Source organism: Lathyrus oleraceus, chromosome 7, assembly GCF_024323335.1.
Source record: "Lathyrus oleraceus cultivar Zhongwan6 chromosome 7, CAAS_Psat_ZW6_1.0, whole genome shotgun sequence".
NCBI lineage: Eukaryota > Viridiplantae > Streptophyta > Magnoliopsida > Fabales > Fabaceae > Lathyrus > Lathyrus oleraceus.
The window spans coordinates 389,366,901-390,520,333 of NC_066585.1; the positions used below are offsets into that span (position 1 = coordinate 389,366,901).

Sequence of the window (1,153,433 nt, forward strand, 5' to 3'; positions counted from 1 at the left end):
ATACCGCTCACTGTTTATTATGTTAAATGCGTGATTTAATATATTTGCCAACGCCGCGAAAACCTATAGGGTCACACACAAAGGACGGATTGATGAGAGATAGAATAATTAAGGAACATCGTAAGGTACGGTGTACTTAAGTAGAATACGAAATATGGTAAGGTACCAAGTACTTAAGTGATTTTGGCATATTATGAGATATAGGCCAAAATGCACTTAAGTGGGCTTTTTGGCTTGAAGCCCACACAAGTGGTTCTATAAATAGAGCTCTTGTGCAGAAGCTTTGTATGGGAATACAACACAACTGAAGAGTTGGAATTTCGTATCTCTCTCTCACTCAAAGCCTTCATTCATAACAGCTAGCACTGCGATTGAAGGAATCCGTTCGTGTGGACTGAGTAGAGACGTTGTCATCGTTCAACGTTCGTGATCGCCCCGTGGATCTGTATCAAAGGTTTCGATCATTATCAGAGATCTGCACCAAAGGTTTGAATCGCCACAAGAGGTAACGATTCTATCACTGATCATGCCCATTTGTAAGGATCACTAAATGGAGAAATTTTTAAATTCCGCTGCGCCTTGGATGGCAATTCTCCAACAGAAACATCAACAGCGACCCAATTATTGCAGACTCCTCCATGGACGACAAAGTTGCTAGAATCTTCCTCTGCATCATCCTCCACTATAGCAGCAGCTTCTTGGTCTTTGACCGTGTGGATGAAACCACCACTCTGAAACAAACCAAGCTTGTTGAAAGTGCCTGAAGAATACCCTATGCCAGCCCGAGATTTATTGTCTTCCAGCTTAATCATTTGTCCTAAACCAGTAGTTGCGCCATGCTCAATGGCCAACTTCGCATCATTGTAGAACGCAAATGAAGAAGTTCCTTTCTTAGAAGGCTCAGAAATAGACAAGGCTTGGAACGGAGTCCCAACCTCATCCTCAACATCAATATAAGAAAAGGAAGACAGATGGCTTACCAAGAGAGCCTTCTCTCCCCCTACCACCACCAACTTCTTGTTCTTCACGAACTTCAACTTTTGGTGTAGGGTGGATGTCACGGTGCCTGCCTCGTGAATCCATGGTCTGCCTAACAAACAGCTATATGATGGGTGGATATCCATGACCTGAAAAGTGATATGGAAATCACTAGGTCCTATCTTGATTGGGAGCTCAACCTCTCCAATCACAGTCTTCCTGGATCCATCAAAAGCTTTCACAACGACTCCACTCTGCCTCATGGGAGGCCCCTGATAAGAAAGTTCCGCCAGAGTGGATTTTGGCAACACATTCAGCGATGATCCTGTGTCTACCAGCATGTTAGATAGGGCATCATCCTTGCAATTCATAGAGATGTGTAGTGCCAAATTGTGATTTTTTTCCCTCCTCGGGAAGATCAACATCGCAGAAGCTCAAATTGTTACAAGCAGTAATGTTTACAACAATGCTATCAAACTGATCTATTATGACATCGGGATCCACGTATACCACGTCCAACACCCTCTGCAAAGCTTCGCGGTGTGGCTCGGAGTTCATCAACAAAGACAGCACAAATATCTTTGAAGGCGTTTGTAGCAGCTGATCTACAACATTATATTCGCTCCTCTTGATGAGCCTCAACATCTCATCAAAATCCTCTCTCAATATGCCATTTTGGCCAGCAGGGGCAGGAGCTCTAGCAACAGCGGTAGGTCTGTCAACACCAAGTGCCGGATTCAGAGAAGTAGAAGAAGTCCCCACAAGACGGGAAACATTATCAACAACATCAGTTCTTCGGGTGTCAACCTGGGGTTTCGGCGCCGCCGAAAAAACACGACCACTGCGGGTTAAACCACTGACATCAGGAATACTTGTCATAAAAGTGGAGGGCAACGACACCTCCTTCCCATCTTCTAATGCAACCACATTGTATCGATAGGGAATAGCCTTGTCTAAAGAGTATGGAACAGGGCCAGCTGGCTTAATAATGAGAGTAGGAGAGGCCTTCTGCTTGCTGCCATCATATCTGACGACAACAGGCTCAGGTATTATGAAGATAGGGGATATAACATTAACTTCATCCTCATCACGATTCTGAAGTATCTCGATCACACCCTGATCCACCATTTCTTGGATGTCTTTTCTGACTTGACGACATCCTCTCTCATTGACAGTGCATACACGGCAGCTGTCATGGTCATGCTCATAATGATTGTATCCACACAACATTCTATGCATCTCAACCAAAGATTGTCTGATATGGCTGACATATCTGACCTTGTACTTGCCAGGGCAACCCTGAACCATATTAACAGCATACTTCCCATTCTCGGGCAATGGGTTCTTCTTCATGTTAGGACCTATGTCCTCGAAAAACAAGATACCGCTTCTAACAAGGTCTTGAACCTTGGTCTTGGAGGGTAACAGTTCTCCACATCATGTCCGGGAGCACCGGAATGATAGACACAGTGAAGCTCAGGCTTGTACCACCACTGAGGGTGGGTTGGTACAGCAGGTGGGTCACGTGGAGTAATCAATTTCCTTTCAATCAATGAAGGATATAGCTCGGCATAAGTCATTGGAATAGGATCAAAAGTGACCCTCTTCCTATCATAGCTAGTGTTGGTTTGATTGTTGTTTCGAGGTTGGTAGGCCTGCTGTTGCGGACGATGTTGTTGCTGCTGATACTGATGATGTTGCTGTTGCTGGTTCTGATGTTAATAATGTTGATTTTCTCTGAATGCAGGTGCTATATGAGCCACCTGGTGCTGGTTACCGGCGGGACGCACAGTCTTCCTCTTCATAGAGGGTCTTCGTTGTTTCATATGGGATAATATAGCATGTGTCTCTCCATCTTTCTTCTTGGCAAACGCCCCATAACGTTTGGCAGAAGAGCCTTCTTCTCTGGTCAGACGCCCTTCCCTGACTCCTTCTTCTACTCGCATCCCCATGTTCACCATCTCGGTGAAATCAGAAGGAGCTCTAGCGATCATCCGCTCGTAGTAGAAAGAGCTTAAATTCTTGAGAAAGATCTTCGTCATTTCCTTCTCTTCGAGCGGAGGCACAATTTGTGCAGCCAATTCACACCACCTCTGGGCGTACTCCTTAAATGTTTCTTTCTCCTTTTGGGACATTGCCCTCAGTTGGTCCCTATCGGGAGCCATATCAATGTTGTACTTGTACTGCTTGATGAAAGCTTCGCCAAGGTCGTTGAAGGAGCGAATATTCACACTATCCAAGCCCATATACCATCTCAATGCGGCACCAGGCAGGCTGTCCTGGAAGTAGTGGATCAGGAGTTGATCGTTGTCAGTTTGAGTCGACATCTTGCGTGCGTACATCACAAGATGGCTGAGTGGGCAAGTGTTTCCTTTGTACTTTTCAAAGTCAGGCACTTTGAATTTGATAGGAATCTTGAAATTTTGCACAAGGCACAACTCAGCAGCAGAGTTGCCGAAGAGGTCCTTCCCTCTTAGAGTTTTAAGTTCTTTGCGCAGCTCAAGGAATTGATCATTCATAGCGTCCATTTTCTCGTACACATCTGGTCCCTCAGACGGCTCAGAGTGATAAATGGTGTCATCAACTCTCGGCAAAGTATGCACAGCTGGAGGTGGCACAGCAAGGACCGGGCTAGATGCCGGCAGAGAAGCAAATGTAGGGGCGAGACTCTCTGGAACAAAATTAGCGGGCATCCCCCAGGGAAACCCGGCTGGCATAGCAGACGAAGCAAAATGAGCACTGGCAGCAAGCACGGTAGAGGTAGCAACCTCTGAAATGACCGTCCTCAGGGGAGGAGTTGAAGGCGTTGGAGAAGACTGGCTTTGGGCGGCCAAGAATGACTCCATCAGGGCAGTCAATCTTGCCACTTCCTCCTTGAGTTCTCTGTTTTCTTGCTCGAGGTGATCCATTAGCTTTGATGAATTGGCTATGGTGTAGTACCGGTACGTCAACTAGTCTTCAAAATAAATGAAGAACACAGAGTTAGACCATTGAACAAGAAGCCCTGAATAAAACCTGCTTATGCATATGATGCATGCAATGCTTGTGCACATGATTTTATTATTTTTATTATCAGAGGAATTTTTAGAGATCTATTTGCAAACATTTGGAAATATTAATCATTTAGACATATAATGGAATAATCATATCAATAATATCTGGAAAAATTTTACACCAAAGAAGTACAGTCTTGGTAACCAAATACAATACAAGAGAGAAGGAAAATGAACATCCTATGGAACCCTAGAAACAATCGTCCAAAGCTCTCGAGACCGGAAGATAAGCTGCACGAAGCCTCTTCACCTCTCTCTCATAGGCTGCCTCCATATATGCCTTCTCCTTGGCGAGTCGATCATACTTACTCTTCCAAAACCTGGATGACTGAGGAAGAAGAGAAGTCACCACATCATTAGGCTCGTCGATAACCTGATGCTCCAGAAACTCTATCAAAGCATCCTTATCTCTAAGTTGCTGAAGTAGCTCCTCTCGCTCACGGACCCAAGCACGCGTACGGTCTTCATCTCTTAACTCCTCTACTCCTTGGTCAGGGAGGGTTGAAGGCCCAACCATAACCATAGGTGTAGGTCTCGGATAGTCATAAGGCATGCGGTACTCAGAAGCTCTCTTCCTCACCCACGAGGTGTAGGGTTCCAAAGCGATACAATTCTTTGGACCAAGCTCTTTCCTTCCCTTCCTATGAATCTTGCGCCAAGCGCGGACCGTCCTGCCCTTCAAGTTTTGGGGATCTTTACCCTCTTGAAAGAACACACCTTCTAACTAAATGTTATTAGGTTTATCCTTTAAGCGGAACCCAAGTTGACGACGTGCCAAAACAGGGTTGTAGTTAATCCCACCACATGTACCAAGAAGAGGCACATTGGAGAATTCACCACAAGAATCAATAATCTGCACACCCTCATACACACGGTTGTACCAAAAGATATCATCATTAGTGAGAGACGTAAGTCTCATGGACCACCGTAGACATCCTTTGTTCTCCTTGAAGGCGAGCGTCTGTGGCAAGTGCGAAATAAACCACTTGTACAACAGAGGCAAACAGCACACAATGGTACCACCACCCTTTGCATTCCTCATATGCAAAGAGAAATAAGTGTCACCCAACAAAGTAGGAATGGGATTAAGAGTAGAGAAAATCCTAATGGCGTTCACATCCACAAAATTGTCGATGTTGGGGAATAACACTAGCCCATAGATGAGAAGTACAAATATGGCCTCAAAGGCGTCCTCGCTCATGGCCTTCCCAAACATAGTAGCTTGAGCAATGAGGAAATCAGATGGGAGACCTTGAATTCCACCTTTGGTAGTCATATGAGCACCAACAATAGATTCATCTATATGCAACAGATCAACAATCTCTTGGGAAGAAGGAATTCTCTCCAAGCCACTGCATGGCAACTGATCTAAGATAGGTATACCCACAAGATAGGCATACTCCTCAAGCGTAGGCAAAAGCTGGAAATCCGGAAAAGTGAAGCAACGGTACAAGGGATCATAGAACTGCAGCAACACACTCATCAGACCTTCATCTACCAGAGTAGCAAGAATAGACAGAAGCTTCCCATGGAGAGCTTTGAACTCCAAGGGATCTAATACATAAGATGTCAAGCTCCTTAACTCTTTCAAGTCGGGTTGTCTGAAACTGTACTTCTTCGCATTCCTTCTTTGCTTATCCATGTCTGAAAATTTGCAAATAGACCTCTTAAGTTCCTTGAAAATTTTCTCATTGTTGATGATATGGATGTGTATGCAAGAATGCATGGATGCAACAATCACACTCAAGGATCAAGCAAATCACACCATACAAAGGTCACAGGATGGATCAAGTCATCCTTAATATCAATCATCCATTTTGGTGGATTATGGTTTACACCTTATTGTTGGTGTAAACCCTAGAGGCCAATACTTTTGGTACTTGTATCGAATTATTTATTAATAATAAAAGGCTTTTTCTTTATTATGTTTGTTTAATAAAGTCCCTAGAATAGCTAGTCCGTTTAATGTATCAAGTATGACTTAATCATGAGATCACATTAAACATAAGGACACTATTCTTAAAGTATCCGTAGTCAAGCTTTATTGTGAAGTGGGATAACATTAAACCATGAAGACTATTATGTTTATAGACTGATGATCACATCTCATGGATCATGGATAAAGAGTTATCAAGTCTTAAACATAGGTATGAATATTAAGAGTAATATTTATACTGGATTGACCCGCTATGAGAATACTATATAGAATGTTATGCAAAGTGTCATAAGTTATTGTCATGGTGATAATGGTGTATACCACCCTTCGACCTGAAACCACTATGGATCCTAGATGTAGAGTCGAGTGCCTTATTGCTGATCAAACGTTGTCCGTAATTGGATGACCATAAAGACAGTTGATGGGTACTCCACGAAGTATGCTAAGGGACATGAGTGACCTAGATGGAATTTGCCCATCCTGCGTAACAAGATAAATGTCTATGGGCCCAATATTGAACTGGACAAGGATGACACAGTCTATGTCTTGTGTTCAATATAGACATAAATGCAAAAGGGTAATTATACACATAATTATTATCACAGAAGGATTTGTCAGATCACATGACATTTTCGTGTCTTGGGTAGCAGTGATGTGTTGCTAGATACCGCTCACTGTTTATTATGTTAAATACGTGATTTAATATAATTGCCAATGTTGCGAAAACCTATAGGGTCACACACAAAGAACGGATTGATGAGAGATAGAGTAATTAAGGAATACCGTAATGTACGGTTCCCTTAAGTGAATTATAGAACATCGTAAGGTACAGTGTACTTAAGTAGAATACGAAATATGGTAAGGTACCACGCGCTTAAGTGATTTTGGCATATTATACGATATGGGCCATATACACTTGAGTGGGCTTTTTAGCTTACAACCCACACAAGTGGTTCTATAAATAGAACCCTTGTGTAGAAGCATTGTCACACTTGCAATTTCATTTCTCTCTCTCTCTCTCTCTCTCTCTCTCTCTCACACACACACTCAAAGCCTTCATTAGTAGCAGCTAGCACTGAGATTGAAGGAATCCGTTCGTGTGGACTAAGTAGAGGCGTTGTCATCGTTCAACGTTCGTGATTGCCACAAGAGGTAACGATTCTATCAATGATCATGCCCATTCGTAAGGATCATTAAAGGAGAAATTTTAAATTCCGCTGCATTTTTGATCGCCCTTCTCCTTCAGTGGTATCAGAGCCACTTACGAAACCATGCATCTGATAGCTGTTTATTTTCTGTATTAATACGATTAAAAGACAGAATGAATCAAAGAATAAACGAGTAATTAAATTGAGATCGATCAAGTTATATATATGATATAAGTAATCCTGATGCAAAATACGATATATATGATATATTGTTTCTGTTTCATTCATTCAAACACTTAATGGTTGTTTTCCTTTGAGCGATCAATGGTCGTTTGCTTCTTGATCCGACATTAGTATGGTGAAGCAATGTTGTGTTGATCAATCATACTGAATCAACAATTGAGATGTGTTTGACAGTCTGAAATTGGTGCATTAGGGTTAATGACGGTACAAGGGTTGTGTTGTCAAAGAGTTATGCATTAAGGTTAATGACGGCACAAGGGTTGTGTTATGCATTAGGGTTAATGACGGCACAAGGGTTATGTTGTCAAAAAGTTATACGATTAGGGTTAATGACGACACAAGAGTTGTGCTTTAAAGTATCAAGTGTTGATGCGAAAAACGACGTCGATTTTAAATGAATTGTTCATTAAAATTTTCGGCGTCCGATGACCGGGCAGCGGAACACCTGTTCCCGCTGACCGGGCAGCGGACCCCCAGCTAACTCTGCGTAGTGTGATCGGTCACCGAAATTTAATTTGGTTTCAATTAATTAAAAGAATTAAAATTAATAATAATAATGTTTTTGTTATTATTGTCTTGTGGTGATCAGTTATGGCCTTAGTTTTCCTTTATTTTGTTTTGGGTTTTTAAAATACGACCTGCGTGTCGTGCCTCTCTTTTAATCTCATAATGTAACTTCTTTTCTCATCTCACTCCCTCGTATGTAAAACGAGTTTCTTTTATATAATGTAATGTTATGAAGAAAGAGAAGAAGTCAATATCAAAGGAGGACAACCTTAAAGATCTTGCTTGGAGAAGCTTAGATCGTTATTAGGTTAACTTAGGTTCTCTCATTGGCTTGGGAGAACAATTGCGCTAGGGGCCATAACTATTTCATTATGTATGTATGTTGATGCATGTGAATGTATGTTGATGCATGTGAGAGACGATTTAAATGATAAATAAGCCGGTGAAATCAGAATAATTGCCAATTCCCTCAAATTAAATATTAAGTTTATGCTTTCCAAGTTTTAGCACTCATCAAGACTAGTATCGGATAATGTAGGTTTCGCCTACGCGAGGTGCATGTTCTATATTAGTAAGGTGCGATGGGATAATTGTAATATCCAATTGTTAAAACAATGGGTCAAACTTAACTAAACAAATTATAATAAGATTATATATGTTTAGAAGCAAGAGTTGGATATGATCCATGTGATGGATTAGAATAAGGAGTTATTCACCCAACTAAAATATTCGAGAGTTGTATTAGATACAATTGGAAGGAGTTCCTACCTAAATAACCTAGTTTTGTGTAATCCGCCTACGCGGACTTAAAACAAAGTGAAATATGGATCTCGACCCACTAGAAAATCTTCCAACGGGATTTTCCGAATCAAATGGTGAGGGTCATTTGTTTTGAGTAAAATAGTGGGAGCATATTTAATTAAAGGCCTAATTAAATATGTTATTGATACTTACATTTTCATTATTTTCATGTAGATTACCATGACAACAAACACCTCTAACAACATTTTGCGATCAATCCTTGACAAGGAAAAATTGTCTGGGACAAATTTTCTGGATTGGCACCGAAATCTGAGGATTGTCCTCAAACATGATAAAAAGCTATATGTCTTGGAGAAACCTGTTCCTGAAGAGGAACCTCCTAGTTCTGCACCTAAGACAGAAAGAGATGCTTATAAGAAGCATGTCGATGATGCCAATGAAACTGCTTGTCTCATGCTAGCTACCATGAACTCAGAGTTGCAAAAGCAACATGAGAACATGGCAGCGTTTGATATGATCGAACACCTGAAGATGCTCTATCAAGAGAAAGCAAGGCATGAAAGGTTTGAAGTTTCAAAAGCCCTTTTTCAAGGCAAGTTAGCTGAGGGAGCCCCTGTAGGTCCCCATGTGCTCAAGATGATTGGGTATGTGGAAAACCTTGAGAGGTTGGGTTTTCCCCTCGAAAAGGAACTTGCGACTGATTTGATCTTGCAATCGTTGCCAGATAGATTCAGTCAATTTGTCCTAAATTTCAATATGAATGATATAGACAAATCTCTTCCTGAATTGCTAGCCATGTTAAGAACTGCTGAGCAGAATCTGAAGTCAAAAGGGAAGTCCATTCTGATGATCGGAAATGGAAAGAGACAGAACAAAAGGCCCACCAAGCAGGGTGATAAAGGGAAAGGCAAGGAAGTTGCCAAACCCAAACCCACTGTTGCTGCTTTGAAGCCTAGTGGAGGCATAACAAAAGAAGGCACATGCTTCCATTGCGGTAAGACCGGACACTGGAAGAGAAACTGCCCAAAGTACCTGGAAGATAAGAAGAATGGAGTAGAGACTTCAACTTCAAGTATTTTTGTTATTGAAATTAATTTATCTACTTCTGCATCATGGGTATTAGATACTGGATGCGGTTCTCACATTTGTACCAATGTGCAGGGACTAAAAAGGAGTAGAGATTTGGAAAAAGGTGAAGTCGACCTACGAGTTGGCAACGGAGCAAAGGTTGCTGCTTTAGCCGTAGGAGCTTATGTATTGACTTTACCTAGTGGTTTAATAATTCAGTTAGAGAACTGTTATTATGTACCTGCAATTAGCAGGAATATTATTTCCGTTTCTTGTTTGGACAAGTTTGGTTTTTCATTTATAATAAAGAACAATTGCTGCTTAATTTATTTGAATGATATATTCTATGCTACTGCACAAATGAACAATGGACTATATGTCCTTGATCTTGAAATGCCTATTTATAACATTAATACTAAAAAGATGAAACCTAATGATTTAAATCCAACTTACCTTTGGCATTGTCGATTAGGCCACATAAATGAGAAACACATTTCCAAACTCCATAAAGATGGAATGTTGGACTCTTTTGATTATGAACCATATGAGACATGCAGATCTTGTTTAATTGGAAATATGATAAAGTCTCCATTCACAGGAAAAGGTGAAAGAGCTAATAATCTTTTGGCCCTCATACATACTGATGTATGTGGACCACTGAACATACCAGCCAGAGGAGGTTTTCAGTACTTCATCACATTTACTGATGATTTCAGTAGATATGGTTATGTGTATTTAATGAAACACAAATCAGAGTCCTTTGAAAAGTTCAAGGAATTCAACAATGAAGTACAAAACCAACTAGGTAAGAATATTAAAACTCTTCGATCAGATCGAGGTGGTGAGTATTTAAGCCTAGAGTTTGGTGACCATCTGAAAGAGTGTGGGATCCTATCCCAACTTACTTCTCCTGGAACACCCCAATGGAATGGTGTATATGAGAGAAGAAATCTATCCCTGTTAGACATGGTCCGATCCATGATGAGTACGCCGATCTTCCAAACTCCTTTTGGGGACATGCACTATTGACAACAACTTACACACTTAACCGTGTTCCATCCAAAAAGGTTGAGAAGATACCATATGAGATATGGAGTGGTAAGTGTAGCGGTGTATTCGTCACTTTATGATTTATTGATTAAATCAAAAGTAAAGCATACAAAGAATCGAGTCGCCACCGCACTTTTATTTATCCAAAGGAATGGCTAAAAAGCGAACAAAAGCCTAAGAAGTTTTACACAAGAAAACTAATGAAAAGATCAGAGATATGGGTAAGGGGTTAATTACGCAATGGGAAGGTGTTAGGCACCCAAAACGTCCTAGGTACTCCTAGGGAGCCCTTTTCACACTTGTTGTACGAAATGTTATTTGTTTATGAAATATTTTTTGTGCAAACATGGCTTGAAGGGATGAGAAAAGAATATACAATTCATTATTTTTGTGTTTGAATGGATGAACCCGTTGCCTACGTACCTTTCCATGGAAGGTAAGGATCAAAACACCGTAGTTCGGCTAAAAGATTTCCAAAATATGAGTGGATTCATTTTAAAACAAAAGCCCTAAGGTCTTTCGTTATCCACGGGAGAAAACTCAACCTTATACAAACAACAAGTCCACCATGTGAGAAAAGCTTCAACTTGCTAGTGAGGGGTTAACCCTATAATAAGCAAGGAAGTCTTACAATTCAATCACTAAGGACAAAAGGTGAGATTAACATCAACCAACTAGGATAAATCAAACCTATGGCTAATGTGTGAAAACTTATCAAGAATGGACAAAGCCACAAAACAATTGAATGAGTGAAATTAACCAATTAGGATTTATTCACAAAAGATAGTCAAAGTATGATTAGAAATCAATTCAAAGAAGTATTATGAAATGGAGTTTAAAAAAAATCAAAGGCCTAAAGCCTAGGTTTCTAATTTGAAAAGAAATGAAAATGTTTGCACAATATTTTTCAGGTTTTGGGTTAACATGCAAAGATGGAGGTTTAAAGAAACAAAAATGTGGGAGGGTGAGGAAGTAAAACTTCTTAGATGTTCACCTCTTGAAATCATATGTAGATGATTCAAGTGATTCCTTTGGAATAGGCAACAATGCAAATAACAAAGCAAATGGATACCAGATGCCAATCAATGGACTTATACTAGTCTCCTACCACATCATGGGAAACAATTGCCAATTAGTGGACTTATGCTTGTCTCCTCCATGGACAAAACAAGATGCTTCAAAGCAAAGTTTATGAAGTGATATACAAGTGATGATGATAAATGCACAAAGGCACACTCAATCAAATATGCACAGATGAATCAAGTAAGCAGACAATCAAGTCAGTTAGCACACACTATATACAATCAATTAGGCTCAAGCAAGGTTAGGCTTTACAGCCAACTGAAATGGGGTGGTTTGTGCTCTTAACCCTAACATTGAGAGTTAGGGTGAAGCAAATGAAATGGAGATGAGGGGTGTGCCTCATAGCTCTTATCCCTGGCCTGGGAGAGCTTTAAACAATGGAATGTGTGGGAGTTCAGAAAGTTGGAACTCTTCTCCACAAGTGATTGACTCTATAAGATCTTGGGTTAGTATTCACAATGCATCAACACATTGTGTGAGCAAAGTGAATGACACACTGAGTAGCAATAGATGGACTACACATCTCTTTTATCTACCAATTGCCTCATAAGAGGACTTTTCCTGCTTGGCACAAAAGATAAACAAACACAAGCATTGCCTCTTAAGGAGGACTTCAGGCAGGTGCCTACCAATAACAGTAGGTCTTCCAGACTACATGAAGATTAGAGATTATACCTAAGTGGTTAAGCAACCAAGCAAAGCAAAGTTCAAATGAACTTAAAGCAACTTAGGTACCTGTGGAAACATCAAACAAATCAATACAAGATTCAGACAATCAGACAACAGTCAAAAGCAACCAACAATCTCAATGTACAAAATGTGTAAGTCAAAAGTCAAACTCAAATGAGTTAAGATTAACCTACAAAACACACAAAGGTTAGTAATCAAAGGCAAACATCAATGCTCAAGTGATGAAGCATCATTAACCATGTAACTTGGATGTTCAACCTGAAATCAAAGCTCAAACATGAGAGGCAAACCACTAGGTCAAAGCCTAGGGTCAAAAATGGAGAAAAAATTCAAAACAAAAGCTGAAATTTGACATGAATCAGCTTCAAGCACATCTTGAAACATTCCAAAAGGTCTCACATCAATATCATATACCAAAAGCATTTCATGATCAATTGAAGTTCAAAGCAATTTTAAAGCTCAAATGTGACCAACCAGAATGAAAAATCTCAATTAAATCAGAAATGATTCAAATAATTCCAACAAAATTCATGAGCAATCAGGACATTCGTAATATGCATCACACAAAAAATCAGGACAATTGGAGATCATTTGGCATGGTAAACACATCATGTAGGTTGAACATCAAAAGGTGTGACACAAATTGTCTCACCAACTTAGAACAATCATAAAACAGAGATGACAATTGATAAAAATACCAAATCAACACCAAAATGTCAAGCAAAGTGTCTAGTTTCATCATGCAAAATTTCAGAATCATTGGATCAAAGACCAGCATTTCACAAATGAATAAGCAAGGCAAGGTACAAAATGGATACATGTTCCAACATCCTAGCACAAAATAAAATCCATCTAAGCACAATTTTGGAATTAATGATCAAAAAATAATAGACAAGATAAGGAGCAAGTAGGAAAAAATTGGGATGAATTTAATGCATTTTTCTATTTTTTATGATTTTGTGAAGTTGAAGAAAAAATAAAAAAAAGCATATGAAGCAAGCATATGAAATAGGAGGGAAATGGAAAATAGAATGAAGCATTTGAAATAATTGCATTGCTGGGAATCGAAGTCAGGAAAAATTTGAAAATGCGCGCCTACAGCCAAACGACACCGTTTGACCATACAAAACCTAAGCGCGCGCTGCATGGCTTTCAAAAAAATCCGCAGGTAATCATGATGAACTCGCAACAAAATCCGCAACAAAGCCTATGCATTTCCTAGCAAAATTCGTAGGAAATCTGGAAACACTATGAACATGATGAAGATCATGAAGATCTTCATCCAGAATTTTCCAGAAAAACTAAAAGTGTCCAGAAATCAAAATGGCGCATAGCATCATGTAGGTCTTGCTTCATACATCATGAATCCATAAACATTTCATCAAGAAACAATCAAACATGCATAGATCGAAGAAAATAAAAGTCATCATCAAAAACTTTAATCAATCGTATCTCACTCAAAACAGCATGGATTTTCATGATTCAAAGCTCAAATTCATCAGCATAACAAGATCTATAATATCATGGCAAGGAAAATCAAAATTATGAGATGCGATTTGTAACCTCTTGAAGAGCAGATCTGGAATTGGATGGATTCAAGGCTTGTAATGGCTTCAATACTCCTCTATGATGCTTGTACAAGTGGTTGGAGAAGAAAATGAGACTTAATTGTGTACGATCTCATCAAAAGTTGGAATCACCATTGTTGCTTCAAGCTTGGTGTGTGCTTCAATGCAGCTCTGTTTCTACTGATTCCACGTGCAAATATCCTTGATAACACTTCAGGAACAAGAATCAAGCAATGACAATGGCTTGAATGTGAAGAAAATACAAGAAATTTTGAGAGGAAATTTTGAGAGTTTTGAGATCTAAATCTGAATTTTGGAAGCTCATCTGAAAAACAGTTAGGGTTTTGGTTTATATATGCAATGCTAATCACTCTTTAATCATGTTTAAGCCAATGCAAATGGAATTAACCAAAAATGAGGTGTAAGTGCAAATTAGCTTTTTTCACCTCTATGCATGATATGCATGTGAACAGTGCACGAAATTTGATTTATTTTCACTTAAAAATCCATTTTGGAGCCAATGGTGATGATGAAATGTTATAACAATGCACCAAATTTGAATTTTATGTTTTCCCTCCAAAAATCATTGAATTAGCAAGTGCTCATGTGATGATAATTTGTGCAATGCAATGCATGGTTTGGACATTAGAGGTCAAAAAAAGAATTTAGCAAGAAGAGCCATCCATTTTGGAGTTTTGGTTGAGAAGTTATGCTCATTTGAAGTTCCATGCATACTTTACCATGTTTTGATCATATCTCTTTAACCACACATGAGAAATTGACGATCTTGGACTTTTTGGAAATGGGAGAGAAAGATCTACAACTTGCATGTTCAACAAAATTTCATTTGAAGCTTTCTTGATGATGTAATTTGAAGTTGAAGTTGGGTTAAAACCTTTCCATTTTTGGCAAATTAAAATTATAGGTCACTTTCTATTTTTGGAAAGTTTTGACCTGACTTTAAATTCTTCAATGTTGATGTTTGAAATGTCAAATGAGACTTGTTTGAACATGAATGAAGTATTTCTAATCACTTCCCACTTCCAAATCCACAGTTGACTTGGCAGTTGACTTTCTAGGCCTCCAGATGACCTGAAAATGTTCTGATGAAATTCAAGCCTCTACCACTTGGGATTTTGCTTCAAAATAACATCATAGCTCATATGAACTCTTGATAATGATTATGGGGTCCAAATTCTCAAGAATGGCCACCATCTATTGCTCAATGACTGCCTTTGATTATTTTGACTGTTGATTGCTTTATCTGCAAGACAAAGGTTAGATGACATATTTTTGTACTTTTGGTTAGTGATAAAAATAAAGCAATGATATACAAATGCAAAACATGCTTGGTGATCAAGAACCACTCTCAAAAAGATGACCCACCCATAGGGAAGGAAGCAAGGTGCACAATGATCCTTGAGGCTATGAAATGATATGATATGATGCCATGAGGGATCTTAGGGACAAAATTGGGGTCTTACAGATGCCCCTATTTAAGGTCATTCTAGCCGGAGAAGTGAAGTTTAGAAATCATCATCTCGACGCGGTAGAATGGGCTTAAATAACAGTAATGAGACAAATTTTGGTCCCTAAGAGACCTCATGATGCAAATGTATGCATGTAAAAGACAAACTCTGTGGGGAATAGGGGTCCACAAAGAAAAAGACGATCCATCGGAGTAATACACTCACCAGGAACAGAGACTCTAACAGGACTCCTATGGGGATAAGAAAAAAGAAAAGAATGCGTGAGCAGGACACGACTCTGAATTAGAGGAAAACTGAACTAGACACAGCGTGAGCAAGACACGACTGGACTAGAGACCTCACTGGGGAGAGAAGGACTCAAACAGGGAAAAGAAGAATTCCAAAGGAAAACACATCCATTGGAAAGACTCAAGCTGACTCAAACTATCCACAAAGGATACTTCGGATGAAAATCCGGACTCGGACTGGGGAAAAATTCACACAGAACCTCCCTGCCGGGAAAAATTGCATATATTGGGGGACGCCAATACAACAAAAGGGTAAAAATCGCAACGGAAACTCCACTGGATGTCTAACAAAGAGACTCTCCTGGAGAAGCAACAAAGAAATGAGGTGTTACCGGTATAAGGGTAACAAACTCAGGAAGAATGAATATCTAAGACCGGTATAAGGGCGAGAGATATCAATCAAACATCTGAGAAAGACTTGAAAAAGGTACATCAACTCAGGAAAATCTGACTCCACAGGGGACCGAGGTCATAATAGGGAGCAGAAAGGAAGGAACACCAGGGATACCGGTTACTGGGTATATAATAGGTGACCGACCAAAGCGTGGATTGGTATATATGCCAAAACACTCATCATCCGAAAGGAGGGCTTGAAAAAGCAAATCGACTTACAGGATGGACATTCGACTCCGCAACGGGAAAACGAATCTTACTCAGCTGGGGAAACAAACCCAAAGAGCGCATGAGATATAATATCCATTACCGTCAGAACGTGGATAGTATACTCGCATGAGATATATCATTTATTACCGTCAGAACGTAGACAATATACTCGCATGGAAGGAACACCAGGGATACCGGTTACTGGGTATATAATAGGTGGCCAACCGAAAACGTGAATTGGTATATATGCCAAAACACTCATCATCCTGAAGAGAGCAAAACGCAAACTTACCAAAGGATGGATATTCGATTCTACAAAGAATACGAATCTTACTCCGCTGGGGAAAATCAACAAAGGATTCCAACCAACGAGTGAATGAGATATATTATTCATTACCGTCAGAACGTGAATAATACACTCGCAAAGGAAGAGACACCAGAGATACCGGTTACTGGGTATATAATAGGTGACCAACCAAAAATAGAGAGACAATCGATACAACCAACAACAGGGTAAACGAAAGATAACTCACAAGGGATAAATTGCAAGCAACCGGCAATTATCCAAGAGAACAACAAATATTCGATTCCACAAAGGAATACGAATCTTACTCGACTGGGGAAACACAACAGGCTTCGACTGAAGAGTGCATGAGATATATTATCCATTACCGTCAGAACGTGGATAACATATTCGCATGGAAGATTATCCACAACCGGTTACTGGGTTAATAAAGGATAAATCGACCGAAAAGAAAGGCATCGGGATACCAAACTAGGTATATAAAGATGACCGATCAAAGGGAGCAACATCATTACCAACAAAAGGGTAAATGAAAGAAGACTCACCGGGGATGCATTGATAAACAAATCAATGATCCGGGGAACAAATCACTGGCAAACGGTGAAAGGACCCACTGAGGATAAAATTGCTAGCATCCGGCAATTATCCACAAGACTTGCTGGGGATACAATTGCTAGCAAACGACAATTACCCAGAAGCAAGGAGAGAATATCAACATTGAATATTGAATGAAGATAAACACAAAGAGTAACCATCATCGGTTAGGATGAACAACAAGGTTAACTCTGCAAAGGGGAGAAATTAGGGTTTACAACTACCGAATACGGGGTAGAAGACCACAAGCTCTGGCTGAGGATAAAATTGCTAGCATACGGCAATTATCCACAAGAAAGTACAGACTGCGTTGGGGATAAAAACCACAACAACGTAGGATTTACAACTACCGAATACGGGGTAGAAGACCACAAAATCCACCATCACCCAGAATGAACCACAAAGGTTACCTCTGCTAGGGGAAAAGAGATAGGACTTACAACTACCGAATACTGGGTAGTAGCCAACAACTCTGATAAGGATAAAAATATAGGGTTTACATCTACCGAATACGGGGTAGAAAACCACAACGTCCGCGTGGGAATGAAAGAATCACAATTCCGCACGGGAAACAAAATAGGGTTTATAACAAACCACCAACTGCTAAGGAGCAAGCAAAACTAGGATTTATGACTACCGACTATTGGGTAGAAAACCAACGACTCTTGCCGAGGAATAAAAGGTATATCACCACAAATTCCGCCAAGAAGAGGGAACATAGGACTTACAACTACCGGTTACTGGGTAGAGGCCCAAACTCCGCTGGGGATAAAAAGAGTTTTTGCCGGTTACTGGGCAATTCATTCATTTATTCCACAGGGGAGCACAAAATACAGCTGACAAATGCCAATTCAGGATCAAACCGAAAGGCAAACTGAATCAAGACTCGTCCTAATGAGGATATAACTCAAATAGGAAGATCCATCCCAATATATGTGTTGGGAGGAAACGGAAAAAACCGTCATCCACGACGATATATCTTAGTGGGGAATTGCAGAAGGAAAGACAGACACTTTCTGCTTATGGGCTGACTCTATATTGAGAGATTAGACGCCCGACACCTGCTTGGGAAGATCTACTGTGGAGATCTATATCACCCATAGCAGGGAACAACAAACAGAAGATATATGGCAAAAATGCAACATGAATATCTGAATGTTGAAAGTATGCATGAATATGCGTGATTTATGTTTGATGAATGCTGACAAAACAGACATTTCTAACACAACCAAGCCCAGGAATCAAACGCCCGGTACTACACTTCCGGAGGAAAAAATCCCAAGGAAAGCCAATCTGCTGGAGATCTACATGCTGCAACGTAAAGATCTGCGGGAAGCAAAAGATCAGAGATATCAAAGAAATCACAAAATCTCTGAGTGATGGATCACTAATCAACCCAACTGGGGAACAGAAGTTCACAACAGGAAGGAACTGCCATAAAGCAAATCTGTTGGGGAAAATGGAGAAATCCCGAAATTTCTGCAGGGGATCCTCAGTATCACTGGGAAACAAGAGTTCACTGCGCAAGCAAGAACCTGAAGAAAACAGAACACACTAGTAGAACCTAGCCGCACAAGCAACTCTACTGGGGATACTGTCAGCCACTCCGTTGGGGATAAACCCACTGAGGGAAAAAATAGATCACATAAGTAGATTCTGCAACAAGCCACTCTACTAGGGATCAAAATTATCAGGAAATCACCCAAATCTATGGATGATAGATCACCAACCGACCCCACTAGGGAAACAAAAGTTTACAACAGGCAGAAACTGCCACAAAAGCACCTCTGTTGAGAATACCAACTCTGGCGGGGATTCCGTAGGGAAACATCACAGATACAATCCATCATACCACAAATCTGATGGTGGCTCCACTAGGGATGAGGGGAGAGCTGGGGATCAACCACCAAATGCTGAACCTTCCAAAAAGAAACCAACAGCCGCTGAGGAGGAGATAAAATCACTGCTCTGCTGAAGGAATAAGAGGTGAAAACCTCACCAAACGCTCTGATGGGGAGATATAGCATAAATGCAGTATATCATACCAACAACTCTGCCAACGACTGTGCTGAGGAAACAAACAAAGTACCGAAAATTAATCCACCAACCACTGAATCTTCCAAGAGGGAAAACACCCATGCTGGGGGAGAGAATACTATTGGAGAGGACTGTGAAGTCTATAACAAACATTCTGCTTGGGGAACAACCCCAACAAAAGCTCTGCTTGGGGAATAACCCCAACAACAATCTGGAGAAAAAGGATACAACCAATGCCAGGAATATGAACAAATGTCTTACCCTGTTGGAAATCATGCCACCCTCGGGAGAGCACTGAGAAATTCTCGAGTATCCTTTTATCATAGTGAATGTTCACATTGTTTAAAACAACAAATTTTGAAAAATTTATTTATTTAAACAATGACATTTTATCAATTAAAACATGCAAAACATTTGTTGAATTGAAACAAATAAGAGTGCAAATAATTGGATAAAAGCTCAAATTCATTTGATGGAATGGTAGCCTGCAAATGGCAAGACTCCATAGATCTGTACAAATTTGAAATCAGTGATGTATATTGGAAGAGGGCTACATTGAACATAATGATCCTTTCTCTACCAATTTAAATCTCGATGTATTCGAAGCTTCAGTCGACGACGAATCAAGAATCTCTGATGAAAAGACAGCTATGGAACAGAAAGTCTTGTCAGGATGCAGTTACTTGCCAAATCCCTAATTTTTGCCTAGATTGCCCCAGGGTGAGGTACTCAATCTAGCGGGATGCAAATATTCTTTTTTCATGTCTCTAACTTTTGCCTGGATCGCCCTTTCGGGTTCTCCACCGAGACGCTCATTTTTGCCTAAGCCGCCCTTTCGGGTTTTCAACTTAGCGAGCTATTCTGTTTTTCTTTTGCATATATATATATATATATATATATATATATATATATATATATATATATATATATATATATATATATATATATATATATATATATATATATTTTAGGCAAAGTATTTCTTGACTGCATCTGAATTCACAGGACGAGTGAAATCCTCCCCATCCATTGTTGTAAGCATCAAAGCACCGCCTGAAAAGGCTCTTTTAACAACATACGGACCTTCATAGTTTGGAGTCTACTTGCCCCTGGAATCGGGCGCGAAAGACAAAACTTTCTTGAGCACGAGGTCACCTTCTCGGAACACACGAGGCTTAACCTTCTTATCGAATGCTTTCTTCATTCTCTGCTGATATAACTGACCATGGCACATGGCAGTCAATCGCTTCTCTTCAATCAAATTCAATTGGTCATAACGACTCTGAATCCATTCAGCATCAGTCAACTTGGCTTCCATCAAGACTCTCATTGATGGGATCTCTACCTCTACTGGGAGCACAGCCTCCATGCCGTAAACAAGAGAGAAAGGGGTTGCCCATGTTAAAGTGCGGACAGATGTACGATATCCATGCAAAGCAAATGGCATCATCTCATGCCAATCTTTGTACGTGACTGTCATCTTCTGGATAATCTTCTTGATATTCTTATTAGCAGCTTCAACAGCCCCATTCATCTTTGGTCTGTAAGGAGAGGAGTTATGGTTTGCAATCTTGAATTCAGCGCACAACTCTTCCATCATCTTATTATTCAGATTAGATCCATTATCAGTAATGATCTTATCTGGCACACCATAACGGCAAATCAACTGATTCTTGATAAACTTCACGACCACCTGCCTGGTCACATTCGCATACGAAGCGACTTCAACCCATTTGGTGAAGTAGTCAATTGCTACGAGAATAAACCTGTGTCCGTTGGACGCTTTCGGTTCAATCATGCCGATCATGTCGATTCCCCACATAGAGAAAGGCCATGGTGATGAAATCACATTCAGAAGTGTCGGAGGAATATGAATCTTATCCGCATAAATTTGACACTTGTGGCATTTCTTCACATATTTGCAGCAGTCAGACTCCATTGTCAGCCAATAGTAGCCTGCTCTCAGCATCTTTCTAGCCATGGTATGTCCATTGGAATGAGTACCAAATGAACCCTCATGGACCTCAGTCATCAACAGGTTTGTTTCGTGTCTATCCACGCATCTGAGCAAAACCATGTCAAAATTTCTCTTGTACAACACTTCACCACTGAGGTAGAAACTGCCTGACAACCTTCTTAAAGTTTTCCTGTCTTTAACAGATGCTCCAGGCGGGTAGACCTGGTTCTGGAGGAAATTCTTGATATCAAAATACCAAGGTTTGTCATCATTCACTTCTTCAACTGCAAATACGTGAGCTGGCCTATCCAAACGCATCACGGTAATATTGGGAACTTCATTCCAATACTTGACCATAATCATCGAAGCAAGCGTAGCAAGCGCATCTGCCATCCGATTATCTTCTCGAGGAATATGATGAAAGTCAACTTCAGTAAAGAATGTTGAAATCCTCCTCGCATAATCTCTATACGGAATGAGACCTGGCTGATTCGTCTCCCATTCACCCTTGATCTGATTGACAACCAAGGCCGAATCACCATACACACCAAGATGCTTGATTCTCAAATCAATACATTCTTCCAGTCCCATAATACAGCCCTTATACTCAGCCATATTATTCGTGCATTTGAAAGTTAGCCTTGCTGTAAATGAAATATGTGTGCCATGAGGAGTAATGATTACTGCCCCAATTCCATTTCCGTACTGATTTACAGCGCCATCAAACACCATCGTCCACCTGGAACCAGGTTCTGGACCTTCATCAAGTGTAGGCTCATCACAATCTTTCATTTTCAAATACAGAATCTCCTCATCTGGGAAGTCGTACTGAACAGGCTGATGATCTTCAATCGGCTGATGCGCTAAATGGTCAGCCAAGATACTACCTTTGATAGCTTTCGGAGCTCGATACTCAATATCACACTCAGATAACAACATCTGCCAACGGGCAATCCTCCCAGTTAAAGCAGGCTTCTCAAAAATATACTTGATTGGATCCATTCGGGATATCAACCAAGTTGTATGATTTATCATGTACTGGCGCAAACGCTTAGCAGCCCAAGCCAAAGCACAACACGTCTTCTCAAGCATAGAGTATCGAGACTCACAATCAGTAAACTTCTTACTGAGGTAGTAGATAGCAGATTCTTTCTTCCCTGATTCATCTCGTTGACCGAGTATACAACCCATCGAGTCTTCAAGAACAGTCAAATACATGATTAGAGGTCTTCCTTCTACAGGCGGAGACAAGATCGGAGGTTCAGACAGATACTCTTTGATACTGCCGAAAGCTTTCTGGCAATCCTCGGTCCAATCATGAGATTGATCTTTCCGGAGGAGCTTGAATATCGGCGCACATGTGGCAGTCATGTGGGATATAAATCTGGAAATATAGTTCAAGCGACCAAGAAAACCTCGGACTTGCTTCTCAGTTTTGGGTGCAGGCATTTCTTGTATTGCTTTGACCTTTGCAGGATCAACTTCAATACCTCTCTCGCTGACAACAAAACCCAACAACTTGCCGGAACGGACTCCAAATGTACATTTGTTAGGATTCAGACGAAGTCTAAACTTCCTCAAACGCTGAAAAAGCTTCAACAAATGCTCAACATGTTCAACTTCCGTTCGGGACTTAGCAATCATATCATCAACATAGACCTCTATCTCCTTGTGCATCATATCATGAAACAAGGTAGTCATAGCACGTTGATACGTGGCTCCGGCGTTCTTCAAACCGAAGGGCATCACTCGATAACAAAATATTCCCCAAGGTGTGATGAATGTTGTCTTCTCCATATCCTCGGGTGCCATCTTGATTTGATTATAATCGGAAAATCCGTCCATAAAGGAAAAGAGTTTGAATTTAGCTGTATTGTCTACAAACATATCAATGTGTGGCAGAGGGAAATCATCTTTTGGACTAGCTTTATTCAAATCTCTGTAATCAACACACATACGGACTTTTCCGTCCTTCTTAGGCACAGACACAATATTGGCCACCCATTGAGGATATGTAGAAGTCACCAGAAACCCCGCATCAATTTGCTTCTGAACTTCCTCTTTGATCTTCACTGCCATATCTGGATGAGTTCTTCTGAGCTTCTGCTTCACAGGCACGCACTCAGGCTTCAAAGGCAGGAAATGTTGCACAATATCTGTATCTAGACCTGGCATGTCTTCATACGACCAAGCAAAGATATCGGAATATTCTTGTAGCAGACTGATCAACCCCTTCTTGACAGATTCTTCAAGAAGTGCCCCGATCTTCACCATACGAACACAATCTTCAGACCCCAAGTTGATTGTTTCCAGATCTTCAAGGTGTGGCTGAATGATCTTCTTCTCATGCTCAAGGAGACGGGTAATCTCATCAGGAATCCCTTCAACATCATCTTCCTCTGCCTCAAATACAGGGAATTCAAAATTGGGAGATAGCGTTGGATCATTATGTTCAATGGGTTTTAGAATCAACCTGCATAATGATTTTGGATAATAAAAACTTTAGAATTTAAACAAGCAAATCATTATGCAGATGAAAAAGATTGATTTTATTCTTGTTTTTAGGGCTTTTTGTGATCACTGATTTCATGCAAAAGCAAAAAGTGAAAACAAATGGAAAAACAAATGTTTAACAATGCATTAATTGAATGAAAATATCATTGTATAAATGCTGCCAACAATGTCATCACTTCTCCTTTTGGCATGGGAGAAGGGTTTTTGAACAAAGTGAACAAATTACGCTGACTTATGAATGACCGTAGGAACATCCACAGCGACCCAATTATGGCAGATCCCGCCAGGGATAACGAAGTTGCTCAAATCCTCTGCATCCTCTTCCAGAATAGCAGCAACTTCCTCAACTTGATCAGCATGGATGAATCCTCCACTCTTGAACAGTACTTGCTTGTTGAATGCCCCAGAAGAATAGCCAATGCCAGCCCGGGATTTATTGTCTTCAAGCTCGATCATCTTCCCCAAACCAGCAACTGCGCCACATTCAATGGCCAGCTTCGCATCACGATAGGAAGCAAATGACGGAGACTTCTTCTCAATCGGTTCAGCAACAGACAAAGCTTGGAAAGGAGTTCCAACTTCATCCTCAGCATCAATATATGAGAAAGAAGACAGGTGGCTAACCAGGAGGGCCTTTTCTCCCCCTACCACAACCAGTTTCTTATTCTTGATAAATTTCAGCTTCTGGTGTAGGGTGGATGTCACGGCACCAGCCTCGTGAATCCATGGTCTACCAAGGAGACAACTATAAGATGGGTGGATATCCATAACCTGAAAGGTAACTTGGAAATCACTTGGTCCAATCTTGATTGGGAGATCAACTTCCCCAATCACAGTCTTACGCGACCCATCAAAAGCTTTCACAACAACACCACTCTGCCTCATGGGAGGCCCCTGATATGACAATCTCGAAAGAATGGTCTTTGGCAGTACATTCAAAGATGACCCAGTGTCCACCAACACGTTGGACATGGCGTCGGTCTTGCAGTTCATAGAAATATGTAAAGCCATGTTATGGTCTCTTCCCTCCTCAGGGAGATCAGCGTCATAGAAACTCAAAGTGTTGCAAGCAGTGATGTTTGCAACTATACTGTCAAACTGTTCAATCGTGACGTCGTGATCAACATAAGCCAGATCCAATACTTTCTACAGAGCCTCCCTATGGGGTTCTGAATTCAGAAGCAAAGATAGCACGGAGATCTTGGACGGCGTTTGTAGAAGCTGGTCTACAACGTTGTACTCACTCTTCTTGATGAGCCTCAACATCTCATCACAGTCTTCATTCACTGTGCCACTCGGGCCAACAGAAGAAGCAGGAGTCTTTTGTACAGAGGAAGGTTTAGCAACAGGTGCCGGATTCGGATGATTCACCGCAGTCCCAACCGGACGCACAATAGTATCAGCAACATCAGCTCTAGCCTGAGGCTTTGGCACTGAAAATACACGACCACTACGGGTCAATCCGCTCACATCAGCAATATTAACAACGGAGGATGAAGGCAACAACACTTCTTTCCCATCTTCGACAGCAATAGCACTGTAACGAAAGGGAATTGCTCTATCTGAAGCATAAGGCACAGGGCCCGCAGGCTTGATCACCAAAGAAGGAGAAACCTTCGGCTTGCTACCATCATAACGGATGACAACAGGCTCTGGAATCTTGAACACAGGAGAAATCACATTTACTTCTGGTTCATCTTCATCACCATTTCTGTTTTGAAGAATCTCAATAGTACCCTCATCCAACAGCTCTTTAAGCTCTCTGCGCACTTGGCGACAACCCAATCTATTAACAGAGCAGATACGGCATATGTCATGGTCGTGCTCCATATGATTGTACTGACACAACAGACGATGCAACTCGACCAATGACTGTCGAATATGGCTTACATATTTGACCTTATATTTGCTAGGGCACCCCTGGACCATGTTAACCGACTTCCCATGCTCGGGCAATGGGTTCTTCGTAACATTGGGGCCCGAGTCCTCAAAGCTCAGAATGCCACATCGCATAAGGTCTTGCACCTTAGTCTTCAATGGATAGCAGTTCTCTATATTGTGACCCGGAGCACCGGAATGATAAACACAATGTTGGTCAGGCTTGTACCACCATTGCGGGTTAGCAGGTACAACCGGAGGCTCTCTCGGGGTAATCAATTTCCGCTCCAATAGAGAAGGATATAACTCAGCATATGACATAGGAATAGGATCAAACCTGACCTTTTTCCTATCATAATTCAAATTGGCCTGATTACTGGTGCTGCCACGAGGCTGGTAAGCCTGTTGCTGTGGACGATGTTGCTGATGCTGATTGTTGTCTCTGAAGACAGGTGCTATATGAGCCACCTGGTGCTGATGACGCACTGGCTTCCTCTTATCAGAGGGTGTTCTAGGTTTAGCATGAGATTGCACAGCATGTGCCTCCCCATCTTTCTTCTAAAACGCCCCATATCGTTTAGAAGAGCCTTCATCTTTAGACAACCGTCCCTCACGGACACCTTCCTCCAAACGCATCCCCATGTTCACCATCTCGATGAAATCAGAGGGAGAACTAGCGACCATCCGCTCATAATAAAATGAACTAAGAGTCTTCAAAAAGATCTTAGTCATCTCCTTCTCTTCCAGCGGAGGAGTAATCTGAGCTGCCAGCTCTCGCCACCTCTGGGCGTACTCCTTAAATGTCTCTTTATCCTTCTGGGACATGTCTCTGAGTTGATTACGGTCAGGAGCCATATCCATATTATATTTGTATTGCTTGACGAAGGCTTCGCCAAGATCGTTGAAGGATCGGATGTTTGCACTATCAAGGCTCATATACCAACGAAGAGCTGCACCAGACAAACTATCCTGAAAATAATGAATCAGCAACTGATCATTATCTATTTGAGTAGACATTTTCCTGGCATACATAACCAGGTGGCTGAGCGGGCAGGTGTTCCCCTTATACTTCTCAAAGTCTGGGACTTTGAACTTGACGGGTATCTTAACACCGGGAACCAAACACAGTTCAGCAGCAGACTTGCCGAACAAATCCTTCCCTCAGAGGGTCTTCAATTCCTTGCGGAGTTCGAGGAATTGGTCGTTCATAGCTTCCATCTTCTCATTAACATCTGGGCCCTCAGACGGCTCAGAATGATAGATGGTGTCGTCTACCCTGGGAGTGGTATGCACGACCGGAGGAGGCATTGCAAGGACCGGGCTAGATGCCGGCATGGAAGCAAAAGTAGGAGGTGGAATATCTGGCATAAACCCCGGAGGCATACCCCACGGAAACCCGGCTGGCATGGCTGGCACGAAGTGGGCACTAGAAGCTGGCACAGTTGAGGAAACCACTTCAGATATAACAGTCCTCTAGGGAGGAGTTGCAGGAGGTGGAGAAGGTTGATTCTGAGCAGCTAGAAATTGCTCCATCAGAGCGCTCAATCTGGGGACCTCTTCTTTCAGCTCTCGGTTCTCTTGTTCCAACTGATCCATCACTCTTGCAGAATTGGCTCTGGTATAGTACCGATGAGTCAGCTTGTCTTCAAAATAAATGAAGAGCATAGAGTTAGGCCACAGACAAGAAGACCAGAACAAACACCTGCTTATGCAAAATGATGCATGCAATGCTTGTGCATATGCTTTGTTTTTATTTCAAGGAACTTTTAGGGTTCGATTTGCAAATTTGAAATTTTAAAGCATTTAATAGCATATGGAAAAATATCTCATCAAATATATTCGAGACAAAGAAGTACAACATTTTTGATTATATTACAAGGGAAAAGGAAAATAAACATCCTATGGATCCCTAGAAGCTCGAGATGCTGGAAGACGAGATACACAAAGCTTCTTGATCTCTCTCTCATATGCTGCTTCCATATCCGCTTTTTCTTTAGCAAGTCGATCATACTTCCACTTCCAGAACTTGGAAGACTGAGGAAGCAGAGAAGTCCAGGTATCATTGGGATCATCTATCACCTGATGCTCGAGAAATTCGATCAGAGCATCTTTCTCCTTGATTTGCTGAAGCAACTCTTCTCTTTCACGGATCCAGGCACGTGAAAGGTCTTCGTCTCTCAACTCCTCTACGCCTTGGTTAGGGAGGGTTGAAGGCCCAACCAAAACCAACGGTGTAGGTCTCAGATAATCATATGGCATAAGATACTCTGATGCTCTCTGTCTGACCCAAGAGGTATATGGCTCCAAGGCAATGCAGTTCTTCGGACCCAACTCATTTCTACCCTTCTTGTGAATCTTGCGCCAAGCGCGGACCATCCTGGCTTTCAGGCCTTGGGGATCTTTACCCTCCTGAAAGAATACACCTTCTAACAGAATGTTATGAGGTTTATCCTTTAGGGGGAACCCAAGCTGACGACGTGCTAATATAGGGTTGTAGCTGATCCCACCACATGTACCAAGAAGAGGCACATTAGGGAATTCACCACAATAATCAATAATCTGAACTGTATCATACACGCGATCATACCAAGAGATATCATCATTAGTGAGAGACATAAGTCTCGTAGACCACCGTAGACATCCCTTGTTCTCCTTGAAAGCAATCGTCCGCGGTAAGTGAGAAATAAACCACTTATACAACAGAGGCAAACAACACACAATAACTCCTCCACCCTTTGCATTCCTCAGATGCAAAGAGAAATAGGCATCACCCAACAGAGTAGGAACAGGATTAAGAACAGAAAAGATCCTAATGGCGTTCACATCCACAAATTTGTCGATGTTGGGGAACAATACCAAACCATAGATGAGCAGCACGAATAAAGCCTCAAAGGCATCCTCACTCATGGCCTTCCCATAAACAGTAGCTTGAGCAATGAGGAAATTGGAAGGAAGACCCTGAATTCCACCTTTGGTGGTCATATGCGCCTCAATAAGGGATTCATCTATGTGCAACAAGTCTGCAATCTCTCGAGAAGTCGGAATACTCTCCAAGCCATTGAACGGCACCTGATCCAGAATAGGAATACCCACAAGATAAGCATACTCCTCGAGCGTAGGCAACAACTGAAAGTCCGGAAAGGAGAAGCAGTGATACAGAGGATCATAGAACTGAGCCAAGGTACTCATCAACCCTTCGTCAACCTGAGTAGTCAACAGAGGCAGAAGCTTCCCATAACGAGCTTTGAAACCCAAGGGATCTAATACATAGGATGTCAGATTCCTTAACTCTTTCACATCGGGCTGTCTAAAGCTGTACTTCTTTGTATGCCTTTTTGGTCTTTCCATGTCTGAAAATTTTGCAAATAAACCCTTTAAGTTCCTTGAAAATTTTCTCATTTTTCTGATGACATGAATGCAGATGAATGCATGAATGCAACAATCACACTCAAGGATCAAGCAAATCACACCAGACAAAGGTCATGGGAAAGCTCATAGCATCCTTAATATCAATCATCCATTTTTGTGGATTATGGTTTACACCTTATCGACACCCAAGTTCCATTGATATTAACAATACATGAACCGACTCAATCATCCTTAATATCAATCATCCATTTTGGTGGATTATAGTTTACACCTTATCGACACCCAAGTTCCATTGATATTAAGGATGTCTGAACGACTCAACCACGAATCACGGGTTTGTTGAGAGTCACGAGCATGGAGTCTCGGTTAAGAACCACCCAAAGGGAGTGTACTAGGGTTTAAACCTGCCAAACATGTTCTACCAGAGGTTCCCATAGTCATCATCCCATCTTTCGAATATTATCGGAGGAACGAATACTCGTATTCCAAAAATATTCTCAAGAGAGACTCTTATGAGTGTAGTATCGCGTAACAATCGCATCAGATCTTACATCTGAACGACTTCCGCACTACATCCTAAAAATAGGCCAAGATGGGCTTGATAAACTAAGGTCCTTGGCTTCTAAGGCACATGATTGAAAGAATAATGCCTAACCACAAATAACTTGTGTGACATTATTAATCCAACATGACCTCCACCAAGTGAATGGACTCGCAAGTCAACTTGTTAAGGAATACTCCACACAAGTCGACAAGACTATGCCATTCTCCTATCCTAAAGTGCACTCGAGTTCGGGTATAGAACTCATCTCACAGAGATCACCAAGCAAACATCAATTGTATATCAAGCAATTCAAACATTACAATCAATACAGTTATCCCAAATTATACAAAAATATGTCAAATAGCAGATAAACAAATATCATACAACAAGGGTGAAAAGTAGGCAAAACCACCAAGGATAGAATTGTCTCCTCAGCAGAGTCGCCACTTTTCTGTAGCGGTGTATTCCTCACTTTATGATTTATTGATTAAATCAAAAGCAAAGCATACAAAGAATCGAGTCGCCACCGCACATTTATTTATCCAAAGGAATGGCTAAAAAGCGAACAAAAGCCTAAGAAGTTTTACACATAGAAAACTAATGAAAAGATCAGAGATCTGGGTAAGGGGTTAATTACGCAATGGGAAGGTGTTAGGCACCCAAAACGTCCTAGGTACTCCTAGGGAGCCCTTTTCACACTTGTTGTACGAAATGTTATTTGTTTATGAAATATATTTTTGTGCAAACATGGATTGAAGGGATGAGAAAAGAATATACAATTCATTATTTTTGTGTTTGAACGGATGAACCTGTTGCCTACGTACCTTTCCATGGAAGGTAAGGATCAAAACGCCGTAGTTCGGCTAAAAGATTTCCAAAATATGAGTGGATTCATTTTAAAACAAAAGCCCTAAGGTCTTTCGTTATCCACGGGAGAAAACTCAACCTTATACAAACAACAAGTCCACCATGTGAGAAAAGCTTCAACTTGCTAGTGAGGGGTTAACCCTATAATAAGCAAGGAAGTCTTACAATTCAATCACTAAGGACAAAAGGTGAGATTAACATCAACCAACTAGGATAAATCAAACCTATGGCTAATGTGTGAAAACTTATCAAGAATGGACAAAGCCACAAAACAATTGAATGAGTGAAATTAACCAATTAGGATTTATTCACAAAAGATAGTCAAAGTATGATTAGAATTCAATTCAAAGAAGTATTATGAAATGGAGTTTTAAAAAAATCAAAGGCCTAAAGCCTAGGTTTCTAATTTGAAAAGAAATGAAAATGTTTGCACAATATTTTTCAGGTTTTGGGTTAACATGCAAAGATGGAGGTTTAAAGAAACAAAAATGTGGGAGGGTGAAGAAGTAAAACTTCTTAGATGTTCACCTCTTGAAATCCTATGTAGATGATTCAAGTGATTCCTTTGGAATAGGCAACAATGCAAATAACAAAGCAAATGGATACCGGATGCCAATCAATGGACTTATACCAATCTCCTAACACAAAGAAACAATGATACCAGATGCCAATCAATGGACTTGTACTAGTCTCACAAAACAAAATAATAAGGATACCAGATGCCAATTAATGGACTTATACCAATCTCCTAAAACAAAACAAAACATGGATACCAGATGCCAATCAATGGACTTATACTAGTCTCCTACCACATCATGGGAAACAACTGCCAATTAGTGGACTTATGCTTGTCTCCTCCATGGACAAAACAAGATGCTTCAAAGTAAAGTTTATGAAGTGATATACAAGTGATGATGATAAATACACAAAGGCACACTCAATCAAATATGCACAGATGAATCAAGTAAGCAGACAATCAAGTCAGTTAGCACACACTATATACAATCAATTAGGCTCAAGCAAGGTTAGGCTTTACAGCCAACTGGAATGGGGTGGTTTGTGCTCTTAACCCTAACATTGAGAGTTAGGGTGAAGCAGATGAAATGGAGATGAGGGGTGTGCCTCATAGCTCTTATCCCTGGCCTGGGAGAGCTTCAAACAATGGAATGTGTGGGAGTTCAGAAAGTTGGAAGTTTTCTCCACAAGTGATTGACTCTATAAGATCTTGGGTTAGTATTCACAATGCATCAACACATTGTGTGAGCAAAGTGAATGACACACTGAGTAACAGGAGATGGACTACACATCTCTTTTATCTACCAATTGCCTCATAAGTGGACTTTTCCTGCTTGGCACAAAAGATAAACAAACACAAGCATTGCCTCTTAAGGAGGACTTCAGACAGGTGCCTACCAATAACAGTAGGTCTTCCAGACTACATGAAGATTAGAGATTCTAACTAAGTGGTTAAGCAACCAAGCAAAGCAAAGTTCAAATGAACTTAAAGCAACTTAGGTACCTGTGGAAACATCAAACAAATCAATACAAGATTCAGACAATCAGACAACAGTCAAAAGCAACCAACAATCTCAATGTACAAAATGTGTAAGTCAAAAGTCAAACTCAAATGAGTTAAGATTAACCTACAAAACACACAAAGGTTAGTAATCAAAGGCAAACATCAATGCTCAAGTGATGAAGCATCATTAACCATGTAACTTGGATGTTCAACCTGAAATCAAAGCTCAAACATGAGAGGCAAACCACTAGGTCAAAGCCTAGGGTCAAAGATGGAGAAAAAATTCAAAACAGAAGCTGAAATTTGACATGAATCAACTTCAAGCACATCTTGAAACATTCCAAAAGGTCTCACATCAATATCATATACCAAAAGCATTTCATGATCAATTGAAGTTCAAAGCAATTTTAAAGCTCAAATGTGACCAACCAGAATGAAAAATCTCAATTAAATCAAAAATGATTCAAATAATTCCAACAAAATTCATGAGCAATCAGGACATTCATAATATGCATCACACAAAAAATCAGGACAATTGGAGATCATTTGGCATGGTAAACACATCATATAGATTGAACATCAAAAGGTGTGACACAAATTGTCACACCAACTTAGAACAATCATAAAACAGAGATGACAATTGATAAAAATACCAAATCAACACCAAAATGTCAAGCAAAGTGTCTAGTTTCATCATGCAAAATTTCAGAATCATTGGATCAAAGACCAACATTTCACAAATGAATAAGCAAGGCAAGGTACAAAATAGATACATGTTCCAACATCCTAGCACAAAATAAAATCCATCCAAGCACAATTTTGGAATTAATGATCAAAAAATAATAGACAAGATAAGGAGCAAGTAGGAAAAAATTGGGATGAATTTAATGCATTTTTCTATTTTTTATGATTTTGTGAAGTTGAAGAAAAAATAAAAAAAAAGCATGTGAAACAAGCATATGAAATAGGAGGGAAATGGAAAATAGAATGAAGCATTTGAAATAATTGCATTGCTGGGAATCGAAGTCAGGAAAAATTTGAAAATGCGCGCCTACAGCCAAACGACACCGTTTGACCATACAAACCCTAAGCGCGCGCTGCATGGATTTCAAAAAAATCCGCAGGTAATCATGATGAACTCGCAACAAAATCCGCAACAAAGCCTATGCATTTCCTAGCAAAATTCGCAGGAAATCTGGAAACGTTATGAACATGATGAAGATCATGAAGATCTTCATCCAGAATTTTCCAGAAAAACTAAAAGTGTCCAGAAATCAAAATGGCGCATAGCATCATGTAGGTCTTGCTTCATACATCATGAATCCATAAACATTTCATCAAGAAACAATCAAACATGCATAGATCGAAGAAAATAAAAATCACCATCAAAAACTTTAATCAATCGTATCTCACTCAAAACAGCATGGATTTTCATGATTCAAAGCTCAAATTCATCAGCATAACAAGATCTATAATATCATGGCAAGGAAAATCAAAATTATGAGATGCGATTTGTAACCTCTTGAAGAGCATATCTGGAATTGGATGGATTCAAGGCTTGTAATGGCTTCAATACTCCTCTATGATGCTTGTACAAGTGATTGGAGAAGAAAATGAGACTTAATTGTGTACGATCTCATCAAAACTTGGAATCACCATTGTTGCTTCAAGCTTGGTGTGTGCTTCAATGCAGCTCTGTTTCTACTGATTCCACGTGCAAATCTCCTTGATAACACTTCAGGAACAAGAATCAAGCAATGGCAATGGCTTGAATGTGAAGAAAATGCAAGAAATTTTGAGAGGAAATTTTGAGAGTTTTGAGATCTAGATCTGAATTTTGGAAGCTCATCTGAAAAACAGTTAGGGTTTTGGTTTATATATGCAATGCTAATCACTCTTTAATCATGTTTAAGCCAATGCAAATGGAATTAACCAAAAATGAGGTGTAAGTGCAAATTAGCTTTTTTCACCTCTATGCATGATATGCATGTGAACAGTGCACGAAATTTGATTTATTTTCACTTTAAAATCCATTTTGGAGCCAATGGTGATGATGAAATGTTATAACAATGCACCAAATTTGAATTTTATGTTTTCCCTCCAAAAATCATTGAATTAGAAAGTGCTCATGTGATGATAATTTGTGCAATTCAATGCATGGTTTGGACATTAGAGGTCAAAAAAAGAATTTAGCAAGAAGAGCCATCCATTTTGGATTTTTGGTTGAGAAGTTATGCTCATTTGAAGTTCCATGCATACTTTGCCATGTTTTGATCATATCTCTTTAACCACACATGAGAAATTGATGATCTTGGACATTTTGGAAACGGGAGAGAAAGATCTACAACTTTCATGTTCAACAAAATTTCATTTGAAGCTTTCTTGATGATGTAATTTGAAGTTGAAGTTGGGTTAAAACCTTTCCATTTTTGGCAAATTAAAATTATAGGTCACTTTCTATTTTTGGAAAGTTTTGACCTGACTTTAAATTCTTCAATGTTGATGTTTGAAATGTCAAATGAGACTTGTTTGAACATGAATGAAGTATTTCTAATCACTTCCCACTTCCAAATCCACAGTTGACTTGGCAGTTGACTTTCTAGGCCTCCAGATGACCTGAAAATGTTCTGATGAAATTCAAGCCTCTACCACTTGGGATTTTGCTTCAAAATAACATCATAGCTCATATGAACTCTTGATAATGATTATGGGGTCCAAATTCTCAAGAATGGCCACCATCTATTGCTCAATGACTGCCTTTGATTATTTTGACTGTTGATTGCTTTATCTGCAAGACAAAGGTTAGATGACATATTTTTGTACTTTTGGTTAGTGATAAAAATAAAGCAATGATATACAAATGCAAAACATGCTTGGTGATCAAGAACCACTCTCAAAAAGATGACCCACCCATAGGGAAGGAAGCAAGGTGCACAATGATCCTTGAGGCTATGAAATGATATGATATGATGCCATGAGGGATCTTAGGGACAAAATTGGGGTCTTACAGTAAGAAACCACATATGTCTTACATGAAGATTTGGGGTTGCGAAGTTTATGTGAAACGACAAATTTCAACTAAGCTTGAGCCCAAATCTGATAAATGCTTATTTATGGGGTATCCTAAAGAAACAAGAGGGTATTACTTCTACAATCCTTCTGAGGGCAAAGTGTTTGTCGCTCGAACTGGAGTTTTCCTAGAAAAGGATTTTATTTCCAAAGGAATCAGTGGGAGGAAAGTAGAGCTTGAAGAAATTCAAGAATCACAAAGCATCGATACACCTATGGAGGAATTAGAGCAGGAAACACAAGTAGTTGTGGAAGAGCAACCTGCTTAAGTAGAACAAGACCAGCGTAGGTCAAGCAGGATACGTCACATACCTGAGAGATATGGATATGTCATAACTGATTAAGGTGATGTATTACTCATGGATTAAGATGAGCCTGTGACCTACCAAGAGGCCATAACTGGTCCCGAGTCTGAGAAGTGGCTAGAAGCCATGAAATCTGAAATGGATTCCATGTACACAAACCAAGTTTGGACCTTGGTAGAGCCTCCTGTAGGAGTTAACCCTATAGAATGCAAGTGGGTCTTTAAAAAGAAGACTGACATGGATGGTAAGGTACATACCTATAAGGCAAGACTGGTTGCAAAAGGATATAAACAAATTCATGGGGTTGACTATGATGAAACCTTTTCACCTGTTGCAATGCTTAAATCTGTTCGGATTTTACTTGCTATCGCTGCATATCATGATTATGAAATATGGCAGATGGATGTCAAAACTGCTTTCCTTAATGGGAATCTTCTTGAGGATGTGTACATGACACAACCTGAAGGATTTGACATACCAGAAGAAGCCCAAAAGATATGTAAGTTACAAAGATCAATCTATGGATTGAAGCAAGCTTCCAGAAGCTGGAATCTTCGTTTTGATGAAACGGTAACACAATATGGATTCATCAAGAACGAAGATGAGCCTTGTGTCTACAAGAAGGTTAGTGGGAGCATGATCATTTTCTTGGTATTATATGTAGATGACATATTACTCATTGGAAACGATGTCCCTACCCTGCAACAAGTAAAGTCTTGGTTGGGGAAATGCTTTATTGTGAAGGACTTAGGTGAAGCAGCCTATATATTAGGAATCAGAATCTATAGAGATAGATCACAAAAACTGCTTGGCCTAAGTCAGAGTACGTACATAGACAAAGTGCTGAGACGCTTTAATATGCATGATTCCAAGAAAGGATTCATACCTATGCAACATGGCCTGTGTCTATCAAAAATAAAGTCCCCTTCAACTAAGGAAGAAAGGGATCGCATGAATAAGATTCCATATGCATCTGCAATAGGATCTATCATGTATGCCATGTTATGTACTCGACCGGATGTCTCGTATGCTTTAAGTGCAACGAGTAGGTACCAATCTGATCCTGGTGATGCCCATTGGGTAGCTGTCAAGAATATCCTTAAGTATTTGAGAAGGACTAAGGACTCATTCTTGATATATGGAGGTCAGGAAGAGTTGGATGTAATTGGATACATCGATGCTAGCTTCCAGACATATAAGAATGACTTTAGATCGCAATCTGGTTATGTGTTTTGCTTAAACGATGGCGCTGTGAGCTGGAAAAGTTCAAAGCAAGATACAGTTGCTGATTCTACAACCAGGCCGAGTATATTGTTGCCTCAAGTGCCGCAAAGGAAGCTGTTTGGATCAAAAAGTTCATTAGTGAACTTGACATAGTTCCTAGCATTGTGGATCCCATTGGTCTCTATTGTGATAACAATGGTGCTATCGCACAAGCTAAGGAGCCTAGATCTCGCCAACGATCCAAACACATACTTAGGTGTTATCACCTCATTCGAGAGATAATAGATAGAGGAGATGTGAAAATATGCAGAGTACCCACACTTAACAATATTGCTGACCCACTGACAAAGCCTCTTGCGCAGCAGAAGCATGATAGCCATACTAGATCTATGGGCATTAGGGGTATGCCTGATTGACTCTAGTGCTAGTGGGAGATTGTTGGTGTAAGCCCTAGAGGCCAATACTTTTGGTACTTGTATCGAATTATTTATTAATAATAAAAGGATTTTTCTTTATTATGTTTGTTTAATAAAGTCCCTAGAATAGCTAGTCCGTTTAATGTATCAAGTATGACTTAATCATGAGATCACATTAAACATAAGAACACTATTCTTAAAGTATCCGTAGTCAAGCTTTATTGTGAAGTGGGATAACATTAAAGCATGAAGACTATTATGTTTATAGACTGATGATCACATCTCATGGATCATGGATAAAGAGTTATCAAGTCTTAAACATAGGTATGAATATTAAGAGTAATATTTATACTGGATTGACCCGCTATGAGAATACTATATAGAATGTTATGCAAAGTGTCATAAGTTATTCTCATGGTGATAATGGTGTATACCACCCTTCGACCTGAAACCACTATGGACCCTAGATGTAGAGTCGAGTGCCTTATTGCTGATCAAACATTGTCCGTAATTGGATGACCATAAAGACAGTTGATGGGTACTCCACGAAGCATGCTAAGGGACATGAGTGACCTAGATGGAATTTGCCCATCCTGCGTAACAGGATAAATGTCTATGGGCCCAATATTGAACTGGACAAGGATGACACAGTCTATGCCTTGTGTTCAATATAGACATAAGGGCAAAAGGGTAATTATACACATAATTATTATCACATAAGGATTTGTCAGATCACATGACATTTTCGTGTCTTGGGTAGCATTGATGTGTTGCTAGATACCGTTCACTGTTTATTATGTTAAATACGTGATTTAACATAATTGCAAATGCCGCGAAAACCTATAGGGTCACACACAAAGAACGGATTGATAAGAGATAGAGTAATTAAGGAATAACGTAATGTACGGTGCCCTTAAGTGAATTATAGAACATCGTAAGGTACGGTGTACTTAAGTAGAATACGGAATATGGTAAGGTACCACACGCTTAAGTTATTTTGGCATATTATAAGATATGAGCCATATACACTTGAGTGGGCTTTTTAGCTTGCAGCCCACACAAGTGGTTCTATAAATAGAACCCTTGTGTAGAAGCATTGTCACACTTGCAATTTTGTTTTTCTCTCTCTCTCTCTCTCTCACTCAAAGCCTTCATTCGTAGCAGCTAGCACTGAGATTGAAGGAATCCGTTCGTGTGGACTAAGTAGAGGCTTTGTCATCGTTCAATGTTCGTGATCGCCACAAGAGGTAACGATTCTATCACTGATCATGCCCATTCATAAGGATCATTAAAGGAGAAATTTTAAATTCCGCTGCATTTTGGATCGCCCTTCTCCTTCACTTATCAACATCCAAGTTCCATTGATATCAAGGATACACTAGAACGGATCAACCGCGAATCAAGGGTTTGTTGCAAGTCACAAGCATGGAGTCTCAGTTAAGACCCATCCAAAGGGAGTGTACTATGGTTAAACCTGACAATCATGTTCTACAAGAGGTTCCCATAGTCATCATCCCATCTTTCGGATATTATCGGATAAAGGACTACTCGTATTTCAAAAATATTCTCAAGAGAGACTCTTATGAGTGTAGTATCGCGTAACAATCGTATCAAATCTTACACTTGAACGACCTTCACACTACATCCTAAAATAGGTCAAGATGGGCTAGGTAATCTAAGGTCCTTGGCTTCTAAGTCATATATTGGAAAGAGTAATGCCTAACCACTACTATTCGTGTGACATTATTGATCCCAACATAACCTCCACCAAGTGAATGGGCTTGCAAGTCAACTTGTTAAGGAATAACTCCACACAAGTCAACAAGACTATGTCATTCTCCTATCATAAGTGCACTCGAGTTCGGGTATAGAACTCATCTCACAAGAGACCACTAAGCACACAAGCAATTGATATATATCAAGCAATTCAATCATTATAAACAATACAGTCATCCCAAATTTACACAAAAATATGTCACAAATAAATATAAACATACAATACAACAAAGGTAAAAAGTAGGCAAAACCCACTAGGGTGGATATCCCCAGCAGAGTCGCCACTTTTCTGTAGCGGGGTATTCGTTACCTTTAGATTTATTGACTAAATCAAAAGTAAATCATACAATTCGAGTCGCCACCGCACTTCTATTTATCCAAAGGAAAGGTTAGAAAGCGAACAAAAACCGAGAAGTTTTATCAAATCAAAACCTAATAAAAATATCAGAGATCTGGGTAAGGGGGTTGGTTATGCAATAGGAAGGTTTTAAGCACCTAAAACATCCTTAGTACTCTAAGGGAGCCCTTTTTACAAATGTTGGATGGTAGGTTGGTGTTTGTGAAAAGATATTTGTGTTTGAATGGATAAACCCATTGCCTAGGTACCATCTTAAAAAGGTAGGATCAAAACCTCGTAGTTCGGGGTAAAAATCTCAAAAGAAGTTGGTGAATTGATTGGTCAAAAGCCTTAAGGTCTTTTGTTATCAAAGTGAGAAAACTCAACCCAAAACCACAAATCCACCATGTGAGGAGAGCTTCAACATGCTAGTGAGAGGTTAACCCTATAATAAGCATGGAAGACTTATAATCCAACACTAAGGATACATGTGAGTATTATATCAACCTCTATGATAACTCAAACCTAATAGCTAATGTTTATGAAAAGCTTTAACATAAATGGTCATTGGAACCATAAAAACAGTTTGAGTGAGTTGGATTTACAAATGAAAAGTATTCACAAAATAAGGTCAAAGTTGACTTAAGATTCAATTCAAAATAAGTGCTATGAAAAGAGTTGAAAAAAATCAAAGGCATGTTGCCTAGGTTTCTAATTTTTGAAAAGCAATGTTAATGTTTGCACAAAGTAAGTTTGGCTTGGGTTAGAGTGGAGAGAAAAAGAGAAGGGATAGGTCCTAAACATGCAAATATGAGGGAAGAGAAATAAAACAACTTGGAGTTCCCTTCTTGAGATCATAAAGTTGATCCAAGTTGCTCCTTTCCTTTGGACTTAGCAAGCAATAAGCAAATAACTCAAGCAATCAAGCAAATATTCAATCAAGCTCCTAGGAATCTTCCAATTGGCTTTTGTATCTCTTATCTTGGATGTCCATGACAATGGTTCTTCTAATTGGCTCAAGTTTAGGATCCCTATCACACAAGAACACACAAATCAAAAAGTTCCACAATGCAATAAAAGAATGGACAAGAGTGAGTTTAGAATTAGAGTCCTTTCAATTCATCTTAAAGATTAAGCATTCTAAAGGCATGAGGCCTAGTTGCTCTTCAACATTTTTAGCATTCTAAAGGCATGATGCCTAGTTGCTCTTGAAACTCCATTTAGCATAGGTAAAGTCCTAATTTTAAGTCCTTTCTCCATTTGCATTGGGTTCACACAAACAAAAACAAAACAAGCACGAGGCAATAGTATATACACAATAATGTGCTCAAGTGAGCAAAAGGCAAATGGCATAAGCATAAACATGAGCTCAAGTGAGCAAAGGGCAAAGACAAATGAATTAATGAGCAAGAAATTAAATTGCATTAAAGTAAATTGCAAGAATTAAATGCTTGAATTAAAAGTTAATGATTAGTAGTTAGTGTTAGTGTCCCATAATGCAATTTAGCGCTATGTTAAGTGTCGCAACGAGGCGAAAAAAAACAACCGGCGAAAAAAGAAACAGAAGAGTCACCACCGTTCGTTATTTATCCCAAAAAAGGGAAAGGAAACGATCGAAGAAAACCTGACAGAAAGGAAAAGACAAGGTCTCACAACCAAATCTAATAGTTTGGGAGTCGATTATGCGAAGGGAAGGTATTAACACCCCTACACATCCGTAGTACTCTACGGGATCCACTCTTATTGTTCTACTCTAAAGGGTGTAGCTATATCTAAGGTACTATTTACTAAAAGAGGGTCAAAAGAAAATGACTCGCAAGGATGTCGCATCCATTGCCTACGTATCTCATCTGAACATGAGAATCAGAGTCTTCGTAGCTCGGCTACCTATGGGTTAAAGAGAAGTGTGCTCGATAAGACATCGTGTCTTATGCCTACGTATCTCATATGGAATGAGAATCAGAGCAAAACGTAGTTCAGCTAACTACGGGAACAAGAGTCTCGATTGCAACTAGGGCAAGAGAAAAGGAAGGTCTCGATCGCTACGAGGGCGAGAGAAAAGAATCACAGCAAGGGCGAAAGCAAACAAGGATTAATTGTTAATCGTCAGTCAAAAAAACTCAGCAAGACATCGCATCTCGTGCCTACGTATCTCATCTGAACATGAGAATCAGAGTTGTCATAGTTCTCCTAACTAAGGGTTAGGGATTGCCATCTGAACATGGACTTACAAAAGAGGACACCAGTTGTGTCAAAGGAAAATGGGCAATGTGTTCAACATCCTAGTAGTAGGTGTCACAACTTGCTGAATCAAGTCTTAGGCAGTTACCTCTTTGCAATAGAATGGACTGACATGACACAAGATCGGAGACGCACGGAAGGTCTAAAAATGGGGAAGCTCTACCCTAGAGTTGTCATGCAATGTGGACCTATATGTTAGGATTTACAAAGGGGAACATCTACCTAATGTTAGCATGCAAGGAATGAGGGAATTCTACCTATGTTATCATACAAAGGGTTCTACCTAATGGGTGCTACCTAAACGGAGCAAGAGTCAATGGATGGAGTAAGGAGAGGAACCACATATATGGGTAGATGGCGATGCCTGAAGCAATCGACTTACAGGTAGATGGCGATGCCTGAAGCAATCGACTTACAGGTAGATGGCGATGCCTGAAGCAATCGACTTTCAAGAGGATGGATGAATGCGTGCTGGTTCTGTTAAGTTTTGAAAATGATTACTCAACGTCGGATCGAGCTTTTGATCTTGTTTTGAAATGATTATCGGATGTTCGTTTTAATTCTTGTATTAACAAATGAATAAAGAATGAAAGAATAAATATTATACACTTTATGGGAGAGGGGTACATTTTTTATGAATGGGGATGGTTCATGGCCATTAAACAATAAGAATATATGCCTCATACATCATACAAGTAGGCAAGAGTTAATCAAACAATAAGAATATATGCCTCAATCATCATACAAGTAGGCAACAGTTAATCAATCAAATCAGATAAGCAAACAATGTATAATCAAATCAAAGAATCAAAGAATCAAAGAATGAGATAATGAGGCATTAAACAATGTATCGGAGTATGAACATGTCAAACAATCAAGCAATATTAAGCATGGATGAAATAAACAAATATAACAAAGGACAGATGAATCAGACAGATAAAAAGGTGCACAAAAAGGTTCACTGAAATAATTTAATCAGGAGATGAGGTAAGGACCAAATAAAATCAAGATGAAAGGCCTCTAATACATGGAATATGAGATGAACAAGGGAGGATCAAAAGATCTCTTCAATTGCCATAAGCAATCCCTAAGCCAACATCGATCATAAAGAAGTCAACTGAAAATTCAAGTCAACTTAAAAATATGAAATACATAGCAAATTAATCAGGAAAATTATGAAAAATTAAACTAAATAAGGTGGGGTCAGGACATCATCATCCCCCAAAAAGATTTCAAAAATAATGAAAATTGGTGTATGAATTAATTGAAATAAGGCAGAACTCAAAGTAAAGGTCAACCAACCAAAATAATTATCAAATAAATAGCAAATTAATCAAGAAAATCATGACAAATTAAACTAAATGAGGTGGGGTCAAAACATTATCATCCCCCAAAAATATTTTGAAAATAATGAAAATTGGTTCATAAATTAATTGAAATAAAACAAAGGTCAAAACAAAAGTCAACCAACCAAACTAGGTCAAAAATAAATCCAAAATAAATTGAAAATGGGAAATAAAATTCCAAGAAAAGGTCAAGTTGACCATGGGACAGTGGTCAACCTTCATCCCAAAAAATGTGTGTTAAAATGAACCACTTGGAATTAATAATTAAAATAAAATGTTAACATTAAGTAAATTCGAAAATAAAAATTAAATAACATTAAATAAGGCATTAATAAAAATGGAAAATACTTTTGGGTAATTTTATGGACAAAGAAAATATTTTAAAATAATTAAAATCAAAACAGAAAATAAATGTGAATTAAAAAGAAAATGAAAATGGAAGGTGCATTTGTGCTGATGGGCCTTGAAATGCAGGGTGTGAAAAGCAACAGCGCTGGCCCATGGTCCAAATCAAATATTCAGGGCGTGACACAACTTAAATAAAGTTTTATTAAAAAAACTCATGTGACATTGTTATCAATTGGTCAAGTTCCATAAGTGACTAAAAGACAAAATAAGGATGGATGGCTCAGATTAAAAAACGCGCGCATGATCCAGCGGTCCTGAAGGTGACACACCTTCGTCTTCTTCATGGAGACAAAGAAACCCTAACGCCATGCAATGCAACACGTGAAAACACAGTGTATTTTCTTCAACTTCCACTCAATAATACGACCACTATGATGTACCAAATGACATGAAATAAAATCCAGAACTCAAGTATGAAATGTGTAGATTATCATGGTAACTTGGTTTGAGTAAAGTGATGGCTTAATCATGGAGAAATATTGACAATAAGATGTCAATATGGGCACGGATATGAACATAAAATAACAGCATAAATCCATAACATGAACATTGCCTCATGTTGAGGGCTTCAAAAAAACAGGCATAACATGATTAGCATGGAAGCAAGCATGATGATGAGCATGGCAATGGCATGAAACAAGCATGGTAATGATATAGATGTATCAATAGATGGCCATTGAAAAGGAGTGATAGAGTTACCTAGTGGAAGTTAGGTCCACTGCCCCTTATGTTGTGTAGAGAATAGAAGATGATGTTTCCTTCTTGGTGCTTCAAAGCTTCCACTTGAGAACTTAATGAGAAAAATGGAATCTAATCTTAATGGCCTTGCCCTTGCTTGCTTGAAAATCACCAATGCTTTTTAGGTTTAGGGTTTGCAGCTTTTAAATATGGTGGATCAAAATGGTTAATGGGCTTTGAAATAAATGATTTGTCCATAATCAAAATAATGCCAAGTGAGGTGTAGAAAGACGACATGTGAAATGTTGTTATTTTGGGCCAAACTTAAGTGAATGAAATAAAGGTGCATGGCCAAATGAGGTAACAAAAACGTGGGCTGGTTTGTGCAGCATGGTTTGGCAAGCAAGAAATCCATTTCAAAGTGATGACTTTGTGGCCATGTAACTTGATGATCAAGTCACCAAATGACGAAATAATGCAAACAGTAGCAAGACCTCATGGAGTATAGCATCTTTCATGTTGATCACAAGTGGAAATGATGAATGGAAGAAGGTGGAAAATGGCCCTCAAGATCGTGTCTCAACATGCAAAACTGATTGGGCCACTTTGGCCTAAAATCTGCCTAGAAAAACAAGTCATGGTGCCCACTTTAGGTGAATGTATCTCTCAAACCATGGATCCAAATGAGATGATTCCAAAAGGAGGTGAAAGAGGACATGGCAAGGCATAATTGTTGTGAACAAAACATTTTCAATTGGTACCTTGAAGTGCAAGAAAACTGGCCAAGAAGTCTTGACAAACTTTGAAGATTTTTGGACTTGGAAATTTTTCTAAGTGTCCTAAGAATATGCCTTACTTTGACTAAGCATAACTTTCTCAACTTTGATCCAAATGAAGCAAACTTTATATTTCTAGAAAGCTTGGAACAAGATGAACAACTTTCATGTTGGAGAAATTTTCAAATGGAGCTTTTATCTTGATGGAAAATGGGCTTAAAGTGAGTGCGACAATCATAAAAACTTGCCCTAAATGGAAAGTCAACCATTTCCAAATTAAGTAAGTTTTCCAATTCCTGATTAAATGATGAATCCATGATCCAACCTTCATCAAATTTCACATATAGGATCCCCTAGGCATGGATTTTGAGATTTCACTCTCAAAATGTCAAGAGTTGACTTTTCTGGCCCCACAGTTGACTTTTCCCAAGCTGTCTGATTCCCGATTCCAATGATCAATCGAAGCACTTCTGGCTCAAATAAAAATCTGATTTTTTGTATGTAGACCCTTGTGGACATATGGAGGGCCATGGAAAAGAGTTTCACCCAAGGAATCAGAAATAAACTGTTTTTATACCAAATCCTAATTTTAGGGCAAAATGATCAGGAACTGATTGCACTGTTTGCCAACAGATCTTTCTGAGATAACTGGGAATCTTCCTAGGCCAAGATACCTCTCCAATCATGACATGGATGAGCTCCTCTACTTCCAACCAAACATTTCCTGTTGTAGGTAGCCATGAAACCCTAATTTCATGATTAAATTCAGATGAACACTTTGATAGTTCTGAATCCTTCACTGATGAACTGTAGACCATAATAAGACACCTGGAGCCCCCTTGAGACCCTTGAGACTTGTATATTTAGAGAATGAAGTCCAATTCTCAATCTTACTCTGTGTGGGCTCCTTCTGTTAAGGAGTGATCAATCAAAACCTGATTCCCAAGTCACTAATGCAGTATGCAATGAGTATGACCTAGTATGATGCCAATGAAGTGTAAAACATAATCCCATGCTTCCAGGAAAAAATGAAGGGTAAATTTTGGGGTATTGCAGCTGCCCCTATTCAATCAACTAGAAACCCGAAAGGAAGATAGCAATGACTCTCGCACTTTCGAGGTATCAAGGGATTGAATACGATAAAAGCCCGAAAATTCACACTGAAGTGAAAAGTGAAGTAATAATGTAGCAATGCCTGTCAGGATCGACAAAGAAGTGGTCTTGAAAAAGAATCCGTCTGGTACAGTGAGAGTCGGTCTGAACACCGAAAAAAGAATGTTATCCTGAATACCAAAATAAATGGTAACACAGAAATAACCATGGCCTGAATGCCGCTTGTCAGTCTGAATACTAGAAATGACTTCGATCTAAGCATCGGAAGATAATGGGTTATCAAACATCGTTCTGAACACCGGGAAACTGGCCTGAGCGCCACTTCGGTCTGAATATCGGAAAATTGGCTTGAATGCCACAAGTTGCATCAACCTGAACATCGGAAACTTCTTCGATCTGAACATCGGAAAATTGGCCTGAATGCCACTTCGGTCTGAATACCGGAAAACTGGCCTGAATGCCACTTTGGTCTGAATACCGGAAAACTTGCCTGAATGCCACTCCGGTCTAAATACCGGAAACCTGGCCTGAATGCCACAAGTTGCGTCGACTTCAACGTCAGAAAGTTCTTCGATCTGAACATCGGAAAACTGGCCTGAATGCCACAAGTTGCGTCGACCTGAGCGTCGAAAACTTCTTCGATCTGAACATCGGAAAAACTGGCCTGAGTGCCACTTCGGTCTGAATACCGAAAACTTGCATGCCTGTCAGCATCGGCAGAAATAGGTGTAGCACCTCAAATTTGCCCCCCTCATTCATGCATTCATTTTAGGTCATTTAACATTTCATATTGCATTTCAGCAAAGCTCATCTGAATTGGGGTTCGACCTCTAGTCAACTTTGGTATACTGAAGCAGTCAAAGCAAGGTTCCTTAAGAAGTGAGATGCATTTTTGGTTTGAAGATGTTGTGTAGAGCTCTTTGGAGCTAGGATTTCATTTTCAGAGGTTTTCTTCAAAGGATCAAGCTTAATGGGCTCAATACAGTTCAAAATTCAACCGTGAAGTCAAAAGTCAATTGTTGGTCAACGGAAGGTCAAATGGCAAGGGAATAACTTGAGTTACTTCCAACATGTCCAAATGAGGCCGATTCATCATTCGACATATTACTCTTGAAGGAACAAAGGTCCAGCGCACAGGTTACAAATTTGGAAAGATGACTTGAACTGTCATGCTCGCTAGGCGAGCAGAATGGTTCGCCTAGCGAGCCACCAGAGTCTGAACTGTCATGCTCGCTAGGCAAGCAAATTCTTCGCTAGGCGAAACCCACGCGTTTTAAGAAATAAAAAAATATAATAGAAAGATCATGGGCTTGAATTGCCTTCATTCTGAGCCCACCAAGCCACGAAAATCAGAGTATAAATTCAAAATTTCAGTGAAACAAAACCCTAGAGAGAGATTCTAACTAATTCAGAGCAGCCTCTAGACACTGAAGAGAAAAAATTCACTCGGACTCTGAGACTTTTCACTTCCATCTCACACAAACCCTAACATTGCTTTGCAAACCCAACCGTGCATTTCAATTTCAATCGATCTCTCCAATCAGGTTTGCCTTATTCCCATTACTTTACGCTTTCAATCTGAAATTCCTGAAGCATGAGGTATTATGGTTGAATCCGGGAGAGTGGGTATAGTTAGGTTTTGCATGTGGGTTTAGATGTGTATGAATGTGTAGAATAATGCCTTGAATGTTTAATCACTTCGCTTCTGAAATGGGTTCCATAGGATTTGGGGTTTCGGAAATCGTACTGTTATCAAAGAAGAACCCAGAACCCGCAGGCATTCGCTAGCACCTCGCTAAGCGAACATGTAGCGAAGCTTCGTTAGCATCTCGCTAAGCGAAGCAGTAGCGATGATGACAATAGCTTTTTTTTTCTTTTTATTTGCTCTCTAACCTGTTTTGAGTTTTGTTGTGACATGTTTTCTATTGCATCCGTGCGCTGTTTACCTGATACTGTTATTGCTATGATTCTCTTGTTTGGTGTAACTCTTGATTGCACCCCGTCTTGTTATTCTAACTTGTTTGTTGAGTTTTTGTGAGGGCTCACAGGACTCTTGAAGAGATAGCTTGCTTGGTATTCCACTTTATTTGTGGGATACCATTTGGAGATTTATTCTGATTGCTTTGCTGACTTGTTTTCTTTGATGGTGCTAGCTTGAGAGATCACCGGGTTTCTTGCTTCTTTAGTTATTATTACTTCGGATTTTTATCCGTGTGGTAGATCTCTTGATCCCTTTATCTTTCCCACATTTTACCGCTTTCTTAGCTGGAAGACCTCGATAGGAGGCGATGTTTTTGTGTGTTTACTTTTGTGCCCAAAGACCTCCAAGAAGAGGCACCAGTGCTAAAGACCTCCACGAAGAGGCAATTGACGGATAAAAGGGATTAGCAGTCAATCCCCCGTTATTCAGTGTGTCGTTCTTTATGCTCGCACTACGTGTCGATGCTTCAGAACCAAAGCCCAAGATCTTTTGTCCGGTCGTCAGTGGAGAAGGTTCCATCTTCCTGAATCCCCACTTTTTGTCATGAGCTCACCCTGTCCAAGGTTAGGAGCTATGAGGTCTTATCCTCATTACCCGTTTGATCTGCTCACCCCGACGTTCAATGTCAGTGGTTAAGAGCCCATTTGATTACCTTTCCATGGCTTGTTTGTCGAGGTTGATATGACCCCTCTTGACTAAAGCCCTACCCACGTATGTTTGAGCCCCCTTGTTGCCGTGTTTACTTTATGCATGTTTGTTTTGTATGGTGTGATCGTCTCCCCATAGGATTGTTAGGCTTCGTATAGTCTCTCGTTTGCATGTCAATTAAGGTAGCACGGTTCCTTCGTCTAGGACTTCCTTTTTTGCATGGGCATTCCTAAAACACAAACAAACTCATTGATTTTTCTTCTCCTAAGAACACGTTAACTCCTTCTACTACAAAGGTCGAGCATTCGGTAGATTGCGTAGTAACGTCGTTCACCTAAAAAAACACAAAACAAACAAATAGGTCAGCCGAGCTACGAAGACTCTGACTCTCATATTCAGATGAGATACGTATGCAGTGGATGCGACATCTGTGTGAGTCATTTTCTTTTGACCCCTCTTTTAGTAAATAGTACATTAGATAAACCCACACCCTTTAGACAAGAACAACAAGAGTGGATCCCGTAGAGTACTACAGATGCGTAGGGGTGTTAATACCTTCCCTTCGCATAATCGACTCCCGAACCCAAGATTTGGTTGCGAGACCTTGTCTTTTCCTTTCCTTTTTCCAAGTTTACTTCGAGCGTTTCCTTTCCCTCCTTTGGGATAAATAACACACGGTGGCGACTCTTCTGTCATTTCTTTTCTTTTTTTGCCGATTGTTTCGTTTCGCATTTAGGTTGTGACAATAGGGAAAATGATAATTGGGGTGGCGCAGGGCCAACGACCCCTGCTGGGAATAATAAGGATAAGTCATGAACAAACTTCAGTTTGAGTACTGAAAACAAACTTCTGGCTTATCACTTGGGATACCGAGAATGTCTTATGCTTTGCATGCGTATGTTTGAATTTTACAATGGCGTAATGCTCCATGAAAATGGAAATGCTACGCGATTTGGAAGGATGCAATGCAATATGATTCTACATGCAGGGATGCGAAATGCTAGGTTAGAGAGAACGCCAAGCCGAGGCAAGGAATTCTGCTAGGGAAATGATCACAAACTTCTGGACCCTGGCAATGCTGTTGGAAATACACAACACAATGAACTTTGTGGGGAAACAACCGGCCACGCGGTGTTCTAGCAAAAACAAAATGCCGAGACTCTGACTAGGGAGAGAATGGCACTGAAAGCTTGCTGCTGAGGAAAGCGACAGTGGTTCTGGCAACCATAATATGCGAGAGAGACGGCTCAGCAGGGGAAGCAAACACTGATAAGGCACCGAGATTCTGCTTCAGGGAAAGAGACCGTGGATCTGGCGTCGAGATCATCGATTTGGCATCGAACTCTGAGGAGCATCCGCTTCTGTTGGGAAGATACAGTCTGGCACTGTCAACTCCGCTAGGGATATACAGTCTGATACTATCAACTCCGCTGCGGATATACAGTCTGACACTGTCGACTCTACTGGTGAATGTATAATCTGAAACAAATGCTCGGGGAAGTACAGTAGTGAGAACCTGCTGGGGATTGAAGAATCCAATGCTTGGACCAACTTTGTAGGGATAAGATACCAAACAACAACTGTTATGGAAAAACATCCGCGATCATCTACTGGGAACCTTAAGGAAATGCCCCGAGTGTACCTGTTCTGAATAGACGATCCAAAGCACTTAAAATTTATAGCAATTTTAAATGTTTATTGAGCATGTACATGTAGAGCTCTTATGTTGCATGATGCAATGTTTATCAAAAATTTGGACGTCATTTTTGCAAACAAAACAGTAAAATGAAAATGAATACAGAGATATTCTGAATAACATGATTTTATTGATTCCATGGCCTCTGAATAGGCATTTACATCAAGAAGCAATCCCTGGAAAGAGGTAATTGCACACAAGATAAAAACAGAAATTAATCTAATGGCAATGTGAAATGGATTTCTATCGGGTTCCAATTCTGCTATGACTCGCTCATCTTCAAGATCCTCCAGCTGATCAGCTTTCTGAAAAAATGTGATTGGACTGTTTCCTATCCTTCGAAAATATCCAGTTATAGACACGAGATGAGATTCAGAACTACTCAGAACGCAGTCATTCGCTTAATCCCTAACTTTTGCCTGGATCGCCCTTTCGGGTTTTCAATCCACGGGATACCCATTTTTGCCTAAGTTGCCTTTTCAGGTTTTCAACTTACCGGGTGTACAATCTTTTCATTTTAATCCCTAACTTTTTCCCGAACCTTTTTTATTTTCTTGGTTCGCCGGGATGCCCATTTTTTGCCTGGACTATTCTTTTTATTGTCTAGCGGGTCTATTTTATGCGAAGTATTTTTTAACTACGTTTGAGTTCACAGGGGAAGCGAAGTCTTCACCATCCATAGTTGCAAGCATTAATGCTCCATCATCAAAAATCTTTGTGACAATATATGGTCCATCATAGTTAGGAGTCCACTTACCCCTGTGATCTGTCTGAGGAGGAAGGATCCTTTTCAAAACCAAATCTCCGACTTGGAAGTATCGAGGACGCACTTTCCGATCGAAGGCTCTCTTCATCCGACTTTGATACAACTGCCCATCACAAATGGCTGCCATTCGCTTCTCTTTGATAAGACTCAACTCATTGAACCTTGTCTGAATCCATTCAGCTTCGTCTAACTTGACATCCAACAGGACTCTTAGAGAAGGAATCTCCACTTCAACAGGTAGGACTGCTTCCATACCATACACAAGGGAGTAAGGGGTTGCCCCGGTCGATGTACGCACTGAAGTACGGTACCCATGCAAGGTGAAGGGTAACATCCCATGTCAATCTCTGTACGTAACGACCATCTTCTGCACAATCTTCTTTATGTTCTTATTTGCTGCCTCAACAACACTGTTCATCTTAGGACGATACGGGGAAGAATTGTGATGCTGAATGTTGAAGTTCTTGCACAACTCCTTCATCATTTTGTTATTGAGATTAGAACCATTATTAGTAATGATTCTTTCGGGAATCCCATAACGACAAATGATTTCTTTCTTAATGAATCGGGCAACCATATGTCTGGTGACCTTCGCAAATGACGCTGCTTCGACCCACTTGGTGAAATAGTCGATGGCAACAAGGATGAAACGATGCCCATTGGCAGCAGTCGGCTCAATCTTTCCAATCATATCAATGCCCCACATAGCAAACGGCCACGACGAAGACATCACATTCAGAGGATTTGGCGGCACATGCACCTTATCAGCATAAATCTGGCATTTATGACACTTCCGAGCATATTTGAAACAATCAGATTCCATGGCCATCCAATAATAACCCACTCTCAACAATTTCTTAGCCATTCCATGTCCGTCGGCATGAGTACCGAAGGAGCCTTCATGAACTTCCTGCATTAACATGTCTGCTTCGTGTCTATCCACGTATCTGAGCAAAACCATGTCGAAGTTTCTCTTATACAACACATCATCTTTGTTCAAGAAGAAACTGCCTGCCAATCTTCTCAAAGTCTTTCTATCATTATTGGATGCCCCTGCAGGGTACTCTTGATTCTTTAGAAAGCATTTGATGTCGTGATACCAGGGCTTGTCATCAACTACCAGTTCAGCAGCAAACACATACGCGGCCCTATCAAGGCGCATAACATCAATCCTGGGAGCATAGTTCCACCTAGTCACCTTGATCATGGATGATAGAGTAGCAAGAGCATCTGCCATCTGGTTTTCGTCACGAGGTATATGGTATAGCTTTACTGTTGTGAAGAAGGTCAACAGTCTTCTCGTGTAATCTCTGTAGGGGACCAGATTAGGCTGGAGAGTGTTCCAATCACCATTCACTTGATTGATCACTAGAGCTGAATCTCTGAAGATGTCCAGAGTCTTGATTCTCAAATCAATGGCTTGCTCAATACCCAAGATACATGCTTCATACTCAGCTTCATTATCGGTGCACTCAAAAGTCAGACGAGCGGTGAAAGGCATGTGGGCACCTTTCGGAGTGGTAATGACAGCGCCGATTCCACTTCCTTTGGCATTGACGGCCCCATCAAACATTAAAGTCCATTTTTCATCTGGATCAGGTCCCTCCTCAACAACTGGCTCTTCACAGTCTTTCATCTTGAGGAACATGATGTCTTCATCCGGAAAATCAAACTTCATCGACTCATAATCATCAATTGGCTGCTGAGCAAGATAGTCTGACAGAATACTCCCTTTGATGGCTTTCTGGGATGTATATTGGATGTCGTACTCTATCAGTACCATTTGCCAACGAGCAACCCTTCCGGTGAGAGCTGGCTTCTCAAATATATACTTGACTGGATCCATTTTGGAGATCAGTAAGGTTGTGTGAGTCAACATGTATTATCGCAATCGCTTAGCAGCCCATGCAAGTGCACAACATGTCTTTTCAAGCATTGAGTATCTCGACTCGCAATTCGGTGAATTTTTTACTCAGGTAGTAGATGGCATGCTCTTTCCTACCTGTCTCGTCGTGTCGACCGAGAACATAACCCATGGAACTATCAAGTACTGTCAAATACATAATCAACGGTCTCCCTGGGACTGGAGGCATAAGGATTGGAGGACTCTTCAAATACTCTTTTATTTTTTCGAAAGCCCTTTGGCAATCATCATTCCACCTGATAGCCTGATCTTTTCTTAACAATTTGAATATTGGCTCACACGTGGCTGTTAGGTGAGAAATGAACCTTGCAATGTAATTCAACCTTCCTAAGAAACCACAGACTTGCTTTTCTGTTCTTGGCTCAAGCATTTCTTGTATTGCTTTCACTTTGGCCGGATCCACCTCAATCCCTTTTCCGCTAACAATAAAACCCAGCAATTTTCCAGATCTCACCCCAAAAGTACACTTTTTCGGATTAAGCCTCAGCTTGAATTTCCTCAAACGCTCAAACAGTTTCTGCAAATTCACCAAATGTTCTTCTTCCGTCTGAGACTTGGAAATCATATCATCAACATAAACCTCGATTTCGTGATGAATCATATCATGGAAAAGAGTTACCATAGCTCGTTGATATGTTGCCCCAACATTTTTCAGACCAAACGGCATCACCTTGTAGCAGAAAGTGCCCCATGGGGTTATGAAAGTTGTCTTCTCCATGTCTTCTGGTGCCAACTTAATTTGATTGTAGCCAGAAAAGCCATCCATGAAGGAGAATACCGAGAACTGAGCCGTGTTATCCACCAAAACATCGATGTGAGGCAATGGGAAATCATCTTTAGGACTAGCCCTGTTCAGATCCTGGTAGTCAACACACATCCGTACCTTTCCATCCTTCTTAGGTACTAGAACGATATTTGCAACCCATGGCGGATAATTTGTAACCGCTAGAAACCCTACATCCAACTGTTTTTGCACTTCTTCCTTTATCTTGACAGCCATCTCTGGTCTTGTTCTTCTGAGCTTCTGCTTGACAGGAGGACAATCCTCTTTGAGAGGCAAACGGTGTACCACAATGTCTGTGTCAAGCCCTGGCATGTCCTGATAAGACCAAGCGAAGATGTCAACATACTCTTGCAGCAATTCAATCAGCCCCTTCTTCACATTATCTTCCAAAGCAGCCCCTATCTTGATTTCTCTCTTGACGTCCTCGGTGCCGAGATTAATCACTTCAATAGACTCTTGATGCGGTTGAATGACCATTTCCTCCTGTTTTAATAACCTGGCAAGTTCTTCAGGGAGTTCACAGTCTTCATCACCCTCTTCTCCAGCTTGAAAGATTGGATTTTCAAAGTCGAAGCGAGCCATAGCAGAACTGTTATCAATAGGATCCGGTGACATGCATCTGCATGAGTGATGGTATGTGCTTATGAGCGTGAACAAGGAGTGAAAACTAAACAAAACATTGCCAAATATATTTTTTTTGATTGTTGAAAACTGCAAAAAAAAGAAAGACAGTGAACAAAATATTTGAATGCAAAAAGACGTCTTTTATTTATGATAAAAAATGCAGGTATTCACATAGATGGGCCCTACAATGAGTAATTACGCCCTGGGCGGAATGTAAGACTTGGATATGCACACATAAACAAAGAAAATTACTCTTCAAGAAGAGTGACTTGGATAATCTCTTCGGAAGACCAATTGCGGAGTACTTCACCCGGGACCCTTGGACGCACCCAGTCGTCAAATGCCGTAGTCACTATCCCCATCTTCTTCGTTGATCCCTTCGGGTACCGTATCGGTGAATGCCTGAGTCAGCTATCCTGCTAGTGGAATACCAAACAAACTGAGAACACTGCGGCGGTACCTGTTATGCAAGACATGCTAATGGGTATGCAAATGCAATGACATGTTTATCAATTCCAAAGGGTATTCTACCCCTTGATTTCAGTCTCACATTAGATAAACAGTGTAAGAAGATCGAGCCGTGGATAAACTTCGGAGACCAAGATGCAATAAAGAAAAACCGTCATACAAATGAGTTCAAAGAGAAGGGCCTTAGCCAACAGTACATCAAAAGAGTATCTCCACAACAAGCCTGTGGATCATCACTACAAAGCAACAAAGAAACACAACAAGTCAAAAGAGGAAGAAAAATCAGGAATCAGCCTCCTGCATACAACCCATAAGGACTGCTCCTAACTTCAGCCAGCAGTGCCACCATGTCAGGATGATCTGGAGATTCTGTCAAACGCCGGATAAGCAAATTCCTCTTTTGAATAATCCCATCCAGTTCTTTGATGTGCTCTATGTAATAATCCCCATCATCCTCCCCAAATACCTCTTCAAGTCTAGATTTATTCAAACCCGCCAACACTTTGAGTTCTTCAATCTGTTCTTGAGCCTTGTCGAGCTGATCTGTGATGTAACCATTGGTTGTACGGGCACACAGAAGCTCATTGTTCTTCTCCTTCAGCAGAGTCTTTAACTTCTCCATATGACCGTTCAATTGGGCCACCGTCTCCTCCTCTTTTACCTTCCGAGAAGCTAAAAATGCATCCCATTGCTCTTGCCACCCAGCTAACTTACCATGGGAATATGTTACCTGCTGCTTGACTCGCCTCAACTCAGAACTGGATGATCCCAAGGCTTTGTCAGTCTTCCTGAAGAAGTTCACCTCCATAGCCAATTTCTTCTCTGCTTCCTCTTGCAATCTGACAGCTTCCCCCTTCTGATATTCTGCCTCATGGTATAGATGCATAAAGTCTTGCAACTTCACACTCAACTCCGAGTTTTCAGTTTGAAGTTCCTCCATGGTATTCTTCAATTTGTCATACTCCTCTCGGCTCACCATTGTTGACTGCTCAGGAGTAAGTGGGTACAAAGGTTCTTCAATAGGAAACGACAGACTAAACTCTTCTACTCTTCTCCGAAGCCAATCTTCATATTGAGGATAAGTCCTGCAATCCCCCTTTCCAAGCACAGTCCTTCCTCTCTTGATCACCTTGAGCCAAGCCTCTGCTGCCTTACGGGATACAGTCAGATCAGATGAAGAATGAAAAAACAGAGATTCTTCCACATCTTTTTCCAAAGGCGGAGTTTTTAAAGCATACCCAAACTGTTTGACTGCTAGAGAAGGATTATAGTTGATTCCTCCTCTTCTTCCTACCAGCGGCACATTCGAGAAGTTCCCATAACTGTGAATAATATCCGCCCGAAGCAAGTTTTGGTCAGACCACTAAGAAATATCTTTAGCTCTTATCCCCATCAACCTCTTCGACCAACTCAACGAGTCCTCGAAATCAATGAACGCTCCTGACTTGGGCAGGTGAGAACTGAACCACTCATGAAACAGGGGTGCACAACAATTCACTAATCCTCCCTTTCTATTCTCATTCTTGTGATGCACCGAATGAAAGAAATCTCCCAGCAAGGTCGGCACTGGATTTCCCAACACGAAGAGGCGTATTGCGTCTACGTCCACAAATTTTGCAACATTAGGGAACAGGACAATCCTGTATACGCAAAGAGCCAACACAACATTGAAACCTCTCTGATCACCATCTCCAAGCTTCTTCTTGGCTTCTCCCACTAAGAAACTCAAATGAAAACCACTGACTCCTCCCTTCTGACACATATTAGACTTCAAGACTAATTTCCCCAAATATGTGGCTGAAGCAACCATGCTGAGATCGGGCAGAAACTCAGAACTGTAGAATAGCAATTGCGGCTTGATAGGAACTCTGAGAAAACTGGCAGCGTCCTCCAAAGTAGGGACCAAGATATAATCCGGGAATGTGAAACACCTCAATGGAGGGTCGTAGAACTGCAGCAATGTAGAGAGAGAGCATCATGTTGATCTTTGGAGAGAACCGTGACGAAACTTAGAATCAACCCATAATCCTTCCGGAATCTTTCTAGAGAATCATGATCCATTAACTTCATCAGTTGTTGAATGGGATCCAAATAGACCACAGGAAATTTGTAGGCGACATGTCTTTTTCTGCCAATATCCATCTTAGGAGAACCAGAAAACCCCGACTAGAATCAAGAAGAAGATATAAACCCCTAGGAATAGATAAACATGTGTTAAATGATATGAATGCGAAATGATGTGTTGCAATGCAGTGACCTGGGAATCAGGATTGTTGTATCTGCTTGAACATCTGTCAGGTTGCACTGTCTGAAGAGAAAACCACTGAGGAACATATAAGAGATCCAAGCTCTGCTCCAACAAGAATACCAGAAAACCGGGTTGGTTGAAAGTTAAGGTTTCTTGAATTTAGCCCGCCCCTCACTGGTAGGTTCTACGCACAGAAGTTTGTCATTTTCTAGCCCTTCAGTCGAGAATAATACGTTTACCACTGAAGGTTTGGCATTATTACGAGACAAAAGACCTCCACTGACTCCCCTCAACAGGACATCCTAAAAGTAAGTTCCCAGCCTCGGGGTCCTCGGATTGAGCAGCGAGAATGCGCCCACCAGAGCTAACATAACCGCGTCTCGGAGGAGAGGCCTCGACTGAGTCCTCGGGAAATGGTCACCAGATTCGACGATTTCTAGAGGAACATACTGTCGTTACGGAACACCCGTAGGACAGAATATATCCAAAAGAAACCTCATCTGGGTGTGGGTCTTCATGAACGACTTAACGTAGCAACATGCTACGCAAGCCTTATGACTATCCATTCTAAAACCTGTGTGTACGCTCAAGCCTGGGTAGTGGGCTTATCTCTCATAGAACAACCCACCCCAAGAAACAACCAACCCCACAGATCCAACAGATACAACAATCATATGTACAAAATGCAATAAGATAATGCAGATAAATGCTGAAAGTAAATAACTGTACAAAAGAATAAACATCCAACAAACAAGAAACTCACAAGAGCTAGGAGGGACTCGCATAGGGAAACTGGGTCCCCAGCAGAGTCGCCAGCAGTCGCAACGAGGCGAAAAAAAACAACCGGCGAAAAAAGAAACAGAAGAGTCGCCACCGTTCGTTATTTATCCCAAATGAGAGAAAGGAAACGATCGAAGAAAACCTGAAGGAAAGGAAAAGACAAGGTCTCGCAACCAAATCTAAGGGTTTGGGAGTCGAGTATGCGAAGGTGTAACACCCCAAAATTTGCCCTCCTCATTCATGCATTCATTTTTAGGTCATTTAACATTTCACATTGCATTTCATCATTATCAATCAGAATTAGATACATTGCATTTCATCATGTCAATCGGGATTAGCTCCAAGAAGCTTGAACATCATCCAAGACACTTTGTGGGTTCTATTTAGATGATCAGTCAACACAAGGGAAGGACTTGAGTTACTTCCAACAGGGGTCTATTCGTCAGTCAAAACGTTAATCTTGAAGGAGAAAAAGTTTGTTCATGAGCTGTCATGCTCGCTAGGCGAGCAGAATGGGTCGCCTAGCGAGTCCCAAGAAAAGCCACCAGAATCACCTACGCTCAGAGGAATTTCTTGAACTGTCATGCTCGCTAGGCGAAGCCCACGTGTTTTAAAAAATAATAATAATAATAATAATAATAATAATAATAATAAATAAATAAATAAATAATTAAATAAAATATAGCAGAAATTTTTTGGACTTGGGCCTCTCTCATTTAAGCCCACAGGTCCACAAAAATAAGGTTATAAATTCAGAGTTTCAGTGAAACAAAAGGCCATTCTATTCCTATTACCCTGGCAGGAAAAATATAGTGAGAGAAGAGCTAACAGAGTTCAGAGCAACCTCCAGAGACTGAAGGGAACTCGTCTGCAAAGAACCAATTCCATCTCATATAAACCCTCAGATTGCTTTGCAAACCCAACCGGGAAATTCAATTTCATTCGATCTCTCCAGTCAGGTTTGCCTTATTCCCATTACTTTATGCTTTTAATTTGAATGCTCTGAATGTATGAGGTATTATGGGTGAATTTGATACCCTTTTGATGCATGTGTTTGACAAGAGGTTTAGGCCTCCTACCCTTGGTTGCTTTTTGTGAGCTTTTTGTGAATTTTAATGGCATGATTCATTTGGGGGCAACTCTTGATTACCCTATCTTGTTTCTCTAACCTGTTTGTTGAGTTTTGTTTTGTGAGGGCTCATATGACTCTTGCAGAGATGGCTTGCCTGGTGTTCCACTTTATTTGTGGGATACCACCTGGAGGTTTATTCCGATTACCTGTACTGACTCGCTTTCTTTGATGGTGCTAGCTTGAGAGATCTCTGGGTTTCTTATCTCTTTATTTGTTGTTGCTTCGGATCTTTATCCGTGTGGTAGATCTCTTAACCCCCTTTATCTTTCCCGCATTTTACTACTTTTTGCCTAAAGACCTCCATGAAGAGGCAATTGACGGATAAAAGGGATCAATAGTCAATCCCCCGTTATTCAGTGCGTCGTTCTTTAAGATCACACCACGTGTCCATGCTTCAGAACAAAAAACCCCAGATCTTTTGTCCGGTCGATCAATGGAGAGGGTTCCACCTTTCTGAACCCCCACTTTTTGTTATGAGCTCACCTTGTCCAGGGTTAAGAGCTATGAGGTCTTATCCTCATTACCCTTTTTGCATGAGCATCCCTAAAACACAAACAAACTCATTGACTTTTCTTCTCCTAAGAACACGTTTACTCCTTCTACTACAGGCGAGTAAGTCTCAAAAGGTCGAGCGTCCGGTAGATTGCATAGTAACGTCGTTCATCCCGAAACTTAACCCGTAGTTAGCCGAACTACGGCTTGCTCTGATTCTCATTCCAGATGAGATACGTAGGCATAAGACGTGACGTCTTAGCGAGCACACACTCCCCCTAACCCATAGGTAGCCGAGCTACGAAGACTCTGATTCTCATATTCATATGAGATACGTATGCAGTGGATGCGACATCCGTGCGAGTCATTTCCTTTTGGCCCTTCTTTTAGTAAATAGTACATTAGATAAACCCACACCCTTTAGACAAGAATTACAAGAGTGGATCCCGTAGAGTACTACGGATGCGTAAGGGTGCTAATACCTTCCCTTCGCATAATCGACTCCCGAACCCAAGATTTGGTTGCGAGACCTTGTCTTTTCCTTTCCTTTTTCCAGGTTTACTTCGAGCGTTTCCTTTCCCTCCTTTGGGATAAATAACGCACGGTGGCGACTCTTCTGTCTTTTCTTTTTCGCCGGTTGTTTTTTTTCGCAGGTAGGTTGCGACAGAAGGGAAGGTATTAGCACCCCTACGCATCCGTAGTACTCTACAGGATCCACTCTTGTTGTTCTAGTCTAAAGGGTGTAGGTATATTTAAGGTACTATTTACTAAAAGAGGGTCAAAAGAAAATGACTCGCAAGGATATCGCATCCACTGCCTACGTATCTCAACTGAACATGAGATTCAGAGTCTTCGTAGCTCGGCTACCTATGGGTTAAAGAGAAGTGTGTTCGATAAGATATCGTGTCTTATGCCTACGTATCTCCTCTGGAATAAAAATCAGAGCAAAACGTAGTTCAGCTAACTACGAGAACAAGAGTCTCGATTGCAACTAGGGCAAGAGAAAGGGAAGGTCTCGATTGCTACGAGGGCGAGAGAAAAGAATCGCAGCAAGGGCGAAAGCAAACAAGGATTAGTTGTTAATCTTCAGTCAAAAAAAACTCGGCAAGACATCGCATCTCGTGCCTATGTATCTCATCTGAACATGAGAATCAGAGTTGTCGTAGTTCGCCTAACTAGGGGTCAGGGATTGCCATCTGAACATGGACTTACAAAAGAGGACACCAGTTGTGTCAAAGGAAAGTGGGCAATTTGTTCAACGTCCTAGCAGTAGGTGTCGCAGCTCGTTGAATCGAGTCTTAGGCAGTTACCTCTTTGCAATAGAATGGACTGACATGCCACAAGATCGGAGACACGCGGAAGGTCTTAAAATGGGGAAGCTCTACCCTAGATTTGTCATGCAATGTGGACCTATATGTTAGGATTTACAAAGGGGAACATCTACCAAATGTTAGCATGCAAAGAATGAGGGAATTCTACCTATGTTATCATACAAAGGGTTCTACCTAATGGGTGCTACCTAAACGGAGCAAGAGTCAATGGATGGAGTAAGGAGAGGAACCACGGATATGGGTAGATGGCGATGCCTGAAGCAATCGACTTACAGGTAGATGGAGATGCCTGACACAATCGACTTTCAATAGGATGGATGAATGCGTGCTGGTTCTGTTAAGTTTTGAAAATGATTACTCGATGTTGGATCGAGCTTTTGATCTTGTTTTGAAATGATTATCGGATGTTCGTTTTAATTCTTGTATTAACAGATGAATAAAGAATGAAAGAATAAATATTATACACTTTATGGGAGAGGGTTAATTTGTTATGAATGGGGATGGTTCATGGCAATTAAACAATAAGAATATATGCCTCATACATCATTCAAGTAGGCAACAGTTAATCAAACAATAAGAATATATGCCTCAATCATCATACAAGTAGGCAACAGTTAATCCATCAAATCAGATAAGCAAACAATGTATAATCAAATCAAAGAATCAAAGAATGAGATAATGGGGCATTAAACAATGTATGGGAGTATGAACATGTCAAACAATCAAGCAATATTAAGCATGGATGAAAGAAACAAATATAACAAAGGACAAATGAATCAGACAGATAAAAAGGTGCACAAAAAGGTTCACTGAAATAATTTAATCAGGAGATGAGGTAAGGACCAAATAAAATCAAGATGAAAGGTCTCTAATACATGGCATATGAGATGAACAAGGGAGGACCAAAATATCTCTTCAATTGCCATAAGCAATCCCTAAGTCAACATCGATCATAAAGAAGTCAACTGAAAATTCAAGTCAACTTAAAAATATGAAATAAATAGCAAATTAATCAGGAAAATTATGAAAAATTAAACTAAATAAGGTGGGGTCAGGACATCATGATCCCCCAAAAAGATTTCAACAATAATGAAAATTGGTGTATGAATTAATTGAAATAAGGCAGAACTCAAACTAAAGGTCAACCAACAAAAATAATTATCAAATAAATAGCAAATTAATCAAGAAAATTATGAAAAATTAAACTAAATGGGGTGGGGTCAAGACATCATCATCCCCCAAAAATATTTTGAAAATAATGAAAATTGGTTCATAAATTAATTGAAATAAAATAAAGGTCAAAACAAAAGTCAACCAACCAAACTAGGTCAGAAATAAATCCAAAATAAATTGAAAATGGGAAATAAAATTCCAAGAAAATGTCAAGTTGACCATGGGACAGTGGTCAACCTTCATCCCAAAAATCAAAAGCTAAAAATAAATTTAAGACATAAAAATAAAATCAAGAAAAAAATGTGTGTTAAAATGAACCACTTGGAATTAATAATTGAAATAATATGTTAACATTAAGTAAATTCGAAAATAAAAATTAAATAAAATTAAATAAGGCATTAAGAAAAATGGAAAATATTTTTGGGTAATTTTATGGACAAAGAAAATATTTTAAAATAATTAAAATCAAAACAGAAAATAAATGTGAATTAAAAAGAAAATGAAAATGGAAGGTGCATTTGTGCTGATGGGCCTTGAAATGCAGGGTGTGAAAAGCAACAGCGCTGGCCCATGGTCCCAATCAAATATTCATGGCGTGACACAACTTAAATAACGTTTTATTAAAAAAACTCATGTGACATTGTTATCAATTGGTCAAGTTCCATAAGTGACTAAAAGACAAAATAAGGATGGATGACTCAGATTAAAAAACGCGCGCATGATCCAGCGGTCCTGAAGGTGACACGCCTTCGTCTTCTTCATGGAGACAAAGAAACCCTAACGCCATGCAATACAACACGTGAAAATGCAGTGAATTTTCTTCAACTTCCACTCAATAATACGACCACTATGATGCACCAAATGACATGAAATAAAATCCAGAACTCAAGTATGAAATGTGTAGATTATCATGGTAACTTGGTTTGAGTAAAATGATGGCTTAATCATGGAGAAATATTGACAATAAGATGTCAATATGGGCATGGATATGAACATGAAATAACAACATAAATCCATAACATGAACATTGCCTCATGTTGAGGGCTTCAAAAAAACAGGTATAGCATGATTAGCATGGAAGCAAGCATGATGATGAGCATGGCAATGGCATGAAACAAGCATGGTAATTGTCGCAACCTAAAAAGGGAATGCGAAAAAAAACAACCGGCGAAAAAAGCAATGACAGAAGAGTCGCCACCGTGCGTTATTCATCCCAAAGGAGGGAAAGGAAACGCTAGAAGTAAACCTGGAAAAAGGAAAGGAAAAGACAAGGTCTCGCAACCAAATCTTGGGTTCGGGAGTCGATTATGCGAAGGGAAGGTATTAGCACCCCTACGCATCCGTAGTACCCTACGGGATCCACTCTTGTTGTCCTTGTTTAAAGGGTGCGGGTTTATCTAATGTACTATTTACTAAAAGAGGGGTCAAAAGAAAATGACTCGCACGGATGTCGCATCCACTGCATACGTATCTCATCTGGACATGAGAATCAGAGTCTTCGTAGCTCGGCTACCTATGGGTTAAAGAGGAGTGTGCTTGCTAAGACATCGCGTCTTATGCCTACGTATCTCATCTGAAATGAGAATCAGAGCAAGCCGTAGTTCGGCTGACCTATTTGTTTGTTTTGTGTTTTTTAGATGAACGACGTTACTGCGCAATCTACCGGATGCTCGACCGTGGGAGACTTATTCGCCTGTAGTAGAAGGAGTTAACGTTTTCTTAGGAGAAGAAAAATCAATGAGTTTGTTTGTGTTTTAGGAATGCTCATGCAAAAAAGGAAGTCCTAGACGAAGGAACCGTGCTACCTTAATCGACATGCAAGCGAGAGACTATACGAAGCCTAGCAGTCCTATGGGCGAAACGATCACACCATACGTAACAAACATGCATAAAGTAAACACGCCGACGAGGGGGCTCAAACATACATGGTTAGGGCTTTGGTCAAGAGGGGTCATATCAACCTCGACAAACAAGCCATGGAAAGGTAATCAAATGGGCTCTTAACCACTGACATTGAACTTCAGGGTGAGCAGATCAAAAGGGTAATGAGGATAAGACCTCATAGCTCTTAACCCTGGGCAGGGTGAGCTCATGACAAGAAGTGGGGATTCAGAAAGATGGAACCCTTTTCACTGACTGACCGGACAAAAGATCTTAGGCTTTTGTTCTGAAGCATCGACACGTAGTGTGAGCATAAAGAACGACACACTGAATAACGGGGGATCGACTACTAATCCCTTTTATCCGTCAATTGCCTCTTCATGGAGGTCTTTAGCACTGGTGCCTCTTCTTGGAGGTCTTTGGGCACAAAAGTAAACACACAAAAAAAACATTGCCTCCTATCGAGGTCTTCCAGGTAAGAAAGCGGTAAAATATGGGGAAGATAAAGGGATAAAGAGATCTACCACACGGATAAAAATCCGAAGTAATAACAACTAAAGAAGCAAGAAACCCGGTGATCTCTCAAGCTGGTACCATCAAAGAAAACAGGTCAGCAAGGTAATCGGAATAAATCTCCAGATGGTATCCCACAAATAAAGTGGAATACCAAGCAAGCTATCTCTTCAAGAGTCATGTGAGCCCTCACAAAAACTCAACAAACAGGTTAGAATAACAAGAGGGGGTGCAATCAAGAGTTGCCTCAAATCAGAATGTAACCACATGAATCATGCCATTAAAGTTCACAAAAAGCTCACAAGAAGAAACCAAGGGTATGAGGCCTAGACCTCTTATCAAACAAATGCATCAAAAGGATATCAAAACTCAAAGTCAGGGGGTAAGGATCCATACATCAAGACGTGACATATATACTGAAACATGTGCCCGGAGGCAATAGAAAGCATGTCATAACAAAGTGTGAAACAGATTGGAGAGCAAATAGAAAAAATGAGCTACTGTCGCGATCGCTACTGCTTCGCCTAGCGAAGCTTCGCCACAGGCTCGCCTAGCGATGCGGCTAGCGAATGCCTGTGGGTTCTGGATTTTCCATGGATAACAGTACGATTTTAGAAATTAAGTGGTCCAACATTCAAGGCATTGTTTTACACATTCATGCATATCTAAACCCACATGTGAAACCTAACTATACCCACTCTCCCGGATTCAACCATAATACCTTATGCTTTAGGAATTTCAAATTAAAAGCGTAAAGTAATGGGAATAAGGCAAACCTGATTGGAGAGATCGAATGAAATTGAATTGCACCGTTGGGTTTGCAGAACAATCTTAGGGTTTATATGAGATGGAATAGGTAGAGGTGATTGTAGCACCTCAAATTTGCACCCTCCCATTTGTACATTCATTTCATTTTTTTAGGTCATTAACATTGCCTTAGCATTGCATAGCATAGTGCATTTTTATCATGCAAAACTGATCAGAAGAAGTCATCTGAACAAGAGAGCAAGGGATTTTCATGCTGGAAAAGGTCCTATGGTCGTTCTGGAAAGCTCATGTGAATTAAGGCTCATGTTGTAGCAAGTTGGCCAAAGTTGGGGGTTCAGGAGCCCACAGTGCGTAACCAAGTCGGCTGGGGCCCATAAAAGTCAACCTTCTAACCAAATACCCATATACCATCCTTGTCCATAAACCAGATATCCATTCAACTCCAATTCCTAATATCCATTTGATCCATTATCTTCAATAGCCCATTTGCATATCCATAACTTTTTTTAAGTCCATTTTTTACAATAAAATCCACTAGTAATCCAAATCCTCTTACCAAATCCATATTTCATTTTTACTAATTCCTAATTTCTAAAACAATCCATGTAACCATTTAATTCTTTTTCCAAACCATTAATGATCATTTACATACACATTTCAATTCATCCTTTAGATTCAATCCAAAGACAGTTTACCATCATAAACCATTATTTCTAATTGACAATTCAAATGCACTCCAAAAATTTCAACCATTAGTTGCAAAACTGCACCTTCATTACATAAGCCAATTTCCAAAATCACATGTATTCAATTCCAATTTAAACATTTCACTAATGTCTCGCATTACTAATTCAATTACCTACATTACACATTCAATGCATAAAAGTTACAACAAAATCCCAAAAGAAACACACTAATCCATACCAATTCATACATTCCAAATCCAATTATTTCCATACACAAAACATGCGTTCCATGCAGGCCATGTATTCAAAATAACAGCATAAAAAAGTAACATCTAGCACAACTAACCCTCCTCTCAGACTCTTCTTTTCACAACTCTAACCGCTTCACCCTTCGTCACCTTCTCAACAGAATTATCGCTCACCCTCCACTTCACTGAAACAAAATTCCCAATCCCAGAAAAACATAAACCTTCACCCTTCAATCCACACCTTCACCACTACGGATCCGTAACCGTAATCTCCACCTTCACAAGATCTTCAACAACCTGCAACAATTCACAAAAAGCCATTTCAAGAAAGAAACAGAAGAAGAAAAAGTGGAAAACGAAATTGAAGAAGCTAAGAATCCACTTCCAGCTTCTTCCTCAACCTTCATCAAAACCATCACGAACTCTCTTCCAGATTCTTCTTCTTCTTCCTCCATCACCTAATCTTCTTCAACCCTCACCAGCCACCACTGTGATCCAATTTCTTCATTCGTTACCCTCGGTATTCATTCTCGACCACACACAAACTCCTTCATCACCATCTTCTTGGACCTGCAACCCTCCCTAGTCCTTCAACAAACTTCACATAACAGAAACTGAAACCAGAGCAAAGCCACAACCTGCCACTCTCTCATCAACGTCTTCAATTCGCCATCCTCCATAGCCTACGAAAAACCTAAACAATTTCACAAAATTCAGGCAGAACCTCGACGGAAGGAGAGAAGATCGAAACCGAAAAAGCAGAAGCGATCCTCCACGAAATCAAGCTCGTCATCGCCATCTTGATTCACGATTCGGCAACTCGACGTGACACCTTGATTCAACACCGAAAGAACGCATCGAACAACAACAACACATTGCCACGATTGAAGAACCTCAAATGCGCCACCTGACTGCCGCATCGTAATCTCCAAATAGGTGCATAGCCGAAGCAACTTGAACGAAATGGAGGTACTGGAGCGCAGAGTTTGACCTCCGCCGACGAGTTCACCTTCGCCTTCGCTGGTAAAACTTCTCATCTTCTCGAGTTTTCGATCTAATTGCGGTGGTGGTGTGAATCTTGTCTGGAGCGTGACCGTGTATTCCTTGGTCAAGTCACGCTTCGTCGTTGTTCGGCGTCCGATTCGTCTATTGCGGGGATCGTGCATTACCGTTTAGCCGTGGTTGAGAGATAAGTTTGTTTACGGAGTCGTTTAGGAATGGAGACGGAGATGCCATGTGAGGGCCACCGCCGTTTTTGTGTGATGCGGAGAAGGAAGAGGGAGATGAGATCCCTCATCTATTTACCTTGGGCCTCCCAGTCAGGCCCGATCCAATTGGTTGTGTGCAGTACTACACCCCAGTTCATGCTAACACCCCCTGCGAATGGGCCTTATTCCCAATCTATCCCAAGGCCCGTTCGGTTTTGCTGAATGCATTAACCTGTTTTTGTTTGATCTTCTAGCTAAATTAGGACCTGATTTGTCACATTAGAATTAGAAACATTAGGATATGTTAGTTAGTTTAATTAATTCAATTAGGTTGATTAGTTTAACTAGATAATTAGGAGTAATATGATACTAGAATTTAATAGAATGTTTAGGAATTGTTAACCTTGATTAAACTCGGATTAATTTTAGAATTAGATTAATTAGGACTCGATTCTTGGTTAATTAGGAATTCTAGGTATTTAGAATAATGACGATTGTTTAGGAATTAATTGACTTTTAATTAGAATTTTGTAAATCGAAATTTAATTCAATATTAACCCCTAATTGTGAAATGACCATTCTACCCCTAGGCTTAAGAATAATTCAACCTTGCATGCTCCCTTAATTTTAGGACATGTTATCACTTGAGTAAATAAATTTCATGTGGAGTATCAGCTTCTGTTCTGGATTTTTTCCCTCTTTTGACCCTAGGCCTTGTCCTAGTGGTCTGTGCTCTCACATTTGAGTTTTGTTTCAGGTTAGAAGCACATGTGCTTAGGCTTGATGATGATTATCCAATGGGAATTGACTGTTTGTTTGTGTATGACTAATTTGAATTTGTTTTGTAGGGTTGACCTTTGAGTATGAGCTTATGGCTTGCACCTTCGTGCATTGTGATTATGTCTGATTGTACAACTTAACTATTGACTTTTGCTGTTTACTGTTGTTTGTCTGTGTACTGATCTGTTTGACTATTTCAGGTACCATTAGTTGCTTAGTTCTCTGAACTTGCTTTGCTTTGCTTTAATAAGCAACTTGCTTTGAGGTATAATCCCTTAATCTTCATGTAGTCTGGAAGACCTGGCCTGTTACTTGGCCAGGCAACTGTCTGAAGTCCTCCTTAAGAGGCAATGTTTGTGTATGTTTAATTTGTCCCTGTACATATGAAAAGTCCTCCTAAGTGAAGAGGCAATTGGCAGAACCCAAGGGATAAGCAACCTATCCCCTGCTAGTCTGTGTGTCACTCACATTGCTCACACTGCCTGTGTTGATGCATAGTGGGTAAAAGCCCAAGATCTATCGAGTCAATAATGTGGAAAGAGCTCCATCTTTCTGAGCTCCCACACTTTCTGATATGCTCTCCCTGATCAGGGATGGAAGCAATGAGGCACACCCCTCATCTCCTTTCATCTGCTTCACCTTAGCCTCTCAATGGCAAGGTTAAGAGCAACTCTTTGACCCTATTCCAGTTGGCCTCAGTGCCTAATCCTTGTGTGAGCCTCTTGTGTGCATATAGTGTGTGCTTCATGTGATTGTATTTGCTTGCTTTGCCTCTTAGGTTTAGCTTAGACTTGCTCTTGTGCAAGATAGGTTTAGTTTAGACTAATCCCTGTTTGCTTTCGCCCTCGTTGCGATCCTTTCTCTCGCCCTCGTTGCGATCGAGACTTTTCCTTTCTCTCGCCCTCGTTGCGATCGAGACTTTTCCTTTCTCTCGCCCTCGTTGCGATCGAGACTTTTCCTTTCTCTCGCCCTCGTTGCGATCAAGCCTTTCCCTTTCTCTTGCCCTCGTTGCAATCGAGTCCTTTGTCCCTCCGTAGCCGAACTACGGCAACTCTGATTCTCATGTCCAGATGAGATACGTAGGCACGAGATGCGATGTCTTGTCGAGTTTGACTAACAACTAATGCTAACTCTCTTCTCTCACCCTTGCTGTGATTGAGACCTCCCCTTTCTCTTGCCCTAGTTGCAATCGAGACCCTTGCTTCCTGTGCAAGTTTGGTGTGTGTGTGGCTTGCTTCCTGTGCAAGTCATGTTTAGGATAGGCTGGCCCTCGTGCCATTTAGCTAGAAACCTTAACTTAGGGTTGACTTTTGCATGACAACATCTAGGCTCGAGTCGTAGTCTCCCTAGTGTTGTGTCTCCCTCTGTTATCTGGTTAGGTTAGATCCTTGTCCCTGCGTAGGGGAACTACATCGCCCTGATCTTCACACCAGATGAAGTATGTAGGCAGGAGATTGAGCCGATCTCTCCGGGCGCCCTTTTTTCTTATTCACCCTTTGTGTCTTGACCACCCTTGTGTGTGTTGTTGTGTGCTTGGAAGCTGATGTAAGTCCATCGAGTGGCATTCGGGTTCCAGTGTGGGTGTGTTTTGGTTCGGATGCTGATGTAAGTCCAGTGATTGGCATTCAGGCTCCACGTTTGCCTTTGTGTGTTTGTTTGTGTGCGTGTCAGCCGAGCTACGAATGCTCTGATTCTTCTCTCGTCCGAGAAGATACGTATGCATAGGATGCGACATCCTAGCGAGCATGTGTTGTTTCCCCAGTCCGAACTACTTCGACTCTGATGTCTATGCCTGATAGACTAAGTAGGCCCAGGATGCGACATCCTGCCGAGTCAGTTTCAGTCAGTTTCTTTTGTCTCTTTTCAGCCAGTGTGTGTGAGTTTGAGCAGTGTTTAGCAACCATTTTTCCTACCTATTGTGCGTGGATCCCGTAGAGTACTACGGATGCGTAGGGGTGCTAATACCTTCCCTTCGCATAACCGACTCCCGAACCCATCCTCTTTGGTCGCGAGACCATGTTCTTTCCTAGGTTTACTTCGAGCGTTTCCTTTCCCTCTTTTGGGATAAATAACGCACGGTGGCGGCTCTGTTGTTTTCTTTTCCCGCCGGTTTTTCGCGTGACGCGACAGTGATCCCTTCAGTCTCTAGAGGCTGCTCTGAATTAGTTAGAATCTCTCTCCTTTCTTCTTCTAGGGTAACAGGAATAGAATAGGGTTTGGCTCAATGAAATTTTCAGAATTTATACTCTGATTTTCATGGCTTTGTGGGCTCAAATGAGAGAGTCCAAGTCCAAAATCCTTTCTGTTATACTTTTCTTTATTTTCAAAATGCGTAGGCTTCGCCTAGCGAGGAAGCTGCTCGCCTAGCGAGCATGACAGTTCAGACTCTGGTGGCTCACTAGGCGAACCATTCGGCTCGCCTAGCGAGCATGACAGTTCAAGTCATCTTTCCAAATTTGTGACCTGTGCGCTGGACCTTTGCTCCTTCAAGAGTAATATGTCGAATGATGAATAAGCCTCATTTGAACATGTTGGAAGTAACTCAAGTTATCCCCTAGCCATTTGACCTTCAGTTGACCAACAGTTGACCAGAGGTAATTCAGATGAACTTGCTGAAATGCAATATGAAATGTTAAATGACCTAAAATGAATGCATGAATGAGGGGGGAAAGTTTGAGGTTCTACCCTGCCCCTATTCAATCAACTGTGAACCTGAACGGATGAAAGCAGCGACTATCAGACTTTCAAGGTAAATAGGGATTGAATACCAAAAGAACCGGTGAATTTTCACTCTGTAGGTGATGAATCAAATAAAGAGAGGCCATTTACCGATGGCGACTTCAAATAAAATTTGATATTTACCGATATCAAAGAAAGCGAGGCCATTTACCGATGGCAGCTTCAAAACAAATTAGATATTTACCGATATCAAAGAAAGCGGGGCCATTTACCGATGGCGGCTTCAAAACAGATTTGATATTTACTGATATCAAAGAAAGCGAGGCCATTTACCGATGACGGCTTTAAAACAGATTTGATATTTACCGATATCAAAGAAAGCGAGGCCATTTACAGATCGCGGCTTCAAAGCAAATTAGATATTTACCGATATCAAAGAAAGCGGGGCCATTTACCGATGGCGGCTTCAAAACAGATTTGATATTTACCGATATCAAAGAAAGCGAGGCCATTTACCAATGGCGTCTTCAAAGCAGATTTGATATTTACCGATATCAAAGAAAGCGAGGCCATTTACCGATGGTGGCTTCGCTGGGGAGGAACTCGATGTTAACCGACATCGAACAAAGATATTTATAAGTGAAACAAGACCAGACATTTACCGATGACTGGGAAGAAACTCGATGTTTACCGACATCGAACACAGATGTTTATAGACACCAAGGAAAGAATACACTTATGGAACGAAACCATTTACCGATGGTGACAATGAAATATTTGGTATTTACGGATAGCGAATCTGTTGGGGAATCTTAAACGACAAAACCATTTACCGATGGTTAACAAGCGGCCAATGTTTACCGACATCGAACAATGATGTTTACCGACACCAAAGAAAGGAAAGGACACACATGGGTGTTGACAGAACGATTTTTTTTGTAGACATCATGAGAGGCATGCCATTTACTGATGGCCAACGATTGGAATTCGACGTTTACCGACATCGAAAGATGATGTTCGCCGACATCAAGGAAAAGCACAGACATTTACGGGGATCAACACGACACTTACCGGTATCGCAAGGATGATATTTACATACGTCACAATAAGGCAGACACTTGCCAGGGACTAAATTGGGGAGAGAATCAAGTTTCCTTTCACGGACTGGTGAGAAAATAAATATCACTGGGATTATCGGTTCTGAAGGTTGCCAAGAGCAACTGTTGAAAATGTGCTACACTGATGTTGAAACATGATCCGTCTCTTTCGGAGATATGATCCAATCTGGTTTAATACATGTATGCATATGTTTGAGTTTTTCATGGCATAATGCTCCACACTGAATGGAAATGCTACGCGATTTGAGAATGCGAATGCAAATGATGATTACTACATGCAAGATGCAAAGGGAGGAGAACTCCTGCTGGGAAAGCAAATGATCACTTTACTGAGCACACAATTTTTGTGGGGACATACAACAATTCTGCTGAGGATACTTACTGATATGACATTCTCGGAACGGTAGAGAAACCAACTCAACTGGGGAGTCTCTTGTTGGGAAAACACCAGCCTCTCAACCATGCTGGGGAAACAAATTCTGAACTCGACTTAGACGACCCAACTTCTTATACGACTGGACAGTGTTGAAACAACAGGGTCTTCCTTCGAACAAACTTTGGCTTATCTGCTTTAGCCATCAATCAAAGATAGTAACCTGCACAACGACAAGACATACATGCCCCAGGGGATCGTATGGACAAAATATACTCAAGTGTACTCAACCTTCAAAATGATTTTCAGATGTTTTGTCTTTCCGCACGTCATTGTCTAGCCTTCATGTTTTTTAGATGCAATGTTTATAAAAAATTTGGACGTTTTTTGGCAAATAAAACAGTAAAAATAAAAACAAGAGAGTAATTTGACTGAATAACGACTTTTATTGATTGAAAATGGCCTATAAAAGGAAAATACATCAGGAAGCAATTCCTAGGAAGAGGTAATTTCGCCAAAAGATAAAATAAACTATCCTATTGGCAATGTGAACACGGCATTCCACTATTTTCCAATTCTGTTATGACTCATAGATCTTCACTTTCCCCCAAATTCTTTGCTTTCTGAGAAGAGTGATTGGACTGATCATATCCTTCAAGATGGTAAACACTGAAACGCGATGAAGTACAGATAACTCAGACTGTAGTCTTCGCTTTAATCCCTCTTTTGCCTGGACCACCTTTTCAGGTTTTCAATCCACCGGGATACCCATTTTTGCCTAAGTCGCCTTTGCAGGTTTTCGACTTACCGGGTGTACATATTTTTTTTATTCTTTATCCCTAACTTTTGCCCAAACCTTTTTCTTTTCTTTTTTCTTGGTTCGCCGGGATGCCCTTTTTTGCCTGGACTTTCTTTCTTTGTCCAGCGGGTCAGTTTATGCGAAGTATTTTTTTACTACATCTGAATTCACAAGAGACGGAAAATCTTCACCATCCATAGTTGTAAGTATCAAGGCTCCACCAGAAAAGACCTTTTTAACAACATATGGACCTTCATAATTCGGAGTCCACTTGCCCCCGTTATCTGTACCGGGAGGAAGGATCCTCTTCAAAACTAAGTCACCTATCTGATAGCTTCGAGGACGCACTTTCTGATCAAAGGCCTTCTTCATCCTTCTCTGATATAGTTGTCCATGGCACACAACTGCTAATCGCTTTTCCTCAATTAAATTTAACTCATCAAACCTGGCTTGAACCCACTCAGCCTCGTCAAGTTTTACATCCATCATTACCCTCAAAGAAGGGATTTCAACTTCTATTGGCAAGATTGCCTCCATGCCATACACAAGTGAAAACGGAGTTGCCCTGGTTGACGTACGCATTGAGGTACGATACCCATGCAAAGCGAAAGGCAACATCTCATGCCAATCCTTGTACGTCACAACCATCTTTTGCACAATCTTCTTAATGTTCTTGTTTGTCGCCTCTACAGCACGATTCATCTTTGGTTTGTAAGGAGAAGAATTGTGGTGTTCGATCTTAAAGTCTTTGCAAAGCTCTTTCACCATCTTGTTATTGAGATTCGAACCGTTATCAGTGATGATTCTCTCAAGAACCCCATAACGACAGATAATTTCTTTCTTAATGAATCGAGCAACCACTTGTCTGGTAACATTGGCATAGGAAGCTGCTTCCACCCACTTGGTAAAGTAATCAATCGCGACTAGGATGAAGCGATGTCCATTAGAAGCAGTAGGTTCAATCTTTCTAATCATATCGATGCCCCACATCGCGAATGGCCAAGGAGAATTCATAATATTCAGAAGGTTTGGTGGTACATGCACTTTATCTGCATAGACCTGACATTTGTGGCACTTCCGAGCGCATTTGAAACAATCAGATTCCATGGTTATCCAGTAATAACCGGCTCTTAACAACTTCTTGGCCATTGCATGACCACCAGCATGGGTACCGAAAGATCCCTCGTGTACTTCCTGCATTAACATGTCTGCTTCGTGTCTAACCACACATCTGAGCAGAACCATGTCAAAGTTCCTCTTGTACAACACATCATCCTTGTTCAAGTAAAAGCTTCCAGCTAGCCTTCTCAGTGTCTTCTTGTCATTCTTTAACGCTCCTTCAGGATACTCTTGGCTTTTGAGGAAATTCTTAATATCATAAAACCACGGCTTCTCATCAATAACAGACTCGGCTGCAAACACATACGCAGGCCTCTCGAGTCAATTCACAGCAACGTGTGGCACATGATTCTACCAATGAACTTTGATCATGGAAGACAATATGGCTAAGGCATCAGCCATTTGATTTTCATCTCGGGGTACATGATACAACTTTACTGTCTTAAAGAAAGTCAGGATCCTTCTGGTGTAATCTCTATAAGGAATCAAATGCGGATGATGAGTATTCTAATCTCCATTGACCTGGTTAATCACTAGAGCAGAATCTCCATAAATGTCTATAGTTTTGATCCTTAGATCGATGGCTTCCTCAATCCCCATGATACAGGCCTCGTACTCAGCTTTGTTGTTGGTTACTTCAAAGGTCAATCTGGCGGAAAAAGGTATGTGTGCACCTTTAGGATTAATGAGTACTGCCCCAACACCATTTCCATTCACATTTACCGCCCCATCAAACATCAGTGTCCACTTGTCATCGGGATCCGGTCCTTCCTCGACAAGAGGCTCTTCACAATCTTTCATCTTTAAGTACATGATATCTTCATCGGGGAGTTCAAACATCATCGGCTGATAGTCATCAATTGGTTGCTCGGCAAGGTAATCGGACAGAATACTACCCTTGATGGCCTTTTGCGACGTGTACTGGATATCATACTCTGTCAAAATCATCTGCCAACGAGCCACTCGTCCGGTAAGAGCCAGCTTTTCAAAGATATACTTTACTGGGTCCATCTTAGAAATCAACAAGGTAGTATGATTCAACATATACTGTCTTAGTCGGCGAGCAGCCCATGCCAAAGCGCAGCAAGTTTTCTCGAGCAGCGAATATCTTGTTTCACAGTCGGTAAACTTTTTTCTAAGGTAGTATATTGCATGCTCTTTTCGACCAGAATCGTCATGTTGTCCCAATACACACCCCATCGAATTCTCTGTTACTAAAAGGTACATTATCAGAGGCCTCCCCGGAACTGGAGGTATAAGAATTGGAGGTTTCTGTAAATATTCTTTTATCTTGTCAAAAGCTTTTTGACAATCATTGTTCCACCTGATTGCTTGATCATTTCTTAGCAATTTAAATATCGGTTCGCACGTAGCTGTTAGGTGAGATATGAACCGTGCAGTGTAGTTCAGCCTCCCTAAAAACTCACGAACCTGCTTTTCCGTTCTTGGTTCAGGCATTTCTTGAATAGCTTTTACTTTCACTGGATCAACCTCAATCCCTTTCTCACTGATAATGAAACCTAACAGCTTTCCAGATCTCACTCCAAATGTACACTTGTTTGGATTCAGCCTCAGTTTGAACTTTCTCAATCTTTCAAACAACTTTTGCAAGTTTACCAAGTGCTCCTCTTCTGTCTGAGACTTCGCAATCATATCATCCACGTACACTTCAATTTCTTTGTGCATCATGTCATGAAAGAGAGTCGTCATAGCTCTTTGGTAGGTAGCACCGACGTTCTTCAACCCAAATGGCATTACCTTATAACAGAACGTGCCCCAAGGTGTAATTAATGTTGTCTTCTCCATGTCTTCTGGCGCCATCTTGATCTGATTATAGCCAAAAAATCCATCAATGAAAGAGAAAACCGAGGACTGAGCAGTGTTATCGACCAATACATCAATGTGAGGTAATGGGAAGTTATCTTTCGGACTGGCTCTGTTTAAATCTCGGTAATCGACACACATTCTGACTTTACCATCCTTCTTCGGCACGGGTACGATGTTGGCCACCCAAGGGGGATAATTGGTAACTGCTAGAAAACCTGCATCCAACTGTTTCTGAACCTCTTCCTTGATCTTGACAGCCATATCAGGACTAGTTCTGCGAAGCTTCTGCTTTACCGAAGGACAATCTTCTCTGAGAGGTAGCCTGTGCACCACAATATCTGTATCCAAACCAGGCATATCTTGATACGACCATGCGAATACATCCACATATTCTTGCAGCATTTCAATCAGCCCTCTCTTGACCTTTCCCTCTAAAGCAGCCCCTACCTTGATCTCTTTCTTTGCGTCCTCAGTACCAAGGTTAATGACTTCCAACTCTTCCTGATGAGGTTGAATGACCCTTTTCTCCTGTTTCAATAGTCTGGCCAATTCTTTGGGGAGTTCACAATCTTCTTCACTCTCCTCTTCGGCTTGGTAAATGGGATTATCGAAGTCATACTGAGCCATAACAGAACTGTTTTTAATGGAATCCGCAAGATCAATTCTGCACGAACGATGTTTCATGCTTTATTTTAGAAAAGAGTTCAAGAAAGTCATAAAAAAAACATCGCCATTTTTATTGTTTTGAAAATGAAAGTAATAAAAATAGAAAGGCAGTGAACACAAATTTGATTGCAAAACATCTTTTATTGATGATAATCATTGAAAATTCAAAACATGATGTGGCCCTACAATGAACCACTACGCCTTGGGCAGAGCGTAGGGCTTTCATGCAAAAATGAAAAACAGAGGAAAATTACTCTGTCTGAAGAGTAACTTGGACTATTTCTTCAGCCGTCCAGTTGTTGACCTTCTCCCCTGGAGCAAACGGGCGCACCAAATTATCCATATCACAATCACTGTCACCATCTTCATTGTCTGTTGCAAAGACATCCCCGTGATTCATCAATCCAGCACTAGTGAAAGTACACGGCCCTTCCTGATTCTGGACACCCTGCTCTGATGATTGAAAAGGCTGATAACCGATGCCAAACATGTATTCTTTTACGGGCACATCAATCATCTTGCCCTAGCCTTCCGCATTACCTGAACGAATGACCTCCATAGCTTGTTTGTAGGACGCAATCGAGGTACCTGGTTTCTTCTGTTCAACAAAAGCCACCTTCTCAATACTGACAGTCTCAAGAGCTTGACATAGAGTTTCATGAATTTTGCCATCCATCTCCACATATTTGAAGGAGGATAAATGGCTCACAAAGATGTCCTCTTCGCCACACACGGTCACAACTTGACCATCCCACACATATTTTAGCTTTTGGTGGAGATTTGAAGAAACTGCTCCGGCTCCATGTATCCAGGGACGCCCCAATAGACAATTGTATGTTGGTTGGATATCCATCACATAGAAGACAATGTTAAACACTTCCGGGCCGATCTTCACAGGCAACGTGACTTCACCAAAAACCGATCGCTTGGATCCATCAAAATCACGGACAACAAGATCGCTTGGTGTGAGAAAAAACCCTTCGGCATCAAGCTTACTCAGAGCCTTTTTGGGCAGCACATTCAAAGAAGAACCGGTATCAACCAAAACATGCGACAAAACGGAGCCTTTGCATTCCATCGTGATATGCAGAGCTCTATTGTGATTGCGACCCTTAGGTGTCAAGTCTAGATCCGTGAATCCCAAACCATGTCTCGTGTTAACATTTGCAATAACACCTTCAAGCTAGTTAACAGAAATCTCTTGGGACACATAAGCCATATTCAACATTTTCAACAGGGTGTTACGATGTGCCTCGGAACACATTAACAGAGAGAGAATAGAGATTTTTTACGGTGTCTGGTTCAACTGATCCACGATCTTGTAATCACGTTTCTTGATAATTCTCATAAATTCCTCCACGTCCTTCTCAAAAGAATTCTCGGGCACTTCCCCTCGCACTGGTTCGTCTTCCACTACAGCTTGTTTTCCTTTTGTTCTAGCAAGAGCCTCAGCATTGTTATCCTTCGGAGCCTGTGGGGCAAACAAACGACCACTTCTCGTAAATCCTCCGGGTCCTCCCACATTACCCACAGTCGAACCAACTGTTACTGGAGTCTGATTTACTGATCTGGTCTGATTCTCAGGTCTTCTATTTCTGCAAGAAGCATTGTCATATTGCCACGGAATTGCTCTACTATTCTCATAAAGTCTTCCACTAGAAGCAGCAATGATGGTAGGGGTACTGATAGTTACTAGAGCATTAACAATCACGGGAACACCAACCGTCACCGGAGCAGATATGGTCACGGGCGCAGCTATGGTCACGTGCAGGACCTTCTGACGGTGTAAAGTAAATGGTAACAGTCGATACCTCTTTACTGTCTTTCACTACCCGATCAAACTATAAACAACCTTCATTCATCAATTCCTGGATACCTTCTTTCAACTTCACACAGTCGTTTTTATGATTACCACAATCTGAACAATTCTTGTCACATCCCGGGAATACTCCCCCTCTGAGCAGACGTTCCTTCACTACAAACAATGAAGTCTGAACACCATTAACATCGACTACCAAGTTCAAACTTTCCCCATTTTCCACACTGTTTACTCTGGGCCCTCCATGCTGAGGCATATGATTATTCATCACATTCGGAGTAGGAGCGAAGTTAATCGTCTTGGCATCAATCAAATCTTGAACTTTGTGGTGAAAAGCCCGACAATTCTCGATGTGGTGCCCTGGCGCACCAGAATGAAAATCACAATGGACATTGGCATCATAACCAGCGGGAATCCTTGTTAATGGAGCCATAGTGTGAAGTTCAACAAACTTTAACTAGAGCAGTTCAGGGAGTAATTCAGCATAAGTCATTGGCAACAGATCAAAATGACGATCTGACATCCTTTGTCTCGGTTGGAATTGGCGTTGCTGTTGTTGTTGTGGTTGTTGTGGTTGTCCTCTTTGTTGTTGTTGAGGTGGGGTTGCTGGAATAGTCACAGCAGCAACTTGACGGTATTGTTGTCCTCTGCTTCCATTTCTCTGATTATGTATAGCATTTGTCTCACTTTCTCTCCTTCTGGATGCCCCTGAAAATGGTTTCTTAGCACTTGAAGAACTTGAAGAACCAGGGTCTTGGATTTTTCCCGCTTTGATAAGACTTTCGGTTCTTTCTCCGCAAATCACAACATCCGAAAAACTACCAAATGGGCAACTTCCTATACGATCCATGAAAACACCTTGCAGGGTTCCAATGAACATATCTGTCAATTCTCTCTCCAACATCGGAGGTTGTACTCTCGCAGCTAGCTCGCGCCACCTCTGGGCGTATTCCTTGAAACTCTCACCAGTCTTTTGAAACAAACTCTGCAACTGGGTTCTGCTCAGAGCCATGTCCATGTTATGCTTGTACTGCCTCAGAAAAGCTTCACCTAACTCTCTCCAGCTTCTGACAGAATCTTTTCTCAAATCCATGTACCAATCCAAAGATGCTCCAGACAAGCTGTCTTGGAAAAAGTAAATCCACATCTTTTCATCATCAGTGTAAACGGATATCTTCCGGTAGTAAGCTTGCACATGAGTTCGGGGACAAGAAGTGCCATTGTATTTGTCGAAAGATGACGCTTTGAACTTGTACGGGATCCTCAACCCATCAACTAAACCCATATTAGAAACATCAAAACCCAAAGAATTTTGGCACTCCATGGCGCGAATCTTTTAAGCAAGGGCGTCGACCTTTCTATCTCTCTCTTCCGCCTTTCCAAATTCATCATCATCACTGGGAATGGTGAACATATCTTCTTGCTTGTCAACCAAATGAGAAGGATGGTGAACTAGAGCACGTGCCGCTCGAGCATTGGCAGCCTCTGTAATGATGGGTTGTCCATTGATTCTAATACCATGCAATTCGTCACCATTAGCATGGTTATTGACAGGGTTGGTAACAGCAGCGTCATCGACAGGGGTCCCTTCTGGCGGATTCTGACCGACAGGGGGAATCACAGTTTCTTGTCTCTGGACCAAGACTCGAAGTTCCTCTTGCCCTTGCACTACCCCTTGCATCATACTCATGAACTGGGCTATGTTGGTCCTCATCTCTGCTAGATCTGCTTGAAAGCTTTCCATTACTCTCTGCTGGTTTCTGCGGGTACTGTACCGATGAATGCCTGAGTCAGCTATCCTGCTAGTGAACACCAAATGATATAAGAACACCGCAGTGGTACCTGTTATGCAAGATATGCAAATGAATGTGTAAATGCAATGACATGTTTATCAATTCCAACGGGTATTCTACCCCCTTGATTCCAGTCTCACATCAGACAGAAAGCGCAGTAAGACCGAGTTGTGGATAAACTTCTGAGATCAAGATGCAATAAGGGAAACCATCATATAAATGGGTTCAAGAAGGGAAAGGCCTTAGCTGATAGTTCATCAAAAAAGGATCTCCACAACAAGCCTGTGGATCATCACTACAATACAATAAGTAAAAAGAGGAACAAAAATCAGGAATCAGCCTCCTGTATACAACCCATAAGGACTGCTCTTCACTTCAGCCAGTAGTACCACTGTGTCAGGATGATCTGGAGATTCTGTCAAATGCCGGATAAACAGATTCCTCTTGTGAATAACTTCATCCAACTCGTTGATATGCTCTCTGTAGTAATTCCCATCATCTTCTCTGAATACCTCTTCAAGTCTGGATTTCTTCAAACCTGCCAGCACTTTGAGTTCCTCAATCTGTCCTTGAGCTTTGTAGGGTTGATTTGTGATATAACAATTGGTTGAACGGGCGCGCAGAAGCTCATTGTTCTTCTCCTTCAGCGAAATCTTCAACTTCTCCATCTGACCAGTCAATTCGACCACCATCTCCTCCTCCTTTACCTTCCTAGAAGTTGAAAATGTATCCCATTGCTCTTGCCAACCAGCTAACTTCCCATGAGCATCTGTTAGCTGCTGTTTGACTCGCCTCAACTCAGAACTGGAGGATCCTAGGGCTTCGTCTGTCTTCCTGAAGAAGTCCACCTCCATAACTAATTCCCTCTCTGCTTCCCCTTGCAATCTGACGGCTTCCCCCTTCTGATATTCCGCCTCATGGAATTGATGCATACAGTCTTGCAGCTTCACACTTAACTCCGAGTTTTCAGTTTGAAGCTCCTCCATGGAATTCTTCAATTTGTCATACTCCTCTCGGCTCACCATGGTTGACTGCTCAGGAGTAGGTGGATACAAGGGTTCTTCAATAGGAAATGGCAGACCAAACTCTTCGACTCTTCCTTGAAGCCACTCTTCATACTGAGGGTAAGTTCTACAATGTGCTTTTCCAAGCACAGTTCCCCCTCTCTTGATCACCTTGAGCCAAGCCTCAGCTGCCTTACGGGATACAGTCAAATCAGATGAACAATGGAAAAATAGAGATTCTTCCACATCTTTTTCCAAAGGCGGAGTTCTTAAAGCATATCCAAACTATCTGACTGCCAGAGAAGGATTGTAGTTGATACTCCCTCTTCTTCCTACCAATGGTACATTCGGGAAGTTCCCACAATTATGAATAATATCTGCCCGCAGCAAGCTCCGGTCTGACCACCAAGAAATATGTTTAGCTCTTATCCCCATCAGTCTCTTTGACCAACTCAACGAGTTTTTGACATCAACGAACGCTCCCGACTTGGGTAGGTGGGAACTGAACCACTTATAAAACAAAGGCGCATAACAATTCACCAATCCTCCCCTTCTATTCTCATTCCTGTGATGCACTGAATGAAAGAAATCTCCCAACAAGCTCGGCACCGGATTTCCCAACACGAAGAGGCGTATGGCGTCCACGTCCACAAATTTGGCAACATTAGGGAACAAGACAATCCCATACACACAAAGAGCCAACACAGCATTGAATCCCCTCTGATCACCGTCTTCAAGCTTCTTCTTGGCTTCTCCCACTAAGAAACTCAAATGAAAACCATTAACTTCTCCCTTCTGACACATATTAGTCTTCAAGACTGATTTCCCCAAATATGTGGCTGAAGCAACCATGCTGAGATCGGGCAGAAATTCGGAACTATAGAATAGCAACTACGGCTTGATAGGAACTTGAAATTCTAGTTATCAGACTTTCGATGTCACACGGGTTGTTATGACATCCAATTCTGCACAGACAATAATTATGCAGAACTTAAAAGTAAGTGCAGTAAATAACACAAGTAATTGTTTACCCAGTTCAGTCCAACATGACCTACGTCTGGGGGCTACCAAGCCAGGGAGGAAATCCACTATTAGTAGTATTAATTCAGACCTTAAACCAACTGTTTAACCCTATCACTTAATATCTACCCAATGCAATTTCAGTCTTACACTAAGATCAGAGTTCCTACTCACTCCCCCTCAATCACCTAAGTGATTACTACCTTTAATCAATATTAAAGACAATTTTGAAGTCACACTTCAAACAACTCTTGATTGTGCTTAACAGCTTTAATCAAGATACACAACACTCACGCTTAAAAGCTTAGAGTGACACAACACTTACAACTCAATGAACATCCTATACCAACGCAATCATCTACGTGATAATAGCTTGGCTTACAAGATACGTCTAATACAAGACACACAAAAATACAACAGTGAAGTATGATGAACACACTAAATCTTCACGCCTAAAATCCCCAGTTCTGAATGAAGGATTGCCATCCTTTTATATTGCAGCACTTGGGCCTTATACTTGTATTCTCCTGAATTTAAGGTCACGCGAGTTCCCCTAAATTCCACATCTAGGTTACTAACAAATAGACTATTTGTTAGGTTCATTAAATGTAGCTTGGTTGTTGGTTTCCTGGATTTTCTCTTAGCTGTTGAATCCCTGAAGAATAGCCTGAGAAAAATGCTGAAACAGAAAAACTAAACAACCTACAATATAGCATACGCTGTCAGGAATGAATGTCACAACATTCAGTTTGACATTCAAATCAAGGACCATATGCTAAGTCTGTTTTTCCTGAAAACAGACTGTACAATTTGTTGTACTGTACAGACTCAATCTGTCCATGCTTCAGTATCAGCGTACATTAATAAATGTCAAAACATCCAATTTGACATTCATACATAGAGACTTACATCAGGTCTGTTATCCTCTTGATAAGCAGACTGATAATAAATACTGAGTTATAGTAGAACACCACCTGTTCTATTCCTCAGTATCTGCTGACAGGGATGAAAGTCATAACATCCAGTTTGACATTCAATGAATCCTGTATTAGCTAATCCTGCAGTACACTACTCAGAATGTCATGACATCAACCAAGACATCAGAGTACAACTAGATATTCTAACATACAATGCAGTCAAACAAACATCTCCACAGCATGTCATGACATCAGTCAAGACATTAGAATCCAGCTAGTGTTTTACCATACAATGCAACCAATTAAACATCTACAAACTCCCCCTTTGGCAAATTTTTGGCTAAAACACTTTGGTCTCACAACAGAGTCCATAGCAGCAGAAATCTCACATCTAGCAGGAAATTAACCTAGCTAATACACTCAGAGTGGCAGCACACTCACACAAATGGAAGTTAAATAAGAACTTCACATATCAGCACACATACAGAAGTTAAATAAAAACTTCTAATTGCAGCACACACATACATACTCACACTCATTAGAAGTGGAACAACAGCTGCAGCACAACCTCTGGATTAGAGGATCTTGAATATCTGTTTTAACAAAACACTATGTTGTTGTCCTGGGGTTATCACAGGTGTTACTCCCCCTTTTTGTCAAAAATGTTGCCGAAGCAACACTTTAAATTACAGACCAACATAACATAAACAGAATTTAAATTACACATAAAAGACAGAATTACAGACTTGATTTATTCATCAGCCTCATCATTAGTGCCATCATCAGAACTGGCCTCCTCCTCACCCTCTGAGCTTTGCCTTGCAGCTCCATCTGTATCCTCAGCAGACATCTCCAATTGAAAAATCAGCTTTTCCAAGGCGAGCTTCCTAACCTCCAGCTCTTTGCAAGTCTCTCTGAGCACAACAATGACAGCAGTTTTATCTGGTTGGTTGCCAACATTGGATGTTTCTCCAGATGTCATGACAATGTCAGGGACATGCTTACCCAGGAACAGTTTGTAGTTGAAGGCCAATGGACTCTCTCTTCTTTTTACAAAGTCACTGTCTGTCAAGATGTTTGGGAATTGATTCAGCACAATGCCACATATGAGAGAAGGAAAGGCTATAGGTTCCTTCACACTGAAACTCCCAGCATGTTTCATGGTCTGATCAAATATGTAGGTACCATAGTCAAACTTTGCCTTGGTTCCAACAGCATAGATGAACTTTCCAAGCATCACAGACACAATTGACTTGTGATTTGTGGGCACCCAGTTGGCAGCTCCAACTTTGTGTAGCATGGCATACTTCACACTGAGTTGGCTGGCCACCAGCTTCCCTTTAAGAGGCCACTTCCGGACTTGATTTGCAGTGATGACTTGACATATTCTGTTGTCAGTCACTTCAAGCTCTGTTGCACTTCATCAGCTCTTCCCAAATACAGATTTATTACCGAGGGAGAGAAGGTCACACACTTGCCACGCACATAGACCTTTCTGAATTCTCTGGACTTCCCATCTGCATATTCCTCAGACACATTGACAATGAACTCCTTCACCAAGGTCTCATAGCACTTTGGGAGTTGAGTCACAGTTCTCATTAGCCCTGCCTCTTTAATAAGGTCCACAATCTCCTTACACTCCAAGGCATTCTGAGCCAGTTCCCTCTCCAAGGCCAGCCTCTTGTGATAGACATACTTCCACCTGTTCACACTAGAGGCAAAATGAAATGACACATTGTCAATAGGTACCTCTGGAACACTAGCAGCCAGCTTGCTAGTGGTTGGTTTCTTTTTGGACAGGGATGTTGTGACATCACATGGGACATCTGAATCAGACTCCACCACAACAGCCTTGGTCTTCATTTTCTTGGGCATCTCTTTGCTCAAAGCTTTTGCAGGTCCTTGTCCTTTCCTTTTGAGGGGACTCTCTGTCACCTTTTTCTTGGGAGAAGTTGTCACATCAACCTCCCTAGTTGGGGACCTCTGCACCACAGTCTTTCTCTCCCTCCTAGTCCTAACCCTTTTTGCTATGCTGGGGACAACTGAGGTCAATAGTTCATTATCAGAGAACTCTTCCAGATTCATTGTGTTAGCATTAGGGTTCTCACTGACATCTTGAGTGACACGGACTTTCTCACCTCCCACATTGTCTAAGGGTTTTTCAATCCTTGAACCCTCATGAGCATCAGGTTGCTCAGCATCGTCAGAAACATTCTTCCTTAAGGCGACTGCGTTTTCTTGACATGCAACTCTATCAGGTATGATAGTGTTCAAGGGAACGGAAACCCCAGGAACATCCTGATCACTAGATAGAATCTTCGTGACAATAGATGCAATGGCATTATGCACATACCTCGAGCCTTCCTTGGTTGGTTCTTCAAGAGTGATTGCTGAGGAGAGTCTAGAGACTGTTTCTTTCGGTCTTCTTGCATGAGAAGAGGTTTCAGCGTTAGCAGAAGATTCCTCCCTGTTAGGGTTGCATGACTCAGTGCTGGGGGAAACGGACAGGGTCGTGTAGGAGGTGGAATCGGATTGGTCTGCCATGCTGAATACCTCGAAGGAGAGATGAACAGTTTCTTTGGGAGAGGGATTGCAAGACTGAAAGTTGAAGCGATGGAATAGGAAACGCTTGTTGCACGAGTAATGTCTATTAATTGTTGACCACTCAGAGTGCACTCTTAATTGTTTAATAAGTTGACCTACTAAACAGTAGCTAACTAACATCATTAGTTGCTATAATTTCTCAGAAGAGCACATTCCCTCTTTGCCCCTACCATTGTCAAACTGAGTGGCATCCAATGTCATGACATTCTGAGTGACATTGCACTCAGTCTGCATCAGGTTCATCCATACAAGTGATGTCCTCCTGCTACCAGAAGCTAGGTACTTAGTTTCTGCAGGCGATAATGATTCACACATCTGTTTGTCCCTTGCTACTGCACCATTTGAATGATGACCAATAAGTGACAATGACTCACAGCTTTCAATCAGACATTTTCCATTGTCTGTTCTTTTATCCACAGGCAGATTTGGGATTCCTCTACTTGCTCCCTTGGGTATGATCTTCTTCATTCCTTTTAAATGAAGTTGTCCAAGTCTTCCATGTCCCAGCTTTACTTCCAGCTCTCCCTTGGCTAAGGGGCACTTGGAGGAGTGGAGTGAGTCTTTAGATTCCCATAGATAACAGTTATCTTTGGATCTGGCTCCTCTCATTACTTCCTGATTGCAACCATTCAACACCACACATCCTCCCCTAGTGAATTTCACATTGAATCCTTGGTCACATAGCTGGCTTATGCTGATGAGATTAGCAGTTAGTCCTTTTACTAACAGCACATTACTCAGTTTTAGAACTCCAGGACACTCCAACTTACCAACACCCTGGACTTCTCCTTTAGCTCCATCACCAAATATCACATACCTGGTGGCATGGGGTTGTAGATCCACCAATAGGTTGCTTATCCCAGTCATATGTCTTGAGCAACCACTATCAAAGTACCAGTCTTGTCTGGTAGATGCCCTTGGAGATGTGTGAGCTAGTTTAGCAACACATTGTTGATTCTCACTGGGGAGATTAAGCTTAGATGCGTGCTGCTTAGGTCTGACTTGAGGTGTCTGATTAACAGCCCATTTTTGTTTCTTAATGGAGGCATTATCCTTAGAAGCCTTCTGCTTAGGTCTGACTAGAGTAGCCTGGTTAGGATAACCATGCAGCCTGTAGCAGAAGGGTTTTATGTGACCAAATCTACCACAGTAATGACATCTTCATCTTTGAAATTTCTTCTTATGATGATTGCTCATTCTGGTTCCCTGATGTTGAGACATCGGTTGTGACTTCTGCTTGAATTTCTGAACTTCAGCCTTAGCTCTTTTGAGTTCAGTTGACGATTTCTTAGTAAAGCCTAAACCAGTCATGGTTCCTGACTTCTGTCCCACCTTTAGAATCTCTTCCAAGGTGTCAGTTCCTTTATTCATCATTCTGATGGATTTAGTCATTTGTTCTAGCTTAGATATCAGCAACGATATCTCACCATTCAGACCATCTATGACTTTCAGCTGCTTCTGTTTCTCAGCTTCCAGCTCTTTGATGAGTTTCTTCTGCTTTTCTCCTTGGATACACTTCTGCACTTTTAACACATAGTTCCTTATATGAAGCAGCAAGTTCATCCAAGGCAAGCTCATCTCCGCTTGAGTCATCATCTGAGGCACAGACACTGGTCAGAGCAGTGACATGTTTGGCAGATTCTTCTTTAGATTCACTCTCAGAGTCTCCTTCTGACCAGGTGACAGATAGCCCTTTCTTTTGCATCTTGAGAAAGGTAGGGCATTCAGCTTTAATATGATCATACCCTTCACATCCATGACACTGGATTCCCTTGCTTTGAGTGACCTTCTCTTCATATTTTGAATTTCTACTGATGTCATATGAAGAGTTCTTGACATTAGGTCTACCCTGCTGATCAACTTTCTTTATGAACTTGTTGAACTGTCTTCCAAGCATGGCTATGGCTTCTGAAATGCTTTCATTTCCTCCAATGTTTCCTTCTTCTGAATTCTCTTCAGTATTTGATACAAAAGCTACGCTTTTGTTCTTCTTTTCAGCATTCTCACACAAGCCCATTTCAAAGGTTTGGAGAGAACCAATGAGCTCATCCACCTTTATATTGCAGATGTCTTGAGCCTCCTCTATGGCTGTGACCTTCATAGCAAATCTCTTAGGCAAGGACCTGAGAATCTTTCTTACAAGTTTCTCTTCAGCCATTTTCTCACCTAGTCCACCAGAGGTGTTTGCAATTTCAAGAATATTCATGTGAAAGTCATGAATAGTCTCATTCTCTTTCATCCTCAGATTTTCAAACTTGGTGGTCAGCATCTGAAGTTTGGACATCTTCACCTTGGAGGTACCTTCATGAGTTATCTTGAGGGTATCCCAAACTTCTTTAGCTAGCTCATAGTGGTGCACCAGCCTGAAGATGTTCTTACTGATTCCATTGAACAATGCATTCAAGGCCTTAGAATTTCCAAGGGCTAATGCCTCTTGCTCCTTGTCCCACTCTTCTTCAGGAATTTACACACTGACTCCATCTTCACCTGTCTTTGTTGGATGTTCCCATCCTTTGTTGACAGCTCTCCAGACTTTGCTATCTAGAGACCTTAAGAAGGCTATCATACGAGGCTTCCGGTCATCATAGTTAGAGCCATCCAGCATGGGTGGTCTATTTGAGTGTCCTATATCCTTGTCCATGGTACTAGAAAGTAACTTCCCTAGATCTCACCCAGAAATTAACAGGCAGGGTGCCTGCTCTGATGCCAATTGAAATTCTAGTCATCAGACTTTCGATGTCACACGGGTTGTTATGACATCCAATTCTGCACAGACAAGAATTATGCAGAACTTAAAAGTAAGTGCAGTAAATAACACAAGTAATTGTTTACCCAGTTCAGTCCAACATGACCTACGTCTGGGGGCTACCAAGCCAGGGAGGAAATCCATTATTAGTAGTATTAATTCAGACCTTAAACCAACTATTTAACCCTATCACTTAATACCTACCCAATGCAATTTCAATCTTACACTAAGATCAGAGTTCCTACTCACTCCCCCTCAATCACCTCAGTGATTACTACCTTTAATCAATATTAAAGACAATTTTGAAGTCACACTTCAAACAACTCTTGATTGTGCTTAACAACTTTAATCAAGATACACAGCACTCACGCTTAAAAGCTCAGAGTGACACAACACTTACAACTCAATGAACACCCTATACCAACGCAATCATCTATGTGATAATAGCTTGGCTTACAAGATACGTCTAATACAAGACACACAAAAATACAGCAGTGAAGTATGATGACCACACTAAATCTTCACGCCTAAAATCCCCAGTTCTGAATGAAGGATTGCCATCCTTTTATATTGCAGCACTTGGGCCTTGTACTTGTATTCTCCTGAATTTAAGGTCACGCGAGTTCCCCTAAATTCCACATCTAGGTTACTAACAAATAGGCTATTTGTTAGGTTCATTAAATGTAGCTTGGTTATTGGTTTCCTGGATTTTCTCTTAGCTGTTGAATCCCTAAAGAATAGCCTGAGAAAAATGCTGAAACAGAAAAACTAAACAACCTACAATATAGCATACGCTGTCAGGAATGAATGTCACATTCAGTTTGACATCCAAATCAAGGACCATATGCTAAGTCTGTTTTTCCTGAAAACAGACTGTACAATTTGCTGTACTGTACAGGCTCAATCTGTCCATGCTTCATTATCAGCGTACTTTAATAAATGTCAAAACATCCAATTTGACATTCATACATAGAGACTTACATCAGGTCTGTTATCCTCTTGATAAGCAGACTGATAATAAATACTGAGTTATAGTAGAACACCACCTGTTCTATTCCTCAGTATCTGCTGACAGGGATGAAAGTCATAACATCCAGTTTGACATTCAATGAATCCTGTATTAGCTAATCCTGCAGTACACTACTCAGAATGTCACAACATCAGCCAAGACATCAGAGTACAACTATATATTCTAACATAAAATGCAGTCAAACAAACATCTCCACAGCACGTCATGACATCAGTCAAGACATTAGAATCCAGCTAGTGTTTTACCATACAATGCAGCCAATTAAACATCTACAGAACTTTGAGAAAACTAGCAACCTCCTCCAATGTAGGGACCAAAATATAATCTGGGAATGTGAAACACCTCAATGGAGGGTCGTAGAACTGCAACAATGTAAAGAGAGAATCATGTTGATCTTTGGAGAGAACCGTTATGAAGCTTAGAATCAAACCATAGTCCTTCCGGAATCTTTCTAGATAATCCTGATCCATTAACTTCATCAGCTGTTGATTAGGCTCCAAACAGACCACGGGAAACTTGTAGGTGACATGTCTCTTTCTGCCAATATCCATCTTAAGAGAAACAGAGAACCCCGACCCGAATCAAGAGGAAGTTGCAAACCCCTAGAAATAGATAAACATGTGTTAAATGATATGAATGCAAAATGATGTGATGTAATGCAGTGACATGGGAATCAAGGTTGTTGTATCTGCTTGAACAACTGTTGGGTTGCACTGTTTGAAGAGAAACCCACTGAGGAATATAATACAAGATCAAAACTCTGCTCCATAAAACCGGGTTGGTTGGAGGTTAAGGTTCCCTCACTGGTAGGTTCTAAGAACAGAAGTTTGTCAGCTTCAGCCCTTCAGTCGAGAATAATACGTTTACCACTGAAGGTTTGGAATTATTACGGGATAAAAGACCTCCACTGACTCCCCTCAACAGGACATCCTAAAGCAAGTTCCCAGTCTCGGGGTCCTCGGATTGAGCAGCGAGGATGCGCCCACCAGAGCTAACATAAACGCGTCTCGGAGGAGAGGCCTCAACTGAGTTCTCGGGAAATGGTCACCAGAGTCACCGGTTTCTGGAGGAACATCGGTCGTTTTGGAACACCCATAGGACAAAATATATCCAAAAGAAACCTCGTCTGGGATGTGGGTCTCATGAACGACTTAACGTAGCAACATGCCACGCAAGCCTCATGACTATCCACTCTAAAACTTGTGTGTACGCTCAAGCCTGGGTAGTGGGCTTATCTCATCATAGAACATCCCATCCCAACAAACAAACAACCTACAGAGCCCACAGACACAGCAGACATATGTACATGAATGCAATAAGGTAAAGCAGGTAAATAAATAACTGTACAAAAGAAATAAACACCCAACCAACAAGAAACCTACAAAAGCTAGGAGGGACTCACTTAGGGAAACCTAGTCCCCAGTGGAGTCGCCAACTGTCGCAACCTAAAAAGGGAATGCGAAAAAAAAGAACCGGCGAAAAAAGCAATGACAGAAGAGTCGCTACCGTGCGTTATTCATCCCAAAGGAGGGAAAGGAAACACTCGAAGTAAACCTGGAAAAAGGAAAGGAAAAGACAAGGTCTCGCAACCAAATCTTGGGTTCGAGAGTCGATTATGCGAAGGGAAGGTATTAGCACCCCTACGCATCCGTAGTACCCTACGGGATCCACTCTTGTTGTTCTTGTTTAAAGGGTGCAGGTTTATCTAATGTACTATTTACTAAAAGAGGGGTCAAAAGAAAATGACTCGCACGGATGTCGCATCCACTGCATACGTATCTCATCTGGACATGAGAATCAGAGTCTTCGTAGCTCGGCTACCTATGGGTTAAAGAGGAGTGTGCTCGCTAAGACATCGTGTCTTATGCCTACGTATCTCATCTGAAATGAGAATCAGAGCAAGCCGTAGTTCGGCTGACCTATTTGTTTGTTTTGTGTTTTTTAGATGAACGACGTTACTGCGCAATCTACCGGATGCTCGACCTTGGGAGACTTATTCGCCTGTAGTAGAAGGAGTTAACGTGTTCTTAGGAGAAGAAAAATCAATGAGTTTGTTTGTGTTTTAGGAACGCTCATGCAAAAAAGGAAGTCCTAGACGAAGGAACCGTGCTACCTTAATCGACATGCAAGCGAGAGACTATACGAAGCCTAACAGTCCTATGGGCGAGACGATCACACCATACAAAACAAACATGCATAAAGTAAACACGCCGACGAGGGGGCTCAAACATACATGGGTAGGGCTTTAGTCAAGAGGGGTCATATCAACCTCGACAAATAAGCCATGGAAAGGTAATCAAATGGGCTCTTAACCACTGACATTTAACGTCAGGGTGAGCAGATCAAAAGGGTAATGAGGATAAGACCTCATAGCTCTTAACCCTGGGCAGGGTGAGCTCATGACAAGAAGTGGGGATTCAGAAAGATGGAACCCTTTTCACTGACTGATCGGACAAAAGATCTTAGGCTTTTGTTCTGAAGCATCGACACGTAGTGTGAGCATAAAGAACGACACACTGAATAACGGGGGATCGACTACTAATCCCTTTTATCCGTCAATTGCCTCTTCATGGAGGTCTTTAGCACTGGTGCCTCTTCTTGGAGGTCTTTGGGCACAAAAGTAAACACACACAAAAAACATCGCCTCTTATCGAGGTCTTCAAGCTAAGAAAGTGGTAAAATGCGGGGAAGATAAAGGGATCAAGAGATCTACCACACGGATAAAAATCCAAAGTAATAACAACTAAAGAAGCAAGAAACCTGGTGATCTCTCAAGCTGGTACCATCAAAGAAAACAGGTCAGCAAGGTAATCAGAATAAATCTCCAGATGGTATCCCACAAATAAAGTGGAATACCAAGCAAGCTATCTCTTCAAGAGTCATGTGAGCCCTCACAAAAACTCAACAAACAGGTTAGAATAACAAGATGGGGTGCAATGAAGAGTTTCACCAAATCAGAATGTAACCACATGAATCATGCCATTAAAGCTCACAAAAATCTCACAAGAAGCAACCAAGGGTAGGAGGCCTAGACCTCTTATCAAACAAATGCATCAAAAGGGTATCAAAACTCAAAGTCAGGGGGTAAGGATCGACACATCAAGACGTGACATATATACTGAAACATGTGCCTGGAGGCAATAGAAAGCATGTTATAACAAAGCGTGAAACAGATTGGAGAGCAAACAGAAAAAATCAGCTACTGTCGTGATCGCTACTGCTTCGCCTAGCGAAGGCTTAGCGAAGCTTCGCTGCAGGCTCGCCTAGCGATGCGGCTAGCGAATGCCTGCGGGTTCTGGATTTTCCATGGATAACAGTACGGTTTCAGAAATTAAGTGGTCTAACATTCAAGGCATTATTTTACACATTCATGCATATCTAAACCCACATGTGAAACCTAACTATACCCACTCTCCCGGATTCAACCATAATACCTTATGCTTTAGGAATTTCAAATTAAAAGCGTAAAGTAATGGGAATAAGGCAAACCTGATTGGAGAGATCGAATGAAATTGAATTGCACCGTTGGGTTTGCAGAACAATCTTAGGGTTTATATGAGATGGAATAGGTAGAGGTGATCCTTTCAGTCTCTGGAGGCTGCTCTAAATTAGTTAGAATCTCTCTCCTTTCTTCTTCTAGGGTAACAGGTATAGAATAGGATTTGGCTCAATGAAATTTTCAGAACTTATACTCTGATTTTCGTGGCTTTGTGGGCTCAAATGAGAGAGTCCAAGTCCAAAATCCTTTCTGTTATATTTTTTTTATTTTCAAAATGCGTAGGCTTCGCCTAGCGAAGAATCTGCTCGCCTAGCGAGCATGACAGTTCAGACTCTGGTGGCTCGCTAGGCGAACCATTCGGCTCGCCTAGCGAGCATGACAGTTCAAGTCATCTTTCCAAATTTGTGACCTGTGCGCTGTACCTTTGCTCCTTATAGAGTAATATGTCGAATGATGAATAGGCCTCATTTGAACATGTTGGAAGTAACTCAAGTTATCCCCTAGCCATTTGACCTTCAGTTGACCAACAGTTGACCAGAGGTAATTCAGATGAACTTGCTGAAATGCAATATGAAATGTTAAATGACCTAAAATGAATGCATGAATGAGGGGGGAAAATTTGAGGTGCTACAGTTTATGATATAGATGTATCAATACATGGCCATGGAAAAGGAGTGATAGAGTTACCTAGTGGAAGTTAGGTCCACTGCCCCTTGGGTTGTGTAGAGAATAGAAGATGATGTTTCCTTCTTGGTGCTTCAAAGCTTCCACTTGAGAACTTGATGAGAAAAATGGAATCTGATCTTAATGGCCTTGCCCTTGCTTGCTCGAAAATCACCAATGCTTTTTAGGTTTAGGGTTTGCAGCTTTTAAATATGGTGGATCAAAATGTTTAATGGGCTTTGAAATAAATGATTTGTCCATAATCAAAATAATGCCAAGTGAGGTGTAGAAAGAGGGCATGTGAAATGTTGTTATTTTGGGCCAAACTTAAGTGAATGAAATAAAGGTGCATGGCCAAATGAGGTAACAAAAACGTGGGCTGGTTTGTGCAGCATGGTTTGGCAAGCAAGAAATCCATTTCAAAGTGATGACTTTGTGGCCATGTAACTTGATGATCAAGTCACCAAATGATGAAATAATGCAAACAGTAGCAAGACCTAATGGAGTATAGCATCTTTCATGTTGAGCACAAGTGGAAATGATGAATGGAAGAAGGTGGAAAATGGCCCTCAAGATCGTGTCTCAACATGCAAAACTGATTGGGCCAGTTTGGCCTAAAATCTGCCTAGAAAAACAAGTCATGGTGCCCACTTTAGGTGAATGTATCTCTCAAACCATGGATCCAAATGAGATGATTCCAAAAGAAGGTGAAAGAGGACATGGCAAGGCATAATTGTTGTGAAGAAAACATTTTTAATTGGTGCCTTGAAGTGCAAGAAAACTGGCCAAGAAGTCTTGACAAACTTTGAAGATTTTTGGTCTTGGAAATTTTCTAAGTGTCCTAAGAATATGCCTTACTTTGACTAAGCATAACTTTCTCAACTTTGATCCAAATGAAGAAAACTTTATATTTCTAGAAAGCTTGGAACAAGATGAACAACTTTCATGTTGGATAAATTTTCAAATGGAGCTTTTATCTTGCTGGAAAATGGGCTTAAAGTGAGTGCGACAATCATGAAAACATGCCCTAAATGGAAAGTCAACCATTTCCAAATTAAGTAACTTTTCCATTTCCTGATTAAATGATGAATCCATGATCCAACCTTGATCAAATTTCACATATAGGATCCCCTAGGCATGGATTTTGAGATTCCACTCTCAAAATGTCAGGAGTTGACTTTTCTGGCCCCACAGTTGACTTTTCCCTAATTGTCTGATTCCCGATTCCAATGATCAATCGAAGCACTTCTGGCTCAAATAAAAAGCTGATTTTTTGTATGTAGACAGTTATGGACATATGGAGGGCCATGGAAAAGAGTTTCACCCAAGGAATCAGAAATAAACTGATTTTATACCAAACCCTAATTTTAGGGCAAAATGATCGGGAACTGATTGCACTGTTTGCCAACGAATCTTTCTGAGATAACTCTGAGTCTCCCTAGGCTAAGATACCTCTCCAATCATGACATGGATGAGCTCCTCTACTTCCAACCAAACATTGCCTGTTGCAGGTAGCCATGAAACCCTAATTTCTTGATTAAATTCAGATGAACACTCTGATAGCTCTGAATCCTTCACTGATGAACTGTAGACCATAATAAGACACCTGAAGCCCCCTTGAGACCCTTGAGACTTGTATATTTAGAGAATGAAGTCCAATTCTCAATCTTGCTTTGTGTGGGCTCCTTATGTTAAGGAGTGATCAATCAAAACCTGATTCCCAAGTCACTAATGTAATATGCAATGAGTATGACCTAGTATGATGCTAATGAAGTGTAAAACATAATCCCATGCTTCCAGGAAAAAATGAAGGGTAAATTTTGGGGTATTACGTTAAGCAATCGTAAGTGGACTAATGTAGTTGTCACACCTATCTGAGGCCGGTCAATAAAACTATAGGCAAATAAACACAAGTTAGAGCTCATGACTAGTAAGCCAAGCTCCTACAACTTGCCATGCCAAAAGAAAAGAAGAATGACCTTGTATGGATTTAGGTTTTTTGCTTGACCAAGAAGCAACCTATCTTTAATGCAAAGCAATTCACTTGATCTTTGATCAAGATGAATTTGATTTGAATCAAAGAAGGTTAAGCCTCTCATATGTCAAGGCTAACCACCAATCATTAACTCATTGGTTAAAAAGAAAAAGAAGAAGAAGAAGATGGAAATGGAATGTACATAATTGAAATTCAAATGACATAAGCAAAATACATTGACCAAATATGAATGGAATCAACATCAATCAATGGTAAACAGAAGTGAGATGAAGCTTAGAAGTCAAGAAATAACAAAAATATTTTCGGTATTTTTTGGAATTAAAATAATACTTGAAATAAAATGAACAAATAAAGGTCAAACCTCAAATCCAATTCAAATCAACTTGGAAAAGTCCAATTGGATCATCATAAGCCTAACATGGTCAAACAAGGTTTGACAAAAAATTTCATCATTTTTTGAAAACAGAAACTACTTTTAAACAATTAAAAATGGAGAAAAATAACATAATTGGACTAAAATCTCAAATAAATATCAAATCAATTAAGAAATTGATGAGAATATTTTCCATAGATCCATCATCATCCAAAGATGTTAAGAAAATATTTTTGGCATTTTTGAATATTGAAAAGTATTTTAAAGGAATTAAAAACAATCAGAAATGAAATAATTCACAAAAAATATTAAATGGAATCACAAAAATAATTAAAAATTAATTTTAGAAACTAGAATTCAAGAGAATTTTTTTACAAGTGGTCCCATATTTTTGTGATTCCAAATAAAGAAGTTATGAATTTTTAAAATAAAATGGAATAAAAGAAAATTAAAATAGAAATTAAAAATTGGAAAAATCCACAGCACTTGGATCCCACTTCATTAATTGACGTGGCTGATCACAAGGGTGGGAAACACACGTGCATGATGTACCTTGGTCAACAGCGAAACACATGGATTAAAAGAAAGTCATAACAATCAAAGGACCAGATTATATCGTTCCAGTTGGATCCAAGGGCTATGAGGTCAGCCACGTGTGGACGGTGGTGGAAACCACCGTCTTGTCCGGTGAGAAGCCTTTTTCCGGCCACCAGTTGCAGGTTTTCAAACCTCAACCATAACACGCAATCCATACACCATTCGAAAGATGGGGTGATGTACATCACCCATGTAATCTTAATTTATACTCAAGATCCCTATAGAGAAAGAAATCTGGGATAGAAAAATGAGGTGTTCAATCTGAACTTGTTCAATTCACAAAATTAAAAGCACAAATCAATTGCCTCTCACATGAGGACTTCAGAGGTACCAACCAAACCAAGCAATGCACTATAATAAGGGAGATTCAAAGGAAAACAGTTGGAGAATCAACCTTTGAAGTGAAACTTTTCAGTGTTTGATCCAATGCAAATCTTCAATGCAGCTTGATCTTGAGGTAACAAGGAAGCAAGGCTAAGGAATTGTAAGTCAAAGATCAACCAATGAAGTTGAAATTTGAGCTTGAAAATTAAAGAGAAAAATCAGAATTCCTTTAATGGAGGGTTGGGGATTCAGTTGTGCAGAGCTTCAGGCGCCTTTAGGTTGAGATTTGAAGTGAGCAAGGAATTCTATTTATAGCCAAGGCTGATGCAAGCAAGGAGAAAACTCGTGTGTGCATGAGCTTGGGTCCTCCATGCATGGGCCTGTACAGGCACATGTGAGGCCCAAAACCACTTTCAATTGAGTACTGAACACAAATGAATGAATTTTGGACGTGCATTTGGCAAGGCAATGTAGTATGCAAGAAGATTTCATAAGTTATGCATAATTGAACCCAAAACTTCACCTCTTCGAAAATGCCATTTGCAAAATTGAAACATAGGCATGTGGGTAATGGTCGGAAAGGTCTTGACATAAATAACAAATGTTATATTGAACAAAAATCCATTTGGAGTTTGGAAATTATTGAAAACAGGCCATGAAGTTCAATGTACAAAACATGTATATGGAAATTTTGCCAAAATGGACCAACTTCAAGCCCTTCTGTTTCAATGATGCAAGCCTCAAATGACAAAACCTTCGACATCAAAGTTGTAGATATTTTGAAGAAAATAAAATTGGACTTAAATTTTGCATCATTTGGAATTTTGATGAGAGAGTTATGGGCACTTGAAGTTGGACTTTTTCACATTTCAATGACTTTGGTCCAAAGTGACCTATAATGTTTTTATCACATGTGTTTATTTTAGGATTATGAAATTTTTTCCAACATAAAAATTGAAGTTGAAATCTTAAAAATTCCAATGCACTTGGTCCCACCTCAAAATCATAAAAAATGAGTGAGTTAGGTCCTTGGGAAGTTGACCCAAAATTAGGGTTTCAGTCAAAATGACCTATAATGTTTTGAAATGAATGATGACATTACAAGTTATAAATGAAGATTTTATGAACATGAAAGTTGTTAATATGGTTCTTTAGAACATTTTTTCTCTTGGGGTCATCTACATTTGACATACACATCAAAAGTTAGGTCTCAGTGGAATTCAAAATAGTCAGATGATTTGGCTGATCAACTTCTCAAAGCCAAACTTCAAATCTTGATGAATTTATGATTGAGGACACTCACATAAGCTCATGTATGCATAAAATGATGAATTAAATAACTTCCCTTGATTTTATTTGATCACAGGTTGAGGTTGCTTCATGAGCAAGGCACAGTCAATGCACAATTGAATTAGGGTTTCCTTGGGAAACAATCCTCAAGCCCTTTGGTTTATCTTGATCAAATTGACAAATTAAGATACTTGGAAGGCATATATGATGATTGAGATCTTTGTGAACCATTTTCATGCTTGCTTTCACTTTCATCTGGCGACTTCAATGGGCAAAGGGGCCTCATAGGAGCCTTGGATCACTTGATTGCTTGTGCTTCAAAACAAACAAAGTTAGTGACATATTCTTGTGCTTTTGTTTAGTAAACAAAATATAAAAAGCAATAATATACAATTCAAGCATGCTTGGTGGTCTCAAACCAACTCACACAAGTCCCACCCTAGGGTTAAGGAGCCAAGATGCTATCATCCTTGAGGTAAATGCAATGTGCAATGATATGATACCATGAGGGATCTTAGGGTCAAAATTAGGGTCTTACCGTTCCTTCTTAGGAAATAATATAATATCTTGGTTCAGCAAGAAGCAAAAATGTGTGTCATTATCTACAGTTGAGGCAGAATATATGGCAGTAGGAAGTTGCTGCTCTCAACTAATTTGGATGAAACAAATGTTAGAGGAATATAATATCCACTAAGATGTCATAACATTATATTGTGACAAACTAAGTGATATCAATATATCTAAGAGTCATATTCAACATAACAAAACTATGCATATTGATATTCATCATCATTTTATTAAGGGTCTTGTTGAAGATAAAATTGTTATCTTAAGCATGTAGCCACCGAGAAGCAACTGATAGATATTTTCACTAAAGCTTTGAATGCAAATCAGTTTGAAAAGTTAATGGGTGAACTGGACATTCCCATACTTAAATAATTATATCAATTACTAATATGGAGATAGGGAAGTCAAATTTTCTCTTCCCTCCATTTAATGGTGCACAAAACTCAAAAAAAATCATTACAACCCTTCATGCTACCCTCATTATTCTCCCTACTCTCTCTCTGAACTTTACTCTCGGTCACCCTCATCTCTCTATCTTCTCTTTGAAGGTCATACCTCAAAATCAAAACTCCAAAATATCTCAACCTTCTGTATCAACTCCGGGCAAGCACAGCAAATAGAAATTGAACCCTAAGAATTTTCCAAGGGGGAGATTGTTCAGTCTGTGTATAGTGATCGACTGCATTTTGGAAAAACAAGTATTCAAGCAAGATGTTGGACAAGGTGTCTTGACATGTTGGTTCAACATTGGAGTGTGCCCTGTTTCAGTTTCTATAAAGATTTGTTTCTATTTGTGAGATATCTGAAGATTCTATGAAGATTTATTTCACTAGATATATGGGTCTAGAAACACGTTTTCTGAAAAGAAAAATAATTGTTTTTATTGGCCTTATTTTTGAAGTAAAGATGTCAAAACATTTTAGGAAACATCTGATATGATTGGAATCATATGTACAGAAGATTGTACAAAGTCCTTGGATCTAATGTCAATCAAGCCTGAAGCCCATGTTTTTCTATTGTTATTTATAAATCATTTCTAAACCTAAGAAGGTATTGAAGCAACACTGAATATTGTATGTGTTAGGGTTTAGTTATCTTTGCTTTTTGTGAGCCATTCGAGTATCTCTTTGATACTAGGATTGGACTTGTTTTATTGAGTTGTAATTATCAATCCCTCACGAGCTTTTAAGGATGAGGGGATTGTGTTTTCTGATATTAGTTATTGTCAAGGTTGTGTATCGAAGGGAAGTGAGAGGGTCTCATATCTAGGAGAGTCTTAGATAGAAAATTTTATGGGTAGAGATTAGGTGAGAAGTTTGTAAAACCTGAGGTTGTTTAGAACTTCAAACTAATTCTATGATAGTGGATTTCCTTCCTAGCCTGGTAGCCCCTAGATGTAGGCGACGTTGCACTAAACTAGGTTAATAACTATTTGTATTATTTACTTAACTGCTGCTTACTTAAATCCTGATATTGTTTGTGGTGTGACAATGTGTTGGCCCTGGTGTCATGACATCGTGTATGATATTTGGGATCTACATACCATAATTATAATTGGTATCAAAGAAGGCATCCTACTATGACTATGACTATGACTATTGGAAGGCACAGATGGTGGAATTCCTAAAATATATGGACAGTGAGACCTGGAAAGCTGTCATCAAGGGTTGGGAACATCCTGTCGTGAATGACAAAGATGAGAAGGCTACTACTAACCTGAAGCATGAAGAGGACTGGTCTAATGAATAAGATGAAATGGATCTTGGAAACTCCAAAGATTTGAATGCTATTTGCAATGGAGTCTACAGAAATACATTCAGGTCAATAAAAACTTGCATTATAGCCAAAGATGCATGGGAGATGCTCATAAATACTCATGAAGGCACATATAAAGTGAAGATGTCTAGACTTCACCTCCTCACTACCATATTTGAGAATCTAAATATGAAAGATGATGAGAATATTCATGATTTTCACATGAATATTATTAAAATAGAAAATTCATCTAGTGCCTTGGGAGAAAAGATGTCAGAAGAAAAGTTGGTTAGAAACATTATCAGGTCCCTACCTAAGAAATTTGACATGAAGGTTACAACCATTGAAGAAGCTCAAGACATCAGCAACATGAGAGTGGATGAACTTGTTGGGTCACTTCAAACTTTTGAATTGGGTATTAGTGACAAATCTTAAAAGAAGAACAAAAGCATAACTTTTATATCCAACACTAAAGATGAAGAGGACCAATGTGACTTGGATACTGATGAAGGAATAACTAATACTATTGTACTAATTGGAAGACATTTCAACAAGGTGCTAAAGAGAATGGGCATGAAGTCAAAACCAAATGTCAAGAACATCCCATATGACATCAGGAATTACAATGACTTTCAGAAAAGAACAAGAACAAAAGAGAGATCCAATCAAGGTAAAGGAGTTCAGTGTAATGGGTGTGAAGGATTTGGACACATTAGAGCTTAACGCCCTACATATCTCAAGAAAAAAAGGCTATCTGTTTCTTGGTCTGATGATTGTCGCAGCCTAAAAAATTAGTAGAGATGTGCGAAAAAAACAACCGGTGAGAAAGGAAATGACAGAAGAGTCGCCACCGTGCGTTATTTATCCCAAAGGAGGGAAAGGAAACACTCGAAGTAAACCTGAAGAAAAGGAAAGGAAAATACAAGGTCTCGCAACCAAATCTTGGGTTCGGGAGTCGATTATGCGAAGGGAAGGTATTAGCACCCCTACGCATCCGTAGTACTCTACGGGATCCACTCTTGTTGTTCTTGTCTAAAGGGTGTATGTTTATCTAATGTACTATTTACTAAAAGAGAGGTCAAAAGAAAATGACTCGCACGGATGTCGCATCCACTGCATACGTATCTCATATGAGTATGAGAATCATAGTCTTCGTAGCTCGGCTACCTATGGGTGAAAGAGAAGTGTGCTCGCTAAGACATCGCGTCTTATGCCTACGTATCTCATCTGGAATGAGAATCAGAGCAAAACGTAGTTCAACTAACTACGTGAACAAGGGTCTCGATTGCAACTAGGGCAAGAGAAAGGGAAGGTCTCGATCGCAACGAGGGCGAGAGAAAAGAATCGCAACGAGGGCGAAAGCAACAAGGATTAGTTGTTAGTCGTCAGTAAAACTCGGCAAGACATCGCATCTCGTGCCTACGTATCTCAGCTGGACATGAGAATTAGAGTCATCGTAGTTCGACAAACTACGGGAATAAAGGTCTCGATTGCAATGAGGGCAAGAGAAAGGGAATCACAACGAGGGCGAAAGCAACCAAGGATTAGTTGTTCTCAGTCAAACTTGGCAAGACATCGCATCTCGTGCCTACGTATCTCATCTGAACATGAGAATCAGAGTTGTTGTAGTTCGGCTGCATAGGGATTGCCATCTGAACATGGACTTACAAAGGAGGACACCAGTTGTGTCAAAGGAGAGTGGGCAATGTGTTCATGTCCTAGCAGCAGGTGTCGCAGCTTGCTGAATCGAGTCTTAGGCAATTACCTCTTTGCAATAGTATGGAGTGACATGCCACAGGATCGGAGACACACGGAATGTCTAAAAAATGGGGAAGCTCTGCCCTAGAGTTGTCATGCAATGTGGACCTATGTGTTAGGATTTACAAATGGGAATATCTACCTAATGTTAGCATGCAAAGAATGAGGGAATTCTACCTATGTTATCATACAAAAGAAAATGGGAATCCTACCTATGTTATCATACAAAGGGTTCTACCTGATGGGTGCTACCTAAACGGAACAAGAGTCGACGAATAGAGCAAGAAGAGGAGTGGGGTAAGGGTAGATGCGATGCACGAAGCAATCGACTTACAGGTAGATGGCGATGTCTGAAGCAATCGACTTACAAGAGAAATGGATGCATGAAGCAATCTACTTACAAAAGGATGGATGAATACGTGCTGGTTATGTTAAGTTTTGAAAATGATTACTCGACGTTGGATCGAGGTTTTGATCTTGTTTTGAAATGGTTATCGAGTGTTCATTTTATTTCTTGTATTAACAGATGAATAAAGAATGAAAGAATAAACATTATACACTTCAAGGGAGAGGGGTACATTTGTTATGAATGGGGGTTGTTCATGGCAATCAAACAATAATAATATATGCCTCATACACCATACAATTAGGCAACAGTTATTCAAACAATAAGACATATAAACAAGTATGTGAGCAAATCAAATAATCAAAGAATGAAATGAAGCATTAGACAATGCATGATAAGTATAGACATGTTAAGAAATCAAACAATAGAAGCATGGATGAAAGAAACAAGTATAAAAAATATCAGATGAATCAGACAGGTGAAACTACGCACACAAAGGATCAAAGAATAATTGAATCGGGAAATGATGCAAGGATCAAATAAAATCAAGATGAAAGGCCTCTAATACATGGCATATGATATGAACAAGGGAGGATCAAAAGATCTCTTCAATTGCCCTAAGCAATCCCTAAGTCAAACATCAATCATAGAAAAGTCAACTAAAAAGTCAAGTCAACATGAAAATTATCAAATACATAGTAAATTAATCAAGAAAATCATGAAAAATTAAATTAAATGAGGTGGGGTCAGGAAATCATCATCCCCCAAAAAGATTTTAAAAATAATGAGAATTAGTGTATAAATTAATTGAAATAAAACAGAAGTCAAATGAAAAGTCAACCAAGCAAACTAGGTCAAAAATAAATCCAAAATAAATTAAAAATGGGAAATAAAATTCCAATAAAAGGTCAGGTTGACAATGAGACACTGGTCAACCCTCATCCCAAAAATCAGAAGTTAAAAATAATTCTAAGTCATGAAAATGAAATTAATAAAAATAAGTGTGTTAAAATGCACTATTTGAAACAAATAATTAAAATAAAATATTAACATTAAATAAAATATGAAAATAAAAATTAAATAAATTAAATAAAACATGAAGGAATGTGAAAAATATTTTTTAGTATTTTTATGAATAAATAAAATATTTTTATTAATTAAAACAAAACAGAAAAAAGAATAAATAAAAATAAAGAAAACGAAAAGAGAATGTGAGTGGGTCTGGCGTGAGGTGCTAATAGAAAATGGAACCAAGGCCCGGTCCAAGTGGATGCAGCGTGACACCATAAATAAAAATGTACATTTTTTAAAAAACATGTAACTTTGTCCAACCGATCATGTTTCATTAAAGGTCACAAAATGACAAAAAGCAGCGAATGGCCAGGATTATGAGAACACACGCACGATCCAAGGGCTGTGGGAGAGACACGTATTATTTCTCATGCAACGTAAAAGAAAACAAGCTCATGCAGCTTGAACGCGACAATCATGCAACAATTCTCTTTCATCTTTCAACCAACATATCTCATGCTACAGTGCTCCAAACGACATGGTATAAAATGCAAAATTCTAGTATGGAACGAGTAGAACACAATGGTGCTTTGTTTCGATGAAAATAATAGCCTAAACATGGTGAAAATTGAACAACAAGGGGGCTTCATGCACACAGATTCAACCGAAAATAATGTCACAAACTCAAAGTTAAAAGCAATGTCTCATGTTGAAGGGTTCATAAGCATGCATAGCATAGTATTAATATGGAAAATAAGCATGGAATAAGCATGGCATAAATGAACAATAACATGAAGTATGGATGGTAAGCATGAAAGAAGAAATGAACAAGCATGGAATATGGTCATGGAAGGTTGGGATAAGTAGGTTACCTAGTGGAGAACAGTTCACTGCTTCTTGGTAGTGGAGAAGATAGAAGAGGAAGATGCTCTTGGTGCTTTGAAATTTCAAGAACTTGTGAAAATGGAAGGGAATGCAACTTGGTCTTTTTCCTCTTGCCTTGCCTAGCTCGAAATACAGCAGCCTCTCCCTCAGATTAGGGTTTATGATGTTTATATATGTAGGGTTTGAAATGTTTAATGGGCTTGCAATGTTTGTTTGGATTCATGAACAACATGTGTAAAAAGTGATGCAAAAGGTGAGGTGTTATGAGCAAATTCTCAATGTGGCAAAAATTAAGTGAGTGAACATAAAGCAAATGGCCAAATGAGGTAAAAAGTGTGTTGGTTGGTTTTGTTGTCTGATTTGGTTTGGCTTGTGCAGCACAAAAATAGTCCAACAGGGTGACTTTAAGACCTTGTATCTTGATAAGTATGTAACCAAATGGCAAGGAAATGAAAACAATAGAAAGAGGGCATGGAGCTTAACATTTTTCATGTTGAACACAAATTTAAATGATGAGTGGAAAGAGGTGAAAATGGCCATAAAGTGCAGGTCTCACAGCTGCAGAATGGTTGGGACAGTTTGGCCTAAATGCTGCCAAAAAATTCAGTCCATGAGGCCAACTTTAGATGAGTGTATCTTTCAAACCAATGATCCAAATGGGATGATTCCAAAAGTATGTGAAAGAGGACATAGCAAGGCACAATTGTCATGAAGAAAGTATTTTCAAAAGATTCCTCGAAGTGCAAGAAATCTGGCCCATAAGTCTTGACAAATTTTGCAAATTTTCCAAGTGTCCTAAAATAATGTCTCACTTTGACCAAGCATAACTTTCTCAATTTTAATCCAAATGAAACAAACTTTATATCTATAGAAATCTTGGAACAAGAGGAACAACTTTCATGTTGGAGAAAAGTTCAAATTGAGCTTGCATCTTAATGGAAAATGGGCTTAAAGTGGGTGCAACAACCAAAAAAACTTGCCCTAAATGGAAAGTCAACTATTTCCAAATTTGGTAACTTTTCCAACTCCTGATTAAATGATGAATCCATGATCCAACCTTGATCAAATTTCACATGTAGGCTCCCTTAGGCATGAATTTTGAGATTCCACTTTCAAAATGTCAGGAGTTGACTTTTCTGGCCCCACAGTTGACTTTTCCAAACTGTCTGATTTCCGATTCCATTGATCAATTGAAGCACCTCTGGCTCAAATAAAGAGCTGATTTGTTTGTATGTAGACCCTGGTGGACATTTGGAGGGCCATGGAAAAGAGTTTCACCCAAGGAATCAGAAATAAACCGATTTTATACCAAACCCTAGTTTTAGGGCAAAATGATCAAGAACTGATTCCACCGACTGCCAATGGATCTTTGTGAGATGATTGTGAATCTTCCTAGGCCAAGATGCCTCTATAATCATGACATGAATGAGCTCCTTCACTTACAACCAAACCTTGCATGTTGCAGATAGCCATGAAACCCTAGTTTCCTGATTAAATCCAGATGCACACTCCGAGAGCTCTGAATCTTCCACTGATGAACCGAGGACCATAATAAGACATATGGAACCCCTTGAGACCCTTGAGACTTGTATACTTGTAGAATGAAGTCCAAATCTCATTTTTTCTTTGTGTGGGCTCCTTTTGGTTAAGGAGTGGTCAATCAAACCCTAACTTCCAAAGTCACTGATGCAATATGCAATGAGTATGACCTAGTATGATGCTAATGAAATGTAAGGCAAAATCCCATGTTCCTAGGGAAAAATGAAGGGTAAATTTTGGGGTATTACAATGATGATAACTCTGAAAGTGAAACTAAGGATGAAGTTGTAAAACATGTAACTGCTTTAACTGGAAGATATGAATCTGATAAAGATTCATGTGATGAAGAGGTATCCTATGAGGAACTTGAAGTGAAGAAGTGAAGAAGTGAAGAAGTTTGTCAGCTGGGAGAAAAACAAAAGAAAATTATATCTCAGTTGCAGGCTGAAAAAGAAAAATATCTATCTACCATCTCTGATATTCAAGATGAGGTGATGTTGTTGACTTCCAAACTTGATAACATGACAAAGTCTATAAGAATGCTGAATAAGGGCTCTGATGTGTTAGATAAAGTTCTGCAAGTTGGGAAAGTGGCTGGAGATCTGAGGGGGATAGGCTTTAATTATCAATCTCTAGACAAACAAGGAGAAAGCCATATGACAAACTTTGTTCTACCTAAAAGGGAGCTTGAGCCTGTAATTCTAATCATCTGACTCAACATCGTTCCAAACATCAGAGTACTTAAATTAGAGGCAAGTTATTATGCTAGAGATGTCATTAATATGAAAATTTTGGTCATATAAAGCCTTTATGCTTCAAACTGTATGGTTATCCCAGGTATCTAACATAACCCATGGCTAATCAAGTGGTTATTAACCCTAGAAGGGAATGGATACCCAAGCCTGTCAACACTAGTATCATAGCTCACACCTCTCTTAGAGCTTCAACTTGAGAAGATTGGTATTTTGATAGTGGATGTTCTAGACACATGATAGATGTCAAGAAATTTTTGGAGAACATCAAGTCCTACTCCACCGGTTATGTCACCTTTGGGGATGGGGCTAAAGGTGGAATTAAAGGAGTTGGAAGACTAGCTTGTACAGGTCTCCTGAGTCTTGATGACGTTCTTGTTGGTAAAAGTTTTGACTGCTAATCTGATTAGTATTAGTCATCTATATGATGAAGGTCTTAAAGTTAATTTCACAAAATATGAGTGTTTGGTCACTAGTGAGAAAAATGAAGTTTTGATGAGGGGAGTCAGGTATAAGGACAAATGTTACTTGTAGATATCTCAAGAAATTAATTGCTCTTCAACATGCTTGGTATCCAAAGAAGATGAATTCAACCCGTGGCACCAAAACTTTAGACATTTACATCTGAAAGGCATGAAAAGGATTGTGTCTAAAGAATCCATCAGAGGTATTCCTAAGCTCGAGATTGAAGAAGGTAAAATCTGTGGTGAGTTTCAAATTGAGAACTAAACCAAGATTTCACATCCGAAGTTATAACATCAGACCACTTCAAAGGTTATGGAACTTCTTCATATGGACCTAATGGGGCCCATGCAGGTTGAGAGCCTTGGTGGGAAAAGGTATGCATATGTTATTGTTGATGATTCTTCAAGATTCACGTGTGTTTCATCAAGGAAAAATCAAATGTCTTTGAGGTCTTCAAAGATTTATGTCAAAGGCTTCAAAGAGAGAAGGAAAGTGGAATTATCAGGATTAGAAGTGACCATGGCAAGGAATTTGAAAATAGAAAATTTGCTGAATTTTTCTCCTCTGAAGGTATTTGCCATGAGTTCTCTCCCATCACCCCTTAGAAAAACAGAGTTGTTGAGCGCAAGAATAGGACTCTACAAGAATCATATAGAGTCATGCTTCATGCTAAGCATCTAGCCTACCATTTTTGGGCTGAAGCAGTGAATACTGTTTGTTATATTCATAATAAGGTCACTCTAAGGACTTTTAGCTATTATCCATGAACTATGGAAAGGAAGGAAGCCTTATGTCAAATACTTTCATGTGTTTGGAAGAAAATGTTACACTTTGGCTGATCGTGAACAAATAAGAAAAATGGATCCCAAGAGTGGTGAAGGAATATTTTTGGGCTACTCTACAAACAGTAGATCCTATAGAATTTTTAATTCCAGAACCAAAGTCATGATGGAATCCATCAATGTTGTAGTAGATGATAATATCATAGAGAAAGAAATTGATTTTGAAGAAGATGTTGGCACATCATTTCAGCAAATTGAGACTTCTGAAAATGAGGGAGTTATGAAGTCAAACAGTGAACCACTAGGCACTGAACTAGACAACTATCAAGTCAATAAAGGTCCCTCTATTAGAATTCAGAAAGATTATCCAACGAAACTTATTATTGGAAATCTTAATGAAGGGATCACCACTAGATCTAGAGATGTGATATCAAATGCTTGCTTTGTCTCAAAGTTTGAACCTAAAAATGTGAAGGAAGCCTTGACTGATGAATTCTGGATCAATGATATGCAAGAAGAACTAGGATAGTTTACAAGAAATGAAGTACGTGATCTAGTTCCTAGGCCTAAAGGAATGAATGTTATTGGGACAAAATGGATCTACAAGAACAAATCTGACGAAAAAGGAATTGTGACCAATAACAAGGCTAGACTTATTGCTCAAGGATACACTCAAATTTAACGGGTTAATTTTGATGAGATTTTTGCTTCTATTACTCGTCTCGAATCCATAAGACTGCTTTTAGTAGTGACTTGTTTGCTTAAATTTAAGCTATTTCAGATGGATGTGAAAAGTGCCTTCGTAAATGGGTACTTGGATGAAGAAGTGTATGTTGAACATCCTAAGGGGTTCATAGATCCTAACTTTCCAAATCATGTTTACAAACTAAGGAAAGCTCTCTATGGATTAAATCAAGCACCTAAGGCTTGGTATGAAAGGCTCACCGAGTTCCTTGCCAATAATGGTTATAGGAAAGGAGGGACATACAAGACCTTGTTCGTTAAAGAAGAGCATGGTAAACTCATGATAGCTCAAATACATGTTGATGACATTGTGTTTGGAGGGATGTCGAACCAGAGGGTCCAACATTTTGTGAGGAAGATGCAATCCGAATTTGAAATGATTCTTGTTGGTGAAATGACTTACTTTCTTGGCCTCCAAGTCAAACAAATGGATGATAATATCTTTATCTCTCAAAGCAAGTATGCTAAGAGTATAGTAAAGAAGTTTGGCATGGAAAATTCTAGTCATAAAAGGACACATGCACCAACCCACATGAAGTTGACTAAAGATGAAAAAGGTGTAAATGTGGATCAAAGTATGTACAAGAGTATGATTGGTAGTTTATTGTATCTTAAAGCTAGTAGCCCTGACATTACATTTGCTATAGGAGTGTGTGCAAGATATCAGTCTGAACCCAAAATGAGTCATATTCCTCAAGTGAAAAGGATCCTGAAATACATCAATGGAACTAGCGACTATGGAATGTTGTATTCTCACAATGCAAATTCCTTTCTTATAGGATATTGTGATGAAGATTGGGTAAGCAATGATGATGATAGGAAGAGCACTTATGGACGATGTTCCTTCTTGGGAAATAATATAATATCTTGGTTCAGCAAGAAGCAAAATTGTGTGTCATTATCTACAGGTGATGCAGAATATATTGTAGAGGGAAGCAACTTTTCTCAATTAATTTGGATGAAACAAATCTTAGAGGAATATAATATCCACTAAGATGTCATAACATTATATTGTGACAAACTAAGTGTTATCAACATATCTAAGAATCATATTCAACACAACAGAACTAAGCATATTGATATTCTTCATTATTTTATTAGGGATCTTGTTGAAGACAAAATTGTTATCTTGAGCATGTAGCCACCGAGAAGCAACTGGTAGATATTTTCACTAAAGCTTTGGATGCAAATCAGTTTGAAAAGTTAAGGGGTGAACTAGGCATTTACATACTTAAAGAATTATAGCAATTACTAATATGGCGACAGGGAAATCAAAATTTCTCTTCCCTCCATTTAATGGTGCACAAAACTCAACGAAGATCATTACAAACCTTCCTTATTTTTCCAACACGCCATTCTACCTACTCTATCAATATCATTCATGTTACCCTCATTATTCTCTCTACTCTCTCTCTGAACTTTACTCTTGGTCACCCTCATCTCTCTATCTTCTCTTTGAAGGTCATACCTCAAAATCAAAACTCCAAAATGTCTCAACCTTCTATATCAACTCCTGGCAAGCACTCCAAATAGAAATTGAACCCTAAGAATGTCAGTACTGATATAGATCTCTCTGATGTTATTACTTGATGTCGCTCCTCTCTCTATGGTTCATGGCCATGCAACCCCTATAAGGAAGTCAAAAACATCTAGTTTGAGAAAGGGCAAGCTATCTAAAGTAAGTACCTCTTCTTCTCCATCTATGGCTGCTAGTAATGAAAAAATTCTTGAAGCCTCTACTGATATCAAGAAACCTCATTCGATGACTAGCCTGTACCTGGAACCTATTAATATCGAACCTAATGTTGATGCTTCTGCAAAATGTCCTATTGTCGAAAATATTATGGAGAATGTTGAAACCTATGAAAACACTAGTAAACCTAGATCGGTTACTACTTTGAGTAAATCTAGCATGATTGTTCCTGATAGAGACGACGTAGATACAAATATTTGTATGCTGGTCTCTCAAGTTTTGGGTATTGAACCTAAGACTGGTGTTGTGACAGATGTCTCCACATCCTGGGCCCAACCTGATAACACTACTAAGACCCCTTTGGATAAATCTGATGTTAATATGTCTACTCAGTCTCCTGAAAAATTAGAAGACAAAGAGGATTATGATGGCATGTCTAGTGATTTAGCTGACAAAGAAGCAAATTTTGTAGGGAAGAAGGATCAATCTACAGACATAGTAAATATATATGATCTGGACTCTGATGATAAGCCCATTGGTAAAGACTGGCTCCAGAAATAGCTAAAAGGTTAAAGAACAGAAAAGGTAAAAATGTTGAATCCTCCAGCACACCCTTAAAATCTCTCAGGACAAGAACTAGTGTTGGCCCTACACAAAGGTTGGAGTAAGGTAGTTACTCCTCTTTCCAAGAAGAAATATCTTAAGAGGAAGGAGGTCCCTTCTGATTCTAGTGAATCTGATCATGGTGACGAACACAATGTCCAAGACATCGTCTCTTCTGTAAGAAAGCAAGCTTCTGGAAAGAAGATTCCAGAAAATATTCATGAAGTTCCAATCGACAACATCTCTTTTCATTCTTTGGAGAATGTAGAAAAATGGAAATTTGTTTACCAAATAAGACTGACGCTGGAAAGAGAACTTGGCAAAGATGCTTTTGAATGCAAAGAAGTGATGAGTCTGATTCAAGAAGCTGGATTAATGAAAATTGTGACTAGCTTTGGCAAGTGTTATGAAATGCTTGTTAAATAATTCATTGTGAATATATCTAAGGATTATGATTACAAAAGGAGCAAGGAGTTTAGAAAAGTGTATGTAAGAGGAAGGTGTGTGGATTTCTCTCCTGAAATCATAAATAGGTTTTTGGGAAGAAATGAAGAAGAACAAGCTGAAGTGGAAGTTTTTGACAATGTTATTTGCAGAAAGATTACTGCTAAACATGTGAAGGAATGGCTAAGAAAAAGGAAGTTGTCAGCAAGTTACTTTAGTGTGAATTATACAATACTTCACAAAATTGGAGCTGCTAATTGGGTGCCAACTAATCACACTTTCAATATTGCTACTGGATTGGGTAAGTTCATTTATATTGTAGGGACCAAGACAGAATTTGACATTGGATCCTATGTCTTTGATCAAACAATGAAGCATGCTGCCTCCTTTGCTGTGAAGATGCCAATAGTCTTTCCCTAGTTAATTTGTGGTGTTATATTGAGTCAACACCCAAGTATTTTGCTCAGTTCTGATAGTGTTTGCAAAAGAGATCCCCCTCTATCATTACATTATAGGATTTTTACTGGGAAACATGTTCCAGATATTGTCATGACATCTGGGCAGAAACCTTCCAGGTCTACTACTAGAGCAGGAATCCTTGTGGACCTAAAAGATACCTGCAAGACCTTGGATGAAACCATCAAAATTTGTACTAAGAGGAAGAGCAACCTTGAGATCCTGATCAAGGCCTTGTCTGAAGAAGAAGGAAATTTGAAAGATGATGAAACAGGTGAAGAAGATGCTAATGAAGAAGGGGATGATGCAAGTGATGATGAACAGACAACTAGCAGTGATGAGGACTGAAGTTTTCTGGTTCTTATGTGTTTTGTTTATGATCCTAGTTGTTTTTTATTGGCTATGCCCTAATTTTTAGGAACTTTAAAGTGCTCTTGGTATGTAACTTAACTTTTGATTGCTCTGCTACATCTAAAGCTTGTTTGTGTTTGTCAACTTTTTGGCTATGGTTGTAGACTAGTTTCGTGTGGGCTGCGTGTTTTATTAAAATCATATCAAATGTCTTGGCATCCTGAATAAGAGAATTTATTTTTTTATTAAGTAGGTTCTTCGTGTGAGAGTTTACTTCTCTCAGATGTGAGGCTATTTTTTTTTCTGCTGCGCCTGCCTCTGTTGTTTTTTGGTTTGTAAAAGATAATGTTTTTTTTGTATGTTGGTTTTATTGATGCGATCTTTACCCTTACTCTAGTTGGTCTATGCAAATGTTGTGTTTAGCCAAAAAAAATCCAAAGGGGAGATTGTTAAGTCTGTGTGTAGTGATTGGCTGCATTTTGGAAAAAGAAGTATTCAAGCATGATGTTGGATAAGATGTCCTAACATGTTAGTTCAACATTGGAGTGTGCCATGTTTCAGTTTCTACAAAGATTTGTTTCTATTTGTGAGATATCTGAAGATTCTGTGAAGATTTATTTCACTAGATATATGGGTCTAGAAACACGTTTTCTAAAAAGAAAAATATTGTTTTTATTGGCCTTATTTTTGAAGTAAAGATGTCAAAACATTTTAGGAAACATCTTATATGATTCAAATCATATCTATAGAAGATTGTACAGAGTCCTTGGATCTACTGTCAATCAAACACGAAGCCCGTGTCTTTCTATTGCTATTTATAGATCATTTCTAAACCTAAGAAGGCATCAAAGCAATGTTGAGTATTGTGTATGTTAAGGTTTAGTTATCTTTACTTTTTATGAGCCATTTGAATATCTCTTTGATACTAGGATTGGACTTATTTTATTGAGTTATAATTGTCAATCCCTTATGAGCTTTTAAGAAAGAGTGGATTGTGTTTTATAATATTAGTTGTTGTCACGGTTGTGTGATCGAAGGGAAGTGAGAGGGGTCTCATATCTAGGAGAGTCATAGATATAAACTTCCACAGGTAGAGATTAGATGAGAAGTTTGTAAAACTTGTGGTTGTTTAGAACTTCGAACTAATTATGGGATAATGGATTTTCTTCATGACTTGGTAGCCCCTAGATGTAGGTGACGTTGCAACGAACTAGGTTAACAACTATTTATGTTATTTACTTAAGTGATGCTTACTTAAATCCTGATATTGTTTGTGGTGTGACAAAGTGCTGACCCTGGTGTCGTGACATCGTGTACGACATCCCGGATCTGCATACCAGAATTACAATCACCTGTTGGTACCATGGCCTTAACTTTGAGGACCCCTAATATCCAAACTTTATTCATACCACAACCTTGTAAATCACCTCAAGACACCTCTTGCACCCCAAACCCTAGTTTTCTTAATTGTGGTCCTTGATGAAACTTGTGATCCAAGAAACCCTAATTTATGCATCCATTTTCTTCTATGCCTTTCCTCACTTGATCACTCTATCATCCATCCATCCATTCACCTTTAGTTCAAGTCATTTTTAACCATCATCCATCAAACAAACATCCATTTCATCCATGGTACAAGTTCTATTTTTGGTCTTTATTGATCAATTTTAATTCATTGGCTTCACCCATAGACATGATCTATAATCATCCCACAAAGTTTAAAGGCCTATTTTCCATCAAGATATGATCATTAGAGCTTCAAACATTCATCTTGGTACCTACAAAATCAAGAAAACTCAAAATGGAATTTTTAGGGCATGTTGGTTAGTCATGTTTTGGCATGTTTGGCCTACCATTTGGTCCAAACCCCATAAATTTTCACCTTTCAACCTTTTGAAAATATTATTTTGAGTAAAATGTCCTAATTGAATCCCTATTTAACATTGTTTCAAGGTCCAAGACCTAATTCATTGAGCAAGGACCTCATATTTTGGATTGTCCAAGCAGGTCAAGGTGCCTAGTCAGGCCTAGAAACATGTCCTTGACCTCCTCTTTACCCCAATTCCATTTCCATACCACAACTCCTTTTGATATGGTTCGTTTTGCAAATTGTTAAGGGCATGGCAAAGATTAAATGGACTAACTTTCGTGCAAAATGCACGAGCCAATTTTATTTCGCCCAAGTTCAAAGTTGGTGATTCATCATGGTGCACACATCAGACCACACTTAGTCAGATTTGTCATAATCAAGCATTAGGTCTTTAAACCCATTTGTTTTGGTTCCTTTTGATCCCAAATATGTTACAAAAGTCACAACACACAAAATGAAAGTCAACTTGGGTGAAAACAAGTCACATAGAGGAAAATTCAAACCATGGTCAAAAAGCAGAATTTTCCCAAAATGGACAAAAACCAAAGGCACCTCAGCATTGTTTGAGCCATCCTTTCTTCACCTAAAGCATGCTAAGTGCATAACAATCTGAGTGGAGGCAAATTATAGGCAAAAACTCAGCTACCCTTATTCAACAAGTTTCCCATTTTTGTCATTTTTTGAGCTTCCCCTTTTCTGAAGGAACCAACTCTTTTCTCCCTCCAAACAACTCCAACACCTTCCCTATAAATAGGGGATGGTTTTCCACCATTGAACCAAGCTTAAAAAGGCAATAAACCCCAACTGTAAATCCATATTTCACCCTCCAAAATAGAGTTTCGATTTTTGAGTTCCATGTCACTTCAACTCCACTTAAGTATTCTAAAACCTTCACACAACATCCTTCAAGCTTTTTGAAACTTGAAAACCACCTGCAACCACCTCTCTTGAGCTACCTGAACCCGTCGGAGCCTCTATCAGAAACCAATTCCAATAAGGTAGTTTACCTTCATCATTTTACTTCAAATAAGTTACCAACTTGCTCCAGTTTTCTCTCTGATGCTAAGCCTCATGATCTAAGCCTCGATTGTGCAATATCCATAATTTAATTTTAGTTTTAGGTTTAAATTATCGTCTGAGCTCTTGAGAAATACTCCACACTCATAGCCAATCAATGCCTTATGAGTGTGAAGAAGGAAACGTCAACTTGGTTGAGAGTTGAATCCATTTTTGATTCCTAAAAAAGACGAGTTGTAGAGTTTAAAATTTTGGATTTTCCAGAGGTTGAAGACGACTTGGTTTCAATTGCTTCACGCTTTTTTAGTTTGTTTAAATTCAAAGTTATTTATTGGCATGTTTCCATTGGTCATTACATGCTGACTTGGTCTGATGATTAAGTGCTCCTTGGTCATTGTGTGCGTTAGTGTTCTCTCGTGATTAGAACCATTCATTTGTTTTACTTTTCATTAGTGATTTGATATGAGGGCCTAGATTTGATCCATGTTAATTTTTAATTAAGTCTTTCTATTTTATTTTGTGAACTGTGTTTACTTTCACCAAGAGGCGTATGGCCCAGTGGATGGGGTTTGAACCCATGACCCCAAGATCAGGGGTTCAACTCCCAGCGCCCCCATGTTATTTTATTTATTTCTTTTTTCCTTTATTTTCTTATTTTTCGTCATTTTAACCTATTTTTCTTTTCATCTTCATTCCATATTTTCCTTCACTTATTTTATTTTTAACCTAATATTTTTGTGGATACCTTGAACATTTTTCATCCATGTATTTTATTTCCACTTCATTTATTTTATCTTGACTATTTTTATTGACATTTTTACTATTGGTTATTGATGATGGTTAATGAAATCTATTGATCATGACTTTGGTTTTTTAGGGTGGATAAAATCTTCAATACTTCAAATCTATCAATGAATGATCAATGGATCATTCATGATACTTTGATGTATTTATAGGTTTCCTCAATTTAACCATATTTTAGTCCATTTGATGCATAGATGAAACCTTACTTGTGATCTTATCTTGTTTATCCTTTTGATTGTGCTTGGTTATATTGACCATTAACCCTCTAACACTTATGTTTAATACTTAACTTATACATAAATTAATCATTTAACTTGTTTACTTGTAACTATTTTGGTGATATAATCTTCCATTTGTCAAATCATTGATAGATGGAATTGGGGGTTGTATATGTTTCTTTGGTTCAAGTCTATTGTTAGCTAATCATGGATCATCTTTAATACTTTGCATAAATGATGAGTTATCCCTTGATGTCCCATATTTTGAGTCATTTGACTTATGGATAGATAATCCCTAGATGGTTACCTTGTACATTTCTTACTAACCACTAACTATCCATTGCTAACCATTGTTATTGTGGATCTTGTTTATCATCTTGTGATATATTTTTCTGGTCAAATTTATTGCTTTGCAATTTACTTTCAAGCACCCATCATCATCATCATCATCATCGTTGTCTATATGCTCTCATGCATATTTATGATTTTCATTTATTTATTATCATCATACAATTAAAACCAACAAAAACATTATAAAATTATAAGCCCAAAATGAATGCATTCCATCTGTAATCAGCCATTGGACTTAGAGGATTTCATTTAGGACGCTTACTTGGAGACCTTGCTCTAATTTCTTGACACTTTTCCTTAACTTGGATTTTCATTTGTAACTTGCAATCATTTTTTGTAAGAATGACATCATAGCACTACCTTAGGGATACATGACGATAAGACCATTATCCACTTGTTAGCATATGTCACTTTTGCACACACAAGGTTTTCTCTTGGGCTACCTTACAATGAGACCCTTACTTTCTTGCTTGGTTACTTTGTGTATTCATGTACGTCACCATTTCATAATAAAAAGCAATAAACCCTTGATCCAACGTCAAGCAGAATTTTCTTAATCAAACTCAAAAAATAATAAAATACGATTAGTATTATGTGCCACGAGCCTTAAGTGGCGGGGAATGAGTAAGGATGAAGCTCTCCTACCCTTACTCTGACTATTTTGAACACAAAATGCTTGGCTTGTTTGTCTTAAATATTTTCCTCCGCCCACAAGTCTTTAGTGCAATCTAATCATAAACACTCTTTCCATAAACCCTTTTTCAAGGTAAAATCAACACAACCCATCAAACTCATTTTTGCGTCTTAGGGCATCATATCGAAAACCCTTTTCTCAAAGGTAAAATCAACCAACCCACAAACATTTTCTACTCCGAACTACGGAGCTCTGATTCTTCATCACCCGATGAATGATACGTAGGCACAAGGGTCATAATCCTTGGCGATCACAATAATAAAAAAAACCCAAAACTCATTCTTTCACACTCTTTTAAATAAAGAAAATTTATAGATAAATACCCACGCACACAGACAACTTAAATGGTTCCCATGGAGTACCATGGATGTGAGGGGTGCTAATAACTTCCCCTTGCGTAATCGACTTCCGAAGCCAATCTTGGTTGCGAGACCAATTCTTTATCCTTTTCCTTTTTTTCTCTCCTTTTTTGAGGGTTTTATCGACTATTTCCCCTTTCCTATCTTTTTATGAGGAAATTATATAAAATTCGATGGCGACTCTTCTGTAAGTGCTTTTTCTCTATTTTCTTTTAGAAAAGAATTTTTTTTGTTCAGTCCGTCCGGTTGTTTCTCAAACCTTGGTAGTGACATGGCCTAAGGAGGAAACACTAGTTTCGAAGGAGTGATTTTTCAGCATGGAATAGATGGTCGGAAGCAACAAAACAAATTTGAAGCTCTGCTGAACTGGGAAATTATCCCGACAAGGTATGCCAATAACACTTGCTTACATAGGTTATGGTTGTTAGATAGTGTTAATTGGATGATTGGTAGAGAAGGCTTGTCTCAATTTTGTGCACGTAAGGATGCAACATATGTTATGCTGACTAGAGAATTTCTTAGTTCCCTCATTTACATGGTACAACCCGACACTACTAGTACTTCGAAGACTGTCCAGTTCAGGATGTTTAATAGGAATTTGGATATAGTATCGATCAACTTGCTGAGTTACTAAATTTCTCTTATGGGGAAGGGGTTATTTGTGAAGCCCCATTGGATACATATTAGGTATGCAATGTTGGGCACTTTTGGAAAAAGTTGACAGGGTTTGCAACAAATAGTTTTGAGGGCAATGTGGCATCTCAAATTTATAACCCGATCATCCGCTACTTTAACCAAATATTGGATGACACCGAGATTTTTTATTTGCAAGTTGTTCTTACACATACACCAATTAACTCAACCGCATTCATGATAACCCACATGCACGCGGTTCACACCACTAGCAAGGGATCTATTTCAGTTGGAGGAGTGATTACCTTCATTACTCGTGCTCTAGGGATATATGTAGAGCTTGTTACTCTTGAACCTTTACCACCCTGTTCCTTTGATCTCAGAGCCTGTAGGAGCATGCGAGTTATTAAATCCAGGCCGGATAGGAAATTTTTACTGATGGTCCATAACACTGTCATTCATGGCATTATTTTACCTTTCCCAGATCGCACTGAAGTGCGTAATGAGGCTAATTGGACCTATGATTTACACACTAAGCCCGAAGCTAAATCGGAGCCCATGGACATTCATGAGAATATCGTTGTTGATGGTACTACCAATGATGATTATGATAAGAGAGAGCGAGTCTCTCCTACGCACCAGCCTCCACCACACCATTCACCATATATTCATGGTTCACCTGCACACACCATATATTTTTCTAATGATTTTGCAGGTACTTCTTCCGGGTCCGCGCAAGCCACACTTGACGACATACTTAATGAGATGCATGCCCAGAATGCCACAGATGTTGAGAGGGACATCTTGATTTATGCCACGCATCAACAACAAACATGTTTGATGCAACATATAAATCAAATTCAAACACAACAATCAACCATGATGGAGGATATGGGTCAGAGTCAAGCCTTTCATCCAAATATGACAAATAATGTGCAACTTATCCAAGCTACCCAGGCTTCACTTCTAGGGCGTCTGCGACACATAAGCACAACACAGGACACCATGGTCGACAACATTCAGCAGATTCGTACATCACAAATTGTCATGGTAGAGTAGGCCCAACAGTGGTAAACCTTTTAGACTTCCATGGAACATCGCCACCAAGAGATACTAGAGCATCTCCAGTATTCATAAGCGGTTGAGGATCACTACAACAACCAATTGGATTCCTTATCTAAGCGGTTGGCTAGTATGGAGGTCCAGATGCAGAGAGAGCATGGTCGAGGTGGATATGGTCATGGATGACGAGGCGGTTGGTGGCAAGGCCAAGGCTAAGGACGAGGCCGAGGCATATATTGATTCCTATCGTCCATGTTTTTCTTTCCTTTTTTCTCACTTTTATCAAAATATTGAGGATAATGTTTGGTTTAAGTGTGGGAGAGGAACTTTATTACTTTCATTTTTATTGTTTTCTAGTTAGATTTATTATTTTAAATTTATTTTATATTTTATCTGTTTTTACTTTTTAGTACTGTTAGTAGAGTCATGACATGTGATATCGAGTCCTTATGCGTGGTATTCTATTGCTTATTGATTCCCCCATTTTCTTGAGCCATACCAAAATTTTTGACTTAGAAAAATAATGCAAATTTTGAAAGTTTTAGGCTATAGACATTACTTAGGATATATTGTAGAAACTTGGGAAAACTTTACAAGATCAGTATCGTTTTAACACCTTGAGCCTCTCAAATATGGATATCAATTTGAGTACTCATCATGTCTTAGCTTAAACTCTCATCCTTTAATTTTCCTTAAGTAGTTTATTCTGCAATCAGCACCATCCTAAACACACATTACACGAGAAGTCGATGCAAATAAGTGTATGATCTTAGGCTTAAAAGATAAAAATAAAGACCAAATTAATAAAAATGAGTGTTATTTATAAGTTAGGTGACCCTCACCAGATCATTTAACCCAATGGTAGAAGCCTCTTTTGATGATATTAATCAAGCCAAAGTGCGACGAAAAGAAAAAATATATATAATGATCATAGTCACTAACAAATTATCTTGCTATGAGTGTGGAAGGATAACGAGCTTAATGTGATTGCACTGGATTAAAAAGGATAGAGAGAAGGATGAGTAAGTTAGGTTTAGACATGACGACATGATTCAAATTTCTTTGTATAGGGGGCAGACTTATGTCTGCACCATGCGGATTTGTGTTCCCACGGTATCCTTAGTGTGGAAGTCAGTACCTATTGATGCAATTCTAACTCAAATTGAGTTTGTAGCCTAGAATGAGTATCTGATTGTAATTGTTTTCATGAGTCTTGATTCATACGTTGTATAATTTTAATAGTCTTTTTCATATGTGTAGCATTTGCTTGAGGACAAGCAAAGGTTTAAGTTTGGAAGAGTTTGATAACACCGAAACACATAGTTTATTTTGACTTGACTTGCGCATGTTTTAGTATCACTTTGTTGCATTTTGTATTTTCAAGTTGTTTGGATACCGGTAAACAGTGTGACAATGTGAGAATGGTGTCTGGTCTATTTTCTGCATTTGCAATTTCAAAACACTCAAGTACGGGTCAATAACACGACATTATAAGACCAGTACCCAATCAATAAAAATAAGATCTTTAATTTCTAAATACAGTGATAGCGCTTTAGACATTAATTAGGACTTAGTAGTTTTCAAAAAGTATTTCAAAATTTGTATGTGTGGAGAGACAACATGACATTTGTGGTTCCAAAATATAACATAAGCCTATAGCGCGACGGTGTGAGACTAGTTTCTTTAAACTAGTATTTTCTCCCGAAAAGAATTTTAAACATAACAAGCGCCAATAACTTATTGAGTTCCCAGAGATACTCTGGAAACCACATTTCGGTATCTCTTATTTGATTATTTTCCGAGATCTATTTTATTTTTCTTAGATTTTAGTTTCCCTCTACTTCATTGATTTATAGCCTTAGATAAACATATCATCAATATATAACGGTAAGGTTGATTATTAGTCCCTATGGGTTTGATATATTTTAAAACTACGATTGATTTTGTGCACTTATGGACTAGCCCCATTAGTGGTAACATTTTTTGAATGGCAACTATAAGGTAGTTAATGCTTAGCATGGTTATGACAATTGTGAAGTTATGTATGCGTATTATGTTTTGGATGGCATAACATGAAGTAGCATGCTTTGTGGTTTGTGTCTTTATACGTACATGGCTTATGTGTTTGAATGTGAATCATGGATTAGATCATATATGTATGATGATGTATGTCCATATGCGTTTGAAATGGCATTGGATGTATGTTTATGGATGAAAACTGAGCATGGTTGTCAAATTGTCATAACAACAAGGGTTTAAAGTAGTTTGTTGGTTAATGGTTTAATGAACATGTTAGTATAGGTTTAGAATTAGTCAAAATTCTGATTGATGCATGACTAAGTTTTCTAGATGCCTGTCAATATGTTTAGATGAATTCTTGGTATTAGTTTTGGATGATCTTGATGTGTGTGTGGTGCATTTTGTATGTTTTTAACTTGCTCTGCACATGAACATGTCTTTGGCCATTGTTTTTATGTTGGAACAATTTCATGTACTGAGGCATAGCAGGCTGGTGTGGCCAAATGGTTGTTATGATGTTATGACATGTTGGTTTATGAAGGGAATGTGTATGTTGCATTGGATTTACGCTATGTGGAAATGGTTTTGCCCTATTATACATTGCTCTCGTTTTGCATTGTTGTAGTATATTGATGATGTATTTCTTTTTGGTTGTGTGCAGGTCTTGGCATGAAGTCGCATATGGCATGCCAAGGTCATACATTGAATATACATGAAGGCCAAGGTGAATGAACAAGAAAGTAAGTGTGAAATTAAATGGAGATGTTTGAATGAAGATGGATTGATGATGAATTGTATGCTGAATTTGTATGATGGACGGCATGGTTTAGATTATGCTATGGTTAGGTGGACTATCATGGAATTGTAAGTTATGATATGGATGCAATGTACACGTTGAACTGATGTAGGTTTTCAACTTATGAATATGCCTTAATGGTGTGGGCTTATTTGAGATGCATGAATTTAAGTGCGTTGCATTAGATTTATGATATGTGGCATGACCATGGCATGAATAAAGACATATACATGCATGTAATGTTGATTGGTGTTTGATATTTATAGGTTTGCGGGTTTTGGTGCATGTTAGGAATGGTTTTGCAACATGGCATGGACAAGACTTTTGTCATACCCCGAAATTTTCCCTACTTTTTTCCATTTTTTATCTGGCTCATGATCCTCACTTCATATGCATATCCATAATCATTTAGGGCATTCATTTATAGTTGCATTTTTATTTAAAGAAACAAGCATCATTGATTCAAAGGTCCTTGTTATTTATACCTAGTAATGAGCTAGGGTTTTCTCCGAGCATTCAGTCTATGGAATCTTGGTGATACACTTGATTTGGGAGACATTTCTCTTAGACTAAGTCTTATGAGAAACCCTAATCTTTGTTATATGATTTTGGTTATGTGGAATGCATCATGGGACAAAGGAAATTAAGGCCCACTTGCAAGGTTGACTTTGGTCAATATCAGCCATGGGAGGTTGACTTTTATTGACCTTTGTTCTTCTAGGACTATTTGCTCTAAATTTATTCAAGAAGGCAAGAATTAAGATACAAGTTCAATTCAAGTTCAAATATTTGAATCCAAAACTGCAAGGAAAATAATTCATTCTTGAGAACAAGTCACACATGCTATTCAAAGAGCCATTTCCATTACAAAACCTTCAAAGTTCATTAAAAAATCAAAAGTTACAAATTTTATACAAAAAATACTACTTTGACTAAGAGTTGACTTTTGGTCAACTGTTAACTTTTTGGTCAAATAGTTGACCAAAGTCAACTAACTATCCTAAACCATATCCTAATTTCCCTTCGATTACAAGTCATCCCATCTTAGGGATTCTCCAAGCCTCCAAGTCTTCAATGACTTCTTCATGTTCTTTGTGTATTCTATAAATTTCCTCTTGACGCCACACTTTAAACATGCCATAGATGAGCATTGGTCATTCCTACCTTACGCACACCATCCCTGTAAGAATAAAATTCCAACATGTATGCAATATACAACATAATTACAATACACAAATACAATGTCAAGCTAATGTCCAGTTTTAGGTACAATCCATTCACATGACCTATATACAATATGACAAGAAGTACCAAAACCAAATAAACAAGCCAATCCACACTTACAATGCATCCATGTAGCAGCTCAAAATCAGTTCATAGCACTCAACACAATTGAACTCCTAAACATCTAAACCGCTAACAGTTAACACCGTAATATAGAACATATTAATTTCATGATAGTTTGATTCTTAACTACCATCATTTCTCAACAACCTAACTCGGCCATAACTAAGTCCCTAATACATTAACATTTCAACTGTCATATTCCCTAACCATTTCCAACTACCTCCCTAGCATATTAACTGATCTAAATATTAGTTTGAATTGAACTCATTCATTAGCTACTAGTTACTAACACATAACTACATCCCTAATACATTGACAATCACTCCATTGATCTAATAACACAAAGAGGACCACCAAACCAGTTCTTACATCAAGTTTTACCACCATGCCAATATTTCAAACTAATTAACAAGTCCATCTAACCAACCTGCGTCATTCCAGTTTAACAAAATTTCGATTTCAGTTAAGCAATCAATTTTTAAGTGTTCTACCAATAACTAGGCATTTAATCCCATAACAAACTTTAACTAAAACTAACACACTCTAACAATATTTCAAATTTCACATCCATTTCTAACTATAACAAATAGCCTCGCATCTTAACTTCAACTTAGTCAATTAGCTTCATCACAATCACAATAAAACAGTTGCCATGTAGTGTATTAATACCATTCAATAGAAAACATTTTGCTCATAGTAAATAAACTAATCACAACATCAGAATCAATTAACTTCATTCACACTTCAACTTCTTTCACTAACTATTTTCAGCTAACATTACACTAACACCCCCTTTCAAACTTAACTGTAACCAACAACTAACAGTAACAATTCAATTTAACATTTCGAACTAACTAACTTCTTCCCTAACTGATTTCAACTTAACTAAAACTAACAGAACATTTAACAGTGTTAACATTTACTAACCAACTTCCTCATTGATTCACTCAACTGTAATTGTTGCCCTAGCTATAAACAAACTTTGCCTATAGCCTACCCAAATTGGTTAGAAATCAATCTCTATAAATTTATTCTCACATAATCACAAAGAGACCAATCACAATTCCACCAAAATCACTTAAACTCTCACTCTCTGAGATTCTCTCCTTCTCTGCAACTTTTTCTCTCTACTCCATCACTCTTCTCTCTCACACACAACAACAAACACAGAGCAACACCAACCGACCTACAAACTAAGGAGTGAGAAGAAGAAGAAGAAAACAAATTTGTGTCAAAAGAAGATTAGAGATTCGAAGGATTACCTGAACTCCCATGGTTTTATTTCTCCAACTTCATTTTCTTTAATTTAAACAAGCTTTGGGGCCAACCTCTGTCAATATGTTTAGATGAATGCTTGGTATTAGTTTTGGATGATCTTGATGTGTGTGTGGTGCATTTTGTATGTTTTGAACTTGCTCTGCACATGAACATGTCTTTGGCCATTGTTTTTATGTTGGAACTATTTCATGTACTGAGGCATAGCAGGCTGGTGCGGCCAAATGGTTGTTATGATGTTATGAAATGTTGGTTTATGAAAAGAATATGTATGTTGCATTGGATTTATGCTATGTGGAAATGGTTTTGCCCTATTATACATTGCTCTCTTTTTGCATTGTTGTAGTATATTGATGATGTATTGCTTTTTGGTTGTGTGCAGGTCTTGGCATGAAGTCGCATATGGCATGCCAAGGTCATACATTGAATATACATGAAGGCCAAGGTGAATGAACAAGAAAGTAAGTGTGAAATTAAATGGAGATGTTTGAATGAAGATGGATTGATGATGAATTGTATGCTGAATTTGTATGATGGACGGCATGGTTTAGATTATGCTATGGTTAGGTGGACTATCATGGAATTGTAAGTTATGATATGGATGCAATGTACACGTTGAACTGATGTAGGTTTTCAACTTATGAATATGCCTTAATGGTGTGGGCTTATTTGAGATGCATGAATTTAAGTGCGTTGCATTAGATTTATGATATGTGGCATGACCATGGCATGAATAAAGACATATACATGCATGTAATGTTAATTGGTGTTTGATATTTATAGGTTTGCGGGTTTTGGTGCATGTTAGGAATGGTTTTGCAACATGGCATGGACAAGACTTTTGTCATACCCCGAAATTTTCCCTACTTTTTTCCATTTTTTATCTGGCTCATGATCCTCACTTCATATGCATATCCATAATCATTTAGGGCATTCATTTATAGTTGCATTTTTATTTAAAGAAACAAGCATCATTGATTCAAAGGTCCTTGTTATTTATACCTAGTAATGAGCTAGGGTTTTCTCCGAGCATTCAGTCTATGGAATCTTGGTGATACACTTGATTTGGGAGACATTTCTCTTAGACTAAGTCTTATGAGAAACCCTAATCTTTGTTATATGATTTTGGTTATGTGGAATGCATCATGGGACAAAGGAAATTAAGGCCCACTTGCAAGGTTGACTTTGGTCAATATCAGCCATGGGAGGTTGACTTTTATTGACCTTTGTTCTTCTAGGACTATTTGCTCTAAATTTATTCAAGAAGGCAAGAATTAAGATACAAGTTCAATTCAAGTTCAAATATTTGAATCCAAAACTGCAAGGAAAATAATTCATTCTTGAGAACAAGTCACACATGCCATTCAAAGAGCCATTTCCATTACAAAACCTTCAAAGTTCATTAAAAAATCAAAAGTTACAAATTTTATACAAAAAATACTACTTTGACTAAGAGTTGACTTTTGGTCAACTGTTAACTTTTTGGTCAAATAGTTGACCAAAGTCAACTAACTATCCTAAACCATATCCTAATTTCCCTTCGATTACAAGTCATCCCATCTTAGGGATTCTCCAAGCCTCCAAGTCTTCAATGACTTCTTCATGTTCTTTGTGTATTCTATAAATTTCCTCTTGACGCCACACTTTAAACATGCCATAGATGAGCATTGGTCATTCCTACCTTACGCACACCATCCCTGTAAGAATAAAATTCCAACATGTATGCAATATACAACATAATTACAATACACAAATACAATGTCAAGCTAATGTCCAGTTTTAGGTACAATCCATTCACATGACCTATATACAATATGACAAGAAGTACCAAAACCAAATAAACAAGCCAATCCACACTTACAATGCATCCATGTAGCAGCTCAAAATCAGTTCATAGCACTCAACACAATTGAACTCCTAAACATCTAAACCGCTAACAGTTAACACCGTAATATAGAACATATTAATTTCATGATAGTTTGATTCTTAACTACCATCATTTCTCAACAACCTAACTCGGCCATAACTAAGTCCCTAATACATTAACATTTCAACTGTCATATTCCCTAACCATTTCCAACTACCTCCCTAGCATATTAACTGATCTAAATATTAGTTTGAATTGAACTCATTCATTAGCTACTAGTTACTAACACATAACTACATCCCTAATACATTGACAATCACTCCATTGATCTAATAACACAAAGAGGACCACCAAACCAGTTCTTACATCAAGTTTTACCACCATGCCAATATTTCAAACTAATTAACAAGTCCATCTAACCAACCTGCGTCATTCCAGTTTAACAAAATTTCGATTTCAGTTAAGCAATCAATTTTTTAAGTGTTCTACCAATAACTAGGCATTTAATCCCATAACAAACTTTAACTAAAACTAACACACTCTAACAATATTTCAAATTTCACATCCATTTCTAACTATAACAAATAGCCTCGCATCTTAACTTCAACTTAGTCAATTAGCTTCATCACAATCACAATAAAACAGTTGCCATGTAGTGTATTAATACCATTCAATAGAAAACATTTTGCTCATAGTAAATAAACTAATCACAACATCAGAATCAATTAACTTCATTCACACTTCAACTTCTTTCACTAACTATTTTCAGCTAACATTACACTAACACCCCCTTTCAAACTTAACTGTAACCAACAACTAACAGTAACAATTCAATTTAACATTTCGAACTAACTAACTTCTTCCCTAACTGATTTCAACTTAACTAAAACTAACAGAACATTTAACAGTGTTAACATTTACTAACCAACTTCCTCATTGATTCACTCAACTGTAATTGTTGCCCTAGCTATAAACAAACTTTGCCTATAGCCTACCCAAATTGGTTAGAAATCAATCTCTATAAATTTATTCTCACATAATCACAAAGAGACCAATCACAATTCCACCAAAATCACTTAAACTCTCACTCTCTGAGATTCTCTCCTTCTCTGCAACTTTTTCTCTCTACTCCATCACTCTTCTCTCTCACACACAACAACAAACACAGAGCAACACCAACCGACCTACAAACTAAGGAGTGAGAAGAAGAAGAAGAAAACAAATTTGTGTCAAAAGAAGATTAGAGATTCGAAGGATTACCTGAACTCCCATGGTTTTATTTCTCCAACTTCATTTTCTTTAATTTAAACAAGCTTTGGGGCCAACCTCTGTCAATATGTTTAGATGAATGCTTGGTATTAGTTTTGGATGATCTTGATGTGTGTGTGGTGCATTTTGTATGTTTTGAACTTGCTCTGCACATGAACATGTCTTTGGCCATTGTTTTTATGTTGGAACTATTTCATGTACTGAGGCATAGCAGGCTGGTGCGGCCAAATGGTTGTTATGATGTTATGAAATGTTGGTTTATGAAAAGAATATGTATGTTGCATTGGATTTATGCTATGTGGAAATGGTTTTGCCCTATTATACATTGCTCTCTTTTTGCATTGTTGTAGTATATTGATGATGTATTGCTTTTTGGTTGTGTGCAGGTCTTGGCATGAAGTCGCATATGGCATGCCAAGGTCATACATTGAATATACATGAAGGCCAAGGTGAATGAACAAGAAAGTAAGTGTGAAATTAAATGGAGATGTTTGAATGAAGATGGATTGATGATGAATTGTATGCTGAATTTGTATGATGGACGGCATGGTTTAGATTATGCTATGGTTAGGTGGACTATCATGGAATTGTAAGTTATGATATGGATGCAATGTACACGTTGAACTGATGTAGGTTTTCAACTTATGAATATGCCTTAATGGTGTGGGCTTATTTGAGATGCATGAATTTAAGTGCGTTGCATTAGATTTATGATATGTGGCATGACCATGGCATGAATAAAGACATATACATGCATGTAATGTTAATTGGTGTTTGATATTTATAGGTTTGCGGGTTTTGGTGCATGTTAGGAATGGTTTTGCAACATGGCATGGACAAGACTTTTGTCATACCCCGAAATTTTCCCTACTTTTTCCATTTTTTATCTGGCTCATGATCCTCACTTCATATGCATATCCATAATCATTTAGGGCATTCATTTATAGTTGCATTTTTATTTAAAGAAACAAGCATCATTGATTCAAAGGTCCTTGTTATTTATACCTAGTAATGAGCTAGGGTTTTCTCCGAGCATTCAGTCTATGGAATCTTGGTGATACACTTGATTTGGGAGACATTTCTCTTAGACTAAGTCTTATGAGAAACCCTAATCTTTGTTATATGATTTTGGTTATGTGGAATGCATCATGGGACAAAGGAAATTAAGGACCACTTGCAAGGTTGACTTTGGTCAATATCAGCCATGGGAGGTTGACTTTTATTGACCTTTGTTCTTCTAGGACTATTTGCTCTAAATTTATTCAAGAAGGCAAGAATTAAGATACAAGTTCAATTCAAGTTCAAATATTTGAATCCAAAACTGCAAGGAAAATAATTCATTCTTCAGAACAAGTCACACATGCCATTAAAAGAGCCATTTCCATTACAAAACCTTCAAAGTTCATTAAAAAATCAAAAGTTACAAATTTTATACAAAAAATACTACTTTGACCAAGAGTTGACTTTTGGTCAACTGTTGACTTTTTGGTCAAATAGTTGACCAAAGTCAACTAACTATCCTAAACCATATCCTAATTTCCCTTCGATTACAAGTCATCCCATCTTAGGGATTCTCCAAGCCTCCAAGTCTTCAATGACTTCTTCATGTTCTTTATGTATTCTATAAATTTCCTCTTGACTCCACACTTTAAACATGCCATAGATGAGCATTGGTCATTCCTACCTTACGCACACCATCCCTGTAAGAATAAAATTCCAACATGTATGCAATATACAACATAATTACAATACACAAATACAATGTCAAGCTAATGTCCAATTTTAGGTACAATCCATTCACATGACCTATATACAATATGACAAGAAGTACCAAAACCAAATAAACAAGCCAATCCACACTTACAATGCATCCATGTAGCTGCTCAAAATCAGTTCATAGCACTCAACACAATTGAACTCCTAAACATCTAAACCGCTAACAGTTAACACCGTAATATAGAACATATTAATTTCATGATAGTTTGATTCTTAACTACCATCATTTCTCAACAACCTAACTCGGCCATAACTAAGTCCCTAATACATTAACATTTCAACTGTCATATTCCCTAACCATTTCCAACTACCTCCCTAGCATATTAACTGATCTAAATATTAGTTTGAATTGAACTCATTCATTAGCTACTAGTTACTAACACATAACTACATCCCTAATACATTGACAATCACTCCATTGATCTAATAACACAAAGAGGACCCCCAAACCAGTTCTTACATCAAGTTTCACCACCATGCCAATGTTTCAAACTAATTAACAAGTCCATCTAACCAACCTGCGTCATTCCAGTTTAACAAAATTTCAATTTCAGTTAAGCAATCAATTTTTTAAGTGTTCTACCAATAACTAGGCATTTAATCCCATAACAAACTTTAACTAAAACTAACACACTCTAACAATATTTCAAATTTCACATCCATTTCTAACTATAACAAATAGCCTCGCATCTTAACTTCAACTTAGTCAATTAGCTTCATCACAATCACAATAAAACAGTTGCCATGTAGTGTATTAATACCATTCAATAGAAAACATTTTGCTCATAGTAAACAAACTAATCACAACATCAGAATCAATTAACTTCATTCACACTTCAACTTCTTTCACTAACTATTTTTAGCTAACATTACACTAACACCCCCTTTCAAACTTAACTGTAACCAACAACTAACAGTAACAATTCAATTTAACATTTCGAACTAACTAACTTCTTCCCTAACTAATTTCAACTTAACTAAAACTAACAAAACATTTAACAGTGTTAACATTTACTAACCAACTTCCTCATTGATTCACTCAACTGTAATTGTTGCCCTAGCTATAAACAAACTCTGCCTATAGCCTACCCAAATTGGTTAGAAATCAATCTATATAAATTTATTCTCACATAATCACAAAGAGACCAATCACAATTCCACCAAAATCACTTAAACTCTCACTCTCTGAGATTCTCTCCTTCTCTGCAACTCTTTCTCTCTACTCCATCACTCTTCTCTCTCACACACAACAACAAACACAGAGCAACACCAACCGACCTACAAACTAAGGAGTGAGAAGAAGAAGAAGAAGAAAACAAATTTGTGTCAAAAGAAGATTAGAGATTCGAAGGATTACCTGAACTCCCATGGTTTTATTTCTCCAACTTCATTTTCTTTAATTTAAACAAGCTTTGGGGCCAACCTCTGTCAATATGTTTAGATGAATGCTTGGTATTAGTTTTGGATGATCTTGATGTGTGTGTGGTGCATTTTGTATGTTTTGAACTTGCTCTGCACATGAACATGTCTTTGGCCATTGTTTTTATGTTGGAACTATTTCATGTACTGAGGCATAGCAGGCTGGTGCGGCCAAATGGTTGTTATGATGTTATGAAATGTTGATTTATGAAAAGAATATGTATGCTGCATTGGATTTATGCTATGTGGAAATGGTTTTGCCCTATTATACATTGCTCTCTTTTTGCATTGTTGTAGTATATTGATGATGTATTGCTTTTTGGTTGTGTGCAGGTCTTGGCATGAAGTCGCATATGGCATGCCAAGGTCATACATTGAATATACATGAAGGCCAATGTGAATGAACAAGAAAGTAAGTGTGAAATTAAATGGAGATGTTTGAATGAAGATGGATTGATGATGAATTGTATGCTGAATTTGTATGATGGACGGCATGGTTTAGATTATGCTATGGTTAGGTGGACTATCATGGAATTGTAAGTTATGATATGGATGCAATGTACACGTTGAACTGATGTAGGTTTTCAACTTATGAATATGCCTTAATGGTGTGGGCTTATTTGAGATGCATGAATTTAAGTGCGTTGCATTAGATTTATGATATGTGGCATGACCATGGCATGAATAAAGACATATACATGCATGTAATGTTGATTGGTGTTTGATATTTATAGGTTTGCGGGTTTTGGTGCATGCTAGGAATGGTTTTGCAACATGGCATGGACAAGACTTTTGTCATACCCCGAAATTTTCCCTACTTTTTTCCATTTTTTATCTGGCTCATGATCCTCACTTCATATGCATATCCATAATCATTTAGGGCATTCATTTATAGTTGCATTTTTATTTAAAGAAACAAGCATCATTGATTCAAAGGTCCTTGTTATTTATACCTAGTAATGAGCTAGGGTTTTCTCCGAGCATTCAGTCTATGGAATCTTGGTGATACACTTGATTTGGGAGACATTTCTCTTAGACTAAGTCTTATGAGAAACCCTAATCTTTGTTATATGATTTTGGTTATGTGGAATGCATCATGGGACAAAGAAAATTAAGGACCACTTGCAAGGTTGACTTTGGTCAATATTAGCCATGGGAGGTTGACTTTTATTGACCTTTGTTCTTCTAGGACTATTTGCTCTAAATTTATTCAAGAAGGCAAGAATTAAGATACAAGTTCAATTCAAGTTCAAATATTTGAATCCAAAACTGCAAGGAAAATAATTCATTCTTGAGAACAAGTCACACATGCCATTAAAAGAGCCATTTCCATTACAAAACCTTCAAAGTTCATTAAAAAATCAAAAGTTACAAATTTTATACAAAAAATACTACTTTGACCAAGAGTTGACTTTTGGTCAACTGTTGACTTTTTGGTCAAATAGTTGACCAAAGTCAACTAACTATCCTAAACCATATCCTAATTTCCCTTCGATTACAAGTCATCCCATCTTAGGGATTCTCCAAGCCTCCAAGTCTTCAATGACTTCTTCATGTTCTTTGTGTATTCTATAAATTTCCTCTTGACTCCACACTTTGAACATGCCATAGATGAGCATTGGTCATTCCTACCTTACGCACACCATCCCTGTAAGAATAAAATTCCAACATGTATGCAATATACAACATAATTACAATACACAAATACAATGTCAAGCTAATGTCCAATTTTAGGTACAATCCATTCACATGACCTATATACAATATGACAAGAAGTACCAAAACCAAATAAACAAGCCAATCCACACTTACAATGCATCCATGTAGCTGCTCAAAATCAGTTCATAGCACTCAACACAATTGAACTCCTAAACATCTAAACCGCTAACAGTTAACACCGTAATATAGAACATATTAATTTCATGATAGTTTGATTCTTAACTACCATCATTTCTCAACAACCTAACTCGGCCATAACTAAGTCCCTAATACATTAACATTTCAACTGTCATATTCCCTAACCATTTCCAACTACCTCCCTAGCATATTAACTGATCTAAATATTAGTTTGAATTGAACTCATTCATTAGCTACTAGTTACTAACACATAACTACATCCCTAATACATTGACAATCACTCCATTGATCTAATAACACAAAGAGGACCCCCAAACCAGTTCTTACATCAAGTTTCACCACCATGCCAATATTTCAAACTAATTAACAAGTCCATCTAACCAACCTGCGCCATTCCAGTTTAACAAAATTTCAATTTCAGTTAAGCAATCAATTTTTTAAGTGTTCTACCAATAACTAGGCATTTAATCCCATAACAAACTTTAACTAAAACTAACACACTCTAACAATATTTCAAATTTCACATCCATTTCTAACTATAACAAATAGCCTCGCATCTTAACTTCAACTTAGTCAATTAGCTTCATCACAATCACAATAAAACAGTTGCCATGTAGTGTATTAATACCATTCAATAGAAAACATTTTGCTCATAGTAAACAAACTAATCACAACATCAGAATCAATTAACTTCATTCACACTTCAACTTCTTTCACTAACTATTTTCAGCTAACATTACACTAACACCCCCTTTCAAACTTAACTGTAACCAACAACTAACAGTAACAATTCAATTTAACATTTCGAACTAACTAACTTCTTCCTTAACTAATTTCAACTTAACTAAAACTAACAGAACATTTAACAGTGTTAACATTTACTAACCAACTTCCTCATTGATTCACTCAACTGTAATTGTTGCCCTAACTATAAACAAACTCTGCCTATAGCCTACCCAAATTGGTTAGAAATCAATCTATATAAATTTATTCTCACATAATCACAAAGAGACCAATCACAATTCCACCAAAATCACTTAAACTCTCACTCTCTGAGATTCTCTCCTTCTCTGCAACTCTTTCTCTCTACTCCATCACTCTTCTCTCTCACACACAACAACAAACACAGAGCAACACCAACCGACCTACAAACTAAGGAGTGAGAAGAAGAAGAAGAAGAAAACAAATTTGTGTCAAAAGAAGATTAGAGATTCGAAGGATTACCTGAACTCCCATGGTTTTATTTCTCCAACTTCATTTTCTTTAATTTAAACAAGCTTTGGGGCCAACCTCTGTCAATATGTTTAGATGAATGCTTGGTATTAGTTTTGGATGATCTTGATGTGTGTGTGGTGCATTTTGTATGTTTTGAACTTGCTCTGCACATGAACATATCTTTGGCCATTGTTTTTATGTTGGAACTATTTCATGTACTGAGGCATAGCAGGCTGGTGTGGCGAAATGGTTGTTATGATGTTATGACATGTTGGTTTATGAAAAGAATGTGTATGTTGCATTGGATTTATGCTATGTGGAAATGGTTTTGCCCTATTATACATTGCTCTCTTTTTGCATTGTTGTAGTATATTGATGATGTATTGCTTTTTGGTTGTGTGCAGGTCTTGGCATGAAGTCGCATATGGCATGCCAAGGTCATACATTGAATATACATGAAGGCCAATGTGAATGAACAAGAAAGTAAGTGTGAAATTAAATGGAGATGTTTGAATGAAGATGGATTGATGATGAATTGTATGCTGAACTTGTATGATGGACGGCATGGTTTAGATTATGCTATGGTTAGGTGGACTATCATGGAATTGTAAGTTATGATATGGATGCAATGTACACGTTGAACTGATGTAGGTTTTCAACTTATGAATATGCCTTAATGGTGTGGGCTTATTTGAGATGCATGAATTTAAGTGCGTTGCATTAGATTTATGATATGTGGCATGACCATGGCATGAATAAAGACATATACATGCATGTAATGTTGATTGGTGTTTGATATTTGTAGGTTTGCGGGTTTTGGTGCATGTTAGGAATGGTTTTGCAACATGGCATGGACAAGACTTTTGTCATACCCCGAAATTTTCCCTACTTTTTTCCATTTTTTATCTGGCTCATGATCCTCACTTCATATGCATATCCATAATCATTTAGGGCATTCATTTATAGTTGCATTTTTATTTAAAGAAACAAGCATCATTGATTCAAAGGTCCTTGTTATTTATACCTAGTAATGAGCTAGGGTTTTCTCCGAGCATTCAGTCTATGGAATCTTGGTGATACACTTGATTTGGGAGACATTTCTCTTAGACTAAGTCTTATGAGAAACCCTAATCTTTGTTATATGATTTTGGTTATGTGGAATGCATCATGGGACAAAGGAAATTAAGGACCACTTGCAAGGTTGACTTTGGTCAATATCAGCCATGGGAGGTTGACTTTTATTGACCTTTGTTCTTCTAGAATTATTTGCTCTAAATTTATTCAAAAAGGCAAGAATTAAGATACAAGTTCAATTCAAGTTCAAATATTTGAATCCAAAACTGCAAGGAAAATAATTCATTCTTGAGAACAAGTCACACATGCCATTCAAAGAGCCATTTCCATTATAAAACCTTCAAAGTTCATTAAAAAATCAAAAGTTACAAATTTTATACAAAAAATACTACTTTGACCAAGAGTTGACTTTTGGTCAACTGTTGACTTTTTGGTCAAATAGTTGACCAAAGTCAACTACCTATCCTAAACCATATCCTAATTTCCCTTCGATTACAAGTCATCCCATCTTAGGGATTCTCCAAGCCTCCAAGTCTTCAATGACTTCTTCATGTTCTTTGTGTATTCTATAAATTTCCTCTTGACTCCACACTTTAAACATGCCATAGATGAGCATTGGTCATTCCTACCTTACGCACACCATCCCTGTAAGAATAAAATTCCAACATGTATGCAATATACAACATAATTACAATACACAAATACAATGTCAAGCTAATGTCCAGTTTTAGGTACAATCCATTCACATGACCTATATACAATATGACAAGAAGTACCAAAACCAAATAAACAAGCCAATCCACACTTACAATGCATCCATGTAGCTGCTCAAAATCAGTTCATAGCACTCAACACAATTGAACTCCTAAACATCTAAACCGCTAACAGTTAACACCGTAATATAGAACATATTAATTTCATGAAGTTTGATTCTTAACTACCATCATTTCTCAACAACCTAACTCGGCCATAACTAAGTCCCTAATACATTAACATTTCAACTGTCATATTCCCTAACCATTTCCAACTACCTCCCTAGCATATTAACTGATCTAAATATTAGTTTGAATTGAACTCATTCATTAGCTACTAGTTACTAACACATAACTACATCCCTAATACATTGACAATCACTCCATTGATCTAATAACACAAAGAGGACCACCAAACCAGTTCTTACATCAAGTTTCACCACCATGCCAATATTTCAAACTAATTAACAAGTCCATCTAACCAACCTGCGTCATTCCAGTTTAACAAAATTTCAATTTCAGTTAAGCAATCAATTTTTTAAGTGTTCTACCAATAACTAGGCATTTAATCCCATAACAAACATTAACTAGAACTATCACACTCTAACAATATTTCAAATTTCACATCCATTTCTAACTATAACAAATAGCCTCGCATCTTAACTTCAACTTAGTCAATTAGCTTCATCACAATCACAATAAAACAGTTGCCATGTAGTGTATTAATACCATTCAATAGAAAACATTTTGCTCATAGTAAACAAACTAATCACAACATCAGAATCAATTAACTTCATTCACACTTCAACTTCTTTCACTAACTATTTTCAGCTAACATTACACTAACACCCCCTTTCAAACTTAACTGTAACCAACAACTAACAGTAACAATTCAATTTAACATTTCGAACTAACTAACTTCTTCCCTAACTGATTTCAACTTAACTAAAACTAACAGAACATTTAACAGTGTTAACATTTACTAACCAACTTCCTCATTGATTCACTCAACTGTAATTGTTGCCCTAGCTATAAACAAACTCTGCCTATAGCCTACCCAAATTGGTTAGAAATCAATCTCTATAAATTCATTCTCACATAATCACAAAAAGACCAATCACAATTCCACCAAAATCACTTAAACTCTCACTCTCTGATATTCTCTCCTTCTCTGCAACTCTTTCTCTCTACTCCATCACTCTTCTCTCTCACACACAACAACAAACACAGAGCAACACCAACCGACCTACAAACTAAGGAGTGAGAAGAAGAAGAAGAAGAAGAAGAAAACAAATTTGTGTCAAAAGAAGATTAGAGATTCGAAGCATTACCTGAACTCCCATGGTTTTATTTCTCCAACTTCATTTTCTTTAATTTAAACAAGCTTTGGGGCCAACCTCTGTCAATATGTTTAGATGAATGCTTGGTATTAGTTTTGGATGATCTTGATGTGTGTGTGGTGCATTTTGTATGTTTTGAACTTGCTCTGCACATGAACATGTCTTTGGCCATTGTTTTTATGTTGGAAATATTTCATATACTGAGGCATAGCAGGCTGGTGTGGCCAAATGGTTGTTATGATGTTATGACATGTTGGTTTATGAAAAGAATGTGTATGTTGCATTGGATTTATGCTATGTGGAAATGGTTTTGCCCTATTATACATTGCTCTCTTTTTGCATTGTTGTAGTATATTGATGATGTATTGCTTTTTGGTTGTGTGCAGGTCTTGGCATGAAGTCGCATATGGCATGCCAAGGTCATACATTGAATATACATGAAGGCCAATGTGAATGAACAAGAAAGTAAGTGTGAAATTAAATGGAGATGTTTGAATGAAGATGGATTGATGATGAATTGTATGCTGAATTTGTATGATGGACGGCATGGTTTAGATTATGCTATGGTTAGGTGGACTATCATGGAATTGTAAGTTATGATATGGATGCAATGTACACGTTGAACTGATGTAGGTTTTCAACTTATGAATATGCCTTAATGGTGTGGGCTTATTTGAGATGCATGAATTTAAGTGCGTTGCATTAGATTTATGATATGTGGCATGACCATGGCATGAATAAAGACATATACATGCATGTAATGTTGATTGGTGTTTAATATTTGTAGGTTTGCGGGTTTTGGTGCATGTTAGGAATGGTTTTGCAACATGGCATGGACAAGACTTTTGTCATACCCCGAAATTTTCCCTACTTTTTTCCATTTTTTATCTGGCTCATGATCCTCACTTCATATGCATATCCATAATCATTTAGGGCATTCATTTATAGTTGCATTTTTATTTAAAGAAACAAGCATCATTGATTCAAAGGTCCTTGTTTTTTATACCTAGTAATGAGCTAGGGTTTTCTCCGAGCATTCAGTCTATGGAATCTTGGTGATACACTTGATTTGGGAGACATTTCTCTTAGACTAAGTCTTATGAGAAACCCTAATCTTTGTTATATGATTTTGGTTATGTGGAATGCATCATGGGACAAAGGAAATTAAGGACCACTTGCAAGGTTGACTTTGGTCAATATCAGCCATGGGAGGTTGACTTTTATTGACCTTTGTTCTTCTAGGACTATTTGCTCTAAATTTATTCAAGAAGGCAAGAATTAAGATACAAGTTCAATTCAAGTTCAAATATTTGAATCCAAAACTGCAAGGAAAATAATTCATTCTTGAGAACAAGTCACACATGCCATTCAAAGAGCCATTTCCATTACAAAACCTTCAAAGTTCATTAAAAAATCAAAAGTTACAAATTTTATACAAAAAATACTACTTTGACCAAGAGTTGACTTTTGGTCAACTGTTGACTTTTTGGTCAAATAGTTGACCAAAGTCAACTAACTATCCTAAACCATATCCTAATTTCCCTTCGATTACAAGTCATCCCATCTTAGGGATTCTCCAAGCCTCCAAGTCTTCAAAGACTTCTTCATGTTCTTTGTGTATTCTATAAATTTCCTCTTGACGCCACACTTTAAACATGTCGTAGATGAGCATTGGTCATTCCTACGTTACGCACACCATCCCTATAAGAATAAAATTCCAACATGTATGCAATATACAACATAATTACAATACACAAATACAATGTCAAGCTAATGTCCAGTTTTAGGTACAATCCATTCACATGACCTATATACAATATGACAAGAAGTACCAAAACCAAATAAACAAGCCAATCCACACTTACAATGCATCCATGTAGCAGCTCAAAATCAGTTCATAGCACTCAACACAATTGAACTCCTAAACATCTAAACCGCTAACAGTTAACACCGTAATATAAAACATATTAATTTCATGATAGTTTGATTCTTAACTACCATCATTTCTCAACAACCTAACTCGGCCATAACTAAGTCCCTAATACATTAACATTTCAACTGTCATATTCCCTAACCATTTCCAACTACCTCCCTAGCATATTAACTGATCTAAATATTAGTTTGAATTGAACTCATTCATTAGCTACTAGTTACTAACACATAACTACATCCCTAATACATTGACAATCACTCCATTGATCTAATAACACAAAGAGGACCACCAAACCAGTTCTTACATCAAGTTTCACCACCATGCCAATATTTCAAACTAATTAACAAGTCCATCTAACCAACCTGCGTCATTCCAGTTTAACAAAATTTCAATTTCAGTTAAGCAGTCAATTTTTTAAGTGTTCTACCAATAACTAGGCATTTAATCCCATAACAAACATTAACTAAAACTAACACACTCTAACAATATTTCAAATTTCACATCCATTTCTAACTATAACAAATAGCCTCGCATCTTAACTTCAACTTAGTCAATTAGCTTCATCACAATCACAATAAAACAATTGCCATGTAGTGTATTAATACCATTCAATAGAAAACATTTTGCTCATAGTAAACAAACTAATCACAACATCAGAATCAATTAACTTCATTCACACTTCAACTTCTTTCACTAACTATTTTCAGCTAACATTACACTAACACCCCCTTTCAAACTTAACTGTAACAAACAACTAACAGTAACAATTCAATTTAACATTTCGAACTAACTAACTTCTTCCCTAACTGATTTCAACTTAACTAAAACTAACAGAACATTTAACAGTGTTAACATTTACTAACCAACTTCCTCATTGATTCACTCAACTGTAATTGTTGCCCTAACTATAAACAAACTCTGCCTATAGCCTACCCAAATTGGTCAGAAATCAATCTCTATAAATTCATTCTCACATAATCACAAAGAGACCAATCACAATTCCACCAAAATCACTTAAACTCTCACTCTCTGAGATTCTCTCCTTCTCTGCAACTCTTTCTCTCTACTCCATCACTCTTCTCTCACACACACAACAACAAACACAGAGCAACACCAACCGACCTACAAACTAAGGAGTGAGAAGAAGAAGAAGAAGAAAACATATTTGTGTCAAAAGAAGATTAGAGATTCGAAGGATTACCTGAACTCCCATGGTTTTATTTCTCCAACTTCATTTTCTTTAATTTAAACAAGCTTTGGGGCCAACCTCTGTCAATATGTTTAGATGAATGCTTGGTATTAGTTTTGGATGATCTTTATGTGTGTGTGGTGCATTTTGTATGTTTTGAACTTGCTCTGCACATGAACATGTCTTTGGCCATTGTTTTTATGTTGGAACTATTTCATGTACTGAGGCATAGCAGGCTGGTGTGGCCAAATGGTTGTTATGATGTTATGACATGTTGGTTTATGAAAAGAATGTGTATGTTGCATTGGATTTATGCTATGTGGAAATGGTTTTGCCCTATTATACATTGCTCTCTTTTTGCATTGTTGTAGTATATTGATGATGTATTGCTTTTTGGTTGTGTGCAGGTCTTGGCATGAAGTCGCATATGGCATGCCAAGGTCATACATTGAATATACATGAAGGCCAATGTGAATGAACAAGAAAGTAAGTGTGAAATTAAATGGAGATGTTTGAATGAAGATGGATTGATGATGAATTGTATGCTGAATTTGTATGATGGACGGCATGGTTTAGATTATGCTATGGTTAGGTGGACTATCATGGAATTGTAAGTTATGATATGGATGCAATGTACACGTTGAACTGATGTAGGTTTTCAACTTATGAATATGCCTTAATGGTGTGGGCTTATTTGAGATGCATGAATTTAAGTGCGTTGCATTAGATTTATGATATGTGGCATGACCATGGCATGAATAAAGACATATACATGCATGTAATGTTGATTGGTGTTTGATATTTGTAGGTTTGCGGGTTTTGGTGCATGTTAGGAATGGTTTTGCAACATGGCATGGACAAGACTTTTGTCATACCCCGAAATTTTCCCTGCTTTTTTCCATTTTTTATCTGGCTCATGATCCTCACTTCATATGCATATCCATAATCATTTAGGGCATTCATTTATAGTTGCATTTTTATTTAAAGAAACAAGCATCATTGATTCAAAGGTCCTTGTTATTTATACCTAGTAATGAGCTAGGGTTTTCTCCGAGCATTCAGTCTATGGAATCTTGGTGATACACTTGATTTGGGAGACATTTCTCTTAGACTAAGTCTTATGAGAAACCCTAATCTTTGTTATATGATTTTGGTTATGTGGAATGCATCATGGGACAAAGGAAGTTAAGGACCACTTGCAAGGTTGACTTTGGTCAATATCAGCCATGGGAGGTTGACTTTTATTGACCTTTGTTCTTCTAGGACTATTTGCTCTAAATTTATTCAAGAAGGCAAGAATTAAGATACAAGTTCAATTCAAGTTCAAATATTTGAATCCAAAACTGCAAGGAAAATAATTCATTCTTCAGAACAAGTCACACATGCCATTAAAAGAGCCATTTCCATTACAAAACCTTCAAAGTTCATTAAAAAATCAAAAGTTACAAATTTTATACAAAAAATACTACTTTGACCAAGAGTTGACTTTTGGTCAACTGTTGACTTTTTGGTCAAATAGTTGACCAAAGTCAACTAACTATCCTAAACCATATCCTAATTTCCCTTCGATTACAAGTCATCCCATCTTAGGGATTCTCCAAGCCTCTAAGTCTTCAATGACTTCTTCATGTTCTTTGTGTATTCTATAAATTTCCTCTTGACGCCACACTTTAAACATGCCATAGATGAGCATTGGTCATTCCTACCTTACGCACACCATCCCTGTAAGAATAAAATTCCAACATGTATGCAATATACAACATAATTACAATACACAAATACAATGTCAAGCTAATGTCCAGTTTTAGGTACAATCCATTCACATGACCTATATACAATATGACAAGAAGTACCAAAACCAAATAAACAAGCCAATCCACACTTACAATACATCCATGTAGCAGCTCAAAATCAGTTCATAGCACTCAACACAATTGAACTCCTAAACATCTAAACCGCTAACAGTTAACACCGTAATATAGAACATATTAATTTCATGATAGTTTGATTCTTAACTACCACCATTTCTCAAAAACCTAACTCGGCCATAACTAAGTCCCTAATACATTAACATTTCAACTGTCATATTCCCTAACCATTTCCAACTACCTCCCTAGCATATTAACTGATCTAAATATTATTTTGAATTGAATTCATTCATTAGCTACTAGTTACTAACACATAACTACATCCCTAATACATTACAATCACTCCATTGATCTAATAACACAAAGAGGACCACCAAACCAGTTCTTACGTCAAGTTTCACCACCATGCCAATATTTCAAACTAATTAACAAGTCCATCTAACCAACCTGTGTCATTCCAGTTTAACAAAATTACAATTTCAGTTAAGCAATCAATTTTCTAAGTGATCTACCAATAACTAGACATTTAATCCCATAACAAACATTAACTAAAACTAACACATTCTAACAATATTTCAAATTTCACATCCATTTCTAACTATAACAAATAGCCTCGCACCTTAACTTCAACTTAGTCAATTAGCTTCATCACAATCACAATAAAACAATTGCCATGTAGTGTATTAATACCATTCAATAGAAAACATTTTGCTCATAGTAAACAAACTAATCACAACATCAGAATCAATTAACTTCATTCACACTTCAACTTCTTTCACTAACTATTTTCAGCTAACATTACACTAACACCCCCTTTCAAACTTAACTGTAACCAACAACTAACAGTAACAATTCAATTTAACATTTCGAACTAACTAACTTCTTCCCTAACTGATTTCAACTTAACTAAAACTAACAGAACATTTAACAGTGTTAACATTTACTAACCAACTTCCTCATTGATTCACTCAACTGTAATTGTTGCCCTAGCTATAAACAAACTCTGCCTATAGCCTACCCAAATTGGTCAGAAATCAATCTCTATAAATTCATTCTCACATAATCAAAAAGAGACCAATCACAATTCCACCAAAATCACTTAAACTCTCACTCTCTGAGATTCTCTCCTTCTCTGCAACTCTTTCTCTCTACTCCATCACTCTTCTCTCACACACACAACAACAAACACAGAGCAACACCAACCGACCTAAAAACTAAGGAGTGAGAAGAAGAAGAAGAAAACAAATTTGTGTCAAAAGAAGATTAGAGATTCGAAGGATTACCTGAACTCCCATGGTTTTATTTCGCCAGCTTCATTTTCTTTAATTTAAACAAGCTTTGGGGCCAACCTCTGCCTCGTAGGTAACTTCCTCATTCTTCCTTGATTTGTATTGAGCTTGTTACCACCATGTAGTTTCAGGCAAGATGAATCAAATCCCTGACGTATTAGGCTTTGATTCCTTTTTAGCATCATTTAGGGCCTGTTTGCAACGGTTTTAAAAAACAGTTTTATAATTTTTAAAAATTGAAAAACAAAAAATTTGTTTGATACATTTGTTTTTCAAAACTATTTCTAAAAACACTTTTAAAATTTTGTGTTTTAAAATCTAGAAAACTGAAACTATCAAAATATGTTTTGACTTTCAATTTTCAGTTTTATTTTTTAATTTTCAATTGAGATGAGCTGGAAAAAAAACACAGTTTCACTAATCGCATTATAATAATTACTTGCGATATTTTTAATTGCAATATTTCACTCTCAATCTATTGATAATGAAAATTAAAATTCTCACTATTATTCTCTCTCTAATTAATCCTCATTAAGTGAATGGTATATTTTCATACATTCAGTGAATTTGTATATATATATTCAAACAAACACTCAAATATAGTTTTATACATTAGATGAATTGTATATTTTATCATTAATTATTAAAAATATTTTAATGAACTTAAATGTATATTAGCTGAATTTTTATATTTTTGAAAAATATATCGCAATGATTTTTAAATGTATATTGCTAATTACGAATTATACTATCAAACATATTTTTTCACTTTTTAAATTTTAAAACAGTTTTCAAAAATTGAATTACCAAATTAATTCTTTTTATTTATTTTTCTCAAAAACAAATTTGCAAAATAGATTTGTAAAACAAATTTTAAAAATTAAAATTGAAAAGAGATTCAAACAAGCCCTTAATATTGTATTTCGTTTTTAGAGTTCATAGAATTTTCTGTTTGATTTGGACTGGTGGCTAGGAATTAGGGAAAACAGGTTATAGATTGTGAGAGAGGGAATCAAATCGGTTATATTGATGTATCTTTGGGAGCATTTGGAACTCCACCACCGCCGAAGGCGACTTCTGGTCCAGCGAGCTTTTGGTCTCCGATGAAGTGGATGGAACATGGACGTGAGTGAATGGAAAGCATGGAAATGAGCTTCTTGATTTCTCCCCTCTCTCTTTGCTTCATATTTTGGGCCCAAGGCCACTTTGGCCAATTGAAGTTACTGCATACACCCTTGTTGGCATCCTCACACGCCCCTCCCGAACAATAAACACATTCTTTGGGCTTCTGTTGGGCCCAACACCAATTTCCAGGCCATATGCCTCTTTTGTCCATTGCACCCACTGCCTCTAGTTTTTCTCCTTTTTATTTGTTTTTGTTTTTTTAATATTATTTTGTCACTTTTTTATGCATTTTAATTGATTTTAGCTCATTTTAATTCTTTTGGATACATTTCATTTTAATATAAAAAATATTTAGAAAGATTAATAGTAGTTCTTAGAGATTAGTTAGGCATCAATTGATTTTTATCCACCTCTTGAAAAATAAATAAATAATCATGATGATTCACATTAGATTCTAATTAGCAATAATCATTACTTTTTTAGAATTTATTTTCAATTTATATTTTTTAGAAATTAATACACATGTTAATATTAGATTTATATTATCATTTAATTAGTTAGTTTTAATTTTAGAAATTAGTAGGCATGTTATCTTTTAACTTTTATATTAGTCCTTAATCACAAAATCCACGTGCTTTCATATATTGATCATATCCCTTATAGATTAGTTGATCAAATTCATTTTATCAATTAATCACTTGACATATATCTTTTTCTCCTATCCAGTCAAGTGATCATAAGCCTCTTGATCACTTGATAGGATTAGTTCTTTGTATTGGTACTGCACTGGAGCTTAAGTCAAGTCAAGCTTCATACTCAAGGATGAAAACTCTAGACATCAAGATAATATCACTGCTTCAACCTTCAAGCACAAAAAAAATCATCTTTCATCACTTATATGTGAATTGTGTGCCACGAGCCTTAAGCAGTGGAGAAGGAATGAAAGGGAGTATTCCTATCCTTATTCTGAATGTCTTTGGATACATAACACTTGACCCAGTTGTTCAAAGTATTCACCTCTATTCATAGATTTTAGTTCAATTCAAATCGAATAATTGTCAAGTCTTCTTCTCCACATACAACACTTCACAATCAAGATTTTGAAGACTCTGGACATCAAGACTGGATCACTGCTTCACCCTTCAAGCACAACAAGAGATTCTTCTTTCAACACTTGTCAATATCCACATACAACACTTCCTAGCAAGATTATTACTGACAACGCCAATAACCTAAACAACAAAATAATGAAATAGTTGTGCCAAGAATTCAAGATCGAGCATCATAACTCTTCACCATAACGTCTCAAGATGAACGGCGTCATTGAAGTATCAAACAAAAACATCAAGAAGATTGTCTAGAAAATGGTCAAGACTTATAAAGATTGGAATGAAATGCTTCCCTTTGCACTTCAGGGCTATAGAATTCAATACGTACTTCTACTGGGGCAACTCCATTCTCCCTCGTATATGGCACGGAAGTTGTCTTCCCAATTGAGGTGGAAATTCCATCATTAAGGGTTATCATGGAAATCAAGCTTGATGAAGCTGAATGGATCTAATCCAGATATGATCAGCTGAACCTCATCAAAGAAAAGTGCTTGATGGCTCTCTTCCATGGTCAGATATACTAGAGACATCTCAAGAACGCTTTTGACAAGAAGGTTCACCCTCGAGTATTCCAAGAAGGTGACCTCGTACTCTAGAAATATTCTCCAGTACACTCAGATCTACGAGGCAAGTGGACTCTAAACTATGAAGGATCCTTTGTCAAAAAGAAGGCTTTCTCAGGCGGAGCCCTGATCCTCACCACCACGGATGAAGAGGTGTTTCCATTTCCCGTGAACTTCGAATCAGTTAAAAAATATTATGCCTAAAAAGAAGTGAATAATAGCCCACTAGGTTGATATCCAGAAGGACAACCTAGGCAAAAATGGGTATCCTAGTGGGAAAAAAATGCCCAGGCAAAAAATAGGGATAAAAAAATTTAAGCCCATTAAGTCGAAAACCCGAAAGGCAGACTTAGTAAAAAATGGGTATCCCGATGGACGAAAAAAAGAGAAAAAAATGTCCAGCCAAAAGTTAGGGATAAAGGCATTTGACTGCAACCTTGAGCCCTCTTCATCATAGCCAGACCTTAGACGAAAATAGATTGATCCAATCATCGCTAACCAAAGTAATGTGTAAGACCCCAATTTTGACCCTAAGATCCCTCACGCCATCTCATAAAATTTGCATTGGCATTGGGATCACACCTTGATATCCTCCTCACATAACATTCATTGGGTTTGCCTTGGGAGAGATCTCCAAGCATTTGTGGTTGTATCATACTTTATTTTTCTTTGTTTACTAACCAAAATACCAAAAATATGTTTATGTGTAGCTTTGTTTCTTTTCTAGGTAGTGTGTGTATCCACCCATGCCTCATCAAACTCACAACTAAGATTTGAGACCCTCAATGCAAGGGATCAAGATAGAAAAGGTCCACATTGGTTCAAATCATCATATATGGATCCCCATATTCTTTATTTGTTATTCTGATCAAGAATTCATCAAGAGTTTGAAGTTTGTTTGTCAAGGAAACCCTAATTCATTTGGGTATCTTGTGTGCCTTCCTCAGCAAGTTTCTTTAAAATTTGGTCAAAGATATCAAGGGATACTTATTTTAACTTCATATTAAGCATATATGATTCTACATGAGCCACAAAGAGCAAAGGAACTTCAAGTTTGCAAATTGGTTCAAGGAGGTTGACCAGAAAAGTCAACTAGTCAAATCTAGGGTTCCCTAGACCCATTCTCCTACAATTTTTGTCATATGAAAATGATTCCCACATAAAAGTTACTCTTTATGACATTACAAACAACTTTAATATTGGCATCAAGAGCTAATTTTTCTTGGAAAGTTATTTTTATGGTGAAAGATTACATGTCATTTTGTTTGTGCCCTAGATAAAAGGTCAAATTCCAAGAACCATAACTTGCTCCATTTTTAGGATATGAAGATGATCCATGTTTCATGATTAATTACAATATTTCTTCCTCAAATTTTCTTCTTTGAGAAAGTTCAAACTCCACGTGTAAGAGCATGTTCCATGAGGAAACAGTATAGGTCCATTTTGGTCCTCATCATTAAACAAGCAATTTTCCTCAACTTCTAAACTCCATAACACCATCATGCAAGCTCCAAACGATGTCAAGTTTGTAACCACATTTAAAATTATTGAAATATATACAACTTTGTAGAAGTAACAAAAGCCATTTGAAGCTCATAGCAAAAGTTATTCAAGGTGGAAAAAGGGGTCGTTTGACTTTTAACTTAGAAAATTTTAAAGTATGTTTAATTCTTCCAAATTCAAGATCAGAATTCATCATGATCCGAGCTTCAAATGGAAACAGTTCCAACATCAAAGTTGTACCCCTTAATGGTAGCTTTTCAAAGAGCTCAATATCACTCCATTTGGACAAATATTGAAGGACTTGCGCATGTTTTCTTTGCACGACCCAATTTGGCAACTTTTGAACTCAATTTTCAAACCCCTTTGCATGGCTTCATGTTATGAACTCAACATCAATTTTACATGAATTTGGAGTGGATTACATGATCATTTGGGCCTAAGAACATGCCCATGCATCCTGTAAGACCCCAATTTTGACCTTAAGATCCCTCATGCTATTTCATCATTTGCATTGGCTTTGGGATCACACCTTGCCATCCTCCTTACCCCTCATTCATTGGGTTTTCATTGGGAGAGATCACCAAGCACATTTGATTGTATCATACTTGGTTTTTCATTATTTACTAACCAAAAAACCAAAAATATGTCTATGTATAGCTTTGTTTCTTTTGTAGGTAGTGTGTGCACCCATCAATGCCTCATCAAGCTCACAACTAGGGTTTAAGACCCTCAATGCAAGGAGATCAATCAAGAGATGGTTAAAAATGGTTCTAGACATCATATATGGATCCCCATGATCTTCATTTATCATTTTGATCAAGAATTCATCAAGAGTTTGAAGCTTGTTTGCCTTGGAAGCCCTAATTCATTTGGGTGTCTTGTGTGACTTCCTCAGCATGTCTCTTCAACAATTGATCAAATATTCCAAGGGATAATTCATATTTCATCATATTATACATATATTATCCTCCATGAGTCCAAAATATCAATATAACTTCAAGTTTGCAAGTTGGTTCAAAGAGGTTGACCAGAGAAAGTCAATTGATCAAAACTGGGGTTCCTTAGACCCTATCTCCTACAATATTTGTCATATGAAAATACTTCCAAGAGAAACGTTACTCCTTATTCCATTCCAAACAAATTTCATTTTGAAGTCAAGATCTATTTTTTCTTCAAAAGTCATTTTTTATGGTGAAATATTATAGGTCATTTTGTTTGTGCCCTAGTTAGGAGGTCAACTTCCAAGGACCATAACTTGCTCAATGTTTATGACATGAAGACCATACAAGTTTCATGATAAAATTAAAGATGTCTTATCCAACTTTTATTCTTTGGGAAACTTCAAATTTAACTTGCAAGGGTATGTGCCAAGAGGAAACATTATAGGTCATTTTGGGCCATTACCATGAACAATCACTTTTCCTCAACTTCTAAAATGCATAACTCCTTCATGAAAAGTCAAAATGAGGTAAAATTTATGACTAGATTGAATAGGTTTGAAGGAGCTACAACTGTTATGTAGGAATGTTTTCCGTTTGAATCTCATAGAAAAAGTTATTCAAGGTGGAAGAAGTGAACATTTGACTTTGTACTTAGAAAATTTTCAATTATGTTTGATTTTCTAAACTTCCACCTCAAACTTAATCATGATCCAAACTACAAATGGAAAAGTGTTAAACATGAAAGTTGTTCCCCTTGATCTCACCTTTCCAAAAAGTACAAGATCACCTCATTTGGACCAATATTGAAGGACTTGCACATGGGTTCTTCACAAGGCTTCATTTGGCAAGATTTATGTTCAAAATTAATTTACATTATGCATGGCCATGTGACATCATTTCAGGTTTATTAGCACAAAATATTGGATCATTTGGCATCATGAGTTGGGCCTTGTACACACCCATGCTTCCAGGCAAGCAAGATTTGCTAAATTTTGCAAAAATTGGAAGTGTGTGAAAAGCAACTTGATGCACTATAACTATAAGGCCATTGTGATTAGAAAGGGGATCCCTGCTTTCCCAAGCTTTGAACCATTGCCTCCCTAACCTCCATTAAAGGATAAACTTGAAGATTTCACTTTAAATCGAGTTTCAAATCTCCTTCTGTTTTGAGATTGAAACTCCAAGAACCCAAGCCTTTCTTTGATCCAATTCACATCCTGCAAGCTTCTGGAGTCGAGCCAATGCCAATTGAAAGCAAGATCAAGCCATATTCAAGCTACTCGAAGGTGATTTTTCAGAAACTTTCTGTCTTCGATTCTCTCTCAATTCTTCACCATTCCCTTTGATTTTTGGTTTGCTGAAGTCCTACCAATGTAGGAAACAACATTGAGTTGCTTTGAGGTTAAATCGAAGCAACTCAGATCATAAACCTCAAATTTAAAATCCATGTATCTTTCAATATACTTGGAATTGGAAGAAATGGAGGTCAGATTCGAGCTCCTGAGCATTTTTCCTTTAAAATAGTGTCCTTGTTTTTCATTTTTCATTGAGTTAAGGGTGGACCAGTCCGGTGAGGTCCATCGGAGAAGACGACAGGAGCCCTAGCTCCGGTGATATGCTGGCTTGCATCCTGACCATCTGATCCATTTGAAATGTTTTAATCTCAGTCTTTCCTTGTGATTACCAAGCCTGCTGCGCATTGACTAAGGACCATTGTGGAATGTGCCCACTTGGCCATCAGATCTGCCACCTCAATTAATGATGACCCTTATTTTTTTGAATTTCTTTTTATTTTATAAATTTCCATTTAATCCACTTATTTTATTTTATTCGTAGAAATTTCATTTTTAATCTAAAAAATACGGGACTTTCACCAAAAATCTTTAAATATTTTTCTCTTCCATATTCTGAATTAAAGTTAATTTTGGGATTAATTTTGGTATTTTTCATGAATTAAATGTTTTTGTGCATATTTTTAATTGTTTAAAAATACTTCTGACTTTTCAAAAATAGTGAAATATTTTGTCTAAGGTCCTTTGACCTTGTTTGACCTGAGATAAATCCCTTGGCCATTTATTTGGTGTTTTGAAGGGATTATGGGTTTTGACCAAATTAAAATGTACTTTAATCCATTTTTAAACTGATTAAATGCTTAAAAATATTTTTGAGCCATTTTTATGGTCTTGTAATGTTTGACTTTCTATTTGGGCCTTGGTCAAGGTTGATTAGACTTTTGTTGGATCAAAACCATCGGATTTTGGGGATTGATGAAATGTACATTTTATCTCCCAAAATGAATGGATGGTTTTGATTTGATGAAATTCCTCTCTTGATCAATTTGGGTTTCTATCTTCCCCTCCCTCTTCATCTTCATCCCTATTTTTCCCATTCCCTCTTTTGACCAATGAAATCACTAATGTCTAAAGGCTAATTGGTTCATCAATGGCCTTGTGTCAGATGAATCAATACAAGTGTGACTAAGATAGGTCCCTTCCCCTTGATCTTTTCTTTTAGTGTGTGGTATGTTTTAGGAGTTTGGTTCTTCATACCAAATCTCTAACATGCATTAACACCTTTATTTTTATTTCCCGACCTCAGGTAATTGTGACTTCTACATAAGTCAAATTGTGATTGCTTAACATAGAGCTAAATTTGACCCTCAAGGCATAACATTCTAGTAAGTGAGATTGCAAGTCTCCCATTCTTCATGGCATTGTATGGATACTTGACCTTTTTCCTTTCATAGGAGCTAGTGGCATACTTGTTGAATTATCCAAGTTGAGGCCCTTCTCATGGAAGTTGTCTTGGTTTAAGGATTCATACTTGTGAATGAATGGTTGAGTGTTCTCCAAAGAATGACTTAATCAATTAAAAATCACCACTAATACTTGACTAACCTTAGACTAACATTTTACTAACTCTTGTTAATATTGCTTTATTTTCAAGTCATTTACTATTATGCAATTTAAATTTCAGTCATTTATCATTCGTTACCATTCACATTTCATATAACTTGTTTATGTTTATGTCATTTTCACTTTGCTCATTTGAGCCATATCTTGTGATTGTATATATTTTTTGTGTGTTTTGGTTATGTTTATGGTCTTAGGACCTTAAAATACGTAATAACAACAAAAACCCTAAAAAACATCTGGTGGACTGTTGAACTTGATCTGAACTTTTGGAATTAGAATTGGGCAACATTCCCTGTGCAAAAAGGACTTGGCCAATGCCAACATTATGAGACTGAGCCATTGTGAAGTGTGCCTTCATCTGATACAAGCCTTGGGATTTGTTTGAATTCATCTGCTACTCTGTCTTGTGCTTAATTCTTATTTTGATCTTGTGTCTGATGCTTTGCTCTGAGTTGATAAAGGAATATTTCATCTAGTACACGGAAAGACAATGAAGACTGCTAGCTATGCGAATTGCTTGCTTGGATGTGGCTATCTTTATTTGGTGCCTTGATCTTCATGATGTTTGGATATTACTCATTGCTTATTGATTATTGCTTGATAAAAGTCCAAGGGAAAATGGGTTTCTATATGACATTCTTGTCTGTTGGATTGCATCCCATTGGTCAGATCTTTTCAACTCTTAACTTTTAAATTTATGCTTAGGATTGCCTCTTCATCTCCTCCCACTTCTTAAATTTCAAAATCTCTCCCCCTTTTCAAAAACTTTCTTTGCTTGTGATTTTCAAATTTAGACTTCGTTTTAATAATTAGAAACTTTGGCCCTATGCCATTGAATTTTCAAACTCTTTCTTAAATAAAATTTGTAAATAAACTTAATCATATGGACTTAAAATTTCAAAAAGACAAAAAGAACTAAGGACTCCATTCAAACTTTTGGCCCTTTGTGCCTTTTCTTATTAAACTTTTGTTAAAAGCAATTCACCAACTTATTTGAAATTTTTACCACGAACTACGAGGTTTTGATCCCTCATTGTTATGTTGGTACATAAGCACAAGACCGAAGGTCTTGTCAAACACAAAAATATAATCAATGAATTCTTTTCTCAACCCCACACTCTGTTTTATCAAACATCTTGTATACCAAAAACACATGCACACATAAAAAGGGCTCCCTAGGAGTCCCTATGACACTTTGAGTGCTAACACTTTCCTCTGTGTAACCACCCCCCTTACATATAATCTATGGCATTTTATTAGTTTTGATTTGAAAACTTCTTATCTTTGGGCTTTGTTCATACGTTTCCCTTTTCCTTTGGAAACAATAAAAGCGCGGTGGCGACTCTGGTTTTATTGACGTTAAGCTTATCCATAGCTTGATGGTCATGAATTTACCGCTATAGAAGTTAAGTGGCGACTCTGCTAGGGAGTAGTCCTCAGTGGGTTTAGCCTATGTTTTATGTGTATATATGTGTATATTTGATGTTTGTATATTGTTTGTGTGATATAATATGTCTATTGTGCTTGGTGATCTCTGATTGGTGAGATACGTTCTAACCCGAACTTGAGTGCAATTAAGATAGGAGGATGGTATATTCATGTTCAACTTGTGTGGAGTAGTCATTAACAAGTTGGCTTGAGACCCATCTACTCAGTGGAGACCTCTTTGGAGTTACTGATGTCACACAAGTTATTTGTGGATATGCATTACTTTCTCCGATTTGGGGTCCGAGAAGCTGAGGACGGTAGAACATTTAACCCAACTTGGCCTATTTAGGATGTAGTGCAGAGACTGTTCAGGTGTGGATCTGATAACAGTTGTTACGCGATACTACACTCAGACGAGTTTCTTTTGAGAATATTATGGGTTGATGAGTCAGTCATCCTAACCTATAATATCCGATAGATGGGATTAAGACTCTGGGAACTTTTTAGAACATGATCTACAGGATTTTATCCTTAGTACACTCCTTTGGGGTGGTTCTTAACCTGACTCCATGCTCGTGACTCACAACAAACCCTTTGATTCTTGATTGATCCGATCAAGTCTTGTCAATATCAATAGAACTTGGGTGTTGATAAGGTGAAAACCATAATCCACCAAAATGGATAATTGATCTTGATGATGACTTGATCCATCCCTTGTCCTTTGTTTGTGTTTGCCTTGTGTGTGATCCCTTGTGTGTGATTGTTGCATTCATGCATACATGTGCATCATGACATCCATCACAAAAAATAAATTCAAGGAAACTGAGGTCTTGGTGAAGAAATTAGGTATTCTTGGGTTGACTTCTGAGTTCCTCTTTGGTAAAGCTACTGTCTTTGCTCAAGCCGGTAGTATGGACGCTTTTGAAGCCATCTTTGTATTGCTCATCTATGGTTTAGCTTTGTTCCCTAACATTGACGGTTTTGTTGATGTTAACGCCATTAGAATCTTCTCTATTGGGAATCCTGTTTCGACTCTGTTGGGTGACATGTATTTCTCTTTGCATTTGAGGAATTCTAAAGGTGGTGGGACTATTGTGTGCTATGGTTTATTTCGCACTTGCCTCAGACGCCTGCTTTCCTGGAGAACCAACAATGTCTACGATGGTCTCAGAGACTTATGTATCTCACTAGTGATGATATTTTTTGGTTTGATTCTGCATTGGGCAGCTTAGATATTATTGATAGTTGTGGTGAATTCTCTAATGTTCCTCTCATTGGTACACAAGGAGGAATCAACTACAACCCCGCTTTGGCTCGTCATCAACTTCGGTTCCCCTCGAGAGATAAACCTAATAACACTCAGTTAGAAGGTCTATTCTATCAAGAGGGTAAAGATTCCTAACATTTGAAGCAGAGGATGATACATGCATGGCATAATGTACATAGGAAAGGAAGATCCGAACTTGGTCCACGCAACTGTGTAGCCTTAGAAGCTTACACTATTTGGGTGAAGAAGAGAGCTCTGGGGCTGAAGATGACGTACACCTGTGAAAGACCTATGTCTTTGGTTATATCTGAGCCGTAAACTCTCCCTAACCAAGATGTAGAGGAGTTGAAAGATGCACTCACCAAGATGAAGCAAGAAAAAGATATGTGGGAAGAGCGGTTCCATGCTTTGAGCCGAAAGCATGAAGAGTTTCAGTTTGAGTCAAAAGACAAGGATGCGCTTATTGAGATTCTTGAAGATCGAGAAGTGAAGATACAGAGAGAGCCAGAGGGTTTATCTTCCTCTAGCATGCCTCAACCTTCTGGTGCTTGGAAGAAAATTGATGATCAGCTAGTTCTTGAGAAGGCTCAGATGAAGACATTCTTTGAGTCCGAGATTCGATGCATCCGAAGAAAGTATGCACCCATAGCCAGATCATATGATTTAGTTGCTAGGGATCCTTAGGATGATAGTTTCCTTTTCTCTTGTATATGTATTTTGGTTTCTGAAATTGTACTCAGTGTAACCCTTCCAAATTTTTATGAATAAAAAGAGATCTTATAGTCAATCAAATTATTGTTATTAATTATTATTATATGAATATATATATATATATATATATATATATATATATATATATATATATATATATATATATATATAGATATATATATATATATATATATATATATATATATATATATATATATATATATATATATATAAAAGACTTCATATGTTCCTTGAAATTAAAAACAATAAAAAACATTGCATTTCATGCATCATTTGCACAACACGTTTCTTCCGCCAAATGTCTTATCAATTCTTCTTCTGCGTATCAGCCAAGCTGACTCACCGCAATAATACTCGCGCTAATCAACCAAAAATCATGGAGCATCTAGAGCAAGATAATTGAGAGCTGAAGGACGAGATCACCAGATTAACGGTGCTGATGGAATCTGTGATTGCTACCCAGAATCAGTCATCACCAACTTCTGCAACTCCTCCTCCTCAGAGAACTGTCATTTCTGAGATTGCTTCTGCAACTGTTCCTGTTACTGCTGCCAGTCAACTCATTCCTTCTATGCCTGTTGGATTCCCTTGGGGAATGCCATCAAACTTTATGCCAAAAGGGTATGCGCCCACATTTGTTTCTCTGTCGGCATCTAGCCCGGTCATGTGAGTGCCACCTCTAGTTGTTCACACTCTACCCCGTGTTAAGGACACTATCTACCACTCTGATCCATCTGAGGGCCAAGATGTATATGAGAAAATAGATGAAATGAAAGATGAATTCCTCGAGCTGTGCAAGAGTTGAAGACTCTAAGAGGGAAAAACTTGTTTGGGAAGAGTGCTGTTGAACTCTGCTTGGTCCCCAATGTTAAGATCCCGGTGAAATTCAAGGTCCCAAACTTTGAAAATTAAAAAGGGAGTACTTGCCCGCTAATCCATCTTGTGATGTATGCCAGAAAAATATCTACTCAGACTGATAATGATCAGCTGCTGATTCATTATTTCCAAGACAATTTGACTGGGGCTGCTTTGAGGTGGAACATGGGTCTGGACAGTGCAAGCATTCGTACTTTCAATGACTTAGACGAGGCCTTTGTCAAGCGGTATAAGTACAACGTGGATATGGCGCCTGATAGAGACCAGTTGAGGTTTATGTCTCAGAAGGATAAATAGACATTCAAAGAGTATGCCCAGAGATGGAGAGAATTGGCTGCCCAGATAAGTCCACATCTTGAAGAGAAAGAAATGACGAAAATCTTCTTGAAGACATTGAGTTATTTTTATTATGAACATATGATTGCAAGTGCCCCAAATGATTTTACCGAAATGGTAAACATGGGGATGAGGCTGGAAGAAGGAGTCCGTGAAGGACGTTTGTCTAAAGAAGAAGCACCAACCGACAAGAAATATGGTGGGAACTTCTCCAAGAGGAAGGAGGGAGAAACTAACTCAGTGTCAGTGGGGAGGCAAGGGAGGCCTCGTGTTAGAAAAAGTTCTCAACCTCGTCAACATCAACATCAAGTTTCCTCAGTAATTCCGGTTTTTTCCAACAGTTCTAATCAATCAGTTCCAATTCAGCAACAACAACAACCGCAACAAAGAACTAGCAACAACAACAATCATCACCAACAAAACTTTGAGAAGAAGAAGGTCTCCTTTTACCTTATTCCTATGACTTATGCAGAGTTATACCCGTCATTGGTTCTCAAAAATCTCATCCAGCCAAGAAATCCTCCGGAAATTCCTGAGCCACTACCATGGTGGTTCAAGCCTAATCTTCATTGTGCTTTTCACCAGGGAGCCCCTGGTCATGATATAGAAAACTGCTATCCTCTAAAATATGAAGTTCAGAAGCTTGTTAAGAGTGGTATGGTGTCCTTTGAGGACAAAGCGCCAAACGTAAAAGCCAATTCGTTGCCTGCTCATGGTAACGCTTCTGTCAACATGGTGGACAACTTTCCAGGGAATTTCCGAGTTTTTTATGTAAGACGTATCCAAAGATCTCTGGTGGAGATGCATAAGACTTTGTGTTTAATCAGTGACTGTGAACATGACCACGATGGTTGTGCAATTTGCATCCTGAACCCCCGTGGGTGTTTGGCTGTCAAGAGGGATATCCAAAAGTTGATGGATGAGAATGTAATCCAGATTCAACAGTCGAGGGATATGGGAGATGATGTGAATGTTATTATGCTAGTGTTTAAGACCCCTGAGCGGGTAGTTATTTAGTTCGATAGTAGCAACAACAACAATGTCAATAGATCGGTATCATCGTTGGTCATACGGTTAGCAGACCATGTCCCCTACTTATCCGATAAAGTTGTGCCATACCAATATAATTCCACTATGATAGAAAATGGTCAAGAGGTTCCCCTACCAGTTACATACTCTATGGTAAATATCACAAATATAGCAAAGGTGACCCGTAGCGGTCGTGTGTTCAGTCCAGTATTTCCAAAGATTGTAGAAGATGTTTCCGTAAGTAAGAAGGCATAGATTCTAGTAGTGAATCCGGTTAGTGCTCCAACGTGTCATTCTGGTGAATCTAGCAAGTTGAAGACTAACGATGATGATGAGGTGTTACGACTAATCAAAAGAAGTGAATTCAATGTTGTAGAGCACCTGCTCCAGACGCCGTCAAAGATCTCCGTGCTATCATTATTGATGAATTATGAGGCACACAGAGAGGCATTGCAGAAGGTGTTGGAACATGCTTATGTTGAACATGATGTGACTATGTATCAGTTTGACCACATTGTTACCAACGTCACTTCTTCTAACAATTTGAGTTTTTATGATGAAGAACTTCCTGAGAAAGGCAGAAATCATAATTTGGCGTTGCACATTTCAATGAACTGCAAGGAGGACGCTCTGTCCAATGTGTTGGTTGATATTGGGTCATCATTAAATGTGTTACCAAAATCAACTTTGTCAAGACTCTCTTAGCATTCTTCGGTTCTCGTAAGACCGTCATTGGTGAAGTGGACCTCCCAATGAAGATAGGTCTGAGTGATTTCCAAATTACTTTCCAGGTAATGGATATCCACCCGGCCTACAGTTTCTTTTTGGGAGAGCCATGGATTCACAAAGCTGGAACAATGACGTCTACTCTCACCAAAAGCTGAAATTTGTGAAGAGCGACAAGCTTGTCGTTGTTGGTGGAGAGAAGGCATTGTTGGTAAGCCATTTATCATCTTTCACATATGTTGATGCTGAAGAGGAGGTTGGAACGCCGTTCCAAGCCTTATCTATTGCTGATGAATTAAAGAAAACTGGGGCTCCCATGTCTTCTTTGAAGGATGCACAAGAGGCTATTCAAGCTGGAAGCATTGACAAATGAGGTCGTGTTATAGAGGTCGCCGAGAACAAGAACAGATTTGGGCTAGGATTTCAACCAGGGTCGTTCAACGCCAAAGTCAAAGTTATGCAACCAATTTTCTGCAGTGGAGGGTTCATTCATGAGAATGATCAACACTCAGCTGTCGTTATTGAAGACAGTGGTGATGAAGACGAAGCTTGCGCCAATTTTGTGACACATGGCCAGACTTGCAACAATTGGGTTGTTGTTGATGTTCCTGTTTTCATTCACTGTTCTAAGTAATTTGTTTTTTGTTGTTTTAAGAAAAATTCTTCTCCTATGCCTAAGGGAGAAGTGAACATTGTTGGCATTTTTATTATTATCATCAATAAAATACAATTTTATTCATCCACATCTATGATGTTTTATTTTCACTTTTTTCTTTTTCTGAAAATGGTAATCACAAAAAAACATAAATAAATAATAATCTTCCATCTGCATAATACTTGTTCGCACTCCATTGAATACAATGATCCTACTCCCTCTCCAAACTTTGATTTCCATGTGTTTGAAGCTGAGGAAGAGATTGATGATGAAGAAGTATCTGATGAATTATCTCGTTTACTTGAGCATGAGGAAAAAGCCATTCAGCCATTTGAAGAGCATATTGAATTAGTCAACTTGGGTTCCGAGGATGATGTGAAGGAAGTCAAGATTGGGTCTCAACTGTTACCAGAAGCTAAGAAGGGGTTGATTGATCTTCTTCTAGATTACCCTGATGTGTTTTCTTGGTCCTATCAAGATATATCTGGGTTGGATTCGGAGATTGTGGAGCATAGATTGCCGTTGAAGCCAGAATGCCCGTTGGTCAATAAGAAGTTGAGAAGAACTCATTCTGATATGGCAGTAAAGATCAAGGAAAAAGTGCAGAAGCAGATTGATGTTGGTTTTCTTGTTACCTCCGAGTATCCGCAGTGGGTGGCCAATATTGTGCATGTTCCTAAGAAGGATGGAAAAGTCTGCATGTGTGTTGGTTATAGAGATTTGAACAAAGTTAGTCCGAAAAATGATTTTCCTCTATCATACATTGATATATTGGTAGAATATACATCTAAATTCAAAGTCTTTTTGTTTATGGATGGATTTTACAGTTATAATCAAATCAAGATGGCATCTGAAGATATGGAGAAGACCACATTCATTACGCCCTTGGGAACATTCTATTATAGAGTGATGCCCTTCAGTTTAAAGAATGCTGGTACAACGTACTAGAGAGCTATGACCACTCTTTTTCATGATATGATGCATAAAGATATTGAGGTTTATGTTGATGATATGATTGCCAAATCAAGTGATGAAGAGGAACATGTTAAGCATTTGTTTAAGTTATTCCAGCATTTGAGGAAGCACAAACTCCGCTTGAATCCAAATAAGTGTACTTTTGGTGTTCGTTCTGGTAAATTGTTAGGCTTCATTGTTAGTGAAAAGGGTATTGAAGTTGATCCTGCCAAGGTCAAAGAAATACAAGAAATGCCTGCGCCCAAAGCTAAGAAGAAAGTTAGAGGTTTTCTCGGTCGCTTGAACTATATCTCAAGATTTATATCACATATGACTGCCACATGTGCATGTATTTTTAAGCTTCTTCGGAAAGATCAATCATGTGATTGGACCGAGGATTGCCAGAGAGCTTTTGATAGTATCAAAGAGTATATGCTTGAGCCTCCGATTCTATCTCCACCCATTGAAGGAAGACCGTTGATCATGTATTAGACTGTGCTTGATGAGAGTGTGGGTTGTGTTCTTGGTCAGCAGGATGAATTTGGAAAGAAAGAGTATGCAATTTACTACCCCAGTAAAAAGTTCACCGACTGTGAGACTCGATATTCTATGCTTGAAAAGACATGTTGCGCATTGGCTTGGGTTGCTAAACATTTGCGCCAGTATATGTTTGTTGGTTCTATGTGTTGGCATCAATTTTGGTAAAACCTAGAGTTATCATAAGTTGTCATGCGTGTTGTCTTGACATGTGATATCAGTTTCCTGCAGGATGTTTAAATATGGTTGTGCAGGATTTAGCTGAAATGTCAGACCCGATGTTAAGACATGTGTATACAGAACATTCAATCTGAATGTTATGTATCTTAAGATTGCGCTTTTCATGCAAATCTCTGTGTGATTGATGTGGAGATTGAATGCGCCATTCAAGGAGTAATTTAATTTAAAACCAGATTGATTTATTTTCCAATAAGGGATGATCAGCTGTTGTGAATAAGAAGATGCGCAAGGAAATTAGATTTAGAGTTTTATGATGTCCAGGCCCATTCAAAAGCTTCTATTTAAAGGTCATGTAAAACCTGGTTTTAACACACAGAAAACAAACGAAATAGTGAGAGAGTTTAAGGGTTTTAGTCTTGTGCGAGCTTGTGTATTGTGAGTCATTCATTCATCTTATTGATGATTGAATTGGACTGACTTTTATGTTGTAATTTGTCCACTCTAAGCTTTGAAGCATGAGTGTGTGTTTACTTAGTTGAAGCTTTTAAGCAAGATCAAGTATGTGTTCTTGAAGAAGTGTCTTCTTTCTTTGTAATATTTGTTTTGATATCACTACTGTGATTGAGGGGGAGTGAGTAGGGTCTCTTATCTAAGAGTTCTTAGATAGAAGTCACACGGGTAGAGATTAGGTGAAAAGACTGTAACTTGAAGTTGTTTACTGAGAGTCTTTGAACTAATTCTGTTTAGTGGATTTCCTTCCTGGCTTGGTAGCCCCCAGGCGTAGGTGAGTTTGCACTGAACTGGGTTAACAATTGCTTGTGTCACTTGTTCTATTGTTTCTTTGTCTTTTATCCTGTTTATATCTTAGTTGTTGTTCAGATATTAGTGTCGTGACAGTACCTTCGACATCTCATATCTGATACCAGAATTTTAATTGGTATCAGAGCAGGCATCCTGCTTTGGTTCTGGGTGAGATCTTGGGACGTTCCTTTCTGGTAATATGGATAGAGACGGAGGATCTGTTCATAGACCAACAATTCTAGATGGATCTAACTATGACTACTGGAAACCCCGAATGGTATCCTTCTTTAAATCTTTGGATAATAAGGCTTGGAAGGATGTTCTAACAGGCTGGGAACATCCCTTCATTACTAAGAAAGGAGAAGTTACAACTGATAAGAAGGCTGAGGAAGAATGAACCAAGGAGGAGGATGAACTAGCTCTTGGAAACTCTAAAGCATTAAATGCTATATTCAATGGCGTTGATAAGAACATCTTCAGACTGGTGAACAACTGTGAGGTGGCTAAAGATGCTTGGAATATTCTCAAAACCACTCATGAAGGTACCTCTAGAGTGAAGATGTCTAGATTGCAGCTGCTTACTACCAAGTTTGAGAATTTGAGGATGAAAGAAGATGAAAGTATTCATGACTTCCATATGAATATCCTTGAAATTGTTAATGCCTCAGGAGCCCTGGGTAAGAAGATGTCAGATGAAAAACTTGTGGGGAAAATTCTCAGGTCACTTCCCAAGAGATTTGCCATGAAAGTGACAGCCATAGAAGAATCTCAAGACATCTGCAATATGAGAGTGGATGAGCTCATTGGATCCCTCCAAACATTCGAGTTGGGGATGAGTGATGGATCTGAAAAGAAAGCCAAAAGCATAGCCTTCATGTCAAATACTGAAGAGAAAGAGGAAGACAGTGGTCAGGATACTGATGAATATCTGGCAAATGATGTAGCATTACTGGGAAGACAGTTCAACAAACTCCTAAAAAGGGTGGATGTAAGGTCAAAGTCTAATGTCAAGAACAACTCATTTGACATCAGTAGGTCCAATGATACTGGAAGAAGAACAAAATATAAGGAAAATTTTAAATAGGGCAAATGAGTTCAATGCCATGAATGTGAAGGGTATGGACACATTAGAGCTAAATGTGGGACCTACCTCAAGAAACAGAAGAAGAGTCTTGCTGCTACTTGGTCTAATGAAAGTGAAACAGAAGGAGAGTCTGCCAATCTTGTGACTGCCTTGACTGGAAGATGGGGTTTTGATGCAGACTCAAGTGATGATGAAGTAACCTTTGATGAATTAGCTACTACATATAGAAAGTTGTGTTACAGAAGTGAAGAAGTGTGTCAACAAGTGGAGAATCAGAAGAAATTGATAACCCAACTAGAGGATGAGAAGACAGAACACTTAGAAACCATTTCTAAGTTAAAGATCGAAGTCGTGTTCCTGAATTCCAAACTGGATGAGATGACAAAGTATGTTAGAATGCTAAATAGTGGATCTGACACCTTAGACAAAATCCTCCAGACTAGAAAGATGGCAGGAGACAAGTTTGGCCTTGGGTTCAATGAATCCACTCCTGAGAGTAGTCACACTGGTAGCAAACCAAAGATGTCATATCAAGTGTCTCAACATCACAAGGAAAGACAACATAAAGGAAAACACCAAAGATGGAGATATCATTATTATGGAAAATTTGGCCACATAAAACCATTCTGCTTTAAGTTGTATGGATATCCTAGTCTTGCTCATCATCAACCTAGACCCAAACACCACATCCCGTTTAACAGAAAACAGTGGGTTCCTAGGGCTGGTGCTACTAACTTGATAGCTCACACTTCCTTCAGAGTTTCAGCCAAAGAAGACTGGTATTTTGACAGTGGATGCTCCAGACACATGACTGGAAGCAAAAACCTGCTAATTGACTTTCAACCTCATGCCATAAGCTATATGACTTTAGGTGATGGATCAAAGGGTGAAATCAAGGGGATTGGAAAGCTAAACTGCCTTGGAGTCCCTAACCTTGATAATGTGCTACTTATTAAAGGATTGACTGCAAACCTAATCAGCATCAGTCAACTATGTGACCAAGGTCTAAATGTGAACTTCACAAAAGCTGAATGTGTGATTACTAATGAAAAAAATGAGGTGATCATGAAAGGAGTCAGGTCTAAGGACAACTGCTATATGTGGAGTTCTCAAGAAACTGGTTATTCATCAATGTGTACTCTAGCCAAAGAAGAAGAAGTGAAACTATGGCATCAAAAACTGGGCCATCTACATCTTAAAGGAATGAAGAGGATTATATTTGTTGAAGCTGTCAGAGGAATCCCAAAATTAAAGATTGATGAAGGAAGAGTTTGTGGTGAGTGTCAGATTGGAAAGTAGACAAAGATGTCACATCAGAAGATCAAACATGACACCACATCTAGAGTGCTAGAACTTCTCCACATCGACTTGATGGGACCTATGCAGGTGGAAAGTCTTGGTGGGAAAAGGTATGCTTATGGTGGACGACTTCTCCAGATATACCTGGGTAAATTTTATAAGGGAAAAATCTGATGTATTTGAGGTGTTCAAAGATCTTTGTCCAAGACTTCAAAGAGAAAAGGAAAGTCAGGTTATCAAAATCAGAAGTGATCATGGGAAAGAATTTGAGAATAGTAAATTTGTTGGATTCTGTTCATATGAAGGAATTAGTCACGAGTTCTCATCTCCCATTACCCCTCAGCAAAATGGTATGGTAGAAAGGAAAAATAGAACTCTCCAAGAATCTGCCAGAGCTATGATTCATGCTAAGAAATTGCCTTATCACTTATGGGCTGAAGCTATGAACACGACCTGCTATATTCACAACAGAGTAACCTTGAAGAAAGGGAACCCAACCACTTTATATGAAATCTGGAAAGGAAGAAGACTTACTGTCAAATACTTCCATGTGTTTGGTAGTAAATGTTATATCCTGACTGATCGTGAACAAAGAAGGAAAATGGACCCCAAGATTGATGAAGGAATATTTCTGGGTTACTTAACAAACAATACAGCATTTAGGGTTTTTAATTCCAGAACAAAAGTAATGATGGAATCTATTAATGTTGTTGTTGATGATCAAGAGACTGATGTCACAGACAATGTTGAAACATCTCTGAATGATGCCCCAGCTGATTTCCTGGACAAAAGTAATGAGAGTGAATCCACTCAAGCTGAACCTGAAGCTGATAAAATTAATAAGGGACCCTCTATCAGAATTCAGAAGGATCATCCTAAAGATCTCATTATAGGAGACCGAAATAAAGGGGTCACAACTAGATCAAGGGAAGTGATCTCACATGGCTGTTTTGTGTCCAAGATTGAACCCAAGAATGTCAAAGAAGCCTTAACTAGATCAATGCCATGCAGGAAGAGTTAGGCCAATTCAAGAGAAATGAAGTATGGGAATTGGTTCCAAGACCTGAAGTAATAAATGTTATTGGAACAAAGTGGGTTTACAAGAATAAATCTGATGAAAAAGGAGTGGTTACTAAAAATAAAGCAAGATTGGTAGTACAAGGATACACTCAAGTTGAAGGAGTTGACTTTGATGAAACATTTGCCCCTGTAGCTCGCCTGGAGTCCATTAGATTACTGCTCGGAGTGGGATGTATTCTGATATTTAAGCTGTTCCAAACGGATGTGAAAAGTGCCTTCTTGAATTGCTACTTAAATGAGGAAGTGTATGTTGAACAACCTAAAGGATTCGCAGACCCAAATCTTCCAAAGCATGTGTACAAGTTGAGGAAAGCCCTCTATGGGTTGAAACAAGCTCCTAGAGCTTGGTATGACAGATTCACAGTGTTTCCCATTGACAATGGATACAGGAAGGGAGGCATTGATAAGACCTTATTTGTCAAAAATGAAGGAGGAAAACTCATGGTGGCTCAGATATATGTGGACGATATTGTGTTTGGTGGGATTTCAAATAAGATGGTTCAACATTTTGTTGAACAAATGCAGTCTGAATTTGAAATGAGCCTTGTTGGAGAACTAACATATTTTCTTGGGCTACAAGTCAAGCAGATGGAAGATTCTATCTCTCTATGTCAAAGCAAATATGCCAAAAATATTGTTAAGAAGTTTGGCATGGAGAATGCAAGCCACAAAGGGACACCTTCTCCTACTCATATGAAAGTGTCTAAAGATGAAAATGGTGTCAGTGTGGATCAAAGTCTCTATAGAAGCATGATAGTGAGTCTTCTATATCTCACAGCAAGCAGACCTGACATTGCTTTTGCTGTAGGTGTATGTGCTAGATATCAAGTTGAACCAAAGATGAGTCACATAAACCAAGTGAAAACGATCCTGAAATATGTCAATGGCACTAGTGACCATGGGATGCTATACACTCATGGATTTGGATATGTGCTGACTAGATATTGTGATGCTGATTGGGCTGGAAGTGCTGGTGATAGGAAAAGCACATCAGGAGGATGCTTCTTCTTGGGGAACAACTTAATATCATGGTTTAGTAAGAAACAAAATTGTGTGTCTCTGTCCACTGCTGAACCTGAATACATAGCAGCTGGAAGTTGCTGCTCTCAACTGGTGTGGATGAAACAAATGCTGATTGAATACAATGTCACGCAAGATGTCATGACATTGTACTATGACAACCTGAGTGCTATAAACACTTCTAAGAATCCTATTCAGCACAGCAGGACAAAACATATTGATATCCGTCACCATTTTATTAGAGAACTCGTGGAGGATAAAATTGTAGCCCTGGAGCATGTTACTATTGAGATGCAGTTAGCTGATATTTTTACAAAGGCCTTGGATGCAAATCAATTTGAATTTCTAAGAGGGAAATTAGGGATTTGTATTTATGAGAATTTGTAGCAATTAATATGGAGTGGAAAAGGTAATCAAATTATTGTCTGCTTACTTAAAATAAAGCGCCCCATTTATGGTAAATCATCACCTATTCTTGGAAATACCATCTATTACCTTTTCACACGCAACCTCATTACCTACTCAAACATTTCCAACTCCCTGCTTCATCCTCAAACTCCTCTGCTAGGGCAACTGAAATTTTTCCACAAAAACGACAAGATATCACAACATCAAACTCCATCTGGTTCAGAAACTACTAAGCCTACTCACAAGGATAACACTCCTTCCATGGACTTTCTCGTTGATGAAATTTTGGATGTGGTCCCTCTATCTGTTATTCCAGGCGAAGCCCCTGACTCAAACCATCCCATGGATGCATCAACCTCTGTATGCCCCACTCAAGATTGTCAAGCATGCTTCTACTAACGCAGTAAAGCTGCCTATAGCCTTTCCCTCCATGATTTGTGGGATTATCCTGAGTCAACACCCTGGGATTCTGAGTACCAATGACCTTCCAAGTAGAAGAAAACCTCCTCTATCAGTACACTACAAATTGTTTGAAGGAAGTCATGTCAAAAACATTGTCATGACATCTGCTGTGAAAAAGCCAGCCTCAAAAGGTGGACTTATTGCTGAACTGAAGGAAACGTGTAAACAACTGGGTGCAGGGATAAGGGTAGCAACAGCCAGGAAAGAATCGTTGGAAGCTCTGATTGCAAGCTTGGAGCAAGCTGAAGGTGAGAATATTGGACAGGCCAAGGAAGCTGAAGCCCAAACCTCTAGTGAGAGGTCTGCAACTAAAGATGAGACAAGTGGAAATTTTGTTTCTGATGCTGATGAAGCTGCAAGCTCAAGCTCCTCTAATTAGCTCTTTTGAAGTTGACCCCCATTCCTGTGATGACGTGTTGATGCATGTTCTGGTTTTTTTTTGGCAGTTATGTTTTGTTGCTTTGATGTGTATTTTTCTGGATTTTCTGGGTTGTTGGATTGTATCTCAGCTTGTTTAAAGATATGTATGTACTTGGCTCTGTAACACTTAACTTTTGACATTCTGATTGTTTGACTGAATAGACATTTATTTTGTCTCTTTGGTCTCTTTTGGCTAAAAAGGGGGAGAAGTAGCTAAAGTAGCTATATAGATAGATGATGTTGGAGATGATCTGTAGTATATAGATAGATGATGTTACAAATGATGTTGGAGATGATCTGTATGTTACAGATGATGTTGGAGATGATGTTAGATGGGGAAGTGTTCTGTATGTTACAAATGATGTTCGAGATGATGTTAGATGGGGAAGTGATTTAGATGGGGAAGTGTTATGTATGTTACAAATGATGTTGGAGATGATGTTAGATGGGGAAGTGATTTTGTCTGTGTAAAGCAGACTGGTGCTAGCTGAAGGGGGAGGTGGTGTATTCTTAGCATAAGCACATGTGTGTTTACTAGTTACTATTTTTGCTAGTAATGTGTGTATGTTTACTTCTGCTGTTGAACTGATACTGTGATTATATTCTTGTGAAACGTATGATCTGATGTATCTTTTAGCCAAAATTTGCCAAAGGGGGAGTTTGTTGGTTCTATGTGTTGGCATCAATTTTGGTAAAACCTAGAGTTATCACAAGTTGTCACGCGTGTTGTCTTGACATGTGATATCCGTTTCCTACAGGATGTTTAAATATGGTTGTGCAGGATTTAGCTGAGATGTCAGACTCGATGTTAAGACATGTGTATACCGAACATTCAGTCTGAATGTTATGTATCTTAAGATTGCGCTTTTCATTCAAATCTGTGTGTGATTGATGTGGAGATTGAATGCGCCATTCAAGGAGTAATTTGATTTAAAACCAAATTGATTTATTTTCCAATAAGGGATGATCAGTTGTCGTGAATAACAATATACGCAAGGAAAATAGATTTAGGGTTTTATGATGTCCAAGCCCATTCAAAAGCTTCTACTTAAAGGCCATGTAAAACCTGGTTTTAACACACAGAAAACGAACGAAATAGTAAGAGAGTTTAAGGGTTTTAGTCTTGTGTGAGCTTGTGTATTGTGAGCCATTCATTCATCTTATTGATGATTGAATTGGACTGACTTTTGTGTTGTAATTTGTCCACTCTAAGCTTTGAAGCATGAGTGTGTGTTTACTTGGTTGAAGCTTTTAAGCAAGATCAAGTATGTGTTCTTGAAGAAGTGTCTTCTTTCTTTGTAATATTTGTTTTTATATCACTGCTGTGATTGAGGGGGAGTGAGTAGGGTCTCTTATCTAAGAGTTATTAGATAGAAGTCACACGGGTAGAGATTAGGTGAAAAGACTATAACTTGAAGTTGTTTACTGAGAGTCTTTGAACTAATTCTGTTTAGTGGATTTCCTTCCTGGGTTGGTTGTAACACCCTTCTAAAAATACCCCAAATATTTAATTAAAATAACAATAACAAATATATATCAGAGTAATTATGCACCAAGGGTGTCACACAACACTTCACACATTTCACCATAAAATTCAGTCATGCTCATTTTTTAATTCAAAATAACATTTTTGCAAAATTCGCAGCGGATAGAAATCAAATCAACCATTCGAAACATATAACAGATTACATGTAAAATTATTCAACAATTAAAAACATCCCGTCCCGATGTTACATCTATCAGAGCACGACCCACTACGGAGACTACACTAGACTCCAAGCACTAGCTTCTACTCAATCACTGCTCGTTACCTAAAAAATAGTTGTAAGGGTGAGTTCTTCAATCGATATAATAAGCATTCTAAATCATCATGTAATGCTAAGTAATTTAACACGTTTCATCACCCAAATCAGATTTTACACATTCAGTAACGGCACATCAACTCCAATATCATACTCAATAACAACATAAAATGCAACTCAAATGAGACTCGACTCGTCATGCATGTGGTACCATTCGGAGTAAAACTCCCAACTTAAAATCATTGCCATTTTATTGGGCATCAAGGCATAAGCCTTCAACTTTCAACTTAAAATTTTGCCAATCCAGGCCAACGTGGTGTGAGAAAAGCTCCGACTTAATGCATATGAATGTACATGGCATACACGACTTTAAACTGTCGACAACATAATAAGAATAGCAATACAACAATGTTTTCAACAAAATCAACTTATAATCAACTTATAATCAACTTTGGCTCACCAAGCCTACAACTCAGTATTTTCAACAACTTTAACACAACTTATCAACATATTTGTATCAACACTTCATAACATAAACTCAACAAAGTTACTCATCAAAATTAACGATAATAGGCCAATAACCAATTATGTTCACAACATTAAAATATCAATTTTTCCAATTTCCAACAGTGTTAACCGGTTAACGCCCTGGGTTAACCGGTTAACGCAGGACAAAACACACTTTCTGGCAAAACGCAACAGTGTTAACCGGTTAACGCCCTGGGTTAACCGGTTAACGCAGGCAAAACAGCACATTTCCACAAAATATAACAGTGTTAACCGGTTAACGCCCTGGGTTAACCGGTTAACGCAGACAAAACAGCAGTTCCTGCGCTAACACAAGGCAGAATGCAGAGTTCTCCGCATTTTCCGCCGTTGGAGGACTTCCGGACCTCCGATTCAATTTCCGTAAAAAGCTATACACTCGGGGGAACACGACTCACACAATTACGGACTCAATTACAGCTTTAATACAACTTATTCATCACAATATTTCAGCATTCAACATCCCAATTAGGGTCAATTCCACGGTTTATCACTACCCATGACATGTTAATCTATAATACCCATTAAACGACGATAAACCCCCCTTACCTGAGATAATCCGGCAATCTCTAAGCTTCAAGCTTTTCTCTTCTTCAACCCTCTTCCTCTTGCTCTGCCTCTTGCCCTTTTTCCTCTTTCAGCCGCTTCCCTGAGTTTCACGTGAAAACCTTATTTTCCAAAATGAACTCTTTTCTCTTATTCCAACTTATATATTTTCCAAATTATATTATTATTCCAATAATAATAATAATTCAATAATTCCAAAATAATAATAATAATAATAATCCAATTATCTAATTAAATTAATAAATATATTATTAACTTAATTTAAATAATTATCATATTATTATTGGGGTGTTACATTGGTAGCCCCCAGACGTAGGTGAGTTTGCACCGAACTGGGTTAACATTTGCTTGTCTCACTTGCTCTATTGTTTCTTTGTCTTTTATCTTGTTTATATCTTAGTTGTTGTTCAGATATTAGTGTCGTGACATTACCTTCGACATCTCATATCTGATACCAGAATTTCAATGTTAAATCATACTACTTGGTTGATATCCAAAGTGGATCCAATCAAGTACATTTTTGAGAAGCCTGCATTAACTGGGAGGATTGCCCGTTGGCAGATGTTATCTGAGTATGATATTGAATACCGATATCAAAAAGCAATTAAAGGTAATGTCTTGGCTGACCATTTGGCTCACCAACCGATTGAAGATTACCAGTTAGTGCAATATGATTTTCCTGACAAAGAGATTTTGTACTTGAATATGAGAGATTATGATGAACCATTTATTGAAGAAGGGCCAGAACCTGGTTCCCATTGGGGCATGGTATTTGATGGAGTTGTTAATTCGTATGGTAATGGCATGTGGGAAGTGATTATTACTCCTCAAGGCACTCATTTTCCGTTTAAAGCTAGATTGACTTTCAAGTGTACGAACAATATGGTTGAGTATGAAGTTTGCATTATGGGGCTTGAAGAGGCCATTGATCTCAGAATAAAATATCTTGACATTTATGGAGATTCAGTTTTGGTTGTGAATCAGATCAAAGGTGAATGGGAGACAAATCAACCCGATTTGATACCATAAGAGACTACGCGAGGAGGATTTCAACTTTCTTTACAAAGGTTGAGTTTCATCATAACCTTCGAGATGAAAACCAGATAACAGATGCTGATGAGGACGTAATCCAAGACATAAATGATACAATGCAAAGCTTAGGAGGTCATATGACAAAGGCACGTGCAAGAAGAGACAATGATGCATTAGTTCACTTCATGATCAAGTCAATAGAATGCATGGGCCAAATTGAAGAAAAAGAGCCCAAGTTTATTCTTATCATCCAAGCATGTGATAAAAGGCCCAATAATGCAGAAATAAATAAAAATAAAGGAAATACCAATAACCACACTATAATGGACGAAAATTGCAAGAGAAGTGGTAAATAAAGAATTGCCATTATTCTGCCCTTTCAAGAACCCCACTATCTCTTCTTTATTTTGCACTTTCTTTGTAATAACTCAACCCACTATCATGATAATTAGTGCCTGAAACCCTTTTGTTTTCTTAGGAGTTAATTTTTACTTATTTCATCATCTTAAGCCATTCCTATATAAAGGAGGCATGTATCTTCTTTTTGGATCAATGAATTTTGGCAAGTTTACACATTGTGTAAGTGAGAGTATTTGCTCTTAGGTTCTGGATTGGACCAAAATTGATCTTATCAAGAAATCCTTTTCTTGTGGTGATCCTCATCCATAGTCTTATCATTCTCTCTTGGATTAGAAAGAGTGTGGTGCCCCTTCTACTTAATTCCATTTCTTATTTCTCATTTATTTCATATCAGTCTCGTTTATTTTATATGCATGTAACAAATTCTGTCATTCTTTCAATTATAAGGCAGATTACTTCCTCTGAGTCACAAAAGAATTAATATCCCAAAAGTTAACAAAGTTGTTTCCGGAATTTTGAAGGAAATGCATAATTCTCAAAAGTTAGTGCATATCAAGTGGTAATCAGAGCATATTCCAAAAAAAAAGGGCCGAAATGTGGTAAATTATCTATATTCTTGTTCTTCATTATTATCCATTTATCATTATAAAAAAAATCGAAAAAAAAGGGTATAAGAAAAAATAAATTGAAAAAAAAAGGGATCTGATTGTTAAAGATTGTGATTAAAAAAAAAATTCTATTTTTTTTCTTGCCACACTCTTAAAATTCTCCTGGTTTCTTTTGTTTTAGAGTCTTTTTTTTTGGTTTGCTATTTTTTTAAGTTTTTTGTGTGTTGATTATCATCTGAAATTAATTTCTTTGTGTTGATTCATTTTGGTTTCTCTAAAGAACTAAAAGAGTAAATTGAGTGGTAAAAGGCAGAGTGTTTTTATTATTAAAAAAAGCCAAAAAAAAAATTATTGAAACACGAGTGATTGAGTGTAAACACGTGAGTAGAGTGGCGAGGTCCATTTTTAAACACTTGTTCCTAATTTCACAAATATTTCACAATTATATCTAGTCCACCTTCACCTAGAACATCATCTTTAACTGTTCAGATCGCAGCCATGCGTGACGATTTTGAAAGATTGTTAAGAGAACAAGGTGAACAACTTCAACAAAGAGTTTATGAGTTGGAAAGGAGGCCCCAAAATTCTAATGATGGTAGTGGTGATGAGGAGGAAAGAAGACGTAGAAGGAGACAATGGGGAGATAATTTGAGGAGCATAAAAATTAAAGTTCCATCTTTTATTGGGAAGAGTGACCCAGAGGCATATCTAGAATGGGAGACTAAACTTGAACAAATTTTTAATTATCACAATTATTCTAATCTTGAAAAAGTGCAGGTTGCTTCTATTGAGTTCAAGGAGTATGCCTTAGTTTGGTGGGATCAATTGACCAAAGATAGAAGGAGGTATGCAAAACGACCAATTGATACTTGGGAAGAGATGAAAAGAATCATGAGGAGAAGGTTTGTTCCATCCTATTATCATAGGGAATTGCACACCAAATTGCAAAGACTCACTCAAGGTTCTAAAAGTGTTGAAGAATATTTCAAGGAGATGGAAGTTCTCAAAATTAAAGCTAATGTAGAGGAGGACGATGAAGCAACTATGGCTAGGTTTCTCCATGGTCTAAATCATGACATTAGTGATATAGTGGAACTTCATCACTATGTTGAAATGCATGAATTGGTACACCAAGCTATCAAAGTGGAACAACAACTCAAAAGAAAGAGCCAAGCAAGGAGAAATTCCACCACTTTCAATTCTCAAAGTTGGAAGGACAAAACAAAGAAGGAGGGTGCTTCATCATCTAAGGAAGCCACGGTTGAAAACAAAGGTAAAACTATTACATCTTCTTCTTCAAGTGTTTCAACTAACAAAAGTGTTAAGTGTTTCAAGTGTCAAGGCCAAGGACATATTGCATCTCAATGTCCAACAAAGAGAATTATGCTTATGGAAGAAAATGAAGAAATTGTTGAAGAGGAGGATGGTGATTATGATGAGGAGTTTGAAGAAGAAATACCTAGTGGAGATTTACTCATGGTGAGAAGAATGTTGGGAAGCCAAATAAAAGAGGAGGATACAAGTCAAAGAGAAAACCTTTTTCATACAAGATGCTTTGTGCAAGGAAAGGTTTGTTATTTAATAATTGATGGAGGAAGTTGTACAAATGTTGCAAACACGCGTCTGGTTTCTAAACTAAAATTGGAAATAAAACCTCACCCTAAGCCTTACAAACTCCAATGGCTTAATGAAAGTGTAGAAATGCTTGTTAATAAACAAGTTGAGATTTGTTTTAAAATTGGAAAATATGAGGATGTAGTGTTGTGTGATGTAGTACCAATGGAAGCTAGTCATTTGTTATTAGGTAGGCCTTGGCAATTCGATAGAAACGCCAATCATGATGGGTACTTCAATAATTACTCTTTTATGTATCATGATCAAAAGATCAATCTTGTACCGTTAAATCCTAGTGAGGTGAGAGAAGATCAAAGAAAAATGAGAGAAAAATATGATCAAGAGAGAAAAGAAAAAGAAAAAGAAAAAGGAAAAGAAAAAGAAAAAGAAAAAGAAAAGAATGAAAAGAATGATAAAAGAGAAAAGAAACAAAGTTTAATTGCAAAAAAAAGAGATGTGAAAAAAGCAATTGTGTTACACCAGCCTTTGTACTTGCTCTTTTGCAAGGAGGTGCCTTTGCTAACCACTACTTCTAATGAAAAAAAATTGCCAAATTGTGTTGAGTCTCTTTTGCAGAAATTTAAAGAATTGTTTCCGAAAGAGGTGCCAATTGGTTTACCACCTATAAGAGGAATTGAACATCATATTGATCTCAATCCAGGAGCATCTTTGCCTAATAGGCCAACATATAGAAGCAATCCACAACAAACTCAAGAGATACAAAGGCAAGTTTCTTAATTGATAAGTAAAGGATGGGTAAGAGAAAGTTTAAGTCCTTGTGTTGTCCCTATTATTCTAGTCCCTAAAAAGGATGGTAGTTGGAGGATGTGCACTGATTGTAGGGCCATTAACAATATTACCATTAAATATAGGCATCCTATTCCTAGACTAGATGATTTGCTTGATGAATTTTTTGGTGCATGCTTATTTTCTAAAATTGATTTGAAAAGTGGATATCACCAAATTAGAATAAGGGAAGGGGATGAATGGAAAACTGCTTTTAAAACAAAATTTGGTTTGTATGAGTGGATGGTTATGCCTTTTGGATTAACTAATGCACCTAGTACTTTCATGAGACTAATGAACCATGTGTTAAGGGAGTTCTTGGGTAAGTTTGTTGTTGTGTATTTTGATGATATTTTGATTTATAGCAAGAACCTAGATGATCATTGCATTCATTTAAGGGCTGTTTTGCAAGTGCTAAGATATGAAAATTTGTATGCCAACCTAGAAAAATGTGTCTTTTGCACCGATCATGTGATTTTCTTAGGTTTCATTGTGAGCTCTAAAGGAGTCCACGTTGATGAGGAAAAGGTGAAAGCCATTCGAGAGTGGCCTCCTCCCAAAAATGTAAGTGAGGTAAGAAGCTTTCATGGTTTGGCTAGTTTTTATAGGAGGTTTGTGAAGGACTTTAGTACCTTGGCAGCACCCCTCAATGAAATTGTTAAAAAGGATGTTTGTTTTAAATGGGGTGAAAAACAAGAGCAAGCCTTTGCTTCCTTAAAGGAAAAGCTCACCCAAGCACCAATTCTTGCATTGCCTGATTTTTCTAAATCTTTTGAAATTGAATGTGATGCATCTAATGTGGGAATTGGAGTTGTTTTGTTGCAGGAAGGTCATCCACTTGCTTATTTTAGTGAAAAGCTAAAAGGGGCTGCCCTTAATTATTCTACATATGATAAGGAATTGTATTCCTTGGTGAGAGCTCTACAAATTTGGCAACATTACTTGTTGCCCAAAGAGTTTGTCATTCATAGTGATCACGAATCCTTGAAACATTTGAAGGGACAAGGTAAGTTGAATAAGAGGCATGCCAAGTGGGTTGAGTTTCTTGAACAATTTCCTTATGTAATCAAGCATAAGAAAGGTAAATCTAATGTTGTGGCAGATGCACTCTCAAGAAGACATGTCTTGCTTTCTACTTTGAAACAAAATTTTTTGGTCTTGAGCATATTAAAGATTTGTATAAAAGTGACCTTGAATTTTCTTCAAAATTTTTAGCTTGTGTGCATTATGCCTCATGGTTTGTATACTCCTTTGCCTGTACCTGAATTTCCTTGGATTGACATTTCCATGGACTTTGTTTTGGGGCTGCCTAGAACAAAGAATGGCAAAGATTATATTTTTGTAGTTGTGGACATGTTTTCAAAAATGACACATTTTATTCCATGTAAAAAGATGGATGATGCGTGTCATGTTGTTGATTTGTTCTTTAAGGAAGTGGTGCGCCTACATGGCTTACCAAGGAGCATTGTCTCTGATCGTGACTCCAAGTTCTTAAGCCATTTTTGGAGGACTTTGTGGGGAAAGGTAGGTACAAAGTTATTATTTTCCACTACTTGTCATCCCCAAACAGATGGACAAACTGAAGTAGTAATAGAACTCTTTCTACTCTTCTTAGGGCTGTTCTTAAAAAGAATTTAAAAATGTGGGAGGAATGGTTACCTCATGTAGAGTTTGCTTACAATAGGGTTGTCCATAGCACTACACAACATTCACCTTTCGAGATTGTGTATGGTTTTAATCCTTTAACACCTCTTGATTTGTTACCATTGCCTAACACATCTATTTTTAAGCATAAAGATGGGAAAGCTAAGGCTGAATTTGTGAGAAAATTGCATGAACAAGTAAAATTGCAAATTGAAAAGAAAAATAAAAGTTATGCAAAAAGTGAAAACAAAGGGCGAAAGAAAGTTATTTTTGAACCCGGGGATTGGGTTTGGATACATATGAGAAAAGAGAGATTCCCATCACAAAGGAAGTCCAAACTTCAACCTAGGGGAGATGGGCCATTTCAAGTACTTTCAAGGATCAATGACAATGCCTACAAAATAGAACTTCCAGGTGATTATGGGGTAAGTACTACTTTTAATGTGGCTGGTTTATCTCCTTTTGATGTAGGTGATGATGGTCTAAATTCGAGGTCAAATTCTTTTCAAGAAGGAGGGAATGATGAGGACGTAATCCAAGACATAAATGATACAATGCAAAGCTTAGGAGGTCCTATGACAAGGGCACATGCAAGAAGAGTCAATGATGCTTTAGTTCACTTCATGATCAAGTCAATAGAATGCATGGGCCAGATTGAAGAAAAAGAGCCCAAGTTTATTCTTATCATCCAAGCATGTGATAAAAGGCCCAATAATGCATAAATAAATAAAAATAAAGGAAATACCAATAACCACACTATAATGGACGAAAGTTGCAAGAGAAGTGGTAAATAAAGAATTGCCATTATTCTGCCCTTTCAAGAACCCCACTATCTCTTCTTTATTTTGCACTTTCTTTATAATAACTCAACCCACTATCATGATAATTAGTGGCTGAAACCCTTTTGTTTTCTTAGGAGTTAATTTTTACTTATTTCATCATCTTAAGCCATTCCTATATAAAGGAGGCATGTATCTTCTTTTTGGATCAATGAATTTTGGCAAGTTTACACATTGTGTAAGTGAGAGTATTTGCTCTTAGGTTCTGGATTGGACCAAAATTTATCTTATCAAGAAATCCTTTTCTTGTGGTGATCCTCATCCATAGGCTTATCATTCTCTCTTGGATTAGAAAGAGTGTGGTGCCCCTTCTACTTAATTCCATTTCTTATTTCTCATTTATTTCATATCAGTCTCGTTTATTTTATATGCATGTATCAAATTCTGTCATTCTTTCAATTATAAGGCAGATTACTTCCTCTGAGTCACAAAAGAATTAATATCCCAAAAGTTAACAAAGTTGTTTCAGGAATTTTGAAGGAAATGCATAATTCTCAAAAGTTAGTGCATATCAGATGTTCTTGCAACATTGCATTCAATGATCGTGGTGAAATTTTGGAATGAAGTTCCCAATTTGACTGTGACGTGTCTTGATAGGCCAACTCATGTATTTGCTGTTAAAGAAGTTAAAGACGAAAAGCCATGGTATTTTGATATCATGTGTTTCGTCCAAAGTCAGATTTACCCGCCCGGGGCATCTTTGAAGGATACGAAGACTTTGAGAAGATTAGCTGGCAATTTCTACCTGAATGGTGAGGTGCTTTATAAGAGAAACTTTAATATGGTTTTGCTCATATGTGTGGATAGACACGAAGAAAACTTATCGATGACAGAAGTCCATGAAGGTTCCTTTGGTACTCATTCCAATTGACATGCTTTGGCAAAGAAGATGTTGAGAGCAGGTTACTATTAGCTGACAATAGAATCTGACTGTTGCAAGTTTGTGAAGAAATGCCACAAGTGTCAAATTTATGCAGATAAGATTCATGTTCCCCCAACACTGTTAAACGTCATTTCCTCTCCATGGCCCATCTCCATGTGGGGAATTGATATGATTGGTATGATTGAGCCCAAAGCTTCGAACGGACATTGTTTCATTCTGGTGGCTATTGACTACTTCACAAAGTGGGTTGAAGCGGCATCGTATGTAAGTGTAACCAAGCAAGTTGTTATAAGGTTTATCAAGAATCAAATTATATGCTGTTATAGTGTGCCAGCAAGTTCATTATTGATAATGGATCTAACTTGAACAATAATATGGTGGAAGCTCTTTGCAAAGACTTCAAGAGTGCACATCATATTTCTTCTCCCTACAGACCTAAGATATATGGGGTCGTTGAAGCTGCAAACAAGAACATTAAGAAGATCATTCAGAAGATGGTTGTGACATACAAAGATTGGCATGAGATGCTCCCATTTGCTTTCCATGGGTACCGTAAATCCATCCGCACTTCAACAGGAGAAACCCATTTCTCTCTTGTTTATGGCATGGAAGCTATGCTCCCAGTAGAGGTTGAGATCCCGTCACTTTGTGTGCTAATGGAAGCCAAGTTGAAAGAAGTTGAATGGTGCCATACCAGATATGATCCGTTGAATTTAATTGAGGAGAAAAGATTGACTGCCATGTGTCGTGGTCAGTTATATCAGCAAAGAATGAAGAAATATTGTGATAAGAAGGTCAGGCCTCGTGTGTTTAGAGGAGGTGACCTCAAGCTCAAAAAGATTTTATCTTTCAAACCTGATGTTAGGGACAAATGGACTCCTAATTATGAAGGTCCATATGCTGTTAAGAGAGCCTTTTCAAGTGGTGCTTTGATTCTTACAACTATGGATAGTGAAGAGTTCACTCGTCCTGTGAATGCCGATGCAGTCAAGAAATACTTCGCCTAAAAAGAAAAGAACAACTCGCTAAGTTGAAAACCCGAAAGGGAGGCTTAGCAAAAAAAAAGAGCGTCTCGGTGGATTGAAAACCCGAAAGGGCAGTCCAGGAAAAAATTAGAGACATAAAATAGAAAATTTATCCCGGTAGATTGAGTACCCCACCTTGGGGCAATCTAGGCAAAAATTAGGGATTATGGCAAGTAACTGCATTCAGTTGGTCCTAATCACGGAAGCGGTTTTGAGCAAGTCATTCGGTTCTGATTCATTATTCTCAACTGAAGATAAGCGCCATGGATGTTGAAGTTGGTAGCGAGAGTAGTGATCATTGTATTCAACATAGCCCTTTCCATGTAAATTACCATTTTTCAAACTTTGTAAAGATCTATGGAGTCTCGTCATTTACAGACTACCATTCTATTAAATAAAATTGAGCTTTTTTCCAATTATTTCTATTCTTATTTATTTCTGCTAACTAAAATTGAATTTTAATGATGATAATTTTAAATTAATGAATAATTATTTTTCTTAAAACATAATGAAATAATCACTTTAAGAATAATCGATTTCAATAAGGAATGTCAACAGCAATCTGAGAACAGGTAAGTCTTGAAGTGTGAAGCATTGTTGGTCTTCCCCAAGCAGTTGGTGTGGTAATTACTTCCTCCTTAATAGTTCGTCATTTATCCTCATCTTAGTTGATGAGATTCTCCCTGAGTGCTTTCTCATCCCTAGTAGGGCCAGTGAGTCCCATCTCCAATAGAGTCGAGCTGATGATCGGTCCCCTTTGCAAAATTCAAATTCCCCAACTGTGGTGCTCATGTTTTATATCCTCCCAGTTTGTGATTGAACCCTGGAGATCCAGAACCTTTATTTTGTTTCCGTTTTGCATTAAATTGTGGCATAACTTCGGCAGTTTCTCCTTTGTGTGAATCTGATCCAATTATCTTTGCCTTGAAATTGGTTTATTTTGCAATTTCCAATAAAGATTTTATGATTATTGAGGAATGTGACGATCTTGGTCATATCATCTCTAGCAATTTACTTAAATCCTCATGCAGAATTTTATCTCTAGTATTCCCCGACAGAGTTCATCTTCTGATATGAAGATCCCTCGTTCCCGACAATGTTGGATTCTGAGCAGTATTTGATTTTTGTCCCCTGCAAGGTTGTTTCCCATTTGATATGGTGATTGACTTAAAATTTCCCGCAGTGTTGAAAATTTGGATCCTCAGCAGATCTTTTCTCTATCCTCGGCATGTTTGATTAGTCATCCTTCAACAGTGCTCTCTCCCCGTAGAATTTGTCGTGATTGTTTGGAATCATGTTCTCCATGATTTTCCCAGCCAAAGCTGATTTATGCAGAGTTAGATGATTTATTTTCATCCCTAGCATGTTCTCCAGTTGGTGTTTCCATCCTGTTGAGACTATCCAAGTGTTTTAGCGACGATTCTGTAATACCCCAAAACTTACCCTTCATTTTTTCCTGAAAGCATGGGTTTATGTTTCACACCCATTAGCATCATACTAGGTCATACTCATTGCATACTGCATTAGTGACATGGAAATCAGGTTTTGATTGATCACTCCTTAATAGAAGAAGTCCGCACAAAGCAAGATTGAGAATTGGACTTCATTTTCTAAGCATACAAATCTCAAGGGTCTCAGGGGGCTCCAGGGATCTTATTATGGTCCTCAGTTCATCAGTGAAGGATTCAGAGCTATCAGAGTGTCCATCTGGATTTAATTAGAAATTAGGGTTTCATGGCTACTTACAACAGTCAATGTTTGGTTGGAAGTAGAGGGGTTCATCCATGTCATGATTAGAGAGGCATCTTGGCCAAGGAAGATTCACAATTATCTCAGAAAGATCCATTGGCAAGCAGTGCAATCAGTTCCCGATCAATTTTGCCCTAAAATTAAGGTTTGGTATAAAATCAGTTTATTTTTGATTCTTTGGGTGAAACTCTTTTCCATGGCTTTCCATATGTCCACAAGGGTCTACATACAAAAGTCAATCATGGGGCCAGAAAAGTCAACCCCTGACATTTTGAGAGTAGAATCTCAAAATCGATGCCCAAGGGAGCCTACATGTGAAATTTGATCAAGGTTGGATCTTGGATTCATCATTTAATCAGGAATTGGAAAAGTTACTTAATTTGTAAATGGTTGACTTTCCATTTAGGGCAAGTTTTCATGGTTGTTGCACTCACTTTAAGCCCATTTTCCATCAAGATAACAGCTCCATTTGAACATTTCTCCAACATGAAAGTTGTTCCTCTTGTTCCAAGCTTTCTAGAGATATAAAGTTTGCTCCATTTGGATAAAGATTGAGAAAGTTATGCTTAGTCAAAGTGGGATATATTTTTAGGACACTTAGAAAAATTTCTAAGTCTCAAAATCTTCAAAGTTTGTCAAGACTTCTTGGCCAGTTTTCTTGCATTTCAAGGCATAATTTGAAAATACTTTCCTCACAACAATTTTACCTTGCCATGTCCTCTTTCACCTCCTTTTGAAATCATCTCATTTGGATCCATGGTTTGAGAGATACATACACCTAAAGTGGGCACCATGACTTGATTTTCTAGGCAGATTTTAGGCCAAACTGGCCCAGCCATTTTGCAATGTTGAGACATGATCTTGAGTGCCAGTTTTCACCTTCTTCCACTCCTTATTTCCACTCATGCTCAACATGAAAAATGCTATACTCCATGAGATCTTTCCACTGTTTGCATCATCTCATCATTTGGTGGCTTGCTCATCAAGTTACATGGCCTCAAAGTCATCATCTTGGACTGTTTTCTTGCTTGCCAAGCCAGACCAAAGTTATGCTGCACAAACTAGCCCACGTTTTTGTCACCTCATTTGGCCATGCATTGGATATTCACTCACTTAAGTTTGGCCTAAAATAACACAAACCTCATGTGTCCATTCCTAATACACCTCACTTTACATATTTTGCCCATAAACCAAAACAAGTACTTCTGAGCCAATTAAACATTAGACCTACCCTATTTAAAAGCTACAAAACCTAAACCTAAAAGGCATTGGTGAATTTTCGAGCAAGGCAAGGCAGGAGCATTAGAGATCTGTTTTCATCAAGCTTCCACTAGGTACCTTTATCACTCCTCTTCCATGGCCATGTATTAATATATCTAGGCTTATTGTTGTTCACCATGCTATTTATATGTTGGCTTATCATGCTCATGATCATTACCATGCCAGTCATGTACTTGTGAAGCCCTCCACACGAGGCAATGTCCATGTTATTAATTTGTGTTGCTGAATTTTTGCCCTAGCCCGTGTCCATGTTATTAATTTGTGCTGCTGAATTTTTGCCCTAGCCCGTGCCCATGTTGTCACCTTGTTGACAATATTGCTCCATGATTAAGTCATCATTTTATTCAAACAAGGATACCATGTTAATGTACACATTTTGTACTTGATTTTTGGTTTTTATTTCATGTCATTTGGTGCACTATGGCATGCGTATTATTGAATGGAAGTTTAGAAAAGTCCACTGCATTTTCACGTGGCTGCATGAGCATGGCATGGCTAGGGTTTGGTTTGTGGAAGAAGATGAATATGTGGCGCTTCATGAGCCTTTAGATCCATCGCTCATCTTTTAATCCTGGCCGTGCATGTTATTTTGTCTTTTAGTCACTTAAGATAATGTGACCAATTGATATGATGTCACATGATTTATTAAAATAAAATGTTATTTTCATTATGACACGCTGGATTTAATGATTGTGGACCGAGCCTTTGCGCATTTCTCTTTCCACACCTCCCTTTCAGGGCCCATCAACACTAATACTTTCTCTTTTCATTTTCTTTTTTTAATTCACATTTATTTTTCTGTTATGATTTTAATTATTTTAAAATATTTTCTTTATTCATAAAAATATCCAAAAATATTTTCCATATTTATTAATGTCTTACTTAATTTTATTTAATTTTTATTTTCGTATTTATTTAATATTAATATTTTATTTTAATTCTTTATTCTAAATGGTCCATTTTAACACACTTATTTTTATTAATTTTATTTTTATATCTTAAAATTATTTTTAGCTTTTGATTTTTGGGATGAAGGTTGACCACTGTCCCATGGTCAACTTGACCTTTTCTTGGAATTTTATTTCCCATTTTCAATTTATTTTGGATTTATTTTTGACCTAGTTTGGTTAGTTGACTTTTAATTTGACTTCTGTTTCATTTTAATTAATTCACATACCAATTTTCATTATTTTTAAAATCTTTTTGGGGGATGATGATGTCCTGACCCCACCTTAATTAGTTTAATTTTTCATAATTTTCTTGATTAATTTGCTATTTATTCCATATTTTTTAAGTTGACTTGAATTTTCAGTTGACTTTGTTATGACTGATGTTTGACTTAGGGATTGCTTATGGCAATTGAAGAGATCTTTTTCTCCTCCCTTGTTCATCTCATATGTCATGTATTAGAGGCCTTTTATCTTGATTTTATTTGGTCCTTACCTCATTTCCTGATTAAATTATTCAGTGGACCCTTTTGTGCATTTCTTTTCATCTGTCTGATTCATCTGTTATCTGTTATACTTGTTTCTTTCATCCATGCTTAATATTGCTTGATTGTTTAACATGTTCATACTTCCCATGCATTGTTTGATGCTCCATTATTTCATTCTTTGATTCTTTGGTTTGATTATACACCTGTTTACTTACTCTTATTGTTTGATTAATTGTTGCCTACTTGTATGATGTATGAGGCATATATTCTTATTGTTTGATTGCCATGAACCATCCCCATTTGTAACAAATGTACCCCTCTCCCATGAAGTGTATAATATTTATTATTTCATTTCTTTATTCATCTGTTAATACACGAATTAAAATGAACATTCGATAATCATTTCAAAACAAGATCAAAAGCTCGATCCAACATCGAGTAATCATTTTCAAAACTTAATAGAACCAACACGTATTCATCCAACCTCTTCTAAGTCGATTGCTTCATGTATCGCCATTTCTCTTATAAGTCGATTGCTTCATGTATCGCCATCTACCTGTAAGTCGATTGCTTCATGCATCGCCATCTACCCTTATCCGTGGCTCCTCTCCTTGCTCCATCCATCGACTCTTGTTCCGTTTAGGTAGCACCCATTAGGTAGAACCCTTTGTATGATAACATAGGTAGAATTCCCTTATTTCTTCGCATGCTACCATTAGGTAGATATTCCCCTCTGTAAATCCTAACACATAGGTCCACATTGTATGACAACTCTAGGGCAGAGCTTCCCCACTTTTAGACCTTCCGTGCGTCTCCGATCTTGTGGCATGTCAGTCTATTCTATTGCAAATAGGTAACTGTCTAAGACTCAATTCAGCGAGCTGCGACACCTACTGCTAGGACGTTGAACACATTGCCCACTTTCCTCTGACACAGTTGGTGTCCTCTTTCGTAAGTCCATGTTCATATGGCAATCCTTAACCCCTAGTTAGGCGAACTACGACAACTCTGATTCTCATGTTCAGATGAGATACGTAGGCATGAGACGCGATGTCTTGCCGAGTTTAACTGACGACTAACAACTAATCCTTGTTTGCTTTCGCCCTTGTTGCGATTCTTTTCTCTCGCCCTCGTTGCGATCGAGACCTTCCCTTTCTCTTGCCCTTGTTGCGATTCTTTTCTCTCGCCCTCGTTGCGATCGAGACCTTCCCTTTCTCTTGCCCTAGTTGCAATCGAGACCCCTTCTTCCCGTAGTTAGTTAAACTACATTTTGCTCTGATTCTCACTCCAGATGAGATATGTAGGAATAAGACGCGATGTCTTACCGAGCACACTTCTCTTTAACTCATAGGTAGCCGAGCTACGAAGACTCTGATTCTCATATTCAGATGAGATACGTAGGCAGTGGATGCGATATCCTTGTGAGTCATTTTCATTTTCTTTTGACCTCCTTTTAGCAGATAGTACTTCAGATATACCTACACCCTTTAGACTAGAACAACAAGAGTGGATCCCGTAGAGTACTACGGATGCGTAGGGGTGCTAATACCTTCCCTTCGCATAATCGACTCCCGAACCTAAGATTTGGTTGCGAGACCTTGTCTTTTCCTTCTCTTCAGGTTTTCTTCGATCGTTTCCTTTCCCTCCTTTGGGATAAATAACGAACGGTGGCGACTCTTCTATTTCTCTTTTCTCGCCGGTTGTTTTTTTCGCATTTTCGTTGCGAAAGCTGGCGACTCTGCTGGGGATACTGGTTTCCCTATGGGAGTCCCTCCTAGCTTTTGTGAGTTTCTTGTTTGTTGGGTGTTTATTCTTTTGTACAGTTATTTACTTTCAGCATTGATCTACTTTATCTTATTACATTGTGTACATATGATTGTTGTATCTTTTGGCTCTGTTGGGTTGATTGTTTGTTGGGGTGGATTGTTCTATGAGAGATAAGCCCACTACCCAGGCTTGAGTGTACACACAGGTTTTAGAGTGGATAGTCATGAGGCTTGTGTAGCATGTTGCTATGTTAAGTCGTTCATGAAGACCCACACCCAAACGAGGTTTCTTTTGGATATATTTTGTCCTACGGGTGTTCCGTAACGACATGATGTTCCTTTAGAAGTCGTCGACTCTGGTGACCATTTCCCGAGGACTCAGTCGAGGCCTCTCCTCCGAGACGCGGTTATGTTAGCTCTGGTGGGCGCATTCTCGCTGCTCAATCCGAGGACCCCGAGGCTGGGAACTTGCTTTTAGGATGTCCTGTTGAGGGGAGTTAGTGGAGGTCTTTTGTCTCATAATAATATCAAACCTTCAGTGGTAAACGTATTATTCTCGACTGAAGGGCTAGAAGCTGACAAACATTTGTTCTTAGAACCTACCAGTGATGGGCGGGCTAAATTCAGGAAACCTTAACCTTCAACCAACCCGGTTTTCTGGTATTCTTGTTGGAGCAGAACTTTGATCTCTTATATGTTCCTCAGTGGTTTTCCCTTCGGACAGTGCGACCTGACAGTTGTTCAAGCAGATACAACAATCCTGATTCCCATGTCACTGCATTGCATCACATCATTTCACATTCATATCATTTAACACGTGTTTATCTATTCCCAGGGGTTTATATCTTCTTCTTGATTCTAGTCGGGGTTTTTTGAAAAAAGACATGTCACTTACAAATCATCTATTGAGAGTCTGGAATCAAGGGGTAGAATACCCTTTGGAATTGATAAACATGTCATTGCATTTGCATATTCATTAGCATGTCTTTCATAACACGTACCGCCGCAGTGTTCTCAGCTTGTTTGGTATTCCACTAGCAGGATAGCTGACTCAGGCATTCACCGATACGGTACCCGAAGGAATCAACAGAGAGCAATGGAAGGACTACAACCAGAGCTCGCTAAGATGAGGATTCGCATGAATCAGTTCATGGAAGTGGTCCAAGGAGTGGCTCAGGGACAACAGGAGCTTAGATTGTTGGTACAGAGGAATCCCCCTACTACTCAACCGGAGGTTGTGGCTGATCCTCCAGCTGGAGAGGCTAATGGACCCGATGGACTGGGGCCTATCCCGATCCCACATGTCAACCTTGATCAACAACCCATCCACGATGATCAGGAGGATCAGTTCCCCCTGCTTCAGGAGGATGTTGGCATGGGCCATGGTATGGACCCTATGTTTCGGAGATTGGAAGAGAGGTTGAAAGCTGTGGAAGGGCAGAATGCTCTTGGTGTGGATGTTGTTGACTTGGGGCTGGTCCCAGGTGTGAGAGTTCCACCAAAGTTCAGAGTCCTAGTTTTTGATAAGTACAACGGCAACTCTTGCTCGAAGACTCAGGTACAAGCTTACTTCTGCAAGATGGTTGTGTATTCTGATGATGAGAAGCTGCTCATGTACTTCTTCCAGGACAGTCTAGCTGGGGCATCCTTGGAGTCGTATATGAGGATGGACAGAGCCCATATTCACTGCTGGAGAGACTTGGTTGAGGCCTTTGTGAAGCAGTATCAGTACAATGCGAATATGGCACCTGACAGGACTCAGCTCCAGAATCTGTCTCTCAAGAGCAACGAGTGCTTCAAAGAGTATGCTCAACGCTGGAGAGAGATGGCTTCCCGTGTTTAGCCTCCGATGTTGGAAAAAGAGATGGCCAACATGTTTATGAACACACTGCCTGGATCTTATTTGGAGCATCTGGTGGGTTGCAACGCCTCGAATTTTCCTGATGTGGTCTCTACCGGTGAGAGGGTGAAGAACTACTTGAAGACGTGTAAGATCCAAAATGGGGTTGGATCATCTTCAGGGTCAAAGAAGTCGTTCTTAGGAGGATAGAAGAGGAGAGAAGGGGATGTAAATTCCGTATCTTCTTATCAGAACAGAGGTAACCGAAGGAGCAGTTTTCAGAATTACCATCAGCAACCTTATGTTGCAGTTGTGGCCATTCCGACTGCATCACCAGTGCAACAACAACAACCTCAACGTCAACAAAATCAATACCAACAACAGCAGGGTAACAAACCTGCTTACCAACAGAGACAGAGGATGGTGGATAGGCGTTTCGACACTCTTCTGATGTCGTACGCCCAATTGCTTCCCAACCTTCAGCGGCTGCAACTTGTGCAGTTACGCACTTTGGCTTCTCCCGTTGGCAGGCGTTTAGTGGGTTATGACGCCAACGCTAGGTGTGAGTTCCACTCTAGGGCACCTGGCCACACTATTGAGAACTGCAAAGCTTTTAAGCACGTAGTTCAGAACCTTATTGACTTAAAGGCCATTGACTTTGCGCCGGCTCCTAATGTTGTCAACAATCCTATGCCGCAGCATGGTAGAGCAAATGTTAACATGGTTGAAGGAGAAGTCAAATTAGTCAAGGAGGTGTTGAAGCTGAAGACTCCGCTGTTAGAAATCAAAGAATACTTGCTAAAGGCAGATGTTTTCCCTGGATGTGGGAGCGGTTATTTGGGTTGTGTTGCACATAGTGGGGATTGTGTGAAGCTGCAGCAGGGTATCCAGGACTTGCTTGACGATGGTATCCTCCAAGCTGAAGACCTATCTCCCTAAAGGTCTGTCGAAGGGGTTGTTGAAGGGGTTGTTGAGAATGCAGATGTTGATCCTCTCTTTCCTGAAGATGCTGAAGAATTTACAAATGTTGTTCCTGCTGATTTTGTAATTCCCAATGATGTAACTAATTTTTCTGATGCTGATGTACTTGTTGAACTTGATTTCGATGTTTCGGATGTTTGTACTTTAATGAATGAGATTTCTGAGTATGACTGTGATGTTCCCACTCTCACAATTTTCTACCCAACTGCTCAGATCAGTGTGCCAGAAGCGCAACCGGTACCACCAGTGCGACCATCCACTATGACATACGACCCCTGGTCCTTTACCTTTCACCAGCGAAAGGGCCACTCCTTGGCATTACGGGGGGAATGTGTACACGCATAATCAAAGAGTGGAGCAGCCACTGAAAATAGAAGAGGTGCAAGATCAGAAGTCTGAACCTGGAGTTGATGTAAAAGATCCCGCAGTGGACAATGTTGGTGGAATCGGGTGATTCACCAGAAGTGGTAGACTGTTCTCACCACCGGTTACCCAACCTGATAGTGCTAACGCCGCGGCGAAGGCCAAAGGCAAGCAAGTTGCGAACGAGGGTACCTCTGCACCACAGGCTGGTTCTGAGCCTGCTTTCGCGAAAGATGTGGACGAGCTTTTGAGAATCATAAAGAAAAGCGACTACAATGTAGTCGATTAGTTGATTCAGATGCCGTCTAAGATATCTATTCTCTCACTCCTGCTGTGTTCGGAGGCACACAGGGAGGCACTTCTGAAGGTCCTTAATGTTGCATGTGTGCCTCAAGAGATCTCAGTGAACCAACTAGAAGGGATCGTTGCAAATGTTCATGTAAGCAACGTGTTGGGTTTTACTGATTCTGACTTGACACCAACTGGACGTGATCATAACAAGGCTTTGCACATTTCGGTGGAGTGTAAAGACACTGTGCTATCCCATGTTCTGGTGGATACAGGTTCCTCTCTCAATGTGCTACCCAAGAGAGCCCTGTCAAAGTTAGATGTAGAAGGTTTGATCTTGAAGCCTTCCGATCTTGTGGTGAGAGCCTTCGATGGTTCTAAGAGGTCGGTGTTCGGAGAGGTAGAATTGCCAATTCAGATTGGATCACAAACCTTCAACACCGTCTTCTATGCGATGGATATCAGTCCTTCGTATAGTTGCTTGCTGGGTCGTCCTTGGATCCACAATGCTGGGGCAGCCTCCTCGACCTTGCATCAGAAGATCAAGTTCCCTGTCAACGGAAGAATTATCACCGTCTGTGGTGAGGAGGACATTCTGGTTAGTAACCTGTCTACATTCAAGTATGTAGAGGCAGAAGGTGAGATTCATGAGACCCTGTGTCAGGCCTTTGAGGCAGTTCAAGTCAAGGATGCAACTCCAGTGGAAGAGGTTGAAGTGGGTGCCTCTATTTTATCCTTCAAGCAGGCACAAGCCTTGGTAAATTCAGGTGTTGCTCCCGGTTGGGGATTTCTGTTGGATTTACTTATAAAGGAAGATAAGTTTGGGATTGGGTATCAGCCAACATTGACTTCTACAACTTCAACGCCTCAGACTCGTCAGGGGCCGATTACTTTCTCTAGTGTTGGCATCATTCAGTACGGTAAGGTCTCTACAATCAACAAAGAAGATGAGGATAGTGATTGCGACATTGACAACTGGGTGCGTCCAAGGGTCCCGGGCGAAGTTCTCCGCAATTGGTCTTCTGAGGAGATTATCCAAGTCACTCTTCTTGAAGAGTAATTTTCTTTGTTTATTCATGCATATCCAAGTCTTACGTTCCGCCCAGGGCGTAATGACTCGTTGTAGGGCTCATCTATGTGAATACCTGCACTTTTTATCATAAATAAAGGACGTCTTTTTGCATTCAAATATTTTGTTCACTGTCTTTCTATTTTTGCAGTTTTCAAAAATAAAAAAAAATATTTGGCAATGTTTTGTTTAGTTTTCACTCCTTGTTCACACTCATAAGCACATACCATCACTCATGCAGATGCACGTCACCGGATCCTATAGATAACAATTCTGCTCTGGCTCGCTTCGACTTTGAAAATCCAATCTTTCAAGCTGAAGAAGAGGGTGATGAAGACTTTGAACTCCCTGAAGAACTTGCTAGGTTGTTAAAACAGGAGGAAAGGGTCATTCAACCGCATCAAGAGTCTATTGAAGTGATTAATCTCGGCACTGAGGATGTCAAGAGAGAAATCAAGATAGGGGCTGCTTTGGAAGATAATATGAAGAAAGGGCTTATTGAATTGCTGCAAGAGTATGTTGACATCTTCGCCTGGTCTTATCAGGACATGCCAGGGCTTAACACAGACATTGTGGTACACCGTTTGCCTCTCAAAGAGGATTGTCCTCCGGTCAAGCAGAAGCTCAGAAGAACAAGACCAGAGATGGCTGTCAAGGTAAAGGAAGAAGTGCAAAAACAGTTGGATGCAGGGTTTTTAGCAGTTACAAATTATCCGCCATGGGTTGCGAACATCGTTCCAGTACCTAAGAAGGATGGAAAGGTACGGATGTGTGTTGACTACCGGGATCCGAACAGAGCTAGTCCTAAAGATGATTTCCCATTACCTCACATCGATGTTTTGGTGGATAACATGGCTCAGTTCTCGGTATTCTCCTTCATGGATGGCTTTTCTGGCTATAATCAAATTAAGATGGCACCAGAAGACATGGAGAAGACAACTTTCATAACCCCATGGGGCACCTTCTGCTACAAGGTGATGCCGTTTGGTCTGAAAAATGCTGGGGCAAAATATCAACGAGCTATGGTAACTCTTTTCCATGATATGATTCATCATGAAATCGAGGTTTATGTTAATGATATGATTGCCAAATCTCAGACGGAAGAAGAACATTTGGTGAATCTGCGGAAACTGTTTGAGCGTTTGAGGAAATTCAAGTTGAGGCTTAATCCGAACAAGTGTACTTTCGGGGTGAGATCTGGAAAACTGCTGGGTTTTATTGTTAGTGAAAAAGGGATTGAGGTGGATCCGGCCAAAGTGAAAGCAATACAAGAAATGCCTGAGCCAAGAACAGAAAAACAAGTCTGTGGTTTCTTAGGAAGGTTGAACTACATTGCAAGGGTCATCTCTCACCTAACAGCCACGTGAGCCAATATTCAAATTGTTGAGAAAAGATCAGGCTATCAGGTGGAATGATGATTGCCAAAGGGCTTTCGAAAAAATCAAAGAGTATTTGCGGAATCCTCCAATCCTTATGCCTCAAGTCCCAGGGAGACCGCTGATTATGTACTTGACAGTACTTGATAATTCCATGGGTTGTGTTCTCGGTCAACACGACGAGACAGGTAGGAAAGAGCATGCCATCTACTACCTGAGTAAAAAATTCACAGATTGCGAGTCGAGATACTCAATGCTTGAAAAGACATGTTGTGCACTTGCATGGGCTGTTAAGTGATTGAGATAATACATGCTGACTCACACAACCTTCCTGATCTCCAAAATGGGTCCAGTCAAATATATATTTGAGAAGCCAGCTCTCACCAGAAGGGTTGCTCGTTGGCAAATGATACTGACAGAGTACGACATCCAGTATACATCCCAAAAAGCCATCAAAGGGAGTATTCTGTCAGACTATCTTGCTCAACAGCCGATTGATGATTATGAGCCGATGAAGTTTGATTTTCCGGATGAAGACATCATGTTCCTCAAGATGAGAGACTGTGAAGAGCCAATTGTTGAGGAGGGACCTAATCCAGATGAAAAGTGGACTTTAATGTTTGATGGGGCCGTCAATGCCAAAGGAAGTGGAATTGGTGTTGTCATTACCCCTCCGAAAGGTGCCCACATGCCTTTCACCGCTCGTCTGACTTTCGAGTGCACCAATAATGAAGCTGAATATGAGGCCTGTATCTTGGGTATTGAGCAAGCCATTGATTTGAGAATCAAGACTCTGGACATCTTCGGAGATTCAGCTCTAGTGATCAATCAAGTGAATGGTGATTGGAATACTCTCCAGCCTAATCTGGTCCCCTACAGAGATTACACGAGAAGACTGTTGACTTTCTTCACAACAGTAAAGTTGTATCATATACCTCGTGATGAGAACCAGATGGAAGATGCTCTTGCTACTCTATCCTCCATGATCAAAGTGACTCGGTGGAAATATGCTCCCAGGATCGATGTTATGCGCCTCGATAGGGCCGTGTATGTGTTTGTTGTTGAATTGGTAGTTGATGACAAGCCCTGGTATCACGACATCAAGTGCTTTCTGAAGAATCAAGAGTACCCTGCAGGGGCATCCAACAATGGTAGAAAGACTATGAGAAGATTGGCAGGCAGTTTCTTCTTGAACAAAGACGATGTGCTGTATAAGAGGAACTTCAACATGGTTTTGCTCAGATGTGTGGATAGACACGAAGCAAACATGTTAATGCAGGAAGTTCATGAAGGCTCCTTTGGTACTCATGCCGGCGGACATGCAATGGCTAAGAAATTGTTGAGAGCGGGTTATTACTAGATGACCATGGAATCAAATTGTTTCAAATATGCTAGGAAGTGTCATAAATGCCAGATTTATGCTGATAAGGTGCATGTGCCGCCAAATCCTCTGAATGTGATGTCTTCGCCGTGGCCATTTGCCATGTGGGGCATTGATATTATTGGAAAGATTGAGCCGACTGCCTCCAATGGGCATCGCTTCATCCTTGTTGCTATCGACTATTTCACAAAGTGGGTCGAAGCAGCGCCATTTGCGAAGGTCACCAGACATGTGGTTGCCCGGTTCATTAAGAAAGAAATCATTTGTCGTTATGGAGTTCCCGAAAGAATCATAACTGATAATGGTTCTAATCTCAATAACAAAATGATGAAGGAGTTGTGCAAGAACTTCAACATTCAGCATCACAATTCTTCCCCTTATCGTCCTAAGATGAACGGTGCTGTTGAGGCGGCAAATAAGAACATAAAGAAGATTGTGCAGAAGATGGTCGTTACGTACAGAGATTGGCATGAGATGCTACCCTTCGCCGTGCATGGGTACCGTACTTCAGTACGTACTTCGACCGGGGTAACCCCTTACTCCCTTGTGTATGGTATGGAAGCAGTCCTACCTGTTGAAGTGGAGATTCCTTCTCTAAGAGTCCTGTTGGATGTGAAGTTAGATGAAGCTGAATGGATTCGGACAAGGTTCAATGAGTTGAGTCTTATTAAAGAGAAGCGAATGGCAGCCATTTGTCATGGGCAGTTGTATCAAAGTCAGATGAAGAGAGCCTTTGATCAGAAAGTGCGTCCTCGATGCTTCCAAGTCGAAGATTTGGTGTTGAAAAGGATCCTTCCTCCTTAGAAAGATCACAGGGGCAAGTGGACTCCTAACTATGATGGACCATATATTGTCACTAAGATTTTTGATGGTGGAGCCTTAATGCTTGCAACTATGGATGGTGAAGACTTCACTTCCCCTGTGAACTCTGACGCAGTTAAAAAATACTTCGCATAAAATAGACCCGCTGGACAATAAAAAGAATAGTCCAGGAAAAAAATGGGCATCCCGACGAACCAAAAAAAAAGAAAATGGAAAAGGTTCAGGCAAAAGTTAGGGATTAAAAATGAAAAGATTGTACACCCGGTAAGTTGAAAACCTGAAAAGGCAACTTAGGAAAAAATGGGTATCCCGGTGGATTGAAAATCCGAAAGGGCGATCCAGGCAAAAGTTAGGGATTAAGGGAATGATTGCGTTCTGAGTAGTTCTGAATCTCATCTCGTGTCGATAACTGGAAACTCTCGAAGGATAGGAAACAGTCCAACCACCTTTTTCAGAAAGTTGATCATCTGGAGGATCTTGAAGACGAGCGAGTCATAACAGAGTTGGAACCCGATAGAAATCCATTTCACATTGCCATTAGATTAACTTCTGTTTTTATCTTGTGTGCAATTACCTCTTTCTAGGGATTGCTTCCTGATGTAAAAGCCTATTCAGAGGCCATTCAATCAATAAAATCATGTTATTCAGTATATCTCTGGGTTCATTTTCATTTTTACTATTTTGTTTGCAAAAAAATGACATCCGAATTTTTGATAAACATTGCATCATGAAACATAAGAGCTTTACAGGTACATGCTTAATAAACATTTAAAATTGCTGAAAATTTTAAGTGCTTTGGATCGTCTATTCAGAACAGGTACACTCGGGGCATTTCCTTAAAGTCCCCAGCAGATGATCGCGGATGTTTTTCCTCAACAGTTGGTGTTAGGTATCTTATCCCAGTTAAGTTGGTCCAAGCGTTGGATTCTCCAACCCCCAGCAGCGGAGTCGACAGTGTCAGACTGTGTATCCCCAACGGAGTTGACAGTGCCAGACTGTATCCTCCCAGCAGAAGTGGCTAATCCTCAGAGTTCGATGCCAGATCGATGATCTCGACGCCGGATCCATGGTCTCTTTCCTTGAAGCAGAATATCGGTACTGTATCGGTGTTTACTTCCCCTGCTGAGTCGTCTCTCTCGCAGATCATGGTTGCCAGAACCACTGCCGCCTTCCTCAGCAGCAAGTTTTCAGTGCCATTCTCTCCCCAGTCAGAGTCTCGGTATTTTGTTATTGCCAGAACACCGCGGGGCTGGTTGTTTCCCCATAGAGTTTCATTGTGCTGTGTAAATCCAATAGCATTGCCAGGGTCCAGAAGATTGTGGTCATTTCCCCAATAGAATTCCTTGCCTCGGCTTGGCGTTCTCTCTAACCTAGCATTTCGCATCCCTGCATGTAGAATCATATCGCATTGCATCCTCCCAAATCGCGTAGCATTTCCATTTTCATGGAGCATTACGCCATTGAAAAATTCAAACATACGCATGTAAAGCATAAGACATTCTCGGTATCCCAAGTGATAAGCCAGAAGTTTATTTCCAGTACTCAGACTGAAGTTTGTTCATGACTTATCCTTTATTATTCCCAGCAGGGGTCGTTGGCCCACGTGCCGCCTCAATTATCATTTTCTCTATTTCTGCCGATGCTGACAGGCATGAAAGTTTTCCGGTATTCAGACCGAAGTGGCATTCAGGCCAATTTTCTGATGTTCAGATCAAAGAAGTTTCCGACGCTCAGGTCGACGCAACTTGTGGCATTCAGGGCAGTTTCCGGTATTCAGACCGAAGTGGCATTCAGGCCAGTTTTCTGATGTTCAGATCGAAGAAGTTTCCGACATTCAGGTCGATGCAACTTGTGGCATTCAGGCCAGTTTCCAGTATTCAAACCGAAGTGGCATTCAGGCCAGTTTTTCGATGTCCAGATCGAAGAAGTTTCCGATGTTTAGGTCGACGCAACTTATGGCATTCAGGCCAATTTCTGGTGTTCAGACCGAAGTGGCATTCAGGCCAGTTTCCGGTATTCAGACCGAAGTGGCAGTCAAGCCAGTTTTCCGATGTTCAGATCGAAGAAGTCTCCTGGTATTCAGACCGAAGTGGCATTCAGGCCAGTTTTCCAGTATTCAAACCGAAGTGGCACTCAGGCCAATTTCCCAGTGTTCAGACCGATGTTTGATAACCTCGTATCTTTCGATGCACAAATCGAAGTCATTTCCAGTATTCAGATTGACAAGTGGCATTCAGGCCATGGTTATTTCTGTGTTACCATTTATTTTGGTATTCAGGCTAACATTTCTTTTTCGGTGTTCAGACCGACTCTCACCGTACCAGACGGATTCTTTGTTGATGCTCAAATCAAGACCACCTCTTTGCCGATTCTGACAGGCATTATTACTTCATTTTTTTTCACTTCAGTGTAAATTTTCGGGCTTTTATCGTATTCAATCCCTAGATACCTCGAAAGAGCGAAAGCCGTTGCTATCTTCATTTCGGGTTTCAAGTTGATTGAACAGGGGCAGCTGTAATACTCAGAAATTCACCCTTCATTTTTTCCTGAAAGCATGGGTTTATGTTTCACACCTCATTAGCATCATACTAGGTCATACTCATTGCATACTGCATTAGTGACATGGAAATCTGGTTTTGATTGATCACTCCTTAATAGAAGGAGTCCGCACAAAGCAAGATTGAGAATTGGACTTCATTTTCTAAGCATACAACTCTCAAGGGCCCAGGGGGCTCCAGGGATCTTATTATGGTCCTCAGTTCAACAGTGAAGGATTCAGAGCTATCAAAGTGTCCATCTGGATTTAATCAAAAATTAGGGTTTCATGGCTACTTACAACAGGAAATGTTTGGTTGGAAGTAGAGGGGTTCATCCATGTCATGACTAGAGAGGCATCTTGGCCTAGGAAGATTCACAATTATCTCAGAAAGATCCATTGGCAAGCAGTGCAATCAGTTCCCGATAAATTTTGCCCTAAAATTAGGGTTTGGTATAAAATCAGTTTATTTCTGATTCTTTGGGTGAAACTCTTTTCCATGGATTTCCATATGTCCACAAGGGTCTACATACAAAAAATCATCTCTTTATTTGAGCCAGAGGTGCTTCAATTCATCATTAGAATTAGGAATCAGACAGTTTGGGAAAAGTCAACTGTGGGGCCAGAAAAGTCAACCCCTGACATTTTGAGAGTGGAATATCAAAATCCATTCCCAGGGGAGCCTACATGTGAAATTTGATCAAGGTTAGATCTTGTATTCATCATTTAATCAGGAATTGGAAAAGTTACTTAATTTGGAAATGGTTGACTTTCCATTTAGGGCAAGTTTTCATGGTTGTTGCACTCACTTTAAGCCCATTTTCCATCAAGATAAAAGCTCCATTTGAAAATTTCTCCAACATGAAAGTTGTTCCTCTTGTTCCAAGCTTTCTAGAGATATAAAGTTTGCTCCATTTGGATCAAGATTGAGAAAGTTATGCTTAGTCAAAGTGGGATATTTTTATAGGACACTTAGAAAAATTTCTAAGTCTCAAAATCTTCAAAGTTTGTCAAGACTTCTTGGCCAGTTTTCTTCCATTTCAAGGTATAATTTTAAAATACTTTCTTCACAACAATTGTACCTTGCCATGTCCTCTTTCACCTCCTTTTGGAATCATCTCATTTGGATCCATAGTTTGAGAGATACATTCACCTAAAGTGGGCACCATGACTTGATTTTCTAGGCAGATTTTAGGCCAAACTGGCCCAGCCATTTTGCAATGTTGAGACATGATCTTGAGTTCCAGTTTTCACCTTCTTCCACTCCTTATTTCCACTCATGCTCAACATGAAAAATGCTATACTCCATGAGATCTTTCCACTGCTTGCATCATCTCATCATTTGGTGGCTTCCTCATCAAGTTACATGGCCTCAAAGTCATCATCTTGGACTGTTTTCTTGCTTGCCAAGCCAGACCAAAGTTATGCTGCACAAACTAGCCCACGTTTTTGTCACCTCATTTGGCCATGCATTGGATATTCACTCACTTAAGTTTGGCCTAAAATAACACAAACCTCATGTGTCCATTCCTAATACACCTCACTTTACATATTTTGCCCATAAACCAAAACAAGTATTTCTGAGCCCATTAAACATTAGACCTACCCTATTTAAAAGCTGCAAACCCTAAACCTTAAAGGCATTGGTGAATTTTCGAGCAAGGCAAGGCAGGAGCATTAGAGATCTGTTTTCATCAAGCTTCCACTAGGTACCTTTATCACTCCTCTTCAATGGCCATGTATTAATATATCTATGCTTATTATTGTTCACCATGCTATTTATATGCTTGCTTATCATGCTCATCATCATTACCATGCCAATCATGTACTTGTGAAGCCCTCCACACGAGGCAATGCCCATGTTATTAATTTGTGCTGCTGAATTTTTTCCCTAGCTTGTGCCCATGTTGTCACCTTGTTGACAACATTGCTCCATGATTAAGTCATCATTTTATTCAAACAAGGATACCATGTTAAGGTACACATTTTGTACTTGAGTTTTGGTTTTTATTTCATGTCATTTGGTGCACTATGGCATGCGTATTATTGAATGGAAGTTTGGAAAAGTCCACTGCATTTTCACGTGGCTGCATGAGCATGGCATGGCTAGTGTTTGGTTTGTGGAAGAAGATGAATATGTGGCGCTTCATGAGCCTTTAGATCCATCGCTCATCTTTTAATCCTGACCGTGCATGTTATTTTGTCTTTTAGTCACTTAAGATAATGTGACCAATTGATATGATGTCACATGATTTATTAAAATAAAATGTTATTTTCATTATGTCACGCTGGATTTAATGATTGTGGACTAGGCCTTTGTGCATTTCGCTTTCCACACCTCCCTTTCAGGGCCCATCAACACTAATACTTTCTCTTTTCATTTTCTTTTTTTAATTCACATTTATTTTTCTGTTTCGATTTTAATTATTTTAAAATATTTTCTTTATTCATAAAAACATCCAAAAATATTTTCCATACTTCTTAATGTCTTATTTAATTTTATTTTATATTTATTTTCGTATTTATTTAATATTAATATTTTATTTTAATTCTTTATTCTAAATGGTCCATTTTAACACACTTATTTTTATTGATTTTAGTTTTATATCTTAAAATTATCTTTAGCTTTTGATTTTTGGGATGAAGGTTGACCACTGTCTCATGGTCAACCTGACCTTTTCTTGGAATTTTATTTCCCATTTTCAATTTATTTTGGATTTATTTTTGACCTAGTTTGGTTGGTTGACTTTTAATTTGACTTCTGTTTCACTTTAATTAATTCACATACCAATTTTCATTAATTTTAAAATCTTTTTGGAAGATGATGATGTCCTGACCCCACCTTATTTAGTTTAATTTTTCATAATTTTCTTGATTAATTTGCTATTTATTCCATATTTTTTAAGTTGACTTGAATTTTCAGTTGACTTTGTTATGACTGATGTTTGACTTAGGGATTGCTTATGGCAATTGAAGAGATCTTTTGATCCTCCCTTGTTCATCTCATATGCCATGTATTAGAGGCCTCTTATCTTGATTTTATTTGGTCCTTACCTCATTTCCTGATTAAATTATTCAGTGGACCCTTTTGTGCATTTCTTTTTATCTGTCTGATTCATCTGTTATCTGTTATACTTGTTTCTTTCATCCATGCTTAATATTGCTTGATTGTTTAACATGTTCATACTTCCCATGCATTGTTTGATGCTCCATTATTTCATTCTTTGATTCTTTGGTTTGATTATACACCTGTTTACTTACTTTTATTGTTTGATTAACTGTTGCCTACTTGTATGATGTATGAGGCATATATTCTTATTGTTTGATTGCCATGAACCATCCCCATTTGTAACAAATGTACCCCTCTCACATGAAGTGTATAATATTTATTCTTTCATTTCTTTATTCATCTGTTAATACAAGAATTAAAACGAACATTCGATAATCATTTCAAAACAAGATCAAAGGCTCGATCCAACGTCGAGTAATCATTTTCAAAACTTAACAGAACCAACACGTATTCATCCATCCTCTTGTAAGTCGATTGCTTCATGCATCGCCATTTCTCTTGTAAGTCGACTGCTTCATGCATCGCCATCTACCTATAAGTCGATTGCTTCATGCATCGCCATCTACCCTTATCCGTGGCTCCTCTCCTTGCTCCATCCGTCGACTCTTGTTCCGTTTAGATAGCGCCCATTAGGTAGAACCCTTTGTATGATAACATAGGTAGAATTCCCTTATTTCTTCGCATGCTAACACATAGGTTCATATTGTATGACAACTCTAGGGCAGAGCTTCCCCACTTTTAGACCTTCCGTGCGTCTCCGATCTTGTGGCATGTCAGTCCGTTCTATTGCAAATAGGTAACTGCCTAAGACTCGATTCAGCGAGCTGCGACACCTACTGCTAGGACGTTGAACACATTTCCCACTTTCCTCTGACACAGTTGGTGTCTTCTTTCGTAAGTCCATGTTCATATGGCAATCCTTAACCCCTAGTTAGGCGAACTACGACAACTCTGATTCTCATGTTCAGATGAGATACGTAGGCAAGAGACGCGATGTCTTGCCGAGTTTGACTGACGACTAACAACTAATCCTTGTTTGCTTTCGCCCTTGTTGCGATTCTTTTCTCTCTCCCTCGTTGCGATTGAGACCTTCCCTTTCTCTTGCCCTAGTTGCAATCGAGACCCCTTGTTCCCGTAGTTAGCTGAACTACGTTTTGCTCTAGTTCTCATTCCAGATGAGATACGTAGGCATAAGACGCGATGTCTTACCGAGCACACTTCTCTTTAACCCATAGGTAGCCGAGCTACGAAGACTCTGATTCTCATATTCAGATGAGATACATAGGCCGTGGATGCGATATCCTTGCGAGTCATTTTCATTTTCTTTTGACCTCTTTTTAGCAGATAGTACTTTAGATATACCTACACCCTTTAGACTAGAACAACAAGAGTGGATCGCGTAGAGTACTACGGATGCGTATGGGTGTTAATACCTTTCCTTCGCATAATCGACTCCCGAACCCAAGATTTGGTTGCGAGACCTTGTCTTTTCCTTCTCTTCAGGTTTTCTTCGATGGTTTCCTTTCCCTCCTTTGGGATAAATAACGAATTGTGGCGACTCTTCTATTTCTCTTTTCTCGCCGGTTGTTTTTTTCGCATTTTCATTGCGATAGATTCAAATTTTTGTTATTTGTATCCTTCGTGATCGTTTATCAGCATATTCATACACATATCCCTGCATATACACGCATAAAACACAACATCAGATATTTCATTATACATTTTATTGCATTGATTTTTCTTCTGATCCCCTGCCTCGGTGATATTATCTCCCCATGCAGATTTGGTCTGACTGTATTCCTTCAACTTGTAGAGTGTCATCCCCTTAAGCAAAAAGAGTTTAACCTTTCCCATTCCCCACCGAGTTATTTCCTCGTGGATGATTATTATTTCTGTTTCCTCCCCAATTAATTATCTAGATGGAACCACCCCCTCTTGAGTTAGATCCTCTTTGGGTTGAGTCGTTGTTTGATCGTTTTTTTCATGTTTTTACCTAGATAGATATTTTTCTCCCTTGAGAGTTTATTTTGGTGACATTGAGAATTTTTATCCATTAAAATATGAAGTTCAGAAATCGGTCAAAAGTGGGATGGTGTCCTTCGAGGACAATACACCTAATGTCAAAGCTAATCCTTTGCCCGCCCATGGCAATTCTTCTGTGAATATCGTAGATGGTTATCCTGTTAAATACAAAGTTTTTGATGTTCGTCGTATCCAAAGGTCTTTGGTGGAGATACATAAAACTTTGTGTTTGATCAATGATTGTGAACATGACCATTATTGTTGGGTTGTTTGTAGTGTTAATCCACGAGGATGTGTGATTGTCAAGAGGGACATTCAGAAGTTGATGGATGAAGGTGTTATTCAGATTAGTTAGGATAGAGATATCGATAATGATGTGAATGTAATTGTGTCAGTGTTCAAGACTCCTGAGCGAGTAGTAATCCAGTTTGAAAATAGCAAAAGAAGTGAGAGATAGGTATCGTCGTTGGTAATACGATTAGCGGGATCAGTCTCGTATGCATCCGATAAAGTTGTACCTTACAAATATAATGCTACTATGATTGAAAATAGGAAAGAGGTTCCTCTTCCCGCAACCAATTCAGTGGTAAGCATTCTTGATGTTGTGAAGGTGACCCGTAGCGGTCATGTATTATCCATTAACTGGTAATATTCTTCTCAATTTTTTTGAGTACCTTAATTTTTTCCCAATACCCGTTAAAATGTAATCTACTTCTGTTATTTTCCCCAGCGGATCCGTTTTCATGTCTCCCCAGGTAGTCTATCCTTGATATGTTCATCTTAACCGGTGACGGATATTCTTCCTTCTTTGGTTTTCTACCCAGTAGAAAGGTAGTTGTAATCCCTATTTTATTCCCTGATAGTTTATCCTTGATATGTTCATCCTAACCGATGACGGATATTCTTCCTTTGAGTTTATCCTTGATATGTTCACTTTAACCGGTGACAGATATTCTCTCTTTCGTATTCTATCCAGTAACTGATAGATATAATTCCTATTTCTCCCCGGCAGTTTATCCTTTATATGTTCATCCTAACCGATGACGGATATTCTTCCTTTGAGTTTATCCTTGATATGTTCACTTTAACCAGTGACAGATACTCACTCTTTGATTTCCTGCCCAATAACCGGTAGTTGTAAATCCTATTTGATTTCTCTCTCTAATAGGTTATTCTTACCCAGTTGACCGGTAATGAATACACCTCTTTTTTCTCAGTGAGTCATCCTTGATATGTTTACCCTAACTGGCAATGGATGTCCCTCTGTCGGAGTGTATTATCTTCCTACCCACTAACCGGTAATAGATAATATACCTCTGGTACTCCTGTGTTGAAGTTCATTCTTCCCCAGTTGAGTTTGAGTGCATATTTCCTTATTGAAATCGCCAACGCTCTGCTTGGTTTGGATATTTTAGTTTTGTTCTGATCTATTCCTATCCCATGCAGATTTTCCCATATCTTTAGACCGAGTCTTTCCATTGATTTATTTTCATGGAAATCCCCTTCGTGTATCCAGCAGTTTTCAAGTCGAAGCCTGGCCTATGCACATCTTTTATCCCCAGAGTCTTTGTCTCCCCAGTGAGTTTTCCTTATGGAATGCATTATGCTCTTGTGGACTTTCTGTCTCTCCGGATTCTTTTCCTTTATGGCAATTTATTCCCCATAAATATTATTTTTACATACATATCATATGCATCATGAGGTCTCTTAGGGACCAATTTTTTTTCTATATGTTGTTATTTAAGTCCATTCTGCAGAGTTGATACAAAGAGTTTAACCTTCCCATCCTCAATTAGAATGTCCTTAAATAGGGGCAACTGTAAGACCCCAAATTTGACCCAAAGATCCCTCATGCTATTTCATCATTTGCGTTGGCTTTGGGATCACACATTGGCATCCTCCTTACCCCTCATTCATTGGTTTTGCATTGGGAGAGATCACCAAGCACATTTGATTGTATCATACTTTGTTTTTCATTATTTACTAACCAAAATACCAAAAACATGTCTATGTATAGCTCTGTTTCTTTTGTAGGTAGTGTGTGCATCCATCAATGCCTCATCAAGCTCACAACTAGAGTTTGACACCCTCAATGCAAGGAGATCAATCAAGAGATGGTTCACATTGGTTCTAGACATCATATATGGATCCCCATGATCTTTATTTATCATTTTGATCAAGAATTCATCAAGAGTTTGAAGCTTGTTTGCCTTGGAAGCCCTAATTCATTTGGGTATCTTGTGTGACTTCCTCAATAAGTTTCTTCAACAATTGATCAAATATTTCTAGGTATAATTCATATTACATCATCTTATACATATATGATCCTCCATGAGTCCAAAAGATCAAGAGAACTTCAAGTTTGCAAGTTGGTTCAAAGAGGTTGACCAGAGAAAGTCAACTGATCAAAATTGGGGTTCTCTAGGCCCTATATCCTACAATATTTGTCATATGAAAATGCTTCCAAGATATAAGTTACTCCTTATTACATTCCAAACAACTTGCATGTTGAAGTCAAGATCTATTTTTGCTTGGAAAGTCATTTTTTATGGTGAAAGATTATAGGTCATTTTGTTTGTGCCCTAGTTAGGAGGTCAACTTCCAAGGACCATAACTTGCTCATTTTTATGATATGAAGGCCATACAAGTTTCATGATCAAATTAAAGATGTCTTATTCAACTTTGATTCTTTGGGAAACTTCAAATTTAACTTGCAAGGGCATGTGCCAAGAGGAAACATTATAGGTTATTTTGGGCCATTAGCATTGAACAAGCAATTTTCCTCAACTTCTAAAATGCATTACTCCTTCATTATAAGTCCAAATGAGGTTAAATTTGTTACTACATTTAATAGGTTTGAAATATCTACAACTTTGATGACATAACTATTTCCATTTGAAGCTTATAGAAAAAGTTATTCAAGGTGGAAGAAGTGAACATTTGACTTTATACTTAGAAAATTTTCAATTATGTTTGATTTTCCAAACTTCCACCTCAAACTTCATCATGATCCACACTCCAAATGTAAAATTGTTCAACATGAAAGTTGTTCCCCTTGATCTCACCTTTCCAAAAACTCCAAGATCACCTCATTTGGACCAATATTGAAGGACTTGTACATGGGTTTTTCACAAGGCTTCATTTGGTATGATTTATGTTCAAAATTCATTTCCATTATGCATGGCCATGTGACATCATTTCAGGTTGATTAGCACAGAATATTGGATCATTTGGTATCATGAATTGGGCCTTGTACACGACCATGCATCTATGCAAGCAAGAGTTGCTAAATTTGGAAAAAAATTAGAAATGTGTGAAAAGCAACTTGATGCACTATAAATTAATGTGGGAGATCTGATGGCCCTTATTTTTTTGAATTTATTTTTATTTTTTGAATTTCCATTTAATCCACTTATTTTATTTTATTCATAGAAATTTCACTTTTAATCCAAAAAATATGGGACTTTCACCAAAAATCTTTAAATATTTTTCTCTTCCATATTCTGAATTAAAATTATTTTTTGGATTAATGTTGGTATTTTTCATGAATTAAATTTTTCTGTGCATATTTTTATTTGTTTAAAAATAATTCTGACATTTCAAAAATAGTGAAATTTTTTGTCTAAGGTCCTTTGACCTTGTTTGACCTAGGATAAATCCATTGGTCATTTATTTGGTGTTTTAAAGGGATTTTAGGATTTGACCAAATTAAAATGTATTTTAATCCATTTTTTAATTGTTTAAATGCTTAAAAATATTTTTGAGCCATTTTTATGGTCTTGTGATGTTTGACTTTATGTTTGGGCCTTGGTCAAGATTGATTTGACTTTTGTTAGATCAAAACCATTGGATTTATGGGATTGATGAAATGTACATTTCATCTCCCAAAATGAATGGATGGTTTTGATTTGATGAAATTCCTCCCATGATCAATTTTTGTTTCTATCTTCCCCTCCCTTTTCATCTTCAGCCATATTCTTCCCATTCCCTCTTTTGACCAATGAAATCTCTAATGTATAAAGGCTAATTGGTTCATCAATGACCTTGTGTCATTTGAATCAATACAAGTGTGACTAAGATAGGTCCCTCCCCCTTGATCTTTTCTTTTAGTGTGTGGTATGTTTTAGGAGTTTGGTTCTTCATACCAAATATCTAACATGCATTAACACCTATATTTTTATTGCCCGGCCTCAGATAGTTGTGACTTCTACATAAGTCCAATTATGATTGCTTAACATAAAGTTAAATTTGACCCTTAAGGCATATCATTCTAGTAAGTGAGATTGTAAGTCTACCATTCTTCATGGCATTGTGTGGAGACTTGACCTTTTTTCCTTTCATGGGAGTTAGTGGCATACTTGTTGAATTATCCAAGTTAGGGCCCTTCTCATGGAAGATGTCTTGGTTTAAGGGTTCATACTTGTGAATGAATGGTTAGGTGTTCTCCAATGAATCACTTAATCAATTAAAAATCGCCACTAACACTTGACTAACCTTTGACTAACATTTGAATAACTTTTGTTAATATTGCTATATTTTCAAGTCATTTACTATTATGCAATTTAAATTTCAGTCACTTATCATGCATTGCCATTTACATTTCATATAACTTGTTTATGTTTATGTCATTTTCACTTTGCTCATTTTAGCCATATCTTGTGATTGTATATATTGTTTGTGTGGTTTTGTTTTGTTTATGGTCTTAGGACCTTAAAATACCGAATAACAACAAAAACCCTAAAGAAACATCTGGTGGACTGTTGAACTTGATTTGAACTTTTGGACTTAGGATTAGGCAATATTCCCAGTGCAAAAAGGACTTGGCCAATGCCAACATTCTGAGACCGAGCCATTGTGAAATGTACCTTCATCTGATACAAGCCTTGGGATTTATTTGAATTCATCTGCTACTCTGTCTTTGTGCTTAATTCTTATTTTGATCTTGTGTCTGATGCTTTTCTCTGAGTTGATCAAGGAATATTTCATCTGATACATGGAAAGACAATGAAGACTGCTAGCTATGGGAATTTCTTGCTTGGATATGGGTATCTTTATTTGATGCCTTGATCTTCATGATGTCTGGATATTACTCATTACTTATTGATTATTGCTTGATAAAAGTCCAAGGGAAAATGGGTTTTTATATGACATTCTTGTCTGCTGGATTGCATCCCATTGGTCAGATATTTTCAACTCTTAACTTTTAAATTTATGCTTAGGATAGCCTCTTCATTTCCTCCCACTTCTTAAATTTCAAAATCTCTCCCCCTTTTCAAAAACTTTCTTTATTTGTGACTTTCAAACTTAGACTTCGTTTTAATAATTAGAAACTTTGTCCCTATGCCATTGAATTTTCAAACTCTTTCTTAAATCAAATTTGTAAATAAACTTAATCATATTAACTTAAAATTTCAAAAAGACAAAAAGAACTAACGACCCCATTCAAACTTTTGGCCCTTTGTGCCTTTTCTTATTAAACTTTTTTTAAAAGCAATTCACCAAGTTATTTGAAATTTTTACCACTATATACAAGGTTTTGATCCCTCATTTTTATATTGGTACGTAGGCACAAGACCGAAGGTCTTGTCAAACACAAAAATATAATCAATGAATTCTTTTCTCAACCCACACTATATTTTATCAAGCATATTTTATACCAAAAACACATGCACACATAAAAAGGGCTCCCTAGGAGTACCTAGGACTCTTTGGGTGCTAACACCTTTCCTTTGTGTAACCAACCCCCTTTCCTGTAATCTCTGGCATTTTATTAGTTTTGATTTGAAAACTTCTTATCTTTGGGTTTTGTTCGAACTTTTCCATTTTCCTTTGGAAACAATAAAAGTGTGGTGGCGACTCTGGTTTTATTGAAGTTAAGCTTATCCATAGTTTGATGGTCATGAATTTATCGCTACACACCCATGCACACAACTTGCATTTTTTTAATTCAAATTTAAAATGGTATGGAAATGAATTGATGAGCCTATAAATACATGTGCATTGCCTCAGAATTGAGGAGACCCTTGCCTAAGCTCTGCCAACAAACCCCTAGCCACCATTGAAAGAACACCTTGAGGATTTCTTTGAAATCGAGTTTCAAGTTCAAATTTTGTTTGTGAACTAGAACTCCAAGGGTTCACATCCTTTTTCATCTCAATGACTTCCTGCAAGCATGAAGAAGCAAGGGCAAGTGTAATTGCATCTAGATCTAGCTCCAAAGTCACCATCCAAAGGTGAAATTTCTCAAACTTTCCTTCTTCGATTCTCACTCATTTCTTAACATTTTTGCTTGATTTTTGTTTGGCTGAAGATCTACCAATGTAGGCATTGAGATTGAGTTGCTTTGATGTTGAATCTCAATTTTCAACTACACATATCTTCTTATAGAGTGAGGGTTGGAGAAATTGGAGGTCATATTCGAGATCCTCATGATTTTCGCTTCAAAATAATGTATGATCCATTAATTTTGGTGACACTTTGATCTTAACCAATCCGGTGACATGGCCGGAGAAGACGATCGAAGTTAGGGCTCCGGTGGTGCGTTGGCATTGTCCAAGCCGTTAGATCCCATGTCCACGTTATAATCTTAGCCTTTGATCTTTATTACCATTTGTACACGCACTTTGACTAAGGACTATGGTGGATATCACACGTTGGCTATCAGATCTGCCACCTCAATTAATGAGGGATCTGATGACCCTCGTTTTTTTTATTTAATTGGTTTTATAATTTAATTATATTAAATATCATTTTCTCATTTAATTCCCTATAAATTCAATTTTAATCCAAAAAATATGGAACTTTCACCAAAATTTCACAAATAATTTCCTCTTCTCATTTCTGAATTAAAATAAATTTTTGGATTAAGTTTGATATTTTTAGTGAATTTTGTGATTTTTCACTTGTTTTTAATTGATTTTAAATACTTCTGACTTTCACAAATTCCCAAAAAAATTAGTCAAAGGTCATTTGACCTTGTTGCACCTATGATAAATCCCTTGGCCGCTTCTTTGGTGATTTGAAGGAATTTGAGGTTTTTCCCCTTTTAAAATGTATTTTTCTTCTTTTAAAAATTGAATTTAAATTGTTTAAATGCTTTAATATTTTATTGAGCTATTTTATTGACTTTGTGTTGACTCACTTTCAATTTGGCCTTGATCTTGGTTGAATTGGACATTTATTTGATCAATACCATTGGATTTAGGGGGTTGATGAAGTTTGAACTTCATCCCTCAAAATGAATGGATGGTATTGATCAAATGAAGTTCATCCTTTGATCAATTTGTGATTCTTTTCACTTCATCTCTTCATGATCGTGACTCGTAACAAACCCTTTGATTCTTGGTTGATCCGACAAGTCTCATCATTATTAATGTAACTTGGGTGTTGATAGGGTGAAAACTATAATCCACCAAAATGCATAATTGATCTTGATGATGATGTGATCCATCCCTTGACCTTTGTTTGTGTTGGCGTTGTGTGTGATCCCTTGTGTGTGATTGTTGCATTCATGCATACACACGCATCATAACATTCATCAAGAAAATAAAATTTCAAGGAACTAAGGTCGTATTTGCAAATATTTTTAGACCATGGATTATGGACGAAGGAACAATAAGAAGTACTCAGATGCCCAGATTTAAAGGAATTAAGGAAGCTATCATCCTTTGTAGTTGATCCCTTGGATTTCAAGCAACGTCATGGGAAGCTTTTACCTGTATTGTCTGCTGATGTGGTTGAAGGACTCTTGAGTGTCTTGGTGCAGTTTTTTGATCCTTTCTATCGGTGCTTCACTTTTCCTGATTATCAGCTTATGCCTATGTTAGATGAGTGTGCCTATCTCTTGGGTATACCTGTATCTAACAAGGTGCCTTTAAGTGGATTGGAGGAAATGCCAAAGTCTCAAGTCATAGCCGATGTTATCCAATTGAAGAAATCTGAGATTGATGCTAATATGACAAAGAAATGAGGGATCCAAGGTCTTACTTCTGAGTTTTTGATTGGGAGAGCTACCGCTTTTGCTCAAGTTGATAGTATGGACGCTTTTGAGGCCATCTTCATCTTGCACATTTATGGTTTAGCATTAGTCCCTAACATTAACAACTTCGTTGGTGTTAACGCCATTAGAATCGTCTTGATTGGGAATCCTGTTCCGACTTTGTTGGGTGACACATATTTCTATTTGCATTTAAGGAATTCTAAGGGTGGTGGAACCATTGTGTGCTACATTCCTCTTCTGTATAAGTGGTTTATTTTGCACTTGCCTCAGACACCAATCTTCTTGGAGAACAAGCAATGTCTACGGTGGTCTCAGAGACTTATGTCTCTCACTAATGATGATATTACTTGGTATGATTCTGCATATGATAGCTTGGAGATTATTGACAGTTATGGAGAATTCTTTAATGTGCCCCTCATTGGTACACAAGAAGGAACCGATTACAACCCTACTTTGGCTCATCGTCAGCTTGGGTTACCCTTAAAGGATAAACCTAATAACGTTCAGTTAGAAGGTCTGTTCTATCAAGAGGGTAAATATCCCCAAAATTTGAAGAGTAGAATGATGCGTGCTTGGCACAATGTTCATAGGAAGGGAAGAGCCTAGCTTGGGCCACACAATTATGTAGCTTTGCAAGCTTACACTAGTTGGGTGAAGAAGAGAGCTTTGGAGCTTAAAATATCGTATGCCTGCGAAAGACTTATGTCTATGGTTATGGATGAGCCATCAACTCTCCCTAACCAAGATATAGAGGAGTTGGAAGATGCACTAGCTAAGATGAAGCAAGAGAGGGACCTTTAGGAAGAGAGGTTCCATGCCTTGCATCAAAAGCAAGTGGAGTTGCAGCTCGAGTTGAAGGACAAGGATGCACTCATTGAGATTCTTGAAGAGCATGCAATGAAGAGAGTGAGAGAGAGGATTTATTTTCCTCTAGTATTCCTCAACCTTCCAGTGCTTGAAAAAAGATCGTCGATCAGCTCGTCATCGAGAAAGCTCAAATGAAGACCTCTATTGAGTCAGAGATCAGACGTATCCGAAGGAAGTACACTCCCTTAGCTAGTTCATCTGACGCAGTTGTTAGGGGTCCTTAGGATGATATTTTCCTTTTCTCTTGTATTTGTATTTTTGGTTTCTGAAATTGTACTCAGTGTAATCCTTCCAAATTTTATGAATAAAAGGAGATTTATGGTCAATTCCAAATGTTATTATTATTATTATTATTGAAATAATTACAAGTAAGACTTTATATGTTCCTTGAAATAAAATAAAAACATTGCATTCCATGCATCATTTACATAGCAGGTTTCTTGCCTTCCAGCCCTTTGGCCAGATGTCTCATTGTTCTTCATCTTTGTATCAGATAAGATGACTCATCACTATGATACTCGCTCTAATCGTCAACAAAGAATGTATCATATGGAATAAGAGAACTGAGAGCTCAAGGAAGAAGTTGACAGACTCACCGCTCTGATGGAGTCATTCATTGTTGATCAGAATCAACTGGCTCTAACTCCTACAACTCCTCCTCAAAGGATAGTCATCTCAGAGATTATCTCAACACCAGTGTCAGTTGTTCCTACCAGCCAACCTACACAAGCAATGCCTATCGGATTCCCGTGGGGAATGCCTTCGAATTTCGTGGCAGAAGGTTATGCTCCAACTGTTTCTCATATGCCGACATCTCGCTCGGTCATGTCAACTCCTCCTCCTGTGGTGCATGTTATGCCATGTGTTGATGAAACCATTTATCATTCTGATCCGTCTGAGGGCCCTGATGTGTATGAGAAAATGAATGAGATGAAAGACCAATTTCAGGAGCTGAGAAAAGAATTGAATACCCTGAGAGGTAAAGATCTGATTGGGAAAAGTGATGTTGAACTTTTCTTGGTGCCAAACATAAAAATCCCTGTTAAAATCAAGGTCCTAGATTTTGAGAAGTATAAAGGGAATACTTGTCCTTTGAGCCATCTTGTGATGTAAGCCTGCAAGATGTCAAACTAGAAAGATAATGATAAATTGCTCATCCATTATTTTCAAGACAATTGGACCGGTGCCATGCTTTAGTGGTATATGGGTTTAGACAATGCTAGTGTTCGTACTTTCAATGACTTAGGCGAGGCCTTTATCAAACAGTACAAGTACAATGTAGATATGACTCTCGATCGAGATGAGTTGAGGTCAATGTCTCAGAAGGATAAGGAGACGTTTAAAGAATATACACAGAGATGGAGAGGGCTTGCTGCTCAAATTAGTCCCCCATTAGAAGAAAAGGAGATGACGAAGATCTTTTTGAAGACTCTGAGTTCATTCTATTACGAGCGTATGATCGCCAATGCTCCCAATGACTTCATTGAAATGGTCAACATGGGGATGCGTTTAGACTAGGGTGTTCGAGAGGGTCGTTTGTCTAAAGAAGAAACATCTATGAGCAAGAAGTAGGGACGAAGTTTCTCTAAGAAGAAGGATGGGGAAACAAATTCAGTATCTGTGGGGAGGCAAAGGAGGCCTCGTGTGAGGAAAAATTCCAGATCTCAACAACATCATCATCAAGTATCCTCTTTCATTCTAGTGTTCACCAATAATTCCTCAATTCAATCAGTACCAGTTCAACAACAGAAACAACAATAGCAATGCACTAACAATAATCACAACAACTATAACAATCAACAAAACAATTTTGAAAGGAAGAAGGTCCCTTTTGATCCTATTCCGATGACTTATGCGGAACTGTATCGTTCTCTCCTCGTCAAGAATTTGATCCAGCCAAGGAATCCTTTGCATACACCTGAGCCTCTTCCATGATGATACAAGCTCGATCTGTACTGCGCTTTTCATCAAGGGGCACCCGACCATGACATCGAGAATTGTTATCCATTAAAATATGAAGTTCATAAATTGGTCAAAAGTGGGATGGTGTCCTTCGAGGACAGTACACCTAATGTCAAAGCTAATCCTTTGCCCGCCCATGGTAATTCTTCTGTGAATATGGTAGATGGTTATCCTGTTAAATACAAGGTTTTTGATGTTCGTCGTATCCAAAGGTCTTTGGTGGAGATACATAAAACTTTGTGTTTGATCAATGATTGTGAACATGACCATGATTGTTGTGTTGTTTGTAGTGTTAATCCATGAGGATGTGTGATTGTCAAGAGGAACATTCAGAAGTTGATGGATGAAGGTGTTATTCAGATTAGTCAGGATAGAGATATGGATAATTATGTGAATTTAATTGTGTTAATTTTCAAGACTCATGAGCAGGTAGTAATCCAGTTTGACAATAGCAAAAGAAGTGAGAGATAGGTATCGTCGTTGGTAATACGATTAGCGGGATCAGTCCCGTATGCATCCGATAAAGTTGTACCTTACAAATATAATGCTACTATGATTGAAAATGGGAAAGAGGTTCCTCTTCCCACAACCAATTCAGTGGTAAGCATTGCTGATGTTGTGAAGGTGACCCGTAGCGGTCATGTATTTGGTCCAGTATCCCCGAAGGTTGTGGAGAATGTTGTGGTCGGTAAGAAGGCGGAAGTTCGTTTGGTTAATCCTGCTAACGCTCCAATTTTTCAGTCTGGTGAATTCAGCGGGTTAAAGGTTAAGGATGATGATGATGATGATGAGGTTCTCCGTTTGATTAAAAAGAGTGAGTTCAATGTTGTGGAGCAGCTACTCCAGATACCATCCAAGATCATTGTCTTATCTTTGTTGATGAATTCTGAAGCGCACCGAGAGGCGTTGCAGAAGGTGCTTGAGCAAGCATATGTAGAATAGGATGTCACAATTGATCAGTTTGATCGTATCGTTGCTAATATCACTTCATCTAACAATTGTAGTTTCTGCGATGAAGTGCTTCCCTAGGAAGGCAGCAATCATGATTTGGCTTTGTATATCTCTATGAATTATAAAGAAGATGTTATGTCCAATGTTTTGGTAGACATCGTCGTTGAATGTGCTACCTAAATCTACTCTATCAAGGTTATCGTATCAGGGTGAACCCATGAGGTACAGTGGTGTGGTTGTGAAAGCGTTTGACAGTTCTCGTAAAACTGTCATTAGAGAAGTGGACCTTCCAATTAAGATTGGTCTGAGTGATTTCCAGATTACTTTCCAAGTAATGGATATTCACCCAGCCTACGGCTGTTTGTTGGGAAGGTCGTGGATTCATGAGGCGGGTGTTGTCACGTCAACTCTGCATCAAAAACTCAAATTTGTTAAGAATGGCAAGCTCGTTGTTGTGGGAGGTGAAAAAGCACTGTTGGTAAGCCATTTGTCATCTTTTACCTATGTTGAAGCTAAAGAAGAGATTGGAACTCCATTCCAAGCTTTGTCAGTAGTTGTTGAAGTTAGAAAGACAAAGGCATCCATGTCTTCTCTGAAAAATGCACAAGAAGTTGTTCAGGCTGGTGGCATAGACAAATGGGGTTGTGTTATAGAAGTCGTCGAGAACAACAATAGAGTTGGTATGGGATTTCAGCAAGGGAGATGTCAAGGCTATGCAATCAATTTTCCGTAGTGGAGGGTTCATTCACAAAGAATAAGAACACTCAGCTATTATCATTCATGAAGACGAAGATGAAGAAGCTTGTGTCAACTTTGTGACACGCAGACAGACTTGCAACAATTGAGTTATTGTTAATGTTCCTATCATTGTTCACCGTTCAAAGTAATTTGTCTTATTGTTAAATAAAAACCATTTTCCTATGCCTAAGGGAGAAGTGAAACACTGTTGGGAATTTTCAAATTAGCATCAATAAAATGCAATTTTATTCATCCACATTTATGCTGTTTTTACATTTTGCTTTTTCTGAAAATGGTAATCACAAAAAAAATATATAAATACACAATAATTTTTCCCATGCTTGCATGATATTTGTTTGCACTTCATATTTCTAAGATCAAAATATCAAATCATTATGCATGTTGCTTCTCAAACCCATTGAATATAATGAACCTGCTCCCTCTCCAAACTTTGATTTCCTTGTGTTTGAAGCTGAGGAAGAGAATGGTGATGAAGACGTTCATGATGAGTTATCCCGTTTGCTTGAGCATGAGGAAAGAACCATTCAGCCGTTTGAAGAGAAGATTGAGTTGGTCAACTTGGGTTCCAATGATGATATCAAGGAAGTCAAGATTGGGTCACAACTTTGTCCAGATGTTAAGAAGGGGATGGTTGAGCTTCTTCGAGAATATTCTGATGTGTTTGCTTGCCGATCAAGCAGAAATTTAGAAGAACTCGTCCTGATATGGATGTGAAGATAAAGGTAGAAGTGCGAGAGCAAATTCATGATTGTTTCCTTGTTACCTCCGATTATCCGCAGTGGGTGGTCAATATTGTGCATGTTCCGAAGAAGGATGGAAAAGTTCGTATATGTGTTGATTATAGATATTTGAATAAAGCTAGTCCGAAAGATGGTTTTCCTCTGCCACACATTGATATGTTGGTAGATAATACAACTAAGTTCAAAGTATTTTCTTTTCTGGACAGATTTTCCGGTTATACTCAGATTAAGATGGCACCCAAAGATATGGAGAAGACCACATTCATTACGCCTTGGCAAACATTCTGCTATAGAGTGATGCCTTTCAGTTTAAAGAATGTTGGTGCAACATACCAGAGAGCCATGACCACTCTTTTCCATGATATGATGCATAACGAGTTTGAGGTCTATGTTGACGATATAATTTCTAAATCAAGGGCTGAAGAAGAGCATGTTGAGCATTTATTGAAGCTATTCCAATGTTTGAGGAAGTATAAACTCCACTTGAATCCCAATAAGTGTACATTTTGTGTTCTCTTTGGTAATTTGTTGGGCTTTATTGTCAGTGAGAAGGGTATTGAAGTTAATCCTGCCAAGGTCAAAGCAATACAAGAGATGTCTGCGCCCAAAACTGAGAAGCAAGTCAGAGGTTTTCTCGGTCGCTTGAACTATATCTCAAGAATTATATTGCAATGGCTGCCATATGTGCGCCTATATTCAAGCTCCTTCGAAAATATCGGTCTTGTGATTGGACCGAAGATTGCCAGAAAGCTTTTGACAGTATCAAAGAGTATCTGCTTGAGCCTCCGATTCTGTCTCCACCTGTTGAAGGAAGACCTTTGATCATGTACTTGAATGTGCTTAAAGAGAGTATGGGATGTGTTCTTGGTTAGCAAGGTTAATCTGGTAAGAAAGAATATGCAGTTTACTACCTCAGTAAGAAGTTCACCGATTGTGAGTCTCGGTATTCTATGCTTGAGAAGACAAGTTATGTTTTGGCTTGGGTTGCTAAGCGTCTTGGCCAGTATATGTTGAATCATACTACTTGGTTGATATCCAAGATGGATCCAAACAAGTACATTTTTGAAAAGCCTGCTTGAACTGGGAGGATTTCCCGTTGGCAAATGTTGTTATCTGAGTATGATATTGAATTCCGAGCTCAGAAAGCAATTAAAGGTAGTGTCTTAGATGACCATTTGGCTCACCAACCTATTGATGATTATCAGTTAGTGCAGTTTAATTTCCCTGAATAAGAGATTATGTATTTGAAGATGAAGGATTATGATGAACCATTGCTTGAAGAAGGGACAAAACCTGGTTCTTGTTGGGGCATGGTATTTGATGGAGTTGTTAATTCATATGGTAATGGCATTGGGGAAGTAACTATTACTCCTCGAGGCACTCATTTTCCGTTTACAGCTAGATTGACCTTAAAATGTAGAAACAATATGGTTGAGTATGAAGCTTGCATTATGGGGCTCAAAGAATCCATTGATCTCAGAATTAAATATCTTGACATCTATGGAGATTCAGCTTTGGTGGTTAATCAGATCAAAGGTGAATGGGAGATGAATCAACCCGGTTTGATACCGTATAGAGATTATGCGAGGAGGATATCAACTTTCTTTATAAAGGTTGAGTTTCATCATATCCCTCGAGATGAGAACCAGATGGAAGATGCTCTTGCAACTTTGGCTTCCATAATTACGGTGAAGTATTGGAATGAAGTTCCTAATTTAACCGTGATGTGTCTTGATAGGCCAGCTCATGTATTTGTTGTTGAATAAATCAAGGATGATAAGCCTTGGTATTATGATATCAAATGTTTCCTCCAAAGTCATATTTACCCGCTTGGGGCATCGTTGAAAGATAAGAAGACTTTTAGAAGATTAATTGGTAACATTTACCTGAATGGTGATGTGCTTTACAAGAGAAATTTCGATATGGTTTTGCTCAGATTCGTGGATAGACACGAAGTAGACCTATTGATGACAGAAGTCCATGAAGGTTCCTTTGGTACTCATTTCAATGGACATGTTTTGACGAAGAAGATGTTGAGAGCAGGTTACTATTGGCTGATAATGGAATCTAATTATTGCAAGTTTGTGAAGAAAGGCCACAAGTGTCAAATTTATGCAGATAAGATTCACGTTCCTCTGAAACTTTTGAATGTCATTTCCTCTCCATGGCCCTTCTCCATGTGGAGAATTGATATAATTGGCATGATTGAGCCCAATGCTTCCAACGGACATCGTTTCATTCTGGTGGCTATTGATAACTTCACAAAGTGGGTTGAAGCGGCATCGTATACAAATGTGACCAAGCAATTTGTTATGAGGTTTATCAAGAATCTAATTATATGTCGATATGGTGTGCCAAGTAAGATCATTACTGATAATGGATCAAACTTGAATAACAATATGGTAGAAGCTCTTTGCAAAGACTTCAAGATTGCACATCATAATTCTTCTCCCTACAGACCCATGATGAATGAGGTTGTTGAAGCAGAAAATAAGAACATCAAGAAGATTATTCAGAAGATGGTTGTGACATACAAAGATTGGCATGAGACTCTCCCATTTGCTTTGCATGGGTACCGTACATCCGTCCGCACTTCAACAGGGGAAACCCCTTTCTCTCTTGTTTATGGCATGCAAGTTATGCTCCCCGTAGAGGTTGATATCCCATCATTGCGTGTATTGATGGAAGCCAAGCTGACCAAAGATGAATGGTGTCAGACCAGGTTTGATCAGCTCAATTTGATTGAAGATAAGAGATTGACTGACATGTGTCATGGTCAGTTATATTAGCAAATAATGAAGAAAGCTTTTGATAAGAAGGTCAAACCTCGTGTGTTCCGAGAAGTTGACCTCAGACTCAGGAAGATTCTATCTTTCAAACCTGATTCTAGGGCCAAGTGGACTCCTAATTATAAAGGCCCATATGTTGTTAAGAGTGCCTTCTCAGGTCGTGCATTGATTCTTACAACTATGGACGGTGAAGAGTTCATTCATCCTGTGAATGTCGGTGCAGTCAAGAAATACTTCGCCTAAAAAAGAAAAGAACAGTTCGCTAAGTTGAAAACCCGAAAGGGCGGCTTAGGAAAAAATGAGCGTCTTGGTGGATTGAAACCCCAAAAGGGAGATCCAGTCAAAAGTTAGAGACAAAAAGAAGAAAAATCATCCCGGTAGATTAAGTCCCCCACCTTGGGGAAATGTAGGAAAAAGTTAGGGATTATGGCAAGTAACTGCATCCGGCTGGATCTGATCGTTGAAGCAGCATCGCCAGTCATTTGGTTCTGATTCATCATTCTCAACCAAAGACAAGCACAATGGATTTCAAAGTTTGTAGGGAAAGTAGTGGTCATTGTATTCAATGTAGCCCTTTTCCATGAAAATTACCATTTTCAAACTTTGTAAAGATTCATGGAGTCCTGCCATTTGCGGACTACCATTCTATTAAATAAGTTGAGCCTTTATCCAATTATTTGCAATTCTTATTTGTTTCAATTAAATAAAACTGTATTTTTATGATGATAATTTTTGAAATAAAATAAATCAATGAATAAACATTTTTCTGAAATAATAAGGCATTTACTTTAAGAACCTTGAAATCAAAAAGGAATGTCAACAACAATCCAAGAACGGTAAGTCTTGACGTGTGAAGCATTGTTGTCTTCCCCAAGCAGTTGTCTAATGGTATTTGCTCCTCGAGTAGCTGTCATTCATCCCTAGTAGTATTGATGTATTGTTCTCTTTGCAGTTAACCGTCCCTCCCCAACTGAGGCCTTCATTGATATTCATCCTCAGTTTGCATTATTGTGATTGAATCTTGGATCTCCGGTATAACCTCTATTTGTTTCTCGGATCCCCAACATATTTATTTGGTGATTACATAGCCATGGTAGTGTTCCCCCTTTGAGGGTCCCCACCTGTCTGGTTGATGTTTCGGTATTTTGGAATTGGTTTATTTCTCAATCTCCAAGAAGAGTCTTATGACTAATTGTTGTTTGCATCCTCGTGTGGCGCCTGGTTTATCCTGGCAGATTTTATTCCCCAGTGAGGCCCCCACAAAGTTGATATTTGCTGAAATCCCCAGTAGTGTTTGAATCTGAGCAGTTTTGATACGGTCGTCTCCTGTCGGGTTGTCTCCCATTCGATATGGTGTTTACCTAAAATTCCCCACAACGTTACTTGTGGCTCTGAAGAATATATATATCCCTCAATTTGAAGATGTGAATCCTCAACATATCTCTTATCCTCAGCATATTAGTTGATGTTCTCAGTGGTGCTTTCGTTCTCTAACGAAGTTTCCAAATTGTATTTTCTCCTCTAGAGTTTGAACTTTAAGCAAGATCTTTGCTTATCCCATAGCAGTTTCCTCCTCTTTTGAGAGTCGAGTTTTGAAGTTGGATATTTTCTGATCCCAGTAATTGCTATTGATATATATATATATATATATATATATATATATATATATATATATATATATATATATATATATATATATATATATATATATTCTTCATTTCCTCTGAGCGCTGAGTCTTCAATAGTTTTTGGTCGGATACATGTTCTCCATGTCGTTCCCCAACGAGAGTTGAGCATTTGTTTTGGATTGTTATATCCCTCGTCTTCCTTAAGGGCATGTTTGTATGTTATTCCCATGGAATTGAATATATTTGAAGAGAGGATTTATATCATCGATGATTTATTTTCATCCCTAGCAGGTTCTCTAGTCGGTGTTCCCATCTTGTTGAGATTAGTCGAGTATCTAGTTGTGATGATTGGATCTTTAGTGCTTGTATCCTTTATACTCGTTGATCAGCATAATCATATACATACTCATATGCATAAACATAGCATTAGATATTTCATTGTGCATTTTACACATTGACCTTTTTGTTCTTATCCCCTACTTTGGTGATATCATGTCCCCATGAAGATTTGGTGTATCTGTCCTTCTTCAATGTAGAGTGTCAGCCCCTTAAGCAGAAATAACTTACCCTTTCTTCTTCCCCACTGAGTTATTTCCTCGTGGATGATTATTATTTTGTTTCCTCCCGAGTTCATTATCTGGATAGAACCACCCCCTTGTGCTATATCCTTGTTGGGTTGAGTCTTGTTTGACCATGTCTTTCTAGTTCTTTCCTAGATATATATTTTGGTCCCCAAGAGTTTATTACCCAGTAGCTGGTAATATTCTCCTTGATGTTGAGTACTTTACATGTGTTAATTTACCCAGTAACCAGTAAAAGGTAATTTATTTCTTTGTTTTCTCCAGCAGATTCGTTTTTGTTTCCCCATCGAGTTTATCCTTGATATGTTTACCTTAACCGATAACGAATATTCTCCTTTGTTTGGTCTTCTACCCAGTAACTGGAAGTTGTAAATCCTTCTTTCCTTGCAAGTTTATCCTTGATATGTTTACCTTAATCGATAACGGATATTCTTTGTGGATAGTTTATCCTTGATATGTTTACCCTAACTGGTAACAAATACTCTTTCCTTTGGTCTTCTACCCAGTAACTGGTAGATATAAATCCTATTGTTTTTGTGGTTGGTCACCTTTGTTAAGTTGTCCAGTAACTGGTAGTTGGTGATTTTCCCCGACAGTCTTAACCGATGACATATATTCTTCCTTCGGTCTTATATCCCCACAGATAGTCGTAAATCCTATTTCTCCATTTTTTCCCAGCAGGGTGTTCTTACCCAGTAATCGGTAATGAATATTCCTCATTTTTCCTCAGCATGTCAACCTTGATATGTTTACCTTAATTGGTAACGGATGTCCCTCTACCCGAGTGTATTATCTTCCTACCCAATAACATGTGGTAGATTATATATCTCTTTTACTCCTGTGTTGAAGTTTTTCTTCCTCATTTGAGTCTGGATTCGTATTTCTTTGTGAAATCGAATTTCCTTTTGTGTTTGGGTATTTCAGCTTTGTTTTGATTTACGTGTTTCCTCGATACGTGCTGATTCTTTTTCCTAGTCCGAGTCTTTCTATTGATTTATTTTCATGAAAATCTCCTCGTGTGTCCAGCAGTTTTTAAGTCGTAGCCTGGCCTAACATAGCTTTTATCCCCTAGAGAGTCCGTATCCTCAATGAGTTTTCCTTATGGAATGTATTGTGCTCCTGCGGACTTTCAGTCTCCCCCGAATTCTTTTTCTTTGTGGCAATATATTCCCCACGAAGATTATTTTTGCATTCATATCATATGCATCTCTTAGGGACCAAAATTTGTTTCTTGTTGTTGTTATTTAAGTCCATTCTACCACGTTGATGCGGAGACTTTAACCTTCATATCTCCGGATAGAATGACCTTAAATAGGGGCAGTTGTAAGACCCCAATTTTGACCCTAAGATCCCTCATGCCATCTCATAAAATTTGCATTGGCATTGGGATATTACCTTGGCACCCTCCTAACCTATCGTTCATTGGGTTTGCATTGGGAGAGATCACCAAGCATTTATGATTATTTCATACTTTATTTTTCTTTGTTTACTAACCAAAATACCAAAAATATGTCTATGTGTAGCTTTGTTTCTTTTGTAGGTAGTGTGTGTATCCATTTGTGCCTCATTAACCTTACAACTAGGATTTGAGGCCCTCAACGCAAGGGATCAAGCTAGCAAAGGTCCATATTGGTTCAAAGCATCATATATGGATCGCCATGTTCTTTATTTGTCATTTTGATCAAGAATTCATCAAGAGTTTGAAGCTTGTTTGTCAAGGAATCCCTAATTCATTTGGGTGTCTTGTGTGCCTTCCTCAACAAGTTTCTTCAACATTTGGTCAAAGATATCAAGGGATACTTATTTTAACTTCATATTAAGCATATATGATTCTCCATGAGCCACAAATAGCAAATTAACTTCAAGTTTGCAAATTGGTTCAAGGAGGTTGACCAGAAAATTAACTAGTCAAATCTAGGATTCCCTAGACCCTATCTCTTACAATTTTTGTCATATTAAAATGATTCAAAGAGAAAAGTTACTAATTATGACATTCAAAACAACTTTCATGTTGGCATCAAGAGCTAATTTCGCTTGGAAAGTCATTTTTTATGGTGAAAGATTACAGGTCATTTTGTCTGTGCCCTAGATAGAAGGTCAACTTCCAAGAACCATAACTTGCTCCATTTTTAGGATATGAATATGATACAAGTTTCATGATCAATTTCAATATGTCTTCTTCAACTTTTATTCTTTGATAAAGGTCAAATTCCACTTGTAAGGGCATGTGCCATGAGGAAACATTATAGGTCCATTTTGGTCCTCATCATTAAACAAGCAATTTTCCTCAACTTCTGAAATCCATAACTCCATCATGCAAGCTCCAAATGGTGTAAAATTTGTTACCAAATTTAATATGATTGAAATATCTATAAATTTATAGAAGTAACCAAATCCTTTTGAAGCTCATAGCAAAAGTTATTCAAGGTGGAAAAAGGGGTCATTTAACTTTTAACTTAGGAAAATTTCAAGTATGTTTGATTCCACCAACTTCAAGGTCAGATTTCATCATAATACAAGCTTCAAATGGAAAATGTTCCAAAATAAAAGTAGTTCCCCTTCATGGTAGCTTTCCAAAGAGCTCTAGATCACTCCATTTGGACAAATATTGAGGTACTTGCGCATGTTTTCTTTGCATGGCCCAATTTGGCAACTTTTGAAATCAATTTTCGAACACCTTTGCATGACTTCATGTTATGATCTCAGCATCAGTTGTGCACGAATTTGGAGTGGATTACATCATCATTTGGGCCTAAGCACGTGCCTATGCACCCATGCACACAACTTTCTATTTTTGGATTCAAATTTCAAATGGTGTGGAAATGAATTGATGAGCCTATAAATACATGTACGTTGCCTCAGAATTGAGGAGACCCTTGCCCAAGCTTTGCCCTGCAAACCCATAGCCACCATTGAAAGAACACCTTGAGGATTTCTTTAGAATTGAGTTTTTAGTTCAAATTATGAACTAGAGCTCCAAGGGTTCACATCTTTATGATCTCAATCACTTCCTGTAACCAAGAAGAAGCAAGGCCAAGTGTAAGTGCATCGAGATCTAGCTCCAAAGTTTACCACCCGAAGGTGAAATTTCTCATACTTTCCTTCTTCGATTCTCACTTATTTCTTAACATTTTTGGTTGACTTTTGTTTGGCTGAAGTCCTACCAATGTAGGCACTGAGATTGAGTTGCTTTGAGGTTGAATCGAAGCAACTTAGTTATGGAACCTCAATTTTCAACTCCATATATCTTCTTATAGAGTGAGAGTTGGAGAAATTGGAGGTCATATTCGAGATCCTCATAATTTTCTCTTCAAAATAGTGTATGATCCATTAATTTCGGTAACACTTTGATCCTGACCAGTCCAGTGACATGGCCGGAGAAGACGACCAGAGCTAGGGCTCCAGTGGTGTGTTGGTATTGTCCAAGTCGTTTGATCCCATGGCCACATTATAATCTCAGCCTTTGATCTTGATTACCATTTGTACACACTCTTTGACATAGGACTATGGTGGATAATGTGTGTTGGCCATCAGATCTACCACTTCAATTAATGAGGGAGATCTGATAGCCCTTATTTTTTTTATTTAATTGATTTTATGATTTAATTATTTTAAATACCATTTTCTCATTTAATTCACTATAAATTCAATTTTAATCCAAAAAATATGGAACTTTTACCAAAATTTCGCAAATAATTTCCTTTTCCCATTTCTAATTTAAAATAAATTTTTGGATTGAGTTTGATATTTTTAGTGAATTTTGTGAGTTTTGACTTGTTTTTAATTGATTTTAAATACTTCTGACTTTCACAAATTCCCCAAAAAATTAGTCAAAGGTCATTTGACCTTGTTTGACATATGATAAATCCCTTTGCCATTTCTTTGGTGATTTGAAGGGATTTGAGGTTTTTCCCCTTTTAAAAAGTATTTTTCTTCATTTAAAAATTGAAAATTGTTTAATTGCTTTAATATTTTGTTGAGCTATTTCATTGACTTTGTGTTGACTCACTTTTTGTTTCTCCTTGATCGTGGTTGAATTAGACATTAGTTTGATCAATACCATTGGATTTAGGGGGTTGATGAAGTTTGAACTTCATCCCTCAAAATGAATGGATGGTATTGATCAAATGAAGTTCATGCCTTGATCAATTTGGTATTCTTTTCACTTTATCTCTTCATCTTCATCCCCTTATTTCCCCAATCCCTCATTGACCAATGATTTCTCATAAAATCAAATGCTAGTTGATTAATCAATGACCTTGTGTCAGATGAATAACATGAGCTTGATTGAGATAGGTCAATTCCCTCTTCTTTTTTTGTGTGGTATGATTTAGGAGCTTGGTCTTCATACCTTGTCTCTAGCATGCATTAACACCAATATTATTATTGCATGATCTCAGATAGTTGTGACTTCTACATAAGTCCAATTATGATTCCTTAACATATAGCTAAATTTGTCCCAAAGGGATATCATTTTTGTAAGTGAGATTGTAAGTCTCCCATTCCTCATGGTATTGTGTGAATATTTAACCATTTTCCATTTGTGAGACCTAATGAAATACTTGTTGATTTATCCAAGTTGGAGCCCTTCTCATGGATGATGTCTTGGTTCATATCTTCATGCTTATGAGTGGATGGTTGAGTGTTCTCCAAAAAATGAATTAAACAATTTTCTTCTTCCACTAACATTGACTAACATCTCTTTGTATTTCTTTATTTTTATGTCATTTACTTCAATGCAATTTAAATTTATGCACATTATCATTCATTGTCATTTACATTCATGCAATTTGTTTATGTTTCAGTCATTTTCACTTTGCTCACTTGAGCCATATTTTGTGCTTGTATTATATTGTGCTTGTGATTTTGTTTTGGTTGTGGTCTTAGGACCTTAATATACTTAATAAAGATATAAAAAAAAACCTAAAAAAACACATCGGTGGACTGTTGGACCTTTGTTTGTGACTTGACTTGATCCTTGGACTTAGAAGTAGGCAACATCCCTGAGCTATGGAAAAGACTTGGCCAATGCCATTATTTGAGACCTTTCTTGACCAATGACATTCATCTAATACAAGCTTTGAGAGATCCCTTTGATTTATTTGTTACACTTTTCTTTTTACTTGAATTGTTATTTTGACCTTATTTATATTATCTTATGCATATCTATATGAGTATGTTTCAAGGGGTATTTCATCTGATACAATAAAGGACATTGAAGACTGCTTACTTTAGAATGCTTGCTTGGATGTTGGTTATCTTTATTTGATACAATTGGTATTCATATTAATTGCTTGGATGATTATGCTTATTGCTTGCTTGACATTCCAAAGGAAATGGGTTTCTATCTGACATTTTTGTCTTGTGGATGCACCTCATTGGTTAGATCTTTCAACTCTAAACTTTTAACTCTTGTCTAGGATAATCCCTTCATCTCCTCCGCTTCTTTAATTTCAAAATCCCTCCCTCATTTTTAAAGCCTTCTTTGCTTGTTGTTTTCAACTTAGACTTGTTTTAATGAGTAGAAACCTTGGCCTTATGCCATTGATTTCCAAAATATTTTCTTAATCAAATTTGTAAATGAACTTAATCATATTGAACTTGTTTTCAAAAAGACAAAAAGAACTAACAACTTCATCTAATCCTTTTGTCCACTTTGTGCCTTTTTCTTTTAAACTTTTAAAAAGAGAGCATTAGATTTGAGTTATCTTTGATTGAGATATAATTCTCCCATTACATGATATTTTGATTGTAAGTCTTTCCATTTATTAGGGGTTAGTGGCATACTTGTTGATTAAATCCAAATTGGAGCCCTTGCTCATAAATGTTATAAAGCACTCATTATTGGTGGATGTTTGGTTGAGTATTCTCCCTTTGATAACAAAAGATCTTTAAGCTTTTGTTAAAATAAAATCCACCCATCTTTGAAATTTTTACCATGAACTATGAGGTTTTGATCCTTCATTTTTATGTTGGTATGTAGGCATAAGACCAAAGGTCATGTCAAACACAAAATTGTAAATAATGAATTCTTTTCTCCTCCCCTCATTATATTTTTTTAATAAACATATTTTTCAACTAAAACACTTGCGCACAAAAAGGGCTCCCTAGTAGTACCTAAGACACTTTGGATGCTAATACCTTCCCTCTGTGTAACCAACCCCCTTACCTGTAATCTCTGACATTTTATTAGTTTTGATTTGAAAAAGTCTTATCTTTGGGTTTTGTTCATACTTTTTTCCCTTTTCCTTTGGAAACAATAAAAGCGCAGTGGCGACTCTGGTTTTATTGACGTTGAGCTAACTAATAGCTCAGTGGTCTTGAATTTACCGCTATATAAAAAAAGTTGCGACTCTGTTAGGGAGTAGTCCTCAGTGGGTTTAGCCTACTTTTTATGTGTATTATGCTTGTTGATGATTGATGTTTGATGTTTGTATATATTGTATGTGGGATACTTGTAATACCCCAAAATTTACCCTTCATTTTTCCTGAAAGCATGGGATTATGTTTTACACTTCATTAGCATCATATTAGGTCATACTCATTGCATACTGCATTAGTGACATGGAGATCAGGTTTTGATCGAGCACTCCTTAACAGAAGGAGCCCACACAAAGCAAGATTGAGAATTGAACTTCATTTTCTAAGTATACAAGTCTCAAGGGTCTCAGGGGGGTCCAAGTATCTTATTATGGTCCTCAGTTCATCAATGAAGGATTCAAAGCTATCAGAGTGTTCATCTGGATTTAATCAGAAATTAGGGTTTCATGGCTATGTGCAACAGACAATGTTTGGTTGGAAGTAGAGGATATCATCCATGTCATTATTAGAGAGGCATCTTGGCCTAGGAAGATTCACAATTATCTCAGAAAGATCCATTGGCAATCAGTGCAATCAGTTCCTGGTCATTTTGCCCTAAAACTAGGGTTTGGTATAAAATCAGTTTATTTCTGATTCTTTGGGTGAAACTCTTTTCCATGACCCTCCATATGTCCACAAGGGTCTACATACAAAAAATCAGCTCTTTATTTGAGCTAGAAGTGCTTCAATTGATCAATGGAATCGGGAATCAGATAGTTTGGGAAAAGTCAACTGTGGGGCCAGAAAAGTCAACTCCTGACATTTTGAGAGTGGAATCTCAAAATCCATGCTTAGGGGATCCTACATGTGAAATTTGATCAAGGTTGGATCATGGATTCATCATTTAATCAGGAATTGGAAAAGTTACTTAATTTGGAAATGGTTGACTTTCCATTTAGGGCAAGTTTTCATGATCGTTGCACTCATTTTAAGCCCATTTTGCATCAAGATAAAAGCTCCATCTGAAAATTTTCTCCAACATGAAAGTTTTTCCTCTTGTTCCAAGATTTCTATAGATATAAAGTTTGCTCCATTTGGATTAGAATTGAGAAAGTTATGCTTAGTCAAAGTGAGATATTTTTTTAGGACACTTAGAAAAATTTCTAAGTCCAAAATCTTCAAAATTTGTCAAGACTTCTTGGCCAGTTTTCTTGAAATTCAAGGCATTATTTGAAAATACTTTCTTTGCAACAATTGTACCTTGCCATGTCCTCTTTCACATCCTTCTGGAATCATCTCATTTGGATCCATGGTTTGAGAGATACATTCATTTAAAGTGGGCATCATGACTTGATTTTCTAGGCAGATTTTGGGCCTAGCTGGCCCAATCAGATTTTCTAAGCATGCTGTACAAACCAGTCACATTTTTTTACCTCTTTTGGCCATGCATTGGACATCCATTCACTTAAGTTTGGCCCAAAATAACAACATTTTACACCTCACTTCACACTTTTATTCTTATGGATAAATCACTTATTAAAAAGCCTATGAGAACACCTAATCCACCCTATTTAACAAGCTGAAACCCTAACCCTAAAGGAGCATTGGAATTTCATGGAAAGGAGGCAAAGCTTCATCACATATCAGATTTTATTCCACTTCTATTTTCCGTTAGGTAATCATCTCTTTCATGGCCATGTTTTCATATATCTACATTTGCTTACCATGTTCATCACCATTAATTCTTCCATTTTCATATTTCTTTTTCTTATTTAAAATATTTTCTTTGTCCATAAAATTACCCAAAAATATTTTTCACTTTTCTTAACGTTTTATTTAATTTTATATAATTTTTATTTTCGTATTTTTTTAATATTAATATTTTATTTTAATTATTTATTCTAAATGGTCCATTTTAACACACTTTTTTTATTGATTTTCTTTTTATGACTTAAAATTATTGTTAGCATTTGATTTTTGGGATGAAGGTTGACCACTGTCTCATGATAAACCTGACCTTTTCTTGGATATTTATTTCTCATTTTCAATTTATGTTTGACCTAGTTTAGTTGGTGGACTTTTAATTTGACTTCTGTTTTATTTTAATTAATTCACGTACCAATTTTAATTGTTCTTAAAATCTTTTTGGGGGATGATGATGTCCTGACCCCACCTTATTTAGTTTAATTTTTCATAATTTTCTTGATTAATTTACTATTTATTCTTGATTTATTTCTAACCTAGTCTTATTAATTGACTTTTGTTTTGACCTATGTTTTATTTTAATTAATTCACGTGCCAATTTTCATTATTTTTAAAATCTTTTTGGGGGATGATGATGTCCTGACCCTACCTTATTTAGTTTAATTTTTCATAATTTTCTTGATTAATTTGCTATTTTTTTGTTATTTTTTAAGTTGACTTGAATTTTCAGTTGACTTCTTTATGATCAATGTTTGACTTAGGGATTGCTTATGGCAATTAAAGAGATATTTTGGTCCTACCTTTTTCATCTCATATGCCATGTATTAGAGGCCTTTTACCTTGATTTTATTTGGTCCTTACCTCATTTCCTGATTAAATTATTCAGTGGACCCTTCGTGTGCATATTTTCATCTGTTTGATTCATCTGTTGTCTTTTATACTTGTTTCTCTCATTCATGCTTTCTATTGCTTGATTATTTAACATGTTCATACTCCCATGCATTGTTTAAATGCTCCATTATTTTATTCTTTGGTTTGATTATATATTGTTTATTTATCCGATCTGATTGATAACTGTTGCCTACTTGTATGATGTACGAGGCATATATTCTTATTGTTTGTTTGCCATGAACAATCCCCATTCATAACAAATGTACCCCTCTCCCATAAAGTGTATAATATTTATTTCTTTATTTCTTTATTCACCTATTAATACAAGAATTAAAATGAACATCCGATAACCATTTCAAAATAAGATCAAAAGCTCGATCCAACCTCTTGTAAGTCGATTGCCTCAGGCATCGCCATCTACCTGTAAGTCGATTGCCTCCTGCATCGCCATCTATCTTTATCCGTAACTCCTCTCCGCGCCCCATCCGTCGACTCTTGTTCCGTTAAGGTAGCACCCATTAGGTAGAACCCTCTGTATGATAACATAGGTAGAATTCCCTTATTCTTTGCATGCTAACATTAGGTAGATGTTCCCCTTTATAAATCCTAACACATAGGTCCATATTGCATGACAACTCTAGAGCAGAGCTTCCCCATTTTTAGACCTTCTGTGCGTCTCCGATCTTGTGGCATGTCAGTCCGTTCTATTGCAAAGAGGTAACTGCCTAAGACTCGATTCGGCGAGTTGCGACACCTACTACTAGGACGTTGAACACACTGCCCACCCTCATTTGACACAGCTGGTGTCCTCTTTTGTAAGTCCATGTTCATATGGCAATCATTAACCCCCAGTTAGCCGAACTACGTTTTGCTCTGATTCTCATTCCAGATGAGATACGTAGGCATAAGACACGACGTCTTACCGAGCACACTTCTCTTTAACCCATAGGTAGCCGAGCTACGAAGACTCTAATTCTCATACTCAAATGAGATACGTAGGCAGTGGATGCGACATCCTTGCGAGTCATTTTCTTTTAACCTTCCTTTTAGTAAATAGTACTTTAGATATACCTACACCCTTTAGACTAGAACAACACTTATGCAAAGGGCTCCCTAGGAGTACATAGGATGTTTTGGGTGCTTAAAATCTTCCCATTGCATAACCAACCCCCTTACCTAGATCTCTGACATTTTTACTAGTTTTTGATTCGATAAAACTTTTAGGTTTTTGTTCGCTTTCTAACCATTCCTTTGGATAAATAGAAGTGCGGTGGCGACTCGACTTGTATGGTTTACCTTGGATTTAGTCAATATCTCTAATGGTAACGAATACCCCGTTATAGAAAAGTGGCGACTATGCTGGGGAATATCATTTGCCTAGTGGATTTTGCCTACTTTTCATATTTGTTGTATTGTATGGTATATTGCTTTGTGACATATTTTTGTGCAATTTGGGATTACTGTATTGTATGTAATGATTGAATTGTTTGAATATTAATTCCTTGTATGCTTGGTGATCTTCGTGAGATGAGTTCTATACCCGAACTCGAGTGCACTTAGGATAGGAGAATGGCATAGTCTTGTTGACTTGTGTGGAGTTATTCCTTAGCAAGTTGACTTGCAAGCCCATTCACTTGGTGGAGGTTATGTTGGGATCAATAATGTCACACGAGTAGTCGTGGTTAGGCATTACTCTTTCCAATATATGCCTTAGAAGCCAAGGACCATAGTTTACCACGCCCATCTTGGCCTATTTTTAGAACGTAGTGCAAAGATCGTTCAAGTGTAAGATTTGATACGATTGTTACGCGATACTACACTCATAAGAGTCTCTCTTGAGAATATTTTTGGAATACGAGTAGTCGTTTATCCGATAATATCCGAAAGATGGGATGATGACTATGGGAACCTCTTGTAGAACATGATTGTCAGGTTTAACCATAGTACACTCCCTTTGGGTGGTTCTTAACCAAGACTCCATGTTCGCGACTCGCAACAAACCCTTGATTCGTGGTTGATCTGTTCTTGTGTATCCTTAATATCAATGGAACTTGGGTGTTGATAAGGTGTAAACCATAATCCACCAAAATGAATGATTGATATTAAGGATGACTTAATCCATCCCATGACCTTTGTGTGGTGTGATTTGCTTGATCCTTGAGTGTGATTGTTGTATCCATGCATTCATGCATTCATACGCATCCATATCATCAACAATGAGAAAACTTTCAAGGAACTTAAGAGGTCTATTTGCAAATTTTCAGACATGGATAAGCAAAGAAGGAATACGAAGAAGTACAGTTTCAGACAACCCGACTTGAAAGAGTTAAGGAGTTTGACATCCTATATATTAGATCCCTTGGAATTCAAGGCTCGTCATGGGAAGCTTCTGTCTGTTCTGGCTACTCAAGTGGATGAAGGTCTAATGAGTGTGTTGGTGCAGTTCTATGATCCCTTGTACCGTTGCTTCACTTTTCCGGATTTTCAGATTTTGCCCACGCTTGAGGAGTATGCCTATCTTGTGGGCATACCTATCCTAGACCAGTTGTCGTTCAGTGGCTTGGAGAGAGTTCCTTCTTCTCAAGAGATTGCTGATCTGTTGCGTATAGATGAATCTATTATTGGTGCTCATATGACTACCAAAGGTGGAATTCAAGGTCTCCCGTCTGATTTCCTCATTGATCAAGCTACTATGTTTGGGAAGGCCATGAGTGAGGACGCCTTTGAGGCCATATTTGTACTTCTCATCTATGGGCTAGTGTTATTCCCCAACATCGACCAGTTTATGGATGTGAACGCCATTAGGATTTTCTCTACTCTTAATCCCGTTCCTACTTTTTTGGGTGACACTTATTTCTCTTTGCATATGAGGAATGCAAAGGGCGGTGGTACCATTGTGTGTTGTTTGCCTCTGTTGTACAAGTGGTTTATTTCGCACTTGCCTCAGACGTTCGCCTTCAAGGAGAAAAAAGGATGTCTACAGTGGTCCACGAGACTTATGTCTCTCACTAATGGTGATATCTTTTGGTACAACCGTGTATATGATGGTGTGCAGATTATCGACTCTTGTGGTGAATTCTCCAATGTACCTCTTCTTGGTACATGCGGTGGAATTAACTACAACCCTATTTTGGCACTTCGTCAGCTTGGATTCCCCCTAAAGGATAAACCCAATAACATTCTGTTAGAGGGTGTGTTCTTTTAGGAGGGTAAAGATCCCCAAGGCTTGAAGGGCAGGATGGTTCGCGCTTGGCGTAAGATCCATAAGAAAGGAAGGAAGGAGCTAGGTCCGAAGAATTGTATCGCTTTGGAACCCTATACCTCTTGGGTTAGGAGGAGAGCTTCCGAGTACCTCATGCCTTATGAGTATCCAAGACCCACACCTTTGGTTGTGGTTGGGCCTTCAACCCTCCATAGCCAAGGAGTAGAGGAGTTGAGAGACGAAGACCGTTCGCGTGCTTGGATCCGTGAACGAGAGGAGTTGCTTCAGCAGATCAGAGAGAAGGATGCTTTGATAGAGTTCCTTGAGCACCAGGTTATTGATGATCCTGATGACGCATTGACTTCTCTACTTCCTCAGTCTTCCAAGTTTTGGAAGAGGAAGTATGATCGACTCGCCAAAGAGAAGGCAGATATGGAGGCATCCTATGAGAGGGAGGTGAAGAAGCTTCGTGCAGCTTATCTTCCGGTCTCGAGGGCTTTGGACGATTGATTCTAGGGATCCATAGGATGTTCATTTTCCTTCTCTCTTATATTGTATTTGGTTACCAAGACTGTACTTCTTTGGCGTAAAAACATTTCCAAATATTAATTGACGTGATATTTTCGTATGTGATAAACGTTTAATATTTCCAAAATTTGCAAATAAGACTCTAAAGTTCCTCTGATATAAAAATTAAATCATAAGAATTGCATGCATCATGTTTATCTATTCCTAGGGGTTTATATCTTCTTCTTGATTCTAGTCGGGGTTTTCTTGATAAACATGTCACTGCATTTGCATATTCATTAGCATGTCTTGCATAACAGGTACCGCCGCAGTGTTCTCATCTTGTTTGGTATTCCATTATTAGGATAGATGACTCAGGCATTCACCGATACGGTATCCGAAGGAATCAACAGAGAGCAATGGAAGGTTTACAAGCAAAGCTCGCTGAGATGAGGATTCGCATGAATCAGTTCATGGAAGTGGTCCAAGGAGTGGCTCAGGGATAACAGGAGATTAGATTGTTGGTACATGGGAATCCCCCTACTACTCAACCGGAGGTTGTGGCTGATCCTCCCGCTGGAGAGGCTAATGGACCCAATGGACCGAGGCCTATCCCAATCCCACATGGAAACCTTGGTCAACAACCCATCCATGATGATCAGGAGGATCAATTCCCCCTGCTTCAGGAGGACTTTGGCATGGGCCATGGTATGGACCCTATGTTTCGGAGACTGGAAGAGAGGTTGAAAGTTGTGAAAGGGCAGAATGCTCTTGGTGTGGATGTTGCTGATTGGGGCTGGTCCCAGGCGTGAGAGTTCCGCCAAAATTCAAAGTCCCCGTGTTTGATAAGTACAATGGCAACTCTTGCCCGAAGACTCATGTACAAGCTTACTTCTGCAAGATGATCGCGTATTCTGATGATGAGAAGCTGCTCATGTCCTTCTTCCAGGACAGCCTAGCAGGGGCATCCTTGGAGTGGTATATGAGGCTGGACAGAGCCCATATTTGCTGCTGGAAAGACTTGGCTGAGGCCTTTGTGAAGCAATATCAGTACAATGCGGATATGGCACCTGACAGGACTCAGCTCCAGAATCTGTCTCTCAAGAGCAACGAGTGCTTCAAAGAGTATGCTCAACGCTGGAGGGAGTTGGCTTCCCGTGTTCAGCCTTCGATGTTGGAAAAAGGCATGGCCTACATGTTTATGAACACACTGCCTGGATCTTATTTGGAGCGTCTGGTGGGTTGCAACGCCTCGAATTTTGCTGATGTGGTCTCTACCGGTGAGAGGGTGGAGAAGTACTTGAAGACTTGTAAGATCCAAAATGGGGTTGGATCATCTTTGGGGTCAAAGAAGTCGTTCTTAGGAGGACAAAAGAGGAGATAAGGGGATGCAAATGTTGTGTCTTCTCATCAGAGCAGAGGTAACCGAAGGAGCAATTTTTAGAATTACCATCAGCAACCTTATGTTGCAACTGTGACCATTCCGGCTGCAGCACCAGTGCAACAACAACAACCTCAACGTCAACAAAATCAATACCAACAACAACAGGGTAACAGACCTGCTTATCAACAGAGACAGAGGATGATGGATAGGCGTTTTGACACTCTTCCGATGTCGTATCCCCAATTGCTTCCCAACCTTCAAGATTTCCAACTTGTGCAGTTACGCACTTTGGCTCCTCCCGTTGGCAGGCTTCCAGTGGGTTATGACGTCAATGCTAGGTGTAATTTCCACTCTGGGGCACCTGGCCACACTATTGAGAACTGGAAAGCTTTTAAGCACGTAGTTCAGGACCTTATTGATTCAAAGGCCATTAACTTTGCGCCGGCTCCTAATGTTGTCAACAATCCTATGCCGCAGCATGGTAGAGCAAATGTTAACATGGTTGAAGGAGAATTCAAATTAGTCAAGGAGGTGTTGAAGCTGAAGGCTCCGCTGTTAGAAATCAAAGAATACTTGCTAAAAGCAGATGTTTTCCCCGGCTGTGGGAGCGGTTGTTTGGGTTTTGTTGCACAGAGTGGGGGTTGTGTGAAGCTGCAGCAGGGTATCCAGGCCTTTCTTGACGATGGTATCCTCCAAGCTGAAGACTTATCTGCCCAAAGGTCTGTTGAAGGGGTTGTTGAGAATGCAAATGTCAATCCTCTCTTTCCTGAAGATACTGAAGAATTTACAAATGTTGTTCTTGCTGATTTTGTAATTCCCAATGATGTAATTAATTTTTCTGATGTTGTTGCTGATATTCCAAACATGGTGTTTGATTCTGAGGTACTTGCTGAACTTGATTCCGATGTTTCGGATGTTTGTACTTCATTAAATAAGATTTCTGAGTATGACTGTGACGTTGCCACTATCACACTTTTCTACCCGACCGCTCAGATTAGTGTGCTAGAAGCGCAACCGGTACCACCAGTGCGACCGCATCAATCCACTATGACCATCACGACCCTTGGTCCCTTACCTTTCACCAGCGAAAGGGCCATTCCTTGGCATTACGAGGGGAGTGTGTACACGCATGATCATGGAGTGGAGCAGCCACTGAAAGTAGAAGAGGTGCAGGATCAGAAGTCTGAACTTGGAATTGAGATAAAAGATCCCGCAATGGACAATGTTGGTGGAATCGGGCGATTCACCAGAAGTGGTAGACTGTTCTCACCACAGGTTACCCAACCTGATAGTGCTGACGCCACGGCGAAGGCCAAAGGCAAGCAAGTTGTGAATGAGGGTACCTCTGCACCACAGGCTGGTTCTGAGCCTGCTTTCGCGAAAGATGTGGACGAACTTTTGAGAATTATAAAGAAAAGTGATTACAAGGTAGTCGATCAGTTGATTCAGACGCCATCCAAGATATCTATTCTCTTACTCCTGATGTGTTCGGAGGCACACAGGGAGGCACTCCTAAAGGTCCTTAATGCTACATATGTGCCTTAGGAGATCTAAGTGAACCAACTAGAAGGGATCGTTGCAAATGTTCATACAAGCAACGGGTTGGGTTTTACTGATTCTGACTTGACGCCAGCTGGACGCGATCATAACAAGGCTTTGCACATCTCGATGGAGTGTAAAGACACTGTGCTATCCCATGTTCTAGTGGATACAGGTTCCTCTCTCAATGTGCTACCCAAGAGAGCTCTGTCAAGGTTAGATGTAGAAGATTTAATCTTGAAGCCTTCTGATCTTGTGGTAAGAGCCTTCGATGGTTCTAAGAGGTCGGTGTTCGGAGAGGTAGAATTGCCAATTCAGATTGGATCACAAACCTTTAACACCGTACTCTATGTGATGGATATCAGTCCTTCGTATAGCTGCTTGCTGGGTCGTCCTTGGATCCACAATGCTGGGGCAGTCTCCTCGACCTTGCATCAGAAGATCAAGTTCCCGGTCAACGGAAGAATTATCACTGTCTGTGGTGAGGAGGATATTCTGGTCAGTAACCTGTCTACATTCAAGTATGTAGAGGCAGAAGGTGAGATTCATGAGACCCTGTGTCAGGCCTTTGAGGCAGTTCAAGTCAAGGATCCAGCTCCAGTGGAAGAGGTTGAAGTAGGTGCATCTTTGTCATCCTTCAAGCAGGCACAAGCCTTGGTAAATTCAGGTGTTGCTCCCGGTTGGGGACGTCTGGTGGATTTACCTGTAAAGGAAGACAAGTTTGGGATTGGGTATCAGCCGGCATTGACTTCTACAACTTCAACGCCTCAGACTCGTCAGGGGCCGATTACTTTCTCCAGTGCTGGCATCATTCAGTACAACCAGGTCTTTGCAATCAACAAAGAAGATGGGGATAGTGATTGCGACATTGACAATTGGGTGCGTCCAAGGGTCCCGAGTGAAGTTCTCCGCAACTGGTCTTCTGAAGAGATTATCCAAGTCACTCTTCTTGAAGAGTAATTTTCTTTGTTTATTCATGCATAACCAAGTCTTACGTTCCGCCCAGGGCGTAATGACTCATTGTAGGGCTCATCTATGTGAATACCTGCATTTTTTATCATAAATAAAGGGCGTCTTTTTGCATTCAAATATTTGGTTCACTGTCTTTCTATTTTTGCAGTTTTCAAAAAATCAAAAAAAATATTTGGCAATGTTTTGTTTAGTTTTCACTCCTTGTTCACACTCATTAGCACATACCTTCACTCATGCAGATGCACGTCACCGGATCCTATTGATAACGGTTCTTCTATGGCTCGCTTCGACTTTGAAAATCCAATCTTTCAAGCTGAAGAAGAGGGTGATGAAGACTGTGAACTCCCTGAAGAACTTGCCAGGTTGTTAAAACAGGAGGAAAGGATCATTCAACCGCATCAAGAGTCTATTGAAGTGATTAATCTCGGCACCGAGGACGCCAAAAGAGAAATCAAGATAGGGGTTGCTTTGGAAGACAATGTGAAGAAGGGGATAATTGAATTGCTGCAAGAGTATGTTGACATCTTCGCTTGGTCTTATCAGGACATGCCAGTGCTTGACACAGACATTGTGGTACACCGTTTACCTCTAAAAGAGGATTGTCCTCCGGTCAAGCAGAAGCTCAGAAGAAAAAGACCAGAGATGGCTGTCGAGATAAAGGAAGAAGTGCAAAAATAGATGGATGCAGGGTTTCTAACAGTTACAAATTATCCGCCATGGGTTGCAAATATCGTCCCGGTACCTAAGAAGGATGGAAAGGTACGGATGTATGTTGACTACCGAGATCTGAACAGAGCTAGCCCTAAAGATGATTTCCCATTACCTCACATTGACGTTTTGGTGGATAACACGGCTCAGTTCTCGGTATTCTCCTTCATGGATGGCTTTTCTGGCTATAATCAAATTAAGATGGCACCAGAAGACATGGAGAAGACAACTTTCATAACCCCATGGGGCACCTTCTGCTACAAGGTGATGCCGTTTGGTCTGAAAAATGCTGGGGAAACATATCAACGAGCTTTGGTAACTCTTTTCCATGATATGATTCATCATGAAATCGAGGTTTATGTTGATGATATGATTTCCAAATCTCAGACGGAAGAAGAACATCTGGTGAATTTACAGAAACTGTTTGAGCGTTTGAGGAAATTCAAGCTGAGGCTTAATCCGAACAAGTGTACTTTCGGGGTGAGATCTGGAAAACTGCTTGGTTTTATTGTTAGTGAAAAAGGGATTGAGGTGGATCCGGCCAAAGTGAAAGCGATACAAGAAATGCCTGAGCCAAGAACAGAAAAACAAGTTTGTGGTTTCTTAGGAAGGTTAAACTACATTTCAAGGTTCATCTCTCACCTAACAGCCACGTGTGAGCCAATATTCAAATTGTTAAGAAAAGATCAGGCCATCAGGTGGAATGATGATTGCCAAAGGGCTTTCGAGAAGATAAAAGAGTATTTGCATAATCCTCTAACCCTTATGCCTCCAGTCCCAGGGAGACCGCTGATTATGTATTTGACAGTACTTGATAATTCCATGGGTTGTGTTCTCGGTCAACACGACGAGACAGGTAGGAAAGAGCATGCCATCTACTACCTGAGTAAAAAATTCACAGATTGCGAGTCGAGATACTCAATGCTTGAAAAGACATGTTGTGCACTTGCATGGGCTGCTAAGCGATTGAGACAATACATGCCGACTCACACAACCTTACTGATCTCCAAAATGGATCCAGTCAAGTATATATTTGAGAAGGCAGCTCTCACCGGAAGGGTTGCTCGTTGGAAAATGGTACTGACAGAGTACGACATCCAATATACGTCCCAGAAAGCCATCAAAGGGAGTATTCTGTCAAACTATCTTGCTCAGCAGCCGATTGATGATTATGAGCCGATGAAGTTTGATTTTTCGGATGAAGACATCGTGTTCCTCAAGATGAAAGACTGTGAAGAGCCAGTTGTTGAGGAGGGACCTGATCCAGATGAAAAGTGGACTTTAATGTTTGATGGGGTCGTTAATGCCAAAGGAAGTGGAATTGGTGCTGTCATTACCACTCCGAAAGGTGCCCACATGCCTTTCACCGCTCATCTGACTTTTGAGTGCACCAATAATGAAGCTGAGTATGAAGCCTGTATCTTGGGTATCGAGCAAGCCATCGATTTGAGAATCAAGACTCTGGACATCTTCGGAGATTCAGCTCTATGATCAATCAAGTGAATGGTGATTGGAATACTCTCCAGCCTAATCTTGTCCCTTACAGAGACTACACAGGAAGACTGTTGACTTTCTTCACAACAGTAAGGTTGTATCATATACCTCGTGATGAGAACCAGATGGAAGATGCTCTTGCTACTCTGTCCTCCATGATCAAGGTGATTCGGTGAAACTATGCTCCCAGGATCGATGTTATGCGCCTTGATAGGGCCGCGTATGTGTTTGTTGCTGAACTGGTAGTTGATGATAAGCTCTGGTACCACGACATCAAGTGCTTTCTGAAGAATCAAGAGTACCCTACAGGGGCATCCAACAATGATAGAAAGACTTTGAGAAGATTGGCAGGCAATTTCTTCTTGAACAAAGACGATGTGCTGTATAAGAGGAACTTCAACATGGTTTTGCTCAGATGCGTGGATAGACACGAAGCGGACATGTTAATGTAGGAAGTTCATGAAGGTTCCTTCGGTACTCATGCCGGAGGACATGCAATGGCTAAGAAACTGTTGAGAGCGAGTTATTACTGGATGACCATGGAATCTGATTGTTTCAAATATGCTCGGAAGTGTCATAAATGCCAGATTTATGCTGATAAGGTGCACGTGCCGCCAAATCCTCTGAATGTGATGTCTTCGCCGTGGCCATTTTCTATGTGGGGCATTGATATGATTGGAAAGATTGAGCCGACTGCTTCCAATGGGCATCGTTTCATCCTTGTTGCCATCGACTATTTCACCAAGTAGGTCGAAGCAGCTCATTTGCGAAGGTCACCAGACATGTGGTTACCCGATTCATTAAGAAAGAAATAATTTGTCGTTATGGGATTCCTGAAAGAATCATTACTGATAATGGTTCTAATCTCAATAACAAAATGATGAAAGAAGTTGTGCAAGAACTTCAACATTCAACATCACAAATCTTCCCCTTATCGTCCTAAGATGAACGGTGTTGTTGAGGCAGCAAATAATCACATAAAGAAGATTGTGCAGAAGATGGTCGTTACGTACAAAGATTGGCATGGGATGCTACCCTTCGCCTTGCATGGGTACCGTACTTCAGTACGTACATCGACCGGGGCAACCCCTTACTCCCTTGTGTATGGTATGGAAGCAGTCCTACCTGTTGAAGTGGAGATTCCTTCTCTAAGAGTCCTGCTGGATGTCAAGTTAGACGAAGCTGAATGGGTTCGGACAAGGTTCAATGAGTTGAGTCTTATCGAAGAGAAGCGAATGGCAGCCATTTGTCATGGGCAGTTGTATCAAAGTCGGATGAAGAGAGCCTTTGATCAGAAAGTGCATCCTCGATGCTTCCAAGTCGGAGATTTGGTGTTGAAAACGATCCTTCCTCCTCAGACAGATCACGGGGGCAAGTGGACTCCTGAAAGGGCAACTTAGGCAAAAATGGGTATCCCGGTGGATTGAAAACCCGAAAGGGCGATCCAGGCAAAAGTTAGGGATTAAGCGAGTGGATACATTCTGAGTAGTTCTGAATATCATCTCATGTCGATAACCGGAAACTTCTGAAGGATAGGAAACAGTCCAATCACCTTTTTCGGAAAGCTGATCATCTGGAGGATCTTGAAGACGAGCAGATCATAGCAGAATTGGAACCTGATAGAAATCCGTTTCACATTGCCATTAGATTAATTTCTGTTTTTTATCTGTTGTGCAATTACCTCTTTCCAGGGATTGCTTCCTGATGTAAATACCTATTCAGAGGCCACTCAATCAATAAAATCATGTTATTCAGTACATCTCTGTGTTCATTTTCATTTTATTGTTTTGTTTGCAAAAATGACATCCGAATTTTTGATAAACATTGCATCATGAAACATAAGAGCTTTACAGGTACGTGCATAATAAACATTGAAAATTGCTGTAAATTTTAAGTGCTTTGGATCGTCTATTCAGAACAGGTACACTCGGGGCATTTCCTTAAGGTCCCCATCAAATGATCGCAGATGTTTTTCCTCAACAATTGGAATTTGGTATCTTATCCCTACAGAGCTGGTCCGAGCGTTGGATTCTTCAATCCCCAGCAGGCTCTCACTACTGTACTTCCCCAAGCATTTGTTTCAGATTATACATTCACCAGTAGAGTCGACAGTGTCAGACTGTATGGAGTTGATAGTGTCAGACTGTATATCCCCAGTGGAGTTGACAGTGCCAGAATGTATCTTCCCAGCAGAAGCAGCTGCTCCTCAGAGTTCGATGCCAGATCGATGATCTCGACGCTAGATCCGTGGTCTCCTTTCTTGAAGCAGAATCTCGGTACCGTATCGGTGTTTGCTTCCCCTGCTGAGTCGTCTCTCTCGCAGATTATGGTTGCCAGAACCACTGTCGCTTTCCTCAGCAGCAAGTTTTCAGTGTCATTCTCTCCCCAGTCAGAGCCTCAGTATTTTGTTATTTGCCAGAACATCGTGTGGCGGGCCATTTCCCCACAGAGTTCTTTGTGCTGTGCATCTCCAATAGCCTTGCCAGGGTCCAGAAGATGGTGATCATTTCTCCAACAGAATTCCTTGCCTCAGCTTGGCGTTCTCTCTAATCAAGCATTTCGCATCCCTGCATGTAGAATCATATTGCATTGCATCCTCCCAAATTGCGTAGCATTTCCATTTTCATGGAGCATTACGCCATTGAAAAATTCAAACATACGCATGTAAAGCATAAGGCATTCTCGGTATCCCAAGTGATAAGCCAGAAGTTGTTTCCAGTACTCAGACTGAAGATTGTTCATGACTTATCTTTATTATTCCCAGCAGGGGTCGTTGGCCCACGCGTCGCCTCAATTATCATTTTCCCTATTTCTGCCGATGCTGACAGGCACGAAAGTTTTCGGTATTCAGACCGAAATGGCATTCAGGCCAGTTTTCCGATGTTCAGATCGAAGAAGTTTCCGACATTCAGGTCCATGCAACTTGTGGCATTCAGGCCAGTTTTCCGGTATTCAGACCGAAGTGGCATTCAGGCCAGTTTTCCGATGTTCAGATCGAAGAAGTTTCCGACATTCAGGTCGATGCAACTTGTGGCATTCAGGCCAGTTTTCCAGTATTCATACCGAAGTGGCATTCAGGCCAGTTTCCCGGTGTTCAGATCGATGTTTGATAAACAAGTATCGTTCGATGCTCAGATCGAAGTCATTTCCAGTATTCAGATTGATGAGCGGCATTCAGGTCATGGTTATTTATATGTTACCATTTATTTTGGTATTCAGGCTAACATTCCTTGTTTCGGTGTTCAGACCGACTCTCACCGTACCAGACGGATTCTTTTTCAAGACCACCTCTTGTCCAATTCTGATAGGCATTGTTACTTCATTTTTTCACTTCAGTGTAAATTTTCGGGCTTTTATCGTATTCAATCACTTGATACCTCGAAAGTGCGAAAGTCGTTGTTATCTTCCTTCCGGGTTTCCAGTTGATTAAATAGGGGCAGCTGTAATACCCCAAAATTTACCCTTCATTTTTCCTGGAAGCATGGGATTATGTTTTACACTACATTAGCATCATATTAGGTCATACTCATTACATACTGCATTAGTGACATGAAGATCAGGTTTTGATCGATCACTCCTTAACAGAAGGAGCCCACACAAAGCAAGATTGAGAATTGGACTTCATTTTCTAAGTACACAAGTCTCAAGGGTCTCAGGGGGGGGTCCAAGTATCTTATTATGGTCCTCAGTTCATCAGTGAAGGATTCAAAGTTATCAGAGTGTTCATCTGGATTTAATCAGAAATTAGGGTTTCATGGCTACCTTCAACAGGAAATGTTTGGTTGGAAGTAGAGGAGCTCATCCATGTCATGATTAGAGAGGCATCTTGGCCTAGGAAGATTCACAATTATCTCAGAAAGATCCATTGGCAATCAGTGCAATCAGTTCCTGATCATTTTGCCTTAAAACTAGGGTTTGGTATAAAATCAGTTTATTTCTGATTCTTTGGGTGAAACTCTTTTCCATGACCCTCCATATGTCTACAAGGGTCTACATACAAAAAATCATCTCTTTATTTGAGCTAGAAGTGCTTCAATGATCAATGGAATAGGGAATCAGACAGTTTGGGAAAAGTCAACTGTGGGGCCAGAAAAGTCAGCTCCTGACATTTTGAGAGTGGAATCTCAAAATCCATGCTTAGGGGATCCTACATGTGAAATTTGATCAAGGTTGGATCATGGATTCATCATTTAATCAGGAATTGGAAAAATTACTTAATTTGGAAATGGTTGACTTTCCATTTAGGGCAAGTTTTCATGATCGTTGCACTCACTTTAAGCCCATTTTGCATCAAGATAAAAGCTCCATTTTAACTTTTCTCCAACATGAAAGTTGTTCCTCTTGTTCCAAGATTTCTATAGATATAAAGTTTGCTCCATTTGGATTAGAATTGAGAAAGTTATGCTTAGTCAAAGTGAGATATTTTTTTAGGACACTTAGAAAAATTTCTAAGTCCAAAATCTTCAAAAAATTTCAAGACTTCTTGGCCAGTTTTCTTGCACTTCAAGGAATTATATGAAAATATTTTCTTCACAACAATTGTACCTTGCCATGTCCTCTTTCATAAACTTTTGGAATCATCTCATTTGGATCCATGGTTTGAGAGATACATTCATTTAAAATGGGCATCATGACTTGATTTTCTAGGCAGATTTTGGGCCTAGCTGGCCCAATCAGATTTTCTAAGCATGCTGCAAAAACCAGTCACGTTTTTTTACCTCTTTTGGCCATGCATTGGACATCTATTCACTTAAGTTTGGCCCAAAATCACAACATTTTACACCTCACTTCACACTTTTATTCTTATGGATAAATCACTTATTAAAAAGCCCATGAGAACACCTAATCCCCCCTATTTAAGAAGCTGAAACCCTAACCCTAAAGGAGCATTCGAATTTCGTGGCAAGGAGGCAAAGCTTCATCACATATCGATATTCCATTCCACTTCTATTTTCCGTTAGGTAATCATCTCTTCCATGGCCATGTTTTGATATATCTACGCTTGCTTACCATGTTCATCACCATTAATCCTTCCATTTTCATATTTCTTTTTCTTATTTAAAATATTTTCTTCATCCATAAAATTACCCAAAAATATTTTTCACTTTTATTAACGTTTTATTTAGTTTTATATAATTTTTATTTTCGTATTTTTTAAATATTAATTTTTTATTTTAATTATTTATTCTAAATTGTCCATTTTAACACACTTTTTTATTGATTTTATTTTTATGACTTAAAATTATTGTTAGCATTTGATTTTTGGGATGAAGGTTGAGCACTGTCTCATGGTCAACCTGACCTTTTCTTGGAATTTTATTTCACATTTTCAATTTATTTTGGATTTAGTTTTGACCTAGTTTGGTTGGTGGACTTTTAATTTTACTTCTGTTTTATTTTAATTCATTCACGTACCAATTTTCGTTGTTCTTAAAATCTGTTTGGGGGATGATGATGTCCTGACCCCACCTTATTTAGTTTAATTTGTCATAATTTTCTTGATTAATTTACTATTTATTCTTGATTCATTTCTAACCTTGTCTTATTAATTGACTTTTGGATTGACCTATGTTTTGTTTTAATTAATTCACGTGCCAATTTTCATTATTTTTAAAATCCTTTTGGGGGATGATGATGTCCTGACCCCACCTTATTTAGTTTAATTTTTCATAATTTTCTTGATTAATTTTCTACTTATTTGTTATTTTTTAAGTTGACTTGAATTTTTAGTTGACTTCTTTATGATCGATGTTTGACTTAGGGATTGCTTATGGCAATTGAAGAGATCTTTTAATCCTCCCTTGTTCATCTCATATGCCATGTATTATAGGCCTTTTACCTTGATTTTATTTGGTCCTTACCTCATTTCCTGATTAAATTATTCAGTGGATCCTTCGTGTGCATATTTTCATCTGTTTGATTCATCTGTTATCTTTTATACTTGTTTCTCTCATTCATGCTTTCTATTGCTTTATTATTTAACATGTTCATACTCCCATACATTGTTTAAATGCTCAATTATTTGATTCTTTGGTTTGATGATATATTTTTTATTTATCCGATCTGATTGATAACTGTTGCCTGCTTGTATGATGTATGAGGCATATATTCTTATTGTTTGTTTGCCATGAACAATCCCCATTCATAACAAATGTTCCCCTCTCCCATAAAGTGTATAATATGTATTTCTTTATTTATTTAGTCACCTGTTAATACAAGAATTAAAACGAACATCCGATAACCATTTCAAAATAAGATCAAAATCTCGATCCAACATCGAGTAATCATTTTCAAAACTTAACAGAACCAGCACGCATTCATCCATCCTCTTGTAAGTCGATTGCGTCAGGCATCGCCATCTACCTGTAAGTCGATTTCCTCCGGCATCGCCATCTACCTTTATCCGTAACTCCTCTTCGCGCCCCATCCGTCGACTCTTGTTCCGTTTAGGTAGCACCCATTAGGTAGAACCCTTTGTATGATAACATAAGTAGAATTCCCTTATTCTTTGCATGCTAACATTAGGTAGATGTTCCCCTTTGTAAATCCTAACACATAGGTCCATATTGCATGACAACTCTAGAGGAGAGCTTCCCCACTTTTAGACCTTCCGTGCGTCTCCGATCTTGTGGCATGTCAGTCCGTTCTATTGCAAAGAGGTAACTGCCTAAGACTCGATTCAGCGAGTTGCGACACCTACTTCTAGGACGTTGAACACACTGCCCACCCTCATTTGACACAGCTGGTGTCCTCTTTTGTAAGTCCATGTTCATATGGCAATCATTAACCCCTCGTTAGCCGAACTACGTTTTGCTCTGATTCTCATTCCATATGAGATACGTAGGCATAAGACGCGACGTCTTACCGAGCACACTTCTCTTTAACCCATAGGCAGCCGAGCTACGAAGACTCTGATTCTCATACTCAAATGAGATACGTAGGTAATGGATGCGACATCCTTGCGAGTCATTTTCTTTTAACCTTCCTTTTAGTAAATAGTACTTTAGATATACCTAAACCCTTTAGACAAGAACAACACTTATGAAAAGGGCTCCCTAGGAGTACCTAGGATGTTTTGGGTGCTTAAAACCTTCCCATTGCATAACCAACCCCCTTACCCAGATCTCTGACATTTTTACTAGTTTTTGATTCGATAAAACTTTTAGGTTTTTGTTCGCTTTCTAACCATTCCTTTGGATAAATAGAAGTGTGGTGGCGACTCGACTTGTATGGTTTACCTTGGATTTAGTCAATATCTCTAATGGTAACGAATACCCCGCTACAATACTTTCTGCCTATTGTGCTTGGTGATCTCTGTGTGGTTAAATAAGTTCTAACCCGAACTTGAGTGAAATCTAATATAGGAGGGTGGTATAGTCATGTTGGATTTGGAGGAGTAGTCCTGAAAGATTTGACATGAGATCCCCCACTTAGTGGAGACCCCTTTGGAGTTACTAATGTCACACGAGTAAGTCGTGGATATGTATTACTCTCTCTGATTTAGGGGTCCGAGAAGCTAAGGATCGTAGAACATTTAACCCAACTTGGCCTATTTAGGACGTAGTGCGGAGACTGTTCAAGTGTATACTTGATAACAGTTGCTACGTGATACTACACTCAAATGAGTGTGTCTTGAGAATACTATCGGTTGATCAATCAGTCATCCTAACCTATAGTATCCGATAGATGGGATCATGAATCTGGGAACTCTTTAGAACATGATTTATAGGTTTTTATCCTTTGTACACTCCTTTGGGATGGTTCTTAACCTGACTCCATGCTCGTGACTAGCAACAAACCCTTTGATTCTTGGTAGATTCGATCAGCCTCATCAATATCAATGGAACTTGGGTGTTAATAGGGTGAAAACTCTAATCCACCCAGATAGATGATTGATCTTGATGATGACGTGATCCATCCCTTGACCTTTGTTTGTGTTGGCCTTGTGTGTGATTGTTGCATTCATGCATACATGCACATCATAGCATTCATCACAGAAAATAAAATTTCAAGAAACTAAGGTCGTATTTGCAAATATTTTCAGACCATGGATTATGGACGAAGGAACACTAAGAAGTACAGTGTCAGATGTCCATATTTGAAGGAATTAAGGAAGCTATCATCCTTTGTAGTTGATCCCTTAGATTTCAAGCAACGTCATGGGAAGCTTTTATTTGTATTGCCTACTGATGTGGTTGGAGGACTCTTGAGTGTCTTGGTGCAGTTTTATGATTCTCTCTATTGGTGTTTCACTTTTCCTGATTATCAACTTATGTCTATGTTATAGGAGTATGCCTGTCTCTTGGGTATACCCGTATCTAACAAGGTGCCTTTTAGTGGTCATAAATTTATCTCTACATAAGGTGTTGGGACCCAGATCTAATAGTGGATAGTAGCCTTTGTTGTAACCAATGGAAATTCATTTAAGTTTCCCATTTCCATTTACCTTTATTTTTCAATTTTTGTAATTTCCTCTTCAAGAATTTTGCATCTTTCTATGCACATCATATGTACAAACTCTTTCCATATTCAATAAAATTCTTATTTTGCTTTATCAATTTGCTTTTCATTTCCCGTATTTTGAGTGCAAATAATTGATTATTTTTTGTTATATAATGCTGAAAAAATATCGGCAATAATCAAAAGCTAAGAAGAAAAACTGTTTACATTACTTTGTTTACTTGAAAAGTTCTAAAAGGAAATTAGTGGCCTAAAATGAATGATGGATATATGAAAGCATCTTAATAACTTCTCGATCAAATCACAAATCATTCTCCTCCCTAGTAAGAGTCATAGTTATATCTCCAGCAGCTGTGGTGACCTGAGGATCTCTCCTTTGTGACAAGTTATCTGGTTCAAACATCCAAGGTCATAAAATCAAAGTCTATCATAATACAAAAAGTGTTTCACCCTTGTAGATTTCATTTCTCTCACAAAAATAACCCATATTGCTACATAGTATAATAATATCATGCATCATACATAATCAATCATACATTTCACCTATCATGCATACCAAACATTACTTTTTGCCATTGATCTATTTCATCAACTGAATATTTAAGTCAATCCCCAGCAGATGACCTTACAAAAAGCTTACTTGCCATTCCATATTCCCAATAAACAAATCCCCAATACACTTATCTCATATTACATCAATTCTCAATGGGATTTTCTTATGGATATTTTTGTATTGAATTCTCTTCTACCTTGGATGTCCAAAAGCCTGTCTCCATTCATACATTCAGGTCCAAGATGATTAAATAAGAGCAGTTGTCATACCCTAAAATTTTCCCTACTTTTTTCAATTTTTTTATCTAGCTCATGATTCTCACTTCATCTTCATATCCATAATCATTTAGAGCATTCATTTAAAGTCGCATTTAAAAAAAACAAGCATCATTGGTTCAAAGGTCCTTGTTATTTATGCCTAATAATGAGCTAGGGTTTTCTCTAGGGATTCAGTCTATGGAATATTGGTGACACACTTTATTTTGGAGGCACATCTCTTGGACTATGTCTTATGAGAAACCCTAATCTTTGGTCCATGATTTTGATTATGTGGAGTGCATCATGGGACAAATGAAATTAAGGACCACTTGCAAGTTTGACTATGGTCAAAGTCAAGCATGGGAGATTGACTTTTATTGACCTTTGTTCTTCGTGGACTTTTTTCATATTTGTTCATTGGCTATTTGCTCTAAATTCATTCAATAAGGCAAGAATCAAGATACAAGTTTAATTCAAGTTCAAATATTTGAGTCCAAAATTGGAAGGAAAACAATTCATTCTTGAGAACAAGTCACACATGCCATTCAAAGAGCCATTTTCATTACATAACCTTCAAAGTTCATTACAAAATCAAAAGTTACAAATTCTATAAAAAAAATACTACTTTGACCAAGAGTTGACTTTTATCAATTGTTGACTTTTTGGTCAAAGAGTTGACCAAAGTCAACTAACTATCCTAAACCATATCCTATTTTTCCCTTCATTTACAAGTCATCCCATATTTGTGATTCTCCAAGCCTCAAAGTCTTCAATAAATTTCCTCCTGATGCTCGAAGCTACGCGAACTATACTCGAGTGCATCGCACGCTCAAAGATACAACAGAGTCGCCATCGAACTTTATTTATTCCGAAGGAAAGGGAAAACATTGATAAAATCCAGGGGAAAGAGAAATGGGTAAGGAAGTCGGTTATGTAAGGGGAAGGTATTAGCACCCCAAACATCCATGGTACTCCATGGGAATCGTTTTCAATATTCTTTACAAGAATAGGTGTAATTATCTGGGGATTACTCGCTGAAAAGGGAAACGGGGGTTAATAGATAATTGTGCTCGCCAAGGATTTGGGCCCTCGTGCCTACTTATCCTCATTCATGCAATGAGGAAATCAGAGCTCCGTAGTTCATGGAGCTAGGACTGATGGGTTAGTTATTTTTAGTGGACAATATTAATGTTTGTGTTCTACTATCCACTGGCTTGTATGCTCGAGCATGGGAGCTTTAAGCATTTCTCTGTTTATGGTAGAATGGATAAACTCGGATCACACTCTAGCAGTTAGACATTTCTTGCTCTCACATGGAGGCTTAAGCATCGTTCACGGTAGAACGGAAGTAACACGCCCTTTCTGAAAAGCTTTTAAACTGAAAATGAAGCCCAAATGTGTCGCATTACGCGAAAAACCGGCGGGAAACGAAGACAACAGAGCCGCCACCGTGCGTTATTTATCCCAAAAGAGGGAAAGGAAACGCTCAGAGTAAACCTGGAAAAAGCATGGTCTCGCGACCAAAGAGAATGGGATCGGGAGTCGGTTATGCGAAGGGAAGGTATTAGCACCCCTACGCATCCGTCGTACTCGACGGGATCCACGCACAAAAGGAAGGAAAATGGTTGCTAAAAACACTGCTCATAAACAAACAAACACTGGCTGAAAGAGACACAAGAAAACAAACGAGACTGACTCGGCAGGATCTCGCATCCTGGGCCTACTTAGTCTATCAAGCATAGACATCAGAGTCAAAGTAGTTCGGACTGGGGGAAAACACATGCTCGCTAGGATGCCGCATCCTATGCATACGTATCTTCTTGGACAAAGAAGAATCAGAGCATCCGTAGCTCGGCTCACGCACACAAACAAAACCACAGGCAAACATGGAATCCGAATGCCAATCGCTGGACTTACATCAGATTCCGAACCAAAACACACCCACACTGGAAACCAAATGCCACTTGATGGACTTATACCGGACTCCAAGCACACAACAAGAGGATACAGAATGCCAATCGCTGGGCTTATATCCATCTCCTGACACACACAAAGACAAAACAAAAAGGGTGCCCGGAGAGATCAGCTCATCTCCTGCCTACGTACCTCATCTAGTATGAGGATCAGGGCGACGTAGTTCCCCTACACAGGGACACAAGACTAGCCTAACCAGATAACAGAGGGAGACACAACTAGGGAGACTAACTCGAGCCTAGATGTTATCATGCATAATCATCCCTAAGATAAGGTTGTTATCTAACTTGCACAGGAAGCAAGCTAAACCTAAGCACAGGCAATAGCAAAGCAAACAATCACAGATAGCACACACTATATACACACCAAGTGGGGCTCAAACAAAGGTTAGGCTGCAAGAGCAAGCCAACTGTATCAGGGTGATGTTAGCTCTTAACCTTGACATTGAGAGTCAAGGTGAAGCTGATTAAAGGTAAGTGAAAATGAGACTTCACAGCTCTTATCCCTGGCCTGGGAGAGCTTCAGACAATGAAGTGTGGGTCCAGAAAGTGGGAACCCTTCTACACTTATGACACTGACTCAACATAGATCTTGGGGTTAATGTCCACAAGGCATCAACATGTGATGTGAGCCAAGGGACGACTCAACAGAATAGCAGGAGATGGATTGCACATCTCTTGTGTCTGCCAATTACCTTATCAAAGGTCTTTTCCTGCTTGGGACAAAAGTAAACAATCACAAACATTGCCTCTTAAGGAGGACTTCAGACAGGTGCTTGGCCAAGTAACAGGCCAGGTCTTCCAGACTACATGGAGAATAGATCATTATACCTCAATGCTCAAGCTAGCAAGCAAAGCAAACAAAAGTTCACAAGGGAACTATAGCAACTAAGGTACCTGAAATCAATCCAACATAATCAGTATACCAGACAGACAAAAAGCAAACAGACAATTACAAGTCCACAGCATAAACAGATAACAAGTATCAATGCACAAAGGTGCAAGCCACAAGGCACAAACTCAAGTATCAAAACCTACAAAACAAACTCAAAGTTAGTCATAAACAAGCAATAAGCCAACTCCAATTGAGTGCACATCATCAAGCATAAGCAAATGTGCTTTTAACCTGAAACAAATGTCAAATGTGAGAGTACAAACCACTAGTACAAGACTAGGGTCAAAATGGGATCAAAAACCCAAAACAGAACATGAAACTTATCCAAGATCAAGATCAATCAATTAAGAATCAAACCCAAGTGGTTTCACATTCATATCATCAACCATTATCATTTCATACATCAATCATGGTCAACCATGCAAGTTAGAACCTCATAGAACCAAACAGAATGATTCAACTCAAATCAACTCACAAACATTTCAATAAATTCCCAAAAAATTCATGGTCAAACAGAATTCATAACATGACAATCATTCCAAATTTCAAGTCATTTGGACCAAGGGAAGCAAGTCAATTAAATTCTAAAAGTCAAATCAAGTTCAAACAAGCACATACAAGGCATCAAATTATGCATCAACTTCAAGCAAGCATAAAACAGAAACCAAGCATGATAAGTGAATGAAACCAAAGCCATGGCAAACTTCAAGATGTCTATAATACACATGCCAAATTTCAAGTCCATCCAATTAACAACAAGAATTTCACAAATCAAAGAAAATCATGTCTCACAAGAAGTCAACAATTGGTCAACCAGGAGAGAAATTATCAAACAAATAGGAAAAGCATTCAAAAATTCCAGAAAAACTCACAAGCATTCTCAACATTCATAAGTATCCTCATGCAAAAATCCAGATCAATTTGATTTCATATGGCATGGTACCAAAAATCAAGAAGTTGGACATGAAATGGTGTGACACAAATTGTTACACCTCTAATGATCATAGCATATCTCTCAAACCAGGAACTCAAAAATCACAAACCACATATCAAAATGCTCCTTAAGATGTCTAGAATGAGCATGCAAAGTTTCAAGAATTTCCAATTAAGCATCATCATTTCATGAGCAAAATACCAAGCAAGGTGCAACAAATGACATGTTCACATAAACCCTAGCCAAAACAGAAATCCACATGTGCACAATTTTATTAAAAATCATCAAAAAATTCTAGAGATTATAAGGATCGTCATGGAATAAATCTCAAATTATTTGGACAAGTATTGAAGAAGTTATGAATTTATCCTTGAGAAGAAAAATAAAAAAAATCATGTGAACAAGTGATATAAACATGGATACATGAATGAAATAAATGCCAAGACCAAAAGGAGAAAATGCTATCAGGCGGAATCGATCCATGTATCATTTCAAATCTGTGCGCGCTAGAGTGAAACGCCGCATTTCACTAATGCACCTGGCACGTTCTAATTGGCTCATGGATGAAAAACATCAAAAAACATGCAAAACGCACGGGAAATGGATCTACAGCATTCTGGAAAGTGTTCTTGAGCGCATTCAAACTGTTCTTCGTCAAAAATCCAGGTCATGAATAAATGTTCATGAAAATTTGCAAACTATACATCATTGAACTCGTCTCATCATGCACATCAACAATACAACCATGATTTATCTCAATTCTAACTATATTGTCCAGATCGAGCAAGGAAAGTTTTGAACATCAAACTTAAAAACCAGATATCTCATTCAATTCGCAATGAAATTCAAAACTACAAGTTTCAGCATGCTCTACAATAGAAGATCTACCTAAGCCATAACCTAATTTCACCAATTAGAGAATTCGAATTCCAACCTCTATGAAGATGCAGATGTGAATTCACTTGATTCAGGACCTGGAAGCTAGAAACAGATGCACAATAATGTTGAGGAAGATGAATGAAGTCAAATCTTTAGCTCAACAATGCTCAGATGCGAGGGAATCTCCAACTACCATGTGGATGCACCAAGTTCAACAGTTGCGATTCTTCAAGATTCTCCACACTTTTGCTTCAAACAGATCTTCAACAAAGCCTGTAGAAGATGATTAGCACAAGAGAGAACAGAAAGAATGATGAAATTCGATGGAAAAGTGAAAAAAAGTTTTAGAGAATTTGAGAGAATTTTAGCAATTTTCAGTTTGGATCTGAGATTGTGATTGATGATCCCAATTTTCTGTTATGATTAAGGTCTTATAGTACCTGTTAATCCACATCCTTAATCAAGATTAGCAACAATGGATTGGATTAGTGAATTGGTCATGTTATGCAATTTGGCAAAAATGCCCTTTTTCATATGTAACAAATGGAACAGTGTAATTTCATTTGCAGCAAGTCCAAATTTCTGTTTTGATGCAATTTGAATTGGTTTGGCATGAGAATTATGTGTACTTTTCAAAATGACCTTTTTTCCCACCAAAATTCAAATTGATCACTTGAAAAATGGGCTTTTTATGTGATGATTTTTTGATGAAATGTGATGATGGATTATGATAAAGCATGTCAAATGGAGTTTGCTCAAAAAAGAATCACATGAATTGGCCTAATGGTGTGCAAGTTATCCCACTTTGAAGTTCAAAATTTCTTGACAATGATTTGATCATAACTTATCAACCACAAATGAGAAATTCATGTTCTTGGACTTTTTGGAAAGGTGAGAGCAAGATCTTCAACTTTCATGTTGGACAAAATTCCATTTGAAGCTTTTATGATGATGTAAATTTGAGGAGAAGACTTTTCCATTTTTGGCAGTTTGAAATTACAGGTCACTTACTATTTTTGGAAACTTTTCATCTGACCTCAAATTCTTCAATCTTGATCTTTGAAATGTCAAATGAGACTTGTATGGACATGAATGAAGCCTTTCAAACCATCTCCCACCTTCAAATCCATGAATTCAGGCACAGTTGACCATAGTTGACTTTCTAGGGTTTCTGGTGGATTGAACAATGACTGATGACTTCTGAGCACCCAATCTTTGACCAAACCACTTCAAAAGGACCCCTAGGTCATGTGAACATGTTGAACCAACCCTAGGGTTTTGCCTCAATAGAAATTGCACTTGCTTGCTTGATTGACTGATTCTCCTGACCAGTTGACCTAATCTTGTCTGATGACTTGCACTTGGGCAAATGGACAATGCAATGTTATGCAGTGGACAATGTTAATGTTATGACCTAATATGAAAATGTATGTACAAAAGGTAGGTGCAAATTTGAGGTGCTACAGCTGCCCCTATTCAATCAACTGGGAACCCGAATGGATGAGAGCAACGGCTGTCAGACTTTCAGGGTAAACAGGGATTGAATACCAAGAACCGTAGAAATTTGCACAATGCATGGATCCAGCAATGAAAATGTCCACTAGGATCTGATATTTATTACGGGGAATTTTGATTCTTTTCTGGTTCTTTTTCTTCTCAAAGGTACAACCACCTCCAGACATCTCAAGACGACGAATGGGAACAGAAATCACAACTAGACGTCAACGGACGACTAGGAAACACTCAACGTTTACCGAGACCAACGGAGAGGTAACTCAACTGGAGGACGACCAGGAAAAAGTCGACGTTTACCAAAACCAACGGAGAGGTAACCAGACATCAACGGACGACGGATGAACTGGGAAGACTCGACCAGACGTCAACGGACGAAAGGGAGAAGCTCGACGTTTATCGACACCAACGGAGAAGGAGAAAACTCGACCAGACGTCAACGGACGAAAGGGAGAAGCTCGACGTTTATCGACACCAACGGAGAAGGAGAAAACTCGACCAGACGTCAACGGACGAAAGGGAGAAGCTCGACGTTTATCGACACCAACGGAGAAGGAGAAAACTCGACCAGACGTCAACGGACGAAAGGGAGAAGCTCGACGTTTATCGACACCAACGGAGAAGGAGACCAGACATCAACGGACGACGGATGAACTGGGCAGAAAGCAATACATCTAGATGTCAACGGACAACTAGGAAAAACTCGACGTTTATCGACACCAATGGAGAGGAGGATCTGAGGAAAATACAACTAGATATCAACGGATAACTGGGAAAAACTCGACGTTTATCGAACCCAACGGAGAGGAGGAGCCACTTCACTAAGGAAGGGGGATGACAACCGGAAACTGAATAGGACGCCCACCGACGACTCTACTGGGGATTCTGGCTGGGAAGCAACCAGACATTAACGAATGACTGGGGAATAGGATACACAATCAGACGTCAACGGACGAATGAGAAAAACTCAACGTTTACCGAGACCAACGGAGAGGTAACTCTGCATGGGGAAATACATCACCAACAACCGTCAACAGACGATCGGGAAAAACTCAACGCTTATCGAAACCAACGGAGAGGTAACTCTGGGGGGAATCAACAGCCATTAACTAATGATCTGTGGGGAATAAGCAACTATACGTCATCGGACGCATAGGAAAAACTCAACGTTTACCAAGACCAACGGAGAGGTAACTCCTACTGGGGAGAGAGAACAAGACTCAACCAAACGTCAACGGACGATTGGGAAAAACTCGACGTTTATCGACACCAACGGAGAGGAGGAAACTCGACCGAACGTCAACGGACGAACGGGAGAAGCTCGACGTTTATCGACACCAACGGAGAAGGAGAACAGACATCAAAGGATGACTAGGAAAGGAGATACAACTAGATATCCACGGATAACTAGGAAAAACTCGACGTTTATCGAAACCAACGGAGAGGTAGCTCACTGGGGATCAAGGTCACGACAGGGAGCAGACGGGAAGGAACACCAAGGATGCCGGGTTGTAGGCATGAAAAAGGTGATCTACCAAAGCGTGAATTGGTTTGTAGTCCAACACACTCATCATCCTGAAGAGGGCTAGAAAAGCGATCTTGTTAAAGGATGGACATTCGATTCCGAACAAAGGAATACGAATCTTACTCAGTTGGGGAAACGAACAAAAGGGTTCAACCAAAGAGCGCATGAGATATATTATCTATAGCCGTCAAAACGTAGATAATACACTCGCATGGAAGATTATCCTAACCGGGTTGTAGGTTGTTAAAGGATAAATCGACCGAAATCGTGAATTGGTGTGTGTTCCAAAACACTCAACATCCTGAAGAGAGCGAGCAAAGCAATCTTGTTAAAGGATGGACATTCGATTCCGAACAAAGGAATACGAATCTTACTCTGATGGTGAAAACAATCAAAAGACTGACCAAAGAGCGCATGAGGTATATTATCTATAGCCGTCAAAACGTAGATAATACCCTCGCATGGAAGATTATCCTAATCGGGTTGTAGGTTGTTAAAGGATAAATCGACCGAAAAAGAAAGGCATCGGGGTACCAGGACTAGGTATGCAAAGATGACCAATCAAAAGGGGAAACCACAAACATTACCGGCAAATGGTGAATGAAAGAGGACCCGCTGGGGATAAAGTTGCTGACTCGGAGCACATATCCAAAAGGAAGGGGAAGACCCGCTGGGGGGATAAGATTGTTTAATCAAAGAAAATATCCGAAAGGGGAAAGGAATATCAATACCGACTGGATAATGATAACCACAAAGAGGGGATTACATCTACCGGTTAGTAGGTAGAAAACCACGGAACAGTAACCGTCATCACTAGGATGAGCACAAGGGTTGACTCCACAAAGGGGAGAAAAGAGGATTCACATCTACCCGATAGTAGGTAGAAGACCACAAAGATAGGACTTACAACTGCTGGTTTGTAGGCAGAGGCCACCAAAATCTGCTGAGGATAAGATGAATGAGTGTCGGTTAGTGAGCAACTATTCATGTATACCACAGGGAAGCACAGGAAGCACAGGAGACAGGCAATAGGAAGCCAATTCAAGATCGATCCAAAAAGGCAGACTAAATCAAGACTCATCCTAATGAGGAAAGAGCTCAATAGGGAAAACCCATTCCATTAGGTGTGGGGAGGGAACGGAAACAGCCGCCATCCACGAGGATATAACTCAGTGGGGAGCGCAGAAGGAAATGACAGACACTTTCTGCTTAAGGGGTCGACTCTATATGGAGAGATCAGACACACCCATATCTGCTAGGAGAATCAATCCAAGCTTGCCAAATGCTATCAATTCTGGGGAGTAGCACTGCTGGGAATACCCGCTCACTTGCGGAATCACTTGTTGGGAAAACACCTTTCTACCCTGCTGGGGAACCCAATTCTGAAATCGATCCAAGCGATGCTAAACTCTTTCCAACGACCCATTCTCGGATGATCACCGCGGCCTCGGGCTAATGGATGCGTTTGCAATGCCGATGCATGAGTTTTTTTTTTTAGCGTAATGCCCCATGATTATGGAAATGCTACGCACTAGCGATGCAATATGCTATGCTTATCTAAATGATGAATGCATAAAAACACATCTCCTACAGAGACAACACCGGGGAGCTCCAGGAACTCTGCTGAAGATTTCATTACCACGTCCATTTCCACCCTGCTGGGGAAAGACAACCTTTGCTGGGGATGACCTCCATCGACCCGAACTGCTTGGGAATTACCCTGCTATGGGATGCAACCAATGCTTATCTCTACTGGGGATGATTTCACCGGACTCGATCCACTAGGGGATCCTGCTAGGGGAAAACCATCAACACACACCCTTTGCTATGGGGATCCACTAGGGGAAAACACTCCACACCCTGATGGGGAAATGCATAACTCCGTTGGGAAAGGCCTACACCACTCTACTGAGGAAATAATATACTAGGCCACCCTGGGGATAGACATCCATAACACTGCCGGGGACAAGCGTTCACGACCACACTGGGGATACATCCTCCACCCTTAGGAACAATCTACCCACTGACGCTTCCACTGGGGTTACGACAACCTTCAGGCTCGCCGAGGAGACACCGATCTCGAATCTGCCAGGGAGATAACACTCTCAAGTCCACTGGGGAGATACGGCTTATTTGACACGGAACACCTGTCAATTCGTCGAACACTGGCATTCATCATCCACCCACAGTGTCGACTTTCCACTTTTGAGAACTCCCAGACTCGTCTGGACTTTTCTGATTCATCACCTTGTATTCCCGACTCCCCCGTACTTCACGGAGATCGAACTCCTGGGATTCATATAAATCTTCCAACCCTCGGACTTTGAAGAGTCTTCTTGATTAACCCTCCAGGATCGTCGTCGTAATCCTTCACCGTCCTTTCATTGTCCGTCTATCCCTTGCCCCTGGTTGGACTCTGTGGGGATCTCTTTTTTCAAGAGGCTTCATACCGCAACCTGCCAGTGAATGAAGGTATCTAACAGCACCTGCACAAGAGATTATTAGATAAAAGCGTGCCCCAGGCGTGCGAACACTTCAACATCTTGGTCGCTCAGACTTCCGAATACAATTTCCAGATTTCAACCTTATAAGCATGCACCGGAAGGGATCTCTATGTTACAAAATGCAACTATTCTTATAAAAAATAAACGGATGTTTTTGCAATCAAAGCGGTAATGAAGACAAAAACAAAATTATTTGACTGAACACGCATTTTATTGACTGAAAAAGGAGGTGGCTCAAAACCGAGCAACACACAGGAAGCAATCCCTGAAAAGAGGTGATCGCGCACAAAAGAAAAAAATCTATCCTAGTGGCAATGTGAAACCGTGATCTCATCGGGTTCCAACTCGGTTACGCCCCATATGTCCTCAAGACTTTCCGCACTTTTTGTTTTCTGAACAAGACGCTTCTGATCGATCCCTGTCGGAGATTAGCCGAGTCGTATCCAAAGGCACAAACGATCATGATGGACGCAGTTGTTCGTTTCAATCCCTCTTTTGCCTGGACCGCCCTTTCGGGTTTTCAGTCCACCGGGATACCCTTTTTTGCCCAAGTCGCCCTTGTGGGGTTTTCGACTTGCCGGGTGTACAGTTCTTTTCTTTTCTTATCCCTAACTTTTGCCCGAACCTTTTCATTCTTCCTTTTTTTGTTCGTCGGGATGCCTTTTTTTGCCTGGACTCTTTTATTTTATTTTTTTGTCCAGCGGGTCAATTTTACGAAGTATTTTCTAACTGCGTCCGCATTCACAGGGGATGGAAAATCTTCATCATCCGTGGTTGTCGACAACAAGGCTCTATCAGAGAAAACCTTTTTGACCACGAATGGGATCCATAAATGTATATCCACTTGCCCCTACGATCGTTGAGGAAGAAGGATCCTTTTCAATACCAGCCCTTTCACGTGGTACGCACGAGGTCGCACTTCTTAGTTAACAACACGCTTCATTCACTGGGTACAACTGCTCCATGACAAGTAACTGTCAGCCTCTTTCCTCAGTCAGGCTCAACGTGTCATACCGAGTCCTTATCACCTCAGCCTTCTCTAATTAGGACCTCAAATGGTAGCACCGATTCCTTCTCATACCCCTCCGAGGAAGGCGTTGCCCCAGTAGACGTACGCACCGAAAATTAATACCCAGGATACAAGCTTCGTTCTCAGCCATCATTGTTGGTGCATTCACATGTTATTCGGGCAACGAAAGGGAACGTGGGATCCCTTTGGCGTAAGCAAAGCATCACTGACTTATCCATATTACTTTCCCCTTCAAACATCAGAATCCGTTCAGATTCAGGGTCAGGCCCCTCCTCCGGGATCGGTTCCTCACAATCTTTTGATTTGAGCACCTCGAGATGTCCTCATCAGGGAACTCAAACTTCCTTGGTTGATAATCCTCAATGGGTCGCTGGGCGAGATAATCAGACAATACACTCCACTTGATTGCTTTCCGAGAGGTATACTGACTATCGTATTCAATCAACATCATCTGCCCTCTCGCAACCCGTCCGGTCAACGCTAGCTTCTTCAAGCACATACTTGATCAGATCCATCTTAGGAATCCACAAAGTGGTATGAATCAGCACACTGTCTCAGTCGGCGAGCAGCCTATGCCAAAGTACATCAAGTTTTTTTCGAGCAGTGAGTGTATTGTTTCACAGCCGACAAACTTTTTGCTTAGGTAAAATTGCATGCCCTTTTCAACCAGACTTGTCATGCTGACCCAATACGCACCTCATAGACCCCTCGAGGGCTGTCACTTACAGATTTAATGACCGTCTCTCCACCAGAGTCATCAGAATCAGAGGTTCTTGCAACTTATTTTTCAATGCCCCTTGGCAATCATTATCCACCTGACCGTTTGCTTTCTTTTTGTTTTTGGTTCAGGCATTTCTTGTTTCCTTTTTTCCTTCTTCTTTTTCTTTCTTTCTTTCTCTTTTTTTTTTTTTTTGCAGGATCGACCTCGATTCCTCTTTCGTTCACAATAAGCCTCGGCAACTTACCGGACAGCACTCCACAAGTGCACTGATTCGGACTCAACCTCAGTCTGAGTTATCTCAACCTGGCCAAACGACTTGCCCCGGATTCACCAGATGCCCTTCTTCTGCTTGGGACTTTGCTATCATGTCATCAACATAGCATTTGATTCCACGATGAATCATATCATGAAACAAAGTCACTCTGATACGTGGCATCGGTATTCCTGAGACCGGTTAGCATCGCCTTCGCTCTTGACACTTGCCTCCAGGCGGAACCATCTTTCACTTCCTTTCCGACCTCGGCGGTGCCTGGATTATCAATCTTGAGTCGCTCCTCGTGCGGTTGAATTACCTTCTCCTCTTGTCTTAACAACCTGGCTAAATCCAGCAGATCACAATCTTCTTCGCCTTATTCTTCGGCATGATAGATCGGATTGTCGAAGTCATACAGAGGTGTAACCAAATTGTTATCAATGAGATCAGGAGAAAAGTCGCTTTTGAGGTCAGAACCAAATAAATCAAAAGGAAAGGGAAAGAAAAACATTGCCATTTTTATTTCTTAAAACTGCAAAAATAAGTGAAAAACAGGGAACACCGCTTTTAATCACAAAAACATCCATTTATTACTGATGCAAAATGTTGCACAATGAAACACATGAGATGGCCCTTACAATGGACCATTACGTTTCGGGCAAAACGTATGGCTTTCATGCAAACAGAATTGAAAACACAGAAATATTATTCTTCTGAATGAGTGACTGCGGCGATCTTGGAGGCCTTCCAATTCTCTGGTACGCACGATTTTATCCATGCCTCGAGCTCGCAGTCATGGTCAATCTCTTCACTCACTGAACGAGCATGATCAGGATCTAGCATTCCTGCACTGACAAAGGTGTACGGTGGACGACATCCTCTGTTTGGTCTAGTCGACTTTTGATCTGGCTGATAACCGACCCCAAACATGTCTGCTTTTACCACAATATCAATGATTCTTCCCCAGCCTCGGGCCTCTCTGTTCCTCACCACTTCCAGGGCTTGTTTATAAGAGGAAATGGACAACCTTCTCTCTTTCTCAGCAACAAGGGCATTTTCCACCTTGACGGTTTCAATTGCTTGACTTGGTGTTTCAACTTTTTCACTGTCCATTTCTACTTCCTTCATCCTCTGAGTCGTATCCCCCTTCAATACACACCCCTCTGTGGTGACAGCCGCACAACAATTATCAATACCGGGGAAAGCTCCATCCTTCAACAGAGGTTTTGGGACCACAGACCTTGGACCCTTTAACTGATCCTCCTCAGTCACCTCCATTCTTCTCTTGTCCTTTTTCACCATCTTCACTTTTATAGGACCCTGCCTGGGTACGGGGTTAACATCACCATTCATTATCTGTGCCAAGCTGATGGTCTTGGAGTCCACCATGTCCTGGACGACATGTTTGAAAGCTCTACAACCCTCAATGCTGTGCCCGGGTGCCCCAGAATGGAAATCGCATTTAGCATTCTCATCATAGTTTGGAGGCCTCCGCTGCCGTTCTACGGGAATCAGTATTCTTGGCCGGACTAACCCCAGATCCTTCAACCTTCTGAACAGAGGAGTATAAGTCACAGGTGGCTCCTCAAACTGACGTTCCTCCTTCTTCTTCTTCGCTTGGCTCTTAGCTTTCATTACTTTCTGTTGAGGTGGTGGTTGTTGCTGTGGTACAGGCGGATTACCAACAGGAGGGCTTACAGCGGCAGCATAAGGGTGATAACGATCCTTACCGCGTTCCTTCTTTGTTTCCACACCTCCTGATTCAACTTCCTTTTTGAGCGGACCACCGTTAGAGGGTTTCTTTGCTACTGTGCCAGAGGGGTTTGTCACTTCGGATGATGGAGCCTTTCCCTGAACTTTCTTCTTGATCATCCAGCCCTCAATCCTTTCCAATCTCTCAGCCATGGCTTTCTGCCCCAGGGCAAGCCCTTGCACAACACTGAACAACTCCCTCATCATCTCTTTCATTTCAAGAATGTTGGTGTTGAGTGGATCCATCAGTTTGGATTTGTCGCCCCCAGCAGGATATCTGAGCAGACGAGCTATGCGCACCGGTTGACACCTACAAAACAGCAAATGGGTTAGTATGACTCACGCATGCAATGTCTGTCCGTACCAGGAATATTCAGTCCTTTGATTCTAGCGTCACTGAGACAAATAACTTTTTCATCAACATTCGGACATCTGGATGTCTCTCAACCAGAATCTTAATCAAAAATGGACCCTGAGTACGGGTAGACATGAGTTGAATGCAGGTGAATGCGAAATGAGAATGATGCAAATGCATGAATGCAGATCACTGTGCCACCAAGTCATCTGAAGACCCATCAAGTCTCTGAACCAGTCACAGTCTTCTGAGGGACTAAGTCACCATAAATCCGACTTGGGGAGTTCCGAAATAAACGGAACCGGAGATTACATCTTATCATCACAGGAACATCCACTGAACGGACGACAACCAGATCCTCTGAACCAGTACTCTCAAATTCAACCCGGGGATCCGAAATAAATGGAACCCGCTGATAAACCACGGACACAACTCCAACGTCCCAGAAATAAATGTCCATAATTCACAGTCACTATCAGTACCCAGAGTCACCAACAAGTCACCATCAAGTCAGCAACAGTACCTGTGATAATGATCATTCCCTCCCCACTCACGGGTGTCATCTAGGCCAGGGTAAGGTCGAGAGAAACGCAGGATAAACAACCCTTTCAAGAATATCATCCTGTGCACACCCGACATATGCACCGATAATACCCCATCAGAGTCTGAACTGCTCGTGATATCAATGTTCCGCTAAGTGGCGCATACCACCCGCTTCCCATGAATCACTCTATTCCTAGGTTTCCTAGATTTCATTCATAGCCTGGGTATTGGGCCTTTTACCTCGAGTAACTCCCACCCCAAACAGAGAAACACAGCACAGCCAGCACAGATGAATATGAATGAATGCAAACATTAATGCACACAATAAATGCAAACAATAAATGAATGAATGCAATAAATAACAGCAAACAGCAACCAAAACCCTAACCTAGAGAGCGCTAGGAAAGACTCGCTCAGGGAAGATGGACCAGCAAGAGGTCAACTTCTCTACTATCCCCAATGGAGTCGCCAGCTGTCGCATTACGCGAAAAACCGGCGGGAAACGAAGACAACAGAGCCGCCACCGTGCGTTATTTATCCCAAAAGAGGGAAAGGAAACGCTCAGAGTAAACCTGGAAAAAGCATGGTCTCGCGACCAAAGAGAATGGGATCGGGAGTCGGTTATGCGAAGGGAAGGTATTAGCACCCCTACGCATCCGTCGTACTCGACGGGATCCACGCACAAAAGGAAGGAAAATGGTTGCTAAGAACACTGCTCATAAACAAACAAACACTGGTTGAAAGAGACACAAGAAAACAAACGAGACTGACTCGGCAGGATCTCGCATCCTGGGCCTACTTAGTCTATCAAGCATAGACATCAGAGTCAAAGTAGTTCGGACTGGGGGAAAACACATGCTCGCTAGGATGCCGCATCCTATGCATACGTATCTTCTTGGACAAAGAAGAATCAGAGCATTCGTAGCTCGGCTCACGCACACAAACAAAACCACAGGCAAACATGGAATCCGAATGCCAATCGCTGGACTTACATCAGATTCCGAACCAAAACACACCCACACTGGAAACCAGATGCCACTTGATGGACTTATACCGGACTTCAAGCACACAACAAGAGGATACGGAATGCCAATCGCTGGGCTTATATCCATCTCCTGACACACACAAAGACAAAACAAAAAGGGCGCCCGGAGAGATCAGCTCATCTCCTGCCTACGTACCTCATCTGGTATGAGGATCAGGGCGACGTAGTTCCCCTACACAGGGACACAAGACTAGCCTAACCAGATAACAGAGGGAGACACAACTAGGGAGACTAACTCGAGCCTAGATGTTATCATGCATAATCATCCCTAAGTCAAGGTTGCTATTAAACTTGCACAGGAAGCAAGCTAAACCTAAGCACAGGCAATAGCAAAGCAAACAATCACAAATAGCACACACTATATACACACCAAGTGGGGCTCAAACAAAGGTTAGGCTGCAAGAGCAAGCCAACTGTATCAGGGTGATGTTAGCTCTTAACCTTGACATTGAGAGTCAAGGTGAAGCTGATGAAAGGTGAGTGAAGATGAGACTTCAAAGCTCTTATCCCTGGCCTGGGAGAGCTTCAGACAATGAAGTGTGGGTCCAGAAAGTGGGAACCCTTCTACACTTATGACACTGACTCAACATAGATCTTGGGGTTAATGTCCACAAGGCATCAACCTGTGATGTGAGCCAAGGGACGACTCAACAGAATAGCAGGAGATGGATTGCACATCTCTTGTGTATGCCAATTGCCTTATCAAAGGTCTTTTCCTGCTTGGGGACAAAAGTAAACAATCACAAACATTTCCTCTTAAGGAGGACTTCAGACAGGTGCCTGGCCAAGTAACAGGCCAGGTCTTCCAGACTACATGGAGAAGAGATCATTATACCTCAATGCTCAAGCTAGCAAGCAAAGCAAACAAAAGTTCACAAGGGAACTATAGCAACTAAGGTACCTGAAATCAATCCAACATAATCAGTATACCAGACAGACAAAAAGCAAACAGACAATTACAAGTCCACAGCATAAACAGATAACAAGTATCAATGCACAAAGGTGCAAGCCACAAGGCACAAACTTGTAAGAACAAAAATTGTTCTACAACAGATTCCTTGATTTTGATGATAACAAAGGATGAAACCAAAAATGGCACCCTAACGAAAAGTTTCTAAGTGTGCAGGGTTCTAAAGATAGAAGAAATAAATCTGATGATGTCATCAGATGCACAACAAGATCAGATACAAATTATCAAGTATCAGAAGCATCTAAAGTGGAATCTCGTTTCAAGAAGCTCTGACTCTGGACAAAACTGCAAAGTATCAGAAGCATCTGAACATGAAGTAAAGTCTAGAAGCTCTGATTCTGGAGAAACGTTATCAGCGCCATCTGAACTCTCAAGAGATCAACATCAGAAGCAAGATTCCAAGATTCTCCAGAAACACAAATACTCTGATTATGGATTTGCTAATCATGAAAGAGTAACGTTGAAGACAAGTAAAGATTTTCAAATTGGATTTCCTGATTAAGAAAGAGACGTTAATCTCCGCTTCCAAGAGAAAAGATACTACTTGTGGTAAGTAGTCACTTCAAAGATGAAAAGTTAAACTGCAGAAGCTATTTAAGTGATGGAGTAAACTCAGTTTAATATCCACCAGATTCAACTCTACTCCAACTCATATATAAATAGAGATGCAATCAACATTCAGTAAGCAAGAAATCAACTAGCCAAAACTATACTGAATTATTTCACGCTCAAGAAAATCATCTTTGCTCTCAAAGAATTTCACTAAGCTTTTGCTTATTAAGTGAAAAATCTGTTCTTAAGTTTGTAATACTTGCTTTCTTAGAAGCACTCTAGATTACATATCTTGTATCTATCTTTTATTTGATTTCCTCAAGTGACTCTTTGTAGTCAGTAGACTTGAGAAGACTAAGAGTTTTTCTTCTCTCTTAGGTGTTGTTTGTAATCTTTCAAGATTAGTGGATTAAGTCCTTGTTGAAGGCGAAATCACCTTGGCCGGGTGGACTGGAGTAGCTTTGTGTTATAAGCGAACCAGTATAAAATCATTGTGTGATTTTTATTTTGAAAAGCGCTTATTTTTCAAACAATTCAAACCCCCCCTTTCTTGTTTTTCTCACCTTCAATTGGTATCAGAGCTCCGGCTTTGTTATTGATTTTCAAATCAAACACTTAACCGTGTAGAGAGATCCAGTGCGAGAAAAACAAATGGCTCACTCAAATGAAAGAGATTCTTACAATGCTAAACCTCCTGTTTTTGATGGAGAAAAGTTTGATTACTGGAAAGACAGAATCGAAAGTTTCTTTCTGGGTTATGATGCTGACCTCTGGGACATTGTCACAGATGGATACAAACCTCCAGTCTTAAATGGAGCTGAAGTTCCCAGAAGCAAAATGACAGAAGATCAGAAACGTGATTTCAAGAATCACCACAAGGCCAGAACAATACTTCTAAATGCTATATCATACAACGAATACGAAAAGATCACCAACAGAGAGACGGCTAAAGATATACTTGACTCTCTGAAGATGACCCATGAAGGAAACTCCCAAGTCAAGGAGACGAAGGCTCTGGCGCTGATCCAGAAATATGAAGCCTTCAAGATGGAAGATGACGAAGCTATAGAAGCTATGTTTTCCAGATTCCAAACTCTTATTGCAGGTCTTAAAGTGCTTGACAAAGGATACACGACTGCAGATCATGTTAAGAAGATAGTCAGAAGTCTGCCAAAGAAATGGAGACCAATGGTTACTGCTCTGAAGTTATCAAAGGATCTGAACAATATCAGCCTTGAAGAACTTGTTAGCTCTCTCAGAAGTCATGAGATAGAACTAGAGGAGGATGAGCCTCAGAAAAGAAACAAGTCAGTGGCGCTGAAGTCCAGACCTGAAAGACGGAAGTCAGACAGAACCAAAGCTCTCCAGGCAGAAACTGCAGATACTGACGACTCTGAACCTGAAGACTCTGATGATGAAGAAGAACTGTCCTTACTAACCAGAAGAGTTAAGCAACTCTGGAAAAGAAGGAACAACAACAACTTCAGAAGATCAAGACCCAGAGGGGATAGATCAGAGTCAACTTCAAAAGGTAAACCTAATAAAGATATTACCTGTTTTGAATGTAAAGAAACAGGTCATTACAGAAATGAATGCCCCAAGCTGAAGAAAGACAACTCTAGAAAAGAAAGCTTCAAGAAGAATACCTTCAGAACAAAGAAAGGACTAATGGCCACCTGGGACGATAGTGAATCAGGATCATCAGAATCTGACTCTGATGAACAAGCCAACGTAGCACTTATGGCTACCACATCCAGCAGCTCAGATGAAGAATCTGAAGAGGTATTTTCTGAACTTTCTAGATCTGACTTAGAATCATGTTTATCAGAAACTCTTACCTCTCTTCAGAAATTAAAACAAAAAGTTAAAAGCATTAAAGGCCTTCTTAAAGCAAAATCTGAAGAATGTAGTAAACTTGAGACAACAATTCTAGCACAAGAAGATACTATCAGATCTTTAACGTTAGAAAAAGATGGAGCTAAAACCAAAAGCTTAGAATTAGAAGAAGCGTTGTCTCAAGCACCACAAACTTCAAATGAAATTATTTATAAATATGAAGAAGCCTTTCAAAAATTTCTGAAGAATGGAATAGATAGGAGTATTATGGCATCCATGATTTATGGAGTAAGTCAGAATAATAAAAAGGGAATTGGGTATGATTCTGAGGAACATAAAACCTCTACCAGTAACCAAATTAAATCACCTTTTTCATATCACTACACACACACACAAGAACACAAATTTAAAAATGCTAGAAGACCCAAAGTTGTGAGAAACTCTGGGAAAACTAATCTAAAAGGACCCAAGAGATTCAGGGTACCGAAAGATAAGATTATCTATGTTGCAGATATCCTATGCAGCAAAGTTCAGACACCAGTCATGGTACCTGGACTCTGGATGCTCGCGACATATGACGGGAAGAAAGTCTATGTTCCAAAGCCTGGAACTTAAAGACGCTGGATTTGTAGGCTTCGGAGGAGATCAGAAAGGAAGGATCAGAGGCTCCAGAACTATTGGTAATGGTACTCTTCCCTCTATATCTGATGTTCTTTATGTAGAAGGATTAATGCATAACTTGTTATCCATAAGTCAATTAAGTGATAACGGTTATGATGTAATCTTTAATCAAAAAGCGTGTAAAGCCATTAGTCAGAACGATGGCTCTGTCCTTTTCACAGGCAAGAGGAAAAACAACATTTATAAAATAAATCTTTCTGATTTAAAAGATCAAAATGTTAAATGTTTAATGTCAGTTCACGAAGAGCAATGGGTATGGCATAGACGCTTAGGCCACATTAGCATGAGAAAACTCTCTCAGCTAACTAAACTTGAGTTAGTCAGAGGCTTACCTAAACTGAAGTTTTCTTCAGATGCTCTGTGTGAAGCTTGTCAAAAAGGAAAGTTTTCAAAAACATCTTTTAAAAAGAAAAATGTTGTTTCTACCTCTAAGCCTCTGGAGCTTCTTCACATTGACTTATTCGGTCCTGTGAAAACAGCATCAGTCAATGGAAAGAAGTATGGACTAGTAATCGTTGATGATTACAGCCGCTGGACATGGGTAAAATTCCTAAAGCACAAGAGTGAGTCTCACTCTGTATTCACCAGTTTCTGTTCTAAAGTGCAAAAAGAATTTGACTCTAAAATTGTTAGAGTCAGAAGTGATCATGGTGGAGAATTTGAAAATAAAGATTTTGAAGAATTATTTGATTCTAATGGAATATCCCATGATTTCTCCTGCCCTAGAACTCCACAACAAAATGGAGTTGTAGAGAGGAAGAATAGGACACTCCAAGAAATGGCCAGAACCATGATCAATGAAACAAATGTAGCAAAGCACTTTTGGGCAGAAGCTGTAAATACAGCGTGTTACATTCAGAATAGAATCTCTATTAGACCTATTCTGGAAAAGACTCCCTATGAACTGTGTAAGGGAAGAAAACCCAACATTTCATATTTTCATCCTTTTGGATGCATTTGTTTTATATTAAATACTAAAGAACATCTGAACAAGTTTGATTCCAAAGCACAGAAAGGTATTATGTTAGGATACTCAGAACGCTCTAAAGGCTATAGAGTATACAACACAGAAACCAAAATTGTGGAGGAATCAATTCATGTTAGATTTGATGATAAGCTTGACCCTGAAAAGTCAAAGCTAGTTGAAAAGTTTGCAGATTTAGAGATCACTCTGGTAGAATCTGAGAAAACTCCAGAAGCAACTGTCACTCCAGACTCTGAAGAAATTAAATCTCCAGAAATTCCAAGGAAAGTTAAAAGTCGTATTAACGTATCTGAAGATTTGATTTTGGGAAACAAAGATGAACCTGTTAGAACCAGATCTACCTTCAGAACTTCTGAAGATATTCCTCTGGGACTAGTGTCTCTGATTGAGCCTATGTCCTGTGATGAAGCTCTTCAAGATAACGATTGGGTGGCAGCTATGCAAGAAGAGTTAGATCAATTCTCCAAGAATGATGTCTGGGATCTCGTTCCTAAACCCAGAGGCACTCATGTCATTGGAACCAGATGGATTTTCAGAAACAAGCTGAACGAGAAAGGAGAAGTTGTCAGAAACAAAGCTCGACTGGTAGCTCAAGGTTATAGTCAACAAGAAGGTATTGATTATAATGAAACTTTTGCTCCAGTCGCGAGGTTAGAATCTATTCGTCTTCTTGTATCTTTTGCTATTAATCATTCTATCAAATTATACCAAATGGATGTCAAAAGTGCATTTCTTAATGGTTATATTTCAGAAGAAGTATATGTCAATCAACCTCCAGGTTTTGAAAATTCAAACTTTCCAGAACATGTTTTCAAACTTAAGAAATCCTTATATGGACTTAAACAAGCTCCCAGAGCTTGGTATGAACGCTTAAGCAATTTTCTTCTGGAACAAAATTTTATCAGAGGGAAAGTTGATTCTACACTCTTCTGTAAAAACCTTAATAATGATCTCATGATATGCCAAATTTATGTTGATGATATTATTTTTGGTTCTGCTAATATCTCTGTTTGCCAAGAATTTTCTAAGTTAATGCAGGCAGAATTTGAAATGAGTCTAATGCAAGAACTAAAGTTCTTTCTGGGAATTCAAATCAATCAAACTCCAGAAGTCACGTACATTCATCAAAGCAAGTACATTAAAGACGTTCTGAAGAAGTTTGACATGACTGAATGCAACTCTGCAAAGACTCCCATGCATCCAACTTGCATTCTGGAAAAGGAAGAGGTAAGCAGCAAGGTTTGTCAGAAGCTCTATCGAGGTATGATAGGCTCTCTTCTCTATCTGACTGCTACTCGTCCTGATATTCTCTTTAGCGTCTGTCTTTGTGCCAGATTCCAATCAGATCCTAGAGAATCTCATTTAACAGCTGTTAAGAGAATTCTTAAGTATCTGAAAGGAACTCCTAACCTGGGCCTGATGTATGAGAAAACATCAGAGTATAGGCTTTCTGGTTATTGTGATGCAGATTATGCAGGAGATAGAATAGAACGAAAAAGCACATCTGGAAATTGCCAGCTTCTGGGAAACAATCTAATCTCCTGGGCTAGCAAAAGACAGTCAACTATCGCTCTATCAACTGCAGAAGCAGAATATATCTCAGCATCACTGTGCACAACTCAGATGCTCTGGATGAAGCATCAACTAGAAGATCTTCAGATATTTGAGAGTAACATTCCTATCCTTTGTGATAATACTGCTGCTATTTGTTTGAGTAAGAATCCTATTTTACATTCCAGAGCTAAACACATAGAAATTAAACATCATTTTATTAGAGACTATGTTCAGAAAGGGATAGTAACGCTGAAGTTCATTGATACAGAACATCAATGGGCAGATATCTTTACTAAGCCTCTAGCTGAAGATAGATTTCTTTTTATCTTAGAGAATCTGAACATTAAAAATTGTCCTGAGTAAAATTTGGCTCTGAACATGTAAAATGAGACTCTGATAAAAACAAATACACTTCTGCCTCTGACTCTGATACTTCTACAAGTTTAGAAGATATCTGAATCAGAAATCTTCAGAAACCAATCTCTTGGTATTCCTGAAGATCAGATACATTAAACACGTGGAGCTCTGAGCGTCAAACCTTAGAACTTCTAGACAGCTGTCAAGAAATTCAAAAGGCAGACGTTTGAGTTTTCCTCGAGCAGTGTGCAAACTGTGGGATTAGACATTCATTTATTAGCTGTAATCATTTTTCCCCCAAACGTGCTATTTTGGTTTTTGTGCTAACGCTGGTATGTGTGTCGTTTTGCATGCGTTTTTACTTAGGTATATAAACACTTTTCTCACATTTCACACACTTATCACTCTCACTCACTCTAAAACCCTAAACCCTTCTCTGCAAGTTCTCTGCAAGTTCTCTGCAAGTTCTTCATCTTCTCCTTCAATCTTCTTCATGGATGCTCAACAGCAAGAAGTTTTTAACTTCTCCCAACAGATGGAATCCGCTTCTAATCCCCAAACCTCAAACACTCAAACACCTACTGTTACAGGCGTCACCATAACCCCTGTTTATCAAGAACCCCACATTCTTGACCGAGAAAGCCACATAAACCTTTCAACTCCCTTTGAAGGTTTGGATGTTTTGTGTGAATCCTTGGTTGATTTTGACAACCTAAGAAGAAATGGCGTTGATCTCACTAGGGAACTTCGTCAACAAGGATGGGAAACCTACTTCGACAGGCTTTATGGTCCAATCTACCCTCTTCTAGTCAAGGAGTTCTGGAGACATGCTGATGCAGATGACCAATTCATTGTCTCGTTTGTTCTAGGGGTAAAAATCGTTATCACTGAAGCATCAATTGCTTCCTTGCTGAACATGGAGAAAACTGGAGGTAAAAGGATTTACAACATTCCTCCAAGGTCAAAGCGCATCACTGAAGTCATCAACCCAACAATCTTCAAACCTAATGATGAAGGAAACCCCTCTAAGAACAAGGAGCTTCACCAGAACCTCCGAGTTTGGCTGAAGATAATTCTGGGAACAATCCATCACCGTCCAGCCTCTAACTCTTCAGATTATATCAATGCAGACCAGAAATGCATTCTGTACTGCATTCAGAAGGGTATCAAGATCAACCTCCCTACTCTCCTGTTCAGATATCTGAGGGATTCTGTCAGAGAAACCAGAAACAACATGAAGCCAAGGTCTTACATCCCTCTGGGGAGATTGCTCTCTGACATCTTCATTGAGCATGGATTGGTAGATGATCTGGAAAAGACCAGATGTATGGATGATCTGGCAATTGATGTAGGGAGAGCTTTAAATGCCAAAAACCTCAAGAGCATGGGAATCATCAAAGAGATCAGAGTCAAGCCAACTCTGGATGTATCCTGGGAATCTCTAAAAGATCAGAGGAAGATGCCTCATGGCCTTGCCAGGTTCTTCAAGAATGAACCCAAGAGTGCCATTGCTATCTACCTTCAGGATCGTCTGGATGAAGGCGTTGATATTTCTGATTTCAGTCTCGACGACTGTCTGGATTCAGTAGAAGATCTGGTCAGATACAAGAGAGGCGTCTCTGAGAAACTGATAGCTGCTGAGGCAAGGAGAGCAAAGAAAGCCAGACTTGGAGAAACTTCTGGAAGCAAAACTTCAGCACCTCTGAATGTCTCTTCTGGTAAGTCTATTCCTCCTGTCTCCTCTGAATTTAAAATGGCTTCCTCTAACCCTCTCTCTTCACAACCAATATATACCACCTCTGAAATACCACCCTCAATCACCAGAACCTCCCAACCTATACAAACCCACCAAAGCATTTCTTCTTCTTCATCCTCTGAATATGAATCACCTCCTTACCTTTCCCCTTCTTCTGACCAAGAGTCCTCTGATCAAGAACACTCTGACCCAAACTCCCCAACCATAGCAACACTCTATGCCCATCGACTTGCTTCACAACGAACACAAACCACAGAACCTGAAATAACTTCACCACTACAACAAACAACCACCATACCCTCTGTAATTCAACCATCTGCTCCTTTCACCTCTAATATCATTCCACCAATCCTTCCCGCTGTCCCAGAACCAGAATCCGAACCTTTAGATTTAAACCCACTTTATGCTTCATCCCCCAGTCTTCAACCAGAAGCAGATTCTGAACCCCACCCTGAGTCAGAATCTGAACCTCAAACTCTAAATCTCAGCCCTCAAAACTCTCCACCTCATACCTCTGAACCAGAACCTGAACCTGAGCTTTCTAAACCTACCCTTAAGGAAGCCATCTTTATGATTGCAGAGGCTTCAGCTCAAAAGATAGATTCTCTAGTCACAAACTCTGAAATCAGTGATGATCCTGCATCTGTAAGGACACACTGGAACAGAGTCATTGGCTGGATGACATCTGAGTCTTTTAGGCTGAAGAGTGTCTCTGAACAAGTCAGAAATGGCTACATCAGAGATGCTGAGGCAAGACTCCAGGAGAGACTTGCCAGAGAAGCTGAAGCCAGAAGGCTAGAAGAGGAGAGGTTGGCTAAGGAAGCTGAAGAAGAAGCAAAAAGACTAGAGGAAGAAAGACTGGCAAAAGAAGCAGAAATCCTAAGGCAACAAGAAGCTGAAGCTAAGGCTCTGGCAGATGCAGAAGCTCAAGCTGCTGCAGAAGCTGAAGCCCAGCAGGCTCTGACTCAGGGGGAGTCTTCAACTGCTGTTCCCATGATTCTTCAGACTTTGAAGGATCTTAAGGAAGATCAGAATATCCTCCGAGACAGAATGGACAGGCAAGATACGGTCAATGAGAATATCCAGAAGATGCTTGCCATGATCTTGCAGAAATTGCCTCAGAACCCTTAGGCACTTAGGATTTTATGTTTTGTTTGCCTTTTGTTGTTTTTGCTTCTGTCTTCTTTTTGGATCTAATGTTTTGCTCTTGATTTTAATGAATCTGATGTTTCTTTTTTAATGAAGTGTTTTTCTCTTTAAGTTTTTTTTTTACTATGTCTTTTTTATTCTGACAAAAAGGGGGAGAAATCATTAAATAGCTCTGATGAAAATTTGTCTAAAACCTTAAGCACTCTGCAACATTTGTAGAAATAGCTCTGATAACAATAGCTCTGATTAAATAACTCTAACATTAAATTTAAGAATTTGCAGAAAGTTTCAGAAATCTCATTACTTGAAAAGCTCTGGTAAGAACTTCTGAACTCCCTAGCACTAACTCAGGGGGAGCTTCTGTCTATCTGATCTTATTTTATTCATGTTTCATCTGCTATTTTAAGTTGTTTTGTCATCATCAAAAAGGGGGAGATTGTAAGAACAAAAATTGTTCTACAACAGATTCCTTGATTTTGATGATAACAAAGGATGAAACCAAAAATGGCACCCTAACGAAAAGTTTCTAAGTGTGCAGGGTTCTAAAGATAGAAGAAATAAATCTGATGATGTCATCAGATGCACAACAAGATCAGATACAAATTATCAAGTATCAGAAGCATCTAAAGTGGAATCTCGTTTCAAGAAGCTCTGACTCTGGACAAAACTGCAAAGTATCAGAAGCATCTGAACATGAAGTAAAGTCTAGAAGCTCTGATTCTGGAGAAACGTTATCAGCGCCATCTGAACTCTCAAGAGATCAACATCAGAAGCAAGATTCCAAGATTCTCCAGAAACACAAATACTCTGATTATGGATTTGCTAATCATGAAAGAGTAACGTTGAAGACAAGTAAAGATTTTCAAATTGGATTTCCTGATTAAGAAAGAGACGTTAATCTCCGCTTCCAAGAGAAAAGATACTACTTGTGGTAAGTAGTCACTTCAAAGATGAAAAGTTAAACTGCAGAAGCTATTTAAGTGATGGAGTAAACTCAGTTTAATATCCACCAGATTCAACTCTACTCCAACTCATAGATAAATAGAGATGCAATCAATATTCAGTAAGCAAGAAATCAACTAGCCAAAACTATACTGAATTATTTCACGCTCAAGAAAATCATCTTTGCTCTCAAAGAATTTCACTAAGCTTTTGCTTATTAAGTGAAAAATCTGTTCTTAAGTTTGTAATACTTGCTTTCTTAGAAGCACTCTAGATTACATATCTTGTATCTAATTTTTATTTGATTTCCTCAAGTGACTCTTTGTAGTCAGTAGACTTGAGAAGACTAAGAGTTTTTCTTCTCTCTTAGGTGTTGTTTGTAATCTTTCAAGATTAGTGGATTAAGTCCTTGTTGAAGGCGAAATCACCTTGGCCGGGTGGACTGGAGTAGCTTTGTGTTATAAGCGAACCAGTATAAAATCATTGTGTGATTTTTATTTTGAAAAGCGCTTATTTTTCAAACAATTCAAACCCCCCCTTTCTTGTTTTTCTCACCTTCAAAACTCAAGTATCAAAACCTACAAAACAAACTCAAAGTTAGTCATAAACAAGCAATAAGCCAACTCCAATTGAGTGCACATCATCAAGCATAAGCAAATGTGCTTTCAACCTGAAACAAACGTCAAATGTGAGAGCACAAACCACTAGTACAAGACTAGGGTCAAAATGGGATCAAAAACCCAAAACAGAACATGAAACTTATCCAAGATCAAGATAAATCAATTAAGAATCAAACCCAAGTGGTTTCACATTCATATCATCAACCATTATCATTTCATACATCAATCATGGTCAACCATGCAAGTTAGAACCTCATAGAACCAAACAGAATGATTCAACTCAAATCAACTCACAAACATTTCAATAAATTCCCAAAAAATTCATGGTCAAACAGAATTCATAACATGACAATCATTCCAAATTTCAAGTCATTTGGACCAAGGGAAGCAAGTCAATTAAATTCTAAAAGTCAAATCAAGTTCAAACAAGCACATACAAGGCATCAAATTATGCATCAACTTCAAGCAAGCATAAAACAGAAACCAAGCATGATAAGTGAATGAAACCAAAGCCATGGCAAACTTCAAGATGTCTATAATACACATGCCAAATTTCAAGTCCATCCAATTAACAACAAGAATTTCACAAATCAAAGAAAATCATGTCTCACAAGAAGTCAACAATTGGTCAAACAGGAGAGAAATTATCAAACAAATAGGAAAAGCATTCAAAACTTCTAGAAAAATTCACAAGCATTCTCAACATTCATAAGTATCCTCATGCAAAAATCCAGATCAATTTGATTTCATATGGCATGGTAACAAAAATCAAGAAGTTGGACATGAAATGGTGTGACACAAATTGTCACATCTCTAATGATCATAGCATATCTCTCAAACCAGGAACTCAAAAATCACAAACCACATATCAAAATGCTCCTTAAGATGTCTAGAATGAGCATGCAAAGTTTCAAGAATTTCCAATTAAGCATCATCATTTCATGAGCAAAATACCAAGCAAGGTGCAACAAATGACATGTTCACATAAACCCTAGCCAAAACAGAAATCCACATGTGCACAATTTTATTAAAAATCATCAAAAAATTCTAGAGATTATAAGGATCATCATGGAAAAAATCTCAAATTATATGGACAAGTATTGAAGAAGTTATGAATTTATCCTTGAGAAGAAAAATAAAAAAAATCATGTGAACAAGTGATATAAACATGGATACATGAATGAAATAAATGCCAAAACCAAAAGGAGAAAATGCTATCAGGCGGAATCGATCCATGTATCATTTCAAATCTGTGCACGCTAGAGTGAAACGCCGCATTTCACTAATGCACCTAGCACGTTCTAATTGGCTCATGGATGAAAAACATCAAAAAACATGCAAAACGCACGGGAAATGGATCTACAGCATTCTGGAAAGTGTTCTTGAGCGCATTCAAACTGTTCTTCGTCAAAAATCCAGGTCATGAACAAATGTTCATGAAAATTTCCAAACTATACATCATTGAACTCGTCTCATCATGCACATCAACAATACAACCATGATTTATCTCAATTCTAACTATATTGTCCAGATCGAGCAAGGAAAGTTTTGAACATCAAACTTAAAATCCAGATATCTCATTCAATTCACAATGAAATTCAAAACTACAAGTTTCAGCATGCTCTACAATAGAAGATCTACCTAAGCCATAACCTAATTTCAGCAATTAGAGAATTCGAATTCCAACCTCTATGAAGATGCAGATGTGAATTCACTTGATTCAGGACCTGGAAGCTAGAAACAGATGCACAATAATGTTGAGGAAGATGAATGAAGTCAAATCTTTAGCTCAACAATGCTCAGATGCGAGAGAATCTCCAACTACCATGTGGATTCACCAAGTTCAACAGTTGCGATTCTTCAAGATTCTCCACACTTTTGCTTCAAACAGATCTTCAACAAAGCCTGTAGAAGATGATTAGCACAAGAGAGAACAGAAAGAATGATGAAATTCGATGGAAAAGTGAAAAAAAGTTTTAGAGAATTTGAGAGAATTTTAGCAATTTTCAGTTTGGATCTGAGATTGTGATTGATGATCCCAATTTTCTATTATGATTAAGGTCTTATAGTACCTGTTAATCCACTTCCTTAATCAAGATTAGCAACAATGGATTGGATTAGTGAATTGGTCATGTTATGCAATTTGGCAAAAATGCCCTTTTTCATATGTAACCAATGGAACCGTGTAATTTCATTTGCAGCAAGTCCAAATTTCTGTTTTGATGCAATTTGAATTGGTTTGGCATGAGAATTATGTGTACTTTTCAAAATGACCTTTTTTCCCACCAAAATTCAAATTGATCACTTGAAAAATGGGCTTTTTATGTGATGATTTTTTGATGAAATGTGATGATGGATTATGATAAAGCATGTCAAATGGAGTTTGCTCAAAAAAGAATCACATGAATTGGCCTAATGGTGTGCAAGTTATCCCACTTTGAAGTTCAAAATTTCTTGACAATGATTTGATCATAACTTGGCAACCATAAATGAGAAATTCATGTTCTTGGACTTTTTGGAAAGGTGAGAGCAAGATCTTCAACTTTCATGTTGGACAAAATTCCATTTTAAGCTTGTATCATGATGTAAATTTGAGGAGAAGACCTTTCCATTTTTGGCAGTTTGAAATTACAGGTCACTTACTATTTTTGGAAACTTTTCATCTGACCTCAAATTCTTCAATCTTGATCTTTGAAATGTCAAATGAGACTTGTATGGACATGAATGAAGCCTTTCAAACCATCTCCCACCTTCAACCATGAATTCAGGCACAGTTGACCACAGTTGACCACAGTTGACTTTCTAGGGTTTCTGGTGGATTGAACAATGACTGATGACTTCTGAGCACCCAATCTTTGACCAAACCACTTCAAAAGGACCCCTAGGTCATGTGAACATGTTGAACCAACCCTAGGGTTTTGCCTCAATAGAAATTGCACTTGCTTGCTTGATTGACTGATTCTCCTGACCAGTTGACCTAATTTTGTCTGATGACTTGCACTTGGGCAAATGGACAATGCAATGTTATGCAGTGGACAATGTTAATGTTATGACCTAATATGAAAATGTATGTACAAAAGGTAGGTGCAAATTTGAGGTGCTACAAAAGGCAAAACCGAGTTTGATGAGGTGAGTTTGCTTTTATTCTGAAATGAGAGTCATGATTTGAATCGTACTAAAGTCTATGAAAGAAGGTGAATACAGTGAGCAACTAGGTCATTCGTTCTGCACCCAAAGATATTCAGAATAGGGGTAGGAATTCTCCAGTCCCATTCCTTCTCCATTGCTTAAGGCTCGTATCGTACAATCCTAATCGTAGGGTTAATTGTTTTTGAGTTTATTTACAAAAAGGTTTTTGTTTTACTGGGAGAACAAAGGATAGAAAGTGAAACCCTGAAAGATGGAATTCTGATCTTCAGTTTGATCTTCATGTATGTGCTTCGCGACTCTGTAGAAATACTTATCAATTAGAAGTTAGTGATGTTTTGCCTTTTAATTGTTTAAGTGATTCTTTGGAGAACACTTAACCCTCTACTCACAAGCATGTATCCTTGAACCAATACATCTTCCAAAGGAAGGAAAAAAGGCCAAGTTTCCACACAATACCATGAAATGGGGGAGACTTACAATCTCACTTACTAGAATGTTATGCCTTTTGTGTCAAAATTTAGCGTTATATTAAGCAATCGTAATTGGACTTATGTAGAAGTCACAACTATCTGAGGTCGGGCAATAAATTTTTTGGTGTTAATTCATGTTAGAGATATGGCATAATGAAACATACTCCTAAAACATACCACACACAAAAAGAAAATGATCAAAGGGTGGACCTAATCTCATCCATACTTGTATTGGTTCATGAACCAATTAGTCTTAGGATATTGAGATGTCATTGGCCAATGAGAGGATTAGGATAGAAAGGGATTGAAGATGAAGAGAGAAGGGAAATAAGACAAACACAAATTGGTCATGGGAGGAATTTTGTCAAATTAAAATCATTCATTCATTTTGGGAGATGAAATCTACATTTCATCAAACCCCTAAATCCAATGATTTTAATCCAACAAAAGTCAAATAAACCTTGACCAAGGCCCAGTCACATAGTCAAACTTCACAAGTCAATAAAAATGGATCAACATAATTTCTACACAATTAATCAATTAAAAATCCATTAAAAAAAGCATTAAATTAAATTATGTTTTATCAAAAACCTAAAACCTCTTCAAAACACCAAATAAATGGCCAAGGATTTATCATAGGTCAAACAAGGTCAAAGGACCTTGGAGAAAAAAATTCATTATTTTTGAAAAGTCAGAAGTATTTTTAAACAATTAAAAATATGCACAAAAATAATTAAATCATGAAAAATATCAATATTGATCCAAAAAATAATTGTAATTCAGAAAATGAAAGAGGAAAATATTTGAATTTTTTTGGTGAAAGTGCCATACTTTTTGGATCAATAATGAAATTAATATGAATTAATGAAAAATAAAGCAATTAAAAGGAATTTCAGAAATCCAAAAATACGTGGACCATTTGATATCCCTCATTAATTGAGGTGGCAGATCAGATGGTTCAGCGCACGCATTCCACATGGACCCTAGTCAACTGAGAAGCACGCGTGGTAATCAGAACCAATGCACAAGATTAAAATAATTTATACGGATCCTATGGTTGAGATGCTTCCAACACATCGCCGGAGCCAGAGCTCCGGTCTTCTTCTTTGGTGGACCTTACCAGACTGGTCCACCTTCAACCATCACCGAAATGAAAAAGCAAGACATGGATTTAAAGAAAAAATGCTCAGGAGCTCGAATATGGCCTCAGTTTTGTCTAACTCCAAGTATATGAGAAGATACAGGGAGTTGAATTTTGAGGATCATGAACTGAGTTGCTTCGATTTGACCTCAAAGCAACTCAATCTTGTTGCCTACTTTGGTAGGACTTCAGACAATCAAAAATCAATAAGAATAGTGGAGAATTGAGAGAGAATCGAAGAGGAGAAGTTTCTGAAAAATCACCTTCGAGTTGATCCAATTTCACTTGATCTTGATTTGGATTTGATTGCTTTCTCCTCCTCTTGCTTGCAGAAACCAAATGGAATGAAAATGGAAGTGAATTTCTGGAGTTTGAACTTCCAAACAGATGGTGAAGTTCAAGCTCGATTTTAATACAATTCTCAGAAAATTCTATGGCTGTGAGGATTTGCAGTGGTCTAGCAAAGCTTGGGCAGGGTGTTGATGATGAATCTGAAGCCTTAAGCTTGTTCAAATAGGCAATGTGTTTGATATTTGCACCACTTGAAAATTGGATAAAAATAGAGACTTCCTTGCATGGGTGCATGGGCAATCATTTAGGCCTCAAGAGTAATGCAATCCACTTCCAAATTGTGTAGAAAGTCTGCTGAAACCATCATGTGCAAGCATGCAAATGGAAATGATCATGTGAAGTTCGATCTTGCCAAAACACTTCCCATAATGAAGCCACGTGTCATACCCCGATTTTGGTCCTGAATTTTTTATTTTGTTTGGCACTTGGCCTAAAGTTCATTTGCATACATTCATTCCCAAATCCATATTTTTGTTACACATTGGTCATTGTCTAGGTTTTTTGATCATGGCGCTTTTGATTATAAAATGGATTTCAATATCTTGACTCTTTTTTTTATTTTTAATTTGATTTTAATTTCAAATTAAGTTTAATTCCAATTGTCAATTTAATCTTAATTGTTTATTTTACTAATGATTAAAACTCTAATCGATTTTAATTTCCAAATGAATGTTAGAGTTGATATCCAAGTAATTTTAAATGAATTATAGATTAATTTGTTTTTAATTTGGTTTTTGCTGATTTGTTATTAGTAATTAAATTGATATTCAAACTAATATTGGATTATTCCTAAAAATCCACATCCATTTTTACAATCAAATATCCAATAATCCAAATCCATTTTAAAATCAAAACTCACCAACAACAAAATCCTCTTCCTAAAACCCTATACCCTATACAATACACCATTCTACATTTTTCATTGTAGAACAAAATTGCAATACAGCATTGCATATTGCCGCAAACAAGGGCCGTACTCAGTACATGGAGAATCACCACCAATTTGTCTGAAGAATAACAGCCCATACTGAACCCCTTAATGTCAGCTGCTTGTTATCAACGGAAGGTATTAATATCAATGCTACAAACAAGGCGGGAAAGACCCCTTTTGACATTGCAGAAAAATTTGAAAGTCCAGATCTGGAAGGTTGCGCCAACTACTCCATTGATAATTACAAAGTCGTCGGTACTGTTGATTAGCGTTATACAACCTGCCATGACCCTGCCGGAAGAACAACCGTGACAGTAACCTCACACCACATACATGTGACGCATCATGCCGTCAATATCCTGCATCCAGAACCAAATCAAACATTATGAAAGCCAAAGGCAGTTCAGCTGTTAATCAAGTTGAGAATGGAGATACCAACAACAAGTACCTGAAGATGATGATAAACAAGAACTAGTTAACAAAACCGGTCAACTTCATTATTGGCTAATAAAAGATGCTCAGGAAGGTTTCATGAAAGCCTATTATGCAGTGTTGAACAATAAATTTATTACAACAGAAAACTGTGATGAAAAGATGAAAATAGAGACTTGAACCAACTTCTCTGCAGCACAGATGGAGAACCTTCGTCATGGACGGCAAGGGCTAAAATTGCTCTGGATTCGGCAAGAGGTTGATTAAAGTTGGAAGTCCATCAGTCCCTGCCGCTGTTATTGCTCCAAGTTGAAACCCATGTTTGGTTGGAGGATTCTGTCATCACTTGAATAGACGGCGAAGTCTCGGAGATTAAGAGAGAACGAATTAAAGTCCTTTGCACTTCTGGAAGATGATTGTCGTTAATACTCCCAGTATTTATCATAAAGATGCCAAAGTACCACCGTGTGAAATGGATGATAGGATAAAGCTCGCGTACCTGCATGAACCCCAGTCATTAAAAATGTAACCTGAAATCCAACCATGTTGCGAAACTTACCTTTAGAGCAACAACAGGAATTAGCAGCAGACCTCACGCCAAAGTTAAATTGAAAGCATCAACCTCAAATCCTTTGTGGTTACTCATCCTTCAACATCAAAAAAAGCTTATAATTTCGTTGGAAAAACTGGCCCTTCATCCGCCTCAGAAGGAAGGATTAGCAAATTCAACACGGCAGGCATTCTATCCATTTGAGTGCAGACAGGCAAAACTCACATATTCAGGGAGATTTTCAGCAAATGTCTGTCTTCAATATGAGGGCGATGCTGCTATTGTTCAAGACAATTTTAGTTTTGGGCAGTTTCCCATAATGCTAAAGTTTAAGCGATGCAACTTGAGAGGTGCTTCTCCCCGGAAACTTGTGTCATTGAAGGGAAAGGCATCGGAAATGGGCGGTTACTTCATCGTGAATGGCCTTGAGAGATATATTCGACCTATAATTATGCCAAAACGAAATTATCCAATGAGTACGGTACGAAGTTCATTTAGTGAAAAGCGGGAAGGATATGCTGATAAAGCAGTTGTAATAAGGTGTGTAAGAGCTGATCAAACCTCATTAACGGTAAAATTATATTGCCTTCGTAATGGGAGTGCAAGGCTTGGTTTCTGGATACAAGGAAGAGAGTACATGCTTCCTGTGGGTATTTTTTTTGAAGGCCCTCTCTCTGATGTGTATGAGCTTTGCAAAACAGTCTTCGCTTCACATAGTAGCTGGAATTGAATTTGAAAAGACCGTCAAACTCAGAAGAGCATGCTCAGTGTTGTTGGCCAGATAGAAATAAGAGTTGGTCTAATGGATGCCCACCGCCAGCTGAAATCAGAAGAATTATTTAATGGCATATCACAAGTAGAAGAAATTGGAACTGAGAAGGGCATTTTTCCAAAAAAACTCAATCAACAAAGTTATCCCAAATACCTGTTACTGCTGGGTATGAAACATGACCGGGAAGCTTGGTATGAAGGTTATGTTCCTAGTTCACTGTCAATCCAAGATACATTCGGTGTTTATCAAGCGGCCGGAAAGGCGGATGCAATACTCTTGCTGCCAAGGAGACTTTCTGCTTGCCGACATCATCAAAAAATAAACACGCGTCATTCTCATTCTTCCTCTGCAATAACCGTTCATTTTCAAACCACCAAACACGTCCTTCACGTGCAACCATCTTAAACCAACCTTAACCTGCAAAACATTCATAACAGAAAAACAGGCTTGTTGTACATAGCATAACAGTAGCGTACTTGTAAGAAGAGAACTGTATCGGGAAGAAGATAACCAAGTGCATCGTTGCCGATGATTCAAAAGTCATCGACGGTGTTTCTCACTCCGAATTTGAAGCTTCCGTCATCGGCAAAACCATTGTCGCAGCTCGCCGGAAGGGCAAGAACATGTGGCTTCAGCTCGATTCTCCGCCGTTTCCTTTCTTCCAATTCGGTATGGCTAGTGCGATATACATCAGGGGAGTTGCAGTAATAAATTACAAAAGGTCTGCTGTAAATGATGAGGATGAATGGCCTTCCAAATATTCAAAGTTTTTTATTCAGCTAGATGATGGTTTGGAGATATCTTTCACTGACAAAAGGAGATTTGCAAAAGTTCGCCTGCTCAAAGATCCGACATCAGTGCCTCCCATATCCGAGCTTGGTCCTGATGCACTCTTTGAACCCATGACACTTGACGAATTCACTGGGCGTTTGCACAAGAAGAAAACTGAAATCAAGGTTTTATTACTAGATCAAAGCTATATTTCAGGTATTGGAAATTGGGTTGCAGATGAAGTGCTCTACCAAGCAAGGATTCATCCACAGCAGTCAGCTTCTAGTTTGTCGGGAGAAAACTGCTCAACTTTGTATGAGTGTAGTAAAGAGGTTATTGAAAAAGCAGTTGAAGTTGAAACACGTAACCAAGTACAACATCAGCCAACTCCAATGGCAACGGAAACGCATCAATGGCAGAACCTGCAAAACCAAACTGAAGAAAACTCAATTAATATCCAACAGAAAACTCAATTAATATCCAACAGAAAACTCACTTCCGATAATCCAAATGCAACCACAACAAGCTTGCAGCAACTTTTTTCTCGTTCCCCGCTGAACACGCCTCAGGCAGCAGCAACACAACATCGAATGCCGGCAGTTAGTATGTCAGCCACAACTCTTAACCGAGCACCAAGTCATTTGCAAAACCAACAATACAGAGCAGGTATACTGAATGATTTTAGAAATTCCCACCCGCAGCAAACATCACAACTGCAGCAACAGGTCCAAACAAAACCAATACTCACCTTGAACCTCAACCTCAGCCATTCCTGTTAACCAATATTCACTGCAGCAAAACAAAATAACTGTAAAGCAGTAAAATTCCAAAAAATTCCCAAATTGGCATCAGGACAAAAACGAAGAAGAAAGTGTGGCTTTGTGTTACCTCTTCCGAATTTAACCATCAAGCAGGGCGACAAAAACCTGACAACTCAAAAGAGATTTCGCAGGATGCTCTTTTGGACTCCATAGACCAAATCCCAAACCCTAATTCGTGAGCATAAATAGAAAAAGAGTGAATCAGTAAAGGGAACAATTTAAGAGAGGAGGCGACCATAAACGATAGAAACCCTAATCACCAAATCAAGGACAAACCTGTGAGCTTCATCGTTGCCGTGGTCACCGCCGGAGGTAAGCTCTCTTTTGCTTCAGCCTTTGATTTTTTGTACGATTCGGAAGCGATTAGGAGAAACGCGTGTTTGAGAGAAGTGGAGAGCGGCGGTGAGTGAGAGAGGTGAGTGAGCGCGCTTGAGAGAGAAGAGTAAGGTTGGATGAGAGAGAGCGATACCGAAAGTGAAGTTGAGCGATGGAGAGAAGAAAGAGCTTTGAGAGAAGTGGAGAAGCGCAGAGTGAGAGAGACGGAAGCGCTATTCCATTTTGTTTTTTTCTTATTTTTTTTTTTTTCAATTTATTATTAAACAGAATAAGTAGTTTTAAAAAACATTAAAAAAGATTCCTTTAATTTTCCTAGGTTAGTAGTTGATAAATGTTTTAGGTTTTCAATTTACTCCCCATTGTAAACCCAACAGCCATGCGGCTGGGTTTAATTACTAGTAGGTCAACAGTTTCCTTTTTTTATTTAGTTTTTTATTTTAATTCTTTTTTTAATCTATCTTAGTTTACATATTTAAGTTAGCATTAAAATAACAGTTAATTGGTAAGTGGTCTGGTGGAGAGGAGTGGTTGCTAGGTCTTTAGCGTAGTGGGTTCGATACCCCGATGTGTAGCTTTTTTTATTTTTTTAACATTTTCTTTTATGTTTATGCTTTATTACTCATAGTTTTTTTATTATTGTTTAATAACGCAAATTTGATTTCTTTTAATTTCATCATGCATTCGAAAGCATTTGAAAACTATAAAAATCATATTTTTTCTCGATTTAATGTCGAGCCCATTTCCACACCCTTGTAAGTCGATTGCTTTTTAAGCATCGCCATCAACCTCACATAGCTTACTCTTGGGCTTTCTTACAATGAGCCGGTTCTCTTGCACTTACACTCATATTTCGCATCATTTGTTGTTTGGGCCTGATTTAATTATTTCATGATTTTTGAATCCCCATTTGACAAAATGTACCCCACTTCCCCAATGTGTATATAATTTTGTATTTGTTTTTATTTCTCTATTTGTTTTAGATGCTAACACAAGAATAAAACCAACCGTTTCTAAAAAATACAAAAATATGACTCGATTCAACGTCGAGCTTTTTCTCAACAAACAAATCAACTCATTTCTCCCTCCTATTCCATTCCATTTCTTTCAAACTTTCATCAAACGCTTGATCTAGAGTCAAGCCATTTTTTCTAATCAAAACTAAAAAAAATATTAATCCTTATCTAAACACTTTTCAATAAGATGGAAGTGGAACGTGGTGTATACCACGCACTCCTGAGACTAGGATTCGAGATGTATATCTCGCCAATCCTAGTTCTCGCCATCATCCAAATTCATCCACTTTGCTCTCTCAAACACTCATTCAAATTTCTCTTAAACGTCCATCAATACTTGATCTAGGTCAAGTCATTTTCACAACAAAACTCAAGATACATAAATCTTATTTAACACTTTTTCAATAAAGGTGGAAATGGAACATGGTGTATACCATGCACTCCTGAGGTTAAGATTTGAGACGTATGCCTCGCCAATCTTAACTCTCGCCATCGTCTAAAACTGTCAATGCGGTTTCTTCAAGCCCTTTCTCAATCAAATTCCAAAATACTTAATTCCTATCTTAACTTTTTTTTAATAAAGATGGAAATGGAACATGGTGTATACCATGCACTCCTGAGGCTAGGATTCGAGATGTATATCTCGCTCATCCAAGTTCTCGCCATCACTCAAAATACATCCAACCAATCAAACTTTTTTCTCGCCGCCGTGCGATTAATCAAAAACCTTTTTCATAAACGAAAGGTATTTTGTCTTAAGTGATACAAAACAATGTTTCGGCCACGATTGTTGAGTAGAGATAATGACGCTTTTCCGAATGTAGATTTATAAATCCGTTCGATGTGTGGTATGCGTCCACTCCTCATCTGTTTTGGGTAAAACAATGTTTTCGTCGATTAATACAGGATAGCTTTCGCTAAAATCGACCAACAAACAAACATTTTTCTACCCAGAACTACGTAAGCCTTGATTTCTCTTTTGAGATACGTAGGAGCAGGATTTTTAAATCTTGTCAAGCCCACTAATAAAAAACTTAGGTTTAGTCCTTCGTTAAAAAATCCAAAAACATTTTCCTCTCTTTTACTCTTTCTTTCCCACCTAATAAACTGAAAAGCCTAACATTTCAAACTAACACTAATGCACACAACTGACCTAATGGTTCCCGTTGAGTACAACGGACGTGAGGGGTGCTAATACCTTCCCCTTGCGTAATCGACTCCCGAACCCTAATTTGGTTGTGACGACCAATAATCATTGTCATTTTGTCTTGGGTTTTATCGATATTTCCCCTTTCCTTTTTAGGAATAAATAAAGTTCAGTGGCGACTCTGTTCAGTCCATCATTGCGAGCGTGCGATCGCGCTTCGCTTTGAAGTCGTATCCCCATTTTTTCGAGGTGCGACAGATGGCGACTCTGCTGGGGACTATACCCCATCCCTAAGTGAGTCAAGCCTAGTTAGGACGTTTGTGTGCCTTTGTTTGTGTAATTTTGTGGCTTTTCCCTTATTTGTTGCTTTTTAATATCTTTATTGTTATATTGATATTTGTTATATATTGGTTCCACCGTGTTGGGCACTTGGATCTTGATTGCAAACCATGTGGGAAAGACTCTACACCCGAGTCTAGAGTGAAAAAACATAAGATAGGACGATGGTTGAGTAGTACAGACTCCCGAGGTGTATACTTCGTAAGAGTCGGTACGAGAACCTCACTTAGAGTAGATTCTTTTGCAAATATTGTCGCCCGAGGTGTATACCTCGTAAGCTTCGATGTTTCAAAGGGGTCCATGACTCTAAGAACCTTTTAGAACATTGAACCTTTGGCCAACTAGGAATGATGGTTGCGTAGTATGGATTCCCGAGGTGGATACTTCGTAAGGATCGATACGAGAACCTCGCTCAGAATAGATTCCCTAGATGGAGTTGACGACCGGAAAGTATTTTCCGTAAGCGTCAAACAGTCTTTTGAATCCATGACTCTGAGTACCCTGTCTAGAACCCAGTCGATGGTTGCGTAGTACGGACTCCCGAGGTGAATACTTCGTAAGAGTCGGTACGAGAACCTCACCCAGAATAGATTCCCTTGATGGAGTTGACGACCGGAAAGTATTTCCCGTAAGCGTCAAACATTCTTCTGAATCAATGACTCTGGGGATCCTTTGTAACGAAGCCCTAGATCATACCCGGTGAGAACCCCGTTTTGGAAAAGCAATCAGATTTATCAGTACCTCGGACTTTTGAACCCGTGTAAAAAAACACAAATGTGCATGGCATGCATTGCATCCATTCACATCCCATTGCATATGCATTTGTCATCATGCATTTCATATCATTTCTCAAAAATACCAAAAAAAACTCATCTCTCCTTTGTCCATGAAGCAAAGTGATTCTCAACACGCGTTAGAACAAAGAACCATGTCTCAGGAGATGATGGACGAGCTAAGGAAAAGTCAAGAAGCACTGAAGGAGGAACTTAACCTTTTGAAGAGCCAAATGAGATGGGTCTTGGAAAATCTGCAAGTCTTGTTGAGAAAAGAGGGTCACCCAATATACGCTGCTGCAACAAAGAGAGCTACTACGCCACATCCATCTGGTGTTACCCCAAGTCCAGGGAAATTCCATGTGGAAGCTCCTCATTTACCAGTATATGGACCTCCCTCAAGACGTCATCATCAACATCCTCTGGCTATTGCTCCTCAAAGTCACCAAAGCCAGGTTCAAAATAAAAATCAGAATCAGAACAAGAGGAACAAGGATCACAATGACTCGATTCCGGTGCCATACAACAAGCTCTTCCCGCAACTGATCCAAAATGCTTTGGTGACCCCTCGAGCTCTCACACATGTGTCACCATACCTGCCATGATACAATCCAAATGCAACATATGAATTCCATAAAGGAGCATTGGGACATGACCTGGATTCTTGCTTAGCGCTGAAAGCCTTGGTGCGAGGGTTGATTAACAAAAAGAGCTTAATCTTTGAAGAAGATCATCCGAAGGTCAAGTGCGAATACCATACTGGGACAATGGGGCACCCCATCGAGGAATGCAAGAGTTTTAAGCTCAAACTGCGAGGATTGATTGACATAGGGTCACTAACACTCAAGGAGGAAGGCTCAGGTACATATACCTTGATTTCTGAGCCAGGTAATGAGAAAGGGAAAGGACCTTTGAGACCCCTCAAGGTTTTGTACCACAAGGAAGATGTCAGGGATGTGGCTAATGAGTTATCATTGTTTCCTGGTAAGAGCATTGAGATACCGTCTTGGATTTCCAATGTCACGACCCATACCAATGAAAGAAAAGGAGAAGTGAGTAGTGGATCCAAGAGGGTTGCGTTCAATGATGAGAATGAAGGAAAAGAATTTGAAGATCATCATGCCAATGTTGATCCAAACCTTCAAGTTTGAAGAAGTCAATTCCCTAGAGCTGGCAATCATTTGGCTGTTTCAGCACTTCTTTTGTAGTTTCCTTGCATGTTGATTGTTAATTGCTTTTAAAGCATTGTTGTTTTCTTTGAATTGGTAAGATTAATGAAATGTTTATGCATCTTTTGAATTAATCCATTCGTATTCACTCGTTTTTCATTCATGTTAAAAACAAAAATACTCCTCTCATTCACTTTTGTTTATCAAACTGTTGTGTTAACAAAGATTGGAAGGAGGATGATGAAAACGAAACACCTGAAATTGTTGTGGTATGCTTTTGAGTAAATCTTGTCGATGATGTAAGGCATTGTTTCAAATCCCCAAACACTGAAGAGATAAGGAGTTAATCCCTAGTCAACCACTTTGAGCCTAGAAGTTGATGTTTATTTCGGATCTAAAACCCTTAATCTTAACCTGGGGCAGGGTAGTTGTGTTCGGATAGTTTGATCATGCAGTCGATCTTTCAAAAAATCGTCCATATGTACACCCTCCAATTAGGTTCAACCATATGTCATCCTTCGTGCACATGTTGAAGTGTCGAAGAAGTTGAGAAAAGATAAAATTAGTGTTGGTTGATCCTCATCCACCAATAATGTGGCAGTCACACGCATAAAAAAAAAAGAGGATAGAAAAAAGCCCACTAGGTCAAATACCACAAGATGACTTAGGCAAAAGTTAGGGCATCCCGATGGACCAAAAGCTTCAAAGAAGCGGTCCAGGCAAAATTAGGGATAAAGAAAATCAATCAAAAGAGGTCACCAAAATCCTCGACAAAAACAAAACAAGGTGACTTCCATTTCAAGAAAAATTCGTCTTGAACCCTCATCACACCTTCGAACCCTCTTGGAAGTCGAATACGTGTATCGAATTAACTGAACGTAGGAACTGGAGATCATTAAGAAGAAGGGGTGGGTAAAAATAAATTTTGAGCCTTATATCCTTTTGTTTAAAAAAAACCGTGAACCAGACCACGTTACAACCCTTAAAAGACCTAATTGAGGCAGGGTTTATTTTGAAAGCATACTATAACAAGGTTGTGTTAACTTGACTCCAAACGATTTTTGTTAATCATGTGATGACACCAACTTGCATATTGTGAATGACTTGATCACCATTGTGTTCTTATCAACGACTCGTTCACTGTATTTCACCCATTCATATCAATAAACTTTGAGATCAAATTTTTGCATAAACATTGCATTAAAATTACCATTTTTTGAATGCACAATCTTATTTGCGAGTCAACACTTAGCATCAAAGAAATTCCAAATACAGTTGAGAAAACTTGATGAAGTGAAAGAAGTCTAGTCAGGGGCAAATCACTTTGAGCATCAGTTAATTCGAGCTAATCACCCTAAGGGTCATCTTACCAAGAGTAATTTGCTTCAAGACTTAGACCGGGGCAAGCCACCTCAGAGCTCAATGAGTCCAGCTATCCAAAGGACAATCAATCAAGAGTCTACCATTCCAACATTTGGGTAGTCAAGACCATTACAAGTTTCAAACACTTGGGGCAAGCCATCTCGAGGTAGTCTCATGGCAAGTTATTTCCAAACTCACTTTCAAGGTGAACATTTCCGAAGTCCCAACAGACTGGGGCAAGATGACCCACAAAGGGGAAGAACCTCTTTCTTTGTGCTTTCAAACTGCTCAAACAAATTCTGCCATACGTCAACAACTATTGAGTTTAAGACGAGTGCCCGAAAATTAGGCTAGCACGATCCGTTAATCCTCCAAAAGGATCCATTGGCTAAGCTGTAGCTATCAAACTGGATAGAATCCTCCTTTGACAACATCTATCATAAAAATTTTGGTTGAGTTCTCGGTGTTGAGGAATCATGAGCTTCCATGAAAAGCCTTTACAAACTCCCAGTCTGCCCAGTGTCAGCATTCTCATAATCATGATCATTCATATATCATGCATAAAAGGAAATTCAAATCATGCATAGCCGAAATATACTTCGTGCTCATTTTGTATTGACTCAGGTCTTGTTGTCGATCCTATGATCCTTTGACCTTTGATTCCAGTTTTTCTTTGGTATCCTTAAACCAACATCCGGTTTTCATGGTCATTTTCAAGTCCAATTGTTGTTGGCAAAATCCGTTAAAAGCTGGTTGTAGTCCATTGCTTACGGTCAGAGTCCAATTGTTGTTATTCCAGGGTCAGGTCATACTTGAACCTGCTCTGAAGATTTTTTCCTCTGTTTGTTCAATACCATTCAGGTCATATATGAACCTGTTGTTGAGCTTTTATTCCGGGGTCAGGTCATACTTGAACCTGCTCTGAAGGGTTTTTCCAACTTTTGTTCAATACTATTCAGGTCATGTATGAACCTGTTGTTGAGCTTTTATTCCGGGGTCAGGTCATACTTGAACTTCCTCTGAAGAGTTTTTCCAATTTTTGTTCAATACTATTCAGGTCATGTATGAACCTGTTGTTGAGCTTTTATTCCGGGGTCCGGTCATACTTGAACCTGCTCTGAAGAGTTTTTCCAATTTTTGTTAAATACCATTCAGGTCATGTATGAACCTGTTTTTGAGCTTTTATTCCGGGGTCAGGTCATACTTGAACTTGCTCTGAAGAGCTTTTCCAATTTTTGTTCAATACTATTCAGGTCATGTATGAACCTGTTGTTGAGCTTTTATTCCGGGGTCAGGTCATACTTGAACCTGCTCTGAAGAGTTTTTCCAGTTTTGTTCAATACTATTCAGGTCATGTATGAACCTGTTGCTGAGCTTTTATTCCGGGGTCAGGTCATACTTGAACCTGCTCTGAAGAGTTTTTTCCAATTTTTGTTCAATACCATTCAGGTCATGTATGAACCTGTTGTTGAGCTTTTATTCCGGGGTCAGGTCATACTTGAACTTGCTCTGAAGAGTTTTTCCAATTTTTGTTCAATACTATTCAGGTCATGTATGAACCTGTTGTTGAGCTTTTATTCCGGGGTCAGGTCATACTTGAACCTGCTCTGAAGGTTTTTTCTCTATTTGTTCAATACTATTCAGGTCATGTATGAACCTGTTGTTGAGCTTTATTCCGGTGTCAGGTCATATATGAACCTGTTCTGAAGAGTTATTCTCCATGATTATTCCCCAGCATTGTCAGGTCATATATGAACCTGTTTGTTGTGTTTGAACCTGTTGTAACATTTTCTTTCTTATTCGGGTCTAGTAAGTTATATGTGAACTTATTACCGAAATCCCTTGTACTATGAATACTGCTTATCAAATTCCACTTCGATTACTCCCCAGTGTGTGTTTGACTCTCCAGCAGGATTTGGTTTTCCCCCGCGAGTTTGTTTCTTACCACCTGTCTGTCTTCCTAGGGACCGTCAGCATTCCCCGCAGATTGGTCTGTCTAGTAGCATCTCTTGTCAAGGGTCGATCATATCCCTAGCAGATAAAAATTACAAAAATAGAATCATGCATCCATGCATATCATATCATATCATATCATATCATATCATATCATATCACATCATGTCATGTGGATTCAGGATCAAAATCCGGGTCTTAGTATTTAACCATCTCCCACTATGATCATACGAAGAGTGTCATGCTTCATATGATCTAGTTGAAGATACTTAAATAGGGGCAACTGTCATACCCCGATTTTGGTCCTGAATTTTTTATTTTGTTTGGCACTTGGCCTAAAGTTCATTTGCATACATTCATTCCCAAATCCATATTTTTGTTACACATTGGTCATAGTCTAGGTTTTTTGATCATGGCGCTTTTGATTATAAAATGGATTTCAATATCTTGACTCTTTTTTTTATTTTTAATTTGATTTTAATTTCAAATTAAGTTTAATTCCAATTGTCAATTTAATCTTAATTGTTTATTTTACTAATGATTAAAACTCTAATCGATTTTAATTTCCAAATGAATGTTAGAGTTGATATCCAAGTAATTTTAAATGAATTATAGATTAATTTGTTTTTAATTTGGTTTTTGCTGATTTGTTATTAGTAATTAAATTGATATTCAAACTAATATTGGATTATTCCTAAAAATCCACATCCATTTTTACAATCAAATATCCAATAATCCAAATCCATTTTAAAATCAAAACTCACCAACGACAAAATCCTCTTCCTAAAACCTTATACCCTATACAATACACCATTCTACATTTTTCATTGTAGAACAAAATTGCAATACAGCATTGCATATTGCCGCAAACAAGGGCCGTACTCAGTACATGGAGAATCACCACCAATTTGTCTGAAGAATAACAGCCCATACTGAACCCCTTAATGTCAGCTGCTTGTTATCAACGGAAGGTATTAATATCAATGCTACAAACAAGGCGGGAAAGACCCCTTTTGACATTGCAGAAAAATTTGAAAGTCCAGATCTGGAAGGGTGCGCCAACTACTCCATTGATAATTACAAAGCCGTCGGTACTGTTGGTTAGCGTTATACAACCTGCCATGACCCTGCCGGAAGAACAACCGTGACAGTAACCTCACACCACATACATGTGACGCATCATGCCGTCAATATCCTGCATCCAGAACCAAATCAAACATTATGAAAGCCAAAGGTAGTTCAGCTGTTAATCAAGTTGAGAATGGAGATACCAATAACAAGTACCTGAAGATGATGATAAACAAGAACTAGTTAACAAAACCGGTCAACTTCATTATTGGATAATAAAAGATGCTCAGGAAGGTTTCATGAAAGCCTATTATGCAGTGTTGAACAATAAATTTATTACAACAGAAAACTGTGATGAAAAGATGAAAATAGAGACTTGAACCAACTTCTCTGCAGCACAGATGGAGAACCTTCGTCATGGACGGCAAGGGCTAAAATTGCTCTGGATTCGGCAAGAGGTTGATTAAAGTTGGAAGTCCATCAGTCCCTGCCGCTGTTATTGCTCCAAGTTGAAACCCATGTTTGGTTGGAGGATTCTGTCATCACTTGAATAGACGGCGAAGTCTCGGAGATTAAGAGAGAACGAATTAAAGTCCTTTGCACTTCTGGGAAGATGATTGTCGTTAATACTCCCAGTATTTATCATAAAGATGCCAAAGTACCACCGTGTGAAATGGATGATAGGACAAAGCTCGCGTACCTGCATGAACCCCAGTCATTAAAAATGTAACCTGAAATCCAACCATGTTGCGAAACTTACCTTTAGAGCAACAACAGGAATTAGCAGCAGACCTCACGCCAAAGTTAAATTGAAAGCATCAACCTCAAATCCTTTGTGGTTACTCATCCTTCAACATCAAAAAAAGCTTATAATTTCGTTGGAAAAACTGGCCCTTCATCCGCCTCAGAAGGAAGGATTAGCAAATTCAACACGGCAGGCATTGTATCCATTTGAGTGCAGACAGGCAAAACTCACATATTCAGGGAGATTTTCAGCAAATGTCTGTCTTCAATATGAGGGCGATGCTGCTATTGTTCAAGACAATTTTAGTTTTGGGCAGTTTCCCATAATGCTAAAGTTTAAGCGATGCAACTTGAGAGGTGCTTCTCCCCGGAAACTTGTGTCATTGAAGGGAAAGGCATCGGAAATGGGCGGTTACTTCATCGTGAATGGCCTTGAGAGATATATTCGACCTATAATTATGCCAAAACGAAATTATCCAATGAGTACGGTACGAAGTTCATTTAGTGAAAAGCGGGAAGGATATGCTGATAAAGCAGTTGTAATAAGGTGTGTAAGAGCTGATCAAACCTCATTAACGGTAAAATTATATTGCCTTCGTAATGGGAGTGCAAGGCTTGGTTTCTGGATACAAGGAAGAGAGTACATGCTTCCTGTGGGTATTTTTTTTGAAGGCCCTCTCTCTGATGTGTATGAGCTTTGCAAAACAGTCTTCGCTTCACATAGTAGCTGGAATTGAATTTGAAAAGACCGTCAAACTCAGAAGAGCATGCTCAGTGTTGTTGGCCAGATAGAAATAAGAGTTGGTCTAATGGATGCCCACCGCCAGCTGAAATCAGAAGAATTATTTAATGGCATATCACAAGTAGAAGAAATTGGAACTGAGAAGGGCATTTTTCCAAAAAAAATCAATCAACAAAGTTATCCCAAATACCTGTTACTGCTGGGTATGAAACATGACCGGGAAGCTTGGTATGAAGGTTATGTTCCTAGTTCACTGTCAATCCAAGATACATTCGGTGTTTATCAAGCGGCCGGAAAGGCGGATGCAATACTCTTGCTGCCAAGGAGACTTTCTGCTTGCCGACATCATCAAAAAATAAACACGCGTCATTCTCATTCTTCCTCTGCAATAACCGTTCATTTTCAAACCACCAAACACGTCCTTCACGTGCAACCATCTTAAACCAACCTTAACCTGCAAAACATTCATAACAGAAAAACAGGCTTGTTGTACATAGCATAACAGTAGCGTACTTGTAAGAAGAGAACTGTATCGGGAAGAAGATAACCAAGTGCATCGTTGCCGATGATTCAAAAGTCATCGACGGTGTTTCTCACTCCGAATTTGAAGCTTCCGTCATCGGCAAAACCATTGTCGCAGCTCGCCGGAAGGGCAAGAACATGTGGCTTCAGCTCGATTCTCCGCCGTTTCCTTTCTTCCAATTCGGAATGGCTGGTGCGATATACATCAGGGGAGTTGCAGTAATAAATTACAAAAGGTCTGCTGTAAATGATGAGGATGAATGGCCTTCCAAATATTCAAAGTTTTTTATTCAGCTAGATGATGGTTTGGAGATATCTTTCACTGACAAAAGGAGATTTGCAAAAGTTCGCCTGCTCAAAGATCCGACATCAGTGCCTCCCATATCCGAGCTTGGTCCTGATGCACTCTTTGAACCCATGACACTTGACGAATTCACTGGGCGTTTGCACAAGAAGAAAACTGAAATCAAGGTTTTATTACTAGATCAAAGCTATATTTCAGGTATTGGAAATTGGGTTGCAGATGAAGTGCTCTACCAAGCAAGGATTCATCCACAGCAGTCAGCTTCTAGTTTGTCGGGAGAAAACTGCTCAACTTTGTATGAGTGTAGTAAAGAGGTTATTGAAAAAGCAGTTGAAGTTGAAACACGTAACCAAGTACAACATCAGCCAACTCCAATGGCAACGGAAACGCATCAACGGCAGAACCTGCAAAACCAAACTGAAGAAAACTCAATTAATATCCAACAGAAAACTCAATTAATATCCAACAGAAAACTCACTTCCGATAATCCAAACGCAACCACAACAAGCTTGCAGCAACTTTTTTCTCGTTCCCCGCTGAACACGCCTCAGGCAGCAGCAACACAACATCGAATGCCGGCAGTTAGTATGTCAGCCACAACTCTTAACCGAGCACCAAGTCATTTGCAAAACCAACAATACAGAGCAGGTATACTGAATGATTTTAGAAATTCCCACCCGCAGCAAACATCACAACTGCAGCAACAGGTCCAAACAAAACCAATACTCACCTTGAACCTCAACCTCAGCCATTCCTGTTAACCAATATTCACTGCAGCAAAACAAAATAACTGTAAAGCAGTAAAATTCCAAAAAATTCCCAAATTGGCATCAGGACAAAAACGAAGAAGAAAGTGTGGCTTTGTGTTACCTCTTCCGAATTTAACCATCAAGCAGGGCGACAAAAACCTGACAACTCAAAAGAGATTTCGCAGGATGCTCTTTTGGACTCCATAGACCAAATCCCAAACCCTAATTCGTGAGCATAAATAGAAAAAGAGTGAATCAGTAAAGGGAACAATTTAAGAGAGGAGGCGACCATAAACGATAGAAACCCTAATCACCAAATCAAGGACAAACCTGTGAGCTTCATCGTTGCCGTGGTCACCGCCGGAGGTAAGCTCTCTTTTGCTTCAGCCTTTGATTTTTTGTACGATTCGGAAGCGATTAGGAGAAACGCGTGTTTGAGAGAAGTGGAGAGCGGCGGTGAGTGAGAGAGGTGAGTGAGCGCGCTTGAGAGAGAAGAGTAAGGTTGGATGAGAGAGAGCGATACCGAAAGTGAAGTTGAGCGATGGAGAGAAGAAAGAGCTTTGAGAGAAGTGGAGAAGCGCAAAGTGAGAGAGACGGAAGCGCTATTCCATTTTGTTTTTTTCTTATTTTCTTTTTTTTTTTCAATTTATTATTAAACAGAATAAGTAGTTTTAAAAAAAATTAAAAAAGATTCCTTTAATTTTCCTAGGTTAGTAGTTGATAAATGTTTTAGGTTTTCAATTTACTCCCCATTGTAAACCCAACAGCCATGCGGCTGGGTTTAATTACTAGTAGGTCAACAGTTTCCTTTTTTTATTTAGTTTTTTATTTTAATTCTTTTTTTAATCTATCTTAGTTTACATATTTAAGTTAGCATTAAAATAACAGTTAGTTGGTAAGTGGTCTGGTGGAGAGGAGTGGTTGCTAGGTCTTTAGCGTAGTGGGTTCGATACCCCGATGTGTAGCTTTTTTTATTTTTTTAACATTTTCTTTTATGTTTATGCTTTATTACTCATAGTTTTTTTATTATTGTTTAATAACGCAAATTTGATTTCTTTTAATTTCATCATGCATTCGAAACCATTTGAAAACTATAAAAATCATATTTTTTCTCGATTTAATGTCGAGCCCATTTCCACACCCTTGTAAGTCGATTGCTTTTTAAGCATCGCCATCAACCTCACATAGCTTACTCTTGGGCTTTCTTACAATGAGCCGGTTCTCTTGCACTTACACTCATATTTCGCATCATTTGTTGTTTGGGCCTGATTTAATTATTTCATGATTTTTGAATCCCCATTTGACAAAATGTACCCCACTTCCCCAATGTGTATATAATTTTGTATTTGTTTTTATTTCTCTATTTGTTTTAGATGCTAACACAAGAATAAAACCAACCGTTTCTAAAAAATACAAAAATATGACTCGATTCAACGTCGAGCTTTTTCTCAACAAATAAATCAACTCATTTCTCCCTCCTATTCCATTCCATTTCTTTCAAACTTTCATCAAACGCTTGATCTAGAGTCAAGCCATTTTTTCTAATCAAAACTAAAAAAAATATTAATCCTTATCTAAACACTTTTCAATAAGATGGAAGTGGAACGTGGTGTATATCACGCACTCCTGAGACTAGGATTCGAGATGTATATCTCGCCAATCCTAGTTCTCGCCATCATCCAAATTCATCCACTTTGCTCTCTCAAACACTCATTCAAATTTCTCTTAAACGTCCATCAATACTTGATCTAGGTCAAGTCATTTTCACAACAAAACTCAAGATACATAAATCTTATTTAACACTTTTTCAATAAAGGTGGAAATGGAACATGGTGTATACCATGCACTCCTGAGGTTAAGATTCGAGACGTATGCCTCGCCAATCTTAACTCTCGCCATCGTCTAAAACTGTCAATGCGGTTTCTTCAAGCCCTTTCTCAATCAAATTCCAAAATACTTAATTCCTATCTTAACTTTTTTTTAATAAAGATGGAAATGGAACATGGTGTATACCATGCACTCCTGAGGCTAGGATTCGAGATGTATATCTCGCTCATCCAAGTTCTCGCCATCACTCAAAATACATCCAACCAATCAAACTTTTTTCTCGCCGCCGTGCGATTAATCAAAAACCTTTTTCATAAACGAAAGGTATCTTGTCTTAAGTGATACAAAACAATGTTTCGGCCACGATTGTTGAGTAGAGATAATGACGCTTTTCCGAATGTAGATTTATAAATCCGTTCGATGTGTGGTATGCGTCAACTCCTCATCTGTTTTGGGTAAAACAATGTTTTCGTCGATTAATACAGGATAGCTTTCGCTAAAATCGACCAACAAACAAACATTTTTCTACCCAGAACTACGTAAGCCTTGATTTCTCTTTTGAGATACGTAGGAGCAGGATTTTTAAATCTTGTCAGGCCCACTAATAAAAAACTTAGGTTTAGTCCTTCGTTAAAAAATCCAAAAACATTTTCCTCTCTTTTACTCTTTCTTTCCCACCTAATAAACTGAAAAGCCTAACATTTCAAACTAACACTAACGCACACAACTGACCTAATGGTTCCCGTTGAGTACAACGGACGTGAGGGGTGCTAATACCTTCCCCTTGCGTAATCGACTCCCGAACCCTAATTTGGTTGCGACGACCAATAATCATTGTCATTTTGTCTTGGGTTTTATCGATATTTCCCCTTTCCTTTTTAGGAATAAATAAAGTTCGGTGGCGACTCTGTTCAGTCCATCATTGCGAGCGTGCGATCGCGCTTCGCTTTGAAGTCGTATCCCCATTTTTTCGAGGTGCGACACCATGCGCAAGTCCTTCAATTTTAGTCCAAATGAGATGATCTTAGATATTTTGGAAAGGTGGGATCAAGGGTAACAACTTTCATGTTGAACACGTTTTAATTTGAAGCTTGGATCATGATGAATTTTAAGGTGGAAGTTTGGGAAATCAAACATATTTGAAAAATTTCTAAGTCCCAAGTCAAATGTTCACTTCTTCCACCTTGAATAACTTTTTCTATGGACTTAAAATGAGAAAAGTTCCTTCATCAAATTGTATATATTTCAAACCTCTTCAATTTGGTCACCAATTTGACCTCATTTGGATTTGTCATGAAGGAGTTATGCATTTTAGAAGTTGAGGAAAATCACTTGTTTAATGGTATTGATCCAAAATGACCTATAATGTTTCCTCTTGGCATATGCATTTGAAAGTTGAATTTTCACTTCCTAAAAGCATAAAATTTAAATTAGACATCTTGAATTTGATCATGCAATTTTAATGGATTTCATCTCATAAATATCGAGCAAATTATGGTCTTGGGAAGTTGACCTCCAAACTAGGGTTTAGACAAAATGACCTATAATATTTCACCATAAAAAATGACTTTCCAAGAAACATTAGCTCTTGACCTAAACATGAAAGTTGTTTGGAATCTCAGTTAGAGAAAATTTTCTCTTGGAATAATTTTCATATGACAAAAATTGTAGGAGATAGGGTCTAGGGAACCCCAATTTTGACCAGTTGACTTTCTCTGGTCAACCACCATGAACCAACTTGCTAGCTTGACATTCTTTTGTCTTTTGGGACTCATGGAGGATTACATATGCATAAGATGATGTAAGGTGAAGTATCCCTTGAAATATTTGATCAATTGTTGAATAAACTTGTTGAAGAAGTCACACAAGATACCCATATGAATTAGGGTTTACAAGGCAAACAAACTCCAAACTCTTGATGATTTCTTGATCAAAATAACATGTGAAGATCATGGGGATCCATATATGATACTTAGAGCCAATGTAAACCAAATCTTAATTAAGCTCCTTGCAATGAGGGTCTTAAACCCTATATATGAGCTTGCCTGAGCATAGGTGAGCACACACACTACCTACAAAAGAGTTAAACTTACAATGATATATTTTTGGTATTTTGGTTAGTAAATAATGAAAAATGAAGTATGATACAATCAAAAGTGTTTGGTGATCTCTCTCAATGCAAACCCAATGAATAAGGGGTAAGGAGGGTACCAAGGTGTGATCCTAATGCTAATGCATATGATGAGAATAGCATGAGGGATCTTAGGGTCAAAATTGGGGTCTTACAGTTGCCCCTATTTAAGGACGTTCTAGCTGAGGAGATGAAGGTTAAAATCTTCGTATCGACTCAACAGAATGGGCTTAAATAACAAAAATAGAAACGAATTTTGGTCCCTAAGAGACCTCATGATGCATATGATATGAAATGTTGAAAATAATCTTTGTGGGGAAAAGGTTGCAACAAAGGAAAAGAATTCAGAGAGACTGAAAGTCCACAGGAGAATAGTGCGTTCCATAAGGAGAACTCACTGGGGAGACGGAGACTCTGGGGGATAAAAGATACGCGTATGCCAGACTACTACTTAAAACTGCTAGGGGACACGAGGGATTCCACAAAAATAAATCAATGGAAAGACTTAGCCAGGGATAAAAGGAAAATTTACAGGGGAAACGAGTAGATCGGAACAAAGCTAAACTACTCAAACCAAGCAGGGAAAGGCGATTTCACTGAGGAAATACGCACTCAAACTCAACTAAGGAAGAGATAATCTTCAACACAGGAGTAACAGAAATGTATTATCCACTACCGGTTGCTGGGTACGGGGATAACAAGTTCTGATAGGGAGACCCATCACTGGTTAGGGTAGACATATCAAGGAAATACGCACTCAAACTCAACTAAGGAAGAGATAATCTTCAACACAGGAGTAACAGAAATGTATTATTCATTACCGGTTACTAGGTAAGAGTAAACTGCTAGGAAAAGCCAAAATAGGGTTTACAACTACCGGTTATTGGGAAGAAAACCAAAGAGAGAGAATATATGTCACTGGTTAAAGTGATCATATCAAGGATATACTTAAAAGGAAGGATATACGTCATCAATTAAGATGAACATATCAAGGATAGACTACCAAAGAAAGCAGGAATTACATCTATCAATTACTGGATAGAATACTGAAAAGAGGATATCCGTCACCGATTAGGATGAACATATCAAGGATAGACTCTGAGGGGAGAAATAGGAATTACATCTATCAGTTACTGGATAGAAAACCAAAAGAGAGAATATCCATCACCGGTTAAAGTGAACATATCAAGGATAGACTCTGCAAGGGGAAGTAGGATTTATAACTACCGATTACTAGGCATAAAACTGCAAGGAGGAGGAAATCCATCATCGGTTAGGATGAACATATCAAGGATTAACCCTCTGTGGGAAAGAAATAGGGATTACAACTACCTTTTTACTGGGTAGAATACCATAAAGAGAAGTATCTGTCATCGGTTAGGATGAACATATCAAGGATAAACTCAAAGCAAGGGAAGAAAATATTTGTCATCGGTTAGGATGAACATATCAAGGATAGACTTCCTGGGGAAACGTGGAAACGAACCCGCTAGGGAAAAAGGTTACTCTTGTCGGGTATTGGGCAAGAGTAAAATACTCGCAAATCAAGAAGAATATTACCAGTTACTGGGTAATAGACTCTCAAGGGGACCACAAGCATCTATCTAGGTAAGATCTAGAAAGAAACGGTCAATCAAAGACTCAACCCAATGTGGATATAACTCAGGGGGAGTGGCTCCATCCAAATAATCAATTGGGGAGGAAACTGAAATAATAATCATCCACGAGGAAATAACTCAGTGGGGAATGAGAAAGGTTAAAATCTTTCTGCTTAGGGGGCTGACACTCTATAATTGAAAGAGGATAAACATACCAAATATGCGTGGGGAAAAGGACACCACCATAGCAGAGGATTATAGAAATAATGAATCACAAAGTGTAATAATAATACAATAATGAAATCTATGAATGTATATGTATATGTATATGTATATATGATGATTATGCTGACAAAATGATCACAAAGGATACAACTGTCGCTGGTTTGAATCATTAATACAACACTCGACCAATCTCAACAGGAGGGAACCAACTAGAGAGGGAGAACGCGAATCAACAGTCTCAAAGGCTCAACCCGGGCTGGGGAAGAGGGAAGATCTGCTGAGAAGCTACACTACCAACTCTACGGAGAATTTCAGGTCAACACCATATCAAATGGGAGACAACCTTGCAGAGGATCCAACATACTGCTCTAGAATTAGTGTCGAATAAGATCCACTGGAGACCTGAAGGGAAACAAGAATATATGTTGAATCTAATGCAAACTGCTGAGACATCTCGCCTACAACACAATGGAGGCCATCACAAACTCAACTAGGGAAACCAACAAAAATCCGCCGGAGATGTCGAAACGCTGCTGGGGAAAACACAGAGCTTACTCCAACTGCTTGGGGAAAACCAACAAGGCTTCGACATTTTTGGGCTTACCGATTTTCAGACCGCTGTTGATATTCTTCAAATGAAATCAGTCACTATTAAAGTAACTGCTTTTATTATTTAAGAAAACATGATTTTGATTTAAAATTTAATTTCAAAATGATCATCATAAAATTTAAATCTATTCAGCTGAAAGATAAATAAGAGTAGAAACAATTGGATAAAAAGCTCAACTTTATTTAATAGAATGGTAGTCTGTAAATGACAAGACTCCATAGATCTTTACAAAAGTTGAAAAATGGTCATTTACATGGAAAATGGCTACATTGAATACAATGATCACTAATCCTTCTACCAACTTTGATATCCACTGTGCTCTTGGCTTCAGTTGAGGATGAATCAGAACCAAATGATGTGCTCAAGAATGTCTTCAAGTCTGAAGATCAACAAAATGCAGTTACTTGCCATGATCCCTAATTTTGCATAAATTGCGCCAAGATGGGGTACTCAATTTATCGGGATAATATTTCTGTTTTATGTCTTTAATTTTTGACTGAATCGCCCTTTCAGGTTTTCAATCCACCGAGACACTCATTTTTTGCCTAAGCCGCCCTTTCGGGGTTTCAACTTAGCAAGTTGTTCTTTTCTTTTTTTAGGCAAAGTATTTCTTGACTGCATCGGCATTCACAGAACGCATGAACTCTTCACCATCCATAGTTGTACGAATCAAAGCACCACCTGAAAAGGCTCTCTTAACAACGTATGGGCCTTAATAATTAGAAGTTCATTTGCCCATAGAATCTAGTTTAGAGGATAGAATCTTCTTGAGCACAAGGTCACCTTCTCTAAACACACGAGGTCCGACCTTCTTATCAAATGATTTCTTCATTCTTTGTTGATATAACTGACCATGACACATGGCAGTCAACCTTTTTTCTTTGATCAAGTTCAACTGGTCATACCTGGTCTGACACCATTCAGCTTCTGTCTACTTGGCTTCCATCAGGACACGCAATGATGGGATCTCAACCTATACGGGGAGCACAACTTCCATACCATAAACAAGTGAGAAAGGGGTTGCCCCCTGTTGAAGTGCGGATGGATGTACGATACTCGTGCAAAGCAAATTGGAGCATTTCATGCCAATCCTTGTACATCACAACCATCTTCTGGATGATCTTCTTGATGTTCTTGTTCGCAGCTTCAACAACCCTATTCATCTTGGGTCTGTAGGGAGAAGAGTTATGATGTGAAATCTTGAATTCTTTGCAAAGAGCTTCCACCATATTATTATTCAAGTTCGATCCATTATCAGTAATTATCTTATTTGGCACACCATACCGGCATATAATCTGATTCTTGATAAACCTTACAACAACTTGCTTGGTTACATTCGCGTATGATGTCGCTTCAACCCACTTTATGAAGTAGTCAATAGCCACTAGAATGAAACGATGTCCATTCGAAGCTTTGAGCTCAATCATACCAATCATTTCAATTCCCCACATGGAGAAGGGCCATGGAGAGGAAATGACATTTAACAGTGTCGGAGGAACATGAATCTTATCTGTATATATTTGACACTTGTGGCATTTCTTCACAAACTTGCAACAGTCAGATTCCATTATCAGCCAATAATAACCTGCTCTCAACATCTTCTTAGCCATAGCATGTCCATTGAGAGGAAATGACATTTAACAGTGTCGGAGGAACATGAATCTTATCTGTATATATTTGACACTTGTGGCATTTCTTCACAAACTTGCAACAGTCAGATTCCATTGTCAGCCAATAATAACCTGCTCTCAACATCTTCTTAGCCATAGCATGTCCATTGGAATGAGTACCAAAGGAACCTTCATGGACTTCAGTCATCAACAGGTCTGCTTCGTGTCTATCCACGCATCTGAGCAGAACCCTATCGAAGTTTCTCTTGTAAAACACATCACCATTCAGGTAGAAATTTCCAGCTAACCTTTTCAAAGTCTTCTTATCTTTCAAAGATGCCCCAGGCGGGTAAATCTGACTTTGGAGAAAACACTTGATATCAAAATACCACAAATTTTCATCTTTGATCTCTTCAATAACAAACACATGGGCTAGCCTATCAAGAGGCATCACAGTCAAATTGGGAACTTCATTCCAGAACTTCACCATAATCATTGAAGCCAACGTTGCAAGAGCATCTGCCATCCGGTTTTCATCTTGAGGGATATGATGAAATTCAACCTTTGTAAAGAAAGTTGAAATCCTCCTCGCATAATCTCTATATGGTATCAAACCGGGTTGATTCGTCTCCCATTCACCCTTGATCTGATTCACAACCAAAGCTGAGATCAATGGCCTCTTCAAACCCCATAATGCAAGCTTCATACTCGGCCATATTATTTGTACACTTGAAAGTCAATCTAGCTGTAAACGGAAAATGTGTGCCTTGAGGAGTAGTAATCACTACCCCAATGCGATTACCATATTGATTAACAGCTCCATCACAAAATCTTTAGGTACAAAATCTCTTCATCAGGAAAATCATACTGCACTAACTGATAATCTTCAATAGGTTGGTGTGCCAAATGATCAGCCAAGACACTACCTTTAATAACTTTCTGAGATCGGTATTCAATATCATACTCTAATAACAACATCTTCCAACGGGCAATCCTCCCAGTTAAAGCAGGCTTCTAAAAAATATACTTGATTAGATCCATTTTGGATATCAACCAAGTGGTATAATTCAACATATACTGACGCAAACGCTTAGCAGCCCAAGCCAATGCGCAACAAGTCTTTTCAAGCATAGAATACTGAGTCTCATAGTCAGTGAATTTCTTGCTGAGGTAGTAAATAACATATTCTTTCTTTCCAGTTCATCTTTCTGACCAAGAACACAACCCATACTCTCATCGAGCACAGTCAAATACATGATCAACTGTCTTCCTTCAATAGGCGGAGACAGAATTGGAGGCTCAAGCAGATACTCTTTTATACTGTCAAAAGCTTTCTGGAAATCCTCGGTCCAATCACAAGACTAATATTTCCGAAGAAGCTTGAATATAGGTGCACACATGGAAGTCATGTTTGAAATAAATCTTGAGATATAATTCAAGCGGCCGAGAAAACCTCTGACTTGCTTCTCAGTTTTGGGCGCAAACATCTCTTGTATTGCTTTGACCTTGGCAGGATCAACTTCAATACCCTTCTCGCTGACAACAAAGCCGAACAACTTAGTAGAAAGAACACCAAAAGTACATTTATTGGGATTCAAGTGGATTTTATACTTCCTCAAACGTTGGAATAGCTTCAACAAATGCTCAACATGCTCTTCTTCATCATTGGATTTAGCAATCATATCATCAACATAGACTTCAATCTCTTTGTGTGTCATATCATGAAAAAGAGTGGTCATTGCTCTCTGGTATGTTGCACCAACATTCTTTAAACCGAAAGGCATCACTCTATAACAGAATGATCCCCAGGGTGTAATGAATGTGGTCTTCTCCATATCTTTAGGTGCCATCTTGATTTGATTATAACCAAAAAATACGTCCATAAGTGAAAAGACTTTGAACTTAGATTTATTGTCTACCAACTTATCAATGTGTGGTAGGGGAAATCATCTTTAGGACTAGCCTTGTTCAAATCTCTATAATCAACATACATACGGACTTTTCCATCCTTCTTAGGAATAGGCACAATATTGGCCACCCACTGCGGATACTCATCAGTAACAAGGAAACCGACACCAATCTGCTTTTGCACTTCTTCTTTGATCTTCATTGCCATATCAGGATGAGTCCTCCTCAACTTCTGCTTGACTGGCGGGCATCCTGGCTTCAACGTCAATCTATGCTCCACAATCTCAGAATCCAAACTAGGCATGTCTTGATAGGACCAAGCAAATACATCTGAATACTCTCGGAGAAGATCAATCGACCCCTTCTTAACTTCTAGACACAGTCGAGACCCAATCTTGACTTCCTTCACATTATCTTCGGAACCCAAGTTGACTAACTCAATCTGCTCTTAGAATGGCTAAATCAATTTTTCCTGATGCTCAAGTAGACGAGTCAATTCATCGGACACTTCTTCATCACTTTCTTCCTCAGCCTCAAACACAGGGAATTCAAAGTTTGGAGAAGGAGTAGGATCATTGTATTCAATGGGTTTAGAAACCAACCTGCATAATGATTTGATATTTTGATTTTAGAGAAGTGAATTGTGACCAAATATTATGCAAATGGACAATTATTATTTATTTAATCATGTTTTATGTGATTACCATTTTTAGAAAAACAAAAAGTAAAAATAAAACATCATAGATGTGGATGAATAGAATAGCATTTTATTGATGATTAATTTGAAATATGCCCAACAATGTCCGCTTCTCCCTTAGGCATAGGAGAAGAATTTTCAAAAATAACAAAAATAATTACTTAGGCGATGAACAATAACAGGAATATCGACAGCGATCCAATTGCAAGCTTTTCCATGCGTCACAAAATTGGTGCAGTCTTCCTCTTCATCCCCCTCGATCACTGCAGTTGAGTGTTGTTCATTACCATGACTGAACCCTCCGCTATGGAAACTAGGGTGCATATCTTCAACTTTGACAACAGACATCCCTTGCTGGAAACCCAAACCGGTTCGATTCTTGTTCTCGGCGACCTCTACCATCCGGCCCCACTGATCAGAATTGCCATCTTCGATAATCTTCTGAGCATCTTTAAAAGAGGACATAGGTGCCCCAACTTTCTTCTCTTCATCAATAGATAAAGCTTAGAAAGGAGTTCCAATCTCATCCTCAGCTTCCACATATGAGAAAGACGACAGGTGACTCACCAACAGTGCCTTCTCTCCTCCCAAATGACAAGCTTGCCATTCTTCACGAATTTCAACTTCTGATGTAGAATGGATGTCACAGCTCCAGCCTCGTGGATTCATGGCCTTCCCAACAAGAAGTTATATGCCGGGTGGATGTCCATTACTTGAAAATTAATTTAGAAATCACTCGGACCTATCTTCACTGGAAGGTCCACCTCACCAATAACAGTCTTGTGAAAACCATCAAAGGTTTTGACGATCACGCCGCTGTATCTCATAGAAGCACCCTGATACGTTAATTTTAACAGAGTTGAATTAGGAAGTACGTTAACGAAGAACCAGTGTCAACCAACACATTTGACAATGTATCTTCCTTACAATTCATTGATATGTGCAGCGCTAGGTTGTGATTTTTGTCTTCCTCAGGAAGTTCTTCATCACAAAAGCTCAAGTTGTTGCAGGAAGTGATGTTAGCCACGATGTGGTCAAACTGATCCACTGTTACATCATGTTCAACATAAGCTTGCTCCAATACTTTTTGAAATGTTCTCTGTGTGCTTCAGAATTCATAAGTAGAGACAACACTGAAATTTTGGAAGGAGTTTGGAGCAGCTGCTCCACCATATTGAATTCACTCTTCTTTATTAATCGTAGTACCTCATCATTATCACTAGGCTTCAAATTGATGGATTCACCAGACTGACACTTTAGAGCACTAACTGGATTTGTTGCAGGTACCTCAACATTCTTACCAACATCTTTTACATCTTTTGGGAAAATGGGACCAAAAACTCGACCGCTACGGGTCACCTTCGTAACATCAACAATGTTCACAATGGAATTAGTCATAGGCAACATAACCTCTTGACCATTCTCCAACATAGTAGCATTATACTGATACAGAACAACTCTATCAGATGCATACAGGACTGGGCCCGCTAACCGTATTACTAACGGTGATACCGATCTGTTGATGATGTTACTGTTGCTACTGTTGAACTGGATTACCACCCTCTCCGGGGCCTTAAACACTGGCACTATTATATTTACATCATCTATATCCCTCGAGTGTTAAATATGGATTACATTCTCATCCATTAACTTCTAGATATCTCTCTTGACAATTGAATACCCACAGGGGTTTACACTGCAAATCTCACAACCGTCATGGTCGTGCTCACAATCACTAATAGTACATAGGGTATTATGCATTCCTACCAAGGACCGATGAATATGTCGCACATCGAACACTCGGAAACTTCCTGGGCATCCATCTACCATGTTAACAGAGGAATTACCATAAGCAGACAATGGGTTTGCTTTCACATTCGGTGTGCGGTCCTCAAATGACACCATCCCAATTTTTACTAGCTTCTAGACCTCATACTTCAAAGGGTAGCAATTCTCGATATCATGGAGGGGATCTCCTTGATGAAAGGCACAACGGAGTTCGGGCTTATACCACCATGGAAGTGGTTCTGGAATTTGTGGATGATTCCTTGGCTGAAGAAGGTTCTTAAGAACCAAAGATTGGTATAATTCGGCGTATGACATAGGAATAGGGTCAAAAGAGACCTTCTTCCTCTTGAAACTCTGTTGTTGTTGATTATTGTTGTTGTTGTTGTTTTTGTTGTTGTTTGTTCTTTGTTGCGGCTGTTGTTGACGTTGTTGTTGAACTGGCACTGATTGATTGTTAGAAAATACCAGAATGACGGATGAAACTTGATGATGATGCTGACGTGGTTGCGGACTTCTTTTAACATTAGGCCTCATATGCCTCCCCACTGATACTGCATTAGTTTCGCCTTCCTTCTTCCTAAAGAAACTGTTACCATACTTCTTGCTCGATGATACTTCTTCCTTAGACAAACGTCCCTCACAGACACCCTCTTCTAATTTCATCCTCATATTTACCATTTCGGTAAAGTCACTAGGGGCACTAGCAATCATTCGTTCGTAATAAAATGAACTCAAGGTCTTCAGGAAAATCTTGGTCATCTCTTTCACTTCCAACAGGGGATTAATCTGAGCGAAAAGCTCTTTCCACCTCTGGGCGTACTCTTTAAATGTCTCTTTGTCCTTCTGAGACATTGACCTAGCTGGTCTCTATCAGGCGCCATGTCCATATTATACTTATACTGCTTCACAAAGGCTTCATCCAAATCATTGAACGTGGAAACACTTGCACTATCCAATCCCATGTACCATCTCAGAACGCCACCGTCAGACTGTCTTGGAAGTAGTGAATCAATAACTAATCATTATCAGTTTGCGTCAACATTTTCCTGCCATACATGACGAGATGGCTAAGTGGACAGGTATTTTCCTTATACTTTTCAAAGTTATGGACTTTGAACTTCATCAGGATTTTGACATTTGGCACTAGGCAAAGTTCAGCGGCACTCTTACCAAACAAATCTTTTACCCTCAAGGTCTTCAATTCCTTTCGAAGCTCAAGGAACTGGTCTTTCCTTTCGTCCATCTTCTCATAAACATCAGGGCCCTCAGACGGCTCAGAATGGTAGATGGTGTCCTCAACATAAGGTAGAGTATAAACAACTGAAGGCAGAACAGACATGACCGGGCTAGATGCCGACATGGAAGCAAAAGTAGGCGTAAACCCTTCAGGTACAAAGTTCGGTGGCATTCCACACGGGAATCTGGCAGGCATGGCTGGAGCAAACTGAGTAGCATGCATGGTTGAAGTAGCAACCTCTGAGATGACAGTCCTCTGAGGAGGAGGAGGAGTTGCAGGCGTTAGAGAAGATTGACTTTGAGCAGCTAAAACAGACTCCATCATGGCAGCCAAGCGGGCAATTTCTTCCTTCAACTCTCGGTTCTCTTGTTCCAAATGTTCCATGATTCTCGGTTGATTGGCGCGAGTGTTGTATCGGTGAGTCAGCTTGGTTGAAGCACAAAAGAATAACCAATAAGACATCTGGAAGAAGAAACCCGTTATGTAAATGATACATGAAATGCAATGTTTGGATTATTTTTATTTTCAAGGAACATACTATTTTATTTGCAAAGATATATAACAACAACAATAATAATTTGATTGACCATAAAAATCTCTTTTATTCATATAATTTTGGAAGGATTACACTGAGTACAATTTCAGAAACCAGAATACAAATACAAGAGAAAAGGAAACTAGTCATCCTAAGGATCCCCTAACAACAATGTCATATGATCTGGTTGCAGGCGCGTACTTTCTTCGGATGCGTCGGATCTCGGACTCAAAGATGTCTTCATCTGAGCCTTCTCGAGGACAAGCTGATCAATAATCTTCTTCCAAGCACCGGAAGGCTGAGGCATATTAGAGGAAGATGGACCCTCTGGCTCTTTGTCTCTTCACTGCTCGGTCTTCAAGAAGTTCAATAAGCGCATCTTTGTCCCTAGACTCAAGCTGCAACTCCTCATGCTTTCGACTCAAAGCATGGAACCGCTCTTCCCACATATCTCTTTCTTGCTTCATCTTGGAGAGTGCGTCTTCCAGCTCCTCTACATCTTGGTTAGGGATAGTTAATGGCTCAGCCACAACCATAGACATAGGCCTCTTACAAGCATACAACATCTTTAACTCTAAAGCTCTCTTCTTCACCCAAGTAGTGTAAGCTTCCAAAGCTACACAGTTGCACAGACCAAACTCAGATCTTCCTTTCCTATGCACGTTATACCAAGCATGTATCATCTTCTGCTTCAAATGTTAGGGATCTTTACCCTCTTGATAGAAAATACCTTCTAACTGAGTGTTATTAGGTTTGTCTCTCAAGGGGAACCCAAGTTGACGACAAGTCAAAGAAGGGTTGTAGTTGATTCCTCCTTTTGTACCAATGAGAGGTACATTAGAGAATTCGCCATAACTATCAATAATATCCAAGCTACTCAATGAAGAGTCATACCAAACAATATCATCATTAGTGAGAGACATAAGTCTCTGAGACCACCGTAGGCATTGCTTGTTCTCCACAAAAGCAGACGTCTGAGGCAAGTGCGAAATAAACCACTTGTATAGAATAGGAACACAACACAATAGTTCCACCACCTTTAGAATTCCTTAAATGCAAAGATAAGTACACATCACCCAACAGAGTAGGCACAAGATTCCCAATCAAGAAGATTCTAATGGCATTAACATCAACAAAACCGTCAATGTTAGGGAACAAAGCCAAACCATAGATGAGCAACACAAAGATGGCTTCAAAAGCATCCACACTACCGGCTTGAGAAAAGGCAGAAGCTTTCCCAATAAGGAACTCAGAAGTCAACCCAAATATTCCTTGTTTCTTCACCCAATGAGCGTCAATCTCAAACTTCTTCAGATGAAGAGCTTCAACTATAATATGAGGTATGGGAATCTCCTCCAATCCACTAAAAGGCACCTTGTTAGATACAGGTATTCCCAAGAGATGGGCATACTCCTCTAACATAGGCATACGTTGATAATCAGGAAAAGTGAAGCAACGGTAGAGAGGGTCATAGAACTGAACCAACACACTCAAGAGTCCTTCTATTACATCAGCAGACAGCACATATAGAAGCTTCCCATGACTTTGTTTGAAGTCCAAGGGATCTAATATAAAAGAAGATAGTTTCCTTAGCTCTTTCAAGTCGGGACATCTGAAACTGTACTTCTTAGTGTTACTTTGTCCACAATCCATGGTCTGAAAATATTTGCAAATAAAACCTCAGTTCCTTGAAATTTATTTTCTGTGATGGATGTTGTGATGTGCATGAATGCATGAATATAACAATTACAAATAAGGGATCACACACAAGGAAAACAAACAAAGGCCAAGGGATGAATCAAGTCATTGTCAAGATCAATCATCCATTTTGGTTGATTATGGTTTTCACCTTATCAACACCCAAGTTCGATTGATATTGACAAGACTTGATTGGATCAACCAAGAATCAAGGGTTTGTTGTGAGTCACGAGCATGGAGTCGGGTTAAGAACCATCCCAAAGGAGTGTACTAAGGATAAAACCTGTAGATCATGTTCTAAGAAGTTCCCAGAGTCTTAATTCCATCTATCGGATATTACAGGTTAGGATGACTGACTCATCAACCCATAATATTCTCAAGAGAAACTCGTCTGAGTGTAGTATCACGTAATAACTATTATCAAGTCTACACCTGAACAGTCTCCGCACTACGTCCTAAATAGGCCAAGTTGGGTTAAATGTTCTACGGTCCTCAGCTTCTCGGACCCCAAATCAGAGAAAGTAATGCCTAACCAAAAATAACTTGTGTGACACCAATAGCTCCAAAAGAGTCTCCACTGAGTAGATGGGTCTCAAGCCAACTTGTTAAGGACTACTCCATACAAGTCGAACATGACTATACCATCCTCCTATCTTAATTGCACTCAAGTTCGGGTTAGAACTTATCTCACCACTCAGAGATCACCAAGCACAACAAGTATATTATACAAACAAATATACAAACATCAAATACACAAATATATACACACATAAAAAAAGTAGGCTAAATCCACTAAGGACTACTCCCCAGCAGAGACGCCACTTATTTTTCTGTAGCGGTAAATTCATTACCATTAAGCTATGGATAAACTTAACGTCAATAAAACCAGAGTCGCCACCGCGCTTTTATTGTTTCCAAAGGAAATGGGAAAAGTACGAACAAAACCCAAACGTAAGAAGTTTTCAAATCAAAACTAATAAAATGCCAGAGATTACAAGTAAGGGGGTTGGTTACACAGAGGGAAGATGTTAGCACCCAAAGTGTCCTAGGTACTCCTTGGGAGCCTTTTTTTTATGTGTGCAGGTGTTTTAGTATAAAATTATGTTTGCAATAAATAGAGTGTGGGGATGAGAAAAGAATTCATTGATTATGTTTTTGTATTTGACAAGACCTTCGGACTTGTGCCTACATACCAACATAAAAATGAGGGATCAAAACCCCGTAGTTCGTGGTAACAATTTCAAAATGAGTTGATTGTTTTAACAAAAAATTAAATTTTTAAGAGGCACAAAGGGCCTAAAAGATTTTGCATGAGGTTTTAATTCTTTTTGTCTTTTGAAATTTTAAGTCAATATGGTTAAATTCATTTACAAGTTTGATTAAGAAAAGAGTGTAAAAATGCAATGGCATAAGGCCAAGGTTTCTAATTTGCAATAAAGAGTCTAAGTTAGAAATCACAAGCAAAGAAGATTTTTGAAAAGAGGGGAGAGATTTGAAATTTAAGAAATGGGAGGAGATGATGAGACTAATCCTAAGCAAAAATGTAAAAGTTAAAATTTGAAAAGATCTGACCAATGGGATGCAATCCAATAGATAAGAATGTCATATAGAAACCCACTTTTCCTTTGGACTTTAAAATCAAGAAATATCAATACACAAGTAGCAAGATCAAGAGTAAGACATCAAATAAAGATAGCCACATCCAAGCTAGAAACTCCATAGTTTTCTTCATAATCTTCCCCATGTATCAAATGACATACTCCTTGAATGGCTCAGAATAAGGCATTAGACACAGGTTCAAAGTAACATTTTCATCAAGACCATGTTGCAGATGAACTCAAGTGGATCTCAATACTTGCATCAGATGAAAGCTCACATCACAATGACTTGGTTTCAGAAATGTTGGCATTGGCCAAGTCCTTTTGCATAGGGAATCGTGCCTAATTCTAAGTCCAAAGCTCAAATGAAATCCAACAGTCCACACAAATATTTTTTAGGGGTTTTTGTTGTTTATTATGTACTTTAAGGTCCTAAGATCACAAACATAAACAAGGTACACAAACAAATATATACAATCACAATATATGGCTCAAGTGAGCAAAGTGAAAATGACATTAAAAATAAACAAGTTAAGTGATATGTATAATGACAAATGTTAAATGGCTTGAATTTAAAGTGTATAAAGTAAATGACTTGAAATTAAAAAGTTAGTCAAATGTTAGTTGATTAGAAGTTGGTGAAGTTTTTCCTTTTAATTGTTTAAGTCATTCTTTGGAGAACACTCAACCCTCTATTCACAAGCCATGAAAGGGGGGAGACTTACAATCTCACTTACTAGAATGCTATGCCTTTTGTGTCAAAATTTAGCGCTATGTTAAGCAATCATAATTGGACTTATGTAGAAGTCACAACTATTTGAGGTCGAGCAATAAATTTTTTGGTGTTAATGCATGTTAGAGATATGGTATAATGAACCATACTCCTAAAATATACCACACACAAAAAGAAAATGATCAAAGGGTGGACCTAATCTCATCCATACTTGTATTGGTTCATGAACCAGTTAGCCTTAGGATATTGAGATGTCATTGGTCAATGAGAGGAATGGGATAGAAAGGGATTGAAAATGAAGAGGGAGGGGAAATAAGACAAATACAAATTGGTCATGGGAGGAATTTTGTCAAATTGAAATCAGTCATTCATTTTGTGAGATGAAATGTACATTTCATCAATCCCCTAAATCCAATTATTTTAATCCAACAAAAGGCAAATCAACCTTGACCAAGGCCCAAACATATAGTCAAACTCCACAAGTCAATAAAAATGGCTCAACACAATTTATTTTCAATTAAACAAATTGAAAATCAATTAAAAAAAGCATTAAATTAAATTATGTTTTATCAAAAACCTAAAACCTCTTCAAAACACCAAATAAATGGCCAAGAGATTTATCATAGGTCAAACAAGGTCAAAGGACCTTGGAGAAAAAAATTCATTATTTTTGAAAAGTCAGAAGTATTTTTAAACAATTAAAAATATGCACAAAAACAATTAAATCATGAAAAATATCAATATTGATCAAAAACACAATTTTAATTCAGAAAGTGAAAGAGGAAAATATTTGAATTTGTTTGGTGAAAGTCCCATATTTTTTGGATCAATAATGAAATTAATATGAATTAATAAAAATAAAGCAATTAAAAGGAATTTCAGAAATCCAAAAATACGTGGACCATCAGATCTCCCTCATTAATTGAGGTGGCAGGTCAGATGGTTCAGCGCGCGCATTCCACATGGACCCTAGTCAACTGAGAAGCACACATGGTAATCAGAACCAATGCACATGATTAAAACAATTTAAATGAACCCTATGGTTGAGATGCTTCCAACACATCACCGGAGCCAGAGCTCCGGTCTTCTTCTCCGGTGGACCTCACTGGACTGGTCTACCTTCAACCATCATCAAAATGAAAAAGCAAGGCATGGATTTAAAGAAAAAATGCCTAGGAGCTCGAATCTGGCCTCAATTTTGTCTAACTCCAAGTATATGAGAAGATACAGGGAGTTGAAATTTGAGGATCATGAACTGAGTTGCTTCTATTTGACCTCAAAGCAACTCAATCTTGTTGCCTACATTGGCATCACTTCAGACAACCAAAAATCAACAAGAATAATGAAGAATTGAGAGAGAATCGAAGAGGAGAAGTTTCTGAAAAATCACCTCGAGTTTATCCAATTTCACTTGATCTTGATCTAGATTTGATTGCTTTCTCCTCCTCTTGCTTGCAGAAACCAATGGAATGAAAATGGAAGTGAATTTCTGGAGTTTGAACTTCCAAACAGATGGTGTAGTTCAAGCTCGATTTCAAGAGAAATCTTAAAAAATTCTATGGCAGTGAGGGTTTGCAGTGGTCTAGCAAAGCTTGGGTAGGGTGTTGATGATGAATCTGAAGCCTTAATCTTGTTTAAATAGGCAATGTGTTTGATATTTGCACCACTTGAAAATTGGATAAAAATAGCAACTTCCTTGCATGGGTGCACGGGTAATCATTTGGGCCTCAAGAGTGATGCAATCCACTTCCAAATCATGTACAAAGTCTGCTGAAACCATCATGTTCAAGCATGCAAATGGAAATGATCATGTGAAGTTCAATCTTGCCAAAACACTTCCCATAATGAAGCCATGCGTAAGTCCTTCAATTTTATTCCAAATGAGACGATCTTGAATATTTTGGAAAGGTGAGATCAAGGGTAACAACTTTCATGTTGAACATGTTTTCATTTGAAGCTTGGATCATGATGAATTTTTAGGTGAAAGTTTGGGAAATCAAACATATTTGAAAAATTTCTAAGTCCTAAGTCAAATGTTCACTTCTTCCACCTTGAATAACTTTTTCTATGGACTTCAAATGAGAAACGTTCCTTCATCAAAGTTGTATATATTTCAAACTTATTCAATTTGGTCATAAATTTGACCTCATTTGGATTTGTCATGAAGGAGTTATGCATTTTAGAAGTTGAGGAAAATCACTTGTTTAATGGTATTGGTCCAAAATGACCTATAATGTTTCCTCTTGGCATATGCATTTGTAAGTTGAATTTTCACTTCCTAAAAACATAAAAGTTGAAGTAGACATCTTGAATTTGATCATCTAATTTTAATGGATTTCATCTCATAAAAATTGAGCAAATTATGTTCTTGGGAAGTTGACCTCCAAACTAGGGTTTAGACAAAATGACCTATAATCTTTCACCATAAAAATGACTTTCCAAGAAACAATAGATCTTGACCTCAACATTAAAGTTGTTTGGAATGTCATTTAAAGTAACGTTTCTCTTGGAATAATTTTCATATGACAAAAATTGTAGGAGATAGGGTCTAGGGAACCCCAGTTTTGACCAGTTGACTTTCTCTGGTCAACCACCATGAACCAACTTGCTTGCTTGACATTCTCTTGACTTTTGGGACTCATGGAGGATCACATATGCATAATATGATGTAAGGTGAAATATCCTTTGAAATATTTGATCAATTGTTGAAGAAACTTGTTGAAGAAGTCACACAAGATACCAAGATGAATTAGGGTTTCCAAGGCAAACAAACTCCAAACTCTTGATGATTTCTTGATCAAAATAACATGTGAAGATCATGGGGATCCATATATGATACTTAGAGCCAATGTAAACCAATTCCTGATTGAGCTCCTTGCAATGAGGGTCTTAAACCCTAGATATGAGCTTGCTTGAGCATAGGTGAGCATTTTTGGTATTTTGGTTAGTAAATAATGAAAACTGAAGTATGATACAATCAAAAGTGCTTGGTGATCTCTCCCAATGAAAACCCAATGAATGAGGGGTAAAGAGGATACCAATGTGTGATCCTAATGCTAATGCATATGATGAGAATAGCATGAGGGATCTTAGGGTCAAAATTGGGGTCTTACACTAACACATAACTACAACCCTAACACATTGACAATCACTCCATTGATCCAATATGGAGGTGAAGGTTCGATAAGGAGTTCGACATGAAGGATTTGAGAGTTGCCTCTAAGATTCTTGGGATTGACATCCGGAGAGATAGAAAGCAATCAATATTATCCTTATCTCAAGAGACATACCTGAAAAAGATTCTCGACAAGTTTGGTATGTCAAATTCGAAGCCTGTTGTAACTCCGACTAAACCTCAGTTCAAGTGGAGTTTGACTCAAAGTCTTAGTACTAAAGTTGAAAGAGCCTATATGAATATCATTCCAGATGCTAGTATAGTAGGTTCTTTGATGTTTGTTATAGTCTGTACGAGGCCAGACATAGCGTACAAAGTGAGCCTTGTAAGTAGGTATATGGCCAATCCTGCGAAGGCACACTAGTAAGCATTAAAGTGGATTCTAAGATACATAAATGAGTCTCTGAACAAAGTATTTATTTATGGTAGAGCCTTTGGTGGTGATAGCAAAGTTGAAATCGAAGTATTTGTCGACTCTGATAATGCAGGATGTATGGATTTCGTAAAATCTATTTATGGATATGTGTTCACTATGTTTGGCACAACAATTAGTTGGAAAGAGACACTTCAGAAGGTTGTTTCCTTATCAACCACTGAAGCAGAGTATATTGCCCTCATTGAAGTTGTGAGAGAGGCATTGTGACTTGAAGGTTTTACTAAGGAGCTGAAACTTCAAGGTAGATTTATCACTGTTAAATGTGATAGTCAAATTGCAATACATATGTCGAAGAATTCAGCCTATCATGAGCGAACCAAGCACATCGATGTGAGGTTGTATTTCGTCAGAGAGATGATAGAGCGTGGAGAAGTCCAAGTGCTGAATGTTTCGACTGAAGACAATGTTGCAGATATGACCACCAAGACATTGCCAAGCTGCAAGTTTTTCCACTGTATGCAGTTGATAAAGCTGCATGAAGAAAGCTAGTTTGTTTCCTTGATGTTTGTAGAGTTTGTTCCAATGTGGAGATTTGTGAGAATTAGAATTGAACTCTAATCTCAAAAGAGATGATTTGATATTTCGGCATGAGTTGTGCATGCTATAGTCGACGTCTGTTTAAACATGTTATCGAAATATATTAACTTGTATTTTAAGTTAGTATGTCGAATTAGGCATTTGTTTAAGCCCAACTGTTTAAGTTAGCCTATAACCTAAGTTAGCTTAGTAGTCTATAAATAAACTAGTTCTCTCAGGTTGTTGAGAGGAGTTTTGGTTGTTGTTATTCACTCTTTAATCTTTAAACCCTAATATAGAAAGTGAATAGTAAAATTGTTATAACCAATCCTGGTTTTCTTCTTCTTCCCTCTTCTCTCTCTTTTGTAAAATCTAATAGGATTTCTTATGTTTGTTCAAAAAACTCAATCTTATCTTATATTTTGGTTTGTTCTTGACGATATCAATTTACAACAACTACCTAAATATATTGAAAGATCATGCTTGTTATGTAAACAAATGTAAAGAGTGTCATCGATACTCAAACGAGACACTTCGAAATGTAAAGAGTGTCATCGATACTCAAACGAGACAATTCGAAGTTGTTTGTTTAAGTATGTATCGTTGTAATTTTTATTTTTATTTGTATGTATATTTTGTCATTAAAACAAAAGCTTAACCAAGTGAATCATAAATGGCTACATCTATACGTATAGCTAGAAGCAAAAGAAGAACAAAACAAAACCAAGTGTCTAAATTGTAAGAGTAATGTTATTCCTACACCCAAACTCTTACACCAATACTTACATCAAACACTGTTCACCGTATTTATAGGGCGAACAGTATTTTTTTAATAAAATAATATTAAATATTTGTTTTAAATAAAAAATATTTATAAAAAATATTTTTTTAAAATTAATTTTATAATAAAAATATAATATTTATTATTAATCAATTTTATTATTGCATTGGTCACAAAAATATAGATTATTAACCACATATTTTTCTCCTAATAGTTTGGTAATCGACTTCACTATTCCATTAACTAATAAAAGACATAATATTAACTAAGTTCTGACATTAATTTATAAATTAAATTATAAATTAATATCAGAACTTAGTTAATATTATGTGTTTTATTGGTTAATAAGATATCAGAAATATATGTGGTTAATGACATATACTTTTGTGGTTAATACAATAATAAAATTGATTAATGACAAATGTTATATTTTTATTACGAAATTATTTTTTTTTTAAAAAATATTTTTTATTTAAAATAAGATTTTAATATGATTTTATTAAAAAAAAATCGTATAAATACGGTGAACAATGTTTAATTTAAATATGATGTAAGAATTTGGATATAGGAATAACATTACTCTAATTTGAAAGATAAACGAAATTTCAATGAAAAAAAAAGATATAAAATTGATTGGTCTTATAAGTAAAATAAAGTGTAACCACAAACTTCTCTTATCCAAAAACCAGTTCTTGTGACTCTAGTTTAACACAAAAAAAAATATTGTTTGGTACTTAGAACTTTGAAATAAACACGAGGAGACCATATCCTACATGAACCAAAGCCATATTCCTAAACTAATCCTTCCACACCATGAGTGACTCAGTGGACAAATTGGTAATCTTCTTAGCAAAAAGAGATGGCATAGACAAGCTTGTGAAGACATTTCAATATGTCTCCAAGCTTGCAAACTGGCGCGTGGAAGCCAGTTACCCTGACATATCCAAGAGGTTCAAAAATTGGGAAGTAGCTGCTGGCCTCAGCAGAAAAGCCTTCAGAACTGGAAGATTTCTCACTGGATTCAACACTCTTAGAAGAAACCCTGGTTCTACTCCCGTTTTAAGGCTACTAGCAGTGCTTTCTAATTCAGGAGAAATGGTGTATTTCTTTTTCGACCATTTTCTTTGGCTGTCAAAAATTGGAACTTTGGATGCAAAGTTAGCAAAGAAGATGAGTTTCATATCAGCTTTTGGTGAGTCTTTGGGTTATGTTTTCTTCATTATAGCTGATTTCATTTTGTTGAAAGAAGGGTTGAAGGCTGAGAGAAAGCTAAAAAATTCAGAGGGAGAAGAAAATGAGAAAGAGATTCAGAAAATAAAAGGTGATAGAATAATGAGGCTTATGGGTGTGGCTGCTAATGTTGCAGATTTGATTATAGGATTGGCTGAAATTGAACCAAACTCTTTCTGTAATCACACCCTTTCTCTTGGTATTAGTGGGTTGGTTTCTGCATGGGCTGGTTGGTATAGAAATTGGCCTACATAAAGTCATATTCCAATACCACACTTTGTAATGTTTCACTTTTCAATTAATGGATGCTTAAATGTCTTGCCAATGAACTCTTTTTAGAAATTAGACGTGGTTAGAGTCGAGTTCTTACCCAAGACTTCCATAAAAAAATTTTTTTTTATTTTTTTTAAGTGTTCTCGAATATCTACCGTGTTTTCTTTGTTATTATAAGGGTTAATTATTTTTGTGATTTTTTTAAATATCTTAAATTTTATTTTTAATTCTTCAAGATATTTTCTTAAAAATTCTTTAAAATAATTTCATCAATATTTTTGACCTGTTTTATAATTTAGTGATTTGTTGTACAATTTGACAACAAAATTATGATTATTTTATTTATAATTTATTATTTAGCGAGGGAATTAACAATATTTTTAATATTAGAGATTAAAAGTATTGATGAAAATTTTTAGAATGACCATTTTTTAAATGAAATATTTTAAAAGATTAAAAATAAATTTTGAAATATTTAAATGGTCATAAAATATTCAATTCTTATTATAATAATAATATCATCTGCATTGTAAATTATTTTCATCTTATGATTGAGAGATTATACAAAAAGGACATAGTTATTTAAGGTAAGCTTAATAGAAAAATATTTGATGGACATAATTTTTTTTCTTACAGTCAGCACGATATCTGATTAAAATATATAATTAATTTAATTGAGTAAATAATAAAGAATTTAATTGAAATATACTGAAAAAGGATTTTACGCCATTAATTAATTATAGACTTTAGATATTGAAATAAGTTTGATTTTTATTTTGAAAGGCTATAAAATAATGTAAACGAATTATGATGATAATTTCAATAATAAATTCAATTTAAAATTAAAATTATTTTTTATTTAGTTATGTAAATTAAACTGCATTTTATTATCTGAATCAAATTAATCACTTATCCAACTAAAGGTTAGAAGGATATGAATGTTATATTTGAAAGATTAAAATTCATAAATATAGGAGCCATATCAAATCAAGGCGTGCTTATCAACTTATTTTCAAAATTAAATCCTTAAGCAAAGTATTGGTTTGAATTTTGTGGCTGAAAAAATCTATATTTAGAAATAGTGGTGTGAATAGGCCAGAGTTTACGGTCTAACTTTAGATTCAGATTATGTAGGTGTTTTTTTAAATAAAGAAGACAAATTATTTTATAAATTTATTTAATTAAAAAGACTATACCACAAAACATAAAAAAACCTTTTAATTTTAAATCTATCAAGTCAATCTATTTAAATAAAAATGAATAAAATTATTATTATTATTATATTATATTTTGTACTTTGAATTAAAGTACGAAAATAAAGTTTTGTTATTTTGAAGAACTTATGAAAATAAATTGAAAAAATCTTATGATATGTCATAAGTTGTTGCCATAAGTTGTTTTCATAAATTCTCTCAAACAAATAGTATCATAAAACTTATGCTAATAAATAACTTTAAATGAGTCAATAAAAACAAAGATTTAGTCTCATTGAGCTTTTAATGATGTTGTATATTTAACCTTAGTTGAATTTATTATTTACAAATGTTCAAACAAAGTAGGTTTTTAAGTAGGATAGTAGGTCAATTAGACCTTCGAAAAGGTCATGCTCAGGCGTAAATATAACCCTCTGACAGACTACATATCAGACTTAGACTTTAAATTTTTTAGCAGACCAGACTCCAGTTTTGCAAAGCCTAGTTTGACCCAGCTTATTCCCACCCCTAATTGGAAGAGAAGACTCTTGAGTCAAATCTTTTAATAAATAATAATCATACATATAAATAATAGATGCTTCAATAGTTAGAAAACAATTTTAGGTGTTTCAATTGTTGGTGAATTTTATTCAATGGCATTATACAACAAGAGAGGCAACACGCACCATACAAAGTAAAAAAAAATAATGAATTTTATTTCAATACATAACTCAAAATCAAAACAATAGAAAAACGCTCAACTATCATAGAAAAGAACAACCAACAATACATCTGAAGAGACAATTAAAAACAAACAAGAAACTACAAAATCCCAATAAAAAGGGAAAAAAACAAAGACCCTGACAGAAGATCGGAGAAGAGAACGTTAATAAGCCTCCTAATAAAATCAGCACCACTAAAATCTCAGACTTCAATTCCTCAAAATCAACAATTGATTCATGCACAAAACGAGATTTACCATCCTCTCTAAAAGGTGCAAGAAACTGATAAACGGTAAAATCATCATATTTCTAACTTGTTTTCTTTCTGTTTTCATATGTGTTTTCATCATTTTAGTTTTACTTTATGCGTTTTTGTCTTCTTTTTATGATTTCAGGTAATAAGAGGGTAACATACCAAATTAGAGCGAAAAAGGTCGAGGATAGCGTGAAAAGGAGCTATCACCATACAAAATTACCGCAGCCAACATGGCTTGATCGTGTCACATGACACGGGTCGTGTTGACCCTCAACACTTCTCCCATACAAAGAAGTCAAGGCTGACATAGGTTGGTCGTGTCCCCTGACACGGGTCGTGTCAGCTTCCCAGACAGTTATGAATTCTTTGATTTTTGGGCGTTTTTATGACTTTTTGACATCCATAACCTCCCTATGCTTTATGTTAGTGAGTAATGATAATTGAATACAAAATTACTACTACTCTGGTTTGATTTATAAGCAAAATAGACAACTTTCATGCTTATTAAGAATGATTATTAAATGCATTTAATTTTCTTGATTTCATGTAAAAAGAGATAACACAATTACTAATATACCTTTAATTAAATTGTGTTCCTCTAACAATATTATGTAATTAATGCAGTGATATTTTTGGGATAAATGCATTAAATGTACGTAGATTTGTTACCATTTTCTTATATTTAAAGCCAAAAAATTTAGAAGACTTTTGTTTATAAATAAGGTCGGAGGGAGTATTGATTATTAGTGAACTATAACTAGTTTTAGTATAAATATGACTTAAGCATCATGCAAAAGGAGAGAGATACCTAGGGGGATCTACCACCTATCACTTTTCACTTATCATCTACTACAATTGCTACTTCTTCCTTTGTATTTTACTTCCATCTTTAAGCTTTAATTCTTGCTACTCTTGTAACCATTATGGATGTTGTTATATTAATCTTGCCTTCTTTATTTGTAAGTTTTTATTCAATTTACTTTCGATTGCTTTACTTTATTTTCATTTAAAATTACTTGCAATGTCTTATAATTTCTTAATTGTTGTTTGTCTCACCATGGGTGAGTAGTCCTATAAGGACAAGGGGTTATGAGGTCTTTTCTCATGACAACCCCCAAAGATTCATCCATATTGTATTACGAGAAACTTGAGTGTCTTTTTATTTTAGAATCTGAGTTCCAATTCACATGTCTATGTCGATTGCGAAAGCAAAGGCAACATAGACACGATCGTAGTCCGAAAGGATATGCATCGACGTCTGATAGCGGATTGCTAAATAGCAGATCAGTGGTTCTTGCAAGTATTCTTTGATATTTTCAAATGCCTTTTGGCAATAATCATTCCACACGATCACCTGGTCTTTGTGGAGTAACTTGAATATCGGCTCACATGTGGCTGTGGGGTGAGATATAAATCTAGAAATGTAGTTTAACCTCCCTAGGAATCCACATACCTCCTTTTCAGTTCTTGGTGCTGGCATAGCTTGTATGGCTTTGACTTTTTCAGGATCGACTTCAATTCCTCGCTGGCTGACGATAAATCCTAGCAATTTTTCGGATCTTAACCAAAAGTTCATTTGTTGGGGTTTAACCTCAATCTGAACTTCATTAGCCATGCAAAACGTTTTTCCAAATTAATTAGATGTTCCTCTTCGGTTTGGGATTTGGAAATCATATCATCAACGTAGACTTCAATATCTTTATGAATCATATCATGAAATAGCGTTACCATTGCACATTGATAATTCGCACCAACATTCTTTAAGGCAAAAGGCATAACCTTGTAGAAAAAGGTTCCCCACGGAGTGATAAAGGTAGTCATTTCCATGTTGGTTGGGGCCATTTTAATCTGGTTGTAGCCGGAGAAGCCATCCATGAAAGAGAACAGAGAGAACTGAGTCGTATTGTCCACGAACACGTCAATATGAGGTAGTGGGAAGTCATCCTTTGGGATCTCTCTATTCAAATCTCTATAATATACGCACATTCACACTTTTTTGTTCTTCTTGGGTACCGACACAATGTTTTTAATCAATTAAGGGTAGTTTTCTACCGCCAAAAAGCCTGCGGGAAGCTACTTTTAAACCTCTTCCTTGATTTTCATCGTATGTCGGGTCCAGTTCTTCTCAGCTTTTGCTTTACCGGAGTACAATCTTCCTTGAGGGGTAGTCTGTGCACCATAATATCTGTTTTAAGTCCAAACATGTCTTGATAAGACCAGGCAAACACATTCATATATTCTTGCAAGAGCTCAATCAAATTTTTCTTCACTACATCTTCTAGGGTAGTGCCTATTCTTACTTTTTTACATCCTCTTTTGTCCCAAGGTTGATAACTTCTACCGATTCTTGGTGTGGTTGGATGACTTTCGATTCCTGTCGTAGCAATCTGGCTAACTCCTCATGGAGCTCACAATCCTCTTCACAATCTTCATCGGTGGCATACCCTAATTTTTAACCCTAAGATCCCACATATCATTTGCATCCTTGCACACAAACAAGGTCATATCTTGATCCTTCCCATATCCATCTTTAGGTTTTGCTTCTTGCAGAGATCACCAAGCACCTCTTTGTTTTGTTTTACCTTTGTGTTTACATGATTAATTACTTATCTAACCACTAATCAAAATATCAAAAAAAATATGTCTTGTTTCCCTTAAGTTTCTTATTCAAGGTAAGGGCTTTTTAACCAAGGACATCTCAAAATTTTGTGGCTTACTTCTCAAGGAAAGTCAAAGCTTCATGTGTTTGTTTCCATGCCTTGTTCAATAAGCAAATATAAGATTTGAGAAATTTAATCAAGAGGTAATCAAGGATACCTTATTTTGAGTTCATATTATCACCCATGTGCTTTTAAATGCAAGGAAAGTCCAAGTACGCAAGTTTGTTCCAAGAGGTTTGACCAAAAAGTTAACATTTTGAAATCAAAGTTCCAAGGATCACAACTCCTTCAATTATCAACATGTTTGAATGCTTATTTTTGCATATGACTCTTCTCAACATCCTATATAACTTCTCTTTACATGAAAATATCCAATTATGCTTGGAGGATCATTAAAAGTTTGGAGACATTATAGGATATTTGTGGACTTAGTGAAATTTGACCTATTTTCAAGTGACTTTTTCCCAACTTTCAAGGATCATAACTTCTTCAATTTTCAACATTTGAGGCTTATTATTTTTTTCAGAATGTCATTTGTGATGCCCTCTACAAGTTTTCTTCAAGGACCAAGGCCAAAATATGCTTGGAAGGCCATGGGATTCATTGAGAAATTACAGGTCATTTTCAACCATGAAGAACTCAAATTTTTCTAAGTTATATGATTAGTTTTTCATGCCAACTTCAACATGACATAACTTTGTGCTCAAGCATCCAAATGAAACCTTTCTTAACACATTGTAATCTTGGCCATGATGTTAACACAATGCGAAAAGAATGAGATAAAAAAGCTTCCTGAGTAGGGTGCCCCATTGGATTGAACATGGTGACTTGTAACTAAAGAAATTGCCATTGCCCGAGTTTGGAACTTCACTAATCTCAATTCCAAGCCAAATTAGCACGTGTTTTGGATCTAAACATGTTTAATCAAGTCTCCAGAAGTTAATAGATCTTTGAAACGCATCATTTGGCTGATTTTTGATGATTTTCAAGTCACACTTTTCACACACTCAGATCAAATTCATTTTGCATGAATTCTTCATCATTTCACACGTATTTGGATCCAATCACATTCCCTATAGATAGAGGAAGCCACTGCATTCATTTTTATGCTTTGGAGAGCCAAGAAATCCCTACTGCAACTTGAAATTTTTCCAAAAAATTCAATTATCGTGTTTTGAGTTTTAGCTTGTTGTAATTAAATTTCTTGATTCCATTAGCACCTTCAGCATCCTCTGAAACTTTTGAAATAATTCCCAAGCTATGAGACCTCCTGAAGTGCTCTAACCAGATCGAGTTTCATCAGCTTCTGATCACCATCTGGACAAGGTAGTTTTGAGAATCATTTAAACTCAAACAAGTTACCACAATGTAGCCATTCACTCTCTGATGCTCTCCCCTAACTTATCTGGTGTTGATTGATCGTGTTCATCATTTTATTTTATTTTTCGTGGATTGCTTATTTCTGAAACTTCTCTGAAATTCCCTTTGCTCAGTTCACATAAATGAATTTGGAGCATAAGGTTGAATTTGGGATGAGAAGAGGATCACAATGGTGGTGGTCTCGTGTCTTGAATTTACCAAATGATGGAATTCCGATGAGAGCTCACCAGAGAAGACGACCAGAGCTTTCTCAGGTTATCTGAGTTTGATCAGACACGTTGGCAGAATGAAATATTTTGATTGATTGGATTTAAACTGGATCTTGTGTTTAGCTTGCAGCGCGTTCCATCGTGCATCCTAACTTGAGGAGCGTTTGATCTACCACGTCAATTAACGAGGCGTGATCCAACGCTCCGTGTTTTTCTGATTTCAATTATTTTTCTTTTATTATTTTTAATTACTTTTTCTTTTAAAATTCATAGTAATTTCATTTTTCATCCAAAAAATCCCAATATAATTTTTAAAATTCTCTTTTATTTTTCTTCATCGGTTTTTATTTTTCCATATTTTATTTCACTGATTTTCTATTTTTCATGAATTTTATCTTTTTCCTTTGTTTTAATTGGTTTAAAAATACTTTTATGTATTTTAAAATTCTAAAAAAATTATTATATACTTCTTATTTTATTTCCAACCTTCCATAATTTTCTTGATCATTTATTTGGTGTTTTGAAGGACTTTATGGATTTTCCATTTTATTTATATTTTAAAATTCATTTAAAAATACCTTTGATGCATTTTAATTTCATTTAATTTCATTTTATTTGGGTGACCCTTGTGAACTTCTGTTGGTCTTGGATCATGATGGTTTAGACTTCAAGTCTCATCAAACTTAATGGATCTTGGGTCTAGATGGGGTGAAAACCCTAATCCAACAAAATGGATGATTGATTTTGATGATGACTTGATCAAACTTTTGGTCCAATTTGGGTGTGACTTCTCTTGTGTCTCTCTTCTTCATCTCTTTCTTTTTCCCTTTGATCAATTGGATGGCTTGTGTCATCTTGTTCATGATGTATGGATTGGTACCTGATGAACCTTCATAATTTCAAATATACTTCCTAATTGATCATAGATCATTTAAGGTACTTTAGGAGAATGATTTACATATCATCTCTCTAGCATGTATTAATACAAGCATTATTATTGACCGACCTAAGATAGTTGTGACTTTTACATAAGTTTAATTACGATTGCTTAACATAACGCTAAATTTTCCCCAAAGAAAACAAAGTGATTTTTATAAGTGAGATTGTAAGTCTCCTATTCCTCATGGTATTGTGTGAAAGTGTTGCTCCTTTTCCATTTGTGAGAGATAGTGGCATACTTGTTGATTTTATCCAAGTTGGATCCCTTCTCATAAATGATATATAGGTTCATATTTTCATGCTTATAAGTGGATAGCTGAGAGTTCTCCTTAAAGTGACCAAAACATCTTTTCAACTTTGATTACCAACATCCTTTACTAACACTTTAATTGTATCAACTTTTATTTCAAAGTCATTTACCTTTTTCTCCATTATTTTATGCTATTTACTTTACACTTTATATTCTGTATTCCACATCATATTATTTGTGTTTTTGCCATTTTGTTCTTTGTCCATTTGGACCTTTATTTTATATCATTGTAAAGAACACATTAATAAAGAAAAAACCTAAAAAAGAAACTTGGGTATCCTGATTGATGGACTTGTGGCTACTATCCTTGGTATCATTGTGGAGTTATGGACTTAGAATTATGACCCTGACCTTTACTTTGGACTTGTGATTTGAGACCTTGGAATTCATTTGATACCTATGACTTTGGATTTCTCTGTGAAGACTTGGCTTGGTTAATTTAGTTTCATCTGATGCATGGATTATTATTTACTTATTTTTATTGCTTGAAGCTTAATCCAAAGGAGGGAATTCTTGCTTGACTTATGTCATAAACCTTTCTATTTCTTAGTTAGATCTTTCCTCCCTAACTTTTAATTTATGCTTTAGGATAGTCTCTTCTTCTCCTCCATGTAAGATCCCAATTTTTGACCCTAAGATCCCTCATGCTATCTCATCATATGCATTAGCATTGAGACCACACCTTGGCATTCTCCTTACCCCTTATCCATTAGGTTTGCATTGAGAGAGATCACCAAACACATTTTGATTGTATCATACTTTGTTTTTCATTATTTACTAACCAAAATACCAAAAATATGTCTATAGATAACTTTGTTTCTTTTGTAGGTAGTGTGTATGCTCACCTATGCTCTATCAAGCTCATATCTAGGGTTTGAGACCCTCAATGCAAGGATTTCAATAAAAAAAATGGTTCACATTGGCTCTAGGCATCATATATGGATCCCCATGGTCTTCACATGTCATTTTGATCAAATAATTCATCAAGAGTTTGAAGCTTGTTTGTCTTGGAAGCCCTAATTCATCTGGGTATCTTGTGTGACTTCCTTAATAAGTTTCTTCAACATTTGATCAAATAATTTAAGGGATACTCCATATTACATCATCCTACACATATACGATCGTCCATGAGTCCCAAAAGTCAAGAGAATATCAAGCTAGCAAGATGGTTCGTGGTTGTTGACTAGAGAAAGTCAATTGGTCAAAGATGGAGTTCCCTAAACCTTATCTCCTATAATTTTTGTCATATGAAAATTCTTCCAAGAGAAACGTTACTAAAGATTACATTCCAAATAACTTTCATGTTGAAATCAAGAGCTAATTTTGCTTTGAAATCCATTTCTTATGGTGAAAGATTATAGGTCATTTTGTCTGAACCCTAGTTTAGAGGTAAACTTCCCAAGACCATAACTTGCTCATTTTTTATGATATTAAACTCATTCAAATTCCATGATAAAATTCAAGGTGTATACTTCAACTTTGATGTTTGGAGTAAGTTCAAATTCAACTTGCAAATGCATGTGCCAAGAGGAAACATTATAGGTCATTTTGGGCCATTACCATTGAACAAGTGATTTTCCTCAACTTCTAAAATACATAACTCCTTCATGCAAAATCCAAATGAGGTCAAATTTGTTACCAAATTGAATAGGTTTTAAAGAGATACAACTTTGATGTAGGAATATTTCCGATTTGAAGTCCATAGCAAACGTTATTTAAGGTAGAAGAAGTGAACATTTGACTTGGTACTTAGAAATTTTTCAAATATGTTTGATTTCTCAAACTTCCACCTCAAAATTCATCATGATCCAAGATTTAAGTGGAAAAGTGTTCAACATTAAAGTTGTTCCCCTTGATCTCACCTTTCCAAAAAGTTGAAGATCATCTCATTTGGCCAAAGAATGAAGGACTTGCACATGGGTGCAATGTGAGGTACCATTTAGATGATTTTCACTTACACATTTCAAACACAAATGCATGGTCACATAACATGATTTCAGCATGATGGGCCTATCACACGCCCATGCAAGCATGCAAGGTGAATTTCTAAAATTGGCAATTTTTGGAAGTGTGTGGAAATGAATCCCAAGCTTTGAACCTGCAATCCAAACCCTCACCATTAAAGGACAATCTTGAAGGTTTTCATTTGAAAGTTGAGCTTCAAATCTCATTCTGTTTTGAGATTGAAACTCCAAGAGTCTAGGCCATTTTCTGATCTTAATCACTTCCTACAAGCTTTTGAAACAAGGCCAAGTACAATTGGAATCAAGATCAAGCAAGGTTGAAGCTCCCTCAAAGGTAATTTTTCAGAATTTTCATCTCTTCGATTCTCCCTCAATTCTTCACTACTCTTTGTGATTTTTGGTTGGCTGAAGTCCTACCCATGTAGGCAAGAAGATTGAGTTGCTTTGAGGATAAATTGAATCAATTTAGTTCATGATCCTCAAAATTCAAATTCCTGTATCTTTCTATATACTTGGAATTGGAGAAAATTGAGGCCAGATTCGAGCTCATCAGCATTTTTTCTTTGAATCCATGTCCTTGTTTTTTATTTTAGTGATGGTTGATGGTGGACCAGTCCGGTGAGGTCCACCGGAGAAGAAGACCGGAGCCCTAGCTCCGGTGCTGTGTTGTCACGCCTCTCAGCCATCAAATCCATTCAATTTGTTTTAATCTTAGCCTTTAGTTTTAAATCTCTTGGCCATTTATTTGGTGTTTTGAAGATGTTTTAGGTTTTGACCAAATTAAATTAAATTTAAATGCATTTTTAATTTGATTTTTAATTGATTAATTGTATAGAAATTACGTTGAGCCATTTTTATTGACTTGTGATGTTTGACTATGTGTTTGGGCCTTGGTCAAGGTTGATTTGACTTTTGTTGAGTTAAAATCATTGAATTTAGGGGATTGATGAAATGTACATTTCATCTCCCAAAATGAATGAATGATTTTAATTTGATAAAATTATTCCCATGACCAATTTGTGTTAGTCCCATCTCCCCTCCCTATTCATCTTCAATCCCATTCTATCTCATCCCTTTCATTGACCGATGAAATCTCAATATCCTAAGGCTAATTAGTTCATCAATAACCTTGTGTTAGATGAACCAATACAAGTATGGATGAGATAGGTTCATCCTTTGATTTTTTTTTCTTTTAGTGTGTGGTATGTTTTATGAGTTTGGTTCATAATACCAAATCTCTAACATGCATTAACACCTAAATTTTTATTGCCCAACCTCAGATAGTTGTGACTTCTACATAAATCCAATTACGATTGCTTAACATAAATCTAAATTTGGCCCTAAAGGTATAACATTCTAGTAAGTGAGATTGTAAGTCTCCCATCTTTTATGGTATTGGGCGGAAACTTGGCCTTTTTTCCTTCCTTTGAAAGATGTATTGGTTCAAGAGTCCATGCTTGTGAACAAATGGTTGTGTGTTCTCCAAAGAATGACTTAATTAGTTGAAAAGCAAAACATCACTAACATCTAATCAACTAACATTTGACTAACTTGTATAAACATTGATTTTACTTTCAAGTCATTTACTTTCTGTAATTTAATTTCAAGTCATTTACCATTCATTTGTCATTTACATAGCATTTAATTTGTTTATGTTTATGTCATTTTCACTTTGCTCATTTGAGCCATATATTGTGATTGTATATACTTATTTGTGTATTTTGTTTGTATTTGTGGTCTTAGGACCTTAAAATACTTAATAAGCAACAAAAACCCTAAATAATGTTTGTGTGGACTGTTGGGTTTGATCTGAATTTTGGACTTAGGTTTTAGGCAACATTCCCTGTGCAAAAAGACTTGGCCAATGCCAACATTTCTGAGACCAAGTTATTAAAATTTGAGCTTTCATCTGATGCAAGTATTGGGATCCACTTGAATTCATCTGTTACATGGTCTTGATGCAACTGTTATTTTGATCTCATGCCTAATGCCTTATTCAGAGTTAATCAAGGAGTATTTCATCTGATACATGAGAAGACAAAGAGGACTTCTAGCTATGGAATTTACTTGCTTTGATGTGGCCATCTTTATTTGATGCCTTGATCTTCATGATGTTTGATATTGCTAATTGCTTGTTGATAATTGCTTGATTCAAAGTCCAAAGGGAAAGTGGGTTTTCTATATGACATTCTTGTCTGTTGGATTGCATCCCATTGGTCAGATCTTTTTAACTCTTAACTTTTAATTTTATGCTTAGGATTAATCTCTTAATCTCCCCCGACTTCTTAAATTTCAAAATCTCTCCCCCTTTTCAAAAACCTTTTTTGTTTGTGATTTCAAACTTTGACCTTATTTCAATTAGAAACTTTGGCCTTATGCCATTGAATTTTCAAACTCTTTTCTTAAATCAAACTTGTAAAAAAATCTAATCATATTGACTTAAAATTTAAAAAAACAGAAAGAACTAACACCCATTCAAACTTGTGGGCCCTTTGTGCCTCTTTTAACTTAAATTTTGATTAAAAGCAACTCACTCATTTTAAAATTGTTACCATGAACTATGAGGTTTTGATCCCTCATTCTTATGATGGTACGTAGGCACAAGTCCGAAGGTATTGTCAAACACAAAAATATAATTAATGAATTCTTTTGTCATCCCCCACACTCTATTTGTTTCAAACATCTTTTAAACCAAAACACATACACACATAAAAAAGGGCCCCCTAGGAGTACCTAGGACACTTTGGATGCTAACACCTTCCCTCTGTGTAACCAACCCCCATTACTTGTAATCTCTGGCATTTTATTAGTTTTGATTTGAAAACTTCTTATCTTTGGGTTTTGTTTGTACTTTTCCCTTTTCCTTTGGAAATAATAAAAGCGTGGTGGCGACTTTGGTTTTATTGATGTTAAGTTTATCCATAGCTTAATGGTCATGAATTTACCGCTACAGAAATTTAGTGGCGACTCTACTGGGGAGTAGTCCTCAGTGGGTTTAGCCTACTTTTTTATGTGTATATATTTGTATATTTGATGTTTGTATACTTGTTTGTGTGATATAATATGTTTGTTGTGCTTGGTGATCTCTAAGTGGTGAGATAAGTTCTAACCCGAACTTGAGTGCAATTAAGATAAGAGGATGGTATAGTCATGTTCGACTTATATGGAGTAGTCTTTAACATGTTGACTTGAGACCGATCTACTCAGAGGAGACCCTTTTGGAGTTACTAATGTCACACAAGTCAATTATGATTAGGCATTACTTTCTCTGATTTGGGGTCCGAGAAGCTGAGAACCGTAGAACATTTAAACCAACTTGACCTATTTAGGACGTAGTGCAAAGACTGCTCAAGTGTAGACTTGATAATAGTTGTTACGCGATACTACACTCAGATGAGTTTCTCTTGAGAATATTATGGGTTGGTGAGTCAGTCATCCTAACATATAATATTCGATAGATGGAATTAAGACTCTGAGAACTTTTTAGAACATGATCTACAGGTTTTTATCCTTAGTACACTCCTTTGGGATAATTCTTAACCTGACTCCATGCTCGTGACTCACAACAAACCCTTTGATTCTTGGTTGATCCGATCAAGTCTTGTCAATATCAATGGAACTAAGGTGTTGATAAGGTGAAAACCATAATCCACCAAAATGGATGATTGATCTTGATGATGACTTGATCCATCCCTTAACCTTTGTTTGTGTTTGCCTTGTGTGTGATCCCTTATTTGTGATTGTTGCATTCATGCATTCATGCATTCATGCGCATCATAACATTCATCACACAAAAATAACTTCAAGGAACTGAGGTCTTATTTGCAAATATTTTCAGACCATGGATTATGGACGAAGGAACACTAAGAAATAAAGTTTCAGGTGTCCTGATTTGAAAGAGCTAAGGAAGTTGTCATCCTTTGTATTAGATCCCTTGGACTTCAAGCAACGTCATGAGAAGCTTATATCTGTGTTATCTGCTGATATAGTTGAAGGACTCTTGAGCGTGTTGGTTCAGTTTTATGACCCCCTCTACCGTTTCTTCACTTTTCCTGATTATCAACTTATGCCTACATTAGAGGATTATGCCCATCTCTTGGGAATACCCGTATCTGACAAGATACCCTTTAGTGGATTGGAAGAGATTCCCAGATCTCATATCATAGATGAAGCTCTTCATTTAAAGAAGTCTGAGGTTGAGGCTCATTAGGTGAAGAAAGGGGGTATTTTTGGGTTGACTTCTGAGTGTCTCATTGGAAAATCTACTGTCTTTGCTCAAGCCGGTAGTATGGGTGCTTTTGAAGCCATCTTTGTGTTGCTCATCTATGGTTTAGCTTTGTTCCCTAACATTGACGATTTTGTTGATGTTAACGCCATTAGAATCTTCTTGATTGGGAATCATGTGCTTACTCTGTTGGGTGATATGTACTTATCTTTGCATTTGAGGAATTCTAAAGGTGGTGGGACTATTGTGTGTTGTGTTCCTCTTCTGTACAAGTGGTTTATTTCGCACTTGCCTCAGACGCCTACTTTTATGGAAAACAAATATTGTCTACGGTGGTCTCAGAGACTTATGTCTCTCACTAATGATGATAGCATTTGGTATGATTCTGCATTGAGTAATGTGGATATTATTGATAGTTGTGGTGAATTCTCTAATGTGCCTCTCATTGGTACACAGAGAGGAATCAATTACAACCCTGCTTTGGCTAGTCGGCAACTTGGGTTCCCCTTGAGAGACAAACCTAATAACACTCAGTTAGAAGGTCTTTTCTATCAAGAGGGTAAAGATCCCCAACATTTGAAGCAGAAGATGATACATGCTTGGCATAATGTGCATAGGAAAGGAAGATCCGAGTTTGGTCCGAGCAACTGCGTAGCTTTGGAAGCTTACACTACTTGGGTGAAGAAGAGAGATTTGGAATTAAAGATGACGTATGCATGTGAGAGACATATGTGTTTGGTTGTGGCTAAGCCATTAACTCTCCCTAACCAAGATGTAGAGGATTTAGAAGACGCACTCGCCAAGATGAAGCAAGAGAGAGAGATGTGGGAAGAGCGGTTCCATGCTTTGAGCCGAAAGCTTGAGGAGTTGGAGCTTGAGTCAAAAGACAAAGATGCGCTTATTTAACTTCTTGAAGACCGAGTAGTGAAGAGACAGATAGAGCCAGAGGGTCCATCTTCCTCTAGTATGCCTCAGCCTTCCTGTGCTTGTAAGAAGATTGTTGATCAGCCTGTCCTTGAGAAGACTCAGATGAAGACATCTTTTGAGACCGAGATTTGACGCATCCGAAGAAAGTACACGCCCGCAGCTAGATCATCTGACACTGTTGCTAAGAGATACTTAGGATGATTAGTTTCCTTTTCTCTTGTATTTGTACTTAGGTTTCTGAAATTGAACTCAGTGTAATCCTTCCTGTTGATTCTAAGTGTTGGCAACAATTTTGGTAAAACAAAGAGTGTTCACAAGATGTTATGTGTGATGTCTTAACATGAGATATCCTATGTACCTGCTGGAGTTCAAGAACATGTTCATCCATGATTGTTTCAGAATGCCACATACAGTGCCATGGCTTCTGATATTGGATGTACCTGCTGGAGCTTAAATAAAAGACATGTTCATGCAGGATTGTTTCAGATGACATACACAAGGTCATGGCATCTGATATGGCTGTACCTGCTGAAAGTTATAAAAGGAATTATTGGATTATGCAGGATTTTTCCAGGATGTCAGACCCGATTTCAAGACATCATGTACACAGAACATTCAGTATGAATGTCTGGTGTTTTGTGATTGCACAATTAATAGCAATCTTTGTATGATTGAAGATATGATTAGCTGGCGCATTCAATCATGGATTACAACCAGATTTACTTATTTTCCAAGGAGATCTAACCAGCTGTTATAAAAAGATTTGATTGGAAAATAGATTTAGGGTTTTCAAGATGTCCAAGCCCAGCTGGATGCTTCTATAAAAAGGGACTTAGAAAACCTGTTTGAACACACAACCAAGACTGAGCGAAATATAGAGAGAGAGCTAGGGTTTGTGTCTGTTTAGTCGTAAGACTTGTAAGCCATTCAAGTCATCCATTGATGATTGAATTGGACTGATTTGTGGTTGTAATTTGTCACTCTAAAGTTGTTAAGCAAGAGTGTGTGTCTTCTTGATCAAAGCTGTGAAGCAAGATCAAGAGTGTGTCTTCTTGATTGAAACTGTGAAGTAAAATCAAGAGTGTGTAATTGAAAAGTATTTTCTTTTCTCAAGGGATTGTTGTTTAAGATCACTGGTGTGTGATTGTAGGGAAGTGAGTGGGTTCTGATATCTAAGAGTGCTTAGGTAGAAATTGCACGGGTAGAGATTAGGTGAGAAAGACTGTAACTTGTTGAAGTGTACGAAGAGTCTTTGAACTAATTCTATTTTAGTGAATTTCCTTCCTGGCTTGGTAGCCCCCAAACGTAGGTGAGTTGCATCGAACTGGGTTAACAATTGCTTGTGTTATTTTCTTTACCATTCTGTATCTTTATCCTATGTGTGTTAACAGATATTAGTGTCGTGACATTACCTTCGACATCTTATATCTGATACCAGAATTTCACTTCCAAATTATATGAATAAAAGAGAATTTATGGTCAATCAAATTATTACTATTGTTATTATTTAATATTTACAAATAGAACTTCGTATGTTCCTTGAAATTAAATAAACAAAAACATTGCATTTCATGCATCATTTGCATAATAGGTTTTCTTCTGCCAGATGTCTTATCGATTATTCTTCTATGCTTCAGCCAAGCTGACTCACCGATACAACACTCGTGTCAATCAACCCAAGATTATGGAGCATTTGGAACAAGAGAACAGTGAGGTGAAGGATGAGATTACCCGGTTGACTGCCACGATGGAGTTTGTTCTTGCTGCTCAAAATCAGTCTTCACCAACTCCCGTAACTCCTCCCCAAAGGACTGTCATCTTCGAGGTTGCTACCTCGACCATTCCTGTTGCTACTACTCAATTCGGTTCGTCTATGCCTGCTGAATTCCCATGGGGAATGCCACCAAATTTCGTGCCTGAAGGGTTTGTGCCTACCTTTGCTTCTATGCCGACATCTAGCTCGGTCATGTCTCTGCCTCCGCCAATTGTTCATACTTTACCTCGTGTTGAGAACACCATCTACCATTCTGAGCCGTCTGAGGGCCGAGATGTTTATGAGAAGATAGACGAAATGGTAAACATGGGGTTGAGGTTAGATGAGGGAGTCCGTGAAAGAAGTATGTCTAAGGAAGAAGCATCATCCAGTAAGAAATAGGGAAGTGGTTTTGCCAAAAGGAAGGAAGGGGAGACCAATTCAGTATCTGTAGGGAGGCAGAGAAGGCCTCATGTCAGAAGGAATCCTCAACCGCGTCAGCATCAAAATAAAGTTTCTTCAGTAATTCCAGTGTTTTCCAACAATTCCAATAATCAATCAGTTCCGATTCAACAACAACAATGTCAACAACAACCACAACAAAGAACCAACAACAACAACAACAATAATCAATAACATAACTTTGAGAGGAAGAAGGTCTCTTTCGACTCTATTCCTATGTCCTATGCAGAATTGTACCCATCTTTGGTTCTCAAGAACCTACTTCAACCCAAAAATCCACCTCAAATTCCCGAGCCACTTCCATGGTGGTTCAAACCTGAACTCCGTTGTGCCTTTCACTAGGGAGCTCCTGGCCATGACATTGAGAACTGCTATCCGTTGAAATATGAGGTACAAAAGCTTGTAAAGAGTGGGATGGTTTCCTTTGAGGACCGTGCGCCTAATGTGAAAGCCAATCCATTTCATGCTCATGGTAATGCTACTGTCAACATGGTGGATGGTTGTCCAGGAAATTTTTGAGTCTTCAATGTACGACGTATCCGTAGGTCCTTGGTGAAGATGCATAGGACTTTGTGTTTGATCAGTGGTTGTGAGCACGATTATGATGGTTGTGCAATCTGTAGTATGAACCCTCGTGGATGTATGATCGTCAAGAGAGATATCCAGAAGTTGATGGACGAGAATGTAATCTAGATTCAACAGTCAAGGGATATATATGATGTTAATGTGATTGCTCTGATGTTTAAGACCCCTGAGCGGGTAGTAGTTCAATATAACAGCAGCAGCAACAACAACATCAATAGATCGGTATCGCCGTTGATTATACGGTTAGCGGGCCCCATCCCGTACGCCTTAGATAAAGCTGTGCCTTATCAGTATAATGCCATAATGATGGAGAATGGTCAAGAATTTTCGTGCAAATTATGTGGTGAATATAGTTGACATTTCAAAGGTGATCCGTAGTGGTCGTGTCTTCGGTCCAGTCTTCCCGAAGGAGGTAGAAGAGGTTGCAACCAGTAAGAAGGTGGATGTACCTGCGATGAATCCAATTAGTGGTCCAGTGTGTCAGTCTGAGCAAACTGAAGACTAATGATGGAGCAGCTGCTCCAAACTCATTCAAAGATTTCAGTGTTGTCTCTGCTAATGAATTCTGAAGCACACAGAGAGGCATTGCAGAAGGTAGTAGAGCAAGCCTATGTTGAACACGACGTTACTGTGGATCAGTTTGACCACATTGTTGCTAATATCACTTCTTGCAATAACTTGAGCTTTTATGATGAAGAGCTTCCCGAGGAAGGTAGAAATCACACTCTGGCACTCCATATTTCTATGAACTGCAGGGAGGATGCATTGTCCAATGTGTTGGTTGATACTGGTTCTTTTTTGAACGTACTCCCGAAGTCAACTCTTTCCAGACTCTCCTATCAAGGTGCTCCTATGAGGTATAATGGCGTGATTGTTAAAGTGTTCGACGGTTCTCGAAGAACTGTCATTGGTGAAGTGGACCTTCCAGTCAAGATAGGTCCGAGTGATTTCCAAATTACTTTTCAAGTGATGGATATCTACCCTGCCTATAGCTGTTTATTGGGAAGGCCATGGGTTCATGAGGCAGGAGTTGTGACGTCCACTCTGCACCAGAAGCTCAAATTTGTGAAGAACGGAAAGCTTGTCGTTATCGATGGAGAGAAGGCGCTCTTAGTAAGCCATTTGTCATCCTTTTCATATGTTGAAGCTAAGGAGGAGGTTGGAACTCCGTTCCAAGCTTCGTCTATTGCTGAAGTGAAGAAAGCTGGGGCACCCATGTCTTCTTTGAAGGATGCTTAGAAAGCTATTGAGGCTGGTTGCACTGATCAATGGGGTCGCATGATAGAGGTTGCTAAGAATAAGAATAGGGCTGAATTGGAATTTCAATAAGGGCCTTTCATTGTCAAAGGTAAAGATGTGTAACCGAGTTTTCCGTAGTGGAGGGCTCATCCATGGTAATGAACAACACTCAACTGCTATGATCGAGGATGATGAAGACGAGGAATGCGCCAATTTTGTGACGCATGGCAAGACTTGCAACAATTGGGTTGCTGTTGATGTTCCTGTTATTGTTCACCACTCTAAGTAATTTGTTTTCACTTTTTAAGAAAAATATTTCTCTTATGCCTAAGGGAGAAGTGAACATTGTTAGGCATTTTCAATTATCATTAATAAAATGCAATTTTATTCATCCACATCTTTGATGTTTTATTTTTTACTTTTTGCCTTTCTGAAAATGGTAATCATAAATAAATAATGATTGTCCATCTGCATAATATTTGGTCACAATTCACTTCTCTAAAATCAAAATATCAAATCATTATACAGGTTAGTTCCCAAACCCATTGAATACAATGATCCTACTCCCTCTCCAAACTTTGATTTTCCCGTGTTTGAGGTTGAGGAAGAGACTGATGATGAAGAAGTATCTGATGAATTATCTCGTCTACTTGAGCATGAGGAAAAAGCCATTCAACCGTTTGAAGAGCAGATTGAGCTAGTCAACCTGGGTTCCGAAGATGACGTGAAGGAAGTCAAGATTGGGTCTAAACTATGTCCAGAGGTTAAGAAGAGGTTGGTTGATCTTCTTTGAGAATATTCAGATGTGTTTGCTAGGTTTTATCAAGACATGCCTGGTTTAGATTCTGAGATTGTGGAGCATAGATTGTCGTTGAAGCCAGAATGCCCGTCGGTCAAGCAAAAGTTGAAGAGAACTCATCCTAATATGGAAGTGAAGATCAAAGAACAAGTGCAGAAACAAATCGATGCTGGTTTTCTTGTTACCTCTGAATATCCGAAGTGGTTGGCCAATATTGTGCATGTTTCGAAGAAGGATGGAAAAGTACGCATGTGTGTTGATTACAGAGATTTGAAAAAAGCTAGTCCAGAAGATGATTTTCCCCTGCCACACATTGATATGTTGGTAGACAATACAACTAAATTCAAAGTCTTTTCATTTATGGAAGGATTTTACGGTTATAATTAAATCAAGATGGCACCCGAAGATATGGAGAAGACCACATTCATTACACCCTGGGGAACATTCTGTTATAGAGTGATGCCTTTCGGTTTAAAGAATGCTGGTGTAACATACCAGAGAGCAATGACCACTATTTTTCATGATATGATGCATAAAGACATCGAGGTTTATGTTAATGATATGATTGCCAAATCAAGTGATGAAGAAGAACATGTTTAGCATTTGTTGAAGTTATTCCAGCATTTGAGGAAGTACAAACTCCGCTTGAATCCCAATAAATGTACTTTTGGTGTTCGTTCTGGTAAGTTGATGGGCTTTGTTGTCAGTGAGAAGGGTATTGAAGTTGATCCTGCCAAGGTCAAAGCAATACAAGAAATGACTGCACCCAAAATTGAGAAGCAAGTTAGAGGTTTTCTCGGCCGCTTGAACTATATCTCAAGATTTATATCACATATGACTGCCACATGTGCGCCTATATGCAAGCTTCTGCGGAAAGATCAGTCTTGTGATTGGACCAAGGATTGCTAAAAAGCTTTTGATAGTATCAAAGAGTATCTACTTGAGCCTCGGATTCTGTCTCCGCCTGTTGAAGGAAGACCGTTAATCATGTATTTGATTGTGCTTGATGAAAGTATAGGCTGTGTTCTGGGTCAGCAAGACGAAACTGGAAATAAAGAATATGCAATTTACTACCTCAGTAAAAAATTCACCGACCGTGAGACTCGGTATTTTATGTTTGAAAATACTTGTTGTGCATTGGCTTGGGCTGCTAAGCGTCTGCACCAGTATATGTTGAATCATACTACCTGGTTAATATCCAAAATGGACCCAATAAAGTACATTTTTGAGAAGCCTGCTTTAATTGGGAGGATTTCCCGTTGGTAGATATTGTCATCTGAATATGACATTGAATATTGATCTCAAAAAGCTATTAAGGGCAGTGTCTTGGCTGACCACTTGGCTCACCAACCAATTGAAGATTATCAGTCAGTATAATATGATTTTCCCGATGAAGAGATCTTGTACTTGAAAATGAAAGATTGTGATGAACCATTGCTTGATGAAGGGCCAAAACTTGGTTCTCGTTAGGGCATGGTATTTGATGGAGCTGTTAATCAGTATGGTAATGGCATTGGGGAAGTGATTATTACTCCTCAAGGCACTCATTTTCCATTTATAGCTAAATTGACTATCAAGTGTACAAATAATATGGCTGAGTATGAAGCTTGCATTATGGGGCTTAAAGAGACCATTGATCTCTGAATCAAGTATCTTGACGTCTATGGAGATTCAACTTTGGTTATAAATCAGATCAAAGGTGAATGGGAGACAAATCAACCCAGTTTGATACCATATAGAGATTAGCGAGGAGGATTTCAACTTTTTTTACAAAGGTTGAGTTTCATCATATCCCTCGAGATGAAAACCGGATGGCAGATGCTCTTGCAACGTTGGCTTTTATGATTGTGGTGAAATTTTGGAATGAAGTTCCTAATCTGACTGTGATGCGTCTTGATAGGCCAGCTCATGTGTTTGCTATTGAAGAAGTCAAAGATGAAAGTCGTGGTATTTTGATATCAAATGTTTCCTCCAAAATCAAATTTACCCTCCTGAGGCATCTTTGAAAGATAAGAAGACTTTGAGAAGATTAGCCGATAACTTCTACCTTAATGGTGATGTGCTGTACAAGAGAAACTTCGATATGGTTTTGCTCAGATGTGTGGATAGACACAAAGCAGACTTATTGATGACTGAAGTCCATGAAGGTTCCTTTGGTACTCATTCCAATGGACATGCTATGGCTAAAAAGATGTTGAGAGCAGGTTACTATTGGCTTCCAATGGAATCTGACTTTGCAAATTTATGAAGAAATGCCACAAGTGTCAAATTTATGTAGATAAAACTCATGTTCCTCCGAAACTGTTGAATGTCATTTGCTCTCCATGGCCCTTCTCCATGTGGGGGATTGATATGATTGGCATGATTGAGCCTAAAGCTTCGAACGAAGATCGTTTCATTTCGGTGGCTATTGACTACTTCACAAAGTGGGTTGAAGCGGCATTGTATGCGAATGTAACCAAGTAAGTTGTTGTGAGGTTTATCAAGAATCAGATTATATGCTGTTATAGTGTGCCAAGTAATATCATAGCCCCACCGAAATTTTTTTTGCAAAAGAAAATAGTGTTATTCCGAAAGTTTTCAGGTTTTAAAGACATGTTTTGAGTAAGGATGCGGTAACTTGGGAGAACTTTGCGAAACGTCAGTATTATTTTAGCACCATAGACTTCGTAAATATAGGAACCACTCCCGAAACCCCATATACCATGGCCCTAATCATCATTTCCGTATAAGTCCTCAGTAGTTTATCTCAGCAGTCAGCTCCGGCCTACGCATCCTCTATGTAGGGGACCGATGCAAATAAGTGAATGATCCAGAAAAACAAAAAAAATAAAAGAAAGCAAAAAAGCAACTCCGGTATAGGTGACCCTCACAAAGTCATTTAAACCAAAGAATTGTAAAAATTTGCTACAAAAAGAAAAAGAAAAAGAAAAAGAAAAACTTACCCACTGTTAGTTGGTTCAGAGGTATCTGGCACTAAACTCGGTAGGGCGGATTACGATCCGATCCCCCACAACTACAGTTGGGTCCAATAAAAGGGTTTACACATATTTATGTGCCAGAAACCCCATGCTCAGATCATAATCACTAACAGGCCACTCTACTATGAAGCATGTACGGATAACGGGCTTAATGTGATTGCGCCTGAATGAAAAAGACACAAAAAGAGATGAAGAGGCAGGCCTAGGTATTGTGGGACAATATGGGTTGGTTAATATAGGAATGAAGTTTATGTCCGTATTTGCGGATTAGTGTCATCATGATACCCTTAGTTCACTCAGTTAGTACCTATCACTGCATCCCGACTTGAACTTAGAATTTTTACCTGAAGCACTTGTTGACACAAATTTTCTTTTATGAGCTTTTTAATGTTTTGCTTGAGGACAGCAAAGGTTTAAGTGTGGGAGAGTTTGATAACACTGAAATTTACCGTATTTTCGACTCCGATTTCACATGCATTCTAGTTGTTTTATTGTTATTTTGTTGTGTTATTGCTATGTTTTCCTTTGTTTTCAGGTTTTTACTTTAATCGGAGCCCCGATCGAGAAAGGGAGCGAAAAAGAGCCAAAAACCCTAAAATTCAGCATTTTGTACTTGTGACCTACCCCATGGCTGGCGCCATAGACCCTGCCATGACGTGTCCAAGCTCAACTTCCCTCAACTTCCACGTTCCCCACTACTTCCACTAAGGCGCCTCAGATTGGCCTTGTGGCGGGCGCCATGGCCTTGTGGCGGGCGCCACAAGAGGAAAAGTTTTCCCTCCCATTTTCAAGTTGAAGGGCATCCTGGTCATTTCCATCTTTTTACTTGCTTATAAATAGAAACTCTAAATCACTTTTACAATCATCCAAACTTAGAGCAGAGGCAAACTCAGAGCAACTTTGTTTCACTTAGGCATATATTCAGTATTATAAAGTGGTAATCGCTTCGCATTGGAGTGTTACCACAATTGTGTAATCGAGTCTGTGATAGAGTCTGTAATCGAGTTTGGAGCACTTTGGAAGGAAGTTAATCCTGCCTCCATTTTCATTTCCGCTTTGCAATTTACTCAACCCTCCGATTGGAGCAGGTTTTTATTACTTGTCTTTATCTTATTTATTTTCCCGCAGTCGCTTTACTTTATTTATTTCCTCGCACTCGCTTTACTTTATTTATTTCCCGCACTCGCTTTACTTTATTTATTTCCCGCATTAGCTTTACTTTATTTATTTCCCGCACTCGCTTTACTTTATTTATTTCCTCGCACTCGCTTTAAATTATTTATTTCTCGCACTCGCACGACTTTTATTTACTTTCTGCACTCGCACTACTTTTATTTAAACTAATGCACTTTTACTTTACCATGTCTAACTAAATTTATAAGGTTAGAATGTAAGGATCGTAATTGAACCGATAATCCGTACAATTGTTCGTAGAAACACTTAAAGGCTATTTTAACTTTCAAATTAAGATTTCCCGCACTTCAACTCCGTTGGGTAAGATCGAAAGTCGTCCAACGTCTATCTAAACTTAATTGTTTTTAACTATTTCAAAAACAGTGAAAGCGCTTTGTTTAGTTCATTAGGAGTTTTTAACTTAAGAAGAAAAGAGATTTTAAAACTATTTTCGGACGCGTTTATAAGTTTAGAATCTGGTTCGTGAGAACCTCTTTTGGTTAAGAAATCCAGGTTATAATACTTTTCAACTTAGTCAAGATACTATATTTCTTAAAAATAGGTTTACTACTCTAACGCAACGCACGCCTTTTTATAAGTGACAATAAGAGGGTTTGATTAGGGAGTACAACTCGGTTCTGAATACGCGAAAGCGACAGTTCCTGTTAAATTACTTCTTTTCAAAGTAGGAAACATTGCCCATAAGTAGCTCTATTAGCAAGTACTTGGATTATTAATTGATTACGTGAATTACATTCGACCCTGTCTTTATTAATTAATCCTTATTCAACACTTTACTTTTCGTTGCACACTCCAAAAACACCTATTTTGATTGCCTTTGATAAACACCATAACAATAGATAATGATAGATTGACACTTGGTCTCTGTGGATTTGACAATCTTTTATATTACTCTGACGCGTTCGTATACTTGCGAAACACCGCATCAACAACTGCTGGAGAACAGAGAGATCAACATCCCAAATGCTCGAACCCTAGCTGGGGAAGGAGGAGATCCGCTGAGGAAAAAACACATCCAACTGTAGGAAATTTTAGGTCAACACCATAAAAATGGGAGACAACCCTACTGGGGAAGAATAAAAAAACTGCTTAGAAACCAGGAGGAACTCTGACTGGGAACAAAGATGCGACGATTGGTGGAGATACCAAAGCGATCTACTGGGGAGAAATCAAACATCTTCTGATGACGATCTACCTGTTGAAAAAACACGAACTCCGCTGGGAAGGCCAAAATTGTGTTGGGAACCAGGACACGGCGCTGGGGATTTGAATTAATCAACTCAGCTGGGGAACAGAAAGAAACTCCACTAAGGAACAAACACTCCACAGGGGAACTGAATCTGCTAGCTAAGGACAATAAGACTCTACTGAGGACATGAATCAACACGGATTCCTAGAGATACCCGAAGAGTTACTGCTTGGGGAACCTCAGATGCTTCACACTTAAGAACTTGCTATTCACTGAAATATTTTTGATATTATTGTTACTTGCTTTGGAAAAGTCTTTTCTTTTATATACTTAAGAAAATTTGATTTGTGATTTAAAAATTTAATTTCAAAATGATCATAATAAAATTTAAAACTATTGGCTGAAGTAAAATAAGAGTAGAAACAACTGGATAAAAGCTCAACTTTATTTAATAGGATGGTAGTCTGTAAATGAGAAGACTCCATAGATTTTACAAAGTTGAAAATGGTAATTTACATGGAAAAGGGTTACAGTGAATACAAATGATCCTTAATCCTTATACCAAATCTTGATGTCCACTATGTTTTTTACCGCTACTGAAGATGAACTGACGTCAACCTTTGTGCTTAAACAAGTCTTCAAAACACTGAAGATCAGCATAATGCAGTTACTTGCCATAATCCCTAATTTTTGCATAAGTTGCCCCAAGGTGGGGTACTCAACTTATCGGGAAATCATTTTTGTTTTTATGTCTCTAATTTTTGCCTGGATTGCCCTTTCGGGTTTTCAATCCACCGAGACCCTCATTTTTGCCTAAGCCGCCCTTTCAGGTTTTCAACTTAGCGAACTGTTCTTTTCTTTTTTAAGCGAAGTATTTCTTGACTGCATCTACGTTCACAGGACAAGTGAACTCTTCATCATCCATAGTTGTAAGAATCAATGCACCGCCTGAAAAGGCTCTCTTAACAACATATGGGCCTTCATAATTGGGAGTCCATTTTCCTCTGGAATCTGGCTTGAACGACAAAATATTCTTGAGCACAAGGTCACCTTCTCTGAACACACGAGGTTTGACCTTCTTATCAAAAGCTTTCTTCATCCTCTGCTAATATAACTGACCATGACACATGGCAGTCAACCTCTTTTCTTCAATCAAATTCCCTAACCTGACACCATTCAGCTTCAGTCAACTTGGCTTCCATGAGCACTCACAACGAAGGAATCTCAACCTCTACGGGGAGCACTACTTACATACCATAAACAAGAGAAAAAGGGGGTTCCCTTGTTGAAGTGCGGACGGATGTATGATACCCATGCAATGCAAATGGGAGTATCTCATGCCAATCCTTATATGTGACAACCATCTTCTGGATAATCTTCTTGATGTTCTTACTTGCAGCTTCAACAGCCCCATTCATCTTGGGTCTATAGGGAGAAAAATTATGATGTGCAATCTTGAAGTCTTTGCAAAGAGCTTCCACCATATTGTTATTCAAGTTCGATCTATTATTAGTAATGATCTTACTTGGCACACCATAACGACATATAATCTGATTCTTGATAAACCTTACAATGACCTGCTTGGTTACATTTGCATATGATGCCGCTTAAACCCATTTTGTGAAGTAGTCAATTGCCATCAAAATGAAACGATGTCCATTCGAAGCTTTGGGCTCAATCATATCAATTCCCCACATGGAGAAGGGCCATGGGGAAGAGATAACATTCAATAGTGTCGGAGGAACATGAATCTTATCAGTAAACATTTGACACTTGTGGCATTTCTTCACAAACTTGTAACAGTCAGATTTCATTGTCAGCCAATAGTAACCTGCTCGCAACATCTTCTTCGCCATTGCATGTCCATTGGAATGAGTACCAAAGGAACCTTCATGCACTTTAGTCATCAACAAGTCTGCCTCGTGTCTATCCACGCATCTGAGCAAAACCATGTCGAAGTTTCTTTGTACAGTACATCACCATTCAAGTAGAAATTACTGGCTAATCTTCTCAAAGTCTTCTTATCTTTCAAAGATGCCCAGGCGGGTAAATCTGACTTTGGAGGAAACACTTGATGTCATAATACCACGGCTTCTCGTCTTTGATCTCTTCAATAGCAAACACATGAGCTAGCCTATCAAGACGCATCACAGATAAATTGGGAACTTCATTCCAATACTTCACATAATCTCTATATGGTATTAAACCGGGTTGATTTCTCTCCCATTCTCCTTTGATCTGATTCACAACCAAAGCCGAATCACCTAAGACATCCAAATATTTGATTCTGAGATTCATGGCCTCTTCAAGCCTCATAATGCAAGCTTCATATTCTACCATGTTGTTTGTACACTTGAAAGTCAATCTAGCTGTAAATGGTAGATGCGTGCCTTGAGGAGTAATAATCACTGCCCCAATGCCATTTCCATATTGATTAACAACTCCATCAAATACCATGCCCCAACGGGAACCAGGTTCTGACCCTTCTTCTAGCAATGGTTCATCACAATCTTTCATTTTCAAGTACAAAATCTCTTCATCAGGGAAATCATACTGCACTGACTGATAATCTTCAATTGGTTGGTGAGCCAAATGGTCAGCCAAGATATTACCTTTGATCGCTTTCTGAGATCGGTATTCGATATCATACTCTGATAACAACATCTGCCAATGGGCAATCCTCCCAGTTAAAGCAGGTTTTTCAAAAATATACTTGATTGGATCCATTTTTGATATCAACCAAGTGGTATGATTCAACATATATTGACGCAGACGCTTAGCAGCCCAAGCCAATGCGCAACAAGTCTTCTCAAGCATAGAATACCGAGTCTCACAGTCGATGAACTTCTTACTGAGGTAGTAGATTGAAAATTCTTTCTTCCCAGTCTCATCTTGCTGACTAAGAACACAACCCATACTATCTTCTAGCACAACTAAATACATGATCAACGGTCTTCCTTCGATAAGTGGAGACAAAATCGACGACTCAAGCAAATATTCCTTGATACTATCAAATGCTTTCTGGCAGTCTTCACTCCAATCACAAGACTGATCTTTCCGAAGAAGCTTGAATATAGGCACACATGTGGCAGTTATGTGGGAAATGAATTTGGAAATATAATTCAAGCGACCGAGAAAACCTCTAACTTGCTTCTCAGTTTTGGGAACATGCATCTCTTGTATTGCTTTGACCTTGGCATGATCAACCTCAATACCCTTCTCGCTGACAATAAAGCCCAACAACTTACCAGAATGAACACCAAAAGTACATTTATTGGGATTCAAGCGTAGTTTATACTTTCTCAAACGTTGTAATAGCTTCAACAAATGCTCAACATGTTCCTCTTCATCAATTGATTTAGAAATCATGTCAACTACATATACTTCAATCTCTTTATGCATCATATCATGAAAAAGAGTAGTCATTGCTCTTTGGTAAGTTGCACCAGCATTCTTTAGACCGAAAGGCATCACTCTATAACAGAATATTCCCTAGGGTGTAATGAATGTGGTCTTCTCCATATCCTCGGGGGCCATCCTAATCGGGTTATATCCGGAAAATCCATCCATAAATGAAAAGACTTTGAATTTAGAAGTATTGTCTACCAACATATCAATGTGTGGCAGAGGGAAATCATCTTTTGGACTGGCTTTATTCAAATCTCTATAATCGACACACATGCAGACTTTTCCATCTTTCTTCATTTATATAAATTGGAAGGATTACACTGAGTACAATTTCAGAAACCAAGATAAAAGATACAACATAAAATAAGACTAGTCATCCTAAGGATCCCTAACAACAGTGTCAGAAGATCTGGCTGAAGGTGCATACTTCCTTTGAATGTGACAAATCTCGATCTCAAAAGAAGCCTTCATCTAAGTCTTCTCGAGGACAAGCGTGCCAACAATCTTCTTCCAAGCAACAGAAGGCTGAGGCATGCTAGAAGATGAAACCTCTGGCTCTCTCTGTCTCTTTGTCACTCGGTCTTCAAGTAGCTCAATTAGTGCATCTTTGTCCTTAGACTCCAACTGCAACTCTTCATGCTTCTTGCTCAAAGCATGGAAACGCTCTTCCCACATATCTTTCTCTATCTTGATGAGCGCGTCTTCCAACTCCTCTACATCTTGGTTAGGGAGAGTTAATGGCTTAACCACAACCATAGACATAGATCTCTTACAAGGATAAGGCATCTTCAATTCCAAATCTCTCTTCTTCACCCAAAGAGTGTAAGCTTCCAAAGCTACACAATTGCACGGACCAAGCTCGGATCTTCCTTTCCTATGCACATTATGCCAAGCGTGCACAATCTTCTGCTTCAAATGTTAGGGATCTTTACCCTCTTGATAGAAAAGACCTTCTAACAAAGTGTTATTAGGTTTGTCTCTCAAGGGGAACCCAAGTTGACGACGAGCCAAAGCAGGGTTGTAGCTAATTCCTCCTTGTGTACCAATGAGAGGCACATTAGAGAATTCACCACAACTATCAATAATCTCCAAACTGCTTAGGGACAGATCATACCAAACTATATCATCATTAGTGAGAGACATAAGTCTCTGAGACCACCTTAGACATTGTTTGTTCTCCATAAAAGCAGGCGTCTGAGGCAAGTGCGAAATAAACCACTTGTATAAAAGAGGAGTGCAACAGACAATAGTTCCACGACCCTTAGAATTCCTTAGATGCAAAGAGAAATACATATCACCCAACAAAGTAGGCACAGGATTCCCAATCAAGAAAGTTTTAATGGCATTAACATCAACAAAACTGTCAATGTTCGGGAACAAAGTTAATCCATAGATAGGCAACACAAAGGTAGCTTCTAAAGCATCCACACTACCAGGTTGAGCAAAAATGGTAGCTTCCTTGATGAGGAAAACAGATGGCAATCCAAATAGTCCTCCTTTCTTCACCCAATGGGCCTCTATCTCAGACTTCTTCAAGTGAAGAGCTTCAACAATAATACTAGATCGGGGAATCTCCTCCAATCCACTAAAGGGTACTCTACTAGAAACAGGTATCCCCAAAAGATGAGAATACTCCTCCAAGGTAGGCACAAGCTGAAAATCTGGGAAAGTGAAACAATGATAGAGAGGATCATAGAACTGCACCAATACAGTCAACAATCCTTCCACTACATCAGCAGACAAGATGGACAAAAGCTTCCCATGACATTGTTTGAAGTCCAAGGGATCTAATACAAAAGATGCTAGCTTCCTTAACTCTTTCAAGTCTGGACATCTGAAACTGTACTTCTTAGTGTTCCTTCATCCACAATCCATGGTCTGAAAATATTTGCAAATGATACCTTAGTTCCTTGAAATTTTGTGTGATGAATATTATGATGCGCATGAAATGCATGGATGCAACAATCACAAGTAAGGGATCACACACAAGACAAACAAAGGTCAAGGGATGAATCACGTCATTGTCAAGATCAATCATCCATTTTGGTGGATTATGGTTTGCACCTTATCAACACCCAAGTTTCATTGATATTGACGAGACTTGATTGGATCAACCAAGAATCAAGGGTTTGTTGCAAGTCACGAGCATGGAGTCTGGGTAAGAACCATCCCAAAGGAGTGAACTAAGGATAAAACCTGTAAATCAATGTCTAAAAAGTTCCCATAGTCTTAATTCCATCTATTAGATATTACAGGTTAAGATGACTGACTCATCGACCCATAATATTCTCAAGAGAAACTCGTTTGAGTGTAGTATCGCGTAACAACTGTTATCAAGTCTACACTTGAACAGTTTCCGCACTACGTCCTAAATAGGCCAAGATGGGTTAGGTGTTCTAAGGTCCTCAGCTTCTCAGACCCAATTAGAAATAGTTATGCCCAACCACAAGTACTTGTGTGACATTTCCAAATCCAAAGGAGTCTCCACTGAGCAGATGGATCTTAAGCCAACTTGTTAAGGACCACTCCACACAAGTCGAACATGACTATATCATCCTCCTATCTTAATTGCACTCAAGTTCGGGTTAGAACTTATCTCACCACTCAGAGATCACCAAGCACAACAAGCATATTATATCACACATACATATATATACAAACATCACATTTATACAAATAAGTTCACACAAAAAGTAGGCTAAACCTACTGGAGACTACTCCCCAGCAGAGTCGCCACTTAATTTCTGTAGCGGGAAATTCATGATCATTAAGCTATTGACAAGCTAAATATCAATTAACAAGAGTCGCCACCGCGATTTTATTGTTTCCAAGGAAAAAAAGGAAAAAATGTGAACAAAACCCAAATAGTAAGAAGTTTTCAAATAAAAACTAATAAAATTCAGAGATCACAGATAAGGGGGTTGGTTACACAGAGGGAAGGTGTTAGCACCCAAAGTGTCCTAGGTACACTCCCTTGTGTATGGTATGGAAGCAGTCCTACCTGTTGAAGTGGAGATTCCTTCTCTAAGAGTCCTGTTGGATGTCAAGTTAGACGAAGCTGAATGGGTTCAGACAAGGTTTAATGAGTTGAGTCTTATCGAAGAGAAGCGAATGGCAGCCATTTGTCATGGGCAGTTGTATCAGAGTCGGATGAAGAGAGCCTTTGATCAGAAGGTGCGTCCTCGATGTTTCCAAGTCGGAGATTTAGTGTTGAAAAGGATCCTTCCTCCTCAGACAGATCACAGGGGCAAGTGGACTCCTAACTATGATGGACCGTATATTGTCACCAAGGTTTTTGATGGTGGGGCCTTAATGCATGCAATGATGGATGGTGAAAACTTCACTTCCCCGGTGAACTCAGACGCAGTTAAAAAATACTTCGCATGAAATAAACACGCTGGACAATAAAAAGAGTAGTCCAGGCAAAACTGGGCATCCCAGCGAACCAAGAAAATGAAAAAGGTTCGGGCAAAAATTAGGGATTAAAAGTGAAAAGATTGTACACCCGGTAAGTTGAAAACCTGAAAAGGCAACTTAGGCAAAAATGGCTATCCCGGTGGATTGAAAACCCGAAAAGGGCGATCCAGGAAAAAGTTAGGGATTAAGCGAATGACTGCGTTCTGAGTAGTTCCGAATCTCATCTCGTGTCAATGACTGGAAACTTTTGAAGGATAGGAAACAGTCCAATCACTCTTTCAGAAAGCTGATCATCTGGAGGATCTTGAAGACGAGTAAGTCATAGCAGAATTGGAACCCAATTGAAATCCATTTCACATTGCCATTAGATTAATGTCTGTTTTTATATGTTGTGCGATTACCTCTTTCCAGGGATTGCTTCCTGATGTAAATGCCTATTCAGAGGCTGTTCAATCAATAAAATCATGTTATTCAGTATATCTCTGTTTTCATTTTCATTTTTCTGTTTTGTTTGCAAAAATGACGTCCGAATTTTTTCATAAACATTGCATCATGACACATAAGAGCTTTACAGGTACATGCTTAATAAACATTTAAAATTGCTGTAAATTTTAAGTGCTTTGGATCGTCTATTCAGAACAGGTACCCTCGGGGCATTTCCTTAAAATCCCCTGCAGATGATCGTGAATGTTTTGCACCAACAGACGAATTCGGTATCTTATCCATGCAGAGCTGATCAGAGCGTTGAATTCTTCAATCCCCAGCAGGTTCTCACCACTGTACCTCCCCCCAAGCGGTGGTTTCAGATTATACACTCCCCAGTAGAGTTGACAGTGTCAGACTATATACCCCCAGCAGAGTTGACAGTGCCAGATTGTATCTTCCCAGCAGAAGCGGCTGCTCCTCAGAGTTCGAGGCCAGATCGATAATTCCAATGCCAGATCCATGGTTTCTTTCCTTGAAGCAGAACCTCGGTACCGTATCGGTGTTTGCTTCCCCTGCCGAGTCATCTCTCGCAGATCGTGGTTTCCAAAACCACTATCGCTTTCCCCAACAGCAGGTTTTCAGTGCCGTTCTCTCCCCAGTCAGAATCTCGATATTTTGTCATTGCTAGAACACCGTGTGGCGGGTCATTTCCCCACAGAATTCTTTGCGCTGTGCATCTCCAACAGCCTTGCCAGGGTCCAGAAGATGGTGATCATTTCCCCAGCAGATCCCCTTGCCTCAGCTTGGCATTCTACCCAGCATTTCGCATCCCTGCATGTAGAATCATATTGCATTGAATCCTCCCAAATCGCGTAGCATTTCCATTTTCATGGAGCATTACGCCATTGAAAAATTCAAACATACGCATGTAAGCATAAAACATTCTCGGTATCCCAAGTGATAAGCCAGAAGTTGTTTCCAGTACTCAGACTGAAGATTGTTCATGACTTACCTTTGTTATCCCCAGCAAGTGTCATTGGCCCATGCACCGCCTCTATTATCGATCCCTATTTCTGCCGATGCTGACAGGCATGAAGTTCCTGGTATTCAGACCGAAGTGGCGTTCAGGCCAGTTTTCTGATGTTCAGATCGAAGAAGTTTCCGACGTTCAGGTCGATGCAACTTGTGGCGTTCAGGCCAGTTTTCCGATGTTCAGATCGAAGAAGTTTCCGACGTTCAGGTCGATGCAACTTGTGGCATTCAGGCCAGTTTTCCGATGTTCAGATCGAAAAAGTTTCCGACGTTCAGGTCAACGCAACTTGTGGCATTCAGGCCAACCTCTCGGTGTTCAGACCGATATTAATAATCTCATATCTCCCGATGTTCAGATCGAAGTCATTTCCAGTATTCAGACTGATGAGCGGCATTCATGCCATGGTTATTTCTGTGTTACCATTTATTTTGGTATCCAGGTTAACATTATTTTTCGGTATTCAGACTGACTCTCACCGTACCAGACGGATTCTTCTTTCAAGACCACCTCTTTGCCGATTCTGACAGGCATTGTTATTTCACTTCACTTCAGTGCAAATTTTCGAGCTTTTATTGTATTCAATCCCTTGATACCTCGAAAGCACGAAAGCCGTTGCTATCTTCTTTCCAGGTCTCCAGTTGATTGAATAGGGGCAGCTGTAATACCCCAAAATTTACCCTTCATTTTTCCTAGAAGCATACGCTTTACACCTCATGCATGCATTCATTTTTAGGTCATTTAGCATTTTGCATTTCATCATGGCAATCGGAATCGGATCCAAGAAGCTTGAACATCATCCAGGACACTTTGTGGGCTCTATTTAGATGATCAGTCAACACAAGGGAAAGGCTTGAGTTACTTCCAACAGGGGTCTATTCGTCAGTCAAAACGTTAATCTTGAAGGAGCAAAGGTTTGTTCATGAGCTGTCATGCTCGCTAGGCGAAGCCCACATGTTTTGAAAAAAAAAAGGAAAACGAAAAAAAAAACAAAAAAAAAAACAAAAAGTAAATAAATAAATAAATAAAAAAATAAAAGAAAAAAATCTTGGACTTGGACCTCTCTCATTTGAGCCCACAGGTCCACAAAAATCAGGTTATAAATTCAGAGTTTTAGTGAAACAAAAGGCCATTCTATTCCTATTACCCTGGCTGGAAAAAGATAGTGAGAGAAGAGCTAACAGAGTTCAGAGCAGCCTCCATACCCTGAAGGGAACTCAACTGCACAGAATCACCTCTGCCTCACATAAACCCTAAAGATTGTTTTGTAAACCTCACGGGTGCAACTCAATTTGAATCAAGCTCTCCAATCAGGTTTGCCCTTATTCTCATTACCTTTGAGCTTTGAATTTGAATACTCTGAATGTTTGAGGTATTATGGGTGAACTTGATACCCTTTTGATGCATGTATTTTTTGTGAATTTTAATGGCATGATTCATGTGGTTACATTTTTTTTGGGGGCAACCTTTGATTACCCTATTTTTTTTTGTCTCTAACCTGTTTATTGAGTTTTTGTGAGGGCTCACATGACTTTTGCAGGGATAACTTGCATGGTTTTCCACTTTATTTGTGGGATACCCCCTGGAGGTTCATTCCGGTTACCTGTATTGACCCACTTTCTTTGATGATGTTAGCTTGGAGGGATCTCAGGGTTTATCATTCCTTTAATTGTTGTTACCTCGGATCTTCATCCGTGTGGTACCTTTTACATTTTTCCCGCATTTTACTGCTTTCCTAGCTGGAAGACCTCGATAGGAGGCAATGTTTTTGTGTTTACTTTATGCAGGTTCCTTTGTCGAGGACTCTTTTTGCACGAGCGTTCCTATAACGCAAGGAAACCTATTGATTTTTCTTCTCCTAAGAACACGTTTACTCCTTCTACTACAGGCGAGTAAGTCTCCAAAGGTCGAGCATCCGATAGATTGCGTAGTAACGTTGTTCGTCCAAAACCCAATCCATAACCCCGTAGTTAGCCGAACTACGGCTTGCTCTGATTCTCATTCCAGATGAGATACGTAGGCATAAGACGCGATGTCTTAGCGAGCACACGTCCCCCCAACCCATAGGTTAGCCGAGCTACGAAGACTCTGATTCTCATATTCAGATGAGATACGTATGCAGTGGATGCGACATCCGCGCGAGTAATTTTCATTTAACCCCTTTTTTTTGTAAACAACACAAGATAAACTCACACCCTTTAGACAAGAACTACAAAACTGGATCCCGTAGAGTACTACGGATGCGTAGGGGTGCTAATACCTTCCCTTCGCATAACCGACTCCCGAACCCAAGATTTGGTTGCGAGACCTCGTCTTTTCCTTTCCTCTTTTCAGATTTACTTCGAGCGTTTCCTTTCCCTCCTTTGGGATAAATAACGCACGGTGGCGACTCTTCTGTCATTTTCTTTCGCCGGTTGTTTTTTTGCACACTGTATTTTTCAGGTTGCGACACATGGGTACCTTACTTCCATCCGCACTTCAATAGGGGAAACCCCTTTCTCTATTGTATATGGCATGGAAGTTGTGCTCCCCGTGGAAGTTGAGATCCCATTATTGCGTGTTTTCATGGAAGCCAAGTAGACTGAAGCTGAATGGTGTCAGACCAGATATGATCAGCTGAATTTGATTGAAGAAAAGAGGTTAACTGCCATGTGTCATGGTCATTTATATCAACAGAGAATGAAGACATATTTTCATAAGAAGGTCAAGCCTCGGGTGTTCAGAGTAGGTGACCTCGTGCTCAAGAAGATTCTATCTTTGAAACTTGATGCTAGAGGTAAATGGACTCCTAATTATGAAGGCATATATGTTGTGAAAAGAGCTTTCTTAGATGGTGTATTGATTCTTACAACTATGGCTGGTGAAAAGTTCACTCGTCCTATGAATGCAGATGTAGTCAAGAAATACTTCGCCTAAAAAATAAAAGAACAACTCGCTAAGTTGAAAACCCGAAAGGCCGGCTTAGGCAAAAATGAGCGTCTCGGTGGATTGAAAACCCGAAAGGGTGATCCAGGCAAAAGTTAAAGACATAAAACAAAAAATTTATCCCGGTAGATTGAGTACCCCACCTTGGGGAAATCTAGGCAAAAATTAGGGATTATGGAAAGTAACTGCATTCGGCCGGTCCTGATCTTTGAAGCAGCAATGTTAGTCATTTGGTTATGACTCGTCATTCTCAACCAAAGATAAGACCACAACAGATTTCGAAGTTGGTAGGGAGAGTATTAATCATTGTATTCAATGTAGCCCTTTTCCATGTAAATTACCATGTCTCAAACTTTGTAAAGATCCATGGAGTCCTGTCATTCGTGGACTACCATTCTATTAAATAAAGTTGAACTTTTATCCAATTATTTCTATTATTATTTATCTTTGTTAAATAAAATTGAATTTTTATGATGATAATTTTGAAATAAATCAATGAATAATTATTTTTCTTAAAATAATAAAAACATTCACTTTAAGAATAATCGATTTCAGTAAGGATTGTCAATAGCATTCTAAGAACAGGTAAGTCTTGAAGTGTGAAGCATTATTGGTCTTCCCCAAGCAATTAGTTTGGTAACTTTTTTCCTCCCCAACAGTTCGTCAGTCGTTCCCAGCTTGGTTAAGAAGTTTCTCCCCAAGTAACCTATTATCCCCGATTGAGCTGATGATTGGTCCCCTTTACAAATTCATCTTCCCCAGTTGAGGTGTTCATGTTCTGCATTCCCCAGTTTGCGATTTGATGATTGGACCCTAGATATCAGGAACCTTTATTTGGTCTCCAGATCCCCATTTGCATTTGTTTGTGTTGCATAACAACGACAATTTCTCCCCTGTGTGAGTTAGAGTCAGTTATCTTTGTCGTGAAATTGGTTTATTTCACAATGTCCAAGAAGAATTTGATGATTATTGGGAGTGTGACGGTATTTGATTTATTCCAATAAGTCACAACATCCTCAACAATTTTCTCAAGTCCCCATTCAGAGTTTTATCTCTTTTATTTCCTGGCGGAGTTTGTCTTCTAATAAAAGTTCCCTCATATCCAGCAGTGTTTGATTCTGAGCAATATTTGATTTTGTCCCGTGCAAGGTTGTCTCCCATTTGACATGATGTTGACTTAAAATTCCCCGCAGTGCTGATTTGTTTGGATCCTCAACAGATCCTTCTCTATCCTCGGCATGATTGGTTGATCATCCTTCAACAGTGCTCTCTCCCCACAGAGTTTTCCATGATTGATTGGAAGCATGTTTTCCATGTCTTTCCCCAGCCAAAGTTGATTTATTCTGAGCTAGATGATTTATTTTCATCCCTAGCATTTTCTCTAGTTGGTGTTTCCATCTTGTCGAGATTAGCTGAGTGTTTCATAGTGATGATTCAAATCTTCGTCATTTGTATCTTTTGTGATGTTTTTGTCGGCATAATCATAATCATCATGCATAAAACACAACATCATATATTTCATTGTGCATTCTTTATCGCATTGATTTTTTCTTCTGATCCCCTGCTTCGGTGATATTATTTCCCCATGCAGATTGGGTGTCTGTCCTCCTTCAATTATAGAGTGTCATCCCCTTAAGCAGAAACTGTTTATCCTTTCTCATTCCCCACTGAGTTATTTCCTCATGGATGATTATTATTTTTGTGTTCTCCCGAGTACTTTACCTAGATGGAACCACTCCTCTTGAGTTATATCATCATTGGGTTGAGTCTTTGATAGATTGTTTCTTTCTAGTTCTTACCTAGATAGATATTTTGGTCTCCAAGAGTCTATTACCCAGTAACTGGTAATATTCGTCTTGATGTTGAGTATATTACCTTTACCCACTACCTAGTAAAATGTAATCTACTTCCTTTGTTTTCCCCAGTGGATTCGTTTTCACGTTTCCCTGGTGAGTCTATCCTTGATATTTTCATCCTAACCGATGAAGGATACTCTCTATTTTTGATCTTCTACCCAGTAAAAAGGTAGTTGTAATCCCTACTTTTATTCCCCAGAGAGTCTATCCTTGATATGTTCACTTTAACCGGTGACGATTTTTCTCCTCTTTGCGGTCTTTTGCCCAGTAAATGGTAGATATAAATCATATTTTCCACTCAGAGTTAATCCTTGATATGTTCACTCTAACCAGTGACAGATTCTCTCTATTTTTATTGTCTTCTGCCCAATAACCGATGGTTGTAAATCCCCATTTCCTCTGTTGAGTCTATCCTTGATATGTTCATCCTAACCGGTGACGAATACTATCTATATTTGGTCTTCTACCCAGTAAACGGTAGTTGTAAATCCTATTCCTCCCTGGAAGTTTATCCTTGATATGTTTACCCTAACAAGTAACGAATATTCTTCCTCTTTCCCCAGGTGGTTTATCGTTGATATGTTCATCCTAACTGATGACAGGTATTCTTCCTTTAAGTTTTTCCTTGATATGTTTGCTTTAAACAGTGAAGGATACTCTCTCTTTGGTCTTCTACCCAGTAATAAGTAGTTGCAAATCCTATTTGATTTTCTCTTCCCAGTAGGTCATTCTTACCCAGTAACTGGTAATGAATATGCCTCTTTTTCCTCAGCGAGTCATTCTTGATATCCTTACCTTAACTGGTAACGGGTGACCCTCTGTCCGGGTGTATTTATCTTCTTACCTAGTAATCGATAATAGATAATACGTCTCTTTTACTCATGTGTTGAAGTTCATTCTTCCTCATTTGAGTTTGAGCGTGTATTTCCTCAGTGACGTCGCCATCCCCTGCAGATAACCTCTTCCCCAGGCTGAGTCTTTCCATTGATTTATTTTCATGGATAATCCTTCGTGTCTCCAGTTGTTTTCAAGTTGTAGCCTGGCCTGTGCATATATTTAATCCCCTAGAGTCTCTGTCTCCTCAATGCGTTTTCCTTACAGAATGCATTGTGCTCCTTTGAACTTTCATTCTCTCCGAATTCTTTTCCTTTGTGGCAATATATTCCCCACAAAGATTATTTTAACATTCATATCATATGCATCATGAGGTCTCTTAGGGACCAAAATTTGTTTCTTAATGTTGTCATTTAAGTCCACTCTACTGAGTTGATACAAATAATTTAACCTTCACGTCCTCAAATAGAATGTCCTTAAATAGGGGCAGCTGTAAGACCCTAATTTTGACCCTAAGATCCTTTATGTTATCTCAGTATTTGCATTTGCTTTGGGATCACACCTTAGCATCCTCCTTACCCCTCATTCATTGTGTTTTCATTGGGAGAGATCACCAAGCACATTTGATTGTATCATACTATGTTTTTCTTTGTTCACTAACCAAAATACAAAAATATGTCTATATATAGCTTTGTTTCTTTTGTAGGTAGTGTGTTTGTCCACCTATGCCTCATAAAGTTCACAACTAGGGTTTGAGGCCTTCAATGAAAGAGATCAATCAAGGAAATATTCACAATGGTTCTAAACATCATATGTTGATCCCCATGTTCTTCATTTATCATTTTTATCAAGAATTCATCAAGAGTTTGAAGCTAGTTTGCCTTGGAAAACCTAATTCATCTGGGTATCTTGTGTGACCTTAGCAAGTTTCTTCTACAATTGGTCAAAGATATCAAGGGATTCTTAATTTCACATCATATCATGGATATATGATCCTCCATGAGTCTCAAATATCAAGATAATTTCAAGTTTTCAAGTTGGTTCAAAGAGGTTGACCAGAGAAAGTCAACTGGTCAAAACTGGGGTTCCCTAAACCCTATCTCCTACACTTTTTGTCATATGAAAATGCTTCCAAGAGAAATGTTACTCCTTTTGAAATTCAAAACAACTTTAATTTGACATCAAGAGATATTTCTTCTTGGAAAGAAATTGTTTATGGTGAAACATTATCGATCATTTTGTTTGTGCCCTAGTTAGGAGGTCAACTTCCAAGGACGATAACTTGCTCAATTTTTATGACCTGAAGGCCATCCAAGTTTCATGATCAATTTCAATATGTTCTCTAAAACTTTTATTCTTTTAGAAATGTCAAATTCAACTTGCAAGAGCATGTGACAAGAGGAAACATTATAGGTCATTTTGGGCCATTACCATTGAACAAGCAATTTTCCTCAACTTCTAAGATACATAACTCCCTCATGCAAAATCCAAATGAAGTCAAATTTGTGACCAAATTTAATAGGGAAGAAATATATACAATTTTTGAGAAGAAACCATTTCCATTTGGAGCTAATAGAAAAAGTTATTCAAGGTGGAAGAAGTAGTCATTTGACTTGGTACTTAGAAATATTTCAATTATGTTTGATTTCTTAAAATTACACATCAAAATTCATCATGATCCAAGCTTCAAATTGAAAATAGTTCAACATCAAAGTTGTTCCCCTTGATGTCACCTTTCTAAAAAGTCCAATATGACTTCATTTGGACAGGATCTGAGGGACTTGCGCATGGGTCCTTTCATTGGTTTGTTTTGGCAAGATTTGAATTCAATTGACCATTTCCTTTTGCATGGTTACATGTCAATGTTTTAGTACTCATTATAACGAATTGGAGCAAGATCACATCAAGAATTGGGCCCAAATAATTGCCCATGCATCCATTCACCAAACTTGCTAATTTTGGCAAAATTTCAAATGGTGTAGAAAGCATTTCCCTTGCCTATTTAAACAAGTGCATTACATCAGAACTTCACACACGCCTTACCTAAGCTTTGCCAAGTGATCCCAGAACCTCACACCATAGAATTCGTTCAAGGTTTCTTTGAAATCGAGTTTGCATTTCACCTTCTCTTTTGAGATTCAAACTCCAAGGATACATTTCCTTTTTCATCTCAATTGGTCACTGCAAGCAAGAGGAGGAAGAACCAAGCAAATTGAGATCAAGATCAAGCCAGATTCAAGCTACCCAAAGGTGATTTTTCAGAAACTTTGAGCTTTCGATTATCTCTCATTTCTTCACCTTTTCCTTTGATTTTTGGTTGGATGAAGTCCTACCAATGTAGGCAACAAGATTGAGTTGCTTTGAGGTCAAATCGAAGCAACTCAGATCATGAACCTCAAATTTCAAATCCATGTATCTCTAAATATACTTGGAATTGGATGAAATGGATGTCAGATTCGAGCTCCAGAGCATTTTTCCTCTAAAACCATGTCCTTAGTTTTCTTTTTTGTGGTGGTTTGTGGTGGACCAGGCTGGTGAGGTCCACAGAAGAAGATGATCGAAGCCCTAGCTTCGGTGGTGTGTTGGCACCTTCCAAACCATCCGATCCTTTTAAAATGTTTTAATCTTGGCCCTTGGTTCTGATTACCATTGGTGTGCCGCATTGACTTAGGTGTTTGGTGGAGCGCGCACGCTTGGCCATCAAATCTGCCACCTCAATTAATGAGGGAGATCTGATGGCCCTTTGTAGCGGTAAATTCATGACCATCAAGCTATTGATAAGCTTAACGTCAATAAAACTAGAGTCCCTACCGTGTTTTTATTACTTCTAAAGGAAAAGGGAAAAGTACGAATAAAACCCAAAGATAAGAAGTTTTCAAATCAAAACTAATAAAATGCCAGAGATTACAGATAAGGGGGTTTGTTACACAGAGGGAAGGTGTTAGCACCCAAAGTGTGCTAGGTACTCTTAGGGAGCCCTTTTTAGGTGTCTATGTGTTTTTGGTATACAAGATGTTTAAGAAACATAGAGTGTGGGGATGAGAAAAGAATTCATTGATTATATTTTTGTGTTTAACAAGACCTTCAGACTTGTGCCTACGTACCAACATAAAAATGAGGGATAAAAACCTCGTAGTTTATGGTAACAATTTCAAAGTTAGTAAATTGCTTTTAATCAAAATTTAAGTTTAAAAGAGGAAAAAAAGGCCCAAAAGTTTGAATGAGTGTTATTTCTTTTTGTCTTTTGAAATTTTAGTCAATATTGTTAAGTGTAAGAACAAAAATTGTTCTACAACAGATTCCTTGATTTTGATGATAACAAAGGATGAAACCAAAAATGGCACCCTAACGAAAAGTTTCTAAGTGTGCAGGATTCTAAAGAAAGAAGGAAGAAATCTGATGATGTCATCAGATACAAAACTAGATCAGATACAAATTATCAAATGATCAGAAGCATCTGAAGTGGAGACACGTTCAAGAAAGTCTAACTCTGAGCAAAACAGCAATACATTAGAAGCATCTGAACAAGAATACGCTATAGAAGTTCTGACTCTGAACAACGGTTGTCTAACTCCAGAAACTCTCAGCGCTATCTGAAGAAATCCATCAGAACTCAAAAGAGATTAACATCAGAAGCAAGATTTCAAGATTCTCCAGAAACACAAATACTCTGAGCATGGAAGTACTAATCATGAAAGAGTAACGTTTAAGTCAAGAAAAGATTTGCAAATGGATTTCCTAATTGAGAAAGAGACGTTAATCTCCAACTTCAATAAAGAAAATACTACTTGTGGTAAGTAGTCATTTCAAGAAGAAAAAGTCATCCTGCAGAAGCTATTTATGTGATGGCGTAACTTCATCTCAATATCCACCAGTTTCAACTACTACTTCAACGAATATATAAATAGGCTGCAAATCAACCTTGAACCATTAGCAAGCCAACAAGCCAAAATTATACTGAAACATCAACACTCAAGAAAAACACTCTTGCTCTCTAAATCTTCACGAAGCTTTTGCTTATAACGTGAATCACTTTGTTCATACTATTGTAATATTTTGCTTTCTTAGAAGCACTCTAGATTACACAAATCTTTCTTCTATTGTTTGTTGATTTCCTCAAGTGACTCTGTGTAGTCTGTATACTTGAGAGGGCTAAGAGATTTTTATCTTAGACGTTGTTTGTAATCTTTCAAGATTAGTGGATTAAGTCCTTGTTGAAGGCGAAATCACCTTGGCCGGGTGGACTGGAGTAGCTTTGTGTTATAAGCGAACCAGTATAAAATCCTTGTGTGTTTTTCATTTTGAAAAGCGCTTATTTTTCCAAACAATTCAAACCCCCCCTTTCTTGTTTTTCTCACCTTCAATTGGTATCAGAGCTCCGGCTCTGTTATTGATTTTCTAATCAAACACTTAACCGTGTAGAGAGATCCAGTACGAGAAAAACAATGGCCCACTCAAATGAAAGAGATTCTTACAATGCTAAGCCTCCTGTTTTTGATGGAGAGAAATTTGATTACTGGAAAGATAGAATCGCAAGTTTCTTTCTGGGTTATGATGCTGACCTTTGGGACATTGTCACAGATGGATATACACCTCGAGTCTTGGAAAATGGAGCTGAAGTTCCCAGAAACAAGATGTCAGAAGATTAGAAACGTATCTTCAAAAATCATCACAAGGCCAGAACAATACTTCTAAATGCTATATCATACAACGAATATGAAAAGATCACCAACAGAGAGACAGCCAAAGATATACTTGACTCTCTGAAGATGACCCATGAAGGAAACTCCCAAGTCAAGGAGACGAAGGCTCTGGAGCTTATCCAGAAATATGAAGCCTTCAAAATGGAAGATGATGAAGCTATAGAGGCTATGTTTTCCAGATTTCAAACTCTTATTGCAGGTCTTAAAGTGCTAGACAAAGGATACACAACTGCAGATCATGTTAAGAAGATAGTCAGAAGTCTGCCAAAGAAATGGAGACCTATGGTTACTGCTCTGAAGCTGTCAAAGGATCTGAACAATATCAGCCTTGAAGAACTTGTTAGTTCTCTCAGCAGTCATGAGATAGAACTAGAGGAGGATGAACTTCAGAAAAGGAACAAGTCCGTAGCGCTAAAGTCCAGATCTGAAAGACGGAAACCTGACAGAACCAAAGCTCTCCAGGCAGAAACTGAAGATACTGACGACTCTGAACCTGAAGACTCTGATGATGAAGAAGAGTTGTCCCTACTGACCAGAAGAGTTAAGCAACTCTGGAAAAAGAGGAACAACAACTTCAGAAGACCAAGACCCAGAGGGGATCGATCAGAGTCAACTTCAAAAGGTAAAACTAACAAAGATATTACCTGTTATGAATGTAAAGAAACAGGCCATTACAGGAATGAATGCCCTAAGCTAAAGAAAGACAACCCTAGAAAAGAAAGCTTCAAGAAAAACATCTTCAGAACAAAGAAAGGACTGTTGGCTACCTGGGATGACAGTGAATCTGGATCTTCAGAATCTGACTCTGATGAACAGGCCAATGTAGCACTTATGGCTACCACATCCAGCAGCTCAGACGAAGAATCTAAAGAGGTATTTTCTGAACTTTCTCGATCTGACTTAGAATCATGTTTGTCAGAAACTCTTACCTCTTATCAGAAATTAAAACAAAAGTTTAAAAACATTAAAGGCTGTCTTAAAACAAAATTTGAAGAATGTAATGAACTTGAGATAACAATTCTAGCACATGAAGATACAATCAGATCTTTAACGTTAGAAAGAGATGGAGCAAAAACAAAAAGATCAGAATTAGAAGAAGCGTTGTCTCAAGCACCACAAACTTCAAATAAAATTATTTATAAATATGAAGAAGCCTTTCAAGAATTTCTGAAGAAAGGGATAGATAGGAGTATTATGGCATCCATGATTTATGGAGTAAGTCAGAACAATAAAAGGGGAATTGGGTATGATCCTAAGGAAGATAAAACTTCTACAAGTGATCAAATTAAATCTCCTTTTTCATATCACTACACACACACACAAGAACACAAATTTAAAAATGCTAGAAGACCCAAAGTTATAAGAAACTCTGGGAAAACTAATCTAAAAGGACCCAAGAGATTCTGGGTACCGAAAGATAAGATTATCTATGTTGCAGATATCCTATGCAGCAAAGTTCAGACACCAGTCATGGTACCTGGACTCTAGATGCTCGCGACACATGACGGGAAGAAAGTCTATGTTCCAAAGCCTGGAACTTAAAGATGCTGGATTCGTAGGTTTCGGAGGAGATCAGAAAGGAAGGATCAGAGGCTCCGGAACTATTGGTAATGGTACTCTTCCCTCTATATCTGATGTTCTTTATGTAGAAGGATTAATGCATAACTTGTTATCCATAAGTCAATTAAGTGATAACGGTTATGATGTAATCTTCAATCAAAAAACATGTAAAGCCATTAATCAGAACGATGGCTCTGTCCTTTTCACAGGCAAGAGGAAAAACAACATTTACAAAATAAATCTTTCTGATTTAAAAGATCAAAATGTTAAATGTCTAATGTCAGTTCACGAAGAGCAATGGGTATGGCATAGACGCTTGGGCCACATTAGCATGAGGAAACTTTCTCAGCTAACTAAACTCGAGTTAGTCAGAGGCCTACCTAAACTGAAGTTTTCTTCAGATGCTCTGTGTGAAGCTTGTCAGAAAGGAAAATTTTCAAAAACATCTTTTAAAAAGAAAAATGTTGTTTCTACCTCTAAGCCTCTGGAACTTCTTCACATTGACTTATTTGGTCCTGTGAAAACAGCATCAGTTAATGGAAAGAAGTATGGACTAGTCATTGTTGATGATTACAGTCGCTGGACATGGGTAAAATTCCTAAAGCACAAGAGTGAGTCTCACTCTGTATTCACCAGTTTCTGTTCCAAAGTGCAAAAAGAATTTGACTCTAAAATTATTAGAGTCAGAAGTGATCATGGTGGAGAATTTGAAAATAAAGATTTTGAAGAATTATTTGATTCTAATGGAATATCCCATGATTTCTCCTGCCCTAGAACTCCACAACAAAATGGAGTTGTAGAGAGGAAGAATAGGACACTCCAAGAGATGGCCAGAACCATGATCAATGAAACTAATGTAGCAAAGCACTTTTGGGCAGAAGCTGTAAATACAGCGTGTTACATTCAGAATAGAATCTCTATAAGACCTATTCTAGAAAAGACTCCCTATGAATTGTGTAAAGGAAGAAAACCCAACATCTCATATTTTCATCCTTTTGGATGTTCTTGCTTTATATTAAATACTAAAGAACATCTGAACAAGTTTGATTCCAAAGCACAGAAAGGTATTATGTTAGGATACTCAGAACGCTCTAAAGGCTACAAAGTATACAACACAGAAACCAAAATTGTGGAAGAATCAATTCATGTCAGATTTGATGATAAGCTTGACCCTGAAAAGTCAAAGCTAGTTGAAAAGTTTGCAGATTTGGAAATCACTCTTGTAGAATCTGATAAAACTCCAAAAGCAACTGTCACTCAGAACTCTGAAGAATTTAAATCTCCAGAAATCCCAAAGAAAGTCAAAAGTCATATCAATATATCTGAAGATTTGATTCTGGGAAACAAGGACGAACCTGTCAGAACCAGATCTACCTTCAGAACTTCTGAAGATATTCCTCTGGGACTAGTGTCTCTGATTGAGCCTACGTCTTGTGATGAAGCACTTCAGGATAACGACTGGGTGGCAGCTATACAAGAAGAATTGTATCAATTCTCAAAGAATGATGTCTGGGATCTCGTTCCTAAACCCAGAGGCACTCATGTCATTGGAACCAGATGGGTTTTCAGAAACAAGCTGAACGAGAAAGGAGAAGTTGTCAGAAACAAAGCACGACTGGTAGCTCAAGGTTATAGTCAACAAGAAGGTATTGATTATAATGAAACTTTTGCTCCAGTCGCGAGGTTAGAATCTATTCGTCTTCTTGTATCTTTTGCTATTAATCATTCTATTAAATTATATCAAATGGATGTCAAGAGTGCATTCCTTAATGGTTATATATCAGAAGAAGTGTATGTCAACCAACCTCCAGGTTTTGAAAATTCAAATTTTCCAGAACATGTTTTTAAACTTAAGAAATCCTTATATGGACTTAAACAAGCTCCTAGAGCTTAGTATGAACGATTAAGCAATTTTCTTCTGGAACAAAATTTTATCAGAGGGAAAGTTGATTCTACACTCTTCTGTAAAAACCTTAATAATGATCTCATGATATGCCAGATTTATGTTGATGATATTATTTTTGGTTCTGCTAATATCTCTGTTTGCCAAGAATTTTCTAAGTTAATGCAGGCAGAATTTGAGATGAGTTTAATGCAAGAACTAAAGTTCTTTCTGGGAATTCAAATTAATCAAACTTCAGAAGTCACGTACATCCATCAAAGTAAATATATTAAAGACGTTCTGAAGAAGTTTGACATGACTGAATGCAACTCTGCAAAAACTCCCATGCACCCAACTTGCATTCTGGAAAAGGAAGAGGTAAGCAACAAGGTTTGTCAGAAGCTCTATCGTGGTATGATAGGCTCTCTTCTCTATCTGACTGCTACTCGTCCTGATATTCTCTTTAGTGTCTGTCTTTGTGCCAGATTCCAATCAGATCCTAGAGAATCTCATTTAACAGCAGTTAAGAGAATTCTTAAGTATCTGAAAGGAACTCCTAACCTGGGCCTGATGTATGAGAAAACATCAGAGTATAGACTCTCGGGTTATTGTGATGCAGATTATGCAGGAGATAGAATAGAACGAAAAAGCACATCTGGGAATTGCCAGCTTTTGGGAAACAATCTAATCTCCTGGGCTAGCAAAAGACAGTCAACTATTGCTCTATCAACTGCAGAAGCAGAATACATCTCAGCATCACTGTGCACAACTCAGATGCTCTGGATGAAGCATCAGCTAGAAGATCTACAAATCTTTGAGAGTAACATTCCTATCTTTTGTGATAATACTGCTGCTATTTGTTTAAGTAAGAATCCCATTCTACATTCCAGAGCCAAACACATAGAAATAAAACATCATTTTATCAGAGACTATGTTCAGAAAGGGATAGTAACATTGAAGTTCATTGATACAGAACATCAATGGGCAGATATCTTTACTAAGCCTCTAGCTGAAGATAGATTTCTTTTTATCTTAGAACATCTGAACATTAAAAATTGCCCTGAGTGAAATATGGCTCTGAAAATGTAAAATGTGACTCTGATGTAGACAAATGTACTTCTGCCTCTGACTCTGATACTTCTACCAAGTTAAGAAGATATCTGAGTTAGAAATCTTCAGAAACCAATCCTTTGGTATTCCTGAAGATCAGATACATCAACACGTGGAGCTCTAAGCGTCTAACCCTAGAACTTCTAGACAGCTGTCAAAAGAATTCAAAGGTCAGAACGTTTGAGTTCACCTAGAGCGGTGTGCGTACTGTTGGGATTAGACATTCATTTATTAGCTGTAATCATTTTTCCCCCCAAACGTGCTATTTTGATTTTTGTGCTAACGCTGGAATGTGTGTCGTTTTGCATGTGTTTTACTTAGAGTATATAAACACTTTTCTCACATTTCACACTTATCACTCTCACTCACTCTAAAACCCTAAACCCTTCTCTCAAGCATTCTCTGCAAGTTCTTCAATCTTCATCTTCTTCTTCACCATGGACGCTCAACAACAAGAAGTGTTTAACTTTTCACAACAAATGGAATCAAGTTCTACCGCTCAAACCTCAAACACTCAAACTCCAACCGTTACAGGCGTCACCATAACCCCTGTTTACAAAGAACCTCACGTTCTTGACCGTGAACGCCATATCAACCTTTCAACCCCTTTTGAAGGTTTGGATGTGTTGTGCGAATCGCTTGTTGATTTCGACAACCTAAGAAGAAATGGAGTTGATCTAACTGGAGAACTTCGTCAACAAGGGTGGGAAAACTATTTCCAAAGACTTTATGGTCCCATTTACCCACTTCTCGTCAAGGAGTTCTGGAGACATGCAGATGCAGATGACAACTTCATCGTCTCATATGTTCTGGGGGTGAAGATTGTTATTACTGAAGGGTCCATTGCCTCCTTGTTGAACATGGAGCGAAGTGGAGGAAAAAGGATTTACAACATTCCTCCTAGGTCAAAGCGCATTACTGATGTTATCAACCCAACAATCTTCAAACCCAACGTTGAAGGAAACCCTTCTAAAAACAAAGAGCTACACCAGAACCTCAGAGTGTGGCTGAAGATTATTCTGGGAACCATTCACCACCGTCCTGCCTCTAACTCCTCTGACTACATCAATGCAGACCAGAAATGCATTCTGTACTGCATTCAGAAGGGTATAAAGATTTGCCTCCCTGCTCTCCTTTTCAGATATCTGAGAGATTCGGTCAGAGAAACCAGAAACAACATGAAGCCCAGATCCTACATTCCTCTGGGAAGATTGCTATCTGATGTCTTCATTGAGCATGGACTGGTAGACCATCTGGAAAAGACAAAACTGATGGATGATCTGGCAATAGATGTGGGGAAGCCTCTGAATGCCAGAAACCTCAAGAGTATGGGGATAATCAAGAAAATTCAAGTCAGGCCAACTCTGGATACATCCTGGGATAGTTTGAAAGATCAGAGGAAGATGCCTCATGGCCTTGCCAGATTCTTCAAGAATGAACCCAGAGACGCTGTTGCTATCTATCTTCATCGTCTGCTGGAAGAAGGTGTTGACGTCTCTGATTTCAGCCTCGACGACTGTCTGGACTCTGAAGAAGACTTCGTCAGATACAAGAGAGGTCTTTCTGAAAAGAAGGTAGCATCTCAGGCAAAGAAGGCGAGACTCGGAGAAACTTCTGGAAGCAAATCTTCAGCTCCTCTGAATATATCAACTGGTAAGTCTGTTCCTCCTGTTACCTCTAATCCTCTGATGGCTTCTTCTAATCCTCTCTCTTCACAACCTATTTATACCACCTCTGATATTTCACCCTCAATCACCACAACCTCCCAACCTACACCAGTTCTAAATATAACCCGTACATTCATACCTCCCTCTGAACCTAAACAAACCCACCAAAGCACTTCATCTTCATCATCCTCAGCACTAGAATCACCCCCATATGTTTCCCTCTCTTCTGACCCAGAATTTTCTGATCCTGATTCCCCAACCATAGCCACAATTTATGCTCATAGACTTGCTTCACAACAAACACAAACACAATCTGAAGCAACTTCACCTCCACCACAACAAACAACCACCATACCTTCTGAAAACCAACCCTCTGACCATCCCACTTCTGATATCAACCCACCAAACATCTCCGCTGAACCAGAACCAGAATCCGAACCTTTAGATTTAAACCCTCTTTATGCTTCACCTCAAACATCTGACCCTCAACCAGAAGCAGAATCTGAACCCCAACCTGAATTAGAATCTGAACCTCTCACTTTAAATCTCAGCCCTCCAAACTCTCCACCTCACACCTCTGAACCAGAACCTGAACCTGAACTTTCTAAGCCTACCCTTAAGGAAGCCATCTTGATGATTGCAGAGGCTTCAGTTCAAAAGGTCGATTCTCTGGTCACTAACTCTGAAATCAGTGATGATCCTGAATCTGTAAGGACACACTGGAACAGAGTCATTGGCTGGATGACATCTGAGGCCTTTAGACTGAAGGGCATCTCTGAACAAGTCAGAAATGGCTACATCAGAGATGCTGAGGCAAGACTCCAGGAGAGACTTGCCAGAGAAGCTGAAGCCAGAAGGCTTGAGGAAGAGAGAATTGCAAGAGAAGCAGAAGAAGCAAGAAGGCTAGAAGAAGAAAGACTTGCTAAGGAAGCTGAAATCCTAAGGGAGAAGGAAGCTGAAGCCAAGGCTCTAGCGGATGCAGAAGCACAAGCTGCTGCAGAAGCTGAAGCTCAGCAGGCTCTGACTCTGGGGGAGTCCTCTTCTGTGATCCCTATGGTTCTTCAGACTCTGAAAGAACTCAAGCAAGATCAGAATGAACTCCGGGCCAGAATGGACAAGCAAGATACTGTCAACGACAACATCCAGAACATGCTTGCAATGCTGCTTCAGAGAATGCCTCCGCCTCCGAACCCTTAGGCACTTAGGATTTATTTTTTTTTGCTTGCCTGTTGTCTTTGTTTTTGCTCTCTCTCTCTCTGAATCTGATGTTTTCTTGTTGCCTTTGTGCTTCTATCTATGAATTCCAGTTTTTCTCTTTACTTATTTTCTTCTATGTCTTTTTGATTCTGACAAAAAGGGGGAGAAGTAATTAATAACTCTGATGAAAACATTGTCTAATACCTTAAGCATTCTGCAACATATTTTTCTTAAAAATAAAATTTATCTAACCTGGACTTAAGAAATTGCAGAAAGTTTCAGAAACCTCTGTACTTAAGAAACTCTGGTAAAAACTTCTGAACTCCCTAGCATTATCTCAGGGGGAGCTTCTGTCTATCTGATCTAATATTATTCATGTTTCATCTGCTAATTAAGGTTGTTTTGTCATCATCAAAAAGGGGGAGATTGTAAGAACAAAAATTGTTCTACAACAGATTCCTTGATTTTGATGATAACAAAGGATGAAACCAAAAATGGCACCCTAACGAAAAGTTTCTAAGTGTGCAGGATTCTAAAGAAAGAAGGAAGAAATCTGATGATGTCATCAGATACAAAACTAGATCAGATACAAATTATCAAATGATCAGAAGCATCTGAAGTGGAGACACGTTCAAGAAAGTCTAACTCTGAGCAAAACAGCAATACATTAGAAGCATCTGAACAAGAATACGCTATAGAAGTTCTGACTCTGAACAACGGTGGTCTAACTCCAGAAACTCTCAGCGCTATCTGAAGAAATCCATCAGAACTCAAAAGAGATTAACATCAGAAGCAAGATTTCAAGATTCTCCAGAAACACAAATACTCTGAGCATGGAAGTACTAATCATGAAAGAGTAACGTTTAAGTCAAGAAAAGATTTGCAAATGGATTTCCTAATTGAGAAAGAGACGTTAATCTCCAACTTCAATAAAGAAAATACTACTTGTGGTAAGTAGTCATTTCAAGAAGAAAAAGTCATCCTGCAGAAGCTATTTATGTGATGGCGTAACTTCATCTCAATATCCACCAGTTTCAACTACTACTTCAACGAATATATAAATAGGCTGCAAATCAACCTTGAACCATTAGCAAGCCAACAAGCCAAAATTATACTGAAACATCAACACTCAAGAAAAACACTCTTGCTCTCTAAATCTTCACGAAGCTTTTGCTTATAACGTGAATCACTTTGTTCATACTATTGTAATATTTTGCTTTCTTAGAAGCACTCTAGATTACACAAATCTTTCTTCTATTGTTTGTTGATTTCCTCAAGTGACTCTGTGTAGTCTGTATACTTGAGAGGGCTAAGAGATTTTTATCTTAGACGTTGTTTGTAATCTTTCAAGATTAGTGGATTAAGTCCTTGTTGAAGGCGAAATCATCTTGGCCGGGTGGACTGGAGTAGCTTTGTGTTATAAGCGAACCAGTATAAAATCCTTGTGTGTTTTTCATTTTGAAAAGCGCTTATTTTTCCAAACAATTCAAACCCCCCCTTTCTTGTTTTTCTCACCTTCATTAAGTTCATTTACAAATCTTGATTAAGAAAAGAGTTTAAAAAATGAAATGGCATAAGGCCAAAGTTTCTAATTTGAAATAAAGTATAAGTTTTAAAATCACAAGCAAAGAAGGTTTTTGAAAAGGGGGAGAGATTTGAAATTTAAGAAGTGGGAGAAAATGAAGAGGCTAACCTAAGCATAAAATTAAAAGTTAAGAGGTTAAAAGATATGACCAATGGGATGTAATCCAACATACAAGAATGTCATATAGAAAACCCATTTTCCCTTTGGACTTTGAATTAAGAAATATACCCACAAGCAATTAGAAATATGAAGATCAAGGCATCAAATAATGATATCCACATCCAAGCAAGAAATTCCATAGTTAGCAATCTTCTTTGTCTTCTTATGTATCAGATGAAATACTCCTTGATTAACTCAGAATAAAGCATTAGACACAAGATCAAAATAACAGTTGTATCAAGATCATGTAGCAGATGAATTTAAGTGGATCCCAATACTTGCATCAGATGAAAGCTCAAATTACAATAACTGGGTGTCAGAAATGTTGGTATTGGCGAAGCCCTTTTGCATATGGAATGTTGCCTAATCCTAAGTCCAAAAGTTCAGATCAAACCCAACAGTCCACACAAACATTTTTTAAGGTTTTTTGTTGTTTATTAGGTATCTTAAGGTCCTAAGACCACAAACACAAACAAAATAACATAAGAAAATATATATAATCACAATATATGGCTCAAATGAGCAAAGTGAAAATGGCATAAACAGAAACAAGTTTTATGATATGAAAATGGCAATGAATGGTAAATGACTTGAAATTAAATTTCATAAAGTAAATGACTTGAAGGTAAATCAAAGTTAATAGTAGTTAGTGTTAGTCAAAGTTGATTAGATGTTAATGGAGTTTTGCATTTCAATTGATTAAGTCATTCTTTGGAGAACACTCAACCATCTATTCACAAGAATGGATCCTTGAACCAAGACATCTTCAAATGGAAGGAAAAAATGCTAAGTTTCCATACAATCCCATCAAAGATGGGAGACATACAATCTCACTTACTAGAATGATATGCCTTTAGGGTCAAATTTAGCTCTATGTTAAGAAATCGTAATTGAACTTATGTAGAAGTCACAACTATCTGAGGTCGGGAAATAAAAATTTAGGTGCTAATGTATGTTAGAAATTTGGTATAATGAACGAAACTCCTAAAACATACCGCACACTAAAAAAGGATCAAAGGGATGGACCTATCTCATCCATACTTGTATTGGTTCATCTAACACAAGGTTATTGATGAACCAATTAGCCTTAGGATCATGAGACTTCGTTGGTCAATGAAAGGGATGGGAAAGAATGGGATTCAAGATGAAGAGGGAGGGGAGATGAGAGAAACACAAATTGGTCATGGGAGGAATTTTATCAAATTAAAATCATTCATTCATTTTGGGAGATGAAATGTACATTTCATCAATCCGCTAAATCCAATGATTTTAACTCAACAAAAGTCAAATTAACCTTGACCAAAGCCCAAACACATAGTAAAACATCACAAGTCAATAAAGATGTCTCAACATAATTTTTACACAATTAATCAATTAAAAATCAAATTAAAAAATGCATTTAAATTTAATTTAATTTAGTCAAAACCTAAAATCTCTTCAAAACACCAAATAAATGGCCAAGAGATTTATCATAGGTCAAACAAGGTCAAAGGACCTTAGACAAAAAATTTCATGATTTTTGAAAAGTCATAAGTATTTTTAAACAATTAAAAATGCAAAAAAACATTTAATTCATGAAAAATGTCAAAATTAATCCACAAAATATTTTTAATTTAGAAAATGAAAGAGGAAAACATTTAAAGATTTTTGGTGAAAGTCCCATATTTTTTGGATTAAAAATGAAATTATTATGAATTAATCAAAATAAAAGGATTAAATGGAAAATTAGAAAATACAAAAAAAAACAAGGGCCATCAGATCTCCCTCATTAATTGAGGTGGCTGATCTGATGGCCATGTGTGCACGTTCCATGATGCACTGCAGTCAACGCGTTGCAAACTTGGTATTTAAAACCAAAGGCCATGATTAAAACAATTTAAACAGATCTTATGGTTGAGAGGCGTGACAACACATCACCGAAGTTAGGGCTCCGGTTTTCTTCTCCGATGGACCTCACCGGACTGGTCCACCATCAACTATCACCAAAATAAAAAACAAGGACATGGATTCAAATAAAAAATGCCCAGGAGCTCGAATCTGGCCTCAATTTTCTCAAATTCCAAGTATATAGAAATATACAGGGATTTGAATTTTGAGGATCATGAACTGAGTTGCTTCGATTTGACCTCAAAGCAACTCAATCTTGTTGCCTACATTGGTAGGACTTTTGACAACCAAAAATCCTAGAATGGTGAAGAATTGAGAGACAATCAAAGAAATGAGGTTTTTGAAAAATCACCTTCGAGTTGCTTCAAATTCACTTGATCTTGATCTGGATTTGCTGGCTTTCTCTTCCTCTTGCTTGCAGAAGCCAATTGAGATGAAAAGGGAAGTGAATTTCTGGTGTTTGAACTTCCAAACAGAAGATGAAGTTCAAACTCGATTTCAAAAGAAATCCTCAGAAATTATATGGAATGAAGGGTTTGGATTCGTCTGGCAAAGCTTGGGCAAGATCTTGATGAAGTTCTGATCATAATGCACTCCTATTTATAGCCTTGGCAATTGATTTCCACACACTTTCTTTCAAATGTTCAAAAATAGCAAGTTTCTTCATGAGCTAGAATGGGTGTGCACAAAACCCAAAAAATCATTTGCAAAGGTCCAAAATCATGCATAGGTCATGCTGAAAGTGTTGCATTAAGCCATGCAAAGTTGGAATGAGTTTGGTCATGACATTCTTCCAAATGGTACCATATATTGCACCTATGCGCAAGTCCTTCAATTTTGATCCAAATGAGATGATCTTGGACTTTTTGGAAAGGTGAGATCAAGCGGAACAACTTTCATGTTGAACATGTTTCAATATAAATATTGGATCATGATGAATTTTGAGATGGAAGTTTGGAAAGTCAAACATATTTGAAAATTTTCTAAGTACCAAGTCAAATGTTCACTTCTTCCACCTTGAATAACGTTTTCTATGGATTTCAAATGGAAACATTTACTTCATCAAAGTTGTAGCTCTTTCAAAGATATTCAATTTGGTCACACACTTGACCTCATTTTTATTTTGCATGAAGGAGTTATGCGTTTTAGAAGTTAGGAAAATCACTTGTTCAATGGTAATGGCCCAAAATGACCTATAATGTTTCCTCCTAACATCAAAGTTAAAGTAGATATATTGAATTTAATAATGGAATTTTAATGGATTTCATCTCATAGAAATTGAGCAAGTTATGGTCATGGGAAATTGACCTCCTAACTAGGGTTCAAACAAAATGACCTATAATCTTTCATCATAAAAAATGACTTTCCAAGCAAAACTAGCTCTTGACTTCAACATGAAAGTTGTTTGGAATGTCGGTTTGAGTAATGTTTCTCTTGGAATCATTTTCATATGACAAAAATTGCAGGATATAGGGTCTAGGGAACCCCAGTTTTGACCAGTTGACTTTCTCTGGTCAACCACCATGAACCATCTTGCTAGCTTGACATTCTCTTGATTTTTGAGACTCATGGAGGATCATATATGTGTAATATGATGTAATATGAAGTATCCCTTGAAATATTTGATCAATTGTTGAAGAAACTTTGGTGAGGAAGTTACACAAGATACCTAGATGAATTAGGGTTTCCAAGGCAAACAAGCTTCAAACTCTTGAAGAATTCTTGATCAAAATGATATGTGAAGACCAATGGGATCCATATATGATGTCTAGAGCCATTGTGAACCATTTATTGATTGGTCTCCTTGTATTGAGGGTCTTAAACCCTATATATGAGCTTGATGGAGCATAGATGAGCATACACACTACCTACAAAAGCAACAAACTATACATTGATATATTTTTGGTATTTTGGTTAGTGAATAATGAAAGAAAAAGTATGATACTATAAAAATGTGTTTGGTGACCTCTCCTAATGCAAACCCAATGAATAAGGGGTAATGAGGATGACAAGGTGTGATCCCAAAGCCAATGCATATGACGAGATATCATGAGGGCTCTTAGGGTCAAAATTGGGGTCTTACAGCTACCCCTATTTAAGAACATTCTAACTGAGGATGTGAAGGTTTAAATCTTCAGATCAACTCAGTAGAATGGACTTAAATAACAACATATAGAAACAAATTTTGGTCCCTAAGAGACCTCATGATGCATATGGTATGAATGTTAAAAATAATCTTTATGGGGAAATATTGCCACAAAGGAAAAGAATTCGAAGAATTTGAAAGTCCACAGGAGTATAATGCATTCCATAAGGAAGAACTCACTAGGGAGACAGAGACTCTAGGGGGATAAGATTTATGCTTAGGCCAGACTACAACTTGAAAACTGCTAGAGACACAAGGGAATTCCATGAAAATAAATCAATGGAAGGAATCGTACGGGGATAAGGGAAAATGTAGGGGAAACAGGCATATCAGAAAAAAACTGAAATACTCAAACCGAGCAGGGAAATGGGAGACTTTACTGAGGAAATACACACTCAAACTCAATTGGGGAAGAATGAACTTCAACACAGGAGTACCAGAAGTACATTATCTAATACCGGTTACTGGGTAGGAAGATAACATAATCTGACGGAGAGGCATCTGTTACTGGTTAGGGTAAACATATCAAGGATGACTCGCTGTGGAAAAAGAAGGTGTATTCATTACTGGCTACTAGGTAAGAATAACCTGTTGGGGAAAACAACAAGTAGGATTTACAATGGCCGGTCAGTAGGAAGAAGACCAAAGAGAGAATATTCATCACCGTTAAAGTGAACATATCAAGGATAGACTCAGGGGAAGAATATCTGTCATCGGTTAAGATAAACATATCAAGGATATACCACCTGGGTAAAAATAAGAATTATATCTATCAGTTACTAGATAGAACACTAAAAAGAGAATATCCATCATCGATTAGGAAGAACATATCAAGGATAGACTCAGAGGGGAAATTGGGATTTACAACTACCGTTACTGGGTAGAAGACCACAAAGGGAGAAAACCTGTCATCGATTAGGATGAACATATCAAGGATTAACTCTATGAGGAATGAAATAGGGATTACAACTACCTTTTTACTGGGTAGAAAACCACAAAGGGAGAATATTCGTCACCGGTTAGGATGAACATATCAAGGATAGACCACCTGGGGAAACGTGAAAACGAATCCGCTGAAGAAAATAAAGGAGGTAAATTATTCCTACTTGGTATTGGGTAAAAATAAATAACTCGCAAATCGAAAAGAATATTACCAGTTACTGGGCAGTAGACTCTCGGGGGACCAAAAGTATCTATCTAGGTAAGAGCTAGAAAGAAACGGTCAAACAAAGACTCAACCCATTAAGGATATAATAACCCAAGGGGAGTGGTTCCATCCAAATAATTAACCGCGAAGGAAACTAAAATAATAATCATCCACGAGGAAATAACTCAGTGGGGAATGAGCAAGTTTAAACTCTTTCTGCCTAAAGGGGTTGACACTCTATAGTTGAAAGAGGACAGACACACTGAATCTGCACGGAGAAATAATGTCACCATAGCAGGGGATCAGATGTAATAGCAAATGCATAATGAAATATTTGATGTATGAATGTGTATGTATATGATTGATGATTATGCCTACAAAAACAAACACAAAGGATACAAAGATCACTGATTTGAATCATCGTTTATAACACTTGGCTAATCTCGACAAGATGGAAACACCAACTGGAGAAACACGCTGAGGAATGGATGCAAATCAACTGGCTCTGAACATCTCAAACCTGGCTGGGGATAGAGAGAGAAGATCTGCCAAGGACCTGAACTGTCAACTTTGCGGGAAATTTTGGGTCAATATTATATCAAATGAGACAACCTCACAGGGGACCAAATCAAATAATGCTCAAGAATCAACATTGTCGGGGATCAGAAATGAACTCCGCCGGGGACTTACAGGATATAAAACTCTATGTTGGGTCCATGCAAACAATTGAAGATGTGAGTCTACAACTCAGCTGGGGAGGTTATTACAAACTCAGCTGGGAAACTGACTTGCCATTGGGGAGGAAAAGGCTACCAAACCAACCGCTTAGGGGAGGCCAACAATACTCCGCACTTAAGGACTTACCTATTCTCAGATTGTTGTTGATATTCCTTACTGTAATTGATTTCTCTTTTTAAAGTAATTGCTTTCATTATTATTTAAGAAAAATGATTTTTACTTATTAATTCAATTTCAAAATTATCATCACAAAATTCAATTCTATTTGACTGAATAAATAAGAGTAGAAACAATTGGATAAAAAGCTCAACTTTATTTAATAGAATGGTAGTCTGTAAATGACAAGACTCCATAGATCTTTACAAAAGTTGAAAAATGGTAATTTACATGGAAAAGGTCTACATTGAATACAATGATCACTACTCTCCCTACCAACTTCAATATCCACCGTGTCCTTGGCTTCGGTCGAGAATGACGAATCAGAAACGAATGAGTTGCTCAAAACTGTCTTTAATGATCCAGCCTAAACGAATGCAGTTACTTGCCATAATCCCTAATTTTTGCCTAGATTTCCCTAAGGTGTGGTACTCAATCTATCAGGATGATTTTTCTGTTTTATGTCTATAATGTTTTCCTGGATCGCCCTTTTGGGTTTTCAACCCACCGAGATGCTCATTTTTTCCTAAGCCGCCCTTTCAGGTTTTTAACTTAGCGAGTTGTTCTTTTCTTTTTAGGCGAAGTATTTCTTAACTGCATCGGCATTCACAAAACGAGTGGACTTTTCACCATCCATAGTCATAAGAATGAAATCACGGCATGAAAAGGCTCTCTTAACAACATATGGGCCTTCATAATTAGGAGTCCATTTGCTCCTAGCATCAGGTTTAAAAACTAGAATCATCTTCAGCACAAGGTCACCTTCTCTGAACATGCGAGGCCTGACCTTCTTATCAAATGCCTTCTTCATTCTTTGCTGGTACAATTGACCGTGACACATGGCAGTCAATCTCTTTTCTTCAATTAAATTCAACTGATCATATCTGGTCTGGCACCATTTAGCTTCTATCAACATGGCTTCCATCAAGACACGTAATGATGGGATCTCAACCTTTACTGGGAGTACAACTTCCATACCATAAACCAGTGAAAAGGGGTTTCCCCTGTTGAAGTATGGATGGATGTACGATATCCATGTAAAGTAAATGGTAGCATCTCATGCTAATCTCTATATGTCACAACCATCTTCTGAATGATTTTCTTGATGTTCTTGTTTGCAGCTTTAACAACCCCATTCATTTTGGGTCTGTAGGGAGAATAATTATGATGTGCAATCTTGAAGTCTTTACAAAGAGCTTCCACCATGTTATTGTTTAAGTTAGATCCATTATCAGTAATGATCTTACTTGGCACACCATACCGACATATAATCTGATTCTTGATAAACCTTACAACAAGTTGCTTGGTTACATTTGGTTATGATGCCGCTTCAACCCACTTTATGAAGTAATCAATAGCCACCAGAATGAAATGATGTTCGTTCGAAACTTTGGGATCAATCATACCAATCATATCAATTCCCCACATGGAGAAGGGCCATGGAGAGGAAATGACATTCAACAGTGTCGGAGGAACATGAATCTTATCTGCATAAATTTGACACTTGTGGTATTTCTTCACAAACATGCAACAGTCAGATTCCATTGTCAGCCAATACTAACCTGCTCTCAACATCTTCTCAGCCATAGCATATCCATTGGAATGAGTACCAAAGGAACCTTCATGGACTTCAGTCATCAATAAGTCTTCTTCGTGTCTATCCACGCTTCTGAGCAAAACCATATTGAAGTTTCTTTTGTAAAGCACATCACCATTCAGGTAGAAGTTTCCAAATAAGCTGCTTAAAGTCTTCTTATCTTTCAAAGATGCCCCAGGCGGGTAAATCTGACTTTGGAGAAAACACTTGATATCAAAATACCATGGCTTTTCATCTTTAGCTTCTTCAACAACAAACACATGAGATGGCCTATCAAGACGCATCACAATCAAATTGGGAACTTCATTCCAAAAATTCTCCATAATTATTGAAGCCAATGTTGTAAGAGCATCTGCCATCCGATTTTCATCTTGTGGGATGTGATGAAACTCAACCTTTGTAAAGAAAGTTGAAATCCTCCTCGCATAATCTCTATATGGTATCAAACCGGGTTGATTCGTCTCCCATTCACCTTTGATCTGATTTACAACCAAAGTTGAAAATCCATAGACGTCAAGATATTTAATTCTGAGATCAATGGCCTCATCAAGCCCCATAATGCAAGCTTCATACTCAGCCATGTTATTTGTACACTTGAAAGTCAATCTAGCTGTAAATGGAAAATGAGTGCCTTGAGGAGTAATAATCACTGCCCAATGCCATTACCATACTAATTAACAACTCCATCAAATACCATGCCCCAATGGGAACCAGGTTCTGGCCCTTCTTCAAGCAATGGTTCATCACAATCTTTCATTTTAAGGTACAAGATCTCTTCATCATGGAAATCATATTGCACTGATTGATAATCTTCAATCGGTTGGTGAGCCAAATGGTCAGCCAAGACACTACCCTTAGCTTTTTGAGATCGGTATTCAATGTCATACTCAGATGACAGCATCTGCCAACGGGAAATCCTCCCAGTTAAAGCAGGCTTCTCAAAAATGTACTTGATTGGATCCATTTTAGATATCAACCAAGTAGTATGATTCAACATATACTAGCGCAGACGCTTAGCAGCCCAAGCCAATACTTAACAAGTCTTTTCAAGCATAGAATACCGAGTCTCATAGTCGAAGAATTTCTTAGTGAGGTAGTAAATATCATATTCCTTCTTTCCAGATTCATCTTGCTGACCTAGAACACAACCCATACTATCATCAAGCACAGTAAAATACATGATCAACGGTCTTCCTTCAACAGGTGGAGACAAAATCAGAGGCTCAAGCAGATACTCGTTGATACTGTCAAAAGCTTTCTGGTAATCTTCGGTTCAATCATGAGACTGATCTTTTCGAAGAAGCTTGAATATGGGCACCCACGTGGCGGTCATATGCGATAAAAATCTCGAGATATAATTCAAGCGGCCGAGAAAACCTCTGACTTGCTTCTCTGTTTGGGGCACATGCATTTCTTGTATTGCTTTGACCTTGGCAGGATCAACTTCAATACTCCTCTCATTGACAATAAAGCCCAACAACTTACCAGAACGAACACATAAGTACACTTACTTGGATTCAAGCGGAGTTTGTACTTCCTCAAACATTAGAATAGCCTTAACAAATGCTTAATATGTTCTTCTTCCTCACTTGATTTGGTAATCATATCATCTACATAGACTTCAATCTCTTTATGCATCATATCATGAAAAAGAGTGGTCATAGCTCTCTGGTATGTTGCACCAGCATTCTTTAAACCGAAAGGCATCACTCTATAACAGAATGTTCCCAGGGTGTAATAAATATGGTCTTCTCCATATCTTCGGGTGCCATCTTGATTTGATTATAACCGGAAAATCCATCCATAAATGAAAAGACTTTGAATTTAGTTGTATTGTCTACCAACATATCAATGTGTGGCAGAGGGAAATCATCTTTTGGACTAGCTTTGTTCAAATCTCTGTAATCAAAGCACAAGCGAACTTTTCCATCCTTCTTAGGAAGAGGCATAATATTGGCCACCCACTATGGATACTCGGCGGTAACAAGAAAACCAACATCAATATGCTTCTGCACTTCTTCCTTGATGTTCACTACCATATCAGGATGAGTTCTCCTCAACTTCTGCTTGATCGGCGGGCATTCTGGCTTCAACGACAATCTATGCTCCACAATTTAAGAATCCAAACCAGGAATGTCTTGATAGGACCAAGTAAACACATATGAATATTCTCGAAGAAGATCAATCAACCCCTTCTTAGCGTCTGGACCTAGTTGAGACCCAATCTTGACTTCCTTCACATCATCTTCGGAACCCAAGTTGACTAGTTCTATCTGCTCTTCAAATGGATGGATGGATTTTTCCTCATGCTCAAGTAAACGAGATAATTCACCAGATACTTCTTCCTCAGCCTCAAACATAGGGAAATAAATGTTTGGAGAGGGAGTAGGATCATTGTATTCAATGGGTTTGAGAACCAACCTGCATAATGTTTTGATATTTTTTTTAAAGAAGTGAATTGTGACCAAATATTATGCAGATAGACAATTATTATTTTATTTTTTATTTTTTTTATTACGATTTTCAGAAAAGCAAAAAGTAAAAATAAAACATCATAGATGTGGATGAATAAAATTGCACTTTATTGATGATAATTGAAATGCCTAACAATGTCCACTTCTCCCTTAGGCATAGGAGAAGGATTTTTCTTTAAAAAAATGAATAACAAATTATTTAAATTGGTGAACAATAACAGGAATATCAACAGCAACCCAATTATTGCAAGTCCGGCCATGCGTCACAAAGTTGGCGCAAGCTTCATCTTCATCATCCTCGATCACAGGAACTGAGTGTTGATCATTACTATGAATGAACCCTCCACTGCGGAAACTTGGATGCAAATCTTCAGGTTTGATGTTGAACGACCCTTGTTGGAATCCCAATTCGGCCCTGTTCTTGTTCTCAGCAATTTCTACCATGCGACCCCACTGATCAGTGCTGCCTGTCTTAATAGCTTTCTGAGCATCCTTGAAAGACGACATGGGTGCCCCAATTTTATTTATTCCAGTAATAGACAAGGCTTGGAACGGAGTTCCAACCTCCTCCTTAGCTTCAACATAGGAAAATGATGACAGATGGCTCACTAAGAGCGGCTTCTCCCCACCAACAATGACAAGCTTGTCGTTCTTCACAAATTTAAGCTTCTGGTGTAGAGTAGATGTCATAGCTCCTGCTTCGTGAATCCATGGCCTTCCCAATAAATAGCTATAGGCCAGTTGGATATCCATTACTTGAAAAGTAATCTGAAAATCACTCGGACCTATCTTAACTCGTAGGTCCACTTCACCAATGACGCTTTTGCGAGAACCATCAAACGCTTTAACGATCACGCCACTATACCTCATAGAGGCGCCTTGATAAGAAAGTCTAGACATAGTTGATTTCGGAAGCACGTTCTAAGACCCCAATTTTGACCCTAAGATCCCTCATGCAATATCATCATATGCATTAGCATTGGGATCATACCTTGTCATCCTCCTTACCCTTTTTTCATTGGGTTTGTTTCGGGAGAGATCACCAAGCATCATGTGATTGTATCATACTTGTATTTTATCATTTCACTAACCAAAATACCAAAAATATATCTTTGTATTTGCCTAACTTTTTTTTTAGGTAGGGCATGATCACTATTGATCTATCAAGTTCACATCTAGGGTTTAAGACCGTCACTGCTAAGAGCACAACCAAGGAATGATCCATAACGGATCTAGGCATTACATATGAGTCCCCTTAATCTCTACATGTTATTTTGATCAAGATTTCTTCAAGAGTTTGGAGTTGGTTTACCTTGGAAACCGTAGTTCATTTGGGTATCTTGAGTAACTTCTTCAAAAAGCTTCTTCACAAATTGATCAAATTTCTTAAGGGACACTTCAAATTTCATCATCTTATGCATATATGATCTATCATGAGCCTAAAAAGTCAAGAGAATTTCAAGTTAGCAAGTTGGTTGATGGTGGTTGGCCAGATGAATTCATCTCATCAAAACTGGGACCCCTAGACCCTATCTTCTTCAATTTTTATCATATGAAAATGATTCTAAGAGAAACGTTACTCTAAATGACATTCCAAACAACTTTCATGTTGAAGTCTAGAGCTAATTATGCTTGGAAAGTCATTTTATATATTATAGGTCATTTTATCTAAACCCTAATATGAAAGTCAACTTCCTAAGGCAATAACTTGCTCAATTTTTACGAGATGAATTATTTACAAGTTTCAAAATCAAATTCAAGGTGTCTACTACAACTTTTATGTTTAGAGTAAGAGCTAATTCAACTTTTATGAGAATGTGATATGAGGATACATTATAGGTTATTTTGGACCAATACCATTGAACAAATGATTTTCCTCAACTTCAAAAATGCATAACTCACTTATCCCAAATCCAAATGATGTCAAATTTGTGACCATTTTGAAGGTTTTTGAAAGAGCTACAACTTTGATGAAGACACGTTTCTCATTTGGAGCTCACACAAAAGTTAGGCAAGGTGGAATAATTGAACATGTGGCTTGACACTTAGAAAATATTTTGACATTTTGAAATTTCCAAACTTCCACTTCAAAATTCACCATGATACAAGTTCCAAATGGAAAAGTATTCAACATAAGAGTTGTTCCTCTTGAACTAAGCTTTCCAAAGAGTCCTAATTCATTCATTTTGGACAAAGTTTGAGGGGTATGCGCATGGCTTAAACAGGGTTGTATCAGTTGGCAAGAATCATGCTTCAAACATTCAAATATATTTGTCTTGCAATCCAAGCTTCATTCAGACCTCATTTCAGTTGATTGTGGACCTAGTAGAGTTGCTTTATGGGCCTGCACACGCCCATGCAAGCATGTACATTGCATTGCCAATTTTGGAAGTATTTTCAAGTGTGTAAATAACACTCATCTTTTGCTATAAATAGAGGTCCAATGCTTGAATTTCAAGGACCTGGCATGCCAGCTTTGAATCCCTAGCTCCAAACCCTCACCATTCAAAGGAAAACCTGATAAATTTCAATTGAAATTAGAGTTTGAATCTCACTGGTTAGAGATTTAAAAACTCCAGGATCCAAAGCTTTTCATGCTTATTAATCCACTTCTCCAAGCTCCATAATCAAGATCAAGCAAGATTTGAAGCAAGAGAGATCCATTTCTGCACAACATTGAAGGTATTTTTCCATATTTTTCTTCTCTTCGATTCTCTCTTAATTCTCATCAATTCTCTTGGATCCTTGGTTGTCTGAAGTCCTATCAATGTAGGCAAGAAGATTGAGTTACTTTAAGGTCAAATCGAATCAACTCAGTTGACACACCTCAAAATTCAACTCATTGTATCTCTATATATATTTGGAGTTAGGTTAAATTGAGGTGATATTCGTGATCTATGCCATGTTCTCTTTAGATCATGTCCTCTTTTTTCATTTATGATATGGTGATGAATGAACTAGTCCGACCAGGGTCATCGGAGAAGATGACCGGCCTTTGGCTCCCGTGATGACCTGGAAGTGTTCAGAGCCATTGATTGGATTTGAAATGTTTTAATCTGAAGCGCTCATTGTGATTACCAAACATGTGGAATATTGACTAGCGCACACCATAGAACGTGCGCTCTCCACCACTTGATATGCCACCTCAATCAATGAGGGAGATCAAGTGGTCCATGTTTTTTTAATTATCTGATTTTTATTTTTATTCCTTTGTTTTTCATTAATTCATATTAATTTTAATATTGATCCAAAAAATATGAGAGTTTCACCAAAAAAATTTAAATAAAATCCTCTTTCATTTACTGAATTAAAATTATTTTTTGGATCATTATTAATATTTTTCATGATTTAATTGATTTTGTGAATATTTTTAATTGTTTTAAAATACTTTTAAGTTTCCAAAAATTCTGAAATTTCTTCAGCAAGGTCCTTTGACCTTGTTTGACCTATGATAAATCTCATGGCCATTTATTTGGTGTTTTGATGAGGTTTTAGGATTTTGACCAACCATAATTTAATTTAATGTCTTTTTTAATTGATTTTTAATTGTTTAATTGCAAATAAATTGTGTTGAGCTATTTGTGTTGACTTGTTGAGTTTGACTATTATTGTTGGCCCTTGGTCAAGGTTGATTTGACTTTGTTAGGTTAAGATCATTGGATTTAGGGGATTGATGGAATGTACATTCCATCTCCCAAAATGAATGAATGATCTTAACTTGGTAAAAATCCTCCTTTGTCCAATTTGTGTTTGATTCATTCCCCCTCCCTCTTCATCTCATTCCCCTTCTTTATGCATTCATGTCATGGACCTATGATATCTATATATCTTAATGATAGTTGATTGCAAAATCAACATAAGTATGAATGAGATTAGGTCCCCCACTTTGCATATTCTTTTTGTGTGTGGTATGTTTCATGAGCATAGTTCATCATACTATGTCTCTAACATGCATTAACACCAAAATTCTATTGCCCGACCTCAAATAGTTGTGACTTCTACATAAGTCCAATTATGATTGCTTTATATAGCGCTAAATTTTGACACAAAATGCATAACATTCTAGTTAGTGAGATTGTAAGTATCCCCTCTTTCATGGTATTGTGTGGAAACTTGGCCTTTTTTCCTTCCTTTGGAAGATGTCTTAGTTCAAGGATCCATGCTTGTGATAAGTGGGTTGAGTGTTCTCCAAAGAATGTCTTAGTTCAAGGATCCATGCTTCTAACTCATTAACAACTAACATTTAATTTCAAGTCATTTATTTTGAATGCAATTTAATTTTTGAACTTTATTCATTTTGTCATTATTCATACCATTCAAATTGTTTATGTTAATGTCATTTTCACTTTGTCCACTTGGACCATATTTTGTGATATATTTTGTTTGTGTATATTGTGTTTGTTTGTGTGGTCTTTAACCATTAATGTACATAATAAGAACAAAAACCCTAAAAAATATCTTGTGTGGACTGTTGGTTTGATCTGGAACAATTGGACTTAGATTTTAGGCAACACTCCCTATGCAAAGGACTTGGCCAATGCCAATTTTAATGTAACCAAGTTCTTGAAATTTGAAACTCCATCTGATACATCATTGAAATCCATCTGAGTTCATCTGCAACATGATCATGGTGAAGCTGTTATATTGAACCTGTGATTTGTGCCATCTTGAAATTCATCTGCTACATGGGCAAAACTTGAAGAAGATCATGAAGTTGTCAAGCTTGGATGTGCCTATCTTTATTTGATGCCTTGCTCTTCAACTTGCTGTTTGTATATTTATTGTTGTGTGATTCTAAAGTCCAAGGGAAATTTGGGTTTCTATATGACATTCTTGTCTATTGGATTGCAGCCCATTGGTCGGATCTTTTTCAACTCTCAACTTTTAAATTTTGTGGTTAGGATTAGTCTCTTCATCTCCTCCCCACTTATTTAATTTCAAAATCTCTCCCTCCTTTTAAAAGTCTTCTTTGCTTGTGTTTGTTGATTTCTAAACTTTGACCATTTTTTGCAAACTAGAAACTTTGGCCTTATGCCATTGCATTTTAAAATCATTTTCTTAATCAAAGTTGTAGATGAACTTAACTATACTTGACTTAAAATTTCAAAAGCCAAAAAGAACTAACACTCATTCAAACCATTTTTAGGCCTTTGTGCTTTTCAAACTTAAATTTTTGTTAAAAGCAATGCACTCACTTTGAAATTGATACCACAAACTACGAGGTTTTGATCCCTTATTTTTATGTTGGTACGTAGGCACAAGTCCGAAGGTCTTGTCAAACACAAAAATATAATTAATGAATTCTTTTCTCATCCCCACACTCTTTTTATTTGCAAACATCATTTGTACAAAAAGACATATGCACACAAGAAAGGGATCCCTAGGAGTACCTAGGACACTTGGGTGCTAACACCTTCCCTCTGTGTAACCAACCCCCTTACCTGTAATCTCTGGCATTTTATTAGTTTTGATTTGAAAACTTCTTATTCTTGGGTTTTGTTCTTACTTTTCCCTTTTCCCTTGGAAACAATAAAAGCGCGGTGGAGACTCTTACTTAATTGATGTCTAGCTTATCCATAGCTTGACGATCATGAATTTACCGCTACAGAAATTAAGTGGCGACTCTGTTGAGGAGTAGTTTCCAATGGGTTTAGCCTACTTTTGTGTGTGTATATAATTGTATATTTGATGTATGTATATTTGTTTGTGTGATATAATCTGCTTGTTGTCCTTGGTGATCTTTGAGTGGTGAGATAAGTTCTAACCCAAACTTGAGTGAAATTAAGATATGAGGATGGTATAGTCATGTTAGACTCTAGTAGTCCTTAACAAGTTGGCTTGAGACTCATCTACTCAGTGGAGACCCTTTTGGATTTGGGAATGTCACACAAGTATTTATGGTTAGGCATTACTATCTCTAATTTGGGGTTCGAGAAGCTGAGGACCGTAGAACCTTTAACCCCTCTTGGCCTATTTAGGACGTAGTGCGGAGACTGTTCAAGTGTAGACTTGATAACAGTTGTTATGCGATACTACACTCAGACGAGTTTCTCTTGAGAATATTATGGGTTGATGAGTCAATAATCCAAACCTATAATATCTGATAGATGGAATTAAGACTCTGGGAACTTTTTAGAACATGATCTACAGGTTTTATCCTTAGTTCACTCCCTTGGGATGGTTCTTACCCAGACTTCATGCTCGTGACTTACAAAAAACCCTTGATTCTTGGTTGATCCAATCAAGTATTGTTAATATCAATGGAACTTGGGTGTCGATAAGGTGTAAACCATAATCCACCAAAATGGATGATTGATCTTGACAACGACTCGATTCATCCCTTGACCTTTATTTGATTTCCTTGTGTGTGATCTCTTATTCGTGATTGTTGCATTCATGCATTCATGTGCATCATAACATTCATCATATCAGAGAAAATTTCAAGGAACTGAGGTGTTATTTTCAAATATTTTCAGACCCTGAATTATGGACGAAGGAACACTAAGAAGTACAACTTCAGATGTCCCGACTTGAAAGAGTTAAGGAAGCTAACATATTTTGTATTAGATCCCTTGGACTTCAAATAACTCCATGGGAAACTTCTTTCTATCTTGTCTGCTGAGGTGGTTGAAGGACTCTTGAGTGTGTTGGTTCAGTTTTATGACCCTCTCTACCGTTGCTTCACTTTTCCCGATTATCAGCTTGTGCCTATGTTGGAGGAGTATGCCCATCTCTTGGGGGTACCTGTTTCTAACAAAGTGCCTTTTAGTGGATTGGAAGAGATTCCCAGATCCCATCTTATTGTTGAAGCCCTTCACTTGAAGAAGTCTGAGATAGAGGCTCATTGGGTGAAGAAAGGAGGATTGTTTGGGATGACTTTTGAGTTCCTCATCAAGGAAGCTACTGCCTTTGCTCAGGTCGGTAGTGTGGATGATTTTGAAGCTATTTTTGTGTTGCTCATCTATGGTTTGGCTTTGTTCCCTAACATTAACGATTTTGTTGATGTTAATGCCATTAGAATTTTCTTGATTGGGAATCGTGTGCCTACTTTGTTAGGTGATATGTACTTCTCTTTGAATATAAGGAATTTTAAAGGTGGTGGAACGATTGTCTGTTGTATTCCTCTTCTGTATAAGTGGTTTATTTCGCACTTTCCTCAAACACCTGCTTTGTGGAGAACAAACAATGTCTACGGTGGTCTTAGAGACTTATGTCTCTCACTAATGATGATATAGTTTGGTATGATCCTTCTTTTAGCAGTTTGGAGATTATTGATTGTTGTTGTGAATTCTCTAATGTGCCTCTCATTGGTACACAAGGAGGAATTAACTACAACCCTACTTTGACTCGTCGTCAACTTGGGTTCCCCTTGAGAGACAAACCTAATATCACCTTGCTAGAAGGTATTTTTTATCAAGAGGGTAAAGATCCCTAACATTTGAAGCAGAAGATTGTGCATGCTTGGCATAACGTGCATACGAAAGGAAGATTCGAGCTTGGTCCGTGTAGTTGTGTATCTTTGGAAGCTTAAACTCTTTGGGTGAAGAAAAGAGCTTTGGAGTTGAAGATGCCTTATCCTTGTGAAAAACCTATGTCTATGGTTGTGGTTGAGCCTTTAACTCTCCCTAACCATGATGTAGAGGAGTTGGAAGACGCGTTCACCAAGATGAAGCAAGAGAAGGATATGTGGGAAGAGTGTTTCCATGCATTGAGCAAAAAGCATGAAGAGTTGCAGCTTGAGTCTAAGGACAAACATGCACTCATTGAGCTACTTGAAGACTGAGTGAAAAAGAAATAGAGAGAGTCAGAGGTTTCATCTTCCTCTAGTATGCCTCAGCCTTTCGTTGCTTGGAAGAAGATTGTCGATCAGCTTGTCCTCGAGAAGACTCAGACGAAGGAAGTACATGCCTACAGCCAGATCTTTGACATTGTTGTTAGGGATCCTTAGGATGACTAGTCTCATTTTCTCTTGTAATTTTCATTGGGTTTCTGAAATTGTACTCAGTGTAATCCTTCCAATTATATAAAGAAAAGAGATTTTTATGGTCATATCAAATTGTTGCAATTATTGTTATATATATATATATATATATATATATATATATATATATATATATATATATATATATATATATATATATATGTATATATTTGCAATAATATAGTAAGTTCCTTGAAAATAAAAACAATCAAGCATTGCATTTCATGCATCATTTGCATAAGCAGGTTTCTCTTTCGCGAGATGTCTCATTGGTGTTTCTTATATGCTTCAGCCAAGCTGACTCATCAATACAATACTCGCGCCAATCACTCCAGAATCATGGAACATCTTGAGCAAGAGAATAGAGACTTGAAAGAGGAGATCGCCCGCTTGACTGCCATGATGGAGTTAGTGTTAGCTGATCAGAGCCGGTCTTCTCCAACACCTGCAACTCCTCTTCCCAAAGGAATGTCATTTCTGAGGTGGCTACCTCTACAATTCATGCAACTGCTGCTCATTTTGCACTCAACATGCTTGCCGGATTCCCGTGGGGAATGCCTCCAAACTTTGTGCCTGAAGGTTTTGCACTTATATTTGCTTCTATGCCGGCATCTAGCCAGATCATGTCTGTGCCACCGCTTGATGTGCATACTCTATCTCGTGTAGAAGACGCCATCTATCATTCCGAGCCGTCTGAGGGCCCGAATGTGTATGAGAATATGGATGAGATGAAGGATCAATTCCTTGAGTTGCGTAATGAGTTGAAACCTTTGAGGGGTAAAGACTTGTTTGGGAAGAGTGTTATAGAACTGTGTTTGGTCCCAAATGTGAAGATTCCGGTGAAATTTAAAGTGCCTGACTTTGAAAAATATAAAGGGAATACTTGTCCACTCAGTCATTTGGTGATGTATGCCCAAAAGATGTCTACTCAAACAAATAATGATCAACTGTTGATCCATTACCTTCAAGCCATTCTGACAGGTACCGCTCTGAGGTGGTACATGGGGTTGGATAGTGCGAGCATTCGCACATTCAACGATTTGGGCGAAGTATTTGTAAAGCAGTATAAATATAATGTTGATATGGCTCCCGATAGAGATTAGTTGAAATCATTGTCTCAGAAGGACAAGGAGACATTCAAGGAGTATGCGTAGAGATGGAGAGAGCTTGCTGCTCAGATCACCCCTCATTTAGAGGAAAAAGAGATGACTAAGATTTTTCTGAAGACCCTGAGCTTATTTTATTATGAGCGGATGATTTCCAATGCCCCCAGTGACTTTACCGAAATGGTAAACATGGGGATGAGGCTAGAAGAAGGTGTCCGAGAAGGACGGTTGTCTAGAGAGGAGGTGTCATCCAGCAATTGGTATGGCAACAATTTCAATAAGAAGAAGGACAGTGAAGCTAATGCAGTTTCCAACAAGAGGAAAAGGAGGCCTCAAATTAAAAAAAATCAACCACCCCGTCAACATCATCATCAAGTATCTTCAGTCATTCCTGTATTTTCATCAAATCAATCAACACCAATTCAACAACAACAACGTCAACAACAACAACCACAGAAACAAACAAACACCTACAACAACAATAATACCAGCAATCATCAGCAACAAACTTTTGAGAGGAACAAGGTCTCTTTCGACCCAACTCTGATGACATATGCAAAACTATATCCCTCTTTGGTTCTCAAGAACCTATTACAATCAAGAAATCCTCCGCAAATCCCCAAACCACTTCCCTGGTGGTACAAACCAGAACTCCATTATGCTTTCCATCAAGGAGCTCCTGGGCATGATATAGAGAATTATTACCCCCTCAAGTATGAAGTTCAGAAGCTGGTTAAGAGTGGAATGGTGTCCTTTGAGGATCGTGCGCCGAATGTTAAAGCTAACCCACTCCCTGCCCATGGAAACTCATCTGTTAATATGGTAGACGGTTGTCTAGGGGAGTTCAAGGTATTCGATGTACGCTTCATTAAGAGGTCCTTGGCGAGGATGCACAAGGACATTTGCTTGGTTAGTGATTGTGAGCATGACCATGATGGTTGTGCTATCTGTAGTGACAACCCTAGAGGTTATATGATTGTGAAGAGAGACGTCCAACGGTTGATGGATAAAGGCTTGATCCAGATTGTTCAATCTTGTCACATAGATGACGATGTCAATGTTATAGTACCGGTTTTTAAGAATCCTGAGAGAGTGGTTATTCACTATGACAACAACAACAGTAATAGTGTCAACAAGAGATCGGTATCGCCGTTGGTTATACGGTTGGTGGGTCCAGTCCTATACGCATCCGAGAAAGCTGTTCCTTATCATTATAATGCAACTATGGTGAAATATGGTCAAGAGGTTCCTTTGTCGACGACCAGTTCTGTCATAAGCATTTCTGATGTTACTAAGGTGACCCGCAGTGGCCGTGTGTTTGGGCCGGTGTTCCCAAAGAATGTAGAAGATTTGACTATCATTAAGAAGGTGGATGTACATGTTGTAGAATCGGTTAGTGCTCCAAGGTGTCAGTCTGGTGAATCAAGCGACTTGAGGCCTAATGACAACGATGAGGTACTCAGGCTGATTAAAAAAAGTGAATTCAATGTGGTGGAGCAGCTGCTCCGAACCCCCTCGAAGGTCTCGGTATTGTCTCTGTTGATGAATTCTGAAGCGCACAAAGAAGCACTGCAGAAAGTTCTTGAGCAAGCCTATGTGGAACACGATGTTACAGTGGATCAGTTCGATCATATTGTGGCTAACATCACTTCTTGCAATAATATCAGTTTCTGCGATGAAGAAATCCCCGAGGAGGGTAGGAATCATAACTTGGCTTTGCATATCTCCATGAACTGCAAAGATGACGCTTTGTTAAATGTGCTAGTTGACACCGGATCTTCGTCGAATGTGCTTCCAAAGTCAACATTGTCCAAGATGTCGTATCAAGGAGCGCCTATGAGATATAGTGGTGTGATCGTCAAAGCTTTTGACAGTTCACGCAAAACTGTGATTGGCGAAGTGGACCTTCTGGTGAAGATAGGTCCGAGTGACTTCTAGTTTTCTTTTCAAGTAATGGATATCCACCTGGCCTATAGTTCTTTGTTGAGAAGGCCATGGATTCACGAGGCGGGAGCCGTTACTTCAACATTACACCAGAAGCTGGAGTTTGTCAAGAATGGGAAGCTTGTTATCATTGGTGGGGAGAAGGCGTTATTGGTCAACCACCTGTCATCTTTCTCTTATGTTGAAGCTGAGGATGAGGTTGGAACTCTGTTCCAGGCCTTATCTATTACTGTTGAAAAGAGAGTTGGGGCACCTATGTCCCCATTCAAAGATTCAAGGAAGATTTTTGAAGATGGAAATGTTGATCAGTGGGGGCAGATGGTAGAGGTGTCCGATTGTCGCAACCTGAAAAATACAGTGTGCGAAAAAACAACCGGCAAAAGAAAATGACAGAAGAGTCGCCACCGTGCGTTATTTATCCCAAAGGAGGGAAAGGAAACGCTCAAAGTAAACCTGAAAAGAGGAAAGGAAAAGACAAGGTCTCGCAACCAAATCTTGGGTTCGGGAGTCGGTTATGCGAAGGGAAGGTATTAGCACCCCTACGCATATGTAGTACTCTACGGGATCCACTTTTGTAGTTCTTGTCTAAAGGGTGTGAGTTTATCTTGTGCTGTTTACCAAAAAAGGGGTTAAATGAAAATGACTCGCGCGGATGTCGCATCCACCGCATACGTATCTCACCTGAATATGAGAATCAGAGTCTTCGTAGCTCGGCTGACCTATGGGTTGAGGCGATGTGTGCTCACTAAGACATCGCGTCTTATGCCTACGTATCTCATCTGGAATGAGAATCAGAGCAAGCCGTAGTTCGGCTAACTAAGGGGTTATGGATTGGGTTTTGGACGAACGATGTTACTACGCAATCTACCAGATGCTCGACCTTTGGAGACTTACTCGCCTATAGTAGAAGGAGTAAACATGTTCTTAGGAGAAGAAAAATCAATAGGTTTGCTTGCGTTATAGGAACGCTCGTGCAAAAGGAGTCCTGGACAAAGGAACCTGCATAAAGTAAACACAAAAACATTGCCTCCTATCGAGGTCTTCCAGCTAGGAAAGCAGTAAAATGCGGGAAAAATGTAAAAGGTACCACACGGATGAAAATCCGAGGTAACAGCAATTAAAGGAATGATAAACCCTGAGATCCCTCCAAGCTAACATCATCAAAGAAAGTGGGTCAATACAGGTAACCGGAATGAACCTCTAGGGGGTATCCCACAAATAAAGTGGAAAACCACGCAAGTTATCCCTGCAAAAGTCATGTGAGCCCTCACAAAAACTCAACAAACAGGTTAGAGACAAAAAAATAGGGTAATCATAGGTTGCCCCCAAATCAAAATGTAACCACATGAATCATGCCATTAAAATTCACAAAAAAGACATGCATCAAAAGGGTATCAAATTCACCCATAATACCTCAAACATTCAGAGTATTCAAACTCAAAGCTCAAAGGTAATGGGAATAAGGGCAAACCTGATTGGAGAGCTTGATTGAAATTGAGTTGCACCCGTGAGGTTTACAAAACAATCTTTAGGGTTTATGTGAGGCAGAGGTGATTCTGTGCAGTTGAGTTCCCTTCAGGGTTTGGAGGCTGCTCTGAACTCTGTTAGCTCTTCTCTCACTATTTCCCCGGGGTTCTTCTCTCACTATCTTTTTCCCAGACAGGGTAATAGGAATAGAATGAATTTTGTTTCATTGAAACTCTGAATTTATAACCTGATTTTTGTGGACCTGTTGGCTCAAATGAGAGAGGTCCAAGTCAAAGATTTTTTCTTTTATTTATTTATTTATTTTTATTTTTTTCAAAACACGTGGGCTTCGCCTAGCGAGCATGACAGCTCATGAACAAACCTTTGCTCCTTCAAGATTAACGTTTTGACCGACGAATAGACCCCTGTTGGAAGTAACTCAAGTCTTTCCCTTGTGTTGACTGATAATCTAAATAGAGCCCACAAAGTGTCCTGGATGATGTTCAAGCTTCTTGGATCCGATTCCGATTGCCATAATGAAATGCAAATGCTAAATGACCTAAAAAATGAATGCATGCATGAGGTGTAAAGCGTATGCTTCCAGGAAAAATGAAGGGTAAATTTTGGGGTATTACACCGATAACAAGAACAGAACCGGTTTGGGTTTCTAACAAGGTTCGTCAGTTGTCAGATCTGAAGATACGCAACTCAGCTTCCGTAGCGGAGAGTTTATTCATGGCAATGAACAACACTTAGCTACTGTGCTAGAGGATGACGAAGAGGAAGACTGCACCAATTTTGTGACGCATGGAAAAGCTTGCAACAATTGGACTGCTATTGATATTCCTGTTATTATGCATCGATCTAAGTAATTGCTTTTATTTGTTTTTGAAAATCCTTCGCCTATGCCTAAGGGAGAAGCGATCATTGTTTGGGCATTTCAATTTGATCATTAATAAAATATAATTCTATTCATCCACGTCTATGATGTTTTGTTTTTACTTTTTGTTTTATTCTGAAAATGGTAATCAGAAAAAACATAAATAAATAATATAATTGTCCATCTGCATAATATTTGGTCACAAATTCACTTCTCTAAAATCAAAATATCAAATCATTATGCAGGTTGGTTTCTAACCCCGTTGAATACAATGATCCTTCTCCTTCTCCAAATTTTAAATTCCCTGTGTTTGAGGCTGAGGAGGCAAGTGATGAGGAAGTGAGTGATGAATTGTCTCGTCTTCTTGAGCATGAAGGAAAATCCATTCGGCCATTCGAAGAGAAAATTGAGCTAGCCAACTTGGGTTCTGAGGATGACGTGAAGGAGGTCAAGATTGGGACTCGATTATGTCCTGATGTGAAGAAGGGGCTGATTGATCTTCTCCGAGAATATTCAAATGTGTTTGCTTGGTCCTATCAAGACATGCCTGGTTTGGATTCTAAGATTGTGGAGCATAGATTGTCGTTGAAGACAGAATGCCCGCCAGTCAAGCAGAAGTTGAGAAGAACTCATCCTGATATGGCAGTAAAGATTAAGGAAGAAGTGCAGAAGCAGATTGATGATGGTTTTCTTTTGACCGTTGAGTATCCGCAATGGGTGGCCAATATTGTGCCTATTCCAAAGAAGGATGCAAAAGTCTGTATGTGTGTTGATTACCGAGATTTAAATAAAGTCAGTCCGAAAGATGATTTCCCTCTGCCACACATTGATATGTTGGTAGACAATACAGCTTAATTCAAAGTCTTTTCGTTTATGGTCGGATTTTCTGGATATAATCAGATCAAGATGGCACCCAAAGATATGGAGAAGACCATATTCATTACACCTTGGGGAAAATTCCGTTATAGAGTGATGCCTTTCGGTTTAAAGAATGTTGGTGCAATGTACCAGAGAGCAATGACTACTCTTTTTCATGATATGATGCATAAAGAGATTGAAGTTTATGTCGATGATATGATTGCTAAATCTATTGATGAAAAGGAACATGTTGAGCATTTGTTGAAGCTATTCGAGCGTTTGAGGAAGTATAAACTCCGCTTGAGTCCCAATAAATGTACTTTTGGTGTTCGTTCTGGTAAGTTGTTGGGCTTTATTGTCAGCGAGAAAGGTATTGAAGTTAATCCTGCCAAGGTCAAAGCAATACAAGAGATGCTTGCGCCCAAAACTGAGAAGGAAGTCAGAGGTTTTCTCGAGCACTTGAATTATATCTCAAGATTCATTTCACACATGACTGCCACATATGCGCCTATATTCAAGCTTCTTCGGAAAGATCAGTCTTGTGATTGGACCGAAGACTGCCAAAAAGATTTTGATAGTATCAAAGAATATCTGCTTGAGCCTCTGATTTTGTCTCCACCTGTTGAAGGAAGACCATTGATCATGTATTTGATTGTGCTTGAAGAGAGTATGGGTTGTGTTCTTGGTCAGCAAGACGAAACTAGAAAGAAAGAATTTGCAATTTACTACCTTAGTAAGAAGTTCACCGACTATGAGACTCGGTATTCGATGCTAGAGAAGACTTGTTGCACATTGGCTTGGGCTGCTAAGTGTCTCCGTTAATATATGTTGAATCATACAACTTGGTTAATATCCAAAATGGATCCAACTTGGTTAATATCCAAAATGGATCCAATCAAGTATATATTTGAGAAGCCTGCTTTAACTAGGAGGATTGCCCATTGGCAGATGTTGTTATAAGAATATGATATCGAATATCGATCTTAGAAAGCGATCAAAGGTAGTGTCTTGGCTGACAGTTTGGCTCACCAACCGATTGAAGATTACCAGTCAGTGCAATATGATTTTCCCGATGAAGAGATCTTGTACTTGAAAATGAAGGATTGTGATGAACCATTGCTTGAAGAAGGGCCAGAACCTGGTTCCCGTTGGGGCATGGTATTTGATGGAGCTATTAATCAATATGGTAATGGCATTGGGGCGGTGATTATTACTCCTCAAGGCATGCATTTTCCATTTATAGCTAGATTGACCTTCAAGTGTACAAACAATATGGCAGAATATGAAGCTTGCATTATGGGGCTTGAAGAGGCCATTGATCTTAAAATCAAGTATTTGGATGTCTATGGAGATTCAGATTTGGTTGTAAATCAAATCAAAGGTGAATGGGAGATGAATCAACCCGGTTTGATACCATATACAGATTATGCGATGAGGAATCCAACTTTATTTATAAAGGTTGAATCTCATCATATCCCTCGAGATGAAAACCGGATGGCAGATGCTCTTGCAACGTTGGCTTCCCTGATTGTGGTGAAACATTGGAATGAGGTTCCCAATTTGACTGTGATGCATCTTGATAGGAGAACTCATGTGTTTACTGTTGAAGAGATCAAAGACAAAAAGTTGTGGTATTATGATATCAAGTGTTTCCTCCAAAGTCAGATTTACCCGTCTGGGGCATCGTTGAAAGATAAGAAGACTTTGAGAAGATTAGCCGGAAATTTCTACCTGAATGGGGATGTGTTATATAAGAGAAATTTCGACATGGTTATATAAAAGGGAGAGTTAAGGCGTTGGCGAAAGATCTCAGCAGTATTGTAGTAAGAATTCAATTTTTGGGAGTGACACACTTTATCGTGTAGAACATTACGTGAGGACAAGCAATGAGCTAAGTTTGGGGTTGTGATCGGCCACCATTTTCACTATATTTTCGTTATTTATCCGATAAGAAACCAAGGGTTTTGGAACACTGTGTATGCAGTATGATACCTTTGAAGTTAACTTTCAATTTCGTAAGTTATTTAAGCATTTTATTAATTGTTAGTTTTATTTTATGTTTTTGGGATTTTATGCGTTGGTTGTCTGTGTTTATGTCCTCCAAGTCCAGGTAGAAGATCCAAGGGATTTAATACGAGACAATGAGAAGTTCCGGCATTCGAGAAAAGAAGAATTATCAACAAATGATGCCTGACACGGGCTGTGTCAGGAAGAAGGCAACTCAACCACCAGGAAGGGCCAAGACAGGGGCCTGACACGACCACCCGTGTCAGGCCACCTGGGGTGAGTCAGGTAGGAAGTGGAAAGGCAGAGAGCTGACACGGCCACCCATGTCAGCTGACACAGGCCGTGTCAGCCCAAGCGCACATTCTTCCAGTTTTTGGGCTTTTTCCCCGGGCTTGAGTAGCAAGGACGTTTTGGAGATTTCCAACCTTTGCCAAAGGATTTTTCACTATTTTAGGAGAGTTTCTACAAGAGAAGAAGACATATTGGAACAAGGAGAGCACAGAGAATTGTCAGACAATCGAGAACTATAGAGATCAAGGAATTCAGAGAGCGAAAGATTTTCATTAGGGGGAACGATTGAAGATCCAAGTCATCCAATTACTTGTAATGTGTATTTTTTATCTTGAATTTGTTTTGAACAATATGAGTAGCGAAACCCCCCAATTCTAGGGGAGTATCCCTGATTGAGATCTGTAATGACTTGAGTTTACAATTGCATTTATAATACTGTTTTTATGGTAATCTTTTGATGTGTTTAATGCTTTCTCTTTTGGACCAATTTAGATTGTTATGTGGGTATCAATTAGGCTGGACCGCCATTGATAAGGTTTTCATAAGATTACTTTACAGTATATATTACCTAGGACTAGGGATACCCTATATGAATCCGAGCATTCTTGATATAATAAAGCTTAACTTCACCATAATTGCCTATGGACATAGAAATTAGGGTATAATGATTAAAGGTTTTCTCACTAAGGTCTTGGGAGAAAATACCCTTGAGAATTGGTAGTAACTGATATTTGTTAACACAATAGTGACTGAGAGTTGTTACAAGGACAAATCATACACCTTCCCTGGCATTGTTCCTCTTCCCTTGCAAACCCTTATTTTAGAGTATTAAATTCTTTTACCTTTATTTTTATAAATCTAGATCTAAAACCCCCACCAATAGTTTTTGTTTAATTGAATGATGATTTGAACTCAATATTAACTTGCAGTCATTGAGATCGACATTTGGGGAATTTCCCCTTTATTACTATAATAGGAAAAATAGTACACTTGTTATTTTTACGATCAGTGTCAGACTGCATATATGCACAACAATCTTTCAAAGATGTTTGAAATGAAATGGGAGCCACCGTCGCTAGTTACAATCCTTGGTACACCAAATATAGGAAAAATTACATTCTTGAAAATAGGAAAGGTTACTGCCTCGATCCATTTCGATACGTAATCAACTGCAACAAGCACTTTTCAGATGTTCGAACGCTTTTAAGCAATCTTTATCGAATATGAATTCAACGTCTTTCATTAGTAAGCCTGTGAGTGGTTTGGTGATTTTAGAGAAATCTTTAATGAATTGTCGGTAGAAACCGGCGTGTCCTAAGAAACTGCGAATTTCTCTAGCGGTTTTTGGAAGTTGAAGATTTTCTATAATTTCTATTTTTTCTTTATCTACTTCAATCGCTCGGTCGGATACAACATGTCCAAGTACGATTCCTTGTCGGACCATGAAATGGCATTTTTTCCAATTTAATACGAGATTGACTTTAACGCATCTTTCAAGTACTATTTCTAGGTTCGAAAGACATCCTTTAAAACTTTTCCCACAAACAGAGAAGTCATCCATAAACACTTCCATTATGTCGTCTATAAAATCAGCAAAGATCGACATTATACATCTCTTAAATGTTGCAGGAGCATTACACAGTTAAAGCGACATTCGCCGATAAGCGAATGTCCCATAAGGACAAGTGAAGGTAGTCTTTTCTTGGCCATCAGGATGAATAGGAATTTGGAAGAATCTTGAGTATCCGTCTAAATAACATAAATGAAAATGTTTGGCCAGTCGTTCAAGCATTTGATCGATGAAAGGCAATGGAAAATGGTCTTTACGAGTGGTTTTATTCAGTTTTCTATAGTCTATGCACACCCTCCATCCGGTTTGAATTCGTTTTGATATGGATTCGCCCTTTTCGTTACTGACAATTGTAACATCTCCATTCTTGGGTACGACATGTGATGGGCTAACCCAGTTATTGTCAGATATCGGGTATGTAATTCCTGCTTCTAATAGCTTTGGTACCTCCTTTTTGAATACATCACTCAAGATAGGATTTATTCTTCTCTGATGTTCTCTAGAGGTTTTACAGTCCTCCTCTAGCATAATGTGATGCAGACATATAGAGGGACTTTTTCCTTTTAGGTCCGAGATGTTATAGCCTAAAGTTGTTGGGTACTTTCTTAATACATGAAGTAATTTTTCGGTTTCTATTTGTCCTAACTCAGCATTGACTATTACTGGTCATTCAAGCTCGGTGTTTAGGAATTCATACCTTAGGTCTTTGGATAGTGTTTTAGGTTCTACATAATGTTTCTTTGGGCATGGCATTGGATTGGGTATTAGTGCTAGACATTCCCTCAGACTATCATCTACGTATGACTCATGCCAATTATCTACTTCAAATGTAGGAGGCCCTGGAACCTTTAGTACTTCAGTATACTTAGATGGTTTCCTCTCCATTTCTTTCACACATTCTTCGATGACGTATAGGAGACAACATAAATCTTCTATAGGTGGCGCCTGTAAAAATAGAGGTAAAATAAATTCGACTTTTTCTTCCCCAACTTCGAAAGTTAGCTTTCCTTTCTTGACATCTATGATGGCTTCAGCTGTGGCTTAAAAGGGTCTTCCTAAAATAATATGGATGTGGGAATCCTCCTTTATATCCATTATTATAAAGTCGGTGGGAATATATAATTGACCTATACGAACGAGAATGTTCTCTAGCATACCTATTGGAAATTTAACATAACGATCAACTAGTTGTAGAGACATCTTCGTTGGTCTTAATTATCCTAAATTGAGTTTCTTGCATGTGGATAAAGGCATTAAACTAACATTGGCTCCAAAGTCGCATAGATCTTTGTCTATGATAAACTTTCTGATTCCACATGGTATGGAAAAACAACATGGGTCTTTCAGCTTAGGAGGCATGTTGTTTTGAATAATAGCGCTACACTCAGCAGTAAACATAACAATTTCATTATCCTCAAGCTTTTTCTTATTAGATAAGATCTGTATAAGGAATTTAGCATATGAAGGCATTTGTGTTATGGATTATGTAAATGGTATAGTGTTATTAAGCTACTTCAGAAGTTCTACGAATTTCTTAAATTGTCCTTCATTTTTGGACTTAGTAAATCTTTGAGGATAAGGTATAGGTGGTTTTTATGGTGGCGGAGGCACATAAGGTGTTTCTTTATCTTCTGCTTCTCCGCTTTTGTCTTCCTTTCCATTTTCGGTTGGTTCGTTTACCTTTTCAGTTACTTTACCAGAGATTTGATACATGGCTGTGTTTTGGAGTCTTGGGTTAACCGATTCATCTAATTTTGTCCCACTTCGCAATGTGATAGCATTAGCATGACCTTTTGGGTTTGGTTGTGGTTGACCAGAAATTGCTCTAGCCGGGGCTGCTATTGTTGCTTGTTGTTCGGCTACTTAGGAAATTTGGATTTCTTAGATTTTGTTATGGGTAGCCATATCATCAAGCTTACTTAACATTTTTTCATCAATTCGCTAGTATGAGCATTTTGATTTGCGAAATCTTTGTTTTGTTGAGTTTAAGCATTCATAAAGTTCTCCATCATGATTTCTAGATTTGACTTTATAGGTGCTTGTGGAGTAACAGGGGCTCCTTTCTGATAACCAGGTAGAATAGCAGGTGTTGGATTTGGAGGAAACAAAGCATTGTTGTTTTTATAAGAAAAGTGCGGATAATTTCTCCAGCTAGGATTGTAAGTGTTGGAATATGGGTTTCCTCGATCGTAATTTACTTGGTCAATAGGAATACCAGCCAATAACTAAGAATCAGCATTAGTGTGCCCAGGGGTTTCACACAATCCATAATTTTTCGTAACCGTGACTATGGTAGTTGCTGGTGTTATAGCTAAGCTTTCAATCTTTTGAGTAAGTGCATCCACTTTAGCATTAATGCGGTCTATGCCATTAACTTTGTACATTCCTCCTTTCGGAGTTAGTTTTCCTACAACAACATATTCACCTCCCTATTGGAAATGATTTTGATCCATATTCTCTTTGAGTTCATAGGCTTCATCATATGATTTGTCCATTAAAGCACCGCCAACTGCAGTGCTCAAATTCATTTTAGTGTTGTACAAAAGAACATTATAGAAAGTATGGATAATCAGCCATTGCTCAAGTCCATGGTGTGGACAAAGTTGTATCATGTCCTTGTATCTTTCCCAAGGGTCGAAAAGAGATTTGTTATCTTTTTACTTAAATCCGTTAATATGAGCTCTTAGCATAGTCGTCTTGCTTGCTAGGAAGTATCGGGCTAAGAAGACTTTCTTCAACTTGTGCCATTGTTTTTCCCCAACAATCTCTAGCCTTCCTATCAGAGGGTTACTTGCAGGACCGACTACAAAGTCCTACACTCAGTGTTGAGTGTATGGTGGTTTAGATGGAAAAGTCTTTGGAATGTTCAAAAAGGAGTGGATACAACTCTTGGTGAATTGAAAACACAGTAAAGTAAATGCAAATCGAAAGCAAACAAAAGGCTGGTAGAAGTAAAAGCAACAAGGTAAAGACAATTTGATAAGTTAAATGACTGATAAATATAAGTGGAAGCAAAAGTACATTTTTCGTAGGGAGATAACTCTTTTCTCGTAAACGCTTTGGTACTTCAAGTGTACTCCTAATGCAAATACTAAAAAATCCACCATTGAAATGATCCCTAACACTTGCTTAAATACTAATAAAATGTAACCGTCGGGAGGTTACGAATCTGTCTTGAGATGACACGTGTCAGGCCATTTCTCCCATGTACGTAGATAACTACCCACGTTTCGGCCACCCACGATCACTCCTTACCATGGAGATATCCTTTGACTTCAACTGGCCCTTTTGATGTCGACCCTGGATTGTCCAATTCCTTTGTCGACCTCATGTTCCAACAAACTTCCTAATTGACCATGCTTTACCTTCTTTGGCTGAAATATGTCAGCTAACAAATTGCCCCCTAAAAAGGCTGGTTTCGACTTGAGCTCGTCGGCCGAGGAACTTGACTTTTGATTGTTCAAATTTCGGCTAGCCATCTTATCACTAATTATGGTTTAAGGTGTGATGATGATCTTCCTGCAGGGGAGTTGTAGCGGTAAATTCATGACCATTAAGCTATGGATAAACTTAACGTCAATAAAACCAGAGTCATCACCACATTTTTATTGTGTCCATAGGAAAAGGGAAAAGTACAAACAAAACCCAAAGTTAAAAAGTTTTCAAATTAAAACTAATAAAATACCAAAGATTACAAGTAAGGGGGTTGGTTACACAGAGGGAAGGTGTTAGCACCCAAAGTGTCCTAGGTACTCCTAGGGAGCCCTTTTTTATGTGTGTATGTGTTTTTTGCATAAAAGATGTTTGAAACAAATAGAGTGTGGGGATGAGAAAAGAATTCATTAATTATATTTTTGTGTTTGACAAAACCTTCGGGCTTGTGTCTATGTACCAACATAAAAATGAGGGATCAAAACCTCGTAGTTCGTGGTATCGATTTCAAAATGAGTTGATTGCTTTTAACCAAAATTTATATTTAAAAGAGAAACAAAGGGCCCAAAAGTTTGAATGAGTGTTAGTTATTTTTGTCTTTTGAAATTTTTAAGTCAATATGATTAGATTCATTTACAAGTTTTATTTAAGAAAAGAGTTTAAAATGCAATGGCATAAGGCCAAAGTTTCTAATTTGCAATAAGGTCTAAGTTTATAAATCACAAGAAAATAAGATTTTAAAAAGGGGGGAGAGATTTTAAATTTAAGAAGAATGGGAGGAGATGAAGAGATTAATCCTAAGCAAAAATTAAAAGTTAAGAGTTGAAAAGATCTGACCAATGGGATGCAATCCAACAGACAAGAATGTCATATAGAAACCCACTTTTCCTTTGGACTTCAAATCAAGCAATATCAATAAGCAAGTAGCAATATGAAGAGAAATGCATCAAATAAAGATAGCCATATCCAAGCAAGCAACTTCACAGTCTTCTTCTTAATCTTCCCATGTATCAGATGACATACTTCTTGATTGGCTCAGAATAAGGCATTAGACACAGGTTCAAAGTAACAGTTGTATCAAGACCATATAGCAGATGAATTCATATGGATCCCAATACTTGCATCAGATGAAAGCTCAAATCAGAATAACTTGGTTTCAGAAATGTTGTCATTGGCCAAGTCCTTCTACATAGGGAATGTTGCCTAGTTCTAAGTCCAAGAGTTCAGATCAAATCCAACAGTCCACATAGACATTTTTTAGGGTTTTTGTTATTTATTAAGTATTTTAAGATCCTAAGACCACAAACACAAGCGAAATTCACAAACAAATATATACAATCATAATATATGGCTCAAGTGACCAAAGTGAAAATGGCATAAACAAAAACAAGTTAAATGATACGTAAATGACAAATTAAATGGTAAATGGCTTGAATTTTAAATGCATAAAGTAAATGACTTAAAATTAAAAGCAAGAATAATAAAAGTTAGTCAATGTTAGTTGATTAGATGTTAGTGGTGTTTTTCTTTTCAATTGATTAAGTCATTCTTTGGAGAACACTCAACCCTCTATTTACAAGCATGAATCCTTGAACCAAGACATCTCCCAAAGGAAGGGAAAAAATGCCAAGTTTCCACACAATACCATGAAAAGGGGGAGACTTACAATCTCACTTAGTAGAATGCTATGCCTTTAGGGTCAAAATTTAGCGTTATGTTAAGCAATCGTAATTAGACTTATGTAGAAGTCACAACTATCTGAGGCCAGGCAATAGAAATTTTGGTGTTAATGCATGTTAGAGATATGGCATAATGAACCATACTCATAAAACATACCACACACAAAAGGAAAAAGATCAAAGGATGGACCTATCTCATCCATACTTGTATTGGTTCATCTAACATAAAGTTATTGATGAACCAATTAGCCTTAGGATATTGAGACTTCATTGGTCAATGGAAGGGATGGGAAAGAATGGGATTAAAGATGAAGAGGGAGAGAAAATAAGACAAACACAAATTGGTCATGGGAGAAATTTTATCAAATTAAAATCATTCATTCATTTTGGGAAAGGAAATGTACATTTCATCAATCCCCTAAATCCAATGATTTTACTCCAACAAAAGTCAAATCAACCTTGACCAAGGCCCAAACACATAATCAAACTTCACAAATCAAAAAAAAATGGCTCAACATAATTTCTACACAATTAATCAATTAAAAATCAAATTAAAATGCATTTAAATTGAATTATGTTTGGTCAAAAACCTAAAACCTCCTTAAAACACAAAATAAATGGCCAAGAGATTTATCATAGGCCAAACAAGGTCAAAGGACCTTAGACAAAAAATTTCATAATTTTTGAAAAGTCAAAAGTATTTGTAAACAATTAAAAATATGCACAAAAACAATTAAATCATAAAAAATGTCAAAATTAATCCAAAAAATAATTTTAATTCCGAAAATGAAAGAAAAAAATATTTGAATTTTTTGTGTGAAAGTCCCATATTTTTTGGATTAAAAATGAAATTGATATGAATTAATTAAAAATAAGGGATTAAATGAAATAAATAGAAAACCAAAAAAATAAGGGTCATCTGATCTCCCTCATTAATTGAGGTGGAAGATCAGATGGCCAAGAGCGCGCGTTCCACCTACACATGAGTCAAACATGCTGCAGGCATGGTAATTACAATGAACGCGTGAGATTAGAAGATGAGACTCAGATTAGATGATCCTGGACAAGCCATCACACCACCAGAGCCCTAGCTCCAGTCATCTTCTCCGGTGAGAGCCATCGGTCTGGTCCAAGCTCAACTCAAAGGAAAATAAAAAGTGAATACACTAATTTGAAGGAAAAATGCTCAGGAGCACGAATCTGGCCTCAATTTTCTCCAATTCAAAGTATATAAAAAGATACAGGGATTTGAATTTTGAGGATCATGAATTGAGTTGCTTCGATTTGACCTCAAAGCAACTCAATCTTCTTGCCTACATTGATAGGACTCCAGACAACCAAAAATCAACAAAAATGGTGAAGAATTGAGGGAGAATTGAGGGAGAATCGGAGAGATGAAAATTTTGAAAATTCACCTTCAATGGAGCTTTTGATTGACACAATCTTGCTTTCAATTATGCTTGGCCTTGCTTCAGATGCTTGTTGGAATTGATATGGATCAAGAAAAGGTTTGGACTCTTGGAGTTTCAAACTCAAAATAGATGGAGAATTGAAACTTAATTTTCAAAGAAAATCTTCAAGCTTATCCTTCAATGGTGAGGATTTGGGGTTGCAGGTTCAATGCTTGGGCATCAGATCTTCAATTCTGAGCAACGAGGGTCTTATTTATAGGCTATGAGATTGATTTCCACACACTTCTAATTTTGGCAAAAATTGAAAGTTCTCTTTGCATGCTTGCATAGATGTGTGCTAGGCCCTTTAAGTGATGTAATTTGATCCATAATTGAGTGTGAATCAAGCTGAAACCATGTTAGAAGGCCATGCAATTGTGTATAAAAAGTGGAAGTGGAAAACATCCAAATGGTCCTTCAACTTACACCCATCGCAAGTCCTTCATTCTTTGGACAAATGAGATGATCTTGGACTTTTTCGAAAGGTGAGATCAAGGGAAACAACTTTCATGTTGAACACTTTTTCATTTGAAGCTTGGATCATGATGAAGTTTGAGGTGGAAGTTTGGGAAATCAAACATATTTGAAAATTTTCTATGTCACAAGTCAAATGTTCACTTCTTCCACCTTGAATAACTTTTTCTACGGACTTCAAATGAGAAACGTTCCTTCATCAAAGTTGTATCTCTTTCAAACATATTCAATTTGGTCATAAATTAGACCTCATTTGTATTTGGAATGAAGGAGTTATGCATTTTATAAGTTGAGGAAAATCACTTGTTTAATGGTAGTGGCCCAAAATGACCTATAATGTTTCCTTTTGGCACATGCATTTGCAAGTTGAATTTGAGCTTTCTCCAAACATAAAAGTTGAAGTAGACATATTGAACTTGATCATGCAATTTTAATGGCTTTCATCTCATAAATATTGAGCAAGTTATGTTCTTGGGAAGTTGACCTCCAAACTAGGGTTCATACAAAATGACCTATAATATTTCACCATAAAAAATGACTTTCCAATAAAAACTAGATCTAGACTTAAACATAAAAGTTGTTTGGAATGTCATTTTGAGTAACTTGTCTCTTGGAATCATTTTCAAATGACAAAAATTGTAGGAGATAGGTTCTTGGGAACCCCAATTTTTGACTAGTTGACTTTCTCTGGTCAACCACCATGAACCATCTTGCTAGCTTGACATTCTCTTGACTTTTGGGACTCATGGAGGATCATATATGTGTAGGATAATGTAATGTGAAGTATCCCTTGAAATATTTGATCAATTGTTGAAGAAACGTATTGAAGAAATCACACAAGATACCTAGATGAATTAGGGTTTCCAAGGCAAACAAACTCCAAAGTCTTGATGATTTCTTGATCAAAATAGCATGTGAAGATCATAGGGTTCCATATATGATGCTTAGAGCCAATGTGAACCATTTCTTGATTACACTTCTTGCACTAAGGGTCTTAAACCCTATATATGAGCTTGATGCATCGTAGTTGAGCATACACAGTACCTACAAAAGCAACAAACTATACTTTGACATATTTTTTGGTATTTTGGTTAGAAAATAATAAAAAATGAAGTATGATACAATAAAATATGCTTGGTGATCTCTCCCAATGCAAACACAATGAATGAGTAAGGAGGATGCCAAGGTGTGATCCCAATGCTAATGTATATGATGAGATATCATGAGGGATCTTAGGGTCAAATTGGGGTCTTACAACTGCCCCTATTTAAGGACATTCTAGATGAGGAGATGAAGGTTAAAATCTTCGTATAGACTCAGTAGAATGGACTTAAATAACAAAAATAGAAACGAATTTTGGTCCCTAAGAGACCTCATGATGCATATGAAATGTTATAAATAATCTATATGGGGAAAATGTTGCCACAAAGGAAAAGAATCCGGAGAGACTGAAAGTCCGCAGGAGCATAATGCATTCCCTAGGGAAAACTCACTGGGGAGACAGAGACTCTTGGGGATAAAAAGTTGTGTGCAGGCCAGGCTACGACTTTAAAACTGCCGGGGGACTCGAGGGATTCCATGAAAATAAATTAATGGAAAGACTCAGTTGGGGATAAAGGAAAAATCTGCAGGGGAAACGGTTAAATCAAGACAAAACTGAAATACTCGATCCAAATAGGGGACGACGATTTCACTGAGGAAATACGCACTCAAACTCAATTGGGAGGAAGAATGAACTTCAACACAAGAGTAACAGAAGTATATTATCCATTACCGGTTACTGGGTAAGGGGATAATATCATTTGATAGAGAGGACATTCGTTACCGATTACGGTAAACATATCAAGGATGACTCGCTGAGGGCAACAAGATGTGTATTCATTACCAGTTACTGGGTAAGAATAACCTGCAGGGGAAAAGCCAAATAGGATTTACAATTACCGGTTCCTGGGCAGAAGACCGAAGGAAGAGGATATTTGTCATCGGTTAGAGGGAACATATTAAGGATAAACTCAAAGGGAAGAAAATTCGTCATCAGTTAAGATGGGCAAATCAAGGATAGATTGCCGGGGAAAAAAGTAGGAATTACATATATCAGTTACTGGATAGAATACCGAAAAATAGAATATCCATCACCGATTAAGATGAACATATCAAGGATAGACTCCGAGGGGAGAAATAGGAGTTACATTTATCGGTTACTGGATAGAATACCGAAAAGAGGATATCCGGCATCGGTTAGGCTGAACATATCAAGGATAAACTCCGCAAGGGAAAGTAGGATTTATAACTACCGGCTACTGGGAAGAAGACCGCAAAGAGGAGGAAACTCGTCATCGGTTAGGATGAATATATCAAGGATTAACCCTCTCGGGAATGAAATAGGGATTACAACTACCTTTTTACTGGGTAGAAAACCGCAAAGAGAATATCCGTCACCGGTTAAGATGAACATATCAATGACAGACTCGAAAGGAAAGAATATCAGTCATCGGTTAAGATGAACATATCAAGGATAGACTACCTGGGGAAACGTAAAACGAATCCGCTGAGGAAAACAAGAGGAAGTAGATCACTATTACCAGGTATTGGGTAAGAGTAAAGTACTCGCAAATTGAGAAGAATATTACCAATTACTAGGTAATAGACTCTCAGGGGACCAAAAGCATCGATCTAGGTAAGAACTAGAAAGAAACAGTCAATCAAAGACTCGACTCGATGAGGATATAACTTAAGTGGAGTGGTTCTATCCAGATAATTGACTGGGGAGGAAGCTAAAATAATAATCATCCATGAGGAAATAACTCAGTGGGGAATGAGAAAGGTTAAATTCTTTCTGCTTAAGGGGCTGACATTTTACAATTGACGGAGGACAAACATACCAAATCTGCATGGGGATATGATGTCACTATAGTAGAGGACCGGAAAAATAATGGATCACAAAGTGAAATAATGAAATCTATAAATGTATATGTATATGTATATGTATATGAATGCTGACAAAGATAACACGAAGGATACAAGTGTCATTGGCATGAATCATTGATACAACACTCGGCTAATCTCGACAGGATGGAGGCATCGACTAGAGAAGAAGAGTTAGGGATGGACATAAACCATCCATATCAAAGGCTCGACCCTGGCTGCGGAAAGAGAACGGATCTGTTGAGGATTTGAATCATCAACCCTGCGGGGAATTTTAGGTCAACACCATTTCTAATGGGAGACAACCTCGCAGAGGATCAAAAATACTACTCAAGAATCAGTACTAACGGGGATCAGAGATAACTCCATTGGCGACCTGAGGGGAAACAAAATATGTACTGGATCTATGTAAACCGTTGGGAATACGCGCCTACAAATCTGCTAGGGAAGCGATCTCAAAACTCGGTTGGGGAAAACAACTTGCTGATCTAACTGCTTGGGGAAGACCAACAATGCTTCGCATTTCAGGACTTACCTGTTCTCAGACTGTTGTTGATATTCCTAAATGAAATTCATTTCTCCTTAAAAGTAATTGCTTTTATTATTTTTTAAGAAAGACGTTTTTTTAAATTCAATTTCAAAATGATCATCATAAAATTTAATTCTATTTGGCTGAAAGATAAATAAGAATAGGAACAAATGGATGAAAATATCAACTTTATTTAATAGAATAGTAGTCTGTAAATGACAAGACTCCATAGATCTTTACAAAAATTGAAACGTGGTAATTTACATGGAAAAGGGCTACATTGAATACAATGATCGCTAATCCTTCTACCATCTTCAATATCTGTAAGACCCCAATTTTGGCCCTAAGATCCCTCATGGCATCATAACATTGCATTTGCAAAGCCTCAAGGATCATGAGCATCTTGGTTCCCTTTGCCTTTGGGTGGGACTTCTTGTGGGTGATTTGAGATCACCAAGCATGCTTCAATTGTATTTTATTTCTCTTCTCATTTTATTTACTAACCAAAAGCACAAAAATATGTCACTAACATTTCTTGATTGTAGCTTAAGCAATCACAAGGTCAAGAGCTTCAAGGAGATCCTTTGTGCAAATATATGGTCAAGAGAAGATGAAAGCAAGCATGGTAATGGTTCCCAAAGCTCTCATCCATCAAATATGCCTCCCTAATGTCCCAATGCATCATTTTGATCAAATCAAGTCAAAGGGTTTGAGGTCTTGTTTCTCAAGGAAGCCTTAACTCATCTGTGTACCAAGTGTGCCTTGCCCATGAAGAAATCTCAGCCCATGATCAAATACAATCAAGGGAAGTTCTTTAATTCATCATTTCATGCATATTTGAACTTATTTGAGTGTCCTCAATCATCAATTCATCAAGATATGAGTTGTGGACTTGAGAAGTTGATCAGTCAATTCATCTAACTATTTTGAAATGCACTGAGACCTAACTTTTTATGTGTTGGTCAAATGGTGATGATCCCAAAAGAAACATTGTTCTTAAGAACGATATGAACAACTTTCATGTTCATCAAAAATTGATTTGAACCTTGGAAGGTCATCTCCCATTCCAAGACATTATAGGTCATTTTGACTAAAACCCTAATTTTGGGTCAACTTCCCAAGAACATAACTCATTCATTTTTTATGATTTTAAGGTGGGATCAATTGCATTGTAAAGCTTATTGTGTCTACTTAAAATGTTATGTTGATCAAAATTTCAGAATCTCAAAGGAAATACATGTGATAATGCAAAACATTATAGGTCACTTTGGACCAAATGCATTGAAAGGCAAAAAAGTCCAACTTCAAGTGCCCATAACTCTTTCATCAAAAACCCAAATGATGCAACTTTTATGTTGGAGGTTTTTCCATTTGAGGCTTGCATCATCAAAACAGAAGGGCTTGAACATTGGCCAAATTTGGAAATCTTACCTTTGCATGTTTTGCACCTTACACTTTAAACTCAAAATTCACTAATTTCCACACTTCAAATGGATCTTTTGCCCAACATAATTTTTTTTCCTTATGTCAAGACCTTTCCAACCATTACTCATATGCTCATGTTTGGATTTGGCAAGTGGCATTTTCGAAGAAGTGGAGTTTTTGGTTCAATTATGCATAACACATCAAAAATCCATGCACAAGCCAATTCATTCCAAACTACACGTCCAAACCATCTCACATTCATTTCAGCTTGCATTTGCAATGGATTTTGGGCCTCACATGCGCCTGTACAGGCCCATGCATGGAGGACCCAATTCACATGCACACGAGTTTGATCATGCATTGCATAAGCTCTTGCTATAAATACAGTTGCTTGCTTCACTTGAAAATCAACCTAATGGCGCCTGATATGCTACACAACTGAATCCATAGCCATTACCAAAGGAACTAGTTCACTTTTTTCTTAAAAATTTCAGATCTGAAATTCAACTAAATCTGGTTGAATCTTTAGATCTGAAGTTCCTAGACCTTCATCGTTCAGTCCATTGAACTTCTGTTTTGCAAAAGGAAGCAAGGAAATCAGCTCAAATCTTCACAATCCAAAGGTATGGTTCAACTGATTTTTGCTTCGAATCTCCTTATTCCATGATCTATTTCCCTAGCCAACGTGTTTTCTGAAGTCCTCACTTGAGAGGCAAGCTAGTGGTGGCTTTAATTTTGAGTTTTAATGAACTGTAATTTTTGTACCTGAGTCTTCCAGCTCGGATTTCTTATTCTATAGAAAGTTTGAGTGCAATTCAAGGTTATAGGGGTGATGTACATCACCCCAGCTTCATTTTTATATAAGGATCGTGTGGTTTGGTTGAGGTTTGAAAACCTGCAACTGGTGGCCGGATTTTGGCTTCTCACCGGAGAAGACGGTGGTTTCCACCACCGTCCACACGTGGATGGCCTCATGGCCCTTGGATCCATTGACCACGATCTAATCCTGGCCTTTGCTTCATATGACTTATTTTAATTCCTTGTGTTTTGCTTTGACTTGGATGTATGGTGGAAGCGCGCTTCTGGAGCGTTTGATCAGCCACGTCAATTAATGAGGCTTGATCAGACGCTCCTTGTTTTTTTGATTTTCTTAATTTCTGTTTTAATTTCTTTTATTTCTTTTATTTTCAAAAATTCATAACTTCTTTATTTTTAATCCAAAAAATATGGGACCAATTGCATTCTTCTCCATTTTAATTCTAGTTTTTAAAAATGATTTTTAATATTTTTTATTTTGTCATTTGATATTTTTTGTGAATTTTCTCTTTTCTGGTTATTTTTAATTCATTTTAAATAGTTTTTGATATTCAAAAAATACAAAAATATTTTCCTAACCTATTTGAATGATGATGGATCTATGAAAAATATTCTCATCAATTTTTTAATTGATTTGAGATTTATTTGAGATTTTAGTTCAATTAGGTTAATTTTTATTCATTTTTAATTGATTAAAAATAGTGTCTGACTTTTAAAAATGCTGAAATTTTTTGTCAAACTTTGTTTGACCTTGTTGAACTTAGGATAAATCACTTGGACTTTTCAAAGTTGGTTTGAAGTGATTTTGAAGTTTGACCTTTCTTTTATTTTTTAATTCAAGTTTACTTTGATATTAAAAATGCCAAAAATATTTTGTTCATTTCTTGACTTTCAATCTTCATCTCACTTCTGTTTTTGAGTTTTTGACCATGATCCTCAATATCATTGATCAACATTTGTAGATTGGTATAGGCCATTTCATTTAATGCACTTTATTCTTTTTATTTTCATTTCCATTTCCATTATTCATCTCCTTCTTCTTTTTTTTTTCTTTTTCTTTTTGATCAATGAGTTAAAGGTTGATAAGTTAGCATTGATTAGGGAGACTTAATCTTCCTTGATTCAAATCTAATTCATCTTGATCAATTGATCAAGTGAATGGCTTTGCATTAAGGATAGGTTGTTTCCTAAATCATGCAAAGGACTTAAACCAATACAAGATCAATTCTCTTTTTCTTTTGGCATGGCAAGTTGTTGGAACTTGGTTCACTAATCAAGACTTCTAACTTGTGTTATTGCCTACATTCTTATTGACAGGCCTCAGATAGTTGTGACTTCTACATAAGTCCAATTACGATTGCTTAACATAGCGCTAAATTTGCCTTATGGCACACGGTCGCATCCGCGAAAAACAACCGGCGGGCTGAAACAAAAACAACACAGAGCCGCCACCGTGCGTTATTTATCCCAAAAGAGGGAAAGGAAACGCTCAGAGTAAACCTGGGAAAAGCAAGGTCTCGCGACCAAAGAGGAAGGGTACGGGAGTCGGTTACGCAAGGGGAAGGTATTAGCACCCCTCACGTCCGTCGTACTCGACGGGATCCACGCTCTAAAAGAAAGAAAAGGTTGCTAAACAAACATCACACACACACACCGAAGACAACACAGGTGGGGGAAAAGAGGAGAGGGCTCGCTAGGACATCGCATCCTATGCCTACGTATCTCGTCTGGAACGAGAATCAGAGCTGCCGTAGTTTGGCTCACGCACGCCAAACAAGACACACACAAACACAGGCAAACCTGGAACCCAAACGCCAATCGCTGGACTTACATCGGCTTCCGAACCAAACAAACACACTCAGGATACGGACAGCCAATCACTGGGCTTACATCCATATCCTGACACACAAGAACACACACAAAAAGAAAGAAAAGTGCCCGGAGAGACCTCGCACGGTCTCCTGCCTACGTACCTCATCTGGTATGAGGATCAGGGCGACGTAGTTCCCCTGGACGGGAAAGAAATTCTAACCAGATACAAAGGGAGACACACTACTAGGGAGCTGTACTCGAGCCTAGATGTTATCATGCATCATTGCCCTATGTTATGGTTTCTAACTACTTGCACAACAACAAGCTAATCCTAACTAGGAAAAAGCAAATCATGCAAGCATAAACAAAACAAATCAAACATTCACAAGTAGCACACACTATATCCAGTCAAGTGAGGCTCAAACAAGGGTGAGGCTGCAAGAGCAAGCCAACTGTACAGGGTAGTGTTCGCTCTTAACCCTGACATTGAGAGTCAGGGTGAAGCAGATGAAAGGTGAGTGAAGATGAGGCTTCACAGCTCTTATCCCTGGACAGGGAGAGCTTCAGACAAAGGAGCGTGGGTTCAGAAAGTGGGAACCCTTCTACACTCAAGACTCTGACTCAACTGATCTTGGGTTAATGTCCCAATGCATCAACACAGTGGTGTGAGCAGAGGGACGACTCAACAAGAATAGTAGGGGATGGATTGCACATCCCTTGGGTTCTGCCAATTGCCTTAATCAAGGTCTTTTCCTGCTTGGGGACAAAGTTAAACAATCACAAACATTGCCTCTTAAGGAGGACTTCAGACAGGTGCCTGGCCAAGTAACAGGCCAGGTCTTCCAGACTACATGGAGACAAGAGAGTCTACCTCAATTGGTTTATACAACCAAGCAGCAACACAAGCAAGTTCAAAGATGAACTGTTAGCGACTAAAGTACCTGAAATCAATCTAATTCAGTGAGTATACCAATCACAGAGTCAAAACAAACAGCATAAGAACCAACAGACAATGTATAATCAGACAATGCAATATGCAAAGCACAATCAACTCAAGTGAGCCAAGCACAAACTCAAAGCAAGTGAGCCAAGCATCCTACAAAACACACAAGTTAGTTCACAACAATTAACCAAATTCAATCAACTTGAATTAACATCCTCAAAGCATTTGCTTCTTCAACCTGAAAATCACATCCAAACGTGAGAAACAAGACCACTAGGACAAGCCTAGGGTCAAAAGGAGATGAAAAATTCAAAACAGCAAGTGAAAATTGATCAAAACCAAGATTTATCAAGCAAAAAGAGAATCCAATTGGTCTCACACCAAAACTATGCACCAAATTCATTTTATGAACAAAACTTGTCAAACTATGCACTTTGGAAACACATTAGAGCAAACAGAATGATCACAATCAAATCAATATCAAAACAGCTCAATAAATTCCACAAAACTTCAAGCTTAAACAGAACACATTGAATGAGTAGCATATCAAATTTCATGCTATTTGGACCAGAGGAAGTATGGAAATTAAATCAGGAAGTCAAGTCATGCTTATATAAGCTCAAACGATGCCACCAATCATGTGTCAACTTTAGGCAAGTTTAAAACAGAAATGGCATAAGATAAATGAACCACACCAAAGCCAAAATGAAATTAAACATGTTAAGAACCAATCCACCAAATTTCAGCTTCATATGATAAGGTATGAGAATTTTACAAGTCATGTAAGTTGATCACTCAAGAGAAACCTAAAAATGACTAAACAGCAAACAAAAATACCAATCAAATAGAAAATGGATCAATGAAATCCACAAAAAAATCATGGTTAAACCTAACATACAGATGGAATCACATGCAAAAATCCAGGGCAAAAGACATAGCATAGGCATGGAAACAAAATTCATGAACATGGCGTAACATAGTGTGACACACATTGTCACACTCAACTTGATCACATCATATCTCTCTAACCAGGAACTCAAAATTATCAAACTATACATCAAAATCACCAGAAAAGTGTCAAGAACATGCATGTAAAATTTCACACATTTTGGATAAGGCATCAAGATTGCATGATCAATATGGCAAAGCATCCACATGAAGCATACATTCAAACAATCCCTAGGCATTTGATTTTTTCACACGTGCACAAAAATATTAAAAATCACCATAAAACGCTACACATCACAAGGAGAATGGTGAAAAAAGTCTCATCAAATTTGGATCAAAAATGAATTAGATATGGATTTTTGAAGTTACATGATCAAAATGAAATGAAATTGAAAAAAGAAATGAAATAAACATGAAATAATATTCAACAATGGCAATTTCGTAATTATCCTACAGCGAAACCAAAACGCGGCGTTCCATTTTAAATGCTGGCGCTATGTGATTGGCTACTGGTGGCGGGAAACAGGTTTTCGAAATGAGAAGCCAGGCCAATGGATCAAACGCACGCTGGAGCGTGTTCTTCATCAAGAGCAACAACAAATTTCTAGAAAATCACCAAGAACACATCTCAACCAAAATGAGCAAACGATATATCAATGGATTCGTCTGAACACGTACAATCACAATATCCACATGAATTTGCCTAATTCCTATCATGCTAAGCAAATCGAGCAAAAATAGTTTGCACATCCAAACTTAAATCTCAGATTTCTCTCTCGATTCTCAATGATTTTCAAAGCTACAAGTTGCATTGCACTCTATGATCAAAGATCTACACAAGCCATATCACAGTTTGAGCAATTAAGGAATTTGAATTCTAACCTTATGATGATGGCAGTGCTCGATTCTTGTGTTTCCAAGTCCAAAATGCAAAAACAGAGGAAGATTGATGATGTAGAAGATGATTGAAGGAGGTCTTGCAGCTCAATTGTGCACCAGGTGGAAGAACCTTCAACTTGCCATGGAAGAGTGAGATTGCAACAGTCACGATTCTTCTATGCTCTTGCCAATGTTTTGATCAACAGTTCTTCACAAAGTCCTGTAGAAGAGAGATCATACAAGAAACAGCACAAAGATGAAGCAATTCAATGAAAAAATGATGAAAAAGTGTGAAAAAGTTTTGAGAGAATTGAGAGGTTTTTGGAGGAAAAGTTTGTTAGATCTGAAATTGTGAAATGTCATTATGCTTTTCTGTTACAATTATCATTTTATACCATGCCTTAATCCACTTGTTAATCACAATTAGCAAAATCAAGTGAAATTAGCAAAATGTAGTTTATGCATAAATGTCCAAAATGGCCTTTTGCAAAATCAGCCAATGCAACAGTAAAAACCAGTTCAAACAAGTCATATTTGTCATTTGGAGTGTGTTGAAATTGGTTTAGTATGCAAAAGCCATGTATTTTGGAAATTCACCTTTTTTCCCACCAATTTTCAAAGTGAACACTTGAAAAATGACTTTTTGCTATGATGATTTTCAATGAAATGTGATGATGCATCATGAAAGTACATGTAAAATGTGGTTTGCTCAAATAAAGATCACCCAATTTGGCCATTCCATTCAAAAGTTATGCCACTTTGAATATCAACATTTTCTGAAAATGATTTGATCATAACTTACCAACCACACATGAGAAATTCATGTTCTTGGACTTTTTGGAAAGGTGAGAGCAAGATCTACAACTTTCATGTTGGACAAAATTTCATTTGAAGCATTTTTGGACATGTAATTTTGAGGTGAAAAACTTTCCATTTTTGGCAGTTTTCAATTACAAGTCACTTTCTATTTTTGGAAAGTCTCCATCTGACTTTATTTTCTTCATTCTTGATGTTTGAAATGTCAAATGAAACTTGTTTAGACATGAAAGAAGTGTCTCTAACCCTCTCCCACCTCCAAATCCATCAATTCAGGCACAGTTGACCACAGTTGACTTTTCTGACTGATAGATGAATTTCAGCTTGACTGATCAAATTGAGCCTCAAACTCCTGATGAAATGGCTCAATGATGAAGACCTAGCTTCCATAAGCTCAATATAACCATATGATGATCCCCATATCCACTGAGAACCCCATCTCCTTGCTAAGCCCTGACTGGCCCAATGCAGATGATTCAACTAATTAGGGTTGACCAGTGGTCAAAACCCTAATCTCAAGGTATCTGATCAAGCATAAGGAATCTCTTGGTGATGACAAAACCATGATGATGATGATATACCATTTCAACCAAGATAAAGCTCAACCTCCTTGAGGAACCATGAAACCCTAATTTGAATCACACATCCTCAGATGGTCAATGATCAGTCCATGAAACTTTAGCTTGCATCTTAACCTCTTTATCTTCTGATCAAGACTTAGGAGGATGACTTGCTCAATGTAGCCACATGATATGCAACATGCTAATGACTAATGACCTAAGAAATGCAATGCAATATGTTACGCTAGTCCCAAGAGAGGAGGGCAAATTTTGAGGTGTTACAGCTGCCCCTATTCAATCCACTGTGAACCTGTCGATATGAATAGCCTCGGCTTTTAGATGATCAGGATGAAGAGTGATTGAATACCAGGAACAAACGAACAATTTTCACTCCGATGGGAAAATAATTAACAATGCCTGTCATAATCGGCAAAGAACACAATCTTGAAAGAAACACCCGTCTGGAACGGAGAAAGTCGGCCTGATCACCGAAACAGCAACATCGACCTGGATACCAAAATAAATGGTAACACAGGGATAACCATGGCCTGAACACCACATCTTCTGGGGATTATTATCATCTCTCTCTTTTTTTTTTCTTGAACCCCGAAATTTTTCTCTTTTTCGTTTTCTTGAACCCCAAAATTTTCTTTCACGCAAATGATCCTGGATCATTGCATTTGAACCCCGACATCTTGTTTGCCAAAATAATGAACCCCCTTCTCCATTTGAACCCCAGTCGCCTGACGATAGCTCGCGATCGCCATTGTGAACCCCGTTCTCCAGAAAACACCCCGTGTCTCCCTTTCTCCATTTGAACCCCGCTCTCCAGAAAATGCCTCAACACTTCCCTTTCTCCGTTTGAACCCCGTTCTCCAATTTCTCGTGATAATTCCGCTGGCAACGTCGGAAATAACACCAAACACCACTCTGAGGGAGACATATCAGAGGGTACACCTTCACAAAAGGAAGGTAACATGTGCATTTCTTCCTCAGAAGACACCCATAACGACCTCTATTGGCCTCAGCCAAAGTCTAAGGTGACACATGAACAGAAGATAATCCTGAGGATCTCATCCCGGATAAAATCTTCAACTCCAATCTCCATTTGAACCCCACTCTCCAGAAAATGCCTCAACATTCCCCTTTCTCCGATTGAACCCCGATTGTCGCGCTGATCGCGTAACGTCCTTTGATTTTATTTCCATCTCCGTCCGACGGAAAAATTTCCTCCAGTATCGCACTACTGGGGAACACTGCTGATCTGACGTCATGATGCTAAACTCCTCAGAGTAACACCTTCACCATCCGGCGAAACTAAATCTCAAACGGTAACCACGGCTTGAGTCGCGCTGATCGCGTAACATTCCCATCTCTGTCCGACGGAAAAGTTTCCTCCAGTATCGCACTACTGGGGAAGTACTGTTGATAAAAAAACGGTGCCAAACTCCTCGGAGCAACACCTTCACCCTCAGGCAACCACTTCTCAAACGGTAATCACAGTCTGAGACTAGCTCATGCTTGCAATATGATGCATGATTGATTTTTCTGCGTAATGCTCCACAATTATGGAAATGCTACGCGATTTATTATGCAATATGCCATGCTATTTACATGATGGATGTATAAAAAGCATCCCCCTTAAGGGACTCTTCTGAGGAGCTCGAGACACTCCGCTGAGGAACTCACCATCGCTCCGATTTCCGCCCTGCTGGGGAATATCGTTGCTGCTGGGAACAGACAACCCTTGCTGAATAATATCTCCTTTGCACCCGATCCGCTTGGGGAATTGCTGGGGAGAGATCCACCAACGCACTCTGTGGGGATACACCAGTCTCTAACTTGCTGGGGATATAAATCCCGACTTTGTTTGGGGAACCACCGCACACAGATACTTCCGCTGGGAAATAACAACCTTCAGGCCTGGCGACTGGGGAAGCATCGATCTGAAACCTGCTGGGGATAACTATCCTGACCCTGCTAGGGAAGCCACAGACCTTGAATCTGCTGGGGAATTAGTCATTCCGACTCTGCTTGGGAAGTTGAATGAAATTCTAGTACTGAACACCGGTCGACTCGTCGAATCATGTCATTCATCATCCACATCTACTGTCAGCTTTCCAATTTTGAGGACTCCCAGACTCATCTGGACCTTTTCTGCTCCATCATCTTGTATTCCAAACCGTTCCGCGCTCGACGGAGAGCGAACTTCTGGGACTTATACAGGCTTTTCAATTTTCAGACTTTGAAGAGTCTTCTTGATTAATTTCCAAGGATCGTCGTACGTCTCGCCGTCTTTTCACCGTTCTTCCATTCATTCGTCCCTGATTGGACTCCGTGGGGATTGTTTTGTCAAAAAGCCTCCACATCACAACCTACAAGTGAGTGAAAAAATCTAACAGTACCAGCAAAACAGATCGTTAGATAAAACCATGCCCCAGGCGTGTCAAGATTTCAACACTTGGGTCATTCAACCTTCCGAATAAGATTTCAAGTTTTCCATCTTATAAACATGAATTGGAAGGGACCTGTATGTCTTAAAATGCAAGATTCTTTATCAAAAATAATTGGATGTTTTTGCAATCAAAGCGGTAATGAAAAACAAAAACAAAAGTATTTGACTGAATATGCATTTTATTGATTGGAAAAGTGTGGCTCAAACTGAGCAATACAAAGGAAGCAATTCCTGAAAAGAGGTAATTGCGCACAAAAGGAAAAATCTATCCTAATGGCAATGTGAAACCGCGATCTCATCGAGTTCCAACTCAGTTACACCCCATATGTCCTCAGACTCTCCGTGCTTTCTGCCTTCTGAACAAGACGCTTCCGACTGATCCCTACCGGGTATTATCCATGATGCCTTAACCAAAGCACTAACGATCATGCCAGACGCAGTTGTTCGTTTCAATCCCTCTTTTTCCTGGACCGCCCTTTCGGGTTTTCAGTCCACCAGGATACCCTTTTTTGCCCAAGTCGCCTTTTCAGGTTTTCGACTTGCCGGGTGTACAGTTTTTTCTTTTATCCCTAATTTTTGCCCGAACCTTTTCATTCTGTTTTTTGGTTCGCCGGGATGCCCCTTTTTGCTTGGACTATTTTATTCTTTTCATCCAGCGGGTCTCTTCATACGAAGTATTTTTTAACTGGGTCCGCATTCACAGGGGATGGAAAATCCTCGCCATCCATGGTCGTCAACAACAAGGCTCCACCAGAGAAAACCTTCTTGACCACGAATGGACCTTCATAATTGGGTGTCCATTTGCCCCTACGATCGTTTTGAGGAGGAAGGATCCTTTTCAGCACCATATCACCAACGTGATATACTCGAGGTCGTACCTTTCTGTCAAAAGCACGCTTCATCCGCTGCTGGTACAACTGCCCATGACAGATGGCTGCCAGCCTCTTTTCTTCAATCAGGCTCAGCTCCTCATACCGGGTCCTTACCCATTCCGCCTCTTGCAATTTCACGTCCATCAGGACTCTCAAAGAGGGAATCTGGACCTCAACTGGTAGCACAGCTTCCATCCCATATACCAATGAGAAAGGAGTTGCCCCGATAGATGTACGCACCGACGTTCGATACCCATGCAATGCAAACGGCAACATCTCATGCCAGTCTTTATAGGTCACCACCATCTTTTGCACAATCTTCTTGATATTCTTGTTAGCTGCCTCAACCGCCCCATTCATCTTCGGACGATAGGGAGAAGAATTGTGATGCTCAATTTTGAATTCCCGGCACAGTTCTGCCATCATTTTGTTGTTCAAATTAGAACCATTATCAGTAATGATTCTCTCGGGAACCCCATATCGGCAAATGACGTCTCTCTTGAGAAACCTGGCAACGACCTGCTTCGTCACATTCGTATAAGAGGCTGCTTCTACCCACTTGGTGAAGTAATCAATAGCCACTAATATGAATCTGTGCCCATTCGAAGCCGTAGGCTCTATCTTTCCAATCATATCAATGCCCCACATAGCAAATGGCCATGGAGACGACATCAAACTCAACGGGTTTGGAGGCACGTGCACCTTGTCAGCATAAATCTGGCATTTATGACACTTCCGCACGAAATTGAAACATTGGGCCTCCATTGTCATCCAATAATAACCTGCCCTCAACAGCTTCTTTACCATCGCATTCCCACTGGCATGGGTATCGAACGATCCTTCGTGAACCTCTTTCATCAATTGGCTTGCTTCTCTATCATCAACATATCTGAGCAAGACCCAATCGAAATTTCTCTTATACAAAACCCCATCCTTATTCAAGTAAAACACCATGGCCAACCTCCGCAGAGTCTTTCGGTCCTTCTTCGATGCTCCCTCAGGATACTCTTGAGTCTCTAGATAGCGCTTGATATTTTAATACCACGGCTTCTCATCATCAGGCGTTGTATCAACAGCAAACACATAAGCCGGTCTATCCAGACGTCCCACCTCAACACTGGGGAACTGATTCCACCATTGCACTTTAATCAAGGCAGCCAGAGTAGCCAAAGCATCTGCCAAAGGATTCTCTTCTCTGGGCACATGATGCATCCTCACCTTGGTGAAAAACGTCAACAATCTCCTCGTATAATCCTGATACGGCACTAAGTGAGACTGATGCGTATACCATTTTCCGTTAACTTGATTTATAACCAGAGCTGAATCTCCGTATATGACAAGGTTCTTGATCCTCAAATCAATCGCCTCTTCAATCCCCAATATACAAGCTTCGTATTCAGCCACGTTGTTGGTGCACTCAAATGTTAGCCGGGCAGCAAAAGGAATGTGGGATCCTTTCGGCGTAACCAAAACAGCATCAACACCGCTACCATTCACGTTAACGGCCCCATCAAACATCAAAATCCATTCGGATTCAGGGTCAGGCCCCTCCTCCGGGATTGGTTCCTCACAATCTTTCGATTTGAGAAACATGATGTCCTCATCAGGGAATTCAAACTTCATCGGTTGATAATCATCAATGAGTTGCTGGGCGAGGTAATCAGAAAATACACTCCCCTTGATCGCTTTCTGAGAGGTATACTGGATATCATATTCTTTCAAAATCATTTGCCACCTCGCAACCCGTCCGGTCAATGCTGGCTTTTCAAAAATGTACTTGATTGGATCCATCTTGGAAATCAATAAAGTGGTATGAACCAGCATATACTGCCTTAGTCGGCGAGCAGCCCAGACCAAAGCATAGAAAGTTTTCTCGAGCAGTGAATATCTTGTTTCACAGTCGGTAAACTTTTTGCTAAGGTAGTATATGGCATGCTCTTTTCGACCAGACTCGTCATGCTGCCCCAATACACACCCCATAGACCCCTCGAGGACCGTCAAGTACAGAATTAACGGTCTTCCCTCCACAGGAGGCATCAGAATCGGAGGCTCCTGCAAATACTCTTTGATTTTTTCAAATGCCGCTTGGCAATCATTATTCCACCTGACCGTTTGATCTTTTCTCAACAACTTGAATATTGGTTCACACGTGGCTGTTAGGTGAAATATGAACCGTGAAATGTAGTTCAATCTACCTAAGAAACCACGAACCTCCTTCTCTGTTTTCGGTTCAGGCATTTCTCTTATTGCTTTTACTTTCGCAGGATCAACCTCGATTCCTTTCTCACTTACAATGAACCCCAGCAATTTACCGGACCGCACCCCGAACGTGCACTTGTTCGGATTCAACCTCAGTCTGAACTGTCTCAACCGGTCGAACAACTTGGCTAGATCTACCAAATGCCCCTCTTCTGTTTGGGACTTTGCTATCATGTCATCAACATAACATTCAATTTCAAGATGAATCATATCATGAAACAAAGTCACCATGGCCCTCTGATAAGTAGCACCGGCGTTCTTGAGACCAAATGGCATCACCTTATAACAAAAAGTGCCCCATGGTGTGATGAACGTTGTTTTCTCCATATCATCTGGCGACATTTTGATTTGATTATAGCCAGAAAAGCCATCCATGAAGGAAAACACCGAGAATTGAGCTGTATTATCTACCAACACGTCAATGTGAGGTAATGGAAAATCATCCTTCGGACTAGCTCTGTTCAGATCTCGGTAGTCCACACACATTCTCACCTTCCCATCTTTCTTCGGGACTGGCACGATGTTCGTAACCCATGGCGGATAGTTAGTGACAGCAAGGAAACCAACATCCCACTGCTTCTGCACTTCCTCTTTGATTTTCATTGCCATGTCAGGTCGAGTTCTGCGCAATTTCTGCTTCACTGGAGGACAATCAACTCTCAACGGTAGCTTGTGCACAACGATATCGGTATCCAACCCTGGCATATCTTGATAAGACCAGGCAAAGATGTCGACATACTCTTTTAACAACGCCACCATTCTGCTCTTGACACTTTCCTCCAAAGCAGCCCCGATTTTCACTTCTTTCTTGACCTCGTCGGTACCCAGATTCACAACCTCAATCGGTTCCTCATGCGGCTGAATCACCTTCTCCTCTTGTTTCAACAACCTGGCTAACTCCCCTGGCAGTTCACAATCTTCTTCGTCTTCTTCTTCAGCATGATAGATTGGATTGTCGAAGTCATACGAGGGTGTAACAGGATTGTTATCAATGAGATCCGGAGAATGATCGCATCTGCATGAATGTGGATTCATGCATTGCTTAGAACCGGAACGAGACAAATTGAAAAAGAAAAATGAAAACATTGCCATTTTTATTTTGTTTTTATTATTTTTTAAACTGCAAAAAATAAATGAAAAACAGGGAACACCGCTTTTAACTGAAAAACATCCTTTTATTAATGATGCAAATCTTGCAAATTAAACATGAGGTGGCCCTTACAATGAACCATTACGTGTCGGGCAACACGTATGGCTTTCATGCATATAAAAATCAAAACAGGAAAAATATTACTCTTCCAGCAGAGTGACCCGGATGATCTCTTCAGCCTTCCAGTTCTGGATTCCCATCCCTGGTGCGCACGGCTTTATCCATTGGTCAATTTCGCAGTCGCTATCAGCTTCCTCACTCATCATGCAGATGTGATCCGGATCCAGCATTCCGGCACTAGTGAAGGTGACTGACGTACGGCGTCCTCTGCCTTGTCCTGAGCCTCGGCCCGGCTGGTACCCCACTCCGAAGCGGTCCTTCTTTGCAAAGATGTCCATCATCCTGCCCCAGCCAGGAGCCTCTCCATTCTTCACCACCTCGGGGGCCTGTTTGTACGAAGCAATGGACGGTTTCTCCTCTTCCTTTGCAAACAGAGCATTCTCCACCTTAACGGTTTCGAAAGCTTGACTGGGCGTCTCCCATATCTCGCCGTCCATTTCAACATATTTGAATGAGGACAGGTGGCTGACAAAGATGTCCTCTTCTCCGCACACAGTGACAACCTGTCCTTCCCAAATATATTTCAGCTTTTGGTGCAAAGTCGAGGTCACAGCCCCAGCAGCATGGATCCACGGCCTACCCAACAAGCAACTGTATGCCGGCTGGATATCCATGACATAGAAAGTCGACTTAAACACCTCGCGGCCTATCTTCACTGGAAGCTCAACTTCTCCAAACACGGCCCGCTTTGACCCATCAAATGCCCTCACTATCAGATCGGTGGGAGTCAGGATCAACCCGTCACAATTCAGCTTAGCCAGAGCCTTCTTTGGCAACACATTTAATGAAGAGCCGGTATCAACCAGCACATGTGAAAGCACGGCTCCTTTACACTCCATTGCTATGTGTAACGCCCGGTTGTGATTTCTCCCATCTACAGTCAGGTCCATGTCAGTAAAGCCCAACCCATGGCTGGCATGCACATTAGACACGACCGTCTCCAACTGGTTTATGGTAATCTCTTGAGGAACATAGGCTTTCTTCAGGATCTTCATCAAAGCCTCTCTATGCCCCTCAGAGCTTAACAGCAACGACAAGATCGATATTTTGGAGGGAGTCTGCTGAAATGGTCCACCAACTTGTACTCAGACTTCTTGATGATCCTTAAGAATTCCTCTGCATCATCATCAAGTTTCTCTTCCGACCCCACAGGCGCCGGTGTCACTACTGGAGTACCATCGCTCCCCACTGCTTTCCCTTTCGCCCTGGCTAAAGCCTCGACCTTTTCTTTTTTCTCTTTTTCTCCTTCTCCTCCCCTCAAGGCATCAGGAGCAAACAGTCTTCCGCCTCCGCCAGATTTGACAAATCCACCGGATCAAAATAAATTGTTATGGTGGAGACCTCTTCTTTTCCCATATCAGCCCTCTCAATCAGAATACTTCCATTGTCCATCAGTCCCTGGACAGTCTCTCTCAACAATTCACATCCATTGACAGAAATAGTGCACACAGCACAATCAACACCGCAGCCCGGATGAACCCCATTCAACATCAACTGCCTCTTAACCTCAGTCAGAGGAGTCTTCAACTGATCAACAGACAACAGCCCCGCCATGTTCTCCTCCGAGACAACATTCACCCCCCTTTGACCATGCGCGGGCATGGGATTAGCATTAACGTTGGGAGATGGTGTGAAGTTGATAGCTTTCGAATCCACCAGGTCTGGAACCAGGTGCTTAAAAGCTTTGCAGTTCTCTATGTTATGTCCGGGCGCACCTGAGTGAAATTCGCATTTTGCATTCTCATCATAATTGGCTGGCCTTTGATCAGGTCTCAAAGGCGCCAGAGTCCTTAACTGTACCAACCCCAAGTCTTGCAATTTCTTGAACAAGAAAGAGTAAGTCACATGTGGCCTGTCGAACTAACGGTCATTCATTCTTCCCCGCACCTGATAACCAGCCCTTTGAGGCCTCTGCTGAAATGGTTGTCTTTGCTGTTGAGGTTGCTGATTATCAGCATGAATAGTTACCGCAGTAGTGTGCTGAAAGTAACGATCCCTACCGGGTCCTCTCTGAGCGTAGACTGCGCTGGTATCACCCTCTTTCTTCCTCTGGCCATTACTGAAAGGCTTCTTTGACCCAGACGACGAAGCATTGCCACCCTGTATTTTTCCGAGCTTCAGCCAGCTCTCTATCCTTTCACCCGCCACAACTATATCTGAAAAATTGGTGACCGGACAGCCCACCATCCTCTCAGCAAACGCCCCTTGCAGGGTACCCATGAAGAGATCAGACATCTCTCTGTCAACTAGTGGAGGTTGCACTCTGGCAGCCAATTCCCTCCATCTCTGAGCGTATTCTTTAAACCCTTCATTATTCTTCTGAGACATACCCTGCAGCTGGGTATGACTCGGAGCCATAAGCATTGAACTGATACTGTTTAAAGAATGCGTCCCCAAGATCTTGCCAGTTCTTGATATCTGAGGACTTGAGCTTGGTGTACCACTCCAGTGAGCCTCCGGACAGACTGTCCTGGAAGAAGTACATCCACAGCTTTTGGTCCATGGTGTATGCAGAGATCTTACGAACAAACGCTTGCAGATGAGTCTCGGGGCAGGAACTCCCATTGTACCTATCAAATGCGGGCGCTTTAAATTTCTGCGGGATCACGATCCCCTCCACTAGCCCCATATTTGACATGTTGACCACCCCAGGAGTGGCATAGCTCTCCAAAGCTCGGATCTTCTCAGCCAGCAGCTGAATCTCTTTGTTCTGTGGTGGGGCACCATACTGTCCAAACGGTTCGTTGTGCATCGAGAACTGATCAGCCTCTCTGTCTTCCTCTCTGTCGTCATCAACCCCGAAGAAAGGAGGGAATAGATTATCCTTCAGATTCTGACCAGGTTGACCACCCGCAACACCGAAACCAGCAGCGTTATTCACTATACCCACTGTTGTTCTCTTGCCACCATCTCGAGAACCACCCAGCCCCTGGTTGGAGACACCATCCAGGTTCACACCACTATTAGCCGCTGAAGCCCGCTCGAGCTTCTCGACTTTGTCAGCGAGAGCTTTCTGACCAACTGCAAAACCTTGCATGATGTTGATCAGCTCGGTCATCTTGTCCTTCAGCTCAAGAATATCTGAATTCGGGAGATCCATTAGTCTGGGAGTATTGCGTCGAGTAAAGTATCTGTGAGGACGGGTTGAGTGCAAAGGTACAACTCTGCGAGCGTGAGCAATGATTCCTGAAATAATCAAGCACGTTAGAACTGATACCTGCAAAATAAAACACAAGTTATTATGATCATGCATGAATGCAGTGTTTATCCATATGAGGAACACTTTGTCTCTCGATCCTGGTTTCATCGAGATAGATAATAACCCGACAACAATATTCTGATATTCGTCATTCGATTTCATCATACAGATCAGAGATATATGATTTAGCAAAATACCGCCCAACCATGTGTGTGCTGTGTGAGTGCATACGGGAAAGCAAATAAAGCTTGAAGATCGATCACTGAATGAAAACAATCATCGCATAGCAAAATGCACAATAAGTGCCATAGTCATACATCAAATCAGATACAAATCTCCAGAATCAGGAAAGAAATACAAGCAAAATGAATTCCGTCAACAAGCCTGACGGTAATCCACACAAATGATAAAGCTAGCCTGATGAGGGTCCCCCAGACGGCCCTATCTCATCAACCATCTTCGCGAACTCTGCGGCGAACCTGAGCTCGGTGTTCTCCTGCTGTAATCTCCCCACCTCTTTCTGATGGATCTTCATCTGCCTGAAGTAATGATTGAAGGAGAATTGCGGTCCAAAACGCAGCGGAAATTAAAATTTCTCCTTTAGAGATCCTTACGAATGGTCATGATCAGTGATAGAATATTTACCTCTTGTGATGATCGAAACCTTTGGTGCAGATCTCTTGTGAAGATCACAACCTTTGATGCAGATCCACGAAACGATCACGAACGTTGAACGATGACAACGTCTCTACTCAGTCCACACGAACGGATTCCTTCAATCTCAGTGCTAGCTGGTACGAATGAAGGCTTTGAGTGAGAGAGAGAGAGTGAAAACGAAAAGAATGCAACCGCAAATTTTTGCTTCTGCACAAGGGTTCTATTTATAGAACCACTTGTGTGGGCTTCAAGCTAAAAGCCCACTTAAGTGTATTTTGGCCCATATCTTATAATATGCCCAAAATCCCTTAAGCTCATGGTACCTTACCATATTTCGTATTCTACTCAAGTACATCGTACCTTACGATGCTCTATAACTCACTTAAGGGCACCGTACCTTACGGTATTCCTTAGTTACTCTATCTCTCATCAATTCGTCCTTTGTGTGTGACCCTGTAGGTTTTCGTGACGTTGGCAATTATATTAAATCATGCATTTAACATAATAAACAGTGAGCGGTATCTAGCAACACATCACTGCTACCCAAGACACGAAAATGTCATGTGATCTGACAATTCCTTCTGTGATAATACTTATGTGTATAATTACCCTTTTGCCCTTATGTCTATATTGAACACAAGGTATAGACCGTGTCATCCTTGCCCAGTTCAATATTGGGCCCATAGACATTTATTCTGTTACGCAGGATGGGCAAATTCCATCTAGGACACTCATGTCCCTCAGCATGCTTTGTGGAGTACCCATCAACTGTCTTTATGGTTATCCAGTTACGGACAATGTTGGATCAGCAATAAAGCACTCTACTCTACATCTAGGGTCCATAGTGGTTTCAGGTCGAAGAGTGGAATACACTATTATCACCATGAGAATAACTTATGACACCTTGCATAACTTTCTATATAGTATTCTCATAGCGGGTCAATCCGGTATAAATATTACTCCTAATATTCATACCTATGTTTAAGACTTGATAACTCTTTATCCATGATCCATGAGATGTGATCATCAGTCTACAAACATAATAGTCTTAATGCTTTAATGTTATCCCACTTCACACTAAAGCTCGACTACGGATACTTTAAGAATAGTGTCCTTATGTTTAATGTGTTCTCATGATTAAGTCACACTTAATACATTAAACGGACTAGCTATTCTAGGGACTTTATTAAACAAACGTAATAAAGAAAAAGCCTTTTATTATTAATAAATAATTCGATACAAGTACCAAAAGTATTGGCCTCTAGGGCTTACACCAACAATGATCTCTCTCAGCCATATAATGATCTCTCTCGGCGATGATCTTCACATTCTCCGCTTCCTTAATCTTCAGTTTGGCCTCCCACTCAGCAATGAGAACTCTGACTCTGTCATCCCTCTGATCCCTCACGAGAATTTGCCTCCTCTTCTGATCTTCAATGACCTTTGAAACTCTAGCCAATCTCTCTTTGGTGATGTCGTGCTCCTTTGTCGATGATGCTAAAGCTTGGCTGATCTTCCCATAGTAGGCGGTATCCATCTCAAAGCGCTTTGCCTCTAAGGCATGTCGCTTATCTTGATCTTTCATCCTCATTCTGATCTCCTGGTTGGCCGTCTGAATCCGAGCAACACTTATCTCCAATTCAGCTTTCTCCGCTAGCAACTGATCTCTGGCTCTCTTCATCTCGAGGAATTCTTCCATACTGACAGAAGAACGCGGACCCTCAATCAAAGGACACCCAGGATCACCTCCCGGAAATAGTAGATGTGTGATCTCGATCCTCTTCCGAAGCCAATCATCGAATAGAGGAAAATACCAGCTATTGACCTTGCCATAAGGAACCTTACCCTTTCGCTGAACGTCACGCCACTCATCCAATACTTGCCTCAACTTGGCCTGATTGCCCTCAATCGGAAAGTAAAAGGACTCCTAAATCTCTCGTCCAAGAGGAGGACCCTCCACAGCAAACCCCATCTGTCTCCTGAGAAGCACCGGGTTGTAATTGACGCAACCCTGAACTCCCACAAGAAGCACATTGGGAAGACTCCCATAACTGCATATGAAATCCCGTCCTGCCATACCGTTATGAGTCCATGCTATATCAGCAGCCCGCAAACCCATCAATCTGAATGACCATTTGACAGTCGGATCGAGATGAGCAAAAGCACCCTTGGAAGGCAGATACCCCATAAACCACCTATACAGCAGCTGAGCACAACATCGAATCAGTCCCCCACGCCACTTCTCAATCCGGTTATGGACCGAGTAATAGACATCTCCAATCAGAGTAGGAATAGGGTTCCTCTGTATGAACAATCTGATAGCATTATGGTCGACAAAGCTCTTCTGATTAGGAAACAGAATGATCCCATAAATGCTCACAGCAACCAAAGCACAAACCGTCTTGCAATTACCCATAGCAGCATGTTCCTTGGTTTTGACCTCCAAGAAACTCAAATGAAAACCCGGTAATTTTCCTTTTTCCTTCAAACCCTCCTTGATCATTTCCGGACTCAAATAAAGAGCACGGGAAATCCCAAGGATGTCAGGCTCCACCCTAGTAGCATGGAAAGGAATCTGATCACGGATCTGCATACCCAGGATGCTAGCATAGTCCTCCATCAGAGGTCCCAACAAGTAGTCCGGGAACACAAAACATCTCAAACCCGGGTCGTAGAACTGGAGAAGAGTATGAATGGCGCTTCTGTCGCTATCAGTGAGTCTGAAAACCATCTTCAGAATACCACCGTATGCCTCACGGAACATCCCCACATGGTCGGGTGTAATCAAGGCTATCATATCTCTCAACACACCAATCTCTAGGTCGAAGAAACTGTAGGCAACATCATGCTTCAAACCGGTCCTCATGTCTAAGCAAAGAAAATCTCTCAACCAGGATCTCAATAGAAATGTCCCTGCATATGAATAAACATGTGTTAGATGCAGGTAAATGCAAATGTTAATGATGCTGATGAATGAATGCAATGCATTGCCATCCTCCAAGTCATCTGAACATCTGTTGCACTAAAGCCCGATCTCTGAACTGATCATAACCATCTAAAGGAATATGTAACCACAAATCCGACTTGGGAGTTCCGAAATAAACGGAACTGAAAGATACACCATCATCATCACCAAACAATCTCTGAGCAGATAACCTCAATCCTCTGAATCGGCCCGGGGAATCCTGAAATAAACGGATCCCCACTGATAAATAACGCGGACAACACTCCGGTGTCTCAGAAAGAAATGTCCATAAATCCGACTTATAAATATGACTCTGATCAACGGAACCAATAGTCACCATCAAAGTCACCATCTGAACATGCATTTGTAAGAATCACCCATCCCCTCACAGGTAAATTCTAATCAGGTCATCCTAAGGCGGATAATAGTCTCGACAATCGGGCAGAGATACTCAATGGGTTTGCCCTTTCGGGTGTGCCATTGTAGCTCTCCTGAGATCGTCTAAACCAAAGATCCGGGAAATGATCGGTCACCAGAGTCAATAGCTCAGATGAAGTGACTCAACCAGAGTGGAGTACCCCACAAAGGAAGAGCACTATCAAATGAACCTCGTCCGGCTTGTGGTACATCACGTTGCCAAACACATGTTGACCTAACATGAAGGAGGAAACATGAGACCACACTACTCCTAGGTGTATACTCGGGCCTGGGTTTTAGCCCCACTCAGAACACCCACCCCAAAACAACGGAACCACCTGCACAGAGGACGGCAACATGATAGTATGATGCATGCAAGTATTTATGCAAATATATATACAGTCAGAATAATAAATGCAATAAATAGCAGCACAAGCAACCTAAACTATCCTAGAACGCTAGGAGAGACTCGCTTAGGGAAGATGGACCAGCACAGGTCAACATCTCTAATCCCCAGCAGAGTCGCCAGCTGTCGCATCCGCGAAAAATAACCGGCGGGCTGAAACAAAAACAACACAGAGCCGCCACCGTGCGTTATTTATCCCAAAAGAGGGAAAGGAAACGCTCAGAGTAAACCTGGGAAAAGCAAGGTCTCGCGACCAAAGAGAAAGGGTACGGGAGTCGGTTACGCAAGGGGAAGGTATTAGCACCCCTCACGTCCGTCGTACTCGACGGGATCCACGCTCTAAAAGAAAGGAAAGGTTGCTAAACAAACATCACACACACACACACCGAAGACAACACAGGTGGGGGAAAAGAGGAGAGGGCTCGCTAGGACATCGCATCCTATGCCTACGTATCTCGTCTGGAACGAGAATCAGAGCTGCCGTAGTTCGGCTCACGCACGCCAAACAAGACACGCACAAACACAGGCAAACCTGGAACCCGAACGCCAATCGCTGGACTTACATCGGCTTCCGAACCAAACAAACACACTCAGGATACGGACAGCCAATCGCTGGGCTTACATCCATATCCTGACACACAAGAACACACACAAAAAGAAAGAAAAGTGCCCGGAGAGACCTCGCACGGTCTCCTGCCTACGTACCTCATCTGGTATGAGGATCAGGGCGACGTTGTTCCCCTGGACGGGAAAGAAATTCTAACCAGATACAAAGGGAGACACACTACTAGGGAGTTGTACTCGAGCCTAGATGTTATCATGCATCATTGCCCTATGTTATGGTTTCTAACTACTTGCACAACAGCAAGCTAATCCTAACCAGGAAAAAGCAAATCATGCAAGCATAAACAAAACAAATCAAACATTCACAAGTAGCACACACTATATCCAGTCAAGTGAGGCTCAAACAAGGGTGAGGCTGCAAGAGCAAGCCAACTGTACAGGGTTGTGTTCGCTCTTAACCCTGACATTGAGAGTCAGGGTGAAGCAGATGAAAGGTGAGTGAAGATGAGGCTTCACAGCTCTTATCCCTGGACAGGGAGAGCTTCAGACAAAGGAGCGTGGGTTCAGAAAGTGGGAACCCTTCTACACTCAAGACTCTGACTCAACTGATCTTGGGTTAATGTCCCAATGCATCAACACAGTGGTGTGAGCAGAGGGACGACTCAACAAGAATAGCAGGGGATGAATTGCACATCCCTTGGGTTCTGCCAATTGCCTTAATCAAGGTCTTTTCCTGCTTGGGCACAAAGTTAAACAATCACAAACATTGCCTCTTAAGGAGGACTTCAGACAGGTGCCTGGCCAAGTAACAGGCCAGGTCTTCCAGACAACATGGAGACAAGAGAGTCTACCTCAATTGGTTTATACAACCAAGCAGCAGCACAAGCAAGTTCAAAGATGAACTGTTAGCGACTAAAGTACCTGAAATCAATCTAATTCAGTGAGTATACCAATCACAGAGTCAAAACAAACAGCATAAGAACCAACAGACAATGTATAATCAGACAATGCAATGTGCAAAGCACAATCAACTCAAGTGAGCCAAGCACAAACTCAAAGCAAGTGAGCCAAGCATCCTACAAAACACACAAGTTAGTTCACAACAATTAACCAAATTCAATCAACTTGAATTAACATCCTCAAAGCATTTGCTTCTTCAACCTGAAAATCACATCCAAACGTGAGAAACAAGACCACTAGGACAAGCCTAGGGTCAAAAGGAGATGAAAAATTCAAAACAGCAAGTGAAAATTGATCAAAACCAAGATTTATCAAGCAAAAAGAGAATCCAATTGGTCTCACACCAAAACTATGCACCAAATTCATTTTATGAACAAAACTTGTCAAACTATGCACTTTGGAAACACATTAGAGCAAACAGAATGATCACAATCAAATCAATATCAAAACAGCTCAATAAATTCCACAAAACTTCAAGCTTAAACATAACACATTGAGTGAGTAGCATATCAAATTTCATGCTATTTGGACCAGAGGAAGTATGCAAATTAAATCAGGAAGTCAAGTCATGCTTATACAAGCTCAAACAATGCCACCAATCATGTGTCAACTTTAGGCAAGTGTAAAACAGAAATGGCATAAGATAAATGAACCACACCAAAGCCAAAATGAAATTAAACATGTTAAGAACCAATCCACCAAATTTCAGCTTCATATGATAAGGTATGAGAATTTTACAAGTCATGTAAGTTAATCACTCAAGAAAAACCCAAAAATGACTAAACAGCAAACAAAAATACCAATCAAATAGAAACTGGATCAATGAAATCCACAAAAAAATCATGGTTAAACCTAACATACATATGGAATCACATGCAAAAATCCAGGGCAAAAGACATAGCATAGGCATGGAAACAAAATTTATGAACATGGCATAACATAGTGTGACACACATTGTCACACTCAACTTGATCACATCATATCTCTCTAACCAGGAACTCAAAATTAGCAAACTATACATCAAAATCACCAGAAAAGAGTCAAGAACATGCATGTAAAATTTCACACATTTTGGATAAGGCATCAAGATTTCATGATCAATATGGCAAAGCATCCACATGAAGCATACATTCAAACAATCCCTAGGCATTTTATTTTTTCACACGTGCACAAAAATATTAAAAATCACCATAAAAAACTACACATCACAAGGAGAATGGTGAAAAAAGTCTCATCAAATTTGGATCAAAAATGAATTAGATATGGATTTTTGAAGTTACATGATCAAAATGAAATGAAATTGAAAAAAGAAATGAAATAAACATGAAATAATATTCAACAATGGCAATTTCGTAATTATCCTACAGCGAAACCAAAACGCGGCGTTCCATTTTAAACGCTGGCGCTATGTGATTGGCTACTGGTGGCGGGAAACAGGTTTTCGAAATGAGAAGCCAGGCCAATGGATCAAACGCACGCTGGAGCGTGTTCTTCATCAAGAACAACAACAAATTTCCAGAAAATCACCAAGAACACATCTCAACCAAAATGAGCAAACGATATATCAATGGATTCGTCTGAACACGTACAATCACAATATCCACATGAATTTGCCTAATTCCTATCATGCTAAGCAAATCGAGCAAAAATAGTTTGCACATCCAAACTTAAATCTCAGATTTCTCTCTCGATTCTCAATGATTTTCAAAGCTACAAGTTGCATTGCACTCTATGATCAAAGATCTACACAAGCCATATCACAGTTTGAGCAATTAAGGAATTCGAATTCTAACCTTTTGATGATGGCAGTGCTCGATTCTTGTGTTTCCAAGTCCAAAATGTAAAAACAGAGGAAGATTGATGATGTAGAAGATGATTGAAGGAGGTCTTGCAGCTCAATTGTGCACCAGGTGGAAGAACCTTCAACTTGCCATGGAAGAGTGAGATTGCAACAGTCACGATTCTTCTATGCTCTTGCCAATGTTTTGATCAACAGTTCTTCACAAAGTCCTGTAGAAGAGAGATCATACAAGAAACAGCACAAAGATGAAGCAATTCAATAAAAAAATGATGAAAAAGTGTGAAAAAGTTTTGAGAGAATTGAGAGGTTTTTGGAGGAAAAGTTTGTTAGATCTGAAATTGTGAAATGTCATTATGCTTTTCTGTTACAATTATCATTTTATACCATGCCTTAATCCACTTGTTAATCACAATTAGCAAAATCAAGTGAAATTAGCAAAATGTAGTTTATGCATAAATGTCCAAAATGGCCTTTTGCAAAATCAGCCAATGCAACAGTAAAAACCAGTTCAAACAAGTCATATTTGTCATTTGGAGTGTGTTGAAATTGGTTTAGTATGCAAAAGCCATGTATTTTGGAAATTCACCTTTTTTCCCACTAATTTTCAAAGTGAACACTTGAAAAATGACTTTTTGCTATGATGATTTTCAATGAAATGTGATGATGCATCATGAAAGTACATGTAAAATGTGGTTTGCTCAAATAAAGATCACCCAATTTGGCCATTCCATTCAAAAGTTATGCCACTTTGAATATCAACATTTTCTGAAAATGATTTAATCATAACTTGCCAACCACACATGAGAAATTCATGTTCTTGGACTTTTTGGAAAGTTGAGAGCAAGATCTACAACTTTCATGTTGGACAAAATTTCATATGAAGCATTTTTGGACATGTAATTTTGAGGTGAAAAACTTTCCATTTTTGGCAGTTTTCAATTACAAGTCACTTTCTATTTTTGGAAAGTCTCCATCTGACTTTATTTTCTTCATTCTTGATGTTTGAAATGTCAAATGAAACTTGTTTAGACATGAAAGAAGTGTCTCTAACCCTCTCCCACCTCCAAATCCATCAATTCAGGCACAGTTGACCACAATTGACTTTTCTGACTCATAGATGAATTTCAGCTTGACTGATCAAATTGAGCCTCAAACTCCTGATGAAATGGCTCAATGATGAAGCCCTAGCTTCCATAAGCTCAATATAACCATATGATGATCCCCATATCCACTGAGAACCCCATCTCCTTGCTAAGCCCTGACTGGCCCAATGCAGATGATTCAACTGATTAGGGTTGACCAGTGGTCAAAACCCTAATCTCAAGGTATCTGATCAAGCATAAGGAATCTCTTGGTGATGACAAAACCATGATGATGATGATGTACCATTTCAACCAAGATAAAGCTCAACCTCCTTGAGGAACCATGAAACCCTGATTTGAATCACACATCCTCAGATGGTCAATGATCAGTCCATGAAACTTTAGCTTGCATCTTAACCTCTTTTGATCAAGACTTAGGAGGATGACTTGCTCAATATAGCCACATGATATTCAACATGCTAATGACTAATGACCTAAGAAATGCAATGAAATATGTTAAGCTAGTCCCAAGAGAGGAGGGCAAATTTTGAGGTGTTACACACACTAACTACTAACCACTAACCATTAACATTTATTTTTTGCACTTTACATTTATGCAATTTATCATTCTTGTACATATTATTCATTTTCTTTTTCCTTTGCTCATTTGAGCACATGTTTATGTTAATGCCATTTGCCTTTTGCTCACTTGAGCCTATAATTGTGTATATATCTTTTGTGCTTGTGTTTGTCTGTTTGTTGTGAACCAAATGCAAAGAGTTGGAAAAAATGGACTTAGACTTTAGGACTTTACCCAAGTTATTGGAGTTTGAAGAGCAACTAGGCCTCATGCCTTTAGAGTGCTTAAATGTCAAAGAGCAACTAGGCCTCATGCCTTTAGAATGCTTAAAGCTTGAGGATGAACATTGAAAGGGCCATATTCTAAACTCCCTCTTGTCCATTCTTTGATTGTTAATAGAACCTTTTCATGTGTGTTTTTTTTTGTGCTAGGGATCCCAACATTGAGCCAAATTGAGGAACCATTACCATGAGCCTCTAAGAGAAAGAGATCCAAGATGCCTTGAGGATTTTTTCCAAGAATTCATTGATTGTTGATTGCTTGAGTTATGCTTATGTGATTGCTTATTCCAAATGATGGGAGCTACTTGGATCATCAATATGATCTCAAGAGAGGAACTCCTTTTGTGGTTTTGTTTCTTATTCCTTACCTCTTGTATGCTTAGGACCTTAGTCATTCTTCTTCTTCTCTCCACTCTAACCCAAGCCAAAACTTTTATGCAAACATTTAACATTTGTTTTCAACATTAGAAACCTAAGCCTTATGCTTTTGATTTTCAAATTCTCTTTTCATAATACTTATTTGAATTGAATCTTTAAGTCAACTTTGACCATATTGTAAATACTTTTCATCGGTAAATATAACCCATTCAAATGTCTTTTTGTGGTTTCAATGGCCACTTCCTTAATCAAACTTTTTCCATAACCTTTAGCTATTAGGTTTGAGTTATCCTTGAGGTAGATGTAATACTCACCTTTATCCTTAGTGATGGACAATGAGTCTTCCATGCTTATTATAGGGTTAACCCCTCACTAGCATGTTGAAGCTATCCTCACATGGTGGATTTGTGGTTTTAGGTTGAGTTTTCTCCCTTGGATAACAAAAGACCTTAAGGCTTTTGGACCAATCAATTCACCAACTCATTTTGTGATTTTTACCCCGAACTACGAGGTTTTGATCCTAATCTTTTTAAGATGGTACGTAGACAATGGGTCCATCCATTCAAACACAAAATGTAAATAACTTGTATATTCTTTTTCTCATCTCTTCAATCATGTTTGCACAAACAAATTTTCACAAAATACCAACCTTACAATAAATATGAAAAGGGCTCCCTAGGAGTACCTAGGATGTTTTGGGTGCTTAAAACCTTCCCATTGCATAACCAACCCCCTTACCCAGATCTCTGACATTTTTACTAGTTTTTGATTCGATAAAACTTTTAGGTTTTTGTTCGCTTTCTAACCATTCCTTTGGATAAATAGAAGTGCGGTGGAGACTCGACTTGTATGACTTACCTTGGATTTAGCGAATATCTCTAATGGTAACGAATACCCAGCTATAGAAAACTGGCGACTCTGCTGGGGAATCTTGCCTAGTGGGTTTTGCCTACTTTTCATTTTTGTTGTATTGTATTGCGTATATTGTTTTGTGACATATTTTTGTGCAATTTGGGATTACTGTATTGTATGTAATGATTGAATTACTTGAATATTAATTCCTTGTGTGCTTGGTGATCTTTGTGAGATGAGTTCTATACCCGGACTCGAGTGCACTTAGGATAGGAGAATGGCATAGTCTTGTTGACTTGTGTGGAGTTATTCCTTAGCAAGTTGACTTGCAAGTCCATTCACTTGGTGGAGGTCATGTTGGGATCAATAATGTCACACAAGTAGTTGTGGTTAGACATTACTCTTTCCAATATAGACCTTAGAAGCCAAGGACCTTAGTTTACCAAGCCCATCTTGGCCTATTCTTAGGATGTAGTGTGAAAGTCATTCAAGTGTAAGATTTGATACGATTGTTACGCGATACTACACTCATAAGAGTCTCTCTCGAGAATATTTTTGGAATACGAGTAGTCGTTTCTCTGATAATATCCGAAAGATGGGATGATGACTATGGGAACCTCTTGTAGAACATGTTTGGCAGGTTTAAACCCTAGTACACTCCTTTTGGTTGGTTCTTAACCAAGACTCCATGCTCGTGACTTGAAACAAACCCTTGATTCATGGTTGATCCGTTCATGTATCCTTAATATCAATGGAACTTGGGTGTTGATAAGGTATAAACCATAATCCACCAAAATGGATGATTGATATTAAGGATGCCATGATCTATCCCATGACCTTTGTTTGGTGTGCCTTGCTTGATCCTTGAGTGTGATTGTTGCATTCATGTATTCATGCACCCATTTGCATCCATATCATCAAAATAATAAGAAAATTTTCAAGGAACTTAAGAGGTCTATTTGCAAAATTTTCAGACATGGAAAGACAAAGAAGGAATACAAAGAAGTACAGCTTCAGACAACCAGACTTGAAAGAGCTAAGGAATTTGACATCCTATGTACTAGATCCCTTGGGTTTCAAAGCTCGTTTTGGGAAGCTTCTTCCTCTTATGACTACTCAGGTGGATGAGGGATTGATGAGCGTATTGGTGCAGTTTTATGATCCTTTGTATCGTTGCTTCACGTTTCCGGACTTTCAACTTTTGCCTACGCTTGAGGAGTATGCTTACTTGGTGGGCATACCTATTCTAGACCAGTTGTCGTTCAGTGGCTTGGAGAGTATTCCTACTTCTCAAGAGATAGCTGATATGTTGCATATAGATGAATCTCTGGTTGGTGCTCATATGACTACCAAAGGTGGAATTCAAGGTCTCCCTTCTGAGTTCCTCATTGCTCAAGCTACTATGTATGGGAAGGCCATGAGTGAAGACGCCTTTGAGGCCATATTTGTACTTCTCATCTATGGGTTAGTGTTATTCCCCAACATCGACAAGTTTGTGGATGTGAACGCTATTAGGATTTTCTCTACTCTTAATCCTGTTCCGACTCTGTTGGGTGACACTTATTTTTCTTTGCATATGAGGAATGCAAAGGGTGGTGGTGCCATTGTGTGTTGTTTGCCTCTGTTGTATAAGTGGTTTATTTCTCACTTACCACAGACGGTCGCTTTCAAGGAGAACAAGGGATGTCTACGGTGGTCCACAAGACTTATGTCTCTCACTAATGATGATATCTCCTGGTACTACCGTGTGTATGATGGTGTGCAGATTATCGACTCTTGTGGTGAATTCTCCAATGTGCCTCTTCTCGGTACATGTGGTGGGATTAACTACAACGCTGTTTTCGCACGTCGTCAGCTTGGGTTACCCTTAAAGGATAAACCCAATAATATTCTGTTAGAGGGAGTGTTCTTTCAGGAGGGTAAAGATCCCCAAGGCTTGAAAGCTAGGATGGTCCGCGCTTGGCGCAAGATTCATAGGAAAGGAAGGAGCTAGGAAGAGAGCTTCTGAGTATCTCATGCCTTACGAGTATCCGAAACCTACACCTATGGTTATGGCTAGGCCTTTAACCTTCCTTGATCAAGGAGTAGAGGAGTTGAGAGATGAAGATCGTTCACGTGATTGGATCCGTGAACGAGAAGAGTTGCCTCAGTAGATTAAGGAGAAGGATGCTTTGATTGAGTTTCTCGAGCATCAGGCCATTGATGATCCTGATGATGCATGGACTTCTCTACTTCCTCAGTCTTCTAGGTTCTGGAAGAGGAAGCATGATCGACTCACCAAGGAGAAGGCAGATATGGAGGCAGCCTATGAGGAGGAGGTGAAGAGGCTTCGTGCATCTTATCTTCCTGTGTCCCAAGCTTTAGATGATTGTTTCTAGGGATCCATAGAATGGTCATTTTCCTTTTCTCTTATATTGTATCTTGGTTACTGATGCTGTACTTCTTTGGTGTAAAAATATTTTCCAGATATTATTGATGAGACATTTCCATATGTGATACAAATGTAATATTTCCCAAAATTTGCAAATAGAACTCTAAAAAATCCTCTGATATAAAAACAAATCATATGCACAAGCATTGCATGCATCATGTGCATAAGCAGGTTTTGCTCCAGACTTCTTGTCCTATGGTCTAACTCTGTGTTCTTCATTTATTTTAAAGACAAGCTGTCTCACCAGTACTACACCAGAGCCAATTCTTCGAGACTGATGGATCATCTAGAGTGAAATTCTGGTATCAGATATAAGATGTCGAAGATAATGTTACGACGCTAATATCTGTTAACACACAATAGATAAAAAATACAGAATGGTAAAGCAAATAACACAAGCAATTGTTAACCCAGTTCGGTGCAATTCACCTACATCTGGGGGCTACCAAGCTAGGAAGGAAATTCACTAAAATAGAATTAGTTCAAAGACTCTCCGTACACTTCAACAAGTTACAGTCTTTATCACCTAATCTCTACCCGTGCAACTTCTACCTAAGCACTCTTAGATATGAGAACCCACTCACTTCCATTACAATCACACACCAGTGATTTTAAACAACAATCCCTTGTGAAAAGAGAATACTTTTCAATTACACACTCTTAATCTTGCTTCAAAGCTTTGATCAAGAAGACACACTCTTGATCTTGCTTCACAACTTTGATCAAGAAGACACACACTCTTGCTTAACAGCTTTAGAGTGACAAAATACAACCACAAATCAGTCCAATTCAATCATCAATGGATGACTTGAATGACCTACAAGTCTTACGACTAAACAGACACAAACCCTAGCTCCCTCTCTCTGTATTTCTCTCAGTCTTAGTTGTGTGTTCAAACAGGTTTTCTAAGTCCCTTTTTATAGAAGCATCCAGCTGGGCTTGGACATCTTGAAAACCCTAAATCTATTTTCCAATCAAATCTTGTTATAACAGCTGTATAGATCTCCTTGGAAAATAAGTGAATATGGTTGTAATCAATGATTGAATGCGCCAGCTAGCCATATCTTCAATCATCCAAAGATTGCCATTAATTGTGCAATCACAAAACACGAGACATTCATACTGAATGTTCTGTGTACAGGATGTCATGACATCGGGTCTGACATCCTAGAAAAATCCTGCATAATCCAATAATTCCTTTTATAACTTCCAGCAGGTACAGCCATATCAGATGCCATGACATTGTGTATGTCATCTGAAACAATCTTGCATGAACATGTCTTTCATCTAAGCTCCAGCAGGTACATCCAATATCAGATGCCTTGTCATAGTATGTGGCATTCTGAAACAATCATGCATGCACATGTTCTTGAACTCCAGCAGGTACATAGGATATCTCATGTTAAGACATCACACATGACATCTTGTGAACACTCTTTGTTTTACCAAAATTGCTGGCAACACTTAGAATCAACAAACTCCACCTTTGGCAAATTTTGGCTAAAATATATATCTGTCCTTTTTGTTCACAAGGTAAACTATCAGCAGTTAAACAACATAATAGAAGTTTAATCAGCAGCAGAAGCAAAACAATTACTAGTTATGGCTACTAGTAATACACACATGCACAAGGGTACTTCTCCTCCCCCTAAATCTGTGCAACAAACAGAATTACTAGTTATGGATGCAACTAGTAAGACACACAAATTCACAATGCACAAGGGTACTTCTTCTCCCCCTAAATCTGTGCATACAACAAACATAGCAGCTATTGTAACTCCAGCACCTGTACCATCCAGAATGTCATTCTGACATCTGCTTCAACATCAACACCTGTGCACCATATCAGACATCCTCTTTGACATCTGTAAACAAAACACCATTCTGTTTTAGCACCTGTCCTTCTGTCTAGCCACATACCACTTCCACCTCAGCTTCCATATCAGCACTTCTCCCCCTTTTTAGTCAAAATTGACCAAAGGTGACCTTATATAAAACATCAATCTTTCAAACATCAGCATCAGAATAGCTTCCAGCCACACAGTCTAATCCTTGCCACAACACAGTTTTCCCAGGCAGAAATATCCTCTGGGATACTCACACACTCCTTTTCTTGCTATAGGTTCTCATGAACACAAATCCCCAACTTCCCCCTTAACCATTCAAATTGATTGGCATCCAAAGCTTTAGTGAAAATGTCTGCTAATTGCTTTTCAGTAGTAACATGCTCCAGAGTTATAATCTTTTCTTCCACTAGTTCTCTAATGAAGTGATGACGAATGTCAATGTGCTTTGTCCTACTATGTTGAATAGCATTTTTGGAAATATTTATGGCACTCAGGTTATCACAGTATAATGTCATGACTTCTTGTGTGACATTGTATTCAGACAACATCTGCTTCATCCAGACCAGTTGAGAACAACTACTCCCGGCTGCTATGTATTCAGCTTCAGAAGTGGATAGAGATACACAGTTTTGTTTCTTGCTAAACCATGAAATCAGATTGTTCCCCAAAAAGAAGCATCCCCCATATGTGCTTTTCCTATCATCAGCACTTCCAGCCCAGTCAGCATCACAATACCCAGTCAACATGGATCCAGATCCATGAGTATACAACATCCCATAGTCACTGGTGCCATTGACATATTTCAATATTCTCTTCACTTGGTTTATGTGACTGACTTTTAGTTCAGCTTGATACCTAGCACAAACACCTACAACAAATGCAATGTCAGGTCTGCTTGCTGTGAGATATAGGAGACTTCCTATCATGCTTCTGTATAGACTCTGATCTACACTGACACCATTTTCGTCTTTGGTAATTTTCACATGAGTAGGAGCAGGTGTCCTTTTATGGCTTGCATTTTCCATTCCAAACTTCTTCACAATGTTCTTGGCATACTTTCTTTGAGATAGAAAGATAGAGTCTTCCATCTGTTTGACTTGTAGCCCAAGAAAGTAGGTCAGTTCTCCAACAAGGCTCATCTCAAACTCAGATTGCATTTGTCTAACAAAATGTTCAACCATCTGTTTTGACATCCCACCAAAAACAATGTCATCTACATATATTTGTGCCACCATGAGCTTTCCTCCTTCATTCTTCACAAACATAGTTTTGTCAATACCTTCCTTTTTGTATCCATTGTCAGTGAGGAACACTGTGAGTCTCTCATACCAGGCCCTGGGAGCTTGCTTCAACCCATAGAGGGCTTTCTTTAATCTATACACATGTTGTGGAAGATTTGGATATGTGAATCCTTTAGGCTGTTCAACGTATACTTCTTCGTTTAAGTAGCCATTCAGGAAGGCACTTTTTACATCCATTTGAAACAGCTTGAATTTCAGAATACATGCCACTCCAAGCAATAGTCTAATGGACTCAAGGCGGGCTACAAGAGCAAATGTTTCATCAAAGTCCACTCCTTCAACTTGAGTATATCCTTGAGCTACTAATCTAGCTTTGTTTTTCGTAACAACCCCTTGTTCATCAGATTTATTCTTATAAACCCACTTTGTTCCTATGACATTTACTCCTTCAGGTCTAGGAACCAATTCCCATACTTCATTCCTCTTGAATTGGCCTAACTCCTCTTGCATTGCATTGATCCAGAACTCATCAGTCAAGGCTTCCTTGATATTTATGGGTTCAATCTTTGACACAAAGCAGCCATGTGAGATTACTTCTCTTGATCTAGTAGTGACTCCTTTATCTGGATCTCCTATGATAAGATCTTTGGGATGATCCTTCTGAATTCTGATAGAGGGTCCCTTGTTTATTTTTTCATCTTCAGTTTCAGCTTGAGGAGGTTCTTCTTCCTTATTTTTGTCTGAGTGGCCAATAGGAGAATCATTTAGAGATGTCTCAACATCATCTGTGACATCCGTCTGTTGGTCATCAACCACAACATTAATGGATTCCATCAATACATTAGTTATGGAATTAAAGACCCTGTAGGCTCTACTGTTTGTTGAATAGCCCAGAAATATTCCTTCATCACTTTTGGGATCCATCTTTCTTCTTTGCTCACGATCAGCCAGGATATAGCATTTGCTACAAAATACATGGAAGTATTTGACTGTGGGTTTTCTTCCTTTCCAGACTTCATAAAGGGTTGTGGGAGTTCCTTTCTTCAATGCCACTCTGTTGTGAACATAGCAAGTTGTGTTCATGGCTTCAGCCCAAAAATGATAGGGCAATTTCTTAGCATGAATCATAGCTCTGGCTGATTCTTGAAGAGTCATATTTTTTCTTTCCACCACACCATTTTACTGGGGAGTGATGGGGGATGAGAACTCATGATGAATTCCTTCTGAAGAGCAGAATTCAGAAAATTTGTTGTTCTCAAACTCCTTCCCATGATCACTTCTAATTTTGACAACAGGACTTTCTTTTTCCCTTTGAAGTTTCAAACAAAGCTCCTTAAAGACTTCAAATACATCAGATTTTTCTCTTATGAAATTGATCCAGGTGTATCTGGAGAAATCATCTACCACCACATATGCATATTTCTTCCCACCAAGGCTTTCAACTTGCATATGAAGTAGCTCTAGGACTCTGGTAGTTGTGTCATGTCTAAGCCTCTGGTGTGACATCCTTGTTTGTTTTCCAATCTGACATTCTCCACAGGTTTTTCCCTCATCAATCTTTAAGTTGGGAGTTCCTCTAACAACTTCAATAGATATGATTCTTTTCATACCTTTAAGGTGCAAATAGCCCAATCGTTGATGCCATATCTTTACCTCTTCTTCTTTGGCCAAGGTACACATTCAGGAGTATCTAGTTTCTTGAGAGCTCCACATGTAGCAGTTGTCTTTGGACCTAACACCCTTCATGATTACTTTATTTTCTTTGTTAGTAATCATACATTCAGCTTTGGTGAAGTTTACATTCAGACCTTGATCACATAGTTGACTGGTGCTTATAAGATTAACAGTTAATCCCTTAACAAGTAGGACATCATCAAGGTCAGGAACTCCAGGGCAATCCAGCCTACCCATTCCCTTGATTTCCCCCTTTGCACCATCGCCAAAGGTAAAATAACTCATGGCATGAGGATGAAGTTCAGTTAGCAGATTTTTGTTCCCAGTCATATGTCTGGAGCAACCACTGTCAAAATACCAATCTTCTTTGGCAGAAACTCTGAGGGAAGTGTGAGCTATGAGACTTGTGACCTTTGTTTTAGGAGTCCAATGCTTTTTGTTGACAGTCTTGTGATGCTTGGACCTTAATTTGTATTGAGACTGAACAGGGCCAGGATAGCCACATAGCTTATAGCAAAAGGGCTTCAGGTGGCCAAATTTTCCACAGTATTGGCATTTCCATCTTTGATGCTTCCCTTTTTGCTGTTGTGACATCTGATGTGACATCTCAGGTTTGCTTTTAACATGGCTGCACTTAGGTTTGGATTTTGGTTTGCAACCGGTGTAACTGTACTTAGCCTTGAATCCAATACCAGATTTGTTTCCTGTTATTTGGCTAGTCTGGAGAATCTTGTCTAAGATGGTAGATCCATTGTTCAGCATTCTTACATACTTAGTCATCTCATCTAGCTTGGAATTCAAGAATACAGCTTCCACCTTTAACTTTGAGATGGTTTCCACAAGCTCTTCCTTTTCATTTTCCAGCTGAGCTATCACTTTCTTCTGGCTTTCAACTTGTCTGCACACTCCTGCCCTTCTATGGCACAACTCTTTAAGGGTTCTTTCATCATCAATTGACTCTTCCTCAGACCCCCATCTTCCTGTCAATGCAGTCACATGGTTTGTGGCTTCTTCTGTTTCACTTCCATCAGACCAAGAGGCCACAAGACTCCTCTTTTGTTTCTTTAGGTAGGTCCCACATTCAGTTTTAATATGACCATACCCATTACACTCATAGCACTGAACTTCTTTGGGCTTTTCTTCAGACTTTGGTTTCTAACCAAAGTTGTTGGATTTACAAATGTCAGATGTGATGTTCTTGACATTTCCCTTTGCTCTCACATCTACCTTTTTTATCAGTCTGTTGAACTGTCTTCCCAGCATTGCTATCTCATTTTCCAGGTCTTCATCAATATCTTGACCACCTTCCTCATCTTCCTCTTCAGTGTTTGACATAAATGTTATGCTCTTGGCTTTCTTTTCATCTCCATCACATATTCCCTTCTCAAATGTTTGGAGGGATCCAATTAGCTCATAAACTCTCATATTTGAGATGTCTTGAGTTTCCTCTATGGCTGTTACTTTCATAGAAAATCTCTTGGGGAGTGATCTGAGTATTTTTCTTACTAACTTTTCATCTAACATCTTCTCACCCAATGCTCCAGAGGCATTGGCAATTTCAAGAATACTCATATAGAATTCATGAATATTTTCATCTTCTTTCATTCTTAAGTTTTCAAACTTGGAGGTGAGCAGCTGAAGTCTAGACATCTTTACCCTAGAGGTGCCTTCATGAGTGGTCTTGAGAATGTCCCAAGCCTCCTTGGCCACTTCACAGTTGTTTACCAGCCTGAAAATATTCTTGTCTACCCCATTGAATATTGCATTCAAGGCTTTAGAGTTTCCAAGAGCAAGATCATCCTCCTCCTTGGACAATTGTTCTTCAGGCTTCTTAGTGGTGGCTTCTCCTTCTTTAGTAATGACAAGTTGCACCCAACCTGTTAGCACAGCTTTCCAAGCCTTGTTATCAAGGGATTTCAGAAACGCGACCATTCGAGGTTTCCAATAGTCATAGTTCGAACCATCCAAAATTGGTGGCCTATGAACAGTTCCTCCATCTCTCTCCATTGTACCAGAAAGTATTGCCCCTAGATCTCACCCAGAACCAGAGCAGGATGCCTGCTCTGATACCAATTGAAATTCTGGTATCAGATATAAGATGTCGAAGATAATGTTACGACACTAATATCTGTTAACACACAATGGATAAAAAATACAGAATGGTAAAGCAAATAACACAAGCAATTGTTAACCCAGTTCGGTGCAACTCACCTACGTCTGGGGGATACCAAGCCAGGAAGGAAATTCACTAAAATAGAATTAGTTCAAAGACTCTCCGTACACTTCAACAAATTACAGTCTTTATCACCTAATCTCTACCCGTGCAACTTTTACCTAAGCACTCTTAGATATGAGAACCCACTCACTTCCCTTACAATCACACACCAGTGATTTTAAACAACAATCCCTTGTGAAAAGAAAATACTTTTCAATTACACACTCTTGATCTTGCTTCAAAGCTTTGATCAAGAAGACACACTCTTGATCTTGCTTCACAGCTTTGATCAAGAAGACACACACTCTTGCTTAACAGCTTTAAAGTGACAAAATACAACCACAAATCAGTCAAATTCAATCATCAATGGATGACTTGAATGACCTACAAGTCTTACAACTAAACAGACACAAACCCTAGCTCTCTCTCTATATTTCGCTCAGTCTTGGTTGTGTGTTCAAACAGGTTTTCTAAGTCCCTTTTTATAGAAGCATCCAGCTGGGCTTGGACATCTTGAAAACCCTAAATCTATTTTCCAATCAAATCTTTTTATAACAGCTGTATAGATCTCCTTGGAAAATAAGTGAATATGGTTTTAATCCATGATTGAATGCGCCAGCTAGCCATATCTTCAATCATCCAAAGATTTCCATTAATTGTGCAATCACAAAACACCAGACATTCATACTGAATGTTCTGTGTACAGGATGTCATGACATCGGGTCTGACATCCTAGAAAAATCCTGCATAATCCAATAATTCCTTTTATAACTTCCAGCAGGTACAGCCATATCAGATGCCATGACATTGTGTATGTCATCTGAAACAATCCTGTATGAACATGTCTTTCATCTAAGCTCCAGCAGGTACATCCAATATCAGAAGCCTTGTCATTGTATGTGGCATTCAGAAACAATCCTGCATGCACATGTTCTTGAACTCCAGCAGGTACATAGGATATCTCATGTTAAGACATCACACATGACATCTTGTGAACACTCTTTGTTTTACCAAAATTGTTGCCAACACTTAGAATCAACATAGAGCAAGAGAACCGCGAGCTGAAGGAGGAAGTAGCCAGGTTGACTGCCTTGATGGAGTCATTCTTGGCCGCTCAGAGCCAGTCTTCTCCAACGCCATCAACTCCTCCCCAGAGGACGGTCATTTCTGAGATCGTAACTTCTACTGTGCCTACTGCAACTGCTCATTTTGCACCACCCATTCCAGTTGGGTTCCCCTTGGGAATGCCCGCCAACTTTGTGCCTGAGGGTTTCGCCCCTACTCTTTCTTCTCTGCCGGCATCTAGCCCGGTCATGTCCGTGCCACCTCCCGTTGTGCACACGCTACCAAGGGTCGAAGATACCATCTACCATTCTGAGCCATCTGAGGGCCCAGACGTTTATGAGAAGATGGATGATATGAAACACCAATTCCTTGAGCTTCACAAGGAACTGAAGACTTTGAGGGGGAAGGACCTCTTTGGTAAGAGTCTGCTGAGTTGTGCCTCGTGCCCAACGTGAAGATCCTTATTAAATTCAAAGTGCCTGACTTCGAGAAGTATAAAGGAAATACATGCCCTCTCAGCCATCTTGTGATGTATGCTCGCAAGATGTCAACACAAATTGATAATGATCAACTGCTCATCCACTATTTTCAGGACAGTCTGTCCGGTGCCGCTCTCCGGTGGTACATGGGTTTGGAGAGTTCGAACATCTGATCTTTCAACGATCTTGGCGAAGCCTTCGTCAAGCAATACAAGTACAATGTGGATATGGCTCCTGATAGGGACTAGTTGAGGGCAATGTCCCAGAAAGAGAAAGAGACCTTCAAAGAGTACGCTCAGAGGTGACGCGAATTGGCAGCTCAGATAGTGCCTCCCCTCGAGGAGAAAGAGATGACCAAGATCTTCTTGAAGACCTGAGTTCATTCTATTACGAAAGGATGATAGCCAATGCTCCATCAGACTTCACCGAGATGGTGAATATGGGAATGAGACTGGAGGAAGGAGTCCGTGAAGGACGTTTAACCCGAGATGAAGGCTCTTCAGCAAAGAGATATGGAAGCTTTACGAAGAAGAAGGAGGGAGAGGCACATGTTGTGTCTTCCCATGTCAAGAGAAGACCCTCTATGAAGAGGAAGGTAGCTCGCCCAATCAACAATCAGCATCAGGTGGCTCATATGGCACCTGTTTTCAGGGAAGCTCAACATTATCAACAACAACCACAAGCTCAACAATATCAGCAACAACAACAGCATCCGCAATAGCAGGCCTACCAGCCTCGAAACAATAACAACAATGCCAATGCCAGCTATGAGAGGAAAAGGGTCACCTTCGATCCAATTCCAATGACTTACGCTGAACTCTATCCATCTCTGATTGATATAAAGTTGATCACTCCGCGAGACCCTCCCACTGTACCTGTTAACCCCTAGTGGTGGTACAAGTCTGAGCTTCATTGTGTGTATCATTCTGGTGCTCCCGGACATGGAGAATTGTTATCCCCTATAGACCAAGGTACAAGACCTTGTGAGAAGTGGGATTTTGTTTTTTGAGGACGTAGGTCCGAACGTGAAGAAGAACCCATTGCCCGAGCATGGGAAGTCTGTCAATATGGTCCAGGGCTGCCCTGGCAAGTACAAAGGTCTTTGGTGGTCCTGGATTTCTCTCTTGAGATGTAGTACCAGATATTTGTGTACTTGCTCGTTGGACCTGTTGGTGTTAGAAATGTCTGTCTGTCAGCATTCATCATACATAAAGCATGCATATTGCATACTTAATAACATTCAAATATTCATGACGCATTATTTGCCATATACCTCTGATTGTTATCCCTTGTTTGAGGGTATTATGTTTCCCCAAACAGATATTGACGTCTGTAACACGGTGGGAGAACTGACTTTAGTTAAATGTTGCGGATAGCAAGAGTCGCCACCGACTTTTATTTTATCCAAAAGGAAAGGACATAAAAGAACAGGAAAGACCTTAAAAAGATTTTGAGTTCGGGGGGTAGATTATACAAAGGGAAGGTATTAGCACCCTTTATATCCATGGTTATCCATGGGCTCTTAGTTACTTAGCTCACTTTGTTTGTTTGCAAAAGTGTAGTGTGTGATTAGAAAAATTTCTTTAAGTACCTTGTAATGACCCTCGTATGGGTGTATACAAAGCCTAGTTTAGAAATTGTGAGGTGTAAAAGTAATTATGAAAAGTGTGAGCAAGTAACTATGAGATACCTACCCTAGATTAAGTCTTTCGTGTTCTCGTATATTCTTTCAATGGTAAGATTGTCCCTATTATTAAGGAATAGGTAGTCATTATCTTGGATGTGTTTAAGGGACGGGCGTAGGGTCATCGTATGGTCAATGAAGGCAACATAAGGGGTGTCTTTAGCAACTCGTAGGGACTATCATCATATTTACCGAAGGGACAAGATCATTATATCGTAGGCAACCTCGTAGGGACTTGATCTTTTAAGTTTATAGGGACTTGATGATTTTTCTGTTTGAAGGGACTTTGCTTAAGACACCCCTATTTTCGAGGGACTTGACCATTTAAAGAAGACAACCAAGAGGAATACCCTAGGAAGTACAGATGGCGATCAAAGATCGACTTACGTGTGTGAGTGTTATTTTTCAGATATTTGTCTTGAATTTAATTTTCTAAGTTCAATTATTTACAGTTAGTTTTTTGCACTCCCTAAATTACTAACCACGCAATAAATATTTACAAAAATAAAAGCAAGAAAAATAAATTCCTAAATTATTACATGGCTCTGGGACAGATACATAATAATCAGGCGAGAAAGAATAAATTTACAACCTATACATTTGTTCCTAATATTATAAATAAAACAAAATTAAAATAAGGAAAATAATGAAGCAAAAATAGAATAGATAAAAGTAAATAATAATAATAAAATAATAAATAAACAATGGTAATAAAGCAATAATAAAATAACAATAATAATAAAGTGATAATAAAAAGGTTAGAATTTTAAAAGAAATTATTTTAGGTTAAACAAGTTAGATTTTTTTAGAAGTTATTAGAAAAATATGAGTTTAAAATAAATTAGTAATAATAAAAGAATTTAAAATACATTAATGTACAAATTATAAAATAAAAGAGTTATATGAAAAATATTAAGTTAATTATTTACAAAATAAATAAAGATTATAGAAAATATCAAATTATTAGATTAATAGGTTTATTATTATTATTCAATTAGAAAAATTGTCAATTAGATTTTATTTACAAAATATATAAGGATTTATTATTATAAGTAAGTAATAAAAAAAGTTATTAAAATAGTTAGTATTTATTATTTATTTACAAAAAATATAAAGGTTATAGAAAAATATTAAATAATTAATTTAGTAGGTTTTCACGCCCTACATTACTAAACCACGCAGTTAATATAGGATCAATGGCAGGAATTTAAATGGCAGAAAAATAAAATGGCAGAAAATAAATGGCAGAAAATAAAATCCTAATTATTACAACGCTTTGGTGTAGTTACATAATATAGATGGCGAAAAGTAAAACTGAAAATATTACAAGTTAAAACTTAAAATATTACAAGGGCGAAGCAGTTACAGTGTATAAATAACATAAATATGAGCAAAAATAGGAAATAATAATAAGGTTTGTTAAGGTTTAAGAAAAGGTTTATGGTTTAGAGGAAACAACACGGTTAAAGTTTTAGGTTTGAAATTTAGAGTTTGTGGCGAAATTTTCAGGGTTTAGGAAAAATCAGGGTAGTTAGTTATGAAAAAAAAAGTGTGCAGATCTAAATATATGTATATAAAAAAAATATGAATTAAAAAAAAAACGGCGTTGCTAGCGCAAAATTGCGATCATCGCAACTGGATCGGATAACACAAATGTCACGCCTCATACACGTATATGTGAAAACGGCGTATTGACACGATCCGATTCGAAAACATAATCAAATTATAACATAAAATAGAAATATATATATATTTAACCAAACCGCATGTATCTGGAATACACAACACAGTCACACATATGAACATGCATTTGAAACACAGTAACAAATATATCAACAAAATAGATAAAGTATATATCATATATAAACTATTACCAAACTATGTGTACGATAGTATAGATCAGCCACTCTCAGTTTCTGTTTTTTGTTCTGTCCTTTTTGCCTCTCTCTATCAGTCATGCTAGTAAAAATATATAGGAACAAATTAGGTTAATGATAATGGGCCTAAGTTTATTTTGAAACCCAATATTAAATTAAAAACTGAATAAAGTTAAATAATTAAAATAGTTAAAATTAAAATAAAAACTAATTAACCTATTTATTTATTCTAGACCCAATATAAAAATAAATAGACTCAAAAAAAAAAAACAAAAGTCGGGCACCAAAATGCTCGAAAAATACAGCGTTTGGTCGGATTTTGAGATAAAAATTATGACTGTTTAAACTGCTCAGACTGATCAACATATGACCAAAAATAGTCGTAAAAATATTTTTAGCATGTCAAATTAAACCACGTGAACCGCAGATTAATGTTACCGACATTTGCAAACTTAAACTTGACATTTTTTCGTTGACTAATTTTAGGCACAGTTAAAAAGTTAATTTGACCAGTCTGTTTGTAAATTCCGAGAAATTATTCCGGCTAATATTAAGACAGAAAAAAAATGTCATGCTATGAAGATGATGCAAATGAATGTGAAAAAAAATTGGTTAGAGTTAAAATAGAGGGCAAATTTTGGGGTGCAACAGCTGCCCCTGTTCAATTTTCTGAAACCTGAGGAGTTAGATTGGCCTGTGTGCCATTCGTGACTTGGAAGGTTGAAGGGGATTGAACACAAAAGCCCAAAAATTTGCACTCGCCGGTGCGTAAAGTAACACTAATGACTGGTTGTATATGCTTAAGTGGGCTTGAAGATGCCACTTGGAAGAACTGGAGATGGGCTTATAGATGCCATCCATAATATCAGGAGGTGATAATATCTTGATGTTGATACTGGATATCAGTACTAGGTCTTCGTATAGGCCGTCTCTGAATCGTATCTAAGAACATACTTTTAATTTAAGTGTCAAAACCAAATCTTCGTGGCGATTTCTTTCTGAATTAAGTATCAGCACTAGACCTTCGTATAGATCGTCTCTAAACTGTTTTGAATTGTTGAATAGACCAGTAGAAATAAATCTTCGTGATGATTATCTCTTCTGGAAATATCCTGGATTAGGGAATAGATCTTCGTATAGACCGTTTGCCTAATATCCAAGAACAAAAGAGTGTCAGGATGAAATCTCCTGAAAATATCCTGGACTAGGGAATAGATCTTCGTATAGACCGTTTGCCTACTATCCAAGGACACCTTGAGTAATGATTAAGTATCAGCACTAGATCTTCGTATAGATCGTTTCTGACCTGTTGTGAATTGTTGATAGTATTTTATCTGTATATAACCATCCTGCAAGGAAAAGGTTAGTTTATGCAATATGTATGCATGCATGGCATGGTGCATCTAAGTAAATGTATTATGCACTTATGGATATGCCATGGTATGATGTAAATGATGTATGTATGAATCATGCGGCCTGAAGCGTCCAGATATCTTTGTATAACAACTGCTGGCTAGGGAAAATAAATCCCAATTCGTTGCTGAAGAATATGAGGAACTTGCTCCCGTCTTGTTTGATAGTATAGTATTTGTCACTTCCCGTATTCGTTCGTCGTACTTCTATTGAAGGAATAAGTTCCTGAGTATCCCGACTGAGGATAAAAGAGATGGACATAAATTCAATGGGAGACGTAATTCGAAGCATCTATAAAGATAGATTTGCTCTACTGGGGATTTGTAGTGGGGATGAACCGGCGAAGCTTCGTTGAACTACTACCCTCGTTCGTCCTTAGTAAATACTATTACTGCATTTTATGCATTTCTGGTAAACATCAATCGTATTCAAAAGCATACATACATTCAAACACAACCAATGGACGTTTTCGCTTATGTAAATAGAGTAAAAGTAAATCTGGATTCAAAGATGAAATTTTATTTATATCACAAAGTGACCTATACATAGGCAAGTTTGTACAAGGAGACAGAAATCCTAGTAAGAGGAATTCGTCGTAAATTTTTTATAAAACAAAGAAAACAGCTATGTGAAAAATGATCCTATTGAGTTTCAATTCTACTATTGTCATTATCTTCAAATATCTCATCTTCTGCTGTTGAGACAGAAACGATTGGATTGATCTTTATCTGTTTGAACTTGATTTAGGTAGCACCATCAGTTGGAGTTACATGAGTGATCCAAACGAGACATAGTCATACGCTTTAATCCCTAACTTTTGCCTGGATTGCCCTTTCAGGTTTTCAATCCACCGGGATACCCTTTTTTGCCCAAGCCGCCTTGTCAGGTTTTCGACTTGCCGGGTGTACATTTTTTTTATATATATCCCTAATTTTTGCCCAAACCCTTTTGGTTTGCCGGGATGCCCTTATTTTTGCCTAGGCCAGTCAACCTAGCGGGTCTCTTTTTACGCGTAGTATTTTTTAACTATGTCTGCGTTTACAGGCTGTGGAAAGTCTTCACCATCCATAGTAGTAAGCATCATAGCACCTCCTGAGAATACTCTTTTGACCACAAATGGTCCTTCATATGTAGGAGTCCACTTGCCCCTAGGATCACCCTGTGGTAGTATGATACGCTTGATTACCAAGTCACCAGCCTGATATACCTTTGGCTTAACCTTCTTATTGAAAGCTTTGATCATCCGTTTCTGGTACATCTGACCATGACAAACAGCTGCCAACCTCTTCTCATCAATCAAATTTATCTGGTCGAGTCGAGTCTGAATCCATTCATCCTCGTCTAAACCTGCCTCTTTCATGATTCTTAGAGAGGGAATCTGAACTTCCACTGGTAACACGGCTTCCATTCCGTAGACCAAAGAGAAAGGAGTTGCCCCTGTCAAAGTGCGCACTGAAGTGCGATAACCATGAAGAGCAAAGGGTAACATCTCATGCCAGTCTTTGTATGTTACTGTCATCTTTTGTATGATCTTCTTAATATTCTTATTAGCAGCCTCCACGGCGCCATTCATCTTTGGCCGGTACGGAGAAGAGTTATGGTGTTTTATTTTGAACTGCGTGCAGAGTTCAGCAATCATCTTGTTGTTCTTCCGGAGAGAGCAGGTTTCTCAGATGTATATTTGATAAGATCCATCTTAGAAATCAATAAAGTGGTATGATTCAACATATACTGTCTTAGTCGGCGAGCAGCCTAAGCCAAAGCATAACAAGCTTTCTCGAGCTAGGAGTATCTTGTTTCACAGTCGGTACCTTTTGCTAAGGTAGTATGTTGCATGCTCTTTTCGACCAGACTCGTCATGTTGCTCCAACACACACCCTATTGAATTTTCTAACACGGTCAAATACATGATTAGAGGTCTTCCTTCAACTGGTGGCATCAAATTTATAGGTTCTTGGAGATACTTCTTGATTTTGTCAAAAGCTTCTTGACATTCATCATTCCATATCATCTCTTGATTTTTCCAGCGAAAACCTCTACATAGTCACGTAACATCTGACTCAATCTTTCTTTGACACTGTTTTCCAAGCCTGCTCCTATTTTAACTTCTTTCTTGTCTACTTCAGTACCCAAATTTACAACCTCAATTGATTCCTCATGCGGCTGTGTAACTTTCTCTTCTTGTTGTAATAACCTAGCAAGCTCTACAGGTACTTCACAATCTTCATCCTTTCCATCTTCAGCTTGATAGATCGGATTCTCGAAATTATAATTGGCAATAGTAGAACTGTTATCAACAGGATCCAGAGTGGATGAGGATCTGCATTTTAGTGATGTGGGTGTGTGTAAGAACACATAGCTGATGAAAATAAAATAAAATAAAAACAAAGAGCCCGATATTTACGAAAACGAAACGTCCATTGATTTTTATTGAATGAAGTATGCAAATGAAATGACATCCCGAAACAAGCATACCATTGTGCCCCGGGTAAGGCACAAGGCTTAAAAATAACAACACAGTAATAGTATTTACTCCTGACTAAAGGAGATAGGAATAACGTCTTCAGTCTTCCAATTGTTGAGCCCATCACCCACAGTAGGAAAAATCCAGTTATCCAGATTGTAGTCTTCATTATAGTCACCCATAACATTGATTTGATCTTTCATGTTCCCTTGATTGGTGATACGAACAGCACGAGCACGACGAACAACCTTCTGGGACTCTGCAGTGAAACCCAAACCAAACTTGTCAGACTTGTAAGGAATGTCGGGAAGCTGACCCCAAATAGTACAACCACCTTCTTCAACCACAGCTCTAGCATCTTTGAGGGAAGCCATTGTAGGAGGTACTCTGGTAACCACATGAACTCTTTTAACCACAGGAGGAGCTTCAGTAGCGGGAACGACCCAAGGAACTACTTCAAATGTCTGGCAAGGAGTCTCAACATATTCACCTTCCACTTCAACATACTTAAATGTATTCACATGACTGACCATATATTCTTCCTCTCCATAAACAGTTACGATCTTTCCCTTCACTGGATATCTCAACTTCTGATGTATAGTGGAGGTCACAGCACCTGCCCCGTGGATCCAGGGGCGCCCAAGCAAACAAGAGTACGCAGGACGAATATCCATTACATAGAAGGTAGAATCGAAGACTTGAGAGCCTACTTTGATCGGGAGATCTATTTCTCCATGCACCACTCTTCTTGAACCATCAAAGGCTCTCACCACTATATTACTTGATCTTAACACAGCATCTTCAGGACTGAGCTTGTTCAGAACCTCTTTGGGAAGTACATTCAATGAAGAGCCATTGTCTATCAACACATGAGACAAGGTAGTGCCCCTACATTCAATGGAGATATGTAAAGCTCTGTTATGGTTTCTTTTGGCAGGAGTCAAGTCAGCATCAGAAAAACCTAACCCATTATCATAAGTCAGATGTGCAACACAATTTTCAAATTGATCCACAGAAATTTCATTTGGTACATGAGCAGTCCTTAAGAATTTGATCAAGGCTTTAGCATGAGCCTCAGAACACAGCAACAAAGACAACATGGAAATTTTGGAGGGAGTATGTCCCAACTGGTCAACAATATCATAATCACTCTTACGAATGATCTTCAGCACTTCTTCCATCTATTTAGAGAGATTTTCAGCAGTCGGTGCTTCAGCTTGCACAGGTTCAACCACAGGACCTTTGCCTCGAGCATCAGTACTTGGCTCAGAAGTGGAGGTAGTAGTTGGAGGAACTGTATTTTTTGAGGTAGCTGGAGGAGAGAAAATTCTTCCACTTCTGGTGATCTTACTAGATCCAGCAATATTATCAACATCAAGGTTATCATTAGTAACAGGTGTATCAGTCAAAGGTTCCTGCTTAACACCATGGATATAAACATCAGAACCGTGATTCCAGGGTATAGCTTTATCCGAAGTATAAGGAATAGGGCCAGGAGTGGTAATAATCATGGGAGGCACTCTAACTTCAGCAACAGTCTTCACTAGGCCTTCAGCAGTAATTTTGATAGGACCCTTGGAAGTGATCTTGACAGGGCCTTTGGAGGTAATCTTCACTGGCACTTTATCAACCATATCCACATCTTCAAACTTCTTACCTCGAGTTAGGTGTTCACACATACTTTCCACAGAAGGAGTTTTCCCAAACAATATAGTGTAATTGTCCATGAGGCGTTGAATACCATCTTTCAACTTCCAGCAGCTATCAGGTTTGTAGGCACAATAAAAACAGTCTTCGTTGCAACCTGGAAAGAATCCAGCCTGCACCAGCTTCTTCTTGATAATAGATAAGGGAGTAGTCACATCTGCTACTGAGGAAACATATGAAACTTCATCAACAGCATTAACAGTCTTCTCATGATTGGGCATGGGAGCAGTAATCACATTTGGAGTCCCAGGAGGGTCAAATTCAATCTCCCCAGCTTCAATCATATCTTGAATCTTATTTTTCAGCACCCAGCAATTGTTGGTGTCATGTCCCGGACAATTAGAATGATAGGCACATCGTGCATTAGGATTGTACCGAGGAGAGGAAGTATTAGGATTCTGAGGAGGGTCCTTCAAAGTAATGAGTTCCCCTTTCAACATGTGTTGCAAGGCTTGGGCCAGTGACATGTTGATCTTGGTGAATTGTCTTCTAGGCTTCTGTTGATTGCTCTGTGGTAGCTCTGGTGTTGCAGGAGTAGGATTAGAAATGTGAACTGCTCCTACGGATTGGTGACTTCTGTTACGGCCAGGTTGACCATACACAACATTAGACTCCTTCTTTCCACTAGGGGGCGTCTTTGCAGTGCTTGATGAAGAGGCACCCACCTGTATCTTACCACTTCTTATACCACTTTCCACATGCTCTCCAGTCATTATCAGCTCAGTGAAACCAGATGATGAGCTTCCAATGAGGTGACTATAGAAAGGACTGTTCAGCGTACTCATAAACATATCCACTAGCTCCCTGTCAGTCAGAGGAGGTTGAACTCTGCCAGCCAGGTCTCTCCATTTCTGGGCATACTCCTTGAAATTCTCCTTAGCACCCATTGACATGCTTTGTAGCTGCATGCGAGTAGGTGCTAAATCAGCATTGTATTGGTATTGCCTGTAGAAGGCCTCAGCAAGATCATTCCAATCACGGATATTGACACTCTCCAATTGATAGTACCATTCCAATTGAGCTCCAGACAAGCTCTCTTGGAAGAAATGAATCCATAACTTCTTATCAGCAGTATGTGGTTGAATCCTCCGGACATAGGATCTTAAATGCAGCTTGGGACATGAGACACCATCATACACCACAAAAGCAGGAACCTTGAAACCAATAGGTATAACCACTCCAGATATTAAACTCAGATCTTCAAAATCCAGCCCAGAAGATTTTTGTAACTCCATAGCATTCATTCTATCCACCAGCATCTTGTACTTATCTTCATTAGGATCATGATAATAATTTGCTTCAGAATCAGAATCTCCCACAGTATCATGGGGACTACCTCCCTCTTTCTCAGAATTTTCAGACTCATAATCATCAACCTGTTCCTTTGTCTTGATAGGGCCTCTGAATCTTCTTCCCAGATTGATAAGGCCTCCTGATCTTCTAGTCTTCTTCTTCTTCTTAGCCAGCAATGTCTTCAACTCATCTTGCCCCTTGGACAAGTTCAGAATCAACTCTTGGAATTGTGCATTCTGAGCCTGGAGATCTTTGACAGTCTGTTCAAGAGCCATTTCAAACTGAGGTAAACAGCGAGAAGATAAGATACCTGTTCATAAGAAACCTGTGATGCAATAATATGGTATGTAGATGCTTATGCAATGTTTTCAAGGACCGTAGGATTTAAATTTGTTTAAACCACCAAAAAGTAAACTTTTATTAGTAATAAACTTGTTTGCCCCTTGGGCTTACAAAAAATGAAATGAATACAAAAAATCAGGATATGGCATCATAAGAGTCTGAGCACGAGATCCTACCCATCTGAGATATGGTTCCATAGGAATAGTGTACTTGGGTTCCAGAGTCTTGCTGTCAACCTTGTTCAATTTACCCCATGCTCGTATGAACCTTTGACGGTAACCTTGAAGATCGTTGTCGTAGTCGAACACAATACCCTGAATAAGCATGTCATGAGGACCATCAGTCCGAGCGTAACCAAACTGACGTAGAGCTAAAGAAGGGTTGTAGGTAATGCCCCCTCTTATGCCAAGGAGTGGCACATTAGGGAACTCCCCACAACGGTCAATGATGGTAACATTCTCCATAGATCTAGAGCACCAATGAATATCTGAATGAGAAAGTGACATAATCCTCTTGGACCACCTGAACCCTTGTTCATTCTTCATCACTGATTGAGGAAGGTGAGAAATAAACCACCTAGATAATAGAGGTATGCAACACATCAGAGTTCCTCGTGCCTTCGTAGTACGGGTATGAAGAGAGTGTAAGATGTCTCCAAGTAATGTAGGCACTGGATTGCGAGTCAGAAATATGTTGATGGCGTGTACGTCTATGAACTGGTCTGGATTGGGGAACAATACTAAGCCATAAATCAATAGGGCTAAGATCTCCTTAAAAGCATCATAACTCATAGCCTTCAGGAATACTTGAGCTTTCTCCATCAATACCTTAGCAAGAATACCCTTAACTCCACTCCTTGTTTCTAGGACAATGTCTGATTTCTTTAAATGTAAGGCTGCAGCAATGACTTCAGGTTTAGGCTCTTTTTCCAAGCCTGTGAAGGGTTTCTGATCAAGAATAGGTATACCCAGAAGCTTGGAGAACTCTTCCATTGTAGGAACCAGCTGATAGTCGGGAAATGTGAAGCAATGATGTTTAGGGTCAAAGAACTGAAACAGGACACTCATCATGTCTTCATTGAACCTTGAAGTGACTAGATCCAGTAGGTGACCATGCCTCTTGATGAACTGGGAGTTTTTAGAAACTTGAGAGACCAATTCCTTAAGCTTAGGAGGTATTCCTACAAAGTTGATCCGGATAGTATTCCTACGAGCAGAAGCCATGACCTGCAACAAAGAACAAAAATAAATCCTTTGGTCCTTGAAATGGTTAGTGAAAATGCTATGCTTATGATGCATGATGATGCTATGATGTTATGCTCAATCACAAACATGTGGCACACACAAACAAGTCACACAATAGCCCTAGGTTTGAAGGCTTTCATGAGGTTTAAAGGTAAGTACCCTCCCCCGAAGTTTAATTGATTCATCCTGTCCTAAAAAAGTAACCAGGTTCTAAGGGATCTCAAAATCATTGATCCTTCACAAGGGTGGTTGTTCAGTAGGAAACTTACTTGCCAACCAAAACCCTCCAAGTTTAGGATCTCAATGAGTGTAGTATCGAGTATCAACCAACTTCAGTCTTCACCAAAGCCGGTTATCTCACTACTTTCTAAAGGCCAAGATGGGATGACTAGGGTTCTAAAAGTCAGTTAGTGTATTGACAACATATGGCAGCCTCATATTATCCTCAACTTGCTTAAGGAACATAAGCACCAACCAAGAAGTCACACTAACTATGGCCACCAGATCAACCATATCGATATACGTCGTACAGTTTCCTTGGTCTATTGCCATTTACCTAAGGTACACTAGATCCGGGTTAGGATCTTTCACACATAAGAGCACCCAACAGATAAGTATAAAGCAAACAAGGCAAACAATTTTAAAGTGATCTAATTCCTAAGGGTACCCCTCTTTTATTAAATCCCCAGTGGAGTCGCCAGTTCTGTAACACGGTGGGAGAACTGACTTTAGTTAAATGTTGCGGATAGCAAGAGTCGCCACCGACTTTTATTTTATCCAAAAGGAAAGGACATAAAAGAACAGGAAAGACCTTAAAAAGATTTTGAGTTCGGGGGGTAGGTTATACAAAGGGAAGGTATTAGCACCCTTTATATCCATAGTTATCCATGGGCTCTTAGTTACTTAGCTCACTTTGTTTGTTTGCAAAAGTGTAGTGTGTGATTAGAAAAATTTCTTTAAGTACCTTGTAATGACCCTCGTATGGGTGTATACAAAGCCTAGTTTAGAAATTGTGAGGTGTAAAAGTAATTATGAAAAGTGTGAGCAAGTAACTATGAGATACCTACCCTAGATTAAGTCTTTCGTGTTCTCGTATATTCTTTCAATGGTAAGATTGTCCCTATTATTAAGGAATAGGTAGTCATTACCTTGGATGTGTTTAAAGGACGGGCGTAGGGTCATCGTATGGTCAATGAAGGCAACATAAGGGGTGTCTTTAGCAACTCGTAGGGACTATCATCATATTTACCGAAGGGACAAGATCATTATATCGTAGGCAACCTCGTAGGGACTTGATCTTTTAAGTTTATAGGGACTTGATGATTTTTCTGTTTGAAGGGACTTTGCTTAAGACACCCCTATTTTCGAGGGACTTGACCATTTAAAGAAGGCAACCAAGAGGAATACCCTAGGAAGTACAGATGGCGATCAAAGATCGACTTACGTGTGTGAGTGTTATTTTTCAGATATTTGTCTTGAATTTAATTTTCTAAGTTCAATTATTTACAGTTAGTTTTTTGCACTCCCTAAATTACTAACCACGCAATAAATATTTACAAAAATAAAAGCAAGAAAGATAAATTCCTAAACTATTACATGGCTATGGGACAGATACATAATAATCAGGCGAGAAAGAATAAATTTACAACCTATACATTTGTTCCTAATATTATAAATAAAACAAAATTAAAATAAGGAAAATAATGAAGCAAAAATAGAATAGATAAAAGTAAATAATAATAAAATAATAAATAAACAATGGTAATAAAGCAATAATAAAATAACAATAATAATAAAGTGATAATAAAAAGGTTAGAATTTTAAAAGAAATTATTTTAGGTTAAACAAGTTAGATTTTTTTAGAAGTTATTAGAAAAATATGAGTTTAAAATAAATTAGTAATAATAAAAGAATTTAAAATACATTAATGTACAAATTATAAAATAAAAGAGTTATATGAAAAATATTAAGTTAATTATTTACAAAATAAATGAAGATTATAGAAAATATCAAATTATTAGATTAATAGGTTTATTATTATTATTCAATTAGAAAAATTGTCAATTAGATTTTATTTACAAAATATATAAGGATTTATTATTATAAGTAAGTAATAAAAAAAGTTATTAAAATAGTTAGTATTTATTATTTATTTACAAAAAATATAAAGGTTATAGAAAAATATTAAATAATTAATTTAGTAGATTTTCACGCTCTACATTACTAAACCACGCAGTTAATATAGGATCAATGGCAGGAATTTAAATGGCAGAAAAATAAATGGCAGAAAAATAAAATTGCAGAAAATAAATGGCAGAAAATAAAATCCTAATTATTACAACGCTTTGGTGTAGTTACATAATAAAGATGGCGAAAAGTAAAACTGAAAATATTACAAGTTAAAACTTAAAATATTACAAGGGCGAAGCAGTTACAGTGTATAAATAACATAAATATGAGCGAAAATAGGAAATAATAATAAGGTTTGTTAAGGTTTAAGAAAAGGTTTATGGTTTAGAGGAAACAACACGGTTAAAGTTTTAGGTTTGAAATTTAGAGTTTGTGGCGAAATTGTCAGGGTTTAGGAAAAATCAGGGTAGTTAGTTATGAAAAAAAAAAGTGTGCAGATCTAAATATATGTATATAAAAATTGCGATCATCGCAACTGGATCGGATAACACAAATGCCACGCCTCATACACGTATATGTGAAAACGGCGTATTGACACGATCCGATCCGAAAACATAATCAAATGTTATGCTATGAAGATGATGCAAATGAATGTGAAAAAAAATTGCGATCATCGCAACTGGATCGGATAACACAAATGCCATGCCTCATACACGTATATGTGAAAACGGCGTATTGACACGATCCGATCCGAAAACATAATCAAATTATAACATAAAATAGAAATATATATATATTTAACCAAACCGCATGTATCTGGAATACACAACACAGTCACACATATGAACATGTATTTGAAACACAGTAACAAATATATCAACAAAATAGATAAAGTATATATCATATATAAACTATTACCAAACTGTGTGTACGATAGTATAGATCAGCCACTCTCAGTTTCTCTTTTTTGTTCTGTCCTTTTTGCCTCTCTCTATCAGTCATGCTAGTAAATATATATAGGAACAAATTAGGTTAATGATAATGGGCCTAAGTTTATTTTGAAACCCAATATTAAATTAAAAACTGAATAAAGTTAAATAATTAAAATAGTTAAAATTAAAATAAAAACTAATTAACCTATTTATTTATTCTAGACCCAATATAAAAATAAATAGACTCAAAAAAAAAAAAAAAGTCGGGCACCAAAATGCTCGAAAAAATAAAATGAACACGTCAAAATAATCAGCGCGAAATAAATGACTCAGAAAAATACAGCGTTTGGTCGGATTTTGAGATAAAAATTATGACCGTTTAAACTGCTCAGACTGATCAACATATGACCAAAAATAGTCGTAAAAATATTTTTAGCATGTCAAATTAAACCACGTGAACCACAAATTAATGTTACCGACATTTGCAAACTTAAACTTGACATTTTTTCGTTGACTAATTTTAGGCACAGTTAAAAAGTTAATTTGACCAGTCTATTTGTAAATTCCGAGAAATTATTCCGGCTAATATTAAGACAGAAAAAAATGTTATGCTATGAAGATGATGCAAATGAATGTGAAAAAAGAATTGGTTAGAGTTAAAATAGAGGGCAAATTTTGGGGTGCAACAACGTCCGATATTCCCATGTAGAGTCGGCCCCATAAGCAGAAAGTATTTATCTTTCCTTCCATATTCCCCACTGAGTTATGTCCTCGTGGATGATGGTTGTTTTTGTTTCCTCCCAACACATACATTGGGATGGAGTTTCCCATTGAGTTATATCCTCATAGGGACAAGTTTTGTTTCAGCATGCCTATCTAGTTTGATCCTAGACTGGCCCCTTTTGGTTGCTTCTTGTACTCCCCTGTGATGCAAATGGATGATGGCTCAGTAACCAGTAATCGTTCATCTCATCCCCGGCGGAGTCTATGGTTTTCTACCCTTATACCGGTAGTTGTAAACCCTATTTTTATCCCCTTGCAGAGTTAACTATTTTGCTCATCCTAATTGATGACAATTATTTCTCCGTGGTTTTCTACCCAGTTTTTGGTAGATGTAATCCCCTCCTTGACGGTTATCTTTATTCAATATTCGATATTGATATCCCCTCATCTTTTGGATAATTGCTCTGATCAAGCAGTCTATCCCCAGCGAGTCATCTCTCGTCTACCCTTTGTTGTTGGTGGCGATTGTTTCTCCCCTGGATTGGTTATCATTATATACCTAGTTTCGGTATCCTGATGCCTTTCTTTGTCGGTCGATTCATCCTTTATTAACCCAGTAACTGGTTATGGATAATCTCCCATGCGAGTATATTATCTACGTTCCGACGGTAATAGATAATATATCTCATGCACTCTTTGGATGAAGCTTTTGTTCTTCCCCAGTCGAGTAAGATTCGTATCCCTTTTTTTGGAATCGAATGTCCATCCTATAATCGAGTTTGCTTTTGGCCCTCTTTTGGATGATGAGTGTCTTGGGAATATTCCCCAATTCACGCTTTGGTTGGTCACCTATTATATGCCCAGTAACCGGTATCCCTGGTGTTCCTTCCTCCCTGCTCCCTATTATGACTTTTTGTCCCCTGTGGAGTCACATGTTCTTGAGCTGAAGCATACCATTTGGGTCTTCCTCAGATGATTTCGGATGTTTGATATCTCTCACCTTCATACCGGTCTTAGATATCCATTCTTCCCGAGCATGTTGTTTTCTCACCCTTATACCAGTGTTCAGATCACATGTCTCTTTGAGCTTATTACCCAGTAACCGGTAATACCTCATCCCGTTGCTTCCTTAGAGGAGTTTTGTTTAGATGTTTCCCTAGCAAAGTCCCCTAGTGGATTGTCCCCATCTGAATCCGGATTTTTATCCGAAGTATCCGTTATGGATAATTTCTGTTGTATTGGCATATTCCCCAATACATGCGCCTTTGAGTCAACTCGGGTCTCTCCTTTTGGAATTTTGTTCCCCAAGCTTTGAGTCGTGCCCTGCTCACGCAATTTACTTCCTTTCTTATCCCCATAAGAGTCCCCGGAGTCTCTGTCCCATTGAGTATATTACTCATATGGATTGTCAGTTTCTCCCGATTTCTTTTCTTCTTTGTGGACACATATCTCCACCGAGTATTAGCTTTTGCATACATACATTTGCATCATGAGGTCTCTTAGGGACCAAAATTCGTCTCTCTGTTATTATTTAAGCCCATTCTACCTCGTCGAGACGAAGATTTTAACCTTCACTTCTCCGGCTAGAATGACCTTAAATAGGGGCATCTGTAAGACCCCAATTTTGGCCCTAAGATCCCTCATGGCATCATAACATTGCATTTGCAAAGCCTCAAGGATCATGAGCATCTTGGTTCCCTTTGCCTTTGGGTGGGACTTCTTGTGGGTGGTTTTAGATCACCAAGCATGCTTTAATTGTATTTTATTGCTCTTCTCATTTTGTTTACTAACCAAAAGCACAAAAATATGTCACTAACATTTCTTGTTTGTAGCTTAAACAATCACAAGGTCAAGAGCTTCAAGTAGATCCTTTGTGCAAAGATATGGTCAAGAGAAGATGAAAGCAAGCATGGTAATGGTTCCCAAAGCTCTCATCCATCAAATATGCCTCCCTAATGTCCCGATGCATCATTTTGATCAAAGCAAGTCAAAGGGTTTGAGGTCTTGTTTCTCAAGGAAGCCTTAACTCATCTGTGTACCAAGTGTGCCTTGCCCATGAAGCAATCTCAGCCCATGATCAAATACAATCAAGGGAAGTTCTTTAATTCATCATTTTATGCATATTTGAACTTATTTAGTGTCCTCAATCATCAATTCATCAAGATATGAGTTGTGGACTTGAGAAGTTAATCAGTCAATTCATCTAACTATTTTGAAATGCATTGATACCTAACTTTTTATGTGTTGGTCAAATGGAGATGATCCTAAAAGAAACAACGTTCTTAAGAACAATATGAACAACTTTCATGTTCATTAAAAATTGATTTGAATCCTGGAAGGTCATCTCCCATTCCAAGACATTATAGGTCATTTTGACTAAAACCCTAATTTTGGGTCAACTTCCCAAGAACATAACTCATTCATTTTTTATGATTTTGAGGTGGGATCAATTGCATTGTAAATCTTATTGTGTCTACTTAAAATGTTATGTTGAGAAAAAATTCATAATCTCAAAGGAAATACATGTGATAATGCAAAACATTATAGGTCACTTTGGACCAAATGCATTGAAAGGCAAAAAAGTCCAACTTCAAGTGCCCATAACTCTTTCATAAAAAACCCAAATGATGCAAAATTTAAGTCCATTGTGATTGTATTGAAAAGATATACAACTTTTATGTTAGCGGTTTTTCAATTTGAGGTTTGCATCATCAAAACAGAAGGGCTTGAACATTGGCCAAATTTGGAAATCTCACCTTTGCATGTTTTGCACCTTACACTTTAAACTCAAAATTCATTAATTTCCACACTTCAAATGGATCTTTTGCCCAACATAACATTTGTTCCTTATGTCAAGACCTTTCCAACCATTACTCATATGCTCATGTTTGGATTTGGCAAGTGGCATTTTCGAAGAGGTGAAGTTTTTCGTTCAATTATGCATAACACATCAAAACTCCATGCACAAGCCAATTCATTCCAAACTACACGTCCAAACCATCTCACATTCATTTCAGCTTGCATTTGCAATGGATTTTGGGCCTCACATACGCCTGTACAGGCCCATGCATGGAGGACCCAATTCACATGCACACGAGTTTGATCATGCATTGCATCAGCTCTTGCTATAAATACAGTTGCTTGCTTCACTTGAAAATCAACCTAATGGCGCCTGATATGCTACACAACTGAATCCATAGCCATTACCAAAGGAACTAGTTCACTTTTTTCTTAAAAGTTTCAGATCTGAAATTCAACTAAATCTGGTTGAATCTTTAGATCTAAAGTTCCTAGACCTTCATCGTTCAGTCCATTGAACTTCTGTTTTGCAAAAGGAAGCAAGGAAATTAGCTCAAATCTTCACAATCCAAAGGTATGGTTCAACTGATTTTTGCTTCGAATCTCCTTATTCCATGATCTATTTGCCTGGCCAACGTGTTTTCTGAAGTCCTCACCTGAGAGGCAAGCTAGTGGTGGCTTTAATTTTAAGCTTTAATGAACTGTAATTTTTGTACCTGTATCTTCCAGCTCGGATTTCTTATTCTATAGAAAGTTTGAGTGCAATTCAAGGTTATAGGGGTGATGTACATCACCCCAGCTTCATTTTGATATAAGGATCGTGTGGTTTGGTTGAGGTTTTAAAACCTGCAACAGGTGGCCGGATTTTGGCTTGTCACCGGAGAAGACGGTGGTTTCCACCACCGTCCACACGTGGATGGCCTCATGGCCCTTGGATCCATTGACCACGATCTAATCCTGGCCTTTACTTCATATTACTTATTTTAATTCCTTGTGTTTCGCTTTGACTTGGACGTATGGTGGAAGCGCGCTTCTGGAGCGTTTGATCAGCCACGTCAATTAATGAGGCTTGATCAGACGCTCCTTGTTTTTTTTTGATTTTCTTAGTTTCTGTTTTAATTTCTTTTATTTCTTTTATTTTCAAAAATTCATAACTTCTTAAATTTTAATCCAAAAAATATGGGACCAATTGCATTCTTCTCCATTTTAATTCTAGTTTTTAAAAATGATTTTTAATATTTTTTATTTTGTCATTTCATATTTTTTGTGAATTTCCTCTTTTCTGGTTATTTTTAATTCATTTTAAATAGTTTTTGATATTCAAAAAATACAAAAATATTTTCCTAACCTATTTGAATGATGATGGATATATGAAAAATATTCTCATCAATTTTTTAATTGATTTGAGATTTATTTGAGATTTTAGTTCAATTAGGTTATTTTTATTCATTTTTAATTGATTAAAAATAGTTTCTGACTTTTAAAAATGCTGAAATTTTTTGTCAAACTTTGTTTGACCTTGTTGAACTTAGGATAAATCACTTGGACTTTTCAAAGTTGGTTTGAAGTGATTTTGAAGTTTGACCTTTCTTTTATTTTTTAATTCAAGTTTATTTTGATATTAAAAATGCCAAAAATATTTTGTTCATTTCTTGACTTCCAATCTTCATCTCACTTCTGTTTTTGAGTGTTTGACCATGATCCTCAATATCATTGGTCAACATTTGTAGATTGGTATAGGCCATTTCATTTAATGCACTTTATTCTTTTTATTTTCATTTCCATTTCCGTTATTCATCTCCTTCTTCTTCTTCTTTTTTTTCTTTTTGATCAATGAGTTAAAGGTTGATAAGTTAGCATTGATTAGGGAGACTTAATCTTCCTTGATTCAAATCTAATTCATCTTGATCAATTGATCAAGTGAATGGCTTTGCATTAAGGATAGGTTGTTTCCTAAATCATGCAAAGGACTTAAACCAATACAAGATCAATTCTCTTTTTCTTTTGGCATGGCAAGTTGTTGGAACTTGGTTCACTAATCAAGACTTCTAACTTATGTTGTTGCCTACATTATTATTGACCGACCTCAGATAGTTGTGACTTCTACATAAGTCCAATTACGATTGCTTAACATAGCGCTAAATTTGCCTTATGGCACACTGACTACTAACCACTAACCATTAACATTTATTTTTTGCACTTTACATTTATGCAATTTATCATTCTTGTACATATTATTCATTTGCTTTTTCCTTTGCTCATTGGAGCACATGTTTATATTAATGCCATTTGCCTTTTGCTCACTTGAGCCTATAATTGTGTATATATCTTTTGTGCTTGTGTTTGTCTGTTTGTTGTGAACCAAATGCAAAGAATTGGAAAAAATGGACTTAGACTTTAGGACTTTACCCAAGCTATTGGAGTTTGAAGAGCAACTAGGCCTCATGCCTTTAGAGTGCTTAAATGTCAAAGAGCAACTAGGCCTCATGCATTTAGAATGCTTAAAGCTTAAGGATGAACATTGAAAGGGCCATATTCTAAACTCCCTCTTGTCCATTCTTTGATTGTTAATGGAACATTTTGATGTGTGTGCTTTTTTGTGCTAGGGATCCCAACATTGAGCCAAATTGAGGAACCATTACCATGAGCCTCTAAGAGAGAGAGATCCAAGATGCCTTGAGGATTTTTTCCAAGAATTCATTGATTGTTAATTGCTTGAGTTATGCTTATGTGATTGCTTATTCCAAAGGATGGGAGATACTTGGATCATCAATATGATCTCAAGAGAGGAGCTCCTTTTGTGGTTTTGTTTCTTATTCCTTACCTCTTGTATGCTTAGGACCTTGGCCATTCTTCTTCTTCTCTCCACTCTAACCCAAGCCAAAACTTTTGTGCAAACATTTAACATTTGTTTTCAACATTAGAAACCTAAGCCTTATGCTTTTGATTTTCAAATTCTCTTTTCATAATACTTATTTGAATTGAATCTTTAAGTCAACTTTGACCATATTGTAAATTCTTTTCATTGGTAAATATAACCCATTCAAATGTCTTTTTGTGGTTTCAATGGCCACTTCCTTAATCAAACTTTTTCCATAACCTTTAGCTATTAGGTTTGAGTTATCCTTGAGGTAGATGTAATACTCACTTTTATCCTTAGTGATGGACAATGAGTCTTCCATGCTTATTATAGGGTTAACCCCTCACTAGCATGTTGAAGCTATCCTCACATGGTGGATTTGTGGTTTTAGGTTGAGTTTTCTCCCTTGGATAACAAAAGACCTTAAGGCTTTTGGACCAATCAATTCACCAACTAATTTTAAGATTTTTACCCCGAACTACGAGGTTTTGATCCTAATCTTTTTAAGATGGTACGTAGGCAATGGGTCCATCCATTCAAACAAAAAATGTAAATAACTTGTATATTCTTTTTCTCATCTCTTCAATCATGTTTGCACAAACAAATTTTCACAAAATACCAACCTTACAATAAATATGAAAAGGGCTCCCTAGGAGTACCTAGGATGTTTTGGGTGCTTAAAACCTTCTCATTGCATAACCAACCCCCTTACCCAGATCTCTCACATTTTTACTAGTTTTTGATTCGATAAAACTTTTAGGTTTTTGTTCGCTTTCTAACCATTCCTTTGGATAAATAGAAGTGCAGTGGCGACTCGACTTGTATGACTTACCTTGGATTTAGCCAATATCTCTAATGGTAACGAATACCCCGCTACAATATCCACTGTATTCTTGGCTTCGGTTGAAAATGACGAATCAGAGTTGATTGACTTGCTCAAGAATATCTTCAAGACTGAAGGTCAATCGAATACAGTTACTTGCCATAATCCCTAATTTTTGCATAAATTACCCCAAGGCGGGGTATTCAATCTATCGGGATAAATTTTCTATTTTATGTCTCTAATTTTTGCCTGGATCGCCCTTTCGAGTTTTCAACTTAGCGAGCTATTCTTTTCTTTTTAGGCGAAGTATTTCTTGACCGCATCGACATTCACAGGACGAGTGAACTCTTCATTATCCATAGTTGTAAGAATCAAAGCACCGCCTAAAAGGGTCTTTTAACAACATATGGGCCTTCATAATTAGGAGTCCATTTTCCCCTAGAATATGGTTTGAAAGATAGAATCTTCTTGAGCACAAGGTCACCTTCTTTGAATACACGGGGCTTGACCTTCTTATCAAAAGCTTTCTTCATTCTCTGCTGGTACAACTGACCATGACACATGACAGTCAGCCTCTTCTCTTCAATTAAATTCAACTGGTCATATCTGGTCTGACACCATTCAGCCTCAGTCAACTTGGCTTCCATCAAAACACGCAATGATGGGACCTCAACCTCCACTGGGAGCACAACTTCCATGCCATAAACAAGTGAGAAAGGGGTTTCCCCTGTTGAATTGCAGATGGATGTACGGTATCCATGCAAAGCAAATGGGAGCCTTTCATGCCAATCTTTGTATGTCACAACCATTTTCTGAATTATCTTCTTAATATTCTTATTTGTAGCTTCAACAACCCTATTCATCTTAGGTCTGTAGGGAGAAGAACCATGATGTGCAATCTGTAAGAACAATTTTAGTTCTACAATGTATCTCTAAGATTTTGATGATAACAAAGGATGAAACAAAAATAGTACCCTAACGATTTTTTTCTAAGTATACATGACTCTAATGAAAACAATCAGATAGACTTTCACCAGATACAGAATCAAGTTCTAAGATACCTATTAGAAGACACGCAAGTAGAGGCTCTGACCCTGATCAACGCAAGCGCAAGATAAACGAAAGACATCTGACACTTTGAAGTGGAAGAATGACTCTAGAATCTGAAGACGTACGCTCTGATGAAATCAAGTAAAGAGTAACTTTGAAGACAGTCAGCAACAAGCATCTTCTGAAGTTGCAATCGCTTAATGAAGGCTCTGACATTAGGATCCTCTGATCCAAAAAGCTTATCCTTGAAGAAACTCGCTTATGGAAAGAAGCTATTTTAGGAAGGATCTTATGGCGCTCCAAATATTGCTTTGGAAAGAACACAAAGATTAATGACATTAATCATCCATCATTGGCCAAGATTCTGACTTTAACATCATTCAACGGTCCTCTTATCCTCCTATATAAAGGATGGAACACCACCAAAGAAGGCACCTGAAACACTCGAGATTACAATACTTCCACTATTCATTCTCTCACGAGTTATTGCTCTAACGTGTGAATATTCCTTGCTCTTACCTTGTGTAATTTTTGCTTATTTTAGAAGCACTATTCATTACTGTAATCATACTATATTACTAAGAAATTTCCTCAAGTGACTTGTGAAGTCTGTAAACTTGAGAGGGCTAAGGGATCTCTATTCTCTTAGACGATTGGTTGTGAAATCTTTCAACATTAGTGGATTAAGTCCTTTTTGAAGGAGAAATCACCTTGGCCGGGTGGACTGGAGTAGCTTTGAATTTCAAGCGAACTAGTATAAAATTATATGTTGAATTCTTTTGTTTCTGCGTGTGTCTGATTTCTAAAAGGTTTTTATTCTCTTAAAACAATTCAAACCCCCTTTCTTGTTTTTCTCTACCTTTAATTGGTATCAAAGCTTCTGCTCTGTTATTGATTTTCTAATCAAACACTTAACAGTGTAGAGAGATCCAGCGTGAGAAAAACACTATGGCCAACACTAACGAAAGAGATAGTTACAATGCTAAACCTCCAATCTTTGATGGAGAAAAATTTGATTACTGGAAAGATAGAATTGAAAGTTTATTTTTGGGCTATGATGCTGATCTGTGGGACATAGTTACTATTGGCTACATACCTTCTATATCTAACACTGGTGTTACCATTGTGAGAAACAAGATGACAAATGATCAGAAGCGCGACTTCAAAAACCATCACAAAGCCATAACAATACTACTTAATGTCATTTCCTACAATGAATATGAAAAGATCACCAACAGGGAAACAACTAAATAAATACTTGACTCCCTGAGGATGACTCACGAAGGAAATTCACAAGTCAAAAAGGCAAAGGCTTTGGCTCTAATTCAGAAGTATGAAGCTTTCAAGATGGATGACGATGAAGCTATAGAGGTAATGTTTTCTAGATTTCAAACTTTAATTGCATGACTCAAGGTTCTGGACAAAGGCTACACAACTGCAGATCATGTCAAAAAGATATTCAGAACCTTGCCAAAGATGTGGAGACCCATGGTCACAACATTAAAATTGTCAAAGGATCTTAACAATATCAGCCTTGAAGAACTTGTTAGTTCACTCAGAAGTCACAAGATAGAACTTGAGGAAGATGAGCCTCAAAAGAAGATCAAATCTATAACACTAAAGTCCAAATCTGAAAGACGCAAACCAGAAAGGAACAAAGCCTTTGAAGCTGAAGAGGAAGACAATGACGACTCTGAAAAGGAAGACTCTGACGATGAAGAAGAGTTATCCCTTTTGACCAAAAGAGTAAAACAACTCTGGAGAAAAAGGAATAATAACTTCAGAAGACCAAGACCCAAGGGAGATCGCTCAGAATCAACTTCCAGAGGCAAATCAAACAAAGAGGTAACATGATATGAATGTAAGGAAACAAGTCATTACAGAAACAAATGCCCAAAGCTGAAGAAAGAAAGATTCAGAAGAGAAAGTTTCAAGAAAAGCTCCTTCAAAACCAAGAAGGCGATGATGGCCACCTGGGACGACAGTGGATCTGATTCCACTAAATCAGACTCTAAAGAACAGGCAAACGTTGCATTCATGGCTACCACCTCTAGAAACACATCAGATGAAGAATCTGATCCTGAAGAGGTATTTTCTGATCTTTCTCGCTCTGACCTTGAATCATGCCTTTATGAATCTCTGAACTCATATCAGACACTTATACAAAAATTTAAAGCACTAAAAAGGGTTCTTGAAGGAACCATCAAAGAATGCGATAAGCTTGAGATGACAATTTCAGAACTAAAATATGAAAATCTAACTCTGACAAAAGAAAGAGACTCCACAAATAAACAATGTTTAAAACTTGAAGAAGCTTTATCTCAAGCCCCACAAACTTCGAACGCAATGATATATAAATATGCAAAATCTTTTCAAAAGTTTCTGAAAAATGGGATAGAAAGAAGTAGAATGGCATCAATGATTTATGGAGTCAGTCAGAATAATAAAAGAGGAATAGGGTATGATCCTAGTGAAGATAAATCTTCCACAGATGACAAACCTAAATCTCCTTCTTCTTATCACTACACACATGCAGAAGCACAACGTTTTGATAATGCTAGAAAACCCAAAGTTCTAAGAAACTCTAGGAAAACTAATCACAAAGGACCCAAAAGATTCTGGGTACCAAAGGATAACATTGTTTATGTTACAGATATCTTATGCAGCAGAGTTAAGACACCAATCATGGTACCTGGCCTCTGGATGCTCACGACACATGACGGGAAGAAAGTATATGTTCCAAAGCCTGGAACTTAAAGATGCTGGTTTTGTAGGTTTCAGAGGAAATCAGAAAGGAAGAATAAGAGGGTCCAGAACTATTGGTAATGGATCTCTTCCCTCTATATCTGATGTTCTCTACGTAGAAGGATTAATGCATAAATTGTTATCAATAAGCTAATTAAGTGATAACCATTATGATGTAATCTTCAATCAAAAAACATGTAAAGTAATTAATCAGAATAATGGAACTGTTCTATTCACTGGCAAGAGGAAAAACAACATTTACAAAATAAATCTTTCAGATCGAAAAGATCAAAATGTAAAATGTTTGATATCTGTTCACGAAGAGCAACGGGTATGGCATAGACGCTTGGGCCACATTAGCATGAGAAAACTTTCTCAGCTAAACAAACTCGAGTTAGTCATAGGTCTACCTAAGCTGAAGTTTTCTTCGGAAGCTCTGTGTGAGGCATGTCAGAAAGGAAATTTTTCTAAAACATCTTTAAAAAAGAAAAATGTTGTTTCCACCTCTAAGCCTCCGGAACTTCTTCACATTGACCTTTTTGGGCCTGTTAAGACAACGTTAGTCAATGGAAAGAAGTATGGACTGGTCATTCTTGATGACTTTAGTCGCTGGACATGGGTAAAATTCCTAAAGCACAAGAGTGAGTCTCACTCTGTATTCACTAGCTTCTGTTCTAAAGTGCAAAATGAATTTAAGTCTAAAATTATCAGAATCAAAAGTGATCATGGTGGCGAATTCAAAAATAAGTTCTTTGAAGAACTGTTTGATTCTAATGGAATATCCTATTATTTCTTCTGCCCTAGAACTCCACAACAAAATGGAGTTGTAGAGAGGAAGAATAGGAAACTCCAAGAAATGGCCAGAACCATGATCAACGAAACAAATGTGGCTAAGCACTTTTGGGCTGAAGTAGTAAATACAACGTGCTATATTCAGAATAGAATCTTTCTAAGACCTATTATGGAGAAGACTCCCTATGAACTGTGTAAGGGAAGAAAACCCAACATTTCTTACTTCCATCCTTTTAGTTGCTCATGCTTTATTCTTAATACTAAAGAACATCTTAACAAGTTTGATTTAAAAGCACAAAAAGGTATTATGTAAGGATACTCAAAACGCTCTAAAGGCTACAGAGTATACAACACTGAAACCAAAATTGTGGAAGAATCAATACATGTTAGATTTAAAGATAAGCTTGACCCTGAAAAGTCAAAGCTAATTAAGAAACTCACAAATCTGGAGATAACTCTTGCAGGCTTTGACGAAAAGACTAAAGCATTAGAAGAAACTGAGAAACAAAGTCCAGTTGCAACTAAAATTTCAACTATTCAGAAAAGATCAAGAAATCGCCCTAATATCTCTGAACATTTGATTCTGGGAAACAAGGATGAACCTGTCAGAACCAGGTCAACATTCAAAGTATCTGAAGAAACTCTTATGGGATTAGTATCTCTGATCGAGTCTACTTTCTGTGATGAGGCACTTCAAGACAATGACTGGTTTCTGGCAATGAAAGAAGAATTGGATCAAATCTCAAAGAATGATGTTTGGGATCTTGTCCCAAAGCCTAAAGGAACTCATATTATTGGAACAAGATGGGTATTCAGAAACAAACTGAACGAAAAAGGAGAAGTAGTCAGAAACAAAGCACGACTGGTGGCACAAGGTTACAGTCAACATGAAGGCATTGACTACAATGAAACCTTTGCTCCAGTCGCCAGGTTAGAATCTATTCGCTTACTTGTTTCTTTTGTTGTAAATCATTCCATCAAATTATATCAGATGGATGTCAAGAGCGCATTTCTTAATGGTTATATATCAGAAGAAGTGTATGTTCATCAACCTCCAGGTTTTGAAAATTCTAAATGTCCAGAGCATGTTTTTAAACTGAAAAAATCATTGTATGGTCTAAAACAGGCTCCTAGAGCTTGGTATGAAAGACTAAGCAACTTTCTCCTGGAACATGGATTTATTAGAGGAAAGGTTGACTCCTCACTCTTCTGTAAAAACATTAGAAATGATCTGATGATATGCTAGATATATATTGATGACATTATTTTTGGTTCAGCTAACCCCTATGTGTGTCAAGAATTCTCTAAGCTGATGCAGGAAGAATTTGAGACGAGCTTAGTGTAAGAACTAAAGTTCTTTCTGGGAATTCAAATCAATCAAGCTTCAGAAGCTACTTATGTATATCAAATTAAATACATAAAAGACATTCTGAAGAAATTCGAAATGGTAGAATGCAAACCTACCAAGACACCAATGCATCCAACCTGCATTCTGGAGAAAGAAGAAGTTAGCCAGAAGGTTTGTTAGAAGCTCTATTGTGGTATGATAGGCTCTCTTATCTATCTGACAGCTACACGTTCTGACATTCTTTTTAGTGTATGTCTTTGTGCCATATTCCAATCATATCATAGGGAATCTCACTTAACAGTTGTTAAAAGAATCCTAAAGTATCTGAAAGGAACCCCTAACCTTGGCTTGATGTATGAGAAAACATCAGAGTATAGGCTCTCTGGTTATTATGATGCAGATTATGCAGGGGACAAAATGAAATGTAAAAGTACATATGGGAACTGTCAGTTCTTGGGAAACAATCTCATATTGTGGGCCAGCAAAAGACATTCAACCATTTCCCTGTCTAGTGCAGAAGCAGAATATATATCAGCTTCACTTTGCACTACTCAGATGCTCTGGATGAAAAATAAACTAGAAGACCTTCATATCTTTGAGAGTAACGTTTCTATCTTCTGTGATAATACTGTTTCCATATGTTTAAGTAAGAACCCTATCTTACATTCCAGAGCTAAGCACATAGAAATAAAACATCATTTCATCAGAGACTATGTTCAGAAAGGGGTAGTATCCTTAAAACTTATTGATACAGACCATCAATGGGCTGATATTTTCACTAAACCCCTCGCTGAAGACATATTATATTTTATTCTGAAACATTTAAGAATTGAAATTTACCCAGAATAAACCAAATGTGCTTCTCTGAAATAGCAAAATAAGGCTCTGAAATAAACATCGGGTATCTGGATCTGACTCTGATACTTCTACCAGTTAGGAGTTATCTAAATAAAAAATCCTCAGGATTCAATCTTTTGGTATTCTTGAAGATCAGATAGATTAACACGTGGGGTATCATGCGTCTGACTTAGGATCTTCTAGACAGTTGTTTAGCAGAAATCAAGAGACAGACCCTTGAGATCTCCTCGAGCAGTGTGCTGATTTGGGGATTAGACCTCCATCATGGGCTGTAATCATTTCTCCCCTAAGCATGTAAACTTGGATAATGTGCATCATAAATTTCATAACTTCTCAACTGCCTCTAACGTTGTCATTTTGCATGCATTTCATTGGGTATTTCTACTTTTTACTCATCATAATCTCACATTTTTACACTCACGCCCTACACAAACCCTCTCTCTCTCAGTTCATCATCTTCATCAGTTCTTCATCATCTTCAAGCAAGTTCTTCATCCTTCAAACTAGTCCAACAAATTTCTTCATGTATGCCCAACAACAATCCGTCTACAACTATTCTCAGCAGATGGAATCAACCGATCAAACACCCATTTCTACTCAACAAACAACTGCAACTACTGGTGTCGTTTCTACCCCAATCTACAAAGAACCACAAATTCTAGACCGTGAACCTCACATTCATCTTGCCACGCCCTTTGACAAGCTTGAGGTACTGTACGAATCTCTGGTATACTTCGACAACATGAAGCGCAATGGCATAGACATCACTGAGGAACTTAGAATGCAATGGTGGGAAACCTACTTCTAGAGACTCTACGGTCATGTGTACACCTATCTGATAAAGGAGTTCTGGCGCTTCGCAGACTCAGATGATCACTATATCGTCTCTCACATTCTGGGAGTCAAAATTGTCATCACTGAGAAATCAATAGACTCCCTTCTGAACATGGAAAAGACGGGGGGAAGAAGAATCTACAACATCAATCCTAGGGCAAAGTACTTGTCCCAGGAAATAGCCCCTACCATCTTTCAACAGAACGTTGAAGGGAAACACTCCAAGAACAAAGAACTTCATCAGAATCTCCGTGTCTGGCTGAAGATCATCCTGGGCATCATCCACCACCGCCCTGCATCAAACTCTTCTGACTACATCAACATGGATCTGAAGTGCACCCTCTACTGCATTCACAAAGGGCTGAAATTGAACCTGCCAGCGCTGCTCTTCAAGTATCTCAGAGATTCTGTCAAGGATACCAGAAACAATATGAATCCCAAAACCTACATTCCTCTAGGAAGACTTATCTCAGATGTTATGATCGAGAGTGGGCTGGTGGATCACCTGATCCGTCACAACCTGATGGAAGATGTCACTGTTGGCATTGGAAGACCTCTAAATGCTCAGAATCTGAAGAGTATGGGGGTGATTGAGCAAGTCAGAACTAAACCAACTCTAGACACTTCCTCGGAAGCACTCAAGGATCAGAGGAAGATTCCCAACGGTCTCTACCTTTTCTCCAAGATTGACCCTCCAGAAGTGGTGGCTCACTATCTGAATAACCTTGCAAGCCAAGGGGTGGATATTTCTGAGTTCTCTGTTGCTTGGCTGCCTGAGCATCTACCAAACTTGATGAAGAGGATGGGAGAGACTTCTGAAAAGTCAAAGAGGGCCAGAAAGTCTAAATTGGGAGAAACTTTTGGGTCAAGACCTCCAGTCCCTCTAGATGATTCTCCAAGTAAGTCTCTGTCTCCCTCTCGCTCTGTTAAATTAAAGCCAATTTCTTCCTCTCTTCCCCAAACCACTCCCATCTACACCCAATCACAAACACCACCCTCCACCAGCAGATCCTCTAACCCGCCATCTCTGAAATTTAATCTCGCAACCACTACCCTACCCGTTTCTGAAGCTGAAATGCTGAACGAAACCACCTCACCATCATCTTCCACACCTTCATCCCTACCATACTACATTCTCTCATTAGACAACGAACCATTTGACCCCCAATCCCCCACACTAACTCAACTTCAGGCACGTGCTCTGGCCTCACAACAACCACCACAACCTGAACTGAAGTCACATCTTCACCCTCTGAACATCAACCTAATCCACCACCTAAACAAACAATACAACCTCCCTCTGATATTCCCCCGCTACCAACCTCTGAAGACATCATTATCCCTACTCAAAATCCCGCTGACACCAACCCAACACCTCCATCCTCCCCATCCTCTAATCCTAAACCAGAAACTACCTTCCACCCACTAGAAGAAGCAATAACTTTATTTGTAGAATCTTTAGTGGAGAAGATCAAGTCTCTGTCTATCAACTCTGGCATCAGTGATGATCCCTCTACAGTGAGGATCCACTAGAACAGAGTTATCAGATGGATGACCTCTGAAGCCTTCAAACTTAAAGGCCTCTCTGATCAAGTTCACAACGACTTTATCAGAGATGCTGAAGTAAGGCTACAGGCTCGCTTGGTCAGAGAGGCTGAGGAAAAGGCCAGGAAGAAGTAGAAGAGAAAGCTCGCTTGGAAGAAGAGAAATGAATCAGAGAAGCTAAAGAGAAGGCTGATGCTGAAGCTGCTGCTATTGTGGCTGCTGCTGAGGCTAAGGCAAAAGCAAAAGCCGAAGCTGAAGAGGCAACATGCATTGCTGCAGAGGAAGCTGCAAAGGCCAGTGCTGATGCTCTAACTCAGGGGGGGGGGGGGAAATCTAACTCTGGTTTTTCCCCTTTGGTATTGAAAACTCTAGAGGAACTACCAAAGGAACAACAAGTTGTAAGAGCAAGGTTGGATCACCAGGACTCCGTCAACAACAACATTTAGAACCTGTTGAATCAACTGCTCCAAGGGATGCCTCTGCCTCCAAACCCTTAGGCACTTAGGCTATATGTTTTGATGTTTTCTTCTGATGTTTTGCTTCTTATGCTTTCTGATATATTCTTTCATTGCTGCCTATCTGTACAAGTTTTTCTCTTATATATGAATATTTGTTTCTTGCCATACTTTCTATGTCTGTTTGAGTCTGACAAAAAGGGGGAGAACTAAAACAGCTCTGATGAAAATACATATCTAAACCTCTTAAATACACTATGAACATTAATGATTTATGAGAACTAAAGTTATGCAGGATAATAACTAAGGTACAAACCAACTACCATACAAGGAAGGTCTGGTAAGAACTTCTGAGAAATATGATGATTTAACTCAGGGGGAGTCCCCTGTTCTTATCTGATTCTGAGATACTATTCACTGTTCCCTCATCACTCTAACTTGTTTTGTCATCATCTAAAAGGGGGAGATTGTAAGAACAATTTTAGTTCTATAATGTATCTCTAAGATTTTGATTATAACAAAGGATGAAACAAAAATGGTACCCTAACGAAAATTTTCTAAGTATACATGACTCTAATCAAAACAGTCAGATAAACTCTCATCAGATACAGAATCAAGTTCTAAGATACCAATTAGAAGACACGCAAGCAGAGGCTCTGACCTTGATCAACGCAAGCGCAAGATAAACGAAAGACATCAGACACTCTGAAGTGGAAGAATGACTCTAGAATATGAAGACATACGCTCTGATGAAATCAAGTAAAGAGTAGCTCTGAAGAAAATCAGCAACGAGCATCTTCTGAAGTTGTAATCGCTTAATGAAGGCTCTGAAATTAGGATCCTCTGATTCAGAAATCTTATCCTTGAAGAAACTCACTTATGGAAAGAAGCTATTTTAGGAAGGATGTTATGGCGCTCCAAATATTGCTTTGGAAAGAACATAGAGATTAATGACATTAATCATCCATCATTGCCCAAGATTCTGACTTTAACAATATTCAACAGTCCTCTTATCCTCCTATATAAAGGATGGAATGCCACCAAAGAATACACCTGAAACACTCGAGATTACAATACTTACACCATTCATTCTCTCACGAGTTGCTGCTCTAACGTGTGAATATTCCTTGCTCTACCTTATGTAATTTCTACTTATTTTAGAAGTACAATTTATTACTGTAATCATGCTATATTGCTAAGAAATTTCCTCAAGTGACTTGTGAAGTCTGTAAACATGAGAGGGCTAAGGGATCTCTATTCTCTTAGATGATTGGTTGTGAAATCTTTCATGATTATTGGATTAAGTCCTTTTTGAAGGCGAAATCACCTTGGCCGGGTGGACTGGAGTAGCTTTGAATTTCAAACAAACCAGTATAAAATTCTGTGTTGAATTCTTTTGTTTCTGCGTGTGTCTGATTTCCAAAAAGTGTTTATTCTCTTAAACTAATTCAAACCCCCCTTTCTTGTTTTTCTCTATCTTCACAGTCTTGAAGTCTTTGTAAAGAGCTTCCACCATATTATTGTTCTAGGTAGATCCATTATCAGTAATGATCTTACTTGGCACACCATACCGGCATATAATCTGAAATCTTGATAAACCTTACAAGAACTTGCTTTGTTACATTTGCATACGATGCCATTTCAACCCACTTTATGAAGTAATCAATAGCCACCAGAATGAAACGATGTTCGTTCGAAGCTTTAGGATCAATCACTCTAATCGTATCAATTCCCCACATTGAGAAGGGCCACGGAGAGGAAATGACATTTAACAGTGTCGGAGGAACATGAATCTTATCTGCATAAATTTGGCATTTGTGGCATTTCTTCACAAACTTGCAACAGTCAGAATCCATTGTCAGCCAACAGTAACCTGCTCTCAACATCTTCTTATCCGTAGCATGTCCATTGGAATGGGTACCAAAGAAGCCTTCATGGACTTCAGTCATTAATAAGTCTGTTTCGTGTCTATCCATGCATCTGATCAGAACCATATTGAAGTTTATCTTGTAAAGCATATCACCATTCAGGTAGAAGTTGCCAGCTAATCTCTTCAAAGTTTTCTTATCTTTCAAAGATTCCCCATGTGGGTAAATCTGACTTTGGAGGAAACACTTGATATCAAAATACCATGACTTCTCATCTTTGACTTCTTCAACAGCAAACACATGAGTTGGCCTATCAAGACGCATCACAGTAAAATTAGGAACTTCATTCTAAAACTTCACTACAATCATTGAAGTCAACGTTGCAAGAGCATCTGCCATCCGGTTTTCATCTCGAGGGATATGATGAAATTCAACCTTTGTAAAGAAAGTTGAAATTCTCCTCGCATAATCTCTATATGGTATCAAACCGGGTTGATTTATCTCCCATTCACCTTTGATCTGATTCACAACCAAAGTTTAATCTCCATAGACGTCCAAATACTTGATTCTGAGATCAATGGCCTTTTCAAGCCCCATAATGCAAGCTTCATACTCAACCATATTATATGTACACTTGAAAGTCAATCTAGCTGTAAGCGGAAAATGAGTGCCTTGAGGAGTAATAATCACTGGACCAATGTCATTACCATACTGATTAACATCTCCATCAACTACCATGCCCCAACAGGGACCAGGTTCTGGTCCTTCTTCAAGCAATGGTTCGTCACAATCTTTCATTTTCAAGTACAAGATCTCTTCATCAGGAAAATCATACTGCACTGACTGGTAATCTTCAATCGGTTGGTAAGCCAAATGGTCAGCCAAGACACTACCTTTAATTACTTTTTGAGATCGGTATTCGATATCATACTCAGATAACAACATTTGCCAAAGGGCAATCCTCCCAGTTAAAGCAGACTTTTCAAAAATATACTTGACTGGATCCATTTTGGATATCAACCAAGTAGTATGATTCAACATATACTGGCGTAGACGCTTAGCAGCCCAAGCCAATATGCAACAAGTATTTTCAAGCATAGAATACTGAGTCTCACAGTCGGTGAATTTCTTACTGAAGTAGTAAATCGCGTACTCTTTCTTTCCAGTTTCATCTTACTGACCTAGAACACAACCCATACTTTCTTCAAGCACAGTCAAATACATTATCAACGGTCTTCCTTCAACAGGCAGAGACAGAATCGGACGCTCAAGCAGATACTCTTTGATACTGTCAAACGCTTTTTGGCAATCTTCGGTCCAATCACAAGACTGATCTTTCTGAAGAAGCTTGAATATAGGTGCACACATGGCAATCATGTGCGATATGAATCTTGAGATATAATTCAAGCGACCGAGAAAACCTCTGACTTGCTTCTCAATTTTGGGCGTGGTCATTTCTTGTTTTGCTTTGACCTTGGCAGGATCAACCTCAATACCTTTCTTGCTGACAATAAAGCCCAACAACTTACCAGAACGAACACCAAATGTACACTTATTGGGATTCAAGCGGAGTTTGTATTTCCTCAAACGCTGGAATAGCTTCAACAAATGCTCAACATGTTCTTCTTCATCACTCAATTTAGCAATCATATCATCGACATATACTTCAATCTCTTTATGCATCATATCATGGAAAAGGGTGGTAATTGCTCTCTGGTATGTTGCACCAGCATTATTTAAACCGAAAGGCATCACTCTATAACAGAATGTTCCCCATGTCTTCGGGTGCCATCTTGATCTGATTATAACCGAAAAATTTGTCCATAAATGAAAAGACTTTGAATTTAGCTGCATTATCAACCAACATATCAATGGTGGTAGAGGGAAATCATATTTCGGACTAGCTTTATTCAAATCTCTATAATCGACACGCATGTGGACTTTTCCATCCTTCTTCGGAACATGCACAATATTGGCCACCCATTACGGATATTCAGCGGTAACAAGAAAACCGACATCAATCTGCTTCTGCGCTTCCTCTTTGATCTTAACTGCAATATCAGGATGAGTGCTCCTCAACTTCTGCTTGACTGGCGGGCACTCTGGCTTCAACGGAAATCTATGCTCCACAATATCAGAATCCAAACCAGGCATGTTGATCGCTCGACTGTGTGAGTCGAGAATGGGGTACAAACTGCAAGTGCACAGTTCTATCGCGTAGTTTTAAAAGATATCGATCCCACAGGGACTTATGAATCGATATACCGTTATCTAAGGTTACTTCGTAAAGCTAAGGTGAATAATAGTTGATTGTTTGGGGAAGGAAGCTAAAAACTAAACTAATATCTAGATTAAATATTAATAAAACGGATATCGGTATGTAGTTCGTCAAAACTAGGGAATCAATTCCTTGTCGGTCTCTCGGTCTTAAAATAAATCGTTTCGATTAACTTTATTGGTTAAAGGTTTTATCTCAAACTCTCGCTCTGTTGAAGAAACCATGATCTTATATTAATGTAGCTGTCACTTATAATTAAGTCAAAAATCATATTTTGAAAACAATAAAATTGCAGAAACTCTTTTTAAGAAAATACTGACCGTTTTAAACACCCTTATCTCAAACTCTCGCTCTGTTGACTTAGGTCATACAATTAAATCTAAATGCTTAACTCTCGTCCTCACATTCAATCTTTAAAAATACTTTTTGGAAAAAAGTCAGAATTTAATTAATTCTAAAACTTGCTCTCGCCCTGAGATAGACTTAATGACTAACTTACACTGTCCAGTTAAAACCTCAAACTCTCGCTCTGTTGGTTTCAACTTCTTTATGTCCTTTACTTTTGTAAAAAATCTTGTGATTAAACCTGTAAGTTAAGACCATAAAAAGATTGATTCTAATTTTAAGTTTGAATAGACCGACTCAGTCTCGACCCCTTTTTCTGCTTACTTTACATACCGATACCTAGGCGAATTAGCCAGACATGCTAACTAAATAATAACTATTATCATGCATACACAGACTCATTTCAGGCAGGCAATGTAAATAAACAATAGAATAAAACATTAAATATTAAATAACAATTAGAGAACCTGAATGCGTAATACAATGGTCTTGAACACTCCTCCACAAGCCGGTAGGATTTGTTCTTCGATTCTTCAATTAAACAGTAAATTAAATCAAGGAAATAAAAAAAACTCGAATATAACGTAAGGTTAAATCCGGTATAAAGTTGCACAATAATTTCCGGTGTAGAAACTATTATGCGAAAAATATCTAAAAGCTAAAAACGGGAAAGGTAGATTTGCAAGGGAAAAAGAAAATAAAACTTGCAAAAGAAATAAATAAAATAAACAATATTAATTCTGCTGGAAAAAGAAAAATAAGCAAAAGCTTGAACAGAAAATCGGCAGAGCTTCGGTGTGTGTAAACGGCAAAGAGAGGAGAGCAAACGAGAGGGATTAGGGTAGCTATTTATAGTAGTGCTACTAACTGCCTTTTTCTTCTTTTCCACGAGTCTTCAGCATGCTAAATTCATGGCTTGGGAATAGGACACGAAGTCCTCAACGTTACTTCCATTCTTCTGAGAGCGTAACTTGCGCCAAAAAGCTAGTGGACTGGTGTGACGCTCGTCACACCATGTGTGACGTCCGTCACAAGGCTACTTCGCGTGACGCTCGTCACGCGTCCTGTGACGTCCGTCACAGGCACAGCATTGGTGACTTGTGCGCTTTGGGCTGGGCTTTGGCCTTTGGTTCCTTTTCTCTCCTTTTTGTTCCTTTTTACACCTCCTTTTCTTCCCTTTTTCACTTTTGCTTCAAAATGGGTACCTGATATAAATAGAAGAGGAATACTGCATAATATCTGATAAAATGAGATAAACTAGCGTAAATGATAATATAATTTAATTGAATTAAGTCTTAAAAAGCGATATAATTTCGTGTTATCAAACTCCCCCATACTTAATTCTTTGCTTGTCCTCAAGCAAAATTCAGTATAGAACTTGTTAAAAGTTTTAGCCAGATGAAATTTTAAAGCACACATCAATTCGTACTAGGTTGCCAATGGATTTTTGTTTAGGAGGACTTGAGTTTAATCTTGACATCAACAACTACCGTTACAACTTAGATAACCCTACCTTATGCCAATCAGTTCAAGTACCCTATGATAGCTATCCTGGTTCTTTTAGTCTTATTTTACCCGTTTTCATTCTAGCGAAATCACATTAAGCCCTTTATCTTTTCGCGCACATAGTGGAGTAACCGGTTAGTGATTATGATCCGCTTTTAGCTAGAAGTTCTGGTACATAAGTCGGATAACTTCATTATTCAGTCCATTGCAAATTGCGGGGGATCGAACCGTAGTCCGCCCTACCAAGTTCAGTACCAGATTCCTACTGAACCAACTCGTAATGGATCTTTCGTATTGTGCTTTTGCATGATCTGCAACCTTTAGATTAAATGATCTGGTAAGGATCACCTAATTTAATTAGTGCATTTCTTGATATATTCGTATATTTCATGTTACTTTGGGGATCATTCACTTATATTCATCGGCTCTCCACGTAGTTTGCTATTAAGATGGTGCTGACTTCTGTATAAACTACTTGGGGTTACCATAGAACTAAAAGTTCAAGGAGTTCGGTATAATAGGTACTTATCCTGATCTAACATATTGCGGTTCTCAGAGCGTTGTTATGGTAATGATTTTGTTTTGATTTCACTCAAATTTTATAAAGTAAGCAACCTTTATACTTATTGGGTGTGTTAAAATTTTTGTTATGGCTCAAGAAAGTTGAGGGAAATAGATAATAGAAAATTTTTCACATTCAGGACTTAACTTAAAAAAATATTTTGTTTTTTTTTTATAGGGAAATAACAATGAAAAGGGAGAGTACATACTTGAAACAAAGATGAGAATGGAAAGAATAATGTTTCCCCCCCATACTTGAACTAAACATTGTCCTCGATGTTTTAAGGGAAAGAAATACAAAATGGAGATGAAAAGAAAAATACAACTAAGGCTGCCTTCCACCTCTGGTTCTTGGTCCTGGTGATCTTTGACGTATGTCTAAGCTGTCGAATCTGCTAAACAACTCAGTAAACCGCTGGTCGGTTATGGCATTCCGAGCATCCTGTTGCTGTTGCATTTGACGCATCATCTGCATCATGTCTGCATTCTGTGCCTGCATACCATCGATAGCATCCATAATGTCGTCGTTGGTCGCAGGTCGTCTTCGTCGACGACGTTGGGAGGATCGGCCGGCTGCATTACTGGAAGGGTTTAGCGGGACTGATTGTTGTGTTGGCGGATGATCACCTTGTTCCATTTCTTCAAACTCATCTGTTTGCTGGTTTGTTTGTGAAGGCTCGGTGGTTTCAGGAGCGCTGAGATCATAAAGGTGGCGGTCCGGGTTTGTGACATCCGTTAGGGTGGTATTGGGTAGCACAACACTTGGGACAGCTTGGTTGTTCACCATAAGATAGTATCCTCCGCCTACTCTGTTTTTAATCAGGCGGCTGGAGCGACAATAGCTGATATCCATAGACAGGGGTGGTAGGGATTCTAAAGTTTGGAGTTTATCCCCTAGGTTCAGGCCAAGTGCTATGGAGGTTATTAATCCACCAATTATGAATGGTTGCCGGCCTCTAGCACATAAGGTGCGGATATGATGAAAGAGAAAAGAGGCGGCGTTTACCTTAGTATCCGGTTCGAAAACGCACTGGAGGAAAAATAACTCCTTCGAGTTAACCTTACTGTTGTTTGGTCTTCCAAAAAGTGTGTTTTGCAGGATACGGAGAAAATAACGGATGGTGGGGTTATGGATGTGGGAGAGAAGGAGTTCTTCCCAGTTGTAGGTATTTATACCGGAAATTTTCTTAAAAAGGTCGAAAACTAGCACTGTGTTCCAGTTTGAGGTTGGAGGGATTCTGGCATGCAGCAGGCCTTCTGTGGGAAATTGTAGCATGGCACTCAATTCGCGTTGGGTTAGAGAGTACTCGGTGTTAAACATACGGAAGGTTGCCGTACCGGTTAGAAATTCACCTTCACCGGCGGGAGTGGTGTAGTCGTAAGAACTTAGGAATTCTAAGGTTAGGGAAGGGTAGGCGGGTTGGTTATGAGTGCAAAGGAAGGTTAAATCGGCTTTACGGAGCATCCACTCGATACCTTGGAGTAAGCCTAATTGTTGCAAGCAAGTTAAATCGGGGTACCTGGTGGGAGCGACACCTCGCTGCTGGAAGCGCTCGAATTGCTCTTGCTGATAGTTGTCATCTCCGGATCGGAAGATGATATTTCCGAAATTTTGATTTCCCGCCATTGTAATGAATTTTTGAAGGGATGATTTGGAAAGAAAAAGAAATGTATTTGATATGAGAGAATTGTTTTGTGGTGAATGAAGGAAGTTTTGGTAGGTATTTATAGGAGAAAAATGTGGGAGGTGAAAAGAAAGAGTGGTTGAAAAGTAATTAAATGTGGTAAATGAAAAATGAATGGGGAATGTAAAAAGGTAGGGGTGTAACGTTCGTCTCCAACGGCTCCCTAACGTTCACATGTCTGAGAGGCGTTACGCTCGTCACAAGGGTGTGACGCTCGTAACAAGAGTGTTGCGTGCCGTTCGTCATGGATTGTGTGACGCTCGTCACACAGTTCTTTTGGCAAGGCTTCTTCAGTAGCGCTACACAGACTTAATTAGGAGATGAATATATTTTGATTATTTTGTTTTATTTGGTTTTTAGATTGTTCTAATTAATTTAGCTAGTTAATTTGTATTGCATGCTATTCTACTTCACATAATAATAATTCATTCTAAGTAACAGTAGAGAACATAGCCATTGCATAAAATAAAAGCTTTAATAAAATTGACATAATGTAATACACGAAGGGAAAACAATGAAATGAAAAGGGAAAAAAAATAAATGCGAACATGAATTCAAATAACATTAATGAAAAATCTAGCCTAAAACTAAATAACTAAGAAAGAAATAACTAAATTCCATCTATCTTCGGATCTCTGGCCGGAGGAGCAAAAGAGTTAACATGATGCCGTAACATACGTAACTGACTTGCCGTGCTGCTCATGTGTTCTAGGACTGCAAGTCTCAAGCTGTGGAAATCTTCCCTGAGGGTGTTTTGTTCTGACATCAAAGCTTCAATGACGGTTTTAATATCTGTTCCTGGCATATGATGTCGGAGATCAGGCATAGCTGATTCTTCGGTCAGGACAGGCTGAGGGGGAGGATCAATATCATAGTAGCCGGATGGAGTCTGAGGGTCAGATTCAGCAAGAGAGATATGGTCAACATAGTGCTCATAGTCATCACAAATCTCATAATCCTGGATGGATTCAGTGGATCCAGCAGGAGTTGGGGTTTCATTCAGGTTATAGAGCCAGTTCCTTTGGTTATGAACACTAGTTCTAGGATCGGGCATGGTGAATAGGCAGAGAACCTGGTTATCAATAATAAGCTCGAACTCATCAGACCCTATGTTTGCTATAAACATAGTGTTGAAGAGGTAAGGTATACTCAGAGTAGTAATGCCACAAAAAGGGTTCAGGTCAAGCATAGGCTGACGTAATCCAATAGCATTACCTATCATAGTTATCAGGCCACCTATTCTAATGGGTGCTCGCTCATCCTGGATAAGGTGGTCTAAATTAGCTAACATAAAAGTAGCACCGTTTACTGGACGGTTCTGGGAAGCACAAAATATGATGAAGAGTTCATCACGTGAAACTGAAGTACTATTTGGCTTCTTCCCAAATAAAGTGTGGGTCAGGATCTTATGGAAATAGCGAAAAGCCGGGTTATGTATGTTTCCAGAGAGAAACTCATGTTCTTCGGGCTCATCATTTCCAGTCAGCTTACCCCAAAAGTGTTCAAGCTCTCTATATTCAAAAAGTTCTTCCTGGCTTATAGTGAATGTATCAAAGGAGGTAGGAAAACCCAAAAGGTTGGTGAAGTCTCTAATATTAAATTGGTACTCCATATTGAACATTCTGAACTGGATAAAACCTCTGGTAATTCCTTTTCCATGGCTAGGTAGATAGATTAATGAACTAAGGAATTCTAGTGTGAGTCTCCGGTAGGTGGTGAAATGTCTCAGGATAGGGGAGGTCTCCCATCCTATCTGATTCAGCAAAAACAGGACACTCTGTCTCAGTCCAAGGGCAGTCATAGCCCAATCATCAGCATATAAACTAGGTAGCATCTCTCTAGCGGCTAGTTCTTCAAACCTTCGTTTCTGAGCCATTCCTCTGAACTTGATACCCATACGGTCAAAATGTCCCATCTGGTTAGTGTTAACTAGAGAAAAGAAAACATGAGTTTAAGTCAGGATTTGGCCAAATGCCGAAAGAAGAAAAGAATTATTATTATTATATGGATATATTTTTTTTCTTTTTTGAATAAATCAATAATGAATACTAAATAGAAATTAAAAGAATAATTAAGAGAAAAATAGAGAAATGATAATAATAATAGAATAATAAAATAACAGAGTAATTTGTGGGTTGTCTCCCACTAAGCGCTTTGTTTAAATGTCGCAAGCTCGACAAAGAAACTGTTAAATATAGTCTATGAGTCCTGGGGGCGTTTCGTCTAATAGTAGAATTTGCGAATCTTCGTTGGTTTCCGCATAGTGATAATGTTTCAGACGTTGCCCGTTTACGGTGAACGGTTCTGTAGATTGTCCTTTTATTTCTACCGCTCCACTGGGGAAGATTTTAGTGATATGGAAAGGTCCTGACCATCTGGATCGTAGTTTTCCTGGGAATAATTTTAGTCTGGAGTTAAATAAAAGTACTGCGTCGCCTTGCTTGAAGATTTTCCTTGATATACGCTTGTCATGCCATTGTTTTGTTCTTTCTTTATAGATTTTGGCATTTTCATAGGCGTCTCTTCTGAGTTCCTCTAATTCGTTTATGTCAAGGATTCTCTTTTCACCGGCGGCTTTGTAATTCAGATTTAAATTTCTAATAGCCCAATAGGCTTTATGTTCTAATTCTACCGGGAGGTGACAGGATTTTCCATATATGAGCTTAAATGGGGTCGTCCCTATGGGAGTTTTATAAGCAGTTCGGTATGCCCATAAAGCTTCTGGTAGTTTCAATGACCAATCTTTCCTTGAAGTGGCGACCGTTTTCTCTAGTATTTGCTTGATTTCTCTGTTAGATACTTCCACTTGTCCACTGGTTTGAGGGTGGTAAGGTGTTGCTATCCTATGTCTCACTCCATATTTAAGTAGTAGTTTTTCGAGTACCTTGGATATAAAGTGCGATCCACCATCACTGACTACTATCCTTGGGATGCCAAATCTCGGAAATATTATATTTTTAAAGAGTCTAGTTACTACTCGGGTGTCATTAGTTGGAGAAGCTATAGCTTCGATCCACTTTGATACGTAGTCAACCGCCACGAGTATGTATTTGTTACCGAAGGAGGATGGAAATGGTCCCATGAAGTCTATCCCCCACACGTCAAAAATCTCTACTTCCAAAATACCTTTTTGTGGCATCTCGTCACGTCTAGATATGTTTCCCGTGCGTTGACATCTGTCACACTCCTTAATAGCCGCATGTACGTCCTTCCATATAGTTTGCCAATAAAAGCCAGCTTGTAGGATTTTAGAGCAGGTCTTGGATGTACTTGTGTGTCCACCATAAGGCGCAGAGTGACAGTGTTGGATTATGTTTTCTACCTCTTCTTCGGGTATACATCGACGGAAAATACCATCGGGGCCTCTTTTGAAAAGTAAGGGATCATCCCAGTAATAGTGTTTTATGTCGTGGAAGAATCTTTTCTTCTGCTGGTAAGATAAAGTAGGTGGAACTATTCCGGCAGCTAAATAATTGACTAGATCAGCGTACCATGGTATGACAGATATAGCTAAGGTGGTTTCTACTTGCATGTCGGAGTTGTTCTCTTCCAAAGTAGCTATGAGTTTGTCATACGAGAAATCATCATTAATGGATGTTCTTTCTGGTTCAAGGTTCTCAAGTCTAGAGAGGTGGTCTGCTACTACGTTTTCAGTTCCTTTCTTGTCCTTGATTTCTAAGTCGAATTCTTGTAGTAACAAGATCCATCTTAGGAGTCTAGGTTTAGCATCCTTTTTTGTTAGAAGGTACCTGATAGCAGCGTGATCGGTGTAAACTATTATTTTGGCTCCTACCAAGTAAGAACGAAATTTATCTAGCGCAAATACCACTGCTAGGAGTTCTTTCTCGGTTGTGGCATAATTCATTTGTGCTTCATTCAGGGTTCTGCTAGCGTAATATATAACATGAAGCTTTTTATCCTTTCTTTGTCCTAAAACAGCACCTACAGCATAATCGCTGGCATCGCACATTATTTCGAAAGGTTCATTCCAGTCTGGTGTCTGCATAATGGGTGCGGAGATCAATGCTTGTTTGAGAGTTTGAAATGCTTTTAAACAGTTATCGTCGAATATGAATTCAGCATCTTTCATTAATAGTCCGGTTAAGGGTTTAGTTATCTTAGAGAAGTCTTTGATGAATCGTCGGTAAAAACCGGCGTGTCCTAAAAAGCTTCGTACTTCTCTCACGGTTCTTGGGGGTTGAAGATTTTCGATTACCTCTATTTTGGCTTTGTCTACTTCAATTCCTCTGTTCGAGATGATGTGTCCTAAAACAATTCCTTCTTGTACCATAAAGTGGCACTTTTCCCAATTAAGTACTAAGTTTACTTTTACACATCGCTCAAGAACTCTTTCCAGGTTTTCAAGGCATTCTTCGAAACTTTGTCCGTATACAGAAAAATCATCCATACATACTTCCATGATGTTTTCGAGAAAGTCGGCGAAAATTGCCATCATGCATCTTTGAAAAGTTGCAGGGGCATTACACAGACCAAACGGCATTCGTCTATAAGCGAAGGTACCAAAAGGGCATGTGAATGTTGTCTTTTCTTGGTCATCAGGGTGAATTGGTATTTGAAAGAAGCCTGAATAACCGTCTAAATAACAGAAATGTGAATGTTTAGCCAATCGTTCTAACATTTGGTCAATGAATGGTAAAGGGAAATGATCTTTTCGGGTTGCTTTGTTTAGTTTCCTATAATCAATGCACATTCTCCATCCCGATTCGATTCGTTTAGTTATAGTTTCTCCTTTTTCGTTTTCAATAACGGTTATGCCTCCTTTCTTTGGTACAACGTGTACAGGACTGACCCATTTGCTATCAGATATAGGATATATAATACCTGCTTCCAATAACTTGGTTATTTCTTTCTTTACTACCTCACTTAGGATCGGATTTAGTCTTCTCTGGTGTTCCCTAGAGGTTTTACCGTCTTCTTCTAACATGATGCGGTGCATACAAATAGAAGGGCTTATTCCTTTAAGATCGGTTATGTGGTATCCTAGTGCGGTTGGATATTTTCTTAAGATATGTAGGAGTTTTTCTGTTTCGAGTCTTCCTAGATCTGCATTGACTATCACAGGTCGTTCAAGTTCTAAGTCTAGGAATTCATATCTCAGATTTTTGGGAAGTGTTTTCAAATCAGGGGTTGGTTTGTTAAGACACTGCGTAGGGTCCGGTGTTATTGCTAAGCATTGTTTAGATTTGTCTTCTAAAAGATAGTCTGATGATTTGTCTTCTCCTGACTCTGCTTCTTTTATGCATTCATCGATGATATCCATGAAGTAACATGTATCTTCTATTGCAGGTGCTTTCAAGAATTGGGAAAGAATGAACTCAATTTTCTCTTCACCTACTTCGAAGGTGAGTCTTCCTCGTTTTACGTCTATGATTGCACCGGCAGTTGCTAAGAATGGTCTTCCTAGTATAATAGGTGTAGTATCATCTTCTCTAATGTCCATAATTGTGAAGTCAGTGGGAATGTAAAACTGACCTATGCGTACGGGAACGTTTTCAAGGATTCCTACAGGATATTTGATGGAACGATCTGCTAATTGCACAAACATTTTGGTCGGTCTTAATTCTCCCATTTCCAGTCTCTTACATATGGATAAAGGCATAACGCTAATTCCGGCTCCTAAATCGCATAAGGCTTTGTCGATGACAAATTTTCCTATGTGACAGGGTATAGAGAAGCTACCCGGATCCTTGAGTTTAGGGGGCATGTTTTGGATTATAGCGCTACATTCGGCAGGGAGTGTAACGGTTTCGCTATCCTCAAGTTTCCTTTTATTAGAAAGAATTTCTTTTAAGAATTTAGCATATGAGGGCATCTGCGTAATAGCTTCGGTAAACGGAATTGTAACGTTTAATTGTTTAAGGAGATCGACAAATTTTCTAAATTGGCCTACATCTTTGGTTTTAACAAGCCTTTGAGGGTAAGGTATAGGTGGTTTGTAAGGTGGTGGAGGTACATAAGGTTCCTTCTTTTCTAGGGTATCCTTATTACTCTCTTCCTTTTCCTTAGGTTCACTTTCCTCAGTAGATTTCTTAGGGTTTTGGTTTTCTATCCTTGGATCAGACGGTCCTTCCACTTCCGTTCCACTTCTTAATATAATTGCATGAGCTTGGCTTCTCGGATTAGGTTGGGGCTGTCCAGGGAATGTACCAGTTGGTGCAGCAGTAGGTGCTTGTTGTTGAGCTACTTGAGATATTTGTGTTTCTAACATTTTGTTATGGGTAGCCAAGGCATCTACTTTGCTTGCTAGTTGTTTAAGTTGTTCGCCAGTGTGTATGTTCTGGTTTAAGAAATCTTTATTGGTTTGTTGTTGGGAAGCTATAAAGTTTTCCATCATGATTTCCAAGTTGGATTTTCTAGGGGTATTATTGTTAGGATTCGGTTTCTGATATCCCGGAGGTACAGATGGGGTTTGATTCGGAGACTGTCCAGGTGCGTATAAAGCATTATTACTCTTATATGAAAAGTTTGGATGGTTCTTCCAATTTGGGTTATAGGTATTCGAATAGGGGCTTCCTTGAGCATAGTTTACTTGCTCTGTTTGGATTCCAGTCAAGAGTTGACATTCCGCAGGAGTGTGGCCTTGGATTCCACAGACCTCGCAATTCTGAGTTATAGCAACCACGGCGGTTGGAGGTGATACGTTTAAACTTTCAATCTTCTGGACCAAAGCATCCACTTTTGCATTAACGTGATCAAGGTTACTTATCTCGTACATGCCAGTTTTCGGTTGAGGTTTTTCCACTGTTGTTCGTTCGGTTCCCCACTGATAGTGGTTTTGGGCCATGCTCTCGATAAGCTGGTAAGCATCAGCATAAGGTTTGTTCATTAGTGCACCACCTGCAGCGGCGTCTATTGTTAACCTTGTATTGTATAAGAGACCATTATAAAATGTGTGAATTACTAACCAGTCTTCCAAACCATGGTGTGGGCAAAGTCTCATCATGTCTTTGTATCTTTCCCATGCTTCGAAAAGAGACTCGTTGTCTTTCTGTTTAAATCCGTTTATCTGGGCTCTTAACATAGCTGTTTTGCTTGGCGGAAAATATCGGGCAAGAAAAACTTTCTTCAACTCGTTCCAGGTGGTGACTGAGTTGGAAGGGAGAGATTGAAGCCATCTTCTAGCGCTATCTCTTAATGAGAAAGGAAAAAGACGAAGTCGAATTGCCTCTGAAGTGACACCATTAGCTTTAACAGTATCAGCGTATTGGACAAATACGGATAAATGAAGGTTTGGATCTTCGGTAAGATTTCCAGAGAATTGGTTCTGTTGCACAGCCTGCAACAACGAAGGTTTAAGTTCAAAGTTGTTTGCTTCGATTGCGGGCGGAGCAATACTTGAATGCGGTTCATCTTGCGATGGAGCGGCGTAATCTCTAAGAGCACGAGCTGGTTCTGCCATCTCGGTTAAAGAAGGAAAAATGTTTTTGATATCAGGAAGGTTTATAGGAGGGAGATTGTTTTCAGCACGATATTCCCGAATTCGTCGTAAGACTCGGAGATATAGTTCGATATCGTTGATTCGTAAATAGAGCGGTTCGCCTTGAGAGCGAGTGCGCGGCATACAAATCAACGAAAGAAAGAATAGAAGGAAAAAGAAACCTAGTCTCTACAGCGTAACGGAAGAGTTACGATATCGATTGAATAAAAGTCCCCGGCAACGGCGCCAAAAACTTGATCGCTCGACTGTGTGAGTCGAGAATGGGGTACAAACTGCAAGTGCACAGTTCTATCGCGTAGTTTTAAAAGATATCGATCCCACAGGGACTTATGAATCGATATACCGTTATCTAAGGTTACTTCGTAAAGCTAAGGTGAATAATAGTTGATTGTTTGGGGGAAGGAAGCTAAAAACTAAACTAATATCTAGATTAAATATTAATAAAACGGATATCGGTATGTAGTTCGTCAAAACTAGGGAATCAATTCCTTGTCGGTCTCTCGGTCTTAAAATAAATCGTTTCGATTAACTTTATTGGTTAAAGGTTTTATCTCAAACTCTCGCTCTGTTGAAGAAACCATGATCTTATATTAATGTAGCTGTCACTTATAATTAAGTCAAAAATCATATTTTGAAAACAATAAAATTGCAGAAACTCTTTTTAAGAAAATACTGACCGTTTTAAACACCCTTATCTCAAACTCTCGCTCTGCTGACTTAGGTCATACAATTAAATCTAAATGCTTAACTCTCGTCCTCACATTCAATCTTTAAAAATACTTTTTGGAAAAAAGTCAGAATTTAATTAATTCTAAAACTTGCTCTCGCCCTGAGATAGACTTAATGACTAACTTACACTGTCCAGTTAAAACCTCAAACTCTCGCTCTGTTGGTTTCAACTTCTTTATGTCCTTTACTTTTGTAAAAAATCTTGTGATTAAACCTGTAAGTTAAGACCATAAAAAGATTGATTCTAATTTTAAGTTTGAATAGACCGACTCAGTCTCGACCCCTTTTTCTGCTTACTTTACATACCGATACCTAGGCGAATTAGCCAGACATGCTAACTAAATAATAACTATTATCATGCATACACAGACTCATTTCAGGCAGGCAATGTAAATAAACAATAGAATAAAACATTAAATATTAAATAACAATTAGAGAACCTGAATGCGTAATACAATGGTCTTGAACACTCCTCCACAAGCCGGTAGGATTTGTTCTTCGATTCTTCAATTAAACAGTAAATTAAATCAAGGAAATAAAAAAAACTCGAATATAACGTAAGCTTAAATCCGGTATAAAGTTGCACAATAATTTCCGGTGTAGAAACTATTATGCGAAAAATATCTAAAAGCTAAAAACGGGAAAGGTAGATTTGCAAGGGAAAAAGAAAATAAAACTTGCAAAAGAAATAAATAAAATAAACAATATTAATTCTGCTGGAAAAAGAAAAATAAGCAAAAGCTTGAACAGAAAATCGGCAGAGCTTCGGTGTGTGTAAACGGCAAAGAGAGGAGAGCAAACGAGAGGGATTAGGGTAGCTATTTATAGTAGTGCTACTAACTGCCTTTTTCTTCTTTTCCACGAGTCTTCAGCATGCTAAATTCATGGCTTGGGAATAGGACACGAAGTCCTCAACGTTACTTCCATTCTTCTGAGAGCGTAACTTGCGCCAAAAAGCTAGTGGACTGGTGTGACGCTCGTCACACCATGTGTGACGTCCGTCACAAGGCTACTTCGCGTGACGCTCGTCACGCGTCCTGTGACGTCCGTCACAGGCACAACATTGGTGACTTGTGCGCTTTGGGCTGGGCTTTGGCCTTTGGTTCCTTTTCTCTCCTTTTTGTTCCTTTTTACACCTCCTTTTCTTCCCTTTTTCACTTTTGCTTCAAAATGGGTACCTGATATAAATAGAAGAGGAATACTGCATAATATCTGATAAAATGAGATAAACTAGCGTAAATGATAATATAATTTAATTGAATTAAGTCTTAAAAAGCGATATAATTTCGTGTTATCACATGTGTTGATAAGACCAAGCAAACACGTCTGAATACTCCCGGAGAAGATCAAGCAACCCCTTCTTAACCTCTGGATACAATTGAGACCCAATCTTGACTTTTTTCACATCATCTTCGGAATCCCAAGTTGACTAGCTCAATCTGCTCTTCGAACGGCTGAATGGTTTTTTCCTCATGCTCAAGTAGACGAGATAGTTCATCAGACACTTCTTCATCAATCTCTTCCTCAGCCTTAAACACAGGGAAATCAAAGTTCAAAGAGGGGGTAGGATCATTGTATTCAATGGGTTTAGGAACCAACCTGCAGAATGATTTGATATTTTGATTTTAGAGAAGTGAATTGTGGCCAAATATTATGCAGATGGAAAGTTATTATTTATTTATGTTTTTTGTGATTACCATTTGCATGTCCCTAAAGCTTCAGGGCATCGAAACACTATCTTGGGGACATCATCTTCAGCTATAAGAATTTGATTGTAGCCATAATAACCGTCAAGCATGCTTAGATATTCAAAACTTGCGGTCGAATCGACCAGCATTTCTACCATGGGCATCGAGTATTCATCCTTTGGCGGGGCATTATTTCTCTAAAATCTATACAGATTCTAAGAGTTCCATTTTTCTTAATGACATGCATTATATTAACTAACCATTCGACGTACCTCGTAGTTCTAATAAAATGATTTTTGAGGAGTCTTTCGATCTCCTGCTAAACTTTCAAGGTGATTTTCGGAGCAAAGCATCGAGGGTGTTGCTTCACTAGCCTTTTCCCAGGTTGGATAGGCAGTCGATGCTCCACCATGCCTCGATTTAAACCGGGCATTCCGTTATAATCCCAAGTAAAACAGTCTCTGTATTCGGTCAACACTTCAATCAACTTTGCCTTCATTTCTGTCCCTACCTTAGTACTTATGTAGGTTGGTCTTTTTATGCCCTGTCCACTAGATCGATCTCTTCGAGGGGATCTTGTGCTTGCATCTTCTAGGATTCATTTGATGGTTCTTTTTGAACCCCAACGGCTCATTGTCATAAATGCAATCAAGCCTCCGGCTTTCCGAAGTTTATACTTGGTCTTGTCAACCATTTTCTAATCCTTCGGCCTCACAGGCCAAATTTTGAAGCCTCTCCTTTTCCAGAATCAACTTTCTCTTGTTTTCAGCCAAATAGGCCAAAATTTGAGCCAAACTTTCTGACTCAGCAGTCATCTTCATTTACTGCAGCCCACCCTGTAGGTGGAATTCTCATATCTGATCCTATGTCTTGCTCAGCATCCCATATGAAACCATGATCAGGGTCTAAGTTCAAAATGCAACCAGTTTTGACGGAAGTATAGGAACCTGATTCGTCATCACATGGTGCTATATTTTCCAAGTGTTGGTCGAAAGATCTCTTTGAACCCCTAACGTCGACCCGATAATAACTTTGGTCGGCCTCAATGTTCTTTAGATGTCGTCTTCGCACCAGATTATAAGTCTCTGATGAACCGTCGAAGGTATTGCTCCTATCCCATAAATCTATTCTCGGCCCAGGAGTAAATTAAAACTAGCTTTTGAATCTATCACCATGAACATCATTGAGCGTGTTGTTGTGCCCACAACAAGATTGAACTGGACAACCCCCATTATATTGCTGGTTTTCCCTTCATAGTTTGATAGAAGCATGTTGTGTTGTCAAAGATCTTCGTCACCCTTCCCTATTTTTTTAAATATGGGGCATTAGATTGACCGCAGCGCCTCCGTCAACAAATACCTTGTTTACCGCTATTCCATCAACCATTTCCATAATGAACAAAGACTTTAGATGATACATCATCCCTAGGCTGGGTCTTTCAAACGTGTCTTTCTGTTCCTCCACTATGCCGCTATTCATGACGTAGTAGCATAGTGGTTTCCCTCCAACTGTTTCATCTGGTACAAAGTCTTCTTATGTTTCAGAGACTTGGGATACCGTGTCGTATTCATCCGACAATACTGATACAATGTCGCAATTTATAACGAAGTCATCACCATAGATGTCATCATTGGCAGACTAGGGGGAGTATTCAAGCTCTCCTTCCTCTGGTTGAGGGGAGTACTCAGGTGCTTCTTCCTTTGATTCACCCCCGTCTCTTTGCTTCTTTTCACCCTCGGACGAACATTTCACACTTTGGAAGGCTACCACTTCTTTGTTCCCCGTTGAGTCGACAGTCATGGCCATTGTCTAGTTGGCCACCATTTTTACTTATCCTAGCCCTAATACCTTTGGCATATATTTCTTTTGTCTAGAGGTTTCCACAGGTTTCAAATGTGGAGTGGTGACATCCCTCTCAGCCTTTTTGTTCCGCTGGTAACGCCTCCATTGTGTCCTGGTCATTGGATTCTTTCCTTTGTAGTTAGGAGATACCACGTAGCCCCTTTTCTTCTCTGGAGATGTTGTTTCTTTCTCCAACACTCCCCACTTTGGTTTCTTGCCCCCTTTTTGGCTGACGGACTCTGTAGCGGTAAATTAATGACCATCAAGCTATGGATAAGCTAGACGTCAATAAAACCAGAGTCGCCACCGTGCTTTTATTGTTTCCAAGGGAAAAGGGAAAAGTACGAACAAAACCCAAAAATAAGAAGTTTTCAAATCAAAACTAATAAAATTCCAGAGATTACAGGTAAGGGGGTTGGTTACACAGAGGGAAGGTGTTAACACCCAATGTGTCCTAGGTACTCCTAAGGAGCCCTTTTTGTGTGCATATGTTTTTTTGTACAAATGATGTTTGCAATAAATAGAATGGGGGATGAGAAAAGAATTCATTAATTATATTTTTTATGTTTGACAAGACCTTCGGACTTGTGCCTACGTACCAACCTAAATATGAGGGATCAAAACCTTGTAGTTCGTGATATCAATTTCAATGTGAGTGCATTGCTTTTAACAAAATTTTAAGTTTAACAAAGGCACAAAAGACCTAAAATGGTTTGAATGAATGTTAGTTCTTTTTGGATTTTGAAAATTTTAAGTCAAGTATAGTTAGGTTTATTTACAAGTTTATTTAAGAAAAGAAGTTTGAAAATCCAATGGCATATGGCCAAAGTTTCTAATTTGTAATATGGTCAAAGTTTAGAAAACAAACAGAAGCAAAGAAGATTTTTAAAAAGGGGGAGAGATTTTGAAATCAAAGAAATGGGGAGGAGATGAATAGACTAATCCTAAGCAAAAATTTAAAAGTTGAGAGTTGAAAAGATATGACCAATGGGCTGCAATCCAATAGACAAGAATGTCATATAAAAACCCAAAATTCCCTTGGACTTTAGAATCAAGCAATATCAAAACACAAGTAGCAAGATGAAGAGTAAGGCATCAAATAAAGATAGCCACATCCAAGCTTAGCAACTCCATGATCTTCTTCAATATTTCCCATGTATCAGATGATTTCAAGGATGGCATAAGACACAGGTTCATAATAACAGCCTCACAATGATCATGTTGCAGATGAACTCAAATGGATCTTCAATTTTGTATCAGATGAATGTTCACTTCACAAGCACTTGGTTTCATGAAAGTTGGTATTGGCCAAGTCCTTTGCATTAAGAGTGTTGCCTAAATTCTAAGTCCAATAGTCTCAGATCAAACCAACAGTCCACACAAGATGTTTTTTAGGGTTTTTGTTTTTATTATGTACATTAAGGTCAAAATACCACACAAAAACTCAAGTATATACAAACATAATATATCACAAAATATGACCCAAGTGGGCAAAGTGAAAATGACTTTAAAGTAAACAACTTGAATGGTATGAATAAATGGAAAATGAATAAAGCTTAAAAATTAAAGTGCATTAAAAGTAAATGACTTGAAATTAAATGTTAGTTGTTAGTTGATTAGAAGTTAGTATTGCTTTTGATTTTGTTTTGTTTAAGTCATTCTTTGGAGAACACTTAACCCACTTATCACAAGCATGGATCCTTGAACAAAGACATCTTCCAAAGGAAGGAAAAAAGGCCAAGTTTCCACACAATACCATGAAAGAAGGAAAAAAGGCCAAGTTCCCACACAATACCATGAAAGAGGGGAGACTTACAATCTCACTAACTAGAGTGTTATTCCTTTTTGTGTCACAAATTTAGCGCTATGTTAAGCAATCGTAATTGGACTTATGTAGAAGTCACAACTATTTAAGGTCGGGCAATAGAATTTTGGTGTTAATGCATGTTAGAGACATAGTATAATGGACTATGCTCATGAAACATACCACACACAAAAAGAATATGCAAAGAGGTTGACCTAATCTCATCCATGCTCATGTTGATTCTGCAATCAACTAGCCTTAGGATATAGAGATGTCATAGGTCCATGACATGAATGAATGAAGAAGGGGAATGAGATGAAGAGGGAGGGGGAATGGATTCAACACAAATTGGTCAAAGGAGGACCTTTACCAAATTAAGATCATTCATTTATTTTGGGAGATGGAATGTACATTCCATCAATCCCCTAAATCCAATGATCTTAACCTAACAAATTCAAATCAACCTTGCCCAAGGCCCAACAACACAAGTCAAACTCACAAAGTCAAATAAAATGGCTCTACACAATTAATTTGGAATTTAAACAATTAAAAATAAAAAAAATAGGCATTAAATTAAATAATGGTTGGTCAATTTCCTAAAACCTCATCAAAACACCAAAGAAATGGCCATGAGATTTATCATGGGTCAAACAAGGTCAAAGGACCTTGGAGAAAAAAATTCATAATTTTTGTAAACTTAAAAGTATTTTTAAACAAATAAAAATATTCACAAAATCAATTAAATCATGAAAAATATTAATAATGATCCCAAAAATAATTTTAATTCAAAAAATGAAAGAGGAATTTATTTAAATTTTTTGGTGAAACTCTCATATTTTTTGGATCAATATTACATTTAATATGAATTAATGAAAATAAAGCAAATAAAATGAAATTCAAATATTCAGAAAAAACGTGGACCACTTGATCTCCCTCACTAATTGAGGTGGCAGATCAAGTGGATTAAAATGCGCGTTCCACCATGTATACGAGTTAGCACGCCACACAAATGGTATTTGAAACTAATGCTCGTGATTAAAACAAAATGGAATGATCATATGGCTCTGGACAGTCCAGCTCATCACTGGTGCAAAACACCGGTCATCTTCTCAGGCGACCTTGGCCGGACTGGTCCACTCATCACCATCACAAAAATTAAAAAGGACATGATTTTAAAGTAAAAATGGCATTGATCACGAATCTGACCTTAATTCATCCTAACTCCAAGTATATTGAGAGATACATGGAGTTGAAATTTGAGGTACATGAACTGAGTTGCTTCGATTTGACCTCAAAGCAACTCAATCTTTTTCCCTACATTGGTAGGACTTCAAACAACCAAGGATCTAGGAGAATTGATGAGAATTGAGAGAGAATCGAAGAGAAGAAATTCTTTGGAAAATACCTTCAATGTTGTGCAGAACTTGATTGCTCTTGCTTTGATTCTTGCTTGATCTTACTCAGGCAGCTTGCAGAAGTGGTTTAGAATTGAACAAAAGCTTTGGATCCCTGGAGTTTTGAATCTCAAAACAGTGAGATTCAAACTCAATTTTCAAATAAAATTGTCAGGTTTCTCCTTTCAAATGTGAGGGTTTGAGATATTGGAGCAAAGCTGGCGCGCAAAGGTCCTCAATTCTGATGCTAGAGGCTTCTATTTATAGCTGCAGCTCATGATATTTGCACCTTGAATTTGAAATTCCAAATTTAGCAATGGATGATGCATGCTTGCATGGGCGTGTACAGGCCCATGATGCCACTCACTTAGGTCTATAATCAAGTATAATTGAGTCTGAAAGTGAATTGGAATGCAAGGCAAAAGTGTGCAGCTGTTTGAAGTTTGATCTTTGCCAAATGATGAAGCCATGTTCAAGCCATACGCAGACCACTCAAACCTTGTCCCAAATGGATGAAATTGGACTCTTTGGAAAGGTTAGATCAAGAGAAATAACTCTTATATTGAACACTTTTCCATTTGAAGCTTGTATCATAATGAATTTTGAGGTGGAAGTTTGGAAATTTTAACATGTCAAATATTTTTCTAAGTGTCAAGCCATATGTTCACTTATTCCACCTTGGCTAACTTCTTATGTGAGCTTCAAATGAGAAACATGTCTTCATAAAAGTTACAGCTCTTTCAAAATCCTTCAAAATGGTCACAAATTTGACCTAATTTGGATTTGAGATGAATGCGTTATGCATTTTTGAAGTTGGGGAAAATCACTTGTTCAATGGCCTTGGTCCAAAATGACCTATAATGTATCCTCATATCATATGGTCATAAAAGTTGAATTAGCTCTTACTCCAAACATAAACGTTGAAGTAGACACATTGAATTTGATTGTGAAACTTGGAAATCTTTCATCTCATAAAACTTGAGAAATTTATGGCCTTGGGATGCTGACCTCCAAATTAGGGTTTAGACAAAATGACCTATAATCTTTCAACATAAAAAATGACTTTCCAAGCAAAAATAGCTTTATATTTCAACATGAAATTCGTTTAGAATTTTATTTAGAGTAACGTTTCTCTTGGAATCATTTTCATATGATGGAAATTGTAGGACATAGGGTCTAGGGGACCCCAGTTTTGATTAGATGAATTCCTCTGGTCAACCACCATGAACCAACTTGCTAGCTTGCAATTATCTTGACTTTTGGGACTCATAGGAGATCATATATGCATAAGATGATGAAATTTGAAGTGTTCCTTCAAATATTTGATCAATTGGTGAAGAAGCTTATTGAAGAAGTTACTTAAGATACCCAGATGAACTAGGGTTTCCAAGGCAAACCAATTCCAAACTCTTGAAGAATTCTTGATCAAAATAACATGTAAAGATCATGGGGACTCATACATGATTCCATGAACCATTATGGATAATTTCTTGGTTGAGCTATTGGCAATGAGGGTCTTAAACCCTAGATGTGAGCTTGATAGATCAAAGGTGATCAAGTGCCCTACCTACAAAAGAGTTAGACAAATGAAAAGACATATTTTTTGTATTTTTATTAGTAAATGATAAAATACAAAGTATGATACAATCACATAGTGCTTGGTGATCTCTCCCACTATAAACCATAATGGATGAGGGGTAACGAGGATGCCAAGGTATGATCCCAATGTTGATGCATATGATGAGATTGCATGAGGGATCTTAGGGTCAAAATTGGGGTCTTACAGCTGCCCCTATTTAAGGACATTCTAATTGAAGAGGTGAAGGTTAAAATCTTCGTATCGACTCAGTAGAATGGGCTTAAATAACAACATATAGAAACAAATTTTGGTCCCTAAGAGACCTCATGATGCATATGATATGAATGTAAAATAAACTCTCTGTGGGGAAATGTTGCCACAAAGGAAAAGAAATCAGAGAGACCTAAAGCCCGTAGGAGCGTAATGGATTCCGTAAGGAAAAACTCACTAGGAGACAGAGACTCTGGGGGGGATAAAGGGTTATGCGTAGGCCAGGCTACGACTTTAAAAGTTGTTGGGGGACACGAGGGATTCCATGAAAATGGAAAGACTCAGTCGGGGGGGAAAGAATACCTGAAAGGGAAACAAGTAGGTCAAAACAAAAATGAAATACTCGAACCATGCAGGAACAACGATTTCACTAAGGAAATGCACACTCAACTCAACTGGGGAAGAAACAATCTTCAACATAGGAGGAGCAGAAATGTATTATCCACTACCTGTTACTGGGTAAGAAGATAATAAAAATATGACAGGGAGGACATTTTTTATCGGTTAGGGTAAACATATCACGGATGACTCACTGAGGGCCGCCAGGAGGTGTATTCATTACCGGTTACTAGGTAAGAATAGACTTGCTGGGGAAAAGCTGAAAAATAGGATTTACAACTACCGGTTATTGGGCAGAAGACCAAAAGGGAGAGAATATATGTCACTGGTTAAAGTGAACATATCAAGGATAAACTCAAAGGAAAGAAAATATGTCATCGGTGAAGATGAACATATCAAGGATAGACTTTCCTAGGGATGTTAAGGAGGATACCCGACATCGGTTAGCATGAACATATCAAGGATAAACCGCCTGAACAAAAAGTAGGAATTACATCTATCGAATATTGGATAGAATACCATCAGAGAGAATATTTATCACCGGTTGTGATGAACATATCAACGATAGACCCGAGGGGAAGAATAGGGATTATATCTATCAATTACTGGATAGAAGACCATAAAGAGGATATTCGAGTTAAAGTGAACATATCAAGGATAAACTCTGCAAGGGGAGAAAAAGCAGGATTTACAACTACCGGTTACTGGGCAGAAGACCACAAAGAGAAGGAAACCCGTCATCGATTAGGATGAACATATCAAGGATTAATTCTCTAGGAAACAAATAGGGATCACAACTACCTTTTTACTGGGTAGAATACCATCAAAGAGATAATATTCCTCACCGGTTAGGATGAACATATCAAGGATAAACTCAAAGCAGGGGAAGAAAATATCTGCCACCAGTTAGGATGAACATATCAAGGATATAGTTCCTGGGGAAACGTGAAAATGAATCCGCTGAGGAGAAGAAAAGGGGTTACTTTTTCCGTGTATTGGGCGAGAAGTAACAAACTGCAAACTAAGAAGAATACTGCCATTTACTGGGTAATAGACTCTTAGAGGACCAAAAACATTTATCTAGGTAAGGTCTAGAAAGAAACGGTCAATCAAGACTCAACCCAATGAGGATATAACTCAAAGGGAGTGGTTCCATCTAAATAATCAACTAGGGAGGAAGATGAAATAATAGTCATGCACGAGAAAATAACCTAGTGGGGAAAGGAGAAAGGTTAAAGTCTTTCTGCTTAAGGGGATGACACTTCTACAATTGAAGGAGGACAGACACGCTGACCCTGTGTGGGGATAAAGTACCACCATAACAGGGAATAAGAATCACAAGAATGAATCTTAAAGTGTAATAATGCAATAATGAAGTTATATGAGTGTATATGTATATGTATATGTATATGTATATGTATATGTATATGTATATGTATACGTATATATGATGATTATGCTGACAAAACAATCAAAAAGGATACAAAAAATGTCATAAATTTGAATCATCGATCCAATTCTCGGCCAATCCACAAAAGAAGGAAACAACTGCTGGAGAAAAGAGAGATCATCATTCTACTAATCTTGCGGGGAATTTTAGGTCAACACCATATCAAATGGGAGACAACCCTACAGGGAAACAAACACAAATAGCTTCTCAGAAACCAGGAGGAAACTCTGACAGGGAGCGAATTTGATGGCGACTTATGAAGAAACCAAAGTCCTGTCGGAACTGATGCAAACTGCTACAACGAAATGCCCGCACTCAACTGGGGAACCACCATAATTTAGCAGGGGACAACGACGAATTAACAACTGGGGAAATCAACAAACACCGGGTGTTAATCGTGCTGTCGGGGATGAAAGAGGAATCACACTTACTGCTTGCGGAGAACCAATAATGCTCCAGACTTAGAGCTTATTACTTTCGAACTAATGTTGATATTCCATTTAATGAAATCGATTGCTTAACATTAATGCTTTTATATGCTTTAAGAAAATATTCGTTTAATTAAAGTTTTTATTTCAAAAATGATCATAATAAAATTTAAAACTATTTGGATGAATTAAATAAGAGTAGAAACAATTGGATAAAAACTCAACTTTATTTAATAGAATGGTAGTCTGTAAATGAAAGGACTCCATAGATTTTTTACAAAAGTTTGAGAATGGTAATTTATATTGAAAAGGGCTACATTGAATACAATGATCGCTAATCCTTCTACCAACTCTTAATATCCGCTGTGCTCTTGGTTGCCACTGGGGATCAGTCTCTGACGTCGTGCTCAAGAAAGTCTTCAACACAGAATATCAACAGGATGCAGTTACTTGCCATAATCCCTAATTTTTGCATAAATTACCCTAAGTTGGGGTACTTAATTTATCGGGATAATTCTTTCTGTTTTATGTCTTTAACTTTTGCCTGGAATCCCGTCCTTTTCTTATAGCAGACTTGCTGCAGATTCAATCCAAATATACATACTAGCACAATGTCACACATAATATAAGGATGTTACTGTAATTTCCGCAGACTTACCAAGAAGATCCCAATGCACAAACCCTTTTAAACCAAATACGGAGCAACAATCAGGACACAAGCTAAACTTCACTTAAAGCCTTGGTAAAAAATACTCAATGATCCATACCTCCTGAAACATAAACCAGAAAATTCAATTTACTTATCACCCAAGCCATAAGCTAAAATTAGTACAACAAGCTTCATAATCAAACATTAAAACAATATGATTTGGATATGCATATATTGGGATCCAACCAACCATTGCACTATAAGTAACGTAAACCAATAACATGTTTATATAAATACATAAACCATAAGCTGCAAAATGGAAGTCCAAGTACAAAGCTGCTACAGCAACACAAAAAGCGGAGTTAAAGCAAATGAAGTGTAAGCTGCATAAGCAGGACGCACCAGCCAACTTCATCCAAACGCAATCCGGGACTTCACCAAAGCTACCATAAGCTGCAAAACATTGAAAACACAGCAGAAGTGCATGACATTAGCTGCAAAACATTACAAGACTAAGAACCTAGCCAAACCACAAGCCATGACAGGTCAAGGAAATTTAAGAAAAAAACAATTTGAAGTAGAAAACAAATTCCACCAACCTAGTCGTATACATGAAAAGTTTAAAGCAAACGATGATGTCAGGATAAACGGGAAGGACCACCCGAGTTCCAAATAGATCAAGATATGTCACTGTAGACAAAATGCAAAAGGAATTTGCTTCAACAAATTAAAGATCCACAATCAGTCCCCACGAAATCTGAGGAAAATCTAACAGAATGACTATGAGGATCCTCTACTAGCTCATAATCCACACATAATTGGAGACCTCATACTTCGTCTATAAAAGGGATCCTAACCACTGAAAACAAGGAGGAGAAAAAAGATACTGTTACCCTGTTGAAATCAATACCCTCACTCTCACCAAAAGCTTTGATTCAAGTTCTTCTAGAGTTTCATATTGAAACTCTAAAGAAAACAAGCTTAAACCCCATCAGTATGAGTAATAGAAACAAACGCATGGTCAAGTAGAGCATCCAAGAAAAGAAAGGAAGCCATACCTCTTCTGGACGTTCATTTGCGGCCGGAATCCTCGCCAAAAAAGCTCAAGTAACATTGTTGGATCCTGGCCATTCTGACTCTCCGATTCAGTAAACTTATACCACTTATCCATTTTTTTTTCTATTTTTGTTCTTCGAAGAATGTGGTGAACCATAATCCTTTGATTTATTGCATTAATTCACCTTGATTCGGCCGAAGGAAATAAATCTCATGACTAGGATTTCAATCCATTTTTGTTATTTGGATTTGACTTACTACAATGACGTTTGATCTGAAATAGGATGATGTAAGATGGATAGTTTATTTTCTTTGTTCGTCGTGGTGTGAGGGTTTATGTTTGAGTCGCTCCTTTGAAAAATCATAGTTTTGAACGAGAGAGAAGAAAGTGAAGATTTGTTATTCACTTTTGTTTGTGCTGGGTTTTATGGTTAATGACTGTTAAATGCAAGTTTCATTTTATTAATGGCAGAACATTATATAATTGGAAGAGTCACTAATTTTTGTATTAGTAATAACATGTAATAAATATAACATGCAGCTTAACCTTCCCAAGGAAACCACATGTTTTCCACTGGTATCTAGCTGTCACGTGGAGGAGGCCGAAAGTCATCGATTAACCATACACGCGTGGATAGCAGTACGGCCGTCCCTTCATATTCCACCCCAGTCCCCTACTTCTGGACGGACCTAGAAGGAGTTGGGCTTAAAGCCCACTCCAACTCCTTTGTTTTTTTAGCTAATCATCCTTGTTTTTTTAAAAGAAGGAATTTTAGGCCTTAAGGCCCATTACGAATGCTTGGCTGTTTTAGAGCCTCCTTTTTGTTTTTTTTATAGATATTTTAGGGATTCACCTCCTCCTTATTAATACCCTTTGATTTATTTCATTTTTTATGTTAATTCAAATACTTTAATTAAAACATCAAGATAATTATGACTAAATATCAAAAGTAGAAATATTTATTATCTTGATTTCGATTATTATTTTCAATCCATTTTTATAAAATTACAATTAATTAAATAGTGGGTTAATTATTAATGCCAGAGAATAATTTGATTTTTTAAAATAAATTTGATTTTGACCCAAAACCAAGTATTCCCACGTAAAGCCCAATTGATGCTAATGAATTCTAATCCAAATTCTTTCTTTATTAAGATGCTTGTTAACCCTTTTAATCCGAAATTATGGATGAAAAAGAGTATAGTAAGTGTTCGCCTCACTATCTCTCGCGTATTCGAATAATTGGCGTTCGCCATATTGCTCGAATTCTCGTCGTCCAGTTAAAACCCTAAAATCTTCCAAATTCAAATGACTTTTTCAAATTAAATAGAATTCCTAAAGAATTTTTTTTATAATCTAAATTTTGAATGAAAAAAATGAATGGGAGGCGTTCGCCTCACCATCTCTCGAATAATCGAATGATTGATGCTGGCCACATTGCTCAAATTTTTGACTTCCGATTGAAATATGCTAAATGAACTTGGATAAAGGAATGGGTGGCGCACTCCCCATTGTTCCTTGAATAAGCAAGTGGGAGGCGCACGGCTCATTACCGCGCATATTCGATTTCCGCAAACAACTTTCAATAATAATTTACACGAAAAAAGGAGTAGAAGGCGTTCGCCTTGTTATTCCCCGAAAGAATTCAATGATTGGTGCGCACCATATTGCTCAATCTTTTGTCGTTCTTATGCAAAATACCAAACATATTAAACCTAATTTCTCATCCCCGTCCGAGCAACCTTAAATCTATTCGAAAAGAACATCGTTTAATCCTTTCTAACACGCACAACAAACTACTGCTTAAGCCTCTGCCGAGAATAGACAAGCCCACATTTAGCCTTTAGAATGCGATCTAAACAGTTGTTCAACAAAGACACTAATAAACCGTAGTTCCCCGAACTACGAATGCTTTGATTTCCTTATTGCACCATAAGGATACGTAGGTACGAGATTGCGAGATCTTGGCGAGTACACTAATAAAAAAAACCTCCCTTTTCCCCCTTTCTGAGGTCTCCATCCATCTCTTTTCAATATTTTTATCACTCGAAGAAAAAAAACAACATAAGCTAACATTTAAATCGCAAATTAAGCTAAAAGGTTCCCGTTGAGTACAACGGACGTGAGGGGTGTTAATACCTTCCCCTTGCGTAATCGACTCCCAAACCCAGATATGGTTGCGACAACCATTATTTAAAAGGTTTTATCAATATTTTCTTATTCCTTCATTGGAGTAAATAAAGTTCGGTGGCGACTCTATTCGAATTATTTTTTTTCGCGACCATCGCAAGGAATCGTATTTTTCGAGATGCGATAGATGGCGACTTCACTAGGACCCTGCTCCTAGCAAGCGAGAGTCAAACCTAATTTAGTCCAATTTTCTATGAATGTTAAAATGATATTCCTTTCTTTCGTGTTGCTTTTCTATATCTAATTATGTTACTTGTATGTAATTTGTTTTGATACTATGATATAAGGCTTGATGTATGCTGCGAGATAAGCTTCGTACCCGAGCTTTGAGAAGAACTTAGAACCCGGAGTTGTGTAGTATTGAACCGAGGGGTATACACCTAGTAACAATACAAATACTTCACTTAGAGTAAATCTGTTTGGAATTTCCATCACAATATGGCTAGCCCATCATTGTGGAGAAATTTTAAATACGATTCGTGACTCTAGGAACCTCGCCTCAAACTCAAGGTCTGTTTTCATGATTGGCGATTGTTGAGTATTGAACCGAAGAGTCTACACCCTGTTCGAACAATATGAGAATCCCACTTAGATTAGATCAGTTTAAAACTCTCATCATGATGTGGCCAGCACATTATTCCGAGGATGTTTTGAACATGATCCGTGATTCTAAGTTCTTTCCTTGAAAACATAACTTTAGAACCTACCTTTGGGATTTTTAGTAATCAGAAAAACCTATGCTTCTTCCTATTATCCTAACATACACGACGTGTGAATAATCATGAGTATTTGTATTCCTTTGCGGAAAAAGCATGGCAAAGTTTCATGCATTTGCATATCATCAACATGAATTACATATCATTTTCATAAACCATAAGCGAAAACTTACACCATATTCTACCCTTTGTCCAATAACGCTGACTACTCGACACCGGTACGAGACACGCCACAACTACAAGATGACACTCGAACAACTTGAGGCAAACCAAGTTTCACTAAGAACAGACATTGACTCTGTAGCGGGAAATTCATGATCATCAAGCTATTGACAAGCTAGAGATCAAATAACAAGAGTCGCCACCACACTTTTATTGTTTCCAAGGGAAAATGAAAAAAGTACGAACAAAACCCAAATAGTAAGAAGTTTTCAAATAAAAACTAATAAAAGTCAGAGATCACAGGTAAGGGGGTTGGTTACACAGAGGGAAGGTGTTAGCTCCCAAAGTGTCCTAGGTACTCCTAGGGAGCCCTTTTTGTGTGCATATGTATTTTGTACAAAGTGATGTTTACAAACAAATAGAATGGGGGGATGAGAAAAAAATCCATTAATTATATTTTTGTCTTTGACAAGACCTTCAGACTTGTGCCTACGTACCAACATAAAAATGAGGTATCAAAACCTCGTAGTTCGTGCTATAAATTTCAAAATGAGTGTGTTAGTTTTTTACAAAATTTAAGTTTGAAAGGCACAAAGGCCCAAAAATGGTTTGAATGAGTTAGTTCTTTTTGGCTTTTTGAAAGTTTAAGTCAAGTATAGTTAAGTTCATTTACAAGTTTGATTTAAGAAAATAAGTTTGAAAAAATGCAATGGCATAAGGCCAAAGTTTCTACCTTTTTTTTTGCAAAAGTGGTCAAAGTTTAGAACAAAAATAGTTCACACAAAGAAGATTTTGAAAATGGAGGGGGAGATTTTGAAATTAAAGAATTGGGGAGAAGATGAAGAGACTACCCTATGCACAAAAATTTAAAAGTTTAAAATTGAAAAGATCTGACCAAATGGGAGCAATCCAATAGACAAGTATGTCAATAGAAACCCAAAATTCCCTTGGACTTTTAGATTCAAGCAACACACAAATGCACAATTATATCAATCTTGAAGAGCAATGGAATCAAATAAAGATAGCCTCATCCAAGCTTATCTACTTCATGATCTTCTTCAAAATAGCCTATGTAGTAGATGAATTCCACAAGTGACAGGTTCAACATAACAGCTTAACAATGATCAATGTTGCAGATGAATCTTAGAGAGATCTTCAAAGATATAGCAGATGAATTTTAAATTTTGCAAGCACTTGGTTCTTCAACAAATTGGCATTGGCCAAGTCCATTAGCAAAGGAATGTTGCCTAAATTCTAAGTCCAATTGGGCAAGATCAAACCAACATTCCACTCAAAAGTCTTTTAGGTTTTTTTTTGTTATTATCATGTACATTAATGGTCAAAGACGACACAAACAAGCAAACAAAATAATATCACACAATATGGTCCAAATGGACAAAGTGAAAATTACATTAACTTAAACAATTAGAATGATATGTATAATGGCAAATGATATAAAATGCTAAAATCAAATTGCATTAAAGTAAAGACTTGAAGTTAAAAGTTAATAATTAGTAAGTTAGTAGTTAGTTTTGTTTTTCTTTTTGATTTCAAGATATTTCTTTGGAGAACACTCAACCCACTTACCACAAGCATGGATCCTTGAACCAAAACATATTCCAAAGGAAGGAAAGAAGGCCAAGTTTCCATACAATACCATGGAAGAGGGGAGACTTACAATCTCACTAACTAGAATGCTTATGCCTTTAATGTCACAAATTTAACGCTATGTTAAGCAATCATAATTGGACTTATGTAGAAGTCACAACTATTTGAGGCCGGGCAATAGACTTTTGGTGTTAATGCATATTGGAGACATAGTATTATGAACTATGCTCATTAAACATACCACACACAAAAATATGCAAACGGTGTGGCCTAATCTCATCCATACTCATGTTAATCTTTCAATCGACTAGCATTAGGACTTTGAGATGTCATTGGCCAATTGGAAATGAATGGATGAAGAGGGAAGAGGATGAATGAAATCACAAATTGGTCAAAGGAGGACTTTTACCAAATTAATATCATTCATTCATTTTGGGAGATGGAATGTACATTCCATCAATCCCTTAAATCCAATGATATTAACTTAACAAAGTCAAATCAACCTTGACCCAGACCACACAAAAAATAAGAAACTCAATTAAGTCAATACAAATGGTCAACACAATTAAAATGGCATTTATTTAATTAAAAATAATAAAATAATGCATTAAATTCAAATATGATTTGTCCAAATCCTAAAATCTGATCAAAACACCAAATAAATAGCCATGAGATTTATCATAGGTCAAATAAGGTCAAAGGACCTTGGAGAAAAAATTTCATAATTTTTGGACACTTAAAAATATTTTTAACCAATTAAAAACAAATGCAAAATCAATTAATTCATGAAAAATATTAATAATGATCCTGTAGCACCTCAAATTTTCACCCACCTTTTTGTACATTCATTTTCATTTTAGGTCATTAGCATTGCATTGTCCACTGCATAGCATTGCATTGTCCCCTGCCCAAGTGCAAGTCATCAGTCAAGACTAGTCAGGAGATCCAGTTAAGCAAGCAAGCAAGTGCATTTCCTATTGAAGCAAAGCCCTAAGGTTGGTTCATTGAGTTCACATGACCTAGGGATCATTTTGAAGTGGTTTGGCCAAAGGTTGGGTGCTCAAAGTTCATCAGTCATTGCACAATTCATCTGAAACCCTAGAAGGTCAACCAAAGTCAAATGTGCATGAAATCATGGATTTGAAGGTGGGAGATGGTTAGAGAGGCCTCATTCATGTCCATACAAGTCCCATTTGACATTTCAAACATCAACATTGAAGAATTTGAGGTCAGATAGAAAGTTTCCAAAAATAGTAAGTGACGTGTAATCGGAAATTGCCAAAAATGGAAAGGTTTTCTCCTCAGGTTTACATCATCAAGCAAGCTTCAAATGAAATTTTGTCCAACATGAACGTTGGAGATCTTGCTCTCACCTTTCCAAAAAGTCCAAGAACATGAATTTCTCATGTATGGTTGAAAAGTTATGGATTAATCTTTGCCAAGAAAATTTGAAGTTCAAAAGGGGATAACTTTTACACCACAAGGCCAAATGGAGTGGGATTTTTTGTAACATTCTTGTTTTGATATGCTCTATCCAAATCATGCATTACATTTCATCAATCCTCATCACAAAAATATTGGCATTTTCACTTGAATTTCATTTGAATTTGGAGGGAAAAATCTCATTTGAAAATTAAGCATTTTCCACACATGGTATCATTAGCATTTGGCTCCAAATGGATTTTTGAGGTGAATTGAGCACAAATTCGTGCACTGTAGCAACATTTTTCATGCATAAGGTGAATTGACCAAATTTGCACTTACACTTGCATTTCCACTAATCTTTGGCATTTTGGCTAAGTGAGATTAAGAGCATCATTAGTCTATCATATAAAAGCATAAGCCTAACAGAAAATGGATTAACTTGGCATAATTTCCAGATTTGAACTTTTTCTTCATTGTGCTCTCAAACTCTTTCTTGAAGATTCATCAAAATTCTTCACAAACCTTGCTATTTCCACGATTGAATCATCATCTACAACCATAACTGAGTTGGATTGAAGCAAGATTGCAAGGATTTTGAGCTGATTCTTGAAATGTTGAAGCTAGCATCATCAATGGAAACTGTAGATTTGAGCAAGATCAAGCAAGACTGAGCATCCAACATTTATCCAAATCATCATACTAGCATTGAAGATCATTTGTTTTTGCTTCTGAAGGCTTGAAAGACACGAATTCAGTTCTGCAATCTCTTGAAGGTAAGATTTCAAATCTCACAATTCATGCAATTAGGATATGCATGTTGTAGATCTTGAATCCATGAGTATTCTGAGCTTTGTGGCATCAATTTTCATCAAGATTTGAGTGAGATATGTTGAATATAAGATTGATGTGTGAATTTTCTTTTACTCGATCCAGACATGATAGTGAGAATTAGGATAAATCGAGTTTAGATTAGTGATGTGCGTGCTAAGACGAGTGTGATGATATGTCCATTGTTGATTTCTGGAACAAATGTTCATGATCTGGAAAATCTGTGAAGAACACGATGAACTTCTTAGGGTTTCAATCCCAGAAACGCGTTTGATCCATGTCCAGCGTACTCTGCATGTGATTTTCTGTTTACCGCCATGTATTGGTCCACTTGGCTCCTGCGTGGCTGATTCATTGGCCACAAGCGTTTCCCAGTGCCATGTCACCTTTAATGAAACGCGGCGTTTCATTGAAACGCGCCACAATTCAAATGTTCCCTCGGTTCGAGTCCAGGCGCATGCACCTTCAAATAAGACTTTAGCACTTTTGGTCATTATCTCATCCATGTTTATGCTATGTGCTTCATTGTTTTTTTATTTTTTCTCCATTTCAAAAATTCATAACTCCTTGATTATTAATCCAATTGAGCTGGGATTTTTTGCATGATGATCCTCATGATGTCTAGTTTTTTTTGATGATTTTTACAGAAATTATGCACGCATGGATTTTTATTTTGCCTAGAGAATGTTTGCATGTGTATTTTCTTGATATGCCTTGCCATTTTGATTGTGAAATGATGAGATTTGTTCCAACACTCTTGAAATTTTGCATGCTTAAAATAGACATCCTAATGGTCATTTTGGTATAGAGTTTGCATTTTTCCTATTCCTGGTTGATGAGATATGATCTGTTGAATGTAGGTGTGACAATGTGTGTCACACCATTGCTTGCTTGACTTGAGGAATTTATTTGCCATGGCAATTCAATGGCAATTAATCTGATTTTTTGCATAATGATACTTCTGGATGTTAGGATTGCTTGTGAATATTTGTGGAATTTTTGAATGCATTTCTGATATTTTTGGGATTTTCCTTGCTGGCTTGTCATTTGTGGACTTTTTGAGAGTCATGAACTTAGATGATTTGTGAAATGCTTGATGTTGATCATATGAACTTGAAATTTTGCACATTGATTCTAGACACTTTGAAGTTTATCTTGGCTTTGATTGGATGCATTTATCATGCATGGATTCTGTTTTATGCTGGTGTGAAGTTGATGCATCTATTTGTGCCCTAATTGAGCTTATTTGTGCATACCTTGCCTTATGGAATTTATTTGCCATGCTTCCACTAGTCCAAATGCCTTGAATTTTGATGTGATGATCATTTGATGTGTGCTGTTTAGCCATGATGTTTCTTGAGATTTAGTGAATCATTTTTGAGTTGATGTGAATTGGTTCATTCTGTTTGCTTTTATGAGCTTTGAACTTGCATGCCTTGCCATGATTGCTTTGTGAAATGATTTTGGTGAATGTTATGGATATGAGACCACTTGGATTTTGTTCTTAATTGGTTTAATTTGATTCATACCAATTTTCATGTTCTGTTTTCAATTATTTCTCCCTCTTTGACCCTAGGCCATGTCCTAGTGGTTAGTGCTTATGTTTGAGTTGTGTTTTCAGGACAAGAAGCAACAAGCATATGGCCTTGAGGAGTGTGATTCATTTTCTCATTTGGATTGATATTTGATTGATGTTGATTAACATTAAGTCGTTTTGTCGGTGGATTAGCTCCTTTGAGTTGAGCTTGTGCTTTGCTTGATGCATTGCTTGTGTATAGTTGACTGTCTGTTGTCTGTTGACTTTCTTTTTTGAGTTGTATACTGATTGTGTTGGATTGTTTTCAGGTACCTTAGTTGCTATAGTTCATTGTGAACTTGCTTTTGCTTTGCTTGATAGCTTGAGCATTGAGGTATAATGTCTCTAACTCCATGTAGTCTGGAAGACCTGGCCTGTTATTTGGTCAGGCACCTGTCTGAAGTCCTCCTTAAGAGGCAATGCTTGTGATTGTTTATCTTTTGTGCCAAGCAGGAAACGACCTCTATGAGGCAATTGGCAGATAAAAGAGATGTGCAATCCATCTCCTGCTATTCAGTTGAGTCATCCCTTTGCTCACACAACTGGTGTTGATGCATTGTGGATATTAACCCAAGATCTATGTTGAGTCAGTCATAAGTGTAAAAGGGTTCCAACTTTCTGAACCCACACTTTCATCTGTCTAAAAGCTCTCCCAGGCCAGGGATAAGAGCTGTGAGGCACACCCCTCACGTCCCATTTAAATCTGCTTCACCCTAACTCTCAATGTTAGGGTTAAGAGCTAACATCACCCGATTCCAGATGGCTTGTGTTTCACAGCCAAACCCTTGTGTGAGCCCACTTTGTTTGTATATAGTGTGTGCTATTTGTGTGATTGTTTGCTTTTCCTGTGCTGTATAGGATAGCTTGCTCCCTGTGCAAGTTAGATAGCAACCTTAACTTAGGGATGATTTGCATGATAACATCTAGGCTCGAGTCGTAGTCTCCCTAGTTGTGTCTCCCTTTGTATCTGGTTAGGCTAGTCCTTTTTCCCTGCGTAGGGGAACTACGTCGCCCTGATCCTCATACCAGATGAGGTACGTAGGCAGGAGATGAGCAGATCTCTTCGGGCGCCCTTTTGTTTTGTTTGTGTGAGTGGTTTCTCCTTTTCTGGTTGGAGTCCGATGTAAGTCCAGCGATTGGCATTCAGTTTCCAGTTTCTTTGTTGGAGTCTGACGTAAGTCCAGCGATTGGCAGTTGGTTTCCTGTGTGTGTGTTTGTTGGTTCGGAGTCTGATGTAAGTCCAGTGATTGGCATTCGGTTTCCATGTTTGCCTGTTTGTGTGGAGTTTGACGTAAGTCCAACGATTGGCAGTCGATTTCCTGTGTGGTTTTGTTTGGCGTGCGTTAGCCGAGCTACGAGTGCTCTGATTCTTCTCTAGTCCGAGAAGATACGTATGCATAGGATGCGACATCCTAGCGAGCACGTTTTCCCCTAGTCCGAACTACGTCGACTCTGATGTCTATGCCTGATAGACTACGTAGGCCCAGGATGCGATATCCTGCCGAGTCAGTTTCTTTTGTTTTCTTCTGTCTCTTTCAGCCAGTGTGTTTATTTGTGAGCAGTGTTTTAGCAACCATATTCCTTCCTTTTGTGCATGGATCTCGTCGAGTACGACGGATGCGTAGGGGTGCTAATACCTTCCCTTCGCATAACCGACTCCCGATCCCATTCTCTTTGGTCGCGAGACCATGTTTTTCCAGGTTTACTTCGAGCGTTTCCTTTCCCTCTTTTGGGATAAATAACACACGGTGGCGGCTCTGTTGTTTTCGTTTTCCCGCCGGTTTTTCGCATAATGCGACAGCTGGCGACTCTGCTGGGGAGATAGAGAAGTTGACCTCTTGCTGGTCCATCTTCCCTAAGCGAGTCTCTCCTAGCGCTCTCTAGGATAGGGTTTTGGTTGCTGTTTGCTGTTATTTATTGCATTCATTTATTTATTGTTTGCATTTATGTGCGCATTAATGTTTGCATTCATTCATATTCATCTGTGCTGGCTGTGCTGTGTTTCTCTGTTTGGGGGTGGGAGTTACTTGAGGTAAAAGGCCCAATACCCAGGCTATGAGTGAAATATAGGAAACCTAGGAATAGAGTGATTCATGGGAAGCGGGTGGTATGCGCCACTTAGCGGAACATTGATATCACGAGCAGTTCAGACTCTGATGGGGTATTATCGGTGCATACATCGGGTGTGCACATGATGATATTCTTGAAAGGGTTGTTTATCCTGCATTTCTTTCGACTTTACCCTGGCCTAGATGACACCCGTGAGTGGGGAGGGAATGATCATTACAGGTACTGTTGGTGACTTGTTGGTGACTCTGAGTATTGATGGTGACTTTGGTTCAGATGAACTTGTGAGTACTTACTTCTGTCACGCCGGAATTCTGTCTGTGATATCTATCAGCGGGTTCCGTTTATTTCGGATCCCCGGGTTGAATTTGAGAGTACTTGTTCAGAGGATCTGGTTGTCATCCGTTCAGTGGATGATCCTGTGGTGATAATGATGTAACCTCCGGTTCCGTTTATTTTGGAACTTCCCAAGTCGGATTTATGGTGACTTAGTCCCTCAAATGACTGTGACTGGTCCAGAGACTTGATGGGTCTTCAGATGACTTGGTGGCACAGTGACCTGCCTGCATGCATTTGCATCATTCCCATTTCGCATTCATATGCATTTAACCCATGTCTATCCGTACTCGGGGTCCATTGTTGGATTGAGATTCCGGTCGAGAGACATCCAGATGTCGGAATGTTGTGAAAAAAAAATCATATGTCTCAATGAAGCCAGAATCAAAGGACATTCCTCATACGGATAGACATTGCATGTGTGAGTCATACTAACCCATTTGCTGTTTTGTAGGTGTCAACCGGTGCGCATAGCTCGTCTGTTCATACATCCTGCTAGGATCAACAAATCCAAACTGATGGATCCCCTCAGCGCCGACATTCTTGAGATGAAAGAGATGATGAGGGAGTTGTTCAGTATTGTGCAAGGGCTTGCCTTGGGACAGAAAGCAATGGCCGAGAGATTGGAAAGGATTGAAGGCTGGATGATCAAGGAGAAAGCTCAGGGAAAGGCTCCGCCATCCGAAGTAAGCAATCCCTCTGGCACTGTAGCAAAGAAACCATCTGGCAGTGGTCCACTCAAAAAGGAGGTTGAATCAGAAGGTGTGGAGGCAAAGAAAGAACGCGGTAAAGATCGTTATCACCCTTATGCTGCTGCTGTAACCACTCCTGTTGGTAATCCACCTGTACCACAGCAACAACCACCACCTCAACAGAAAGCACTGAAAGCTAAGACCCAAGTAAAGAAGGGGAAGCCAGATCGTCACTTTGATGAGCCACCTGTGACTTATACTCTTATGTTCAAAAGGTTGAGGGATCTTGGGTTAGTCCGGCCAAGGATATGGATTCCCGTGGAACGGCAGCGGAGGCCTCCAAACTACGACGAAAATGCTAAATGCGATTTCCATTCTGGGGCACCCGGACACAACATTGAGGGTTGTAGGGCTTTCAAACATGTCGTCCAGGACATGGTGGACTCTAAGGTTATCAGCTTGGCACAGATAATGAATGGGGATGTCAACCTCGTACCCAGGCAGGGTCCTATAAAAGTGAAGATGGTGAGAAAGGACAAGAGAGGAATGGAGGTGACTGAGGAGGATCAGTTAAAAGTTCCAATGTCTGCGGTCCTAAAACCTCTGATGAAGGATGGAGCCTTCCCTAGTATTGATAATTGTTGTGAGGCCGCTGCCACAAATGGGTGTGTAGTGATGAGAGACACGATCCAGAGAATGGTGGAAGTAGAAATGGACGGTGGAAAATTTGAAACACCAAGTCAGGCAGTGGAAACAGTCCAGGTGGAAAACGCCTTTGTTGCTGATAAAGAGAAGAAGCTGTCCATTTCTTCTTATAAACAAGCCCTAGAAGTGGTGAACAACGGAGAAGCCCTAGGCTAGGGGAAGATCATATATATTATGGTAAAAGCAAACATGTTTGGGGTCGGCTATCAGCCAGACCAAGACTCGTCTAGACAGAACAGAGGACGTCGTCCACCGTACACCTTCGTCAGTGCAGGAATGCTGGATCCTAGCCACGCCTATTCAGTGGGTGAAGAGATCGACACTGACCGCGAGCTTGAGTTGTGGATAAAATCGTGCGTGCCATGGAATTGGAAGGCCTCAAAGATCGCCACTGTCACTCATCCGGAAGTGTAGTATTTCTGTGTTTCAATTTTGTTTGCATGAAAGCCATACGTTTTGCCCGAAACGTAATGGTCCATTGTAAGGGCCACCTCATGTGTTTCATTTTGCAACATTTTGCATCAGTAATAAATTGATGTTTTTGTGATTAAAAGCGGTGTTCCCTGTTTTTCATTTATTTTTGCAGTTTTAAAAAATAAAAAATGGCAATGTTTTTCATTCTCTTTCCTTTTGATTCATTTGGTTCTGACCTCGAAAGTGATTATCTTCCTGATCTCATTGATAACAATTCGGTTACACCTCTGTATGGCTTCGACAATCCGATCTATCATGCCGAAGAATAAGGCGAAGAAGATTGTGATCTGCTAGAATTAACCAGGTTGTTAAGACCAGAGGAGAAGGTGATTCAACCGCACGAGGAGCGATTCAAGATTGTTACTCCAAGCACCACAGAGGTAAGAAAGGGAGTGAAAGTTGGGGCTGTTTCAGAGGCTAGTGGAAAGCAGAATGGTAGCCCTGTGGGAAGGGCATGTTGATACCTTCGCCTGGTCGTGTCAGGATATGCCAGGGTCAGATACCGATGGCGTTATACGCAGGCTACCATGGAGAGAAGACTGTCCTCTAGAGAAGCAGAACGTCGGTGCCACATATCAGAGTGACTTTGTTTCATGATATGACTCATCGTGGAATCAAATGATATGTTGACGACATGATAGCAAAGTCCCAAACAGAAGAAGGGCATCTGGTGGATCCGGGGCAAGTTGTTTGACCAGTTGAGACAACTCAGACTGAGGTTGAGTCCGAACCAGTGCACTTGTGGAGTGTTGTCCGGTAAACTACTGAGGTTTATTGTGAACAAAAGAGGAATCGAGGTCGATCCTGCTAAAAAAAAAAAAAGAAAGACAAAGAAAAAAGAAAGACAGAGAAAAAAAGAAAGAAAAGAAAAAAGGAAAAAACAATACCAGAAATGCCTGAACCGAAAAAGAGATCAAACGGTCAGGTGGATAATAATTGCCAAGGGGCATTGAAAGATAAAAGAATAAGTTGCAGGAACCTCTGATTCTGATGCCTCCCGTGGAAGGAACAATTGTTAATCTGGTACTTGACATCCCTCGAGGGGTCTATGAGGTGCGTATTGTGTCAGCATGACGAGTCTTGTCGAAAAGAGCATGCAATTTACCTTAGCAAAAAGTTTATCGACCGTGAAACAATACATTCATTGCTCGAGAAAATTTGTTGTACTTTGGCATAGGCTGCTCGCCGACTGAGACAGTATATGCTGGTTCATGCCACTTTGTGGATTTCCAAGATGGATTTGATCAAGTATATGCTTGAGAAGCTAGCATCGACCGGACGGGTTGCGAGATGGAAAATAATTCTGACTGATTCATAATATACAGTAACCCATTGAGGATTATCAACCAAGGAAGTTTGAATTCCCTGATGAGGACATCTCGAGGTGCTCAAATCGAAAGATTGTGAGGAACCGATCCCGGAGGAGGGGCCTGACCCTGAATCCGAACGGATTCTGATGTCTGATGGGGAGAGGTTAATGTGGATGAGTTAGTGCTGCTTTGGTTACGCCAAAAAGATCCCACATACCTTTCGTTGCCCGGATAACATTTGAATGCACCAACAATGGTGGTTGAGTACGAAGCTTGTATCCTGGGTACCAATCTTCGGTGCGTACGTCTACTGGGGCAACGTCGCGCTCACTCGTGTGTGGGATAGAAGTGGTCTTACCTACTGAAGTCTAGATCCCATTGTGGGGAGTCCTAGTGGACGTAAAATTGGAAAAGGCTGAGCGGATAAGGACTCGGTATGACGCGTTGAGCCTGACTAAGGGAAAGAGGCTGGCAGTTACTTGTCATGGGGCAGTTGTACCCAGTAAATGAAGCAAGTGGTTAACCGAAAAGTGCGACCTCGTGCGTATCATGTGAGAAACGTGTTGTTGAAAAGGATCCTTCCTCCTCAACGATCGTAGGGGCAAGTGGATATACAGTTATGGATCTCATTTGTGGTCAAAAAGGTTTCTCTGACATGGCCTTGTTGTCGACGACCACGGGTGACGAAGATTTTCCATCCCTTATGAATGCAGACGCAATTAGAATATACTTCGTAAAAGAGACCCGCTGGACGAAAAGAACAAAATAGTCCAGGCAAAAATGGGCATCCCGGCGAACCAAAAGAAAAAGAGAAAAGGTTCGGGCAAAAGTTAGGGATAAGAAAAGAAAAGAACTGTACACCCGGCAAGTCGAAAACCCCACGAGGGCGACTTGGGCAAAAAAGGGTATCCCGGTGGACTGAAAACCCGAAAGGGCGGTCCAGGCAAAAGAGGGATTGAAACGAACAACTGCGTCTAGCATGATCGTTTGTGCTTTGAATATGACTCGGATGATCCCAGACAGAGATCGATCGAAAGCGTCTTGTTCAGAAGACAGAAGGTGCGGAAAGTCTTGAGGACATATGGGGTGTAACCGAGTTGGAACTCGATGAGATCACGGTTTCACATTGCCATTAGGATAGATTTTTCCTTTTTGTGCGCAATCACCTCTTTTCAGGGTTTGCTTCCTGTGTGTTGCTCGGTTCTGAGCTACCTTTTTGTTTCAGTCAATAGAATGCGTGTTTAGTCAAATGATTTTGTTTTTGTCTTCATTACCGCTTTGATTGCAAAAACATCCGTTTATTTTGATAAAGAATATTTGCATTTTTGAAACATGGAGGTCCCTTCCGATGCATGCTTATAAGATTGAAATCTGGAAATCTTATTCGGAAGTTTGAGTGACCTAGGTGTTGAAATATTGGCACGCCTGGGGCACGCTTTTATCTAACGATCTCTTTCGCAGGTGCGGTTAGCTATGTTCACTCACTTGCAGGATGTGATGTGAAATACTTTGACAAGAGATCCCCGCAGAGTCCAACCAGGGGCAAGGGATAGAAGAACTGTGGAAAAATGACGAAAGAAGGACGACGATCCTGGAGGATTAATCAAGAAGACTCTTCAAAGTCTGAGGACTGGAAAGTTTGTATGAATCCCAGGAGTTCGATCTCCGTGGAATACGAAGAAGTCGTGAAGACAAAGTGATGAATCAGAAAGTCCAGACGAGTCTGGGAGTTCTCAGAAGTGGAAAGTCGACACTGTGGTTGGATGATGAATGCCAATGTTCGACGAGTCGACGGGCGGTCCGTGTCGAATAAGCCGTATCTCCCCAGTGGAAGCGTCGATGGGAAGATTGTTCCTAAGGGTTGAGGATGTATCTCCAGCGTGGTTGTGAACGCTTACTCCCGGCGAGGTTGTGGATGTCTATCCCCAGTAAGGCCTAGTGTATTATTTCCTCAGCAGAGTGGTGTAGGCCTTTCCCAACAAGAGTTATGCATTTCCCCATCAGGGTGTGGAGTGTTTTCCCCTAGTGGATCTCCATAGCAGAGGGTTTGTGTTGATGGTTTTCCCCTAGCAAGGTCCCCGAGCGGATCGAGTCCGGTGAAATCATCCCTAGTAGAGATAAGCATTGGTTGCCTCCCCTAGCAGGGTAATCCCCAAGCAGTTCGGGTTCGATGGAGTTCATCCCCAGCAAGGTTTGTCTTTCCCCATCAGGGTGGAAATTGACGTGGTATTGGAATCTTCAGCATAGTTCCTGGAGCTCCCCGGTGTTGTCTCTGAAGGAGACGTGTTTTTATGCATCCATCATTTAGATAAGCATAGCATATTGCATCATTAGTGCGTAGCATTTCCATGATCATGGGGCATTGAGCTAAAAAAAACACTCATGCATCGGCATTGCAAACATATCCATTAGCCCTAGGCCGTGGTGACCATCCGAAATTGGGTTGTTGGAAAGAGTTTAGCATCACGCCATTGGATCGATTTCAGAATTGGGTTCCCCAGCATGGTTGAGAGGTTGGTGTTTTCCCAACAAGTGACTCCTTAGTTGAGCGGGTATCCCCCAGCAGTGTTACTCCCCAGAATTGGTAGCATCTTGCAAGCTTGGATCTATTCCCCTAGCAGATGTGGGTGTGTCTGATCTCTCCATACAGAGTCGACCCCTTAAGCAGAAAGTGTCTGTCATTTCCTTCTGCGCTCCCCACTGAGGTATATCCTCATGGATGACGGTTGTTTCCGTTCCCTCCCTACATACCTAATGGGATGGGTTTTTCCTATTGAGTTCTTTCCTCATTAGGATGGGTCTTGATTCAGTCTGCCTGTTTGGATCGATCCTAAATTGGCTTCCTATTGGCTGTCTCTTGTGCTTCCCTGTGGTATAGATGAATAGTTGCTCACCAACCGGCACTCATTCATCTTATCCTTAGAAGAATTTGTGTCTTCTACCTACTAACCGGTAGTTGTAAGTCCTATCTTTATGGTCTTCTACCTACTAACCGGTAGATGTGAATCCTCGGTTCTCCCCTTTGTGGAGTTAACCCTTCCTGTCTGCTCCCTGTCGTGACCCTGATCCCCAGTGAGCTACCTCTCTGTTGGTTTCGATAAACGTCGAGTTTTTCCTAGCTATCCGTTGATATCTAGTTGTATCACCTTTCCAGGTCATCCGTTGATGTCCGTTCACCTCTCTGTTGGTTTCGATAAACGTCGAGTTTTTCCTATTCGTCTGTTGACGTATAGTGGCATATTCCCCACAGATCATTTGATAATGTCTGTTGATTCCCCGCAGGGATACCTCTCCGTTGGTTTTGATAAACGATGAGTTTTTCCCAATCGTTCGTTGATGATTGGTTGTGTTCACTTTTCCCCAAAGAATCACCTCTCCGTTGGTTTCGATAAACGTCGAGTTTTTCCCAGTCGTCCGTTGACGTTTGGTTGAGTTATATTTCCTCCCCCCAGAAGAGTTACCTCTCCGTTGGTTTCGATAAACGTTGAGTTTTTCCTATGCGTCTGTCGACGTATAGTTGTACCCGTCCCCTCAGAGTTACCTCTCTGTTGGTTTCGATAAACGTTGAGTTTTTCTCCTTCGTCCGTTGACGTCTGATTGTATATCTATTCCCCAGTCATTCATTAATGTCTGGTTGATCCCCTGTCAGAGTTCCCCAGTAGAGTCGTCGGTAAACGCCGTGTCTGGTCTCCTTTCTCCGTTGGTGTCGATAAACTTCGAGCTTCTCCTTCTCCGTTGGTGTCGATAAACGTCGAGCTTCTCCCGTTCGTCCGTTGACGTCTGGTCGAGTCTTCCCATTCATCCGTTGATGTCTGGTCACCTCTCCGTTGGGTTTGGTAAACGTCGAGTTTTTCCTGGTCGTCCCCAGTAGAGTTACCTCTCCGTTGGTTTTGATAAACGTCGAGTTTTTCCTAGTTGTCTGTTGACATCTAGATGTATTTCTCTCTTCCCCAGTAGGGTCTCCTTCTCCGTTGGTGTCGATAAACATCGAGCTTCTCCCTTTCGTCCGTTGACGTCTGGTCGAGTCTTCCCATTCATCCGTTGATGTCTGGTCACCTTTCTACGTTGGTGTCGATAAACGTCGAGCTTCTCCCGTTCGTCCGTTGACGTCTGGTCGAGTCTTCCCATTCATCCGTTGATGTCTGGTCACCTCTCCGTTGGTTTCGATAAACGTCGAGTTTTTCCTAGTTGTCCGTTGACATCTAGATGTATTTTCCCCGCAGTCATCCGTTGATGTCTGTTACCTCTCCGTTGGTTTCGATAAACGTCGAGTTTTTCCTGGTCGTCCGTTGACGTCTAGTTGTGATTTTTGTTCCCATTCATCGTCCTTCGATGTCTGGATGTGGCTGTACCTTTTGAGAAAAGAATCAAAATCCCAGTAATAAACATCAGATCCCAGTTGAGGTTGGATCCCCGCATTGTGCAAATTTCTACGGTTCTTCGGTATTCAATCCCTGTTTACCCTGAAGTCTGACAGCCGTTGCTCTCATCCATTTGGGTTCCCAGTTGATTGAATAGGGGCAACTGTAGCACCTAAAATTTGCACCCACCTTTTTGTACATTCATTTTCATTTTAGGTCATTAGCATTGCATTGTCCACTGCAAAGCATTGCATTGTCCCCTGCCCAAGTGCAAGTCATCAATCAAGACTAGTCAGGAGATCCAATTAAGCAAGCAAGCAAGTGCATTTCCTATTGAAGCAAAGCCCTAAGGTTGGTTCATTGAGTTCACATGACCTAGGGATCATTTTGAAGTGGTTTGGCCAAAGGTTGGGTGCTCAAAGTTCATCAGTCATTGCACAATTCATCTGAAACCCTAGAAGGTCAACCAAAGTCAACTGTGCATGAAATCATGGATTTGAAGGTGGGAGATGGTTAGAGAGGCCTCATTCATGTCCATACAAGTCCCATTTGACATTTCAAACATCAACATTGAAGAATTTGAGGTCAGATAGAAAGTTTCCAAAAATAGTAAGTGACCTGTAATTGGAAATTGCCAAAAATGGAAAGGTTTTCTCCTCAAGTTTACATCATCAAGCAAGCTTCAAATGAAATTTTGTCCAACATGAAAGTTGAATATCTTGCTCTCATGAATTTCTCATGTATGGTTGAAAAGTTATGGATCAATCTTTGCCAAGAAAATTTGAAGTTCAAAAGGGGATAACTTTCACACCACAAGGCCAAATGGAGTGGGATTTTTTGTAACATTCTTGTTTTGATATGCTCTATCCAAATCATGCATTACATTTCATCAATCCTCATCACAAAAATATTGGCATTTTCACTTGAATTTCATTTGAATTTGGAGGGAAAAATCTCATTTGAAAATTAAGCATTTTCCACACATGGTATCATTGGCATTTGGCTCCAAATGGATTTTTGAGGTGAATTGAGCATAAATTCGTGCACTGTAGCAACATTTTTCATGCATAAGGTGAATTGACCAAATTTGCACTTACACTTGCATTTCCACTAATCTTTGGCATTTTGGCTAAGTGAGATTAAGAGCATCATTAGTCTATCATATAAAAGCATAAGCCTAACAGAAAATGGATTAACTTGGCATAATTTCCAGATCTGAACTTTTTCTTCATTGTGCTCTCAAACTCTTTCTTGATGATTCATCAAAATTCTTCACAAACCTTGCTATTTCCACGATTGAATCATCATCTACAACCATAACTGAGTTGGATTGAAGCAAGATTGCAAGGATTTTGAGCTGATTCTTGAACTGTTGAAGCTAGCATCATCAATGGCAACTGTAGATTTGAGCAAGATCAAGCAAGACTGAGCATCCAACATTCATCCAAATCATCATACTAGCATTGAAGATCATCTGTTTTTGCTTCTCAAGGCTTGAAAGTCACGAATTCAGTTCTGCAATCTCTTGAAGGTAAGATTTCGAATCTCACAATTCATGCAATTAGGATATGCATGTTGTAGATCTTGAATCCATGAGTATTCTGAGCTTTGTGGCATTAATTTTCATCAAGATTTGAGTGAGATATGTTGAATATAAGATTGATGTGTGAATTTTCTTTTACTCGATCTAGACATGATAGTGAGAATTAGGATAAATCGAGTTTAGATTAGTGATGTGCGTGCTAAGACGAGTGTGATGATATGTCCATTGTTGATTTCTGGAACAAATGTTCATGATCTGGAAAATCTATGAAGAACAAGATGAACTTCTTAGGGTTTCAATCCCAGAAACGCGTTTGATCCATGTCCAGCGTACTCTGCATGTGATTTTCTGTTTACCGCCATGTATTGGTCCACTTGGCTCCTGCGTGGCTGATTCATTGGCCACAAGCGTTTCCTAGTGCCATGTCACCTTTAATGAAACGCGGCGTTTCATTGAAACGCGCCACAATTCAAATGTTCCCTCGGTTCGAGTCCAGGCGCATGCACCTTCAAATAAGACTTTAGCACTTTTGGTCATTATCTCATCCATGTTTATGCTATGTGCTTCATTGTTTTTTTATTTTTTCTCCATTTCAAAAATTCATAACTCCCTTATTATTAATCCAATTGAGCTGGGATTTTTTGCATGATGATCCCCATGATGTCTAGTTTTTTTGATGATTTTTACAGAAATTGTGCGCGCCTGGATGTTTATTTTGCCTAGAGAATGTTTGCATGTGTATTTTCTTGATATGCCTTGCCATTTTGATTGTGAAATGATGAGATCTGTTCCAACACTCTTGAAATTTTGCATGCTTAAAATAGACATCCTAATGGTCATTTTGGTATAGAGTTTGCATTTTTCCTATTCCTGGTTGATGAGATATGATCTGTTGAATGTAGGTGGGACAATGTGTGTCACACCATTACTTGCTTGACTTGAGGAATTTATTTTCCATGCCAATTCAATGCCAATTAATCTGATTTTTTTCATGATGATACTTCTGGATGTTAGGATTGCTTGTGAAGTTTTATGGAATTTTTGGATGCATTTCTGATTTGTTTGGGAGTTTCCTTGTTGGCTTGTCATTTGTGGACTTTTTGAGAGTCATGAACTTAGATGATTTGTGAAATGCTTGATGTTGATCATATGAACTTGAAATTTTGCACATTGATTCTAGACACTTTGAAGTTTATCTTGGCTTTGATTGGATGCATTTATCATGCATGGATTCTGTTTTATGTTGGTGTGAAGTTGATGCATCTATTTGTGCCCTAATTGAGCTTGTTTGTGCATACCTTGCCTTATGGAATTTATTTTCCATGCTTACACTTGTCCAAATGCCTTGAATTTTGATGTGATGATCACTTGATGTGTGCTGTTTAACCATGATTTTTCTTGAGATTTAGTGAATCTTTTTTGAGTTGATGTGAATTGGTTCATTCTGTTTGCTTCTATGAGCTTTGAACTTGCATGCCTTGCCATGTACAGTTGAGCTTGTGCTTTGCTTGATGCATTGCTTGTGTACAGATGACTGTCTGTTATCTGTTGACTTTCTTTTTTGAGTTGTATACTGATTGTGTTGGATTGTTTTCAGGTACCTTAGTTGCTATAGTTCATTGTGAACTTGCTTTTGCTTTGCTTGATAGCTTGAGCATTGAGGTATAATGTCTCTAACTCCATGTAGTCTGGAAGACCTGGCCTGTTATTTGGTCATGCACCTGTCTGAAGTCCTCCTTAAGAGGCAATGCTTGTGATTGTTTATCTTTTGTGCCAAGCAGGAAAAGACCTCTATGAGGCAATTGGCAGATAAAAGAGATGTGCAATCCATCTCCTGCTATTCAGTTGTGTCATCCCTTTGCTCACACAACTGGTGTTGATGCATTGTGGATATTAACCCAAGATCTATGTTGAGTCAGTCATAAGTGTAGAAGGGTTCCAACTTTCTGAACCCACACTTTCATCTGTCTAAAAGCTCTCCTAGGCCAGGGATAAGAGCTGTGAGGCACACCCCTCACGTCCCATTTCATCTGCTTCACCCTAACTCTCAATGTTAGGGTTAAGAGCTAACATCACCCGATTCCAGATGGCTTGTGTTTCACAGCCTAACCCTTGTGTGAGCCAACTTTGTTTGTATATAGTGTGTGCTATTTGTGTGATTGTTTGCTTTGCATGTGTTGTATAGGATAGCTTGCTCCCTGTGCAAGTTAGATAGCAACCTTAACTTAGGGATGATTTGCATGATAACATCTAGGCTCGAGTCGTAGTCTCCCTAGTTGTGTCTCCCTTTGTATCTGGTTAGGCTAGTCCTTTATCCCTGCGTAGGGGAACTACGTCGCCCTGATCCTCATACCAGATGAGGTACGTAGGTAGGAGATGAGCAGATCTCTTCGGGCGCACTTTTGTTTTGGTTGTGTGAGTTGTTTCTCCTTTTCTGGTTGGAGTCCGATGTAAGTCCAACGATTGGCATTCGGTTTCCAGTTTATTTGTTGGAGTCTGACGTAAGTCCAGCGATTGGCAGTTGGTTTCCTGTGTGTGTGTTTGTTGGTTCGGAGTCTGATGTAAGTCCAGCGATTGGCATTCGGTTTCCATGTTTGCCTGTTTGTGTGGAGTTTGACGTAAGTCCAGCGATTGGCAGTCGATTTCCTATGTGGTTTTGTTTGCCGTGCGTTAGCCGAGTTACGAGTGCTCTGATTCTTGTCTAGTCCGAGAAGATACGTATGCATAGGATGCGACATCCTAGCGAGCACGTTTTCCCCTAGTCCGAACTACGTCGACTCTGATATCTATGCCTGATAGACTACGTAGGCCCAGGATGCGATATCCTGCCGAGTCAGTTTCTTTTGTTTTCTTGTGTCTCTTTCAGCCAGTGTGTTTGTTTGTGAGCAGTGTTTTAGCAACCATATTCCTTCCTTTTGTGCGTGGATCCCGTCGAGTACGACGGATGCGTAAGGGTGCTAATACCTTCCCTTCGCATAACCGACTCCCGATCCCATTCTCTTTGGTCGCGAGACCATGTCTTTTCCAGGTTTACTTCGAGCGTTTCCTTTCCCTCTTTTGGGATAAATAACGCACGGTGGCGACTCTGTTGTTTTCGTTTTCCGTCGATTTTTCGCGTAATGCGACAGATCCAAAAAATAATTTTAATTCAGAATATGAAAGATAAAAATATTTGAAATTTTTTGGTGAAAGTCCCATATTTTTTTGGATCAATATTAAATTTAATATGAATTATTGAAGAAAATGGAATTAAAATGAAATTCAGAATATCCAAAAATACGTGGACCATCAGATCTCCCTCATTAATTGAGGTGGCAGATCTGATGATCCAAAACACGCGTTCCATGTGTTCCTTAGTCAACTGTGTGGCGTAGATGGTAATCAGAACAAATGCTCCAGATTAGAACGTGGCTTGAGGATCCTATGGTCCAGATGCATGACACATCATCGCCGGAGCCAGAGCTCCGGTCATCTTCCCCGGTGAGCTCCACCGGACTGGTTGAGATGAACCATCACCAAAGTTCAAAACAGGGACATGATCTTAAAGAAGAAACATCACTGAGTATGAATATGACCTCCAATTCCTCCAATTCCAAATATATTAAGAGATATGTGGAATTGAAAAATGAGGTTCATGATCTGAGTTGCTTCGATTTGGCCTCAAAGCAACTCAATCTTCTTGCCTACATTAGTAGGACTTCAGACAACTCAAGAATCAATGGAATTGAGCAATAAATTGAGAGAATCGAAGAGTTTAATTACGAACAAATTTTACGGATTATCGGTTCAATTACGATCCTTACATTATAACCTTTATAGGTTTAGTTAGACATGGTAAAGTAAAAGCGCATTTTAATTTAAATAAAAGTAGTGCGAGTGCGGAAAGTAAATAAAAGTAGTGGGAGTGCGGAAAGTAGATAAAAGTAGTGCGAGTGCGAGAAATAAATAAAAGTAGTGCGAGTGCGGAAAGTAAATAAAAGTTGTGCGAGTGCGAGAAATAAATTAAAGTAGTGCGAGTGCGAGAAATAAATAAAAGTAGTGCGAGTGCGAGAAATAAATAAAAGTAAAGATAGTGCAGGAAATAAAGTAGATAAAGGTAAAGCAATAAAAACCTGCTCCAATCGGAGGGTTGAATAAATTGCGAGACGGAAATGAAAATGGCGGCAGGATTAACTTCCTTCCAAAATGTTCCAAACTCGATTACAGACTCGATCACAGACCTGATTACGCAATTGTGGCAACACCTTAATGCGAAGCGATTACCACTTTTAAAATACTGAATATATGCCTAAGTGAAACTAAGTTTGCTCTAAGTTTGGATGATTAAACAAATCAAAATGAGTCTGTATTTTTAGGCAAGGAAAATAATGGAAATGACAAGGATGCCCTTCAGTTTGAAATTGGGAGGGAAAAACTTTCTTCTTGTGGCGCCCGCCACAAGGGTAAATTGTGGCACCCAAGTGGAGATAGTGGGAGACATGGCAGTTGAGGGAAGTTGAGTTTTGACACATCATGGCTGGACCTATGGCGCCAGCCACAGTGGGAGCCACAAGTGCAAAATGCTGAGTTTTAGTCTTTTTAGCTCATTTTCACTCATTTTCTCGATCGGGGCTCTGATTAGACTGAAAACCTGAAAACAAAGAGAAACATAGTAACAAAATAACAAAATAACAAAATGCGAAATCGGAGTCGAAAATACGTTGAAATTCAGTGTCATCAAATTCTCCCACACTTAAACCTTTGCTTGTCCTTAAGCAAAACACTAAAAAGCTCATAGAAGAAAAACTGGTGTCAACGAGTGATTCGGGCTAAAAAGGTTTCTAAGTTCAAGTCGGGATGCAGTGATAGGTACTAATTGAGTGAACTAAGGGTATCATGATGACACTTATCCGCAAACATGAACATAAACTTCCTTTCCTATATTAACCAACCCATATTATACCACAATACATAGGCCTGCATCTTCATCTCTTTTTGTGTCATTTTCATTCAGGCGCAATCACATTAAGCCCGTTATCCGTACATGCTTCATAGCAGAGTGACCTGTTAGTGATTATGATCCAAACATGGGGTTCCTAGCACATAAATTTGTGTAAACCCTTTTATTTGACCCAACTGCAGTTGTGGGGGATTTGATCATAATCCACCCTACCGAGTTCAGCGCCAGATACCTCTGAACCAACTAACAACGGGTGAGTTTTTCTTTTTTCTTTTTCTTTTGTAGCATATTTTTACAACCTTTTTGGTTTAAATGACTTTGTGAGGGTCACCTATACCTGAGTTGCCTTTTTTCTTTCTTTTATTTATTTCACTGGATCATTCACTTATCTTCATCGGTCCCCTACGTAGAGGATGCGTAGGCCGGAGCTGACTGCTGGAATAAACTATTGAGGACTTATACTGAAATGATGATTAAGGCCACGATATATAGGGTTTCGGGAATGATTCCTATATTCATGAAGTCTATGGTGCTAAAACAATACTGATGTTTCAAAAAGTTCTCCCAAGTCACCGCATCCTTACTCAAAACTCGTCTTTTAAAACCCAAAAACTTTCAGAATAACACCGTTTTCTTTTGCAAAATTTTTTTTGGTAGGGCTAAAGGAATGGGGAGATTAAACTGTACTAAAGATACACTACACTTGTGACTCGTTAGACTCATGCATTATCTAAAACACTTACACTAAAAGAAAAATGAAACGAAGTAAACAACTAAAAAGCAATAAAAATAAACAAACTAACTAAAAACAACAAAGAAAAATAGAAAGCGATAAAGTCTCCTCCCACACTTAAATCGAACATTGTCCCCAATGTTTCGAAATAAGATAAAGGGAGAGTCAACTGACATCCTACTGTTGACCACTAGTGCCTTCGCCATTCTGAGGTGGACGAAGGGATCGACTTCGACGACGATCTCTCTGATCCATCCTGGCCTGTAAGGCATCCTAAGCAGTCCTCACCTCTCGAAGGTTACCCAAAATGGAACCCTGAGTGGCTTCTATAAGCATAGAATGTTGACGGTGGTAGTTCCGCTGACGGCCTTGCTCGTTTGTGATCGTAAGCAGGGACTGTACAACAGTCTCATAGGATCTATTTGTCCTCCGCTGCGATTCTTGCATGAAGCTCATGTTGTCCTCCAGTTGTTGCTGAATGGTAGAGAGTAGGTCATCCCACCTTTACTCTATAGCCATGTGGTCACGCCACATCTCCTCTGTAATATAGAAGCCAGGGGCAGAACCTGCAAAAGAAGAAGATGCTGCGGTGTGTGGTGGTGAAGGGTGATGGGGGGACAAATGAGGTACGGGAGATCGCTCTCTTCGATCATATTCTTCATCATTGTCGTGTCCCTCCTCATCAGGAACATTAGGAGGAAGTGGACCCAAAATAGGTGGAGCATCTAAAACATAGGTCCAATTCCATTCATTACGTACATCAGTATGTCTAGTGCATGGTAAGACAACAGATGGGATAGCTATACCATGAACCATAACTACATAACCTCCTTCTCTCATCAATCGGCACAATTTCATATCTCTCATAAATTTTAGGTTGATTATGCGAGGAGCTAAGGGATCTAGTGCAGAAAGTAAATATCTCCTCAAGCCTAAATTATCTAATAAATAAAAAATGCTATGGTAGATACCCAAAGTGTAAAGACAATTATCATCCACATACCTTGTCGGGAGAATTTCCCTATTTTGCAACCTTTCGATAATCTTCCTCTGTCTATCTCTCGGTTTCCCTTCTCGAAGAATAAATCCATTGAACTCCATTATTTAGCTCTTGCAATGCGATGAAGAAGATGAAGATGGCTTTGTATAAAGGTGGGATTTTTATGAAATTCGACGAATGAAAATGAAAATGGAAGTTGGGAAAATGACTTGTATGGTGTGAAGATGAGAAATGTGGGAGCTTTTGTGGGGTTCAAGGGCGTTTTTGTAAGGTGGAAAAATGGGTTTTGAAGGTTTGAAGGTATGAAAATGGTGAAAAATGTGAGTTTGCCCCGAGCTTATACAGACGCTGTGGCGGGCGCCACAATATCTATGGCGGGCGCCACAAGGCTAAATTCGGTTGGGCCGGATTTTGGTCATTTGGCATGGGCTTCTCGTTCTCTTTTCGGTTTGGGGGTCCGGATAGCGTTTGCGTTGTATTTTCCTAGTGACATAAGGCTTGCATAATTTTATAAAAATGACTTTTAAACATTAGACTAATAAATAATAAATAATTAATACAATTAGACTATAATAAAAATATAAATATAATAAACACACATAAAATATAGATATATAGATGTGGAAGTATTAATGTGATGTCATAGTTAAGAAAATATCCCAAATGCAATGATATAAAATAAGTTAGGTAAATGCGAAAAATATAAGCATAAATGAGACAAAATAAAATGAGATGGTAAAATCAAATAGTAGGGGGTTCGTCTGCCTGACTAGATCCACGAAGCATGGCTATCTCCTGGCGAAGCTCGGCGATCTCTTGGTATAAACAGTCAGCCTCGGTAGCATGTGTGAGATCGGATACTCCCATCTGTAAGGTAAGGTCAACCACCTCCTCCCGAAGCCCGACAAACTCTCTACGACACTCTGCAATCTGGGTGCGGATGTCTGGGGTCTACAATGATAAATTGTTAGAGAATACAGTGATCCTGGGTGAAGGCGGTGTAGGGGTATACTCAGCAACAGGTGGGGATCTAGGCTCCTCGATAGTCTCTCCCTGGCCCTCCAAAGCATAACTCCAGTTAGCTAGGTCATGAACGCTGGTCATCATAGGATCAAGCAGTGTAAAATAATGTATCGCCTCGCTATCGACCAGCAATCTGAACTGTCTTGGGTTGAAGGAGGATCTCCTCATCAACCCTCTAGTTAAGCAAAAGTCGATATCCATAGTAGTGTACCCATAGTAGGTCCTCAGATGTAGCAGCTTGCGGGATAGACCTAAGGCGATGGCAATTTGTGTGATGATCCCTCCTACATGAATGACTCCTTCGGACGATATGGAAACACCGTTGAGGCCACACAACAGAAAGTTCCCACATGCCACTGGGCGAGACTGGGATGCACAGAACAATAAGAATATCTCATCCTCACTCAGCAACGTCTCAGCATCTGGTCTTCCAAGGAAGGAGTGTGCTAGTATCATCTGGAAGTACCTAAAAGCAGGGTTGTGTATAGCCTGGGATAACTGAGTAGAAGGATCCTGACTCCCTCCATCGGAGATATCGCTATAGAACTTTTCCACTTCCTTAACCAAAAAGTATCCTATCGACGTCTCAGAGATAGCATCGGGGGTGGTCTGGAAGCCTAATAGGTCACCGAACTCCTTCTGGCTGAAAGAGTACTCGATCCCAAAAAGCCTGAAAGCAACATACCCATCCGGTCCAGAGTAAGGGTCATAATTGAATGAACTGAGGAACTCCAATGTCAAGTTCTTGTAGGTGTTTCTCAGGTCGTCAGCGAACTCGTCCCAATGGAGTTGGTGGCTCAGAAATCAGATGCTCGGCTCAATGCCTAGAGCTTCCATGCAGTGCTGATCTGGATAGTGCGTGGGGGCCATGGGGCACTGGTAAAGAGCTATGTAACGCTCTATTTGGGCATCATCTCTATAGCCTACGTGCATATCGTCGAAGTCCTGCATCCTGTAAAAGTTAGGAAAAGGGATCCTGAAAGCACAAACATTGCAAATATTTAGTCTAGGTGAAAATATGATAAAAAATAAAAAATAAAAAATTAAATAAAGTAAATAAATGCAAAAAAGTAAAACAAGATAAGAAAACCATGGGTTGCCTCCCAAGCATATTGTTTAACGTCATTAGCTTGACGATCGGAATTTATACACCTGTAGTAGTAGGAATCGGTGGATCTATCAGAGTGTGGCTTGAGTAGTCTGTTGGGATGTCTCCTCCTTCGTAGAGCTTCAGTCTTTGTCCATTTACAATGAATGGACTACAGGTTTCGTTCTTGATTTCTACAGCTCCGGATCTCAGAATCTTGGATACTTTGAAAGGGCCAGTCCATCTTGAGTGCAGCTTCCCAGGGAAAAGTCATAACCTAGAGTTAAACAGGAGAACAGGGTCTCCTATATTGAAATCTTTCTTAACTATTCTTTTGTCGTGCCAGGATTTTGTTCTCTCTTTGTATATCTTGGCATTCTCGTAGGCAGATTGCCTGAGTTCTTCTAGTTTGTGAATGTCAAGGATACGCTTTTCACCAGCGGTCATGTAATCTAAATTCAAAGTTTTAATGGCCCAATAGGCCTGATGCTCTAATTCGAAAGGTAAGTGACAGGATATTCCATAGACTAGTTGGTAGGGAGTTGTTCCTATAGGGGTTTTGAAAGCGGTTCGGTAGGCCCATAATGCTTCTTGGAGCTTCTGAGACCAGTCTCTTCTAGATATTGAAACAGTTTTTTCTAGGATTTGTTTTATCTCCCTATTGGATACTTCTACTAGGCCACTAGTCTGTGGGTGGTATGGTATTGCTACTCTATGCCTAACTCCATATTTTCTTAAAAGTTTATCAAATATTCTCGATATGAAGTGTGATCCTCCATCGCTTATGACTAAACGGGGTGTTCCAAATCTAGGGAAAATATAGTTTTTGAATAACTTGATCACCACCCTAGTGTCGTTTGTGGGTGCAGCCATAGCTTCAATCCACTTAGACACGTAGTTCACAACTACTAAGATATACTTGTTTCCTAAGGATGGTGGGAAAGGTCCCATGAAATCTATACCCCATACATCGAAGAGTTCTACTTCCTGAATGTTTCTTAGAGGCATTTCGTCACGCCTTGAAATGTTTCCAGTACGTTGGCATCTATCACATTTGACAATGCAAGCATGGACATCGCGCCACATGGTAGGCCAAAATAGGCCAGCTTGAAGAATCTTGGCGTATGTCTTAGAGGTGCTCGCATGTCCACCATAAGGTGCAGAGTGGCAATGCTCAATTATACTTTTTACCTCCTCTTCTGGAACGCAACGACGAAAAATGCCATCTTTACCCCTTTTGAAAAGGAGTGGTTCGTCCCAATAAAAGTTTCTCACATCGTTGAAGAACTTCTTCTTGCGGTGGTAGTCAAGATCAGAGGGTATGATATCAGCAGCTAGGTAATTAACAAAGTCTGCATACCATGGTACGTTACTTACTGCTAAGGAATTTTGGAAGTGCTCATGAGGGCATAGGCTATCGTCTTCAATGGTTTCTAGTCTAGCTATCAGTCTATCATAGGTAAAATCATCATTTATGGGTACTAAGTCTGGTTTTAGGTGTTCTAGCCTAGAAAGGTGATCAGCTACTACATTTTCAGTGCCTTTTTTATCTCTTATATCTAAATCAAACTCTTGTAGTAACAGAATCCATCGGAGTAACCTGGGCTTGGCATCTTTTTTACTTAATAGGTAACGAATGACAGCATGATCAGTGTAAACTATAGTTTTTGCTCCTACTAGATAAGATCTAAATTTGTCTATAGCGAAAACTACAACGAGTAATTCCTTTTCAGTTGTTACGTAGTTATGTTGGGCAGCGTCTAGGGTTCTACTAGCATAATAAATTGCATGTAATTTTTTATCTTTCCTTTGTCCTAGAACTGCTCCAACAACATAATCACTAGCGTCGCACATTATCTCAAAAGGTTATGACCAATCAGGGGGTTTCATAATGGGTGCTGATATCAATGCTTCCTTTAAAAGATTAAATGCTTCATTACATTTTCCATCGAAAATGAATTCAGCATCTTTCATTAAAACACCAGTTAAAGGTTTAGTTATTTTGGAGAAGTCCTTGATAAAACGTCGGTAGAATCCAGCGTGTCCAAGAAAACTTCAGACTTCTCTGATAGTTTTGGGTGGTTTTAGGTTCTCTATAACTTCTATCTTAGCTCTATCTACCTCTACACCTTTTTCGGAAACTATATGTCCTAAAACAATTCCTTCGGTCACCATGAAATGACACTTTTCCCAATTTAGTACAAGGTTTACCTCCACGCATCTCTCCAGGATTTTCTCAAGGTTAGCAAGACAATTGTGGAAATCAAATCCGCAAACCGAGAAATCATCCATAAACACTTCCATGATACCATCTAGGTAATCTGCAAAGATTGACATCATGCAGCGTTGGAAAGTGGCTGGGGCGTTACAGAGGCCGAATGGCATTCGTCTGTAGGCAAAAGTTCCATAAGGGCATGTAAAGGTAGTTTTTTCTTGATCTTCGGGGCAGATAGGTATTTGGAAGAATCCAGAGTATCCATCTAGATAGCAGAAGTAAGAGTGTCTGGCTAGACGCTCCAACATCTGGTCTATAAATGGTAAAGGGAAATGATCCTTCCTGGTTGCTTTATTTAACTTTCTATAGTCTATGCACATCCGCCATCCTCCTTCCATCCGTTTTGCTACATGTTCGCCTTTATCATTTTGCACGACTGTGATGCCTCCCTTTTTAGGTACTACATGCACAGGGCTCACCCAGTTACTATCCGAGATCTTATAGATTATACCTGCCTCAAGTAACTTAAGAACTTCTTTTTTAACAACATCACTCATTAATGGGTTTATTCTTCTCTGATGTTCTCTGGAGGGTTTTGAATCTTCTTCGAGCGAAATCCGATGCATGCATACGGATGGGCTTATACCTTTCAGGTCAGAGATATTTTATCCTAAGGCTGAGGGATATCTTCGTAAAACATCTAAAAGTTGGTCTGTTTCTTCTTGGCTCAAGGTAGCACTGACTATAACTGGACGGTTCATCTCTTCATCGAGAAACTCATATCTCTTGTTCTTAGGCAGTTCCTTAAGTTCTAAGGTTGGTTTCTTAGGGCGTGGAATAGGATCTGGGGTAAGGGATAAACATTCGTAAGGGTTATCATCGATGTAGGGTTTCCTAAAGTCATCATCCTCCAGTATGGGGGTTGATGGTAACTTAATTGTTTTTATGATTTCTTCTTGTTCTAATTCCCTAACACATTCATCAATGATATCTATGGCATAACATGTGTCTCCGATCACAGGTGCCATAAGAAATTTCGAAAGTATAAATTCTATTTTCTCGTCACCTACCTTAAAGGTCAACTTTCCTCTCTTGACATCCATTATGGCTCCTGCAGTTGATAAGAATGGTCTACCTAGAAGGATTGGTATATCATTGTCCTCTTTGATGTCCATGACAACAAAATCAGTAGGGATAAATAACTGACCTATCCTAATAGGGACATCTTCTAAAATGCCTATCGGATACTTAACAGATCTATCGGCTAACTGAAGTGACATCTTAGTAGGCTGTAATTCTCCTAAGTTTAACCTCTCACAAACTGCTAAAGGCATTAAGCTCACACTAGCTCCTAAGTCTAGAAAAGCTTTTTCGATGACATGACTACCCAAAAGACAAGGAATGGAGAAATTTCTAGGATCTTTATCCTTTTTGGCTAACTTATTCTCGGAAATAGAATTGCATTCCAAGGGTTTTTGATCGTCGAGTCTACGTTTGTTGGTAAGGATGTCTTTGAGAAACTTTTCATAAGAAGGTATTTGGGTGATGGCTTCTGCGAAAGGGATTTCTACGTGAAGTTTTTCTATAACCTTAATAAATTTCTGATACTGGTTATTCATCTGGGTTTGTTTGAGTCTTTGCGGATATGGTATAGGTGGTTTATATGGCGGGGGTGGTACGTATGTTTTATCTTTAGGTTCTTCTCCTTTTTCTTGACTTTCCTGTTTTTCAGTTTCCTCTGGTTCCTTTACTTTGTCTGTGGGTTCGGTATATTCCTTAGAAGTTTTTGGTTCACTCAATCTTGGGTTTGGTGGCTCATCACAAGCATTCCCACTTCGTAGGGTAATGGCATTGGCTTGTCCTCTCGGATTCTGTTGAGGTTGTCCAGGGAACTGTCCTCCAGGTGTGGTCTGGGGGGCTTGGTTTAAAGCTACCTGAGAGATCTGGGTTTCAAGCATCTTGGTGTGAGTAACTATTTGGTCAACCTTGGTTCCTAACTGGGTAATCAGTTCGTTAACGTGAATGTTTTGGTTTATGAACTCTTTGTTTTTTTTGGGTTTGAGCAGTGATAAAATTTTCCATAATTTTCTCAAGGCTCGACTTTGGTGGCACAAGTTGCACAGATTGATTTGATCTTGGGGCTTGGTAACCTGGTTGTCTCGGAGGTGCATTATTCTGGATTGGGTTATTGTTCTTATAGGAGAAGTTCGGGTGATTCCTCCATCCAGGGTTATAGGTATTTGAATATGGGTTCCCTTGGGTGTAGTTCACTCGCTCATAGTGGGTTTCGTTTAATAGAATGCATTCTGCAGATTGGTGTCTTTTGGTTCCACATATCTCACAATCCGACGAAACCGCGACTGCAGTATTCGGGTTTATGCACATCTGATCGACCTTGAGGGCTAATGCGTCCATTTTAGCTTGCATCATGTCTATAGAGCTTAGTTCATGTACTCCTCCTTGGACTTCCTTCTTCTCAACTGTCGCTCGTTCGACTCCCCATGATTGATGGTTTTGAGCCATATCTTCGATGAGGGCACTAGCTTCAGGATAAGGTTTGTTCATCAGTGCACCGCCTGCGGCAGTGTCGATGGTCATCTTAGTGTTATAGTGAAGTCCATTATAGAAGGTCTGAATGATTAACCAATTTTATAAACCATGATGTGGGCATGCTCTTAACAGCTCTTTATATCTCTCCCAAGCTTCGAACAGTGATTCTCCTTGGTTCTGGGTAAATCTAGTTATATGGTTTCGAAAAACGACATTCTTACTTGGGGAAAGTATCTATCAAGGAATACTTTTCTAGGGTTATCCCAAGTCGTAATGGACTTGGGTGGAAGGGAATCTAACCATGATAGGGCTTTATCTCTGAGGGAAAAAGGAAATAATCTTAAACGGATTGCCTCAGGAGAAGCTCCATTGGTTTTAAAAGTGTCTGCTAATTGGAGAAAGATTTTTAAATGTTGGTTTGGGTTCTCAGTAGCGAGACCTGCGAATTGTCTCTGTTGCACTAGTTGCAACAGGGAGAGTTTAAGTTCGAAATTATTAGTTGGGATGGTTGGGTTTACTATACTAGAACGAATATTACCAGTTACTGGGTAATAGACTCTTAGGGGACCAAGATATCTATCTAGGTAAGAGCTAGGAAGAAAACGGTCAATCAAGACTCAACCCAATGAGGACATAACTCAAGGGGAGTAATTCCATCCAGAAAATTTGCTGGAGAGGGAACTGAAATAACAATCATCCACGAGGAAACAAACTCATTGGGGAAACAGAGAAAGGTTAAAGTCTTTTCTGCCTAGGGGCTGACACTCTATAATTGAAAGAGGACAGACACCAAATTTGGAATGGGGATAAAGTACCACCATAACAGAGAATAAAAGTCTCAAACAAATCGAATATGAAGATGCAGGATATGCAAATCATGAATTTATATGAATGTATATGCGTATGTATATATGGAGATTATTCTGATAAAACGATCACGAAGGATATAGAGGTGTTGCAAAGAAGTTGAACCACCAGTACAATCCTCGGTCAATCCACAAATCATGGAGATAAACTGCTGGAGAACAAAGAGATCAACATCTCAAAGGCTCAACTCTGGTTGGGGAAGGAGATCTACTGAGGATAAAACATCCAATCTATAGGGAATTTTTAGGTCAACACCATAAAAATGGGAGACAACCCTACTGGGGAAGAATAAAAATGATGCTTAAGAACCAGGAGGAAACTCTGACTGGGAGCAAAGATACAACGATTGGTGGGGATACCAAAGCGATCTAATGTGGAAGGATCAAACGTCTCTGAAGACGATTCACCTGCTGAGGAAATACGAACTCCACTGGGAAGGCCGAAATTCTGTTGAGAACAAGTACATGCCGCTCGGGATCTAAATCAATCAACTCAGCTGGGAAAAAGAAATAAGCTCCACTGGGGATCAAACATTCTGTCGCGGAACTGAATCAACACAGAAGCGTCTAGGGATACCCGAAGAGTTAACTGCTTAGGGAATCTCATATGCTTCGCACTTAAGAACTTGCTTCTTACTGAAATGTTGTTGATATTCTTTTTACTTGCTTTGGAAAAGTTTTTGCTTATATATCTTAAACTTGATTTTTGATTTAAAATTTAATTTCAAAATTATCATAATAAAATTTAAAACTATTAGCTGAAGTAAATAAGAGTATAAACAATTGGATAAAAGCTCAACTTTATTTATTGGAATGGTAGCCTGTAAATGACAAGACTCCATAGATTTTACAAAGTTGAAAATGGTAATTTACATGGAAAAGGGGTACATTTAATACAAATGATCCTTAATCCTTCTACAAACTCTTGACATCCACTGTGCTTTTGGTCGCTGTTGGAGATGAACTAATGTCAACCCTTGTGCTCAAACAAGTCTTCAAAATCACTGAAGATCAGCAGAATGCAGTTACTTGCCATAATTCCTAATTTTTGCATAAGTTGCCCCAAAGTGGGGTACTCAACTTATCGGGAAATTCTTTTTTGTTTTTATGTCTGTAATTTTTGCCTGGATCGCCCTTTCGGGTTTTCAACCCACCGAGATGCTCATTTTTGCCTAAGCCGCCCTTTCGGGTTTTCAACTTAGCGAGTTGTTCTTTTATTTTTAGGCGAAGTATTTCTTGACTGCATTTGCATTCACAGGACGAGTGAACTCTTCACCATCCATAGCTGTAAGAATCAATGCACCGCTTGAAAAGGATCTCTTAACAACATATGGGCCTTCATAATTAGGAGTCCATTTTCCTCTGGAATCTGGCTTGAACGATAAAATCTTCTTAAGCACAAGCTCACCTTCTCTAAATACGCGAGGTTTGACCTTCTTATCAAAATCTTTCTTCATTCTCTGCTGATATAACTGACCATGACACATGGTAGTCAATCTCTTCTCTTCAATTAAATTCAACTAGTCAAACCTAGTCTGACACCATTCTGCTTCAATCAACTTGGCTTCCATGAGCACATGCAATGAAGGAATCTCTACTTCTACGGGGAGCACTACTTCCATACCATAAACAAGAGAAAAAGGGGTTTCCCCTGTTGAAGTGTGGACGGATGTACGATACCCATGCAAAGCAAACGGGAGCATCTCATGCCAATCCTTATATGTGACAACCATCTTCTGAATAATCTTCTTGATGTTCTTGTTCGCAGCTTCAACAACCCCATTCATCTTAGGTCTGTAGGGAGAAGAATTATGATGTGCAATCTTGAAGTCTTTGCAAAGAGCTTCCACCATATTATTATTCAAGTTCGATCCATTATCAGTAATGATCTTACTTGGAACACCATAATGGCATATAATTTGATTCTTGATAAACCTTACAACAACTTGTTTGGTTACATTTGCATACGATGTTGCTTCAACCCATTTTGTGAAGTACTCAATTGCCACAAAAATGAGACGATGTCCATTCAAACCTTTGGGCTCAATCATCCCAATCATATCAATTCCCCACATGGAGAAGGGCCATGGGGAAGAGATAACAGTCAATAGTGTCGGAGGAACATGAATCTTATCAGCATAAATTTGACACTTGTGACACTTCTTCACAAACTTGCAACAGTAAGATTCCATTGTCAGCCAATAGTAACCTGCTCGTAACATCTTCTTTGCCATTGCATGTCCATTGGAATGAGTACCAAAGGAACCTTCATGCACTTCAGTCATCAACATGTCTGCTTCGTGTCCATCCACGCATCTGAGCAAAACTATGTCAAAGTCTCTCTTGTATAGTATATCACCATTCAAGTAGAAATTGTCGGTTAATCTTCTCAAAGTCTTCTTATCTTTCAAAGATGCCCCAGAAGGGTAAATCTGACTTTGGAGGAAACATTTGATGTCGTAATACCACGACTTCTATTCTTTGATCTCTTCAACAGCGAACACATGAGTTGGCCTATCAAGACGCATTACAGATAAATTGGGGACTTCATTCCAATACTTCACTATAATCATTGACACCAACGTTGCAAGAGCATCTGCAATCCGGTTCTCATCTTGAGGGATATGATGAAATTCAACCTTTGTAAAGAAAGTTGAAATCCTCCTCGCATAAAATCTATATCGTATTAAACCGGGTTGAGTCGTCTCCCATTCTCCTTTGATATGATTCATAACCAAAGCTGAATCACCGAAGACATCCAAATACTTGATTATGAGATTCATGGCCTCCTCAAGCCCCATAATGCAAGCTTCATATTCTGCCATGTTGTTTGTACACTTGAAAGTCAATCTAGCTGTAAACGGTAAATGCGTGCCTTGAGGAGTAATAATCACTTCCCCAATGCCATTTCCATATTGATTAACAGCTCCATCAAATACCATGCCCCAACGGGAACCAGGTTCTGGCCCTTCTTCTAGCAATGGTTCATCACAATCTTTCATTTTCAAGTACAAAATCTCTTCATCTAGAAAGTCAAACTGTACTGACTGATAATCTTCAATTGGTTGGTCAGCCAAATGATCAGCCAAGATACTACCTTTGATCGCTTCCTGAGATCAGTATTTGATATCATACTCTGATAACAAAATCTGCCAACGGGAAATCCTCCTAGTTAAAGCAGGCGTCTCAAATATGTACTTGATTGGATCCATTTTGGATATCAACCAAGTGGTATGATTTAACATATACTGACGCAGATGCTTAGCAGCCCAAGCCAATGCACAACAAGTCTTACCAAGCATAGAATACCGAGTCTCACAGTCGGTGAACTTCTTACTGAGGTAGTAAACTGCAAACTCTTTCTTCCCAGTCTCGTCTTGCTGACCAAGAACACAACCCATACTATCTTCTAGCACAATCAAATACATGATCAACGGTCTTCCTTCAACAGGTGGAGACAAAATCGGAGGCCCAAGCAAATATTCTTTGATACTATCAAATGCTTTCTGGAAATCTTCGGTCCAATCACAAGACTGATATTTCTGAAGAAGCTTGAATATAGGCACACATGTGGCAGTCATGTGGGAAATGAATCTGGAAATATAATTCAAGCGGCCGAGAAAACCTCTGACTTGCTTTTCAGTTTTGGGCGCATGCATCTCTTGTATTGCTTTGACCTTGGCATTATCAATTTCAATACCCTTCTCGCTGACAATAAAACCCAACAACTTACCAGAACGAACACCAAAAGTACACTTATTGGGATTCAAGCGGAGTTTATACTTCCTCAAATGCTGGAATAACTTCAACAAATGCTCAACATATTCCTCTTCATCAATTGATTTAGCAATCATGCCATCGACATAAACTTCAATCTCTTTATGCATCATATCATGAAAAAGAGTAGTCATTTCTCTCTGGTAAGTTGCACCAGCATTCTTTAGACCGAAAGGCATCACTCTAAAGCAGAATGTTCCCCAGGGTGTAATGAATGTGGTCTTCTCCATATCCTCAGGTGCCATCTTGATTTGATTATATCCGAAAAATCCATCCATAAATGAAAAGACTTTGAATTTTTAGCAATATTGTCTACCAACATGTCAATGTGTAGAAGAGGAAAAGCATCTTTCGGACTGGCTTTGTTCAAATCTCTATAGTCAACACACATGCAGACATTTCCATCTTTCTTCGGCACATGCACAATATTCGCCACCCACTACGGATACTCAGCAGTCACAAGGAAACTGGCATCAATCTGCTTCTGAACTTCCTCTTTGATCTTCACATCCATATCAGGATGCGTTCTTCTCAACTTCTGCTTGACTGGCGGGCATTTTGGCTTCAACGGCAATATATGCTCCACAATATCAGAATCCAACCCAGGCATGTCTTGATAGGACCAAGCAAACACATCTGAATACTCTCGAAGAAGATCAATCAACCCCTTCTTAGCATCTGGACACAGTCGAGACCCAATCTTGAATTCCTTCACATCATCTTCGGAACCCAAGTTGACTAGCTCAATCTACTCTTCAAACGGCTGAAAAATCTTCTCATCTTGCTCAAGAAGACGAGACAATCCATCACTCACTTCTACATCACTTTCCTCCTCGGCCTCAAACACAGGGAATTCAAAATTTGGAGAAGGAGAAGGATCATTGTATTCAATGGGGTTAGGAACCAACCTGCATAATGATTTGATATTTTGATTTTAGAGAAGTGAATTCGTGACCAAATATTATGCAAATGGACAAGTATATTGTTTATTTATGTTTCTTTTGTGATTACCATTTTCAGAAATAAAGCAAAAAGTAAAAATAAACATCAAAGATGTGGATGAATAAAATTAATTTTATTAATGATCAATTTCAAAATTCCCAACAATGTTCACTTCTCCCTTAGGCGTAGGAGAAGGATTTTAAAATATAAAAGCAATTACTTAGATCGATGCAAAATAACAAGAATATCAACAACAGTCCAATTGTTGCATGTTTGTCCATGCGTCACAAAGTTGGTGCAGTCTTCCTCTTCACTATCCTCTAGCACAGCATCTAAGTGTTGTTCATTCCCATGAATGAACCCTCCGCTACGGAAGTTGAGTTGCATCTCTTCAGATCTAACGGTTGACGAGCCCTTCTGGAACCCCATACCAGTTCTTCCCTTGTTGTCGACGACCTCTACCACGCGCCCCCACTGATCAACAAGACCTTCTTCAACAATTTTCTGTACATCTTTCAGAGAGGACATAGGTGCCCCAACTCTCTTCTCAGCAGCAATAGATAAGGCTTGGAATGGAGTTCCAACCTCATCCTCAGCTTCCACATAGGAGAAAGATGACAGATGGCTAACCAACAACGCTTTCTCTCCTGCAACAATCACCAGCTTGTCATTCTTGACAAATTTGAGCTTATGATGCAGAGTGGAAGTAACATCCCCTACCTCATGAATCCATGGGCTTCCTAATAAACAGTTGTAGGCCGAGTGAATATCCATTACCTGGAAAGTAATCTAAAAATCACTCGGACCTATCTTGACTGGAAGATCCACTTCTCCAATAACCGTCTTGCGCGAGCCATCGAAGGCTTTGACAATCACCCCATTGTACTTGATGGGAGCTCCTTGGTAAGATAACTTTTACAATGTTGACTTCGGAAGCACATTGAGTGACGACCCAGTGTCAACTAGCAAATTTGACAAAGCATCTTCTTTACAATTCATAGAAATATGCAAAGCCAGATTGTGATATCTTCCCTCCTCAGGAAGTTCTTCGTCGCAGAAGCTCAAATTATTGCATGAAGTGATGTTAGCCACAATGTGATCAAATTGATCCACAGTAACATCCTGCTCCACGTATGCCTGTTTAAGAACTCTCTGGAGTGCTTCTATGTGCGCTTCAGAATTCAAAAGCAGAGACAACACGGAAATCTTTGAGGGAGTCTATAGTAGCTGCTCAACCACGTTAAATTCACTCCTTTTGATCAGTCGGAGTACCTCATCATCATCACCATTGGCTTTCAAATGGATGGATTCACCAGACTTATCTTTTGAACAACCCACTAGATCTACATTAGGCACATCCGCCTTCTTACCAACAACTGTTTCTTCTCGGTTTTCCGTGAATACCGGTCCAAAAACTCGACCACTGCGGGTCACCTTCGTAACATCTGCAATGCTCACTACTGAACTGGTCGTAGATAACAGGACCTCTTGACCATTCTCTATCATCGTAGCATTGTATTGATACGGTACAACCTTATCACATGCATACGAGACTGGGCCCGCTAACCGTATTACCAACGGTGAAACTGATATATTGCTGACGTTCTGGTTACTACTGTTATCGTACTGAATCACCAACCACTCTGGTTGTTTGAAAATGGGAACTATGACATTGACATCGTCATCTATATGACGAGATTGAATAATCTGAATCATGCCTTCATCCATCAGACACTGGATGTCCCTTTTCACTACAACACACCCCCTTGGGTTCACACTACAAATATCACCACCATCGTGATAATGTTCACAATCACTCACCAAACAGATATCTTTATGCATTTGCACCAAAGATCTTCGGATAAACCGGACATCAAATACTTTGAATTCACCGGGACAGTCGTCCACCATGTTCACTAAAGAATTCCCATGAGCGGGAAAAGGATTAGCTTTCACATTTGGTGCACGCTCTTCAAAAGACACCATGCCACTCTTCATAAGCTTTTGCACCTCATACTTCAGTGGATAACAGTTCTCGGTATCGTGCCCAGGTGCACCCTAGTGAAAAGCACAGCGAAGTTCGAGTTTATACCACCAAGGAAGTAGTTCTAGGATCTGCGGTAGATTCCTCAGTTGAATCAAACTTTTGAGGACTAATGATGGGTACAGTTCTGCATACGACATAGGAATCGGGTCAAAAGAGACCTTCTTCCTCTCAAAGTTCTGTTGCTGGTGATGATTATTGTTGGAATTATTGTTGTTGTATGTGTTTGTTATTTGTTACGGTTGTTGTTGTTGACGTTGATTTTGATACTAATGTTGTTGTTGTTGAATTGGTGTTGTTTGCTGATTGGAAAATACTGGAATGACGAAAGATACTTGATGATGATGATGTTGACAGGGTGGTGGATTTCTTCTGACTTGAGGCCTCTTCTGCCTCCCACTGGTTATTGTGTTAGTCTCATTATCCTTCCTCTTGCTGAAACTACTCCTATACTTCTTGCTTGTCGACGCCTCATCTTTTGACAATCGTCCTTCACGGACCCCTTCTTCAAGTCTCATCCCCATATTTACCATTTCGGTAAAATCACTAGGGGCATTGGCGATCATACGTTCATAATAAAATGAACTCAGGGTTTTCAGAAAGATTTTTGTCATCTCTTTCTCCTCCAAAGGAGGAGTGATCTGGGCAGCCAACTCCCTCTAACGCTGGGCGTACTCCTTGAATGTCTCCTTATCTTTCTGAGACATGGACCTCAGTTGGTCCCTCTCCAGCGCCATATCCATGTTGTACTTGTAATATTTCACAAAAGCCTCTCCTAGGTCATTGAAAGTGCGGATGCTTACACTATCTAACCCCATATACCAACGGAGTGCAGCACCTGTCAGGCTATCCTGGAAGTAGTGAATTAGCAATTGGTCATTATCTGTCTGGGTTGACATCTTGTGGGCATACATCACAAGACGACTGAGTGGACAAGAATTTCCCCTATACTTCTCAAAGTAAGGCACTTTGAATTTCACTCGGATTTTCACATTGGGCACTAAGCACAGTTCAACGGCACTCTTTCCAAACAGATCTTTGCCTCTCAGCGTTTTCAATTCCTTGTGCAACTCAAGAAATTGGTCCTTCATATCATCCATCTTCTCATAAACGTCTGGGCCATCAAATGGCTCGGAATGATAGATGGTGTCCTTTACACGAGGCAAAGTGTACACAATTGGAGGTGGCACAGACATGACCGGGCTAGATGCTGGCATGGAAGCAAATGTGGGAGCAAAACCTTCTGGGACAAAATTGGGTGGCATTCCCCACGGGAATCCAGCAGGAAGATCGGGAGCGAAGTGGGCGGTGGCAGCAGGCACAGTAGATGTAACCACTTCAGAAATGACAGTCCACGCGGGAGGAGTTGCATGTGTTAGAGAAGCTTGACTTTGAGCAACAAGAACTGACTCCATCATGGAAGTCAGCCAGGAAATCTCCTCTTTCAAATATCGGTTCTCTTGCTCAAGGTGTTCCATGATTCTTGAATGATTAGCTCTGGTGTTGTACCGATGAGTCAGCTTGGCTAAAGCACAGAAGAACACCAATCAGACACTTGGCAAAAACCTGCTTATGCAAATGATGCATGAAATGCAATGCTTGATTTTTTTTCAAGGAACTTACTATATCATTTACAAATATATAGAATTGAAATGACAATTGCAATAATTTGATATGACCAAAAATCTCTTTTTATTTATATAAATTGGAAGGATTACACTGAGTACAATTTCAGACACCAAAATAAAAGATACAAGAGTAAAGGAGATTAGTCATCCTAAAGATCCCTAACAATAGTGTCAGAAGACCTTGCTGAAGGCACGTACTTCCTTCGAATGCGACGAATCTCGGTCTCAAAAGAAGCCTTCATCTGAGTTTTATCGAGGACAAGTTAGTCAACAATCTTCTTCCAAGCAACGGAAGGCTGAGGCATGCTAGAAGATGAAACCTCTGGCTCTCTTTGTCTCTTCGTCACTCGGTCTTCAAGTAGCTTAATCAGCGCATCTTTGTCCTTAGACTCCAACTGTAACTCTTCATGCTTCTTGCTCAAAGCATGGAAACGCTCTTCCCACATATCTTTCTCTTGCTTCATCTTGATGAGTGCGTCTTCCAACTCCTCTACATCTTGGTTAGGGGGAGTTAATGGCTCATTCATAACCATAGACATAGGTATTTCACAAGGATAAGGCATCTTCAACTCCATAGCCCTCTTCTTCACCCAAAGAGTGTAAGCTTCCAAAGCTACACAATTGCACGGACCAAGCTCTGATCTTCCTTTCCTATGCACATTATGCCAGGTGTGCACAATCTTCTGCTTCAAATGTTGGGTATCTTTACCCTCTTGATAGAAAAGACCTTCTAACAACATGTTATTAGGTTTGTCTCTCAAGGGAACCCAAGTTGACGACGAGCCAAAGAAGGGTTGTAGTTAATTCCTCCTTGTGTACCAATGAGAGGCACATTAGAGAATTCACCACAACTATCATTAATCTCCAAACTTCTTAACGACGGATCATACCAAACTATATCATTATTAGTGAGAGACATAAGTCTCTGAGACCACCTTAGACATTGTTTGTTCTCCATAAAAGCAGGCGTCTGAGGCAAGTGCGAAATAAACCACTTGTACAGAAGAGGAATGAAACAGACAATAGTTCCACCACCTTTAGAATTTCTTAGATGCCAAGAGAAATACATATCACCCAACAAAGTAGGCACGGGATTCCCAATAAAGAAAAGTCTAATGGTGTTAACATCAACAAAACCACCAATCTTAGGGAACAATGCTAACCCATAGATGAGCAACATAAAGATAGCTTCAAAAGCATCCACACTACCAGCTTGAGCAAAAGTGGTAGCTTCCTTGATGAGGAACACAAATGGAAACCCAAATAACCCTCCTTTCTTCACCCAATGAGCCTCTATCTTAGACTTCTTCAAGTGAAGAGCTTCAGCAATAATACTAGACCGGGGAATCTCCTCCAATCCACTAAAAGGCACTCTACTAGAAACAGGTATCCCCAAAAGATGAGAATACTCCTCCAAGGTAGGCACAAGCTGAAAATCTGGGAAAGTGAAACAATGGTAGAGAGGATCATAGAACTGCGCCAATACACTCAAAAGTCCTTCAACCACATCAGCAGACAAGATGGATAGAAGCTTCCCATGACGTTGTTTGAAGTCCAAGGGATCTAATACAAAAGATGCTAGCTTCCTTAACTCTTTCAAGTCGGGACATTTAAAACTGTACTTCTTAGTGTTCCTTCGTCCATAATCCATGGTCTGAAAATATTTGCAAATGACACCTTAGTTCTTTGAAATTTTGTGTGATGAATGTTATGATGTGCATGAAATGCATGAATGCAACAATCACAAATAAGGGATCACACACAAGGAAAACAAAGGTCAAGGGATGAATCGAGTCATTGTCAAGATCAATCATCCATTTTGGTGGATTATGGTTTACACCTTATCAACACCCAAGTTCCATTGATATTGACAAGACTTGATTGGATCAACTAAGAATCAAGTGTTTGTTGCAAGTCACGAGCATGGAGTCTGGGTAAGAACCACCCCAAAGGAGTGAACTAAGGATAAAAACCTATAGATCATGTTCTAAAGAGTTCCCAGAGTCTTAATTCCATCTATCGAATATTACAGGTTAAGATGACTGACTCATCAAACCATAATATTCTCAAGAGAAACTCGTCTGAGTGTAGTATCGCGTAACAACTGTTATCAAGTCTACACCTGAACAGTTTCTGCACTATGTCCTAAATAGGCCAAGATGGGTTAGGTGTTCTAAGGTCCTCAGCTTCTCAGACCCAATTAGAAATAGTAATGCCTAACCACAAATACTTGTGTGATATTTCCAAATCCAAAGGAGTCTCCACTGAGCAGATGGATCTCAAGCCAACTTGTTAAGGACTACTCCACACAAGTCGAACATGACTATACCATCTTCCTATCTTAATTGCACTCAAGTTCAGGTTAGAACTTATCTCACCACTCAAAGATCACCAAGCACAACAAGCAGATCATATCACACATACATATATACAAATATCACATATATACAAATGTATTCACATAAAAAGTAGGCTAAACCCACTGGAGACTACTCCCCATCAGAGTCGCCACTTAATTTTTGTAGCGGGAAATTCATGATCATCAAGCTATTGACAAGCTAGAGATCAAATAACAAGAGTTGCCACTGCGCTTTTATTGTTTCTAAGGGAAAAGGGAAAAAGTACGAACAAAACCCAAATAGTAATATGTTTTCAAATAAAAAATAAGAAAAGTCAGAGATCACAGGTAAGGGGGTTGGTTACACAGAGGAAAGATGTTAGCACCCAAAGTGTCCTATGTACTCCTAGGGAGCCCTTTTTGTGTGCATATGTATTTTGTACAAAGTGATGTTTACAAACAAATAGAATGGGGGGATGAGAAAAGAATTCATTAATTATATTTTTGTGTTTGACAAGACCTTCGGACTTGTGCCTACGTACCAACATAAAAATGAGGGATTAAAACCTCGTAGTTAATGCTATAAATCTCAAAATGAGTGTGTTGGTTTTAACAAAATTTAAGTTTGAAAGGAACAAAGGCCTAAAAATGGTTTGAATGAGTTAGTTATTTTTGGCTTTTTGAAAGTTTAAGTCAAGTATCGTTAAGTTCATTTACAAGTTTGATTTAAGAAAATAAGTTTGAAAAAATGCAATGGCATAAGGCCAAAGTTTCTACCTTTTTTTTTGCAAAAGTGGTGAAAGTTTAGAACAAAAATAGTTCACACAAAGAAGATTTTGAAAATGGAGGGGGAGATTTTGAAATTAAAGAAGTGGGGAGAAGATGAAGAGACTACGCTATGCACAAAAATTTAAAAGTTTAAAGTTGAAAAGATCTAACCAAATGGGAGCAATCCAATAGGCAAGTATGTCAATAGAAACCCGGAATTCCCTTGGACTTTTAGATTCAAGCAACACACAAATGCACAATTATATCAATCTTGTAGAGCAATGGCATCAAATAAAGATGGCCTCATCCAAGCTTATCCACTTCATGATCTTCTTCAAAATAGCCTATGTAGCAAATGAATTCCACAAGTCACAGGTTCAACATAACAACTTAACAATGATCAATGTTATAGATGAATCTTAGAGAGATCTTCAAAGATATAGCATATGAATTTCAAATTTTGCAAGCACTTGGTTCTTCAACAAATTGGCATTGGCCAAGTCCATTAGCAAAGGAATATTGCCTAAATTCAAAGCCCAATTGGGCAAGATCAAACAAACAGTCCACTCAAAAGTCTTTTAGGGTTTTTTGGTTATTATTATGTACATTAATGGTCAAAGACCACACAAACAAGCAAACAAAATAATATCACACAATATGGTCCAAATGGACAAAGTGAAAATTACATTAACATAAACAATTAGAATGATATGTATAATGGAAAATGATATAAAATGCTAAAAGTAAATTGCAATAAAGTAAAGACTTGAGGTTAAAAGTTAATAGTTAGTAAGTTAGTAGTTAGTAGTTAGTTTTGTTTTGCTTTTTGATTTCAAGACATTCTTTGGAGAACACTCAACCCACTTTCCACAAGCATGGATCCTTGAACCAAAACATCTTCCAAAGTAAGGAAAGAAGGCCAAGTTTCACACAATACCATGGAAGAGGGGAGACTTACAATCTCACTAACTAGAATGCTTATGCCTTTTATGTCACAAATTTAGCTCTATGTTAAGCAATCGTAATTGGACTTATGTAGAAGTCATAACTATTTGAGGACGGGCGATAAAATTTTGGTGTTAATGCATATTGGAGACACAGTATTATGAACTATGCTCATTAAACATACCACACACATAAATATGCTAAAGGTGTGGCCTAATCTCATCCATATTCATGGTAATCTTTCAATCAACTAGCATTAGGACTTTGAGATGTCATTGGCCAATTGGAAATGAATGGCTGAAGAAGGGGAATTAGATGAAGAGGGAATGGGATGAATGAAATCACAAATTGGTCAAAGGAGGACTTTTACCAAATTAATATCATTCATTCATTTTGGGAGATGGAATGTACATTCCATCAATCCCCTAAATCCAATGATATTAACTTAACAAAGTCAAATCAATCTTGACCAAGGCCCAACAACAAATAAGAAACTCAATTAAGTCAATACAAATTGTCAACACAATTAAAATGGCATTTATTCAATTAAAAATAATAAAATAATGCATTAAATTCAAATATGTTTTGTCCAAATCCTAAAATCTCATCAAAACACCAAATAAATGGCCATGAGATTTATCATAGGTCAAACAAGCTCAAAGGACCTTGGAGAAAAAATTTCATAATTTTTGGACACTTAAAAATATTTTTAACCAATTAAAAACAAATGCAAAATCAATTAATTCATAAAAAATATTAATAATGATCCAAAAAATAATATTAATTCAGAATATGAAAGAGAAAAATATTTGAAATTTTTTAGTGAAAGTCCCATATTTTTTGGATCAATATTAAATTTAATATGAATTATTGAAAAAAATGGAATTGAAATGAAATTCAGAATATCCAAAAATACGTGGACCATCAGATCTCCCTCATTAATTGAGGTAGCAGATCTGATGATCCAAAACACGCGTTCCTTGTGTTCCTTAGTCAACTGCATGGCATAGATGGTAATCAGAACAAACGCTCCAGATTAGAACGTGGCTTGATGATCCTATGGTCCAGATGCATGACACATCATCGCCAGAGCCAGAGTTCCGATCATCTTCCCCGGTAAGCTCCACCGGACTGGTTGAGATGAACCATCACCAAAATTCAAAACAGGGACATGATCTTAAAGAAAAAACATCATTGAGCGCGAATATGACCTCCAATTCCTCCAATTCCTCCAATTCCAAATATATTAAGAGATATGTGGAATTGAAAAATGAGGTTCATGATCTGAGTTGCTTCGATTTGGCCTCAAAGCAACTCAATCTTCTTGCATACATTGGTAGGACTTCAGACAACTCAAGAATCAATGGAATTGAGCATTAAATTGAGAGAATCGAAGAGTTTAAAATTTCTGCAAATTACCTTTAATGGAGGTCTGAGCTTGCTAGATCTTGATCTGAATTGTGCTTGACTTCACTTCACTTGCTTGCAGGAGACGAATGGAAAGGTTTATAGCAACGGACTCTTGGAGAATTGAATTCCAAAACAATGGAGATTTAGGCTCAAGTTCAAATGAATTTATCAGGGTTATCCTCTTAGAGTGAAGGGGTTTCCATGGGGATTCAAAGCTGGCGCAATGTGTGTGTGATTTTTGAGAAACTGCAGTTGTATATATAGCTAAATCCATGTGATATTTGCACACTCTTTTCAACCTTCCAAATTTGGAAAATGATGATAGCATGGTGCATGGGCGCGCATAGGCCCATGAAATGATGGTTTGAAGTCCAAAATGAATGATCAGATATGTTGAAGCAAGCTTGGAATACAAGGCAATTGAACATTGATGCTTGAAGTTGGATCCATCCCAAATGATATCAGCCTGTTTAAGCCATGTGCAACCTATGCATTTCACTTCCAAAATGAATGAATTTAATCTCTTTGGAAAGGTGAGATCAAGAGGAACAAGTTTGATGTTGAACACTTTTTAATTTGAAGCTTGGAACTTGGAGAAATTTGAGGTGGAAGTTTGGGAAAATTTGATATATCAAAAAATTTCTAAGTGTCAAGCCATATGTCTGAATATTCCACCTTGCTTAACTTTTTATGTGAGCTTCAAATGAGAAAAGTGTCTTCATCAAAGTTGTAGCTCTCTCAAAGACCTTCAAAATGGTTAACAATTTCCTGTAATTTGGATTTGAAATGATAGAGTTATGCATTTTTGCAGTTTGGAAAAATCACTTGATCAATGGTATAGGTTAAAAGTGACCTATAATATAGCCTCATATCACATGTTCAAAGAAGTTGAATTAGCTCCTACTCCAAGCATAAACGTTGAAGCAGACACATTGAATTTGATTGTGCAACTTGGAAATATTTCATCTCATAAAAATTGAGCAAGTTATGGCCTTGGGAAATTGACTTTCAAATTAGGGTTTAGACAAAATGACCTATAAGATTTAAACATAGAAAATGATTTTCCAAGCAAAACTAGCTCTAGGTGTCAACATGAAAGTTGTTTATAATGTCATTTAGAGTAAGTTTTATCTTTTAATAATTTTCATATGATGAAAATTGTAGGGGATAGGGTCTAGGGAGACCCAGTTTTGATCAGATGAATTCATTTGGCCAACCACCATCAACCAACTTGCTAACTTCCAATTCTCTTGACTTTATTGGCTCATGGTAGATCGTATATGCATAATATGATGAATTTTGAAGTTACTTAAGATACCCAGTCAAACTAGGGTTTCCAAGGCAAATCACCCTCAAACTCTTGAAGCAAACTTGACCAATATAACATGTAGAGAACATTGGGACTCATATATGATGTTCATAACCACTATTGAATCAATTCTTGGTTGTGCTCTTTGTTCATGAGGGTCTCAAACCCTAGATGTGATCTTGATGAATCAATGAGATCATGCCCTACCTACAAAAGAGTTAGGCAAATACAAAGACATATTTTTTCTAATTTGGTTAGTGAAATGATAAAATACAAGTATGATATAATCACAAAGTGCTTGGTGATCTCTCCCAAAACAAACCCAATGAAGGAGGGGTAAGAAGGATGCCAAGGCATGATCCCAATGCTTATGCTTATGATGGAATTACATGAGGGATCTTAGGGTCAAAATTGGGGTCTTAAAAACTCTATGCAGGCAAAGATGGATCATTTGCTTGAGACTATGTTGCTCTTAGCTCAAAAGGAAAAAGACGCTGAAACTAATGTCGAAGCCCGAAGTGTTGCTGCTCAGTTTGGATTACCATCGCTTAGCATCCCTGGAGTAACTAACCTCAATGGTAATCTTGCTCATCTTAAGGGAGGCCTTATCCCTATTCCTATCCCAATGGTTATTGCGGACCCTCATGAACATTCTTCTCCCTCTGCTCGACATGGATCTGTGATAGGTGATGAAGATCTGTATGATGCTTTCTTCATGCCACAACCCACCAAACCCGTTGTTGGAGGCCTCCTGGACCCAGCTATTGAAAGACTCCATGCTTTAGAAGAGAAACTCAAGTCCTTGGAGGTTCACACTACTCCCAGTTTGGATGTTGTTGATATGTGCCTGGTGCTAGGCCTGGTGATTCCACAAAAGTTCAAAGTTCTGGATTTTGACAAATACAAAGGGATTAGCTGCCCTAGAACTCACCTTAGAGCGTACTGTCGCAAGATGGCCGCCCACATCAGCAATGATCAACTCTTGATTCATTACTTTCAAGATAGCCTCAGTGGGGCATCCTTGGAGTGGTACATGTAGCTAGAGAGAGGACAGGTTCAGTCATGGAGAGATCTCGCAGAAGCCTTTATTAGGCATTATCAGTACAATTCTGACCTGGCGCCCAATCGCACCCAGCTGCAAGATATGACTCAACGTAACAATGAGTATTTAAGGAATATGCCCAGCGGTGGAGAGAGCTTGTAGCTCGTGTCCAACCTCCTCTCCTTGATAAAGAACTAATTGATATGTTTATGAGGACTCTTCATGCTCAATACATGGAGAAAATGGTAGGATCCAGCTTCCCAACTTTCGCTGAGGTTGTTTCTGTGGGGGAACGAATTGAGAGCCAGATCAGGAAAGGAAAGTTGCCATGCGCCGCCAACGCCTCAAGTGGAGTGAAGAAATCATATCCTAACCTCCCAAAGAAGCCAGAAGGTCATGCCAATTCCATAATGGGAGGAGGGGGACATATGGCACATCCATATGTTCCCATACCCTACCATCAGATTGTCTCTGTCATGCCAACGCCATATCAGCAGCCATATCAAGAGCCAACTTACTAGCAACAATACCAAAATCAACAGCAACGTGTTCCACAACAACGTCAACATAACCAACAAAGGGTAAGGAGGTCAGAAAGATATTTTGATCCTTTGCCAATACCATACAGCAAGATCCTTCTGTACCGCTAAAAGGTGGATCAATCACTTTGAAAGAGCTAACACCTGCAATTCCACCCGATCCACCAGGCTATGACGCCAATGCTCATTGTAAGTATCATATGGGTTCCCAAGGGCACACAATGGAGAATTGTAAGGATTTGAAACACAACTTTCAAGACCTGATTGATAGTAAGGCAATTTCTTTCACGCTAGTTAGGCCAAATGTTGCGACAAATCCCATGTCGACGCATGTAGAGTCATAAGTGAATTTCGTCAAATGGATTTCCGAAGATAAGCTCCATACCAGCCTGAACAAGTAGAACAATTCCTAACGAAGCTAGTTTGACAACAAATCAAGAAAGGAAAGCTCAATTCCTCAATGAAGGCAATCATTATGCCATTTTGCATTCTTGTAATTTGTTCTCGTTTGTCTAAGTATTGTCTGCATTAAGCATTGTTATTTGTATTTGGTCTTATTAATGGAATGATTATGCATATTTTGAATCAATCTTTTCATATTCGCTCATTTATTGCAAAGCACAAACACATACTTTTCCACTTCACTTTCTTTACCATACTATTGTTAGTAAATATTGGAAGGAGGATGACGAAAACAAAATACTCATAATTGCTGATTGTATACTTTTGGATAAAATCTTGCTGATGATGTACATCCATTATTTCAAATCCCCAAACACTGGAGAGATAAGGAGTTAATCCCTAGTCAACCACTTCAAGCCTAGAAGTAGGAGTTTCTTTTAGATCTACAAACCTTTACATTTAACCCGGGGCAGGGTAGTGTTCAGTTGATTTGACTTCACATCTGAATTGCAAGAAGAAGCATCCCGTCTAAGGATCAACCACATGATATTCTTCGCAGACATTCTAAACTGTCAAAGGAACCATACAAGAATCCCAAAGTTATGTCGATTATTCTTCAACAACCAATGAGTCGGTAGTCACATCCTCTAAAAAAATCATCAAAGGAACAACCCACTAAGTCGAACACCCAAATAGGAGACTTAGGAAAAAAATTGGGGCAATCCCGATGGATTAAAGGTTCAAAAGGCGGTCCATGCAAAAGTTAGGGATCAAAACAAAAAATAAAAGAGACAATGAAAGTCCTCAACAAAACAAAACAAGATTCGGTGACCACCATACCAAAATCAAAAGGGTCACCAGCATCAATGAAGAGCAAAATAAGATGACTACCATTTCAAAAGATCTCACACTCTCGAACTCCCTTAAAAGTTGAATGGGTGTGTTGAATTAACTGAGCGTAGGATTGGATATCATCATGAAGAAGGGGTGGGTTAAAATAAACTTTGAGCCTTATATCCTTTTGTTTCAATAACCATGAACCAAGCCACGTTACAATCCTTAAAAGACCTAATTGAAGCATGATATATTTCAAAGGCATACTACCGCGAGGTTCGTAAACTGACTCCTAGAGATTTGCTAATCTTCTATTCTCGTTGTATCATTCACATGCTAGCTAAATCAACACCGCCTATGGACTCATGGTCCACTCGTCACACACTACCACGTCACTCTAAAAATGATTTTTCAAAACGTGCATAAACATCACATTAAAATTACCATTATGAACAGTTTTAATTGTAAGTCAGTACTTGACATCAGGGAAATTCTAATGAGGGGCAATCCGAGAGGTACTTGATCGTTGGTGCTGACACGAATCAAAACCACCTCAAAATCCTATGGATCAGGGGAAGGGCATCTTTTGATTGTGTTGACCTAAGAAGTAGTCAGTATAAGACAAATCTCCAAGCATCGGTTGATCAGGGAGCAAAGCCCAAGGAAAATCCCGCAAAAGCTCAATCAGGGGAAAAATACCCCAAGAGTACAGTGAAAACCAACCCTTAAAGATCAGTCGATTAAAGAGAATGGTTTCGAGAACCGACTAATAAGAGGCAGACCATTGCAAGATTTAGACTTTGGAGGAAACAAACTCGGACCATGTTATGGGATAATCACTCCTAAAGGTGTCCTTTTAAGGATAATTCCTTTAAATACCCTACAGGCTGAGGCAAGACAAGTAACAAAGGGCAAATTCCCTCCATATTTTCAAGTCGGTCAGGCAGACTGTGTCAGACACTAGTAACTGCTTGAATTCACAACAAAAATGTCAAAAGTTCATACTAGTGCAACATCATATATTGAGAAGAATCCTTAGGGCATATCAAAGGCATAATCACCATGCATTGATCATGTCATTATGCTCAATTACAGGCCGTCTGGACCCCTCAGGAGAAGAAGTCGAGATCGTCTCAGGGGCAAAGACACAATGTATCAGCAAGAAATCAAACTTGGGGCACCGAGAGTATCCACATTCGTTGTTCGATCATTATGTCATTAACTACCGAGTGTCGGGAAGTCAGATCCTTCCACCAACCAATAGTCCAACCCATATTGGCAGTTACCAGGAAAAAAACAAAGTCCACCTTGCTGGAATCCTCATAAAACCAAATCCAACCAACATTGGTATCCAGAAAAGACATCGCCTTTGAAAAAAGGAGACCAATCTCAAATAAACCAATCATTTTTTGCATTCAAACATGCATCACATGCATCACCTCCTACATAACGTTTCAAAAAATAAAAGTGGGTCATACATCATTGCATACATATCATTTATGCACATAACATGAATCAGGATCCAAGGTTAATCATAAGTATCCAGGTCAATCTCAGTTAAATCAATGGCATTCTCTCTGAGTAAGTTCCTACCCTGTGTTATTTTCTCATTGGGTGTCCCCCATTGAGTTACATCCTTTAACCTTTTGTTGTTGAGATGTTATTCTCAGTTAAGTCAACGACATTTCTTTGAATAAATTCCTACATTGATTGTTCCTCGTTGAGCGTTCCTTAGTGAGTTTTTTCCTTTAACCTTTTGCTGATAGAAATTACATCTTTCAGAGAATATTTTTCTGCAACCTTTTATTGTTGACGTACCCAAGCGAGTTTTACTCATTGATGTTCCAAAACTACCCAATAAGTCTATTCTATTGACCTTTTGTTGATAGTCTTATTCCCTAGAAAGTTTTTTCTATTGACCTTTTGTTAATAGCTTTATTACCAAACAAGTGTGTTCTATTGAACTTTTGTCGGTAGTCTTATTTTTCGACGGGTTTTTCTTACTATCATCCTTTTGATGGAAGTTACCTAATCAACAATGTTAATCATCTCCCTTTTGGTGATGGTCGTCATCCTTTTGGTGATGTTAATCTCCGAAATTATTGTGTCTTATTGTCATCCTTTTGGTGGTAACAAGTTCTGAAGTTATGATCTTACCTTCATCCTTTTGGTGATGGTGATCATCGAAGTGGTTGTGACTTATTAGCATCCTTTTGGTGATAACAATCTTTGCTTATGATATTACCTTCATCCTTTTGGTGATGGTGATCATTGAAGTGGTTGTGACTTATTATCATCCTTTTGGTGATGACAAGTTTTGTTATTGATCTTACCTTCATCCTTTTGGTGATGGTGATCATTGAGGTTGTGACTTGTTATCATCTTTTTGGTGATAACAAGTTTTGTTTTTGATCTTACCTTCATTCTTTTGGTGATGGTGATCATTGAGGTTGTTATGACTTATTATCATCCATTTTGTGATAACAAGTTTTGTTTTTTATCTTACCTTCATCCTTTTGGTAATAGTGATTGTCATACCCCAAAATTCACTCTACCCCGATACAATTTTCATCTGATCCATGACCCTAATGCACATGCATACATTCATTATTTCAAAAAAATAAAATAAATTGGGTAATCGGTTACCCTAATTAGGGTAACCGATTACCCAGGCCAAAAACTGATTTTTTGGCCATTTTGGGACTGTGTAACCGGTTACCCTAATCAGGGTAACCGATTACACCTGCGCAGGCAGCAAAAATGGCTCTGTTTTTTACACAAAGGGCCCTTTGGTTCACCCCCTTCAACCCCTTTGCTTCCCCTATAAATAGAGCACTATCCCCACTTATTTTTCAAGCTTGAAAGCCACAAAACCTCTGTCCAAATCAAATTCAAGCTCCCTCTTTTCAACCTAAACCCTAACTCACCCAAACCCTCTTTTCTCCTTTGAACCACCCACCACCCTGTAAAAAATCCACCATCTCCACACAACAAAAAACAGTAGCAAACTTGTAACCTTCACTTACATAATCATTTACCACCACCACATAAACATACAACTTTCTTCCCTTCCATTTTTCTACCACAACAACCATAACCACCGTCTTCCAAGCTTTTTGCTTCATTCTCAAACCCAAACACAACACACAACCTAGTTTTGACACCACAATCTTGGTAATATTTTGGACTCAAACTCCTTGATATTTTTGGTTTTGTTTTGTGTTTGAAAATGGATTTTTACTCTTGGGTTGTATTTTGAGAGATGTTTGAGTCAACTTTGAGACAAGTGATTTTTGTTGGGTTTATACCCTTTTGGGGATTTTTTGCACTTACTACTTTTTATCCACCACTTTCAATCAAACTTTGTTTCTTGTTATCATTTATATTTATTGGTTGATGAGATCTATTAAATCATGGCTAAGGTTGTTTAGAGTTGATAAAACCTTCAATGTTTCAAACCTATTAATGATTGATCAATAGATCCTTCATGATACTTTGAGGCATTGATAGGTTGCCTCTATTTCAACCATGTTTACGTCATCTGATACATAGATGAAACCATTCTCTTTACATTAACTTGTTATTCTATTTGCTTATTGTTATTCTACTAACCACTAACCATTAACTACTAACTTCTAACATTTATATTATTGCACTTTACTTCCTTGCAATTTATTTTATTGTTCACTAACCACACACTTAGGGTTGCATAACTTTCTTTGTTACAAATCTATTGTTAGTTGATTTTTCAATCATCTTCAATACTTTGCATCAATGATAAGCTATCCCTTAATGTGTCATTTACATTCACTAACCATTATTATTGTGATATTGTCACTCTTTATCTTGTGATTTACTTTTATGTCATTACCTTGTAATTTACATTCAAGTACTCATTATCATCATCATTGTACAAACTCATCATGCATGTTTATTTACTTGTTATTTATTTTATTGTCATCATACATTAAAAATAAGAAAAACATGATAAAATGATAAAGACCAAAAATATTCACTCCACTCTTAATCAACTTGGACTTAGAGGATTTCATCTTAGGACCTTTGCTTGGAGGTCTTTTCATTACTCTTTGTGATACTTTGTAAGCACTTGGATTTTCATCCGTAACTTACATACATGTTGTAAGAATGGCATCATGGCACCACCTTAGGGGGACATGTTTGTAAGACCATTATCCTTTGTTTAGCTTAGGTCACTTTTGCACACAAAAGGCTTTATCTTGGGCTACCTTACAATGATACTCTTTAATTTCTTCTTGGTTACTTTGCATTCATGTTGCATAAGCCAAATTTCATAATCAAAATAAAACAAACCCTTGATTCAACGTCAAGTGGCACTTTTATAATTAAATTCAAAACACTTAATAATTACGATTATTATTGTGCGCCACGAGCCTTAAGTGGTGGAGAATGAGTGAGAATGGAGCATTCCTACCCTTACTCTGATTATTTTGTACATAAGACGCTTGGCTTGTTGTCTAGAATAATCACCTCCGCCCATAGACTTTAGTACAATATAACCACTAACATTATTTCATAAAACCCTTATTCAAGGTAAAAACAATACAACTCATCAAACTCTTTTTTGTGCCTTAGGGCATCTTCCCAAAAACCCTTTTTTCAAAGGCTAAATCAACCAACACACAAACATTTTCTACTCCGAACTACGGAGCTCTGATTCCTCATCCCCGAATAAGTGATACGTAGACACAAGGGCCACAATCCTTGGCGAGCACTATAATAAACAAAAACACCCCCTTCTTTTCACACAATCCTTCCCCTTACGTAACCGACTTCCGAACCCAAATCTCGGTTGCGAGACCGATTCCTTATTCTCTTTTAGCGCTTCCCGTGTGCGTCTCTCTTCCAAGGGTTTTATCGACCATTTCCCCTCTCCTCTCTGATAGAGGTAAACTAAATAAAATTCGGTGGCGACTCTTCTGACTTTGCCTCTCTTTAGCATTCTCTTTAGTCCCGGTTTCGTTATCGTGAAATCCCGGTAGCAACTGCTGGCGACTCTGCTGGGGACTCGAATTCCCTAAGCAAGTCTACCCTAGTTTGGGTTGTTTCTCTTTTACGTACGTGGAGATTTTATCTATTATCTTTTTTTGTATATATTGCTTTTGTTGCTAACCTATACATATTTTCCTTGTTTTCCTGTTGGTCTGAAACTTTGGTTCTGTGACGAAGAATTTTTGGAAGCAATAATGATTGCAAAGGAAAAAACTTGTGTGAAAGACTCTCCACCCGAGTCTGAGAGTTTGCTTGAGATAGGAGAGGTTGACTAGTATTGATCCGCGAGGTTCCTTCCTCGTTAGGGTCCTACAAGAACCTCACTTAGTGGTAGATTCTCTTAAGGGGATTGATGACCGTCTTGCTTTTGGCATAAGCATCTTTGCTTTTACTAGAATCAATGACCCTAAGACCCCTTTTAGAACCTTTAAAACTATGGCTAGTCTAGACCGATGATCGCATAGTATAGGCCACCGAGGTGCATTCCTCGTAAGGGTCGATACGAAGATCTCGCTTAGAGTAGATGACTTTGATGGAGCAGTCGCCTCGCAAGTAAATTGACATAAGCGACTAACAGTCAAGGAAGTCCATGACTCTAGGGGCAGTGTCTTACACCCAATTTTCCAAAAGCCTTAGATCACACAAAGCGAGAACCTTGGTTTACTAATCAGTCATTATTAACTCCATGCTTCGTCATGATGGTCCAAAACCATGAACCCATGCCTAAAATCCCGTGGAAATAATAAATCAATCATTCATTCATAAACAAACATCACATTCATGCATCATTTGCATCTCATAAGCAAAACCTTATACCACCTTCTGTTTCTACCCCACTAGCTGATTTCTCGATGTATGCTCAGAACTAGAAGCATGTCTCAAGCCACTGTGGAAGAACTCCAACAAGGCCAAGCTACATTGAAGGAAGAGATCAGCCAACTAAAGACTCAGATGAGCTTGGTTATGGAAATCTTGCAAACACTATTGAAAAAGGAAGGCAATCCTACACCAACCTCTAGGATGGAAATGGTCTCCCCTATGCCTCTGTCCGGCTCCACCATACATCATGAGTTGCCTCAGGGATACTGTCCCCAACCCGAACTGCTGAGGTTTCTTAATCAACAGCCGTTGTTCACTCCCCAGCTAGCTCCGAGGAACCAAATGCAGAATCAGAATTGGTACTCAAGTGGAAGAAAAAACTCTGATGTTCAACGAGGCCAGAAAAAATCAAAGAGGCCAGAGAAACAGTTTGACCTAATTCCCATGTCGTATGGTCGAATTCTCCCTCTTCTGCTCAACAGATCATTACTGAAGTTAAGGGTACTAGGACCTCCTCTAACACACCTTCCTTTGAACTACGACATGAATGCTAGGTGTGAGTTCCACTCGAGAGCACCCGAACACTCGATCGAGAGCTGTAAGGCCTTCAAATACAAGGTTCAGGAACTGATTGATTCAAAGGCTACCGCGTTCACACCAAACAGACTGGATATACTAAGTGTAAGACCCCAATTTTGTCCCTAAGATCCCTCATGGCATCATATCACATCATTTCATTGCCTCAAGGATCATTGTGCACCTTGCCTGCTTTCCTGTGGGTGGGTCAGCTTTTGAGTGTTGATTTCTTGATCACCAAGCATGTTTTGCATTTTTATATCATTTCTTTTCTTTTTATCACTAACCAAAAGTACAAAAATATGTCATCTAACCTTTGCCTTGCAGATGAAGCAATCAACAGTCAAAGCAGTCAAAGGCAGCCATTGAGCAGTAGACGGTGGCCATTCTTGAGAATTTGGGCACCATAATCATTCATAAGAGCTTATATGAGCTATGATATCATTTTGAATCAGAACCTCAAGTGGTAGAAGCTTGAATCTCATCAAGGCATTCTTCAATCAACTGAAACCCTAGCCAGTCAACTGTGGATTTTGGAGGTGGGAAGTGATGGGAAATACTTCATTCATGTTCAAACAAGTCTCATTTGACATTTCAAACATCAACATTGAAGGATTTGAGGTCCAGTCAAAATTTGCCAAAAATAGAAAGTGACCTATAATTTGAACTTTCCAAAAATGGAAAGGTTTTCATCCAACTTCAACTTCAAATTACATGATCAAAAATGCTTCAAATGAAATTTTGCTGAACATGAAAGTTGTAGATCTTCCTCTCCCATTTCCAAAATGTCCAAGAACATGAATTTCTAAGGTGTGGTTGAAGAGATATGATCGAAACATGGCCAAGTGTGGATTGAACTTCAAAAGTGCATAACTTTCAAACCAAAGCTCCAAATTGCATGGCTCTTTTTGCTAAATTCTTGTCATGGCCTATAATTTCCAAATCTTGCATAGCATTGCATAATTTGTCATTTCATAATCATTTGCAAAATCTTGATTTTTTGGAGGGAAATTTCACAATTTGAAATTGGTGAATAATTTGGATATTTTGCAATTGCCAATGTTTTTAAAATGTGTTTTTAAGTGAAAATACAAAACAATTCGTGTACTGTTCATGCCATGCTCATGCATAAGGTGCAAAATGCAATTTGTCCAAACACCTCCATTTTCCCTAATTTCCATTAGCATTTGATTAGAGTTTAATTAAGCATGTTTAGTAGGGAGTATATAAGCTAAAACCTAACAGAATTGGTTAACCACACTTCACTTTTTCAAGATCTAGATCTAGAATACAAAATTTCTCTCTCAATTTTTTTTCCATTTTCTTCATTTCCATTCCAATTTCTTGCTTAATTCTGGTTATTGAGTTAATATTGAGCAGGATCCTCCATAGAATCAGTAGAAATCGTGCAAGGTGGAAGCATTTGAAAAGCTTGAAGTAATCATGGCAGATCCACATTCATGCAAGTTCGTGTGCAATTGAGCTGAACTTTTACCTCCAAGCATTCATACAAGCTGTGTGGAAGAACATTGAAGCATCACAAGACTCGAATTCATCAAAAATCCAGCTCTGTTCATCAAAGAGGTTCCAATTCGACCTCTTATTTTCTTAAAATCTTTATGCTATTATGATAGATCTTTGAATGCTGAGTGTTATGAGCTTTGAATCGATGATTTTCGTGCAAAATTGATGGAGATATGGTTGTTTAAAGTTTTTGATGTTGAATCTTCTTTCACTCGATCCATGCGTGTTGTTATGTTTCTTGTTGATTTGATCATGTATTCATGTTGTATGTTAGAAGATCTTTACAATGATATACGCCTTGTTGATTTCTGGAACCTTTGAAAATTTCTGGAAATTCGAAGATGAAGATCTTGAAGATCTTCATCGTGTTCATAGTTCCTGCGCTTTTCCTACGGATTTTGTTGCAGCCTTCATACCATTACCTGCGAATTTACTTGCATGTTCTTCATGATTTCCTGCGGATTATGCATGCACATGTTTAGGGTTTATGCCAAACGCGGTCGTTTAAGCTAGCGCGCCACTTTTCAAATTGAGCCTCCATTCGATTCCTGGCTCCAGCAAAATTCAAATTGCCTTGCATTATTTTCCATGTTCACTCCATCATTTCATGTACATGCTTCATCATTTTTTTAATTCTTCTTCATCTTTCAAAAATCAAAACAAATCCAAAAATGATCCAAAAAATATGTGGTTTTTTGCATGATGTCACATTTTCAGTCTACTATTTTTTGGTTATTTTTTCATGAGATGTGCCTGGCCAGGATTTATTTTGCCTAGGGTTTTTGTATGTGTATGCATTTTGACATTACCTTGCCTTTTCCTTTGTGAAATAATGGTTGTTGATCCTATGAATCTGAAAATTTACATGCTTAAACTAGATACTTTGTTGGATATTTTGGTGTTGGGTTTACATTTTTATCATTTGTGGTTTCTGGTTTGTGATTTTTCTAAGTAGGTGTGACAATTTGTGTCACACCTTGCGATGTTCATCTTATGCTATATGTTTACCCTATCAAATGATGCTCAATTGTTCTGATTTTTTGCATGCTGATCATATGAGATGCCTTGAATATGCATGAATTTTTCCAGATTTTTGTGAATCATTTCTGATTTAATTGAGATTTTTCATTCTGTTTGGTCACATTTGGATTTTAAAATTGCCTTGAAATTCAATTGATCATAAAATGCATTTGGTAAATGATATTGATGTGAGACTTTTTGCTATGTGTCAATAACTGTCTGAAGTTTAATCATGTCAAATTTGAGCTTTTGTTTTGAATTTTTTCTCCATCTTTGACCCTAGGATTTGACCTAGTGGTTTGCCTCTCATGTTTGAAGTTTTGTTTCAGGTTACACATTCAAGTTACACAATTGATGATGCCTCATCTTGAGATCATTTGATATTTGCTTTTGATTACTAATGTGTGTTTTGTAGGTTGATGTTGACTCTCTTGAGCTTGACTTTTGGCTTACACATTGTGTATATTGATCATCTGTTGATATTAACTGTTGGTTGTTTGTCTGTATAGTTGTACTGATTTGTTTGATGTTTTCACAGGTACATTAGTTTCTTAAGTTCATTTTGAACTTGCTTTTGCTTGGTTGCCTAACCACTTAGGTATAACCTCTCTTCTTCATGTAGTCTGGAAGACCTGGCCTGTTATGTGGTCAGGCACCTGTCTGAAGTCCTCCTTAAGAGGCAATGCTTGCGATTGTTTACTCTTTGTGCCAAGCAGGAAAAGTCCTCATATGAGACAATTGGTAGATAAAAGAGATGTGTAGTCCATCTCCTACTATTCAAGTGTGTCATCCCTTTGCTTACATTACATGTTGATGCATTGTGGATATTAACCCAAGATCCTATAGAGTCAAATAACTTGTGGAGAAGAGTTCCAACTTTCTGAACTCCCACACATTCTATTATTCAAAGCTCTCCCTGGCCAGGGATAAGAGCTATGAGGCACACCCCTCATATCCATTTCATCTGCTTCACCTTAACTCTCAATGTTAAGGTTAAGAGCACAACTTACCCCATTCCAGTTGACTGTAAAGTCTAACCTTGCTTGAGCCTAATTGCTTGTATATAGTGTGTGCTAACTGAATTGTTTGTCTGATTACTTGATTCATCTTTGCATATCTGCTTGAGTGTGCCTTAGTGCATTTATCATCATCATTTGTATATCATTTCATAAGCATTACTTTATAGCATTTTTGCTTTGTCCATGGAGGAGACAAGCATAAGTCCATTACTTGGCAGTTGTTCCTATGATATGGTGTGAGACTAGTATAAGTCCATTGATTGGCATCTGGTGTCATTTGTTTGTTTTAGGAGATTGGTGTAAATCCATTGATTGGTATCCGGTATTCATGTTTGTTTGTGAGACTAGTATAAGTCCATTGATTGGCATCTGGTATCATTTGTTTGTTTTAGGAGATTGGTGTAAATCCATTGATTGGTATCCGGTATCCATGTTTGTTTGTGAGACTAGTATAAGTCCATTGATTGGCATTTGGTATCATTTGTTTGTTTTAGGAGATTGGTGTAAATCCATTGATTGGTATCCGGTATCCATGTCTGTTTGTGAGATTGGTATAAGTCAATTGATTGGCATCCGGTATCATTGTTTTGTTTTAGGAGATTGGTGTAAATCCATTGATTGGTATCCGGTATCCATGTTTGTTTGTGAGATTGGTATAAGTCCAATGATTGGCATCCGGTATCACCTCGCTTTGTTCATTTGTTACTTGCATTGTTGCCTCATTCCAAAGGACACACTTGAATCATCTACATATGATTTCAAGAGGTGAACATCTAAGAAGTTTTACTTCCTCACCCTTCCATTTTGTGTGTGTTTTCAAAACTACCTTTTCACATGTTAATTCAAAAACTTTGACAAATATTGTGCAAACATTGTCATTTCTTTTCAAATTAGAAACCTAGGCTTTAGGCCTTTGATTTTTCAAACTCCATTTCATAATACTTCTTTGAATTGAATTCTAATCATACTTTGACCCTCTTTTGTGAATAAATCCTAATTGGTTAATCCAACTCATTCAATTGTTTTGTGGCTTTGTCCATTCTTGATAAGTTTTCATACATTAGCCATAGGTTCGATTTATCCTAGTTGGTTGATATTAATCTCACCTTCTTGTCCTTAGTGATTGAATTGTAAGACTTCCTTGCTTATTATAGGGTTAACCCCTCACTAGCAAGTTGAAGTTGTTCTCACATGGTGGACTCGTTGTTTGTATAAGGTTGAGTTTTCTCCCGTGGATAACGAAAGACCTTAGGGCTTTTGTTTTAAAATGAACCCACTCATATTTTGGAAATCTTTTAGCCGAACTACGGCGTTTTGATCCTTGCCTTCCATGGAATAATACGTAGGCAACGGGTTCATCCGTTCAAACACAAAAACAATAAAAATTGTATATTCTTTTCTCATCCCTTCCGTCATTGTTTGCACAATATGTCATAAACAAATAAACTTTTTTATACAACAAGTGTGAAAAGGGCTCCCTAGGAGTACCTAGGACGTTTTGGGTGCCTAACACCTTCCCATTGCGTAATTAACCCCTTACCCAGACTCTCTGATCTTTTCATTAGTTTTCTATGTGTAAAAATTCTTAGGCTTTTGTTCGCTTTTTAGCCAATCCTTTGGATAAATAAAAGTGCGGTGGCGACTCGATTCTTTGTATGCTTTGCTTTTGATTTAGTCAATAAATCATAAAGTGACAAATACACCGCTACAGAAAAGTGGCGACTCTGCTGGGGAGATCTATTAGACCTTCCTTGGTGGTTTTTCCTACTTTTCACCCTTGTTGTATGATATTTGTTTATTTGTTATTTGGCATATTTTTGTATAATTTGGGATAACTGTATTGATTGTAATGTTTGAATTGCTTGATATACAATTGTTGTTTGCTTTGGTGATCTCTGTGAGATGAGTTCTATACCCGAACTCGAGTGTACCTTAGGATAGGAGAATGGCATAGTCTCGTTGATTGGTGTGGAGTATTCCTTAGCCAGTTGACTAGCGAGTCCATTCACTTGGTGGAGGTCATGTTGGATTAATAATGTCACACAAGTTCTTTGTGGTTAGGCATTATTCTTTCAATCATGTGCCTTAGAAGCCAAGGACCTTAGCTTACCAAGCCCATCTTGGCCTATTTTTAGGACGTAGTGCGGAGGTCGTTCAGATGTAAGATCTGATGTGATTGTTACGCGATACTACACTCATAAGAGTCTCTCTTGAGAATATTTTTGGAATACGAGTATTCGTTCCTCCGATAATATTCGAAAGATGGGATGATGACTATGGGAACCTCTGGTGGAACATGTTCGGCAGGTTTAAACCCTAGTACACTCCCTTTGGGTGGCTCTTAACCGAGACTCCATGCTCGTGATTATCAACAAACCCGTGATTCATGGTTGAGTCGTTCAAACATCCTTAATATCAATGGAACTTGGGTGTCGATAAGGTGTAAACCATAATCCACCAAAATGGATGATTGATATTAAGGATGATTGAGTCGGTTCAGGTATTGTTAATATCAATGGAACTTGGGTGTTGATAGGGTGAAAACCATAATCCACTGTAAGACCCCAATTTTGTCCCTAAGATCCCTCATGGCATCATATCATACCATATCATTGCCTCAAGGATCTTTGTGCACCTTTGCTTCCATCCTAGTGGGTGGGTTATCTTGTGAGTGTGGTTCTTGATCACCAAGCATGTATTGCCTTTGTATATCATTGCTTTTCATCTGTCTATTAACCAAAAGTACAAAAATATTGTCATCTAATCATCTTACTTGCAGATGAAGCCAATTAGGTCAAATCAGTCAAAGTCAGTCATTGAGATAGATGGTGGCCATTCTTGCAGAATTTGGGCACCATGATCATTCATCAAGAATTCATATGAGTTGTGACATCATTTTGGATCAAGATATCAAGTGGTAGGGGCTTGGAATTCATCAGAACATGGTTCAGTCAACCAAAACCCTAGCAAAGTCAACTGAAGTTAACTGTGGTCAACTGTGCATTTAATCAGTGATTTGATGGTGGGAATTGGTTTGAGAGGTCTCATTCATGTCCATATAAGCCTCATATAACATGTCAAACATCCATAGTGAAGAATTTGAAGTCAGACAAGAAATTTCCAAAAATAGAAAGTTGACCTGTAATTGGAATTTGCCAAAAATGGAAAGTTCTTCTCCTCAAATTTACATCATCATACAAGCTTCAAATTAATTTTTGTCCAACATGAAAGTTTAAGATCTTGTTCTCCCATTTCCAAAAAGTCCAAGAACACTCATTTCTCATGTGTGGTTGGCAAGTTATGATCAAATCATTCTCAAACATTTTTGAACTTCAAAGTGGCATATCTTCCAAACCATTTGGCCAAATTGAGTGAGGTTTTTTGCTACAAGTCATATTTGATGTGCTCTATCCAAATCCTTCATCACAATTCACCAAAAATCAACCATTCAAAATGGTCTTTTTTCAAGTACATGAATTAAAAAAGAGAGGAGGTGAAAAAGTGACTTTGCAAATTAACCATTTCCAACATATTTTACCAATTGAAAATGTTCAGAAATTACATTTTTGATGTGCTGAAAGCCCATTTTCGTGCATTTACATGCACCCCATGCAACTTGAGTTGATTTTTAGCAAATTGGTAAAACACTTCATTTTAAGCTAATTCCATTATCATTTGCACTAACCAAGATTAAGCAACATTAAAACAGAGTATATATTTCACTTTTCTGAGGGAAACCCTAGCCACACTTTGCCCAAGCAGACCAAAAATTCATTTGCTCTCAAAACACTCATTTCTATTTTTGAACTTTTTGCTGAAAATCTTCAAAGAGCTCGAGCTTGGGTTGATTGTTTCATCACATGCCATCCTTTTGGAAGCTGTAGCAAACACCATTTCATCACTGTAAGCAAGGAATCCGCTACTGTTCCATTGAAGCATTTCCATGGCAGCTCGAATTTGGAGCTAGAATCAAGACAACTGAACTTTCAAAACTCATTCAATCATCATCTGGAGCATTATTGAACATTTGTTTCTACTTTGCACGGCCAAACAACCACCAAATCATCACTGTTCTTCAAGCTAGGTAAAAATTCGAATCACACTATTCTTAAAATCATGCTATGCTTTAGAAAGGTCTTTCCATACTGATTACATTGAGCTTTAAATCGTGGCAAATGGTTGAGTATTAAGAGAGTTGTATTGAAATGAAATTTGATGTTTAAACTTTACTTTGCTCGATTCTTTTATTTCAGCATGATTTAATGAAAATGATTGTTAGATTATTGATGTACATGTTTAGATGGTTTGAATGATGTATTTGTTTCAAAATTCTGGGAAGTTTGTTCTTCGTGTTCATGAATGTGCACTGTTCCATTGAAACCCTAAAAAAGCCAAACCCAGAATGTATTTTAATCTTCAAACCCGTGTTTCTGCATGATTTTCCCGTTTGTGGGCCATGAAGCCAATGGGCGCGTGACACCTCCTTAAGTGAAACGCGTCGTTTCACTTAAGGGACCGGGATATTACAAGTTTGCCATTCCCGGTTTTTATTATTTTATTAAATCATTTCTTTCTTCTTAATTATTTCATTTTGGCATGGCAACTTAGAAAATTCATAAGTCCTTCATTTTTAATCCAAATTTGATGGGATTTTTTGTGAAATGCTCCTCATGATCTCTAGTTTTTTATGATGATTTTTCCAGATTTTTTGCATGTGTGGATTTTAAAATGTGCTAGGGTTTGTTCATGTTGTACATTTTATGTATGCCTTGCCAAATTGTTTGTGAAATGATGATACTTAATCCAATGCTTCTCAAATTTTTTGTGCTTAAACTAGACATGTTCATGGTGATTTTGGTGTAGAGTTTGTGAATTTATCATTGCTTGTTAATGAGATATTAATTTTTGAATAGGGGTGTGACAATTTGTGTCACACCATTCATGTCCAACTTCTTGATTTTTATTACCATGCTTATTGAACTCAAATTGGTCTGGATTTTTGCACGAACATGCTTGTGGATGTTGAGAATACATGTGAATTTTTCTGGAATTATTGATGGCATCTCCTATTTGATTGGAATTTTCTCCCCTGTATGGTCATTTGTTGACTTTTTGGTGATACATGATTTCTTATGATTTGTGAAATTCTAATGCATTATTGGATGGACTTGAAATTTGACATGTGAATTGTAGACATCTTAAAGTTTGTCATGGTTTTAGTCCCATTCATTTATCATGTGTTGTCACTATTTTATGATTTATTGAAGTTGGTCCATGTTTTGATGCTTTGTATGAGTTGGTTTGAACTTGCTTTGACTTTCTGATTTTCATTGACCTACTTCCCTTGACCCAAATGAGCTGAAATTTGGTATGCTTAACATGTTATGGATGATGTTTGGTCATGAATTATTTGAGGATTTATTGAAATGTTTGTGATTGGATTTGAATTGAATCATTCTGTTGACTTCTATGAGCTTCTATATGACATGCCTTGACCTAATTTGTTTGTGAAATGATAATGATGAATGATATGAATGTGAAACCACTTGGGTTTGTTTCTTAATTGTTTTAACTTGATTTTGGATAGCTTTCACTTGCTGTTTTGGATTTTTTATCCCCTTTTGACCCTAGGCTTGTCCTAGTGGTCTTGTTGCTCATGTTTAAGCTTGGTTTTTCAGGTTAAGAAGCAAATGCTTCAAGGAGCTTTATGCAAGTTGCTTGAGTTTGATTGATTATCATGAACTAACTTGTTTTGTTTTGTAGGATGTCTAGCTCATATGCTTTGAGCTTTGTGCATTGCACATTTGACTGACTGTTGATCCTTATCTTATACTGGTTTTGAATTTGAGTTGTATACTGATTTTATTTGATTGATTTCAGGTACCATTAGTTGCTCAGTTCTTTTAAGAACTTGCTTTGCTTTGCTTGATAGCATTTGCATTGAGGTAGAATCTCTTTTCTTCATGTAGTCTGGAAGACCTGGCCTGTTACTTGGTCAGGCAACTGTCTGAAGTCCTCCTTAAGAGGCAATGTCTGTGCTTGTTTACTTTTGTCCCAAGCAGGAAAAGTCCTTTGAATAAGGCAATTGGTAGAATCCAAGAGATATGTAACCTATCTCCTACTATTCTGTGAGTCACACACCTTGCTCACACTACTTGTGTTGATGCATAGTGAGTAAAAACCCAAGATCTATAGAGTCTAACTTGTGGAGAGAGTTCCATCTTTCTGAACTCCCACACCTTCTGATATTTGAAGCTCTCCCTGACCAGGGATAAGAGCATGAGGCACACCCCTCATATCCTTTCATCTGCTTCACCTTGGCTCTCAATGTCAAGGTTAAGAGCACCTGTAACCCTATTCCAGTTGGCTTCAATGCCTAACCCTTTTTGTATGAGCCTTATTGCTTGGTCATAGTGTGTGCTGAATGACTTCATTTGATTGATTGCTTATTTCATATGCACATGTTTGCTTGTATGATTTGTGCATTTATCATCATTAATTGCTCATTAGTGCATGATCATTTCATCTGTCTTTATGACATATCTTTGTTGTTTACCCATTGAGGACAATTGTAAGACCATTCATTGGCCATTGTTCCTATGATATGGAAGTGAGTATAAGACCATCTCATTGGCCACTCAGCTTCTCTTTGCTTGATGCATTTGTTTGATTTATGTGAGGGTGCAATTGTAAGTCCGTGTAATTTGGCATTTGTTTTCCCATGATCATATGTTGGAGGTTAGAGTAAGCCCAGATAGATTGGCATCTGACATCCAAGTGTTTGCTTTGTTGTTGGAGATTGGTATAAGTCCAGATAGATTGGCATCCGGTATCCACTTTTTATTTCTTTGTTGAGGAGATTGGTATAAGTCCATAGAGTGGCCTCTGATATCCAGTTTTGTTTTAGGAGATTGGTATAAGTCCAGTGATTGGCATCCGGTATCCGCTTTTGTTGACTTTCCTCTTTTGATTTGCTTGTTTGTTATTGCTCATTGTCTATTCCAAAGGACACACTTGAGTCATCTTCTATATGATTTCAAGAGGTGAACCTTCTAAGAAGTTTTACATTCCATCTTCATCCATTCATCCACTTTGTCCTAAACCTTTTCACACATTACTTTTAAAACTTGAGATAAATATTGTGCAAACATCTTCATGCTTTCAAATTAAAAACCTGGACCCCAAGTCCTTGGCTTTTTTCAAACTCTATTTTCATAATACTTCTTTTGAATCAATCTTAATCATACTTTGACCCTCCTTTTGTGAATAATCATAATCAATTAACTTCACCCATTCAATGATTTTGTGGCTTTGTCCATTCTTGTTAAGTTTTCATACATTAGCCATAGGTTTGATTTATCCTAGTTGATTGATGTTAATCTCACCTATTTGTCCTTAGTTGATTGAATTGTAAGTCTTCCTTGCTTATTATAGGGTTAACCCCTCACTAGCAAGTTGAAGCTTTTCTCACATGGTGGACTCGTTGTTTGTATAAGGTTGAGTTTTCTCCCGTGGATAACGTAAGACCTTAGGGCTTGTGTTTAAAATTGAATCCACTAACTTTTGGAAATCTTTTAGCCGAACTACGGCGTTTTGATCCTTACCTTTGATGGAAGGTACGTAGGCAAGGGGTCATCCGTTCGAACACAAAAATAGATAAAATCGTATATTCTTTTCTCATCATCCCAATCATGTTTGCACAATAAATATTTCATAACAAATAACAATTTTATACAACAAGTGTGAAAAGGGCTCCCTAGGAGTACCTAGGACGTTTTGGGTGCCTAACACCTTCCCATTGCGTAATTTACCCCTTACCCAGACTCTCTGATCTTTTAATTAGTATTCTACGCGTAAAACTTCTTAGGCTTTTGTTCGCTTTTTAGCCAGTCCTTTGGATAAATAAAAGTGTGGTGGCGACTCGAATTCATTGTATGCTTTGCTTATGGTTTAATCAATAAATCATATAGCGACGAATACACCGCTACATCCACCAAAATGGATGATTGATATTAGGGATACTATGAGCTTTCCCATGACCTTTGTCTGGTGTGATTTGCTTGATCCTTGAGTGTGATTGTTGCATTCATGCATTCATACATTCATCTGCATTCATGCCATCTAAAAAATCAGAAAAAATTTCAAGGAACTTAAAGGGTTATTTGCAAAATTTTCAGACATGGAAAGACCAAAAAGGCATACAAAGAAGTACAGCTTTAGACAACCCGATGTGAAAGAGTTAAGGAATCTAACATCTTATATATTAGATCCCTTGGGTTTCAAAGCTCGCTATGGGAAACTTCTGCCTCTGTTGACTACTCAGGTTGATGAGGGTTTGATGAGTACTTTGGCTCAGTTCTATGATCCTCTGTATCACTGCTTCTCATTTCCGGATTTCCAGCTGTTGCCTACGCTTGAGGAGTATGCTCATCTTATTGGGATCCCGATTCTGGATCAGGTGTCGTTCAGTGGCTTGGAGAGTATTCCGACTTCTCGAGAGATTGCAGACTTGTTGCACATAGATGAATCCCTGATTGAAGCGCATATGACCACCAAAGGTGGAATTCAGGGTCTTCCTTCTGATTTCCTCATTGTTCAAGCTACCGTTTATGGGAAGGCCATGAGTGAGGATGCCTTTGAGGCTTTATTTGTGCTGCTCATCTATGGTTTGGTATTGTTCCCCAACATTGACAAATTTGTGGATGTGAACGCCATTAGCATCTTCTCAGTTCTTAATCCCGTCCCGACTCTGTTGGGTGATGCCTATTTCTCTTTGCATCTGAGGAATGCAAAGGGTGGAGGAGTTATTATGTGTTGTTTTCCTCTGTTGTATAAGTGGTTTATTTCTCACTTACCGCAGACGGTTGCTTTCAAGGAGAACAAGGGATGTCTACGGTGGTCTCAGAGACTTATGTCTCTCACTAATGATGATATCTCTTGGTATGATCGCGTGTATGATACAGTTCAGATCATTGATTATTGTGGTGAATTCCCTAATGTGCCTCTTCTTGGTACATGTGGTGGGATCAGCTACAATCCTATTTTAGCACGTCGTCAGCTTGGGTTCCCCCTAAAGGATAAACCTCACAACATTCTGTTAGAAGGTGTATTCTTTCAGGAGGGTAAAGATCCCCAAGGCCTGAAAGCCAGATTTGTCCGCGCTTGGCGCAATATTCATAAGAAGGGTAGGAATGAATTGGGTCCAAAGAACTGCATTGCTTTGGAGCCATATACTTCTTGGGTCAGACAGAGAGCTGCTGTATACCTCATGCCGTATGATCATCCGAGACCTACACCATTGGTTGTGGATGGGCCTTCAATCCTCCCTAACCAAGATGTAGAGGAGTTGAGAGAAGAAGACCTTTCACGTGCTTGGATCCGTGAAAGAGAAGAGTTGCTTCAGCAAATCAAGAAGAAGGACGCTCTGATCGAGTTTCTCGAGCATCAGGTGATCGATGATCCGAATGATACTTGGACCTCTCTGCTTCCTCAGTCTTCCAAGTTCTGGAAGAGGAAGTATGATCGACTTGCAAAGGAGAAAGCGGATATGGAAGCGGCCTATGAGAGAGAGATCAAGAAACTTTGTGCATCTCGTCTTCCAGCATCCCGAGCTTCTAGGGATCCATAGAATGTTTAGTTTCCTTTTCCCTTGTAATAATAAAAAATGTTGTACTTCTTTGTTCCATATATATTCGATGAGATATTTTCCATATGCTATTAAATGCTTAAAAAATTAAAAATTGCAAATAAATACCCTAAAAGGTTCCTTGAAAATAAAATAAAGCATATGCACAAGCATCGCATGCATCATCTTGCATAAGCAGGTGTTGTTTCGGTCTTCTTGTCTGTGGCCTAACTCTGTGCTCTTCATTTATTTTGAAGACAAGCTGACTCACCGGTACTATACCAGAGCCAATTCTGCTAGAGTGATGGATCAATTGGAACAAGAGAACAGAGAATTGAAGGAAGAGGTCGCTCGTCTGAGTGCTCTGATGGAGCAGTTCCTGTCTGCTCAAAACCAACCTTCTCCACCTCCTGCAACTCCTCCCCAGAGGACTGTTATATCAGAGGTTGCTTCTTCGACTGTGCCAGCCGCTAGTGCTCATTTCATGCCTAATGCCATGCCAGCCGGGTTTCCGTGGGGTATGCCTCCGGGTTTCATGCAAGATATTCCACCTCCAACTTTTGCTTCCATGCCGGCATCTAGCCCGGTCCTTGCTGCTGCTCCTCCTGTCGTGCATACCATTCCCAGGGTAGACGACACCATCTATCATTCTGAGCCGTCTGAGGGCCCAGATGTCAATGAGAAGATGGAAGAAATGAATGACCAATTCCTTGAGCTGCGTAAGGAATTGAAGACCCTCCGAGGGAAAGATCTGTTTGGCAAGTCTACTGCTGAACTTTGCCTTGTTCCCGGTGTGAAGATTCCGGTCAAATTCAAAGTTCCTGACTTTGAAAAATATAAGGGGAACACCTGCCCCCTCACTCACCTGGTCATGTACGCCAGGAAAATGTCTACGCAAACAGATAATGATCAGCTTCTGATCCATTATTTCCAGGATAGTTTGTCCGGTGCGGCTCTTCGCTGGTATATGAGCCTTGATAGTGCAAACATCTGATCCTTCAACGATCTTGGCGAAGCCTTCGTCAAGCAGTACAAGTATAATGTTGATATGGCGCCTGACCGTGATCAACTCAGGGCCATGTCTCAGAAGGATAAGGAGACATTTAAGGAGTACGCCCAGAGGTGGCGAGAGCTGGCAGCTCAGATTACTCCTCCGCTGGAAGAGAAAGAAATGACTAAGATCTTTTTGAAGACTCTTAGCTCATTCTATTATGAGCGGATGGTTGCGAGTGCTCCCTCTGATTTCACCGAGATGGTGAACATGGGGATGCGTCTGGAGGAAGGAGTCCGTGAAGGACGTCTGTCAAAAGATGAGAGCTCTTCTAAACGGTATGGGGCGTTTAAGAAGAAAGAGGGGGAGGCACATGCTGTGCAATCCCATGCTAAACCAAGAAGACCCTCTGTTAAGAGGAAGCCCGTGCGTCATCAGCACCAGGTGGCTCATATAGCACCTGTCTTCCGAGATAATGCTTAGTATCAGCAGCCTAATCAGCATCAGCAACAACCTCAGTATCAGCAGCAACATCGTCCACAGCAACAGGCTTACCAGCCTCGTGGCAGTACTAGTAACCAAGCTAATCTGAATTATGATAGGAAGAAGATCAGTTTCGATCCCATTCCTATGTCATATGCTGAATTATATCCTTCCTTGTTGGAGAGGAAACTGGTTACTCCCAGGGAGCCTCCAACTGTGCCTGCTAACCCGCAGTGGTGGTACAAGCCAGATCAACACTGTGTTTATCATTCCGGTGCTCCGGGACATAATATTGAGAACTGCTATCCATTGAAGACTAAGGTTCAAGACCTTATGCGGTGCGGTATTCTGAGCTTTGAGGACTCAGGCCCCAATGTTACAAAGAACCCATTGCCCGAGCATGGGAAATCAGTGAACATGGTCCAGGGGTGCCCTGGGAAGTATAAAGTCAAGTATGTGAGTCATATTCGACAGTCATTGGTCGAGTTGCATCGTTTGCTGTGTCAATACAGTCATATGGAGCATGACCATGACAGATGCTGCATTTGCTCCGTCAATAGACTGGATTGTCGCCAAGTGCGAAGAGAGCTTCAAGAGCTGTTGGATGAAGGTACTATAGAGATTCTTCAGAACCGTAATGTTGATGATGATGAACCAGAAGTGAATGTTATTTCTCCTGTGTTCAAGTTGCCTGAGCCTGTTGTCATCCGTTACGATGGTAGCAAGCCGAAGGTCTCTCCTTCTCTAATAATCAAGCCTGCAGGCCATGTGCCTTATTCTTCGGATAAAGCGATTCCTTTCCGGTATAATCCCGTTGTTGTGGAACATGGGAGAGAAGTGCCGTTGCCTTCAACCTCCGTGGTTAATATTGCTGACGTGAGCGGGTTGACCCGTAGTGGTCGTGTGTTTTCTGCGCCTAAGCCTCAGGCTAGGGCTGTTGTTTCTGATTCTACTGAGTGTCCAGTTGGGACTGCTGTGAATGTTCAGAATCCGGCACTTGCTGTTGCCAAACCCTCCTCTGTACAAAAGACTCCTGCTTCTTCTGTTGGCCCGAGTGGCACTGTGAATGAAGAAAGTGATGAGATGCTGAGGCTCATCAAGAAGAGTGAGTACAATGTTGTAGACCAGCTTCTACAAACGCCTTCCAAAATCTCCGTTTTATCTTTGCAGCTGAATTCAGAACCCCATAGGGAGGCTCTGCAGAAAGTTTTGGACTTGGCATATGTTGATCATGATGTCACGATTGAACAGTTTGATAGTATAGTTGCAAACATCACTGCTTGCAACACTTTGAGTTTCTGTGACGCTGATCTCCCTGAGGAGGGAAGAGACCACAACATGGCTCTACATCTTTCCATGAACTGCAAGACCAACGCCATGTCCAACGTACTGGTGGACACTGGGTCATCTTTGAATGTATTGCCAAAGACCACACTCTCTCGTTGTCGTATCAGGGGCCTCCCATGAGGCAGAGTGGTGTTGTTGTGAAGGCTTTTGATGGGTCGCGTAAGACTGTGATTGGGGAAGTTGATCTCCCAATCAAGATTGGACCTAGTGATTTCCAAGTTACCTTCCAGGTTATGGATATCCACCCATCATATAGCTGTCTCCTTGGTAGACCATGGATTCACGAGGCTGGCGCCGTGACATCCACCCTACACCAGAAGCTGAAATTCGTCAAGAATAAGAAACTAGTTGTGGTATGGGGAGAAAAGGCTCTCCTGGTTAGCCATTTGTCTTCTTTCTCATATATTGACGCTGAGGATGAAGTTGGAACGCATTTCCAAGCTTTATCTGTTGTTGAGCCAATTGAGAAGAAGTCTCCTTCATTTGCTTCCTATCGCGATGCGAAACTGGCCATTGAATGTGGTGCAGTTGCTGGTTTAGGGAAGATGATCGAGCTTGAAGACAACAGATCCCGGGCTGGCATTGGCTATTCTTCTCGGGCATTCAACGAGCATGGGCTGTTCAAGAGTGGAGGTTTCATCCATGCTGATAAAGCTGAGGAAGCTGCTGCTATCTTGGAAGAGGATGCAGAGGACCTGAGCAACTTTATCATACCTGGTGGTGTCTGCCACAATTGGGTCGCTGTAGATGTTCCTACAGTCATTCATAGATCAGAGTAATGGTTCACTTTGTTCAAAACCCTTCTCCCATGCCAAAAGGAGAAGTGATGACATTGTTGGCAGCATATATACAATGATGTTTTCATTTAATTAATGCATTGTCAAACATTTGTTTTTCCTTTTATTTTTCCTTTTGTTTTCACTTTTTTCTTTTGCATGAAATCAGTGATCACAAAAAACCTATAAAAACAAGAATAAAAGCAATCTTTTCATCTGCATAATGGTTTGCTTGTTTAAATTCTCAAGTTTTTAATTAACCAAAATCATTATGCAGGTTGATTCTAAAACCCATTGAACATAATGATCCAACGCCATCTCCCAATTTTGAATTCCCTGTATTCGAGGCAGAGGAGGATGATGTTAAAGGGATTCCTGATGAGATTACCCGTCTCCTTGAGCACGAGAAGAAGATCATTCAGCCGCATCTTGAAGATTTGGAAACACTCAACTTGGGGTCTGAGGATTGTGTTCGTATGGTGAAGATTGGGGCACTTCTTGAAGAGTCTGTCAAGAAGAGGTTGATCAGTTTGCTACGAGAATATTCCGATATCTTTGCTTGGTCATATGAAGACATGCCGGGTCTAGATACAGATATTGTGCAACATTTCCTGCCTTTGAAACCTGACTGTGTGCCTGTGAAGCAAAAGCTCAGAAGAACTCATCTAGATATGGCAGTGAAGATCAAAGAGGAAGTTCAGAAGCAAATTGATGCGGGGTTTCTGGTGACTTCTACATATCCTCAATGGGTGGCCAATATTGTGCCTGTGCCTAAGAAGGACGAAAAAGTCCGTATGTGTGTTGATTACAGAGATTTGAATAAAGCTAGTCCAAAAGATGATTTCCCTCTACCACACATTGATATGTTGGTAGACAACACAGCTAAATTCAAAGTCTTTTCCTTTATGGACGGATTTTCTGGTTATAATCAAATCAAGATGGCACCCGAGGATATGGAGAAGACAACATTCATCACACCTTAGGGAACATTCTGTTATCGAGTGATGCCCTTCGGTTTGAAGAACGTCGGAGCCATGTATCAACGTGCTATGACTACCTTGTTTCATGATATGATGCACAAGGAGATAGAGGTCTATGTTGATGATATGATTGCTAAGTCCCGAACGGAAGTTGAACATGTTGAGCATTTGTTGAAGCTTTTTCGGCGTTTGAGGAAGTTTAGACTTCGTCTGAATCCGAACAAATGTACATTTGGAGTCTGTTCCGGCAAGTTGTTGGGTTTTGTTGTCAGCGAGAAAGGTATTGAAGTTGATCCTACCAAGGTCAAAGCAATACAAGAGATGCCTGCACCCAAAACTGAGAAGCAAGTCTGAGGTTTTCTTGGCCGCTTGAACTATATTTCCAGATTTATATCCCACATGACTGCCACATGTGCGCCGATATTTAAGCTACTCCGGAAAGATCAGTCTCATGATTGGACCGAGGATTTCCAGAAAGCTTTCGACAGTATCAAAGAATATCTGTCTGAACCTCTGATCTTGTCTCCGCCTATAGAAGGAAGACCTCTGATTATGTATTTGACCGTTCTTGAAGACTCGATGGGTTGTGTACTCGGTCAACAAGATGAGTCAGGGAAGAAAGAATCTGCTATATACTACCTCAGTAAGAAGTTTACTGATTGTGAGTCTCGATACTCTATGCTTGAGAAGACGTGCTGTGCTTTGGCTTGGGCTGCTAAGCGTTTGCGCCAGTACATGATAAATCATACTACTTGGTTGATATCCAGAATGGATCCAATTAAGTATATTTTCGAGAAGCCTGCTTTAACCGGGAGGATTGCCCGTTGGCAGATGTTGTTGTCTGAGTATGATATTGAGTATCGAGCTCAGAAAGCTATCAAAGGTAGTATCTTGGCTGACCATTAGCGCATCAGGCGATTGAAGATCATCAGTCTGTTCAGTACGACTTCCCAGATGAGGAGATTCTGTATTTGAAAATGAAAGATTGTGATGAGCCTACACTTGATGAAGGTCCAGAACCTGGTTCCAGGTGGACGATGGTGTTTGAAGGTTCAGGACGATGGTGGACGATGGTGTTTGAATCAGTACGAAAATGGAATTGGGGCAGTAATCATCACTCCTCATGGCACGCATATTCCGTTTACAGCAAGGCTAACTTTCAAATGCACGAATAATATGGCTGAGTATGAAGCCTGTATTATGGGACTGGAAGAATGTATTGATTTGAGAATCAAGCATCTTGATGTGTATGGTGATTCGGCCCTGGTTGTCAATCAGATCAAGGGTGAGTGGGAGACGAATCAGCCAGGTCTCATTCCGTATAGAGATTATGCGAGAAGGATTTCAACGTTCTTTACAGAAGTTGACTTTCATCATATTCCTCGAGAGGATAATCGGATGGCAGATGCGCTTGCTACGCTTGCTTCCATGATTGTGGTCAAGTATTGGAATGAAGTTCCCAACATTGCCGTGATGCGCTTGGATAGACCAGCTCACGTGTTTGCAGTTGAAGAAGAGAATGATGACAAGCCTTGGTATTTTGATATCAAGAATTTCCTTCAGAACCAGGTATACCCGCCTGGGGCATCTGTGAAAGATAGGAAAACGTTGAGAAGGTTGTCAGGAAGTTTCTACCTCAGCGGTGATGTGCTGTATAAGAGAAATTTTGACATGGTTTTGGTCAGATGCGTGGATAGACACGAAGCAAACCTGTTGATGACTGAGGTCCATGAGGGTTCATTTGGTACTCATTCCAATGGACATGTCATGGCTAGAAAGATGCTGAGAGCAGGCTACTATTGGCCGACAATGGAGTCTGACTGCTGCAAATATGTGAAGAAATGCCACAAGTGTCAGATTTATGCGGATAAGATTCATATTCCTCCGACACTTCTGAATGTGATTTCATCACCATGGCCTTTCTCTATGTGGGGAATTGACATGATTGGCATGATTGAGCCGAAAGCGTCCAACGGGCACAGGTTTATTCTTGTAGCGATTGATTACTTCACCAAATGGGTTGAAGCCGCTTCGTATGAGAACGTGACCAGGCAGGTGGTCATGAAGTTTATCAAGAATCAGCTGATTTGCCGTTATGGTGTGCCAGATAAGATCATTACTGACAATGGATCTAATCTGAATAATAAGATGATGGATGAGTTGTGCGCTGAGTTCAAGATTGCACACCATAATTCCTCTCCCTACAGACCCAAGATGAATGGGGTTGTTGAAGCTGCTAATAAGAATATCAAGAAGATTATCCAGAAGATGATAGTTACGTACAAAGATTGGCATGAGATGCTGCCATTTGCTTTACAAGGTTATCGTACATCTGTCCGCACTTCAACAGGGGCAACCCCTTTCTCTCTTGTTTACGGCATGGAGGTTGTTCTCCTAGTAGAGGTGGAGATCCCATCAATGAGAGTCTTGATGGAAGCCAAGTTGACTGATCCTGAATGGATTCAGAGTCGTTATGACCAACTGAATTTGATTGAAGAGAAGCGATTGACTGCCATGTGCCATGGTCAGTTATATTAGCAGAGAATGAAGAAAGCATTCGATAAGAAGGTCAAGCCTCGCGTGTTCCGAGAAGGTGACCTCGTGCTCAAGAAAGTCTTGTCTTTCGCGCCCGATTCCAGGGGCAAGTGGACTCTAAACTATGAAGGTCCATATGTTGTTAAGAGAGCCTTTTCAGGCGGAGCTTTGATGCTTACAACAATGGATGGGGAAGATTTCACTCGTCCTGTGAATTCAGATGCAGTCAAGAAATACTTTGCCTAAAAAAAAAAGTATATGCAAATGAAAAACAGAATAGCTCGCTAAGTTGAAAACCCGAAAGGGCGGCTAAGGCAAAAATGAGCGTCTCGGTGGAGAACCCGAAAGGGTGATCCAGGCAAAAGTTAGAGACATTGAAAAAAGAGAATATTTGCATCCCGCTAGATTGAGTACCTCACCCTGGGGCAATCTAGGCTAAAATTAGGGATTTGGCAAGTAACTGCATCCGGACAAGACTTTCTGTTCTGCAGCTGTCTTTTCATCGGAAGTTCTCGATTCGTCGTCGACTGAAGCTTCGAATACATCGAGATTCAAATTGGTGGAGAAAGGATCACTATGTTCAATGTAGCCCTCTTCCAATATATATCACTGATTTCGAATTTGTACAGATCTATGGAGTCTTGCCATTTGCAGGCTACCATTCCATCAAATCAATTTGAGCTTTTTATCCAATTATTTGCACTCTTATTTGTTTCAATTCAACAAATGTTTTGCATGTTTTAATTGATAAAATGTCATTGTTTTCAACAAATAAATTTTTTCAAATTGTTGTTTTAAACAAAGTGAACATTCACAATGATGAAAGGATACTTAAGAATTTCTCAGTGCTCTCCCAAGGGTGGCATGATTTCCAACAGGTAAGACATTTGTTCATATTCCTGACATGGTTGTATCCTCTTTATCCTGCTTTGTTGTTGGGGTTGTTCCCCAAGCAGAGTTGTTGTTATGGGTTGTTCCCCGAGCAGAGTGCTTGTTGAAGATTTCGTTTTCTTCTCCAGCAGTATTCTCTCCCCGCATGGGTGTTTTCCTTTTGGAAGATTCGGTAGTTGGTGGTTTGAAGCCCCGGTACCCTGTCACTCTCTCCGGTGCAGTCGCTAGCGGAGTTGTTGTTTCTCTCCTCAACATGGGTGCTTTCTTTTTGAAGATTCAGTGGTTGGTGGATTGATATCCCGGTACTTTACCACTTTCCTCAGCATTGTCGCCAGTGGAGTTGTTGCTATCTCCCCATCGGAGCGTTTACCCTTCAGCAGAGTAGTGATTATTTTCCTCCTCAGCAGTTGTTGATTTGTTTTTGGAAGGTGTAGCATTCAGTGGTTGATCCCCCAACTCTCCTCCATATCCCCAGTGGGTCCCTCAGTGGATTCCCTAGCCGTCAGTAGATTTGTGGTTTGGTGGATTGTATTTATGCAAAATCCCCATGAGTTGGTATCCCCAACAGAGTCAGGATTGCATCTGTGATAATCCCCTCAGAGTCTTTGCCAGAGCTGGTATCCTCGACAGAGTTGCTTTTGTGGTAGTTTCTGCTTATTAAAATCTCTGTTTCCCCAGTATGGTCAGTTGGTGGTCTAGCATCCAGAGATTGGGTTGATTTCCTGATTGCTTTTGATCCTCAGTAGAGTGGCTTGTTGCAGAATCTATTTGTGTGATCTGTTTTTCTTTCAGTGGGTGTATTCCCGATGGAGTGGCTACTTGTGTTCTCCCCAGGTAGAGTTGCTTTTGCAGTAGATTCTACATGGATGATCTGTTCTCCCTCAGTGGGTTGTTCCCCAGCGGAGTTGTGTGGAGTTGCTTTCATAGCAGTTCTCGCTTGTGCAGTGAACTCTTGTTTCCCAGTCGATACTGAGGATACCCCTGCAGATATCTCGGGATTTCTCTTTTTCCCCAACAGATTTTTCGTTATGGCCGTTGTTGCCTGTTGTGACTTTCTGTACCCCAGTGGGGTTGATTGTCGATCCATCACTCAGAGATTTTGTGATCTTTTGCCTTCCCGCAGATCTTTGCTTTTCAGCATGTGGATCTCCAGCAGATTGGCTTTCCAGTTGGTTTTTCCCCTGGAAGTGTAGTACCGGGCGTTTGATTCCTGGGCCTGTTTGTGTTAGATATGTCTGTGTTGTCAACATTCATCAAACATAAATTACGCATATTCATGCATAATCATAAACATTCAGATATTCATGTTGCATTTTTTACCATGTATCTCTTGTTTGTTGTTTCCTACTATGGGTAATATATATCTCCAGTAGATCTTCCCAAGCAGACGTTGGGTGTCTAATCTCTCCATATAGAGTCAGCCCCATAAGCAGAAAGTATTTGTCTTTCCTTCTGCAGTTCCCCACTGAGATTATCCTCGTGGATGACGGTTTCTTCCGTTTCCTCCCAACACATATATTGGGATGGATCTTCCTACTGAGTTATATCCTCATAGGACGAGTCTTAATTCAGTCTGTCTTTTCGGTTTGGTCCCGAATTGGCTATTTGTCAACTGTTTCTCGTGCTTCCCTGTGGAAATAAATGAATGAATTGCCGAGTAACTGGCATTAATTCTTTTATCCCCAGCGGAATCTTTTTGGACCTCTACCCTCATACCGGTAGTTGTAAGTCCTATGTTCCCTCTTCTTGGTGGAATTTGTGGTATTATACCTTTTATTCCTCAGCATGAGTTGATTGGTTTTCTACCCAATATTCGGTAGTTGTAAATCCTGATTTTTCTGCTTTTCAGAAGTTGGTGGTTTGTTATAAACCCTATTTTGTTTCCCGTGCGGAATTGTGATTCTTTCATTCTCCACACGGAGTTGTGGTTTTCTGCCCCGTATTCGGTAGATGTAAACCCTATCCTTTTATCCTCATCGGAGTTGTTGGCTACTACCCAGTATTCGGTAGTTGTAAGTCCTATCTCTTTTCCCCTAGCAGAGGTAACCTTTGTGGTTTAGTCTGGTTGATGGTGGATTTTGTGGTCTTCTACTCAGTATTCGGTAGTTGTAAATCCTATGTTGTTGTGGTTTTATTCCCAACGGAGTCTGTGCTTTCTTGTGGATAGTTGCCGGATGCTAGCAACCCTATTCCCAGCCAGAGTTTTGGTATTCTACCCCGTATTCGGTAGATGTAAACCCTAATTTCTCCCCTTTGCAGAGTTAACCTTGTTGTTCATCCTAATCGATGATGGTTACTCTTTGTGGTTATCTTCATTCAAGATTCGATGTTGATATTCCTCCCTTGCTTCTGGATAAATGCCTTTTGCTAGCAATTGTATCCCCATCTTGTTCTGGATAATTGTCGTTTGCCTGCAATTTTATCCCCTTTGAAGTCGCCAGCAAGTCCTTGTGGATAATTGTTGTTTATGCAATTCATCCCCAGCGGGTCTTCTTTCATTTACCCGTTTGCTTGGTAATGTTTGTTGCTCCCTTTGATTGGTCATCTTTATATACCTAGTTTGGTATCCCGATGCCTTTTTTTTCGGTCGATTTATCCTTTATTAACCCAGTAATCGGCTGTGGATAATCTTCCATGCGAGTATGTTATCCACGTTCTGACGGTAATGGATAATATATCTCATGCACTCTTCAGTTGAAGCCTGTTGTGTTTCCCCAATCGAGTAAGATTCGTTATTCCTTTGTGGAATCGAATATTTGTTTCTTGGATAATTGCCGGATGCTTGCAATTTATCCTCTGTGAGTTATCTTTCGTTTACCCTGTTGTTGTGGTATCGATTGTCTCTCTTTTTGGTTGACCACCTATTATATGCCCTAACCGGTATCTCTGGTGTCTCTTCCTTTTCGAGTATATTATTCACGTTCTGATGGTAATGAATAATATATCTCTTTCACTCTTTGGTTGGAATCCTTTGTGGATCTTCCCCAGCGGAGTAAGATTCGTATTCTTTGTAGAATCGAATATCCATCCTTTAACAAGTTTGTGTTTTGGATGATGAGTGTTTTGGCATATATACCAATTCACGTTTTCGGTAGGTCACCTATTATATACCCAGTAACCGGTATCCCTGGTGTTTCCTTCCATGCGAGTATATTGTCTACGTTCTGACGGTAATAGATAATATATCTCATGCGAGTATTCTATCCACGTTCTGACGGTAATGGATATTGTATCTCATGCGCTCTTTGGGTTTGTTTTCCCAGTTGAGTAAGATTTGTTTTCCTGTTGTGGATTCGAATGTCCATCCTGTAAGTCGATTTGCTTTTTAAGCCCTCCTTTCGGATGATGAGTGTTTTGGCATATATACCAATCCACGCTTTGGTTGGTCACCTATTATATACCCAGTAGCCGGTATCCCTGGTGGTCCTTCCTTTCTGCTCCCTATTATGACCTTGGTCCCCTGTGGAGTCAGATTTTCCTGAGTTGATGTACCTTTTTCAGGTCTTTCTCAGATGTTTGGTTGATTGATATCTCTCACCCTTATACCGGTCTTAGATATTCATTCTTCCTGAGTTTGTTACCCTTATACCGGTAACATCTCATCCTTTGGCTTGCTCTGGATAATCTTCAACTAGATTTCCCTAGTGGAGTTGTGGTTTCTTGTGCTGCTGTATTGATGTTCTCCCCAATACACGCTTTTGAGTCAACTTGTGTCTTTCCAATGGATGTGTCTTCCTTTGGAATTCTTCTTTTCCCTGTTTGAGTCCTTCACTTCCCAGTGAGGTCTCTAGTCCAGTCGTGTCTTTGTTCACGCAGCGTTTAGTTCTTTTTCCCCTAATTCAGAGTCGTGACCTGCTCACGCATCCTTTTTCTTTATCCCCATGAGAGTCTTGTTAGAATCTCTGATCCTGGTGAGTGTATTACTCCGATGGATCGTCTTTTCTTTGTGGACCCATATTCCCCACAGAGTTTTGTTTGTCTTCGCATGCATACATCTGCATCATGAGGTCTCCTAGGGACCAAAATTTGTCTCATTACTGTTATTTAAGCCCATTCTACCGCGTCGAGATGAAGATTTCTAAACTTCACTTCTCCGGCTAGAATGACCTTAAATAGGGGCATCTGTAAGACCCCAATTTTGTCCCTAAGATCCCTCATGGCATCATATCACATCATTTCATTGCCTCAAGAATCATTGTGCACCTTGCCTGCTTTCCTGTGGGTGGGTCAGCTTTTGAGTGTTGATTTCTTGATCACCAAGCATGTTTTGCATTTGTATATCATTGCTTTTCTTTTTATCACTAACCAAAAGTACAAAAATATGTCATCTAACCTTTGCCTTGCAGATGAAGCAATCAACAATCAAAGCAGTCGAAGGCAGCCATTGAGCAGTAGACTGTGGCCATTCTTGAGAATTTGGGCACCATAATCATTCATAAGAGCTTATATGAGCTATGATATCATTTTGAATCAGAATCTCAAGTGGTAGAAGCTTGAATCTCATCAAGGCATTCTTCAGTCAACTGAAACCCTAGCCAGTCAACTGCCCAGTCAACTGTGGATTTTGGAGGTGGGAAGTGATGGGAAATACTTCATTCATGTTCAAACAAGTCTCATTTGAAATTTCAAACATCAACATTGAAGGATTTGAGGTCCAGTCAAAATTTGCCAAAAATAGAAAGTGACCTATAATTTGAACTTCCCAAAAATGGAAAGGTTTTCATCCAACTTCAACTTCAAATACATGATCAAAAATGCTTCAAATGAAATTTTGTTGAACATGAAAGTTGTAGATCTTCCTCTCCCATTTCCAAAATGTCCAAGAACATGAATTTCTAAGGTGTGGTTGAAGAGATATGATCGAAACATGGCCAAGTGTGGATTGAACTTCAAAAGTGCATAACTTTCAAACCAAAGCTCCAAATTGCATGGCTCTTTTTGCTAAATTCTTATCATGGCCTATAATTTCCAAATCTTGCATAGCATTGCATAATTTGTCATTTCATAATCATTTGCAAAATCTTGATTTTTTGGAGGGAAATTTCACAATTTGAAATTGGTGAATAATTTGGATATTTTGCAATTGCCAATGTTTTTAAAATGTGTTTTTAAGTGAAAATACAAAACAATTCGTGTACTGTTCATGCCATGCTCATGCATAAGGTGCAAAATGCAATTTGTCCAAACACCTCCATTTTCCCTAATTTCCATTAGCATTTGATTAGAGTTTAATTAAGCATGTTTAGTAGGGAGTATATAAGCTAAAACCTAACAGAATTGGTTAACCACACTTCACTTTTTCAAGATCTAGATCTAGAATACAAAATTTCTCTCTCAAATTTTCTTCCATTTTCTTCATTTCCATTCCAATTTCTTGTTTAATTCTAGTTATTGAGTTAATATTGAGCAGGATCCTCCATAGAATCAGTAGAAATCGTGCAAGGTGGAAGCATTTGAAAAGCTTGAAGTAATCATGGCAGATCCAAATTCATGCAAGTTCGTGTGCAATTGAGCTGAACTTTTACCTCCAAGCATTCATACAAGCTGTGTGGAAGAACATTGAAGCATCACAAGACTCGAATTCATCAAAAATCCAACTATGTTCATCAAAGAGGTTCCAATTCGACCTCTTATTTTCTTAAAATCTTTATGCTATTATGATAGATCTTTGAATGCTGAGTGTTATGAGCTTTGAATCGATGATTTTCGTGCAAAATTGATGGAGATATGGTTGTTTAAAGTTTTTGATGTTGAATCTTCTTTCACTCGATCCATGCGTGTTGTTATGTTTCTTGTTGATTTGATCATGTATTCTTGTTGATTACTTGCATGTTCTTCATGATTTCCTGCGGATTATGCATGCACATGTTTAGGGTTTATGCCAAACGCGGTCGTTTAAGCTAGCGCGCCACTTTTCAAATTGAGCCTCCATTCGATTCCTGGCTCCAGCAAAATTCAAATTGCCTTGCATTATTTTCCATGTTCACTCCATCATTTCATGTACATGCTTCATCATTTTTTTAATTCTTCTTCATCTTTCAAAAATCAAAACAAATCCAAAAATGATCCAAAAAATATGTGGTTTTTTGCATGATGTCACATTTTCTGTCTACTATTTTTTGGTTATTTTTTCATGAGTTGTGCCTGGCCTGGATTTATTTTGCCTAGGGTTTTTGTATGTGTATGCATTTTGACATTACCTTGCCTTTTTCCTTTGTGAAATAATGGTTGTTGATCCTATGAATCTGAAAATTTACATGCTTAAACTAGACACTTTGTTGGATATTTTGGTGTTGGGTTTGCATTTTTATCATTTGTGGTTTCTGGTTTGTGATTTTTCTAAGTAGGTGTGACAATTTGTGTCACACCTTGTGATGTTCATCTTGTGCTATGTGTTTACCCTATCAAATGATGCTCAATTGTTCTGATTTTTTGCATGCTGATCATATGAGATGCCTTGAATATGCATGAATATTTCCAGATTTTTGTGAATCATTTCTGATTTAATTGAGATTTTTCATTCTGTTTGGTCACATTTGGATTTTAAAATTGCCTTGAACTTCAATTGATCATAAAATGCATTTGGTAAATGATATTGATGTGAGACTTTTTGCTATGTGTCAATAACTGTCTGAAGTTTAATCATGTCAAATTTGAGCTTCTGTTTTGAATTTTTTCTCCATCTTTGACCCTAGGCTTTGACCTAGTGGTTTTCCTCTCAAGTTTGAAGTTTTGTTTCAGGTTACACATTCAAGTTACACAATTGATGATGCCTCATCTTGAGAGCATTTGATATTTGCTTTTGATTACTAATGTGTGTTTTGTAGGTTGATGTTGACTCTCTTGAGCTTGACTTTTGGCTTACACATTGTGTATATTGATCATTTGTTGATATTAACTGTTGGTTGTTTGTCTGTATAGTTGTACTGATTTGTTTGATGTTTCCACAGGTACATTAGTTTCTTAAGTTCATTTTGAACTTGCTTTTGCTTGGTTGCCTAACCACTTAGGTATAACCTCTCTTCTTCATGTAGTCTGGAAGACCTGGCCTGTTATGTGGTCAGGCACCTGTCTGAAGTCCTCCTTAAGAGGCAATGCTTGTGATTGCTTACTCTTTGTGCCAAGCAGGAAAAGTCCTCATATGAGGCAATTGGTAGATAAAAGAGATGTGTAGTCCATCTCCTACTATTCAAGTGTGTCATCCCTTTGCTTACATTACATGTTGATGCATTGTGGATATTAACCCAAGATCCTATAGTGTCAAATAACTTGTGGAGAAGAGTTCCAACTTTCTGAACTCCCACACATTCTATTATTCAAAGCTCTCCCTGGCCAGACATAAGAGCTATGAGGCACACCCCTCATCTCCATTTCATCTGCTTCACCTTAACTCTCAATGTTAAGGTTAAGAGCACAACTTACCCCATTCCAGTTGACTGTAAAGTCTAACCTTGCTTGAGCCTAATTGCTTGTATATAGTGTGTGCTAACTGAATTATTTGTCTGATTACTTGATTCATCTTTGCATATCTGCTTGAGTGTGCCTTAGTGCATTTATTATCATCATTTGTATATCATTTCATAAGCTTTGCTTTATAGCATTTTTGCTTTGTCCATGGAGGAGACAAGCATAAGTCCATTACTTGGCAGTTTTTCCTATGATATGGTGTGAGACTAGTATAAGTCCATTGATTGGCATCTGGTATCATTTGTTTGTTTTAGGAGATTGGTGTAAATCCATTGATTGGTATCCGGTATCCATGTTTGTTTGTGAGACTAGTATAAGTCCATTGATTGGCATCTGGTATCATTTGTTTGTTTTAGGAGATTGGTGTAAATCCATTGATTGGTATCTGGTATCCATGTTTGTTTGTGAGACTAGTATAAGTCCATTGATTGGCATCTGGTATCATTTGTTTGTTTTAGGAGATTGGTGTAAATCCATTGATTGGTATCCGGTATCCATGTCTGTTTGTGAGATTGGTATAAGTCCATTGATTGGCATCCAGTATCATTGTTTTGTTTTAGGAGATTGGTGTAAATCCATTGATTGGTATCCGGTATCCATGTTTGTTTGTGAGATTGGTATAAGTCCATTGATTGGCATCCGGTATCATTGTTTGGTTTTAGGAGATTGGTGTAAATCCATTGATTGGTATCCGGTATCCATGTTTGTTTGTGAGATTGGTATAAGTCCATTGATTGGCATCCGGTATCACCTCGCTTTGTTCATTTGTTACTTGCATTGTTGCCTCATTCCAAAGGACACACTTGAATCATCTACATATGATTTCAAGAGGTGAACATCTAAGAAGTTTTACTTCCTCACCCTTCCATTTTGTGTGTGTTTTCAAAACTCCCTTTTCACATGTTAATTCAAAAACTTTGACAAATATTGTGCAAACATTGTCATTTCTTTTCAAATTAGAAACCTAGGCTTTAGGCCTTTGATTTTTCAAACTCCATTTCATAATACTTCTTTAAATTGAATTCTAATCATACTTTGACCCTCTTTTGTGAATAAATCCTAATTGGTTAATCCAACTCATTCAATTGTTTTGTGGCTTTGTCCATTCTTGATAAGTTTTCATACATTAGCCATAGGTTCGATTTATCCTAGTTGGTTGATATTAATCTCACCTTCTTGTCCTTAGTGATTGAATTGTAAGACTTTCTTGCTTATTATAGGGTTAACCCCTCACTAGCAAGTTGAAGCTGTTCTCACATGGTGGACTCGTTGGTTGTATAAGGTTGAGTTTTCTCCTGTGGATAACGAAAGACCTTAGGGATTTTGTTTTAAAATGAACCCACTCATATTTTGGAAATCTTTTAGCCAAACTACGGCGTTTTGATCCTTGCCTTCCATGGAAAGGTACGTAGGCAACGGGTTCATCCGTTCAAACACAAAAACAATAAAAATTGTATATTCTTTTCTCATCCCTTCCGTCATTGTTTGCACAATATGTCATAAACAAATAAACTTTTTTATACAACAAGTGTGAAAAGGGCTCCCTAGGAGTTTCTAGGACGTTTTGGGTGCCTAACACCTTCCCATTGCGTAATTAACCCCTAACCCAGACTCTCTGATCTTTTCATTAGTTTTCTATGTGTAAAACTTCTTAGGCTTTTGTTCGCTTTTTAGCCAATCCTTTGGATAAATAAAAGTGCGGTGGCGACTCGATTCTTTGTATGCTTTGATTTTGATTTAGTCAATAAATCATAAAGTGACGAATACACCGCTACACTAAGCAACCTCATGCTGCCACATGAAGGCACTTCTACAATGCCACAACTAGTGCCAATGGATGAGGAACAAGAAGCTAAATAAGAGCCTCCTTGGGGACTATCATACATAAGTTCCTACAAGCATGATGACACCGGTGTACGGTTGAAACAAGGCTAATCACGCCAGCAATTATGTTACCATTCATTTGTTTTCATGTGTAACTTTCTTGCTTGTCATTGTAATATTCACTCTTAAAAACTTGTTTTTGCAATAATGAAATAAATATGCATGTTTTAAGTCAATCTAATCATGTTCACTCTTATCTTACTTTTATTTAAAAACCAAGATTAGAAGGAGAATGATGAATATAAGGTATAATACCTCATATCATGTATGCTTTCGAATAAACACCTAGCTGATGATGTAAGACATTCCTTCAAATCCCCAAACACTGGAGGTATAAGGATGATAATCCCTAGTTAACCCCTTTGAGCCTAGAAGTAGGAGTTTTCTTCCAAGCAGAGAAACCCTCACATCTTAAACCCGGGGCAGGGTAGTCTTCAGCTAATTTGACCACACGTTCAATTCTTAAAATAAAAAGTAGGGAGTGTCCTATTTGAGTATCAACCACATCCTAGGGAGTGTCTTTCCTAAAGGACAACCATATATTTTCCCTCACGAGAGGTTGAAATCACAAATCTAGTGGTTTTCCCTCGCCAACAAAAAAAGTGAGACATTCACAAATCCTTTCAAACCAAATAAACAAATGTCACACGATTTATTCCATAAAAAAACTATAAAAAAGGAGAGAGAAGAAGCCCGCTAAGTAGAATTGTGAAAGCAAGTGGCTTAGGAAAAAATTAGGGTATCCCGATGGACTGTAAGCAAAAAAAAAACAGTCCAGGCAAAATTAGGGAAGTCGAAAAACAAAAAAAGCAGAAGAGGAATCAAAAACAAAAACCCTCAGCAAGAACAAAGTCGTGTGACTGCAAACACAAAAATAGGAAGGCAAGTGATTGTCACTCCCAAAACCTTGTGGGTTCTCTTACTACCACTCCCATCATTCTAAGAGACGAACGTCTGTGTCAAACTAGTTGAACATAGGACTGAAGGGTATCAAGAAGAATGGGCTGGCTAAATAAATTTTGAGCCATAAAACCTTTGTTTCTTAAACCGTGAACCATCCCACATTACAACCCTCAAAAGACCTAATTGAAGCAAGGTCTATTTTGAAAGCATATTGCATTGAAGCTTGGGTCGAAACTAACTCCTATTTGTTTTGCTAAGTATCAGTATGACTTTTGTAACTAGTGATCCATTCACCATATGTCATCTTTTCAGTGGACATACTTGGATTTCTAAAACTACCATAAACATAAAGTTAGCATAAATAGTTTTACTTGTGAATGAGCATTGACATCAAGAGCGTTTTCACAATGAACATGACTCGAGAAGTTTTGGTCACCCAAAAGAGGCAAATTTCCTAAGGACTCCGATGAGCAAAGATCATCCCCTTAAATTGATTTCACCGAGAAGGGCAAGGTATCTGAGAACTCTGTTGAGCAAGCCATTTCAAGATTCAGTCAGTCTGGGACAACCACGTCGAGATTAGGCAAATCTCTCCAAAAGTAGTTGGCCAGGGGCATTCCCTCAAAGATCAATCAGTCAGGGGAAAAATCCATTCAAGGTTTCATACCAGGGAAGACCACCTCAAAAGCATGAGAAAGTCAAAACAACCAAGCTCAGATCAAGCATGGGGCATCAGAATATCCACACCAAGCTCACTACGTCAGCCAAGTTCAAAGAAAATGTCGGGAAGTCACGCTAAACACATCCTCCCATAATTTGTCAATAATGAGCCTTGAAGCCAAGCAAAAATATTTCCCAGTTCCAACCATTCTTGACCCACCTCAAGGACATTTGTTGAACTATCCAAAACAATTGCATCAATCACTATGCACCAACCTTGTCACTTCGCTCATACATATCATGCATCATGCATAACATGAAGCCATTCCCCAAAAATCTAATCATCATCAGATCCAACCTGATCCCGTCCAAACCAAAATCCAAAAGCCCAATCGTTATTGGCACCTCCCAAAACAAATCTTTATCATTAGCCATAAAGCCCAATCGTTATTGGCACCTCCCAAAAAAATGTCTATCATTAACCATAAAGCCCAATCGCTATTGGCATCTCCAAAATCGAAAGCCCACTCCATATTAGCCATCACTAGAAAAAAAATCCCACTTCGTTGGCATCTTCATAAACTCAAACCCAATCGACATTGGTACCCAGAAAGTCTCACCTCCCAAAAGGGAGATCAATCCAAAGACAATTAATATTCATCTTGCATTACCACATGCACTGCATACAATAAACACACATGACCTTCTTTCAAAATAAGGAAGTTGCATATCAAAAAGCTCTCTCACAAAAATGAGAAATTCTCATTTAACATGCATCATATGCATACATAACATAATTAGTCCTTTCCATCAACCCTTTGATGAGGACATAACCTGCCTTAGTTCTTTCCGTCAACCCTTTGACGATGACAAATTCTTTTCCGTCAACCCTTTGACGATGACAAATTCTTTTCCGTCAACCCTTTGACGATGACAAACTTTTTTCCATTAGCCCTCTGATGACGACATTTTACAACAACTTTTTTCCGTCAACCCTTTGACGAAGCCAAATTACCTTTCCGTCAACCCTTTGACGAAGACAAGATTACCTTTCCGTCAACCCTTTGACAAAGAGAAATTACCTTTTCCGTCAACCCTTTGACAAAGACAAATTACCTTTTTGTCAACCCTTTGACGAAGACAAATTACCTTTTCCGTCAACCCTTTGACGAAGACAAATTACCTTTTCCGTCAAACCTTTGACGATGACAAATTCTTTTCCGCAACCCTTTGACGTTGACAAATTCTTTTCCGTCAACCCTTTGACGAATACAAATTCTTTTCCGTCAACCCTTTGACGAAGACAAATTCTTTTCCGTCAACCCTTTGACGAAGACAATTACCTTTCCGTCAACCCTTTGGCGATGACAAATTACCTTATTGTCAACCCTATGACGAAGACAAATTACCTTTCCGTCAACGCTTTGACGAAGACAAATTCTTTTCCGTCAACCCTTTGACAAAGACAAATTCTTTCCCGTCAACCCTTTGACGAAGACAAATTCTTTCCCGTCAATCCTTTGAAGATGACAAATCACCTTTCCGTCAACCCTTTGACGAAGAAAAATTACCTTTCCGTCAACCCTTTGACGAAGACAAATTACCTTTCCATCAACCATTTGACGAAGACAAATTACCTTTCCGTCAACCCTTTGATGAAGACAAATTCTTTTCCGTCAACCCTTTTGACGAAGACAAATTATTTTTCGTCAACCCTTTACAAAGACAAATTCTTTTTTGTCAACCCTTTGACGAAGACAAATTACCTTTCTGTCAACCCTTTGACGATGAAAAACTTTTTTCCGTCAACCCTTTGACGAAGACAAATTACCCTTCCGTCAACCCTTTGACGATGCCAAACTTTTTTCCATTAGCCCTCTGATGACGACATTTTACAACAGTTTCTTTCCGTCAACCCTTTGACGAAGACAAACTACCTTTTTGTCAACCCTCTGACGAAGACAAATCACCTTTCCGTCAACTCTTTGAACGAAAACACCCTTTTCCATCAACCCTTTGATGACGACACCCTTTTCCATCAACCCTTTGATGATGATATTCACCAACAATCTCTCATTGAAAACAAAAATAGTCCCTACAAAAATCCAAATACCCAGTTGCAGTCCCACATGTATTGCATGCTTCACTTCATGCATAATTTTTCCCTCCGAAACAGAAAGTTCCACTAAAGCCCAACCATACTTGGCACAAACCATAGACCATGCATTTGCATACCCCAGCAGCCCGAGCATACATTGAATTTCTGCATACATCGACATTTTACATACATAACATTGCATCATAACATACTTTTCATATTGGGGCAGGTATGTTTAGTATAAGTTGGATTCAAGCCTTTCTCGAAAGTGCAAGGATCCCCGTGAACAACCCCAACAGGTTTCCCCAAAATATCTCTTTTTATTTGCCTTTTACAAATATTGTTGGCCCTTTTTCAGTACCTCGCCTTTTGCGAGACCCCTCTGCTTTTTGCAAGGGAAAACCCTGTTTTGCCTTTTTTGCAAGCCTCCTTGTTGCCTTTTGCACGAGAGAGTTTACCTTTATCAACTTTGCATGTTAAGCAAAAATGAGAGATTGGACGATTGACCTATTCTCTTATCGTTTGTCTTAAAACACCTAATGTAGGTTTGGCAAGTCCCAAGTGGTAGCCATATTTTGAAAATTTCATCCCCACCGTTGTGCCTGAGGGATAATAATGAGTTTTCCGTGCCTACCGTAAATTTTCCTCTACCTTGTGTATGATAACCACCATATCTATTCACCTACCTTTTGCAAGTACTCCTGTGCCTTTTGCATACTTTCAAAAATCAAACCTTCCCAACCGTTGCTAGGGATTGACACTTTTCAAACTCAAACCTTCCCAGCCGTTGCTAGGGATTGATACTTTTCAAATTCAAACCTTCCCAACCGTTGCTTGGGATTGACATTTTCAAATTCAAACCTTCCCAGTCATTGCTCGGGATTGACATTTTCAAAATCAAACCTTCCCAGTCATTGCTAGGGATTGACATTTTCAAATTCGAACCTTCCCAACCGTTGCTAGGGATTGACACTTTCAAAATTCAAATCTCCCCAACTGTTGTTAGGGATTTATATCTTTAGATTTCAGGTATTCCAGCCATTGCTAGGAAGCGTCACTGAACTAAAATTTCCCCAACCGTTGCTAGGGACTTACATCTTTAGATTTCAGGTATTCCAACAGTTGCTAGGAAGCGTCACTCAACTAAAACCTCCCTAGTCGTTGCTAGGGATCTACATCTTTAGATTTTAGGTATTCCAGCCATTGCTAGGAAGCGTCACTGAACTAAAATTTCCCCAACCGTTGTTACGGATCTACACCTTTAGATTTCAGGTATTCCAGCCATTGCTAGGAAGCGTCACTGGACTAAAATCTTCTAAGCCGTTGTTAGGGATTTTCACTATCTTTTACATAAGAAACTTATCCCGAACGAAGTCATATTCCCTCTCATCTTTCTTTTTAACCTTTTGTCATGAAGCTTTTCTCTTTGTTTTCCAGTTGAAGAGATACTTATGTTACACACCATAACATACATTGCATATCATACACATCATGACAAAACCATCATACAGCTGACCCATGTCCTCCCCACATAATACCATAAACTATCCTCAATAGATGATTTCATATCAAATTTATTTTCCATCCCAAGAACAACCTTCACAAATACCCATCACTATATATCACATTCATTTCATTCCCAGTAGAGTGAATTTTTGGATATTTTTATTTATTTAATCCTCTCTTACCTTAGATGTGTGGATGCCGTTGCTATCTAAACATTCAGGTTCGAGAAGATTAAATAGGGGCAGCTGTCATACCCCAAAATTCACAATACCCCGATACAATTTTCATCTGATCCATGACCCTACTGCACATGCATACAATCATTATTTTAAAAAAAAAATTAATTAATTTTTTTAAAAAAAATTAAAATAAAATTTAAAATAAAATTTTTTAAAAATTGGGTAACCGATTACCCAGGCCAAAAACTGATTTTTTTGCCATTTTGGGACTGTGTAACCGGTTACCCTAATAAGGGTAATCGATTACACCTGTGCAGGCAGCAAAAATGGCTCTGTTTTTTACACAAAGACCCTTTGGTTCACCCCCTTCAACCCCTTCGCTTCGCCTATAAATAGAGCACTATCCCCACTTATTTTTCAAGCTTGAAAGCCATAAAACCTCTGTCCAAATCACATTCAAGCTCCCTCTTTTCAACCTAAACCCTAACTCACCCAAACCCTCTTTTCTCCTTTGAACCACCCAACCACCATGCAAAAAATCCACCATCTCCACACAACAAAAAATAGTAGCAAACTTGTAACCTTCACTTACATAATCATTTACCCCCACCACATAAACATACAACTTTCTTCCCTTCCATTTTTCTACCATAACAACCTGTAGCGGAGTATTCGTTACCATTAGAGATACTGATTAAATCCAAGGTAAATCATACAAGTCGAGTCGCCACCGCACTTCTATTTATCCAAAGGAATGGTTAGAAAGCGAACAAAAACCTAAAAGTTTTATCAAATCAAAAACTAGTAAAAGAGTGTCAAAGATCTGGGTAAGGGGGTTGGTTGTGCAATGGGAAGGTGTTAGGCACCCAAAACTGTGAGTAAAGTCCTTACCTTGAATAAAGTTTTGAATGATAGCAAATTGTGTGATCATTGACCAATTGTTGGCATGTGCATCCGTTTGCATGATTCATTTGTGTTTTTATCTCATACTAGTGTCTCACATCTATACATAAAGATCCACAGTGATACACCTATTAAAAGAACTCATAAAAACTATTTTGTATCAGTATGGATCAATACATGATCTTATGCATCGATCCATGAAATATATTGTAAACCACAAAACACTTTTGCTTCAGCATGCATCGATCCATACGAGTCATGCATCGATACATGGAAAGGAAAATTGCTCTATGGATCGATCCACACGCATCTTGTATCGATACAAGCTTAGTTGAAATGCTTCATGTATCGATACATACGAGCCTTGCATCGATACATGCCTTCATTAATTCTCTAAAAATATTCAATTTTATAGTATGAATTGATACATAACATCATGCATCAATACATAAGTCTGTGTTACCAACTAACAACTTCTGTCCTTGTATATAAGAAATATTTTTTGACAGCAGTGAAAGGAACGAATTCACAAAAAGAAAAACAGTTGAACACAAGATTAAAGCAGTGTAAGAGCAATTATTTTGGAGCACATAGAAACCTGAAAGATACTTCATCTTCTTCATCTTCTCAATCACTTTTCTTCAAGAACATCAACACATAATCATTCTTGTTCTTCGGATTAAAGGATCAACGAGATAACGTTCAGTGGTACGATCAAGGATCTAGCTGAGGTGTTCAGTGGAACGATCGAGGATCTAGCTGAGTTGAAGATTGAAGGGGGTTTCGAGGAAAAACCAATTGGTTTGTCCTTCAAGAACTGGAGTGTTCTTGAGGGTTTGTCAGTCACGTTTGCAGAACAGATTCAGCCGCAGCGTTGCGTTTGGAGATCGGGGGATTTCGCAAACAGGTCGTGGAACCGGTGAATTGTTTGCAACTTCTTGCAGTAAATTCTTGATCGAGCTCAAATCAAGTGGAGGTTTCATACAAGAAGAAGTTCTTGGGATTTTAGAATTCTGTCTTTGTATTGTAACCTTGTATCAACGAATTCGGCATTAATTGATAATCACAGTTCTCAATTTCATTTGAAATTGATAGGGAGACGTACCCACACGCGAGGACGATGTGGGGAACTTCCTTACCAAATCTCTGCGTATCATATTCTCTCCTTATCTCTCTTTACGTTTTCAATAGTTTTGAAATTTCAGTTAGTGTGTTGTGGCTGTGTTCTTCGCGATAAAATAGTGGCAAGAAAACTTTGTTAAGTAAAGTCCACCATTGTTCATCACAAATCGCATACACACCAACTGTTTGACAAAACTATTTGCAGTGTTTCTTCCATTGGAAATAGGATCTAGCAATAAGTGCATTCAATTTAATTAGTTTCTGGTGTTGATTATCTTTGTCATTCTAATTCAAATCCAGCATTATATTCGCGTGTCCGGTTTTCCAGCAGCGGTTCAGAATAGACGGAAGTCGATGCAGGACCGAATTTTTCCGCTAAGTTTCAATAACTCTGTTAAAACTTTAAATCAGCTACTTTTAAAGAGGTGATCTATTCACCCCCCCTCTCGATCACTAGCCACACCGTCTAACAAGTGGTATCAGAGCGCCGGTTCGCTGGTGCTCTGTGGCTGCCTGTAACAGTATGGATTCTGAACCAAAGGGGGCATATAATAGAGCGCCTATTTTCAACGGTGAAAATTACGGCTACTGGAAAGACTGCATGCGAGTTCATATAAATTCTGTGGATAGGCTAGTATGGGCTGCCATTGAAAATGGTCCTTTTCAAATTACAATGACAAATGCGGCTGGCGCCATAGTTCCTAAACCAGAAGCTGATTGGAATGAGAAAGATGAGAAAAAGTGGTCGTGTGATTGGAAAGCTCGAAATATACTAATTTCAGCACTTGGTGTTGATGAGTATTATCGAGTATCCCATTGCACGACAGCTAAAGAAATGTGGGACGCTTTAGAAGTTGCCCATGAGGGTACTACTGAAGTAAAACAGTCCCGCATTAACACTCTAAATCAAGAGTTTGAGCTCTTTCGCATGAAACAAGGAGAAACTATCTCCGACATGCAAAAGAGATTCACTCATCTCACTAATAGGTTGAATGCACTTGGAAAACCTGTTTCCAATGAAATCGCTACTAATAAAATTCTCAGGTGTCTTAGCAGGGAGTGGCAACCTAAAGTAACAGCAATTAAGGAAGCCAACGATCTAACAAGACTTACGATTACAACTCTGTTTGGAAAGCTGGAAGAACATCAGCAAGCATTGGAAAGTCTTGAAAAATATGAGAACAAAAGTAAGAAGGAAAAGGAGAAGAAAAGAGACAAAGAGGGAGACAAGAAGCCAATAGCTCTTGTGGCCTCCAGCTCTAAGTCCACACGAAAAGAGCAAAGTGACAATGATTCTAATAGTGGCAAAGATTCGGATGATGAAGAAATGAGACTGTTTGTAAGGAGATATAACAGATTCATTCGAAAGAATGGAGTCAAGCATTCCGACAAAAACCTCATGAAGTTTCGAAGACAATCTACAGATGCGAAATAGGAAGAGAATAAGAAGAGTAGAGGAAGAGGATCCTGTTTTAATTATGGTAAGTCTGGACATTATAAAACAGACTGTCCTATGAAATATAAGGATCAAAGAAAAGTCTCTCCAAAAGGGTACAGCAAACAAAGAAGAGCTTACATTGCATGGGAAAGTGATAGTGACTCATCAAGCACACAAGGCTCAAGTGATAGTGATGAAACCGCAAATCTGTGCCTTATGGCTCACACCAAAAATCTGTCTTACCACAAGAAGAAAAGCAATGACAAAAAGGTAAAACAAGCCTATTACAATAGTTTCTCTTCTATGTCTTTTTCCGAACTGAAAATAGCTTTTGAAAAACTGCATAACGAAGCTGTAGATGCTTTTAAAAGACTATCTTCCGATAAACAAATTTTTTCATTTTTGGAAGGTAAAGTATACAAAGCTGAAAATGATTTAGAAGCGTTAAAAGCTAGTATTGCAGAAAATTCAAAAGATATTGACATTGATGGATATAGTAAAGTTAGGTACTGTGACGCTTGTCATATTTGGCAAAAAGAGTAAACACTCTCAAGGTCAAATTAGAAAAAGCGTTACAACCTAAGGTTACTTACGCCGTTGACTCTAGGTTGTTTAAGAAGTCGTTAAATCCACCATATGCAAAATACTCTTTCATTCCAAAGGATTTAATGAACAAGAATAAACAACCACATCATCATGGTTTATGTCATTACTGTTGTCGTGCTGGCCATACCATTGAGAAATGCAAGTTTAGGAGATTTCTTGTCCCTAAAGGTATTTATCAATGGAAGCCAAAAGGCAACCAGGTTAACACTTACCCACTTGGACCCAATGAAAATTGGGTACCAACTTCTCTCTTTTGATATTGTAGGATGAGTGCCTTGCTTCCGTAGATAGAAGATGGTTTCTTGACAGCGGCTGCTCAAGGCACATGACCGGTGACATATCGCTTTTCATAGACTTCAAAGCAAAGAAGAAGGGATATGTTACTTATGGAGACAATAACAAAGGAGCTATACTCGGCAAAGGTAGTGTAGGTAATCCCTTCACCACTACTATTTCTAATGTCCATCTAGTAGAGGGACTTAAACACAATTTGTTAAGCATAAGCCAATTATGTGACATGGGCTATAAAGTTTCCTTCACAAAAACTTGCTGCATAATTGAACATGCTGAACAGAACGTTGTGTTTAAGGGTGTAAGAGTAAACAACATCTATATGCTTGACCTTTTTGATGTATCTTTAACAAGTACTAAATGTCTAGTTACCTTGAATGATGATTCTTGGCTTTGGCATAGACGTTTAGCACATGTTAATTTCGATTTGCTTAATAAGGTTGCATCTAAGGATCTAGTAGTCGGTCTTCCAAAAATAAAATTCTCAAAAGACCACCTATGTGACGCGTGCCAAATGGGAAAACAAACAAGGGTCTCTTTCAAATCAAAAAATGTAATTTCAACTTCAAGACCCCTTGAGCTTCTCCATATGGATCTCTTTGGACCTTCTAGGACAAAGAGCTTAGGTGGAAATTATTATGGTTTTGTAATTGTTGACGACTACTCTAGATTTACTTGGACTATATTCCTTCATAGCAAAGATGAAACTTTTTCTGCTTTTAAGAATTTTGCAAATCTGTCCCAAAACAAAATGAATTCCAAAATAGTTACAATCCGTAGCGATCATGGTGGTGAATTTCAAAACTACCACTTTGATAAGTACTGTGACAAGTATGGTATTGAGCATAACTTTTCAGCTCCTCGAACTCCACAACAAAATGGCGTTGTGGAGCGTAAAAATCGTGTTTTAGAGGAGTTGGCAAGAACAATGCTAAATGAGGGTGGATTACCAAAATACTTTTGGGCTAATGCAGTTAGCACAGCCTGTTATGTTTTAAACAGGATCTTAATCCGTCCTATTTTAAATAAAACCCCTTATGAGCTTTTGAAAGGGAGAAAGCCAAACTTGTCACATCTTCACGTATTCGGTTGTAAGTGTTTTGTTTTGAATAATGGTAAAGAAAATATTGGGAAGTTTGATGCAAAAGCAGATGAACGTATCTTTCTTGGATACTCACAATCAAGTAAAGCATATAGAGTGTATAATAAGCGTTTACTTACTGTTGAAGAATCTGTCCATGTTTCTTTTGATGAGTCTTATCTGAAAAATGTAGGAAAAGGTATTTCTTTTGATGACGCAGGTGTATCTAAAGAAGACATACTCAAGGAAGCTGCTACGGAAATTGATCAGTCTAGAACAGCTGCCCATGAGAAGGATGAAGATACTAGTCATGAAGAAGATGAGGAAGAAAGGACAGCTGAAGTGAACGACCTTCCACCAGCTTGGAAATCCTCAAAAGACCATCCTATCGACAACATCTTGGGAGACATTTCAAAGGGAGTAATGACTCGTTCTAAGATAAGTAACTTTTGTTCTCACTTCGCTTTTGTATTCCAAGTAGAACCTAAAAATGCCAAAGAGGCCTTGATTGATGAATTTTGGCTAATGGCCATGCAAGAAGAGCTTAATCAATTTAAAAGAAATGACGTTTGGGAACTTGTCCCTCGTCCGCGAGATCATCATATCATAGGTAGTAAATGGGTTTTTAGAAATAAACTTGATGAAAGCGGAGTGATAACTAGGAACAAGGAACGTTTAGTAGCACAAGGGTATAACCAAGAGGAGGGCATAGATTATGAGGAAACTTATGCTCCAGTTGCTCGCCTTGAAGCTATACGGCTCTTGCTTGCCTATGTGTGTTCTAATGATTTTAAGCTTTACCAAATGGACGTAAAGAGTGTGTTTCTAAATGGTGTCATAAATGAAGAGGTATATGTTTCACAACCTCCTGGTTTTGAGAATGCTGAAAATCTAGATCATGTTTACAAATTAAAACGAGCTTTGTATGGTCTTAAACAAGCCCCTCGGGTTTGGTATGAAAGGCTTAGCAAATTTCTAATTGATCATGGATATTCAAGAGGTAAAGTGGATAATACACTCTTCATTAAACACAAAGGAAAGCACATTCTTTTAGTTCAGGTTTATGTAGACGATATAATTTTTGGTTCAACTAACATACACTTGGTCGAAAAATTTTCTAAGGTTATGCAGGGTGAATTTGAGATGAGTCTTATGGGGGAGCTGGCCTACTTCCTAGGACTTCAGATAAAGCAACTTGATGAAGGTACATCAGTATGTCAAACAAAATACTGCAGAGAACTACTCAAGCGCTTTGGAATGAATGACTCAAAATCAATTGACACCCCTATGCCTACCAACGGGAACTTAGATAAAGATGAGCATGGTAAGAGTGTAGATGTCAAAAAGTTCAGAGGTATGATTGGATCTCTTCTGTATCTTTCTGCTTCTAGACCTGACATCATGTTTAATGTTTGTATGTGTGCACGGTATCAATCAAATCCTAAGGAATCGCACCTAAAAGCGGTTAAGCCTATATTTAGATACCTTCATGGCACATCTAAATATGGGCTTTGGTACTCCAAAGGAAGTGATTGTAGTTTAGTAGGTTACTCCGATTCTGATTTTGCTGGCTGCAAATCAGATAGGAAAAGCACAAGTGGTACGTGTCACCTGTTTTTAAACCCCTTGGTAAGTTGGCATAGCAAAAAGTAGGTATCTGTGGCTTTGTCAACTGCAGAGGCTGAATACGTTGCAGCCGGTAGTTATTGCGCTCAGATTTTGTGGCTAAAACAACAACTACAAGACTTTAACATTCAACTCAAACGTATTCCAATAAAATGTGACAACACTAGTGCCATAAACCTTACTAAAAACCCTGTTTTACACTCTCGCACTAAACATATAGAGATTAGACATCACTTTCTTCGCGATCATGTTGAAAAAGAAGACGTTGTATTTGAGCATGTTGATTCTAAAAATCAGCTTGCTGATATTTTCACTAAACCCTTGGCAACGGAACCATTCTTCAACATTCGTCGCGAATTAGGGATATTAGATCTATCTCCACTGGTGTCTTAAGCTTGGTTGAATTTATTTATATTATGCTTCACTTTGGTTTATGAGACTTGCTTTAGATTCTACCTATTCCTCTCAAGGTTACACCAACAGAGGTAATATCACTCCTCTCTATATCTCATTTCGAACTATGTAATTATGTATGTTACAACAACTATCATTTATGTAAATATCTCTGCATATACTGTTTGAACATTCAAATCTGATTTGTGAATCATAATTGAGCATATTGCATAAAACTTAGTTAAAATGTGGTTTAACATCAATATGCATCGATCCAAAACATGTATGCATCGATTCATGTTCTCAGGATTACAAATATTTCAAAATGGGTTCAGTATGCATCGATCCAACCATCGTATGTATCGATACATAGATCCTATACAAACTAAAATTCGTGACATGGATCGATCCATGGAAATATGCATCGATACATACTGTCTGCTACTTGGATTAAATGCATTTTTCTCTCTCTCATGGATCGACACATCAACCACTTTATCACATCCTGTCACAAAACTTCATCTCAACCGTCACCACTCCTCCCAAAACCAGCGGCTAACCCTAATTTCCTTCCTCCTCACTATCTCCAAAACCCTAAATTCAGTCCACCTTCCTTCAAATCCTCATCACCATGCCTCCAAGAACAATCCCAGCTAGAGCAAAGGGAAAAGGAAAAGCAAAGGAACCGGTTGGTACTTCTCAGCAGCTACCCGACATTCCTCCTAACGCCCTAGACTTGCTTCATCCCGCCATTGCTACTGAGTTTGAAGATTCTTTCAAGACAAGGTTAGTTATGAAACCCCATGTCTTTGATAAGAGTGATGTTATTCATCTGCATCTCAGTGATGTGGTTGAACTCTTAAATGCACAAAGACTTGGGTCATTTATGTCTGCAAAGGACGACTATCATGAGGACTTCATCCGGGCATTTTATGCTGGTTTACACTCTGGTAGAGGATACATGTTTAAGTGCTCCATCGGGGTCAGAACGTATACATTTGAAGCTGTTGATTGGGAAACAGTGTTTCAAATTCCGCTGCCGTCACTTGACTTCAAGTCTTGGCATGATCTGCATTTTGACACTGATTTTGACCTGAGGGAGTTTGCTTCATCTATCTTGAAGCTGGACAGACCGCTGGGTGAGGATGAACATGTTACATCTGGCATGATAAAGAAAACTCCTCGCATACTCCATTGGATTATCTCGCACATTTTGCGTCCGACAACCAGCGGACACTCGAGGTTAGACAGGGCAAGTATTCATCTTCTACACATTCTTCAAAATAAGGTTCCGTTGAATTGGGCAAACTACTTTGTCAAGCGCCTCTTCTTGGTGCGTAACAATACCAAAAATGTCGCTCTTGGTTATGCATCTCAAATCATGAGAATTCTTAAGTTTTGGAAAGTTGCAATACCATCAGTTCCCCTCCTATCTCCATCTGCTGCTCAAGAGTTTGACTCTTCCACCTTAGCTCATATGGGATATCGATGGGACAAGGACCGACAATGCTTCTATCTCTTCGAAAGGAAATCCAAAACTAGAATCTACAATTTTGATGTGCCCTCTGAACGCATTCATATCGTGGAAGATCAACCTGATGAAGAAATGCCTGATGCACAAGAAGCAGATGCGCCGGCAGCTGGTGACAATGCTGGATGGGGCGATTGGGTGCCACATAGATGGTCTCCAACAAACTATGTACCTGAACCAACGGCTCCTCCGTTCTCCGGTGGTTCTTCATCCTCAACATCCACTGCACATCTCACTCAAATGCTTCAACAGATGGAGATTGCTAACAAAGAACGTCATGACGAGGCAAGATCCTGGCATGTACAACAAAGTGAGTGGCATAAGGAGCATCGTGAATGGCATGAAGATCACACACGGATGTATCATAACCAGCACTTCTGGCACACGGACTTGGTGAAATGGCACCAAGTCTTCTACAATGAAATGTCTGGTTTTATGGATGACTGCCGTGCAAATCCGGGTATTATGACAGATTCCGAAGTGTTGAAGTTCAGAACCGATTCCGACACTACACATTCATGGGCCATAATCCAGATGAAATGCCTCCTCCTCCTCCTCCGCCTAGCTTCAGAGATCCTGATAGAGATGACGAGGAGTCATGTGGTGGATATAATCCACATTGAACCATCCCCATTTCATCTCATTACATTTCATTGCATATTGCTCTAGTTTTGTTTCTCTATCGATTTGGTTGTACTTTATATGTTTTGGTTTCTGTGTATCTCAAAACATCTTCTCCTAGTAAAATGCCTATTACTTTCCGCCTTCGGTGTCTTTACCCCTATTTGTCATTCTTTGTGAGTGACTCGTTACTTTTAAGCTTCCTTCTCTGTGACTGTTAGCTTTATTATCAATTTTGTTGTGTCTTGCTACTTACATATTGCCTTGATGAAACTGGTTCTTCTTTTTGATGTTGACAAAGGGGGAGAAAGCAGATGTTGACACAGCTGACAAGAATGCACAAACTCAGGGGGAGTATCACACATCTTGCCAAAATTTGCCATCATCAAAAAGGGGGAGTTTGTGAGCAAAATCCTTACCTTGAATAAAGTTTTGAATGATAGCAAATTGTGTGATAATTGACCAATTGTTGGCATGTGCATCAGTTTGCATGATTCATTTGTGTTTTTATCTCATACTAGTGTCTCACATCTATACATAAAGATCCACAGTGATACACCTATTAAAAGAACTCATAAAAACTATTTTGTATCAGTATGGATCAATACATGATCTTATGCATCGATCCATGAAATATATTGTAAACCACAAAACACTTTTGCTTCAGCATGCATCGATCCATACGAGTCATGCATCGATACATGGACAGGAAAATTGCTCTATGGATCGATCCACACGCATCTTGTATCGATACAAGCTTAGTTGAAATGCTTCATGTATCGATACATACGAGCATTGCATCGATACATGCCTTCATTAATTCTCTAAAAATATTCAATGTTACAGTATGTATCGATACATAACATCATGCATCAATACATAAGTCTGTTTTAACCAACTAACAGCTTCTGTCCTTGGATATAAGAAATATTTTTTGACAGCAGTGAAAGGAACGAATTCACAAAAAGAAAAGCAGTTGAACACAAGATTAAAGCAGTGTAAGAGCAATTGTTTTGGAGCACATAGAAACCTGAAAGATACTTCATCTTCTTCATCTTCTCAATCACTTTTCTTCAAGAACATCAACATATAATCATTCTTGTTCTTCGGATTAAAGGATCAACGAGATAACGTTCAGTGGTACGATCAAGGATCTAGCTGAGGTGTTCAGTGGAACGATCGAGGATCTAGCTGAGTTGAAGATTGAAGGGGGTTTCGAGGAAAAACCAATTGGTTTGTCCTTCAAGAATTGGAGTGTTCTTGAGGGTTTGTCAGTCACGTTTGCAGAACAGATTCAGCCGCAGCGTTGCGTTTGGAGATCGGGGGATTTCGCAAACAGGTCGTGGAACCGGTGAATTGTTTGCAACTTCTTGCAGTAAATTCTTGATCGAGCTCAGATCAAGTGGGGGTTTCATACAAGAAGAAGCTCTTGGGATTTAGAATTCTGTCTTTGTATTGTAACCTTGTATCAACGAATTCGGCATTAATTGATAATCACAGTTCTCAATTTCATTTGAAATTGAGAGGGAGACGTACCCACACGCGAGGACGATGTGGGGAACTTCCTTACCAAATCTCTGCGTATCATATTCTCTCCTTATCTCTCTTTACGTTTTCAATAGTTTTGAAATTTTAGTTAGTGTGTTGTGGCTGTGTTCTTCGCGATACAATAGTGGCAAGAAAACTTTGTTAAATAAAGTCCACCATTGTTCATCACAAAGCGCATACACACCAACTGTTTGACAAAACTATTTGCAGTGTTTCTTCCATTGGAAATAGGATCTAGCAATAAGTGCATTCAATTTAATTAGTTTCTGGTGTTGATTATCTTTGTCATTCTAATTCAAATCCAGCATTATATTCGCGTGTCCGGTTTTCCAGCAGCGGTTCAGAATAGACGGAAGTCGATTCAGGACCGAATTTTTCCGCTAAGTTTCAATAACTCTGTTAAAACTTTAAATCCGTTACTTTTAAAGAGGTGATCTATTCACCCCCCCCCTCGATCACTAGCCACACCGTCTAACAAAAACATCCTAGGTACTCCTAGGGAGCCCTTTCCATACTTGTTGTAAGGTTGTTGTTTTTTTTATGAAAAAATTTGTTTGTGCAAACATGACTGAAGAGATGAGAAGAGAATATACAAGTTTATTTACATTTGTGTTTGGATGGATAAACCCATTGTCTACGTACCATCTTAAAAAAGATTAGGATCAAAACCTCGTAGTTCGGGGTAAAATCTCAAAATGAGTTGGTGAATTGATTGGTCCAAAAGCCTTAAGGTCTTTTGTTATCCAAGGGAGAAAACTCAACCTAAAACCACAAATCCACCATGCGAGGATAGCTTCGACATGCTAGTGAGGGGTTAACCCTATAATAAGCATGGAAGACTCATTGTCCATCACTAAGGATATAGGTGAGAATTACATCTACCACAAGGATAACTCAAACCTAATAGCTAAAGGTTATTAAAAAGTTTTGATTAAGAGAGTGGCCATTGAAACCACAAAAGACATTAGAATGGGTTATATTTACCAATGAAAAAGTATTTACAAAATTTGGTCAAAGTTGACTTAGAAGTTCAATTCAAGATAAGTGTTATGAAAAGAAAGTTTGAAAATCAAAAGCATAAGGCTTAGGTTTCTAATGTTGAAAACAAGTGTTAGATGTTTGCACAAAGGTTTTGGCTTGGGTTAGAGTGGAGAGAAGAAGAAGAAGGGCTAAGGTCCTAAACATACAAGAGGTGAGGGATAAGAAACAAAACCACAAAAATGAGTTCCTCTCTTAAGATCATATGGATGATCCAAGTAGCTCCCATCCTTTGGAATAAGCAATCACATAAGCATAAACTCAAGCAATCAACAATCAAATGAACTCTTGGAAGGTTCCTCAATATCTTGAATCTCTCTCTCTCTTAGGAGCTCATGGTAATGGTTCCTCAATTTGGCTCAAGTGGAAATCCCTAGCACAAAGAAACACACACATCAAAAGGTTCTATTTACAAATCAAAGAATGGACAAGAGGGAGTTTAGAATATGGTCCTTTCAATGTTCATCTTCAAGCTTTAAGCATTTTAAAGGCATGAGGCCTAGTTGCTATTTGACATTTATAGCATTCTAAAGGCATGAGGCCTAGTTGCTCTTCAAACTCCATTAGCTTGGGTAAATTCCTAAGATCTAAGTCCATTTTATCCAATTCTTTGCATTTGGTTCACAACAAACAGACAAACACAAGCACAAAAGATATATACACAATTATATGCTCAAGTTAGCAAAAGGAAAATTGCATTAACATAAACATGTGCTCAAGTGAGAAAAGGAAAAAACAAATGAATAATATGTGCAAGAATAGTAAATTGCATAAAAGTAAAGAGCAAAAGTAAATGTTAATGGTTAATAGGTAGTTTTAGTAGTTAGTGTGCCATAAGGAAAATTCAGCGCTATGTTAAGCAATCGTAATTGGACTTATGTAGAAGTCACAACTATCTGAGGCTGGTCAATAATAATGTAGGCAACAACACAAGTTAGAAGTCTTGATTAGTGAACCAAGTTCCAACAACTTGCCATACCAAAAAGAAGAAGATAATTGATCTTGTATTGGTTTAAGTCTTTTGCATGATTTAGGAAACAACATATCCTTAATGCAAAGCCATTCACTTGATCAATTGATCAAGATGAATTAGATTTGAATCAAGGAAGATTAAGTCTCCCTAATCAATGCTAACTTATCAACCTTCAACTCATTGATCAAAAAAGAAAAAGAAGAAGAAGAAGAAAGAGATGAATAATGGAAAAGCAAATGGAAAGAATAAAGTGCATAAGGTGAAATAAAATGTACCAATCCATGTGTGTTGACCAAATGACATTTGAAGTCAAAGTCAAACCATGAGAAACCAGAAATGGGATGAAGATTGGAGGTCAAATAATAAGCAAAATATTTTTGGCATTTTTAATATCAAAATAAACTTGAATTAAAAATAAAAGAAAGGTCAAACTTCAAAATCACTTCAAATCAAACTTGAAAGGTCCAAGTGATTTATCCCAAGTTCAACAAGGTAAAACAAAGTTTGACAAAAAATTTCAGCATTTTTAAATGTTAGAAACTATTTTTAATCAATTAAAAATGAATAAAAATAACCTAATTGAACTAAAATCTCAAATAAATCTCAAATCAATTAAAAAATTGATGAGAATATTTTTCATAGATCCATCATCATTCAAGTAGGTTAGGAAAATATTTTTGTATTTTTTGAATATCAAAAACTATTTAAAATGAATTAAAAATAACCAGAAAAGAGAAATTTCGCAAAAAATATCAAATGACAAAATAAAAAATATTAAAAATAAAAAGTTAGAAACTAGAAATTATTTGGATAAGAATGCAATTGGTCCCATATTTTTTGGATTAAAAATGAAGAAGATATGAATTTTTGAAAATAAAAGGAATAAGAGAAATTAAATCAGAAAATAGGAAAATCAAAAAAACCAGGAGCGTATGATCAAGCCTCATTAATTGACGTGGCTGATCAGACGCTCCACATGCGCGCTTCCATGGTAGTCTTTAGTCAATGTGAAACATGTGGCATTATTGAAAGTAAAAAAATGCATGGCTGACATTAAAACGTGGGAGATGCATCAAACGATCCAGATTGAATCTGGCATGGTGGACGGTGGCCAGCACCACCGTCTTCTCCGGCGAGCACTCAAGCTCCAGCCAAAGTTGCAGGTCCTCCAAACTCAACCAAAATCCACGATCTAGGTACCAAATTAAAGCTGGGGTGATGTACATCACCCCTGTACCATCCATTTCTACTCTAGATCTCCATAGTGAGAGAAATCAGAGGTTGAAACTTGATGGTGTTCATCATGAACTTGTTAGATTTTGAAAATTGAATTCACAACAATGATGCCTCTATGGAGAGGACTTCAGACAACACAATAGCCAAGAAAATAGGTCAAGAAATAGTGAGTTTCGAAGAAAAAACTAGTTGAAGAGAACCTTTGGATTGTGGTGATCTGAGCTTGCTTCCTTGCTTCCTTTGGCCAAACAGAACTTCAATGGATTATGAGAGAGAGGTCTAGGAACTTTAGATCTAAAAATTCAACCAGATTTAGTTGAATTTCAGATCTGAGAAATTTGAGTGAAAATGAAATAGTTCCTTTGGTGAGAGGTTTGGTTTCAGTTCAGCAGCATTTCAGGTTGATTCATGGATCATTTCAAGTGAAGCAAGCAAGTGTATTTATAGTGGAAGCTGATGCAAGGAGGTGGAAAATCCGTGTGCATGGCAAGAGGATATGCATTGCATGGGCTTGCATGATCATGTAGAAGGCCCAAATCCAATGCCAAATGCAATCTGAAGTATAATTGAGCTGAAATGGACGTGTAGTTGGCAATGCATAGGCTTGTGTAATGAGTATCAACATGTTATGCACAATTATGCCTAAAACTTCTCCTCTTCGAAAATGCCATTTGCCAAATCCAAACATGAGCATGTGAGTAATGGTTGGAATGGTCTTGGTGTAAGGAACAAATGTTATGTTGGGAAAAAATCCATTTGAAGTGTGGAAATTAGTGAATTTTGAGTTTAAAGTGTAAGGTGCAAAACATGCAAAGGTGAAGTTTCCAAATTTGGCCAATGTTCAAGTCCCTCTGTTTTGATGATGCAAACCTCAAATGAAAAGACCTTCAACATTAAAGTTATAGATATTTTAAAGACAATCAAAATGGACTTAAATTTTTTTGCATCATTTGGACTTTTGATGAAAGCGTTATGGGCACTTGAAGTTGGACTTTTTTGACTTTCAATGCATTTGGTCCAAAGTGACCTATAATGTTTTGCAATATCACTTGTATTTCCTTTGAGATTTTGAAATTTTTCTCAACATAACATTTTAAGTAGACACAATAATATTTACAATGCAATTGATCCCACCTCAAAATCATAAAAAATGAATGAGTTATGCTCTTGGGAAGTTGACCCAAAATTAGGGTTTCAGTCAAAATGACCTATAATGTATTGGAATGGGAGATGACCTTCCAAGATTCAAATAAATTTTTGATGAACATGAACGTTGTTCATATTGTCCTTAAGAACATTTTTGCTTTTGGGATCATCTCCATTTGACCAACACATAAAAAGTTAGGTCTCAGTGCATTTCAAAATAGTCAGATGAATTGACTAATCAACTTCTCAAGTCCAAGACTCATATATTTATAAATTGATGATTGAGGACACTCAAATAAGTTCAAATATGCAGGAAATGATGAATTAGAGAACTTCCCTTGATTGTATTTGATCATGGGCTGAGGTTGCTTCAAGAGCAAGGCATTGTGGTACACAGATGAATTAGGGTTTCCTTGGGGAACAAATCCGAAACGTTTTGACTTGATTTGATCAAAAATGATGAATTGAGATGCTAGGGAGGCATATTTGATGGATGAGAGCTTTGGGAACCATTACCATGCTTCTTTTCATCTTCTCTTGGCCATATCTTTGTACTTATGATCTCCTAGAGGCTTTTGACCTTGTGATTGCTCAAGCTACAAACAAAAGACGTTAGTGACATATTTTTGTGCTTTTGGTTAGTAAACAAAATAAGAAAAGCAATAATATACAATTCAAGCATGCTTGGTGATCTCAAACCACTCACAAGAGGTCCCACCCAAAGGTGAAGGGGAACCAAGATGCTTATGATCCTTGAGGCAATGCAAATGCAATGTTATGATGCCATGAGGGATCTTAGGGACAAAATTGGGGTCTTATAGATGCCCCTATTTAAGGTCATTCTAGCCGGAGAAGTGAAGGTTAAAATCTTCGTCTCGACGCGGTAGAATGGGTTTAAATAATAACAGAGAGACGAATTTTGGTCCCTAAGAGACCTCATGATGCGAATGTATGTATGCAAAAGGTAACACTCTATGGAGATATGCGTCCACAAAGAAGGAAAAGAAATCAGGAGAAACTGATAATCCATATGAGTAATTTACTCCATGAGACAGAGACTCTGGGACTCTCATGGGGATAAGAAAAGAATAAAATGCGTGAGCAGGTCACGACTTCAAAGCTTGTGGAGCAAAATTCCAAAAGGAGTAAATCCATGGAAAGACCCGAGCTGACTCAAAGGCGCATGTATTGGGGAGTAATGTCAATACAACAAAAATTATCCATAACGGATACTTCGGATAAAATCCGGACTCAGGTGGGGAAATAACAAATGAGGTATTACCGGTTACTGGGTAATAAGCTCAAGGAGACATGCGATCTGAACACCGGTATAAAGGTGAGAGAACATCAAGCTTGGAAAGAATGAATATCTAAGACCAGTACAAGGGTGAGAGATATCAAACGTCCGAAATCATCTGAGGTATACCTAAAAAGGTAAACTTTGGCTCAGGAAAGAACTGACTCCGCAGGGGGACACAAGGTCATAATAGGGAGCAGAAGGAAGGAACACCAAGGATACCGGTTACTGGGCATATAACAAGTGACCAACCAAAACGTGAGTTGGGGAATATTCCCAAGACACTCATCATCCGAAAGAGGGCTAAAAGCAAACTCGACTATAGGATGGACATTCGATTCCAAAAAGGGATACGAATCTTACTCAACTAGGGAAGAACAAAAGGCTTCGACCAAAGAGTGCATGAGATATATTATCTATTACCGTCAGAACGTAGATAATGTACTCGCAGGAAGATTATCCACAACCGGTTACTGGGTTAATAAAGGATAAATCGACCGACAAAGAAAGGCATCGGGATACCGATACTAGGTATATAATGATGACCATTCAAGGGGAGCAACAACCATTACCGGCAATCGGTAATTGAAAAGATGACTTGCTGGGGATAAACTGCTTGCTAAGAGCAATTATCCAAGAGATATATCATCGGGGGTGAAGGACTTATCAATACCGAATATTGGATAATGATAACCATTAAGGAGGGGATTATATCTACCGGATACTGGGTAGAAAACCACGGAAAAGTAACCGTCATCGATTAGGATGAACAAGAGGTTAACTCTGCAAGGGGATGAAATAGGGTTTACAACTACCGGTATAAGGGTAGAAAACCACAAACTCCGCCGGGGATAAGATGAATGATTACTGATTACTGAGCAATCATTCATTTATACCACAGGGAAACGCAGGAAACAGTAACAGTCACAATGAAGCCAATCTAGGATTAAACTAAAAAGGCAAGCTGAATCAATACTCGTCCCAGCGAGGATATAACTCAATGGGGACTCTCATCCCAATATATGTGTTGGGAGGAAACAAAAATAATCATCATCCACGAGGATATAACTCGGTGGGGAATATGGGAGGAAAGATAAACACTTTCTGCTTAAGGGGCTGACTCTATATGGGGAGTTCAGACACCGACATCTGCTTGGGGAAATGTATCACCAACTAGCAGGGGATCGCAAACAAAGATATATGGCAAAGAATGCGATATGAATATCCGAATGTTTGAAAACTATATGCACACATGCGTAGTTTTATATATGATGAATGCTGACAAACAGGTATGTCTAACACCAACAAGTCCACCGAACAAGTACAAACATCCGGTACTACATCTCAAAAGAGAAAGCCAGGATAACAAAGATCTCCGCAGGGGAATGAGCAAAACATTCCAGCTGGAGGCAAAGATCATCAAAAAAATATGCCATGGAAACACTCTACTGGGGAAATCATCAGGGGGGAACATGGAACTCTGTGGGGAACAACCACCAAATCAGAAATTTCCAAAGGTCATCAAACACTGCCCCAAATAATGAAATCACATCTTCCGAGGAGGAAGAATCACTATTCTTCTGAAAGAAGGAGGGAGGAATAAATCTTCCCAACACTGTGCTAGGGGGAGAAACCACAAAAGGCTCAGGAGGAAGAGGACACCAACATGCCAGGAATATGAACAACTGCCTTACCCTGTCAAGAATATTACCATCCTTGGGAGAGCACTGAAGGCATTCCCAGTATCCTTATGTCTTTGTGAATGTTCACTTTGTTTAAAAACGAATTATGAAAATTTTTATTATTTAAAACAATGACATTTTTTCAATTAAAACATGCAAAACATTTGTTGAATAGAAACAAATAAGAGTGCAAATAAATGGATAAAGGCTCAAATTTATTTGATGGAATGGTAGTCTGCAAATGGCAATACTCCATAGATCTTTACAAATTTGAGATTGGTGATGTATATTGGAAAAGGGCTACATTGAACATAATGACCATTTCTCCACCAATTCTGAATCCGATGTATTTGAAGCTTTGGTTGATGATGAATGAGCGAGAATCTCTGACGGATAACAGTTGTAGAACAAAGTCTTGTCAGGATGCAGTTACTTGCCAAATCCCTATTTTTTTGCCTAGATTGCCCCAGGGTGAGGTACTCAATCTAGCGGGATACATACATTTTTTTTTATGTCTCTAACTTTTGCCTGGATCGCCCTTTCAGGTTTTCAATCCACCGAGACGCTCATTTTTGCCTAAGCCGCCCTTTTGGGTTTTCAACTTAGCGACCTATTCTATTTTTATTTAGGCGAAGTATTTCTTGACTGCATCTGAATTCACAAGACGAGTGAAATCCTCTCCATCCATAGTTGTAAGCATCAAAGCACCGCTTGAAAAGGCTCTCTTAACAACATATGGACCTTCATAGTTTGGAGTCCACTTGCCCCTGGAATCGGGCGTGAAAGACAAGACTTTCTTGAGCACAAGGTCACCCTCTCGGAACACACGAGGCTTGACCTTCTTATCAAAGGCTTTCTTCATTCTTTGTTGATATAATTGACCATGGCACATGGCAGTCAATCTCTTTTCTTCTATCAAATTCAACTGGTCATAACGACTCTGAACCCATTCAGCATCAGTCAACTTGGCTTCCATCAAGACTCTCATTGATGGGATCTCCACCTCTACTGGGAGCACAACCTCCATGCCATAAACGAGAGAGAAAGGGGTTGCCCCTGTCGAAGTGCGAACAGAGGTACGATATCCATGTAAAGCAAATGACAGCATCTCATGCCAATCTTTATACGTGACAACCATCTTCTGGATAATCTTCTTGATATTCTTATTAGCAGCTTCAACAACCCCATTCATCTTGGGTCAGTAAGGGGAAGAATTATGATGCGCAATCTTGAACTCGCTACATAGCTCTTTCATCATCTTGTGGTTCAGGTTGGATCCATTATCAGTAATGGTCTTATCTGGCACACCATAACGGCATATGAGTTGATTCTTGATAAACTTCACAACCACCTGCCTGGTCACATTAGCATATGACGCTGCTTCAACCCACTTCGTGAAGTAATCAATTGCTACAAGAATAAATCTGTGTCCATTGGACGCTTTTGGTTCTATCATGCCAATCATGTCAATTCCCCACATGGAGAAAGGCCATGGTGATGAAATCACATTCAGAAGTGTCGGGGGAATATGAATCTTATCCACATAAGTCTGACACTTATGGCATTTCTTCACATATTTGCAGCAGTCAGACTCCATTGTCAGCCAATAGTAGCCTGCTCTTAACATCTTTCTGGCCATGGCGTGTCCATTGGAATGAGTACCAAATGAACCCTCATGGACCTCAGTCATCAACAGGTCTGCTTCGTGTCTATCCACCCATCTGAGCAGAACCATGTCAAAGTTTCTCTTGTAGAGTACATCACCATTGAGGTAAAAACTTCCTGATAATTTCCTTAGAGTCTTCCTATCTTTCACAGATGCCCCACGTGGGTAAATCTGGCTCTGAAGGAAACACTTGATGTCATAATACCATGGCTTATCATCTTTTACTTCTTCTACTGCAAATACATGAGCTGGTCTGCCAAGTGCATCAAAGTGATATTGGGAACTTCATTCCAGAGTCTAACCACAATCATCGAAGCAAGTGTAGCAAGAGCATCTGCCATCCGATTCTCATCCCGAGGAATATGATGGAAGTCAACCTCAGTAAAGAACGTTGAAATCCTCCTCGCATAATCCCTATATGGAATAAGGCCAAGCTGATTCGTTTCCCATTCACCCTTAATCTAATTAACAACGAGGGCCGAATCACCATAAACATCAAGATGCTTGATCCTTAGATCAATGCACTCCTCCAACCCCATAATACAGGCCTCATACTCAGCCATATTATTCGTGCATTTGAAAGTTAGCCTTGTTGTAAAAGGAAAATGTGTGCCCTGAGGAGTAATAATCATTGCCCTAATACCATTTCCATATTGATTTACAGCGCCATCAAATACTCTGCTCCAACGGGAACCAGGCTCTGGCCCTTCATCGAGCGTAGGCTTATCACAATCTTTCATTTTCAAATACAGAATCTCCTAATCTGGGAAGTCATACTGAACTGACTGATAATCCTCAATCGGCTGATGTGCCAAGTGATCAGCCAAGATACTACCTTTAATAGCCTTCTGAGCTCGATACTCAATATCATACTCAGATAACAACATCTGCCAACGGGCAATCCTCCCTGTTAAAGCAGGCTTCTCGAAGATATACTTGATTGGATCCATTCTGGATATCAACCAAGTCGTATGATTTAACACATACTGGCGTAAGCGCTTAGCAGCCCAAGCCAAAGCACAACATATCTTCTCGAGCATTGAGTATCGAGACTCACAATCAGTGAAATTCTTGCTCAAGTAGTAAATAACATACTCTTTCTTTCCTGATTCGTCTTGCTGACCAAGGACACAACCCATTGAGTCTTCAAGAACAGTCAGATACATAATCAATGGTCTTCCTTCCACGGGTGGAGACAAGATCGGAAGCTCAGACAGATACTCTTTAATACTATCAAATGCTTTTTGGCAATCCTCGGTCCAATCATGAGACTGATCTTTCCGGAGGAGCTTGAATATCGGTGCACATGTGGCAGTCATGTGGGATATGAATTTGGAAATGTAATTCAAGCGGCCAAGAAAACCTCGGACTTGCTTCTCAGTTCTGGGTGCAGGCATCTCTTGTATTGCTTTGACCTTTGCAGGATCAACTTCAATACCTCTTTCACTGACAATAAAGCCCAATAACTTACCGGAACGGACTCCAAATGTACACTTGTTGGGATTCAGGCGAAGCTGATACTTCCTCAAACGCTGAAAAAGCTTTAACAGGTGCCCTACATGTTCAACTTCCGTTCTTGATTTAGCAATCATATCATCGACATATACCTCGATTTCCTTGTGCATTATATCATGAAACAAAGTGGTCATAGCTCGTTGATACGTGGCTCCGACGTTCTTCAAACCGAAGGGCATCACTCGATAACAGAATGTTCCCCAAGGTGGGATGAATGTTGTCTTCTCCATATCCTCGGGTGCCATTTTGATCTGATTATATCCGGAAAATCCATCCATAAATGAGAAGACATTTAATTTAGCCGTATTATCTACCAACATATTAATATGTGGTAGAGGAAAATCGTCTTTCGGGCTAGCCTTATTCAAGTCTCTATAGTCCACACACATTCGGACTTTTCCATCTTTCTTAGGCATGGGCACAATATTGGCCACCCATTGAGGATACGTAGAAGTCACCAGAAACCCCGCATCAATTTGCTTATGAACTTCCTCTTTGATCTTTACTGCCATATCAGGATGAGTTCTTCTGAGCTTCTGCTTCACAGGCACGCACTCAGGCTTTAAAGGTAGGAAATGTTGCACAATATCAGTATCTAGACCAGGCATGTCTTCATACGACCAGGCAAAGATGTCAACATATTCTCGTAGCAACTCAATCAACCCCTTCTTAACAGACTCTTTCAGGAGTGCCCCAATCTTCACTTCTCGCACACAATCTTCAGACCCCAAGTTGACTGTTTCCAGATTCTCAAGATGCGGCTGAATGATTTTCTCTTCATGCTCAAGTAGACGGGTAATCTCCTCAGGAATCTCTTCAACATTATCTTCTTCCGCCTCAAATACAGGGAATTCAAAGTTGGGAGATGGTGTAGGATCATTATGTTCAATGGGTTTGATCAACCTGCATAATGTTTTTGGATATAAAGAGCTTTAGAATTCAAACAAGGCAAATCATTATGCAGATGAAAAGATTGATTTTATTCTATTTTTAGGGTTTTATGTGATCACCAATTTCATGCAAAAGCGAAAAGGGAAAACAATTGGAAAAACAAACATTTAACATGAATCTATTGAATGAAAATATCATTGTATTTATGCGCCAACAATGTCATCGCTTCTCCTTTTGGCATGGGAGAAGGGTTTTTAAACACAATGAACATTACTTTGACTTATGGATAACTGTTGGAATATCCACAGCGACCCAATTATTGCAGATCCCTCCAGGGATGACGAAGTTGCCAGAATCCTCTTCGTCCTCTTCCAAGATGGCAGCAGCCTCCTTGTCTTGATTGGTGTGGATGAAACCTCCACTCTTGAACAGCCCTTGCGTATTGGAAACCCCAAAATAAAAACCTATGCCAGCCCGGGACTTGTTGTCTTTTAACTCGATCATTTTTCCCAAACCAGCAGTTGCGCCATGCTCAATGGCCAACTTCGCATCTTTGTAGGAAGCAAATGAAGAAGTTCCCTTCTTAATAGGCTTAGCAATAGATAAAGCTTGGAATGGAGTTCCAACTTCATCCTCAGCATCTATATAAGAGAAGGAAGACAAATGGCTAACCAGGAGAGCCTTTTCTCCCCCTACCACTACCAGTTTCTTATTCTTCACAAACTTCAGTTTCTGGTGTATATGGATGTCACGGCGCCCACCTCGCGAATCCATGGTCTGCCTAAGAGACAACTATACGATGGGCGAATATCCATAACCTGGAAGGTAATCTGGAAATCACTTGGTCTGATTTTGACTGGGAGATCAACCTCGCCAATCACAGTTTTGCGAGACCCATCGAAAGCCTTCACAACTACTCCACTTTGCCTCATGGGAGGCCCTTGATATGACAGCTTCGCAAGAGTGGATTTCGGAAATATGTTTAATGATGACCCAGTGTCCACCAGAACATCGGACATGACGTCATCTTTGCAACCCATAGATATGTGTAAAGCCAAGTTGTGGTCTCTTCCCTCCTCGGGGAGATCAGAGTCACAAAAACTCAAGTTGTTACAAGCGGTAATGTTTGTAACAATGCTATCAAATTGTTCTATCGTGACATCGTGATCCACGTACCCCACATCCAAAACCTTCTGCAGAGCCTCTCGGTGTGGTTCTGAATTCAAAAGCAATGACAACACAGATATTTTGGATGGCGTTTGTAGAAGTTGGTGTACAACGTTGTACTCACTCCTTTTGATGAGCTTCAGCATCTCATCACAGTCTTCTTTCACATTGCCACTCGGGCCAGCAGAAGTAGGAGTTCTTAACGTAGAGGAGGGCTTAACAACAAGTGCCGGATTCAGAGTGCTCACAGCGTTTCCAATCGGGCGTTCAACAAAACTAGTATCAACACTTCCTCGAGTGTCAGATTGAGGCTTCAACGGTGCTGAAAATACACGACCGCTTCGGGTCAACCCACTGACATCAGCAATGTTAACAACAGATGAAGAGGGGAAGGACACCTCTTTCCCACTCTCTATTGCTACAGCATTGTAGCGATAGGGCACCGCTTTCTCAGAGGAGTACGGTACAGGTCCGGCAGGTTTGATGACGAGAGCAGGAGAAGCCTTCTGCTTGCTACCATCATACTTGATGATAACAGGCTCAGGTATCCGGAATATCGGGGAAATTACATTGACTTCGAGCTCATCTTCGTCAACATTTCTATTTGAAGGATCTCAATGACTCCTTCGTCCAACATCTCTTGCACATCTTTGCGCACCTGGCGACATCCTCTCTGATTGACAGAACAGACTCTGCATCTATCATGGTCATGCTCATAATTGCTATAGTCACACAGCAATCTATGCATCTCAACCAGCGATTGTCGGATATGACTGACATATTTCACCTTGTACTTGCCAGGGCAGCCTTGGACCATATTGACATACTTCCCATGCTCGGGCAATGGGTTCTTCTTTACGTTCGGACCTACGTCCTCGAAAAACAAAATCCCACTTCTCACAAGGTCTTGCACCTTGGTCTTCAAGGGATAACAGTTCTCTACGTCGTGTCCGGGAGCACCAGAATGATACACGCAATGAAGCTCAGGCTTGTACCACCACTGAGGGTTGGCAGGTACAGCGAAAGGGTCTCGCGGAGTGATTAACTTTCTATCGATCAGCCAAGGGTAGAGTTTAGCATATTTCATCGGAATTGGGTCAAAGGTGACCCTCTTCCTCTCGTAGCTAGTGCTGGAATTGTTTTTATTATTTCGAGGCTGATAGGCCTGCTGTTGTGGATGCTGTTGTTGTTGATATTGCTGAGTTTGCAGTTGCTGATAATGTTGAGCTTCCCTGAAAACGGGCGCTATATGAGCCACCTGATGCTGACTGTCGACTGGATGAGCAACCTTCCTCTTTACAGAGGGTCTTCTTTTGACATGGTAAGACACGGCATGTGCCTCTCCCTCCTTCTTCTTCTTCGTAAAGCTTCCATATCTCTTTGCTGAAGAGCCTTCGTCTCGAGTTAAGCGTCCTTCACAGACCCCTTCTTCCAATCTCATCCCCATATTTACCATCTCGGTGAAATCTGAGGGAGCACTGGCTATCATTCTCTCGTAATAAAATGAGCTCAAGGTCTTCAAGAAGATCTTGGTCATCTCTTTCTCCTCTAGGGGAGGCACTATCTGAGCTGCCAATTCGCACCATCTCTGGGCGTACTCTTTGAAGGTCTCTTTCTCTTTCTGGGACATCGCCCTCAACTGGTCCCTATCAGGAGCCATATCCAAATTATTTTTGTATTGCTTGACGAAGGCCTCGCCAAGATCGTTGAAAGATTGGATGTTCGAACTCTCCAAACCCATGTACCACCGGAGAGCGGCACCGGACAGACTGTCCTGGAAATAGTGGATGAGAAGTTGGTCGTTGTCAGTTTGCATTGACATCTTGCGAGCATACATCACAAGATGGCTGAGAGGGCATGTGTTTCTCTTATACTTCTCAATGTCGAGCACTTTGAATTTAATAGGGATCTTCACGTTGGGCACAAGGCACAACTCAGTGACACTTTTACCAAAGAGGTCTTTCCCCCTCAAAGTTTTCAGTTCCTTGCGAAGCTCAAGGAATTGGTCCTTCATATCATCCATCTTTTCATAAACATCTGGGCCCTCAGATGGCTCAGAGTGGTAGATGGTTTCTTCGACCCTTGGTAACATGTGCACAATGGGCGGTGGCACTGAAAGGACCGGGCTAGATGCCGGCAAAGAAGCAAGAGTAGGGGCGAAACCCTCTGGTACAAAGTTGGGGGGAATTCCCCAAGGGAACCCAGCTGGCATAGATGGCGCAAAATGAGCCGTTGCAGCAGGCACAGTAGAAGTCACGATCTCAGAAATGACCGTCCTCTGGGGAGGAGTTGATGGCGTTGGAGAAGATTGGCTCTGAGCGGCCAAGAATGACTCCATCAGGGCAGTCAACCTGGCTACTTCTTCCTTCAGCTCGCGGTTTTCTTGTTCTAGATGATCCATCAGTCTTGAAGAATTGGCTCTGGTGTAGTATCGGTGAGTCAGCTTGTCTTCAAAATAAATGAAGAACACTGAGTTAGACCAAAGGACAAGAAGCTGGGAACAAAACCTGCTTATGCACGTGATGCATGCAATGCTTGTGCATATGATTTGTTTTTTATATTTCAAAAGAACTTTAGAGTTCTATTTGCAAATTTCGGAAATATTAAACACTTATCATATATGAAAGTATCTTGTCACTAATGTTTGGAAAATAGTTTTACATCAAAGAAGTACAACATGGGTAGCTAGACAAAAAATACAAGAGAGAAGGAAAATGATCATCCCATGGATCCCTAGAAACAATCATCCAAAGCTCGGGATACAGGAAGATAGGATGCACGAAGCCTCTTCACCTCCTCTTCATAGGCTGCCTCCATATCCGCCTTCTCCTTGGCGAGCCGATCGTACTTCCTCTTCCAGAACATGGAAGACTGAGGAAGTAGAGAAGTCCATGCGTCATTAGGATAATCAATAACCTGATGCTCGAGGAACTCGATCAAAGCATCCTTTTCCTTAATCTGCTGAAGCAACTCTTCTCGTTCGCGGATCCAAGCATGTGAACGGTCTTCGTCTCTCAACTCCTCTACTCCTTGGTTAGGGAGGGTTGAAGGCCCAACCATAACCAAAGGTGTAGGTCTTGGATACTCGTACGACATGAGATACTCAGACGCTCTCTTCCTAACCCAAGAAGTGTAAGGCTCCAAAGCGACATAATTCTTAGGACCCAACTCATTCCTTCCTTTTCTATGAATCTTGCGCCAAGCGCGGACCATCCTGGCTTTCAAGCCTTGGGGATCTTTACCCTCCTGAAAGAATATACCCTCTAACAGAATGTTTTTGGGTTTATCCTTTAGGGGGAACCCAAGCTGACGACGTGCCAAAACAGGGTTGTAGTTAATCCCACCACGTGTACCAAGAAGAGGTACATTGGAGAATTCACCACAAGAGTCGATAATCTGCACACCATCATACACACGGTTGTACCAAGAAATATCATCATTAGTGAGAGACATAAGTCTCGTGGACCACCGTAGACATCCCTTGTTCTCTTTGAAGGCGATCGTCTGTGGTAAGTGAGAAATAAACCACTTATACAACAGAGGCAAACAACACACAATGGCGCCACCACCCTTTGCATTCCTCATATGCAAAGAAAAATAAGTGTCACCCAACAGAGTCAGAACGGGATTAAGAGTAGAGAAGATCCTAATAGCGTTCACATCCACAAACTTGTCGATGATGGGGAACAATACTAACTGATAAATAAGAAGTACAAATATGGCCTCAAAGGCGTCCTCACTCATGGCCTTTCCATACATAATAGCTTGAGCAATGAGGAACTCAGAAGGGAGACCTTGAATTCCACCTTTGGTAGTCATATGAGTACTGTAGCAACCTGAAAAATACAGTGCGCGAAAAAACAACCGGCGAAAGAAAATGACAGAAGAGTCTCCACCATGCGTTATTCATCCCAAAGGAGGGAAAGGAAACGCTCGAAGTAAACCTGAAAAAGGAAAGGACAAGACGGGGTCTCGCAACCAAATCTTGGGTTCGGGAGTCGGTTATGCGAAGGGAAGGTATTAGCACCCCTACGCATCCGTAGTACTCTACGGGATCCACTTTTGTAGTTCTTGTCTAAAGGGTGTGAGTTTATCTTGTGCTGTTTACCAAAAAAAAGGGTTAAATGAAAATGACTCGCGCGGATGTCGCATCCACTGCATACGTACCTCATCTGAATATGAGAATCAGAGTCTTCGTAGCTCGGCTGACCTATGGGTTGGGGGGATGTGTGCTCGCTAAGACATCGCGTCTTATGCCTACGTATCTCATCTGGAATGAGAATCAGAGCAAGCCGTAGTTCGGCTAACTACGGGGTTATGGAGTGGGTTTTGGACGAACGACGTCACTACGCAATCTACCGGATACTCGACCTTTGGAGACTTACTCACCTGTAGTAGAAGGAGTAAACATGTGTTTAGGAGAAGAAAAATCAATGAAGGGTTAGGGTTTGGGATGCTCATGCAAAAAGGCAGTCCTTGACGAAGGAACCGCGCTACCTGCAGGGATACGAACACATACAAAACAAACATGTATAAAGTAAATGTGCCAACAAGGGGCTCAGAAGTAAATAAACAAAAGAAAACAAATGCCTCATATCGAGGTCTTCCAGCTAAGAAAGCGATAAAATGCGGAAAAAAGGTAAAAGTACCACACGGATGAAGATCAGAAGTAACAACAATTAAAGGAGTAAGAAACCCAGGGATCTCCCAAGCTAATGCCATCAAAGAAAGGTGAGTCAGTACAGGTAATCGGAATGAACCTCCAGGGGGTACCCCACAAATAAAATGGGAAAACCACGCAAACCATCTCTGCAAGAGTCTGTGAGCCCTCACAAAAACTCAAAAAAGGGTTAGTGAAACACGATAAGCATTTTTTTCATGGATAACAGCATGGTTTCAGAAACCTCAAACCTTGTGGGATACATTTTAGAAGTCATGTGATTAAACATTCAAGGCATAGGTTTCACCCATTCATGCATAATTAAACCCGACGATATCCACACTTCCAAATTCAAACATAATACATCACACATTTAGAACATTCAAATTGAAGGCGTAAAATAATGGGAATAGGGCAAACCTGATTGAAGAGATCGGTTGAAATCAGATGGCACGGCTGGGTTTGCAAGGCAATGTTAGGGTTTGCGTGAGATGAAAGTGTGTGAGTCAGATTGAATTTTTCAGAGCTGCCTGGGGGTTGCTCTGAGTTCTCTGTCAGGTTTCTCTTCAGGTTTTGTCCAGGGTTTTGTTTCAAGGAAACCTCAGAGTATTTTGCTTCTCTTCCTTTTTCTGTCTGATCTCTCTCTTTTATAACCTGATTTTCATGACTTTGTGGGCTCAAATGAGAGAGGTCCAAGTCCAAGTTTTTTCTATTATATTTTTTTTATTATTATTAATTTTTTTTTTTGTATTTTTTTTTATTAATTTTTTTTTTCTGGATCTAATCCTGATTGACATGATGAAATGCGATATGAAATGCTAAATGAATGCATGAATGAGGAGGGCAAATTTTGGGGTGTTACAGCTGCCCCTATTCAATCATCAGCTAACCCGAGTAGGATGAAAGCGAACAGCTTATCAGACAAACGGGGTGAGCTGTGATTGAATACCAAAGACAGACCGAAAATTTGCGCTCCGAGAACACCACAAAAACGCGGAAATACACCGCGCTGTTTATTTTTCTTCCGATCCTCTGGCTGGATCTAAATCAGTCTTCTGGCTTAATCTGGAGTTTCGATCCTCTGGTTGAACCTATACTCAATTTAGTCCTCTGGTTGGATATTAATTTTGATCCTCGGGCTGGATACGATTTTGATCTTCTGGCTAGATCTTCTTCGATCTTCTGGCTAGATCTCCTTCGTTTCGATTCTCTGGCTGAATCTATTTCCTTTGATTCTCTGGCTGAATCTACTTCGATCTTCTGGCTAGATCTGAATTGTTGCGATTTTCGATCTTCTGCCTAGATCTTCTTTGTTTCGATTCTCTGGCTGAATCTACTTCGATCTTCTGGCTAGATCTGGATTATTTTGATGATAAATTCCCATCATTAGGATCCCGCATCTGAGGCATGCGCTGGTTGACCCTCTTTTGAAATCTACACCCAACCTTCATATTAGATATGCAGCTTCGAGAATATTCCACTTTTGGGCTTCGTACATATTCTTCGGGCTAGAACATGTTGTAACGACTCCTCAATTGGGCTTGCTGGGGAAATAAAGCTTGTAGGCGACTTCACTAGGGAATCTTCAGATTGAGCCTTAGGCTGGCTTACTGGAACACGATTCTCAGGCTGAATCTTCGAAATGACCCTCAGGCTGGAACACTGGAACACGATTCTCAGGCTGAATCTTCGAAATGCCCCACAGGCTGGATCACTGGAACACGATTCTCAGGCTGAATCTTCAAAATGAACCTCAGGCCGGATCACTGGAAAACGATTCTCAGGCTGAATCTTCGAAATGACCCTCAGGCTGGATCACTGGAAAACGATTCTCAGGCTGAATCTTCGAAATGAACCTCAGGCCGGATCACTGGAAAACGATTCTCAGGCTGAATCTTCGAAATGACCCTCAGGCTGGATCACTGGAAAACGATTCTCAGGCTGAATCTTCAAAATGACCCTCAGGCTGGATCACTGGAAAACATATCTCAGGCTAAATCTTCAAAATGACCCTCAGGCTGGATCACTCACGCTTGATCCTCTGGCTGGATCTCATGACCTTGGTTGTAAAGTAATTCTTCAGTCTGCTTGGAAGAACCTGTTTATCAGCTTATGTGTATGCTTGATATGACATGCATGCAAATGCAAATGTTATGCATGGTGTAAAAAGAAATCTGCTTGGGGAAGCAAACTCCGGTAGGGAACAGATCGCTGTATCAATCCTTGAATGCTCTGTGGGGAATGATCTGTCTGTCGGGACCAATGAGCCACCAAAAATAAATTGGCTGCTTGAAAAGTTGACCTTGTGGGGGGAGTATCAACTATGGAAACTTTGTTCGGCGAGGCTCTGTGAGGAGAGTCTGTGGGGAAAACACTTCCTGGGGAAATGTCGTAGGAAACGACCTTTGCTGGGGATATGAACTTGCTAATCGCCCTCAAGCCGGGGATTAACAAATCTGTTTAAAATAATCTGCTGGGGAATGAGATGAACACTGGGACCACCACCCTCTCATCTGTTGGTTATGCAACCACTCCGCTGTTGCTAGGAAGATACAGTCTGACACTGTCAACTCCGGTGGGGATATATAGTCTGGATACTGTCAACTCTACTGGGGAACATGCTCTGCTGAGGAGAGACTTTGTCAACCGCTTGGGGATGAGGATTCATGACTTGGCATCTGGTTCCTGTGACCTGCAACCAAAAATACACGTATGCCTCGGGGGAATTACTCGGTTTGAATTCACTGTCCGGGATTAAGCACATTCAAAGCAATTTTAAATGTTTTCCTGTGCAAATCATCTGCAAAAGCCACCATTATGTTCATATGCAATATGTTTTATCAAAAATTCGGACATTTTTGCAAACAAACTGATAAATGAAAAATAAATAGGCTCTTCAACTGAATTATTCGCCTCTTGCTGGGGAGAAAATTTGTGCCAGGAATAGGCGAGGGTATCAGGAAGCTGATCCCTGAAAAGAGGTGATCGCTATAAAAAGAGAACTATCCTAATGGCAATGGGGATACGGGGTCCCACCGAGTTTCGACTCTGCTATGGCTCGTATGTCCTCAAGACGCTCTGCTCATCTTGCTCTCTAAAGTGGATGATTAGTCGATCTTTAAACTTCGAAGATTGCCGGATTGAATGAAACGGTGATATAACACTGATGAACTCAGATCACAGTCATTCACTTATTCCCTAACTTTTTCCTAGATCGCCCCCTTTTCGGGTTTTCAATCCACCGGGATACCCTTTTTTGCCTGAGCCGCCCTTTCGGGTTTTCGACTCACTGGGTGTACATTTTTTATTTTTATATCCCTAATTTTTGCCCGAACCTCTTTATTCTTTTTTTTTTGGTTCGTCGGGATGCCCTTTTTTTGCCTGGACTATTCTTTTTACTGTCCAGCGGGTCTATTTTATGCGAAGTATTTTTTAACTGCGTCTGAGTTGATAGGGGACGGGAAGTCTTCGCCATCCATGGTTGTTATCATCAGAGCTCCGCCAGAGAAAACTCTTTTAACCACGTATGGACCCTCGTTGTTCGGTGTCCATTTGCCCTTGTGATCTGTGTTGGGAGGAAGAATTCTTTTGAGTACCAATTCACCGACTCGATACTCCCGAGGGCGCACTTTCTGATCAAACGCTCTCTTCGTCCGTCTCTGATATAGCTGGCCATGGCATATAGCTGCTAGTCTCTTTTCCTCAACTAGGCTTAGCTGATTGTATCGAGAATGGACCCATTCTGCTTTGTCCGACTTCATTGTTGGTGCAGGGAAAAGTTATTCTGGCACAAAATGGCATATGAACCCCCTCCGGTGTGATCAACACTGCACCAACTCCGCGACCATTGACGTTGACCTCCCCATCAAACATCATAATCCATTTGGATTCAGGGTCAGGCCCCTCCTCCGGGAGTGGTTCCTCTCAATCTTTCGATTTGAGAAACATGATGTCCTCATCAGGAAAGTCAAACCTCATAGGTTGGTAATCATCAATCGGTTGCTCTGCAAGATAGTCTGACAAGACACTTCCCTTGATGGCTTTTTGTGAAGTATATTGGATGTCATACTCTGTCAGTATCATTTGTCACCTAGTAACCTTCCGGTAAGTGCTGGCTTTTCAAAAATATACTTGACTGGATCCATTTTTGATATCAATAGAGTCGTGTGAGTCAACATATACTGTCTTAGTCGGCGAGCAGCCCATGCCAAAGCTCGGCAAGTTTTCTCGAGCAGTGAGTATCTTTGTTCGCAGTCGGTAAACTTTTGCTAAGGTAGTATATTGCATGCTCTTTTCGACCTGACTCGTCATGTTGACCGAGCACACAACCCATTGACCTTTCTAACACAGTCAAGTACACGATCAACGGTCTTTCCTCTCGGCCTGTAGACTTGCCCCGATCTTGATCTCTTTCTTGTCGTCTGCGGTACCGATGTTGACGGTCTCAATCACCTCCTGATAAGGTGTAATAGCTCGGTCCTCCTGTTTCAACAATCTGGCTAACCCTTCAGGCAATTCACAATCTTCCTTAACCCCTTCTTCGGCTTAATAGATAGGATTGTTGAAGTCATACTTGGCCATAGCAATGTCGTTAGCAGTGAGATCCAGGTGATCAGTTTTATGAGGTGTTTTTTGGAAAGAAAAACGAAAAAGAAACATGAAAAAGAAACATTGTCGTTTTTGTAAAAGTAAAAATAATTGAAAGAAAGAGAACACAAAATTGTTTGCAAAAGCCGTCCTTTATTGATGATAAAAATAATTGCGAAATGTAACTAAATGGATGGCCCTACAAATGAGCCGTTACACCTTGGGCAAAGTGTAAGACTTTATTATGCATGTAATAAAGGAAAACAATAAAAATCACTCTTTCAGTAGAGTAACCTGGACGGTTTTTTCAGACGACCAATTGTCGAGCTTTTCTCCCGGGACACACGGGCGAATCCAGCTATCTAAGTCACAGTCGCTGTCAGCCTTGTCTTCATCTGCAGCATTGACGATGTGGGGAGAAACCAAACCCCCGCTGGAGAGAGTACTGGTTTCATTCTTCTGAGATCCCGGAGCATACCCCAATCCAAACTTGTCTTCTTTGATGACTGGCTCCACAAATTTGCCCCAGCCTTGGACATTACCAGCTTTAACCACTTCGACAGCTTGCTTGTATGAAGAGATAGAAGTCCCGACCTTCTCAAACTCAGGTGAAAAGACAGCTTCGGGCGCGACCTCATTGATGTTTATGGCTTCGAAGCCCTGACACAACATCTCGTGCATCTCGCAGTCCATCTCTACATACTTAAATGTAGACAGGTGGCTAACAAAAATATCCTCTTCACCACAGACAGTGACGACCTGACCTTCTAGTTCATATTTGAGCTTCTGGTGGAGGGTAGAAGTAACAGCGCCGGCAACATGAATCCAAGGCCGACCTAGCAGACAGCTGTAGGCAGGCTGGATATCCATCACATAAAAGGTGCTCTTGAACACCTGCGGTCCAATCTTAACTGGCAACTCAACTTCGCCAAAGACAGCTCTCTTAGAGCCATCAAAAGCCCTTACAACTAAATTACTCGGCCTCAGGGTGGCGTCATCGCAATCCAACTTCGTTAAGGCTTTCTTTGGAAGAACATTCAGAGAAGAGCCTGTATCAACCAAAACATGGGAAAGCATCACCCCTTTGCACTCCATTGTGATATGCAAGGCTTTGTTGTGATTCCTGCCCTCAGATGTCAGGTCATTATCGGTGAAACCTAGCCCCCGGCTAGCGTTTACATTGGAAACTACTGACTCCAGCTGGTTAACAGTTATCTCCGGTGGAACATAGGCCATATTCAGTACTTTCAACAAGGCTGCTATGTGCGCCTCAGAGCACAACAATAGTGAGAGAATGGAGATCTTTGAGGGTGTCTGATTTAGCTGGTCGACTACCTTGTAGTCACTTTTCTTGATAATCCTCATAAACGCATCCACTTCCTTCTCGAATGCGGTCTTAGGAGGATCTTCCTCAGTAGTAACCTCTTCGGCGACCATCTGTTTCCCTTTAGCCTTGGCAGCTGCCTCGGCTTCAGTATTCGCGCGTAATGTTGATGGTGCAAATAGGCGTCCACTGCGAGTGAAGCCATCGACCCCTCCAACATTGTCTACAGCAGAGCTACCGATGTCAATGTCTTCTTCGTTAACTTTCTACCCCTGGCAGTAGATATCAGCCCCATAGTGCCACGGGATAGCACTATCTTTATCATACGGAACAGGTCCTGGTACCGTGATGGTGACCGGACCAACCAAAGTCGGTTGAGGGCTGTCAGAGTAAATTGCAACTGGTGCTGAACTTTCGATGTTCACCGCTGCTGGTTCTGTACTTTCTGGGAAATATATTGTTGTCGGAGCGAGTCTCTCGGGAACATATATTTCTTCAGGAGTGAAATAAAACGTCACCGTCGATACATCATTCTTCACTGGACGAGTCTGATCGAACTGAAGACAACCTTCATCTATCAGTTGCTGAATACCCCTTCTCAAACTGTCACATCCGTTCTCGGAAGCTTGACAATTTCTGCACTCTTCCCCACAGCCCGGGAAAATCTGTCCTTTCAGAAGTCGGTCTTTAACCACCGATAGCGAAGTCTTCACCTTAGTCACATCAGAAACCAAATTCAAAGTTTCCCCACTATCAACAGCATTTATCCTCTGCCCGCTGTGAGCCGGCATCGAGTTCTGGATACCATTAGGCACCGGAGCAAAATTGATAGCCTGGGCATCTCTCAAATCTTGTACCTTTAACTGGAGAGCCTTGCAATTATCTGTAGTATGGCCAGGTACGTTGGAGTGAAAAGCACATCTGGCGTTGACATCATAACCTCTAGGCAAATTATTGGGATCGACTGGTGGGGCCAGAGTTCTCAACGTAACCAGATTCATGTCAATCAGCTTGGGAAGTAATACAGAATAAGGCATTGGGATTGGCTCGATGACCCGGTCCGTCTGCCTTGGACGTTGTTGATAGTGTCTATGCTCACCCGGATTACCTCCTTGTTGTTGATTATTGTACCTGGGTTGTTGTTGCGGATGATATTGCGGTTGAGGAACAGGTGTTGGAATAGTGACTGCGGCCACTTGATCTTGATAATAATTAGGGCGTCCTCTACCCCTGCCTCTGCCGGCATACACAACGCTTGCCTCGCCTTCTTTTCTTCGCTGACCGTTACCAGCAAACGGTCTCTTGGAACCTGATGAGTTGGAAGCACTATTGTCTTAAATTCGGCCCATCTTCAACAGACTCTCGATTCTTTCTCCAGCAATTACTATCTCTGCAAAGCTGATTGACGGGCAAGCAGCCAATCTCTCAATATAATTGCCTTGAAGAGTGTTCATGAACATGTCCGCCATCTCCCTTTCAGACATAGGGGGTTGGACGGACGCAGCAATCTGTCTCCAACGCTGAGCATACTCTCTAAAGGTTTCCTTGGCAGTCTGAGACATACCTTGCAACAAGGTCCGATTTGGAGCCATGTCCAAGTTGTATTGATATTGCTTGACAAAAGCCTCTGCCAAGTCTTTTCAGCTCTTGATGGTAGTACGAGACAAATGAGAATACCATTCATGAGAAGCTCCAGTTAGACTGTCTTCAAAATAGTACATCCACGGCTTTTCATCTTCCGTATGAGCTCCCAACCTTCCCAGATAAGATTGGAGATGAGTGCGTGGGACAGAAGCCCCATTGTATTTCTCAAAAGTAGGGGGTTTGAACTTGTGAGGAATCCTTACTCCCTGAACCAGACCAAGATTTGTGACATCAAAGCCTAAGGAATTTTGAGACTCCAAAGATTTGAGCTTCTCAGCAAGCTCATCCATACGGTGAGTGGTCTCGATGGCCTCGTCGTGCAAAGAAAATTGATCATACTGATAATCTTCAGTAACGGGGCGCCCGTTAATCCGAAGTCCTTGATTCACATTGTACCTTCCGCCAATACCATTTCCAACATTCCCTGTGTTGCCAACATTACCCGGGTTTCCATCAGCATTTGCGTTACCCGCGTTACCAGTGTTCACAGGGTTATCAGCGTTCCCAGGGTTACCAGGGTTTCCCTCAGCATTTGGTATCTCCACCTCCGGATCGGGTCTCGGTTGCTCAACCAATTCCCTCAGCTTTTCCTGGCCTTCTGCCATACCAATCATCAATGTCATGAACTGATCCATCCTTTCACGCATATCAGCCAGCTCCTTCTGTACTTGGTCCATCGCTAGCTGTGGACGATTTTCCTTTGTCGGGTACCTGTGGACTCGCTTGGGACCAATAACTGCCTGATACAGGGAACAAACATTAGACACTGCGGTGACACCTGCAAAACAGACAAGGGTTAATATGCATGGTATGCGATGCACTGCTTGTTCAGTTTTAAGGCACCCCCGTTTTGAAAGGGAATACCTTGCAAATGAATAATTATGAGATGTTGGATGCAAATATGCAGATGATGTTATGCAATGCAAAGGCATGTCAATCAGAATTGATGGATCCGCTTGAACATCTGTCAGGTTGCACTGCCTGGAGAGAAATTCACTAAGGAATATAATACAAGACCAAAACTCTGCTCCAGAAAACCGGGTTGGTTGGAGGTTAAGGTTTCCTGAATTTAGCCCGCCCCTCACTTGTAGGTTCTAAGAACAGAAGTTCGTCAGCTTCAGCCCTTCAGTCGCGAATAATACGTTTACCACTGAAGGTTTGGTATTATTACGGGACAAAAGACCTCCATTGACTCCCCTCAACAGGACATCCTAATAGCAAGTTCCCAGTCTCGGGATCCTCGGATTGAGCAGCGAGAATGCGCCCACCAGAGCTAACATAATCACGTCTCGGAGGAGAGGCCTCGACTGAGTTCTCGGGAAATGGTCACCAGAGTCGACGATTTCTAGAGGAACATCCTGCCGTTACGGAACACCTGTAAGACATAATATATCCAAAAGAAACCTCGTCTGGGTGTGGTTCTTCACGGACGACTTAACGTAGCAACACGCCACGCAAGCCTCATGATTATCCACTCTAAAACCTGTGTGTACACTCAAGCCTGGGTAATGGGCTTATCTCTCATAGAACACCCCATCCCAACAAACAAACAAACAGATCCAACAGATACAACAGATGCATGCAAGCAGGTAAGCAAATAAATGTACAAAAGCATGAACACCCTGAAATTCTGGTGTAGTCAGATTTCAGATGTTCTACTCCAAGTAATGACATCTGATCTAACATTATTACTAATATAGCAAGACGGTTATACAAATTAAAATCTAGTACTGATACTCACACATTCACAGATGTCCCGACATCTGCTACTATATCACCATAGAATGGAAGAACACCCAGTTCTGTCCATCTGGTACAAAGGCACAACAGAGATCAAACATAGCACTTACTTCTGTTGAGCCTGCATAGTTATCAGCATGATGTCTCAACATTGATTTGAACATCAGCTGTTACAGCATTACAATTTGACCTTATTTTATAACCGACAGAGTTATAACGTGCAGAAGGTAAAAACACAAGTAATTGTTAACCCAGTTCGGTGCAACATCACCTACGTCTGGGGGCTACCAAGCCAGGAAGAAGATCCACTATCAGTAGTATTAATTCAAAGCTAAACTCACCCGTTTACAACTCTTCACTTAATCCCTACCCAATGCAATCTATACCTAGGAACTCCTAGATAGAAACCTCCAGTTTCCATTCCTATCCCTACAATCACAATGTAATGGTAAACGACTTGAATTGCTTCACAGCTTCATTCAAGACCATAATCACTCTTGCCTACAGGCTTGAGTTACAAATACTCTCAGCTTTGAACACTGAGAAACACATGGTAACCTTCCCACAGATTGGGAGGTTTACCTTACACACACCCCTAAAGATTCATTCTAAGAGGATTACAAATACTAGGTTACAAAGTGCTATTTATAACCTAATCACCCAACTGGATTTGGGCCTTCAGAAAATCGCAGCAACTTGTTCTTTGCTGTTACAAAGTCAGCAGAAACTTTCTGCTACAAACAAGGTCTTCAATCCTAATATCTCTCCATATATATCTCCTTATTTTGTGCCTATATATATTCCAAGACCTCCACAAATAATGCCACATAGGATTCTAACTAATTTCCAGATATTAGTGTGCTAACAAATAGGCTATTTGTTAGGTTCCTTAATTGTAGCTTGGTTGTTGGTTTCCTGGATTTTAGCCTGAGAAAAATGCTGAAACAGAAAAGCTAAACAACCTACAATATAGCATATGCTGTCAGGAATGAATGTCACAACATTCAGCTTGACATCAAGGACCATATGCTAAGTCTGTTTTTCCTGAAAATAGACTGTACATAATTTGCTGAACTGTACAGGACCAACCTGTCCATTCTACAGTAGCAGCTTACAATAATAAATGTCAAGGCATCCAATTTGACATTTACACATTTAGCCTTAAGTCAGTTATGTTTTCCTCTTGAAGAACAGACTCAGAAACATACTGAAGTGTAGCAGAACTCCACTCTGTTTATTGTTCAGTATATGCTGTCAATGATGAATGTCATAACATCCAGTTTGACATTCAGACAGTAGGCCTTATGCCAGGTCTGGTATTTCCTTGATAACCAGACTGGAAATAAACACTGAGTTCTAACTGAACACCAACTGTTCTATTCCTCAGTATTTGCTGACAGGGATGAATGTCACCACATCCAATTTGACATTCAACAAATCCTGTACTAGCTAATCCTGTAGTAAACTACTCAAGTGTGTCATGACATCAGTCAAGACATCAGAGTACAGTTAGATATTCTAACCTACAATGCAGTCACACCTTCACACCATGTCATGACATCAGTCAAGACATTAGAATCCAGCTAGTGTTTTACCATACAATGCAGCCAATTAAACACCTACAAACTCCCCCTTTGGCAAATTTTTGGCTAAAACACTTTGATCCCCAAAACAGAGTTCATAGCAGCGGAATCACACATCTAGCAGGAAATAAACCTAGCTAATACACTCAGAGTGGCAGCACACTCACATACATGGAAGTTAAATAAAAACTTCACAAAGCAGCACACATCAGCTGCTGCAGGGGGGAAATCTTCGAATCTGTCAAGAACGTCTGTTTTCACAGACCAATCTGTTGTCTGGGGTATCACCTGTTACTCCCCCTTTTTGTCAAAAATGTTGCCAAAGTCAACAACATAAACAACAAAAATGACAGACTTACAGACTTGGTTTTACTTCACAGTTTCAACCAAGTTAGTACCCACTTGATCTTGCTTCACAGCTTAGATCAGGTAATCACACACTTTTGCTTTACAGTAGGTACAGCCATATCAGATTCCAAGACTTTGAGTCTGACATCTTGATCCACTCCTGCATGAACACTTTCTTGAACTCCAGCAGGCACATAAGATTTCTTATGTTAAGACATCACATATGACATCTTGTGAATACTCTGTCCTTTTTGTTAACAAGGCAAACTATCAGCAGTAGGAGCAAAAACAATTACTAGTTATGGCTACTAGTAATACACACATGCACAAGGGTACTTCTCCTCCCCCTAAATCTTTGCAACAATCAGAATTACTAGTTATGGATGCAACTAGTAAGACACACAAATGTACAATGCACAAGGGTACTTCTTCTCCCCCTAAATCTGTGCATTCATCAAATAACAGCTGCTGTAACTCCAACACCTGTACTAGCCAAAATGTCCTACTGGCATCTGCTTCCATATTTCCTTATGACTGTAAGTTTCAGAAGGAAATAAAAATATTGTCCAAGGCAATGTCATGACATTCGGTCAGACATTCTTCTGCTCACTCAGCCTTGACACATACCACATCATCCCACTATCTAACAGGTTTCCAAACCTTGTTATCTGAGAACACATAGACCACAAGCTTGATGATTACTTGCAGTGCAAGGACAGAACTCCCCCTGTCATGAACAACCTACTCTCCTCTTGAAACTGGGAGATCACACATGATCATATCCAACATCCCAAGGTTGGACCTTCACATACTTCCTGATTCAAAGAGAACCCAGACCACTTGATGAATGGAAAACATAAGACGCATCTTTATGTCTTCAAGAGCACACCCTCTGTTCAACCCTTTTGGCTGAACACATCCACACTCTGTGTCAATCTCTCTTCTAACCAGAACAGAAAACCACTTCACAAAATGTTCTAACATTAGTTAGGACATCCTCACAACATAACAGGGAACACCATCTGAGAGTCTTCAGATATTGCTGAGTCACCAGCTTGATTGGGACATATACATTTTCATCCCATTACAAGTGATACTCTTCCATAGATAGCTCAGAACTCCTCCCACAAGCTCCAAGAGATGAATAGAAGACACCTCCTTTAGTCTTCAACTTACTACTTTTCTGCTCAAAAGTAATTTGTCTCAGACTTTCCTCAAGAATAATCAGCTGCCATATGTGGATTATCTTGATTCTTCGAACTCACTTCTGAGATAGACCAAATGCCACTGGTTGATTACCTCCTTTATGAATCCTCATATGAAAAGGTCAAATGCTGCTTTTTGACCTCCCCAAGTTTATCAGACTTCTCCTAAAGATATTCTGACCTTCCAAGTGAGATTTGAACTTCAAGTTACATGTTAAATAAAGCTTAGGGTCTCTAAGACATGAACATGTAATATCTTCTCCAACCAGCAACTCCTAAGAACTGCAATGAGAACGATCCTTTTGAAGTACCCAATCTACAACTCTGTAGACCCTTCTATCTTAAGTTGATGTGCCACTTCATCAACTAAGAATCTGATGTTAAACCAAATGTCACAACATTGTGTTTAGACATCTAGCTGTTGAATTCAGCTCCTTCTTCTGCCACTTGAAAGAACTTCCTCCCTTCACAGAACAAGAGTTCAATGTTCTCATAGACTTGATTGTGGAACCAAGTTTGAGTAAACAACCTCCATCCTGCAGGTTTGCAGTTAAGTCATCCAAGCTCACACCTTGATGAATTACTGCTTCTTCTCCAAAGACATCAGACACTCTGATGCATGAGTCTTCAGAAGGACCAGTTAGAAACTAACCCTTCAGCTATACCAAGGATTTTACTTCCTAAGGCAAGGCTGTTTCCATGATGTCAAAAATGCTGCCACTTGTTCTTGACTCGATAGTATGCATAAGCTAATGCACTTCCTTACCTAGATCAGAAATAAACTGATCCAAGTAACCACCATCAAGACTATGATGTCTTCTTCTTCTTGTACATACCAAGGCTGAACATGTTTCTTGCCAGGAAACCTTTTCAGAGATCATATGCTTTTGCTGCCACCAAAGAGATAGATCATAAGCCAATGTATTATCCTTCCTGTGATTCTGCACAGGGTCTTGAAGAAGTGATGTTCCAACATCTTTAAGAACATCAGTTATCTTGAGCTCCAAGGATAATCAATTAAACACTTGTACTTGGCACAAGTAGACATTGATCTTAAATCCTTTCCCAATTATCCTTTCAGATACTTCCACCATAAGACTACTTTGAAAGTACTCTTCTTGTGTCAACATCTTCTGCTTGCAAGCACCTCGACAATTTTTAAAGTCTTCCCAGATTAAATTCACCCTTAGGAATAAGAGAGATGAATTCTTCCTTGCAAATGTGTCACACAACCACCAGAACCCATGTGACACAGGTCAACAGCTAACCAGACCCTAGGCTGACCAGACTTGAGGAGGTTAACCAAAACTCCCCCTCAACTTAACAATCATGGAAACTCCACACCAATAACCATGCATTGTATATAAATGTCTCAACCTAACATACACCATCCCTACCAGTGGCAACTAACTCTATGAGTTATACCTATACATACTCCAATCACACCAATCAGACTCCAGCTGACCATAAGTACTAGTGATACAAAACAGCACCAGTCAATGGTAAATATGCATTGCTAGAGCATACTACCTCAACTAACCTCTGAATCTTCATATTCTCACTCCTCGAAAGAACTGCCACTTCTGAAACGTGGTGTTTGAATAACAAGATTCATGGTTCCAATCCTCTTAAATGGTATAGCAATCAGGTTATCCCATTATTGACTACTAACATCCAGGGGACTTGTCTTCCAACACAACATAGTACTTCAGGGAACAGCTATCCAACCCTGATCAATCAACAGGAATATGCCAAACAGCAGGAGATTGCACAATGTCACATCTCAACCAGCTCAACTTCTAGAGATCAGACTTCTAAAGGTGACCTTCTTGAGCATACACACAGTTGACCCTACCCTTGTCAACTTAGCACACACAGATGTCTCCTCTTCCAGGTCAGGAGTAGGTTCCAAACAGAAGTATCCCTTTGTTTGATACCTAAAAACATCTGCTCTTCAACCAGTAGCTGCATACTTGTTGAACAACATGTTCTAACATCGCATAGAACATTAGTTCCACCTCCTTGGAATAAACCTTCCTTGAAGGTCTTCAAGGTCTTCATACACCCTACTCAAGTGAGTAAAAGAATCAGTGATTAAGTGATTCTTACCCTCCTGAAGTGAGAACGTCATGATGAGTGGACTTGAGGAGACTCAAGTATCTTTGACATCTTCAGTAGATTATGATGAGATCTTGAATACAACAGCCTTTCATCCACATGAAGGGAAGCAACATCAGAGTTTGAGTTTTGCCAGGTATTATGCAGCGGAATTCATAATACAACTCAACCTATGAACACACACTTCACCAGATCAGCCTCCAAGACCATACCAAGTTTGAATGTGATTCAATACTGGCACAGCTGTCCCACACACAGGCCAATTGCCACCCTCCAGAGACAGGTACACACCATTCCTGTCATGAACAGTCCATCCACCTACTTCAAGGGACCATTCAGGGAAATTACAGAACCTTTCACAGGTTCCAGCATCAGTACTAACATAACTCCTTGCAAGATACCAGAAAGTATCACCCATGGATCTCATCCAGAAGCAGAACAGGATGCCTGCTCTGATACCAATTGAAATTCTGGTGTAGTCAGATTTTAGATGTTCTACTCCAAGTAATGACATCTGATCTAACATTGTTACTAATATAGCAAGACGGTTATACAAATTAAAATCTAGTACTGATACTCACACATTCACAGATGTCCCGACATCTGCTACTATATCACCATAGAATGGAAGAACACCCAGTTCTGTCCATCTGGTACAAAGGCACAACAGAGATCAAACATAGCACTTACTTCTGTTGAGCCTGCATAGTTATCAGCATGATGTCTCAACATTGATTTGAACATCAGCTGTTACAGCATTACAGTTTGACCTTATTTTATAACCGACAGAGTTATAACGTGCAGAAGGTAAAAACACAAGTAATTGTTAACCCAGTTCGGTGCAACATCACCTACGTCTGGGGGCTACCAAGCCAGGAAGAAGATCCACTATCAGTAGTATTAATTCAAAGCTAAACTCACCCGTTTACAACTCTTCACTTAATCCCTACCCAATGCAATCTATACCTAGGAACTCCTAGATAGAAACCTCCAGTTTCCATTCCTATCACTACAATCACAATGTAATGGTAAACGACTTGAATTGCTTCACAGCTTCATTCAAGACCATAATCACTCTTGCCTACAGGCTTTGAGTTACAAATACTCTCAGCTTTGAACACTGAGAAACACATGGTAACCTTCCCACAGATTGGGAGGTTTACCTTACACACACCCCTAAAGATTCATTCTAAGAGGCTTACAAATACTAGGTTACAAAGTGCTATTTATAACCTAATCACCCAACTGGATTTGGGCCTTCAGAAAATCGCAGCAACTTGTTCTTTGCTGTTACAAAGTCAGCAGAAACTTTCTGCTACAAACAAGGTCTTCAATCCTAAAATCTCTCCATATATATCTCCTTATTTTGAGCCTATATATATTCCAAGACCTCCACAAATAATGCCACATAGGATTCTAACTAATTTCCAGATATTAGTGTGCTAACAAATAGGCTATTTGTTAGGTTCCTTAATTGTAGCTTGGTTGTTGGTTTCCTGGATTTTAGCCTGAGAAAAATGTTGAAACAGAAAAGCTAAACAACCTACAATATAGCATATGCTGTCAGGAATGAATGTCACAACATTCAGCTTGACATCAAGGACCATATGCTAAGTCTGTTTTTCCTGAAAACAGACTGTACATAATTTGCTGAACTGTACAGGACCAACCTGTCCATTCTACAGTAGAAGCTTATAATAATAAATGCCAAGGCATCCAATTTGACATTTACACATTTAGCCTTAAGTCAGTTCTGTTTTCCTCTTGAAGAACAGACTCAGAAACATACTGAAGTGTAGCAGAACTCCACTCTGTTTATTGTTCAGTATATGCTGTCAATGATGAATGTCATAACATCCAGTTTGACATTCAGACAGTAGGCCTTATGCCAGGTCTGGTATTTCCTTGATAACCAGACTGGAAATAAACACTGAGTTCTAACTGAACACCAACTGTTCTATTCCTCAGTATTTGCTGACAGGGATGAATGTCACCACATCCAATTTGACATTCAACAAATCATGTATTAGCTAATCCTGCAGTAAACTACTCAAGTGTGTCATGACATCAGTCAAGACATCAGAGTACAGTTAGATATTCTAACCTACAATGCAGTCACACCTTCACACCATGTCATGACATCAGTCAAGACATTAGAATCCAACTAGTGTTTTACCATACAATGCAGCCAATTAAACACCTACACGCCCAATAAACAAGAAATTCACAAAAGCTAGGAGGGACTCGCTTAGGGAAGATGGACCAGCAAGAGGTCAACTTCTTTCAGTCCCCAGCAGAGTCGCCAGCTGTAGCAACCTGAAAAATACAGTGCGCGAAAAAACAACCGGCGAAAGAAAATGACAGAAGAGTCGCCACCATGCGTTATTCATCCCAAAGGAGGGAAAGGAAACGCTCGAAGTAAACCTGAAAAAGGAAAGGACAAGACGGGGTCTCGCAACCAAATCTTGGGTTCGGGAGTCGGTTATGCGAAGGGAAGGTATTAGCACCCCTACGCATCCGTAGTACTCTACGGGATCCACTTTTGTAGTTCTTGTCTAAAGGGTGTGAGTTTATCTTGTGTTGTTTACCAAAAAAAAAGGGTTAAATGAAAATGACTCGCGCGGATGTCGCATCCACTGCATACGTATCTCATCTGAATATGAGAATCAGAGTCTTCGTAGCTCGGCTGACCTATGGGTTGGGGGGATGTGTGCTCGCTAAGACATCGCGTCTTATGCCTACGTATCTCATCTGGAATGAGAATCAGAGCAAGTCGTAGTTCGGCTAACTACGGGGTTATGGAGTGGGTTTTGGACGAACGACGTCACTACACAATCTACCGGATGCTCGACCTTTGGAGACTTACTCACCTGTAGTAGAAGGAGTAAACGTGTGTTTAGGAGAAGAAAAATCAATGAAGGGTTAGGGTTTGGGATGCTCATGCAAAAAGGCAGTCCTTGACGAAGGAACCGCGCTACCTGCAGGGATACGAACACATACAAAACAAACATGTATAAAGTAAATGTGCCAACAAGGGGATCAGAAGTAAATAAACAAAGAAAACAAATGCCTCCTATCGAGGTCTTCCAGCTAAGAAAGCGATAAAATGCGGAAAAGAGGTAAAAGTACCACACGGATGAAGATCCGAAGTAACAACAATTAAAGGAGTAAGAAACCCAGGGATCTCCCAAGCTAATGCCATCAAAGAAAGGTGAGTCAGTACAGGTAATCGGAATGAACCTCCAGGGGGTACCCCATAAATAAAGTGGGAAAACCACGCAAACCATCTCTGCAAGAGTCTGTGAGCCCTCACAAAAACTCAACAAAAGGGTTAGTGAAACACGATAAGCATTTTTTTCATGGATAACAGCATGGTTTCAGAAACCTCAAACCTTGTGGCATACATTTTAGAAGTCATGTGATTAAACATTCAAGGCATAGGTTTCACCCATTCATGCATAATTAAACCCGACGATATCCACACTTCCAAATTCAAACATAATACATCACACATTTAGAACATTCAAATTGAAGGCGTAAAATAATGGGAATAGGGCAAACCTGATTGAAGAGATCGGTTGAAATCAGATGGCACGGCTGGGTTTGCAAGGCAATGTTAGGGTTTGCGTGAGATGAAAGTGTGTGAGTCAGATTGAATTTTTCATAGCTGCCTGGGGGTTGCTCTGAGTTCTCTGTCAGGTTTCTCTTCAGGTTTTGTCCAGGGTTTTGTTTCAAGGAAACCTCAGAGTATTTTACTTCTCTTCCTTTTTCTGTCTGATCTCCCTCTTTTATAACCTGATTTTCATGGCTTTGTGGGCTCAAATGAGAGAGGTCCAAGTCCAAGTTTTTTCTATTATATTTTATTTATTTTTTTATTATTATTTTTATTTTTATTTTTTTAATTTTCGTTTTTTTTATTATTATTTTTTTTAATTTTTTTTTTATTATTATTATTTTTTATTATTATTATTATTATTTGTTTTTTTCTTGGATCTAATTCTGATTGACATGATGAAATGCAATATGAAATGCTAAATGAATGCATGAATGAGGAGGGCAAATTTTGGGGTGTTACAAGCACCAACCAGAGATTCATCTATATGCAACATGTCTGCTATCTCTTGAGAAGTAGGAATACTCTCCAAGCCACTGAACGACAACTGGTCTAGAATAGGTATACCCACAAGATATGCATAATCCTCAAGCATGGGCAAAAGCTGAAAATCCGTAAATGTGAAGCAACGGTACAAAGGATCATAAAACTGCACCAATACACTCATCAATCCTTCATCCACCTGAGTAGTCAGAAGAGGAAGAAGCTTCCCAAAACGAGCCTTGAAACCCAAGGGATCTAGTACATAGTGTCGCATTACGCGAAAAAACCGGCGGGAAAACGAAACAACAGAGCCGCCACCGTGCGTTATTTATCCCAAAGGAGGGAAAGGAAACGATCGAAGTAAACCTGGAAAAGACATGGTCTCGCGACCAGAGAGAGATGGGATCGGGAGTCGGTTATGCGAAGGGAAGGTATTAGCACCCCTACGCATCCGTCGTACTCGACGGGATCCACGCACAAAAGAAAGGATAAGGTTGCTAGAAACTGCTCAAACATCATACAAGGCGGGACGGAACACAGAAAGACAACAGAAACTAACTCGGCAGGATATCGCATCCTGGGCCTACGTAGTCTGTCAGGCACAGACATCAGAGTCGACGTAGTTCGGGACAGGGGAAAACGTGCTCGCTAGGATATCGCATCCAATGCATATATATCTTCTCTGATCGGAGAAGAATCAGAGCACTCGTAGCTCGGCTAACGCACGCCAAACAAAACCACACGGGAAACCGACTGCCAATCGCTGGACTTACGTCAGACTCTACACAAACAAGCAAACATGGAAACCGAACGCCAATCATTGGACTTACATCAGACTCCAAACCAACAAACACACACAGGAAACCGATTGTCAATCGCTAGACTTACGTCAGACTCCAAACACACACAAAGGGTTGAAAAAGACAAAGGGCGCCCGGAGAGATCAGCTCATCTCCTACCTACGTACCTCATCTGGTATGAGGATCAGGGCGACGTAGTTCCCCTCCGCAGGGAAAGAACTTCTAACCTAACCAGAGACTGGGAAATGACAAACTAGAAGGGAGCCTGACTCGAGCTTAATAGTTATCATGCAATCCACAATGGTCCTAGGTTGAGGTTTCTATCTAACTTGCACAGGGAGCAAGCTATCCTAGATAGCACAGTCAAACAACACAAGCACAATAAACAATCACACACATTATATGCAATCAATTGGGCTCATACAAGGTTAGGCTGTGAAACACAAGCCAACTGGAATCGGGTGTAGTTAGCTCTTAACCCTAACATTGAGAGTTAGGATGAAGCAGATGAAATGGGAAGTGAGGGTAAGACCTCACAACTCTTATCCCTGGCCTGGGAGAGCTTCAGACAAATGAAAGTGTGGGAGTTCAGAAAGTAGGAACTCTTCTCCACATATGACTGACACAACAAAGATCTTGGGTTAATATCCACAATGCATCAACACATGGTGTGAGCAAAGTGGATGACACCCTGAATAGCAGGAGATGGATTGCACATCTCTTTTATCTGCCAATTGCCTCATAAGAGGACTTTTCCTGCCTGGCATAAAGATAAACAAACACAAGCATTGCCTCTTATGGAGGGCTTGAGACAGGTGCCTACCCACATAACAGAACAGGTCTTCCAGACTACATGAAGTCAGAGAGTTATACCTCAGTGGTTAAGCAACCAAGCAAAGCACAAGCAAGTTCAAAAGAACTCAAAGCAACTTAGGTACCTGAAAAAAATCTAACCCAATCAGTACACAAGTCAAACAATCAAACAGACAACAGTCAATCACATAATCAGACAGATAAGGCATTAGGCAACAATGTGCAAGGCACAAGCTCAATGGAACTTGTTCTCAAAACCTGCAAAACAACTCAATATTATCCAACATCAATCAACTAATCAACTCAAATGAGTGAGCAACTCCAATCATGGCAATGTGCTTCTTAACCTGAAATCCACAACCCAAACAGTGAGTCCAAACCACTAGGTCAAAGCCTAGGGTCAAAAGAGGGTCAAACATTCAAAACAGAACATGAAATTTAATATGAATCAAATTCACTCAATCAAGAACACATTCCAAAAGGTCCCATATCAATATCATTAACCAAAAGCATTTCATGAACCAAACATGGCAAGGTATGCAAATTGTGACCACATTGTGACATCAGAAGCAATGAATGCACATTAAATCAAAAATGATTCAAATAATCTTGGAAAAATTCATGAGTAAAGAGGACATACAACATGATCATCACACAAAAAATTAGAAACATTGGACATCATTAGGCATGGCAATCACATAGCATAAGTCAAGACAAGCACAAGACAAGCACATGTGTGACACCAATTATCACACCAAGTTAGCATAGGCATAAAACAGAGATGGATCATGGTAAAAACCTCAAACCAAAGCCAAAACAACACTAAGCATGTCTAGAAATAGTGTGCAAAAATTCAGAAGCATTGGTTAAGGAACCAGCATTTCACAATCAAATGAAGTTCAAGGCAATTTGGAAGCTCAAATGTGATCAACCAGAATGAAAAATCTCAATTAAATCAGAAATGATCCCAAAAATTCCAACAAAAATCATGCCCATTCACAACATCTATAACATGCATCATACAAAAAATCAAGGCAATTGGATATCATTTGGAATGGCAAACATATCAATCAAGTTGAACATCACAAGGTGTGACACCAATTGTCACACCTACGTAAGCATGATCATAGAACAGCAATGGTAAATGATAAAAATACCAAATCAACACCAAAATGTCAAGCAAGATGTCTAGTTATAGCATGCAAAATTTCATAAGCATTGGATCCAAAACCAGCATTTCACAAATGATATGGCAAAGCAAGGTCAAGAATGCATACATGTTCAAGTATCCTAGCACCAAAAATAATCCAGCCAAGCACAATTTTCATTTTAATGATCAAAATATAATAGACAGCATGAGGATCACAATGCAAAAAATCTCATAATTTTTGGATCAATTTTCAAATTACTATGAATTTTGGAAGTGGATGGAAAATTGAAAAATGATTTATGAAGCAAACATGAAAAAATATGAAGGAAATGGAGAAAAACACAAGGCAAATGGGAAAATGTCCTCAACCGGATTCGAGCCTTGGCCAGATTCAAACTACATGCGCGCGCTTTGCAAAACGACGTAGTTTTGCCTAAACCCTAACTTGGCGCGCTACAGGGATTCAAAAAATCCACAGGAAACACGTATGAACTCGTAACAAATTCCGTAGGTATCCTTATGCGTTCCGCAGGTAAAAACGCAGGAAATCTGGAAAATGCATGAACATGATGAAGATCATGAAGATCTTCATCCAAATTTCCAGAAAAAAGTCAAATCGGCCAGAAATGAAAAACAACCACATCATTCAACTTATCATTCATCATATAACAAGATTCCATGAATCATTCATCAAAAAACAACATCAAGCGCATGGATCGAAGGAAACAAAAATTATCATCCAAACTTTAAATGCACGGATCTTCATGGATATAGCATCATTTTTCTTGATTCAAAGTGCAGATTCATCGCCATTCTAAGATCTACAAGATAGACATAATGATTTGGAGAATTAAGGAGGTCAAAAAACCTACCTCTTGATGAGCAGATTTGAAATCCCTTGCTTCAAAGCTTTGCCACGCCTCAAATCTCTTCCAATAAGCTTCTTGAGATGAATGATGATGAATGCAAGGTTCAAGAATACACAAAACCAGCTCAAGCTTCAACTTCCATGTATGCTTCACCTCTTGAACATGAACTCGAATAATAGCTCAGGATCATAAATGAATCAAGGAAAAGTGCAAGTGTTTGAAGGATTTTGCAAAAAAAGTGAGAGAGAATTTTTGAGATTTTTGTGATTCTAGATCTAGAATTGGTAATTGTGATGAAAACAGTTAGGATTAAGGCTTTATAGTCCATGCTAATCATGTTTAGGAAGTGGTTTAAGCAAATGAAAATGTGATTAAGGACTTTGTGGTGTGAATGCAAAAAATCAATTTCATGCTCCATGCACCCTCATGCACGTGAACAGTGCATGTTCAAAGCCAAAATCCACTTAAAATGTGTTCATGCAAGCTTTGGAAATGATTTGGTATGCTCATGTTACACCAAAATGAGTTTATGCAATTTTTCACAAAAATCTTCATGATTGAACCAATGCCATGCAAATGAGATTTCATGCCAAATGATTTTATACTTGGAAAATACATGTTACAAGGATCAATATGCAAAAAGAGCCACTCAATTTGGAGTTTTGGTTTGAAAGTTATGCTCATTTGAAGTTTATACCACACTTTGCCATGTTTGAACCATATCTCCTCAACCACACATGAGAAATCCATGATCTTGGACTTTTTGGAAATTGGAGAGAAAGATATTCAACTTTCATGTTACACAATATTTCATTTGAAGCTTTCTTGATGATGTAATCTTGAGTTGAAGTTGGTCCAAAACCTTTCCATTTTTGGAAAGTTCAAATTACATGTCACCTGCTATTTTTAGAAAGTCTTGATCTGACTTCAAATCCTTCAATGTTGATGTTTGAAATGTCAAATGAGACTTTTTTCCACATGAATGAGGCATCGCTAACCATTTCCCACCTCCAAATCCACAGTTGAACTGACAGTTGACTTCTGTTGACTTTTTAGGGTTTCAGGTGATTTGCACATGGACTGATGAATTCTGAGCCTTCAATTCTTGGCCAAACCACTTCAAAATGATCCTTAGGTCACATGAACTCATTGTGCCAATCCTAGAGCTTTGATTCCATAGAAAATGCACTTGTTGCCTTGCACAGTTGAATCTCCTGACCAGTCTTGCCTGATGACATGATGGACTATGCAATGGTAATGCAATGTTAATGACCTAAAATGAAAATGTATATACAAATGGGAGGTGCAAATTTTAGGTGCTACACATAGGATGTCAAATTCCTTACTCTTTCAAATCTGGTTGTCTGAAGCTGTACTTCTTTGTATTCCTTCTTTGTCTTTCCATGTCTGAATATTTGCAAATAGACCTCTTAAATTCCTTGAACATTTTCTTCATTATTGATGATATGGATGCAAATGGGTGCATGAATGCATGAATGCAACAATCACACTCAAGGATCAAGCAAAGCACACCAAACAAAGGTCGTGGGGTGGATCATGTTATCCTTAATATCAATCATCCATTTTGGTGGATTATGGTTTACACCTTATCAACACCCAAGTTCCATTGATACTAAGGACACATGAAGGGATCAACCACGAATCAAGGGTTTGTTGCGAGTCACGAGCATGGAGTTTCGGTTAAGAACCACCTAAAGGGAGTGTACTAGGGTTTAAACCTGCCAAACATGTTCTACAAGAGGTTCCCATAGTCATCATCCCATCTTTAGGATATTGTCGGAGAAACGACTACTCGTATTCCAAAAATATTCTCAAGAGAGACTCTTATGAGTGTAGTATCGCGTAACAATCGTATCAAATCTTACACTTGAACGACTTTCGCACTATATCCTAAGAATAGGCCAAGATGCGCTTGGTAAACTAAGGTCATTGGCTTCTAAGGTTCATATTGGAAAGAGATATGTCTAACCACAACTACTTGTGTGACATTATTGATCCCAACATGACCTCCACCAAGTGAATAGACTTGCAAGTCAACTTGCTAAGGAATAACTCCACACAAGTCAACAAGACTATGCCATTCTCCTATCCTAAGTGCACTCGAGTCCGGGTATAGAACTCATCTCACAAAGATCACCAAGCATACAAGGAATTAATATTCAAGCAATTCAATCATTACATACAATACAGTAATCCCAAATTGCACAAAAATATATCATAAAGCAATATACACAACAATACAACAAAAATGAAAAGTAGGCAAAACCCACTAGGCAAATGCCTCCACAGCAGAGTCGCCATTTTTCTGTAGCGGGGTATTCGTTACCATTAGAGATATTGACTAAATCCAAGGTAAATCATACAAGTCGAGTCGCCACCGCACTTCTATTTATCAAAAGGAATGGTTAGAAAGCGAACAAAAGCCTAAAAGCTTTATCAAATCAAAAACTAGTAAAAGAGAGTCAGAGATCTGGGTAAGCGGGTTGGTTATGCAATGGGAAGGTGTTAGGCACCCAAAACATCCTAGGTACTCCTAGGGAGCCATTTCCATACTTGTTGTAAGGTTGTTGTATTTTTTGTGAAAAAATTTGTTTGTATAAACATGACTGAAGAGATGAGAAGAGAATATACAAGTTTATTTACATTTGTGTTTGGATGGATAAACCCATTGCCTACGTACCATCTTAAAAAAGATTAGGATCAAAACCTCGTAGTTCGGGGTAAAAATCTCAAAATGAGTTGGTGAATTGATTGGTCCAAAAGACTTAAGGTCTTTTGTTATCCAAGGGAGAAAACTCAACCTAAAACCACAAATCCACCATGTGAGGATAGCTTCAACATGCTAGTGAGGGGTTAACCCTATAATAAGCATGGAAGACTCATTGTCCATCACTAAGGATATAGGTGAGCATTACATCTACCACAAGGATAACTCAAACCTAATAGCTAAAGGTTATGAAAAAGTTTTGATTAAGAGAGTGGCCATTGAAACCACAAAAGACATTTGAATGGGTTATATTTACCAATGAAAAAGTATTTACAAAATTTGGTCAAAGTTGACTTAGAAGTTCAATTCAAGATAAGTGTTATGAAAAGAAAGTTTGAAAATCAAAAGCATAAGGCTTAGGTTTCTAATGTTGAAAACAAGTGTTAGATGTTTGCATAAAGGTTTTGGCTTGGGTTAGAGTGGAGAGAAGAAGAAGAAGGGCTAAGGTCCTAAACATACAAGAGGTGAGGGATAAGAAACAAAACCACAAAAAGGAGTTCCTCTCTTGAGATCATATGGATGATCCAAGTAGCTCCCATCCTTTGGAATAAACAATCACATAAGCATAAACTCAAGCAATCAACAATCAAATGAACTCTTGGAAGGTTCCTCAATGTCTTGAATCTCTCTCTCTTAGGAGCTCATGGTAATAGTTCCTCAATTTGGCTCAAGTGGAAATCCCTATCACAAAGAAACATACACATCAAAAGGTTCTAATTATAAATCAAAGAATGGACAAGAGGGAGTTTACAATAGGGTCCTTTCAATGTTCATCTTCAAGCTTTAAGCATTCTAAAGGCATGAGGCCTAGTTGCTCTTTGATATTTATAGCATTCTAAAGGTGTGAGGCCTAGTTGCTCTTCAAACTCCATTAGCATGGGTAAAGTCCTAAGATCTAAGTCCATTTTGTCCAATTCTTTGCATTTGGTTCACAACAAACAGACAAACACAAGCACAAAAGATATATACACAATTATATGCTCAAGTGAGCAAAAGGCAAATTGCATTAACATAAACATGTGCTCAAGTGAGCAAAGGAAAAAACAAATGGATAATATGTGCAAGAATAGTAAATTGCATAAAAGTAAAGAGCAAAAGTAAATGTTAATGGTTAATAGTTAGTGTTAGTAGTTAGTGTGCCATAAGACAAATTTAGTGCTATGTTAAGGAATCGTAATTGGACTTATGTAGAAGTCACAACTATCTGAGGCCGGTCAATAATAATGTAGGCAACAACACAAGTTAGAAGTCTTGATTAGTGAACCAAGTTCCAACAACTTGCCATGCCAAAAAGAAGAAGAGAATTGATCTTGTATTGGTTTAAGTCTTTTGCATGATTTAGGAAACAACCTATCCTTAATGCAAAGCCATTCACTTGATCAATTGATCAAGATGAATTAGATTTGAGTCAAGGAAGATTAAGTCTCCCTAATCAATGCTAACTTATCAACCTTCAACTCATTGATCAAAAAAGAAAACGAAGAAGAAGAAGAAAAAGATGAATAATGGAAAAGGAAATGGAAAGAATAAAGTGCATAAGGTGAAATAAAATGTACCAATCCATGTGTGTTGACGAAATGACATTTGAAGTCAAAGTCAAACCATGAGAAACCAGAAATGGGATGAAGATTGGAGGTCAAATAATAAGCAAAATATTTTTGGCATTTTTAATATCAAAATAAACTTGAATTAAAAATAAAAGAAAGGTCAAACTTCAAAATCACTTCAAATCAACCTTGAAAGGTCCAAGTGATTTATCCCAAGTTCAACAAGGTCAAACAAAGTTTGACAAAAAATTTCAGCATTTTTAAAAGTCAGAAACTATTTTTAATCAATTAAAAATGAATAAAAATAACCTAATTGAACTAAAATCTCAAATCAATTAAAAAATTTATGAGAATATTTTTCATAGATCCATCATCATTCAAATAGGTTAGGAAAATATTTTTGTATTTTTTAAATATCAAAAACTATTTAAAATGAATTAAAAATAACCAGAAAAGAGAAACTTCACAAAAAATATCAAATAACAAAATAAAAAATGAAATTCTAGTTATCAGACTTTAGATGTCACACGGGTTGTTATGACATCCAATTCTGCACAGACAAGATTTATGCAGAACTTAACAGTAAGTGCAGTAAATAACACAAGTAATTGTTTACCCAGTTCAGTCCAACATGACCTACATCTGGGGGCTACCAAGCCAGGGAAGAAATCCACTATCAGTAGTATTAATTCAAAGCTAAACTCACCCGTTTACAACTTATCACTTAATCCCTACCCAATGCAATTTCAATCTTATTCTAAGATCAGAGTTCCTACTCACTCCCCCTCAATCACCTCAGTGATTACTACCTTTAATCAATATTAAAGACAACTTTGAAGTCACACTTCAAACAACTATTGATTGTGCTTAACAGCTTTAATCAAGATACACAGCACTCACGCTTAAAAGCTTTGAGCGACACAACACTTACAACTCAATGAACACCCTATACCAAAGCAATCATCAACGTGATAATGGCTTGGCTTACAAGATATGTCTAACACAAGACTCACAAAAATACAGCAGTGAAGTATGATGGACACACTTAATCTTCACGCCTCAAAATCCCCAAAACTGAATGAAGGAACGACTTCCTTTTATATTGCAGTACCTGGGCTTTTGCACTTGTATTCTCCTGAATTTAAGGTCACGCGAGTTCCCATAAATTCAACATCTAGGTTACTAACAAATAGGCTATTTGTTAGGTTCATTAAATGTAGCATGGTTATTGATTTCCTGGATTTTCTTTAAGCTGTTGAATCCCTGAAGAATAGCCTGAGAAAAAGCTGAAACAGAAAACTGAACAACCTACAATATAGCATATGCTGTCAGGAATGAATGTCACGATATTGAGCTTGACATCAAGGATCATATGCTGAGTCTGTTTTTCCAGAAAACAGACTGTACAATTTTGCTGACCTATACATGACCAAAATGACCGTACTACAGTAACAGCTTACATTAATAAATGTCAAAGTATCCAATTTGACATTTACACATTTGGCCTTAAGTCAGTACTGTTATCCTCTTGAAGAACAGACTAAGAAACATACTGAAGTGTAACAGAACACCACTCTGTCTATTATTCAGTATATACTGTCCATGATGAATGTCATAACATCCAGTTTGACATTCATATAGTAGGCCTTATGCCAGGTCTGGTGCTTCCTTGATAACCAGACTGCAAATGAATACTGAGCTCTAACAGAACACCAATTGTTCTATTCCTCAGTATCTGAATGTCACAATATCCCGTTTGACATTCAATAACTCCTGTATTAGCTAATCCTGTAGTAACTACTCAAGTGTGTCATGACATCAGTCAAGACATCTGAGTACAGTTAGATATTCTAACCTACAATGCAGTCACACATACACACCATGTCATGACATCAGTCAAGACATTATAATCCAGCTAGTGTTTTACCATATAATGCAGCCAATTAAACACCTACAAACTCCCCCTTTGGCAAATTTTTGGCTAAAACACGTTGATCCCCATAACAGAGTTCATAGCAGCGGAATCACACATCTAGCAGGAAATAAACCTAGCTAATACACTCAGAGTGGCAGCACACTCACATATATGGAAGTTAAATAAAAACTTCACAAAGCAGCACACATACAGAGGAGCAGAAGTTAAATACAAGTCTTCAACACACATCAACTGCAGGGGAGGAAGTTAAATAAAAACTTCACACACACAACAGCATACAAATAGAAGTTAAATACAAACTTCATCTCACATCAGCTGTAGGAGAGGAAAACTTGAATCTGTCATGAACCTGTTTTAACAAAATAATAAAATTCTGTTGTCCTGGGGTATCACTTGTCACTCCCCCTTTTTGTCAAAAATGTTGCCAAAGCAACACTTTATGTTACAGATCCACAAATAGTAAGCAGAATTACACATAAACGACAGAAAACACAAAAAGACAAGTATTTACTCCTCAGCTTCATCATCAGCCTCCTCCTCAGAACTAGCCTCATCCTCACCCTCTGAGCTTTGCCTTGCAGCTCCATCTGTGTCCTCAGCAGCCATCTCCAATTGAAGGATCAACTTTTCCAAGGTGAGCTTCCTAACCTCCAGTTCTTTGCATGACTCTCTGAGCACCGCAATGACAGCAGCCTTGTCTGGATGGTTGCCATCATTGGATGTTTCTCCAGATGTCATGGCAATGTTAGGAACATGCTTACCCAGAAACAGTTTGTAGCTGAAGGCCAATGGACTCTCTCTTCTTTGCACAAAGTCATTGTCTGTCAAGATGTTTGGGAATTGGTTCAACACAATGCCACAAATGAGGGACGGGAAGGCTATAGGTCCCTTCACACTGAAACTTCTTGCATGTTTCATGGTCTGATCAAAGATGTAAGTACCATAGTCCACCTTTGCCTTGGTACCAACAGCATAGATGAACTTTCCTAACATCACAGACACAATTGACTTGTGATTAGTAGGGACCCAGTTTGCAGCTCCAACTTTGTGTAACATGGCATATTTCACACTGAGTTGACTAGCCACCAGCTTCCCTTTAAGAGGCCACTTCCTGACCTGATTTGCAGTGATGACTTGACAGATTCTATTGTCAGTCACTTCAAGCTCTGGGCGCACCTCATCTGCTCTTCCCAAATACAGATTGATTACTGAGGGGGAAAAGGTCACACACTTGCCACGCACATAGACCTTTCTAAATTCATGGGACTTTCCATCTGCACATTCCTCAGATAGATTGACAATGGACTCCTTCACCAAGGTCTCATAACACTTTGGGAGTTGAGTCACAATCCTCATTAGCCCTGCTTCTTTAATCAGCTCCACAATTTCCTTACATTCCAAGGCATTCTGAGCCAGTTCCCTCTCCAAGGCCAGTCTTTTGTGGTAGACATACTTCCACCTGTTCACACTCGAGGCAAAGTGGAAGGACACATTGTCAATGGGAACCACTGGAACACTAGCAGCCAACTTGCTAGAGGTTGGCTTCTTCTTGGACAGCGATGTTGTGGCATCACATGGAACATCCGAATCAGACTCCACCACAACTACCTTGGTCTTCATTTTCTTGGGCACCTCTTTGCTCCAAGATTTAGCAGGTCCATGTCCTTTTCTCTTGCGTGCACTTTCTGTCACTGTTTGCTTGGGAGAAGTTGTCTCATCAACTTCCTTGGATGGAGACCTTTGCATTACTGAATTTTTCCCTCTCCTAGTCCTGACCCTCTTGGCTATGCTAGGGATAACTGAGGCCAACAGTTCGTTATCAGAGAACTCTTCCAGGTTGGTTGTGTCAGCTCTAGGGTTGGCCTCAACATCTTGAGGGACACTTACCTTCTCACCTCTCACCTTGCTTACATGTTTGTCATTCTTAGGACCCTCTCCAGGTAATCCAGACACATTCTCCCTTAACACAACTGCGGTTTCACGACATGCAACATCATCGGGTACGATAGTGTTCAAGGGAACGGAAACCCCAGGAACATTCTGATCACCGGACAGAATCTTAGTGACCATAGAGGCAATGGCATTGTGCACATACCTCGATCCTTCCTTGGAAGGGTTGTCCAGAGCGATAGCTGAGGAGATTCTGGAGACCGTTTCTTTTGGTCTTCTTGCATGGGACGACGTTGCAGCGTTGACACTAACTTCCTCCCGGTTGGGGTTGCCAAACTCCGTGCTGTGAGAATCGGACACGGTAGTGTAAGAGGTGGTATCGGATTGGTGTGCCATGCTGAATATCTCAGAGGGAAGTTGAACCGTTTCTTTGGAAGAGGGTTTGCACGAATGGGGTTTGAAGCGACAGAATGTGAAACGCTTTATGCAAGAGTAAGGTCTATTAGATTTTGACCACTCAGAGCTCACTATTTGTTGTTTAATAGTTTGCCTTACTAAACAGTAGCTAACTAACTTCATTAGTTGCTATAAATTTTCAGACGTACGCATTCCCTCTTTGCCCTTACTATTGTCACACTTAGCAGCGTACAATGTCATGACATTCCGGGTGACATTGTACTCTGTCTGCATCAGGTTCCTCCATACTAGGGTTGACCACCTGCTACCACACGCTAGGTATTGAGTTTCTGCAGACGACAATAATACACACCTCTGTCTATCCCTTGCTGTCATATCATTTGTATGATGACCAATAGGTGCCAATGGCTCATTACTTTCAATCAGACATTTTCCACAGTCTGTCCTTTTATCTAAAGACAGATATGAGACTCTTCTCATAGTTCTCTTGGAACTGCTCTTATTCATTCCTTTTACCTGAAGGTGGTCAAGTCTACCATGTCCCAGCTTCCCTTCCTGATCTTCCTTGGCTAAAGGACACTTGGGAAAGTTGAGAGAGTCTTTAGATTTCCATAGATAGCAAGTATCTTTGGATCTGTCTACTCTCATCACTTCTTGATTGCACCCATTCAACACCACACATCCTCCCTTATTAAATTCCACCTTGCATCCTTGGTCACATAGCTGGCTTATGCTTATGAGGTTCACAGTTAGTCCTTTTACTAACAATACACCACTCAATTTTGGAGCTTCAGGACAGTCCAGCTTACCAACACCCTCGACTTCTCTTTTAGTTCCATCACCAAATGTCACAAACTTGGTGGTAGGAGGATGTAGATTCTCCACTAGGTTGCTCATCCCAGTCATATGCCTTGAGCAGCCACAATCAAGGTACCAGTCTTGTCTGATATGAGCCCTTGAAGATGTGTGAGCAAGGTTAGCAACACATTGTTGATTCTCAGGATAGGAGTGAAGCTTAGATGCCTGCTGCTTAGGATTGACCTGAGATGTCTGCTTAGCCGCCCATGTTTGTTTCTTAATGGGGACATTAAGCTTAGACACCTTCTTCTTAGGCCTACCTTGCGAGGTATGGCTTGGGTAACCATGCAGCCTATAGCAGAAGGGTTTTATGTGACCGAATCTACCACAGTAATGACATCTCCATCTCTTAAATTTCTTCTTCTGATGATTGCTCATTCTGGTTCTCCGATGTTGAGACATTGGATGTGACTTCTGCTTGAATTTCTGAAATACAGCCTTAGGCTTTTTGAGTTCAGATGAAGAGTGCTTAGTGCTTCCTAAGTCAGACATGATTCCTGACTTCTGTCCCACCTTTAGGATTTCTTCCAAGGTGTCAGATCCTTTATTCAACATTTTGATGGATTTGGTCATTTGGTCTAGCTTAGAGATCAGCAAGGAAATCTCCCCCTTCAGACCCTCTATGACTTTCAGCTGCTCCAGTTTCTCAGCTTCTAGCTCTTTGATGAGTTTCTTCTGCTTTTCTCCTTGGATACAAACTTCTGCACTTTTAACACATAGTTCTTTATATGAGGCAGCAAGTTCATCCAAGGTGAGCTCATCTCCACTTGAGTTATCCTCTAAGGCACATACACTGGTCATAGCAGTGACATGTTTGGCAGATTCTCCTTCAGATTCACTCTCAGTGTCTTCTTCTGACCAGGTGACAGATAGCCCTTTCCTTTGCATCATGAGAAAGGTAGGGCAGTCAGCCTTAATATGACCATATCCTTCACATCCATGGCACTGGATTCCCTTGCCTTGGTTGAACTTTTCTTCAGAAGTTGATCTTTTCCTTATGTCAGACGGGATGTTCTTGACATTAGGTCTACCCTGTTGATCAAATTTCTTTATGATCTTGTTGAACTGTCTCCCAAGCATGGCTAAGGCTTCTGATATACTTTCATCACCTTCAGTATATCCTACTTCTGACTCCTCTTCAGCATTAGATACAAAAGCTACGCTTTTGTTCTTCTTTTCAGCATTCTCACACAATCCCATTTCAAAGGTTTGTAGAGAACCAATGAGCTCATCCACCTTCATATTGCAGATGTCCTGCGCCTCCTCTATGGCTGTGACCTTCATAGCAAATCTCTTAGGCAAGGACCTGAGAATCTTTCTTACAAGTTTCTCTTCAGCCATTTTCTCACCTAGTCCACCAGAGGTGTTTGCAATTTCAAGAATATTCATGTGAAAGTCATGAATAGTCTCATCCTCTTTAATCCTCAGATTTTCAAACTTGGTGGTCAGCATCTAAAGCTTGGACATCTTCACCTTGGAAGTACCTTCATGAGTTACCTTGAGGGTATCCCAAACTTCCTTAGCTAGTTCGCAGTGGTGCACCGGCCTGAAGATGTTCATACTGATTCCATTGAACAATGCATTCAAGGCCTTGGAATTTCCAAGAGCTAATGCCTCTTGCTCCTTGTCCCACTCTTCTTCAGGAATCTGCACACTGATTCCATATTCACCTGTCTTCGTTGGATGCTCCCATCCTTTGTTGACAGCTCTCCAGACTTTGCTATCTAGAGACCTTAAGAAGGCTATCATACAAGGCTTCCAGTCATCATAATTAGAGCCATCCAACCTGGGTGGTCTATTTGAGTGTCCTATATCCTAGTCCATGGTACTAGAAAGTAACTTCCCTAGATCTCACCCAGAAATTCACAGGCAGGGTGCCTGCTCTGATGCCAATTGAAATTCTAGTTATCAGACTTTAGATGTCACACGGGTTGTTATGACATCCAATTCTGCACAGACAAGATTTATGCAGAACTTAACAGTAAGTGCAGTAAATAACACAAGTAATTGTTTACCCAGTTCAGTCCAACATGACCTACATCTGGGGGCTACCAAGCCAGGGAGGAAATCCACTATCAGTAGTATTAATTCAAAGCTAAACTCACCCGTTTACAACTTATCACTTAATCCCTACCCAATGCAATTTCAATCTTATTCTAAGATCAGAGTTCCTACTCACTCCCCCTCAATCACCTCAGTGATTACTACCTTTAATCAATATTAAAGACAACTTTGAAGTCACACTTCAAACAACTCTTGATTGTGCTTAACAGCTTTAATCAAGATACACAGCACTCACGCTTAAAAGCTTTGAGCGACACAACACTTACAACTCAATGAACACCCTATACCAAAGCAATCATCAACGTGATAATGGCTTGGCTTACAAGATATGTCAACGTGATAATGGCTTGGCTTACAAGATACAGCAGTGAAGTATGATGGACACACTTAATCTTCACGCCTCAAAATCCCCAAAACTGAATGAAGGAACGACTTCCTTTTATATTGCAGTACCTGGGCTTTTGCACTTGTATTCTCCTGAATTTAAGGTCACGCGAGTTCCAATAAATTCAACATCTAGGTTACTAACAAATAGGCTATTTGTTAGGTTCATTAAATGTAGCATGGTTGTTGATTTCCTGGATTTTCTCTAAGCTGTTGAATCCCTGAAGAATAGCCTGAGAAAAAGCTGAAACAGAAAACTAAACAACCTACAATATAGCATATGCTGTCAGGAATGAATGTCACGATATTGAGCTTGACATCAAGGATCATATGCTGAGTCTGTTTTTCCAGAAAACAGACTGTACAATTTTGCTGACCTGTACATGACCAAAATGACCATACTACAGTAACATCTTACATTAATAAATGTCAAAGTATCCAATTTGACATTTACACATTTGGCCTTAAGTCAGTTCTGTTATCCTCTTGAAGAACAAACTAAGAAACATACTGAAGTGTAACAGAACACCACTCTGTCTATTATTCAGTATATACTGTCCATGATGAATGTCATAACATCCAGTTTGACATTCATATAGTAGGCCTTATGCCAGGTCTGGTTCTTCCTTGATAACCAGACTGCAAATGAATACTGAGCTCTAACAGAACACCAACTGTTCTATTCCTCAGTATCTGAATGTCACAATATCCCGTTTGACATTCAATAACTCCTGTATTAGTTAATCCTGCAGTAACTACTCAAGTGTATCATGACATCAGTCAAGACATCTGAGTACAGTTAGATATTCTAACCTACAATGCAGTCACACATACACACCATGTCATGACATCAGTTAAGACATTAGAATCCAGCTAGTGTTTTACCATATAATGCAGCCAATTAAACACCTACAAAAAATATTAAAAATCAAAATTAGAAACTAGAAATTATTTGGAGAAGAATGCAATTGGTCCCATATTTTTTGGATTAAAAATAAAGAAGATATGAATTTTTGAAAATAAAAGGAATAAGAGAAATTAAATCAGAAAATAGGAAAATCAAAAAAATCAGGAGCGTCTGATCAAGCCTCATTAATTGACGTGGCTGATCAGACGCTCCACATGCGCGCTTCCGTGGTAGTCTTTAGTCAATGCGAAACATGTGGCATTATTGAAAGTAAACAAAATGCATGGCTGACATTAAAACATGGGAGATGCATCCAACGATCCAGATTGAATCTGGCATGGTGGACGGTGGCCAGCGCCACCGTCTTCTCCGGCGAGCACTCAAGCTCCGGCCAGAGTTGCAGGTCCTCCAAACTCAACCAAAATCCACGATCTAGGTACCAAATTAAAGCTGGGGTGATGTACATCACCCCTGTACCATCCATTTTTACTCTAGATCTCCATAGTGAGAGAAATCAGAGGTTGAAACTTGATGGTGTTCATCATGAACTTGTTAGATTTTGAAAATTGAATGCACAACAATGATGCCTCTATGGAGAGGACTTCAGACAACACAATAGCCAAACAAATAGGTCAAGAAATAGTGAGTTTTGAAGAAAAAACCAGTTGAAGAGAACCTTTGGATTGTGGTGATATGAGCTTGCTTCCTTGCTTCCTTTGGCCAAACAGAACTTCAATGGATTATGAGAGAGAGGTCTAGGAACTTTAGATCTAGAAATTCAACCAGATTTAGTTAAATTTCAGATCTGAGAAATTTGAGTGAAAATGAAATAGTTCCTTTGGTGAGAGGTTTGGTTTTCAGTTCAGCAGCATTTCAGGTTGATTCATGGATCATTTCAAGTGAAGCAAGCAAGTGTATTTATAGTGGAAGCTGATGCAAGGAGGTGGAAAATCCGTGTGCATGGAAAGAGGATATGCATTGCATGGGCTTGCATGATCATGTAGAAGGCCCAAATCCAATACCAAATGCAATCTGAAGTATAATTGAGCTGAAATGGACGTGTAGTTGGCAATGCATAGGCTTGTGTAATGAGTTTCAACATGTTATGCACAATTATGCCTAAAACGTCTCCTCTTCGAAAATGCCATTTGACAAATCCAAACATGAGCATGTGAGTAATGGTTGGAAAGGTATTGATGTAAGGAACAAATGTTATGTTGGGAAAAAATCCATTTGAAGTGTGGAAATTAGTGAATTTTGAGTTTAAAGTGTAAGGTGCAAAACATGCAAAGGTGAAGTTTCCAAATTTGGCCAATGTTCAAGCCCCTCTGTTTTGATGATGAAAACCTCAAATGAAAACACCTTCAACATCAAAGTTGTATATATTTTCAAGACAATCAAAATGGACTTAAATTTTGCATCATTTGGATTTTTGATGAAAGAGTTATGGGCACTTGAAGTTGGACTTTTTTGACTTTTAATGCATTTGGTCCAAAGTGACCTATAATGTTTTGCATTATCACATGTATTTCCTTTGGGATTTTGAAATTTTGTTCAACATAACATTTGAATTACATATCTTAAGATTTCCAATTCATTTTATCTCACCTCAAAATCATAAAAAATGAATGCGTTATGTTCTTGGGAAGTTGACCCAAAATTAGGGTTTCAGTCAAAATGACCTATAATGTATTGGAATGGGAGATGACCTTCCAAGCTTCACATCAATTTTAGATGAACATGAACATTGTTCATATTGTCCTTAAGAACATTTTTGCTTTTGGGATCATCAACATTTGACCAACATATAAAAAGTTAGGTCTCAGTGCATTTCAAAATAGTCAGATGAATTGACTGATCAACTTCTCAAGTCCAAGACTCATATCTTGATAAATTGATGATTGAGGACACTCAAATAAGTTAAAATATTCATGAAATGATGAATGAGAGAACTTCCCTTGATTGTATTTGATCATGGGCTGAGGTTGCTTCAAGAGCAAGGCATTGTGGTACACAGATGAATTAGGGTTTCCTTGGGGAACAAACCCCAAACCTTTTGACTTGCTTTGATAAAAAATGATGAATTGAGATGCTAGGGAGGCATATTTGATGGATGAGAGCTTTGGGAACCATTACCATGCTTGTTTTCATCTTCTTTTGGCCATATCTTTGTACTTATGATCTCCTAGAGGCTTTTGACCTTGTGATTGCTCAAGCTACAAACAAAAGATGTTAGTGACATATTTTTGTGCTTTTGGTTAGTAAACAAAATAAGAAAAGAAATAATATACAATTCAAGCATGATTGGTGATCTCAAACCACTCACAAGAGGTCCCACCCAAAGGTGAAGGGGAACCAAGATGCTTATGATCCTTGAGGCAATGCAAATGCAATGTTATGATGCCATGAGGGATCTTAGGGAAAAAATTGGGGTCTTACAAAACCATAACCACCTTATTCCAAGCTTTTTGCTTCATTCTCAAACCCAAACACAACGCACAACCTAGTTTTTACACCACAATCTTGGTAGTATTTTGGACTCAAACTCCTTGATATTTTTGGTTTTGTTTTGTGTTTGAAAATGGATTTTTACTCTTGGGTTGTATTTTGAGAGATGTTTGAGTCAACTTTGAGACAAGTGGTTTTTGTTGGGTTTACACCCTTTTGGGGATTTTTTGCTCTTACTACTTTTTATCCACCACTTTCAATCAAACTTTGTTTCTTGTTATCATTTATATTTATTGGTTGATGAGATCTATTAAATCATGGCTATGGTTGTTTAGAGTTGATAAAACCTTCAATGTTTAAATTCTATTAATGATTCATCAATAGATCCTTCATGATACTTTGAGGCATTGATAGGTTGCCTCTATTTCAACCATGTTTGGGTCATTTGATACATAGATGAAACCATTCTCTTTACATTAACTTGTTATTCTATTTGCTTATTGTTATTCTACTACCCACTAACCATTAACTACTAACTTCTAACATTTATATTATTGCTCTTTACTTCCTTGCAATTTATTTTATTGTTCACTAACCACACACTTAGGGTTGCATAACATTCTTTGTTACAAATCTATTGTTAGTTGATTTTTCAATCATCTTCAATACTTTGCATCAATGATAAGCTATCCCTTAATGTGTAATTTACATTCACTAACCATTATTATTGTGATATTGTCACTCTTTATCTTGTGATTTACTTTTATGTCATTACCTTGTAATTTACATTCAAGTACTCATTATCATCATCATTGTACAAACTCATCATGCATGTTTATTTACTTGTTATTTATTTTATTGTCATCATACATTAAAAATAACAAAAACATGATAAAATGATAAAGACCAAAAATATTCACTCCACTCTTAATCAACTTGGACTTAGAGGATTTCATCTTAGGACCTTTGCTTGGAAGTCTTTTCATTACTCTTTGTGATACTTTGTAAGCACTTGGATTTTCATCCGTAACTTACATACATGTTGTAAGAATGGCATCACGGCACCACCTTAGGGGACATGTTTGTAAGACCATTATCCTTTGTTTAGCTTAGGTCACTTTTGCACACAAAAGGCTTTATCTTGGGCTACCTTACAATGATACTCTTTAATTTCTTCTTGGTTACTTTGCATTCATGTTGCATAAGCCAAATTTCATAATCAAAATAAAACAAACCCTTGATTCAACATCAAGTGGAATTTTTATAATCAAATTCAAAACACTTAATAATTGCGATTATTATTGTGCGCCATGAGCCTTAAGTGGTGGAGAATGAGTGAGAATGGAGCATTCCTACCCTTAATCTGATTATTTTGAACGCAAGACGCTTGGCTTGTTGTCTAGATTAATCACCTCCGCCCATAGACTTTAGTACAATATAATCACTAACTTTATTTCATAAAACCCTTATTCAAGGTAAAAATAATACAACTCATCAAACTCTTTTTTGTGCCTTAGGGCATCTTCCCGAAAACCCTTTTTTCAAAGGTAAAATCAACCAACACACAAACATTTTCTACTCCGAACTACGGAGCTCTGATTCCTCATCCCCGAATAAGTGATACGTAGGCACAAGGGCCACAATCCTTGGCGAGCACTATAATAAACAAAAACACCCCCTTCTTTTCACACATTATTTTGAAATTAAAATAATAATAGATCAATCTCATGTATGTAAAACAACCCAAATGGTTCCCATGGAGTACCATGGACGTAAGGGGTGCTAATACCTTTCCCTTACGTAACCGACTTCCGAACCCAAATCTCGGTTGCGAGACCGATTCCTTATTCTCTTTTAGCGCTTCCCGTGCGCATCTCTCTTCCGAGGGTTTTATCGACTATTTCCCCTCTCCTCTCTGATAGAGGTAAACTAAATAAAATTCGGTGGCGACTCTTCTGACTTTGCCTCTCTTTGGCATTCTCTTTAGTCCCGGTTTCGTTATCGTGAAATCCCGGTAGCGACAGTGATCATTGAGGTTGTTGTGATTTATTATCATCCTTTTGGTGATAACAAGTTTTGTTTTTGATCTTACCTTCATCCTTTTGGTGATGGTAATCATTGAGGTTGTTGTGACTTATTATCATCCTTTGGGTGATAACAAGTTTTGTTTTTGATCTTACCTTCATCCTTTTGGTGATAGTGATCATTGAAGTTATTATGACTTATTATCATCCTTTCGGTGATAACGAGCTTTGTTTAATCTTACCTTCATCCTTTTGGTGATGGTGATCATTGAAGTTGTTATGACTTATTATCATCCTTTTGGTGATAACAAGCTTTGTTTAATCTCACCTTATTATCGTCCTTCTGGTGGTAATAAGTTTTTGGTGATAGACGTCATCCTTCTGGTAATGGAAATCATTGAATTTTGTTGATTTAACCATCATCCTTTGGTGATGGTCATTTTGGCTATCGTGTATAACTATCATCCTTTTGGTGATAGAGAGTTTTGTTGTGGGGCTTATCACCATCCTTTTGGTGATGGAGCTCCTTGTCGTTGTTTTGTAACCATTATCATTTCGGTGATGGCGATCGTCGAAATCTAGTTAAATTATCATCCTCTCGGTGATAACAATCTCGGAGGTCCTTGTGAATTACTATCATCCTTTTGGGGGTAGCGATTTGATTAATTCTATTGTCATTCTTTTTGATGCCATAAACCTTTGTAGTTCTGGCCTCACCATTGTCCTTATTTCAATAGCGACCTTTGCAAGATTTGAGTGTCCACTCGAGGGTTAACATTGATTTGACGTGTTCCCCTAATACCTTGGTGCTTTTAGAACTTGTTACATCTTCTTTCCGCATCTCTCCATTGCATTTCAAAGGACAAAATTCGGGTCTTTTCGTATTTAATTAGCTTCCACCATGAATGTATGAAGATTGTTGTCATTCTTACCTTCTAGTTCAAGTTAATTAAATAGGGGCAGCTGTCATACCCCAATTTTGTTCGGGCAGTTCAAAACCTTTGTCAAGCATTCATAACCATATGACATGGTACATAAACTCAAAACTTAGGGATCTTTACTTGATCCAAGCTTCACAAGCCCTAATCATGTCTAGCCTTCTTTGGGTGGCTTCCCAACCTTAAATTCTTCACCATTCATAGCTTTTCTCCTTAGCACGGGTTGATTGAGAATTCACTTATTCATGGCCATTGACCCTAGTCCAAAATATTGGTCCCATAAAATTTCATCTATGCTCAATTCATCTAATTACTCTAAGCACATTTCGTTCTTAGTTTGTTCATCTTGTGTCCTATGTCGGCTCGTTCCTAATTGGTTCTTGCTAATGAATAAGGTTTCATTTAGGTCTTGTACTATCCACACATGGCCAATGGTTTGATCGTGGTTCTTTCATATTTTATTCATGGATCTTTGGTTTAGGTTGTAGTCATGTTCACATGTCCATTTGCAATATATTTCATTTCAAAAGTTAATTCAAGTCATTCCCATACAATGTCATTCATTCATAAACAATCATCAAATGCCAAATTTCATTTATACATTGATTATCCAAAGCACATATATACAAAGAACTGCAAGTTTGACTAGTTTTACAAACAGTTGACGTCCAATCAACTCATCAACCCAACTCAACGATCCTATATTGGTCAGCATAAGACTTAATCTAATCCATCTTGTTCCATGTCTACTTGCTTTCACCGTGATTTCTTAAAAAAAACCAATTATACTTGTTCATACCATATCTACAAAGTCAGCCAAGGAATGTTTACCCACAATGACCATGTTCATGTTTACTCTAAATGTTTCAAACAGATTCAAGCATATAGAAATACAAATAATTAGAGAACTCATACATGCATATCCATATGTCACAATTCCATCTCATAATCATACTTATTACAAACATGAGTTACAACCATTTATAAAGATTCAAAAGGAAAATCCTAGCCTACGATCCAAGGACGTGAGTACATGTCAAGAGCAAATATTCAAGCTTGAAACAGTAGGTCATCTAACCATGACGACTCCTTGCACTCTTTTCTTCAAGTCACTCTAAGAAGTTACAAGCCATATCCTGATGAGCAAATTGAAGCATGCATAACCCAAAAGGCAATCACATATCATACCATTTATGGTGAGAAAAAGTTAGACAAAGCAAAAAATCAATATCGTCATGAGATCCAATGCCATTACAAAAAAGGAAGTAATCCTACGTAGTGTTTCAACATAAGACCATAACAGGGTTGCGCAAAACATAAACGTAACCTAGTATACCAACATTTCAAGTCATTCGTCATGAGCAAATTACATTAACCATATGGATAACATATTCGGCGAGTCAGTGGATTCTACATTATAGTCCAGAAATGCATAACATGAATTTAAAACATGAACATGCCATTTAAACCAGAGGCAAGATGAATGCGATTAAAGACTTGCTATGAACTAGCCACTTGAGGCCTGCAACACAAAAGACATTTCTTGGAATCTCGTCCTTTGCTTATAGCAGACTTGCTGCAGATTTAATCCAAATATACATACTAGCACAACGGCACACATAATATAAGCCTGTTACTATAGTTTTCGCAGACTTGCCAAGAAGATCCAAATGTGCAAACCCTTTTGAACCAAATTTGGAGACACAATCAGGATACGAGCTAAACTTAACTTAAATCCTTGGTCAAAAATACTCAATGTTCCATACCTCCTGAAACATAAACCAGAAAATTCGATTTACTTATCACCTAAGCCATAAGCTAAAATCAGTACAACAAGCTTCATAATCAAACATTAAAACAATATGATTTGGATATTGTAGCGGGGTATTCGTTACCTTATGATTTATTAACTAAATCAAAAGTAAGCATACAATTCGAGTCGCCACCACACTTCTATTTATCCAAAGGAAAGGTTAGAAAGCGAACAAAAACCGAGAAGTTTTATCAAATCAAAAACTAATAAAAATGTCAGAGATCTGGGTAAGGGGGTTGGTTATGAAATGGGAAGGTTTTAAGCACCCAAAACATCCTTAGTACTCTAAGGGAGCCCTTTTTGCAAGTGTGCATTGTAGGTTGGTATTTGTAAAAAGATATTTATGCAAACATGATTGGGGAGATGAGAAAAGAATATACATATTATTTACAATTTTGTTGTTTGAATGGATAAACCCATTGCCTACGTACCATCACAAAGGTAGGATCAAAACCTCGTAGTTCGGGGCAAAAATCTCAAAAGATTGGTGAATTGATTTGATCAAAAGCCTTAAAGTCTTTCGTTATCAAAGGGAGAAAACTCAATCTAAACCAACAATCCACCATGTGAGGAGAGCTTCAACATACTAGTGAGGGATCCATCCTATAATAAGTATGGAAAACTTATAGTCTAGTCACTAAGGATAAGGTGAGGTTTACATCAATCACTATGATAACTCAAACCTATGGCTAATGTTTTATGAAAAAGTTTTAACAAAGGTGGTCATTGGAACCACAAAAATCACTTGAAGTGAGTTGAATTTACAAATTAGAAGTATTCACAAAAGGAGGTCAAAGTATGAATTAGAGTTCATTTGCAATGAGTATTAGTGAAAAGAGTTTGAAAAATCAAAGGCATATGGCCTAGGTTTCTAGTTTGAAAAAAAATGTCAATGTTTGCACAAAATGAGTTTCGCTTGGGTTAGAGTGGAGAGAAGAAGAGAAGGGCTAGTCCTAAACATGCAAAGATGAGAGAAGAGATAAAACCCTTGGAGTTCCTTTCTTGAGATCATAAAGATGATTCAAGATCCTCTTTTCCTTTGGGCTTAGCAAATAACTCAAGTAATCAAACAAATATTCAATTAAGCTCCAGGGATCTCCACTTGGCTTGTCTTTCTTAACTTGGCTATTCATGACAATGGTCCTTCTTACTATCTCAAGTTTGGAATCCCTATCACACAAGAACAAACAATCAAAAAGTTCACAATGCAATAAGAGGAATGGACAAAGAGTGAGTTTAGGATTAGGGGTCCTTTCAAGTCAAATCAAGATTAAGCATTCTAAAGGCATGAGGCCTAGTTGCTCTTCAACCAATTTAGCATTCTAAAGGCACGAGGCCTAGTTTCTCTTGAACTCCATTAAGCATAGGTAAGGTCCTAATTCTAAGTCCTTTCTCCTTTTTGCATTGGGTTCACACAAACAATCATAAAACAAACACAAAGCCACAATATATTTATATACAATAATGAGCTCAAGTGAGCAAAAGGAAAATGGAATAAACATAAAATATGAGCTCAAGTGAGCAAAGGGAAAAGGCAATATGAATAAATGAGCAAGAAATTAAATTGCATTAAATTAAATTGCAAGAATTAAATGCTTGAATTAAAGTTAGTGTTAGTAGTTAATGTTAGTGTGTCATAAGACAATTTAGCGCTATGTTAAGCAATCGTAAGTGGACTAATGTAGTAGTCACACCTATCTGAGGCCGATCAATAAAACTATAGGCAAATAAACATAAGTTAGAGATCATGACTAGTAAGCCAAGCTCCTACAACTTGCCATGCCAAAAGAAAAGAAGGAAAGACCTTGTATGGATTTTAGGTTTTTTGCTTGACCAAGAAGCAACCTATCTTGGACACAAAGCAATTCACTTGATATTTGATCAAGTTGAATTTGATTTGGATCAAAGAAGGTTAAGCCTCTCATATGTCAAGGCTAACCACAAATCATTAACTCATTGGCCAAAAGAAAAAGAATAAGAAAAGAGATGAAGATGAAATGTACAAAATAAAAATTCAAATGACATAATCAAAACACAATGATCAAGTGTGAATGAAATCAACATCAATCAATGGTAAACAGAAGTGAAATGAAGATTAGAAGTCAAGAAAGGTCAAACATATTTTTGGTATTTTTTGGAATTAAAATAATACATAAAATAAAATGAACAAAGTATGGTCAAACTTCAAATTCAATTCAAATCAACTTGGATAAGTCCAATTGAATCATTATAAGTCTAACATGGTCAAACTAGGTTTGGCAAATTTTCTCAACATTTTTTGAAAACAGAAACTATTTTAAAACAATTAAAAATCAAGAAAATTAACACAAACGAACTAAAATCTCAAATAAATCTCAAATCAATTAATAAATTGATGAGAATATTTTTCATAGACTTATCATCATCCATATGTATTAAGAAAATATTTTTGGAATTTTTGAATATCAAAAAGTATTTAAAATGAATTAAAAACTATCAAAAATAAAATAATTCACAAAAAATTTTAAATGGAATCACAAAAATAATTAAAAATCAAATTATGAAACTAGATTTTAAAAGAAATTTTTTCCAATTGGTCTCGTATTTTTGTGATTCCAAATAAAAGAGTTATGAATTTTTGAAAATAAATGGAATAAAAGAAAAATGAAACAGAAATTAGAAAATAGAAAAATCAGGAAGCGTTGGATCCACTTCATTAATCGACGTGGACAATCCAAGGGTGCTGAGGCGCGCGCGTACCGTGTACATGAGTCAAGCGCGAAATAGAATGAATTAAAAAAAGTCAAATGAAGGCATGGCTCATATTAGATCGTGGGAGCCTCATCCAAGGGTTCAGGTTCAACCACGTGGGGACGGTGGTGGAAACCACCGTCTTCTCCAGCGAACTAACGGTTTCCGACCACCTGTTGTAGGTTTTCAAACCTCAACCAAATTGCATGATCCTTATACCAAATTAAAGTTGGGGTGATGTACATCACCCCTAAAACCTTGGATTTCTCTCGAGATCTCTATGGAATGAGAAATTTGAGATGGAAAATCCAGGTGTTCAATCTGAAAAGCATCAATTCACAAAATCAAAGCCATCATTGGCTTGCCTCTCACACGAGGACTTCAGAGAACCAAACAAACACAAGCAAATCACAATATATGATGAGATATGGATCAAAACAGTTGAGCAATGAGGTATGATGTGAATGCAAGGCTAAGGAATTAGTATTGAAGATCAACTGATTTTGTTGAAATTCAAACTTGAAATGAGAAATTAAAAATGAGAATTCCTTTGGTATGGTTGGGTTTCCAATTTTGTAGAGTTTCAGGTTGATTCAAGGGTGAAATTTGAATGAGGCAAGGTGCTTACTTATAGCTGAGATCCAAGCAATGAAGTGCCAAACTCGTGTGCATGATCATTGGGTCCTCCATGCATGGGCCTGTACAGGCGCATGTGAGGCCCAAAACCAATTGGAAATGAATGCTGAGCTCATTTGGAGAAGGTTTGGACGTGCAATTTGAATGGTATTTGCTTGTGCATGGAAATTCAATGTGAAATGCATAATTGGGCACAAATGTTCCCCTCTTCGAAAGTCACTCATGGAAAATCCAAACATAGGCATGTGAGTAATGGTTGGAAAGGTCTTGACATAAGGAACAAAAGTTATGTTGGACAAAAATCCATTTGGAGTTTGGAAAATTGTGAAAAACTAGCCATGAAGTTTGATGTACAAAACATGCCTTTGAAAAATTTGTCAAAAGTGACCAACTTCAAGCCCTTTTGTTTTAATAATTAAAGCCTAAAATGGAAAAACCTCTAACATCAAAGTTGTAGATCTTTTCTTGATGATCAATCGGGACTTAAATTTTGCATCATTTAGATTTTTGATGATTAAGTTATGGGCACTTGAAGTTGGACTTTTTCAAGATTCAATGGCTTTGGTCCAAAGTGACCTATAATGTTTTGTATTATCACATGTGTTTATTTTAGGATTATGAAATTTTGTCCAATATAACATTTGAAGTAGACATCTCAAAATTTCCAATGCAATTGGTATAACCTCAAAATCATTAAAAATAAAGAGGTTAGGTCCTTGGGAAGTTGACCCAAAATTAAGGTTTTAGTCAAAATGACCTATAATGTTTTGAAATGAATGATGACCTTTCGAGTTTCAAATGAATTTTTGATGAACATTAAAGTTGTTCATATGGTTCTTAAGAGAATTATTTCTCTTTGGGTCATCTTCATTTATCAAACACATCAAAAGTTAGGTCTCAGTGGATCTCAAAATAGTCAGATGACTTGACTGGTCAACTTCTCAAGTTCAAACTTCAAATCTTGATGAATGAATGATTGAGGATACTCGCATAAGCTCATATATGCATAAAATGATGAATTAAATAACTTCCCTTGATTGAATTTGATCATAGGTTGAGGTTGCTTCATGAGCAAGGCACAATCAACGCACAGTTGAATTATGGTTTCCTTGGGAAACAATCCTCAAGCCCTTTGGTTTATCTTGATCAAATTGGCAAATTGAGATACTTGGGAGAAATATATGATGATTGAGATCTTTGGGAACCATTGTCATGCTTGCTTTCATCTTCATTTAGCCACTTCGTTGAGCATAGGGGCCTCCTAGGAGCTTTGGATCACATGACTACTTAAGCTTCAAAATAAAAGAGGTTAGTGACATATTTCTGTGCTTTTGGTTAGCAAAAAAAATAAGAAAAGCAATAATACACAATTCAAGCATGCGTGGTGGTCTCAAACCACTCACACAAGTCCCAACCTAAGGGTTAAGGAGCCACACATGCTATGATCCTTGAGGCAATGCAATGAGAAATGATATGATGCCATGAGGGATCTTAGGGTCAAAATTAGGGTCTTACAGATATACATATACTAGGATCCAACCAACCATTTCACTATAAGTAACGTAAACCAATCACATGTTCATATAAATACATAAACCATAAGCTGCAAAATGGAAGTCCAAGTACAAAGCTACTACGACAACATAAAAAACGGAGTTAAAGCAAATGAAGTGTAAGTTGCATAAGCAGGACGCAGCAGCCAACTTCATCCAAATGCAATCTGTGACTTCACCAAAGCTACCATAAGTTGCAAAACATTGAAAACACAGCAGAAGTGCATGACATTAGCTGCAAAACATTACAAGACTGAGAACCTAGCCAAAGCACAAGCCATGGCCGGTCGAGGAAATTTAAGAAAAAAAAATTGAAATAGCAAACCAATTCCATCAGTGTAGTCGTATACATGAAAAGTTTAAAGCAAATGATGATGTCAGGCTAAATGGGTGGGACCACCCGAGTTCCAAATAGATTAAGATACCACACTGCAGATAAAACGCAAAAGAATTTGCTTCAATAAATTAAAGACCCACAATCGGTCCCCACGAAATCTGAGGAAAATCTAACAGAATGATTATGAGGATCCTATGCCAGCTCATAATCCACACATAATTGGAGACCTCATAATTCGTCTATAAAAGGGATCCTAACCACTGAACACGAGGAGGAGAAAAAAGATAGTGTTACCCTATTGAAATAAATACCCTCATTCTCACCAAAAGCTCTGATTCAAGTTCTTCTAGAGTTTCATATTGAAACTCTGAAGAAAACAAGCTTAAACCCCATCGGTATGAGTAATAGAAACAAACACATGGTCAAGTAGAGCATCCAAGAAACGAAAGGAAGCCATACCTCTTCTGGACGTTCATCTGCGGCCGAAATCCTCACCGGGAAAGCTCAAGTAACATTGTCGGATCTTGGGCATTCTGACTCTCCGATTTAGTAAACTCATACCACTTCTCTATTTTTTTTCTATTTTTGTTCTTCGAAGCATGTGGTGAACCATAATCCTTTGATTTATTGCACAAATTCACCTTGATTCGGCCGAAGGAAACAAATCTCATGACTAGGATTTCAATCCATTTTTGTTATTTTGATTTGAGTTACTACAATGATGTTTGATCTAAAATAGGGTGATGCAAGATTGATAAATTATTTTCTTTGTTCGTCATGGTGTGAGGGTTTATGTTTGAGTCTCCCCATTAAAAAATATGAGTTTTGAACAAGAGAGAAGAAAGTGAAGATTTGCTCTTCATCTTCGTTTGTGATGGGTTTTATGGTTAATGACTGTTAAATGCAGGTTTCATTTTATTAATGGCAGAATATTATATAATTGGAAGAGTCACTAATTAATTGTATTAGTAATAACATGTAATAAATATAGCATACAACTTAACCTTCCCAAGGAAACCACATGTTTCCCACTGGTATCTAGCTGTCACGTGGGGGAGGCCGAAAGTCATCGGCTAACCACACACGCGTGGATATTTGTACGACCGTCCCTTCATATTCCACCATAGTCCCCAACTTCTGGATGGACCTAGAAGGATTTGGGCTTAAAGCCCACTCCAACTCCTTTGTTTTTTAACTAATCATCCTTGTTTTTTTAAAAGAAGGAATTTTGGGCCTTAGGGCCCATTACGAATTCTTGGCTGTTTTAGAGCCTCCTTTTGGTTTTTTTGGATAGATATTTTAGGGATTCACCTCCTCCTTATTAATACCCTTTGATTTATTTCATTTGTTATGTTAATTCAAATACTTTAATTAAAACATCAAGATAACTATGACTAAATATCAAAAGTAGAAATATTTATTAGCTTGATTTCGATTATTATTTTCAACCCATTTTTAGAATATTACAATTAATTAAATAGTGGGTTAATTATTAATGCCAGCGAATAATTTGTTTTTTTAAAAATAAATCTGATTTTGACCCAAAACCAAGTATTCCCGCGTAAAGCCCAATTGATGCTAATGAATTTGAATCCAAATTCTTTCTTTATTAAGATGCTTGTTCAACCTTTTAATCCAAAACTGTGGATGAAAAAGAGTATAATAAGCGTTCGTCTCACTATCTCTCGCGTATTCGAATAATTGGCGTTCGCCACATTGCCCGAATTCTCGTCGTCCAATTAAAACTCTAAAAACTTCCAAATTCAAATCACTTTTTCAAATTAAATATAATTCCTAAAGACTTTTTTTATAATCTAAATTTTGGATGAAAAAAAAATAATGCGAGGCGTTCGCCTCACCATCTCTCGAATAATCGAATGATTGGCGCTCGCCACATTGCTTAAATTTTTTACTTTTGTTTGAAATACGCTAAAGGAACTTGGATAAAGGAATGGGTGGCACACGCCTCATTGTTCCTTAAATAAGCAAGTGGGAGGCGCATGCATGACTACCGCGCATATTTGATTTCCGCAAACAACTTTCAATAATAATTTAAACGAAAAAAGGAGTAGAAGGCGTCTGCCTTGTTATTCCCCGAAAGAATTGAACGATTGGTGTGCACCACATTACTTAATCTTTTGTCGTTCTTCTGCAAAATACCAAACATATTAAACCTAATTTCACATCCCCGTGCGACCATAGTCTTAAATCTTTTCAAAAAGAACACCGTTTAATCCTTTCTAACGCGCACAACAAACTAGCGCTTAAGCCTCCACCGACAGTAGACAAGCCCATGTTTAGCCTTTAGAATGCGATCTAAACAGTTGTTCAGTAAAAGACACCAACAAACCGTAGTTCCCCGAACTACGAATGCTCTGATTTCCTTATTGCACCATAAGGATACGTAGGCACGAGATTGAGAGATCTTGGCGAGCACACTAATAAAAAAAACCTCCCTTTCCCCCCTTTCTGAGGTTTCCATCCATCTCTTTTCAATATTTTTATCACTTGAAGAAAACAAACAACATAAGCTAACATTCAAATCGAAAATTAACTTAAAAGGTTCCCGTTGAGTATAACGGATGTGAGGGGTGCTAATACCTTCCCCTTGCGTAATCGACTCCCGAACCCAAATATGGTTGCGACAACCATTATTTCAAAGGTTTTATCGATATTTTCCTATTCCTTCATTGGAGTAAATAAAGTTCGGTGGCGACTCTGTTCGAATTTTTTTTCCACGACCATCGCGAGGAATCGTATTTTTTGAGATGCGACATTAACGTCAAAGCACTTCCAAGATATGATTATAACATTGTTCTCTAAAAACAACCAACAAATACATAGTTTTCTACCACAAACTACGAGCTCTTATTTTCTCATTGCACTATGAGAATACGTAGGCATGAGGGTTTGAATCCTTGGCGAACATATTAATTAATAAATTATTTTCCTCCTTTATTAAAATCAATTGCAAGTAAGCTTTAGATAATGACACCCATTTGCACAAAGAATAATCAAAATAGTTCCCGTTGAGTACAATGGATGTGAATGATGCTAATACCTTCCCTTGCACAACCGACTTCCTTACCCTTTTTCAATTCCCCTTGGATTTTATTGATACTTCTCCTTTCTCTTAGAATAAATAAAATACAGTGGCGACTTTGTTATATTTCGAGCGTGCGATACGCTCAGGTATTTTTTGCGACGCGATAGCTGGCGACTCTGTTGGAGACTCTGTAAGTAAGTCAAGCCTAGTTTTGGTTGTTTTCTTTGCATGCTTGGGTGTTTATATTTATTACTTTACTTGATTTATTTTATCACATCTTTATTTGCGTTTACTTGCTTTATTTTTATTTCATTTTTATATCCTTTGTATATTCATTATATTCTGGATATCTGTTATATTCTCCATTGTGGGTTGGGCTTTCTAATGTTTTTTGAGAGAAAAGCTCTACACCTGAGCTTGAGTATACACACATGATAGAATCGTGGATAGTCATGTTGACATGCATTTCGCACTTTGGGTTGGTACGAGACCCACATCCAGACTAGAGCCACTCGAGGGTACCATTGTCCTGCAAGCATTTTCTACAACAATGTATTCTTATTTGGATCCATGACTCTGGGGGGCCTTTTAGGCACCACCTATTGAAGACTATAACCTACCTGTGAAGGGATATGGGTTTTTGCAGGAAACCATAAACTCTACATACCTTGAAAACTATGAATGCGTCGAACCTTTGAACCTGCATTGATAAGTATATACAGATTATCTAGAAAATGGGGAACATGTGAGCCTGTGATATTGCATCTCATTACATCATATCATAAAGAAAATTAGCATGTGCATTTCTAGGGAATCCAAAATCTTATTCTTTGTTGAGCATTCAAGAAGAAAATGAATATTGGCAGAAAAAGCACCTACAGTTACAAGTTAGTGGAACCTCAATTGAAGGCTTTGAGAGGATTGGGGGGCCGTTGATTCTTGATAATATAGATGATTTCAAGAAGAGTTATGGAAACATTCTATGCATCCTCAACAATGAAGTCAACATGATGGCTATCCATACTCTTGTATAGTTCTATGATCCTCCATTGAGATGTTTCACTTTCCAGAATTATCAGTTGGCTCCTACATTGGAGGAGTATCGGCATATCGCGGGGGTTGAGATTAAGGACCAAGTTCCATTCAATAGCTCAAAGGAACTTCCTAAATTTCACCATATAGCTTAAGCACTCTACTTGGAAAAGAAGAAGGTAGAAAACAATATGAAACCTAAGGGAAAAACTCATGGTTTTACCACCAAGTTCTTAATGGATAAAGCCACGACTTTTGCTGATTCCTGAAGATGGGATGCTTTTAATGCTATTCTTTCTATCGGGTATTTTTTTCCTAACATTTAAGACTTGTTCACTTGGCTTCTATTTATATCTTTTTGACTAAGAACCATGTTCATACTCTGCTCGTTGGTTCCTACTGCTTAATTCACTTAAGGACTCAGAAGAAGAAAGGAACTATTGTGTGTTGCGCACCACTGCTGTATAGATGGTTTATGTCTCACTGTAAGACCCCAATTTTGACCCTAATATCCCTCATGCTATCGCATCATATGCATTGGTATTGACATCATACCTGGGCACCCTCCTTACCCCTTACTCATTGGGTTTGTTTTGGGAGAGATCATCAAGTACCATGTGATTGTATCATACTTGTTATTTTATCATTTACTAACCAAAATACCAAAAAATATGGCTTTGCATTTGTCTACTTCTTTTGTAGGTAAGGCACATGATCACCTTTGATCCATCAAGTTCACATCTAGGGTTTAAGACCCTCATTGCTAAGAGCTCAACCAAGGAATGCTCCACAATGGATCTAGGCAGCATATACGAGTCCCCATGATCTTCACATGTTATTTTGATCAAGATTTCTTCAAGAGTTTGAAATTGGTTTGCCTTGGAAACCCTAGTTCATCTCGGTATCTTGTGTAACTTCTTCAACAAGCTTTTTCACCAATGGATCAAATATTTCAAGGGGAATCTCAAATTTAATCATACTATGCATATATGATCTCCCAATAATCCAAAAAGTCAATATAATTGCAAGTTAGCAAGGTGGTTCATAGTAGTTGACCAGAGAAAGTCAACTGGTCAAAATTGGGTTCCCCTAGACCCTATCTCCTACAATTTTCATCATATGAAAATTATTCCAAGAGAAACGTTACTCTAAATGACATCCCAAACAACTTTCATGTTGAGGTCTAGAGCTATGTTTGCTTGGAAAGTCATTTTTTATGTTGAAAGATTATAGGTCATTTTGTCTAAACCCTAATTTGAAAGTCAACTTCCCAAGGCCATAACTTGCTCAATTTTTATGAGATGAAAGATTTCCAAGTTTCACAATCCAATTCAATATGTCTACTTAAACTTTGATGTTTGGAGTAAGATCTAATTCAACTTTTATGAGCATGTGATATGAGGATACATTATAGGTCATTTTGGATCAATACCATTGAACAAGTGATTTTCCTCAACTTCAAAAATGCATAACTCATTCATCCCAAATCCAAATTAGGTCAAATTCGTGACCATTTTAAATTTTTTTTAAATATCTACAACTTTGATGAAGACACTTTTCTCATTTGGAGCTCACATAAAAAGTTATCCAAGGTGGAATAATTGAACATATGGTTTAACACTTAGAAATTTTTTGACATGTTGAAATTTCTAAACTTCCACGTCAAAATTCATCATGATACAAGCTCCAAATGGAAAATTGTTAAACATAAGAGTTGTTCCTCTTGATATAACCTTTCCAAAGAGTTCAAATTCATTCATTTTCAACAAGGTTTGAGGGGTCTACGTATGGTCTGAACATGGCTGCATCAATTGGCAATGATCAATCTTCAAACATCAATACACTTTTGCCTTGCATCACAATCCACATTCAGACTCAATTAAACTTGCATATGGACTGAATTGAGTAGCTTCATGGGCCTGTACACGCCCATGCAAACATGCACTTCACTTTGCCAAATTTGGAAATATTTTGAAAGGTGCAAATAACACTTGCTTGAGCTATAAATAAGAGGCCCTTGGCATCAAAAATTGGACCCTTGCGCACCAGCTTTGCCTCCCACACTTAAAACCCTCACATTTGAAAGGAAAACATAAGAAATTTCATTTGAAATTTGAGTTTGAATCTCACTGTTTGGAGATTCAAAAACTCCATGATCCAAAGCCTTGTACCAATCCTAACCTACTTCTGCAAGCTTCTTGAGCAAGATCAACACGAATTGAAGCAAGAGAGATCAAGTTCTGCACAACATTGAAGGTATTTTTCTAGATTTTTCTTCTCTTTGATTCTCTCTCAATTCTCATCAATTCTCTTGGATCCTTGGTTGTCTGAAGTCCTACCAATGTAGACAAGAAGATTGAGTTGCTTTAAGGTCAAATCGAAGCAACTCAGTTCATACACCTCAAAATTCAACTCCATGTATCTCTCAATATACTTGGAGTTAGTTTGAAATTGAGGTCATATTCGTGATCACTGCCATTTTCTCTTTAAGATCATGTCCTTATTTTTCATTTTTGTGATGGTAATGAAAGAACCAGTCCTGCCAGGGTCATCGGAGAAGATGACCGGTGGTTTGCTCCGGCGATGTGCTGGACGTGTTCTGAGCCACATGATCAAGCCTTGGCGTTTTAATCTTGAGCGTTGCTTTTGAATATCATTGATGTAGCATGCTGACTCGTGTGTTTGGTGGAACACGCGTTTCAGACCACTTGATCTGCCACCTAAATTAATGAGGGAGATCAAGTGGTCCACGTTTTTCTGATTAATTGAATTTTCATTTTATTTATCTTATTTTCATTAATTCATATTAAATTTAATATTGATCCAAAAAATATGAGAGTTTCACCAAAAAAATTTAAATAAAATCCTCTATCATTTTCTGAATTAAAATTATTTTTTGGATCATTATTAATATTTTTCATGATTTAATTGATTTTGTGAATATTTTTAATTGTTTAAAAATACTTTTAAGTTTCCAAAAATTATGAAAATTTTTGTCCAAGGTCCTTTGACCTTGTTTGACCTATGATAAATCTCATGGCCATTTCTTTGGTATTTTGATGAGGTTTTAGGAAATTGACCACCCGTAATTTAATTTAATGCATATATTTATTATTTTTAATTGTTTAAATGCCAAATTAATTGTGTAGAGCCATTTTAATTGACTTTGTGAGCTTGACTAGTGTTGTTGGACCTCAGTCAAGGTTGATTTGACTTTTCTAGGTTAAGATCATTGAATTTAGGGGATTGATGGAATGTACATTCCATCTCCCAAAATGAATAAATGATCTTAATTTGGTTGACGTCCTCCTTTGACCAATTTGTGTTTGATTCATTCCCGCTCCCTCTTCATCTCATTCCCCTTCTATATCCATTCATGTCATGGACCTATGATATCTCTATATCCTAAGGCTAGTTGATTGCAAAATCAACATATGTATGGATGAGATTAGGTCCCCCACTTTGCATATCCTTTTTGTGTGTGGTATGTTTCATGAGCATAGTTCATTATACTATGTCTCTAACATGCATTAACACCAAAATTCTATTGCCCAACCTCAAATAGTTGTGACTTCTACATAAGTCCAATTACAATTGCTTAACATAGCGCTAAATTTTGACACAAAAGGCATAACATTCTAGTTAGTGGGATTGTAAGTCTCCCCTCTTTCATGGTATTGTATGGAAACTTGGCCTTTTTTACTTCCTTTGGAAGATGTCTTGGTTCAAGGATCCATGCTTGTGATAAGTGGGTTGAGTGTTCTTCAAAGAATGACTTAAACAAAAGCAAAGAAAAAGAAATACTAATCTCTAATTTACTAACAACTAACATTTAATTTCAAGTCATTTATTTTCAATTTAATTTTTAAGCCTTATTTATTTGCCATTATTCATACCATTCAAGTTGTTTACTTTTATGTAATTTTCACTTTGTCCACTTGGACCATATTTTGTGATATATTGTGTTTGTATATACTTGTTTGATTGTATGGTCTTTTGACCTTAATGTACATAATAAGAACAAAAACCCTAAAAATGATTTTTTGTGGACTGTTGGTTTGATTTGAGACTATTGGACTTAGAATTTAGGCAACATTCCCTATGCAAAGGACTTGGCCAATGCAAACTTTCAGGAAACCATGTACTTGTGAACATTCATCTGATACAATATGGAAGATCCATTTGAGTTCATCTCCAACATGATCATTGTGAAGTTGTTTTTTTGAACCTGTGACTTATGCCATCTACGAATTCATCTGACACATGGGAAATTTTGAGGAAGATCATGGAGTTGCTAAGCTTGGATGTGGCTATCTTTATTTGATGCCTTGCTATTTAACTTGCTATTTGTGTATTGCTTGTTGCTTGATTCAAAAGTCCAAGGGAAATTTGGGTTTCTATATGACATTCTTGTCTATTGGATTATAGCACATTGGTCAGATCTTTTCAAATCTCAACTTTTAAATTTATGCTTAGGATTAGTCTCTTCATCTCTTCCCCACTTCTTTAATTTCAAATCTCTCCCCCTTTGAAAATCATCTTTGATTGTATCTGTTTTCTAAACTCTGACCATATTGCAAATTAGAAACTTTGGCCTTATGCCATTGCATTTTCAAACTTTTTCTTAAATCAAACTTGTAAATAAACTTAACTATACTTGACTTAAAATTTCAAAATCCGAAAAGAACTAACACTCATTCAAATCATTTTAGGCCTTTTGTGCCTTTTTAAACTTAAAATTTTGTTAAAAGTAATACACTCACTTTGAAATTGATACCACAAACTACGAGGTTTTGATCCCTCATTTTTATGTTGGTACGTAGGCACAAGTCCAAAGGTCTTGTCAAACACAAAAAAATATAATTAATGAATTCTTTTCTCATCCCCACACTCTTTTTATTTGCAAACATCATTTGTACAATAACACACATGCACACAAGAAAGGGCTCCCTAGGAGTACCTAGGACACTTTGGATGCTAACACCTTCCCTCTGTGGAACTAACCCCCTTACCTGTAATCTCTGGCATTTTATTAGTTTTGATTTGAAAACTTCTTATCTTTGGGTTTTGTTTGTACTTTTCCCTTGGAAACAATAAAAGCGCGGTGGCGACTCTGGTTTTATTGACGTCTAGCTTATTTATAGCTTGATGGTCATGAATTTACCGCTAGACTCACTTATCTAACAAAGGTCTTTTCGGTGAGAATAAGGGAAATGCCAAATGGTCCCAGAGAATCATGTCTCTAACTAGTAATGATATTTCGTGGTATTCGCGAGACTACAACAATATCAAGATCATCCTCAACTGTGGTAGTTTCCCTAATGTACCTCTCATGGGAACCAAAAGCGGAATTAACTACAATCAATGTCTGGCTTTGCACCAATTGGGCCACCCATTGCATGACAAACGTGACACCAAGCAATTAGAAGAGTTTGTCTTACATGAAGGGGTTGACAGTCCAGATTTGCTGAAGAGGATTAATAGAGCATGATGTGAGATTCACCGTCAAGGAAAGGATGAACTAGGTAAGAAGAATTGTATAGATAAAGAGCCATACACATAATGGGTTAGAAAAAGAGTCAAAGAAGGATAAAGAATTGTATGGCTAAGTCTTAATTTAGTCACTCGTTAGAAGGATGAAATGGAGACTGACCTTGATCAAAAGGAAAAATAACTCAACAAGAAAGACAAGATGATTCAAATTGAAAGAAAGAAACAACAACGAATAGGAGACGATTTGAGGGACACTAGCAGTAGCCTCAATACTAAGAATCGAGAGTTGGAAGAAGCATATCCTCATATTCAGAAGTTGGATAAGTGGTGGAAACAAGTCACAAAGGCCAAGGAAATGACGGAAGAGTTTGAGGTTCAAGTGAAGAGTCTTCAAACTGAACTAAAAAACACACATGACTATTTGAAGAGAGAGTAATGCACGAAAAGCCAATTCGAAAACTTGCTTGCTAAACGCCAACGCAAGTTGGATAATACCTACAAGGACATCAATAAACTCAGGGATCAAGAGCATCAAAATCAGGTTGCATATGATCAGCTAATGGAAGAAAAATCTTATTGGGAGGCAGAGGCCATCACCTTATGGTTCTCTTGGACCAAAGGTAATCATTCATTCAAGACCTTATCCAAGGGAGAAATCAAAGGCTGGTTCAGAATCTCCTCCGAAATGCTCAAGATTGAGGAGAGAAACACCTTCATCTGGCCGAGTTTGCAAATAGAGTAATTGAAGACATCCCTGGAAGTTGAAGTTGGATTTTTCTATAATGATTCCCCAAAACACTCTTAGGGAAGTTTACAATTTTTTTCCTCTTGTAAGGTCATGTTGACCAGTTTTAGAGTTGAGCTCAAAAGGGATCGATTGGCAAATAAATTGCAACTCATTACTCGTAATAAGCTTCGTTCAATTGAATAAAACGAGTATTTGGTTTGTGCATAACTTTTGGTCTTATATTCTGTCTTTAATTTCATGCTTTACGATTACTCATAACAAAAGATAAAATCTCAGGATTCACTGGAAACTAAAAATAATCTTTTTGCATGCATTCATACATTCATTCATTCCGTTCAAAAATAAAACAAGATTCTCATACCATCCTTATCACACCGTCAAGAAAAGACGACAATTCTTCGACGAAGATATCTTACCCGAGCAAATCACCAAAAGATAATGGCATAAATTTATCAGGAGAACAACACATACAAGGAGAAGATGGATCAGTTCAATGGAATGATGGATGCAATTTTTTAGCTCCTTCACGCCCAGAAGGACAATATTGTAGTTGTTGTTGAGACTCCAAATGAAACTGGAGCGCTTGCTCTGCCGTGAAGATAGGGGAAATATACTCGAGCGCATCGCACACACGAAGATACAACAGAGTCGCCATCGAACTTTATTTATTCCCGAAGGAAAGGGAGAACATCAATAAAACTCGGGGAAAGAAAAAATGGGTAAGGAAGTCGGTGGAAAGGTATTAGCATCTCTCACATCCATTGTACTCAACGGGAACCATTTTGATTGTTCTATGCTCGGATGGTTGTTACTATCTAAAGATTACTCACAAAAGGTTAAAGGGAAAAAGAATGGAATAGATAGAGTGCTCGGTGAGGATTAGGGCCCTCGTGCCTACGTATCCTTATAGTGAAATAAGGAATTCATAGCTTCGTAGTTCATAGAACTAATGATGGAAGATGAAAGAAGAGTGATAAAGGTATGTTTTGAACCCAAGAATAATATTGTTTGAACCCACAAGGTAGGTATATCTCAACTAATAAGGAAACTGGCATCAAGCCAAAACAAAGGATGAACTGGCATCAAGTCAAACATAGGGGTAAACTGGTATCTAGCCAAAAGTAAAGGTAAATTGGCATCAAGTCAAAAGTAAAGGGTATTGGTTCAGAGGATGGACATTAGTTATTTTCCCCAAAAGGTATATATAGAGCTCAAAGAAATAATGTATTTGGCTGAAAGATTAAGTATATCATATGGGTGGATGATTAGGTATTTGCCCTAAAAAGGTATATATGAAATCCAAAGAAAGATGGTATTAGGTTCCAAAGAAATAGTATATCATTGAGATGAATGGTTTAATGATTTAAGATAGATGATATGGATCGTGAGACATATGGATGATTCCCTAAGGCAGGAGAAGGAATAAATATGTATGCTCGTCAAGGATTCGAACCCTTGTGCCTACATATTCTCATTGTGAAATAAGAACGTCAGAGCTCTGTAGTTCGTGGAACAAATGCAGAAAGAACTGAAAGATTTGATTGGGTTTCCAAAAGACGAACCAAATTTCTTGAATATAAAGAGCGTGGCATTAACCAATCATTGGCGTTTAGAGTTACATTCTAAACTCCCTATATACAGAGTCTGACAATCTTTTTCCTTTCCCTACACTCTTTCCCCTTCATTGGTTAGTGCCAGAGTCTAAACGCGGATCATTGGTTAATGCCATGCTCTTGGTATTCAACAAATTTCCAGAGTCTGTAACTCTATAGGGAAAAAGAAATGATGCTACATTCTATAATTGTATAGGCACTAAAAGAGGAAGCTAGAGTCTATAACCTTATAGGCATAAAGAATGAATGCCAATGTTTATAACTATATAGGAAGAAAGAAATAGGGCTTTGCCAAAGTCTATAATTGTGTAGGAAAAAATCAAGGTTACCAGAGTCTGAAACTCCATAGGGAAAAAGAGACCTTGCCAAAGTATGAAACTCTGTATGGCAAGGAAAAAGAATGCCAAAGTCTGTCACATTATAGGCAAGGAAAAAGAATGCCAAAGTCTGTCACATTATAGGCAAGGAAAAGAGGATGCCAAAGTATATAATTGTATAGGCAAAGGAAAGAAGATGCCAAAGTCTGTAACCATAAGGAAATGAAAGGAGGACGCCAAAGGCTATAATTGTAAGGCAATGAAAGGAGGATGCCAAAGCCTGTAATTGTAGGCAACTGTATCATTCGTCCCATACCCAAAGATACTCTAGAAAAGGGTAGGAATGCTCATGCTCATTATTCATTATTACTTAAGGCTCGTAGTGTGTAACTCTTATCATGATTAATAAGTGGTCATAGTAGATTCTGTTTATTGATTCGGATGATGCAGTGTTGCTTGTTGTAGGAGGAGAATTGACAATCATTTGATTTGAATTTTACTAAACTCTATGAATAAAGGTGAATACTCTGAGAAACTCAGTCATTCATCCCGTACCAAAAGATATTCATAATTAAGATCGGAATTCTCCCTCTCACCTATTCTATATTTCTTAAGGGTCATGGCACACAACCTAAATCATGATTGACAAGTGTTGATACATCTTTGTTATGCTGGAACTAGACTGTCTGCAATGTGAATGTCTTGTACTGACTTGAAGTCTATGAACTTGAATTTGAATCTTGAGGTTTTGAGCGCTTGAGGTCCAGTACGACTTGAATACAAGGGACTTTCCCTATCAAGTGATCAAGGGTCTTTTGACCATTTGAATAGGCTTGGGGATTTAAGCATAGTGCAAAGGATTTGCTTGATCAAAGTAAACTTTGATCAACATAATCAGTGGGATTAAGAAATATAAGTTGAATCATGTACACAACCTGATGAATAGATCAATTAGATTAAACCAGTTGCATCTACACAAAACCTAAGCTAAGAGAGCATGCATCATGGGAACTTTCTAAGCCTTAGGGGCAATAAGGTCATTATGCAAAAATTGGTTAATATAGAATTAACAATCCAAATTTAATCAAAATTAATTTAAACTAACTAATCCTAATTAAAATTTGTATGATATTACATGATGAAAATTAACCTAATCTTGGTTAACCTAATTCTAAATTTATCAAATTATTTTATACAACAAAAGTGAAAAAATATGAGATTAAGAATTAAACAAAATTAATTAAAATTGAAACTAGAATTAATTAAATAAACATATAGGCAGAGGTGTGGATCTGTGATGGAGGTGCAGATATGAAGTTTGGGCCTCAAGCCCAATCCAAGCAGTGCAGGTCCATGTCTGGGTTCAGGTACACCAAAGTCCAGGTCAAAACGTCAACATCCAAACACGAGACCTTCCATAAAATGCTTCAGCAATAAACACATAGCAAATTCACGTCCGTTTCCATGCTTCTCTCCCCTTCTCGATTAAAAACTTCACAAGTTCATAACGAAACAAGAATAACAAGCCCCTCCAAATTTGAATCTCCTTCAACGTCACTACAACCTTGTGCATCTTAATTTCAACATCACCTTCAACAAATCTAAAGGTGCAACATCAAAACATATTCGACAGAAGAGTACTTACCTCCTAAACAAAGATTTATTCCTGCGAACATTAAATCGGGGAAGATGAAAAAAAGAAGGAAAATCACTTGAACCAGGTAATTCTTGATCCTATGTTATTCCTTTGATTCTCTTCTTCTTCTAAAACTTCTCTTGCAATCGAGATATGGATGTAATCGAAGGTAATTGAGAGGGTTTAAAATGATGGAAGGCCAAGTTCAACTCTATTAAAGCTTCGAGGTAAAGCTTCAATGGAGTATTTTAAGATATCTGTCTGAGAGTAAAAAGAGGTTGTGAGATGAAGATTGAAATCTCAAAAATCTAAGATGGGTGAAAATGAATCGTGGTCCTTTGAAGAGTGAATGAATGATTGTATTTATAGAGTCATGTTCTCCCACTTCAGTTGGAAATGCACATGAAATTCAATTGAAATGCAACGAGTCAGTTAGAAATTGAGGGATTTTGTTAGAGTGAAATCTGTAAAAATGATTTAGTTGTTAGTTATTGTGAAGTTAATATGTTAGTGAGGTTTTGATTCCCTGCATTGTGTTTCTGTTAGGTTATCATGGAATTTGATTTTGTCCTGTGTAAATTGAAATATGCAGGGTTAAGCAGGGTTATGCATTGTGCAGGTGGAATCTTGGTGCTCTGTCAAATGAATTTCTTCAAGTGGATTCATTAAGAGGTTTCACTTGTGTGAGTTCTTTAGCAAATGTGCAGGGCTCTGTGTCTGAAGGACCAATTTGGTGTGTTTTGTGTTAGTTGAGTTTTGCACGTTGAGGCATTTTGCTAAGTCATGTAGGAACTTCATTTGTGCGTGCAGGGCCTATGCGTGTTGATTGAATGAACTACCTTGAAGTCCTTCTCGCATGCGATTGTGGCATGCTTGGAATTGTGTTACAGCTGACTTGGGAACTTGGATACTTGTTGTAAGACCATAATTTTGAACCTAAGATACCTCATGGCATCATGTTATTGCACAAGTGCATTGCCTCAAGGATCATAACATGTTTGGCTCCTTAACCCTAGGGTTGGGACTTGTGTGAGTGGTTTGAGACCACCAAGCATGCTTGTATTGTATATTATTTCTTTTCTTATTTGATTTCTAACCAAAAGCACAAAAATATGTCACTAACTCTTTTTGTTTTGAAGCTCAATTGATCATGTGTTCCAATGCTCCTAGGAGGCTCCCAAGCCCAATGAAATGGCCAGATGAAGATGAGGAAAAGCATGAAAATGGTCTAGAAAGCTCCTAATCATCATATATGTCTCCTAAGTACCTTAATTTTCCAATTTGATCAAGATAACCCAAAGGGCTTGAGGATTGTTTCCCAAGGAAACCCTAATTCCACTATGCTTTGATTGTGCCTTGCCCAAGAAGCAACCTCAAGCTCTGATCAAATTTAATCAAGGGAAGTTATTTCATTCATCATTTTATGCATATATGAGCCTATTTGAGGATCCTCAATAATTTATTCATCAAGATTGGAAGTTTGGCCTTGAAAAGTTGACCAGTCAAGTCATCTGACTAAGCTGAGCACCACTAAGATATCACTTTTGATGTGTTTGTCAAATGAAGATGACCCCAAGAGAAACGTTTTTCTTAAGAACCATATGAACAACTTTCATGTTCATCAAAAATACATTTGAAACTTTTAAGGTCATCATTAATTTCAAAACATTATAGGTCATTTTGACTGAAACCCTAATTTTGGGTCAACTTACCAAGGGCATAACTTCCTTAATTTTTATGATTTTGAGGTGATACCAAATGAATTGGAAATATTTAGATGTCTACTTCAAATTTTATGTTGGACAAAATTTCATAATCATAAAAGAAACACATGTGATAATCCAAAACATTATAGGTCATCTTGGACCTAATTCATTGAATTTGAAAAAGTACCCAACTTCAAATGCCCATAACTTTGTCATAGAAAATCTAAATGATGCGAAATTTGAGTCTAAATTGATCATGTTGAAAAGATATACAACTTTGATGTTGGATGTTTTTCCATTTGAAGCTTGCATAATTCAAACGTAGGGGTTTGATTAAGCTTGCTTTTGGTGAAATTTTTCAAAGTGTCTTAAACATGTTTTGTACTTGGATCTTCTAGGCCAGTTTTCATTAATTTCCAAATTCCAAATAAATTTTTGCCCAACATTACTTTTGTTCCTTATTTCAAGGGCTTTCCAACCATTACTCACAGTACTCTTTTGGACTTACCATTTGGGAGTTTTGAAGACCTTTCCATTTATGTGCATTTTGGCATTTCATGTTATAATTTGGTATGCAAGCTAGTTCCCTCCAAAGTGCACGTCCAAATGATCTTCAGGTGGTATCAGCAAGATGTTCCATTCATCATTGGGCCTGCTACACGCTTGCACAGGCCCATGCAAGCAAATTTCAAATGGCCGTGCACATGAACAAGGCGTGGGATTCAGCTACCTTAGGCTATAAATAACCACTCCCTCTCATTCATTCATCAACCTTTTGGAGATCTGAATTGCTGCAGCATTGAAACCATAACCATACCAAAGGAATTTTTCAGAAATTTTTCTCACTTTCGAGCTTGAAATTAAGCATCATTAGCTGATATTCAAAGCCTAATTCCTTAGCCTTTCACTTCTATTACATCCATAGAGCAAAGAGGAGCCAAGATCTTGAAGGATTCGTGGCTTGAAGTGCTTCAATTCAGAGGTATACATTCAAACTTTTTGGATCTAGAACTCTCAATTCAATGTAGCATTCTTGTGTTTGTGTGGTTTTCTAAAGTCCTCACACTTGAGGCAAGCCATTGGTGTTTTCAATTCACCATTTCATGAGCTTACAGTTTGAACACCATGATCTTCTTCCTCACGTTTCTCTCAATATAGGAAGAGTGAGGAAGATCCAATGGCACAGTGATGATCTCCATCACACAAGCTTCATTTCCATGTCCTTATTTTCCATTTTCATGAATCTTTTTTTCTCTGCAACTGGTGGCCGGATTTTGTTGACTCGCCGGAGAAGATGGTGGTTTCCACCACCACCACCACCAAGTGTGCATCTTCCTGGCCCTTGGATTTGGTTTTTACGTTTTAATCGTGTGCATCCATTGTGTTTACTTCATTTAATACCTTATGTGGCGCGTTTGACTTGGACATACCGTGTTCCTTATGATCTGGACCATTCAACCTTGCCATGTCAATTAATGAGCTTCATCCTGTGGCGCTGGTTTTTCCATTTATTCTATTTTCATTTTATTTTCAGTTAATTCCTTTTATTTTCAAAAATTCATAAAAAATTCATTTGAAGTCATAAAAATATGAGACCAACTCCAAAAAATTTCTTGAAAAATCTAGTTTCATATTTTGATTTTTAATTATTTTTGTGACTTCATTTGATATTTTTCATGGATTATTTAATTTTTAATAGTTTTAATTCATTTTAAAATATCTTCTGACTTTTGAAAAATCCAAAAATATTTTCCTAGCATTGATGGATTAAATAGTCTCATCAATTTCTTATTTGATTTGAGATTTATTTGAGATTTTAATCCATTTTGAGCTATTTTTAAATATTTTTAATTGTTTTTAATTGCTTTCTGATTTCAAAAATTGATGAGAAAATTAGGCAAAGCTTGTTTGACTATGTTGAACCTATGAGAATTTAATTGGACTTTTTAAGGTTGATTTGAATTGAATTTGAGGTTTGACCTTATTTGTCTATCTTTTTATTTGCATTTTACTTTAATTCAAAAAATACCAAAAATATATTGTTGACTTGTTAACTTGTTATCTTCATTTCTTTTCTGTTTCGTGTTGGTTGATGTTAATTTGATTCACATTTGATCAATTGGATTTGGTTGTGGTCTTTCTTTTCCCTTCCCTTTCATCTTCATCCCTTTCTTTCCATCAATGGCCAATGAGTTAAAGTCTTATGGTTGGTCTTGACAAGTTGACTAAGGTTGAATGGTGTCAAACCAGGTTTGGTCAGTTGAATTTAATTGAAGAGAAGAGATTAACTGTCATGTGGCATGGTCAGTTATATCAGCAAAGGATGAAGAAAGCTTTTGATAAGAAGGTCAGACCTCGGGTATTCAGGGAAGGCGATCTTGTGCTCAAGAAGATCTTATCTTTCAAACCAGATTCTAGGGGAAAATGGACTCCTAATTATGAAGGCCCATATGTTGTTAAGAGAGCCTTTCCAGGAAGCGCTTTTATTCTTACAACTATGGATGGTGAAGAGTTCACTCGTCCTGTGAACGCAGATGCAGTCAAGAAATACTTCGCCTAAAAATAAAAGAACAACTCACTAAGTTGAAAACCCGAAAGGGCGGCTTAGGCAAAAATGAGCGTCTCGGTGGATTGAAAATATGAAAGGGCGATCCAGGCAAAAATTAGAGACATAAAACAGAAAAGAATTTTCCCGATAAGTTGAGTACCCCGCCCCCGGGAAACTTATGCAAAAATTAGGGATTTTGGCAAGTAACTGCGTTCTGCTGATCTTCCAGTCTTGGAGAAACTTTGTTGAGCACAAAGGTTGACGTCGATTCATCATCCCCAGTAGCAGCCAAAAGCACAACGAATATCAAGAGTTGGCGGAAAGATTAGTGATCATTTGTATTCAATGTAACCCTTTTCCATGTAAATTACCATTTTCAACTTTGTAAAAGTCTATGGAGTCTTGTCATTTACAGACTACCATTCTATTAAGTTGAACTTTTATCCAATTGTTTCCATTCTTACTTACTTCAGCCAAATAGTTTTAAATTTTATTATGATCATCTTTAAAATTAAGTTTTAAATCAAAATCATTTTCTTTAACATATAATAGCATGAATTTTAAGAGCAAGTAAAAAATAAATGTCAATAGAAATTAAAAAAAACAAGCCCTAAGTGTAGAGCATTGATGGTTCTCCCGAGCAGTTAACCCTCAGTTTTCCCCAGCTGAGTTGGTCAATTCAATTCCCCTGCGGAGTGTTTGTCCCCAGCGGAGTTTGTCCATAAGTTCTCGGCAGAATCGATGATTACCCAGCTAGTTTTGATATCCAGTTGAGTGAAGAAGGTTTTCCTTATTAGTTTGCGTAATGGCAGTAGAACTTTGGTTACCCCGCTAGTTGCCATCCGACTCACTCCGAGTCAGAGTTTCCTCTTGGTTTTTGAGCAGCTATTTGCGTTTATCCTCTGTACAGTTGTCTCCCATTCAATATGTTGTTGACTTAAAATTCTCCGCAGATTCGATAACGTCTCCCTTCCTCAGCAGATCTCCTCCTTCCCCGGCTAAGGTTGAGTCTGTGGGATGTTGATCTCTCTTTTCTCCAGCATTTGTCTCTCTCTTTTGTGGATTGATCGAGGATTGTATCGATGATTCATTTTTGCGACACCTTTATATCCTTTGCGATCGTTTTGTCAGCATAATCATCATATATACGTATATCTATATATATATATATATATATATATATATATATATATATATATATATATACATTCATATAATCTCATAATTGTATAATTGCATCATTATTGATTGATTGTTTGAGATTCTCATTCTCTGTTATGGCGGTACTTTATCCCCATACAAGTTTGGTGTCTGTCCTCCCTCAATTGTAGAGTGTCAGCCCCTTAAGCAGGAAGACTTTAACCTTTCTCCCTTCCCTACTGAGTTATCTCCTCGTGGATGATTATTATTTCAGTTTCCTCCCCAGTTGATTATCTGGATGGAATCACTCCCCTTGAGTTTTATCCTCATTGGTTTGAGTCTTGATTGACCGTTTCTTTCTAGATCTTTCCTAGATAGATGTTTTGGGTCGCCTAAGAGTTTATTACCCAATAACTAGTAATATGCTTCTTAGTTTGCAGTTTGTTACTTTTTGCCCAATACCCGGTAAAAGTTCCCTTGTTTTTCTCCTTAGTAGAGTCCCTAGTGGATTCATTTCTATGTTTCTCTGGAAGTATATCGTTGATATGTTCATCCTGACCGATGACAAATATTTTCTTCCCCTGTCTAATTTTATCCTTGATATGTTCATCCTAACCGATGACGGATATTCTCATCTTTGGTATTCTACCCAGTAACTGGTAGTTGTAATCCATATTTTGTTCCCTAGAGAGTTAATCCTTGATATGTTCATCCTAACTGATGACATGTTTCCTTCTCTTTGTGGTCTTCTACCTAGTAACCGGCAGTTGTAAATCCTACTTTCTCCTTGTAGGGTTTATCCTTGATATGTTCATCTTAACCGATGATGGATATCCTCCTTAACACCCCTAGGAAAGTTAATCCTTGATATGTTCATCCTAAACGATGAGAGATTTTCTAACTTTTGAGTTTATGCTTAATATGTTCACCTTAACCGGTGACGAATATTATCATTTGTGGTCTTCTACCCAGTAACTGGTAGTTGTAAATCCTATTTTCTGCAGTTTTCCCAAGCAAGGCTATTCTTACCCAGTAACCAGTAATGAGCATACCCTCCTCGCGGTTCCCCAACGAGTCATCCTCGATATGTTCATCCTAACTAGTGACGGATGTACTTTCTGTCAGATCTTTATTATCTCCTTACCCAGTAACCGGTAGTGGATAATAATTTTCTACTCCTCCTATGTTGAAGTCTATTTCTTCCCTAGTTGATTTGAGTGTGTATTTCCTTAGTGAAATCACTTTTCCTGCATGATCCAAGTACGTCAGCTTTACCCTGATCTACTCGTTTCCCCTGCAAATGTTTTTGTTTCCCCGCCTGAGTCCTTCCATTTTCTATGGAATTCCTCTAGTCACCAAGTAGTTTTAAGTCGTAGCCTGGCCTACGCATAATCTTTTTATCCCCTCAGAGTCTTTGTCTCCCCGATGAGCTTTCCTTACAGAATGCATTGTGCTCCTACGGACTTGCAGTCGCTCTGATTTTCTTTTCCTTTGTCGCAACATTTCCCCACAAAGAATTTGCTTTTACATTCATACCATATGCATCATGAGGTCTCTTAGGGATCAAAATTTGTTTCTAGATATTGTTATTTAAGCCTATTCTACTGAGTCGATACAAAAATTTTAACGTTCACCTCCTCAGTTAGAATGTCCTTAAATAGGGGAAGCTGTAAGACCCCAATTTTGACCCTAAGATCCCTCATGCAATTTCATCATATGCATTAGTGTTGGGATCATACCTTGTCATCCTCCTTACCCCTTGTTCATTAGGTTTGTTATGGGAGAGATCACCAAGAACTATGTGATTGTATCATACTTGTATATCATTATTTTACTAACCAAAATACCAAAAATATGTCTTTGCATTTGCCTAACTCTTTTGCAAGTAGGGCATGATCATCATTGATCTATCAAGTTCATATCTAGGGTTTAAGACCCCCATAGCTAAGAGCACAACCAAGGATTGATTCACAATGTATCAAAGCATCATATATGAGTCCCAATGATCTCTACATGTTATATTGATCAAGCATTGTTCAAGAATTTGGGGGTGATTTGCCTTGGAAACCCTAGTTTGACAGGGTATCTTGAGTAACTTCTCCAGCAAGCTATCTCACCAATTGATCAAACTTCTCAAGGGACATTTCAAAATTAATCATCTTATGCATATATGATCTACCATGAGCCTAGAAAGTCAAGAAAATTGAAAGTTAGCAAGTTGGTTGATGGTGGTAGGCCAGATGAATTCATCTGATCAAAATTGGGTCTCCCTAGACCCTATCTCCTATAATTTTCACCATATGAAAATTATTCCAAGATCAAAGTTACTCTAAATGACATTCCAAACAACTTTCATGTTGAAGTCTAAGCTAATTTTTCTTGTAAAGTCATTTTACATGTTGAAAAATTATAGGTAATTTTGTCTAAACCCTAATTTGAAAGTCAACTTCCCAAGACGATAACTTGCTCAATTTTTATGAGATGAAATATTTCCAGGTTGCACAATCAAATCCAAGATGTCTACTTCAACGTTTATGTTTGAAGTGAGAGCTACACCAACTTTTATGAGCATGTGATATGAGGATACATTATAGGTCCTTTTTGCTCTATACCATTGAACAAGTGATTTTCCTCATCTTCAAAAATGAATAACTCTATCATTCTAAATCCAAATGACATTAAATTGGTGACCATTTTGAAGGCCTTTGAGAGAGATACAATGTTTATGAAGACACTTTTCTCATTGGGAGCCCACATAAAAAGTTAAGCCAGGTGGAATATTGAGATATATGACTTAACACCTAGAAATGTTTTCAACATGTTGAAATTTCCAAACTTCCACCTCAAAATTCACCATGATCCAAGTCCCAAATGTAAAAGTGTCCAACATCAAAGTTATTCCCCTTGATCTAAGATTTCTAAAGAGTCCTATTTCATGCATTTTGGATGAGGTTTCCTAGGGTTGCGCATGGTCTTAACAGGTGTGCATCAAGTGGAAAAATCAAATGTCCAAAACTCCATTTCACATTGCCTTGCCATTCAAGCATCATTTGAACTTCAGTACAGTTGTAATTGTATCAAAATGGATTGCTTCATGGGCCTATACACGCCCATGCAAGCTTGTGCATCACATTGCCAAATTTAGCAAATTTTCAAGTGTGCAATTAACAATCCCAAATGCTATAAATACAAGGCCTCTGAGCTCATTTCAAACAGACCTTGCGTGCCAGCTTTGCCCCCAAATTGAAACCCTCACAGTTCAAAGGAAAACCTGAGAATTTTGAACTTGAAAATTGAGTTTGAATCTCACTGTTTAGAGATTCAAAAACTCCAGAATCCAAAGCTTTATTCCATTGCCAAGCCACTTCTGCAAGCTCCTCGAGCGTGATCAAGTCAAGTTTGAAGCAAGCAAGATCCAATTCTGCACATCATTGAAGGTAATTTTCAGAAATCTTCTTCTCTTCGATTCTCACTCAATTCTCATCAATTCTCTTGGATCTTTGGTTGTCTTAAATCCTACCAATGCATGCAAGAAGATTTAGTTGCTTTGAGGTCAAATCGAAGCAACTTAGTTGACACACCTCAAAATTCAACTCCTCATATCTTTCTATATATTTAGAGTTAGTTGAAATTGAGGTCAGATTCATTTTCTACGCCATTTTTTCTTTCAAATCTTGTCCTCCTTTTTTATTTTTTTGATGATGATGACTGAACCAGTCTGGTGAGCCTTGCCTGAGAAGGTGACTCGAGTTCCAATGCCGGTAGTGTGCTGGACAGGTTTTAAGCCATTGATCTCATTTGAAATGTTTTAATCTCACACGTTGGTTCTGATTACCATTGGTGTGGTGCGCTGACTCAAGTGTACCATGGAGCGCGCATTTTCATCCACTTGATATGCCACCTCAATTAATGAGGGAGATCAAGTGGTCCAGGTTTTTTCTGACTATTTGAATTTCATTTAATTTGTTTTATTTTCATTAATTCATATTAATTTTAGTATTGATCCAAAAAATATGAGAGTTTCACCAAAAAAATTTAAATAAAATCCTCTTTCATATTTTGAATTAAAATTATTTTTTGGACCATTATTAATATTTTTCATGATTTAATTGATTTTGTTAATATTTTTAATTGTTTAAAAATACTTTTAAGTTTCCAAAAATTCTGAAATTTTTTCTCCAAGGTCCTTTGACCTTGTTTGACCTATGATAAATCTCATGGCAATTTCTTTGGTGTTTTGATGAGATTTTAGGAATTTGACAAACCATATTTAATTTAATGCATTATTTTTAGTATTTTTAATTTGAATAAATGCCAAATAATTGTGTTGAGCCATTTTAATTGTTTGTATAAGTTTGACTTGTGTTGTTGGGGCTTGTTCAAGGTTGATTTGACTTTGTTATGTTAAGATCATTGGATTTAGGGGATTGATGGAATGTACATTCCATCTCCCAAAATGAATGAATGATCTTAATTTGGTAAAAGTCCTCTTTTGTCCAATTTGAGTTTTGATCTATTCCCATCCCTCTTCATCTATTTCCCCTTCTTATGCATCCATTTCATTTTGCCTATGATATCTCAAGGTCCTAAGGCTAGTTGATTGAAAAATCAACATAAGTATGGATGAGATTATGCCACCTCTTTTGCATATTCCTTTTGTGTGTGGTATGTTTCATGAGCATAGTCCACTATACTATGTCTCTAACATGCATTAACACCAAAATTCTATTGCCCGATCTCAAATAGTTGTGACTTCTACATAAGTCCAATTACGATTGCTTAACATAGCGCTAAATTTTTGACACAAAAAGGCATAGCATTCTAGTTAGTGAGATTGTAAGTCTCCCCTCTTTCACGGTATTATGTGGAAACATTGTCTTTTTTCTTTCCTTTGGAAGATGTCTTGGTTCAAGGATCCATGCTTGTGATAAGTGGGTTGAGTGTTCTCCAAAGAACGACTTAAAAAATAAAAATAAAAGCAAAAGAAATACTAACTTCTAATTCATTAACAACTATCATTTAATTTCAAGCCATTTACTTTTAATGCCCTTTAATTTTAAGCTTTATTCATTTTCCATTATTCATACCATTCTAATTGTTTATATTGATGCCATTTTCAATTTGTCCACTTGGACCATATTGTATGATATATCTTGTTTGTGCACATTTTGTTTGCTTGTGTGGTCTTTGACCATTAATGTACATAATAAGAACAAAAACCCTAAAAAACTATTGTGTGAACTGTTGGTTTGATCTTGGACAATTGGACTTAGAATTTAGACAACATCCCTATGCAAAAGGACTTGGTCAATGCCAACTTTCATGTAAACAAGTGCTTGCAATTTGAAACTTCATCTGATACATCATTGAAGATCCATCTGAGTTCATCTACAACATGATCATTGTGAAGCTGTTATTTTGAACCTGTGACTTGTGGAATTCATCTGCTACATAGGCCAATTTGAAGAAGATTATGGAGTGGCTAAAGCTTGGATGTGGCTATCTTTATTTGATGCCTTGCTCTTCAAGTTAATATGTTATGCATTGTTTGTTGTTTGGTTCTAATGTCCAAGGGAATTTGGGTTTCTATATGGCATTCTTGCCTATTGGATTGCAGCCCATTGGTCAGATCTTTTCAACTCTTAAATTTAAATTTACAGTTAGGATTGGTCTCTTCATCTCCTACCCATCTCTTTAATTTTAAAATCTCTCCCTTCTTTTTAAAAAACTTATTTGCTTGTGCTTGTCTTTCTTAACTTAGACTTCTTTGCAAATTAGAAACTTTGGCCTTATGCCATTGCATTTCAAAACTTCTTTTCTTAAATCAAACTTGTAAATATACTTAACTATACTTGACTTAAAATTTTCCAAAGCCAAAAAGAACTAACTCATTCAAACCATTTTCTAGGCCTTTGTGCCTTTCAAACATAATTTTTGTTAAAAGCAATGCATCCACTTTGAAATTTGTATCACGAACTGTTAGACGGTGTGGCTAGTGATCGAGAGGGGGGGTGAATAGATCACCTCTTTAAAATTAACGGATTTAACGTTTTATCAGAGTTTTCAAAAATGGCGGAAAAATCAGTCCCGAATCGACTTCCGTCTATTCTGAACCGCTACTAGAAAGCCGGACACGCAAGTGCAGTTGCTGGATTTTAATGAGAATGACAGAAATAATACACACAGAATTCTAACAAATTGAATGCGCTTATCCTTAAATTCTATTTCCAATGAACACAATCAAGTTAACCGTTTTGTCAAACAGTTGGTGTGTATGTGATTGATGATAAACAACAATGGTGTATGACTAAAGGTTTTATTATCACTGCTGTCCAGAAAAATGATCAATCACCACACACTAACAGAAATTGCAAAACAGTTTTGAAACGTAAAGAAGATTAAGGTAAGAATACGATACGCAGAGATTTGGTAAGGAAGTTCCCCACGTCGTCCTCGCGTGTGGGTACGTCTCCCTCTCAATTTCAAATGAAATTGAGAACTTTGATTATCAATTATTGCCGAATCCGTTGATACAAGGTTTTGATACAAAGACAGAATTCTACAATCTAAGAACCTCTTCTTGTATAAACCTTCACTTGATCTGAGCTCGATCAAGATTTTCCTGCACAAAGTTGCAAACAATTCACCGGTTCCACGACCTGCTTGCGAAATCCCCCGATCTCCAAACGCAACGCTGCGGCTGAATATGTTCTGCAAATGTGACTCCCAAACCCTCAAGAACACACCAGTTCTTGAAGGACAAACCAGTAGGTTTTTCCTAGAAACCCCCTTCAATCTTCGACTCAGCTAGATCCTCGATCGTTCCACTGCAACCCACAGCTAGATCCTTGATCGTACCACTGAACGTTATCTCGATGCTTCTTTAATCCAAAGAACAAGAATTGTTATGTGTAAATGTTCTTGAAGAAAAGTGATTGAGAAGATGAAGAAGATGAAGTCTCTTTCAGGTTTCTATGTGCTCACAAACAATTGCTCCAACACTGCTTTTGATCTGTGTTCAATTATTTTCCCTCAAGGAATTCGTATTCTTCATCTGTTGTTGAGACATGTTCTTATATGTGCTGCAAAAACAGTTGCTGTTATGACTTAAAACAACTTTGTGTATTGATGCATAGGACTGTGTATCGATACATACTGTAAGTTGTGTGAATATTTGATGAAATTAATTACTCATGTATCGATGCATAAATCGTGTGTATCGATGCATGTGATTTTTACACTGATATGCATCGATGCTTAATGCTTATGTATTGATGCACAGGCTGTCTCAAGTGGTCATGTATCGATGCCTATTGCGCATGTATTGATGCACAGGCTGTCTCAAGTGGTCATGTATCAATGCAGAATTCGTGTGTATCGATGCATAGAGTTTTTGCCCTTCCATGTATTGATGCATGGCTCGTATGCATCGATGCATACTTAACAGAAATTGTTTTGTGATTAATCACATGCTACATGTATCGATGCAGAGGCTCATGTATTGATACATACTGATATAAAATGCATTTTAATTGTTGTTTGAAGGGAATTTTCAATGTAGATTTGTATGTATGTTTATGCAACAATAAAGTGGGATGATGGACAAAATAAGAACACAAATATATCATGTAATGCAATGCACAATCAATTTGGATGATGATCACACAATTTGCTATCATTAAAAATTAAATCAAGTTAAAGAATTCTTTCACAAACTCCCCCTTTTTGATGATGGCAAATTCTTGGCAAGATGTGTGATACTCCCCCTGAGTTTGTGCATATCTGCGTTTTTCTCCCCCTTTGTCAACATCAAAAAGAGGAAGAAACATAGTTATCAAGCAGAAAGTGTAGCAGGGCATGGCAAGATTTGATAATAGGCTATCAATCACAAAGAAAGAAGCTGCAAGTTAAAGAATCATTCAAAAAGAATCATTCAAAAAATAAGGGCAATAACAAATAGAGGTAAACAGAATTTGAAAAGCATTTTAAGTGTGCGAACGAGTTTAAGAGTTACATAAGCCAAACCATATATTGTGCAACAAAATAAAACATGAGCAATATGAAATGAAATGCAGTGAGATGGAAGGGTGGTTGGTTAATTTGGATTGTTGCCACCACAGGACTCCTCATCATGTCTGACAGGATCTCGGTAGCTTGGCGGAGGCGGAGGAGGAGGCATTGTGTCTGGATTTTGGCCCATGAAGGAGTATCGCCTAAATCGATTCTGAACTTCAATGCTTCTAAAGCTGTCCATAATCCCAGGATTTTCACGGCAATCATCCATAAAGCCGGACATTTCGTTGTAGAAAACCTGATGCCATTTAACCAAGTCTTGGTGCCAAGCGTGTTGATTGTGATACATCCGTGTATGCTCATCATGCCAGTCCCGATGCTCGTTGTGCCATTCAGTTTGTTGAACATTCCAGTACCGTGCTTCTTCATGGCGTTCTTTGTTGACGATTTCCATCTGTTGAAGCATGTGAGTGATGTCCGCATTTGGTGTTGAGGCTGAAGTACCACCGGCGAATGGAGGGGCTGTAGGGTCAGGTACGTAGTTGGTGGGAGACCACCTGCGTGGCACCCACTCACCCCAACCAGTATTGGCCTCAGTTTGAGGCACATCTGTTTCAGGCGCATCCTGCATTTCTTCATCAGGCTGTTCTTCAGCAATATGGATGCGTTCCGCAGGCACGTCGAAGTTGTAAATTCTGGTTTTGGATTTTCTTTCAAAAAAGTAGAAGCATTTGCGGTCTTTGTCCCATCGATATCCCATATGCGATAGAGTGGCAGAGTCAAATTCTTGAGCTGCCGATGGAGATAGGAGAGGCACAATAGGTATTGCAACTTTCCAAAACTTAAGAATTTTCATTACTTGAGAGGCATACCCTAGAGCCACAGTTTTGGAGCTGTCTCGCACATAGAATAGACGTTTTACAAAGTAGTTCGCCCAATTTAAGAGAATCTTATTTTGCAGAATGTAGAGAAGATGTATGCTAGGCCTATCCAACCGAGAGTGGCCACTGTTGGTTGGACGCAGAATGTGTGTAATGATCCAGTGAAGAATACGCGGAGTTTGTTTGATCATACCTGACGTGACGTGTTCGTCCTCACTCAACGGTCTATCAATCTTTAGGATGGAAGTTGTAAAGTCCTTCAGGTCAAATCCAGGATCAAAATGCAGGTCATGCCAGGACTTGAAAACCATCGACGGAAGCGGCATTTGAAACACCGTTTCCCAATCAGAGGCTTCAAAGGTATATGTTCTGACTCCAATAGAACACCGGAACATATAGCCTGTACCAGTTTGTAAACCAGCATAAAAGGCCCGGATGAAATCCTCATGATACGCATCTTTTGTAGATAGAAAGGACCCAAGTCTTTGTGCATGTAACAGTTCAACTACTTCATTTAGGTGCAAATGAACAGCATCTGTTTTATCAAAGATATGAGGTTTCATTACCAACCTGGCCTTGAAGGATTCCTCAAATTCAGCAGCAATGGCAGGATGCAGAATGTCTAAGGCATTTGAAGGAACATCTGGTGGTTGCTGAGACGTACCGGCTGCTTCCTTTCCCTTTCCTTTTCCTTTGGCTCTGGCTGGAATAGTGCGTGGAGGCATGGTGATATGAGATTTAGGGTTTTACCAAGTTTGTGAGAGAGAGAGAGGATGAGAAGGATTAGGGTTAGCCACTGGTTTTTAGGTTTTTGAGGGCAGATGAGATGAAGTAATGAGATAGGAAGGGAGATGATTTGCTGATGTGTCGATGCATGAGAGAGAAAGAAACATATTTAATGCAGATAGCATCAGTATGTATCGATGCAGATAGTCATGCGTCGATGCCTAGTATTCAAAATTGTCATGTGTATCGATACATACGATGGATGCGTCGATGCCAAGTGTTTACAATTGCCCTGTGTGTCGATACATGCGATGGATGCATCGATACATCCTGAAGCAGTTTTTAAAAAAATTGAATTTTTGAATATATGGATCGATGCAGGCTTCGTTTGTGTCGATGCATACTGATGCTGAACCAGTTTTTAATGAATTTTAAGACAGTATGTATATGCATTATGCACTGTCATGATGATTATGCTCAACAGAGATTCAGAAGTCAAATTTTAGTGTGCACACAATATGGACAGGAGTATGAGTAGTCAAATTTTGTATCAACTATAGTAAGAACATTTGATGCAACATACACAATCACTTAGCAATAGGAAAATTGTAGAAAGGATTGATATTACCTCTGTTGGAGAACTCTTGTGATGTATAATTGACATCTAAAACAGCTCTTATCAACCATGGTGAGGCATAATATAATTAAGAGATAACATGCTTATGACATTAATTGAGAAAGATCTAAGATTCCCAATTCGCGACGAATGTTGAAGAAAGGTTCCGTTGCCAATGGTTTAGTGAAAATATCAGCGAGCTGATTTTTGGAATCAACGTGCTCAAAGACAACGTCTTCTTTTTCAACATGATCACGAAGGAAATGATGTCTAATCTCTATGTGTTTAGTGCGTGAGTGTAAAACAGGGTTTTTAGTAAGGTTTATGGCACTAGTGTTGTCACATTTGATAGGAATACGTTTGAGTTGAATGTTGAAGTCTTGTAGTTGCTGCTTCAGCCATAAAATCTGAGCGCAACAACTACCGGCTGCAACGTATTTTGCCTCTGCAGTTGACAAAGCCATAGAAACCTGCTTTTTGCTATGCCAACTGACCAAGGAGTTTGAAAACAAATGACATGTGCCACTTGTGCTTTTCCTATCTGATTTGCAGCAAGCAAAATCAGAATCGGAGTACCCTACTAAGCTACAATCACTTCCTTTGGAATACCAAAGCCCATATTTAGGTGTTCCGTGAAGGTATCTAAATATGCGCTTTACCGCTTTAAGGTGCGATTCCTTAGGATTTGATTGATAGCGTGCACACATACAAACACTAAACATGATGTCAGGCCTAGAAGCAGAAAGATACAAGAGAGATCCGATCATACCTCTGAACCTTTTGACATCTACACACTTACCATGCTCATCCTTGTCTAGATTTCCGTTGGTAGGCATTAGGGTGTCAATCGATTTTGAGTCATTCATTCCAAAGCGCTTGAGTAGTTCTCTGCAGTATTTTGTTTGACATACTGTTGTACCCTCATCAAGTTGCTTTATTTGCAGTCCTAGGAAGTAGTTCAGCTCCCCCATTAGACTCATCTCAAATTCACCCAGCATAACCTTAGAAAATTCTTCGACCAAGTGTATGTTAGTTGAACCAAATATGATATCGTCGACATAAACTTGAACCAAAAGAATATGCTTCCCTTTGTGTTTAATAAAGAGAGTATTGTCCATTTTACCTCTTGAATATCCATGATCAATTAGGAATTTGCTAAGTCTTTCATACCAAACCCGAGGGGCTTGTTTAAGACCATACAAAGCTCTTTTTAACTTATAAACATGATCTGGATTTTCAGCATTTTCAAAACCGGGAGGTTGTGAAACATATACTTCTTCATTTATGACACCATTTAGAAAGGCACTCTTTACGTCCATTTGGTAAAGCTTAAAATCCTTAGAACACGCATAGGCAAGCAAAAGACGTATAGCTTCGAGGCGAGCAACTGGAGCATAAGTTTCCTCATAGTCGATGCCCTCCTCTTGGTTATATCCTTGTGCTACTAAGCGTGCCTTGTTCCTAGTAATCACTCCGTTTTCATCAAGTTTGTTTCTAAAAACCCACTTAGTGCCTATGATATGATGATCTCGCGGACGAGGGACAAGTTCCCAAACGTCATTTCTTTTAAATTGATTAAGCTCTTCTTGCATGGCCATTAGCCAAAATTCATCAATCAAGGCCTCTTTGGCATTTTTAGGTTCTACTTGTGAAACAAACGCGAAGTGAGAACAAAAGTTACTTATCTTAGACCGGGTCATTACTCCCTTTGAAATGTCTCCCAAAATGTTGTCAATGGGATGGTCTTTTGAGGATCTCCAAGCTGTTGGAAGATCATTCACTTCAGCTGTCTTTTCTTCCTCAATTTCTTCATGACTTGTATCTTCCTCCTTCTCATGGGCAGCTGTTTTGGACTGATCAGTTTCCTCAACAGCTTCCTTGAGTATGTCTTCTGTAGATACACCTGCGTCATCAAAAGAAATACCTTTTCCGACATTTTTCGGATAAGACTCATCAAAAGAAACATGAACCGACTCTTCAACAGTAAGTAAACGCTTATTATACACTCTATATGCTTTACTTGACATTGAGTAACCAAGAAAAATACCTTCATCCGCTTTTGCATCAAACTTCCCAAGGTTTTCCTTACCGTTATTCAGAACAAAACATTTACAACCGAATACGTGAAGATGTGACAAGTTTGGTTTTCTTCCTTTCAAAAGTTCATAAGGAGTTTTGTTTAAAATAGGGCGAATTGAGATTCTGTTTAGAACATAACAGGCTGTGCTAACAGCATCGGCCCAAAAGTATTTTGGTAATCCACCCTCATTAAGCATTGTTCTTGCCAACTCCTCTAAAACACGATTTTTACGCTCCACAACACCATTTTGTTGTGGAGTGCGAGGAGCTGAAAAGTTATGCTCAATGCCATACTTGTCACAAAACTTCTCAAAGTGGTAATTTTGAAACTCACCACCATGATCACTACGAATTGTAACTATTTTGGAATTCATTTTGTTTTGGGACAGATTTGCAAAATTCTTAAAAGCAGAAAAAGTTTCATCTTTGCTATGAAGGAATATAGTCCAAGTGAATCTAGAGTAGTCATCAACTATTACAAAGCCATAGTAATTTCCACCTAGGCTCTTTGTCCTAGAAGGTCCAAAGAGGTCCATATGGAGAAGCTCAAGGGGTCGTGAAGTTGAAATTACGTTTTTAGATTTAAAAGACACCCTTGTTTGCTTTCCCATTTGGCACGCGTCACATAGGTGGTCTTTTGAAAATTTTATTTTTGGTAGACCGACTACTAGATCCTTAGATACAACCTTGTTTAACAAATCGAAGTTAACATGAGCTAAACGTCTATGCCAAAGCCAAGAATCATCATTCAAGGTGACTAGACATTTAGTATTTGTTAACGATACATCAAACAAGTCAAGCATATAGATGTTGTTTACTCTTACACCCTTAAACACAATGTTTTGTTCAGCATGTTCAATTATGCAGCAAGTTTTTGTAAACGAAACTTTATAGCCCATGTCGCATAGTTGACTTATGCTTAACAAATTGTGTTTAAGTCCCTCAACTAAATGGACATTTGAAATAGTAGTGGTGGAGGGATTACCTACACTACCTTTGCCGAGTATAGCTCCTTTGTTGTTGTCTCCATAAGTAACATATCCCTTTTTCTTCGCCTTGAAGTCTATAAAAAGCGATATGTCACCGGTCATGTGCCTTGAGCAGCCGCTGTCAAGAAACCACCTTCTATCTACGGAGGCAAGGCACTCATCCTACAACATCAAAAGAGAGAAGTTGGTCCCCAATTTTCATTGGGTCCAAGAGGGTAAGTGTTAACATGGTTGCCTTTTGGCTTCCATTGATAAATACCTTTAGGGACTAGAAATCTCCTAAATTTGCATTTCTCAATGGTATGGCCAGCATGACAACAATAATGACATAAACCATGATGATGTGTTTGTTGTTTCTTGTTCATTGAATCCTTTAGAATAAAAGAGTATTTTGCATATGGAGGATTCAATGACTTCTTAAACAACTTGGGGTCAACGGCATAAGTAATTTTAGGTTGTAGCGCTTTCTCTAATTTGACTTTAAGAGTGTTTACCTCTTTTTGCCAAACATAACAAGCGTCACAATACCTAACTCTACTACATCCGTCAATGTCAATAGTTTTTGAATTTTCTGCAATACTAGTTTTCAATGCTTCTAAATCAATTTCAGCTTTGTTTACTTTTCCTTCCAAAAAAGAGAAGATATGTTTGTCGGAAGCTAGTCGTTTAAAAGCATCTACAGCTTCGTTATGCAGTTTTTCAAAAGCTATTTTTAATTCCGAAAAAGACATAGAGGAGAAATTATTGTAATAGGCTTGTTTTACCTTTTTGTCATTGTTTTTCTTCTTGTGGTAGGACAGATTTTTAGTGTGAGCCATAAGGCACAGATTTGCAGCTTCATCACCATCACTTGAGCTTTGTGTGCTTGATGAATCACTATCACTTTCCCATGCAATATACGCTCTTCTTTGTTTGCTGTACCCTTTTGGTGAATCTTTTCTTTGGTCCTTATACTTCATAGGGCAGTCCGTTTTAAAGTGTCCGGATTTACCACAATTAAAGCATGATCCTCTTCCTCTACTCTTCTTGTTCTCTTCTTGTTTCGAATTTATAGATTGTCTTCGAAATTTCATGAGATTTTTGTCGGAATGTTTGACTCCATTCTTTCGAATGAATCTATTGTATCTTCTTACAAACAGTCCCATTTCCTCATCATCCGAGTCTTTGTCACTACATGAATCATTGTCGCTTTGCTCTTTTCGTGAGGACTTAGAGCTAGAGGCCACAAGAGCTATTGGCTTCTTCTCTCCCTCTTTGTCTCTTTTCTTCTCCTTTTCCTTCTTACTTTTATTCTCATATTTTTCAAGACTTTCCAAAGCTTGCTGATGTTCTTCCAGCTTTCCAAACAGTGTTGTAATCGTAAGTCTTGTAAGATCGTTGGCTTCCTTGATTGCTGTAACTTTAGGTTGCCACTCCCTGCTAAGACACCTCAGAATTTTATTAGTAGCAATTTCATTGGAAATAGGTTTTCCAAGAGCATTCAATCGGTTAGTTAGATGGGTGAATCTCTTTTGCATGTCGGAGATAGATTCTCCTTGTTTCATGCGAAAGAGCTCAAACTCTTGATTGAGTGTGTTAATGCGGGACTGTTTTACTTCAGTAGTACCCTCATGGGCAACTTCTAAAACGTCCCACATTTCTTTAGCTGTCGTGCAATGGGATACTCGATAATACTCATCAACACCAAGTGCTGAAATTAACATGTTTCGAGCTCTCCAATCACACGACCACTTTTTCTCATCTTTCTCATTCCAATCATCTTCTGGTTTAGGTACTATGGCGCCAGCCGCATTAGTCATTGTAATTTGAAACGGACCGTTTTCAATGGCAGCCCATACTAACCTATCCACAGAATTTATATGAACTCGCATGCAGTCTTTCCAGTAGCCATAATTTTCACCGTTGAAAATAGGCGCTCTATTATACGCCCCCTTTGGTTCAGAATCCATACTGTTACAGGCAGCCACAGAGCACCAGCGAACCGGCGCTCTGATACCACTTGTTAGACGGTGTGGCTAGTGATCGAGAGGGGGGGTGAATAGATCACCTCTTTAAAATTAATGGATTTAACGTTTATCAGAGTTTTCAAAAATGGCGGAAAAATCAGTCCCGAATCGACTTCCGTCTATTCTGAACCGCTACTAGAAAGCCGGACACGCAAGTGCAGTTGCTGGATTTTAATGAGAATGACAGAAATAATACACACAGAATTCTAACAAATTGAATGCGCTTATCCTTAAATTCTATTTCCAATGAACACAATCAAGTTAACCGTTTTGTCAAACAGTTGGTGTGTATGTGATTGATGATAAACAGCAATGGTGTATGACTAAAGGTTTTATTATCACTGCTGTCCAGAAAAATGATCAATCACCACACACTAACAGAAATTGCAAAACAGTTTTGAAATGTAAAGAAGATTAAGGTAAGAATACGATACGTAGAGATTTGGTAAGGAAGTTCCCCACGTCGTCCTCGCGTGTGGGTACGTCTCCCTCTCAATTTCAAATGAAATTGAGAACTTTGATTATCAATTATTGCTGAATCCGTTGATACAAGGTTTTGATACAAAGACAGAATTCTACAATCTAAGAACCTCTTCTTGTATAAACCTTCACTTGATCTGAGCTCGATCAAGATTTTCCTGCACAAAGTTGCAAACAATTCACCGGTTCCACGACCTGCTTGCGAAATCCCCCGATCTCCAAACGCAACGCTGCGGCTGAATATGTTCTGCAAATGTGACTCCCAAACCCTCAAGAACACACCAGTTCTTGAAGGACAAACCAGTAGGTTTTTCCTAGAAACCCCCTTCAATCTTCGACTCAGCTAGATCCTCGATCGTTCCACTGCAACCCACAGCTAGATCCTTGATCGTACCACTGAACGTTATCTCGATGCTTCTTTAATCCAAAGAACAAGAATTGTTATGTGTAAATGTTCTTGAAGAAAAGTGATTGAGAAGATGAAGAAGATGAAGTCTCTTTCAGGTTTCTATGTGCTCACAAACAATTGCTCCAATACTGCTTTTGATCTGTGTTCAATTGTTTTCCCTCAATGAATTCGTATTCTTCATCTGTTGTTGAGACCTGTTCTTATATGTGCTGCAAAAACAGTTGCTGTTATGACTTAAAACAACTTTGTGTATTGATGCATAGGAGTGTGTATCGATACATACTGTAAGTTGTGTGAATATTTGATGAAATTAATTACTCATGTATCGATGCATAAATCGTGTGTATCGATGCATGTGATTTTTACACTGATATGCATCGATGCTTAATGCTTATGTATTGATGCACAGGCTGTCTCAAGTGGTCATGTATCGATGCCTATTGCGCATGTATTGATGCACAGGCTGTCTCAAGTGGTCATGTATCAATGCAGAATTCGTGTGTATCGATGCATAGAGTTTTTGCCCTTCCATGTATTGATGCATGGCTCGTATGCATCGATGCATACTTAACAGAAATTGTTTTGTGATTAATCACATGCTACATGTATCGATGCAGAGGCTCATGTATTGATACATACTGATATAAAATGCATTTTAATTGTTGTTTGAAGGGAATTTTCAATGTAGATTTGTATGTATGTTTATGCAACAATAAAGTGGGATGATGGACAAAATAAGAACACAAATATATCATGTAATGCAATGCACAATCAATTTGGATGATGATCACACAATTTGCTATCATTAAAAATTAAATCAAGTTAAAGAATTCTTTCACACGAACTACGAGGTTTTGATCCCTCATTCTTATGTTGATACATAGGCGCAAGTCCGAAGGTCTTGTCAAACACAAAAATATAATTAATAAATTCTTTTCTCATCCCCTCATTCTATTTGTTTGTAAACATCACTTGTACAAAATACATATGCACACAAGAAAGGGCTCCCTAGGAGTACCTATGACACTTTGGATACTAACACCTTCCATCTGTGTAACCATCCCCCTTACCTGTAATCTCTGGCATTTTATTAGTTTTGATCTGAGAACTTCTTATTTTTGGGTTTTGTTCGTACTTTTCCCTTTTCCCTTGGAAACAATAAAAGCACGGTGGCGACTCTTGTTATTTGATGTCTTGCTTATCCATAGCTTGATGATCATGAATTTACCGCTGCACATGTCTTGTTCAAAACCTTCTCAAACCAAATGAATACAATTAACCAAAAGGACCAATTTACATAGATGAATCAAGAGTGAATGGACCATAATGCCTTATGAATCCCAAATGGACCAAATGACAAATCAAAGACCAAGAGACAAATGCACCAGTGCAATTATGAGTCCAAGAATGAAAGACCTATGAATCTTGAAAGTTCCATATGCTTAGAAGTTTGAACTAAACCTTGAACCGGGTGAAATATCAAACAAGTTTATACATGGCATGATGTATGACAAGATGATCGAAAACCTCTTCCCAATGAGCAAGGGTTTCAGTCAATCCCCTAGTCAAAAAGTTAAAATCAAAAGTGGCACACAAGACCAGGCATCCCCGATTAGGGTTTCATGATGCACACCCCCTAATCATGTTCTTCAAACCAAGTATGAAGCTCTTCAAACACATCCAAAAACAAGGACCCCAAAATTAGGGTTTAGATGCATTGATGAATACCATGATGTGACCTCCTTGACAAAGGTCCAAAATGACATGAAATTAGGGTTTCCCCCCATATGACGAGAAATATCACAAACCTCAAGCAAAACCCTAGTTTTTATTATCCACAAGCTTTGAATCTATGATGTTTATTAGGAAGTGTTAACATGAGTGAATGATGCATATGCATGAGGCATGAACGAGTACAGATGAATCTCGAGTCATAAGTTAGATGAAAAATGAAAAGTGGAGGGAAAATTTTGGGGTATGACAAGTCGATCCCAAACCATCCAGGATCTCAGGATTGACCTAGTAAACATGTTATTGTCTATCCCTAGGGGATGCCATAAAACTTCACTCCATAGATTGCTAATGGTGGATCCTTCATTCCTTATCAGCTGGGGTTTCTACCTCCGGTTAATGGGAATGTTGTCACTCATCCTTGGGTGATGCCTCCTCACCTCTCTCCACTAGTGTCTGATCTCGACAATAATGAAGCTCCTCTGAATCAACCTCAATAAAATGTTATACCTATGACTGGTGAAACACCATTTGGGATAGATAGTGAATATAGGGGTCCTGCTATCAACTTCAACATTCCTTCACAACTTGTTCAACCTAGTACGCAACATCCTCTCCTAGGCGCTCAACCTACTCCTCCTTAAGTGCCACCTGCTCATCTTGGGCCATCATATACTAATGATGGTCCTCAATATGTTATTTTAGGGGAAAAATATGCTCCATATGTTAATCCTAGGGTACAATATGCCACTATTGGTCCTCAATATTCTCATCCTGGGATACCATATGCTCTATACGTAAACTCGGGGAACAATATTCTCAAGTTACCAGCCTTGAGGCGTAGTTTGCTAATCCTGGTATGATGTATGCTAGTTAGGGTCCTCAGTTTGCTCCTCAAGGTACTCAGTATGCTAATCATAATGTCCCGTATGCAAACATGAACAATCCTGCTGATGATTACCAGTTGTTGGAGGAACAAATTAGGGCCATATAAGGGTTCTCTGCCTATGGAATGAATGCTAAAGAATTGTGTATAGTACCCAATGTTACACTGCCACAAAAGTTCAAGGTTCCTTACCTACAAAGTTAGAAGGGTTTAAGTTATCCAAAAATCCACATAACCATGTACTACAGAAACATGACCTCTTACATCGACAATGACGCCTTGCTGATTCATTGCTTCCAAAACATCTTATTTGGAGCTTCCAAAACACAGCAAGATTTGGACTTGGAAGGACTTATCTAATGCTTTCCTGAAGCAATATAAGTATAACCTTATATGTCTCCAACTAGATTACAACTCCAAAATCAGGCCCAAAGAAGTAATGAAACATTCAAAGAGTACGCCCAATGTTGGAGGGAAATGGCGGCCTAATTTTGACTACCTTTGTCTGACTTTGAACTCATGGATAACTTCATGAGTATGATTCAAGGTACATATTCTGAAAAGATGGTTGGAAGTATGCCATCCTAATTCTCAGATTTAGTCACAATTAAGGGAACATATAAAGAACAAATTGAAAACTAGAAGGATTCCAAGCATTACTAGTAATCGGGACGGGTCTAAGAAACCTCAAAGCAACTTTAACAAGAAGAAAGAGGGGAAACTAGTGTTGTAATAGACAAGTTTCATCCTCAAAATCAGGAACCCGTGGATCCCATTCCATATTATCCGTTCTTGTACGTCGTCGCAACTCAGTATCAGCAACCTCCACTCCAATATCAAGCATCTCCTAGGTACCAATAACCTCCTCCAGCTCATACTCCATAAAATCGACAACCCGTACAAAATAATCGAAATTAGGGGCAGGGACTGAACAGACAATGGAACATTGGTCAAGAGAAGAGACGTGTTCACTTTGATAAAATTCCATTGTCTTACACCCACTTGTTGCCTTACCTTGTTAATGTAGGGGCAATTGTGCCTAAGGAGATACCTCCTGCTACTTTTCCCTATGATCCCAAGCTTAATTACAATGCTTCACGTGCTTTCCACACCGGGTATATAGGACATTCTACGGAAGATTGCATGATTTTCAAGATTAAATTTCAAGAACTTATTTATCAAAATTGACTGTCTTGTTCTAAAAAGCAATCAAATGTGAAGAAAAATCCTTTACCTGGACACAATGGGCCTATTATTAATGCAATTGATGAAGAAGGACATACAGAAGTAGTCAAGGAGGTCATTGAGGTCAAAACCCCAACGTCGATCGTAATGAAGAGACTACGAGAACAAGGTTTCTTGAAGGATTTGCATGATGATTATGGTGTTTGTAAACTGGAACCTGATCAGTATGGTGAGTTGAAAATTTTTGTACAAAGTTTGATGGGTCAAGGCATGATCCAGTTTACTGAAGCAGAAATCAACGGGGAAGTATCTACCATTGAACCAATCACCATTGTTTATAAATTACAATTGAAACCAACTCTTAAGAAGGAGTTAAGGCAACCTATAAACATTTGTGTTTCAGGGCCTTTCCCTTTCCAAAGCACTAAGGTTGTGCCTTGGAGGTACGAAACTACTACATACATGGGAGGGAAGGCCATACAATTCTTTGAATCCGAAATTTTCGACATCACAGTAACTGGAGGAATTACCCGAAGTTGTCGTGTATTTGCTCCAAAGTATACAACAAAGTTAGTTTCACCTACAACTACTCTCCACCAAGAAAATAATATGCCAACAACCTTTCTTCAAAAGAATGAGGCACCGACATCCATCCCTCACAATACAGTTGCATCAACTGTTCCACCCAAAGGGAAGGATGTGACAAACAAAGCAACAAAAGCTACTTCCTCCCAAGGGATAGGAGTAGTGGACATAGAATAACAACCTGAATCTCACAAAAAGAATCCCTCTCCGAATGAAAGTGAAGAGTTTCTCAGGCTTATTTGAAAGTGATTTCAAAATCATGGACCAATTAGGTCAAACACCGTCCAAAATCTCAATCCTAACATTTATCTTAAGCTCAGAGGCTCATTGAGTTGCCTTCATGAAGGTACTTAACGCTGCTCATGTAATGCAAGACATCATCGTCGAACAATTCAACAATGTAGTTGCAAATATTATTGTCGAACATTATTTGGGATTTAACGATACTGAATTACCGATTAGATGAGCTACCCAAAATAAAGCATTATATATTTATGTTATTTCCATGGACACTCTTTTGTCCAGAGTCCTCGTAGACACTGGTCCTTACTCAACGTAATGCCAAAGAATACGATGAGTCATTTATTGGTTTAAGGAGCAGAGATAAAGGCTAGTGCTTTGGTTGTGAGAACTTTGATGGCTCCAGAAGACAAGTAATTGGTGAAATTGATCTGCCTATTCGGGTTGGACCATTTTTTTTACCATCACATTCCAAGTGATGGATATTAATCTTGCCTACAACTGCTTATTGTGAAGACCATGGATTCACGTTGTTGGGGAAGTGACTTCAATGCTACACTAGAAATTGAATTTCATGGTAGAAGATAAGTTGGTTATCATCTCTAGTGCGTGAGAGGGTGCAGTAGAGGTCCCTTTTCACTATTTGGAGTTTGAGGATGTCAGTACCACCACGTTTAACCTTGATAAGGTGCAAGAAGTAATAATGTCTTCCTAGAAGAACGCCAAAGAAACACTTGAGAAAGGTAACCCTACTGGTTCGGGATAAGTGATAAACGTTGTTGAAAAGAACAATTGGTTTAGTATCAATTATCATCCATCATATGTTATGCTCAACCCTGATGGTCCGAAGAAAACTTGCCACATCAATAAAATTTTCAACAGTGTCGGGTTTCAACATGACGATCTTGTGGTAGTCATAGGATATACAAGCGGATAAATATAAAACTTTAAACATCGGTGTCCACCTGGCTTCACATTGAACAACTGGAAGAATTATGTGGTTCATGCAGTTTTTTTAGTGACAAAGTAATGCATTTGCTTTTCACAATCCCTTGTCCTCGCCCAAGACAAGTGGAAATCTTTGTAAAAGGGCATCCTTATGTTTTAAAACATTATATGTCAATCAATAAAAAATGTTTTGCGTTCAAATTTGAGTTCCTTTATTTTACTTTATTTTTATTTTTTCACAAAAAATGGCAAAAGCTTATTTTCCCTTACTTTTTCACAAAGCATAGTTCTAAAACAAAATCCCATAAACATTCAGAAATAATGAATCCATTGATAACAACACGGCTATAGTTCCTTGTAACTATGGTTTTTCAATTAATTGCGTCGAAGACGATGGTGAGGAAGATTGTGAGTTGCCAACTGAACTAGCCAGGCTCCTTGAGGAAGAACAAAAAGAGTTTTCGTCACACCAAGAGTCAGTAGGGGTTGTCAATCTAGGAACTTAGGAAGCCAGAAAAGAAGTGAAGGCTGGGGCATCTCTGGAAAATCATGTGCATACATAGTTAGTTAAGTTACTTCAAGATTATGTAGACATCTTTGCATGGTCATATCAAGATATGCCTGGTTTAGACACTAACATTGTTGAGCATCACTCCCCTGTCAAGAAAAAGCTCAGAAGGACGATATTAGACATGGAACTCAAAATCAATAAGAGGTTATGAAACAGTTTGATGTTGGAGACCTTAATAAAGCGATCCCGAAGGATAATTTCCCTTTACCTCATATTGACGTCTTAGATGATAACACTGCTCAATTATTCGTCTTCTCGTTCATGGATGGTTTCTCCGGGTATAATCTGATAAAGATATCTCCTGATGACATGGAAAAGATTACCTTTGTCACTCTGTATGGAACGTTATGCTATAAAGTCATACCTTTTGGTTTGAAAAACATAGGGGCAACCTATCAAAGGCCCATGGTAACCCTGTTTCACGATATGATACATAAAGAGATAGAGGTTTACACATAAGACATGATTTCCAAGTCCAAAACCGAAGATGAACATCTTGACCATCTGAGGAAACTGTTTTCTAGACTCTGAAAGTATAAACTGCGATTAAATTCTACAAAGTGTACCTTTCAGGTTAGATCTGGTAAACTTATAGGATTCATCATCAGTCAACAAGGCATGGAAGTTGATCTTGACATGGTTCGAGCTATTCAAGATATGCCACCTCCTAAAACAGAAAAGGAAGTTCGAGGATTTTTGGGTAGACTAAACTACATCTCAAGGTTCATCCCTCATCTAACGGCTACCTGTGAACCCATATTCAAACTATTGAGAAATAATCAAATGATCGAGTGGAATGGGGATTTCCAAGGGGAATTTGATAAAATAAATAAATACTTACAAGAACCACCAATCATAATACCACCAATTCTAGGTAGACCACTCATAAAGTATCTCACATTTCTAGATGAATCAATGGATTGTGTACTTGGTCAACATGATCACACATGCAGAAAAGAAAACGCCGTTTCTTATCTTAGTAAGAAATTCACTGATTGTAAAACCTGATACTCACTTTTAGAGAAGACTTGTTGCACTCTGGCATGGGCTGCCCGACCCCTAAGACAATACAAGGTCTATTATAATACTTTATTGATATCTAAAATGGATCCAATTAAGTACATATTCGAAAAGCTTTTTGTCATGGGAAGAATAGCCTGTTAGAAAATGCTACTAACTCAATATGATATCCAATATGTTACCCAAAAGGGGCAACCTATCAAAGATCCATAGTAATACTTTTTCAGGATATGATACATAAAGAGATAAAGGTTTACATGGATGACATGATTTCCAAGTCCAAAACCACCATCTGAGGAAACTGTTTTCTAGACTCTGGAATTAAAAACTATGATTAAATCCTACAAAGTGTACCTTTGGGTTTTTATCTGGTAAACTTATAGGATTCATCATCAGTCAACAAGGCATTGAAGTTGATCCTGACAAGGTTCGAGCTATTCAAGATATGCCATCTCCCAAACAAGTTTAATGATCAAATTCAATATGTCTTATCAAATTTTTATTCTTTTATAAACTTCAAATTCAACTTGCAAAGGAATGTGCCAAGAGGAAACATTATAGGTCATTTTGGGCCATTACCATTGAACAAACCCTAGAAAAATTTAATAGGTTTGAAAGGGATACAACTTTAATGAAGGAACTCTTTCCATTTGAAGCTCATAGAAAAAGTTATTCAAGGTGGAAGAAGTGAACATTTGACTTGGTACTTAGAAAAATTTCAATTATGTTTGATTTTCAAAACTTCCACCTCAAAATTCGTCATGATACAAGCTTCAAATTAAACGTGTTCAACATGAAAGTTGTTCCCCTTGGTCTCACCTTTCCAAAAAGTCTAAGATCACCTCATTTGGACCAATATTGAGGGACTTGCACATGGTTCCTTTCATAGGTTTCTTTTGGTAAAATTTGAATTCAAATAACCATTTTTGCATGCTTACATGTTATGGTTTGAGTACTCAATGTGCATTGGATTGCATCATTCCTTAGGCCCAAATCATTACCCATGCATCCATGCACCAAAGTTGCTAAAATTGCCAAATTTTCAAAGTGTGTGAAAAGCAACTTGATACACTATAAATACAAGGCCATTATGATCAGAAATGGGATCCCTTCTTGCCCAAGATTTGAACAATTGCCTCCCTAACCTCCATTAAAGGATAAACTTGAAGATTTCACTTGAAACCGAGTTTCAAAGCTCCTTCTGTTTTAAGATTGAAACTCCAAGAATCTAAGTCCTTCTTTGATCTAATTCACTTCATGAAAGCTTCTGGAGTCGATTCAAGGCCAATTGGAAGCAAGATTAAGCCATATTCAAGCTACTCTAAGGTGATTTTTCATAAACTTTCTCTCTTCGATTCTCTTTAAATTCTTCGTCATTCTCTTTGATTTTTGGTTGGCTGAAGTCCTAACAATGTAGGCAACAAGATTGAGTTTCTTTGAGGTCAAATCGAAGCAACTCAGATCATGAACCTCAAATTTCAAATCCATGTATCTTCCAATATACTCGGAATTGGAAGAAATGAAGGTCAGATTCGTGCTCCTGAGCATTTTTCCTTAAAAAACATGTACTCACTTTTCATTTTCCATTTGGTTTATGGTGGACCATTTCGTTGAGGTCCACCAGAGAAGATGACCAGAGCCGTAGCTCCTGTGGTGTGTTGGCATGTCCAGAACCCTTTGATCATCATCTCACGTTTTAATCATGTCCCTTGCTTTTAAATACCAAGTTTGCAACACGTTGACTGCAGTGCATCATGCAACGCGCGCGCTTGGCCATCAGATCTGCCACCTCAATTAATGAGGGAGATGTTATGGCCCTTGTTTTATTGTATTTTCTGAATTTCCATTTAATCCACTTATTTTATTTTATTCATAAAAATTTCATTTTTAATCCAAAAAAAATGGGACTTTCACCAAAAATCTTTAAATATTTTTCTCTTTAATATTCTGAACTAAAATTATTTTTTAGATTAATTTTGATATTTTTCATGAATTAAATGTTTCTGTGCATATTTTTAATTGTTTAAAAATACTTCTAAATTTTCAAAAATAATGAAAATTTTTGTCTAAGGTCCTTTGACCTTTTTCGACCTAGGATAAATCCCTTGGCTATTTATTTGGTGTTTTCAAGGGATTTTAGGTTTTGACCAAATTAAAATGTATTTTAATTCATTTTTAGATTGATTTTTAATTGATTAAATGTTTAAAAATGTTGTTGAGCCACTTTTATGGTCTTGTGATGTTTGACTTTCTGTTTGGGCCTTGGTCAAGGTTGGTTTGACTTTTGTTGGATCAAAACCACTGGATTTAGGGGATTGATGAAATGTACATTTCATCTCCCAAAATGAATGAATGGTTTTGATTTGATGAAATTCCTACCATGATCAATTTGTGTTTCTATCTTCCCCTCCCTCTTTATCTTCATCCATATTCTTTCCCATTCCCTCATTTGACCAATGAAATCTCCAATTTCTAAAGGCTAATTAATTCATCAATGACCTTGTGTCAGATGAATCAATACAAGTGTGATTGAGATAGGTCCCTCCCTTTTGATCTTTTCTTTTAGTGTGTGGTATGTTTTAAGAGGTTGGTTCTTCATACCAAATATCTAACATGCATTAACACCTAAATTTTTATTGCCCGACCTCAGATAGTTGTGACTTCTACATAAGTCCAATTACGATTGCTTAACATAGAGCTAAATTTGACCCTCAAGGCATAGCATTCTAGTAAGTGAGATTGTAAGTTTCCCTTTCTTCATGGCAGTATGTGGAGACTTGACCTTTTTCCCTTTCAGGGAGCTAGTGGCCTACTTGTTGAATTATCCAAGTTGGAGCCCTTCTCAGGGAAGATGTCTTGGTTTAAGCATTCATACTTGTGAATGAATGGTTGAGTGTTCTCCAAAGAATGACTTAATCAATTAAAAATCACCATTAATACTTGACTAAATCTTGACTAACTTTTGAATAACATTTGTCTAAATCTTATTAATATTGCTTTACTTTCAAGTCATTTACTTTATGCAATTAAAAATTCAGTCATTTATCATACATTGCCATTTATATTTCATATAACTTGTTTATGTTTATGTCATTTTCACTTTGCTCATTTGTGCCATATCTTGTGATTGTATATATATTGTTTGTGTGTTTTGGTTTTGTTTATGGTCTTAGGACCTTAAAACACCTAATAACAACAAAAAACCCTAAAAAACATCTGGTGGACTGTTGAACTTGTTCTGAACTTTTGGACTTAGGAATAGGCAACATTCCCTGTGCAAAAAGGACTTGGCCAATGCCAACATTCTGAGACTCAGCTATTGTGAATTGAGCCTTCATCTGATACAAGCCTTGGGATTTATTTGAATTCATCTGTTACTCTGTCTTTATGCTTAATTATTATTTTGATATTGTGTCTGATGCTTTGCTCTGAGTTGATCAAGGAATATTTCATCAAATATATGGGAAGACAATGAAGATTGCTAGCTATTGGAATAACTTGCTTGGATGTGGCTATCTTTATTTGATGCCTTGATCTTCACGATGTTTGGATATTGCACACTGCTTATTAATTATTTCTTGATAAAAGTCCAAAGAAAAATGGGTTTCTATGTGACATTATTGTCTAATGGATTGCATCCCATTGGTCAGATCTTTTCAACTCTTAACTTTAAATTTATGCTTAGGATAGCCTCTTCATCTCCTCCCACTTCTTAAATTTCAAAATCTCTCCCTCTTTTCAAAAACTTTCTTTGCTTGTGATTTCAAACCTAGACTTTGTTTTAATGGATAGAAACTTTGGCCTTATGCCATTGAATTTTCAAACTCTTTCTTAAATCAAATTTGGAAATAAACTTACTCATATTGACTTAAAATTTCAAAAGACAAAAAGAACTAACAACTCAATTCAAACTTTTGGCCCTTTTGTGCCTTTTCTTATTAAACTTTTTTTAAAATAAATTCACCAACTTTGAAATTTTTACCATGAACTACGAGGTTTTAATCCCTCATTTTTATGTTGGTATGTAGGCACAAGACCGAAGGTCTTGTCAAACACAAAAATATAATCAATGAATTCTTTTCTCACCCCCTACACTCTATTATTCTCAAACATCATTTATACCAAAAACATATGCACACATAAAAAATGGGCTCCCTGGGGGTACCTAGGACACTTTGGGTATTAACACCTTCACTCTGTGTAACCAACCCCCTTACTTGTAATCTCTGACATTTTATTAGTTTTGATTTGAAAACTTCTTATCTTTGGGTTTTGTTTGTACTTTTCCCTTTTCCTTTGGAAACAATAAAATCACGGCGGTGACTCTGGTTTTATTGACGTTAAGCTTATCCTTAGCTTGATGGTCATGAATTTACCGCTACATAAATTAAGTGGCGACTCTGCTGGAAACTAGTCCTTAGTGGGTTTAGCCTACTTTTTTTATGTGTATATATTTGTATATTTGATGTTTGTATATACTGTTTATATGATATAATCTGGCTGTTTTGCTTGGTGATCTCTAAGTGGTGAGATAAGTTCTATCCCGAACTTGAGTGCAATTAAGATAGGAAGATGGTATAGTCATGTTAAACTTGTGTGGAGTAGTCCTTAACAAGTTGACTTGAGACTCATCTACTCAGTGGAGACCTCTTTGGAGTTATTGATGTCACACAAGTCATTTGTGGATAGGCATTACTTTCTATGATTTGGGGTCCGAGAAGCTGAGGACTGTAGAAAATTTAACCCAACTTGGCCTATTTAGGACGTAGTGCGGAGACTGTTCAGGTGTAGACTTGATCACAGTTGTTACGTGATACTACACTCAGACGAGTTTCTCTTAAGAATATTATGGGTTGATGAGTCATTCATCCTAACCTGTAATATCCGATAGATGGATCAATACTCTGGGAACTTTTTAGAACATGATCTACAGGGTTTTTTCCTTAGTACACTCCTTTGGGATGGTTCTTAACCTGACTCCATGCTCATGACTCACAACAAACACTTTGATTCTCGGTTGATTCGATCAAGTCTTCTCAATATCAATGGAACTTGGGTGTTGATAAGGTGAAAACCATAATCTGCCAAAATGGATGTTTGATCTTGATGATAACTTGATCCAACCCTAGACCTTTGTTTGTGTCTACCTTGTATGTGATCCTTTGTGTGTGATTGTGGCATTCATGCATACATGCGCATCATAACATTCATCATAGAAAAATAAATTTCAAGGAACTGAGGTCTTATTTGCAAATATTTTCAGACCATGGATTGCAGATGAAGGAACACTAAGTAGTACGGTTTCAGATGTCCTGATTTGAAAGAGCTAAGGAAGTTGTCATCCTTTGTACTAGATCCCTTGGATTTAAATCAACGTCACGAGATGCTTTTGTCTGTATTATCTGCTGATGTGGTTAAAGGACTTCTGAGTGTTTTGGTTAAGTTCTATGATCTTCTCTACCGGTGTTCACTTTTCCCGATTATCATCTTATGCCTATGTTATAGGAGTTTTCTCATCTTTTGGGAATACCCGTATCTGACAAGGTACCTTTTCGTGGATTGAAGGAGATTCCCAGATCTTATATCATAGCTGAAGCTATTCATCTGAAGAAATCTGAGATTGATGCTCATTTGGTGAAGAAAGGAGGAATTCTTGGGTTGACTTCTACGTTCCTCATTGGTAGAGCTACTGTTTTTGCTCAAGCTGGTAGCATGGATGCTTTTGAAGCCATCTTTGTATTGCTCATCTATGGTTTAGCCTTGTTCCCTAACATTGACGATTTTGTTGATGTTAACGCCGTTAGAATCTTCTTGATTAGGAATCATGTTGCTACTCTGTTGGGTGACACGTATTTCTCTTTGCATTTGAGGAATTATAAAGGTGGAGGGACTATTGTGTGTTGTGTTCGTCTCCTGTACAAGTGGTTTATTTCACACTTGCCTCAGACGCCTGCTTTGTTGGAGAACAAGCAATGTCTATGGTGGTCTCAGAGACTTATGTCTCTCACTAATGATGATATTGTTTGGTATGATTCTGCATTGAGTAGTATGGACATTATTGACAGTTGTGGTGAGTTCTCTAATGTGCCTCTCATTGGTATGCAAGGAGGAATCAACTACAACCCTACTTTGGCCCGTCATCAACTTGGGTTCCCTTGAGAGATAAACCTAATAACACTCAGATAGAAGGTCTATTCTATTATCAGGAGGGTAAAGATCCCCAACATTTGAACTAGAGGATGATACATGTGTGGCATAATGTACATAGGAAAGGAAGGTCTGAGGTTGTTCCATGCAACTGTGTAGCTTTGGAAGCTTACACTATTTGGGTGAAGAAGAGAGCTTTAGAGCTCAAGATGTCGTATGCTTGTGAAAGACCTATGTCTATGGTTATGTCTGAGCCATCAACTCTCCCTAACAAAGATGTAGAGGAGTTGGAAGTTGCACTCACCAAGATGAAACAAGAGAAAGATATGTGGGAAGAGTGGTTCCATGCTTTGAGCCGAAAGCATGAAGAGTTGAAACCTGATTTGAAAGACATGGATGTGGTTATTGATATACTTGAAGACCATGCAGTGAAGAGACAGAGAGAGCCAGAGGGTTTACCTTCCTCTACTATGCCTCAGCCTTCCGATGCTTGGAAGAAGATTGTTGATCAACTAGTTCTTGAGAAGGCTCAGATGAAGACATCCTTTGAGTCTGAGATCAGATGCATCGGGAGGAAGTATGCACGTATAGCCAGATCATCTGATGCAACTGCTAGGGATCCTTAGGATGATAGTTTCCTTTTCTCTTTTATTTGTATTTTGGTTTCTAAAATTGTACTCAGTGTAACCCTTCCAAAATTTTATGAATAAAAAGAGATTTTATCCAATTGTTATTATTGTTATTATTTGAATATATATTTGTAAATAATACTTCATATGTTCGTTGAAATTAAAAACAATCAAAAGCATTGCATTTCATGCATCATTTGCATAACAGGTTTCTTCCGTCAGATGTCTTATTAGTTCTTCTTTTGTGCATCAGCCAAGCTGACTCACCGCTATAATACTCGCGCTAATCAATCGAAGATCATGGAGCATCTAGAGCAAGAGAACCGAGAGCTGAAGGACGAGATTGCTAGATTAACGACACTGATGGAATCTGTGATTGCTACCCAAAATCAGTCTTCACCAACTCTTGCAACTCCTCCTCCTCAGAGAACCATCATTTCTGAGGTTGCTACCTCAACTGTTCCAATTGCTGCTTCCAGGTAATCCCTTCCTGTTATTCCTGCTGGATTACCTTGGGGAATGTCGTCAAATTTTATGCCAGAAGGGTATGCACCCATGTTTGTTTCTCTACCGGCATCTAGCCCGGTCATGTCACTGCCACCTTAGATTGTTCAGACTCTGCCTCGTGTTGAGGACACTTTCTACCACTTTGAGTCGTCAAAAGGCCCGAATGTGTATGAGAAGATGGATGAGGTGAAAGATCAATTCCTCGAGCTGCGCAAAGAGTTGAAGACTCTGAGAGGGAAAGACTTGTTTGGGAAGAGTGCTACTGAACTCTGCTTGGTTCCTAATGTTAATATTTCGGTGAAATTTAAGGTCCCAGACTTTGGAAAGTACAAAGGGAATACTTTCCCGCTGAGCCATCTTATGATGTACACCAGAAAAATGTCTACTTAGACTGATAATGATCAGTTGTTGATTCACTATTTCCAAGACAATTTAACTAGAGGTTCCTTGAGGTGGTATATGGGTCTGGACAGTGCAAGCATATGTACTTTCAATGACTTAGGCAAGGCCTTTATCAAGCAGTATAAGTACAACGTGGATATGGCGCTTGATAGAGACTAGTTGAGGTCTATGTCTCAGAAGGATAAAAATACATTCAAAGAGTATGCCCAGAGATGGAGAGAACAGGCTGCTCAGATAAGTCCACCTCTTGAAGAGAAGGAAATAACAAAGATCTTCTTGAAGACGTTGAATTCGTTTTATTACGAATGTATGATTGCAAGTTCCCCCAATGATTTTACCGAAATGGTAAACATGGGGATGAGGCTAGAAGAAGGAGTCTGTAAAGGACGTTTGTCTAAAGAAGAAGAATCAGCCAGTAAGAAATATGGTAGGAATTTCTCCAAGAGGAAGGAAGGAGAAACTAACTCAGTGTTAGTGGGGAGGCAGAGGAGGCCTCATGTTAGAAAGAGTTCTCAACCTTGTCAACATCAACATCAAGTTTCATCAGTAATTCTAGTTTTTTCCAATAATTCTAATCAATCAGTTCCAATTAAGCAACAACAACAACATCAACAACCGTAACAAAGAACTAACTACAACAAAAAAAAAGTCATCACCAACAAAATTTTGGGAGGAATAAGGTCTCATTTGACCCTATTCCTATGACTTATGCAGAGTTATACCCATCATTGGTTCTCAAGAACCTCATCCAGCCAAGAAATCCTCCGTAAATTCCTGAGCTACTACCATGGTGGTTCAAGCCTGATCTTCATTGTGTTTTTCACCAGGGAGCCCCCTGGCCATGATATAGAGAATTGCTACCCTCTAAAATATGAAGTTCAGAAGCTTGTAAAGAGTGGTATAGTGTCCTTTGAGGACAGAGCGCCAAACATAAAAGCCAATTCGTTGTCTGCTCATGGTAATTTCCGAGTTTTTGATGTGCGACGTATCCGAAGATCTCTGGTGGAGATGCATAAGACTTTGTGTTTAATGAGTAACTATGAACATGACCATGATGGGTGTGCAATCTGTAGCATGAACCCCCGTGGGTGTATGGTTGTCAAGAGGGATATCCAGAAGTTGATGGATGAGAATGTAATCCATATTCAAAAGTCAATGGATATAGGAGATTATGTGAATGTGATTGTGCCAGTATTAAAGACCCCTGAGCGGGTAGTTATTTAGTTTGATAGTAGCAGCAACAATAATGTCAATAGATCGGTATCGGCGTTGCTTATACGGTTGACAGGCCCTATCCCCTACCCATCCGATAAAACTGTGCCATACAAATACAATGCCACTATGATAGAAAATGGTCAAGAGGTTCCTCTTCCAGTTGTAGACTCAGTGGTAAACATTGTAGATATTACGAAGGTGACCCGTAGCGGTCGTGTGTTCAGTCCAGTATTTCCGAAGATTGTAGAAGATGTGTCTGTGAGTAAGAAAGTAGAGATTCCTGTAGCGAATCCAGTTAGTGCTCTAACGTGTCAGTCTTGTGAGTCCAGCAGGTTGAAGACTTACGATGATGATGAGGTGTGTAAGACCCCAATTTTGACCCTAAGTTCCCTCATGCTATCTCATCATATGCATTAGCTTTGGGATCATACCTTGGCATCCTCCTTACCCCTCATTCATTGGGTTCGCATTGGGAGAGATCACCAAGCACTTTTGATTGTATGATAATTTGTATTTCATTATTTACTAACCAAAATACCAAAAATATGTCAATGTATAGTTTGTTGCTTTTGTAGGAAGTGTGTATGATCACCTATGTTCCATCAAGCTCACATTTAGGGTTCAAGATCCTCAATGAAAGAAGTTCAATCAAGGAATCATTCACGCGGGATCTAGGCATAATATATGGACCCCCATGATCTTCACATGTCATTTTGATCAAGAATTCATCAAGAGTTTGGAGATTGTTTGCCTTGGAAACCCTAATTCATCTGGGTATCTTGGGTGACTTCTTCAGCAAATTTATTCAACAATTGGTCAAATATTTCAAGGTATACTTCATGTTACATCATATTATGCATATATGATCCTCCATTAGCCCCAAAAGTCAAGAGAATATCAAGCTAGCAAGATGGTTCATGGTGGTTGACCAGAGAAAGTCAACTAGTCAAAATTGGGGTTCCCTAGACCCTATCTCCTAAACATTTTGTCATATGAAAATTATTCCAAGAGAAAAGTTACTCAAAATTAAATTACAAACATTTTTCATGTTGAGGTCAAGACCAAGTTTTGCTTGGAAAGTCATTTTGTATGGTGAAAGATTATAGGTCATTTTGTCTGAACCCTGGTTTGGAGGTCAACTTCCCAAGACCATAACTTGCTCATTTTTTATGATATCAAAGCCATTCCAATTCCATGATCAAAATCAATATATCTAATTCAACTTTTATGTTCGGAGTAAGTCCAAATTCAAATTGAAAATGCATGTGCCAAGAGGAAACATTATAGGTCACTTTGGACCAATACCATTGAACAAGTGATTTTCCTCAACTTTTAAAATGCATAACTCCTTCATGACAAAACCAAATTAGGTCTAATTTGTGACCAAATTGAAGCGGTTTGAAATAGCTATAACTTTGATGAAGGAACCTTTTCCATTTGAAACCCATATTAAAAGTTATTCAGGTGGAAGAAGTGAACATTTGACTTGGTACTTAGAAAATTTTCAAACATGTTTGATTTTACAAACTTCCACCTCAAAATGCATCATGATACAAGATTAAAATGAAAAAGTGTTCAACATGAAAGTTGTTACCCTTGATCTCACCTTTCCAAAAAGTCCAGGATCATCTCATTTTCCCAAAGAATGAAGGACTTACGCATGGGTGCAATATGGGATACCATTTGGAAGAATTTCTTGATCCAATTCAATTCAACTATGCATCGCTTAATGCAACACTTTTAGCATGACCTATGCATGATTTTGGAACTTTGCAAATGATTGTTTGGGATTTATGCACGCCCATGCTAGCTCATGAAGAAACTTTCTATTTTTGAACATTGAAATGGAAGTGTGTAAACAACACATGCATTGGCTATAAATAGAGAAGCAATGTGATCAAAACTTCATCAACACCTTGCCCAAGCTTTGCCAGACCAATCCATACCCTCCATTGCATAGAATTTCTGAAGATTTATTTTGAAATCGAGCATGAACTTCATCTTCTGTTTGGAAGTTCAAACTCCAAAAATTCACTTCCCTTTTCATCTCAATTGGTTTCTGCAAGCAATAGGAAGAGAAAGCAAGCAAATCCAGATAAAGATCAAGTGAAATTGAATCAACTCGAAGGTGATTTTTCAGAAACTTCATCTCTTCGATTCTCTCTCAATTCTTCACCATTCTTTGTGATTTTTGGTTGGCTGAAGTCCTACCAATGTAGCCAACAAGATTGAGTCGCTCTGAGGTCAAATCGAAGCAACTCAGTTCATGATCCTCAAAATTCAAATCCCTATATCTTTTTATATACTTGAAATTGGAGAAGATTGAGCTCAGATTCGTGCTTCTGAGCATTTTTCCTTCAAATTAGTGTATTCACTTTTCATATTTCATAAAGTTGAGCTTGAACCAGACCGGTGGTGATCACCGGAGAGGATGACCGGAGCCAGGGCTCTGGTGGTGCGTTGGCAAAGTCCAAGCCATCTGATCTGATTCAAATGCTTTAATCTCAAGCGTTCATTGTGATTACCACGCGTAGAACACATTGACTAAGGCGTATGGGGGAACGTGCTCGTGTGGCCATCAGATCTTCCATCTTAATTAATGAGGGAGATTTGATGGCCCTTGTTTTTTTTTTTGAATTTTTTGATTTTTCATTTAATCCACTTATTTTGATTAATTCATATTAATTTCATTTTTAATCCAAGAAATATGGGACATTCACCAAAAATCTTTAAATTTTTTCCTCTTTCATTTTCTGAATTAAAATTATTTTTTGGATTAATTTTGATATTTTTCATGAATTAATTGTTTTTGTGCATATTTTTAATTATTTAAAAATACTTCTGACTTTTCAAAAATCATAAAAAAACTTGTTTAATGTCCTTTGACCTTGTTTGACCTAGGATAAATCTCTTGGCCATTTATTTGGTGTTTTGAAGAGGTTTTAGGTTTTGACCAAACTAAATTTAATTAAAATGCATTTCTAATTTAATTTTTAATTGATTAATTGTATAGAAATTATGTTGAGCCATTTTTATTGATTTGTGGTGTATGACTATGTGTTTAGGCCTTGGTCAAGGTTGATTTGACTTTTGTTAAGTTAAAATCATTGGATTTAGGGGATTGATGAAATATACATTTCATCTTCCAAAATGAATGAATGATTTTAATTTGATAAAATTCCTCCCATGACCAATTTGTGTTTCTCTTATCTCCCCTCCCTCTTCATCTTCAATCCCTTTCTTTCCCATCCCTTTCATTGACCAATGAAATCTCAACATCCTAAGGCTAATTGGTTCATCAATAACCTTGTGTTAGATGAACCAATACACGTATGGATGAGATAGGTCCATCCTTTTGATCTTTTTCTTTTAGTGTGTGGTATGTTTTAGGAGTTTGGACCATTATACCAAATATCTAACATGCATTACCACCTAAATTTTTATTGCCCGACCTCAGATAGTGGTGACTTCTACATAAGTCCAATTACGATTGCTTAACATAAAGCTAAATTTGACCCTAAAGGCATAGCATTCTAGTAAGTGAGATTGTAAGTCTCCCATCTTTCATGGTATTGTATGGAAACTTGGCCTTTTTTTCCTTCCTTTGGAAGATGTCTTGGTTCAAGGATCCATGCTTGTGAATAGATGGTTGAGTGTTCTCCAAAGAATGACTTAATCACTTGAAAAGCAAAACATCATTAACATCTAATCAACTAACATTTGACTAACTTATATTAATATTGTTTTTATTTTCAAGTAATTTACTTTATGCAATTTAAATTCAAGTCATTTACCATTCATTTGTCATTTACATAGCATTTAATTTGTTTATGTTTACGTTATTTTCACTTTGCTCATTTGAGCCATATATTGTGATTGTATATATTTGTTTGTGTACTTTGTTTGTGTTTGGGGTCTTGGGACCTTAAAATACTCAATAAACAACAAAAACCCTAAAAAATGTTTGTGTGGACTGTTGGTTTTGATATGAGCTTTGGACTTAGAATTGGGCAACATTCCATATGCAAAAGGGACTTGGCCAATGCCAACATTTCTGAAACCAAGTTATTATGATTTGAACTTTCATCTGATGCAAGTATTGCAGTCCACTTGAATTCATCTGCTACATGGTCTTGATGCAACTATTATTTTGGTCTCATGTTACATCTTATTCTGAGCAAAATCAAAAAGTATTTCATCTGATACATGAGAAGACAAAGAAGACTATTAGCAATGGAGTTGTTTGCTTGGATGTGGCCATCTTTATTTGATGCCTTGCTCTTCATATTGCTCATTGCTTGTTGATTATTGCTTGATTCAAAGTCCAAAGGTAAAGTGGGTTTTCTATATGACATTCTTGTTTGTTGGATTGCATCTCATTGGTCAGATCTTTTAAACTCTTAACTTTTAATTCTATGCTTAGGTTAGCATTTTTTCCTTCCTTTGGAAGAAGTCTTGGTTCAAGGATCCATGCTTGTGAATAGATGGTTAAGTGTTCTCCAAAGAATGACTTAATCAATTGAAAATAAAAACATCACTAACATCTAATCAAATAACATTTGACTAACTTGTATTAATATTGCTTTTACTTTCAAGTCATTTACTTTATGCATGTTAAATTCAAGTCATTTACATTTCATTTGTCATTTACATATGATTTAAATTGTTTATGTTTATGTCATTTGAGCCATATATTGTGATTGTATATATTTATTTGTGTACTTTGTTTGTGTTTGTGGTCTTAGGACCTTAAAATACTTAATAAACAACAAAACCCCTAAAAAATGTTTGTGTGGATTGTTGGATTTGATCTAAGCTTTTGGACTTAGAATTAGGCAGCATTCCATATACAAAAGGACATGGCCAATGCCAACATTTCTGAGACCAAGTTATTGTGATTTGAGCCTTCATCTGATGCAAGTATTGGGATCCACTTGATTTCATCTGCTACATGGTCTTGATGCAACTGTTATTTTGGTCTCATGCTACACCTTATTCTGAGCAAAAATCAAGAAGTATTTCATCTGATACATGAGAAGACAAAGAAGACTGTTAGTTATGGATTTGTCTGCTTGGATGTGGCCATCTTTATTTGATGCCTTGCTATTCATATTGCCAATTGCTTGATGATTATTGCTTGATTCAAAGTCCAAAGGGAAAGTGGGTTTTCTATATGACATTCTTGTCTGTTGGATTGCATCCCATTGGTCAGATCTTTTCAACTCTTAACTTTTAATTTTATGCTTAGGATTAGTCTCTTCATCTTCTCCCACTTCTTAAATTTCAAAATCTCTTCCCTTTTTTCAAAAAGTTTCTTTGCTTGTGATTTCAAAACTTAGACTTTATTGCAAATTAGAAACTTTGGTTTTATGCCATTGCAATTTTAAACTCTTTTCTTAAATCAAACTTGTAAATGAACTTAACAATATTGACCTAAAATTTCAAAAGACAAAAATAACTAACACTCACTCGAACTTTTAGGCCCTTTGTGCCTCTTTTAAACTTAAATTTTGATTAAAAACAATCCACTCATTTTGAAATTGATACCATAAACTACGAGGTTTTGATCCCTCATTTTTATGTTAGTACGTAGGCACAAGTCCGAAGGTCTTGTCAAACACAAAAATACAATTAATGAATTATTTTCTCATCCCAACACTCTATTTTTCTCAAACATCATTTTATACCAAAACACTTACACACATAAAAAAGGACTCCATAGTAGTACCTAGGACACTTTGGGTACTAACACCTAACCTCTGTGTAACCAACCCCCTTACTTGTAATCTCTGGAATTTTATTAGTTTTGATTTGAAAACTTCTTATCTTTGGGTTTTGTTCGTACCTTTCCCTTTTCCTTTGGAAACAATAAAATCACGATGGAGACTCTGTTTTATTGCGTTAAGTTTATCCATAACTATATGGTCATGAATTTACCGCCATAGAAATTAAGTGGCGACTCTGCTGAGGAGTAGTCCTCAGTGGGTTTAGCCTAGTTTTTTATGTATATGTAATTATATATTTGATTATTTGTATATTTGTTTTCTGTGATATAATATGCATGTTATGCTTGGTGATCTCTAAGTGGTGAGATAAGTTCTAACCCGAACTTGAGTGAAATTAGGATAGGAGGATGATATAGTCATGTTCAACTTGTGTGGAGTAGTCCTTAACAAGTTGACTTGAGACCCATGTACTCAGTGGAGACCCTTTTGGAGTTACTAATGTCACACAAGTTATTTGTGGTTAGGCATTACATTCTCTGATTTGGGGTCCGAGAAGCTAAGAACCGTAGAACATTTAACCCAACTTGGCATATTTAGGACGTAGTGCGGAGACTGTTCAGGTGTAGACCTGATGACAGTTGTTATGCAATACTACACTCAGACGAGTTTCTCTTGAGAATATTATGGGTTGATGAGTCAGTCATCCTAACCTATAATATCTGATAGATGGAATTAAGACTCTGGGAACTTTTTAGAACATGATCTACAGGTTTTTATCCTTAGTACACTCCTTTGGGATGGTTCTTAACCTGACTCCATGCTCGTGACTCACAACAAACCCTTTGATTCTTGGTTGATCCAATCAAGTCTTGTCAATATCAATGGAATTTAGGTGTTGATAAGATGAAAACCATAATCCACCAAAATGGATGATTGATCTTGACAATGACTTGTTTCATCCCGTGGCCTTTGTTTGTGATTGCCTTGTGTGTGATCCCTTGTTTGTGATTGTTGCATTCATGCATCCATGTGCATCATGACATTCATCACACAAAAAATAATTTCAAGGAACTAAGGTCTTATTTGCAAATATTTTCAGACCATGTATTATGGACGAAGGAACACTAAGAAGTACATTTTCAGATGTCCTGATTTGAAAGAGCTAAGGAAGTTATCATCTTTTGTATTAGATCCCTTGGATTTCAAGAAACGTCATGGGAAGCTTCTATCTGTATTATCTTATGATGTGGTTGAAGGACTCTTGAGTGTTTTGGTTCAGTTTTATGACCCTCTCCGCCGTTGCTTCACTTTTCCCGATTATCAACTTATGCCTATGTTCGAGGAGTATGCCCATCTCTTGGGGATACATGTTTCTGACAAGGTGCCTTTTAGTGGATTAGAGGAGATTCCCAAATCTCATATCATGGCTGAAGCTCTTCATCTGAAGAAGTCTGAGATTCAGGATCATTGGGTGAAGAAAGAAGGAATGTATGGGTTGACTTCTAAGTTCCTCATAGGGAAAGCTATTATCTTTGCTCAAGCCGGTAGTGTGGACGCCTTTGAAACTATCTTTGTGTTGCTCATCTATGGTTTGGCTTTGTTCCCTAACATTGACGATTGTGTTGATGTTAACGACATTAGAATCTTCTTGATTGGGAATCATGTGCCTACTATGTTGGGTGATGTGTACTTCTCTTTGCAGTTAAGGAATTCTAAAGGTGGTGGGACTATTGTGTGTTATGTTCCTCTTCTGTACAAGTGGTTTATTTCGCACTTGCCTCAGGCACCTGCTTTTGTGGAGAACAAACAATGTCTACGGTGGTCTCAAAGACTTATGTCTATCATTAATGATGATATTGTTTGGTATGATTCTCTATTGGGTAGCTTGGATATTATTGACAATTGTGGTGAATTCTTTAATGTGCCCCTCATTGGTACACAAGGAGGAATCAACTACAATCCTGCTTTGGCCCGTCGTCAACTTGGGTTCCCCTTGAGAGATCAACCTAATAACACTCAGTTAGAAGGTTTATTCTATCAAGAGGGTAAAGATCCCCAACATTTGAAGTAGAAGATGGTACATGCTTAACATAATGTGCATAAGAAAGGAAGATCTGAGCTTGGTCTGCGCACTTGTGTAGGTTTGGAAGCTTACACTACTTGGGTGAAGAAGAGAGCTTTGGAATTGAAGATGTCGTATGCTTGTGAAAGACCTGTGTCTTTGGTTGTGGCTGAGCCATCAACTCTTCCTAACCAAGATGTAGAGGAGTTGGAAGACGCACTCACCAAGATGAAGCAAGAGAAAGATATGTAGGAAGAACGGTTCCATGCTTTGAATCAAAAGCATGAGGAGTTGTAGCTTGAGTCAAAGAACAAAGAAGCGCTTATTAAACTTCTTGAAGACCGAGCAGTAAAGAGACAGAGAGAGCCAGAGGGTCCATCTTCCTCTAGTATGCCTCGGCCTTCCGGTGCTTGGAAGAAGATTGTTGATCAGCTTGTCCTTGAGAAGGCTCAGATGAAGACATCTTTTGAGACCGAGATCCAACGCATTCGAAGGAAGTATGTGCCAGCAGCCAGATTATCTGACATTGTTGTTAGGGGATCCTTAGGATGATTAGTTTCCTTTTCTCTTGTATTTGTACTTTGGTTTCTGAAATTGAACTCAATGTAATCCTTCCAAATTTTATGAATAAAAATAGATTTTATGGTCAATCAAATTGATATTATATACTTCCAAGTAAAGCAACATGTTCCTTGAAATTAAAATAAAACAAAAACATTGCATCTCATGCATAATTTGCATAACATGTTTTCTTCTTCCATATGTCTTATCGGTTATTCTTCTGTGCTTCAGCCAAGCTGAGTCACCATTACAACATTCGTGTTAATCAACCCAGAATTATGGATCATTTTGAACAAGAGAACAAAGAGTTGAAGGATGATATTTCCCGGCTAACTACCATGATGGAGTCTGTTCTTGCTGCACAAAATCAGTCTTCACCAACTCCCACAACTCCTCCCTAGAGCACTGTCATCTCCGAGGTTTCTACCTCGACTATTCCTACTGCTCCTACTTAATCCGGTCCAACTATGCCTGCTGGATTCTTATGGGGGATGCCACCAAATTTCATGCCTGAAGGGTTTGCGCCTATATTTGCGTCTATGCCGACATCTAGCCCGGTCATGTCTGTGCCACCTCCATTTGTCCATACCTTGCCTCGTGTTGAGGACACCATCTACCATTCTGAGTCGTCTGAAGGCCCAGATGTTTATGAGAAAATGGATGAAATGAAGGATCAGTTCCTTGAGTTGTGCAAGGAGTTGAAAACATTGAGAGGAAAAGACCTGTTTGGTAAAAATGCTGCTGAACTCTGCTTGGTACCAAATGTGAAGATCCCGATGAAGTTCAAAGTCCATGACTTTGAAAAGTATAAGGGAAACACTTGTCCGTTGAGTCACCTTGTGATGCACGCCAGAAGATGTCAACTCAAACTGATAATGATCAGTTACTGATTCACTACTTTCAAGACAGTTTGATTGGTGCTGCTCTTAGATGGTATATGGGGCTAGACAATGCAAGTGCTCGCATGTTCAACAATTTGGGTGAAGCTTTTGTGAAACAATACAAGTATAATGTGGATATGGCGCCTGATAGAGACCAACTGAGGTCTATGTCTCAAAAGGATAAAGAGACATTTAAAAAATATGCTCAAAGATGGAGAGAACTTGTTGCTCAAATTAATCCTCTATTGGAACAGAATGAGATGACGAAGATTTTCCTGAAGACCCTGAGTTCGTTTTATTACGAACGAATGTTTGCCAGTGCCCCTAGTGACTTTACCCAAATGGTAAACATGGGGATGATATTAGAGGAAGGAGTCCGTGAAGGATGTCTGTCCAAGGAAGAGGTGTCATCCAATAAGAAATATGGGGGTGGGTTTTCCAAAAGGAATGAAGGGGAAACCAATTCAGTATCCGTAGGGAGGCAGAGGAGGCCTCATGTCATAAGAAACCTTAAACCACGTCAGCAGCAACATCAAGTTTCATTAGTAATTCCAGTATTTTTCATTAATTCCAAAAATCAGTCTAGTCCAATTCAACAACAACGTCAATAATAACCGTAACAAAGAATCAACTACAATAACAAAAATAATCAACAACAAATCTTTGAGAGGCAGAAGGTCTCTTTTAACCCTATTCTTATGTAATATGTCGAACTGTATCCATCTTTGGTTCTCAAGAACCTACTCCAACCAAGAAATCCACCTCAAATTCCTGAGCCACTTCCATGGTAGTACAAGCCTGAACTTCGTTGTGCCTTTAACCAAGGAGCTCCTAGCCATGACATTTAGAACTATTATCCCTTAAAGTATGAGGTGCAGAAACTTGTGAAGACTGGGATGGTGTCCTTTGAGGACCATGCGCCGAATGTGAAAGCTAATTCGTTGCCCGTTCATGGTAACACCTCTGTCAACATGGTAGATGGTTGCCCTAGAGAGTATAAGGTTTATGATGTTTGCCATATCAGATAGTCTTTGGTTTCAATTCATAGAGATATTTGTTTGGTCAGTGATTATGAGCATGACCATGATGGTTGTGTGATATGCAGTGTGAACCCTCGAGGATGTGTCATTGTCAAGAGGGATATTCAGAGATTGATGGATGAAGGGCTTATCCAAGTTTGTCAGTCAATAGGGTAGATGATGCAAATGTGATAGTGTCGATGTTCAAAATCCCTGAGCGGTAGTGATTCAGTTTGATAGTAGCAGCACCAACAATGTCAATAGATCGGTATCACCGCTGGTAATACGGTTAGCGGGCCATGTCCCGTATACATCCGAAAAAGTTGTCCCCTATCAGTATAATGCCACCATGGTGGATAATGGTACAGAGATTTCGTTGCCTGTGGCAAGTTCTATGGTAAATATAGTTGATATCGCAAAGGTGACTCGTAGTGGTCGTGTATTCGGTCCCATCTTTTCAAAGGGAGTAGAAGAGGCTGCAGTTGGTAAAAAGGTGGACGTGCCTGTGGTAAATCCAATTAGTGCTCTAGTATGTCAGTCTAGTGAATCCAGAAAGATGAAGCCTAATGATGATGATGAGGTATTAGGATTGATTAAGAGGAGCGAATTTAATATGGTGGAGCAACTGCTCTAAACCCCATCAAAGATTTTAGTGTTGTCTTTGTTGATGAATTCTGAAGCACACAAAGAAGCATTGCAAAAAGTGTTGGAGCAAGCCTACGTTGAGCACGACGTTACTGTGGATCAGTTTGACCACATTGTTGCTAACATTACTTCTTGCAACAATCTGAGTTTTTATGATGAAGAACTTCTTGAGGAAGGTAGAAATCACAATCTTGCACTACATATTTCGATGAACTGGAAGGAGGATGCGCTGTCTAATGTGTTGGTTGATAACGATTCTTCCCTGAATATACTCCCGAAATCAACTCTATCCAGAATTTCCTACTAAGGCGCCCCAATGAGGTATAATGGCCTAATTGTCAAATCGTTTGATGGTTCTCGCAAAACCGTCATTGGAGAAGTGAACCTTCCTGTCAAGATAGGTCCAAGTGATTTTCAAATTACTTTTCAAGTAATGGATATCCACCCAGCCTATAGTTGTTTATTGGGAAGGCCGTGGATCCATGAAGCTGGAGCTGTAACATCTACTCTTCACCAGAAGCTTAAATTCGTGAAGAACGGAAAGCTTGTCGTTGTTGGTGGAGAAAAGGCATTATTGGTGAGCCATCTATCATCTTTTACATACGTTGAAGCTGAGGAGGAGGTTGGAAATCCGTTCCAAGCCTTATCTATTACTGAAGTAAAGAAAACTGGGGCACCCATGTCTTCTTTCTAGGATGCTCAGAAAGCTATTGAGGCAGGCAGTATAGATCAGTGGGGCCGAATGGTAGAAGTTGCAGAGAACAAGAATAGGGACAGATTGGGATTTCAACAAGGGTCGTTCAACGTCAAAGCTTAAGAAGTGCAACCGAGTTTCCGCAGTGGAGGGTTCATCCATGGTAACGAACAACACTCAGCTGTCGTGATTGAAGGTGATGAAAACGAAGACTACGCCAACTTTGTGATGCGTGGCAAGACTTGTGATAATTGGGTTGTTGTTGACGTTCCTGTTATTGTCCATCACTCTAAGTAATTTGTTTTCATGTTTTAAGAAAAATCCTTCTTCTATGCTTAAGGGAGAAGTGAACATTGTTAGGCATTTTTAATTATCATTAATAAAATGCAATTCTATTTCATCCACATCTATGATGGTTTTATTTTTTACTTTCTGCCTTTCTGAAAATGGTAATCACGAAAAAACCTAAATAAATATATAATAATTGTCCATCTGCATAATATTCGGTCATAATTCACTTCTCTAAAATCAAAATATCAAATCATTGTGTAGGTTGGGTCCCAAACCCATTGAATACAATGATCATACTCCCTCTCCAAACTTTGATTTCCCTGTGTTCAGAGGCTAAGAAGAGGTTGGTTCTGAGATTGTAGAGCATAGATTGCCATTGAAGCCATAATGCCCTCCGATCAAGCAGAAGTTGAGGAGAACTCATCCTGATATGGAAGTGAAGATCAAAGAAGAAGTGCATAAGCATATTGATGTTGGTTTTCTTGTTACTGCTAAGTATCCGTAGTGGGTGGCCAATATTGTGCCTGTTCCTAAGAAGGATGGAAAAGTTTGTATGTGTGTCGATTATAGAGATTTGAATAAAGCTATTCTGAAAGATGATTTCCCTCTGCCACACATTGATATGTTGGTAGATAATACAGCTAAATTCAAAGTCTTTTCATTTATTGACGGATTTTCCGGTTATAAATAGATCAAAATGGCACCCGAAGATATGGAAAAAACCACATTCATTATTCCCTAGGGAACATTCTGTTATAGAGTGATACCTTTCGGTTTAAAGAATGTTGGTGCAACATACTAGAGAGCTATGAACACTCTTTTTCATGATATGATGCATAAAGAGGTCGAAGTTTATGTTGATGATATGATTGCCAAATCGAGTGATGAAGAAGAACATGTTGAGCAGTTGTTGAAGCTATTTCAGTGTTTGAGGAAGTACAAACTCCGCTTGAATCCCAATAAGTGCACTTTTGGTGTTCATTCAGGTAAGTTGTTGGGCTTTATTGTCAGTGAGAAGGGTATTGAAGTTGATCCTTCCAAGGTCAAAGCAATACAAGAAATGCATGCGCCCAAAATTGAGAAGCAAGTCAGAGGTTTCCTCGGCCGCTTGAGTTACATCTCGAGATTCATATTGCATATGACTGCCACATGTGCGCCTATATTCAGGCTTGTACAGAAAGATCAGCCTTGTGATTGGACCGAATATTTCCAGAAAGCTTTTGATAGTATCAAATAGTATCTGCTTGAACCTCCGATTTTGTCTCCACCTGTTGAAGGAAGACCGTTGATCATGTATTTGACTGTGCTCGATGAGAGTATGGGTTGTGTTCTTGGTCAGCAAGATGAATCTGGAAAGAAAGAATATGCAATTTACTACCTCGGTAAGAAATTCACCGACTGTGAGACTCAGTATTCTATGCTTGAAAATACCTGTTGCACATTGGCTTTGGCTGCTAAGCGTCTGCGCCAGTATATGTTGAATCATACTACTTGGTTGATATCCAAAATGGATCCAATCAAGTACTTTTTTGAAAATCCTACTTTAACTGGGAGGATTTCCCGTTGGCAGATGTTGTTATCTGAGTATGATATTGAATACCGATCTCAAAAATCTATTAAGGGTAATGTCTTGGATGACCATTTGGCTGACCAACCAATTGAAGATTACTAGTCAGTGCAATATGATTTTCCTAACGAAGAGATTTTGTACTTAAAGATGAAATATTATGATACACCGTTGCTTGAAGAAGGGCCAAAACTTGGTTCCTATTGGGGCATGGTATTTGATGGAGTTGTTAATCAGTACGGTAATGTCATTGGGGCAGTGATTATTACTCCTCAAAGCACTCATTTTCCGTTTACATCTATATTAACTTTCAAGTGTACGGACAACATGGCCTAGTATGAAGCTAGCATTATGGGGCTTGAAGAGGCCATTGATCTCAGAATCAAGTATCTTGATGTCTATGGAGATTCAGCTTTGATTGTAAATCAGATCAAAGGTGAATGGGAGACGAATCAACCCGGTTTGATATCATATAGAGATTATGCGAGGAGGTTTTCAACTTTCTTTACAAAGGTTGAGTTTTATCATATCCCTCGAGATGAAAACCGGATGGCAGATGCTCTTGCAACGTTGGCTTTTACGATTGTGGTGAAATTCTAGAATGAAGTTCCCAATTTGACTATGATGCATCTTGATAGGCCAGATCATGTGTTTTCTATTGAAGAAGTCGGAGATGAAAAGCCATGGTATTTTCATATCAAGTGTTTCCTCCAAAGTCAGATTTACCCGCCTGGGGCATCTTTGAAAGATCAGAAGACTTTGAGGAGATTAGCTAGCAACTTCTACCTAAATGGTGATGTGCTTTACAAGAGAAACTTCGATATGGTTTTGCTCAGATGTGTGGATAGACACGAAGCATACTTATTGATGACTGGGGTCCATGAAGGTTCTTTTGGTACTCATTCCAATGGACATGCTATGGCTAAAAAGATGTTGAGAGCAGGTTACTATTGGCTAACAATGGAATCTGATTGCTACAAGTTTGTGAAGAAATGCTACAAGTGTCAAATTTATGCAGATAAGATTCATGTTCCTACGACACTGTTAAATGTTATTTCCTCTTCATGGCCCTTCTCCATGTGGGGACATGATATGATTGGTATGATTGAGCCCAAAGCTTTAAACGAACATCGTTCCATTCTGGTGGCTATTGACTACTTCACAAAGTGGGTTGAAGCGGCATCATATGCGAATGTGACCAAGCAAGTTGTTGTGAGGTTTATCAAGAATCAAATTATATTCCATTATGGTGTGCCAAGTAAGATCGTTACTGACAATGGATCAAACTTGAATAATAATATTGTGGAAGTTCTTTGCAAAAACTTCAAGATTGCACACATAATTCCTCTCCCTACATACCTAAGATGAATGGGGTTATTGAAGCTGCAAATAAGAACATCTAGAAAATCATTCAGAAAATGGTTGTGATGTATAAGGATTGGCATGAGATGCTCCCATTTTCTTTGCATGGTTATCGTACATCCATCCGCACTTCAACAGGGGCAACCCCTTTTTCACTTGTCTATGGTATGGAAGTTGTGCTCCTCGTAGAGGTTAAGATCTCATCACTGCGTATCTTGATGGAAGCCAAGTTGACAGAAGATGAATTGTGCAAGACCAGGTATGATCAGTTGAATTTGATTGAAGAGAAGAGATTGACTGCCATGTGTCATTCTCAGTTATACCAACAGAGAATGAAGAAGGCATTTGATAAGAAGGTCAGGCCTCGTGTATTCAAAGAAGGTAACCTTGTGTTCAAGAAGATTTTATCTTTCAAACCAGATGCTAGGGGTAAATGTTATTAAGGCCCATATGTTGTTAAGAGATCCTTTTCAGGCGGTGCTTTGATTCTTACAACTATGGATTGTGAAGAGTTCACGCATCCTGTGAATGCCGATGCAGTCAAGAAATACTTCGCCTAAAAAAGAAAAGAACAACTCGCTAAGTTAAAAACCCGAAAGGACGGCTTAGGCAAAACGGAGCATCTCGGTGGATTGAAAACCCGGAAGGGCGATCCAGGCAAAAATTAGAGACATAAAACAGAAAATTTATCCCGATAGATTGAGTACCCCACCTTAGGGCAATCTATGCAAAATTAAGGATTATGGCAAGTAACTACATTTGTTTGATCACCAGTTTTGGAAACGTTTTGAGCAAGTCAGTCAACTCTGATTCATCCTCAACCGAAGCCAAGAACACAATGGATATTGAAATTGGTAGAAGGATTAATGATCGTTGTATTCAATGTAGCCCTTTTCCATGTAAATTACCATTTTTCAACTTTTGTAAAGATTTATGGAGTCCTGTCATTTACAGACTACCATCCTATTAAATAAAGTTGAGCTTTTTTATCCAATTGTTTCTACTCTTATTGATTTTTCAGCTAAATAGAATTGAAATTTTATGATGATAATTTTGAAATTTTGAAATAATAAAAATCATTTTTCTTAAAATAATAAAATCAATTACTTTTAAAAGCAATCGATTTCAGTAAGGAACATCAACAGCATCTTGAGAACAGGTGGGTCCCAAAGTTATGAGCATTGTTGGTTTTCCCCAAGCAATTGGTTTGGTCACTCTTTTCCTCCCCAAACGGAAAATTAATTCCCCCAGCTGAGTTGGTTGATCGCCTCCCTATCTAAGTTGTAAGCGCCTATTCCCAACGGTTTTGTATAAATCCAGCATAGAGTTTTATTTCCCGCAAGTCCCCAGCAGAGTTCACTCTTGATCCCCGCCAGCACTAATTCTTGAGCAGTATTTTTGGTCTTCTACATGGTTGTCTCCCATTTGGTTTGATGTGGACCTAAAATTCCCCGTGGTGTTTATAATTCAGGTCCTCAGCAGTTCTTTTATCCTTCCTGAGTAAGGTTTGAGATATTCAGGGATGGATGGTTTACATTCATCCCCTTTTTTCCTCCATCCTGTCGAGATTAGCCGAGTGTTGTAGCGATGATTCAGATCAGTGACATTTGTATCCTCTGGGATTGATTTGATAGCATAATCATCAATCATACGTATACATATACATTCATACATCAGATATTTCATTATGCATTGTTATTGCATTTGATTCCTTATTTTTTTGATCCTCTTCTATGGTAATATCGTTTCTCCATACAGATTTGGCGCGTCTGTCCTCCCTCAATTGTAGAGTGTCAGCCCCTTAAGCAGAAAGAATTTGACCTTTCTCATTCTCCACTGAGTTATTTTCTCGTGCATGAATATTATTTCAGCTTCCTCCCTAGTTGATTATTTGGATGGAACTATTCCCCCTGAGTTATATCCTCACCAGGGCGAGTCTTTATTTCACCGTTTCTTTCTAGCTCTTACCTAGATGGATACTTCTGGTCCCCCGAAAGTCTATTACCCAGTAACTGGTAATATTCTTTTTTCCGGTTTGCGAGTACCTTACTCTTACCCAATACACAGTAAAAGTAATCTACTTCCTTTATTTTCCCCAGTGGATTCGTTTTGTGTCTCCCCGGGTAGTCTATCCTTGATATGTTCATCCTAACTGATGACAAATATTCTTCCTTTGAATCTATCCTTGATATGTTAATCTTAACCGATGACGAATATTCTCTTTGTGGTTTTCTACCCAGTAAAAAGGTAGTTGTAATCCCTATTTCAATCCCCAGAGAGTTAATCCTTGATATGTTCATCCTAACCGATGACGGGTTGTCTCCTCTTTGCAGTCTTCTGCCTAGTAACCGGTAGTTGTAAATCCTACTTTCCCCTACTGAGTCTATCCTTGATATGTTCATCCTAACCGGTGACGAATATTCTCTCTTCGGTATTCTTTCTAGTAACTGATAGATATAATTCTGACTTTCCCCTGGCAGCCTATCCTTGATATGTTCATTTTAACTGATGACGAATATGCTTCCCTTGAGTATATCCTTGATATGTTCACTTTAACTAGTGATGGATATTCTCTTTATTTGGTCTTCTGCCCAGTAACTGGTAGTTGTAAATCCTATTTGATATTTTCCCCAGCAGGTTGTTCTTACCCAGTAACCGGTAATGAACACACCTCTTTTTCCTCAGTGAGTCATCCTTGATATGTTTACCATAACCGGTAACGGATGCCTCTCTATCAGATTATGTTATCCTCCTACCCAGTAAATGGTAATGGATAATATACTTCTGGTACTCCTGTGTTGAAGTTCATTCTTCCCCAGTTGAGTTAAGTGTGTATTTCCTTAGTGAAGTCGCCAATCCCCTGTTTGGTTAAGATATTTCAGCTTTGTTCTGATCTACCCGTTCCTCCTGCAAATTTCTTCTTTATCCCGGACCAAGTCCTTCCATTGATTTATTTTCATGGAATCCTCTTGTGTCTTCAGTAGTTTTCAAGTCTTAACATGGCCTACGCATAGCCTTTTATCCCAGAGTCTATTTCTCCCCAGTGAAGTCTTCCTTAGGGAGTGCATTATACTCCTGTGGAATTTCAGTCTCTCTGGATTCTTTTCCTTTGTGGAAACATTTCTCCCATAAATATTCTTTTAACATTCATATCATATGCATCATGAGGTCTCTTAGGGACCAAAAATTGTTTCTATATGTTTTTATTTAAGTTCATTCTACTGAGTTGATACGAAGATTTTAACCTTCATCTCCTCAGTTAAAATGTCCTTAAATAGGAGCAGCCGTAAGACCCTAAATTTTGACCCTAAGATCCCTCATGATATCTCATCATATGCATTAGCATTAGGATCACACCTTGGTATCCTCCGTACCCCTCATTCATTGAGTTTGCATTGGAGAGATCACCAAGCATATTTGATTGTATCATACTTTGTTTTTATTATTTACTAACCAAAATACCAAAAATATGTCAAAGTATAGTTTGTTACTTTTGTAAGTAGTGTGTGTGCTCACCCATGCTCTATCAAGCTCATATCTAGGGTTTGAGACCCTCAATGCATGGAGTTCAATCAAGAAATGTTTCACTTTGGCTTTGAGCATCATATATGGATCCATATGATATTCACATGTCATTTTGATCAATAAATCACTAAGTGTTTGAAGCTTGTTTGCCTTGGAAGCCCTAATTCATCTGGGTATCTTGTATGACTTCCTCAACAATTTTCTTCAATATTTGATCAAATATTTCAAGAAATACTTCATATTACATCATATTATTCCTATATGATCTTCCATGAGTCCTAAAAGTCAAGAGAATTTCAATCTAGCAAGATGGTTCATGGTGGTTGACCAGAAAAAGTCGACTGGTCAAAACCGGGGTTCCCTAGACCTTATCTCCTATAATTTTTGTCATATGAAAATGATTCCAGGAGAAACGTTACTCAAAATGACATTACAAACAACTTTAATGTTGAAGTTTAGAGCAAGTTTTTCTTGGAAAGTCATTTTTTTTATGGTGAAAAATTATAGGTCATTTTGTCTGAACCCTAGTTTGGAGGTAAACTTCCCAAGACCATAACTTGCTCAATTTTTATAATATAAAATCCATTAAAATTCCATGATCAAATTCAAGATGTCTACTTCAACGTTTATGTTTGAAGGAAGTTCAAAATCAACTTTCAAATGCGTGTGCCAAGGGGAAACATTACAGGTCACTTTGGACCATTACCATTGAAGAGGTTTGAAAGAGCTACAACTTTTATGAAGGGACTTTTTTTCATTTGAAGTCCATAGAAATATTTATTCAAGGTGGAAGAAATGAACATTTGACTTGGGACTTAGAAAATTTTCAAATATGTTTGATTTCCCAAACTTCCACCTTAAAATTCATCATGATCCAAGCTTCAAATTAAAAAGTGTTCAACATGAAAGTTGTTCCCCTTGATTTCACCTTTCTAAAAAGTCCAAGATCATCTCATTTGGGTAACAATTAAGGGACTTGCACATGACGCCATTGTGGGATTTGTTTTGGCAGGTTTTGGATTCAAGTGATCATTCTTCTTTGCATGCTTCATTGTAATGACTTCAACATCAATTACACACGAATTGGAGATGGATTGCATCACTCCTTAGGCCTAAATCATTGCCCATGAATCCATGCAAGTTGGTTTCCAAATTTGGAAAATTTCAAGTGGTGCAAAAATCAATTCCAATGCCCATTTAAACAAGCTCATCGCTTCAGAAACAACATCCACACCATGCCCAAAATTTGCTAGACTGATCCAAACCTTCATTTCCATAGAATTTCTGAAGGTTTCTTTTGAAATCGAGCTTGAACTTCATCTTCTATTTGGAAGTTTAAACTCCAGAAATTCACTTCTAGACCAATCCATAACTTCCAGAACTTCATCAACACCTTGCCCAAGCTTTGCCAGACCATTCCATACCCTCAATTGCATAGAATTTCTGAAGATTTCTTTTGAAATCAAGCTTGAAATTCATCTTCTTTTTGGAAGTTCAAACTCCAGAAGTTCACTTCCCTTTTCATCTCAATTGGTTTCTGCAAGTAAGAGGAAGAGAAAGCAAGCAAATCCAGATCAAGATCAAGTGAAATTGAATCACCTCGAAGGTGATTTTTCAGAAACTTCATCTCTTCGATTCTCTCTCAATTCTTCACCGTTCTTTGTGATTTTTTGTTGGCTCTAGTCCTACCAATAAAGGTAACAAGATTGAGTTGCGTTGAGGTCAAATTGAAGCAACTCCGTTCATGATCCTCAAAATTCAAATCCCTGTATCTTTTTGTATACTTGGAATTATAGAAAATTGAGGCCAGATTCGTGCTACTGAGCTTGAACCAGACCGGTGGTGATCATCGGAGAAGATGTCCGGAGCTAGGGATCCGGTGATGCATTGGCAAAGTCCAAGCCATCTGATCTGATTCAAATATTTTACTCTCAAGCGTTCATTGTGATTACCACGCGTACAATTCATTGACCAAGGCGTACGGTAGAACGCGCGCGTGCAGCCATCAGATCTGCGACCTCAATTAATGAGGGACATCTGATGGGCCTTGTTTTTTTGTATTTTTTTTATTTTTCATTTAATCCACTTATTTTGATAAATTCATATTAATTTCCCTTTTAATCCAAAAAATATGGGACTTTCACCAAAATTATTTTTGGATTAATTTTGATATTTTTCATGAATTAATTATTTTTGTGCATATTTTTAATTGTTTAAAAATACTTCTGACTTTTCAAAAATCATGAAATTTTTTGTCTAAAGTCCTTTGACCCTTTTTTTGACCTAGGATAAATCTCTTGGCCATTTATTTGGTATTTTGAAGAGGTTATAAGTTTTGACCAAACTAAATTTAATTAAAATTCATTTTTAATTTGATTTTTAATTGATTAATTGTATAGAAATTATGTCGAGCCATTTTTATTGACTTGTGATGTTTGACTATGTGTTTGGGCCTTGGTTAAGGTTTATTTGACTTTTGTTAATTTAAAATCATTGGATTTAGGGGATTAATGAAATGTACATTTCATCTCCCAAAATGAATGTAAGATTTTAATTTGATAAAATTCCTCCGATGACCAATTTGTGTTTCTCTTATCTCCCCTCCCTCTTCGTCTTTAATCCCTTTCTTTCCCATCGCTTTCATTGACCAATGAAATCTTAACATCCTAAGGCTAATTGGTTCATCAATAGCCTTGTGTTAGATGAACCAATACAAGTATGGATGAGATAGGTCCATCCTTTTGATCTTTTTCTTTTAATGTGTAGTATGTTTTAGGAGTTTGGTCCATTATATCAAATCTCTAACATGCATTAGCACCTAAATTTTTATTGCCCGACCTCAGATAGTTGTGACTTCTACATAAGTCCAATTACGATTGCTTAACATAGAGCTAAAATTGACCCTAAAGGAATAACATTCTAGTAAGTGAGATTGTAAGTCTCCCATCTTTTATGGTATTCTGTGGAAACTTGGCTTTTTTTTCCTTGCTTTGGAAGATGTCTTGGTTCAAGGATCCATGCTTGTGAATAGATGGTTGAGTGTTCTCCAAAGAATGACCTAATCAATTGAAAACCAAAACATCATTAACATCTAATCAACTAACAATTGACTAACTTATATTAATATTTTTTTTATTTTCAAGTCATTTATTTTATGCAATTTAAATTGAAGTCATTTACCATTCATTTTTCATTTACATAGCATTTAATTTGTTATTGTTTACGTCATTTTCACTTTGCTCATTTGCGCCATATATTGTAATTGTATATATTTGTTTGTGTATATTGTTTGTGTTTGTGGTCTTGGGACCTTAAAATACTTAATAAACAACAAAAACCCTAAAAAGTGTTTGTGTGGACTGTTGGTTTTGATATGAGTTTCGGACTTAGAATTAGGCACCATTCCATATGCAAAAGGGACTTGACCAATGTCAACATTTCTGAGACCGAATTATTGTGATTTGAGCTTTCATCTGATGCAAGTATAAGGGTCCACTTGAATTCATCTTCTACATGGTATTGATGCAACTATTAGTTTTGTCTCATGCTACAACTTATTCTGAGCAAAAATTAAAAAGTATTTCATCTGATACATGAGAAGACAAAAAAGACTGTTAGCTATCGAGTTGTTTGCTTGGATGTGGCCATCTTTATTTGATACCTTGCTCTTCATATTGCTAAAATCTTGATTCAAAGTCCAAAGGGAAAATGGGTTTTCTATATGACATTCTTTTCTGTTGGATTGCATCCCATTGGTCAGATCTTTTCAACTCTTAACTTTTAATTTTATGCTTAGGATTAGTCTCTTCATCTTCTTCCACTTCTTAAATTTCAAAATCTATTCCCTCTTTTCAAAAAAAATCTTTGCTTATGATTTCAAAACTTAGACTTTATTGCAAATTAGAACCTTTGGCCTTATGTCATTTCATTTTTAAAATCTTTTCTTAAAACGAACTTATAAATGAACTTAACAATATTGACTTAAAATTTCAAAAGACAAAAAGAAATAACACTCACTCAAACTTTTAGGCCCTTTGTGCCCCTTTTTAACTTAAATTTTGATTAAAAATAATCCATTCATCTTAAAATTGATACCACAAACTACAAGGTTTTGATCCCTCATTTTTATGTTGGTACATAGGCACAAGTCTGAAGGTCTTGTCAAACAAAAAAATATAATTAATGAATTCTTTTCTCATCCCCACACTCTATTTTTCTCAAACATCATTTTATACCAAAACACATACACACATAAAAAAGGGGTCCCTAGGAGTACCTAGGACACTTTGGGTGCTAACACCTTCCCTTTGTGTAACCAACCCCCTTACCTGTAATCTCTGACATTTTATTAGTTTTGATTTGAAAACTTCTTATCTTTGGGTTTTGTTCGTACTTTTCCCTTTTCCTTTGGAAACAATAAAAGCGCGGTGCAGACTCTGGTTTTATTGATGTTAAGTTTATCCATAACTTAATGGTCATGAATTTACCGCTACAAGGTGTTGATATTAATAAAGAGAAGTGAATTCAATGTTGTAGAGAAGCTGCTCCAGACTCCGTCGAAGATCTCTGTGCTATCATTGCTAATGAATTCTGAAGCACACAGGGAGGCATTGTAGAAAGTGTTGAACAAGCTTATGTTGAGCATGATGTGATCATGGATCAGTTTGACCACATTGTTGCAAACATTACTTTTTATAACAATTTAAGTTTTTGTGATGAAGAGCTTCCCGAGGAAGGCAGAAATCATAATTGCAAGGAGGACGCTCTGTCCAATGTGTTGGTTGATACAGGTTCGTCATTGAATGTGTTACCAAAATAAACTTTATCAAGACTCTCTTATCAAGGTGCCCCGATGAGGTATAGCGGCGTAATTGTCAAAGCGTTGGATGGTTCTCGTAGAACTGTCATTGGTGAAGTGGACCTTCCAGTGAAGATAGGTCCGAGTGATTTCCAAATTACTTTCCATGTAATGGGTATCCACCCGGCCTATAGTTGCTTGTTAGGAAGGCCATGGATTCATAAAGTTGGAGCTGTGACGTCTAGTATACATCAAAAGCTGAAATTTATGAAGAACGGCAAGTTTGTCGTTGTTGGTGGAGTGAAGGCATTGTTAGTGAGCCATTTCTCATCTTTCACATACACTGATGCTGAAGAGGAGGTTGGAAAGTCGTTCTAAGCCTTAACTATTACTAATGAGTTAAAGAAAACTGGGGCACCAATGTCTTCTATGAAAGATGCGCAAGAGGCTATTCAAGCTGGCAGCATTGACAAATGGGGTCGTGTTGTAGAGGTCGTCGAGAACAAGAATAGAGTTGGACTAGGATTTCAACCAGGTCCGTTCAACGCCAAAGCCAAAGTTATGCAACGAGTATTCTACAGTGGAGGTTCATTCACGAGAAATGATCAACACTCAGCTGGCATTATTAAAGACAGTGGTGATGAAGACGAAGCTTGCACCAACTTTGTGATGCATGGCTAGACTTGCAACAATTGGGTTGTTGTTGATGTTCCTATTGTCATTCATCTTTTTAAGTAATTTGTTTTTATTATTTTTAAGAAAAATACTTCTCCTAGGCCTAAGGGAGAAGCAAACATTGTTGGGCATTTTTATTACTATCATCATTGAAATACAATTTTATTCATCCAAATCTATAATGTTTTATTTTCACTTTTTTTTTCTTCTGAAAATGGTAATCACAAAAAACATAAATAAATAATAATCTTCCATCTTCATAATATTTGTTCTCTCTCCGCTTCTCTAAAATCAAAATATCAAATCATTATGCAGGTTGGTTCTCAAACCCATTGAATACAATGATCCTACTCCCTCTCCAAACTTTGATTTTCCTGTGTTTGAAGCTGAGGAAGAAATTGATGATGAAGAAGTATCTGATGAATTATCTTGTTTGCTTGAGCATGAGGAAAAAGCCATTCATTCGTTTGAAGAGCAGATTGAATTAGTCAACTTAGGTTCTGAGGATGATGTGAAGGAATTCAAGATTGGGTCTCAACTGTGTCCAGAAGCTAAGAAGGGATTGAATGATCTTCTTTGAGAGTATTCTGATGTGTTTGCTTGGTCCTATCAAGATATGCCTGGGTTGGATTCTGAAATTGTGGAGCATAGATTTTCGTTGAAGCCAGAATGCCCGCCGGTCAAGTAGAAGTTGAGAAGAACTCATCATGATATGGCAGTAAAGATTAAAGAGGAAGTGCAGAAGCAGATTGATGTTGGTTTTCTTGTAACCTCTGAGTATTCGTAGTGGGTGGCCAATATTGTGCATGTTCCTAAGAAAGATGGAAAATTCTACATGTGTGTTGATTATAGAGATTTGAACAAAGCTAGTCTGAAAGATGATTTTACTCTGTCACACATTGATATATTGGTAGACAATACAACTAAATTCAAATTCTTTTCATTTATGGATGGATTTTCCGATTATAATCAAATCAAAATGGCAACTGAAGATATGGAGAAGACCACATTCATTACTCCCTAGGGAACATTCTGTTATAGAGTGATGCCTTTCGGTTTAAAGAATGCTAGTGCAACATACCAGAGAGCTATGACCACTCTTTTTCATGATATGATGCAAAAAGAGATTGAATTTTATGTTGATGATATGATTGCCAAATCAGGTGATGAAGAAGAACATGTTGAGAATTTGTTGAAGTTATTCCAGCGTTTGAGGAAGTACAAACTCCACTTGAATCCCAATAAGTGTACTTTTGGTGTTCGTTCTGGTAAGTTGTTGGGCTTTATTGTCAGTGAGAAGGGTATTGAAGTTGACCCTGCCAAGGTCAAAGCAATACAAGAAATGCATGTGCCCAGAGCTGAGAAGAAAGTCAGAGGTTTTCTCGGCCGCTTAAACTATATCTCAAGATTTTAATCGCATATGGCTTCCACATGTACACCTATTTTCAAACTTCTTCGGAAAGATCAATCTTGTGACTGGAGTGAGGATTTCCAGAAAGCTTTTGATAGTATCAAAAAGTATCTGCTTGAGCCCCCGATTCTGTCTCCACCCATTGAAGGAAGACCGTTGATGATGTATTTGACTGTGCTTGATGAGAGTATGGGTTGTGTTCTTGGTCAGCAGGATGACTATGGAAAGAAAGAGTATGCAATTTACTACTTCTGTAAAAAGTTCACCGATTGTGAGACTTGTTATTCTATGCTTGAAAAGACGTGTTACGCATTCGCTTGGGCTGCTAAACGTCTGCGCCAATATATGTTGAATCATACTACTCAGTTGATATCCGAAATGGATCCAATCAAGTACATTTTTTAGAAGCCTGCGTTAACTGGGAGGATTTCCCGTTGGCAGATGTTGTTATCTGAGTATGATATTGAATACCGATCTCAAAAAGCAATTAAGGGTATTGTCTTGGGTGACCATTTGGCTCACCAACCGATTGAAGATTACCAGTTAGTACAATATGATTTTCCTGAAGAAGAAATTTGGTACTTGAAGATGAAAGATTGTGATGAACCATTGCTTGAAGAAGGGCCAGAACGTGGTTCCCGCTGGGGCATGGTATTTGATGGAGCTGTTAATTCATATGGTAATGGCATTAGGGCAGTGATTATTACTCCTTAAGGCACTCATTTTCCGTTTTCGTCTAGATTAACTTTCAAGTGTACAAATAATATGGCTGAGTATGAAGCTTGCATTATGGGGCTTGAAGAGGGAATTGATCTCAGAATAAAATATCTTGACGTCTATGGAGATTCATCTTTGGTTGTGAATCACGTCAAAGGTGAATGAGAGACGAATCAACCCGGTTTGATACCATATAGAGACTATGCAAAGAGGATATCAACTTTCTTTATAAAGGTTGAGTTTCATCATATCCCTCGAGATGAAAATCGGATGGCAGATGCTTTTGCAATGTTGGCTTCAATGATTTTGGTGAAATATTGGAATGAAGTTCCCAATTTGACCGTGATGCATCTTGATAGGCCAGCTCATGTGTTTTCTATTGAAGAAGTTAAAGATTAAAAGCCTTGATATTTTGATATCAAATGTTTCCTCCAAAGTTAAATTTACCCGCTTGGGGCATCTTTTAAAGATAAGAAGACTTTAAGAAGATTAGCTGGCAACTTCTACATGAATGGTGATGTGCTTTACAAGAGAAATTTTGATATGGTTTTGCTCAGATGCATAGATAGACACGAAGTAGACTTAATTATGATTGAAGTCTATGAATGCTCCTTCGAATCTCATTCCAATTGACATGCTATGGAAAAGAAGATGTTAAGAGCAGGTTACTATTGGCTGACAATGGAATTTGATTGTTGCAACTTTGTGAAGAAATGCCGCAAGTGTCAAATTTATGCAGATAAGATTCATGTTCCTCCGACATTGTTGAATGTCATTTCCTCTCCATGGCCTTTCTCCATGTGGGGAATTGATATGATTGGCATGATTGAGCCCAAAGCCTCAAATGGACATCATTTTAGTTTGTTGGATATTGACTACTTCACAAAGTGGGTTGAAGCGGCATTGTACACAAATGTAACCAAGCAAGTTATTGTAAGATTTATCAAGAACCATATTATATGCCATTATGGTGTACCAAGCAAGATCATTACTGATAATAGATCAAGCTTGAACAATAATATGGTGGAATCTCTTTGCAAAGACTTCAAGATTGTGCATCATAATTCTTCTCCGTACAGACCTAGGATGAATGGGGTTGTTGAAGATGCAAATAAGAACATCAAGAAGATTATCCAGAAGATGGTTGTGACCTACAAAGATTGGCATAAGATGCTCTCATTTGCTTTGCATGGGTATTGTACGTCCATCCGCACTTCAACAGGGGAAACCCATTTCTCTCTCATTTATGGTATGGAAGTTGTGCTCCCCGTGGAGGTTGAGAACCTATCACTGTGTGTCTTAATGGAAGCCAAGTTGACAGAAGCTGAATGGTGCCAGACCAGATATGATCAGTTGAATTTTATTGAAGAGAAGATATTGACTGCCATGTGCCATGGTCAGTTATATCAGCAAAGAATGAAGAAAGCATTTGATAAAAAGGTCAGGCCTCGTGTGTTTAGAGAAGGTGACCTCGTTCTCAAAAAGATTTTATCTTTCAAACTTGATGTCAAGGGCAAATGGACTCCTAATTATGAAGGCCCATATGCTATGAAGGGAGTCTTTTCAGGTGGTGCTTTGATTCTTACAACTATGGATGGTGAAGAGTTCACTCGTCCTATGAACGTCGATGCAGTCAAGAAATACTTCGCCTAAAAAGAAAAGAACAACTCGCTATGTTAAAAACTTGAAAGGAAAGCTTAGGTAAAACTGAGCGTCTCGGTGGATTGAAAACCCGAAAGGGCGATCCGGGAAAAAGTTAGAGACATAAAACAGAAAATTTATCCCGATAGATTGAATACCACACCTTGGGGAAATCTAGGCAAAAATTAGGGATTATGGCAAGTAACTGCATTCGGTTGGTCCTGATCAAGGAAGCAGTTTTGAGCAAGTCATTTGGTTCTGAGTCATCATTCTCAACTAAAGACAAGCACAATGGATATTGAAGTTGGTATGGAGAGTAGTGATCATTGTATTCAATGTAACCCTTTTCCATGTAAATTACCATTTTTAAGCTTTATAAATATCCATGGAGTCTTGTCATTTACGGACTACCGTTCTATTAAATAAAGTTGAGCTTTTATCCAATTACTTCTATTCTTATTTGTTTCTGTTTTAATATTGAATTTTTATGATGATAATTTTAAATTAATGAATAGTTATTTTTCTTAAAATAATAAAAACAATCACCTTAAGAATAAACGATTGCAGTAAGGAATGTCAACAGCAATCTGAGAACAGGTAAGTCTTGAAGTATGAAGCATTGTTGGTCTTCCCTAAGCAATTGGTTTGGTAACTATTTTCCTCCCCAATAGTTCGTCATTTATCCCCAGCCTGGTCGATGAGTTTCTCCCTGAGTGATTCCTCATCCCCAGTAGGGCCGGTGAGTCCCATCTTCAGTAAAATTGAGCCGATGATCGGTCCCCTTTGCAAATTCATATCCCTCAGCTGAGGTGCTCATGTTTTGTATCCCCCCAGTTTGTGATTTATGATTGGACCCTGGAGATCCAAAACCTTTATTTGGTTTCCATTTTGCATTTAATTATGTTGCATAACTTCGGCAGTTTCTCCTTTGTGTGAATCAGATCTGGTTATCTTTGCCTTGGAATTGGTTTATTTCGCAATTTCAAAGAAAAATTTGATGATTATGGAGGAATGTGACGATCTTGGTCATAGTATCCCCCAGCAGTTTGCTTAAATCCTCATGTAGAGTTTTACCTCTTGTATTCCTCGGTGGAGTTCTTCTGATAGGAAACCCCTCTTTCCCGACAGATTTTGATTTGGAGTAGTATTTGATTTAGTCACCTGCAAGGTTTTCTCCCATTTTGATATGGTGTTGACTTAAAATTCCCCACAGCATTGACAGTTTGGATCCTCAGCATATCTTTTCTCTATCCTCAGCATGCTTGGCTAATCATCCTTCAGCAGCACTCTCTCCCCGAAGAGTTTGCCGTGATTGACTGGAAGCATGTTATCCATGTCTTCCCCAACCAAAGTTGATTTATGCAAAGCTATATGATTTATTTTCATCCCTATCACTTTCTTCAGTTTGTGTATCCATCTTGTTGAGATTAGCCGAGTATTGTAGTGATGATTCAAATCTTTGTTATTTGTATCCTTTGTGCTGTTTTGTCAGCATAATCATAACCATATACATACACGTTCATGCATAAAACACAACATAAGATATTTCATTGTGAATTTTATCGCATTGTTTTTTCTTTTGATCCCCTGCCTTGGTGATATTATCTCCCTATGCATATTTGGTGTGTATGTCCTCCTTCACTTGTAGAGTGTCAGCCCCTTAAGCAGAAAGAGTTTAACCTTTCTCATTTCCCCACCAAGTTATTTCCTCGTGGATGATTATTATTTTAGTTTCCTCCCTAGTTAATTATTTGGATGGTACCACTCCCCTTGAGTTAGATCCTCTTTGGGTTGAGTCTTTGATTGATTGTTTCTTTCTAATTATTACCTAGATAGATATTTTGGTCCCCTAAGAGTTTATTACCCAAAAACTGATAGTATTCTTCTCGATTTTTTAGTACTTTACTTTTGCCCAATACCCGGTAAAATATAATCTACTTCCTTTGTTTTCCCCAGCGGATTCGTTTTCATGTTTCCCCAGGTAGTGTATCCTTGATATGTTCATCCTAATCGGCGACAGATATTCTTCCTTTTGTGGTTTTCTACCCAGTAAAAAGGTAGTTGTAATCCCTATTTTATCCCCCAGAGATTCTATCCTTGATATGTTCACTTTAACCGGTGACGAATTTTCTCTCCCCTTTTGGTATTCTACCCAGTAACCGGTAGTTGTAAATCTCATTTCCTCTGTTGAGTCTATCCTAGATATGTTCACTTTAACTGGTGACTGATTTTCTCTCCCTTTGGTATTCTACCCAGTAACCGGGAGTTATAATTCCTACTTTCCCTTTCCGGGTTTATCCTTTATATGTTCATCCTAACCTTTGATAGATATTCCCCCTTTGGTATTCTATCCAGTAATTGATAGATATAATTCCTATTTCTCCCCAGCAGTTTATCCTTGATATGTTTACCCTAACCGGTAACGGATATTCTTCCTTTTTCCTATGGTAGTCTATCCTTGATATGTTCATCCTAACTGATGACGAATATTCTTCCTTTGAGTTTATCCTTTATATGTTCACTCTAACCAGTGACGGATACTCTCTCTTGGTCTTCTACCCAGTAACCGGTAGTCATAAATCATATTTGAGTTCTCTCCCCAGTAGGTTATTCTTACCCAGTAATCGGTAAAGGATACACCTCTTTTTCCTCAGTGAGTCATCCTTGATATGTTTACCCTAACCGGTAACGGGTGTTCCTCTGTCAGAGTATATTACCTTTTTACCCAGTAACCGATAATAGATAATATGCCTCTGGAACTCTTGTGTTGAAGTTCATTCTTCCCCCCATAGTCTTTTTCTCCTTAGTGAGTTTTCCTTATGGAATGCATTATGCTCCTGTGGACTTTCAGTTTCTCCGGATTCTTTTCCTTTGTGGCAATATATTCCCCACAAAGATTATTTTAACATTCATATCATATGCATCATGAGGTCTCTTAGGGACCAAAATTTGTTTCTAGATGTTGTTATTTAAGTCCATTCAACTGAGTTGATACGAAGATTTTAACCTTCACATCCTCAATTAGAATGTCCTTAAATAGGGGCAACTGTAAGACCCCAATATTGACCCTAAGATCCCTCATGCTATCTCATCATATGCATTGGCTTTGGGATCACACCTTGGCATTCTGCTTACCCCCTCATTCATTGGGTTTGCATTGGGAGAGAACACCAAGCACATTTGATTGTATCATACTTTGTTTTTCATTATTTACTAACCAAAATACCAAAAATATGTCTATGTATAGCTTTGTTTCATTGGTAGGTAGTGTGTGCATCCACCAATGCCTCATCAAGCTCACATCTAGGGTTTGAGACCCTCAATACAAGCATATCAATCAAGATATGGTTCATATTGGTTCTAGACATCATATATGGGTTCCCATGATCTTCATTTATTATTTTGATCAAGAGTTTGAAGTTTGTTTGCCTTGGAATCCCTAATTCATCTGGGTATCTTGTGTGACTTCCTAAGAATGTTTCTTCAACATTTGATCAAATATATAAAGGGATACTTCATTATATATCATCTTATGCATATATTATCCTCCATGAGTTCAAGGGATCAATAGAACTTCAAGTTTGCAAGTTGGTTCAAGGTGGTTGACCAGAGAAAGTCATCTGGTCAAAAATGGGGTTCACTAGACCCTATATCCTATAATTTTTGTCATATGAAAATTATTCCAAGAGAAATTTTACTCTTCATGACTTTCCAAACAACTTTAATATTGAAGTCAAGAGCTAGTTTTGCTTGGAAAGTCATTTTTTATGACGAAAGATTATAGATCATTTTGTTTGTGCCCTAGTTAGAAGGTCAACTTCCAAGGATCATAACTTGCTGAATTGTTTCGATATGAAGTCCATCTAAGTTTCATGATCAAATTCAACATTTCTTTTCCAACTTTTATTCTTTTAGAAACTTCAAATTCAACTTGCAAGGGCATGTACCAAGAGGAAACATTATAGGTTATTTTGGGTCATTACCATTGAACAAGCAATTTTCCTCAACTTCTAAAATGCATAACTCCTTCATGCCAAATCCAAATGAGGTCAAATTTGTTACCAAAGTGAAAAGGTTTAAAAGATCTACAACTTTAATGAAGGAGCTTTTTCCATTTGAAGCTCATAGAAAAAGTTATTCAAGGTGGAAGAAGTGAACATTTTACTTGGTACTTAGAAAATTTTCAATTATATTTGATTTTCCAAACTTCCACCTCAAAATTCATCATGATCCAAGCTTCAAATGAAAAAGTGTTCAACATGAAAGTTGTTCCCCTTGATATAACCTTTCCAAAACATCCAAGATCCCCTCATTTGGGGCAAGATTGAGGGACATGCGCATGGTTCCTTTCATAGGTTTGTTTTGGTAAAGTGTGAATTCAAATAACCATTTCCTATTGCATGCTTACATGTTATGGTTTCAGTACTCAATGTGCACGAATTGGAGTTGGATTTCATCATTCCTTAGGCCCAAATTATTGCCCATGCATTCATGCACCAAAGTTGCTAAAATTAGAAAATTTTCAAAGTGTGTGAAAAGCAACTTCATACACTATAAATACAAGGCCATTATGATCAGAAATGGGATCCCCGTTTGCCCAAGCTTTGAACAATTTCCTCCCTAATCTCCATTAAAGGATAAACTTGAAGATTTCACTTGAAATCGAGTTTCAAATCTCCTTGTGTTTTGAGATTGAAACTCAAAGAATCCAAGTCCTTCTTTGATCTAATTCGCTTCCTGCTAGCTTCTGGAGTCGAGTCAAAGCCAATTGGGAGCAAAATCAAGCCATATTCAAGCTACTCGAAGGTGATTTTTCATAAACTTTCTCTCTTCGATTCTCTCTCAATTCTTCACCATTCTCTTTGATTTTTGGTTAGCTGAAGTCCTACCAATGTAGGCAACAAGATTGAGTTGCTTTGAGGTCAAATCGAAGCAACTCAGATCATGAACCTCAAATTTCAAATCCATGTATCTTCCAATATACTTGGAATTGGAAGAAATGGAGGTCAAATTCGTACTCCTGAGCATTTTTCCTTCAAAAACATGTACTCACTTTTCATTTTCCGTTTGGTTTATGATGGACCAGTCCGGTGAGGTCCACCGTAGAAGATGACCGGAGCCCTAGCTCCGGTCGTGTGTTGGCATGTCCATAACCCTTTGATCATCATCTCACGTTTTAATTCGGTCCCTTGCTTTTAAATACCAAGTTCGCAACGTGTTGAGTACAGCGCATCATGAAACGTGCGCGCTTGGCCATCAAATCTGCCACCTTAATTAATGAGGGAGATCTGATGGCCCTTGTTTTTTTGTATTTTCTGAATTTCTATTTAATCCACTTATTTTATGTTATTCATAGAAATTTCATTTTTAATCCAAAAAATATGGGACTTTCACCAAAAATCTTCAAATATTTTTCTCTTCCATATTCTGAATTAAAATTATTTTTTGGATTGATTTTGATATTTTTCATGAATTAAATATTTTTGTGCATATTTTTAATTTTTTAAAAATACTTCTGACTTTTCAAAAATAGTGAATTCTTTTGTCTAAGGTCCTTTGACCTTGTTTGATGGGAATTTAGGTTTCGACCAAATTAAAATGTATTTTAATTCATTTTTAAATTGATTTTTAATTGATTAAATGTTTAAAAATATTGTTGAGCCATTTTAATGGTTTTGCGATGTTTGACTTTCTGTTTGGGCATTGGTCAAGGTTGATTTGACTTTTGTTGGATCAAAACCATTGGATTTAGGGGATTGATGAAATGTACATTTCATCTCCCAAAATGAATGAATGGTTTTGATTTTATGAAATTCCTCCCATGATCAATTTGTGTTTCTATCTTCCCCTCCCTCTTCGTCTTCATCCATATTCTTTCCCATTCCCTCATTTGACCAATGAAATCTCTAATGTCTAAAGGCTAATTGATTCATCAATGACCTTGTGTTAGATGAATCAATACTAGTGTGACTGAGATAGGTCCCTCCCTTTTGATCTTTTCTTTTAGTGTGTGGTATGTTTTAGGAGTTTGGTTCTTCATACCAAATCTCTAACATGCATTAACACCTAAATTTTTATTGCCCGGCCTCAGATAGTTGTGACTTCTACATAAGTCCAATTAAGATTGCTTAACATAGAGATAAATTTGACCCTCAAGGCATAGCATTCTAGTAAGTGAGATTGTAAGTCTCCCATTCTTCATGGAATTATATGGAGACTTGACCTTTTTTCCTTTCATGGGAGCTAGTGGCATACTTGTTAAATTATCCAAGTTGGAGCCCTTCTCATGGAAGATGTCTTGGTGTAAGGATTCATACTTGTGAATGAATGGTTGAGTGTTCTCCAAAGATTCTCCAAAGAATGACTTAATCAATGAAAACTCACCATTAACACTTGACTAACTCTTGACTAACTTTTGACAATCATTTGACTAACTCTTGTTAATATTGCTTTACTTTCAAGTCATTTACTTTATGCAATTTAAAATTCAGTCATCTGTCATTCATTGCCATTAACATTTCATATAACTTGTTTATGTTTATGCCATTTTCACTTTGCTCATTTGAGCCATATCTTGTGATTGTATATATATATATATATATATATATATATATATATATATATATATATATATATATATATATATATATTGTTTGTGTGTTTTGGTTTTGTTTGTGGTCTTAGGACCTTAAAATGCCTAATAACAACAAAAAACCTAAAAAAACATCCGGTGGACTATTGAACTTGTTCTGAACTTTTGGAATTAGGATTAGGAAACATTCCTTGTATAAAAAGGACTTGGCCAATGCTAACATTTTGAGACTGAGCTATTGTGAACGGATCCTTCATCTGATACAAGCCTTGGGATTTGTTTGAATTTATCTGCTACTCTGTCTTTATGCTTAATTGTTATTTTGATCTTGTGTCTGATGCTTTGCTCTGAGTTGATCAAGGAATATTTCATATGATACATGGGAAGACAATGAAGACTGCAAGCTATTGGAATTGCTTGCTTGGATGTGGCTATCTTTATTTGATGCCTTGATCTACATGATGTTTGGATATTTCTCATTGCTTATTGATTATTGCTTCGTAAAAGTCCAAGGTAAAATGGGTTTCTATATGATATTCTTGTCAATTAGATTGCATCCCATTGGTCAGATATTTTCAACTCTTAACTTTTAAATTTATGCTTATGATAGCCTCTTCATCTCCTCCCACTTCTTAAATTTCAAAATATCTCCCTCTTTTCAAAGACTTTCTTTTCTTGTGTATTCAAACCTAGACATTGTTTTAATGATTACAAACTTTGGCCTTATGCCATTGAATTTTCAAACTCTTTCTTAAATCAAATTTGTAAATAAACTTAATCATATTGACTTAAAATTTCAAAAGACATAAAGAACTAACAACTCCATTCAAACTTTTGGCCCATTTGTACCTTTTCTTATTAAACTTTTGTTAAAAGCAACTCACCAACTTTGAAATTTTTACCATGAACTACGAGGTTTTGCTCCCTCATTTTTATGTTGGTACGTAGGCACAAGATCGAAGGTCTTGTCAAACACAAAAGTATAATCAATGAATTCTTTTCTCACCACCCACACTCTATTGTTCTCAAACATCAGTTATACCAAAAACATATGCACAAATAAAAAAGGGCTCCCTAGGAGTACCTAGGACACTTTGGGTGCTAACACCTTCCCTTTGTGTAACCAACCCCCTTACCTGTAATCTCTGGAATTTTATATGTTTGATTTGAAAACTTCTTATCTTTGGGTTTTTTTCGTACTTTTCCCTTTTCCTTTGGAAACAATAAAAGCGCGGTGGCGACTCTAGTTTTATTGACGTTAAGCTTATCCATAGCTTGATGGTCATGAATTTACCGCTACAAACTGCATAAATTATGTGGCTAAATATGAAGCTTGTATCATGGGACTCAAAGCTATTATTAAGGATCAAAATTCTAGAGGTGTACGGAGACTTAGCACTCGTTATCTATCAAGTAAAGGGCGAATGGTTAACTTGTCACTCAAATTTGGTTCCTTACCATGATCATGTCTTAGAATTGATGAAGAATTGATGAAGAAGTTACCTTTCATAACTTTTCCGAAGAAGAGAATCAAGTAGTAGACACTTTGGCTACATTTTCATCAATAATGTACAAAGTAAATCACCCAAACGAAACACCAGTGATAAAAATGGAGGTCAAAGATGAGCCAGTAGTTTGTCTTATAGTCGAAGAAGAATCTGACGACAAACCTTGGTACCATGACATCAAGTGCTTACTTCAAACACAAGAGTATCTAGCAGGGGCTTCCATAGTTGATCGAAAAACTTTGTGAATGCTCACTTCCAAAATTTTCCTCAACAAAAATTTGCTCTAGAAAAGAAACTATGACATGGTCTTGCTTAGATGTATGGATAGACACGAAGAAAACATGATCGTAAAAGAAATCCATGAAGGCTCTAAAGGAATCCACGCCAGCAGGCATATTATGGCTAAGAAAATCCTTCGAGTTGGTTATTATTGGACAACTATGGAGTCTTACTATTTCAACTATGTCAAAAGGTATCACAAATTCCAAATCTATGCTTACAAGAATCATGTGCCACCAACTCCATTAAACGTCTTGACATTACTATGGTCTTTATCTATGTCGGAAATTGATATGATTGGAATGATCGAACTGAAAGCTTCAAAATGCCATCGCTTCATTTTAGTCACTATCGATTACTTCACAAAATGGGTCGAAGCTGCTTCATATACCAATGTCACTCGACAAGTCGTTACAAGGTTCATCAAGAAGGAAATAGTTTTTTGCAACGAAATTCCTAGAAAGATTATTATTTGTCACATCTTGAAAAACACGATCCTTCGCGAGGCGCTCGCCCATTCGCAGGAAAAATGTTTGAACAAAGTCGTCACCAAACCTTATTTATTCCAAAAGAAGGAAAGGGAAAATATCTATAAAACCCTTAAAAAGAAATATAAAATGCTCGTTGCAACCAAATTCGAGTCTGGGAGTCTGTTCTACAAGGGGAAGTGTAACGCCCCAGACTGCTTTCGGGATTATCGACTGACCACACAAACCAACACGGGTCGTTTCAGCATATTTTGTCCTCACTCATATGCTTTCCGAGTAACTTCCCAGAAGGTCACCCATCCAAATACTACTACAAGTCAAACACGCTTAACTATGGAGTTCTTATATGTTAGGCTACCGAAAATATGATGCATCTTGTTGGTATAGGTAGTACCAATTAATCCTTATAAGCATTCCTTTAACCATGTAGTCTCATACATGCACATCCTCAAGATCCCTTTCATTCCGATGTGAATTCGGTTTTTACCTAGAAGCTGCTAGTAGTGTCTCATTGCCATGCCCTGTACACTGACAACCACTCCCTCGCCATTGGGTGTTACATGTAACCACGCTCCGCCCTCTTCGACCTCTGTGTTACATGCCCACCAGCTTCTGCTTGGTTCATCCCCAAACCACATCGTACTGGGAGAGGTTTGGCTCTGATACCATTTGTATCTCCCCAGAATACTTTCGGGATTATCGACTGACCCCATAAACTAACGTGTGTCTTTTCAGCATGTTTTGTCCTCACTCACACGCTTTCTAGGAAACTTCCCATAAGGTCACCCATCCAAATACGACTCCAAGTCAAGCACACTTAAGTATGGAGTTATTATCTATTAGGCTACCAAAAAGAAGATGTATCTTATTGGTATAAGTAGTACCAATTAATCCTTATAACCTTTCCTTCAACCATGCAGTATCATACCTGCTCAGGATCCCTCTCATTCGAATGTGAATTTGGTTTTTCCCTAGAAGCTACTAGGAGTGTCTCATTGTCATGCCTCGTTCATCGACAATCACTCCCTCTCCCTCGGGTGTTACATGTAACCACTATCCACCCTATTTGACCTCGGGTGTTACATGCCTACCAGCTTCCGCTTGGTTCTTCCACGAACCACACCGTACTGGGAGAGGTCTGGCTCTGATACCATTTTTTAACACCCCAAACTACTTTCGGGATTATCAACTGACCTCATAAACCAACACGGGTCTTTTTAGCATGATTTGTCCTCACTCACACGCTTTTCGGGAAATTTTCCAGAAGGTCACCCATCCAAATACTACTCTAAGTCAAGCATGTTTAACTATAGAGTTCTTATATGTTAGGCTACTGAAAAGAAGATGCATCTTATTGGTATAGGTAGTACAAAGTAATCCTTATAAGCCTTCTTTTAGCCATGCAGTCCCATACTTGCACAACCTCAAGATCCCTCTCATTCTGATGTGAATTTGGTTTTTCCCTAAAAGCTATTAGAAGTTCTCATTTCCATGCCTCGTACATCGATAACCACTCCCTCTCCATCAGGTGTACCACTCCCCGCCCTCTTCGACCTCGGGTGTGACATTCCCATAAGCTTTCGCTTGGTTCGTCCCCGAAACACATCGTACTGGGAAAGGTTTGGCTCTGATACCATTTGTAATGCCTCAGACTGCTTTCAAGATTATCGACTGACTCCACAAACCAACACGGGTCTTTTCAGTATGTCTTATCCTCACTCACATGTTTTCCGGGAAACATCCCAGAAGGTCACTCATCCAAATACTATGATGTAGTTAAGCGTGCTTGACTTAGAGTAGTATTTGGATGGTGACCTTCTAGGAAGTTTCCCAAAAAGCATGTGAGTGAGGACAAAACATGCTGAAAAGACCCATGTTGGTTTGTGGGGTCAATCAATAATCTCGAAAGCAATCTAGGCATTATAAAAGGTATTAGCACTCCTCACATCGGTGGTACTCAATGGGAGCCTCTTAGTTAGATTTGCATAGAGTGTTGGCTAAGTTAATTGTTTTCTTCTACTTATTGAGAGAAAAAAGAGAAACAAAAAACATTTTTTTTATTAAAGGGGTGTTTTTTAACATTAATGTGTGTCTGACAAGATATCTCAAACATGCTCCTACGTATCTCCATGTGCTATGGAGAACTCAATACTATGTAGTTATACTTAGAAAGAACTACTATATTGATTGCTTTTAAGGAGTGATGCTTAGATCTCATTTTAGCGGTTAAACTTTTACTTGTTGCTCGCTATTGGAGATTGAAGTCTTTGTTTATTTCGCATTAAAATGGATGTAGCATACTCGTTTCTAAAAACGTTTTTTCAAAGTCACGTAAGGGCGGAAAATAAGTTTGATTAGTTTGAGTTGATTTTAAGTGGAGACAGGCATCCAAGTAGGGAGCTCTACTACAGTGCTCAAATGCCTGAAAGTGAAAAGGCCTAAGCCCAATGACTCTCTTTTCATCCAAAAGGTTATTATGAAAATGTGTGGCGAATTAAGTCAAAGTTCATATACGGAAGACAATTATCCAGACAGGAAGCTCTACTGCAGTGCCCAAATAGTCGGGAAATAAAAGGTCAATACCCAATCAATCTTTTTCTTCTATAAGAAAAATGACTTAATTCAAATAATTATTGTATTTTTAATATGGAAGTCAAATGTTCAAACATGGAGCTTTACAACAGTATCCTAACGTTCGAAAAAGAGAACGTTAAAACTAATTAGATTCCTCCATTTTCATTGTGAAAAGTTTTTAAAAAGAGGGACGACTTGACGTTGGATCAAGTGTCTGAAATTGATTTATAAAAATAATTTGGATTAATCGGGGGAGAGATGCTTAACTTTGTATTCAATTTGGATTTGATTTGGGAAAAAGACTCGATGTTGGATCGAGTATTTATTTTTTGTTTCTGTTTTTTTCTGAAAATGGTTGATTTTAATCTTTGGTTAAATTTCAACTGACATAATAAAAATAAATGAAAACGGTAAACTTATTGCATAATACATGAATGGGGGTACAACTTGTCGAATATGGATACAATACAACAATTAACAATACAAGCTCAATAAACAACTGTAAATAAAAAGTATCATTGTAAGAAGGCCCAAGAAAAATCCAAAGGACTCAAAATAAAATCAGAAATTTATACTATAAAATTTAGCATTATGTTAAGCAATCGTAAAGAGGTTCATGTGAGAATCACCCTATTTGAGGCCGATCAACAAAACTATACGCGTTTAAGAGTTTTTAAAGTTAAATTGAATTTTTTACTCCTAAATTTAAGCGAAATTTTTAAAATCAAAACAAACGATAGTTAAATTAAAGAATTTAGCGCTATGATAAGAAATCGTAAAGTGATTCATGTAGGAATTGCCCTATCTGAGATCGGTCAATACAATCTATGTGTTCAAACGTGTTCGAAAGAAAAATCAAATTTGGGCTCCGAATTCTCAATGCAATAACATCAAGTAACAACCAAGCATTATTTGCTTACAAAGAAAGCGTAACAGATCGAAATGAAAATGGTAGCAAACCCACAAATAACATACAAATACACACACAAAGTAATCACACTTGCATATGGGAGGTGCAAAAATGATTTAGGTCAGGGTGCAAGTATCAAGTTGACTTGGGCCCAACCCAATAGTACACTAAAACCCCTATTTTAATAAAAATAGAAAAATAAATAAAATAAAAATAAATAGAATAGAAATGTACATAGCAAACCAATAGGTGTAAATAAAACAAATGGGCTTAACCATTGTATTCGAAACATCCCAAAATCAAACATCACCTTTTACTCACACCCTACTAATAATAATATTTATAGTAGATAAAAAAAGAATGAAAGAAACACTAGACAAAAGGGGGAGGCGCCACCTTTTGTAGCACATAGTAAATAAGTTTGGCTATTTTTAAAACTTAAAAGTCACCAACCAATCCATGACACATGGAAGCTCTTTTATTTTAAAATTAAAATTAAAACAAATAAATTGAAAATATGGGAATAATGAGAAAACAGATTCACGTATTATTTTTCTTCCTTGTCCAAAATGCAGGCTCATTCAAAATTCAAAGTGCAGGAAACATATATGCCTCCAAATGCAGCAACCTTGTTCTTACCTCTCTATTCCAAGTCAAAACGCAACAAGATATAGGATCACGCGCGAAAATTGAAGGGCATAAACATTAATGAGGGAGCACGTGATTGCTGATTTCCCGGCGGATAAGGGGTTGCTTTACGCTGATTCGGGGTGGCGGTGGTGAGACGCGGTTTAATTGGTTTGCTGTGAATGGAGTGAGTTGCACGATGATGGGTGTAGAGAGGTTTATGGAGGTAGTGGTGCAATGATGGTGGTGAAAAGGGAAAAGGAGGGATAATGATGGTGCGATGAAGAGGGTGTTTGGAACTGCTCACTCAGTTTTGGTTTGGTGAGGTGTGGATGTACGGTGAATATGATATGTGTGTTTGAGTTTGTTTTACATCGAAAAAATGGAGAAGGCGGATCCGATAGTTGGTGATTGTTTTGATGACAATAGTGGTGAATGGAGGAGGGTGAAGAGTTTGTGGTTTGGATGTTGTTGTGTTCACGGTGGAAGAACATGAGGTGATATAAAGATGTTGCGATGATCCATGAAGATGATGATTGTGTTGTGAAGAAAGGGAAAATGAAGGTTGATGAAGATGATAATGGAATATGTTATTGTTTGTTGATAATGGTGATGTTGGTTTGTTTATTAATGATGGTTAATGATGAAGTTGATAATTCATAGCTTGTGTTGTTGTTAACTTTCTGTAGAACAAACTAAGGGGAAGGGAGAGGAGGTTAAGATGAATTTTTCACATGATGTTGATAAAGAATAAGTATTTGGTTGAAGTGTATTGTTGTGCTTGGAAGTGGAAGAGGGAGAAGGGTGATGAAGTTATGTGTGGGTGTCATACCCCAGTTTTTACCCCTAAGCTTCATAGTATCTTAATCAAGCATTGCATTCATACTTTCAATTCATCAATACCCTTATGTGATTACAAGCATGGATCTAAGTAGTTTTGGTCTTGATAACCTCTCCTTGGTTGTTTGCTCAAGCTAGGGTTTTGTATCTCACTCATTGTATCACACATTGATTTTATTTGTACTATTACTTGTGTTATATTTAACTTGCTTGGTCTCTTATCACTATGTACTTGTCTCAAAGGTATATACATTTCATTTGCATCATTCATCACTAACTTCATGCATTTGGATAGATTTTTTCTCTTATGTTGTGCGTGTATCTTTTGTAGTTAGATGGTGCAAGGTTTGAGAAATTTGAAGATCAAAAGGAAGGGAATTATGGTCTTAATCATTCAAGGTTTATCATTTATAAATTAATATCATGATGTGCATGGATATCAACATCATTTGGTCATTATTTGTGCAAGTCATCACAAGGAATTGCTTCATTGACTCTAAGACTGGATATGCTGACTTCCAAAGGTCATAATGTTTTCATCAAGCAAGCGATGAATATGGTTCTTTTTGGATTGGACTACAATCTTCATAATATACAAATTCTATTCACATGTAAGGAGCCAATTATGGATGGAAAACCATTTTTGAAAGAAAAACATCTAAAGTTATCTAGGGTTTTGACCTAATTTTCAAGTTGAACTTCCCAAGGTCATAACTTAGGAAATACTTATCATATGCAGCCTATTATTTTTCTCATATGCTCCAATTGAGACCCACTACAAGTTTTATTCATTGTTCAAGAAGATATTTTGCTTGGTTTAGCATTTGATTTTGAAGGTCTCCCTATTCAGTGCCCCGATTTTTTTCCCAACTTCAATTGACCATAACTTGGTGAATTTTCATCCAAATTGGGTGGTTCTTTTCACCACGTGAATCTTTAGGACGTCCCTAACAAGTTTTGTTTTGATCACGAAGTCCAATATTTAGTGGAAGCCCATTTACTTTGGGAAAACATTATAGGTCACCCATGGTTCCTAGTGATTTTGAGCCAAAACTTCAAAACATCATAACTCCTTCGGTTTTTGTCTAAATAAGGTGGTTCTTTCTTCAAATTCAATCTTACAATCATTTTGAACATTTTATATTCACACATCAAAGGCCAATTTTGAGTAGAAAAGGGTGGATAAGGTCCATAGATTATTGGTCATTTCCTTAAATTTTGCCAACTTCACTACCCCATAACTTTCTCAATTGTTACCCAAATTAGGTGGTTCATTTATATATGATCTTACTTTTCCATTATCTACAACTTTCATTCATTGTCCAAAATCTAAAAATGCATAGATCAAGGACTTGTAGTCCAAACCTCAAAGTTGCTAAAATTGTCCAAGAGTGAAAAAATGAGGTTTTTATCTAAAGGCTTTTTGGGTGTTTTTCCAACTGAAACAACTCATAAATGGTTCATATAACTTGTGTGCATCATTGTTTGAGGTTAATTCCAGCCAAAACTCAAATTAACCATTTTATACCTTGCATTTCAAGTTATTCATTCATGTGACATAGCCAATTTCCAAATTACACATCTTTGAGCTCAAATTTTTGTCATTAACTTACATACCAATTATCAGGTGTGTATGCATTAACGTATGCCATAATTGAGGGTTCAAACCATGGCATTTCTCCCAACCCGAGCCATAATGTGATTTTTGGCCAAAACTCTTTTTTTCTCAAACCAATCAACATTGCTACAATTGTACCTCAAACAGATCATGAGAAGCCCAATTACACTTACTGTTTACATTCATCCACAAGTTGTACCATGTGTATGTCCCATAATTCTCAATTTTTGCATTTTTCACCTTTTTGAAGCAAATCAGAAAATGAGCAAGGACAAGGACAGTTGGCCATGATTTTTGATTCAAAACAAATTAGTGGTGAGTGTATTGTGTCTGCACATGCCATTAGGAAAGGTACAAGAGCCACAAACTTGATTTCCAAGTTTGTGAAAAATTCAATTCTACCCTTTAACCTAATTGAGAGTGTTCAGCAAGCTACCAACACACTTCCCCTCTATAAATAGAGGCTCTCACACAGCCATTCTCAAGCTTGAAGAGCCATAGAATCTCTACAAAAATTATTGCTAAACCTCTAAACTTTGGATCTAATTTCAAATCACAAGCATCTTCAAGTTATTCCTTTGGCTCAGTAAGATTCTCTGAAGTGTGGTGGAGGTGTGACAACTTGGCGCAAGCAAAATAATGGCATGTGGAGGAAGAACGAGTTCTCTGAAATCAGCAACTCAAGTGATCTTCAAGAGGTATAAAATTTGAGCCAAACATTAAATATCTTGATTCCATGTTGTTGAGAATTTGTTATTGGTTATCAACATAGCTTTTAATTTCATTTTCATGAATTGAGTAGTATTTTATCTGGTTTTTTAGTTTAGAGTTTCATTTCGTTCCTACCTTCGATTGGCACTACTGAGTACTCATAAATGATTTTTGATTCCATAATCTTACTCGCCTTGAAATTCTGAGCAACTTTGTTTCTTTGAGTTTTTGTTTTAAGTTGTTTTTACTTTTTGCAGAAATCGGCCACCGTCCACGGTGGTCCGGTCGTCTTCTCAGGCGACCACATGTCCCTCCCTCCAAAATTTAAAAAATTGGACCAATAGGAGTGTAACATGTGGTCCCTCTAATTGTTAATTTTATTTTGTTCCCATGCGTTAAGAAACACGTCTTGTGGTGGGCTTGCATTAGATCTAAGGGCTCATACTGAACCACCTCATTAATGAGGAAAAGGAACAAATCTGCATGGGTGCCTACTATAGACCTTTCTTCCTTATTTTCCACTGGATTGCATTTTAATCAATTTTTGTTACTTTTTCTATTTATTTTAATTATTTTGTTTATTTCATATCTTTCAAACTATTTGGTATTTGGAAAAATGTTCAACATGAAAGTTGTTTGGAATAATTTTCTCTTCCATAATATGATTTTTGTTTATTTTTCTGACCAATAGAAAATTAAAAATCATTTTTCTCTTTTTATGTGTTATTTTTAATGTATTTAAATCATAGTAATTTTAGATTACATGATAAAAATCCCAAATTTTTTGTGTATGATTCTTATACAATAGGTGACACTTTTCCTTCTTTGAGCTTTCTGTTTTGAAGCATTTTTCATTTAGTTTTGAAGCAAATTTTTATTATCCATTTGTTTCCAAAGTTTGAAAACCCTAAGTTTTTCAAATTGGTTCATAAATGGTATATAGTTAAATTTTTGGTTTCCGGTGACATCTTTTGTGTTGAACACTTTTTCATTTGAAGCTTATTTCTTAAAGTTCAAAGTTAGGGTTTTCCTTTTGCCCCTTTTGCTTGATTCAAGTTGTAACTTGTTCTTGATGCATTATCAATGTGAAATGATTGCATCTCTGGTTTTAATTTTAGACTTGAAGACTTTCTTATGTTGAAAGTTTTTTCATTTGAACCATTTCTCATTTAGTTCTCATTTAGGTGTTTTTTTATGTTTATGCTAGTTTTTGACTTAAGAATGGACCTCAAATCTTGATGCTTGATTTATGATTCCATATTTATGTTTGTATGACATTTTGGAACATGTTTGATTCTTTCCACTTTGAATTTTTAGGTCCTTTTCATTTTCATTTGATTTTATGTTTGATTTGACCTAGTTTTGGCATGTTTAAGTGATACATTGTATGATTAGAACCATAACTTATTTGATACTCATCATGAATGCAATTTGTTGGTTCTTTGTGTTGGCATCAATTTTGGTAAAACTTAGAATTATCACAAGATGTCACGCGTGTTGTCTTGACATGTGATATCAGGTTCCTACAGGATGTTTAAATATGGTTGTGCAGGATTTAGTCAAGATGTCAGACCCGATGTTAAGACATGTGCACACAGAACATTCAGTCTGAATGTTATGTGCTTTATTGCTGCGTTTTTCATGCAAATATTTGTGTGCTTATATGGAGATTGCATGCGCTATTCAAGGAGTAATTTGATTTAAAACCAGAATGATCTATTTTCCAATAAGGGATGATTAGCTGTTGTTTCTTAGGAGATACACAAGTAAAATTGAAGTAGGGTTTTATGCTGCCCAGGCCCATTCAAAAAGCTTCTATTGAAAGGCCATGTAAAACCTATTTTACACACACAAGAAACGAACGATAAAGTGAGAGAGTTTTCAGGTTTTAGTCTTGCGTGAGCTTGTGTATTGTGAGCCATTCATTCATCTTATTGATGTATGAATTGGACTGACTTTTGTGTTGTAATTTGTCCACTCTAAGCTTTGAAGTACGAGTGTATTTGTTTACTTGGTTGAAGCTTTTAAGCAAGATCAAGTATGTGTCTTTGAAGTGTGTCTTCTTTCTTTTTGTATTTGTTATTATATCACTGTTGTGATTGAGGGGGGGTGAGTAGGGTCTCATATCTAAGAGTACTTAGATAGAGGTCACATGGGTAGAGATTAGGTGAAAAGACTGTAACTTGAAGTTATTTACTGAGAGTCTTTGAACTAATTCTGTTTAGTGGATTTCCTTCCTGGCTTGGTAGCCCCCAGACGTAGGTGAGTTTTGCACCGAACTGGGTTAACAATCGCTTGTGTCGCTTGTTCAATTGTTTCTCTGTTTTTATCCTGTTTATATTGCACTTGTTGTTCAGATATTAGTGTTGTGACATTACCTTCGACATCTCATATCTGATACCAGAATTTCAATTGGTACCAGAGCAGGCATCCTACTTTAGTTCTAGGTGAGATCTTGGTACGTTACTTTCTGGTACTATGGATAGAGATGGAGGATCTGTACACAGACCACCAATTTTGGATGGATCTAACTATGACTACTGGAAACCTCAAATGGTAGCCTTCTTGAAATCTTTGGATAATAAGGCTTGGAAGGTTGTTCTAACAGGCTGGGAACATCCCTTCACTGCGAAGGAAGGAGAAGTTACAACTGATAAGAAGCCTGAGGAAGAATGGACCAAGGAGGAGGATGAACTAGCTCTTGGAAACTCTAAAGCATTGAATGCTATATTCAATGGGGTTGATAAGAACATCTTCAGACTGGTGAACAACTGTGAGATGGCTAAAGATGCTTGGAATATTTTGAAAACCACTCATGAAGTTACCTCTAGAGTGAAGATGTCTAGATTGCAGCTGCTTACTATTAAGTCTGAGAATTTGAGGATGAAATAAGATGAAAGTATTCATGACTTCCGTATGAATATCCTTGAAATTGCTAATGCCTCAGAAGCCCTGGGCAAGAAGATGTCAGATGAAAAGCTTGTGAGGAAAATTCTCAGATCACTTCCCAAGAGATTTGCCATGAAAGTGACAGCCATAGAAGAATCTCAAGATATCTGCAAGATGAGAGTGGATGAGCTAATTGGATCCCTCCAAACATTCGAGTTGGGAATGAGTGATGGATATGAAAAGAAAGTCAAAAGCATAGCCTTTATGTCAAACACTGAAGATAAAGAGGAAGACAGTAATCAGGATACTAATGGAGGTCTGGCAAATGATGTAGCATTACTTGGGAGACAATTCAACAAACTCCTGAAGAGGATGGATGTGAGGTTAAAGTCTAATGTCAAGAATAACTCATTTGACATCAGTAGGCCCAATGATGCTGGAAGAAGAACAAAATCTGAGGAAAAATCCAAACAGGGCAAAGGAATTCAGTGCGATGAATGTGAAGGGTATAGACACATTAGAGCTGAATGTGGGACCTATATCAAGAAACAGAATAAGAGTCTTGTTGTTACTTGGTCTGATGACAATTCTGAAAGTGAAACAAAAGGAGAGTCTGCCAATCTTGTGATTGCCTTGACTGGAAGATGGAATTCTGATGAAGACTCCAGTGATGATGAATTAACCTTTGATGAATTAGCTACTTCCTACGGGAAGTTGTGTTTCAGAAGTGAAGAAGTGTGTCAACAAGTGGAGAATCAGAAGAAACTGATAACCCAACTAGAGGATGAGAAGACATAACACTTAGAAACTATTTCTAAGTTGAACATCAAAGTCGTGTTCCTGAACTCCAAACTGGATGAGATGACGAAGTATGTCCGAATGCTAAACAGTGGATCTGACACCTTAGACAAAATCCTCCAGACTGGAAAGATGGTAGGAGACATGACTGGCCTTGGGTTCAATGAATCCTCTCCTGATTGTAGTCCCACTGGTAGCAAGCCAAAGATGTCACATCAGGTGTCTCAATATCACAAGGAAAGACAACATAAAGGAAAACACCAAAGATGGATATGTCATTACTGTGGGAAATTTGGCCACATAAAACCATTATGCTTTAGGCTGTATGGTTAACCTAGAGCCAAATAAAACATCCTTGTTAACGAAAAACAATGGGTTCCTAGGGTTGGTGCTACTAACTTGATATCTCACGCCTCCTTCAGAGTCTCAGCCAAAGAAGATTGGTACTTTGACAGTGGATGCTCCAGACACATGACTGGAAGCAAAAACCTGCTAATTAACCTCCAACCTCATGCCACAAGCTATATAACTTTTGGTGATGGAGCAAAGGGTGAAATCAAGGGGATCAGAAAGTTGAATTGTCCTGGAGTCCCTAACCTTGATAATGTGATCTTTTTAAAGGATTGACTGCAAACCTAATTAGTATCAGTTAACTATGCGACCAAGGTCTAAATGTGAACTTCACAAAAACTGAATGCTTGATTACTAATGTAAAAAATGAGGTGATCATGAGAGGAGTCATGTCTAAGGACAACTGCTATATGTGGAATTCTCAAGAGACTAGTTATTCATCAATATGTGCTCTAACTAAAGAAGAGGAAGTGAAACTATGGCATCAAAAACTAGGTCATATGCATCTTAAAGGAATGAAGAGGATCATGTATGTTGAAGCTGTCAGAGGAATCCCAAAATTAAAGATTGATGAAGGAAGAGTTTATGGTGAATGTCAGATTGGAAAGCAAACAAAGATGTCAGATCAGAAGATCAAACATGACACCACACCTAGAGTGCTGGAACTTCTCCAAATGGACTTGATGGGACCTATGCAGGTGGAAAGTCTTGGTGGGAAAAGGTATGTTGATGTTGTGGTGGACGACTTCTCCATATATACCTGGGTGAATTTTATAAGGGAAAAATCTGATGTGTTTGATGTGTTCAAAGATCTTTGCCAAAGACTTCAAAGAGAAAGAGAGATGATGACACTGAATTTCACCGTATTTTCGACTCCGATTTCGCATGCATTTTAGTTGTTTTATTTTTATTTTGTCATGTTATTACTATGTTTCTCTTTGTTTTCAGGTTTTTAGTCTAATCAGAGCCCCGATCGAGAAAAGGAGTGAAAATGAGCTAAAAAGACTAAAATTCAGCATTTTGCACTTGTGGCTCCCACTGTGACTGGCGCCATAGGTCCAGCCATGACGTGTCACAGCTCAACTTCCCTCAACTGCCACGTTCCCGACAACCTCCACTTGGGCGCCACAATTTTCCCTTATGGAGGGCACCATGGGGTTGTGGCGGGCGCCACAAGAAGAAAACTTTTCCCTCCCAATTTCAAACTGAAGGGCATCCTTGTCATTTCCATTATTTTTCTTGCCTATAAATACATACTCGTTTTCATTTGTTTAATTATCCAAACTTAAAGCAAACTTAGTTTCACTTAGGCAAATATTCAGTATTTTAAAAGTGGTAATCGCTTCGCATTGGGGTGTTACCACAATTGTGTAATCAAGTCTGTGATCGAGTCTGTAATCGAGTTTGGAGCACTTTGGAAGGAAGTTAATCCTGCCGCCATTTTCATTTCCGTTTCCCATTTTATTCAACCCTCCGATTGGAGCAGGTTTTTATTGCTTTACCTTTATCTACTTAACTTTCCCGCACTATCGTTACTTTATTTATTTCCCGCACTGTCTTTACTTTATTTATTTCCCGCACTGTCTTTATTTTATTTATTTCTCGCACTGTCTTTACATTATTTATTTGTCGCACTCGCACTACTTTTATTTATTTCTCGCACTCGTACTACTTTTATTTATTTCTCGCACCCGCTTTACTTTATTTATTTCTCGCACTCGCTTTACTTTATTTATTTCTCGCACTCGCTTTACTTTATTTATTTCTCGCACTCGCACTACTTTCATTTATTTTCCGCACTCGCACTACTTTTATTTACTTTCCGCACTCGCACTACTTTTATTTAAATTAAAATGCACCTTTACTTTACCATGTCTAACTAAACCTATAAGGTTAGAATGTAACGGTCGTAATTGAATTAATAATCCATACAATTGTTCGTAGAAACACTTAAGGGCTATTTTGACTTTCAACTTAAGTTTTCCTGCACTTAATTTACGTTGGATAAGATCGAAAGCCGCCCAACGTCTTTTTAAACTTAGTTGTTTTTAACTATTTCAAATACAACGAAAGCGCTTTATTTAGTTCATTAGAAATTTTTAACTTAAGAAGAAAAATGATTTTAAAACTATTTTCGGACGCGTTTATAAGTTTAGAGTCTGGTTCGTGAGAACCTCTTTTGGTTAAGAAATCCAAGTTAAAATACTTTTCAACTTAGTCAAGATACTATATTTCTTAAAAATAGGTTTACTACTCTAACGCAATGCGCGCCTTTTTATAAGTGACAATAAGAGGGTTTGATTAGGGAGTACAACTCGGTTCTGAATACGCGAAAGCGACAGTTCCTATTAAATTGGTTCTTTTCAAAGTAGGAAACATTGCCCATAAGTAGTTCTATTAGCAAGTACTTGGATTATTATTGATTATGTGAATTACATTCGAGCCTGTCTTTATTAATTGAACTTTATTTAATACTTTACTTTTCATTGCACACTCCAAAAACCCCTATTTTTTATTACCTTAGATAAACACCGTAATAATAGATAACGATAGATTGACACTTGGTCTTTGTGGATTCGACAATCTTTTATATTACTCTGACGTGTTTGTATACTTCCGAAAAGCACGCATCAAGTTTTTGGCACCGTTGCTGGGGACCAATTTCGTCAAATTTCATACCCTGTTGTTATATCGTTTAGACTTAGGTTGTTACCCGCCGGTCAATGCGAAGAACTCGCAGCACCGGAAGCTTAGTATACCCTCTGGCGGAACCTGAACGTTACGCTCGCGCAGGTTTATTCTTCCATAGAATTAGGAGAGCTATGGCCGAAGATGAAAACCAAAGACTTCTTAAGGATTTCTCCCAACCATCCAACGAAGAACCTAGTTCTAGTATAGTAAACCCAACCATCCCAGCTAATAATTTCGAACTTAAACCCTCCCTGTTGCAACTAGTGCAATAGAGACAATTCGCAGGTCTTGCTACTGAGAACCCAAACCAACATTTAAAAATATTTCTCCAATTATCAGACACTTTTTAAACCAATGGAGCTTCTCTTAAGGCAATCCGTTTAAGATTATTTCCTTTTTCCCTCAGAGATAAAGCCCTATCATGGTTAGATTCCCTTCTACCCAATTCCATTACGACTTGGGATAACCTTAGAAGAGTATCCTTGTTAGATACTTTCCCCCAAGTAAGACCGCCGTTCTTCGAAACCATATAACTAGATTTACCCAGAACCAAGGAGAATCATTGTTCGAAGCTTGGGAGAGATATAAAGAGTTGTTAAGAGCATGCCCACATCATGGTTTAGAAAATTGGTTACTCATTAAGACCTTATATAATGGAATTCACTATAACACTAAGATGACCATCGACGCTGCCGCAGGCGGTGCACTGATGAACAAACCTTATCCTAAAGCTAGTGCCCTCATCGAAGTTATGGCTCAAAACCATCAATCATGGGGAGTCGAACGAGCGACAGTTGAGAAGAAGGAAGTCCAAGGAGGAGTACATGAACTAAGCTCTATAGACATGATGCAAGCTAAAATGGACCCATTAGCCCTTAAGGTCGAGCATATGTGCATAAACCCGAATACTGCAGCCGCAGTTTCGTTGGATTGTGAGACATGTGGAACAAAAGGACACCAATCTGCAGAATGCAGTCTATTAAACGAGACCCACTATGAGCAAGTGAATTACACCCAAGGGAACCCATATTCGAATACCTATAACCCTGGATGGAGGAATCATCCGAACTTCTCCTATAAGAACAATAACCCTATCCAAAATAATGCACCTCCGAGACAAATAGGTTATCAAGCCCCAAGACCAAATGAACCTATGCAACCTGTACCACCAAAGCCGAGCCTTGATAAAATTATGGAAAATTTTATCACTGCTCAAACCCAACAAAACAAAGAGTTCATGAACCAAAACATTCACGTTAACGAACTGATTACCCAGTTAGGAACCAAGGTTGACCAAATAGTTAATCACACCAAGATGCTTGAAACCCAGATCTCTCAGGTAGCTTTAAACCAAGCCCCTCAGACTACACCTGGAGGACAGTTCCCTGGACAACCTCAACAGAATCCGAGAGGACAAGCCAATGCCATTACCCTACGAAGTGGGAATGCTTATGATGAGCCACCAAACCCAAGATTAAGCGAACCCAAAACTTCTAAGGAATATACCAAACCCACGGACGAAGTAAAGGAACCAGAGGAAACTGAAAAACAGGAAGGTCAAGAAAAAGGAGAAGAACCTAAAGATAAAACTTACGTACCACCCCCGCCATATAAACCGCCTATACCATACCCGCAAAGACTCAAACAAACCCAGATCAATAACCAATATCAGAAATTTATTAAGGTTATAGAAAAACTTCACGTAGAAATCCCTTTCACAGAAGCCATCACCCAAATACCTTCTTATGCAAAGTTTCTCAAAGACATCCTTACCAACAAACGTAGACTCGACGATCCGAAGCCCTTGGAATGCAATTCTATTTCCGAGAATTAGTTAGCCAAAAAGGATAAAGATCTTGGAAATTTCTCCATTCCTTGTCTTTTGGGAAGTCATGTCATCGAAAAAGCTTTTCTAGACTTAGGAGCTAGTGTGAGCTTAATGCCTTTAGCAGTTTGTGAGAGGTTAAACTTAGGAGAATTACAGCCTACTAAGATGTCACTTCAGTTAGCCGATAGATCTATTAAGTATCCGATAGGCATTTTAGAAGATGTCCCTGTTAGGATAGGTCAGTTATTTATCCCTACTGATTTTGTTGTCATGGACATCAAAGAGGACAATGATATACCAATCCTTCTAGGTAGACCATTCTTATCAACTGCAGGAGCCATAATAGATGTCAAGGAAGGAAAGTTGACCTTTGAGGTAGGTGACAAGAAAATAGAATTTATACTTTCAAAATTTCTTATGGCACCTGTGATGAGAGACACATGTTATGCCATAGATATCATTGATGAATGCGTTAGGGAATTAGAACAAGAAGAAATGATAAAAACAATTAAGTTACCATCAACTCTCATAATGGAAGATGATGACTTTGGAAACCCTACATCGATGATAACCTTTACGAATGTTTATCCCTTACCCCAGATCCTATGCCATGCCCTCAGAAACCAACCTTAGAACTTAAGGAACTGCCTAAGAACCTGAGATATGAGTTCCTTGATGAAGAGATGAATCGTCCAGTTATAGTCAGTGCTACCTTGAGCCAAGAGGAAACAGACCAACTTTTAGATGTTTTACGAAGATATCCCTCAGCCTTAGGATATAATATCTCTGACCTGAAAGGTATAAGCCCATTCGTATGCATGCATCGGATTTCGCTCGAAGAAGATTCAAAACCCTCCAGAAAACATCAGAGAAGAATAAACCCTATAATGAGTGATGTTGTTAAAAAAGAAGTTCTTAAGTTACTTGAGGCAGGTATAATCTATCAGATCTCGGATAGTAAGTGGGTGAGCCCTGTGCATGTAGTACCTAAAAAGGGAGGCATCACAGTCGTGCAAAACGATAAAGGCGAACATGTAGCAAAACGGATGGAAGGAGGATGGCGGATGTGCATAGACTACAGAAAGTTAAATAAAGCAACCAGGAAGGATCATTTCCCTTTACCATTTATAGACCAGATGTTGGAGCGTCTAGCCAGACACTCTTACTTCTTCTATCTAGATGGATACTCTGGATTCTTCCAAATACCTATCCGTCCCGAAGATCAAGAAAAAACTACCTTTACATGCCCTTATGGAACTTTTGCCTACAGACGAATGCCATTCGGCCTCTATAACGCCCCAGCCACTTTCCAACGCTGCATGATGTTAATCTTTGCAGATTACCTAGATGGTATCATGGAAGTGTTTATGGACGATTTCTCGGTCTGCGGATTTGATTTCCACGATTGTCTTGCTAACCTTGAGAAAATCCTGGAGAGATGCGTGGAGGTAAACCTTGTACTAAATTGGGAAAAGTGTCATTTCATGGTGACCGAAGGAATTGTTTTAGGACATATAGTTTCCAAAAAAGGTATAGAGGTAGATAGAGCTAAGATAGAAGTTATAGAGAAGCTAAGATGTGGGAAAAAGGTATAGAGGTAGATAGAGCTAAGATGTGGGAGAATTTGATGACACTGAATTTCACCGTATTTTCGACTCCGATTTCGCATGCATTTTAGTTGTTTTATTTTTATTTTGTCATGTTATTACTATGTTTCTCTTTGTTTTCAGGTTTTTAGTCTAATCAGAGCCCCGATCGAGAAAAGGAGTGAAAATGAGCTAAAAAGACTAAAATTCAGCATTTTGCACTTGTGGCTCCCACTGTGACTGGCGCCATAGGTCCAACCATGATGTGTCACAGCTCAACTTCCCTCAACTGCCACGTTCCCCACAACCTCCACTTGAGCGCCACAATTTGCCCTTATGGAGGGCGCCATGGGGTTGTGGCGGGCGCCACAAGAAGAAAACTTTTCCCTCCCAATTTCAAACTGAAGGGCATCCTTGTCATTTCCATTATTTTTCTTGCCTATAAATACAGACTCGTTTTCATTTGTTTAATCATCCAAACTTAGAGCAAACTTAGTTTCACTTAGGCATATATTCAGTATTTTAAAAGTGGTAATCGCTTCGCATTGGGGTGTTACCACAATTGTGTAATCAAGTATGTGATCGAGTCTGTAATCAAGTTTGGAGCACTTTGGAAGGAAGTTAATCCTGCCGCCATTTTCATTTTCGTTTCGCATTTTATTCAACCCTCCGATTAGAGCAGGTTCTTATTGCTTTACCTTCATTTTGTTTACTTTCCCGCACTGTCTTTACTTTATTTATTTCCCGCACTGTCTTTACTTTATTTATTTCCAGCATTGTCTTTACTTTATTTATTTCTCGCACTCGCACTACTTTTATATATTTCTCGCACTCGCACTACTTTTATTTATTTCTCGCACCCGCTTTACTTTATTTATTTCTCGCACTCGCTTTACTTTATTTATTTCTCGCACTCGCTTTACTTTATTTATTTCTCGCACTCACACTACTTTCAGTTATTTTCCGCACTCGCACTACTTTTATTTACTTTCCGCACTCGCACTACTTTTATTTAAATTAAAATGCACCTTTACTTTACCATGTCTAACTAAACCTATAAGGTTAGAATGTAAGGATCGTAATTGAACTGATAATCCGTACAATTGTTCGTAGAAACACTTAAGGGCTATTTTGACTTTCAACTTAAGTTTTCCTGCACTTAATTTCCGTTGGGTAAGATCGAAATCCGTCCAACGTCTTTTTAAACTTAGTTGTTTTTAACTATTTTAAATACAGCGAAAGCGCTTTGTTTAGTTCATTAGGAATTTTTAACTTAAGAAGAAAAATGATTATAAAACGATTTTCGGACGTGTTTATAAGTTTAGAGTCTGGTTCGTGAGAACCTCTTTTGGTTAAGAAATCCAGGTTAAAATACTTTTCAACTTAGTCAAGAAACTATATTTCTTAAAAATAGGTTTACTACTCTAACGCAATGCGCGCCTTTTTATAAGTGACAATAAGAGGGTTTGATTAGGGAGTACAACTCGGTTCTGAATACGTGAAAGCGACAGTTCCTGTTAAATTGGTTCTTTTCAAAGTAGGAAACACTTCCCATAAGTAGTTCTATTAGCAAGTACTTGGATTATTAATTGATTATGTGAATTACATTCGAGCCTGTCTTTATTAATTGAACTTTATTTAATACTTTACTTTTCATTGCACACTCCAAAAACCCCTATTTTTGATTACCCTAGATAAACACCGTAACAATAGATAACGATAGATTGGCACTTGGTCTCTGTGGATTCGACAATCTTTTATATTACTCTGACGCGTTCGTATACTTGCGAAAAGCACGCATCAAGAGAGTCATGTTATCAGAATCAGAAGTGATCATGGGAAAGAATTTGAGAACAGTAAATTTGTTGAATTCTGTTCATCTGAAGGAATTGGTCATGAGTTCTCTTCTCCCATTACCCCTCAGCAAAATGGTGTGGTGGAAAGGAAAAATAGAACTCTCCAAGAATTTGCTAGAGCTATGATTCATGCTAAGAAGTTGCCTTACCATTTCTTGGCCGAAGCTACGAATACAGCCTGTTATGTTAACAACAGAGTAACCTTGAGGAAATGGACCTCAACCACTTTATATGAAGTCTGGAAGGGAAGAAGACCTACTGTCAAATACTTCCATGTGTTTAGTAGTAAATGTTACATCCTGGCTAATCGTGAACAAAGAAGGAAAATGGACCCCAAGAGTGATGAAGGAATATTTCCGGGCTACTCAACGAACAGCAGAGCCTTTAGAGTTTTTAATTCCAGAACAAAAGTTATGATGGAATCTATCAATGTTATTGTTGATGATCAAGAGATTGATGTCACAGACGATGTTGAAACATTTTTGAATGATGCCCCAGCTGATCTCCTGGACAAAGTTATGAGAGTGAGTCCACTCAAGCTGAACCTGAAGCTTATAAAGTTAATAAGGGACCCTCTATCAGAATTCAGAAGGATCATCCTAAAGATCTCATTATAGGAGACCCAAATAAAGGGGTCACCACTAGATCAAGGGAAGTGATCTCACATGCTTGTTTTGTGTCCAAGATTGAGCGTAAGAATGTCAAAGAAGCCTTAACTGATGAATTGTGGATCAATGCCATGCAGGAAGAGTTAGGCCAATTCAAGAGAAATGAAGTGTGGGAATTAGTTCCAAGACCTAAAGGAATAAATGTTATTGGAACAAAGTGGGTTTACAAGAACAAATCTGATGAAAAAGGTGTGGTTACTAAAAATAAAGCAAGATTGGTAGCACAAGGATACACTCAAGTTGAAGGAGTTGACTTTGATGAAACATTTGCTCATGTAGCTCGCCTGGAGTCCATTAGATTATTGCTAGGAGTGGCATGTCTTCTGAAGTTTAAACTATTCCAAATGGATGTGAAAAGTGTCTTCTTAAATGGCTACTTAAATAAGGAAGTGTATGTTGAACAACCTAAGGGGTTCACAGACCCAAATCTTCCAAAGCATATGTATAAGTTGAGGAAAGCTCTTTATGGGTTGAAACAAGCTCCTAGAGCTTGGTATGAGAGACTCACAATGTTTCTCATTGAAAATGGATACAGGAAGGGAGGCATTGATAAGACTTTATTTGTCAAAGATGAAGGAGGAAAGCTCATGGTGGCTCAGATATATGTGGATGATATTGTGTTTGGTGGGATGTCAAGTGAGATGGTTCAACATTTTGTTGAGCAAATGCAGACTGAATTTAAAATGAGCCTTGTTGGAGAACTAACCTATTTTCTTGGCCTGCAAGTCAAGCAGATGGAAGATTCTATCTTTTTATCTCAAAGTAAATATGCCAAAAATATTGTTAAGAAGTTTGGCATGGAGAATGCAAGCCACAAGAGGACACCTGCTCCTACTCATCTGAAAGTGTCTAAAGATGAAAATGGTGTCAGTGTGGATCAAAGTCTCTACAGAAGCATGATAGGGAGTCTGCTATATCTCACAGCAAGCAGACCTAACATTGCTTTTGTTGTAGGTGTATGTGCTAGATATCAAGTTAAACCAAAGGTGAGGCACATAAACCAAGTGAAAAGGATCCTGAAATATGTCAATGGCACTAGTGACTATGGGATGTTATACACTCATGGATCTGAATCTGTGTTGTCTGGATATTGTGATGCTGATTGGGCTGGAAGTACTGATGATAGGAAGAGCACATTAGGAGGATGCTTCTTCTTAGGAAACAATTTAATATCATGGTTTAGTAAGAAGCAAAATTGTGTGTCTCTGTCTACTGCTGAAGCTGAATACATAGCAGCTGGAAGTAGTTGTTCTCAACTGGTGTGGATGAAACAAATGCTGACTGAATACAATGTCACGCAAGATGTCATGACATTGCATTGTCACAACCTGAGTGCTATAAACATTTCTAAGATCCTATTCATCACAGCAGGACAAAACATATTGATATCCGTCACCATTTTATTAGAGAACTCGTGGAGGATAAGATTCATGCCTTAGAGCATGTTGCTACTTAGATGCAGTTAGCTGATATTTTTACAAAGGCATTGTATGCAAATTAGTTTGAAGTCCTGAGAGGAAAATTAGGGCTTTGCATTTATGGAGACTTGTAGCAATTAATATGGAGTGGGAAAAGTAAGCAAAGTAGTGTCTATGTGGCTAAAATAAAGCGTCCCCATTATGGTAAATCATCACCTAGTTTTGGAAATACCATCTATTACGTTTTCACACGCTACCCCCACAACCTCACTACCTACTCCAACTCTTCCACCTTCCTGCTCCTTCCTCACACTTCTCTGTTAGGGAAACAACATTTTTTTCACAAAAACTTCAAGATGTCACAACATGAAACTACTTCTGCTTCAAAAACTACTAAGTCTACTCACAAGGTTAATGCTCTTTCCATGGACATTCACGATGATGAGATTCTGGATGTGGTTCCTCTATCTGTTATTCCCTGCGAGGCCCTTGATTTAAACCATCCCATGGATGCCTCAGCTTTTGCATGCCCCAATCAAGGTAACATCTCTAGTATCCCTTCTGTCTCAACTCACGCCACTAACTCTAAGGAAGATATACACCACATTGATCGTGTCATAAGAAACCTAGTCACTAGAATCCTTAATGAAGGACATTTTGTGAAGGGAGTCTCTACTCCCCTGTCTAAAATGTACCCTTCTCCTGAGGTTGAACAACATAGTGAGAAGAATGACGATTCCTCCAGTTCTGAGAAGGACATGGTTGCTGAAGGTTTGTGCTCCATAGGGCAAACTGTGTCTGGTAAAGGAATATTTATGGCATCTATAACTGCCAATGCTTCCCACTCTGAGAAGAATGATGATGCAAACGATGTGATTGACCTAGATGATGATAGGTCAGATGATCAAGAGGATAGTTTACTTCATCACCTAAAGCCAAGTGTGGCTAAACGTATGAAGACCCAAAAAGGAAAATCTGTGGCTGAACTTATGTCAGCTAGAAAAACTAAGAAGACTGCTGGTATTGGTCCCTCCAAATCTTGGATCAAGGTTGAGGTGAAGAAAAGGAAGGTTAAAGAAGTTTCTGAGTCTGAAGAGGATGTTGAGGAAGATGTCCCTGACATCTCCCCTGTGAAGAAAACCACTATGAGGAAGTGCCCTGGTAAAGTTGTTGCTGTGCATTTGGATAATATCTCTTTCCATCTTGAGGATGGAGCTGCCAAATGGAAATTTGTGATTCAAAGAATGGTGGTTGTGGAAAGGGAGTTAGGAAAGGATGTCGCTGAAATCAAGGAGGTCATGGACATGATAAAGGTTGTTGGGTTGTTGAATACTGTGACTGGGTTCTCTCAGTGCTATGAGAGTTTAGTTAAGGAATTCATTGTCAACATTCCTGAGGGTATTGCTGATAAGAACAACAAGGAATTTTGCAAAGTGTTTGTGAGAGGTAAGTGTATCACATTCTCTCCCACTGTTATTAACAATTTTCTGGGAAGAAGAGTTGAGGGTGCAGGTGAATTGGAAGCTACAGACAATGAGGTCTGTAGAGAAATTACAGCAAGGCAGATGAAAGGATGGCTTATTAAAAAGCATCTTCCTGCTGGGAAGTTGACTGTCAAGTATGCAATATTGCATAAAATAGGAGCTGCAAATTGGGTGCCTACCAACCATATTTCCATAATTTCTAATACCCTTGGAAGGTTTATTTTTGCTGTTGGAACCAAACTGAATTTTGACTATGGTAGATTTATGTTTGAACAAATCATCAAGCATGCATCTACTAATGCAGTTAAGTTGCCTATTGCCTTTCCCTCTATGATTTGTGGGATTATCCTGAAGCAAAACCCTAGTATTCTGAGTTCTAATGACTTACCTAGTAAAAGAAAATATGCTCTGTCTGTGCACTATAAACTGTTTGAAGGCAGTCATGTCGAAGACATTGTCATGACATCTGCCATGAAAAAACCAGCCTCAAAAGTTGGAACTATTGTTGAGCTGAAGGAGACTTGTAAAGAGCTGGGTGAAGGGATAAGGGTAGCAACAGCTAGGAAATAATTGTTGGAAGCATTGATTGCAAGCTTGGAGCAAGTTGGAGGGGAAAATATTGATCATGCTAAGGAAGTTGAAGCTCACACCTCTAGTAAAAGGTCTACAACTAATGATGAGACAAGTGGCAATTCTGTTTCTAGTGATGATGAAACTGCAAGCTCAAGCTCCTCTGATTATCTCCTTTGACTTTGGTCCCTAGTGATGTGATGGTGTTCATTGATGTGATGGTTTTTATTGATGTGATGGATTTTCTTGATTTTGGCAATTTTGTTTTGTTGTTTTGTTGGTTTGTATCTTAGCTTGCTTACAACTGATTATGTACTTGGTTTTGTAACCCCTTAACTATTATGACTGGATAGACATTTATTTTGTCTCTTTGGTCTCTTTTGGATAAAAAGGGGGAGAAATAGTATAGCTATAGCTGCTGTTTGATGTTATGAGGGAGGGAGAAATGTTCTGTCTGTGTGAAGCAGATTGGTGCTTGGTGTGGACTAGCTGAAGGGGGGGTGGTGTGTTCTAAGCACAAGCGCATGTGTGTTTACTAGTTTCTATTTTTGCTAGTAATGTGTGTATGTTTACTTCTGCTGCTGAACTGATACTTTGATTGATTTCTTGTGAACGTATGATCTAATGTATGTTTTAGCCAAAAAATTCCAAAGGGGGAGTTTGTTGGTTCTTTGTGTTGGCATCAATTTTGGTAAAACTTAGAATTATCACAAGATGTCACACGTATTGTCTTGACATGTGATATCAGCTTCCTTCAGGATGTTTAAATATGGTTGTGCAGGATTTAGTCAAGTTGTCAGACCCGATGTTAAGACATGTGCATACAGAACATTCAGTCTGAATGTTATGTGCTTTGTTGCTGCGTTTTTCATGCAAATCTTTGTGTGCTTATGTGGAGATTGCATGCGCTATTCAAGGAGTAATTTGATTTAAAACCATAATGATTTATTTTCCAATAAGGGATGATTAGCTGTTGTTTCTTAGGAGATACGCAAGTAAAATAGAGTTAGGGTTTTATGCTGCCCAGGCCCATTCAAAAAGTTTCTATTTAAAGGCCATGTAAAACCTGATTTACACACACAAGAAACGAACGATAAAGTGAGAGAGTTTTAGGGTTTTAGTCTTGTGTGAGCTTGTGTGTTGTGAGCCATTCATTCATCTTATTGATGTATGAATTGGACTGACTTTTGTGTTGTAATTTGTCCACTATAAGCTTTGAAGTACGAGGGTATTTGTTTACTTGGTTGAAGCTTTTAAGCAAGATCAAGTATGTGTCTTTGATGTGTGTCTTCTTTCTTTTTGTATTTGTTATTATATCACTGCTGTGATTGAGGGGAAGTGAGTAGGGTCTCATATCTAAGAGTTCTTAGATATATGTCACATGGGTAGAGATTAGGTGAAAAGACTGTAACTTGAAGTTGTTTACTAAGAGTCTTTGAACTAATTATGTTTAGTGGATTTCCTTCCGGGCTTGGTAGCCCCCAAACATAGGTGAGTTTGCCCCGAACTGAGTTAACAATCGCTTGTGTCGCTTGTTCAATTGTTTCTCTGTTTTTATCCTGTTTATATTTCACTTGTTGTTCAGATATTAGTGTCGTGACATTACCTTCGACATCTCATATCTGATACCAGAATTTCACAATCCATAAACATTATTGGTTTTCTATATCATTATGATTCATTTCATCTTCCAAAATTTTTTTGATATCATGTTTATGTCTTGCACCTTTGATTCAATTTTCAAGCATGTTGTAGATTAGGGTTTATACCTTGCTAGCATGCCTTGTTTTGATTCCCATTTTGTCAACTTGCATGATTAATGATGTGTTTCAATTGCACTTGATTATAACCTCACTATGTGTCATTTCATATGTTAAGTGTTTTTTCATTTGAATTCTTTTCCATTTTCATTTCATTTTGTTTAGAAAGCATGTTTAGTTTGTATTCCATTTGTGACTTGTTTTAATAATCATGTTCAAATGTGCCTTTCCTTGCATGAGAAAAATACAAAACAAATACATGTCATTTTGGAATCATACTTCTCCATTTCATCTTTTGAAGTTTACTAACAATTTTGAATCTATGTTATAGTTTAAAATTTGTTATGTCAATCCAAACATGGTGAAAAATAAAATTACAAAGAGGAAGAGTCAATCCAAATAAAGTGAGGCCAGCAAGAGACCAATAGATACCTTATCTCTTCATTTGTTTATTTGCTTTCATTTTTCTTTTTATTTGTCTCTGAGATTCCATGTGTGGAAGAGAAATATCACCTTAGGACTAGTTTATCTTTCTTGTTTTTCAAAGTGATGTAATTAGGACACTATGGATGCTATATTTAGATAGAGGTATGGGACTTTGCATGAGGGGTAGGTTAGAGGTTGTATGCTTTAATTCCTTAGACTAGAACCAACCTAAACTCAACCATTCAAAACTAAAGTTACTTTTTTGCATGAAAAAAATTTTCACCTCCTTTGTCCATAACTTAGTAAGCCATCCTTTTTGCATGTCAAAACACTTTGTAAAACACCTAATAAAGGATTTAACCTAATAAAAGATTAAAAAACACAAAACTCACTTTATTTTAAACCCCCGCATTTACTTGGTCCATCTATCAAGCACCCAACCAATGTTGTAAGCTGAGTGTCTTTTTTTACCTCGCAATCGACCGACCACAAGGGTGGACCACAAAAGAGAAAGCCAGAACAAAATGATGTATAACGGACATTCTCTTAAGTGAGAAGGACTATTATCACTTGCTCTAATAAAATCAACCAACCACAAACAAAAACAACATCTTAGGTGAACTACGAAGCTTTGATCCCTCATTGCACTTGGGGGGTACGTAGGCATGAGACGTTCACACAAATCTTTGCAAGCATAATAAAAAATAAAACCTCACCCCTTTATTTTTCTTTTTTTAAACCCACTCACCTTTTAATACCCATAATAAGACAAACAATATATGATCAATAGTTCCCTTGGAGTACCAAGGATGTGAAGGGTGCCAAACACCGTCCCTTTGCATAAATGACTTGCTTACCTAGATCTCTTTCTCAGAGTTTTATCGATATTTTCCCTTTCTATGTTTTTTAGATACAATAAAGTTCAATGGTGACTCATGCTTAGTGATTCAATTGAGTTAAGATAATCCAATATCGTATATTCAAAAATCCCGCCGCGACAGGTGGCGACTTTGCTGGGGATTCCTATTTGCACCCCCTAATGGCAAAGTCAAGCCAAATTTCTTATATAATGTTTTTTTGTTTTATGGGTGATACACGTATGGTGAGATAAGCTTTAACCTGAGCTTAAGCAAAAACATAAGAATAGGATGTGATATAGTCATGAAGACCTCATTGGCTTAGGTGATGTGGGGTTGACATCAGATTCACACCTGGTGGAGACTCCCCCTGATTTCTCGAGGCCTTATTGTAGCGGTAAATTCGTGATCATCAAGCTATGGATAAGTTAGACATCAAATAACAAGATTCGCCACCGCGCTTTTAGTTTTTCCAAGGGAAAAGGGAAAAGTACGAACAAAACCCAAAAATAAGAAGTTTTCAAATCAAAATTAATAAAATGCCGAAGATTACAGGTAAGGGGGTTGGTTACACAGAGGGAAGGTGTTAGCACCCAAAGTGTCCTAGGTACTCTTAGGGAGCCCTTTTTTATGTGCATATGTATTTTATACAAATGATGTTTGCAAGCAAATAGAATGGGGGGATGAGAAAAGAATTCATTAATTGTATTTTTGTGTTTGACAAGACCTTTGGACTTATGCCTACGTACCAACATAAAAATGAGGGATCAAAACCTCGTAGTTCGTGGTATAAATTTCAAAGCGGTTGTATTGCTTTTTAACAAAAAATTAAGTTTGAAAGGCACAGAGGCCTAAAAATGGTTTGAATGAGTTAGTTCCTTTTTTTGGATTTGGAAATTATTAAGTCAAGTATATTTAAGTCTATTTATAAGTTTCATTTAAGAAAAGAAGTTTGAAAATGCAATGGCATAAGGCCAAAGTTTCTAATTTGCAAAGGGTATAAGTTTAGAAAAACAAGCACAAGCAAAGAAGATTTTAAAAATAAGAGGGAGAGATTTTTGAAATTAAAGAAATGTGGAGGAGATGAAGGGACTAATCCTTAGCACAAATTTAAAAGTTGAGAGTTGAAAAGATCTGACTAATGGGCTGCAATCCAATAGATAAGAGTGTCATATAGAAACCCAAATTCCCTTGGACATTAGAATCAAGCAAGAAACAATGCACAATATATCAACTTGAAGAGCAAGGCATCAAATAAATATATCCACATCCAATCTTAGCAACTCCATGATCTTCTTCAAATTTGCCCATGTAGCAGATGAATTCCTCAATGCCACAAGTCACAGGTTCAAAATAATAGCTTCGCAATGATCATGTTGCAGATGAACTCCAATGGATCTTCAATGATGTATCAGATAAAGTTTCAAATTACAAGCACTTGGTTACATGAAAGTTGGCATTGCCCAAGTCCTTTGCATAGGGAGTGTTGCCTAAATTCTAAGTCCAATTGTCTCAGATCAAACCAACAGTCCACACAAGATGTTTTTAGGGGTTTTGTTCTTATTATGTACATTAATGGTCAAAGACCAAACAACCAAACACAATATACACAAACAAAATATATCACACAAATATGGTCAAAGTGGACAAAGTAAAAATGACATTAACATAAACAATTAGAATGGTATGAATAATGGCAAATGAATAAGGCTTAAAAAATAAAGTGCATTAAATTAAATCACTTGAAATTAAATGTTACTTGTTAATGAGTTAGAAGTTAGTATTTCTTTTGCTTTTTTTTAAGTCATTCTTTGGAGAATACTCAACCCACTTATCACAAGCATGGATCCTTGAACCAAGACATCTTCCAAAGGAAGGAAAAAAGGCCAAGTTTCCACACAATACCATGAAAGAGAGAAGAGTTACAATCTCACTAACTTGAATGTTATGCCTTTTTGTATCAAAATTTAGCGTTATGTTAAGCAATCGTAATTGGACTTATGTATAAGTCATAACTATTTGAGGTCTGGCAATAGAATTTTGGTGTTAATGCGTGTTAGAGACAGAGTATAATGGACTATGCTCATGAAACATACCACACACAAAAAGAATATGCAAAAGTGGTGGCCTAATCTCATCCATACTTATGCTGATTTTGCAATCAACTAGCCTTAGGATGTAGAGATATCATAGGTCCATTACATGAATGCATAAAGAAGAGGAATGAGATGAAGAGGGAGGGAAGATAGATCAAACTCAAATTGGACAAAGGAGGACTTTTACCAAATTAAGATCATTCATTCAGTTTGGGAGATGGAATGTACATTCCATCAATCCCCTAAATCCAATGATCTTAAGCTAGCAAAGTCAAATCAACCTTGACCAAGGCCCAACAACACAAGTCAAACTTCCAAAGCCAATCAAAATGGCTCAACACAATTATTTTCCAATTATTCAATTTAAAAAATACTAAAAATAGTGTATTAAATTAAATATGGTTGGTCAATTTCCTAAAACCTCATCAAAACACCAAATAAATGGCCATGAGATTTATCATAGGTCAAACAAGGTCAAAGGACCTTGGAGAAAAAATTCAGAATTTTTGGAAACTTAAAAGTATTTTTAAACAATTAAAAAAAATCACAAAATCAATTAAATTATAAAATATATTAATAATGATCCAAAAAATAATTTTAATTCAAAATATGAAAGAGGATTTTATTTTAAAAATTTTGGTGAAACTCTCATATTTTTTGGAGCAATATTAAAATTAATATGAATTAATGAAAATCAATAGAATAAAATGAAAATCAAAAAATACAAAAAAAACGTGGACCACTTGATCTCCCTCATTAATTGAGGTGGCAGATCAAGTGGACACAAACGCGCGTTCCATGATGGAACTTAGTCAGCGCGCCACACAACTGGTCATCCAAACCAACGCATGTGATTAAAACATTTTAAATTGAATCAATGATTCAGGACCACGCGACATCATTGTCGGAGCAAAGCGTCGGTCGTCTTCTCAGGCGACCTTGACCGGACTGGTCCAATCATTACCATGACATAAATGAAACAGGAGGATATGATCTGGAAAAAATGGCGTAGAGCACGAATCTGACCTCAATTTTAACTAACTCCAAATATATAGAAAGATATGAGGAGTTGAATTTTGAGGTGTGTCAACTGAGTTGCTTCGATTTGACCTCAAAGCAACTCAATATTCTTGCCTACATTGGTAGGACTTCAAACAACCAAAGATCCAAGAGAATTGATGAGAATTGAGTGAGAATCAATGAGAAGAAAAAATCTGGAAAATACCTTTAATGTTGTGCAGAACTTGATCTCTCTTGCTTCAGTTCTTGTTTGATCTTTCTCCAATAGCTTGCAGAAGTGGATTAGAAATGGTAAGAAGCTTTGGATCCTGGAGTTTTTGAATCTCCAAATAGTGAGATTCAAACTCAATTTTCAAGTGAAAATTATCAGGTTTTCCTTTGAATTGTGAGGGTTTGAAGAGTGGAGGCAAAGTTGGCGCGCAAGGAGCCCTTGAAATGAGCTCAGAGGGTCTCTATTTATAGCAAATTCAAGTGTTATTTGCACACTTGCAATTTCTTCCAAATTTGGCAATGTCATGTTCAAGCTTGCGTGGGCATGTACAGGCCCATGAAGCAATGCACTAAGGTCCAAAACCAACTAAAATGAGGTCTAAATCAAGCTTGATTGGCAAGGCAATGTGAAATGATCATTTGATGTTTTGATTTTGCCAATTGATGCAGACCTGTTAACACCATGCACATCCCTAGCAAACTTGATCCAAAATGAATGAACTAGGACTCTTTAAAAATATTAGATCAATAGGAACAACTCTTATGTTGAACACTTTTCCATTTGGAACTTTTATCATGGTGAAGTTTAAGGTGGAAGCTTAGAAATATCAACATGTTGGAAAATTTTCTAAGTGTCAAGTCATATACTTCAATGTTCCACCTTATTAAACTTTTTAAGTGAGCTTCAAATGAGAAGAGTGCCTTCACTAAAGTTGCATCTCTTTCAAATACCTTCAAAATGGTCAGCAATTTGACATCATTTGGATTTAGAGTGAAAGAGTTATGCATTTTTGAAGTTGAGGAAAATCATTTGTTCAATGGTATTGGTCCAAAATGACATATAATGTATCCTCATATCACATGCTCATAAAATTTGATTTAGATCTCACTTCAAAAATCAAAGTTGAAGTAGACATCTTTAATTCGATTGTGCAACTTGAAAATATTTCATCTCATGAAAATTAAGCAAGTTATGGCCTTGGGAAGTTGACTTTTAAATTAGGGTTTAGACAAAATGACCTATAATGTTTCAACATGGAAAATGACTTTCCATGCAAAATTAGCTCTAGAACTCCACATGAAAGTTGTTTGTAATGTCATTTAGAGTAACTCTTCTCTTGGAATCATTTTCATATGATAAAACTTGTAGGAGATAGGGTCTAGGGAGACCCGGTTTTGATCAGATGAATCCATCTGGCCAACCACCCTCAACCAACTTGCTAACTCGCAATTCTCTTTACTGTTTAGGATCATGTTAGATCATATATGCATAAGATGATGAATTTTGAAATGCCCCTTGAGAAATTTGATCAATTGATGAGGAAGCTTGTTGAAGAAGTTACTCAAGATACCCAGACAAACTAGGGTTTCCAAGGCAAACCAACTTCAAACTCTTGAAGAAATCTTGATCAAAATAACATGCAAAGATCATTGGGATTCATATATGGTTCTTAGAGACATTGTAGATCATTCCTTGGTTGTGCTCTTGGCTATGAGGGTCTCAAACCCTAGATGTGAACTTGATAGATCAATGGTGATCATTCCCTTCCTACAAAAGAGTTAGGCAAATAACAAAGACATGTCTTTGGTATTTTGGTTAGTGAAATGATAATATACAAGTATGATACGATCACATGGTGCTTGGTGATTTCTCCCAAAACAAAACCCAATGAAAGAGGGGTAAGGAGCATGCCAAGGTATGATCCTAATGCTAATGCATATGTTAAAATTGCATGAGGGATCTTAGGGTCAAAATTAGGGTCTTACAGCTGCCCCTATTTAAGGACATTCTAACTGAGGAGACGAAGGTTAAGATCTTCATATCGACTTAGTAGAATGGGCTTAAATAAAAACATATAGGAACAAATTTTGGTCCCTAAGAGACCTCATGATGCATATGATATGAATGTAAAAGCAAATTCTCTGTGGAAAAATCTTGCCACAAAGGAAAAGAAATCAGAGAGACCGAAGGTCCGTGGGAGCAAAATGCATTCTGTAAGGAAAGCTCACTGGGGAGACAGAGACTCTGAGGGGATAAAAGGATTATGCGTAGGCCAGGCTACGACTTAAAAGTTGCTGGGGAACCAGAGGAATTCCAGACGGGGAAACAAAATATCTTGCAGGGGAAACGAGTACATCAGGATAAAACTGAAGTACTTGAATCATGCAGGAAAAGTGATTTCACTAAGGAAATGCGCACTCAACTCAACTGGGAAAGAAATAGACTTCAGCATAGGAGGAGCAGAAATTTATTATCCACTACCGGTTACTGGGTAAGGAGATAATAAATATCTAACAGAGAGGACACCCGTCATCAGCTAAGATGAACATATCAAGGATGACTCGCTAGGAACCACCAGGAGGGAGTATTCATTACCGGTTATTGGCTAAGAATAGCTTTGCTGGGGAAAACTGCAGAAATATGATTTACAACTACTAGTTAATGGGCAAAAGACCAAAGATGAGAATATCCATCACTGGTTAAGGTGAACATATCAAGGATAGACTCAAAGGAAAGAAAATCTGTCATCGGTTAAGATGAACATATCAAGGATAGACTTGCCTGGGGATGCCAAAGAGAATATCCGTCATCGGTTCGGATGAACATATCAAGGATAAACCAACTAAATAAAAAGTAAATATTACATCTATCGAACGCTGGATAGAATACCACTAAAGAGAAAATTTATCATCGGTTAGGATGAACATATCAAGGATATACTCTAGGAGGAGAGAAATAGGAATTACATCTATCAGTTACTGGATAGAATATCGAAGGAGAGAATATCCGTCACTGGTTAAAGTGAACATATCAAGGATAAACTCTACAAGGGGAAAGAAAAGTAGGATTTACAACTACCGGTTACTGGGCAGAAGACCTCAAAAAGAAGGAAATTTGTCATCGGTTAGAATGAACATATCAAGGATTAACTCTCTAGGGAACAAAATAGGGATTACAACTACCTTTTTACTGGGTAGAATACCAAAGATGAGAGTATCCATCATCGGTTAGGATGAACATATCAAGGATAAACTCAAATAGGGGAAGAAAATATCTGTCATCGGTTAAGATGAACATATCAAGGATATACTTCCTGGGGAAATGTAAAAATGAGTCTGTTGGGGACTCCACTGGGGAGAAAACAGGGGTACTTTTCCGGGTATTTGGGCAAGAAGTAACAAGCTGCAAACTGAGGAATATTACCAGTTACTGGGTAATAAACTCTCAGGGGACCCAAAGCATCTATCTAGGTAAGATCTAGAGAGAAACGGTCAATCAAGACTCAACCCGATGAGAATATAACTCAAGGGGAGTGGTTCCATCCAGATAATCAACTGGGGAGGAAACTGAAATAATAATCGTCCACGAGGAAATAACTCGGTGGGGAAAGGAGAAAGGTTACAGTCTTTCTGCTTAAGGGGCTGACACTCTACAATTGAGGAAGAACAGACACCAAACTTGTATGGGGATAAGGTACCGCCATAACAGAGAATAAGAATCACAAGAATGAGTCAACAAATGTGATGATGCAACCATGAAAATATATGAGTGTATATGTATATGTATATATGATGATTATGCTGGCAAAATAATCACAAAGGATACAAGGGTGTCGCAGAATTGAAACATCGATACAATTCTTGGTCAATCCAAAAAAGATGGAAACAACTGCTGGAGAAAAGAGAGATCAACATCCAAAAGGCTCAAACCTAGCCGGGGAAAGAGGCGATCTGCTGAGGAAAACCGTTATCGATTCTGCGGGGAATTTTACGTCAACACCATATCAAATGGGAGACAACCCTGCAGGGGAACAAACTCAGATAGCTGCTCAAGAATCACGAGGAAACTCTGACTGGGAGCAAATCCGATGGCGACTGATGAGGAAACCATCATTCTGCCGAAATCACATAAATTACCGTAAAAAAATGTCTGCACTCAGCTGGGAATAATCATAAACTCGGTTGGGGAAGAAACACTCCACAGGGGGCTAATCAACAAACTCGGCTTGCTATCTTATTGGGGAATAACGAACAGTCAATCGTCTGGAGAAAATCAACAAACATCGAGAGCTGAATAATGTTGTCGGGGATGAAAGAGAAATTGCGCCTACTGCTGGGGGAGAACCAATACTTCTCCACATTTAGGGCTTACTGCTTTCAAACCATTGTTGATATTCCTTTTAAATGAAATCGATTAAAATTACTGCTTTTATATATTTAAGAAAACATGTTTTGATTAAAACTTTGATTTTCAAAAATGATCATAATAAAATTTAAAACTATTTGGCTGAAATAAATAAGAGTAGAAACAATTGGATAAAAGCTTAACTTTATTTAATAGAATGGTAGTCTGTAAATGACAAGACTCCATAGATCTTTACAAAGTTGAAAATGGTAATTTTCATGGAAAAGGGCTACATTGAATACAAATGACCACTAATCCTTCCACCCACTCTTGAAATCCACTGTGCTCTTGGCCGCTACTGAGGATGATGGATCATCATCGACCGTTGTGTTCAACAAAGTCTTCAAATCTGAAGATCAGTAGGATGCAGTTACTTGCCATAATCCCTAATTTTTGCATAAATTTCCCCAAGATGGGGTACTTAATCTATCGGGATAATTCTTTTCTGTTTTATGTCTCTAACTTTTGCATGGATCTCCCTTTCAGGTTTTCAATCCACTGAGACTCTCATTTTTACCTAAGCCGCCCTTTTAGGTTTTCAACTTAGCGAGATGTTCTTTTCTTTTTAGGCGAAGTATTTCTTGATTGCATATGCGTTCACAGGACGAGTGAACTCTTCACCATCCATAGTTGTAAGAATCAAAGCATCGCCTGAAAAGGCTCTCTTAACAACATATGGGCCTTAGTAATTAGGAGTCCATTTGCCCCTAGAATCTTACTTTAAATATAGGATCTTCTTGAGCACAAGGTCACCTTCTCTGAATACACGAGGTCTGACCTTCTTATCAAAAGCTTTCTTCATTCTCTGCTGATATAACTGACCATGACACATGGCAGTTAACCTCTTCTCTTCTATCAAATTCAGTTGATCAAACCTGATCTGACACCATTCAGCCTTAGTCAACTTGGCTTCCATGAGCACATGCAATGAGGGGATCTCAACCTCTACAGGGAGTACTACTTCCATACCATATACCAAAGAGAAAGGGGTTGCCCCTGTTGAAGTGCAGATGGATGTACAATAACCGTGCAAAGCAAATGGGAGCATCTCATGCTAATCCTTATATGTTATGACCATCTTCTGAATAATCTTCTTGACGTTCTTGTTTGCAACTTCAACAGCCCCATTCATCTTGGGTCTGTAGGGAGAAGAATTATGATGTGCAATCTTGAAGTCTATGCAAAGAGCTTCCACCATATTGTTATTCAAGTTCGATCCATTATCAGTAATGATCTTACTTGGCACACCATAACGGCATATAATATGATTCTTGATAAACCTTACAACAACTTGCTTGGTTACATTCCCATATGATGTCGCTTCAACCCATTTTGTGAAGTAATCAATTGCCACTAAAATAAAATGATATCCATTTTAAGCTTTGGGCTCAATCATGCCAATCAATTCCCCACATGGAGAAGGGACATGGGGAGGAAATGACTTTCAACAGTTTCGGAGGAATATGAATCTTATCTACATATATTTGACATTTGTGGCATTTCTTCACAAACTTGCAACAGTCAGATTCCATTGTCAGCCAATAGTAACCTGCTCGCAGCATCTTCTACGCCATTGCATGTCCATTGGAATGAGTACCAAAGGAACCTTCGTGGACTTCAGTCATCAATAGGTATGCTTCTAGTCTATCCACGCATCTGAGAAAAACCATATTGAAGTTTCTCTTATACAATACATCACCATTCAGGTAGAAATTGTCGGCTAATCTTCTCAAAGTCTTCTTATCTATCAAAGATGCCTCAAACGGGTAAATTTGACTTTGGTGGAAACATTTGATGTCGTAATACCACGACTTCTCATCTTTGCCCTCTTCAACAACAAACACATGAGTTGGCCTATCAAGACACATCACAGTCAAATTGGGAACCTCATTCCAATACTTCACTACAATCATTGATGCCAATGTAGCGAGAGCATCTGCCATCCGGTTTTCATCTCGAGAGATATGATAACACTCAACCTTTGTAAAGAAAGTTGAAATCATCCTCGCATAATCTCTATACGGTATTAAACCGGGTTGATTCGTATCCCATTCACCTTTGATCTGATTCACCACCAAATTTGAATCTCCAAAGACATATAAATGCTTGATTCTGAGATCAATGGCCTCTTCAACACCCTATAATGCAAGCTTCATATTCTGCCATATTGTTTGTACATTTGAAAGTCAATCTAGCTGTAAACGGAAAATGCGTGCCTTGAGGAGTAATAATCACTGCCCCAATGCCATTACCGTATTGATTCACAACTCCATCAAATACCATGCCCCAACGGGAACCAGGCTCTTGCCCTTCTTCAAGCAATGGTTCATCACAATCCTTCATTTTCAAGTACAATATCTCTTCGTCAGGAAAATCATATTGCACTGACCGGTAATCTTCAATTGGTCGGTGAGCCAAATGGTCAGCCAAGACACTACCTTTGATCTCTTTCTAAGATTGGCATTCGATATCATACTCTGATAATAACATCTGCCAATGAGCAATCCTCCAAGTTAAAGCAGGCTTCTCAAATATATACTTGATTGGATCCATTTTGGATATCAACCAAGTTGTATGATTCAACATATATTGACGCAGACGCTTAGCAGCCCAAGCTAATGCGCAACAAGTCTTCTTAAGCATAGAATACCGAATCTCACAATCTGTGAACTTCTTACTGAGGTAATAAATTGCAAGTTCTTTCTTTCCAGTCTCATCTTGCTGACCAAGAACATAACCCATGCTCTCTTTAAGCACAGTCAAATACATAATCAATGGTCTTCCTTCAACAGGTGGAGACAAAATCAGAGGCTCAATTAGATATTCCTTGATACTATCAAAAGCTTTCTGGTAATCTTCGGTCCAATCACAAGATTGATCTTTCCGAAGAAGCTTGAATATAGGTGCACATGTGGCAGTCGTGTGTGAAATGAATCTTGAGATATAATTTAAGCGACCGAGAAAACCTCTGACTTGCTTCTCAGTCTTGGGCGTAGGCATCTCTTGTATTACTTTGACCATGGCGAGATCAATTTCAATACCCTTCTCGCTGACAATAAAGCCCAACAACTTACCAGAAGGAACACAAAAAGTACACTTATTGGGATTCATGCGGAGTTTATACTTCCTCAAATGCTGGAATAGCTTCAACAAATGCTTAACATGTTCCTATTCATTAATGGATTTAACAATCATATCATCAACATAAACTTCAATCTCTTTATGCATCATATCATGAAAAAGAGTAGTCATTTCTCTTTGGTAAGTTGCACCAGCATTCTTCAAACCGAAAGGCATCACTCTATAAACGAATGTTCCCCAAGGTGTAATGAATGTGGTCTTCTCCATATCTTCGGGTGCCATCTTGATCTGATTATATCCGAAAAATCCATCCATAAACGAAAAGACTTTGAATGTAGCAGTATTGTCTACCAACATATCAATGTGTGGCAGAGGGAAATCATCTTTTGGACTGGCTTTATTCAAATCTCTATAATCAACACACATGCGTACTTTTCCATCTTTCTTTGGAACAGGCACAATATTGGCCACCCATTGCGGATACTCAGCGGTCACAAGGAAACCGGCATCAATCTGCTTCTGCACTTCTTCTTTGATCTTCACTTCCATATCAGGATGCGTTCTTCTCAACTTCTGCTTGACTGGTAGGCATTCTGGCTTCAACGGCAATCTATGCTCCACTATCTCAGAATCCAAACCAGGCATGTCTTGATAGGACCAAGCAAACATATCTGAATACTCTCTGAGAAGATCAGTCAACCCCTTCTTAACATCTGGACACAGTCGAGCCCCAATCTTGACTTCCTTCACATCATCCTCGGACCCCAAGTTGACTAACTCAATCTGTTCTTCGAATGGCTGAATGGATTTTCCCTCATGCTCAAGAAGACAAGACAATTCATCACTTACTTCTTCATCATTTTCCTCCTCAACCTCAAACACAGGGAATTCAAATTTTGGAGAAAGAGAAGGATCATTGTATTCAATGGGGTTAGAAATCAACATGCATAATGATTTGATATTTTGATTTTAGAGAGGTGAATTTGTGACCAAATATTATGCAGATGGACAATTATATTATTTTATTTATGTTTTTTGTGATTACCATTATCATAATAAAGCAAAAAGTAAAAACAAAACATCATAGATGTGGATGAATAGAATTACACTTTATTAATGATCAATTTGAAATTCCCAACAATGTTCACTTCTCCCTTAGGCATAAGAGAAGTATTTTTGAAAACAAATAAAAGCAATTACTTAGATTGATGCATAATAACATGAATATCAACAGTAGTCCAATTGTTGCAAGCCTCTCCATGCGTCACAAAATTTGTGCAGCCTTCCTCTTCGTCACCCTCTAGCACAACAGCTAAGTGTTGTTCATTTCCATGAATGAAACCTACGCTACAGAAACTAAGTTGTATATCCTCTGATCTAGTAACTGACAACCCTTGCTGAATACCCAGACCAGTTCTATTCTTATTGTCGGAGACCTCTATCACTCGTCCCCGCTGATCAACAGTTCCTTCTTCAACAATCTTCCTTGCATCTTTTAATGAGGACATAGGTGCCCCAACTCTCTTTTTAGCAGTAATAGATAAGGCTTAGAACGGAGTTCCAACCTCATCCTCAACTTCAACATAAGAGAAAGATGACAAGTGGCTAACCAACAGTGCCTTCTCCCCACCAACAATGACAAGCTTGCCATTCTTCACAAATTTGAGCTTCTGATGCAACGTGGAGGTAACAGCTCCTGCCTCGTGGATCCATGGCCTTCCTAATAGACAACTGTAGGCCGAGTGGATATCCATTACTTGAAAAGTAATTTGAAAATCACTCGGACCTATCTTCACCAGAAGGTCCACTTCACCTATCACTGTCTTGTGCGAACCGTCGAAAGCTTTGACAATTATGCTACTATACCTTATAGGCGCTCCTTGGTATGACAACTTTGATAATGTTGACTTTGGCATCACATTCAACGAATATCCGGTGTCAACAAGCACTCTGGATAAAGCGTCATCTTTGCAATTCATCGAGATATGCAAAGCCATATTATGATTCCTACCCTCCTCAGGAAGTTCTTCATCACAGAAACTAAGATTGTTGCAGGAAGTGATGTTAGCTACAATAGGATCGAACTGATCCACCGTAACATCATGTTCCACAAACACTTGGTCTAGAACTCTTTGCAGTACTTCTCTATGCACTTCAGAATTCATTAACAGAGATAGTATTGAAATCTTTGAGGGGGTTTGGAGCAGCTGCTCCACCATATTGAACTCACTTTTCTTTATCAGCCTAAGCACTTCATCATCATCGTTAGTCTTCAAACTGCTGGATTCACCAGACTGACGCTTTAAAGTACTAACCTGATCTACTGCGGGCACTCCTACCTTCTTACCAATTGTTGACTCTTCCACATCTTTTGGGAACGCCGACCCAAACACTCAACCGCTGCGGGTCACCTTGGTAACATCAGCAATGCTCACGACAGAATTGGTCGTAGGTAATGGAACCTCTTGACCATCCTTCACCATAGTTGCATTATACTGATAAGGAACAGCCTTATCGGATGGTACGGGACTGGACCCGCCAACCGTATGACCAACGGTTATATCGATCTTTGGCTGATAATGTTACTATTGTTGCTATCATACTGAATAACCACTCTCTCGGGATTCTTAAACACGGGAACAATCACATTGACATCGTCATCTATGTGTCGGTATTGAACAATCTGAATCATACCCTCATCCATCAACCGTTGGATGTCTCTTTTCACAATCTCACAACCTCTTGAATTAACACTGCAGATAGCACAACCATCATGGTCATGCTCACAATCGCTCACCAAGCAAATGTCCTTATGCATTGTCACCAAGGACCTTGGAATGAAACGGACGTCGAACACTTTGAACTCCCCAGGGAAGCCGTCCACCATATTGACAGATGAATTTCCATGAGCGGGCAGTGGGTTAGCTTTCACATTGGGTGCACGGTCCTCAAAGGACACCATTCCACTTTTCACTAGCTTCCGGACTTCATATTTGAGTGGATAACAGTTCTCAATGTCATGTCCGGGTGCTCCTTGATGAAAAGCACATCCGAGGTCTGGTTGGTACCACCATGGAAGTGGTTCAGGTATTTGCGAAGGATTTATTAGTTGGAGTAGGGTCTTGAGAACCAACGATGGGTACATCTTTGCATAGGTCATCGGAATCGGGTCGAAAGAGACCTTCTTCCTTTCAAAATTTTGTTGTTGATGATTGTTGGCATTGTTGTTGTTGTAGGTGATTGTTCGTTGTTGTTGTTGACATTGTTGTTGTTGAACTGGTGTTGACTGATTTGCTGAAAACACAGGAATTACTAATCATACCTGATGATGATGTTGACGGGATGGTTGACTTCTTCTGATTTGAGGCCTTCTCTGCCTCCCATTGGAAATTGCATTGGTTTCACTGTCCTTCTTCTTACCAAAATTGTTGTCGTACCTCTTGTTGGACGATACTTCCTCCTTAGACAACTGCCCTTCTCTAACACCTTCTTCTAGCCTCATCCCCATATTTACCATTTCGCTAAAATCAGTAGGGGCACTGGCGATCATCCGCTCATAGTAAAATGAGATAAGGGTCTTCAGGAAAATCTTGGTCATCTCCTTTTCCTCTAAAAGAGGGTTGATCTGAGCAGCAAGTTCTCTCCACCTCTGCGCATACTCCTTAAACGTTTCCTTGTCCTTCTGAGACAGTGATCTCAATTGATCTCGACCAGGAGCCATACCAACATTGTACTTGTACTGCTTTATGAATGCTTCACCCAAATCGTTGAAAGTGCAGATGCTCGCACTATCCAACCCCATATACCATCTTAGTGAAGCGCCGGTCAGACTATCTTGAAAGTAGTGGATCAACAACTGATCGTTGTTTGTTTGGGTGGACATTTTGCGGGAATACATCACCAAATGACTGAGCGGCCATGTGTTTCCTTTGTATTTTTCAAAGTCAGGAACTATGAATTTCACAGGAATCTTCACATTCGGCACCAGACACAATTTAGCAGCACTCTTCCCAAATAGATCCTTACCTCTCAAGGTTTTCAACTCCTTGCGCAGCTCAAGAAATTGATCTTTCATCTCGTCCATTTTCTCATATACATTCGGGCCCTCAAACGGCTTGGAAGGATAAATGGTGTCTTCCACACGAGGCAAAGTATGCATGATAGGCGGTGGCACAGACATGATCCGGCTAGATGCCGGCATAGAAGCAAATGTAGGAGCAAAGCCTCCAGGCATGAAGTTCGGAGGCATTCCACACGGGAATCCGACAGACATGGCAGGCACGAAGTGAGCAGCAGTTGCGGGAACAGTAGAGGTAGCTACCTCTGAGATAACAGTCCTCTGAGGAGGAGGAGTTACAGGTGTTGGAGAAGACTGGCTTTGTGCAGCGAGAACTGACTCCATCATGGCAGTCAGGCGGGCGAACCTCCTCTTTTAAATCTCTATTCTCTTGCTCGAGATGTTCCATAATTCTTGAGTGATTGGCGCGAGTATTGTACTGATGAGTCAACTTGGCTAAAGCACAGAAGAAACACCAATGAGACATATGGTGAAAGAGAAACCTGCTTATGCAAATGATGCATGAAATGCAATGCTTGATTGTCTTTTTTATTTTCAAGGAACTTACTATATTATTTACAAATATATATATATATATATATATATATATATATATATATATATATATATATATATATATATATATATATATATATATATATATATATATATATATATATATATATATATATATATATATATATATATATATATATATATATATATATATACATTTAACAATAATTGCAACAATTTAATATGACCATAAAAATCTCTTTTATTTATATAATTGGAAGGATTACATTGAGTACAAATTCAGAAACCAAATGAAAAATACAAGAGAAAAGGAGACTAGTCATCCTAAGGATCCCTAACAACAATGTCAGAAGATCTGGCTGTAGGCGTGTACTTCCTTCGAATGTGTTGGATCTCTGACTCAAAAGAAGCCTTCATCTGAGTCTTCTCGAGGACAAGCTGATCAACAATCTTCTTCCAAGCAACGGAAGGCTGAGGCATACTAGAGGAAGATGGAACCTCTGGTTCTCTCTGTCTCTTCGTTACTCGGTCTTCAAGTAACTCAATAAGTGCATCTTTATCCTTAGACTCAAGCTGCAACTCCTCATGCTTTTTGCTCAAAGCATGGAAACGCTCTTCCCACATATCCTTCTATCGCTTCATCTTGGCGAATGCGTCTTCCAATTCCTCTATATCTTGGTTAGGGAGAGTTAATGGCTCAACCACAATCATAGATATAGGTCTTTCACAAGGATAAGGTATATTCAATTCCTTAGCTCTCTTCTTCACCCAAAAAGTGTAAGCTTCCAAAGCTACACAATTGCATGGACCAAGCTTGGATCTTCCTTTCCTATGCACATTATGCCAAGCATGCACAATCTTCTGCTTCAAATGTTGGGGATCTTTACCCTCTTGATAGAAAATACCTTCTAACTGAATGTTATTAGGCTTGTCTATCAAGGGGAACCCAAGTTGACGATGAGCCAAAGCAGGGTTGTAGTTAATTCCTCCTTGTGTACCAATGAGAGGCACATTAGAGAATTCACCACAATGATAAATAATCTCCAAACTGCCCAAAGAAGGGTCATACCAAACTATATCATCATTAGTGAGAAACATAAGTCTCTGAGACCACCGTAGACATTGTTTGTTCTCCACAAAAGCAGGTGTCTGAGGCAAGTGCGAAATAAACCACTTGTACAGAAGAGGAATGCAACAGACAATAGTTTCACCACCCTTAGAATTCCTTAGATGCAAAGATAAGTACATATCACCCAACAAAGTAGGCACAGGATTCCCAATCAAGAAGATTCTAATGGTATTAACATCAACAAAACTGTCAATGTTAGGGAACAAAGTTGATCCATAAATGAGCAACACAAAGATAGCTTCAAAAGCGTCCATACTACCGGCTTGAGCAAAAGCAGTAACTTCTTTGATGAGGAAATCAGATGGCAAACCAAATAATCCTCCTTTCTTCACCCAATGAGCCTCAATCTCAGACTTCTTAAAGTGAAGAGCTTCAGCTATAAGATGAGATATGGGAATCTCTTTCAATCCACTAAAAGGCACTTTGCTAGAAACAGGTATTCCCAAAAGATAGGCATACTCCTCCAACATAGGCACAAGCTGATAATCCGGAAAAGTGAAGCAACGGTAGAGAGGATCATAAAACTGAACCAACACACTCAAGAGTCCTTCAACCACATCAACAGACAAGATAGACATAAGCTTCTCATGGCATTGTTTGAAGTCCAAGGGATCTAATACAAAAGATGCTAGCTTCCTTAACTCTTTCAAGTCGGGACATCTGAAACTATACTTCTTAGTATTCCTTCGTCCATAATCCATGGTCTAAAAATATTTGCAAATAACACTTCAGTTCCTTGAAATTTTCGTGTGATGAATGTGATGATGCGCATGAATGCATGAATGCAACAATCACAAATAAGGGATCACACACAAGGAAAACAAACAAAGGTCAAGGGATGAATCAAGTCATTGTCAAGATCAATCATCCATTTTGGTAGATTATGGTTTACACCTTATCTACACCCAAGTTCCATTGATATTGACAAGACTTGATTGGATCAACCAAGAATCAAGGTTTTATTGTAAATCACGTGCATGGAGTCTAGGTAAGAACCATCCCAAAGGAGTGAACTAAGGATAAAAACCTATGGATCATGTTCTAAAAAGTTCTCAGAGTCTTAATTCTATCTATCGGATATTACAGGTTAGGATGACTAACTCATCAACCCATAATATTCTCAAGAGAAACTCGTCTGAGTGTAGTATCGCGTAACAACTATTATCAAGTCTACACTTGAACATTCTCTGCACTACGTCCTAAATAGGCCAAGAGGGGGTAAATGTTCTACGATCCTCAGCTTCTCGGACCCCAAATCAGACATAGTAATGCCTAACCATAAATACTTGTGTGACATTTCCAAATCCAAAAGGGTCTCCACTAAGCAAATGGGTCTCAAGCCAACTTGTTAAGGACTACTTCACACAAGTCAAACATGACTATACCATCCTCCTATCTTAATTACACTCAAGTTCGGGTTAGAAGTTATCTCACCACTCAAAGATCACCAAGCAAAACAAGCAAATTATATCACACAAACAAATATACATACATCAAATATACAATTATAATCACACAAAAAAAATTAGGCTAAACCCACTGGGGACTACTCCCCAGCAGAGTCGCCACTTAATTTCTGTAGCGGTAAATTCATGATCATCAAGCTATGGATAAGCTAGACATCAAATAACAAGAGTCGCCACCGCGCTTTTATTATTTCCAAGGGAAAAGGGAAAAGTACGAACAAAACCCAAAAATAAGAATTTTTCAAATCAAAACTAATAAAATGCCAGAGATTACAGGTAAGGGGGTTGGTTACACAAATGGAAAGTGTTAGCACCCAAAGTGTCCTAGGTACTCCTAGGGAGCCCTTTTTTTGGGTGCATATGTATTTTGTACAAATGATGTTTGCAGAAAAATAGAATAGGAGGATGAGAAAAGAATTCATTAATTATATTTTTGTGTTTGACAAGACTTCGGACTTGTGCCTACATACCAACATAAAAATGAGGGATCAAAACCTCGTAGTTCGTGGTATAAATTTCAAAGTGGATGTATTGCTTTTTAACAAAAAATTAAGTTTGAAAGGCACAGAGGCCTAAAAATGGATTGAATGAGTTAGTTCCTTTTTTTGGATTTTGAAATTTTTAAGTCAAGTATAGTTAAGTCTATTTACAAGTTTGATTTAAGAAAATAAGTTTGAAAATGCAATGGCATAAGGCCAAAGTTTCTAATTTGCAAAGGGTTTAAGTTTAGAAAAACAAGCACAAGCAAAGAAGATTTTAAAAACAAGAGGGAGAGATTTTGAAATTAAATAAATGGGTAGGAGATGAAGGGACTAATCCTAAGCACAAATTTAAAAGTTGAGAGTTGAAAAGATCTGACCAATGGGCTGCAATCCAATAGACAAGAGTGTCATATAGAAACTCAAATTCCCTTGGACATTAGAATCAAGCAACAAACAATGCACAATATATAAACTTGAAGAGAAGGACATCAAATAAAGATAGCAACATCCAAGCTTAGCAACTCCGTGATCTTCTTAAAATTTGCCCAAGTAGCAGATGAATTCCTCAATGCCACAAGTCACAGGTTCAAAATAACAACTTCACAATGATCATGTTGCAGATGAACTCCAATGGATCTTCAATGATGTATCAGATGAAGTTTCAAATTACAAGCACTTGGTTACATGAAAGTTGGCATTGGCCAAGTCCTTTGCATAGGGAGTGTTGCCTAAATTCTAAGTCCAATTGTCTCAGATCAAACCAACAGTCCACACAAGATGTTTTTTAGGGTTTTTGTTCTTATTATGTACATTAATGGTCAAAGATCAAACAACCAAACACAATATACACAAACAAAATATATCATACAAATATGGTCCATGTGGACAAAGTAAAAATGACATTAACATAAACAATTAGAATGGTATGAATAATGGCAAATGAATAAGGCTTAAAACATAAAGTGCATTAAATTAAATGACTTGAAATTAAATGTTACTTGTTAATGAGTTAGAAGTTAGTATTTCTTTTGCTTTTTTTTAAGTCATTCTTTGGAGAACACTCAACCCACTTATCACAAGCATGAATCCTTGAACCAAGAAATCTTCCAAAGGAAGGAAAAAAGACCAAGTTTCCACACAATACCATGAAAGAGGGGAGACTTACAATCTCACTAACTAGAATTCTATTCCTTTTTGTATCAAAATTTAGCGTTATGTTAAGCAATCGTAATTGGACTTATGTAGAGTCACAACTATTTGAGGTCGGGTAATAGAATTTTGGTGTTAATGCATGTTAGAGACATAGTATAATGGACTATCCTCATGAAACATACCACACACAAAAAGAATATGCAAAAGTGGTGGCCTAATCTCATCCATACTTATGTTGATTTTGCAATCAACTAGCCTTAGGATGTAGAGATATCATAGGTCCATGACATGAATGCATAAAGAAGAGGAATGAGATGAAGAGGGAGGGAAGATAGATCAAACTCAAATTGGACAAAAGAGGACTTTTACCAAATTAAGATCATTCATTCATTTTGGGAGATGGAATGTACATTCCATCAATCCCCTAAATCCAATGATCTTAACCTAGCAAAGTCAAATCAACCTTGACCAAGGCCCAACAACACAAGTCAAACTTCCAAAGTCAATCAAAATGGCTCAACACAATTATTTGCCAATTATTCAATTTAAAATATACTAAAAATAATGCATTAAATTAAATATGGTTGGTCAATTTCCTAAAACCTCATCAAAACACCAAAGAAATGGCCATGAGATTTATCATAGGTCAAACAAGGTCAAAGGACCTTCGAGAAAAAATTTCAGAGTTTTTGCAAACTTAAAAGTATTTTTAAACAATTAAAAATAATCACAAAATCAATTAAATCATAAAAAATATTAATAATGATCCAAAAAATAATTTTAATTCAAAATATGAAAGAGGATTTTATTTAAAAAAATTTGGTGAAACTCTCATATTTTTTGGATCAATATTAAAATTAATATGAATTTATGAAAATCGAAGGAATAAAATGAAAATAAAAAAATACAAAAAAAAAACGTGGACCACTTGATCTCCCTCATTAATTGAGGTGGCGGATCAAGTGGACACAAACGCGCGTTCCATGTGGGAACTTATTCAGTGCGCCACACAACTGGTCATCCAAACCAACGCTTGTGATTTAAACATTTTAAACTGGATCAATGGTTCAGGACCACGCCACATCATTGTCGGAGCAAAGCGCCGGTCGTCTTCTCATGCGACCTTGGCCGGAATGGCCCAAACATTACCATGACATAAATGAAAAAGGGGGACATGATCTGAAAGAAAAAATGGCGTAGAGCACGAATCTGACCTCAATTTTAACTAACTCCAAATATATAGAAAGATATGAGGAGTTGAATTTTGAGGTGTGTCAACTGAGTTTCTTCTATTTTACCTCAAAGCAACTCAATCTTTTGCCTACGTTGGTAGGACTTCAGACAACCAAAGATCCAAGAGAATTGGTGAGAATTGAGTGAGAATCGAAGAGAAGAAAAAATCTGGAAAATACCTTCAATGTTGTGCAGAACTTGATCTCTCTTGGTTTAACTCTTGTTTGATCTTGCTCCAATAGCTTGCAAAAGTGGATTAGGAATGGTAAGAAGCTTTGGACCCTGAAGTTTTTGAATCTCCAAACAGTGAGATTCAAACTCAGTTTTCAAGTGACAATTATCAGGTTTTCCTTTGAATTGTAAGGGTTTGAAGAGTGGAGGCAAAGCTGGCACGCAAGGATCCCTTGAAATAAGCTCAGAGGGTCTCTATTTATAGCAAATTCAAGTGTTATTTGCACACTTACAATTTCTTCCAAACTTGGCAATGTCATGTTCAAGCTTGCATGGGGGTATTAAACTTTTTATGTGAGCTCCAAATGAGAAGAGTGCCTTCGTCAAAGTTGTAGCTCTTTCAAAGACCTTCAAAATGGTCACCAATTTGACATCATTTGGATTTAGGGTGAAACAGTTATGCATTTTTGAAGTTGAGGAAAATCATTTGTTCAATGTTATTGGTCCAAAATGACATATAATGTATCCTCATATCACATGCTCATAAAAGTTGATTTAGTTATCACTCCAAACATAAAACTTGAAGTAGACATCTTTAATTTGCTTTTGCAACTTGAAAATCTTTCATCTCGTTAAAATTGAGCAAGTTATGGCCTTGGGAAGTTGACTTTCAAATTAGGGTTTATACAAAATGACCTATAATTTTTCAACATGGAAGATGAGTTTCCATGCAAAATTAGCTCTAGACCTGCACATTAAAGTTATTCGGAACGTAATTTAGAGTAACTTTTCTCTTAGAATAATTTTCATATGATGAAAATTGTAGGAGATAGGGTGTAGGGAGATCCAGTTTTGATCAGATGAATCCATTTGGCCAACCACCCTCAACCAACTTGCTAACTCGCAATTCTGTTTACTTTTTAGGCTCATGGTAGATCATATATGCATAAGATGATTAATTTTGAAGTTCCCCTTGAGAAATTTGATCAATTGATGAGGAAGCTTGTTGAAGAAGTTACTCAAGATACCTAGACAAACTAGGGTTTCCAAGGCAAACCAACTCCAAACTCTTGAAGAAATCTTGATCAAAATAACATGAAAATATCACTGGGACTCATATATGATGCTTAGAGACATTGTGGATCATTCCTTGGTTGTGCTCTTAGCTATGAGGGTCTCAAACCCTAGATGTAGACTTGATAGATCAATGGTGATCATGCCCTTCCTACAAAAGAGTTAGGCAAATAACAAAGACATATTTTTGGTATTTTGGTTAGTGAAATGATAATATACAAGTATGATACGATCACATGGTGCTTGGTGATTTCTCCCAAAACAAAACCCAATGAAAGAGGGGTAAGGAGGATGTCAAGGTATGATCCCAATGCTAATGCATATGATGAAATTGCATGAGGGATCTTAGGGTCAAAATTGGGGTTTTACACTTATGATTCAGTCATAATGGTATTAGAGAAGGACAGCCCTAAGTTTTGAACACCGAGAGCCATAGGACCTAATTAACCCATCTTTGACTATTTAGGAATGTGGTGTGATAATACCCTTTTGGCCTAGGCCTCGTGGGGTTGATACACGATACTGCACTTGAACTAGATTTTCTTTAGGTTATTATTGTCCCTCACATACATGATAAGTCGGTAATAACTTCGAGATGGGTTGTTAACATTCAAGCACCTTTATAGAACCCGATTACTTGTTCTATCTCCTAAACGTATAGCACATACCTTGTGGGAGGGGGGGGGGTTGACATTATCCATCTTAGCTTCATGATTGTGATCCTAAACCAATAACATTGCATTGCGTGTTCATGCATTCATGCATCATAACATACTTTATCCACTTTCAAGGAGAAATTACTCGGATTATTGCAAACTTGGACAAAGAAAGACCCTTGGAATATTATACTGGTTTGACCCTTGATGTCCCTTAGATAAAAAATACCAGTATGTCCCTCGATGACCCTCGATGTCCCTTCGATAAAAAATACCGGTATGTCCCTCAGTTTTCCCTCGGACTGATGTTACACCAGTTTTTCCCTAAAGGTTGCGATGTCCGTATTATTCTCCAAGTTTGCAATAAATTGGGTTATGATCCTTGAAGATGGATAAAGCATTTGCATTGAAAATTTTCACCAAAAAAAACTTTGGTTATCATTTTAGTTTCAAGGATTCAAAAGTATACTCATTTGTAAACTTCTTTCATTTGTTTAGGATCTCTTCGGAAAAAGAAACTAGGAGTCGATTCCAGTTTAGTTTTCCCGATTCAGATCTGTCTCTATTGCAAGACTTGGCCACTCATATGGAAGACCTTGATGGTTTTAGGAAGAGGTATGGAAATCTCTTATCTTTGATGAAATTGGAAGTGGATAGCATGGCTTTGAGGGTTCTTTCACATTTTTATGACCCAACATATCATTGTTTCACTTTCCATGATTATCAATTGTCCCCGACTCTCGAATAATTTGCTTACATTATGGGAATTCCAATCCATAATAAGGTTCCTTTTATTGGAGGATAGGAGGTACCAAAGTCCCACATTATTGAGGCATATATACATGTTCCAAAGGTTGAAGTAAAAAACGGTCTCACCATTAAAGGAGGAATTTCCGGTTTCTCCATCAAGTACTTAGTGGAAATAGCTTCACATTATGCCAACATGGGGAGTAATGATGTTTTTGAGGCAATCTTGGCCTTGATGATTTATGGGATTCTACTCTTTCCAAGCTTCAAAGACTTTGTCGATATGGATCTTATTCGGGTTTTCATGACTTGTAATCAGGTGCCTAATCTTCTAGGAGATGTCTAATACTCCATCCACTTTAGGATCGAGAAAAAGGGTGGATGGGTCAGTTGTTGTGAACCTATACTATACAAGTGGTTTATTTCGCACTTGTCGCAGTCCACTCTATACAATAAGGACAATCTCATGTGGTCAAAAAGGCTTATGGCTATTACTAATAGGGACATAGTATGGTACAATGCAGCCTAAGATATTGGGAGGATTGTAGTGAGTTATGGAGAATTCCCCAACGTACCTCTTATTGGTACCAAGGGAGTTATCACCTACAATCCAGCTTTAGCATACCGTCAGCTTGGCTATTCCATGGATGATAAGCCTAAGCCTTTCTTGGTTACTCCTGTTGTCATCCGAGAAGGTGAAGAGAATGTGAATCTTAAAAGGGATGTTGTGAAGGCTTGGTCTCATATTTCTCACAAGAAAAGGTCCGAGTTAGGTCCTCGAAACTGTGTGGCAAAAGAGGCTTATACAACTTGGGTTAAAAATCGGGCTTATAAGCTCAAAAGGCCATACCTCCCTCCACCACCTTTGGGTAGCGAGCCTGTGGATCCTGCTCATGTCTCTTCTAAAGGCAGAGAACGCCTAGTTAGTGAAAGATAGAGACATTTGGGAGAACAAATTTTAATTTTCTAATGGGGAATATTCTAAACTCTGTAGTCAACTGCAAGAGAAGGAAGATGTGATTGTTCGACAAAAGGTGGCTCTAGAAGAAGAGGTCGACAAAAGGCAAAGGATAGATCGAGATCTCAAGGCATCTTAGTTTTCTTCCGATCGACATAAGGAGAATTTGTTGCATGCCGTGGGACTTCTTGGACAAGCATTGGAAGAGAAGACCGCTCTGAAGGCTGAGTTGAAGACTAGGCCTAGGGTTCCTTGATTTGTTGTATTCTTGTTTGTACTTTTCTTCATTACCTTTATTTGTAAGCACTTATTGTATTTCCTTTTAATACAATGTTACTTTCAATTTGAAAGAAGTTTGCAAATGTTTAAAACTGATCGAGTCCTTGAAAGTAAGAAGTGATTAAAAGCAAAAAGAAATCATGTGCATCCATGCATCATTTTCACTATCATTCGTTGTCATATTTTGTCAAAATAAAATACTTTTCAAAAGTCTAATTCTTTTATATTCTCTTCTTCAGAAGTGCCTGCTACCCGTCACAAATATCAAACAAGGGCTAATATTCAATTAAAGATGAATGCTCTCGAACAAGCAAATTATGAATGGCATGAAGAGATTTTCACTCTCCGAGCCATCCAGGAGAAACAAGTTGCATTGATTGACACCTTGATGGCAAGGTTGGAGCTCATACCTTCAACTCCTTTGAGTAAAATCGTGTCTGCTCTAGTTGTTTCTAATACTACTATACCTGCTACAATTCCTACCACAATTGTGGTTACTGCTGTTGTGACTACCGGCTTTGGTATGTCATCCGGATTTGCTTACTCTTTTGGTCCCTATGGTCCTTATGGACCCCAACCTCTTGGCTATCAGCCACTTGGGTCACAACCCCTGGTTTATCAACCGCTTACTTCGCAACCAACTATGTCTCAGGTTTTTGTTCCGCAATACTATGACGCCAATCCCTATGGAGCTTAGCTTTCCATGCCCATGGGAAACCCTGGCTATACTGTATCACTTGCTTTTGTGGTTACTTACCCTCTTCAAGAGGACCTCGCTGATTTATATCATGGCCTGAGCATCCACTCAGACGCTACCGAGGACGCAGTACAAGGTCAAATCCAAGCTCTTTAACAAGAAAATGAATGCCCTCTAAGGGAAGGATCTCTTTGGCAAGAATGCAGGCGAGAAATGCCTCATTCCAAATGTAAGGGTCCCTGTTAAATCCAAGGTACCAGAATTTGAGAAATATAAGGGCATTATTTGCCCTCAGACGCACCTAGTCATGTATTGTAGGAAGATGGCTGCCTACACAGATGAGGACAAACTCTTGATTCACTACTTTCAAGACTCTTTGTCTGGTGCTCCATTAAGGTGGTATATGAGCTTGGAGTGTGCAAAAATTCAAAACTTTGTTGATCTTGGTGAGGAATTTGTGCGACACTATAAGTATAATTTGGACATGGCACAAGATCGTACTCAATTGGGCAGCATGTCCCAAAAAGAGCGCGAATCATTTAAGGAATACACACAAAGGTGGCGGGAAGTTGCTGCCCAAGTCACTCCACCTATTGAAGAAAAAGAATTGTGCAAACTATTCTTGAGGACCTTAGACTCCTTTTACTACAACAAATTTATTTCGAGCATGCCTTGTGACTTCACCGATATGGTGGGGGTTGGTGTACAGTTCGAAGAAGGGGTAAAAGAAGGAAAAGTGACTCGTGATAATTCTGCATGTGCTAGTGGCACCAAAAAGTTCGGTGGATGGACGAAAAAGAAAGAAGGAGATGTTAATGTTGTTACCCACCACATGCAATATTACCATAAGTCAATATTATAATTTGATGAGAGGTTAAATTAAAATATTGAAAACTAATAAGTAACCATAAGGCAGTTTACTTATATGGGTTATGGTCCCCATTTGTAGAGTAATGATTCATACGATTTATTTGGCTTTCACTCTTCATTCCCATTATAAGAGAATCATGAAACCCTAAGGCACTTTACAAATCGGAAGATCACATACCCACAAATATTCAGCGTTCCAATGATAAATTCATGTACGCTTTCACTTTCATACTCATCTTGAATTCGGGTATGAGTTTATATGGAATAGTTTATGATTGTGTTCATAATTTCTATATGGATAGAGATCATACGGTAAAGAACAAATCTTCATAACATCACTTTCTTCTCAATTTCTTCTCAGAACCAATCACACCATAAACTAACCCATTTATTTGAATTATAAACAATATTGAACAATACTCCCTCCGTTCCATAATGAGTGGTCCATTTGGAATAATAAAATGTCTCAAAATGAATGACCAATTTAAACTTATAATGCATATTAATTAATTAATTTTAATTGTACTCTTTAATTATTACTACTTTCGTCGCTCTCAATATATGATAATGAGTATTTTAGTAAAAATATCACCCTCTCTCTTTCATTTCTACATGTCAACTGTATCACTTATTATGAGACGAGGGAAGTAACTCCTACCACCCGTCTTGGATTTGTAATCAGTTTACACAAATGGTCAACATTGAAAATATTTCAATCATTCACTTTATCACGAAATTTTCCATTTAAACTTTAAATTGATTTTATATTTTGTTGTTTCGGAAAAGGAAAGAGATTAATTAGAATACAATAGAACCATTTTACACTGTCATTTAATTAAAATTAATTATTTTGACACTTAAACATAAAAGATGAGAGAGAAATAGTTATTAGAATAATGTAATTATAATATATTATTTTATTTTAAATTCTAATACTTATGTGTCAAAAAGATTAACTTTAATTGGACGAGAGTGTAAAGTAGTTTTACACTCATAGTGTGTATTTTAATTAATTTAAAAGGAAAAGTAATATTGACTAGGGATGTTCATGGGTGTGGGTCGACTCACGAATCCGCTGACCCAAATCGTACAACCCCATAAATTACTTAGATTCATTCATTTTCGGGTATACTCAACTCAATCTATAACAATCCGGATAGTTATGGCTCGGGTATCGAGTTTGAGTTTTACAACCCGCAGATCCATTGACCCAACCCATTGATTGATGTGCTTTAGTTATTCTTATTATTTTTATTAATATTTTAAATAAAAATATAAAATTAATATCTCATAATAACCATAATTTAAAATAAAAAATTATCACCAATGAGTTTACGTAATTCTAAGATAATATTGTTTCTTATTTTCTTTTGTATAATTTTCAATTTATGTATTTTATGGAAATAACGTCTCTTGTTGAATTTTATACTATTATCAAGTGTATGTCGTGTTGATGAATTTTATTAGATATTATATGATGTGTTTCATCGAATTTGAGTGTTATAAATGAGTATGATTGTATTGAGTTGTGTTACATTTTTTTTAATTGACAAAAAGAATTATAAAAACAAAATTATTTGAACTACAACCCGCGAATTCAACTCAACTCAACATATAAATAAATGGATCAGTTTTGACAATAAAATTGCATATTTAATAGATAACGTAATCCATTGAAGTTGGAACAGATTAAACCAAATCCGATTCAATATAACTTGTATACCCATAATTTTCACATTCAAATATTTTGGAAAGGTAGATTTTTAAATTAACAAACTTCTATAAATTTTTAATTGAATTTAAAATAATTGAGCTAAAAGTTAAAGAAATTGAAAATCGTGAATTTATTTTTAACAAAGGAGAAAAATAATCCTTACTATTACTAATTTATGATTCAAAAATCAAAATTTATATATTTTTCATTTTAACCTAATTTCAAATGCTCTTTAGTAAGATACTATCATTTTGATCTTTTGTAAAGTCAACTCAAGATTTGCAAAGCTTAGTTACAAATGTTACTGATTCATTTGGTTGTCTTGTAATAAATCAAAAGTAAAGTATCCGCATCAAGTAGTAAACGAACTTCTGATATTAAATTTAATTTTTGGTGAAAATAATATTTGATCAAACTTCGTATTTCTTATGCCAAACTCTGGATTATTTGGATCTTATTCTTTTGAAAATTATTAGAAGGTAAAAAACCCAAAAGAAAAAAAGGATTTTAGGAAAATATTTTTGAAAATAAGTTAATTTAAAAAGAAAAAAATTGAAAAGTAAAATATAAAAAACAACGACATTTAGATATAATACAATTTTGCCACTAGTGGTCATGAATCATCATCCATTGTATAAGAACAAAACGAGCGACTTGATCCATATCACAATTAACAAGACAGAAATTTCCAATCATGAGATGACACATTGACACTCACGAATTACCATGAATTAACCTCACATGGGAGTTGAGTATGTAATTCTCTAATTAAATACCCACATCAATCATTATAATCCATATATTCTCTAATATGTTTATTAAATGAAAATTTTATATTTATATATAATCAAGATGAGAGATACTCCTAGCATACAAATAAATTGCACCATGACCTTTTTTAAATGACAAAACTAATTCTTTAATTAATTATTAATTGATATAATCTTTTTTAATTTTCTTTTTCTTGTTCCTCCTCTTGTCTTTAATGTATTACTATAGTACAACTTAAACCCAAAATTATCAAACAATCACAATTCATAATAGTTGATTAATTAAAGTCTAAAAAACAGTCTATTGCTAAAACACCATGAAAGTCACTGAATCCATTTCCAAAATATATATAGTATGAAGTATGAACAAAGTAATCTTGAATTAGACAAGGTTACAAAAGATTGCAAATCAAAACGAAATTTTCATGTCCTCGTCCTACAGAAGAAGAAAAAAAAACAGAAAAGTTAAAGGTTAGAAAGAGATGATAAATAATGAAGATTATGAATTAAAAAGAAACCAGAAAGAGCGAAAGCATTGAAAGAATTTCCAGAAGTAGTTTTTTTTCTTCTTCTTCTTCAAAGCTCTGTGTTCTTGTGCTCTTCTCATTGACTCAAAAACATCTTGTTTATAAATGAACTCATTCATTTCTTCACAATCATCGTTGCCATAAAATACGTCTCCCATAACTTTATTAATCTGATGATCAGAATTTTTTATAATTCAAACTCAACCTAATAGCTTTCGTTTTGGTTTACATTATTATTTTAATATTGTGTAAAATTTGTGTCTTTCTGTTTCTATATATAAGATGCCACTTTGGTCAAAAAGTTAAATAATACTAAGATAATACTAAGATGGTCTTTTTTGTTTTTTTAGTTCTAAAACGTTGGATATATGATAAGAACTAAGTAAAACAATAAGATAATCTGCCATTAAATTAAATTAAATAAAGATAATATTCAAATGATAGTAGCTAGCTACCAGCCGCCCTTGAAAGTCGATAATATTTTTAACTCAACAACTCGTGCGGAGACAGTTAGTAGGTCTGACTAGATCCAATTTTACTCTACTAAGGTAAGCTTCCAATACTTTTACGTAAATATTGATTTCCAAAATTTAACATGCGTATTATAAGAAAAAAAATATTCTTAATCTTATTAAATAATTACTATACTTGAACTATTTTTTTTTCGTGATTGAAGATGGCTAACGCCCAAAAAGAATTACACAAAGAGTTCCTCTCTTTGCAGACATCCCTCAAATTCTTGGCATACATATTTTACATTACAATTTCGTTGGTCTGCCCTTGATTATAATCTTCCCTTCATTATAAAAAATAGTTATTAGCAACGTATTTTTCACATTACAAATATTACAAAAATGAAAATTACGTTATAAATATTAATTAGCGACATGAATAATCACGCGGTAGAAATATTTGTGACAGTCTTTTACTATTTGAAAAATTATGTCTCAACTTTGTCACGTGATTTTCAAGTCATAAAATTTTACCGAGATTTTTACACCACAAAATTCTACTATATAACAAACCCGCACTGCTACAATTCAGAAGAGCATGTTACGTTTTCAGGTTTGCTACGGAAATTTCCCGATACAAAAATGAAAATATATCAGTTTTACGCGTATTTTCCACGCCATTAAATTGAAAACATTGTCATTAATTAACGTCGTGTGGGCCTTGTCGTAGATTAATTTTTAATTTTAAAAAATTTAATAAATAATAAAAATACATAAATTAATAAATAATACAAATAATAATTAGAAATATAATTTTTTATAATTAAAAATATGAATATTTTCAAATAATAATTAAAAATATGAATTTCAATTAATAATAATTAAATTTAAAATAATTAGAAATATTTTACAAAAATTAATATTTAAAGTAAAATAACAATTAAAAAAATTAATCCACATCGCCATATCTTCATCCACATCACCACCCATTGAATTATTTGTTTGGTTTTCTTGTGAGAGCAATTGTCGCATTATTTCCTCTGTCTCAAATTGTTTCTTCTTTATTGCCTCCATTTAGGTATTTACCGCCGCCTCACGTTCTTCCGACTCACGTCTTGCCTCAGTTAGCGTCAATTATCGTACTGTTCCCATCATTTGGAGTGTCAATTGTGGTGGATGTGATGTTCCTTCCCCATCTGCAACTTTTTCAAATAAAGTTCTATCCCATATTCTGTAATTCCCGACTAATGATCCAGAACCAAAAAAACATTTGTTAGATCCTCTCCCACCATTTACTAAACTTTAAATATAAAGATCCACACGTTCATCAATCGAGTTTGAACCTATCGGAATATATATATGGTTTTGAACTAAAAATTATGCGAGCAATGTCTGCTAGTCCTCCTACACATACAAGAAAAAGATTTAAGTTAAAAATAGTTTAAACAATTTAGTTATATACAAGAATTAAATAAAATAAAATAATGAAATATAGCAACGTGATTTTCACGCCACAAACAACATTAAATTAGTTGCCACGTGAAAATAATGCCACAAATTTGCTATTAAATATTAATATAGTTTAAACAATTTATTCATATACAAGAATTCATTTAAATAAAATAATACAATGTAAATAATTTACCAAAGCTAATCTGGTACGTTCGTCTACAAAATCCCCCGATTTTTTGGTACGATTCTTTGCAACCAACTCATTCATGTATGGGGTCTCCCCAAATCCTTAGACTAATTAATAAAATTAACTTTAATTAAAAATATATAGTAAATCAAAATATAACTTAAAAAAGTTGTTATAATTATCATGCATCGAGCATGTTCGATGATACTAATGCTTTCAACTGCATTGAGGTGACCCCATTTTCAAATGCTCTTATTTTCTTTGCAATTTCAGATCTTGCATTAAAACTAGGTGAATCCCAATAGACAAGAAGTAAATCAAAAAGTTCCATGTCTATCTGGTTAGGACAAACACCTAGGTCTTCCCAACCACGTCTAGCATGTTGTACCATGTCAGAAAGTTAGACCGTTGTTCTTCCCCGAATTGTTTTTTAATACTAGCCTCGTTAGTTACTTTCTACACATACTTTCCCTGCAATGTTGTATGATATTCGAATAAATTGTTAGATAATTATAATAAAAAAAATAATTAAAATAACAATAACTTAAAAAAATCATTAGACTTTAAATTTCCTAAACCAAACAACTTTTTCACTCTTGTAAAGTTCTCGAAATCTCTTCCAAGATTTTTTATACATTTGCTAAATAACATAACTTATACATTTGACAACAATCTAACTCGGCTCAAAACTAAACAATAAAAATTTGAATAAGTATTATTAAATCTAAAAAATGGCAACATGTTACTTCAATTAAAATTTTATAAATTAGAAACTTATGATTTACATTGAGCCAAATATAGTATCTTCCATCAATCATCAGATACTCACTCGAATGCGTAGCCCGATCCTGCCCCTCATGATCATCCTCATCCTGCCCCCCCATGATCCTCCCCACGTGCATGTATGTGTGTGGTAGGTGAGGTGCAAGGTCCCCTAGGATACATGGATGGTAAAGGTATGTGTATGGTAGGTGAGGTGTTAGGTCCCCCAGGATGTATGGATGGTGAGGGTATGCGTGTGGTAGGTGAGGTGTGTGGTCCCCCAAGATGCATGGATGATGAGTGTATGTGTGAAGGATGTGGGATGCGGGGTCTCATATGATACATGGGTGGTGAGGGTATGTGTAAGGGATGTGGGGTGCGGGATCCCCCAGGATACATGGATGGTGAGGGTATGTGTGAGGGGTGACGAGGGTATAGATGCATGAAGGATGAGTGCACCTGTGTAGGATCTAGAAAAATATATCCCTCAGTCTGTTGGTATAAAAAACTAGATCCCATAGTCTGCTGATGTGGAAAGCTAGATCCACCAGTCTGCTGGTATTGAAAGGTAGATCCCCCAGATGGGATAATTAAAGATAGATGGGAACATATGATAACCATGAAGGGAGAGTAGTTCCATAAGAGGTTGAGAACTAGCCATAGATATGGAATCTTCCTGACTCTATGGGGAGGACACATGGCCAACTAAGGTGTCTCACATACCATTACCCTCGAGCGTTGATGCCGAGTCTTCTTACCCTTACCCTTACCTTATCAGTTTGGGGTTGAATTTTATCTATTTTGAGAGAATACACATATAATAAATTAACATAACATATACAACTAATTCATCAACATAAGTAATAAATCAACAAAATACATTTAAATCAAAACATTATTTTCTACCAACGACATAGATACATCAACACATTCTCTATACCCGAATCATTAAGTAAAATTTCAAAAGTGATATATTCAAGCTCTTAATTCTTTTCTTCCATATCATTCTCATCATCTTATCTAATATTTTTCTCAGATCCAAACTCTTCATGCTCTTCATCCACATTATTTTCTTCCAACAATATAGATGCATCAACTTGATGACCTTTAACCATTATATCACACAAACTTGTAATTTGTTTAACTTCAATCACATCACTAATTTGAGAAATTTCATCGCTTTGAATCTCCCATGAATCTCTCAAATGGATACATCCACCTATATTGGACAGGGCCGCTAAGATAAACTTCAAATGTAAGATACACAGGTAGATATTCCATATAGTCGAAAAAACTAGACGGAAATACTTGTTCCAACTTACAAATAATGATTGGAATATTTTCGTCCAACTTAATGATGTTGTCCACTCTTAAAGCTGACGCACAAATATCTCTAAAAAATTGACTAATTTCAGTTAGTGGATTAAGAACATGTTTGAGTAGTAAACCAAACGCAATTGGAAATAATCATTCCATGAAAACATGGAAATCATGACTTTTAATTCCATTCAACTTCCCAGTTTTGGGGTCGGCACACCTTGTTAAGTTTTAAGCCTAACCATCAGGTATTCTCAATTCATTTAACCATCGACAAACCGATTTAGCTTCTTGTAAAGTTACAATATAAGTAGCCTTAGGTTGAGGCTTCTTACTAAACTCTTTTCGATTACAATATAAGTAGCCTTGTTAAGTTTTAATAATTTTCCATTCGGTTGAGGCTTCAACTAAACTCTTTTCGATTACACCAAATTTCCATGTCTTTTCTATCCTTCTCATTATCTTTTGTTTTGCCTTGAACATCCATCACTGTGTTAAATACATTATCAAAAAAATTATTCTCGATATACATAAAATCAAGATTATGTCACAACAAATTATCTTTCCAATATGGGGAGGTCCAAAAATATACTTCTTTTTGTCCAATTGTGTGTGACCCCATGTCTTGAACTATGCATGCTTTACCGTTATCTGTGAATTTTGGTAGTTCAAAAACTTGATTCCATACTTCACCTGGTGACAATCAAGGGGGAGGAAAATCTGTTACTCGCTCTTCTTTTTTGAAATCATTCTTGTTTCTTCAATAGACATGATGTTCTAGTAAGAATCTGCGGTGACAGTCAAACCACGAACTTTTCCCCATTTTCCAACGTAAATGCCTTGGTGTATTCCATGAAATGCGGACAACCCATTTTTCCATGTGTAACCCCAACCAGGCAACATGCCATATGCGAGAAAGTCGTTAATAATCCACATCAAGGAAGATCGTAAAGTAAAGTTTTTGTTTACAGGATATATCATAAGTACGTTCTCCAATCAGCAACCTCTTCAAATCATCAATTAAAGGTTGTAAATACACATTGATTCCGACTTTTGGGCTTAACAGTCCTGGAACGAGGCAAGCCAAAAACATGTATGGTTTTGTCATGCACATCTTAGGAGGGAGGTTGTAAGGGGTTACAATAATTGGCCAACAATAATATCCATTTATCGACGCTTGGACATATGGAAGAAAACCCTCAGAGCAAGCCTCACATTTTTAGATTCTGCAGCAAAATCAGGATGTATCTGATCAAAGTGCTTACATGCCTCACCATCAAATGGATGACGCATAGTGCCAGAACTTGTTTTATTTGTGTGATGTCATGTCATTTGACTTTCACTGTGCATTGACGCAAACATTCTTTTTAACCTTGGTATTATCGAAAGATAAAACATGGACTTAATTGTTACACGTTTTTGCTTACTGTTAATGGATTTAATGTGAACTTTATATCTTGGACTCTTACAGAACTGACATTCCTCCAACGCTCCATCATTAGTACCAAACTCATTGTCATAAAACAACATGCAACCACTAATGCAACAATCAATCTTTCTTACTTTTAAACTCAACTTTGACCCTAACCTCTTTGCGTCATATTAACTTTTAGGCAAGTTCTCTTTTGTAGGAGTCGCGTCCAACATCATTTTTGTGAAGAATTCCAAACGCTGATCAGGAACATTCCAATTTGTCTTTGTGGCCAATAATCTCACACATTGATCATTTTGATTTTTGTGATCCCTTAAACAACGACATATTCATTTATTTTAATAAGTGATAAAATCTTTGCGCTTCCTCATTCGAAAACTCTTCCCCATAAAAATCTCCAGGTTCATCATAGATCACATTTACCCCCAAAAGCATCGCCAACCATCTCATCAATCAAATTAAATTATTCATCATATTCCATATGTGATCGACTACTTGAAGAATGTGTATTAGTAGTCTCGGGTATGTTATTCGTTGGCATATATATAGCCATTTCAACGTCGTGTAAATCACGTCACAAATGAAAAGTAATAGTTATTTTGCACGTGATTTACACGTCGGTAAATCTGAAACGCCAGAAAGGTCATATTTCTTGCGACGTGAATAACGTGACACCAATGTAAAGGTGTCAGTCAATCTGCCCAACCATCAATTCAGTCAGTCAAAGTTTCCCTCTTAATTTTTTTTTTAATTTTTAAAAAGTGTTTTTCGACGTATTTTTATGCTACAAATTAAATTTTTGAATTTTTATTAATCTCCCCACATGTGAAAACCTAACGCCTTCTTTTTTTATTTGGAAATATACGTTGCGACGTGTTTAACACAACATAACATTTTTTTAAAATTTTACAACGTACCACCATCTGAAAATCTGAGTTCTATTATTTAATTATTAAAAATCTTTAGCGACGTATAAACACGTCGCAACAATCCTTTTCTGCCACATGATTTTCATGTCGCAACATTATGCCGCTAGGAGAGTGTTTTATTATAGTGGTTGTTGCTCCGTCATGATTGTGTCATGTTCTTCCTTCGAGTCCATTTGAATAATCAATATCCTTAAATTGTTATTGTTATTGTTAGTAAACAACTTGATTCCTTTGAGTATTCCCTCACAATGAAATAACCATCAGTGTGCATCATCCTATCGACTTGGTGAATCCTCGAATCCATTTGCCTTTGTTGTCACTTATCACACCAACACAACCAACCTTTTGATATGAAGCACAACCTCATCGGTATCATGAGCCACCCAATTTTCGACATGGGGATTCCACTGGTTCACTCTAACTGCTCTGGTACTTGCTGCCACTTTCTGAATCACCTGCATACTTGCCTGGTACTGTTGAACTTTACATGTGATTATCTGAACTATGTCAGTTGGCATGATATAATCGTGTATGTGTGTTTTTTTATTTATCCAATACTAGATTACATGACATAAAGTAACCCATATTTCCCATCAATTGCTTCCTTTATGTTTGTTGATGCTTTGTTGTAGATTAAGTTGAATCCGCTTCTGGGAATTTATGTCGAAGAAAATGTCCCAATGCGTATTATCCACTAGTGTTAACCATGTATGCCTAGCTGATGCACAGTCTCGAAGAGCATGAATCATAGTCTCCTCTATGCTACCATAATTTTTACAATATGGATTTGTAATATGCTTTTGAGCAAGAACCTCTTTAGTTTTCAAACCATTATGTCTCATCATCCAAAGGAATAATCTAACTCTTTTTGTAACCTAAATTCACCATATGCTCTTCCATTCACCTTTAACATTGTTATACCCTATATCAATTTAATTACCATAAGCTGAAGCAATATAGTACATTCCCTTAGGTAGTGTCCAGGGCCGTCCCAATCAATTTGGAGACCCTGTTCTATTTTAAAATTAGATATTTAATAGATGAAAACACAACAAATTAAAAAATATATGTTTTATTTAATTGTAAATAAAATTAAATATATAGAGACAAAGATGATAAAAAAATACTATGTAGAAATTTGATTTATCGAAGTTTAGTTATTTGCGTCTTTCTTCTCTTACCATCTTCGATTTATAAAAAAAAGTTTATACCATTTAATAAAAGAAAAAAGTTCTTTGAACAATTTCTACAATATTAATAATGAAATGTTTTATTTAATAAACAATCAACAATGTAAAATCATAAATTTTCAAAGTCTCACAACTACTATTTCAAATTTATTAATGTAGCGATTCAGAATGATACACAAATATAAATATTTTCAAAATTACATCTCAAAAATTTTCATAGATCTATAAAATATATTAATAAAAGAAAAAAATTAATTAGGTTAATTGCGATATTAAATTTTAAATAAATTTAAATGTAATTTTTTTAGATTATAGGCTGCTGGATAGGATATACTTCAATATATTAATAAAAAAAATATTTATTAAATTAACTGCACCATTAAATTAAATTTAAAAACAATGTGGTGGCATTTTTTTATAAAAGTAAAAATATGCATAGAACGTAAGAACAAGGAATCGAACCCAGGTTGTATTACTACCAAAATAGTATGGCCTCCGCTAGGCTACACTAAAATTATATATTAAAATGGAATTAGTGATATATATTCGTTAGTCTTATATTTATATTGACCCTATCTATCAAATTCGGGGGCCTAAAAAGTCGGAGGCCCTGTGCGGTAGCACTCCTCGCACCCCCCACAGGGCCGCCCCTGGTAGTGTCTCTCCAAATGCATTCATGCATGCCCATCTTACTGATTAGAGGATGAATATCTTATATCATGTCTAATATGTCCTGCTAAAACAACTATCTCAGTTCACCCAATTCCAATCTCGATTATCCATTGTAAGGTCTGCCACTATACTATTCAGAATATCATGATTGTTTCCTTTCATATGATCCTTTAACACTATATTATTATCAACCCAGCAATCAAGCCAATCATGTATTCTTTCCTCGTTACCAATATTTCAGACGACATTGTTACTAATCTCCGACCAATAGATAACTAGATTCCTCCAAATACTCGGATAATAAATTTTGCTTCTCCTATATCATTCCCTTCATAGTTCCTTCCATACTTACCTTTGAGCACACTACACCATAAAGCATTATCACCTTTAAATAATTTCTAGTAAAGTTTAGCTAAGCATGCTTTGTTCATAGTGTTGAGGTTTCTTAAAAATATGTTCTTTTCCTTTTTGGCTTTAACAAGATTACTCCACCTAATTGTATGCATATGTTTCTTACAATCAAAGTCTCCCCGGATAAATTGTTGTTGAGCCTTCTGAATCTCTTTTAAGCTTCCTTTCGGCATCCTATTACTCATCATGGAATACATGAGAATGGCTTCGAGAACGAATTTTATTAAAGTGACTCTTCCCACAATGGATAAGTCATTCGCCTTCCACATCGACAGTTTGCTCTTAATTTTATCAATGATATCTTGAAAGTCTTATGCTCTTGGGCATTTACTCGTGATTGGCACGCCCAAGTAAAGACCTAGCTACTTTGTTTCTTTGATCCCTACTACCAGAGAAAGCTCCTTCCTAATTTCAGAATTAGTATTATTCAAGAATAGGAGACTAGATTTATCATAGTTGATCTTCTGCCCTGAAATCCCTTAGGAATTGTCAAGAATTTTTCTTACTTTCTTAATTTACCTAACATTTTCTTTGACGAATAATAATAAATCTTCAGTAAACATTAAATGAGATATTTTTGGACTATTCCTTCCCGCTTTTATGCACTCCAAAATGCCTTTCTTCACTTCATATAGGATCAAGTGTGTTGGTTTACCCATACATAGGAAAAACATGAAATAAAATATAGGGTCTCCTTTCCTAAGCCCCTTGTGAGTTACAAAGTAGATATCTTTTTTTCCCTTCAATAGCACTTTCATGCTGACTATGGTTATGGATGTCATGATAACCTGAATGATCTTGTTGGGTAGACCAATTTCCATGAGCACCTTGTGCACAAAGCTCCAGCTCAGCATATCTTATGCCTTAGGTAAGTCGATTTTCATCACAAAGCATCCATGTTTCCCTTTCATATGATTCATACTGTGGATGAATTCTTGAGCAACTTTATTTGTCTTGGATGTTGCTTCCTACTATGAAAGATGTTTGGTATGGGAGACAATCTTATTAACAACCTTTAGGAGTCTATGCATAATACATTTACTCAACAACTTATAGATCGTGTTGCACAAAGACATGGGTCGGAATTAAGTGACAAGTTAAGGATTAATCACTTTAGGAGTTAAGCATAAATCTGTGTGATTAACCTCAGCTATTTAGTTAGGATGCCTCCACAAGTCTTGTACAAAGCCACACACTTTAAATTATTACCTACCACACTCCAGGATTTTTGATAAAAGCCTGTAGGGAATCCGTCCAAAATGGGAGATTTCCAAGGGGCCATATCAAACATCACTTTATGAGTCCCTTCCCTTTTTAAATCTTCCTCAAGTTGCTCCCTCATTTTATTCTCAAGTTCCTAGAATTTAACTATAGTTTGGTGTCATTCATACACCTTCACATCGGTAGTGTAAAGGTTTTGATACCACTCTTTAAGGAGTTTATTCATTTCATTTGGATCCTCAATCATATCACTGGCTTTTGACTTTATCAAGTTGATTATCTCTTTTCTTCTTCTTTAGACAACAGAAACATGGTAGAATCTAGTATTCCTATCCCCATCCTACAACCAAGTCATTTTGGATCTTTGAAACCAAAGCAACTCTTCCTGATGAAGGATCTTCTCTAACACATGCTACATTACTTACTCTACCTTTATAAGCCTATTATGCCCTCTCCCATTATGAAAGGCTTTTATGATGCCTGTGAGTCTGCTCTTTAACTAGGTTTTCTCCCTTTGTAGACTTTTGACCATGACCATGTTCCATTTGGAGGATGTTATCCCCCACTCTATTCAAGTTGTTCTTTAGGTCATTATCAACATCCCATGTGTCGCAACCTGAAAAATACAGTGCGCGAAAAAAACAACCGGCGAAAGAAAATAACAGAAGAGTCGCCACCGTGCGTTATTCATCCCAAAGGAGGGAAAGGAAACGCTCGAAGTAAACCTGAAAAAGGAAAGGACAAGACGGGGTCTCACAACCAAATCTTGGGTTCGGGAGTCGGTTATGCGAAGGGAAGGTATTAGCACCCCTACGCATCCATAGTACTCTACGGGATCCACTTTTGTGGTTTTCGTCTAAAGGGTGTGGGTTTACCTGATGTGTTTATTTACTAAAAAGGTTAAGAGAAATGACTCGCGCGGATGTCGCATCCACTGCATACGTATCTCATCTGAATATGAGAATCAGAGTCTTCGTAGCTCGGCTGACCTATGGGTTGGGGGATGTGTGCTCGCTAAGACATCGCGTCTTATGCCTACGTATCTCATCTGGAATGAGAATCAGAGCAAGCCGTAGTTCGGCTAACTACGGGGTTATGGATTGGGTTTTGGACGAACGACGTCACTACGCAATCTATCGGATGCTCGACCTTTGGAGACTTACTCGCCTGTAGTAGAAGGAGTAAACGTGTTGCTTTGGGTTTTAGGGTTTGGGATGCTCGAGGGCAAACAGGCAGTCCTTGACGAAGGAACCGCGCTACATGTGGGGATATGAATACAAAACACAAAACATGTATCTCAAAGTAAAATGCCACCAAGGGGCTCAAACATTGCCTCCTATCGAGGTTTTCCAGCTAAGAAAGCGATAAAATACGAGAAAAGGGAAAAATTACCACACGGATAAAGATCTGAAGTTACAGCAATTAAAGGAATGGGAAACCCAGGGATCCTTCCAAGCTAAACACCATCAAAGAAAGTGAGTCAGTACAGGTAATCGGAATGAAACCTCCAGGGGGTATCCCACAAATAAAGTGGAAAACCACGCAAGTTATCCCTGCAAACGTCATGTGAGCCCTCACAAAAAAAAACTCAACAAACAGGTTAGAGAAACAAAATAGGGTAACCAAGAGTTGCCCCTAAATCAAAATGTAACCACATGAATAATTCCATCAAAATTCATAAAAAGCTCACAAAAAGCAATCAAGGGTAGGAGGCCTAAACCTCTTGTCAAACACATGCATCAAAAGGGTATCAAATTCGCCCATAATACCTCATACATTTAGAGCATTCAAATTAAAGGCATAAAGATGATGGATATAGGGCAAACCTGATTGGAGAGCTTGATTGAAATTGAATTGCACCCGTGAGGTTTACAAAACAATCTTTAGGGTTTATGTGAGGCATAGGTGATTCTGTGCAGTTGAGTTCCCTTCAGGGTTTGGAGGCTGCTCTGAACTCTGTTAGTTCTTCTCTCACTATCTTTTTCCTCAGGGTTTTGTTCCAAGGAAACCTCAGAGTATTTTGCTTCTCTTTCTTTTTTTCTCCAGTGAATCTCCCAGTGTAACTCCAAGTGTGTTTTCCTCTACTGAAACTTCAGTATTTATAGACTGATTTTCGTGGGTAGTGGACTCAAATGAGGGAGACCCAAGTCCAAATTTTTTTTATTATATTTTTTTTATTTATTTAATTAATTTTATTTATTTATTTATTTTTAACTCTTTTTTTTTTCAGGAAAAATGAAGGGTAAATTTTGGGGTATTACAGCTGCCCCTATTCAATCAACTGGAGACCCGGAAAGAAGATGGCAGCTGCTTTCGTACTTTCGAGGTATCAAGGGATTGAATACAATAAAAGCCCAAAAATTTGCACTGAAGTGAAGTGAAGTGACAATGCCTATCAGAATCGGCAAAGAGGTGGCCTTGAAAGAAGAATCTGTCTGGTACGGTGAGAGTCAGTCTGAATATCGAAAAAGAATGTTAAACTGGATACCAAAATAAATGGTAACACAGAAATAACCATAGGATGAATGCCGCTCATCAGTCTGAATACTGGAAAGGACTTCGATCTGAACATCGGAAAATTGGCCTGAATGCCACTTCGATCTGAATATCGGAACACTGGCCTGAATGCCACAAGTCGTGTAACACCCCGATAATAATATGGTAATTATTTAAATTAAGTTAATAATATATTTATTAATTTAATTAGATAATTGGATTATTATTATTATTATTATTTGAATAATAATGTAATTCGGAAAATATATAAGTTGGAATAAGTAAAAAGAGTTTCATTTGGAAAATAAGGTTTTACGTGAAACTCAGAGAAGCGGCTGAAAGAGGAAAAGGGCGAGAGGCAGAGCAAGAGGAAGAGGGTTGAAGAAGAGAAGAGCTTGGAGCTCAAAGATTGCCGGATTTACTCAGGTAAGGGGGGTTTATCGTCGTTTAATGGGTATTATGGGTTAGCATGTAATGGGTAGTGATAAACCGTTGAATTGACCCTAAATTGGGATTGTGAATGCTGAAAATGATGTTGGATAAACTGTGTTAAAAACTGTAATTGAATCGATAATGGTGTATGTCGTAATTTACTGGACGTATAGCTTTTTACGGAATTGGAATCGGAGGTCCGGAAGTCCTCTAACGGCGGAAATTGCGGAGAATTCTGCATTCTGCTTTGTGTTAGCGCAGGAACTGCTGTTTTGTCTGTGTTAACCGGTTAACCCAGGGTGTTAACCGGTTAACACTGTTACGAATTGAGAATTAGTGCTGTTTTGCCTGCGTTAACCGGTTAACCCAGGGCGTTAACCGGTTAACACTGTTAAGTTTTGGGCAGTAAGCGTGTTTTGCCTGCGTTAACCGGTTAACCCAGGGCGTTAACCGGTTAACGCTGTTGTAGAGTGGAAAAAGTGTTAATTAAAATGTTGTGTGCCTAATTGGTGGTTGCCTATATCGGTGTGTGATATAGTAGGGATTATTTCCCGCTGTTTGAGCAGTATAGGTATTAGTAGAGTGTGCTAATACTGTGTTTAATTATTTGACATGATATGATGTGTTGATACATGTGTTGATGATGTATGATGATATGCATAATGCTGTGAATGTATATATTATGCATGTATTTGTGAATGGACTGTTGTATGGCTTAGAGTGTGAGCATATGTCCATTGTGGATTGTTGTTGATGTTGCATTGCTAGATGATTAGCGTGCATAGCATAGCCTTGGGGCTGTAGCTAATTCCCATGGTGAGGAATTAGTGAGTGAATCATTGTGGATTTGTTGTTGATGTTTGCATGCTAGATGATTAGTGTGCATAGCATAGCCTTCGGGGCTGTAGCTAATTCCCATGGTGAGGAATTAGTGAGTGAGTCATTAGATCTCAAATGAGTGGGACTAGTGAGCTTAGTAGCCGTATCTGGATTTGATCGGTGAGCTTGAACTATATGTTCAAGAATAGTCGGTACCGCATGTGTGGAGTCTCATTGCATAAATTATGTATGGCGTATAATATGAATGGATGTATTCCAATATTATACGTGTGTGGTGCTGCTAGTGAGTATGAATATGAGTTGTATTGGTGTTGAGTATGATGTTTGAGTTGGTGTGACGTTACTGAATGTGTGAATACGATTAGGGTGATTAATGTGTTAAATTACTTAACATGACATTATATTCTATAATGCTTATTATATCGATTGAGGAACTCACCCTTACAACTATTTTTCAGGTAACGAGCAATGAGTTGAGTAGAAGCTAATACTTGGAGTCTAGTGTAGCCTCCTTAGTGGGTCATGCTCTGATAGATGTAACATCGGGATGGGACGTTTTGAATATTTTATTGATTGGTTGTGAACCATTTTACATGTAATATGTTACATGTTTTGAATGATAATTTGATCTCTATCCGCTCGTATTATGCAACTGTTTTATTTGATAAATAAATGAGCATGACAAGCTACTTTGATGAATAGTGTGAAATGTTGTGTGACACCCTTGGATGCATAATTACTCTGATTTATATATGTTGTTATTTTAATTAAATATTCGGGGTATTTTAGAAGGGTGTTACATTAGTGGTATCAGAGCATAGTCAGTCGAGTCGAGTCGTAATTATTCTGTTCCCTATACGGGATAGGTGTTGTGTAACCCTATCAGTACTCATTGTTTTAGTTTGTTTGGGTTTTCAGAATAGAGATGGCTGGAAGAGGTAGAGATGATGCTGCGATTGCTGAGGCTCTGGGTATGCTAGCTGGAGTACTTGGAGGGAATCCGAATGTTGTGGGAATGGGAGCTGCTCGTCAACTGAGTGAGTTCCAGAAGAACAATCCTCCAATGTTCAAGGGAGCATACGATCCAGATGGTGCTCAGAAGTGGTTGAAGGAGATCGAGAGGATCTTCCGAGTGACTGAGTGTGCCGATAACCAGAAGGTCAGGTTCGGTACGCATATGCTGTCAGAGGAAGCAGATGATTGGTGGGTTGCTACCCGCACTGAGTTGGAATCTGCTGGGAATGCTGAGATCACTTGGGCGGTGTTCAGAGAGAGATTTCTGAGGAAGTATTTTCCAGAGGATGTCAGAGGAAAGAAAGAGATAGAATTCTTGGAATTGAAGCAGGGTAATAAGTCTGTTACTGAGTATGCTGCTAAGTTCACAGAGCTGTCAAAGTATTATACTCCCTATAATGAGGCTGCTGGAGAATTTTCGAAATGTGTGAAGTTTGAGAACGGGTTACGTCCCGAGATCAAGCAGGCTATTGGATACCAACGGATCAGAGTGTTTTCTGACTTGGTTGACTGTTGCAGGATTTTTGAACAGGATTCCAAAGCCAGAGCAGAGAGCTATCAACAGAGAGTTGATAGGAAAGGCAAGAATCAGAATGATCGTGGAAAACCGTATGCAGCTGGCAAAGGTTTCCAGAAGCAGAGTGGGATGAAGAGGCATAGTGGGGGAGACTCTAGTGCCCCTGCTAAGTGTTATAGATGTGGTCGGGCTGGACATCGTGTCCATGAGTGTACCAGTGCTGAGATGAAGTGTTTCAAGTGTGGAAAAGGTGGTCATTTGGCTGCAGAGTGTCGGTTGAAGACTGTAACTTGTTTCAACTGTGGAGAGTTGGGTCATATCAGTCCACAGTGTCCTAAGCCGAAGAAAGAGAATCAGTCAGGAGGCAAGGTCTTTGCTTTATCGGGTTCTGAGACTTCTGCAGATGATCGTTTGATCCGAGGTACGTGTTATATTAATGGCTTTCCTCTTGTAGCTATTATTGACACCGGTGCTACTCATTCCTTTATATCTTTGGATTGTGCTGTGAAACTTAAGTTAGAGATATCTGAGATGCTTGGAAGTATGGTGATTGATACTCCTGCGAAGGGTTCAGTGACTACTACTTCAGTTTGTTTGAATTGTCCTTTGAGTATTTTTGGTAGAGACTTTGGGATAGACCTTGTGTGTCTTCCACTAGTGCAGATTGATGTTATTCTGGGTATGAACTGGTTGGTGTTCAACCGAGTTTCTATCAACTGTTTTGATAAGACTGTGATATTTCCTGAGATTGAAGAAGGAAAGAGTTTGTTTCTATCAGCCAGGCAGGTGAATGAGGAAATAGCAGATGGGGCGGAGTTGTTTATGCTGTTAGCGACTCTGGAGGCTAAAGATAAACTGGTGATTGGCGATCTAGCAGTGGTGTGTGATTTTCCTGATGTGTTTCCTGAAGAAGTGAATGAATTGCCGCCAGAGCGTGAAGTTGAGTTTTCGATTGATTTGGTACCTGGTACTAGGCCGATATCGATGGCTCCGTACCGTATGTCTGCGGTTGAGTTAACTGAATTGAAGAGTCAGTTGGAAGATCTGTTGGATAAGAAATTTATTCGTCCGAGTGTGTCACCGTGGGGTGCACCAGTGTTGTTGGTTAAGAAGAAAGAAGGTACTATGAGGTTGTGTGTGGACTACAGGCAACTGAATAAAGTGACGATCAAGAATCGGTATCCTTTGCCGAGGATTGATGATTTGATGGATCAGTTGGTTGGTGCGAGTGTGTTCAGCAAGATAGACTTGAGATCTGGGTATCATCAGATACGTGTGAAAACTGAGGATATTCAGAAGACTGCTTTCAGAACAAGGTATGGACATTATGAGTATTCTGTAATGCCTTTTGGTGTGACTAATGCGCCTGGAGTATTCATGGAGTATATGAATAGGATTTTCCATCCGTACCTAGACCAGTTTGTTGTGGTGTTTATTGATGACATTTTGGTGTATTCGAAATCTGAAGAAGAGCATGCTGAGCATTTGAGAGTGGTTTTAGAAGTTCTACGAGAAAAGAAGTTATTTGCTAAACTATCCAAGTGTGAATTTTGGTTAGAAGAGGTTAGTTTTCTTGGTCATGTGATTTCAAGAGGTGGTGTTGCTGTTGATCCTTCTAAGATAGAAGCGGTGTCTAAGTGGGAAGCTCCGAAGTCTGTTGCTGAGATTCGCAGTTTCCTGGGATTGGCTGGTTACTATAGGAAATTCATTGAGGGATTTTCTAAGTTGGCGTTACCGTTGACGATGTTGACTAGAAAGGGACAAGCGTTTGTTTGGGACTCGAAATGTGAAGAAGGTTTCCAAGAGTTAAAGAGAAGGTTGACTACTGCTCCTATTCTGATATTACCGAGTCCGTCGGAATCATTTGAGGTTTACTGTGATGCTTCATTGTTGGGTTTGGGTGGTGTGTTGATGCAGAATAAGCAGGTTATAGCTTATGCTTCGAGACAACTGAGAGTTCATGAGAAGAACTATCCGACACACGATTTAGAGTTGGCAGTTGTGGTATTTGTTCTGAAGTTATGGAGGCATTACTTGTACGGGTCAAGATTTGAGGTTTTCAGTGACCATAAAAGTTTAAAGTATTTGTTTGATCAGAAAGAACTGAATATGAGACAGAGGAAATGGTTAGAATTTCTGAAGGATTATGACTTTGGTTTGAATTACCATCCGGGTAAGGCAAATGTAGTGGCTGATGCGTTGAGTCGGAAATCATTGCATATGTCTATGTTAATGGTTAAGGAATTGGATTTAATTGAGCAGTTTAGAGACTTGAGTTTGGTGTGTGAGAGTACTCACAATAGTGTTAAATTGGGAATGTTGAAGTTAACGAGTGGTATTCTGGATGAGATCAGAGAGGGTCAGAAATCCGATGTGCTTTTGGTTGATAAGTTGACTCTAGTGAATCAAGGTCAAGGTGGTGAATTCAGAGTTGATGAAAATGGTGTTTTGAAATTTGGTAATCGGGTGTGTATTCCGGATGTTACCGAACTTAAGAGGAGTATTCTTGAGGAAGGACATCGTAGTGGCCTGAGTATTCATCCTGGAGCCACGAAGATGTATCATGATTTGAAAAAGTTATTTTGGTGGCCGGGGATGAAAAGAGAAATTGCGAGTTTTGTTTATTCCTGTTTGACTTGTCAGAAGTCAAAGATTGAACATCAGAAACCGTCTGGGCTAATGCAACCGTTGGCTATTCCAGAGTGGAAGTGGGATAGTATCAGTATGGATTTTGTTTCTGGTTTGCCGAGAACAAATAAGAATTTTGAAGCCATTTGGGTGATTGTTGACAGGTTGACAAAATCGGCTCATTTCATTCCGATCAGAATGGATTATCCGTTAGAGAGATTAGCTGAGTTGTATATTGAGAAGGTTGTAAGTTTGCATGGTATTCCGTCGAGTATTGTTTCGGACAGAGATCCTAGATTTACATCAAAGTTCTGGGAAGGTTTGCAGAGGGCTTTGGGAACTAAGCTGAGATTGAGTTCTGCATATCATCCGCAGACTGATGGTCAGACTGAGAGGACGATTCAGTCATTAGAGGATCTTTTGAGAGCTTGTGTTTTGGAAAAGGGAGGTGCTTGGGATTGTTATTTACCTTTGATTGAGTTTACCTACAACAATAGTTTTCATTCGAGCATTGGTATGGCACCGTTTGAAGCTTTGTATGGTAGGAGATGTCGGACACCTTTGTGTTGGTATGAGTCCGGTGAGAGTGCTGTAGTTGGACCGGAGATTGTTCAACAAACTACGGAAAAGATTAAGATGATTCAGGAGAAGATGAGAATTGCTCAGAGTCGTCAGAAGAGTTATCATGATAAGAGGAGGAAGTCACTTGAGTTCCAAGAGGGAGATCATGTGTTTCTTCGTGTTACTACGATAACTGGTGTTGGTCGAGCTTTGAAGTCGAAGAAGTTGACACCTCGATTTATTGGTCCTTATCAGATTTTGGAGAGGATAGGGGAGGTAGCCTATCGTGTCGCTTTACCGCCGTCGCTTGCGAATTTGCATGAGGTTTTTCATGTGTCTCAGTTGAGGAGGTACATTCATGATCCGTCGCATGTAGTCCAAGTAGATGATGTACAGGTGAGAGATAACCTGACTGTTGAAACATCACCTATGAGGATCGAGGATCGAGAGTTGAAGCAGTTGCGGGGTAAAGAGATTGCCTTGGTGAAGGTAGCTTGGGGAGGACCAGCAGGTGGCAATGTGACTTGGGAACTTGAGAGTAAGATGAAGGAGTCTTACCCAGAGTTGTTCGCTTGAGGTATGTTTTCGAGGACGAAAACTCTTTTAGTGGGGGAGAGTTGTAACACCCCGATAATAATATGGTAATTATTTAAATTAAGTTAATAATATATTTATTAATTTAATTAGATAATTGGATTATTATTATTATTATTATTTGAATAATAATGTAATTTGGAAAATATATAAGTTGGAATAAGTAAAAAGAGTTTCATTTGGAAAATAAGGTTTTACGTGAAACTCAGAGAAGCGGCTGAAAGAGGAAAAGGGCGAGAGGCAGAGCAAGAGGAAGAGGGTTGAAGAAGAGAAGAGCTTGGAGCTCAAAGATTGCCGGATTTACTCAGGTAAGGGGGGTTTATCGTCGTTTAATGGGTATTATGGGTTAGCATGTAATGGGTAGTGATAAACCGTCGAATTGACCCTAAATTGGGATTATGAATGCTGAAAATGATGTTGGATAAACTGTGTTAAAAACTGTAATTGAATCGATAATGGTGTATGTCGTAATTTACTGGACGTATAGCTTTTTACGGAATTGGAATCGGAGGTCTGGAAGTCCTCTAACGGCGGAAATTGCGGAGAATTCTGCATTCTGCTTTGTGTTAGCGCAGGAACTGCTGTTTTGTCTGCGTTAACCGGTTAACCCAGGGTGTTAACCGGTTAACACTGTTACGAATTGAGAATTAGTGTTGTTTTGCCTGCGTTAACCGGTTAACCCAGGGCGTTAACCGGTTAACACTGTTAAGTTTTGGGCAGTAAGCGTGTTTTGCCTGCGTTAACCGGTTAACCCAGGGCGTTAACCGGTTAACGCTGTTGCAGAGTGGAAAAAGTGTTAATTAAAATGTTGTGTGCCTAATTGGTGGTTGCCTATATCGGTGAGTGATATAGTAGGGATTATTTCCCGCTGTTTGAGCAGTATAGGTATTAGTAGAGTGTGCTAATACTGTGTTTAATTATTTGACATGATATGATGTGTTGATACATGTGTTGATGATGTATGATGATATGCATAATGCTGTGAATGTATATATTATGCATGTATTTGTGAATGGACTGTTGTATGGCTTAGAGTGTGAGCATATGTCCATTGTGGATTGTTGTTGATGTTGCATTGCTAGATGATTAGCGTGCATAGCATAGCCTTGGGGCTGTAGCTAATTCCCATGGTGAGGAATTAGTGAGTGAATCATTGTGGATTTGTTGTTGATGTTTGCATGCTAGATGATTAGTGTGCATAGCATAACCTTCGGGGCTGTAGCTAATTCCCATGGTGAGGAATTAGTGAGTGAGTCATTAGATCTCAAATGAGTGGGACTAGTGAGCTTAGTAGCCGTATCTGGATTTGATCGGTGAGCTTGAACTATATGTTCAAGAATAGTCGGTACCGCATGTGTGGAGTCTCATTGCATAAATTATGTATGGCGTATAATATGAATGGATGTATTCCAATATTATACGTGTGTGGTGCTGCTAGTGAGTATGAATATGAGTTGTATTGGTGTTGAGTATGATGTTTGAGTTGGTGTGACGTTACTGAATGTGTGAATACGATTAGGGTGATTAATGTGTTAAATTACTTAACATGACATTATATTCTATAATGCTTATTATATCGATTGAGGAACTCACCCTTACAACTATTTTTCAGGTAACGAGCAATGAGTTGAGTAGAAGCTAATACTTGGAGTCTAGTGTAGCCTCCTTAGTGGGTCATGCTCTGATAGATGTAACATCGGGATGGGATGTTTTGAATATTTTATTGATTGGTTGTGAACCATTTTACATGTAATATGTTACATGTTTTGAATGATAATTTGATCTCTATCCGCTCGTATTATGCAACTGTTTTATTTGATAAATAAATGAGCATGACAAGCTACTTTGATGAATAGTGTGAAATGTTGTGTGACACCCTTGGATGCATAATTACTATGATTTATATATGTTGTTATTTTAATTAAATATTCGGGGTATTTTAGAAGGGTGTTACAAGTCGCATCGACCTGAACGTCGAAAACTTCTTCGATCTGAACATCGGAACACTGGCCTGAATGCCACTTCGGTCTAGATACCGGAAAACTGGCCTAAATGCCACTTCGGTCTGGATACCGGAAAACTGGCCTGAATGCCACTTCGGTCTGGATACCGGAAAATTGGCCTGAATGCCACAAGTTGCATCGACCTGAACGTCGGAAACTTCTTCGATCTGGACATCGGAAAACTGGCCTGAACGCCACTTCGGTCTGAATACCAGAAACTGGCCTGAACGCCACTTCGATCTGAATATCGGAAATTGGCCTGAACGCCACTTCGATCTAAATATCGAAAATTGGCCTGAACGCCACTTCGATCTGAATATCGGAAATTGGCCTGAACGCCACTTCGATCTGAATATCGGAAATTGGCCTGAACGCCACTTCGATCTGAATATCGGAAATTGGCATGAACGCCACTTCGATCTGAATATCGGAAATTGGCCTGAACGCCACTTCGATCTGAATACTGGAAAAACTTCATGCCTGTCAGCATCGGCAGAAATAGGGAATGATAATAGAGGCGACGCATGGGCCAATGACACTTGGTGGGGATAACCAAGGTGGGTCATGAACAATCTTCAGTCTGAGTACCGGAAACAACTTCTAGCTTATCACTTGGGATACCGAGAATGTTTTATGCTTACATGCGTATGTTTGAATTTTTCAATGGCGTAATGCTTCATAAAAATGGAAATGCTACGCGATTTGGGAGAATGCAATGCAATATGATTCTACATGCAGGGATGCGAAATGCTGGGTAGAATGCCAAGCTGAGGCAAGGGGATCTGCTGGGGAGACGATCACCATCCTCTGGACCCTGGCAAGGCTGCTGGAGATGCACAGTGCAAAGAAATATGTGGGGAAATGACCCGCCACACGGTGTTCTAGCAATGATGAAATGCCGAGATTCTGACTGGGGAGAGAACGGCACTGAAAACCTGTTGTTGGGGAAAGCGATGGTGGTTCTGGAAACCACGATCTGCGAGAGATGACTCAGCAGGGGCAGCAAACACTGATACGGTACTGAGGTTCTGCTTCAACGGAAAGAAACCATGGATCTGACATTGGGATTATCGATCTGGCCTCGAACTCTAAGGAGCAGCCACTTCTGCTGGGAAGATACAGTCTGGCACTGTCAACTCCGCTGGGGATATATAGTCTGGCACTGTCAACTCTACTGGGGAGTGTATGTCCTGAAACAAACGCTTGGGGAAGTATAGTGGTGAGAACCTGCTGGGGATTGAAGAATCCAACACTCTGATCAGCTCTGCAGGGATAAGACACCAGATTCGTCTGTTGGTGACTTCACTGGGGAAGATATTCACGATCATCTGCAGGGGATTTTAAGGAAATGCCCTGAGGGTACCTGTTCTGAATAGATGATCCAAAGCACTTAAAATTTACAGCAATTTTAAATGTTTATTAAGCATGTACCTGTAAAGCCCTTATGTGTCATGATGCAATGTTTATCAAAAATTCAGACGTCATTTTTGCAAACAAAACAGTAAAATGAAAATGAAAACAGAGATATACTGAATAACATGATTTTATTGATTGAATGGCCTCTGAATAGGCATTTACATCAGGAAGCAATCCCTGGAAAGAGGTAATCGCACAAAAGATAAAAACAGAAATTAATCTAATGGCAATGTGAAATGGATTTCTATTGGGTTCCAATTCTGCTATGACTTGCTCGTCTTCAAGATCCTCCAGATGATCAGCCTTCTGAAAAGGTGATTGGACTATTTCCTACCTTTCGAAAATTTCCAGTCATCGACATGAGATGAGATTCAGAACTAACTCAGAACGCAGTCATTCGCTTAATCCCTAACTTTTGCCTGGATCGCCCTTTTCGGGTTTTCAATCCACCGGGATACCCATTTTTGCCTAAGTTGCCTTTTCAGGTTTTCAACTTACCGGGTGTACGATCTTTTCATTTTTAATCCCTAATTTTTGCCCGAACCTTTTCATTTTCTTGATTCGTCGGGATGCCCATTTTTTGCCTGGACTATTCTTTTTACTGTCCAGCGGGTCTATTTTATGCGAAGTATTTTTTAACTGCGTCTGAGTTCACAGGGGAAGTGAAGTTTTCACCATCCATAGTTGCAAGCATTAAAGCCCCACCATCAAAAACCTTGGTGACAATATACGGTCCATCATAGTTAGGAGTCCACTTGCCCCTGTGATCTGTCTGAGGAGGAAGGATCCTTTTCAACACTAAATCTCCGACTTGGAAACAACGAGGACGCACTTTCTGATCAAAGGCTCTCTTCATCCGACTCTGATACAACTGCCCATGACAAATGGCTTCCATTCGCTTCTCTTTGATAAGACTCAACTCATTGAACCTTGTCCGAATCCATTCGGCTTCGTCTAACTTGACATCCAACAGGACTCTTAGAGAAGGAATCTCCACTTCAACAGGTAGGACTGCTTCCATACCATACACCAGGGAGTAAGGGGTTGCCCCGGTCGATGTACGTACTGAAGTGCGGTACCCATGCAAGGCGAAAGGTAGCATCTCATGCCAATCTCTGTACATGACGACTATCTTCTGCACAATCTTCTTTATGTTCTTATTTGCCGCCTCAACAGCGCCGTTCATCTTAGGGCGGTAAGGGGAAGAATTGTGATGCTGAATGTTGAAGTTCTGACACAACCCCTTCATCATTTTGTTGTTGAGATTAGAACCATTATCAGTAATGATTCTTTCGGGAATCCCATAGCGACAAATGATTTCTTTCTTGATGAAACGGGCAACCACATGTCTGGTGACATTCGCGAACGACGCTGCTTCGACCCACTTGGTGAAATAGTCGATGGCAACAAGGATGAAGCGATGCCCATTGGAAGCAGTCGGCTCAATCTTTCCAATCATGTCAATACCCCACATAGAAAACGGCCACGGCGAAGACATCATATTCAGAGGATTCGGCGGTACATGCACCTTATCAGCATAAATCTGGCATTTATGACACTTCCGAGCATATTTGAAGCAATCTGATTCCATGGTCATCCAGTAATAACCCGCTCTCAACAATTTCTTAGCCATTGCATGTCCGCCGGCATGAGTACCGAAGGAACCTTCATGAACTTCCTGAATTAACATGTCCGCCTCGTGTCTGTCCACGCATCTGAGCAAAACCATGTCGAAGTTCCTCTTATACAGCACATCGTCTTTGTTCAAGAAGAAACTGCCTGCCAATCTTCTCAAAGTCTTTCTGTCATTGTTGGATGCCCCTGCAGGGTACTCTTGATTCTTCAGAAAGCACTTGATATCATGATACCAGGGCTTGTCATCGACTACCAGTTCAGCAGCAAACACATACGCGGCCCTGTCAAGGCGTATCGCATCGATCCTGGGAGCATGGTTCCAACGAATTACCTTGATCATGGAGGATAGAGTCGCAAGTGCATCTGCCATCTGGTTCTCATCACGAGGTATATGATACAATTTTACTGTTGTGAAGAAAGTCAATAGTCTTCTCGTGTAGTCTCTGTAGGGGACCAGAGTGGGCTGGAGAGTATTCCAATCACCATTCACTTGATTGATCACCAGAGCTGAATCTTCGAAGATGTCCAAAGTCTTGATTCTCAAATCAATGGCTTGCTCAATACCCAAGATATAGGCCTCGTACTCAGCTTCATTATTTGTGCACTCAAAAGTCAAACGAGCGGTGAAAGGTATGTGGGCACCTTTCGGAGTTGTAATGACAGCACCAATTCCACTCCCTCTAGCATTGACAGCCCCATCAAACAACAAAGTCCACTTTTCATTTGGATCAGGTCCCTCCTCAACAACTGGCTCTTCACAGTCTTTCATCTTGAGGAACATGATGTCTTCATCAGGGAATTCAAACTTCATCGGCTCATAATCATCAATCGGCTGCTCGGCAAGGTAGTCTGACAGAATACTACCTTTGATGGCCTTCTGTGACGTGTACTGAATATCATACTCTGTTAAAATCATTTGCCAACTGTAGGACCCCAATTTTGTCCCCAAGATCCCTCATGGCCCATATCATATCATATCATGGCCTCAAGGATCATTGCATGCCTTAGCTTCCCTCCTAGTGGGTGGGTACCTTGTGAGTGTGGTTCTTGATCACCAAGCATGTATTGCATTTGTATATCATTGCTTTTCATTTGTCTATTGACCAAAGGTACAAAAATATTGTCATCTAACCATGTTACTTGCAGATGAAGCAAATTAGGTCAAATCAGTCAAAGTCAGTCATTGAGATAGATGGTGACCATTCTTGTAGAATTTGGGCACCATGATCATTCATCAAGAGTTCATATAAGTTGTGACATCATTTGGAATCAAGATCTCAAGTGATTAGGGTTTGGAGTTCATCAGGACATGGTTCAGTCAAGCAAAACCCTATCAAAGTCAACTGAAGTCAATCTTGGTCAACTGTGCATTTAATCAGTGATTTGATGATGGGAATTGGGTTGAGAGGTCTCATTCATGTCCATATAAGCCTCATATAACATGTCAAACATCATCAGTGAAGAATTTGAAGTCAGACAAGAAACTTCCCAAAATAGAAAGTTGACCTGTAATTGGAATTTGCCAAAAATGGAAAGTCTTGCTCCTCAAAATTACATCATCATACAAGCTTCAAATGAATTTTTGCCCAACATGAAAGTTGAAGATCTTGTTCTCCCATTTTCAAAAAGTCCAAGAACACTCATTTCTCATTTATGGTTGGCGAGTTATGATCAAATCATTCTCAAACAATTTTGAACTTCAAAGTGGTATATCTTCCAAACCATTTGGCCAAATTGGGTGAGGTTTTTTGCTACAAGTCATATTTGATGTGCTCTATCCAAATATTTCATCATAATTTACCAAAACTCAACCAATCAAAATGGCATTTTTTAGTTGACTTGAATTAAAAAGGAAAGGTAAAAAAGTTGACTTTCAAAATAGCCATTTGCTACACATTCTACCAATTGAAATGTTCTAAAAATCATATTTGCAAGTTGTCCAAGGCCCATTTTCGCAGCTGTACATGCAACTAAAGTGAAATCCATCAATTAACCAAAAACACTCCACTTTGAGCTAAATGCAATTAACCATTCATTAACCAAACTTAGCTCCATTAATCACAGTATATATGTTTCATTTTTCTGCTGAAAAGCCCTAGCAGCCACAATACACTAAACCAGACCAAAAAACTCATTTGCTCTAAAAACATTCATCTTCTTCATTTTGAACTTTTGCTAAAAAATCTCAAGGAACTCGTGCCCTGTTGGTTGCATTTGTGAGCATCATTTTCCAGCTGTAAGCAAGGGATCTACCACTGTTACATCAAAGCATTTCCATGGCAGTTTTCGATTTGAGCTAGAATCAAGGTTGCTGAGCTAAAATCCTTCTTCCATTCACCTTCTGGGACCTCCTTGTACATCTGTTTCAGCTGTTTGAGGCCAAACAACCACGAATTCCATACTGCCTCCTCAAGTCAGGTAAAATTCGAATCTCTCCATTCTCAAAATGTTGATATGCTTTGGATAGAGCTTGCTTTGCTGGTCACAATGAGCTTTGAGTCATTAAAAATGGTTGCATATTGAGAGAGATACATGGATTCAAAGTTTCATATGTGAATATGTTTTTGCTTGGTTCTTTCTTGATAGCTCGATTTAGTGGAAATTATGGTTGGATTTGTGATGTGCATCGTTTGCTTGTTTGATTGGTATGCGTGTTTTCCATTTCTGAGAAAAAAGTTCATCACGATTTGGTGATGATGATGAACAGTAGGACACAAACCCTAATTTCAAGTCCAAAACGTGTTTGGTCGTTGGTTGCTCGCGTTTTGCATGCTTGATCACTGTACCATTGCCATGCACGAATCAGAGTTTGCCACCTCCTTAAGTGAAACGGTGCGTTTCACTTAAGGGATCACTTATTTACCATATTGCCATTCCGTGTTTATTTATTCAATTAAATCATTTTATTTCTCAATTTTTATTTCATTTGATACACCAAACTTACAAAAATCATAGCACACTCATTTTTGATCCAAATTTCATGGGATTTTTTGCAAAATGCTCCTCTTGATCTCTAGTTTTTTATCATGATTTTTCCAGATTTTTTGCACGTATGGATTTTAAAATGAGCTAGGGTTTGTCATATGTGTCCATTTTATGTATGTCTTGCCAAATTGATTGTGAAATGATGATGCATTATCGAATGCTTCCCAAATTTTTTGTGCTAAAACTAGACACATTCATGGTGATTTTGGTGTAGAGTTTATGAGTTTATCATTTCTGGTTGTGGAGTTATGATTTTTTGATTAGGGGTGTGACAAATTGTGTCACACCATTCATGTCCAATTTCATGATTTTATTTGCCATGCTTAATGAACTCAAATTGGTCTGAATTTTTGCATGAACATACTTATGGATGTCTAGAATACATGTGAATTTTTATGGAATTATTGGTGGCATTTCCTATTTGATTGGAATTTTCTCCCCTGTTTGGTCATTTGTTGACTTTTTGTGACACATGTTCTCATTTGCTTTGTGAAATTCTCATGCTTTATTGGATGAACTTGAAATTTGACATGTGATTAGTAGACATCTTAAGCTTTGTCATGGTTTTAGTCCCATTCATTTATCATAGGATTCCTTCAATCTTAGTGCTAGCTGGTACGAATGAAGGCTTTGAGTGAGAGAGAGAGAGAAAACGAAAATAATGCAACCACAATGAATGCTTCTGCACATGGGTTCTATTTATAGAACCACTTATGTGGGCTTCAAGCTAAAAAGCTCAGTTAAGTGTATTTGGCCCATATCTTATAATATGCCCAAAATCACTTAAGCACATGGTACCTTACCATATTTTGTATTCTACTTAAGTACACCGTACCTTACGATGTTCTATAATTCACTTAAGGGCACCGTACCTTACGGTATTCCTTAGTTACTCTATCTCTCATCAATCCGTCCTTTGTGTGTGACCCTGTAGGTTTTCGCGATGTTGGCAATTATATTAAATCACGTATTTAACATAATAAATAGTGAGCGATATCTAGCAACACATCACTGCTACCCAAGACACGAAAATGTCATGTGATCTGACAAAACCTTTTGTGATAAGTCTTATGTGCATAATTACCCTTTTGCCCTTATGTCTATATTGAACACAAGGCATAGACCGTGTCATCCTTGTCCAGTTCAATATTGGGCCCATAGACATTTATCTTGTTACACAGGATGGGCAAATTCCATTTAGGTTACTCATGTCCCTCAGCATGCTTCGTGGAGTACCCATCAACTGTCTTTATGGTTATCGAATTACGGACAATGTTTGATTAGCAATAAAGCACTCGACTCTACATCTAGGGTCCATAGTGGTTTCAGGTCGAAGAGTGGTATACACCATTATCACCATGAGAATAACTTACGACACTTTGCATAACTTTCTATATAGTATTCTCATAGCGGGTCAATCCGGTATAAATATTACTCTTAATACTCATACTTATGTTTAAGACTTGATAACTCCTTATCCATGATCCATGGGATGTGATCATCAGTCTATATACATAATAGTCTTAATGATTTAATGTTATCCCACTTCACAATAAAGCTCGACTACGGATACTTTAAGAATAATGTCCTTATGTTTAATGTGATCTCATGATTAAGTCATACTTGATACATTAAACGGACTAGCTATTCTAGGGACTTTTTTAAACAAACATAATAAATAAAAAGCCTTTTATTATTAATAAATAACTCGATACAAGTACCAAAAGTATTGGCCTCTAGGGCTTCCACCAACAATCTCCCACTAGCACTAGAGCCAATCAGGCATACCCTTAATACCCATAGATCTAGTATGGCCATCATGCTTTTGCTGCACAAGAGGCTTTGTCAGTGGGTCAACAATATTGTCAAGTGTAGGTACTCTGCATATTTTCACATCTCCTCTATCTATTATCTCTCGAATGAGATGATAACGCCTAAGTATGTATTTGGATCGTTGGTGAGATCTAGGCTCCTTGGCTTATGCGAGCTAACCTAATAACGATCTAAGCTTCTCCAAGCAAGATCTTCAAGGTTGTCCTCCTTTGATATTGAATTCTTCTCTTTCTTCATAACCTTGTCCTCCTTTGATATTGAATTCTTCTCTTTCTTCATAACATTACATTACAGAAGAAACTCGTTTTACATACGAGAGAGTGAGATGAGAAAAGAAGTTACATTAAGAGATTAAAAGGAGAGGCACGACTCGCAGGTCGTGTTTTAAAACCCAAAACAAAATAAAGGATAACTAAGGCCATAACTGATCACCAAAAGGCAATAATAATAAACACATCATTATTATTATCAATTTTAATTCCTTTAGTTAATTAAAACCAAATTAAATTTCGGCGACCAATCACACTATGCAGAGTTAGCCGGGGGTCCGCTGCCCGGTCAGCGGGAACGGGTGTTGAAGGGGCAACGCCCCTGGCCGAAAATTTTAATGAACAATTCATTTGAAATCGGCGTCATTTTGCATCGACACAACTCTTGCGCAGTCACAAAACAGAAACCCCGAGAATTCGGACTCTGTGAGTGTGACGACCGTCACAAGCATGTTACGAACGTCACGTTCAGCTTGTTACGACCGTCACAGGCCCATGACGAACGTCACGCGGCCAAAAACAGAAACGCCTAGAATTCTGGATCTGTGAATGTGACGACCGTCACAAAGCATGTGACGACCGTCACAAAGCATGTGACGACCGTCACGTCCAGCTTGTTACGATCGTCACAAGTCCATGACGATCGTCACGCGCCCAAGAAAACCAACGCTTTGAAACAGTCAAGAGACGTGTTCCAACAAGCCCTCAATTCACAACTCCTTGACGGCACAACCCTTGCGCCGTCACCAACCCTAATGCACCAATTTCAGACCGTCAAACACACCTCGATCGTTGATTCAGTATAATTGATCAATAGGTCATTGCTTCACCATACTAATGTCGGATTCCGAAGCAAATGACCATTGATCGCTAAAAGGAAAACAACCATTTAGTGTTTGAATGAACGAAACAGAAACAGTATATCATATATACCGTACTTTGCATTAGGATTACTTATATCATATATAAGTTGATCGGTCTCAATTGCGTAACCTATGGACGACCGATGTATTGCTGCTTCACCATACTAATGTCGGTTCCGAAGCATAGTCAACATCAATCATCCAACTCGTACACTCATGATGCCAAATTTAATTACCCGTTTAATTAATTGATTAATTTTGTCTTTTAATCATATTAATACAGAAAATAAACAGCTATCCGATTCATGGTTTCGTAAGTGGCTCTGATACCAGTGAAGGAGAATTGCGGTCCAAAATGCAGCGGAAATTAAAATTTTCTCCTTTAGAGATCCTTACGAATGGTCATGATCAGTGATAGAATATTTACCTCTTGTGACGGTTGAAACCTTTGATGCAGATCTCTTGTGACGATCAAAACCTTTGATGCAGATCCATGGAACGATCACGAACGTTGAACGATGACAACGTCTCTACTCAGTCCACACGAACGGATTCCTTCAATCTCAGTGCTAGCTGGTACGAATGAAGGCTTTGAGTGAGAGAGAGAGAGAGAGAGAAAACGAAAATAATGCAACCGCAATGAATGCTTCTGCACAAGGGTTCTATTTATAGAACCACTTATGTGGGCTTCAAACTAAAAAGCCCACTTAAGTATATTTAGCCCATATCTTATAATATGCCCAAAATCACTTAAGCACATGGTACCTTACCATATTTCGTATTCTACTTAACTACACCGTACCTTACGATGTTCTATAATTCACTTAAGGGCACCGTACCTTACGGTATTCCTTAGTTACTCTATCTCTCATCAATCCGTCCTTTGTGTGTAACCTTGTAGGTTTTCGCGACGTTGGCAATTATATTAAATCACGTATTTAACATAATAAACAGTGAGCGGTATCTAGCAACACATCACTGCTACCCAAGACACGAAAATGTCATGTGATCTGACAAAACCTTCTGTGATAATTCTTATGTGCATAATTACCCTTTTGCCCTTATGTCTATATTGAACACAAGGCATAGACCGTGTCATCCTTGTCCAGTTCAATATTGGGCCCATAGACATTTATCCTGTTACGCAGGATGGGCAAATTCCATTTAGGTCACTCATGTCCCTCAGCATGCTTCGTGGAGTACCCATCAACTGTCTTTATGGTTATCCAGTTATGGACAATGTTTGATCAGCAATAAAGCACTCGACTCTACATCTAGGGTCCATAGTGGTTTCAGGTTGAAGAGTGGTATACACCATTATCACCATGAGAATAACTTATGACACTTTGCATAACTTTCTATATAGTATTCTCATAGCGGGTCAATCCGGTATAAATATTACTCTTAATACTCATACTTATGTTTAAGACTTGATAACTCCTTATCCATGATCCATGAGATGTGATCATCAGTCTATATACATAATAGTCTTAATTCTTTAATGTTATCCCACTTCATAATAAAGCTCGACTACGGATACTTTAAGAATAATGTCCTTATGTTTAATGTGATCTCATGATTAAGTCATACTTGATACATTAAACGGACTAGCTATTCTAGGGACTCTATTAAACAAACATAATAAAGAAAAAGCCTTTTATTATTAATAAATAATTCGATACAAGTACCAAAAGTATTGACCTATAGGGCTTACACCAACAGAAAAGGTTACCAAACCCACTTCTTGGGGAAGACCAACAATGTTTCGCACGTTAGGACTTACCTGTTTTCAGATTGCCGTTGATACTCCTTATTGTAATTGACTGCCTTTTAAAGTAATTGCTTACAATATATAAGAAAAATGATTTTTATTATTTAATTTATTTCAAAATTATCATCATAAAATTTAATTCTATTTAGCTGAAAAATAAATAAGAGTGGAAACAATTGGACAAAAAGCTCAACTTTATTTAATAGAATGGTAGCCTGTAAATGACAAGACTCCATAGATCTTTACAAATAGTTGAAAATGGTAATTTTCATGGAAAAGGGCTACATTGAATACAATGACCACTTCTCTCCTCTTACCAACTTCAATATCCGCTGCGCTCTTGGCTTCGGTTGAGAATGACGAATCAAAATCGTCTGACTTGCTCAAAAATGCTCCCTTGACTGGGGAATCAACCGACTGCAGTTACTTGCCATAATCCCTATTTGTTTTGCATATATTGCCCCAATATAGGGTACTCAATCTATCAGAATGAATTTTCTATTTTATGTGTCTAACTTTTGCTTGGATGTCCCTTTTGGGTTTTCAATCCACTGAGACGCTGAATTTTGCCTAAGCCGCCCTTTCAGGTTTTCAACTTAGCGAGTTATTATTTTCTTTTTATAGGTGAAGTATTTCTTGAATGCATCAGCATTCACATGACAAGTGAACTATTCACCATCCATAGTTGTAAGAATCAAAGCACCACCTAAAAAGGCTCTCTTAACAACATATGAGCCTTCATAATTAGGAGGCCATTTCCCCCTAGCATCCGGTTTGAAAGATAGAATTTTCTTGAGCACAAGGTCACCTTCTCTAAACACATGAGGTTTAAACTTCTTATTAAATTCCTTCTTCATTCTCTGCTGGTATAACTGACCATGACACATGGTAGTCAACCTCTTTTCTTCAATCAAATTCAGCTGGTCATATCTGGTCTGACACCATTCAGCTTCTGTCGACTTGGCTTCCATCAAGATACGCAATGATGGGATCTCAATCTCTACTGGGAGCACAACTTCCATACCATAAACAAGAGAGAAAGGGGTTACCCCTGTTGAAGTGCGGATGGATGTACGGTACCCATGCAAAGCGAATGGGAGCATCTCATACCAGTCCTTATACGTCACAACCATTTTCTGAATGATCTTCTTGATGTTCTTATTTGCAGCTTCAACAACCCCATTCATCTTAGGTATGTAGGGAGAAGAATTATGATGTGCAATCTTGAAGTCTTTACAAAGAGCTTCCACCATATTATTATTCAAGTTCGATCCATTATCAATAATTATTTTACTTGGCACACTATAACGTCATATAATCTGAATCTTGATAAACCTTACAACAACTTGCTTGGTCACATTTGCATGTGATGTCGTTTCAACCCACTTTGTGAAGTAGTCAGTTGCCACCAGATTGAAACAATGTCCGTTTGAAGCTTTAGGCTCAATCATGCCAATCATATCAATTCCCCACATGGAGAAGGGCCATGGAGAGGAAATGACATTCAACAGTTTCGGAGGAACATGAATCTTATCTGCATATATTTGACACTTGTGGCATTTCTTCACAAACTTGCAACATACATATTCCATTGTCAGCCAATAGTAACCTTCTCTCAACATCTTCTTTGCCATATCATGTCCATTGGAATGAGTTCCAAATGAAACTTCATGGACTTTAGTTATCAACAGGCCTGCTTCATGTATATCCACGCATCTGAGCAAAACCATATCAAAATTTCTCTTGTAAAGCACATCACCATTCAGGTAGAAGTTTCCAGCTAATCTCCTCAAAGTCTTCTTATCTTTCAAAGATGCCCTAGGTGCGTAAATCTGACTCTGGAGGAAACAATTAATATCAAAATACCACGGCTTTTCATCTTTGACCTCTTCAACAACAAACACATGAGTTGGCCTATCAAGACGTATCACAGTCAGATTAGGAACTTTATTCCAAAATTTCACCACAATCATCGAAGCCAACGTTGCAAGAGCATCTGCCATCCGGTTTTCATCTCAGGGGATATGATGAAACTCAACCTTTGTAAAGAAATTCGAAATCCTCCCCGCGTAATCTCTATATGGTATCAAACCGGGTTGATTCATCTCCCATTAACCTTTGATCTGATTCACAACCAAAGGTGAATCTCCATAGACGTCCATATATTTGATTCTGAGATCAATGGCCTCTTCAAGCCCCATAATGCAAGCTTCATACTCATCCATATTATTTGTACACTTGAAAGTCAATTTAGCTGTAAACGGAAAATGAGTTCCTTGAGGAGTAATAATCATTGCCCCAATATCTTTGCCATACTGATTAACAGCTCCATCAAACACCATGCCCCAACGGGAACCAGGTTCTGGCCCTTCTTCAAGCAGTGGTTCGTCATAATCTTTCATTTTTAAGTACAAGATCTCTTTATCAGGAAAATCATACTGTACTAACTGATAGTCTTCAATAGGTTGGTGAGCCAAATGGTCAGCCAAGACACTACCCTTAATCGCTTTTTGAGATCGGTATTCAATATCATACTCTGATAACAACATCTGCCAACAAGAAATTCTCCCAGTTAAAGCAGGCTTCTCAAAAATGTACTTGGTTGGATCCATTTTGGATATCAACCAAGTAGTATGATTCAACATGTACTGGCATAGACGCTTAGCAGCCCAAGCCAATGCGTAACAAGTCTTTTCAAGCATAGAATACCGGGTCTCATAGTCGATGAATTTCTTACTGAGGTAGTAAATTGCATACTCTTTCTTTCTAGATTCATCTTGCTGACCAAGAACACAGTACATACTCTCATCAAGCACAATCAAATACATGATCAACGGTCTTCCTTCAACACGTGGAGATAGAATCAGAGGTTTAAGCAGATACTCTTTGATATTGTCAAAAGCTTTCTGGCAATCATTGGTCCAATCACAAGACCGATCTTTCTGAAGAAGCTTGAATGTAGGCGCACATGTCGCAGTCATATGCGATATAAATCTTGAGATATAATTCAAACGAACAAGAAAACCTCTGACTTGCTTCTCAGTTTTAGGCGCAGACATTTCTTGTATTACTTTGACCATGGCAGGATCGACTTCAATACCCTTCTCACTGACAATAAAGCCCAACATCTTACCAGAACGAACACCAAAAGTACACTTATTGGGATTCAAGAGGAGTTTATATTTCCTCAAACGCTAGAATAACTTCAACAAATGCTCAACATGTTCTTCTTCATCACTTGATTTGGCAATCATATCATCAACATAAACTTCAATCTCTTTATGCATCATATCATGAAAAAGAGTGGTCATAACTCTCTGGTACATTGCACCAACATTCTTTAAACCGAAAGGTATCACTCTATAACAGAATGTTCCCCGGGGTGTAATGAATATGGTCTTCTCCATATCTTCAGGTGCCATCTTAATTTGACTATAACCGGAAAATCCGTCCATAAATGAAAAGAATTTGAATTTAGCTATATTGTCTACCAACTGTAGCACCTCAAATTTGCACCTATCATTATGCATACATTTTCGTATTAGGCCATAACATGTCATGGTTCATTGCATAGCATTGCATTGTTCCCAGTTGCCTCAAGAGCAAGCAATCAAGAACCAGGTCAAACTAATCTCCTGATCAGTCAACCAAGCAAGCAAAGGAATTTCTCATTGAATCAAGGCCTTGAGGTTTGTCCAACAAGTTCACATGGCTTGGAGGTCTATTTGAAGTGTTCAAGTCAAGGGTTGAAGGCTCAGAGGTCAGCAGTTCACACACAGACAGTCAAAAGTCAAAGAAAAGTCAACTGTCAGTCAAAGCAGTGGATGGTGGTCATTCTTGTGGAATTTGGGCACCATGGTCAATAATCAAGGGTTCATACAACTTGGGACATCATTTGAAGTCAAGTCCTCAAGGAATCAGGGTTTGGAAATCATCAGTCAATGCACGATCAGTCAGAAACCCTAAAAGTCAACTGTTGGTCAACTGTCCATTTAATCAGTGATTGGATGATTGGATTTGGTTTGTGGGAGTTCATTCATGTCCAAATGGTCATCATACATCATGCCAAACACCATCATGGAAGAATTTGAAGCCAGATCATGAATTTCCCAAAGTAGGAACTGGGCCTGTAACTGAAACTTGCCATAAATGGAAAGTTTTGATCCTCAAACTTACATCATGATACAAGCCTCAAATGAATTTTTGCCCAACATGAAAGTTGAAGATCTTGTTCTCCCATTTCCAAAAAGTCATAGAACTCTCAATTCCCATGTGTGGTTGGCAAGTTATGATCGAATCGATTTCAGAAAATCTTGAACTTCAAAGGGCCATATCTCCCAAACCGTTTGGCCAAATTTGGTGGGGTTTTTTCCTACAAACCACATTTTTCATCCTCTTTCCAAAAATATAAATTTCATGACCTAAAACCTTACCAATCAAAATGGCATTTTTGGACCTTTTTCATTTAAATTCAAAGTTTGACCAAGAGTTGACTTTTTGACTCAAACATTTTTTCAGCATTTGGCCAATTGGGAAAGCTCATAAATGTCATTTTAAGTGTGTTTGCAAAGCCAAATTATGCAGAACATGTGGATATTGCTTGGTTGCTTGGATTGTAAGAAAAGTACCATTGCACCATACTTGTTTATGCATCCACCATACCATGGTTTGTACTCTCAAAACAGAAGTTAGCAAGCCATTTTTTCTGTCATGTTGAAACCTCATTATGTAGCCATACTCTAAACAGTACATAAAGCCATTCTTGCTTACTTGGATTGAGGAGGAAAGTACATTGCTTCAACAACCAAGTGCAATAGCCATAACTTGTACTGTCCAATAGCAGTTTGGACAGCATTACTTTTCTGTCAAGAGAGGCTCATGGCAGTCACAAGAAAGGGAGGAGTGCAACAGAACTGACCAAGACTCATTGATGCTAAAAAACTGCTTTGGCCATGTTCTAAAAAACTGTCAAAAACTCAAAACCACAAAGCCATCTCAAACCAAACAGTAACAGCATGGTTTTCTTTTTCTTTTTCCCTGTCATGAGCAACATGCTGCAGCAGAAGGAAGCATGGCAATCTTGATGACACATCCATATTCATCATTGTGAAACAAGGAAAAAACCAACACAAACCAACAGTTTCACCACTTTTTTTTTCTGTTATATAAAAACTGCAGCAAAGACCAACTAAAAACCCTTACCTTGTACCTTGTTTTGGCATTCACCTCAATTTCTCATAACAGCCTTGCCCTCTTTCTGTCATGGACAGAACCTAACATAACAAAAACCTAAAAACTCACTTCACTGGATTTTGACCAAAAACCAACTTGACCTAGCTACTTGCACTTTCCTTCAAAAGCCTGGCAACATTTTCACCCTCATTTCCCTGTCATAAAACCAACAACAGCACTTTATTTTGAGTTGGATTTCAGAAAACCTGCACACACCTTGCCCTCTTGCTGTCATGAGCAACAACCTAACCAAAAAACCAAAAACCAATCTCATTCATTCCAACCACAACCAACTTGACATCTTCAAGAAACCTTGTACTCCCCTTTTCCTGTGAAAACATAACAAAACCTAACTGGTCTTGGCCATTGGCAATGTTCTGTCTGAGCACAAAATGAACTAACCACCTCCCTGCAGCAAAAAGGACCAACAGACTTCCCATCTTCAAGAAAACAATTCATTCCTTGGCCATTGATTTTTCCTGTCATCAAAAACAATTTCACAACCAACCTTCATTCTTTTCCAACCTTGCCCTGCTAAACTTCTTCTATCCAAAACCAATAAATTAAGTTGGTTGGTCAAAGCCTGCAGCAAGCAAAAGAAAGCCCTTGGCAACACATGACCTACATAAGAGAAACTGCACTTTTTCTGTCATAAAACAAAACCTTACAGTAGCAGACAGAACACTTTCTTTTTTTCCAACTCCATCCTTTGCTTGCTTGGCATAGACCATGGGTTGTCATGACAAGAACCCAAAAAATAGCAGCAGGCCAGTCCAACTTTGTTTTGCTTTCTTCAAATCCTAAAAAACAACATAACAAACCTCAAACTCACTGCACTTGATTTTTACCAAAAACCAGTCCAAAACCAAAGTTGCCTAAACCCTGCATGAACCAAACTTGAAGTATTGCATTGTGACCACCAACATAACATGGCTTAGCCTACATCATACAATCACCTTACACTCACCTTGGCATCACTATTTTCTGCCAACACAACCAACTGCTAGCAGCCACACAAACCACTTGGCCTGAACAAAAGCTCACTTTCTACTTCAAAATCCAAATTTGCAAAATCATATTTTCCTCAAGTCCCTTGCAAACCATCCATTCAAACACCTTCCATATAACAAGTAGAAGCTATTGTAGGCAGAAAATCCCATCTGTAATCATTAAGTCATCATATCCAAACTTCAAGTCTTCACACTTGCATCTTGAATTGGCTAGAACAGTTGAGGAGGTTTCAAGGCAAACTCTCAAAAGCATTACATTCCTGGAGCATCAAAGGAGCTAAAGGGATCATCTAGCATCATTAAAAACACCTCTAACATCACATTCAACATTGCCCTGTTCAGGTTAGCAACTTGCTTTCGAATTGCTTGATAGAATGGTTTTCATGACTTGATGTGTGAATGAGAAATGCTATATTCAACCCCCTGAACATGATTGAATGCCTATTTTTATCCAATTTTGCTTATGTGTGGTTTTGAGTTTTGCTGCTAGGGAGTTAGGGTTTCTATGCTCACTATGATGTATTTTTGTGTATAGCGTACCATTTTAAAATTCAGGACCATGGTTGTTTTAAGCTCATGAAATAGATGAACATTGGTTTTTATTTCATTTGATTTCGTCCACTATAGAGGAAGATATGTGTTGCTAAAGATTGAGAAACATATTTGATTTTGGGGATGAAGATGGTGCCAGGGCGCGCGCATTTCAGATTTTTAAATTATTTGTTTTGTTTATCTTGACTCGGAAGCAGGCTTATGTCACCAAGTGACTCACAGCCCAGTGGTGGGCGCGCTGAGTTGCATTGCCAAGGGGAGGGGTTCGAATCCCATCTCCCCCATTTGTGTTTTTCTTTTGAGAAAAAGGTTTTTTTTTTAAGGTTTTCTTCTAGAACTTCCATTTTTGATTTTCATCTTTTGATTTTATTTTATTTAACATAGAATAAATATGTGAGCATGAAAATACCAAAAACATGAATGTTTGACTTTGTTGACTTTTTAGACCATTTTGCGAATTTATCCCGATTTTATGAGTTCTATTAATTAAATGTCATCTTGTGCGTTTCATGTGTTTATTCCGATCTTTCCAAACCTGGGATTTTTGTGTGAAATCAATGAAGGGTAGGAACATGTCCCCTTAGACACTTAGGGTGACCTTTCACACAATGCTCGATTTAATTTTGACAAAGTCCCGATTAAACGTTTTTGACCTCCTAAACTTGTCCAAACGGGATGAAATTTGACATGCTTACCGTGCTGTGTGTTAGGTTTGATCATGATTTATTTGATGATTTTTTGGAAAATGTTTAGATTGCCTTTGGTGCAAGTCTTGCTGTTGACTTCTATGAGCTTCTGTTTGCCATGTTTTGACCTAAATGGTTCATAAAATGATGATGATGATTGATATGAATGTGAACCCCATTGGTTTTGTTTCCTAATTGTTTGGACATGATTTTGGATACCTAACCCTCGCTGTTTTGACTTTCTCATTCACTTTTGACCCTAGGCTTGCCCTAGTGGTCCTGTTACTCACCTTTGAGTTTGTAATTTCAGGTTGACCATCAAATGGCCATTAAGACCAATTCTTTTGATTGAGCTTATCCAAGCATCATTGCCTAACCTCTTTGTTTTGTAGGTGGCTTGGCTCACATGCCCTAAAGCCTTGTGCCTTGCACATCCATGTGCCTTTAATGGACTGTTGTTGTCTGTTTCTGTTTGTTTTGTTTGAAGTTGCATACTAACCTCTGCTTGACTGTTTCAGGTGCTTTAGTTGCTTAGTTCTTTGTGAACTTTTTGCTTTGCTTTGCTTGTATAAGCAATTTGCATTGAGGTATGTCTCTTTTACTCCATGTAGTCTGGAAGACCTGGCCTGTTACTTGGCCAGGCAACTGTCTGAAGTCCTCCTTAAGAGGCAATGTTTGTGGATGTTTACTTTTGTCCCTGCATAGAGTCAAAGTCCTCCTAAGTGAAGAGGCAATTGGTGGAAGGTAGGGATATGCAATCTATCCCCCACTATTCAGTGTGTCATCTGCCTTGCTCACACCACTGTGTTGATGCATTGCAGATACAAACCCAAGATCTTGTACAACTGTACAGTTGAGTCAGTTTTAATGTGTAGAAGGGTTCCCACTTTCTGAACCCACACATTCTTGTCTTGAGCTCTCCCAGGCCTGGGATAAGAGCTGTGAGGTCTCATCCTCCCTTCATCCTTTCATCTGCTTCACCTTAGCCCCTCAATGGCAAGGTTAAGAGCAACATTCACCCAGTTCCAGAGGTTTGTTTGTTGAGGTTGATATGACCCCTTGACTAAAACCTAACCCTTGTTTGAGCCACTTGTTTGTGTATAGCGTGTGCTATCTGTGCTTGTAGGATAGTTTGACTTGCTTCCTGTGCAAGTTAGGATAGTTTGACTTGCTTCCTGTGCAAGTTAGGATAGTTTGACTTGCTTCCTGTGCAAGTTAGGATAGTTTGACTTGCTTCCTGTGCAAGTTAGGATTAGTTTAGACTTGCTTCCTGTGCAAGTTAGGTTTTGCTTGGCTTGCTTCCTGTGCAAGTTAAGTGTGTGTGGCTTGCTTCCTGTGTGAGCCATACTTAGGATAGGTTGGCCCTTGTGCCATTTAGCTAGAAACCATAACTTAGGTTTGACTTTGCATGACAACATCTAGGCTCGAGTCGTAGTCTCCCTAGTGTTGTGTCTCCCTCTGTTATCTGGTTAGGCTAGAACCTTTGTCCCTCTGTAGGGGAACTACATCGCCCTGATCTTCATACCAGATGAAGTATGTAGGCAGGAGATTGAGCTGATCTCTCCGGGCGCCCTTTTCTTTTGTGTGTGTTGTCTGACCTTTGCTAGGCTCGAGTCTGTGACTCCTTAGCAATTTGTTGTCTGTCTGTTTGAGTGTGTGCTTGACAGTTGTAGGCTGAGTCCCAGACTCCCTGTCTATCTGTTGTGTTGTTTAGGTTCGGATGCTGATGTAAGTCCAGTGATTGGCATTTGGGCTCCACGTTTGCCTCTTTGCGTGTGTTTAGGTTCGGATGCTGATGTAAGTCCAGTGATTGGCATTCGGGCTCCACGTTTGCCTTTGCCTGTGATTGTTTGTGTGCGTGTCAGCCGAGCTACGAATGCTCTGATTCTTCTCTCGTCCGAGAAGATACGTATGCATAGGATGCGATATCTTAGCGAGCATGTGTCGTTTCCCCAGTCCGAACTACTTCGACTCTGATGTCTATGCCTGATAGACTAAGTAGGCCCAGGATGCGACATCCTGCCGAGTCAGTTTCAGTCAGTCTCTTGCGTTTCCTTCAGCCAGTGTGTGTGAATATTTGAGCAGTGTTTAGCAACCAATTTCCTTTCTAGTGTGCGTGGATCCCGTAGAGTACTACGGATGCGTAGGGGTGCTAATACCTTCCCTTCGCATAACCGACTCCCGAACCCATCCTCTTTGGTCGCGAGACCATGTTCTTTTCCCAGGTTTACTCTGAGCGTTTCCTTTCCCTCTTTTGGGATAAATAACGCACGGTGGCGGCTCTGTTGTTCTTTCTTTTCCCGCCGGTTTTTCGCGCGATGCGACAGCTGGCGACTCTGCTGGGGATAATAGAGAAGTTGGCCTATGCTGGTCCATCTTCCCTGAGCGAGTCTCTCCTAGCGCTCTCTAGGTTAGGGTTTTGGTTGCTTTGTGCTGTGTTTATTTATTGCATTCATTATTTACTGTTTGCATTCATTGTCTATTGTTTGCATTTATGTTTGCATTAATGTTTGCATTTATTCATCTGTTCACCTGGCTGGTTGTTGTTTCTCTCTGTGTGGGGGGGAAGAGTCAGTTGAGGTAAAAGGTCCAATACCCAGACCATGAGTGAAAATCTAGGATACCTAGGAATAGAGTGATTCATGAGAAGCGGGTGGTATGGCGCCACTTAGCGGAACATTGATATCACGAGCAGTTCAGACCCTGGTGGGATGCTGTCGTTACATACTTCGGGTGTGTATATGACAGTATTCTGCGAAAGGTTATTTATGCTGCGTTTCTCTCAAGCTTTACCCTGGCCTAGACTACACCCGTGAGTGGGGAAGGGTTATTCATTATTACAGGTACCGTTGGTGACTCGGTTCTGTTGGTGACTTGATTCTGATGGTGACTTTGTGTTCAGACAGTGTTCAGTTAACCTTAAGTGGGATTTATGTTCCGATCTTGACTGAAGCTTCGACTTAGTGATCAGAGATTGCACAACCAGCCAGTCCAGTCTGCATCATGTGCATCATAGCATATTTATTTTTCAAAAGAAACGCAAAAAAAAAAAAAAAAAAAAAAAAAAAAAAAAAAAAAAAAAAAAAAAAAAAAAAAAAAAAAAAAAAAAAAAAAAAAAAAAAAAAAAAAAACTAATCCCTGCATGCATATCATTTCTCAGGTACATTCCCGAGCTTGTCTACTGATAGAGATGGCAACGTTCCCCGAGCCAAAGCGAAAGACCTGTTCCTACAGTTTCCACCGTGAGCCGTTGACTCCGCTATTTGAGTTGGGTAGCCTCGTGACAGACGATCGACTGAAGAGTTTTGTTGGGCGGTACGGAGATATCTTGACAGTATTGAAGACAGTAGTGGATCCAGTGCCTCTGCAGACACTACTTCAGTTTTATGACCCAGAGCTCAGATGCTTCACTTTCCAGGATTACCAGTTAGCACCGACTCTCGAGGAGTATTCTATCATGTTGAGTATCCCAGTTCAGCACCAGACTCCCTTCTTAGACGTCCCAAAGGAGGTTGACTTTAGATTGATTGCCAGAGCTCTCCACTTGGGTATCAAGGAAGTCAGTGATAGTTGGAAGTCCAGTGGGGATGTTGTAGGATTGCCTTTGAAATTTCTGTTGAGGGTAGCTAGAGAAGAAGCAGAGAAGGGAAGTTGGGAAGCCTTTCATGCTCAGTTGGCCGTCATGATCTATGGGATCGTCTTGTTTCCGAGTATGCCGAATTTTGTTGACTATGCTGCAGTCAGCATTTTCATTGGAGGAAATCCAGTTCCTACTCTATTGGCTGACACTTACTATGCTATTCACAGTAGGCATGGTAAGGGTGGGGCTATCAGGTGTTGTCTACCTCTTCTGTTCAAATGGTTCATGTCTCTTCTGCCAGCCAGTGGACCATTTGTGGATACTCAGAGCACCCTGAAGTGGACTCAGAGGGTTATGTCTCTTACCTCCTATGATATCAGGTGGCAATCTTACCGGATGGATGTGCGTAACGTCATTATGAGCTGTGGAGGATTCCAGAATGTGCCACTCATAGGGACTAGGGGTTGCATCAATTACAACCCGGTTCTTTCTCTTCGCCAGTTGGGGTTTGTGATGAGTAGAAGACCACTCGAAGCAGAGATAGCTGAGAGTTTTTGTTTTGAGAAGAAGGATGACCCTGTTAGGTTGGAGCAGATTGGAAGAGCTTGGAGGTCTATTGGTGTGAAGGATGGATCTGTCTTAGGGAAGAAGTTTGCCGTTGCTATGCCCGATTACATTGATTGGGTCAAGAAGAGAGTGGAAACTTTGTTGTTGCCCTACGATAGGATGGAGCCGTTGCAGGAGCAACCACCTTTGGTTCTTGCTGATAGTGTGCCTGCTGAGCACTATAAGCAAGCCCTGATGGAGAGTCGTCGTCTGAGAGAGAAGGAGCAAGACACTCAGATGGAGTTGTACAAAGCTAAAGCTGATAGGTTGCACTTGGCCCATCAACTCAGGGAAGTGCAAGGAGAAGATGCTAGCAGACTGAGAAGTAAGAAGAGATCCTACGAGGAGATGGAGAGTATGTTAGATGCAGAACATAGGGAATGTCTGAGGCTGCAGAGAGCAGAGGCCAGTTATCAGAAGAAGATCAGAGACTTGGAGAAGCAACTCAGAGATAAAGACACTCAGTTGAAGAAGGAAGTAGACTCGAGACAGGCATCAGAGGACCACCTTGGAGGAGAAGTCTTGGAGCTGAGAAGACAGTTGAAAGAGAAGATCACTCCTTTACCAGATTGCTCAGAATGTTCGCTGTTGATCGACCAGTGCCATTACCTGAAGACCCTCATTCCGGAAGACCGTCTGTCTTAGTTTGTATCTCTGATTGCATTTTGTTGAGAATCACCTCCAGGCTTGTTGGATGGGATTCATTTGCGTGTAAGCCATCTCTTGGATCTTTTTGTTGAGAATCACCTCCAGGCTTGTTGGACGGGATTCTTTTTCTTTGTATGTTGTTTATTCAGATTTTCTGTTGACATTGGTTGTATGCCTTTTATCCTTATGTATATATAAGGATGTCAGCATTTCCTTGTAGCTGTTTGTTCTCTTGTTGCTGCAGGTTGCCATCTTCTCAGGATGGGTCAGGCTCTTTGAATGCCTGAGAAATGAGCATATCATGTGCATCATCCGCATCATTTGCATCATACTCATATCATTTTGCATAACAGGTGTTCTTGATCGTGACTTCTCACTCTTGGTTCCTGTTCAGGCAGGATAGCTGATCAACGTCCGCACCGCTACTCCACAAGACTGAATCAACAGAGAAGTATGGATCAATTTCAAGCTGAGTTAGCTGAGATGAAGGCAAGCATGGCCCAGTTTATGAATATGATGCAAGGGGTTGCGCAAGGTCAAGAAGAACTTCGAGCTATGGTTCAGAGACAAGAGGCTGCAAATCCACCGATCAACCATGCTCCGCCAGAGGGAGGCCCAGTCGATGATAACAATATTGCTGCTGCTGTACCCGTCAACAACTATGCTGTAGGTGATGAGTTAGGGGGTATTCGAATCAACGGTCAACCTATTGTTCCAGATGCCGCTAATGCCAGAGTAGTCCGTGCTCCGGCCCGCAATCCTGTTCCGATTGTTGACAGACAAGAGGATTTGTTCTCTCTGCTCAGTGAAGACGAAGACGTTCTGGGAAGGGTTAATGAGAGAGACCGCAAAGTTGAAGCTCTTGCTGAGAAGATCCGTGCTATGGAAAGTCAGAATTCTCTCGGTTTTGATGTTACTAATATGGGGTTGGTTGAAGGTTTGAGAATCCCTCACAAGTTCAAAGCACCGTCCTTCGACAAATACAACGGTACCTCTTGCCCTCGCACCCATGTGCAGGCTTACTACAGGAAAATCTCTGCGTATACCGATGATGAAAAGATGTGGATGTATTTTTTCCAAGATAGTCTATCTGGGGCTTCTTTGGACTGGTACATGGAATTGAAGAGAGATTCTATCCGCTGTTGGAGGGATCTGGGTGAGGCCTTTTTGAGGCAATACAAACACAACATGGACATGGCACCGAGCCGGACTCAGCTGCAGAGTCTTTGTCAGAAATCCAATGAAAGCTTCAAGGAGTATGCCCAGAGGTGGCGTGAACTGGCTGCTAGAGTTCAACCCCCTATGCTGGAGAGGGAGTTGACAGACATGTTTATTGGTACTCTTCAAGGTGTGTTTATGGACCGGATGGGGAGCTGCCCGTTCGGTAGTTTTTCTGATGTTGTCATTTGTGGAGAAAGGACTGAGAGTCTAATCAAAGCTGGTAGGATCCATGATGCTGGTTCCTCGTCTTCATTAAAGAAACCTTTCTCTGGGGCACCTCGCCGTAGAGAAGGAGAGACCAATGCTGTACAACACAGGGGGAGTGTGTATAGAACAAATGCTAACAGAGATCAATATCGTCCAGTAGCTGCAGTGACTATTCCGGCACCTCAACCTCGTCAACAACAACAACCAAGAGTTCAACAACCGCAACAACAACAACAACAGCAACGTCCTTATCAGCCCAGACAGAAATTGCAGGCTGATAGAAGATTTGATCCTCTGCCCATGTCTTACACAGAATTATTACCCGAACTACTCAAGTTGGGGATGATTGAGCTGCGTACAATGGCTCCGCCTACAGTGCTGCCTCCCGGTTATGATGCTAATGTTAGATGTGACTTTCATTCTGGGGCATCAGGCCACCATACTGAGAAGTGTCGAGCTCTCCAGCACAAGGTCCAAGATTTGATCGATGCCAAGGCAATCAACTTCGCTCCAGCGCCTAACGTCGTGAACAACCCTATGCCTCAGCATGGTGGGCATAGGGTGAACAATATTGAAGGGAAAGAAGCTGAAGATCTGGTTGTTAATGTTGATGATGTTCAGACTTCTCTGCTAGTTGTGAAGTGCCGTCTGCTGAATGGGGGTGTCTACCCGGGCTGTGATGAAAATTGTTTGGGCTGTGCAGAATCTGAGAATGGTTGCGACCAGTTGAAGACCGGTATCCAGGGTATGATGGATGAAGGTTGTTTGCAATTCAGTAGGGCTGTAAAAGATCGTGGAACAGCGTCAACTATCACCATTTACTTTAAACCGTCTGAAGAACGTGGACAAAGGATTGTCAGTGCACCTGCAGCAAATGGTACCCCAGTTACCATTCCCGTGCCTGTAACCATCAGAGTTCCAACTACTATCGTGGCGCCTGGAAGAAGGGTTGTTGAGAATAGTAGAGCTGTGCCGTGGAAGTATGATAATGCTCACCGCAATTACAGAAGGGCTGAAAGTCAGACAAGACCAGTGAATCAAGCTCCAGTGACAATTGGTGTACCGAATAGAGTTCCTGCAACTGTTGGTCCGGCTGTGGATAATGTAGGAGGTCCAGGAGGTTTTACCAGAAGCGGTCGTCTGTTCGCACCGCAGCCTTTGAGGGACAATAATGCTGAAGCTCTCGCCAAAGCAAAGGGGAAGCAAGCTGTGGTTGAGGAAGAACCTGTCCAGAAGGAAGCGCCCGAGGGGTCATTCGAGAAAGATGTGGAGGAGTTTATGAAGATAATCAAGAAAAGTGACTACAAGATTGTGGATCAGTTGAATCAGACTCCGTCCAAGATCTCTATACTTTCACTATTGATGTGCTCTGAGGCACACCGTAATGCCTTGCTGAAGATGTTAAATCTGGCTTACGTGCCTCAGGAGATTTCTGTCAATCAACTGGAGGGCGTAATGGCCAATGTGAGCACCAGACACGGTGTAGGTTTCACCAACCTGGACTTACCGCCTGAAGGGCGAAACCATAACAAAGCCTTGCACATCACCATGGAGTGCAAGGGGGCAGTGTTGTCTCACGTATTGGTAGACACCGGGTCGTCGCTGAATGTGTTGCCTAAGCAGATTCTGAGGAAGATTGATGCGGAAGGGTTTGTGCTTAATCCTAGTGACCTGATCGTTCGTGCTTTCGACGGATCCAAGCGTTCTGTGTGTGGGGAAGTTACCTTGCCTGTGAAGATAGGTCCTGAGGTTTTTGATATCATCTTCTATGTTATGGACATCCAGCCCGCCTATAGTTGTTTATTGGGGCGTCCGTGGATTCATGCAGCAGGGGCAGTCTCGTCGACTCTCCATCAAAAGCTCAAGTATGTCTGGAACGGTCAGATTGTGACTGTGTGCGGTGAAGAGGAGATTCTGGTGAGTCATCTATCCTCGTTCAAATATGTTGAGGTGGATGGCGAGATCCACGAAACCTTATGCCAGGCGTTTGAGACTGTGGCTCTTGAGAAGGTGGCGTATGCTGAGCAGAAGAAGCCGGGTGTTTCAATTACTTCTTACAAGCAGGCTAAGGAGGTTGTTGATTCTGGAAAAGCTGAAGGCTGGGGCAAGATGGTGGATTTGCCGGTTAAAGAAGACAAATTTGGCGTTGGTTACGAGCCTCTCCAAGCAAAGCAGAATAGTCAAGCGGGTCCGAGTACCTTTACCAGCGCTGGGCTGATGAATCATGGTGACGTCTCCGCGACCGGTAGTGAAGACTGTGATAGTGATTGTGATCTGGACAATTGGGTTCGCCCGTGTGCACCAGGGGGGTCTATCAACAACTGGACGGCTGAAGAAGTGGTTCAAGTTACTCTTCTGACAGAGTAATTTTCTGTTGTTTTGTCATTTTGCATGAAAATCCTACGTTCTGCCCAAGGCGTAGTGATTCATTTTTGTAGGGCCTCATCATGTTTTAATGATTATCATTAATGAAGGACATTTTTTGAACAAATTTTGTGATCCCTGTCTTTCTGTTTTCTGTTTTCACTTTTTTTTTTTTTTTTTTTTTTTTCTTTTCAAAACAATAAAAATGGCAATGTTTTTTGTTTTTGTGACTTTATTGAACTCTCTTTCTAAAACAAAGCATCAAACATGCAGAAGCGATCTTATGGCATTCACTATGAACAGTTCTGTTATGGCTCAGTATGATTTCGATAATCCCATTTACCAAGCTGAAGAGGAGAGTGAGGAAGACTATGAACTCCCTGCAGAATTAGCCAGATTGCTGAAGCAGGAGGAAAGAGTCATCCAACCTCATCAGGAGGAGTTGGAAACTATTAATTTGGGTACTGAGGATGACAAAAAGGAAATCAAGATTGGGGCTGCTTTAGAGGACTCTGTCAAGAGGAGGCTGATCGAGATGCTGAGAGAATATGTGGAAGTGTTCGCCTGGTCATACCAAGATATGCCTGGTTTAGATACAGATATTGTGATGCACCGATTACCTCTTAGGGAAGGATGTCCTTCGGTTAAGCAGAAGCTTCGTAGAACGAGTCCTGACATGGCAACTAAGATCAAGGAAGAGGTTCAGAAGCAGTGGGATGCAGGTTTTCTGGCTGTTACCAATTATCCACCGTGGGTGGCCAACATCGTTCCTGTGCCGAAGAAGGATGGTAAAGTCAGAATGTGTGTCGATTACCGGGATTTGAATAGAGCGAGTCCGAAAGATGATTTCCCATTACCTCACATTGATGTATTGGTTGATAATACGGCTCAATCTTCGGTATTCTCTTTCATGGATGGTTTCTCCGGATATAATCAGATCAAGATGGCGCCAGAGGACATGGAAAAGACGACATTCATTACACCTTGGGGCACGTTCTGCTATAAGGTGATGCCATTTGGGCTAAAGAATGCTGGTGCTACCTATCAGAGGGCAATGACGACTCTCTTTCATGACATGATGCACAAGGAAATTGAAGTGTACGTGGATGACATGATTGCGAAGTCGCAGACGGAAGAGGAGCATCTGGTTAATTTGCAGAAGCTGTTTGACCGGTTGCGAAAGTTCAAGCTGAGGTTGAATCCGAACAAGTGTACGTTTGGAGTGAGATCAGGGAAGCTTCTAGGCTTCATCGTCAGTGAGAAAGGGATTGAGGTTGATCCAGCAAAAGTGAAAGCTATTCAAGAGATGCCTGAACCAAAAACGGAGAAGCAAGTCCGTGGGTTTTTAGGGAGGTTGAATTATATTGCAAGGTTCATATCTCATCTAACTGCTACATGTGAACCAATTTTCAAACTGCTCAGAAAGAATCAAGCAATCAAGTGGAACGATGACTGTCAGAAAGCTTTTGACAAAATCAAGGAGTACTTGCAGAAACCTCCAATCCTGATTCCTCCAGTTCCAGGGAGACCACTGATAATGTACCTTTCAGTGACTGAGAACTCGATGGGGTGTGTATTGGGACAGCATGACGAGTCTGGTCGAAAAGAGCATGCCATATACTACCTTAGCAAAAAGTTTACCGACTGTGAAACAAGATATTCACTGCTCGAGAAAACTTGCTGTGCTTTGGCCTGGGCTGCTCGCCGACTAAGACAGTATATGTTGAACCATACTACCTTATTGATTTCTAAGATGGATCCAGTCAAATACATCTTTGAGAAACCAGCTCTCACCGGACGTGTTGCCCGTTGGCAGATGATCTTAACAGAGTATGACATTCAGTACACGTCACAGAAGGCCATCAAAGGTAGTATTCTGTCAGACTACCTCGCCGAGCAACCGATTGAAGATTATCAGCCTATGATGTTTGAATTCCCTGACGAAGACATCATGTATCTCAAGATGAAAAATTGCGAAGAGCCTCTTGTTGAGGAAGGACCGGATCCTGATGACAAATGGACACTGATGTTTGATGGGGCTGTGAATATGAATGGTAACGGCGTTGGGGCAGTATTGATCAATCCTAAAGGTGCTCATATACCTTTTTCTGCCAGACTGACGTTTGACGTCACCAACAACGAAGCTGAGTATGAGGCTTGTATCATGGGGATAGAAGAAGCCATTGATCTGAGGATCAAAACTCTTGATATATTTGGAGATTCCGCTCTAGTGGTCAATCAAGTCAATGGAGATTGGAATACGAACCAGCCGCATTTGATTCCGTATAGAGATTACACCAGAAGAATACTGACATTCTTCAAGAAAGTGAAGTTGTATCATGTCCCCCGGGATGAGAATCAAATGGCTGATGCTTTGGCAACTTTGTCTTCCATGATCAAAGTTCATTGGTGGAATCATGTGCCACATATTGAAGTGAATCGACTCGAGAGGCCTGCTTATGTGTTTGCAGCCGAGTTAGTTGTTGCTATTGATGATAAGCCGTGGTATTATGACATCAAGAATTTCCTCAAGACTCAGGAATATCCTGAAGGTGCGTCGAAGAATGACAAGAAAACCCTGAGGAGGCTGGCTGGAAGCTTCTATTTGAATCAGGATGATGTGTTGTATAAGAGAAACTTTGACATGGTCTTGCTCAGATGCGTGGACAGACCCGAGGCAGACATGTTAATGCAGGAAGTCCATGAAGGTTCCTTCGGTACTCATGCCGGCGGACATGCAATGGCTAAGAAATTGTTGAGAGCAGGTTATTACTGGATGACTATGGAATCCGATTGTTTCAAGTATGCTCGGAAGTGCCATAAGTGTCAAATCTATGCTGATAAGGTGCACGTACCACCAAGCCCTCTGAATATCATGAATTCGCCTTGGCCGTTCGCCATGTGGGGCATTGATATGATTGGGAAGATTGAGCCTACTGCTTCGAATGGACATCGCTTCATCTTGGTTGCAATTGACTATTTCACCAAATGGGTGGAAGCAGCTTCCTATGCTAACGTTACCAAACAAGTGGTTACCCGGTTCATCAAGAAAGAAATCATATGTCGTTATGGAGTTCCTGAGAGAATCATCACTGACAATGGTTCGAATCTCAACAACAAGATGATGAAAGAGCTTTGTAAAGACTTCAAGATTGAACATCACAATTCTTCTCCTTACAGACCGAAGATGAATGGTGCTGTAGAAGCGGCGAACAAGAATATCAAGAAGATTGTGCAGAAGATGGTCGTTACATACAAGGATTGGCATGAGATGTTGCCTTTCGCTTTGCATGGGTACCGTACCTCAGTACGTACGTCGACCGGGGCAACCCCTTACTCCCTTGTGTATGGTATGGAAGCTGTCCTACCTGTCGAAGTGGAGATTCCTTCTCTGAGAGTTTTATTGGATGTCAAGCTGGACGAAGCCGAGTGGATTCGAACAAGGTTTAACGAGTTGAGCCTTATTGAGGAGAGACGGCTAGCAGCTGTATGCCATGGACAGTTATATCAGCGAAGGATGAAACGAGCCTTTGATCAGAAAGTGCGTCCTCGAAGCTATCAGATCGGTGATCTAGTTTTGAAGAGGATCCTCCCTCCCGGTACAGATAACAGGGGCAAGTGGACTCCTAATTACGAAGGTCCGTACGTTGTGAAGAAGGTCTTCTCCGGTGGAGCCTTGATGCTTACAACTATGGATGGTGAAGATTTTCCGTCTCCTGTCAACTCAGATGTAGTCAAAAAATACTTCGCATAAATTGACCCGCTGGACAAAAGAAAAGTAGTCCAGGCAAAAAATGGGCATCCCGGCGAACCAAAAAACAGAAAGAAAAGGTTCGGGCAAAAGTTAGGGATAAAAATAAAAAAATGTGTACACCCGGTAAGTCGACAACCCGCAAGGGCGGCTTAGGCAAAAATGGGTATCCCGGTGGATTGAAAACCCGAAAGGGCGATCCAGGCAAAAGTTAGGGATTAAAGCGAAGACTACAGTCTGAGTTGTCTGTACTTCATCAAGCTTTGTCGTCTGCCATCTCGAAAGATGTGATCCGTCCATTCATTCTTCTCAGAAGGCAAGGAGTTGGGAGGAAAACTGATGATCTGTGAGTTATAACAGAATTGGGAAATAGTGGATGCCGTGTTCACATTGCCATTAGGATGGATTTTTTTCTTTTGTGCGCAATTACCTCTTTCTAGGAATTGCTTCCCGATGTATTTGCCTCTTCAGGCACATTTTCAATCAATAAAAATTGTTATTCAGATAAATAGCTTTTGTTTTTTATTTTTACTGTTTTGTTTACAAAAATGTCCGAATTTTTGATAAACATTGCATATAAAAACATGAAGGCTACACAATAACGTGCAAGAAGATGAAACATTTGAAAATCATTTTGAATGGTGAGGACACTTGAGCGTATCTTGTCCATGTATCCCCTGGGGGCATTTTGTTGTGCTGTTTTTCAGGTTGGTATCTGTGAGGACGTTTCCTCAGCAGATATTTTCCCCAAGCAAGTTTGGAAGCTACCAGAGCTATGTTCCCCTGCGGAGACGTCTGTGGATAGTGCCTTCTATTCCCCAACAGATCTAAGGGTTGCCTATCCCCAGCAGGCCTGTATTCGCCGTTTTCCTCCCCGAGTGAGGCAGGTTCATTGAATTTATCCCCAGCATTTATCCTACCTGTAGACTGAAGGATATCCCTAGCGGAGTTTATCTTTCCCCAGTAGCAGTACTATTCTTCAACATGAGTGTGAAGTCACTTTACCACTCCTCAAGCAGAGTTCAATATGGAGCATTACGCCATAGAAAAATTCAAACATATGCATTCATGTGTTAACATCACCAGACCGTATCCCCGGCAGAGGCGGATCATTTTTGTTCAACATTTGCACCAAGACTGCTACAGTTGCTCTTAACAGCATTCAGAGTTGTTTATTCCCCACAGAGGTTTATTTCCCCACCCGATGGTGACAGAGGTTTATTTCCTCACCCGATGGTGACAGAGGTTTATTTCCTCACCCGATGGTGACAGAAAGTTTGTTTCTCTTCAGTGAGACCCCTAGCAAGTGGTCAACCTTGCCTTGACATATCTCAGATGTCATTCTTGTGATACCAGTAAGTGTCATGCCAGCACCCGCGTGTGTTTCTTTGTTTGGTGTCGGTAAACACCATTGTTTCGGTGTCTGTAAACATCGAATTTCTCATTCCCAGTCATCAGTAAATGTCTGGTCATCATTTTTGGTGTCGGTAAACACCATTGTTTCGGTGTCTGTAAACATCGAGTATTTTCTCCAGTCATCAGTAAATGTCTGGTCATCATTTTTGGTGTCGGTAAACACCATTGTTTCGGTGTCTGTAAACGTCGAGTATTCCCAGTCATCAGTAAATGTCTGGTCATCATTTTTGGTGTCGGTAAACACCATTATTTCGGTGTCTGTAAACATCGAGTATTTCCACCCAGTCATCGGTAAATGTCTGGTCATTTTTGATGTCGGTAAACATCATCCTTCGATGTCGGTAAACATCGAGTCTTTTCCTCAGTCATCGGTAAATGTCTGATAATCCCCGGCTAAAAATCCCCAGTAGAGTCATCTGTAAATGTCCTATCTGGTTTCCAGTTGCAAATATTTGTATCTCCCCAATAAAATTCTCATTCCCAGTCATCGGTAAATGTCTGGTCATTTCTTTGGATGTCGGTAAACATCATCTTTCGATGTCGGTAAACATCGAGTCTCATCCCAGTCATCTGTAAATGTCTGGTCAATAAAATCAAAATCCCCAGAAGTCGTCGGTAAACGTCTTGTCTGGTATCACCACAAAGATTCTGTTCCTCCCCAAGTGGAGATGCCATCGGTAAATGGCCCAGTTTCCTTCGATATCGGTAAATATCGAATTCCCAGTTGCAGCAGCCATCGGTAAATGGTCTTGCTAAGTTGACATCGGTAAATGTCCAGTTTCTTTGAAGATATCATCGGTAAATGGTCTTGCTTCCTTTCTACATCAAAATCTGTTTCCCAGCCGCCATCGGTAAATGGTCGTGCTGAAGTTGATATCGGTAAATATCAAGTTTTAACCATCGGTAAATGGTTTTGCTTTTCAGAAGTTTGTTTTCCCCAGCCGCCATCGGTAAATGGTCGTGCTGACGTTGATATCGGTAAATATCAAATTTCCAGTTTCTAACCATCGGTAAATGGTTTTGCTTTTTCTGAAGCTGTCATGCAGGTTGTCATCGGTAAATGACGTGGTTCTTTGGTATCATATCCAGTCTGTGCAAATTCTACGGTTCTTGGTATTCAATCCCTGTTTACCCTGAAAGTCTGACAGCCGTTGCTATCATCCGTTCGGGTTCCCAGCTGATTGAATAGGGGCAGCTGTAGCACCTCAAATTTGCACCTATCATTATGCATACATTTTCGTATTAGGCCATAACATGTCATGGTTCATTGCATAGCATTGCATTGTTCCCAGTTGCCTCAAGAGCAAGCAATCAAGAACCAGGTCAAACTAATCTCCTGATCAGTCAACCAAGCAAGCAAAGGAATTTCTCATTGAATCAAGGCCTTGAGGTTTGTCCAACAAGTTCACATGGCTTGGAGGTCTATTTGAAGTGTTCAAGTCAAGGGTTGAAGGCTCAGAGGTCAGCAGTTCACACACAGACAGTCAAAAGTCAAAGAAAAGTCAACTGTCAGTCAAAGCAGTGGATGGTGGTCATTCTTGTGGAATTTGGGCACCATGGTCAATAATCAAGGGTTCATACAACTTGGGACATCATTTGAAGTCAAGTCCTCAAGGAATCAGGGTTTGGAAATCATCAGTCAATGCACGATCAGTCAGAAACCCTAAAAGTCAACTGTTGGTCAACTGTCCATTTAATCAGTGATTGGATGATTGGATTTGGTTTGTGGGAGTTCATTCATGTCCAAATGGTCATCATACATCATGCCAAACACCATCATGGAAGAATTTGAAGCCAGATCATGAATTTCCCAAAGTAGGAACTGGGCCTGTAACTGAAACTTGCCATAAATGGAAAGTTTTGATCCTCAAACTTACATCATGATACAAGCCTCAAATGAATTTTTGCCCAACATGAAAGTTGAAGATCTTGTTCTCCCATTTCCAAAAAGTCATAGAACTCTCAATTCCCATGTGTGGTTGGCAAGTTATGATCGAATCGATTTCAGAAAATCTTGAACTTCAAAGGGCCATATCTCCCAAACCGTTTGGCCAAATTTGGTGGGGTTTTTTCCTACAAACCACATTTTTCATCCTCTTTCCAAAAATATAAATTTCATGACCTAAAACCTTACCAATCAAAATGGCATTTTTGGACCTTTTTCATTTAAATTCAAAGTTTGACCAAGAGTTGACTTTTTGACTCAAACATTTTTTCAGCATTTGGCCAATTGGGAAAGCTCATAAATGTCATTTTAAGTGTGTTTGCAAAGCCAAATTATGCAGAACATGTGGATATTGCTTGGTTGCTTGGATTGTAAGAAAAGTACCATTGCACCATACTTGTTTATGCATCCACCATACCATGGTTTGTACTCTCAAAACAGAAGTTAGCAAGCCATTTTTTCTGTCATGTTGAAACCTCATTATGTAGCCATACTCTAAACAGTACATAAAGCCATTCTTGCTTACTTGGATTGAGGAGGAAAGTACATTGCTTCAACAACCAAGTGCAATAGCCATAACTTGTACTGTCCAATAGCAGTTTGGACAGCATTACTTTTCTGTCAAGAGAGGCTCATGGCAGTCACAAGAAAGGGAGGAGTGCAACAGAACTGACCAAGACTCATTGATGCTAAAAAACTGCTTTGGCCATGTTCTAAAAAACTGTCAAAAACTCAAAACCACAAAGCCATCTCAAACCAAACAGTAACAGCATGGTTTTCTTTTTCTTTTTCCCTGTCATGAGCAACATGCTGCAGCAGAAGGAAGCATGGCAATCTTGATGACACATCCATATTCATCATTGTGAAACAAGGAAAAAACCAACACAAACCAACAGTTTCACCACTTTTTTTTTCTGTTATATAAAAACTGCAGCAAAGACCAACTAAAAACCCTTACCTTGTACCTTGTTTTGGCATTCACCTCAATTTCTCATAACAGCCTTGCCCTCTTTCTGTCATGGACAGAACCTAACATAACAAAAACCTAAAAACTCACTTCACTGGATTTTGACCAAAAACCAACTTGACCTAGCTACTTGCACTTTCCTTCAAAAGCCTGGCAACATTTTCACCCTCATTTCCCTGTCATAAAACCAACAACAGCACTTTATTTTGAGTTGGATTTCAGAAAACCTGCACACACCTTGCCCTCTTGCTGTCATGAGCAACAACCTAACCAAAAAACCAAAAACCAATCTCATTCATTCCAACCACAACCAACTTGACATCTTCAAGAAACCTTGTACTCCCCTTTTCCTGTGAAAACATAACAAAACCTAACTGGTCTTGGCCATTGGCAATGTTCTGTCTGAGCACAAAATGAACTAACCACCTCCCTGCAGCAAAAAGGACCAACAGACTTCCCATCTTCAAGAAAACAATTCATTCCTTGGCCATTGATTTTTCCTGTCATCAAAAACAATTTCACAACCAACCTTCATTCTTTTCCAACCTTGCCCTGCTAAACTTCTTCTATCCAAAACCAATAAATTAAGTTGGTTGGTCAAAGCCTGCAGCAAGCAAAAGAAAGCCCTTGGCAACACATGACCTACATAAGAGAAACTGCACTTTTTCTGTCATAAAACAAAACCTTACAGTAGCAGACAGAACACTTTCTTTTTTTCCAACTCCATCCTTTGCTTGCTTGGCATAGACCATGGGTTGTCATGACAAGAACCCAAAAAATAGCAGCAGGCCAGTCCAACTTTGTTTTGCTTTCTTCAAATCCTAAAAAACAACATAACAAACCTCAAACTCACTGCACTTGATTTTTACCAAAAACCAGTCCAAAACCAAAGTTGCCTAAACCCTGCATGAACCAAACTTGAAGTATTGCATTGTGACCACCAACATAACATGGCTTAGCCTACATCATACAATCACCTTACACTCACCTTGGCATCACTATTTTCTGCCAACACAACCAACTGCTAGCAGCCACACAAACCACTTGGCCTGAACAAAAGCTCACTTTCTACTTCAAAATCCAAATTTGCAAAATCATATTTTCCTCAAGTCCCTTGCAAACCATCCATTCAAACACCTTCCATATAACAAGTAGAAGCTATTGTAGGCAGAAAATCCCATCTGTAATCATTAAGTCATCATATCCAAACTTCAAGTCTTCACACTTGCATCTTGAATTGGCTAGAACAGTTGAGGAGGTTTCAAGGCAAACTCTCAAAAGCATTACATTCCTGGAGCATCAAAGGAGCTAAAGGGATCATCTAGCATCATTAAAAACACCTCTAACATCACATTCAACATTGCCCTGTTCAGGTTAGCAACTTGCTTTCGAATTGCTTGATAGAATGGTTTTCATGACTTGATGTGTGAATGAGAAATGCTATATTCAACCCCCTGAACATGATTGAATGCCTATTTTTATCCAATTTTGCTTATGTGTGGTTTTGAGTTTTGCTGCTAGGGAGTTAGGGTTTCTATGCTCACTATGATGTATTTTTGTGTATAGCGTACCATTTTAAAATTCAGGACCATGGTTGTTTTAAGCTCATGAAATAGATGAACATTGGTTTTTATTTCATTTGATTTCGTCCACTATAGAGGAAGATATGTGTTGCTAAAGATTGAGAAACATATTTGATTTTGGGGATGAAGATGGTGCCAGGGCGCGCGCATTTCAGATTTTTAAATTATTTGTTTTGTTTATCTTGACTCGGAAGCAGGCTTATGTCACCAAGTGACTCACAGCCCAGTGGTGGGCGCGCTGAGTTGCATTGCCAAGGGGAGGGGTTCGAATCCCATCTCCCCCATTTGTGTTTTTCTTTTGAGAAAAAGGTTTTTTTTTTAAGGTTTTCTTCTAGAACTTCCATTTTTGATTTTCATCTTTTGATTTTATTTTATTTAACATAGAATAAATATGTGAGCATGAAAATACCAAAAACATGAATGTTTGACTTTGTTGACTTTTTAGACCATTTTGCGAATTTATCCCGATTTTATGAGTTCTATTAATTAAATGTCATCTTGTGCGTTTCATGTGTTTATTCCGATCTTTCCAAACCTGGGATTTTTGTGTGAAATCAATGAAGGGTAGGAACATGTCCCCTTAGACACTTAGGGTGACCTTTCACACAATGCTCGATTTAATTTTGACAAAGTCCCGATTAAACGTTTTTGACCTCCTAAACTTGTCCAAACGGGATGAAATTTGACATGCTTACCGTGCTGTGTGTTAGGTTTGATCATGATTTATTTGATGATTTTTTGGAAAATGTTTAGATTGCCTTTGGTGCAAGTCTTGCTGTTGACTTCTATGAGCTTCTGTTTGCCATGTTTTGACCTAAATGGTTCATAAAATGATGATGATGATTGATATGAATGTGAACCCCATTGGTTTTGTTTCCTAATTGTTTGGACATGATTTTGGATACCTAACCCTCGCTGTTTTGACTTTCTCATTCACTTTTGACCCTAGGCTTGCCCTAGTGGTCCTGTTACTCACCTTTGAGTTTGTAATTTCAGGTTGACCATCAAATGGCCATTAAGACCAATTCTTTTGATTGAGCTTATCCAAGCATCATTGCCTAACCTCTTTGTTTTGTAGGTGGCTTGGCTCACATGCCCTAAAGCCTTGTGCCTTGCACATCCATGTGCCTTTAATGGACTGTTGTTGTCTGTTTCTGTTTGTTTTGTTTGAAGTTGCATACTAACCTCTGCTTGACTGTTTCAGGTGCTTTAGTTGCTTAGTTCTTTGTGAACTTTTTGCTTTGCTTTGCTTGTATAAGCAATTTGCATTGAGGTATGTCTCTTTTACTCCATGTAGTCTGGAAGACCTGGCCTGTTACTTGGCCAGGCAACTGTCTGAAGTCCTCCTTAAGAGGCAATGTTTGTGGATGTTTACTTTTGTCCCTGCATAGAGTCAAAGTCCTCCTAAGTGAAGAGGCAATTGGTGGAAGGTAGGGATATGCAATCTATCCCCCACTATTCAGTGTGTCATCTGCCTTGCTCACACCACTGTGTTGATGCATTGCAGATACAAACCCAAGATCTTGTACAACTGTACAGTTGAGTCAGTTTTAATGTGTAGAAGGGTTCCCACTTTCTGAACCCACACATTCTTGTCTTGAGCTCTCCCAGGCCTGGGATAAGAGCTGTGAGGTCTCATCCTCCCTTCATCCTTTCATCTGCTTCACCTTAGCCCCTCAATGGCAAGGTTAAGAGCAACATTCACCCAGTTCCAGAGGTTTGTTTGTTGAGGTTGATATGACCCCTTGACTAAAACCTAACCCTTGTTTGAGCCACTTGTTTGTGTATAGCGTGTGCTATCTGTGCTTGTAGGATAGTTTGACTTGCTTCCTGTGCAAGTTAGGATAGTTTGACTTGCTTCCTGTGCAAGTTAGGATAGTTTGACTTGCTTCCTGTGCAAGTTAGGATAGTTTGACTTGCTTCCTGTGCAAGTTAGGATTAGTTTAGACTTGCTTCCTGTGCAAGTTAGGTTTTGCTTGGCTTGCTTCCTGTGCAAGTTAAGTGTGTGTGGCTTGCTTCCTGTGTGAGCCATACTTAGGATAGGTTGGCCCTTGTGCCATTTAGCTAGAAACCATAACTTAGGTTTGACTTTGCATGACAACATCTAGGCTCGAGTCGTAGTCTCCCTAGTGTTGTGTCTCCCTCTGTTATCTGGTTAGGCTAGAACCTTTGTCCCTCTGTAGGGGAACTACATCGCCCTGATCTTCATACCAGATGAAGTATGTAGGCAGGAGATTGAGCTGATCTCTCCGGGCGCCCTTTTCTTTTGTGTGTGTTGTCTGACCTTTGCTAGGCTCGAGTCTGTGACTCCTTAGCAATTTGTTGTCTGTCTGTTTGAGTGTGTGCTTGACAGTTGTAGGCTGAGTCCCAGACTCCCTGTCTATCTGTTGTGTTGTTTAGGTTCGGATGCTGATGTAAGTCCAGTGATTGGCATTTGGGCTCCACGTTTGCCTCTTTGCGTGTGTTTAGGTTCGGATGCTGATGTAAGTCCAGTGATTGGCATTCGGGCTCCACGTTTGCCTTTGCCTGTGATTGTTTGTGTGCGTGTCAGCCGAGCTACGAATGCTCTGATTCTTCTCTCGTCCGAGAAGATACGTATGCATAGGATGCGATATCTTAGCGAGCATGTGTCGTTTCCCCAGTCCGAACTACTTCGACTCTGATGTCTATGCCTGATAGACTAAGTAGGCCCAGGATGCGACATCCTGCCGAGTCAGTTTCAGTCAGTCTCTTGCGTTTCCTTCAGCCAGTGTGTGTGAATATTTGAGCAGTGTTTAGCAACCAATTTCCTTTCTAGTGTGCGTGGATCCCGTAGAGTACTACGGATGCGTAGGGGTGCTAATACCTTCCCTTCGCATAACCGACTCCCGAACCCATCCTCTTTGGTCGCGAGACCATGTTCTTTTCCCAGGTTTACTCTGAGCGTTTCCTTTCCCTCTTTTGGGATAAATAACGCACGGTGGCGGCTCTGTTGTTCTTTCTTTTCCCGCCGGTTTTTCGCGCGATGCGACACCAACATGTAAATGTGTGGTAGGGGGAAATCATCTTTTTGACTTGCCTTGTTCAAATCTCTATAATCAACACACATACAGACTTTTCCATCCTTCTTCGGAATATGCACAATGTTAGCCACCGACTGCGGATATTCAGAGGTAACAAGAAAACCAACATCAATTTGTTTTTGCACTTCCTATTTGGTCTTAACTGCCATATCAGGATGAATTCTCCTCAATTTCTACTTGACCGGCGGGCATTCTGACTTCAATGGCAATCTATGCTCCACAATCTCCGAATACAACCCAGGAATGTCTTGATAGGACCAAGCAAACACATCTGAATACTCTTGAAAACGATCAATCAACCCCTTCTTAGCCTCTGGACTCAGTTGAGACCCAATCTTGACTCCTTCACATCATCTTCAGAACCCAAGTTGATTAGTTCAATCTGCTCTTCGAACGGCTGAATGGCTTTTTTCTCATGCTTAAGTAAACAAAATAATTCATCAGATACTTCTTCATCATCAGTTTCTTCCTCAGCCTCATACACATGGAAGTCAAAGTTTGGAGAGGGAGTATGATCATTGTATTCAATGGGTTTGGGAACCAACCTGCGTAATGATTTGATATTTTGATTTTAGAGAAGTGAATTGCGACCAAATATTATGAAGATGGAAGGTGTAGCGGTGTATTCGTCGCTATATGATTTATCGATTAAACCATAAGCAAGGTATACAATGAAATTTCGAGTCGCCACCGCACTTTTATTTATCCAAAGGACTGGCTAAAAAGCGAACAAAAGCCTAAGAAGTTTTACACGTAGAAAACTAATAAAAAGATCAGAGAGTCTGGGTAAGGGGTAAATTACGCAATGGGAAGGTGTTAGGCACCCACTACGTCCTAGGTACTCCTAGGGAGCCCTTTTCACACTTGTTGTACTAAATTGTTATTTGTTATGACATAAGTATTGTGCAAACATGATTGGGATGATGAGAAAAGAATATACATTTTTTATTGGGTTTTTGTGTTCGAACGGATGAACCCGCTGCCTACGTACCTTCCATCAAAGGTAAGGATCAAAATGCCGTAGTTCGGCTAAAAGATTTCCAAAAGTTGGTGGATTCAATTTTAAACAATAGCACTGAGGCTTTTCATTATCAATGGGAGAAAACTCGACCAAGACCAACATCCACCATGCGAGGATAGCTTCGACGTACTAGAGGGGTTAGCCCTGTTTTCAGTACGGAAGTCTTACTGTCGACTCACTAAGGATAGGCAAGATTTACATCAACCACAATGATAATTGAAACCTATGGCTAATGTGAAAAGATTAACAATGGACAAAGCCAAAACAAGTGAATGAGTGAAGTTAATTGATTGTGATTATGAAAGTGAAGTCAAAGTATGATTAAGATTAATTTGAAAGAAGTATTATGAAAATGGAGTTTGAAAAAAGTCAAGGACTTGAGGTCCAGGTTTTTAGTTTGAAAACATGAAGATGTTTGCACAATATCTATGTCAAGTTTGAAATCAGAGTGTGAAAAAGGTTTAGGACATAATGAGGATGAATGAATGAAGATGGAAGGTAAAACTTCTTAGAAGGTTCACTTCTTGAAATCATATAGAAGATGATTCAAGTGTGTCCTTTGGAATGGCAATAAGCAATAATAAACAAACAGGAAAGTCAACAAAAGCGGATATCGGATGCCAATCACTGGGCTTATACCAATCTCCTAAAATAAAACTGGATATCAGATGCCACTCAATGGTCTTACACTAATCTCCTCAAAGCAAAAGAAATAAAAGGCGGATACCGGATACCAATAGATGGATTTACACCAGTCTCCTAAAATGAAAATGGATATCAGAGGCCACTCAATGGTCTTATACTAATCTCCTAAAACAAAAAGAAACTTGGATACCGGATGCCAATCTGTCTGGGCTTACACCAATATCCAACATATGATCATAGGAAAGCAAATGCCAACTTGCAGGGACTTACAGTTGCAACCTCACATAAACAAAGAAAAACAAAACATGGATGTCAGATGCCAATCTGTCTGGGCTTACTCTAACCTCCACAGTATGGTCCTAGGAATACAAATGCCAACTTGCAGGGACTTACAGTTGTATCCTCACATACAAACAAACAAAGCAACGTGTGATCATAGGAATGCAAATGCCAACTTACAGGGACTTACAATTGCAACCTCACATACAAACAGATAAACCAACTTATGATCACAAGAAAAGCAGATGCCAACTTACAGGGACTTATAACTGCATCCTCACATACAAACAAAGCAACAGAAGATATGAGTGACCAATGAGGTCTTACACTCTATCCTTCCATATCATAGGAACAAAGGCCAAAGAGATGGACTTACAATTGTCCTCAATGGGCAAACAACAAAATGACAATATCACAAAGACAAATGAGATGATTGTGCATTAATGAGCAATTAATGATGATGATAAATGCATGGAGCATACAAGCAAACATGTGCATATGAAGTAATCAATCAATCAATCAATATCAAACAGCACACTCTATAGCCAAACAAGGAGGCTCATACAAGAGGGTTAGGCACTGAGGCCAACTGGAATAGGGTCAAAGATTGCTCTTAACCTTGCCATTGAGAGGCTAAGGTGAAGCAGATGAAAAGGAGATGAGGGGTGTGCCTCATTGCTCTTATCCCTGATCAGGGAGAGCATTTCAGAAAGTGTGGGAGTTCAGAAAGTAGGAACTCTTTCCACATATTAGACTCGATTGATCTTGGGTTTTGATCTCAATGCTACAACCATGTAATGGGAGCAAGGAGAAGACTCACTGAATAGTAGGGGATAGGTTACTTATCCCTTTGATCTACCAATTGCCTTACTTGAAGGACTTTTCCTGCTTGGGACAAAATTAAACACACACAAGCATTGCCTCTTAAGGAGGACTTCAGACAGTTTGCCCGGCCAAATAACAGGCCGGGTCTCCAGACTACATGAAGAAAGAGGGATTACCTCAAAGCAAATTGCTAAATAGCAAAGCAAAGCAACTTCAAAGAACTTAAGCAACTAAATGGTACCTGAAATAGTCAAACAAATCAGTACACAATTCAACAGTTTAAATCAGAAGGAATGGACTCAACAGTCAAAACAGAGAAACAAGTGTGCAAAGCACAAGACTCAAATAATATGAATCATACCACCTACAAAACAAAGGTTAGCACATGATATATAATCAAGCTCAATCAAATTTGTATGATCTTTGAGGCATTGTTGCTTAACCTGAAACATGAACTCAATCATAAGCCCAAAAGACCACTAGGGCAAGCCTAGGGTCAAAAATAAAAGGGAAAGTCAAAACAGCAAACAATAGTCAACCAAAGTCAAGTTCAAACATTTAAGAAGCAAGCACAATTGGTTTCAAGTTTATATCATGCATCAACATCATTTTATAGACCAAAGAAGTCAAAACATGGCAAGAGGGAGCACACAAAAAGGTCAACAGCAAGACCAAGCTCAAACCCAAACATAATCAATTCCAAAAATTATGAAACAATTCATACTCAATCACAATCCATAACATAGCATGCATATGAAATTTCAGCTCAATTGGATCATGGGAAGATGGTCAATTAAAATCAGGAAGTCAACACATTTTCAAGTATGCACCAAGAGGTCAACAAAACATGTGTCATCTTCAAAAAATCATAACAAAATGAAAACAGATGAGAAATGGATGGGATTAACACCATTGCAAAGCTCAAGATGTCTAGTATGCACATGTGAAATTTCATGATCATACAATAAGGCATGAGGATTTCCCAAATGAAACGGCAAGATGTGTCACACAAAGTCAACAATTGACTAGGCAGGGAAGAAAAATTCCAAACAAATAGGAAATGGCACAAATAATTCCAGGAAAAATCACACATCAACTAGACATATAAGAGATGGTTCATGCAAAATTTCACATTAATTGGAGGTCAGGAAGCATGTCAATAAAAATCATGAAATGGCATAACATGGGTGTGACACAAATTGTCACACCCTACTTCAAAAATTCAAAGCTCTCAATCCACATATGATAAATTCAAGAACTCTACATTAAAACAAACATGAATGAGTGTAGATTAACCACAAAAAATTTCAGGGGCATTGGATGCATCATGATCATTTCACAAAAGGATTGGCAAAAGGTATCAAATAAGCATACATGACAAGAAACCTAGAGCCATTAAAAATCCAGCCACGCAAAAAATAGTTAAAAATCATGACAAAATAGTAGACATTCTCATGAACATGATGGAAAAAATTTCGTGATTTTTGGAGTTAAAATGAATGAGAAATGAATTTTGGAAGTGGAGTGATCATTTGGAACAAACATGAATGCATAGCATGGTTTAACAAGTCAACTAAGTTGACCGGATGGCAAATCAGTAAATACGCGCGTCACTAAACCAAACGCTGCGTTTCAGGCCACGAAACCAAATGTTTTGATTGGTCAACTCTCAATGAAACAGTAACAACAAGCTGATACACGTGAAACAAGCTTTCTGGAAAAAAGGCTAGGGTTTCTAACAGCAACTCATATTCATCTTCATGTAATCATCAAAAACAAAATTCAACAGCATCAAACAAACAGCATGGCATTGATATAGTGACCTTCATGCAACATCATACAACAAACCAACACAGTTCATGCAAATTTCTGGGAATGCTAGGGTTTATCACAACAGCAAACATTCATCACCTTCATGCAAATCGAAATTCCAAAATGCCCAGAAATAAAAATTAAGCATATCAATGGCATCAGTAAACATCAAGCATGCATGCTCCAAGCATAGATTTCATTGAATCAACACATCAAAGCAAATCGATGGAAAACAAGTTTGAGCATAAAAAAATGAAATCCAGATTTCTCATGAATGACACAACCATTTTGAATGATACAAGTTGCAATGGATTCAGCATGGTAAGAACTACAAGAAACATAGCATTATTTTGAGAAAAGAGGAACTCGAAACCTTACTTGAATTTGAAGCAAATGGTGAATCAGTGATGTTTTGAGTGATGCAGCTCGAAACAGATGAAGATCTTGGTTGATGTTGGTGTATACTTGAAGCCCTTTAGCTCAATGATGCTTAAACATGTCCAACTCTTGATTTGCCATGGAAGGGGTCTTGGAGAAACAGAACACAAACTGCTACTACAGGTGGGATTTGATGGTTCAAAATGCCTCCAAAGGTTGGTTAGATGATGAAGGAACCAAGAGTGCTCGAGGGTTTTTTGAAGATTTTGGCCGAAAATGCAAAGGATGTGAAAATGGCAATTGAGAGAGAATCAGAATTTCTGTACGATGGAGGCTGCTGTTAGGGTTGGTTTTGTGCAGAAAATGGTTTATATATGGTCTGTTTAACATTAGTTAATCATGTGCTAAGCTTGTTTAGTTCAAATGAAGTGAAATGGCCAATTGCTAATTTTGGACAAATGAACATGGAGGTGCATGGTTCTGCACGAATTGGGCCTCAAAACAGGCTGCAAATGGCCTTCTAAACAGATCCCAAATGGCCAAAATGTCTAAAAACATTTAATTCAAAAAGTCACTTTTGCAACTCACTTGAATTTAATAAAGTCAAGTCCAAAAATGGCATTTTGCATTGTAAGGTTTTGGTGAATGAAATTTATATTTTTGGAAAGAGGATATGAAATGTGATTTGTAGGAAAAAACCCCACCAAAATTGGCCTTGTGGTTTGAGAGATATGGCCCTTTGAAGTTCATGAATTTGTGAAATTGAATTGATCATATCTTGACAACCATACATGGGATTTGAGAGTTCTTGGACTTTTTGAAAATGGGAGAACAAGATCTTAAACTTTCATGTTGGGCAAAAATTCATTTGAAGCTTGTATCATGATGTAAGTTGAGGATCAAGAAGTTTCCATTTTTGGCAGTTGAAATTACAGGTCCACTTTCTATTTTGGGAAATTTTCTGATTTTGCTTCAAATTCTTCCATGATGAGGTTTGGCATGATACATGAGGCTTATATAGACATGAATGAACTCCTTCAAATCAATTCCATCCATCAAATCACTGATTAAATCCACAGTTGACCAAGTTTGACTTTAGTTGACTTTTCTAGGGTTTTGCATGATTGAACCACTTCTGATGAATTCCAAACCCTGATTCTTTGAGACCTTGATTTCCAATGATGTCTCAAGTCATATGAACTCTTGATTATGGATCATGGTGCCCAAATTCTGCAAGAAGGGCCACCATCCACTGCTTTGACTGACTAATGACTGACTTTGACCTAATTACTGATGATTGCTTCAGCTGCAAGCAACAAGGTTAAACTGACAATATTTTTGTACTTTTTTTGGTTAATAAACATATGAAAGGCAAAGATATACAAATGCAAGGCATGCTTGGTGATCAAGAATCAACCCACAAGGCAATCTACCCACTAGGAGGGAAGCTAGGGCATGCAATGATCCTTGAGGCCATGATATGATATGATATGGGCCATGAGGGATCTTAGGGCCCAAAATTGGGGTCTTACAGATGCCCCTATTTAAGGTCATTCTAGCCGGAGAAGTGAAGTTTAGAAATCTTCATCTCGACGCGGTAGAATGGGCTTAAATAACAGTAATGAGACAAATTTTGGTCCCTAAGAGACCTCATGATGCAAATGTATGCATGCAAGACACAAATTCTGTGGGGAATATGATTCACACAGAAGAAAAGACGATCCATCGGAGTAGTATACTCACCAGGAACAGAGACTCTAACAAGACTCTAGTTGGGAATAAACAACACTGACACAGCGTGATCAAAACATGACTCTGATTAGGAAATAACAGAAAAACAGACTGGAGAACTCACTGGGGAAAAGAATTCCAAAGGAAAATAAATCCGTTGGAGAGACACAAGCTGACTCGTGGGGAGAAACAACAAGAAAACTTCACTGAGGAAGCACCAAAGAAAATGAGGTGTTACCGGGTATAAGGGTAACAAAAAACAGGAAGGAACACCAAGGATACCGGGTTGTAGGTATATAATAGGTGACCGACCAAAGCGTGAATTGGATTTCACTTCCAATACACTCATCATCCTGAAGAGAGCTAGAAAAGCAAACTTGTTTATAGGATGGATATTCGATTCTACAAAGAATACAAATCTTACTCTGAGGGGAAAACAATCAAAAGATTAATCCAAGAGTGCAGAAAGGAAAATTATCCTGAACCGGTTACTGGGTTGTTTATAGGATAAGATCCGAAGACGTGAATTGGTTTTCACTTCCAAAACACTCATCACCCTGAAGAAAGCTAGAACAGCAGACTTGTTTATAGGATGGATATTCAATTCCACAAGGAATATGAATCTTACTCGACTGGGGAAGATCAACAAAGGACTCCAACCAAAGAGCGCATGAGACATATTATTCATTACCGGCAGACCATGAATAATATACTCGAAAGGAAAATTATCCTGAACCGGTTACTGGGTTGTTTATAGGATAAGATCCGAAGACGTGAATTGGTTTTCACTTCCAAAACACTCATCATCCAAAACACAAACTGGTTAAAGGATGGACATTCGAATCCACAACGGGAAAACGAATCTTACTCAACTGGGGACACAAACCCAAAGAGTGCATGAGATATAATATCCATTACCGGCAGACCGTGGATAAGATACTCGCATGAGATATATTATCTATTACCGTCAGAACGTAGATAATAAACTCGCATGGTAAAAAACACCAGAGATACCGGTTACTGGGTATATAATAGGTGATCTACCGAAAACGTGAATTGGATTTCACTTCCAAAACACTCATCATCCAAAACACAAACTAGTTAAAGGATGGATATTCGATTCTACAAAGAATACGAATCTTGCTCAGTTGGGGAAAATCAACAAAGGATTCCAACTAAAGAGCGCATGAGATATATTATTCATTACCGGCAGACCGTGAATAATACACTCGAAAGGAAAAGACACCAGGGATACCGGTTACTGGGTATATAATAGGTGACTAACCAAAAAGAGAGACAATCGATACCAAGCATCCGGGTAAACGAAAGACAACTCAAAGGGATAAATTGCAAGCATCCGGCAATTATCCAACAACAAGAATATTCGACTCCACAAAGGGAAATAACGAATCTTACTCGACCGGGGAAATGCAAAAGGCTTCGACTGAAGAGTGCATGAGATATATTATTCATTACCGGCAGACCGTGAATAATATACTCGCATGGAAGATTATCCACAACCGGTTACTGGGTTAATAAAGGATAAATCAACCGGAAAGAAAGGCATCGGGATACCAAACTAGGTATATAATGATAACCAATCAAAAGGGAGCAACAGACATTACCAACAAAAGGGTAAATGAAAGGCGATCTGCTGAGGATAAATTGCAAGCATCCGGCAATTATCCACAGGGACTAGCTGGGGATGCATTGGTATACAACCAATGATCCGGGGAACAAATCACTAGCAAACGGTGAAAGGACCCACTGGGGATAAAATTGCTAACATACGGCAATTATCCGCAAAAGACTTGCTAGGGATATAAGTGCTGATCTGAGCAACTTATACAAGCAAAGGAAAATCAACATCAAATATTGAATGAAGATAACCACGAAATTAGGGTTTACATCTACCGAATACGGGGTAGAAGACCAAAAACTCCGCGTGGGGATAGAACAAATCACAAATCCGCACGGGAAACCACGATAGGGTTTATAACATACCGCAAACTGCTGAAGAGCAGGAAAATAGGGTTTACAACTACCGGTATGAGGGTAGAAAACCAAAACTCTGGCTGGAGAATAAAAGGGGTATAACCATAAATTCTGCCAAGAAAGCCAGGAAAAATAGGACTTATAGCTACCGGGTCGTAGGTAGAGGCCCAAAAACTACTCCACTGGGGAACAACCCACTGGGAAGCACAAGACTTTTGACAAATAGCCAATTCGGGAATGATCCGAAAAGACGGACTGAATCAAGACACGTCCTAATGAGGATGTAACTCAAATAGGAAAATCCATCCCAATATATGTGTTGGGAGGAAACGGAAGAAACCGTCATCCACGAGGGTATATCTCAGTGGGGAACTGCAGAAGGAAAGACAACATTTTCTGCTTATGGGGTTGACTCTATATGGAGAGATTTAAAACACCCAACATCTGCTTTGGGAGATCTGTAAAGAGATCTATATCACCATAGCAGGAGACACGACAATCAAAAGATATATGGCGAGAAATGCAACATGAATATCTGAATGTTTATGAATATGCATGAATATGCGTGATTTATGTTTGATGAATGCTGACAAAACAGACAATTCTAACACAAACAGGTCCAGGAATCAAGCGTCCGGTATTATACTTCCAGGGGAAAAACCAGCTGGAGAGCCAATCTGCGGAGATCCATATGCTGTAAAGCAAAGATCTGCGGGTACTGCTGAAGAAGCAGAGGATCAGAGATATCGGGAAACAACCCAATTAGGATACAGAAAGTCACAACGGGCAAAAACAGCCACCAAGACAAATCTGTAGGGGGACAAGAGAAATCCCAAAGATATCCGCAGGGGATCCCAGTGTCGACTGAGAAACAAAAAGTGCGTTGCACAAGCATGAACTGCTGTAAAAGCAACTCCACATAACTCCGCTGGGGAACAACCCACTGAGGGAGAATGATATCATCCAAATAGAGTCTAACTGCATAAGCCACTCTACTGGGGAAAACTGTCAGCTACTCTCTTGGGGAACAAGCCACTGAGGGAGGACAGATAAAACAAGTAGATTCTGCAATGAACCATTCTACTTGGGGAGAATATACATAGCAAACTGATCACAACAAGTAGATTCTGCAATATAAGCCACTCTACTGGGGATCACAAACAGTCAGGAAATCAATCCGTTCACTGGAGGCCAGAGCCATCATCCGACCATACTGAGGTTTGAAGGAGTATTCAACTGGCGAAACTGCCACAACAAACAATCTGCAGACTGCGCTGAGGAAAAGGTGGATGAAAAACTGGGATATCAACCCAAATCAACCACTGAAATAGGAAAATAAATCCTGCTCTGCTGAAGTGATAAACTCTGATGGAGATATAGCAACAAATTCCGCAGACGACTTCGCCGGGGAAAAGGTAAAGTACCGGGTATCAAACCACTGACTTACCGAGTCTTAAAAAAGAAAGCGATCGTGCTGAGGAAACAGACAACTCCGCTGGCAACTGTACTGGGAAGAGTGATAACAACTCTGCTCGCGAATCCGACGGGGATATCAATAACAACTCTACTCATGACTGCGCTGAGGAGACAAATAAATTCTGGGGATATTGACCCACTGGAGAAAGTGACGGGGCACCAAGATGACAAACCATCAACCGCCGAAACTCACAAGAAAACACCCATGCTGGGAAAAACTGCTGCTGGAGAAAACGAAGTCTTCAACAACACTCTGCTTGCGACTATACTGGGGAACAACCCCAACAACAACCCTGTTTGAGGAACAACCTCAACAAAGATCTGAAGAAAGAAAATACAACCAAACCAGGAATATGAACGAATGTCTTACCTGTTGGAAATCATGCCACCCTCAGGAGAGCACTGAGATATTCTTGAGTATCCTTTCAATCTTGTGAATGTTCACTTTGTTTAAAACAACAATTTTGAAAAATTTGATTTGTTTAAAACAATGACATTTTATCAATTTAAAACATGCAAAACATTTGTTGAATTGAAACAAATAAGAGTGCAAATAATTGGATAAAAAGCTCAAATTGATTTGATAGAATGGTAGTCTGCAAATGGCAAGACTCCATAGATCTGTACAAATTTGAAATCAGTGATATATATTGGAAGAGGGCTACATTGAACATAATGATCCTTTCTCTACCAATTTGAATCTCGATGTATCCGAAGCTTCAGTTGACGACGAATCGAGAATCTTCTGACGAAATGACGACTGTGGAACAGAAAGTCTTGTCAGGATGCAGTTACTTGCCAAATCCCTAACTTTTGCCTAGATTGCCCCAGGGTGAGGTACTCAATCTAGCGGGATGCAAATATTCTCTTTTTTTCAAGTCTCTAATTTTTGCCTGGATTACCCTTGCGGGTTCTCCACCGAGACGCTCATTTTTGCCTAAGCCGCCCTTTCGGGTTTTCAACTTAGCGAGCTATTCTGTTTTTTCATGTTTTTTCATTTGCATATACTTTTTTTCTAGGCGAAGTATCTCTTAACTGCATCTGAATTCACAGGACGAGTGAAATCCTCCCCATCCATTGTTGTAAGCATCAAAGCACCGCCTGAAAAGGCTCTCTTAACAACATATGGACCCTCGTAGTTTGGAGTCCACTTGCCCCTGGAATCGGGCGCGAAAGACAAAACTTTCTTGAGCACAAGGTCACCTTCTCGGAACACACGAGGCTTGACCTTCTTATCGAATGCTTTCTTCATTCTCTGCTGATATAACTGACCATGGCACATGGCAGTTAAACGCTTCTCTTCAATCAAATTCAACTGGTTGTAACGACTTTGAATCCATTCAGCATCAGTCAACTAGGGACTCGAGGGTATAATTTTTCTTTTTTCCTTTGGAAAAATTTTGAAAATTTTTCCTGGTTTTTGATTTTTTTCATCTTATTTTTCACCCTCTCTCTTTTTTTTTTTTTTTTTTTTTTTTTTTAATGCCCCAGTTTGACTGTTTTTGCTGATTCTCATGATACAGCTGAATGAGCTCTTTTGGTGCTCAAGAAGGTGGGTAATCTCGTCAGGAATCCCCTTCAACATCATCTTCCTCTGCCTCAGAATACAAAGAATTCAAGATTGGGAGATGGCGTTGGATCATTATGTTCAATGGGTTTAGAAATCCCTGCATAATGATTCTGGATAATGAAAAGCTTTTGAATTTAAACAAGCAAATCATTTATGCAGATGAAAAAGCTGTTTTTGTTTTTTCAAGGTTTTTTGTGATCACTGATTTCATGCAAAAGCAAAAAGTGAAAACAAATGGAAAAACAAATGTTTAACAATGCATTAATTGAATGAAAACATCATTGTATTAAATGCTGCCAACAATGTCATCACTTCTCCTTTTGGCATGGGAGAAGGGTTTTAAACAAAGTGAACAATTTACTCTGATCTATGGATAACTGTAGGAACATCCACAGCGACCTAATTGTGGCAGGCACCACCAGGAATAACAAAGTTGTTCAAGTCTTCTGCATCTTCTTCTTCAATGATAGCAGCAGCTTCCTCTTCTGCAGGTTGATCAGCATGGATGAATCCTCCACTTGTGAACAGACCTTGCTCATTGCATGCCCCAGAACCATAGCCAATGCCAGCCCGGGATCGGTTATCTTCAAGTTCAAGCACTTTCCCTAATCCAGCAACTGCACCACATTGAATGGCCAGCTTAGCATCTCGGTAGGAAGTGAATGAAGGAGACTTCTTCTCGATTGGTTCATCAATAGATAAAGCTTGGAACTGAGTTCCAACTTCATCCTCTGCGTCAATATACGAGAAAGAAGATAGATGGCTAACCAGGAGAGCCTTTTCTCCCCCTACTACAACCAATTTCTTGTTTTTGACAAACTTCAGCTTCTGGTGTAGGGTGGATGTCACGGCGCCAGCCTCGTGAATCCATGGTCTGCCTAAGAGACAGCTATAAGATGGGTGGATATCCATTACTTGGAAAGTAACCTGGAAATCACTTGGTCCTATCTTGATAGGGAGATCAACTTCCCCAATCACGGTCTTGCGTGACCCATCAAAAGCTTTCACAACAACCCCACTCTGCCTCATAGGAGGACCTTGATATGACAAACGAGAGAGTGTGGATTTTGACAATACATTAAGAGATGATCCAGTGTCCACCAACACATTGGACATTGCATCAGATTTGCAGTTCATTGAGATATGTAAAGCCATGTTGTGGTCTCTTCCCTCCTCAGGGAGATCAGCGTCACAAAAGCTCAAAGTGTTGCAAGCGGTAATATTTGCAACGATGCTATCAAACTGCTCAAGGGTGACGTCGTGATCGACATACGCCAGATCCAAGACCTTCTGCAGAGACTCCCTATGAGGTTTTGAATTCAACAATAGAGAAAGAATAGAAATCTTGGAGGGCGTGTGTAGAAGCTGGTCTACAATGTTGTACTCACTCTTTCTGATGCGCCTCAGCATCTCATCAGATTCTTCATCAACAATGCCACTTGGGCCAACTGAAGAAACAAGAGTCTTTTATACGGATGAGGAGGGTTTGGCAACATCAAGTGCCGGATTCTGAACATTCACAGCGGTCCCCACAGGGTGCTCAACAGTATCAGAAACAGTAGCCTTTGGAGGCGCAGAAAACACACGACCACTGCGGGTCAACCTACTAACATCAGCAATAGTGGTCACAGAAGTGGAAGGCAAAGGCACTTCGACCCCATCCTGAACAGCAACAGGATTGTACCGGAATGGCACAGCTCGATCAGATGTATAAGGCACAGGGCCTGCCGGTTTAATGACCAAAGAAGGTGAAGCCTTGGGCTTGTTGCTATTGTAGCGAATAACAACGGGCTCAGGCAGCTTGAACACTGGTGATATGACATTCACTTCAGGTTCGACTTCATCAACATTGCGATTCTGGAGAATCTCAATGGTACCCTCATTCAACAGCTTTTGAAGTTCTTTGCGGACCTGGTCGCAACCCAAGCGATTAACCGAGCAAACGCGGCACTTGTCGTGGTTATGCTCCAAATAGCTGTACTGACACAGCATCTTATGTAAATCAACCAACGACTGCCTGATGTGGCTGACATACTTAACCTTGTACTTCCCAAGGCACTCCTGAATCATGTTCACAGACTTCCCATGCGAAGGCAATGGGTTCCTGGTGACGTTCGGGTTTGAGTCTTCAAAACTCAAGATTCCACTTCTCATAAGGTCTTGAACCTTATTCTTCAGCGGGAAACAGTTTTCTACATTATGGCCCGGAGCACCGGAATGGTAGACACAATGCTGGTCTGGTTTGTACCACCATTGCGGGTTTGCAGGAATAGCAGGAGGATCCTTGGGAGAAACCAATTTCCTCTCCAACAAGGAGGGATAAAGCTCTGCATATGTCATAGGAATTGGATCGAAGCTGATCTTTTTCCTATCATAATTCATGTTAGCTTGATTACTCGTACTCCCACGAGGCTGGTAAGCCTGTTGCTGTGGACGAGATTGTTGCTGATACTGTGGTTGTTGATATTGCTGCTGATGCTGATATTGTTGAGCATTATCTTTGAATACAGGCGCTACATTAGCCACCTGGTGTTGATGTCCGGCACGACGTGCAGGCTTCCTCTGAACAGAGGGTCTTCTATGCTTCGGCTGAGATTGCACGGCATGCGCTTCGCCTTCTTTCCTCTTAAACGCTCCATATCGTTTAGAGGAAGAACCATCTTCTTTAGCCAACCGTCCTTCGCGGACACCTTCTTCAAGACGCATCCCCATGTTCACCATCTCGGTGAAATCAGAGGGAGCGCTTGCCACCATTCGTTCATAGTAAAATGAACCAAGAGTTTTCAGAAATATCTTGGTCATCTCTTTCTCTTCCAACGGTGGAGTGATTTGAGCTGCCAGCTCACGCCATCTCTGGGCGTACTCCTTGAACGACTCTTTATCTTTCTGTGACATGGACCTGAGTTGATCACGGTCAGGTGCCATATCGACATTGTACTTATATTGCTTGACGAAAGCTTCGCCAAGATCGTTGAAAGACCGGATGTTGACACTGTCCAGGCTCATGTACCATCTGAGCGCGGCACCAGACAGACTATCTTGGAAATAATGGATCAAGAGTTGATCATTATCAGTCTGTGTTGACATCTTCCTGGCGTACATGACCAGGTGAGCGAGTGGACAGGTGTTCCCCTTGTATTTTTCAAAGTCTGGGACCTTGAACTTGATCGATATCTTGACACCGGGAACTAGGCAGAGTTCGGCTGCAGATTTGCCGAAGAGATCTTTGCCACGGAGAGTCCTCAATTCCTTTCTCAGCTCAAGGAATTGGTCGTTCATTGCATCCATCTTTTCATGAACATCTGAGCCCTCAGATGCCTCAGAGTGATAGATGGTGTCGTCTACCCTAGGCATGGTATGCACGACAGGAGGAGCGGGAACAGGGACCGGGCTAGATGCCGGCATTTGAGCAAATGTTGGAGCTGGCAGATCAGGCATGAAGCCTGGAGGCATCCCCCAAGGAAAACCGGGAGGCATGGCATTAGGCTGATGGGCACTGACTGGCACCGTTGAAGTAGCCACTTCGGAAATAACCGTCCGCTGAACCGGAGTTGCTGGCTGTTGAGCAGGCTGGTTCTGAGCAGCAAGGAGTTGCTCCATCAAAGCGCCAAGTCTGGTGACCTCTTCTCTTAGATCTCGGTTCTCTTGCTCCAACTGTTCCATGATTCTGGCAGAGTTGACTCTTGTATAATACCGATGAGTCAGCTTGTCTTCAAAATAAATGAAGAGCAAAGGTTAGAACCAAGAAGACCAGAAACAAAGGGTACCTGTTTATGCAAGAATGATGCATGAAATGCTTGTGCAAATGCTTTGTTTTCAAGGAACCCTTAGGGTATTGTTTGTAATATTTTGAATATTTAAACATTTTAATTGCTCATGGAAAATATTTCATTCAAAATATCAAGACAAAGAAGTACATCATTCTTTTAAATATTACAAAGAGAAAAGGTAAATGACATCCTATGGATCCCTATTAGCTCGGGATGCTGGAAGACGAGAAGTGCACAACTTCTTGATCTCTCTCTCATAGGCAGCCTCCATATCAGCTTTCTCTTTAGCAAGTCGATCATATCTCCTCTTCCAGAATTTGGATGACTGAGGAAGTAGAGAAGTCCAAGTGTCGTTCGGATCGTCGATCACTCGGTGCTCGAGAAATTCAATCATAGCATCCTTCTCCTTGAGCTGCTGCAGCAATTCTTCTCTTTCGCGGATCCAGGCACGCGAAAGGTCTTCTTCTCTCAACTCCTCTACACGTTGGGTAGGGAGGGTTGAAGGCCCAGCCACATCCAACGGTGTAGGTCTTGGATGATCATACGGCATCAGGTAGGTAGCAGCTCTCTGTCTGACCCAAGAGGTGTATGGCTCCAAAGCAATGCAGTTCTTTGGACCCAACTCGTTCCTACTCTTCTTGTGAATACTGCGCCAAGCACGGACAAATCTGGCTTTCAGGCCTTGGGGATCTTTACCCTCCTGAAAGAACACACCTTCTAACAGAATGTTATTAGGTTTATCCTTTAGGGGAACCCAAGCTGACGACGTGCGAGAATAGGATTGTAGGTAATCCCACCACATGTACCAAGAAGAGGCACATTAGGGAATTCACCACAATAATCGATGATCTGAACGGTATCATACACGCGATCATACCAGGTGATATCATCATTGGTGAGAGACATGAATCTCTGAGACCACCGTAGACATCCCTTGTTCTCCTTGAAAGCAACTGTCTGCGGCAAGTGCGAAATAAACCACTTGTACAGCAGGGGTAAACAGCAGACAATGACTCCTCCACCCTTCATATTCCTTAGGTGCAAAGAGACATATGCATCACCCAACAAAGTCGGAACTGGATTAAGGACTGAAAAGATCCTAATAGCGTTCATGTCCACGAACTTGTCGAAGTTGGGAAATAGCACCAATCCATAGATGAGCAGCACAAATAGAGCCTCAAAGGCATCCTCACTCATGGCCTTCCCATAAAAGGTAGCTTGGGCAATGAGGAATTCGGAAGGAAAACCCTGAATTCCGCCTTTGGTAGTCAGATTAGCTCTAATCAGATCTTCATCTATATGCAACAGACTAGCAATCTCTCGAGCAGATGGAATACTCTCTAGGCCACTGAACGGCACTTGATCCAGAATCGGAATCCCAATAAGATGAGAGTATTCTTCCAAAGTTGGCAGCAACTGGAAGTCCGGAAATAAGAAGCAATGATGCAACGGATCGTAGAACTGAGCCAGAGTGCTCATCAATCCTTCGTCAACCTGAGTGGTGAGCAGAGGTAGAAGCTTCCCATAGCGTACTTTGAAACCCAAGGGATCTAATACATACGATGTCAGATTCCTTAACTCTTTTACATCGGGCTGTTTGAAGCTGTACTTCTTTGTATGCCTTTTTGGTCTTTCCATGTCTGAAAATTTTGCAAATAAACCCTTAAGTTCCTTGAAAATTTTCTCTTTTTTGATGACATGAATGCGGATGAATGCGTGAATGTATGAATGCAACAAACACACTCAAGGATCAAGCAAAGCACACCAAACAAAGGTCGTGGGAAAGCTCTATGTATCCCTAATATCAATCATCCATTTTGGTGGATTTAGGTTTTCACCTTATCGACACCCAAGTTCCATTGATATTAACGGTACATGAACCGGTTCAGACATTCTTAATATCAACCAGCCGCTTTGATGGATTTTAGGTTTTACACCTGATCCGGGATCCATTGATATTAACAATGTTTGAACGACTCAACCACGAATCACGGGTTTGCTGAGAGTCACGAGCATGGAGTCTCGGTTAAGAACCACCCAAAGGGAGTGTACTAGGGTTTAAACCTGCCAGACATGTTCTACCAGAGGTTCCCATAATCATCGTTCCATCTTTCGAATATTATCGGAGGAACGAATACTCGTATTCCAAGAATATTCTCAAGAGAAACTCTTACGAGTGTAGTATCGCGTGACAATCGTATCAGAACTGACATCTGAACGACCTCCGCACTACGGTCCTAAAAAAATAGGCCAAGATGGGTTTGGTAAACTAAGGTCCTTGGCTTCTGCGGAACATGATTGAAAGAATAGTGCCTAACCACAAATAACTTGTGTGACATTATTAGTTCAACATGACCTCCACCAAGTGAATGGACTCGCAAGTCAACTGGCTAAGGAATACTCCACACCAATCAACAAGACTATGCCATTCTCCTATCCTAGAGAGCACTCGAGTTCGGGTATAGAACTCATCTCACAGATCACCAAAGCAAACAGCAATTGTATATCAAGCAATTCACACATTACAATCAATACAGTGATCCCAAATTGTACAAAAATATGTCATACAACAAATAATAATATAGCACAACAAGGGTGAAAAGTAGGCAATACCACCAAGGATTCTGGTGAGTCATTTTCCCCAGCAGAGTCGCCACTTTTCTGTAGCGGTGTATTCGTCGCTATATGATTTATCGATTAAACCATAAGCAAGGTATACAATGAAATTTCGAGTCGCCACCGCACTTTTATTTATCCAAAGGACTGGCTAAAAAGCGAACAAAAGCCTAAGAAGTTTTACACGTAGAAAACTAATAAAAAGATCAGAGAGTCTGGGTAAGGGGTAAATTACGCAATGGGAAGGTGTTAGGCACCCACTACGTCCTAGGTACTCCTAGGGAGCCCTTTTCACACTTGTTGTACTAAATTGTTATTTGTTATGACATAAGTATTGTGCAAACATGATTGGGATGATGAGAAAAGAATATACATTTTTTATTGGGTTTTTGTGTTCGAACGGATGAACCCGCTGCCTACGTACCTTCCATCAAAGGTAAGGATCAAAACGCCGTAGTTCGGCTAAAAGATTTCCAAAAGTTGGTGGATTCAATTTTAAACAATAGCACTGAGGCTTTTCATTATCAATGGGAGAAAACTCGACCAAGACCAACATCCACCATGCGAGGATAGCTTCGACGTACTAGAGGGGTTAGCCCTGTTTTCAGTACGGAAGTCTTACTGTCGACTCACTAAGGATAGGCAAGATTTACATCAACCACAATGATAATTGAAACCTATGGCTAATGTGAAAAGATTAACAATGGACAAAGCCAAAACAAGTGAATGAGTGAAGTTAATTGATTGTGATTATGAAAGTGAAGTCAAAGTATGATTAAGATTAATTTGAAAGAAGTATTATGAAAATGGAGTTTGAAAAAAGTCAAGGACTTGAGGTCCAGGTTTTTAGTTTGAAAACATGAAGATGTTTGCACAATATCTATGTCAAGTTTGAAATCAGAGTGTGAAAAAGGTTTAGGACATAATGAGGATGAATGAATGAAGATGGAAGGTAAAACTTCTTAGAAGGTTCACTTCTTGAAATCATATAGAAGATGATTCAAGTGTGTCCTTTGGAATGGCAATAAGCAATAATAAACAAACAGGAAAGTCAACAAAAGCGGATATCGGATGCCAATCACTGGGCTTATACCAATCTCCTAAAATAAAACTGGATATCAGATGCCACTCAATGGTCTTACACTAATCTCCTCAAAGCAAAAGAAATAAAAGGCGGATACCGGATACCAATAGATGGATTTACACCAGTCTCCTAAAATGAAAATGGATATCAGAGGCCATTCAATGGTCTTATACTAATCTCCTAAAACAAAAAGAAACTTGGATACCGGATGCCAATCTGTCTGGGCTTACACCAATATCCAACATATGATCATAGGAAAGCAAATGCCAACTTGCAGGGACTTACAGTTGCAACCTCACATAAACAAAGAAAAACAAAACATGGATGTCAGATGCCAATCTGTCTAGGCTTACTCTAACCTCCACAGTATGGTCCTAGGAATACAAATGCCAACTTGCAGGGACTTACAGTTGTATCCTCACATACAAACAAACAAAGCAACGTGTGATCATAGGAATGCAAATGCCAACTTACAGGGACTTACAATTGCAACCTCACATACAAACAGATAAACCAACTTATGATCACAAGAAAAGCAGATGCCAACTTACAGGGACTTATAACTGCATCCTCACATACAAACAAAGCAACAGAAGATATGAGTGACCAATGAGGTCTTACACTCTATCCTTCCATATCATAGGAACAAAGGCCAAAGAGATGGACTTACAATTGTCCTCAATGGGCAAACAACAAAATGACAATATCACAAAGACAAATGAGATGATTGTGCATTAATGAGCAATTAATGATGATGATAAATGCATGGAGCATACAAGCAAACATGTGCATATGAAGTAATCAATCAATCAATCAATATCAAACAGCACACTCTATAGCCAAACAAGGAGGCTCATACAAGAGGGTTAGGCACTGAGGCCAACTGGAATAGGGTCGAAGATTGCTCTTAACCTTGCCATTGAGAGGATAAGGTGAAGCAAATGAAAAGGAGATGAGGGGTGTGCCTCATTGCTCTTATCCCTGATCAGGGAGAGCATTTCAGAAAGTGTGGGAGTTCAGAAAGTAGGAACTCCTTCCACATATTAGACTCGATTGATCTTGGGTTTTGATCTCAATGCTACAACCATGTAATGGGAGCAAGGAGAAGACTCATTGAATAGTAGGGGATAGGTTACTTATCCCTTTGATCTACCAATTGCCTTACTTGAAGGACTTTTCCTGCTTGGGACAAAATTAAACACACACAAGCATTGCCTCTTAAGGAGGACTTCAGACAGTTTGCCCGGCCAAATAACAGGCCGGGTCTCCAGACTACATGAAGAAAGAGGGATTACCTCAAAGGAAATTGCTAAATAGCAAAGCAAAGAAAGTTCAAAAAACTTAAGCAACTAAATGGTACCTGAAATAGTCAAACAAATCAGTACACAATTCAACAGTTTAAATCAGAAGGAATGGACTCAACAGTCAAAACAGAGAAACAAGTGTGCAAAGCACAAGACTCAAATAATATGAATCATACCACCTGAAAAAACAAAGGTTAGCACATGATATATAATCAAGCTCAATCAAATTTGTATGATCTTTGAGGCATTGTTGCTTAACCTGAAACATGAACTCAATCATAAGCCCAAAAGACCACTAGGGCAAGCCTAGGGTCAAAAATAAAAGGGAAAGTCAAAACAGCAAACAATAGTCAACCAAAGTCAAGTTCAAACATTTAAGAAGCAAGCACAATTGGTTTCAAGTTTATATCATGCATCAACATCATTTTATAGACCAAAGAAGTCAAAACATGGCAAGAGGGAGCACACAAAAAGGTCAACAGCAAGACCAAGCTCAAACCCAAACATAATCAATTCCAAAAATATGAAATAATTCATACTCAATCACAATGCATAACATAGCATGCATATGAAATTTCAGCTCAATTGGATCATGGGATAATGGTCAATTAAAATCAGGAAGTCAGCACATTTTCAAGTATGCACCAAGAGGTCAACAAAACATATGTCATCTTCAAAAAATCATAACAAAATGAAAACAGATGAGAAATGGATGGGATTAACACCAATGCATAGCTCAAGATGTCTAGTATGCACATGTGAAATTTCATGATCATACAATAAGGCATGAGGATTTCCCAAATGAAACGGCAAGATGTGTCACACAAAGTCAACAATTGACTAGGCAGGGAAGAAAAATTCCAAACAAATAGGAAATGGCACAAATAATTCCAGGAAAAATCACACATCAACTAGACATATAAGAGATGGTTCATGCAAAATTTCACATTAATTGGAGGTCAGGAAGCATGTCAATAAAAATCATGAAATGGCATAACATGGGTGTGACACAAATTGTCACACCCTACTTCAAAAATTCAAAGCTCTCAATCCACATATGATAAATTCAAGAACTCTACATTAAAACAAACATGAATGAGTGTAGATTAACCACAAAAAATTTCAGGGGCATTGGATGCATCATGATCATTTCACAAAAGGATTGGCAAAAGGTATCAAATAAGCATACATGACAAGAAACCTAGAGCCATTAAAAATCCAGCCACGCAAAAAATAGTTAAAAATCATGACAAAATAGTAGACATTCTCATGAACATGATGGAAAAAATTTCGTGATTTTTGGAGTTAAAATGAATGAGAAATGAATTTTGGAAGTGGAGTGATCATTTGGAACAAACATGAATGCATAGCATGGTTTAACAAGTCAACTAAGTTGACCGGATGGCAAATCAGTAAATACGCGCGTCACTAAACCAAACGCTGCGTTTCAGGCCACGAAACCAAATGTTTTGATTGGTCAACTCTCAATGAAACAGTAACAACAAGCTGATACACGTGAAACAAGCTTTCTGGAAAAAAAGGCTAGGGTTTCTAACAGCAACTCATATTCATCTTCATGTAATCATCAAAAACAAAATTCAACAGCATCAAACAAACAGCATGGCATTGATATAGTGACCTTCATGCAACATCATACAACAAACCAACACAGTTCATGCAAATTTCTGGGAATGCTAGGGTTTATCACAACAGCAAACATTCATCACCTTCATGCAAATCGAAATTCCAAAATGCCCAGAAATAAAAATTAAGCATATCAATGGCATCAGCAAACATCAAGCATGCATGCTCCAAGCATAGATTTCATTGAATCAACACATCAAAGCAAATCGATGGAAAACAAGTTTGAGCATAAAAAAATGAAATCCAGATTTCTCATGAATGACACAACCATTTTGAATGATACAAGTTGCAATGGATTCAGCATGGTAAGAACTACAAGAAACATAGCATTATTTTGAGAAAAGAGGAACTCGAAACCTTACTTGAATTTGAAGCAAATGGTGAATCAGTGATGTTTTGAGTGATGCAGCTCGAAACAGATGAAGATCTTGGTTGATGTTGGTGTATACTTGAAGCCCTTTAGCTCAATGATGCTTAAACATGTCCAACTCTTGATTTGCCATGGAAGGGGTCTTGGAGAAACAGAACACAAACTGCTACTACAGGTGGGATTTGATGGTTCAAAATGCCTCCAAAGGTTGGTTAGATGATGAAGGAACCAAGAGTGCTCGAGGGTTTTTTGAAGATTTTGGCCGAAAATGCAAAGGATGTGAAAATGGCAATTGAGAGAGAATCAGAATTTCTGTACGATGGAGGCTGCTGTTAGGGTTGGTTTTGTGCAGAAAATGGTTTATATATGGTCTGTTTAACATTAGTTAATCATGTGCTAAGCTTGTTTAGTTCAAATGAAGTGAAATGGCCAATTGCTAATTTTGGACAAATGAACATGGAGGTGCATGGTTCTGCACGAATTGGGCCTCAAAACAGGCTGCAAATGGCCTTCTAAACAGATCCCAAATGGCCAAAATGTCTAAAAACATTTAATTCAAAAAGTCACTTTTGCAACTCACTTGAATTTAATAAAGTCAAGTCCAAAAATGGCATTTTGCATTGTAAGGTTTTGGTGAATGAAATTTATATTTTTGGAAAGAGGAGATGAAATGTGATTTGTAGGAAAAAACCCCACCAAAATTGGCCTTGTGGTTTGAGAGATATGGCCCTTTGAAGTTCATGAATTTGTGAAATTGAATTGATCATATCTTGACAACCATACATGGGATTTGAGAGTTCTTGGACTTTTTGAAAATGGGAGAACAAGATCTTCAACTTTCATGTTGGGCAAAAATTCATTTGAAGCTTGTATCATGATGTAAGTTGAGGATCAAGAAGTTTCCATTTTTGGCAGTTGAAATTACAGGTCCACTTTCTATTTTGGGAAATTTTCTGATTTTGCTTCAAATTCTTCCATGATGAGGTTTGGCATGATACATGAGGCTTATATAGACATGAATGAATTCCTTCAAATCAATTCCATCCATCAAATCACTGATTAAATCCACAGTTGACCAAGTTTGACTTCAGTTGACTTTTCTAGGGTTTTGCATGATTGAACCACTTCTGATGAATTCCAAACCCTGATTCTTTGAGACCTTGATTTCCAATGATGTCTCAAGTCATATGAACTCTTGATTATGGATCATGGTGCCCAAATTCTGCAAGAAGGGCCACCATCCACTGCTTTGACTGACTAATGACTGACTTTGACCTAATTACTGATGATTGCTTCAGCTGCAAGCAACAAGGTTAAACTGACAATATTTTTGTACTTTTTTTGGTTAATAAACATATGAAAGGCAAAGATATACAAATGCAAGGCATGCTTGGTGATCAAGAATCAACCCACAAGGCAATCTACCCACTAGGAGGGAAGCTAGGGCATGCAATGATCCTTGAGGCCATGATATGATATGATATGGGCCATGAGGGATCTTAGGGCCCAAAATTGGGGTCTTACAGAAGGTTATTATTTATTTATGTTTTTTGTGATTACCATTTTCAGAAAAGCAAAAAGTAATAAAACATAATAGACGTGGATGAATAAAATTTCATTTTATTGATGATAATTGAAATGCCCAACAATGTTCACTTCTCTCTTAGGCATAGGAGAAGGATTTTTCTTAAAATGAAAAACAAATTACTTAGATCAGTGAATAATAGTAGGAACATCAACAATAACCCAATTGTTGAAAATCTGGCCATGCGTCACAAAGTTGGCACAAGCTTCGTCTTCATCATCACCATCCTCGATCACAGCAGTTGAGTGTTGATCATTACCATGAATGAACCCTCCACTGTGGAAACTTGGTTGAACATCTTCAACTTTGACGTTGAACGACCCTAGTTGAAATCCCAATCCGGCCCTATTCTTGTTTTTAGCAATTTCTACCACACGACCCCACTGATCAGTGCTTCCAGTCTCAATAGATTTCTGAGCATCCTTCAAAGAAGACATGGGTTCCCCAGTTTTCTTCACTTCAGCAATAGACAAGGCTTGGAACAGAGTTCCAACCTCCTCCTCAGCTTCGACATAAGAAAAGGATGACAGATGGCTCACCAAAAGCGCCTTCTCTCGACCAAAGACGACGAGCTTTCCGTTCTTCATAAATTTAAGCTTTTGGTGTAGAGTAGATGTGACTGATCCATCTTCATGAATCTATGGCCTTCCCAATAAAAAACTGTAGGCCGGGTGGATATCCATCACATGGAAAGTAATTTGGAAATCACTCAGACCTATCTTAATCGGAAGATCCACTTCACCAATGACGGTTTTACGAGAACCATCAAACGCTTTGACAATCACGCCACTGTATCTCAATGGGGCGCCTTGGTAGGAAAGTCTAGACAAAGTTGACTTTGGAAGCACGTTCAGAGACAAACCAATATCGACCAACACATTAGATAGCGCGTCCTCCTTGCAATTCATCAAAATATGGAACGCTCAATTGGGATTTCTACCTTCCTTAGGATGCTCTTCATCACAAAAACTCAAATTATTGCAAGAAGTGATGTTAGGAACAATGTGGTCAAACTGATCCACAGTAACATCATGTTCAACATAGGCTTGCTCGAGTACCTTCTGCAACGCTTCTCTGTGTGCCTCAGAATTCATCAACAAAGACAACACCAAAATCTTTGATGGGGTTTGGAGAAGATGCTCCACCACATTGAACTCACTTATTTTTATCAAACGCAATACCTCATCATCATTATTAGTCTTCAGTTTGCTGGATTCACCAGACTGACACACTGGAGCACTTTCTGGATTCACCAATGGCATCTCCATCCTCTTACTGGTTGCAGTATTTTCTACCTCCTTTGGAAAGACCGGACCAAATACACAACCATTATGGGTAACCTTCGTAATATCAGTTATATTTACCACAGAATCTGATACTGGTAAAGGAACCTCTTAACCATTCTCCACCATGGTGGCATTATACTGATAAGGCATAGCTTTATCGGATGCGTACGGAATAGGGCCCGCTAACCGTATTACCAATGATGATACCGATCTATTAATGATGTTGTTACTGCTGTTATCAAATTGGATTATTACCCGCTCAGGGGTCTTAAACACTGGCACAATTACATTCACATTATCTCCCATATCCCTTGACTGTTGAATCTGGATTACATTCTCATCCATCAACTTCTGGGTATCTCTCTTGACAATCATACACCCATGGGGGTTCCCACTACAAATTGCACAACCATCATGGTCGTGCTCACAGTCAATGATCAAACACAAGGTCCTATGTATTTCCACCAATGACCTACGGATACGTCGTACATCGAATACTCGGAAATTCCCTAGACAACCATCCACCATGCTGACTGTAACATTACCTTGAGTAGGCAATGGATTAGCTTTCACATTAGGCGCTCGGTCCTTAAAGGACACCATCCCACTCTTCACAAGCTTTTGTACTTCTTACTTCAACGGGTATCAGTTCTCTATGTCATGGCTAGGAGCTCCTTGGTAAAAGGCACAACGAAGTTCAGGTTTGAACCACCATGGAAGTGGCTCGGGAATTTGCGGTGGATTTTTTGGTTGAATGAGGTTCTTGAGAACTAAAGATGGATACAGTTCTGCGTAGGACATAGGAATAGGGTCAAAAGAGACCTTCTTCCTCTCAAAACTTTGTTATAGATTATTGTTGTTGTTGTAATTGGTTCTTTGTTGCAGTTGTTGTTGACGTTGTTATTGCGGAATCAGAACTGATTGATTTTTGGAATTATTGGAAAATACAGGAATCACTGATGAAACTTGATGTTGATGCTGACGAGGTTGAGAACTCTTTCTGACATGAGGCCTCCTCTGCCTCCCCACAGACACTGAATTAGTTTCCCCTTCTTCCTCTTAGAGAAACTACCACCGTACTTTTTACTGGACGATGTTTCTTCCTTGGACAAACGTCCTTCATGGACTCCCTCTTCTAGCCTCATCCCCATGTTTACCATTTCGGTAAAGTCATTGGGGGCACTGGCAATCATATGTTCGTAGTAAAATGAACTCAAAGTCTTCAGGAAAATCTTTGTCATTTCTTTCTCTTCCAATGGCGGACTAATCTGGGCAGTAAGTTCCCTCCACCTCTAAGCATATTCTTTTAACGTCTCTTTATCCTTCTGAGACATAGACCTCAACTGGTCTCTATCGGGCGCCATATTAACATTGTACTTGTACTGCTTAATAAAAGCTTCACCCAAATCGTTGAAAGTACGTACACTTGCATTGTCCAACCCCATATACCATCTCAAAGTAGCACCAGTCAAATTGTCTTGGAAGTAGTGAATCAGCAACTGATCATTATCAGTTTGAGTTGACATATTTATGGCGTACATAACAAGGTGGCTTAGTGGACAAGTATTTCCCTTATACTTTTCAAAGTCAGGGACTTTTAACTTCATCAGGATCTTTACATTCGGCACTAGGCAAAGCTCAGCAACATTCTTCGCAAACAAGTCTTTTCCTCTCAGAGTCTTCAATTCTTTTCGCAACTCAAGGAAGTGATCCTTCATTTCATCCATCTTCTCATATACGTCTGGACCCTCAGATGGCTCATAATGGTAGATGGTGTCCTCAACATGAGGTAGAGTGTGAACAACTAGAGGTGGCACTGACATGACCGGGCTAGATGCCGGCATAGAGACAAAGGTGGGTGCAAACCTTTTCGGCATGAAGTTGGATGGCATTCCCCAAGGGAATCCAGCAGGCATGGAAGGACTAAACTTGCTGGCAGCAACGGGAATAGTCGAGGTAGCAACCTCAGAAATGACACTCCTTTAGGGAGGAGTTGCGAGTGTTGGTGAAGAATGATTTTGCGCAGCAAGAAAAAACTCCATCATAGCAGTCAACCGTGCAATCTCATCCTTCAGCTCTCTATTCTCTTGTTCCAAATGTTCCATGATCTTGGGTTGATTAGCGCGTGTGTTGTATCGGTGAGTATGCTTGGCTGAAGCACAGAAGAATAGTCGATAAGACATCTGGCAGAAGAAAACCTGCTATGCATATGATGCATGAAATGCAATTTTTTTGTTTGTTTTTAATTTCAAGGAACATATTGTTTTATTTGCAAATATATAATAACAATAATAATAATTTGATTGACCATAAAATCTCTTTTTATTCATAAAATTTGGAAGGATTACACTGAGTACAATTTCAGAAACCAAAGTACAAATACAAGAGAACAGGAAACTAATCATCCTAGGGATCCCCTAGAAACAGTGTCAGATGATCTGACTGTGGGCGCGTACTTCCTTCGGATGCGTCGAATCTCGGACTCAAAAGATGTCCTCAACTGAGCCTTCTCAAGGACAAGCTGATCAACAATCTTCTTCCAAGCACCGGAAGGCTGAGGCATGCTAGAGGAAGATGGATCCTCTAGCTCTCTCTGTCTCTTCACTGCTCGGTCTTCAAGAATTTCAATAAGTGTGTCCTTATCTTTCGACTCAAGCTGCAACTACTCATGCTTTTGGCTCAAAGCATGGAACCATTCTTCCCACATATCTCTATCTTGCTTCATCTTAGTGACCGCATCTTCCAATTCCTCTATATCTTGGTTACGGAGATTTGATGGCTCAGCCACAACCAAATACATAGCCCTTTCACAAGCATGCAACATCTTCAATTCCAAAGCTCTCTTCTTCACCCAAGTAGTGTAGGCTTCCAAAGCTACACAGTTGTGCAGACCAAACTCGAATCTTCCTTTCCTATGCACATTATGCCAAGCATGTATCATCTTCTGCTTCAAATGTTGAGGATCTTTACCCTCTTGATAGAAAAGACCTTCTAACTGAATGTTATTAGGTTTGTCTCTCAAGGGGAACCCAAGTTGACGACGAGCCAAAGCGGGGTTGTAGTTAATTCTTCCTTGTGTACCAATAAGAGGCACATTAGAGAATTCACCACAACTGTCAATAATATCCAAGCCACTAAATGCAGAATCATACCAAACAATATCATCATTAGTGAGAGACATAAGCCTCTGGGACCATCGTAGACATTGTTTGTTCTCCATAAAAGCAGACGTCTGAGGCAAGTGTGAAATAAACCACTTGCACAGAAGAGGAACACCACACATAATAGTTCCACCACCTTTAGAATTCCTCAAATGCAAAGAAAAATACAGGTCACCCAACATAGTAGGTACATGATTCCCAATCAAGAAGATTCTAATGGCATTAACATCAACAAAACCGTCATTGTTAGGGAACAAAATCAAACCATAGATGAGCAACAAAAAGATAGCTTCAAAAGAATCCACACTACCGGCTTGAGCAAAAACAGTAGCTTTACTAATGAGAAACTCATAAGTCAACCCAAAAATACCTCCTTTCTTTACCCAATGAGTCTCAATTTCAGACTTCTTCAGATGAAGAGCTTCAACTATGATATGAGATATGGGAATCTCTTCCAATCCATTAAAAGGGACTTTGTCAGATACAGGCATTCCCAAGAGACGGACATACTTCTCCAACATAGGCACAACCTGATAACCGGGAAAAGTGAAGCACCGGTAGAGAGGGTCATAGAACTGAACCAAAACACTCAAGAGTCCTTCAACCACATCAACAGATAATACAGAAAAAAGCTTCCCATGACGTTGCTTGAAGTCCAAGGGATCTAATACAAAGGATGACAAATTCCTTAGCTCTTTCAAATCCGGACATCTGAAATTGTACTTTTTAGTGTTCCTTCATCCATAACCCATGGTCTGAAAAGATTTGTAAATAAGACCTCAGTTCCTTGAAATTTATTTTTCTGCGGTGAATGTTATGATGCACATGAATGCATGAATGCAACAATCACAAACAAGGGATCACACACAAGGAAAACACAAACAAAGGTAAAGGGATGGATCAAGTCATCATCAAGATCAATCATCCATTTTGGTGGATTATGGTTTTCACCTTATCAACACCCAAGTTCCATTGATATTGACAAGACTTGATCGTATCAACCGAGAATCAAAAGGTTTGTTGTGAGTCACGAGCATGGAGTTAGGTTAAGAAACATCCCAAAGGAGTGTACTAAGGATAAAAACCTGTAGATCATGTTCTAAAAAGTTCCCAAAGTATTCATTCCATCTATCAGGTATTATATGTTAGGATGACTAATTCATCAACCCATAATATTCTCAAGAGAAACTCGTCTGAGTGTAGTATCACGTAACAACTGTTATCAGGTCTACACCTGAATAGTCTCCGCACTACGTCCTAAATAGGCCAAGTTGGGTTAAATGTTCTATGGTTCTCAGCTTCTCGGACCCTAAATCAGAGAAAGTAATGCCTAACCACAAATAACTTGTGTGATATTAGTAACTCCAAAAGGGTCTCCACTTAGTAGATGGGTCTCAAGCCAACTTGTTAAGGACTACTCTACACAAGTTGAACATGACTATACCATTCTCCTATCTTAATTGCACTCAAGTTCTGGTTAGAACTTATCTCACCACTCAGAGATCACCAAGCACAATAGACAGATTATATCACACAAGTAAATATACAAACATCAAATATACAAATATATACACATAAAAAAGTAGGCTAAACCCACTGAGGACTACTCCCCAGCAGAGTCATAACTTAATTTCTGTAGCAGTAAATTGATAACCATCAAGGTATGGATAAGCTTAATGTCAATAAAACCAGAGTCGCCACCGCGCTTTTATTGTTTCCAAAGGAAAAGGGAAAAGTACGAACAAAACCCAAAGATAATAAGTTTTCAAATCAAAACTAATAAAATTCCAGAGATTACACATTAGGGGGTTGGTTACACAGAGGGAAGGTGTTAGCACCAAAAGTGTCCTAGGTACTCCTAAGGAGTCCTTTTTATGTGTGCATATGTGTTTGGTATAAAATATGTTTGAGAAAAATAGAGTGTGGGAGTGAGAAAAGAATTCATTAATTATATTTTTGTGTTTGACAAGACCATCAGACTTGTGCCTACGTACCAACATAAAAATGAGGGATCAAAACCTCGTAGTTCGTGGTATCAATTTCAAAAGGAGTGGATTGCTTTTAATCAAAATTTAAGTTAAAAGAGGCAAAAAGGGCCCAAAAGTTTGAATGAGTGTTAATTCTTTTTATCTTTAGAAATTTTAAGTCAATATGATTAGATTTATTTACAAGTTTGATTTAAGAAAAAGGTTTGAAAATTCATTGGCATAAGGCCAAAGCTTTTAATCATTTAAAAAGAGTCTAAGTTTGAAATCACAAGCAAAGAAGATCTTTGAAAAGGGGGAGAGATTTTGAAATTTAAGAAGTGGGAGGAGATGAAGAGACTAATCCTGAGGATAGATTTAAAAGTTAAGAGTTGAAAATATATGACAAATGGGATGCAATCCAACAGACAGGAATGTCATATAGAAAACCCACTTTCCATTTGGACTTTGAATCAAGCAATTATCAACAAGAAATTAGCAATATCAAGCATCATGAAGATCAAGGCATCAAATAAAGATGGTCACATCAAAGCAAGCAAATCCCATAGCTAGCAGTTTTCTTTGTCTTCTTATGTATCAAATGAAATACTCCTTGATCAACTCAGAAGAAATCCCTAGACATAGGATCAAAGTAACAGTTGCATCAAGACCATGTAGTAGATAGGTTCAATTCACAATAACTTGGTCTCAAAATGTTGGCATTGGCCAAGCCCTTTTGCATAGGGAGTGCTGCCTAATTCTAAGTCCAAAAGATCAGATCAAGCTCAACAATCCACTCAAACATTTTTTAGGGTTTTTGTTGTTTATTAGGTATTTTAAGGTCCTAAGTCCACAAGCACAATCAAAATACACAAACAAATATATACAATCACAATATATGGCTCAAATGAGCAAAGTGGAAATGGAATAAATATAAACAAGTTTAATGAAATGTAAATGGCAATGAATGATAAATGACTAGAAATTAAATTGCATAAAGTAAATGACTTGAAAGTTAAGCAAAGTGTTAGTCAAAGTTAATTGGATGTTAGTAGTGTTTTACTTTTCAATTGATTAAGTCATTCTTTGGATAACACTTAACCACCTATTCACAAGCATGGATCCTTGAACCAAGACATCTTCCATAGGAAGGAAAAAAGACCAAGTTTCCACACAATACCATGAAAGATGGGAGACTTACAATCTCACTTACTAGAATTCTATGCCTTTAGGGTCAAATTTAGGTCTATGTTAAGCAATCGTAATTGGACTTATGTAGAAGTCACAACTTTCTAAGGATGGGTAATAAAAATTTAGGTGTTAATGCATGTTAGCGATTTGGCATAATGAACCAAACTCCTAAAACATACCACACACTAAAAGAAAAGATCAAAAGGGATGAACCTATCTCATCCATACTTGTATTGGTTCATCTAACACAAGGTCATTGATGAACCAATTAGCCTAAGATATTGAGATTTCATTGGTCAATGAAAGGAATGGGAAAGAATAGGAATGAAGCTGAAAGGGGAGGGGAAATGAGAGAAACACAAATTGGTCATCGGAGGAATTTTATCAAATTAAAATCGTTCATTCATTTTGGGAGATGAATTGTACATTTCATCAATCTCCTAAATTCAATGATTTTAATCCAACAAAAGTCAAATCAACCTTGACCAATGCCCAAACAAATAATCAAACATCACAAGACCACAAAAATGGCTCAACATAATTTTTACACAATTAATCAATTAAAAATCAAATTAAAAATGCATTAAATACAATTTAAATTGGTCAAAATCTAAAATCTCTTCAAAACACCAAATAAATGGCCAAGAGATTTATCCTAGGTCAAACAAGGTCAAAGAACCTTAGACAAAAAATTTCATGATTTTTAAAAAGTCAGAAGTATTTTCAAACAATTAAGAATATGCACAAAAACATTTAATTCATGAAAAATATCAAAATTAATCCAAAAAATAATTTTAATTCCTAAAATGAAAGAGGAAAACATTTAAAGATTTTTGGTGAAAGTCCCATATTTTTTGGATTAAAAATGAAATTATTATGAATTAAACAAAATAAAGCAATTAATTGAAAAATCAGAAAATAAAAAAAAATTCAAAAAAACAAGGGCCATCAGATCTCCCTAATTAATTAAAAGATCTGATGGCCAAGCGTGCACTTCCATCCAACACCTCAGTCAACACATGTACACGCGTGGTATGCAAAAGCAAGGGCTGATATTAAAACGTTGGACCAAGATCAGATGGTTGGAACCTTGCCAACACACCACCGAAGCCCTAGCTTCGGTCATCTTCTCCGGTGAGGACCACCGGACTGGTCCAACCTAAACTTCATGAAAAATGGGAAAAAGGACACTAATTTGAAGAGAAAATGCTCAGGATCACGAATCTGACCTCAATTTTCTCCAATTCCAAGAATATAAAAAGATACAGGGATTTGAATTTTGAGGATCATGAACTGAGTAGCTTCTATTAGACCTCAAAGCAACTCAATCTTGTTGCCTACATTGGTAGGACTTCAGCAAACCAAAAATCACAAAGAATAGTGAAGAATTGAGAGAGAATCAAAGAGATGAAGTTTCTGAATTTTCACCTTCGAGTAGCTTCATATTGGCTTGATCTTAATATAGATTTTCTTGATTCCTCTTCCTCTTGCTTGCAGTGATCAATTGAGATGGAAAGGGCAATGAATTCTTGGAGTTTGAACTTCAAAACAGAAGGTGAAATTCAAACTCGATTTCAATGAAATCCTCAAGAAATTCTATGGAGTGAGGGGTCTGAGTTGTCTTGGAAAAGCTTGGGCAAGGTGTTCTTACTTTTCTCAGCTCATAGCACTTGTATTTATAGGGTTATCACATGATTTCCACACACTTCCATTTGAAATCCAAAAATAGAAATTACCTCATGCAAGCTTGCATGGGCGTGTACAAAGCCCAAAGAATGATTGGAATAGGTCCAAAAATATGCACATGTGATGCTGAACGTAATTCATGAAGCCATGCAATGTGGAATGGGAAATGGTTGTGAGAATCTTCCAAATGGGACCATGCATTGCACCCATTCGCAAGTTCTTCAATTGTGATCTAGATAAGATGATCTTGGACTTTTTGGAAAGGGGAGATCAAGAGGAACAACTTTCATTTTGAACAACTTTCCATTTGAAGCTTGGATCATGATGAATTTTGAGGTGGAAGTTTGGAAAATCAAACATATTTGAAAAATTTCTAAGTACCAAGTCAAATGTTCACTTCTTCCACCTTGAATAACTTTTGCTATGGACTTCAAATGGAAAATGTTACTTCATCAAAGTTGTAGCTCTTTTAAACATCTTCAATTTGGTCACATATTTGACCTCATTTGGATTGGGCATGAAAGAGTTATGCATTTTAGAATTTGAGGAAAATCACTTGTTCAATGGTAATGGCCCAAAATGACCTATAATGTTTCCTCTTGGCACATGCATTTGAAAGTTTAATTTGAACTCCCTCCAAACATAAACGTTGAATATTACATCTTTAATTTTATCATGGAATTTGAATGACTTTCAGATCATAAAAATTGAGCAAGTTATGGTCTTGGGAAATTGACCTCCTAACTAGAGTTCAGACAAAATAACCTATAATCTTTCACCATAAAAAATGACTTTCCAAGAAAAAATAGCTCTTGACTTCAACATGAAAGTTGTTTGGAATGTCATTATGAGTAATGTTTCTCTTGGAATAATTTTCATATGACAACCATTGTAGGAGATAATGTCTAGGGAACCCCATTTTTGACCAGTTGACTTTCTCTGGCCAACCACCATGAACCAACTTGCTAGCTTGACACTCTCTTGATCTTTGGGATTCATGGAGGATCATATATGTGTAAGATGATATAATATGAAGTATCTCTTGAAATATTGGATCAAATGTTGAAGAAACTTGTTGAGGAAGTCACACAAGATACCCAGATGAATTAGGGCTTCCAAGTCAAACAAGCTTCAAACTCTTGATGAACTCTTCATCAAAATGATATGTGAAGACCATGGGGATCCAAATATGATATCTAGAGTCAATGTGAACCATCTTTTGATTATTCTCCTTGCATTGAGGGTCTTAAACCCTAGATATGAGCTTGATGAGGCATTGGTGGATGCACACACTACCTACAAAAGTAATAAACTATACATTGATATATTTTTGGTATTTTGGTTAGTAAATAATGAAAAACAAAGTATGATATAATAAAATGTGCTTGGTCATCTCTCCCAATGCAAACCCAATGAATGATGGGTAAGGAGGATACTAAGGTGTGATCCCAAAACTAATGTATATGATGAGATAGCATGAGGGATCTTAGGGTCAAAATTGGGGCCTTACACCTACGTGCTAGGCGCCATCTGTTGGAACAAGATCTGTTCATATCCCTTAGGTTTTTATGATAACAATGTACTTAAAGAACAATTGGATATACTAACATATGTTCAAGTGTGCATGATCATAAAGCTTAAAGTCTACTCAGAATTGACCTTGATGAAAGCATTTGTTGACAAGCTAAATGTCTCAGATTCTGATGGATTAGAATCTGATGACTCTGAAGGATTAAACTCTAAACGTAGTACTTCAGCTTCTGAAGGCTCATACTATAATCATGGTGCTTTTGCCTATAGTGACAACTCAACCTCTGATCCGTACTTTGTCCCCATAGCAGACCTAACTTGTCAACACCAGACTTAGGGAAGAACTTAACTAGAGTCCCTTAGTGCAAGGCTCAAGGAAATTTGATGTGACTTATCTAGTTCAGCCCTACATCTACTTTATACCTAGGATGAAAAAGAGATGGAGTGGATTATGCTATTACACATGATTGAAGATCTTAAACATGATTCATCTTCCAATTTATCTCTCATGGAGCTGCTACATTTCAAAGTTCTCTTGTGCAAACAAATGTTCAATGATTATTTTATCTGCCTCTATAAAAAGAAGCTGAAGATTTGAAGGAATAAAAACAATCATCAAACATCTTAACAGAATACATTGAGTACAAACTTTGAGCTAAAGTTTCATCTATTTATTTCCACAAGCTCTTAAGATTTCTTATCTTTGTATATCTTAGAAATCTTAAGTTTGAAGAATCATTATGATTGTTCTAATACTTCAATACTTATGATTGTATATCAAAGTATAGTTGTAATTATTTCTACTAAACTGTTTGTTTAAAATAGAGGAAGTCTCGTGCAAGGTTTCTTAAGCAATGAAGTATCTTGCAGGTGTACTTGAGCAGTGAAGTCTCTTTATCCTATGATTGAGCAGAAGTCTCTTGTAGGATTTATTGAGAGGAAGTCTCTTTATAGATTGATTGAGTAGTTGAAGTCTCTTTCTAGTTTGATTAAGCAAAGTTGTAATCAGGATTGATTATAGTGAAAAATCTCTTGTTGGACAAGGGGATTTGACTACTCTCAGTTTAGGAGAGGAACCAGGATAATCTTTGTGTGTTGATTTACTTATTGCTTATGATTGTTTATCATTCAGTTGCAAACTAACTTTGTATCCAGACTCTAAACTTGTTCAGATTCTGAAGCTGGTTTTATTTAGTAGTAGAAAAATAATTCATACACAATTCACCCCCCCATTATTGTGTATTTTTCTCACCTTCACCAACTTCAGCAAATTCGTCAAGAAATGGCTGAAAATGACAACCTTCCACTCAAGGACTTTGCCTCCTCCTCTGAGTCTGAGCCTCACTCAATTAATGTTAATCCTACAATCCAGGCTAACAATTTAGAGTCAAAACCCTATCTACTTCCCATTGTGAAACAAAACCAATTCTTCGATAACTCAACAAAGGATCCTAATTTGCACCTCTTCATCTTTGTGCAGTTTCCTGACACGTTAAAAAGTAATGGATTTGACCCCGAAGCAATTCAATTGCATCTATTTACTCTCTCCTTAAAGGATAGAGCCAGAGCTTGACTACGGTCTCTACCGTCAAATTCCATAACGACATGGAATGAGTTAAAGAAAACGTTCATTGTTAGGTACTTCTTACGAAGCAAAACTGCACAGCTAAAGAACCAGATTACCTGCTTCAGGAAGATGGACGGTGAAGCGCTTTTTGAAGCATGAGAGTAATATAATGAATCGACGTGGTCCTCTCCTCACCATGTATTAGAGAAGTCGTTAATCATTCGTACATGTTACAACAATCTTATTTATAACACAAGAATGAATATTGATGTCGCAGTTGGCAGAGCTCTGATGAACAAACCCTTCAATGATGCATATGCTTTGGTCAAGAATATGGCTCACAACCACTACCAATGGGGGAGTGAACGAACTCCTGTAGAAAAGTCATAATCGAAAGGTGGTATATATGAAGTTAGTAGCTTCGACGTGTGAATACAAAAGTCGGAGCCCTTACTCAGAAAATTGATAATCTGAGCATTAATCCCACAACTACTGTAGCTGATGGGACTCTCAAATGCGAGATTTGTGGAGTCCATGGACATGTCACTACTGACTGTCAATTATTAGCTTAACCAACCCCTAACTTGGTCAATTATGCGCAAGGAAATCCATATTCTAACATGTATAATTCTGGATGAAGAAATCATCCAAATTTCTCCTACAATAATAATAATGCCCCATTCGTACTAACAAGGAGTTTCCAAAACCATAAAGAAGCCCATGTTGCTCTCGCTGCCCTAAAAAGTCGAACTTGGAATTGATGAGGGAGAACTTTTTCATGTATCAAACTCTGCAAAATAAGGAGTTCATGAATTAGAAAATTCATACTAACAAGTTGATTAAACAATTTGCTCACAAAGTTGATGTTATCGCCACCCAAAATAAAATGTTAGAGACCTAGATCTCTCAAATGGTACAAAACCAAGAAATTACTTCTGCCCCATCTAGAATATATTCAGGCCAACCGCAACCAAACCCAAAGGGACATGCTAATGCTATAATATTGTGAAGAGAAACAGAGTTAGAGGGCCCTGTTGATAAGAGAGTTATAAACAATGTTGTAGGAAAGTCCATGGAAAAGGAAATTGAGAAGGTGGTCGACAAGGACATAGAGAAGGAGCTGATAACAGTTATGACAAATATAGTTGATACATATAAGGCTAAAGAGGTGGTTGAAAAGGATAAGGAACAACCATATGTATCCATCCTTATTGTTGCACAAGTGAATTCAAATAATCAATCAGTGCTAAGGAGGTGGTTGAAAAGGATAAGTAACAACCATATGTAACCATATGTGGTATTCAAAATTTGTAATTAATATTATCCTTTCTCGATTAAGATTATATTAGTATATTTTAGATGAGTAATTGCAGTGGAAATAAAATACTGAAAGTAAATTGCAGAAAATAAAAGAGAATAAAGGGTTAGAGAGATTGCACCAGAGAGTTATCCAGGTTTGGCCGAACATTGGCCTAGCCTGTTCCCAAGAGATCTTCTTGATATTTTGACAAAAACTATAAGCTTTTACAGGTGATGACCATAAACCTTTAATACAATATGATCTTGATATTTTAATAGGCTTATCCCCAATCAAATGATAACTTTTAACCTAGGATAAGATATAAAGTCGTTTAGATATTTATGGATGATCTCAATAACCAAAACAAAGTTTTTTTCTGGAAAATATTGATAAACCAAGAACAAAGATTTGATAAAGGTTGATATCAAGAACCAAACTTAATCTATTAAAGGTATCACACCCTTAAGAATATAAACTACGAGCACGATGAGTTACAAAAATATCTTCGTTATAAGTAAAACTTCACTTACTAGAACTAAGGCAATTTGAAGTGAAAAGAAATATTTTCTAAAGAGAGGGAGAAAGATAAATTCCAAAGAAATATGAAAAGGTTGGAAATTGGTGTGGTATGAAGTGAGGAAGAGCCTCTCTTATATTTTAGTTGGAAAATCCAAGAATATAAATAATCCATGGCCAAATTGATTATCTAATCGATTGGCAAAAAGCTTTAATCGTTTAGACAACTCATTTACAATTAATTGGCAAGCCCAAAAAGGAAGGTTTGGATATAGAATTGTTACAAGTCATTAAAGTGATGTCCTTATTGATTTTGTAATCGATTAGAATCCATCTAATTGATTAGCATAGTGTTCCAATTGAATGGTCGGTAAAAATGATTTGCGAATCAACTGGCACATTTTTCCAATCGATTAGATGTTTAAAAAACTATTTAAACAACTTTTTAATCACTTGGTTCTGGCTTAGAAAATATTTTTCAAGGTAGAAAAAGAATTTGAAGTGTGTGATTAAGTTGCCATACTCTTAAGCTACTATCTTACTTTTACAGTACTCGGTTCACTCAGACAGAATAGACATGACTTGGCGAGCATTCACATCTTTCGCCATAGTAGCTTCAAGACTTTGTTAGATATTATATAATTTTATAAGCAATTGATCTTGAATTCTATTATAATATGTTCTGGTTATCATCGGGGTTGAGGATTGTTACTTTTTATTATCGTCATTAAAAATTTAGATGCAAATCTTCATCATCTGCAAGTACATATATCTACATTCTCCCCCTTTCTGATGATGATAATGCATCTCTTAGGGAAGGTGGTAACAAAAATAGATACAAGTATTTTGGAGTGATTAAACTCCCTTTCAATTAAGCAGAGAGTATATTATAGTCCCCCCTAGAGTATACTTCTCCCCCTTTGGCATTATAAAAAAGGCAAAAAATAATCAAAGCACATAGATCTCATGTAAAAGGATTGAGTTACCCTATAGAGATGGATAATATTTGTAACATCCCAAAATTTTAAATATAAACTATAAATGTTGTTTTGGTAATTTTTATAATTGGCTTAAATGAAATTTTGGTCCCCTAGTTTGATGCTTTTTAATTTGTAGTCCCCGTATTTTAAAAACTAATTTTTTGGTCCCTGAGTTTTACATCACTTGGAATTTTGATGGTCCCCCTCTAATTTTACATATGTATCAGTGATGATTAGGATAAAAAATATTTCTAATGACATTATTAGGCTTATTTATTAATTATTATTTTATATAATTAGTTAACTAGTCATTATTTATAAATTATTATTTTTTAATATAATTAATTAATAATTAACAATGTTTATTTTTTATAGAAGTTTATTTAGAAAATAATCCAAATTTTAAAAGAAACTTATTGGGCCTGAAGCCCAATTTGTTGTATAGACAGTCCACTTCATATAATATACAAATCCATGTGTGAATGAGTATTATAAACACTCATTTTAATTTTTCAGAAAATGATGTGGGACTCACTAATACGAAATCCATTGTTCTAGCTTCATGAGCACTTTCAGGAGCTGCGAATCCATCTGTTAAGCACCCTATGTACTTGTTTCTAATGCATCTTTATTACTTCTACATCTACATGTCTATATACTAGATTAGATAAACTATAACAAGAGAAAACAACTTTTGGAAACACAATCTGCAAATAAGTAATAGTAATATATACATGTAATTAAAAGTAACATATTTTTCACTTATTAGATAATATATAACCTTTGCCTTGCAATTGTTTACTTGTTGGATCACATGCATCTTGACAAAGTGAGTCTTTTGCATATTTGATTTTCAACAAATTGAAATGAATTGTTCGATACTGTCATATGAGGTCCTCACGTCGCCATTTTTAATGGCATCATCATTTAAGTATATATCTTTATTTTCTTCAATTGTCGCTACCCTCATTAGCGACTTGTATATAAGAAGAAGAAGAAGAACCAATATCACTATTACGCCTAAGGATTTGTTAGCCATTGTATTATTAATTAGTGTCTAAATGAGACCAAACGTTAAAGGTTTTGAAATACATGTAATATGGATATTTGTCTAGAATTAGTGCGTGGGGGAAAATAAATTGTTGGCTTGTTCTAAAGGGCTATATATGTATTATGAAATGGGAGGAATGCATGATAATTTATATATTTTTCTAATGAACAATGTCAATTCTTGATAGTTACCAGTTTATGTGACAACAAGCAACAACTCGTGTGTTTTTTCCTATCATGAAGGAATACTATCAAGCAACTGCAGGAGAGCTAGTAAGAATTAATGGAACAACAAAAGTACTAGTTGTGGAATTAATGACACATATGTTATACTATTCTTGCATACCAATGCTGGTTTGGAGTGGTTATAATATAGAATTGACATAATTCAAAATTTGATCCTTTTTACAGCAGTTTATCTATTTGTGTTTCTTCCGAGGGGATCAACTGCTCCAAGTAACAATAAAATCACGATATATTGTTTTGCATTTTTTTGGAGATCAGGTGGGCTAAGATATAATAGATCATTGGAGATGCATATGGAATCTAGAGCGGCGCTTTAGTAAGCTCTATAAATGGGAACTATCGTCCACCACAATGTTTAATAGAGAACCATGGAAAATGTATTTTTGTCTTAATGTTGGAATGTGAAGGAAAACTAAAGTCCTACATTGATTTGTTTAGAAATAGTACTAGAGTTTATATATCACATACATGTAAGCCTGATGTCTTAAGTGGGCGGGAGAGAAGTGGGCTGAAGCCGGTAGTGTGGATTCTTTTGAAGTCATCTTTGTTTTTCTCATTTATGGTTTAGCTTTGTTCCATAACATTGACGGTTTTGTTGATGTTAACGCCATTAGGATCTTCTTGATTAGAAATCCTGTGCCTACTATATTGGGTGACATGTATTTTTCTTTGCATTTGAGGAATTCTAAAGGTGGTGGAACTATTTTGTGATGTGTTCCTCTTTTGTACAAGTGGTTTATTTCTCACTTGCCTCATACGCCTACTTTTACGGAGAACAAATGATGTCTACGATGGTCTTAGAGACTTATGTCTCTCACTAATGATGATATTGTTTGGTATGATTCTATGATGATTATCTTGGATATTATTGATAGTTGTGGTGAATTCTATAATGTGCCTCTCATTGGTACACAAGGAGGAATCAACTACAACCCTGCTTTGGCTCGTCGTCAACTTGGGTTCGCCTCGAGAGACAAACCTAATAACGCTCAGTTAGAAGGTCTTTTCTATCAAGAGGGTAAAGATCCCCAACATTTGAAGCAGAAGAAGATAGGTGCTTGGCATAATATGCATAGGAAAGGAAGATCCGAGCTTGGTCCGTGCAACTCTGTAGGTTTGGAAGCATACACTACATGGGTGAAGAAGAGAGCTTTGGAGTTGAAGATGTTGTATGCTTGTGAGAGACCTATGTCTTTGGTTGTGGCTGAGCCATCAACTCTTCCTAACCAAGATGTAGAGGAGTTGGAAGATGCGCTCGCCAAGATGAAGCAAGAGAGAGATATATGGGAAGAGCGGTTCCATGCTTTGAGTCAAAAGCATGAGGAGTTGTAGCTTGAGTCTAAAGATAAAGATGCGCTTATTGAACTTCTTGAAGACGGAGCAGTGAAGAGACAGAGAGAACTAGAGAGTCTACCTTCCTTTAGTATGCCTCATCCTTCCGGTGCTTGGACGAAGATTGTTGATCAGCTTGTCCTCGAGATGGCTCAGATGAAGACATCCTTTGAGTCCGAGATTCGACACATCCGAAGGAAGCATGCGTCTGCAGCCAGATCATCTAACGTCGTTGCTAGGGGATCCTTAGGATGATTAGTTTCCTTTTCTATTATATTTATACTTTGGTTTCTGAAATTGTACTCAGTGTAATCCTTCCAAATTTTTATGAATAAAAGAGATTTTTATGGTCAATCAAATTGTTACTATTGTTATTATATATTTGCAAATAAAATAGTATGTTCCTTGAAAATAAAAACAAACAAAAACATTGCATTTTATGCATCATTTGCATAACAGGTTTTCTTCTGCCAGATGTCTTGTCAGTTATTATTCTTTGCTTCAGCCAAGTTGACTCACCGATACAACACTCGTGCCAATCAACCTAGAATTATGGAGCACTTGGAACAAGAAAACAAAGAGTTGAAGGATGAGATTGCTCGTATGACTGCTATGATGGAGTCTGTTCTTGCTGCGTAGAATCAGTCTTCACCAACTCCTGCGACTCCTCCTCCTCAAAGGACTATCATCTCAGAGGTTGCTACCTCAACTGTGCATGTTGCTGCTACTTAATCTGGTCCATCTATGCCTGCTGGGTTCCCGTGGGGAATGCCACCAAATTTTAGGCTTGAAGTGTTTGCGCCTACATTTGCTTCTATGACGGAATCTAGCCCGGTCATGTTTGTGTCGCCTCCAGTTGTTCATACCTTGCCTCGTGTTGAGGACACCATCTACCATTCTGAGCCATCTGAGGGCCCAGATGTTTACGAGAAGATGGATGAAATGAAGGATCAGTTTCTTGAGCTGCACAAGGAATTGAAAACATTAAGGGGAAAAGACCTATTTGGTAAGAGTGTTGCTGAACTCTGCTTGGTACTAAATGTGAAGATCCTGATGAAGTTCAAAGTCCCTGACTTTGAAAAAATGTAAGGGAAACACTTGTCCACTAAGCCACCTTGTTACGTATGCCAGAAAAATGTCAACTCAAACTAATAATGATCAGTTATTGATTCACTACTTTCAAGATAGTTTAACTGGTGCCGCTCTGAGATGGTACATCGGGCTAGATAGTGAAAGTGTTCGCACATTTAATGATTTGGGGGAAGCTTTTGTGGAACAATACAAGTATAATATGGACATGACGCCTGATAGAGACCAGTTGAGGTCTATGTCTCAAAAGGACAAAGAGACATTTAAAGAGTATGCCCAGAGGTGGAGAGAGCTTGCTGCTCAGTTTAATCCTCCGTTGGAAGAGAAAGAGATGACGAAAATTTTCCTGAAGACCCTGAGTTCGTTTTATTATGAACACATGATTGCCAGTGCCCCTAGTGACTTTACCGAAATGGTAAACATGGGGATGAGGTTAGAGGGAGGAGTCCGAGAGGGACGTCTGTCTAAGGAAGAGGTGTCATCTAGTAAGAAGTATGGAAGTGGTTTTTCCAAAAAGAAGGAAGGAGAAACCAATGCAGTATCTGTAGGGAGGCAGAGGAGGCCTCATGTCAGAAGAAATTCACAACCGCGTCAGCATCAACATCAAGTTTCATTAGTTATCTCAGTATTTTCAAACAATTCAAACAATCAACCAGTGCCAATTCAACAACAACGTCTACAACAACCTCAACAAAGAACCAATAACTACAACAACAGTAACAATAATCAACTACAACAAAATTTTGAGAGGAAGAATGTCTCTTTTGATCCTATTCCTATGTCATACGCCAAACTCTACCCATCTTTGGTTCTCAAGAACCTACTCCAACCAAGAAATCCACTTCAAATTCCAGAACCACTTCCATGGTGGTATAAGCCCAAACTCCATTGTGTCTTTCATTAAGGAGCTCCCGGCCATGATATTGAGAACTGCTACCCATTGAAGTACGAGGTCCAGAAACTTGTGAAGAGTGGGATGGTGTCCTTTGAGGACCGTGCACCAAATGTGAAAGCCAATTCGTTACCCGCTCATGGTAATGCTTCAGTTAACATGGTGGAAGGTTGCCCAGGAAATTTCTGAGTCTTCGATGTGCGACGTATTCGTAGGTCCTTGGTGGAGATGCATAGGACTTTGTGTTTGATCAGTGATTGTGAGCACGACCATGATGGTTGTGCAATTTGCAATGTAAACCCTCGAGGGTGCATCATCGTCAAGAGAGATATCTAGAAGTTTATGGATGAGAATGTAATCCAAATTCAATAGTCAAGGGACATATATGATGTTAATGTGATAGTACTAGTGTTTAAAACCCCTCAGCGGGTAGTCATTCAATTTGATAATAGCAGCAACAACAACGTCAATAGATCGGTATCATCGTTGGTAATTCGGTTAACGGGCCCTATCTCGTATACATCCGATAGAGTTGTTCCTTACCAGTATAATGCCACAAAAGTGGAGAATGGTCAAGATGTTCTGTTGCCTATGACAAATTATGTCGTGAATATAGCCGATATTGTGAAGGTGACCCGTAGTGGTCGTGTATTTGGTCTGGTCTTTCCAAGAGGTGTTAGAGGATTTTTCAGTTGGTAAGAAGGTTGATGTACCTGCAGTAAACCCAGTTAGTGCTCCAGCATGCCAGCCTGGTAAATACAGCAAGCTAAAGCCTAATGATGATGATGAGGTACCGAGATTAATCAAGAAGAGTGAATTTAATATGGTGGAGCAGTTGCTCCAAACTCCTTCGAAGATTTCAGTGTTGTCTCTGCTTATTAATTCTGAAGTGCACAGAGAAGCATTGCAAAGAGTGTTAGAGCAAGCCTATGTCGAGCACGATGTTACTGTGGATCAGTTTGACCACATTGTGGCTAACATTACTTCCTGCAACAATTTGAGTTTTTCTGATGAAGAACTTCCTGAGGAAGGTAGAAATCACAATCTGGCACTACATATATCGATGAACTGCAAGGAGGATGCATTGTCAAATGTGCTAGTTGATACTGGTTCTTCTTTGAATGTACTCCCCAAATCAACTCTGTCTAGATTATCCTACCAAGGCGCCTCGATGAGGTATAGTGGCATAATTGTTAAAGCTTTTGATGGTTCTCGCAAGACTATCATAGGAGAGTGGACCTTCCAGTGAAGATAGGTTCGAGTGATTTTCAAATTACTTTTCAAGTAATGGATATCGACCCGGCCTATAGCCGTTTATTGAGAAGGCCATGGATCCATGAAGCAGAAGTTGTGCCATCTACTCTACACCAGAAGCTCAAATTTGTGAAGAATGGTAAGCTTGTCATTGTTGGTAGAGAGAAAGCGCTCTTGGTGAGCCATCTATCATCTTTTAGGTATGTGGAAGTTGAGGAGGAGGTTGGAACTCTGTTCCAAGCCTTATCTATTGCTGAAGTAAAGAAAACTGGGGCACCCATGTCTTCTTTCAAAGATGCTCAGAGAGCTATTGAGATAGGAAGTACAAATCAGTGGGGCCGTATGGTAGAAGTCTGTGAGAACAAGAATAGAGTCGGATTGGGATTCCAGCGAGGGCCGTCTAATGTCAAAGCTGAAGAAGTGCAACCGAGTTTCCGTAGCGGAGGGTTCATCCATGGTAATGAACAACACTCAGCTGCTATGATCGAGGGTGATGAAGTTGAAGATTGCGCCAACTTTGTGACGCATGGCAAGACTTGGAACAATTGGGCTGCTGTTGATATTCCTATTATTGTCCATTGTTCTAAGTAATTTTCTTTTTTCATCATTTTAAATCCTTCTTCTATGCATAAGGGAGAAGTGAACATTGTTGGGAATTTTTCAAATTATCATCAATAAAATGCAATTCTATTTCATCCACATCTATGATGTTTTTTATTTTACTTTTTGCTTTTCAGAAAATGGTAATCACAAAAAACATAAATAAATAAATAGTAATTGTCCATCTGCATAATATTTGGTCACAATCCACTTCTCTAAAATCAAAATATCAAATCATTATATAGGTTGGTTTCCAAACCCATTGAATACAATGATCCTACTCCCTCTCCAAACTTTGATTTCCCTGTGTTTGAGGCTGGGGAAGAGATTGATGAAGAAGTATCTGATGAATTATTTCTCCTACTTGAGCACGGGGAAAAAGCCATTCAACCGTTCGAAGAGCAGATTGAGTTAGTCAACTTGGGTTCTGAAGATGATGTGAAAGAAGTCAAGATTGAGTCTCAATTGTGTCCAGAGGTTAAAAAGGGGTTGATTGATCTTCTCCGAGAGTATTCAGATGTGTTTGCTTGGTCCTATCAAGACATTCCTGGTTTGGATTCTGAGATTGTGGAGCATAGATTGCCGTTATAGCTAGAATACCCGCCAATCAAGCAAAAATTGAGGAGAACTCATCCTGATATGGCAGTAAAGATCAAAGAGGAGGTGCATAAGCAAATTGATGTTGGCTTTCTTGTTACCGCCGAATATCCTAAGTGGGTGGCCAATATTGTGGATGTTCTTAACAAGGACGGAAAAGTCCGTATGTTTTAAACAAAGCTAGTCCAAAAGATGATTTCTCTCTTCCACACATTTATATGTTGGTAGACAATACAACTAAATTTAACGTCTTTTCTTTCATGGACGGATTTTCCGGATATAATTAGATCAAAATGGCACTAGAAGACATGGAAAAGACCACATTCATTACACCATGGGGAATATTCTGTTATAGAGTGATGCCTTTCGGTTTAAAGAATGCTGGTGCAACATACCAGAGAGTGATGACCACTCTTTTTCATGATATGATGCATAAAGAGATCGAGGTCTATGTTGATGACATGATTGCCAAATTGAGTGATGAAGAAGAACATGTCGAGCATTTGTTGAAGTTATTTCTGCGTTTGAGGAAGTACAAACTCCGCTTGAATCCCAATAAGTGTACATTTGGTGTTCGTTCTAGTAAGTTGTTGGGCTTTATTTTCAGTGAGAAGGGTATCGAGGTTGATCCCGCCAAAGTCAAAGCAATACAAGAGATGCATGCACCCAAAACTGAGAAGCAAGTCAGAGGTTTTCTTGGCCGCTTGAATTATATCTCAACATTCATTTCGCATATCACTGCCATGTGTGCGCCTATATTCAAGCTTCTTAGGAAATATCAGTCTTGTGATTGGACCGAAGATTTCCAGAAAGCTTTTAACAGTATCAAAGAATATCTGCTTGAGCCTCCACTACGCCAAATAAGGGAAAAGAGGGCGCTTATTTTGGCCTATAACAGCGCTTTTAAGCGCCCTCTAAAGTGGCGCTGGCATAGGTAAAGACAGCGCTTTGTTTTCCTGGAGAAAGCGCTGTCTAAAGTGGCCCTTTAAGGGCCACATTATAGTGCGCTTTAAGAAAAAAGCGCCCTCTGGAGTGGTCCATAAAGAGACACCTTAGAGGGCGCTTTCAGGAAAAAGCGCCCTCTAAAGTTGTCAATGTAAAGTGTTTAGAGGGCGCTTTCAGGAATAAGCGCCCTCTAAAGTTGTCAATGTAAAGTGTTTAGAGGGCGCTTTCAGGAAAAAGCGCCCTCTAAAGTTGACAATGTAAAGTGTTTAGAGGGCGCTTTCAGGAAAAAGCGCCCTCTAAAGTTGTCAATGTAAAGTGTTTAGAGGGCGCTTTCTGGACAAAGCGCCCTCTAAAGTGTTAGTTATTTTAAAAAAAAATTGTTTGAAAAACAGTGGATATTTAATTGGTAACCTGTTCGCATGCTGCAAAAGTGTAAAATTCATATTGATTTCATCCTTTAATCCAATGTTATACACCATTAATCCATTGATATATACAACATGAATCCATTTATATACAACATTAATCCTCCATATATACAACATTAATATATGATTCTTTGATCAAAAATATACAACAACATATTCATGATTTAGTAAAATTACAACAACAATATACAACATATATACAACAACAGCATACAACAACAACATTCCATACATATATGTACAACAATATACAACCTAGCTATATGATTCTTTGATCAACAATGAATTGACACAATTCATCCTTGATTTCATCCAAATGAGCTCTTGAGTAAGATTTGTATTCCTCAAAGTACTACAATTAAGAGAATAAAACATATTCATGATTTAGTAACAAATTAGATAAAATATCCGATAATATTAAAATAAACCCTAAGTTATTATTCCATACCATTTTTGGGATGTCTATACGATTCAACGCAATGATGTCTCTCATAAATCTCATTACAAAAAATCCGCAATCGACCGAATTATTTTGCTGAGGACACTACACAGAAAAACAAACAATATATATATAGTTAATTTCTTACAAACACTATTATAAGCAAAAAAGCAAACACTATTATAAGCAAAAATAAGATACTTAATATATACCAGAACTCTGATCCAGGTAATGTCCTTCCTATTGCGGTATTTCTTTTTCAATCTAAATTTTATTATTGCCCTAACATAATAAAAACGTATATTGAGATCAATCTGACAGACATAATTAAATATACAAATACACACGATTATTTAGGGGAATTTCACTTACGCGTCAACCGTCTTCTTCATACTCGGATATTTACTCCAATCACCCGATAAAGAATCGAGATAATACACTATTAGTCTCGAAAGATCCATAGCAACCAACACCCAGTGACCACTGTAAAATAAAACAAAAATTTAGATGAATGAAAATTTTCTACGTAAAAGATATACATAGATTAGAATGAAATTATTAGAAAGAAAATCTAACCCGTTGCCAGAATTAAACGGTAAAAAATACAAACTGGGTGTAGACTTATCGTCGGCCGCCATGAATATATCGACTAGATCATTCTTTACGGATGTTGAATTATTCGTTATTAACGTTGCGTTGATACGGGAAGCAGCAATAAAATTGAAACGGTTACACAATTCAGTTCCCCGCATCAATGTTACATACATATACCTTAAATAGAAACATAATAAACATTAGACTACTCATTGAAATGTGTAAATAAATTGTTCAACTAAGTAAATTATAGATTGATCGGAGTACCCTATGTATGTATGAATGACAGCGATGCCCAATTCGGTGTGTTCAAAAAGTTGTTGGAAGTCCTCCTTTCCAATTATTTCGAAATGAGCAGCTCCGAAAACACCTTCATCAAAATTTATAGTACGAATGCCCCCCCCCCCCATGCATAATATCGGACTCCTCCACCATTTTCTCAAGACGCATCAAAATTTGAGATTTTGTCCCGGACGTCGTTGGAATATCCTTAGCAGCGCTTTTCAACTCTCGACCGGGAACCTAAAAATTCATATAAAATAAATCATGACTTTTTGTGATGCAACAGAATCGTTGCGTATATAATTCAATGGGTATATATATTTGTACCTCTCTTTGAGATGCAACCGACTCGATGCGTCTTGAAATCCCTTTACCAACTTTATGTGTGGGTCTTGTAGGAGTCTAACATTACCATATAATTGATTAAATATCATAATTGTAGCTGAATTGAAATGTGAATACTAAATATTCATAATCATTTAGAACATATATACCTCGGCATCAGGGAAAATTAGCTCTGACGGCCAACCAACAAAGGATCCGACTGCATCTCGCATCAACGTTGTCTCTGAAACAACGTCAGGTAATGGTAGACGGGCGTCCGTATCGAATACGAGGTCAACCGAAACTTTCATAAATCCCACCGGGAGGGGATTATGGTGAAGTAATTCACCCGAAGTATTGTGCACTTTTCCCTTGCCAACCATGCGATAAGTTGGTGACGATAGATACAGCTGACAAGGTGAAATGCCCTAAACCAATAATAAATGTTATTGTTAACTTGTATATGTGTCAAGTAAAAAAGTGCTATTTTAATTTCATAATAACATATATAATTACCTCGGGAAATTTCGGTTGATGATTGATACTAGCTCGGTCACTAGTATCTTTTGCCTCGGAAGCGCACCTTTCCTCTCTATACCTTGCATTCTCGTTTTGCAGTTGGAGTACTTGTGCCCTTAACTCCGCCAAGGTCTCCATCACCTCTTTGTTGGTAGGATTTTTTGTTTTTGTTTTTTTATAAAATGACGACGGAGTCACACCAAAACCCTTACCCCTCACACGACCGGAATACTCAGGAACATTTAGTACTCGACTAAGTACGCTCCTGCAATCCTGGACCTCGGTTGAAGGTATGGTTTGGGATAAAGTCTCCTGAAATATTATTAGAGGAGATTAAAAATGAATTATATGTCTAACAAAATTTTCGATATAATTAAAGAAATAATGTTACATATACTTACACATTCGTCATAAACATTTTGGACCGCTTCAACGACAGCCCCATCCTTCCCAACCCGAGCAGCCTTCCATAATACGTGATCCAGAAGAGATGTTGCGTCACTTTTCTCCTCGGCTAGCTACACATTGAATTAGATTATAAGATCATCAATTATAACATATTGTGACAATGTATAAGCTCATAGTATTTGAATATACTCACAATTCTTTGTTGTAACCGTGCATAACCCATACGCCCTTTTTTGTACGGATACGCGGGTTTTGATGCCCTTTTCCTATTTATGTCGCTTACTTCCTGGATAAAAAAGTTTAAGGCATATTAGAACTTAGTAACTTAACAATTGTATAATAGCATAATTAATAGACATTACATGGAATTTTTCGTTTCTTCGTTTGGCGACAAAGTTATTCCATTCATCGGCTGAAATAATCTCGGCATACTTCATTGGCCGTTCTCCTTCAACAAATTTTCCTTCCTCATCCTTGAGAAATTTGTTGCACAAAAAGGATCGAAATCCTCGGAGTCTTTTTCCGGCCAATTGAATACAATATTTTTGCCGGCTTTCATCGATGTGAAAGGATCTCTAAAAAACATACAAATGGAGTGTGTTATTATAAAGTAATATTATAACAATATATGGTTAACAAATAGTCAACAAAAAAACATATAACAATATATGGTAAGTACCTTTATCTCCGACCATATTTTTTCCTTGCCAACCTTCAAGTCCGGACTTCTCCAATTATCACATGTAATCGGAATATGTTGGCGAACAAGGAAACCAATGTAACTTGCCAACATTGAACCGTTAGGCTCAATTAGTTGGTCTTCAGCACTCCAATGTACTTCAAATTTTACACCCCTGTCTCTTGCACGAATGATTGACTTCATAACAGTCAATCCTCGTTTGATTTCTTTTTCAACATTATTACGTGATTCATTCACGGCATTGGTATCGTCTTGGTTAGCCATTTTATCTGTAATATAGAAATGATTCAATAAGACCCAAGTAAGACAATGATTCAATACGTGAACACATTCATATACCTTTCATTTCTCTCATGTTACAACAATCTAAACTCTTTTTTTTTTATCATTATTGAATACAAACTCACACACACCTACTGCATGCAAAAGACCAATGCAAACTTATGGTGTTTGGAACATGAACAAACTTGTATCCATAATCATCAAACTTCCAAAAACAAGCTCAAACACACTTCAAATATATCAGTTTTCAATCAGAAATAAAAACCTCAGTTTGCCCTAAACAACATTAATCAACATAATGCACAAAATGAAAAACTAAGTTTAGAAAATGCCATAATCAAACACATGAAGAAAGTGAACGGTAACGATGGAGAAGAGAAATACCTTAAAGGTGACGGTAACGATGGAGAAGAAAGTGAACAGTGACGGTGGAAGAGGATAACGCAGTGAACGTGAACGGTGAGGGAGGGAGAACGAACGGCGACGATGACGGTGAGGGAGGGAGAACGAACGATGAACGGTGAGGGAGTAATCGCAGTAGAGAGTAATCGCAGTTGAGAGAAAACGAAATAGCTTATAGAGAGGGAAAATAAAGAGACATGCAGTATATGTTATATTTTTAATGTTTACTAAAGGGGACCTTAGAGGGCGCTTTTTTAAAAAAAGCGCCCTCTAAAGGGGGCCTAAGAGGGCGCTTCTGAAAGCGCTCTCTAAGGCTTTCCAAAAGCGCCTTCTAAACTGGAAATGTACATGGACTTAGAGAGCGCTTTTTCAAAAGCGCCCTCTAAGGGTAACCTTAGAGGGCGCTTTCACAAAAGCGCCCTCTATTGTTGTCCCTCCATTTTTTTTTGGCTTCACTTTAGAGGGCGCTTTGTTACAAAAGCGCCCTCTAAAGGGGGTCTTAGAGAGCGCTTTAAGAGCTCTCTAAGGCTTTCCAAAAGCGCCTTATAAACTGGAAATGTACATGGACATAGAGAGCGCTTTTTTAGAAGCGCCCTCTAAGGTTACCCTTAGAGGGCGCTTTCAATAAAGCGTCCTCTATTGGTGTCCCTTCATTTCCTCATTATTTTTTCGCTTCACTTTAGAGGGCGCTTTGTTACAAAAGCGCCCTCTAAAGTGCGCTGTCTATTCAAGTTGTTCGCTCCTTATTTTTTCTCTTCACTTTAGAGTGCGCTTTTGTAATAAAGCGCCCTTTATAAAGGGGACATTAGAGGGCGCTTGTGGAAAAAAAACGCCCTCTAAAGGGGGCCTAAGAGGGCGCTTACGAAAGCGCTCTCTGAGGCTTTCCAGAAGCGCTTTATAAGCTGGAAATGCACGTGGACTTATAACAGCGCTTTATTAAAAGCGCCCTCTAAGGGTAACCTTAGAGGGCGCTTTCTAAAAAGATCCATGTATTGTTGTCCCTCTATCTCCTCCTTATTTTTTCGTTTCACCTTAGAGGGCGCTTGTGGAAACAAAGCGCCCTCTAAAGGGGGCCTAAGAGGGCGCTTATGAAAGCGCTCTCTAAGGCTTTCCAGAAGCGCTTTATAAGCTGGAAATGCACATGGACTTATAACAGCGCTTTATTAAAAGCGCCCTCTAAGGGTAACCTTAGAGGGCGCTTTCTAAAAAGCGCCATGTATTATTGTCCCTCTATCTCCTCCTTATTTTTTCGCTTCACCTTAGAGGGCGCTTTGTTACAAAAGCGCTCTCTAAAGTGCGCTGTCTATTGCTCCTTATTTTTCGCTTCACTTTAAAGAGCGCTTTTGTAGTAAAGCGCCCTCTAAGGTGCGCTGTCTATTCCAGTTTTTGGCGTAGTGCTCCGATTTTGTCTCCGCCTATTGAAGAAAGGCCTTTTATCATGTATTTGACCGTGCTTGATGAGAGTATGGGTTGTGTCCTTGGTCAGCAAGACGAAACTGGAAAGAAAGAATATCTTATTTACTACCTCAATAAGAAGTTCACCGACTGTGAGACTCGGTATTCTATGCTTGAAAAGACTTGTTGCGCATTGGCTTGGGCTGCTAAAAGTCTCCGACAATATGTGTTGAATCATACTACTTGGTTGATATCCAAAATGGATCCAATTAAGTATATTTTTGAGAAGCCTACTTTAACTAGGAGGATTTCCCGTTGGAAGATGTTGTTATCCAAGTATGATACTGAATAACGATCTCAAAAAGCTATCAAAGGTAGTGTCTTGGCTGACCGTTTGGCTGACCAACCGATTGAAGATTACCAGTCAGTGCAATGTGATTTTCCCGATGAAGAGATTTTGTACCTTAAGATGAAAGATTGTGATGAACCATTGCTTGAAGAAGGGCCAGAACCTGGTTCCCGTTGGGGCATGGTATTTAATGAAGCTGTTAATCAGTATGGTAATGTCATTGGGGCAGTGATTATTACTCCTCAAGGCACTCATATTCCGTTTACAGCTAGACTGACTTTCAAGTGTACAAAAAACATGGCTGAGTATGAAGCTTGCATTATGGGGCTTGAAGAGGCCATTGATCTCAGAATCAAGTATCTTGACGTCTATGGAGATTCAACTTTGGTTGTAAATCAGATCAAAGGTGAATAGGAGACGAATCAACCCGGTTTGATACCATATAGAGATTATGCGAGGAGGATTTCAACTTTCTTTACAAAGGTTGAGTTTCATCATATCCCTCGAGATGAAAACCGGATGGCAGACGCTCTTGCAACGTTGGCTTCTATGATTATGGTGAAATTTTGGAATGAGGTTCCTAATTTGACTATGATGCGTCTTGATAGGCCAGCTCATGTGTTTGATGTTGAAGAGATCAAAGATGAAAATCCATGGTATTTTGATATCAAGTGTTTTCTCTAAAGTCAAATTTATCCGTATGGGGCATCCTTGAAAGATAAAAAGACTTTGAGAATATTAGTTGGCAACTTCTACTTGAATGGTGATGTGTTATACAAAAGAAACTTCGATATGGTTCTGCTCAGATGCGTGGATAGACACGAAGAAGACTTGTTGATGACTGAAGTCCATGAAGGTTCCTTTGGTAATCACTCCAATGGATAGGCTATGGCTAAGAAGATGTTGAGTACAAGTTACTATTGGCTGGAAATGGAATCTGACTGTTGCAAGTTTATGAAGAAATTCCACAAGTTTCAAATTTATGCCGATAAAATTTATGTTCCTCCGACACTGTTGAATGTCATTTCCTCTCCATGGCCCTTCTCCATGTGGGGAATTGATATGATTGGCATGATTGAGCCTAAAGCTTCAAACGGACATGGTTTCATTTTGGTGGCTATTGACTACATCACAAAGGGGGTTGAAGCGGCATCATATGTGAATGTAACAAAGCAAGTTGTTGTAAGGTTTATCAAGAATAAGATTATATGCCGGTATGGTGTGCCAAGTAACATCATTATTGATAATGGATCTAACTTGAATAATAATATGGTGGAAGCTCTTTGCAAAGACTTCAAGAATGAACATCATAATTCTTCTCCTTACAGACCTAAGATGAATGGGGATGTTGAAGCTGCGAATAAGAACATCAAGAAGATCATTCATAAGATGGTTGTGACCTACAAGGATTGGCATGAAATGCTCCCATTTTCCTTGCATGGGTACCGTACGTCCATCCGCACTTCAACAGGGGCAACCCCTTTCTCGTTTGTTTATGGTATGGAAGTTGTGCTCCCAGTAGAGGTTGAGATCCCATCATTGCGTGTTTTGATGGAAGCCAAGTTGACTGAATTTGAATGGTGTCAGACCAGGTATGACCAGTTGAATTTGATTGAAGCGAGGAGGTTGACTGCCATGTGTCATGGCCAGTTATACCAGCAGAGAATGAAGAAAGATTTTGATAAGAAGGTCATGCCTCGTGTACTCAGAGAAGGTGACCTTGTGTTCAAGAAGATTCTATCTTTCAAACCAGATTCTAGGGGAAAATTTGAAGTTGATCCTTCCAAGGTCAAAGCAATACAAGAGATGCATGCGCCCAAAACTGAGAAACAAGTCAGAGGTTTTCTCGGCCGCTTGAATTACATCTCAAGATTTATTTCGCATATGACTGCCACATGCGTGCCGATATTCAAGATTCTTCGAAAAGATCAATCTCATGATTGGACCAAAGATTTCTAGAAAGCTTTTGACAGTATCAAGGAATATCTGCTTGAGCCTCTAATTCTGTCTCCACCTGTTGAAGGAAGACCATTTATCATGTTTTTGGCTGTGCTTGAAGAAAGTATGGGTTGTGCTCTAGGTCAGAAAGACGAAATTGGAAAGAAAAAAATATGCAATTTACTACCTCAGTAAGAAGTTCACTGACTGTGAGACTCAATATTCTATGCTGGAAAAGACTTGTTGTGCATTGGCTTGGGCTGCTAAGCGTCTGCGTCAGTATATGTTGAATCATACTACTTGGTTGATATCCAAAATGGATCCAATCAAGTATATTTTTGAGAAGCCTGCTTTAACTGGGAGGATCACCCATTGGCAGATGTTGTTATCTGAGTATGATATCGAGTACAGATCTTAAAAAGCTATTAAAGGTATTGTCTTGGCTGACCATTTGGCTCACCAACCGATTGAAGACTATCAATAAGTGCAGTATGATTTTCCTGACGAAGAGATCTTGTACCTGAAGATGAAAGATTACCATGAACCATTGCTTGAAGAAGGGCCAGAACCTGGTTCCTGGTGGGGCATGGTATTTGATGGAGCTGTTAATCAGTATGGTAATGGCATTGAGGCAATGATCATTACTCCTCAAGGCACTCATTTTCCGTTTATAGCTAGACTGACTTTCAAGTGTACAAATAATATGGCTGAATATGAAGCTTGCATTATAGGGCTTGAAGATGCCATTGACCTCAGAATCGAGTATTTGGACGTCTATTGAGATTCAACTTTGGTTGTGAATCAAATCAAAGGTGAATGGGAGACGAATCAGCCCGGTTTGATAACATATAGAGATTATGCGAGAAGGATTTCAACTTTCTTTATAAAGATTGAATTTCATCACATCCCTCAAGATGAAAACCGGATGGCAGATGATTTTGCAACGTTGGCTTCGATGATTGTGGTAAAATTCTGGAATAAAGTTCCCAATTTGAATGTGATGCGTCTTGATAGGCCAGCTCATGTGTTTGTTGTTAAAGAGATCAAAGATGAAAAGCCATGGCATTTTGATATCAAGTGTTTTTTCCACAGTCAAATTTACCCGCATAGGGCATCTTTGAAAGATAAGAAGACTTTGAGGAGATTAGCTGGAAACTTCTACCTGAATGGTGATGTGTTGTACAAAAGAAACTTCGATATGGTTCTTCTCAGATGCGTGGATAGACACGAAGCAGACTTATTGATGACTGAAGTCCATGAAGGTTCCTTTGGTACTCATTACAATGGACATGTTATGGCTAAGAAGATGTTGAGAGCAGGTTACTATTGGCTGACAATGGAATTTGATTGTTGCAAGTTTGTGAATAAATGCCACAAGTGTCAAATCTATGTAGATAAGATTCATGTTCCACCAACACTGTTGAATGTCATTTCCTTCCCATGGCCCTTCTCCATGTGGGGAATTGATGTGATTGGCATGATTGAGCCCAAAGCTTCGAACGAACATTGTTTCATTCTAGTGGCAATTGGCTACTTCAGAAAGTGGGTTGAAGCGGCATCATATGCAAATGTAACCAAGCAAGTTGTTCTAAGGTTTATCAAGAATCAAATTATATGCTGGTATGGTGTACCAAGTAAGATCATTAATGATAATGGATCAAACTTGAATAATAATATGGTGGAAGCTCTTTGCAAAGACTTCAAGATCGCACATCATAATTCTTCTCCCTACAGACCCAAGATGAATGGGGATGTTGAAGCTGCGAATAAGAACATCAAGAAGATCATTCGGAAGATGGTTGTGACCTACAAGGATTGACATGAGATGCTCCCATTTGCTTTGCATAGGTACCGTACATCCGTCCGCACTTAAATATGGGCAACCCCTTTCTCACTTGTTTATGGCATGGAAGTTATGCTCCTAGTGGAGGTTGAGATCCCATCATTGTGTGTCTTGATGGAAGGGAAGTTGACAGAGGCTGAATGGTGTCAGACCAGGTATGACCAGTTGATTTTAATTGAAGAAAAGAGGTTGACTGCCAGGTGTTATGGTCAGTTATATCAGCAAAGAATGAAGAAATATTTTGATAAGAAGGTCAGACCTCGTGTGTTCAGAGAAGGTGACCTTGTTGAAAACCCTAAAGGGCGGCTTAGGCAAAAATGAGCGTCTCGGTGGATTGAAAACCCGAAAGGGCAATCCAGGCAAAAGTTAGAGACATAAAACAGAAAAATTTATCCTAATAAATTGAGTACCCCACCTTGGGGAAATTTATGCAAAAATTAAGGATTATGGCAAGTAACTGCATCCTGTTGATCTCCAGTCTTGAAGATATTCTTGAGCACGTCATTTGGGTTTGATTCATCTTCAATCGAAGCCAAGAGCACGGTGGATATCAAAGTTGGTAGAAGAATTAGTGATCATTGTATTCAATGTATCCCTCTTCCATATAAATTAACGTTTTTCAACTTTTGTAAGGATCTATGGAGTCTTGTCATTTACAGACTACCATTCTATTAAATAAAGTTGAGCTTTTTATCCATTTATTTCTACTCTTATTTATTCAGCTAAATAGAATTAAATTTTATGATGATCATTTTGAAATTAAATTTAAAATTCAAAATCATGGTTTTCTTAAAATAATAAAAGCAATTACTTTTTAAGAGCAATCAAATCCATTAAAGGAACATCATCAGCAATCTGAGAACATGTAAGTCCCAAAATGTGAAGCATCGTTGGTCTTCCCCAAGCAGTTGGTTCGATCATATTTTTCAAACGACAACTCATCTTCCCCTACCGAGTTTTATTTGTTTACCCAGCCGAGTTCGTATTTCCCTCCCTATCTTTGAGTTGTAGGCGCATTGTCTCAGCAGGTTTGCATAGACTCATCACAGATTGTTACCCCGCTCGAGTCGTCAACAGAGTTTGTGCCTGATCCCTGTTAGCACTAATTCTTGAGCAATATTTCTAGTCCTCTGCAAGGTTGTCTCCCATTTGATATGATGTTGACCTAAAATTCCCCACAGAGTTGATGTTGCAGGTCCTCAGCAAGTTTTCCCTCTTTCCCCAGCCAGGGTCGAGCCTTTGAGACAGTTAATTCATGCTCATCCTTAACATCTCTTTCTCTAGTTGATGCCTCCATCTTGTTGAGATTGGTCGAGTGTTGTAACGATGATTCAGGCCATTGATATTTATATCCTTGTGATTATTTTGTCAACATAATCATCATATATACATATACATATACATTCATAGATTTCATTATTGCATTATTATTGCATTTTGTGATTCATTATTTTTCTGGTCCTCTGCTATGGTGGTAGCCTCTTCCCCATGCAGATTTGGTATGTATGTCCTCTTTCAATTGTAGAGTGTCAGCCCCCTTAAGCATAAAGAATTTAACCTTTCTCATTCCCCACTTAGTTATTTCCTCATGGATGATCATTATTTCAACTTCTTCCCCAGTTGATTATCTGGATGGAACCACTCCCCATGAGTTACATCCTCATTGGGTTGAGTCTTTGATTGACTTTTTTCTTTCTAGATCCTTCCTAGATAGATACTTTGATCCCCCGAGAGTCTGTTACCCAGTAAATGGTAATATTCTTCTCGATTTGTGAGTACTTTACTTTCGCCCAATACCCGGTAAACATAATCTACTTCCTTTATGTTCCCCAGCGGATCCATTTTCACGTTTCCCAGGAAGTCTATCCTTGATATGTTCATCTTAACTGGTGACAGATATTCTTCCCTTTGAGTCTATCCTTGATATGTTTATCTTAACCGATGACGGATATTCTCGTTTTGGTATTCTACCCAATAAAAGGTAGTTGTAATCCCTATTCCATTCCCTAGAGGGTTAATCCTTGATATGTTCATCCTAACCGATGACGGGTTTCCTCCTCCTTGCTAGTTTTCTATCCAGTAATTGATAGATGTATTTCCTATTTCTCCCCTCGGAGTCTATCCATGATATGTTCATCCTAACCGGTGACGAATATTCTCTTTTCGGTATTCTATCTAGTAACTGATAGATGTAATTCCTACTTTTTCCCGGCAGTTTATCCTTGATATGCTCATCTTGATTGATGACGGATATTCTCCCATTCGAGTCTATCCTTGATATGTTCACTTTAACCAGTGACGAATATTCTCTTTCTTTCTGGTCTTCTGCCCAGTAACCGACAATTGTAAACCCTATTTGGCTTTTCCTCGGTTGGTTATTCTTACCCAATAATTGGTAATGAATACACCTTATGTTTCCCTCAGCGAGTCATCCTTGATATGTTTACCCTAACGGGTAACGGATGTCCTCTCTGTCAGATTATGTTATCTCCTTACTGTAAGACCCCAATTTTTACCCTAAGATCCCTCATGGAATTTCATCATCTGCATTAGCATTGGGATCATACCTTGGCATCCTCCTTACCCCTCTTTCATTGGGTTTATTTTGGGAGAGATCACCAAGCACTATGTGATTGTATCATACTTGTATTTTATCATTTCACTAACCAAAATACCAAATATATGTCTTTGTATTTGCCTAACTTTTTGTAGGTAGGGCATGATCCTCATTGATCTATCAAGTCCACACTTAGGGTTTGGGACCCTTATGGCTAAAATCACAACCAAGGATTGATGCACAATGTCTCAAAGCATCATATATGAGTCCCAATGATCTCTACATTTCATATTGATCAAGTATTCTTCAAGAGTTTGGAAGTGATTTTCCTTGGAAACCCTAGTTTGACCGGGTATCTTGAGTAACTTCTTCAACAAGCTATCTCACAAATTGATAAAATTTCTCAAAGGATACTTCAAAATCCATCATCTTATGCATATATGATCTAACATGAGCCTAAAAAGCCAAGAGAATTGAAGGTTAGAAAGTTTGTTGATGGTGGTTGGCCAGATGAATTCATCTGATCAAAATTGGGTCTCCCTAGATCTTATATCCTACAATTTTCACCATAAGAAAATGATTCCAAGAGAAACTTTACTCTAAATTCCATTCTAAACAACTTTCATGCTGAGACCTAGAGCTAGTTTTTCTTTGAAAATCATTTTCTATGTTGAAACATTATAGGTCATTTTGTCTAAACCCTAATTTGAAAGTCAACTTCCCAAGGCCATAACTTGCTCAATTTTTATGATATGAAATATTTCCAAGTTGCAAAATCAAATTCAAGATGCCTAATTTAACTTTTATGTTTGGCATAAGAGCTAATTCAACTTTTATGAGCATGTGATATGAGGATACATTATAGTTCATTTTTGACCTATACCATTGAACAAGTGATTTTCCTCAACTTTAAAAATGCATAACTCTATCATTCTAAACCCAAATGACATGAAATTGGTGACCATTTTGAAGGTATTTGAAAGAGATACAACTTTGATGAAGACACGTTTCTCGTTTGGAGCTCACATAAAAAGTTAAGCAAGGTGGAATACTGAGATATATGGCTTGACACTTAGAAAAAATTTCAACATGTTGAAATCTCCAAACTTCCACCTCAAAATTCACCATGATCCAAGTTCCAAATGAAAAAGTGTCAAACATCAAAGTTGTTCCCTTCGATCTAAGCTTTCCAAAGAGGCCAAGTTCATTCATTTTGGATTAGGATTTCTAGGGCTACGCGTGGCTTTAACACGTCTGCATGATTGGAAGAAATCAAATGCCAAAAATCACATTTCACATTGCCTTGACATCCAAGCCTCATTTGAACTTCAGAATGATTGTACATGGATCAAATTGGATTGCTTCATGGGCCTGTACACGCCCATGCAAGCTTGTGCATGAAATGTCCAAATTTAGCAATTTTTCAAGTGTGCAAATATCAGTCACAATTGCTATAAATACAGGCCCTTGGAGCTCAATTCAAACACACCTTGCGCGCCAGCTTTTCCCCCCAATTGAAACCCTCACCATTCAAAGGAAAATCTGAGAATTTTTAACTTGAAAATTGAGTTTGAATCTCACTGTTTGGAGATTCAAAAACTCCAGGATCCAAAGCTTTGTACGATTGCCAAACCTCTCCTGCAAGCTTCTCAAGTGTGATCAGATCAAGGAAGCAAGCAAGATCCATTTTTGCACAACATTGAAGGTAAATTTCAGAAAACTCCTCCTCTTTTGTTTCTCACTCAAATCTCATCAATTCTCTTGAATCTTTGGTTGTCTGAAGTCCTACCAATGTAGGCAAGAAGATTGAGTTGCTTTGAGGTCAAATCGAAGCAACTCAGTTGTCACACCTCAAAATTCAACTCCTCATATCTTTTTATATATTTTGAGTTAGTTGAAATTGAGGTCAGATTCGTGCTCTACGCCATTTTTTCTTTCAGATCATGTCCTCCTTTTTTATTTTGGTGATGGTTGAGGGTGGACCAGTCCGGTGAGGTCCACCGGAGAAGAAGACCGGAGCTTTGGCTCCGGCGGTGTGTTGGCACGTCTCCAGACCATATGATCCATTTGAATTGTTTTAATCTTAGGCATTGGTTTTAATTACCACGCGTCTGGCGTGCTGACTAAGTTCCACCATGGAACGCGCGTTTCCATCCACTTGATCTGCCACCTCAATTAATGAGGGAGATCAAGTGGCTCACGTTTTTTTTTGTTTTTTTATTTTTGTTTTAATTCATTTTATTTTCATTAATTCATATTAATTTTAATATTGATCCAAAAAAAATGAGAGTTTCACCAAAAAATTTAAATAAATTCCTCTTTCATATTCTGAATTAAAATTATTTTTTGGATCATTATTAATATATTTCATGATTTAATTGATTTTGTGTTTATTTTTAATTGTTTAAAAATACATTTAAGTCCTTAAAAATTCTGAAAATTTTTCTCCAAGGTCCTTTGACCTTGTTTGACCTATGATAAATCTCATGGCCATTTCTTTGGTGTTTTGATGAGGTTTTAGGAATTTGACAAACTATATTTAATTTAAATGCATTATTTTAGTATTTTTAATTTGAATAAATACCAAATAATTGTGTTGACCTCTTGTGATGGTTTGTATAAGTTTGACTTGTGTTGTTGGGTCGTGGTCAAGGTTTATTTAACTTTGCTAGGTTAATATCATTGGATTTAGGGGATTGATGGAATGTACATTCTATCTCCCAAAAAGAATGAATGATATTAATTTGGTGAAAGTCCTCCTTTGACCAATTTGAGTTTTGATCCATTCCCCTCCCTCTTCATCTAATTCCCCTTCTTTATGCGTCCATTTCACTTGGCCTATGATGTCTCTAAATCCTAAGGCTAGTTGATTGCAAAATAAACATAAGTATGGATGAGATTAGACCACCTCTTTTGCATATTCTTTTTTGTGTGTCGTATGTTTCATGAGCATAGTCCATTATATTATGTCTCTAACATGCATTAGCACCAAAATTCTATTGCCCGACCTCAAATAGTTGTGACTTCTACATAAGTCCAATTACGATTGCATAACATAACGCTAATTTTTTTGACACAAAAGGCATAGCATTCTAGTTAGTGAGATTGTAAGTATCCCCTCTTTCATGGTATTGTGTGAAAACTTGGCCTTTTTTCCTTCCTTTGGAAGATGTCTTGGCTTAAGGATCCATGCTTGTGATAAGTGGGTTGAGTGTTCTCCAAAGAATGACTTAAAACAAAAAAAAGCAAAAGCAAAACAATACTAACTTCTAACTCATTAACAACTAAAATTTAATTTCAAGTCCTTTACTTTAATGCCATTTAATCTTAAGCTCTACTCATTTGCCATTATTCATACCATTCTAATTGTTTATGTTAATGCCATTTTTACTTTGTCCACTTGGACCATATTGTGTGATATATTTTGCTTCTGTATATTTCGTTTGTTTGTATGGTCTTCGACCATTAATGTACATAATAATAACAAAAGCCCTAAAAACGTTTGTGTGGACTATTGACTTGATCTTGGACAATTGGACTTAGAATTTAGGCAACATTCCTATGCAAAAAGGACTTGGCCAATGCCGACTATCATGTAACCAAGTGCTTGCAATTTGAAACTTCATCTGATACATCTTAGAAGATCCCTTTGAGTTCATCTGCAACATGATCATTGTGAAGTTGTTATTTTGAACCCGTGACTTGTGGAATCCATCTGTTACATGAGCAAATTTGAAGGAGATCATGGAGTGGATAAAGCATGGATGGGGATATCTTTATTTGATGCCTTTCTCTTCAAGTTCATATTGTATGTATGGTTTGTTGCTTGATTCTAATATCCAAGGGAATTTGGGGTTTCTATAAGACATTCTTGTCTATTGGATTTCTACCCATCGGTCAGATCTTTTCAACTCTTAACTTTTAACTTTGTGCTTAGGACTAGTCTCTTCATCTCCTCCCCACTTCTTTAATTTCAAAATCTCTCCCTCCTTTTAAAATATTTTCTTTGCTTGAACTAGTTTTGTTCTAAACTTTGACAACTTTGCAAACTAGAAACTTTCTCCTTATGCCATTGCATTTTCAAACTTATTTTCTTAATCAAACTTATAAATAGACTTAATTATACTTGACCTAAAATTTCAAAAGCCAAAAAGAACTAACTCATTCAAACCATTTTTTAGGCCTTTGTGCCTTTCAAACTTAATTTTTGTTAAAAAACAATGCATCCACTTTGAAATTTGTATCACGAACTATGAGGTTTTGATCCCTCATTTTTATGTTGGTACGTAGCCACAAGTCCGAAGGTCTTGTCAAACACAAAAATATAATCAATGAATTCTTTTCTCATCCCCCCATTCTATTTGTTTGTAAATATCATTTTGTATAAAATACATATGCACACGAAAAAGGGCTCCCTAGGAGTACCTATGACACTTTGGGTGCTAACACCTTTCCTCTGTGTAACCAACCCCCTTACCTGTAATCTTTGACATTTTATTAGTTTTGATTTGAAAACTTCTTACTTTTGGGTTTTGTTTGTACTTTTTCCCTTTTCCCTTGGAAACAATAAAAGCGCGGTGGCGACTCTTGTTATTTGATGTCTACCGTATCCATAGCTTGATGATCATGAATTTACCGCTACAGAAATTAAGTGGCGACTCTGCTGGGGAGTAGTCTCCAGTGGGTTGAGCCTACTTTTTTGTGTGTGTATATAATTGTATATATATATATATATATGTGATGTATGAATATTTGTTTGTATGATATAATCTGCTTGTCGTGCTTAGTGATCTCTGAGTGGTGAGATAAGTTCTAACCCTAACTTGAGTGCAATTAAGATAGGAGGATGATATAGTCATGTTCGACTTGTATGGAGTAGTCCTTAACAAGTTGGCTTGAGATTCATCTGCTCAGTGGAAACTCTTTTGGATTTGGAAATGTCACACAAGTATTTGTGGTTATGAATTACTATCTCTAATTTAGGTCCGAGAAGCTGAGGACCGTAGAACATTTACCCCTCTTGGCCTATTTAGGACGTAGTTCGGAGACTGTTTAAGTGTAGACTTGATAACAGTTGTTACACGATACTACACTCAGACGAGTTTCTCTTGAGAATATTATGGGTCGATGAGTCAGTCATCTTAACCTATAATATCTGATAGATGTAATTAAGACTCTGGGAACTTTTTAGAACATGATCTACAGGTTTTTATCCTTAGTTCACTCCTTTGGGATGGTCCTTACACAGACTCCATGCTCGTGACTTGTAACAAACCCTTGATTCTTGGTTGATCCAAGTCTTGTCAATTTCAATGGAACTTGGGTGTTGATAAGGTGAAAACCATAATCCACCAAAATGGATGATTGATCTTGACAATGACTTGATTCATCCCTTGACCTTTGTTTGTTTGCCTTGTGTGTGATCCCTTATTTGTGATTGTTGCATTCATGCATTCATGCGCATCATAACATTCATCACACGAAAATTTCAAGGAACTGAGGTATTATTTGCAAATATTTTCAGACCATGGATTGTGGACGAAGGAACACTAAGAAGTAGAGTTTCAGATGTCCCAACTTGAAAGAGTTAAGGAAGCTAGCATCTTTTGTTTAGATCCCTTGGACTTCAAACAGCGCCATGGGAAGCTTCTATCTATGTTGTCTGCTGATGTGGTTGATGGACTCCTGAGTGTGCTAGTGCAGTTCTATGATCCTCTCTACCGTTGCTTCACTTTCCTAGATTATCAGCTTGTGCCTACATTGGAGGAGTATGCCCATCTCTTAGGAATACCTGTTTCTAGTAGAGTGCCTTTTAGTGGATTGGAAGAGATTCCCAGATCTCATCTTATTGCTGAAGCTCTTCACTTGAAGAAGTCTGAGATAAAGGCTCATTGGGTGAAGAAAGGAGGTTTATTTGGGTTGTCATCTAATTTCCTCATCAAGGAAGCTACTGCTTTTGCTCAAGCCGGTAGTGTGGATGCTTTTGAAGCTATCTTTGTGTTGCTCATTTATGGATTAGCTTTGTTCCCTAACATTGACAGTTTTGTTGATGTTAACACCACTAGACTTTTCTTGATTGGGAATCCTGTGCCTACTTTGTTGGGTGATATGTATTTCTCTTTGCATCTAAGGAATTCTAAAGGTGGTGGAATGATTGTCTGTTGCATCCCTCTTCTGTACAAGTCGTTTATTTCGCACTTGCCTTAGACACCTGCTTTTGTGGAGAACGAACAATGTCTTTGGTGGTCTCAGAGACTTGTGTCTCTCACTAATGATGATATAGTTTGGTATGATCCGTCTTTGAGCAGTTTGGAGATTATTGATTGTTGTGGTGAATTCTCTAATGTGCCTCTCATTGGTACACAAGGAGGAATTAACTACAACCCTGCTTTGGCTCATCGTCAACTTGGGTTCCCCTTGAGAGACAAACCTAATAACACTTTGTTAGAAGGTCTTTTCTATCAAGAGGGTAAAGATCCCCAACATTTAAAGTAGAAGATTGTGCATGCTTGGCATAATATGCATAGCAAAGGAAGATCCGAGCTTGGTTCGTGCAATTGTGTAGCTTTGGAAGCCTACACTCTTTGGGTGAAGAAGAGAGCTTTGGAGTTAAAGATGCTTTATCCTTGTGAGATACCTATATCTATGGTCTTGGTTGAGCCATTAACTCTCCTTAACCAAGATGTAGAGGAGTTGGAAGACGCACTCGTCAAGATGAAGCAAGAGAAAGATATGTGGGAAGAGCGTTTCCGTGCTTTAAGCAAAAAGCATGAAGAGTTGCAGTTGGAGTCTAAGGACAAGGATGCACTTATTGAGCTACTTGAAGACCGAGTGACAAAGAGACATAGAGAGCCGGAGGTTTCATCTTCTAGCATGCCTCAGCCTTCCGTTGCTCGGAAGATGATTGTTGATCAACTTATCCTCGAGACGACTCAGATGAAGGCTTCTTTTGAAACCGAGATTCGAGGCATTCGAAGGAAGTACGCGCCTTCAGCCAGATCTTCTGACGTTGTTAGGGATCCGTAGGATGACCAGTCTCCTTTTCTCTTGTATTTTTCATTTGGTTTCTGAAATTGTACTCAGTGTAATCCTTCCAATTATATAAATAAAAAGAGACTTTTATGGTCATATAAAATTGTTGCAATTGTTGTAAAGTACATATATATTTGTAAATGATATAGTAAGTTCCTTGAAAATAAAAATAAACAAACAAGCATTGCATTTCATGCATCATTTGCATAAGCAGGTTTCTCTTTCATCCGGATGTCTCATTGGTGTTTCTTCTGTGCTTCAGCCAAGCTGACTCATCAGTACAACACTCGCGCCAATCATCTGAGAATCATGGAACATCTTGAGTAAGAGAACAGAGAGTTGAAGGACGATATCGCTCGACTGACTGCCATGATGGAGTCAGTGTTGGCTGCTCAGAGTCAATCTTCTCCAACACCCGCAACTCCTCCTCCTCAAAGGATTGTTATTTCAAAGGTGGCTACCTCTACCATGCCTACTGCTACCGCTCACTTTGCGCCTGCTATGCCTGCCAGATTCTCGTGGGGAATGCGGCGAATTTCGTGCCTGGAGGCTTTGCGCCTGCTTTTGCTTCTATGCCGGCATCTAGCCCGATCATGTATGTGTCACTCCCATTGTGCACACTTTACCTCGTGTAGAGGACATCATTTATCATTCCGAGCCATCTGAGGGCCCAGATGTTTATGATAAAATGGACGAGATGAAGAATCAATTTCTTGAGCTACGCAAGGAATTGAAGACGTTGAGAGGCAAGGATTTGTTTGGGAAAAGTGTTGTTGAGTTATGTCTAGTGAGTGCCGAATGTGAAGATTCTGGTGAAATTCAAAGTGCCTGACTTTGAAAAATACAAAGGGAACACATGTCCGCTCAGCCATCTAGTGATGTATGCCCGCAAAATATCAACCCAAACTGACAACAATCAACTGTTGATACACTACTTCCAAGACAGTTTGACCGGTGATGCGCCTTGTTGGTATATGGGGTTGGACAGTGCAAGCATTCACACTTTCAATAATTTGGGAGAAGCTTTTGTCAAGCAGTATAAGTACAACGTGGATATGGCGCCTGATAGAGACCAGTTGAGGTCTATGTCTCAGAAAGATAAAGAGACATTCAAAGAGTACGCGTAGAGGTGGAGAGAATTGGCTGCTCAGATCACTCCTCCTTTAAAGGAGAAAGAGATGACAAAATTTTTTTTGAAGACCCTGAGTTCATTTTATTATGAACGTATGATTGCTAGTGGCCCCAATGACTTTACCGAAATGGTAAACATGGGGATGAGGCTTGAAAAAGGTGTCCGAGAAGGACGTTTGTCAAAGGAGGAAGCATCATCAAGTAAGAGATATGGTAGTAGCTTCGAGAAGAAGAAAGATAGAGAAGCTAATGCAATTTCTAGTGGGAGGCAAAGGAGACCTCAGATCAGAAAGAATCAACCATCCCATCAACACCATCATCAAGTATCTTCAGTCATTCCTGTATTCTCGAATAATCAAGTAACACCAATTCAGCAACAACAACAACGTCAACAACAACAACCACAACAACGAACAAACACCTACAACAACAACAATACCAACAATCATCATCAACAAAACTTTGAGAGGAAGAAGGTCTCTTTTGACCCGACTCCTATGACTTATGCAGAGCTTTACCCATCTTTGGTTCTCAAGAACCTACTCCAACCGAGAACCCGCCACAAATTCCAGAACCACTCCCATGGTGGTACAAGCCTGAACTTCGTTGTGCTTTTCGCCAAGGAGCACCCGGACATGACATAGGGAATTGTTATGCGCTCAAGTATGAGGTTCAGAAGTTGATAAAGAGTGGAATGGTGTCCTTAGAGGATCGTGCGCCAAACGTGAAAGTAAATCCATTGCCCGCTCATGGGAATTCTTCTGTTAATATGGTGGACGGTTGTCCTGGGGAGTTTAAAGTGTTTGGTGTTGGTTTCATCTGGAGGTCCTTAGTGACGATGCATAAGGACATTTGTGTGGTGAGTGATTGTGAGCATGACCATGATGGTTGTGCTATCTGCAGTGTCAACACGAGAGGTTGTGAGGTTGTGAAAAGGGACATCCAGCGGTTGATGGCTGAAGGCATGATTCAGATTGTTCAATCACATCATGTAGATGACGATGTGAATGTCATAGTTCCCATTTTCAAGAATCCGGAGAGAGTGGTGATTCAGTACGACATCAGTAACAGTAACAGCGTCAACAACAGATCGGTATCGCTGTTGGTTATACGGTTAGCGGGTCCAGTCCCATATTCATCCGATAAAGTTGTTCTGTATCAGTAGAATGCAACAATGATGAAGGATGGTCAAGAGGTCCCGTTGCCTATGACTAAATCTATAGTGAGCATTGCTGATGTTACCAAGGAGACCCGTAGTGGTCGTGTGTTTGGGCCGGTGTTCCCAAAAGACAAAGAAGAATCAACTGTCAGTAAGGAAGTGGAAGTTCCTACTGTAGATTCGGTTAGTGCTTCAAAGTGTAAGTCTGGTGAATCCAGCAATTTGAAGGCTAATGATAATGATGAGGTACTTCGTCTAATCAAGAAGAGCGAGTTCAATATGGTGGAGCAGTTGCTCCAAACCCCCTCGAAAATTTCAGTACTGTCTCTACTTATGAATCCAGAAGCGCATAGAGAAGCACTGCAAAAAGTTCTTGAGAAAGCATTTGTGGAAGATGATGTTACGGTGGATCAATTCGATCATATTATGGCTAACATCACTTCCTACAACAATCTCAGCTTTTGTGATGAAGAACTCCCCGAGGAGGGTAGAAATCATAACTTGGATTTGCATATCTCTATGAATTGCAAGGATGATGCTTTGTCCAATGAGCTTATTGACACCGGGTCGTCACTGAATATGCTGCCAAAGTCAACTCTGTCAAAGTTGTCATATCAAGGAGCGCCCATGAGGTATAGCGGTATAATCGTCAAAGCTTTTGACGGTTCACGCAAAACAGTTATTGGTGAAGTGGACCTTCCAGTGAAGATAGGTCTGAGTGATTTTTAGATTACTTTCCAAGTAATGGATCTCCACCCGGCCTACAGTTTTTTGTTGGGAAGGCCATAGATCCATGATGCGGGAGGTGTTACTTCCACATTGCATCAGAAGCTCAAATTTGTAAAGAATGGAAAGCTTGTAATTGTTGGTGGGGAAAATGCGCTATTGGTTAGCCACCTGCCATCTTTCTCTTACGTTTAAGTTGAGGATGAGGTTGGAACTCCGTTCCCAGCCTTATCTATTGCTGCCAAAAATATAGTTGGGGCACCTATGTCCTCATTGAAGGATGCAAAGAAGATTGTTGAAGAAGACAATGTTGATCAGTAGGGGCACATGGTAGAAGTCTCCGACAACAAAGGTAGAACCGGTCTGGGCTTTCAGCGAGGTTTATCAACTGCAAGGCCTGAGGATATGCAACTTAACTTCTGAAGTGGAGGGTTCATTCATGGCAATGAACAACACTTAGCTGCTGTGCTAGAGGATGACGAAGAGGAAGACTGCACCAATTTTGTGGCGCATGGAAAGGCTTGCAACAATTAGACTGCTGTTGATATTCCTGTTATTTTGCAACAATCTAAGTAATTGCTTTTATATGTTTTAAAAATCCTTTTCCTATGCCTAAGGGAGAAGTGAACATTATTTGGGCGTTTTGAAATTGATCATTAATAAAATTAATTCTATTCATCCACATCTATGATGTTTTGTTTTTACTTTTTGCTTTATTCTGAAAATGGTAATCACAAAAAAATATAAATAAATAATGTAATTGTCCATCTGCATAATATTTGGTCACAAAATTCACTTCTCTAAAATCAAAATATCAAATCATTATGCAGGTTGGTTTCTAACCCCATTGAATACAATGATCCTTCTCATTCTCCAATTTTTTAATTCCCTGTGTTTGAGGCCGAGGAGGAAAGTGATGAGGAAGTGAGTGATGAATTATCTCGTCTTCTTGAGCATGATGAAAAGACCATTAAGCCATTTGAATACCATATTGAGCTAGTCAACTTGGGTTCCGAGGACGACGTGAAGGAAGTCAAGATTGAGTCTCGACTGTGTCCAGATGCTAAGAAGGGGTTGGTTGATCTTCTTCGTGAATATTCAGATGTGTTTGCTTGGTCCTATCAAGACATGTCTGGTTTGGATTTTGAGATTGTGGAGCATAGATTACCGTTGAAGCTAGAACGCCCGCCAGTCAAGCAGAAGTTGAGAAGAACGCATCCTGATATGGAAGTGAAGATTAAGGAGGAAGTGCAGAAGCATATTAATGTCGGTTTCCTTGTGATCGCTGAGTATCCGCAATGGGTGGCCAATATTGTTCCCGTGCCGAAGAAAGATGGAAAAGTCCACATGTGTGTTGATTATAGAGATTTGAATAAAGCTAGTCCGAAAGATGATTTCCCTCTACTACACATTGATATGTTGGTAGACAACACTACTAAATTCAAAGTCTTTTCGTTTATGAATGGATTTTCCGAATATAATCAGATCAAGATGGCACCCGAAGATATGGAGAAGACCACATTCATTACACCTTGGGGAACATTCTGTTATAGAGTGATGCATTTCGGTTTAAAGAATGCTGGTGCAACTTACCAAAGAGCAATGAATACTCTTTTTCATGATATGATGCATAAAGAGATTGAAGTTTATGTCGATGACATGGTTGCCAAATCAATTGATGAAGAAGAACATGTTGAGCATTTGTTGAAGCTATTCCAGTGTGTGAGGAAGTATAAACTCTGCTTGAATCCCAATAAGTGTACTTTTGGTGTTCGTTCTAGTAAGTTGTTGGGCTTCATTGTCAGCGAGAAGGGTATTGAAGTTGATCCTGCCAAGGTTAAAGCAATACAAGAAATGCATGCGCCCAAAATTGAGAAACAAGTCAGAGGTTTTCTCGGCCGCTTGTATTATATCTCAAGATTCATTTCACACATGACTGCCACATGTGCGCCTATATTCAAGATTCTTCGGAAAGATCATTCTTGTGATTGGACCGAAGACTTCCAGAAAGCTTTTGACACTACCAAAGAGTATCTGCTTGAACCCCCGATTTTTTCTCCACCTGTTGAAGGAAGACCGTTTATCATGTATTTGATTGTGCTTGAAGATAGTATGGGTTTTGTTTTGGGCCAGCAAGATGAGACTGGAAATAAAGAATTCACGATTTACTACCTCAGTAAGAAGTTCACCGACTGTGAGACTCGGTATTCTATGCTAGAGAAGACTTGTTGTGCATTGGCTTGGGATGCTAAGCGTGTGCGCTAGTATATGTTGAATCATACTACTTGGTTGATATCCAAAATGGATCCAATCAAGTACATTTTTGAAAAGCCTGCTTTAACTAGGAGGATTTCCCGTTAGCAGATGTTGTTATCAGAGTATGATATCGAATACCGATCTCAAAAGGCGATCAAAGGTAGTATCTTGGCTGACCATTTGGCTCACCAACCAATTCAAGATTACCAGTCAGTGTAATATGACTTTCCTGATGAAGAGATCTTGTACTTGAAAATGAAAGATTGTGATGAACCATTGCTTTAAGAAGGTCCATAACCTAGTTCCCGTTAGGGCATGGTATTTGATGGAGCTGTTAATCAATATGGTAATGGCATTGGTGTAGTGATTATTACTCCTCAAGGCACTTTTTTTTTTGTTTATAGCTAGATTGAATTTCAAGTGTACAAACAAATGGCAGAATATGAAGCTTGCATTATGGGGCTCAAAGAGGCCATCGATCTTAGGATCAAGTATTTAGATGTCTTCGGATATTCCTCCTTGGTTGTAAATCAGATCAAAGGTGAATGGGAGATGAATCAACCCAGTTTGATACCATATAGAGATTATGCGAGGAGGATTTCAACTTTCTTTACAAAGGTTGAGTTTCATCATATCCCTCGAGATGAGAACCGGATGGCAGATGCTCTTGCAATGTTGGCGTGAATGATTGTAGTGAAGTATTGGAATGAGGTTCCCAATTTGACTGTGATGCGTCTTGATAGACTAGCTCATGTATTTGCTGTTGAAAAGGTCAAAGACGAGAAGCCGTGGTATTATGAAATTATATGTTTCCTCCAAAGTCAGATTTACCCATCTGGGGCATCTTTGAAAGATAAGAAGACTTTGAGAAGATTAGCCGACAATTTCTACTGTAATGGTGATGTACTATACAAGAGAAACTTCGACATGGTTCTGCTCAGATGCATGGATAGACGCGAAGCAGACTTGGTGATTGAAGTGCATGAAGGTTCCTTTGGTACTCATTCCAATGGACATGCAATGGCGAAAAAGATGTTGCGAGCAAGTTACTCTTGGCTGACAATGGAATCTGACTATTGCAAGTTTGTGAAGAAGTGCCACAAGTGTCAAATATATGAGGATAAGATTTATGTTCCTCCGACGCTATTGAATGTTATTTCTTCCTAATGGCCCTTATCCATGTGTGGAATTGATATGATTGGGATGATTGAACCCAAAGCTTCGAATGGACATCGTTTCATTTTGGTGGCAATTGATTACTTCACAAAATGGGTTGAAGCGACATCGTATGCGAATGTAACCAAGCAAGTTGTTGTGAGGTTTATCAAGAATCAAATCATATGTCGTTATGGTGTGCCAAGTAAGATCATTACTGATAATGGATCAAACTTGAATAGTAATATGGTAGAAGCTCTTTGCAAAGATTTCAAGATTGCACATCATAATTCTACTCCCTACAGACCCAAGATGAATGAGGTTGTTGAAGTTGCGAACAAGAACATTAAGAAGATTATTCAGAAGATGGTTGTCACATATAAATATTGGCATGAGAGGCTCCCATTTGCTTTGCACAAGTATCGTTCATCCATCCGCACTTTAATAGGGGCAACCCCTTTCTCTCTTTTTTATAGCATGGAAGCAGTGCTCCCCGTAGAAGTTGAGATTCTTTCATTGCGTGTGCTCATGGAAGCCAAGTTGATTGAGGCTGAATGGTGTCAGACCAGGTTTGATCAGTTGAATTTGATAGAAGAGAAGAGATTAACTGCCATATGTCATGGTCAGTTATATCAGCAGAGGATGAAGAAAGCTTTTGATAAGAAGGTCAGACCTCGTGTATTCAGAGAAGGTGACCTTGTGCTCAAGAAGATTTTATCTTTCAAACCAGATTCTAGGGGAAAATGGACTCCTAATTATGAAGGCCCATATGTTGTTAAGAGAGCCTTTTTAGGCGGTGCTTTGATTCCTACAACTATGGATGGTGAAGAGTTCACTCGTCATGTGAACGGAGATGCAGTCAAGAAATACTTTTCCTAAAAAGAAAAGAACTGCTCGCTAAGTTGAAAACCCAAAAGGGCGGCTTAGGCAAAAAAGGAGCGTCTCGGTGGATTGGAAACCCGAAAGGGCGATCCAAGCAAAAATTAGAGACATAAAACAGAAAAATTTATCCCGATAAATTGTGTACCCCACCTTGGGGCAATTTATGCAAAAATTAGGGATTATGGCAAGTAACTGCAAGCTACTGATTGTCCAGTATTATAGAAACTTTGTTGAGCACAAGGGTTGATGGTGATTCATTATCCCTAGTGGCGGTCAAAAGCACAGTGGATATCAAGAGTTGGTAGAAGGATTAGCGGTTAATTGTATTCAACGTAACCCTTTTCCATGTAAATTACCATTTTCAACTTTGTAAAGATCTATGGAGTCTTGACATTTACAGACTACCATTCTATTAAATAAAGTTGAGCTTTTATCCAATTGTTTCTACTCTTATTTATTTCAGCCAAATAGTTTAAAATTTTATTATGATCATTTTTTAAATTAATTTTTTTTAATCGAAATCATTTTCTTAAACATATAAAAGCAAGAATTTTTCAGAGGAAGTTTTAAAGCAATATCAACAACATTTCGAAAAACAACAAGTCTTAAGTGTGGAGCTCTATTGGTTCCCCCGAGCAGTTAACCCTTCGAGTATCCTTAGCCGGGTTTGTTGATCCAGTTCCCCTACGAAGTGTTTTGGTCCCTAGCGGAGCTTCTGTACTTTTCCCAACTGAGTTGGTTGATTTAATACCCGACAGAGTTTGTGTGCTCCTCAGCAGGGTTGATGTTCTGTTTCGATCTTCAACAGAGTAAGATTGATTTCCCTAGTTGATCGCGTTGGTTTCCCCGCCAGTAGTCATCCGACTCACTCCCAGTCAGAGTTTCCTCCTGGTTTCTGAGCGGCTATATGTGTTTATCCTCTGTATGGTTGTCTCCCATTCGATATGGTGTTGACCTAAAATTCCCTGCAGATTCAATAATATTTCCTTTCCTCAGCAAATCTCCTCCTTCCCCAGATATTGTTGAGCCTTTGGGATGTTGATCTCCCTGTTCTCTGGCAGTTATATTCCTTTGTTGTGGATTGACCGAGGTTTGTACCGATGATTCAGATTTTTGTGACACCTTTGTATCCTTTGCGATCGTTTTGTTAGCATAATCATCATACATATACATATACATATACATATACATATACACTCATATAATTTCATGATTACATATTTTTGCATAATCATATTTGTTGATTCGTTGCTTGAGATTCTTATTCTTTGCTATGGTGGTAATTTATCCCCATACAAGTTGGGTATTTGTCCTCTCAATGATAGAAGTCTCGGCCCCTTAAGCAGAAAGATTTTAACCTTTCTCCCTTCCCCACTGAGTTATTTCCTCATGGATGATAATTGTTTTAGTTTCCTCCCCAGTTAATTATCTGGAAGGAATTACTCCCCTTGAGTTATATCCTCATTAGGTTGAGTCTTGATTGACCTTTTCTTTCTAGATCTGACCTAGATAGATGCTTTTGGTCTCCTAAGAGCCTATTACCCAATAATTAGTAATATTCTTCTCATGTTTTTCACTTTTGCCCAATACCCGAGTAACTTTTTCTCCCCAGCGGATTCATTTTCACGTTTCCCCAGGAAGTATATCCTTGATATGTTCATCTTAACCGATGACGGATATTTTCTTCCCTTGCTTGAGACTATCCTTGATATGTTCATCCTAATCGATGACGGATATTCTCATCCTTGGTATTCTACCCAGTAAAAATGTAGTTGTAATCCTTATTTTGTTCCCTAGAGGGCTAATCCTTGATATGTTCATCCTAACTGATGACGGATTTCCTCCTCTTTGCGGTCTTCTACCCAGTAACCGGTAGTTGTAAATCCTGCTCTTCCCCTCAACAGAGTCTATCTTGATATGTTCATCCTACCCGGTGACGGATTTTCTCTTTGATGGTCTTCTATCCAACATTCGATAGATGTAATTCCTACCTTTTCCTCAGTTGGTTTATTCTTGATATATTCATCCTAACCGATGACGGGTATCCTCCTTAACAATTCCCAGGCAAGACTATCCTTGATATGTTCATCTTAACTGATGACAGATTTTCTTTCCTTTGAGTCTATCCTTGATATGCTCACCTTAACCAGTGGCGGGTATTCTCATCTTCGGTCTTCTACCAGTAACTGGTAGTTGTAAATCCTATTTTTTTCTGCAGTTTTCCCCAGCAAGGATATTCTTACCCAGTAGCCGATATTGAATATTCCCTCCTGGTGGTTCCCAGCGAGTCATCATTGATATGTTCATCCTAACTGTAGCGATGTATTCGTCGCTATATGATTTATCGATTAAACCATAAGCAAGGCATACAATGAAATTTCGAGTCGCCACCGCACTTTTATTTATCCAAAGGACTGGCTAAAAAGCGAACAAAAGCCTAAGAAGTTTTACACGTAGAAAACTAATAAAAAGATCAGAGAGTCTGGGTAAGGGGTAAATTACGCAATGGGAAGGTGTTAGGCACCCACTACGTCCTAGGTACTCCTAGGGAGCCCTTTTCACACTTGTTGTACTAAATTGTTATTTGTTATGACATAAGTATTGTGCAAACATGATTGGGATGATGAGAAAAGAATATACAATTTTTATTATTGGGTTTGAACGGATGAACCCGCTGCCTACGTACCTTCCATCAAAGGTAAGGATCAAAACGCCGTAGTTCGGCTAAAAGATTTCCAAAAGTTGGTGGATTCAGTTTTAAAACACAATAGCACTGAGGCTTTTCATTATCAATGGGAGAAAACTCGACCAAGACCAACATCCACCATGCGAGGATAGCTTCGACGTACTAGAGGGGTTAGCCCTGTTTTCAGTACGGAAGTCTTATAGTCGACTCACTAAGGATAGGCAAGATTTACATCAACCACAATGATAATTGAAACCTATGGCTAATGCATGAAAAGATTAACAATGGACAAAGCCAAAACAAGTGAATGAGTGAAGTTAATTGATTGTGATTATGAAAATGGAGTGAAAGTATGATTAAGATTGATTCAAAGAAGTATTATGAAATGGAGTTTGAAAAAAAAAGTCAAGGACTTGAGGTCCAGGTTTTTAGTTTGAAAACATGAAGATGTTTGCACAATATCTATGTCAAGTTTGAAATCAAAGTGTGAAAAGGTTTAGGACATAATGAGGATGAATGGATGAAAATGGATTGTAAAACTTCTTAGAAGGTTCACTTCTTGAAATCATATAGAAGATGATTCAAGTGTGTCCTTTGGAATAGGCAATAAGCAATAACAAAATAAGCAAGCAAATGATACCGGATGCCACTCAATGGTCTTACTCCAATCTCACAAACAAAAGCGGATATCGGATACCAATAGATGGATTTACACCAATCTCCTAAAACAAAAATGGATATCAGAGGCCACTCAATGGACTTATACTAATCTCCTAAAACAAAATGAAACTTGGATACCGGATGCCAATCTGTCTGGACTTATATCAATATCCAACATATGATCATAGGAAAACAAATGCCAACTTGCAGGGACTTACAATTGCATCCTCACACAATCAAACAAAGCAACAAATGATCATGGGAAAGCAAATGCCAACTTACAGGGGCTTACAATTGCATCCTCACATACAATCAAATGCATCAAGCACAGATAAGATGAGTGGCCAAGGTGATGGTCTTATACTCACTTCCATATCATAGGAACAATAGCCAAAGGAATGGTCTTACAACTGTCCTCAATGGGTAAACAACAATGATAATGATGTCACAAGGATAAATGAGATGATCATGCATTGATGAGCAATAAATGATGATAAATGCATAGAGCATACAAGCAGACATGTGCATATGAGATAAACAATCAATCCAATGAAGTCAATCAGCACACACTATAACCATACAAGGAGGCTCATACAAGAGGGTGAGGCACTGAGGCCAACTGGAATAGGGTCAAAAGTTGCTCTTAACCTTGCCATTGAGAGGCTAAGGTGAAGCAGATGAAAGGATATGAGGGGTGTGCCTCATTGCTCTTATCCCTGATAAGGGAGAGCTTTTGAATATCAGAAGTTGTGGGAGTTCAGAAAGTAGGAACTCTCTCCACATATTATTGACTCGATTGATCTTGGGCTTGGATCTCAATGCTACAACCATGTAATGGGAGCAAGGAGAAGACTCACAGAATAGTAGGGGATAGGCTACTTATCCCTTTGATCTACCAATTGCCTTACTTGAAGGACTTTTCCTGCTTGGGACAAATATAAACACACGCAAGCATTGCCTCTTAAGGAGGACTTCAGACAGTTGCCTGGCCAAGTAACAGGCCAGGTCTTCCAGACTACATGAAGATAAAGGAATTATACCTTAAAGCAAATTGCTATTAAAGCAAAGCAAAGCAAGTTCAAAGAACTTAAGCAACTAATGGTACCTGAAATAGTCAAACAAATCAGTACACAGTTCAACAGTTAAAGCAACATGAAGTAGTCAAAACAGATAAGCAAATGTGCAAAGCACAAGACTCAAATCATATGAGTCAAGCCACCTACAAAACAAAGAGGTTATCTCATGATAAACAATCAAGCTCAATCAATTTTGTATGATCTCTTTGGAGCATTTGTGCTTAACCTGAAACAATGAGCTCAAACATAAGCAACAGGACCACTAGGACAAGCCTAGGGTCAAAATGAGATGAGAAAGTCAAAACAGCAAGGGATAGTCAACCAAAATCAAGTTTTAAACAATCAAGAAGCAAACTCAATTGGTCCCACATTCATATCATTCATCATCATCATTTTATAGACAAAAGAAGTCAAAGCATGGCAAATGAAAGCTCATAGAAGTCAACAGCAAGACTTAGCTCAAAACCAAACATAATCAATTCCAAAAATCATCAAATAATTCATGGTCAATCACAATCCATAACATGACATTCATATAAAATTTCAGCTCATTTGGATCATGGGAAGATGGTCAATTAAAATCAGAAAGGCAAAACAATTCCAAGTATGCACAAAGAAGTCAAACATACATGTATCAACTTCAAAAAATCATAACTTAATGCCAACAGATGAGAAATGGATGGGATCAACACCAATGCAAAGCTCAAGATGTCTAGTATGCACATGTAAAATTTCATGATCATCCAACAAAGTATGAGAATTTCCCAAATGAAATGGCAAGATGTGTCACACAAAGTCAACAATTGACTAGGCAGGGAAGAAAAATCTCAAACAATTAGGAAATGGCATAATTAATTCCAGAAAAATTCACACATCAACTAGACATATAAGAGATGGCTCATGCAAAATTTCACATTAATTGGAAGCCAGGAAGCATGTCAACAAAAATCATGAAATTGCATATCAATGGTGTGACACAAATTGTCACACCCTACTTCAAAAATTCATATCTCACAAACCACATATGATAAATTCAAGAACTCTACATCAAAACAAACATGAATGAGTGTAGATTAACCACAAAAAGTTTCAGGGGCATTGGATACATCCTCATCATTTCACAAAAGAATTGGCAAAAGGTGTAAAATGTGCATACATGTCAAGAAACCTAATACCATTTAAAATCCAGCCAACCAAAAATTCAGCAAAAATCATGATAAAATAATAGACATTCATGTGAATATGATGCAAAAAATTCCATGATTTTTGGAGTTGAAACGAGTGAGAAATGATTTTTAGAAGTTGAGTATCAATTTGGAATAACATGAGCAAAAGAACATGGTTCAATGGTCAAAGGTGGTTGACCGATGGCAATTTTGTGAATAAGGCCTCATTAACCAAAACGGTGCGCATCAGCAAAGGCAAATGAAATGTTCTGATTGGCTATCACCAATAGAACAGTAACAACACGTGAAAAATAGATTTTCTGGAAATAGCTAGGGTTTGCTACAGCAACAGCATTTCATCTTCATGCTCATCAACATCAAACGAATTTCAAACAACATTACACCAACAGCATGGCAGTGGAACAAAGATATTCATACAACATTAAACATCAGCAAACCAAACACGGTTGGGGAAGGAAAACTGGAAAAATGCTAGGGTTTGTAAACTACAGTAGAGCTTCATCATCCACATTCAAATCGAAATTTCCAACATGCCCAGAAATAAAAATCAAGCACACCATTCGAACAAGTGAAGCAAGTACATGCATAATCCAAGCATGGTTTTCATGAAATCATCATCATCAAAGCAAATCGACTGAAAACATATTTGAGCATACAAATGAAAAACCAGATTTCTCATGCATGACACAACCATTTCAAGCAATCCATAGTGCATTAGAATCAGCAAAGAGTAAACTATCATAAGCATAGCATGGATTAGAGAAAGAAGGTGGTCGAAACTTTACTTGTTTTTGAAGAAATGGAGGAAGCAGTTGTTATTTTGATGATGTTGGCTCGGACAGGTGAAGCTGATGGTTGGAAATGAAGGATTCTTGAAGAAATCGAGCTCAGCAAGGCTTGGGAGTGTCCAAATCCAATTTCACCATTGTTGGTCCATGGAGAAAACAGAACATGAAAGGTGCTGCACAGTTGGGATTTGCTGCTTCAAAAGAGCTCCAAATGATGGCTAGGTGAAGAAACCAACAAGAGTTGCTCGAGTGTTTTGAAGGTTTTGGCCAGAAAATGCAATATGGTGAAAATGCAAATTGAGAGAGAATGAGGTTTTTCTGATCTGGGGAGGCTGCTAGCTAGGTTTAGAATGACAGAAAACTTCCTTTATATTTGCTGTTTAGCATTGGTTAATGAAGTGTTAAGTTTGGTTAACTCAAAATGAAGCCAAATGCCAAATTGCTAATTTTCAACATAAGCACATGGAGGGTGTAAGGTCCTGCACGAATTGGGCCTCAAGCAAGTTTCAAATATCATTTCCAACAAGTTCCAATTGGCCAAAAGTGTTAAAAATGTCTAATTCAAAAAGTCAAATTTTCAACATACTTGAATTTAATTAAGGAGAGTCCAAAAATGCCATTTTTCATGGTGAGGTTTTGGTGAAAGATGAATGCATTTTTGGAAAGAGGGGAACAAATGGAGCTTGTAGGAAAAAACCCCACCAAAATTGGCCAAATGGTTCATGAGATATGGCCCTTTGAAGTTCACAAATTTTTGAATTTGAATTGATCATATCTTGCCAACCATACATGGGAATTGAGAGTTCTTGGACTTTTTGGAAATGGGAGAACAAGATCTTCAACTTTCATGTTGGGCAAAAATTCATTTTAAGCTTGTATCATGATGTAAGTTTAAGATCAAGAAGTTTCCATTTTTGGCAGTTGAAATTACAGGTCCACTTTCTATTTTGGGAAATTTTCTGTTTGACTTCAAATTCTTCCATGATGAGGTTTGGCATGATACATGAGGCTTGTGTGGACATGAATGAGCTCCTTCAAATCAATTCCATCCCTCAAATCACTGATTAAATCCACAGTTGACCAAGTTTGACTTCCTGTTGACTTTTCTAGGGTTTTGCATGATTGAACCATTTCTGATGAATTCCAAACCCTAAATCTTTGAGACCTTGACTTCAAATGATGTCCCAAGTCATATGAACTCTTGATTATTGATCATGGTGCCCAAATTCTGCAAGAATGGCCACCAGGCACTGCAATGACTGAATTTGACTGTCTTTGACCTAATTGCTGATGATTGCTTCAACTGCAAGCAACAAGGTTAAACTGACAATATTTTTGTACTTTTTGGTTAATAAACATATGAAAGGCAAAGATATACAAATGCAAAGCATGCTTGGTGATCAAGAACCACACTCACAAGGCAACCACCCACTAGGAGGGAAACCAGGGCATGCAATGATCCTTGAGGCCATGATATGATATGATATGGGCCATGAGGGATCTTAGGGCCAAAATTGGGGTCTTACAGATGCCCCTATTTAAGGTCATTCTAGCCGGAGAAGTGAAGTTTAGAAATCTTCATCTCGACGCGGTAGAATGGGCTTAAATAACAGTAATGAGACGAATTTTGGTCCCTAAGAGACCTCATGATGCAAATGTATGTATGCAAAAGTCGCAAATTCTGTGGGGAGTATGATTCACACAGAAGAAAAGACGATCCATCGGAGTAATGCACTCACCAGGAACAGAGACTCTAACAAGACTCTAGTTAGGGATAAACAAAACTGACACAGCGTGAACGAGACACGACTCTGATTAGAGAAATAGAAAACAGACTGGAGAACTCACTGGGGAGTGAAGGACTCACACTGGGAAAAAGAATTCCAAAGGAAAATAAATCCATTGGAGAGACACAAGCTGACTCCTGGGGAGAAGCAGAAGGAAAACTTCACTGAGGAAGCACCAAACAAATGAGATGTCACCGGTATAAGGGTAACAAAAAACAGGAAGGAACACCAAGGATACCGGGTTGTAGGTATGTAACAGGTGACCGACCAAAGACGTGAATTGGTGTGTGTTCCAAAACACTCATCATCCTGAAGAGAGTGAAAGCAAACTTGTTTATAGGATGGATATTTGATTCTATAAAGAAAGCAAATCTTACTCAGTTGGGGAAACAAACAAAGTGTTCGACAAAAGAGTGCATGAGATATATTATCTATAGCCGTCAAAACGTAGATAATATACTCGCATGGAAAATTATCCTGAACCGGGTTGTAGGTTGTTTATAGGATAAGATCCGAAATCGTGAATTGGTTTGTGTTCCAAAACACTCATCACCCTGAAGAAAGCTAGAACAGCAGACTTGTTTATAGGATGGACAAAAAAACGTGAATTGGTGTGTGCTCCAAAACACTCATCACCCTGAAGAAAGCTAGAACAGCAGACTTGTTTATAGGATGGAAAAAAAAACGTGAATTGGTGTGTGTTCCAAAACACTCATCACCCTGAAGAAAGCTAGAACAACAGACTTGTTTATAGGATGGATATTCAATTCCACAAGGAATATGAATCTTACTCGACTGGGGAAGATCAACAAAGGACTCCAACCAAAGAGCGCATGAGACATATCATTCATTACCGGCAGACCGTGAATAATATACTCGAAAGGAAAATTATCCTGAACCGGTTACTGGGTTGTTTATAGGATAAGATTCGAAATCGTGAATTGGTTTGTGTTCCAAGACACTCATCATCTAAAACACAAACTGGTTAAAGGATGGATATTCGATTCTACAAAGAATACGAATCTTGCTCAACTGGGGACACAAACCCAAAGAGTGCATGAGATATAATATCCATTACAGGCAGACCGTGGATAAGATACTCGCATGAGATATATTATCTATTACCGTCAGAACGTAGATAATAAACTCGCATGGTAAGAAACACCAGAGATACCGGTTACTGGGTATATAATAGGTGATCTACCGAAACGTGAATTGGATTTCACTTCCAAAACACTCATCATCCTGAAGAGAGCGAAAGCAAACTTGTTTATAGGATGGATATTCGATTCTACAAAGAATACGAATCTTGCTCAGCTGGGGAAAATCAACAAAGGATTCCAACTAAAGAGCGCATGAGACATATTATTCATTACCGACAGACCGTGAATAATACACTCGCATGGTAAGAAACACCAGAGATACCGGTTACTGGGTATATAATAGGTGATCTACCGAAAAGAAAGGCATCGGGATACCAAACTAGGTATACAATGATGACCAATCAAAAGGAGCAACAGACATTACCAACAAAAGGGTAAATGAAAGACAATCTGCTGAGGATTCATTGATGAAAATCAAAGATCCGGGGAACACAATCACTGACACAGGGTGAAAGGACCCGCTGGGGATAAAATTGCTAGCATACGGCAATTATCCGCAAAAGACTTGCTAGGGATATAAGTGCTGATCTGAGCAACTCATCCAAGCAAAGGAAAATCAACATCCAGAACTAGATGAAGATAACCACAAGGGAGATTATCATCGGTTGGGATGAACAACAAAGTTAACTCTGCAAGGGGAGATAACGGGGTTTGTAACTACCGGTTTGTAAGTAGAAAAAACCGCAAAGATAGGACTTACGACTGCTGGTTAGTAGGCAGAGGGCCAAAAGGTGGTGATAACCACAAGATTAGGGTTTACATCTACCGAATACGGGGTAGAAGACCAACAAATTCGCGTGGGGATAGCCACAAATCACAAATCCGCACGGGAAACCAAAATAGGGTTTATAACAAACCACAAACTGCTGAAGAGCAGGAAAATAGGATTTACAACTACCGGGTAGTAGGTAGAAAACCAAAAACTCTGGCTGGAGAATAAAAGGTGTATAACCACAAATTCTGTCAAGAAGGCCAGAAGAAATAGGACTTATAACTACCGGTATGAGGGTAGAGGCCCGGAAAAAATTCCGCTGGGGAACAACCCACTGGGAAGCACAAGACATGACAAATAGTCAATTCGGGAATAATCCGAAAAGACGGACTGAATCAAGACATGTCCTAATGAGGATGTAACTCAAATAGGAAAATCCATCCCAATATATGTGTTGGGAGGAAACGGAAGAAACCGTCATCCACGAGGATATATCTCAGTGGGGAACTGCAGAAGGAAGGACAACATTTTCTGCTTACGGGGCTGACTCTATATGGAGAGATTTATAACACCCGACATCTGCTTGGGGAGATCTGTAAAGAGATCTATATCACCAAAGCAGGAGACACGACAAACAAAAGATATATGGCAAGAAATGCAACATGAATATCTGAATGTTTATGAATATGCATGAATATGCGTGATTTATGTTTGATGAATGCTGACAAAACAGACAATTCTAACACAAACAGGTTCGGGAACAAAATGCCCGGTATTATACTTCCAGGGGAAAAACCAGCTGGAGAGCCAATCTGCGGAGATCTATATGCTGAGAAGCAAAGATCTGCAGGTACTGCTGAAGAAGCAGCGGGTCAGAGATATCAGGAAACAACCCGATCAGGGTACAAAAGGTCACAACGGGCAAAGACAGCCACCAAGACAAATCTGTAGGGGAATAAGAGAAAACCCAAGATATCTGCAGGGGATCCCAGTGTCAACTGAGAAACAAAGGGTGCATTGCACAAGCACGAACTGCTGTAGAAACAACTCCACATAACTCCACTGGGGAACAACCCACCGAGGGAGAATGATATCATCCAAATAGAATCTAACTGCATAAGCAATTCTACTGGGGAAAACTGTCGGCTACTCTCTTGGGGAACAAACCACTGAGGGAGGACAGATCAAACAAGTAGATTCTGCGACGGACCACTCTACTTAGGGAAAATATACATAGCAAACTGATCACAACAAGTAGATTCTGCAATACAAGCCACTCTACTGGGGATCACAAACAGTCAGGAAATCAATCCATTCTCTGAAGGCTAGAGCCATCATCCGACCATGCTGGGGATTGAAGGAGTATTCAACAGGCGAAACTGCCATAACAAACATTCTGCAGACTACGCTGAGGAAGAAATGGTTGAAAAAACTGGGATATCAACCCAATCAACCACTGAGTAGGAAAATAAATCCTGCTCTGCTGAAGAGAAAAACTCTAATGGAGAGATAGCGACAATTCCGCAGACGACTTCGCCGGGGAAAAGGTAAAGTACCGGGTATCAAACCGCTGACTTACCGAGTCTTTAAAAAGAAAGCGATCGTGCTGAGGAGGCAGACAATTACGCTGGCAACTGCACTGGGAAGAGTGACAACAACTCTGCTCGCGAATCCGATGGGGATATTAATAACAGCTCTACTCATGACTGCGCTGAGGAGACAAATAAAGTCTGGGGCATACGACCCACTGGAGAAAGTGACGGGGCACCAGGATGATAAACCATCAACCGCCGAAACTCACAAGGAAACACCCATGCTGGGAAAACTGCTGCAGGAGAAAACGAAGTCTTCAACAACACTCTGCTTGCGACTATACTGGGGAACAACCCCAACAACAAATCTTCCTGAGGAACAACCTCAACCAAGATCTGAAGAAAGAAGATACAACCAAACCAGGAATATGAACAAATGTCTTACCTGTTGGAAATCATGCCACCCTCGGGAGAGCACTGAGATATTCTTGAGTATCCTTTCAATCTTGTGAATGTTCACTTTGTTTAAAACAAAAATTTTGAAAAATTTATTTGTTTAAAACAATGATATTTTATCAATTTAAAACATGCAAAACATTTGTTGAATCGAAACAAATAAGAGTGCAAATAATTGGATAAAAAGCTCAAATTGATTTGATAGAAGGGTAGCCTGCAAATGGCAAGACCCCATAGATCTGTACAAATTTGAAATCAGTGATATATATTGGAAGAGGGCTACATTGAACATAATGATCCTTTCTCTACCAATTTGAATCTCGATGTATCCGAAGCTTCAGTTGACGACGAATCGAGAATCTTCTGACGAAATGACGACTGGCGAACAGAAAGTCTTGTCAGGATGCAGTTACTTGCCGAATCCCTAATTTTTGCCTAGATTGCCCCAGGGTGAGGTACTCAATCTAGCGGGATGCAAATATTCTATTTTTCAAGTCTCTAATTTTTGCCTGGATTACCCTTGAGGGTTCTCCACCGAGACGCTCATTTTTGCCTAAGCCGCCCTTTCGGGTTTTCAACTTAGCGAGCTATTCTGTTTTTCATTTGCATATACTTTTTTTTTTTTTTTAGGCAAAGTATCTCTTGACTGCATCTGAATTCACAGGGCGAGTGAAATCCTCCCCATCCATTGTTGTAAGCATCAAAGCTCCGCCTGAAAAGGCTCTCTTAACAACATATGGACCCTCGTAGTTTGGAGTCCACTTGCCCCTGGAATCGGGCGCGAAAGACAAAACTTTCTTGAGCACAAGGTCACCTTCTCGGAACACGCGAGGCTTGACCTTCTTATCGAATGCTTTCTTCATTCTCTGCTGATATAACTGACCATGGCACATGGCAGTTAAACGCTTCTCTTCAATCAAATTCAGTTGGTCGTAACGACTCTGAACCCATTCAGCATCAGTCAACTTGGCTTCCATCAAGACTCGCATTGATGGGATCTCCACCTCTACTGGGAGAACAGCTTCCATGCCATAGACAAGAGAGAAAGGGGTTGCCCCTGTTGAAGTGCGTACAGACGTACGATATCCATGCAAAGCAAATGGCAGCATCTCATGCCAATCTTTGTACGTGACAGTCATCTTCTGGATAATTCTCTTGATATTCTTATTAGCAGCTTCAACAGCCCCATTCATCTTAGGTCTATAGGGAGAGGAATTATGGTGTGCAATCTTGAATTCGGCGCACAACTCATCCATCATCTTGTTATTCAGATTGGATCCATTATCAGTAATGATCCTCTCTGGCACACCATAACGGCAAATCAGCTGGTTTTTGATAAACTTCACAACCACCTGCCTGGTTACATTTGCGTACGACGCGGCTTCAACCCATTTGGTGAAGTAATCAATTGCTACGAGAATAAACCGATGTCCGTTGGACGCTTTCGGCTCAATCATGCCGATCATGTCGATTCCCCACATAGAGAAAGGCCATGGTGATGAAATCACGTTCAGGAGTGTCGGAGGAATGTGAATCTTATCCGCATAAATTTGACACTTGTGACATTTCTTCACATACTTGCAACAGTCAGACTCCATTGTCAGCCAATAGTAGCCTGCTCTCAGCATCTTCTTAGCCATGGCATGTCCATTGGAATGAGTACCAAATGAACCCTCATGGACCTCAGTCATCAACAGGTTTGCTTCGTGTCTATCCACGCATCTGAGCAAAACCATATCAAAATTTCTCTTGTACAGCACTTCACCACTGAGGTAGAAACTGCCTGACAACCTTCTCAAAGTTTTCCTATCTTTCACAGATGCCCTAGGCGGGTAGACCTGGTTCTGGAGGAAATTCTTGATATCAAAATACCAAGGCTTGTCATCTTTCACTTCTTCGATTGCAAATATGTGAGCTGGTCTATCCAAGCGCATCACAGTAATGTTGGGGACATCATTCCACCATCTGACTACTATCATAGAAGCAAGCGTAGCAAGAGCATCTGCCATCCGATTATCTTCTCGAGGAATATGATAAAATTCAACTTCTGTAAAGAAAGTTGAAATTCTCCTTGCATAATCTCTGTATGGGATGAGACCTGGCTGATTCGTCTCCCATTCACCCTTGATCTGATTGACAACCAAGGCTGAATCACCATAGACATCAAGATACTTGATTCTCAAATCAATGCATTCTTCAAGTCCCATAATACAGGCTTCATACTCTGCCATGTTGTTCGTGCATTTGAAAGTTAGCCTTGCTGTAAACGGAATGTGTGAACCTTAAGGAGTAATGATCACTGCCCCAATTCCATTCCCATATTGATTAACAGCGCCATCAAACACCATCGTCCATCTGAAACCAGGTTCTGGACCTTCGTCAAGTGTAGGCTCATCGCAATCTTTCATCTTCAAATACAGAATTTCCTCATCAGGGAAGTCATACTGAACAGACTGATGATCTTCAATCGGCTGGTGCGCTAGATGGTCAGCCAAGATACTACCTTTGATAGCCTTCTGAGCTCGATACTCAATATCATACTCAGACAACAACATCTGCCAACGGGAAATTCTCCCAATTAAAGCAGGCTTCTCGAAGATATACTTAATTGGATCCATTCTGGATATCAACCAAGTTGTATGATTTATCATGTACTGGCGCAAACGCTTAGCAGCCCAAGCCAAAGCACAACACGTCTTCTCAAGCATAGAGTACCGAGACTCGCAATCAGTAAACTTCTTATTGAGGTAGTATATAGCAAACTCCTTCTTCCCTGATTCATCTTGTTGACCGAGTACACAACCCATCGAGTCTTCAAGAACTGTTAAGTACATAATCAGAGGTCTTCCTTCCACAAGCGGAGACAAAATCGGAGGTTCAGACAGATAATCTTTGATACTGTCGAAAGCTTTCTGGCAATCCTCGGTCCAATCATGAGACTGATCTTTCCGGAGGAGCTTGAATATCGGCGCACATGTGGCAGTCATGTGGGATATAAATCTGGAAATGTAGTTCAAGCGGCCAAGAAAACCTCGGACTTGCTTCTCAGTTTTGGGTGCAGGCATCTCTTGTATTGCTTTGACCTTTGCAGGATCAACCTCAATACCTCTTTCGCTTACCACAAAACCCAACAACTTGCCGGAACGGACTCCAAACGTACATTTGTTCGGATTCAGGCGAAGTTTGAACTTCCTCAAACGCTGAAAAAGCTTCAACAAATGCTCAATATGCTCAACTTCCGTTCGGGACTTAGCAATCATATCATCAACATAGATTTCGATCTCCTTGTGCATCATGTCATGAAACAAGGTAGTCATAGCTCGTTGATACGTGGCTCCGGCGTTCTTCAAACCGAAGGGCATCACTCGATAACAGAATGTTCCCCAAGGTGTGATGAATGTTGTCTTCTCCATATCCTCTGGTGCCATCTTGATTTGATTATATCCGGAAAATCTGTCCATAAAGGAAAAGACTTTGAATTTGGCTGTATTGTCTACCAACATGTCAATGTGTGGTAGAGGAAAATCGTCTTTTGGGCTAGCTTTATTCAAATCTCTATAGTCAACGCACATGCGGACCTTTCCGTCCTTCTTAGGAACAGGCACAATATTGGCCACCCATTGAGGATATGTAGAAGTCACCAGAAACCCCGCATCAATTTGCTTCTGAACTTCCTCTTTGATCTTCACTGCCATGTCTGGATGAGTTCTTCTGAGCTTCTGCTTCACAGGCACGCACTCAGGCTTCAAAGGCAGGAAATGTTGCACAATATCTGTATCTAAACCCGGCATATCTTCATAGGACCAAGCAAAGATATCTGAATATTCTCGTAGCAAGCTGATCAAATCTTCCTTGACGGACCCTTCAAGAAGTGCCCCAATCTTCACCAGACGAACACAATCCTCAGACCCCAAGTTGATTGTTTCCAAGTCTTCGAGATGCGGCTGAATGATCTTCTCTTCGTGCTCAAGGAGACGGGCGATCTCATCAGGAATCTCTTCAACGTCATCTTCCTCTGCCTCAAATACAGGGAATTCAAAATTGGGAGATGGCGTTGGATCATTATGTTCAATGGGTTTTAGAATCAACCTGCATAATGATTTCGGTTAATGAAAAAACTTCAGAATTTAAACAAGCAAATCATTATGCAGATGAAAAATATTTGCTTTTGTTTTTTTGTTTTTTTGTTTTTTTTTTTTATGGTTTTTTGTGATCACTGATTTCATGCAGAAAAGCAAAAAGTGAAAACAAAGGAAAAACAAATGTTTAACAATGCGAAAATTGAATGAAAACATCATTGTATATATGCTTTGCCAACAATGTCATCACTTCTCCTTTTGGCATGGGAGAAGGGTTTTAAACAAAGTGAACAATTACTCTGATCTATGGATAACTGTAGGAACATCCACAGCGACCCAATTGTGGCAGACACCACCAGGAATAACAAAGTTGTTCACATCCTCTGCGTCCTCTTCAATGATAGCAGCAGCTTCCTCTTCTTCAGGTTGATCAGCATGGATGAATCCTCCACTCGTGAACAGACCTTGCTCGTTGAATGCCCCAGAACCATAGCCAATGCCAGCCCGGGATCGGTTGTCTTCGAGTTCAAGCACTTTCCCTAATCCAGCAACTGCACCACATTCAATGGCCAGCTTCGCATCTCGGTAGGAAGTGAATGAAGGAGACTTCTTCTCGATTGGTTCATCAATAGACAAAGCTTGGAACTGAGTTCCAACTTCATCCTCTACGTCAATGTACGAGAAAGAAGACAAATGGCTAACCAGGAGAGCCTTTTCTCCCCATACTACAACCAATTTCTTGTTCTTGACAAACTTCAGCTTCTGGTGTAGGGTGGATGTCACGGCGCCAGCCTCGTGAATCCATGGTCTGCCTAAGAGACAGCTATAAGATGGGTGGATGTCCATTACTTGGAAAGTAACCTGGAAATCACTTGGTCCTATTTTGATTGGGAGATCAACTTCCCCAATCACGGTCTTGCGCGACCCATCAAAAGCTTTCACAACAACCCCACTCTGCCTCATAGGAGGACCTTGATATGACAGACGAGAGAGTGTGGATTTTTGCAATACATTAAGAGAAGATCCAGTGTCCACCAACACATTGGACATTGCATCAGATTTGCAATTCATGGATATGTGTAAAGCCATGTTGTGGTCTCTTCCCTCCTCAGGGAGATCAGCGTCACAAAAGCTCAAAGTGTTGCAAGCGGTAATGTTTGCAACTATACTATCAAATTGTTCCAGGGTGACGTCGTGATCGACATACGCCAGATCCAAGACTTTCTGCAGAGACTCCCTATGAGGTTCTGAATTCAGCAGTAGAGAAAGAATAGAAATCTTGGAGGGCGTGTGTAGAAGCTGGTCTACAATATTGTACTCACTCTTTCTGATGAGCCTCAGCATCTCATCATATTCTTCATCAACAATGCCACTTGGGCCATCTGAAGAAACAGGAGTCTTTTGTACGGATGAGGAGGGTTTGGCAACATCAAGTGCCGGATTCTGAACATTCACAGCGGTCCCCACAGGGCGCTCAACAGAGTCAGAAACAGTAGCCTTTGGAGGCGCAGAAAATACACGACCACTTCGGGTCAACCCACTGACATCAGCAACAGTGGTTACGGAAGTTGAAGGCAAAGGAACTTCGACCCCATCTTGAACAGCAACAGGATTATACCGGAATGGCACAGCTCGATCAGATAAATAGGGCACAGGGCCGGCAGGCTTGATAATCAAAGAAGGGGAAGCCTTCGGCTTGTTGCTATTATAACGAATAACAACGGGCTCAGGCAGCTTGAACACTGGAGAGATGACATTCACTTCAGGTTCGACTTCATCAACATTGCGATTCTGCAGAATCTCAATGGTACCCTCATTCAACATCTTCTGAAGCTCTCTGCGGACCTGGTCGCAACCCAAGCGGTTAACCGAGCAGACGCGGCACTTGTCGTGGTTATGCTCCAAATAGCTGTACTGACACAGCATCTTATGTAAATCAACCAACGACTGCCTGATGTGGCTGACGTATCTAACCTTGTATTTCCCAAGGCATTCCTGAATCATGTTCACAAACTTCCCATGCGAAGGCAATGGGTTCCTGGTGACGTTCGGATTTGAGTCTTCAAAACTCAGAATTCCACTTCTCATAAGGTCTTGCACCTTAGTCTTCAGCTGGAAACAATTTTCAATGTCATGGCCCGGAGCGCCAGAGTGATAGACACAATGCAGGTCAGGCTTATACCACCACTGAGGGTTGACAGGTATAGCCAGAGGATCTCTCGGAGAAACCAACTTCCGCTCTATTAGAGAGGGATATAACTCCGCATAAGACATAGGAATCGGATCAAAACTGATCTTCTTCCTTTCATAACCCATGTTTGCTTGATTACTCGTACTCCCACGAGGCTGGTAAGCCTGTTGCTGTGGACGAGATTGTTGTTGTTGGTATTGCGGTTGTTGATATTGCTGTTGATGCTGATACTGTTGAGGTTGATATTGCTGACGTTGAGGAGTATTGTCCTTGAAAACAGGCGCTACGTGAGCCACCTGGTGCTGATGACTGGTACGACGTGCAGGCTTCCTCTGAATAGAGGGTTTTCTATGCTTTGGCTGAGATTGCACAGCATGTGCTTCACCTTCTTTCCTCTTAAACGCCCCATATCGTTTAGAGGAAGAACCATCATCTTTGGCCAACCGTCCTTCACGGACACCTTCTTCAAGACGCATCCCCATGTTCACCATCTCGGTGAAATCAGAGGGAGCGCTTGCTACCATTCGTTCATAGTAAAATGAACCAAGAGTTTTCAGAAAGATCTTGGTCATTTCCTTCTCTTCCAGCGGTGGAGTGATTTGAGCTGCCAGCTCACGCCATCTCTAGGCGTACTCCTTGAACGATTCCTTATCTTTTTGTGACATGGACCTGAGTTGATCTCGGTCAGGCGCCATATCAACATTGTACTTGTATTGCTTGACGAAGGCTTCGCCAAGGTCATTGAAAGATCAGATGTTGGCACTGTCCAGGCTCATGTACCATCTGAGCGCGGCACCAGACAGACTATCTTGGAAATAATGGATCAAAAGTTGATCATTATCAGTCTGTGTTGACATTTTCCTGGCGTACATGACCAGGTGAGCGAGTGGACAGGTGTTCCCCTTGTATTTTTCAAAGTCTGGGACCTTGAATTTGATTGGTATCTTGACACCGGGAACTAGGCAGAGTTCGGCTGCAGACTTGCCGAAGAGATCTTTGCCACGGAGAGTCCTCAATTCCTTTCTCAGCTCGAGGAATTGATCGTTCATTGCGTCCATCTTCTCATGAACATCTGAGCCCTCAGAAGCTTCAGAGTGATAGATGGTGTCGTCTACCCTAGGCATGGTATGCACGACAGGAGGAGCGGGAACGGGGACCGGGCTAGATGCCGGCATTTAAACAAATGTTGGAGCTGGCAGATCAGGCATGAAGCCTGGAGGCATCCCCCAAGGAAAACCGGGAGGCATGGCATTAGGCTGATGGGCACTGACTGGCACCGTCGAAGTAGCTACTTCGGATATAACCGTCCTCTGAACAGGAGTTGCTGGCTGTTGAGCAGGCTGGTTCTGGGCAGCAAGGAGTTGCTCCATCAAAGCGCCAAGTCTGGCGACCTCTTCCTTTAGTTCTCTGTTCTCTTGTTCCAATTGCTCCATGACCCTTGCTGAATTGACCCGCGTATAATACCGGTGAGTCAGCTTGTCTTCAAAATAAATGAAGAACAGAGGTTAGAACTAGAAGACCAGAAACAAAGGGTACCTGTTTATGCAAGAATGATGCATGAAATGCTTGTGCAGATGCTTTGTTTTCAAGGAACCCTTAGGTTTTTTATTTGCAATATTTTGAATATTTAAACATTTTAATTGCTCATGGAAGATATTTCATTCAATATATTGAGACAAAGGAGTACAACATTTTTTAATTATTACAAAGAGAAAAGGTAAATGACATCCTATGGATCCCTATCAGCTCGGGATGCTGGAAGACGAGAAGTGCACAACTTCTTGATCTCTCTCTCATAGGCAGCTTCCATATTAGCTTTCTCTTTAGCAAGTCGATCATATCTCCTCTTCCAGAATTTGGATGACTGAGGAAGCAGAGAAGTCCAAGTGTCGTTCGGATCGTCGATCACTCGGTGCTCGAGAAATTCAATCATAGCATCCTTCTCCTTGAGCTGCTGCAGCAATTCCTCTCTTTCACGGATCCAAGCACGCGAAAGGTCTTCTTCTCTCAACTCCTCTACACGTTGGGTAGGGAGGGTTGAAGGCCCAGCCACATCCAACGGTGTAGGTCTCGGATAATCATATGGCATCAGGTAGGTGGCAGCTCTCTGTCTGACCCAAGAGGTGTATGGCTCCAAAGCAATGCAGTTCTTTGGACCCAACTCATTCCTACTCTTCTTGTGAATACTGCGCCATGCACGGACAAATCTGGCTTTCAGGCCTTGGGGATCTTTACCCTCCTGAAAGAACACACCTTCTAACAGGATGTTATTAGGTTTATCCTTCAGGGGGAACCCAAGCTGACGTCGTGCAAGAATAGGATTGTAGGTAATCCCACCACATGTACCAAGAAGAGGCACATTAGGGAATTCCCCACAATAGTCGATGATCTGGACGGTATCATACACGCGATCATACCAGGTGATATCATCATTGGTGAGAGACATGAGTCTCTGAGACCACCGTAGACATCCCTTGTTCTCCTTGAAAGCAACTGTCTGCGGCAAGTGCGAAATAAACCACTTGTACAGCAGGGGTAAACAGCAGACAATAACTCCTCCATTCTTCATATTCCTCAGATGCAAAGAGACATATGCATCGCCCAACAAAGTCGGAACTGGATTAAGGACTGAAAAGATCCTAATAGCGTTCATGTCCACGAACTTGTCGAAGTTGGGAAACAGCACCAATCCATAGATGAGCAGCACAAATAGAGCCTCAAAGGCATCCTCACTCATGGCCTTCCCATAAAAGGTAGCTTGGGCAATGAGGAACTCGGAAGGAAAACCCTGAATTCCGCCTTTGGTAGTCAGATTAGCTCTAATCAAATCTTCATCTATGTGCAACAGACTTGCAATCTCTCGAGCAGATGGAATACTCTCTAGGCCACTGAACGGCACTTGATCCAGAATCGGAATCCCAATAAGGTGAGAGTACTCTTCCAAAGTCGGCAATAACTGGAAGTCCGGAAATAAGAAGCAGTGATGCAACGGATCGTAGAACTGAGCCAAGGTACTCATCAATCCCTCATCAACCTGAGTGGTGAGCAGAGGTAGAAGCTTCCCATAGCGAGCTTTGAAACCCAAGGGATCTAATACATACGATGTCAGATTCCTTAACTCTTTTACATCGGGCTGTTTGAAGCTGTACTTCTTTGTATGCCTTTTTGGTCTTTCCATGTCTGAAAATTTTGCAAATAACCCTTTAAGTTCCTTGAAAATTTTCTCTTTTTTGATGACATGAATGCGAATGAATGCGTGAATGCATGAATGCAACAAACACACTCAAGGATCAAACAAAGCACACCAAACAAAGGTCGTGGGAAAGCTCTATGTATCCCTAATATAAATCATCCATTTTGGTGGATTTAGGTTTTCACCTTATCGACACCCAAGTTCCATTGATATTAACGGTACATGAACCGGCTCTAACATTCTTAATATCAACCAGCCGCTTTGGTGGATTTTAGGTTTTACACCTGATCCGGGATCCATTGATATTAACAATGTTTGAACGACTCAACCACGAATCATGGGTTTGTTGAGAGTCACGAGCATGGAGTCTCGGTTAAGAACCACCCAAAGGGAGTGTACTAGGGTTTAAACCTGCCAGACATGTTCTATCAGAGGTTCCCATAATCATCGTTCCATCTTTCGAATATTATCGGAGGAACGAATACTCGTATTCCAAGAATATTCTCAAGAGAAACTCTCATGAGTGTAGTATCACGTAACAATCGCATCAGAACTTACATCTGAACGACCTCCGCACTACGTTCCTAAAAATAGGCCAAGATGGGTTTGGTAAGCTAAGGTCCTTGGCTTCTGCGGAACATGATTGAAAGAATAATGCCTATCCACAAATAACTCGTGTGACATTATTAGTTCAACATGACCTACACCATGTGAATGGACTCGCAAGTCAACTGGCTAAGGAATACTCCACACCAGTCAACGAGACTATGCCATTCTCCTATCCTAGAGAGCACTCGAGTTCGGGTATAGAACTCATCTCACAGATCACCAAAGCAAACAGCAATTGTATATCAAGCAATTCAAACATTACAATCAATACAGTGATCCCAAATTGTACAAAAATATGTCATATAACAAATAATAATATAGCACAACAAGGGTGAAAAGTAGGCAATACAACCAGGGATGCTATCCCCAGCAGAGTCGCCACTTTTCTGTAGCGGTGTATTCGTCGCTATATGATTTATCGATTAAACCATAAGCAAGGCATACAATGAAATTTCGAGTCGCCACCGCACTTTTATTTATCCAAAGGACTGGCTAAAAAGCGAACAAAAGCCTAAGAAGTTTTACACGTAGAAAACTAATAAAAAGATCAGAGAGTCTGGGTAAGGGGTAAATTACGCAATGGGAAGGTGTTAGGCACCCACTACGTCCTAGGTACTCCTAGGGAGCCCTTTTCACACTTGTTGTACTAAATTGTTATTTGTTATGACATAAGTATTGTGCAAACATGATTGGGATGATGAGAAAAGAATATACAATTTTTATTATTGGGTGTGAACGGATGAACCCGCTGCCTACGTACCTTCCATCAAAGGTAAGGATCAAAACGCCGTAGTTCGGCTAAAAGATTTCCAAAAGTTGGTGGATTCAGTTTTAAAACACAATAGCACTGAGGCTTTTCATTATCAATGGGAGAAAACTCGACCAAGACCAACATCCACCATGCGAGGATAGCTTCGACGTACTAGAGGGGTTAGCCCTGTTTTCAGTACGGAAGTCTTATAGTCGACTCACTAAGGATAGGCAAGATTTACATCAACCACAATGATAATTGAAACCTATGGCTAATGCATGAAAAGATTAACAATGGACAAAGCCAAAACAAGTGAATGAGTGAAGTTAATTGATTGTGATTATGAAAATGGAGTGAAAGTATGATTAAGATTGATTCAAAGAAGTATTATGAAATGGAGTTTGAAAAAAAAGTCAAGGACTTGAGGTCCAGGTTTTTAGTTTGAAAACATGAAGATGTTTGCACAATATCTATGTCAAGTTTGAAATCAAAGTGTGAAAAGGTTTAGGACATAATGAGGATGAATGGATGAAAATGGATTGTAAAACTTCTTAGAAGGTTCACTTCTTGAAATCATATAGAAGATGATTCAAGTGTGTCCTTTGGAATAGGCAATGAGCAATAACAAAATAAGCAAGCAAATGATACCGGATGCCACTCAATGGTCTTACTCCAATCTCACAAACAAAAGCGGATATCGGATACCAATAGATGGATTTACACCAATCTCCTAAAACAGAAATGGATATCAGAGGCCACTCAATGGACTTATACTAATCTCCTAAAACAAAATGAAACTTGGATACCGGATGCCAATCTGTCTGGACTTATACCAATATCCAACATATGATCATAGGAAAACAAATGCCAACTTGCAGGGACTTACAATTGCATCCTCACACAATCAAACAAAGCAACAAATGATCATGGGAAAGCAAATGCCAACTTACAGGGGCTTACAATTGCATCCTCACATACAATCAAATGCATCAAGCACAGATAAGATGAGTGGCCAAGGTGATGGTCTTATACTCACTTCCATATCATAGGAACAATAGCCAAAGGAATGGTCTTACAACTGTCCTCAATGGGTAAACAACAATGATAATGATGTCACAAGGATAAATGAGATGATCATGCATTGATGAGCAATAAATGATGATAAATGCATAGAGCATACAAGCAGACATGTGCATATGAGATAAATAATCAATCCAATGAAGTCAATCAGCACACACTATAACCATACAAGGAGGCTCATACAAGAGGGTGAGGCACTGAGGCCAACTGGAATAGGGTCAAAAGTTGCTCTTAACCTTGCCATTGAGAGGCTAAGGTGAAGCAGATGAAAGGATATGAGGGGTGTGCCTCATTGCTCTTATCCCTGATCAGGGAGAGCTTTTGAATATCAGAAGTTGTGGGAGTTCAGAAAGTAGGAACTCTCTCCACATATTATTGACTCGATTGATCTTGGGCTTGGATCTCAATGCTACAACCATGTAATGGGAGCAAGGAGAAGACTCACAGAATAGTAGGGGATAGGCTACTTATCCCTTTGATCTACCAATTGCCTTACTTGAAGGACTTTTCCTGCTTGGGACAAATATAAACACACGCAAGCATTGCCTCTTAAGGAGGACTTCAGACAGTTGCCTGGCCAAGTAACAGGCCAGGTCTTCCAGACTACATGAAGATAAAGGAATTATACCTTAAAGCAAATTGCTATTAAAGCAAAGCAAAGCAAGTTCAAAGAACTTAAGCAACTAATGGTACCTGAAATAGTCAAACAAATCAGTACACAGTTCAACAGTTAAAGCAACATGAAGTAGTCAAAACAGATAAGCAAATGTGCAAAGCACAAGACTCAAATCATATGAGTCAAGCCACCTACAAAACAAAGAGGTTATCTCATGATAAACAATCAAGCTCAATCAATTTTGTATGATCTCTTTGGAGCATTTGTGCTTAACCTGAAACAATGAGCTCAAACATAAGCAACAGGACCACTAGGACAAGCCTAGGGTCAAAATGAGATGAGAAAGTCAAAACAGCAAGGGATAGTCAACCAAAATCAAGTTTTAAACAATCAAGAAGCAAACTCAATTGGTCCCACATTCATATCATTCATCATCATCATTTTATAGACAAAAGAAGTCAAAGCATGGCAAATGAAAGCTCATAGAAGTCAACAGCAAGACTTAGCTCAAAACCAAACATAATCAATTCCAAAAATCATCAAATAATTCATGGTCAATCACAATCCATAACATGACATTCATATAAAATTTCAGCTCATTTGGATCATGGGAAGATGGTCAATTAAAATCAGAAAGGCAAAACAATTCCAAGTATGCACAAAGAAGTCAAACATACATGTATCAACTTCAAAAAATCATAACTTAATGCCAACAGATGAGAAATGGATGGGATCAACACCAATGCAAAGCTCAAGATGTCTAGTATGCACATGTAAAATTTCATGATCATCCAACAAAGTATGAGAATTTCCCAAATGAAATGGCAAGATGTGTCACACAAAGTCAACAATTGACTAGGCAGGGAAGAAAAATCTCAAACAATTAGGAAATGGCATAATTAATTCCAGAAAAATTCACACATCAACTAGACATATAAGAGATGGCTCATGCAAAATTTCACATTAATTGGAAGCCAGGAAGCATGTCAACAAAAATCATGAAATTGCATATCAATGGTGTGACACAAATTGTCACACCCTACTTCAAAAATTCATATCTCACAAACCACATATGATAAATTCAAGAACTCTACATCAAAACAAACATGAATGAGTGTAGATTAACCACAAAAAGTTTCAGGGGCATTGGATACATCCTCATCATTTCACAAAAGAATTGGCAAAAGGTGTAAAATGTGCATACATGTCAAGAAACCTAATACCATTTAAAATCCAGCCAACCAAAAATTCAGCAAAAATCATGATAAAATAATAGACATTCATGTGAATATGATGCAAAAAATTCCATGATTTTTGGAGTTGAAACGAGTGAGAAATGATTTTTAGAAGTTGAGTATCAATTTGGAATAACATGAGCAAAAGAACATGGTTCAATGGTCAAAGGTGGTTGACCGATGGCAATTTTGTGAATAAGGCCTCATTAACCAAAACGGTGCGCATCAGCAAAGGCAAATGAAATGTTCTGATTGGCTATCACCAATAGAACAGTAACAACACGTGAAAAACAGATTTTCTGGAAATAGCTAGGGTTTGCTACAGCAACAGCATTTCATCTTCATGCTCATCAACATCAAACGAATTTCAAACAACATTACACCAACAGCATGGCAGTGGAACAAAGATATTCATGCAACATTAAACATCAGCAAACCAAACACGGTTGGGGAAGGAAAACTGGAAAAATGCTAGGGTTTGTAAACTACAGTAGAGCTTCATCATCCACATTCAAATCGAAATTTCCAACATGCCCAGAAATAAAAATCAAGCACACCATTCGAACAAGTGAAGCAAGTACATGCATAATCCAAGCATGGTTTTCATGAAATCATCATCATCAAAGCAAATCGACTGAAAACATATTTGAGCATACAAATGAAAAACCAGATTTCTCATGCATGACACAACCATTTCAAGCAATCCATAGTTCATTAGAATCAGCAAAGAGTAAACTATCATAAGCATAGCATGGATTAGAGAAAGAAGGTGGTCGAAACTTTACTTGTTTTTGAAGAAATGGAGGAAGCAGTTGTTATTTTGATGATGTTGGCTCGGACAGGTGAAGCTGATGGTTGGAAATGAAGGATTCTTGAAGAAATCGAGCTCAGCAAGGCTTGGGAGTGTCCAAATCCAATTTCACCATTGTTGGTCCATGGAGAAAACAGAACATGAAAGGTGCTGCACAGTTGGGATTTGCTGCTTCAAAAGAGCTCCAAATGATGGCTAGGTGAAGAAACCAACAAGAGTTGCTCGAGTGTTTTGAAGGTTTTGGCCAGAAAATGCAATATGGTGAAAATGCAAATTGAGAGAGAATGAGGTTTTTCTGATCTGTGGAGGCTGCTAGCTAGGTTTAGAATGACAGAAAACTTCCTTTATATTTGCTGTTTAGCATTGGTTAATGAAGTGTTAAGTTTGGTTAACTCAAAATGAAGCCAAATGCCAAATTGCTAATTTTCAACATAAGCACATGGAGGGTGTAAGGTCCTGCACGAATTGGGCCTCAAGCAAGTTTCAAATATCATTTCCAACAAGTTCCAATTGGCCAAAAGTGTTAAAAATGTCTAATTCAAAAAGTCAAATTTTCAACATACTTGAATTTAATTAAGGAGAGTCCAAAAATGCCATTTTGCATGGTAAGGTTTTGGTGAAAGATGAATGCATTTTTGGAAAGAGGGGAACAAATGGAGCTTGTAGGAAAAAACCCCACCAAAATTGGCCAAATGGTTCATGAGATATGGCCCTTTGAAGTTCACAAATTTTTGAAATTGAATTGATCATATCTTGCCAACCATACATGGGAATTGAGAGTTCTTGGACTTTTTGGAAATGGGAGAACAAGATCTTCAACTTTCATGTTGGGCAAAAATTCATTTGAAGCTGGTATCATGATGTAAGTTTAAGATCAAGAAGTTTCCATTTTTGGCAGTTGAAATTATAGGTCCACTTTCTATTTTGGGAAATTTTCTGTTTGACTTCAAATTCTTCCATGATGAGGTTTGGCATGATACATGAGGCTTGTGTGGACATGAATGAGCTCCTTCAAATCAATTCCATCCCTCAAATCACTGATTAAATCCACAGTTGACCAAGTTTGACTTCCTGTTGACTTTTCTAGGGTTTTGCATGATTGAACCATTTCTGATGAATTCCAAACCCTAAATCTTTGAGACCTTGACTTCAAATGATGTCCCAAGTCATATGAACTCTTGATTATTGATCATGGTGCCCAAATTCTGCAAGAATGGCCACCAGGCACTGCAATGACTGACTTTGACTGTCTTTGACCTAATTGCTGATGATTGCTTCAACTGCAAGCAACAAGGTTAAACTGACAATATTTTTGTACTTTTTGGTTAATAAACATATGAAAGGCAAAGATATACAAATGCAAAGCATGCTTGGTGATCAAGAACCACACTCACAAGGCAACCACCCACTAGGAGGGAAACCAGGGCATGCAATGATCCTTGAGGCCATGATATGATATGATATGGGCCATGAGGGATCTTAGGGCCAAAATTGGGGTCTTACACTAACCGATGACGGGTGTCCTCTCTGTCAAACTTTTATTATCTCTTTACCCATTAGCAGGTAGCGGATAATTAATTTATGCTCCTCCTGCGTTGAAGTTTATTTCTTCCCCAGTTGAGTTGAGTTTCGCTTTTCCTTTGTGAAATCGCTTTTCCCTGCATTGATTCAAGAACTTCAATTTTATCCTGATCTACTTGTAATCCCCTGCAGATGTTTTATTTCCCCGGCTAAGCCTTTCCATTTTATGGAATTCCTCTAGTCCGTCCAACAGTTTTAAGTTGTAGCCTGGCCTATGCGTAACCTTTTATCCCCCCAGAGTCTCTGTCTCCCCAGTATGTTTTCCTTACGGAATGCATTATACTCCTGCGGATCTTCGGCCTCTCTGATTTCTTCTCCTTTGTGGCAACATCTCCCCACAAAGAATTTGCTTTTTACATTCATACCATATTCATCATGAGGTCTCTTAGGGACCAAAATTTGTTTCTATGTTGTTATTTAAGCCCATTCTACTGAGTCAATACGAAGATTTTAACCTTCACCTCCTCAGTTAGAATGTCCTTAAATAGGGGCTGCTGCAAGACCCTAATTTTGACCCTAAGATCCCTCATGCAATTTCATCATGTGCATTAGCATTGGGATCATACCTTGGCATCCTCCTTACCCCTCTTTCATTGGGTTTGTTTTGGGAGAGATCACCAAGCACTATGTGATTGTAACATACTTGTATTTTATCATTTCACTAACCAAAATACCAAAAATATGTCTTTGTATTTGCCTAACTTTTTGTAGGTAGGGCATGATCCTCATTCATCTATCAAGTCCACACCTAGGGATTGAGACCCTCATGGCTAAAAGCACTACCAAGGATTGATGCACAATGTCTCAAAGCATCATATATGAGTCCCAATGATCTCTACATGTCATATTGATCAAGTATTCTTCAAGAGTTTGGAAGTGATTTTCCTTGGAAACCCTAGTTTGACTGGGTATCTTGAGTAACTTCTTCAACAAGCTATCTCACCAATTGATCAAATTTCTCAAGGGATACTTCAAAATTCATCATCTTATGCATATATGATCTAACATGAGCCTAAAAAGCCAAGAGAATTGAAGGTTAGCAAGTTGGTGGATGGTGGTTGGCCAGATGAATTCATCTAATCAAAACTAGGTCTCCCTAGATCCTATCTCCTACACTTTTCACCATATGAAAAATATTCCAATAGAAAAGTTACTCTAAATTCCATTCCAAACAACTTTCATGTTGAGACCTATAGCTAGTTTTGCTTGGAAAATCATTTTCTATGTTGAAACATTATAGGTCATTTTGTCTAAACCCAAATTTGAAAGTAAACTTCCCAAGGCCATAACTTGCTAAATTTTTATGAGATGAAAGATTTACAAGTTTCACAATTAAATTCAAGATGTATACTTCCGCTTGGATGTTTTGAGTAAGATCTAATTCAACTTTTATGAGCATGTGATATGAGGATACATTATAGGTCATTTTTTACCTATACCATTGAAAAAGTGATTTTCCTCAACTTCAAAAATGCATAACTCTATCATTCTAAATCCAAAGGACATTAAATTGGTGACCATTTTGAAGGTATTTGATAGATTTACAACTTTGATGAAGATACTTTTCTCATTTGAAGCTCACATAAAAAGTTAAGCAAGGTGGAATATGGAGATATATGGCTTGACACTTAGAAATTTTTTCAACATGTTGATATTTCCAAACTTCCACCTCAAAATTCACCATGATCCAAGTTCCAAATGAAAAAGTTTCCAACATCAAAGTTGTTCCCCTTGATCTAAGATGTCCAAAGAACCCAAGTTCGTGCATTTTGGATAAGGATTGCTAGGGCTACGCATGGCTTTAACAGGTCTGCATGATTGGAAGAAATCAAATGCCAAAAATCACATTTCACATTGCCTTGACATCCAAGCCTCATTTGAACTTCAGAATGATTGTACATGGATCAAATTGGATTGCTTCATGGGCCTGTACACGCCCATGCAAGCTTGTGCATGAAGTGTCCAAATTTAGCAATTTTTCAAGTGTGCAAATATCAGTGACAATTGCTATAAATACAGGCCCTTGGAGCTCAATTCAAACACACCTTGCGCGCCAGCTTTTCCCCCCAATTGAAACCCTCACCATTCAAAGGAAAACCTGAGAATTTTTAACTTGAAAATTGAGTTTGAATCTCACTGTTTGGAGATTCAAAAACTCCAGGATCCAAAGCTTTGTACGACTGCCAAACCTCTCCTGCAAGCTTCTCAAGTGTGATCAGATCAAGGAAGCAAGCAAGATCCATTTCTGCACAACATTGAAGGTAAATTTCAGAAAACTTCTCCTCTTTTGTTTCTCACTCAAATATCATCAATTCTCTGTAATCTTTGGTTGTCTGAAGTCCTACCAATGTAGGCAAGAAGATTGAGTTGCTTTGAGGTCAAATCGAAGCAACTCAGTTGTCACACCTCAAAATTCAACTCCTCATATCTTTTTATATATTTGGAGTTAGTTGAAATTGAGGTCAGATTCGTTCTCTACGCCATTTTTTTTTTCAGATCATGTCCTCCTTTTTTATTTTGGTGATGGTTGAGGGTGGACCCGTCCGGTGAGGTCCACCGGAGAAGAAGACTGGAGCTCTGACTCCGGCAGTGTGTTGGCACGTCTCCAGACCACATGATCCATTTGAATTGTTTTAATCTTAGGCGTTGGTTTTGATTACCACGCGTGTGGCGCGCTGACTAAGTTCCACCATGGAACGCGCGTTTCCATCCACTTGATCTGTCACCTCAATTAATGAGGGAGATCAACTGGCTCATGTTTTTTTTTTTTTGATTTTTGTTTTAATTCATTTGATTTTCATTAATTCATATTAATTTTAATATTGATCCAAAAAATATGAGAGTTTCACGAAAAACTTTTAAATAAATTCCTTTTTCATATTTTGAATTAAAATTATTTTTTGGATCATTATTAATATTTTTCATGATTTAATTAATTTTGTGTTTATTTTTAATTGTTTAAAAATACTTTTAAGTCTTTAAAAATTCTGAAATTTTTTCTCCAAGGTCCTTTGACCTTGTTTGACCTATGATAAATCTCATGACCATTTATTTGGTGTTTTGATGAGGTTTTAGGAATTTGACAAACCATATTTAATTTAAATGCATTATTTTAGTATTTTTAATTTGAATAAATTCCAAATAATTGTGTTGACCTTTTGTGATGGTTTGTATAAGTTTGACTTGTGTTGTTGGCCTTGGTCAAGGTTGATTTGACTTTGCTAGGTTAATATCATTGGATTTAGGGGATTGATGGAATGTACATTCCATCTCCCAAAATGAATGAATGATATTAATTTGGTGAAAGTCCTCCTTTGATCAATTTGAGTTTTGATCCATTACCCTCCCTCTTCATCTAATTCCCCTTCTTTATGCGTCCATTTCATTTGGCCTATGATGTCTCTAAATCCTAAGGCTAGTTGATTGCAAAATCAACATAAGTATGGATGAGATTAGGCCACCTCTTTTGCATATTCTTTTTTGTATGTTGTATGTTTCATGAGCATAGTCCATTATACTATGTCTCTAACATGCATTAGCACCAAAATTCTGTTTCCCGGCCTCTAATAGTTGTGACTTCTACATAAGTCCAATTACGATTGCTTAGAATAACGCTAAATTTTTTGACACAAAAGGAATAGCATTCTAGTTAGTGAGATTGTAAGTCTCTCCTCTTTCATGGTATTGTGTGAAAACTTGGCCTTTTTTCCTTCCTTTGGAAGATGTCTTGGCTTAAGGATCCATGCTTGTGATAAGTGGGTTGAATATTCTCCAAAGAATGACTTAAAACAAAAAAAAGCAAAAGCAAAACAATACTAACTTCTAACTCATTAACAACTAACACTTAATTTCAAGTCCTTTACTTTAATGCCATTTAATCTTAAGCTCTATTCATTTGCCATTATTCATACCATTCTAATTGTTTATGTTAATGCCATTTTTACTTTGTCCACTTGGACCATATTGTGTGATATATTTTGCTTGTGTATATTTTGTTTGTATAAGACATTCTTGTCTATTGGATTGCTACCCATCGGTCATATCTTTTCAACTCTTAACTTTTAGCTTTGTGCTTAGGATTAGTCTCTTCGTCTCCTTCCAACTTCTTTAATTTCAAAATCTCTACCCCCTTTTAAAAATTCTTCTTTGCTTGAACTAGTTTTGTTCTAAACTTTGACAACTTTGCAAACTAGAAACTTTGGCCTTATGCCATTGCATTTTCAAACTTATTTTCTTAATCAAACTTGTAAATAGACTTAATTATACTTGACCTAAACTTTCAAAATCCAAAAAGAACTAACTCATTCAAACCATTTTAGGCCTTTGTGCCTTTCAAACTTAATTTTTGTTAAAAAAAACAATGCATCCACTTTGAAATTTGTATCACGAACTACGAGGTTTTGATCCCTCATTTTTATGTTGGTACGTAGGCACAAGTCCGAAGGTCTTGTAAAACACAAAAATATAATCAATGAATTCTTTTCCCATCCCCCATTCTATTTGCTTGTAAACATCATTTTGTACAAAATACACATGCACACGAAAAAGGGCTCCCTAGGAGTACCTAGGACACTTTGGGTGCTAACACCTTCCCTCTGTGTAACCAACCCCCTTAGCTGTAATCTCTTGTAGCGGGGTATTCGTTACATTTAGATTTATTGACTAAATCAAAAGTAAATCATACAAATCGAGTCGCCACCGCACTTCTATTTATCTAAAGGAAAGGTTAGAAAGCGAACAAAAACCGAGAAGTTTTATCGAATCAAAAACTAATAAAAATGTCAGAGATCGGAGTAAGGGGGTTGGTTATGCAATGGGAAGGTTTTAAGCATCCAAAGCATCCTAGGTACTCCTAGGGAGCCCTTTTCACAATTTGTTGTAATGTAGGTTGGTATTTGTGAAAAATCATTTGTGCAAACATGATTGGGGGGATGAGAGAAGAATGTACAAATTATTTAAAATTTTGTGTTTGAATGGATAAACCTACTGCCTACGTACCATCTTAAAAAAGATTAGGATCAGAACCTCGTAGTTCGGGGTAAAAATCTCAAAACAAGTTGGTGGATTGATTGGTCCAAAAGCCTTAAGGTCTTTTGTTATCCAAGGGAGAAAACTGAACCTAAAACCACAAATCCACCATGTGAGGATAGCTTCAACATGCTAGTGAGGGGTTAACCCTATAATAAGCATGGAAGACTCATTGTCCATCACTAAGGATATAGGTGAGCATTATATCAACCTCAAGGATAACTCAAACCTAATAGTTAAGGGTTATGAAAAAGCCTTGGCAAGAAGTAGCCATTGAAACCACAAAAACATTTGAATGAGTTATATTTACCAATGAAGAGTATTTACAAAATATGGTCAAAGTTGACTTAGGATTCAATTCAAAATAAGTGTTATGAAAAGAAATTTTGAAAATCAAAAGCATAATTCTTAGGTTTCTAATTTTGAAAACAAATGTTAATGTTTGCACAAAAGTTTTGGCTTGGGTTAGAGTGGAGGGAAGAAGAAGAATGGCTAAGTCCTGAACATACAAGAGGTGAAGGAAGAGAAATAAAACCACAAATGGAGTTCCCTTATTGAGATCATAGTGATGATCCAAGTAGCTCTCATCCTTTGGAATAAGCAAGCAAATAAGTAAATACTCAAGCAATCAAGCACACAATCAAACAAGCTCCTAGGAATCTTCCAATGGCTTTTGTATCTCTCACTTTGGATGCTCATGACAATGGTTCTTCAATTTGGCTCAAGTTTGGGATCCCTAGCATAAGAACACACACATCAAAAAGTTCCACAATACAAATAAAGAATGGGCAAGAGTGAGTTCAGAGATTAGGTCCTTTCGATTCATCTTCAACATTAAGCATTCTAAAGGCATGAGGCCTAGTTGCTATTTGACATTTATAGCACTCTAAAGGCATGAGGCCTAGTTGCTCTTTGACTCCATTTTGCATAGGGAATGTCCTAGAATCTAAGTCCTTTTGTCCATTTGCATTTGATTCACAACAATCAAAACAAAACAAAAGCACAATAGTATATACACAATTATGTGCTCAAGTAAGCAAAAGGCAAATTGCATTAACATAAACATGTGCTCAAATGAGAAAAGGGCAAAAGCAAATGAATAATATGTACAAGAATATTAAATTGCATTAATGTAAAGTGCAAGAATTAAATGTTAATGGTCAATAGTTAGAGTTAGTGTGCCATAAGGCAATTTAGCGTTATGTTAAGCAATTGTAAGTTGACTAATGTAGTAGTCACACCTATCTGAGGCCGGTCAATAAAAATATAGGCAACAAACACAAGTTAGAGACCTTGACTAGTAAGCCAAGCTCCTACAACTTGCCATCCCAGAAGAAAATGAGAATGATCCTGTATTGATTTAGGTTTTTTGCTTGATTAAGAAGCAACCTATCCTTAATGCAAAGCCATTCACTTGATCTTTGGATCAAGATTAATTAGATTTGAATCAAGGAAGGTTAAACCTCCCATATATCAAGGCTAACCATCAATCTTTAACTCATTGATCAAAAAGACAAAGATGAAGAAGAAGATGAATAAGAATGTACATTAATTGAACTTCAAATGAAATAAGCAAAGTGCATTGACCAAAGATGACTAGAATTAAAGTCGAACACTAGTAAACATAAGCAAAATGAAACTTAGAAGTTAAGAAACAATATTTTTGGTATTTTTCAAAAATAAAATAATACTTGAATTAAAATAAACAATTAAAGGTCAAACTTCAAATCCATTTCAAATCAACTTTGAAAAGTCCAAATGGATCGTCCTAAGTTCAACAAAGTCAAACAAAGTTTGACAAAAAATTTCAGCATTTTTAGAGACCAGAAACTATTTTTAATCAATTAAAAATGAATAAAAAATAACCTAATTAAACTAAAATCTCAAATAAATCTCAAATCAATTAATAAATTGATGAGAATATTTTTCATAGATCCATCATCATTCAAAGAGGTCAAGAAAATATTTTTGTATTTTTTGAATATCAGAAACTATTTAAAATGAATTAAAAATAACCAAAAAAGAGAAAATTCATAAAAAATATCAAATGACAAAATAAAAAATATTAAAAATCATTTTCAGAAACTAGAATTAAAAAGAGAAATAATGCAATTGGTCCCATATTTTTTGGAATTAAAATGAGAGAGTTATGATTTTTTGAAATAAAATGAAATAAAAGAGAATAAAAGGAAATCAAATCAGAAATTGGAAAATGCTAAAATATGTGGCGCGTTGGATCCAGTCTCATTAATTGAGCTGACACATCCAAAGGTTATGGTATGCGCGCGCACGAAAGACCATAGTCAACTGAGAAACACAAACTATTAAATAAAGTCATAAGATCCATGAGCCCTGATTCAATCTGGAAATCATCATCAACGGTCTGGATCAAAACTGGCAAACGGACGGTGGTGTACACCACCGTCTTCTCCGGCGAGCAAGGAGATTTCGGCCAAAGTTGCAGACAAAAAATCTTAACCAAATGAAGTGATCCTCATATCATTGGAAAGTTGGGGTGATGTACATCACCCCTGTACAATTGGTTTTCCTTCTAGATCCCCATAGTAAGAGAAATCAGAAGAGGAAAATGATGGAGTTCAAACTGAACTTGATGATTTTGCAAAATTAAAAGCACAGTTCAAATGCCTCTGATGAGAGGACTTCAGCCAAACCAATAAACACAAGAAATAAGCAATAATCAGTGAGTTTCGAAGAAGAAAAGTTTGAACATCCACCTTGGAAATGTGGATCTGTGAAGCACGATTCCTCTCAACTATTGATTGCAGTTTACTCTTGAGGTGAAGATGAAGCAAGGCCAAGGAATTTTAAGTCTAATAATCAACCAATGAAGTTGAAAATTAGATCTGAAATTTTGAAATGAAAGAGAGAAATCCTTTAGGTATGGTTATGGATTCAATTGTGCAATATATCAGGCGCCTTCAGGTTGAAGAATAGTGAAGCTGAACACACTTATTTATAGCGAATGGCAAGGCAAGCAAGGTGAATTTTCGTGTGCATGAATGATATGGGCATCCATGCATGGGCCTGTACAGGCGCATGAGGAGCCCAAATCTGATTGGTTTGGCTAGCTGAGGTCATAACAAGATGAAATGGACGTGCAAATGCAATTGATTTGAAGTGTGCAATCAGTTTTCAAGTGGTTTCCATAAATGCACTAAAGTCTTCCCTTCTTCGAAACTAGCCCTTACCAAAATTAAACATGGCCTTGTGGGTAATGGTTGGAAACGTCTTGACATGAGGATCAATTGTTATGTTGAACAAAACTTCATTTGGAATTGAGAAATTAGTGAAAATTGGTCATAAAGTTCAAGGTGCAAAACATGTGCATGTAAAAATTTCCAAAATGGACCAACTTCAAGCCCTTCTATTTCGATGATGCAAGCTTCAAATGGAAAAACCTTCAACATAAAAGTTGTATATATTTTCAAGTCAATCAATTTGGACTCAAATTGGGCATCATTTGGATTTTTTATGAGAAATTTATGGGCACTTGAAGTTGGACTTTTTCACATTTCAATGCCTTTGGTCCAAAGTGACCTATAATGTTTTAGGATTATGAAAATTTGTTCAACATAACAAATTAAGTAGACATTATAAAATTTCCAATGCATTTGATCCCACCTCAAAATCATAAAACATGAGTGAGTTAGGTCCTTGGGAAGTTGACCCAAAATTGGGGTTTCAGTCAAAATGACCTATAATGTTTTGAAATGGATGATGACCTTAAATGCTTCAAATATATTTTTGATAAACATGGAAGTTGTTCATATGGTTCTTAAGAGAATTTTTTCTCTTGAGGTAATATTCATTTGACAAACACATTAAAAGTTAGGTCTCAGTGTACTTCAAAATAGTCAGATGAATTGACTGATCAACTTCTCAAGTCCATACTTCAAATCTTGATGAATTGATGATTGAGGACACTCAAATAAGCTCAAATATGCATGAAATGATGAATGAAAGAACTTACCTTGATTGTATTTGATCATGGGTTGAGGTTGCTTCATGTGCAAAGCATAGTTGATGAACAAATGAATTAGGGTTTCCTTGGGAAACAAGCCTCAAGCCCCTTTGGTTTGATTTGATCAAATTGACACATTGAGATACTTGGGAGGCATATATGATGAATGAGAGCTTTGTAAACCATTGTCATGCTTGCTTTCTCTTTCACCTGGCCATATCTTTGAGCATAGGGTCTCCTAGGAGCCTTGGATCTTGTGATTGCTCAAGCTACAAAACAAAAGATGTTAGTGACATATTTTTGTGCTTTTGGTTAGTAAACAAAACGAGAAAAGCAATAATATACAATTCAAGCATGCTTGGTGATCTCAAACCAACTCACAAGTGTTCCTACCCAAAGGTTAGGAGCCAAGATGCTATGATCCTTGAGGCAAGATGCTAATGCAATGTTATGATGCCATGAGGGATCTTACGGTCAAAATTGGGGTCTTACAGATGCCCCTATTTAAGGTCATTCTAGCCGAAGATATGAAGGTTAAAATATTCGTCTCGAGGAGGTAGAATGGGCTTAGATAATAACAAAGAGACGAATTTTGGTCCCTAAGAGACCTCATGATGCAAATGTATGTATGCAAAAGGTAATACCCTGTGGGGATATGTGTCCACAAAGGAAAAGAAATAAGGAGAAACTGGAAATTCATATGAGTAATACACTCATAAATGGGACAGAGACTCTGGGGAGTTAAGGGAATAAAATGCGTGAGCAGGCCACGACTTAAAACTTGTTGAGAGACACGAGAGGGATTCCATGAAAATAAATAAATGGAAAGACTCGAACTGACGCAAAGATGCATGTATTGGGGAATATGCCAATACAGCAAAATTATCTACAAAGGATACTTCGGATAAAAATCCGGACTCATTCTGGGAAAATCCACCAAGGGACTCCGATGGGGAATGTCCAAAGAGGACTCAGCTGAGGAAACAACAAAATGAGGTATTACCGGTTACTGGGTAATAAGCTCAAAGAGACATGTGATCAAAACACTGACATAAGGGTGAGAGAACAACATGCTCGGGGAGAATGAATATCTAAGACCGGTATAAGGGTGAGAGTTATCGATCATCCCAAAACATCTGAGGAAGACCTAAAAAGGTATATTTCAACTCAGGGAAATCTGACTCCACAGGGGACCAAAGTCATAATAGGGAGCAGAAGGGAAGGAACATCAGGGATACCGGGTACTGGCATATAATAGGTGACCAACCAGGCGTGAATTGGGGAATATTTCCAAAACACTCATCATCCGAAAGGAGGGCTGAAAAAGCAAACTCAATTACAGGATGGACATTCGATTCCATAAGGAAATACGAATCTTACTCGATTGGGGAAGAAAAAAAACTTTAACTGCAGAGCGCATGAGATATATTATCTATTACCGTTAGAACGTAGAGAACATACTCGCATGGAAGATTATTCACAACCGGTTGCTGGGTTAATAAAGGATAAATCGACCAAAAAAAGAAAGGACATCGGGATACCGAGTACTGGGTACAAAATGATGACCAATCAAAGGGGAGAAACGATCATTACCAACAGGGGTAAATGAAAGATGACTCGTTGGGAATAAATTGCTTTATCAGAGCAATTATCCAAGAGATATATCACCGGTTACTGGGAGATATACTCAAAAGGATGAAGGAATATCAATACCGAATATTGGATAAAGATAATCGTCAAAGAGGGGATTACATCTACCGGTTACTGGGTAGAAAACCACAAAAGAGTAACCGTCATCGGTTAGGATGAACAAAATCAAGGGTTAACTCTGCAAGGGGATAAAATGGGGTTTACAACTACCGGTATGAGGGTAGAAAACCACAGAAATAGGACTTACAACTACCGGTTACTGGGTAGAAGGCCACAACATCCGCTGGGGAAAGAATGAATAATTACTGTTTACTGAGCAATTGATCACTCGAACCACAGGGAAGTGCAGGGGATATAACAAGAGGAGTCATTCTAGGAACAAACTAGAGAGACACAATGAAACAAGACTCAACCCAATGAGGATATAACTCAGGGGAGTAATTCCATCCCAATACATGTTTTGGGAGGAAACTGAAATAATAATCATCCACGAGGACATAACTCAGTGGGGAATATGGAAGAAAGGGTAGACACTTTCTGCCTATGGGGTTGACTCTATATGGAGAGATCAGACACAAACATCTGCTTGGGGAAATATATATCACCAAATAGCAGGAGACGACAAATAAAGATAAATGGGAAAGAATGCAACATGAATATCTGAATGTTATAATTATGCATGAATATGCATGGTTTATGTATGATTAATGCTGACAAACAGACATATCTGACACAAACAGGTCCAGGAATCAATGGACAAACATACGATACCACATCTCCAAAGAGAAAGCCAGGCCCACTGGGGAAACTCCCAATCTGATGGGGGGTGAAAAATACCGGGGAACACCCATCTCTGCAGGGGAACAAACACTACTGCTAGGGGATCCAACGGGGATCAGAGAACTCTGTTGGGAACAAACAAGGGATTACAATCACCAAAGCTGGGGATCTTCCAACAGTACGTAGAGAACAGGGATAAGATCGGTCAGAGAAGCGACTACTGGGGATCTTATCAGGAGGTGATGTAGAATTTTATGGGGAACAACCACCAGACAGGAGCACATCCACCAAAATTCACTTCTAATCAACGGAAGGAAATATTTCTGCCAAGGAGAAGGAAAACCAGTCACTTTGCTGAGGGAAGGAATCAACACATCTTCCTCAGAAGTCCCAACGCCAAACTGCGATCAGGTAAAATCTCTGATGGGAAGCTAAACACGGATAAAATCTACCGTAGAAGCAACTCTGTTGGGGAATTTATCAAGGAGAGAGATGAAACTCTGTGGGGGAATAACCATCGATCAAAAAGTTCCAAAACCTACAAATTTTCTCGCGCTGCTGGATAAACAATCTTTGCCGAGGAGAAGAGAAACACCACTCCGTTGGGGATAGAAAATAAACATTTTCAACACCCGCTCTACTCAAGAGGAAAATAACAAACAGGCTCTGATCAGACAACTCCATTGGGGAAGCACTGCTGACGATTGTACCGAGGAGTAAAAATGGGATCAACCCTGCTGAGGGTGAACAGAGCCAAACCTGCTGGATATTAATGTAGGCGAATCCACGGGGGGTAAGCTACAAACCAAATGTTGAGAATTCCACTCATGCTAGGGATTTCCTGCTCACTCTGCGGGAGAATTCCAATCTGAATGAGGGAAGACCAACTTCCTCGAAAAGATAGCATGCCAAATTTACCAACTTATAAGGGATTTTAAGTCTATCCACACAAGGGATGACAACCATATAATTGATAACACAAATGCTAGATCCAGCCTCACTAGGGAACTAGAATATTAAGACCAAACTCCAACCTCTCTGGGAATTTGGTGGGATGCTAGAGATATACTCCTCCAAACAAAATGGAACCAAAGCTCCAGACTCTCTGGGGATGTCGTGATGCTTAACTGCTTCTACGCTCGCGGAGGAGACAACCTGAAAGATAATGAAGAGGACACAAGTATTCTGGGAATATGAACAAATGTCTTACCCTTTTGGAGATTATACTATCTTTGGGAGAGCACTGAAGATGTCCCCATTATCCTTTTTTGTCATTGTGAATGTTCACTTTGTTTAAAAACAAATTATGAAAATTTTATTTATTTAAAACAATAATATTTATCAATTAAAACATGCAAATGTTTATTGAACAGAAACAAATAAGAGTGCAAAGAATTAGATAAAGGCTCAAATTTATTTGATGGAATGGTAGTCTGCAAATGGCAAGACTTCATGGATCTTTACAAATTTGAAATTGGTGATATATATTGGAAAAGGGCTACATTGAACATAATGACCATTTCTCCACCAACTCTGAATCAAATGTAATTGAAGCTTCAGTTGACGATGACTGAGCGAAATTCCTGGACAAATAACAGTTGTAGAACAAAGCCTTGTCAGGATGCAGTTACTTGCCAAATCCCTAATTTTTGCCTAGATTTCCCCAGGGTGAGGTACTCAATCTAGCGAGATACATATATTCCTTTTTATGTATCTAACTTTTGCCTGGGTCGCCCTTTCGGGTTTTCAATCCACCGAGACGCTCATTTTTGCCTAAGCCGCCCTTTCGGGTTTTCAACTTAGAGAGCTATTCTGTTTTTAGTTTAGGAGAAGTATTTCTTGACTACATTTGAATTCACAGGACGAGTGAAATCCTCCCCATCCATAGTTGTAAGTATCAAAGCACCGCCTGAAAAGGCTCTCTTAACAACATATGGACCTTCATAGTTTGGAGTCCACTTGCCCCTGGAATCGGGCGCGAAAGACAAGACTTTCTTGAGCACAAGGTCACCTTCTCGGAACACACAAGGCTTTAGCTTCTTATCAAAGGCTTTCTTCATCCTTTGCTGATATAACTGACCATGTCACATGGCAGTCAATCTCTTCTCTTCAATCAAATTCAACTGGTCATAACGACTCTGAACCCATTCAGCCTCAATCAACTTGGCTTCCATCAAGACTCTCGTTGATGGGATCTCCACCTCTACTGGGAGTACAACCTCCATGCCATATACACGGGAGAAAGGGGTTGCCCCTGTTGAAGTGCGGACATATGTACGATATCCATGCAAAGCAAATGGCAGCATCCCATGCCAATCTTTATACGTAACAACCATCTTCTAGATAATCTTCTTAATGTTCTTATTGGCAGATTCAACAGCCCCATTCATCTTGGGTCTATAAGGAGAAGATTATGATGTGCAATCTTGAACTCGCTACAAAGCTCTTTCATCATCTTGTTGTTCAAGTTAGATCCATTGTCAGTAATGATCTTATCCGGCACACCATAATGGCATATGAGTTGATTCTTGATGAACTTCACAACCACCTGCCTGGTCATGTTAGCATACGACGCCGCTTCAACCCACTTGGTGAAGTAATCAATTGCTACGAGAATAAATCTGTGACCGTTGGACGCTCTCGGCTCTATCATGCCAATCATGTCAATTCCCCACATGGAGAAAGGCCATGGTGATGAAATCACATTCAGAAGTGTCGGGGGAACATAAATCTTATCCGCATAAATTTGACACTTATGGCATTTCTTCACATACTTGCAACAGTCAGACTCCATTGGCAGCCAATAGTAGCTTGCTCTCAACATCTTCTTCGCCATAGCATGTCCATTGGAATGAGTACCAAATGAACCTTCATGGACTTCAGTCATTAGCAGGTCTGCTTCGTGTCTATCCACGCATTTGATCACAACCATGTCAAAATTTCTCTTATAAAGCACATCGCCATTGAGGTAGAAACTGCCAGATAATCTCCTCAAAGTCTTCTTATCCTTAACAGATGCCCCAGGCGGGTAAATCTGACACTGAAGAAAACACTTGATCTCATAATACCATGGCTTATCATCCTTCACTTCTTCTACTGCAAATACATGAGCTGGTCTATCCAAGCGCATCATAGTGAAATTGGGAACCTCGTTCCAGAGTCTCACCATAATCATAGAAGCAAGCGTAGAAAGAGCATCTGCCATCCGATTCTCATCTCGAGGAATATGGTGGAAGTTAAATTCAGTAAAGAATGTTGAAATCCTCCTCGCATAATCTCTATATGGAATGAGGCCAGGCTGATTCATCTCCCATTCACCCTTAATCTGATTAACAACAAGGGCCGAATCACCATAAACATCAAGATGTTTGATCCTAAGATCAATACATTCTTCCAAACCCATAATACAGGCCTCATACTCCGCCATATTATTCGTGCATTTGAAAGTTAGCCTTGCTGTAAAAGGAAAATGTGTGCCCTGATGAGTAATAATCACTGCCCCAATACCATTTCCATATTGATTTACAGTGCCATCAAACACCATGCTCCATCGGGAACCAGGCTCTGGCCCTTCATCGAGCGTAGGCTCATCGCAAAATTTCATTTTCAAATACAGAATCTCCTCATCTGGGAAGTCGTACTGAACTGACTAATAATCCTCGATTGGTTGATGTGCCAAGTGGTCAGCCAAGATACTACCTTTAATAGCTTTCTGAGCTCGATACTCAATATCATACTCAGACAATAGCATCTTCCAACGGGCAATCCTCCCAGTTAAAGCAGGCTTCTCAAAGATATACTTGATTGGATCCATTTCGGATATCAACCAAGTCGTATGATTTAACATATACTGGCGTAAGCGCTTAGCAGCCCAAGCCAAGGCACAACATGTCTTCTCAAGCATTGAGTATCGAGACTCACAATCCATGAACTTCTTACTTAGGTAGTAGATATCATATTCTTTCTTTCCAGATTCGTCTTGCTGACCAAGGACACAACCCATTGAGTCTTCAAGAACAGTCAGATACATAATCAAGGGTGTTCCTTCCACAGGCGGAGACAAATCAGTGGCTTGGACATATACTCTTTAATACTGTCAAAGGCCTTTTGGCAATCCTCGGTCCAATCATGACGCTGATCTTTCCGGAGGAGCTTGAATATTGGTGCACATGTGGCAGTCATGTGGGATATAAATATGGAAATGTAACTCAAGTGGCCAAGAAAACCTCGGACTTGTTCTCAGTTTTGGCCGCATGCATCTCTTGTATTGCTTTGACCTTGGCAGGATCAACTTCAATACCTCTCTCGCTGATAATAAAGCCCAATAACTTGTCGGAACGGACTCCAAATGTACACTTGTTAGGATTCAGACGAAGCTTATACTTTCTCAAATGCTGAAAAAGCTTCAACAAGTGCTCTATATGTTCAACTTCCGTTCTTGACTTTGCAATCATATCATCAACATACACCTCGATCTCCTTGTGCATCATATCATGAAACAAGGTAGTCATAACGAGTTGATACGTGGCTCCGGCGTTCTTTATACCGAAGGGCATCACTCGATAACAGAATGTTCCCCAAGGTGTGATGAATGTTGTCTTCTCCATATCCTTGGGTGCCATTTTAATCTGATTATATCCGAAAAATCCGTCCATAAACGAGAAGACATTGAATTTAGCTGTATTGTCTACCAACATATCAATATGTGGTAGAGGAAAATCATCTTTTGGACTAGCTTTATTCAAGTCTCTATAGTCTACACACATTCATACTTTTCCATCTTTCTTAGGCACGGGCACAATATTGGCCACCCATTGAGGATATGTAGAAGTCACCAGAAACCCCGCATCAATTTGCTTCTGAACTTCTTCTTTGATCTTCACTGCCATATCAGGATGAGTTCTTCTGAGCTTCTGCGTCACAGGTACATACTCAGGCTTCAAAGGCAGGAAATGTTGCACGATATCAGTATCCAGACCAGGCATGTCTTCATATGACCAGGAAAAGACGTCGACGTATTCTCGTAGCAACTCAATCAACCCCTTCTTCACAGATTCTTCCAGGAGTGCCGCAATCTTCACTTCTCGCACACAATCTTAAGACCCCAAGTTGATTGTTTCCAGATTCTCAAGATGTGGCTGAATGATCTTCTCTTCGTGCTCGAGTAGACGGGTAATCTCGTCAGGAATCTCTTTAACATCATCTTCCTCGGCTTCAAATACAGGGAACTCAAAGTTGGGAGATGGTGTTGGATCATTATGTTCAATGGGTTTGATCAACCTGCATAATGATTTTGGATATAAAAGAGATTTTAGAATTCAAACAAGGCAAATCATTATGCAGATGAAAAGATTGATTTTATTCTATTTTTAGGGTTTTATGTGATCACCAATTTCATGCAAAAAGCAAAAAGTGAAAATAATTTGGAAAAAACAAACATTTAACATGAATTATTGAATGAAATATCATTGTATTTATGGGCCAACAATGTCATCACTACTCCTTTTGGCATGGGAGAAGGGTTTTTAAACAAAAGGTGAACATTACGTTGACTTATGGACAACTGTTGGAACATCAACAACGACCCAATTATTGCAGACCCCTCCAGGGATGACAAAATTGCTACAATCTTCCTCTGTATCATCTTCCACAATAGCAGCAACTTCCTGATCTTCAACGGTGTGGATGAAACCACCACTCTGAAACAACCCATGCTTGTTCAATGTGCCTGAAGAATACCCTATGCCAACCCGGGATTTGTTATCTTCCATCTTGATCATTTGTCCTAAACCAGTAGTTGTGCCATGCTCAATGGCCAACTTAGCATCATTGTAGGACGCAAATGAAGAAGTTCCTTTCTTAGAAGGCTCAACAATAGACAAAGCTTGGAACGGCATCCCAACTTCGTCCTCAGCATCGATATAAGAAAAGGAAGACAAATGGCTAACCAAGAGAGCCTTCTCTCCCCCTACCACCACCAACCTTTTGTTCTTGACAAATTTCAACTTTTGGTGTAGGATGGATGTCACGGCGCATGCCTCGTGAATCCATGGTCTGCCCAAAAAACAACTATATGATGGGTGAATATCCATGACCTGAAAAGTGATCTGGAAATCACTTGGTCCAATCTTGACTAGGAGCTCAACCTCGCCAATCACAGTTTTGCGGGATCCATCAAAAGCTTTTACCACCACTCCACTCTGCCTCATGGGAGGCCCCTGATATGACAGTCTAGAGAGAGTGGATTTTGGCAACACATTCAGTTATGATCTAGTGTCTACCAGCACATTAGACATGGCATCATCTTTACAGTTCATGGAGATGTGAAGTGCCAGATTGTGGTTTCTTCCCTCCTCGGGGAGATCAGCATCACAGAAACTCAAATTGTTACAAGCAGTAATGTTTGCAACAATACTATCGAATTGTTCTATTGTGACGTCATGATCTACATACGCCACGTCCAACACCTTCTGCAGAGCTTCACGGTGTAGTTATGAGTTCAATAACAAAGATAACACAGAGATCTTTGATGGCGTTTGTAGAAGCTGATCTACAACGTTGTACTCACTCCTCTTGATGAGCCTTAGCATCTCATCATAGTCCTCCTTCATCATGCCATTCTGGCCAGCAGGGACAAGAGTTTTAACAGCGGCAACAGGTCTATTAACAACAAGTGCCGGATTCGGAGAATTGGAAGAATTTCCCATAGGACGAACGACACTATCAGCAATATCAGCCCTCTTGGTGTCAGCTTGGGCTTTCGGCGGCACCAAGAAAACGCGACCACTACGGGTCAGGCCGTTGACATCAGTGATATTAACAACAGAGGTGGATGGTAGGGGCACCTCCTTCCCATCTTCCAATGCCACATTATTGTAACGATAGGGAACAGCCTTATCAGAAGAATATGGCACAAGGCCAGCTGGCTTGATTATGAGAGAAGGAGAAGCCTTCTGCTTGCTGCCATCATACCGGATGACAACAGGCTCGGGGATCCTGAATACTCGTGATATCACATTAACTTCATCATCCTCGTCGCGATTCTGAAGTATTTCAATTACACCTTCATCCAACATTTCTTGGATGTCTTTTCTAACTTGTCGACATCCCCTCTCATTAACAGTGCAAACACGGCATCTGTCATGGTCATGCTCATAATGACTATATTCACACAACAGTATGTGCATATCGTTCAATGATTGTCGGATATGGCTGACATATCTGACCTTGTATTTACCAGAGAAACCTTGGACCATGTTGACAGTAGATTTCCCATGCTCCGGCAATGGGTTCTTCTTGACGTTAGGACATACGTCCTTGAAAAAAAGAATACCGCTTCTCACAAGGTCTTAAACTTTGGTCTTCAACGGGTAGCAGTTCTCCACATCATGTCCGGGAGCACCGGAATGGTAAACACAATGAAGCTCAGGCATATACCACCATTGAGGGTTGGTAGGTATAGCAGGTGGATCGCATGGAGTGATCAGTTTCCTTTCTATCAAAGAAGGATATTGCTCTACATAGGTCATGGGAATAGGATCAAAAGTGACCCTTTTCCTATCATAGCTTGTACTGGTCTGATTGTTGTTTCGAGGCTGGTAGGTCTGCTGTTGAGGACGATGATGTTGTTGTTGCTGTTGCTGGTTATGATGTTGATACTGCTGATTTTCTCTGAAAACATGTGCTATATGAGCCACCTGATGCTGGTTACCGGCGGGACGCACGGTCTTCCTCTTCATAGAGGGTCTTCTGGATTTGATATGGGAGGTCACAACATGTGCCTCACCATCTTTCTTCTTCCTAAACGCCCCAAAACGTTTGGCAGAAGAGCCTTCTTCTCTAGTCAGGCGCCCTTCCCTGACTCCTTCCTCCAGACGCATCCCCATATTCACCATCTCGGTTAAGTCAGAAGGAGCGCTGGCAATCATCCGCTCATTATAAAATGAACTCAAGGTCTTCAGAAAGATCTTGGTCATTTCTTTCTCTTCCAGCGGAGGCACAATCTGTGTAGCTAATTCTCGCCAACTCTGGGCGTACTCCTTGAAAGTTTCCTTGTCCTTCAGGGACATGGCCCTCAATTGATCTCTATCAGGAGCCATATCCATGTTATACTTGTATTTCTTGACGAAAGCTTCGCCAAGGTCGTTGAAGGAGCGGATGTTCGCGCTGTCCAAACCCATGTACCATCTCAAGGCGGCACCGGACAGGCTGTCCTGGAAATAATGAATGAGGAGCTGATCATTGTCGGTCTGAGTCGACATCTTTCTTGCATACATAACTAAGTGGCTGAGAGGGCAAGTGTTTCCCTTGTACTTTTCAAAGTCAGGCACTTTGAATTTTATAGGGATCTTGACATCGGGTACCACGCAAAGCTCAGCAGCAGACTTGCCGAAGAGGTCCTTCCCTCTGAGAGTTTTGAGTTCCTTGTGAAGCTCAAGGAACTGATCATTCATAGCATCCATCTTTTCATACACGTTTGGGCCCTCAGACGGCTCAGAGTGATAAATGGTGTCGTCTACCCTTGGCATAGTATGCACGACCGGAGGTGGCGCAGCAAGGACCGGGCTAGATGCTGGCAGAGAAGCAAACGTTGGGGCGAGACCCTCAGGAACAAAATTCGCGGGCATTCCCCAGGGAAACCCGACTAGCATAGCAGTAGGCGCGAAGTGGGCACTGGCAGCAGGCACTGTTGAAGAGGCAATCTCAGAAATGATTGTCCTCTGGGGAGGAGTTGAAGGTGTTGGAGACGACTGGCTTTGGGCGGCCATGAAAGACTCCATCAGGGCAGTCAATTTGGCCACTTCCTCCTTCAGCTCTCTGTTCTCTTGCTCTAGGTGATCCATCAGTTTTGAAGAGTTGGATGTGATGTAGTACCGGTGAGTCAGCTTGTCTTCAAAATAATTGAAGAACACAAAGTTAGACCACTGAATCCAGAAGCCTGGAGCAAAACCTGCTTATGCACATGATGCATGCAATGCTTGTGCATATGATTTATTTTAATCAAAGGAACTTTAGAGTCCTATTTGCAAATATTGAAAATATTAATCATTTAGACATATATGGAAATATCATATCAATAATATCTGGAAAATTTTTACACCAAAGAAGTACACTCTTGGTAACCAAATACAATACAAGAGAAAAGGAAAATGAACATCCTATGGAACCCTAGAAACAATCGTCCAAAAGCTCTCGAGACTGGAAGGTAAGCTGCACGAAGCCTCTTCACCTCTCTCTCATAGGCTGCCTCCATATCTGCCTTCTCTTTGGCGAGTCGATCGTACTTCCTCTTCCAAAACCTAGAAGACTGAGGAAGAAGAGAAGTCACCACATCATCAGGCTCGTCGAGAACCTAGTGCTTAAGAAACTCTATCAACACATCCTTATCTCTAAGCTGCTGAAGTAGCTCCTCTCGCTCACAGATCCAAGCACGTGATTGATCTTCGTCTCTCAACTCCTATACTCCTTGGTCAGGGAGGGTTGAAGGCCCAACCATAACCAAAGGTGTAGGTCTCGGATACTCATAAGGCATAAGGTACTCGGAAGCTCTCCTCCTAACCCACGAGGTATAGGGTTCCAAAGCAATACAGTTCTTCGGACCGAGCTCTTTCCTTCCCTTCCTATGAATCTTGCGCCAAGCGCGGACCATTCTGCCCTTCAAGCCTTAGGGATCTTTACCCTCTTGAAAGAACACACCTTCTAACAGAATGTTATTGGGTTTATCCTTTAAGGGGAGCCCAAGCTGACGACGTGCTAAAACGGGGTTGTAGTTAATCCCACCACATGTACCAAGAAGAGGCATATTGGAGAATTCACCACAAGAGTCGATAATCTGCACACCATCATATACACAGTTGTACCAAAAGATATCATCATTGGTGAGAGACATAAGCCTCGTGGACCACCGTAGACATCCTTTGTTCTCCTTGAAGGCGACCGTCTGTGGCAAGTGCAAAATAAACCACTTGTACAACAGAGGCAAACAACACACAATGGTACCACCACCCTTTGCATTCCTCATATGCAAAGAGAAATAAGTGTCACCCAACAGAGTCGGAACGGGATTAAGAGTAGAGAAAATCCTAATAGCGTTCACATCCAGAAACTTGTCGATGTTGGGGAATAACACTAGCCCATAGATGAGAAGTACAAATATGGCCTCAAAGGCGTCCTCACTCATAGCCTTCCCATACAAAGTAGCTTGAGCAATGAGGAACTCAAAAGGGAGACCTTGAATTCCACCTTTGGTAGTCATATGAGCTCCAACCAGAGATTCATCTATATGCAACAGATCAACAATCTCTTGAGAAGTAGGAACTCTCTCCAAGCCACTGAACGGCAACTGATCTAGAATAGGTATACCCACAAGATAGGCATACTCCTCAAGCGTAGGCAAGAGCTGGAAATTTGGAAATGTGAAGCAATGATACAAGGGATCACAGAACTGCACCAACACACTCATCAGACCTTCATCCACCTGAGTAGCAAGAATAGACAAAAGCTTCCCATGACGAGCCTTGAACTCCAAGGGGTCTAATACATAGGATGTCAAATTCCTTAGCTCTTTCAAGTCGGGTTGTCTGAAACTGTACTTCTTTGTGTTCCTTCTTTGTTTATCCATGTCTGAAAATTTGCAAATAGACCTCCTAAGTTCCTTGAAAATTTTCTCATTGTTGATGATATGGATGCAAATGTATGCATGGATGCAACAATCACACTCAATGATCAATCAAAGCACACCACACAAAGGTCATGGGATGGATCAAGTTATCCTTAATATCAATCATCCATTTTGGTGGATTATGGTTTACACCTTATCAACACCCAAGTTCCATTGATATTAAGGATATACAAGAACGAATCAAACATTAATCAAGGGTTTGTTGCAAGTCACGAGCATGGAGTCTCGGTTAAGAACCACCCAAAGGGAGTGTACTATGGTTTAAACCTGCCAATCATGTTCTACAAGAGGTTCCCATAGTCATCATCCCATCTATCGGATATTATCGGATAAACGACTACTCGTATTCCAAAAATATTCTCAAGAGAGACTCTTATGAGTGTAGTATCGCGTAACAATCGTATCAAATCTTACACTTGAACGACCTTCGCACTACGTCCTAAGAAATAGGCCAAGATGAGATTGGTAAACTAAGGTCCTTGGCTTCTAAGGTCTATATTGGAAAGAGTAATGCCTAACCACGACTACTCGTGTGACATTATTGATTCCAACATGACCTCCACCAAGTGAATGGACTTGCAAGTCAAATTGCTAAGGAATAACTCCACACAAGTTGACAAGACTATGCCATTCTCCTATCCTAAGTGCACTCGAGTTCGGGTATAGAACTCATCTCACAAAGATCACCAAGCATACAAGCAATTAATATATCAAGCAGTTCATACATTATAATCAATACAGTAATCCCAAATTGCACAAAAATATGTCACAAAATAATATACACAATACAATACAACAAATGTGAAAAGTAGGCAAAACCCACTAGGCAAATGTTATCCCCAGCTGAGTCGCCACTTTTCTGTAGCGGGGTATTCGTTACCTTTAGATTTATTGACTAAATAAAAAGTAAATCATACAAATCGAGTCGCCACCGCCCTTCTATTTATCCAAAGGAAAGGTTAGAAAGTGAACAAAAACCGAGAAGTTTTATCGAATCAAAAACTAATAAAAATGTTAGAGATCGGGGTAAGGGGGTTGGTTATGCAATGGGAAGGTTTTAAGCACCCAAAACATCCTAGGTACTCCTAGGGAGCCCTTTTCACAATTTGTTGTAATGTAGGTTGGTATTTGTGAAAAATTATTTGTGCAAACATGATTGGGGGGATGAGAGAAGAATGTACAAATTATTTATAATTTTGTGTTTGAATGGATAAACCCACTGCCTACGTACCATCTTAAAAAAGATTAGGATCAAAACCTCGTAGTTCGGGGTAAAAATCTCAAAACAAGTTGGTGGATTGATTGGTCCAAAAGCCTTAAGGTCTTTTGTTATCCAAGGGAGAAAACTGAACCTAAAACCACAAATCCACCATGTGAGGATAGCTTCAACATGCTAGTGAGGGGTTAACCATATAATAAGCATGGAAGAATCATTTTCCATCACTAAAGATATAGGTGAGCATTATATCAACCTCAAGGATAACTCAAACCTAATAGCTAAGGGTTATGAAAAAGCTTTGGTAAGAAGTGGCCATTAAAACCACAAAAACATTTGAATGAGTTATATTTACCAATGAAGAGTGTTTACAAAATATGGTCAAAGTTGACTTAGGATTCAATTCAAAATAAGTGTTATGAAAAGAAAGTTTGAAAATCAAAAGCATAATGCTTAGGCTTCTAATTTTGAAAACAAATGTTAATGTTTGCACAAAAGTTTTGGCTTGGGTTAGAGTGGAGGAAAGAAGAAGAATGGCTAAGTCCTAAACATACAAGAGGTGAAGGAAGTGAAATAAAACCACAAATGGAGTTCCCTTCTTGAGATCATAGTGATGATCCAAGTAGCTCCCATCCTTTGGAATAAGCAAGCAAATAAGCAAATACTCAAGCAATCAAGCACACAATCAAACAAGCTCCTAGGAATCTTCCAATGGCTTTTGTATCTCTCACTTTGGATGCTCATGACAATGGTTCTTCAATTTGGCTCAAGTTTGGGATCCCTAGCACAAGAACACACACATCAAAAAGTTCCACAATGCAACACAAAGAATGGACAAGAGTGAGTTTAGAGATTAGGTCCTTTCAATTCATCTTCAACATTAAGCATTCTACAGGCATGAGGCCTAGTTGCTCTTTGACATTTATAGCACTCTAAAGGCATGAGGCCTAGTTGCTGTTTGACTCTATTTTGCATAGGGAATGTCCTAGAATCTAAGTTCTTTTGTCCATTTGCATTTGGTTCACAACAACTCAAACAAAACACAAGCACAATAGTATATACACAATTATGTGCTCAAGTGAGCAAAAGGCAAATTGCATTAACATAAACATGTGCTCAAATGAGCAAAGGGAAAAAGCAAATGAATAATATGTACAAGAATATTAAATTGCATTAATGTAAAGTGCAAGAATTAAAAGTTAATGGTCAATAGTTAGAGTTAGTGTGCCATAAGGCAATTTAGCGCTATGTTAAGCAATCGTAAGTGGACTAATGTAGTAGTCACACCTATGTGAGGCCGGTCAATAAAAATATAGGTAACAAACACAAGTTAGAGACCTTGACTAGTAAGCCAAGCTCCTACAACTTGCCATGCCAAAAGAAAATGAGAATGATCTTGTATTGATTTAGGTTTTTTGCTTGATTAATAAGCAACCTATCCTTAATGTAAAGCCATTCACTTGATCTTTGGATCAAGATGAATTAGATTTGAATCAAGGAAGGTTAAACCTCCCATATATCAAGGCTAACCATCAATCTTTAACTCATTGATCAAAAAGAAAAAGATGAAGAAGAAGATGAATAAGAATGTACATTAATTGAACTTCAAATGAAATAAGCAAAGTGCATTGACCAAAGATGATTAGAATCAAAGTCAAACACTAGTAAACAGAAGCAAAATGAAACTTAGAAGTTAAGAAACAAATAAAATATTTTTGGTATTTTTCAAAATTAAAATAATACTTGAATTAAAATAAACAATTAAAGGTCAAACTTCAAATCCATTTCAAATCAACTTTGAAAAGTATAAATGGATCATCCTATGTTCAACAAAGTCAAACAAATTTTGACAAAAAATTTCAGCATTTTTAGAAACCAGAAACTATTTTTAATCAATTAAAAATGAATAAAAAATAACCTAATTGAACTAAAATCTCAAACAAATCTCAAATCAATTAATAAATTGATGAGAATATCTTTCATAGATCCATCATCATTCAAAGAGGTTAAGAAAATATTTTTTTATTTTTTGAATTTCATAAACTATTTAAAATGAATTAAAAATAACCAAAAAAGAGAAAATTCATAAAAAATATCAAATGACAAAATAAAAAATATTAAAATCCATTTTCAGAAACTAGAATTAAAAAGAGAAATAATGCAATTGGTCCCATATTTTTTGGAATTAAAATGAGAGAGTTATGATTTTTTGAAATAAAATGAAATAAAAGAAAATAAAAGGAAATCAAATCAGAAATTGGAAAATGCTAAAATATGTGGCGCGTCGGATCCAGTCTCATTAATTGAGCTGGCACATCCAAGGGTTGTGGTATGCGCGCGTACCAAAGACCATAGTCAACTGAGAAACACAAACTATTAAATAAAGTCATAAGATCCAAGAGCCCTGATTCAATCTGGAAATCATCATCAACGGTCTGGATCAAAAATGGCAAACGGACGGTGGTGTACACCACCGTCTTCTCCGGCGAGCAAGGAGATTCCGGCCAATGTTGCAGACAAAAAATCTTAACCAAATGAAGCGATCCTCATTTCATTGGAAAGCTGGGGTGATGTACATCACCCCTGTACCATTGGTTTTCCTTCTAGATCCCCATAGTAAGAGAAATCAGAAGAGGAAAATGATGGAGTTCAAACTGAACTTGGTGATTTTGCAAAATTAAAAGCACAATTCAAATGCCTTTGATGAGAGGACTTCAGCCAAACCAATAAACACAAGAAACAAGAAATAATCAGTGAGTTTCGAAGAAGAAAAGTTTGAACATCCACCTTAGAAATGTGGATCTGTGAAGCACGATTCCTCTCAACTATTGATTGCAGTTTACTCTTGAGGTGAATATGAAGCAAGGCCAAGGAAATTTAAGTCTAATAATCAACCAATGAAGTTGAAAACTAGATCTGAAATTTTGAAATGAAAGAGAGAAATCCTTTAGGTATGGTTATGGATTCAATTGTGCAGTATATCAGGCGCCTTCATGTTGAAGAATAGTGAAGTTGAACACACTTATTTATAGCAAATGGCAAGGCAAGCAAGGTGAATTTTCGTGTGCATGAATGATAAGAGCCTCCATGCATGGGCTTGTACAGGCGCATGGAGGGCCCAAATCTGATTGGTTTGGCTAGCTGAGGTCATAACAAGATGAAGTTGACGTGCAAATGCAATTGATTTGGAGTGTGCAATCAATTTTCAAGTGGATGGACTAAAATCTTCCCTTCTTCGAAACTAGCCCTTAACAAAATGAAACATGGCCTTGTGGGTAATGGTTGGAAAGGTATTAACATGAGGATCAATTGTTATGTTGAACAAAACTTCATTTGGAATTGGGAAATTAGTAAAAATTGGTCATAAAGTTCAAGGTGCACAATGTAGCACCTCAAATTTGCACCCTACCATTTTGTACATTCATTTCATATTAGGTCATTAACATAACCTGGTCCATTGCATAACATTGCATTGTCCATTTGCCCAAGTGCAAGCCCACTGACAAATTAGGTCAAACTTGTTAGGAGAATCAGTCAATCAAGCAAGCAAGTGCCATTTTCATTGAGACAAAGCCCTAGGGTGGATTTATCAAGCTCATATGGTCTAAGGATCATTTTGAAGTGATTTGGCCAAAGATTGGATGCTCAGAAGTCATCAGTCATTGTTCAGTCAACCAGAAACCCTAGAAAGTCAACGGTGGTCAACTGTGTCTGATTTTATGGATTGGAAGGTGTGAGATGGTTTGAAGGGCCTCATTCATGTCCATACAAGTCTCATTTGACATATCAAAGACCAAGGTTGAAGATTTGGAGGTCAGACAAGAAGTTTCCTAAAATGGCGGGTGACCTGTAATTTCAACTGCCCAAAATGGAAAGTTTTTCTCCTCAAAATAACTCCATCATAAAAGCTTCAAATGGAATTTTGTCCAACATGAAAGTTGAATATCTTGATCTCACCATTCCAAAAAGTCCAAGAACTTGAAATTCCCATGTGTGGTTAGCAAGATATGGTCCAATCATTTTCAGAAAATGCCCGAAATCAAAGTGGCATAACTTGCACATGGAGTGGCCAAATTGGATGGTTCTTCTTTGAGCAAATCACATTTAATGTGTACTTTCATAATCCATCACCACATTTTTCCAAAAGCATTCACATAAAAAGGCCATTTTTCAAGTGCACTAATTAAAATCCAAGGGCAAAATGGTCCAATTTGAGAAATACTTGGAATTTTGGCATGAGGCTTTTTGCAACAATTTCTAAATGTCATTTGTGACCTGTTGGAACCAAGTTTGGACAGAAAAATCAGCTGCATTAACCAAGGGCATTTTGGCCACACTTGAAAATTGCACATTAACACTAATCATGTACATTTTGCTAATCTTAATTAATTTGTGATTAAGCATTGGTATAAATAGATAATTGCAACTGTATTCATTAAGCACTAATCATTTTTTCAGATCCAAGCCAAAACCTCACAAAATTCTCTCACTTTTTCACAATTTCACATACACTATTTTTTCTCCATTTCATCAAAATTCATCATTGTTCTTGCAATTTCTTGGTCAATTCTTCATCTGCAGGTGTAGTAGGAGTTCTGTTCGTGGTAATTGAAGCAAGAACCGTGCAAATTCCAACCGTTGCAACCTTGAAGCTTCAATGGCGGTTTGATATTTCTTCTTCTTCGATCACTGTTGAGTTGAACAATCACTTGTATTCACCTTCCTACGCATCCTAGACATTCTGTTTTGGCAATTGGAGGTTCGAAACGTACAAGAACACGAGCTGCATAATCACGAGGTACATTTAGTCGCTTACAGTTCTTTAAGAACTTGCTTGTTGCTGCTTGGTTTTTAAACCATTTGAGGTAGGACTTCTATTCTTCATGTAGTCTGGAAGACCTGGCCTGTTACTTGGCCAGGCAACTGTCTGAAGTCCTCCTTAAGAGGCGATGTTTGTGGTTGTTTACATTTGTGCCCAAGCAGGTGAAGACCTCTATGAGGAAATTGGCGGAACCCAAGGGATATGCAATCTATCCCCCGCTATTCTGTTGAGTCGTCCCTCTGCTCACACGGCTGTGTGTTGATGCATTGGGACACAAACCCAAGATCTTGTGCTGTTGCACAATCGAGTCAGAGTCTTGAGCGTAGAAGGGTCCCTCCATTCTGGACCCACGCTCCTTTGTCTGAAGCTCTCCCTGGTCAGGGATAAGAGCTGTGAAGTCTAATCTTCACTCACCTTTCATCAGCTTCACCTTAGCCCCTCAATGGCAAGGTTAAGAGCTAACCTTACCCCGATACAGAGGCTTGTTTGTTGAGGTTGATATGACCCCTCGACTAAAGCCTAGCCTTGATATTTGAGCCCCTTGTTGGTGTGTTTATTCCATGCTGTATATGTTTGTGTGGTGCGATTGTATCCCCTAGGTTTGCTAGACTCCGCGTAGTCCCGTTTGCATGTCAATTAAGGTAGCACGGTTCCTTCATATAGGACTTCCTTTCTTGCTTGAGCTTTCCTAAAACACAAACAAACATTATCCCCTCTTAAGGATACGGCAACTCCTTCTACTACAGGTGAGTAAGTCTCCAAAGGTCGAGCATCCGGTAGATTGCGTAGTGACGTTATCCACTTAAAAAACACAAACCAACAAGAATAGTTTAGCCGAACTACGGCAACTCTGATTCTCATGTCCAGATGAGATACGTAGGCACGAGATGCGATGTCTTGTCGAGTTTGACTAACAACTAACACTAATTCTTTTCTCTCGCCCTCGTTGCGATTGAGACCTCCCCTTTCTCTTGCCCTAGTTGCAATCGAGACCCTTCTTCCGCCTGTGTCTTTGTTTTGTGTTGTTGTGTGCTTGGAAGCTGATGTAAGTCCATCGAGTGGCATTCGGGTTCCAGTGTTTGTGTGTGTTTTGGTTCGGATGCTGATGTAAGTCCAGTGATTGGAATTCAGGCTCCACGTTTGCCTTCTTGTGTGTGTTTTGGTTCGGATGCTGATGTAAGTCCAGTGATTGGCATTCAGGCTCCACGTTTGCCTTTGCCTGTGTTTGTTTGTGTGCGTGTTAGCTGAGCTACGAATGCTCTGATTCTCCTTCGTCCAAAGGAGATACGTATGCATAGGATGCGATATCCTAGCGAGCATGTGTCGTTTCCCCAGTTCGAACTACTTAGACTCTGATGTCTATGTTTGATAGACTAAGTAGGCCCAGGATGCGATATCCTGCCGAGTCAGTCTTGTCTATTTTCTTGTGTCTCTTTCAGCCTGTATAGATGTTTATTTGAGCAGTGTTTTAGCAACCAATTTCCTTCCTATTGTGCGTGGATCCCGTCGAGTACGACGGATGCGTAGGGGTGCTAATACCTTCCCTTCGCATAACCGACTCCCGATCCCATTCTCTTTGGTCGCGAGACCATGCTTTTTCCAGGTTTACTCTGAGCGTTTCCTTTCCCTATTTTGGGATAAATAACGCACGGTGGCGGCTCTGTTGTTCTTGTTTTCCCGCCGGTTTTTCGCGTAATGCGACAGCTGGCGACTCTGCTGGGGAACCATAGAGAAGTTGACCTGTGCTGGTCCTTCTTCCCTAAGCGAGTCTCTCCTAGCGCTCTCTAAGTTAGGGCTTTGGTTGCTATCTGCTGTTGTTTATTGCATTCATTTCATGTACTGTTTGCATTCAATGTGTGCATTAATGTTTGCATTCATTCATTTCATCTGCTGTGCTGGTTGTGTGTTCTCTGATTGGGGGTGGGTGTTACTCGAGGTAAAAGGCCCAATACCCAGGCTATGAGTGCAATCTAGGAAACCTAGGAATAGAGTGAGTCATGGGAAGCGGGTGGTATGCGCCACTTAGCGGAACATCGACGTCACGAGAAGTTCAGACCCTAGTGGGGTATCATCGTTGCATACTTCAGGTGTGTATATGATGGTATTCTGCGAAAGGTTATTTATGCTGCGTTTCTTTCGACCTTACCCTGGCCTAGATGACACCCATGAGTGGGGAGGGAATGATCATTTTAACAGGTACAGATGGTGACTGTTGGTGACTGATGGTGACCGGTTGTTGGACTCAGTGTGTTCCTGTTGGTGACTCAGTTTCTCAGATTGGGTTCAGACGACAGTTGACCAGTTGACTTTGGGTTTCAGATGATTGTGATCAGAGTTCGAGCCGAAGCTTCGATCCTGTGTTCAGAGATGCACAACTTGCCAGTCGTGTCTGCATCATGTGCATCATAGCATGTTTATTTTTCAAAAGAAATGCAATAAAAAATGAGAAAAAAGAAAAAAGTTAATCTCTGCATGCATGTCATTTCTCAGGTACATTCCATAGTCTGTTCACTGATGGATCCGGGTGCTCATTTACAGATGAAATTGTTGGTTTCACTCGGTACTCATTGCTCTTGTATACTGTGCCGTTGCTGCAGATTGCTTTTTTTCGAAGATGAATCAGGCTCTTTGAAGGCCTGAGAAATGATCATTATCATGTGCATCATATGCATTAGCATCATAATCATAACATGTTGCATAACAGGTGTTCTAGTTCGGACTTCTCACTCTGGCTCCTGTCTGAGACAGGATTGTTGATCATCGTCCGCACCGCAACCAGATCGAATCATCAGAGGAGTATGGATCAGGTTCAGACTGAGTTGGCTGAGATGAGGGCAAACATGGCCCAGTTCATGACCATGATGCAAGGGGTCGTTCAGGGGCAAGAGGAGCTGCGAGCCTTAGCCCAGAGACAGGAAGCCATGATTCTGCCACCCAGTCGTGCTTCACCAGAGGGGGTCCCCGTTAATGATCAAATTGCTGCTGTCACTATTCCCGTCAACAACTACGACGTGGATGATGATTTGAGGGGTATCATAATCAATGGACAACCTCTTGCTACAGAGACTGTTAATGTCAGAGCAACCCGTACTCCGGTTCGCCATCGTGGCTCTTCAAGTTCGTTGAATTCTAAGAAGCCATTCTCTGGGGCACCCAAAAGGGGAGAGAGTGAAACAAATGCTGTGCACCGGCGAGGGAGTGCGAACAGAGGACAATATCGTCAAGCTGCCGCTGTGACTATTCCAGCAACCCAACAGCAACAGGGAAGGCCAACTCAGCGGTATCAACATCAGCAACATCGTCCGCAACAGCAGGCTTACCAGCCTCCCTATGATAATCAAGCCGGTACAAGTAATGAGAGGAAGAGGGTCATTTTTTATCCGATCCCTACGTCTTACGCAGAGCTGTATCCCTCGTTGATAGAGCGGAACTTGATTTCTCCCAGAGACCCGCCGGCTATACCCGTCAACCCTCGGTGGTGGTATAGGCCTGAGCAGCATTGTGTGTATCATTCGGGTGCTCCTGGTCATGATGTGGATAGTTGCTTTCAGTTGAAAATGAAGGTTCAAGACCTCGTGCAGTCAGGTATTCTGAACTTTGAAGACTTGGGTCCCCGTGTTAATCAAGCTTGAAGATAACAAGTCGCGGGCTGGCGTTGGCTTTTCTCCTGAGGTCTTCAACAAAGAGGGTTGATCAAAAGCAGAAGCTACTAATGCAAGAGATTCTGACAGTTGTTATCCCTGGTGGGATCTATCATAATTGGGTCACTGTGGGCGTTCCTACAGTTGTTCATAAGTCAGAGTAATAATCACTTTGTTTAAAAACCCTTCTCCCATGCCAAAAGGAGAAGTGATGACATTTTTGGCAACATTTTGTGCAATGATATTTTCATTCAAGTAAATGCATGTTAAACATTCGTTTTTCCAATTGTTTTCCCTTTTCGCTTTTTGCATGAAATTGGTGATCACAAAAAACCCTAAAAACAGGAATAAAAGCAATCTTTTCATCTGCATAATGATTGTCTTGTTTGTTTTCCAAAAAGTTTTTCATATCGAAATCATTATACAGGTTGTTTCTCAAACCCATTGAACATAATGATCGGACGTCATCTCCCAATTTTGAATTCCCTGTATTCGAAGTAGAAGAAGATGATGTTGAAGGGATTCCTGACGAGATTTCCCGACTTCTTGAGCAAGAAAAGAAGATCACTCAGCTGCATCTCGAGAATCAGCAGAACAGCCAACTGGGGCATAAAAAAAAATCAATCAAAAAAAAAAAAAACAAAGAAAGAAAGGGTGCAAAAGAAATCAAAAGAAATCAAAAGCAAAATCAAAAGAAAAAACAAAGGAAAATAGCACCCTCAAAGTCCCAAGTTGACTGATGCTGAATTCGATCGAAAAGAAGAGATTAACTGCCAGGTGTCATGGTCAGTTATATCAGCAGAGAGTGACGAAAGCATTCGACTAGAAGGTCGAATCTCGAGTTCTGAGAAAATGACCTTGTGCTCAAGAAAGTCTTGTCTTTCGTGCCCGATTCCAGGGGCAAGTGGACTCCAAGCTATGAACGTCCATATGTTTTCAAGAGAGCCTTTTTAGGCGGTGCTTTGACACTTACAGCAATGGATGAAGAAGTTCACTCGTCCTGTGAATCCAGATGCAGTCAAGAAATACTTAGCCTAAAAAAAAAAAAGCAAAACAGCTCGCTAAGTTGAACACCCCAAAGGGTAACTTAGGCAAAAAGGAGCGTCTCGGTGGATTGAAAACCCGAAAGGGCGATCCAGGAAAAAGTTAGAGACATTGAAAAAAGAATTTGCATCTCGCTAGATTGATCACCTCACACTGGGGAAATCTAGGCAAAAATTAGGGATTTGGCAAGTAACTGCATCTTGACAAGACCGTGTTCTATATCTGTCATCCGCCAGGAATTCTCTATGCGTCGTCGACCAAAGCTCCGAATACATCGAGATTCAGAATGGTAGAGGAAAGGTCATTATGTTCAATGTAGCCCTCTCCAATATATATCACCGATTTCAAACTTGTATAGATCTATGGAGTCTCGCCCTTTGCAGACTACCATTCCATCACATCGATTTGAGCTTTTACCCCATTATTTGCACTCTTATTTGTTTCAACTCAACAAATGTTTTGCATGTTTTAATTGATAAAGTATCATTGTTTTCAAAATAAACAAAAATTTTCACAAAATTGTTCTTAAACAAAGTGAACATTCACAATGATGAAAGGATACCTAGGAGACCCGCAGTGCTCTCCCAAGGGTGGTATGATTACCGACGGGTAAGACAGTCGTTCGTATCTCGAGCATAACTGTATCTTTGTCCTGTAGAACCTTTTCATGGTCTCTCCTCAGCGAGGTTGCTCAGTGCAGTGTTGGTTGAAGTTGTTCATCTTCACGTCCCCGACAGTGCAACATGTTTTCTCCAAGTCTCTGTTAGCCCTATGGTGGGGCATCCCTAATAGAGTGTTGTTTGAGCCCTATCGTGGGGCATCCCCAGCAGGGTTGTGGAAGTTTATTTCCAGTATGACATGATGTGTCATCATTCCCCGACAGAGTTGTTACTCTCCCCACCAGAGTGGTTCTCCCTATCAGGAAGGTGTGGGTTTTTCCTCAGCAGTTCCCCGAGTGGAGCGGGTTTCATGAAATATTTCTCCAGCAGAGTTATCCCATCAGTGGATTGGGCAAGTTCCCGTAGCAGAGTTGCATCCCCAGCTGAGTTTATCCCCATTTGTGGATTGGATGGGTCGTTCCCAGTGGAGTAGTGGTTATTCCCCGAAGCAGAGCTATTCTACCTAAGGTTTGGTGGAATCTTCCCCAGTGAAGTCGCTTTATCAATCTCTGGTAAAAATGTCTTGTTACTCCCTAGCGAGTAATATCCCTGAAGAGTTACCTGGTCTACTTCCCCAGCGGAGTATTGTTTATTTGCTTCCCGAGCAGAGTCCCTGAGTGGATTTGGATTGTGAAGGATGTTCCCCAGCAGAGTTTATCCTGTCCCGACATCAGTTTTGTTTTCTCCAGCATGAGTGAGAAGTCAGTGCTCTCCCTACAGAGTTTTCATCAAGCAGATTTCCTCAGCAGAGTCTCCCCACAGAGTGGAGTATTTGATCAGTGGGCTCCCTAGCGGGGTTTTCATTCACTTTGCATTTTGCATGTAGTGATCATTGCATCCTCAAATCGCGTAGCATTTCCATTCATAATGGAGCATTACGCCATAGAAAAATTCAAACATATGCATTCATGTGTTAACCCGATCAGACCGTCTCCCCGGCAGAGGCAGCTTCTTGTTCGACGTCTGTACAGCGCTTTCGCTACAGTTGCTCCTGACGGCACTCAGGATTGGTACCCCCAGAGAGGTTTATTTCCTCATCCGTTGGTGAAAGAAAAACCTGGTTCTACCCAGTAGCCTCCTAGTAGATGTGGGTGTGTCTGATCTCTCCATGTAGAGTCTACCCCTTAAGCAGAAAGTGTCCATCCTTTCCTGCCATTTCCCCACTGAGATACATCCTCGTGGATGACGGTTGCTTCCGTTCCCTCCCTAATTGGATGGGTTTTCCCTATTGAGTTCTTTCCTCATTAGGATGAGTCTTGATTCAGTTTGCCTTTTTGGATCGATCCTAAATTGGCTTCTTGTTGACTGTCTCTTGTGTTGCCCTGGGGCATGAATGAATAGTGGCTCACTAACCGGTACTCATTCATCTTATCCTCAGCGGAATTTGTGGGCTTCTACCTACAACCCGGTAGTTGTAAGTCCTATCCTTGTGGTTTTCTACCTACAAGCCGGTAGTTGTAAAATCCCACTTTCATCCCCTAGCAGAGGTAGCCTTTGTGGTTCATTCTGTTTGTTGGCTTCTACCTACAACCCGGTAGTTGTAAGTCCTATCTTTGTGGTTTTCTACCTACAAATCGGTAGTTGTAAAATCCCACTTTCATCCCCTTGGTGGAGTTAACCCTGTGTGCTCATCTTATCGATGACTGGTTACTTTCCCGTGGTTTTCTACCTACTAACCGGTAGATGTAATCCCCTCTTCGCAGTTATCAGTATCCAGTTTGCGGTATTGATATTCTCTTCCCCTCTGGATACTTGCCTTGATCAAGCAGTATTGTCCCCAGTGGGTCTTCCCCTTTCTTTCGGGTATTTGCTCCGAGTCAGCAATTTTATCCTCTTTTGATTGGTCAGCTTTTGCATACCTAGTCCTGGTACCCTGATGCCTTTCTTTTCGGTCGTTTATCCATCTAACAACCTACAACCCGGTTATGGATAATCTTCCATGCGAGTCTATTATCTATGTTTTGACGGCTATAGGTAATCTGTCTCACGCGCTCTTGGGTCGAAGTCGTCCTCCCCAGTCGAGTAAGATTCGTATTCCCTGTGGAATCGAATGTCCATCCTTTAACAAGATCGCTTTTCTAGCCCTCTTCAGGATGTTGAGTGTTTTGGAACACAAACCAATTCACGCTTTGGTCGGTCACCCGTTTCATACCTACAACCCGGTATCCGTGGTGTTCCTTCCTGTTCGCTCACTGTCGTGACCTCCAGTGAGATCCCCTGCAAGTGTTTAGCCTTGCCCAGACATGTAGACGTCCGTATCCTGTCAGCACCCGCGTGTGTTATTTGTTTGGTGTCGGTAAACACCATCTTTCGGTGCTTTCCCAGTCATGGGTAGTGTCTGGTCTTCTTTGGTGTCGGTAAACATCATCTTTCGATGTGCGTAACGTCGTCCCTTCCCTAGTGAAGTTTCCTCCTCTCCGTTGGTGTCGATAAACGTCGAGTTTTTCCTATGCGTCCGTTGGCGTATAGTTGATATCTTTCCCCACAGGGTCGTCCCCAGAAGAATCCTCCTCTCCGTTGGTGTCGATAAACGTCGAGTTTTTCCTAGTCGTCCGATGATGTCTAGTTGCTTACTCCCTACAGATCATTTGGTAATACCATATGATTCCCCTCAGAGTTTTCTCCTCTCCGTTGGTGTCGATAAACGTCGAGTTTTTCCTATTCGTCCTATGATGTCTAGTTGTACCCTTCCTCAAGTGGATTTACCTCCCCGTTGGTTTCGATAAACGTTGTGTTTTTCTCATTCGTCCGATGACGTCTGATTGTATACCCTATTCCCAGTCATTCATTAATGTCTGGTCGATTTCCCAGCCAGAATCCCCAGTAGACGTCCTATTTGGTGTCCGGTTGTGGTCTCCCTTTCGTCCTATGACGTCTGGTTGAGTTTTCTCCTTCTCCGTTGGTGTCGATAAACGTTGAGTCTCCCTTTCGTCCTATGACGTCTGGTTGAGTTTTCTCCTTCTCCGTTGGTGTCGATAAACGTTGAGTCTCCCTTTCGTCCTATGACGTCTGGTTGAGTTTTCTCCTTCTCCGTTGGTGTCGATAAACGTTGAGTCTCCCTTTCGTCCTATGACGTCTGGCTGAGTTTTCTCCTTCTCCGTTGGTGTCGATAAACGTTGAGTCTCCCTTTCGTCCTATGACGTCTGGTCGAGTCTTCCCATTCATCCTATGATGTCTGGTTACCTCTCCGTTGGTCTTGGTAAACGTTGAGTCTTTCCCATTTCGTTCGCTGACGTATGGTTGTATCACTATCCTTCCAGTCATTCATTAATGATTGGTTACCTCTCCGTTGGTCTTGGTAAACGTTGAGTTTTTCCCCATTACGTCCGCTGACGTATGGTTGTATCTCTCTTTCCATCCATTCATCCTATGATGTCTGGTTACCTCTCCGTTGGTCTTGGTAAACGTTGAGTTTTTCCCCATTATGTCCGCTGACGTACGGTTGTATCCTTTCCTGGTTATCCCCAGTAGAGTTGAGTTACCTCTCCGTTGGTTTTGGTAAACGTTGAGTGTTTCCTAGTTGTCCGTTGGCATCTAGTTGAGATGATTTCTGTTCCCATTCATCGTGTGTCGATGTCTGGATGTGCTTTACCCTGAAAAGAAAGAAGAAAACAAAAAAAAAATTCCCAGCAGTGTGCAAATTTCTACGGTACTTGGTATTCAATCCCTGTTTACCCTGAAAGTCTGACAGCCGTTGCTCTCATCCATTCGGGTTCCCAGTTGACTGAATAGGTGCAGCTGTAGCACCTCAAATTTGCACCCTAACATTTTGTACATTCATTTCATATTAGGTCATTAACATAACCTGGTCCATTGCATAACATTGCATTGTCCATTTGCCCAAGTGCAAGCCCACTGACAAATTAGGTCAAACTTGTTAGGAGAATCAGTCAATCAAGCAAGCAAGTGCCATTTTCATTGAGACAAAGCCCTAGGGTGGATTTATCAAGCTCATATGGTCTAAGGATCATTTTGAAGTGATTTGGCCAAAGATTGGATACTCAGAAGTCATCAGTCATTGTTCAGTCAACCAGAAACCCTAGAAAGTCAACGGTGGTCAACTGTGTATGATTTTATGGATTGGAAGGTGTGAGATGGTTTGAAGGGCCTCATTCATGTCCATACAAGTCTAATTTGACATATCAAAGACCAAGGTTGAAGATTTGGAGGTCAGACAAGAAGTTTCCTAAAATGGCGGGTGACCTGTAATTTCAACTGCCCAAAATGGAAAGTTTTTCTCCTCAAAATAACTCCATCATAAAAGCTTCAAATGGAATTTTGTCCAACATGAAAGTTGAAGATCTTGATCTCACCATTCCAAAAAGTCCAAGAACTTGAAATTCCCATGTGTGGTTAGCAAGATATGGTCCAATCATTTTCAGAAAATGCCCGAAATCAAAGTGGCATAACTTGCACATGGAGTGGCCAAATTGGATGGTTCTTCTTTGAGAAAATCACATTTAATGTGTACTTTCATAATCCATCATCACATTTTGCCAAAAGCATTCACATAAAAAGGCCATTTTTCAAGTGCACTAATTAAAATCCAAGGGCAAAATGGTCCAATTTGAGAAATACTTGGAATTTTGGCATGAGGCTTTTTGCAACAATTTCTAAATGTCATTTGTGACCTGTTGGAACCAAGTTTGGACAGAAAAATCAGCTGCATTAACCAAGGGCATTTTGGCCACACTTGATAATTGCACATTAACACTAATCATGTACATTTTGCTAATCTTAATTAATTTGTGATTAAGCATTGGTATAAATAGATAATTGCAACTGTATTCATTAAGCACTAATCATTTTTTCAGATCCAAGCCAAAACCTCACAAAATTCTCTCACTTTTTCACAATTTCACATACACTATTTTTTCTCCATTTCATCAAAATTCATCATTGTTCTTGCAATTTCTTGGTCAATTCTTCATCTGCAGGTGTAGTAGGAGTTCTGTTCATGGTAATTGAAGCAAGAACCGTGCAAATTCCAACCGTTGCAACCTTGAAGCTTCAATGGCGGTTTGATATTTCTTCTTCTTCGATCACTGTTGAGCTGAACAATCACTTGTGTTCACCTTCCTACGCATCCTAGACATTCTGTTTTGGCAATTGGAGGTTCGAAACGTACATGAACACGAGCTGCATAATCACGAGGTACATTTAGTCGCTTACAGTTCTTTAAGAACTTGCTTGTTGCTGCTTGGTTTTTAAACCATTTGAGGTAGGACTTCTATTCTTCATGTAGTCTGGAAGACCTGGCCTGTTACTTGGCCAGGCATTTGTCTGAAGTCCTCCTTAAGAGGCGATGTTTGTGGTTGTTTACATTTGCGCCCAAGCAGGTGAAGACCTCTATGAGGCAATTGGCGGAACCCAAGGGATATGCAATCTATCCCCCGCTATTCTGTTGAGTCGTCCCTCTGCTCACACGGCTGTGTGTTGATGCATTGGGACACAAACCCAAGATCTTGTGCTGTTGCACAATCGAGTCAGAGTCTTGAGCGTAGAAGGGTCCCTCCATTCTGGACCCACGCTCCTTTGTCTGAAGCTCTCCCTGGTCAGGGATAAGAGCTGTGAAGTCTAATCTTCACTCACCTTTCATCAGCTTCACCTTAGCCCCTCAATGGCAAGGTTAAGAGCTAACCTTACCCCGATACAGAGGCTTGTTTGTTGAGGTTGATATGACCCCTCGACTAAAGCCTAGCCTTGATATTTGAGCCCCTTGTTGGTGTGTTTATTTCATGCTGTATATATTTGTGTGGTGCGATTGTATCCCCTAGGTTTGCTAGACTCCGCGTAGTCCCGTTTGCATGTCAATTAAGGTAGCACGGTTCCTTCATATAGGACTTCCTTTCTTGCTTGAGCTTTCCTAAAACACAAACAAACATTATCCCCTCTTAAGGATACGGCAACTCCTTCTACTACAGGTGAGTAAGTCTCCAAAGGTCGAGCATCCGGTAGATTGCGTAGTGACGTTATCCACTTAAAAAACACAAACCAACAAGAATAGTTTAGCCGAACTACGACAACTCTGATTCTCATGTCCAGATGAGATACGTAGGCACGAGATGCGATGTCTTGTCGAGTTTGACTAACAACTAACACTAATTCTTTTCTCTCGCCCTCGTTGCGATTGAGACCTCCCCTTTCTCTTGCCCTAGTTGCAATCGAGACCCTTCTTCCGCCTGTGTCTTTGTTTTGTGTTGTTGTGTGCTTGGAAGCTGATGTAAGTCCATCGAGTGGCATTCGGGTTCCAGTGTTTGTGTGTGTTTTGGTTCGGATGCTGATGTAAGTCCAGTGATTGGCATTCAGGCTCCACGTTTGCCTTCTTGTGTGTGTTTTGGTTCGGATGCTGATGTAAGTCCAGTGATTGGCATTCAGGCTCCACGTTTGCCTTTGCCTGTGTTTGTTTGTGTGCGTGTTAGCCGAGCTACGAATGCTCTGATTCTCCTTCGTCCAAAGGAGATACATATGCATAGGATGTGATATCCTAGCGAGCATGTGTCGTTTCCCCAGTTCGAACTACTTAGACTCTGATGTCTATGTTTGATAGACTAAGTAGGCCCAGGATGCGATATCCTGCCGAGTCAGTCTTGTCTATTTTCTTGTGTCTCTTTCAGCCTGTATAGATGTTTATTTGAGCAGTGTTTTAGCAACCAATTTCCTTCCTATTGTGCGTGGATCCCGTCGAGTACGACGGATGCGTAGGGGTGCTAATACCTTCCCTTCGCATAACCGACTCCCGATCCCATTCTCTTTGGTCGCGAGACCATGCTTTTTCCAGGTTTACTCTGAGCGTTTCCTTTCCCTATTTTGGGATAAATAACGCACGGTGGCGGCTCTGTTGTTCTTGTTTTCCCGCCGGTTTTTCGCGTAATGCGACACACAACATGTGCATGTGAAAATTTCATAAATGAACCAACTTCAAGCCCTTCTGTTTCAATGATGAAAGCTTCAAATGGAAAAACCTTCAACATCAAAGTTGTAGATATTTTCAAGGCAATCAATTGGAACTCAGATTTTGCATCATTTGGATTTTTTATGAGAACGTTATGGGCACTTGAAGTTGGACTTTTACACATTTCAATGCCTTTGGTCCAAAGTGACCTATAATGTTTTGCATTATGACATGTATTTCTTTTAGGATTATGAATTTTTTTTAAACATAACAAATGAAGTAGACATATTAAAACTTTAAATGATTTTGATACCACCTCAAAATCATAAAAAATGAGTGAGTTAGGTCCTTGGGAAGTTGACCCAAAATTAGGGTTTCTGTCAAAATGACCTATAATGTTTTGAAATGGATGATGACCTTACAAGCTTCAAATAAATTTTTGATGAACATGAAAGTTGGTCATATGGTTATTAAGAACATATTTTCTCTTGGGGTCATCTTCATTTGACAAAAACATTAAACGTTAGGTCTCAGTGTACTTCAAAATAGTCAGATGAATTGACTGATCAACTTCTCAAGTCCATACCTCAAACCTTGATGAATTGATGACTGAGGACACTCAAATAAGCTCAAATATGCATGAAATGATGAATGAAAGAAATTCCCTTGATTTTATTTGATCATGGGTTGAGGTTGCTTCATGAGCAAGGCATAGTTGATGAACATATGAATTAGGGTTTCCTTGGGAAACAAGCCTCAAGCCCCTTTGGTTTGCTTTGATAAAATTGACATATTGAGATACTTGGGAGGCATATATGATATATGAGAGCTTTGTGAACCATTGTCATGCTTGCTTTCTCTTTCACCTGGACATATCTTTGAGCATAGGGTCTCCTAGGAGCCTTGGATCTTATGATTGCTCAAGCTACAAAACAAAAGATGTTAGTGACATATTTTTGTGCTTTTGGTTAGTAAACAAAATGAGAAAAGCAATAATATACAATTCAAGCATGCTTGGTGATCTCAAACCAACTCACAAGTGTTCCCACCCAAAGGTTAGGAGCCAATATGCTATGATCCTTGAGGCAAGATGCTAATGCAATCTTATGATGCCATGAGGGATCTTAGGGTCAAAATTGGGGTCTTACATCTTTGACATTTTATTAGTTTTGATTTGAAAACTTCTTACTTTTGGGTTTTGTTCGTACTTTTTCCCTTTTCCCTTGGAAACAATAAAAGCGCGGTGGCGACTCTTGTTATTTGATGTCTAGCTTATCCATAACTTGATGATCATGAATTTACCCTACACTTACCCAGTAACCGATAATGGATAATATACTTATGTTACTCTTGTGTTGAAGTTCATTTCTTCCTCAGTTGAGTTTGTGTGTATTTCCTCAGTGAAATCGTCGTTTCCTATTTGGATCGAGTATTTCAGTTTTGTCCTGATTTATCCGTTTTCCCTACAGATTTTTCCTTTATCCCCGCCTAAGTCCTTCCATTGATTTATTTTCATGGAATCCCTTGTGTCCCGCAGCAGTTTTAAGTCGTAGCCTGGCCCATGCACAACTTTTTATCCCCCAGCAGTTTTAAGTCGTATCCTGGCCCATGCATAACTTTGTATCCCCCATAATCTCTGTCTCCCCAATCAGTTTTTCTTATGGAAAGCATTGTGCTCCTACGGACTTTCAACATCTCCTGATTCTTTTCCTTTGTGGCAACATCTACCCACAAAGATTATTTTTAACATTTCGTATCATATGCATCATGAGGTCTCTTAGGGACCAAAATTTGCTTCTATTGTTGTTATTTAAGCCCATTCTACTGAGTCGATACGAAGATTTTAACCTTCGTCTCCTTAGCTGGAACGTCCTTAAATAGGGGCAGCTGTAAGACCCCAATTTTGACCCTAAGATCCCTCATGCTATCTCATCATATGCATTGGCTTTGGGATCACACCTTGGCATCCTCCTTACCCCTCACTCATTGGGTTAGCATTGGGAGAGATCACCAAGCACAATTTGATTGTAGCATACTTTATTTTTCATTATTCACTAACCAAAATACCAAAAATATGTCAATGTATAGTTTGTTGCTTTTATAGGTAGTGTGTATGCTCACCTATGCTCTATCAAGCTTATATCTATGGTTTGAGACCGTCAATGCAAGGAGTTCAATCAAGAAATGGTTCACATTGGCTCTAAGAATCATATATGGATCCCCATGATCTTCACATGTTATTTTGATCAATAAATCATCAAGAGTTTGGAGTTTGTTTTCCTTGGAAACCCTAATTCATCTAGGTATCTTGAGTAACTTCTTCAACAAGTTTCTTCAACAATTGATCAAATATTTCAAGGGATACTTCACACTACATCATATTATTCATATATGATCCTCCATGAATCCAAAAAGTCAAGATAATGTCAAGCTAGCAAGATGGTTCATGGTGGTTGACTAAAGAAAGTCAACTGGTCAAAACTAGGGTTCCCTAGACCCTATCTCCTACAACTGTTTGTCATATGAAAATTATTCCAATAGAAAAGTTACTCAAAATGACATTACAAAAAACTTTAATATTGAGGTAAAGAGCTATTTTATCTTGGACAATCATTTTTTATGGTGAAAGATTATAGGTCATTTTGTTTGAACCCTAGTTTGGACGTCAACTTCCCAAGACTATAACTTGCTCAAGTTTTATGAGATGGAAGCCATTAAAATTTAATGATCAAATTCAAGATGTATACTTCATCTTTAGTGTTTGGAGGAAGTGAAAATTCAACTTGCAAATGCATGTTCCAAGAGGAAACATTATAGGTCACTCTGGACCAATACCATTGAACAAGTGATTTTCCTCAACTTCTAAAATGCATAACTCCTTCATTCCAAATCCAAATGAGTTCAAATTTGTGACCAAAATGAAGAGGTTTGAAATATTTACAACTTTTATGAAGGAACCTTTCTCATTTGAAGTCCATAGAAAAAGTTATTCAAGGTGGAAGAAGTGAACATTTGACTTGGGACTTAGAAATTTTTCAAATATGTTTGATTTCCCAAACTTCCACCTCAAACTTCATCATGATCCACGCTTCAAATGAAAACATGTTCAAAATGAAAGTTGTTCCCCTTGATATCCCCTTTCCAAAAAGTCTAAGATCATCCCATTTGGATCAAAATTGAAGGACTTGCACATGGGTGCAATGTGAGGTACCATTTGGAAGAATGTCATGATCCATTTCAGTTCAACAATGCATGGCTTAAGGCAACACCTTCAGAATGACATGTGCAGACTTTTGGACCTTTGCCAATCATTCTTTGGGCTTTGTACACACCAATGCAAGCATGCATACTTGAATTTCTATTTTTGGCATTTGAATGGAAGTGTGTAGAAATCAATTGCATTGGCTATAAATAGAGAAGCAATGTGATCAGAACTTCATGAACACCTTGCCCAAGCTTTGCTAGACTGATTCAAACCCTCACTGCCATAGAATTTCTGAAGATTTCTCTTGAAATCGAGCTTGAACTTCATATTCTGTTTGGAACTTCAAACTCTAGAAATTCACTTCCCTTTTCATCTCAATTGGTTCCTGCAAGCAAGAGGAAGAGAAAGCAATCAAATCCAGATTAAGATCAAGTCGAATTAGATCAACTCGAAGGTGATTTTTCAGAAATTTCATCTCTTTGATTCTCTCTCATTTCTCCATCATTCTTTGTGATTTTTGGTTTTCTGAAGTCCTATTAATGTAGGCAAGAAGATTCAGTTGCTTTGAGGTCAAATCGAAAGAACTCAGTTGATGATCCTCAAAATTCAAATCCCTATATCTTTTTATATACTTGGAATTGGATAAAACTGAGGACAGATTCAAACCCTTGAGTATTTTTTCTTTAGATCCATGTCCTTGTTTTTCATTTTGGTGATGCTTGATGGTGGACCAGTTCGGTGAGGTCCACCGAAGAAGAAGACCGGAGCCCAAGCTCCGGTGATGTGTTGTCATGCATCTCAGCCATAGGATCCAACTGAATTGTTTTAATCTTGTGCGTTGCTTTTGATTACCACGTGTGTGGGACAATTTGAAGGTAGAGAAAAACAAGAAAGGGGGGTTTGAATTATTTGGAAAATAAAACTTTTTCAATAACTTAGACACACGCAGAATAAAAAGTTTGACAAAGAATTTTATACTGGTTCGCTTGAAATTCAAAGCTACTCTAGTCCACCCGGCACAGGTGATTTCACCTTCAAAAAGGTTTTAATCCACTAATCCTGAAAGATTAGATAAACAACCATCTAAGAGAATTAATCCCTTAGCCCTCTCAAGTATTCAGACTTCACAGAGTCACTTGAGGAAATATCTCATAAAATGATTTGTAATGCATAGTGCTTCTAACAATAAGCAAATATTACAAAAATAATAACCAGAGTTTTTCACGTAAGAGCAGCAGCTCGTGAGAGAGTGAAAGAAGATGATGGAGAATTTTGTATTCTTGTGTGTCTTAGGTGTATTTTTCTTGAGCGGCATTCCATCCTTTATATAGGAGTTTGAGAGGAACGTTAGGTGATGACCGAATCTTGGACATTGAAGAATGACTAATTTCATTACTCTCCTTGTTTCTCTCCAAAACAGTTTTGGGTGCGTCATAACTTTCTTCTAGAAATAGTTTCTTTCTAAATGCAGATTTCTTCACAATTACGTTTTCTGAGTCAGCGAATCCTGTATCCAGAGTCTTGTTTAGGAATGTTCATCTTCAGAGGGTAATTCTATCGATTGAATCAGAGTTTCTCTTTAATCTTGACTTCTTCATATCGTGCGTCTTCAGAGTCTGGATTCATTCTTCTTTATCAGAGTTTCTGACTTCTTTCGTTTTGCTAGTGCCTGCATTTGATCAGAGTCAGAACCTTCTAGTTGCATATCTTCTGAGTAGCGTCTAACACTGGATTCTGTATCTGATGATTTATCTATCTAATTGTTTGATCAGAGTCCTACACACTTAGGAAAATTTTCGTTAGGGTGCCATTTTTGTTTCATCCTTTGTTATCATCAAAATCTTAGAGATACATTGTAGAACCAACTTTGTTCTTACAATCTCCCCCTTTTTGATGATGACAAAACAAGACAGAGTAGAGATGAAACACTACGAAAAAAATCTCAGAGTAGATAATGAAAGGGGACTCCCCCAGAGTTAGATCATTAAATTTAACAGAAGTTCTTACGGACCTTCCTTGGTTTAGTGCCTTAGCTATTTTCCTGCATATCTTTAGTCATCAGTTTATTAATATTTATTAATGTTTGCAGTGCCTTGAGAGGTTTTAGTTTTGTTTCCATCAGAGCTGTTTTAGTTCTTCCTCTTTTTGTCAGAATCAAAAAGACATAGAAAAACATAGGCCGGAATTGGATATTCATAAAGAGAAAACAGGTACACAGGTAGAAAAAAAAACATAGATCAGAAGGTAAAAACATCAGAGGCAAAGCAACAAACAAATAGCCTAGGTGCCTAAGGGTTTGGGGCGGAGGCATCCTTTGGAGCAACTAAGACAACATGTTTTGAATGTTGATGTTGACGGAATCCTGTTGATCCAGCCTACTCGATCCACTTGTTGTTCCTTTTGCAATTCCTCCAGAATCTTTAAGACCAGAGGGGCAAACCCAGAGTTGGATTGCTCCCCCTGAGTCAAAGCATCAACCCTGGCCTTGGCAACTTCCTCTGCAGCAATATGTGTTGCTTCTTCAGCTTTGGCTTTAGCTTTTGCCTCAGCCTCAACAGCAGCCGCAGCAGCAGCAACTTCAACATCATCCTTTTCTTCAGCTTCTTTGATCCTCTGTTCTTCTTCCAGGCGAGCTTTCTCTTCAGCTTCCTTCCAAGCCTATTCTTCATCCTCTCTGGCGAAGCGAGCTTGGAGCCTAATACCAGCATCTCTGATGAAGTCGTTACGGACTTGTTCAAAGAGGCCTTTCAGTTTGAAGGCTTCAGAGGTCATCCAGTGGATCCTTACTGCAGAGGGATCACCACTGATGCCAGAGTTGATAGTCAGAGACCTGATCTTCTCTACTGAAGACTCTGCAAAAACATTTATTGCTTCTTCTAGGTTAGGGAAGGCAGTTTCTGGTTCAGAGGCAGAGGTTGGGGAGGATGGAGAAGGTGGATTGGTGTCATCAAGATTTAGAGTGGGAGTGATGGTGGCAACGGATGTTGGTGGTGTGGGAATAGCAGAGGGGGAAGGTGTTGTTTGTCCGGGTTGTGGATTTGGTTAGGGTTCAGATGGTGAGTGGATTGGTTGTTCAGGAGGTCGATTTGGTTGAGGTTTAGATGGTGAATGGATTGGTTGTTCAGGAGGTGGATTTGGTTGTTGTGCAGGTGGTGGTAGTTGAGGTTGTTCAGATGTAGTTGGATTTTTTTGTACAGGGGGTGGAGACGTGACTTCAGGTTCAGGTTCAGTTAGTGATGGTTGTTGAGAGGCCAGAGCACGAGCGTGAAGCTGAGCTAGAGTGGGGGATTGCGGGTCAGAGGGTTTGTTGTCAGAGGAAACGACATAGTATGGTTGGGATTATGGTGAGGATGATGAGGAAAGTGAGGTAGTTTCATTCAGCATTTCTGCTTCAGAAACATGTAGTGTGGTGGTAGCAAGGTTGAACTTTAGAGAAGGTGTGTTAGAGGTGCTGGTGGTTGTGGGGGGTGTTTCAGATGAGGTGTATATGGGAGTTGTTTGAGGAAGAGAAGAAGCAATGGGTGTCTGTTTCGTTGAGTTCATCTGTTGAGAGAAGTTATAGAAGGATTGTTGTTGAGCATCCATGAAGAGCAATGTTGAGGATGAAGAACTTGTTGAAAATGCAGAAATCTTGAAGAAAATGAAGAACTGAGAGAGAAAGAGGGTTTAGTGTAGGCGTGAGTGTAAAGTGTGAGATTGTAATGTGTGAAAAGAATTTATACCCACATAGATGTATGCAAAACGACATCATTAGAAGTAGTTTAGATGTTAAATAATTAAATGCATCACGTTAACCAAGTTTGCACGTTTGGAGGAGAATGATTACAACCCATGATGGAGGTCTAATCCCCAAATCAGCACGCTGCTTGAGGAGATTTCAAGAGTCTGTCTCTTGATTTCTGCTAGACATCTGTCTAGAAGTTTCAAGGTCAAACACATGAGGCTCCACGTGTTACTTTATCTGATCTTCAGGAATACCAAAGGGTTGGGTCCTGAGGATTTTTGATTCTGTTAATACCTTAGGATTGGCATTAATTTTAGTAAAACAAATAATGTAATCACCTCTGTTGTTTTAATATGTTGGGTTGAAGAAGTTCAACAGTTGGACCAACATGTCATGTACGATGTCATGACATCATGCCTGTGACATCGTACATGTGTAGAAAACTGAATTAATTAATTCAATATTTATTCTGGGATTAGTAAGGATATTTGGTGAATATCCTAACTCCCATGTGGAGGTCTTGAAGACTCAATGAGAAGATATATAGGCTCAAAATATGGAGATATATATGGAGAGATTCTAGGATTGAAGACCTTGTTTGTAGCAGAATTTTTCTGCTGAAGTTGTAACAGCAAAGAACAAGTCTGCTGCGATTTCTGAAGGCCCAAATCCAATTGGGTGATTAGGTTATAAATAGCTAATTGTAACCTAGTTTTTGTAAGCCTCTTAGACTGAATTTTTAGGGGTGTGTGTGAGGTAAACCTCCCAACTTGTGGGAAGGTTACCATATGTTTCTCAGTGGTAAAAGCTGAGAGTTTTTGTAACTCAAAGCCTGTAGGCAAGAGTGATTTTGTTCTTGAATGAAGTTGTGAAGCAAGTTCAAGGTGTGTTAGCATTACATTGTATTTGTAGTGATAGGAATGGAAACTGGAGGTTTCTATCTAGGAGTTCCTAGGTATAGATTGCATTGGGTAGGGATTAAGTGAAGAGTTGTAAACGGGTGAGTTTAACTCTGAATTAATACTGCTGATAGTGGATCTTCTTCTTGGCTTGGTAGCCCCCAGATGTAGGTCATGTTGGACTGAACTGGGTTAACAATTTCCTGTGTTTGTTTTCCTTCTGCATGTGTTTGTATTACTGTCATAACTCAGCTGGTATTCCAGTCAGGTTATCAAGATGATAACAGACCTGGTATATAGCCTTCTGGTTGAATGTCAAACAGTATGTTGTAACATTCATCAGTGACAGCATATACAGAATAATAAGCAGGTTGATTTCAGTTCAGTATTTATTTAAGTCTGTTCTTTTCAAGGATAACAGACCTGGCCGAAGGATCATTGTGAAACTGTCAAACTGGATGTGTTGACAGTTTATACTGAAAGCTGATACTGAAGTAGAGACTAGTTGGTCTTTTACAGTACTGCTAACTTAGCACAGTACGTATCCAGGAACATAACAGAACCAGCATATGTTCTGGCTGTTGAACTGAACGTTATGACATTCATTCCCAACAGCATGTGCTAAAGTGTAGGTTGATTGGTTTTTCTGTTTTAGTAATTTTCTCAGGCTATTCTTCAGGGATTCAACAGCTGAGAGAAAATCCAGGAAACCAACTACTAACCTACAATTAATGAACCTAACAAATAACCTAGTTGTTAGCAATCTAATAAGTGGTAAGTAGATTAACGTGTTCATTCAAGAAATACATGTAAAAGACAAACACACTGGAACAATGTAATAGATGATGTCCACAATCAACAGTAAGACATCATGCTGATAACTGAGTAAGAAAACAACAGAAGTGAGTGCTAGGATAGATCTCAGTTGAGTCATTCTTCCTGATGCACAGAACCAGGTGTTCATCCATTCTAGGGTGACATAGAATGAGATGTCGTGACATCTGTGAACGTGTGCATATTAGTACAGGAGTTAATAATTGTCTTGCTGTATTAATTACAAGGTTAGATCAGATGTCATGACTTGGAGTAGAACATCTGAATTCTGACTACACCAGAATTTCAATTGGTATCAGAGCAGGCATCCTGTTCTGCTTCTGGATGAGATCCATGGGTGATACTTTCTGGTATCTTGCAAGGAGTTATGTTAGTACTGATGCTGGAACCTGTGAAAGGTTCTGTAATTTCCCTGAATAGTCCCTTGAAGTAGGTGGATGGACTGTTCATGACAGGAATGGTGTGTACCTGTCTCTGGAGGGTGGCAATTGGCCTGTGTGTGGGACAGCTGTGCCAGTATTGAATCACATTCAAACTTGGTATGGTCTTGGAGGCTGATCTGGTGAAGTGTGTGTTCATAGGTTGAGTTGTATTATGATTTCCGCTGCATAATACCTGGCAAAACTCAAACTCTGATGCTGTTTCCCCTCATGTGGATGAAAGGCAGCTGTATTCAAGATCTCATCATAATCTACTGAAGAAATCAAAGATACTTGAGTCTCCTCAAGTCCACTCATCATGACGTTCTCACTTCAGGATGGTAAGAATCACTTAATCACTGATTCTTTTACTCACTTGAGTAGGGTGTATGAAGACCTTGAAGACCTTCAAGGAAGGTTTGTTCCAAGGAGGTGGAACTAATGTTCTATGCGATGTTAGAACATGTTGTTCAACAAGTATGCAGCTACTGGTTGAAGAGCAGATGTTTTTAGGTATCAAACAAAGGGATACTTCTGTTTGGAACCTACTCCTGACCTGGAAGAGGAGACATCTGTGTGTGCTAAGTTGACAAGGGTAGGGTCAACTGTGTGTGTGCTCAAGAAGGTCACCTTTAGAAGTCTGATCTCTAGAAGTTGAGCTGGTTGAGATGTGACATTGTGCAATCTCCTGCTGTTTGGCATATTCCTGTTGATTGATCAGGGTTGGATAGCTGTTCCCTGAAGTACTATGTTGTGTTGGAAGACAAGTCCCCTGGATGTTAGTAGTCAATAATGGGATAACCTGATTGCTATACCATTTAAGAGGATTGGAACCATGAATCTTGTTATTCAAACACCACGTTTCAGAAGTGGCAGTTCTTTCGAGGAGTGAGAATATGAAGATTCAGAGGTTAGTTGAGGTAGTATGCTCTAGCAATGCATATTTACCATTGACTGGTGCTGTTTTGTATCACTAGTACTTATGGTCAGCTGGAGTCTGATTGGTGTGATTGGAGTATGTATAGGTATAACTCATAGAGTTAGTTGCCACTGGTAGGGATGGTGTATGTCAGATTGAGACATTTATATACAATGCATGGTTATTGGTGTGGAGTTTCCATGATTGTTAAGTTGAGGGGGAGTTTTGGTTAACCTCCTCAAGTCTGGTCAGCCCAGGGTCTGATTGGCTGTTGACCTGTGTCACATGGGTTCTGGTGGTTGTGTGACACATTTGCAAGGAAGAATTCATCTCTCTTATTCCTAAGGGTGAATTTAATCTGAGAAGATTTTCAAAACTGTTGAAGTGCTTGCAAGCAGAAGATGTTGACACTAGAAGAGTATGTTCAACGTAGTCTTATGGTGGAAGTATCTGAAAGGAATATTGGGAAAGGATTTAAGATCAATGTCTACTTGTGCCAAGTACAAGTGTTCAATTGAATATCCTTGGAGCTCAAGATAACTGATGTTATTAAAGATGTTGGAACATCACTTCTTCAAGACCCTGTGCAGAATCACAGGAAGGATAGTACATTGGCTTATGGTCTATCTCTTTGGTGGCAGCAAAAGCATATGATCTCTGAAAAGGTTTCCTGGCAAGAAACATGTTCAGCCTTGGTATGTACAAGAAGAAGAAGACATCATAGTCTTGATGGTGGTTACTTGGATCAGCTTATTCCTGATCTAGGTAAGGAAGTGCATTGGCTAATGCACATTATGAAGTTAAGAACAAGGGGCAACCTTCTTAACATCATGGAAACAGCCTTGCCTTAGGAAGTGGAATCCTTGGTATAGCTGAAGGGTTAGTTTCTAACTGGTCCTTCTGAAGACTCATGGATCAGAGTGTCTGATGTCTTTGGAGAAGAAGCAGTAATTCATCAAGGTGTGAACTTGGATGACTTAACTGCAAACCTGCAGGATGGAGGTGTTTACTCAAACTTGGTTCCACAATCAAGTCTATGAGAACATTGCACTCTTGTTCTGTGAAGGGAGGAAGTTCTTTCAAGTGGCAGAAGAAGGAGCTGAATTCAACAGCTAGATGTCTAAACACAATGTTGTGACATTTGGTTTAACATCAGATTCTTAGTTGGTGAAGTGGCACATCAACTTAAGATAGAAGGGTCTACAGAGTTGTAGATTGGGTACTTCAAACGGATCGTTCTCATTGCAGTTCTTAGGAGTTGCTGGTTGGAGAAGATGGTACATGTTCATGTCTTAGAGACCCTCAGCCTTGTTTAACATGTAACTTGAAGTTCAAATCTCACTTGGAAGATCAGAATATCTTTGGGAGAAGTCTGATAAACTTGGGGAGGTCAACAAGCAGCATTTGACTTTTTCAAATGAGGACTCATGAAGGAGGTAATCAACCAGTGGCATTTGGTCTATCTCAGAAGTGAGTTCGAAGAATCAAGATAATCCACATATGGCAACTGATTATTCTTGAGGAAAGTCTGAGACAAATTACTTTTGAGCAGAAAAGTAGTAAGTTGAAGACTAAAGGAGGTGTTTTCTATTCATCTCTTGGAGCTTGTGGTAGGAGTTTTGAGCTATCTATGGAAGAGTATCTCTTGTAATGGGATGAAAATGTATATGTCCCAATTTATGTCTGGGTTCTTCTTGATCAAGCTGGTGACTCAGCAATATTTGAAGACTCTCAGTTGGTGGTCCTTGTTATACTGTGAAGGATGTCCCAGCTGATGTCAGAACATCTTGTGAAGTGGTCTTTTGTTCTGGTTAGAAGAGAGATTGACACAGAGTGTGAATGTGTTCAGCTAAGAGGGTTGAACAGAGGGTGTGCTCTTGAAGACATGAAGATGCGTCTTATGTTTTCCATTCATCAAGTGGTCTGGATTCTCTTTGAATCAGGAAGTATGTGAAGGTCCAACTTTGGGGTGTTGGATATGCTCATGTGTGACCTCCAAGTGTCAAGAGGAGAGTAGGGTGTCCATGAAAGGGGGAGTTCTGTCTTTGAAGCTGCAAGTAATTATCAAGCTTGTGGTCTTTGTGTACTCAGATAACTAGGTATGGCACCTTGTCAGTTATCAGGATGTTGTGATGTATGTCAAGGCTGAGTGAGCAGAAGAATGTCTGACCGGATGTCATGACATTGCCCTGGACAATGCTGCTAATTCCTTCTGAATCTTAAAGTCAGTAGGAATTATGAAGGTGATGTGTCAAATTCTGATAAATCAGAATAAGCCTGATGGCTACAGCTGTGTGGTACAGGGGGAGTAACCATCTGCTGAAGTGTGGGAATTTGACTGTAGCAGTGCCAGATGTCAAGTCTCTACTGGAGGTATGACAGGAACCTTGGGAAATGTTGAATACTGGCAGAATGCAGGAAAAAGCCGCGTGGAATGTTAAGACATCGCGTGCAACGTGTCTGACTGCATATATGGAATAGTCTCCATGCACTGGAACTGCTGTTTTGAAAAAGAAACAGTCAAGAGCTATAAAAGGTATTCAAAGATAGTCTGAGATTTTGTTGGTGATTCCCTGACTGTTTCTCAGCAAACATTAATGAATCTTGACCAAGCATTAATTCCTACCGTTAATTCCTAAGCACGGGCTGGACTATTTAAAGGATGTAATAGCCCTCTTCTTCTCACAAGAGAAACACTCCATTCCCTCAGAATCATGGGGTATGTTAAAGTTTGGGCAAGCTGCGCCTGGATCTGGTTTTGTGAGGGGTGCCTTTACAAATGTTTAGCTAAAAAGGGGGAGAGAAATACAGTCCTAGGGTTGAGAATGTACCAGAAGCAAGCTAACTGTGGTAGCAAACAGAAGTTGGTGTCAGGCACAAAATCCACCAACTGGGTATATCACTTGTGTCTTGTGATCTGAGTTAAGAAGACAGTTGTGCCTTGTGATCTGAGTTACATTGGCTATGTACTCAGCATTACATACTCTTCAACAATCTCTCCTGTTGAGGGGAAGGGTTCTGGTACAACTGAGTCTTGTTCCTCTTCTTCCCCATGTACACCAACATAGGTGTTTGTGGTGGTGGAGAGAATGACAGAGGCTTATTTGTTTTAGCTAAAATTTGCCAAAGGGGGAGATTGTTAATACCTTAGGATTGGCATTAATTTTAGTAAAACAAATAATGTAATCACCTCTGTTGTTTTAATATGTTGGGTTGAAGAAGTTCAATAGCTGGACCAACATGTCATGTACGATGTCACGACATCATGCCTGTGACATCGTACATGTGTAGAAAACTGAATTAATTAATTCAGTATTTATTCTGGGATTAGTAAGGATATTTGGTGAATATCCTAACTCCCATGTGGAGGTCTTGAAGACTCAATGAGAAGATATATAGGCTCAAAATATGGAGATATATATGGAGAGATTCTAGGATTGAAGACCTTGTTTGTAGCAGAATTTTTCTGCTGAAGTTGTAACAGCAAAGAACAAGTCTGCTGCGATTTCTGAAGGCCCAAATCCAGTTGGGTGATTAGGTTATAAATAGCTAATTGTAACCTAGTTTTTGTAAGCCTCTTAGAATGAATTTTTAGGGGTGTATGTGAGGTAAACCTCCCAACTTGTGGGAAGGTTACCATATGTTTCTCAGTGGTAAAAGCTGAGAGTTTTTGTAACTCAAAGCCTGTAGGCAAGAGTGATTTTGTTCTTGAATGAAGTTGTGAAGCAAATTCAAGGTGTGTTAGCATTACATTGTATTTGTAGTGATAGGAATGGAAACTGGAGGTTTCTATCTAGGAGTTCCTAGGTATAGATTGCATTGGGTAGGGATTAAGTGAAGAGTTGTAAACGGGTGAGTTTAACTCTGAATTAATACTGCTGATAGTGGATCTTCTTCTTGGCTTGGTAGCCCCCAGATGTAGGTCATGTTGGACTGAACTGGGTTAACAATTTCCTGTGTTTGTTTTCCTCTGCATGTGTTTGTATTACTGTCATAACTCAGCTGGTATTCCAGTCAGGTTATCAAGATGATAACAGACCTGGTATATAGCCTTCTGGTTGAATGTCAAACAGTATGTTGTAACATTCATCAGTGACAACGTATACAGAATAATAAGCAGGTTGATTTCAGTTCAGTATTTATTTAAGTCTGTTCTTTTCAAGGATAACAGACCTGGCCGAAGGATCATTGTGAAACTGTCAAACTGGATGTGTTGACAGTTTATACTGAAAGCTGATACCGAAGTAGAGACTAGTTGGTCTTTTACAGTACTACTAACTTAGCACAGTACGTATCCAGGAACATAACAGAACCAGCATATGTTCTGGCTGTTGAACTGAATGTTGTGACATTTATTCCCAACAGCATGTGCTAAAGTGTAGGTTGATTGGTTTTTCTGTTTTAGTAATTTTCTCAGGCTATTCTTCAGGGATTCAACAGTTGAGAGAAAATCCAGGAAACCAACTACTAACCTACAATTAATGAACCTAACAAATAGCCTAGTTGTTAGCAATCTAATAAGTGGTAAGTAGATTAACGCGTTCATTCAGGAAATACATGTAAAAGACAAACACACTGGAACAATGTAATAGATGATGTCCACAATCAACAGTAAGACATCATGCTGATAACTGAGTAAGAAAACAACAGAAGTGAGTGCTAGGATAGATCTCGGTTGAGTCATTCTTCCTGATGCACAGAACCAGGTGTTCATCCATTCTAGGGTGACATAGAATGAGATGTCGTGACATCTGTGAACGTGTGCATATTAGTACAGGGGTTAATAATTGTCTTGCTGTATTAATTACAAGGTTAGATCAGATGTCATGACTTGGAGTAGAACATCTGACTTCTGACTACACCAGAATTTCAGATTCAGATGACTCCTAACTGGTAGAAGCATCAGAGTCAGATCCAGATACCAGATGTTTTAATTCAGAGTCTTATTCTGCTATTTCAGAGATGCACATTTATTCTAGACAAATTTGAATGTTTAAATTTTTCAAAATAAAAGAGAATATGTCTTCAGCGAGGGGTTTAGTAAAGATGTCAGCCCATTGATGGTCTGTATCAATAAATTTTAATGAAATTACCCCTTTCTGAACATAGTCTCTAAGGAAGTGATGTTTTATTTCTATGTGATTGACTCTGGAATGCATAATAGGATTCTTACTTAAACAAATGGCAGCAGTATTATCACAGAAAATAGGAACGTTACTCTCAAAGATCAGAAGGTCTTCAAGTTTATTTTTCATCCAGAGCATCTGAGTAGTGCAGAGTGGCGCTGATATATATTTTTCTTCCGCAGTGGACAAAGCTATGGTTGATTGCCTTTTGTTGGCCCAAGATATAAGATTATTTCCCAAGAACTGACAGTTCCCAGATGTACTTTTACGTTCCATTTTGTCCCCTGCATAGTCTGCATCACAATAACTAGAGAGCCTATACTCTGATGTTTTCTCATACATCAGACCAAGGTTACGGTTCCTTTTAGATACCTGAGGATTCTTTTAACAACTGTTAAATGAGATTCCCTAGGATCTTATTGGAATTTGGCACAGAGACATAGACTAAACAAAATATCAAGGCGAGTAGCCGTTAGATAGAGAAGAGAGCCTATCATACCACAATAGAGCTTCTGACAAACCTTCTGGCTAATTTCTTCTTTCTCTAGAATGTAGGTTGGATGCATTGGTGTCTTAGTAGGTTTGCGTTCAGTCATTTCGAATTTCTTCAGAATGTCTTTTATGTACTTACTTTGATAAACGTAGGTAGCTTCTGAATCTTGATTGATTTGAATTCCTAGAAAGAACTTTAGTTCTTGCATCAAGCTCATTTCAAATTCTGCCTGCATTAGCTCAGAGAATTCATAACATACAAAGATGTTAGCTGAACCAAAAATAATGTCATCAACATATATCTGGCATATCATGAGATCATTTCTAATGTTTTTACAGAATAGTGTAGAGTCAACCTTTCCTCTAATAAAATTATGTTCCAGAAGAAAGTTACTTAGTCTTTCATACCAAGCTCTATGAGCTTGTTTTAAACCATACAGTGATTTCTTAAGTTTAAAAACATGTTCTGGACATTTAGAGTTTTTAAAACCTAGAGGTTGATTGACATAAACTTCTTCTGATATATAACCATTAAGGAATGCACTCTTGACATCAATTTGATATAGTTTGATTGAATGATTCACAGCAAATGAAACAAGTAAGCGAATAGATTCTAACCTGGCGATTGGGGCAAACGTTTCGTTGTAGTAAATGCCTTCTTGTTGACTGTACCCCTGTGCCACCAGTCGTGCTTTGTTTTTGACTACTTCTCCCTTTTCGTTCAGTTGATTTCTAAACACCCATCTGGTTCCGATAATGTGAATTCCTTTAGGCTTTGGAACGAGATCCCAGACGTCATTCTTAGAGAATTGATCTAGTTCTTCTTTCATAGCTAGAACCCAATCATTGTCTTTAAGTTCCTCATCATATGAGGTAGGCTCAATCAGAGATACTAGTCCTAGAGGAGTTTCTTCAAATACTTTGAATGTTGACCTAGTTCTGACAAGTTCATCCTTGTTTCCCATAATCAAATCTTCAGAGATGTTGGGGAGACTTCTTGATCTTTTCTGGATAGTTGAGGCTTCAATTTCATCTGGACTTTGTTTATCAGATACTTCTGGTGCTATAGTCTTTTCGTCAGAACCTGCAAGAGTGATCTCCAAATCTGCAAGTTTCTCAACTAGCTTTGACTTTTCAGGGTCAAGCTTATCATCAAATCTGACATGTATTGATTCTTCCACAATTTTGATTTTTGTGTTGTATACTCTGTAGCCTTTAGAGTGTTATGAGTATCCTAACATAATACCTTTTTGTGCTTTTGAATCAAACTTGTTCAGATGTTCTTTAGTATTGAGAATAAAGCAAGAGCATCAAAAAGGATGGAAATAAGAAATGTTGGGTTTTCTTCCCTTGTGCAGTTCATAGGGAGTCTTTTTTCCAGAATAGGTCTTATAGAGATTCTATTCCGAATATAACACAATGTATTTACTGCTTCAGCCCAAAAGTGCTTAGCCATATTTGTTTCGTTGATCATGGTTATGGCCATCTCTTGGAGTGTCCTATTCTTCCTCTCTACAACTCCATTTTTTTGTGGAGTTCTAGGACAGGAAAAATCATGGGATATTCCATTAGAGTCAAATATTTCCTCAAAAAATTTATTCTCGAATTCGCCATCATGATTACTTCTGACTCTGTTGATTTTAGAGTCAAATTCATTTTGCACTTTGGAACAGAAGCTAGTGAATACAGAGTGAGACTCACTCTTGTACTTTAGGAATTTTACCCATGTCCAGTGACTAAAATCATCAAAAATAACTAGGCCATACTTCTTTCCATTGACTGATTATGTCTTAACAGGTCCAAACAGGTCAATGTGAAGAAGTTCCAGAGGCTTAGAGGTAGAAACAATATTTTTCTTTTTAAAAGATGTTTTCAAAAATTTACATTTCTGACATGCCTCACATAGAGCTTCTGAAGAATACTTCAATTTAGGTAGGCCTCTGACTAACTCGAGTTTATTTAGCTGAGAGAGTCTTCTCTTGCTAATGTGGCCCAAGCGTCTATGCCATGCCCATTTCTCTTCATGAACAGACATCCGACATTTTACATTTTGATCTTTTAGGTCTGAAAGATTTATTTTGTAAATATTGTTTTTCCTCTTGCCAGTGAATAGAATTGTTCCATTATTCTGATTAATTGCTTTACATGTTTTTTGATTGAAGATTACATCATAACCGTTATCACTTAATTGACTTATTGATAACAGGTTATACATTAATCCTTCTACATAGAGAACATCAGATATAGAGGGAAGGGTTCCATTACCAATAGTTCCAGAGCCTCTGATTCTTCCTTTCTGATTTCCTCTGAAACCTACGAAGCCAACATCTTTAAGTTCTAGGCTCTGGAACATATACTTTCTTCCCGTCATGTGTCGCGAGCATCCAGAGTCCAGGTACCATGATTGGTGTCTTAACTCTGCTGCATAATATATCTACAACATAAACAATCTTATCCTTTGGTACCCAGAATCTTTTGGGTCCTTTGTGATTAGTTTTCCCAGAGTTTCTTAGAACTTTGGGTTTTCTAGCATTATCAAAACGTCATGCTTGTGTATATGTGTAGTGATAAGAAAAAGGAGATTTAGGTTTGTCATCTGTAGAAGACTTATCTTCACTGGGGACATACCATATTCCTCTTTTATTATTATGACTTACTCCATAGATCATGGATGCCATTCTGCTCCTTTCTATCCCATTTTTCAGAAACTTTTGAAAAGATTTTTCATATTCATGTATTATTGTGTTAGAAGTTTGTGGGGCTTGAGATAGTGCTTCTTCAAGTTTTAAACATTGTTTATTTGTGGAGTCTTTCTCCTTTATCAAAGTTTGATTTTCATCTTTTAGTTCTGAAGCAGTTATCTCAAGCTTATCACATTCTTCGATGGTTCTTTCAAGAACCCCTTTTAAAGCCTTAAATTTTTGTTTAAGTTTATGATATGATTTTGGAGTTTCAGAAAGGCATGATTCAAGGTCAGAGCGAGAAAGATCAGAAAATACCTCTTCAGGATCAGATTCTCTATCTAATGAATTTCCAGAGGTGATAGCCATGAATGCAACAGATGTCTGCTCTTCAGAGTCTGATTCAGAGGAGTCAGATTCACTATCGTGCATGTGGCCATTAGTCCCTTTTTGGTTTTGAATGAGCCTTTCTTGAAGCTTTCTCTTTTGGATCTTTCTTTCTTCAGCTTTAGACATTCTTTTCTGTAATGACCTGTTTCCTTACATTCATAGCATGTTATGTCTTTGTTTGACTTACCTATGGAGATTGATTATGAGCGATCTCCCTTGGGTCTTGGTCTTCTGAAGTTGTTATTCCTTTTTCTCCAAAGTTGTTTTACTCTTTTGGTCAAAAGGGATAACTCTTCTTCATCGTCAGAGTCTTCCTTTTCAGTGTCGTCATTGGCTTCCTCTTCAGCTTGGAAGGCTTTGTTCCTTTCTCGCTTGCGTCTTTCAGATCTGGACTTCAGTGCTACCGACTTGATCTTCTTCTGAGGCTCATCTTCCTCAAGTTCTATCTCATGACTTCTGAGTTAACTGACGAGTTCCTCAAGGCTGATATTGTTCAGATCTTTTGATAGCTTTAATATTGTGACCATTGGTCTCCACTTCTTTGGAAAGCTTTTGACTATCTTTTTGACATGATCTGCAATTGTGTAGCCCTTGTCCAGAACTTTAAGTCCTGCAACTAAAGTTTGAAATCTAGAAAGTGTTACCTCTACAGCTTCATCATCCTCCATCTTGAATGCTTCATACTTCTGAATTAGAGCCAGAGCCTTTGTCTCTTTGAATTGAGAATTTCCTCCGTGAGTCATCCTCAAGGATTCAAGTATTTCTTTAGTTGTTTCACTGTTGGTGATCTTTTCATATTCATTGTAGGAAATGGGATTCAACAATATCGTTCTGGCTTTGTGATGGTTTTGGAAGTCGTGTAACAACCCAATTTTTAGTATTTATTTCTTATATTATCATTATATTTTATTTTATTTATTTGGAGTGTTAATTAATTAATTGGTTGTTAGGTAGTATAATAATTGATTGAATTAATTAACTGGGTGTGTATATTGTGTTGGTTTAATTTATTTGAACCAAATAGAGATATTATAATACTATGTCTTATTGGGCCTAATAATTAAATTAGAGGTATCATTTCTTAAGCCCAAATATAATACTAGAATAGTAAGAGGTGAGGAGAGTTAGATGTAGCACTCATTTGGTCATTTTCAAGGCAACAGAGAAAGAAAGAGGAAAAAGTAAGGAGAAGAGGGGAAGAACAAGGGAGAAGCTAGGATTTCCAGAAAATTGAAGAGGTAAGGGGGAGAATCCTTATTATTATGGGTTAGTATAATTGGGTCAATGGGTAGAAATATGTTTAGGTTGAAATCCCTAATTTTTATGATTTTGAAATTGTTAGGTTTTGATGAGTAATCTTTGATTTGTGATGATTAATTTCGTTTGGAATGGACATATGGGTGAAATTGAGGGATAGATTGAGAAGCCACTTGGTTTATTAAATTTCATTACAGTAATGGTAACGTTAAGAAAAATTATGTTTTCGTGTTAACGGGTTACCCAAAATGTGTTAACGGGTTACTTGCTGAAAATCTGCCCAGGAATTGAATTATGTTTTCGTGTTAACGGGTTACCCAAAATGTGTTAACGGGTTACATGCTGAAAATCTGCCTAGGAATTGAATTATGTTTTCGTGTTAATGGGTTAACCAAAATGTGTTAACGGGTTACTTGCTGAAAATCTGCCTAGAAATTGAATTATGTTTTCGTGTTACGGGTTAACCAAAATGTGTTAACCGGTTACTTACTTAAAAATCTGCCCAAGAATTGAGTTCTGTTTCAGGTTAACGGGTTACCCCAAAAGCGTTAACCGGTTACCACTGTTGAAAAAGGGAAAAATTGAGGATTTTAAATGCTGTAACCATTTTGAAATAAAATCTAAGTGTGCGTATTTGATAAATAACCTATAATTGTGAATGGTATATTGTTATGAATGTGTATACGTACCATTGGTGGATAATTCATAGAGTGGAATTATGGTTATATGTTGAATATTAAGATGGTAGAGATGATCTTAATTGCATATATTGTTGGTATTTGTACATTCATTCATGGCATGGTCGGCTTTATGGTGGAAGCGGTGAAACTGTGGGTTCACATGGTAATAGACGTTGATCCTTGAATGGAAATAGGCGTAGCATACATTGATCCTTAATTGGGAATGGACGTAGTAGACGTTGATCCTTAAATGGAAATAGGCGTAGCAGACGTTGATTCTTAAATGGAAATAGGCGTAGCAGACGTTCATCCTTAATTGGAAATAGACCTAGTGGCTTTGATCTTGTCCGGATCGAAAGCGTGGCTTGGATTCTAGATATTGAATCGGAAAGCGGTGAAACGTTGGGTTCACATGGAGGTACCACATGCATAGAGTCACATGTCTTGCATTGAGTCACATTAGAGTTATGTGATAATTGAATTTATGCATTGATGTGATTGTCATGTGTGTATGAGATATGGTAATTGAATTTGGTGATGTTTGGATACATAACTTGGTAAAATATGTGATTATGTGATAATTATAGTTATGTGTATATTTGGGAATATAGCATTGGATTTTAATATTATACTCCTTGAGTTTTGATGTATGCTTGAAACATGTGAAATAAATATTGGTTAGTATTATTTACATGGCTAGACAAGGTGTGATGGATTCCTTTAATTGTTGATTTAATCATTGTGCTTTATTATACTTCTTCATAATAATTCGAATTCTCACCCTTCTGTTTGAATGTTGCCTTTACATGGGGATCGTGCAGATATTCAAGAGTAGTCTTGCTGAAGTAAGTGGAAGGTAGTTCACTTTTGATTTAGCCGAAGAGTTTCCATGTTTTGGTTTAGAGACTAGGTAATGAGTCAATACTCTGGTCATGTAACACGGGGTAGATTAGTAGTATTGAACTCATATCTTATTTGGATATGTATTATGTTATGACTTGTGAACACGTTTAATTGCAATTGCTGTTTTGAGAGGCCATAGTGCCAAATAGTCAGGATATGGCTTTATTTTATCTTAAGTTATTGAGAGATGATCATGGTATGGGACATGAATCATTTTATGAATTACATGAGTATTCATTATTTTCCGCTGCGAACGCATATTCTTGAATGTTCATGATATTTCAAATGTGTTATTTTAAATGACCAGGTGTATTGTATATTGATGATGAATGATGTAGGTTTTTGAAAGCTTTTAGTTTTTGAAAACGTCGATGTGACGCACTTTTGTTTATATGCGTGCTTATCCACTCTGATTATATGTTAATTGTTTTGGGGTATAAAAAGGGGTGTTACATTAGTGGTATCAGAGCATGGTCGACCAGTTGGTCAATAGTCATTAATGTTTTCCATCCTGTTGTATTTGATTTATGTATCTGACACGATCGACACTGTGTGTCTGAATTGTCAGTTGAGTATCTTTGGTAGGGATTTTGGAATTGATTTAGCCTGTCTTCCTTTAGAGCAGCTTGATATGATTTTGGATATGAATTGGTTAGAATTTAATCGGGTGTATATCAACTGTTTTGAGAAGACGATTATTTTTCCTGAGGTTGGTGCTAAGGAAGATGGCTTGTGTCTGCTAAGCAAGTTGATGAATCGGTGCAAGATGGTGCCGAGTTGTTTATGTTGTTGGCAACTTTAGATATTCGTGAGAGGAGGACGATTGGAGAATTGCCAATAGTTTGTGAGTTTGCGGAGGTATTTCCTGAAGATATAAGTGATTTACCGCCGGAACGTGAGGTTGAGTTTCGATTGATTTAGTTCCTGGAACTAGTCCTGTATCGATGGCTCCCTATATAATGTCTGCTTCTGAGTTGAAAGAGCTGAAGAGTCAACTTGAAGACTTTCTTGAGAAGAGGTTTATTCTTCCTAGTGTGTCACCATGGGGTGCACCCGTTCTGTTGGTCAAGAAGAGAGAAGGTTCTATGAGATTATGTGTTGATTATAGACAACTGAACAAAGTGACGATTAAGAACAAGTATCCACTTCCGAGGATTGACGATCCGATGGATCAGCTGGTTGGAGCTTGTGTGTTTAGCAAGATTAATTTGAGGTCTGGGTATCATCAGATTCGTGTAAAGGCTGAGGATATTCAAAAGACTGCTTTTCGGACAAGGTATGGTCACTACGAGTACTCCGTGATGCCTTTTGGTGTGACTAATGCACCTGGTGTATTTATGGAGTATATGAATAGAATTTTTCATGATTATCTGGATAAGTTTGTTGTTGTGTTCATCGATGATATATTGATTTATTCTAAGAGTGAAGAGGATCATGCCAAGCATTTGAAGGTTGTGTTATCGGTGTTGAAAGAGAAGAAGTTGTTTGCTAAACTCTCTAAATGTGAGTTTTGGTTGAGTGAGGTAAGTTTTCTTGGGGATGTGATTTCGAGTGGTGGTATTTCTGTGGATCCTACGAAGATTGAAGTTGTATCTCAATGGGAAGCTCCTAAGTCTGTTGCTGAGATTAGAAGTTTCCTTGGTTTGGCTGGTTATTATAGGAAGTTCATTGAAGGATTTTCTAAGTTGTCGTTACCATTGACGCAGTTGACTAGGAAAGGTCAAGCTTTCATTTGGACTTCGCAGTGTGAAGCGAATTTTCAAGAGCTTAAGAGAAGATTGACTACGGCTCCTATTTTGATTTTACCGGATCCGTTAGAACCTTTCGTTGTGTATTGTGATGCTTCTTTGTTGGGTTTGGGAGGTGTTTTGATGCAAAAAGGGAAAGTGGTAGCTTATGCTCAAGGCAACTTAAAGTTCATGAGAGAAATTATCCGACACATGATTTAGAGTTGGCCGCCGTTGTGTTTGTGTTGAAGCTTTGGAGGCATTATTTGTTTGGATCGAGATTTGATGTGTTTAATGATCACAAGAGTTTGAAGTACTTGGTCGAATAGAAAGAATTGAATATGAGGCAAAGGAGATGGTCGGAATTCTTGAAAGATTATGATTTTGGTTTGAATTACCATCCTGGAAAGGCGAATATTCTAGCCGATGCATTGAGTAGGAAGTCATTGCACATGTCGATGTTGATGATTCGAGAGTTTGAATTGTTGGAGCAATTTAGAGATTTGAGTTTGTTTTGTGAAGCGACATCTTCGTGTGTTAAGCTTGGTATGTTGAAGCTTACGTGTAGAATTCTTGACGAGATTAGAGAAGGTCAGAAGTCAGATTTGAAATTAGTCGATGTTATGACATTGATTAATCAAGGCAAAGGTGGTGACTTTCGGATTGATGAGAATGGTATCATGAAATGTCGTGATCGAGTTTGTGTTCCGGATGTTGCCGATTTGAGAAAGAGGAATCTTAAGGAACGGTATAGAAGTGGTCTGAGTATTCATCCTGGCGCAACTAAAATGTATCAAGACTTGAGGAAGATGTTTTGGTGGCAAGGTATGAAGAAGGATGTAGCGGAATTTGTGTATTCATGTTTGACTTGTCAAAAGTCAAAGATTGAACATCAAAAGCCGTCTGGTTTGATGCAACCGTTATCTATTCCCGGGTGGAAGTGAGATAGTATCTCTATGGATTTTGTTTCGGGTTTGCCGAGAACATCGAGTAATTGTGAGGTGATTTGGGTCGTTGTGGACAGGTTGACGAAATGTGCTCATTTTATTCCGATGGGGATGGATTATTCGATGGAGAGACTTGCTAAGTTGTACATTGAGAGGATTGTGTGTTTTCATGGTATTCCGTCGAGCATTGTTTCGGATAGAGATCCGAGGTTCACTTTGAGATTTGGGGAAGGTTTGCAAAGTGCTTTGGGTTCAAAGTTGCGTTTGAGTTCGGCATATCATCCGCAAACTGATGGTCAAACGGAGAGGACTATTCAGTCACTTGAAGATCTTTTGAGGTCTTGTGTTTTTAGGTATAACAACAGTTTCCATTCGAGTATTGGAATGGCACCTTTTGAGGCTCTTTATGGTAGAAGGTGTAGAACTCCTTTGTGTTGGTACGAATCGGGAGAGAGTGTTGTGGTTGGACCTGAGTTGATTCAAGAGACTACGGATAAGATTAAGATGATTCAAGAGAAGATGAAGGCTTCTCAGAGTTGTCAAAAGAGTTATCATGATAAGAGGATGAAATCTCTTGAGTTTGAGAAAGATGAGCATGTGTTTCTTCGAGTTACGCCAATAACGGGTGTTGGTAGAGCTTTGAAGTCGCGTAAGTTGACGCCTCGTTTCATTGGTCCTTATCAGATTTCTGAGAGGGTAGGTGAAGTGGCATATCGGATTGCATTGCCACCGTCACTTTCTAATCTTCATGATGTGTTCCATGTGTCTCAATTGAGGAGGTACATTGCGGATCCGTCGCATGTTGTTACATTAGATAATGTTCAAGTAAGGGATAATTTGACGGTTGATACATCACCCATGCGAATTGAAGGTCGAGAAGTGAAGAAGCTTCATGGTAAGGAGATTGCTTTGGTGAGAGTGATATGGGGTGGAGCCTCCAATGGAAATATCACTTGGGAACTCGAGGATAAGATGAAGGAATCGTATCCGGAGTTGTTCGTTAGAGGTAAATTTTCGAGGCCGAAAATGTTTTAAGTGGGGGAGAGTTGTAACAACCTAATTTTTAGTATTTATTTCTTATATTGTTATTATATTTTATTTTATTTATTTGGAGTGTTAATTAATTAATTGGTTGTTAGGTAGTATAATAATTGATTGAATTAATTGACTGGGTGTGTATATTGTGTTGGTTTCCTTTAATTGTTGATTTAAATGTGTTATTCTTGAATGTTCATGATATTTCAAATGTGTTATTTTAAATGACTAGGTGTATTGTATATTGATGATGAATGATGTTGGTTTTTGAAAGCTTTTACTTTTTGAAAACGTCGATGTGACGCCCTTTTGTTTTTATGCGTGCTTATCCACTCTGATTATATGTTAATTGTTTTAGGGTATAAAAAGGGGTGTTACAAGTCGCACTTCTGATCATCTATCATTTTGCTTCTAGCATTGGCAACGCCAGTGTCAGACACATGAGGTGTGTAGCCGATTGTAACTATGTCCCATAGATCAGCATCATAGCCCAAAAAGAAAATTTCAATTCTATCTTTCCAATAATCAAATGTTTCTCCATCAAAGATTGGAGGTTTAGCATTGTAACTATCTCTTTCATTGGCGTTGGCCATAGTGTTTTTCTCACGCTGGATCTCTCTACACTATTAAGTGTTTGATTAGAAAATCAATAACAGAGCCGGAGCCCCGATACCAATTGAAGGTAGAGAAAAACAAGAAATGGGGGTTTGAATTGTTTGGAAAATTTAACATTGTCAATAACTTAGACACACGCAGAATAAAAAGTTTGACACAAAATTTTATACTGGCTCGCTTGAAACTCAGAGCTACTCCAGTCCACCCAGCCAAGGTGATTTCGCCTTCAAAAAGGTCTTAATCCACTAATCTTGAAAGATTACACAAACAACCGTCTAAGAGAATTAATCCCTTAGCACTCTCAAGTATTCAGACTTCATAGAGTCACTTGAGGAAATATCTCATAAAATGATTTGTAATGCACAGTGCTTCTAACAATAAGCAAATATTACAAAAATAATAACCAGAGTTTTTCACGTAAGAGCGGAAGCTCGTGAGAGAGTGAAAGAAGATGATGGAGAATTTTGTATTCTTGTGTGTCTTAGGTGTATTTTTCTTGAGTGGCATTCCCTCCCTTATATAGGAGTTTGAGAGGACCGTTGGGTGATGACAGAGTCTTGGACATTGAAGAATGATTAATGTCATTACTCTCCTTGTTTCTTTCCAAAACTGTTTTGGGTGCGTCATAACTTCCTTCTAGAAATAGTTTCTTTCTAAATGCAGATTTCTTCACGGTTATGCTTTCTGAGTCAGCGAATCCTGTATCCAGAGTCTTATTTAGCAATGTTCGTCTTCAGAGGGTACTTCTATCAATTTATTCAGAGTTTCCCTTTAATCTTGACTTCTTCAGATCATGCATATTCAGAGTCTGGATTCATTCTTCTTTATTAGAGTTTCTGACTTCTTTTGTTTTGCTAGTGCCTGCGTTTGATCAGAGTCAGAACCTTCTGGTCGCGTATCCTCTGAGTAGCGTCTAACGTTGGATTTTGTTATCAAACTTAGGAAAACTTTCGTTAAGGTACCATTGTTGTTTCATCCTTTGTTATCATCAAAATCTTAGAGATACATTGTAGAACCAATTTTGTTCTTACACAATTGACTGCAGCACATGTGGAACGCGTGTTTCCATCCATCTGATATGCCACCTAAATTAATGAGGGAGATCAGATGGCTCTCCTTTTTTTGAATTTCTGAATATTTCATTTAATCCATTATTTTTAATTAATTCATATTAATTTAATTTTTAATCCAAAAAATATGGGACTTTCACCAAAAATCTTTAAATATTTTCCTCTTTCATTTTCGGAATTAAAATTATTTTTTGGATTGATTTTGTTATTTATCATGAATTAATTGTTTTTATGCATATTTTTAATTGTTTAAAAATACTTCTGACTTTTCAAAAATTATGAAATTTTTTGTCTAAGGTCCTTTGACCTTGTTTGACCTAGGATAAATCTCTTGGCCATTTATCTAGTGTTTTGAAGAGGTTTTAGGTTTTTGATCAAACATAATTTAATTTAAATGCATTTTAATTTGATTTTTAATTGATTAATTGTGTAGAATTTGTGTTGAGCCATTTTTATTGACTTGTGAAGTTTGACTGTGTGTTTGGGTCTTGGTAAAGGTTGATTTGACTTTTGTTGGATTAAAATCATTGGATTTAGGGGATTGATGAAATGCACATTTCATCTCCCAAAATGAATGAATGATTTTAATTTGATAAAATTCCTCCCATGACCAATTTGTGTTTGTCTCATCTCCCTTCCCTCTTCATCTTCAATCCCATTCTATCCCACCCCTTTCATTGACCAATGCAGTCTCCATATCCTAAGGCTAATTGGTTCATCAATAACTTCATGTTAGATGAACCAATACAAGTATGGATGAGATTAGTTCCTTCCTTTGATCATTTTCTTTTTCTATGTTGTATGTTTTAGGAGTATGGTTCATTATACCATATCTCTAACATGCATTAACACCAAAATTTCTATTGCCCCGCCTCAGATAGTTGTGACTTCTACATAAGTTCAATTACGATTGCTTAACATAGCGCTAAATTTTGACCCTAAAGGCATAACATTCTAGTAAGTGAGATTATAAGTCTCCCCCTTTCAAGGATCCATGCTTATGAATAGAGGGTTGAGTGTTCTCCAAAGACTGACTTAATCAATTGAAAAGCAAAACTCCACTAACTTCTAATCGACTAACATTTGACTAACTTTTATTATTATTGCTTTTGATTTAAAGTCATTTAGTTTATGCAATTTAATTTCAAGTCATTTATCATCTCATTTTCCATTTTACATATCATTTAACTTGTTTATGTTTATGCCATTTTCACTTTGCTCACTTGAGCCATATATTGTGATTGTATGTGTGTATATATATATATATATATATATATATATATATATATATATATATATATATATATATATATATATATATATATATATATATATATATATATATATATATATATATATATATATATATATATATATATATATATATATATATATATATGCCATTTTCACTTTGCTCACTTGAGCCATATATTGTGATTGTATGTGTGTGTGTATATATATATATATATATATATATATATATATATATATATATATATATATATATATATATATATATATATATATATATATATATATATATATATATATATATATATATATATATATATATATGTTTTTGTATCTTGTTTGTGTTTGTGGTCTTAGGACCTTAAAATACCTAATAAACAACAAAAATCCCTAAAAAATGTTTGTGTGGACTGTTGGATTTGATCCGAGCTTTGGACTTAGAATTAGGCAACATTCCATGTGCAAAAGGACTTGGCCAATGCCAACATTTCTGAAACCAAGTGATTGTGATTTGAGCTTTCATCTTATACAAGTATTGGGATCCACTTAAGTTCATCTGCTGCATGGTCTTGATGTAAATGTTACTTTGAACTTGTGTCTAATGCCTTATTCCGAGCCATTCAAGGAGTATGTCATCTGATACATGGGAAGATTAAGAAGAAGACAATGAAGTTGCTAGCTTGGATGTGGCTATCTTTATTTGATGCCTTGCTCTTCACTTTGCTACTTGCTTATTGATATTGCTTGATTTAAAGTCCAAAGGAAAAGTAGGTTTCTATATGACATTCTTGCTTGTTGGATTGCATTCCATTGGTCAGATCTTTTAAACTCTTAACTTTTTAATTTTTGCATAGGATTAGTCTCTTCATCTCCTCTCATTTCTTAAATTTAAAATCTCTCCCCCTTTTCAAAATCTTTTTGGCTTGTGATTTCTAAATTTAGACCTTATTGCAAATTAGAAACTTTGGCCTTACGCCATTGCATTTTTAAACTCTTTTCTTAAATCAAACTTGTAAATGAATCTAACCATATTAACTTAAAATTTCAAAAGACAAAAAGAACTAACACTCATTCAAACTCTTTTAGGCCCTTTGTGCCTCCTTTTAAAATTTAAATTTTGTTAAAAGTAATCCACTCATTTTGAAATTGATACCACGAACTACGAGGTTTTGATCCCTCATTTTTATGTTGGTACATAGGCACAAACCCAAAGGTCTTGTCAAAAAAAAATATAATTAATGAATTCTTTTCTCATCCCCACACTCTATTTATTACAAACATCATTTTATACCAAAACACATACACACATAAAAAAGGTTTCCCTAGGAGTACCTAGGACACTTTGGGTGCTAACACCTTCCCTCTGTGTAACCAACCCCCTACCTGTAATCTCTGGCATTTTATTAGTTTTGATTTGAAAACTTCTTATCTTTGGGTTTTGTTCGTACTTTTCCCTTTTCCTTTGGAAACAATAAAAGCATGGTGGCGACTCTGGTTTTATTGACGTTAAGCTTATCCATAGCTTGATGGTCATGAATTTACCACTACATATCACAATCTAGCAATTAAACATTACTTGCTCACACATGGATAAAGGTGTGAAAAATACAAGAAATGGGGGTTTGAATTGGATTTTATAAGCAAAAGCCTTTTCCAAAACAAGAACACCATAAACAGATTAATAACAAAGAGATAAAAACACAAGTATTTTTATCCTGGTTCACTCGAAACTCAAAGCTACTCCAGTCCACCCGCCAAGGTGATTTTGCCTTATACACAAGGACTTAATCTACTATAATCAACAAATTACAGTAATCACAACCTTTTTTTTATCTTCTCGAGGATCCAACTATACCTTAGTCTCCTTAAGGACTCATAAAGAACAACCTTTTGTGTCTTCTCAAGGATAACCTCCTCAAGGAATCTAACAAACAATTTGAACAATATATTTTATGTGTTACAAGTTGTTTCTATACAAACAGATTTTACATAAATGATACACAAACACTTAAAGAAAAACTGTGTATAAACAAATGATGGTTTTTCACAAAGAAATAAACTTGTCAAAATATTGTGTCACATGCGTTTTTCTTCAAGTCTCCAAGTCTCACTTATATAGCATAAGAAGAAGACCGTTGGAGGGCAAAAAGGGTAAATCTCATAGAGAGGCTATCTACTATAGGATGGGAGATGAGTGATATTGTATATTGTCCTTCGCCAACACAATCAGTGACATCTGTGATGTATAGTACTGTCATTGTCCATGAAATCAGGTAGTGGAGAGGATGTTCGATTTGTACTATGTACTATTTGATCACGTTACTATTTGATCTTATCTTCAAGTTCATTGGCTTCTGATGAAAGTTGATAAAGCATGAAATGAAGAAACATAAAGTTGGATTCAGAATCTTTGGTCAGAACCTTGACAAGGTCAGTAGTCTGGCTTGAGATCTTTAGTATCTTCAGAATCTTTAGTTAGAACTTGATAACTTCAATCGTCTCACTTGAGATCTTCAGAATCTTCATCTACATAACACAACTTCAGAAGATTTCAATTCTTCAGAAGTTTGGTGATCAGAGTCAGGTCCAAAAGCATGAATTGAGAGAACATTGCAGCAGCAGCATAATGTCTCCTCAGAAGCTTCTCAGGATTGAATCTACATAGAAGCAGAAAGATCATTGCAGCAGTAATATTGAACATCTTTAAGAACTTATAATAACTGGTGCATAAGCGGATTTGGAACATATTATTCAGAAAGTGATGACGTAGCACGTCATATATTCATAATCAGAACTACTTGTTAAAGCTACACAATAACAAACCATTAGGGTGCCAAAATTATTCTCACACAAATACAACATTGTTATCATTAAAACTCAAGGTATAAATGAAGAACCAAATCTTGTTCTAACAATCTCCCCCGTTTTGATGATGATAAAACATGTATTTTGAGTAATAGTTTTATATAGGGTAATCACAGAAGAATACATCCTGCAGAAGCATAAAGTTCCCCTTGATATGTATAATCCTAAAAAGATAAAATCAGAATGAAATAACACTTTTCTGATTAATCTTTTTGAAGTACCAGAGTAAATTTTTTGTCAGAATCTGGTTTATCTTCAGAAGTTGATTGATGTTGTCCAGAGCACTGGTTTGTTGACATAAACATTCTGATAAGCTTAACCTCATAAGCCTTGTTGAGTTCTTTTGAAGACACTTTGGAGCTGCTTATCTTCTTAAAGAAACTTGACTTTTAAGTCTGATTGCTATACAGGAAACTCTTCTTTATAGCTAGATGTCAATGCCACGGTTTTTCAAAAAATGAACTTTCAGAAGTACTTTGATGCCAAGTACTCAATATTCTAGGTCAAAACATGGATCCTTGAAGGTTCATATACTTAAATATGATTCTTAATCATCAATATGAAGGATTTATATACTCATATAAAAGACCCTTTCATCAGAAACTCGTAACTTGTATTCTCATCTTTGAAACTTCATAAGAACTTCTGATGTTTGATCATAACCCTGTAAATCATTTAACAAACTATTCTTCGAAGTAGTTTTTAGCAGAAAACATTATTCAATGTTTGGGTTCTTACTTAAGGGATTTAGGTATATCAAAATAACTACGAATCTTCCCCTTAGATATGTTTCTCCCCCTTTCTCATCAATCAAAAATACATAGACAAAATAATAAAAGAAAATAATGAGAAAGAAACAAAATTATTTTCATTGATTATGCCAAAAGGAAGAAAAGATACAACTAGAATTAAAAAAATAATAAAGGGATAGGGGTTCTGATGAGGAAGCGGAGGAAGTATGGATAGAATCAATTGAAACATCACGTCTTATTTGTCCAGACGCTTTTTGACCTGCGCATTATTAGCCTTGATTTCCTCAATGGTCTTTAAGAGTCCAACAAGAATGTCTCTAGATGAAGTTCCAACAGAGATTGAGAAACAGAAACTCCAACTTGTTGAGTTTTAGAAACAACAATCTGAGCAGTAGCTTCTTCCATTACGCAATCCTAATATTCAGAAACAACTACAAGATCCTGAACGACCACAGTGTGAAAGAATTCTTTAACTTGATTTAATTTTTAATGATAGCAAATTGTGTGATCATCATCCAAATTGATTGTGCATTGCATTACATGATATATTTGTGTTCTTATTTTGTCCATCATCCCACTTTATTGTTGCATAAACATACATACAAATCTACATTGAAAATTCCCTTCAAACAACAATTAAAATGCATTTTATATCAGTATGTATCAATACATGAGCCTCTGCATCGATACATGTAGCATGTGATTAATCACAAAACAATTTCTGTTCAGTATGCATCGATGCATACGAGCCATGCATCAATACATGGAAGGGCAAAAACTCTATGCATCGATACACACGAATTCTGCATTGATACATGACCACTTGAGACAGCCTGTGCATCAATACATGCGCAATAGGCATCGATACATGACCACTTGAGACAGCCTGTGCATCAATACATAAGCATTAAGCATCGATGCATATCAGTGTAAAAATCACATGCATCGATACACACGATTTATGCATCGATACATGAGTAATTAATCTCATCAAATATTCACACAACTTACAGTATGTATCGATACACACTCCTATGCATCAATACAAAAAGTTGTTTTAAGTCATAACAGCAACTGTTTTTGCAACACATATAAGAACAGGTCTCAACAACAGATGAAGGTACGAATTCATTGAGGGAAAACAATTGAACACAGATCAAAAGCAGTGTTGGAGCAATTGTTTTGTGAGCACATAGAAACCTGAAAGAGACTTCATCTTCTTCATCTTCTCAATCACTTTTCTTCAAGAACATTTACACATAACAATTCTTGTTCTTTGGATTAAAGAAGCATCGAGATAACGTTCAGTGGTACGATCAAGGATCTAGCTGTGGGTTGCAGTGGAACGATCGAGGATCTAGCTGAGTCGAAGATTGAAGGGGGTTTCTAGGAAAAACCTACTGGTTTGTCCTTCAAGAACTGGTGTGTTCTTGAGGGTTTGGGAGTCACATTTGCAGAACACATTCAGCCGCAGCGTTGCGTTTGGAGATCGGGGGATTTCGCAAGCAGGTCGTGGAACCGGTGAATTGTTTGCAACTTTGTGCAGGAAAATCTTGATCGAGCTCAGATCAAGTGAAGGTTTATACAAGAAGAGGTTCTTGGAGTTTAGAAATTCTGTCTTTGTATCAAAACCTTGTATCAACGGATTCGGCAATAATTGATAATCAAAGTTCTCAATTTCATTTGAAATTGAGAGGGAGACGTACCCACACGCGAGGACGACGTGGGGAACTTCCTTACCAAATCTCTGCGTATCGTATTCTTACCTTAATCTTCTTTACGTTTCAAAACTGTTTTGCAATTTCTGTTAGTGTGTGGTGATTGATCATTTTTCTGGACAACAGTGATAATAAAACCTTTAGTCATACACCATTGTTGTTTATCATCAATCACATACACACCAACTGTTTGACAAAACGGTTAACTTGATTGTGTTCATTGGAAATAGAATTTAAGGATAAGCGCATTCAATTTGTTAGAATTATGTGTGTATTATTTCTGTCATTCTCATTAAAATCCAGCAACTGCACTTGCGTGTCCGGCTTTCTAGTAGCGGTTCAGAATAGACGGAAGTCGATTCGGGACCGATTTTTCCGCCATTTTTGAGAACTCTGATAAAACGTTAAATCCGTTAACTTTTTAAAGAGGTGATCTATTCACCCCCCCTCTCGATCACTAGCCACACCGTCTAACACACAGCTTCCTGAACAGCTACCGATTCCACAACTTCTTGAGTAACTTGGTTGACCACTGGAGTAGAAAGACATAACTGGGAGTTCCGTAACTTCTAGATTTCCATTAAGGGAATAAACCCAGAAAGGAAGTTTCTTTCAGAAACTTTGTACCCGAAATTCTTCAGCCTAGAGATCTTGGAATTCATCCTACTTTTGTAAGCTTCCCAAGCAGGATCACTATTAGTCGGATTTGCTAAATAACGATTAATTATCATTGCTTCATGCAAACGACTTCTGGATTTTAATTCAAACTTCCTTCAGAATCTTACCAATGTTGGGAGAGGGTTTTGGGGGTTTGGGGTAGCTAATAGTGAGGTCAATTTTTGTTTCATCAAAATCAGGACCAAAAACTGATGGATTTAGGGGAGTATTGATATGAGGTGATTCAGGGTCAGATAAGACTGGTTCAGGTTCGTAGTTGAACATACCCTCGGGAGTGCCTTCAGACACATGGTCATCATAAACTCTTGAAGGGGATGTTTTAAGGGTTGTGAAATTTGGAATTTCTGGTTGGGAGCAAAAAATAAATGGTGATGGAATGGGTGGAATTTGTAACTGTGAAGGAGATGGTGGTGATGGTATTTGTTGTTGTCGTGACAAAGTTTCAGAAACTTGAGAAGTTTCTGTAACCGGTTTTATAGTGGGTGATTTGGGAGGTGGTTGAAGTAAAATAGGTTCAAAGGGTTTGGAAGTGATTAAAATGGATTGAGAAGTATGAGGGGGTTGGATTGGTAAGATCCTTTCGAAAATCATAGAATCAGAAGTAACTGGAGTGCTCTCTTCAAGAAGCTTACCAGTACAAGTGTCAGAAGCTTTTGAGGTGTGCTAGATAACTCCAGAAGTATCCTTCAAAAGCATGGATTTCTGGAGCTCACTGAGAGGCATCTCATCTTCATCCAAAAGGACATAAGCTTTCTTCTTCTTCTTCTGAGGCCTTGAAGATCCTTCCCATGAATATTCAGATAAGTTTCAGGTAGATTGAAAGGATTCACCATTGGGTCAACTCCATCCTTCTGACAACTTTCCAGATAGTATTGTAGAACCACTATAGGTTCAATCTTGGTGAAGATTGGGAAGTTATCTATTGGAGTCTTCATTCCATATATATCATCCTTTGAGGGAATGAAATTTGGCCTTACAACTCTAGAAATGAGACCCACGTGTAGCGGTAAATTCAAGACCATTGAGTTATTGGTTAACTCAACATCAATAAAACTAGAGTCGCCACCGTGCTTTTATTGTTTCCAAAGGAAAAGGGAAAAAGTATGAACAAAACCCAAAGGTACGAAGTTTTCAAATCAAAACTAGTAAAATGTCATAGATTACAGGTAAGGGGGTTGGTTACACAAAGGGAAGGTATTAGCACCCAAAGTGTCCTAGGTACTCCTAGCGAGCCCTTTTTTGTGTGCAAATGTTTTAGTTGAAAATGATGTTTTCTAAAAAAGAATGGGGGTTAGGAAATATTTCATTATTTATATTTTTGTGTTTGACAAGACCTTCGGTCTTATGCCTACGTACCAACATAAAATGAGGGATCAAACATCCACCGAATACGAATACTCTACAATATTTAAGAGGGAGGGCTCCAACTTGGATTCAATCAACAATTATGCCACTGACCCTTAATAAATGGAAAGACTTATAATCAAATATCATGGAAATGGGAGAATTATATCTCAACCAAATATAACTCAAATCTAAATGCTCTCTTTTGAAAAGGTTAAAAGAAAAAGGCACGAAATGGCCAAAAGGATTATATGAGATTCTTAATTATTTTTTCCTTTTGAAATGAAAGTCAATATGGTTAAGTTTATTTACAAGTTTGATTTAAGAAAATGTTTTGAAAAATTCAATGTGATAAGGCCAAGGTTTCTACCCATTAAAACATGTATAAGTTTGAAATCACAAGCAAAGAAGGTTTTGAAATGAGGGAGAGGTTTTGAATTTAAAGAAATGGGAGGAGATGAAGGGACTATCCTAGAGAGATTTTTAGAGGTTTTGTTGTTATTAGGTACTTTAAGGTCCTAAGACCATAAACAGAAAAAAATAACAAGCATACAATATATACAAGCACAAAGATATGGCTCAAGTGAGCAAAGTAAAAATGACTGAAACGTAAACATCTTGCATGAAATGTAAATGGAAATGAATGATAAAGGTACCAAATTTTAAATCGCATTAACTAAATGACATTAAAGATAAAGCAATAATAAAGAAATGTTAATCAAATGTTAGTGAGGGAAACCATGGTTTAAGTCATTCTTTGGAGAATAATCAACCATCCACTCACAAGCATGAAGACATAAATCAAGACATCATCCATGAGAAGGGCTTCAACTTGGATAAATTAACAAGTATGCCACTAGCTCCCACAAATGGAAAAAAGGTTAAGTCTTCACATAATACCATGAGGAATGGGAGACTTACAATCTCACTTACAAAATTGTTATGCCTTTGGGACAAATTTAGCTATATGTTAAGCAATCGTAATTGGACTTATGTAGAAGTCACAACTATCTGAGGTTGGGCAAAAAAATATTGGTGTTGATGCATGTTAGAGACATGGTACAAAGAACTAAGTTCCTAAAGCATACCACACACATAAAAAAAGGGATGGACTTATCTCAATCAAACTTATGTTGATTCATCTGACACAAGGTCATTGATGAATCAACTAGCCTATGATTATCTGAGAAGTCATTGATCCATGAAGGATTGGGGAAGAAGAGGGATGAAGATGAAAAGGTGAAGTGAAATAGAAAATGAAATCCCAAATTGATCAAGGAAGGAATTTCATCTGATCAATATTATCCATTCATTTTGAGGGATGAAGTTCACACTTCATCAACCCCTAAATCCAATAGTATTGATCAAATGGAAGTTCAAATCAACCATGATCAAGGTCAAATAGAAGATGAAACAACACAAGGTAAACCAAATGGCTCAACATAACTTTAAACAATTCATCAATTAAAAATAATTTTTAAATGAATAAAAGTGCATTTTTAAATGGGAAAAACCTCAAATCCTCTCAAATTACCAAATAAATGGCCAAGGGATTTATCCTAGGTCAAAAAAGGTCAAAGGACCTTAGACAAAAAATTTGAGGGTTTTTGGAAAGTCAGAAGTATTTAAAATAACTAAAAATAAGTCAAAAACTATTAAATTCACAAAAAATATCAAACCTAATCCAAAAAATGATTTTAATTCAAAATAGGGAAGGGGAAATTATTTAAAGATTTTTGGTGAATTTCCCATATTTTTTGGATCAAAATTGAAATTATTATGAATTTAAAAAAAATGAGCAATTTAAAGTATTAATCCGAAAATAAAAGAAAATAGAAAAAATAAGGGCTATTATATCTCCCTCATTAATTGAGGCGGAAGATCTGATGGCCACGTGCATGTACTCCATGGTAATCATCAGTCAACGTGTTGCAAATGAGGTACTTAGAACCAATGGCCAGGATTAGAAGTTATGGACCAGATCAGATGGCCTGGATCACTCTAGCGCACCACTGAAGCCCTAGCTATGGTCATCTTCTACGGTGACCTTCATCGGACTGGTCCAACCAAAAAAATCACCAAAATGAAAGATCCACATATGGTTTTAAAGAGAAAATCAAGGGGAGCACGAATATGAGCTCCATTTGTTCCAATTCTCACTATACAAAGATATATGTGGAATTGAAAAATGAGGTGGATGAACTGAGTTACTTTGATTTGACCTCAAAGCAACTCAATCTTGTTGCCTACATTGTAGGACTTCAGCCAACCAAAAATTAAGTGAAATTATGGAGAATTAAGGGAGAATCGAAGACTTGAAGTTCAAGAAAATTCACTTTCTGTTTGCAGTGATGGAGCTCGATCTCAATTCTAATTCACTTGGCACGGAGAAGATTTGGATACAAAAGGCTTTGAGTCCTTGGAGTTTCAGTTCCAAAACAGAATGAGGACCAAAAATTTATTTCAATTAAAACCTTAAAGGTATTCTATCAATGGAGGTTTGGTATTGATGAGCAAAGCTTGGGCAAGGGTCCTCCTTCATTCTGAGGCCAATGAGTTCATTATATAGGCATGGCAAAGTATTATTCACACCATTTCAAAAAATTGTAAAAAATAGTAACTTGTGTGCATGGGTGCATGGGTATGCATTAAGGCCCAAATGATGATTGCAAAAGGTCTAAATTCATGCACATTTGATGCTGAAATCACTTCATGAAGCCATGTAACGTTGGTTGAAAATTGAGCACAAAAGTTTCCAAATAGGGCCATGCAATGTACCCATGCGCAAGTCCCTCAAATTTTATTCAAATGCCATGATCTTGGACTCTTTGTAAAACTACCATGGAGGAGAATAACTTTGATGTTGAAACTTTTTCCATTTGGATCTTGGATCATGATGAAATTTGGTGTGGAAGTTAGAGGAATCAAACATAGTTGAAACTTTGCTAAGTTAAAAGTCAAATGACCCATTTTTCCACCTTGAATAACGTTTTCTATGAGATTAAAATTACTTTGGTTCCTTCTTCAAAGTTGTACCTCTTTCAATTACCTTAAATTTGGTCATAAATTGGACACCATTTGGATTTTTCATGATGGAGTTATGGATTTTAGAAGTTGAGGAAAAATGTTTGTTCAATGATGATGGCCCAGAATGACCTATGATGTTTCCTCTTGGAACATGCCCTTGCAAGTAGAATTTGAACTTTCTCAAAGAAGAAAAGTTGGAGAAGACATTGAAATTGATCATTAAACTTGGATGATATTAATATAATAAAAAGTAAGCAAGTTATGGTCCTTGAAAGTTGACCTTCCATCTAGGGCACAAACAAAATGACCTATACTCATTCACCATAAAAAATGACTTTCCAAGAAAAATTAGCTCTTGATTCCAACATGAAAGTTGTTTGGAATGTCATAAAGAGTAAAGTTGCTCCTGGAATAATTTTCATATGACAAAATATTTAGGATATAGGGTCTTGGGAAACCTAGATTTGATCAATTGACTTCTCTGGTCAACCTCCTTGAACCAACTTGCAAACTTAAAGTTCTTTTACCTTTTGGTGCTCATGATGGATCATATATGCTTATGATGAAGTACAATGGAGTATCCCTTGATAATATTTACCAATTTGTTGAAGAAACTTGTTGAGGAAGGCACACAAGATATTCAGATGAATTAGGACTTCCTTGACAAACAAGCTTCAAACTCTTGATGAAATCTTGATCAACATGTCAAATAAAGAACATGGGGATATATATATGATGTTTAGAACCAATGTGAAACTTTCTTTGATTAATCTCTTGCACTGAGGGTCTCAAACCCTATATTTGAGCTTGATGAGGCATAGGTGGATGCACACACTACCTACAAAAGAAATAAAGCTATACTAGACATATTTTTGGTATTTTGGTTAGTAAACAAATAAAACAAAGTATGATACAATCACAAACGTGCTTGGTGATCTCTCCCAATGCAAACCCAATGAATGAGGGGTGAGGAGGATACCAAGGTGTGATCCCAAAGCCAATGCAAATTGATGAGATGGCATGACGGATCTTAAGGTCAAAATTGGGGTCTTACAACTGCCCCTATTTAAGGACATTCTAGCTGAGGATGTGAAGGCTAAATCTTCGTATCAACTTAGTAAAATGGACTTAAATAACCACATCTAGAAACAAATTTTGGTCCCTAAGAGACCTCATGGTGCATATGATATAAATGCAAAAATAATATTTGTAGGGAATATATTGCCACAAAGAAAAAGAAACCGGAGAGACTGAAGGTCCACAGGAGCACAATGCATTCCATAAGGAAACCTCACCGGGGAGATAGAGACTCTGGGGATAAAAAGTTATGTGTAGGCCAGGCTACGACTTAAAAACTGCTGGAGACGTGAGGGGATTTCCATGGAAATAAATCAATGGAAAGACTTGGCTCTGGAAAAAAATGCATGTATCGGGATAACACCAACACAGCAAAAGACATGTGTAGGGGAAGAGAGTAGATCAGAACAAAGCTGAAATACTCAAACAAACAAAAGGAAATTCGATTTCACAAAGAAATATGAACCCAAACTCAACTAGGGAAGAAACAACTTCAACACAGGAGTAAAAGAGATATATTATCTACCACCTATTACTGGGTAGGAAGATAGTACACTCGGACAGTGGGACATCCGTTACCAGTTAGGGTAAGCATATCAAAGATGACTCGCTGAGAAAAAAATGAGGAATATTCATTACCGGTTACTTGGTAAGAAAGACCTACTGGGAAAAAGAAACAAATAGGATTTACAACTACCGGTTTACTAGGCAAAAGACATACTGGGAAAAAGAAACAAATATGATTTACAACTACTAGTTTAGTAGGTAGAAGACCAAAGAGAGAGTATCTGTTACCGGTTAAAGTGAACATATCAAGGATAAACTCAAAGGGAAGAATATTCATCACAATTAAGGTGAACATATCAAGGATAGATTGTCGAGGAAAATAGGATTTACAACTACCTTTTCTTGGGTAGAAGACAAAGAGAGAGTATCCGTCACCGGTTAAGGTGAACCTATAAAGGATAAACTCAAAGGGAAGAATATCCATCACCGATTAAGGTGAACATATCAAGGATAGACTACCGGGAAAAATATGATTTATAACTAGCTTTTTACAAGGTAGAAGACCAAAGAGAGAGTATTCGTCACCGGTTAAGATGAACATATCAAGGATAAACTTAAAGGGAGAGCCACCAACTACCGGCTAGGGAAGCTTAACCAAGGTGATCATCCTTAAACAATAGGATTTATATCCACCATTTGCTGGGTAGAATACCGAGCGGGAAGAATATATGTCACCGGTTAGGATGAACATATCAAGGATAAACTTGTTGGGAAAGAAGGATTTACAACTACCGGTTACTGGGGAAAAGACCGAAGGTAAGAATATTTGTTACCGGTTAGGATAAACATATCAAGGATAGACTTGACAGGGAGAATATCTGTTACCGGTTAGGGTAAACATTTCAAGGATATATATATATATATATATATATATATATATATATATATATATATATATATATATATATATATATATATATATATATCAGTAGCAGTCACGGGGATGAAAATAAATCCAACTCAACTCTCAAAAGAAGATGAGATACTGCTAGGGGATAAGCCAAAATTGATAAAGATCTTGCTTAAAACTCAAACTCTCTGGGAGAGGAGAAAAAATACAGCTTGGCAATCTCATGGGGAACGGGAGTACTGGTGAGAATATCAACCAATATGATGGCGATAAGAGAGATCTGTTGAGAATCCACATCTCAAGCCGAGGGATATATATATACTTCAAAGCAACAAGTCAACACTGTAGGGAATTTAAAGTCGACACCATATCAAATGGGAGACAACCCTGCAGGGGAATTTAAAGTCGAAAACTTCCTGGATGAAGAGATCTTATATCAGAAGATGGAACTCCACCAAGGATCTATGTCACAACGAGAGGCAAAACTCTGAGTGCGGAACCAGACGATTTCCTGGAGATTCCATCAAAATCAACTTTGTGGGGCTTCAATGGAGATTCGACAATCTGCCAAGACAAATCAAAGGCCATACGAGAATGCAAATCAGCAACCAATTCCTCAAAAGGGAAACAACAGTCACTAGACTCTTCTTGGAGATTGAGAAATAAACCGATTCCAAGGTACCAAACATATCAGCCAGATCTGCAGATTCATGCAGGGGAGAAACTGCCACGACTATGCAATAACCAAATAAAGGTGTGTTGGGGATCTGAAAACCAAATAAAGGTTCCACGGAGATCCAGGGTTCATTCACCAAAATACAAACTGAGGATGCGAAAACATGAAAGCCTCAACTGAGGAAGGATGAATTGCAAAGGGAACAACACATCATCTCTAGCGGAGATGGTAAATTGCTCGTGGAGCAACTTGTCAATAATGCTAGGGATGAACGAAGAACTGTTGGAGAGGTAAAATCACCAACAAACTACTTGGGGAAGACATCAATGCTTCACACATCAAGACTTAACATTATTAGATTGTTGTTGACATTCCTTTTTGAATTCGATGTTATTAAAGTAAATGCCTTATTATTTTAGAAAAATGGTTATTCATTGATTTGTTTATTTCAAAATTATCATAAAAAAATTTAATTTTATTAAACAGAAACAAATAAGAATGATAAATAATTGGATGAAAGCTCAACCTTATTTAATAGAATGGTAGTCCGCAAATGGCAGGACTCCATGGATTTGTACAAAGTATGAAAATGGTAATTTACATGGAAAAGGGTTACGTTGAATATAATGACCATTATTCTGCCTACCAAATTTGAAATCCACTATGCTCTTGTCTTTGGTTGAGAATAATGAATCAGAACCAAATGATTGTTCAAAATTGCTTCAAAGATCAGGACTAGCTGGATGCAGTTACTTTCCATAATCCCTAATTTTTGCCTAGATTTCCCCAAGGTAGGGTACTCAATCTACCGAGATGTTTTTCTGTTTTATGCCTCTAACTTTTGCTTGGATCGCCCTTTCGGGTTTTCAATCCACCGAGACACTCATTTTTGCCTAAGCCGCCCTTTCGGGTTTTCAACTTAGCGAGTTGTATTTTTCTTTTTAGGCGAACTATTTCTTGACTGCATTGGCATTCACAAGACGAGTGAACTCTTCACCATCCATAGTTGTAAGAATCAATCCACCGCTTGAGAAGGCTCTCTTAACAACATATGGGCCTTTATAATTAGGAGTCCATTTTCCCTTAGAATCAGGTTTGAAAGATAATATCTTCTTGAGCACGAGGTCACCTTCTCAGAACACACATGGCTTGACCTTCTTATCAAAAGCTTTCTTCATTCTTTGTTGATATAACTGACCATGACACATGACAGACAATCTCTTCTTTTCAATCAAATTGAGCTAATCAAACATGGCCTGACACCATTTAGCTTCTGTCAACTTGGCTTCCATTAATACACGTAATGATGGGATCTCAACCTCTACAGGGAGCACAGCTTCCATGCCATAGACAAGAGAGAAAGGGGTTTCCCCTGTTGAAGTGCATACGGATGTACGGTACCTATACAAAGAAAATAGGAGCATCTCATGCAAATCTTTGTACATCACAACCATCTTCTGGATAATCTTCTTGATGTTCTTGTTTGCAGCTTCAACAACCCCATTCATCTTGGATTTGTAGGGATAAGAATTATGATGTGCAATCTTGAAGTCTTTGCAAAGAGCTTCTACCATATTGTTATTCAAGTTCGATCCATTATCAGTCATTATCTTACTTGGCACACCATAAAGACATATAATCTGATTCTTGATAAACCTCACAATAACTTGCTTGGTCATATTTGCATACGATGCCCCTTCAACCCACTTCGTGAAGTAATCAATAGCTACCAGAATGAAATGGTGTCTGTTTGAAGCTTTAGGATCAATCATGCCAATCATATCATTCCCACATATAGAAGGGCCATGGAGAGGAAATGATGTTCAACACTGTCGGAGGAACATGAATCTTATCTGCATAAATTTGACACTTTTGGCATTTCTTCACAAACTTGCAACAATCAGATTCCATTGTCAACCAATAGTAACCTACTTTCAACATCTTCTTTTCCATAGCATGTCCATTGGAAGGAGTACCAAAGGAACCTTCATGAACTTCTGTCATCAATAAGCCAACTTCGTGTCTATCCACGCATCTGAGCAGAACCATATCGAAATTCCTCTTATAAAGCACGTCACCATTCAGGTAGAAGTTTCCAGCTAATCTTCTCAAAATCTTCTTATCTTTCAAAGATGCCCCAGACAGGTAAATCTGACTTTGGAGGAAACTTTTGATATGATAATACCATGGCTTATCATCCTTGATTTCTTCAACATCATACATATGAGTTGGCCTATCAAGACTCATCATAGTCAGATTGGGAACTTCATTCCAAAACTTCACCACGATCATGGAAGCCAACATTGCAAAAGCATCTACCATCCGATTTTCATCTCGAGGAATATGATGAAACTCAACCTTTGTAAAGAAACTTGATATCCTCCTCGCATAATCTCTATACGGTATCAAACCAGGTTGATTCGTCTCTCATTCACCTTTGATCTAATTAACCACCAAAGTTGAGTCTCCATAGAAGTCAAGATATTTGGTTATGAGATCAATAGCTTTTTGAGCCCAATAATACCTGCTTCATACTCAGTCATATTATTTATACATTTGAAGGTCAATCTAGTTGTAAACGGAAAATGAGTGCCTTGAGGAGTAATAATCACAACCCAAATGCCATTACCATATGAAGTAACAGCTCCATTAAATACCATTCCCCAACGAGAGCCAGGTTCATGCCCTTCTTCAAGCAATGGTTCATCACAATCTTTCATCTTCAAATATAAAATATCTTCTTTAGAGAAATCATACTGCACTGACTGATAATCATTAATAGGTTGGTGAGCCAAATGGTCCGCCAAGACACTACCTTTAATAGATTTATGATCTTGGTATTCGATATCATAATCAGATAACAACATCTACCAACGGGCAATCCTTCCAGTTAAAGCAGGCTTCTAGAAAATGTACTTGATTGGATCCATTTTGGATATCAACCAAGTAGTATGATTCAACATATAATGGCGCAGACGCTTAGCAACTAAATCACAACATGTCTTCTCAAGCACAGAATACCGAGACTCACAATAGGTGAATTTTTATTGAGGTAGTAAATAGCATATTCTTTTTTACCAGATTCATGCTGACCAAGAAAAAAAACCCATACTCTCTTCAAGCACAATCAAATACATGATCAGAGGTCTTCCTTCAACAGGTGGAGATAGAATCGGAGGTTCAAGCAGATACTCTTTGATACTTTCAAAAGCTTTCTGGAAATCCTCGGTCCAATCACAAAACTGATATTTCTAAAGGAGATTGAAAATAGGTGCACATGTGGCAGTCATATGCGATATAAATCTTGAGATATAGTTCAAGCGGCTGAGAAAACCTCTGACTTGTTTCTCAGTTTTGAGCGCAAGCATCTCTTGTATTGCTTTGACCTTGGCAGGATTAACTTCAATACCCTTCTCGCTGACAATGAAGCCCAACAACTTACGAGAGCGAACACCAAAAGTACACTTATTGGGATTCAAGCGGAGTTTATACTTCCTCAAACGCTGGAATAACTTCAACAAATGCTCAACATGCTCCTCTTCAGTCACTGATTTTGCAATCATATCATCAACATAGACCTCAATCTCTTTATGCATCATATCATGGAAAAGAGTGTTCATAGCTCTCGGGTACGTTGCACCAGCATTCTTTAAACCGAAAGGCATCACTCGATAATATAATGCTCCCTAAGGTGTAATGAATGTGGTCTTCTCCATATCTTCAGGTGTCATCTTAATCTGATTATAATCGGAAAATCCGTCCATAAACAAAAAAGACTTTGAATTTAGTCGTGTTGTCTACCAACATATCAATGTGTGGCAGAGGAAAATCATCTTTTGGACTAGCTGTATTCAAATCTATAATCAACACACATGTGGACTTTTCTGTACTTCTTAGGAATATGCATAATATTGGCCACCCATTGCGGATACTCATAGGTAACAAGGAAACCAGCGTCAATCTGCTTCTACACTTCCTCCTTGATCTTCACTGCCATATCAGGATGAGTTCTTCTCAATTTCTGCTTGACCGGTGGGCATTCTGGCTTCAACGGCAATCTATACTCCACAATATCAGTATCAAGACCTGACATATCTTGATAGGACCAATCAAACACATTAGAGTATTCTCGAAGAAGCTCAACCAACCTCTTCTTAACCTCTAGACAAAGCTGCGACCCACTCTTGACTTCCATAGTATCATCCTCGGAACCCAAGTTGACTAATTCAACTTGTTCCTCAAACGGCTGAATGGCTCTCTCCTCGTACTCAAGCAAACATGACAACTCATCAGACACATCTTCATCATCATTCTCTTCCTCAGCTTCAAACATAGGGAAATCAAAGTTTGGAGAGGGATTAGGATCATTATGTTCAATGGGTTTGAGAAGAAACTTGCATAATAATTTGATATTTTGATTTTAGAATTTTGAAGTGCAAGCAAATATTATGCAGATGTGGGAACAAGTTATTACTTATTTATGTTTTTTGTGATTACCATTTTCAGAAAAAGCAAAAAATAAAAACAAACATCGTAGATGTGGATGAATAAAATTATATTTTTTATTAATGATAATATAGAAAATGCCCAATAATGTTTCACTTCTCCCTTAGGCATAGGAGAAGGATTTTTCTTTTAATAATAAAACAAATTACTTTGAATGATGCATAACAACAGGAATGTCTACAACAACCCAATTGTTGCAAATTTGTCCATGTGTCACAAAGCTTGTATTGTCTCCTCCATCTTCGTCTTCATGAATAATAGAAGCTGAGTGTTGTTCTTCTTTGTCAATGAACCTTCCACTGCGGAAAATTGGTTGCATAGCCTTGAGATCTCCTTTGAATGGCCCTTGCTAAAATCCTAGACCAACCATGTTCTTGTTCTCGACAACTTCTACAACATGATCCCATTTGTCAGTGCCACCAACATGAATAATTTCCCTTGCATCTTTCAGAGAAGACATTTATGCCCCAGTCTTCTGAATCTCACCAACAATAAATAAAGCTTGGAACGATGTTCCAACTTCTTCTTCAGTTTCCACATAGGTGAAGGATGATAGATGACTCACCAAAAGCGCTTTCTCTCCACCAACAACGACAAGATTGTTGTTCTTAAAACATTTCAGCTTCTAATGCAGCATCGACGTTACAGCACCCGCCTCATCAATCCATGGCCTTCCCAGTAAACAACTGTAGGCCGGGTGAATGTCTATTACTTGTAAAAGTTGATTTTACTACCACACCATTGTATTTCATTGGTGTGCTTTGATAAGACAACCTTGCCAAAGTTGATTTTGGTAGCATATTCAATGACGAACCAGTATCCACTAAAACATTGGATAGAGCATCCTCTTTGCAATTCATGGAAATATGGAGTGCAATGTTGTGATTTCTTCCTTCCTCGGGAAGCTCTTCATCATAAAAGCTCAAATTGTTGCAAGAAGTGATATTGGCGACAACGTGATCGAACTGATCCACTGTGACATCGTGCTCTATATATGCTTGCTCCAATACTTTCTGCAAAGCTTCTCTATGCGCTTCGGATTTCATCAATAAAGATAATACATAAATCTTTGACGGTGTTTGGAGCAGCTGCTCCACAATGTTGAACTCACTTTTCTTGATTAATTGCAGAACTTCATCATTATCAATATCTTTAACCTTCAACCCGTCGGATTCACCAGACTGACAAGTTGGAGCGTTAACAGGATCAACTGAAGGAACATCTGCCTTCTTACCAATCACAACGTCCTCCACAACCTTCGTGGATACCAGACCAAATACACGACATCTACGAGTCACCTCCATAACATCTACAATGCTTACTACAGAATTTGCAGTGGGAATAGAAACCTCTTGCCCATTCTCAATCATAGTAGTATTGTATTTATAAGGTACAGCTTTATCGGATGAATACGGGACTGGGCCCGCTAACCGTATTACCAACGACGATACCGATCTATTGTCAATCTTGTTGTTGTCATACTGGATAACTACTCGCTTAGGAGCTTTGAACACTGGCACGATAACATTTACATCATTAACTATATATCTGGATTGTTGGCTATGAGTTACACCTTCATCCATCAATTTATAAATATATCTCTTGACAATCACATATCCTTGAGGCTTGACACTGCAGATAACACAACCATCGTGGGTCATGTTCACAATCACTGATCAAGCACAGAGTTTGATGGATCTCTACCAAAGACTGGCGAATATGACGAACATCGAAAACCCTGAAATTCCTAGGACAACCATCTACCACATTCACATAAGCATTATCATGAGCAGGAAATGAATTAGCTTTGACATTAGGCGCACGGTCCTCGAAGGACACCATACCGCTCTTGATCAACTTCGAGACCTCATGCTCTAGAGGATAACAATTTTCAATGTCATGGCCAAGAGCTCCCTGATTAAAGGCATAATGAAGATCTGGCTTGAACCACCATAGTAAAGGTTCAGAAGTATGTGGAGGATTTCTTGGTTGAATCAAATTCTTGACAACCAAAGAAGCATATAATTCTGCATAAGTCATTGGAATAGGATCAAAAGTGACCTTCTTCCTCTTAAAATTCGGATGATTGTTATTGTAGTTAGTGTGGGTATGTTGTTGTGGTTGTTGTTGAATAGGAACTGATTGATTTGTTGAATTGTTGGTAAAAACAAGAATAACTGATGATACTTGATGATACTGCTGGCGAGGTCTGGCATTCTTCCTCACATGAGGCCTCTTCTGCCTCCCTACAAACACTGCATTGATTTCCCCTTCCTTCTTCTTGGAGAAATTACCTTTGTATTTCTTGCTCGTAGATGCTTCATCTTTAAATAATCGACCCTCTTAGACCCCCTCTTCCAACCACATCCCCATGTTCACCATTTTAGTGAAATCATTAGGAGCACTTGAAATCATACGTTCATAATAAAATGAACTCATAGTCTTCAAAAAGATCTTGGTCATCTCTTTCTCCTCCAAGGGTAGACTAATTTGAGCAGCGAGTTCCCTCCATCTCTAGGCATACTCCTTGAATGTCTCCTTATCTTTCTGAGTCATTGACCGTAACTGATCACGATCAGGAGCCATATCAACATTCTACTTGTATTTCTTGACAAAGGCCTAGCCCAAGTTATTGAAAGTACGATTACTAGCACTGTCTGAACCCATATACCACTGAAGTACAACACCAGTTAAATTGTCTTGGAAGTAGTGGATGAGTAGTTGATCAGTGTGTGTTTGAGTAGACATCTTGAGAGCATACATTACAAGATGGCTCAGAGGATAGGCATTTCCCTTATACTTTTCAAAGTATGGGACCTTAAATTTGACGGGGATTTTGACGTTGGGCACAAAGCACAACTCAGCAACACTCTTACCAAATAGATCTTTACCCCTCAGGGTCCTCAATTCCTTTCTCAACTCAAGAAATTGGTCTTTCATCTCGTCCATCTTCTCATAAACATCGGGGCCCTCAGATGACTCAGAATGATAGATGGTTTTCTCAACACGGGGCAAAGTATGCACGACAGGAGAAGGAACAGACACGGCCGGGCTAGATGTCGGAATAGGAGAAAACGTTGGAGCATAACCCTTAGGTACAAAGTTCGGTGGCATTCCCCACAGGAATCCGACAGGCATGGCTGGCACAGACTGGCGAGCAGCAACTACAGGCACTAATGTTGAAGCAACTTCAGAGATAACAGTCCTTTGAGGAAGAGGAGTTGCAGGAGGCGGAGATGGTTGATTTTGAGCAGCAAAAACAGACTCCATCAAAGCAGTGAGTCTGCCAATCTCTTCCTTGATCTCTCGGTTTTCTTATTCTAGATGCTTCATTCTTCTTTGGCGATTAGCTCGAGTATTATAGTGATGAGTCAGCTTGTCTGATACAAAGAAGAAGAATCAAAAGACATCTGGCCGAAGGCTAGAACTCAAGAAACCTTTTGTGAAAATGATGCATGAAATGCAATGTTTTTTATTGTTTTTAAATTTAAGGAACATACGAAATCCTATATGCAAATATTTCAATTAATAATAATCAATAATAATAACAATTTGACCATAAAAATATCCTTTTATTCATGTAAATTTGGAAGGATTACACTGAGTACAATTTCATAAACCAAAAATTATAAATACAAGAGAAAAGGAAAATGTCATCCTAAGGATCCCTAGTAACTGAACTAGCCTAGGTGTATACTTCCTTCGGATGCGTCTAATCTCTGACTCAAAAGTTGTTTGCATCTGAGCTTTCTCAAGGAAGAGTCGATCAACAATCTTCTTCCAAGCACCGGAAGGCTGAGGAATACTAGAGGAAAATAAATCCTTTATCTCTTCATTGCACGCTCTTCAAGAACCTCAATGAGTGCATATTTGTCTTTCAATTCAAGTTGCAACTCCACATGTTTTCGGTTCAAAGCATGGAACCGCTCCTCCCAAAGGTCCCTCTCTTGCTTCATCTTGGCAAGTGCATCTTCCAACTCCTCTACATCTTGGTTAGGGAGAGTTGATGGCTCAGCCACAACCACAAACATAGGTCTCTCGTAAGCGTACGACATCTTAAGCTCCAAAGCTCTCTTCTTCACCTAAATAGTGTAAGCTTCCAAAGCTACACAATTACACGGACCAAGCTCGACTCTACCCTTCCTATGAACATTGTGCCAAGCACATACCATCCTACTCTTCAAATTTTGGGGATATTTACCCTCTTGATAGAACAAACCTTCTAACTGAACGTTATTAGGTTTACCTCTCATGGGGAACCCAAGCTGACGACGAGCCAAAGTAGGGTTATAGTTGATTCCTTCTTGTGTACCAATAAGAGGCACATTAGAGAACTCACCACAACTATCAATAATATCTAAGCTACCAAATGCATAATCATATAAAACAATATCATCATTAGTGAGAAACATAAGTCTCTAAGACCACCGTACACATTGCTTGTTCTCCCAGAAAGCAGGCGTCTGAGGCAAGTGCAAAATAAACCACTTGTACAGAAGAGGAACGCAGCACACAACAGTTCCACCACCTTTAGAATTCCTTAAATGAAAAGAGAACTATATGTCACCCAATAAAGTCGGAACATGATTCCCAATCAAGAAGATTCTAATAGCGTTAACATCAACAAAATTGTCAATGTTAGGGAACAATTCTAAACCATAGATGAGCAAGACAAAGATGGCTTCAAAAGCGTCCATACTACCAACTTGAGCAAAAGTAGTAGACAATATAGATAAAAGCTTCGCATGGCGTTTCTTGAAATGCAAGGGATCTAATACAAAGGATGATAGCTTCCTTAACTCTTTTAAGTCGGGACATCTGAAACTCTACTTCTTAGTGTTCCTTCATCCATAATCCATGGTCTAAAAAATATTTTCAAACACGACCTTAGTTTCCTTGAAAATTATTTTCTGTGATGAATGATATGATGCGCATGTATGCATGAATGCAACAACCACACATAAGGGATCACACACAAGGCAAACACAAACAAAGGTCAAGGGATGGATCAAGTCATCATCAAGATCAATCATTCATTTTGGTGGATTACGGTTTTCACCTTTATCAACACCCAAGTTCCATTGATATTGACCAGACTGATCGGATCAACCAAGAATCGAAGGTTTTGTTGCGAGTCACGAGCATGGAGTCAGGTTAAGAACCATTCCAAAGGAGTGTACTAAGGATAAAAAATTGTAGATCATGTTCTAAAAAGTTCCCAGAGTCGTGATCCCATCTATCGGATACTATAGGTTTGGATGACTAACTCATCAACCCATAGTATTCTCAAGAGAAACTCGTCTGAGTGTAATATCGTGTAACAACTGCTATCAAGTATACACTTGAACAATCTCCACACTACGTCCTAAATAGGTCAAGTTGGGTTAAATGTTCTACAGTCCTCAGCTTCTTCGACCCCCAAATTAGAGAAAGTAATTCCTATCCACGACTTACTCGTGTGACATCAGTAACTCCAAAGAGGTCTCCACTGAGTGGGGGATCTCATATCAATTCTTTCAGAACTACTCCTTCAAAGTCAACATGACTATACCACCCTCCTATCTTAAATAACACTCAATTTAAGGTTAGAACTTATCTCACCACACAAAGATCACCAAGCACAGACAGGAAGTATCACACAATAATATATACAAATAAACATCAAATATACAAAATATATATACACCCAAAAAAGTAGGCTAAACCCACTGAGGACTACTCCGCAGCAAAGTCGCCACTTTATTTCTGTAGCGGTAAATTCATGACCATTGAGTTATTGGTTACCTCAACGTCAATAAAACCAGAGTCGCCACCGTGCTTTTATTGCTTCCACAGGAAAATGTCAAAAGTACGAACAAAACCCAAAGGTAAGAAGTTTTCAAATCAAAACTTATAAAATGTTAGAGATTATTGGTAAGGGGGTAGGTTACACATAGGGAAGGTATTAGCACCCAAAGTGTCCTAGGTACTCCTAGGGAGCCCTTTTTAGTGTACAAATGTTTTAGTTAAAAATGAGGTTTTCTAAAAAAGAATAGGGGGGGTGAGAAAAGAATCCATTAATTATATTTTTGTGTTTGACAAGACCTTCGGTCTTATGCCTACGTACCAACATAAAATGAAGGATCAAAACCTCATAGTTCATGGTAAAAGTTTCAAAGATATTGGTGAATTGGTTTTAACAAAATCTTAAAGATCTTTTGTTATCAAAGGGAGAATACTCTACCAATCATCCACCAATAATGAATGCTTTACAATATTTAAGAGGGAGGGCTCCAACTTGGAGTCAATGAACAAGTATGCCACTGACCCCTAATAAATGGAAAGACCTACAATTAAATATCATGGCAATGGGAGAATTATATCTCAACCAGAGATAACTCAAATCTAAATGCTCTCTTTTGAAAAGGTTAAAAGAAAAAGGCACGAAATGGCCAAAAGGATTAGATGAGATTGTTAATTCTTTTTTCCTTTTGAAATGAAATTCAATATGGTTAAGTTTATTTACAAGTTTGATTTAAGAAAACGTTTTGAAAAATTCAATGGCATAAGGCCAAGGTTTCTACCCATTAAAAATGTCTAAGTTTGAAATCACAAGCAACGAAGGTTTTGAAACGAGGGAGCGATTTTGAAATTAAAGAAATGGGAGGAGACGAAGGGATTATCTTAGACAGAAACTAAAAGTTTAGAGTTGAAAATATCTGACCAATGGGATGCAATCCATAAGACAAAAATGTCAGATAGAAACTCATTTCCTTTGGACTTTTAAGCAAGAAATAAGCATAACCACCCAAGCAATCAATATGAAGGTTAGAGGCATCAAATAAAGATGGTTAACATCCAAGCAAGCACTCCAAAAGCAAACAGTCTTCAGTGTCTTCAAAATGTATCATATGAAATATTCCTTGTGGCAAACTCATAGAAACAATCATTAGATATAAACAATAAGATCAAAATAACAACTTAAGCACAGAGACAAAATAACAGGTAAACCAATGGGGTTCTCAAGGCTTTGTATCAGACGAATGGCATTAACTAAGATAACTCAATCTCAAATAATGGCATTGGCAAAGTCCTTCAAAGCATGGGGATGTTGTCTACTCTAAGTCCAGAATTTCAGATCAAGTCAAGGGCAGAGGTCCAACAGTCCACTAATATATTTTTTATGGATTTTGTTGTTATTAGGTATTTTAAGGTCCTAAGACCACAAACAGAACAAAATCACAAGCACACAATATATACAAGCACAAAGATATGGCTCAAGTGAGCAAAGTAAAAATGACTGAAACATAAACATCTTGCATGAAATGTAAATGGCAATTAATGATAAAGGTACCAAATTTTAAATTGCATTAAGTAAATGACATTAAAGATAAAGAAATAATAAAGAAATGTTAGTGAGGGAAACCATGGTTTAAGTCATTCTTTGGAGATTACTCAACCATCCACTCACAAGCATGAAGACATAAACCAAGACATCACCCATGAGAAGGGCTCCAACTTGGATAAATCAACAAGTATACCACTAGCTTCCACAAATAGAAAAAATGTTAAGTCTCCACACAATACCATGAAGAATGGGAAACTTACAATCTCACTTACAAAAATGCTATGCCTTTGGGACAAATTTAGCTCTATGTTAAGCAATCGTAATTGGACTTATGTAGAAGTCACAACTATCTGAGGTCGGTGTTAATGCATGCTAGAGACATGGTACAAAGAACCAAGCTCCTAAAGCATACCACACACATAAAAAACGGGATGGACCTATCTCAATAAAGTTCATGTTAATTCATCTGACACAAGGTCATTGATGAATCAACTAGCCTTTGATCATCTAAGAAGTCATTGGTCCATGAAGGATTAAGGAAGAAGAGGGATGAAGATGAAGAGATGAAGTGAAATAGAAAATGAAATCCCAAATTGTTCAAGGGAGGAATTTCATCTGATCAATACTATCCATTCATTTTGAGGGATGAAGTTCACACTTTATCAATCCCCTAAATCCAATAGTATTGATCAAATGGAAGTTCAAATCAACCATGATCAAGGCCAAACAGAAGATGAAACAATACAAGGTCAACCAAATGGATCAAGATTATTTTAAATAATTAATCAATTAAAAACAATTTTTAAGTGAATAAAAATGCATTTTTAAATGGGAAAACCCTCACATCCCCTCAAATCATCAAATAAACGGCCAAGAGATTTATCGAAGGTCAAATAAGGTCAAAGGACCTTAGACAAAAAATTTGGGGATTTTCGGAAAGTCATAAGTATTTAAAATAACTAAAAATAAGTCAATAACAATAAAACTTACAAAAAAATATCAAATCTAATCCAAAAAATGATTTTAATTCAAAATATGGAAGAGGAAATTATTTAAAGATTTTTGATGAAAGTCCCATATTTTTTGGATCAAAATTGAAATTATTATGAATTTAACAAAAATGAGCCATTTAAAATATTAATCAGAAAATAAAAGAAAATAGAAAAAACGAGGGCCATCAGATCTCCCTCATTAATTAAGGTGGCAGATGTGATGGCCACGCGCGTGCACTCTAAGGGTCATGATTAGAAGTTATGGACCAGATCAGATAGCCTGGATCACTCCAGCACACCACTAGAGCCCTAGCTCCGGTCATCGTCTCCGGTGACCATCACCGGGCTGGTCCAACCAAAAACTTAACCAAACTGAAAGATCCACATATGGTTTTAAAGAGAAAATAATGGGGATTACAATCCGACCTCCATTTCTTCCAATTCTCACTTGTCGCAACCTGAAAAATACAGCGCGCGAAAAAACAACCGGCGAAAGAAAATGACAGAAGAGTCGCCACCGTGCGTTATTCATCCCAAAGGAGGGAAAGGAAACGCTCGAAGTAAACCTGAAAAAGGAAAGGACAAGACGGGGTCTCGCAACCAAATCTTGGGTTCGGGAGTCGGTTATGCGAAGGGAAGGTATTAGCACCCCTACGCATCCGTAGTACTCTACGGGATCCACTTTTGTAGTTCTTGTCTAAAGGGTGTGAGTTTATCTTGTGCTGTTTACCAAAAAAAAGGGTTAAATGAAAATGACTCGCGCGGATGTCGCATGCACTGCATACGTATCTCATCTGAATATGAGAATCAGAGTCTTCGTAGCTCGGCTGACCTATGGGTTGGGGGGATGTGTGCTCGCTAAGACATCGCGTCTTATGCCTACGTATCTCATCTGGAATAAGAATCAGAGCAAGCCGTAGTTCGGCTAACTACGGGGTTATGGAGTGGGTTTTGGACGAACAACGTCACTACGCAATCTACCCGATGCTCGAACTTTGGAGACTTACTCGCCTGTAGTAGAAGGAGTAAATGTGTTGCTTTGGGTTTTAGGGTTTGGGATGCTCAAGGGCAAAAAGGCAGTCCTTGACGAAGGAACCGCGCTACCTGCAGGGATACGAACACATACAAAACAAACATGTATAAAGTAAATGTGCCAACAACGGGCTCAGAAGTAAATAAACAAAAGAAAACAAATGCCTCCTATCGAGGTCTTCCAGCTAAGAAAGCGATAAAATGCAGAAAAGAGGTAAAAGTACCACACGGATGAAGATCCAAAGTAACAACAATTAAAGGAGTAAGAAACCCAGGGATCTCCCAAGCTAATGCCATCAAAGAAAGGTGAGTCAGTACAGGTAATCGGAATGAACCTCCAGGGGGTATCCCACAAATAAAGTGGGAAAACCACGCAAACCATCTCTGCAAGAGTCTGTGAGCCCTCACAAAAACTCAACAAAAGGGTTAGTGAAACACGATAAGCATTTTTTTCATGGATAACAGTATGGTTTCAGAAACCTCAAACCCTGTGGCATACATTTCAGAAATCATGTGATTAAACATTCAAGGCATAGGTTTCACCCATTCATGCATAATTAAACCCGTGGGCAAAAACATAATAAAATTCATCCATCATACCTCATACATTCAGATGATCCAAATTAAGAGCATAAAATCATGGGAATGAGGCAAACCTGATGGGAGAGACCGGTTGAAATCAAATGGCACGGCTGGGTTTGCAAGGCAATGTTAGGGTTTGCGCGAGATGAAAGTGTGTGAGTCAGATTGAATTTTTCAGAGCTGCCTGGGGGTTGCTCTGAGTTCTCTGTCAGATTTCTCTCCAGGTTTTGTCAAGGGTTTTGTTTCAAGGAAACCTTAGAGTATTTTGCTTCTCTTCCTTTTTCTGTCTGATCTCCCTCTTTTATAACCTGATTTTCATGGCTTTGTGGGCTCAAATGAGAGAGGTCCAAGTCCAAGTTTTTTTATATATATATATATATATATATATATATATATATATATATATATATATATATATATATATATATATATATATATATATATATATATATATATATATATATATATATATATATATATATATATATATATATATATATATATTTAATAAAGTTTCTTGGATCTAATTCTGATTGACATGATGAAATGCAATATGAAATGCTAAATGAATGCATGAATGAGGAGGGCAAATTTTGGGGTGTTACAGCTGCCCCTATTCAATCATCAGCTAACCCGAGTAGGATGAAAGCGAACAGCTTATCAGACAAACGGGGTGAGCTGTGATTGAATACCAAAGACAAACGGGGTGAGCTGTGGAAATACACCGCAATGTTTATTTTTCTTCCGATCCTCTGGCTGAATCTGAATCAGTCTTCTGGCTTAATATGGAGTTTCGATCCTCTGGCTGAACCTATACTCAATTTAGTCCTCTGGTTGGATATTAATTTCGATCCTCGGGCTGGATACGATTTTGATCTTCTGGCTAGATCTTCTTCGATCTTCTGGCTAGATCTCCTTCGTTTTGATTCTCTGGCTGAATCTATTTCCTTTGATTCTCTGGCTGAATCTACTCCGATCTTCTGGCTAGATCTGAATTGTTGCGATTTTCGATCTTCTGGATAGATCTTCTTTGTTTCGATTCTCTGGCTGAATCTACTTCGATCTTTTAGCTAGATATGGATTGTTTTGATGTTAAATTCCCATCATTAGGATCCCGCATCTGAGGCATGCGCTGGTTGACCCTCTTTTGAAATCTACACCCGACCTTCATATTAGATATGCAGCTTCGAGAATATTCCACTTTTGGGCTTCGTACATATTCTTCGGGCTAGAACATGTTGTAACGACTCCTCAATTGGGCTTGCTGGGGAAATAAAGCTTGTAGGCGACTTCACTGGGGAATCTTCAAATTGAGCCTTAGGCTGGCTTACTGGAACACGATTCTCAGGCTGAATCTTCGAAATGACCCTCAGGCTGGAACACTGGAACACGATTCTCAGGCTGAATCTTCGAAATGCCCCTCAGGCTGGATCACTGGAACACGATTCTCAGGCTGAATCTTCAAAATGAACCTCAGGCCGGATCACTGGAAAACGATTCTCAGGCTGAATCTTCGAAATGACCCTCAGGCTGGATCACTGGAAAACAACCCTCAGGCTGAATCTTCAAAACGAACCTCAGGCTGGATCACTCACGCTTGATCCTCTGGCTGGATATCTTGACCTTGGTTGTAAAGTAATTCTTCAGTCTGCTTGGAAGAACCTGTTTATCAGCTTATGTGTATGCTTGATATGATATGCATGCAAATGAAAATGTTATGCATGGTGTAAAAAGAAATCTGCTTGGGGAAGTAAACTCCGGTAGGGAACAGATCGCTGTATCAATCCTTGAATGCTCTGTGGGGAATGATCCGTCTGTCGGGACCAATGAGCCACCAAAAATAAATTGGCTGCTTGAAAAGTTGACCTTGCGGGGGGAGTATCAACTATGGAAACTTTGTTCGGCGAGGCTCTGTGAGGAGAGTCTGTGGGGAAAACACTTCCTAGGGAAATGTCGTAGGAAACGACCTTTGCTGGCGATATGAACTTGCTAATCGCCCTCAAGTTGGGGATTAACAAATTTGTTAAAAATAATCTGCTGGGGAATGAGATGAACACTGGGAACACCACCCTCTCATCTGTTGGTTATGCAACCACTCCGCTGTTGCTAGGAAGATACAGTCTGACACTGTCAACTCCGCTGGGGATATATAGTCTGGATACTGTCAACTCTGCTGGGGAACATGCTCTGCTGAGGAGAGACTTTGTCAACCGCTTGGGGATGAGGATTCATGACTTGGCATCCGGTTCCTGTGACCTGCAACCAAAAATACCCGTATGCCTCGGGGGAATTACTCGGTTTGAATTCACCGTCCGGGATTAAGCACATTCAAAGCAATTTTAAATGTTTTCCTGTGCAGATCATCTGCAAAAGCCACCATTATGTTCATATGCAATATGTTTTATCAAAAATTCAGACATTTTTGCAAACAAACTGATAAATGAAAAATAAAGAGGCTCTTCAACTGAATTATTCGACTCTTACTGGGGAGAAAATTTGTGCCAGGAATAGGCGAGGGTATCAGGAAGCTGATCCCTGAAAAGAGGTGATCGCTATAAAAAGAGAACTATCCTAATGGCAATGTGGAAACGGGGTCTCACTGAGTTTCGACTCTGCTATGGCTCGTATGTCCTCAAAACGCTATGCTCATCTTGCTTTCTGAAGTGGATGATTAGTCGATCTTTAACCTTCGGAGATTGCCGGATTGAATGAAACGGTAATGGAACACAGGTGAACTCAGATCACAGTCATTCGCTTATTCCCTAACTTTTGCCTGGATCGCCCCCTTTTCGGGTTTTCAATCCACTAGGATACCCTTTTTTGCCTGTGCCGCCCTTTCGGGTTTTCGACTCACCGGGTGTACATTTTTTATTTTTATATCCCTAATTTTTGCCCGAACCTCTTTATTCTTTTTTTTTGGTTCGTCGGGATGCCCTTTTTTTGCCTAGACTATTCTTTTTATCGTCCAGTGGGTCTATTTTATGCGAAGTACTTTTTTTTTAACTGCGTCTGAGTTAATAGGGGACGGGAATCCTTCGCCATCCATGGTTGTTAGCATCAAAGCTCCGCCATAGAAAATCCTTTTAACCACGTACGAACCCTCATAGTTCGGTGTCCATTTGCCCCTGTGATCTGTGTTGGGAGGAAGAAATCTTTTGAGTACCAATTCACTGACTTGATACCCCCGAGGGTGCACTTTCTGACCAAATGCTTTCTTCATTCGTCTCTGACCGAGATACGTCAATTCTGGGTACATAGTTCCAGCATAGCACCATTTCCCATTGGTATGATTGATGACCAAAGCTAAATCCCCGTATACATCCAGGGTTTTAATCTGTATATTGACGGCTTCCTCAAGTCTTAGGATACAAGCTTCGTATTCGGCTTCATTGTTGGTGCAGGGAAAAGTTATTCTGGAACCAAATGGCATATGAACCCCCTTCTGGTGTGATGAACACTACACCAACTCCGCGACCATTGACGCGGACCGCCCCATCAAACATCATAACCCATTTGGATTCAGGGTCAGGCCCCTCCTCCGGGAGTGGTTCCTCTCAATCTTTCGATTTGAGAAACATGATGTCCTCATCAGGAAAGTCAAACCTCATAGGTTGGTAATCATCAATCGGTTGCTCTGCAAGATAGTCTGACAAGACACTTCCCTTGATGGCTTTTTGTGAAGTATATTGGATGTCATACTCTGTCAATATCATTTGTCACCTAGTAACCTTTTCGGTAAGTGTTGGCTTTTCAAAAATATACTTGACTGGATCCATTTTTGATATCAATAGGGTCGTGTGAGTTAACATATACTGTCTTAGTCGGCGAGCAGCCCATGCCAAAGCGCGGCAAGTTTTCTCGAGCAATGAGTATCTTTGTTCATAGTCGGTAAACTTTTGCTAAGGTAGTATATTGCATGCTCTTTTCGACCTGACTCGTCATGCTGACTGAGCACACAACCCATTGACCTTTCTAACACAGTCAAGTACATGATCAACGGTCTTTCCTCTCGGCCTGTAGACTTGCCCCGATCTTGATCTCTTACTTGTCATCTGCGGTACCGATGTTGACGGTCTCAATCACCTCCTGATAAGGTGTAATAGATCGGTCCTCCTGTTTCAACAATCTGGATAACCCTTCAGGCAATTCACAATCTTCCTCAACCCCTTCTTCGGCTTAATAGATAGGATTATCGAAGTCATACTTGGCCATAGCAGTGTCGTTAGTAGTGAGATCCGGGTGGTCCGCTCTGCATGATGGAGGATCATGCTTTACCTTAGAATGAGAGATTTTTTTGGAAAGAAAGAAAAAACGAAAAAAGAAACATTGCCATTTTTTTTTAAAAGTAAAAAACTGAAAGAAAGAGAACACAAAATTGTTTGCAAAAGCCGTCCTTTATTGATGATAAAAATAATTGCGAAATGTAACTAAATGGATGGCCCTACAAATGAGCCGTTACACCTTGGGCAAAGTGTAAGACTTTATTATGTATGTAATAAAGGAAAACAATAAAAATCACTCTTTCAGTAGAGTAACCCGAACGGTTTTTTCAGACGACCAATTGTCGAGCTTTTCTCCAGGGATACACGGGCGAATCCAGCTATCTAAGTCATAGTCGCTGTCAGCCTTGTCTTCATCTGCAGCATTGACGATGTGGGGAGAAACCAAACCCCCGCTGGAGAGAGTACCGGTTTCATTCTTCTGAGATCCCGGAGCATACCCCAATCCAAACTTGTCTTCTTTGATGACTGGCTCCACAAATTTGCCCCAGCCTTGGGCATTACCAGCTTTAACCACTTTGATAGCTTGCTTGTATGAAGAGATAGAAGTCCCTACCTTCTCAAACTTAGGTGAAAAAACAGCTTCGGGCGCGACCTCATTGATGTTTATGGCTTCGAAGCCCTGACACAACATCTCGTGCATCTCGCCGTCCATCTCTAGATACTTAAATGTAGACAGGTGGCTAACAAAAATATCCTCTTCACCACAGACAATAACGACCTGGCCTTCTAGTTCATATTTGAGCTTCTGGTGGAGGGTAGAAGTAACAGCACCGGCAACATGAATCCAAGGCCGACCTAGCAGACAGCTATAGGCAGGCTGGATATCCATCACATAAAAGGTACTCTTGAATACCTGCAGTCCAATCTTAACTGGCAACTCAACTTCGCCACAAACAGCTCGCTTAGAGCCATCAAAAGCCCTCACAACTAAGTTACTTGGCCTCAGGATGGTGTCATCTCAATCCAACTTCATTAAGGCTTTCTTTGGAAGAACATTCAGAGAAGAGCCTGTATCAACCAAAACATGGGAAAGCATCACCCCTTTGCACTCCATTGTGATATGCAAGGCTTTGTTGTGATTGCTGCCCTCAGATGTCAGGTCATTATCGTTGAAACCTAGCCCCCGGCTAGGGTTTACATTGGAAACTACTAACTCCAGCTAGTTAACAGTTATCTCCGTTGGAACATAGGCCATATTTAGTACTTTCAACAAGGCTGCTCTGTGCGCCTCAGAGCACAGCAATAGTGAGAGAATGGAGATCTTTGAGGGTGTCTGATTTAGCTGGTCGACTACCTTGTAGTCACTTTTCTTGATAATCCTCATAAACTCATCCACTTCCTTCTCGAATGCGGTCTTAGGAGGATCTTCCTCAGTAGTAACCTCTTCGGCGGCCACCTGTTTTCCTTTAGCCTTGGCAGCTGCCTCAGCTTCAACATTCGTGCGCAATGTTGATGGTGCAAATAGGCGTCCACTGCGAGTGAAGCCACCAATTCCTCCAACATTATCTACAGCGGAACTACCAATGTCAATGTCTTCTTCGTTAACTTTCTGCCCCTGGCAGTAGATATCAGCCCCATAGTGCCACGGGATAGCACTGTCTTTCTCATACAGAACGGGTCCTGGTATTGTGATGGTGATCAGACCAACCAAAGTCGGTTGAGGGTTGTCAGAGTAAATTGCAACTGGTGCTGAACTTTCGATGTTCACCGCTGCTGGTTCTGTACTTTCTGGGAAATATATTGTTGTCGGAGCGAGTCTCTCGGGAACATATATTTCTTCAGGAGTGAAATAAAACGTCACCGTCGATACATCATTCTTCACTGGATGGGCCTGATCGAACTGAAGACAACCTTCATCTATCAGTTGCTGAATACCCCTTCTCAAACTGTCACATCCGTTTTCGGCAGCTTGACAATTTCTGCATTCTTCCCCACAGCCCGAGAAAATCTGTCCTTTCAGAAGTCGGTCTTTAACCACCGATAGCGAAGTCTTCACCTTAGTCACATCAGAAACCAAATTCAAAGTTTCCCCACTATCAACAGCATTAATCCTCTGCCCGCCGTGAGCCGGCATCGGGTTCTGGATAACATTAGGCACCGGAGCAAAATTGATAGCCTGAGCATCTCTCAAATCTTGTACCTTTAACTGGAGAGCCTTGCAATTATCTGTAGTATGGCCAGGTGCGTTGGAGTGAAAAGCACATCTAGCGTTGACATCATAACCTCTAGGCAAATTATTGGGATCGATTGGTGGGCCAGAGTTCTCAACTTAACCAGATTCATGTCAATCAGCTTGGGAAGTAATACTGAATAAGGCATTGGGATTGGCTCGATGACCCTGTCCGTCTGCCTTGGACGTTGTTGATAGTGTCTCTGCTGACCCGGATTACCTCCTTGTTGTTGATTGTTGTACCTGGTTTGTTGTTGCGGATGATATTGCGGTTGAGGAACAGGTGTTGGAATAGTGACTGTGGCCACTTGATCTTGATAATAATTAGGGCGTCCTCTACCCCTGCCTCTGCCGGCATACACAACGCTTGCCTCGCCTTCTTTTCTTCGCTGACCGTTACCAGCAAACGGTTTCTTCAGACCTGATGAGCTGGAAGCACTATTGTCTTGAATTCGGCCCATCTTCAACAGACTCTCGATTCTTTCTCCAGCAATTACTATCTCTGCAAAGCTGATTGACGGGCAAGCAGCCAATCTCTCAATATAATTGCCTTGAAGAGTGTTCATGAACATGTCCGCCATCTCCCTTTCAGACATAGGGGGTTGAACAGACGCATCAATCTGTCTCCAACGCTGAGCATACTCTCTAAAGGTTTCCTTGGCAGTCTGAGACATACCTTGCAACAAGGTCCGATTTGGAGCCATGTCCAAGTTGTATTGATATTGCTTGACAAAAGCCTCTGCCAAGTCTTTCCAGCTCTTGATGGTAGTACGAGACAAATGAGAATACCATTCACGAGAAGCTCCAGTTAGACTGTCTTCAAAATAGTACATCCACAGCTTTTCATCTTCCGTGTGAGCTCCCAACCTTCCCAGATAAGATTGGAGATGAGTGCGTGGGCAAGAAGCCCCGTTGTATTTCCCAAAAGTAGGGGGTTTGAACTTGTGAGGAATCCTTACTCCCTGAACCAGACCAAGATTTGTGACATCAAAGCCTAAGGAATTTCGAGACTCCAAAGATTTGAGCTTCTCAGCAAGCTCATCCATACAGCGAGTGGTCTCGAGGGCCTCGTCGTGCAAAGAAAATTGATCATACTGACAATCTTCAGTAACGGGGCGCCCGTTAATCCGAATTCCTTGATTCACATTGTACCTTCCGCCAATACCATTTCCAACATTCCCTGTGTTGCCAACATTACCCGGGTTTCCATCAGCATTTGCGTTACCCGCGTTACCAGTGTTCACAGGGTTATCAGCGTTCCCAGGGTTACCAGGGTTTCCCTCAGCATTTGGTATCTCCACCTCCGGATTGGGTCTCGGTTGCTCAACCAATTCCCTTAGCTTTTCCTGGCCTTCTGCCATACCAGTCATCAATGTCATGAACTGATCCATCCTTTCACGCATATCAGCCAACTCTTTCTGTACTTGGTCCATCGCTAGCTGTGGACGATTTTCCTTTGTCGGGTACCTGTGGACTCGCTTGGGACCAATAACTGCCTGATACAGGGAACAAACATTAGACACTGCGGTGACACCTGCAAAACAGACAAGGGTTAATATGCATGGTATGCGATGCACTGCTTGTTCAGTTTTAAGGCACCCCCGTTTTGAAAGGGAATACCCTGCAAATGAATAAGCATGAGATGTTGGATGCAAATATGCAGATGATGTTATGCAATGCAAAGGCATGTCAATCAGAATTGATGGATCCGCTTGAACATCTGTCAGGTTGCACTGCCTAAAGAGAAATTCACTGAGGAATATAATACAAGACCAAAACTTTGCTCCAGAAAACCGGGTTGGTTGGAGGTTAAGGTTTCCTGAATTTAGCCCGCCCCTCACTGGTAGGTTCTAAGAACAGAAGTTCGTCAGCTTCAACCCTTCAGTCGCGAATAATACGTTTACAACTGAAGGTTTGGTATTATTACGGGACAAAAGACCTCCATTGACTCCCCTCAACAGGACATCCTAATAGCAAGTTCCCAGTCTCGGGATCCTCGGATTGAGCAGCGAGAATGCGCCCACCAGAGCTAACATAATCACGTCTCGGAGGAGAGGCCTCGACTGAGTTCTCGGGAAATGGTCACCAGAGTCGACGATTTCTAGAGGAACATCCTGCCATTACGGAAGACCCGTAAGAAATAATATATCCAGAAGAAACCTCGTCTGGGTGTGGTTCTTCACGAACGACTTAACGTAGCAACACGCCATGCAAGCCTCATGATTATCCACTCTAAAACCTGTGTGTACACTCAAGCCTGGGTAATGGGCTTATCTCTCATAGAACACCTCATCCCAACAAACAAACAAACAGATCCAACAGATACAACAAATGCATGCAAGCAGGTAAGCAAATAAAGGTACAAAAGCATGAACACCCAATAAACAAGAAATCACACAAGCTATGAGGGACTTGCTTAGGGAAGATGGACCAGCAAGAGGTCAACTTCTTTCACTCCTCATCAGAGTCGCCAGCTATCGCAACCTGAAAAATACAGTGCGCGAAAAAACAACCGGCGAAAGAAAATGACATAAGAGTCGCCACCGTGCGTTATTCATCCCAAAGGAGGGAAAGGAAACGCTCGAAGTAAACCTGAAAAAGGAAAGGATAAAACGGGGTCTCACAACCAAATCTTGGGTTCGGGAGTCGGTTATGCGAAGGGAAGGTATTAGAACCCCTACGCATCTGTAGTACTCTACGGGATCCACTTTTGTAGTTCTTGTCTAAAGGGTGTGAGTTTATCTTGTGCTGTTTACCAAAAAAAAAGGGTTAAATGAAAATGACTCACGCGGATGTCGCATGCACTGCATACGTATCTCATCCGAATATGAGAATCAGAGTCTTCGTAGCTCGGCTGACCTATGGGTTGGGGGGATGTGTGCTCGCTAAGACATCGCGTCTTATGCCTACGTATCTCATCTGGAATAAGAATCAGAGCAAGTCGTAGTTCGGCTAACTACGGGGTTATGGAGTGGGTTTTGGACGAACGACGTCACTACGCAATCTACCCGATGCTCGAACTTTGGAGACTTACTCGCCTGTAGTAGAAGGAGTAAACGTGTTGCTTTGGGTTTTAGGGTTTGGGATTCTCAAGGGCAAAAAGGCAGTCCTTGACGAAGGAACCGCGGTACCTGCAGGGATACGAACACATACAAAACAAACATGTATAAAGTAAATGTGCCAACAACGGGCTCAGAAGTAAATAAACAAAAGAAAACAAATGCCTCCTATCGAGGTCTTCCAGCTAAGAAAGCGATAAAATGCGGAAAAGAGGTAAAAGTACCACACAGATGAAGATCCGAAGTAACAGCAATTAAAGGAGTAAGAAACCCAGGGATCTCCCAAGCTAATGCCATCAAAGAAAGGTGAGTCAGTACAGGTAATCGGAATGAACCCCCAGGAGGTATCCCACAAATAAAGTGGGAAAACCACGCAAACCATCTCTGCAAGAGTCTGTGAGCCCTCACAAAAACTCAACAAAAGGGTTAGTGAAACACGATAAGCATTTTTTTCATGGATAACAGTATGGTTTCAGAAACCTCAAACCCTGTGGCATACATTTCAGAAATCATGTGATTAAACATTCAAGGCATAGGTTTCACCCATTCATGCATAATTAAACCCGTGGGCAAAAACATAATGAAATTCATCCATCATACCTCATACATTCAGATGATCCAAATTAAGAGCATAAAATCATGGGAATGAGGCAAACCTGATGGGAGAGACCGGTTGAAATCAAATGGTACGGCTGGGTTTGCAAGGCAATGTTAGGGTTTGCGTGAGATGAAAGTGTGTGAGTCAGATTGAATTTTTCAGAGCTGCCTGGGGGTTGCTCTGAGTTCTCTGTCAGGTTTCTCTCCAGGTTTTGTCAAGGGTTTTGTTTCAAGGAAACCTCAGAGTATTTTGCTTCTCTTCCTTTTTCTGTCTGATCTCCCTCTTTTATAACCTGATTTTCATGGCTTTGTGGGCTCAAATGAGAGAGGTCCAAGTCCAAGTTTTTTTATTATATTTTATTTTTTTATTTTTTTATTTTTTTTTTAAATAAAGTTTCTTGGATCTAATTCTGATTGACATGATGAAATGCAATATGAAATGCTAAATGAATGCATGAATGAGGAGGGCAAATTTTGGGGTGTTACATCACTATACAAAGAGATGTGTGGAATTGAAAAATGAGGTGGATGAACTGAGTTGCTTCAATTTGACCTTAAAGTAACTCAATCTTATTGCGTATATTGGTAGGACTTCAGCCAACCAAAAATCAAGTGAAATTATGGAGAATTGAGGGAGAATCGAAGACTTGAAGTTCAAGAAAATTCACCTTCTGTTTGCAATGATGGAGCTCGATCTCAATTCCAATTCACTTGGCCTTGCTTCTACTTGCCTGCAGGAGATGATTTGGATACAAAAGGCTTTGAGTTCTTGGAGTTTTAGCTCCAAAACAGAATGAGAACCAAAACTCGATTTCAATTGAAAACTTCAAGGTATTCTATCAATGGAGGTTTGGATTGATGAGCAAAGTTTCGACAAAGGTCCTCCTTCATTCTGAGGCCAATGAGTGCATTATATAGGAATGGTAAAGTGTTATTCACACCATTTCAAAAAATTATCAAAAATAGTAACTTGTGTGCATGGGTGCATAGGCATGCATTAAGGCCCAAATGATGATTGCAAAAGGTCCAAATTTGTGCACATTTGATGTTGAAATCACTTCATGAAGCCATACAATGTTGGTTGGAAATTGAGAACAAAATTTTCCAAATAGGGCCATGCCATGTACCCATGCGCAAGTCCCTCAAATTTAATCCAAATGCCATGATCTTGGACTCTTTGGAAATCTAGCATGGAGGAGAACGACTTTTACGTTGAAACATTTTCCATTTGGAGCTTGTGATATGATGAATTTTGGTGTGGAAGTTGGAGGAATCAAACATAGTTGAAAATTTTCTAAGTTAAAAGTCAAATGATCCCTTTTCCACCTTGAATAACTTTTAATATGAGCTTCAAATGTCTTTGGTTCCTTCTTTAAAGTTGTATATTTCAATTACCTTAAACTTGTTCACAAATTTGACACCATTTGGATTTTTCACGATGGAGTTATGGATTTTCGAAAAGTTGAGGAAAATTGCCTATTCAATGATGATGGCCCAAAATGACCTATAATGGTTCCTCTTGGCACATGCCCTTGCAAGTGGAATTTGACCTTTCTCAAATAATAAAATCTGGATAATACATATTTAAATTGATCATGAAACTTTTATGATCTTCATATCATAAAAATTGAGCAAGTTATGGTCCTTGGAAGTCGACCTTCCACCTAGGGCACAAACAAAATGACCTATAATCTTTCACAATAAAAAATGACTTTCCAACATGAAAGTTGTTTGGAATGTCATAAATAGTAACTTTTATCTTGTAATCATTTTCATATTACAAAAATTATAGGAGATAGGGTCTAGGGAACCCTAGATTTGATTAGTTGACTTCTCTTGTCAACCTCCTTGAACCAACTTGTAAACTTGAAGTTCTTGAGACTTTTGGGGATCATGGAGGATTATATATTCTTATGATGAATTAGAATGGAGTATCCCTTGATAATATTGACCAATTTGTTGAAGAAACTTGCTAAGGAAGGCACACAAGATATTTAGATAAATTAGGACTTCCTTGACAAACAAGTTTCAAACTCTTGATGAAATCTTGATCAACATGTCAAATAAAGAACACGGGGATCCATAGATGATGTTTAGAACCAATGTGAACCTTTATTTTATTAATCTCTTGCACTGAGGGTCTCAAACCCTAGATATGAGCTGGATGAGGCATGGGTGGATGCACACACTACCTAAAAAAGAAATAAAGCTACATTAGACATATTTTTGGTATTTTGGTTAGTAAACAAATAAAAAAAAGTATGATACAATCACAAATGTACTTAGTGATCTCTCCCAATGCAAACCCAATGAATGAGGGGTGAGGAGGATACCAAGGTGTGATCCCAAAGCCTATGCAAATTGATGAGATGGCATAAGGGATCTTAGGGTAAAAATTGGGGTCTTACAACATGCTCTTGATATTATTCCCCCATAATATCTTTCCATTATCATTCATAAGTTCATTGGTCAAGCCACTGGCCAGAAGGTCATCTACTAGACCATTCTTAATGAGAATGTCATAAATCAACCTTCCATTGAGAATGAACTTGCTTTTTTTCTTCTTCGAAGATCCACCAATTCTAGATTCTCAGATAGAATCCCTCATGAACTTGAACAAGATGAAGGGAAGTCTCATCTTGAGACCCTTCTCCAGAAAGAACAGCATGAACTTCTGATGTGTGTTAACATAGTCAGAACTATTGGTGTTGGGCGTGTGATAAATGCAATCAAGAATGCTTTTGAATAAAACTCTTAGGTTGTCTCTCAAATCCTTATCACTAGGATTTATCATCCTTAAAGTTGGTTTCAACTTTAAAGATGACCATACCGATAGAGGCTTCTCTTTTAGCATTGATCTTGGCACTGTGAATTCTTTTACCTTTTTAATTGTGAGAGATTAAATCAGCAATGGATTTCTCAGTTATGACAATCTTCATGTTCATTACATAGGAAGTTATTTTTTCCATGCACCCAAAACTTCTTCACCAAAACTGGGTACACGGGTCCATTTAGTCTCTCAAAGAAGGGTTTCCAACCTTGAAATTCTAGGGTTTCAGAGAAATCAAAATCGTTGTCTTTCAAGTTCTTGAAGTCTACAATAGTTTTGCAGAGTACCATTAACTCGTTGACAGGAGTGTGTAAAGTTAATTCCAATATTCCTTCCATGATAGTATTTTTGTCATAAACCATTTAGCAACTAGGAGGGAGTTGTTGTTGAATCTGTTGTTGTTGAGCAACCATTGAATAAGATGAAGGAGATAAAGAACAATTGCAGAGAGCGGTGTTTTTGGTTTGAAAGATGAAAGTGTGGGGTATTGTGCACGTAATGTGAAAATGTGAGTGAAGTCGGTTTATATAAAAAAATTGCAATGATGACAAGATGGAAATATACATTCATAGGGGGGAGCGTAAGAGTTTAACCTAATTCCAAGAATTGAGAAACCCAATATGTCTTGTTTTTATCACGTATGCTTAGAAAGCGGGACAACTGTCACCACTTAGAACCACGTCAAAACAAACGATATGACAACCATTTAATGCAACGACTGTTCAGAATCAGGAAGCTAAATCGATAAGATTACTTATGATCATAACCTTTCTGGTTCATAAAAAACTCCCTTACTTCATCAAGCTCATGTTTCAGAGTCAACAAAAAAACATTCTCAGAATCTAATCTAGAATTCTAAAGACTTAAGCATTCTGAAATACATCATTTCATTCTGGACATAAATCCATAAATAAGCTTTTCAGAATGAACATGAATCTATCTTCAGCAAGGGGTTTTGCAAAGATATAAGGCCATTGATGGTCTGTATCAACAAATTTTAGATGAGAAATACCCTTCTGAACATAGTCACATAAAAAGTGATGTTTAATTTCAATATGATTAGCCCTGGAATGCATAATAGGATTCTTAGATAAACAAATAGCAGAAGTATTATCACAGAGAATAAGAATGTTAATCTAAGATATCATATAATCTTCCAGCTGACTCTTCATCTAGAGTATATAAGTGTTGTATCCAAAAGCTGCAATATCATATATCTCTTGCTGGACCATGAGATCAGGTTATCTCCCAGAAATTGGCAACTTCCAGAAGTAATTTTCCTTTCTATTCTGTCTCAGCATAGTCAGCATCACAATAGCCTACTAATTTGTATTCACTTGATTTTCTATAAAATAAACCAAGGTTAGTAGTACCTTTAAGATACCTAAAGTGTCTCTTAATAGCATTTAAGTGAGTTTCCCTAGGATCTGATTGGAAGCAAGTACATAAGCAGACACTGAATAAAATATCAGGTCTAGAAGCGGTTAGATAAAGGAGAGAGCATATCATACCTCTGAATAACTTCTAATTTACCTTACTACTTACCTCTTCTTTTTCCATAATACATGTAGGATGCATTGGAGTCTTTGCTTGCTTACATTTTGATAAGTTAAACTTCTTCCGAAGTTCCTTTGTATATTTTCTCTACTGAATATATGTTCCTTCTGATCGTTGATCAACCTGGATTCCCTTAAAGAACTTGAGTTCTCCCATCAAACTCGTTTCAAAATTTGCTTGCATTGACTTAGCAAAATCCTTGCATAATGAAGCATTAGTAGAACCAAAAATAATATTATCAACATAAATTTGCACAACCAGAATATCATTCTTAAAGGTTTTGCAAAAGAGAGTTGGGTCCACTTTCCCTATAGTAAACTTATTTTCCAAAAGAAAGTTACTTAGACTATCATACCAAGCTTTAGGAGCTTTCTTCAGACCATATAACATTTTTTTTAGTTTAAAAACAAAGTCAAGATTTTGAGAGTTATCAAAACCAGGAGGTTGATGCACATATACTTTTTCAGAAATATATTCATTTAAGAATGCACTCTTAACATCCATCTGATAAAGGATTATTTTATGACAATAGACTATAACTTGGTAACTGGAGCAAAGGTTTATGTATAGTCTATACCTTCTTTCTAACTATAACCTTGTGCTACCAGTCGAGCCTTGTTTCTGACAACCTCGTATTTTTCATTCATCTTGTTTCTAAAGACCCATCTGGTTCCAATGACATGGAAACCCTTTGGTTTTTGAACAAGATCCCAAACATCGTTTCTTATGAATTGATTCAGTTCTTCTTGCATATCCAGAATCCATTCATTATCCAAAAGAGCTTCATCAATAGATGTGGGTTCTATCAGAGATACCAACCCTAGAAGAGTCTCTTAAGATGGTTTTAATAAATATCTTGTTCTGATTGGAGAATTTTTATCTCTCATAATCATTTCTTTAGAATGACGGGTTCTTGATCTACTCTTCTCCTAATGAGTTAGATCAACGACAACTTCTAGTTGAGTCGTATCTTCAGAGTCTTTAGCTTTTCATTCTGAGTCATTACCAATAGTTCCAGAGCCAATGATCTTTCCTTTCTGCTTTTCCTACGAAACCAACGAAGCCTCCAGGCTTAAGTTCCAAATCTTGGAACATAGACCTTATGTCTGTCATGTGTCGCGAGCATCCACTGTCTAGGTACCATGACTGATGTTTCATCCGAGTTGTTAAGGATATGTGTAACATAAATTATTTTATCCTTAGGTACCCACATTTTGGGTCCTCTCTTGTTAGTTTTCCTAGAGTTTCTTACAACTTTGGGTCTTTTAGCAGAAGGATAATCAAGGGAAATTTGTGCTTGATACTTAGGTTTAAGAACCGAGTTCTTATCCTTTGTATGTTTCAGTGTTTGTGCAGAACTATCAGGCTCAGTGCCAATATGCATGAAATTCACATAGAGAGGTTATGGTTTTACCTTCAGACTTTCGTCATGTTTTATAGTTTATATACAACCTAAACCTTTATTTCCATTTGTTCTAACTCCATAGATCAAGGAAGCCATTTTGCTTCTATCTATGCTTTTAGCTTGAAAGTACTAGAATATTTTGTCATATCTAATGACACAATCAGTACCAGAAGCTTCTAAGATTATTTACTCCTCTAGTTTTGAAAATTTACTTTTCAAAGCAGAGTTGTTACTTTCTAAAGAAAATAATTTTTCATTTAGAGAGGAAATATATTTCTCAAGCTCACTGCGAGTTTCATAGGAAATTACTTAGACTTGTTTAAGGTCCTTGTATTTACTCTGAAGACTCTGGTACTTTTCCAGCATTTCAGAGAGACATGATTCAATATCAGAACGAGATAGGTTAGAAAATACCTCTTTAGAATCGGAGTTGAATTCTGATTCTGATAATACTTTGTCTTTTGGTTCTTCAGAACCTTCAGGATCACCTGTAGTTGCCATCAATGCAACGTTGGATTTTTCTTCGTCAAAATCTTCTTCTTAGGATTCTGAGTCATCCCATGTAGCCATCCACCCCTTCTTTCCTTTTGAAAAATTCATCTTAGGCCTTCTGTCCTTTTTCAGCTTAAGACAATCATTTTTGTAGTGGCCTGGCTCCTTGCACTCGAAGCAGATAAATTCTTTTCTAGAACCTTGCTTCTTCTGTCCAGACAAAGAATCAAAGCGACCAATAGTCCTTATGGCTCCTATGAACTTTCCTTGACCATTTTGCATGTGTTTCAAGAGTCTGTTGACTCTCTTTGAAATTAGAGACAACTCATCATCATCTTATGAGTCTTCATCAGATCCTTCTGATTCTTCCTCAGCTTGATAAGCTCTTGTCTTCTCAGGTTTATATTTTAGAGAAACAGATTTACCTCGGTTCTGAGGTTCATCTTCCTCGAACTCAATCTTGTGGCTTCTAAAAGAACTGGCAAGTTCTTCAAGACTGATACTGTTGAGATCCTTTGCCAACTTCAATACAGTTACCATAGGTCTCCATTTTTTGGGAAGACTTCTGATAATCTTCTTGACATGGTCAACTATAGAGTATCCTTTGTCCAGAACTTTTAGTCATGCAACAAGCATCTGAAACCTTGAGAACATAGTCTCAACTGTTTCATCATCTTCCATTTTGAATGCCTTGTACTTCTGGATTAAGGCCAAGGCCTTTGTCTCCTTTACTTGAGCATTCCCCTTATAAGTCATCCTCAGAGAGTCAAAAATGGATTTGGCAGAATATTTGTTCGTTATCTTCTCATATTTTGTATAAGAGATAGCATTTAGCAATATGGTTCTGGCCTTATGATGATTTTTGAAATCTTTCTTTTGTTGATCAGTTAGAGGACTTCTTTCTATAATATTTTCTTCAACATTCACTGGGCGAACGTAGCCATCGACTACAAGTTCCCAGAGATCAACATTGTAACCAAGAAAGAAACTTTTTATTCTATCTTTCTAATAATCAAATTTCTCACCATCAAAGATTGGTGGTTTAGCAATGTAGTGGTCTCTTTCGTTATTGTTAACAACGTTAGTAGCAGCCGTAGTTTCTCACACAAACTGGATCGATACTGAACATGGTGAGGTGTTGATAAATCTTTTATCATAATCAGAACTGTAGCTCTTATGCCAATTGAAGGTGTGGAAAATACAAGAAATGGGGGTTTGAATTGGGTTTTACAACCAAAAGCTTTTTTCCAAAACAAGAACACCATAAACAGATTAATAACAAAGATAAAAACACAAGTATTTTTATCCTGGTTCACTTAAAACTCAAAGCTACTCCAGTCCACCCGCCGAGGTGATTTTTCCTTATACACAAGGACTTAATCCACTATAACCAACATATTACAATAATTACAAGCTTCTTTATCTTCTCAAGGATCCAACTATACCCTAGTCTCCTTAAAAACTCACAAAGAACAATCTTCTTTGTCTTCTCAAGGATAACCTCCTCAAGTAATCAAACAAACAGTTTGAATAATATGTTTTGTGTGTTACAAGTTGCTTCTATACAAACAGATTTTACACAAATGATACACAAGCACTTAAATAAAAATTGTGTATAAACAAATGATAGCTTTTCACAAAGAAATAGACTTGTCAAAATATTGTATCACAGACGTTTTTCTTCATGTCTCCAAGTCTCACTTATATAGCATAAGAAGAATACCGTTGGAGGGGAAAAAACTCATAAAGCGGTTGTCCACTGTTGGATGGGAGAGGAGTGATATTGTGTACAATCTTTCACCCACAAAATCAGTGACATGTGTGATGTATAGTATTTTCCTTGCCCTTGAAATCAGGTAGTGGAGAGGATGTTCGATTTGTACTATGTACTATTTGATCAAGTTTCCATTTGATCTTATCTTCAAGTTCATTAGCTTCTGATGAAAGTTGATGAAGCATGAAATGAAGAAACATAAAGCTGGATTCATAAACTTCAGAATCTTTGGTCAGAACCTTGACAACGTCAGTAGTCTGGCTTGAGATCTTCAGTATCTTCAGAATCCTCAGTCAGAACCTTGATAACTTCAATCGTTTGGTTTGAGATCTTCAGAATCTTCAACTACATAACACAACTTTATAAGCTTGCCATTCTTTAGAAGTTTGGTGATCAGAGTCACGTCTAGAAGCATGAACTAAGAGAATATTGCAACAACAACATATTGTCTCCTCAGAAGCTTCTCATAAGTGAATTGACACAAAAGCAGAAAGATCATTGCAACAACAATATTGAATATCTTTCAGAACTTCTAATAACTAGCGCAAAAGAGAATTTAGAACACATTGTTCAGAAACTGATGACGTTGCACGTCATATATTCAGAATCTGAACTTCCTGTTAAAGCTACACAATAACAAACCATTAGGGTACCAAAATTGCTCTCACACAAATATAACATTGTTATCATCAAAACTCAAGGTCTAGATGCAGAACCAAATCTTATTCTAACAATGGAGTCTTAAGCGTCGTTCACTGTAGAATGGAAGTAACACGTCCTTTTTGAAAGGTTTGAAGAAAATGCACTGAGGAAAAAATTGATTTGATTGGTTGGGGTTGATTTTAGTATAAAGGCAAGCATCAAACCATTGGCTAGATACACTCAACAGTCCAAACATTGGGGAGTTGAGACGACAATGGTATCATAACCACTCTTTTTCTTCCAAAAAAGAGATTTGAATTATGAAAGAGCTTGTCAAATCTAATCATTGGAACTTAGAGGGAGACAAGTATCTGACCCTTGACTAAGTACGGCCAACAATCAGAATACTTGGGAATCGAGAGGACAATGGTATCATAACTATCCTTTTTCTCCCTCATAGCACCTAGATTGAACTTGTTTGAATCATTGGATGTTTTAAGGGGGAAGTCAAGTGTTGGGTCCTCATCTAGGTATGACCGACAACCCAAGTACTTGAATGTTGTGTATAAGCACGTACACCCCATTTTTTCTTTCCAGATTGTTATGAAATTGTTTTGAAAAAGGAACTTGACATTGGGTTAAGTGCTTTCCTTATTATGAAAGTGTGTGACAAGAATGGAGGTAGAGAGATATATCATGAGAATGGAGAAGAGATGGATATGTAATGGACAATAGATACTTGATCTTGGATGAAGTACTCACGTTGCTATGAAGTGAGTTTGATTTGGAAAACACTTGATGTTGGATCAAGTGTGCCTTTTGTCTTTTGAAATTCTTTATTTTATCGTTTGTTTTTATCTTTTTAGTTAGCATGCATGATGAGATATAAAAGAATAAATCTATGCTATTACACTTGCATGGGATGGAGGGACATATGACCCACAATGGGGGGATGGAACCATATAATACAAATGGGAAATGAAAAGAGATTAGACAAGTTACAAACCAAGTACCATGCCTAAAACATTTAAGTGGCATGGTATCCTCACACAATACAAGGTAATTGAAATGGATTAGAGGCATTGAATAACTTGGATCTAAACTTGAATCTCAATGGGCATGTGAACACAAACATGAATTAAATGGAATTAGTATGCCTTAACAAATTAATTAAAATAGAATTAAATGCTAAAACAATCAAATGAAATAATGACATGATAAAATGATGATGAAATGATAATGGGATCATGGTAAGCAATATGGACATACAAACATGCATCATATTAAATTGAAATTGTATTTTCAATTTAAATCCAATAGCCACAATCAAAATAGAAATGAAACGGAATAAATGCACGAACATGATATATGTAATTAATATGATTTCTACCCTAACTACATAATACATGTTAATTGAATTAAAATGGCAAAGAATTATGGATTAAAACATCAAGAACTACAATGGAAATCAATTATTTTTTAAAGGGTTTTTTCCATGGTTAACAAATGAATTAATACCTAACATATTAAAACCCTAAATCTAATATAATCCAAATCTAATTAAATTCCCAAATGAACAATTAACAATTAAATGGATTTTATTATTTTCTAAACATGACAAATAATTAAAATCAAGAACTAACAAAAATAAGAATTAATATCACAAACAAGAATTAAAAAATGAATAAGAATAACATGCAAATATAAAAAAACAATAAAAATAAAATAATTGGGCATGGGGTGTATTTATGGATCCAGGGTGCAAGCCAAGCAAAAAGGCGCATGGGCCTCATGGCTAGGCCCACTGGAATTGGCCTTCTGGCCAAGGGTGTAAACAAAATCATGCATGGTGGAAATGAAACCGTGCTAGGCCCAAACGTGTTTGGCCCATCAGAAACCCACCAGGCAATGGTTCAATTGAACATGTGATGAATGAGTCATCCATGGAAAATGCATATGGGAAATCAAGTCAACAAGTGGAATCCATAGCACGTGGTTAATTGAAAGCTAAAGTTGAATTAGAATGAATTGAAACACGCCAAAGTCAACATGAACAACTCAGACCCAACTCCACTCACCACCACTGTGGACCATCGCGCCAAAAATTGCTTCCGGAGGCGGTGGCTACCAAAACCCAAAATCAAACACATCACTTACACCATCTAACCTCTGTAGCGGTAAATTAATGACCATCAAGCTATGGATAAGCTTAACGTCAATAAAACTAGAGTCGCCACCGCGCTTTTATTGTTTCCAAAGGAAAATGGAAAAGTACGAACAAAACCCAAAGATAATAAGTTTTCAAATCTAAACTAATAAAATACCAGAGATTACAAATAAGGGGGTTGGTTACATATAGGGAAGGTGTTAGCACCCAAAGTGTCTTAGGTGTTCCTAGGGAGCCCTTTTTTATGTGTCAATATGTGTTTGGTATAAAAGATGTTTGAGAAAAATAGAGTGTGGGGGTGAGAAAAGATTTCATTAATTATATTTTTGTGTTTGAGAAGACCTTCGAACTTATGCCTACGTACCAACATAAAAATGAGTGATCAAAACCTCGTAGTTCGTGGTATCAATTTCAAAATGAGTGGATTGCTTTTAATCAAAATTTAAGTTAAAAGAGGCACAAAGGGCCCAAAAGTTTGAATGAGTGTTAATTCTTTTTGTCTTTTAAAATTTTAAGTCAATATGATTAGATTTATTTACAAGTTTGATTTAAGAAAAAGGTTAGAAAATTCATTGGCATAAGGCCAAAGATTTTAATCATTTAAACAGAGTCTAAGTTTGAAATCACAAGCAAATAATATCTTTGAAAAGGGGGAGAGATTTTGAAATTTAAGAAGTGGGAGGAGATGAAGAGACTAATCCTAAGCATAAATTTAAAAGTTAAGAGTTGAAAAGATCTGACCAATGGGATGCAATCCAACAGACAAGAATGTCATATAGAAAACCCATTTTCCCTTTGAACATCATGAAGATCAAGGCATCAAATAAAGATGTCCATATCCAAGCAAGCAAATCGCATAGCTAGCAATCTTATTTGTCTTCTTATGTATCATATGAAGTACTCCTTGATCAACTCAGAAAAAAGCCCGAGACACAGGATCAAAGTAACAGTTGCATCAAGACCATGTAGCAAATAAGTTCAAATAAATCCCAATACTTGCATCAGATGAAGGTTCAATTCACAATAACTTGGTCTCAAAATGTTAGCATTGGCCAAGTCCTTTTGCATATGGAGTGTTGCCTAATCCTAAGTCCAAAAGTTCAGATCAAGTTCAACAGTCCACTCAAACATTTTTTAGGGTTTTTGTTGTTTATTAGATATTTTAAGGTCCTAAGACCACAAGCACAATCAAAATACACAAACAAATATATACAATCACAATATATGGCTCAAATGAGCAAAGTGGAAATGCCATAAACATAAACAAGTTTAATGAAATGTAAATGGCAATGAATGATAAATGACTAGAAATTAAATTGCATAAAGTAAATGAATTAAAAGTAAAGCAAGATTAATAAGAGTTAGTCAAATGTTAGTCAAAGTTAATTGGATGTTAGTAGTGTTTTGCTTTTCAATTGATTAAGTCATTCTTTGGAGAACACTCAACCACCAATTCACAAGCATGGATCCTTGAACCAAGACATCTTCCATAGGAAGGAGAAAAGGCCAAGTTTCCACACAATACCATAAAAAATGGGAGACTTAAAATCTCACTTACTATAATGTTATTCCTTTAGGGTCAAATTTAGCTCTATGTTAAGCAATCATAATTGGACTTATGTAGAAGTTACAACTATCTGAGGTCGGGCAATAAAAATTTAGGTGTTAATGCACGTCAGAGGTTTGGTATAATGAACCAAACTCCTAAAATATACCACACACTAAAAGAAGAGATCAAAAGGGATGGACCTATCTCATCCATACTTGTATTGGTTCATCTGACACAAGGTCATTCATGAACCAATTAGCCTTACGATATTGAGATTTCATTGGTCAATGAAAGGAATGGGAAAGAATAGGGATGAAGATGAAAGGGGGGAGGAAGGATATGAGAGAAACACAAATTATTTTATCAAATTAAAATCATTCATTCATTTTGGAAGATGAAATGTATATTTCATCAATCCTCTAAATCCAATGATTTTAATCCAACAAAAGTCAAATTAACCTTGATCAAGGCCCAAACAAATAGTCAAACATCACAAGACCACAAAAATGGCACAACATAATTTTTACACAATTAATCAATTAAAAATCAAATTAAAAATGCATTAAAATACAATTTAAATTGGTCAAAACCGAAAACCTCTTTAAAACACCAAATAAATGTCCAAGAGATTTATCCTAGGTAAAACAAGGTCAAAAGACCTTAGGAAAAAAATTTCATGATTTTTAAAAAGTCAAAAGTGTTTTTAAACAATTAAAAATATGCACAAAAACATTTAATTCATGAAAAATATCAAAATTAATCCAAAAAATAATATTAATTCAGAAAATGAAAGAGAAAAATATTTAAAGATTTTTGGTGGAAGTCCCACATTTTTTGGATTAAAAATGAAATTATTATGAATTAAAAAAAATAAAGCAATTAAATGAAAAATTAGAAAATAAAAAGAAATTCAAAAAAACAAGGGTCATCAGATCTCCCTCATTAATTGACGTGGAAGATTTGATGGCCAAGCGCGCGCTTCCCTCCAACACCTCGGCCAATGCGTGTACACGCATGGGATGCAAAACAAAGGGTTGAGATTAAAACGTTGGACCAAGATCAGATGGTTGGAACCTTACCAACACACCACCGGAGCCCTAGCTCCGGTCATCTTCTCCGGTGAGGACCATCGGACTGGTCCAACCTAAACTTCATGAAAAATGGAAAACAAAGACACTAATTTAAAGAGAAAATGCTCAGGATTACGAATCTGACCTCAATTTTCTCCAATTCCAAGTATATAAAAATATACAGGGATTTGAATTTTGAGGATCATGAATTGAGTTGCTTCGATTTGACCTCAAAGCAACTCAATCTTGTTGCCTACATTGACAGGACTTCAGCAAACCAAAAATCACAAAGAATAGTGAAGAATTGAGAGAGAATCTAAGAGATAAAGTTTATAAATTTTCACCTTTTAGTAGCTTCAAATTTGCTTGATCTTGATCTGGATTTGCTTGATTCCTCTTCCTCTTGCTTGCAGTGATCAATTGAGATGGAAAAGGGCAATGAATTCTTGGAGTTTGAACTTCAAAACAGAAGGTGAAATTCAAACTCGATTTCAATGAAATCCTCAAGAAATTCTATGGAGTGAGAGGTATTAGTTGTCTTGGCAAAGATTAGGGAAGATGTTCTTTCTTTTCTGAGCTCATAGAACTTGTATTTATAGGTTTATCACATGCTTTCCACACACTTCCATTTGAAATCCAAAAATAGCAATCACCTCATGCAAGCTTGCATGGGAGTGTACAAATCCCAAAGAATGATTGAAATAGGTCCAAAAATGTGCACATGTGATGCTGAAAGTAATTCATGAAGCCATGCAATGTGGAAGGGGAAATGGTTGTGAGAATCTTCCAAATGGGACAATGCATTTCACCCATGCGCAAGTCCTTCAATTTTGATCAAAATGAGATGATCTTAGATTTTTTGGAAAGCGGAGATCAAGGGGAACAACTTTCATGTTGAACACTTTTCCATTTAAAGCTTGGATCATGATGAATTTTGAGGTGGGAGTTTGGAAATTCAAACATATTTGAAAATTTTCTAAGTACCCAGTCAAATGTTCACTTCTTCCACCTTGGATAACGTTTTCTATAGACTTCAAATGGAAAAAGTTCCTTCATAAAAGTTGTATCTCTTTCAAAGCTCTTCAATTTGGTCACAAATGTGACCTTATTTAGATTTGGCATGAAGGAGTTATGCATTTTATAAGTTGAGGAAAATCACTTGTTCAATGGTAATGACCTATAATGGTTCCTCTTGGCACATGCATTTGCAAGTTTAATTTGAACTCCCTCTAAACATAAAAGTTGAATAGTACATATTGAATTTGATAATGGAATTTTTATATCATAAAAATTGAGCAAGTTATGGTCTTGGGAAATTGACCTCTTAACTAGGGTTAAGACAAAATGACCTATAATCTTTCACCATAAAAACTGTCTTTCCAAGAAAAATTAGCTCTTGACTACAACATTAAATTTGTTTGGAATGTCATTATGAGTAACTTTTATCTTGGAATAATTTTCATATGACAAAAATTGTAGGAGATAAGGTCTAGGGAACCCCAGTTTTGACTAGTTGACTTTCTCTGGCCAACCACTATGAACCAACTTGCTAGTTTGACACTCTCTTGATCTTTGGAACTCATGGAGGATCATATATGTGTAATATGATATAGTATGAAGTATACCTTGAAATATAGGATCAAATCTTAAAGAAATATGTTGAGGAAGTCACACAAGATACCTAGATGAATTAGGGCTTCCAAGTCAAACAAGCTTCAAACTCTTGATGAATTCTTGATCATAATGATATGTGACGGCCATGGGGATCCATATATGATGTCTAGAGTCAATGTGAACCATCTTTTGATTATTCTCCTTGCATTGAGGGTCTTAAACCCTAGATATGAGCTTGATGAGGCATTGGTGGATGCACACACTACCTACAAAAGCAACAAACTATACATTGATATATTTTTGGTATTTTGGTTAGTAAATAATGAAAAACAAAGTTTGATACAATCAAATGTGCTTGGTGATCTCTCCCAATGCAAACCCAATGAATAAGGGGTAAGGAGGATACCAAGGTGTGATCCCAAACCCAATGCATATGATGAGATAGCATGAGGGATCTTAGGGTCAAAATTGGGGTCTTACAGCTGCCCCTATTTAAGGATATTCTAACTGAGGATGTGAAGGTTAAAAATCTTCGTACTAACTCAGTAGAATAAACTTAAATAACAATAATATAAACAAATTTTGGTCCCTAAGAGACCTCATGATGCATATGATATGAAATGTTAAAAATAATCCTTGGGGGAAAAATATTGTCACAAAGGAAAAGAATCCAGAGAGACTGGAAGTCCATAGGAGTATAATGCATTCCATAAGGAACACTCACTGGGGAGACAAAGACTTTGGGGAATAAAAGTTGTGCGTAGGCCAGGCTACGACTTGAAAACTGCTGGAGATACGAGGGGAATTCCATGAAAATAAATCAATGGAAGGACTCGGTCTGGGGATAAGGGAAAATATGCAGGGGAAACGGGTAAATCAGAACAAACTGAAATACTCGAACCAAGCATGGAATCGGCGAATTCACTGGGGAAATACGCACTCAAACTCAACTGGGAAATAAAGATCTTCAACATAGGAGTACAAGAAGTACATTATCTATTACCGGTTACTGGGTAGGAGATAACGTGAAAACATGTCGTATATTTACCCTGATTTACACTTAAAAATCGTACCACTTTTATTTATATTTCGACTATTTCGCAAGTGTTCGAGTTATTTTTGCAGGTATTTCAATTCCCATGCCTAAATGAGCAAAGTATAGAAAAGGAAGGAAAAGAAGAAGAAACAGAAAAGTAAACAGCAGAAAAGCAGAGAATACAAATTATGTGCATTTGACGACCGTCACAAAGTCTGTCACGACCATCACGCCCAGCCTGTCATGACCGTCACAAGCCCATCACGAATGTCACGCGGCCAAAATCAGCGCTTTGAATCTGTCAACCAACTTTCCTGTGGATTCCTCACTCAACCAACTCATCCTTATTTCTCTCAACTGCCAAGACCTAATGGGCAATATAAAAGGATGGAAGTTGGAAACCTACGGGCATGCTTAATTTTTCTCTCTGAAGCCAGCTTTCAAGACCTTTCTCTCTACATTTTTCCACGACAATTTTGTTTTTCTTTTATTTTTCTTCAACAACTTTAGTTTTTTTTACCGCTCAGAGCTTTGATTTTCTCCTTTTCCTTTTTGTTTTTCATTTAGCCATAGTAGTAGTTTCCTACACTGGGGAACTACTACAATTTATTTAATTTTGTTTAAGCAATTATTTTGATGAAGCAGAATCCTATTGACCTGTGGAGGAATGCTCAAGTACTTCAAGATTCGGCGTATTCTATTAATCCAATTTCCAGGTTTTTAATCAATTACTATTGTTATTGCTTTATTATTATTATAATCATGTTTGCTTTATTGTTGATCTGTTTATGTTCGTCTGTGTTTATGTTATTTAACATGTTCGGCTAAACTACCGGTATCGATATGTAAACAATTTAATCAGACGGGATTTAAAAATAATAGGTGTAAAACTTCTTTCCTCAAACAATCTTTTTGGCTGTGGTTTTTAATTTAAATTTAATTAAATTTATCACAAGAGTGAGAAGCTATTTAATACGATTTTGCCACGAGATTGAGAAATTAACTAAGGTGAGAACCGACAATCGCGAGAGCATGAGGGTCGAACTGGATAGTAAAAACTAGGCATTGATTTTAAAAACAGCGAGAGCACTTTAAAAGCAATTGGAACTTATTTATTGTCAAAAAGTATTTTTAACTTCAAATGGGACAGCGAGAGCGTACATTCTGACTTAAAGGTATAGTCCGAATCAACAATCACGAGAGTGTGAGATAAAGCCTTTTAAATAAGTATTTTCTATAAAAAGATATTTGGTGCTTAAATTATACACTGGTGACTTATCGAATCCCTGACGATTAATGCGTTGCATACTGATATCCTCCTATTTATATTTTCTTAAGACTTAACTTCCCTTAGATTTAATTTTCTTAAACCAAACTTCTAAAAATCATTCCCTTAGCTAAACATAGTAATGCCGGTAGCATTAGTTTGACCATCGGTCCTTGTGGGTTCGATATCTTTTAAAACTAAAACGACTAGACTGTGCACTTGCAGTCAAGTACCTAATAGAATATATTCTATATGCAGTCCCGAGACGTATCAAGTTTTTGGCGCCATTGTCGGGGACCTGATTTAGTCAAATAGTGCGATTTTGTCGTTGCAGAGTATAGACTAAGGTAAAAACTAATCTCCTTTCCCTTATTTCCCCCGATTGTAGGCCAAGTACTCGCTCACAAGGCGACAACTTAGCACCACCAATCGCAGAATTAGAGCGTTTCTTATATTTAAGACATCGAATACTAGAGTACCAATGAAGGTACAATATTCCCGATATCTTCTTTCCTATTGCCGAACCAGTTAAAGAACCAACCATGGCTGCAGTAGATCCACATAATCCTCCTCTTAAGTTCTACGCTACCCTGTCCCAACAAGAACCTCACAGCAACATTGCTGCCCCTACTATCAATTGAAACGATTTCGAGCTGAAACCCTCATTATTATCAGCCGTCCAACAACATCAATTTGCTGGAAATCCTACGGAAGACCCTAATGAACATTTGACCAAGTTTGTGCAGTACACAGACACTGTGAAGGAGAATGGTGTATCTCAAGATACGATAAGACTACGCCTCCTTCCTTTCTCTCTAAGAGGCAAAGCTTGGGCTTGGTTGCAATCCTTGCCATCCAACTCAGTTACAACATGGGAAGAACTGAAGAACGTTTTCTTATCCCGATATTTTCCGCCAAGCAAAACTGCTATGATGAGAGCTCAAATCAACGGATTTTGACCAAAGGATGTAGAATCTCTCTACGACGCATGAGAGAGATACAAAGACATGATGAGGATATGTCTACATCACGGTCTCGAAGACTGGGTAATCATTCACACATTTTACAATGGGCTTCTATATAACACAAGACTAACAGTAGACGCTGTCGCGGGTGGTGCACTTATGGACAAGCCATATAACGAAGCCTATCAACTCATTGAAAACATGGCCCAAAACCATTGCTAATGGGGAGGTGAAATAACTCCAGTAGAAAAGTCTAAAAAAAAAAGTGGAATGTACGAAATCAGTAGCCTTGACTACAACATTAAAGTTGTTTGGAATGTCATTATGAGTAACTTTTATCTTGGAATAATTTTCATATGACAAAAATTGTAGGAGATAAGGTCTAGGGAACCCCAGTTTTGACTAGTTGACTTTCTCTGGCCAACCACTATGAACCAACTTGCTAGCTTGACACTCTCTTGATCTTTGGAACTCATGGAGGATCATATATGTGTAATATGATATAGTATGAAGTATACCTTGAAATATAGGATCAAATCTTAAAGAAATATGTTGAGGAAGTCACACAAGATACCTAGATGAATTAGGGCTTCCAAGTCAAACAAGCTTCAAACTCTTGATGAATTCTTGATCATAATGATATGTGACGGCCATGGGGATCCATATATGATGTCTAGAGTCAATGTGAACCATCTTTTGATTATTCTCCTTGCATTGAGGGTCTTAAACCCTAGATATGAGCTTGATGAGGCATTGGTGGATGCACACACTACCTACAAAAGCAACAAACTATACATTGATATATTTTTGGTATTTTGGTTAGTAAATAATGAAAAACAAAGTTTGATACAATCAAATGTGCTTGGTGATCTCTCCCAATGCAAACCCAATGAATAAGGGGTAAGGAGGATACCAAGGTGTGATCCCAAACCCAATGCATATGATGAGATAGCATGAGGGATCTTAGGGTCAAAATTGGGGTCTTACAGCTGCCCCTATTTAAGGATATTCTAACTGAGGATGTGAAGGTTAAAAATCTTCGTACTAACTCAGTAGAATAAACTTAAATAACAATAATATAAACAAATTTTGGTCCCTAAGAGACCTCATGATGCATATGATATGAAATGTTAAAAATAATCCTTGGGGGAAAAATATTGTCACAAAGGAAAAGAATCCAGAGAGACTGGAAGTCCATAGGAGTATAATGCATTCCATAAGGAACACTCACTGGGGAGACAAAGACTTTGGGGAATAAAAGTTGTGCGTAGGCCAGGCTACGACTTGAAAACTGCTGGAGATACGAGGGGAATTCCATGAAAATAAATCAATGGAAGGACTCGGTCTGGGGATAAGGGAAAATATGCAGGGGAAACGGGTAAATCAGAACAAACTGAAATACTCGAACCAAGCATGGAATCGGCGAATTCACTGGGGAAATACGCACTCAAACTCAACTGGGAAATAAAGATCTTCAACATAGGAGTACAAGAAGTACATTATCTATTACCGGTTACTGGGTAGGAGATAACGTGAAAACATGTCGTATATTTACCCTGATTTACACTTAAAAATCGTACCACTTTTATTTATATTTCGACTATTTCGCAAGTGTTCGAGTTATTTTTGCAGGTATTTCAATTCCCATGCCTAAATGAGCAAAGTATAGAAAAGGAAGGAAAAGAAGAAGAAACAGAAAAGTAAACAGCAGAAAAGCAGAGAATACAAATTATGTGCATTTGACGACCGTCACAAAGTCTGTCACGACCATCACGCCCAGCCTGTCATGACCGTCACAAGCCCATCACGAATGTCACGCGGCCAAAATCAGCGCTTTGAATCTGTCAACCAACTTTCCTGTGGATTCCTCACTCAACCAACTCATCCTTATTTCTCTCAACTGCCAAGACCTAATGGGCAATATAAAAGGATGGAAGTTGGAAACCTACGGGCATGCTTAATTTTTCTCTCTGAAGCCAGCTTTCAAGACCTTTCTCTCTACATTTTTCCACGACAATTTTGTTTTTCTTTTATTTTTCTTCAACAACTTTAGTTTTTTTTACCGCTCAGAGCTTTGATTTTCTCCTTTTCCTTTTTGTTTTTCATTTAGCCATAGTAGTAGTTTCCTACACTGGGGAACTACTACAATTTATTTAATTTTGTTTAAGCAATTATTTTGATGAAGCAGAATCCTATTGACCTGTGGAGGAATGCTCAAGTACTTCAAGATTCGGCGTATTCTATTAATCCAATTTCCAGGTTTTTAATCAATTACTATTGTTATTGCTTTATTATTATTATAATCATGTTTGCTTTATTGTTGATCTGTTTATGTTCGTCTGTGTTTATGTTATTTAACATGTTCGGCTAAACTACCGGTATCGATATGTAAACAATTTAATCAGACGGGATTTAAAAATAATAGGTGTAAAACTTCTTTCCTCAAACAATCTTTTTGGCTGTGGTTTTTAATTTAAATTTAATTAAATTTATCACAAGAGTGAGAAGCTATTTAATACGATTTTGCCACGAGATTGAGAAATTAACTAAGGTGAGAACCGACAATCGCGAGAGCATGAGGGTCGAACTGGATAGTAAAAACTAGGCATTGATTTTAAAAACAGCGAGAGCACTTTAAAAGCAATTGGAACTTATTTATTGTCAAAAAGTATTTTTAACTTCAAATGGGACAGCGAGAGCGTACATTCTGACTTAAAGGTATAGTCCGAATCAACAATCACGAGAGTGTGAGATAAAGCCTTTTAAATAAGTATTTTCTATAAAAAGATATTTGGTGCTTAAATTATACACTGGTGACTTATCGAATCCCTGACGATTAATGCGTTGCATACTGATATCCTCCTATTTATATTTTCTTAAGACTTAACTTCCCTTAGATTTAATTTTCTTAAACCAAACTTCTAAAAATCATTCCCTTAGCTAAACATAGTAATGCCGGTAGCATTAGTTTGACCATCGGTCCTTGTGGGTTCGATATCTTTTAAAACTAAAACGACTAGACTGTGCACTTGCAGTCAAGTACCTAATAGAATATATTCTATATGCAGTCCCGAGACGTATCAAGTTTTTGGCGCCATTGTCGGGGACCTGATTTAGTCAAATAGTGCGATTTTGTCGTTGCAGAGTATAGACTAAGGTAAAAACTAATCTCCTTTCCCTTATTTCCCCCGATTGTATGCCAAGTACTCGCTCACAAGGCGACAACTTAGCACCACCAATCGCAGAATTAGAGCGTTTCTTATATTTAAGACATCGAATACTAGAGTACCAATGAAGGTACAATATTCCCGATATCTTCTTTCCTACTGCCGAACCAGTTAAAGAACCAACCATGGCTGCAGTAGATCCACATAATCCTCCTCTTAAGTTCTACGCTACCCTGTCCCAACAAGAACCTCACAGCAACATTGCTGCCCCTACTATCAATTGAAACGATTTCGAGCTGAAACCCTCATTATTATCAGCCGTCCAACAACATCAATTTGCTGGAAATCCTACGGAAGACCCTAATGAACATTTGACCAAGTTTGTGCAGTACACAGACACTGTGAAGGAGAATGGTGTATCTCAAGATACGATAAGACTACGCCTCCTTCCTTTCTCTCTAAGAGGCAAAGCTTGGGCTTGGTTGCAATCCTTGCCATCCAACTCAGTTACAACATGGGAAGAACTGAAGAACGTTTTCTTATCCCGATATTTTCCGCCAAGCAAAACTGCTATGATGAGAGCTCAAATCAACGGATTTTGACCAAAGGATGTAGAATCTCTCTACGACGCATGAGAGAGATACAAAGACATGATGAGGATATGTCTACATCACGGTCTCGAAGACTGGGTAATCATTCACACATTTTACAATGGGCTTCTATATAACACAAGACTATCAGTAGACGCTGTCGCGGGTGGTGCACTTATGGACAAGCCATATAACGAAGCCTATCAACTCATTGAAAAACATGGCCCAAAACCATTGCTAATGGGGAGGTGAAAGAACTCCAGTAGAAAAGTCTAAAAAAAAAAGTGGAATGTACGAAATCAGTAGCCTTGACCACGTCCATGCAAAGGTAGATGCCCTTGTTCAAAAGTTAGACAACTTGACCATACCACCCGCAGCCACCGTGGCTGCCGTGAATCCAATCTGTGAGTTATGTGGAACTCTTGGACACACTGCACCAGAATGTCAGATATTGGCAGGAGTCCCAACCAATCAAGTAAATTATGCACAAGGAAACACTTATTCGAATACATACAACCCAGGTTGGAAAAACCATCCCAACTTTTCATATAAAAATAACAACGCCCTGTATGCACTTGGCCAAGAACCCGCTGTTCTGCCTGGATATCAAAAGCCAGCTAATAATGCTCCTAACATGCCTAGGAAGTCCAACCTTGAACTAATGATGGAAATATTCATAGCTAACCAAGCTCAGACAAACAAAGACTTCTTGAACCAAAACATACATACTAGTGAGCAACTTAAACAATTAGCGAGTAAAGTAGACGCCTTAGCCACCCACAACAAAATGCTTGAAACAAAGATTTCACAAGTGGCTCAACAACAAGCATCTACTGCCGCTCCCGCTGGCACATTTGGACAGCCGTAACCTAATCCAAAAGGACATGCAAATGCCTTTATATTGAGGAGTGGAAAAGAACTAGACGGACCCATAGATCCAAGACTCCAAAATCCTGTCATGTACCAAAAACCAGAAAAAATAACAACTGAGAAGGTAAGTGAACCGAAGGAGAAGAAAGATAATACTCGAGAGGCCGAAGAGAAAGAAAAACCTTATGTGCCTCCACCACCTTATAAACCACTCATTTCGTATTCTCAAAGACTCGCAAATTCTAAAACTGCAGGACAATTTAGGAAATTTGTTGAACTTCTGAAGCAACTAAACATTACAATTCCCTTTACAGGAGCCATCACACAAATGCCCTCTTATGCCAAATTTCTTAAAGAGATCCTATCCAATAAGAAAAAGATCGAGGATAATGAAACAGTTACACTTACCGCTGAGTGTAGCGCAATAATCCAAAATAACATGCCTCCCAAACTAAAAGACCCAGGTAGTTTATCCATACCCTGTGTCATTGGAAAGTTCGTCATACACAAAGCTCTATGCGACCTAGGAGCCAGCATTAGTGTAATGCCCTTAACCATCTGTAAAAGGCTCAACATGGGATAACTAAGACCAACCAAGATGTTTGTTCAACTAGCTGACTGCTCAATCAAATATTTTATCGGTATACTAGAGAATGTCCCCGTACGTGTAGGACAATTCTACATTCCTACAGACTTCATAATCATGGACATCAAAGAAGATGCCAGTACACCTATTATATTAGGAAGGCCATTCTTAGCCACTGCCGGAGCCATAATAGACGTGAAAAGAGGTAAGCTAACATTCGAAGTTGGAGAAGAAAAGGTTGAATTCATCTTGACATAATTCTTACAAGCGCCAGCTATAGATGATACATGTTATCTACTTGATGTCATAGACGAGTGCGTAAGAGAGATGGAGATGCAAGAAACCACATATTTTGATATAATGAAAATCCAAATCCCTCCAATCTTTGAAGATGATAATTGGCATGAACCATACCAAAATGATAGTCTAAGTGAATGCTTAGAACTTACACCCAACCACATGCCATGCCCGAAGAAACCAGACTTAGAATTAAAAACACTACCGAAGAACCTAAGATACGAATTCCTAGACACTGAACTCAAAAGACCAGTAATAGTCAACACTGACTTGAGACAAATGGAAACTGAGAAGTTACTAGATGTCTTAAGAAAATATCCAACTTCGTTAGGCTACAACATCACTGACTTAAAAGGAATAAGTCCTTCTATTTGTATGCATCGCATTATGCTAGAGGAAGATTGCAAAACCTCTAGAGAACACCAAAGAAGGATCAACCCAATCTTAAGTACTATAGTCAAGGATGAAGTAAAGAAGTTATTAGATGCTGGAATCATATACCCGATCTCCGATAGTCAATGGGTTAACCCCGTTCATGTAGTACCCAAGAAAGGGGGTGTTACAGTTGTTAAGAACGAGAAGGTTGAATCTATAGCACAAAGAGTTGTGACCGGAAGTAGAATGTGCATCGATTATAGAAAACTAAACAAAGCCACTCGAAAGGATCATTTTCCTCTGCCTTTCATTGATCAAATGCTTGAACGATTGGCTAAGCATTCCCACTTCTGCTATCTAGATGGTTATTCAGGATTCTTTCAAATTACTATCCATCCTGACGACCAAGAAAAGACAACCTTCACATGCCCTTATGGTACATTCGCTTACCGATGAATGCCATTTGGACTATGCAACGCTCCCGCAACATTCCAAAGATGCATGACGTCACTCTTCTCTGACTTTATGGACGACTTTTCTGTTTGCGGGCAGAGCTTTGAAGGATGTCTATTAAACCTTGAAATGGTACTTGAAAGATGCGTAAAGGTGAATCTCGTCTTGAACTGGGAGAAATCCCATTTCATGGTCCAACAAGGAATCGTGTTAGGACACGTAGTATCTGATAAAGGATTTGAAGTAGACAAAGCTAAGATTGAAATCATAGAGAATCTTCAACCTCCGGAAACCGTACGAGAAATACGAAGCTTTTTAGGACACGCCGATTTCTACTAGCGTTTTATCAAAGATTTCTCGAAATTACCAAACCACTTACTGGTTTATTAATGAAGGACGCGAACTTTATCTTTGATGAGAAATGTTTAACAGCGTTTGAGCAATTAAAAACATCTTTAATCACCACACCTATCTGTAATACCCCAAAAATAACCCTTCATTTTTCCTGGAAGCATGCGCTTTACACCTCATGCATGCATTCATTTTTTAGGTCATTTAGCATTTGCATTTCATCATGGCAATCAGAATCGGATCCAAGAAGCTTGAACATCATCCAGGACACTTTGTGGGTTCTATTTAGATGATCAGTCAACACAAGGGAAAGACTTGAGTTACTTCCAGCAGGGGTCTATTCGTCAGTCAAAACGTTAATCTTGAAGGAGCCAAGGATTGTTCATGAGTTGTCATGCTCTCTAGGCGAAACCCACGTGTTTTGAAAAAAAAAAAAAAAACGTAAAAAAGAAAAACGAAAAAAAAAACGAAAAAAATAAAAAAGAAAAAAAAACCGGAAAACGAAAATAAATAAATAAATAAATAAATAAAAGAAAAAATCTTGGACTTTGACCTCTCTCATTTAAGCCCACAGGTCCACAAAAATCAGGTTATAAATTCAAAGTTTCAGTGAAACAAAATTATTCTATTCCAGTTAGCCTGTCTGGGAAAAAGATAGTGAGAGAAGAACTCTGGGGAAAAAGATAGTGAGAGAAGAGCTAACAGAGTTCAGAGCAGCCTCAAAACCCTGAAGGGAACTCAACTGCACAAAATCAGATCTGCCTCACATAAACCCTAAAGATTGTTTTGTAAACCTCACGGGTGCAACTCAATTTCAATCAAGCTCTCCAATCAGGTTTGCCCTATATCCATCATCTTTATGCCTTTAATTTGAATGCTCTAAATGTATGAGGTATTATGGGTGAATTTGATACCCTTTTAATGCATGTGTTTGACAAGAGGTTTAGGCCTCCTACCCTTGGTTGCTTTTTGTGAGCTTTTTATGAATTGAAAGGGCATGATTCATGTGGTTACATTTTGATTTGGGGGCAACCCTTGATTACCCTATTTTTTTTTTGTCTATAACCTGTTTGTTGAGTTTTTGTGAGGGCTCATATGACTCTTGCAGAGATGGTTTGCCTGGTGTTCCACTTTATTTGTGGGATACCGCCTGGAAGTTTCATTCTGATTACCTGTACTGACTCACTTTCTTTGATGGTGTTTAGCTTGGAAGGATCCCTGGGTTTCCCATTCCTCTAATTGTTGTTACTCCGGATCTTTATCCGCGTGGTACTTTTACATTTTTCCCGCATTTTACTGCTTTCCTAGCTGGAAGACCTCGATAGGAGGCAATGTTTTTGTGTGTTTATTTTTTTTTCACAGGTTCCTTCGTCCAGGACTCCTTTTGCATGAGCATCCCAAACCCTAACCCTTCATTGATTTTTCTTCTCCTAAACACACGTTTACTCCTTCTACTACAGGTGAGTAAGTCTCCAAAGGTCGAGCATCCGGTAGATTGCGTAGTAACATCGTTCGTCCAAAACCCAATCCATAACCCCGTAGTTATCCGAACTACGGCTTGCTCTGATTCTCATTCCAGATGAGATACGTAGGCATAAGACGCGATGTCTTAGCGAGCACACATCCCCCCAACCCTAGGTAGCCGAGCTACGAAGACTCTGATTCTCATATTCAGACGATATACGTATGCAGTGGATGCGACATCCGCGCGAGTCATTTTCATTTAACCCCCTTTTTTTAGTAAACAGTACAAGATAAACTCACACCCTTTAGACAAGAACTACAAAAGTTGATCCCGTAGAGTAGTACAGATGCGTAGGGGTGCTAATACCTTCCCTTCGCATAACCGACTCTCGAACCCAAGATTTGGTTGCGAGACCTTGTCTTTTCCTTCCCTTTTCCAGGTTTACTTCGAGCGTTTCCTTTCCCTCCTTTGGGATAAATAACGCACGGTGGCGACTCTTCTGTCATTTTCTTTCGCCGGTTGTTTTTTCGCACACTATATTTTTCAGGTTGCGATAGCTGGCGACTCTGCTGGGGACCCGGTTTCCCTAAGCGAGTCCCTCCTAGCTTTTGTAGTTTGTTTGTTTATTGGGTGTTCATGCTTTTGTACAGTTATTTATTTACCTGCTTTACCTTATTGCATTGTGTACATATCATTGTTGTATCTGTTGGGTGGCTATGGCTGCTTGGTGATCTTTGTGAGATGAGTTCTATACCCGAACTCGAGTGCACTAAGGATATGAGAAGGGCATAGTCTTGTCGACTTGTGTGGAGTTATTCCTTAGCAAGTTGACTTGCAAGCCCATTCACTTGGTGGAGGTCATGTTGAGATCAATAATGTCACACAAATAAGTTGTGGTTAGACATTACTTTTTCCAATATAGACCTTAGAAGCCGAGGACCTTAGTTTACCAAATCCATCTTGGCCTATTCGTAGGACGTAGTGCGAAAGTCGTTCAAATGTAAGATTTGATACGATTATTACGCGATATTACACTCATAAAAGTCTCTCTTGAGAATATTTTTGGAATACGAGTAGTCGTTCCTCCGATAATATCTGAAAGATGGGATTATGACTATGGGAACCTTTTGTAGAACATGTTTGACAGGTTTAAACCTTAGTACACTCCTTTTGGGTGGTTCTTAACCTAAACTCCATGCTCGTGACTTGCAACAAACCCTTGATTCATGGTTGATCCGATCAGGTATTCTTAATATCAATGAAACTTGGGTGTTGATAAGGTGTAAACCATAATCCACCAAAATGGGTGGTTGATATTAAGGATAACATGATCCATCCCATGACCTTTGTTTGGTGTGCTCTTTATTTCTCTCCAGACAGTGCAACCTGACAGATGTTCAAGCAGATACAGCGATCTTGATTCCCATGCCACTGCACTGCATTCACATCATTTTGCATCACATCATTTTGCATTCATAATCATTCACACATGTTTATCAGTTTCTGTGGGGTTTATATCTTCTACTTGATTCTAGTCGGAATTTTCTTGGTTCTCATCAACGGCTTAGTCTTTTTTTTACATCGTTTATCTATTGAGAGACTGGAGTCAAGGGGGTAGAATACCTTTGGAATTGATAAACATGTCATTGCATTTACATATTCATTAGCATGTCTTGCATAACAGGTACCGCCACAGTGTTCTCAGTTTGTTTGGTGTTCCATTATCAGGATAGCTGACCCAGGCATTCACCGGTACGGTACCCGCAGAAACCAACAAAGAGCAATGGAAAGCCTACAGGCAGAGTTCGCCGAGATGAAAATCCGCATGAATCAATTCATGGATGTGGTTCAAGGGGTGGCTCAGGGACAGCAAGAGCTCAGGCAGATGATACAGAGGAATCCCCCTGCTCAACCAGAGACAGTGACTAATCCTCCAGCTGGAGAGGCTAATGGACCCAATGGACCGGGGCCTATCCCAGTCCTACATGTCACCTCCGGTCAACAGCCCGTTCATGATGATCAGGACGATCAGTTCCCCCTGCTGCAGGAAGACTTTGGTATGGGTCATGGTGTGAACCCCATGTTTAGAAGATTGGAAGAGAGGTTGAAGGCAGTGGAAGGACAGAATCCTCTAGGAGTAGATGTTGCTGACTTGGGGCTGGTCCCAGGTGTGAGAGTGCCACTGAAATTCAAGGTCCCGATATTTGACAAATACAATGGCAACTCTTGCCCGAAGACCCATGTGCAAGCCTATTTCCGTAAAATGGTTGCATACTTCGATGACGAAAAGTTACTTATGTACTTTTTCCAGGACAGCCTAGCTGGGGCATCCCTGAAATGGTATATGAGACTGGACAGAGCCCACATCCGTTGCTGGAGGGATTTGGCTGAGGCTTTCGTGAAGCAGTATCAGTATAATGCAGACATGGCTCCGGACAGAACTCAACTTCAAAATCTGTCTCTTAAAAGCAATGAGTGCTTCAGAGAATACGCTCAACGCTGGAGAGAAACAGCTTCCCGTGTTCAACCTCCTATGTTGGAGAAGGAAATGGCTAACATGTTCATGAACACTCTGCCAGGACCTTATTTGGAGCGCCTGGTGGGTTGCAATGCCTCCAATTTTGCTGATGTAGTCTCTACCGGAGAAAGGGTGGAGAATTACCTGAGGACATACAAGACCCAGAGTGAAGATGGATCCTCATCAGGGGTGAAGAAGCCGTTCATTCAGGGACAAAAGAGGAGAGAAGGGGATGCAAGTGCCATATCTTCTTATTAGAACAGGGATAACCGGAGGAATAACTTTCAAAACTATCATCAGCAACCGTATGTTGCGGCTGTGACCATTCTAGCTGCAGCACCACTACAACAACAACAACCACAGCGTCAACCAGCTCAGTACCAACCAGAACAACCGGGTAACAGACCCGCCTATCAACCGAGGCCAAGGACGATGGACCGGCGTTTCGACACTCTTCCAATGTCGTATGCTCAGTTGCTTTCTAGTCTTCAACAACTACAACTTGTGCAGTTGTGCACTCTGGCTCCTCCCGTTGGTAGGCTTCCAGTGGGTTATGACGCCAACGCTAGGTGTAGCTTCCACTATGGGGCACCTGGCCACAATATTGAGAACTGCAAAGCTTTTAAGCACGTAGTTCAGGACATCATTGATTCGAAGGCCGTTAACTTTGCACCAACTCCTAATGTCGTCAACAATCCCATGCCCCAGCATGGTGGAGCCAACGTTAACATGGTTGAAGGAGAAGTCAAATTAGTCTCTACGGTCAACAATGAAGATGGGGATAGTGATTGCGACATCGATAACTGGGTGCGTCCGAGGATCCCGGGTGAAGTTCTCAACAATTGGTCTTCTGAGGAGATTGTCCAAGCCACTTGTCTGGAGGAGTAATTTTCTTTGTTTATTCATGCATATCCAAGTCTTACGTTCCGCCAGGGCGTAATGACTCATTGTAGGGCTCATCTATGTGACACTTGCATTTTTTATCATAAATAAAGGATGTCTTTTTGCATTCAAATATTTCGTTCCTTGTCTTTCTATTTTTGCAGTTTTTAAAAAAAAATGGCAATGTTTTGTTTAGTTTCCACTTTTTTTCTTTTTTTTCACACTCATAAGCACATACCATCACTCATGCAGATGCACATCACCTGATCCTATTGATAACGGTTCTGCTATGGCTCGCTTCGACTTTGAAAATCCAATCTTTCAAGCTGAAGAAGAGGGTGATGAAGACTGTGAACTCCCTGAAGAACTTACCAGGTTATTAAAACAAGAGGAAAGGGTCATTCAACCGCATCAAGAGTCTGTTGAAGTGATTAATCTCGGCACCGAGGACGCCAAGAGAGAAATCAAGATAGGGGCTGCTTTGGAAGACAATGTGAAGAAGGGGTTGATTGAATTGCTGCAAGAGTATGTTGACATCTTCACTTGGTCTTATCAGGACATGCCAGGGCTTGACACAGACATCGTGGTACATCGCTTGCCGCTCAAAGAAGGTTGTCCTCCGGTGAAGCAGAAGCTCAGAAGAACAAGACCAGAGATGGTTGTCAAGATAAAGGAAGAAGTGCAAAAACAGTTAGATGCAGGGTTTCTAGCAGTCACAAATTATCCTCCATGGGTTGCAAATATCGTTCCGGTACCTAAGAAGGATGGAAAGGTACAGATGTGTGTTGACTACCGGGATCTGAACAGGGCTAGTCCTAAAGATGATTTCCCCTTACCTCACATTGACGTTTTGGTGGATAACACGGCTCAGTTCTCGGTATTCTCCTTCATGGATGGCTTTTCTGGCTATAATCAAATTAAGAGGGCACCAGAAGACATGGAGAAGACAACATTCTTAACCCCATGGGGCACCTTCTGCTACAAGGTGATGTCGTTTGGTCTGAAAAATGCCGGAGCAACATATCAGCGAGCGATGGTGACTCTGTTCCATGATATGATTCATCATGAAATCGAGGTTTATGTTGATGATATGATTGCCAAATCTCAGACAGAAGAAGAACATTTGGTGAATTTGCAGAAACTGTTTGAGCGTTTGAGGAAATTCAAGCTGAGGCTTAATCCGAACAAGTGTACTTTTGGGGTGAGATCTGGAAAACTACTGGGTTTTGTTGTTAGCGGAAAAGGGATTGAGGTGGATCCGGCCAAAGTGAAAGCGATACAGGAAATGCCTGAGCCAAGAACAGAGAAACAAGTATGTGGTTTCTTAGGGAGGTTGAACTACATTGCAAGGTTCATCTCTCACCTAACAGCCACGTGTGAGCCAATATTCAAATTGTTGAGAAAAGATCAGGCTATCAGGTGGAATGATGATTGTCAAAGGGCATTCGAGAAGATAAAAGAGTATTTGCAGAATCCTCCTATCCTTGTGCCTCTGGTCCCAGGGAGACCGCTGATTATGTATTTGACAGTACTGGACAATTTCATGGGTTGTGTTCTCGGTCAACACGATGAGACAGGTAGGAAAGAGCATGCCATCTACTACCTAAGTAAGAAATTCACAGATTGCTAGTCGAGATACTCAATGCTTGAAAAAACATGTTGTGCACTTGCATGGGCTGCGAAGCGATTGAGACAATACATGTTGTCTCACACAACCTTACTGATCTCCAAAATGGATCCAGTCAAGTATATATTTGAGAAGCCAGCTCTCACCGGAAGAGTTGCTCGTTGGCAAATGGTACTGACAGAGTACGACATCCAATATACTTCCCAGAAAGCCATCAAGGGGAGTATTCTGTCAGACTATCTTGCTCAACGGCCGGTTGAAGATTATGAGCCGGTGAAGTTTGATTTTCCAGATGAAGACATCATGTTCCTCAAGATGAAAGACTGTGAAGAGCCAGTTGTTGAAGAGGGACCTGACCCAGACGAAAAGTGGACTTTAATGTTTGATGGGGCCGTCAACGTCAGAGGAAGTGGAATTGGTGTTGTCATTACAACTCCGAAAGGTGCCCACATGCCTTTCACCGCTCGTCTGACTTTCGAGTGCACCAATAATGAAGCTGAGTATGAAGACTGTATCTTGGGTATTGAGCAAGCCATTGATTTGAGAATCAAGACTTTGGACATCTTCGGAGATTCAGCTCTGGTAATCAATCAAGTGAATGGTGATTGGAACACTCTCCAGCCTACTCTGGTCCCCTACAGAGATTACACGAGAAGACTGTTGACTTTCTTCACAACAGCAAAGTTGTCCAATATACCTCGTGATGAGAACCAGGTGGCAGATGCTCTTGCTACTCTATCCTCCATGATCACGGTGATCTGTTGGAACCATGCTCCTAAGATCGACGTGATGCGCCTTGATAGGGCCGCGTATGTGTTTGCTGCTGAGCTGGTAGTTGATGACAAGCCCTGGTATCACGACATCAAGTGCTTTCTGAAGAATCAAGAGTACCCTGCAGGGGCATCCAACAATGATAGAAAGACTTTGAGAAGATTGGCAGGCAGTTTCTTCTTGAACAAAGACGATGTGCTGTATAAGAGGAACTTCGACATGGTTTTGCTTAGATGCGTGGATAGACACGAAGCATACATGTTAATGCAGGAAGTTCATGAAGGCTCCTTCGGTACTCATGCCGGCGGACTTGCAATGGCTAAGAAATTGTTGAGAGCAGGATATTATTGGATGACCATGGAATCTGATTGTTTCAAATATGCTCGGAAGTGTCATAAATGCTAGATTTATGCTGATAAGGTACATGTGCCACCAAATCCTTTGAATGTGATGTCTTCGCCGTGGCCTTTTGCTATGTGGGACATTCATATGATTGGAAAGATTGAGCCGACCGCCTCCAATGGGCATCGCTTCATCCTTGTTGCCATCGACTATTTCACCAAGTGGGTCGAAGCAACGTCATTTGCGAAGGTCACCAGACATGTGGTTGCCCGATTCATCAAGAAAGAAATCATTTGTCGCTATGGGATTCCCGAAAGAATCATTACTGATAATGGTTCTAATCTCAACAACAAAATGATGAAGGAGTTGTGCCAGAACTTCAACATTCAGCATCACAATTCTTCCCCTTACCGCCCTAAGATGAACGGTGTTGTTGAAGCGGCAAATAAGAACGTAAAGAAGATTGTGCAGAAGATGGTCGTTACGTACAGAGATTGGCATGAGATGCTACCCTTCGCCTTGCATGGGTACCATACTTCAGTACGTACATCGACCGGGGCAACCCCTTACTCCCTTGTGTATGGTATGGAAGCAGTCCTACCTGTTGAAGTGGAGATTCCTTCTCCAAGAGTCCTGTTGGATGTCAAGTTAGACGAAGCTGAATGGATTCAGACAAGGTTCAATGAGTTGAGTCTTATCGTAGAGAATCGAATGGCAGCCATTTGTCATGGGCAGTTGTATCAAAGTCGGATGAAGAGAGCCTTTGATCAGAAAGTGCGTCATCGATGCTTCCAAGTCGGAGATTTGGTGTTGAAAAGGATCGTTCCTCCTCAGACAGATCACAGGGGCAAGTGGACTCCTAACTATGATGGACCGTATATTGTCACCAAGGTTTTTGATGGTGGGGCCTTAATGCTTGCAACGATGGATGGTGAAAACTTCACTTCCCCGGTGAACTCAGACGCAGTTAAAAAATACTTCGCATGAAATAGACCCGCTGGACAATAAAAAGAGTAGTCCAGGCAAAAATGGGCATCCCGGCGAACCAAGAAAATGAAAAAGGTTCGGGCAAAAATTAGGGATTAAAAGTGAAAAGATTGTACACCCGGTAAGTTGAAAACCTGAAAAGGCAACTTAGGCAAAAATGGGTATCCCGGTGGATTGAAAACCCGAAAAGGGCGATCCAGGCAAAAGTTAGGGATTAAGCGAATGACTGCATTCTGAGTAGTTCTGAATCTCATCTCGTGTCAATGACTGGAAATTTTGAAGGATAGGAAACAGTTCAATCACTCTTTCAGAAAGCTGATCATCTGGAGGATCTTGAAGACGAGCAAGTCATAGCAGAATTGGAACCCAATAGAAATCCATTTCACATTGCCATTAGATTAATGTATGTTTTTATCTGTTGTGCGATTACCTCTTTCCAGGGATTGCTTCCTGATGTAAATGCCTATTCAGAGGCCGTTCAATCAATAAAATCATGTTATTCAGTATATCTCTGTTTTCATTTTCATTTTTCTGTTTTGTTTGCAAAAATGACGTTCGAATTCTTGATAAACATTGCATCATGACACATAAGAGCTTTACAGGTACATGCTTAATAAACATTTAAAATTGCTGTAAATCTTAAGTGCTTTGGATCGTCTATTCAGAACAGGTACCCTCGGGGCATTTCCTCAAAATCCCCTGCAGATGATCGTGAATGTTTTCCCCAGTGAAGTCGTCAACAGACGAATTCGGTATCTTATCCCTGCAGAGCTAATCAGAGCGCTGGATTCTTCAATCCCCAGCAGGTTCTCACCACTGTACCTCCCCCCCAAGCGGTGGTTTCAGATTATACACTCCCTAGTAGAGTTGACAATGCCAGACTGTATCTTCCCAGCAGAAGCGGCTGCTCCTCAGGGTTCGATGCCAGATCGATAATCCCAATGCTAGATCCATGGTTTCTTTCCTTGAAGTAGAACCTCGGTACCGTATATGTGTTTGCTTCCCCTGCTGAGTCATCTCTCGCAGATCGTGGTTGCCAGAACCATTATCGCTTTCCCCAACAGCAGGTTTTCAGTGCCGTTCTCTCCCCAGTCAGAATCTCGGTATTTCGTCATTGCTAGAACACCGTGTGGCGGGTCATTTCCCCACAGAATTCTTTGCGCTGTGCATCTCCAACAGCCTTGCCGGGGTCCAGAAGATGGTGATCATTTCCCCAACTGATCCCCTTGCCTCAGCTTGGCATTCTACCCAGCATTTCGCATCCCTGCATGTAGAATCATATTGCATTGTATCCTCCCAAATCGCATAGCATTTCCATTTTCATGGAGCATTACGCCATTGAAAAATTCAAACATACGCATGTAAGCATAAAACATTCTCGGTATCCCAAGTGATAAGCCAGAAGTTGTTTCCAGTACTCAGACTGAAAATTGTTCATGACTTACCTTTGTTATCCCCAGCAAGTGTCATTGGCCCAGGCGCCGCCTCTATTATCGTTCCCAATTTCTGCCGATGCTGACAGGCATGAAGTTTCCGGTATTCAGACCGAAGTGGCGTTCAGGCCAGTTTTCCGATGTTCAGATCGAAGAAGTTTCCGACGTTCAGGTCGATGCAACTTGTGGCATTCAGGCCAGTTTTCCGATGTTCAGATCGAAGAAGTTTCCAACGTTCAGGTCGATGCAACTTGTGGCGCTCAGGCCAGTTTTCCGATGTTTAGATCGAAGAAGTTTCCGACGTTCAGGTCGATGCAACTTGTGGCATTCAGGCCAGTTTTCCGATGTTCAGATCGAAGAAGTTTCCGACGTTCAGGTCGATGCAACTTGTGGCGTTCAGGCCAGTTTTTCAATGTTCAGATCGAAGAAGTTTCCGACGTTCAGGTCGATGCAACTTGTGGCGTTCATGCCAGTTTTACGATGTTCAGATCGAAGAAGTTTCCGACGTTCAAGTCGATGCAACTTGTGGCGTTCAGGCCAGTTTTCCGATGTTCAGATCGAAGAAGTTTCCGACGTTCAGGTCGATGCAACTTGTGGCGTTCAGGCCAGTTTTCCGATGTTCAGATCGAAGAAGTTTCCGACGTTCAGGTCGATGCAACTTGTGGCGTTCAGGCCAGTTTTCCGATGTTCAGATCGAAGAAGTTTCCGACGTTCAGGTCGATGCAACTTGTGGCATTCAGGCCAGCCCATCGGTGTTCAGACCGATATTAATAATCTCATATCTCCCGATGTTCAGATCGAAGTCATTTCCAGTATTCAAACTGATGAGCGGCATTCAGGTCATGGTTATTTCTGTGTTACCATTTATTTTGGTATCCAGGTTAACATTCTTTTTCGGTATTCAGACTGACTCTCACCGTACCAGACGGATTCTTCTTTCAAGACCACCTCTTTGCCGATTCTGACAGGCATTTTTACTTCACTTCACTTCAGTACAAATTTTCGGGCTTTTATTGTATTCAATCCCTTGATACCTCGAAAGCACGAAAGACGCTGCTATCTTCTTTCCAGGTCTCCAGTTGATTGAATAGGGGCAGCTATAATACCCCAAAATTTACCCTTCATTTTTCCTGGAAGCATACGCTTTACACCTCATGCATGCATTCATTTTTTAGGTCATTTAGCATTTGCATTTCATCATGGCAATCGGAATCGGATCCAAGAAGCTTGAACAATATCCAGGATACTTTGTGGGTTCTATTTAGATGATCAGTCAACACAAGGGAAGGACTTGAGTTACTTCCAACATGGGTCTATTCGTCAGTCAAAACGTTAATCTTGAAGGAGCAAAGGTTTGTTTATGAGCTGTCATGCTCGCTAGGCGAAGCCCACGTGTTTTGAAAAAAAAAAGGCGAAAAAAAGAACCAAAAAAAAAAAGAAAACGAAAAAAAAAATTTAACAAAAAAAAAAGAAAAAAAAACGGAAAAAGAAAAAAATAATAATAAAAAAAAATAATAATAATAAATAAAAGAAAAAATCTTGGACTTGGACCTCTCTCATTTGAGCCCACAGGTCAACAAAAATCAGATTATAAATTCAGAGTTTCAGTGAAACAAAATTATTCTATTCCTGTTAGCCTGTCTGGGAAAAAGATAGTGAGAGAAGAATTATGGGGAAAAAGATAGTGAGAGAAGAGCTAACAGAGTTCAGAGCAACCTCCAAACCCTGAAGGGAACTCAACTGCACAGAATCACCTCTGCCTCACATAAACCCTAAAGATTATTTTGTAAACCTCACGGGTGCAACTCAATTTCAATCAAGCTCTCCAATCAGGTTTGCCCTATATCCATCATCTTTATGCCTTTAATTTGAATGCTCTAAATGTATGAGGTATTATGGGTGAACTTGATACCCTTTTAATGCATGTGTTTGACAAGAGGTTTAGGCCTCCTACCCATGGTTGCTTTTCGTGAGCTTTTTGTGAATTGAAAGGGCATGATTCATGTGGTTACATTTTGATTTGGGGGCAACCCTTGATTACCCTATTTTTTTGTCTCTAACCTATTTGTTGAGTTTTTGTGAGGGCTCATATGACTCTTGCAGAGATGGTTTGCCTGGTGTTCCACTTTATTTGTGGGATACCGCCTGGAGGTTTCATTCCGATTACCTGTACTGACTCACTTTCTTTGATGGTGTTTAGCTTGGAAGGATCCCTGGGTTTCCCATTCCTCTAATTGCTGTTACTCCGGATCTTTATCCGTGTGGTACTTTTACATTTTTCCCGCATTTTACTGCTTTCCTAGCTGGAAGACCTCGATAGGAGGCAATGTTTTTGTGTGTTTATTTTTTTTTCACAGGTTCCTTCGTCCAGGACTCCTTTTGCATGAGCATCCCAAACCCTAACCCTTCATTGATTTTTCTTCTCCTAAACACACGTTTACTCCTTCTACTACAGGTGAATAAGTCTCCAAAGGTCGAGCATCCGGTAGATTGCATAGTAACGTCGTTCGTCCAAAACCCAATCCATAAACCCGTAGTTAGCCGAACTACGGCTTGCTCTGATTCTCATTCCAGATGAGATACGTAGGCATAAGACGTGATGTCTTAGCGAGCACACATCCCCCCAACCCTAGGTAGCCGAGCTACGAAGACTCTGATTCTCATATTCAGATGAGATACGTATGCAGTGGATGCGACATCCGCGCGAGTCATTGTCATTTAACCCCCTTTTTTTAGTAAACAGCACAAGATAAACTCACACCCTTTAGACAAGAACTACAAAAGTGGATCCCGTAGAGTACTACAGATGCGTAGGGGTGATAATACCTTCCCTTCGCATAACCGACTCCCGAACCCAAGATTTGGTTGCGAGACCTTGTCTTTTCCTTCCCTTTTCCAGGTTTACTTCGAGCATTTCCTTTCCCTCCTTTGGGATAAATAACGCACGGTGGCGATTCTTCTGTCATTTTCTTTCGCCGGTTGTTTTTTCGCACACTGTATTTTTCAGGTTGCGACACTATCATGCAACCACCTGATTGGAGATTACCTTTCGAAATCATATGTGATGCGAGTGATTATGTCGTAAGCGCAATACTAGGACAAAGAAAGAATAAAAAACTTCACGTTATCTACTGCGCAAGTAGAACATTAGATTCTGCCCAAATGAACTACGCCACCACTGAAAAGGAACTTCTAGCCGTTGTGTTCGCTTTAGACAAATTCCGTTCCTACTTAGTAGGAGCAAAAATCATTATCTATACCGACCACACCGCTATTAGATATTTGCTAAGTAAGAAGGATGCAAAACCAAGACTCGTAAGATGGATCCTAATCTTACAAGAATTTGACTTAGAAATAAAGGATAAGAAGGGTACTGAAAACGTAGTAGCAGACCACTTATCACGAATCGAAGGGAATAAGCCTGAACGAATTCCAATCAATGATGATTTCCCTTACGAATGACTTATATCCCAAATGGAAAGCGACATGTCTGAACCAACCTTAAATGATACCGAAATAGAAGAATACATGGAAGAAATTCATGTGAATGCAACTCTGCCATGGTATGTTGATTTTGTCAACTACCTAGTTGTTGGATTACTTCCACCAGACCTATCATACCAACAAATAAGAAATTCTTTCATGATCTAAAACAATACTACTGGGATGAACCTCTGCTTTTCAAAAGAGGTACCGAAGGTATTTTCCGTCGATGTGTTCCTGAGGATGAAATAGATGACATAATCTCTCATTGCCATTCCACCCCCTATGGTGGGAACGCAAGCACATCAAAAACTTGTGCTAAGATCTTACAATCGGGCCTGTTTTGGCCTATTCTATGGAAAGATGTCAATAATGCGGTTATAAATTGCGATCAGTGCCAACGCACTGATAACGTTTCAAGACGCGATGAAATGCCACAAACAGGAATCTTAGAAGTGGAAGTCTTTGATGTGTGGGGGATTGACTTCATGGGACCATTCTCGTCTTCTTTTGGTACTAAGTACATAATCGTAGCTGTCGATTTCGTTTCAAAATGGATCGAGGCCGTAGCTTTTCCGACAAATGACACACGAGTAGTGATTAAGTTGTTCAAGAACATAATCTTTCCTAGATTCGGTGTGCCAAAACTAGTCTCTAGTGACGGTGGCTCCCATTTCATATCGAATATCTTTGGAAAACTTCTTTTGAAGTATGGAGTCCGACACCGTGTAGCAACACCTTATCACACACAAACCAGTGGGCAAGTCGAGGTTTCGAATAGAGAAATCAAACAAATTCTAGAAAAGACTGTCGGAATATCTAGAAAAGACTGGTCATCTAAACTAAACGAAGCTCTGTGGGCCTATAGGACATCCTACAAGACCCCGATAGGGACCACACCCTTTAAATTAGTCTATGGTATATCATGTCATATCCCTTTGGAATTAGAACATAAAGCTTATTGGGCAATTAAGACCCTAAATCTGAACTATACTTCCGCAGGCGAGAAGCGAATTTTGGACATTCACGAATTGGAAGAACTTCGACTAGACACGCCTATGAGAATGCCAAGATATACAAAGAACAAACCAAAAAATGGCACGATAAACGTATATCTAGGAAAGAGTTTAATGTCGGCAACATAGTGCTACTATTTAATTCGAGACTTAAGTTTTTCCGGGAAAACTTAAATCTAGGTGGTCAGGCCCTTTCGAAATCACAAAAGTCTTTAAAAGCGGTGCGATAGAAATCAAAGGTCGAAATAGTGAACCGTTTATGGTAAACAGGAAGCAATTAAAACATTATCATAGTATCGACAACAGAGACTATTCAAATAGTCTAAGACTTACAGAGCTGCCCGCTCAACCCCAGAACTAGTATATCGCAACGTTATTGTCGAACTTATGACATTAAACAAAGTGTTTAGTGGGAGACAACCCGCCTTTTCTTTAATTTTTTATCTTTGCTTTTAAGTATTTCCCTTCTTTGAATTTTACTTGTATTTTGCTCCCTTTCACTGATTCTATGCAGTAATATACTTGTTACTTCTAGTTACTAACTTAGAAACATTGGATACTGATTAACATGCGAAATATAACTAGTTAGTAACTAACTTTCATCATGTAACCAGTAGATACAGTTTTCAGAGGCAGAGTTCAGAGAAGGCGCTATGATTATTTAGCTCAGAAGGATATGGATTTATCCATATATTATGATGGATCTACCATGGATAGGTTAGGTATCCAAGATAGCATCTTGTTTATGTTTAACCAGCTAGGATGGGAGAATGCGGCTATTAAGAGAAGGTTTGTCACATACCGTGAACTCACCCTAGAATTCCTTAGCTCCCTAGTTTACGACCCCGAGCATGGTTACGGAATCAACAAAGGGTTGATTTCCTTTAGGCTGTTTAATATGGACTTCATTTATAACTGTAGAGACCTTGCTGACCTCCTAGGATTTCCTAGTGGCCCATTTGTTTTCACTACCCTCCAGGAGAAATTAATCGATGACATCGACCTAGATTACTTTTGGGGTAGTTTAATTAGAGACTACCACCCTAACCCAAACGAGATGCACTCCCAAATGATACACAACCCTGTTATCTGCTACTTCCATAACATACTAGCCCATACCCTGTTTGGAAAAGAAGCGAACAACACCATAGTGTCACGAGATGAACTTTTCATCTTACTCTGTGTCGACCACGGTCGACATGTCAATGTTGTGGCATATATGATGGCTGATGCCATTGGACTTAGATGCCCACTTTATGAGCATACACCTTTTGGACACATCCGACTCATGGATATTGAATTTGGCTTTAATCGTAGAATCATAGGAAACCTTGGGCCAGACACTTTTGATTACCTAATTAATAACGAGGTTGTCCAGTTGTTTACCTTACCAAACCATGAGAGAACAAGTGCTCATAACCGAAATAACTGGCTTTATGACTTATATGAACACCACATTGCTCCACCATCACCTCCTAAGACACCGCCTATATATGAGTATTTAGATGACCCTATCTCAGTTGATGAATCTGACCGTGAAACCCCTCCAAACTACTATAACATAGATAAACCGGAACTTCCTTCCTATGCAGAAAATCTGACCATAATCCTTACCTGTATGGATGGTTTCCACACTGACATTACCAATGTGAAAGATGAAATAAAGAGCATGCGCCTTGATTTCTTAGGCTTAATGGATGTCGTCGTCGAACAATTTGATCACTTGAACCAGGATGTAGCTACTTTGGGACAGAACCGTGGCTGATTACATCGACCGCTGACCTCTTCTACTCACATTAAAGCAATGAGGACAGTGCTATGTTTTAGTGTGGGGAGGGAGCACTTTTATTGCTATTATTTCTTTTAATGTTACATTTAACTTTAGTCTTTCAATTTAATTTAAATAACATTGTTATTTCTTTTTGCTTCTACAATAAATTAAATTTACCTCCGTCATTTTATTTTTACTGTTGTTAATTCCATATTGGCTTTATTTTATTTTATATTGTTGTCGTACTGGGTTTCTGCTATCATTACTATTGGGTTACTACTGTTAAAAATCTTATACTTTTTGGCCTATTTTCCAAAAATTGTGAATGTTGCATGTGACGACCGTCACATGTAGTGTTACGCCCGTCACAGAGGCGTGATGCCCATCACAAATTAAGTACATGACCATTACACACAACCGTTGTATATGACCATTACGCAAGACTGTTACGTGTGACGGACGAAATAGCCCTGTGACGATCGTCACGGATCTAGAAGGCGCGCCTATAAAAACACGCGTACTTCCTTTCTTCTTCCGCATCAAATCATTCAATTTTCCTTAACCATCCCACTCAAACCACTCTTTTCTCCATTAACCCTTTCTTCACATCCTTTTAAGCGAAACATGTGAGTACCTTATAACTCGCGAAATCCATCTCTCCCACCAAAACCTATATTTTCAAATTCGCACACTAAATGGCCCGTTAAGAGAGAGCTGCCCCCGACCTCTCAAATATCGTATTCAGAGAAGGAGAAGCCGACGAGCGACAGAGAGACAACTACCTCAGGTTCTGTCAACGTTCAGTCCAAGCTAAGAGGTATGTTAATAACAACTTTCTGACGGAGCTAGGACTTTCAGATGGCATAGAATGGATGCTGAACAACTCTACTTTGATGCAGCTTTGCACCAACCCGCAACCAACTTATGAGGCACTGACCTTGGAATTCCTGAGTTCATTCTCCTACATTACCCCTCCTGGTGCAACTCAGTTTCTCCCATGAGCCTCCACATTTAGAATGTTCGGTACCGAGTATTCCCTGAACCAAACTCAAATAGCGTGAATGCTTGACTTCTGACCTGGAGAGGGAGTTCACTGCTGTATCCCTAACGGATGGTCAGAGATAGCATTTGGAGTGTGGCATAGCCTTACCAACATGAACGTCGCAAGCTGGGATGCGCTTAACGCAACTTACATCCACAACCCAGTTATAAGATATTTCCACCGAGTCTTAGGGCACACGGTTTTCGGAAGAGTCAACAATCACAAGGTAAACTCTAAGGAGCTCTTTTTCTTCTCTGTGTGTTCACCCCGGTGGCGTTCAATTCCACCCCATTCCTATTGGCCAACATACAGGATGCATGCATGAGAGGCAGCACGACGTTTCTTTTTGGAGGAATCATCACCTCCATAGCATTAGGCCTGAATCTGGGAGATAGGCTCTCCGACTTACCCGCCTTGCCAGCCGAGTTCCTCAACATCGACTATTGTCGACCTAACACCTCATCAAGGCCAGAGACGACGGGAAGTACCATCATGTGGTTAGGAATAAGATAGTTCGAAGCAGCATTATGCCCAACAGGAAGCGTACAAATCTGCAGAATATGGCGAATTGGATTTTTGATTTGAATGCCTCTGAGCCCAATGGAGGAGATCCTAATAATGGAGCAGAGGAAGCCGAAGAGGAACTTGACCAAGAAATGCCACAACCACCTCCTGAGTATGCTGCAGAGACATCTTCCCGAGGCCAGCGAAGAAATGAGCAACGACCCGCCACCATGGAGGACATCTACGCTGATATGTTGCGACACAACCAGAGGATGGAGGAGCTCCAGACAGAAATGATGCAAACAATCCAGAAGATACAGAGGGATCAACATGACTATGCGAACTGGCACGACCAGGGGATGGCAGAACTTTCCAAAGAGATGAGTGCCCTGACACATCGCGTTGATGCCATCCAGGAGTACACGCAGCATGTGGGGTTGGATCCTACCCAGCATGGAAGAAGTGAGCATGCACGAGCAAGAGCTAGAGCACACAAAGCCCGACGTCGTGACGACAAATAGTGATCTTCGTGTTTCTTCCATTTTCATTCTTTCATTGTTGCATTGAGGATAATTCTTAGTTTAAACGTGGGAGGAAATCCTTGTCTTTCCTTTACTTGTTTCTATTTTTAGCCATAACAAGTTTTTTTGTCTTTATCTAATCATTTATATCTAATTTGCCATAACAAATTTTTTGTTTTTTTAAAGTTAAATGCATACCCTATGAGTATATAGGTTGCCTTACAGAGGTTCTGTTAGAAAACTGTGAAAAATCTAACAAGATTGATACCGTCCTGACACCTTAGATCTCTCACTTTTACGAGATCAGTTTGAATACCCATTATACCGATACCTAAAGTGTCCTTTCTATATTAACCCCTAGTAGTTTATACTAGCAGTCAACATCGTCTTAAACACAAACCATGTGAAGAGCCGATGAATATAAGTGATTGATGCCTACGAATTAAGAAGATCCTTCATACTTTTGCTATCGAGAAATTGAAAAATGCACCATACAAACAGTTGCAAGATGTACAAAAGAAAGGAACAGAAAAACCCAGATGGTTGGTTCAGAGGTACCTGGTACTGGATTCGGGAGGGCGAACTACGGTTCGATCCCCCACAACCGTCAAATGGGATATATAAAGGGTTACCACACTAGTGTACCAGACCCCGTGCTAAAAAAGGGATCAAAGTCACTGACCGGCTACTTCGCTAAGTGCGTGTAAAGGTAAAGGGCTTAATGTGATTGCGCTAGAAAGAAACCGGGTGAAATAGGAACAAGAAGCATTAGGTTGAGCTATAATAGCATGATTCGAACTGGTTTGTACATAGGAGAGATCTACGTTAATGCTTATTGCTTGTGTCGTCACTGTATCTTTAGTGTTTTACTTGAGTATTTGTCATCGTAACGAAGCACCTAACAACCACGTATGAATTGGAAATGTGTTATGTATTCGCGTTTAAGTAGTGTTTTCAAATTTTATTTGTTTGAGGACAAGCAAAGATTCAAGTTTAGGGGAGTTTGATAACGTGAAAACACGCCGTATATTTGCCCTGATTTACACTCAAAAGTCGTACCACTTTCATTTATATTCCGATTATTCCGCAAGTGTTCGAGTTATTTTTGCAGGTATTTCAATTCTCATGCCTAAATGAGCAAAGTATATAAAAGGAAGGAAAAGAAGAAGAAACAGCAGAAAAGAAGAGAATACAAATTATGTGCATGTGACGACCGTCATAAATCCTGTCACGACCGTCACGCCCAGCCTGTCACGACCGTCACAAGCCCATCACGAACGTCACGTGGCCAAAATCAGCGCTTTGAATCTGTCAATAGAAGTGATCCACCAGGCCCTTATTTCTCGTTCCTCAGCCACTTTCCCGTGGATTCCTCACTCAACTAAGTCATCCTTATTTCTCTCAATTGCCAAGACCTAATGGGGAATATAAAAGGTTGGAAGTTGGAAACCTATGGGCACGCTTAATTTTTCTCTCTGAAGCCAGCTTTCAAGACCTTTCTCTTTACATTTTTCCACGGCAATTCTGTTTTTCTTTTATTTTTCTTTAGCAACATTAGTTTCTTTTACCGTTTAGAGCTTCGATTTTCCCTTTTTCCATTCCGTTTTTCATTTAGCCATAGTAGTAGTTTCCTACACTGGGGAACTACTATAGTTTATTTAATTTAGTTTAAGCAATTATTTCGAAGAAGCAGAATCCTACTGACCTGTGGAAGACTGCTCAAGTACTTCAAGATTCAGCGTATTCTATTAATCCAATTTCCAGGTTTTTATTCAATTACTATTGTTATTGCTTTATTATTATTATAATCATGTTTGCTTTATTGTTGATCTGTTTATGTTCGTTTGTGTTTGTGTTATTTAACATGTCCAGCTAAACTACCGGTATCGGTATGTAAACAATTTAATCAGACGGGATTTAATAATAATCGGTGTAAAACTTTTTTCCTCAAACAATCTTTTTGGCTGTGGTTTTTAATTTAATTTAATTAATTTTACCACAAGAGTGAGAAGCTATTTAATACGATTTTGCCACGAGAGTGAGAAATTAACTAAGGTGAGAACCGACAATCGCGTGAGCGTGAGGGTCAAACTGAATAGTAAAAACTAGGCATTGATTTTAAAAACAGCGAGAGCACTTTAAAGGCAATTGGAACTTATTTATTTTCAAAAAGTATTTTTAACTTCAAATGGGACAGCGAGAGCGTACATTCTGACTTAAAGGTATAGTCCGAATCAACAATCACGAGAGTGTGAGATAAAGCCTTTTAAATAAGTATTTTCTATAGAAAGGTATTTGGTGCTTAAATTATACACCGGTGACTTATCAAATCCCTGACGATTAATGCGTTGCATACTGATATCCTCCTATTTATATTTTTTTAAGACTTAACTTCCCTTGGATTTAATTTTCTTAAACCAAACTTCTAAAAATCATTCCCTTAGCTAAACATAGTAACGACGGTAGCATTAGTTTGACCATTTGTCCTTGTGGGTTCGATATCTTTTAAAACTAAAACGACTAGACTGTGCACTTGCAGTCAAGTACCCGATAGACTATATTTTATATACAGTCACGAGACGTATCATTAGGAAGATAACATACTCTGACAGAGAGGCATTCATTACCGGTTAGGGTAAACATATCAAGGATGACTCGTTGAGGAAAAAGGAGGTGTATTCATTACCGATTACTAGGTAAGAATAACCTATTGGGGAAAATATAAAATAGGACTCATAACTACCGGTTACTGGTAAGAAGGCCGAAGGGAGAGAATATCCGTCACTGGTTAAAGTGAACATATCAAGGATAGATTCAAAGGAAGAATATCCGTTATCGGTTAGGATGAACATATCAAGGATAGACTACCTGGGGGAAATGGGAAGAATATCCATTACCGGTTAGGGTAAACATATTAAGGATAGACTGCCTGGAAGAAGTCGGAATTATATCTATTGGTTACTGGATAGAATACCAAAGATAGAATATCCGTCACCGATTAGGGTGAATATATCAAGGATAGACTCAGCAGGAGGAAGCAGGATTTACAACTACCGATTACGGGGAAGAATACCACAAAGAGAAGAAAACCCGTCATCATTTAGGATGAACATATCAATGATTAACTCTTTGGGGAATGAAAAGTAGGGATTACAACTACCTTTTTACTAGGTAGAAAACCATAAAGGGAGAATATCCGTCATCGGTTAGGATGAACATATCAAGGATAGATTGTCTGGGGAAACGTGAAAACGAATCTGATGGGGAAAATATAGGAAGTATATTACTCTTACCGGGTATTGGGAAAAAGTAAAATACTCCAAAAAATGAGAAGAATATTACCAGTTACTGGGCAATAGACCCTCGGGGGACCAAAAGTATCTATCTAGGTAAGAGCTAGAAAGAAACGGTCAAACAAAGACTCAACCCAATAAGGATATAGCTCAAGGGGAGTGGTTCCATCCAGATAATTAATTGGGGAGGAAACTGAAATAATAATCATCCACGATGAAATAACTCAGTGGGGAATGATAAAGGTTAAATTCTTTATGCCTAAAGGGGCTGATACTCTACAATTGAAAGAGGACAGACGCACCAAACCTGTATGGAGAAATAATGTCACCAAAAGAAGGAAACAGAATAATGAAATCAAATGCGATAAAAAATGCGTAATGAAATGTTTGGTGTATGAATATGTTTGTATATGATTGATGATTATGCTGACAAAACTATCATAAAGGATACAAATGTCACATATTTGAATCATCGCTACAACACTCGGCTAATCTCAACAAGATGGAAACACCAACTGAAGAAATGTGTTAGGGGGTGGATAGAAATCATCTAGCTCTGAATGTCTCAACACTGGCTGGGGAAAGAGAAAAGATATGTCGAGGATCCAAATTGTCAACTCTGTGGCAATTTTTAGATCAACACCATATTAAATGGGAGATAACCTCGTAGGGGACCAAATCAAACACTGCTCCGAATTAACACTACTGGGAATCATAAATGAACTCCGTTGGGGACTACAGGAGATAAGACTTTGTACGGGGTCTAGGTAAACTGTTGAGGACATGAGCCTACAACTCAACTGTGGAGGTGATCCACAAACTCCGTTGGGTATACCTGATTACTGTATGGGAGGAAAAGGTTACCAAACCCACTGCTTGGGGAAGACCAACAATGTTCCTCACTTTAGGACTTACTTGTTCTCAGTTTGCCGTTGATATTCCTTACTATAATTTATTGCCTTTTAAAGTAATTGCTTTTATTATTTAGGAAAAATGATTTTTATTATTTAATTTATTTCAAAATTATCATCATAAAATTCAATTTTATTTAGCTGAAAAATAAATAAGAGTAGAAACTATTGGACAAAAAGCTCAACTTTACTTAATAGAATGGTAGTCTGTAAATGACAAGACTCCAAAGATCTTTACAAATAGTTGAAAATGGTAATTTTCATGGAAAAGGGCTACATTGAATACAATGACCACTACTCTCCTCCTACCAACTTCAATATTTGTTGCGCACTTGGCTTTAGTTGAGAATGACGAATCAGAACCGACTGACTTGCTCAAAACTGCTCCCATGACTGGGGAATCAACCAACTGCAGTTACTTGCCATAATCCCTATTTTTTTGCATAGATTTCCCCAAGGTAGGGTACTTAATCTATCAGGATGAATTTTATGTTTTATGTCTCTAACTTTTGCATGGATCGCCCTTTCGGGTTTTCAATCCACCGAGACGCTCATTTTTGCCTAAGCCGCCCTTTCGGGTTTTCAACTTAGTGAGTTGTTCTTTTCTTTTCTAGGCGAAGTATTTCTTGACTGCATCAGCATTCACAGAACGAGTGAACTCTTCACCATCCATAGTTGTAATAATCAAAGCATCGCCTGAAAAGGCTCTCTTAACAACATATGGGCCTTCTTAATTAGGAGTCCATTTCCCCCTAGCATCCAGTTTGAAAGATAGAATTTTCTTGAGCACAAGGTCACCTTCTCTAAACACACGAGGTTTGACCTTCTTATCAAATGCATTCTTCATTCCCTGCTGGGATAACTGACCATGATACATGGCAGTCCACCTCTTTTCTTCAATCAATTTAGCTGGTCATATCTGGTCTGACACCATTCAACTTCTATCAACATGGCTTCCATCAAGATACGCAATGATGGGATCTCAACCTCTACTGGGAGCATAACTTCCATACCATAAACAAGAGAGAAAGGGGTTGCCCATGTTGAAGTGCGGATGGATGTACGGTACCCAAGCAAAGCAAATGGGAGCATCTCATGCCAATCCTTATATGTCACAACCATTTTCTGAATGATCTTCTTGATGTTCTTGTTTACAACTTCAACAGCCTCATTCATCTTAGGTCTGTAGGGAGAAGAATTATGATGTGCAATCTTGAAGTCTTTACAAAGAGCTTCCACCATATTATTATTCAAGTTCGATCCATTATCAGTAATGATCTTACTTGGCACACCACAACGACATATAATTTGATTCTTGATAAACCTTACAACAACTTGCTTGGTCACATTTGCATACGATGCCGCTTCAACCCATTTTTTGACGTAGTCAATGGCCACCAGAATGAAATGATGTTTATTCAAAGCTTTAGGCTCAATCATGCCAATCATATCAATTCCCCATAAGGAGAAGGGCCATGGAGAGGAAATGACACTTAACAGTGTCGGAGGAACATGAATCTTATCTACATAAATTTGACACTTGTGGCATTTCTTCACAAACTTGCAACAGTCAGATTCCATTGTCATCCAATAGTAACCTGCTCTCAACATCTTATTTTCCATAGCATGTCCATTGGAATGAGTACCCAATGGACCTTCATGGACTTCAGTCATCAACAGGTATGCTTCGTGTATATCCATTCATCTGAGCAAAACCATATCGAAATTTCTGTTGTAAAGCACATCACCATTTAGGTAGAAGTTTCCAGCTAATCTCCTCAAAGTCTTCTTATCTTTCAAAGATTCCCCAGGCAGGTAAATCTGACTTTGGAGGAAACACTTAATATCAAAATACCAAGGCTTTTCATCTTTGGCTTCTTCAAAAGCAAACATATGAGCTGGCCTATCAAGACGCATCACTGTCAAGTTAGGAACTTCATTCCAGAATTTCACCATGATCATTGAAGCCAGCGTTGCAGAAGCACCTGTCATCTGGTTTTCATCTCGAGTGATATGATGAAACTCAACCTTTGTAAAGAAATTCGAAATCCTCCTCGCGTGATCTCTATATGGTATCAAACCGGGTTGATTTGTCTCCCATTCACCTTTGATTTGATTCACAACCAAAGTTGAATCTCCGTAGACATCCAGATATTTGACTCTGAGATCAATGGCTTCTTCAAGCCCCATAATGCAAGCTTCATACTCAGCCATATTGTTTGTACACTTGAAAGTTAATCTAGCTGTAAACGGAAAATGAGTGCCTTGAGGAGTAATAATGACTCCCCCAATGCCTTGAGGAGTAATAATGCTCCATCAAATACCATGCCCCAACAGGAACCAGGTTCTGGCCCTTCTTCAAGCAATGGTTCGTCACAATCTTTCATTTTTAAGTACAAGATCTCTTCATCAGGAAAATCATATTGTACTGAATGGTAATCTTCAATCGGTTGGTGAGCCAAATGGTCAGCCAAGACACTACCCTTAATCGCTTTTTGAGATCGATATTAAATATCATACTCTGATAACAACATCTGCCAACAGGTAATTCTCCTAGTTAAAGCAGGCTTCTCAAAAATGTACTTGATTGGATCCATTTTAGATATCAACCAAGTAGTATGATTCAACGTGTACTGGCGCAGACGCTTAGCAGCCCAAGCCAATGTGCAACAAGTCTTTTCAAGCATAGAATACTGGGTCTCACAATCGCTGAATTTCTTACTGAGGTAGTAAATTGCATACTCTTTCTTTCCAGATTCATCTTGCTGACCAAGAATACAACCCATACTCTCATCAAGCATAGTCAAATACATGATCAACGGTCTTTCTTCAACTGGTGGAGACAAAATCGGAGGCTTAAGCAGATACTCTTTGATACTGTCAAAAGCTTTCTGGAAATCTTCGGTCCAATTACAAGACTGATCTTTTTGAAGAAGCTTGAATGTACGCGCACATGTGGCAGTCATATGCGGTATAAATCTTGAGATATAATTCAAACGGTCAAGAAAACCACTGACTTGCTTCTCACTTTTGGGCGCATGCATTTCTTGTATTGCTTTGACCTTGGTAGGATCAACTTCAATACCCTTCTCACTGACAATAAAACCCAACAACTTACCAGAACGAACACCAAAAGTACACTTATTGGGATTCAAGCGGAGTTTATATTTCCTCAAACGCTAGAATAACTTCAACAAATGCTCAACATGTTCTTCTTCATCACTTGATTTGGCAATCATATCACCAACATAAACTCCAATCTCTTTATGCATCATATCATGAAAAAGAGTGGTCATAACTCTCTGGTACGTTGCACCAGCATCCTTTAAACTGAAAGGCATCACTCTATAACAGAATGTTCCTTAGGGTGTAATGAATGTGGTCTTCTCCATATCTTCAGGTGCCATCTTGATTTGATTATAACCGGCAAATCCATCCATAAATGAAAAGACTTTGAATTTAGATGTATTGTCTACCAACATATCAATGTGTGGCAGGGGGAAATCATCTTTTGGACTAGACTTGTTCAAATCTCTATAATGAACACACATACAGACTTTTCCATCCTTCTTCAGAACAGGCATAATGTTGGCCATCCACTGTGGATATTCGGAGGTAGCAAGAAAACCAACATCAATTTGTTTCTTCACTTCCTCTTTGATCTTAATTGCCATATCAAGATGAGTTTTCCTTAATTTCTGCTTGATCGGCGGGCATTCTGGCTTCAATGGCAATCTATGCTCCACAATCTCAAAATCCAACCCAGGCATGTCTTGATAGGACCAAGCAAACACATCTGAATACTCTCGAAGAAGAACAATTAACCCCTTCTTAGCCTCTGGACACAGTTGAGACCCAATCTTGACTTCCTTCACATCATCTTCAGAACCCAAGTTGATTAGTTCAATCTGCTCTTTGATCGGCTGAATGGCTTTTTCTTCATGCTCAAGTAAACGTGATAATTCATCAGATACTTCTTCATCATCAGTTTCTTCCTCAGCCTCAAACACAGGGAAATCAAAGTTTGGAGAGGGAATAGGATCTTTGTATTCAATGCGTTTGGGAACCAACCTGCGTAATGATTTGATATTTTGATTTTAGAGAGGTGAATTGCGGCCAAATATTATGCAGAAGGAAGATTATTATTATTTATTTATTTTGTGATTATCATTTTCAGAAAAGCGAAAAGTAATAAAATATCATAATGTGGATGAACAAAATTGCATTTTATTGATGATAATTGAAATGCCCAATAGTGTTCACTTCTCCCTTAGGCATAGGAGAATGATATTTCTTAAAATAAAAAACAAATTACTTAGATCGGTGAATAACAGTAGGAACATCAACAGCAACCCGATTGTTGCAAATCTGGCCATGCGTCACAAAGTTGGCGCAAGCTTCGTCTTCATTATCACCATCCCCGATCACAGCAACTGAGTGTTGATCATTACCATAAATGAGCCTTCTGTAGCGGTAAATTAATGATCATCACGCTATGGATAAGCAAGACATCAAATAACAAGAGTCGCCACCGCGCTTTTATTGTTTCCAAGGGAAAAGGGAAAAAGTACGAACAAAACCCAAAAGTAAGAAGTTTTCAAATCAAAACTAATAAAATGTCAGAGATTACAGGTAAGGGGGTTGGTTACACATAGGGAAGGTGTTAGAACCCAAAGTGTCCTAGGTACTCCTAGGGAGCCCTTTCTTGTATGCATACGTATTTTGGACAAAGTGATGTTTACAAACAAATAGAATGGGGGGATGAGAAAAGAATTCGTTGATTATATTTTTGTGTTTGGCAAGACCTTCGGACTTGTGCCTATGTACCAACATAAAAATGAGGGATCAAAACCTCGTAGTTCCTGATACAAATTTCAAAGTTGATGCATTGCTTTTAATCAAAAATTAAGTTTGAAAGGCACAAGGGCCTAGAAAATGGTTTGAATGAGTTAGTTCTTTTTAGCTTTTGAAAATTTTAAGTCAAGTATAGTTAAGTTTATTTACAAGTTTGATTTAAGAAAAGAAGTTTGAAAATGCAATGGCATAAGGCCAAAGTTTCTAATTTGCAAAGTGGTCAAAGTTTAGAAAATAATAAGTTCAAACAAAGAAGTTTTTAAAAGGAGGGAGATATTTTGAAATTAAAGAGATGGGGAGTAGATGAAAAGACTAATCCTAAGCATAAATTTAAAAGTTAAGAGTTGAAAAGATCTGACCGATGGGTAGCAATCCAATAGACAAGAATGTCATATAGAAACCCCACATTCCCTTGGACATTAGAATCAAGCAACAAATAATGCATACAATATTATCTTGAAGATAAAAGGCATCAAATAAAGATAGCCCTATCCAAGCTTTAGCCACTCCATGATCTCCTTCAAATTTTCCCATGTAACAGATGAATTCCACAGGTCACAAGTTCAAAATAACAACTTCACAATGATCATGTTGCAGATGAACTCAAATGTATCTTCAATGATGTATCAAATGAAGTTTCAAATTGCAACCACTTGGTTACATGAAAGTACATCTATCGAATACTGGATAAAATACCAACAAAGAGAAAATTTGTCACCAGTTAGGATGAACATATTAAGGATAGACTCTATTGAGGGAAAGTAGGATTTACAACTACCGGTTACTGGGTAGAAAACCACAAAGAGAAGGAAACATGTCATCGGTTAGGATGAACATATCAAGGATTAACTCTCTGAGGAACAAAATAGGGATTACAACTACCTTTTTACTGGGTAGAATACCACGGGATGAGAGTATCCGCCATAGGTTAGGATGAAGATATCAAGGATAAACTCAAACAGGGGAAGAAAGATATTCGTCACCGGTTAGGATGAACATATCAAGGATATACTTTCGGGAAAAATGATTCCACTGGGGACTCTACTGATGGGGAAAACAGGGGTACTTTTGTCGGGTATTGGGCAAGAATTAACGAACTGCAAACTAAAAATAATACCACCAGTTACTGGGTAATAAACTCTTAGGGGACCCAAAGCATATATCTAGGTAAGAGCTAGAAAGAAACAGTCAATCAAGACTCAACCCAATGAGGATATAACTCAAGGGGAGTGATTCCATCCAGATAATCAACTAGGAAGGAAACTAAAACAATACTTATCAACGAGGAAATAACTTAGTGGGGAAAAGGGGAAAGGTTAAAGTCTTTCTGCTTAAGGGGCTGACACTCTACAATTGAAGGAGGACAGACGCCAGATTTGTATGGGGATAAAGTACCGCCATAACAGAGAATAAGAATCTCAAACAATGAATCAGTAAATATGAAGATGCAATTATGAAATCATGAGTATATATGTATATGTACATGTCTATATGATGATTATGCCGATAAAACGATCGCAAAGGATACAAAGGTATTGCAAAATTTGAATCATCGGTATAATCCTCGGTGAATCCACAAAATGAGGAGACAAAAGCTGGAGAAAAGAGAGATCAACATCCCACAGGCTCAACCCTAATCGGGGAAGGAGGAGATCTGCTGAGGAAAGGAAACGTTATCGAATCTGCGGGGAATTTTAAATCAACACCATATTGAATGGGGAGACAACCGTACAGAGGATAAACGCAAATAGCTGCTCAAAAACCAAGAGGAAACTCTGACTAGGAGTGAGTCGGATGGCAACTGGTGGGGAAAACAAAGTTCTACTGCCATCACGCAAACTACTGAGAAAACCCTCCTCACTCTACTGGAGATCAAAACTAGCTAGGTAATCACCGATTCTGTCAGGAACTTATGCACAAACTTCGCCGGGGACAAACACTCCGCAGGGGAACTGAATTGACCAACACAGTTGGGGATAACCGAGGGTTAACTGCTCGGGAACCATTAATGCTTCACACTTAGGACTTGCTATTTTTCGAAATGCTGTTGATATTGCTTTTAAAATTGCTTTAAAATCCTTGCTTTTATATATTTTAATAAAAAATGATTTTGATTTAAAATTTTAATTTCAAATATGTTCATAAAATTTAAACTATCTAGCTGAAACAAATAAGAGTAAAAATAATTGGATAAAAGCTCAACTTTATTTAATAGAATGGTAGTCTGTAAATGACAAGACTCCATAGATCTTTACAAAGTTGAAAATGGTAATTTACATGGAAAAGAGTTACATTGAATACAATTGACCACTAATCCTTCTACCAACTCTTGATGTCCACTGTGCTTTTGGCCGCTATTGGGAGCGATGACTTGATGTCAACCCTTGTGCTTAACAAAGTTTTTCCAAAACTGGAAGACCAGCAGAATGCAGTTACTTGTCAAAATCCCTAATTTTTTCATAAGTTTCCCCAAGGTGGGGTACTCAACTTATCAGGAAATATTATTTCTATTTTATGTCTCTAACTTTTAACTGGATCACCCTTTCGGGTTTTCAATCCACCGACACGCTCATTTTTGCCTAAGCCGCCCTTTCGGGTTTTCAATTTAGCGAGTTGTTCTTTTTCTTTTTAGGCGAAGTATTTCTTGACTGCATTTGTGTTCATAGGACAAGTGAACTCTTCACCATCCATAGTTGTAAGAATCAAAGCACCGCCTGAAAAGGCTCTCTTAACAACATATGGGCCTTCATAATTAGGAGTCCATTTTCCCCTAGAATCTAGTTTGAAAGATAAAATCTTCTTAAGCACAAGGTCACCTTCCCCGAATACCCGTGGTTTGACCTTCTTATCAAAAGCTTTCTTCATCCTTTGCTGATATAACTGACCATGGCACATGGCAGTCAATCTCTTCTCTTCAATCAAATTTAACTGATCATACTTGGTTTGACACCATTCAGCCTCAGTCAACTTGGCTTCCATGAGCACATGCAATGAAGGAATCTCAACCTCTACGGGGAGCACTACTTCCATACCATATACAAGAGAGAAGGGGGTTGCCCCTGTTGAAGTGCGGATGGATGTACGATACCCATGCAAAGCAAATGGGAGCATCTCATGCCAATCCTTATATGTCACAACCATCTTCTTAATAATCTTCTTGATGTTCTTATTTGCAGTTTCAACAACCCTATTCATCTTGGGTCTGTAGGGAGAAGAATTATGATGTGCAATCTTGAAGTATTTACAAAGAGCTTCCACCATATTATTATTCAAGTTCGATCCATTATCAATAATGATCTTACTTGGCACACCATAACAACATATAATTTGATTTTTGATAAACCTTACAACAACTTGCTCTGTTACATTTGCATACGATGCCGCTTCAACCCATTTTGTGAAGTAGTCAATTGCCACCAAAATGAAATGATGTCCATTCGAAGCTTTAGGCTCAATCATGCCAATCATATCAATTCCCCACATGGAAAAGGTCCATGGAAAGGAAATGACGTTCAACAGTGTCGGAGGAACATGAATCTTATTTGTATAAATTTGAAACTTGTGGCATTTCTTCACAAACTTGTAACAGTCAGATTCCATTGTCAGCTAATAGTAACCTGCTCGCAACATCTTCTTCGCCATTGCATGTTCATTGTCAGCCAATAGTAACCTGCTCGCAACATCTTCTTCGCCATTGCATGTTCATTAGAATTTACCGACTAATCTTCACAAAGTCTTCTTATCTTTCACAGATGTCCCAGACGGGTAAATCTGAATTTGGAGGAAACACTTGATGTCGTAATATCACAGTCAAATTTGGAACCTCATTCCAATATTTCACTATGATCATTGAAGCCAACGTTGCAAGAGCATCTGCCATCTGGTTTTCATCTCGAGGGATATAATGAAACTCAACTTTTGTAAAGAAAGTTGAAATCTTCCTCGCATAATCTCTATATGGTATCAAACCGGGTTGATTCGTCTCCCATTCACCTTTGACCTAATTCACAACCAAAGTTGAATCTCCAGAGACATTTAAATGCTTTATTCTGAGATCAATGGCCTCTTCGAGCCCC

At 38.7% G+C, this 1,153,433-nt stretch overlaps 3 protein-coding genes, 3 non-coding genes and 2 pseudogenes across 6 annotated transcripts; 5 read left to right on the top strand and 3 right to left on the bottom strand.

The window, feature by feature from the left end:
- The first annotated feature begins 281,618 nt into the window (after nt 1–281,618).
- Nucleotides 281,619–284,271, top strand: LOC127103976 (formamidopyrimidine-DNA glycosylase). The gene is made up of 3 exons (XM_051041200.1): nt 281,619–281,949; nt 282,555–283,508; nt 284,267–284,271. Exons 1-3 carry the CDS (start codon nt 281,619–281,621, stop codon nt 284,269–284,271), a joined length of 1,290 nt encoding a protein of 429 aa, XP_050897157.1.
- Nucleotides 284,272–319,639: 35,368 nt separating this feature from the next.
- Nucleotides 319,640–320,542, top strand: LOC127105420 (peroxisomal membrane protein 11B). The gene has a single exon (XM_051042603.1). It carries the CDS (start codon nt 319,801–319,803, stop codon nt 320,470–320,472), a length of 672 nt encoding a protein of 223 aa, XP_050898560.1. The 5' UTR covers nt 319,640–319,800; the 3' UTR covers nt 320,473–320,542.
- Nucleotides 320,543–499,220: 178,678 nt separating this feature from the next.
- Nucleotides 499,221–499,320, top strand: LOC127109163 (uncharacterized; annotated as a pseudogene).
- A 47,296-nt stretch (nt 499,321–546,616) lies between these two features.
- On the top strand, nt 546,617–546,715 carry LOC127109432 (uncharacterized; annotated as a pseudogene).
- A 239,443-nt stretch (nt 546,716–786,158) lies between these two features.
- On the bottom strand, nt 786,159–786,265 carry LOC127109913 (small nucleolar RNA R71). The gene has a single exon (XR_007797159.1). It is a non-coding gene; the product is annotated as a small nucleolar RNA R71 (small nucleolar RNA).
- Nucleotides 786,266–793,356: 7,091 nt separating this feature from the next.
- Nucleotides 793,357–795,054, top strand: LOC127103977 (uncharacterized). The gene is made up of 4 exons (XM_051041201.1): nt 793,357–793,540; nt 793,652–794,175; nt 794,353–794,446; nt 794,921–795,054. The coding sequence occupies exons 1-4, from the start codon at nt 793,357–793,359 to the stop codon at nt 795,052–795,054; spliced, it is 936 nt and encodes a 311-aa protein (XP_050897158.1).
- Nucleotides 795,055–1,115,212: 320,158 nt separating this feature from the next.
- Nucleotides 1,115,213–1,115,319, bottom strand: LOC127109525 (small nucleolar RNA R71). Its single transcript, XR_007796801.1, has one exon. It is a non-coding gene; the product is annotated as a small nucleolar RNA R71 (small nucleolar RNA).
- A 3,668-nt stretch (nt 1,115,320–1,118,987) lies between these two features.
- LOC127109526 (small nucleolar RNA R71) lies at nt 1,118,988–1,119,094 on the bottom strand. Its single transcript, XR_007796802.1, has one exon. It is a non-coding gene; the product is annotated as a small nucleolar RNA R71 (small nucleolar RNA).
- Between the last annotated feature and the right edge of the window lie 34,339 nt (nt 1,119,095–1,153,433).

Coding starts and splice junctions, on each gene's coding strand:
- LOC127103976 (XM_051041200.1), top strand. CDS start 281,619: ATGCTAAAGTTTAAGCGATGCAACTTGAGAGGTGCTTCTCCCCGGAAA. Junction 281,950..282,554: donor AGAGTACATGCTTCCTGTGG/GTATTTTTTTTG, acceptor CGTACTTGTAAG/AAGAGAACTGTATCGGGAAG.
- LOC127103977 (XM_051041201.1), top strand. CDS start 793,357: ATGTCACAACATGAAACTACTTCTGCTTCAAAAACTACTAAGTCTACT. Junction 793,541..793,651: donor TTTTGCATGCCCCAATCAAG/GTAACATCTCTA, acceptor TCCTTAATGAAG/GACATTTTGTGAAGGGAGTC. Junction 794,176..794,352: donor GCCCTGGTAAAGTTGTTGCT/GTGCATTTGGAT, acceptor GGGTTCTCTCAG/TGCTATGAGAGTTTAGTTAA.
- LOC127105420 (XM_051042603.1), top strand. CDS start 319,801: ATGAGTGACTCAGTGGACAAATTGGTAATCTTCTTAGCAAAAAGAGAT.